Raw genomic sequence first — 886,310 nt, 5'->3', positions numbered from 1 at the left:
CCAATTCAGAACAACCTCAAGTAATTAATTGGTTGGCATTTAATTGTGGGTCATAGGATGTCTTATCTATCACACTGCTTGTGTCACCTACAAACAATGTAAACATGCTTCTTTGTTTGAGTACAAAGGTAGGTCATTGATATACACACATCAAAAAAAGTTTTGCATCACCCCAGTTCCCTGAACTCCTGAAGATAGACCTCGACTGTGGATATTTTATCACAGGCACAGTCCCTCTGACTGTTCAGAGATGTCACTAAACCCACCCAAAGATTTAAACAAGCATGAGCAGTGCTTATTAGATGGAGTGGGTCTGACAGCTAATCAGTTCCAATCATTCCACCAGGAAGGAGGTACATGGGTCATATTGTCTGTAGTTCAACCTTGCCTAGACAGTCAATACCGCTGTTCGATCACATCCGCAGGAAGAGATCCAACAAGAGAAGTGTCCAGGCATCTCGGAGTGAACCAAAGCAATGTTGTTCAGAATTTGAAGCCATTTTGACTATTTTTCAACTGTGACTGTCTCAAGAAATATGTAAAGGTTTTTTAAAATTACTGCTTTCAGTCACAAACTTTGTTGACTATTGTATTACTTCTTTATTTAGCAACATGTTTCGAGGAAATATCTCATCTTCAGGCTAAATGGCATTACAAAAACAATTTTATAATAAGGTCATACTAATGCTGATGTAACAGCCTTTAGGAAAAGACTATGTAACATCAGTATGACCTTACTGTAAAATTGTTTTTGTAATGCCATTTAGTTTGAAGATGGTATTCCCTCGAAACATGTCGCTAAATAAATAAGTAATACAATAGTCAACAGGGTTTGTGACTGGTGGCGGCAATTTAAAAAACCTTTACGTAGGCGTTGTTCAGACATGGAGGAGATACAGAGAGACAGGAACTGTCTATGATATGCCTTGCTCTGGTCGCCCAAGGGTTACTACTTCAATGGATGACCGCTACCTATGGATTATGGCTCGGAGGAAGCCTGACAGCAATGCCACCATGTTGAATAATGCTTTTCGTGCAGCCACAGGACATCGTGTTATGACTCACGCTGTGCACAGTAGGCTGCATGATGCGCAAATTCACTCCTGATGTCCATGGTGAGGTCCATCTTTGCAACCACGACACCATGCAACACAGTACCAATGGCCCCAACAACATGCCGAATGGACTGCTCAGGATTGGCAGCATGTTCTCTTCGCCGATGAGTGTCACATATGCCTTCAACCAGACAATCGTCAGAGATGTGTTTGGAGGCATCAAGGTGGAGGTTCCCTGATGTTTTGGGGTGGTGTTAAGTGGGGCGGACGTATACCGCTGGTGGTCATGGAAGGTGCCGTAATGGCTGTACAATACGTGAATGCCATCCTCCGACTGATAGTGCAACCATATCGGCAGCATATTGGCGAGGCATCCATCTTCGTGGACGACAATTCACACCCCCATTGTGCACATCTTGTTAATGTCTTCCTTCAGGATAATGGCATCGCTCAACTAGAGTGGTCAGCATGTTCTCCAGACATGAACATGCCTGGGATAGATTGTAAAGGACTGTTTATGGACGTCGTGACCTACCAATCGCTCTGAGGGATCTACGCCAAATCCTCATTGAGGAGTTGGACAATCTGGACCAACAGTGCCTTGATGAACTTGTGGATAGTATGCCACGATGAATACAGGCATGCATCAATGCAAGAGGACGTGCTAATGGGTATTAGAGGTACTGGTGTGTACTGCAATCTGGACCACCACCCCTGAAGGTCTCGCTGTGTGGTGGTACAACATGCAACATGTGGTTTTCATGAGCAATAAAAAGGGCAGAAATGATGTTTATGTTGATCTCTATTCCAATTTTCTGTACAGGTTCCAGAACTCACAGAACTGAGGTGATGCAAATTTTTTTTTATGTGTGTATATGAGAAATAGCAGAGGACCAAGGACAGAATCTTCTGGAACTCCATATTTACTTTTCCCCAGTCAGACTTTACCCCTCCTACCTGCATATTGTTACCGTCTAACACTATTTTCTGTTGTCTGCCCTGTAGATAGGATTTGAGCCAGTTGCCCATTTGTCCTTGGAGTCCATAGTGGCATGTTTTCTCTATAAGCACTCTATGATTGACACAGTTGAAAGCCTTAGACAGATCACAAAATATGCTCACAGGCAATGTCTTCTTGTCAAGGCATTCCAAAATGTCACTGGTAGATGGAAATATAGCTTCAGTTGTGGAGATATCTTCTCCGAATCCAAACTGGTTTTTACTAATTAATGCAAAGTTTTCTAGGTGACTGATTGTCCTGCATATATTAATTTTTCAAGGACTTCAGAAAATATAGTCAAAAGAGAGAGAGGACGATAGTTTGTAACATCTGAGGTATCATCATTTTTGTAGGGGGGCTTTACAATAGCATACTTCATCCTGTCAGAGAAGATACCTTTTTTCAGAAAGGCATTGAATATATGAGCTAGGACTCCACTGAACTGATTGCAGCAGGCTTTTAGCATTTTGCTGGAGACGATGTTGACACCAGTTGAATTTTTGCTTTTTAAAGAAATAATGGTTTTTCTTATACTTCCTGTACTGTTATAGGGGCTATACTTACCTGCTCTATGGAAATTGGGAAATGATCTGTCAATATTTTTAAGGCCTCTTATACAGAGCCATTTCGTCTTGTTTTCTCAGCAACATTTAAAAAGTACTCATTAAAATTTTTGCCACAGTCTCTCGGTTTTGTACTTGTTTACCTACATTAATGAGAGCAATGTTTTGGGAACTACTGAGGCAATTTGCAGCAGTCTCACTCCTAATCACTTCCCATACTGTTTTGATTTTGTTATTGGGTTTATTAATTTTGGAACATAGGTACAAACTTTTTAACTGCTAAATAACTTTACTTAGTATTTTACAATATTTTTTACAGTGATTTGGCTGTGGTTGTCTGGATTTTTTGTGGCGATGTATGGGCCTTTGATTCCTTTTGCATGAAATCTTAATACCAGTGTTATCCAGGGCTTTTTGGTGTGTATTGTGGTTTGGGTCTTATATTTTTTTGAGGAGATGCTTTCAAATATCAGTGCCACTTCATTACTCAGACGATTGTATTTGGAATTGGCATTTTCTAAATTATGCACAAGTCTCGAGTCTGTGGCTCGGAGATGTGATTTATCATGTTGTTGGGCAAATGGTCAAAGATTTTTCTTGCTGTATATTGAACTTCTTTCTGAGCCACTCACAGCTTTAATAATCTCTGTACAAGAGGGCTATTCAGAAGTAAGTGCCAATCGATCCTGAAATGGAAACCACTGTGAAAATAAAAAATGTTTAATTTGCAAAATTACCTACACGTTCCAGCTACAGTTGCTGCTCTGACTTAGACATTTGTCATAGTATTGTGCCAACTTTCCAATACTCACATCATAGATGGCAGCCACTTGTGTTTTTCGCCAATACTCTATGCTGGTCTGCAGCTTGTGAGTGTGCCAAATGCTGACTTCAAAACCAGCAGTTCATGTGAGCAGAGATGAAACTCAGGGGTAGCCAGTAATGGGCTGTATTGTGGGTGATCAAACACTTTCCATCGAAAATACTGCAGGAGCATCTTCATCGCACCTGTAGAGTGTGGTGGGGAAGTGTCATGAAGAAGGACCTGCTTGACAGTCGTTATGTGGGCTGCATGATGTCAGGTGAAATCTCTCACCAAGCCCTCATGCTTGATGGTAGCTGCTATTTCCCAGGCATCTGTACGTACTCACTGTATGCTCAGAACTGAAAAGAGCAACAAGACACAATCGATGGGAATATTTGCAACACTGCTCAACATGTCTGTGTAAAGCTTCATCAGATTTTCATCGTGGTTTCCATATCACGACCGAATGGAACTTGCTTTCCGTAGAACTCTCATATAAAAGACAATATCCTGATTGACTGGCTCACACATTTACTAACCAGCCCCAGCTCAAACCGCTGAGGATAAAACCTTGAAATTCATAGAGGGTGTTGATCTTATACTGTAGGCATTGTTTAAGAAGGGATATTTTGATTTTCCATCCCTAAGGGGCTAAAATAGGGGAGAAAGTCTTTTGAAAATATGTCACTATTAAGCAATTTTCAAGTTAGACCTATGAAACTTGGTATTTTGCTTCTCAGTCAGAAGTAAAGAAATTTGTGTTTCAGCGTTTTTGCAAATTCATTCACTATGGGGGTGAAATTTTATTTTGAAAATAAATAATTGTTAAATAACTACTAAAGCATGTTTAAAGCTACATCTATGAAAAATGGTATTTGACTTCTCTCTCAGAAATAAATAAATAAATAATAATAACAAACATGTTTTTAGAAATTGTAGGGGTGAAATAGGAGATGAAAATTGTTAAGTAAATATTTCATTGTACACTCCTGGAAATTGAAATAAGAACACCGTGAATTAATTTTCCCAGGAAGGGGAAACTTTATTGACACATTCCTGGGGTCAGATACATCACGTGATCACACTGACAGAACCACAGGCACATAGACACAGGCAACAGAGCATGCACAATGTCGGCACTAGTACAGTGTATATCCACCTTTCGCAGCAATGCAGGCTGCTATTCTCCCATGGAGACGATCGTAGAGATGCTGGATGTAGTCCTGTGGAACGGCTTGCCATGCCATTTCCACCTGGCACCTCAGTTGGACCAGCGTTCGTGCTGGACGTGCAGACCGCGTGAGACGACACTTCATCCAGTCCCAAACATGCTCAATGGGGGACAGATCCGGAGATCTTGCTGGCCAGGGTAGTTGACTTACACCTTGTAAAGCACGTTAGGTGGCACGGGATACACGCGGACGTGCATTGTCCTGTTGGAACAGCAAGTTCCCTTGCCGGTCTAGGAATGGTAGAACGATGGGTTCGATGACGGTTTGGATGTACCGTGCACTATTCAGTGTCCCCTCAACGATCACCAGTGGTGTACGGCCAGTGTAGGAGATCGCTCCCCACACCATGATGCCGGGTGTTGGCCCTGTGTGCCTCGGTCGTATGCAGTCCTTATTGTGGCACTCACCTGCACGGCGCCAAACACGCATACGACCATCATTGGCACCAAGGCAGAAGCGACTCTCATCGCTGAAGACGACACGTCTCCATTCGTCCCTCCATTCACGCCTGTCGCGACACCACTGGAGGCGGGCTGCACGATGTTGGGGCGTGAGCGGAAGAGGGCCTAACGGTGTGCGGGACCGTAGCCCAGCTTCATGGAGACGGTTGCGAATGGTCCTCGCCGATACCCCAGGAGCAACAGTGTCCCTAATTTGCTGGGAAGTGGCGGTGCGGTCCCCTACGGCACTGCGTAGGATCCTACGGTCTTGGCGTGCATCCGTGCGTCGCTGCGGTCCGGTCCCAGGTCGACGGGCACGTGCACCTTCCGCCGACCACTGGCGACAACATCGATGTACTGTGGAGACCTCACGCCCCCACGTGTTGAGCAATTCGGCGGTACGTCCACCCGGCCTCCCGCATGCCCACTATACGCCCTCGCTCAAAGTCCGTCAACTGCACATACGGTTCACGTCCACGCTGTCGCGGCATGCTACCAGTGTTAAAGACTGCGATGGAGCTCCGTATGCCACGGCAAACTGGCTGACACTGACGGCGGTGGTGCACAAATGCTGCGCAGCTAGCGCCATTCGACGGCCAACACCACGGTTCCTGGTGTGTCCGCTGTGCCGTGCGTGTGATCATTGCTTGTACAGCCCTCTCGCAGTGTCCGGAGCAAGTATGGTGGGCCTGACACACCGGTGTCAATGTGTTCTTTTTTCCGTTTCCAGGAGTGTATTAATAAGTGTTTAAAGCTAAATCTATGAAAACTGGTATTTCACTTTTCGGCTAAATATAAAGAAATATGAGTTAGCAGATGAAAGTTTTTATGAAAATGTCACCAGAAGAAACCAAAAGGCACAATTAACAAAAACCTCCACCTCCAGATAGCAGAACCACTTTTTGGGCAGAAGTACATTCAGAAAAGACTGTGATTTTGTGGCCTTAATTAGTGTAAGAAATTTAGAAGGTTTTGCAATTGATGAACAACATAAAAATCTGAGTAAAGAAAATCACAAAAAATCTGTGCAATTCATACAGTCTATGCTAACACAGCAGCGGGCACTAAGCTAGTGCGTAATAAAGGTAATTTTTCCCCTCTAGTGTTTTAGATATGGACATATGTGTTCTACTGAAATTGTGATGGATTATTTATCAGGAATTTTATTAGCAAATACATGTATTGCGATAGCACAGTTCAAATGCCTAGCTTCCTTGAAGAGTTACCTACATTACATCTGTGAGTGAACACCACATATTATTCTTACTATTTGTTATTGTGCAATCAATATTTTCTCTCTAAGTGATGAGTTACCTCAGAAAACGATATTGAAGGGATGTATAAAACTATAGAGTATCCTGCCCTCAAACTTCCGCTCAATCAAAAATCAGATAGGACTTCAACAGATTTATTAATTCTCAAAACCACATTACTAAGTTAGGTACAGGCTTTGTTTTTTAACAAGAATAACAGAATGTTTCCGACAAAAAGTAAAAATTAGTATTTGCTGTGCGATTCTAAGAATAAGTGTGGTGAGTCGTTGCAGGTGTGTCACCGCACGCCAAGCAGTGAAAACACTCAGTGTCAGGACATCGTTCTTCTATCTTTGCACTCGCACACAAACTGTGCTGAACAACATTTGAGATTCGCATGAACTACTATCGCATGCGCCAGCTGCAATATCAGCCTGTAGCAGTCGGCCCCCTTGGCAAGACTGGGGCATGGTAAGTCTTCTCTGTACCTGGTGGGAAAATGAACATATTTTCCTGAGCGAGTGGTGCATTTAGGTTCTTCAAATGGTTGAGTTGGTGCCAGAGTGGGAGGCTGGATTATAGCCCCCCTTTCTTCTCTTCTCCTGAAATCCTTGGAAGTGTGGTCGGCACTTATTTGAACATGTAGGCCATCTTAACTGTATTCATTGAAATTGTAGCTGGTTTGCCATTAACAAGAATGTCCATGGTATGCGAACTCCTGCACAGAACAAGGCATGGTCAAGTGTTGAGTGGTTTAACAGTGTCCGTGCAAAGCATAATGTGAGTGGACGTGTCCATATCCTTACGCATGAACGTTTTGTGGTATCCAAGCCTAGTGGCTCTCACTGGTTTCATGTGGGCCACTATCTCATATAGAGTATGTAGGAATTATCCTCCTTAGGCCCAAAGGGGTTTTTCTTTAATTTCATTTAGAATGTACTCTTTTTTTGGGCCAGATATGCCTAAAATACATATTAAAACAGGACATTTTTTTTGCAATTTTACTTTTTTCAGAATGGCTGGTACAGTATACTGAATTTCGGGTCTCAAGCATTGCTTTTGTGTGTAGTCCAGCATACTGGACCGTGGACCTCAGGAGGATACAGCTGATCGTTAACATCAGATACCTTTGTGGCATCGCCGAATACACCCAACAGACGCAGTGGCATTCTGTATACAAGCTCTGCTGCTGAAGTCTCAATGTCTGGCTTGAATGCATTCCTCAGATCAAGTAGGGCAATGGGAAGTGCAAAAGTCCATGTGGTCCTGTGGCACATAAATGCTGCCTCTAATGTGCAGTGCCACCTTTCCAGCATGTCTTTACTAGCCGGGTGGTGGCCGTGGTCTTACGGTGCGAATATCCACAGAACTTGGCTAGCTGCATGAACAATTCAGAATTCAGACTTGAACTGTCTCCACCTGTTGGTTGTTATATGGAGGTGGCAACCAAATTTGGTGAGCCATGTTGATGTGAAAGTTGCTGCAAGCATTTATGCTGAAATGTCATCAGTAGGTACTGCTTCCGGCCAATGCGTGTACCTGCCAGTCATTATCATTATGTAGTGACGGCTGTCTGAGAGAGGCAGTGGTCCTACCACATCCATGCAAATGTGAGAAAAACACACACTGACATCTGGGAATGCCCAGATTGGAGCATGCAAATATCGGGCAACTTTGGATAACTGGGAGCGTGGGTATGATCTAGTCCACCGACGACAACCTCTGTAACACTAGTTTAACCATCACATGCACTCCAGGGTGACACTGGTTATGGAGGTTATCAGACACCGCGCAGCAGAATGCGGTGAGTACATACAGTCGTGATCTGACGTGCAGTGTATCGCAGTAGACCTTGCTGGTTTCATACGGAATGCTGACCAGTTGCAATTTAGCGATTTTGTCATCGCATAATATTGCTTGTAATCCAGGGTCTTCTTGCTGCATTCCTGCTAGCTCTGTCATGTTCAGTGGTTGTGAAATACCAAATACTCTGGATAAGCAATTGGCCACCACGTTGGTCAGTCCAGAAATGTGCTACAAGTCTGTAGTGAATTGGGTTGTAAACTCAAGTTGAGAGTACTGACATGGTGAGCACCTGTCACTGTTCTTATGGAATGTGTATTCCAGTGGTACGTGATCCACAACTGCCATGCACCATCTACCCATTGTTGCAAAGCTGCGCTGTTTGCAAACTGGCTGGCATCAATCACTAAGGCAAGCAGGGCACCCAGTTTTGAGCAGGTGAGCAGGGTGGCCTGAGCAATGCTGTGTTTTGGTGCTTGGAATGCCATGTCCATACTCTTATTCCTTTGAATGGGAGCTTTACCTTGTACCGCTGCGCCTGTTAGTGGAGTATTTAATGGTGCTTATTGCTTTTCAGTACATGGTAAAAGATGCTGGTAAAAATTTAACATTGCGAGATATCTGTGTAGCTCTTTTATATTGGTAGGCTTTGGCAGTTGTAATATGGCCTCTACTTTTTATGATAGTGGTGCAGAACCAGAGGACAATATGTGGTGGCTCAGAAACTGAACTCCAGGCTAGCCAAAAGTGCATTTAAAACATGCTTTACTTCTCCAGTCGTTTAAGAACCACATGTAAGTGCCTGTAATGCTGTTCTCTGGTTTCTGAATAGACCAACATGTTGTCCAGGTATGTGAACCAGAAAGGTAGCCCATGCAAGATAGAACCCATGAACCACTCCCAGGACTGTGCAGCGTTCTGCAACCCAAATGTCATAAACTTTGACTAAAATAATCCAAAGGGCATAAATATAGCCGCCTTGGGAACGTTCTCTGGCATGACCATGATCTGCGTGTAGCCCCTTGCACGGTCAATGATGCTAAATACTGTTGAGCTATGAGGAGTGTGGTTGTAGCCACGTAATAATGGTACCGGGTAGCAATTGGGAATAGCCCTGGCATTCATCGCTCAATAATCACTGCATGGACACAAAGCTCCACCTTTTTAGGGTCTAGGTGTAATGCTGACACCCACAGACTGTATGACATACGAATAACTCCCTCCGTCAACATACGGTCAAACTCTGCCAGTGATATTGCGAGGCGTCCACATGCTACTCTGCATATGCAACATGACACAGGTGGTCCATCTGTAGTTTTGATGTGATGGACAGTATCATGCAACACCTTTGTGATGCTCCCTGAGGTCTATCTAAGGCCAGAAAATCTTGCAAAATTGTGCAGTACTCTTCATCTGCTACTTGCACAAGCTTGACGCTACTGGTTCTAGTATCACGGTAATTTCAGCGGCTGTCAAACAAATAAGGCTGTCCACAAGGCAGGCATTAGATGTATTGGGCAAGAGTCTGAAATATGCTAAGAAATCAGTGCCTATTATCGCTTCAGCCACGTCTACTACTGTAAAATTCCACGTAAATTGTCTACCCAGGCCTAGACTCACATCCTCACACCATGTACCATAAGCTGGGATCTCTGTATTGTTAGCACCTGCCAAGCTGACTGGCTGCATGGCCTCTAGCATCAGAGTGACTTCCTTGGTAAAATACTCAGATCAGATTCTGTATCTACTAGATATTTCCTTCCCGACGTCCACTCCATTATAAATAGGCTTTAAGGGTTGTTGTTGCAGTCAGTGGCACCTACTAACGATGGCTGTTCCCATTTGGGAATGTGCATGGGCTTGTACGCTGTATCTGCGGTGGTACAAGCAAACTGTAGAGCTAGGCTCTGATGCAGAATGTGAAGTGGAGCGTCTCCTTGAACTTCGTTGGCTATGCTCTCTATGGCGGCTCATATTCCCATGCGAAAGCAAAGGTACCATCTGTGAGCTTAAGAGAACCACTTTGGCAGCTAGGGCATCGTAATCGGAATGCAACACCTTAGGGGCTATGGATGTAACACTGGTAGGAACAGTTACTGTAGTGGCCTGCGAGCACGGTGTGATGGAATCTTGAATGCGGTGAGCAAGTTCTGCAACTGTGTCCAGTGACATGCCCAGCTGCATATGAATGATGGCATGTCCCAAGATGGCAGACATTTGCTCCAAATTGTGTGCGGAGATTGTCAGAAATTATGCTGATGTCCAGTGTGTTGCAAAGATAGTGAAGGTATTGTGAGGGCTTCCTGTCACCCATTTCTTCTTGAGCCTATACCTGGTGAATGTGATCTTCCTGAAGCCGCTACACGACGTATGAGCTCCGCTTTTAATCAGTCATAGGTATTTTCCCCATTGGAGGTGCTGTTATTACGTCTTGAACTTCCGTAGCACATCGCTGGTTGAGACAGCCTATGAGCAATGGAAATTTAGTGTTATTGACAGTTATTCTGGTGCAGGAAAAGTTTGCTTCAGCCTAAGAAAATCACAATATGGGATTGTGGGGCCAAAAGGGCAGGAGGAACACTGCCAGGCAAGATGCCATTGATCATTCCCTCACTGTTTGTTCGTATGGTGGTATGTATTACAGCGTGAGAATACCCCAAACCCAAACTTCCGTCCAATCAAAAACGAGATGCAACTTCAACAGATTTATTAACTCTCAAATCTACATTACTAAGTTAGGTACCGGCTCTGTTTTTTACCACGAGTAATCTGTTCTTCAGCAAAGAATAAAAATCGGTAGTTGCACTGTGATTCTAAAATAAATGTGGCGAACCGCTGTAGGTGTATCACTGCACCCAAAGCGGTGAAAACACTTGGTGTCAGGACGATATTCTTCTGTCTTCACGCTCGCGCATGAACTGAGCTGTACGACATTTGAGATTGACATGATTGACTATTTGCACGTGCCGACCGCAGTATCATCGTGTACCAGATGCTACAATACCATAAGACATTATTGAGTCGAAATATGCAAAATATGTCAGGAGGTTGATTTGCTTGTTTTCAAGATTATCAGTTAAACGAAGAGCAACAGTAGTTGAACATAACTGTTTGAGAAATTCAGTAGTATCCTTCTTCCAGTTAAAGTTTTCACCAGTATGTACAACTACAAATTTGGAGTTTTCTACTTTATTTACTGACTCCTGCTCACGTGCTGCACGAATTGTTTGTATGACTTTATTTGTTGTTTTGAACTGAATATAGTGTGTTTTTCAGAATTTGGGGAGGGGGGGGGGTTCATTTTATGAGAACCACTTTATGATTCTTTGGAAGAATTTCATTTACCATCTTATCTGTTGCTTTCTCTCTAATGGGATTTATTATAACACTAGTACTGTTTGCAAAAAGTACTAATTCTGCTCATTGAATGTTAAGTGGAAGATCATTCACATAGGAGTGGACACAGAATTGAACCCTGTAGGACTCACTGAAATTTTCTACCATTCTGACAGTGTTTGGATTATTCAGAACAGCCTTTGCTTCTGTTTGTTAAGTATCATCCAAACCAGCTGTGTGTAAAGCCATGAAGTTCATAACACTTGAGTTTTTCTCAGAGCAGAAGATGATCTACACAATCAAACGCCTGGGAAAAATCACAAAAAATACCATCTGGTGGTAATTTATTTGACTTTCCGTCAATTAGTAGGAACTGTGACTCTCTGACAGGAAATCACAAATCCAGTCACATAACTGAGACGATATTCCATAAGCACGCAATTTCACTACGAGCCGCTTGTGTGGTACAGTGTCAAAAGCCTTCCGAAAATCCAGAAAAACGGAATCGATCCGAAATCCCTTGTCATCAGCACTCAACACTTCATGTGAATAAAGAGCTAGTTGTGATTCACAGGAACGATGTTTTGTAAACCCATGTTGTCCGTGTGTCAAAAGACCGTTTTCTTCGAGGTAATTCATAATGTTTATTTCCAAAATCCTGCTGCACATCGGCGTTAGCGATATGGGCCTATTATATAGTGAATTACTCCTACTACCTTTCTTGAATATTGGTGTGACCTGTGCAACTTTCCAGTCTTTGGGTACGGATCTTTCGCCGAGCGAACGGTTGTATATGATTGTAAGGTATGGAGCTAATGCATCGGCACACTCCGAAAGGAACCTAAATGGTATACAATCTGGACCAGAGGATTTGCTTTTATTAAGTGATTTAAGTTACTTCACTACTCCGAGGATATTTACCTCTACGTTACTCTTCTTGGCAGCTGTTCTCGATTTGAATTCTGGAACATTTACTTCGTCTTCTTTTGTGAAGCCATTTCGTAAGGCTGTGTTTAGTAACTCTGCTTTGGCAGCACTGTCATCGATAGTATCTCCATTGCTATCGCGCAGGGGAGTCATTGATTATTTCTTGCATGGAGGTCTATTCTTACCTCCATGATTTCTTGCCGCTAACATACTTCACATACGAGCAGAATCTCTTTGGCTTTTCTGCCAGGTTTCGAGACAAACTTTCGTTGTGGAAACTGTTATAGTCATCTCGCATTGAAGTCCGCACTAAATTTCGAGCTTTTGTAAAAGATCGCCAATCTTGGGGATTTTGCGTCTGTTTAAATTTGGCATGTTTGTTTCGTTGTTTTTGCAACAGTGTTCTAACCTGTTTTGTGTACCAAGGGGGATCAGCTCCGTCGTTTGTTAATTTATTTGATATAAATCTCTCAATTGCTGCCGATACTGTTTGTCTTAATTTAAGAAACATCTGGCCTACATTTATATTATTAATTTGTAATGAGTAGAGATTGTCACTCAGGAATGCTTCGAGTGAATTTTATCTGCTTTTTTGAATAGGTATATTATTCGCTTATTTTTCGAGAATTTGGGGATTACAATACTCAATCTCGCTACGACAACCCTGTGTTCACTAACCCCTGAATCGGTTTTGATGCTCGTTATTAATTCAGGCTTATTTGTTGCTAAGAGGTCAAGTGTGTTTTCACAACCGTTTACTATTCGCGTGGGCTCATAAACCAACTGCTCGAAATAATTTTCAGAGAATGCGTTTATCACAATTTCGGATGATATTTTATGCGTACCTCCGGAATTAAACATGCATTCAACTATTATCGTGTGAGTCGGGTATGTGTTTGAAATCAAACCCAAGTTTTCTTTGAACCTTTCAGCAACTGTATCATCTGAAGTGGGAAGTAGGTAAAAGGATCAAATTATTATTTTATTCCGGTTGCCAACAATGACCTCTGCCCATACTAACTCACAGGAAGTATCTACTTCAATTTCGCGACAAGTTCAACTACTTCTAACTGCAACAAACACGTCACCGCCAACCGTGTTTAGCCTATCCTTTCAGAACACCGTTAGGTTTTTCGCAAAAATTTCGGCTGAGCTTATATCCAGATTTAGCCAGCTTTCAGTGCCTATAACGATTTGAGCATCAGTGCTTTCTATTAGCGCTTGGAGCTCTGGTACTTTCCCAATACAGCTACGACAATTTACAACTGTTAACGCCACTGGTTCCCGTAACTACGTTCTTCCTGTGTTCAGCCTGCACCATTTGTGACTGAAGCCCTTTTTGTGTTTTCCCGAGACCCCCGAACCTAAAAAACCGCCCAGTCCACGCCACACAGCCCCTGCTATCTGTGTAGCCGCCTCCTGCGTAAATTGGACAGCTGACCCATTCAGCGGAACCCGAAAGTACATTACTTTTTTTGAATATTTTGGAAAAAGATGTCAGTAAGGAAATTGGATGATAAATGTTTAATCTGTCTTGTCACATTCCTTATGAAGAGGTTTAACAATAGTAATTACTGTGCTTCATTGAGTGAGTATCACTGACTGAAAACTCTTAGGAGAGTCCCGATGTCATTAAATGGTTTAAAGAAGATGAACATGAAATTTGAAAGCACAGATGAACTTGGTGTGGCACCTGGGAGAGGAAGGCATCTTATCCCCACAGAACTTATTGATGAGGTTGCTGTTGCTGTAACTGACCATGCAGCTCATGCCCTGGCAAGTACTCGTGCAGTGTCACAAGAAATATCCATGTCCTGGTCAACAGTACAGAAAGCTTTGCGGTCTATTTTAGACTGACACCCATACAAGATCCAGACAATGCAGCAACTGAAACCTTATGATCTGCAGCAACAATCTGAATTTTCTCTTTGGTTTCTGGCATGGATCAGTTGATGACATGTGGCTGGGCAGTATTCTATGGTGTGTTGAGGCACATTTTATGCTACAGGGTTTGTGAATACACGGAACTGCCGAATCTAGGGTACTGTTAAACCGCGTGTTGTGCACAAAGAGCCACTGCGTCACTGAATGACGTATGTGATGGTGTGGATTCAGAAGCGCCTTTATTTCCAGTCTGTTCTTCTTTGAAGAGAATAAACCCAGAGAGCCTGTCAAGTATACCACGACGTCTGCGTGTTACTGACATCTCCTTGTACAGCATGTGATTCCTGCTTTGGAAGAGCACAGTTGTGTGGAAACCACTGTTTTCATGCAAAATGGGGCAACTCCTCACATCACTCATGCAGTGAAAGATCTGGTTAATGCAACCTTCGATGAATGTCTTATTACCAAAGGTTTTCCACATGCATGGGCTGCAAGATCATCTGATCTGAATCCATGTGACTTTTGGCTCGGGTGATGTGTAAAAGAAAGCATTCACCAGGTGCACACTTGGTCTCTACCTGGTCTAAGGGCCAGTATGCAGGAACATGTTCCTCAGATCCACTGGAACGGCTGTGAGGAACTGTTGATCACGTTTTATTATGGATGCAGTATCTTGTTGGCATCTCTGGTGCTCATATTGAACAAATTATATAAGTGTCAGTTAATCATACAATCAACAGTATGCCTTTCTCACTTGTTTGACCTTTTCTACCTGCTTCCTATCCTCAATCCGTTACATATGGAACATTTCTATAAGTATTTTTCCCGCATAAACTGGTTCTGCATTAATGCATTACAATATCTACCAAGTTTTACTGCCATACAATAAGTATAGCCCATGCTGGACCTCTTGTGAGTAGCTGCACTTTAATTATAACCACCCGATATGTTAACACCATAAATCAGCTATAAGCAGTTTTAATATGGCATGAAAGAAGGTTTTATAAGTGGAACAGACTTGGGGACACCAGAAGCTTTCAAATACATTATACACTGTCCAGTCGTATTATTGTGATCACGTGACAAGCCTGACTAACCAAATTTTTGCAGTGTAGTCCTCTGAGAGATGTGTAGCAAGAGAGTCAAGGAGGTTCTGGAAGATACTGACTAGGATGTGGACCTATTCTGACTCCAGTGCCATGGCCACCTGCATTACATTTCTCAGTTGAGGATTTGTGGTACAAACAGCCCTATTGAGGTGGACCCGCAGATTCTTGATTAGGTTTAAATCTGGAGAATTTGGTTGCCAGGGGAGTCTAGTAAACTCACCCTGGTGCTCTTCAAACCATGGGTGTACACTACAAGATGTGTGACACATTGCAATGTCCTGCTGGTAGGTGCCATCCTGCTGAGGAAAAACATGCTATGTGTAGGGGTGGACATGATTCCCAAAGGCAGGAACATACTTGTGTTGATCCACTGTATCTTCCTGAATGACGAAATCACCCGTGGTATTCCACAAAAATATTCCGCAGACCACAGTGTCCCCTCCTGTGGCTCTTTCGTTTTAGACATTTCACACCATCTGTCTGATGGAGCATAAAATTTGATTCATCTGAAAAGGCCACCTGTTGATACTCGATGCCAGTTGTAGTATTGGTGGAATTAGGTGCCTGTTGCAGAGGGCCATATGCAGCAACGTCATTGAGGAGACACTGCTGGTACTCGATTGGTTCGTCTGGGTATTCAGTTGTACATCTATTCACTAATACACATCTCCACAGTTGTCGTCCACTCCTGTCATCTATGACCTGTGGCACACCACAGTTTCCTAATACACATCTCCACAGTTGTCGTCCACTCCTGTCATCTATGACCTGTGGCACACCACAGTTTCCTCGGCACTGGTTTTGGGAAGCACCATTTTGCCATGCACAGTATACCTTAACCACAGCAGTACGCAAGTATGCTTAGCCGTTTCAGAAATTCTTCCACCCTTTGTCTGAAAGCCAGTGATCATGCACTTTCGAACACCAGGTAAATTGCTCTGTTTGTGCATTATAAGAATGATTGGACTATGTTCTGCATACCCCCAACATGATTTATATACCCTCCACTGCTAGTGCTGCCACCTACCATCTGTGAGTGGTTATTGGACATTGACTTTGAACATAGATGGTGGTCACATTAATGTTACTGGACCAAGTATAATGATGGGAGAGATTTTGAAGTTAGATTTTTAACTGCAAAACATTTCTACAGCAGAAGTGGACTCTGTCCAGAATTTATTGTTTATTAATTGCAGATAAAAACCATAGGCAGATTGGAAATTAAGGAGATGGGTCCTGGAAACACTATTTTGTGAAACATCATTGCGTTTGCAGATGTCTGCAGAATGATTCCACTGCTGCCAACGTACATTTCGTGTAATGGCTGCAAAGAAGACATAATAAAAACAAGAGCTTGTGCAGAGGCATACAACGGTCATTTTTCCCTCACTCCATTTGCGAGTGGAATAGGAAAGGAAATGAGTAGTAGTGGCACATGGTATCCTCCGCCAGTGAATGTATATTGATGTAAATGGATAAATTAAAAGAAATTGGAAGTTATTGAGAGTTTCAAAGGGAGTTTTAGGCAATGATTTACGGAAACAATTGAAAGAAAAAGTCGAATGGGTGACATTTGGAGATGAAGCAGTGAAGGCAGCAGAGAATCAAATAGGTAAAAACACAAGGCCCTAAAGAAATACTTGAATAACAAAGGACATTACGAATTTTAACTAATGAAAGGAGAAAAGATATCAATGAAGCAACCAAAAGGGAATACATATGTCTAAAAAGTTAAATTTAGAGGAAAGGGCAAAATGTGGAAGCAGGAATGGTTACAGTTGAAATGCAAGGCAGTAAAAACATACATGTCGAGTGGAAAGATAGATATCAGCTACAGGAAAATTATGGAGACCTTTGGTGGTAAGAGGTAAGGCCGCATGAAGATCAACAGCTCAGGCCGCATGAATATGAACAGCTCAGGCAGCAAACCAGTACCTACTGACAGAAGGGAAAGTTGTATGGTGGAAGGAATATATAAAAGCCCTATGGAAGGAAAATTAACTTGAAAACAATACTATAGAAATGGAAGAGGATGTAGATAAAGATGAGATGAGAGATATGATACTGCGAGAAGAATTTGACAGAGCACTGAAAGATCTAAGTCGAAACAAGGTCCCTGGCGTTGGTGACATTCTGTCAGAGTTGTTCATAGCCTTGAGAGAATCAGTCATGACAAAACTATTCTGTCTGCTAAGCTGAATTTATGAAAGGGGCTAAATACTACAAGACTTAAAGAAGAATATAATAATTACAGTTCCAAAGAAAGCAGGAGCTGACAGGTTTGAATATTACCAAACTATCCGTTTAATAAGTAGTGGTTGCAAAAGACTGTCATGAATTATTTACTAAAGAATGAAAAACATGTTAGAAGGTGGCTTTGGGGAAGAATTATTCAGGTTCTGGAGATGTGCAAAACTGAACCTATTACTAATTTCAGAGAATAGTTTGTATAAGGGTAAACCTACATTTATAGTATTTGTAAATTTGCGGAAAGGTTTTTTCACTGTTGATCAGAACACATTCTTTCAAATTTTGAAGATAGCAGGGATAAAATACTGAGAGCAAAAGGTTATTTACTACTTGTATAGAAACCGGACTGCAGTTATAAGAGTTAAAGGACATGGAGTTTGAGGTTCTGTCTTTCACTGAAACAAGCTGATCCTGTTATGGGGAAACATGTGTTGTCCGATATCAGGCGGTGGCAAACACAAAAGGATAGGGGTCTACTACTCATCAGCAGTTCAAACATATGGTGAATGATGGTACCCTTTAGGAAAATGACAGCAAGGGACAGGAAAGGATATCAGGTGTACACAACATGTACGCCCAGGTGTCTCATTCAACATGTTGAAGAGGCTATTCCAGCAGCCATTGGGGGAACAGGGTGCAACCAACTCCAGACTGTGGTACACGTTGGAACTAATGATGCCTGTCGTCTGGGCTCTGAGGTCATACTTCAATTATTCCTGCAACTGGTAGAGAAGGATGAGAAGGCCAGCCTTGTGCCTGGAGTTTCAACAGAACCCACTATCTGCAGCATTGTCCCCAGAACTGATTGTGCCCCTTTGGTTCTGAGTTTAGTGGAAGGACTGACCCAGAGATTTTGAAGGTTCTATGACAAGCTAGGCTGTGACTTTCTGGACTTGCGCCATATGGTTGAGAACTGTAGTGTCCCCTAAATGGGTCAAGTGTGCACCACATGTCAGAGGCTGCTACTCAGATAGCTGATTGTGTATGGGATGCACAAACGGGCTTTTTATATAAGGTGACTCTCCATTCAATCCACATAATGATAGCTGCAGGAAACCCAAAGGTATCAGTGTAAGATCGAAAGAAATTGCTTCCATAAGTGAGAGTATGAAAATTCTAAAGGTTAACTGCCAATGCATTCACAGTCCACGTCCTTCATTCGAAGGACGTGGACCGTATCTTTGACGAGGTCACCAGGCTGGTAGACAACAGGGGAGTGGCTCGTGCCATACCTTCGGCGATCGTTTTCTTGAGCCTGCATTGTGCGGAGTCGAGCTACCTGCCGATCTTCCTCAGTTCTGGTTAACACCTGGCCGATGTAGTCGTCGTCCGTGTCATCAGGATGTAACGGAAACACAGTGTCCATCGTCATCGTCGCTTCACGCCCATGCACCAGGAAAAATGGCGTAAATCTTGTGGTGTCTTGTTTGGTGGTGTTGTAGGCAAACGTCACGAAAGGTAGCACCTCACCCCAGTTGCTCTTCTCAACATTGATGAACATTAATAGCATGTCGGCCAAGGTCTTATTAAGGCATTCAGTAAGCCCATTAATTTGCATATGGTAGGTAGTCGTCATGTGAAGAGTAATGTTGTACTGTCAGTTTATCTCTGTCACAAGATTCGATTGAAAACTTTCCCTCAATTCGTAATTAATGACCCTGGGGCACTGTGTTTTAATACAATGTCTTCTATGATGAACTTGGCTACCTCGCATGCTTCGGCTGTTTTCACAGCTTTTGTAATGGCACAGCATGTCAGATAATCAGTGCAAACAATAATCCATCTATTCCCTCTAGCACATATTGGAAATCGTCCGAGGTGGTCAACCCCAACAAGTTGGATAGGCATTTCGGCTGGTGGAATTGGTATGAGTCAGCTAGGTGGTTTCTGAGGAACTGCCTTTCTCCTCTGGCACACTCGACAGTGCGACACATAGTGACAGACACTCCTTAATAAACCTGACCAGAAAAATCTCTTGCGGATCCTATCATACGTCTTAATACATCCTAAATGTCCGGCCTCACGTGTGTCATGGAATTTCTGTAAAACATCTAAGCACATGTGTTTAGGAATCACTGGTAGCCATCTTTTTCCAAACGGATCAAAGTTTTTCTTGCAAAGTAATCCATTAACTACCTTAAATTGTCCTTTCACATCCTCTGACCGGTTTAAGGCAAGCATAATTTGAGATATCTTGGCGTCCTTCTTCTGCTCAGCAGAGATATCCTGGAGTGCAGCGAGACAGTAATTATCTTCATCAAAGTCTTGATGTCTTGCACAGGGTTTCTTGAGAGACAGTCGGATCTTGGTGTTTTCTTCCACTTTTGTACACTATGGTAATGTCACACTCTTGAAGACATATTGCCCACCTGACGAGTCGTCCTGTTGGATCCTTAAGACCTGTCAACCAACAAAGTGAATGATAGTCTGTAACAACTGTGAATGGCCTTCCATAGAGATACTGTCGAAATCTGCACATGGCCCAGATCACAGCAAGATATTCTCTTTCTGTAGTTGAGTAGTTTATCTCGGCTTTTGTAAGTTTCCTAGAAGCATAGACTATAACTTTCTCTTTTCCATCCGAAATTTGCACCAGAACAGCACCGATCCCATACCCACTGGCATCTGTGTGTAGGTCTGTAGGTGCTGTCTCATCATACAGACCAACTCTACGGGGTCAGTCGTCAGAGCTTTTCACGAGACATCGAAAGAATCTTGTTGAGCACCACCCCAGATAAATTTAGCATTGGCTTTTAACAACTCTTGGAGTTGCTTGGCTTTGATACAAAAACTTTGATAAAACGACAGTAATAAGAACATAATCTGAGGAAGCTTCTCACATCTCTAATACTTTTAGGAATAGGAAATTCCGTTATAGCTCTCACCTTTTCTGGGTCTGGCCGCAAACCTTCTTTTGACACAAGGTATCCAAGTATTTTGATCTGTTTTGCTCCAAAGAGACACTTTCTTGGATTTCAGTCCGCCTTGTTGGAGACACTTAAGAACAGCCCTCAGTCTTTTATGTGTTCATCAAATCTCTCTGAGAACACAACAATGTCATCTAAATAACAAAGACACATCGTCCACTTCAGGTGACTTAGAAGATTATCCATCATCCGTTCAAAAGTTGCTGGTGCTTACACAAACCAAACGGCATTACCTTGAACTCAGGCCCTCAGGGGTAATGAATGCAGTTTTCTCACGATAAGCCTCATCTACTTCAATCTGCCAGTATCCCGAGTACATGTCCATGGTTGAGAAAAACTTAGCCCCCTTCAGACAATATAGTGTATCATCAACTCGTGGAAGAGGGTAAGCGTCCTTTTTACTTATCTTATTAAGCTTCCTGTAATCAACAAAAAAGCGCCAACTGCCATCCTTCTTCCCGACGAGAACCAATGGTGACGACCATGGGCTCTGCGAAGGCTGAATCATGCCATTCTTCATCGTTTTCTCTACCTCGTCGTGAATTATTCGACGTTCCGTTACTGACAAACGGTATTTTCGCTGGCTTATTGGTTGATGGTCTCCAGTGCTAATCCGGTGCTTCACCGTCGATTTGTCTAATTTGCTCTCCACCTGTGAATAGAAGCATTCAGAGACCTCTGTTGTTCCTTAGTGAGATCTGGTGATAGTGTAGCTAGAAGATCTTGTCTCATAGTGGTAGCGCTAATTTCGCCCACAGACTCAGCATGGGAGGTTTCTATGACGCTCAGCTGTTCTGCAATTAACGGCTCAGCGTTTGCTATGCAATGCGTCTTGGAAGGATCTGCGGTTCTCGGTGACAGTTAACTATCCACAATTCACCGAATCCGTTCTTAAACGAGACAACAGACGCTGGGACGACCAAGTTATTCTTTAGTGGTATGCTTCTCTTACATTCCACTACAAGATCCATGGGTTGATGCATGACATGACGCATGACGGTTACCTTTCTAGTGGTGACTGCAGGAATGATCACTTCATCCAGCACACAGTCTCCACACACTCGGATGTGCATCTTCCTGTCCACAGTATCTCATCTCGTCTAGCATAATCTTTGAGCAACCGTAATCTATGATTGCCAGAGAAGTTTTCAAAAAGTCCCATCCAAGAATGACGTCATGACTATACTCTCGTAAGACGATGAATTCTAAAGACTGTGTATGGCCACTTATACCCACATGAATGGTACATCTTCCTGTAAGTTTTACATATTTCTCATTAGCCACCTTCAGCAGAGATGTTTTGTTGTCGACGAATACGGTTTTCTGCAACTGGCGACAGTACTTCTCAGAAATGACTGGGTATGATGCTCCAGAGTCCACAAAAGTTTGGACTGGTTCGCCATCCATGAGGATATCGACCTAGTTTCCCATCATTTTTGTAGTGATCGACGGCGGAGGATGTTTCTCTTCGGCGGCCTCGCCTCCAAGGAAGGTCGCAACCTTTAGTTTTCCAGGTTGCAGCGACTGGGTTATCGGCTGGAGCTTCTAAACAGCGATGGAGACCTTGATCGACGTGTTGGGGAGCGCCCTCTCCGGCGGCTAGCTTGCGGCGATGGTGACCTACGTCGTCCTGCATCCATATCTTCTTGTTCATCTTCGTCGTCCCGGAGTTGGCGTCAGCTAAGATCTGTCTGCTGTCTTCTGGCGCGGGTGCACCACATGTCCCGGTCATCTGCAGTGGAAACATACTGGTTGGTTATCCTGCGCCCTCCAGACGCCAGTCTTCCTTGGTGCCCAAACAGGTTCCTCATGTGGCATTGCAGGAACGTAACTTCGCCTGGGTCTGGACCTTTTTACCGTTTTAAAGGGAAATGAAGGACGACAGATAGGGTTGAATGTCTGTTCCACTTCCTCCCTTATGACCTCTTGAAGCGTCTCGGTTTTTTGCTTGCCGTGCAATCCAAGTGCCTTCTGAACTTCTTCTCTCACTCTCACTATCTGATGAAGAACACTTGTGAAATCAATCAGTTTCTTCCTCCATCACAGACATCGATATGACGTTTGGAAGTTGTTCAAACTTCTTGCATGTAATTCTTTTTTGATGTATTGTCTCGACATACTGGCACCATTTTATGAAGTCGTCTGCTGTTGAAACCTCCTTCAGGAGTAGGGCTTGATACATGTCCTCAGCAATACCCTTCATGAGATGTGCAACTTTATCTTCCTCCTTCATCCGAGGATCCACTATTTTATACAGTCCAAGACATCTTGAACGTAGGATGTCGTCTTTTCTCCTGGACGCTGTGCCCTGCACTTTAATTCATCTTCAACCTTGCACTTCTGTCGTTGTGTGTCGCCGAAATGCTTGCAAAGTTCCTCCTGAAATACTTCCCAGCTTGTGAACTTCTCCTTGTTGTTCTCATACCATTGCTGGCCAGTGCCCTCCAAGTAGAAAAATACGTTAGCCAAACACACGGTGTCATCCCATTTGTTAAATTTGGCTATACACTCATACATCTTCAGCCACTTGTTTGGATCTTGGCCATCGTCACCAGAGAACCCAGAAGGATATTGTTGTGGCGTAACAACCTTGCTACACCACACTGGGAAGGGAGCCGAAAGAAAGGCACGCGTACACACACGCCGACTGGCGTCAATTCTGGAACAGGATACGTTATGACTGCTATAAAGAAAATACGTAGCTTTGGAATATACTTAACTTTATTCTTTGTTGGTTTACACGTTCTTCTTGAGACATTTATACGATAACTCTCAAACTAGGTAAGGCTAATGGCGCCTTGCTAGGTCGTAGCCATGGACTTAGCAGAAGGCTATTCTAACTGTCTCTCGGCAAATGAGAGGAAGGCTTCGTCCGTATTGTCGCTAGCAATGTCATCGTACAACTGGGGCGAGTGCTCGTCCGTATCTCGAGACCTGCCTTGTGGTGGCGCTAGGTCTGCGCTCACACAGTGGCGACACGCGGGTCCGACATGTACTAAATGGACCGCGGCCGATTTAAGCTACCACCTAGCAAGTGTGGTGTCTGGCGGTGACACCACAGATATCTCATGTGGTGGCACACAGCTGCTGTCATTGTAACATCGTTTTCTTCTTCTGTCTCTGATAGATTGCGATCTGTTGAATATGGCTCGAACTCAGGTTTCACGACACGTAAACGGCGGCTCTGTCGTGGCCTGATGGGAGCCACTTTGTCGTCGATAATGTGTGCTCTCACCAGTTGCAATACCCGGCATCTCCACCAGAATAATGTCACATAGAAGAGGATGTAATTAGATGAATGATGAAAACTAACTTCACTTAACGAAGGTTTATTCAGCACTTGCACATACAAGAGCGCGGAGCATTCTGCCTCCGACCAGAACACACATGGTATACATACAGTTACAGAACATTGCAGTACAATGATTCTTGACATTTGTGGATACTTCTAGAATGTACTCGAACCGAATATAGAAATTAAAATTTTAAAGTTCAAGTGCGCTTTAAACTCATGACCCTCCATGCAACAGTCTAGTACCATAACCACTACACTACAGTGACTGTGCTACTCAGTTTCTTCTGTGACAATATCAGTGAGGCACTGTTGGAATCAGCCAACTCATACACATACCTGGGTGTAACATTTTGTAAGGATATGAAATGGAATGATCACACACGCTCAGTCGTGGGTACAGCAGGTGATAGACTTTGGTTTATTTGTAGAACACTGGGGAAGTGCAATCAGTCTACAATGGAGATTGCTTATAAATCACTCATGTGACCAGTTCTAGAATATGTAACAGTAGATATTAAATGCATGTAGAGAAGGTCAGCATGAATGGCCACAAGTTTATTTGATCTGTGAAAGAGTATCACAGAGGTACTGAAGGAACTGAACTGGCAGACTCTTGAAGGTAGTCTAAACTATCCTGAGACAATCAGTTACCAAAGTTTCAGGATTTGGCTGTAAATGGTTACTCTAGGAATACACTACAGTCCTGAGAAAGTCAGTTACCAAAGTTTCAGGATTTTGCTGTAAATGATTACTCTAGGAATACACTACAACCCCCTATGTACCATTCACATAGGGATTATGATGATAAGATTAGAATAATTAATGCACATACAGAGGCATTCAAACAATCATTCTTCCCGCACTCCATATGTGAATGGGATGTACCTTCTGCCATGCAACGCATGGTGGTTTGCAGAGTATAGATGTAGATGTAGAAGGAAAGCAGTAGTTGAGAAAGTAGTACTAACGTTACTTCACATTACCTATAACCACAAATGAAACAGAGACTCATTGATTACTTCATAGGGGTAAACGACTGCAGCCACAAAAAATTCTGCCTGAAGACTGTTACTTGTAAAACCATCAAAAAAAGCTGTAATGCTTATCAGATCAGGAACTACTGGATATGATGGCATAACAGTCCAGATGATGAAGCTTATTATTGACCCACTAGTGCCCACTATAACAAATATCTTCAATCACTCTTTAAATACAAGTTTTTCCTTGAGGCTTGGGAACAGGGAATAGTTGAACCACTGCCAAAAACAGATGTTGCCACAGCTCCCTCTGATTAATGACCTACTTGCATTCTTTCCACACCGTCCAAGGCCTTAAATACAGGGTGATTCAAAGAGGAAGAAATGTTTCAGTTCTTTACTACAGATAAACTATGAATAACTGAAACACATTGCACAGGGGATAGAGGAAAGTTCCAACTTCTCCAAGTTCTATGTTCACGTAGACACTGTACCATACACTCAACATGAGTATGATGTGTTACTCGAGAAACATCAAAACTGTACTGGTATACCATTTCATTCCAGACGTGAATCAACAGATTGTTTATCGAATCTACATCTTCAACAATTAAATCTCTGAACTCTTGAAGAGTAGTTCCCATAAGTAAGACAAAGACGCTGATCTTATGTACCTCCAGAGAAAATATCACAAGGTGTGAGGTCATGTGACCTGGGAGGCCAAAAGCAATGAACCAGATCATGTTGTCCACCTCTTCGAATCCAGTGTTGTGGGGTGGTGTTGTTAAGATAATGGCATATCTCATGGTAAAAGTGAGGTGGGAGGCCATCCTGTATAAAAATGAAATCATTGGAATTTTCATGAAGTTAAGGAAACAACCAGTTTTGCAGAATTACCACGTACAACATTCCTGTCAAAATTTCCTCCACAAAAAAGAAAGATCTATATATTTCGTGCACACAAACAGCGCAACACGCATTCACTTTTGGAGAGTCTCTTTCATTTTTGATGATGATGCCAGGATTTTGTGACCTCTAAATTCTTACATGATGGTGGTTTACTTTAGCCAATAGATGAAACATCAATTCATGTGAAAAGATGAGTCATTTGGAAAAGTGTCCTCTGTCGTACCCTGGAGGATTGAAATCCACAATTCATACCTTCTGTTATGGTCAATTGGACACAATTGCTGCAGTGACTGCAGGTTGTGAGGCTTCATATGCAGGTGTCATTTCAGAACACACTAAATCATTGTTTGAGGAAGCTGGGGTTCTTGGTCTGTCTGTCTTTTGAACTTCCAATGGCTCCTTGTGAACTCATCTCAGTTATGGTCAACATTTTCATCACATTGATCAGTGCTCCCCCCTTTGTGTATGTAACCAACTTTCAAGAATTTTGTATGAGGAATGCATATTGCACTTGAGCAATGGACTGACTTTGAGCATTGAGCAGGTCAAGGCTATATGTTGACTCTTTGTAGAGCACAGTGTGTTACAACAGTGGTATGTGGGTGAGCATTATCCTGTTACAAAACTCTCCCTGGAATGTGGTTCATGAATGGCAGCACAACGGGTCGAATCACCAGACTGACATACAATTTTGTAGTTTGGGTGTGTGGGATAACCACGAGAGTGCTCCTGCTGTCTTACGAAATCACACCCCAGACCATAAACCCAGGTGCAGGTCCAGTGTGCCTAGCACACAGAAAGGTTGGTTGCAGGCCCTCAACTGGCCTCCTTCTAATCAACACACGGCCATCACTGACACCAAGGCATAATCAGCTTTCATTGGAAAACACAACAGACTTCCACCCTGCATTCCAGTGAGCTCTCACTTCAGACACTGAAGTCAAGAACAGCCATGGTTTGAGATCAGTGAAAAGCACACTACAAGACATCTGTCTCAGAGCTGTCCTTGAAGTAACTGATTTGCAACAATTCACTGTGTCACTGTGGTACCACATGCTGCTCAAACTGCTGCTGCAGATGCAGTATGCTGTTCCAGAGTCATATGCAGGACATGATGGCTTCCCTCTCAGCAGTGTCACATGGCTGTCCAGAGCTCAGTCTTCTTAGGACCGTACATTCTCATGACCACCATTACCAGCAATCATGTACAGTGGCTATATTCGTGCCAAGTCTTTCTGCGGTATCAGAGAAGGAACGTCCAGCTTCTCATAGCCCTGTTACATGGCCTCTTTAAAACTCAGTGAGATGTTGATAACAGCATGTTCGACACCTTAAAGGCATTCTTCGCTAATATTAATTTTCCACATCCAATCCCAAAGGTAACTAACGTTCACAACTGTTGCATTGTGTATTTAAAGCAAACCTGATTTGCATCCTCATAGTGGCACTACTAGTGCCACTCTTATGCAATTGGCAAAAAATTTGAATAGACATCATCTTTTGAATGAATAAACAGACCTACCAGTTTCCATTTATGTCACACAACTCCTTCTCAGTGTTGTGACTTTTTTTTCTATCGATGTAGTTGAGCCGCACTTGAAGCAGTTGGGTGTGTCATCATAATATTGTTAATAGAATAGAAACAGCAATTCAGCTGAACACTTGAAAGTCCATTGATAATAAATCATGCTGGCAAAACATGAGTGATCAGAATTCTGTTATACATGGATCCTGTATAAAACATGGTTCTCATCTTTTACATTTTACGAGTATTGCACAGAAGGCCAACTATGTACTATGGCTTTAACTGATACGGTGACACAACTGCTGGATCCTCAAAAAAACCCATGAGGAAGTAGTTTCAGAGCATCAGATAAGTTTATTTTTATTACTTTTGTCTGTTCAGTTGAAAGAAGTCATACTTGAATCGTTCAAGTGTTGTGGTACATTTGTAATTGGCACTAACAGGGTTCAAATGGGAGATGGGAAATGAGTTTGCAAATGTCAAGAACCTCTCAATGCTTTTGCTGTAATTGATGCCTCATAAGCGTCTTGAAGATAGGCATGCTTGTTACTTAATGTTTACACAACACTCTGTGGACAGCAGTCTTTGATTTTCTACTAAATTTCTTTCTGCCATGTTACACTAGGCAAAGTCACAAACTGAGGTTTGCCATATATTTTCAGGGAATGATAGGAGTACAACTTGTTTTGTCTGAAACAGCAAACATTTCACGAGAAATAAAATTTATCTGAGCCTGATCATTCAACAGACCTGAATTGATATAAAGTAGTGAATGCCATCATAGGTTAAAGGTTAATGTCACTGGTTGATAATGTGGAAGTCTGAAGTTTGATTCATTTACACTTTTCTGCCTTGGGAATGGATGGGGTCCACCCATCCTTGGGAGACAAAGTGAAAAAAAGTGCTTGAGAAGAATGGCAAAGATTATGTGCAGACTGCTGAAGAGATGTCAAGTGGAACGGCATATAATAAACGTGATGGAATCCACAGGAAATTTCTTTCTCTCTAATGAAGACAACACTTGAAGTACATATTAATGTCTAAGGAGAGATAATACTTCTTTAAATATTTTCCACAAATTGACTGTGATGTTACACTGAACAGAAATTTATTTTTCATTTATAGACAAAAAATTTATAAAAATAATCTGGAAATTGTCTTCTTTAAAGAGCTGTATTTATGGTGTAAATGTGTACTGCTGATCTTTCTACTGAATAAGCAGTTTGCAGCTGTAAACATGATGTTTAGAATAAATGGAGCCAAAACATAAGTTAATTCAAGAGCAGAGCAACACACAACTTTATTTAACAAAAATAAGTCATTATGTTTCTTTCTCAAGACCATCTAAACTGAGATTAGTTGTGTGGCATCCCTTTGTATAAATAATCAATTTTGTTCATATTAATTAAAATTCATAGCAAATGATTCATGTATGCCAAAGCAGATAAACCGAAAATGCAGTTGTCTGAACAAACTCCAACAGCTGGGCTTCCAAGAGAGAATTTCTAAGACTAACAGTTCATTGTGATTCATATGTGCTAAAGAGAGTGCAGCACTATTCATTTTTTCTTGTAAACCTTTGAAATTCTTGAGAATTTGCTTATTTTTGTAGGAACTCTTGTGTGAGAGAAATTCCAAGCTCTTGTCCAGCTCATCATCTGCTCAAGATGATTAACATTTTCTGTAGTAGTTAAAGTTAGGCTAAATGATGTATGTAATAAAACATAATTAAAAAAGGCAAACTGAGAAATGGGCAAAATTTTGGGTCACTCTCTCAGTTGTTTATCATATACACCGCTCTGCTCTAAGACACAGATTAATGTTTCTAACTACCTATGCTGATTTCTTTTTGCAGTCTTGCCACTGATAGCATTTGTTTCATAATCACATTGTAAAATGTGCATAAATAAATATTACACATGAATAACTTTTGATTTAAATAAAGAATTTAGATATGATTATGTGCATTCATTTGCACACAAAGATGCATTCTCATCATTCCAAGGAATCTCAATGTTGTCCCACATATGTTGAAACTTCATAAAATTCTGTTAACAAACGAAGAAACTGTAAGTGAAACATAACAGTTGGAATATGATTTGCAGCACAATTCTGACGAAAGTACACAATGTGGTTATTGCCAATCCTGGTAATTATAATTCCTTGCTAGTTCCTAGATTAACTTCATTTTTCAGCAGGCAGTTTATCCTGCTGCCATTTGTAAGTAGGGCATACTAAATAACTATGGTTTAAAAATGGTTCACATCTCATATTAAATGAGTGGAATTACAATAAATGAAGCATCACATTCTCATTGGTGGAAGAAAATGGAAAATTGTGCCGGATACTCACATCTTTTTTCTTCTTTTTTTTTTAAAAAAAAAAAGAAAAAGGACAACTTGAAGGTAAAAATCATTTTCATTCTTGTAACTTTAAAAATCGGTATATTCAGTGTCTGAATAAGAATGGAGAAAAAGTAATAATCAGGAAATGAACTACCATGACAGACACGGTGGCTGCAGATTTGTGACCTAGTTGGTGCATTTTATCAGGAAAATCTAGTTCAGTCTGTTCCCTATCCAGAGTATATCATAACTAACAACAAAAACTGACATGGATGAAAATGTGCACTTCTCAAAACAATTAGGGGAATATGACTATGGGCATCTGCCTTATTCCATTGATCAATAACTGAGGACTGGGTATGTTACCAAATTGTACTTTGTCTTTCACAAATGAAGCACACAAAGAACTATCATGATATCCTTGGTGGTTTACATAAAAATAACTGAAATGTCCTATAATAGTTGAAAACAAAGTGGAAACAACCATTCATGCTGTCATCCTGGTTGTTTCTCATTGGACTTTGAGAGCTTCAGTACTGTGTATGACATCTAAGCGTTTATCACTGCCTGACACCTGTAAGTCTACAGAAGTCACCCTATGGTATCCACTGCCATTCTTCAATGAGAGCCCATGAGAGTTCTTGGAGAGTCTGTTGTGGAAGAGAACAATGACAGACATGTCTGTCAAGCATGCCACACATCTGCGTGATCGCGTATAGGTCAGGACTCCCCATTGGCCATTCCATTGCTTCAATATCTAGGCTTCACAAGATATCCTTGATGGTGACTAACACATAGGCCCTGGCACTAGAAGGAATTCAGGGCCACCACTGTATGCAGCAGCCACCAACATAATCTGTTCAATGTACAGCCTGGCGGTCATGTGACTATACACAACAACAAGATCTATATGGCTGCAAAGAAAGAAGAATGTGTTGATTTCCTGGGCAACATTTTGCAGGTTCTGATCACCATGGGTCTCTGCACACAAACACAGTCATCACCTAGCATCAGAGGATATCTGGGCTTGTCTGTGAATAACACATTTCATCAGTGATGAAGTTGCCAGTTGACAAGGCAACAGCAGAACTGAAGGCAAGCTGCCAAGATGTCATGTCAAGTATTTTACTCAAACAGGATGGTTGGGTGGTGAGGCCCTTTCTCATAATCTGTTCATTACATTCTGACTGGATACAGCGGCTCCAGTGGCCCTTCTGAGATCACCTTGCCGGGCTCTGGTGGTGTCTGTACAATGCCACAATGCAGTGATGGCCAGGCATCAGTCTTCATATGAGGTTGCAATGCATCAGTGATGTTGCCAACCCATCTTGTGTACAGACTTTTTTTTCCCTGAGCATCTCCACAACCTATGGATGACACAAGGCGAGGCATTGGCATCTGAAGCAACAAGACCAAAAGCATATGCTTTTTGGCTTGAACAGACTGCCCTTGCAACTTGCACTACATTAAGATGTACATTAAGATGCCACATTGCATGTGCTTGGTTGAATATAATGTCCGCAAATGACAACTGCAATCTGTGTACCTCACTAGAAAACACTGGGACACCTGTACTCCATTCCTTCTGAGGGGTCAATTGACATTATAATCCACAACACAGTTAATAGATTTTAATTGTTGCCTCCACTGAAAGTGAAAATCTCAAGCTAAGCAGTAAGACCACAGGTATAGCCTGTGTCAAAATAGATTTAAAATACTGGACATTGATATATGTGTTCCCCTAATTCTTGTAAGCAGTGTATTACAGCAGAAGCAAGAACATTCCAGTAAACACGGGTCCACAAATGAGCTGCTGTGAGGTTATTTTGAATGTATGGTTTTGAATCACCACTTACTTTCTATTGTCCTGGTTAGAACAAACATATTTGAAATGTAAACTGCATACTTGTACCTGCTAAAGGCATTCTAGGTGATGACCCACATTAGGATACAATATTGCACTTGTCTCTGCATTGAGTTACAAGTTCTTTCAAACATCCCCGCAGATCACCTCATAAATCTTGACTAGACTCTACAATTTACTGCTCCAGTTCTTCTTTTGTGTTGATGGGAATGCTGTAAACATGACATTACCCTACACAGAAACATCCAGAGTACTGAGGTCAGTCGGGTGATCTTGGGGCCAAAGGTACAGGCTCTGCTCAGACTGTCCATCAAGGACCATTGTGACACATCAGATGTCATCTTAACCCATCATCATCTTCTTTCTGCATTTATGAGGCATTTGCCAGTTATGCCCCGTTGGTTGAAATTATCGATCTTTCCACCTTCTCCATGATCTTTCTAAACACTGTCTGTCCACAGGGTAGTAATTCAGCATTGATTTTGGTATTCCATTGTCTTCCATTCTTGAGACATGATCCTTCAAGTTTTTCCAGTATTCCTTAATTTGCTCATTTAAATGTTTCACTCCCAGCTCTGCTTTGATGTCAGCATTCCTCTCCCTGTCAGATAGTGTGTACACAGCTACTCTTCACAGTAGTCATATCTCCAATGCTTGTAATCTTCATTAATTTCTTTTTATTACAGTCCACAACTCACTTCCATATGTTATGGTGGTACTGATATCATTGTGTAGAACTCAAGCAGAGTATCATTCCTTAATTTAGTTCTGAGGGTTACCTAGATTGTTCTGTTAATGTAATTAAACCTTTCACATGTCCATTTATGTCATAAATGAGATAGTATTTCTGGGAAGCTGAATGAGTTTACTCCTTCTACCTTATGATCAATAATATTCAGAAAGGAGAAATTCTACCTGCTGTATTCAGGCAATGAAAGAATTCAATGGCGACAAGTGAAAATTTCTACCAATGCCCATGTCTCCTGCTTACTAGGCATATGTGTTAACCACTTATGCCACCTGCACAGGCTTCTCCCCATAGTCCAAATTACCATTTGCCACACACTACCAAAGTAGTGTCCCTTGCCCTTTTTTTCTCTTTTTTTTGCGTGTCACACCACGTGAAGTCTCACATGAGGTTGGGTGATGAGTGCTCTGCACTGAATGATCATGTCAGCCTTCACAGCACATAAATATATCTATATGAGTGGTGTCTGTTCTTTCAGACAGTCTTCCCTTCTCTTGCCATCGGGTAAGTCTCCCCTGACCCTGGGTTCTGTGTGACTTTCCTGAACTCTAACCCTTTTCCTTTACCCCTCTCCCTTCAACTCTTATGCCTAAAGAAGGAGACACTGGCTCAGAAAGCTTGCGGACTTTAATACCTTTTGTTTGTGTGTTCCCCTGTTTTATATATATATATATATATATATGTCTGCTTGTGTCTGTATGTGTGGATGGATATGTGCGTGTGTGCGAGTGTATACCTGTCCTTTTTTCCCCCTAAGGTAAGTCTTTCCGCTCCCGGGATTGGAATGACTCCTTACCCTCTCCCTTAAAACCCACTTCCTTTCGTCTTCCCCTCTCCTTCCCTCTTTCCTGATGAGGCAACAGTTTGTTGCGAAAGCTTGAATTTTGTGTGTATGTTTGTGTTTGTTTGTGTGTCTATCGACCTGCCAGCGCTTTTGTTCGGTAAGTCACCTCATCTTTGTTTTTTTGTTTGATTGTTGATCGTATTCTATGACAAGCTTTTCTTCCCAGTTCCTCCGTTTTCTCTGTACTATCTTGACCTTTCACGTGTCTATTAACCATCCATTGTCTCCAAATTTAGTTATCTTGTTTATCTTGTCACTTCTACTGTTATTGGTTACCTTTCTCAATAAAAGAATTAAAAAAGTCCCAGGTGCACACCCAAAAAATGATAGAATATTTTAGCTGGTTGCTTTGTTTTCTTGCTCTTCCCTTTCATGGCTTAATTCCTGACTATCCTTGTTAATGTATGGTAGAGATCAGCTATTCTGCTTCTTTGACTCTCTGCAAAGTAGTGCTGTATGTGACAATATATAATTATACATAATTAAAGTTATTTCCAGCTTGTACTTGGTGCATCAATATTTCATTTATAAAGTTACCTTTGGACAATTATGCTTGATAATTGTCCACATATATTTCCCTCATCATTCATTTTCTTTCTATAACTTGTGACATTCAAGTTCACTGTTTCTCTTTGCTGTATGTGCTGTTCTAGTACAACACTCTAATTGCTAACTGTAAGCAAGTTAACATTTGTCCCTGAACCCTGGAAAACATATCATCTACAGATATTATGAACTTCTTATCATCTGCCACCTGCTTTACCCATAAATGAGTCTATATGATCATTCCATTTCATATGCCTACAAAATGTTGCACCCAGGTGTATGAGTTGCCCGATTCCAACAGTGAATCACAGATATTATAATCATAAGGTACTGTGTTTTTTCCATTTTGTAAAGTGCAAAATTTTGCATTTCTGAACATTTAAAGCAAGTTTCCAATCTTTGCACTGCTTTGAATGAAATCTTATCAAGATCTTCCTGAATGTTTTTGCAGCTTCTTTCAAACAGCACTTCCTCATAGATAACCATGCATAAAAAGTCTGAGGTTACTAGTAATATTGTCTGTAAGATCATTGATATACCACATGAACAACATGGGTCTCAGCACACTTTCCTGGGGCACACCCAAAGTTACTTCTGCATCTGATGATGACTCTCCATCCAAGGTAACATGCTGTGTCCTCCCTATCAAAAAGTCCTCAACCCAGTCACAAATTTCAGTTGATACCACATATGATTGTACTTTTGATAACAAGTGTAGGTGTAGTACTGAGTCAAAAATTTTTGTAAATCAAGAAATACTGTATCTACCTGACAGCCTTGATCCAAAGCTTTCAGTACATCATCTGAGAAAAGTGTAAGTTGAGTTTCACATGATCAGTGTTTTAGGAATCCATGCTGGTTGACATTGAAGAGGTCACTGTTCAATATACCTCATTATATTTAAGCTCAGAATATGTTCTAAGAGTCTACAACTTACTGATGTCAAGTAAATTGTACAGTAGTTATGTGGATCACTTGTACTACCCTTCTCGTAGACAGGTGTGACCTGTGCTTTTTCCCAAGTACTGGGCATAGTTTTTGTTCAGGGCTGCAAATTCAGTATAGAATCTAACAGGGATTCCATCAAGGCATGGAGCTATTTCAGTTTTAAAGATTTCAGCTGTTTCTCAACACCACTGTCACTAATACCTATTTCATTCATGTTTTCAGCAGTACAAGGATTAAATTGGGGTAGTGCTCCTTCGTTTTCCTATGTAAAGTAGCATTTGGAAACAGAGTGAATCATTTCAGCTTTTGCCTTGCAACGCTCAATTTCAGTTGCTCTCTCATTCACTAGGGAGTGGACACTAACTTTGGTGCCACTAATGCCTTTATATACAACCATAATTTCTTCGGGTTTTGTGAAATGTCATTTGACAATATTCTTCTATGGTAATCATTGAAGGCATCATGCATTGCTCTCTTGACGGCCAAACATGTTTCATTGAGCATCTTTCTGTCTATAGCTCTAAGCTTTGTTTTACACCTATTATGCAGTAATCTCTGTTTCCTCAGAACTTTCTTTATAGTGACTGTATACCATGGAGTGTTGCTCCCACTATGAACTGTTCTACTGGGTACATATCTATCGATTGCATGGTCAACTATTCTTTTAAACTTGAGCCATAGTTGCTCTACATGTTTGTGCCCTGTGCTGAAAGTTTCTAGTTCCTCATTTAGGAATGACACTACTGATTTTTCATCTAGTTCACTGAACGTATATATCTTTCCGCTTGGTTCAGTTGTTCTTTGTAGTTTGGTAATCATTGTTGCCACAACTGTGTCATGGGCATAGATACCAGTTTCACTGTAGACATCCTCAAATAGGTCAGGTCTATTTGTTGCCATTAGCTCCAATATATTTTCATCATGTCTGGGATTCCTAACTATCTGTTCCAGGTAGTTTTCAGAGAAGGCATTTAGTAATTTTTCACAAGTCTTACCATGCCCACAATTAACAAAACTGCAATTTTCCCAATTAGTTGCTGGATGATTTAAGTCTGCACCGATAAGTACAGTATAACTGGGGAACATACGTTCAAGTGAACTGAGGTTTTATCTAAGGTTTTCAGTTACATCAGGAGATGAACCTGTTGGAAGATAGAAGGATTCAATTACCATTGGCCAAATAGTTTCATATGTGGCCTCAATTTCTATCTCGGTGGATTTGTTTTTCTTATATACTGCGACAAGTACACCACCTCCAGTTCCCATTTTCCTGTCCTTTTGATGTACACTCAAATTTTTCCCAAAAATCACGTTACTGTCATTTCAGGTTTCCACCATGTTTCTGTTGTGCACACCTGATCCATTTAGAGGGTCCTACAGTTCTCATCCCTATGGCAAAAGTCCAGGAAGTCGCAGCCTAGCTTGTTAGGAGCATACGAAGTCTCTTGTTCAGTCCTTCCACTCGACTCAGAACCAAAGGGCCACGATCAGTTCTGTGGACAATGCCTGCAAATTGTGAGCTTTGTTGAAACTCCATGCACAAGGATGGTCTTCTCAGCCTTCTCTGCCAGCCTTGGAATGACCGAAGTATGACTCCAGAGCCCGGATGACAGGCTCTTCTTGTTCCAATGTGTGCCATAAGCTGCAGTTGGTGGGTTCTGTTCCCTCAATGGCTGCTGGAACAGCCTCTTCAACATGTTGAATGAAGGCCACAGGCATACACACTGAGGGCATCTGGTGTGCTTTCCTGTCCTTTGCTGCTATTTCCCTAAAGGGTACCAACATTCTCGATAGGTCTGATCTACTGACGATTAATAGTCCCCCTATCTTTTTGCGTTTGTCTCCTCTTCACAGCTTTACCTAAAACAGGTGACGGGAATCACACTGACTCAGATTCAGTTTCAGTAAAGACAGCACCTCAAACTTGTTGGTTAGGCGCATCAGGATCTACCACTGACGCGTCACTTGCAGTCAAGTGGACAAGTAGTGACAGATCATATACTTTCTGCCTTTTCGCGGTGTTATATAATGTGTTCTATTTTTTGAGGGATGTTTTAAATCAGACTTTCATGTATCACGCGTACCTACATCACTGCCTTATTGTGAATTTTGTATTTTTCCGCAGTGTTATGTAATTTGTTCATGTTTTTTCAGTGGTGTTTTTATTTTCAAAATTTCTTTTCCATTGATTTACTTATTGTGCATGTTGCATTCACCATGTAAACGATGTATTTTGTGGTTCCCCTTCCAATCATGTGCCTAGTGATGTGGCTATTCCAGTCTTATCGTACTGGACTCGTATTCGGGAGGACCGGAGTTTATTCACTTCCGGCCATCGTGACGTGGGTTTTCAATGGTTTCCCCTTTGCGCTAAGATGGAATGCTGGAATGGTTCCTTTGATTAGGCCATGGCCGATTTTCTGTCCTTATCTTATCTTATCGTATCTTATTTTGTTAATTTTTTATATGTATTATTTCTGTGTGTTAGTTACATGACCGATATTACTGAACTAAATGGTCTATGGACGACTAAATAAATAAAGTAAAATAAATGTTTTTAGCTATAGGACTTTTAAAAAAATTGAAATAACTAATTCCGAGCAGCTTTAAACGATAGTTGTTGCCCACATACAGATTCCTACTTGCTGTCTGACGGCGTGGTGCCCCATTATGCTCCTGCGACAATTAAAATCCTTATAAAACGTAGTTCGATTATGGGCAAGTTATTCTACAGATCAGAAACGACGGTGATGTTTCGTTCGGTTCGGTCAGCACAGTAGCGTTCCTATTGGCATACGTCAGAACTACTTGCAGGATAGCGAGCGCCCACTCCACTCAGCTGTTGGCACTCTCGCCTGCAAGTGCTGCTGCCGGTGCGCCTCCAGTGGCCGTCGCTGAAACTTTATGGATGCCGGCGAACTACGAGCGAGGGGCGTCTTGCATTCAGCCAATGAGCTTCGACGTGGTAGAAACGCGGGCCGGGCGAGCGTCCGTTGGACGTGAGTATTGTTGAGTACACGTGTGCACGGCGTACGGTGCAGTCGGGTAGTGGTGGTTACGGCAGGCGAGTGCACCCGTATTATGAGTGTTATTGTTGACGCTACAGTGAGTGACTGAGCAATGGAAGACGACAGTGAGAAGGGGTTGGCTAATGGCGGGAGGGATTCCTCACCGCCGGTGCCTTCGAGTCCGGGAGAGAAGGTGCCCTGCCTGCCTCCTTCCAGTTCCGATCAAATGCGCCGTTCGAGTGACGCGGACTCTGTGGGTGTGAAGCGCGGCGGACGCGGCCGTTCGGGATTCGTGTCCCGGCTGCAGCACAGCGCGAGCAAACGCACCGGTCTGTCTCGCACTGGCCTCATCGTCGCGATAATCATCATCTTGCTGTGTCTGGCCCTGTTCATCGCCGTCATCGTGATGGCTGCTTCGTGGCCTGTCACTCCACACAACCTCAGCGCGCCGCTCTGTAGGACAGCTGCGTGCCTCACGGCTTCTGCACAGGTACGTGCGAGAAGAGTTGGTCAAAGCTGTCTGCATTCGGCGGCATTATTGTTCCAAATCCTGTACAATGTTTTTTTTTATATTATCAACAAAGACACTCGGGTTTTTTATGTTAATGTGCCGGTTTGTTACCAGTTCGGGTGAAAAGTTTCTCTTGAAGGGACAAACACCCTACTAGATTTCAGCAATATTTAGAAAAAGATCACGCAGTTCATGATCATTTTCTATGAAACGAACGTAGTATAACTATGTGTAGTGGCGGCTGTCCGCCAAGGCACATTTCTGGCATCTGTTATTGTTTTTAATTCTTCTAAAATAACGTGTTTCTTTCATGTGAGGCCGTGAACATTTCGACCGATTTGTCGTTCCTTCGTTCTCATTACATTTACTTTTTCTCAACTGTCACCGGTTGCCATAATAGCTTGCAGTGACATTTGTTTTGATGCTCACGCACGGTGACCTTGGTGGTAACGCATAACATATATGTAATTTCCTGTGGTTGTTAGGATGCGTTTTGACAGTACTTGTCGCATCCACTTCGGGTAAATGCTGCTGAGGAGAAAAACGTGTGTTCGTAATTCTCTTCTCTTTGGTGTCGGTACAATAGAAAAGGGTGTTCCACGAAATACGATCAATTAATAACTTTTCGGCGCACTGATTATTTTTTAAATATGATTTCTGCTATTAGTTATGATTCACAATTGAAGTAAACATTGAATAAAACAAGTTTTTCTTACCTTTTAAAAACTTTGTTAACCTTCAGAATAAACAAAATGTTCCATCAAAGTACCAAGACGCTGAAGAATCTCACATGGAGACGAAACTGCACACATTTCAACTCTTGCATACTAAAGGCCTTTAGAATTCCCCGACTTGTAACTGGTTAGCAGATACCGTTTTCATCTCTACATCGCTCATTAAGTGTTATCGCTTAATCCTTAAAGTCGTCGTTACAGAGGAGTAAATATAAATGTTTAGCATTGTTTTAGACACATTTGGATAAGTGATACCCATTTACGAATTCCAAATTTGGCAATATCTTTTCTTCTGCTACGGAAGACTCAGTAATCTCATATTACGCGTAATTGGGATTTGTAAACACCTTCATGTTGCTATAGATGGATAAGCTGTGCAAAGCATACCTGCTATCAGTTGTTTCGAATGTACTGTCAATCTGAAGAATATTGTTCAGGGAAAGTTTAATGCCCTTTTTATTCTGAAATCCTGGCACACCTTTAATTCAAGTTATTGTAAATCACTTGATATCGTTTACGTGTGGGTTATTGTGTCAATTAAGACTTCCCGACGTACAAATGATTTAAAAGCCTTTGTTTAATATATCCATGGACACACATTTATAAAGAAAAAAAATCGTTTAATCGTGGGATCCCACCAAGATCATAGCAAATGGAACTGCATATGCGAAAAGTTTGCCAACTAAATTGACAAGTAGTTGCGGTTGTAAGCTTTCGAGTGCTTCAAAGAGAACTTGGTCACAGAACACCGTGATCTAAAATGTATCGCTATCATAGTTTCAAGAAAGGCAGCTGCAACTGCCGGAGGTTACTGAAGCGAAATATACTAGTGATTGTTGTATTGTAGTGTCTTTTGTTCTTCGCGTAAAAAATCAGTATTCTTTCTTATTCCGAACTTTGTTTATAAACCCAACGGCTGTGTAATAGTAGCTGTGTACTGTTGTTCTCGTGAAAATGAAATACAGCAGTCGCATCTTGCTTCCAGGTGCATATCAACATTGCGATCAGATGATCTAGTGACAGGATACACAGCATAGAGGGACATAACAATCTAGTCTATCGGAGATACCGTTAATTTCCCGTACTGACACAATACTTCAAGCAGAAGACAGCTGAGTATTTACTGATTTATTTGTTCACAAGCATATAAAATCTGCGAACGGGATACTGTATTCTACTTGTGTAGATGGCTGCCCACAGAGGGTACATTGATATTAATTTCATTCCAACAGTTATCAGAATGTTATTGACTGTTTTCGAAGAGCCAAGGAAATCATACTGCATATTTGTGTGGACAGGCGGCGCCGTTTTGGTAAAAGTAGTGCCCACACAAATACAACGGCACAACAACGATCTGATGTGAGCAGATGTTTGCAATGGACACACCCTCCACGAGACTCGAGGAAAAGGATCGATATTGGCAGCAGATGAATTGCGCAATCTTGCGGACCAACACATCCACCTCAAGCCCACAATTCGTTAACAAGGTTTTTTTTTCAGTCTGTAATTGTGAAGTGCAGAAATGATTATTACATACTCAGGAAGAATAGGTAAAGAAATATAGATTGAATTAGCCATAATTAGGCACGTTTTATTGGATTACACGATGAACGTATGCAGCTGTGCGGCCACCCTTCGGTGTTAATTGATTTTTTGGACAGTATTTTGGGCGGTTGTGGGAGTCGCATCATCAGAGAACGCTTAAAAAATGTGGATAACTGGACTAGAAATAGAGACATAAGTGTGTCCACACAACGGTGCGAAGTGACGAATCTGTGAGCACGTGCCATCGAGCCCTCCCCCCTGTCTGATGAGGAAGACACGTGCGACGCTAGTGAGTCTACCCCCGGTCTTGTTGCTTTGTTTTGCTGCCGCCGATTGTTTAAAAATTCAGTTATCCTTACGCGCTTCAATTTGCCTTAGAGAAGGGCAAAGTAGTTCTTTTTACGGAAATATTCCTGTTGAGATAGTTCTTTTAATTCAGATGATTTACATAGTCCGTTTTAAATGTTACCAATAAACAGGAGCATCTAGAAAACTTCTTAAACTAATAAATTAGAAGCCAAAATTTTGTAATTTTATTGGCCAAAAAATATTGAATGATCTTTAGGAACAAACCAGCGTGCTGGTTTCTTTGGAGAGGAGGAGGAGGAGGAGGAGGGGGGGGGGGGGAGCAGAGCGCTTTCAATTTTAACCTAGGCCTGTACTTGGGAAGTGGAAGGCACTAAAGATTAAAGTATTCTCACTGTCACCAAGAGCGTTTGCCAGCTTCCTAGTTCTATTTCTTATCTGATAGATGTAGAAAAATGGAAAAATCCGTTCTTATTTAATACCTAGTTCCCAAAAATTAATTTTTTAAAAGGAAAAGAAATACTGCATCAGAAGGCCTCTGCTTTATTCATTCATCGTGTTTAGATCCTACCAAGGGTAGAAGGGAAACTTTCAGGGATGTGGAACGAGCCAAGGTACGCATTAACAACAAATTATCACTATACTGACGAGCGCTGTCGATACTTACTCTGTTTAGGAGCGACAGGCTATTTTAACATTTCAGAGTTGTATGAGTCGTATTATTTCCCATTGACTTCGACCCTATTATGGCTTCATCTTTAGGCACTTGAGCGTAGTTGACGAAATTAAATAGACGTGCAAGCATATCTTGTTCGTGTACCATAGTATCCTCTAATGTGATAAACATAAGGGCAGTCGATACCGCCACCTGAGTGGCAATAGCGTCACATGGATAACTCCACTCGACTACATGTTAATTTCTCACGATTGTTGCTAACGCCAAATTGTTTCCACTCTGTTGAACTTTCTCTATGAAGGGGAAAAAAAAGAATATCTGCGCTACGAACTCGATCAGGCGTTGTTCTTCAGTGCTTTATGCTTCGCTTGGGTATGGTAGCGGCTAATGTTCAGCTGTTTGTTTTCCTTGATTTGACTTTGGTCATACGTTTTGCATTACTGTACTCCGATTCAAAACGATTTTGAATTTATTAGCTTATTATTGTAGGTAAACGTAGTCTTTATCGGGCGCTCTGCGCTGGAAACCGGTAAATCTACCATGCTGCAGATGATCTTACGGAAACCTCCTCTCCGTTTCATGAAGTTTAATATTGTACGTTCACGCGTACTCGGATTTTCGTGATGCATGTAGTGTGAAAAACGTCTCAGTCGTTTGTAGTGAAGTCGAGCATTGTATTTCAGACAATTGATGATCGTATTACTGTTTCAAAAGGTGTTTGAAATGTTCTTTCGGCGTAGGATCTAGACCAAGCCGCAAAGGCTTAACCATCATACACTGAAGAGCCAAAGAAACTGGTACACCAGCCTAGTATCGTGTAGGGCCCCGCGAGCACGCAGGAATGCCGCAACACGACGTGCCGTGGACTCGACTAATGTCTGAAGTAGTACTGGAGGGAACTCACACCATGAATCCTGCAGGGCTGTCCATAAATTTGTAAGAGTACGATGGCGTGGAAATTTTTTCTGAACAACACGTTCCAAGGCATCCAAAAAATGGTTCAAATGGCTTTAAGCACTATGGGACTTAACATCTGAGGTCATGACTCCATTAGACTTAGAATTACTTAAACATAACTAACTTAAGGACATCACACACTTCCATGACCGAGGCAGGATTCGAAGCTGCGACCGTCGCAGCTGCGTGGTTCCGGACTGAAGGCCCTAGAACCGCCCGGCCACCGCGGCCGGTCCAAGGCATCCCAGACATGCTCAACAGTGCTAATGTCTGAGGAGTTTGGTGGCCAGCGGAAGTGTTTAAACTGAGAAGAGAGTTCCTGGAGCCACTCTGTAGCAATTTTGGAGGTATAGTGTGTCGCATTGTCCTGCTGGAATTGCCCAAGTTTGTAGGAATGCACGATGGACATGAATGGATGCAGTCATCGGACAGTATGCTTACGTACGTGTTACCTGTCGTAGTCGTATCTAGACGTATAAGCGGTCCCATATCACTCCCCACATGCCCTACACCGTTACAGCTTGAACAGTCTCCTGTTGACATGCAGCGTCCATGGAGTCATGAGGTCGTCTCCATACCCGTACACGTCCATCCGCTCGATAAAATTTGAAACGAGACTCGTCCGACCAGGCAATATGTTTCCAGTCATCAACAGTCCAATGTCGGTGGTGACGGGCCCAGGCGAAGCGTAAAAGTTTGTGTCGTACAGTCATCAAGGATATATGAGTGGGCCTTCGTCTCCGAAAGCCCATATCGATAATGTTTCATTGAATGGTTCGCACGCTGATACTTGTTGATGGTCCAGCACTGAAATCCGCAGCAATTTGCGGAAGGATTGCACTTCTGTCACGCTGAACGGTTCTTTTCAGCCGTCGTTCGTCCCATTCTTGCAGAATCTTTTTCCGGTCGCGGCGATATCGGAGATTTGATGTTTTACCGGATCTCTGATACTATACATACGTGAAATGGCCGTACGGGAAAATCCCCACTTCATCGGTAACCCGGAGATGCTGTGTTCCACCGCTCGTGCAACGGCTATAACACCGCGTTCAAACTCACTCAAATTTTGATAGCCTGTCATTGTAGGAGCAGTAACCGAGCCAAAAACTGCGCCAGATACCTGTCTTATATAGGCGTTGCCGACCGCAGCGGCATATTCTTCCTGTTTACATATCCTTGCATTTGAATGCGCAAGTGTATACCAGTGTCTTTGGCGCTTCAGTGTATAATAAGAGTATGAATGTAAGCACAATGACACGTGCTCACGGGTGTTCGAAGGTAGCCTAACATCGCCACTTTTCAAATAACGCAGCTGAAGAGCACCACCGCCCATGTTCGACGTCGGTGTGCAATAACCACTCATAGGCTGCAGATGACAGCATTACAGTACATCTACATCCTTTGCAATTCACACTTAAGTGCCTGGCAGAGGGTTCATCGAACCGTTTTCCTTCTACACTCCTGGAAATGGAAAAAAGAACACATTGACACCGGTGAGTCAGACCCACCATACTTGCTCCGGACACTGCGAGAGGGCTGTACAAGCAATGATCACACGCACGGCACAGCGGACACACCAGGAACCGCGGTGTTGGCCGTCGAATGGCGCTAGCTGCGCAGCATTTGTGCACCGCCGCCGTCAGTGTCAGCCAGTTTGCCGTGGCATACGGAGCTCCATCGCAGTCTTTAACACTGGTAGCATGCCGCGACAGCGTGGACGTGAACCGTATGTGCAGTTGATGGACTTTGAGCGAGGGCGTATAGTGGGCATGCGGGAGGCCGGGTGGACGTACCGCCGAATTGCTCAACACGTGGGACGTGAGGTCTCCACAGTACATCGATGTTGTCGCCAGTGGTCGGCGGAAGGTGCACGTGCCCGTCGACCTGGGACCGGACCGCAGCGACGCACGGATGCACGCCAAGACCGTAGGATCCTACGCAGTGCCGTAGGGGACCGCACCGCCACTTCCCAGCAAATTAGGGACACTGTTGCTCCTGGGGTATCGGCGAGGACCATTCGCAACCGTCTCCATGAAGCTGGGCTACGGTCCCGCACACCGTTCGGCCGTCTTCCGCTCACGCCCCAACATCGTGCAGCCCGCCTCCAGTGGTGTCGCGACAGGCGTGAATGGAGGGACGAATGGAGACGTGTCGTCTTCAGCGATGAGAGTCGCTTCTGCCTTGGTGCCAATGATGGTCGTATGCGTGTTTGGCGCCGTGCAGGTGAGCGCCACAACCAGGACTGCATACGACCGAGGCACACAGGGCCAACACCCGGCATCATGGTGTGGGGAGCGATCTCCTACACTGGCCGTACACCACTGGTGATCGTCGAGGGGACACTGAATAGTGCACGGTACATCCAAACCGTCATCGAACCCATCGTTCTACCATTCCCAGACCGGCAAGGGAACTTGCTGTTCCAACAGGACAATGCACGTCCGCATGTATCCCGTGCCACCCAACGTGCTCTAGAAGGTGTAAGTCAACTACCCTGGCCAGCAAGATCTCTGGATCTGTCCCCCATTGAGCATGTTTGGGACTGGATGAAGCGTCGTCCCACGCGGTCTGCGCGTCCAGCACGAACGCTGGTCCAACTGAGGCGCCAGGTGGAAATGGCATGGCAAGCCGTTCCACAGGACTACATCCAGCATCTCTACGATCGTCTCCATGGGAGAATAGCAGCCTGCATTGCTGCGAAAGGTGGATATACACTGTACTAGTGCCGACATTGTGCATGCTCTGTTGCCTGTGTCTATGTGCCTGTGGTTCTGTCAGTGTGATCATGTGATGTATCTGACTCCAGGAATGTGTCAATAGTTTCCCCTTCCTGGGACAATGAATTCACGGTGTTCTTATTTCAATTTCCAGGAGTGTACTTCTCTACCATTCCACTCTCGAATGGCGCGTGGGTAAAAGGAACACCTAAATATTTCCGTTCGAGCTCTGATTTCTCTTATTCTATTATGATGCTCATTTATCCCTACGTAGGTGGGTTTCAACAAAATATTTACGCATTCGGAAGAGGAAGTTGGTGACTGAAATTTCGTAAATAGATCTCACCGGAAAGAAAACCGCCTCTGTTTCAGTGACTGCCACCGCAACTCGCGTATCATATCAGTGACACTCTAACCTCTATTGCGCGATAACACGAAACGAGCTGCCCTTCTTTGCACTTTTTCGATGTCCCCCGTCAATCCTACCTGGTAAGGATCCCTTACCGCGCAGCAGTATTCCAGCAGAGGACGGACAAGTGTAATGTAGGCTGTGTCTTTAGTGGGTTTGTCGCATCTTCTAAGTGTTCTGCTAACAAAGGGCCGTCTTCGTTTCGCCTTCCCCACAATATTATCTACGTGGTCTTTCCAATTTAAGTTACTCGTAATAGTAATGCCTAAGTCGAATTGACAGCCCTTAGATTTGTGCGATTTATCGTATACCCAAAATTTATGGGATGTTTTTTAGTACCCATGTGGATGACCTCGCACTTTTCTTTGTTTAGTGCCAATTGCCATTTTTAACATCATACAGAAATTCTCTCTAGATCATTTTGTGATTGGAATTGATCGTCTGATGATTTTACTAGACGGTAAATTACAGCGTCATCTGCAAACTATCTAAGGGGGCTGCTCAGATTATCACCTAGATCTTTATGTAAATCAGGAAAAGCAGAGGGCGTATGACACTACAGGAGAGTATGCAAAGCATATCGGGGAAGGACGGAATGCAGGGAAGTCGTGGTAACGCGGAAACGGAGCCATAAATTTGACGTCCACGAGGATACGATCATTGGCTTTCGCGCCAAGGTTGGAAGCGTTACCGAAACCGAAATGTTTGTAAACTGTTCGCTTGCCACCTGGTTAAAGCGTACCGTGCATGGCAAATGGCGGTATACATTTCCGGCGCCGAGGCAATTGCGGTGCACCACGGGCTATAAATGGCAGACGTGAACGACGGCTGCGGAGACGTGTATGGGCGAATAGACGTGCGACTGTTGAGCAAATGACCGCCCAGGTGAACAAAGGGTGTCTTCTCAACAACCGTTCATTGAACGCTGCTGCACGCGGGCCACTGCAACAGGCGCGAGGTTCATGCAGCTATGCTGACTGCTGTTCATTGACGTCGTCGTCTGGAATTTGCACGGCAGCCCCGCTATTGGGCGTCCATTGGGTGACATCAGATGAATCACGTTTTATGCTCTCTCGGGTAGATGGCTGTTGGCGTGTGCGGCGTTCGGCGAACAGTCTGTAACAGTCGTTGGCAGGGTTCAGGCTGGAGGGGGCAACGTTATAGTCTGGTAAATAATCTGGACACCGTAGATCTACATAAGTATGTATTTACCTTTGGGGACCATGTGCACCACTGCAAGGAGTTTCTTTTTCCTCTGCACGATGGGATCAACCAGCAAGACAGTGCAACTTGTCAGTTCGCAGTGTACTTGCGTAGTTCGAAGATCACCAGGTCGAGTTTATTGTACTCCCCTGGCCATCAGACTCCACAGATTTAAATGCAATCGAGAATCTGAGAGGCTACCCCTATCGGGCCGTTTGTGCCATGGAATCTCAACCGAGAGACCCAGGGCTGCTGGTCACGGCGTTGGAGTTAGACTAACGTGGTTATTCAGGCTTTTGACAGGTGCTCATATTAATGTGACTGGACGTTGTATTTACTTGAGTACAGCGATATTTTTCAAACTTATCTCCTGTTTTAACCGCAATATGGGGACCATAACCGAATCACGAAAAACGCCCCCACACTGTAACATCATGTCCTTCATACATAACTTTTGGTTCCTCAAGTGATTGTAGTGATTTTCCAGGCATTGACCAAGCACAAAACCATTCCATCAGATCGCCACAGTGTATAGCGTGATCCATTACTCGTTTCCAGTCATCGACTGTCCAGCAGTGTCGCTTTTTATATCACTTCGGCCGTCGCTTAGCATTGACTGCAGAAATTTGTGGCCTATGAAGAGCTGCTCACTCATAGTAGCCCATTCTTCTGACTCCCTGTGCACAGTCATTGAACTAACTGGACTGCTGGGAGCACTTAGAAACTCACGAGTGATTACTTCTGCTCATTTCAAGTTCTTACAACCATCCTGTACAGTGCTCGGAGGCCCCTGCCCGCCAATACGTGACATGTTCCTAATCTGTGTTTAACTGTGGTTGTTTCGTTGCGTCTCCGTTCCTCAATCATCTCAACCGTCGACTTGTGCGCTTCAGAAGGGCTTTTACTCAGGTGACAACTGCCGCGTCCAGTATCAGCTGGGATTGCTCGAATTAAGTAATGCGCTGCGTCTAGAGTGGCGCTGTCACCCATGATTTCCAGTCTGAGGCTCGAACAGGCAGTGCTGTGATGTCACGCCTGCATAACGGCCTACTTTGCTATAACAGTCCACTTGGCGTCGCTGTTACTGTTACCGTTATGTACTGGTTATCAAGGATGCTCTGCAGCTCTGTTCGAGATGTCAGAACAGCAGTTCGCTTAGCTTGCTTTTATCGCGAGCCTCTCGCCCAGCGCAAAGTCCCACCCGACTGGAAGAAACCACAGGTTACTCCTACATGTAAGAAGGGCGAAAAGAACGGACCAGAAAAATTAAAGACGAATATCCGTAAAATCAGTTTGCTGCAGAATCCTTGAACATATTCTCAGTTGGAACATAACAAATTTTCTTAAGATAGAGAATCTTATGGCACGAATCAGCACGGTTTTAGTAAACATCGTTTGTCCGAAACTCAGATAGCCCTTTTCTCACATGATATACTGCTACCTATGGATGAGGGGTAACAGGCAAATAGGTAGATTTGCGGAAAGTATTTGGTGCGGCGTCCCACTACTGTAGACTTAACGAAGGTATGAGCTTATGGAATAGGTTCCCAGACGTGCGAGTGTCTCGAAGACTTCTTAAGTAATAGAGCCCAGTATGTAGTCCTCGACGGCGAGTGTTCATCGGACCCAAGGGTATTGACGGAAGTGTAATGGGACCGCTATTACTCGTTTTTTCTGTACACATAAATGATCTGGCGGACAGCAAGCTGCGGTTATTTGCTGATGATGTTGTGGTGTACGGTAGAGTCTCGTCCTCGAGTGACAGTAGAAGCATACAAGATGATTGAGTCAAAATTTCTGATTGGTGTGATGAATGGCAGCTAGCTCTAAATCTAGAGACATGTAAGTTAATCCCGATGAGTAGGAAAAACAACCCCACGATTTTCGCATACAGCATTAGTAGTGTCCTGCTTGATAGAGTCACGTCGTTTAATATCTGGCCGTAACGTTGCAAAGCGATATGAAATGGGACAAGCATGTGAGGACTGTGATAGGGAAGGCGAATGGTCGACATCGGTGTATTGGGAGAATTTTGGGAAAGTGTGGTTCATCAGTAAAGGAGCCCGTGTGTAGGACGCTCGAGTGTTTGGGATCGGATTAAAGCAAAGTAAGATATCGAAACAATTCAGAGGCGAGCTGGTAGATTTGGTACCGGTAGGTTGAAACAACACGCAAGTGTTACGGACATGCTTCGAGAACTCAAATTGGAATCCCTGCAGGGAAGGCGACGTTCTTTTCGAGGAACGCTATTGAGCAAGTTTGGAGAACCGGCATTTGAAGCGTACTGCAGAATCATTCTACTGCCGCCAACATACACTACTGGCCATTAAAATTGCTACACCAAGAAGAAATGCAGATGATAAACGGGTATTCATTGTACAAATATATTATACTAGAAGTGACATGTGATTTCACTTTCACGCAATTTGGGTGCATAGATCCTGAGAAATCAGTACCCAGAACAACCACCTCTGGCCGTAATAACGGCCTTGATACGCCTGGGCATTGAGGCAAACAGAGCTTGGATGGCGTGTACACGCATAGCTGCCCATGAAGCTTCAACACGATACCACAGTTCATCAAGAGTAGTAACTGGCGTATTGTGACGAGCCAGTTGCTCGGCCACCGTTGACCAGACGTTTTCAATTGGTGAGAGATGTGGAGAATGTGCTGGCCAGCGCAGCAGTCGAACATTTTCTATATCCAGAAAGGCCCGTACAGGACCTGCAACATGCGGTCGTGCATTATCCTGGTGAAATGTAGGGTTTCGCAGGGATCGAATGAAGGGTAGAGCCAAGGGTCGTAACACATCTGAAATGTAACGTCCACTGTTCAAAGTGCCGTTAATGCGAACAAGAGGAGACCGAGACGTGTAACCAATGGCACCCCATACCATCACGCCGGATCATACGCCAGTATGGCGATGACGAATACACGCTTCCAATGTGCGTTCATCGCGATGTCGCCAAACACGGATGCGGCCATCATGATGCTGTAAACAGAACTTGGAATCATCCGAAAAATTGACGTTTTGACATTCGTGCACGCAGGCGCTCCTGTCTGTGATGCAGCGTCAAGGGTAACCGCAGCCGTGGTCTCCGAGCAGATAGTCCACGCTGCTGCAAACGTCGTCGAACTGTTCGTGCAGATGGTTGTTGTCTTGCAAACGTCCCCATCTGTTGACTCAGGGATCGAGACGTGGCTGCACGATCCGTTACAGCCATGCGGATAAGATGCCTGTCATCTCGACTGCTAGTGATACGAGGCCGTTGGGATCTAGCACGGCGTTCCGTATTACCCTCCTGAACCCACCGATTCCATATTCTGCTAACAGTCGTCGGATCACGACCAACGCGAGCAGCAATGTCGCGATACGATAAACCGCACTCGCGATAGGCTACAATCCGACCTTTATCAAAGTCGAAAACGTGATGGTACGTATTTCTCCTCCTTACACGAGACATCACAACAACGTTTCACCAGGCAACGCCGGCCAAATGCTGTTTGTGTATGAGAAATCGGTTGGAAACTTTCCTCATGTCAGCACGTTGTAGGTGTCGCCACCGGCGCCAACCTTCTGTGAATGCTCTGAACTAATCATTTGCATATCAGAGCATCTTCTTCGTGTTGGTCAAATTTCGCGTCTGTGGCACGTCATTTTTGTGGTGTAGCAATTTTAAGGTCAGTAGTGTATATTTGGAGTAAAGACCACGAAGTGGAGATACGAGAAATTAGGGCTCATACAGAGGCGCAGACAGTCGTTTTTCCATAGCTTTATTTACGTGTGGATCAGGAAATAGCTAATGGTGGTACAGGATACCCTTCGCCACGCACAGTACGGTGGCTTGCGGAGTATCCATGTAGACAGATGTACGTGTAGAAAGGACTGGAGTTAAACCGTAATAAGTCGTAGGAGTTCATGGATTAACGTGATGTCCTCCCCTGAAAGATAATAAAGAGCCAAGTGAGGCAGTGGCTCGAATACCTGCTGTAGTTAATTACAGTTTTATTACGCTGTTACTGTGCGCCTGTCCGGGCCCGGAGGATGGTATAGGAATCAAGCGCGACGTTAATTAGTCATCAGATTCCTGGCATGAACCTGTATTTGGGGGAGGGACAATTATTATTACTGTTGGCGACCAAGTCTAGTTGCTTCCTCCACAGGTGATTTCGCCAAGTCGGACGTAAAGTATAAAAAAAGGGAGGTTGTCACGTTCCGTTGTTAATCTTTAAATTACATTTTCCCTCGTCGAAGTAAACCAGTCAGTAAATGTCTAGGTGTTTTCAGTATGTACGGCTCAAGAGCTTTCTCCGTCGTTAAATGGGAAATAGTAATCCATAGTCTGGTTCAGGTAACCGCATGCCAAACGTTCGTTGCTAGGACAACCGTCTGCAGGTGGCGTTTCGATTAACAGTGTGCATTTACGTATCCAGAGTGAGGGAAGCATGAGAATCAGGACACTCGTCCCAGGAACATTTTACTCTTAGAGTTCCCTTTTTCCGTACATATATTTCCACATGTGTCAGCTAATTTTGCGAGAATAAAGTAGCATGGACAGTAAGTGTCTCGAAAAAGCATTGTAAATTATGTATTTCTGCCAGTTGATGCCATGAAGCAATGTACTAATCACTGTCGTAAACAAATTACATATTGAAATTTTTTTGTTTATTGTTATTATAAAATCGTGAGAGTCTAGTTTCCGTTCACTACGGATAACGCGTAGGACGGAAGAGTGTTTTCTTCACAAATTTACAGAAAAAAATGGAGCAGGAATGTAATGAGCTGAACTAAAAAATTAATATACAAATCCGTATTATAGAGTGTGGTTCTGTATGGAACGGAGACCTGGACAACTAACCTGAAGCACATTAAAAAGTTACAAGCTCTAGAGATGGACTTCTGGAGAAGATCGGCAAGAATCTCTAGGAAAGAGGAGATAAGGAACACCGAAATAATAAGGAGAATGGAAATAAAAGAAAGGATATATGACGTAATGGATAGGAAGAAATTACAGTGGTACGCGGATGTACGACGAATGGAGAAAGCCAGAATATCAAAATTGATACTGGAGTGGGAACCGGAGGGGGGGAGAAGAAGACGACGATCTATGACCACCTCGCTCCAAAATGTACAGCACACAATGAGGAGAATGGGCGCAGAGGAAGAGGACACACAAGATCGAAACACCTGAAGGAATATTTTGAAAATGTAGTTTAAGAACGTTTATTCTTTGTATAGTAATTTCCGAGTAAATTAATACGCGCCTGGTGACTATTCCGGTGATTTCTCCGGACTCATGCGCGCATTTTGCACACGTTTGCCCATTACACACTGTTCCAGTCACCAAACTTTTTAGGGTAGCATGTACTAATAAAGCACCCGACACGTTGCCGTACACTTGAGACCAACTTGAAGAGTATGGGTGTAACTGCAGAATTGTAGGAGAACGCGGGAAGATTGTGTCGTCGGTCCGAGAGCCGAAGGCCAGGCTACCGGCTTCAGATCCGGGTGAGCGCAGACCACCCACAGACAGCGTGCCGGCCAGACAGGCAGCCCTGTGGACGTGCCTCACTGCGCGCGCCTTTCGCACCGGAGTGAGCAGCTCTGGCCAGGTGAGTATGCCCTCGCTCAGGACTTCCTAGGTACATCCCACAGTGTAGTGTTTGAGCCGAAATGTGTGATACACAGTGGCGATGATGCACCGGATGACGCTGTGAATTGTTGCTGGAAGATTTGTAAAACTGGAGAAACAAGACGAGTCAAAAAAAAAAAAAAAAAAAGAGAGAAAGAAAGAAATGTGGTAGAACCTACGCTGCTCAGCCTGTACGCAAATGATCAACAAATTCTCCATGAATTTCCATTCATGCAAATGATCGTGGCCTTACCGTGAGACAGACAGTCACAGAATCCCTACTTGTTACGTCAGCGTATTGCAAAGGTAATGTATAGAATACTAAGTTAAAGATCAAAATATGTGTCTTCCAACTGCGCTCAAAATCGGCATGAAAAGAAGAAAGAAAAATTATCCGTGATGAGGGGGAACAAGGTGCTCTATACATGTGCTTTGCCAAGAACGTTAGAGCTACAGATTATCGTTAGTAAATGTGTGTGCACAACATGTTGTTGTTATTGTTTTGGTCTTCAGACTGAAGACTGGTTTGGTGCAACTCTCCATGCTACTCTATCCTGCGCAAGCCTCATAATCTCCAAATAACTACTGAAACCTACGGCCTTCTGAATCTGTTTACTGTATTCATCTCTTGATCTCCCTCTACGATACGATGTATAGACACCCGCCCCCCTCCCCCGCTCTCTCTCTCTCTCTCTCTCTCTCTCTCTCTCTCTCTCTCGCACGCGCGCGCGCGCGCGCACACACACACACACACACACATATATATATATATATATATATATATATATATATATATATATATATATATATATATTACTTCCCTCCAGTACTAAATTCGTGATCCCTTGATGTCTCAAAAGTCGGAATGTGTCCTATCAACTATACCTTCTTCTAGTCAGATTGTGCCACAATTTTCTTTTCCTTATCAATTTTATTCAGTACGTCCTCATCTAGTCTTCAGCATTCTTCTGTAAACCCACATCTCAAAAGCTATTTTCTTCATGTCTAAGCTGTTTATTGTCCACGTTTCACTTCCATACGCGCTTACACTCCGGACTGCATACATGGTGCAAGTCCTCCTATTCTATAAATAGATAAGTAAGTAAACAACCACTAGTCGATGGCGTTTCTCAGCAGTCCAATATGCGTGCTCAGAACAGTTGCTAAATGCTTCGTATCTCAATATCTGTTGCTGTGTTTATTACATGATATTTGCTACTACTATTCAAAATATTTCTTCTTCTAATATGAAACGAGTTTCCTAAACTTATAGGGTACGTCTTTTATGCTCCATATGTGAATAAATTGATACAGTTTAATTGCACAATATTTGTTGGATTTGGTTTGCACCATGATGTATTTCCTCGGGCAGCTATAGATCACGAGGCACGGAATCATTTTGTTACCCTATATAAAGTCCATGTATTATCCCATAATTTAATAAATCATAGAATATTATCTCTGTCCCTAGCCATAGTCCATTATTGTATCCTGCCAAAATTAGCTGGTTTAATATGTCTCCTGCGATTGGATTGTCCCTGTCGGTTATATGCTACCACTTGAATAACATTTATTATTACATCTACAGTTACATAAACAACCATTACACACTTCAAATCGGTGTCCGAATGGATTGTAAGCGTCAGTGTGGTGTCCGCGTCGCAAGAGACTTATATCTTTGCTGCGGTGGTGATACTGTCAGTGACTGTAATAGCTATTGTAGCGCCATGATATACACGGAATTGTGCGTATACGCTTTCAGTCATCAGGGACACTACCTCGTTTGTCCCACACCATGTCGCACAAAGAAAGATGCAGAATACAAGCGTCTCCAGGTAGTCTGCTGCCATGCAGTAAGTGCGTCACTGGCTAACCTAACAGGAGAATAGTGCAAACGCTTGGTGCATGGGGCATTTAGCGATAATATTTTCTGAGGTTCCGAGCTCACCATAATCGCATTGCCTTTTTCGTCGCTGGAGTCTATCCAGGTGCTATGGACAAGGACCGTGCCCAGTCAGAAAGTGAATCACACACACCGATTGGGAGTGTAAAGCAGAAACGTCAAGTTTTGGTGAAAGCTGGGAAAAACTGCGACGGGGGCGCACGTGATGTTGATGCCAGTGTCCTGAACAAATGTGTTAGCAGGAAGGAGATCATCGGTGAACTATGGTAACCGAAACAGCTCGGAAACAAGAAAACATTGCTCGGGTGAAAGACAGCGTATAAAAAGTCAGACAACATCGTAAAATAGGTATTGCAGATTGAATTAAAAGATCGTCATGTCAGCACACTACTAAAAGGACTTCCACCTTTATCCTTAAATATTATCTGTTTGTGAATGAAGTTCTAACTTCCAGACCAAGCTGTGTGTGTTCACTTCCGCCGTTAGTTTCTGACTGAAGTGGTGTCGGAATATTCGGGTCCTTGGTTCCTCATATCTTCAAATGGGGCCCGTTTTAGTCTGTCCTGGTAAACGAACTCATAGAGCACGCGCCCATTTACATACGCAAATCATCATCAGTACCTTGAAGAGCCTTTGCGTGATGTTATGACGAGATTGAGGTTTGGTGCATAATTTCCAGGCTTGTTTTGTCTAAGTATTTGTTTACCATCCCGCGTTGTTATTATTATATGAAAGCTTGATTAGTTCTTCGTCCAGAAAATTATTGGAGTAGGGGACGTCGTACAGTGTTCGATCTGAAATGGAATTGCGACAAAGATTCGCGGACGCCCTTTAATAATATCGAGTGCCATATTGTATAATTTTTTAAAAAAACAATTAGTTATTTGAGAATAGGGAGAAGTCACATATTACGCTATTACAATAACATTCGCCTCATTTATTGTGAATTTGCAGTAACAGTTATAAATGTACGCTCGAGTGATTTATGAGTCTTTGCGGAAATTTTTGCGAAACGCCGCTTTAGAAACTTGTTGGCATCTCATCTGAAAGTCTTGTCTTAAAAAGAAACGCTCAAGTCACTTATGGAAACGATGCTTACTGTCTGCCTGACGCAGCATAGGAGATGCAAGTTGTAAATCAGCATGAGACTGGCGAAGATTAACTGGATAAACACACGCAAGGTCGCGCTTATAATAATCGCTGATTCATCATTCCGCTCCTCTGAAACACTCACTTCCGCTAAGTAATGCAATACTAGCACTACGTGGTATTGACTGGCTACTGTTTAAAATGCCCACTGTTTCAATATGCCTTAAAAATTGATTATGTCTTATTTTCGCTTCGAATTCGAAAGTGATAGTTGCCAACAGGCCATGGTCAGACCATTGGAGAAACAGGTTGTGGTGGCGGCGCAGCCTGGTGTAGAATTCAATGGTACCCAAAGTATTTCGTGATTGCTGTCGTTATTGATTACGAAATGCCTGTGACTAGGAATTTGCATTTGGAACAAGAAGCAAAAATTAGAAAGGTCGGGAGATTCTCTGTCTCTGTCTCTCTCTCTCTCTCTCTCTCTCTCTCTCTCTCTCTCTCTCTCTCTCTCTCTCTTTCTTTTAATGCTAACGTCCAGGAAGCTATAGAGTAAGTTCGGAAAACAATTGTGTTCGGGATAATAATTAATGGACAGAAGATAAACGTGCTACAGTATGCAGATGAAATTACTGTTTTCAAGGAGACGAAAGAAAATCTAGAGGTGGTCCTCACCGCAATGAATTATTGAATAAACAAGAGGAAGACTAAAGTGATGGTATCCAGTAACGAAGAAGAACATCTCGGAATGAGAACTGGAAGACAGGAGCCAGAAATGCTACAAGAATTTACCTACTTGGGGAGCATGAGCACTACGGGCGGTAGAGCTGGGAAGAAATTCTGAGGCCAAAATTGCATTTAACTTTAGAAAGAACATACTCACTAGCAAGATCATTAGTCTGAAAACGAGGAAACTGATCATAGAAGGAAGTGTTCGGAGTGGAGCCCTATACAGGTGTGAAACTTGGACAGTAGGAAAACGACAGAGAAGACGGCAAGAAGCCCTGGAGATTTGGAGTTACAGAACGATGTTGAAGTTCAGTTGGAGAGATAGTAGAAGAGGTGCTGAGAATAACACAAGAAACCAGATCTCTCTGGATGCGCATGCATTGTAAGATGGAGTTGCATCTTTCGGAATAATAGCGGAAGGAGTGATTGAGGAAAGGAATCGCCGGGAGCGAAGGAATCATACATATTATGAGTGATGTTGCATGTACTCTTTATGCAGAAATGAAGAGGAAGGCAGACAGAAGAGTGGAATGGAGTATTGCTGCAAACTAACCTCAGGGCTGAACGTTGAAGAAGAAGAAGAGAAGGTAATGGTGGTTGTGTTTACGCTAAAGGAATTTATTGAAAGGATTCTCTGAAAGTGCAAGTGTATCTGTAAAGGAACTGCATACAAGACGCAGTCTGGAGTACTATTGTTAGGCTTAGAGGCTTTGTCGTACTGTTGAGACAGTAGACGCCTAACGAATTCACATACGGGCTATAAGGGTCGTGCTGTCTCTTACGAAATGGTTCAGAACAAATCTCACGAGATAGTTGCCACGCTAAACATTGACAGAAAGGATTTTAAAGTGAGGTTGGATGATTCGTTTTATGAGACGGCAAAATCTCAGTCTACGAAAGAGACCATCCTTGTGACGGCGTATAGCTCGAGACCACACAATAAGGTAATAGAGTTCCATCGTTTCGTAATGCAAGTGCGACAGGAATATGACTACTTGGTCTCCCCGATTGATAACGCTGACCAGACGTCTTTGTTTTTTGACATGCCGCACAACACCACCGTTGCTCCAAATGGCTCAAAAAGTGTCCTTGTGAAGACGACTGACGCGGAGAAACTAAAATGCATAAAACGCACAATAATCTTGTGCATTACAGCAGACGGCAATAAACTTCTACCGTATGCCATCTTTAAAAGGAAGACCAAAGGAAACTATCCCACATAGATTTCATTTTCAAGTTCAGGAAAAGTGCTGGATGATAGCAGATGTGATGGGGGATTTGTTGGAGAAAGTCTGGGAAAGACGACCTGGGGCATTATTACAAAAGAAGTCCTAGACAGTTTCTGGGATCACGTTGTGGAAGCTGTAAAGGAGAAAATTAAACGGATGAAGTCAAATTCCTGGAGGTTGAACATCCATTCTTCAACCTTTAGATGTCATCTTCGACGCCTGTATTCAGAATGTATGGCGGCGGGGTCTCGTCAGCTGACTCCAGGAGGCTGGAAAGGACGCCATCAATACCGACGTTGCGGGTGGATAATCCGTACCTGGGAGATTTTGGTAAGAAGAGTTTAAAAATCTGGAATTTGTTGTGCCATTGACGGTTCCGAGGGCGACATGTGGAATAGTAAAAATGAAGACGATGATGATGTGTTATTTAGTGATGATAGTGACAAAAGCGAGGTCGCAAAATAGTGAGAGAAAAGAAACCGTGAAACATTGCATTGCTGCCTTTCATTGTAAGCATAATGAAACCGTGGTATGAATCCAGTTCTGTGTTAAACGAAAATAAATACCGGTAGATACCATTTTTTTCACTAATTACCGTAAATATGACTTTTACCCACCTAAAAAATCGTTTCCCTTCCTTTCTAAATTCATAGAAGCATCACACTACTACTCGCATAATTCCCTCTCTAGTGTTTTCAAGAAAAATTTTCGAGGAAAAAAAAAGGGGGGACGCAATGTAGTACGGTATGTAACTCTGCAGTACAGTGAAATGAAATGAAACGTATATTACAACTAGCTTATTATATTAGTAATAACATGATACAGTGATAGATTGCTATAAGATAAGCATACAGGGTGTGAAAAATTAACAGCATATTATGAACTGATGAACATACACCCACGTTCTCCTTCCGCACTCCAACGACAAGTTTTAAAACTGGACGACTCCAGCAAGTACGATACTGGTTGGTCTTTTTCTCGCTGGCACGGGCACACAGAAAACATTGTTTTCTCTTTGAACCCATAATGGGTATTTGTTGTTTCGAGAGCGGTTTCTTCAAAACTACTGTGATTGTTATTCTTATCCGGAAAATTGGGATCAAGCACTGACGTACGTAATTGAGGAACAGCACGTTACAAGGCATCCCAGATATGGTCAATAATGCTCATGCCTGATGAGTTTGGTGCCTAGCGGAAGTGTTTAAACCGAGAAGAGTGTTCCTGGAGTCACTCTGTAGCAATTCTGGACGTTTGACGTGTCGCATTGTCCTGCTGGAATTGCCGTCGGAATGCACCATGAATATGAATGAATGCAGGTGATAAGACAGGGCTCTTTACATACGTGTCACATGTCATAGTCGTATGTAGACGTATCAGGGGTCCCATATCACTCCTCACACGCCCCACACCATTACAGAGCCTCCACCAGCTTCAACAGCCCTGCTGACATGCAGAATCCGTGCATTCATGAGGTTGTCTCCATACCCGCACACGTCCAACCACTCGATACATTTTGAAACGACGCTCGTCCGACATGGCAACATGTTTCCAGTCATCAACAGTCGAATGTCGGTATTGACGGGCGCAGGCGAGGCGTAGAGCTTAGTGTCGTGCAATCATCAAGGGTACACGAGTGGGCCTTTGGCTCCGAAAGCCCATGTCGGTGATGATTCGTTGAATGGTTCGCACGCTGACACTTGTTAATGGCCCAGCATTGAAATCAGCAGCAATTTGCGGAAGGGCTGCACTTCTGCCACGTTGAACAATTCTCTTCAGTCGTTGTTGGTTCCGTTCTTGCAGGACTTTTTCAGGTCGCAGCAGTATCGGAAATTTGGTGTTCTACGGGATTCCTGATATTCATGGTACACTCGTGAAATGATCGTACGGGAAAATCCCCACTTCATCACTACCTCGGAGATGCTGTGTGGCATCGCCCGTGCGCCGACTATAACACCACGTTCAAACCCAGTTAAATCTTGATAACCTGACATTATAGCCGCAGTAACCGATCTAACAACAGCGCCAGACACTTGCCGACCGCAGCGCCGTATTCTATCCGTTTACATATCGCTGTATTTGAAAACGCTTGCCTATACCAGTTTCTTTGGCACTTCTGTGTAGACTTAACGAGTTTTTGGAGGAAGCCGAACTGAACATAACAAGTGGATAGTGTTTGTTGAGCGGTCGAGGACAAGCTTACAATAGAAGAATGAAACTGAAAGAGTCTTGGGAGGATCCCGAGACTGCTGTGGGTTTTGAGTCAAATTAAATGTGAACAGAAAGCTAGAAGCTTGGAAATGGTTCCCGCTAAGCAGGTATGCTGCGGGCTTACGGACAATGGCAAGATTAGCGAGAGCGAACGACTAGGTTTTCCCGGCAGAGCCGTTACACGCGGCTGCAGGACAGCCGCCATGGACCGCAGGGAGTACACAGCTAACGGCAGACGTAGTTCAGCTTTAATAATATGTAATGAGGCTAGGAAGACTGGTACAACAAATGGAAGAGTATCACATCAAACAAAACAGTTCATTGCATCGTATAAAAAATTGCCATCTGCAATGGTAAACATATTTACGATTAAATCGTTCATTCCAGCGCAAATGTTCACACTTACTGAGTGATCAAAACTTTTATGATACACAATAAAACGATGTCTGGTAATGGCATTGCACAGAAGCCATCGTCGAGACAAAGAAAATTAAATTGTTGTTAAGCATTCTGCACTACTGGCCATTAAAATTGCTACACCAAGAAGAAATGCGAATGACAAACGTGTATTCATTGGACAAATATATTATACTAGACCTGACATGTGATTACATTTTCACGCAATTTGGATGCATAGATCCTGAGAAATCAGTACCCAGAACAACCACCTCTGGCCGTAATAACGGCCTTGAGTCAAACAGAGCTTGGATGGCGTGTACAGGTACAGCTGCCCACGCAGCTTCAACACGATACCACAGTTCATCAAGAGTAGTGACTGGCGTATTGTGACGAGCCAGTTGCTCGGCCACCATTGACCAGACTTTTCAATTGGTAAGAGATCTGAAGAATGTGCTGGTCAGGGCAGCAGTCGAACATTTTCTGTATCCAGAGAGGCCCGTACAGGACCTGCAACATGCGGTCGTGCATTATCGTGCTGAAGTGTAGCGTTTCGCAGGGACTGAATGAAGGGTAGAGCCACGGGTCGTAACACATCTGAAATGTAACGTGCGCTGTTCAAAGTTCCGTCAATGCGAACAAGAGGTGACCGAGACGTGTAACCAGTGGCACTCCATACCATCACGCCGGGTGATACGCCAGTATGGCGATGACGAATACACGCTTCCAATGTGCGTTCACCGCGATGTCGCCAAACACGGATACGACCACCATGATGCTGTAAACAGAACTAGGATTCATCCGAAAAAAATGACGTTTTGCCATTCGTGCACCCAGGTTCGTCGTTGAGTGCAGCATCGCAGGCGCTCCTGTCTGTGATGCAGCGTCAAGGGTAACCGCAACCGTGGTCTCCGAGCAGATAGTCCACGCTGCTCCAAACGTCGTCGAACTGTTCGTGCAGATGGTTGTTGTCTTGCAAACGTCCCCATCTGTTGACTCAGGGATCGAGACGTGGCTGCACGATCCGTTACAGTCATGCGGATAAGATGCCTGTCATATCGACTGCTAGTGATACGAGCCCGTTGGGATCCAGCACGGCGTTCCGTAGTACCCTCCTGAACCCACCGATTCCATATTCCGCTAACAGTCACTGGATTTCGACCAACGCGAGCAGCAATGTCGCGATACGATAAACTGCAATCGCGATAGGCTACAATCCGACCTTATTAACGTCGGAAACGTGATGGTACGCATTTGTCCTCCTTACAGGAGGCGTCACAACAACATTTCACCAGGTAACACCTGTCAACTGCTGTTTGTGTATGAGAAAGTGGTTGGAAACGTTCCTCATGTCAGCACGTTGTAGGTGTCGCCACCGGCGCTAACCTTAGGTGAATGCTCTGAAAAGCTGATCATTTGCATATCACGGCATCTTCTTCCTGTCGGTTAAATTTCGCGTCTGGAGCATGTCATCTTCGTGGTGTAGCAGTTTTAATGGCCAGTAGTGTATAATACACGTCGGAAATTAACGCAGCACCAAACAATAATTAATGTAGTGTGAACTTCAGAGAATACATTTGTCTAGGTAACACATTTAAGTGATTAACATCGCAAGATCAGAGGTTAATGTAAGCACGAGTTACGCCATTGCAAATGTGAAATGCTGGTACGTTAATAAGCGGTGCACCGCCGGAATGTTGAATGCAAACGTGCCTGCACTGTGTTGTACTGGAGCCGTGTGCCAGTTTGTGGGATGGAGTTCCTTACCTGTTGCTCGTTGTCAGTCAATACAGGAAAGGTTAATGCTGGTTGTGAATGACGCTGGAGTTGTCGTCCGATGATGTCCCACTGGAAAACGCTCCATGGAATGCTGTTAATGAACCGCAGCATAACAGGTCGCATCACCAGTCTGACGTACAAATTTGCGGTCAGGTTGCGTGGAATAACCGCGAGAGTGCTCCTGCTGTCATACGAAATCATTCCCCAGACCAAAACTCCAGATGTAGGCCCGGTGTATCTAGCACGCAGACGGGTTGTTGTAGGCCCCCAAGTAGCCTCCTAACCAATACACAGCCATCAACTGACACCGAGGCAGGACCAGCTTTCATCAGAAACAACAACAGAGCTTCACCCTGTGCCCTATTGAGGTAAGGCTTGACACCACTGAAGTCGCAAATGGCGGGCGGGTTGGGATCAGTGGAATGCACGCTACAAGGCACACGGCTTGGAGCTGTCCTTGAAGTAAGCGATTTGTAGCAGTTCGTTGTGTCACTGTGGTGCCAACTACTGCTCAGATTGCTGCTGCAGATGCAGTACGATGCGTCAGACCCATACGCCAAACACATGCATCGGTCGTCGGCTACGGAGGCCCATCCTTAGGAGTGTCCGATGCACTGTGTGTTCAGACGCACTTGTACCCTGCTCGGCATTAAAGTCTGATGTTAGTTCCGCCTTAGTTCGCCGCCTGCCCTGTTTCTCCAGTCTATCCAGCCTACGACGTCCGACATCAGCAATCAGGGGTGGCTATTCAAACCCACGACGTCAGGACGTGGCTTCGCCGCGTGTTGAAGATACTTCTCATAGCACTCCTCGTACAGCCGACAAGTCGTGCAGTTTCCGAAATGTTCGTGCCGAGCCTCCGGACCATCACAATCTGCCCTCGGTCAGACTCAGATGGATCGCGCACCTTCCCCATTCTACACACGGACAACGCGTTCACTGATACTTCATGCAACGTACGTGCGTCTGACTAGCAGTCATTCCTCGCCAGGTGACGCTGCTAACGCCAGGACAGGTTCATATCGATAATAGCTCGGTGGTCATAATGTTCCGGCTAATCAGTGTATATCCTGGTACGACACATAGTACAGGAGATACGTCATAAATAGTGCGATGGGTGAAAAATTGCCACCCCGTGCAGACGTTTAAATTTATTATACTTCGTTGCTGCTGATTGCATTCGCAACACATTTTGGAGACAGTGTCCACATATGTCGCTGAATGTACCTATAAAATTATATGATTGTACGACACATGGTTCAGGAGGTATCACGTCATAAACATTAAGCACAAGGCCAGACGCATAGCTATAAATAAATATTATACGTGCAAACTACGTTGACACCCGGCGCAGTTGTTGTTGTGGGCGACTGTACATGGCAAGTGCCGTAAGGGAGGTAAGACGTCAAATGGGCCGACTTGGAACAGGAGGGGCACTACAGGACGTTTTAATTTTCACTGTCTGTACTTTCACAAATAAATTCATAAAACTGTCAGCATGACCAGGAAGGATTCAGGATTCACACTCATAGCAGTGAAACATAACAAAATAATTTTTTTTACACGTGAAATTTCATCGTTTTTCACCTACTATTGGCTGCAATTGTTGCTATAGGTACAATTTTCTTCATAAGTAAGAGAGATTCTTCGATGAATTTTGCGCATCATACAAACCATACAGGTGTATCAAACTCTAGAATTTTTCAAATATATTAAAAACTGACGTAAAAATTGAGATAATCTCTCTTACTTAGGAAGAAAAGTGTACCTAAAGCAACAAATACAGCCAATAGTAAGCCAAAAAATAATGAAATTTCTCATGTAAAAAAATTTATTTTGTTCTGTTTTTGAACTTCCACTGCTATAAGTGTGAATCCTTAATCCTTCCTGGTCATGTTGACAGACTTCAATGAAAATTATTTGTAAAAGTATAGACAGTGGAAATTAAAATGTCCTGTGGTGCCTCTCCTGCTCCAAGTCGGTCCGTTTGACCTCCTCCTCCCCCCCCCCCCCCCCCTAACGATCGTTCCCATCAGCCGACGCCACGCACCGCGTGTTTACCTAGTTTGCGCCTATATAGTATCTGGCTAACTCTGGGTTTCTCTACTAGAAACAACGAAGGAAGACGTACAGCCCCTGTAAGAAATACTGAAATGACTATCCCACTGTTACCAAATAATTGGTATGGTGTTTTAGACAAGTAAATGTAATTAATTTCGAAAGGACATTACTGAATCATGCTAGACAATAGCAATAAATTAGAAATTCAGTGCATCCAGAAGGAAATAGAAAACAGTCAGACAAGGAAAACACAGTTTAGACACTTTGTGGGATCGTCTGTTTTCCGCGCACTTCCAGCCACCCCCTTTCGGCGTGGGAAGTGTGCTGCGGCTCTCCGGCAGGAGATCCGGTTCGCAGCCCGGCGCGGCGTTTGTCTGATGTAACCTTGTGTCTGGCTGGCTGCGGCGCGCTTTCTCCGGCTGCACCAGCCGGTGGAATGTCTCATCGCCCGCTCTGCCGCGCCATCTGCCGGGTATTCGCGCCGGCCGGCCACCTCTGGGAACTTTGCCGACTGCTTGCATTCGGTGACTGTTGCCCGCACGCGTGAGCTTGCACGCTGCACGCTGATGCAACGAATATGTTGCAAGGGCTCTGCGCTGAAGGATCGTGACTAGCGGGCCATTATATCTGCAACGAGAGCACGAGCTGATCACCTCGTGCACGGAACCGCGCCTGCTTTCGCGTAAGGAAGCAAATGCAAGGGCGAGAGTCGGGAACGCAGCCTCTCACCAACAGACAGTCAGCTCGACAGCGGAAGAGGAACGGACTGTGCATCTCGTAATTTCTTATTCTACGTCTTCGTTCTGTCCGCAAAATCTTAACTGTTATTCACTATTTCAGTCTTCACGTTGGTTTCCTTGGTGATGCGTACCTAGCGGAATGTGGCTATGCGGAAGACATCTAAAGCCGTCGGCACACGGACTGTGCTGTCGAACGTCAACGCTGTGCGCTGCTGAACGCTCATAAACGATGCGACTTGTGCATACGGTACGTGGGCCCCAACTTGGTACACGCGATCGCAACGTACCCCGGCGGCAGTTGCGGGAAGTTTCTAGTTTGTAAATCACACTGTTTACCAAACGGTCGATCGTAAAATTCCCACGTTAGCTCTATTACAACGCACATTTCCTCCATTGTCCACGCAAAGGAAAGTACCCTGTCCAATCAATGAGGACGCAGGCTTATAAAAGTTCCATTACGAACAGTGCGATACAAATTTGCAATACTTCTTCACATAAGATGAACATTATTTCATCAATCCCACATTTAATAAAACCCTAAGGTCAGTCTTACTTGATCACTGTTCCTACTCCGTAGCAGAATCTTTGCAAATCGTGAATTACGAAGAGTGAAACAAAAAGGAGTAAAATAGCTTTACACAAGTAGGGCAAGATGTCTTGTAGATCAAGCCAATCGAACACCCAAAGAAAGGTTAACTTATATTTACATAACATCAAAAATTATAATATTTACTTATATTAAACTAATAACAAAGTAACAGAACCTAATAAAAACGCAAATGTTGGGAAAAAACTTACATATTGGCGAGTCGCGAACCACCGCACAAACATAAAAACTTAACAAATCAGTAACTCTACTCACCACGCTAAACCAACATTATGAAGTTAGTTGTCATTCCTAGGATCTTACCAATCTTAGCACTTGCTAAGCTTTAATCGTAACTGTGTTACTAACTGAAATTTAATTATAACAAATTGTACCAAGAGCAATGCGTTTTGGGTGCATGCTCAGTGTATTGCTGCCTTCAAATAGCATACTCTCATAATACGCAAGTTACAATTAATCTTTTGCCACGAATGTGATGTTTCTCATTATTTTATTGGAACGAATCACACAGTTAACAACGGGTTTTCCAGTGATTCTCAATTTGCTGGTGCTCAGAAACGGCATATATACGTATAGGCTTGAAATGAATGCCAATATGGCGCCTCACAACTTTGTACTGAAGGGAGATGGCGTGAATGTTACATAGTGGCGTTGTGCCATCTCATTGGTCAGCGCTCAGAATATCTGACTTGCTAGATGTTGCTCTGCACGTTCGGAAAGACTCCCGAACGTGCTATTCCACGCTACGACGTCAGAAACTCGGCACGCTCAACGTTCGGATGCACGGTCCGTATGCCGACGGCTTAAGGCTGTCCACGACAGGTGATGTCTTTCGGGTAACATTTAAATTATAATAATGCGATCGAGACTGCCGATAATCAAGGAAATGTTCAACAGAAAGAGGAAATTCGTGTGTGAGCCATTGAATTATAACCGGTAGAAAGCATGATCGCATTGTTTTATACCGTGCAGAGACCATGACATGCGAAAATATGAGGAAAGGGGGCTGGAGGCACTGAAAATCTGGGTATGAAGGAGACTAGAGGTTGTGAGTGGCAAGACAGGGTGAAGAACGAGGTGGTGTTGAGGTCAAGAACCTGTTATATGTTATGAGAAAAAAAATCCTTTTATCCCATCAGTAGAATGATATGAATGAGGGATCGCATTTGGGAATGGCCATGACCACATTGTGGTTAACGCTGTCTAACTCGTTGGTGTCACCCAGCAGAGAGTGCAGACCTCAACCATGTGATGCTAGGGTGTTCGCCCTGTGACAGACAAGCCGCAAGTTTCTTAAGGACTTGATCAAAGCAGGAATTTCCGAACCTGCATGTATGACGGACTTGTTTCGACAGCTGTCCACAACGGACTATGTCAGTATAGCTCGGTTTCTGCAAGAAGCGGGTATCCACTTGTATGTCAAACACAAACAAGTTGTTATATATTGACTGTGTTGAGAATGTGAATTTACTAAGTGTACCACGAAGTTAACCTGGAATTAATGTAATTTCTGATACCTGTGCTATATAATTGATACGATTTATCAAATCTGTAGTTACATCCCTGGCTAATTGGTTAACGCCAAAGACCATTAAATTAAAAAAGACCGTTAAATTAAAAAACCATCGTTGGTGTATCAACACAGACTGCCCAGGACTGGAGTAGCACTCATATAGCCACGTGGCACTGCGTGAGAATAGTGGTAGTAAGAAGATCTAACCGACAGTGACCGGAGATGAGTGTTATGCCATGATAATGGAAGTCAGTTTCAAACCGAAAGGATATCCTGCTGTCAGTAAATCTAGGTCCACACCAAGTACCCGAGCGAAGGAACGTTTGCTAAGGGAACTGCATGCAGATGATATTTGGAGTCTGGTGCTTAGCAAAAGACCACTGCTTTCAGCTGCATAAAGTTCATGTCTTTAGTGGGCTAAAGTCCGCCCCCGGTAGCTCAGTGGTCAGCGCGACAGAATGTCAATCCCAAGGGCCCGGGTTCGATTCCCGGCTGGGTGGGAGATTTTCTCCGCCCAGGGACTGGGTGTTGTGTTGTCCTAATCATCATAATTTCATCCCCATTGACACGCAAGTCGCCGAAGTGGCGGCAAATCGAAAGAATTGCGTCCGGCGAACCGTCTACACGGCGGGAGGCATTAGTCACAGTGGGCTAAACGGTACGGAAACTGGACAGTAGCTGACTGAAGATATGGCATTCGGTGACTTGCAATTGAGTCCCTTTTGAAGCCTCAGAGTACAGAGATGACTCAGTGAGGAATTTACCTCTTAGTGTGCGGTGGCTATGATTGAGACAGGAGGTCTGTTTTGAGAGTGTTGGTCCCACTCATTTGGATTACGTTAAATTGTAGAGGAAGACCAAGAGATGAATTCACTAAACAGATTCAGAAGGATGTAGGTTGCAGTAGGTACTGGGAGATGAAGAACCTTGCACAAGATAGAGTAGCATGGAGAGCTGCATCAAACCAGTCTCAGGACTGAAGACCACAACAACAACAACAACAACATGAGCTATGTTGTTTATTTCAACACCCTTAGTAACCAACTTTTGTCCTTTTTGTACATTTTCACGATGAGTATGCTCTGCCAAGATGGCAATAGCCTGTTCACAGAACTGTACGATGTTATAGACGCTGGAACATCGGTCGTCTAACGGCGCTTGCGGGTCGCATGCGGCCTGAATAAAATATTCGTGCGACCCGGGGTTTTCAGTCGTATTTTGTAATAATTTTCATCTATCAACTAAAACCCAAATCTAAAAACATAAACTAACGTCAACAGATTCGTAAAACAGTGTAACTATTTTTGTTTGTTACCCGGCAGGAAAGCCGGAGACAATAATACTTTTAAACTGTGCTTAATTTTAACTGATGTTGATTTCGACCGTAAGCTGTCAAACTGACCGCTTGCTTCAGGGGCGGAGGGGTAAGTAGAACAGCGTCTGTGGCATTAAACGATGTGAGAGGTGGGGCTGATTCATTGTTTGCCTCCCAGTACTGACAACGCACGGGGGAGCACGTCTCGTACGGATCAACTGCTTTGGTATAAATTTTTGCACGATGTAATATGAATTCATGAATGCTCATTACATAGACGGTCATTTTCAAATGAAGTACTTATTTGCAACAACTGACATTAAATTAATTAAAACTGTTATACGATACAGTGGTATAAGAAAACGGACATTTAAATTATTTAGCGAACTATTGTGATCGTGTTTCATAATGAGTAATGGTTCAAAAATGGTTCAAATGGCTCTGAGCACTATGGGGCTCAACCTCAGAGATCATCAGTCCCCTAGAACTTAGAACTACTTAAACCTTACTAACCTAAGGACATCACACACATCCATGCCCGAGGCAGGATTCGAATCTGCGACCGCAACGGTCTCGCGGTTCCAGACTGTAGCGCCTAGAACCGCTCGGCCACTCCGGCCGGCAATGAATAATACATATTATTAAAGTTCAAATACTATCATTAGCCAAAGTCATTCGCACACATAGCAAAACCAACGCTACACCACATAACTGTCCGCCCCCGGTAGCTGAGTGGTCAGCGCAACACTGTGTCAGTCCTAAAGTCCGCGGTTCGATTCCCGGCTGGGTCGCAGATGTTCTCCGCTCAGTGACTGGGTGTTGTGTTGTCCTAATCACAATCATTTCATCCCCATCGACGCACAAGTCGCCGAAGTGGCGTCAAATCGAAAGACTTGCACCCGGCAAACGGTCTATCCGACGGGATGCCCTACTCACACGACATTTTTTACCACAAAACTGCAGCATCACAACTGTTTCATCGCTGACATTGGCAGACATCTGAAACAGACGACGAATGGTGCCCAAAGTAGGCACCATTCGTCGTCTGTACTTGGGGGATGGCGGCCAACTTACCACGTCCTTAATATAGCCATAACGTACTTCATTGCGGTGAGAGTCATGTGATACCGATGTGCCCATATACAAATAGCGGTGGTATCGCGTACACAAGGGATAAACGGGCAGTGCAATGGCGGAGCCGTCATTTCTACTTAGTTGAGTAATGTGAAAATGTTTCCTACTTGATTTGGCCGCACGATCGGAATTAACAGACTCTGAACGCGGAATGATAGTCGGACCTAAACACATGGAACATTCCATTTGAGAAATCGTTAGGGTATTCAATACTCCAAGATCCATAGTGTCAAGCAACTGCCGAGAAAACCACATTTCAGGCATTGCCTCTCACCAAGAACAACGCAGTGGCCGACGGCCTCCACTTAATGACCGAGAGCGGCGACGTTTGCGTAGAGTAGTCAGTACTAAACAGACTAGCAACACTGCGTGAAATAACCGCGGAAATCAATGTGAGACGGACGGCGAACGTATCCATTACGACAGTGCGGCGAATTTGGCGTTAGTGGACTATGGCAGCAGACGACCGACGCGAGTGCCTATGCTAACAGCACGACATCGCCCGCAGCGTCTCTCCTGGCCTCGTGACTATTTTCAGTTGATGAATGGAGAACTGTGGCCCGGTCAGACGAGTCTCGATTTCAGTCTGTAACAGCCGATGGTAGGGTTCTACTGTGGAGTAGAACCCACGAAGCAAAGACCTAAGTCGTCAAAAAGAGACTGTGCGAGCTGATGGGACTCCATAATGGTGTAGGCTGTGTTTACAGGGAATCGGCTGGGTCTTCGGTTATGTTCGGCTACTTGCAGATCATTTACAACCATTCGTGGGCTTAGTGTTCCCAAAGGACGATGTGATCTCACCGGGCCTCAGTTGTTCACGACTGGTTAGATGAACATTCTAGACAGTTCTACCTAATGTCTTGGCCTCGCGAATGGCCCGACATGGATTCCTGGCCGGCCGCTGTGGCCGAGCGGTTGTAGGCGCTACAGTCTAGAACCGAGCGACCGCTACGGTCGCAGGTTCGAATCCTGTCTCGGGCATGGATGTGTGTGATGTCCTTAGGTCAGTTAGGTTTAAGTAGTTCCAAGTTCTAGGGGACTGATGACCTCAGATGTTAAGTCCCATAGTGCTCAGAGCCATTTGAACATGAATTCCTAGAATATTTATGGGATCATAATGAAGAGGTCAGTTCATGCACAAAATCGTGCACCGGCAACACTTTCGCAATTGTGGACGTTTACAGAGGCAGCATATCTCAGTATTTCTGCAGGAAACTTCCAACGACTTATGATTCCATGCCATATCGAGTTACCTCACTAACCAGGCGATACTGGAAGGTATCCCATGAGTTTTATCACCGTGTGTGTGTGTGTGTGTGTGTGTGTGTGTGTGTGTGTGTGTGTGTATGTGTGTGTGTGTGTGTGTGTGTGTGTGTGTGTGTGTGTGCGCGCGCGGTAGGTGTAGGTATACGTATAGACAGGAGTGCGCTGTGTTTGCGGCGTGTCCGCTGTGGGCAGCCGCCATCTATGGGCAGGTGTTAGCAGGTATGCGAGATGGCTGAGCAGAGCGCTGCAGCTTCCTTCCAGCTTCAGCCAGTACGCGAACCGCGCCGCTAATTGCTGCCGACTAAATAAACACGGTGGAGTCTGGAGCGCCGTGGATTCATGGCCTGTTGGCGCAGCCGTGTCACAGGCAGGAATGCTACACGGCGACAACTTAACGTGCAGGAAATCCGCTTTACACGAACGATCTTCTGGTCAAAATTGACTTCTCGAAGTGCCTGCGCGTAAATCAACAGTCAATCACGACGCAAGTGTGTCTGTGACGTCAGTGACTACAGATCGTAGCCAACAATAAATGCAGACCTGAGCGCACGTCTGTGTGACGTCAGCAATGTACTGTTCGTGGCGAAAGATAAATACTTATCAAACTCCTTTGGTCAAATCTCTGACAGTGTATCAGAGAAGCTTTCATCAAAGATCTTTCATAACAGTTAAAGGGAGGTCTTAACTTTGATTACAGTTCGCCATTACATACATGTCGCTCTGCTTACGTAAGTGCGGTTAAGCTATAAAATGGCGAAGTATATTTGGTGTGCAGCTACCACCACAGTGATCACTGCAAAGTATCAAGAGTCCGAGATTGTTCATAACGCAATGCATGCTGACTACAGAAACGTAGTAAGCTGTTGGAATCTTACAAGGAAATAGCTGCAGCAACTGCATTCGGAGTGGCTGCACTTTGGATGATGTTAAACTTACATTTAGAAAGAAAGGATGTGGAAGGAGTTGCAGAATTGAATAGCCAAGTGTGTCAGAATGAAATAAATCTATTTCTTTTTACTCTTAAATAACCAGACTTACCCTTTATAAATTCCTGCTTGATGATGATGATGATGATGATGATGAAGTCCCATACTCCTTGACAGAGGGCACGGCAATGATGCTGGAGACCCCCACTGCCGTACTAGGCAAGGTCCTAGTGGAGGTTGCTTGCCATTGCCTTCCTCCGACCGTAACGGGGATGAATGATGATGATGAAGACGACACAACACCACCCAGTCATCTCGAGGCAGGTGAAACTCTCTAACCCCGCCGGGAATCGAACCCGGGACCCCGTGCTCGGAAAGCGAGAACACTACCGCGAGACCACCCAAGATTATAAATCCCTCCTTCGCTTATTTATATATTGATTCACATGTTTCTGGAATTATACATTCGAGTGCTATATTGAAAGCTGGAATAGCTTTCGCAAGTTAAATCTTAACCTAGCCATGAGATAGTCTTCAGTAGAATGCGTTCATGACATTAAAAATGAAACCATGGAAACCAGTCACCGGAGGTGTGGATAATACGGACTTCTGGTTTCATCCGTTCAAATGACGTCACGCAGATGTGCGCTCAGGCCAGTGTTTATCGATGGCCTGATCTGTAGCGTGCCCAACGATGAAAACAGGCCTGGGCGCACGTCTGTGTGATGTCAGGAGTGCAGTGTTAACTGTCGGCCGACACAAACGCATGCTCTGTCAAAGATTTCGTCAAATATCTTTGACCAAACTGCTTCATTGGAGCTATTAAAATTTTTCGTCGTAATTCTTTGGGAATGGATGCCGATCAGTTAACAGCAGTTAATGGCGAGTGCGCTGCTTGAAAAGAAAGAGAAATGGAAACGATCGTGGCTAGAGCCATGGATACCTAGAGGAGACGCTCGAAGTGTTCACCAGAATTAGTTTCATGAGCCAAAGTGCGAGGGCATAAGGAACAACGAGGATTATTTCAGAAGGGGCGAACAAGCGTTTCAATTTGCTCTCATGAAAGTGGCCCATCATATTTGCGTACACAATACTCATTTAAGAAATGCGGTTTTTAATTTCCTCCTTAATAATCGATGTTTTTAGAAAAATGCCGATTCTTAATTTCCTTCTTAACAATCGATTGTTGTTAATGCTGCAACTGTGTCATTTATGATTTAAATAATTAAACACTGCAGTAGCTAGGTATTTTTAATGATTAATATAACACTTTTCGAGAATTTATTCTCATTATCAAAAGCAAATAATCACATAGGTATTTCATTTGATGTTCATATGCATGCTGTTTTGCCTCTATTGCCTAGCAGTCGGACAGATTTCTTTTGTCCGATTTTTCCAAACGTCACATAAAATACCTACGTAAATGTTTGTACTTGATAATGAGAATAAATTGAAAAAAAAAAAATAAAAAAAAATAGTTCAAATGGCTCTGAGCACTATGGGACTTAACATCTGAGGTCATCAGTCCCCTAGAACTTATAACTACTTAAACCTAACTAACGTAAGGACTTCACACACATCCATGCCCGTGGCAGGATTCGAACCTGCGACCGTAGCGGTCGCGCGGTTCCACACTGAAGCGCCTAGAACCGCTCGGCCTCTCCGCCGGCCAACATCTTTAATTGGTACATCGATTCATTGCTTAAATCATGAATGCTTTTTCTGCCTAAGATCGTCCCATGGCTAATTTAAGATTTTTGGCAACAGGCGAAAGCTATTCCAGCTTGCAACATAGTATTCAAATCCCCATGTACCATTTTACATACAGGGTGACCAGAAGGAAAGGTACATGCTTTCAGGGGTGATAGTATTAGTAATTCTGAACAAAAGCCTTCATATGGACGTATGCCCTATTCCGAATGGTTTCCGAGATAGAACACATTTAATATCACTTTCGTACGTTTTTCTCGAATAACTCGAAAACCGCACCGTCCAGCGAAAAGGTGTCGCAGTACAAAATTAAACTATATCAAATTTCCTACAAAAAAAAGGTCATATTCATTTTTTTCTCTAGAACTAGTGGTTTGTGCGTAGAGAGCGCGAGAGTGTTTAATAACTCGCTCGACGCGCGTGCGCTAGTTTACGTAGTTTTTGTAGGACAATTTGAGGTTTACAATGTACCACAGTAGTGTAGAGCAAGTTGGAACGAACAGTTTGATACGTGACACTTGTGGTCTATCAAGTCGAGAAACTACCTCAAATTGGCCTACAAACAGTACGTAAGTTACAGCGCTTGGGCGTCGAGAGAGTTTTCGCCGGAGGTTTGCGGTTTTCGAGTTACCCAAGAAAAACTTTCAAAAGTGATATTACATGTGTTCTATCTCGGAAACCATTCGGAATGGAGCATACGTCCATATGGAGTTTTTTGTTGAGAATAACTAATACTTCCCCCCCCCCCCCTCAAAGCATGTACCTTTCGCCGGCCGAGGTGGCCGAGCGGTTCTAGGCGCTACAGTCTGGAACCGCGCGACCGCTACGATCGCAGGCTCGAATCCTGCCTCGGGCATGGATGTGTGTGATGTCCTTAGGTTACTTAGGTTTAAGTAGTTCTAAGTTCTGGGGGACTGATGACCTCAGAAGTTAAGCCCCATAGTGCTCAGAGCCAACCATGTACCTTTCGTCCTGACTCAACCTGTATCATTCCAGCAACATGTGGACCAATATATTAATCACCTAAATGAGGATTTTTGAAGGTTAAATAAAGTTATTTAGAGTATAAAAAATACGTTTAAGGATAAGCAAGGTTACTTAGAGTACAAAAAAATACATTTGTTTCACTGATGTTCTCTTTGAGAACACTTAGATTTTCACATCTCTATCTCCTTCCACATCATTTGTCTTTAGATGTAAGCTTCACACCATCCACACTGCAACAACTTCGAATGCAGCTGATGGCTGCAGCTATTTATTTGTAACATTCCAACTGCTTATTACTGTTTTTGTAGGCAGCGTGCTTTGTGTTATGAAGACTTTCTAATTCTTAAGAATAAGCAATGATGACAGTGCTGATAGACAAGCACAAAATATACTTCCACGTTTTATAGCTAATGCAAACGAACCAACATGTAAACAACGACGCTCCCTCTAGCTTTTATGGAAGGTCTTTGCTAAAAGGTTCCCTACAACACTGTCAAATATTTGACCAACAGGGTTTGAGAAGTATTTATCGTTCTCCACGAACACTACATTGCTGACGTCACACAGACATGCGCTCAGGCCTGTGTTTATCGTTGGCTACGATCTGTAGTCATTGACGTAACAGACACACTTGACTGGTGATTTATGCGCAGGTACTTAGAGAAGTCTATTTTGACCAGAAAGCCGCATGTGTAAAGTGGGATTCCTGGACGCTAAGTTGCCGACGTGCAGCATTCCTGACCGTTACACGGCGGCCTCGCCAGGCCATAAATCCAAAGCGCGCGAGCCTCCACCGTGTTTATTTACTCGTCAGCAATTACCGGCGCGGATCGCGTACTGGCGGAAGATGGAAGGAAGCTGCAGCGTCGACACTGTCACGAGCTCCCGCCAACAACGGCTATCGTGTTACACGTATACATTATTATTATAGACTAGAGATAATTTATATGGCAAAACAACGTTTGTGGTTTAGCTATAACATATAAAAATTTTCAGAGGCGGATCGAAGTTCGCCGGGTATAGCTAGTTATTATTATACTCACGTAATGATTTATTGACAGTTATTGCTTTCATTCAACAGCGCTCTCTGAAGAGTAAGTTTTTATCGTCAATAATTTAAAAAGTAAAATGATACACGCTTGAATTATAACTTGCAGCATGTCATTTCAAGTCAATGATGCACTGCAAATTTACCAGAAACATCTCACCATTATTATTAAATGTCAGTTAATAATCCATCAACGATGTGAGCTTTAAAGATATAATGTGGTAATGAAGAAATGATACTATTGTCGCATGACGAAGTGCTAGCGTAATGGATAATTTCGTGGCTCATGGAATCGAAGGATGTAGGTACACAACCCGCGCTAGATGCAAATATTCTTTTCTTCATCTTAGCTTTGTAACACAGTCTGGGACTTTCTTATGAATGTAATACAAGTATGTTCTGCATTATTCGATGTTGTTTACATTTCCGTGTGATCAGAGAACAAAGGATGAATTCAATATTTGACATTTTTGAATGTATGGTTAGACAGGTACCTAAGAGGAGCAATAACGTTTATATTCTTCCTTGTCGCAAGTCGCTAGCAGTTCCTGCAGTTGTCCACGTTAGAATGGCGTCACGTTTGCAGAAAGGCTTCACAAATTAGTACTACCCAATCTCTGAGCTCTGCTGGTCTAGAATCCGGATGGCACACTAGCTAATCTGTATGCGTCTGCTGTTCAGTCGCGATAGAAGATCAGCGCCAGCAGTAAGATTTGATTGTGGTGTTGCCGTTTGGGACGGGGACTGGCGGAGAGATAAAGAAGGTTTGCTGAGCAGAGAAGGCCGCCGGCAGAAGTCGGGACGGCGAGCTGTCGACGTTCCGGGAAGGCGGTTGAAGTTGCAGCCAGAAGAGAGCCGACGCGTGGGAGCGAGGCGGCTGCTGGCTCTGCGCTGCACAGCAAACAGCGGCTGCCGTCACACATCTCGCGGCCACAGTGTACCCTTGAAAAATCGTAGCGCTTGCTGTTTTTGATTTTTATTTCTGCTCTGTAAGCATTACATATTTGCGCTGTGACAATACTTTCTTTGACTGTTCATATACGAGGGGCGTTCACCTGTATATTTTCATGAACTACCGATAGATGGCGGCTCTGTATGCAGCCTGAAAAATCCCATCTGCAACGTACGAGGTGCATTCAAGTTCTAAGGCCTCCGATTTTTTTTCTCCGGACTGGAAAGAGATAGAAACATGCGCATTGTTTTAAAATGAGGCCACGTTCATTGTCAATACGTCCCAGAGATGGCAGCACCGTACGGCAGATGGAATTTTACCGCCAGCGGCGAGAATGAGAACTGTTTTAAATACTTAAAATGGCGACGTTTTCCTTACTTGAACAGCTTGCAATCATTCGTTTTCTGAATTTGCGTGGTGTGAAACCAATTGAAATTCATCGACGGTTGAAGGAGACGTGGTGATGGAGTTATGGATGTGTCGAAAGTGCGTTTGTGGGTGCGACAGTTTAATGAAGGCAGAACATCGTGTGACAACAAACCGAAACAACCTCGGGCTCGCACAAGTTGGTCTGACGACATGATCGAGAAAGTGGAGAGAATTGTTTTGGGGGATCGCCGAATGACTGTTGAACAGATCGCCTCCAGAGTTGGCATTTCTGTGGGTTCTGTGCACACAATCCTGCATCACGACCTGAAAATGCGAAAAGTGTCATCCAGGTGGGTGCCACGAATGCTGACGGACGACCGCATGGCCCGGCTTCCCGGGTTCGATTCCCGGCGGGGTCAGCGATTTTCTCTGCCTCGTGATGGCTGGGTGTTGTGTGCTGTCCTTAAGTTAGTTAGGTTTAAGTAGTTCTAAGTTCTAGGGGACTGATGACCATAGATGTTAAGTCCCGTAGTGCTCAGAGCCATTTGAACCATTTGAACCACATGGCTGCCCGTGTGGCATGTTGCCAAGCAATGTTGACGTGCAACGACAGCATGAATGGGACTTTCTTTTCGTCGGTTGTGACAATGGATGAGACGTGGATGCCATTTTTCAATCCAGAAACAAAGCGCCAGTCAGCTCAATGGAAGCACACAGATTCACCGCCACCAAAAAAATTTCGGGTAACCGCCAGTGCTGAAAACATGATGGTGTCCATGTTCTGGGACAGCGAGGGCGTAATCCTTACCCATTGCGTTCCAAAGGGCTCTATGGTAACAGGTGCATCCTACGAAAATGTTTTGACGAACAAATTCCTTCCTGCACTGCAACAAAAACGTCCCGGAAGGGCTGCGCGTGTGCTGTTTCACCAAGACAACGCACCCGCACATCGAGCTAACGTTACGCAACAGTTTCTTCGTGATAACAACTTTGAAGTGATTCCTCATGCTACCTACTCACCTGACCTGGCTCCTAGTGACTTTTGGCTTTTTCCAACAATGAAAGACACTCTCCGTGGCCGCACATTCACCATCCGTGCTGCTATTGCCTCAGCGATTTTCCAGTGGTCAAAACAGACTCCTACAGAAGCCTTCGCCGCTGCCATGGAATCATGGCGTCAGAGTTGTGAAAAATATGTACGTCTGCAGGACGATTGCGTCGAGAAGTAACGCCAGTTTCATCGATTTCGGGTGAGTAGTTAATTAGAAAAAAATCGGAGGCCTTAGAACTTGAATGCACCTCGTAGGTGCGTTCCAGTCAGAGATCTGTCATTCAGTTTCTCTTGGCTGAAAACCAGAGCATCGCAGATATTCATAGGCCTTTGCAGAATGTCTACGGAGACCTGGCGGTGAACAAAAGCACGGCGAATATAATCTTTACGGACTTCCACAAGTGCACACAAGGGTGCCCTCTCTGCCAGCAACAATTTGTCGAACCCGACTCGGCATTCAGTCGAACTGAACTTCGATGAGAGATGTGGGTACGTCATTCCGTGCTGCTTTAGCTCTAGCAAAGTTCATTATTTTTTGTAACTGGCAACCCATTGCCAGATATTTTGAACGAGCGAGCAATCTGCTGGTCATGACCACAGTAGAACACCTTCTGTATCGAGGTAGGTCAGCAACAAGCAGTCTGGCTTTATCTTGTTGACATACAGTATAACGTCCACAGAGACCTCCAGCATAGAGCACAGTCACTGACCATAGCATGTTAGAAATGAAACATCCTGTTGTGTACCCAGTGCCCCATAATATTTCGCCAGATATTGGGCCTGTATGAGGATGAATGCAAACTGGCAAGGTTCGTTTTCCTTGGAGCCTCCTGATAGACAGGGTGGACCATTGATCGTGACCGGCCCAAATGTCTCACGAAATAAGCCTCAAACGAAAAAATTACAAACAACGAAACTTGTCTAGCTTGAAGGGGGAAATCAGATGGCGCTATGGTTGCCACGCTATATGGCGCTGCCATAGGTCAAACAGATATCAACTACGTTTTTTTAAAATAGGAACCCCCATTTTTATTACATATTCGTGTAGTACTTAAAGGAATATGAATGTTTTTGTTGGACCACTTTCTTCGCTTTGTGATACGTGGCGCTGTAATAGTCACAAAGATATGGCTCACAATTTTAGACGAACCGTTGGTAACAGGTAGGTTTTTTAAATTAAAATACAGAACGTAGGTACGTTTGAACATTTTATCTCGGTTGTTCCAATGTGATACACGTACCTTTGTGACCTTATCATTTCTGAGAACGCATGCTGTTACAGCGTGATTACCTGTAAATACCACATTAATGCAATAAATGCTCAAAATGATGTCCGTCAACTTCAGTGCGTTTGGCAATACGTGTAACGACATTCCTCTCAACAGCGAGTAGTTCGCCTTCCGTAATGTTCCCACATGCGTTGATAATGCGCTGACGCATGTTGTCAGGCGTTGTCGGTGGATCACGATAGCAAATATCCTTCAACTTTCCCCACAGAAAGAAATCCGGGGACGTCAGATCCGGTGAACGTGCGGGCCATGGTGCTTCGACGACCAATCCACCTGTCATGAAATATCCTATTCAATACCGCTTCAACCGCACGCGAGCTATGTGCCGGGCATCCATCAAGTTGGAAGTATATCGCCATTCTGTCATGCAGTGAAACATCTTGTAGTACCATCGGTAGAACATTACGTTGGAAATCAGCATACATTGCACCATTTGGATTGCCATCGATAAAATGGGGGCCAATTATCCTTCCTCCCATAATGCTGCACCATACATTAACACGCCAAGGTCGTTGATGCTCCACTTGTCGCAGCCATCGTGGATTTTCCGTTGCCCAATAGTGCATATTATGCCGGTTTACGTTACCGCAGTTGGTGAATGACACTTCGTCGCTAAATAGAACGCGTGCAAAAAATCTGTCAACGTCCCGTAATTTCTCTTGTGCCCATTGGCAGAACTGTACACGACGTTCATAGTCGTCGCCATGCAGTTCCTGGTGCATAGAAATATGGTACGGGTGCAGTTGATGTTGGTGTAGCATTCTCAACACCGACGTTTTTGAGATTCCCGATTCTCGCGCAGTTTGTGTGCTACTGATGTGCGGATTATACGCGACAGCAGCTAAAACACCTACTTGGGCATCATCATTTGTTGCAGGTCGTGGTTGAGGTTTCACATGTGGCTGAACACTTCCTGTTTCCTTAAATGACGTAACTATCCGGCGAACGGTCCGGACACTTGGATGATGTCGTCCAGGATGCCGAGCAGCATACATAGCTCACGCCCGTAGGGCATTTAGATCACAATAGCCATACATCAACACGATATCGACCTTTTCCGCAATTGGTAAACGGTCCATTTTAACACGGGTAATGTATCACGAAGCAAATACCGTCCGCACTGGCGGAATGTTACGTGATACCGCGTACTTTTACGTTAGTGACTGTTTGTTTTACAACAACTAAGGACACACAAAGTTTACGCCGTGCATAAGAAAGTCGAAAACAATTTTTAATGAAGATTGTTTCAGTTGTGATAAAGGCTTTTCTAGTGAGGGAAAAATATGCAGCTTTTGTGACGTTATTTTGCAATTAGGGAAAAAGAACAAAAACAACACACAAAGGATGAAATCAAAAATACTATGGGTTCCCTCCGAAATATTGTTTGACTGCACGTATTTCCTCGACCAAATAAACGATGTTTTGAAATGACTGGACGATACTTACCTGTCCTTTCCGTTCCTAACTGTGTGGAAAATTTAGCACTCCACCTTTGGAAGAACTTACGGTATGAATGTTGCTTTGGCTATTAATAAACTCTACTGTCATTGATAATTCCTTAGTTCCAAAACTATATTACGTCTGCCGGCCGGTGTGGCCGAGCGGTTCTAGGCGCTTCAGTCTCGAACCTAGCGACCGCTACGGTCGCAAGTTCGAATCCTGCCTCGGGCATGGATGTGTGTGATGTCCTTAGGTTAGTTAGGTTTAAGTAGTTCTAAGTTCTAGGGGACTGATGACCTCAGGTGTCAAGTCCCATAGTGCTCAGAGCCATTTATATTACGTCTTCTTGTGAGACAGACCTTGACTCACCGTTCAGTATCAGGTTGGGCGTCGAGACCTCCAGTCTAGTGTTAACACACCTCCCCCTGATGGTGTTTTTCTTTCGGTTTTCTGCAAGTCCGCCGACGACCAAGTGAATCGACCTAAAGAGATTTCTAATTGAACAAATTACTTACCACAGAGAATGTAGAGTAACGATTTGCTTAACATAAAAATTACGAGTGAGAAAGTAGCGATAGACGTGAAAGATTTCTGCTATTTAGGAAGGAAGATCTCGTAGCTTGGCCCAAGCAAGGAAGACGTCAGAATCAGACTGACGTGGGCGAAGAAAACTTTCTTTACTGATATCAGATATGGATGCTGAAATGTGGTAGAAATATTTGACAGTGTACGGCAAGTTCACAGCACAACTGCTTTTGCGAGCTACATTTCGAAGCAATGTTTAAAGGAGCTCCCCACGCTGCAAATCATCTTTCGTTACGGCCTCTGATGATGGGAAGCCCTTCCACGGGCTGAGTTTTCTTCTTGACCTCCCAAAATCTCTCCACAGTTTCTGTTCCTCACGCTCTTATTCCAAGATATTCAGTATCATCTTCTCTCGAATGCTCCCTGTATCCTTCTCTGCCGTCCGTTTCTAGCACATTGATTGGGGTGCACTTGCTTGTACAGTTTTACTTTTTGTCCACCTCGATCCGAATTACGTACAGCCCTTCCTGAGCTCAACAATTAGTGTCTCTCCATTTATGATACCCACTGTTTCCCACACTCTTTTGGTCATTCTGTCCACATTCATCTCGAGCGAATCTTGCCCTTCTCAGTTCAATTTTTAGTGATGTACTCCTGCTCCGGTAGATTTCTTTACTGGGCCTTCGCATCCGTTCTTTCACAACCTCTTCAAGTGACCTGAATTTTTGTCTGTTTCTTGTTTCGCACAATGCATTCCTGGTATTACAGTCTAAACCGCATAAACGCGGTTGAACTTTAATAGTCGAAACTACTTATTTATAATTTCTACAAAATAGATACACGTTTCAAAGTTTTACGATCCATCAAAGTAGTCATCAGCATTTTGTATAGCTGTTGCCAACGATATGGAAGTCATAGGCTATAGTTAGCAGCGCCATTTGTGTTTATAGTTACAGAGGAGTGGTCCATTGCCCGACGAATCTCTGTAACAGATCTGAAGCGAGTGCCATGACGTGCTTCCTTCAGTCTAGGAATCAAATTGAAGTCACAGCGGGGTAAGTGCGGGCAGTGTGGTGGCCCCATCGACGAACAAATCAGTTTTCTGTATATAATTTGTTCCTTTTATATATTTGGCTCACTTTTTGCAACAACACATTACAGCCGTCATGCAACCTTCACAATGTGTCACGAAAGCAAAGCAAGGGATGCAGATTAAGAAGACAGAATTCACTGCTATAAACGTGAAAGAGCCCGGCTAGAACAGGTTAGCTTTGAGGCCAGCGGACGACGGCACAAACTTCCCCGTCAAAGTAAACTTTACAATTTCATTTATTCATTTAGTTAGTTAGGTGTTTCATACATCATTTGAACGCTTCTGTAATCGCAGTGTGCGGAACAAGTGTGTGTACAGGAAACTTATACATGATTAGTGTTAACATTAATGAACATATATTATTTTTTAGTGCTATTCATGCAACTACACTGAAAGTAATTGGTCGTTTTCTTTACAGGCTACCACTTTTTAAATAAAAATTGGTCCATGAGACAGTAGTAGTTGCCCCGGACAAATGATTTGTAGGTCACTTTCGAATTCGCTTTGCAACCTGTCAGATATTTTATGTTTTGGGCAAATACAAAAGATTTTTGTTGCTGGAAATTGGGAATTTGGGTAAGTTACTATGGGACAAACTGCTGAGGTCATCGGTCCCTAGGCTTACACACTACTTAATTTAACTCAAACTAACTTGCGCTAAGGACAACACATACACCCACGCCCGAGGGAGGACTCGAACCTCCGACAGGGGGAATCCGCGGCAAGACGCCTTGACCGCGCGGCTACCTTTCGCGGCTTTTGTTGCTGCATGTGTGTTGTAGGTATTGACACTACTGTTTTTGTCAATTACGATGGATTGCTTATGACGAATTTCATTAGCGGATATACGTACTGTATTGCGATGATGCCGTTAAGATGGCTAATACCGCGGAGAGCCACCTACATGTCGATCGCGGATGAACACCACACATTATTCTTACCGCTCGCATTTGTGTAATCAAAACTTCTTTTGTAAGTGATGAGTTACCCCAGAGAATTATTCCATGAGACGTTGTTGTTGTTGTCCGAAGACTGGTTTGATGCAGCTGTCCATGCTACTCTATCCTGTGCAAAGCTTTTGATCTCCGAGTAACTCCTTCTGAATCGGTTTACAGTATGAAATGGTGATTCCTTCATGCCTCAGAACGTGTCCTACCAACCAATCCCTTCTTCTAGTCAAGTTGTGCCACAAATTCCTTTTCTCCCCAATTCTATTCACTACCTCCTCAATAGTTTCGTGATCTACCCATCTAATCTTCAGCATTCTTCTGTAGCACCACCTTTCGAAAGCATCTATTCTCTTTTTGTCTAAACTGTTTATTGTCCATATTTCACCTCCACTCATGGCTACACTCCACACAAATACTTTCAGAAAGGACTTCCTAACACTTAAATCTGTATTCGATGTTAACATATTTCTCTTCTTCAGAAACACTTCTCCTGCCATTGCCAGTCAGCATTTTATATCCTCTCAACATCGCCCATCTTCAGTTATTTTGCTGCCCAAATAACAGAACTCATCTACTACTTTAAATGTCTCGTTTACTAATATAATTTTCGCACCATTATCTTTGTTTCGCCTTTGTTGACGTTTATCTGATATCCTCCTCTAGAGACACCATCCATTCCGTCAACTGCTCTTGCAGGTTTCCTGCTGTCTCTGACAGAATTACAATGTTATCGGCAAATATTCAGAGTTTTTATTTCTTTTTCCTGAGGTGTTTGTTATTGCTACTCCAGATTTTTCTTTGGTTTACTATGCTGCTTCTCTTCCATGTCCCTCGACTCTTATAATTGTCATCTGATTTTTATACAAATTGCAAATAGCTTTCAGCTCCCTGTATTTTACCCATGCTACGATTTCGAAGAGAGTATACCAGCCAATATTATCAAAAGCTTTCTCTAAGTCTACAAATGCAAATTATAAATATAGGTTTGCCTTTCATTAGCCCGTGTTCCAAGATAAGTCGTAGACTCAGTTTCGCCTCGCGTGTGCCTGGATTTCTCCAGAATTCAAACTGATCCGTTCCCAAGCTCGGCTTCTCGCAGTTATTCCATTCTGTAAATTATTCGTGTTAGTATTTTGTAACCACGACTTATTAAACTGATTGTTTGGTTATATTCACATCTGTCAGCACCTGCTTTCTTTGAAATTGGAATTATTATATTCTTCCTTACGTCTGGGGGTATTAAGCCTGTCTCATACATCTTGCTCACCAGATGGAAGAGTTTTGTCATGGCTGTCTCTCCCAAGGCTATCAGCAGGTTTGACGGATTGTTGTCTGTTCCCGGGTCGTTGTTCCTGCTTAGGTTTTTGAGTGCTCTGCCGAATTCTTGTCGCAGTATCATATCTCCCACCTCATCTTCATCTATGTCATCTTCCATTTCTATAATACTGCCTTGTACTGACCCTCTATATACTCTTTTCAGCTTTCCCTGGACTGGTTTCATGTGAGCTCTTGATATTCATACAGTTGCTTCTTTTATCTCCGAAGTCCTCTTTAATTTTGTTATAGATGGTATCAATATTTTCCCTTGTGAGATGTTTCTAACTCCTTACATTTGTTCTCCAACCATTGCTGCTTAGCCATTTTGCTTTTCCTGTGAATCTCATTTTTGAGACGTTTGTATTCCCTTTCGCCTGCTTCATTTGTTGGATTTTTATTTTTTCTCTTTCATCAATTAAATTCTGTATGTCCTGTGTGATCCTAGGATTTCTACTAGACATTGTCTTTTTACCTATTTGATCCTGTGCTACCTTAACTATTTCATGTCTCAAAGCTACCTGTTCGTCTCTGCTGTATTCTTTTCGCTTGTGCTAGTCAGTTGTTGCCTAATGCTCCCTTCTGAAACTCTCAACAACCTCTAGTTCTTTCAACTTACCCATGAGACATTATTGAATGGAAATAGGCAAAATTTATTGCTCTCAAGACTTGCAATTCCACGAGAAACAAAATCAACTGAACGTAATTGTTTGAGAAGCTTCTCCAATTAAAGTTTTCATCATTATGTACACCCAAAAATTTTACGAGATGATTTGGTGGGGACTTCCTTCTCGTTCCGTTTCGTCCCCTTCCTCTCCTTTCATTTCCGCTCTGTTGGCGGACAGTGTGAAAACCGCCGTTTGTAGTGCATTGTGGAACGTTTTGACGTGCTGTCCAGCGTGAATCGGCCCCTTATTCACTGATGTGGCGGCAGAAAGCAGGCGGCGTCGACAGAAGAGTGCGGATGAATGGCGCGCCCTTGAGCCAGCCGGGGGAGCCTCGGGAACGGGGCAGCTGGCCAAGTGCGTGTGTACGGTGCGTGCCCCTGACTGCGCTATCGACCTGGCGCCTGGCGGCTCCCTCTTTTGACAGGGGCCCCCCTCCTGTGCATTGTGCTGACCGAGGGCGCCGTAGACTGCCAGCAGACCGCGACGGCAGTCAGTCGGTGTGTTGTAGCGGTGGCTGTTCTCAGGGCCGAGATAAGATTCGCCGTCAGCGGGAAGCTGAGCGCGTGCGCAGTGGGGGAGGCGATAAGGTCGCCTGTTACGCAACGCCTCGGCGGGTTGTTTGCTCTTAACCTGTGCCGCGCCTCTGGGACAGGTGCGGCGGATATCTTGATTGTCCCCCTGCCGTTTAAAAGGCCGCTTCCGGCCTCAAACACAAGAATCCAGCTACGTCCGGGGTGACAATTATTGAGCTATATGAAATAAAGTCGTCGTAACTTCAGAACGGTTTGCGTTAGGATGTCCAAACTGCACGGCAGGCCGTGGGGCATGATGGGAATTAGTATGGTTTGGTTTAGGGACGAAGCTCACTTTCAAATGGTCCAAATGGCTCTGAGCACTATGGGACTCAACATCTGAGGTCATCAGTCCCATAGAACTTACAACTACTTAAACCTGACTAACCTAAGGACATCACACACATCCATGCCCGAGGCAGGATCGAACCTGCGATCGTAGCGGTTGTGCGGTTCCAAACTGTAGCGCCTAGAACCGCTAAGCTCACTTTCATTTCGATGGGTTCGTCAATAAGAAAAATTGGCTCGTATGGGGGACTGAGAATCTGGATTTCGCGATCGAAAAGTCTTTTCACCCTCAACGGGTGACTGTGTGGTGTGTAATGTCCAGTCAGGGAATAATCGGTGCGATATTCATTGATGGCACGGTGACTACCGAACGGTACGTGAAGGTTTTGGAAGATGACTTCATCCCCGTTACCCAAAGTGATCCTGATTTCGACAAGATGTGGTTCGTGCAATACGGAGCTAACCCCATCGAAGCTGAAGAATGTCTGATGCCCCGTAGGGGTACTTTGGGCACCGCTTTCTGGCTCTGGGGTGCCCAGAGGCCATTGGCGTGGGTCTAGATTGGCCGCCGTATTCTCCGTATATGAACACATACCGTTGGGTCTTGCCCACTCGTATACCGTGCCTGAAGGAAGCTGCGTTCTCGGAAGGCTATACGACAATTCAAGCAAATAACATTAGTAGTTTTTATTCCAATAAAGCAAGTTGACAATACTTAACTTGAATATACAAAGGTGTCGCAAGCGATGGGGGACATGGAACATAAATCCGTGTCCGTGCTATACACAATGTTCAAACAAGCAATGGATATGGATCACTACAATCAGATTGTCCGCCTCCGGTAGTTGAATTGGTCAGCGTGACGGATTGTCAATCCTCTGGGCCCGGGTTCGATTCCCGGCTGGGTGGGGGAATTTTCTCCGCCCAGCGACTGGGTGTTGTGCTGTCATCATCATCATCCTCATTGACAGCAGATCGCCGAAGTGGCGTCAGATTGGAAGACCAGACACCTGGCGAACGGTCTGCCCCACGGGGGGCCCTAGCCATACGATTAAATAAATAACTACAATCTGATATCGTAGCACTCTGCTAGGCCGTGCTAATGCTGTTCACCAGTGTCAGTGTATTGAGCCGACCTGGGCGGCCGAGGCTGGCAGGAGCGGCGCTGTTATTCACTTCGGCTTGAGGGCGCTCCTGTCGTGGTGCGGTCCTATTCCGCGCAGCCTTGGCCAACGTCGTTTCACCGCCTTCTCTGGTCTTGGCGTTCTTCGTCTTCGTTCTGCCGCTTGTGGTTTCGCCAGGACAGATGCGATTCCTTTTTGTGGAGCTGTATTGAAGACAAGGTGTACAGCAATAACTCCAAAACCATTACTGAGCTGAAAACAGCCATTGAGGTCATCTACGGCATCGATGTTCCGACACTTCAGGGGACATGCAGAATTTCGCCATTGGTCTCGCCACACCATCGCTAGTGCGTTACCACTTACCACGCAGGGGGCTCGGGTTCGATTCCCGGCAGGGGACGGGGTGTTGTGTGTCCTTCATCATCATTTCATCATTATTGACCCGCAAGTCGCCGATGTGGCGTCACCTAAAAAGGACTTGCAATACGGCGGCCGAACTACCCAGAATGGGGCCTCCCGGCGGCCAACAATGCCATACGATCATTTCATTTCGTTTCATCGCCAGTGGTGGCAGGCATATCGAACGCGTCATAATAAGCTAAATCCGAGTTTCTGTAGTCTCGTTTACATGTTGAATAAAGTGTGAGCACGCCGTAGTTTGTAAATAATTTACTTTTTTTTCATACAGTTCAATAATTGTCACCCTGCATAGACAGAGTGTCCCAGGAGAAGTCGTCAGTATTCAGGCATATGATAGGAACGATCTTTCGAACGAAATAAGTCTAGTAAACATCAGCTCAAAAAATGCATACCTTTGAAGAGCGTTTTGCAACCCATGTTTAGTACACTTTTTTTGCTTTGAATGATCATTCCTGTTATATACCTGAATATTGACAATTCCTCCTGGGACACCCCCGTATTCCTCCAGCCACCTTACGGTTGGGGCGGATGCGACTTCCTTAACCTCTGCCGTCGCCTCCCTTCCCCCCTCCCCCTTCATCCTTTCCTATACCGAACTCGATTGTTGCGCGGGAAGAAACATTGTTGGTAATACTCCGTATCAAATGACTCTCTCTAATTTTAACTTTATGGTTATGGTTTTTAGGAGACATACAGCGGGCGCTACACAAAAATATGGTAACACAACACACATTGCCATGTCTAATACGGTGAATCATGACGCTCATAACAACTTCCAGTCGTCTCGGAATGGAAATATACCAGTCCTGTATGGTCTTCAAGGGAATCTTGTACAATTTTTCCTCCAAATAGGGACACATTAAGGTAACAGTGGATAGCGGTCACGCAGCCTTCTCTCCAAGGCAGGCCACAAAGTTTCCATAATACTGAGATCTTGCGACCGTGCTGTCCAGAGAAGTTGCGGCAACTCATCCTCCTGTGTTTAAACCAGTGGACTTTGCGAGTTGTCTGAACAGAGGTCCTACCGTATTCGAGCATAGCATCACCATTCGGAAACAAATATTATACCCTGGGATAGAACCGATCACCTAAAATGATATTATAACACTTGGTAGTAATGCGACGTCGCAGAATATCCATGGGGCCCATGAAATACCCAACTCGCCACCGGACTTACTATGGAAACTCTGGCAGAAGTTGGGAACAGTGTGCAACAACAGTCATCCGACCAAATGACTTCTCTTGGTCCGTAGTCCAGGTTTCTTTCTTTTGGCAAAAAGTTTTCCTTTTACAGGAATTTTCATCATTAGCGAAATGTTTCGGAATTCCATCTCACCTGGTAGTTCCCTGCGTACGCAACTCCCTATGTGTTCTTTTGGCGCTGACAGGGTTCGCGAGTGTGACAGTTCTGCAGTGACTTTTGGAACTGTCTTCTTCTCTTGTTTCGTAACAGATCTTTTCAATAACCGTGTATCAAGATCAATGAACACATACTCTCGTGAGCATAGTGATTTCGCGGATGATGTTTCGCTGCTTTCCCTGTATGCATTATAAATGTTCGACTCGGTGCGTCTTGGAACACCAAACACTTCGGCTTCCTTAGTTAGCCGGCCGCTGTGGCCGAGCGGTTCTAGGCACTTCAGTCTGTAACTGCGTGACCGCTACGGTCGCATGTTCGAATTCTGCCTCGGGCATAGATGGATGTGTGTAATGTCCTTAGGTTTAAGTAGTTCTAAGTTCTAGGGGACTAATGACCTCAGATGGCTACACCCCATGGCGCTCAGACTCATTTGAACCCTTTTTTTCCTTGGCTACGGAAGCATCCAGCATACGACCACCAACAATTTGTCCAAGTTCGAATTCACCCACCGCAGTCATAAGCTACTCACGACTGCACAAAATACTCTTTTGACTACGGCTGACTTTTGCAACACAGAGGACATTGCACAGGTGCCGTTTGTGGTCGGATACGAAAGTGCAACCTGCAGGCTTGACTAGCATCCGCATATGTATGAAGATGGTAACTGTTCAGAAAGAACAGATACCAATTATGACCATGCAGCTTCTCTAGAAAGAAATGATAATTAATTGAAACCCTCAGCTTCCAACAGGTGTTGTTGATATACCTGAATGGGGACAGCTGAAAAAGTGTGCCTCCCGTGAGAACCACATTCCCAACTGTCCACAAAGATAAGTCTCTGCAGTCGCGCTATCCTGTGTGCCCTCGGTGGCTCCTGCCATGTAAGCATGAGATCCCGGGTTCGAGTCCCGGTCGGGGCACACATTTTCAGCTTTCCCCTTTGAGGTATATCAACAACACCTGTTGGCAGCTGAGAGTTTCGATTAATTATCAATCCGCATATATGTTCAACCATGCGTTTCACGCGGATTTGCCATATTTTTGTCCAACCCCTGTATATGTAGGAGGAAGCAGTGGTCAGAAACAGTGTGAAAAGCTTGTAAGAGTGTTGCTGAGAAGTTAATTAAGAAGCATATTTGATACGTTACGCCGCTTCAGAGTTACTTGGTGTTGAAGTTAGCCAATCAGACCGCGGGGCGCACAAATTTAAGCGGCCAGCCAGGTACAATTAGCGTTAGTTGTTTTCACACTGTATATGCACCAGACATCTCAGCCTTTGGCTCGGGTTCGATCCTTACTACCGCCGCGTGTCTAATTTTTGTATCGCTTTCTTGTTCGGGTTTAGGAAACAAAAGGAAGATCACCTCTGACAAGACCAGCCCTCGCGGGGCACTTGAATTTGCGTGCACAATAGCCTGATCGGCTAACTTCAATGTCAATCAACTCTGAAACGGCGCAACGTATCGAATTTATTTTCTTAACAATTATTCCTGAACAGAACATACCCTACAACAACATTACAAGCTTTTCGGACTATTTCTGGCCATCCTGTACAGCTTGTCTTATTCCTGCAATTTCGTATTCAGAATTACTTATGTCGCTACGCTAGTTCTAAACAAAAACGTCAGTAAATCTTTCATTAAGCGAATGAATGGTGCATCTTACAGTCTAAAGCGCCGAACCTCTGCAGGCCTTCTTCCAGTTCTTCACAAATTTCTAGCGTTGCGGCTTCCCTGTACATACAGCATCGTTTGGTCGCTCTGACATGTATGTATCTTTCTACATCGACGAATGTTTAACGGTGGTTTTTTGTACAACAGCACACGCGACGTTAACCGTCAATTACAGGTCACACACTCCGTCCTACGAAATGATTCATTCCTTATGTCGGTTCTGAGTGCACCATTTTCTTCCCTTCCTTGACAATTAGAAGCAGCTTTTGAAAAAGAAAAAAATGATAATGTGAAAATCGCAGACCCGAGAGAGAGAGAGAGAGAGAGACGCAGACAGCCGCTTCAACGGAGTGTTTGTCCGTAGTGTTTTTGTCCGCTCCGGCATTGCGAGGTCGGGAATGGAGCCTCGCAAGAAAAGTTTATCACCGCACGCAGCTCTGTGTCACCGAGGATGACTTTATTCCTCTCGGGGAGAACACTTCAAGCTCTTTCTGGCAATTATGAAAGCTAAGGACGTACCCCGTCAGCCCATAAAGTTTCGAGACTGGATTAATAAAAAGCAGAGGAAGGTTAATGGCGGTTTTAATGCTTCAGGTGTGTTACATAGTCGTCCCTCCACATGAGTACAACGCACGTGAAACTGTTACAAAAATTCCGTCACTGGAATGTTCAAGTCGCTCGTCACGTTGTCATGAATGTTAGGCATGTTGTCAAGGCGTTGATCCTACATGCAAATTTCCGCACGTTATTGTTTTGCGTTACGTTCTTTTTGAGAACACCAAGCCCCGTCACCACTTGATTATTTTTTCCAGAAAAGAATTGTCCTTTTTCGCATTTCAGCCAGGTCGCGGCAGGCGTCCACGTGTCGTGGTTTTCGTTCTTCAATCAGTGTGCGGGACTAACCTTACTTTTACAATTTTGGGATAGTCTGTACCTTACTGTTAGTAAAAATAGCGATGTCGCGTCATAAGTGAACGCCGGCTGTGGCCTAGCGGTTCTAGGCGCTTCAGTCTGGAACCGCGCTGCTGTTACGGTCGCAGGTTCGTATTCTGCCTCGGGCATTGATGTGTGTGATGTCCTTAGGTTAGTTAGGTTTAAGTAGTTCTAAGTCTAGGGGACTGATGACCTCAGAAGTTAAGTCCCATAGTGCTCAGAGCCATTTGAATCATAAGGGAACGATTTTCCTAACATCGTTTAACACTGGAGGTGTAAAAACAAAGCGTAGAATTAGTGTCCAAGTTTTCTCCGAGGAAGCGTATGTCATTCGAGAAGTAGTGATACGTATATGGTAGAACCTAACGTAAGAAACTTCAGATTATATCAGATAGCAAGAGTATACTTCAGTCTTCGCAGTCGTCCACCGAGCAACGTGGTGCAGTGGTTGGCATACTGGACTCGCATTCGGGAGGACGACGGTTCACACCCGCGTCCAGCCATCCTGATTTAGATTTTCCGTGATTGCCATAAACCGCTTCTGGCAAATTCCGCATGGTTCCTTTGAAAGGGCACGGCCGAATTCCTTCCCCATTCTTCTCTAATCCGATGAGATCGATGACCTCGCTGTTTGGTTCCCTGCTCCAAAATCGATCTACCAACCAGGAGTCGTCCAGTATTAAGAAGACACCTGTTAACCTATCCTGGATGTGAATCAAGAAATGAAAATAAAGGAACGTAGCTATCCAACAGGTACAGTTTATGTGGGTCAAAAATCCACATGGTAATAATATTCAGGGAGCATGCGAACAGCTTAACAAAATAGACTACAAATATGCTACAAACAAGTGATTTGAGACTATCACAAATTGGGTTAACAGTTTCGTTTCTTTCTGTGGAGGTGGTATGACAGTATTCGGAAAGATCTACTGGGCATTATAATGCGTGTTAAGGAATTTTGTGATATGAAATTTTAATCATCACGTTCGAAAAATTAAGCTGCGGCCATGAAACGTGGTGACGGTTTAAGTCTATTCATATTCATCCTTCACATTTCTAGAGCGATGCTTGTGTCCCAGTGATGGATGACTTAGCAGAGCTTGTAGAAGTCTGCGTTTTGGCCGTTCAGAAAACATTCCACTTCGAAAATCATCTCATATTCTGGAACTCCGTGGAAAAAGGAAGCAGTGGCTGGGAGCCAAGTCAGGTGAGTATTGAGGCGGTGGCATTGAGGCAAAGTTCGATAGCTTGAAGAGGGAGCATGCCTGACTGTCCGGTACTCCTGTGCAGATTAACCTGGGGCATCGCCACGGAGAACTCAAAACACCGCGAACCTTGCAGAACTGCAGTAGAGCTTCTGTAAAGTTTAGGTAGGAGACGAGGTACTGGCAGAAGTAAAGCTGTGAGGACGGGGCGTGAGTCGTGCTTGGGTAGCTCAGCTGGTAGAGCACTTGCCCGCGAAAGACAAAGGTCCCGAGTTTGAGTCTCGATCCGGCACACAGTTTTAATCTGCCAGGAAGTTTCATACTAGCGCACACTCCGCTGCAGAGTGAAAATCTCATTCTGGGCCTCCTGGGATGCTGTTCACAAATGGCAGCACAACAGTTCGAATCACCAGATTGACGTACAGTTTTGCAATGACGGTGCGTGCGACAACCACAAGTGTTGCTGCTCCTGCTGTCATACGAAACTGGACCTCAGGCGGTAACTCAAGGAGTAGGTCCGAAGTGTTTAGTACGCAGACAGGCTGGTTTCAGGCCCTAAACCAACACACGGCCATTACTGGCACCGCGACAGAACCAGCTTTCATCAGAAACACAACAGACCTCCTCCCTGATCTCCAATGAGCTCACACCTGATACCACAAATGTCGTTGGTTTGAGGTCAGTGGAATGGACGTAAGGGCGTACGGCTGGGAGCTGTTCTTGAAGTAACAGATTGGTAACAGTCGTTGTGTCACTGTAATGCCAAATGGTGCTCAGATTGCTATAGTATGACGCGCCATAGCCGTACGCTGAACACGATGGTCTTCCACGTGACCGCCTGGAGCCCGGTCTTCCTGCGGCTTTAGAATCTCGTGACCACTGTTGCCGGCAATCATGTACAGTGGCTACATTCCTGATAAATATTTTTGCAGGATTGTAGAAGTTACATCTAGCTTCCCGTAGCCCTTTCACACGACCTCGTTCAAACTCAGTGACATGCCGATAACGGCGTTTTTGTAGCCTTAAAGGCATTCTTGGCTAACGTCAACTCACCACGACCAATCTCAAAGGTAACTAACGCTCACGGCCTTTACAGCGTGTATTGAAAGCAAATCTGATTTGTATCCTCCTATTGGCGCCACTAGCGCCACACCTATGCGACTGGCACGAAATTTTAATAGATATCATCTTTCAGATGTAGAAATGCGCCTACCAACTTTCGGTTATGTTGCATTACTCCTGCTTGGTGTTGTGATTTTTTTTTCGTCAGTGTGTTTGCAGAAAACTGCCACTAGAGGGTTCGGGATTGTAGCGTGTAGGATGGCGGTGTGCAATATATCTATTTCTGTGCACGAGAAACAGCGTGCGGTAATCTAGTTTCGAATTCGAAGAGTTTGTCCATACTGTAAGCACCCTGTCCTTCAGAATGACAATGCCAGACAATACACTGCTGCTGCTTCATCTGCTACAATCCGACGCCTTGGATTCACCGTCATCAATCATTCTCTCCATACTTCCCGACTTTCGTGTGTTTCCAAAACCTAAAGAACACCTTCGAAGATTTCACGAAGCGGTGCAAATAGAGATGAGTGGTGGCTCTGTCAACAAAGTCGAACATTCTGGTGTGACTCTTGCAACGAAGTGCTTCCACGTTGAGAGAATCATTTTCGTCGTCAGGCTGACGATGTTGAGAAATAAATATGAAGAATAGAGATGTAAAATCTTAATAATGTTTCTTTTACTTTAAGAATTTTAAGTGTTTTCAAATTAAATATTCGGAGGCATTACTTTTTAGCGCGCCGTCGTACATCCTTGCGAAAATTTCACGACCTGTCCTGGCGCACTGCGCTCTAAACAATAGGAAGCTCTGTTTTCGAGGGCTCGCCGTCTTCTGGTTCAGTGCGTCATTCCTACTCTATCGCTAACACAGCGGTTTAAATAGTTTTTATTCGCTACCTCGTCCAAAGTAGACAACACGAGAAGCGTGGTTGCAGTAAAATTATTAGGCTAATAATTTAAACAGTCAAAAATAATGGCTTAAAGGAGTTTATTTAAATAATATATTACCTGTCCCGGATTTATTACGAACTTAGATTTCACAGGTTTTGTCCACTGAAATAAACAAAAAATATGTACATTCGAAATTCGGTAAACTTAAGAGGGATGATTTTTATTCATTTCGACCTTCGACCCGCCGTGAAGTACGGCGAAAATTTACTTGGTGTATATTTGTGTGTGACGAATTAATCTATATATAGCTAGAATGCGACTTCAGATTCAGTGTTCGTACTCTACTTCATCAGTGTAACGAGAAAAGTGTTTTATTGTGCTCTTGTACCGTACACACTGTCGGCCATCTAATGTCCCTGTTCAGTGCTGGTTCTGTTCAATGTACGAATACTTCAACCGATCACAATCTAACACACCCAAAAACTGATTAGATAGCCCACACCCCTATAAACCTTTAACTGTTGATCTATAATATTTGTCTGTCTAATCGTAGCCACTCAGTAGAACGCCATATTAGAATTTACCCTACATAATTTTAATCCCTTTTCGACCTTTTAATTAATTTTATCGTTCTAGCAAAGACATACTTTAATGTGACCATATACTCTATATAGCATCAACTTACCATCTTCCAGTGATCCCTATACAACCTGGATGTAGAAATCTGGTCTCTGAGTGTAGAAATGCGGCGTGGCTGCAGATCCGTGTGCTTTGCGTCGTTCGCCATGTTGTAATTTGGCACACAAATTACCATCGTTCTGTACGTGACAAAGAATTGCAACTTGATGTCTTGTTCTGAACTTCATGTCAACATGTAATGTAATAGGCATGTTCTAGTTTGGCAAGAAACGAAATACGAGCATCTATGGCTGGCGTGATCAGACAGCTGATGTTCAACATCCAGGTAGTATAGAGGTCACTGCCATCTTCACTACTATAACGTCTTTGAAACTAATGTATTTGTTACTTAAGTTAGATGTGAAATGAGATATGCATGCATGACCGAAGGAACATTGCATGGTTCTTCTTAATAACACAGCCACTGGGCAGGGACTTTCAATAAAATGTCCTCCTCTTTACGGGAAGTACATAATATGTGTACGAGTACAGGTTGTGATGGAGGAACGGTGACGTAACGGAAGTTTAGGTTTGGCCGTGAGTCGTGCACGGATAGGCAAATCCGTTAAGGCGACTGTTTGCATAAAGCGGGATACACCGGTTCGAGTCCCGGTCCGGCACAGATTTTCACTGTCGTCATTCGCTGTGACAGCTGATGGTTCTTCTTATTCTTAACTATGAATACTTTTCATGTGTTTTATGATGGCTGTAACAGCATAGGCACTGCAGTGTCGTATCTGATTTATGTGAAGCTGGGCCATGTTTTGGAAATGTTGAGCATTTGTGCCCCGGTTATAACACATAGAAAAGTGTGTGTTGAAACAGTTTTACGAGAATTTAACAGCACTCACGTAGTTCACATGCCAAACTGTAGAAACTGTAAAATGTATTACAGAAATACACCTCGAATTCATGGCACAGAAATATGCACAATATAACTTTTCGCCAAGTTGTACCAACTTTAAAATCCTTTGGAAATTTGGCTCAAAAATGGTTCAAATGGCTCTAAGCATATGGGACTTAACATCTGAGGTCATCAGTAGGGCCCGGATTTTAATGACAAGTCATATTTTTTTCTGAACTATAGGGTGAATTTTAGAACAATTTATACACAAATCTAGGCATTTAAGTGTCGAAAAATGTATTTTGATTGTGCATATAAAGTCATATCTCAACAAATTGTAGTAACAGGTCATATTGCGGCTAACTTTTAATATAATAGATCATATTTCCGTCAACTTTTGCCAAAAATGCATATACCGTTTTTCTCGTATCTTACGGGACACACGAATAAGAAAATGAATATGTTGCTCACGAGACAATATTTAACGTGCTATTATGAAAGGTAAACAGAAAAATTAGTACACAGCTTTATTTCTCAGGACTAGCAGAAAATCGGTGTACCACAACAGTCGTTTCGCGAACATAGAGCCAACAAAGGCGGCTTCTGCTGTAATAATCATCGCAGTCGCACGGGTGTTCCCAGTAACCAGTTTGAATACAGCCTTTGCCTTGTTCGAAATGCCTAAAGCAAAGTGCTCCGACAGCGAGAAGTAGCGAGGATATGTTCGAGAATTTGGAGATAAGTTCTTTAGTACCGATGGGAAAATATTATTTTGTAAACTGTGTGAAGTTAAAGTTAGTGCAGAAAAGTGCTTTAATGTGCAACAACACTGTAATACCGCTAAACACAGCAGCTGTGTGAAACGAAGTGCTGAAAATAACAGCAGGCAAACGCTGTTATTTGAACAGACAGGTCAGTCAACCGTGCAATCATTCTGCAAGGATTGGTGTGAGATAATGGAAAAGCTGAAGAATCCACGCTTCAGACGGTTCTTGGAGAAGTGCACAACACATCCAGTTCCAGATGAATCTACACCGAGAAAGAACATTTATCCGTATGCTGCAATGATGTGCTCAACAAAATACGAATTACTATTGCTGATCAAAAGATTTGGCTGTCGATAGATGAAACTACGGATATTAGTGGGCGATATATTGCAAATGTTGTTGGTGGTGTTCTAAAAGTTGATGGCCCTGGAGATATGTTCCTACTAACGTGTGAAGCTCTCGATAGAGTAAACAATTCGACGATTGCTATTTTGTTTGACAACTCTCTGAAGCTACTGTGGCCGGATGGTGTGACAGGAGACAACGTTTTGCTGCTTGTAACAGATGGTGCTTCATATACGGCTAAAGCAGCCAAAGGGCAAAGATTCTCTACCCCAGTATGGTGTACGCCACTTGCGTTGCACAGAGTTGCCGAAGAGGTGCGATCAAATTTCCCTGACGTGGACAAATTAATTTCCGGGGGAAAAAAAAGCAACTATGTGAAGGCTCCGGTACGGGTGCAGAAATTCAAGGCACAAGCACCTTCAACGCCCCTCCCACCTAAACCTGTTCTTACACGATGGGGTTCTTGGCTTAATGCTGCTGAGTATTACTTCACCAACTACACCCAAATAAAGACAATCTTCTGTGAGCTTGATAGCGATGAATCAAGTGCTATCGAAATTGTGAAACTAACCTCAAGACATCACACACATCCATGCCCGAGGCAGGATCCGAACCTGCGACCGTGGTAGCAGCGCGGTTCCGGACTGAAGCGCCTAGAACCGTTGGGCCACAGCGGCCGTCTGGAAATTCGTTAATTTGTAGTAAGTTCCTATGGGACCAAACTGCTGAGATCATCGGTCCCTAGGCTTACATACTACCTAATGTAACATAAACTAACTTACGCTTAGGAGAACACACACACCCATGCCCGAGGGAGGACTCAAACCTCCGACGGGGGAACCGCGCGAACCGTGGCAAGGCGCCGCAGACCACGCGGCTACCCCGCGCGGCTTAAAATTCTTTCATACGTTTACCGAATCCTGAACGAAAACTTTTTGTTTATCTTGATGCACAAAATCTGTAACGACTACAAAACGAGGGTCCCAGTATCTGTGAAGCCATCCGAAGGTGAATGAGTGTAGATCTGAAACCGGTCAGATTTGATTTAAATAAATAAATTTAAATACACTTTTGTACCCATACTAGTTCCTGGTTCCTGTATTAAATTAAAAACCATGCAATTGCGTTTGTTTCTCTCTTTCAGTGTCCAGTTATGTGCACATTGGATTTAAGGGCAAAAATGTTAAAAAGTTTTATGTATGCATTGATTTTACTAATCAGGAATAGGGCCTTCAGGCTCCTTCTTACATCAAAGCAGAAACATCATCACCATCAGCAGCATCAACAGCAGCATCTAAAGATGATAGGTTTCTGGAGCCCATTTCAATAAAATTCTTCTGAATAAAACTACCGACTTTGCGAATTGGACAGTTTTGCATTTTTGTACACGCTGGCGAATAAAATACTGTGTTAAGTAGGCAGCTGGCGCTCTCTATTATTAAGCTTTCCATTCGTTTCGCTGCACCAGTTTTGCTCAGGGCAGCCACTGTGGATAAGATGGGAAGTATATGACACGTTTCAAATTCCACCGACGGCTAGCTTTCCGCAAGGAGACAGTGCAACACCGGTCGTTCGGGGCAGGATGAGTTGGCGCCCGAAAGTATCGATCCAGGCAGCTAATCGAGTGGTGTGGTAGTGCCGCTTGCTCCCCCAGGATGTTATTCTGCTGGGGAGGGAGAGTTCCCTGGGGCTGCCGCGTGGCGTGCTCCGGCAGACTCGCCCCTTTGCAGAAAGACGGCGCCTCTCTTCGCCACGTTCCCTGTGTCTGGTGTAAAGTAAACACAGCGCCACTCTACAGGGCAGCACTACTCCAGTCTCACGTTCACGTGTACAGTCGCTACACTCACTGGCGTGAAACTTACTACCGTCTGGCACTTGAAGGCACAGTAGCGCCCCTAGCGTCGAGAAACACATTCCTCACTTAAGAGAAGTTCCAAAAAATGGTTCAAATGGCTCTGAGCACTATGGGACTTAACAGCTGAGGTCATCAGTCCCCTAGAACTTAGAACTAATTAAACCTAACTAACCTAAGGACATCACACACATCCATGCCCGAGGGAGGATTCGAACCTGCGACCGTAGGGGTCGCGCGGTTCCAGACTGACGCGCCTAGAACCGCTCGGCCACCAACGGCCGGCTAAGAGCAGTTGGAATGCCCCATATCGACAATGCAAAACTTTCTTAATTAGCTTTCCTGTATTTCAGAAACAACTCCATCAATGGGCATGAACCTTTTACTGGGCGCTACACGTTATGTTCTTAGTGTACTGTACGATGATCGTGGCGTTTCAGCCACTAGTCTGTAATATTTAGTTAATTTTTCCTCGGTTCACTAAAGCATAAATTGAGGACCATATAATTATGTGGACCGTAAGTCTCACTTATCTAAAAAATGGATTATTCTTTGCTTTGTATTTTCTCTCCCCTTCCATCAATAAAATCATTTTATTCCGCAATACATGTATTTCATTTGAAGCAGTAAATTATATATGATAATGCACACACAAAATAGGATTCTTAATGTTAATTTTTTGAAATACAGGTTTTTATTGATACTTTAAAACAATTTCATAAATGCAACAATATAATAAGCATACAATAATTTCTGGCTAATAATCTTTACTGTATGTGATAAGCTTGAAAACAATTATGTTTCCACAATACATAAATAAAATCCACGTTTGAAGCACATGGCCGGCCGGTGTGGCCGTGCGGTTCTAGGCGCTTCAGTCTGGAACCGCGTGACCGCTACGGTCGCAGGTTCGAATCCTGCCTCGGGCATGGATGTGTGTGATGTCCTTAGCTTAGTTAGGTTTAAGTAGTTCTAAGTTCCAGGGGACTGATGACCACAGATATTAAGTCCCATAGTGCTCAGAGCCATTTTTTTTAAGCACATGTCTCTTATCTTGTAGTCAGGTTTGCTGCATTTACGTCTATTCCTTGCCTCAACAAATTATGGTAGTTGGACAACACTGTGAAACGTAACTTCTGAAATTGGTTTCTAGACAGCTTTTCTTACCTTTTTATTCACATTTTCTGGATGGTCTTACATCTTCACTCCCAGTGGAATTCGCTATTCAAGGACGTCCACTTCTCCTAGCACAACATTTCAACGTTCATATTGTTTACCACTGAGCATCATCAAGCTGAGCTAAACAATCTTTGGTCAAAAACCAGAACTCCTCTTCTTACCAATCAGATAATTCTGCATTTTTGTCATTAAGGAGAGCTTCTAATTACTCATCAGATAATATTTCATGCCTGGCTGTAGAGCGTAAAAATAACGATAACGTCAGTATTCCATTATCGAAGACACCTTTGTAATACTGCAATGCACAGGCTTCTGCATAAAAAAACACCACCTTTCTTTCATCTTGAAGTAATGTAAGCAAAGTTTTTATTATTTTAAACATATAAACACGATTAAAAAATACTTCCCAAGCGAATTTGTAACTGATTTAGCAGTATATATTATTTTTGTACTGAGTTGCATATTATATATCGAGACAAAAGTTTCTAAAAATGTAAAGAAATGCATTTTTCCTATTAACTCCCCTTAACGCCATATTTACCATAAAGATTGTATATTTTGATTTATTAAATTTGTACCAAAGCTGGGATTCGAACCCGGGTCTCGTGCTCACTAGGCAGATGTGCTAACCACTACACTACGCTTGGTTCAAATTCTCATTCGCTTCAGTCTGCATATACAGGATGGTCCATTGATCGCGACCAGGCCAAATATCTCACGAAATAAGCGTCAAACGAAAAAAACTACAAAGAACGAAACTTGTCTAGCTTGAAGGGGTAAACCAGATGGCGCTATGGTTGGCCCGCTAGATGGCGCTGCCATAGGTCAAACGGATATCAACTGCGTTTTAAGTAGGAACCCCCATTTTTTATTACATATTCGTGTAGTACGTAAAGAAATATGAATTTTTTAGTTTGACCACTTTTTTCGCTTTGTGACAGATGGCACTGTAATAGTCACAAATATATGGCTCACAATTTTAGACGAACAGTAGGTAACAGGTAGGTTTTTTAAATTAAAATACAGAACGTAGGTACGTTTGAACATTTTATTTCGGTTGTTCCAATGTATACATGTACCTTTGTGAACTTATCATTTCTGAGAACGCATGCTGTTACAGCGTGATTACCTGTAAATACCACATTAATGCAATAAATGCTCAAAATGATGTCCGTCAACCTCAATGCATTTGGCAATACTTGTAACCACATTTCTCTCAACAGCGAGTAGTTCGCCTTTCATAATGTTCACACATGCATTGACAATGCACTGACGCATGTTATCAGGCATTGTCGGTGGATCATGATAGCAAATATACTCCAACTTTCCCCACAGAAAGAAATCCGAGGACGTCAGATTCGCTGAACGTGCGGGCTTCGACGACAATCCACTTGTCATGAAATATACTATTCAGTACTGCTTCAACCACGCGAGCTATGTGCCGGACATCCACCATGTTGGAAGTACATCGCCATTCTGTCATGCAGTGAAACATCTTGTAGTAACATCGGTAGAACATTACGTTGGAAATCAACATACATTGCACCATTTAGATTGCCATCGATAAAATGGGGGCCAATTGTCCTTCCTCCCATAATGCCGCACCATACATTAACCCGCCAAGGTCGCTGATGTTCCACTTGTCGCAGCCATCGTGGATTGTCCGTTGCCCAATAGTGCATATTATGCCGGTTTACGTTACCGCTGTTGGTGAATGACGCTTCGTCGCTAAATAGAACGCGTGCAAAAAATCTGTCATCGTCTCGTTATTTCTCTTGTGCCCAGTGGCAAAACGGTACACGACGTTCAAAGTCGTCGCCATGCTATTCCTGGTGCATAGAAATACGGTACGGGTGCAATCGATGTTGACAACATTTTCAACACCGACGTTTTTGAGATTCCCGATTCTCCCCCAGTTTGTCTGCTCCTGATGTGCGGATTAGTCGCGACAGCAGCTAAAACACCTACTTGGGCATCATCATTCGTTGCGGGTCGTGGCTGACGTTTCACATGTGGCTGAACACTTCCTGTTTCCTTAAATAACGTAATTTTCCGACGAACGGTCCGGACACTTGGATGATGTCGTCCAGGATACCGAGCAGCATGCATAGCATACGCCCGTTGGGCATTTTGATCACAATAGCCATACATACGGTATCGACCTTTTCCGCAATTGGTAAACTGTCCATTTTAACACGGGTAATGTATCACGATGCAAATACCGTCCGCACTGGCGTGATGTTACGTGATACTACGTACTTACTCGTTTGTGACTATTACAGCGCCATCTATCACAAAGCGAAAAAAGTGGTCAAACTAGAACATTCATTTTTCTTTACGTACTACACGAATATGTAATAAAAAATGGGGGTTCCTACTTAAAACGCAGTTGATATCCGTTTGACCCATGGCAGCGCCATCTAGTGGGCCAACCATAGCGCCATCTAGTTTCCCCCCTCAAGCTAGACGAGTTTCGTTCTTTGTAGTTTTTTGGTTTATGCTTGTTTCGTGAGATATTTGGCCCGGTCTCTATCAATGGACCACCCTTTATACATCAAAGATGTTTTAGATTTCATAAGGTCTCTGCAACCACACTATTTCATTTGAAGATCGCATTTAATTAGTTTCCCACTTAAACTGCGAAATAGTTACATTTATTGGGAGATCCACTGACGTACGCGTCTTTGACAAAGAGCAGATTGTTATGGCCCAGCGTCTGAGGACGAGCACCTTGGAAGCGGTGAAGCTGTTCACGTGCTACTGTAGTCCGTGTACATAGAAACTGGTTAAAATATGGTAAAACCAAAAGTAGCCGATAGTGTTGGACGTTCATGACTCGTAAGAGAACGTGAAGGTTGGAGGTTAGACTATGATTACGGAGCACAATGCTGCTGCTGCTGCTGGCACAACTGCTTTGGAGCACACCATTCAGCGCACGTTGCTGAACCTGGTTCTGCGCACAGACGACCCCTACATGTTCCTGTGTTGACCCAACAATGTCGTCAATCAAGATAATGGTGGGAACGGAATCATTGAAGTTGGACAATTGGTCAGTGGAAACCTGTCGCCTATTCGAGTGAATAACGCTCCTTGTTATACCAGGTCGTTGGTCGTGTCCGGATATACTGTCAAACAGGCGAACAGCTGCTAAATAATACATGCACTGCGTCCTTTGGCACATGGGTGGGGGGTAGAATTATGCTATGAGGGGACATTTACCGGGTCTTCCATGGGACCTATGGTCGTAATCGAAGGCATCATGACGGTTGTGGGCTATGTAAACAATAGAGCAGTGCATCCTTTCATGCTTGATGTCTTCCCCTAAGGCGGTAACATCATCCAGCACGGTAAATATCCTTGTCGCAAGGTCAGAAAAGTGCATCAGTGGTTTGAGGAGCACAATAGTGAATTCACACTGATATCTTGGCCATCAGATGTGTCTGATCTGAACTCCATGGAACACATCTGGGACGCAATTATCCACACCTGTCAAGGATTTGTCGAATCCACGCCACGCAGAATCGGTGCTATATTGCCTTCGAAAGGTGCTTTTGAATATCAGTAGACAAGTTCCCAGTTTGTGTCGGTCACTGGTCGATCTCTACGTGTATCTGTAGCTATGCTGCTTCAGTGCTTCTCACAACAGTTAAAGGGAGGAGAATTCGAAAAGGCGATCTCGATTGGCTCACAGATGATGAATTTTCATAACAGGGATGTTAGCCCGGGAAGCTTTTTCAGGTCTTGGCCGTTCTCTGCCAGTGATTTGCAGACACTGCGAAATGTGTGTCAAGGTACATCATCTTGCTGAGCCGTTGCGTCGTCCCAGACGATCGTCATGTGTAGGTGAACGTGATATCAGAGGTCTGATTCGTTATCGAAAGCGCCTTCACTATGGATTAAACATTCTAGATATTGTCAAGATAACGCTGATCGTGCTGTAATGCTGTGCTACTACCTTATGTCTTCCAGCAATGCTTACATTATTATTATTATTATTATTATTATTATAGTCTTGTTACTATTACCATTAATAATAATAATAATAATAATAATAATAATAATAATAATAATAATAATGATGATGATGATGCTTGATTACTAACCTCAACGTAAAGAAATGAAGAATTTACTTCCTTCACGTTCAGTTTCGTTTGAAGGGCTCTAGGGAATTATATTTCTATCTGTCATCACGACTACCACCAATGAGACTAGTGATACCAAAAACTATGGATTCTACTGTAATGTCTTTCGTTTTTGATTGTGTGTACACGTCTAGTCACACCTGCACCCCGTACCTGAGGGTGGTAGAGGTGTGTTTCATCTATGTACTAGGTTTTAATAAAATTGCTCCATGCATATACTTCCAGTGTTTGTTGCACTCCGACGACCATCTGTGCTGTGCAGCGGAAAACGAAAATCATCGGAAAAACAGTTTAGGCAGCAATTGAGTTTCAGTACGGCAGCTCCCTCCCTGTTTCGCAGCCCCATACACAGAGTAAGTCTCTGAACTGGGGGGATGTACAGAAGTCTGATTGCCCTCTAATTTATTTCGTCAGCGAGCAGTTCCCCTGCGAAATATTGGTCGACATTCATGCACTGTTTATCTTAAAGTTCGCCACGTTTTGAATCAGTGTTCCGAGATTGCAAGGCAGAATATTCAGTTTTGTTGTTGCGCTTGGGTATTCAAATCTTCTCTAGTTTGCTGTGATATTAAAGTGTAAGAAGTATTGTAAATCTGACGCATATTGTTAGGTTTTTGGGACGTTTTGGCAGAACTGATGGAATACCGTGGTGCCCAGTGTAATAGATGGGCTGGGCAAGTCACGATAGAAAGAACATGGCATTGTCCGCAACACGTAACTAATTCACTATCAGGTAATGAAAAATTCAAATGGCTCTAATCACTATGGGACTTAACATCTGAAGTCATCAGTTCCCTAGTCTTACAACTACTTAAACGTAACTAGGCACGAGGCAGGATTCCAACCTCCTAGAACCGCTCGGTTACACCGGAGGGCTCTGGTAATGAACCTCAACAAGGTGCCTGACCATGAAATGATACACTGCATACATTGCGTTAAGTGCGCGGACGCACGTGAAATCGCAGTGCCGTTTATCACTCGGGCCTTTCGTTCATGGAGATGTCTTTCTACGGACTTCTCATGCCTTTCACCGTTTTTAGTACCTCCTCTCTTTCGGGCATAGCCGGCCGACGTGGCGGAGCGGTTCTAGGCGCTTCAGTCCGAACCCGCGTGACCGCTACGGTCGCAGGTTCGAATCCTGCCTCGGGCATGGATGTGTGTGATGTCCTTAGCCTAGTTACGTTTAAGTAGTTCTAAGTTCTAAGGGACTGATGACCTCAGATGTTAAGTTCGATAATGCTCAGAGCCATTTTTCTTTCGGGCATACTTTCATTAGAAGCGCAAAGGCAATACCTTACGGAGAAATGTACTGAGTCAATGAATGGCATAAAGTCATTAAGAGAGTCCGCGATTATAATTGCACTAGACTATGTTATGGACCGCTTTGACTGCATTTTTTTTAACATGTCATCTATAATAAATTACTTCATCAAATGCGTGTGAATTAGGATCGAACAAAATTTAAAATTCGTTAATGAAAATATCAGCAAATGTTCCCGCCAAACTATTTCCCATGGCTAACCTTTCTTGTTAATAAATATTTTGTTCTGAAATATGTCTAGGGTTTGCTGACAGGTATGTTAGTGTAGTATAGGTTTTCAATATCGAATGAAGCAAGAGTTGTATCTACTGGAATTTTAATGTATTTTACAAAGTTCACGGATTCATAACTTCTCACATGAACAATCATCTAAAGATATAATGTGCTTCAGCTATGCTTTACATTCTTTAGAATGATTTTAGTAATTATGGTCATTTTCTTCTTCTCTACCTTCTAATAACTGAGCAATAAATTGGACTTCGCAATGTTATCTTGTCTAAGAAATTTAATGGCCGCGTTCTTTTATACCTCTGTAATATCGTTGTCATTAAAAAAAACTTCATCGTTTTCTGTAGTTATCATCGTGAATGATAACAATGAAATTGGCCTTATCTGTAACGTAGTTACAGCTTTATTTTGTTTCCAACTTATTGTTAGAATGTTTAATTCTGTGTATATCTTTCTTTCATGTTCTTACTCATTCCTTGCGTTTATTTATCCATGACCTTATAAACATCTGCCACTATCTCCATTGCTGACGCTTATTGAGGTTAGCTGTGTCGCGTGCACTTTTGACTTCCGCGATAATAGTAATTATTAAATCGGAATCCGCAGTGTGAGCTGTACTTCGACCATAGATACTAGTAGACTGGCCTTGCTGTGCAGAAGCTATAGGGCTGGTGTGGCTCCAACATAAACCACGTGACTGTTGGCAAAACGTGGCGGCATTTGAAATCAGCGGTCTGCCATCCTATATTTGTATCGTATTTTCCCCACATTTCTCAATTGACTGCCAAACGCTTCCAACAAAAATTACTTTTTTATTTGCGAAAAATTACGTCAGAACTACAATTGACCTTGATTTGTTCACAGTACTATTTATAAAATCTAACAAATATATTGGACGCCCCTCTGGTGGGCAGCGGGACGAAATTACTATAAACTATCAATTAAAGTAAAATGTCGTTAAAATTCTTTTAAACAGTAAGAGTGGGCTCGTGTCAAAGAATATTGGATTCGCCGCGTTTTGAGCTCTAGTCACTTATTAGAAAATGGGATATGAGAATTATGTCAACTATAGGTGCCAAAATTGTCGACTTTAGGAGCAGGTCCATTTTAGGGTATCAATTTTAGGTGCAAAAAATGGTTCAAATGGCTCTGAGCACTATGGGAAAACATCTATGGTCATCGGTTTCCTAGAACTTAGAACTACTTAAACCTAACTAACCTAAGGACAGCACACAACACCCAGCCATCACGAGGCAGAGAAAATCCCTGACCCCGCCGGGAATCGAACCCGGGAACCCGGGCGTGGGAAACGAGAACGCTACCGCACGACCACGAGATGCGGGCGTTTTAGGTGCACTTCAAAGGTTCAGTTCCTACTATTCTTACAAAAGTTTAAACTAACAGTTTAAAAAAAATGATATTTTAGATGAAAGGTGAGACTGAAGTTTCAGAAAATAATTTTGGAGCCTACATTTATTTAATAGTATTAGAAGGTAGAAAAAATTCTCTTCATGTGTCGACTATAGGTGCTCTTACCTTATTATAATCTCACTTGTATATACAAAAAGGCTCGTATGTGCAGAGGGCTTAAAGTTTTCCCGTTTCAGGGCCTGTATCCAAAGCTGCCTTCGGTATTCATCCTTAGTGAACCTATGAGTAGGAACGAGAAACGGTTATACTTACTTCTGTAACCGAATTATCACAGATACTTGCCAAAATGTAATATGAGTCTGACTTTACAGGCATCACTTTCAACACTTTAATTTACGTGATACTCTATTTCAAGTGTAAAAAACATATGAGTCACTTCAGCAGATTTCAATAAACGCATCTGCACTATCACATCAACACACGTGAAATGTAATGCCATTTCCCTCGACAAAACGCTGAGTACAGCCATAAGCGCAACACGAAACAACCATGTTTTGCCAACATTCACGTGACTTTAGCCCAGAGATGTTGGAGCCACGGAAATGACGTCAGGGCCAGTCTATTATATTTATGGTCGAAGGAGCTGTACTGAATTTGAGCCCTTTGTTTAACAGTCGCGTTTCATTTTTTGTCGTGATAGTACTGGTAAGTTCACAAGCCTGTCCACGAGGGGATATGTGCAACCTTGCCTAAGTCGTGGATTATTTCCAAACTGTCTCTGCAAATTAAAAATGTTCGCCCTTAAAAAAAATCTCTAAAAATATGTTCTTGCTCGTTTCCGGAAACAAATTTCATTAAAATGTACGAAAATTGCAACTGCGTCATCATGGTAACTAACTATTGTCGTAGCGTGAGGGCCTTATAATTACCACATTTTTAGCTTTTCCCTTGTACGCTACCCATGTTTTAGTCTTAACTCACATAACTGCTGTACTTCACCGATCTGGCGGCTGTTGTTGTGGTCTTCAGTCCAAAGACTAGTTCGATGCAGTTCTCCATGCTGCTCTATTCTGTGCAAGCCTCTTCATCCACAAGTAATTACTGCAACCTACAGCCTTCTGAATCTGCTTAGTTTATTCATCTCTTGGTCTCTCTCTCTCTCTCCGATTTTTACCCTCCAGTCTTCTCTCCAGTACTAAAATGGTAATCCCTTGATTTCTCAGAACGTGTCCTACCAACCGATCCCTTCTTCTAGTCAAGTTGTGCCACAAATTCCTCTTCTCCCCAATTCTGTGCAGTACCCCCTTATTAGTTACGTGACCAACCCATCTAATCTTCAGCATTCTTCTGTAGCACCACATTTCGAAAGCTTCTATTCTCTTCTTGTCCAAACTATTTATCGTCCATGTTTCACATCCATACATGGCTACACTCCATACAAATACTTTCAGAAACGACTTCCTGACACTTAAGTCTTTACTCGATGTTAACAAATTTCTTCAGAAACGCTTTCCTCGCCATCGTCAGTCTACATTTTATATCCTCTCTACTTCGACCATCATCAGTTATTTTGATTCCCAAATAGCAAAACTCCTTTACTACATTAAGTTTCTCATTTCCTAATCTAATTCCCTCAGCATCACCCAACTTAATTCGACTACATACCATTATCCTCGTTTTGCTTTTGTTGATGTTCATCTTATATCCTCGCTTCAAGACATTGTCCATTCCGTTCAACTGCTCTTCCAAGTCCTTTGCTGGTTTTGACAGAATTACAATTTCAACGGCTAATCTCAAGGTTTTTATTTCTTCTCTCTGGATTTTAATTCCTACTCCAAATTTTTCTTTGGTTTCCTTTACTGCTTGTTCAATGTACAGATTGAATTACATTGGGGATACGCTACAACGTTGTCTCACTCCCTTCTCAATTATTGGTTCCCTTTCGCTCTCTGTATTTTACCCCTGCTTGCCACCTTTACAATTTGAGTGAGAGTGTTCAACATTGTAAAAAGCTTTCTCTAAGTCTACAAATGCTATAATCGTAGGTTAACTATTTCGTAACCTAGCTTCTAAGATAATTCGTAGAATCAGTATTGCCTCGCGTGTTCCTACATTTCTGCGGAATCCAAACTGATCTTCTAGGAGGTCTGCTTCCACCAGTTTTTCCATTCTTCTGGAAAGAATTCGTGTTAGTATTTTGCAGCCGTGACTTATTAAAGTGATAGTTCGGTAATTTTCGCATCTGTCAGCACCTGCTTTCTTTGGGATTGGGATTATCATATTCTTCTTGAAGTCTGAGGGTATTTCGCCTGTCTCACACATCTTGCTCACCAGATGGTGGAGTTTTGTCAGGACTGGCTCTCCCAAGGCCGTCAGTAGTTCCAATGGAATATTGTCTACTCAGAGTAATAGTGTGTGTGTGTGTGTGTGTGTGTGTGTGTGTGTGAGAGAGAGAGAGAGAGAGAGAGAGAGAGAGCTGTGACACGCGAGGACGGGTTTGGAGATGGGGGGGGGGGGGGGGTGTTGGAAGACGTTGTATGAAACGTTCCTCTTCGTACGTCGTCGTGGAGCTTCTGTATCGTTTGGCGAGTGCTATCGTGGCCAGAACGCATGAACTCTTAGCGCCGTACGGTGCGTGAGACAAATCGTGCGACGTGTTGCTCCATAGACTTCCTTCCAGACGTGTGTTGGCGGACGTGGATGATTTCCAGGCCCTGCGACACCTACGCTAAAAGCTAAATACGGGTCGCCAGACTCGCTTAGACCGCGAGACAGGGTTAAACAGAGCACTTGCCCGCGAAAGGCAAAGGTCCCGAGTTGGAGTCTCGGTCGGGCACAGTTTTAATCTGCCAGGAAGTTTCTTAAACAGTCCTTTCCTGTATACCACTAATAAGTGCCGTGAAGGTATCAGACAACCTTCAAAATCCCCCAAGTCCGACAACAGGATTGGACAACAAACACTGCAAGCAGTCGCTACATCGTCACTAACCGGTGTCTGCCTTCTCTTCTGCAAACAATACTGCAGAACATTCTAAGAGAGAGTAAGGATATGCACGAGACCACAGCACATCAAAATTTTATTGCAGCAAACCTCAGTTTATGCTTCTTCTAATATCCCTCGCCCAGTCTGCTTCGTCCGTTAGACGCCTACAGCTAGCCGGTTGCTCCATTCTGTTAGGTGACCTCGTATTTAATAGTCCGTGTATGCTCGCTACCTTCAACACCCAGCTCGAAAACCTGCAATACATTAAAACGTTTACCACGCGCGCGAAAGGGAACGCACTCCGCAACACAGCTTTCCACTCTAGAGAACAACCTTGCTGTACCGTGGCTACGAACTCTCGAAACGTGCCTCCACTCTACCTCCACCCCAGAGGGCTCAAACTCGTCTCCTGCACCTGCCACTGGCACCGGCCGACTCCTCAATATCGCGAGCTGCCCACAGCTCCACATCATCATTTCGACATGCCGAAATTTCGGGCAATCAGTGTCTGGAGCTGAAAGCAGTCGCTGCGTTGGCCATTTCCTGCTAACGCTCAGAGTACATCTGTAAAGTGCTGCTGCCTCCCGACATTTTGAAAATTGCGTTCCGCAAAGGCTACTAGGAAACGCCAGCCATTGTGTGGGAAAAACACAAGCCTTTGAAGACCACGCAGCCAGATTAGTGGAACCCAACCCCTTACCTGCAGGCTGGAGAACACGTGCTGTCCCTCTGACACTGGCAAATCGACGCAGTCACCCATAAATAGCAGTCAGCACTTGCCAACGGTCGCGACCCGTAAGTGAACCGTTACATACATCGTGAAATACAATTAAAGCGCTGCCCTTATTTGCATCATGTGTAAGATTTGGCACCTACTGGCAGTGGCAATCCGTGATAATTATTACAGAAAAAAAGAAAGATATACTTTCAACCTACCCACACCGTTACTCTTGGTTGTCGGGCCGTATGGCGGGTGGCTGGTTGGTATCCCACACAGTCCGAGGTGTCTCCAGATATGTCTTTGGCCTGGATTTGCACTGACTGGAGTAGAATTGTCTCCAGTGATGAATCCGCTTAGAACTGAGCCCCGATGACCAGCGAAGACGTGTCTCGACACGCCCCGAACAGCGGTGTCAATCTGTCACCCACCAAACAGCCCGACAACCAGGAGTGCCATATTTTTTCATAGGAGGACCCATTTTCTTGTCGTCCGCGGCAGCCTTACTGCTCAGTGATACACCGACGATGTTCAACGCCCCGTTTTGTGGCCCCTTTATGGCAAGCCATCCTGAGTTTACACTTCAGCAAGATAATGCCCGCCCGCACACGGAAAGTTTCCACTCTTTGTCGTGCTAGCCAAACCCTAGCTTGGCCAGCAAGGTATCTCCCAAATTGAGAACGTTTGGAGCAATACTCCAACCATCTCGGGATTGTGACGATGTAACGCTCCAATTGGACACAATTTGGCACGATATCCCGCACGAGGACTTCCAACGACTCTTGTCAATCAACGCCAGGCCGAATAACTGCTTGCATAAGGACCAGACATCAGACAATGCGTTATTCACTTGATCAGTTTTTGAAGCTTTTCCTCTTGAATAAATCATTCCATTTATCTGAAATTGTAGTCATTTGTTTGTCTGTAGATGTGCGTCCCATTCAGGTAAGTCCTTCATGGTGCGTCGTCGATGTCAATGAACTCACAATCAGGCAATAAATATCGTAATACTACGAAAGCTTTTCGGAGTTCTGGTGTAACAACCACCTTTTAACTGATTCTCCACATCAATAAATGTAATAAAATGCGCGTGAATAGACACAAGGGTCAGACATGTTCTGACTGTGCGCTTGGCTATCACTCAGTATAACCAGTCGCAACCATCATGCGTCAAGCATAATGCTTCTGGCCACAGAGTGGTTGAGTGGTTTACACAGAGGCGGAGCTTCTCCACCGTCTTAGTCGGAGCCTACGAGTAGCTCTGGCTGCAGCGAGGGAGTCCCAAACGGCCGGGCTCCGTGGTCTTGAGGTAGCGAATCCCACATACAGTGTCGGGGAATTAGGTACAATGGTGGTTGTTGTTGTCTTCAGTCCAGAGACTGGTTTGATGCAGCTCTCCATGCTACTCTGTCCTGTGCAAGCTTCTTCATCTCCCAGTACCTACAGCAACCTACACATCCTTCTGAATCTGCTTAGTGTATTCATCTCTAGGTCTACCTCTACGATTTTGACTCTCCACGCTTCCCTCTAGTACTAAATTATCCCTTGATGTCTCAGAACGAGTACTACCAACCGATCCCTTCTTCTAGTCAAGTTGTGCCACAAATTCCTCTTCTCCCCAATTCTGTTCAGTACCTCCTCATTAGTTACGTGATCTACCCATCTAATCTTGAGCATTCTTCTGTAGCAATACATTTCGAAAGCTTCTATTCTCTTCTTGTCTAAACTACTTATCGTCCGTGTTTGACTTCAGCATATGGCTACAGTCCATACAACTACTTTCAGGAAAGACTTCCTGACACTTAAACCTATACTCGACGTTAACAAATTTCTCTTCTTCAGAAACGCTTTCCTTGCCATTGCCAGTCTACATTTTATATCCTCCCTACTTAAACCATCATCAGTTATTTTGCTTCCCAAACAGCAAAACTCCTTTACCACTTTAAGTGTCTCATTTACTAATCTAATTCCCTCAGCATCACCCGATTTATTTCGACTACATTCCATTATACTCGTTTTGCTTTTGTTGATGTTCATCTTAAATCCTCCTTTCAAGACACTGTCCATTCCGTTCAACTGCTCTTCCAGGTCCTTTGCTGTCTCTGACGTAATTACAATTTCGTCGGCAAACCTTAAAGTTCTTATTTCTTCTCCATGGATTTTAAGTCGCACTCCAAATTTTTCTTTTGTTTCCTTTACTACTTGCTCAATATACAGATTGAATAACCCTGTTTCACTCCCTTCCCAACCAGTGCTTCCCTTTCGTGCCCCTTTGACTCTTATAACTGCCACCTGGTTTCTGTTCAAATTGTAAATAGCCTTTCGCTCCCTGTATACTACCCCTGCCACCATCAGAATTTGAAAGAGAGTATTCCAGTCAATATTGCCAAAAGCTTTCTCTAAGTGTACGAATGCTAGAAACGTAAGTTTGCCTTTCCTTAATCTATTTTCTAAGATAAGTGGTAGGGTCAGTATTCTCACGTGCTCCAACATTTCTACGCATTCGAAACTGATCTTCGCCAAGGTCGGCGTCTACCGGTTTTTTCCATTTGTCTGTAAAGAATTCGTGTTAGTATTTTGTAGCCGTGACGTATTAAACTTATTCTTCTTGGAGTGTGAAGGTGTGTCGCCTGTCTCATACATCTTGCTCTCCAGATGGTAGTTTTGTCAGGGCTGGCTCTCGCAAGGCTATCAGTAGTTCTAATGGAATGTTGTTTACTCCCGCGGCCTTGTTTCGACTTAGGTCTTTCAGTGCTCTGTCAAACTCTTCACGCAGTATCGTATCTCCCATTTCATCTTCATCTACGTCCTCTTACATTGCCATAATATTGTCTTCAAGTACATAGCCCTTGTATAGACCCTCTACATGATACTTACACCTTTCTGCCTTCCCTTCTTTGCTTCGATTTGAGCTCTTGTTATTCGTAAAAGTGGTTCTCTTTCCTCAAAGGTCTCTTTAATTTTCCTGTAGGCAGTATCTATCTTACCCCCGAGTGCTACATGCCTATACATCCTCCCAAGAACCATGGACTTTGCCGTTGGTGGGAAGGCTTGCGTGCCTCACCGATACAGATAGCCGCACCGTTGGTGCAACAACGGAGGGGTATCTGTTGAGAGGCCAGACAAACGTGTGGTACAATGGTAAGAAACTAAAATAATCATCATTTATCCATACATCAGTCATAATTTATACTCTAAAAGAAATGTGGCCAAATAGCTTACAGTAATTATTGCAGATCATCTCTCACTAATTTGTATCGACGGTGGTGCAATGCCGTAATTTTAATTTTTAACGTATCGTCACTAGAGTAATGAATATAAATCGAGTTTTAGAAATTAACTTTATTTGATGCTGCTGTTACATACGGGCGATTTCCACAGAGTCGGGGATTCCCGTGTCTGACGAACGTAACCAGATACATCGAATAATGTTAGCACCTGTCCTGTGTCTGTGTTCTTTACATTAAAGTCAGTGTTCTCTAACAAATATTCGTCCCTTTTGTGTAACTTACAGTTTTTTATTCTACCACGCTTTATCGACGAGGTCGTGAAACTCCCTAAATTGGTTCTGGAGGTGGCGGCTGATCGCAGGCCACCTGCCACGCTTCTCCTGGACAGTGCTGCCCGGCCCTGCGCTGCCGTCACGTGCGGCTATGAACGGCGAGGACAGGAGGGACGGTGCGACCGCGGCGATGCGCGCGCCCGGTGCATTGGTATGCCGGTCGGAACGCGCGCGACGTTGCACCAGTGCGCATGCGCAGCCTGCTGGAGGTTAATGGCGCCGGCCTTGGCGGAGCGCCTCTTCAGACGACGGAACGCGAAGCCACGGCGAGGGACCCGCGGCTCGCCGTGGGCGAAGCTGCAGGCCGCTGGCGGCCCCCGCAACAGGTGGCGTCGTTTGCCGACACGGCGCGCTCGCGACTAGAACGGCGGTCGCTATTTCATATTACTCGACGCTTACCTGCACATGCCTTTCTAAGAGCAATCTGATATGCCATCTACGTACAGGGTGAAAATTATTGCACTATATGAAATAAAATCGTCATAACTTATGAACGGTTTGCGTTAGGACGTTAAAACTGCACGGTTGGCCACGGGGTATGATGGGAATTAGTTTGGTTTGCTTTAGCGACGAAGCCCACTTTCATTTTGATGGGTTCGTGTTGCAAGGATGGCTTGCAGCTGTTCATGAAGAGTCCGCAGAAATGGTTTTCAGCTGTCCATGAAGAATCCGCAGGATTTTAAGCGTCGTTTCGTCACTACGAAACATGTATATATTACTATACTCCTGAGACCAAACAACAACCTAAACAATGGGTTATCGAAGGAGAACCTGCACCAAAAAAGGCGAAGACCATTCCTTCGGCCGGAAAGTTTATGGCGACTGTCTTTTGGGATTCCCAAGGGATAATACTCATCGACTATCTGGAAAAGGGTAAAACTATTACAGGTGCATATTATTCATCGTTATTGGACCGTTTGAAAACCGAGCTGCAAGAAAAACGCCGGCGATTGGACCGCAAAGAAGTCCTTTTCCATCACGACAATGCACCAGCACACACCTCAACAGTTGTGGCCGCAAAATTAATGGAAATAGGATTCCAACTCGTTTCACAACCCGCCTATTCTCCAGACTTGGCTTCCTCGGACTACATTCGTTCCCCAATTTGAAGAAATGGCTGGGGGGACAAAGATTTTATTCAAACGAGGAGGTGATTGCAGCAACTAATAGCTGTTTTGCAGACTTGGACAATTCCTATTATTCGGAAGGGATCAACAAATTGGAACAGGGTTGGACGAAGTGTATAAGTCTAAAAGGAAACTATGTCGAAAAATAAAAAGGTTTTCCCCAAACACGTAAGTAGTTTTTATTTTTGCACGGACATCTCAAACGCCCCTCGTATCTCCAAATGTCAAAAATGCTAGTATGTAACCTTAAATAGCATCAGTGAACTACAAATAAAAAAAACCTCAATCGAAATACGAACAAGCAAAACAAAAGCCCTACCAACTTATGCAACAACCTATTAGCTAAAAACCTGGAACTCTGCCCCCCCCCCCCCCCAAAAAAAAGGATCCAGTGCGTCTATAGAGTCCGTCACTGCATCTCAAGAAACCGTTGCAGTTTGAGGGTACCCAACAGGGGTCACCGAACCGAAGCATTTGCTTGCCTGCTTCGGTATTTGCAGCATCCGCAACAACGCTTCACTCCATCGCCATGTGTCCGAGTGGCAATGCAGCACAACAAAACGAACTGCTGGGGTGTGTGTGTGTGTGTGTAATGGACGTAGCCGCGGCCGGCAGTGGCTGGGTGCTGACTAATATTACTACGCTCCATTTGCAAACAGAAGCCGGCTGATTAAGTTCGGACCAGAGCCTGCATGCATAACGCGTACGACCGGTTCCACCAGAACTCGGACACGGTAACTGGCTGATCGAGCAGTCCAGCTAAGCGGCTCTCGTGTTTTAACATTGGCGCGCAGCAGCCAGGGATATCTGACTGAGGAGACCTTTTGAATCCGTCTTGCAGATGCAGTTCGCCTGTAAAGACGATCAAACTAGAATACGGGGTAATTATAATGTCCGTGAAACATTTTAACAAATTCGTGTAGGTAAATGGCTGAACATAACGTAACATGTGATTCAGTACGTGAAAGACAAACTGTCGGTAATCTTTTTTCCGTTGTCGCTGAAACCGGCTGCGAAACAGGTAAATAAAGAATTTTGTTTAGTAAAGTTTGCCCGTTGCCGATCGGTAGTGAGAGTGTGCAAAGAATATCGGTTAAGTCTTTGAGGCCGCGGGGGGTGGGGGGTGGGGGGGGGGGGGAGAAAAGCAAGGAACATCAGCGCCACACCAGACTAATCCAACCAAGCGAATCAGCTGTCGGCCAACACAGCCTCGAGCATCTGTATTAATGAATGACCGAAAAAGTCATCCAATCTCAGCAGCAGGTCACTTAACAAATGGCTTCCAGGGGCGGAAAAAATTTGATTTTTCCCTACTTCACATAATTGTTGACCTAATTTAAAATGCTGTTATAATCAGCTCATTAATAATCTTATGTTACAAGTTTTACAGAGTAAAACAAGTATTATAGTTGGGAACTGTGTATTCTTGAGGCTGTGTAACTCGTGACGTACAAATCACTCAGACTCCATTTATCAAGTACGTGAGAATGAGAGCACGTAGTGACTTCCAACCAGCTTTGCAGATAATTTCAAAGTTTTTCGAAACTCTCGGTGGAAGTCCACTGTAAAATAAATAGAATAAATTATGGCTTGCTACATTTTTACTATTCATACAGTTAACCTGCGGCATCAGGGATAACATTTTAATTTATTACTTCTTTACTTGAAACTTTTCCACATATATCCACTGAACATACCTTTCCCGCCTGGGAAATCCCGGACACTGACGCCATAGGCTCATTTCCATTTTTACCTGTAAAATTTATCGCTGTACAGCACACACTTCTGGAAGTATGACATTGTAAACAGTGAGGTGCGTGAAAAGCTAGTTTTTCTTAAAATGGAGCGCGGATTTCCTAGACCAAGCCTGGTCAAGATACGCGCAGCCGAATCTGCTCAGCACTCCGGCTTCCCCCACCACTGCGTTTTTCGAATGGTTCAAATGACTCTGATCACTATGGGACTTAACATTTGAGGTCATCAGTCCCCTAGAACTTATATAACTACTTAAACCTAACTAACCCAAGGGCATCACACACTCATCCATGCCCGAGGCAGGATTCGAACCTGCGACCGTAGCAGTCGTGCGGTTCCAAATTGTAGCGCCTAGAACCGCTCGGCTACAGGGCCGGCCCTGCGTTATTCCGAGCAAGTGTGTGAGAGACGGCTAGATGCCAACGGCCTCACACGCGAGGAACGAAAGAAGACGTTTTTGCAAGACAGTGTGACTAATTGTAAGGCGCGAATATTGCAGCATACTTTTATAAACAGAATTTTACCACTGGGTTTATTTTCGACTTTCGTATTTTTCTACCAAAGTAAGAACTTTTTTACTTAATTCATTAAGTACATTCGACAGTGTTACTGCAGCGTGCAAACTACAAACAGCTTTATATACTAGCATTTAACACTAAGTTGTGAGGTTTATAAATTTATAGACATTTCTCTTTTAGGGTTAAGTGTAATATCTGGACCGTTGGGTCATCATAAAGCCACACACACAAAGTTACGCAATTAAAATCTGTTAAAGCCGAAAGTTAGCGGCACTTGGTCAGTTTCATAACAGAAAAAACCGTTTGCACGCGTAAGTTGAACCGAACAATGTATTACTTTAGCGGCTTGTCTGCGCAGTCAATGATATTGCTCTCAGGATAAAATTTTTTAACTGTCTCGTTAATTCAGTCAGATGCTATAATATGCACGTAACAACGCAAGTCGGAGTAATGGCGAGATACATCAGCAGCCAAAAGTGGAAACGGTCTGGCAGATAAATCTACTTAAGTCTTCAGAATGCAAAGTCTTGGAATCTCTTTGGAAACTCATGATGAAATGTTTGAATTATTGAAATGTAGTCAGTCCTGCCTGGTCCACAAATAACTGCATAGAGTTATGGGAAATATTCCTTTTCATAAACTTGAAGTTGATAATTACACAGGATTACCTTTTTTGATTGCATCAATCTTGTCTGTCGTATCTGTTACCAAATGATTCTTCCTCTGCATTAAAAAGACTTAATGAATTTAAATATTGGTGATGTCGACGATAAAAGATTTTATCACTGCTCTACGAGGGGCATTTGAAAAGTCCGTGCAAAAATAAAAACTACTTGAATGTGTGGGGTAAATCCTTTTTATTTTTCGAGATAGTTTCCTTTTAGACTTACACACTTCGTTCAACGCTGCTCTAATTTGTTGATCCCTTCCGAATAATAGGAATTGTCCAAGACTGCCAAATAATTGTTAGTTGCTGCAATCACCACCTCGTTTGAATAAAATCTTTGTCCCGTCAGCCATTTCTTCAAATTGAGGAACAAATAGTAGTCTGAGGGAGCCAAGTCTGGAGAATAGGGGGGATGTGAAATGTGTTGGAATACTATTTCCAATAATTTTGCGACCACAACCGCTGAGGTGTGTGCTGGTGCATTGTCGTGATGGAAAAGGACTTTTTTGCGGTCCAATCGCCGGCGTTTTTCTCGCAGCTCGGTTTTCAAACGGTCCAGTAACGCGAATAATATGCACCTGTAATAGTTTTACCCTTTTCCAGATAGTCGATGAGGATTATCTCTTGCGAATCCCGAAAGACAGTCGCCATAACCTTTCCGGTCGAAGAAATGGTCTTCGCCTTTTTTGGTGCAGATTCTCCCTTGGTAACCCATTGTTTAGATTGGTCTCAGGAGTATAGTATCCATGTTTCATCCACAGTGACAAAACGACGCTTAAAGTCCTGCGGATTCTTCCTGAACAGCTGCAAACCATCCTTGCCACACTTCACACTTCGAAATGTTTATGCAAAATATTTTGTACCGGTACCCATTCATTCGAGATGCCCACAGCACTAGCAATCTCACGCACCTTACTGTTCTGTCATCTCTCACCATATCATGGATTTTGTCAATGATTTCTGGAGTCGTAACCTCCACAGGGCGTTCAGAATGTTCAGCATCACTTGTGCCCATATGACCACTCCGAAAATTTTGAAACCACTTATAAACTGTTCTAATAGAAGGTGCAGAGTCACTGTAATGTTCATCAGCTTCTCTTTAGTTTCCTGAGGCGTTTTGCCTTTCATAAAGTAATGTTTAATCACCACAGTAAATTCTTTTTCGTCCACTTTTTGACAATCACTCGACTTCCTTGATTTACACGAATGCCAAACACAAAGGAATAGACCAATATGGCTGAAACTTGGCGTGCGTTCTTTCCAAAGACGCTATTAACTAAATATGACCTCGATACGCGCCGGTGGTGCCATCTCTCGGACTTCGCACGGACTTTTCAGACGGCCCTCGTAGTCAGTCCTATCAGGCCCACAAATAACTGCATTGAGTTATGGGAAATATTCCAAGTAATAAACTTGAAGTTGATAATTACACAGGATTAACTTTTCTTTGATTGCATCAGTCTTGTCTGTGATATGTTACCAAATTTTTCTTCCTGTGCGCTAAAAAGATTTAATGAATTTAAATGTTGGTGATGTCGACGATAAAAGATTTTATCACTGCTCTGTTTATCCTTAACTCATTTTTTTCCCTAATGGCCGCCCTAAGTCAGACAGCATTCAGACTCCTTCATCAGAAGACATCATATCGTCTTTGTGGCTGATGTTGTAATGATGATCCAGTGCATGGTTTTCCAGCTGGTAAGAGTGTGATATTAAGAACATTGCGTGGCTTTCAAACTATACGAACAGCGAATCTATTCCGATTCAGCGTTGGACGATGTGTCTTTTCCACCGTTTCTGCAAATGGAGAACGTAAATCTAATTTAACACGGTTGGTATTATTGGCAAACTGTGACAAGCCGACTGCGTTGCTCTAGCGACAGCCGGCTGCAGCCGTACGCTCTCCTCCGTACCCTTAGTCCAACATACCACAGCGCCCGGAGCGCAGAGCCAAGGCGATCACGCTCCCGGAGCGTTGCTAGGCCAGACCTGACCTAGACTATACTCATCCAGTGTTTGACAATGAGAGCATTTAGCGACTTCCAGCAGACTTCAAATACAATTTCAAAACTTTTCCAAACGTTTTCAGTTTTGGTTTTGCTGTTTTTGCTTGTCTGTGTCTGCATAAACCAAAACTAATAAAAAACCAACATAATTAGGGATTTTCGTCTTCATCCATAGCCAACGGCCTTGCCGCAGTGGTTACACCGGTTCCCTTCAGATAATCGAAGTTAAGCGCTGTCGGACTGGGCTAGCACTTGGTTGGGTGACCATCCGGTCTGCCGAGCGCTGTTGGCGAGTGGGTGAGGCAAACTGAGGAGCTACTTGATTAAGAAGTAGCAGCTCCGGTCTCGTAAACTTACAGACGGCTGGGAGAGCGGTGTGCTGACCACATGCCCCTCCATATCCACATCCAGCGATGCCTGTGGGCTGAGGATTACACGGCGGTCGGTCGGTACAATTGGGCGGCCTTCATGGCCTGTTCCGGCGGAATTTAGCTTAGTTTCAGGCTTCAACCGTAAGGGGCTTACATGCTTAACGTCAGGTATTTAACACCTTAAGTCATTCGTAAAGTAATCAGATGTTTGAAGCTGTTTTATACAGTGGAGATCGATTCCTTGATGAATCGAATGTCGAGGGTTACTGATAATCACGGAACGAAACACGACGACACTAGAATTGTGGTGCAAATGCTAAGTTTCTGGAACGGCTCAGTTTAGAAGTCTATCGAAACAAAAACGTTGGAAAACTTAATAAATTCGGACTGAGGCTTCCGGTTGAAGAAAGACTTGGGATCAAGCACTCTGTATGCAGGGTGAACCAAAAAGAAAAAACAGACTTCAATTGTTTATTGCAGACAAACTACGAAAGATAGAAGTACATTGCACACGTCACTGGATAGAGGAAGATTCAATGTTTTACGTTCCACAGACCCTACGCCTCACAGTCAACTTGAGCACCATGCCTTGCTCGAGAAACTTGGAAATTATAGTCCATTTCATTCCACACACGAATTACCGGCCGTTGTGACCGAGCGGTTCTGGGCGCTTCAATCTGGAACCGCACGACTGCTACGGTCGCAGGTTCGAATCCTGCCTCGGGCATGGATGTGCGTGATGTCCTTAGGTTAGTTAGGTTTAAGTAGGTCTAAGTTCTAGGGGACTGATGACCTCAGAAGTTAAGTCCCATAGTGCTCAGAGCCATTTGAACCAAACTATCACTTGATAAACTAATTAACGAACTGTTCTGTTGATGTACAATATTCAGCATTAAGAAGTCTACAAGTTCATCTGAAACTTCAACTACTCATTGATCCCAGACGGTCGTGTCGACTGCTGTAGCTAAGGTCTCAAACTGGGCTGAGCTCGCCGGCGCTCAACACTACATTGACCTCAGTGCGAGGGCGCTGCCGATGGTGAGAGGCAGGCGTGGTCTTCTGGAGCCCCTCCCATTCGTCGCTACGAACCTCGCTAATGTCTTTGGTATCGATTAGCGCCGCCGACTTAGATGTGACACCGCGCTCTCGGGACTAAATCTCATGTTATTGCTTTCGATAAAGAGAAACCGGTGCGTGGAGAAACCTGTGCGTGTTCCGAAGGAAGCAGAAGCAACATGAGTGTTTTTCCTTGAGCGGTGTGGTTTCGGGTAGCGAGGTATCGTCCAGATGAAGAGGGCAGTAAAGCGGCGATCGCCGAACAGAGGAAGCCGACGTTAAGGGTCGTCGTAAAAGTAGCTCGTTGGTGTGGCGCTGGTAATAGCGGGTGGCGCGCCTGGTGGGGGATATGTAATTAGCGGCGGCTTTCTAGGCCTCGCAACGAGGAGCAGCCGGGCGGAGATCTAAGCGAACAGGCCGCCAGGGGCACTGCACATGCCATCGCACAGTGCCTTAACTCCTCAGCTACCCGGCGTGGGAAACTGTGCCAGCACATACTTCTCGTAAATTCGAGAGCAAACATCTTGAAGTCTGTTGAACATCTCTGTGGCGCTCTCGCGCTTGCAAAATATGGTGTTGTGGTCATGCCGGCCGGAGTGGCCCAGCGGTTCTAGGCGCTACAGTCTGGAACCGCGCGACCGCTACGGTCGCAGGTTCGAATCCTGCCTCGATGACCTCAGAAGTTAAGTCCCATAGTGCTCAGAGCCATTTTTTTGTTGTGGTCATCACTCAAAGACTGGTTCCATGCAACTTCCTGGCAGATTAAAACTGTGTGACGGACCGAGACTCGAACTCGGGACCTTTGCCTTTCGCGGGCAAGTGCTCTACCAACTGAGCTACCCAAGCACTACTCACGCCCCGTCCTCACAGCTTTACTTCTGCCAGTACCTCGTCTGCTACCTTCCAAACTTTACAGAAGCTCTCCTGCGAACCTTGCAGAAGTTGAAACGCCCGCTAAACCGGCTGGGCAGAACAGGTAATAGGATTGTGGAAAGGGGCCAAAGGTTGAGGTCAGTTTCTCCTTCTAATTCACATTTATTGTAATTGAATAACCTTTACAACCAAAGCGGCACATATGCGGATCTTTACCGAATGCAACTTTTTCACGGCTGAAGGCTTCCAACACGAAATCTTAACAAATCAACAAGATAACAATAAAATAATTTAAAAACCCAAAAAGCAACATATGCAAAGTACAACACAAATGGCTGAGGGCCAAATAAAATTTGAAAACTTTAGAGTATATTACCATAAGCCTTCATAAAGGCAGAAGGCCAGCATGTTTAACAACAATAAATCTTAAAAATCTAATTAAGATAGCAATAAAATAATTTAAAAAATATATATATGCAAAGTACAATACCAATGGCTGAGGCCACAATTAAACTTCAAAATTTTAAAATATATTAACATAATCTTTTAAAGGCAGAAGGTCGCAATGTTTAAGCTTGAAAGATAAATTTAAAAATTAATTTTGCAAAATTTTAAGAAATCAAACAAATAACCATAAGCTTAAAATTTAAAGTAGCTGACAAGAGATAATTAAAAACCGGGCACTCAGAAACTCTCCAGGGAGGTCACTCTACCCGCGTTCACTTGGGCTCACCACCTGTCTCGCCTAACTATACTTGATCCGTCGGAATCCAACCAGGGGACAGCCACGGACCGACCGACACAACTACTTGCTTCCCGTCAATCAGTACATGAGAACTCAAACCAGCAGTGTTACAAACGTGGTAATCCACAAAGGAATTGTATTAGCTGTCAAACTACACTGAACTTCGAAGTCCTGGGTGGGTGAACCACTAAGCTCGTAGCGATCGGACAGCTGCACACACGCTGCGACACTGCGCAGGGCCCGGCAGCGGACACAGGCAACTGCACCGCACGGAGATGTCTTCCCTGGTCCGCACCAACCGACCGACTGCCTGCTGCTCCGTCCGCGACTGCTGCTCCGTCGCGACTGCACTGCTGGCGCGCCTCTGACTCGCTTCCATACACACGAGGGCGGATGTACTGGCTCGGACCCAACCATGCAGAGGAAACGCGCTCACTGGCCCAAACGACATCCCTGCACCAGGAAAGGACCGACCTAAGTTCCACAAGTTGGTAATTGTAGTGGCCCAGAAGCGCTCAGAGAATCAGTTACATGTCGCCCGATCAGACGACCGACCTCTCAGAGCCAGTATGTCGACAACATTTAAAATAACTTGTCAAAGGAAATCACACCACTACACACACAACCTGCCGAAGACCTGAACGACACCCAACAGTAACTAAACACACACGAAGACAAATCGGGAGTCGATGTGTGTGACACACACACAGACACGACACGACACGACTCATGGACGATCGGCGAGGCAAACCGCGTCATCCGGTTGGACGACCGACCGACGATCCACCAAGACTGTGGCCCGGTTCAAGTGATGCCTGGCGGCAATGGTCGGGCGAGCCATGTCGACACAGACCTCACTGCTCCAACCCGACTGCACTAGTAACGCATTGCAACTCCCCGACTGGCAGGTCCGGACTGCGCTCCAGAAGCGTTCCAACCGACTGGCAGACCCGAACTCCCGACGGGAACTGCCTCATGCCCTACAAAACCGGGAAGTAATAGCAGTCGAGCAAAGATACTACGAGAGGGGATGTATCGATACGCGCTGCAAACGCCGCTCAAGGTCAGGCAAAGCAGCAACTCAGTGACAGTAGTAATTTAAATTAACGTAGTGAGGTAGAAGTACGTTAAAAACAGGGTGTAAAATACATGATGGCGGGAACACCAGCAACGCACGCCTCACAACTTTCCATTCTAATGTGTGTTCAGCGTTAAGTGCTGCAAGCTAGAACTTATGTACTGCCATCAACCCTTAGTGTTCGTCTAAAATTGTCCCCCGCCCCTCCACTCTCATGGCCAATTCAATAAATTAGCTTATCAATTTGATTTCAGTGACATGCTGCCTTACAGATGAAGGCGATGGATAGGGCACCACGGATATGATTCCTGACTTGACATGTGTTTCGTTGGGACGATGTTTTTAGTGATATTTGAATATCTCGTCTACACAGGGAGAGATGACCATCGCAATACAATCAGATGTATTACCGAATTTATAAAGTGAAACGAAGTATAAACCTTATATTTACAACTTCTCTGTGCTGTTCTTTAGAGAGTCTGAAAGTGAGGAGGCGTCCTGTGACAGTGGTAGATATTAGCACTCCGTCATGAACCAAAAGTCCATGTACTCACGGGGCGGGCATTCGCCTTCCCTACCATGAACAACTTGCGCACGAAATAGCGCAATTGGGCAAGGATCTAAGCAGAGTGTATGACCTGAAATCACGTGACCGGAAGTGCAATCATCTCGGATTTGTAGAGTATAAAAGGATGCATGTTGGCCGTATCTAATCAGTCTTCTGGGGTAGTTGAAAGTGCCAACAAGGATTCCTCCAAAGTGCTTAACATGCCTCAACTATTAGGGAGGAGGACGAGACCAACTGACGAACGCTTTGGTTTATGGTTACTACTGGAGAACCTGGACAATCTTGTTTCTGACATTGGTAACATAAATTACACCGAAAATGGTACGCTCCTTAGCAGGAAGATTTTAAGTGTGCTCACTCCTATTACAAAGCCTTTTTGCGATAACATTATGGTAGTTAAAATCTGTGGTCAAGAGTACTGTCAGGAGCAGTTAGAGAAGGGACGATCTGTAATGTTAAAGGAGGAGATGTGTGGCTCATTTAACTATTACCTACGCTCCAAGTTAGCCACCGCAAGACATGGTGTCAAGGCGAAGCTACCATTTCTCCTACATGGAAGCGACAGTGTGACAGCAAGAAGAATATTGGACAAAATCGGCAAGGGAGCACTGGAGACTATTTCGAAGAAATATAAAAATCCTGTAGCTATACCATATAAAGTGGAATTAGCGGACGTTAAATTGGATGTTCTAATGGAGGAGTTGCCCGGAATATTGCAGCAGCTACTTGTAGACGTTTATTGCCTTTTGAATTTAGACATAACGCAAGACTTTCCCGGAATTTTTAATAAAATGAAGGTGTGCTTCTACTTAATATCAACCCACGACTTCTGCATGGAAGGAGAGCATCAGGGACGCAACAATGTGATTATGGACAATGATAAAACAGCTGGAATAGACTGGTTAACGTGGATGAGCTCCAGTTGTAAGGTAAAGGTATATAACAAATTTATATGTCAAGTCACAAGTCCAGGAGTAAACAAAGTTATAGGTAATCATCTTATAGATTTTATAAAGTGTCCAGACACGCGACTACGTGAAACTTTAACGTCTTATTTGGCTAAGGAGCATGGCATTATCAGGCTGGAGGCCACAATATACAGTGCAAAGCTGTTTTTAAGTGTGTTAGACACCAACAAGCAGTATTTACAATGTGCTTACTCTGTGCCAATTGCATCCATGTGGCGTCAGCTAACTAATAATTTACAGAACAGTTGCTGTGTGGTGTTTAACAACGTTCTACAATTTGTCTACTGGGGTAATAAGAACTCCCGAAAGTTGACTGGTGTGCAAGTAAGTTTGCCTGATTCTCAACACGGAGAAAAGCTTATAAGTTATATTCTGTCTGCTTACAGTTTTGACTCTCTGCCTGTAAACTACGAGGAGGTTCTTAACTTTGACTCCAACAAAGACAATATAAGTATTATGCGTAAATGTTATGTTAAAGCAGGAGAAACTATTTTTCTCAGTCTAGAACCCTGTTCTCCACAATACCGTCCGATACAGATATCGCCGCATTGGGACTGGTTCCTACAAAGGAAAAGGACCAACGTGTTAGACTGACTTAAACCACTCCCCATCAAAGAAATTACTCCTTTAAGTGCAGTTAGTGTTTTAAGTGTACGGAAAAGAAAACTGGAGATGGAGGATCTCGAAGTAAAGAAAAGGAAAGTGTAGTATATGGAGAAGACAACTGCTATAAAGAAGGAATATAAGCTGCAACTGGAAAAGGGAGAAGCTATTGCCGATGTGCAGGCCAGGTTTACGTACGGATTTAAACATTCTGTATGGTAAAATCTAACTACCAACTGGGAATACAAGATAATAGCGTTTACTGTAAGGAGCAGTGGTAAGTGCCCGTATGGTGATGTACTGGCCAAAATCAGTGGAATCGAGAACGTTTACTATATTAAGAGACACACGAAAAATGTGTTTATCAAACTGCATTCCTCCTTAGGGCTGCTTAAAAAGGATGGATACATTATATCGAAGTGTGGTGGGCTCGATGTCGTGCACTTAGCAACAGAACAGCCGTTTGCAGAGCTTACAACCAACGGAATAACAACCTTTAATGGCAATTCGTTTGCAAAAGTTGTAAATTTAAAGTTCTATACCGAAATACCGCAAGGATGTGCAGCAGAACAACTCTCTGGTGGCGACGATATGAACTAAGCCAGTTGCAGTCCAGACCCAATGGAGAACACACATGCTTGAAATTGGGTACATAATAAAGACAAGTCCTTTTTTCCTGCCATTTTCTTTGCTTAGTAGAGATAACTGGCGTGTGACGCATTATCATGTTGGAATTTGAAATTCGCTCCATTTTTCTGGGCGAGTTAGCGTGGCACTTCCCCCCAAAATTACAACTTCCCGTAAAAATCCGCCATCTTGGATTTGTCATCGCCGCCATCTTGGTACTTTGGGCTAGAACACAGGTTATCCCAATACTTACAGGAGGGTGGCCGCGCTGTGTGTAGATATCTGGAAGGTGAGTGTGCGGGATGTGCGAGTGTTTCAGCGATCTCCGACATCTGCCCAAGGCAGCTAGTGCTACAGACTGGGTCGCAGTTTAAGCGTGTCGTGTTTAGCGCTTCCCAACATCGCGGTTGACTCTGTCTGTACAGTGGTATTTTCTGTTGCCTCTATCCTATCACGCAGTAGAGTTTTCCTTATTCTGAACGTAGCAGAGAGAATCAATTTAGGAATTCTATAGTGCTTTAAAAACTAGTCGCGACGCCAAATTACCGACCGATAGCGATCTCCGACAGCTATCCACAACAACAACAACTACAACAACAACAACTACAACAACAACAACAACTACTACTACTACTACTACTACTACTACTACTACTACTACTACTTACTATTACTGGTTGGATCATGTTTTGAGTGTGTTGTGTTTAGTGCTTCTCAATACATTGCAAAGCACTCCGTCTTGCAGTGGTATTTGCTGTTGCCTCTATTCTATAAGGGGCGTTCAAAAAGAAACGAGCTGGAGGCATAATTACAGAAACCAGTACCTGTATGTTAGAGGTATTGACTCTTGCTGTTGAGCCACTTATCCCACTGTGACACAAGGCGGTGAATGGCTGTCTCATAAAATTCCTGGGTCTGCAGTGTTAACCAATTCCGCATATACAGTTGGACGTCGTCGTCAGAGGTGAATAGTTTGCCCCTCAGAGCCTTTTTAAGGGGACCAAAAATGGCTTAATCACAGAGGCGTACACGCACGCGTCCGGGATGTGCGGGCGTAGCCAGCACGGGTGTGGGTGTGGGTTGCTCCCTCACCCAGCCGGCGCGGACAGGACCAGCCTGCAGTCGATGGATGGCGCGCTTCGTTCAAATGGTTCAAATGGCTCTGAGCACTATGGGACTTAACATCTCTGGTCATCAGTCCCCTAGAACTTAGAACTACTTAAACCTAACTAACCTAAGGACACCACACACACCCATGTCCGTGGCAGGATTCGAACCTGCGACCGTAGCGGTCGCGCGGTTCCAGACTGTAGCGACTAGAACCGCTCGGCCACTCCGGCCGGCGGCGCGCTTCGTGATTGCGAGTTTGTGTGGTCGTCAGGATTTTTTTCCCACCAGATATCTTTAGAGGAAACGTTGTGGCGGAGGAGGTTGTTTATGCTCTCAAACGTCGGTGTGTGCAAGACCTCGGATATATTTAGCGGAACGATCTATCTGTGACGGAAATTTCATTACTTTATTTGCATAATGTTTGCATGTCATACGCAAACGTTTAAAATATGTTTTATTATGAGGAAGGGCATCTGTTAAGTTGAAGTGAGGGTTTTAAGCATCCATTTGACTCCTGCAAACTGTTAAACAATTAACTTGACAGGATAGTGCAAATGGATTATTTCATTTTATTTTTAATATCGAAATTGCGTCAGCTTTCCCTTTGTCTCCAGCATTAGCCAATAGGATACAGTATTCTGAGGAGAGCTCCATCTTCGTGTTTGGAGACGTTGGTTCACACAGACAAGCAGTGGGCTCTTGTGAGAGACAGAGAGAGGAGGCGAGTCTGGAATTTGCTTTGTTTGGGAGGCCCCGAGATCAAAGAACACCAACATCCGGTCCATGGTCGGTGGTATTTACCAATGTTATCTGTAATTAGTAGACTGGGGTGTGTTGACCTTCGTGGCGGCGCCCTGGCGATAGACACACACATGGGGCAAGATCCTAAACAGTGACTACTATAATGCACTCCATTCCATTCCATTCCCTGGTGATTGCAGTTATTATTTCATGGGGAGCAAGGGTGGGAGGGGGTTGCAGTCATGATGCATACCCAAGTGGGGGAACCCTGTCTTCCAGAAACTGGTTAGATAAAGAATATGTATCAACATGTTATTGACTGTGATTTGAATTTCCTGTCGTGAGATCCTTCTTGTCCAGCATGCTGTGGGTCCTTTTCCTACCATTTTTTTCTGGTATCAGTGGCGAGGGAGGGGTCGAGGGGAATGGGGATGGGACGTCCTCTGGTGGTGGCGCTATGCACTAGCTCAGTCGTTCCCTGCATGTCAAGGTGAGTGCACACATGAAAATATTCCAATAAGACAACACCTCCAATATGCAACAGTGTTCTTGCTGGATGTGTGCTTCTTCCACTAAATAAAAGTGAGATCCAGTCCATGCGAATTGAGTTTTATAAATAAACAGTACATCCTATACTTTTTGAATATCCTGATGAGAGACCCTTCTTCTTCGACACAGACAGCAGCTTAGAGCCCATGGCGGAATCCATTGTCAGTCAGGCATTTGCCTTGGAAGGAGTTCTCACGTGTGTTGGTATTCCGCATGAGTTTGCTGGGTAAATGCTGCTTTGTTTGCAGTTCACTCTGACTACGACGGAAGGCACATGCAGGCCAAGCAGTGGCACGCTGCGGGACGAGAGAGAGAGAGAGAGAGAGAGAGAGAGAGAGAGGGGGGGGGGGGGAGAGTATGTTTCGACAGGAAATTCTTGGGTGCTTTTGTTCGGGGATTAATGTTTGGAAATTAGCGTGACATCCGGTCTGTCAGTCACGGGGCCTGAACGGACACCGACATGAGACGCGGGCACTGACGAACACGTACGTCACTTCGCAGGGCCCCAGGTGCACCTGACCTTCGGGCAGCCTGCGCTGACACCGGGGGCGGGCTAGCAGACGATGTGTGCCTCACAACTGAAAGAATTTTATCAGTGTAATTACATGTGATAGGTGTTTCATGACGGTATTCCTTACACGGTGAATGAAAAAGCTTCACAATTGTTTAAGTATTTCATATATCACTTGCTTTCCCTTAAATTGTTTAAATAAATAACATTCCAAATAAATAATATTCCAAATTGCCTATCAACTGACCCTTCTCCCTTCCAATTACCGGGAGGGGGAGGGCTGGGGGGTTTCCCAGAAGGGGATTTAATTAGTTGATCGATTTAATTAATTAGTGATATCAAAAGTGTGCTTGTATCGGCGACGCGAGTTCTCAGAGGGATGGTGGAGTAGAGGGGAGGGGTAGGGAGCCCAGTAGGTTAAGGACCTGTCAATCAAGAGGCGCCGGCCGAAGTGGCCGTGCGGTTAAAGGAGCTGCAGTCTGGAACCGCAAGACCGCTACGGTCGCAGGTTCGAATCCTGCCTCGGGCATGGATGTTTGTGATGTCCTTAGGTTAGTTAGGTTTAACTAGTTCTAAGTTCTAGGGGACTAATGACCTCAGCAGTTGAGTCCCATAGTGCTCGGAGCCATTTTTTTGAATCAAGAGGCAGGATTTTCCCCAGGGGGTCATAATGCTCTCAGCAGAACGATAGGTTGAGCACCTGTCAATCACAGGAGAGCAATAGGTTTGCCCCTGAATGCATACTTGCCCATGAATGTGGGCAACCCACAGTAACAACTTGTGCTGAAACATTGATTGCCCATTTACTAATGTTGTTTTTGAACTGTGTTGTCGAGAAATGTGCCAGAGCACAGCCTAAGAATCGAATTCTTGACAACCCCTGCTGTAAACTGTTTACCGCCATGGTTAACGTATACCATGCATGGCAAAATGGTGCTATGCAAAATTGGCGCCAAGGCAACTGTGGTGCACCGTGAGCGATAAGGGCTAGGGATGAGCGATGGCTGTAGAGGGGCGAGTAGATGTTCATCTGCTGAGCAACTGAACGCCCAGATGAACTAAGGTGCTATCTGCAGTGTCTCCTCAACAGCTGTTCGGAGAACGTTGCTGCCCATGGGCCTCTGCAGCAGGTGCCTGTTTCATGCAAGTATGGTGACTGCTGTTCATTGGCGACAAAGTCCGGAATTTGCACGCCAATGCTGCAAGTGGATGTCCACTGAATGACCTTTACAGATGAATCGCGTTTCATGCTCTGCTGGACGAACGGTTGTTGGCGTGTACGGTATGACATATCTGAAAGCAAAGAGCCTGGGAGAATTGTCGGTAGGGTACAGGCTGGACTAGGGAGCGATATGGTCTGGCGAATGTTTTCGTCGCATTCCCTAGGTGATCTCGTCATTCTGGAATGCACAACGGATCGACAGCAGTATCCATTTATCCTTGGGACCATATCCACCTGTACATGCAGTTCGTTGTTCCTTTGAAAGACGGCATCTAGCAGCAGCCAGTACAGTGGGTTTTCCAGCAGGAAAATGCAATATGCCACACAGTTCATAATGTATGTATGGGGTTCTAAGAGCATCAGGATGGGTTTACTGTACTACCCAGGCCATCACACTCCTCAGAATTAAACTCAGTCGAAAATCTGTGGGACTACATCGATCGGGTTGTTCGTGGCGTGGATTCTCAACCGAGAAACCTATCGAAGCTGGCCATGGCACTAGAGTCTGCATGGCTCTACAGCCCTGACAGTTCCTTCTAGAACCTCTCCCTGTACGTCTCTCAGCAGTATGCGATGCGAAAGGTGGTTATTCAGGCTTCCGAGAGGCGGTTACGTTAATGTTACTGGACAGTGTAAAAAGAATGATCGATATTGTGGCTGTGGACTCCAGCGAAAAGAAGAAAGCCCAGGCACCTAGAAGCAGCTTGATTCGAGAGTCCGGGACACGATGGGTGCCAGAGAACTACAAAGAGGCTGGCATGATCGGAGGATGTGGAATACGGGAAGCGAGAACTGGCGCCAGCCGCCAAATACTGGGAATATGATGGTGAAATTCGGTCAGCAGTGATATGAAATATTGAAAATAATATTTTTGTTCCCAGTGGAAGCCGTTAGGCAGTCAATCTGCAAGTTGGACGGGGTGGCCATAATGTCCGTTTGGTAATGTACTCTGTGCCGATAAAAATCGTGGGATAGCAATATGCGGTAGTATCGCGCACGCAAGGTGTAAAAGGGCAAGACAAGGCAGGAAATGGCAGTGCATTGGCGGAGCTGTTATTTGTACTCAGGTGATCTATGTGGAAAGGTTCAGATGGCTCTGAGCACTATGGGACTTAACATCTGAGGTCATCAGTCCCCTAGAACTTAGAACTACTTAAACCTAACTAACCTAAGGACATCACACATCCATGCCCGAGGCAGGATTCGAACCTGCGACCGTAGCAGCAGCGCGGTCCCAGACTGAAGCGCCTAGAACCGCTTAAGTGGAAAGGTTTCTGACGTGGTTATGGCTGCACGATGGGAATTAACAAACCTTGAAGGCGGAAGCTCGACACATGGCAGATTCCATTTTGGAAATGATTAGGGAATTCAATATTCCGAGATCCACAGTGTCAAGGAAGTGCCGAGATAACCAGAAGTCAGGCATTACCTCTCAGCACGGACAACGCAGTGGCCTACGACCTTCACTTAATGACCGAGAGCTATGGCGTTTGCGCAGAGTTGTTCGCGCTAACAGACAAGCAACACTGCGTGAAACAACCACAGAAAACAATGTGGGACGTACGAGGAGCGTATCCATTAGGACTGTGCGGCGAAATTTGGCGTTAATGGGCTATGGCAGCAGATGACCGACGCAAGTGCCATTGTTACCAGCACGACATCGCCTGCACCGATTCTCCTGGGCTCGTGACCTTATCCGTTGTACCTTAGACGACTGGAAAACCGTGGCGCGGGCAGAGGAGTCTCGATTTCAGTTGAAAGAGCTGGTGGTAGGGTTCGAGTGCGGCGGAGACCCGACGAAGTCATTGACACAGTTTGTTAGCAAGGCGTTGCATAAGTTGGTGGATCAAAAATGGTGTGCGCTGTGTTCACATGGAACGTTCGACTACTTGGAGACGATCTGCAGCCATTCATGGACTTCATGTCCGCCCCCGGTAGCTGACTGGTCAGCGCGACAGACTGTCAATCCTAAGGGCCCGGATTCGATTCCCGGCTGCGTCGGAAATTTTCTCCGCTCAGGGACTGGGTGTTGTGTTGTTCTAATCATCATCATTTCATCCCCATCGACGCGCAAGTCGCCGAAGTGGCGTCAAATCATAAGAACGGTCTACCCGACGGGAGCCCCTAGTGACGCGACATTTATTTTTATTGACTTCATGTTCCCAAACTACAATGGAATGTTTATGGAGGACAATGCGCCATGTCGAACAGCTGTTTTGAAGAACATTCTGGATAGTTCGAGCAAATGACCTGGCCACCCATCGAAACTAAACGGGCCATGAAGGCCCAAAGGTACCGAGCGGCCAACGTGTCGTCCTCAGGTGACACTGCATGCTGATCTGGAGGGGCATGTGCTCAGCACACCGCTCTCCCGGTCCTATGTCAGTTTATGAGACCGAAAGCGCCAGTTCTCGGATCAAGTAGCTCCTCAGTTTGGCTCACTAGGCCTGAGTGTCCCCACTTGTCAACAGCGCTTGGGAGATGGGATGGTCACCCACACAGGTGCTAGCCAAACGGAGGCAGCCAACAGTACACGGTGTTCCCAGGTGGTAATCGGGTGCAATTACTAACCGGGCCCGATGTTGCTTAACTTCCCTGATCGGACGAGAAGCGGAACATGGTATGGCCGTTGCCCATCCATCGAACATTTATGGGAAATTATCGAGAGGTGAGACTGTGCACAAAATCCTGCACCGGCAGCACTTTCGCAATTATGGACGGCTATAAAGGCGACATGGCCCAATATTTCTGCAGGGGACTTCTAACGACTTGGGGAGTCCATGCTACTTCGGGCTCCTGCACTACGCCGGGTGAAAGCAGCTCCGACAGGACATTAGGAGATATCCCATAATTTTTGTTGCCTCAGTGTAGATGGATGTTGTGGTGTCACCGCCAGACACCACACTTGCTAGGTGGTAGCCTTTAAATCTGCCGAGGTCCGTTAGTATACGTCAGACCCGCGTGTCGCCACTGTCAGTGATTGCAGACCGAGAGCCGCCACACGGCAGGTCTAGTCTAGAGAGACTCCCTAGCACTCGCCCCAGTTGTACAGCCGACTTTGCTAGCGATGGTTCACTGACTACATACGCTCTCATTTGCAGAGACGTCAGTTTAGCATAGCCTTCAGTTACGTCATTTGCTACGACCTAGCAAGGCGCCATATTCTTCAAGAATGTATTCTGAACAGATAATATTGTGACTCATGTACCGTCAAGAGCGACGTTCATCATTAATGGATTAAAGTGAAGCATCAAACTAGCTACGTCCGCTCGTGCATTTCGGCCTCCTCTAGTAACACGGTGTTGGCTCTTCTGCCAAGACAACAGATGTGACACAATTCACGAAACGACTGCTCTGGCCGCGGCGCCACTGGGATACACGTTGTCGGGCCAGTTCCGCGGTCGGGTGTGATCGCTCGGGGGCGGGTTTGTTCGGTCGCTGTGCAGTAGCGCGTGTACCCACGGCGCGGGCCGCGCGCTCACGCATAGTGCGTGGAGCGGACAGCGGCTCGGTCGGCCGGCTGCGCGCCGTCTCGGGTTTCCCGGAACGCAGCCAGGCACGCAGCCGAGGGCGCGCACTCACCGGCCCTCTGCCTCTCCTCCAGACACCGGAGAAGCGGCAGCCATTTTGCGGAAGGCTGACAAGCCACAATTGCCGCCTTCCCTCAGACTTGGCCGGTTTCTCTGCGCCTCGGGACTCGCTTTCCACTGGCGCCGCGGGGCTTCACAGATGATGTTACCCCCATTAGCCCGAGCGCTTCCTCGCCGCAGCTACTAACCGGAAGGGACGCGCGCAGGCAGTGCACCAGCTGTCGTGTGACGGGCAGAATCGAGAACTGTGAGGAATCGACAACAGTTACGGTGAACCAAAAGGAATTCACATCCGAGAAACGAGAACTTTTACGAATACCAGTAATAGTTGCATTTAAATTAGTTAGCGAGTGGGTTAGACTGCAGCTTCCACCAGTATGCCAGTGGCAACTTGGTGTGAGTTTGTCACATTAGTCCGAAATGGCGATGGAATGATTTGACATTTCAGCGGAGCCCAAACACTTCAGGTAGTTTTTACGGTTCCGTGTCTCAGTTTGTAAAGATGGAACCCTTATGGGATAACTTTCTTATCCGTCTGTTTGCCCGATTGTTGAAACAAAAAAATGGCTCTGAACACTATGGGACTTAACTGCTGTGGTCATCAGTCCCCTAGAACCTAACCAACCTAAGAACATCACAAACACCCATGTCCGAGGCAGGATTCGAACCTGCGACCGCAGCGGTCGCGCTGTTCCAGGCTGTAGTGCCTAGAACCGCTCGGCCACTCTGGCCGGCCGATTGTTAAAAGCCCCTTTTCTCAGGAATGACGTGACACATCATGTTTAAATTTATGTCACATATTAAGTCTATGATCCCTCTAAGTCAGGGCAGCCATAAGATACGCCCATTAATGCCACATATTTTGATGGAAAGTCACCCATCAAAACCTATAGGGTACTATCCGTTGACCTAGAATCATGAGTTTTGGTAAGAAGAAAGGTTTTAAAAGTACATGTAAAGGAAAAAATCCGAAAATTGGTTATTTGTAATTATATAATCGAAAAAATATATTTTTGTCAGTTTTGATCCGTCTGCGTATTTGTCCTGTAAAGACACCTTTTTCCCGTGAACTCGTTGGTGTATAAAATTCAAATTTGTTATTTATTGAGGACTATGGTTCCATGGCGGTGTAAAAAAAATTAAGGTTTTGACACAATGCAATCAAAAGATCCGGTTCTTTTCATCACATATTTTGATAATCGGAAAATCGCTCATTAAAATATATGGGGTGCTAGAATTATAAAATGTGGCAAGAAACAAGGTTTCACAGTACAAGTGGTGTAAAAACCTCTGAAAATTGTTAAATAGTAACTATATCACATAAAAAATATCTTTTTGCCGTTAGCAATATATTGCATTCATCATCCGTCAAAAGCGTAATAGGCGAACATTACTGCATGCAAACATAAAACGTGAGTTGTACTCAAGTTATATTAATTAAATAAAACCTATTTTATTAAATCTTCTGTGTGTATAAACTGAAGTCCACTGCACTCATCTTTTTGTATGCCTGGGCTAGTCTGAAAAACTACTGTAGAGATTTTGATACGGTCTTGGAATTCCAGGAGCCGATATTTTGCCAATATCTGTATCAAAAGCAGGCAAAAATCGTTGGGATTCTCGATTTCCAGGATTAGCATTAATAAAACCGACCTACTGCAAGCGCGGATTCCCAACTGAAAATGCAGGAAAAAAGATCCTATGGACATATGTCCGGAAATGCATTGAGACTACGGTAGCTCGCGCTGAAGAATGAAATGGTATCTGTGTACAGCCAAACAGATCGAAACGGTCGAGAGGTAGCGCGACTATACCAAAACATGTACCCTCACAGATACTAACCACATCACACAACATTGCAAGCCCTTTTTGGGCGTTTGTGTGATCATGAGTCCCTACCGACAGACGAACGTCCAGGGAGGCGGCAGACTGCGTACACCACATTTGGAGAACCAGGTTCTCCGGGGTATTGATACAATCCGTTGTACAAGCTCCCGGCAGCATCAGTATCCATCTAAGGGAAGCATTTTGTCGATGGTTTTTGCATCAGACCATCACAACTGTGTGATTTCTCTCATCAGTCCTCTTTACCGACGAAGCAACCTTTACCAGAACTGGCATCATGAATCCGCATAATCGTCATCTGTGGGCTACACACAATCCTTGGGGAATGGTTGAGGCGTCTCATAACCATCGGTTCAGCGTCAATGTGTGGGCAGGGTTTCTAGGCGACCACATACTTGGACCAGTTGCTATTCCACTACGCCTCTACGGTGGAACGTACCTGGACTTCCTGCAGAAGACTCTGCCTGGGCTGTCTGAGAGCGTGCCCTTGGCAGGTTGTGTGGTTTCCGCATAACTGTTTACCGACATTTCAACATCATCGCCCTGGACGCTGGATAGGATGCGGAGGCCCTCTAGCATGGCCTGCTAGATCACTGGACTTAAACCCCTTGGATTTTTACCTTTGTGAACATACGGGATACGTTGTGTATGCTGCAAGAGTTCATGATACGCAGATCCTTCAAAAGCGTTTTCTCGACGCCTGAGACTCTGTTCGGAGAGAGGGCGGAATGTGCGAAAGATTGCGGCAATCAATGGTGCGACGTGCGAAGGCGTGCGTTGCATCCCATGGAAGCCACTTTGAACATCTGTGGTGACATGGATGCGATGCAGCTCTGTACTGTTCCGGTACTATTTGATGTAGTGCATACGCCGTCCATTTCAGGACACATGTTCGTAGGACCTTCTTTCGTCCATTTCCAGTCAGGAATCCGTCCCTACCGTTCGTCGGTTTTATTAACGTTCGCCCTGTATATTGTAAAGAAAGAGGTTTCTGTAGTGTGACCTACCGGGCGGGGGTCTTTTTGAAATTTCGACATCCTAAAACGTTACTTTATTGCTTTTGTGGGCACTTTAAAACTGTGAATGTAACAGTTTTGCTTCAACCGCAGCAGAAGTTATCGTACCACATCTGAAAACATTCCAATTATTTCTCGTCAGAGGCACCGGTACAGACCCTAAGTTGCGCGAGTCCTACTCGCAGTTGCCAATTTTTTTGCTTTAAAATTTGTTAGCTTCGCCACCTCACAACAAAACTGTCACCTTCCAGCCTAACCTAAACCTCAGGCTAAGCTACAGATCAGCCCGTCATCGCAGGCAGGTTTTTATCATTCGAATTCGTTGACCTCGCGAAATCACAACAAAATTGCCACCTTCCAACACGAGCTGGATCTCAGCTACAGATCAGTTGGCGGAAGGCTTGCACTTCTGTCACGTTGGACGATTCTCTTCTGTCGTCGTTGGTCCTGTTCTTCCAGGATCTTTTACCGGCCGCAGCGATGTCAGAGATTAGATGGTTTAAATGGCTCTGAGCACTATGGGACTTAACTTCTGAGGTCATCAGCCCCCTAGAACTTAGAACTACTTAAACATAACTAACCTAAGGCATCACACACATCCATGCCCGAGGCAGGATTCGAACCTGCGCCGTAGCCAGAGATTAGATATTTTACCGGATTCGTGGTATTCACGGTACAATAATGAAATGGTCGTACGGGAAAATTCCCACTTCATCCCTACCTCAGAGGGCTGAGTCCCATCTCTCGTGCGCAAACACCACGTTCAAACTCACTTAAATCTTGATAAACTGCCATTGTAGCAGCAGTAACCGATGTAACAACTGCACCAGACACTTGTTGTCGAACTTTCGCGACGGCAGCGGCCTATTCTGCCTGTTTACGTCTCTCTGTATCTGAATACGGATGCCTGTACCACTTTCTTTGGCGCTTCGGTGTATATTAAAAACAGTTCCTAGTAACGCGTGTCGTAGACTACAGCGCAATGTGCTACACTGGTATACAGGAAACAAATTCTGTGTGTCACCTGCAAAAAAGCTTTTCTTCTGGCAAGAGCTCTAGGCTCCTCAGAAAAGTAACTCCGTCCAAGTGTTCCAACTATGACGCTGCTTCCGTTGCGTAAAGCACCGGTCTGCTAGGTCTCCAGTACGAAACTTTTCCAGATGCTAAAATTTCTGTAGTTTCTAGAAAAAATATAACTCAAGTCGTAATTAAAACTATTTTTCTTAACGCTAAGAGACCATTTAGAGATCTGTACCACATGTGAACTTCAGAATTTTTGCACTCATTTTGTAGGCGATTTTCTGTTGCCGCAGAGCGCTGTGGTGGTTGGCTGCAGGCAGTAATTATTCTCAACTTCGAATCTTAAACGCCGGGTGCCAACTAATTTAAATCACACCATAGCTGTTGGGGGAACCCTACACTACATCTACGCAGCCGTGCTCTCGGTTCTCCAATCTCTAATGTGTATTCAGCCGCTTCGTAGAGCAAATAAACTTTTTTCTGCATATATGCTGGTACTTCTCGTGTTTGCCGGCACTAAAAATCAATAAGACGTAGGAATCATGCAGTGCAAGGCTTAATTTGCAGAACATAAAAGTGCTTATTTTAAGAGCTTCACATACACCTCACAAAATGTCCAACATACAAGAATAGCATTTGTATATAGATATGATGCCTGTTCTTTCGGAGATGTCCGAAAGAGCGGACACCGTTTGTTTGCTTCTGAAGCCTTACTTGATTATCAGTCGAAGAAAGACAGCCAACGGTTGCTAGTAGGCATTGCAATAAATTAATGGGGAAAGTTGTAAATTTTTCCCCATGCCGATACTCTAGGCCTGTTGAGCACAAATGTTCAACCTTCCCCATCGATTTATTTCAGTGCCTACTAGCAGCCGTTGTCTGTCTTTTCTTCCACTAAACAACATGTCGTCGTCGAAATACCGGGTGATCAAAAAGTCAGTATAAATTTGAAAACTGAATAAATCACGGAATAATGTAGATAGAGATACAAATTGACACACATGCTTGGAATGACATGGGGTTTTATTAGAACCTAAAAATACAAACGTTCAAAAAATGTCCGACAGATAGCGATTCATCTGATCAGAATAGCAATAATTAGCATAACAAAGTAAGACAAAGCAAAGATGATGTTCTTTACAGGAAATGCTCAATATGTCCACCATCATTCCTCAACAATAGCTGTAGTCGAGGAATAATGTTGTGAACAGCACTGTAAAGCATGTCCGGAGTTATGGTGAGGCATTGGCGTCGGATGTTGTCTTTCAGCATCCCTAGAGATGTCGGTCGATCACGATACACTTGCGACTTCAGGTAACCCCAATAATCGCCAATAATCGCACGGACTGAGGTCTGGGGACCTGGGAGGCCAAGCATGACGAAAGTGGCGGCTGAGCACACGATCATCACCAAACGACGCGCGCAAGAGATCTTTCACGCGTCTAGCAATATAGGGTGGAGCGCCATCCTGCATAAACATCGCACGTTCCTGCAAGTGTTTATCAGACAGGCTGGGGCTGATGCGATTCTGTAACATATCGGCGTACCTCTCACCCGTCACGGTAGCAGTTACAAAAGCAGAATCACGCATTTCCTCGAAGAAAAAAAGGCCCGATAACGGTAGATGTGGTAAATCCAACCCATACCGTGACTTTCTCGTCGCGCAGTGGAGTTTCCACGACAGTTATAGGATTTTCGGTAGCCAAAATTCTGCAGTTGGGGGCGTTGGCAGACCCTCGGAACGTGAAATGGCTTCGTGTGTCCACAACACGTTACTCAACCAATGGTCATCTTCTGCCATCTTTTGAAACGCCCACACCGCAAATGCCCTCCGCTTCACCAAATAGCCAGGGAACAGTTCGTGATGCCTATGGATTTTGTACGGATAGCATCGGAGTGTTCGCCTATGTGCCAACCAAACAGTAGTGTATGGAATGCCGGTGCGACGTGCGATTGCACGAGCGCTGACTTCCCCGTGCATAGACAAACCCGCTACAGTCTCCGTTTCTTCCTTAACTTTCTCAGCAGCATTACGCCTTGTGCTCGGTCGGCCACTACGGGGTCTATCGTCTAAACAACCCGTGGCTTCGAACTTCGAAATCATTCTCGCCACAGCTGCATTTTTCAACGGACCTTTACCCATTAGAATCCCCTTCCTATGGTGATAGGATCGTAATGCTGAACTAACACATTCCCCATTCTGATGATACAGCTCCACTAAAAGCGCCTTTTCAGGTAACGTCAACATGCTGCGACTGCTGGCGCATCTGATTCTCTCTCTCATTACAGCTCCTTTTATACACGATTGCCATGCGCAGTCACTGACGTTTTGCTGTCCAGCGCCATCTGTCGGACATTTTGTGAACTTTTTTTTCTTCCTAATAAAACCCCATGTCATTCCAAGCATGTGTGTCAATTTTTACCTCTCTATCTACATTATTCCGTGGTTTATTAAAATTTATACAGACTTTTTGATCACCCGATATTACAACATATATCTGGTCATATAGACCAGCCGTCACATTACATGATATGATTACAGATAGATAATGCGACAGACATCCTGCACAGCACACTGCCGTAACATTCTGCATTGTGGATATGGTGGCCAGTACAGTACTGTGACCTGCATTCACCATGCCCAAACATCAAGTAACGTTAACACCTGTCAAAACCACTTCAGAGATAGCTACAAAGTAGTACCACTGTGTGAGCCGTGTGCCAAATGTCTTACAAGGAAGGGGGATGGGATTTTTTAATTTGGCTTAGTGCTTGATGTAACCTTATAATATTACATCATATCAGCTTCTTACAAAGATGCGATCCAAAAAACACCTCTCAAAGTGTGAATATAACCATTCTGGGAGAGTGGAGCGTTGATCCGATTATTATGGTCCGCACCTCAAAGAACATCTGATAGATCTAGAGGCTAGCCATTTTTGTATAATGTGATGATTTTTTACTGTTAGTTATGATACAACGCCAAATTTTCATTTAGTTACCGTTTTTAGTCTTTGTGTGGGAGATCCTGACAGTATATAAAGCGGTCCTGGATTAGACTGCATACCGTATCGACTGGTCACGATTCCCGTGTTTTTGGGTGTCACTGTTCTTCTCGGGCGTGAACTTGTGGAAGGCAATCGGTATGCTGTGGGGTGGTGGAGGGGGGGGGGGGGGGCGGAGGGAGGACGGTCGGTCATCTGTAACATCTGTAACAATTCGATTGTTCCGTGAGGTTCAACAGCCGTCGTACCCAGCCGTGACAAGAGAATTACAGAGTGGTGGAGGAAGAAAGGAATTCGTATGCCAGAGCTGAGCGCAAGAATTACAAGATCCGTAAATAGGCACAGAGGAATGAACTTTGTTCTACCGTCGATTGTACTTGGATCTAGAGATTCAACGGACTCTCCAGTGGAAGGTGGACTGTTCGCCGGACAGTGTAAGTAGAAATATAGCGGCTGAGTGAGGGACTCGTGATGGCTGGGTGTTGTGTGCTGTCCTTAGGTTAGTTAGGTTTCAGTAGTTCTAAGTTCTAGGGGACTGATGACCATAGATGTTAAGTCCCATAGTGCTCAGAGCCATTTGAACCATTTTGAGTGAGGGACTGACGTTCAGCTGAATCTTTATCTCGTAAATTTTGACCACAACCTTTTCTCGTGCAAGTGATCCTAAAATGAAAAAGCAAGCAGTCAATCATTCGCAAACAATTCGCAGTAGCGTCTTTTGGTTTCAAAGCAGTTCCCAGAAAGATATTACACATTATTTTAATAATATAAAAGATGGTTACAATTACATTCCTCTGCGACAGATAACACCAGAGTGATTCAATCTACGCACTCCCGTGCGTTACTTTTGCTATCCACTTTAATACGTTCGTATTGCTAGACAAAGACGTGTTCACGGATAATTGCCCCAAGAAGATTACTTACGATGAACCACTTTGTGTTGGGCAATGGCACTGATAACCATGCCGTTGACCGCCCTGAAACTAGGGTCATCTTAATAGCGTCCCCGGCTTTGCTTCCCATCGGTATTGAAGAAAACTTGCTGGACACCAGATCTTAAGACTGGCCCTCACTCCATCCAACATTGAACAGTAAGAATCTTTTGCTAGTGACTTATCCATGTGTTGGAACTCGAATTTAAAGCTTCTGCATTTATCTTTTTAAGTGAGCGTGAGGCTTGATACCTGTACACGTTGTAACTGTTTAGTGCAGCTATATTAACAGGGCATCGAATGGGCAGTCACAGCATTTTGTTTCTGTTGGTATCAGAAGTGTTGCGCGAACACTGTCTTGTTTCACATTGGGAGGTGTTCAGAGTACACTTGGAATGTAGAAGAGCGTGTAGTAAAACAGGAGGCTCAAAATATCTGCTGAAGTAGCGTCCGAGATGGTACTGGAGGGCAACACACAAGTGGCATCGTGTGGTCGTGGTGAATGTAACACGTGTGAAATTTAAAGGCGATTGGCCTTCCCCCTGCGGCTGTGTGGAGAACGCGTGGCATGATCTTCAAGAGCTGAGGTTCTGCACTCTTCACCCGGTAGTGCAGTGGAGCGACTTCCTATTTTGCATATTTATTTGACGGCACATTTACTTATCGCCTAATCCAGATTGCATTTCGCTACATGGTTCCGGAGATCGTTTCTAACAGACCTCCAGTTATTAAAAAGGGATCTTTCCACTCTAGCAAACGAATTGTAAGCACAAATTCGAATCTGTACCAGAGAAATATTTTCAGTTTGATCACGTGACATGCAGCGGTTAAAAGCACATTTGATTCGTTTACTATGTCAACGAGATATCTGCCGCTTATCTTTTTGCAAAAATAAGTCTCTGCACGTGCAACAGCAATGTGCATCTAAAATTAAGTTATGGCTTTATGTCCTGGTGTCGTTCTAATCGGCAGATAACGAATTTCGCAGACAAGCTAAGTATAGACATGTCCTTTCACAAACTGCAAATTTTCGGTTTGTAAACCCAGCCCGTCGGAAGGTTGGACAGCCAAAGATAATTCTTAACTGCGGGGTATCCATCAGCAGACTCACTGATAAGGAGGATCTAGATAACTGAACTTTTTTTGCCTTTAATTCCGTGCGCAGTATACTCACTGTATAGGAAATGCACTTCAGTCAGTATCGACTATCAAATACTGCCTTAGTGGTTATCACACTGGACTCGTATTTGGGATGACGACGGTTCAGCCCGCGTCCCGCCATTCTGATTTAGGTTTTCCATGATTTTCCTAAATCGCTTCGGGAAAATGCCGGGATGGTTCCTTCGAAAGGGCACGCCGATTTCCGTTCTCATAGTTCCCTAAACTGAGCTGAAAATGGAAATGCCGTGTGGCAAGGGCCTCCGGTCGGGTAGGCCGTTCGCCTGGTGCAAGTCTTTCGAGTTGACACCACTTCGGCGACTTGCGCGTCGATGGGGATGAAATAAGGACAACACAACACCCAGTCCCTGAGCAGAGAAAATCTCCGACCCAGCTGGGAATCGAACCCGGGCCGTTAGGTATGACGTTACGTCGCGCTCACCACTCAGCTACCAGGGGCGGACTAAACTGAGCTTGTGCTCCGTCTCTAATGACCTCGTTGTCGACGGGACGTTAAATACTAATCTCCTGCGATGTGACTATCCTTTCCAACATCAAATATCAACGAAAATTCTCGGCAGTCGTATCTTTGTATAAACAGAGATAGTAGTCTATCAGTTCTTGAGCGTCATCATTAATTATTGTTTTGACTTATTTATATGCTTGAAGAATATTAAGAATGCTTTGTTATAATTCTCAAAGTATTTAAAGTAGTAACTTGCCATAAAAATAGCTTCAGGAGCACGTTTGTATTTACTTAAAACACTTCCAACAGTTTTATTGCCCTACTGAGGACATTATACTGTATATTCTTCGCCACGTAAAACTTGAAATCAGGGATCTCGTTTATTGAAGTATCTGCGGTTCATACAGACTTTGATTGATACAAAGCTCAATCAGTACAGAAAATACATCGTTTCATATAACAGTTTTTTTATAAGTTTACTTTGTTGAGAACTGTGGACGTAGCAAATAAGTGTAGCTGTCAGCAGTTGCTTCTTTCCCACGGTCGTCGGTTCGTTGAAGACTAACGGGGCAGGCGAAGATAGCTTTTTCTTTCAGTAAAAGAGCTCTACTGTCATCAGATATTGACGTGGAAATGAAGTTACCGAAAGTGAAGCTTGGAGTCCCTCCAATATAGGAAGAACAGAATGGATACTTTTTCTACGGAAGAGGGTTACAGATAGTAAGTATGAAAAGTAGTAGTACTAGGCGTGTGAAAGACCTTTACCAGAAAAAGACACAGGAATAATTAGTGCTGGAAAAATCCGTAGAGGGGCAAAAATAATAGAAAAGACAAACAGTTAAATTTATCTATGTTGTATGGAATGATGTAATTTTCGCTGCTTCAGTCACTGGGAGAGATTTCAACAAAGATACAAATTGGAGCGAGACCGTTACTCGAATACAGTAAGCGGGTTCAGATCAATATAGGTTGCATTAGGTACGCAGAGATGAAAGGACCTGCATGGGATAGTCTAGCGTGGGGAGGTGCATAAAACCAAAATGAATGTTCACTCTAAACCGGCGTGTGTGCCGGATCGGGAATCGAACCTGGGACCTTCGCATTTCGTGAGCAAGTGATCTGCCGACGGATAAGTGGGCTATCAAACCACGACTCACGCTCACAGCTTTCCTTATACCAGTTCCATATATCTCTCATCGTGCTTGGACAGCTCCGTAAAGAACTTGGCTTCAAACGGCAAAGGTTTGCGTTCCGGACCGACACATAATTTTAATCGGCCAGTTTGTTGCATCAAACGAGTTTTACAACTGATAAGGCCACTGACACCACCTTTCAAACTTCACAGCTTTTTCACTATTTCATTCTGAAATCCTAATATCCGACATAGACTAACGGATTACGTAAATAATGTACTCAACACGCAAATTTGTAACTCTCCAGTTTTTATTTTCTTTGTAGTAATTCGATGTTGATAATACATTAACATTACATCAAGATTTAAACACAAAAAAAACAGACGCGTCTGGTTTCTACACTGGAGCGCCAAAGAAATTGGTATGGGCATGTGTACTCAAATACATAGATAGGTAAACAGGCAAAATACGGGGCTGCTGTCGGCAACACGTATATAAGACAAGAAGTGTCTGGCACAGTTGTTAGATCGGTTACTGCTGCTACTATCGCAGATTATGAAGATTCAAGTGAGTTTGAACGTCGTGTTATAGTCGGTGCACGAGCGATGGGACACAGCATCTCCGATGTAGCAATGAAGTGGTGATTTTCCCGTATGACCGTTTCACGAGTGTACCCTGAATATCAGGAATCAGGTAAAACACAGAATTTCCGACATCGTTGCTGCAGCCGGAAAAAGATCCTACAAGAACGGGACCAACGACGACTGAAGAGAATCGTTCAACATGACAGAAGTGCAACTCTTCCGCAAATTGTTGCAGATTTCGATGTTGGGCCATCAACAAGTGTCTGCGTGCGAACCATTCAACGAAACATCATTGATATGGGCTTTCGGAACCGAAGGCCCCCTTGTGTACCCTTGCTGACTGCATGACATTTTTTTAAAAAAAAATTTTATTGACAAATATCAAACCATTGTAACTTTTTGTGTACGAAATAAATAGGGCTAGACGAAATATGGAAATTAGGACAAAAATCGATTGTGTAATTATAGAATCTTCTGTTGGAAATCCGTTAGTCTATGTCGGAAATTATGATTTCAGAATGAAATAGTGAAAAAACTGTATAGTTTGAAGATGGTGTCAGTGGCTTTACGCCTCGCCTGGGCCCGACAACACGGACACGGGGCTGTTGATGACTGGAAACATGTTGCCTGGTTGGACGAGTCTCGTTTCAAATTGTATCGAGCGGATGGACTTGTACGAGTATGGAGACAAGCTAAAATGGTTCAAATGGCTCTGAGCGCTATGGGACTTAACATCTGAGGTCATCAGTCCCCTAGAACTTAGAACTACTTAAACCTAACTAACCTAAGGACATCACACACATCCATGCCCGAGGCAGGATTCGTACCTGCGACCGTAGCGGTCGCGCCGTTCCAGACTGAAGCGCCTAGAACCGCTCGGCCACACTGGCAACCTCATGAATCCATGGACCCTGCAGGTCAGCAGAGCACTGTTCAAGCTGGTGGACGCTCTGTAACGTTGTGGGGCGTGTGCAGTTGGAGCGAAAGAGATCCCTGATTCGTCTAGATACGACTCTGACAGGTGGCACGTACGTAAGCATCCTGTGTGATCACCTGCATTGCTTCATGTCCGACGGACTTGGGCAATTCCAGCCGGAAAGTGCGACACCCTACACGTCCAGAATTGCTGCAGAGTGGCTCTAGGAATACTCCTCTTAGTTTAAACACTTCCTCTAGCCACCAAACTCCTCAGACATGAACATGTCTGGGATGCCTTGTAACGTGCTGTGCAGATGAGATCTCCACCTCCTCATACTCTTAAGGGTTTATGGACAGCCCTGCAGGATTCACGCTGTCAGTTCCCTCCAGCACTACTTCAGACATTAGTCGTGTCCGTGCTCGCAGGAGCATACGCGATTAGGCAGGTGTACCAGTTTCTTTGGCTCTTCAGTGTGTGATGTTTCAAGTCAGACTTTACATTTTACTCTAGTTACTTTTTGGTTAAATGTTTCAGCGAAGCAAAAACAGGGTTCTATAATTACACGATCATTTTTTTCCGAATTTTCATATCTCTCCTTGGCCTATTTATTTCGCACATAAAAATTACATTGGTTTGAAATGTGTAAATAAAAAAAATGAAATAAAAAATTAGGAAAAAACAGTAAAATGATTTATCTGGAGTGCTAGTTCTGCAAGGTTCGCAGGAGAGCTTCTGTAAAGTTTGGAAGGTAGGAGACGAGATACTGGCAGAGGTAAAGCTGTGAGTACCGGGGGTGAGTCTTGCTTCGGTAGCTCAGATGGTAGAGCACTTGCCCGCGAAAGGCAAAGGTCCCGAGTTCGAGTCTCGGTCGGGCACACAGTTTTAATCTGCCAGGAAGTTTTTAACATGTTAGGTATTTGACGTTAAGTATGTAAACCCGAAAATGTGTGGAAAAGGTTTGAAATTGTTGCTTAAAGTTTGTTGGAATTCGCCAAGTGCTCTCATTATCAAACACTGGATTAGTGTATTCTGGGTAATTTGAGCTGTCTTTTAAGCAAAATGTCGTGTTTGACGCGTCTCAATGTTTACGTCGTCATATGTGCTAAACTGTGTTTCGTAGAATAATATAATTTTGCAGGTACATCGAAAATAAAAACACCGAAGTTTTTTGTTCCTTTCATTGTTTGTGTGTGTGTGTGTGGGGGGGGGGGGGGGGTTAGAGTCAGCGATAAGAAGTTGCGCAAAGGTTTGAAATTGTGTGTAAAATTTACTGGAAGTCACTGAGTACTGTCATTCTCAAAGACTGGATGAATATATTATGAGCTTCTAGACGTATACGGAGTTCATAACTGTAATACTTGTCTTATTGTGTAGAACCTTCAAAATAATATTATACCTCTTAATTAGTAGATTATGTCAGCATTTTAATTTTTTAAATTCGTTCTCTTATTTATATGAACTGTTGGAAATCAAATTTTTGCGCCCCTGGAAGCTACTAGATACGCTACCCGCAAATCAATTTTGGTTCACTGCCCCAGGATAGTCGCGCAGTAATATACTGAGGTGAGAAAAGTCATGGAATACCTTCTAATATCGTGTCGGACCTCCTTTTTCCCGGCATTGTGCAGCGACTCGACGTGGCATGGACTCCAGAAGTCGTTGGACGTCCCCTGCAGAAATACTGAGCCTTACTGCCTCTACAGCCGTCCGTAACTGCGAAAGTGTTGCCGGTACAGAATGTTGCTCACGAATTGAACCGTCGCATACATGTTCGGTAGGATTCATGTCAGGCGATCTGGTTGGCTAGTAACTCACTCGAATAGTCCAGAGTGTTCTTCAAACCAGTCGCAAACAATTGGAGCCCGGTGACATGGCCCATTGTCACCCATAAAAATGTCATCGTTTTTTGGGAAAATGAAGTCCATGAATAGCTGCAAATAGTCCCCAAGGAGCTGAACACTCAAAGGACACAGTCCATTCCATGTAAACACAGCCCATACCATTAAAAAAGCCACCACCAGCTTGCACAGTAGCTTGTTGACAGCTTGGGTCCATGGCTTCGTTGGGTCTGTGTCACATTCGAACCCCACCATCGGCTCTTACCAACTCAAATCGGGATTCATCTGCACAAGCCGCAGTTTTACAGTTATCTAGGGTCCAACCGATATAGTCACGAGCCCAGGAGAGGCGATGTCCTGCTGTTAACAAAGCCACTCGCTGTCGGTCGTCTGGTGCCACAGCCCATTAACGCCAAAATTCGCGCGGTAGTGCCTGAAATTTCGTATTCTTGGCGCACTATTGACGCTACGGATCTCGGAATATTGATTTTCCTAGCGATCTCCGAAATTGAACGTCCCATGCGTCTAGCTTCTTATGAATCACCTAAATACGAATGACACCTACACCAATGCACTGTCCTTTTATATCTTGTGTTTGTGAAACTACAGCCATCTATGTGTGTGCATATATCTATCGCAGTACTTTTGTTACGTCATTGTATAGATTTGACGGTCTTTTGGATGGTACGCCTACTCGAAATCAGGTACAGAATATTAGGTGCTGGTTAGTTCCGCACTGTCGCCTGATAAACAAAGTAAGAGCCTACGGAATATCAGACCAGCTGTGTGGCTGGATTGAAGAGTCTGTAGGAAACAGAACACAGCACGTTGTTCTCAATGAAGAGACGTCTACAGACGTTAAAGTAACCTCTGGCGTGCCACAGGGGAGTGTTATGGGACCATTGCTTTTCACAATATATATAAATGACCTAGTAGATAGTGTCGGAAGTTTCATGCGGCTTTTCGCGGATGATGCTGTAGTATACAGAGAAGTTCCAGCATTAGAAAATTGCAGCGAAATGCAGGAAGATCTGCAGCGGATAGGCACTTGGTGCAGGGAGTGGCAACTGTCCCTTAACATAGACAAATGTAATGTATTGCAAATACATAGAAAGAAGGATCCTTTATTGTATGATTATATGATAGCGGAACAAACACTGGTAGCAGTTACTTCTGTAAGATATCTGGGGGTATGCTTACGGAACGATTTGAAGTGGAATGATCGTATAAAATTGTTGGTGAGGCGGGTGCCATGTTGAGACTCATTGGGAGAGTCCTTAGAAACTGTAGTCTATTAACAAAGGAGGTGGCTTACAAAACACTCGTTCGACCTATACTTATTGCTCATCAGTGTGGGATCCGTACCAAGTCGGGTTGACAGAGGAGCTAGAGAAGATCCAAAGAAGAGCGGCGCGTTTCGTCACAGGGTTATTTGGTAAGCGTGATAGCGTTACGGAGATGTTTAGTAAACTCAAATGGCAGACTCTGCTAGAGAGACGCTCTTTATCGCGGTGTAGCATGCTGTCCAGGTTTCGAGAGGGTGCGTTTCTGGATGAGGTATCGAATATATTGCTTCCCCCTACTTATACCTCCCGAGGAGATCACGAATGTAAAATTAGAGAGATTCGACCGCGCACGTAGGCTTTCCGGTAGTCGTTCTTCCCGCGAACCATACGCGACTGGAACAGGAAAGGGAGGTAATGACAGTGGCACGTAAAGTGCCCTCCGCCACACATCGTTGGGTGGCTTGCGGAGTATAAGTGTAGATGTAGAATAGTATTTGACTTACAATTTTTGAGGCTGTTTGTATGGTGTATAATGAATACGATGCAGTCTCATTTGGTGTATATCAATTCGAGAATCCTTTAAAGTCAGTTTTTACTGTTTTTAATTTTTTTTATTGTTCCATCGCACGTCTGTGCTATATCATTTGCTGCTAAAGCAAAGATAGTTACCTGGACAGACTGTAACATTATTTTTTTAGCATGCAAGGAGGACTCCCGGTGCTGTGTGACCGTAGAAAGTGCACGATCCAAAACTACATGCTATCGCGTCTAGCATACGGAAACTGCACCTGCTGCACATTTCGCGTTGCGCTTGTTGGTCTGGTGCGTCCATCAGCGCACGCGCTAATTACCCACGTTGACCTCTCCCTCCCCTCTCGTCCCCTCCCCTCCCTCCCCTCTGTGAAGCCATGCCCCCACATTCCTCGAGAGCACGCAGTGTCCTGATTCGTCAGAGACGAGGACGCCTCGGATCGGGTTACCGCAGCGTCCAGGGCCCGTGTGGCCACACCCCATTACTCCGTGGCCCGTCTGCCCAGCCTTTTTTTTCTTGCTCCTTCCCTGGAGACCTCCGACTTGAAGCTCCTCGCCGTGGGGGCATTATCCTCTCCTGACGGTTTCACGACATAAACTTTGACACTTACTGCGCGTCAGATAATCGGATTTGCTTCTCATCAATCAGTCTTGCGGGTTTAAAGGGGCAACTTCAAAAAGATAACGGGGAAAGGCAGTCGACTTGTTATGTGCAAAAGGTCTGCATAAATTCCATAGCTGCGTTTTCACTCTTCACCCGCACGCATTGCGTAATGTCTTCATCCATTGCAACGGTCTAAAATACACATTTCCTCCTTGCGCATAATATTAAAAAAAACTGGTATTTAATGTACTTTCTGGAATTCAATGCGATACCGAGAAGTACAGCTAATTATAACTTCTCTGGATTGTTGACTGAAGCGAATCGCAATTGTTGTAGATGTTCATGACGCAGTATTTTCTTTACTTCGCTTCTACTAATTGATTTGAGTCGGATTTTGATGAAATTATGAAACATCATTTTCTTATTTCTTCACTTGAATCATATTTCATTCGGAAACTGAAGTACACCGAACATTCTGGTTGGCTGATAATGCCTGTCCTGCTCTCACAACTTGCTGACTTAGAATGATCACGAAGTGCTACTCACGACGTGCTTCGATAAGGCTGGTGCCAAGAATAATTTCCCAACTGAGCTACTTACAGTCTTTTGAAACTTCCAAGACACTGCTATCTTTCACTTTTTTTACCTTGACATACAATTTTCTATTTATTATAATTTCTGCACTGAAGTTAGAAAACATACTTTTATATTTGTATATCTTTTTGATCCTGCCTGATAACATGGACGTTGTACCAACCTATAACCTAAAGACTACTAACAAGTGTGTTAAAAATACAATTTAAAGATTAGTGTTACTAATTACACAAGCAGTTTCCAGTCGATTTACAAACACCTAAAGTAACAATATTTCTCCCCAAAATACGTATTGATTCTACACTAATTTCATCTGATTTTTGGTATAACAAAGCTGATGTTTCTTTGAGAATACATACTTTCAAAGTTTTTTAATTATCTCGTTAAGGCTAATGATATCCACAAAACGTCAGAATAACATACGTCGAAATAAGCTGTCTTGGGATAAAATAGCAACGAAGTCGCTCAACAGAGCACAGGCCACTACACCTGATGGGATATCAGTACGATTATACATAGAGCATGCGAAAGAATTTGCACTTGCAGCAGTGTACCACAGGTCGCTTGAGGAGCGAAGCGTTCTTAATGATTCGAAAAACAGCACGTTATTCCCGTTTTCAAGAAGGGTCATAAAACATACGCGCGAAACTATAGACCTACTGTCTGACGTCTGTGTGCTGTAGAATTTGGAACTTATGTATGCTCTCGTATCGTGACATTTCTGGAGGCCGAAATCTCCTCTGTAGGAATCAACATGGGTTCCGAAAACAGTAGCCGTGTGAAACCCAGTTCGCTCTGTTAGCCCACGAGATTCAGAAAGTAATACAGGGTGAGGCATAATAAATTTAAAAGACTGTTAAGTAAAAACACTTAGTTAAAATTTTTTTATTTCGCTATCTTGAAATACATGAAAAAGCATTTTCGACAACAGTAAAACTGCGGTTATTTTTTAAGATAACTGCGGTAAGATAGCATCAGTTTGGACGCACACATTCCTCCAGTTGGAACTTGAAGTGATTCATCACATTGCGCAGCACTGCCAGTGGGATTTGAACAACTTCCTGTCGGATCCGCTCTTTCAGGGCTTCAAGAGTTCGAGGATGGTTACCTTTGTAAACTTTGCCTTCCAGGTAACCCCACAAGAAGTCACATGTTGTGGGGTCCGGTGAACGAGAGGGCCCTACAATATCCCCATTTCGGGAGATCACATCATTTGGAAACAAATGATTGACAATATTCATGCTTACTCGAGCAATGTGGGAGGTTGCTCCGTCGTAGTGGAAAAACATCTCGTGGTTCACTCCGTAGTGTGCAAGTTGTGGAGCAAAAAATTTTTCCAACATGTCTGTATACCTCTGCGAAGTCATGGTTACAACATTGCCAAGGCCATCTTCAAAAAAGTATAGCCCTATAATCCCTAATGAAGACATGGTGTACCACATAGTAACTTTTGCGGAGTGCAATGGTTGCTGACGCAGTTCCCTAGGATTAACGTCACTCCAAAATCGAAAGTTTTGGTTGTTCACATAACCGGAGAGATGGAAGTGAGCATCACTCATCCACAAACGGTTTACAATGTGTTCGTCCTGCTTAATCGCGTCCAAAAAGTCTAAGCGAACCGGCTTCTGTTCTGTTTACTGAAGGGCCTGAACGATTCTGATTTTTTAAGGGCGAAAGTGCAATTCTTCTTACCGTTCTGTTTGAAATCCCAAGCGTAGCGCTGTGCCGGCGAACTGAGCGACGAGGGCTTCTCTCAATGGCAACTCTTACACGTTCGATGTTTTCAGCAGGGCGCACAGTTTTTGGTCTCCCAGTTTTCTTCTTTGTCGTTGACGACGTCTCCTCAAAGTCCTCAACCCACTTTTTAATCGCACAAGCAAATGGCACCGGCCGATTCCGATTAATGTGGAAGTGGTTGCGGAATGCACGACGTGCTAGCTGGTGCGAACTGCCGTTTTGATAAATTGCTTTGCAGCGTACGCATGACGCTGTGGGGTCCAGCGCTCCATTAAGATCGCTCAAGAGACTAAAGGCCGCTGGACCTGATGCGATACCAGTTCGATTGTACACAGAGTACGCGAAGGAACTTGCCCCCCTTCTTGCAGCGGTGTACCGTAGGTCTCTAGAAGAGCGTAGCGTTCCAAAGGATTGGAAAGGGGCACAGGTCATCCCCGTTTTCAAGAAGGGACGTCTAACAGATGTGCAGAACTATAGACCTATACCTCTAACGTCTATCAGTTGTAGAATTCTGGAACACGTATTATGTTCGAGTATAATGACTTTTCTGGAGACTAGAAATCTACTCTGTAGGAATCAGCGTGGGTTTCGAAAAGGGTGGTCGTATGAAACCCAGCTCGCGCTATTCGTCCACGAGACTCAGAGGGCCATAGACACGGATTCCCAGGTAGATGCAGTGTTTCTTGACTTCCGTAAGGCGTTCGATACAGTTCCCCACAGTCGTTTAATGAACAAAGTAAGAGCACATGGACTATCAGACCAGTTGTGTGATTGGATTGAAGAGTTCCTAGATAACAGACGCAGCACGTCATTCTCAATGGAGAGAAATCTTCCGAAGTATGAGTGATTTCAGGTGTGTCGCAGGGGAGTGTCGTAGGACCGTTACTATTCACAATATACGTAAATGACCTTGTGGATGACATCGGAAGTTCAGTGACGCTTTTTGCGGATGATGCTGTAGTATATCGAGAGGTTGTAACAATGGAAAATTGTGCTGAAATGCAGGAGGATCTGCAGCGAATTGACGCATGGTGCAGGGAATGGCAATTGAATCTCAATGTAGACAAGTGTAATGTGCTGCGAATACATAGAAAGAAAGATCCCCTATCATTTAGCTACAATATAGCAGGTCAGCAACTGGAAGCAGTTAATTTCATAAATTATCTGGGAGTACGCATTAGGAGTGATTTAAAATGGAATGATCAAATAAAGTTGATCGTCGGTAAAGCAGATGACAGACTGAGTTTCATTGGAAGAATCCTAAGGAAATGCAATCAGAAAACAAACGAAGTAGGTTACAGTACACTTGTTTGCCCACTGCTTGAATATTGCTCACCAGTGTGGGATCCGTACCAGATAGGGTTGATAGAAGAGATAGAAAAGATACAACGGAGAGCAGCGCGCTTCGTTACATGATCATTTAGTGATCGCGAAAGCGTTACGGAGACGATAGATAAACTCCAGTGGAAGACTCTGCAGGAGAGACGCTCAGTAGCTAGGTACGGGCTTTTGTTGAAGTTTCGAGAACATACCTTCACCGAGGAGTCAAGCAGTATATTGCTCCCGCCTGTGTATATCTCGCGAAGAGACCATGAGGATAAAATCAGAGAGATTAGAGCCCACACAGAGGCATACCGACAATCCTTCTTTCCACGAACAATACGAGGCTGGAATGGAAGGGAAAACCGATAGAGGTACTCAAGGTACCCTCCGCCACACACCGTCAGGTGGCTTGCGGAGTGTGGATGTAGATGTAGATGTAGAAATGCTATTTCGCGCCAAACGTAACTGATGCTATCCCCACCACGTCTCACCGACGCAGCTTGATCCGCGCGCTTTTCAAAATTGCTCGACATTATGCCTCACCCTGTAGATGCCGGCGTCCTGGTACCTGGTACGTGCCGTGCTCTTCGTCTTCCGTAAGGCGTTAGATCCAGTTCCGCACTACTGCCGAACGGAGAAAATACGAGCTTACGGAATATCTGACCAGCTGTGTGACTGAACTGACGAGTATGTAGCAAACAGAACACGGAATGTCAGTGTCTAAGGAGAGAAATCTTTAGACGCCAAAGTAACTTCGAGCATACCTCAGGGGAATGTTACACGGACATTACTTTACGCAGTATGTGAATCACTTATGCGGCTTCTTGCGGATGATGCTGTTGTATACAGAGAAGTCGCAACGCTAGAGCGAAATGCAGGAAGATTTGCAGAGTATCGGCGCTTGCCGCAGACATTGACAATTGACCCTCAACATAAGCAAATGTAACGTACTGCGAATACATAGACAGAAGTATCCTTTATTATATGAGTACAGAAGAGCAGAACAATCAATGGAAGCAGTAACATCCATAAAATATCTAGGAGTATGCGTAAGGAATGATATAAAGTGGGAAGATTAGCAAGCGTCACCGAGATGATCAGCCAACTAGAGATGCACACGCTGCGAGAGATGCGAGAGAGGCGTTCTGCACCAGTGTGGTCTTACTGTTAAAGTTTCGAGATTGTACGTCTTTAGAAGAGTCAACCAGAACATTGCGTCTGTTGTGACTTAGCACGACAGCCAAGTCACAACGAGAGGAAGCCGAAAGGCACGCGTTAAGCTCACGCAGATTGGCGTGAGGTCTGGAACAGTTAAAAGGAAATGAGAACTTAGAAAATGGACGCAGTTGCTGTAATACTTAACTTTAATCCACATTTGTAGAACATCTCTCGTTACAGTACATGCTTCATAATATTAATTATCAATTGAATACGGCGCCTTGCTAGGTCGTAGCAAATGTAGCTGAAGCTAACTATCGTCTCGGCAAATGAGAGCGTATTTATCGGTGAACCATTGCTATGAACGTCGGCTGTACAACTGGGGCGAGTGCTAGTACGTCTCTCTAGACCTGCCGTGTGGTGGCGCTCGGTCTGCTATCACTGACAGTGGCGACACGCGGGTCCGGCGTATACTAATGGACCGCGGCCGATTTAAAGGCTACCACCTAGCAAGTGTGGTGTCTGGCGGTGACACCACAGCTTCCATCTACGTACATCTCACGAAAAGACCATGAAGGAAAAATTAAGATAGGCTTAACAGCGATCGTTTTTTTTCCGCGAACCATTCGCGACTGGAACAGGAAAGGGGCGGAAGTGACGGTGGTTCACAAAGTGCCCACCTCCACACACCACCGGCTTGGGGAGTGTAGATGTAGGTGTAAATGAGGTGGTGAATTGCACGAAGACTTCGCTTGGTGCACAGACTGGCGGTTGAGCTCGAAATACACAATTGTAATGTGTTGAGCATAAATTGGCAGTCACCCTGAGGAAGCATTAACAAACGTAAAGTACCTGTACTTCGTACGCCAACATCTGACACTGCTGTTGCTAACGTTCAGCTGCGAAGTGAGAAAACGGCAGCTGGCAGTACAAAGCTATGTGAATGAAACAGTAATAATCCTTCTAAAAGTTCCGGTAACATTGAGGCGTTGCAATGGAGACACACACAAAATCGTGCTACGTAATTGGGGGTGGTGCTCGCGTGAAGCAGTCGCTCTAAGCTAACTTGTTAGGGCTGTCCTTTCGCAATACAGACAGTGGAGGTATGGCTTGGTTGGTGGGGGGAGGAGATGAAACAGCGAGGCTATCGGTCCCATTGGATTAGGGAAGGATGGGTAAGGAAGTCGGCCATGCCCTTTCAAAGGAACCATCCCGGCTTTTGCCTGAAGCCATTTAGGGAAATCACGGAAAACCTAAATCAGGATGGCCGGATGCGGATTTGAACCGTCGTCCTCCCGATTACGAGTCCAGTGAGCTAACCACAGCTCCGCAGCACCCGGTGGTGGTGAGTGTCCGGAGCTACGTGAGATGGAACGAGCACGTGGAAATGGCTAATGGGAAAAGCAGTTGCTTGGTTGTTATTCATTGGAAGAACCCTAAGGACAGATACTTCTTCCGTCGAACGGATGTTTTGTAAGCTACTCGACTATTCGTTGCTATTACGTCTAGGCAGTATCAGTAGAAGAGATGGAGAAAGTGCGATAGATGTTGAGTAGTTCAAATGGTTCAAATGGCTCTGAGCACTATGCGACTTAACTTCTGAGGTCATCAGTCGCCTAGAACTTAGAACTAATTAAACCTAACTAACCTAAAGACATCACACACATCCATGCCCGAGGCAGGATTCGAACCTGCGACCGTAGCGGTCACGCGGTTCCAGACTGAAGCGCCTTTAACCGCACGGCCACACCGGCCGGCTGTTGAGTAGTGATCAATGTGAAGGACGCGAAGATGTTGCGTACTCCTGTAAGACAGTGCTATCAGCACCTGACAAAGTTTGAAAGGAGCTTCAGTGTAGGACTCCATTTAGCCGGTTGGTTGATAAACGCAATATTTGTGGGGCATTCGGATGTGAGAGTGGCCCGATGTTGGTCTACATCGGAACGTGAGGGCAGAAACTCTTCTCGTCAAAGTTCCGGGTGACCACCTCTGACCACCACTAGGGAGGTCCCGTCATATTGTGCGCCAGGCACATCTTCACCCCTTTCACATCTGCGTCTGCCATCCCAGGACAAGTGGACTCCCTGCAGTATTCTGTGTCATCCTGCAGCGTTAGTCGGAGACAGCAGCAGCGGGACCAGGGAATCAACAGCCCATTCGTAGACTGCCGTTAACTAGACAAGACAAACTGGAATGGTGCCGCGACAGGAAAGCTTGGCCTGCTGATGGTGTTGCACTGTGTTCAGAGATGAAACGCAGTTCAGCGCTTCCCTGGATGATCATTGTCGGCGGTTATGGAGGCGACCTGAGGAAAAGTCCCATTCTTGCAGTGTTTTGGAGAGGCACATTGGTGTTATCCCCTGGCCTCACCGTTTGGGTAGCCATCGGGTATGACATCAGGTCATGGGTAGTAATTGAATGAACTCTGACGACTCAGAAGTACGTCATGGACATCCTGCGTCCTTATGTGTTGCCTCCGATACGACAGTATGGTGGTGGCGTTTTTCAGCAGGACAGTGTTCGTGCCCACCCGGGGGTGGGCGAGGGGGGAGGGGGGTGGCGACGTCTCACTGATAAGTGCGATCACACAGCCAGGTTCTTTGTAAATTTGGCTAGAAAATCAGATACCCTTTCGACTTTTGAAGTTTAATTTCGTTTCCTCCTCCCTTTCTGGATGCACCACGCTTTTCTTGTCAGGCACAGTACAATTGCAAAATGATTCCAACTGGATAATTTGAGGAGGTATCATAAATGGTACAGAAGCTTACCGACTGTTATTCTAACTGCCTGCAGGTACCAAATGGGGACAGTGGTAGTGGTACTCGAAATACCTTCTGTCTCACACGCTTAGGAAAGCTTTATGTGAAGATATAGTCGAGGGCTATTCCAGTACGTAGCTCGAGGCTTTAAGTAGACGTGTCGAGCGGAACAGCCGGTCGCGCCCACAGCCACCGCCGGTGGCTCGTCTCCCCGCCAGGACGACGTCTAATTTCTCGGTCTGCTTAGGGCTGTCACCCGTGTCAACAATGCACGGAAGTGACCCTTAGGGGCACGCAGCGCGCGCGAAGGAAATTGGAAGTGAGAAGGCGGGCGCACCTCCGCATGATAGATTGACAGCGAAGGGGAACGATGCTTTCTGCTCGTGTCGGAAATATCGCCGCCTGTGGACACGTCATTACCACCAGGTTGTCTCCATTACGACTGCCACATCTCATCTTGCTGGTGTTAAAAAGGTGCGAATCACGTCAATCGTGCTTATGATGGTGCTGCGTGATACTTCCTGACGTGGAAATTTGTCATCCAGCCGTAAAACAGAAATCTGTACATATTATAAATCACGAATCCCCCGCCGCGTTTCTGTCTGTTTGTGAAGGCTGATCTCTTGCACTCCTATAGGGATTTGGAAAGAGTTTTCCCTTACAGATCGACTGATTCACAACGATATGCTACACGTATGAGCTACATAGCTGAAAACGATTACGGTCCTTCGATATGACTGACGCAATAAACCATTTTATTTATATTTATGAGCTGTCGAAGCCTCCATGATGCCGTCCTTTATATACCAAAGATTCAATAAGGATACAATCCGGAACAGTCGCTACAATTAAATTAAGCAGGTTGCTAAAGAAGAAGAAACTGTCACTATAACCAAAAAAAGTAATTTTGAAGCTTTGATATTTCCCGTAATTCTGTCCGGATGTGAGAAGGGAGCAATGAAACAAGTGCGCCTCAAGAAAAATGAGTCTTTTGAAATTTGAGATTGGAGAAGGATCCCGAGGATTTCATAAGCAAAAAAATAATACTCTTAAGTATCTTTGAAACTAACATACTCCTTATACGATTACTGTATTTTGGGCTAGTCATGCAGCATAAAACTCACTAGAAATAACTGTACACTCCGAAAAACAGTCAGGTTCAAATCGCTCTGAGCACTATGGGACTTAACATCTGAGGTAATCAGTCCTCTCGACATACAACTACTGAAACCTTGAAACTTCGTGGCAGATTAAAACTGTGTGCCCGACCGAGACTCGAACTCGGGACCTTTGCCTTTCGCGGGCAAGTGCTCTACCATCTGAGCTACCGAAGCACGACTCACGCCCGGTCTCACAGCTTTACTTCTGCCAGTATCTCGTCTCCTACCTTCCAAACTTTACAGAAGCTCTCCTGCGAACCTTCTGTAAAGTTTGGAAGGTAGGAGACGAGATACTGGCAGAAGTAAAGCTGTGAGGACGGGACGTGAGTCGTGCTTGGGTAGCTCAGTTGGTAGAGCACTACCCCGCGAAAGGCAAAGGTCCCGAGTTCGAGTCTCGGTCGGGCACACAGTTTTAATCTGCCACGAAGTTTCATATCAGCGCACACTACGCTGCAGAGTGAAAATCTCATTCTGGAAATACTGAAACCTTACTAACCTAAGGACATCTCACACATCCATGCCCGAGGCAGGATTTGAACCTGCGACCGTAGCAGCAGCGCGGTTCCGGACTGTACCGCTCGGTCACAATGGCCGGCACAAAGTCAGGGGCTTAAAGGAAAAGCAAGGACAGGGTGGATGAAGACATCAAAGAAGGCAGTGGAATTACTCGGGAAGAACTAAGAACCGAAACAGTGTCCAGGAGTACCTGGACTAACATAGTTCCTTACGTTGCCGGGAGTCAGGGACGACTTGGTGGATGGTAACCACAAAACTGCATACATGGTGTAACGTATCCCTTCGTAATTTTCATTGCAAGTGAAGTTCCTGCGTCGATCGCTCTGTGAGGTAGCGTGTAGAGAGCTACGTCAGACGAACTGCGAGAGTAATTCCCCTGTACATCCTTTTCCCCACTCAGATGTTCATTTCCCAGTATTCTTAGCTGACGTATTCTCGGTAACTTCCTTTTCCCAGAATTCTTTATACCAGAAAACATCTATTTTGTACACCAATAGCCGGCCAGTGTGTCCGAGCGGTTCTAGGCACTTCAGTCTGGAACCGCGCGACCGCTACAGTCACAGGTTCGAATCCTGCCTCGGGCATGGATGTGTGTGATGTCCTTAGGTTAGTTAGGTTTAAGTAGTTCTAAGTTCTAGGGGACTGATGACCTCAGATGTTAAGTCCCATAGTGCTCAGAGCCATTTGTACACCAATAAATTGTTTTTATACCTGCCACTATCATTATTGATATCATTATCCGCATTATTATTATTATTATTATTATTATTATTATTATTATCATTAGTGACAGCAGCAGTAATAAAAGTACTGCTAGTATTAATTGTATTAGGTCACAGCCAGTATTATTTACTCACATTGTCTCTGTAGACGCTCAGATCATTTTAATACTATTTGTCCCATTAAAATTGTTTTTTCTTAGATAACTATGATGTAAAAAAAGGTACTGTACGTGTGAAAGCCTCGTCCGACGTAAGGGAGGGCTTGATGGCCCTAGTCAGACCAGATAAAATAAACAGATAAATCCGAAATGGTGTGCTTACCCCACGTCTTCCATAGACGTCTCGATGTCACATTGCTTATCATTGCCGCTGGTCGCAGACAGCTGAGGTGTTACGGAGAATCGCTTCTTCTGTCTAGAATAATGAACTCCAACTCTTTCGATTTAAAAGGAGGAGGGCTATCTGACTTTTGGTGTTTCGATAAAACAAAGCACATTTCATACTTCAGCATACGCTATCGATAGAGTCAAGATGGCAACTCACACCTCTGATTACACTTTTAACACTAAAATGTACACTGCAGTGGACAGATTGGAAAGAAACATACACTACTGCCGACCATCTGCAATTTACCCCTGTGGCACAGTCCTACAAACTGGAGACTATAGCGGACTCTGTCCGCGCGAACTACATGTGTCCGAAAACCCACTATCATTTCAAACATTTATAACTTGGAAACTATTAAAGACAGAGCATCGTAGTTTGTTGTAAAACGTTAAACAGCTCTCAAAGCTTTTTTTCTGTTATATCCGACTTTCGGTGTGTGTCCCACTTGTCGGGTGTGGGACACCAAGGCAATATTAGAGTTCTGTCCATGTACTGGACACCATCGTCAATTCTGATTGCCTTATTGAATCGTGCACGAAGGATAGCAGTGGCATTGACCGGTGCCGTGTAAATGCGATCCTTGACGTAAACCCATAAAAATGAGTCTAGTGGCGGGGACCATGCGATGGGATCACCACCACCCGCCTACTTCCCAGTAAATGTCATCCAGCACATCCCGCACGTTCAAATTCCAATGTGGGGGTGCGGTATGATGTTGGAAGATGATGGCCGGCTGCAGCTCTTCGGTCTTTGTAAGCAGGAACTGTTGGAGCATTTCCAGGTAAGCATTGCCCGTTATGTTTTACTCTGCGAAGAAAAATGGGCCGCACACGCCAGACATCAAACTTCAGGCTATCGTGTATGTGTCCACCTGTGTTGTGTGGGTCTTCAGAGCCTCAGATCTCAAATCATGATGATGTGGCGATTCATATACTTGCTTTTAGGGGTGGTATCCCCCCGCACAAGCGTCGATAATCCAGCAGTATCCTTGTCACAGGTAGGTAGACTATGGCTTCTGCACACCATATGACACACGACACCTGCTACTGGTCTGTCACCATTTTGATGCACTCTAACTGAAATCTGCAAAAAAAAAGCACAAAGGGAAGACTTCTAGAGCTGCTAAACACTTACAAGAAACCACGATTCTCTACCTCCAATACTTCCCGAGTTATAATTTGGTGTATCATCCTATATAAATCGTCAGCGCTCGGCTGTTACCGGTCATGTTCGTCACGTTACTCTTATTTACCATACACACATATGGAAGTTTGGGTCGGCTAATGGAGCAAGCTCGGATAGCCTATTGGTAAGGCGACCGCTCGCGATAAGCGGAAAATCCTGGTTAGAGTCCCGGTCCGGCACAAATTTTCATTGTCGTCATTCCATTATACAGCTGATGGTTGTCCATATTCGAAATAGCGCATACATTTCATGTATTTCATAACGGCTGTAGTCGCCTCAGTGCCTCTTCCTTCGGTTATTCATGCATGACCGAAGGAATATAGCATCGTAATTCTGAAAAACACAAAGCAGTATCGATCTAAAATTAGAACACGAAACAACAGTTATGCTAATGTTTTATAAATACGGACGTGGAGTCTTACAATTGTAGACAGAGATCGGCGAGTAGCTGTTTAAGAAAGCACGAAAGTGTATGTTCTCTGAAACCAGATGCCCTTAATTGTCTGTAAGTACAATTGAACTGGAATGACAATGATGATGAAATCCTTTAGTGCCAGTAGAAACCTCAGACCGATTCATGTAAAAGTTTAACAACAACTAGACCTTCGCTCACCTCTCGTGGCACCTAGTAATCGATAAGTGATCGCTGTAGACTGGAAAAAAAGAATTCTCGGATAATCGGTTAAGTTGCCATTCAAATTCAGATAATCGAAAATTCAGATGATTTTAGTTCATATGATCAAGGTTCTGTTGTATTTAACATGATGTCCACTGTTGTGACCATTTCAGATTAGGGTTTACCCGAATGCTTCGTATTTATTCATGCTAATATGCTGCTGTCAGTAACAACAATATAGTGGCATTACCAGCATTTATGCTATGCAATCGCTGTGTTCGTCACCTTTTATTCTACGTAAAATTAAATAAGGCCAGCGGTTGTTGGCGCCTTGAATCATCATCAGTCATATAAGTGGTTTGGAGACGAATGAGCGGAGATCATAAACTCACCATAGCTTCTGGGTTAAAGATGCCTGTCTTTCTCGAAAGTTGAAAGAAGGCTCTCCTTTGCTTAGCACTCGTATGCGCTCTGTGGTCATCTCTCTGTACCGCTAACAATACCTGCCCATCTGCTCACTCCAGATACATTTACGAAATTAGTTAGTTTTTTTTATAATTATTTATCTCAGTTCTGTCTCCCTTCTTAATGTAGTGGATGTACCAATGCACTTTTACAGTCTTCCGAAATTTTCTCAATTCGCGAAATGTTTTGCATGATCATCTTTTAATTTTATTTAAGATTTTTGTGGCGACTGCTTCAAGAGTTCTACAATTATTTTATCTTCACAAGAGGTTTTGCTATTTTTTAGCCTTTTAATTTGTCTAGCACTTTCCTCAACATCTGATATCCTGTGTGAGTGGATTGGTATTTAGAGGAATTTCTGGTGGAACTCAGTGCATTCATGGCAAGTTAGAAGTTTTTTTCTTCTCTCTCTCTCTCTCTCTCTCTCTCTCTCTCTCTCTCTCTCTCTCCTCCCTCCCTCCCTCCCTCCCTCCCATCTCTCTCTCTCCTCTTCCCCTCCCCCTCACCCCTCTCTCTCCTCTCCCCCTTCTCTCCCTCATTTTTGCCCCAAATGTTTCTGTAGTTTTTTTGGTTGCTATATAGGGGTGGAACCCATGTAACTTCGTTTTAAAAAAATGGAAATGGCTCTGAGCACTATGGGACTTAACATCTGTGGTCATCAGTCCCGTAGAACTTAGAACTACTTCAACCTAACTAACCTAAGGACATCACACACATCCATGCCCGAGGCAGGATTCGAACCTGCGACCGGAGCAGTCACGCGGTCCCGGAATGAGCGCCTAAAACCGCGAGACCACCGCGGCCGGCTAACTTCGTTTTAGCTGCTTTATAAAAGTACTGGTATTGTGTTTTGAAGACGTATTCAATTTGAGTCCTCGAATTATCTTCTTGTTTGTCTAATTAATTTTAGAGCTTCTTTTGTAGTTGCCAGGAACTTGCCAGCTGCAGTTATTTATTTGTTACTGTTCCGTGTGTTGAATGCCTTTCGTTGAGATTTTACTGCGTGTTCACTACCTCCAATCAACCGTGGGTGCTTTTTTTTCGACTTTGTTAAGGAATTTGGTTTTGGGCAGTATTGTGTGCTATATTTGAATTGATGTCTTTGCGTTTTGTCGAGTTCGTTTGGTAATAATAGTGGCTAGATTTTACTAGTATCAAATTGAAGAATTACTGACATCCTTTTGCTGAATTTTTAGAACTTTAAATTTAGTTAATACAATCTATATGGTGGTTAGTGTCAGTATCTGTTTCTGTGCATACTTGAACGTTTAAGATATTTTTGTGATGTGACTGCGAGATTGGGATATGACCAATTTGGAATTCATATATATTATTGTTGGGTGGCAGCCATGTTTTTATTTTTGTTTTGTAATTTTATTCTTAATATAATAATTTTGAGGTTGAAATTTCTACACATTTCTACAAGTCTGTGTCGATTTTGAATGGATCATTGGTGTGCAGGAAATTCAATATAAGTTTTCCCTTATTTTCTCTCTTTCCCTGACTCTTGTTTTAAAATCGCCCATTTGAATTTTCACATGATATTGTTTAATTTCAGAGGTTATATTTTCTACTTCCTATGAATTATTTACTTTTCACTGACTTGCCTTTCTCCTTTGGTTGATCGTCGTATATGCATTAATTACCGCGTACATTTTATTAGCGAATTTCAAGAAAATTTTCTTTGATCTCTTGTTCACCGCCTTTAACTTGATATGGAACTAAGAACGTATTGCGAAATTGCGAATGTAGCACCCATTACAATTCAGAGAAAGTCACGTTGATAGCACCGAGAGCTGCAGAGGTTGATCTCTTTACTTGCTACAAGTTTCGACGATATAAACTATCACCCACACCCACAAAAAACATTTCCGTTCTATTACAAATATTATCTTCGAGGGTAAAATTTCTTGCAGCAGCCTTGATTTTGAAATCGCTAATTTGACGTTTCCGACTGTTTACAGAATTTGTAACTTAAAACTAAGCTATTGTCAACTTCGCAACGGATCTTAGCACTGCTGTTGAGCTGAAACTTGCTCCGCTTCAAGACTAATCGGTGCCAGAAGTGAACCACTAGCAGCAGGACGGGCTGCAGCTCGCCCACCGACTGCGTCAGCATTCCGCGCCTTGCACTTCCAGTCGCAGAGGATTATAAACCATGCCAGACGCGGTGGAAGGCGGACCGGTAACTTTACTACGCGCGCCAGACCTTGAGCCGTTCCAAAACGAAAAGCGCCTGTGAAATATTGCACACTCGCAACACTTGGAAGCAGTCCTTCCCGGAACGATTTCGTTTCTCAATTCCATGAAACGCCCTTCTTCAGTGAATGGTTAAAAAATGCCAGGGATCCCCCTACATATTCGTCGTGACGCCTTTGTTTCCTCGCCCTCATAGCCTGACATAACATAGCCACATACCTTCGCAGCCCTAGCCTTTATTATTATTATTATTATTATTATTATTATTATTATTATTATTCTTTCTTTTCTCAGGCGTTATGTCTGGTCAAAAATAAAAGTGACGCGGACCTTGATCAAGCGTGACTTCCTTTTAACTGTACGGTATATGTTACATTGCATTTAGGAACTTTCGGGTTATTGAACATGTATCGATAATTACGGATTTCTGTAGTTGTATATATACGTTTGGATGTAGCTGTATTGCGTTGATCTACTGGTGGATATTGTGCGGTATGACTCCTGTAGTTGATAGTATAATTGGTATAATGTCAACTTCATCCTGATGCCACATATCCTTGACTTCCTCAGCCAGTTGGATGTATTTTTCAATTTTTTCTCCTGTTTTCTTCTGTATATTTGTCGTATTGGGTATGGATATTTCGATTAGTTGTGTTAATTTCTTCTTTTTATTGGTGAATATGATGTCAGGTTTGTTATGTGGTGTTGTTTTATCTGTTATAATGGTTCTGTTCCAGTATAATTTGTATTCATCATTCTCCAGTACATTTTGTGGTGCATACTTGTATGTGGGAACGTGTTGTTTTATTAGCTTATGTTTTATGGCAAGTTGTTGATGTATTATTTTTGCTACATTGTCATGTCTTCTGGGATATTCTGTATTTGCTAGTATTGTAAACCCACTTGTGATGTGATCTACTGTTTCTATTTGTTGTTTGCAAAGTCTGCATTTATCTGTTATGGTATTGGGATCTTTAATAATATGCTTGCTGTAATATCTGGTGTTTATTGTTTGATCCTGTATTGCAATCATGAATCCTTCCGTCTCACTGTATATATTGCCTTTTCTTAGCCATGTGTTGGATGCGTCTTGATCGATGTGTGGCTGTGTTAGATGATACGGGTGCTTGCCATGTAGTGTTTTCTTTTTCCAATTTACTTTCTTCGTATCTGTTGATGTTATGTGATCTAAAGGGTTGTAGAAGTGGGTATGAAATTGCAGTGATGTAGCCGATGTATTTATATGAGTGATTGCTTTGTGTATTTTGCTAGTTTCTGCTCGTTCTAGAAAGAATTTTCTTAAATTGTCTACCTGTCCATAATGTAGGTTTTTTATGTCGATGAATCCCCTTCCTCCTTCCTTTCTGCTTAATGTGAATCTTTCTGTTGCTGAATGTATGTGATGTATTCTATATTTGTGGCATTGTGATCGTGTAAGTGTATTGAGTGCTTCTAGGTCTGTGTTACTCCATTTCACTACTCCAAATGAGTAGGTCAATATTGGTATAGCATAAGTATTTATAGCTTTTGTCTTGTTTCTTGCTGTCAATTCTGTTTTCAGTATTTTTGATAGTCTTTGTCTATATTTTTCTTTTAGTTCTTCTTTAATATTTGTATTATCTATTCCTATTTTTTGTCTGTATCCTAGATATTTATAGGCATCTGTTTTTTCCATCGCTTCTATGGAGTCACTGTGGTTATTCAATATGTAATCTTCTTGTTTAGTGTGTTTTCCCTTGACTATGCTATTTTTCTTACATTTGTCTGTTCCAAAAGCCATATTTATATCATTGCTGAATACTTCTGTTATCTTTAGTAATTGGTTGAGTTGTTGATTTGTTGCTGCCAGTAGTTTTAGATCATCCATGTATAGCAAATGTGTGATTTTGTGTGGGTATGTTCCAGTAATATTATATCCATAATTTGTATTATTTAGCATGTTGGATAGTGGGTTCAGAGCAAGACAGAACCAGAAAGGACGCTTAATCTGTATTGGCTGTGATATTATCTGAATTTGTTTGGATATTAAGTGTGGTTTTCCAGTTTTTCATTACTATGTTTAGGAACTGTGTCAATTTAGGATCTACTTTGTATATTTCTAATATCTGTAGTAACCATGAGTGGGGTACACTATCAAAAGCTTTTAGGTAATCAATGTATGCGTAGTGTAGCGACCTTTGTTTAGTTTTAGCTTGATATGTCACCTCTGTATCTATTATCAGTTGCTCTTTACATCCTCGTGCTCCTTTGCAGCAGCCTTTTCGTTCTTCATTTATAATTTTGTTCTGTGTTGTATGTGTCATTAATTTCCGTGTAATGACTGAAGTTAATATTTTGTAGCTTGTTGGTAGGCATGTTATGGGGCGATATTTAGCTAGGTTTGCTGTGTCTGCTTGATCTTTAGGTTTCAGATAGGTTATTCCATGTGTAAGTGTATCAGGGAATGTGTATGGGTCTGCAAAGTAACTGTTAAATAATTTAGTTATATGTGAATGTGTTGAGGTGAACTTCTTTAGCCAGAAATTTGCTATTTTATCATTTCCAGGGGCTTTCCAATTGTGCGTAGAATTAATTGCTTGGGTGACTTCATGTTGCAAAATTATCACTTCAGGCATTTGTGGTATCATCTTGTATGAGTCTGTTTCTGCTTGTATCCACCGTGCATGCCTGTTATGTTGTACCGGGTTTGACTATATGTTGCTCCAGAAGTGTTCCATGTCTGTTATGTTTGGTGGATTGTCTATTTTAATGTGTGTGTTATCTATTGTTTGGTAAAATCTCTTTTGGTTTGTGTTGAATGTTTGGTTTTGTTTCCTTCTATTTTCACTTTTTTTGTATCTTCTAAGTCGTTTGGCCAATGCTTGTAATTTCTGCTTCTTTTCATCTAATTGCTCTATTGCTTCTTGTTGTGAGATTTTACCTAACCTTTTTCGTTTTTTGTCTGATATTTCATTTCTTATAAATTGTATTAGCTGTCCGATGTCTTTTTCTCAGTTTTTCTATTCTGATCTGTAGCCTGTGTTGCCATGCTGGTTTTGTGGGTTTCTTCTGTGTGTTGGTTGGTTCTGATCTCTGCCTAGTGTGTATATTTAGTGTAGTGAGTGCTCCTATATAAACCAGTAGTTGTAACTCTTCCATAATTGTGTTTTCATTTATTTTGTTGTGTATGATTGTGTTGATAGTTTGTATTGTTGTTTCGACTTATGGGTTATTTGGCGGTTTATGCAAGAATGGTCTAATGTGTCTGTATTTGTGTCTTTGTATTCTATATATGTCAGCTGAAATTTCTCTTCTATATCTAACATGTGTGTCACTTCGTGTTCTATTTGTGCTTGTTCTGGTGGCTGTCTTAAGATTTCATTTTCCTCTGATTGTTTAATTGATGCGTGTTGGTCTTTCTTTGTTTGCTCTGGGATGTTTGAGTCCATTACTGTATTTTCTTCTTCTTCTAATGGCACATTATTTTGTTCCAGTGTTTGTTGTTTGATGTTTTCTAATTCTGACTGGGGTATATTATTACACGGATCTGATCAGCTAGTCGTTGTTCTGTTAAAAATTTTTCTTCTTGGTATCTGATAATAAATGTTGTGTATACTTGTGATCTGTATCCAGTTGTGTTGGTTCCTAGGTTTGTTGCTTGTTAATAACAGAACATGAGGTGTCGATTAACTTCATCTGACCATCTCATCCTCTGTCTTTGTTTTCCTTCTAGGGTGGTTGCAGGCAGCATATCCTGCAAAACACCTCTATTTGGATTTAAATCATTTTCCAGTTGGCTAGCAGTGTCGTTACCATTGTGGGCGGGCATAGGGTTCAAGCGTCGTCCCCGACCATGATGGCGCTTGTCCGAGGCTTCTTTAGTTCTGTCCTGAACCAAGTAATCACACTAAAAAGGGGGGTTAGCCCTATTAGTGGTTTGTTCTTTTCGTCGCCTTTTACGACTGGCAGAACATACCGGAGGCCTATTCTTTTCCCGGGCCTCCACGGGAATTATTAGTTTATTATTATTATTGCTACTACAATCACCACCACCACCAGTAACATTAACAGAATTTTCCGTCGGTCTTTGCAGAACATAATGGTAATATTAAAGCACAAAAACTCTTCCTACTGTTTTGCAAAATGTTTATTTGGTCACGTAGCTACTTTAGTCTTCTTAGGCCATCTACAGATGTCGCAAACACACACAAACGTGATGTACGATATTATTTGTACAGAAGATACAAATATGACATAGTGTTCACCTGAGGCAACATTACGTTTTTGTCACGTAGAAATAATCGCATTAACTAAACAGGAGGGAATCAAAGTTAAGTGAATATTCATTTAAGAATTGACGAAAACGGAAATCGAGTTTGGTCATTTAATACCAAGCTAGCATTCTATGAGACGTGTTTGTTGATCTCCAGTATGTCCTGTAGAGTCACCTTTGTGCTTTTCTTAACAGAATGTAAAACTTCGCATTCTACAACATATGGATGGTTATCTTTTAAGAGATGATCAGCAAAGGTTGAACCATTCATCCTCACTCTCCAGCTTCTCTCATGTTCAGATAAGCTAACTGCCACACGTTAAATGATCACACTCTGTTTCTTTTTTCCACATTGTTAAGCTTTGTTACATACAAAAGATTCAGATTGTTAAATCAGCTTGTTTCTCATCAGTTCTTAAATGTATCGCCACATAAAAACTCTGGTTTCCCATTCTTTCATGTAGTTAATGTTATTATTTCTACGTGACAAAAAAATATAAACAGTGTACGTCATTTTTGCATCTTCTTTATAAATAATATGTGTGTCTCACATCATTGTTATCTGCGTTTGCGACGGTCAGATGTCATCTGAAGATGATCTAAGAAGCCGAAAGCCGTTTCGTGACCAAATGAATATATTTTCCAGAATAAGACTTTCATCACTTGCTGAGTTCGAATGTCGTCTGCCCGGCATACAGTTTTAATCTTCCAGTAAGTTTCAAATATAATTGTGCAGATCATTAGGAAACTTTTTCCTATTTAATATAATTTTATGTTCTTTCCACATGCCTCTGAAAAGTATGTGCTACTACACAAAAAAAGAAAAAAAGTTTAACTAATTTTCGCCCATCATCTACCGAGCGAGGTGGCGCAGTGGCTAGCACTCTGGACTCGCATTCTGGGAGGACGACGGTTCAATGCCGCGTCCGGCCATCCTGATTTAGGTTTTCCATGATTTACCTAAATCGTAACAAGCAAATGCCGGGATGGTTCCTTTAAAAGGGCACGGCCGACTTCTTTCCCTGTCCTTCCCTAATCCGATGACACCGATTACCTCACTGTCTGGTCACCTCCCCCCGAACAACCCCATCGCCTATTATCTTTCTGATGTTCAACGGAATGGATAGTGTCTTTAAAAGAGGTCACACGATAAATATCTAGACAAGTAAACCAGAGGTAATATACAGTAGTCGAATTAAATCAAGCAAAGCTGACGGAATTACTATAGCAAATGAGGCACTAAAATAGTCTGTGTATTGCTATCCGGGCAGCAAAACAAGGTACGATGGTCGAAGTAGGGAGGATAAAAATGCTGACTGGCAATAGTAAGGAAAGCAGTGCTGAAACTGAGAAAACCGTTAGCATTGAACATTAAAACTTTGGAATTATTTTTGTGGAGGTATTTGTCTGGAGAATAGCTTAGTGAAGTATTGGCGGGAGGGGGGAAGAGCACAACGCGTGCACTAACCTGGTTCAAATGTATGTAGGTTACATTATTTATGCAGAAATGAAGAGATTTGCACAGAGTAAAACAGCGTGGAGAGTCGCATCTAACCATTTTTCTTTTTCTTCTTCTAGAAGAGTATTTGGTGCTCTATAGCTAATATATAGGTATATACTCTCAAAACGGTTTTCGGCTTTTTAGGACATAGGACATCTTCGCCCGAAAACTTAAAATGTCGCGACTACAGGTAAAGTGACAAGCACCGTACAATGGATAGTAGTGGAACAGATACAGAATAGTTAAAAAGGAAATCAGTTCAAAATGGTTCAAAGCGCTCTGAGCACTATGGGACTTAACAGCTATGGTCATCAGTCCCCTAGAACTTAGAACTACTTAAGCCTAACTAACCTAAGGACATCACACAACACCCAGTCATCACGAGGCGAAATCAGTTCATTTGTGATCAGTGTAAGATGCTGTAAACCGCGAGAGGCGTTCTTGTGGCGGCTGTCCGTCTGTTTGTTTCTTCCCACGATAATAAACTGCCTTCCATTTGTGTGTGGCACCGTTTAAACAACCTTTGACACCATTCATAGCGTTGTAACTTGACGAATCATGTACGTACACAGTCATAAATGTGTAATTACCGCAAAAGCCGAATATCGACTAGAGCTTACAAATTAACTCATTATTAAGTTTTCGTGCTCACATTGCAGCAATTCGCGAGTAAGAACCGTAAACGTTATTGTTCGTAATTTTGCTTCAGTTTGTAGTACCTCATTATTTTTCCGCCTCTAGTGTACGAAAAATCTTAATCTATATGATTACAAAGATGTATATTGCTCTCTAGTTGTTCATCGACTGCGGGTGACGTCATTATTGCATCCTTTTTATCTAACAACCTGCGTCAGAATTGCTGCAAATGTGGGTTGTCCAGCGTGCTGCGGAGGTTAACGGTTATTCGCTAGAGGCGCGCAGGTTACTGGCTCGTTTCCAAAGTCGAGCTCCAGCTGGTAGTTGAAATTTAATATTATAAGATATCGGAAGAAACTAGAAGCTTCCTTATGGTATAATACTTGGATTCCTGAACTTCTCCGTCTACGTCTAATGGCAATAAATTGTATCGTTCTTAGCCCAGAAGGCAGTTAAACTCCGGATGTACTTTGTGTCGTGTTTATGTTAGAATACTTATTCCAGTATCTGACTTTCTTTGATGACCTTGCTCTCGTATTTGGCAAACTATTGTGAGAGATTTAATATATTCTGCAGCAATTACGTAGCAGTTTCATCGATTTAGGTAGTGTTTGCTAATGCCATCATATTCAACCTACGGCACAGTTTTTCTGGTAAAATTGTCAGGTTTTACGTTATAAGATTTTGTCAAAAATTATCATTTAGTGATTAATTTGTCTTTCTTTCACACACAGTATGTCCACTGTGAAATGTGAATAATAGTTTAAAAGTAAATATATTTTATAGCCGAGTACTTCCTAGTTATGAAAATTTACGTTTACATACGTGCGATGTCAGTGTAGAAAAGGACGTACCAGTAAAACAAAATCTGAAAAATGCTAATTGCGAAGGTAATTCAAAGAATAAGAAACAGTTAATTGTAGTTCGACAATGGTAAATATTAGAGAGACGAAATTATGTAGGTAAATAAAAACATTGATACATTGCCGCCTAACCTATATATAATTTTTGTTTTTGTTTCAGGTTAGCGATCGTGGGTGCAACATTTGACTTCCTACTACGTCATCACGCAGAAATCCAGTTTACCTAAAAATCCAAGGATAACACGACAGCATCAGTTCACAGTAAGCTGTCATTATTCTACTGTACACCCTTTAGGAGAAGTTAAGGGCAACTTCACAGGCATTTTGGAAACAATTAATTCGAGATTAAGTAATTGACTGATTATATTCTTTTTTCTATTTTTTGACTGATTATATTCTTTTTTCTATTTTGACGATATAATCGCGTAAGCTTGTTGGCAAGTTTACTGGTGCCGATGCTACAAGCCTGAATACTAACACGATAACGATGACAAGGCTGATGGTTGCTGCTAAGACTTCCCTACTTCAGCCAAGTCGCAAGACACGTCCTAATTTTCTGAAATGTTAGTGTGTTGCATGTAGTGTTCTCGACCTTGAGAACCTTCTGTGTGCAAACTTGTGGAGAACCGAAGAACCGCGAAATTTTGACACTCGTAAGTTTTTGCCTTGAGCCCTACTACAAAAAATGAATTCAGATCTTCCTTGTAGAGGGTATAATTTCCTAAAGTTTACGCTGGTCAGGCATATTTTTACAAGGGATATTACTTTGATAACAAAGCTTCGTAGAAGCAACATATTTCTTAACTCATTAAAAATCAGTGCATCATTTAGCAATCTAACTTTAATTTTACATTTTTGAAGCATAGTATTATGCGACTCTTGTCAACGTTTAGCAAACCTAACCTCCCCCTCCCACTCTCAAACGGGATGCTCATTTCTGCTAAGGCTGTATGAAATGGCAAAAAACAGTGTTTCTTGTCAGATACTTGTAATTACATCTAATACAAGGTCATTTCTAAGGCAGCCTATATTTTTAAAAAATGGAAATTGCTACTGATAAAGGAACATGTAATAGAAAGCAGAATAACACAAATAATGTTAACACCTCGATCTCTTTGGTGCAGATGGCAAATCTTATTGAGCGTCAGCTTTTCCTCGTCGGTGGTGATGTCTTCCGTTAGAGTTTCACCGTCGTTGTAATCCACTTCTGTAGTCTTCTCGTTGAGATCTGGCTCGGGTGAACTCGCACGTGCTTTGCCACAACAGTGTTTGCCAATGACAGAGTACCGGATTCCTGCTTTTTTTAAGGCCCCTGTGCTAAACCCTTTCGTACGTTTCCAAGAAATGATTTTCGGTACAGGATGCATTTTTCGTTGCTGTTTTGGGAATCACCCGTCCAGCCCAGCTAATGGAATCTTCCAGTCACCCAGCCATTCCTGTACAGGGAAGCATATCTTGTAAATAGTGCCGACTTTCTTCTTCCCTTGTCCAAAGGGGATTGAAGTAGTGACCCCCACTGGAGAACTGTGGGGAGGGGTGTCATAGAACCACTTTCATCAGATTGTTTATCTACCGTTCCAGTCTCGAATAGTACATTGGAAAAACGAACACTAAATCTTTCTGTACGAGCTCTGAGATCGCTTATTACGATGTCCATCTCTCCCTTTGCAGGTCGGAGTCAACAAAATAGTTTCATATTCGGAGGAGAAAGCTGGCGAATGGAAATCCGTGAAAAGATGTTGCCGCAACGAGAAACGGCTTTGTTTCAATGATTCGCACCCAAACTCTCGTATACTATCCGTGAAACTCAGTTCCCTTTTTCACGATGTTACAAAACGAGCTGCCCTTCTTCAAACTTTTTCGATATCCTCCGTCAATCCTATCTTGTAAGGATCCCATACCGTGCAGTACTCTAGAAGAGAGCGGACAAGACTAATTTAGGCAGTCTCCTTAGTACATTTGTTGCATCCTCTAAGTGTTCAGCCAGTAAAAGGCAGTCCTTCGTTCATCTTTCCCCACCCCCTCTCCAAGACATTTTATACGTGATTCTTCAAATTTATGCTAGACATAATTGTAATTCCTAGGTATTTAGTGGAATTGGCAGCCATTAAATTTTCTTGTGATTTATTCTGCAACAGAAATTTAACGAATTCCTTGTAGTACTCATGTGGATGACCTTACACGTTTGTTTAGTGTCCGTTGCCGCTTTTCGCACCATACAGATAATTGTGTTCAAAAATGGTTCAAATGGCTCTGAGCTCTGAGCTCTATGGGACTTAACATCTGTGGTCATCAGTCCCCTAGGACTTAGAACTACTTAAACCTAACTAACCTAAGGACAACATACACATCCATGCCCGAGACAGGATTCGAACCTGCGACCGTAGCGGTCGCGCGGTTCCAGACTGAAGCGCCTAGAACCGCTCGGCCACCACGGCCGGCGATAATTGTGTTAATAATTTTGCAATAGGTTTTGATCTCCTGATGACTTTACTAGACTGTAGACGACAGTACCATCCGCGAGCACTGTTAGAGGGCTGCTCAAATTGCCTCCTAAATCGAATATATAGATTATAAGTAGCAGAGGGCTTATAAAACTTCTTTGAGAAACACCAGAAATCACTTCTGTTTCACGCGATGACGTCCCGTCGGTTACTACGATCTGTGCTGATAGGAAATAATAAATCCAATCGCACAACTGCGACGATGCTCCATAGACACACCATTTGATTGGAAATCTCTTGTGAGGAGCCCGCATCTCGTGGTCGTGCGGTAGCGTTCTCGCTTCCCACGCCCGGGTTCCCGGGTTCGATTCCCGGCGGGGTCAGGGATTTTCTCTGCCTCGTGATGGCTGGGTGTTGTGTGCTGTCCTTAGGTTAGTTAGGTTTAAGTAGTTCTAAGTTCTAGGGGACTGATGACCATAGATGTTAAGTCCCATAGTGCTCAGAGCCATTTTTTTTTCTTGTGAGGACGGTGTCGAAAGGCTTCCGGTAATCTAGAAATATGGAATCAATTGGAGATCCCCTGTCTGTACCATATCATTTTACCTGGCATTTTAATCCAACTCCTAAAACTTTCTTTTTTTCCGTCACTGTTTCTTCGATATACAGTTTGAAGAGTAGGGGAGGAAAACTGAGTCCTTGGCTTGCGACCTTCTACGATGGAGTACTTCTTGGTGGTGGTGGTGGTTGTTATATCTCAAAGTGTTATGAGGTGCGTCACATGTTAGATGAAGGAATACCAATTTTAGAAAAAAATTACAATCAAGGGGATTTTACAGAGGAAAGACTCTCAGAAGTTGATACCGCAGGGAGAGGTCATACACTACTGGCCATTAAAATTGCTGCACCAAGAAGAACTGCACATGATAAACGGGTATTCATTGGACAAATATATTATACTAGAACTGACATGTGATTACATTTTCACGCAATTTGGGTGGATAGATCGTGAGAAATCAGTACCCAGTACAACCACCGCTGGCCTTAATAAAGGCATTGAGTCAAACAGAGCGTGGATGGCGTGTACAGGTACAGCTGCCCATGCAGCTTCAACACGATACCACAGTTCACTAAGAGTAGTGATTGGCGTCTTGTGACGTGCCAGTTGCTCGGCCACCATTGACCAGACGTTTTCAATTGGTGAGAGATGTGGAGAATGTGCTGTCCAGGACAGCAGTCGAACATTTTCTGTATCCAGAAAGACCCGTACATGTCCTGCAACATGCGGGCGTGCATTATCCTGCTGAAATGTAGCGTTTCGCAGGGATCGAATGAAGAGTAGAGCCACGGGTCGTAACACATCTGAAATGTAACGTCCACTGTTCAAAGTGCCGTCAATGCGAACAAGAGGTGACCGAGACGTGTAACCAATGGCACCCCATACCATCACGCCGTGCGACACGCCAGTATGGCGATGACGAATACACGCTTCCAATGTGCGTTCACCGCGATGTCGCCAAACACGGATGCGACCATCATGACGCTGTAAACAGAACCTGGATTCATCCGAAAAAATGACGTTTTGCCATTCGTGCACCCAGGTTCGTCGTCGAGTACACCATCGCAGGCGCTCTTGTCCGTCATGCAGCGTCAAGCGTAACCGCAGCCATGGCCTCCGAGCTGTTAGTCCGTGCTGCTGCAAACGTCGTCGAACTGTTCGTGCAGATGGTTGTTGTCTTGCAAACGTCCCCATCTGTTGACTCAGGGGTTGAGACGTGGCTGCACGATCTTACAGCCATGCGGATAAGATGCCTGTCATCTCGACTGCTAGTGATACGAGGCCGTTGGGATCCAGCACGGCATTCCGTATTACCCTCCTGAACTCACCGATTCCATATTCTGCTAACAGTCATTGGATATCGACCAGGGCGAGCAGCAATGTCGCGAATCGAGATAGGGTGCAATCCGACCTTTATCAAAGTCGGAAACGTGATGGTACGCATTTCTCCTCCTTACACGAGGCATCACAACAACGTTTGCCCAGGCAACGCCGGTCAACTGCTGTTTTTGTATGAGAAATCGGTTGGAAACTTTCCTGATGTCAGAACGTTGTATGTGTCACCACCGGCGCCAACCTTGTGTGAATGCTCTGAAAAGCTAATCATTCGCATATCACAACATCTTCTTCGTGCCGGTTAATTTTCGCGTCTGTAGCATGTCATCTTCGTGGTGTAGCAATTTTAATGGCCAGTAGTGTATTATCGTGCAGTCCAAACATGTTGCGGGAGCCGCGGCCGCAGAGAGAGCCCTCCGCCGTTGCCGTGGATACGGAGGGTGCAGTGCCGGCCCGCCCATAGTGCTGCGCTGCTCTTGCGGCCGTTGCGGTCGGTGATAATGGCCCGCGATAGGCGCGACGCGTCACGTTCTCTGTAGCCGCGCTGCCCTGCATTGCTCCACCCCCTAGAGGCAGGTCGTGTCTCGGTTTGGCTGACGCAGCACAGGTCTCCCGTCTGGACTCGGCAAGACGCGTTTCCTGTCTGTATGTAGTATACAAACAATGGAAACTCGAGGTTGGAATATCAACAATGTAGGGAAAGACAGATCACTACTTACCGTAAGGATGACATGACAAGTTGCTAACAGGCACAATTAAAAATCACTTACACGTAAGCTTTTGGCCACAGCTCGAGCTGCCAAATGTGAGCGTGAGGTGTGCTTGCTTGTGTGAATGAGTGGTATGTGTTTCTTTTTCTGACGAAGGCTGTGGCCGAAAGCTTGTGTGTAAGTGCCTTTTAGTCGTGCCTGTCTGCAACTTAACGTGCATCTTTACGGTAAGCAGGAATCTATTTTTCTGCATCGTTAGTATGAAGTATGCATAATTCATAAGAAACTGGCCCTCTCAAAATTATATCTCAAAGAGCGCGTGCGTTCTGATTGGTTTACTTTACTATTCAAACTCTAAACAACGTGGACTCTCTCCCGCCGGACGTTCGAGTCATCTCTCGGGCGTGTGTGTGTGTGTGTGTGTGTGTGTGTGTGTGTGTGTGTGTGTGTGTGTGTGTGATTTCAGTTTTCATCAGAGTAGTATATAGTCCGACGAAAACTGAAATTGCGCTTCACGAGCTCTAGGGACAGGTTCCTTACACCAAAACAAGGAAAAAAGGCTACTGAACATGGGCTCTAAAATGCATATCTTAAGAGTTTTGGATACCTGTTCATCTTCGCTAATGTGAAACACATCTCTTCCACAGAAAAAATGCTCGTAGTTCTTAAGGTATGCATTTTACACCCCATGTTTACCAGACTTCTTTTCATGTTTGTCAATTCTACGTTCTCGTAAAATATGGAAAGCAAACACCTTGCAGTCGAACAGATCTGTTCCATAATATCGAAGATGAACAAGGGCTCATAAATTTTAAGATAAGCACTTTGGAGTCCGTGTTTGCTAGACATTTTATTCTTGTTTTGGTTTAAGGAACTTGTTCTAAAGCTTGTAACTGTTTTTTTACGCCCTGTATATGGAAGTGTGTTTCAAAAAAGAATGACCTGATTTCGAAACTCCACATGTATTGGTAGAAACAATCTACAAACATGGTATGAAGATACAAAATCTTACAGTTTCACCTATGCTATAACAGATGATCTGTGTCCCCTAGCTGGCCGGTGTGACCGTGCGATTCTAGGCGCTACAGTCTGAACCGCGTGACCGGTACGGTCGCAGGTTCGAGTCCTGCCTCGGGCATGGATGTGTGTGATGGCCTTCGGTCAGTTAGGTTTAAGTAGTTCTAAGTTCTAGGGGACTGATGACCTCAGAAGTTAAGTCCCATAGTGCTCAGAGCCTTTTTTTTTTCCCTAGCAGCAGCAACAGTGAGAACAACATCTAGGCGACAGCTAAATTCGTCATAAACTTCACACAATGTATCTGCTTGTTCAGAAGTTATGGCCGCTGTTATTCTGACCTTCAGTTCTTCTGTGTCATGAGGAGAGAGATGAACATACTTTCCTTCACATATATCCACAAGAAAAGAATCACGTGGGGTCATGTATAACGATCTTGGAGGCCAAAAACGCAGTGTAGAGTCTCGAGGTCTCGTGTGCCCTGCCCAGCGTTGAGACAGATTGTCTCTGAGAAACTGACATACGTCGTTTCTAGACCAAACGACGCCTTAACACTAGTCAGTCATATGAGGCTCTACCAGTTTTCTGCTTGCGCCACGAAGTACGCTTTAGTGGACTCCGGTCAAACTTCTGCCGAATTCTTTCCACCGTGTCATCAAAATTGCTAGGTCGACAGAGACTATTACCTTTGCGCAAGCATCCTGAATCCTCATATTGACAATACAAATGACAAATGTTTTTGGGTGCAGGTGGATCACTGCCTAAACGCCTTTCTCTGCCCGGGGACTGGGTGTTTATGTTGTCCTTGTCATTTCATCATCATCATCATCATCATCATCATCATTCGTAACAGTTACAATATTGGATTGTGAAAAAATTGGACTGTGTAAAAATTGGGACTTTGCACGGGCGCTGATGACCGCGCAGTTGAGCGCTTTAGAAACCAGTCATCATCATCACTGCCTAAACGCCGACGACATGCACGTTGGACCGAAATCACTGGCTCCTCTTTGCAAACTGAAGCATACAAAATGCCTTGTGTTGAGCAGACCCCAACTTACTTCTGACTGACTGCAAACCGAAAAGATGCATTGACTGACATGTTACGGCGATTTTATGAAACTCTAGACTACGCCCATTCAAACAATACACATTTCCTTGCTAGCACGCACCATTCCCATGTTTCGTGATTAATGCCGTCCAAAATCAGCTCATTCTTTTTTAAATAGCCTGTATATTAACACGCGATCAAAATGTTTCCGCCCGAAGGCCATACAGTCCAGAATCGATACGCGAATCAGGTGAGATCGCCGTGAGCAGTGACACAATTATTCCACCGACGCACCAGATCGAAAATAGCCGTTTGATAAAACATTGTCCTCCTGCTGAAAAAGGCCGTAAGTGCCTGTTTCGCATCCTCATCCGACATGAATCGTCGACCATTGAAGACCTTTTTTAAGGGGCTGAAGGCATGATAATGGCATGGGGACGGATCAGACTATAGGGTAGGTTCTCCAGTGTCTCCCACTTGAACTGACATAACTTGTGAGTTACGATATTTGCGATGTGGCGAAGTGCGTGATCACGAAGCTGTTGCACCCCTTGTTGCAGTTTTCCCGGGTGGTTCGCCGTAAGAACTCCAGCATTGTGCAGTACCGTTCCCCAGTTCGTTGAAATCACTAATGTGTGGGCTGGCCTCCCCGATGGATAGATGTCTTGCGTCGAATCGGGATCAGCAGGGAACTCGGCGCAGCATTCCGCAACGATGGTTTTCGACAGACATGCTGCTCCATCACATTCTTTATTCGCCGATGTATGTATAGTGTCGGTACCTATATACCCGCATCGGAGTCGCGCTAGTCTCATATAAGCTGCATCAACGCCATCAAAAGGAAATTTTCTGGTCGCCCCTTTTTATATACACTGATAAGCCAAAATTTTATGACGACCTGCTTAATAACTTGTTTGTCAGTCTTTGGAACAAAATACGTCACTGATTCCGCGTATCAAGTTGGTTGGTTTGTTTTGGGGAAGGGACTAAACAGCGAGGTCATCGGATTTGGGAAGGAAGTCCGCTGTGCTCTGTCAAAGGAACCATCCCCGCGTTTGCCTGAAGAGATTTAGGGAAATCACGGCAAACCTAAATCAGGATGGCCGGACGCGGGATTGAACCCTCGTCCTCCCGAATGCGAGTCTAGTGTGCTTACCACTGCGCCACCTCGGTAGGTTGTGGAGGTATGTGGCACTAAATGTCTACCGATAGGTCATGTAATTCGCGTAATTAACGGGCCGCTCGCATGCGTAAGCGGATGATGACGCCCGATAGCGACCCAGATGGGTTCCATAGGATTTACATCAGGCGAATTTGGTCGCCGAGACATCAACGTGAATGCAGTATAGTGCTTCTCAAACGACTGTAGCACGGTTCCGGCTCCGAGATAAGGACAATTATACAGCTGAAAGATGTCATCGCCGTCGGGGAAGACCTCAAGCATGAAGGGATGCAGGTGGTTCGGAGCTGTCAGCGTGTCTTCGATTGCTGCCTCATGCTCCATGCAAGCGCAGGAGAATGACTCCCATATCATAATACTGTTCCCACCAGCCGGTTTCTGTGGCCGAGCGGTTCTAGGCGCTTCAATCCGGAACCGCGCTGCTGCTACTGTCGCAGGTACGAATCCTGCCTCGGGCATGGATGTGTGTGATGTCCTTAGGTTAGTTAGGTTTAAGTAGTTCTAAGTTCTAGGGGACTGATGACCTCAGATGTTCGGTCCCATACTGCTCAGAGCCATTTGAACCATTTTTTGTTCCCTCCAGCCTGCGTCCTTGGCGCGCTACACGTTTGGAGCCGCGTTCGCCTCGATGACGGCGTTTATGAAGACGCCCATCGATCTGGTGTCGGACAAATGTGATTCGCCGTTTCCGTTGACCGGCGGTCAAATCCCGATGGTCCCATGCCCAATGCAGTCGTAATTGACGACGTCGTTGGGTCAGTTTATGAACAAATAGAGGTGGTCTGCTGCGGAGCACCATGTTCAACAAGTAGGGCGAACATTGTGTTCCGAAAAACTTTTGCGTGCACTGGCACTGTACTCTTTCGGCAGAGATGCCACAGATCACCATCTATCCTACTCAACAGAGCAGACAAGAATCTGAACCCCACGTTCTGTGAAGACTCGTGGGTGTCCAACCAGTTAGCACCTAGAGTTAGTTTCACTGTCCATCTACCACTTTCCGTAGACTCTCACGGTAGTAACACGTCAACATTCCACCAGCTTCGCGGTTTTCGAGATATTCGTTCACAGGCTGTGCGTAATAATAATCTGCCTTCTGTTGAAGTCGCTTATCTCAGTGGATTTCCGCATTTGCAGCCAGTATCTTCGCTAGGGTGATTCCCGTCTGTGTCTGCTCCAATTACATACTTCTGTTGTCGCGTCACGTGCCCGCAAGAGCACCAGGCGGTATCCGGCGTCACGGTGGGCAGTGATCATAATATTTTGGGTCAAAAATGGTTCAAATGGCTCCAAATACTATGAGACTTAACATCTGAGGTCATCAGTCCCCTAGACTTAGAACTACTTAAAACTAACTAACCTAAGGACATCACACACATCCACGCCCGAGGCAGGATTCGAACCTGCGACCGTAGCAGCAGCGCGGTTCCGGACTGAAGCGCTTAGGTCCACAGCGGCCGGCTAATATTTTGGCATATCAGTATATATGAGAGCGAGAGAGTTAGTTTCATTGGCACCAAACATCTAGAGGTGGTACATGACGTCGTGGGGAACAACTTGTGTAGTCACAAAATGTTCGCTAGGCTTCCTTTTGTATTGGCTACGCCCCTGAAAGGCGAGAGGGCGTAGGCACTCTGCGGTTTGCGTATGCCATCTGTGTTGACTATAATCCAGTAAGCTGCTCAGCACGAAAGGGGTAGGTCAACAAAAATTAAAGTTCCTGATTCGTTTATAAAATATCTTTATCCTCTTAGACAGCTTCATTCTTCAGGTTTTCTTGTTCAAAATCGCTGTATCAGTTTAGTTGGGATAGGTAGTATGCAGCAGACATGGTTAATAGTCTCTGTTAGTTTAGTGAAATCTCTTCGTCCCAGGGCGGGCGAATACAAAAGGACGCGTAGCGCCGTCGGTAAGCATCAGTGAACGTTTCGTCTCCAACAAAAGTTGTTCCCCATTATGTGATCTATCATCCGTAGACGTTCGATGGAAAGGCTTTGAGACATATCTTCTGTACAGCCTCTTCATTCCAGGCTAGGTATGATGAAGGGAACGTCTCTGACACGGCCAACCGGTTCGGCTGATACACTATGTGATCAGAAGTATCCAGATACCCACAAGAACATACGTTTTTCATATTAGGTGCATTGTGTTGCCACGTACTGCCAGGTACTCCGTATCAGCTACCTCAGTAGTCATTAGACAACGTGAGAGAGCGGAATGGGGCGTTCCGCTTAACTCACGAACTTCGAACATAGTCAGGTGATAGGGTGTCACTTGTCATACCTCTGTACGCGAGATTTTCACTTTCCTAAACATCCCTAGGTCCATTGTTTCCAACGTGATAGTGAAGTGGAAGCGTGAAGGGACATGTACAGCACAAAAGTGTATAGGCCATCCTCGCCTGTTGACTGAGAGAGACTGCCGACAGTTGAAGAGGGTCATAATGTGTAATAGGCAGACATCTATCCAGACCATCACACAGGAATTTCAAACTGCATCAGGACCCACTGCAAGTACTATGGCAGTTAGGCGGGAGGTGAGAAAACTTTGATTTCATGGTCGAGCGGCTGCTCATAAGCCACACATCACGCCGGTAAATGCCAAATGACGCCTCGCTTGGTGTAATGAGCGTATACATTGGACGACTGAACAGTGGAATAGAGCTGTGTGGAGTGACGAATCACGGTACACAATATGGCGATCTGATAGTAGGGTGTGGGTATAGCGAATGCCCGGTGAACGTCATCTGCCAGTGTGTGTAGTGCCAACAGTAAAATTCTAAGGCGGTGATGTTACGGTGTGGTGGTGTTTTTCATGGAGAGGGCTTGCACCCCTTGTTGTTTTGTGTGGCACTATCATAGCACAGGCCTACATTAATGTTTTAAGCACCTTCTTGCTTCCCACTGTTGAAGAGCAATTCGGGGATGGTGATTGCATCTTTCAACGCGATCGAACACCTGTTCGTAATGCACGGCCTGTGGCGGAGTGGTTACACGACAATTACAGCCCTGTAACGGATTGGCCTGAACAGAGTCCTGACCTGAATCCTGTACAAAACCTTTGGGATGTTTTGGAACGCCTACTTCGTGCCAGGCCTCATCGACCGACATCGATGCCTCTCCTCAGTGCAGCACTCTGTGGAGAATGGGCTGCCATTAGCCAATGAACTTTCCAGCAAGTAACTGAACGTATGCCTGCGAGAGTGGAAGCTGCCATCAAGGCTAAGGGTGGCCAACACCATATTGAATTCCAACATTACCGATGGAGAGCGCCACGAACTTGTAAGTCATTTTCAGCCAGGTGTCTGAATACTTTTGATCGCACAGTGTATTTGGCAAGTCGCTTGTGTACAACCTAAAATGAGAGTCTAAAATAGTTTGGCTCAACATCATCCGTCCCCTCGTTTTTGAGAAACCCACTCCTAGAGTCAGTGACACATAATGGACTCCAAATTGACAGAATCTATAGATAATTGAAAACTGAACGTTTTTTCATCATCGCATGTGCAACGTACAAACGCATTAGGACTGCCACGTATGTACCCTTAAGGTAAGTGCCATTCAACATAAGTGGCGATGGAGTAGTGACCAAGGCATCTCTACCCATGTTGAATTCCCACATGGATTCCGCGGATTTTTTATTGGTATTTTTTCCGTTTCGGAATTGTTAGTAATAGGAGGATTAATAAGGTAAGTAAATCAATAGGGAATGACAGCTAGGTAGGCAAATTAGTTTCTCAAACGACTTGCATTAGTAAAGAATTACAAATTTAATCCTGCGCACTTTACAGTGGCTCTTTCACACACACTGTTATATTTTCTCAGTTTCCATCGAACATATAGAGGAATGCTATTTGTATAAATATTCGAAGCAAATGCACTCGCAGCACCAAGAACATGTAATGAATACAATCTTCGCGCAACTACTTCGTTTCTTCCAAAGATTCGTCGGAAAACAGACTTTTTTTTTTTTACATTTATAAATATTTATTTTTGGACAATTAATTTTGGTGCATATCATGCCTACGATAACAGCGCCTGAAAAATACGTGCTGAAAGTTGATCATATATTATGCTGTGAATTGTTACTGCATCCGAGCGGTTGTGCGATTCGCACTGGGTTTCCAGAAGCAGATTGCAATTTTGAAACCTCGAAATAAGTTTTTTAGCTTTGAGATAAAAATAAACATAGCATGGTTGGCAAACAGATGTGCAGTTTGGCGATATTACTACTACCGCGCAAGTCGGTTGTCCCTCGTTATCTGTAAACTTGCTATCATACATGTTCACTCCACAAATCCTGTATCAGACTGGTTATCAGCAACATATAATTTTAAGACGTTCTCAAGATAAGTTTTGTAAATCGTATTTATCAAGTTCCTGGATTTGAAACAAATCGCGTAAACATTTTCTTAACCTCTTCTACATGCCGAGGACCAAATCAGCCGTTAGTTTCTTACAAGCACAGAAAGACTTTAGGCAACAACTTAAGCAGATTCTGTGATGGACTACTGAGTCGTGTACGAATGCGTTTTATATGTATATCACCAACAGCGAAACGGGTTCGTTACTCTCCCTTATGCGATAACGTGCATAGAATGCTCATCTTCGCAGCAGTCTTAGACGGAATTGTTTTTATAGAACGAAAGTTGACATTATAATTCTTTACTAATCCAAGACGTTTGAGGAATTTGTCTGTTAGTGGACCACAGTATTATTACACCTGGGGTCAGGACTTTTTGGTCGGCTTATCGTGAGGCTGCGCATAATCGGGGTAGATGGTATGTGCACAACTAACTTGGAAGCATTGACAGTGAGACGCAGTTCCTTAGTCACCACTCGACTTGTTTACTGTAGCGTCACTGAGTGTTTTCTTCAAAGGCCAAGTGCAGTAACTGCGTGGTTGAGTAATATTTATTATTTCTTTTTTATTTACTCCCTTTATTAACTCTCCTGTGGCAACTAATTTCCATGCGGAGAAAAAAATCTGAACACATCTGGGAATCGAAAACAGGTTCTCTGATCCGCAGCCGGATGTCTAGGTCGCTACGCTAGCGTCACTTTCGTTGAACAGCGTATGCCTTATGCGTGTATAAGTGGCAGTTGTAATAGCCTCTTTTCTCGATTTCTAGGAAAACTGAATTCATGGAACACGTATACTATGATGAAAAATGCTCAGTTTTCAATTATCTATCGATTCCGTCAATTTTGAGTCGGTAAATCATCATGAACATTAGTGGTGGGGTTTCTCGAAAACGGAGGGCTGTTGAGGCAAAATATTCTACTAGGAACCCCTAGAGCGCAAGGTCGCAAGTTCAATCTTTAGGTAGGCTCATTTGAAAGTGTCGTGTTATCAATTATGACAGGAAAAAGATTAGCTCCTAATGACTCATCATTTGCAACAGGAGGGCGAATGTCCGGGAGTTGCTGAGGCAAAATGTCTATGGAATGTATGTATTACACTTCGCAAAGTGGACATCGTCGACATTCAAGAAACGTTCAAAACATACCATCTTCCATCACAAGTGCCGAATGAAAAATTGTGCGTCAGTGATCACAAAGTTTCGCACCATCGAGTTCGAAGGCGAGTTCCTTGGGAGATACAAACTGTGGAGGGCGTTCAGTTAGGTATCTATTCTTACAGGTGTAATGTAACTGGGTAATGAGAACGGATTGAATGTGGTGTCATAAAACCGAATGCGAAACAATCTGTCGTGGAGTTTATTGTGAAACTGGCTATCCTGTAAGGCGTAGCGGCAGATAATGCAGGCACAGGGTGAAAAAAAAACAACATACAGAGGCTCAATTAGTCCAGTGGTTCCAGGTGATATGAATTGCAATGTCACACACTTTTCAGGAGGAATAGTTTGCTCTAAAGGAATAAGATTTTTATAAGCAGACCAGGAATCAAGCAAAATCAAGTTATTTGGACGAGCTATTGGGTGAGGGCAGTCCTCATACCGCCTTGATGTTAGTCGATCTTGATACAACTCTCTTGATACATCAAATTTCCAGGGTTACTTTCATATGCATTTCTTCTTCAGACCCCGATAGGTGGGGGTTGGAAACAAATTCCTTCCTGAATGATGGGATAAGTTTATCTCATCTACGGATTTGCGGGCCGATTCCGCAGTTTGCTGAGCATCGTCAAGTTGACGCGTTATTTAAAATTTCGTTATCTTATGCCTTCCAATCGCGTAGCACTGTTTGAAGTTATGCAGCCATCCAATCCTTCCCTTGAAGTCACTGTAAGCGCAATTTGATGTGCATAACGTAGTAGGATATTATCATGCACATCCTGCAAATTGTATCGAGTATCCTTGAAAAGGGCAGACACCAGTTTTAGTAACAAGTGCGCCTTGTCCTCTCTTGAATATCGTTTTTGCACTACACGATCATATTGCTGTGATTTGCTGTGGACGTATCCGAGATGTGAAACATGGTAAAGGACAATCGTTACCCAAGGAGCGGGTACCAAACATCATTTCGCACATGGAAGATCAAAAATGGTTCAAATTGCTCTGAGCACTATGGGACTTAACTTCTGAGGTCATCAGTCCCCTAGAACTTAGAACTGCTTAAACCTAACTAACCTAAGGGCATCACACACATCCATGCCCGAGGCAGGATTCGAACCTGCGACCGTAGCGCACGTGGAAGATCATCCGTGGAATATGATATATATATAACTTGGATAACGATTGTCCTTAACCATGTTTCACTGGACGCGGAATTTATGGCTCCCTGTCCGACAAGGATGATGAACTGCATGACCCGACACCTGTTTCAGTATCATTTTGACTTGTTAAACAAGTACCGTCGTCATTATACTCCTCACGTATATTGTCCGCACAGTCGAGGGTATACGATGCCATACATTCTACAGACTCATCTTGCAGAAACGCTAGTATTTCATTTGCCACTTCTTTCTCACTTTGCGAAATCTCTTGGGTTTCTTTCTCACAAAATGTAGACTTCGGCAACTTTTATTTTAGATATAATGTAATGTTTGCTTTGTTTATCGTTGCCATTGCTCTGTTTGTATAAACATCTCTAGCACTGTAGCACTGTTGTGAGTTACTCGTCGACTAAACAGTTCAACTACGTTCCGTAGCAACATGCTGTGCTCACCATTGGATATCTCCAGTCCCGCCCCTTCTTCCCATTAGCCCGAACACGGAGCCCCGGGATCGATTCCTGGCGGGGTCAGGGATTTCCACCTGCCTAGAGATGACTGGGTGTTTGTGTTGTCCTCGTCATTTCATCATCATTATGAATGTGCCGAGATTGGACTGAGCAAAGATTGGGACTTTGTACGGGCGCTGATAATCGCACAGTTGAGCGCCTCACAAACCAGTCCATCATCATCATCATCATCATCATCATCATCATCTTCTTCTTCTTCTTCTTCTTCTTCCTCCCATTAGCAGCCAATATTGTGGCAGCATGGTAAGTCAATATGTGGGGAGTCGAATGCCGTAAACATCATTGGGCTTTTGCGACCCCGCACCCAAGGGATTCCTCGTTAGAATCTTTCATTTTAGGTTGTACACAAGCGACCTACCAAATATGAGCCGAATCGGTTGGCCGTGTCTGATGCGTTATCGTTGTCAGCAGTGTTTCTATGTTATCCTACATGTTCATAGTATTCGTTGCTGCACGCCTGTCCGTAATTGTTGTCACTTGATAGCAGTCCTGACTAGGATAGATACTGGTAGTTTATAGGGACCATTGGTGCAAGCAAAGCCGTGTTTTTCACTGTTACGAGCTGACAATTGTTCAGGAAAATGTCTTCGACAAAGTTCCGCCTTCAGCATTCCATTATTGGAAATGTGACAGACAACACAGAAATTACTTCAGAACCTCATTTTAATATTGGCTATCAGCTTTTAAGTGTACACCCGTAACATTATGAAGTAAGCATTCCGCTTCGTGTTATCGACTTTAATCAGCGGACAAGTGGTCGCGTGTTTCCTTCGTAAATACTTGAGGAATAACGCTGATGATAACTGCTTAAATCTTAACAGCCGTGTTAAGTTTCTCTGAAATACTTATTTGCTTTTACCGATTAAATACACACATCAAAAAAGTTTTGCATCACCCCGGTTCCCAGAACTCCTGAAGATAGAAGTTGACTGTGGATATTGTATCACAGACACAGTCCATTTGACTGTTCAGAGATGTCACTAAACCCTCCCATTGATGTAAACAACCATGAATGAGCAGCGCCTATTACGCAGAGGGAGTCCGACAGCCGACCAGTTCCATCCATTCCACCAGGAAGGAGGTACAGGGCTCGTGTTGTCTGTAGTTCAACCATGCGTAGACGGTCAATACCGCGGTACGATCACGTCCGCGTTGTTACTTTGTTCCAGGAAGGGCTCTCAACAAGGGAAGTGTCCAGGCGTCTCGGAGTGAACCAAGGCGATGTTGTTAGGACATGGAGCAGATACAGAGAGACAGGAACTATCGATGACATGCCTCGCTCAGGCCGCCCAAGGGCTACTACTGCAGTGGATGACCGCTACCTACGGATTATGGCTCGGAGGAACCCTGACAGCAACGCCACCATGTTGAATAATGTTTTCCGTGCAGCCGCAGGACGTCGGGCTTCGACTCAAACTGTTCGCAATAGGCTGCATGATGCGCAACTTCACTCGTGACGTCAAAGGCGAGGTCCATCTTTGCAACCACGACACCATGCAGCGCGGTACAGATGGGCCCAACAACATGCCGAATGGACCGCTCAGGATTGGCATCACGTTCTCTTCACCGATGACTTCCGCATATGCCTTCAACCAGACAATCGTCGGAGACATGTTTGGAGGCAACCCGGTCAGGCTGAACGCCTTAGACACACTGGCCAGCGAGTGGAGCAAGATGGAGGTTCCCTGCTGTTTTGGCGTGGCATTATGTGGGGCCGACGTAAGCCGCTGGTGGTAATAGAAGCCGCCGTAACGGCTGTACGATACGTGAATGCCATCCTCCGACTGATAGTGCAACCATATCGGCAGCATATTGGTGAGACATTTGTCTTCATGGACGACATTTCGCGCCCCCATCGTGCACATCTTGTGAATGGCTTCCTTCAGGATAACTACATCGCTGGACTAGGGTGGCCAGCATGTTCTCCAGACATGAACCCTATCGAACATGGATAGATTGAAAAGGGCTGTTTATGGATGACGTGACCCACCAACCACTCTGATGGGTCTACGCCGAATCGCCGTTGAGGAGAGGGACAGTCTGGACCAACAGTGCCTTGATGAACTTGTGGATAGTATGCCACGACGAATACAGGCATGCATGAGTGCAAGAGGGCGTGCTACTGTTTATGAGAGGTACTGGTGTGTACAGCAATCTGGAGCACTACCTCTGAAGGTCTCGCTGTATGGTGGTACAATAATCAATGTGTGGTTTTCATGAGCAATAAAAAGGACGGAAATGATGAAACTTCCTGGCAGATTAAAGCTGTGTGCCCGACCGAGACTCGAACTCGGGACCTTTGCCTTTCGCGGGCAAGTGCTCTACCAACTGAGCTACCGAAGCACGACTCACGCCCGGTACTCACAGCTTTACTTCTGCCAGTATCTCGTCTCCTACCTTCCAAACTTTACAGAAGCTCTCCTGCGAACCTTCTGGGGACGGAAATGATGTTTATGTTGATCTCTTTTCCAATTTTCTGTACAGGTCTGGAAACGAGGTGATGCGAAACTTTTTTTGTTGTGTGTACTTGCGCGATGCATCGTAACGACGTGCGGTGAGTCAGTTGCCTGTTTAATTGTAATTTGTATTTAAGTATAACTGTTTGCTGACCTTTTACAGGTAAGTTCTCGTAAGAGAAAAGAGTATTTAGTTTTGGAACAGAAGACCATAATAATTTTGCTATAAATAAACCAAATGTTTCTACGCAGAAAAATCTTCTATGCACTAGAAAGAGTTGCGTACAAGAAACTATTTTAGTTTACTTTTCAAATTTGGCTTTGCTGTGTGTCATGCGTTTGTTAACATTGGATTAGTGATGAAAGATTTTGGTAGCAGAGTTATTCACTCTATTTCTAATAAAGTCTATTTTAATTAATTGTGTAACTGAAAATCCTTTTTCCTCTAGCACTGTAATTATGTTAGTTGTTATTCTTTCAGAACTGTAATAGAGTATTTACAAAAAAATTGAGGAAATAAAATGTACACTTGTGCTTTAATTAAAATACCCAACTCCTTATGCACTTGTCTACAACATGAAGTTGGTAAGCATCACATACTGTTCTTATAACGAGCTTTAGCGCAATGAGAACTTTATTTCATAAATGAAGTTATCCCCGAGTATAACGTCATATACCATACTGAATGTAAAGAAAGAACGAGAAAAATATTAAGTTACTGATTCGTTTCTCTCCTAGGCTTATAATGACACGGAAAATAAAAGTTGATGAAAGAGTTATTGAAGATGTTTTTTAATTTGAATCTTCTCCAAGCTCCGTTATCCATCAACCGTAATGATTCGCAGAAATAGTCCAGTAGCGTCGCCGGTAGGGCTCAGTAGGATTTGAGTGAGATGAGTTAGGAATCATTTACTTTGATGACACAAATCGTTGACCGCTGCTCACCGCGATACTGAATGACGCCTGATCGTGACACGATTGGGAAAGTGTGTGAGCGGGCTAGAGATGACTGGAGAATCATTCAAGCGACGATACGCGCGTCAAGGGGGAATCCACCAACATAAATATCTATGACAAAGTGCAGAGTATCACGGAGCTTGGGAACGACCATATCGGAGGTGGAGAAGCTGGTCGGCTGTTTCCCTGCTACTATTGTGAGCATCTGTGGATAGTAGTAGTAGTAGTAGTAGTAGTAGTAGTAGTGTTATATAGAAACCACGAGGCAGGCCATGCAGCCAGCGATAAGGTGTTGGACGTCCACCTCTGATAATAGAACGTGAAGGTTTCCTCGTTACGAAAAGCAGAAGCTGGATAGGCGGCAGTCTGTGGGAGATGTGACGACAGAGTACGGTGGTGCTGCAAGCACGGGTGTGTTAGAGAGCCAGGGTGTGTCGGAGCCCGCCGTTCACCATACGTTGTTCAACATGAGAATGCAGACAGCCCCTTCGTGTTCCCATGTTGACCTAGTGACATCGTTAACTACTGTTGCATTGAGCACGCAGCTAGGTTTGATTGCACCGTGGGATAATATAAACTTGTCACTTTGTCGAATGCAGCACATTTGTTGTTACATCAAGTTTATCGATGGTCGTGTTCGGATACGCCACCATTAAAGCGAACAGCTTTTCGAAACGCCCTTGCCGCAGACACGGACCAATGGAGGCAGTATTATGCTGTGAGCGGCACTCACTGGGCTTCCATGGGACCCGTCGTTGTATTCGACGACACCGTAAATGCTGTGCATTACGTGAACAACACTGCGGACGACCTGCACCCCTTCATTCTTTGATGTCTTCCCCGATGGCAATGGTGTATTCCAGCCGCGCGAATGTCCGCGTCGCAAGGCCAGAATCGCCCCACAGGGGTTTAAGTAGCATGACAGTAAACACACGTTGATGTCTTGGCCATCAAATTCGCCTGATCGGGACCCTATGGATGACGTCTAGGACGCTATTGGGCGCAGGCTCAACGCCAACAAACCACCGGCCCGCAATTGCGTGTCCTTTGCGTGATAGATGTTCCATACTACACAGTATTATAGTTGTTGTACTGCGTTCCAAATATAGACCAAGACACAATTAACTCTCTTACCACCAGGAGTTTTTGTCTCATCGAGTACTGCAGAAGTTATATAGGTCCCGAGTAATTTACACAGGAATGTATTGACAATATTTTACTGAACTAACGTAAAAACATACCTTCCAGTTTTCGGAGTAACAGTAATTGTTCTATTTTCTAAGTATTACGTTCAAGAAACAAAAATAAATTTAAATTGGGGTCGTGTTGACCCTAGTGGTACTCATTGTAAAAAAGCATGAATAAATTTTAATATTTTACTATATTGTAAATATAAAACTGAACGAAACATCATTGGATACAAGTGACAGAGAGAGAGAGAGAGAGAGAGAGAGAGAGAGAGAGAGAGAGAGAGAGTCAGTTTACGTGCGTATGATAAACCCCTCCCTCGAAAATTACTCTTCTTCCTACCTCCTCTGTGTCACTAAAGATAACGTGTCACTGAACTCATTTGTACTAAGATTACAGTACACGTGAGGTGCTTATTTGGTTCCACCGCCCGGAGTGGAATGCGTAAGTTCTAGTTAATGTTCACCTACCTGTAGTTTCCAATAGTTGTTGTCCCCTGCACAGAAAACAGCAAGTAGGTCGTGAAATATTGAAGCTGTAATAAATCCTTACCGAGGAACTGATATTCTATAAACAATTAAGTCTTCAGTGGGCCGGCCGGTGTGGCCGTGCGGTTAAAGGCGCTTCAGTCTGGAACCGCGTGACCGCTACGGTCGCAGGTTCGAATACTGCCTCGGGCATGGATGCGTGTGATGGCCTTAGGTTAGTTAAGTTTAAGTAGTTCTAAGTTCTAGGGGACTGATGACCACAGATATTAAGTCCCATAGTGCTCAGAGCCAAATCTTCAGTTCGTTTGTTTATACTGGAGGCCGCTCTTCTTTTAATAAGCAGAAAACGAGAAACTATACAATTATGGTTCACTTTATGAATCACAAATAGACTCCATTCTTCACACAATTATAAAAAAAATGAATAAAACCGTGAACTGCCTATTTGCGTAATTACTATCAAATTGTTCTCTATTATATTTCCAAATAACCAGAGGTTGCTAATTAAGGCCTTAACCGATACCTACCAAGGCATACAACATGTCTGTCTTTCGAGATTGCCGATTGCCGAACCAGCTCCGATATTAACAGCCGAACCACTTCGCCCGCCAAGGCGCGATCGGAAGACCTCCGAAGCGCTTCGTCTGCCATTTCGTTTAGCAGTTGTCTATTATTCTGATGACTAACACTTTTGAATTAATGGAGTGAAACCCTGCTATATGCTTTTATATCAAAGGCAAGTAAATTCACTGTTTAGTTTTTCCAATATTAATAGCAGAACTCTGGCGCGCTGCTTACCGAACGCAGTAGCCAATTAAGGAGGACCACAGATTAGGCGGTCTTCATTACGATACCCATAACGAACAAATCATCCGTCATCGGTACCTCACGCCACATTAACATTATCTTTCCACTGCTGCCTTCTCAACTGCACTAATAACGCCTACTAGAGTAGATGTTTTACCGCATCTGCTGTCCTGTAACGTAAATGTGGAAATCTTTATAAACTCTGGAGGAGAATTGTCTCGTAACTGCATACAAAATAATGACAAAACACTGTGGGGAGCGTATATAAATGAGTTTTATCATGTATATTATATTGTATTATTCGTTAGGTGTAGTAGTAAATGTCAGAACATTCAAATAGTATCTCTATCTGAATATGTTTCACTAAATTTTTTAAAATATATCTCTGTTGAAAGGGGCCCTGTTTTCGACAATTGAGACTGAACAGTCGAATAGAACAGTGCTGACGAGGAGAAGACTGATTGTTGGCGTGACGGTATGACAGTGGCTGGTGTGTGCGGGGCATAAACACACGGATAAAAGATTTAAATCAATTTGTACATCATATTAGCTACACAAGGACAGTTATTAATACTGCCGGCCGCGGTGGCCGTGCGGTTCTGGCGCTGCAGCCCGGAACCGCGGGACTGCTACGGTCGCAGGTTCTAATCCTGCCTCGGGCATGGGTGTGTGTGATGTCCTTAGGTTAGTTAGGTTTAAGTAGTTCTAAGTTCTGGGGGACTTATGACCTAAGATGTTGAGTCCCATAGTGCTCAGAGCCATTTGAACCATTAGTTATTAATACTGAACTAACTGTGAACTGTGCGCTCTGCTTTTGTGCGTAGATGAACTAAGACAGTTTCCGCGTTTGCAATCGAGAACCGCAGTCGGCGTTATTTTGGAGTTTGGCAGCTGGTGTACGCGTGTTTGTGGCTGGTTTGTGCGAATTAGATGTTCTGTGTGTGTCAGTGTATTTCGAGTAACTGAGTAAATTTCTTGGTGCATGCATACTTACTATTCAACAACATAGGTACCATATATTTGTAGGAATTTTATTTAAAGTCAGTGAATGACGCTTCTGTAATTTCGTAATGATTCTTTTTACTCGTACATGCAAGTAGATGTACTACAGTATATGACTACAGTTACATTGATTTTGAGTTGCACATTAAAGTTAATTTGATTACATTTACTTCAGAATCCTACGCGTGGATTCAATCGCTTTTAACTAACACAATTTCTTTCATTGTAACGTAACGAGATTAGGTCGCTACCTGATTACTATGTCATTTGCAGAATTTAAATTTAGGTCCACCATTCCCATTGAGTTATATACTGATTTCGCCATTGAGTTGTGTGTTGATTTTTATATTAACATAAATAATTAATTGCTGTAAATTATGTAAATGTGACCTTCATGACGGCGATATTCCGGGTTATTCGTAATGTACAACGTTTTTCTTGCAGTCTCGCCGGTATGCATTTTCTTCCTTCGTCTCCTAGACTTCCCTTCAGTGACGGTACAAGTGTGTCTGTTCGCGCCTCGTTCTACCTGTTTCTTAAGGAACAGCCTGGAGGTGCCGCCTCCTTGGACAACCCTGGAACTGCCCGCATGGTGTAGCCCGGTAGCTGTCTCCTCCACTCCTCCCTCCCCGCTTCCCATCCCACCGCCCCGTTCCATTTATCCTCATTCTCCCTCTCCAGTCCAACTTGTAAGCCTTTCCCGCTTTGCAGCAGGTAGACGCGTGCCTCAGCCAGTCCCTTTTCCTTTCTTTTTCCTTCTGTACAGCCCTGCCATTCCGAAGCTACCGCAGCAAAAAAGCCATCGCACTGGCCACTGCCTGTACGCCTCGCTCCTTTTTACAAGTATAGGGGTCAATTTCGTTTTCGATTTATCCAGTTTGAAAACTCTGCAGCGATTGCCCGAAACCAAATTTAAGTGTCCCTAAAAATGGTTCAAATGGCTCTGAGCACTATGGGGCTTAACTTCTGAGGTCATCAGTCCCCCAAAGAAAACTTGAGTCTCATCACAAATAGGTACGCTAATCATACAAATATAGTTGGCAGTGACTTCAATCTACCTTCCGTATGTTGACAAAAATACATTTTCAGACCCTATTGTATGTAGAAAACAACTTCCGTAATTGTTCTAAATGCCTTTTTAAAAAATTATTTTGAACAATTAGTTCACGAGGCCAATCAAATTGTAAATGGTTACGAAAACACACTTGACCTCTTAGCCACAAATAATGCTGAGCATCACGACGGATACAGGGATTAGTGAACACACAGTCGGAGCGAGGCTCAATTTCACAACAAAGAAATTCACCAAAACTAAACGTGAAATATATCTATTTATGAAAGCAGCTAAAAATTCGCTTGACGTCTTTCTAAGAGACAATTTCCAATGCTTCCAAACTATGTAAGTGAAGACCATATGTGGCTTCAGTTCAAAGAAATAGTATCAACACCACTCGAGAGATTCATACCAAATAAATTAATAAGAGGCGTAACTGATCCCCCATGGTACACAAAACACGACAGAAAGCTGCTGCAGGAGCACCGAAAAAGGCACGTATAATTTAGACGAATCTCCAAGATGGGCGAAGCTTTACTGAGGCTCGAAATTTTCGGTGCGAGATGCATTTAATAGTTTCCACAACGAAAGTCTCTCTAGAAATGTGGCGGAAAATCCAAAGAGATTCTGGTCCTATGTTAAGTAAACCAGCGGAAAGGCTCAGTAAGTACCTTTACTGCGCGACAGCGATGAGGAGGAGGAGGGGGAGACAAGCGACCCAACCCTTCGGAGCAGGTAAAATCGTGGCAAATGTCCGCACACCCTTAGAACTACTTAAACCTAACTAACCTAAGGACATCACACACATCCATGCCCGAGGCAGGATTCGAACCTGCGACCGTAGCGGTCGCGCGGTTCCAGACTGTAGCGCCTAGAACCGGTCGGGCACACCGGGTGGCTAAGTGTCCATAAATCGAGGATATGAAGTGCAACAACCACATCGGCACAGTGCTTCATGAGGCAGATACGAACTACCGCTTCAGTGTTAAGGATGCTTTGGAACTGCATTTCGCCTAAAGGAGAGATCGTTTACAAAACGGAAACCCCATACTGGAATACTGTTCGCGCGCGCGCGCAGGTAGGTGTGTGTGTGTGTGTGTGTGTGTGTGTGTGTGTGTGTGTGTGTGTGTGCATACGAGGCTGGACTCACAGCCGAAATCAAGCGTACAGTTAACGATGAGCACATGGGGAGGCCGTTATCTACTATCAATTCTCCACATGTATGACTGGTGTAACGCAAGCCTTACACGAGTATTTATGGCTGATTTGATAATGGACAAACGATAGAGAACCGGTCACCAGTAAATAAATGTTCTTGTTGTGCAGCCTAAGACGGGTTTCATAACGCTTATTGTAAACACAGCATTTGTCTTATTGCAGATTGGTGTATTTGTTTACATCGGAAAACTATGTTATCAGTTACATTTTGCTTATAGATTTTGAAAAAATGGTTCAAATGGCTCTGAGCACTATGGGACTCAACTTCTGAGGTCATTAGTCCCCTAGAACTTAGAACTACTTAAACCTAACGAACCTAAGGACATCACACACATCCATGCCCGAGGCAGGATTCGAACCTGCGACCGTAGCAGTCGCACGGTTCCGGACTGCGCGCCTAGAACCGCGAGACCACCGCGGCCGGCAGATTTTGAAAGCGCTGATGGAATCAGTTGGGTTCAAGCATTAAATATTTTTATTTTAAGCTTCTGTGTCACTAAAAAAATGAAGTTGCATGAGTGTACTGAATGCTGTGTGTGGTAATGAAGTGCAGAAGTGACTGTGAAGTATAGAAGTGACTGGTACTAAAGTACATTTAATATTCCAAAACTAATGCGGTACATTTTATATAGAAGAATTAATATTACATATTATACTCTCAATTTGTAAATTTGACGATCTGGAGTGACATTTGCAATGAATAAACGCAGAAAACTGACTTGTGCTTCTGTGTCGTCTTAGTCTGTTCATTGTTTTGAAAAAGTATTGCGAAGTTTGCATGAGGGTTGATGTATTTTCTTGAAGTGTTATCTGACAGAAGAAACCCGTAATCGAGAAGTCAAAAGATTTTTATATTTTACAGTATGTAGACAAGGAAAAAAAATTGTACTCCTCTGTAATCTATATATAATATGTATATAATAAACTATCAAATGAAAGCATTAAGCTTAGCGTAAAGATTAGTTTTTCCTTGAGTAAACGAGTGAGTTGTGAGCGGCATGTATTCCGTCAGCTTCTCCCGTTCTCTCAAGCGGTTTGCAAGTGGCTTGTGCCTCTATGCTTCCAGGAGATAACTTTTATGATACTCGTGAACAGTGAGTTTCAGTATTAACATTTCTTTATAAATAGCTGTACGAACGCGGCTAATAACGCGGGGCGGGGCTACTAAGAACAAACAATATTTTTAATTAAAAATGGTTTCAACAATGAAATGGTTATATCCAGTGACATAGTTTTTTTTAATTAGAAACCAAAGCAGCAACGATAAAACGAAAGAATACTGCCTTTCTGCACATCGTTTGTTATGTTTGTATGACTGTATTTTTTCCAGAAAATAAAAATTGCTTTGAAATGTGAAATTTTTCAGTTTCCAGCAATCCCTTTGAAAGGACTATTGTCAAGAGCATTCATTACAGATTTAGCTTTCGCTATTTTAAAACTGTACTACTGTTCATACAAAGAAGACTTTCAAGACCGGTTGTGTTGGCTGCTTGTGAAACTTGTGAGCTATGTGGTCGCCGTCCAAGAAACTTCATTTTTCCTGACATCGGCCAAGGCGCAGCTGAACCAGGAGCACCGCTGAAGATATCGAACGCAGACTCCGTATTACTATCGTCCGCTCCTTTGCGCCTATACACTATTTCGACACTCCGTAAGACGGTCATGCCCTTATACCCGTACTTTCGCTGTTCTATGAACAGCAACCAATAATGAAACCTGAACGTCCTGCCTGGTTCGCGTTTGTTACACTTGATACGCAAAATCACAAATCGGTGCGTAGTGCTAAAAACGCCTACCCACCTACTGACCGGTTTCTTCGCCAGGCAAACTTCTCTGGTACTGACTACTCAGTCGTTGATATACTGGGGCTGAGGGATACCTTTGCCAAGGCCGCAGTTGACTGCGGTCAGCACCACAAATACTTAGATTGAAAAAAAAAAAAAAAAAAATCTGTGCTTTTTCAATAAACAGCCGATATGAATGAATTCTGCATTCACTTCTCGAACTTAGCGCACCCTCGCGTCGATTTCCCTGTGGCACGTGCTCATACGAGAGGCACATCAGTTGGCAAAACCATAAAGACTTTTAAAAGAACGGTTAACCGACTTTTGGCTGGTCGAAATGAGCTCGATTTCGTGAAAAAATTCTTCCATATCTCATTTCATCCAAACGCAGATTCATAAATGTCGGGAGCGTTCACTTACGATCTGAAACAACTGTAGGAAAAGGTTATTTCTAAAATTGAAGTTGATCGAAAAATAAGCTTCGAAATCTCCGTTTGGTTTGATACAATAATGAAAATATTTTAAGACTGCCATATTGTGACAGTAATTACAATACTCTAAATAGCTCCATTAGTAAAAGCGTAACCTACCTTCGTAGACAAGATCGCTAACGCCAGTCTGTATCTTGCCGCTTGACTCGGAGGTAAGCCGGTTCGAATGCTGGTGGTGCATGAAATTTTCACTGCTAGCATTTCGCCGGCACGAGGAGGACAGGTGGCAGCGTGAAGTTCCTGACCACCAGTATTTACGCCAATGCCCTGGATTAAATTCCAAAGTTCTCCACAGTGTCTCATAGAGTGATAATATTGACACTTTTGATGGTGATCCGTCCGTCGGGTGGTTGCGTTAAGCTTCGGCGTCCCCACTTGGTGCTATTGGAGAGGAATAGGCTATGTGTCGGCGCCGGGTTGGCTGGTTCAAATGGCTCTGAGTACTATGGGACTCAACATCTTAGGTCATAAGTCCCCTAGAACTTAGAACTACTTAAACCTAACTAACCTAAGGACATCACACACACCCATGCCCGAGGCAGGATTCGAACCTGCGACCGTAGCAGTCCCGCAGTTCCGGACTGCAGCGCCAGAACCGCTAGACCACCGCGGCTGGCTCGGCGCCGGGTGTCACCCTCCTCCATCTCATAATGCGTGACAACGCAGACCCACCATTACTACTTTTGTGGCGGCGTTCGTAGCGACAAGCAATTCGCTGTAGAAACGGCTTACGAAGTCACCGCCACACTTTTAATAGCGGGCCGACCGGTCCGCTGGAACAGTGAATAGAAAGATGAAAACCCAAACACTCTGATTAAATAAAAGTCGGTACTTATCTTTATTAACGAAGATACAGAAACACAGTAGTCAACTCCGTGTCTACAGAAATCTGTCTAGTTCGAGTCGGAGCGGCTAGGTCAGCGTCGGCTGACGACAAACAACAACTCTGCTGCGCTGAACACACAACTGATTAGCAAGTACACAATTCGGTGGCGAGTATACAACTGAGCGGCGAATACAGAACTGTCCCAGCGCTCGCGACTCCAGCGCTTAAGAAGCCAGAAGCCAGCGGTGGCGCGCGCAGACTTGCGGCGATTTCCTGTCTCGCTGGCGCTGCTTGTGCGGACGGCGTCCGGACTTTGATGCTGCCAACCTTTTTGGCAGCGGGCTTGGGTGGCATTACTGGCTAGGATATAACAACTACATTGTACACGCACTCGTCAGCCATTCACACGACACAGATAGTCACTTGACACATCATAACAGGTCGGAGGAAGGCAACAGCAAGCCACCTGCACTAGGATCTTGCCGTGAAACGTGGTGCACCGTTGCTGCATCTGCTCCACTGCGCTTATTTCTTGGATATGGGACTGCTGCTACTTTGAGTATGAAGTGTAGGCACAAACCAATTAGCCGGCAAGATTCTTCTTTTTCTTCTTCTTCTTCTTCTTCTTCTACTTGTCACATTAGAAGTTCGTCGCTTTTTCGTTCCACTAGTCGCGGTTACTCCAATGGAAAGCTGTCCACCCCTTCCCATTCATTGCCCGATCGGTATATACACTCCTGGAAATTGAAATAAGAACACCGTGAATTCATTGTCCCAGGAAGGGGAAACTTTATTGACACATTCCTGGGGTCAGATACATCACATGATCACACTGACAGAACCACAGGCACATAGACACAGGCAACAAAGCATGCACAATGTCGGCACTAGTACAGTGTATATCCACCTTTCGCAGCAATGCAGGCTGCTATTCTCCCATGGAGACGATCGTAGAGATGCTGGATGTAGTCCTGTGGAACGGCTTGCCATGCCATTTCCACCTGGCGCCTCAGTTGGACCAGCGTTCGTGCTGGACGTGCAGACCGCGTGAGACGACGCTTCATCCAGTCCCAAACATGCTCAATGGGGGACAGATCCGGAGATCTTGCTGGCCAGGGTAGTTGACTTACACCTTCTAGAGCACGTTGGGTGGCACGGGATACATGCGGACGTGCGTTGTCCTGTTGGAACAGCAAGTTCCCTTGCCGGTCTAGGAATGGTAGAACGATGGGTTCGATGACGGTTTGGATGTACCGTGCACTATTCAGTGTCCTCTCGACGATCACCAGTGGTGTACGGCCAGTGCAGGAGATCGCTCCCCACACCATGATGTCGGGTGTTGGCCCTGTGTGCCTCGGTCGTATGCAGTCCTGATTGTGGCGCTCACCTGCACGGCGCCAAACACGCATACGACCATCATTGCCACCAAGGCAGAAGCGACTCTCATCGCTGAAGACGACACGTCTCCATTCGTCCCTCCATTCACGATGTTGGGGCGTGAGCGGAAGACGGCCTAACGGTGTGCGGGACCGTAGCCCAGCTTCATGGAGACGGTTGCGAATGGTCCTCGCCGATACCCCAGGAGCAACAGTGTCCCTAATTTGCTGGGAAGTGGCGGTGCGGTCCCCTACGGCACTGCGTAGGATCCTACGGTCTTGGCGTGCATTCGTGCGTCGCTGCGGTCCGGTCCCAGGTCGACGGGCACGTGCACCTTCCGCCGACCACTGGCGACAACATCGATGTACTGTGGCGACCTCACGCCCCACGTGTTGAGCAATTCGGCGGTACGTCCACCCGGCCTCCCGCATGCCCACTATACGCCCTCGCTCAAAGTCCATCAACTGCACATACGGTTCACGTCCACGCTGTCGCGGCATGCTACCAGTGTTAAAGACTGCGATGGAGCTCCGTATGCCACGGCAAACTGGCTGACACTGACGGCGGCGGTGTACAAATGCTGCGCAGCTAGCGCCATTCGACGGCCAACACCGCGGTTCCTGGTGTGTCCGCTGTGCCGTGGGTGTGATCATTGCTTGTACAGCCCTCTCGCAGTGTCCGGAGCAAGTATGGTGGGTCTGACACACCGGTGTCAATGTGTTCTTTTTTCCATTTCCAGGAGTGTAGAATTTCCATGACAAAGGTTGTCGTCCCTTTTCAGTTCTTCTCGAGGCACACATTAACACCTTCTTAGGCCACATGTCATTGCTGTCACCAAGACTTTTCAAGATTTTAAACATGGCTGAAACAGCAACTGTTGAAATCATTCACGGTAAATGATGACAGCCAAAACAGTTGCAGGATAAAGATTTCGTAAAATTCTTGACCAAGGTTTTATTAATCTCCATTGCAGGATGCAATTTTAGTAAGTAACTAAAAGATTTTGTGCCTGTATTACTCTGGTAATTTCGCGATTACTTAAGCTTTAGTGTTTTTTGTTTCCCATTTCCGAAGCTACGTTTTTGCTAATCAAAGTGTCTTCCTGTTCAGGATTTTTTACTTCTGATGAAGGTATATTTATATATTCCGAAACCTTGGTCAAGAATTTTAATAAATCTTTATTCTTCAACTGTTTCGGATGTCATCATTTACCGTGACCAAGACTTTTATTCTTCAGTCTCCTCGTTGTGAGCTATGTCACTTCCACATATGTTAGGTGTTTTGAGCGTATTTTCACTGATGATCTGTAGGAATCTTCTTATAAAACATAATTTCACTGCCCTGATCTTGGCCTCCTTTTATTCGGAAGTAGCCATATTTCTGCGCCATAACTAACTACTTTCTCAGTGATACTATTGAATATCCTTTTTTGTCTGTGTACTTGTACCATTATTCCAAAAACCTACCAATTATGTATTTCGTCGGTCATTTACCCATCTCTATTTTGGATTCAATATCTTTGTCACAGCTGCCATCACTGGATATAATGGAATCTAAACATTTAAAATGTTCAAGTTATTTTAAGTTTTTCATCTTAGAGAACTAAATCAATTTCTTGTTAACCAATAGACATGTACATCGAGCGTCTGTTCCATATATTGTCTGCAGTTTGCGAAATTATTTTGTCATCTGCAAAAAGTTTGGTATCTATTCTATACTGTCCAACTAAAATACCCATTTCTGAACTTCTTTTGCATCGTGCCAGCAGCGATTTGTCTATGTATATATTAAAAAGATATGGGTACGGAGTGCAACCTTGCTTAACCCCATTTATGGCTTAAACCTTTCTGTTGTTGCTTTGTTTCCCATCTTTACTCTTGCTTCTGTCTTTATGTGGTCACAGAAGCTTCAAGGACTGAGACAAGAAGGAACAAATACGTGCTAAAGCAAAGCAAGAATTTAGAATATTGCATTGTGGAGAAGAAAGAGTGTTATGGGATAAGACCGTTCATCTCAGAAAAAAATACGTTGTGTTAAGGAACAGAGTCAAAGCGATGGTTAAACAGAAGAAGGAACACTAGTGGAAGCACATGATTGGATTCAGTAAGATTATTTAATATTTTAACGCTGATTGTTTGGGAAAGTAATGTGTTTTAATTAATGGAAGTAGAATATGCTTCGCCGACAAACTCTTTTTGCCATCTTGCATTTATCTATAAACCAGTTTGCTTATAGTTATGAAATATTCTTTTTTAAATTGAGATACTGATTTTTGGATGGACATGAATTTACAACTTTTTTAAAGTTGTTGCTTTATTAAAAAAATCGTGTTAAATTGTTTTCGGTTTTTATCATCGACTCAATTCACTAAATCAAGAATTGTATAGTAAATTCACACACAATCCATCCATACATATTTTAAAACTGTGTGTGTGTGTTTTCCACATTTCCACTTAAAGCACTGTACCGATTTCAACCACATTTGGTACACGTATCCTTTACTGTCAGGCAGCAATCTCTGTCGGTGACAGAACCACGTATCATAGTTGAGGAGACATGACGTCATTGACACTAACATGCGTGAAAGACTGCCGCATTGTGCACGACGTTCAAGTTTAGTATTTGTTTTTTACTAACTCCGGTCGCCACACATTTTGCAGACAGTGCCCACGTATTACATCATTGTGTGGCCCCTAGATCAGGAGATTTGACGTGATACACACTGAGATGCGTGAAGCTTTAATACTGCTAAGACACTCCTACAGGCGAGTCAGTTTAAGGAAATTCCTGACATCTGCCAGCGCTTTTGACAGCTTTCAACTGCGAATCGCAAACGGTTGTAGGCGAAAGCAGTATGCATCTCTAGAGATGTATGGTGAGGCGTTGCCATAGAGCCGTTTACAAAATCGCATTGTAGACACGCGATGCACCTGTTCTTGCCTATTTCGTCGTACAACTTTTTCATAATATCAAAGGTACTTCCGCGAATACGCAGAAATGAAATTTTTTCGATATTATTTACAAACACAGTTCATTTTTTGTTTCTTTTCTCTAATAGAAAATTGGCAAAATGAATATCCGGGCAATGCCAGGTTTGTCAGTTAGTAAACATATAAACCTTAAATGCTGCGTTGTAGGTTTTTAATTCGAATACCGCTCGAAAATGCTATTTTCTTGCGATTTAGTTACCACAGAATTTCCCATTGTAGGGCCGCGCTGCAGGGTCACTCACGGTAGCGGCCTATACGCGCTAAATGCTGCCGCGTCTCGCACAACAGGTAGCGCCCGCGGCGTTACGGCTGGAAGCTGGCAGACACCTGTTGTCTGCGCGTGCCCGCCCCTGCTCCCGGTTTTACCCAATAAGGAAGGCGGCGGGAAACCACAGCTCCAAGGCCTCGCGTGCCAAACTGCGTGCAGTTGCTGGTCCCGCGCTCGCAGCCCTTAGGACCAGTTCGATTCCGCCGGCACGGTAGCTCAGCGTGTGCGGTCAGAGGGTTATCTGCCAGCTCTGTAATAAAAAACAGAGTGAATATATCAACGATGAACTTGAAGGGTGTCAAGGGATGTCCGCCCCGAACAAATGCAGTAAAAAAAAGGATCACCACAAGGCAACAGGTTTTGGTATCATAGGAAGTCACTATTCGGTAGTTGGTATTTTTAGTAGTAAGCTGTCATTTGCCATAGTCTTAAATAACATTTTACGAATTCACAACCTGTATCCCTCCGCACTCCAACAACGTTAAAATGTTTCTGCTGTTATTTATCATCGTAGCTGTTACATTGTGATAAGTCACAAGTAACGAGTAACGGGTACTGGTAAGTATTGCCTTCCAACGCGACGCCCATTAATTACCCCAGGAGTTTTCTTTAAATTTTGGGCGCCCCCCCCCCCCCCCCTTAGTGAGATTTGGTGGTCCCCCTCACTTGAGGTTTTTTTCCGTAGTTCGGTAAAAACCCATAAAATGATTTATTAAATTTGTTTTAAACATTGATTAAAACCACTTTATTTTAAACATGCCAACCCTGAGTAGTATTCAGACGGACAGGTAGGCAGATGATTAAAGAAACGCGTATGGGATAAATCAAGCTAGGTTTAAGTAGTTCTAAGTTCTAGGGGACTGATGACCTCAGATGTTAAGTCCCATAGTGCTCAGAGCCATTTGAACCATTTGATAAATAAAGTAACTAGCAGCAGGAAAAGGCAGTTTTATTTACAAAACAAGTATTTAGGTGCATGCTGCGGAGGATGGCCACACAAACAAACTTGTTATTCATGCCATGCCAGGCATTTCCAGGTGGCCTATACCAGAAATTCAGAAGACTTCATCTGAACACCCATAAAACCATACAACACATAAAATTCAACAACATATGCAAATGTAACGGTCTTGTACCTAAATATATCAATGTAAAGATTAAAAACAGTTCACCCAGCGCCCAAAACGCAATACAGAAAATCGCGAACTGAACTGTTTGATGATCTATAACTAGCAAAACTGTATCGTTATAGATCCCGCTGATGATGCCTTAGAACAGGAGAAGGCGAAACGCGTATGGGATAAATAAAGTAAATAGCAGCAGCAAAAAGCAGTTTTTTTTCAACACTTTATTTTAAACATTCCAGCGGGTGTCAAATACGAATTCTAATAGCTTCGTTATGGTCACAGGTATGTCAGCTACATTTTGAACCACTCGATATGGAGATAATTCGAAGTATCATAGACAGCAGAACTGGAGAAGTTGCCACTGCTCCATTAGGCGACCGCCTTCTTCCGAAGAAAGGTTAGTTTTTAAGCTTGTGAGAGAGCGTAAGTGAGATTGTTTAATGCAAGTTGCAGGCTTCCACCATTCAAGTGCGTTTATTATCGGAAATATTGGCAGTAGGAATCTTGAAGGTTCAGTAGCGCGAGACACGAGGTTCTGACTGTGGTGTCACCGCCAGACACCACACTTGCTAGGTGGTAGCTTAAATCGGCCGCGGTCCATTTAGTACATGTCGGACCCGCGTGTCGCCACTGTGTGATCGCAGACCTAGCGCCACCACAAGGCAGGTCTCGTGATACGAACAAGCACTCGCCCCAGTTGTACGACGACATTGCTAGCGACAATACGGACGAAGCCTTCCTCTCATTTGCCGAGAGACAGTTAGAATAGCCTTCTGCTAAGTCCATGGCTACGACCTAGCAAGGCGCCATTAGCCTTACATAGTTTGAGAATTATAGTATAAATGTCTCAAGAAGAACGCTGTAGTCATCAACTAATAAAGTTAAGTATAAAGCAGCTACGTACTTTTCTTGCTACCATTCACTACTTATCCTGTTCCAGAATTCACGCCCGTCGGCGTGTGTGTACGCGTGCCTTTCTTTCGGCTACTTCAGTGTGGCGTAACAGTCTTGTTACGTCACAACACTGACAACTAAGTACGAACGGCGGCCAATAGATGGTACACGGTGTTGATTGTCATAATGTTACTTTTTGTTATTTCGTGTGACTTACAATTGTGACTGAAATCCCATCGAGATACTGATAATTTCATATTATAAAAACTGTGACTTGTTAATCATTTTGATGGGAGTGTCACAGGATGAACCCCAGAGTTACCCTCTGTAAAATACCCTTATTACACCTGCACCAAAATCTGGCTCGGAAACATTCTTAAACAGAAAATGGAGCACCACTTTAGCTGAAAAAGAAGCACCGCTACCCATGCGCTTACGGCCCGCGATGTTGGCCGTACGTGTGGGTGCGACACCCATTAATATGGTGCAATCTGAGCAAAGTATGCAGAAACATTTGTGAATGGTAGCGGTTTAGGGCATAAGGAAGGAAGTGCGACAGCAAGCCATGGCAAAAAGGGCCTCTGCGACTTTCTAGGTAGGTGGTACGGTTCGCTGAGCATTTTTCAATCTAACAGCTTTCTGGGACGTTAAAGCCTCTGATGATGTCTCCAAGCAGTGGAAGACGAAACGTTATCTAAAGAATTATGCCTTGGACCATGGTCTTATGCCCATAAAACAAGTATCAGCCGCATAACAAACAGTGAAAGCTTGCGTTGTACGATTGAGAGCAAGAGTTGTTATAGTCCAGACGGCGAAGAAGGCCCAGGACGGTTCGCAGTGCTGTTACCAGCATTCAACTGCGAAGCGCCAACTTCTGCAGGCAAAAACAATAGATCTACAGAGCTATGACCGTTCTAAGGGGTTGCCATAGAGACGTTTACAAAATCGGGGTTAACGTCTGTGACCGTTTCTTTCGTGATTTGCATGTTGGCTGATTTTATTGTGACAGTCTAATGTTGGGCTGTATAATAATAGGTGGCAGAGCCAGTGCTTTTAAAAGACAGGGGCTCGCCGACTTCATGTGTGGGTTTTTGTATTGTGTTTAAAGTTGGCATTAACGGTCAATTTTTCGTATGAATGTCTTGTGTTCCTGTACAGTGGTGTAGCGTGTTTCTTGAGTACCATCAAGGTTGTCTCGGAGCGGATTTCATTGTGGATGTGCGCAGTGCGCCTGCATCGTGGAGCGTTTGCTTACAATTCGTGCTACCTCGTTTGTATGTCCTGCGGGTGGCATAGGTGTGTTTGGAGCTGCATATCCCCAGACTGGGGCTGCTTGCGTCATCGACAGTCTAATAAGTCATGTATTTGAATTTCGATGCGTTTCTGTTTAGAATGGTTCGTCTGTGAAGCTGTGGGTGCAGTTGGTTGAACTTCGCGTGTGCTTGATTGGCGCGTATTTTGTAGGTCCCCCAGACAGATCTGAAACTTTGACAACCGCTGACGTTGCGTTACATGTAGCCAACGTTACTCGGTGTCATAAGTACGCTTGCGCGTTAAAACTTTTTTCACTGAGGAAGCAGTCCGTTTCTCGCCTTCCTGACGTCGCGGAAGCACGTTCGTGCCGCTGTCTTTAAGATGCTCACGATCTCGAATCCCCCCCCCCCCCCCCCCCCCCCCGGCGATAATCGGCGGACACGAATTGACCAGCGTGATAATATGATAAAGACACAAATCTGACACTACTGATTACTGCCCTCTAACAATACCGCAATCAGAAAAAATGTAAATTTCGACCACTGGACTGCAAATACACAATGCTGACAGTCTCTATTGTCCGCCCCCGGTAGCTGAGTGGTCATCACGCGTTCGACAGAGTGGATCATATCTTTTTGCACGCAGTGATGAACAGATTGGGAATCCCACAGGCCTTCATTCTAGTGATCATGCGACTGTTACACGGGGTGCGATCAAAGGTCTCGGTGAATGGGCGGGGCACTGACTACATTGTTATTTCAAGGTTAGTTCGTCAAGGTTGCCCCCTTTCGATATTTTTGTATGCAATGGCTTTGGAACCCTGTCTATATGCTCTCCGAAGACGGCTACAGGGAGTGCCGTTGCCACAACTGACCTTTCATTGCCGCGCTTATGCTGGCGATGTGATGCTGATGGCAAGGATAGGCGACGAAGTACGTACGGCGTTGGCATGGATTCAGCGATACGGGATGGCGGCGGAAAGCGTGCTTAATCTACAGAAGTCAAGCTGCATGAATGTCGGTCGAGGATTACAACCGGGGGAGGCAGGCCCGCTCATGTTAATTAACACCATAACATGTCTCGGTGTTACGTTCCACACGGATGTGCAGCGGACAGCAGCCGACGCATATTGAAGCTGATGCGGACAAGAAGAAGCCGAGATAGACATCGATCACACTTTACGGACCCATAGTTAATTTCGAGAAGACGACCCAGTCTTACACCAACGTCTGGAGAACGGGTCGACAGACGGCTCTCTTGCACTATCGAACGTCGGGTCGTGAGCAGGTGTCGCCCCCGACATAAATTTAATTTCATTGCTAGAGGAGCATGTTTATTTTGTATTTGTACTATCCGCGATGTCTTCAGGTCTTTTTCATTTGGAAATTTTCAGTTTTATTCATTTCCTTACTTGATTAATTTTCTAATTAGCCACTATTTGTCAACATTTGGACATTGTAGACACTATTTATGCGATGGTATAACAAAATGTATGTCAGCAAAGGTTGTAAGTCTGACATTGGAAAATTAAAAAAATAATAATAATAATAAAAAAATTATCTGGTGCGTTTTTAATTCCAAGAATGTGGTTTCGAACCCTGGTAGTAGCGCCATCTTTTTTTCCTTTGTAACTTTAAATAAAATACTACGTGAAGCTGAGTTTGTAAACCATGATCTTGCACAGTGTCTCGTATTGGCCTTAAATATCCTACCACAAAATTGTTATCATTATCTTTCAGGATGACTGTCTAGAGATCCCAAACTCTACCGTTGATGTTAGTGAGGATTTCATAATTATAGAGGAATGTGATGTTGCCAGACATTTCAAACAGCATTATTGTCGTCATCATACAGCAGTCCACGTGGGAGTGATATGATCAAGGGGACAAAAAGGAAGAGTGCTTACAACGAGGAAAAAAATGCTATTTTGGAAAGAGCTGACAATACACTGACCAGCATAAATAAACCAAAAACTGCTCCAACTGATCTTGAAGTATTTGGTTCATATGTAACTGCTTCTCTACAGCAAATAAAAACTCTAGTGATGAAAGCTAAGAGAGAGATATTTAATATACTTTGCCATGTACAAGAGGAAGGCTTGGACAGTAATCTGTAACATGAATGTTTATTTTCATTAAAATTTAATTTCTTAATATCTGGATACAAAAGAAAAAAAAAGTGGTCAGCGCGACAGACTGTCAATCCTTAGGGCCCGGGTTCGATTCCCGGCTGGGTCGGAGATTTTTCTCCGCTCAGGGACTGGGTATTGTGTTGTCCTAATCATCATCATTTCATCCACATCGACGCGCAAGTCACCGAAGTAGCGTCAAATCGAAAGACTTGCACCCGGCGAACGAACGGTCTCCATTTAACCACCAACTGGTTGTTTCTGACATCTCGTCAGTCTCCGCAAAGAAAAAGTCTTGGCGACAACTGTTGAAAGTTAGGCTAAAATCACACACCGTTCTGCTCGTGGTGAGAATAACAGGACGCAGCTCACCTTTTCTTTGGATGCCCCAGTCAACATAGAAAAGTGCCACAGACCTGTTGCAAGATCTTTTGTAGCTTGGCCATCCGTTGCCACCCTGGGTGACGGCTTTGTTAGCAGTACTGGATTGCTGACTTTTTCGCGCGATGTGCAGATTCACAGTTGCTGAAGTATCCGTATCTTTCACCAAGTTATCACTGAAAAGGACTACACAAAAGTGTTAATAATATTTGATTTTACACTGGATTGTACAGTATTGCTCTCTCTGTAACTATGTATTTTAATATTTGATCTACGTTATGAACTGGCTGTATTGTTTAAGATAAAAGGCGGGAAAATCCATTTTTTTTAAAGGTGTATAGCCCCATTTCCGATGTTATTCAATCTCTACATTGAAGAAGCAGTTAAAGTTCAGGGAGAAGAAATAAAATCTCCGCAGTTTGCCGATGACATTGTAATTGTGAGAGAGACAGCAGGGACCTTGCGAGAGTTGTTGAATGGAATGGACAGCGTCTTGAAAGGAGGATATAAGGTGAAAATCAACAAAAGCAAAACGAGGATGATGGAATGTTGTCGAATTAAATCAGACGATGCTGAGGAAATTAATTAGGGAATTAGACTCTAAAAGGCAGCAGATGAATATTGTTATTTGGGCAGCAAAATAACAAATGATGGCAGAAGTAGAGAGGATATAAGAGAGAGACTGGCAGTGGCAAGAAGAGCATTTCTGAAAAAGAGAAACTTGTTAACATCGAATATAATTTTAAGTGTTGAAAAGTATTTTCTGTAGGTATTTGTGTGCTATGTGCGGGAATGAAAGGTGGCCGATAAACGGTTCGGACAAGAAGAGAATAGAAGTTTTTCTATTACGCGATAAGTCACACAAATCTGAAGTCTAAATTCAGCTAAATACTTAGGGATTACAATTACAAATAACCTAAATTGGAACGATGACGTAGATAATATTGTGGGTAGAGCAAACCAAAGACTGCGATTCATTGGCAGAACACTTAGAAGGTGCAACAGGCCTACTAAAGAGACTGCTTACACCACGCTTGGGCGCTCTATTCTGGAGTATTGCTGTGCGGTGTGGGATCCGCATCAGGTGGGACTGACGGATGACATCGAAAAAGTACAAAGAACGGCAGCTCGTTTTGTATTATCGCGAAATAGGGGAGATGGTGTCACAGGCATGATACGTGACTTGGAGTGGCAATCATTAAAACAAATGCGTTTTTCGTTGCGATGGGATCTTCACATGAAATTTCAATCACCAGTTTTCTCCTCCGATTGCGAAAACATTCTGTTGGCACCCACCTACATAGGGAGAAATGATCATCACGATAAAATAAGAGAAATCATGGTTCGCACAGAAAAATTTAAGTGCTCGTTTTCCACGCGTGCCGTTGGAGAGTGAGAGACAGCTTGAAGGTGGTTCAATGAACCCTCTGCCAGGCACTTTATTGCGAATGGCAGAGTAATCAGTAGATGTAGATGTCGTATGTAGTGCTAGAGAAGCTTGCTGGAGATCACATGGTTAGATCTGAAAACAAAGGAGGAGGTACTGAATCGAATTCGGGGAAAAGAAATTTGTGACACAGCTTGACGAAAGTAAGAGATCGATTGATAGCCATCTGTAACTTTAAACTTGAACAGCTTCCAGCAAGTGGGTTATTTTTTCTTTATAAATAGCATTATTAAGAGTGGCTGGCTGCTTTTTTTACTTTATTGTAGAAATTAAGTTGATTCTTGCGCTATTCGGTGTAAATGTTGAACACACAGTACATATGGTGACTGGACGCATAACTTTTCCCCAATCGTTCTGCTGGCCCAGTGCCTAATGAAACGCCGCGAAGCCTCTCGCGATGGCCCCGTGAGGGCTGATAGAATCTTGGGCAGCTGCGAGCCGCTCCCATCGGAGACGGTGCAGAGGTTAGGCCGCGCTTAAAAGCCGCTGCAACCCGGCCTTCACCTACAGTTAAGGCGCCATTCAAGCCGTCCGTGGGCGCCCGGCCAAGAAGCCCACTCGTGTGTCTGCCTTCCTCTGCGTCTGCGTTGGCTGCACCGGAGCCAGCCACAGTCCTTGAAACCCTGGATGAACCCGCTGCGACCCCGTCTCGCGGTACTTTGCCCCTATTGCGAAATTACTCGAATGCGAAAATCTTGATACTCCCTCTCTAGCATTATTGCTATGCAGAGGTGTCCCATATTCTTACAGGACACTTTTCTGGTTCACCATTTTTCTGACGGGCTGTCTGCCTGTCTACATCTGCACCTACATGTACATCTAATAGTATGCGCTGGAGATTACTCCTGGTACCACTGATTGATCCCCCATTCCTTATTACCCTCTTGAGTCCCATGTTGGAAGAATGTTCGTCGGCAAGCCTCTTACTAGCTCTAATTTCTCGAATATTCTCGTCGTGGTCATTTCGCGAGATGTCTGTGGAAGGAAGTAATGTGTTGCCCCACTCTTCCTGGAAAGAGCTGTCTCGAAATTTGCCGGCCGCTGTGATCGAGCGGTTCTAGGCGCTTCAGTCCAGAACGACGCGGCTGCTACCGTCGCAGGTTCGAATCCTGCCTCGGGCATGGGTGTGTGTGTGTGTGTGATGTCCTTAGGTTAGTTAGGTTTAAGTGGTTCTAAGTTCTAGGGGACCGATGACCCCAGAAGTTAAGTCCCATAGTGCTCAGAGCCATTTTTTTTGTTAAGTCCCATAGTGCTTGGAGCCATTTCAATTTGTCTCGAAATTTCAACAGTAAACCTCTCTGTGATGCATAACGCCTCTCTTGTGACGTCCCTGGAGTTTGTTGAGCATCTCTGTATCACTCTCGCGCCGACTAAACGATCCTGTGACGAAACGCACCTTTCTTCGTTGGATCTTCTCTCTCTCTCTCTCTCTCTCTCTCTCTCTCTCTCTCTCTCTCTCATATGAGTCCTCCTTGCTAAGGATACCCGGTAGATGAACAGTACTCAAGAATCGGTCGAACAAGCGCCATGTAAGCCACTTCCTTCGTGGATGAATTACATTCCCTTAAGATTCTTCCTGTGATTCTCAACCTGTGATTTACTTTTCCTGTTATTTGCTTTATGTAGTCATCGCTCTGGATAGCTACTCCTAGATATTTTAAGGTAGGTACTGTTTCCAGCAGTTTTATCATCAATAGTGTAGTTCTGCATTACTGGATTTCTTTTCATATATATTCGTATTATGCTACACTTAATTACATTCAGGGTGAACTGCCAGAGACAATCCAATGGAGCTGATGACCTCGCTGTTTACTCCCCTCCCTCAAATCAACCAACCATTCGAATGGAATTATTTCACTTCACATGACGTCTTGTAGATCTTTATACTCTGTGATTAAAACTGGTTTACTCGCGAGTGTACAACGGAGTGAGGTGAATAAGAAAGGGTAACAAGGGCTAACCAATAATGATGCAAGCCGTAGTGCTACATCCGGCGTAGACGATTTGTTCCTTAGATTCTTTCGCAAGGTTGTGTGTGTAGTCCAATTAGTTCCGTACTAAACTCGGTAGACATATTGTTTGATGAAAACAGTACACAGAAAACGATACACAGAGTATACTACTGTATACTGTTGATGGTTGCTTGTTAAATCAATGACCTTGCATCAGTTGAAACGAAGAGTAGCACGAGTTCATTCTGACTTCTTAAAAAGGTGAGTAGTAGAAAAGTGTCCAGTTAAACTCAGACATATTTACTTGACAAGTGAGTGCAGTGTGGTTCACTGGCTTAGCGAGTGATTTTGCTTATCCATAAGTGGCACAGTACATAGTCCAGGTGTCACGGTGTGGCGAAGCGTTTTGTTGCATGAACCTCCAAGAAAGCAACAAACTTTGTCTAGTCGATGTACAGGTTGAATAGCAGGAGAGAAAGAGTACATCCTAGCTTTGCGCCCTTTTTGATTCAAACTCTTCTTCTTCTTCCATTCATATTGTTCCCTATACGTAGGTTCCCGCAAACTTTGTATACTATCCGTCGTACCCTGTTTGTTTCTGAGGTTTTCTGTTCAACTGGTTGTACGATAGTTATCATTTCTATTTACGGTGTTGTGTGAGTGATATTTTTTCGAAAGAAGGGACCGAGGAAGATCCAGGACACGATGGAGGAAAACTGTGAATGAAGCCGGAACGCGCAAAAAAAAAAAAAAGATCTAGTCCATGAAGTGGATAAGGAGAAGAAAAAAAGTCCGATAGTATGTCACCAGTGTGCGATTCTACACTTTAACTTTGGTAATAGGTTGATTACCAGTTACATCAATGACTTGCGAAGGAATGTTACCTGAAAAGCTTTCTAAGCTGTCTACTATAGATAACACTGGTCAGAACCAGAAGAAAGTCCTACAGACGTACGCCCAAAAGCAAATACAGTACTTGCTGATGTACGAGTCAAGTCTGATCTGTGAAGGCTTCGTGTCTGTTTACACAACGTAAGGTGCTCAGTGTGCTTACCCCTCCTTCTTATACATCCTTCAACCCTACTTCTTAAATCTTATGAACTCCTGCGAATATATTGTGCTGCCCCCGGATTGGTTCACAAGCATGGGACTCATGTTCTTCTAATGTGTGCACGTTGTCAATGGGTGTGGAATACAACAGTACATTTCCATTTCCCGCTACAAGAAATTAAGCTCTTGTGAGCGGGTAATTACAGGACCACCTCGACCAGTCCAGTACTCATTAAACATTTGCGTAAGATACTGTAGTGCAAGGTTCAGAACGGTTCAAATGGCTCTGAGCACTATGGGACTTAACTTCTAAGGTCATCAGTCCCCTAGAACGTAGAACTACTTAAACCTAACTAACCTAAGGACACCACACACATCCATGCCCGAGGCAGGATTCGAACCTGCGACCGTAGCGATCGCGCGGTTACAGACTGTAGCGCCTAGAACCGCTCGGCCACCCCGGCGGGCTGTAGAGCAAGGGATATGAAATGACACTGCCGCCCCCCCCCCCCCCCCCTCGCATAACCGACAAACGTTGTCTTTCTGCAGGGGCAACGATCCTTCAGTATCACGGGTAATTCGCTGCACTGAAACTAGTGATTAACAGCAATTGTTAATTTATCCGGTGATGTGTATGTGTATGGAGCCTGTCACGCACAATTCGTGATACGGGGTGCATTGAAGTTCTAAGGCCTCCGATTTTTTTTTCTAATTAACTACTCACCCGAAATCGATGAAACTGGCGTTACTTCTCGAAGTAATCGCCCTGCAGACGTACACATTTTTCACAACGCTGACGCCATGATTCCATGGCAGCGGCGAAGGCTTCTGTAGGAGTCTGTTTTGACCACTGGAAAATCGCTGAGGCGATAGCAGCACGGCTGGTGAATGTGCGGCCACGGAGAGTGTCTTTCATTGTTGGAAAAACCAAAAGTCACTAGGAGCCAGGTCAGGTGAGTAGGGAGCATGAGGAATCACTTCAAAGTTGTTATCACGAAGAAACTGTTGCGTAACGTTACCTCGATGTGCGGGTGCGTTGTCTTGGTGAAACAGCACACGCGCAGCCTTTCCGGACGTTTTTGTTGCAGTGCAGGAAGGAATTTGTTCTTCAAAACATTTTCGTAGGATGCACCTGTTACCATAGTGCCCTTTGGAACGCAATGGGTAAGGATTACGCCCTCGCTGTCCCAGAACATGGACACCATCATTTTTTCAGCACTGGCGGTTACCCGAAAGTTTTTTGGTGGCAGTGAATCTGTGTGCTTCCATTGAGCTGACTGGCGGTTTGTTTTTTGATTGAAAAATGGCATCCACGTCTCATCCATTGTCACAACCGACGAAAAGAAAGTCCCATCCATGCTGTCGTTGCGCGTCAACATTGCTTGGCAACATGCCACACGGGCAGCCATGTGGTCGTCCGTCAGCATTCGTGGCACCCACCTGGATGACACTTTTCGCATTTTCAGTTCGTCACACAGGATTGTGTGCACAGAACCCACAGAAATGCCAACTCTGGAGGAGGCGATCTGTTCAACAGTCATTCGGCGATCCCCCAAAACAATTCTCTCCACTTTCTCGACCATGTCGTCAGACCGGCTTGTGCGAGCCCGAGGTTGTTTCGGTTTGTTGTCACACAATGTTCTGCCTTCATTAAACTGTCACACCCATGAACCCACTTTCGACACATCCATAACTCCATCACCACATATCACCTTCAACTGTCGATGAATTTCAATTGGTTTCACACCACGCAAATTCAGAAAACGAATGATTGCAAGCTGTTCAAGTAAGGAAAACGTCGCCATTTTAAGTATTTAAAACAGTTCTCATTCTCGCCACTGGCGGTAAAATTCCATCTGCCGTACGGTGCTGCCATCTCTGGGACGTATTGACAATGAACGCGGCCTCATTTTAAAACAATGCGCATGTTTCTATCTCTTTCCAGTCCGGAGAAAAAAAATCGGAGGGCTTAGAACTTGAATGCACCTCGTAATGAAAGTGTTGCATCCCGACACTATTCCTATCGGCAGCTCAGGACGGAGGGTGGCCTGCGTGGCGCAGTTACGGCGTTGACAACAGTATGTGCTGAGGTCTAATACGTTACCTGTAACTGAGTGAGGAGGAGAAAGTCTCCTAGGAGGATTAACACTTGTTTGGAGAGGTGTATTACAGTGGCTTTATATCTTTGTAAATCGGTGAGTACACCCTGCCACTTCATACACGTTAAGCCAAAACATTGACCTCTTCCCGCCGCGACATGGGGAAATCCATTGTTCGCCGGTAAAGCAGATGCCAGACTGAGATTCATTGGAAGAATCCTAAGGAAATGCAATCAAAAAACAAAGAAAGCAGGTTACAGTACACTTGTTCACCCACTGCTTGAATACTGCTCACTGGTGTGGGATCCATACCAGATAGAGTTGATAGAACAGATAGAGAAGATCCAACGGAGAGCAGCGCGCTTCGTTAAAGAATCGTTTAGTAATCACGAAAGCGTTACGGAGATGATAGATAAACTCCAGTGGAAGACTCTGCAGGAGCGACGCTCAGTAGCTCGGTACGGACTTTTATTAAAGTTTCGAGAACAAACCTTCACTGAAGAGTCAAGCAGTATATTGCTCCCTCCTACGTATATCTCGCGAAGAGACAATGAGGATAAAGTCAGAGAGAGACATACCGACAGTCTTTCTTTCCACGAACAATACGAGACTGGAATAGAAGGGAGAACCGATAGAGGTACTTAAAGTACCCTCCGCCACACACCGTCAGGTGGCTTGCGGAGTATGGATGTAGATGTAGATAAGCGATTTTGACGAAGGGCAGATTAATATTACGCAGAGACTGTGAAATGGTATCTCGAAAACGGTGAAGCAGGTCGAATGTTCACGTGCTACTATCGTGAGCATATGCGGAAACGCGTAGAAGGACGGTGATACTACCAGTAGGCGCTAAATGGTTGGAGGTCCACGACTCTCCACAGAAAGTGGGGTTCGGAGGCTTGTCTGCTCTGTAAAGTAGGATACTAGTAGATAGTGATCTGTGGCATCTCTGCCGAAAGAGCACAATGCTGGTGCACGCACAAGTGTTTCAGTAGCACGCCGTCCCTAGTACATTGTTGAACAGGGAGCTCTGAAACAGCCACCTGTAACCCCTGTGTGTTCACATGTTGATCCAGAGACATCATCTGTTATGATTACAGTGCACGGGACCATAGGGATTCGACCGTTGATTAGTGGAAACGTGTCAGCTCTTCGGGTGAATCACATTTTTGCTACACTAGGTCGCTGGGCTTCTCCACAAACTCCATCATCGAGGTGAGCGGCGGCTCGAAACGTGCAGCGCGCCACGGATGCGTGCTGGTGGGAGCAGTCTCCTGAGCCTGCATGGGACCTGAGCGTAATAATCAAAGACACGCTGACAGCTGCTAGCGACATGCATCCCTTCATGGCTCTGAGCACTATGGGACTTAACATCTGAGGTCATCAGTCTCCTAGAACTTAGAACTACTTAAACCTAACTAACCTAAGGACATTACACACATCCATGCCCGAGGCAGGATTCGAACCTGCGACCGTAGCGGTCACGCGGTTCCAGATTGAAGCGCCTAGAACCGCACGGCCACACTGGCCGGCCATCCCTTCATGCTTGATGTCTTCCCCCACGGCGATGTCATCTTTCAGCTGTATGCTTGTCCGTGTCTCGGAACCAGAATCATGCGACAGTGGTTTGAGGGGCATTATAGAGAACTCAGTTGATGTCTCGGCGGCCATATTCGTCTGATGTAAATGCTGTCTAACCCGTCTGTGTCGCCACCGGGCGCCACCACCGCGTACGCAAACCAGCGGCCCGTTATTCTACATCTACATGGATACTCTGCAAATGACATTTAAGTGCCTGGCAGAGGGTTCACTGAACCACCTTCACAATTCTCTATTATTCCAATCTCGTATAACGCGCGAAAAGAATGAACACCTATATCTTTCCGTATGAGCTCTTATTTCCCTTATTTTATCGTGGTGATCGTTCATCCCTATGTAGGTCGGTGTCAACAAAAAATTTCGCATTTAGAGGAGAAAGTTGGTGATTGGAATTTCGTGAGAAGATTCCGTCGCAACGAAAAATGCCTTTCTTTTAATGATGCCCAGCCCAAATCCTGTATCATTTTTGCGACACTCTCTCCCATATTTCGCGATGATACAAAACGACGGTCGCAGGTTCGAATCCTGCCTCGGGCATGGATGTTTGTGATGTCTTTAGGTTAGTTAGGTTTAAGTAGTTCTAGGGGACTGATGACCTCAGAAGTTAAGTCCCATAGTGGTCAGAGCCATTTGAACCATTTTTTGATACAAAACGTGCTGCCTTTCTTTGAACTTTTTCGATGTACTCGTCAGTCATATCTGGTAAGGATCCCATACCGGCCGGCCGAAGTGGCCGTGCGGTTAAAGGCGCTGCAGTCTGGAACCGCAAGACCGCTACGGTCGCAGGTTCGATTCCTGCCTCGGGCGTGGATGTCTGTGATGTCCTTAGGTTGGTTAGGTTTAACTAGTTCTAAGTTCTAGGGGACTAATGACCTCAGCAGTTGAGTCCCATAGTGCTCAGAGCCATTTGAACCATTTTGATCCCATACCGCGCAGCAGTATTCTAAAAGAGGACGGACAAGCGTAGTGTATGCAGTCTCTTTAGTAGGTCTGTTACATTTTCTAAGTGTCCTGCCAATAAAACGCAGTATTTGGTTGGCCTTCCCCACAGCATTTTCTATGTGTTCCTTCCAATTTAAGTTGTTTGTAATAATAATACCTAGGTATTTAGTTCAATTTATGGCTTTTAGATTAGACTGATTTACGTGAATTACATGACCTGTGCGTAGACACCTAATTCCACATACCTCTACAAACATACCAAGAAACAGGCGGATCCCTGATATGCATCAATGATGTATTTGGTTCCAAAGACAGGACATACAAGCTGTTAACCGGGTGGTCATAATGTTTCGGCTCATCAGTGCCTGTTAGTCCTTGCCAGCAATTCCTGAGCTCTACCTTTCACCTTCAGAGAAGAAATCTACGCTCGCAGCTCCTTCTGACAATAACGACAATAGGAGAAATAGGAGGAGATTAGTTTTTAACGTCCCTACGACGAGACGGAGCACGAGCTCGGATTAGGGAGGGAGAAGGAAAACGGTCCTGCCCTTTCGAAGGGATCATTCCGGTATTTGCCTTAAGCGATTTAGGGAAACCACGGAAAATCTAAATCAGGATGTCTGGACGCGGTTTTGTACCGTCGTCCTCCCGAATGCGAGTCTCGTGTGCTAACCACTGCCCTACCCTGGTCGGTACCACAATAGGAGACAGGCGCTTGTACCTTTGTGTATTCTATCACACGTGTGATATCAACTACTGGTTGGTTGGTTTTGAGGAAGGAGACCAGACAGCGAGGTCATCGGTCTCATTGGATTGGGGAAGGACGGGGAAGGAAGTCGGCCGTGCCCTTTTAAAGGAACCATCCCGGCATTTGCCTGGAGTGATTTAGGGAAATCACGGAAAACCTAAATCAGGATGGCCGGACGCGGGATTGAACCGTCGTCCTCCCGAATGTATCAACTACTCTTCGTTGGTATTGCTGCAGCAATATATACAGACTTTAAGCTTTTCTAACAAGCAGAAAACCAAATAATAATTGTTACTGGCTACGTACCAGAAACTCATGTGGCCTCTCTCGAATGTGTAGTGTTCTCGTAGTTTACTGCACGAGCACCGAAGTGCCTCTCCGTAGTGACTCAGAGGCTCAACTATATCACTATTTCCTCTGCTTCCTGGTAGTGACTGACTACGACTTGCTTGGTCCTGTGCAGCGATTATATACTGATTTTTCTGGGACTTCTGGATGAGTTTTCTGTAACTGCATTGCTTTCCCCTGATGCTACGAAGATCCCCCTAATGACCGAAATCTTTCCAGAACCTTCTAGAAGTCTCGAACATTCTGGCAGTATACCTGCCTCTGCAATTCACCTTTTCCGCGCTATTCTTTACTGCACTGCCGTGCCCTCAGCCGTCTCAGAAGTCTTACTTCAAATGGTGCCTTCCGGATACCCATCTGGCATCACACCTTGTGAGTTGATTGAATATTATAGCGTCCCTCCTTTCTTCGTCGCCATGCCACAAGTTATATTAATAAAAATCGACAGCCATGACAAAGCGAACCGGACGCATTGCTCTCATGATCACTCAAGAGTTTGCATAAGCCCACATGGGATTATTATGGTAATTTATTATCCCACTCGGTGCAAGTCCCATCTCATTCGTAAATAAAATGAAATCTGCGAACAGCAGATCTCTAGCCCTCTACCTTACAAGCAACTGGCAAAACTGTATCCTAGCGTGACGCTCTGTGACCTTCGAGTTATCGCGTGCTACAGCTAAACAAACACACGCACACAGTGAAGTGGATATAGTAACTGTTTGTGTGTAACTGACCAAGCAAGAGCGCCGTTTATGCCTTCAATAGCTCCATTTCTTCGCCCACTTTTTTCAGTAGCATCATCTACTCAACAAAGTAGTCGCTTCATCACTTACGGTATGCGAACTACGCAAGGGCTGCCACGATTTCTTCTCTCTGTTGCGAACCATCCCGTGACCATTTTTTCCGACGCAGTCCGGCGTTGAGGACGTAGCTCGGTGTGCATTACACGTGCCTGCCGATTAATGCCGCTGGCTGAACCGCACAACTGCACTGTGTCTGCCACGTGTCATGTACAAGAACAGGAATCCATTCCACTGCTTACGTTGTTCGCGCGCCACTTCTGGTCTTGATGTGACGCCACCACAATCTCAGAGTACTACGTTAAGAAAGGCCGAAGTACGAGACGGGTGTAAGTGCTATGTCTGAAAACAGCATTACAGTGAGAGGACTAATCACAAGGGAACACAATCAATAATAAATGAGCAAAGGACGTAAATAAAATGACACCCTACACTGCTTCATACTGACCGTTCTCCATACAAGTAAAACGGCCCTTATCTCAACAAGGACTTATTTTGGGGCATCCAGTTTTCACCAGTTCTGCCTCACGTACGAATATGGCACACGTTGCTTAAGCACCCTTTATAGTGATAGGTAATTAATTCCGAACAACGCGTGTAATATGATTTGTGTGAAGACCTTCATACAGTACGTGGCTTGAAGTCACCGGACACATTTCCGATTGTCTTCTCGATCTGTACTGTTGCACCCCAATGGGAGATGTATAGAGAGGTAAGGAGTCTTTTTTCTTAATTAAGAAATAACATAAGACGAACATAAGACATTTTATTTGAACCTTAGTTGACAAGTTTTTAATTAGAAATACTTCATGTTTATTATTTTGTTTTCGTGTGTTTCTGAGTTGAGTGACGGGCAGCAGTTAGGTAGCTAAGTTCCACAAGCTCGGAAGTTTTGCTCTTAACACTGCACTTAAGGAAAAGTAAACCCTCTTCCCCGGTTCTTCAATTCTCCCTTGTATAAAACCTCCTATCTCCTGAACTGTATGTCACACAATAATATAATTTTGCAAGTAAGTTCAGTGGTGTGTGTAGATACAGTCTGCAGAATGTGTTGCGAATGGAGTTAGCACTAAATTAAAACGTCATAGGTGAAGTTGCTGTTTTACTGCGTGAGCAGCGAAAATATAGTAAGCGACACACTTTTTTCCCCTTTCATTGTTTTGTGGATTTGGGGGGAGGGGGGGGTTGGGGTATTGTGACGAATACAGGGATTAGCGACCACAAGGCAGTTGCTGCTAGGCTGAATACCGTAACATCTACAACCATCAAAAAGAAACGCAAAGTATATCTGATTAAAATAGCTGATAAAAATGCACTTGACGCCATTTTAAGAGACAGTCTTCACTCCTAAATCATTTATCTATATGAGGCTTAGTTTGACGATCTGGAGTGGTCAGTTTGAACAGAATGATAGACAGGGAAACTTTCGGGAGTAGTCAGTTTGAACAGAATGATAGACAGGGAAACTTTCGGAATAAGACGAAAATTGGAGAATTCACCATACATTATTAAGCATATTAGATGCGCCATGTATTGAGAGATAAATTGTCGCGGGTCAAGCGGAAACTTGGGAAAACTAGAAACCAATCTCAACTACAGAAGCGAACGACGAAACTTCTGTTTTCAAAGCTCGTTATGCAGTGGACGTTTTATTTGTTCTTAGAACTTTGATTGGTCAGTGAGAATAATAGAAACAAGTCCGACGACGATTGAACAACGAATGTCATGGTATGGCAGATACGTCGGCTGTATCAGCAGGAACACTCATACGATTACTGTGCAATCTACCGGAAGTTGTATGCTAGCGAGGTTTATATCACTGGCTGTGGTGAGAAGTCTGGCAACCTACAAAAAAATGCTTGCCAAAATCGCTATAATTAAAACACTAGCCTTCAGACACTCTTTTGACGGAACAATTTTTCAGTTAAGCAGACCAGTGCCTACACAACTCGTTTGGTTTTTCCGTATAGTGACATGCTAAATACAAAAATATTAATAAGATTCCTCAAGACGATGTGTTCTACGTGTGTAAATATCAGAATTTTCTGTAAATTTTAACTTACGCATCGGACTACACCATACGGTTTTTCCTGGCTGTATCTTATACATGAATGCGCATACAACTTTGGGGTATGTTTAACAGTTATGATTAGGGTGAGAGATCCGTGGTAGGTGCAGTACCGTAATCTCAAAAATCCTTCGTCGACAAACATTTGGTCAATGAGCGAGCGAGTTACCTGCAGAAAGGAGACCCCTACTGACAACCACCCGAATCGACGACATTTTGCGTGCATTATCGTAAAGTCTTAGTTTCGATGCGTAAGCTAAAAATGACCCCAACTTTGTATCTTCATTCAGGTGTAGTGTTATGAAAGCGGATGAAACTTTAAGAAACACTAAATATTTATCTTATCATTGCTGCTTACGACGCTTGTCTGGTTATAAACTACCTTAAGTCGTCGTCCGTTTGTCGCGGACGTTGACTTTGACATTCTGCTTGCTAAAATAACACGTCAAAATTTTTCTTCAAGCGATGTACAGTGGTTCCACTCATACCTTACATCCCGCCAGCAGTGTGTAATGGTAGGTACTAAAAGGTCATAGTGGAAGGATGTTGTAGCAGGAGTCCCACAAGGGTCAGTATTTGGCCCATTACTTCTCATTATATGTTAATGATGAATCAACCATTCTCTCCCACTGCAGATACCACCTATACGCTGATGACCTTCAGTTATATCTCAGTGCAAGTCCAGCAAACCTGCACACAGCCATCGATCATGGAAATGCTGACTTACTTGCTTTATCAGAATGGTCGCAGAACTTAGGTATGAAACTACGCAAGCAATCTTAGTCGCCCACAAAAGACTTATTACAACACAGCACAGAGAATCTCTTCCATGCTTAATTTTAAATGGTACTGAAATAACTTTTTCTCCTCCTGCAAAGAACTTGGGGATAATCCTGGACCACCACTTAGACTGTAGTGAACACGCTGCTTGCAGTCTGTAAGAAAGTTTCTGCATCCCTTCATTGTCTACAGAAATATAAAAAATTATTTCCATTCGAGCTTAAAAAGAAGCTCGTAGAATCTCTAACGCCCCCTATTCTCGAATATGGCGATGCTATTCTCCAAGGACTTTCGTACGAAACCTTTCGCAGGCTTGAACTGGCGATGAATGCTTGCATACAATATATATTTGTGACGCTCGTTATTACGGTCATATCACTCCAGCCTTTGAACAATTATCGTGGCTACGTGCTGATAAACGTAGGGACTACCATACTTTGTGTACTCCATCGTCTTCTCAATCATCAGACTCCCTCTTACTTATCCTCAGCCATTACGTTACTACCGAGCGAGGTGGCGCAGTGGTTAGCACACTGGACTCGCGTTCGAAAGGACGACGGTTCAATCCCGCGCCCGGACATCCTGATTTAGGTTTTCCGTGACATCCTTAAATCGCTCCAGGCAAATGCCGGGATGGTTCCTTTGAAAGGGCAGGGCCTTCCCTGTCCTTCCCTAATCCGACGAGACAGATGACCTTGCTGTTTGGTCTCTTTCCCCCAAACATTCCAATGAAAATCCATTACGTTACTATCTGAACAGCACAGCAGAAATACTCGTTCTCAACAAAGTAACATCCTCTCATTACCACCACACAACACCGTCATGTTTTCTAAATCATTTTCTGTATCCGGAACCCGACTTTGGAACAATCTTCCTCAAACCATCAGAGAAATTAAATCATTTCCAGGCTTCAAAATGCAGCTAATAGCTCATCTTCTCTCGCAATAGCTATCTCTCCCACGTACTGGTTTGCAGCCCACACTCTTCAATCCTCCCTCCCCCTACAACCTTTCCGTTCTCCTCGCTTACAGTGTTATCTACTTACATCACGTCCTCTCCTAACAGCCACTGTTACTGTCATTCCAATTTTCTTGTTCTTCATCCTTTCTTTTTTCTGACAATTCTAAACATAATTTAAGTTGTTCTAAACTAGTCTATATTATTTTTAATGCATTTTGTTTTATTATTACTGTTATTATTGCCATTTATCCTTAATTTCATTATTGTCAACTACTACTATTATTATTATTATTATTATTATTATTATTGTTATTATTACTATTATTATGCTTATTATCATCTCTAAGATTATATATATGAAGATAGTAACTGTTCTCGGAAGAACAGATCATCAGTGGTATCTGTTCTTTCGAGAACTGTTACTATCTTCATATATCTAGTTAATGGCTACCCAGCCATTGACCTTCGTCTGTGCGAATGCACACAGGTTGCCTGAACTCTTACAGTGGATGGGCAAACACCTGTTAGGTACATTGCATACGTAGATTGTGGTCAGTTGGAAATGTGGGACTCACAGGAAGCGTGCAAGAGATAAGTCCCTGCAGTCGCGCTATTCATCTGTGTCGTCAGTGGCTCAGATGGGTAGAGCGTCTGTCATGTAAGCAGGAGATCCCTCGTTAGTGTCCCGGTCGGGGCTCACATTTTCAGCTGTCCCCATCGAGGTATATCAACAACACCTGTCGGCAGCTGTGGGTTTCAATTAATTATCTCTAAGATTGTTAACATTTTCATGAATGTTTTGGTAATATATCTGTATGTGTTGTTCCTGGTCAGATGTAAGAGAGGGCCTTAAGGCCCTAATCTGGTCAGGCTAAATAAGCAAATAAATAAATAAATAAAATAATGTCGCCTGTTCGTTGGAATCCATGCCGACCTGTATTCTGTAATTTTCAGTTTCCTAGTGCATCAAAGCATCTCTCTTCCAGTACTCATCACACACTTTTTAAACATGACACAGCGTTTTCCTCCAGTTTTCTAATGTCACAGCATCAGTGCCTTGAGTTGTTACATTGTCTGAACAAAAATACCCGATCAGCACTGTGCAATGCTGAGTTGGCCTCTAGATGTCACGAGCGGCGGGACAGTATTATGTTGTCAGTAGAGCATGTTCTCAGCGGAATGGGCTGATCAGGAGATGTCAGTGACTTCGAAGGTAGATTAGTCACTGGATGTCACGTAACAAATCCATCTACGACATTTAAAGAGTTCTGAAGCTGCCCAGGTCAGGTGCTAGGGATGTCCTTGTGAAGTGGAAACTCGATGGAAAAAAAACAGCTAAACCAAGACAAGGTAGACCTCATGCACTGACGGACAAGGACTTTCGAGGATTGAGGGGAGTAGGCTTAAAATATCGCATGCGAATAGCAGATGGAATCACATCAGCCTCAAAGTGCTGCCAGCAGTAGAGTTAGCTCAGTGCTTAAGAAGTTAAAAGAACTGGATCTAATGGTCGAGCTGTTCCTCAAAAGCCACACATTTTTGTATTCAGTTCCAAGCGACGTTTGAGGTGATGTAAATAGCGACTCCACGGGACAGTGGATGACTGAAACGACTGTTTTGGAGTGACGAATCACGCTGTATCCTCCGACAATCCGATGAAAGGAATTGGGTTTGACGAATGCGTGGAGGAGTTTACCTGCATCATGTGTATATCCAACAGTGAAGCACAGTGGTGTTGCTCCATGGAAGTGTTTTTCGTGGTAAGGGTGTCGTCCCTATATTGCACTTAAGAAAACACTTAATGTGGAAGGATATGAACACGTTTAACGGCATGTTTTGCTGCGAACAGGAGAAGAACAGATCGATGATAATATCAGCATGGCAATGCACCCTGCCGTTAAGCAGCATGTATGAAGCAATGGTTTCTGGACAATAGCATTCGCAAAATCGATTGGACTGCCCGGGGTACCGACCTGAGCCTAATGGAACGCCGTTGGGATTAGTCAGAATGTCGACTTCGCTCCAGAACGTCTGACATCACTACCTTTTATGAAGTCTGCTTTTGAAGAATGGTGTGCCATTCCTCCACAGATATTCAGACACTTCATTGCAAATGTTTGTAGCAAAGTTCGAGCCGTCATAAAGGCAAAGAGTGGACACGCCCCATATTAGTACCCACTAATAGATGTGCGGATAGTTTTGATCAGATAGTATACTTGTTCAGCTCCGAGAGCTAGATGCTTGAATGTTCAGGTGTGTGTTAATTCCTAAGGGACCAAACTGCTGAGGTCATCGGTTCTTCGACTGACAGACTATTTAAACTAACTTATGCTAAAGACAACACACACACACACACACACACACACACACACACACACACACATACGCCCGAGGGAGAACTCGAACCTCCGGCGGGACGAGGTGGTTGACAGAGAACGACTCGATACTTTTTCTTTGCGAGATTCTAGACCAGTTCTGTGGGTTTAGGTCTGAATGGTATGGTGGCAGTAGTAGGGGATCACATCTTCCTTTTCTCTTAAAAATTTTGTCAATGAAAAAAAAAAGGGAGAAAATCGGTCTCTTTCGGTAATGTCAAAAGTTCCGTTCCCCTTAGAATTGGCTCTTAATTTATGTAGTTAGCGGTCAACCAGAACTGTGTTTAACATTTTGCCGAAGTGGAGAAAAGTGATTGAGTCTCCTGTTCTTGTGATACAGAGATGATCAGAAACGGTTATGACATCGTTGTGTTAATCTTGGAATGTAGTACTTAAAATATTTTGCCGTTCATTTTTCAATGATAGTACAAGATTTTTGCTCTGATAGTGGTGTATTAGAAGCTATCCCGAAACGAAACTCTTATCAAGTAAAACAATTAAACGTTGACTGGTGATTTCGCTTGACAACGGCACTCTTCGCACAGTTACTTTGCTCACATGTATTCACAGTGTAATGAGAGTGAATCCATGTTTCATCTAAATAAACCACTTGCCGCTATAATTCTGATGCTTCATTTTTCTCGTAAAAAATCTATTGTTGTCTGTCTTTTCTGCAGTTTGTCCTTTAGTCCACACATGACGGCTCAATTATTCTATCACCAAAAAAGAAAATCCCATAGAAGGATAAATTTTTCCCTCCACTTCCGTTGCTAGTGTTGAAATCCTGTTCTATGCGGTAAAAACTAAGACTTGTCGGTTATATTTCGGGGTACAGGCGCACAAACTCTCATCTGATCGAATGGTATTTCGGCCGCCTTCCGAGTGAGCTACGGTCTAACGCCTCACTCAGAAAATGGACGAAAGGTACATGGTCGAAGCACTGCGAGGTAACAACGCACACTACGATGAACAGAGAACTAATCATGCGAGTAAGTTAGTTTCCATCACGAACCTGTATAGGGTTCGATATGCCTTTCTTCTTCTTCTTTTCTTTATGCCCAGTTCACGCGTTTGAGCTCCTTAGTTTGATTTGATAGTTTCCTTTTCTTCTTCTATTTCCAAAATGTCTCAATGACTTCGCTGTGTTTCTTTCGTTTCCGTGCCCATCGTGTTCAATGGGCTATTTAGCTTTATCTTTGAATGTGTGATTTACAATTAGGATGAAAAAAGCTTTGCGTTCTCTGACGGTCTGAGGTCATCAGTCCCCTAGACTTAAAACTACTTAAACCTAACTAACCCAACACACATCCATACCGAGGCAGGATTCGAACCTGCGACCGCAGCACCAGCGCGGTTCCAGACTGAAGCACCTAGAACCGCTCGGCCACAGCGGCTGGCATCTGTCTTGTTATGCTGAAGCTACACATTACGCGATATTAATCGTTTATTGTTGTGATTCCATGTTATTCTGTACGCTTTCTTCAGTTTGGTGGATCTTTCTAAATTGACCCTACTATCTAGTTCAGATGGATAAGTATTGTGATTTCTCCGTGATATTGAAAAGAAGACGCACATGAAATTGTTCCATATTTCGACTGTAGTGGGGATCTTCTGATATTCTGATGTAAATTTTCCATCAAATGAGTCTCGTTTCCTCGTGTAACTTCTCTATAGCATACTTGGTTTCCTCACTATCCGCAGTAAAAATGGATAGATCGTCTGCAAAAGCTAGGCACTTCACTTTGATTCTCCGTCCCGAGATCTATATACCCTCGACTTCTTTCCCCCCATTCTCTGGTGACCTTGTATGACACTATGCAAAACACAAATGGGGAGAGTCCGTCTCTTTGTCGAACTCCTGTATGTACTTTAAAAGGCTCTGGTAGTTCAGCCGGAAATTTCACTGCAAATGTGATGTTTCTATGAGGTTCCGACAGATTAGTTTTCTGGTCTTCCTGTCTACTCTGAGCTCTTCTACAGTGTTCAAAACGGTTTCCCATGGTTTTATTTATTTATTTATTTTCTTCGCCAGTCTTCTGTCTGGTTTGATGGCGTCCATAACGACTTCCTTCCTGTACCAACTTCTTCGTTTAAGAGTAGCACTCGCACTCAGGGTGCTCAACTACTTGTGTCGTTGATATTACATGCTGCCACACTGGCCGCGATGTCGACTACTTTTTTTCTGTTGTAAATGGTTTTCGGAGGCACACTTTCTCAAATCGCCATGTAACTTGATAACGGAGTTCCTGGCGAAGTTTGAATAAATGATACAATGAAGAAGACGTCCAAGAGAACAGGTTATGCCAAAAAATCGATTTTGAAATTGTCAAAGAGAACTAGCTCTCTGTACAAATTTGTAGGTTGTAGTTCTTCGTTTCTGCTGTTTTATTTTAGCAGTTTTGCATTCGTAAATGCGAGGCCGATATTCAGATGGAAACAGTTAATGAAGGTAGAAATTTTGTCTTGGGAAACACAGAAACCGGCGCTTGTTCATTGAGCAAAAATACTAGTACGAGAACGAATCACGGAATATGGAATCTATGTTTTAGGTTATTTACGATATTATTACTGAGTAACGAATCCACAGCATTTTCTTCATTACGAATTCTAAAGCGGCTCTGTTACTCCACTTTCAGTTTCCACGACTTAACTCCCGTCTTCCTCGTATCTCCACTATTTGACGGTAGATTCAAGTAAAGGTTGTCCCTTGAACAAATTTGGAGTGCATACCCTGTAAAACTTTATTGATGAAATGAAGTAATTTGCATATTATTGCAGTGTACACTACCGGCGATTATGTATCTGATGTTTAACTCAAATGCCCTCCACGACTTTGCGGACACACTGTCGTTCTTTCGATGAAATTTCTCAGATACACGGTGCCATATCACTACATCTAGGTGGGCAATCACGTCAGCGTTGCGAGAAATCGTCCGGCCATGGAACCTCCCTCGTACGATGTGCGACAGGTTCCGCCGTCTTGTTGAAGTCAAACCTCTTCAGCATACATACGAGCCACTTCAGATCACAAAAACTCTTGTTAACCTATTGCAGTAACGTTCGCCGTCCACTGATAACACGTTTCCGGCAACATCATCTAACAAGTACGGCCCAATTACGTCCTCAGCCCGAATGCCACACCACACAGTCGCTCGTTTCACATATAAGGCTTCTCCATAATTACTCCAGGGTTTCCTGTGGCCGAGATCCTGCAGTTCTGTTGTTCACGAAGCTATTTAACACAACGTGCACCTAACCAGTGAGCATTATTTTCTTGATGATATTATTGTTCGCTCCCCGTTCTGCAAGCACCCGTAATGGAAAAGTGTTAGGCGCTTTTCGTTTTCGTTTGGCTTTCCTTGTGTCAATGGATTTTATGGGTTCAAAGCTACAGATCTTCTTCCAGAACTCGTTGCATACTGGTTCTGGAAATATCCCATTGTGCACGACCGCGAATGGCTTCCACTAGACTTAAAAGGACATTATTACGGGTAATGGCGATGTTTTCCACTGAACAGTTAACACGAGGACGCCCCGAGGGTTTCATGAGGCAGTTTTCTGATATTTAGTAATCACCCTCATCACAGTCGACTTATTCAGTGCATTACGTTGTGTAAATATTTCACGGACTTTGTAGTCTTTGCACTGCCTTCACCACATTTGAAATAATTTTTCGTTATGAGAACACACCGATCCGCCGCGAAGTGCACCATTACTAAACACAAAGGAAAAAGGTGAAAACCGTGCAACGTTCAATGCTATCAACTTCCTATAACAGAAGTGACTCGCATTTCAGAAATTGCATTCTTTATTGAAAACACTTTATAAGGCATAGTACACAGCGGCTGCGTGAAAAATAGTTAGTTTTTCTGTTAATTTCGAAGGCACCTTGTGCTTTGGGGAAGCAAATTCAGAAGCTTGTTTTGACGCTAATTAATGTTGCTGATAGATTTTCTTGTGACTTAAACGTCAGCCCGGCGTTAAAGAAATTGCGACTACCAGGTGAGTGTACTTGAGAGCGGAACATCGAGAAAAGGCATCGATATATCGAAGTATCGCCGCGCAGGGTAGCCGCGCGTTCTGAGGCGTCTTGCCACTGTCCGTACAGTTCTCAACGTCGGAGGTTCGAGTCCTCCCTTGGGCATGGGTGAGTGTGTTGTCCATAGCGTAAGTTAGATTAAGTAGTGTGTAGGCTTAGGGGCCGACCACCTCAGCAGTTTGGTCCCATAAGACCTTACCATAAATTTCCAATATCGATGTATCGGCGGCAAAAAATATCGACGTACCTGCTTATAAATTCATCGGCTGCACAGTGTAAATATAATGTCGGTTTCAGAGCCGTATGTTTAAGTATTGATTTATTATTAGATATTATGTAAATCAATAAGCCAGCAGCCTGCCTATCCTCCTCAGAGGAAAACGAAGCACGTTCACGCTTGGCGATAACTTATTTGCTGACAATGTTAACTGCGTGTAAGTGGCACAAGAAAAGGTGGCAGATGGGTCCACCGTTCTGTTTCGTCACATATCGGATTTGTCAGGAACACTTCATGTCGACTTCCCTGGTTTTTTTTTTAATTATTTTTATCCCAAACGCCAGCAACCTGGCGATTGTAGTGTCAAAATTGCGTGGTGAAGTTAAACGTTGCAGTTTCTGTTGGTAGCCCCTCACACGTCTCCACCCACTCAACGACCAATGTTTTCCTTTAGATTTTTGTTCATTATGTTCAGCAACTGTTTTTGAAGAACATTAAATGTGTTCGCAATTGCGAATAATGCAACCATCAGAATGGAGTGACGGCAATGAAAATTTGTGCCGAACCCGGATTTCCTGTTTATCGCGAGCGGTCGTTTTACAACTTGGCTATCCGTGCACGGCTCACGGCGAGACCAAAACTTCCACATGTCGTCAATCCGTCAACCATGCACCTACGACCTGGATCGTACATCCATTATGTATATTCGGGAATAGGTGAGACGTTGTACTTGATAGTCCCTTGCCCGGTATCGGCAGAGAAATACGTTATTGCAGTGCCTGTGTTATTCTGATGCATGCGCAAAGGAACTTAGTATCGTAATGAGAATAACACAGTCACTACAATATCGTTTTTTAAGAATGTCGGAGTGAAGAACTAGTACACTAGTTGCATTTTGTAATTTTTTTAACGCAACTGGTCTGTTGTTTCTTGCCATCGGAAATCTTTTTATTCCATTCACACTCCCCCCTCCCCGTTCCCCCAGTTCCCCCATCGCAATAGGTGTTCTCCTTTTCTGCCATTTGTACGGCGGTGCGGGTCTCCCGCATCGTCCCCTACGCTCTGTCTAGGAGTATGGGACCTCATCATCATACTTTCTTCAAACAGTCAAAGAGAAAGACTGGACGTGTTGAAAGCTCAAGAAATAGTAAGACTCCTTCACACTGAAATATTTTCCGAAAATTGTGAAAAAAATATGAATTGAAAATAGCGGCACTCTATATTGCCGTCTTAATGTCGATATATTGGGTGAAAATATCGATATTTTATCATCAACAGCCCTAGCAAGAAGTGCTTAGCGTACCTGGGCACCGAAGCATTACCACTGTACGAGGCAGAACCTTGGGGTGTGTGTGTGTGTGTGTGTGTGTGTGTGTGTGTGTGTGTGTGTGTGTGTGCGTGCGTGCGTGCGTGCGTACTTGCTTGTGTTCGGGAAGCAGATCAAACGCCAAGTATGGTGTAGGCTAGAGTGTAGCCCTTGCTTTCTTGCGTAGGGTTGGGCAAACTTCGGTCGGTGCGCCTACGTTGGCCGTGTGTCGTCCCGCCGTAGCAGCCTCATGGTGCGCGGGTGAGGCGGCGTGTTGAGCAACGCAGCGGCAGCGGCAGGAGCAGGAAGCGCGGGCCCTGGACACCTCGTTTTTTGCGCTGTTCCGCGGCTCTCGCTGTGCGAATGATACCAGAACGTCCGCCCGGCATGACTTCTACATCTGTCGCTGACACCGAAACGTCACATCCCACTGAACCGAGTTCTCTGTACACAACCTGTGACCACCGACAGCGGAAAGTACCGGGTGATCAAAAAGTCAGTATAAATTTGAAAACTTAATAAACCACGGAACAATGTAGATAGAGAAGTAAAAATTGACACACATGCTTGGAATGACATGGGGTTCTATTAGAACCAAAACCAAAACAAAGTTCACAAAATGTCCGACAGATGGCGCTCGACAGCAAAACGTCAGTGACTGCGCATGACAATCGTGTATAAAAGGAGATGTAATGAGAGAGAGAATCAGATGCGCCAGCAGTCGCAGCATGTAGACGTTACCTGAAAAGACGCTTTTAGTGAAACTGTATTATCAGAACGGGGAATGTGCTAGTTCAGCGTTACGTTTTACGATCCTATCGCCATAGGAAGGGGATTCGAAAACGTAAAGGTCCGTTGACAAATGCAGCTGTGGCGAGAATGATTTCGGAGTTCGAAGCCACGGGTTGTTTAGACGATAGACCCCGTAGTGGCCGACCGAGCACAAGGCGTAATACTGCTGAGACAGTTCAGGAAGAAATGGAGACTGTAGCCGGTTCGTCTGTGCACGGGGAAGTCACCGCTCGTGCAGTCGCACGCCGCACCGGCATTCCACACACTACTGTTTGGTTGGCACTTAGGCGTACCCACCAATGCTATCCGTACAAAATCCATCGGCATCGTGAACTGTTACCTGGCGATTTAGTGAAGCGGAGGGCATTTGCGGTGTGGGCGTTTCAAAAGATGGCGGAAGATGACCATTGGTTGAGTAACGTCTTGTCGACCGACGAAGCTCATTTCACGCTCCGAGGGTCTGTCAACGTCCACAACTGCAGAATTTGGGCTACCGAAAATCCTAGAACTGTCGTGGAAACTCCATTGCATGACGAGAAAGTCACGGTATAGGTTCGATTTACCACATCTACCGTTATCGGGCCTTATTTCATCGAGGAAATGCGTGATTCTGGTTTTGTAACTGCTACCGTGACGGGTGAGAGGTACGCCGATATGTTACAGAATCGCATGATCTCCAGCCTGGCTGATAAATGCCTCCTGGAACGTACGACGTTTATGCAGGATGGCGCTCCACCCCATATTGCTGGACGCGTGGAATATCTCTTGCGCGCGTCGTTTGGTGGTGATCGTGTGCTCAGCCGCCACTTTCGTAATGCTTGGCCTCCCAGGTCCCCAGACCTCAGTCCGTGCGTTTATTGTTTGGGGTTACCTGAAGTCGCAAGTGTATCGTGTTCGACCCACATCGCTAGGGATGGTGAAAGACAACATCCGACGCCAATGCCTCACGATAACTCCGGACATGGTTTACAGTCCTGTTCACAACATTATACCTCGACTACAGCTATTGCTGAGGAATGATGGTGGACATATTGAGCATTTCCTGTAAAGAACATCTTTGCTTTGTCTCACTTTGTTATGCTAATTATTGCTATTCTGATCAGATGAAGCGCCATCTGTCGGACATTTTTTGAACTTTTGTATTTTTTTGGTTCTAATAAAACCCCATGTCATTCGAAGCATGTGTGTCAATTTGTACCTCTCTATCTACATTATTCCGTGATTTATTGTTTTCAAATTTATACTGACTTTTTGATCACCCGGTGTAATAAACGTTGCATTCACCAAATGTTATTGACGGCCAACATAAATGTGACAGGAAAATAACACCCTACCACCGAAAGTAGTTGCTGTTATTGAGGTGGACTACTTGCACGTAGCAACCCATACAGCCCCGTCACAGGGACAAACAGGTTTGAGTAAGCTGCGGCAGTATTGAAGGCAACCCAATATGATGAAAATTAACGATAATTTATTAAGAGAAAATATACATTACACGTCTTGAGTGTGAAGATATGTGTGACACCTGCACCGGTCTAGTCCTGGTCTGGTCCTGAACACAGCGAGGGAACTGGTGGAATGTCCAGGTAAGCTCGTCTGGACAGTGACTGTAGACCAGTCCTGATGCTGTCTCGAGGCACGGCGTTGGTACTGTCGAACTAACTGATGATACAAATTGTCTGAATGGAACCACGCCTCCGCTAATACCCGCGTGTTGCGGGCAATGTCCACCTGGGAACTATTTGAGTGGCGTTAAGCCAGTGGTCGGCAAACTCGATAGTCAAAAGAACAAAATGTCAACAGTAAAACAATTGTAATTTCTTTAGGTACATTGTTATTAACTTAATTAGGGTACTCCGTGCTGGCTTTCGCTAAAAACTTCCTCATTCTGGTTGAGGTACGTTCACTTATAACTCTTCTACTCACACCCGTCTTGTATACTTGTTTCTTCAATCGTTCATCCTATATACAGGCTGTCCCAGGAGGAATGGTAATTGTTCAGGGATATGACAGAAACGAGTATTCGAAGCAAAACAAAATCTAGTCAACATGGGCTCTGCAATGAATACCTTAAAAATTATGAGTACTTCTTCCTCTTACGTAATGTGGAATAAATCTCTTCTGTTGCAATTTCTGTGCTTTCCATATTTTGAGCCGGCCATAGTCGCCGAGTGGTTCTAGGTGCTTCAGTCTGGAACCGCTCGACCGCTACGGTCGCAGGATCGAATCCTGCCTCGGGCATGGATGTGTGTGATGTCCTTAGGTTAGTTAGGTTTGAGTAGTTCTAAGTTCTAGGGCACTGATGACCTCAGATGTTAAATCCCATAGTAGTCAGAGCCATTTGAACCATTTTTAACCATATTTTGACAGGAGGTTGTACGGATCAAAACAAGAAAAAGGCTCTGAAGTGCATAACTCTTCAGCTATGAGCCCTTGTTCATTTTCCTTACTGCGAAACACATTTCTTCCACTGAACCAGACAGAGCTCATTGCTCTTTAGGTACACATTTCAGAACCCTTCTTTACTTGGCACTTTTTTTCTTATTTTGATCCACACTGCCTCCTCCCAAAGTATGGAAGCAAAGTGCTTGCTATAGAAGAGATTTGTTTCACAATATCGAAGATGAGTAAGAGATCCATTTAAGAGCCCTTGTTTAGTAGACATTCTAGCTTCGAATGATAGTTTCCGTCATATCCCTGAATAGTGACCATTCCTCCTGTATTGCCCTGCGTATGTCAAAACCGTTTCAAACTACCTTTTCAATACTCAACACTAAACCTTCTTTCACTCCCTAAAATTAAGTAAATAAACTTAACTTAAAATTTTAAGTCTTAGTTAAACTATAGGTACATTGAATAAAACTTGATATTCTTATTAACGACGATGTAATTTATTGATGAAGTTAAATGTAAGTATCCATAAAATTAAATCACGACAGTGACCTATAAACAGTGATATGAACGGTTACCATGCATCTCCTTGAAAAATTTGGGTTAGTAAAATTTGTATGTTGCTGTTTTCAGTTTTAGGCATGACTCCATGTTCTCATCAATAAGATGGCTTTTCAATTCAGTCTTGATAAGGTTCATGGGTAACAGTGGTTGTTCCCATAAAAATGTAGATCGCAATAATAAGGAAAGAACTGAAAATACTTGCATTTCTTAGCTGTATTGAGTCATGAATACTATTCCCAGCGTATAAAAATCAGAATTTTTTCCTTCTTTAGGTCTTCCAAAGGAGACCATTTGTGCTGTGAACTAGGTTCACATTTTTTCTTCAATATTTATATGTAAGTACAAAGACATTCAAACTCAGAGTTCCACAATTCTTTGTTTTTTAAATCCAGCAGTTGCATTTCAAGGTTGCCAAATTAAATTCTGTTACGGTAGCATTAAGGGGATTTTTTTAAACAAAGGCTAATGTCGCAATGCTGTTTCCGAAATCTTGAACCTGTTGTGAAAAACAAAACTCATATTTAAAAATTGTTTTTAAATAGCAAATGTCAATATGACAATTATTTTCTTGATTTTTCTTGGCTCATCTGAAGTACCTGAACAGGATATTTAGTACTACATGAGACGTGTTTGGTTTTTAAGTGTCTCTCCAAATGTGGCCCCTTGTTATGAGCCATTTTTTTTCTGTCAAATAAGACAGGTCGGAAGGCCATTTACGTTTAGGTCTATTCAACTTTTAAAATCAATGTTTTCAACTTCCCATTTTTGTTTGCTTCTTCTTTGTAGCCCTGTCAAACAGACTACCTAAAAAATATTCCACTTTAAAATAATAAATCTGCCATCACAAAATACGTATGATTCTTAAACTAATGGCAAAGATGTCTGTAGAATTTGAAGCTGGTTAGAAAAATAAGGTAACTTCATGCATCGAGTAGGTAACTATGTCGGCCGCGCGTGACTATAATCTGTTCATCATAAGAATAAACCTGATGTAAACATTGCACTATGTATTCTTCCGCGTTTGCTGAACCTCATTGGATTTCCGTTTCAACGTGGGACTGCAGCCAACCTGTCTCGCGTACTGTCAAGTACGATAATAAAGGTACGTTTTATGCTGTGCGTTATGCGCACGTTGACTTAGCGATAATATGGGACAACAGCTTTACTAGGCATGTAACTTGGACAGCTCTGGTGGGTCAGCTGGTACAGATCGCGTGCAGTGACGTGGCCAGCTGCAGTTCACACGTAAAAAAGAGACGAGCATAGGAGCAATACAGCTTTTAATGTTATTAATTTTGAAGCAGAGTGAAATAATTCTCTGCAAATCTCCCAAAATACGCTCCTTAGACAACTAGGCGAAATGGCAAAACGTTGTCGTTTTAAGCTAAGGTACTATTGTAATTAAAAACAAGAATGATGAAATTCCTGACAACCACAGGGTAATTTTTCTGCATAAGCTGTGTGTAACGTAGGAGAGTATTGAAGGATTTCACCGTATAGTTAAATATTGAGGCCAGTGGAGGTATTACTTACAGTCAGTCGTCTGGTAATCTCTTAGCTCCTTCCTTATCCGAATCCGAGAAATACATTTCAGTTCTGGAAGTGTCACATGCTACGTTGATAACGAGCCTATCAACAACAGAATCCACGAAGCCAACCAGGTTCAGCATTTTCTGTTCTTCTTTTGTGATGTGCCATTCTATATCCCGCCAGCGTTCGGCAGTGACATGTGAGAAAGCTATTTGCTTTAGTTCCAGTACGTCTGGCACATTAACGGTCTTGTTACTTCTCGGGCCAAATCCCGCAACTTGGCTCCAGATCAGTTCCGTTCGATTCATATTGTAATGGTACAGCAGCAAATGTAAAAATGCAGCATTTGTATGATGTGCTCGATGCTGTGAAAATGATTGTTTTTCATGTTTCTACGATATTTATCTACCTGTACGGTATAAAACGATGGACATAGTCGAAATAAAGAGGATTATGTTTTTCATTTTGCCTTAAAAAATTAAATTTTTATGTGTTCTTAATTTAAACAACTTGTATGAACAGTCTTCCATAAAACATCGATAATTAAGAATTTGTACTTGAAATGGAATGAGCAATTTCACGTCCAATATGTTACTGGAGACAGGAAGACGTGCATTATACATACAAAATGAATGATGAGTTTTATAAGTACGAGATGTAGGTATTTCAAATTGAACGAGAAAAAAAATGATGCTGGGGAGTTCAGAACCAACACACGAATAACCACAATTCGGTTCACATGCCAATACGATACCGACTGCGCTATACGTTCAAAATGGATTTCTTATCAACTGCATATTACACTCCTGGAAATTGAAATAAGAACACCGTGAATTCATTGTCCCAGGAAGGGGAAACTTTATTGACACATTCCTGGGGTCAGATACATCACATGATCACACTGACAGAACCACAGGCACATACACACAGGCAACAGAGCATGCACAATGTCGGCACTAGTACAGTGTATATCCACCTTTCGCAGCAATGCAGGCTGCTATTCTCCCATGGAGACGATCGTAGAGATGCTGGATGTAGTCCTGTGGAACGGCTTGCCATGCCATTTCCACCTGGCGCCTCAGTTGGACCAGCGTTCGTGCTGGACGTGCAGACCGCGTGAGACGACGCGAGACGACGCTTCATCCAGTCCCAAACATGCTCAATGGGGGACAGATCCGGAGATCTTGCTGGCCAGGGTAGTTGACTTACACCTTCTAGAGCACGTTGGGTGGCACGGGATACATGCGGACGTGCATTGTCCTGTTGGAACAGCAAGTTCCCTTGCCGGTCTAGGAATGGTAGAACGATGGGTTCGATGACGGTTTGGATGTACCGTGCACTATTCAGTGTCCCCTCGACGATCACCAGTGGTGTACGGCCAGTGTAGGAGATCGCTCCCCACACCATGATGCCGGGTGTTGGCCCTGTGTGCCTCGGTCGCATGCAGTCCTGATTGTGGCGCTCACCTGCACGGCGCCAAACACGCATACGACCATCATTGGCACCAAGGCAGAAGCGACTCTCATCGCTGAAGACGACACGTCTCCATTCGTCCCTCCATTCACGCCTGTCGCGACACCACTGGAGGCGGGCTGCACGATGTTGGGGCGTGAGCGGAAGACGGCCTAACGGTGTGCGGGACCGTAGCCCAGCTTCATGGAGACGGTTGCGAATGGTCCTCGCCGATACCCCAGGAGCAACAGTGTCCCTAATTTGCTGGGAAGTGGCGGTGCGGTCCCCTACGGCACTGCGTAGGATCCTACGGTCTTGGCGTGTATCCGTGCGTCGCTGCGGTCCGGTCCCAGGTCGACGGGCACGTGCACCTTCCGCCGACCACTGGCGACAACATCGATGTACTGTGGAGACCTCACGCCCCACGTGTTGAGCAATTCGGCGGTACGTCCACCCGGCCTCCCGCATGCCCACTATACGCCCTCGCTCGAAGTCCGTCAACTGCACATACGGTTCACGTCCACGCTGTCGCGGCATGCTGCCAGTGTTAAAGACTGCGATGGAGCTCCGTATGCCACGGCAAACTGGCTGACACTGACGGCGGCGGTGCACAAATGCTGCGCAGCTAGCGCCATTCGACGGCCAACACCGCGGTTCCTGGTGTGTCCGCTGTGCCGTGCGTGTGATCATTGCTTGTACAGCCCTCTCGCAGTGTCCGGAGCAAGTATGGTGGGTCTGACACACCGGTGTCAATGTGTTCTTTTTTCCATTTCCAGGAGTGTATATGCTGGGAAAACTTCAAAGCCGATTATGTCTGTAAATTTATGAGAAACATTAAGAACAGCCTATTTCTTGGCACTTTTAACCGTGCTCCACGAGCGTGTTTCACTGCGGAACAGAAAGCAACCTCAGCCATTTCATACTGCGCATTAACAGCGCGGCAATCAGAGCACAACGCTGCAGAGGCTGTGATTGTACACAATTTTTGAAATAAAAACTACGTAGCTAAAGCGTGATTAAGAAAGACGTTGATTGCTGTTAATACATTTGAATATCTTAAAGTTTCATTTGACGTAACTTGATAATAAGATATCTAATACATTAGTAGGACCTACTTCCAAGAGCGTAACAGCACCAGTCTACGTGTGCTACGGCTTCTGACCAATCATCGCGTTTGTGTTTGTTTACATCAGGTTTATTCTTACGGTGAACGGATTGTAGCACTTAGCACTACACAGTGAGACTACTGGCTGGCTGGATCGTGCTCGTGGTCGGTAGCTAAGTGAACAGGGGAAAATGCTCCTGGCGGGGGAATATTGCAGGGTAGGCAGTGGGCTTCGGATAGAGGCATATGGAATTGCTAGTTGCATGGGTGTGGATTTTAACGGCAATTAATTTAGTCTCTCGTGCATGGGTCACCAAGTTTCTGTTGCACTGTATGTGCGCGCCCGCGAGAGCCCAACCAACGGGCCAAAGAGCCGCGTGTGGCTCGCGAGTCAAGATTTGCCGACCACTGCTTTAGGCGGAAGCGTAACATGGCCTGGTGCTGGTCTTGCCGTGTGACGTCCTCTCCAGTGTACCGGACACAGCGAGAAATGTTACAGCAATTTGTATTTTAAGTTGATATTCGGAGATGACAGGAGAGACCAGAGGAGAACCGCACGAAACCAATCTTTGGACTACACCACCACCATGACAGTTCCGGTAATGCTACTAAATTACACAGATGCCGAGTGCTTCGTTTGTTTCAGACTTGCATGAAAATAGTCAAACGAAGAACACATTAGTGCAGTCCTTTGAACACGACTGTTGTCATCTTGCAAGACGGCATTCTTAGCTTTTAGAAGATGGGAAAACACTTGGTCACCGTTGCATTGAAACATAAATCCTGGTTCGTGTTCACGGTAACCTGAATAAATGAGCCCAAATCATGATACGGAAAACGCTACAGAAGAATCTTTGACCTAAATTACGCACTTCATTCTGCGGGTAAAACTCCTCTCTGGACCGTCGGCGCTCTCCACATGTTGCATCGCTTAACAATAGGCAAAATCGCAACTCGTCCGACGTCACGAAACGCCCCCAGTCACCTGTTGTCCGATTTCTGTGTTGGCTGATCCATTGAAGACGTGCAGTTGTGTTCCTCTGCGAGTAATAGCCTTTGGGAGGTACTCGACTCCGGATGTCCCATTTGCAAGACCGCTACGGTCGCAGGTTCGAATCCTGCCTCGGGCATGGATGTTTGTGATGTCCTTAGGTTAGTTAGGTTTAACTAGTTCTAAGTTCTAGGGGACTAATGACCTCAGCAGTTGAGTCCCATAGTGCTCAGAGCCATTTTTTTGTCCCATTTCATGTATTTTCCTTCGCAGCTTTTGCTCGGAAACGGTTTGATGGAGTTCGAATCACAGACATCATCAATTTCTGTCGTCCGCTCCCGATAGCTGAGTGGTCAGTGCGACAGAATGTCAATCCTAAGGGCTCGGGTTCGATTCTCGTCTGGGTAGGAGATTTTCTCCGCTCAGGGACTGGGTGTTCTGTTGTCCCAATCATCATCATCACAAGTTGCCGAAGTGGCGTCAAATCGAAAGACCCGGCTTACGGTCTACCCGGCGGGAGGCCGTAGTCACACGACATTTACATTTCTCAATTTCTGTCGAGTTGGAAACCGATTCTCACTGACAAGGCGAGACACACTTCTCCAGTCTCTGTCGGTTAGAATCTTTCCAGCATCACTGATGTTACCCCCGCGTTACATGTCCGCGAGTGGTACACCGTTCCTTATAGACAAGCTGGCCAATCTGCCTCGATACGCCAACAAATCAGGCAACTCCATGCACGATGTTGCCACGGGCACGACCTTGCTTCTTTCTGGTATTCTGTTTGTTTCACGTCGTCCATTGGTACTGCGCTTATTACGTACACCTTACTGTACAGTATTTGTAGATTTGGGGAAAACTTTCGACAGTGCTGGCCGAAATATTGCCTTTGAAATTCCGAAGGCTGCAGAGATAAAATACAGGCAACGAAAATGTATCTACAACTCGTACAGAAACCAGGCTGTGATTGTACGAATCTAAGGATGTCAACGTGTTTCATTGCTATGACACAGCGGTGGATGGCCACATAACTGCCTGGTACCACATCCACAGGTTGGTTGAAATAAAACGCCGGGAAAAATATTTCGTAGGCAATTCAACATACTTTAGCCGCAATCTTGAGTTGCATGAAATATTTTCCGGCGCAATTTTATTTTATCCACCCTGTACAGGGTGTCCGAGCTAGCGGTATACACAAACAACTGCTTTTAACGAATTAACTCGACATTTTTATGTTGCAGAGTAAATGCGCAGTCGATAGAGACACTCTCCAAGATGTGATCCTCACCATTTCATGAACGGCGCTGGGGCGAACAGCGCATGCGCAAAAATGTTTACCGCGGAGCAGGCTGACTTACTTCTGATGGTCAACATGTGGACGCCACATCTGAAGGTGCAGTGTGTGCTATGGTTAGCGCAGTTTGAATCTGTAGCACGTGTCCAGCAGCGTGCAGGAAGAGAATGGGACGTGGATCGTCCCACACATTAATCCATTTATCAGTGGGACAGAACATGAAGTTTGATTTCAGATGCTGGGAAACACCCTAAAACTCACGTGAATGAAGAGACCGTGTAACGCGTATGCGAAGCGTTTGCTAGAAACCCACGTAAATGAATCAGACAAGCTAGTAAGGGAACTAGCCGTCCCCCGTCTGACGGTGCACGACATTGTGCACGAGCGTCTCCGGTTGCGCTCTTACAAACTCCACAGGTGCCTCCTGACCCCATTTTCCAACAGGTTGGTGTCTCATCCCACTACCGTGGGGATGTTATCACAGTTCTCCATGAGATATTTCCTGGTTGTTCGTTGATGATGATGATGAGGGGGGCGGGGGCGGCTCGGTCTCCCGATCTGACTCCGCTGGATTTCAGTGCACTGGTCTTTATCAAGCACATTGTTTACAGAACCAATGTTCGCCAGTCATGCTTATGGATATTGGGCCAGAAGTGGAGTCAAGTATCGGTGTCCACATTGAACTGTACCAAAATACATAAAAAAATGTTTGAGTTCCTGTGTTCAATGTTCGACAAATAAGGTCATAAATCTTAATAGGTACTGAAATATAAACAAATGTTTTTCTCTGTACCTCGGATACCCCGTATGCGTCAAACTGCCTTTTTCTCCACCATTATTATTATTCTGAATAGATGCGGACTTCTCCAACCATCACGCATCGTATAAGGTGAATTTAACTTGTTAGAGATTTGCTGCAACTATATTGGTGGCTCATATTGTACAGAGACACAAGCCAATCTTGTAACCAGACACTGAGCGTTGTCCATTAGTCAACAACTGTCAAGTGGGCAGTGTGTGGAGCGTGGGGTTGGCCGGTTTCGGCGGCCGTGGCGCCTGTGACGGCCCTGGCCCTTCTCGCCGTGTCGGCGGCACTTGTGATGCTGATGTGGGTCACGACATCAATCTGGGGAGCGTTCGATTAGGCCGGGCCGGCCTGCTCTCGCGCGTGGACGCTGATATCCCGCGTCCCGCCTCGCGCCCCCTACCTGCTGGTGGGCATTAACGTTCTTTTGTTTCACTTCTGGAGCACCCACACACACATTAAGTGCCGCCGCATCGCTGCTCTCTGCTTATTTTGAGACGTTACGAGTAAATCGATGGTAACACCTCTTTGTTCTCCTTCTTACATCCTTTTTTTTTGTTTCTCCCTGATGTCTAAAGGTGAAGAAAGGCTCAGGAATGTTGCAGCATGAGACTGAATAAGAAGCACAAATGCATGTGGACACTGCGTGTATTCATGCTTGTTGCAGAAGCAGATGATCTTGGCAAGGAAGAAGCAAAAGATCGAGTATGCTAGTAACGTTATTTGGTGTCATTTGATAAGACGAAGACTTTCTAAAAGCTAGACCGTCTATAGCGATCCCTTTACAATATATTCCTCATAGTCAGGTGTCTACTACTACTGCTTTTAGTTCCATGTCTAAATGATAATTTCGAGAACACGGCTAAAAAGTGTTGTCTTGTATCTTGACCCCCAAAATCGGCTTGCAAAGCATAATCGTCGAGGAATCCGCTTAGAGATACATTTTGGGAATACTAAAGTAGTGAGCAACAGTAAACAAATCCCACGTAGACTCCGGAAGAAACGCGGAGGGATCAGTCTGGTACAGAAGTGAAGACCTCCCTCAGAGAAAGTTGTAAATCACGATTTCATAATTTTGCAGGAAGCAAAAATAATTGTTGGTTTCGTTTCATATCATTTATTTATGCGTTTTAGTGAGTATGGTCAAAGATACAGTACGTACTGATGGTAGAGGAAGAAGATCTTTATACAATAAAACAAGCCCCATAATAGGTATCGTTCCTTCAAGAACATTGACAGCAACAAAGTCATTCTGGCTCATTCCACTATAACAATAAACTTTCGCTCTACTGTTGTTATAAAATATCCCGTTACAGCAAGGTAGTTACATAAAAGTATCATTGTCCCGTTGTTGTTTTGTCGAAAGCAACGGCAAGACCAAGCACGTTATTCTACTGCACAATATTTACGTTACAATGATAAACCACGTTTAATGTAGTTTTTTGAGGCAAGTCTTTACCGGCTGGAGAAATACATTATGTTCCACTGTTCCTCCAAATCATCTTGACATTCTGCTTTTGCCGCGCGGAGTGGCCGCGCGGTTTCAGGCGCTATGTCACCGATTGCGCGGGCCCTCTCGCCGGAGGTTCGAGTCCTCCCTCGGGCGTGTGTGTGTGTGTGTGTGTGTGTGTGTGTTTTGTTCTTAGCATAAGTTAGTTTGTGTGTAAGTCTAGGGACCGATGACCTCAGCAGTTTGGTCCCTTAGGAATTCACACACATTTGAACATCCTGCTTCCAGTTTGAGGGATCTCTTTTCGTTTCTGTGCTTTTATTTAACAATTAAACATGCCTGTGGAGTGAAACTTACATCGGACATATCAGCCGTTTTTACTGACATAGAACGTCAACTTTTCAAATACAAATATCTCAAAAAAATGGTTCAAATGGCTCTGAGCACTATGAGACTTAACTTCTGAGGTCATCAGTCGCCTAGAACTTAGAACTAATTAAACCTAACTAACCTAAGGACATCACACACATCCATGCCCGAGGCAGGATTCGAACCTGCGACCATAGCTGTCGCGCGGTTCCAAACTGAAGCACCTAGAACCGCTCGGCCACCCCGGCCGGCACAAATATCTCATTTCAGAATGATAATCTGCACCTCCATTTTGCCCAGTAAAAGAAGCCACCATTTTGCACGAACCCATCTTCGTTCCCACTGCGGCAAATTATAGTCCTTTCTCGAGGACCGGACGGTGGTCGAATTCCTCCTTTCCAGCCATTCCATTCTCGAACTCTTCCTCTGTGATAATCGTATACATTGTCTGATGCACGAGGTGTTTTTTTTGTGTGTGCCAACCAAACTTTCTGGAATGGTTTGCACCACAGCAACTCTCCTCAGTGTCATTAATAGTCCATCCAGTTTTGCCCTAGTGTTTTATTTCCCTCAAGAACTCGTCTCTTTTTCCTGCTACTTGTTTATTTTCCATCAGCAAAGGTTTTTTGCTGAACTTCTGAAGCCCAATTTTCGAGTAGCACACCAGAGGGTTTGCTTGACTCATATCAGGAAAATCATTCAATTCAGGCATCAACTTCTCCAACAGGGCTGCCAGCGTTGGAAACTGCTTTTGCACGTAGAAGGATTTTTCTTCTTATGACTCCCTGTGTAAACTCGTCCAATACAAACTTCCGTCGCCTGTCAGAACTCGTTTTTGGAGACACAAGACATGAAGTTTCCCTGTATTCTCTCGAAATTCACTTCACTGTACTTTTAACTAATACCGAGGTATTCAGAAGTTCTCTTTACTGGCTGTGATACGAAACTGCACGCGCGCTGATCACCATAGGCTTTTCGCAGCCTCGTGAGCAATGCATGGTTTCACAAAGTACAAGGCAACTAATCATGTAACAAGGATTGTCTCAGACGAATGCACAAGAACGAGTGGGAGCGTGATTGTTTCCTATCTGACGGGTAGCCGCGATGTAAAAACTGCATCAATGAACTATGAAGTGGAAATACTGTTCAGAGGTCTGGTAATATATGAAACGCGAGCACGGGGCGCTTTATGTAGATTTACGTTCATAAAAACATAACGGCCGTGGAAGGCAACACTTTTCGTCTTGTTAATACGTATCACCATTAGGCGAATTGCAGCAATCTACGCCCACCATTATTGGGACAAAACTACTAAGTGGAAAGCAACGACAGTTCGTCTGGAAGTTGAGTATAATTGTATCTTTAAACTGTGCAAGGGAACTTTTTCTCCTATTTGAGATCTGACTTCTGTGGTTCCTCAATTTGATACTCGCCTTAAAATGGTCCAAAAGGCACGCTTTCTCTTAAATATTACCGCGTATGCCGCCCCTTTTCAACTAAAATGTAATATTCATACACCAAATAAAAGTAGACATTTCCACGATTTCGGCAAGCGATGACACATCGATGTTCCTCATGCGATGTGACCAGAATATGAGCTCGAAGTCAGGGGTCAGTCATTATGAAATGGATGATAGTGGGACGTGGGAAACTGTCTAAAAAACACATACAGACTGACCGACAGACCAACCCTCGTTAATCTGCGGGGCCGGCGCATGTACCCGTCCCAAAAGCGGCGCTTTAACACACACGGCGATCCGGGCCGGGTGTACATCGATTTTGATAAACATTTTTATCACTTAATCTTTTTAGGACATCTTTATCGTCCGACCCTTATTTCACGTCGGCGTACCCATGTTTCAAGTCTGTATCGAACTTCTGTAGATGGCTGATTAATCTCTTTAAGCGGGTAAAGTGAAAATAAAAAATTTTTGTGCAGCGAAGAACTGATTTTTATTTTGGTCAAAAGAAAAAGATAAAAAATGCCTCTCCCCAAACAGAAAGACACATCATGAAAGCGTTCGGAAATCTGTAGTTTCTCATGAGCGCCACTACCTTGTGGTGTGTGGCCTACAGCACTTCGGATGCCCCTGCAATTCACGCTTCCACCCCTACGCCGTTTCCTATTCTACTTGCGAACGGTGTGGGGGGCAGAACGCCTTGAGCGACAGGATAAAGTTATCAGTGGGAGTTCAATTCGCAATCCAGTTATAACCGGTCACTCTGGGGTCAGGTTACACACTTGGGCGACTTATAATCAGTGTCACTCCCCTTTCTCCAGGTATCACCGGCACGCGTGTATGGTACGTTCAGGGCCATCGAGGGGAACCCCACAAACACCTGAGGCAAATTTGTGACATAGATTCGAGGTCAACAAGGGGGACACATGCACCTAAGGCAAGTGAACATGTAACTCGATATTGGTCAAGTGATATAAAATTGGTGGGAAAGCCCTGGACAAATGGGAGCACGTCGAAATGCGGGAAACTGCTGGAGCAAAAAGATTGAAGCTTCTCCTCCCCCTTAGCACCCTTTACAACTAGCTCAGCTGTGTAGGCCTCCTCATTCGAGACATGTGCGTCATCTGGGTGAGATTCAGGTTTGTTATAAACATCAATTCTTTTGTGAAAGGGTTTGGAAGTAATATTAATAATATACCACATTAACTACTAGTTTATTACTAATAATATTGTTTTTTTGCAATAAATTATTCACAAACACTTGTTTTTAACAATTTTTTACTTGCTAGGCTATTTGTTACGCACACAGTAAAGTTTGTATTTACACTCATTTGTTTGTCGACAATTTTTTAATTACAGGTGTATGTGCTCTACACACAGTGGGTTTTCTTACAAAGATTTTTTTCTTATATATAACAATCCACCAATTTCTGCTGGTTTATTTACACATATGTATACACTGGATTTATTTAGAAACAAATTTTTTTCTGAAGACTTAAGACTGTCTGGTAACACGAAAAACTTAAATACTACGTTTCCCGTTACCTTTCTATATACAGTACTTAGATTTTAATCATTTTCTGTATACATCTTCAACAATTTGTGGCGCAGCTGGCCGTCGGTCTCTCCCACGAACAGTTCGCAAATCGGCAGTTAATTCGAAGTTCCGAATCATGTTCTTCAGCCCCGGTGCGGAAAAAGACCTAACTGTATTCCTTGAATGCGTTGATATTCTCGAAGAGCAGCAGGTCTATTGCTGTTGTTTTGATAAAACAGCTTTACGAGTAAAGCCCTGCGCACTTTGTCAAGACCCATGTTGATTGTCTGCAATTGTAGTGCATACGCGTAGTACCAATACCGGGATACGAAAAATAAGCTAACATACCAATGTGAGGTAAGGAATCCTGGTCTGGACACGACCGAGTTGAAAGTTATAAGCGAAAATCGGTGTGGTACCTTCGACAGTGGAATACATATAACGGTACTGTCGTTAAGATTGTAGGGCAGAGAACTTTCAGGGGGTGCTAGTACGGACTACAAAAAAAATGGCTCTGAGCACTATGGGACTCAACTGCTGAGGTCATTAGTCCCCTAGAACTTAGAACTAGTTAAACCTAACTAACCTAAGGACATCACAAACATCCATGCCCGAGGCAGGATTCGAACCTGCGACCGTAGCGGTCTTGCGGTTCCAGACTGCAGTGCCTTTAGTACGGACTACAACAAGAGAAAAACGCCAAGTAAACATGGACTCTAGAATGCATACATTAAGAGCTACGAGCACATGTTCATCCTCGCTACAGTGAAAAACATCTCTTCTATTGCAAATTCTTTGGTGTCCATATTTTTGGAGGAGGTAGTATGGACCAAAATCGGAAAAAAGTCCAGTAAATATGCGCACTAAAATACGTTCTTAAGAGCTGTGGGCAGGTGTTCAGTGGAAGAGATGTGTTTCACAGTCGCGAAGATGAACAGGTGGTCATAGATTAGGGTACACAGTTTGGAGCCCATGTTTACAAGACTTTTATCTTGTTTTGGTCTGTAGTAGCGCTTCTTAAAATTGCCTACGCTACAGTCTTAGCAACAACAGTATCTGCACATGTATTCCACTGTCGAGGTATCAAAACGATTTTCGCATATAACTCTCAACTCGGTCGTATCCGGACCTCTGTCCCTTAATTCATATTGATACATTTACCCTTCTCCATCATCCCTGTAAGTTTGTAGCATCATTACAGAATTACCCTGTATTCAATACAGGGTGTACATAAAGTCCGGGAACTCTTTCTATTATTTATTGCACAAGAACCAAACATTGTGCAGGTAACATATATGTGTCATTTTGAAGAGAAACCCTGAACTTTTTTTTCCATGTATACCACCACAGCGTAGTTTGGTAATTTGCCGATAGTCAGCGCTAGTCGCAAACCTGGCGAGTTCAGGTGCGGAGCGAGCTTTCTGTGTGTTGGAGTTCGACAAGAACAAGTGTGCTACAGCTGTTCAGCGTATGTTTAGAACCAAGTACGGTAAGAAGCCACCAACAAGGAAGGCCATTTACCACTGGCACAACAAATTCGTTACGAGGGGTTGCTTCTGCCCGGCAAAGTGAAGCGGACGTCCCAATGTGAGAGAAGTGAATGTGGAGCGCGTACGAGAGACATTCATAAGGTGTCCAAAGAAATCGGTGCGTCGTGCATCCCGTGAACTGGAAATGGCTCCAATGACAGCGCGGAAAGTCGTGTTACAGAAGCTGTCTATGAAACCATTCAAATTGGAGCTAGTGCAGAAGCGTTTTGAGTTTTGTTCGCAGTTGCAACAATTGAATGAAGTGGGGATGGCTTAGTTGATCGCTTAACTTTTAGCGACGAAGCCACTTTTCACACTAATGGGAAAGTGAACAGGCATAATTGTCGAATCTGGGGTACAAAACATCCACACGAATGCACTGAATTTGAGCGTGATTCCCCAAAGGTAAATGTTTTTTGTGCCTTGTTACGTCGAAAACTGTACAGGCCATTCTTCTTTCGCGGAGAGCAGTGTCACTAGATATTCCTACTTGGACATGTTGCAGTAATGGCTGATGCCTCAAATGCAATCGGACTCTCCGTTCATCGTTTAGCAGGACGTTGCTCCACCCCATTTTCATTGTGACGTGAAAACGGAGCTGCCGTGCTACAGAAGGGGGCAGCTATTTCGTGAAATGGCCTCCCCGATCACCATATTTCTCCTTCTTCTGTGGGGACACATTAAAGTGGTGTATGTACCGCCTATAGCACGTGATGTAGCAGAGCTCCGGGAGAGAAAACGGGAAGCGACTGCCACAGTCGACGATGCCATGCTGGGAAGGGTGTGGCAAGAATTCGATTACCGTATTGACGTCTGCCGGGTCACTCATGGTTCGCATATCGATTTTTTTTTTTTTTAAACTTTCAGAGTTTCTCTTCGAAATGCATTATGTATGACATCTGTACAATGTTTAGTTCTTACGCAGTAAATAATTGAAAGTGTTCCCGGACTTTATGTACACCCTGTATGACTCGCGCACATAGTGTGCAACCAACTATGAATGCAAGCACAATTAACTATTTAGAAGTAAATACGCAGTCACACTCACTCCAATTAATAATGTATGGGAGGGTGTCGATCCCGCCCCCTCAGATGAACCGTTCGAGCATGGCGCGACAGCCCCACTTTCAGCTGCAGTGCAGTACGTAATTCATAGCCTTGCAATCGAAAGATTGCTTACCTGGCGCACCGTGTGTGGAGCGGCGCCAACGCCCTCGAGAGAATTCGCGTTGTAATCATCGATCGTGAGAGTTTTAAGCCCGTTTTACACGAACGACTTCCTGGCCACAACCTACTACTAAAAATTAGTGCGCCTTTCATGCCTGCGTGTAAATCAGCAATGAACAACGACGCAAATGTGTCTATGATGTCAATGATCTATAGATTGTACCGAGTGTAGAGTTCTAAATTTCCGAGCACGCTACACGCTGCGCCTGCGCAGAGATGAGAGATTGTGCGACGTCTGCTAACATCGCAAGTTATTACCTATTCTGGTTGAGCTCATTGTATTACAGAAACTTATTTTATGCTTCCGTGTAGTCTTAATCTTCATTGTGGTGTTGGATTTATTTTCGTGGCACACTGCTGATATTTTTCCCGCTAGTGTTTTCCTTCAAGAGAAATGAAATATGTAACTGAAAGCAAAAAGTATTTACGTTTTACGGAAAAAACCTACACTATGCATAAATAAGAACGTAAATAGATAAACGTGTTTTAACGAAAATTAAGCCGGCCGGGGTGGCCGAGTGGTTCTAGGCGCTACAGTCTGGAACCGCGCGACCGCTGCGGTCGCAGGTTCGAATCCTGCCTCGGGCATGGATGTGTGTGATGTCCTTAGGTTAGTTAGGTTTAAGTAGTTATAAGTTCTAGGGGACTGTTGACCTCAGAAGTTAAGTCCCATAGTGCTCAGAGCCATTTGAACCATTTAACGAAAATTATTTCTACAGTGAAAAGTCAGGATTATTGGCGAGAAAAATAATTTTCGTTATTATTTGGCACTTGGCTAGAAAACAAGGTACAAGGAGAAAGCAAAAATGTAATATTTAAGAATGCTGCGCTCTACATATTGTCTGGTAGGTTTGCAAGTATATATTTTCTCGAGCAAATAAATGTATATATTCTGAAGTGTTTGGATGACACTTTTACTATTCTCTCAGTTCTCAGGAGTTTGAACAGAACTTTCACTATGAATCCTGATTTAGTCATTAATAAACTCTATTGCCAGTGCTTGTTCCTTCATATTGTTACTATATTTCAATTCTTTCATAAAAAAACAAAAGTCCCTCGTAATCTCACTTTCACTACTCATATGGCAAACTGCACAGCAGACAGCTCACAAAACACCCGCTATTTTACCGCTGACGTGTAAATGAAAGTAACCACTGAAAACAGACGAGATTCGGTACGAGGATAAAACGCCAGGGGCGCTGTAGTAGACGCAGTTGTCTCGATTAGTCAATTGAGACAAGGAAGTGGATCGTGTAAAAGGAGCTTTAGAGGCCGCACGATGCACACATTAAGGTGCGTTTACAACTGTGCGCATTGCGGCTATTCGCCCTGCCGCTGTGCTTGCTCCACCCGCAAGTAGAGGCATGTGTCTCCCCGTCTGGCATGGGAAGATTCCCGCTGCCCCGTGCGCACAATTCAGAGGCCTGCGCGACTTCGCACCGGTGCATGCGCCTTCTTGTCTCTTCGGGTAGCGGCTGTACGCGCCTAGTGCGCACGGGAAGTCGCACAGGTCTAAACGCACCTTTTAGTCAACCGGTGGCATCTAACCTGACCCCCATAAACACTCTACAATTTGGGACGCATTCGCCACATCTTTCATCAGGGTCGATAGCCGTCTTGTATTGAGGTGTTATTTCAAAAGGATTATCAGCTGCGCATCCATATGTGTCGAATGTTTCGTGATGCACCTAATTACGAGGGCAGTTCAATAAGTAATGCAACACATTTTTTTTCTCGGCCAATTTTGGTTGAAAAAACCGGAAATTTCTTGTGGAATGTTTTCAAACATTCCCGCTTCGTCTCGTATAGTTTCATTGACTTCCGACAGGTGGCAGCGCTGTACGGAGCTGTTAAAATGGCGTCTGTAACGGATGTGCGTTGCAAACAACGGGCAGTGATCGAGTTTCTTTTGGCGGAAAACCAGGGCATCTCAGATATTCATAGGCGCTTGCAGAATGTCTACGGTGATCTGGCAGTGGACAAAAGCACGGTGAGTCGTTGGGCAAAGCGTGCGTCATCATCGCCGCAAGGTCAAGCAAGACTGTCTGATCTCCCGCGTGCGGGCCGGCCGTGCACAGCTGTGACTCCTGCAATGGCGGAGCGTGCGAACACACTCGTTCGAGATGATCGACGGATCGCCATCAAACAACTCAGTGCTCAACTTAACATCTCTGTTGGTAGTGCTGTCACAATTGTTCACCAGTTGGGATATTCAAAGGTTTGTTCCCGCTGGGTCCCTCGTTGTCTAACCGAACACCATAAAGAGCAAAGGAGAACCATCTGTGTGGAATTGCTTGCTCGTCATGTGGCTGAGGGTGACAATTTCTTGTCAAAGATTGTTACAGGCGATGAAACATGGGTTCATCACTTCGAACCTGAAACAAAACGGCAATCAATGGAGTGGCGCCACACCCACTCTCCTACCAAGAAAAAGTTTAAAGCCATACCCTCAGCCGGTAAAGTCATGGTTACAGTCTTCTGGGACGCTGAAGGGGTTATTCTGTTCGATGTCCTTCCCCATGGTCAAACGATCAACTCTGAAGTGTATTGTGCTACTCTTCAGAAATTGAAGAAACGACTTCAGCGTGTTCGTAGGCACAAAAATCTGAACGAACTTCTCCTTCTTCATGACAACGCAAGACCTCACACAAGTCTTCCCACCCGAGAGGAGCTCACAAAACTTCAGTGGACTGTTCTTCCTCATGCACCCTACAGCCCCGATCTCGCACCGTCGGATTTCCATATGGTTGGCCCAATGAAGGACGCAATCCGTGGGAGGCACTACGCGGATGATGAAGTTATTGATGCAGTACGACGTTGGCTCCGACATCGATCAGTGGAGTAGGTACCGTGCAGGCATACAGGCCCTCATTTCAAGGTGGCGTAAGGCCGTAGCAATGAATAGAGATTACGTTGAAAAATAGTGTTGTGTAGCTAAAAGATTGGGAAATAACCTGGTGTATTTCAATGCTGAATAAAACAACCCCTGTTTCAGAAAAAAATGTGTTGCATTACTTATTGAACTGCCCTTGTACTTTATATGAATTGCAGCCTTTCACCTCGTAGATAAAACGGTATGTATCCATGTAAAGTAACTTGGAATCGGCGAAGTTTGGCTTCGTGCAAACTCGTAATGGAATCGATACTTGTGGAGTTTGGAGAGGTCTCGAAGACACATCGCATACCGACATACGCAGGCATCATGAAATGAAACCTTGGCCATCTCCACAGCGGCTTGTCCTTCGTTGAAGGTTGTGAACCATTTGACATATGGCCTCGCAATGTCTACCCTTACGCCGTAACGCCCGTCTCACCGATAAACTAAATGAATTGCGCGATATTCTCTAACATATTCCATTGTTTTTCTGAAAACTGAATTATTCATTAGCATGGAACAATCTTTTCAAAGTCACATGTCGTGAGAGCCCTGTGTTCAATGCTAACATCTATGTACTCCTTCAGCCAGCAGTGCTGCTTGAAGGAGATGCCGCGTGTGATACTATTAAGTTTTATCCTCGACCTGAGATGCTGCATGAGGTTTCTGAGTGCAGAGTACTCTTACATCAGAACCAATCGTTCACTTCCTCGACGATAGAAATCCGCTCCTTGGTATCGACTCATTGGAGAACCTCAGTGCGAACGTCTTCATCATTGAAATATCTTATACCCCCTCCCCGCCATCATGTTCTTCCTCAGCTGTCTGAATATCCACTTACGTGGTCGATGTCGATGGCCTTCCTTCCCGATCAGCGCGACATGCGTCTGTGCGGCCTTGATCAAACCGTTGGCACCATTTTACTACAGCTGGACGCGGCATTGTGTTTCTTCCGTATACCACCAGAATTTCACTGTGTATCTGTATGTAACTCAGTCGTTTCCCCCTACAAGAATCGTAACTCTCTCGCGTACTTTAACTTGGGAGTTCATTTCCAGTTGCCGCGCAATTTCACTCGCGCGCTTTGATGCAACTGTTATCCGCATTGTTTCAGAGCTATGTCTGCAGGAACGTCTCCTTATAACGCTACACTTCCATTGTGCTGTCTTAGCGTGAGACGACATATGTAACTTGCTCTCCGAATTCCCTGCGTATATGAAGGTTATCAGCAGGTGAATATTGCTTGAAATGTGTGCATATTAAATGGATTGAGTGGCAGCAGATTTCCAAATCTGCGAAATTACCTAGAACATTTAGAGAAAAACAGAGGTAGATAGCCGTGCAGGAGAGATGGCCAAAGGTTTTGGTTCTTCTAGTATTCACTGTACAGCGCTGCCGGTCAGTTGGTAATCTTTATCATGAGTGATATATTGATGTTTCCCTTCGTTCTTTATTTCAACAAAAATTAAATAGTTTTCATGATTTTTAGTTTTTAATCCACCTTAATACTATACAGCATATCAATAGTTTTTCTAGCTTTCTATTTTTCCATAAGTTAGACTGTGAGTAGTTATGGGAAACATACATTTCAGAGCTCTATTGGTATAGCTGCTTACCGTCATGTTCTTTCTTTTTGTTTTCTCGTGCACCATGTTTGATGACGCGCTACGGCCACCTATCCCTGCGGACTGGGAGGGGTGGCCACACCTTGGGATGGTTACCATTCGTAACTTCATTTTTTAGGTATTGACAGGAATTTTTTTATCGGTGCCAACTAACTACATACCCAAGATTGTTTCTACTGTAGGCAGACGGACAAAAGAACAACTTCAAATTATTATTAATAAAGTAAAAAATGAGGCTTATCCAGTCATAAAAGCTTTTAAAAAGTTCAATATTCCAAGGGAAACCATAGAGCGAAAAATGAAAACCGGGTTTGATTCAAAAAACTGCAATGGGTCCAGGTTTGGGTTTGGCCAGTGGGGAAGACTTGTCCGCCATATAAATAAAATGCAGGCCTATGGGTTTCCTGTTACAAGGGACAGCCAACGGAGTTTAGCTTATAATTTTGCAGTGCAGCTTCACCAAGAACATAGAATTGAAAAAGAAAAAGCTGTTAACGACTGGTTACAGTTTTTCTTTAAACATCTTGATCTGTCTGTGCGGAAATCTGAAGGTGTAGCTCATGCCACAGTCCAGGAATGAATCGTAATGAAATCAGGGGATCTTTGGTTTACTTTTCAACCTAATGAAAGACAACAATTTGCTCACAAAACCAGGAAGTATGTTTAGTATGGATCAGACGGGACTTAAACAGACCAGACGCAGTTATAGCTGAGAGAGAATGTAGTTCTTGTAATTACATGGTCTGCCAAGGGGGAAACTATTACCGTGTTGGCATGCTGTAGTGCTGAGTCATGAAGGGAGTTAACAAGAAAAGACTGGGAGGACAACATGCCACCGATTAGCAAAATAGCGAATGCTGAGATCTTTTTCCTGTAGCCAAGGGATGACTTTTTGCTTCGTAATCCCTTTTAAATGTTCTTGATGGCAAAGTGGTAAAGGAATCATCGAGGTCGGCAGCTAGGAAGATAACAATTTGGCGAGCTTCTTCATGAGTGTTCGGAAAAACAGTAACGCCAGCGAATGCCATGTCTGAGTTCAAAGCTACGGGGATCTACCCTTTTAATCCAAATTCAATTCCAGACTAATCTTTTACAAGTGATGCAGCTGGTTTTGCAGGCAATGAAACCATCAATGCATCAGCTAAAAATCCGACGAATGAAGCTCGTTAGCCGGTCGCTGTGGCAGAGCGGTTCTAGGCGCTTCAGTCCTGAACCGCGGTGCTGCTACGGTCGCAGGTTCGAATCCTGCCTCGGGCATGGATGTGTGTGATGTCCTTAGTTTAGTCAGGTTTAAGTAGTTCTAAGTATAGGGGAATGATGACCTCAGATGTTAAGTCCCATAGTGCCTAGAGCCATTTTGAAGCTCATTACCTCAGCCCCAGTCGGGCCACTAGCGCAGACACCCCTACTACAACAGACAAGTGAGGCACACATTCCCTTGTCTTGGTCCCTCCACTAAAGTGGACGATATTTGACCTGTCACTTTCAGTGGAACGAACCTTTAGATCTATACAATGTACGTACCTTTTGGTTTATTAATTTCATGTCTCAGTTTCATTTAGAATTGTGCGATTTCGTATAATTTTGTCTACAAATCTTATCTCTAACAAGTAGTTCAATAAAAAAACATGTCAAGATTATCGAACACTCTTTTAATACGATTTTCTCGTCATTTTCAAAGTGTTTTGTCAGCTGGTCATCTAACCCTTGTGTGTCTGGCCATCTAACCCTGATACACGAGTGAAATGGCGTAAGTGTTACATAATTTTGAAAAAAAATATTTCAGATAGTTTGAAATTTGCTCTAACTTTGTGAACGAAGGCTTTATTTTGTTTCTTATGAGTATATAGAGCAATATCTCAAAATTTTCCGCCGGCCTTAGTGGCCGAGTGGTTCTAGGCGCTACAATCTGGAACCGCGCGACCGCTACGGTCGCAGGTCGAATCCTGCCTTGGGCATGGATGTGTGTGATGTCCTTAGGTTAGTTAGGTTTAAGTAGTTCTAAGTTCTAGGAGACTGATGACCATAGATGTTAAGTCCCATAGTGCTCAGAGCTAGAGCTGTTAAAAGCGGGGAACATATAAAATTTTGCTTTTAAAGCAAAATATGTACAAACTGCGTTTTTCGAAAGCCACGCGACAATTTCCGTTTGGTGTGGGCTACTTACAGTTTGTGTTCACTACTACATAGATATTCCTACTCCATCAGCTGTATAAACGTGACTACACCACTGCCCGAGTTGACGCTGGACGTACATTGTTATGCATGACGTACCAACACTTCGAAACCAAAATTTCATTGTTGCCAAAATTCTCGCTGTACCAGAGCAAGAAACATTAGCCTTCTCCTCCTACACTATGCCGGAGATGTCTGCTGAAAGGCCACGGCGCATTCTTGCCTGCATCTGCCTAAAAACAGTGACAATGCTCCTATTTGATAATGAGTCCTTAATTTCCAACAAAAATTATATTGGCATAAAAACTGATCCTGCCGTTTCTCGTGTGACAAAGCAGAATGCCCGCGGAAGTGCTGTTGTTATAATACGTGTGCCAGGTCATCCCAAGGTCGCCTGAGCAAGCCACCAATCACGCTTGCGATGAGTATAATCATCCTTAACGTAAGTGAAGAATCTGTCGCACAGGATAACAATACCCTGTTTTCTGTACACTTCGACAGCAGCCTTTGTTGTACTTGAGACAGCTGCTCCCGAGAAACGTGAGCTAATACACTTTGCTTGTCCGCCAGCATATTTCGCTGCTGCGAGAATGACTGCTTCATTAATAAGCGGGTGGTCTTTTTTCCCCTTCGTAGTTCCAAGAAACAAGCCTTGCCCGGGGTAGATGGGTTGTTACGTCTGTTGTGGAGAACATGATGATCCTATAGCAAGCAAGGTGCCGTAACAGCGAACCCGGTGATTGCTTGTTGGAATACCGACAATTTAAGAGAGCATTCAGGTGCTCATTTTTGTCAGCTGTATTAAGTGGAAGAAAAGATGTTAGTGATTCATTAGACGTGGTTAAACCTGGAGGAAAAATAATACACAAAGAATTTTCAAACTTATTTGCAGAATGCCTGTAAAATAAGAGCAGTTACTAAACCCTGTAGGGAAGGATTGGAGACCCGATATTCTTAGTGGATGACGGTACAATAATTCTGCTGTCCGCCTGCGGACCACAAGATTAAATAAGAGAGATGATGGTGCGTACCGAGAATAAGACAGAACAAGGACAAATCCTGTGACAAGCTAATAGTTGGTCCATGAGCTGTGCTAGCGAAATGTCCGCGGAAGTTAAGGATCTAGGTTCGATTTCATTTTCAACAAATAGTCAAATGGCTCTAAGCACTATGAGACTTAACATCTGACGTCATCAGTCCCGTAGACATAGAACTACTTAAACCTAAGTAACCTAAGGACATAAGACACATCCATGCCCGAGGCAGGATTCGAACCTGCGACCGTAGCAGCAGCGCGGTTCCGGAAAAGCACCTAGAACTGCTCGGCCACAATGGCCGGCCGTCCTCATTTCCCGTTATTCTTAGCATATGTAGTCTCCTTAAATTTCTTCTTTCCAGAATTCGCTATATCGGAGTACATCTCTTTTGCACACCTACCAAGTTTTCTTATATCTGCTATTATTATTATTATTATTATTATTATTATTAGTGTTGCCCTTATTGATAGCTTTTCATCATCAAAAAATTGTAATTATTATTAGCCTGATAAAAGACATGCGAAAATGTGTAAAGCTCTGTCTCTGGCAATATTATCGATACCTGTACTTTTTCTCTAAAAATTTCAAGGCAGTCTAGTGAAACGTTCTTACCGTTATCATAAAATTTGATGCGTAGCCGTACAACCTGTGTTATGAAAATACTTATTCTGACATGTCGGTATTTAAACTCTTTCTGGAACCTCGTAATATCGGACATGTCATTATTCTGATAGAGAGCAAAAACAGAAATTACTCTTCCTATAAATAATGAAAAATAAATTCTCTAATATCTGACTGCGATCTTTCAAAATATTCTGTAACAATTATACTGCAACGCTCCTGCACGCAACAGACATCTTACGTCGTTTTGCCGCTGCAGATGCATGAATATATTGTATACAGCAACGTGCTAAAATAATTCAAAAGAAATACTGCGATCCATGCAGAGTGGAATGAGTGATCACAGCTACTGATGCAACTTTGTTTTATTTTTATAGAAATTAAATAATCAGGAGGGATTAGTCAACAAGCGTTAAGAAATGTAAAAAATGAAAGGAGTCACTAAAAACGTTTAATCTATTCTTAAAACTGAAGATTCATACAGAGACAAACTTTACTCAGGCCTTTCTTTTCCTTGGACAGTTTGATTAGCAAAAACTTTAATTAGGTATTAAACATGTTTGGAATAATAAAAGTATTTGAATATTACTTTCAATGTATGCATACACAAATCTGACAAAATCCCTCCAGTACGCAAGCAGGTAACAACTTCATGCAGCAAAAAGGCAAATTACCAGAAATTCTCGATTAATACCCAAATCTCCTCCGGCGCTAGTAGCACGCTCAGAACAGGCTGCGACCTCTCCTGGCGCGCAACTTCCCTCCACGCCGCTCTGCGTCCGACTACAAACAACTGATCGCTCGCTACAACTCACGATAATAAAATCTCAGACTCAGAGTTTGCGTATACAGGCAACAGCAGCATCAGTAGCCAACTTTTCAAAAAAAGCATATGAACGTCCAACTGTCATTATCAGTATTAGCGGCTGCTGCTACAGTAGTATAAATAACGCCAGTATTTACTTTGTTGGTTAATAGTAAGTATAAATTACTCACACTGCCACTTCGGACACTTAAATCACTTTAATACTAATTGTCATATTAAAATCGGTATTTCTTTGGTACCTATGATGCTATAGATACTTTGTGTGAAACCCTGGTCCGATCTAAGAAGGCCGGATAGCCCTAATCAGATCGGGCTAAATAAATATCACAAATAAACTTGTTAATTTATAACAGTGAAATTATGTCTACAAACAGAACAAGATATTGTGTATCATAGATTAACAAATTCACCAATTAGGTACATACAGAATGTACAGTAGAGGGAGACAAAGGCTTCAGTGCAGTAAAAAAGTTCAAATGGATTTAGGGCACAGATGAAAAAAGACGTGCACATAGCGTGGACAGTTGCGGAAATCAACCTACGGACTAATGAAAGCGAAATTTATTGAGCGACAGATTACACTTAACAATTAACCAATGCAGGACCATGGTACGTTACGTAGGAACTCAGCTTAAAGACAGTGTTGTGGTGAGGATGGCGGGAAAAACGAGAGAGAGAGAGAGAGAGAGAGAGAGAGAGAGACTGCGTATAGGGGCCAGGCCGAGAAGTGAATTGTAAGGTGTGGAAGATTAGTGACTACATGTGTGTCTGACAAGACTTCTATTAAGCAATCGAACTTTCGTATAAGGAAATGGTAGTTTTAGCAGGATGTTGTTCAGTTCGTGCGCCACAGTGACTTGAAGGGCGTTTATGGTCGACAAATCGTTGACCCTTCATATGAATTCTTCACTTCGTCGTTCTGCGGTAGGTCCATATTGATGTCACTAAATCTCGTCCCCCATAATAATTTTTTTCCAGAAAAGAATTGTCTGCGCTTTGCATTTCAGTCGAGGTGCGGCAGGCGGCAAACTGTTTTATACATAGGAGTTACATTACGTAAAGAATCGGAGAGGGTTATGATTTATTGTAAGTCGGAATGAAACATAGAACGCTGCAGTATTAATGACAAATTTTGACGCTCAACAAATTGCAGTAACACACTAGGCAGAAAGCGGTTAGGCACAATCAGGCAAGCTACGCTTCAAATTCTGCAAACCCGTGTTAGTTGAAATACACGACCGCGACACTGGAGAAAGCGGGCATATGTTCCTTATCCGCGCACGCCGATCCTGAATTGCAAAAGATATTAACGCCTACTTGATGGTGGTAACTCCCTGTACACATGGCACAGTAAGTCACGATGTATACTGCCAATGGGATTCAGCGGTTTGGTAGGGGAACACTGCAACATCCTCCGTACAGCCCGGATCTTTGACAGCCTGAAGAAAGACATGCGTGGACGTAGATTTGTCAGACTAGGAGGTGCGAGAAGAGAGTGCAGCTGTGAATCCGTCAGCGACCGACCGCGTTCTACGAAATGGTGATTACTTTCGAATGGAACGATTCCGTGTTCCTGTTGTGACGGGTGTTTGGTTTTCATCTGACAAGGGAACCTCCCCATCGCACCCCCCTCAGATTTAGTTATAAGTTGGCTCAGTGGATAGGCCTTGAAAAACTGAACACAGATCGATCGAGAAAACAGGAAGAAGTTGTGTGGAACTATGAAAAAATGAGCAAAATATACAAACTGGGTCGTCCATGTGCAATATAGGCAATATTAAGGGCAGTGTGAGACGAGGACAGCCGTGGTCCCGTGGTTAGCGTGAACAGCTGCGGAACTAGAGGTCTTTGGTTCAAATCTTCCCTCGACTTAAAATTTTAACTTTTTATTTTCAGTTTATGTGACAAACCCTTATGTTTTCATCACTTTTTTTGGAGTGATTATTACATCCACAAGAAAACCTAAATCGGGCAAGGTAGAAGAATCTTTTTACCCATTCGCCAAGTGTACTAGTTAGGTGGGTCGACAACATATTCCTGTCATGTGACGCACGTGCTGTCACCAGTGTCGTATAGAATATATCAGACGTGTTTTCCTGTGGAGGAATCGGTTGACCTATGACCTTGCGATCAAATGTTTTCGGTTCCCATTGGAGAGACACGTCCTTTCGTCAACTAATCGCACGGTTTTGCGGTGCTGTCGCATAACACAGACACTAAACTTATTACAGGGAACAGAGACGTCAATGAACGAACGGACAGATCATAACTTTGCGAAAATAAAGAAAGCAAAATTTTCAGCCGAGGGCAGATTCGAACTAAAAACCTCTCGTTCCGCAGCTGTTCACGCTAACCACGGGACCACGGCGCTCCTCGGCTCACATCGCCCTTAATATTGCCTATCTTAGGCATGGACGACCCAGTTTGTATATTTTGCTTATTTTTTCATAGTTCCACACAACTTCTTCCTGTTTTCTCGATTGATCTGTGTTCAGTTTTTCAAGGCCTATCCACTGTGCCAACTTATAACTAAATCTGAGGGGGGTGCGATGGGGATGTTCCCTTGTGAGTGCCACCTACAGAAACGGCAAGTAGTTCATCGGACTTCAGAGCACGTACTGGGGGCAGAAGGCGACGGCGCTTTCGGCGACCTCTGCTGTGTAAGTGGCGGCTACTGCCTGTCACACTGACACTGTCTCCAGTGTCTCCACCTCTGTATCGCTATACTGCAGATTCAACGGCTACGTGTACACTCCAGCTTGTGGGCGGGCCCGCATGTTGTCAAGGTTCTTTCGTCTACACTGCAGAAGCTTAACTGGTAATCCCGTAAATTATCTCCCGTATAGTCCTGATCTCTGCCAATGCGATTTCCGTATTTTTGAAGTCCTGAAGAAAGACGTTGGTAGCCGTCGACTTGCTTCGGACTAGGAGGTGCACGCCTGGGTACAACCATCCTTCCGTAGGCAACCGCAGACATTTTTCCATGAAGGCACTGACCGTCTCACAGTGAGATCAACGTATTAATATTTATGCCTATTATTTTTGATATTATAAACAGTTTAATTACTGTTATCCATCTGTTTCGTTTTGATTTGACTGCCCCTTATATATGTAGATTTTGTTGGAAGTTACTCGTGAAATGGTCGCACGGGAAAATCCCTAGTTCATTGCTTCCTTGGAGATACTGTGACTCATCGCTCGTGCGCCGACTACAACACCTTGTCATGTAAACATATTTTTCATACGCCTCCGTGTTGTTCTTGACATATTTTTGAGCATTTCCGGTGGTGCGAAATGCGTCCTTAACGGCATTGCGCAGTTCTTCGTTTATGGCATGACGACGTGCCGATATATGCGCCTTGATGACTCCCCGTAACGAGTTCATTGTGGCCATTTGAAGGGAGCTGGTGTTGCAGATGGACCACAACCTATCCACCGTCTTGGAAAGTGTTCGTTTAGGAACTCGCGCGCTGCAAGAGCGTAGTGACGAGGCGCTCCGTCGTACTGCAACCATCCGCCTTCTGGGAGGCCCCTTTCTTCAAGCTGAGGTATGAACCATGTTCGTATCACGTGTAAATAATTAGCGCCATTCACACTCCCTTCAAATAAAAAAAGTACTGTCCAAGCAGATGTTGTGATGTTATCGCTGCCCATATCATTACGTGAGGCGGGTTGCTTTCTAACTCAACTGGTCTAGCGGTTCTAGGCGCTCAGTCCGGAACCGCGCGACTGCTACGGTCGCAGGTTCGAATCCTGCCTCGGGCATGGATGTGTGTGATGTCCTTAGGTTAGTTAGGTTTAAGTAGTTCTAAGTTCTAGGGGACTGATGACCACAGATGTTAAGTCCCATAGTGCTCAGAGCCATTTTTTCTAACTCAACTTGTGTACCGAGGATTTACTTTGTCCCAAACGACAATATTTCTAGCACGCGAGCTGCGATAAATGGCACATCCTTATGAAAACATAAACTTAGAACGGTTGGTTGGTTGGTTTGGGGAAGGAGACCAGACAGCGTGGTTATCGGTCTCATCGGGTTTAGTGCATTTGGAAATTGAGTTAACAAAGCACGACATGCTGAAACGTGCTCATTCTGGTCTGAATCAGATAACTCGTTTACGAACATCGGTTGGTTGGTTGGTTGGTTTGGGGGACGGGACCAAACTGCGAGGTCATCGGTTCTATCAGATTAGGGTAAGATGGGGACGGAAATCGGCAGTGCCCTTTCAACGGAACCATCCCGGCAACTGCCTGAAGCGATTTAGGGAAATCACGGAAAACCTAAATCAGCAAGGCCAGACGCGGGTTTGAACCGTCTTCCTCTCGGATGCGAGTCCAGAGCGCTCACCATTGCGTCACCTCGCTCGGTACGAACGTCGGTTGTAAAGGTCTTGTCAGCTTAGCAGGCCTTGGCGACGCTGCTTCTTACTCAGGTAGCTTCTCAGTGGTGCATCCTGCAGTCTTTCCACTGAGGAAAAATCCCTGGCAATACCGTCTGTTGAACCGGGTCCTCTGAACGGTAGTCTGGCACAATGGTCACGTTTCAGACATTCTTTCACACAACTAGGTAATTTGTAAACTACACACCTTTAGTGGCAAAGATCCTCCCACACGAAAACTGGCTAGTGACAAAACGTTCGCTTATTATGTGCACATGTATAGCAATGCCCGTGCTCATTCGTAAGTTTTCTGTCTCTTGCGAACCTCAGGAAATGTAGGGTATTAATATACCACCAGCAATCACTTCTTCCACAACGCGTGTGACCTAGGCGTGGCTAATAAAACAGATTCGAACGACTTAATTGATCTTCTCTTCCTTTATTTCTCCCCCCCCCTCCTCCTCCTCCTCCTCTTCTTCTTCATCATTAAAGATTTATCTGGCAGCTGTTAGCCGGCCGGAGTGGCGGAGCGGATCTAGGCGCTTCAGTCTGGAACCGCGCGACCGCTACGGTCGCAGGTTCGAATCCTGCCTCGGGCATGGATGTGTGTGATGTCCTTAGGTTAGTTAGGTTTAAGTAGTTCTAAGTTCTAGGGGACTGATGACCACAGCAGTTAAGTCCCATAGTGCTCAGAGCCATTTGAACCAAGCCATTTGGCAGCTGTTAATGGTTCGAATGGCTCTGAGCACTATGGGACTTAACTGTTGAGGTCATCAGTCCCCTAGAACTTAGAACTACTTAAACCTAACTAACCTAAGGAGATCACTCCATGTCCTTGACGGGATTCGAACCTGCGACCGAAACGCTCGCGTGGTTCCACACTGAAGCGCCTAGAACTGCTTGGCCACACCGGCCGGCGGCAACTATTAGAAAAATAGTACTCCCTTTATTAGAAACATTACGAAGGTAAACAATTGACACTCGGAAAACTGATTTTTGATCGGTCCAGCAAAATTGATATAGTCCTAACGTGTAGACAGGAAGGCTTGCGATGTCCTATTTTCATATTTCGCAATTTGTATCGCTTCTAAACATGGTGAGAGTGACACTTGAAGATTGCGGGAATAGAATACGGGCAGCGAAAGGCTACCCACAACTTGTAGAGCATACAGGGTCGAGGAACATGAAACGACGGAATCAGTGGTTGCGAAGGAAATGAGGCGGGCCTGTAGCCTATGCCCGATATTATTCTGTTTGTACTTTGAGCAAGCTGTAAAGGAAACAAAAAATGTGGAAACTGAAATTTGGAAAGGAAATTAAGTTAAGGGAGAATAAATAAAAATTTTCAGTTCCGTCAAAGATAGTGTAATTCTACGAGAGACTGCAAAGGACCTGGGAGAAATGGATAATGTCTCGAAAAGAGGTAATGGAATGTAATGGTATTACGGCTGAAGATACCTTGGGAATTAAGAGTAGGAAATGAGACACTTAAAGTAGTAGATGAGTTTTGCTTCTTGGATAGCCAAATAACTGATGACGGCCGAACTAGGAAGTGCGTAAAATGCAGACCTGTAATAACAAGAAAACTAGTTCTAAATGGTTCAAATGGCTCTGAGCACTATGGGACTTAACATCTATGGTCATCAGTCCCCCATTTTTTTTCTCTATTCATTTTTTTTTTTTTAGACGCTACCCCCCCCCTTTTTTTTTGGCAGATAATAATTGTCTGAAAAAAAAAAAAATTAAACTTCTCACTCGAAGAAAGACTAGAACCAAGGACATTTTTTTTTTTTAAAGTAAGAAAATTACCTCTTTCACTTCAGGCGTTGGCCCCTATCACCCATACTACCCCCAAAAAACCTATCTAGCCTAAAAACAAAAACAAAGCTAGTGCCACCGCCACTTTCATCCTGAAGCTAACTAGGACGGCCGTTCGCCGCCACTTCAGGTTCCGCCAACGAACAAAAATTAAATATGCCTCTGAACTTTGTATAAAAAAAATAAAATAAAAGAAGAAAGGAAAGGGTATAATACTTTATTAAATTTTATTTGTTGTTCATTTGGTTCTTATTTTGTTCTTGTGTATTTATTTGGATTTGAAAGCAGGTCTCCTGCCCACGTCTTTTTTTTTTTTTTTTTTTTTTTTTTTTTTTTTTTACAATGTGCGAACAGTCACAGTTAACCAAGCCTGGAAAACTAAAACAGAATGAAGACGCCATCGAAGATATGAGACATAAATAGCATGAAAAGAAAGCTACCACGTCGTAGTGAGGCTTCCCAGCGACTGCGCCCACTGATAAGATTGTTCAACATATGGTCGTTTGCAGTTCGTTCTGACCTCATCTGCCACTGCCTGGAACATTCCAGCTACACGGCGGACTGTGAAAGGCACTCCATAGGTAGTTTGCGAAGCACTGTCGATATCTGGTATGCCCGGAAATAGCATGATGTCTTTCTTGCAAATAGAGCCAGAAGTCAAGGAAATCCTTGTGTCCGTCACGACAGAGGTAATGGACGGCATGTCCACGTATCCAGGTGACGGAGTTGGTTCGAGTCTTGGGGTAAAATGTCTCATCCGGAAACAATAACGTGCGTGCAGATATATGCTCCGGCCTAACTCGCAAGAGATAAGCCAGCATCTGCCGCACTAGGTGCCAAACCGGTTCCGCCTCTCCACAGCGGAGGCGGTGCTCGTCAGAATCTACTGTATTACAACCCACACAATTGGGAGATTCTGTCATGTGGATATTGTAGAGACGTTCTTGCGTCACGAGGTTCCCATTAACGACGACGTACCATTGAGAAACAACATCGGAATCAAGCATGGCATCGTGTACAGTCTTCCACACCACGCGCCACCGTACGTCAGGATATTTTAGTTCGACCACATTTAGGGGGCGGCGTTGCAGCATGTCATGATATAGGCGTCGAGTTGTGGCCATTTGTGGTGTCGTGAGCGCTACACTGCAATAACTTTGTTCTAAATAGAAACGTCCTATATAAAAGAGGGGCGCCGGGATGTCCTGTAGTGGCGTAGTGGCACCGGCGCTCTTAGTGAAGCAGGACGTAGCGCCGTCAGAAGCAGACTCGTGAGGCTCGTAGGACAACGGCGCAGCAGACATAAATGTGAGCTAACATAGAGGGCAATGGCCCTATCATGGACGTTAACTAGGCCGAGACCACCTTTGTCCTTGGGGAGGGTAAGAGATACGTATCTGATCTTCAGTAACATACCAGTGGTGACGAAGTATCCCAGCGCTGCCATAATGCTACGAGCCAAGGGCTTCGGAATGGGTAGCGTTTGGGCGACATGCGGTATGCGGGACGCAAGGTATACATTGGCATAATACGCCCGCTGAACGATGTTGAGGGATCGCAAGCGCTGATTTGCAATTCCGGCCCTAATTTGGTTAAGAAGGCGTCGATAATTGAGCGTCGTCGCGCGTCGCATGTCGCTCATGAAATCTAAGCCCAAGCAGCGTACAGTATCACTGAAGCGTAAGGGGGCAATGTGTTCCTGCGGTAGCCCAATCCCGATGCTCAAGGCGACGGACTTGTCAACGTTGATTTGGCTACCAGAAGCTGTACCGTAGGTTCCAATCCAGTCCAAAGCTGCGGCCATATCGTCAGCTCCTCGTATGACGATCATCAAATCATCCGCATATGCGGTGCAGCGATAGATGGAGCCGCCGAACTGTATCCCAGTGAGCCTGTCTCGGAGACCACACAACAAGGGTTCTGAGGCCAATGCAAATAACAATGTTGATAATGGACATCCCTGTCGTACTGATCGGCGGATCGGCATGGGTGCCGTCAGTCTTCCATTGACAAGAACTCGAGAAGTTGCACCATGTAGTAGGCGTGTCAACACTGTGATAAAGGGGTCGGGGTATTCCATGCGCCGTAGAACGGCCGTGAGGAAAGTGTGGCCCACACGGTCAAAAGCCTGGCTAAAGTCGATAGACGCGAGGGCTGCCGGCAAACGTCTCACCCGTGCAAGGGAGATGAGATCTCTGTAACGACATAACGCAATTCTGATGTTGTTGGGTCCCCCCAAGGACGTCTGATCGCCGGACAAGACGTGCAATAGTGTGCCGCGAATACGTTCTGATAGCAGCCTCGAAAAGATCTTGAAGTCGCTGTTCAATAACGTTAAGGGACGATAGTCGCGGACATGATTCCGTCCCTTCGGCTTATGGATGGGGACAATCAGACCTTCCAAGAATGGTCCAGGCAATGTTATACCCGGGGACATCAATTCCTGGAAAATTTCAATCAAACACGGTAGCAACAGTTGTTTAAAGGCTCGATAGAACTCTAATGGTAACCCATCGATTCCTGGTGATTTATGGGGAGCACCTTTACCAATGGCGTGGAGCACTTCCTCTTCTGTCACTTCTCCCAGTAAAGTCGGTACCATGTCTGGTGGAACTGTACCGTGGACATGTGCTGAAACGGTGTCTACCGTCGCCATATCAGGGAGCACTGCTGAATAAAGTTGAGCGTAATGCCCATAGAAGACTTCTGCTATATCTGCTTGTTCTACCACATGTCGACCGTCGTCGGTTATCATGTCGGTTACCAGTGCCCTACGGCGCCTCCTGCGTTCTATGAGCACGTGGTGCATAGATGGCCTTTCTGATTGTATCATGTCTGGAGCACGCGACCGTATAAATAGACGCGTGCTAAGGAGACGAGCTGCGCTTTCGCGCGATTGACTGTGATCTGCCTGTCAGGTGAGGGCTCCATAGCAAGACATCCCCGTAGGACGGTGTAATAAAAGTTTTCCGTGCTCCTCCTCCATGCCGCTGCTTCCCGGCCGTAAGCCATGAAGGTGCGTCTAAGAGCAGGCTTCGCACACTCAATCCACCAACTGAGGGTCGATCGGTACCGACCACGACGCCGTAAGGACGCGTTCCACGACTCTTCGACAGCACCTTTACATGCCGGCTCGTCCAGATGGGCGACGTTCAGTTTCCAGGGAGGCCTACTGCGCCACACACGTGCAGGTTTGAGGGCAATGGTGCAAATATTGGCTGTGTGGTCGGTGAATGCAGCGGGCCAGAGCTCTGCTCCTCTCGTCGCCGTCGAAAGGGTGCTTGTGACGTAAATCCTGTCCAACCGACTTGATGAATGGCTTGTATAATGGGTGTAACCAGGAGCTGGGCCATGGATGTGGCGCCACGTGTCAATCAGGTGGAGGTCACGCACTAGCATTTCCAATTCCGCACACGGGACGTGATGTGGCTGCTGATCAGATGGAGATAATGTACAGTTAAAATCTCCTCCGATCACCATATCGTCTATGTGGCCCATAAATAGACGCGTAATATCTTCCGAAAAAAAGCGGGCCCGATGTCTCCGTCTCCCTGATCCTGAAGGGGCATATACATTGATGAGTCGTACACCGTTGACAGTTACTGCCATGGCTCTTGCACTCGGTAGGTACAGTACGTCCGTAGCCGCCAAACCGTCCCGTAGCAGAACAGCCACACCACAATCGGTAGAAGAGGCGTGGGAGATGTGGGCGGTATATCCGTAGAAGTCAGGGAAACTAGCGACACATACTTCCTGTAAGAGGGCCACATCGATGCCCGCCGCATCAAGCATGCGATGTAGCATTGTCAGTTTGTGTGGTGCCCTTATCGCGTTGATATTGATTGTGGCAAGGCGAAAGGTGTGCTGCCTAGCCTCTTCACCTAGGGTAGACGCCATGGCAATAAAAGCTAACCGCAAGAGATGCCGGACCCACCAAACCCGTTACAAATTATGAGTCTTTCACGCTAGTAGTGGCATCCCCAATGCCGCCCCCTCCCCTGTCACCCGTGCCCTCGTCAGGAAGTTCCTCAACATCGTCCGACCACAGTGGGTGCAATACGATGCTGTGTGGCTGATCGGCACCTAAATCTCTCTCACGTACGTCGTCTTTGGTAGAGGTAGACGGATCGCCATCCATCGACGCGACCTGCCGCGTTTGTGGTGCAAGAAGTAACTGGGCACTCGTAGTATGGGCAAGTGAACCGTCTACACCACTTAGATCCTCAGCAGGCGCAGCATCCATGCTGTCTGATGAGATGTCACCTTCTTGACCGGCCGTGTGTAGGAGGCAATCGTCAGACGGGGTCCGCCGACGTCGCTTGCGTCGTCGGGGCGAACGTTGCTTTCGAACGTGGACATCCGTATCCGAATGTTGGAGGCAATCCAGCGTCGTATCACCTTCCGCTAGGAAAGCCGCGGTCGGGACAATGTTCGCGTCCACGTCCATCGCGTTCTGAATGTTATGTTGCGTCTGGAGTCCGTGGGACTGTTGCTGCTGTTGTTGCTGTGGAGGGGGCGACATATGGGTTGGCACCGAGGGTCCTTCCTCTTCCTGCCGTGGTACTTCTGGCGTCGATGGATGTGTCTGATCGCCCGTTTCGTCCTCAACTATGGTGCGCATCATCGTCTGAGCGTACGTGAGGGGCAGGATTGTCGTCCCCGTCGGGGAAACGGAGTCTCCCACTGGTATCTGCGTAATTCTACGTTGTAAGCAGCTCGATCGAACATGGCCTTCCTGCCCACATCCGGAACAGGTACGCGGTTGACCGTCGTACATGATGATTGCACGGCAGCCACCGATGTTCAAATAGGACGGCACATGTTTCTTGAGCTCAAGTTTAATTTGGCGCACACCATTGTAGACCTTATACGTCGAGAAAGTTTGCCACTTTTCTGCAACGTGGCTGATAAGATTGCCATATGGTCGGAAGGCGTCCTTGACAACTTCCTCTGGGACCTCGAAGGGGAGCTCAAAAACTCTTACAGTCCTTAGGCCCATGCCTGCATGATCCACCGTCACTGCACCGATATGCCCGTCAGCATGTTTGAATCGGAGAGAGTTCGAGTATTTAGAAACCACTGTCGCGCAGACCTCTGCACTGGTCATTTTAACATAAACCACGCTCGCCGTTATAGAAAAATGTATTCCGACGACAGTCGCCGGATCTAAACGTAGATCGTCGCGTATGAACTGTTCTATTTCATAGGCTCGAGGACGCGCATGACCTGGTTGGAAAGTAATTTTGATCGTATCGTGGCGCCATGTGTGTGTGCCATAATCGCACTGAACTTGGAACAAATACAACTCGCGCCGCGAGAAGGTAAACACAAGCAAGCGCTCACGGTCGCGCACGGCGAGGCGCAGCGGACGTCCTCGCCCCACCGCAGCCGAAAGCAGACTGTTAGAACTACTTAAACCTAACTAACCTAAGGACAGCACACAACACCCAGCCATCACGATGTAATGGTATTACGGCTGAAGATACCTTGGGAATTAAGAGTAGGAAATGAGACACTTAAAGTAGTAGATGAGTTTTGCTTCTTGGATAGCCAAATAACTGATGACGGCCGAACTAGAAAGTGCGTAAAATGCAGACCTGTAATAACAAGAAAACTAGTTCTAAATGGTTCAAATGGCTCTGAGCACTATGGGACTTAACATCTATGGTCATCAGTCCCCTAGAACTTAGAACTACTTAAACCTAACTAACCTAAGGACATCACACAACACCCAGCCATCACGAGACAGAGAAAATCCCTGACCCCGCCGGGAATCGAACCCGGGAACCCGGGCGTGGGAAGCGAGAACGCTACCGCACGACCACGAGATGCGGGCAAAACTGGTTCTGAAGAAGAGGATTTTCTTAGCACTAAGTACAGTGTTTTAAGAAGTCTTTTTCTGAATGTATTTATCTGGAGTGTGGCATTGTACGGAAATAGAACATGGACGACAAAGAGTTTAGACAAGAAGAAAATAGAAGCTTTTGAAATGCGGTGCTGTGGAAGAATGCCGAATATTAGATCGGTAGATCGAGTACTCTAATGAGAGGGTGCTGAATCGAATTGGGGAGACTTTTAGGCACGAGTTAAAGATGCGACCGATTGATTCAACGCGTTCCAAAGACATCAAGGAATCTTGTGTTCAGCATTGTAGGGAAGTGTGAGGGACACGAAGCCTGGCGACATCAAGCAAGTTCAAATATAGGGTATAGTAGTTGTGCAGAGGTGAAATGTCTTGCACATGATAGAACAGCTTTGAATTAGTCTTCGGAACATACAGACTACACCACCATCACCACCACAACCACAACCACCACCACCACCACCACCACCACCACCACCACCACAACAACAACAACAACTACAACAAATGGTTCAAATGGCTCGGAGCACCATGGGGCTTAACATCTGAGATCATCAGTCCCCTAGAACTAAGAACTAATTAAACTTGACTAACAGGAGGATATCGCACACATCCATGCCCGAGGCAGGATTCGAACCTGCGACCGTAGCGGTCGCGCGGTTGGAGACTGAAGCGCCTAAAACGCTCTGTCACAGCAGCCGGCCAACAACAACAACAATAGTTCTTCTTCTTCCTCCTCCTCCTCCTCCTCCTACTACTACTACTACTACTATTGCTGCTACTGTATCCCGCGTTTAATTTTATAATCGAGGGAAGGGAAGCGAATGGGAGGCCGGCGAGGAATGTGTTCAGAGCCAGAGAGCGGCCAGAACCAGCTGGCCGAACAGGTCTCGCAGGCGTAACGCGGGAGGTAGCCGGCCGATGTTAATGGGAGGGGCGGCGAGGCAGAGCTGGGCAGACGGGTTGACAGGGAGGACAGGAGAGCCGCAGCGGACAGGGCAGAGACGAGAGAAGAGGAGACGAGGTGAGACGAGACGTGGCAACAGGGGCGGCGCGCGGCGCGGCACGGGCTCGTTGTCCAGCCATTGTCCCTCTGCCGCGGCCTGCGGCACCGTCGAATCGCGCTGTCATTTCTGCGCCACGCGACGGCGTGGAGTACTCAACCCTCAATTTCTATCGTGGGGTCATTTTTGACCCCAGCGTAAACAGTATCTCTGGAATGACTCCGCTCTTGCGCCAAAGATTGTACGTATTCTCTTAGAAGTCAGCTGTCTTCAAGAAAACGTATTAGTGCAAGTCGTGACATCGTTTGTTAGAGAATAATTGGATTTTGGGGTCACTGAAGACCCCAGGATAGTACTTACGTGCACATTATTTTTGAATATTCCATTGTATTTTCTTTGTTGCGTGTGTGATCTAACGATGTGTAATGAATCTATTCGCATCGACGGACATGTTATGACAGCGGAAGAGGTTATGGACTATTTACGTAACATAGAAAATGAATCTGCAGAAGAAGAGCGAAACCAGGAACACGATTCGGTAATTTCCAAGAATGATTGCCTATCGAAGTCGCGGGGTCCAAACGATACATATCAAAGGCGCGATCGTAAATCGATCATGCGACTCTGGTGGCGGGCATGAGTATGTTTACGGTGGTCATTACAGCAACGACAGAAGAAGAGCATTACAAAGTACTTCTAACTGCAAAGGAGACGACTTACCTTTCTCGTCGTCGGTGTTGTCGTCATGTGAAAGTCCATTACGCTGGTGTGGATGGATGATTTGGAAGAGTCGAACCATGTATTATTCCTGATACTCGTTTTCCACATTGTCTACAATGAAACTGTAACGGTATTTCAGGATCGAAACTGTTTTTACGAAGTTTTACACACTTCGCACCACCACAGTCTACACAGTCCCTCCGTTCCTAGTCCGGTAGTACTCCATATTTGCGACAGAAATGTCTAACAGTTTTCTACGCTGGATGAGCATGGAATTACATGTTTCCATGTGACTGAATCCGCCAAAGAAACGTCAAGAACACCAGACATCCCACTCACTACCGACATAAATCGTCTGGGTTTCCCTAGCAACTCACAAACCATTCGCGGAGGTATGTAATTTAGAGCAACTAAGGGAACGACGGAAAACAGATAAAAATGACGATCACAAATAATTTATCATAACGCCCGCCACTAGAGTCACGTGATCAATTTACGATCGCGCGTTCGATATGTATCGTGTGGACCCCGCGACTTCGATAGGCAACCATTCTTGGAAATTACCCACGATTCCGATATAAGTGATTGTGAAAGTGAACACAGTGCTCACAATACGGACACAATAACTTTTTGATTTGGATGTCTCAGAAGACGAAATCACTGACAATGATTCTGGTAGTTACTATTATGGGAAAAACGGGTTCAAATGATCGCGAAACCCGCCCAGTAGTACTAGAACGGGAAAATCTAATATTATTGTCTAGTTACCGGGATTGATTGGACCTGCTCGGCAATGTAAGCCTTTATGCCATTTGAAGCGTGGTCTCTGCTTATTACAGATGATATGCTGAACACTATAGCAGATCACACAAACGATCAACATTCTGAAGTGAATGCAAATTATGGTGTGACTGCGACTTACGCTGATCATGTGTCTCTCGAAGAAATAGAGCTTTTTTACCTCGCAGATGCTTGTACATATAATCATGAGAATGCAGACTCTCCTTTTGCTACGGAGCTAACATGAAGACCAATATTTAGAGCAACGATGTCCAAGGAACGGTCTCTTTTTCTTCTGTCTGTTATGAGATTTGACAACAGAACAACAAGGAACAGAGAAAACATTCAGGTGACAAGTTGGCGCCGCGCGGGATTAGCCGGCGGTCTCAGGCGCTGCAGTCGTGGACTGTGCGGCTGATCCCGGCGGAGGTTCCGAGTCCTCCCTCGGGCATGGGTGTGTGTGTTTGTCCTTAGGATAATTTGGGTTAAGTAGTGTGTAAACTTAGGGACTGATGACCTTAGCAATTAAGTCCCATAAGATTTCACACACTTTTGTTGTTGAAAAGTTGGCAGTTATTTCTGAATTGTTTAACAAGTTTATATCCATCTCCGCAGCAAATTATAGCTGCTCACGTTTTGCTACAGTTGATAAAATGCTAGTAGATTTTCCTGGACGGTGTTCTTTTAGAATGTATCTACAAAACAAACCCCAAAAATATGGATTAAAAATGGTGTGTTTGTGTTGTGCAAAATCCAACTATCTGCTAAACGCTTTTACTCGTATTTATTCAGGGAAGGCGACAACGCGAAATCCATCAAAACTAAGCATCCGCACACAATCTGTTTTGAAGCTGGTTCAACCTGTTGCTAAGACAAAACAGAAACGATGTGGGGATAACTGGTTCACCTCTATATAACTGGCTAATGAATTACAAAAGATTGGCCTGACATACGTCGGTACGCTTCGGAAACAGAAACATGGAAAAATTCCGGCAGAATCCTTGCCCGATAAATCATATGATGTGGGACATACAAAATTTGGTTTCATAAAGGGTTTAACAATATGCTCCTATGTCCCCAAGAAAAGTAAATCAGTAGTCATGCTGTCGTCAGTGCATCTTGACAATCGCATTGATTAGCAGAGTGTTAAACCTGATATTATTCTATTTCACAATTCTACATAGGGGGGGGGGGGGGGGGGGATGGATGCTCTTGATCAGAAGTGTTCTCTCTATAAATGTGGAAGAAATTGTAAAAGGTGGCAGGCCACTAGCCATATTGCGGGCTGTAATGAATACTGCTATTGTTAACTGTTACGTGATACGGCACTACTCCAATCCTAACACAAAGATGTCACATTGTCAATGTATGAAAGAAAACGATTCAAATGGCTCTGACCACTATGGGACTTAACTTCTGAGGTCATCAGTCCCCTAGAACTTAGTACTACTTAAACCTAACTAACCTAAGGACATCACACACATCCATGCCCGAGGCAGGATTCGAACCTGCGACCGTAGCGGTCGCGCGGTTCGAGACTGTAGCGCCTAGAACCGCTCGCCCACTCCGACCGGGCAATGTATGAAAGAACTGTCAGCAACTCGAACTGAAAAGTATATGAAACAACGTGCTACTGTACCAACTCTATCAACAAGTTTGAAAACGTTAATTAATTCAGCATTTGGATTGGAAGAGCAGTCCCAGCCATGAAGCTCATGTGGGCCTCAAAAGCGCCAGAGATGTAACTTTCGCTCAAGAAATCACGACAAAAAAGTGTCAGTCACTTGTTGAAGTGGCAGCAGATATGTCTGCAAAAACCACTCTCAGAAGAAGACATTATGTGTACAACGCAACAAAGAGTAACTTTATTACGAGCAACAATTTATTAGAAATTGAAATTTTTGTTAAGCGTAAAGTAATGGCTGTTATTTTCTTTACTACATTTCCCCTTTCAGAGATTAATTTGTACATTCATCAACCAGGCAAATGAAGCAAAAAAGAAGAGTTATTACTAAAATGAAAAATTTGTTACTTTCAAATTACCTCTGGATTGAGAATTTAAAAAATCTACATATTAAAATCATCATGTTTTTATGAGTTTCTGGCTTTCTTATACCTCATATTTACATTAAAGCGGTTGTAAACAAGTTGAAATGAACGTGTATATCACAAGTACCATAAAAATTGAATCAAAGTAAATGGAGATACTAATAATTTTTGGGGTCACTAATGCCCCCACGATAGTAGGTGTGATAGTCAAAAATATCGATAGTAACTATCAGGGTTAACAGTCGCGACTCTTCTTTTGTTACCCACAGCGGTAGCAGCGCTCCAAGCGGCCATCATATCTAATGAGTGCGCGTAATAACGTTTATTATTATTATTATTATTATTATTATTATTATTATTTGTTGCCGGCCGGTGTGGCCCAGCGGTTCTAGGCGCTTCAGTCTGGAACCGCGTGACCGCTACGGTCGCAGGTTCGAATCCTGCCTTGGGCATGGATGTGTGTGATGTCCTTAGGTTAGTTAGGTTTAAGTAGTTCTAAGTTCTACGGGACTGATGACCACAGATGTTAAGTCCTATAGTGCTCAGAGCCATTTGAACCATTTTTTGAAAGATAAATCACCGCAAAATGTTGCGGAGCTGAACTACGAGCAGCAAAATGTGTCCAGAAAAGGGCCTCTATGACAATGAAGTCGCCTACTGGAGTTTGCCATTCCACACACTTCACGATCTCATAGGCTGTGGCGATATTATTTTCCTGGACTACTACACTGGCAAAGAATGCGAGATGCCATCTCTTAATTTTGGCATGTGGGAAACAGGTGCTGGCGGAAGCGAATCTCTGAGGCCGGGTCGGGAGTCATGGCTGGATAGCTAATCAACAAGAGTTGTTTTGTTAAACTTTGTCATATACGAGGATAGTCGTAACAGTTTCCGACATAAGAAGGAAATAATACATTTTTGTTACAGTTTATTTTTATTTCTCAACATAATCGCTTTGTAAGTCAATACACTTCTCCCAGCTCCGCTTCCAGCTCTGTAACCCTTCCAAATAATAGTGTCTTTCTCTGCAAAATAATTGTTTACGAAGGTGTTGATCTCGTCATTCGACGATAATTTCTATCATCCTAGTTCACCTTCTAGACGAAGGACAAAAAAAGTCGTTTGCGATTAGGTCTTATGAGTAAGGAAGGTGGCCAAGCAATTGAAACCGCAATTCGTGGATTTTCACCAGTGCAGTCGCTGACGCGTGGGACTGCACAGAGTGAAAAATCGTGGCACGCAGTGTAGGGTAGCTTTCTCGTCCCTAATAAATTTGGAATATTTTAAACGAGTGGTGTGCAGTAGTAAAAACATGGTTTTATTATTTGCGTAGGTGTTATTGTTCTCACTGTACTTCGTGTGTTTTTCAATACGTGCAGACATTTCAAAAATAAATGCCAGTTAGTTTCAGACCCGGTAAAAAGTAGATGCTATACTGAACATTTGTTCAGAAGTGATTTTGTATTACATGACATATAAAAAAAATAACAAGAATGTTTTTAACTGGTTTTAAGGCCATATTTAGAAAAGTTTTAGACCATAAATGCTTGCGTATTTCGTTTTTTTTAGGTCATTAAAATCTGGGACCTACTTTTTATTAGAAGTCTGCTTTCGTACTAAACAAGACAACCATAAGTACGTCTCAGTCTGTAAGTAGTGGTAGTAAGTGTCGGGTCGTCTACCCTCATCACCCATGAGTCATATAATTTACGCCCTGTTGGACTGACTAGTCGAAAACTGTTACGGCGTAAAGCCAAGTGCCGGCACGCTAGTCGAAAACTAGAGAGCAGAGTGGGCTGTGAAGAAGACGCCAGCCAATCGCACGCTGAGCGACCCCTCTCCAGGACGATGGCAGCGGCCTCTATGCGAAAACATAAGCGCCGCACTAACTGGTCGCGGCCCCCTTTTACAGCAGCATCAAGATTAGACACTTCAAGACCAGCGACTTAGGAATTTTATATATTGAAGAACATTGTTTATTTTGTCTGTCGCCCTTTGCTTGCGCCACATCTGTTTAACACAAAGTATTGTCACGTACTTTTCGTTATAAAACTCATTAATACGATTTGCTTGAATTGTTGTCTAGCGATCCGAGAAGCAGGTTTCCTAGACATCCCATATTTGACAACTAAGCAGGATTCAACAAAAACTATATCAGCTACTGGATGAATCAACAATCGCAGGTCAGTAACCTCTGACAGTCACCACGAAAGTGAAATGGTGGCAGCATATAATAAGGGATTTTGTTGATGATGATGTGGGATTTTCTTGCTGTTGCTGCAGTCAGTGACATTATTAACAAATGCAGTTGTACAGAGCAAATACAGCGCTACGCATAAACTGTTAAAAGCCATACATTCCAGAAGCTGAACGGGGAAATGAAGCATCTGATGTGCATGCAAAAGGAGTATCAAGAAGCTGCGCGTTCTGTAGCACAGTGACACACCCCTGTTGTAACAAACGTTACGGACATGTTGCATTGAATTCAACGTAAGAATTGTTTTTCAGAATACCGCAAAAAATGAAGAGTGCCTTATTTACCAGTTGTGACACTGTAAAAGCACCTACAATTAAAAATGCTTTGAAACATTTTTTTTCTGAAATGCTTGTACTTACGTTAATTAGACGTGTATTATATTGTACCCATTTTAAGGAAACAATAATTCAAACGAAGGTATCATTGCTGGTTAACAAAGTGTTAGACTCGTCTGGCGACTTACTGATGCTATTGCAAAGATGGGCATGTTATCGATAAATGAACTAGCAATTGCAAATCCAGATGACTTCATTAGCTATCTGGCTTGTGCTGACACGGCTGCAACATTCCCCCACGGCATTCCACTTTATGAATGCTCTGCGCTACTGTCTTTCGTCTGCTCTAGCGGCATTCTAAGGTTCTATGCGCGGGGATTTCCATGTGTTCTCGGACTTCACACATGTACCTGCAAACAAACAAAAAATTAATTATGTAACATTATTTTTACGGGCTGACTGCCCCTCGTACAGGCTATTTTCCAAGATTATAACTCGTGACCTAACCAGCCTTCAGTCTTTACTGTAATAACTAGATTGTTGTTCTAGTTCTCTGAAGTTTGACGAATACTGATTCTGGCGATACGCTCCAAGGATTCAAAATGCACAATAGATCGATGAAGGGAAGTAATTTCGAATAATATTAGATGCTTGAAACTAAAAGGTATATTAAAATGAAGACATTCAGTTAGAAACGTATGTGTTGACTTGCATCGCGCCTTACAGCTCATGGACACGGTCGCGTCTTGAGGCACGTAGAAAGAGAAGTATAAACTAACAGCTGAGATCCGTAAAGGACGTCGTCACAAAAAGACGTGTCGGCTGCACTCTCGGCAAGTGTTTGTTTGGTTTCTTAGCTTGTTTGTTGAGCTGAGTGGTACGTGCGGTACGGAGAGAAGCAAACGACAGTAGCGGAGGCGAAACTTTCCGCTGCTACCTTTCTCTGTCAAGTAAAAGAACTGTGACCCAACCCCCACACTATCATGTGGTGCTTTTCTAAATTACAGGACGTTTCAAAAAGAATATACGTATTTCGAATAGATATATTTATTAAACTTTAAGACATACGAATATGAAACTCTACACACATGTTCAGATTACAGATGTTCAATATGTCCTCCAGCAGCGACACGAACAATTCGTCACTGATGTTATGGCAGTACGGATCCCGTTCTTCAACTCTTCCAGGTTCTATGGGGGTGGTGGTGCGTAAAAGTTGACTTTAACGAAACCCCACATGAAAAACTCAGAGGGTGTCAAATTCGGTGACCGTGGAGAGCCCTGCTGAGACATGCTGAGTCGCCAGGTCCTTGACGACCAATCCAACGGTTCGGTAGAGTCATCAGGACGCAGAGCTTGTATCAGCAGTTATAACTTGTACGGCTTCATAACCAACCGACGTATCAAAACACGCCACATTGTTGTTGTAGGCAGTTGTAACTCCCGACTGGCACGACGAGTTGATTTTGAAGGATTACGTTCGAAAGCAGTTTGAATTCGTGCAACATTTTCTTCAGGAACACGAGGGTGGCCAGGACTCTTTCTTTTACATACACATAGTGTATCTAGAAACTGTCGATACCATCTGCGAATATTCCACCCATTCGGTGGATCAATTCGGTACCTCAACCTGAAACGTCTTTGCACTGTAATCATGGAATATCACTTTGCAAACTTGAGGACACAAAATGAATTCTGCTGCGGAGTAGCTATTTTAAACATATGACCATTACCAAGCAAACCAGAAGACAACTGACATCCAGCAGCTATTAATATAAAGTAGACCATGTATTCGTTTCTCCAATAGCCGAGCCGAGTCGCAGCGATCGATAGTTTGGACAAAATAAAACTTTGTAAAACTTGTATTCTTTTTTAAACAGCCTGTACTTTCTTAGATTAGTCAGCTTTGAGCAACAGTTTCCTTAAGTGCAAAAGGAGCAAGAAGAACGTCATTTGCGCTTGGAACATGAGGTGGCAATGCGCCACTCTGATTTTTGGATACCAACAGTACCAAACCAGGAAAGCAGTCTGTATTGCAATGCAAAATGGATATTCTTTCTTAAAAGAATGTCTGAAGAGTATTATGTTGCGTGTAAATGAACTAGGGGTATTCTAGTGTACTGCGCACGTTACTGCTATATCAGAGGTAGTGACCTTGGATCGAACTGAAAGATGCATTCCAGAAGTTTTTTGAACGTATACTGACGCAGAAAATCGTATTAAAAATACTTAATGTAGATTAATGAAATTTCGGGAATAATTTTGAATTGATTAACACTGCAAGACCACAGGTTAGTGTAACCGCGAGTAAGCCACTGCAAATGTGAAATGTTGTTGTAACCGCCAGAATGTTGAATGCAAGCATTCAAACGTGCATGAATTGTGTTGTACACGTTAAAGACCAGTATGTGGGATGCGGTTCCATGCCTGTTGCACTTGGTCGGTCAGTATACTATTTGTGGATGACGCTGGAGTTGTCGGATGATTTCCCATACATGTTCGACTGGAGACAAATGGCTCAAATGGCTCTGAGCACTATGGGACTTAACATCTGAGGTCATCAGTCCCCTACAACTTAGAACTAACTAACCTAAGGACATCACACACATCCATGCCCGAGGCAGGATTCGAACCTGCGACCGTAGTGGTCGCGCGGTTCCAGACTGTAGCGCCTAGAACCGCTCGGCCACTCCGGCCGGCGACTGGAGACAGATCTGGTGAAAGATCAAGCCAAGGCAATATATCAACACTCTGTGGAGAATACTGAGTTACAACAGCGGTGTGTGGGTGAGCGTTATCCTGTTAGAAAACACCCCCTGGAATGCTGTTCATGAATGGCAGCACAACTGGTCGAATCACCAGATTGACGTAAAATTTTCCAGGCAGGCTGCGTGCGATAGCGACGAGAGTGCTCCTGCTGTCATACGATATCGCACCGCAGACCATAACTTGAGGAGTAGACCGGTTGGTTGCAGGCCCTCAACTCGCCTCCTACTAACTTATACGCGGTCATCACTGGCACCGAGGCACAACCACCTTTCATCATAAATCACAACAGATCCCATCTTGCCCTCCGGTGAGCTGGCGTTTGCACCACTGAAGTCTCAAATGGCGGTGGTTTGGGGTCTGTGGAATGCACGCTACAGCACGTCTGGCTCGGCGCTGTCCTAGCAGTAACAGATTAGTACCAGTTAGTTGTGTCACTGTGGTGCCGAGTGCTGCTCAATTGGAAGCTGCAGATGCAGTGCGTTGAGCCGGAGCCGTACGACGAACACGATGGCCTTCTGTCTCGGTATGGCCACGTGGCCATCTGGAGCCAGATCTTCTTGCGACTATACATTCTGGTGACCACAGCTGCCAGCAATCATATAGAGTGGCTACATTCCTGCCAAGTCTTTCTGCAGTGTCGCAGAGGGAACCTCCAACTTCTCGTAGTCCTATTACACGACTTCGTCCAGACTCATTGAGGTTCTGATAATAGCATCAATTTCGCCTCAAAGGCATTCTTAACTAACATCAACTTACCACGTCCGAGCTCAACGCCCACGGCCGTCACGGCGGTGTTAAAGGGCATCCTGATAGTGGGGCGACTGCCGCCACGTTTATGCGACTGACGCGACATTTGAATGTAAACAGTCATATTTTGTCTGTAACGGGATCATATTCAGCAGTATCACCTTCAGTTGCATTCACCGATCACAACGTTCCTAAAACTTTGTAAATGAATTCTGGGATCTATGTTTACAGCTTCAAAATAACAAAACCACTGATCCAGTTACATTTTTACGCTAAGATCGACACGATTCCGCAACTAATTGCCAATAGCAAGTGTTGTGGAATTTTCATCCGAATGGATTTGATGTCTGCCTCGATGTTGACTTGAATTTTAGCGCAGTCGCCTTTAATCGGAAAATATTTCGGAACTGAAAAATTTAATCAAAATCTTGTAACCGAAACTGTAGCGTATTTGAGAAGTACTTCTGCATTTTCACAAACATGCTTATGATAGACAAAATAACAACTTTATTTAAGACGACATTTTGTACATTTTCATTTCTGCTTGAATTTTCTGAACTATACGAACTCGTCGTTCTTTCAACCTAATTTTAACCTCATTTAACGGAAAGAGATCTCAGACAGCTGGTCTGAAGAGAACGTCGAACAAGCAACAAGTCCTCTGGAGTAGGTGACATTTCCCCAGAATTAGTGTTTTCTGAACGTATTTGTCTGAGGCGAAGCTTTGCCTGGAAGTGAAACGTGAGCGATACACAGTTCAGAAAAGAGAAAAGGAGTTTTTAAATGAGGTGTTTCAGAAGAATGTTGAAGATTAAATGAGCGGATACAGTAAATAATCAGGAGCTACTAAATCAAATTGGGAAAAAAACTAAATTTACGGCACAACTTGGCCAAAAGAAGAGGTCCGTTGTAGGACATGTGAGGCATCAAAAAATTTTCAGTATGATTATGGATGGAAGTTTGGCAGGTAAAATTTGCACCAAATACTTGTGTGACTTTTCTGTAAGTGTTGGTAGGTGCATTCCTATGAGTGTTTATATGCACATCATGACATTAGCAGAGTTTGTCGTGGAATTTTAATTTCGCAGCGTTGTGGTAAAAGTGGTGTCGTGCATTCGATTTCCGCGTGACGTTCAGTTACATCCTGTCGGTAACGACATTATCTTCAACTGCATTTGAACTTTATGCAAGCACGAAACTTCTAAAAATTTTCAAACTTCGAATTTATTCCACGGAATTGCAGAAAATGATTTACATCATTAATCAATATCGGCCGCCATTGGCTGAACTAGAAAAGAATGTTTAAGGTTGAGCAACATGTAAACTCTTTCTATTCTACTGATTTTTGTTTATTTCTAACTAGTTTTTGGTTCAATGAGCCATCTTCTTGAAACAACTGGCTATCGTCCGCAAGGGCACTAGTTCTTAGGTAACCACACGTGTCAGCAAAGATACAATCCACTTGCACAGGATGCTGTGTACCAAATTTGTTTTTAACGTTGCAAATTACACTTACGGAATGGACGATATTAAATGCAACAAATAAACAACACAGTATTACAGAATTACAGGTTATATGGTTGTAATACTCAAGTTTGTGGGGTCGTGACATCGGTTGAGAAATGTCAAGCTGAGCACTGTTCATTTATGTTGTGCACTAAACAATGTTTTTTTTTTAACATTATAAATTACATTTTACACAGCAGATAATATTTAACTCATTAATAACAAAATACACAGGATTACAGATTGCCGGCCGGAGTGGCCGTGCGGTTCTAGGCGCTACAGTCTGGAGCTGAGCGACCGCTCCGGTCGCAGGTTCGAATCCTGCCTCGGGCATGGATGTGTGTGATGTCCTTAGGTTAGTTAGGTTTAATTAGTTCTAAGTTCTAGGCGACTGATGACCTCAGAAGTTAAGTCGCATAGTGCTCAGAGCCTGAGCCTGGTTACAGATTACTTGGTTGATGCTACTTTTTGTGAGGCCATGTCATTCGTTTGTTAGAGTAACACAAGTTACGTTGTCGTTATGGTGTTGTGTTGTTGTTGTGGTCTTCAGTCATGAGACTGGTTTGATGCAGCTCTCCATGCTACTCTATCCTGTGCAAGCTTTTTCATCTCCCAGTACCTACTGCAACCTACATCCTTCTGAATCTGCTTAGTGTATTCGTCTCTTGGTCTCCCTCTACGATTTTTACCCGCCACGCTGCCCTCCAGTACTAAACTGGTGATCCCTTGATGCCTCAGAACATGTCCTACCAACCGATCCCTTATTCTGGTCAAGTTGTGCCACAAACTTCTCTTCTCCCCAATCCTATTCAATACTTCCTCATTAGTTACGTGATCTACCCATCTAATCTTCAGCATTCTTCTGTAGCACCACATTTCGAAAGCTTCTATTCTCTTCTTGTCCAAACTATTTATCGTCCATGTTTCACTTCCATACATGGCTACACTCCATACGAATACTTTCAGAAATGACTTCCTGACACTTAAATCAATACTGGATGTTAACAAATTTCTCTTCTTCAGAAACGCTTTCCTTGCCATTGCCAGCCTACATTTTATATCCTCTCTACTTCGACCATCATCAGTTATTTTGCTCCCCAAATAGCAAAACTCCTTTACTACTTTAAGTGCTTCATTTCCTAATCTAATTCCCTCAGCATCACCCGACTTAATTAGACTACATTCCATTATCCTTGTTTTGCTTTTGTTGATGTTCATCTTATATCCTCCTTTCAAGACACTGTCCATTCCATTCAACTGCTCTTGCAAGTCCTTTGCTGTCTCTGACAGAATTACAATGTCATCGGCGAACCTCAAAGTTTTTATTTCTTCTCCATGAATTTTAATACCTACTCCGAATTTTTCTTTTGTTTCCTTTACTGCTTGCTCAATATACAGATTGAACAACATCGGGGAGAGGCTACAACCCTGTCTTACTCCCTTCCCAACCACTGCTTCCCTTTCATGTCCCTCGACTCTTATAACTGCCGTTTGGTTTCTGTACAAATTGTAAATAGCCTGTCGCTCCCTGTATTTTACCCCTGCCACCTTTAGAATTTGAAAGAGAGTATTCCAGTCAACATTGTCAAAAGCTTTCTCTAAGTCTACAAATGCTAGAAACGTAGGTTTGCCTTTCCTTAATCTTTCTTCTAGGATAAGTCGTAAGGTCAGTATTGCCTCACGTGTTCCAGTGTTTCTACGGAATCCAAACTGATCTTCCCCGAGGTTGGCTTCTACTAGGTTTTCCATTCGTCTGTAAAGAATTCGTGTTAGTATTTTGCAGCTGTGACTTATTAAGCTGATAGTTCGGTAATTTTCACATCTGTCAACACCTGCTTTCTTTGGGATTGGAATTATTATATTCTTCTTGAAGTCTGAGGGTATTTCGCCTGTTTCATACATCTTGCTCACCAGATGATAGAGTTTTGTCAGGACTGGCTCTCCCACGGCCGTCAGTAGTTCCAATGGAATATTGTCTACTCCGGGGGCCTTGTTTCGACTCAGGTCTTTCAGTGCTCTGTCAAACTCTTCACGCAGTATCATATCTCCCATTTCATCTTCATCTACATCCTCTTCCATTTCCACAATATTGTCCTCAAGTACATCGCCCTTGTATAGACCCTCTATATACTCCTTCCACCTTTCTGCTTTCCCTTCTTTGCTTAAAACTGGGTTTCCATCTGAGCTCTTGATATTCATACAAGTCGTTCTCTTATCTCCAAAGGTCTCTTTAATTTTCCTGTAGGCGGTATCTATCTTACCCCTAGTGAGATAGGCCTCTACATCCTTACATTTGTCCTCTAGCCATCCCTGCTTAGCCATTTTGCACTTCCTGTCGATCTCATTTTTGAGACGTTTGTATTCCTTTTTGCCTGTTTCACTTACTGCATTTTTATATTTTCTCCTTTCATCAATTAAATTCAATATTTCTTCTGTTACCCAAGGATTTCTACTAGCCCTCGTCTTTTTACCTACTTGATCGTCTGCTGCCTTCACTACTTCATCCCTCAAAGCTACCCATTCTTCTTCTACTGTATTTATTTCCCCCCTTCCTGTCAATTGCTCCCTTATGCTCTCCCTGAATCTCTGTACAACCTCTGATTCTTTTAGTTTATCCAGGTCCCATCTCCTTAAATTCCCACCTTTTTGCAGTTTCTTCAGTTTTAATCTACAGGTCATAACCAATAGATTGTGGTCAGAGTCCACATCTGCCCCTGGAAATGTCTTACAATTTAAAACCTGGTTCCTAAATCTCTGTCTTACCATTATATAATCTATCTGAAACCTTTTAGTATCTCCAGGGTTCTTCCATGTATACAACCTTCTTTCATGATTCTTAAACCAAGTGTTAGTTATGATTATGTTGTGCTCTGTGCAAAATTCGACCAGGCGGCTTCCTCTTTCATTTCTGTCCCCCAATCCATATTCACCTACTATGTTTCCTTCTCTCCCTTTTCCTACACTCGAATTCCAGTCACCCATGACTATTAAATTTTCGTCTCCCTTCACAATCTGAATAATTTCTTTTATTTCATCATACATTTCTTCAATTTCTTCGTCATCTGCAGAGCTAGTTGGCATATAAACTTGTACTACTGTAGTAGGCGTGGGCTTCGTATCTATCTTGGCCACAATAATGCGTTCACTATGCTGTTTGTAGTAGCTTACCCGCATTCCTATTTTCCTATTCATTATTAAACCTACTCCTGCATTACCCCTATTTGATTTTGTGTTTATAACCCTGTAGTCACCTGACCAGAAGTCTTGTTCCTCCTGCCACCGAACTTCACTAATTCCCACTATATCTAACTTCAACCTATCCATTTCCCTTTTTAAATTTTCTAACCTACCTGCCCGATTAAGGGATCTGACATTCCACGCTCCGATCCGTAGAACGCCAGTTTTCTTTCTCCTGATAACGACATCCTCTTGAGTAGTCCCCGCCCGGAGATCCGAATGGGGGACTATTTTACCTCCGGAATATTTTACCCAAGAGGACGCCATCATCATGTAATTATGGTGAAGTTTGTGAAATAAGCAAAGTAAGGAATATGCAGTTCTATTGTGTTTTAATTTCGTCTAGTCGTATAAGTCATTGTGGCGGTCTGTAGGTTATGTGGTCGGTTGATTGCATGATGGAGGAGATAGAGAAGATCCAACGGAGAGCAGCGCGCTTCGTTACAGGATCATTTAGTAATCGCGAAAGCGTTACGGAGATGACAGATAAACTCCAGTGGAAGACTCTGCAGGAGAGACCATCAGTAACTCGGTACCTTTGTTGAAGTTTCGAGAACATACCTTCACCGAGGAGTCGAGCAGTATATTGCTCCCTCCTACGTACATCTTGCGAAGAGGCCATGAGGATAAAATCAGAGAGATTAGAGCCCACACAGAGGCATACCGACAATCTTTCTTCCCACGAACAATACGAGACTGGAATAGAAGGGAGAACCGATAGAGGTACTCAGAGTACCCTGCGCCACACACCGTCAGGTGGCTTGCGTAGTGTGGATGTAGATGTAGATGAAACTCAAAGGTGGGGATGTCCTCATCTGTGAATGACCATTTAGAACCAGCTGGGGATTTTGAGCTAAATGTTTGTTTACCTCAAATTCTTCTAACAGCCTGTTTCCTTCCTTCCTTTCTTGATTATATGTAGCACTTCTGTGTGGATTTGGTATGTTTGCCCTTCCTTCAGCACGTGTTCGGCAAAGGAGTCTGATTCATGCAATCTCTAGTTGCATTCGTGTTCAGTCAGCCTAGTTGCTGTAGCCCTGCCTATTGACCAATATACAGCTTTTTGCAGTCATTGCAAGTGAATTTTTAATGTTGCGAATTTGTAATGTTACTTAATAAATCTGTTTCGTCGTTGCTGTTGAACAAGACACGTTCCACATCATTGCGAAGTGTCGTATTCATGATCTATGGAAGAAGTACGAACCTAATCTAATCTAAGGTATAGTTGCTCTTACATAAAATGAAGTTCTATAATTGCAGTACTTGAGTGTTTTGGCTAATTTTTCAGATAGCTTTCCTAAATGTGGGATAGTACACCAGTTGGTTTTAGATATGACTGTTGCTGCAGGGGGATCATACACGTAGGGCAACATTTTTCTTCTTTGCTTTTTTGTGTAGAATTTTGTCAGTTAAGTGAGGGATACAGACATTGTTAGATGCAATACATTTAATGATGTCTGTTGGAAAATTCTGTTTTGATATTGGTATGGATGTAAGACGATGCACCATGGAATGCAGCATTTTTGTGTGTTATTGGCTGTTGTGAACATGAGGGAGTTACTGTGTCTGTTGTGGGTTTTCTGCAAATTTTGAAAGTATTTTTATTTTTAGTGATTTACACGTAGAGGTCTAGTGTTCCTTGCTGACGCTAGTCAGATGTTTCAAGAAATGGCACAATAAGCCGAGAACTTATTAGAAATAGACAAAAGTCAGTAGCACAAAAACAGTTTACCGGTACTTGTTATTCAATCTCAAACGTGGCATGATTGTACCAAGAAGGGACGGAAGAATCCGTAAATCAGAAAACAATATCTGTCTTACTTTGTCAGTTCATACACCTGAGGGACAATATAAGAAAGTAAACTGAACGTTATCGAATCCTGCCTCGGGCATGGATGTGTGTGATGTCCTTAGGTTAGTTAGGTTCAAGTAGTTCTAAGTTATAGGGGACTGATGACCACAGCAGTTAAGTCCCATAGTGCTCAGAGCCATTTGAACCATTTTAAACTGAACGTTATTTTTCGTACTTCTTCTTCTTCAGTAGCTCTACAGCCCTTGGTGAGCCTTGGCTTCTTCAACAATCTTCCTCCACACTTCTCGGTTATTTGCTGCTCTTTTCCACCCCAGGACTCCCATATTGCTGATATCCATTAGAACCTCATCGATCCATCTTCTTCTAGGTCTCCCTTTTCGCCTAACTGAATGGATCATACCTTTCATCATTTTCTTTGGAATTCTATCCTCTGCCATTCTCTCCAAGTGTCCTAGCCATCGTATTCGCTGTGATTTCACAAATTTTACTATGTCCCTGCCTTGTATTAACTCTTGTAATTCGGCATTGTAGCTTATTCTCCAGCCTTCTTCCTCCCTTATTGGCCCATAGATTTTGCGTAGTATTTTCCGCTCAATGCTTCTTAGAGCATTTTTATCGTGTTCTGTCAACGTCCATACCTCTGAGCCGTATGTGATAACTGGGCGGACTAGTGAATTATATATTAGCAATTTAGTTTTTCTTGTAACAAGGCTACTTTTGAAAAGCTGCATATTTGCAAAGTAAGCTCTGTTTGCTGCTTGTATTCTTTCCCTTACAGCCTCTCCAATACTGTTATCATTTGTTATTAGGGCTCCCAAGTAGTTAAAAGAGGACACTCCATTGAAGCATTTCCCATTGATGTTCAGGTTTTTAGGGGTTCTTCTGGCCTCAGATTGTGACATTACCATATATTTTGTGTTGTTTTCATTTAATATGAGGCCAATTTTTAAGGCTTCTGTTTCCATTGCCCGGTATGTTTCTAGGAGTGTATTGGTATTTCTTCCTACTATAGCAATGTCATGAGCGTATGCACATATCTGGCTAGTTTTCATAAATATGGTGCCTCTTTTGTTGATTTTATTTACTGCACTATGTAGGGCTATGTTGAATAGGACAGTGGAGAGACTATCCCCTTGCTTCAAACCTTTATTAAAGTCAAAGCTTTCACTTGTTCTGCTAAGGACCTTTGCTTTTGCTCTTGTCTCTGTCATTGTCATTCTTTAGTCTTATTAATTTAGCACATATACCAGCTTCTTTCAGTACTCTGTATAGTTCTTGCCGATTTATGCTGTCAAAGGCTTGTTTGAAATCGATGAATAAGAAATGCAGATCTATATCATATTCATAGAATTTTTCCATCATGCCTTATCACAAATATTTGATCAGTTGTTCCTCTGCTCGGTTGAAAGCCACACTGATATTCCCCTAGTATGCCTTCTGCACACTTCCGTATCCTTTCGTTTAATATACTTGTAAAGATCTTATAAGCTGTACTTAGGAGTGTTACACCTCTATAGTTTTCACATGCTGTTCTGTCTCCTTTCTTATAAATGGGGACTATTATTCCAATTTTCCAATTATCTGGCATAGTTTCTGTTTCCCATATATCTGATTTTAATGTGTGCAGTTCCTTTATTACAGCCTCACCATCAGTTTTTATTAATTCAGCAATTATGCTGTCTTCCCCAGGGGCTCGATTGTTTTTTGACTTGTGCACAGCCTGGGAGACCTCTTGTAGTGTTGGCTTTCTTGCCTCATTGGTTTCATTGTCTACTTCCAGCTCCACTCTTCCCTCCTGTGCAGCTGTCTCTTCATCTTCTAGGCTGGTGCTTAGTGTATCTTTGAAATATTCTGCCCATCTTCCCACTATCTGTTCTTCCTCCCTTATCATTTTCCCATCTTTACTGGAACAGGCCATTGTTTTTGGTTGGAATCTATTCTTCATTTTGCCTATGGCATGATAGAACTTTCTTATTTCACTCTGTTCCTTTAGTTCTTCTAGTTCTTGAAATTTCTTCTTATTCCACTCTCTTTTCTTTCTCTTGCACAGCTCTTCTCCTTAATTCTCTATATTGTTCCACATTATTTCTAGTTTCTCTCTGTAGCATTTTTGTTCTTACCCTGTTCTTTTCCTCTATTGCTGACCTGCAATCTTCATCAAACCACTCCCGGGTTCTTCTGTTCCTTCTTATGCCTATTATTTCCTCTGCAGCATCCTTAATGGCTTTTTCAAACCTGTTCCACCTTTCATCTACTCCTACTGTGGTCTCTTCATTGCTCAACTTTCTGCTTAGTGTTACTTGGTATTTTTTTACTTCATCAGGGATGTTCAGTTTGTCTGTATTCCATTTCATCATCTTTCCCATTCTGTTGCCATTTGTTAGTGACAGTTTCTCTCTCAAGACTGATTTTATCAGAAAGTGGTCTGAATCACAGTTCGGTCCTCTGCAGCTCCGTACATCCGTAACTGACGTGGAGTGGCGTGCAATCACTAAAATATGATCAATCTGATTGACTACTCCATTGGCTGCAGACTTCCAAGTACCCAGATGGATCCTTTTATGTGGAAAGCAGGTACTTTTAATAATCATATTATTCCTTGCTGCGAATTAGCATAGTAAGTCTCCATTCTCATTGTTTTCTTCATGTAGTGAATATTTTCCAGAAACTCCATACAGATGTTCATTCCTCCCTATTTTTGCATTAAAAACTCATATTACTAGCATCAGGTCATATTTAGGTACTGCACCGTATACTTTTTCCAAGTCTTCGTAGAACTGTTCTTTAATTATATCCTCTTTTTCCTCTGTTGGTGCATGTGCATTAACTATTGATATATTCCTAAATTTACCTTTTAGTCTGAGTCTGCACATCCTTTCATTTATGAGTTCAAATTCTAGAAGGCTTTTCCTAACTTCCCTAGTTATTATAAACCCTGTTCCAAGTTGACCTGTTCTTTCTTCTGGTCCACTATATACCAATGAGTACTCAGTTTATCTATCTGCCCATTCCCCTGCCATCTTATTTCCTGTAGCCCTACAATATCATATTTGAATTTTAAAATTTCATTGGCTATTTCTTTCATCTTTCCAGGCTGAAGCATTGTCCTCACATTCCATGATGCTACTGTTAGATCCTTTATCCGTTTCCTTTGCCAGGGTCGTGATACATGCTTTCCATCCAGTTTCCGAGGCTTGTGTTGAATTTCCGTAATATTCTTTTTTTTATAGTATGGGGTTATTAGCCCCATGCCCAACCCCCAACCTGGAGGACCAGGATTTGTATGAGGTTTACTCCTCTAGGGAAGCTGGCTTCACTACGCCTCTAGAGCCCTCCCTGCCCTATGTTGTGGGACACACTTTGTCTGGCTCCTCTGTCGGGACCAGTCCGGCTTGGAGACCCTGCCAGTAGCTATGCTACCGCCGGCATAGCTCTCGACTTCACCGAAGCACGCAAACCCTCCCGCCCGGCACTGAAGGTGCCTACTATAAGGCGGTGTCCCCTGCCCTGAGAGGGTTATTTTTCGTACTGCCTGTGTATAAGAAGGGGGATAATAGCTCTCATGTAGCACTTGCAAGCGGCATTACTCTCACGAACACTATAGAAGTATCAACGGTGTTTCGCGCTATTGTCGTGGTCTGTCCAGAACGCTAAAGGGGTTCGCAGTGTTGGACCTCGGGTGCCTCCTGCCGTTCTGACACGCCTGTTGCCGGAAGCGGACACTGTGACGAGGCAGGTGCGCGGTTATTGCGGATGTGTCGGCCGTTAGTACGACCCTACAGGTCGCCTCCCTCCTATGACGCCTGCGCAGTGGCTACGGCCTGCTTCACTAGGTGTGAAGGACAGCCTCCTGTCTAGCAGCCTAGCTGGCGCTGCGCCACAGCCAGCGCGTTCTACGTTAAGGCAGGCCACGTGGCTCCCAGCAGGAAGACCAAACCTCACCAACATGCCTGGACGTTACTACGCATACAAATCATCTGCCGGTCTATTATATTCCGCAACTGGGCTGTACTGTTACGTCACCTGCCTCGGGATCTTCCAGTACAGATTCGATATGATTTTTGATATCGATGATAGTACATGTACTGTATCGATACCTTGATAATTCGGATCAAAGCTATATACAGGGTGTTACAAAAAGGTAAGGCCAAACTTTCAGGAAAGATTCCTCACACACAAAGAAAGAAAATATGTTATGTGGACATGTGTCCGGAAACGCTTACTTTCCATGTTAGAGCTCATGTTATTACTTCTCTTCAAATCACATTAATCATGGAATGGAAACACATAGCAACAGAACGTACCAGCGTGACTTCAAACACTTTGTTACAGGAAATGTTCAAAATGTCCTCCGTTAGCGAGGATACATGCATCCACCCTCCGTCGCATGGAATCCCTGATGCGCTGATGCAGCCCTGGAGAATGGCGTATTGTATCACAGCCGTCCACAATACGAGCACGAAGAGGCTCTACATTTGGTACCGGAGCTGCGTAGACAAGAGCTTTCAAATGCCCCCATAAATGAAAGTCAAGAGGGTTGAGGTCAGGAGAGCGTGGAGGCCATGGAATTGGTCCGCCTCTACCAATCCATCGTTCAACGAATCTGTTGTTGAGAAGCGTACGAACACTTCGACTGAAATGTGCAGGAGCTCCATCGTGTATGAACCACAAGTTGTGTCGTACTTGTAAAGGCACATATTCTAGCAGCACAGGTAGAGTGTCCCGTATGTAATCATGATAACGTGCTCCATTGAGCGTAGGTGGAAGAACATGGGGCCCAATCAAGACGTCACCAACAATGCCTGCCCAGTCGTTCACAGAAAATCTGTGTTGATGACGTGATTGCACAACTGCGTGCGGATTCTCGTCAGCCCACACATGTTGATTGTGAAAATTTACAATTTGATCACGTTGGAATGAAGCCTCATCCGTAAAGAGAACATTTGCACTGAAATGAGGATTGACACATTGTTCGATGAACCATTCACAGAATTGTACCCGTGAAGGCCAATCAGCTGCTGATAGTGCCTGCACACGCTGTACATGGTACGGAAACAACTGGTTCTCCCGCGTAGCACTCTCCATACAGTGACGTGGTCAACGTTAGCTTGTACAGCAGCAACTTCTCTGACGCTGACATTAGGGTTATCGCCAACTGAACGAAGAATTGCCTCGTCCATTGCAGGTGTCGTCGTCGTTCTAGGTCTTCCCCAGTCACGAGTCATAGGCTGGAATGGTCCGTGCTCCCTAAGACGCCGATCAAATGCTTCGAACGTCTTCCTGTAGGGACACCTTCGTTCTGGAAATCTGTCTCGATACAAACGTACCGCGCCACGGCTATTGCCCCGTGCTAATCCATACATCAAATGGGCATCTGCCAACTCCGCATTTGTAAACATTGCACTGACTGCAAAACCACGTTCGTGATGAACACTAACCTGTTGATGCTACGTACTGATGTGCTTGATGGTAGTACTGTAGAGCAATGAGTCACATGTCAACACAAGCACCGAAGTCAACATTACCTTCCTTCATTTGGGCCAACTGGCGGTGAATCGAGGAAGTACAGTACATACTGACGAAACTAAAATGAGCTCTAACATGGAAATTAATCGTTTCCGGACACATAACCACATAACATATTTCCTTTCTTTGTGTGTGAGGAATGTTTCCTGAAAGTTTGGCCGTACCTTTTTGTAACACCCTGTATACCGACAGTACCGCAAATTAGTGCTTGCTTTATATTTTTAACCTTTTTTTGAACGAAATTGAAATTACGCTGTGTTCCAATTAATCGACTTGAGCATTTCAGAACGAAACCTCTCACTTGGAACACAAACCAAATTATCGGAATAATGTCACATTTACGTGCATCACCTCCAGTATAAAATCAGCACTCGAAACACTTCTCCAGATTATTTGTAGACATTTAACATAAGTATGAAACTTTTTCTGTAGCATTTGCATTTTCTTGATACTACATGGACGCTAATTTCTGTATGGTGCGAAAAGTGGCAATTGGCACTAAACAAAGAAAAGTGCGAGGTCATCCACATGGGTACTAAAAGCAATCCGATAAATTTTGGGTATACGATAAATCGCACAAATCTAAGGGCCGTCAATTCGACTAAATACCTAGTAATTACAATTACAAAACAAAGACTGCGCTTTGTTGGCAGAACACATAGAAAATGCGACAAACCCACTAAAGAGACAGCCTTCATTACACTTGTCCGTCCTCTGCTGCAATATTGCTGCGCGGTGTCGGATCCTTACCAGGTAGGATTGACGGAGGACATCGAAAAAGTGCAAAGAAGGGCAGCCTGTTTCGTATTATCGCGCAATAGGGGTGAGAGTGTCACTGATATGATACGCGAGTTGGGGTGGCAGTCACTGAAACAAAGGCAGGTTTCTTTGCGGCGAGATCTATTTACGAAATTTCAATCACCAACTTTCTCTTCCGAATGCGAAAATATTTTGTTGACACCTACCTACGTAGAGCGAAGTGATCATCATAATAGAATAAGATAAATCAGAGCTCGAAAGGAAATATTTAGGTGTTCCTTTTTCCCACGCACCATTCGAGAGTGGTAGAGAAGTAGTATGAAAATGGTTCGATGAACCCCCTGCCAGGCACTTAATTTTGAGTTGCAGAGTAACCATGTAGATGTAAATACATTTTGAATCTTATTAAACTTTACTAAACGTTTATTATTTTTCCCAACGTCAATCGCTATTTCCAATTCCGATACTCTGCATTTATTAAAAATTTTAATATCTTGATGGTAATAAAAATGAAATTACTGTTTCTTGGTTGCTTTTTACGGTTGATAATAGCCATTTTCCGTTCATGCTTACTAAGACCGGTATTACACTGTCAAATTTCTTTGACAAGGAAAATGCTCAAATATTCGTCATATTACTTTGACAAAGATCTTGGACAGAGCATTACAGTGTCGTCAGTTTTTTGGGTCCAAGTCCCATCAGAATGGCGGAAGACGACTTGTTCACTATGCTCTGCAGTTGTGTGTACAACAATTGCATTATTGGAAGATGAGTGAAGCCGCGGGTTGCATGGCGAGATAATAAAGGCATCCAACAAAATTTGTTATGGGAGCTCCAAATCGATGTCGTAAAGTCGTATGAAAATTACTTGTGAATGGACAAGAGTACATTTCGGTATACGCCCAGGGAAGTTGCACCTCATGTAGCAAAGCAGAACAGTCACCTTAGATATGCTATAACCGCAAAAGATAGACTTGGTTGGTTTGTGGGGCGCTCAGCTTCGTGGCCATCAGCGAAAAGACAGGCTTTATTTACCGTAACGCTACGATTTCTGGCAACAGTAGAAAGCCACTGCAGCTTACAGTATAGCACTTGAATATCGCAGTGCTCATTGACGAAAATAATACCAGAAACGTGTGAAGCTATTTATAAAGCACTGAAGGAGGAGTATCTGAAAGTAAATAAATGTTTGGTATGCTTTACTGGCATTAAGAACTATTTTTATTTTTTGTTAATTAAAAAGTTATAGATTGTGTTCCATCAGGTACAAAATTGATAGAAATTTATGGAACAGATGAAACAGTTTATAACGAGCGCCATCTGGAGAACAAAAATAGAGTAAGATGAATCGAAAGCCATTAAAAAACTTTTTTGTTCTACGTCATATCACCCTCTTGAAGCTGCGGCTGTGGTTCGCCATGGGCGATTTCACTCTCTTCTTGTGACTCTTGAGCCTCTATTTCACGCTATAAAAATAGAAATGAAAACCGTTATTTACATATAGTGTCAGACATACATAAATATTTTTCCAGATACTCATAAGCAGAGAGGTGTTGGAGCAAATAGCAAATGATTTCGCGGAAAAGTGGAACGCATATGACGCAATAGGGCGTTGGAAGGAAAATGCTAGTGTTTTCAAAAAGCAAGCACCTGGAACGTCTTCTCGACAGATCGATTTTGGACTATCCTGAAGGCAGAAAGCTAGCAAACAGAAACATAACACCAGTGGTTGTGCTGGCAGAAGACGCTTTTCCTCTAAAGGGCTTCATTAAGGAGGAACAGATGTTTAATCAACAGATTGTCACGAGGAAGAGGACTACTGGAAAGCACCTTCGGTATTCTAGGCAGCCGCTTCAGAGTTTTCCTTGCTTTCAAAAACTACCGCCAGAAAAAAATTACTACAACAACACTAGCTGCTGGCACACTGCGTTACCTAGTAACCAAGAGGAGTAAACATGTGCACTCGTCAGGAAACTGTGTCTTCAGTAGCAAGAAACTGCACATATCTTGAGTCACAAAGCACCAAGGAACTACAGGAAATGCAACTTACAGGTTTCCAAGCTGCCTCTGAATGTGCAGTACGTGGAAGAGCGTTTAGAGATGAGTTTTAAAACATTTTACAGTGGCTGTGGAAAAGTGTCCTGGCAAGACATTCACATTTCCTAACCAAATCCAAACAAATACACTCACCTCAGAAACTTCGTCAAAGATGGATGTCTCTCTTGTTCACACTTTCACTCTCAATCTTGCTGACACTTTCATCAGCTGTCGTGGATTCATCTACGAATCTGTCGGAACTAGTACACTTGCTGCTGGTAAACGACGTGTGTACTGGCTCTAATTTCCCTCATACTTTTAAATATTTGTAATTAGCAAAAATTGCAAAGTATTTGGGTATTATGTGAACGTTTTTCTCAATTTGTCGGTTTTATTAATGTTCAACCTATATGTTTAAATAAGTGTCGTTACGTACTTTTATCTTCTCATTAGAAGAAACCATTGATTCCTGGTGTACATCCAGGTCGTACTTCATTGCTAAAGGCTTCCGCAATTTTTTTGTACCTCTCCATTTTCCTTAATTTTTGTACTCCGGAAGTCGCAAGTTATATAGCGCCTCATCTGCTTCATACATTTCTATCAATTTTGTAGTCCATGGAGCATACCATGGTGCACTGTTTACAAACTCTACAGACGTCAAACAGCTGCAGCGGTGCTAACGCCTCCAGCGGTTACATTTCTCATTGCAGTAAACAAAAGACGGACGCTTTCTTTAATCAAACCTAAGGCGCGACGATAGATTTGATCAAACATATCGGAGGGAAGGCGACATTTGAAGGGAAGGTGACATTTAAAAAAGTTGCCTATTACACTACGTCCAACATACTGGAGAAATCTTACAGCGTAATACCGGCCAAATGAATCTGTACCTAAATATAATGTCGACACATCGTAGTTACTACGTGTAACACGTCAGTGGAAACATATTAGTGAAAGCATGGCTGGCTGTCAACGTATAAAATCGTCAGAGGACTCGCTTTGACCAGCACTTTACTACCGACGTGTTACACTTAGCAACGGTATTTACTAAGGAAGGAAGACCTAGTCGTCTGATCGATTTGTACATTAACAGCCATGTACTGACCAAAATTTGTCTTTTGACGTGTTGCGCTAGTGGCAGTGATGTAGCCAGCATTATACTTAGGTACAGATTCCTTAGTGAGATTGAACTGGGTTGAACTCAGCAACAATGACCGCACGACCGCTACGGTCGCAGGTTCGATTCCTGCCTCGGGCATGGATGTGTGTGATGTCCTTGGGTTAGTTAGGTTTAAGTAGTTCTAAGTTCTAGGGGACTTATGACCACAGCAGTTGAGTCCCATAGTGCTCAGAGCCATTTGAACCAATCAGCAACAATGGTGTTATGGTCAACAGCGTAAGCATGATCTGAAGATGGTAGTTTGTCAACCGAAACCAGTAATCAGCATATTGTAATTTTATTTTTAATGCGATCTAGATTTTTAAAAATTTTAACAAATATTACATATTGATGTATCTCTTTCGCCCGACGGTGAAATGTCTTAAAAAACGCTCATATTTCTTTGCGTTGTACAAAATAATCGAACAGCATAGATATTATAAGTCCCGAAACAAAAGTATCGGTACTTAACTATGTCTTAATATTGGATCATCTTAGAGCACACACGGGCCGGAGTCTCACGAAGTTCAGATGAAGACTCATATAGAAAGAAAATTGATATAATCGTCAACAGTGAACTTGTTTGTATTTTTAACAATTCTCTCTTCATAACAACTAATTGAGTTATTTCTTTTGCAGGTTTGTCAATCCTTTACCATTCCTTGTATGAGCTGACGAGAAAGAGAGGAACTTTAAAGACGGGGAAAGGTAAGTAGTTCCTCGTTGCCTGTATCTAAGTGTGTAATATAAGTTAAGACGACGTGTATTTTAATTTAACATAGTGTGAGAATGCGCTGTGTCTCAAAAACAGTGGAAACTATCTGGTATGAGTAGCCTCATTTAAAGGAAAAGGGAGAAAAGTTGTATAATAACTGGGTTAAACATGAGCCTGCCAAGCAGAGTAGAACAGTCGAAGCAGCTGTTCACAAGACATGTCATTTACTACTTATAGGAATAGTTCACAACATCTTGCACCAAAAAAGTGTTAAAACCTCAATTTTCCCGTCTGCACACAGACATAAGACCGCCGCCGAAGCGAGTGCCAACACAGAAGCATGTTCCTGGAGTAGGGTGCACCACCTCGCATGCTTTTACAAATCGAGCTGGAAGAGACTGGGCGTGTTTGCGTAATCCACCGTTTTGACGCAACAGAGCGGAAAGAATGGATTGGATTTCGTCAGATGAGCGGCGAGGCCAAACGATCCATCGAATAGTGTTATGTGGGTAAGGGTACACTCAGGCTCATGGGAAGACGTGGTAGTGCCTGAAATAATACTTACAATAGGGAGCTATTGGGACGTCATCAAAGTAATCACAACAGCACAGTTAGTACAACAGTTCATAAACTTACAAGAGGAACTGGAACACGTATTCAAATGGAACGTTGCCGTTATTGATTGTCACATAACTCGAAAACTGAGGAATTTAGTGCACACGTTGACACAAGAAGTGTTTCTTTGATGACGAGACAAACTTTGTGAGATGAAGGAGAAGGCAAATATACGATCCGGTAAGGACCAGCGTGTGGTGTTCTTGCTTTGAGTGACTTCTGAGGAACATGAACGACGAATTCGTGGTGGTTTTTGGTTAAGCGTGTTCACTTCTACAGCAAATTTTCTGTTTAGCTTTAGGCATCACACCATCAACAGATTGCGATACATCTCAGTAACAAACCGAGTAACAGCGACTAGAAGCATTCTTGATGTATGGTTAAGGTAATTTAAAGCCAGTTGCTGCTTTCAAGTTTTAACAGGGTGTATTTAGCTAGTGGTAACACCTAGCGGTACGATTTACCTTTTGTAAGAGTAAAACGAGAACTCTTGCCAACATAACTTCGCAACTCTGAGCGTTTTCTCTTTTAAATCGAATTTAGTTCATTTTTGGGCATTACACTTCTATTAGATCACAATGCGAGGTTGCAACATCAACATCTAAGTTCACAGCAGACAAAATTTGCGAATTCGAAACTGATATTCGTGTTTCTTTGCATGTGGTTGGTTGCTGCTTTTAAGTTAAATTAATGTATGTTGTACACAAATCAGCCCTGATCAAAATATACCGCTTTGACAAAAAGAACTATCGTGAGTTGTATTTTCACGCCGCAGTCACAAATGGTGTAAATACTAAGAACCTCTTAGAATTATACGCGCCTGAATGTAACAAGTGTGAACCTGCGAAACAGAACGCGAGAACTTCAGGCAGTAGGCGTGTGCTGCAGAAAGTCGAAGCCGAAGAGAAAGCGCTGATGCAGTGTGGTATCACATATGATCTTAATGGCTTTCGTCCAGAGAAATCAGGTTGTGTCTGCTAGTTTCGAAACGCGACCAGATTTGCAAGAACCATGACATTTCTTCTTTTCTACTTTTACCAGCGTGCACTTGCGTGATACATTAAAAATTGACACTGCACTCGTTGGAAAACAGATTACTAGTTATGAATCAGCGCTGTTGCAGACGTTAATTACACAACCAGGAAAAGCACGGCGAGGTTAGAACTGGGTGCACGCAATCTTGGAGCTCATCGTATAGTTTATTCAGCAAACAGCAACATTATCAGAAACGCTCTTAGATACTCAGTGATCGACTGTATATCTAACTGATAACCGACAGAACCAATGCAAAGGAAAACTGTTTACTTTGGCGTTGCCTTCCTGCGGTACTGGTAAACTGTCTTCAGTTATTATAATCTTCCGCATATGTTGCTAAGGAGATTTGTCTTCAAGCTATACGCTGAGCCCAACAGCTTTTATTGGCCATTCACTACAAAATGAATTTAGCGTAACAGGTGTTAATTCGATGTAACACTGTATAATTAGGTAGGCTTCCGCGGCCAGTGTTCTGAGTATCGAACAGTATGATACTAAAAAAGCTAAACTGGTGAAAGGAACATTTCAGCCATGGTTACAGTGACCGCCTCCTGGATCTTCATCAGCAGACCCAGAAGAAGGCCATTGTAACTGTGGCCGAAACACTCGTTTCTCCAAGATAGTTTTTTTAACTATCACGCCGTACGATACTGAGATAACTTTTACGTCAACCCGCCGTACGATACTGAGATAACTTTTACGTCAACCGATATAACCTGTTCAATATCTTCATTCAAATCCATGTTAGTGTCATCCGTCTGATGTATCTCTGGTATTTTGACTGATTACTGTATACCACCTGCAGAAGCCAAACAAGTTACCTTCTTCAAAAACGACATAAGAACCTGATGTGAATGTGACAGTTAATTCTGTAAGCGGAAATGTAACGCAGCTCATCTCCAATGTTCGATTTAGAGGGGGTAGTGCGAAGTGTATAGGCTGTTCTGTGCTGTCAGCTCCCTTTGCGTTTCTGTCTCCCCTAAGCAGATAAGCAAGTAAGACATAACTCTGCATCAGGAGATGGAGCACAGTTTCATGAATGAGTTTTGACTACCAACACTCTAATAATAATATAATAATAATAATAGTCCCTTTGCGTTTCTGTGCCTCCTAAGCGGAGAAGCAAATAAGACATAACTCTGCATTAGGAGGTGGAGTACAGAAATGAGTTTTCACTAACAACATTAATAATAATAATAATAATAATAATAATAATAATAACAGGAAGAGACGTCTACCCTTGCATTGACTTGTCTACAGGAAGAATTCCAACAGGTTGACAGTCAGATTCTCGCATACAGGAAGACCATAGGGATGATGGAAGTGGCAAAACATCTGGGAACTATAGAAAGAGATTAACAGCCCGGACATACCTCAGGATAATGATTAAGCATACGAGAATCCATGACAAACCACCTAGACAAAGACAGGTGCCCTATAGGAAAAGGAAAGGAAGGAACAACGCAGCCAGAGGATGTGCATCTAACGGTAGAACATCAAAACCCACTCCAGACACAATAAATGAATGTCGTGGTCCTTAGTTGGCGTAAACTAAACAAGAAGATGAATAACAGCGCTAGTCTATTTTTTTTTTGTACGTTGGAACGACCGTTCGTTTAAACCTTTTTACAATCAGTAGCACAGATTGTCTCTCGTAATTAACTATTTCAGTGAATATTCTCTGTGTAGATCGCTCGAGAGATTTGGTTCAAATGGCTCTGAGCACTATGGGACTTAACACCTATGGTCATCAGTCCCCTAGAGCTTAGAACTACTTAAACCTAACTAACCTAAGGACAGCACACAACACCCAGTCATCACGAGGCAGAGAAAATCCCTGACCCCGCCGGGAATCGAACCCGGGAACCCGGGCGCGGGAAGCGAGAACGCTACCGCACGACCATGAGTTGCGGACACTCGAGAGATTTTGTTTACCATTACAGGAATATGGAATAGAATGGTCGCGTGAACTCAGTTGTACGCAAGACAAGTGGCAGACTCAATTTTGCTGGGATACGGAAAAAATGTAAGCAGAAATTGCTTACAAAACACTCGAGCGGCCCAGTCCAGAATGTTGTTCAGGTGTGTGGGAACCATACCAAAAAGACTAACAGAGGGTATTGAGCTTATACAAGGAAGGGCCACATGATAATTTTGACTCTCCACGGTCAGGAAGATCTTCGGGGTGTGATGAAGATCATTTAAACGTATTAATCCACACTGATCAACGTCGGTGCACTGGAGAACTGGAAAATACGATGAGCTGCGATCATTCCGCAATAGTGCGACATTTGCGTGCAGTGGGAAATGTTCAAAAATCGGGTGTAATGGTATAGCACGCTCTAAGCCAAAGTTACAAAAAAATCAGCGAGTGGGCATACGTGCATCTCTGCTAGCTCGTCATCAGTTGGCTCGTGAACAGTACCTACCATTGCTATCCTGTATCGTCACTGGTGACGAGACATGATGTCTTTATGGTAACATGAGGTAAAGAAAGGAATGGTTGTCCTCGTACTAAGAAATGCCTGCGCGCATCCTCAAAAGATCTGGTGGAAACAGCTGCGGTGTTGAGTACTACGAATTGTTTCCCCCTAGTGTTCGCCCACTGCTTGAATACTGCTCAGCAGTGTTGGATCCGTACCAGATAGGGTTGATAGAAGATATAGAGAAGATCCAACGGAGAGCAGCGCGCTTCGTTACAGGATCATTTAGTAATCGCGAAAGCGTTACGGAGATGATAGATAAACTCCAGTGGAAGACTCTGCAGGAGAGACGCTCAGTAGCTCGGTAGGGGCTTTTGTTGAAGTTTCGAGAACATACCTTCACCGAGGAGTCAAGCAGTATATTGCTCCCTCCTACGTATATCTCGCGAAGAGACCATGAGGATAAAATCAGAGAGATTAGAGCCCACACAGAGGCATACCGACAATCCTTCTTTCCACGAACAATACGAGACTGGAATAGAAGGGAGAACCGATAGAGGTACTCAAGGTACCCTCCGCCACACATCGTTAGGTGGCTTGCGGAGTATGGATGTAGATGTAGATGTAGACTACTAAGAGGTGTGCGAAATGCATGTCAGTTTCAGCGAATTACCACAAAGCTTAAAAAAAGAGTTTTACGTTAATTACCTGTACAGATCCTAGCCAGGCAGATAAAATTGCTTCACAGGTTTCCATAGAATTTTACTAATTGTGCTTGCTGATGTTACAGAATTAAACTTTGAGCATTAGAACGACCTGTCTGTCGTCAGACATCTCAAAGTTACTCCTGATCTCTTGACGAACGCGACTGCCCTTCTCATTAATATATATTTCTTCTCTATTACCTATAGGTAATATAATCGCAGTACACGCTTTCTTTTGGCTGTTCGTCATCTTAACCTTCGAAAATCGCCGCTGTCACCTAATACTGTGCCACACAAGCGGCTTGTAGTTAAATTGCATGCTTATGGAATATCTTGTCAGTTATGTGACTGGATTTGTGATTTCTTGTCAGAGAGGTCACTTCCGTAGTAATTGACGGAAAGTCATCGAGTAAAACAGAAGTGATTTCTGGCGTTCCCCAAGGTAGCGTTATAGACCGTTTGCTGTTCCTTATCTATATAAAGGGTTTGGGAGACAAACTGAGCAGCCGTCTTAGGTTGTTTGCAGATGACGCTGTCGTTTATCGACTAATAAAGTCATCAGAAGATCAAAAAAATGCAAAACGGTTTAGAAAAGATATCTGAATCGTGCGAAAATTGGCAGTTGACGCTAAATAATGAAAAGAGTGATTGAGGTCATCCACATGAGTGCTAAAAGGAATTCGTTAAAATTCGGTTACACGATAAATCAGTTTAATCTAAAAGCCGTAAATTCAACTAAATACCTACGTATTACAATTACGAACCTTAAATTGGAAGGAACACATAGAAAATGTTGTGGGGAAGGCTAACGAAAGACTGCGTTTTATTGGCAGGACACTTAGGAAATGTAACAGATCTACTAAGGAGACTGCCTACAATACGCTTGTCCGTCCTCTTTTAGAATACTGCTGCGCGGTGTGGGATCCGTACCAGATAGGATTGACGGAGTACATCGAAAAAGTTCAAAAACGTTCAGCACGTTTTGTTCCTTGAAATATGGGAGAGAGTGTCACAAAAATGATACAGGATTTGGGGTGGGCATCATTAAAAGAAAGGCGTTTTTCGTTGCGACGGAATCTTCTCACGAAATTCTAATCACCAACTTTCTCCTCCGAATGCGAGAATATTTTGTTGATACCTTTCCGCGCGCTATACGAGGTTGAAATAGTAGAGAATTGTGAAGGTGGTTCGATGAACCCTCTGCCAGGCACTTAAATGTGATTTGCAGAGTATCGATGTAGATGTAGAAGTTTTGTCAATGTTATTGATGGTGTGAGATCGCTTCAAAACATTGAAGGTCTGACAAACTAGTATTGTCAATAAATATTGAGCGTGTGCAGGCCCCTTTAGCCGCTGTTTTCTTCGACGCTGTTACAGCCTATCAGACCTCCAACGTAACTAATTGCTGTGCCCTAACGGTCTGTGACTGAGATATCACACCTCTGGTGTCAGCAAGGCGTGCGTCAACAGAACGCACCCCGTTAACTGAGCGCTTGCTGTTTCAGTAGAAGGCACCACGCTGCGTCAGCATAGCAGGAGCCGTGCGGTACCCAGTAGCAGCGCAGCTGTGCAGCGCGCCTCCTGATATCGCCAAGCTGCAGCTGCAGCTGCAACACAGCTGACGCGGCGAGCCGCCGAATCGCCGACCCCCACCATGCTCCTCTTTGCCGCCGTACCGACCCAACACACGAGCTGGCGATGTTGCCTGCCATCGGTCGCTCACTTTTACCCCGCCACATTTAGCTAGCAATTTTGACCGGTTTCATGGACGCTACTGTGTCAAGCACTGGCATAAAAAATAGTTGGCGGTAGCAGAGCAAGCCTGTTTCAGATTGGTCTAGAGAAAAATGGGTGGGAAATGGAATTCTTCTATGCGAAATGAGATTTTCACTCTGCAGCGGAGTGTGCGCTGATATGAAACTTCCTGGCAGATTAAAACTGTGTGAGGGACCGAGACTCGAACTTCGGACCATTGCCTTTCGCGGGCAAGTGCTTCTACCAACTGAGCCACCCAAGCACGACTCACGCCCCGTCCTCGCAGCTTTAATTCCGCAATATCCTTTCTTCCAGGAGTGCTAGTTCTGCAAGGTTCGCAGGAGACCTTCTGTAAGGTTTAGAAGGTAGGAGACGAGGTACTGGCAGAAGTAAAGCTGTGAGGACGGGGCATGAGTCGTGCTTGGCTACCTCAGTTGGTAGAGCACTTGCCTGCGAAAGGCAATTGTCCCGAGTTCGAGTCTCGGTCCGGCACCAGTTTTAATCTGCCAGGAAGTTTCGAAAACTTCTATACTTAGCACCAGCGGCAGTTGATCTCCACGAACACTTGTATAAAATGAAAAAAGAACGGGAATTGCGATTGATTACACTTGTTGTGAAACGCTTTCCTTCGGAATTGTAGGTTACTTTATGTTACTGATGCTCGCGGGCCGGGGTGGCCGAGCGGTTCTAGGCGCTACAGTCTGGAACCGCGCGACCGCTACAGTCGCAGGTTCGAATTCTGCCTCGGGCATGGGTGTGTGTGATGTCCTTAGGTTCGTTAGGTTTAAGTAGTTCTAAGTTCTAGTGGACTCAGAAGTTAAGTCCCATAGTGCTCAGAGCCATTTTTTGTTACTGATGCCAAATGGGCTGTCTGCTACTTTCCAGTTTGCTGATACAATTCTCTTTCTTTTATTTGTGCTTCATTCCTATTTAATTCTTTAGTCTCATAGTTATACTGCAGATATTTCCGCAATTTGTTTTGATTAAATTTGTTCTGATATACGGAGGTTATTTGAGAACTGCGACTGCATTGTAAGATTTTTATGAAATCAGGGTGTCCCACATAAAAAGCGGAACTCCTCATGCCCGAGATTAAAGTAACAGTGAACTAACGAAAAAAGAGTAGATAATGTTGTTGTAATGGTCTTCAGTCCAGAGACTGAGTCGATGCAGCTCTCCATGCTACTCTATCCCGTGCAAGCTTCTTCATCTCCCAGTACTTACTGCAGCCTACATCCTTCGGAATCTGCTTAGTGTATTCATCTCTTGGTCTCCCTCTACCATTTTTACCCTCCACGCTGCCCTCCAATACTAAATTGGTGATCCCTTGATGCCCCAGAATTTGTCCTGCCAAATGATTCCTTCTTCTGGTCAAGTTGTGCCACAAACTCCTCCTCTCCCCAATTCTATTCAGTATCTTCTCATTAGTTATGTGATCTACCCATCTAATCTTGAGCATTCTTCTGTAGCACCACATTTCGAAAGCTTCTATTCTCTTTTTGTCTAAACTATTTATCGTCCATGTTTCACTTCCATACATGGCTACACTCCATACAAATACTTTCAGAAACAACTTCCTGACGCTTAAATCTATTCTCGATGTTAACAAATTTCTCTTCTTCAGAAACGCTTTCCTTGCCATTGTCAGTCTACATTTTATATCCTCTCTACTTCGACCATCATCAGTTATTTTGCTTTCCAAATAGCAAAACTCCTTTACTACTTTAAATGTCTCATTTCCTAATCTAATTCACTCAGCATCACCCGACTTCATTCGACTACATTCCATTATCCTCGTTTTGCTTTTGTTGATGTTCATCTTATACCCTCCTTTCAAGACACTGTCCATTCCCTTCAACTGTTCTTCCAAGTCCTTTGCTGTCTCTGACAAAATTACAATGTCACCGGCAAACCTCATAGTTTTTATTTCTTCTCCATGGATTTAATACCTACTCTGAACTTTTCTTTTGTTTCCTTTACTGCTTGCTCAATATACACATTGAATAGCATCGGGGAGAGGCTACAACCCTGTCTCACTCCCTTCCCAACCACTGCTCACTGCTTCCCTTTCATGCCCCTCGACTGTTATAACTGCCATCTGGTTTCTGTACATATTGTAAATAGCCTTTCGCTCCCTGTATTTTACCCCTGCCACCTTCAGAATTTGAAAGAGAGTATTCCAGTCAACATTGTCAAAAGCTTTCTCTAAGTCTACAAATGCTAGAAACGTAGGTTTGCCTTTCCTTAATATTTCTTCTAAGATAAGTCGTAGGGTCAGTATTGCCTCACGTGTTCCAACATTTCTACGGAATCCAAACTGATCTTCCCCGAGGTCGGCTTCTACCAGTTTTTCCATTCGTCTGTAAAGAATTCGGGTTAGTATTTTACAGCTGTGGCTTATTAAACTGATAGATGGGTAATTTTCACATGTGTCAACACCTGCTTTCTTTGGGATTGGAATTATTATATTCTTCTTGAAGTCTGAGGGAATTTCGGCTGTCTCATACATCTAGCTCACCAGATGGTAGAGTTTTGTCAGGATTGGCTCTCCCAAGGCTGTCAGTAGTTCTAATGGAATGTTGTCTACACCAGGGGCCTTGTTTCGACTTAGGTCTTTCAGTGCTCTGTCTAACTCTTCACGCAGTATCATATCGCCCATTTCGTCTTCATCTACCTCCTCCTCCATTTCCATAATATTGTCCTCAAGAACATCGTTCCTGTATAGACCCCCTATATACTCCTTCCACCTTTCTGCTTTCCCTTCTTTGCTTAGAACTGGGTTTCCATCTGAGCTCTTGATATTCATGCAAGTGGTTCTCTTTTCTCCAAAGGTCTCTTTAATTTTCCTGTAGGCAGTACCTATCTTGCCCCTCATGAGATAAGCCTCGACATCCTTACATTTGTCCTCTAGCCATCCCTGCTTAGCCATTTTGCACTTCCTGTCGATCTCATTTTTGAGACGTTTGTATTCCTTTTTGCGTGCTTCACTTACTGCATTTTTGTATTTTCTCCTTTCATCAATTAAATTCAGTATCTCTTATGTTACCCAAGGATTTCTACTAGTCCTCGTCTTTTTACCTACTTGATCCTCTGCTTTCATTCTTCAAAGCTACCCATTCTTCTTCTACTATATTTCTTTCCCCCATTCCCTTCAATTGTTCCCTTATGCTCTCCTTGAAACTCTGTACAAGCTCTGATTCTTTCAGGTCCCATCTCCTTAAATTCCCACCTTTTTGCAGTTTCTTCAGTTTTAATCTACAGTTCATAACCAATAGATTGTGGTCAGAGTCCACATATGCCCCTGGAAATGTCTTACAATTTAAAACCTGGTTCCTAAATCTTTGTCTTACCATTATATAATCTATCTGAAACCTTGTAGTATCTCCAGGGTTCTTCCATGTATACAACATTCTTTCATGACTCTTGAACCAAGTGTTAGCTATGATTAAGTTATGCTCTGTGCAGAGTTCTACCAGGCGGCTTCCTCTTGCATTTCGTAGCCCCAATCTATATTCACCTACTACGTTTCCTTCTCTTCCTTTTCCTACTGTCGAATTCCAGTCACCCATGACTATTAAATTTTCGTCTCCGTTCACTACCTGAATAATTTCTTTTATCTCATCATACATTTCATCAATTTCTTCATCATCTGCAGAGCTGGTTGGCATATAAACTTGTACTACTGTAGTAGGCATGGGCTTCGTGTCTATCTTGGCCACAATAATGCGTTCACTATGCTGTTTGTAGTAGCTTACCCGCAAACCTATTTTTTATTCAATATTAAACCTACTCCTGCATTGCCCCTATTTGATTTTGTATATATAACCCTGTATTCACCTGACCAAAAGTCTTGTTCCTTCTGCCACCGAATTTCGGTAATTCCCACTATATCTAACTTTAACCTATCCATTTCCCTTTTTAAATTTTCTAACCCACCTGCCCGATTAAGGGATCTGACATTCCACGCTCCGATCCGTAGAACGCCAGTTTTCTTTCTCCTGATAACGACGTCCTCTTGAGTAGTCCCCGCCCGGAAATCCGAATGGGGGACTATTTTAGCTCCGGAATATTTTACGCAAGAGGACGCCATCATCATTTAATCATACAGTAAAGCTGCATGTCCTCGGGAAAAATTACGGTAGTAGTTTCCCCTTGCTTTCAGCCGTTCGCAGTACCAGCACAGCAAGGCCGTTTTGGTTAGTGTTACAACGCCAGATCAGTCAATCATCCAGACTGTTGCCCCTGCAACTACTGAAAAGGGTGCTGCCCCTCTTCAGGAACCACACGTTTGTCTGGCCTCTCAACAGATACCCGTCCGTTGTGGTTGCAGCTACGGTACGGCTACCTGTATCGTTGAGGCACGCAAGCCTCCCCACCAACGGCAAGGTCCATGGTTCATGGGGGGGGGGGGGGGGGGGAAGAAATAATATTAGAATTTATTTAGTAAATACAGCCATGGTCGCATATGAGTTGCTGCTCTTTACTTTGATGATCAGTTTCGACCTACTACAGAGATCATCTTCAGATCTACATTCCTCAGTGGCAGCAGGAATCGCTGGCGTGGAGATCGCTGAGCGGACACGCCTGCTCCACCCCAGCGATTCCTGCTGCCACTGAGGAATGTAGATCTGAAGATGATCTCTGTAGTAGGTCGAAACCGATCATCAAAATAAAGAGTAGCGACTCATACACGACGACGATTGTATTTACTAACTAAATTAGTTGGAGGCGTTCTATGAATTCCAAAATTTCTTTGTATGTAAGAGTCCTGTATTTCATACTGCTCTTTGGGATTGCTGCTACATCGTCTTGTATGGGTATGTTTAGAGTAAAACTGTATCATACTCTGTTCTATAGCGTTATTTTTGTGGCTCTTTTGTTTTTGTATTGTAAGTTTGCTGTTTGCAATGTGTACTGTGCACTTAAAATTCTGCGAGTAGGTTTTGATTATATGTTAGTTTCTAAATAAGGGGAGTAGAAGAAAACAGGAAGTAAAAGTTTTTTTCCATATCCGCCATTCACTCTCTATAAAGATATCGATCATTAGTTGCAAAATTGTGCCTGTGGATGTATTACAGTAATGGCAACAGAAGAATTCAGCTTCTCACATATTAACTAGAAGCATAAAAAAGAAAAAAAAATTCATTCTCAGCACATGATATACGGATATACGGTATTATTCTTTCTCTTTCCTCGAGGAGCTCCCTTTTTTACGAATTTCCTTTGGGAGCTTACGAGACTGTTTTTGCTTTGTTCAGAGCATAGTTTTTTTTTTTTAAACACATTCGGAACAGCACCTGAGAATTTACCAAAACTGAAATTTCATAAACAGTCATGCCCGTATAATAGCAATTAAGAACTGATATATTGTCAGATGGCAGTAAGCGATCTTCTAATGTTCAGATTACACTCCATACAAATACTTTCAGAAACGACTTCCTGACACTTAAATCTATACTCGATGTTAACAAATTTCTCTTCTTCAGAAACGATTTCCTTGCCATTGCCAGTCTACATTTTATATCCTCTCTCCTTCGACCATCATCAGTTATTTTACTCCATAAATAGCAAAACTCCTTTACTACTTTAAGTGTCTCATTTCCTAATCTAATTCCCTCAGCATCATCCGATTTAATTTGACTACATTCCATTATCCTCGTTTTGCTTTTGTTGATGTTCGTCTTATATCCTCCTTTCAAGACACTGTCCATTCCGTTCAACTGCTCTTCCAAATCCTTTGCTGTCTCTGACAGAATTACAATGTCACCGGCAAACCTCATAGTTTTTACTTCTTCTCCATGAATTTTAATACCTACTCCGAATTTTTCTTTTGTTTCCTTTACTGCTTGCTCAATATACAGATTGAATAACATCGGGGAGAGGCTACAACCCTGTCTCACTCCTTTCCCAACCACTGCTTCCCTTTCATGCCCCTCAACTCTTATAACTGCCATCTGGTATCTGTACAAATTGTAAATAGCCTTTCGCTCCCTGTATTTTACCCCTGCCACCTTCAGAATTTGAAAGAGAGTATTCCAGTCAACATTGTCAAAAGATTTCTGTAAGTCTACAAATGCTAGAAACGTAGGTTTGCATTTTCGTAATCTTTCTTCTAAGATAAGTCGTAAGGTTAGTATTGCCTCACGTGTTCCAACATTTCTACGGAATCCAAACTGATCTTCCCCGAGGTCGGCTTCTACCAGTTTTTCCATTCGTCTGTAAAGAAATCGCGTTAGTATTTTGCAGCTGTGACTTGTTAAACTGATAGATGGGTAATTTTCACATCTGTCAACACCTGCTTTCTTTGGGATTGGAATTATTATATTCTTCTTGAAGTCTGTGGGTATTTCGCCTGTCTCATACATCTTGCTCACCAGATGGTAGAGCTTTTTCATGACTGGCTCTCCCAAGGCCGTCAGTAGTTCTAATGGAATGTTGTCTACTCCCGGCGCCTTGTTTCGACTCAGGTCTTTCAGTGCTCTGTCAAACTCTTCACGCAGTATCTTATCTCCCATTTCGTCTTCATGTACATCCTCTTCCATTTCCATAATATTGTCCTCAAGTACTTCGCCCTTGTATAAACCCTCTATATACTCCTTCCACCTTTCTGCCTTCCCTTCTTTGCTTAGAACTGGGTTGCCATCTGAGCTCTTGATATTCATACAAGTGGTTCTCTTCTCTCCAAAGGTCTCTTTAATTTTCCTGTAGGCAGTATCTATCTTACCCGTAGTGAGACAAGCCTCTACATCCTTACATTTGTCCTCTAGCCATCCCTGCTTAGCCATTTTGCACTTCCTGTCGATCTCATTTTTGAGACGTTTGTATTCCTTTTTGCCTGTTTCACTTACTGCATTTTTATATTTTCTCCTTTCATCAATTAAATTCAATATTTCTTCTGTTACCCGAGGATTTCTACTAGCCCTCGCCTTTTTACCTACTTGATCCTCTGCTGCCTTCACTACTTCATCCCTCAAAGCTACCCATTCTTCTTCTACTGTATTTATTTCCCCCATTCCTGTCAATTGCTCCCTTATGCTCTCCCTGAATCTCTGTACAACCTCTGGTTCTTTTAATCCAGGTCCCATCTCCTTAAATTCCCACCTTTTTGCAGTTTCTTCAGTTTTAATCTACAGGTCATAACCAATAGATTGTGGTCAGAGTCCACATCTGCCCCTGGAAATGTCTTACAATTTAAAACCTGGTTCCTAAATCTCTGTCACACCATTATATAATCTATCTGATACCTTTTAGTATCTCCAGGATTCTTCCAGGTATACAACCTTGTTTTATGATTCTTGAGCCAAGTGTTAGCAGTAAATGTGCCGAAATCGGTAATATGAATGTTTGAAGTAATTAGTGAGGATCTTGACGTAATAAATTGTTTCATATTCTTGTCTGATCTTACTAGTGCCACTCGCAACAGCGTCTTGCCGTGGGAAATGTCCTTCCGTCCTTTCCCCAGTGGTCATCCCGCAACCTGGTTGTCAGCAGAGATTGTCTGGAGAGACTGCAGCAGTGTCGGGCGGTGCGCGCGTTTGGGACGGGCCAGCAGGCCGGCCTTGGTGCCTCGTTCCCGCGCTGCCTGCCCGCCTTCATCGTGTTTCATCAGCCGCGCTGCCCATCCGCTGTTTGTCTGCCGACGCTAATTTGTCTAATTTTGTCTCGCCTGCCTACTTCTGAACTGGACCTCACTAGATTACATACGCTGTTATCGTAATTTGGTTTTTGATGCTGTTACAGTTAGCAGGCTAACCTTTTAATTGCCCAGACACCTTCCGGTACATTTGTGCCATTATAATTCTGTCGTACTTCATTCCTTTCTATCAAGGAACCCCTTGAGTGCGTGGTCGCGAGAAGCGAGTGATGTTTACGGCATTCGGCGTCCCACATATTGCCTACCACGCAGCCCCAATACTGGCTGCTAATGGCAACAGGGGGCGGGACTGCAGATATCCAGTGGTGAGCACAGCCTGGGGCTACGGAACCTAGTTGACCTGCTTAGTCGACTAGTAACTCTCAACAGTGCTACTGTGCTAGTGGTGTTGATACAAAGCAGAGTAATGTCAACGATAAACAAACCAAACATTGTATTACATCTACAATAACAGTTGCCGAAGTCGACATTTCGTCACCAAGGAACAAAAGGAATTTCCCAGAGTGACAAGGAAGTGGCAGGTGAAATATTAGCATTTCTGCAGAATGAATCAGTGGAACGTGTGGTATCGTATACCCTCGACTGTACGGACAGTGTACAAGAGGAGCACGATGATGACGATACGTGGTTAACAAGTGAAAGTGATACTGAAAGAGGTGTCGAACCATGTAGTTTATCATTTTTGTCGGACAGGAAGCCACAAATTCCGTCTCCAGTGAAATGTAGTAAGGGACAATCGCTGTCCAACGAGAGGCACTAAACATAATTACGTACATGAAGATCATCCGCACCATAGTAAAAAAAAAAAAAACACGAATAGATTTCGTAGAAAAAATAAAGGATATTCAAGGGATGACAAGGCGCACTTGTTACAATAACTAGTGTTTGCGCATTTCAAGGATGCTCATCACAGTTTACGGCATGTGCAGGGTAGCTACCGACTACGTTATGCACATCAAACTGCGCGCGACGTGCCTTACAGTGATTTCAAGGGAAGCAGTGTATTGTTGCATAACTTCAATTGGAAGACCTAAGATAACCAAATTTCATACTTGACGATGCACAGCAATCTGCGCAATCGATCCGAAAATTTGTAGGTACGATAAAGTTATCCCATCGTTCAGTAAATAAGTTGTTTTCAATTCTTAATAATGTTAACCCCTGAAGATTTAGAAATTCGTTATTTTTTGCTATTTTTGGTTGTGAAAGATTGGTTTCAGTCAAGAGGCCTTTGACGACTCCTCTTTGTTGATGAAATGTGAAAAGCTAATCCCATATCTGAAAATATTTAGAAATTGGACTAGGTGTCCTAATGTATTGCAATCCTGCTGAGAAAAGGTTAGAATAAACTAAAACTATTTTCCGTACATTCAGGTAACAAAAATCTTTACTTAGAGCCAAGTTATGTTTAGTTTTCAACAATTGTAGGCGGCAATATCAAACAATTGGTTAATGAAATTGCCTTCTGCAAGAATGTAATTAGTCATTAAAAATATATATACTCCGCCGGCCGTGGTGGCCGAGCGGTTCTAGACGCTACAGTCTGGAACCGCCCGACCGCTATGGTCGCAGGTTCGAATCCTGCCTCGGGCATGGATGTGTGTGATGTCCTTAGGTTAGTTAGGTTTAAGTAGTTCTACGTTCTAGGGGACTGATGATTTCAGAAGTTAAGTCCCATAGTGCTGAGAGCCATTTGAACCATTACATACACTCCGGCTACAATTTTTTTTCACGTTGAAGTTACGTAAAACGTGGCGCAGTCACATTAATGTGACCACGGCCTATGTTCTACGTCAGAGTGCGATAACGACGCACTGATGGCAGGTGGCAGCTTCAGCGGTGGAGGTGGGAGGGGGTTGGGGCTGGAACGCGGATAAAGTGCAGTCGTTGTCGTAATGTGGAAACGGATCGATTTACCTGACGTGCAAAAGAACATGATCATTGCCTTTCAGGCCTAGGGTGGAAGCTTCTCCGAAACGGCCAAGTTTGTAAACCGTTCTAATGCCGCCGTGGTTAAAGTATACCGTGCATTGGAAAATGGCGCCCTCCAAAATCGGCGGCGAGACAACTGTGGTGACCCTCGGGCCATAGATGACAGGGGTGAACGACGGCTGCTGAGATGTGCACAGGCGAACAGACGTGGAAATATTGAGCAACTGACTGCCCAGATGAACCGAGGGGCTGTCAACAGCCATTGTTGCAACGTGTGGGCCCCCGCGGCAGGCGCCTGCTTCATTCACCCCAACTGACTGCTGTCTGTCGGCGACGAAGGCTGCAATTTGCGTCTTTTCGGACGAGTCAGGTTTTTACGCGTGTATTACATGAAACGACTGAAAGCAAACACCCTTCAGCAGTCGACGGAAGGGTCCAGGCCGGAGGAGGGAGCGTAGTGGTCTGTGGAATGTTTTCGTGGCGTTTCCTGGGTCATCTGGTCATTCTGGAAAGGACGTTGGGTCAACACAAGTATGCGTCTATGATTGGGGACCAAGTCCACCACTACGAGCAGTTTGTTTTTCCTCGGCACGATGGCATCTACCATCAGGACACTGTAACGTGTGACGCAGTGTACGCGCTGCGTGCTTTGAAGAGCACCAGGGTGAGTTCACCGTACCCTCGTGACCATCACCCTCCTCGGATTTAAATCCAATCGAGAATCTGTGGAACCACATCGGTCGGGCTGTTCGCTCCATGGATCTTCCTCCGAGGAACTTTGGGCAGCTGGCCACGGCACTGGAGTTTGCATGGCCCCACGTCACCGATATCGGTACCGCCCAGAGCCTCATCGACGCTCTTTCTGCACTTTTCGCTCTGCAGAAGCCGGTTATTTAGGATTTTGGCAGGTGGTCACATTAATGTGACTGGATAGTGTATCATGTCATTTTTTTTTTAAAGAACTCATATTAATTTGAGCAGGCATTCTTCTTTTTCTTGTGCCTTTGTCCCGCACCGGCGCAGGGTCGGCATGGTTGGTGACGGATTTAGCATAGTCTGTAACGGATGTAGCATGGTTAACTTAAGGGGGTGGCCACATGCTGCTTCGGTCGCCATTCTGCTATGCCCTTCATCCCCACCCCGGACCACCGGGATGGATTTGTGTATCCCAACTGTCAGCGTGTAGCGTTATTTGTGACACTGGACTCGCATTCGGGAGGACGACGGTTCAATCCCGCGTCCGGCTACCCTGATTTAGGTTTTCCGTGATTTCCCTAAATAGCTCCAGGCAAATGGCGGGGTGGTTCCTTTGAAAGGGCACGGCCGACTTCCTTCCCCGTCCTGCCCTAATCCAATGAGACCGATGACCTCGCTGTCTGGTCTCCTCCCCCAAACAACCCAACCCAACCCCGTTATTTGTGTTATATGTAAATGGGCGAAAGTTTTGTAAATTTTTGCTAATAGTGTATCTGAGGTGGGACTTACCAGCCCGGTTTCAGCAAGTGCAACGCGGGGAAACTGCCTAGAAACAACATCCATGCCGGCCAGCACGCCGCAGGGCGGAACCGATACGGGGTCGGCGCATCTCCCCGTCACGAAAGCTGCGCTTTAATACGTGCGGCTATCTGGCGAGTGGACTTAGGCATTCTCATTGCTCATTTTCTGGTACTGCTTACTGAGAACGAGTGAAGTGATGCCTTCTGGCAGGATTTGGATGCTGGAAACACCGGCTGTCATAGCAAAATTACTCTCCCCTAAAATCAGACTACAGTAGTCATCTCCGAGCACCACTCATTTAAGAGGTTTAGGGAAATTCCAGGCCATCAGCTTAAGGCCCAGCAAATTCCCGTTCTCCCTACAAGTGGAAGCCGGCCTATTCGCCGACAGTGTAGAAGACTAGCATACGTGTGTGGGCAGGGAATGACATGTTACTCTAGGTGACGAAATATTAGCCCACCGTGACTAAGAACTTCCGTTGCTGTAGAGAACTGACCATAGCTGTGTGTGCGGCAACCACGTGAGCTGTGGAAGTGGTTGCCGGACTGCCGCTTTCCAGGAATAAACGGCGCGGAGCCAGCAGTTCCTGGAGTCCCACACGAGACGCCGGCAACGCCCACCAATCGAGCGGTCACCTTTCATAAGAAGGAACTAGCTCGCCGCTGCCTTCCCGAGAACGTGTCTGTTGCTACAAAACGGAGTGCAAGGAAACTGACAGTCGAGTTCGTACAGTACTGGATGTGACATCATACAGCGAAAGCGGTCTCCGCTGTAATTTAAATGGCCGCATTTGTGTTTCGCATGTTGGTAATTACTGGTAGAGACAAGGAAACAGTCAAACAGGTCGGGGAGCGGACTAAGGCAATGGACGTTATTGTAACTGTGATTATGTAAGCTTCTGAGAGTCGTGCAACAGCAGATGTCGGAAATGTATATACCCAGCAGCGTGAGAGTTTGCATGATAAGCTGAGAGATCAGTCTCTGCGAGATTTTCATGTCGTATTTCTGTGCGTGAAGGAGGTGTTGCGATGGGAGAGCGTTGCGTTGCAGCTTAGCAACAAAGAAAGCGCCTAAACGACCGTGTTCTTTTTGCATAACAAAGCGAATTAGGCGTCGGAATGGTTTTAGAGCATGCAAATAATACACTTAATTAACTACAAAAAAAGTATAGATCATTTACAAACTTGAGACAATTTGCCAACACAACAAAACACAATACTCCTTAAAAGCATGAAAAGAAATAGTAAACAGTGATGTACGAGACGGTGTGCTGTGTAAAACTTAAAAAATGCACAGTTCTGCAAAGGAGCGAAAAATTAGATTAAAAGTAGCGGTGTCTAATGAAGACAGAATCTGAAGACGTGCTAGCAAGAGGCATTTCCTAATGTAGGCGGGAAACCAGAAATAAATTATTGTTTTTCTATCTTAAAAATGTACCGAATTGTAAATATCTTCAGTTACAGACCACTGATGATGCTTTACCTCAATAAAGCGAAACGTGGTTGGTGGGAAAAACAGCTATTTAAAAGCAACTCCGGACAATTTGGCCACACAAATGAATTTCATGGTAAGAAATACTTTCTGCCATTCACTTTCCCGTGGCTAACAGAATACTGTGTATATGCAGACGTACATGTCAGCTGCAGCAAAAGATAGCGTAAAACATCAGTTTTACAACTTACAGAATCTCTCGGAGCACAGAGTATGTGCTAATAGAAGCAACGCCCGTCAGCGCACTTGCAGCGAACGATCAGGTTCTCGGCGCGGCTGGGTCGGTGGAGGACTCACGTATTCTCCCGCTAATCGAAGGTAAAAAAGCAACAGAAACTCTTTTTGGAGTTACAATAGAACACGCTACTCCCACTTAAAAGAACAGCAAATAATGATAAAATACTTACCCCGTACATTGTTTCCGCGTCCGCGGAGACACAAGCGTCCCAGATGGCTTTGTGACATACAATACGACAGCTTAGGTTTTGTCACAGAGCACGACAAAACGGTACATTACCTTTGCCGCAATCAGATTCACAGTGGGCTAAAAACGACGGCACTTCCTGCTGTCGCGTGGACCGTTCCGCATTTAGCGCGGCGGTAATAGCCCCACGGAAGAAGCCGCAGCCGGGCCAAGCTGCATACTTCCCACGATACCGCCTTCCGGACTCCCCATCTCCGCGTTGCTACACACGCCCATCAAAGATTCGGAACAAGCTTCCGTACCATAGACGCAACGGAGCAGCCAGCTATTCTGTCGGTTGTAATAGATCCGAACACCAAGCCTGTGAAATACACAGCTGGCCATTAAAATAGCAACGCCATGGAGGCGGCATGCAGTGAGGTCAAGCTGTAATGAGGTGTACTACTTGCTTGGATGTACCAATGATTAGGATTTTAGCATAACCGCCGAAAGCAGGGAAGGATAACGCCATCTACATTCTACATGGTCCAGTCACAGTACTGTGATTTCTGCATGTCTTCAACATCAATGTGCAATATCCGCCCATAGACGGCAGGTAGCAGCACAAACAATGGAGCGTATAGAAAGCGTGCCTTGGAAAGGGGACAACGCGGGAAACAGTGCAGTCTTTGTCGTATTGCGGAAACGGAGCTATTTATCTGACGTCCAGAAGTGCATGATGAGTGGCTTTCAGACCAAGAGTGCAGCACTTCCGAAACGGCTAAGTTTGTAAACTATTCGCCTGCCGCCGTGCTTAAAGTACAGTCAGGACACTAAAGTCATGGGACACCTAATACTATCGTGTCGGACGTCCCTTTGCCCGGTTTAGTGCAGCAACTCAACATGTCGCTGGAAGTCCCCTGCAGAAATATTGAGCCACGCTGCCTCTACAGCATCCATAACTGCAAAAGTGTTGCCACTGTAGGATTTTGTGCACGAAGTGACCTCTTCATTATGTCCCATGAAAGTTCGATGTGATTCATGTCGGGCAATCTGAAAGACCAGATCTCTCGCTCGAACTGTCCAGAATGTTTTTCAACCAATCTCGAACAATTGAGGCGCGGTGACAAGGCGCATTGTCATCCATAAAGATTCCGTCGTTGTTTGGAAACATTAAGCACATCAACGGCTGCAAATGGTCTCCAAGTAGCCGAACGTAACCAGGATCCAGCACATTCCGTGTAAACACAGTCCACACCAATTATGGGCCACCGCCATCTTGCACAGTGCCTTTTTGACAAAAAATAGTTCAAATGGCTCTGAGCACTATGGGACATCTGTGGTCATCAGTCCACTACAACTTAGAACTGCTTAAATCTAACTAACCTAAGAACATCACACACATCCATGCCCGAGGCAGCATTCGAACCTGCGACCGTAGCGGTCACGCGGTTCCAGACTGAAGCACGTAGAACCGCACGGCCACACCGGCCGGCTCTTTTTGACAACTTTGGTCCACTGCTTCGTGGGATTTGCGCCACACTCGACCCCTATCATTAGCTCTTACCAACTGAAATCTGGAGTCATCTGACCAGGCCACGGTTTTAGAGTCATCTAGGGTACAACCAACATGGTCACGAGCCCAGGAGAGGCGCTACAGGCGATGTCTTGCTGTTAGCAGAGGTACTCGCGTGGGTCGTCTGCCGCCATAATCCATTAACGCCAGATTTCGCCGCACTGCCCTAACAAGTTCGTCGTACGTCCCACATTGACTTCTGCAGTTTTTCAACGCAGTGTTGCATTTTTGTTGACACTGACAGCAATACGAAATCGCCGGTGCTCTTGTTCGTTAAGTGAAGGTCGTCGACCACTGCGTTGTCTGTGGTGAGATGTAATGCCTGAAATGTGGTATTCTCTGCACTCTCTTGACACTGTGAACCTCGGAATATCCAGTTCTCTAACGATTTTCGAAATGGAATCTAGATCGAACTGCCATTCCGCCTTCAGACTCTGCGGCCATAATCAAGTCGAAGACCTTTTCACATGAATCTCCTGAGTACAAATGATAGCTCCGCCAATGCACTGCCCTTTTATACTTTGTCTATGCGACACTAATGCCTTCTGCATATGTGCATATCACTATCACATGACTTTTGTCACCTCTGTCTACATGGGAAGCTTACGCAGTTGGTCGGACATTCAGAGATCACTTCTGAATCTTAATCAAAATATCCACGTGTGTAGTGCCGATCTGCAGTGTCCAACGGGCACAATATTTCGGCGATCATACATGTCGCCATCATCAGGTGAACTGACGGACTGAGCTCCTGTGAACGTACCGGTACGGAGATCTGTACACTATGGCTGCTCAGGGGGAACTGGGTTCGGTCGCGGCGGCGGCCGATTTAAATACCCTCCGCCCGCGGCGCACTCCTTCCGACGTCCGCGCCCCGCGCCGCGGTCGCTCTGTGGAGCAGATTGCGCGGCGTCTGAGATGACGTCGGTGTGATGGCTCTGTCCGCGAGGACACTCTTGAAAAAATGCTACGCTGGATTCTTACCACATCGGATTTGTATTGTATCTCGGGCTTATGACGACTTCCTCTGTCACCATTGTTAGGAGATTCGCGTAGACCGTTTTCGCATGCGACCTCCTGGGGTTCTGACATCAAAGAAGCAGTCGAGATCACAATGTGTAACAATTACTTTAAATGAGACAATGGCTACGCCCTCAGACATCGAAATAGTCTCCGGTAGCTCGCGGAAGTTCGTGAGCCCATGACTTAATTCGATCAGGTGAAGAAGGTACGGCATACTTCGCTTTAAGACAGTGACGTTTTATTGGTCAGCACAACAAGTTACACATCTGATATCACGTCCACTACCATAGACTCTATTGTTATTGCCACGCAGTAACGCATGTCCGGTAACAGCACACACACCGATGCTCGCGTCGCGGCAGGCAGAGTAGGCTTACCGACTGCTGGAGAACGCGGTCTTACCAGCGTTCGTCGTTCGCGACGTTGCCGACGGTTACATGTGGAGTGACCTGCGAGCAGAGATCGTTGCAAGTTCCTAAGAACGTACTGAAACCTCCTGATGATGAGAACGGGGGAGCTCGTCGAAATGTCGAGAATGAATACAAATTTGTTACATACAGGGTGACAATTATTGAACTGTATGAAAAAAACGTAAATTAGTTACAAACTACGGCGTGCACACACTTTATTCAACATGTAAACGTCACTACAGATATTCGGATTTAGGGTATTACATGTTCGATAGGCCTGTCGTCATCGGCGATGATGTGGGGCAGACGAATAGCGAAATTCTGCTTGACCCTCTGAAGTGTCGGAACATCGATGGTGTCGGTGACCTCCTGAATGGCTGTTGTCAGCCCAGCAGTGGTTTCGGGGTTATTGCTGAATATCTTGTCTTTAACGCAGCCCCACAAAAAGGAATCGCAGGTGTTCAGGTCCGGAGAACACGGCGGCCGATCGAGGCTCATGCCAGTGGGTACCCCAGAGCCAGAACGCGGTCCCCAAAGAGCTCCTCCACGACATCAAACATTCTCTTGCTTCAGTGGGGTCGAGTTCTGTCTTGCAAAAGCCACGTCTTGTCGAAATCAGGGTTACTTTGGATGATGGGGATGAAATCATCCTCGAAAACCTTCACATAACGTTCGATAGCCACTGTGCCATCAAGGAATATCGCACGGATTAATCCGTGACTGGACATTGCACACCACACAATCATCCGTTGAACGTGAAGAGAGACTTCTCGATCGCGAAATGCGGATCCTCAGTCCCCCAAACGCACCAATTTCGCTTATTCACGAATCAATCGAAATGAAATAGCGCTTCGTCGCTAAACCAAATCATACTATGTGAGACCTGAGTTTCTCCTGGCGTATACAACTTTCAAGTAACTTCCGGGAATTCAGCCAGGTAACACTTTCAGCGACCGCCGATATTTCAGCAACCGCCGATATTTCGGCGGGAGAACACCCCGCCATTTTCAAGGCAAACTGCAACGGACAGGCGGCTTACATGCAAATTTAATACCTCGGTTCTCCGACAGAAGCAGGAAAGATAACACACACACACTGAACACTAGTGCCACCAAAGATAACCAAAGTCAGAGCTATCGATAGTGAGACTATGAATTCGCAGGTGAGGCAGCATTGACTCTGTTCCTCGGTTTTTTGACAAGGGAGAGAGCCGGATTCCAAACAGAGTTTAAACAGAAACCTCCATCCCTGTTAACGAGGTTGCTCGCTAATTTAATCTCAACTGCCTCCCTAATGACACTGTCCCAATAGCTGGACGTGCATGCCAATATCTCGGTGTTATTATATAACATGGGGTGACCAGTATCCAAGCAATGTTCGGCAATAGCAGATCTATTTGGCTGCTGTAATCGTGTGTGCCGTTTATGCTCAGTACATCTGTCCTCCACGGTCCTGATAGTTTGACCAATATATGCCATGCCGCAGCTACAAGGAATACGATATACACCCGCCTTACGCAGTCCAAGATCATCCTTAACGGAACTCAAAAGTGCTCTAATTTTAGATGGAGGTCGGAAAACACATTTCACATCGTATTTCCGTAAAATACGACCGATCTTATTGGACGTGTTTCCTACGTAAGGCAAAAAGGCAGTAGACTTAGGTGTTGACTCAGAATTATCATCAATCACCCGATGTACAGCATCTTGAAGTTACATTTCGTCAAAATAGTTATAGTGATAGACAGATTGAACGTGCGTTGCGCTATCGACCAACTGTACATCGGGTGATTGATGATAATTCTGAGTCAACAACTAAGTCTACTGCCTTTTTGCCTTACGTAGGAAACACGTCCAATAAGATCGGTCGTATTTTACGGAAATACGATGTGAGATGTGTTTTCCGACCTCCATCTAAAATTAGAGCACTTTTGAGTTCCGTTAAGGATGATCTTGGACTGCGTAAGGCGGGTGTATATCGTATTCCTTGTAGGTGCGGCATGGCATATATTGGTCAAACTATCAGGACCGTGGAGGACAGATGTACTGAGCATAAACGGCACACACGATTACAGTAGCCAAATAGATCTGCTATTGCCGAACATTGCTTGGATACTGGTCACCCCATGTTATATAATAACACCGAGATATTGGCATGCACGTCCAGCTATTGGGACAGTGTCATTAGGGAGGCAGTTGAGATTAAATTAGCGAGCAACCTCGTTAACAGGGATGGAGGTTTCTGTTTAAACTCTGTTTGGAATCCGGCTCTCTCCCTTGTCAAAAAACCGAGGAACAGAGTCAATGCTGCCTCACCTGCGAATTCATAGTCTCACTATCGATAGCTCTGACTTTGGTCATCTTTGGTGGCACTAGTGTTCAGTGTGTGTGTGTGTGTGTGTGTGTGTGTGTGTGTGTGTGTGATCTTTCCTGCTTCTGTCGGAGAACCGAGGTATTAAATTTGCATGTACGCCGCCTGTCCGTTGCAGTTTGCCTTGAAAATGGCGGGGTGTCTCCCGCCGAAATATCGGCGGTCGCTGAAAGTGTTACCTGGCTGAATTCCCGGAAGTTATTTGAAAATCAAATCATACTAATTCCCATCATGCCCCGCGGCCAACCGTGCAGTCCGAGCGTCCTAACCCAAGCCGTTCAGACGTGACGTTTTTGAATTCATATGGTTCAATAATTGTCACCCTCTAAATACTCTGCAAACGCATGTGCAGTCCATGGAGGAGGTTGCATTGTACAAATATTACCGATTAACTTTCCTGTAGCGTTCCCGTATTGAGCAAATCAAAAATGACTAAATACGTCTTTCGCGCTCTTATCTCTGTCATATTTTTCTCATGATCCCTTTGAAGCGAGAAATATGTTGTTGGCAGTATATGAGTCACACAGACATCTCTTCGAATACAGGTTGTCTAAATTTGGTTGCTGAGAGACTGGTACACTACCACTCACCAACAATACTGTTCATGAACCCTGCCTAGTGTAGAATCGAAGCAGCTTGGAATGACGTACCCGTATATTTCGTTCAACTCGAGTTTATGCCCAGGAGGGTTAGAACTGTCGTAGCTACCAGAGGGGGCAGCATTTTGTGCTGAATTTCACAACCTGTGTACCCTAGAATCTCATACGAGGTTTTGAACTTTAATAGTAGAAACGATTTATTTACAATTCTTGAATTCTTTAAGAATTGTAAAGCAACTGCGAACTATATGGCCAAACAAGTGAAGAATATTGATTTGCAACTTGTACAAAATAGATACGTGTTCCAGTGTTTTTTTCTGTCCTTCAGAGTAGTCACCAGTGCTGTCCATAACCGTTGCCAGCGATGTGGAAGTCGTAGGATCCCTTTGACAGCGCCAGTTGTATTGAGTTCGAGGTGAGCAGTGATCACCCGATGAATCTCTGTAACAGTTCTGTAGCTAATGCCATGAAGTGCTATCTTCAATTTAGGAATAAAGTTAGTGGCATGAGCTGAAGTCTGGGGAGAGTAATGGGTGGTACAGACCTTCAGTCTAACAAATCAGTCCCTTATTGCGACATAAGCAGGTCGCAGAGCTGAGGCCCAAAAGTGAACAGCATAGAGCAGGAAGCGGCGACACTTTCTTAGCAGGACCCGCACGCAGTTTTGCAGGACAATGCCCGTGCGCATATGGCGCAAGTTGTGACTCATTTGTTCGATCGATCGACTGGAAGTCCTGTACTTCCCACCACAGCTCCCGGACTTCCTAAAAGCACTGCATACTATTCGTTTCAAAACTGCTAGAGATTCATCGTGCAATAGCCGCTCCAGTCGAACTGTCAACACAACTGGCGCTGATAAGCGTGTCCTATGACTCCCACGTCTCTGGAAACAGGCTATACACAATGCTGGAGGCTACTCCGAAGAGCAGTAAGAGCTGCATCTATTTTGTACGAGTTGTAAATAAATAGCCGCTATTATTAAAGTTCCTACCCCCGTCTTCTTCCTACTAAAATTTGGTGACTAATGCCATGGGATAGCGGTATGCCATATACAGATGGCGGTAGCGTCGCGTATACAAGGTATAAAAGAGCAGTGCATTGGGGGGGGGGGGGGGGGGCTGTCAGTTTTACTCAATTTATTCGTGCGAAAAAGTTTCCGATATGATTATGCTCGCACGACCGTAATTAACAGGCCTTGAACGCGGAATGGTAGCTGGTGCTAGGCGCATGGGACATTCCATCTCGAAAATCGTTAGGGAATTGTCGTATATTCCGCAATCTACACTGTCAAGAGTTTGCCGAGAATACCAAATTTCAGGCATTTCCTCTCTTCACAGACTACACATTGGACGACGGCCTTCACTTAACAACCGAGAACAGCGGCGTTTATGTAGAGCTCCCATTTGTAAAAGACACGCAGCACTGCACGAATTAAACGCAAAGATCAATATGGGACTACGTCGAACTTATCCGCTAGGACAATGCGTCGAAATTTGGCATTAATGGATTATGGCAGCAGATGACCGACGCGAGTGCCTTTGATAACAGCACAACAGCGCGTCTCCTGGGCTCGTGACCACATCGGTTGGACCCTAGACGACTGGCAAACAGTGGCTTGGTCATGTGGGTCCCGATTTCAATTGGTAAGAGCTGGTGGTAGGCTTTGAGCCTGGCGCAGACCTCACGAAGCCATGGCCCCAAGTTGTCGAGAAGCCACTGTGCAAGCTAGTAGTGACTCTCTAATGTTGTGGGCTGTGTTTGGATGGAATGAAGTTTGACTTCTGGTCCAACTGAAGCGATCGTTGACTGGAAATCATGTTCAGTTGCGTGGAGACCATTTGCAGCCATTCGTGGACTCCATGTCCCCAAACAAAGATATCGTGTCACCGGGTCATAATTGTTCACGAGTGGTTTGAAGAACATTCTGGACAGTTGAGTGAAATATTTGGCCGTTCAGACCTTCCGACGTGTATCCCAGCGAACATTTATGAGATGTAATCGAGAGATCAGTTCGTTCACAAAATGCTGCATCGGGAAGACTTTAAGGATTATGGACGGCTACAGACGCAGCATGGCTCAATATTTCTACATGGGCCCTCCAATGCCTTACTGAGTCCATGCCACATGGAGTTGCTGCACTAAGCCAGGCAAAAGGAGGTCCGTCACGATCTACATCTACATCTACATCATACTCCGCAAGCCACCTAATGGTGTGTAGCGGAGGGTACTTCCGGTACCACTATCTGATCCTTCCAACCCTGTTCCACTCGCGAATAGTACGTGGGAAGAATGATTGTCGGTAAGCCTCTGTATTGGTTCTAATTTCTCGAATTTTCAACTCGTGGTCAGTACGCGAGATGTATGTGGGGGGAAGAATTATGTTGCCAGACTCCTCCTGAAAAATGATGTCCCGAAATTTCAATAGTAAATCTCTCCGTGATGCCTCTCTTGTAACGTCTGCCAGAGGAGTTTGTTTAGCATCTCCGTAACGCTCTTTTGTTTAACATTTCTTTCGCCAGCTAAACGATCCCGTGAGGAAACGCGCCGCTCTTAGTTGGATCTTCGCTATCTTCTCTATCAGTCCTAGCAGATAAGGATCCCAGACAGATGAACAGTACTCAAGAATCGGGCGAACTAGCGCCTCACAAGCCACTTCTTTCGTGGATGAGTTGCATTTCCTTAAGATTCTTCCGATGAATCTGAGTCTGGCTACCTGTTTTACATGCTCATTCCATTTAAGGAAGCTTTGGATAGTTACGTCTAGATACACTCCTGGAAATGGAAAAAAGAACACATTGACACCGGTGTGTCAGACCCACCATACTTGCTCCGGACACTGCGAGAGGGCTGTACAAGCAATGATCACACGCACGGCACAGCGGACACACCAGGAACCGCGGTGATGGCCGTCGAATGGCGCTAGCTGCGCAGCATTTGTGCACCGCCGCCGTCAGTGTCAGCCAGTTTGCCGTGGCATACGGAGCTCCATAGCAGTCTTTAACACTGGTAGCATGCCGCGACAGCGTGGACGTGAACCGTATGTGCAGTTGACAGACTTTGAGCGAGGGCGTATAGTGGGCATGCGGAAGGCCGGGTGGACGTACCGCCGAATTGCTCAACACGTGGGGCGTGAGGTCTCCACAGTACATCGATGTTGTCGCCAGTGGTCGGCGGAAGGTGCACGTGCCCGTCGACCTGGGACCGGACCGGACCGCAGCGACGCACGGATGCACGCCAAGACCGTAGGATCCTACGCAGTGACGTAGGGGACCGCACCGCCACTTCCCAGCAAATTAGGGACACTGTTGCTCCTGGGGTATCGGCGAGGACCATTCGCAACCGTCTCCATGAAGCTGGGCTACGGTCCCGCACACCGTTAGGCCGTCTTCCGCTCACGCCCCAACATCGTGCAGCCCGCCTCCAGTGGTGTCGCGACAGGCGTGAATGGAGGGACGAATGGAGACGTGTCGTCTTCAGCGATGAGAGTCGCTTCTGCCTTGGTGCCAATGATGGTCGTATGTGTGTTTGGCGCCGTGCAGGTGAGCGCCACAATCAGGACTGCATACGACCGAGGCACACAGGGCCAACACCCGGCATCATGGTGTGGGGAGCGATCTCCTACACTGGCCGTACACCACTGGTGATCGTCGAGGGGCCACTGAATAGTGCACGGTACATCCAAACCGTCATCGAACCCATCGTTCTACCATTCCTAGACCGGCAAGGGAACTTGCTGTTCCAACAGGACAACGCACGTCCGCATGTATCCCGTGCCACCCAACGTGCTCTAGAAGGTGTAAGTCAACTACCCTGGCCAGCAAGATCTCCGGATCTGTCCCCCATTGAGCATGTTTGGGACTGGATGAAGCGTCGTCTCACGCGGTCTGCACGTTCAGCACGAACGCTGGTCCAACTGAGGCGCCAGGTGGAAATGGCATGGCAAGCCGTTCCACAGGACTACATCCAGCATCTCTACGATCGTCTCCATGGGAGAATAGCAGCCTGCATTGCTGCGAAAGGTGGATATACACTGTACTAGTGCCGACATTGTGCATGCTCTGTTGCCTGTGTCTATGTGCCTGTGGTTCTGTCAGTGTGATCATGTGATGTATCTGACCCTAGGAATGTGTCAATAAAGTTTCCCCTTCCTGGGACAATGAATTCACGGTGTTCTTATTTCAATTTCCAGGAGTGTATTTTACGTCAGACGCTGTCTCCAGCTGTTTGCCATACAGTAGTGGATGTCTTTTCCTAAGTATGTTTAATATGTTACATTTATTTACTTTCAGGGTCAGCTGCCAGAGCCTGCACCATTCTTCAATTCTCTGCAGTTCGATATGCAAATTCTTACTTTCTTCTGACGTTGCTAGTTTTATGTAGACAACTGCATCATCTGCGAATAGCCTTAATGTTCAAATGTGTGTGAATTCATAAGGAATCAAACTGCTAAGGTCATCGGTCCCTACACTTACACACTACTTAAACTAACTTATGCCAAGAACAATACACACACCCATGCCCGAGGGAGGACGCGAATCTCCGGCGGGAGGGGCCGCGCAATCCGTGACATGGCGCCCTAAACTGCGCGGCCACTTCGCGTGGCAATAGCCTTAAAGAGCATCCTACGCCTTCTACTAGATCATTTATATACAGGGTGAGGCAGCTAAGCCATAACACCCCTTGTATCTCCCAAACCGTAACAGGTACAAAGATACCGTTTGGACAGTGAATTGCAGAGACAGGGGCTACTTGAATACATCACATTTCATGTTTGTGCAATTTTTTATTACCGAGATATGAGGCAATCTTTGGTTTTTAAAAATAGAACCATCTGTTAAATTTTAGCGTAACATGATAGGCTTAAAAAGACGGGTTCAAATATGTGTATATCATAATATTTAGGCGAATAGTTTTTGAGACACAGATATGTTCTCGTGTCGTGTTCGTCCTTCGAAGCGGCGTTGTCCATTGTGACCTGTCCTGTTGACCACTGAGGAACTTAACAGGGAAAGCGTTGTTTTCCTGCTTCTCCATAACGCCTCAAGGTGACGCACGAGGTAGCTGGAGAGAAGGGTATGAATGTGTTGCTGGGGTAATGAGACATCGCATTTCCGTCACAGTTTCTTGGAGCAGACATGTACACCAACGAAGAAAAGTTAGATATGCTTCTAGTGTATGGTGAAAGCAGAAGAAATCCTGTTAGAGCAATAAAGCGATATGGAGAGCTGTATGCTGATCGTGAGCGTCCTACTTGCCAGCTTATTGCACGCATTTGCAAGAAACTACTTGTAAATATAAATGCCGTGTGGCTAGGACCTCCCGTCGGGTAGACCGTTCGCCTGGTGCAAGTCTTTAGAGTTGACGCCACTTCGGCGACTTGCGTGTCGATGGGGATGAAATGATGATTAGGACAACACAACACCCAGTCTCTGAGCGGAGAAAATCTCCGACGCAGCCGGGAATCGAACCCGGGCTGTTAGGCATGACATTCCGTCGAGCTGACCACTGAGCTACCAGGGGCGGGCAAAGAAACGAATCTGGATCATGGAAGGCCATACAGAGGACAAGGCAGAAAACTGCAACTGGCGAGGTACAGGAAGAGGGCGTTCTATCGTTGGCGCATAACGACCGTAATGTTTCGTCGCGACGCATCGCCTCGAAATATGGTATAAATCAGAGAAGTGTTCTACACACATTGCACCGGCATAGATTTGACCCGTTTCACCTCTCATTACAGCAAGCACTCTCCGGTGTGGATTTCGAACGGCGCCAGGAATTTTGCCGCTTTGCTGTGCAGCGCCTACAAGATGATCCAACGTTTTTTCAACTTGTGCTTTTTACTGATGACGCGACTTTCACCAACCACGGTAATGTGAATTTCCATAGTATGCGTTACTGGTCAATAGAGAACCCTCATTGGCTTCGACAGGTACAGCATCAAAAAATGGTTCAAATGGCTCTGAGCACTATGGGACTTAACTGCTGAGGTCATCAGTCCCCTAGAATTTAGATTAGTTAGGTTTAAGTAGTTCTAAGGACATCACACACACCCATGCCCGAGGCAGGATTCGAACCTGCGACCGCAGCGGTCACGCGGTCACGCGGTCACGCGGTTCCAGACTGACGCGCCAAGAACCGGACGGCCACACCGGCCGGCGTACAGCATCAGCAACCTTGGAGTATTAACGTGTGGTGCTGCATAGTCGGAAATGTCATTGTGGGGCCGTACGTCATTCCGGATATACTAAATGGCAATAACTATGCACAGTTCCCGCGAAACGTTCTGCCCATTTTGCTGGAGGAGGTACCAGTAACTACGCGTCAGTGCATTTGGTTCCAACATGACGGCGGTCATGCTCACTCTTCCCGTGTGGCTGCAGAGCTGTTAAATGAAAAGTTCCCAGATTGTTGGATAGGACGACGTGCTGAAGTGAAGTGGCCAGCCCGGTCTCCTGAGCTGACCCGTCTTGGTTTTTTTTCTGTTCGGAGCAATCAAACATAAAGTGTATACTCAAATACCAACTACGCCAGGCGATATGAAGCAACGTATCATCGAAGCGTGCGCTGATATCTCACGTGAAACCCTCGCAGCCGTTCACAAATCATTCGGACGGCGACTACAAATGTGCATTGCAGCAGAGGGGAAGCATTTTGAGCACATGCGTCAGTAAAGTTTTGTATCTTATACAGTATGTATTTTGCATCTTTGTGTCTATTTGCTTCGTATTATGATCAATAGTAAAAATTTCAAATAAAAATGCAAACACGTACGAAATAATTGTGACCAATAAGGGCCTCGTCATTTACATTTGTATTTCTGTTACTTGAAATGTATTTACATCTGGTAGTATTTTAATACTGTATGTTGTCAACTATTTTGGTATCGCAATTGTCAAATAACTGACTAATATTTGCGCGGCATCATCAGTTAATTTTTGCGCAAAATATCGCAGTGTGTATTGCTATCGTCGGGTAAATTGGCGTGTTTGTGTAAGGACGGACTCGGGACGTTTACCATGTATTCTGCACAACAGGAAAGGTCGCATTGGACAACGCCGCTTCGAAGGACGAACACGATACGAGAACATATGTGTCTGAAAAACTATTCGCCTAAATTTATTACGATGTACACATATTTGAACCCGTCTTTTTAAGCCCATCATATCACGCTAAAATTTAACATAGGGTTCCATTTAAAAAAACCAAAAATGGCCTCATATCTCTGTAATAAAAATAGCACGAACATAAAATGTGATGTATTCAAGTAGCCCTTGTCCCTACAATTCACTGTCCAAACGGTATGTTTGTATCTATTACGATTGGGGAGATACAAGGGGTGTTATGGCTTAGCTGCCTCACCCTATATATTGTAAACAGCAACGGTCCTATCACACTTCGCTGTGGCACTCTGGATATTACCTTTACATCTGTCGATTTCATTCCGTCAAGAGCGACGTGCTGAGTTCTGTCTGCAAGAAAGTCTTGAAGCCAGCCTCAGTTTTGCTCCGATACTCCGTAAGCTCGTATTTTTTTTTTTCATTAAATGGCAAAGCGGGACGGTGTCGAATGTCTTACGGAAATCAAGGAACACGTCATCGGCCTGAGCGCCGTTGTCCACTGCGCTGTGGATCTCGTGGAGGAACAGAGCGAGCCGAGTTTCACAGGATCTCTTGTTTGCCAAATACTTGTTGATTTTTATAAAGGAGGTGTTCATTTTCCAAAAACGTCATAATTCATATTAAGAGGTATCCCATGTCTTTTGTCTCCTCAGTGTGTACTGAATATGCACAATACGTAAAGTTTTCGTTTATTGTAGCCCTTCATGATGTTGCAGTTGTAGTGGCCGGCAGTGTCAAATGGCTCTGAGCACTATGGGACCTAACTACTGTTGTCATCAGTCCCCCAGAACTTAGAACTACTTAAACCTAACTAACGTAAGGACATCACAAACACCCATGCCCGAGGCAGGATTCGAACCTGCGACTGCAGTGGTTGCGCTGTTCCAGGCTGTAGCGCCTAGAACCGCTCGACCACTCCGGCCGACCCCTGCGGTGTCAATGAAGTGATGAACAATAACGAGTGTAAATTCTCTGCTTTATTTCGCCATCGCGAGTAACAGTATTTCAGGCACCTTTTGTTGATTATACTACTTAAGTAAGCATTTCGAATGCTGCTGTTTCTTTAATGGCGCAATCGATAGCGTATTCATTCTCTATTAAGTGCGTTTTATACTAGCTTTTTGTGTCAAATACAGAGTTTCACCGTGGTTCGGAGGTAATGTTAAAGGTCATGTCCCCGCTGTAAGTGTTTCCTCGGTCGCATGTACAGGGTCCGTGTCCTCAGATTGCCTTCCAGACGGTCAGACGCTGTGCGTAGGTGGCAGGCGCGGCCAGCCGCCTGCCAGTTGCGCTGTGCTGTCGTGTCCTTTACTTGACATACGGTCTCGGCTTGCGCTGATTCACTCTTACCACTGCAGTACCGTTGACAACCGCTGCTTTGCTCTGATGACGACCACAGAGTCCTACGGAGCGGGGGGCGACTTACTCCTGTCACTCTACCACATACTGTGATATCTCTCTCTCTATTTGGAAAATATGACGTATTGTGAATGGGGATCCGCGATTAATCGTCTTATATTTCATAATGACAAAACCACAAAAAGCATCTCGTTTTTTTCCCTTTATTGTGTTTCAATGCCCCATCCGGGGTGGGCTGGCAGCAGCATATGCGCTGCTCTTCATTTGAAAGACAGTAATTGTACAAAGAAGACATTTAAAATAACAGAAAGGAGAAAAATATGGCGTACATAGATATAAAAAATGGAGAACAGTACGGAAGAGAACATACAAAAACGGGGGGACTGAAAAATGGAGATAAAAACCGTAAAAAATTAGCGCACACAAAACAAAACCACACACTGGATCAAAAAAGTGTCGACGGATGGCGTAGCACATAAATCACTGACAGTAACACTATGTACAAATCCAGCACACAATTAAAATCACAGCACTTGACACACAGGAGAACAGCACCAAACACAATACTGACATAGTACACTGATGACGATGAGGAAACAGAGAGGATCTGCCAGGGACATACAGACGAACGAGGAGGGAAGAAGGGAGGGAGGGGAGATGGGGTGGGGAGGAGAGGGGGGAGAAGAGAGGGATGGGGGGAGACAGGCGGGGGATGTGCCGAAGAGGGCCAGGGAGGGAAATATGTGAGAGGGAAGCAGTCGAGGAGGTGGTGCAGGGACTCAGGGAGCGAAGCAGAAAAATCCGCTCGGGGAGGAGGGGGGGGAGAGGTAAAAAGGAGGCCCTGGGGAGGGGGGGGGGGCGAACAAGGCCAAGGTTACAGTTGGAAGGAGTGGTAGATGTCACGGCGAAGTTCAACACCTGGGAGGGGAATGTGCTGGAAACTGCCCTGATGAAGGAGATGGAGGGTGTGGAGGTGGAGAGAGGGAGGGATACGGTGATAGAGGTGCGGCAATGGGCGGGGGGTGGAGAGGAAGCAGAGGGTGGGGGGATCATGCCTGCGGACAGTGTAAAGGATGCGGAGATGTTGGAGGAAAAGGAGGAAGTGGGGGAAGGGGATGAGGTCATATAGGAGCTGTGTGAGGGAAGGAAGGCGGATACGGAAGGCAAGGCGGAGCGCATGGGGCTCATGGATTTTGAGGGCCTTGAAAAAGCGGGTGGGTACGGAGATCCTGCAAATGCAGGCATAATAGAGGATAAAGTACACGAGGGATTTGTAGGTGTGGAGGATGGTGGAAGGATGCAATCCCCATGTCCAGCCAGACAGGAGTTTCAGGAGGCGGAGGCGGAAATGGGGTTTCTGCTGGATGGTCAGGAGGTGAGGGGTCCAGGTGAGGTGACGGTCGAGGGTGAGGCCAAGGTATCGCAGGGTGGGGGTGAGCTGGATAGTATGACCGTAAATGGTGAGGTAGAAACCATGGAGATGGAAAGAGTGGGTGGTGCGGCCTGTGATGATTGCCTGGGCTTTTGGCATCTCATAATGCGTATCCGCTTTATAGCAGCCAGTGTGGTCATCATATGATTAAAAGCAGAAGCGATCTCGTGACGTTGCCAGCATAACATACTTACATTGTCTGATCAGAAGTATCCGATCACCCATACACTGTATCAAAAAGAATCATCCGATTTTTTAATAAGTCGTAACTATTATGTTACTTGCGATATGTGCGTGAACAATGTACTGTTAGAAAGAGCAACCTCTATAGAGTTTTACATGGTTCCCGCTAGGTAGCAGCCGTGTGTGCCCACTTCAGTACTAGCAGAAACGGTGTTGGGACAACAGAAAACGTTTTGTGTTGCGCAGTGCGGTTCAGTAATAACTGATCAGCGCCACTTTCGTACTACATATGGTGTGGATCCTCCAACAACACAGAGCATTAGACGATGGAATGAACAATTCCGAGAAACAGATTGTTTGTGTAAAGGAAAATCGCCGGGTCGTCCCCGGGTGTCTGACAAAGACGGCGATCGCATCTATCTTAACGTCACGAGGAGTCCGCCGAAATCCTTTCGCAGTGCAGCTCGGAAGCTCGACATGCCCCCGATGTCCGTCTGGCGTGTGCTGCGTCGACGTTTACACATGAAACCATACAAAACTCAGCTACTGCAAGCTCTTCGTGAAGGTGACAAACAACAACGTGTGGAGTTCTGTAATTTCGTTCGTGACAAAATGGAGGATGAGAACTTTCTTCCACCCCTAATGTTTAGTAACGAGGCGACATTCCATTTAAATGGAAAGGCGAACCGTCATTATGAGACAGTATCGGATACGGAAAAACAACATGGAGTTATTAGTACAACATGAGAGGGACTCTCCAAAACTTAATGTTTTTTGTGCACTTTCACGGGAAAAGGTGTATGGTCAATTTTTCTTTGCTGAGAACACTGTTACAGGAAGCACTTATCTCGATACGCTTGAGAACTTTCTTTCCCCGCCCGCCAGTGTGGCCGAGCGGTTCTAGGTGCTTCAGTCTGGAACCGCGCGACCGCTACGGTCGCAGGTTCGAATCCTGCCTCGGGCATGGATGTGTGTGGTGTCCTTAGGTTAGTTAGGTTTAAGTAGTTCTAAGTTCTAGGGGACTGATGACCTCAGAAGTTAAGTCCCATAGTGCTCAGAGCCATTTGAACCATTTTTTTCTTTCCCCATGGTTGGGGACTAATTCGAAAGACTTTATGTACCAACATGATGAGGCACCGCCACACTGGCATCTGGAAGTGCAGAGATTTTTAAATCAACGGATCACTGGACGATGGGTCGGTCGCACTGGACCAAATGATTCAGCCTTACATTACATGCCTCCAAGGTTACCGGACCTGAGTGTGTGATTTGTAAAAGTCTCTGTTTACGTGCCTCCGTTACCAACAACAATGAGTGAACTGAGACATCGTTGTGAAACCTGTAACTCAAGGCTTGCTCGCTGCAGTGTTGAAACAATTTGAATACCACATTGACATATGCCGTGCATCTCAAGGGGGCATATTGAACACCTATGAAAAGACATGAAAAAAAACTTTTAGAGTTTTCCGTTCATGAAAAAACACTTTTAGAGTTTTCCGTTCATGAAAAAACAAAATTCATTGTATATGTTTAGTAGTTTCAGAAATACAAGGTGTACTACTTTGCTTCCGCCGTTTGCCGATAGGTGGTGACAACGGTAAGTAGCGGTGGAAAGAAACAGATCGCAGACGTCGAGCAGTTAGCTTGGACCTCGGTCAACATAACCTCATTCAAACATTAATTGATTTGTGTTTGCATCATAAAGTTGTTCTTGATTGAAAATGTCAGTTTACGAGCCTAATTTGCGTGAGGCATTACTGTTTTGTTTCAATATGAAGAGAACAATGGCTAAGTCTCATCGAATGCTCTCAAGTAAGTATGGTAAGGATGCTATTAGTGAAAGAACGTGTCGTGAGTGGTTTCAACGCATCAAGAACTGAGATTTTAACGTCGCAGACCGGCATAGTGGTGGAAGAGAGAATGTTTTCAAAGCTGGAGAATTGGAGACATTGCTGAGTGAAGTCTCGCGTCAAACTCAAGAAGAATTGGCACGATTAGTGGGAGTGACACAGCAAGGCGTTTCAAAACGTCTCAAGGCTATGGGCATGATTTAGAAAGAAGGAACGTGGGTCGCGTGTGAGCTGAAACCAAGAGACGTTGAATGGCGTTTGTATGTGTGTGAACAGTTGCTTCAGAGGCAAAAACGGAAGGGATTTTTGCATCGCATTGTGACCGAGGACGAAAAATGGGTTCATTACGATAACGTTAAACGCAAAAAAATCATGGGGATATCCCGACCATGCTTCCACATGGACGGCCAAACCGAATACTCACGGTTCCAAGATCGTGCTCTGCATTTGGTGGGACCAGCTCGGAGTCGTGTACTATGAGGTGTTAAAACCAAGCGAAACAATCACAGGTACTGGTTATCGAAAGCAGTTAATGCGTTTGAGCAGGGCATTAAAAGACAAACGGCCGCAATACAGCGAGAGACACGATAAAGTGATTTTGCAGCACAACAACGCTCGACCCCACTATGCAGAAGAGTTCAAAACGTACTTGGAATCGTTAAAATCGGAAGTCCTACTCCACCCGCCGAATTCTCCAGACATTGCTCCCTCTATCACTTGTTTAGATCAATTGCGCATTGCCTGGCTGACCAACACTTCCGATCTCATGAAGAAGTCACAAATTGGATCGATTCGTTGATCGCTTCAAAAGATGAACAATTTTTTCGACGCGGGATTCTTACACTGCCCGAAAGATGGAAGAAAGTAGTGGCCAGCGACGGAAAATACTTTGAATGATACACGTGTAACCAATTTGTTTCATTAAAGCCTCAAATGTTGGGGAAAAAACAGCGGAAGCACAGTTGTACACCTTGTATAGACGTGCCAAATCGAATGATTCCTTTTGATACACCGTGTATAATGCAGAATTGACCAGTAGGTGTTACGAGATGCCAGCATAAAAGGAGTTGTGTTGGCGGTACAGAAGCAGTAAGAGCAGAAATGGTCGGCCGGGAGAGCTCAGTGACTTGGAACGTGGACAAGGCGTCGTCTGTCACCTGAGTGGACAAGGCGTCGTCTGTCACCTGAGCAACAAATCCATCCGTGTGAACCGGTGTAAAGCTGCCAAAGTGGACTGTTGGTAATATGATAATGAAGTGCAAACGCTAACGAGAAATCACAGTCGAACCAAGTCCAGGGAGACGTTATGTACTGGCGGGCAGGGATCGTCGAACAATGCAGAGGGTAGTTGTAAAATGTTGAGTTGCAAAGTGCTGTCAGCAGGCCAGCCAGCACAATGACTGTGCGTGGGGACAGTGCAATGGGCGATTAGCTCCTCCTCAACCATAGATATCAGCAGTCAATGCTAATTGACGCTTGATGTGGTTCATAGAGCGATGCTACTGCAAAAGAGTGATTTGGGGTGATGAACTCCGTTGTTCCCTCTGGCATTCCGATGGAAGTAAATTTGGGAATTTGTGGTAAGGTCTTTTGGGACCAAACTGCTGAGGTCATCGGTCCCTAAGCCTACACACTACTTAATCTAACTTAAACTAACTTACACTATGGACAACACACAGACCCATGCCCGAGGGAGGACTCGAACTTCCGACGGGGGGAGCCGCAAGGACCGTGAGAAGGCGCCCCAGACCACGCGGCTACCCCTCGCGGCCGAATCTCTGGAAAACGTCACCTGCCGTCACGTGTGGTGCCAGTAGTGAAGTACAGATGAGGTAGGCTTACGGTGTGGGGTTTGTTGTTTGTGGTTAGGATGTTGTCCCCTTATTGCGCTTAACAAAACGCTGAATGCATTTTCAGCATTGTGTACTATTCATAAACGACGATTCTATCAGCATGACAGTGCACCCTGATATGAAGCAGCATCGGTGAGGCAATAATCTCGTAGACAACATCATTCCTGATATGGAGTGGCCTGTGTAGAGCCCCAACTTCAACCCCAAGCAGTACCTTTGGGCTGAATTAGAACGTTGACTTCGCTCCAGAACTCAGCATCCAACATCACTGCCTTCTCTCCCTTCGGTTCTTCAGGAAAAATGGGCTGCCATTTCTCCACAGACACCCCATCAGTAGTAGTCCTAGCAGAGTTCGGATCATCATAAAGGTGAAGGATAATTAATCTCTTCTAGCAGGTTTCTGGTTACGTCACGTCATAGGGTGCAGCAACCCAATCCCCTGACCGCGCGCGCGCAATTCGAAATTCTGTGTATGAAAAAAAAAGGTCATAGGTTCGCTATGCAGCGAAACTGTATGGCTTTCTGAGAAGCTAGACAAGTGTGCAATTCCAAACAGAATTAAATTTAATAGAATCTTTCTGGGGGATGTCATTAGTACAGAGAGAACTGTAAAAATATTGACGACAGAGTAGCTTGCATTCACCGTCAAGTAGCTTTACTGAATCCGACTCCATACTGATAAAAGTATTCTAGCAATAATGCTTATCGGGGCTTACAGTAATTATCAGCATTTTTTATTATGTGTTCTAACAATGGCGAACGTATCAGTAAACATAGCTGTGTGTGTGGAATATCTTTATCGTTTTTAGGGTCGGCTGAAGAGTCCCCTTCATATGGGTCCGCCGGCCGTGAGAGCAGGTGCGTCCCAGTACGTGGGACACGCATTGCGTGTTTGCGTGACGCAGTCTCCGCCACGTGAGGCCCACAGGGCTCCGTCTAATCGCCGTACCTCGCTTAGGCTGGCACGACAATCACTCGCTGATGGCGGCGTCTTCCGATCCCGTGATTGAAAGCCGTTTTACTTGTTCGAGTTTCGAGTCGTGACAGGTACTCGCGCCAGTGATGAAAGAGAACATGATTATGTTGTTAGAGGAGACCAGTGCCCGCAAAGTTATGCGGCGCGTTTCGAAACATGCGTGACAAACACCAGGGATGAACTGGGCCTCCTACGAACGAAACAAGACAAAGTGGTACGTGAACTTCGCGTACATTTCTTTGCTTCTACTTTATATCTATACTCTGCAAACCACCGTGAAGGACGTGGCAGAGGACACGTCCCGTTGTAGCAGTTATTAGGGTTTCTTCCCGTTTCATTCACGTACGGAGCGCAGGAAGAATGATTGTTTGACTGCCTCTGTGCATGCTGTAATTATTCTGGTCTTGGCCTTACGATTCCTATGTGAGCGATACGTAGGTGTTTGTTGTACATTTCTAGAGTTGTCACTTAAAGCCGGTGCTTGAAAATTTGTTAGTAGACTTTCTCGGGTAGCTTTACGCCTATCTTCAAGAGCGTGCCAGTTCAGTTTCTTCAGCATCTCAACAACACTCTCCCACGGATCAAACAAACCTGTGACCGTTGGGAATGCTGTACTCTTTATATGTTCAGTATCATCTGCTAATTCTATTTGGCACGAATGCCACACACTTGTAGAATGGATCGCACGAGTGATATGCAAGCAACCTTCTTTGTAGACTGATTGCACTTCCCCAGTATTCTATCAACAAACTTAAATCTAACATCTGCCGTACCCATGACTGAGCCTATATGAGCATTCCATTTCGTATCCATATAAAAGGTTATACCCAGGTATTTATTGGCCGATGCCAACAGTGACTCATTGATATTATAGTCACGAATTTATTTATTTATTTTTTTTTCGTTTTGAGAAGTGCACAATTTTGAATTTCTGAACATTTAAAGCAAATTGCTATCTTTTTACACACCTCATATTAATGTCTGTTAATAGGTGTCAGGCTTTTGATCAAATAATTTCGTTAATGGTTTAAGACAGCCGATAACTCATTGTACGTAGTGTGCGTGTGATTAATAATGATATTTTTTTAAAACCCAATGATATACTGAACAATATTTTTATCCGCCGAATAACAGAATCAGTTAGCTTTTTTCATCAAATAACAATACCTTTAATCATATTTGATATACATAGAGAGAACGGTGACATGAAATCTGGCAAAGTCTGTTGTGAAAATTGTTATAAAAATAGCCGTAAATGCTGTAAACGGCATGGCCAAGTAGAGGTATAAAAGCGAATGTTTGTGACTGCGGCCCGCATCTCGTGGTCGTGCGGTAGCGTTCTCGCTTCCCACGCCAGGGTTCCCGGGTTCGATTCCCGGCGGGGACAGGGATTTTCTCTGCCTCGTGATGGCTGGGTGTTGTGTGATGTCCTTAGGTTAGTTAGGTTTAAGTAGTTCTAAGTTCTAGGGGACTGATGACCATAGATGTTAAGTCCCATAGTGCTCAGAGCCATTTGAACCATTTTGACTGCGGTTTTAGAGACCTAATCTCCAAACGCCGTAGTATGATCATGCATTCTGTTCAACAGGTAAGAGAAGAAAGTTTTAGTGGTTTTCCTTATAACCACCCGTGGGAACAATTTTAGAAAATAATGGAAAGGTAAAACCGCCACAGATTGCATATTATTTGATAAGTTTGACTAGTTTCGCTCATCAGGCACGCGCATTTTCAGACGTAGATTGGCCTGGCAGCAAAACGTTAGAGCTTTAAGGCACCTCTCGGCACATTCGGCAACACAAATCGTCTAAAGAAATAATCTAATTTGGCCTTGACACAGCTGCAATATTTCCGTTGCTGCCGATAACGCATTACCGGACGATATAGCACTCTAGGGTACCTTAGCGCGGGAATCTCAGTGGGTGCCACGACTCTACATAAGTACCTGAAAACAAAACAAAAAATTTAAGACGTAACTTCATTTTTTCAAGGTTATAATTAAAACTTTGACAGTCCCTTCCTCTAGACCTCTAGACCAACGGCCGTTAATCTGCCGTGCAGGTTCGAACTGAGTGTGGCTTGTCTCCCAGGCTTGCAAGCTGATGCCCTGCGCATTAAGCCACGAGGCATGTTCGAAAGGTAAGTGTTCTAAATTTTATTTTTTTTTATTCAGAAAAAGGTGTAGACATAATTGCCATCCCGTTCAATATGTGTGGTTAGCTTGTTTATGCCCTCCTCGAGGAACTCCCGCGAGCTACATCCTCCACTTCGGAATCTCTTACTTCACCTGCTGGTCTGTTGAACATTTAATTCCACTCATGTGTGCCTTCAGAGAGGTGAAAAGATGATAATATGAAGGCACCAAGTCAGGGGAATACGGGGAGTGGTTCAATACATCCGAAGTAAATGAGTCCAAAAGCGCCTTGGAGGCTGAGGCTGTGTGAGAACTGGCGATGTGCAGCGACTCCTTTAGTCAGCATTCCCTTCCTTTTGTTTCGAACGATCCTTTTTTTAGAATCTCACAATAAAATGTTCAAATGTGTGTGAAATCTTATGGGACTTAACTGCTATGGTCATCAGTCCCTAAGCTTACACACTACTTAACCTAAATTATCCTAAGGACAAACACACACACCCATGCCCGAGGGAGGACTCGAACCTCCGCCGGGATCAGCCGCACAGTCCACGACTGCAGCGCCTTAGACTGCTCGGCTAAACCTGCGCGGCAATCTCACAATACCGTTGCGCTTTGGTGATGTCTCCCTGAGGCAGAAATTCAACCAAAACGATGCCTTTTCGGTCCCGAAACACTGATGCCATGGTTTTTTTTTTTTTTTTTTGCCGAAATTGTGGCTCTGAATTTTTTGGCAACTGGAGAGTTGATGTGACGCCACTATGACGACTGTCTTTTTGTCTTAGGCGTGTAATGAGCCACTCACGTTTCATCTCCAGTCACAAAAGTTCTCAGAAAATCTTCTTATTATAGTTCAAGCTGTTCAAAAAACTCACTGGCGCTAGTTACCCGATTTTTATTGTACTGGTCTGACAGCTGTTTTGGAACCCATCTTGCGCACAATTTTCGATACCCCAGCCTTTCTATGAGTGTCTCTTATAAGAGAATGTTGGAAACATCGCAGAAATTTTATCCACTGTCAGTCGGCGGTCTCCAGGAACAGTTTTCTTGATTTCTTGCACGACTCATGAGTCAAAATAGGTGTTCTGCTCGTCATTTGATTTGCTCTTCCTCCACTGAACTCGGTACTCCAGTTAAACACACTCGTTCTCTTCATAACACCTTCGCCATAAACTGTTTTCATACGCAGAAAAAAAGGTAGGTTTTATTCATGCCGTGAGTGGGAAGCGAATCACAGCACGTGGCTCGCACTTTTCTTACCGACATTTTTTACGGTACTGAACACCACAACGTGAGTTTACATACTACCGCATTCCTGCGATGCTCGCTCTGGTCAGGGGATCCCCCTCTATCTCTCAGCGTTGCCAACTACTAAGAAACAGAGTGAAGAAATCGCAGACTGTTATGGTCTCAGTACACTTAATTTTTGAACATGCCTCGTACACGAGCAGGACATTACATATACCGGGTGAACCCGAACTCTGCCCACAATGTTTGTGAATTTGTTCGAAGATATTTTCTGAGTATTATGGTACGAGGAACTATTGGTCTGCGGTGGCTCGTTCAGAGTAACTGCATTTCGTATAGCTCCAATTTAACTTTGGACATGTATTGCAGTGAAAAAATCTGCACAGCAGTGGAAATGTCGACGCCATGCACTGTGTGTCCTGCTTGGAAACAATCTTGCTCCATTCATCCACGGTACTTGGTTTTCAGAATTGTAATGCCCACTTCAGTCTTCGCCGTCGAGCTTGCTTGTAGCACTGCTCAGTTCTGTTTCGAGTTTGTTTTTGCTACAGTATTAATTGTACGTTGATAGTGATAACGCTGCAGTACGGATATGCGCTCCCAAGTGGGTGCACTGAATAACGTAGTAATATCCAAAAGGAGGACACATTATGAGCGAGCTGAAGACGGGAGAGTAAGGCAGGATGGGAGTGTTGGTGGTGGGGGTAAGCAACAGCCCATCAAGTGTCCTGATGACGATCAATCTATTGCTGTACGTCCGCATCTGTTATTGTTGGTGGCCGGTGCGTAACCGCGCACATGCGGCATTAGTCAGGGCTGACGGTCACGCAAACGCGTGCCGGGCGCCACACGCACACAGTGTCACGCACACACGTTTCCGCTACGCACCGCCCACACAACCGTCGGCCGCGAACGGTTGTTGCCGCTTGACTGCTTCCGCAGAGGCGGCGGTCGCTCCAGTGCCTCGCAAGGCTGTATCCTCACTAAAACGACGCGTCCAGCAAGCGCCAGCTGATTCAGATGTCTTCGTTGCAATGTGAACTGCGTCAACTCATCTCGAAAACCAAACATTATAAAGATATAGTTGCTGCCCTACATTATATTGCCGGGTACTGGTAGTGTTGAGCATTTCGAATAAAAGGTTCCACATCAAGTGTGACCAGTTATTACTGGCTACAGAAGTATAGCTGTTGTGATTCAAAGAAATATTCTTTGATGTTGAGCTTAGGCAAATAATAAAGCTGAAAGCTGATATTCGTGAGTTTCTCTTTCTACACTCATGCTCATAAATTAAGGATAACTGCAGAATGTGGTGCCAGACAACGTGGCACTACACAAAACTGGAGCTAATAGCATAGGCACATAGGGAACACACACAACACAGATCTGTAAGTCCACGGTATTTTTGATAAGTTGAGAAAACCGCCCAGAAACACGTGCTACAAAACGCCACTGTTTCCTGGGCATGTACCCCGACATCAATATGGGATATGATCACCATGCAGACGTGCACAGGCCGCACAATGGGTTGTCGTACTCTGGATCAGGTGGTCGAGCAGCTGCTGGGGTATAGCCTCCCATTCTTGCACCAGTGCCTGTCGGAGCTCCTTAACTGTCCTAGGGGTTTGAAGACGTGCAGCGATACGTCGACCGAGAGCATCCCAGAAGTGCTCGATGACGTTCAGGTCTGGAGAACAGGCAGGCCACTCCATTCGCCTGATATCTTCTGTTTCAAGGTACTCCTCCACGATAGCAGCTCGGTGGGGCCGTGCGTTATCATCCATCAGGAGGAAGGTGGGACCCACTGCACCCCTGAAAAGGCGAACATACTGGTGGAAAATGACGTCCCGATACACCTGACCTGTTACAGTTCCTCTGCCAATGACATGCAGGGGTGTACGTGCACCAATCATAATCCCACCCCACACCATCAAACCACGACCTCCATACAGGTCCCTTTCAAGGACGTTGAGGGGTTGGTATCTGGTTCCCGGTTCACGCCAGATGAAAAACTGCCGAGAATCACTGTTCAGGCTATACCTGGACTCGTCCATGAACATAACCTGGGACTATTGTTCCAATAACCATGTACTGTGTTCTTGGCACCAGGCTTAACGGGCTCTCCTGTGACCAGGGATCAGTGGAATGCACCTTGCCGGTCTCTGGGCGAATAAATCATGTCTGTTCAGTCGTCTATAGACCGTGTGTCTGGAGACAACTGTTCCAGTGGCTGCAGTAAGGTCCCGAGTAAGGTTACCTGCAGTACTCCGTGACAGTCTCCGGGCACTGATAGAGATATATCGGTCTTCTTGTGGTGTTGTACGCAGTGGACGTCCCGTACTGTAGCGCCTGGACACGTTTTCTTTGTGCTGGAATCGTTGCCATAATCTTGAGAACACTTTTGTCACACGGAGGGCCCGTGCTACGACCTGCTGTGTTTGTTGCCCTAATATTCTACCCCTCACAACGTCATCAGTATGTGTTCTTTGAGCCATTTTCAACACCATTAGCACGTCTGAAAACGTCTGTATACTTACTCGCTTCACCGTACTCTGACATGCACCAACACCTCTGCGTATGTGGACTGCTGCCAGCGCCTGCGACGACCGTATGTCAAATGCACCCGCCCACCAGAGCGTTATTTCACCATGGATCAGCATTATCCTTAATTTATGAGCATGAGTGTGTTTAAATGCGTTTTCGAGTTATCTTGAGAAGACCAAGTGTATCTCTTTTGAGGTCGTCTTGACGTTCTTTTATGGGGAGGAATCCCAACGGTCACTCTTGCGTAGACTTCAACTTTCAACTATCCCTACAGGTAAACATCTAAACGCCAGTTGTAGCGAAATGAACCTCTTGCTGGAAGTTCATTTTCAAGATAGCCTAGATACCGAGACTCTGTAAGAGGATGCAACGGCGCAACACTCCAAGTCAGCTTATTGTCTATGGTACTGCACCACCTGTTTTCGAGCAGATTTCTTGAAAATGTCTGCTCAAAGGCATATAGATTTTCTTTGGACCACCGATGTGAGTTACAGGTGTTACACCGTAACGGAGTGCCACGGTTATGGTAAGCGATTTGTGATGGCAGTCATTAAAACAAAGCCGTTATTCGTTGCGGCGAGATCTTTTCGCAATATTTAGTCACCAACTTTCTGCTCTGAATGGAAATAGGGGGAAATGATAAAAATAAGAGATCATAGCTCGTACAGAAAGAATTTAGTATATAAAGAGACTATCTCGATTGCAAAGTTATTTTTCGTACGAAACGCGTTTCGCCTGGTTAACGCTTCGTCAGATTTTGAAAGGCTATCAAAGCATTACATATCACCGGCTGGTAGGGCGGTTGGTCAGAACGGTGGTAACAAACCGTCTAAAGGAAGAACTGTCGAACAAGGTACACTTGAAATGGAGACGCCAGGTGATGCGCGGGATAGAGCCACACGTACATCAAATGGCCTGGATAGCAGGTGATCAACAGACGGCCATATTGGTCATTCGATGTACGTGTGGCACTATGCTGCTCTTCATCTGGCGTCTGTATTTTAAGTGTGTCATGTTCGACAGTTCTTAGTTCAGATGATTCATTACCATCGTTTTGACCAACCGCCCTACCAGCCGGTCATACATAATTCTTTATCTGACAAAGCTTTAACCAGGCGAAACGAGTTATTCGAATTAAAAATAACTTTGCAACCGAGACTGTCTCTTTATATAGTTATGCAAACCGGTTGCTGTACCAGTTAGCCCATCAAGGAATGGAATAAGCTTTATAAGGATTTAAGTGGTCATTTTTCTCACGCGCTGTTAGGAAATGGATCGGTAGCTAAATAGTTTGAACGTGGTTCGAAGAATCCTCTGCCAGGTACTTAAGTGTGAATTATGGAATAGTCATACAGATGTAGATGTCAAGTGCGAAAGTGGCTTCATCGTCAAACAGTATTAATGGGATTACTTTGCGCTTTGCAATTAACCAGCAACAAAGTGCCAATCGTCTACCTACATCTCCTTCTGCGTTTGTTAAAGGACTGCTTTCTTCCATCTGAATAATATCTTCTGCTTCATCCAATTTCTGTTCTATTGCACGTTCTGATGAGGTATGACTGCCGGGTACGACAACAGTCACACGGTATTTAGTGAAACCACGAGTAAAACTCCTGAATCTGGCACTCTGGGATTAGGAAATCGTCTATACAGTATCCTCTACAAGCAGAAACAGCAGCGCCAAGGCTTCCATTACAAAATCCGCACGCAAACACCGTATCTTCACATTCAGCGCTTGTAAATACGTGGGGCATGCTTAAATGATACAATAGAACTGGCCAACTAATCAAAACCGAAGTTGAAAAACTCAGATATGTAAACTCAAGCAAAACTTGAACTTCCAAACACAAAGGACAGTCGATAAATTAACCCATAGCAACGGCCTCAAGAAATACGCGGCCATTCTTCACGTCAGTTGGAATTTTTGTCAAGTCGTCTTGTATCTTCCTACACATACTCAACTTCGACATCTTACCGTACACCACAGCATCTTCAGCTAACAGCCACAGACTGCTGCCCACCCATTCAGACAAATGATTTATGTATACAGATAACAGCAGCGGCACTGTCACACTTCCCTGTTGCAATCCTGACGATACCCCTGTCTGATGAGCACTAGTATCGAGGAAAGCATACTGGGTTCTATTATTTAAGAAGTTCTCGAGCCACTCACAGACCTCTGAACTTATTACATACGGTCGTACCTTCTTAACGTCCTGCAATGGGGCACCGAGTCGAATGCTTTCCGGCAATCTAGAAATATGGAATTTGCCTGTTGCCATTCATCCATAGTTCGCAGAAGAGGGCAAGCTGAGTTTCGCTCTGGCGATGCTTTCTGAAACCATGCTGATTCATGGACGTAAGCTTCTCAGTCTGAATATATTATATTCGAACTGAGAGTATGAGAATATGTTCAGGGATTTTGCAGCAGACAGAAGATAGGGATATTAGTCTGTAAATTTGCGGGTCCCTTCGTTTACCTTTCTTATGTACAGGAATTACCTGCAGTGGCTCCTGCGGCGCCTGGATCAGCCATCTACAGGTGGTTCAGCAAAATTTTAATGAATGATAATACGTACCCATGTGATTAAGTTAATCAAAGCTAAATAGAACCAACAGAAATTCTTAGAAAAACATCCTTATTTGTACATTAAAAACTGAGTTCTCAAGGGATGCTGCGTGTGTGGCGCTACCTAAGCCTGAACCGTTGTAATTTTTGTAATGGTCGATTTGGGACGTAGTGTCGTTAATTCTATATGTATTTTATTCCATTTAACGGTGGTTTCCGATCTTCTAATTGGGGACCTTCGTTTTATATAGGCCGTCCTCTGCGAGAGGCTTTGTGGTAGGCTTAGAATTGAAGAGGATATTCTCTTGGATCCCATGCATTAGGTAGTACTGTTCATATTTTGAAAAATGTCGGGACTCTGATATACCAGTATTTTAAAAAAAATATTATCGGCCCTCGATAGATTTAAAAAATTGTCGATATATCGACGGGAAAATTGTCGACGTACTGGCCAAAAAATATCGGCTGCACATTGTAAAATATTACCAATGTTAGAGGTGTACATTTCAGTATTGATTTATTATTATATATTCTGCACACAAACCAAGAAAGCAGCCTGCTTATCCCATTTGAAGCAAGAATTGAAAGGAAAACGATGCACGTTTACGCTTGCAGTTGCTAACAATGGTAACTGCAGGTGAGTGGCACAATAAAAGGTGTCCGATGGGTCCGTCGTTCGGTTTCGTCAGTTATCGGATTGTGTCATCTGTGCGTACTTGCTTCACACAGTTAAAGAGAGAGACTGGACGTGATGAAAGCTCAAAAAGCAGTAAGTCTCCTTCTCATTGTTGTTGTGGTCTTCAGTCCTGAGACGGGTTAGATGCAGCCCTCCATGCTACTCTATCCTGTGAAAGCTTCTTCATCTCCCAGTGCTTGCTGCAACCTACATCGTTCTGAATCTGCTTAGTGTATTCATCTCTTGGTCTCCCTCTACAAATTTTATCCTCCACGCTGCCCTCCAATGCTAAATTTGTGATCCCTTGATGCCTCAGAACATGTCCTGCCAACCGGTCTCTTCTTCTTGTCAAGTTGTGCCACAAAGTCCTCCCCAATTCTATTCAATACCTCCTCATTAGTTATGTGATCTACCCATCTAATCTTCAGCATTCTTCTGTAGCACCACATTTCGAAAGCTTCTATTCTCTTCTTGTCCAAACTACTTATCGTCCATGTTTCAATTCCATACATGGCTATACTCCATACAAATACTTTCACAAACGACTTCCTGACACTTAAATCTATACTCGATGTTAACAAGTTTCTCTTCTTCAGAAACGCTTTGCTTGCCATTGCCAGTCTACATTTTATATCCCCTCTACTTCGACCATCATCAGTTACTTTGCTCCCCAAATACCCAAACTCCTTTACTACTTTAAGTGTCTCATTTCGTAATCTAATTCCCTCAGCATCACCCGACTTAATTTGACTACATTCCATTATCCTTGTTTTGCTTTTGTTGATGTTCATCTTATATCCTCCTTTCAAGACACTGTCCATTCCATTCAACTGCTCTTCCAAGTCCTTTGCTGTCTCTGACAGAATTACAATGTCATCGGCGAACCTCAAAGTTTTTATTTCTTCTCCATGGATTCTAATACCTACACGGAATTATTCTTTTGTTTCCCTTACTGCTTGCTCAATATACAGATTGAATAACATCGGGGAGGGGCTGCAACACTGTCTCACTCCTTTCCCAACCACTGCTTCCCTTTCATGACCCTCGACTCCCATAAGTGCCATCTGGTATCTGTACAAATTGTAAATAGCCGCTCACTCCCTGTATTTTATCCCTGCCACTTTTAGAATTTGAAAGTGAAAGAAAAATTATGTCCTACTACGATTTGAACAGAAAAACTTCAATTTATTTATCGAAAATTGGGAAAAAATAAAAATAACCGCGCTCGATTTCGCTGTTTCGATATCGATATATAGGTGTAAAATTGTCGCTAATGTACGTCGATATTTTTCGGAGAAAGTTCCGATGTATCGATATTTCAACAATTGGTACTTGGGATGCAGTATTTTAAAGTTAGTTTCGCATCCTTTTATGGACTCACGTTTTAATGTACTTATCTACATTAACCATGTCGAAAGATACTATTCTTCATTTCAAATTTTGCAGGTGCACCTGAAGAGAGGACATACGTCCTGAAACCGAATAGTGCTTACCTTTTTAGAAATAATTTTTACAACTTTAGCGGATTTTGTCGTTGGCGTTTCGTTAAGGCTGGACGCGACATTGCTGTTGGTTCATATGCCATATTTTATCTACATCTACATGATTACTCTGCAATTCACATTTAAGTGCTTGGTAGAGGGTTCATCGAACCACAATCATACTATCTCCCTACCATTCCACTCCCGAACAGCGCGCGGGAAAAACCAACACCTAAACCTTTCTGTTCGAGCTCAGATTTCTCTTATTTTGATTATCATTCCTACCTATGTAGGTTGGGCTCAACAAAATATTTTCGAATTCGGAAGAGAAAGTTGGTGACTGAAATTTCGTAAATAGATCTCGCCGCGACGAAAAACCTTTTTGCTTTACTGACTTCCATCCCAACTCGCGTATCATATCTTCCACACTCTCTCCCCTATTACGTGATAATACAAAAGGAGCTGCCCTTTTTTTGCACCCTTTCGATGTCCTCCGTCAATCCCACCTAGTAAGGATCCCACACCGCGCAGCAATATTTTAACAGAGGACGAACGAGTGTAGTGTAAGCTGTCTCTTTAGTGATCATGTTGCATCTTCTAAGTGTCCTGCCAATGAAACGCAACCTTTGGCTCGCCTTCCCCACAATATTATCTATGTGGTCTTTCCAACTGAAGTTGTTCGTAATTTTTACAACCAGGTACTTAGTTGATTTGACAGCCTTGAGAATTGTACTATTTATCGAGTAATCGAATTCCAACAGATTTCTTTTGGAACTCATGTGGAGCATCTCACACTTTTCGTTATTTAGCGTCAGCTGCCACCTGCCACACCATACAGCAATCGTTACTAAATCGCTTTGCAACTGATACTGGTCTTCGGATGACCTTACTAAACGGTAAATTAATCATCTGCGATCAACCTTAGAGAACTGCTCAGATTGTCACCCAGGTCATTTATATAGATCAGGAACAGCAGAGGCCCCAGGACGCGTGCAGTTTACACGTTTTGCCTGCAAGAATCGTATTGCTCCGCGCACTTCAACTTTGGAATACATTCCCGGTTGACGCGCCATTTCACTCGAACTGTATGATGCAGCCGTTACCCGTACCGCAGTAGAACTGTGTCTACAGGAAACCCGCAACATGTGTTCTCTTCTGACAATGAGCGACAGTTGCTGCGCGTGGGACGACAAGCGTAGCTTACTTCTGGAGCCCCTGGGTAGAATGGCGCGCTTCGACGGTGCGGCACGAGCCGCCGCTAGCTGCAGAGGGCCAAGGCGCGGCAACATTAGCGGCGGAGCGCGCTGTTTGCCGTGCTGCGCCGGCTCGCCTCGGCTCACCTCGCCCCACCTCTATTTACAGAGGCGCACTCTGGTCGAGGACCGCTATCTGGCGGCTCCAGGCGCCGCCGGCCCAGCAGGCCACATGGCCGCCGCTGCCAGTGGCACGTACCATTAACCACCAGTCGGCTTTAAATTGTTTTAACCAAAGACATACCTCACTAATGAGTATTGCACTGATTATTGAGACGCTTTGAGATCAAGCGATACCCCGATTGAACTAAGCGCACCTGACAGTAAATTGGTCATCCCCATAAGTTAGTTAGTTTTAGTTAGTGGCGTGTTCCATTGATCAATAGCACGGAAAAACCGTTATGATGTGGAAAGTGTCAAATGCACAAGAAATGCGCGCAGGAAACAAGGTGGTTTTTTTTATTTTATTTTTTTTACTTTACAGTGTTATACCTAAATATTTTTGTTATCTGTCCCATTCCCTTAAATGACACAAATTGCATACATATGTTATATCTCCAGATTTATTTACACCTATTCAAGAATTCATCTATGGTATAGAAGGAGTTGTCAAGGAGGTATGATTTCAATTTGTTTTTAAAACTATTACTGCTGTCTGTCAGACATTTTATTTCATCTGGTAATTTATCAAAAACTTTTATAGCAACAAATTTTACCCCTTTCTGTGCCAAAGACAATTCCGCGAGGAAGACAGTTCACAAGTTCCTTCCTGTATTTCATATCCAACGGGAGCGGCTTATTGGTGACTAGGTCCCGTAGAGCATTGGTCGCTAAAGGTTTTTCACGGCGGGCCATATAACTGGAAAAATGACAAGCGCGGGCTGCATCGTCATTTTGTACAATACTTGCAAGCCAGAATGAAAGCTCTGGAGAAAAAGACAAAAAACTGAAGTTCATCATTCCGCATTAATAATTGGTCGGCGGCATCTAATGCACAACAAACGGGAACAACCGACATATTTCCTGAGTAAAAAGTTATCAAATAAGATGGCGTTAGGAAAAAGATTGTTACATCAGACCTGGTCTGCACATATGTGAATATGATAAACTATGGAGCTGAAGTCGTTAGTGAGACTTGGGAAACTGGCGTTTCGCTTTCAAGATATCCAATTTTGGGTTTGATATTGCTGCATCCAATCAAGAGAATTCCTTTCCATTCTTCATCAGTCAGTCTAGTTCGATGTGCTGATATTACATACTTCATTTTTGAAAATGTGGGTTCACAGATGTGAGTTGCTCCAAACATTGATATCATACCAGTGGCAGATCTCTTCAGTTTCGGAAACCCGACATCATGTAAGCAGCAGCAAAATTCAAAAAGTCTTCCTTCTCTTTCAGTAAATCATACACCTTCAATTGAATGATCTTGAACTGTAGTTGAAGTGGAAAATCACCGAGGTTATAATTAAACCTATTATGGAACAGAAGAATGTCACTCTCAGTTCTGTCGCGATCTGAAGAGCTCCCAAAAAATGCTTCAGATCACGAATATTTATTTTCGGAAAATCAAGATTGAAATCTTCGGGGATTATAGCACATAACTCTTTGGGACAGTCAAAAATGAAAAAAGTTTTCTCTCGACTGCTTTCTCCGAAATCCTTTGATTCTGTAGGGATCAGAGACGAAGTTACCCTTTATATAAAGTTCAGTTCATTCAAGCGGGATGTGACGTTGACCACAAGTGACAAACAGTAACCAGGCAGGATCTGATGGCTGTGGATCAGTTGTATCTTTTTCAGTACGAAGAGCACCTATTTCGTTTGGTGCTTGTAGAAACAGAACATGACCTAAGAAGTCAAATTCAAGCACCGTCGGCGGGCCGGATGCAGTCCGCGGGCCGTAGTTTGATAAACCCATGCCGTACAGATACAATATTGCGGTGATGTTGAAATCTACATTTCACCCGCTGTTCTAAATACTCCCACGCATTTTCTGTGGGATCAAGCTCCACTGATTAGGCGGGTGCAACGATGTGCGTTAGGGTGCCCGTATGATCTTCAAACCAGGAACATACGCGTGGAATCCTGTGAATACGGCTGTTATCATCTTGAAAGACGGGAGTGTACACAGTAGCATACTCTTCATAAAAGTCAAGAAAGGTCAACACTCAGTCATCGAGAATACTGAAGTAAACCTGACTGGGCCCAAGTCGTGGTACGAAAAACGCTCACAATAAAATAAACCGTCCCAGGCCCAAGCTATGCCCATCACACGGGTTTAACTCCTCATTGGGCCTTTGCGTCATTTGACGAGAGATATAATGGCGATTCGTCGGACCACACTAGGCGCCTCTATTCAGCAATCGTCCACTTTCTCTGTCGTTTGGCCCATTGAAGACGCACAGTTAAATGTTGTTCTGTGAACAGGTACCTTTGACGAGCAACCCAGCCTCAAATGCCCAATGCATGCACTTCCTTTCGTCATGTTCTCTCGGTAAGTAGTTGAGATGGATACGCAGTCATTTATTGACAGCAGCAAATTCTGTCTGTTTGAAACTGATTGTCGCTGAGAAGGATTGATTCATACCTCTGGCTCGTTTTTACAACCACTGTTGTTGGGCCGTATTACATAGCTGTGAAGGGTACACCAAATCGTGTACACACATTGGACAACGTTGGACAATTCGCGTTGATGCACCAACAAATGGGACAGTGTCATTCTCAGAGTTGTCATGGGCACCTCCAAACTCGACGGTTACTTTCTGCCATTCTGTCATGTCGACCCAAATTACTGCGCTCATTCCATACAACAGAATGGCACGTAAACACCACTTCACTATCATGATTTACGTTAAATGTGAAGAGGTATACGACCGCCTGGCACCTGTCACACACCGTGTGCAGCGCTCCAAAACGATCAGTGTTCTCTTGAACCACAAAGAGCATTGTATGGCAAAGTAGTAGTACCGGAGTTGATGTGTCCTTCCCTACTTCTGCCCTCTAAAGTACGTAAACAGCTTTAAGGGGATCTGGAATTTAACGTGGACTCCGAACCGAGGTACAAACGGAATTTTACTACAGTCACTATTGAGCCACTCCCGAAGATGTGCTGCCGGCCGCGGTGGTCTTGCGGTTCTAGGCGCTGCAGTCCGGAACCGCGGGACTGCTACGGTCGCAGGTTCGAATCCTGCTTCGGGCATGGATGTGTGTGATGTCCTTAGGTTAGTTAGGTTTAAGTAGTTCTAAGTTCTAGGGGACTGATGACCTAAGATGTTAAGTCCCATAGTGCTCAGAGCCATTTGAACCATTTGAAGATGTGCTCCGCAATCCGGAACGTTCGGATTCAACAAGAAATTCATCCCACCACGGCATAGGAACCCGGAATCCATACATATTATAAAAACGGATTTGTGTGTCTGTTTTCCCCGCCTTCCTATAAACCACTGGACCGATTAGAACAGAGGCAATTGCTGTGACTAAGAATCACCCACTCAAAAAAATGGCTCTGAGCACTATGGGACTTAACATCTGAGGTCATCAGTCCCCTAGAACTTAGAACTACTTAAACCACATCCATGCCCGAGGCAGGATTCGAACCTGCGACCGTAGCGGTCGAGCGGTTCCGGATGGAAGCGCCTAGAACCGCTCGGCCACACCGGCCGGCAATCACCCACTCACTTTTTGCCACTGTGCCACAAAAGCGGCTTGTTTTGAAATTGCGTTCTTATGGAATGGCGTCTCAGTTATGTGACTGGATTTGTGATTTGCATTCAGAGAGGTCAAAGTTCGTAATAACTGACGGAAAGTCATAAAGTAAAACAGAAGTGATTTCTGGCGTTCCCCACGGTAATGTTGTAGGCCCTTTGCTGTTCCTCATCTATATAAACGATTTGGGAGACAATCTGAGCAGCCGTCTTGGGTTGTTTGCTGATGATGCTGTCGTTTATCGACTAATAAAGTCATCAGAAGATCAAAACAAACTGCAAAACGATTTAGAAAAGACTGCTGAAAGGAATCCGTTAAGCTTCGGTTATACGATGAAGCAGACAAATGTAAAGGCCACAAATTCAGCTAAATACCTAGGAATCACAAACAACTTAAATTGGAAGGAATGCATAGAAAATGTTGTGGGAAAGGCTAACCAAAGACTGTGTTTTATTGGCAGGACACTTAGAAAAAGCAACAGATCTACTAAGGAGACTGCTTATACTACGCTTGTCCGTCGTGTTTTAGAATACTGCTGCGCGATGTGGGATCCTTACCAGATAGGATTGGCGGAGTACATGGAAAAAGTTGAAAGAAGGGCAGCACGTTTTGTATTATCGCGAAATAGGGGAGAGAGAGTCACTGAAATGATACAGGATTTGGGGTGGACGAAGCCGTTTTTCGTTGCGGCGGAATCTTCTCACGAAACGACCATCATAATAAAATAAGGGAAATCAGAGATCGCATGGAAAGATATAAGTTTTCGTTTCTTCCGCGTGCTGTACGGGATTTGGAGTAATAGAGAATTATTGTGAAGGTGGCTCGATGAATCCTCTACTAGTATCCCAGTATTCCCAGACTTGATTCACCCAGTATTTCAGAGTGAGAGCGCTATGGGACTTAACTTCTGAGGTCATCAGTCCCCTAGAACTTAGAACTACTTAAACCTAACTAACCTAAGGACATCACACACGTCCCTGCCCGAGACAGGATTCGAACCTGCGACCGTAGCGGTCACGCGGTTCCAGACTGTAGCGCCTAGAACCGCACGGCCATCCCGCCCGGCGACTTGCGACAAACCTTACACATAATTTCAAATCTGTATATATATTTTTTATATCGCTGACAGTCCCCACAAAACGCTGAAAGGAAAAATGTTCATCGCTTAGTACTTTTTCCTCGTTCATGCAGTAAAAGTACCGCATGAGTAATGACATTAAAATTTATTACTTCTTTACTACTAACTGTATTCGCGATGCAATTTACAGACAGTGTGCACATATACTACTGTATGTAACTGCAGAACTATATCACTATACATCGCATAGTGTAAAAGATATGGCGTCATGAACTATGCGATGTGTGAAAAACTGCCGCATCATGCACGACGTTTGAATTTATTACTTCTTTGTTGCTAATTCTATTCGCAACAAAGTTTGTAGACATATGCCGCTGAATTGATCATTTTACGACACACAGTTCAGGAGATAACATTAAGCGCAAGGCCGGATGCTTCGTGGTACGGGCGTGGGGGCACAGCTATAAATAAATACCTGGGCGACGTCCGGCTTCTCGGCTAGTATATTAATAAGTATCACATTTCCGGCCGTGAAAGTTAGCATTTTACAGCTGATATTTTGTTCGCCGCGAAATAAAGCGGAACTGCACGAGTATGAACAGTGGCCCACTTCCCCGTTCCACTGGCGTCAGGGCAGGGGTGCTTCACCACTATGGATGCATACATCTTGCAGTTAACAGTTCCAGACCGCATATTGGAGAAGTTTGCTCCCCCGACATCAAAGGATGAAGCTCAAGTAGAGGTATCCTCAGCGGTATTTTCCACAGCCGCGTCGCCCCTTCCCTATTCATGTCCGCCCGTGCCTACACTCCCCTCACAGAGCAGAATGCGCCATTAGCGGTCAGCCTCTTGCCACACCTTGCAAGCCCTAGGGCCTGTCAGCCGAGAGTGGCAGGGAGTTACCTCCCTCAGTTCTGTTATTATTAATACGACGGCGTGTCTCCCTGGTGCGGAAGATACCGCTGTCGCCGCCTGCAATGCCGAGGGCACTCTCTTTGCTGCCGCGCTTCCACCATTCGTCACGGCGTCAGGTGTGGACGCATTGTGCTCGAGTCACGTTCTATCACAACCTGTTGTACAATAATGCCGCTGCTGCACATTGGATCTGAAATGGGGGTATACTGCACTTGAGGTTTTTAACATGGCTGTCAATCAGCGACTGTTGTATAATACAAAATTTTTGAAAAACACAGCCCTCAGTCGCGAATACAATTAATTTGTGGCCTAGGTTTCGGTGTCACAAGGGACACCTTCTTCGGACAAAATTAAAACTAAATGCTACAGCTTAACGTACCAAAAAATACGAAAGCTGCGGTCTTACCTGACAGCGTCAGATACTCAGAAATTAAAATAAAATGCAACAGAGGCGCAAGCCACTAGGGGCTGCCATGTGTCCTCTGCTACAGTCAACACCGCAGCTTCCGTATTTTGTGGTACGTTATGCTGTAACATTTAGTTTTAATTTTGTCCGAAGAAGGTGTCCCTTGTGACACCGAAACCTAGGTCACAAATTAATTGTGTTCGCGACTGAGGGCTGTGTTTCGCAAAAATTTTGTGTATACTGCACTACTTGCTTAAAAATATGGGTAAACCGAATTAATATTCTGATTTGCTAGTGCCTGAGTTAATAATGCGGGCTCCGTTTAAAAGGATTCCATTAAAAAGTTCGTGCGCCACGACAATACAAGTATTGTCAACAAGGTCAAATAATTTGAAACCTTTTTTCCTTTTTTTCCCATATCATATTCAATCATAGAGTGATCATCTTCAGTCTTAAAATGAAATAAAAACGCAAAGTCAAACCTAAACGATCAGTGTATTAACATATGTGTCAAGTTACAATAGACGAAATTTAGTTTTATATGACCTTTAAGCCGGGCGGTTCTAGGCGCTTCAGTCTGGAACCGCGCGACCGCTACGGTCGCAGGTTCGAATCCTGCCTAGGGCATGGATGTGTGTGATGTCCTTAGGTTAGTTAGGTTTAAGTAGTTCTAAGTTCTAGGGGACTGATGACCTCAGATGTTAAGTCCCATAGTGCTCAGAGTCATTTGAACCATTTGACCTTTAAGAAGTTGGATGAAAGGTGCCACAAAGCAGAACGAAAGGTGAAAACAAAATAGTTTTATTGACCTTCAGAGTAATCTGCATTTATACACTTCGGGCTGTTCTCAAGTGCATGGCAGAGGGTACTTACAAGGGAACCTCCCCATCGCACCCCCCCTCAGATTTAGTTATAATTGGGCACAGTGGATAGGCCTTGAAAAACTGAACACAGATCAATCGAGAAAACAGAAAGAAGTTGCGTGGAACTATGAAAAAACAAGTAAAATATACAAACTGAGTAGGCCATGGGCAACATAGGCAATATCAAGGATGATGGGAGCAAAGGAGCGCCGTGGTCCCGTGGTTAGCGTGAGCAGCTGCGGAGGGAGAGGTCCTTGGTTCAAGTCTTCTCTCGAGCGAAAAATTTTCTTACTTTATTCTTGCAAAGTTATGATATGTCCGTTCGTTCATTGACGTCACTGTAATAAGTTTTGTGTCTGTGTTTTGCGACCGCACCGCAAAACCATGCGATTGGTAGACGAAAGGACGTGCATCTCCAATGGGAACCGAAAACATTTGATCCAGGAAAACACGTCTGATATATTCTATACGACACTGGTGACAGCATGTGCGTCACATGACAGGAATATGTTGTCGACCCACCTAACTTGCACACTTGGCGAATGGGTAAAAAGATTCTTCTACCTTGCCCGATTTAGGTTTTCTTGTGGATGTGATAATCACTCCCAAAAATGTGATGAAAACATAAGAGTGTGTCACATAAACTGCAACAAATGAATGCAACAGTTTCACAGTCGCACAGTTTTCTCTGTGCTCTGTCGAAACATATGTTTTTAACGTTTTCAAATTTTTCCGTGTGTCGACCGTCAAATCCTGCATATGTTCAAGCAAATCTGAACATGTTCTGGAATTTTGGAGAGCGAAGTTGATTATGTGTGAGTGCCTGAACTCTGATAATTGTCTGAAAATAAAAATTTAAACTTTTCACGCGAGAGAAGACTTGAACCAAGGACCTCTCGCTCCGCAGCTGCTCACGCTAACCACGGGACCACGGCGCTTCGGTGCTGACATCATCCTTGATATTGCCTATGTTGCCCATGGAATACTCAGTTTGTATATTTCGCTTGTTTTTTCATAGTTCCACACAACTTCTTCCTGTTTTCTCGAATGATCTGTATTCAGTTTTTCAAAGCCTATCCACTGTGCCAACTTATAACTAAATCTGAGGGGGGTGCGGTGGGAGGTTGCCTTGTTAGCAGTTTAGCACGTGTCAGGGTTTCTTCTCGTTCCACTCGCGTATGAGGAGCGATGAGAATGATTGCTGAAGTGCCCACATGCGCATTGTAATTAGTCTAATCTTGTCTTCACGTTCTCAGCGGCAGCATCATTGTAGGGCTCTGAAGCTCATTTCTATAGTCTTCACTTAATACTGGCACTTGAAATTACTTAGGAAAATCAGCAGTTAGCCACATTTTATATAGATTTATTTGTGCTAGTACATTTACCGGGTTTTCAGCCATCTTCAAATGGCGTAATATACACTGGAGAGTCAAAGAAACTGGTACACCTAATATCGTGTAGGGCCCCTGCGAGCACGCGTTAGTGCCGCAACACGACGTGGCATGAACTTCACTAATGTAGGAAGTACTGCTGGAGGGAACTGACAACATCAATCCTGTATGGCTGTCCATAAATCCATAAGAGTACGAGGAGGTGGAGATCTCTTCTGAACAGCACGTTCCAAGGCATCCCAGATATGCTCAACAATGTTCATGTCTGCGGAGTGTGGTGGCCATCGCAAGTGTTTAAACACAGAAGAGTATTCCTGGATCCACTCCGTCGCAATTCTGCACGTGTGGGACGTCGCATTGTCCTGCTGGAATTGCCCAAGTCCGTCGGAGTGCACAATGGACATGAATGGATGCAGGTCGTCAGACAGGATGCGTCCGTACGTGTCACCTGTCAGAGTCGTATCTAGACGTATCAGGAGGTCACATATAACTCCAACTGCACACGACCCACCTCGTTACAGAACCTCCACCAGCTTGAACAATCTCCTGCTGACACCCGTACACGTCCATCTACTCGACATAATTTGAAACGAGTCTCGTCCGACCAGGCAACATGTTTCCAGGCATCAACAGTCCAATACCGGTGATGACGGGTCCAGGCGGGGCGTAAAGCTTTGTGTCGTGATGTCATCACACGGGTACACGAGCTTCAAAAGCCCATATCAATGATGTTTCGTTGAATGGTTCGCACGCTGACAATTGTTGATGCCCCAGCATTGAAATCTGCAGCAATTTGCGGAAGTGGTGCACTTCTGCCACGCTGAACGTTCTTGCAGGATCTTTTCGGGCCACAGCTATGTCGGAGATTTGGTGTTCTACCGGATTCGTGATATCCACAGTACATTCGTCAAATGGTCGTACGGGGAAAATCCCCTCTTCATCGCTACCCCGGTGATGCTGTGTCCCATCGCTCGTGCGCCGACTATAATACCACTTTCGAACTCCTTTAAATCTTGATAACCTGCCATTGTAGCAGCAGTAACAGATCTAACAACTGCGCCACACACTTGTTGTGTTATATAGGCGTTTCCTACCGCAGCGCCGTGTTCTGCCTGTTTACATATCTCTGTATTTGATTACACGTGCCTGTACCAGTTTCTTTGGCCCTTCAATGTATTTATATCATCAACAACAACACACCGTTTTTGGCAACTGCATTTTGAACGCTAAAGCCGCTTTTTATTCTGTAATTTGTAATCGTTCCCTCCCTCTGGTCAAAAGTATCCGACGCCCCTGTGTAATGCGGAATTATCTGGCCACGGTTGCAGCTGCCTTCTTCTGGGTCTGTTAGATGTCACGACAGGCGAAACCACCAGAAGAAAAGCAGGCGGGAAATATTGTGTCGTCAGGAGAGGAGCAGTAAGAATAGAAAGGGTCGGTCAGCAGCGCTCACTAACTTCCAACGGGGAATAGTCATTGGACGTCAGTTGTATAAGAAGACTATTAAGGAACATTTCAACCATTTTAAAGCTGTCCAAGTCGACTGATAGTGATGTGATTGCGCAATGGAAACGCGAAGGAACAACTAAGGCTAAACCAGGATCAGGTAGAACTCGTGTACTATCGGGCAGGGACCGTTGAGCATTGCGGTAGGTGGTTGAAAAAAAAAATCGCATCATGTTAGGGGAAAGAATCACTAGTGAGTTCGGAAGTGCTACCAGCAATCCATAAAGCGCAATGACTGTGTGCAGGCAGTTAAAAAGAATGGGGTACAATCGTCGAAAAACTCCTCTAAACCACACATTTCTGTTGCCAGCGTTACGAGACACTTGAGGTGGGGGAAAGAGTGACGGCGCTGTAAAGTGGATGATTGGAAACGAATGATAGGGAATGATGAATTACGCTATACACTTTGTCAATCCGATGGAATGATTTGTTTGGGTCTAGTGAATGCCAGTAGAACGTTACATGCTGTCGAGCGTAGTGACGACACTGTAGCAGTACGGAGGTGGTTCTGGTACGGTATGGAGATGTTTTTCGGATTTGTGGTGTAGTCTTACGCTTAAGAGAGTGGTAAATGTGGAAGGATATGATTACATTTTACACACCGTGTACTGCGTAGAACAGTTCGGAAACGATGATTGATTTAGCAACATGGCAGTGCATCTGGTTGCAGGGCAGCATCTGTGAGGCAATGGTTTGTGGACAATAACAGTACTGAAATGGAGCGGCCTTCCTAGAATCCCAACCCCAACTAATGAAACACGTTTGGGGTGAGTTTCAACCTCGAAATCGGTCCTGAACCCCCGCTACCTTCTCTGGTTACGGCTTTTGAGGACGAATGGGCTGCCACTGTTCCGCAAACATTTAGACACCAGGTTAAAGGTTTTTCCAGCAGAGTTCAAGCCGCCATAAAGGAGCAGGGTGACCACACCCCCTATTTCCATCAATAGAGGTCCGGATACTTTTGATCAGATAATATATGCATTGCTCACACACTTTCAGCTTAACTGGCGCACAGTTATCAGCAGATACACCCATTGTTGCCTTCTGCTCGTCAGTTAACGAATCTGGGACACACATCTTTCTCTTACTCAGACATCTGAGCAATGTATCTCCTTGATACAGCCCTTGCTATCCTCGACTCCCCAGAATTAACCTTACGAAGTAGCAGATTTTGTGTCCGTAGCTGTCGGATTTCCCTTTCACTGTGTTTGTGGACGGTCGACCCACTTGCAGCGTATAAATAGCACTTTCCTTTTTTGGAACTTTTGAATGCCTCGTTAAAATATTTCTGTTCATTTGTTCTGGGCAGCTGATTTACCCGCGTCAGTCCTGGTGTAGTGCCCCAGGCCTTGTCTACAGGGCGAAACGAGGGCTTGTACATCTGTATCTACGTAAGTACTCCGCAAGCCACCATACTATACGTGACTGACGGTACTTTGTACCACTATTAATCATTCCATTTCCTGCTCTTCTTGGAAAGGGGGCGAGGGAGAAACAACTGTCCATGTGCCTCCGTACGACCCCTAATTTCTCTTGTCTTCATAGTCCTTGCAAGAAATGTTCGTTGGCGGCAGTAGAATCGTTCTGCAGTCAGCCGCAAATGCCGGTCCTCTAAATTATCTCAGTAGTGTTTCGCATTTCCGTAATCGTCGCATGTTGATCGATCCGACCAGAAACAAATCTTGAAAACACGCATGTCTTCCTCTAATCCGACGTGGTAGGGATCCCAATCACTCGAGCAGTAGTCTGGAGTGGCTCGCACTACTGTTCCATACGTGGTCTGTTTTGTAGAACAGCTACTCTTTCCTAGTATTCTCCCAGTAGACCAAAGCTGAACACACGCTTTCCCTACAACTCTCATTCCACTTCATATCGTTTTGCAACGTTACGCCAAGATATTTAATGGACGTGACTGCAAGCACACACACCATCAATAATAAGTTATAGGATTGGTTTTTAAAATTTATTTTTTATTTTTTTATTCATCTGCTTAACTTATTTAGACCAGGCTGTTATTTATCACGCTAAATGCAACTTCTGTCTAGATCATCCTGTATCCTTCTACAGTGTTCCGGCGACGATAGTTTTCTGTACACTGCAGCGTCATCTGGAAAAGTTACAGATTCCTACTCACCGTGCCCGTAAGATTGTTTACGTATATTGAGAAGAAAAACTGCCCTCCCTGGGATATTCCTGTCGATCTCTCTGTCTCTGATGATACTCGCTGTCCAGGACAGCGTACTGCATTCTGTAACTTGCGAAGTCTTCGGGCCACTGACATATCTAGGAACGTATTCCGTGTGCTCGGGCCTTCATTAACTCTCTGCAGCGGGGGACACTGCCTCAAACAGTTTTAGGAAATCTAGGATTACGGAGTCTGCCTGTTGCCCTCCATCCATGCTAGAAAATGGCAAGCAGAGTTTCCGAAGAACTATGATTTCTAAACTTTTGTTGATATGCAGCCAGAATCTTTTATGTATCAAGCAAATTTATTACGTCGGAACTTGAATTGCGCAGCAAACCGATTTTAAGGCTACTGCTCACTAATTTTGCTGTTCCATTCAGTTACTCATTTTCTATACAGGAGCCACCTGCGCTACTTTTCCACTCCCTTGGTACTTTGTACAGGTCGAGAGATTCACCTTAAATGCAGACACCGTACCGATACCCGTCTCCGAGTCGCTTTTTCGCTCCGTCAGGCGATAAGGCGGCCACACATCCCAAGCATGCTTGTACTGTCATTAGTTTGTTCTTCGAATACGTGGCGCTTGGGCTACAAGGGAAGCCGTCTCTGCCGCCTTCGCTGTTGTGACGCGGGAAAAAGCCTCGGGAGTAAAACGGTATGTGTGGGATGGATACTGCAGCGCGGAGTGGCCGCGCGGTTTGAAGCGCCACGCCCCGGATTGCACGGCCCCTGCCGCCGGAGGTTGGAGTCCTCCCTCGGGCATGGGTGTGTGTGTTGTTCTTAGCATAAGTTAGTTTAAGTAGTGTGTAAGTCTAGGGACCGATGACCTCAGCAGTTTAGCCCCTTAGCAATTCACACACATTTGAACATTTGAGGTGGGTACTGATTAATAGAATGAAAAAGTATTCTCCCTTTAAGTTACTATGCAGGTTGAAGTACTATCTACATGATTGATCTAAATATTTCAGGAGCTCTAGACAGACATATCTGAAAGGATGCAATCATGAAAGAATCTACATCATCACTCGACAGATTGACAACAATAGTACATTATCTAGTGTTGGAGGCGCTATGAAGACTTCAGATACACATCTACAGAAATCTGGAATATACTAGTGTCGACTTAAATCCTTCACCTCTTCCTGCCCCAGGTTAATAATCATCTTCCATATTTTTTCCCCTTTTTGGTTCTGACAATGCTTCATTTTAATAACGACATTTCTGTTTGTGAGGGGCAGTCGCTTTGTATTTTATTAAAGGTATAATGTATGCAACATCCTTCTTCGCCTTTACGAGATGGGCTTTCGATTAGTGATCCAGAACCAAGGCGGGCTTTCATATACCCTGATAAACTTTTCCATGAATTTGCAATTCATTCGCTTCGTAGTGTCGCTTCACGACTGACAGCTTGTACAAGCCTGAACAATCTCGGGGTACTGACTTAACCATGCGTATGTTGCTATGCTTGCACATCATAATGGAAAATCAAACAAGTCCCAAGCAAATCGAACAGTCGGAATGCTTGTGCAAAATTATATACCGGGTGATAAAAAAGTCAGTATAAATTTGAAAACTTAATAAATCACAGAATAATGTAGATAGAGAGGTAAAAATTGACACACATGCTTGAAATGATGTGGGGTTTTATTAGAACCACCCCATATTGCTAGACGCGTGAAAGATCTCTTGCGCGCGTCGTTTGGTGATGATCGTGTGCTCAGCCGCCACTTTCGTCATGCTTGGCCTCCCAGGTCCCCTGACCTCAGTCCGTGCAATTATTGGCTTTGGGGTTACCTGAAGTCGCAAGTGTATCGTGATCGACCGACATTTCTAGGGATGCTGAAAGACAACATCCGACGCCAATGCCTCACCATAACTCCGGACATGCTTTACAGTGCTGTTCACAACATTATTCCTCGACTACAGCTATTGTTGAGGAATCATGGTGGACATATTGAGCATTTCCTGTAAAGAACATCATCTTTGCTTTGTCTTTTGAACGTTTGTATTTTTTGGTTCTAATAAAACCCCATGTCTTTCCAAGCTTGTGTGTCAATTTGTACCTCTCTATCTACATTATTCCGTGATTTATTCAGTTTTCAAATTTATACTGACTCTTTGATCACCCCGTACACTGTCAAGCATACTTGTAGAATGCTATATTATGCTATATCGTGCATGCTTGTGAAACTTGTAGATAAGGGCGTGGCCACTTCTAAAGCAGACTGCACCGATGCGAGGGTTAAATGATACACCTTCCTCATTTTGTAAACGAAAATATTTGTGTGTGTTTGATGAATCGCTATCAGGACATGTTCTGGGTTTCCAGAATCTACTGCTAAGCAGCAGGCACGACTAAAGTTTTTATTGTTTTGAGAATCTGCTATTAAGCAATAGGCATGACTAAAATTTATATTTCATTGGGACCATCTGCGGCTTATTTTACCTGCGCAACTGGTGAATCAGGTGTATGGTTCTGGTTACTATTCCTTTTGTTATAGATCTATATGGTTGAGGCTACGGTGCCAACAACACGTACAGTTTAATCCTCGCTATACCAGGAGGGGGTGTGGGTTAGCTTGTACCCACTTTCTGAATATATTGTAATCTAGTCACGTGCTTAACATTTTAAGTTAAAAAAAAGAATATTTATTTTTTAAATGATTTCTTATACCAGATTCCGTAACTGTTATGAATTTTTCTGTAAAACTGAAAAAATTAAGTCTTAGTAGTGAATGTGACTTTTCAAAATAATTGTTGTATTTATATTTTCAAATTCAGGACCCTTCTTACAGTTCTCCGCATATTTAAAAAGTGTGTAATGAATAAAACCCAACGAAAATTAGCGAAATCTGTATTTTTATTTTTTGCCCTGCTGATGAAATACCCTTTTTCTCCGTGTACAGAAAATGCGTTGGTATTGCTAAGATTGTGTCCTGGACCGTACTTATAGGTCAGGACCTACTTAAAAAGGATATTAATAATCGGTAACAACAATTAACTAATTTTTTCGTGGTGTGAATAATCCGCCCCCCTCCAGTAGTAAGCGTTATGGGAATATGTATTGGGAGTGTTGAGCGACTGCTTCTGTTGCGTTCTGCCTTCTAATCGGAGTATGTGACAGGTATTCTTATCCTGAAACACTGATTCGCAGGTCGTACCTTGCACACACCTCTTGGTAGGATTTCTTATGACGAGAAACGTCTGGCTATTTCGAGTTGATATTAGCTGAAGAGGTTTTAGTATAACTCTCAACGTCTGGAGTCCGGTAGAAGAGGAGGAAAAATAGCGCGCAGTTGTCGAATGCTGCAGCCCGGTGAACTGTGACCTCGGCTCCTTATTTATCCTCTATGTTGTTGACTGTACCAGGATACTAACTCCGACTAGTTCTGCCATGTATCCATACGATGCTTCACTGAAGGTCGTACTCATTTACGACGAAGGTTAAATCGCCGATATGCTTTCATCCTCTTTAACTGAGCTAACCAGCTTGCACTGAAGAAGGAAGCGTAACTTCCCGATCAGTTAGAAAGTACGAAGACGCTTCCTTGTTATTTAAGAATATCAAACAAGTGATAGATGATACTCTTAAAACACATGTCATCTACATCTACATCCATACTCCGCAAGCCACCTGACGGTGTGTGGCGGAGGGTACCTTGAGTACCTCTATCCGTTCTCCCTTCTATTCCAGTCTCGTATTGTTCGTGGAAAGAAGGATTGTCGGTATGCTTCTGTGTGGGCTCTAATCTCTCTGATTTTATCCTCATTGTCTCTTCGCGAGATATACGTAGGAGGGAGCAATATACTGCTTGACTCTTCAGTGAAGGTTTGTTCCCGAAACTTTAACAAAAGCCCGTACCGAGCTACTGAGCGTCCCTCCTGCAGAGTCTTCCACTGGAGTTTATCTGTCATCTCCGTAACGCTTTCGCGATTACTAAATGACCCTGTAACGAAGCGCGCTGCTCTCCGTTGGATCTTCTCTATCTCTTCTATCAACCCTATCTGGTACGGATCCCACACCTGTGAGCAGTATTCAAGCAGTGGGCGAACAAGCGTACTGTAACCTACTTCCTTTGTTTTCGGATTGCATTTCCTTAGGATTCTTCCAATGAATCTCAGTCTGGCATCTGCTTTACCGACGATCAACTTTATATGATCATTCCATTTTAAATCACTCCTAATGCTTACTCCCAGATAATTTATGGAAGTAACTGCTTCCAGTTGCTGACCTGCTATTTTGTAGCTACATGATAAGGGATCTATCTTTCTATGTATTCGCAGCACATTACACTTGTCTACATTGAGATTGAATTGCCAATCCCAGCACCATGCGTCAATTCGCTGCAGATCCTCCTGCATTTCAGTACAATTTTCCATTGTTACAACCTCTCGATACACCACAGCATCATCTGCAAAAAGCCTCAGTGAACTTCCGATGTCATCCACAAGGTCATTTATGTATATTGTGAATAGCAACGGTCCTGTGACACTCCCCTGCGGCACACCTGAGATCCCTCTTACTTCGGAAGACTTCTCTCCATTGAGAATGACATGCTGCGTTCTGTTATCTAGGAACTCTTCAATCCAATCACACAATTGGTCTGATAGTCTATATGCTCTTACTTTGTTCATTAAACGACTGTGGGGAACTGTATCGAATGCCTTGTTTGTCAAGAAACACAGCATCTACCTGGGAACCCGTGTCTATGGCCCTCTGAGTCTCGTGGACGAATAGCGCGAGCTGGGTTTCACACGACCGTCTTTTTCGAAACCCATGCTGATTCCTACAGAGTAGATTTCTAGTCTCCAGAAAAGTCATTATACTCGATCATAATGCGTGTTCCAAAATTCTACAACTGATCGACGTTAGAGATATAGGTCTATAGTTCTGCACATCTGTCCGACGTCCATTCTTGAAAACGGGGATGACCTGTGCCCTTTTCCAATCCTTAGGAACGCAACGCTCTTCTAGAGACCTACGGTACACCGCTGCAAGAAGGGGGGCCAAGTTCCTTCGCGTACTCTGTGTAAAATCGAACTGGTATCCCATCAGGTTCAGCGGCCTTTCCTCTTTTGAGCGATTTTAATTGTTTCTCTATCCCTCTGTCGTCTATTTCGATATCTACCATTTTGTCATCTGTGCGACAATCTAGAGAAGGAACTACAGTGCAGTCTTCCTCTGTGAAACAGCTTTGCAAAAAGACATTTAGTATTTCGGCCTTTAGTCTGTCATCCTCTGTTTCAGTACCATTTTGGTCACAGAGTGTCTGGACACATGAAGCGTGTAATTAAATGGAACAGTTGGAAAACTTTTGATTGTAGAGAACCTATATGAACGACCGAGGCGTGAAGTCTTTAGTGCTACTAGTTTGGATACTGGCCTCATAGTGGTGGTATTTATTACTGTAGGATAATAAATAGTTCACATTTAATTCTTTTCGCAGATCTTTTTCAAATAAGTGTTTAATACGTGGTGGGTAAAATGAAATTGGCCCGAGAAGTATTTACAGTAAAACTGACACGGGATTGCCATTAATGCAACACCACAGAAGATGCTGGAAATTGCCACAGTTGACGGTGATGCAGCGCTGTGCTCGATTTATCAAACTACGAGACAGGCGTTGCAGCTCTTCCAGTGTTCTGCCGTAGCTCTCCCTGTGCCTGAGGATCATTTGACTACACCTGATCCTTCACTTTGCCCCACAGGTAAAAAATCGCAGGGAGTGAGGTCAGGCGATCGACGTGGCCAGGAGGTTGTACTGACTCTGCTGGTTGTCAGGCAGTCTGCGCTGTTGTTCCGCGTTGCTGAAGATATACGTACAGTCGTTCGTCTTCCGCGAGTTGATCTACTTATGGATTAAACAGCTTTTGGACATACCTGTAAGCATTAATAGTTTGCTCAAAGAATCGTGTTACGATGCAGATATCACACAATGCGCACTAAACACCGATCTTTAGATTATGCAACGTCTCTTCAAAGTACTGATGGGGATTTTCTGATGCATAATGGCACATTCTGAGAGTCCACATATCCTGACAGGCGAAACCAAACCTCATCTGAAGAAATGAAAAGCTAAGGATCCAAAAGCGTGATCCCACATCAGTCGGTAACCACCGGCCAGAACTCAACACGCGAAAGTTCGTCTGGACGTTGTAACTCGTGAGATGTTACACCGAGAAGCTGCTAAAACCAGCTATCATAATCGTGTTCAAGAAGACAAACCACGTGTGCTCAGTCGTATTTATGCAAACAAAGTCGTCATACACAGACAGAAATACGTAGTTCACATTCCCGACGGAAAGGTATTTTTTTGTTTAACAGCAGCAGTGCGAATTGAACAGTGTGTGTCTTCATATCATATCTAGCCAGAACAGTGTGACCCATAGAAATACTGAGATGGTGATCCTTTGAAATCCAGTGGTTTTTTCCTGTTGTGTAGCTCCAAACGGACCTCCAAGCCTAATGGACAACAGGGCACTTTCGACAAATCACATCCCAGCACAATACGAGACAGCGCTGGAATGTTTTGCATTTAACGTAGGACGTCGGTGGACAGTGTGCTGATTAGAAATTTTACGCTGTCACCTTTTGTGGTCACATACGGACCACCAGGATTCGAACCAGCTACCCGCGACAGGAGCTGCAACATCGGTAACTCAGAAATTAAATACTCGTACATTCTTGAATCATTGTTTTAAAGTAAACCTAGTTGGGCTGTATACACTAACGTTGACTCCTTTTGCGCTGACATCATCATCTGACATACACTCCTGGAAATTGAAATAAGAACACCGTGAATTCATTGTCCCAGGAAGGGGAAACTTTATTGACACATTCCTGGGGTCAGATACATCACATGATCACACTGACAGAACCACAGGCACATAGACACAGGCAACAGAGCATGCACAATGTCGGCACTAGTACAGTGTATATCCACCTTTCGCAGCAATGCAGGTTGCTATTCTCCAATGGAGACGATCGTAGAGATGCTGGATGTAGTCCTGTGGAACGGCTTGCCATGCCATTTCCACCTGGCGCCTCAGTTGGACCAGCGTTCGTGCTGGACGTGCAGACCGCGTGAGACGACGCTTCATCCAGTCCCAAACATGCTCAATGGGGGACAGATCCGGAGATCTTGCTGGCCAGGGTAGTTGACTTACACCTTGTAGAGCACGTTGGGTGGCACGGGATACATGCGGACGTGCATTGTCCTGTTGGAACAGCAAGTTCCCTTGCCGGTCTCGGAATGGTAGAACGATGGGTTCGATGACGGTTTGGATGTACCGTGCACTATTCAGCGTCCCCTCGACGATCACCAGTGGTGTACGGCCAGTGTAGGAGATCGCTCCCCACACCATGATGCCGGGTGTTGGCCCTGTATGCCTCGGTCGTATGCAGTCCTGATTGTGGCGCTCACCTGCACGGCGCCAAACACGCATACGACCATCATTGGCACCAAGGCAGAAGCGACTCTCATCGCTGAAGACGACACGTCTACATTCGTCCCTCCATTCACGCCTGTCGCGACACCACTGGAGGCGGGCTGCACGATGTTGGGGCGTGAGCGGAAGACGGCCTAACGGTGTGCGGGACCGTAGCCCAGCTTCATGGAGACGGTTGCGAATGGTCCTCGCCGATACCCCAGGAGCAACAGTGTTCCTAATTTGCTGGGAAGTGGCGGTGCGGTCCCCTACGGCACTGTGTAGGATCCTACGGTCTTGGCGTGCATCCGTGCGTCGCTGCGGTCCGGTCCCAGGTCGACGGGCACGTGCACCTTCCGCCGACCACTGGCGACAACATCGATGTACTGTGGAGACCTCACGCCCCACGTGTTGAGCAATTCGGCGGTACGTCCACCCGGCCTCCCGCATGCCCACTATACGCCCTCGCTCAAAGTCCGTCAACTGCACATACGGTTCACGTCCACGCTGTCACGGCATGCTACCAGTGTTAAAGACTGCGATGGAGCTCCGTATGCCACGGCAAACTGGCTGACACTGACGGCGGCGGTGCACAAATGCTGCGCAGCTAGCGCCATTCGACGGCCAACACCGCGGTTCCTGGTGTGTCCGCTGTGCCGTGCGTGTGATCATTGCTTGTACAGCCCTCTCGCAGTATCCGGAGCAAGTATGGTGGGTCTGACACACCGGTGTCAATGTTTTCTTTTTTCCATTTCCAGGAGTGTAATTGTTTCTGGTGTCAGACGCCGTAGTATGACACTTCATGTCTGCAAGTGAGCTGTACCGTTTCCACTACCGTAAGAGCTCTGCTATAGCGCAGTACGTAGCAGACCTGCCTGTCACATACCACTGACGACAGCCAGCTCATTCCTCATGTAGCCGTCGTATTACACCTATATGGACTGAGGGGGTTTCCAGTACATGCCCCTTATTATTAGTGTTTACGTGTGCTCGTATTTCAAAAACGTCGCAATACATGAATCTCTCATTTAACTGATATTCTATGTTGTCAACGCATTGTTGGGTATGGGGAAGTTCAAGATTCGTGTACGTCATCCGTGTGTATCTGTTTACGTGTTGTATAGAAAACTTATCCAGCGTTTCTCTAAACGGATAGATTTCTGCTGTGTAAGATTCTTAATGTTTACGAGTTTCATAGTTAGTAGTAGTGTGAGTGTATGAACCATTCAACGAAACATCATCCATATGGGCTTTCAAAGCCGAAGGCCCACTCGTGTACCCTTGATCACTTGACACAGAGCTTTACGCCTCGCCTGCGGCCATCTACACCGACATTGGACTGCTTATGACTGGAAATATGTTGCCTGGTCGGAAGAATTTCGGTTCATAATGTATCGAGCGGATGGACGTTTACGGGTATCTAGACAACCTCATGAATCCATGGACTCTGCATGTCAGCATGGACTGTTCAAGCTGGCGGAGGCTCTGTAATGGTGTGGGGCCTGATCATCTGCATCAATTCATTGTGCATTTCGACGGACTTGGCAATTCCAGCATGACAATGCGACACCCATACGTGCAGAATTGCTACAGAGGAACACTCTTCTGAGTTTAAACACTTCCGCTGGCCACCAAACTCCCTAGACATGAACATATTGAGCGTATCTGGGATGCCTTGCAACTTCCTGCGTCGAAGAGACCGCCACCCCTCGGATTTATGGACAGCCCTGCAGGATTTCTGCTGTGTAAGATTCTTAATGTTTAAGAGTTTCAAAGCTAGTAGTAGGGCCAGCGTTCGAACCGTTCAACTAACCATCATCGATATGGGCTTTCAGAGCCGAAGGCCCTCTCTCAGATCCATCCAGCACTGCTTCAGACATTAGTCGAGTCAATGCCACGTCGTGTTGCCGCACTTCTGCGTGCTCGCGTGCTCGCGAGTGCCCTACACAATATTCGGCAGGTCCGCCAGTTTCTTTGGCTCTTCAGTGTATATTACAGTCTCTGTCACGGGGGGCATTATGACGTTCATATCGAGTATTTGTCAGAGGTTCGGGGGGGGGGGGGGGGGGCTCTGCATGATTTGACACTATAGTTATAAAAGTATGCTCGCTCATCTCACTTCTACGATACCTGCGAGACTGTGGTAAATGATTCTCTGGTATCAGAAGAAGTGTCAGAGTGGCTTGAGACAAGCGTATCCATTATATTATAAACAAACGTAGTAGGTAATGATAACAAGCAGAATACGCCGCATGTCATCCAGACAACCCCACAAAACAGCCCACTGGACTTCTTCCGAGCGCGCTCGCTGAATTCCAAGCGACAACGAGGGAATTTCATTTACTGTACTTGGCAGGGGGAATTTTATTGGAGCCCGGAAATTTAGTTCTGGGGGGGGGGGGGGGGATGATCTCTGGAATGAAGCTCGAGGGACGTCGATGGGGTGAAGTTGACATTTTAGTTGCCAGACTGCAAACTCATCTCCACAATTTTTTTTTAATATAGGAAAACGATGAAGAAGATAAATTAGTGGTTTAGGGCGCTAAACGGCGAGGTCGTCAGCGCCCTTATAGGAAATTAATACATAAAAGACCGACAAAATTTATTTGCAACACTGGCTATAGGCCGGAAATATGTACTAATGATCGAAAACGTTATGACCGTTGACCACCGCGAGACTGAATACTGCATGGTGGCATTGCTGGCACGTGATACGGTTCAAAGACGAATGGGGAGTCATTATAGCGACGATTCGAACCGATAATGCCGAAATCGACTGGCACAAGCGACTTTGACAAAGGGCAGATTGTTACGACCTGCTGCCTTGGACTGAGCATCTGGGAAACGGCGAAGCCGAACGCGTTCTTCTGTCGTCAGTGTCTGTAGAAAGTGGCGGAGGACGGCGAAACCACGAGTAGGCGACAAGCTGTCGGTCGTCCACGCCTTGTCACAGAACGCGTAGGTCGTAAGCTGTGAAGGACAGGCAACGATCTGCGCAAGATGTGATGGCAGAGTACGATGGATGTGTTGGCACAGGTGTTTCTGAACACATCGTTCACCTCACATTGTTGAACACTGGGCTCGACAGCAGACGACCTGTACGTGTACCCAACGGCATTTTCAATTATGACTGCAGTGGGGAACTGGAGTATCGAGTTTGTCCGTGGATCAGTGGGAATATGTCATCTGATCGGATGAATAAAGTTTCTTGTTGCATAAGGTCGATACGCCGACATTCAGGCGAACGGCTGGACGAAACATGTACCGTGCCACGAACGCAGGCCGATGGGGTCAATATTGTGCTATGGGGGACATTCACCTGGGCATTCAGGGGACCTGTGGTAGTAATCGAAGGCACCGACTCAGCTGTGAATTACGTGAACGGTGAAGCTTCCTGGCAGATTAAAACTGTGTGCCGGACTGAGACTCGAACTCGGGAGCTTTGCCTTTCGCGGGCAAGTGCTCTACCGGCTGAGCTATCCAAGCACGACTCACGACCTGCCCTCAGAGCTTTACGTCCGCCAATACGTCGTCTCTTATCTTCCAAGCGGTATTGCGTGCGATCTGCATCCCTTCATGCGACGGCAATAACATCTTCCACCAAAAACCCTTGCTTCAGTAGTTTGAGGGCCATGATGGCGAAGTCCCGTTGCTACCTTGGCTCAGCATATTCGCCTAATATGAACTCTGTGGAACATATGTGGGGCGCTACCGGCCGCCAGCTTCACGCCCACAAAATAACGGCCCGTAATTCACGAGAGTTGTGTGATCCGCGCGTGGACGGCCACATTCCGTCGGAGATGTACCAAGGATTTGTCCAATCCATGCCACACAGCTTGCCCTACTGCGTTCCAGAGGTGGACCATCATCCTGTGTGTGTGTGTGTGTGTGTGTGTGTGTGTGTGTGTAACTGATGCAGCAACTTTACATTTAAAACCATTTCCGTGGCAGAGGCACGAACCGAATCTGATAGCTCGACTTCACGAGGCAGCTACAATGTCCCGTGAGTATTGAGGACGGTTTCGTTCATAGAATTCGTCAATGCTCACGCTCTGCTTTGTACTTCAGTGGCTCTTCAATTATTAACCGTAACGATCTTATTGAACGAAATGACTTTCATTGGTATCCGCGGTCTAGAGTTGGACTCCCAGCCGGTGTAAGTTAACCGCATCAGTAAGGAACCATTTGTCGTACCGAATTAGTGGGCGATTATTTTTCGACCTTGAACTGTATCTTTAAGCTGTGAGGCTTTTTCATTTTTGTCGATCAACTTTGTAGCGGTTGTTAAGCAGTTTACTACAGTCGTAAATGCGCTCTGCCAGCGAGGAAAGCCAGCCGAGCTCCAGCGCAGCCTCGCAGAAAGTGACACACACAAATGGGCAGCAGAAGAAAAGGATACAGGCATATGTCGTAGTTTGATTTGTGTCGATCCTTACACACTAAGTTGAACAGTGGACCGGAAAAACACATCCGTATTATACTGCTCGTCCTCTGCCATTGATTTTTATCGATTTTAATGATGTCTCATCGTAATGATACAGCTGGTGACTGGAAAAAGTGGTAAAGTAATACGTTAGGGAATGTAGTTCCACAGGTATGCAAGCAATCACCGTTCTTTTTTTTTTGTCATGGAACGGTGCAAACGTGTGTTTCTCGTAAGGTGGAGAAACGTAAAAAATTTCCCGCTGCTCTTCAGGATTCTCCTCGTCACCATTACAGCCAATCCCTCGACTTTCTGTCGACGTGCCGGACTTCGCGTCCTATCCTAGTAGCGGTCATGCTTTGCGGAACAATCGTTGTTCCTCGTGCGCAGTCGCGTTCTTGGAAGACTCGTGTGTAACCGCCGCTTCGTCACGACCACTCCCTCCTCATGTGAATACGATTAAGTACTGTTGGTCCTCTCTCTTCAAAATAGATATATGTCATCGATCGAGGAGTATTCTGCAAATTAATGTGTTTTACGTTGAGTGAACACTAAAAGACCTATAGTGTTTTTGCACTCCGAAGATTGAAGGGTGCTGGCCGTTGTGGCCGAGCGGTTCTAGGCGCTTCACTCCAGAACCGCTGCTACGGTCGCAGGTTCGAATCCTGCCTCGGGCATGGATGTGTGTGATGTCCTTCGGGAAGTTAGATTTAAGTAGTTCTATTTGAACCATTTGAATGAACGGTGGACTATCGGAATTTAAACATACAAAGATGTGCCCCTACTTTCGAAACATGCTAGCTATTCTAAACCTTCGAAAATGAGAAACGAAACGTTTAACCTAAGAACTAGGTAATAGTTCGATCCTTATAGACGAAGTTGAACAGTGGTAACTCCGTCGCTCATTCGGATAGCTGCACATTAGGGAATTAAGTTGTTCATAGTCATTAGCTTTTAAAAGAGAAAACCGCCATTTGACTGTGTATTATTATATTTATCTTTTGTACTATCCAGATTTCGGTTTTTATGTCATTATCAGGTACAATGATAAAAGTTACTAGACCATTATTAAGTCATATTTGTTGTTAAGCAGTCAAACACAGGTAAACATCTCCAGGTAGACATGTGCATCTTAAAGACATGTGTTAGCCTTATCACCGGCTTTGGACTGTTTTGACAGATATGACTTAACAATGGCCTGTGAGCATTGTACTTAATAATGGCATAAAAACGGAAATCTGGGTAGTACGAAAGATAAATGGAATAGTTGCCTACACAGTCAAATGGCGGTTCACTCTTTTAAAAAGTATTGCATGACTGTGGCTCAACGCCATCGAAAATCATTAGTTTCTCCAACGACTCTGGGAAGAACTTAAACAATGGAATATAAAGAAGAGTCTCTCTCTCTCTCTCTCTCTCTCTCTACCTACCTACCTACCCCTCCCATCCCCTCCTTCTTCTACGACCGTTTTATTAGGGAACTGTTTTGAGGAAATGTCCGCGAACGTAGAAACAATAACACCGTTTGTGATATCTTTGATTGCAAAGCTCCGAAGGGTAGACCTAGAGGCTTAATTGAAAATGGCTTTCTTCGCGTTACTTTGTGAGGTATATCGGACAAGAATAGTTGGCTCGTAGGTTTGCTGTGCATTGGTGAAGGCGAAGAGACGGGAAATAGTCCACTCATATCAAATAGCACAAAGGGGCCGAACTTAACGTCGTCATACGTCAGATTGATAGTCAGTCCCATCGACCCTCGCTCCATGAAACACTGCGGTGCATATTCGAGCGAATTCTGGTGACGAGCTGCTTTTTCCACCACGCCCCTCCCCTCGACAAACAAATACCGGCGTTTGAAATTTCTTCCACAAACAGGATTCGAAGCTGCAGCTTCACTGCACAAGCCTGCACTAGCGGCTTTGTGTACGAACTACGAAGGCAGTTGCTATTTCGGTAACGTGACTGCCCCATACGCCTCCGATGTTGCAGCCATAGACCTAGTTTCTGTTGGGGCTTGTTCACAATATAGCATAATTCACTGTCTTCGCAGATTTTTCCAAATTTATTTTCTGGCGCGTCGTACTCGTTTCTTCGAGAAGATCATAGCAGACTACTTACCGACTCCTTCTCCAAGTGAATAACTGTTTCGTCCTGAATGATCTTCCCGTCCCCCCAATGAGTCAGCGGAGAAAACCTTGAGCGAGTGTTGAATATTTATCTGTGAGACGCTTCTTTGAAAAAGGCACTTGCTCATACATTCAACAGTTTATTGAAGGACATGTAGAACAGTGGCCGAGGACATCTCGAAGATATTACCGCCCCAGTGATTGCCGATGAAGTGGTCGGACAGTAACGTTATGTGGCGGCTTTAAGCTGAAGGGGGATAAGCTTTATATATAAAAATCCATAAAATAGTCTTATCCGCTGATTTTTATAATCTTTACAATAGGCAGTGCCATTCTCTCATGCAGATTGTTGCTATTCTTGTTGTCTTCAGTCCAAATACTGGTTTGACGCAGCTCTCCATGCTACTCAAACCTGTGCAAGCCTCTTCATCTACAAGTTACTGCTGCAACATACATCCCTCTGAATCTGCTTACTGTATTCATCTCTTGTTTCTCCTCTACGATTTTTACCCCCCCCCCCCCTCCCCTCGTACTAAAATGGTGATCCCTTGATGCCTCAGAATGTGTCCTACCAACCGATCCCCTCTTTTAGTCAGTTTGTACCACAAATTTCTCTGCTCCTCAATTCTATTCAGTACCTCCTCATTAGTTGCGTGATACCCACCTAATCTTCATCGTTCTTCTGTAGCACCACATTTCAAAAGCTTCTATTCTATTCTTAGCTAAACTATTTATTGCCTATGCTTCACCTCCATATATGGCTACACTCGATACAAATACTTTCAAAAAGGACTTCCTGACACTTAGATCTACACTCTATGTTAACAAATTTCTCTTCTTCAGAAATGCTTTTCTTGCCATTGCCAATCTACATTTTATATCCTCTCTACTTCGGCAATCATCAGTTACTTTGCTTCCCAAATAGCAAAAATCATTTGCTACTTTAAGTGTTTCATTTCTTAATCTAATTCCCTCAGCATCGCCTGATTTAATTCGACTACATTCCACTATCCTCGTATTGGTTTTGTTGATGTCCATCTTATATCCTCAAATGTTCAGATGTGTGTGAATTCCTAAGGGACCAAACTGCTGAGGTCATCGGTCCCTAGACTTACACACTACTTAAACTAACTTATACTAATAACTCGAACGTCCGGCGGGAGGGGCCGCGCAATCCGTGTCATGGCGCCTTAAACTGCGCGGCCACTCCGCGCGGCTCTTGCATCCTCCTCTCAAGATACTGTACATTTCGTTCAGTTCCAAGTCCTTTGCCGTCTCTGACAGAACTACAATGTCAGCAGCAAACCGCGGAGTTTTTATTTCTTCTCTCTGGACTTTAATTCCTACTCCAATCTTTTCTTTTGTTTCCTTTACTGCTTGCTCAATATGCAGATTGAATAACATCACGGATAAGCTACAATCCTGTCTCGCTCCCTTCTCAACCACTGCTTCCCTTTCGTGCCTCTTAACTATTGTAACTGCCATCTGGTTTCTATACAGATTGTAAATAGCATTTCGCTCCTTGTATTTTACCGCTGCCACCTTTAGAATCTGAGAATATTCCAGTCAACATTGTCAAAAGCTTTCTGTAAGTCTACAAATGCTATAAACCTAGGTTTGTCTTTCGTTAACCTGTCTTTTGGGATAAGTCGCAGGATCAGTACTACCTCGCGTGTTCCAGTATTTCTCCGGAATCCAAACTGATCTTCCCCGAGGTCGGCTTCTACAAATTTTTCCATTCTTCTGTAAAGGATTCCTGTTAGTATTTTGCAGCCGTTTGTTTTCATAACAAAATTCGATAATAATTTTCCAGTTTCACGCGAACTTGTCATAAGGATTTCCAATAAGGCACCTAGGCGCTGCCTTGTCTCTCCGTAAAAAAACGTCAGGATACACCCTCCAGCATGCATAGCATCACTCTTCAGTATGTCTTAACTTGCTCAGATGTATCAGACTGTCCATTTTTTTGCCCATCTCTTCTCGCACTCACACTAATAAACCTCTGGTCAGGGTTAGTTCTTCTAGACTGTCACGTCGTCCTTCCAACAAACACACAACTCTACATCAACCACTTGTAAAACTGCTGCTCCATACAATATTATTTAACCACACCCTTAATTTCATCCAAATTTTCTAGACTCTAACCGCACGTTCTCGGGAACGAGGGAGAAGACTAAGTGGGATAGGACTTGAAATGAGGTTCAGGGTTCAAATCCCTTTCCTGCCATCTTCAGTTGCATAAAAGCTACTTGCTAGACGGGGACTCGAACACGCATTTCTTGTAAGCAGTGGTATTAGTGACTGAGCAGTCCAGGTATGAATCACGTCCCGCATTTGCGTCTCCAGTTCTGCAAATAACTGTCCTCTACATTCAAAAAAGGCACATCAAGTAATGCAGCTCTTTTTTTGTATCTCCTTACTCATTTGAAGCGGCATGTCAAATGGTTCAAATGGCTCTAAGCACTGTGGAACTTAACATCTGAGGTCATCAGTCCCCAGACTTAGAACTACTTAAAGCTAACTAACCTAAGGACATCACACACATCCATACCCGAGGCAGGATTCGAACCTGACCGTAGGAGCAGCGCGGTTGCGGAGTGAAGCGCCTAGAACCGCTCGGTCACAGAGGCCGGCGTGGCATGTCATGATTTGCTATTCTGTACCAATCTCTTCTTCTTAGAGAAGCATTTAACTCAACGTCCTCAGTTCTTTGGTCTATATATTTCACTGTCTTCCAATACAGTATTTACCCTCCACAGCTTCTTCTACTATCACAGAGGTCATTCATTCCCTAATATCTTAAGATATGTTCTGTCCTTTCTTCTTATTAGTGTTTCCCATATATTCCTTTCCTTGCCAATTCTCCAGTGAGCTATCTCAATTCTCACCAGTCTACAAATTTTCGGAATCCTACAGCAACACCACATCTCAGCAGTTATATTCTGTTCTTTTCCAGTCTTCCAGCAGTTCATGATTCTTTGCTTTCCAGTGCTGTGCTTCGGACTTCCACCCTCAGAAAGTTCGTCCTCGAATTATAGCAGACATCTTTCAGTGATGAATGCTCTCTGCCTGTGCTAGTCTACTTTTTATGTCCTCCTCATTTCATCCATCACGTGTTATTTTGCTTCCACTGTACGAGAATTGCTCCGACTACTATGTGTTTCCCAGTCCTGTATAAAGTTGTCATTAATTTCGTATTTGCTTAATCTCAGTGAACCATGAGCCCCGTTTCGTACAGGGTGGGTAAGCATGTGATGAGCGATTCTGGGCCTCAGTCCGCAAGATACTTGCTTTGTCTCATTACCTATAATGAGACGCTTGAAGTACCGAGTCCCGCTGCTGGTATGTGCGAGGAACTGGGGGATTTCCCGCGCGACCAGGTGTACCGCATCGCGCAGTCCCGACCAGTAAACGGCCGGCTATACATAGCTGCCAACTGTGCCGCACCTTACACCGCCCCGTCTGCGGGTCGCGGCTTCCGTTCGCCATCAATTGCTGTCTAGAGGCACCAGTTGGTTTCGCACGTCACAGTCGACTCACAGTGGTCGTGAATGGAACACGCAACAAAGCGTGCCAACTTAATACCCACTGTCTCTGTCCGGTCCTATTGTCCAAAACTGAACAGTGAATATTACCAGGGTTGCCCAGAAAGTAATGCACCGCATTTTTTTTTTTACCTTAGCCGAAAACTGCTACGAATGCGCAAGCCGAATGAGCGCGCCAAGTTTCCGTCACTTCCGACAGATTGCGTAGTTGCAGGACAGTTTCAAAATGGCGTCTGTAGGTGATGTACCTAACAAGTGACGTGTCATCACATTGAATTTCTCTCTGTACAGGAAGAAACTGTCGGGAATATTCACTAACGCTTGTGCAAAGTCTATGGAGCATCTGCTGTCGACAGAAGTACAGTTAGTCGCTGGGCACGGAGGGCGAGGTCACCAGAAGGCGGTTCGGCGGAGCTCCACGATTCGCAACGATCGGGGAGACCATCCACGTCTGTCACCCCTGACATGTTGCAGCGTGCTGATGTCCTTCGCGAGGACTTGTTTGAGCCATTAAAGGATGCCATTCGTGGAAGACATTTTGAGGACGATAGGGAAGTGATCCACACAGTGAAGGACTGGCTCCTCCACAAGGACAAAGATTGTTACCGACAGGGCATACAAACCGTTATTTCGCGCTGGAGGAATGTCACAGATGGAGATAACGTGGAAAAATACGGTGTGTAGATAAAAAAACCATTTTTTCGTCTGTGTAGTTCTCATTATGTTCAGTAAAGAGTTTGTAACCTCCCCACAAAAATATTGAAATGAATATGATGAACCAAGTGTAACCTCCTCACGGAAATAATAATTAAATGAATTTTAAATATTGTAACCTCTGAACGAAATTGGTCCCATTTATAATCTCTGTGCAGAAATGCATTCACATTTAATGTACCCACAAAATTCTTTTCTCATTTAATGTTAAGTTCGAAACAGAAAAATTCCTAAACACCAAAATAATAAAAAATTCAGTAACCTGGTAAATTTTATGACGACAGCAGCGCTGCGCCACGGCCCTGCACTCTGAATAAAAAAAGCAAAAATTCTTACCTCAATAAAAACTGCGAATATATCTGCTCTTACATAAAAATTTTCGGCACAGCTTCGTGCAATGCTGGCCTATATTTTTGTGATTCTTGAAAGGAATGGTCATGGATTGTGTATATTCTTTAAATTGAAATGAATGCTTTTTTTAAAAAAATTACTTTATATTATAAAAATTATTATTGGGGCATTTTTTTAAAGAAATTGAATGACAGTTAACATACATTACTAGGTATGCGCAAGGCTGCTTCTACAATAATACTCATCCTCCAGAGTCCCGACCAGGGCAGACTGCAGACACGCGCAGACTACCGCAGACTAATGCCGACTCACGCAGACAACTACCGACTAATGCCGACTAGCAACAAGCAACAAGCAACAACTAGCTACATACTGCTCTCTGGTCAGAGACTCTCCTGTCTTACCAACAGCAAAATCATCCGCAACAACATATTATCATGAATGAACCAGACAGTAGATATCATCCCGAACGTAATACGCCAGGAAGAAATAACAGAACAGTTCAAATAGTCGAAATGCCACAGCATCCTCCCGCAAATAATAGCACGTCAGATAGAATTTGACTAGATACTGTACAGGTTGCATCTTCCAGCAACGTAAGCAATACTTCAGATACACAGAATCTTGTTCACGAAAATGTTATTTGAAACATGCCTTGTTGAATGCACCTCTTTTATCACATCCAGATTTTACTAGAAATTTTTCCATTGCCACCGACAGTTCTAACACCGCTTTAGGCGTACACGCTTTTCAGGAAATTGAAGAAGATGGCACTACAGTAATTAAAAACATAGCCTTTGCGAGTCGCATTCTGTCACCTGCTGAACGCAATTATTCTATTACAGAACTTGAAACATTATGTGTTGTTTGGGCATTTACGAGATTTCGGCATTTTCTTTATGGAAGACACACTACCGTTTACACAGATCATAGAGCGATACAGTTTTTACTTTCCGCTAAATTTACACACGACAGATTAAGCAGATGGAAACTTTATTTGCATGAATTTAATTTTACAATTGTTCACATTCCCGGTACACAAAATATTGTAGCAGACGCACTATCCCGTTCTCTCAGCAACAATCAGCAAGACATCGCAACCAACTTCTGCAAAGCAAATTTCAGCGTCATGTACATTCAACAAGTTGCATTTGAAAATTTCATTTCGTCGTCATTGCAGGACATAGCACAAGAGCAGAGTAAGGACAACGTATGGAAAGAAATTAAACACCTTTGGCAAGATAGGAATAATGTTACCATTAGAAACCATTACACTGTACGCAATAACATTGTTTCGCCGCTCTCACTCTGACAGCAACAATTGGTTATTATGAATTCCTGACGAACTTGTTAACAAATTAATCTGGTATACTCATTTAAGTTACGCACATTACGGAGCCAGAAAATGTTTTCTTATACTGAGACAGATCTGTTATTTTACCAACATGGAGAAACGTATTCGATGAGTTTTAGCGTCATGTAAAATCTGCCAGAAAGCTACTTGGCTCCATTTATTATCTCCGTGCAGAAATGCATTCACATTCAATGTACCCACAAAATTCTTTTCTCATTTAATGTTAAGTTCGAAACAGAAAAATTCCGAAACCACAAAATAATAAAAAAATTCAGTAACCTGGTAGATTTTATGACGACAGCAGCGCTGCGCCACGGCCCTGTACTCTGAATAAAAAAAGCAAAAATTCTTACCTCAATAAAAACTGCGAATATATCTGCTCTTACCTAAAAAAATTTCGGCACAGCTCCTTGCAATGCTGGTCTATGCTTTGTGACTCGTGAAAGGAATTATCATGCATTGAAAAAAAAAAAAATCTTTAAATTGAAATGAATGCTTTTTTTTAAAAAAATTACTTTATATTATAAAAATTATTATTGGGACATTTTTTAAGAGAAATTGGATGTCAGTTAACATACATTGCTAGATATGCGCAAGGCTGCTTCTTTACCTTCTACAATAATACTCATCCTCCAGAGTCCCGACCAGAGCAGACTGCACACAAGCGCAGACACGCACATACAACCGCCGATTACTGCCGACTCACGCAGACTACTGCAGACTACACAAGACTAGTGCCGACTAGCGACAAGTAACAACTAGCTACATACTGCTCTCTGGTCTGAGACTCTCCTAAGTCTTGCCTGTTGCAGGCAGCGCATACATCGCATGCCTCTTACAAGTTGTTGAGGAAAAAAATGCGGTGCATTATTTTCTCAGCAACCCTCGTAGTTTAGAGACTAATGGTATGTGCATAATACTGGGAATATGGAAGAATACAGTCCTAATTTTCGAGGTCGATCAGGAATATTTCCTGAGTATTTTGGTATATATATGACGGTAGTATCTGTTCCCGAAAGAACAGGTACCGTTGATGACCTTGCAGCTTTGCTAGAATGAAATGATAATTAAATGGACACCCTAGCTGCAAACAGGCGTTGATATACTTCATTGGGGATATGTTGAAAATGTGTGTGCCGACCGCGACTCGAACCCCGGATCTCCTGCTTACATGGCAGACGCTCTAGCCATCTGAGCCGCCAAGGGCACAGAGGATAGTGCGCCTGCAGGGACTTATCCCTTGCACGCTCCCCGTGAGACCCACATTCCCAACATGTCCAAACCACTACATTCGTAGTGCACCTAATTGATGTTTGCCCATCGTACTCATTACTCGTGGCAGATTAATCTACTAAGTCCCGTACGAGTCCAGGGATAGCGTGTTCGTTCGCACAAGAAGGTTAATGGCCGGGAAGCCATATTTTAACTATATATGACGTAGTATCTGTTCCCGATGGATAGAGCGTCTGCCATGTAAGCAGGAGATCCCGGGTTCGAGTCCCGGTCGGGGCACACATTTTCAACATGTCCCCAACGAAGTATATCAATGCCTGTTTGCAGCTAGGGTGTCCATTTAATTGCCGGCCGGAGTGGTCGAGCGGTTGTAGGCGCTACAGTCTGGAACCGCGCGACCGCTACGGTCGCAGGTTCGAATCCTGCCTTGGGCATGGATGTGTGTGATGTCCTTAGGTTAGTTAGGTTTAAGTAGTTCTAAGTTCTAGGGGACTGATGACCTCAGAAGTGCCATAGTGCTCAGAGCCATTTGAACAATTTGCCCATTTAATTATCATTTTATTTTGGTATAATGGACTCAGCGTCTCTGGTTGCTCGTTCCAAAGTAGTTGCAATTTGATTTCTTAACCTCATGTATCTTTTTATCTGAATTACAGTGAAAATATGTACACAACAGTGCAATTACTGGCGGCATGACCTCTGTGTCTTGTTCGGAAACAAACTTATTCCATTTTCTCTCAGTATATGCTGTTAACAGTAGTGTCCACTTTACCCTTCGCCATGAAACTTGCATTTAGTACTGCTCGTGTTGTGTCTCCGGACTGTTCCTGTCACAGCGTTAGTTCTACGCGGTGTGGATGAGTTTACTGATGAAGAATTAGCAGATACACTTTTCATGTATGGGTTCATTGTGGTCGTTATTAGGCATTATCTTTCTTTGATTCGTTGCTGAGGACCTTTTCATTACTAACTTAATGAAGGTATCTTATCTTCAACATATTTCAAGAGTGTTAACGGATGGTGCATGTAGAAAGGTGGCTGCGTATGCGTACTACACAAGGAAAAAGACGAGGAATACTTCGCGAGGTCGCCAGCGTGCTCTCATGTCTCCATCCCATGCCTACCATGGTAACTGACATTCGTGGAGTAAGCAGCATGTTGAGCCACTGTTTCTGACAATCCCAAATGCTCGAACAACCGTCGCTGTCTCTTGTTAACGCAGTACTTGGCGTGTTTGCTTTATGCCACTCACAATAAACAGTACTATGCAATAGCTGAACTAACAAAAATCGACGCTAAATGTTCTGCGTGCACCCGGAAACGCAAGCTAGACAGACGCGGCAGGTGGTAGGTTGGTGCTATTAGCTAGTGCGTCGCCGTTGAGGGAAATGTAGAAGCTAAAAACTGCAGGAAAAGATACAGATTGGAATATATCCAACAAATAATTGAGAAATTAGGGTGCAAGAGAGATGAAGGGGTTGGCACAAGAGACGAATTCGTAGTGCGCCGCATCAAACCTTCCGCAAGCATGTCGTACAGCCTCCCGTCCCCTCCTCTTCTTCTCGCCCCCCCCCCCCCTCCCCCTCCCACCGCTAAACAAAAAGAGAACAACACTCACAGGGCAAATAGCGAACTTCTGAAGGAACTTTCGGATAGTGTAAAGAAAGAAAGAAAGAAAGAAAGAAGAAAGCAAATAATAAAATAAAGATTGAGGAGATACAAGATCCACTACTACAACTTGAATGTGGAATGAATTGCTTAACTTTCGATGATAACAACGACGCCATTGCCCCGCCCCCTCCTCCCCTATCCCTATAACACCCAAACGTTTTTTCGGAGAATTCTTGACGCTGATGTCTCGTTCCGTTGACGGTGGGTGTACGGATGCCACCATTTGAAATGCATTGTATGATGTTATGACGTTCAGCTCCGTGACATCCATTACTTGAACCGGCCTTCAGCGCGGTCATCACACACACACACACACACACACACACACACACACACACGGTGAGGAACAGCAGGTAGGATACAAGAGGCTGTTTGATGGCCACCCGTACAGCGCCACCGTGTAAGCAGCGTGGTTATATCACAGCCGTGATTAGCGACAGCAGTTATGGCCCCACTACTGAAGTCCCTAGTCGTCGGCAGGACGCGCGCTGTCGCTGGCCGTGTTGAAAAAAGCCAAGGGCAACTGCTGGGGACGCAATATGATACCTTCTGGCACTCTCTCCTAGCACTCACAGATCACCAGCTCTGCGCCAGTGCTTCCTCACCTTCGTTATAACTACATCAACATCCACTTGCTGCCAGATTTGCTTCCAGTGGTTCCCCCAAAGGCTCTTCCCAGTGGCAGTACACCTGTGTTGGCGCTATAATGAAATATCATTGTACTTAGCCCAAGAACGACTCTAATATACTGCTGTAAACGAACAAGCCGAAGTCTTGTGCCGCTCCCGTTTCCCCTCTTACTCCTCCCATAACCATACTAATCGAAATCCTACCCAGCGAAGTGGTTAAGCCTAGCGGCGTAACTAGGGTATGACTGTCGGGAAGCATGCCCTAGTGATTGGGAAAATCACGCTTGTTCAAATGAAAATAACGGTTCTGGGCAGCATCGGCCTTTCACAGGTCACAAAATACGTGCCGTGCTTTAGTTCCACCACTGCAGACGTAACATTGTCGAAGTTACAGCTTTTCTTTGGTCATCAATGAAACAATAGAAAGGATTCGCGTTATTGATGCCGGAAATGTAATTTTAACTCCGTGTTTTCTATAGTTTGAACTCAATCTCACAAAGAAGAATTTTTAAAATATGTTACGTTTCGCTTCATTGTGAAGTCGTATGTCTCTGTAAACAAAGGTACGTAGCGATCATAATTAAACGTGAAAGAAAAAATATCGGCAGTGGCGGAGGGAGTGTATCGGAGTGGTTTTGGGGGGGAGGGGGTCGCAAAGTCGAAGCTCGTCCTGAGCGCCAGATACCCTAATTACGCTGTTTGTAAGGGCTCTGGTTCATGTCCAGGTCCGGGCATTCAGATTTTGGGTTTTTCTAAATACAGTAAACTCTTGGGGTGTCTGAGGAGCTATTGCGAGGATCGGGAGGTTTGGCTATCATCCCCTAGCACAAGAGTGAGAAAAACTATCACAAAAGGATGTCCCCAGGGCTCCGTACTAGGTCCCCTGTTCTGGGACATCCATATGGAACACTTACTAGACAAACTACAGCAAAGTGATGAAGTGCTAGAGGTGATAGCCTACGCAGATGACCACCTCTTACTGGTCGGCGGCCGTAGCCGAGAAGATATAGAGCCCAAGATAGAAAGTGCAATAGAAACACTACAACTTTGGTGCCGAAACACAAAGATGAAGATCTCACCTGCCAAGTCCACATACCTTCTTCTGAAAGGACAGCTAGTTCGTAATCCAACAGTCAGGATTGAGGGCTCACCAGTTCTCCGGCGACGAGAGACTCGCTACCTTGGAATCATCATTGATGAAAGGTGGTCCTTCGGAAGGCACATTGAAACCGTAGCCCAAAGAGCACTGCAAGTACTCAACAACCTCATTTCAATTGGACACAAAAGATTTCATCTCCCACCACATCTCATCAAACTATACCACAATAGTATACTCACCTCAATAGTGGGTTACGGCTCGGGAGTCTGGGCGCACAGACTCACGAGGGTGGTGTCTGCCATGACAGTGAGAAGAGTACAGAGAAATATGGTTATGAGATCAGTGGGGGCATACAGGACCACGCCGGGAGGAGCCCTGTTAGTCATAATGGGGCTCTGCCCCCTGGACATCAATATTCGAGAACAGGCCGCTTGGTATTGGGCAAAGAAGGGGAATATAGAGAAAACAGAGGAGATTTTAGGCAGCAGGGCTGGGAACAAGGCTGAGATTAGGTTAAGAAGGGACCAGTTATGGCAACAATCGTGGGAAGTTGAAGAAACGGGACGCAGAACCTTTGATTTTCTTCCAGATATTAGGGAACGGATGGGAATGGCGTATTTCGAACCAACCCAGGGACTACTTCACTTTCTCACTTGACATGGACCTTACTCAACATAGCCGGCCAGAGTGGCCGAGCGGTTCTAGGCGCTACGGTCTGGAACCGCGCGACCGCTACGGTCGCAGGTTCGAATCCTGCCTCGGGCATGGATGTGTGTGATGTCCTTAGGTTAGTTAGGTTTAATTAGTTCTAAGTTCTAGGGGACTGATGACCACAGATGTTAAGTCCCATAGTGCTCAGAACCATTTGACCCATTTTTGACCCAACATACTTATGTCGATTCGGGAAAAAGGCAACACCCGCGTGTGACTGTGGTGACTCCGGAGGGTACTCCTGACCATGTAGTCTACGAGTGCCCCCTTTTCAATGATGTAGTTTCAATGTTACGCGACCAACTGCCACACTATGACACATACAGATTACTTAGACAACACGACACCTTTCAGACCATTAATAAACTGGCTAACATGGTATCACAGAAAGTCTTAAAGGATTATCTAAGAGACTTAAACCAGCAATAATGAGAGATTTACTTAAAACACCTATAGAGTCTGGTACCCTATTCCCAAACCGCCTGGGCGCGGAAAGGCCGACTTCCTCAGTGTGGAATCCGCCGCGCCTTGGGGCTTAGGGGGAGTGGGGTGCAACTTCACCGATCTCGACAATGCACCGGATTTGACCTTAGAATAAGTTTAGTTGTAGGACTTAGTTTCTAGGAACTATTTCTAGGAACCTGCAGGGATCAACATCTTGGCCTGCCAAGTGTCAGGGGCACGCTCATTGGGGTTAGCTCAATGAGCAAGGCTCTATAGTAGGTTTATATTTCAACTGACACGTATGTAACGCTGTAGGCCTTAGTAACTAGTCAATAGTTAGGTTACCTGCTTTCTAATTAATTAACAAAACTAATTTGCCCATTGCACTTATCCCATAGCTTACATACTAAATAGTTACTTAAATACAACTTAGATTAGCTGCAATTGAAACTATTGTACCACTTTTTCCGCCCACTAATCATATAAGGTAGTGGGTTAAATTGTATAATTAATAAGTTCTGGAAATAAAGAATTAAAAAAAAACTCTTGATTATCCGCGGTAATTGGGGACTTGAAACCGCGGATTATCCACATTTCAAGTACACAGTAATGTATTCGTATTAGCGTTATTTAAAAAAAATTACTTACAATGTCATAATTAAAATCAATTAACTAATGTTTACAATAACTTATATTCATGGTAGTATATGTGAAAATTGGGTACTTACAAAGAATACAGTACAATCCAGTTTCACATTGTCTTACACTTCTTGTGAAATAAAATACAGTCCAGCGTTGAAGTGTTCCAACAGCACGATGTTCACTACATTCGTGTTGTAACATGAGATTATCGCTCACCCGCGACCGATCCCGGGTTAAAGAAAAATTTTCAGCAGACAAAAAAAAGTGAGGGAAATAGTTATGGATTATTCGCCCGCGGATAATGGAGAGTTTACTGCAACTTCAGGCAAATGCTGGATCGATTCCTTTGAAAATTCCTCAGTCCGAGCATAGGGGCCGTCCGCTAAGACGTCGGCGGCGGTGGGACATAGGTTTTTCCCTGCACTTTCGTTCAAATGCCTTGAGCCTTTGTCATGGTTACTGGAATCCCCTAACTTACTTACACACTCTTCAGCGCTGCAGTGCACGAAATGGTAGGGCCTGCAGTACAACATTCCACACTTACGCCTCTCCATTTTCGGATCACCATTCGTTTCACATATTCTTATACAAAACGTCTGCACACTTACTCGCTGCACCGTATTCTGACATGCACCAACGCCTCTCTGCGTATGTGGACTGCTGCCAGCGCCACCGTGCGACGACCGCAGGTCAAATGCGCAGCATGGTCATACCCCGAGGTGATTTAAATCCGCAGACCGCCCACCAGAGCGTTGTTTCACCATGTATCAGCATTATCCTTAATTTATGAGCATGAGTGTAGTTCATATTTATCGAGAATCTTCGCGGCTGAACAGTCCTGCGTGACTGGAAAATAGTGCGAGTCGCTATTGTTTACAAAAAGCATAAAAAAATAGGATGCACAGAGCTACAGACCAATTTCTCTGACGTCATTGTTTTGCAAGATCCTAGAGCATATTCGAAACTGAAACATGACGTTTGTGGGGGAGGAGAAGCTACTCTCAAAAAACAGCACGATTTCAGGCAGAATCGTTGGTGTGGAATAAAGCTATCCTTATTCACGCACAAAACCTTGCAGTTAGTATTAGCAGGTCAACAGGTAGATTCCGCGCTTCTAGAGACCGGGAAGATGTTCGACACTGTACCACATCGTCAACTACCAACCAACATAGTTCGCAAATATGTGTAGGATCCGCGGTTATGTGACTAATCGAACCCAGTACGCTATACTCGACGGTGAATGTTCCACAGAGATGGAAGTAACATCGGGTGTGCTCCAAGGAGGCGCAACACGAATTGTAATTCCTCAATACACATAATCGCTTCATCAGATAATATCATCAGTTCGATAAGAGTGTTCGCTGATGTCGATGTTGAGTACGGTGAAATATCCTCGCTGGACAATCTTAAGGAATTGCTGAAATACTGGGACAACATTTCCGCTTGATGTAATCAAATGTGGATAAATGTGAGATAATTCCTTCAACAAGGAGATGGAACCATATAGCATTCGACTAGACTAGACTAGAGCTGAACATTGTGAACATGTAGCATCGTATAAGTATTCAGGGGTAATAGTAACAAGCATAGGTCCCCACGGGTGGGATCGACTTTCTGAAACCACCTGTACGTTGCATTATGTCAAGGTTTCGGCTACCACGCCCTGCAGTCAATTTGTCCTAGAACATTCGACAAAAAAGAATTTCCTATCATCTGCTAGGTGACTGAAGCCCGAATAACAACTACAGTTTATGACACACCACTGTAGCGTAGCAGTGGAGTTTCTTTGCTGAAGTGGGGATTCGAATCCTGTCACGTGTCAAGTTTTTGTTGCAGCTCTGTAGAAATGAGTCGTCAGAATTTTTATTCCATTACTTGGTTTAAGTATAACTTCATTATTTCCAATGTTCTGCTGCATAATTAAAGTCATAGATTTAAGTTTATTTGCTGTGATTATTCGTTCAGTTTTTTCATTTGGATTCTTTGCTCATGTGATTTTATTTATTGTTATGTATAAGGGTCAGTCAAATGAAAACGAGACAGATGGGAAAATGTAAGTAATTTTTATAATTTCAAAAGTAATCCCCGTAACTGTTAACACATTTACCCCACTGTGAGACAAGATGGTGAATGCCTTTACAGAAAAACGTTTGCGGTTATCTTTGGAACAATAATTGTAACAGCCGTGCAGCTGTTCGTCCTAAGCAAATCGACGGCCACCAGTGTCTTTCTTCAGGGTTTAAAAAATATGGAAATCGCATGGGGGAGAGATCGGGCCTGAACTTCTTCAGCGTAGCAGGAACCACCTTGGTAACGTGTGGATGAGCATTTTAATAAAATAAAATTATTAGATCATACAGGTAAAATCACATGTCCAAACATTCCAAATTTAAAAAAAGAGTGAAAATGAGAGCAAATAAAGAGTTCACACGATGATAACAATGGTGTGACAAAAAGTTAGGAATAGTGGTACCAGCAACAGTAGTAGTAATAAAGAAAAATTGTATATAAACTACTTAGTTGAAAAAAAAAAATGATCAATCTTTTTAGAAAGATTATAGAAAAATAAATTAAATTCTTTCGCGATTCGAACCCACAACATTCATCATACCTGCCAAATATGTTATCAGCTGGGCTACTGCGCAATTTAGAAGATCGTTGTTATTTTTAAAGCTATTTTTTCCGATGCCTCGCAAACGAAGGACAACCAGTTTAAGTGGCTGCAGAGAGCGATACCTGGGACCCTCACCTACTCCACGGTGTATATGGTTTTCTTAAAGTCGGTATCGTCCGGGGGAGAGAGAGGGAGGGAGGGGGGGGGGGCGACGACCTCTCCTTCTAGCCTAATAAGCGATATGAAATAGAAAAACTACCTGAAAGCAGTTTTGTGGAAGACGAATGGAAGACTTCCACTTGTTGTTTGGGATCTTGAGAAGTGCAAAGCATATGTAACTGAAATCACATATAACATGATAGTACAACCAGTTGTAGAGTATTGGTTCAGTGTTAGCACTCTTTATAGGCTGAAGCGCCAAAGAAACTGGTATAGGCACGTGTTTTCAAATACAGAGATATGTAAACAGGCAGAATATGGTCTGTGGTCAGCAACGACTATAAAAGACAAGTGTCGGGTGCAGTTGTTAGTTCGGTTACAGCTCCCACAATGGCAGGTTAAGTGAGGTTGAACGTAGTTTTGTAGTCGGTGTACGGGAGTTGGGACACAGCGTCTCCGAGGTAGCGATGAAGTGGGATTTTCCCATACGACCATATCATGAGTGCACCGTGAATATCAGCAATCGGGTAAAACATCAAAACTCAGACATCGCGGCGGCTGGAAAAAGATCCTGCAAGAACGGGAACGACGACAAAGAGAATCGTTCAACGTGGCAGAAGTGCAACCCTTCCGCAAATTGCTGCAGATTTCAATGCTGGACCACCAGCAAGTGTCAGCGTGCGAATCATTCAACAAATCATCATCTATATGGGCTTTCGGAGTGAAGGCCTACTCGTGTACCCTTGATGACTGCACGACACAAAGCTTTACGCCTCGTCTGGACCCGTCAACACCGACATTGACTGTAAATAAGTTGCCTGACTGTAAGTAAGTTGCCTGGTCGGACAACCTCATGAATCCATGGACTCTACATGTCAGTAGCTGACTGTTCAAGCAGTAATGGTGTGGGGCGTGTGTAGGTGTGATACGGGACCCCTGATACGTCTAGATGCGACTCTGACAGGTGACACGTACGTAAACATCCTGTCTGATCACCTGCATTCATTCAAGTCCATTGTGCATTCCGACGGACTGGGCAATTCCAGTAGTAGAATGCGATACCCCACACGTCCAGAATTGCTACAGAGTGGCTCCAGGAACACTCTTTTGGGTTTAAACACTTCCGCTGGCCACCAAACTCCTCAGACATGTATATAATTGAGCATATCTGGGATGCCTTGCAACGTGGTGTTAAGAAGAGATATCCGCCCCCCCCCCCCCCCCTCGTACTCTTTCGGATCTATGGACAGCCCTGCAGGATTCATGGTGTCGATTCCCTCCAGCACTACTTCAGACGTTAGTCTAGTCCATGCTACGTCGTGTTGCGGCTTTTCTGCGTGCTCGTGGTGGTCGTACACGATAGTGTAAAACAAACTCGACAACAGATCAGGAACAGATTTAGAGGCGCGCTGCCAGAGTCGCGTTAGTTCCGTATAGTCTATACAAATATGTAATTCTAAAGCTCTAGAATCCTATATTCGAGAAAAATAGTGTGACGATATGTTTTGACTGTCTTACGTCTCGCGTAGGGATCATGTGAATAAGATACGAGAGATCTGGGCGCGTACAGGTGTATATAGACAGTTATTCTTCCCTAGCTTGATCGAATATGAAATGAAATCGACAATATTGGCACGACGTTCCTCGTCTCTGCCACTCTACAGTGGCTTGTAGAACGTACATATAGATGTACATATAGACTCCATATGCCTTCATCTGCACGGCAATTCCGGGAAGCAGACAAGGACCAGCATAGTAAGGAGCTAAAGTGTATAATGACCGACTGAATTTGAGTAACGGGGAGCTCCTCATCAGTTTGGTTTCCGTGTCAGACTCACAGTTCATACTTGCTCTCCTCCACTTCCCATCAAACAAAGGTCTTACCGGTAGGGCTGTGCCTACTGGAATTGCAGTGCTTTTCGCAGCAAGCTGCTGCTTTTGGACATTGCCCTCTACATCATCGTGCGCCTCCGATGGCAGGGAGATCGCTCTGCGCCGCCTTTGCAGTACACCGGTGCAATAGTTGGTGCCCCGTATACGGAGGTCGCACAACGCAGCACGTGGTCCAAGTAGGGACTCACGCAGCTTAATATGGCTGGCCGTCTGCAGCTGTGGAAGTCGAGCGTTGCGGCTGCTTTGTTAGTGCGTTTCCAGGTCTCGAAGCCATTACGGTCAGCTGGACCTCTTTGTGTGCTCGGTAGCTCCCAGCTGGGGCAGTGCAGAGACCACGCCCAAGTCAACGACCCGGTAACAAGGCTGCAAAATCAGGTTGAATCACATACGCGTCAGGGACTATTAGGGAATCGTAACTTCCTGTCCGGTGCAATGGCTTACAGTAGAAGCATAGCCACTCAACATATCACATATTTTACTCCATTTTCGCACAGTTGTAGCACATGCTTAAACGTCATTCTCATCTTAATGAGAGGACGCGAACACAAGCGAACGAGTGTGCACAGGCAATTCGTCAGATCTAACCACTATTCGGTTGTATCGAGGGCAAGTGTAAGGCCCAAGCGACTCAAGTCACCGCATGGTGAGAAGGTGCGAGAGGCGCCAAAATTGTAAGGTTTCTACTGTATACAGGACGTATCACAATTGTAGCGCGATTACAATTGCTTGATAGTAGACGTATGTCACGTGTCGCTATATTGTTGCCACATCCGCTGCCGGCTACCCCTCGGTTATGGGCAGCACACAAACACGGCGGGTCACATTCACACATGTTGTTAATGTGTAATGCGGAGCAGCGTTGAAAGCGGCTGCTGCGAGGTATGACGGAAATGCGAGATGCTCTGTCTTCAGCTGGTCTGAGGTGAGCAGTGATTGAACTGCGGCAGACGACGGATTTTGTAGTCCTGAATTTAAACTCGAGCCCTAAACTAACCACAACCTCGTGATGTGCAGTATATCCGAGAAAGTGGCGATGAACACTTTGTGGCAGAACTGAAATCACGATCGCATTGTTCATGGTGCTTAAGGCTACTCTCAACGAGCAAACTCGAGACAGAACAATTTCGGTTTCAGCGGAAAAAGCAAGGTATGGTTTCTCGCTCTGTCCTCACACTGGCTACACGGGATGCCACGTTACCAACCGATGAGCAGTCCTGGTTGGCTTTTAGTTGGAGATTATAGGCGGCACAGGCAGATTACAAACGAAAAAAGAATGACAGGAAGAAAAATAAGAGCAAATGGAAAAGTCAGTTTAAAAAAAAAAAAGTTCAAATGGCTCTGAGCACTATGGGACTTAACATCTATGGTCATCAGTCCCCTAGAACTTAGAACTACTTAAACCTAACTAACCTAAGGACATCACACACATCCATGCCCGAGGCAGGATTCGAACCTGCGACCGTAGCAGTCGCGCGGCCCCGGACTGAGCGCCTAGAACCGCTAGACCACCGCGGCCTGCAAAAGTCAGTTCGATGATTAAAATAACACGGCAAAGTATTAGAAATAAAAAACATATTGAAACCAATTAATTGAATAAAAATTATGCCGTCTTTTGATTAGACTTAGAAAAATGAAAAAAATTCGGTGTATATGACGAGTTTAGAACCTACGACGTTCCATACGTTGGCTAATGCACGAGCCATTGCGCTGAACAGCTCTAGCGGAGAATATAGTTGTATTTATGACTCTGATGAACCAGTCGCAATGATAAACCGCAGTCTTCAAAAATTTGACTTCACTAATGTTGTGCGAAGCTTACGTGATGTCAACCGATCTCTGTGATTATAAAACTGTATATATGATGCTGAATCGCATTTTATGCGGAAGGATCCAGTAGTGTTTGGTTAGTGCTGTGTATGAAACTTTTATTCCTTTGGCATCGTTGTGTGTGTTTTGTTTTTGGTGTGGTTATCATGGGTGATGGATTACGAAATAAAAGGACCAGACCCAGGATTCGGGGTCCAAACACATCAAGAAAGGAAGCTGGCCAAGAAATTTGGAAGTGAACCGAGTGTAACTGTTGTGGCAGTTAGGCAACGGCAAACGTTTCGGGCGTGACCTTGAGCGTTCTGATCGGAGGAAACCAGCTACAACGCGTGAAGTGTCGGCTATCAAGCAATTTTAATTCGTCCGTAGTAGCCGCCGCTTCGGGCGCCCAACTAAGATTTGCATACGGTGCCGCAAACTGGTCAAATGTGCTAGGGAAACAGGTTTGGCTGGGGAGGGTGGGGGGGACTCCAATTAATAAGCTGCTTGCATGGAAAAACGTTCTTGAACCGATCCTCCTCGTACCTCTGAACAAAAGTTTGTACTGGACGAAACGGAAGAGAACACGAGAGAACCAGCATAGCATGCCGACTCTACGAACAGTGCTTTTTTTTTATCTAATAAACAGTTTTCACTCTATACAACTGTAAATAGCAAAATTGTGATATTTAGATATTATTCTGCATGTCAAGCGTGCTGTTTTTGGCGAAGCAAACAAAGTGCAGTTAAAAAAAAAAAAAAAAAAAAAACGCATGTAGATAATGACGACCACAGAGCAGCGGCATTAACACAACCAGGCAACCATTTCCTTAAGCAGTTGCAGAATGCTTCTGCGAGTACATTGTTGCGTGCGGTGCCGAGAGGAATATCTTGTGGGAGATTGCATTACTCTTCACCTGCTAGTACTGCGTCAGTTGACAGTGCTGGTATTCGTATCTGTGCTAAAGTATGCATGATTTATGACAAAAAATACATCTGTACGGCCGTTATTTTTAAGTATCAATGAAACTCGTCTTCCGCCATCAGTATTAAAATCAGGTGTGCCTGTCAGAAATTTGCATTCTGGGAAATATGTTTTTGTGCAACTTCGTAAGCTTTCCCTGCGGAGTAGCTTGTAATAAAATCAGATTTGCAGCCAGATCTTCAAGTTAACTTAACACACTATTTCGGGGGCCCACCTGGCCGTCATCTTCAGGTCAGACGCTGCTATTGCTGACCTGAAGATGACGGGCACGTAGATCGTCGAAAGGCATTGTGTCAAATTTGCTTGAAAATCTGGTTGCAAACCGTAGAAGCCTGCCACACGTTTTGCGTCAGTCTGTATGTTTTTCGTGCTTCATTTGTGAGTGCAACTCCAAATACTGTCGGGTTAACCAATGGTGACGAAGAATTACAGACATTCAGTGCGATACGCATGAATGTATCGGTAAGTAAATGTTCAGCTTATTACTATTCCTTGCTATGCCTCGATCATACCTAAGCACTTTGATTATCAATAATGTTTCCGAAGAAACGCGACTCGTATACAAGTGATCTAAAACTGAACTCCTTGAAGCCCAAAAGATACCGGCCGACAACCGTGTCATCCTCAGCCTACAGGTGCCACTCGATATGGTCACACGCTGTTGTCCCGACCGTTGTCCGCTACTTCTCGGGCAAGTAGCTCAGTGGTGGTCAAACTGCGGCCCGAATCAAGGGTTGGTGCGGTCCGCGGCTCTCAGCCGTATTTTATAATAATGCTTGCTTTTAGCGAATCGGGAAAAGTAGCCACACTACTTGTCGAGAAAAATGGCCACCGTGCTCACCGCCGTAAGAGTTAGTTATTTCCAAGAAACACGAATAATACAATATACAAAACTGACTTCTAAAACCTTTTATATACGAAGCTGTCACCCGCCATTCTACCCCTTTCTGACAGTTTTGAATTAATTAAGTAATATTATTTAAAACCGGCTCTGTTATGTTGAATGCGCGCTCTATTACAAAAGTCCGATTGAAATGATCAGCTACAGCCGCTTGCTATTCTTTCAAATGCTAGGGCGTGAAGACGCCTAGAAAAGTTCCTGGAAATCCGATAAACGAAATTGGGATCCTGTTATGGTGCTACTGGCCGCAGTACCCTCTTAGGTACGGAAAGTTGAGCATTGTGTAAGCCTTCAGAAAAATGCATGTAGCTCCAATATATTATTTTCTTTTTCACTTAAAATATTTGATGTGATACTTTACAATACATAGATTCTAAATGCTTAAGTGGTAAACTATCAATTAGTATGGTTCGGTGAAAATTAAATTTCTGTTTGGGTGGCCACTCCCTCGCGCCCCCTCCCTCCTTCCCCGCCCCCTCCCTGATTTCATCCTATGTGGCCCGGGTGTCGCCCTACAATCTTAGTATTGGCTCTTAAGCAAAAACGTTGGACGGCCATTGAAGTAGCTCTTCAATTGGCATCACAAGGGCTTGCCAACAGCGATCTGGCAGACGCGGACGGTCAAACATCCAAGTGCTAGCTAGCCTAGCCCGACAGCGCTTAATTTCGGAGATGTGACGGGAACCTGTGTCAGCACTGCGGAAAGGCCGTTGGCCATACAAGTCGTGTGGAATAAGAAGAAGAAAGGAAGAAGACGACGAAGAAGAAGAAGAAGAAGAATTGACTCAGGGGCAGTACAGTGAGACTTTCAGTCTGCCCTTAGCTTGTTACGTTAACGCCGCTGTCGACGGCTGGCGCTCTCGTATAGTATTCAACAGGCTGGCAGAACTTTTGAACAACGATTTGGCGAAAACCCTTGAGAAACTTATAGTACTAGAGCAGTATTTGTAACACTCATGTATGTACTATAATCGCGCGAAAGGCGAGTAAATCCGGTGATACTTAGGGTTCGTGCTTCCCATTCTAATGAAGGTGTTCGTCTGGCATGCTAATTATGTGCCAAGTGAGTTGGGTGGATGGTTGTTTTGACTGCTGCAACAGTAAAGTGTTCTGTTGTTACCGATGGGTACTGAATAAAAGGAAGCTAGAGGGAGAAACCCGATGCCGTCGCATAGCGTTCTCTTCCCGAGTAGCAGTAAGGGGGTCGCCGAGCTTAACGTCCCCTTCCGACCGCCTCTCGGCGAGGGTGAGGGTTAGGGAGGGTGGACGTTGAACTGGAAGAAGTTTTAGTCTTCCGTTCATTTAGCTAAAAACGTAGCAGTAAAATTACGCAAGGCCGCACTAGTGACTATGGAAGTGTCGTGCGGCGTGTATTAGGGAAGAGTGGCGGTAAAACCTGCCAACACGTAGTCAGTCCATCCGATAAACGGCTATTGAAGAGGCACAGAGTTGAGTACATTGGGCTCATTTTAGGTTTGAATATTCGTCCCGTCATCCTGATATAACAAGATCGTATAGCTCGTTCTAAATATACGTGGTCTATGTTCACACCCCCCCCCCCCCACACACACACACACACACACATAAATATAAACAGGGTGGTCCATTGATCGTGACCGGGCCAAATATCTCACGAAATAAGCCTCAAACGAAAAAATTACAAACAACGAAACTTGTCTAGCTTGAAGGGGGTAACCAAATGGCGCTATGGTTGGCCCGCTAGATGGCGCTGCCATAGGTCAAACTGATATCAACTGCGTTTTTTTAGAAATAGGAACCCCCATTTTTGTTACATATTCGTGTAGTACGTAAAGAAATATGAATTTTTTAGTTTGACCACTTTTTTCGCTTCGTGATAGATGGTGCTGTAATAGTCACAAGCATATGGCTCACAATTTTAGACGAACAGTTGGTAACAGGTAGGTTTTTTTAAATTAAAATACAGAACGTAGGTACATTTGAACAGTTGCTCCAATGTGATACATGTACCTTTGTGAACTTATCATTTTTGCTGTTACAGCGTGATTACCTGCAAATACCACATTAATGCAATAAATGCTCAAAATGATGTCCGTCAACTTCGGTGCGTTTGGCAATACGTGTAACGACATTCCTCTCCACAGCGAGTAGTTCGCCTTCCGTAATGTTCCCACATGCATTGATAATGTGCTGACGCATGTTGTCAGGCGTTGTCGGTGGATGACGATAGCAAATATCCTTCAACTTTCCCCACAGAAAGCAATCCGGGGACGTCAGATCCGATGAACGTGCGGCCCATGGTATGGTGCTTCGACGACCATACCACCTGTCATGAAATATGCTATTCAATACCGCTTCAACCGCACGCGAGCTATGTGCCGGACATCCATCATGTTTGAAGTACATCGCTATTCTGTCATGCAGTGAAACATCTTGTAGTAACATCGGTAGAACATTACGTAGGTAATCAGCATACATTGCACCATTTAGTTTGACATCGATAAAATGGGGGCCAATTATACTTCATCCCATAATGCCGCACCATACATTAACCCGCCAAGGTCGCTGATGTTCCACTTGTCGCATCCATCGTGGATTTTCCGTTGCCCAATAGTGCATATTATGCCGGTTTACGATACCGCTGTTGGTGAATGACGCTTCGTCGCTAAATAGAACGCGTGCAAAAAATCTGTCATCCTGCCGTTATTTCTCTTGTGCCCAGTGGCAGAGTCGTCGCCATGCAATTCCTGGTGCGTAGAAATACGGTACGGGTGCAATCAATGTTGATGTAGCATTCTCAACACCGACGTTTTTGAGATTCCCGATTCTCGCGCTGTTTGTCTGCTACTGACGTCCGGATTAGCAGCGACAGCAGCTAAAACACCTACTTGGGCATCATCATTTGTTGCAGGTCGTTGTTGACGTTTCACAGGTGACTGAACACTTCCTGTTTTCTTAAATAACGTGACTATCCGGCGAATGGTCCGGACACTTCGATGATGTCGTCCAGGATACCGAGCAGCATACATAGCACACACATTTTGATCACAATAGCCATACATCAACACGATATCGATCTTTTCCGCAATTGGTTAACGGTCCATTTTAACACGGGTAATGTATCACGAAGCAAATACCGTCCGTGATACGACGTACTTATACGTTTGTGACTATTACAGCGGCATCCATCACAAAGCGAAAAAAGCGGTCCAACTAAAACAGTCATATTTCTTTACGTACTACACGAATATGTAATAAAACATGGGGGTTCCTATTTAAAAAAAAAACGCAGTTGATATCCGTTTGACTTATGGGAGCGCCATCTAGCGGGCCAACCATAGCGCCATCTGGTTTCCCCCTTCAAGCTAGACGAGTTTCGTTCTTTGTAGTTTTTTCGTTTGATGCTTATTTCGTGAGATATTTTGCCCGGTCACTATCAATGGACCACCCTTATATATATATATATATATATATATATATATATATATATATATATATATATATATATATATAATATATGGTGATGACGGCCAATGAATCTTCAGTGCAGGACGACACGGAAGTTCGCACTCTTACAGGAATCGGCGAATCAGAATTAGTTTTTTCATAGACAATATACGCTGAGCTGACAAAAGTCATGGAATAGCGATATGCACGTATACAGATGGCGGTAATATCATGTACACAGGGTGAAAAGAGCAGTACATTGCCGGAGCTGTTATTTGTACTCAGGTGATTCATGTGGAAACGTTTTCGAAATGGCCACACGACGCGAATTAACAGACTTTGAACGCGGAATGGTAGTTAGAGCTAGACGCATGGGACATTCCACTTTGGTAATCGTTAGGGAATTCAGTATTTCTAGATCCACGCAGTATGCCGAGAATATCGAATTCCCGACATTATATCTCACCACGGACATCGCAGTGGCCGACGGCCTTCACTTAACGACCGAGAGAGCGCCGTTGCGTACAGTTGTCAGCGCAGACGAACAAGCAACACTGCGTGAAATACGCGCAGAAATCAATGTAGGACAGTGCGGCGAAATTTGACGTTAATGGGCTATGGCGGCTGACGACCCCTGCAAGTGTCTTTGTCAACAGCACGACATCACCTGCAGCGCCTCTCCTGGGCTCGATTGGGTCCTAGACGACTGGAGAACCGCGGCCCAGCCAGTCGAGTCCGGATTTCACTTCGTAGGAAATGATGGTAGGGTTCGAGTGTGACACAGACCCCACGGAGGCACGGACCCTAGTTATCAACAAGGTACTCTGCAAGCTGGTAGTGGCTCCACAATGGTGTGGGCTGTGTTTACATAGAATGGACTGAGTCCTCTGGATGAACTGAACCGATCATTGGGTGGAAATTGATTATGTTTGGCTACTTGGAGATCATTTGCAGCCATTCATGGAGTTCATGTTTCCAAACATGTCACCAGGACTGTGATTGGTTTGAAGAAGATTCTGGAAAGCTCGAGCGATGACTTGGCCACCCTTATGGACTGACACGAATCGCACGGAACGTTTATGGCCCGTAATCGAGAGTTTAGTTCGTGCACAAAATCTTACACCGGCAACACTTTCGCAATTATGGACGGCTATAGAGGCTGCATGGCTCAATATTTATGCCACGTCGAGTTGCTGCACTGTGCCGGGCAAAAGGAGGTCTGTCACGATATTAGCAGGTATCCCACGGCTACTGTCACCTCACTCTAAAGTAACATTGAAGGTAACCCGTGAAAAACTTAATAAGAACGCAAATATTTTATTTTCACGTAAGGGATTAGTAGAGATCTCTCAGAGATTTGGATGTTTTATACACTGTCTTTTCTCCTGAAGCTCTGCTGTCATTACTGAAATTTCACCCTCCCTTGTGCACGATTGCACGAACTATGTTTTCCTAAGGAATTGTTGTGTTGGCGCATTTCCGGTGATTATCGTGTTTGCATAAACTGATGAGCCAAACCATTATGACTACCTACTTAACAGCGCTTAGGCCCACATTAGGAATGCAGTACAGCAGCGATTCTGCGTGGCATGGATTTGACAAGTACTAGAGATGGGTCATTCGCGAAGTAATGGGTCCAAAGGAACGGTTCACAAAGATGAACGGAACGAGCGAGGAACGAATTCTAAGGAACGGTCTTTCATGGTTCACTTCGGTCGCGGCTTTCTACTTACAGTTCCCGGGAACGGGAAACGGTCGGTCTCGTTCCCGAACGTCACGTCGGCCGGTCTCGTTCCAGCCTCGGTCCCGGTCCCGTTCCCGTCTGTCTCGGTCTCGGTCTCGCTCGGCCGGACTCGTTCTTCTTCGCGTGGCCACTCGTCGCAGTTCCACTGCCAGTTCAGTATCGAGTTGTTGCTCGTTTCGTTCGCTTCGTACACACGTTCTAGATCTGTTCAAACCTTTTTCTGAATTCTGAACTTTGGTTCTTTTCGTATTGTATTCAGCGTCCACAACTGGTAATTAAAATGTATTTTATAATTACGTAAATTACATAAAAATTACGTGGTATGTAATACATACTGTTGTGGACTGGCAAGACAGCCAATCCACTATGACAGGAAGCCGAAAGGCACGCGTTAAGCTCACGCAGGCTGGCGTGAGGTCTGGAACAGGTCAAGTAATGGAGACTAGCAAATAAAGTACGTAGCTGCTGGAATACTTAACTTTAATCCATAATTGGTGAACATCGGTCTGACGGTATATGCATCACAAGATAAATAGCAAATGATAATGGCGCCTTGCCAGGTCGTAGCAAATGACGTAGCTGAAGGCTATGCTAACTATCGTCTCGGCAAATGAGAGCGTAATTTGTCAGTGAACCATCGCTAGCAAAGTCAGCTGTCCAACTGGGCGAGTGCTAGGAAGTCTCTCTAGACCTGCCGTGTGGCGGCGCTCGGTCTGCAATCACTGATAGTGGCGACACGCGGGTCCGACGTATACTAACGGACCGCGGCCGATTTAAAGGCTACCACCTAGCAAGTGTGGTGTCTGGCGGTGACACCACACATACAACTTTTCAGGTGACAAAACGGCATATCAGCTTACTTCACTATTTTGATAAACAACAGAAGAAATACTCTTAAAAAGGCAAGATTTTTTGTTATTACACATGCAAAGGAAGTCGGCACGGCACACACGAGTGACCATTTTCCGTCTTGTTTTTTGATCCAAGGTATAAGAGCATGTTCATTGTTATGGAAGTCAGACCGACTTACAACTGCATTAAGCCCGCGCTTCGTAATCGAGTGTATGGTGCCGCATTTTGTAAAGAGGATATGATAACTGCTACAATATTATTTGAGTGGTAGAGGGTTGCGCACGAAAAATCGGCCCCGAGTACTAGACTGCTCATTGTCGCTTACCAATCGTCATCTATTGTTTCGAAGTTGTTTGCTTTAGCTTATTTGTTATTTTTTCACTGCCTGATTATTACATGTTTATCTATTCTGCTCATAGCGGTCAAATCGTGCGTAACTGGTGAGCAGTGTGTACTCGGGGCTGATTTTTCGTGCTCCACCTTGTATTATTTCACTGCGATCAGCCACATAACGTTGCAGTTGGCTAAACGACATGTTTTGCCGAATCACGAAAATTACAAGTGTGTCAGAATTTTGTTATGAATAAAAAATCTGTTCTCCTCTTGGCGACTTGCATCTTCAGTCACCTATGCTACTAATTTTCAATTGTTCATAAGAACCACATACCAAGCACAATGAACGATGAACGAGTAAAAATGAACGGTTCCCAAAAAAGAGGGATTACCAGTGAACTAGTTCCCAAGGATGAACGACGTTGCCCATCTCTAACAAGTACTTGCTAGGTTTCCATACTTGGCACCATGTATCTACACACACGTTCCGCAATTTTCGTGCTGGCGCCCGATAACGTCCCACATTTGTTCCATCTGGTATTGGTGGCCAGTGAATCAAAACGAGTTTATTATCATGCTCTTCAAACTGTTATTCTGACGGCGGCCGGAGTGGCCGAGCGGTTCTAGTCTGGAACCGCGCGACCGCTGCCGTCGCAGGTTCGAATCCTGCCTCGGGCATGGATGTGTGTGATGTCCTTATGTTAGTTAGGTTTAAGTAGTTCTAAGTTCTAGGGGACTGATGACCTCAGCAGTTGAGTCCCATAGTGCTCAGAGCAATTTTGACCTTGTAAGACAGATAAATATCCTGCTGGAAGATGGCATCGCCGCAGGGGAAGACATTAAGCGTAGAGCTATATAAGTGCCCCGCACTAATTTTCCACAGCTGTTATGGTGCCTTTAATTGCTACCGCAGCTCCTATGCAAGCCTAGGTGTATTTCCTCCATAGCTCGATACTGTTCCCACCGGTCTGCATCCGTGGCGCGATGCCGGCTGTTCACCCGGATGCAAAGTATCCGCCACGTCCACCGACCTGGCGTAGCAAGAACCGTGATTTATCCGACCAGGCAGCAGGTTTCCCTTGATACGTGGTTCAATCTCGATGACCCGGTGTTCACTACAATCGCAACTGACTTTGTTGAGTCAACAAGCGAACTCGTAAGGGTTGTCGAATGCATAGCTCTGTTGTATTTATTATACTTATAGAAAAATGTTACGAATCTACGCACCAACCCAAAATCGTACCAGTTTCTCAGACGAACCCAGTATGTGAGAAGTGGATGGTGACTATTTCTTCAAGTACGAGGGTAATCCCAAAAGTAAGGTCTCCTTTTTTTATATATGTACATAGACCTGTCTATTTCTACAATGGTTTACATCAGTTTACAGCTTGAACATTTTGCTATTTTTGGACGTAATCATCATTTCTGTCGATGCATTTTCGTAGACGCTGTGGCAGTTTCTCTATGCCCATGTCATACCAGCTCGCCGCCATGCTCTTCAGAAAGATATGAACCTCTTCTTTCACCTCGTCGTCGGAGCTGAATCACTTTCCGGCCAAATGTTCTTTTAACTGAAGGAACAGGTGATAGTCACTGGGCGCCAAGCCAGGACTATGGGGTGGGTGGATGACTATGTTCCACTGAAACTGTTGCAGGAGAGCTACGGTTTACCGAGCGATGTGTGGGCGGGCGAGCGTTGTCATGGAGAATGTGTACGCCCTTGCTAAACACTCCTCCGGTTCTGAATTGGCCGTTTGAGTTTTTTCAGTCTCACAGTACCTGTCAACGTTAATTGTGGTCCCAGTGGGCATAAAGTCGACCAACAATACCCCTTTCCGATCCCAAAAAACGGTTGTGGTAACTTTACCGGCAGATGTGTTTGTTTGAATTGCCGCGGCTTTGGCGAAGAAGGATGCCGCCACTGGCGTGATTGTTGCTTGGTGTCAGGTGTAAAGTGGTATGCGCGGGTTTCGTCACCCGTGACAATTGAGTCCAGAAAGTTGTCCTGTTCGGCTGCAAGGTGGTGAAGAAATGAGCGGGAAGCATCAACTCGTTCACACATGTGGTCCTCAGTCAGCATGCGTGGCACCCCTCTTGCGCACACCTTCGGGTAGTTCCATGTTTCCGTCAAAACTCTGTGAGCGGTGCTTCGGAAAACCTCAGGAACCAACGTGCAGAGATCATCCAGGGTGATCCGCCGATCTTCACGCATGCATTGAGCAACCTTCAATACTGTCTCCTCAGGAATTGACGGTCTCCCGCTCCTTTGTTCGCCGTGAATTTCGGTCTGACCAGCTGCAAAGTCTCTACACCACTCCCGAACATTTTCGACATCCATGCACGACTCACCATACACTTCCGTCAATTGGCGATGGATTTCAATCGGCGCAGTGCCCTTTGCGTTCAAAAACCGAATAACTGCGCGCTTTTCGCACTTGGCGGTAACGTCCAACGGGAGCTCCAATCTCAACGGCTGCCAAGCCAAGACTGACAAGGGGAGGCCACGACGTTTGGAACACGGATTTACTGCAAACTTCGTACACTGACAGTAACCCATGAGGACAACCAAATGTGCAAGCAGTAGCGCGTACTTCTCAAGGGTTACTGACAAAATCGCAAGATAATTTCGGTCGTCAAATACATATCTGTGCGTGGCCATTTTAACCATAAAGCGGCTGCAGCCGAGTGGTGCCGGCACGGTAGCTCAGCGTGTGCGGTCAGAGCGTTAGCTTTTCTTTCTAATAATAAACTGAGCGAACGGATGAACGAAAAAACTGAACGGCTGTCATCGGACGTCCGCCCTGAACAAATTCAGCGAACAATATGGAACAAAATGTGTGTTTTTTTTATGTGGGTGGCGATGAAGCCGCTAGATCGCTGGATCGAGTTCCGTTCGTCAGTTTTTTTTATTTTCAACACAGCCATTTTCTTTACTATTTATATTACAGTTGATATAATGGGAAAATACGTGTAATCGGATGGACTTTTATTAAATTTACAATGTTATTTGGCAGTCTACTAGTTTTTATTATCACAAATAATATAATATTCATAACTATCGACTAGTAAACGGCCAGACGCATAAAGTGATACTGAAAATGTATGCTTGTCCGTGTCTTCAAAACTGTTCGTATTTAATCGAAAGAGAACGAGAAATTGCTTCTTGGAAGACGCTATTAAAATACACCCGATACTGCATAACCAATTATCAGCGCCGATTTTTGAGGAAATACTACGTTATGCATGGTTTGCTTCCAAACTATCGTCTGAAGCAGAGGTTTTTGAAAATGTTAACGAGGTTTGTTTTTCCACGGAAAACGTCAAAAGACGTTGCGTATGAGGAAACATAGCACGTATTCAATGCAGCTGGTGCCGTTTAACTTCACGTTTACCATGTTTTTACGAAAAATACCATCCTCGAACTTGTACCCGTAAAGTCGAAAGCGACGATTAATAGTACATCTTTCGAAAGCCGTCTGTGCCGGTCAAAACTTGGAGGTAACAAGTCGTTTCGGACTCCTTCCAGGTATAAGGGAGTTCACAAATCACGCACAAGCATACATTTTCAGTATCACTTTATGCGTCTGGCCGTTTACTAGTCTATAGTTATGAATATTACATTATTTGTGATAATAAAAATTAGTAGACTGCCAAATAACATTGTAAATTTAATAAAAGTTCATCCCATTACACGTATTTTTCTCATTATATCAATTGTAATATAAATAGTAAGGAAAATGACTGTGTTGAAAATAAAAAAAACTGACGAACGGAACTCGATCCAGCGGCTTGAACGCCAAACACACACACACACACACACACACACACACACATATATGCAGCCGCTTCACGGTTAAAATGGCCACGCACAGATATGTATTTGACGACCGAAATTATCTTGCGATTTTCTCAGTAACGCTTGCAAAGTACAGGCTACTGCTTACACATTTTGTTGTCCTCACGTAGTACTACGAGTGTACGAAGTATGCAGTAAATCCGCGTCCCAAACGTCGTGGTCTCCCCTTGTGAGCCCCTCAGCGCGGCGTGTGCATGTTTACACACAGTGCGTGAAGCACTCTTCATAACAGTGTGACCAACTGCCACACAAACAGTGCTCCTTACTTTAGGGATTACCCTCGTATTATGACCACCTGTTCTGAAATTTTAGAGCGTTCACGACCCTACGCGCTCGCTCCGCATCTTTGGACCCGCGCCTGTGCTGAGGCCACTGCGTTGCCGCAGTCCGGACCTCGGGGTGGTGTGAGGAAAGACGAGTACGGAGCCAGCAGCAGGCGGCTCGCGGCCCACCTGTTGTGGGCAGCGGGTGGACCGCAGCGGGCTACTTTACGGGCGCGCCCTCAAACAGCGCCCGCCAGGGTAAACACGCGTGTTTATGGGGCTGCTCCTCTGTAGGACGCGCCCCGTAAACCGTGTCGTAACATTTATTTCGGATGGCCCGATGCCGGAAACTGCCACCAGCTGCTCGGCACGGGGAGGCCGGCCTAACAACGGACTGCCCCGCTCCGCCGGATATTTTCCCTTTCCCCGGTACGGCCTGACCTGCGAAGCAGCGACAGATTTAGGCGACGTACAGGGGAACCTTGTTTATCCGCATTACGTGCGGCCGTACATCGTCCGGGGTTTTTGAAAATACGGATAGTCAGGAAATTCAGAAACAAACTATAACGAAACAGTTAAAGTCATGAACACACAAGTTATATTTATTTTCGTATAAACACACAAATTATACAAAAAACACAGTTGTATACACGGACATAATTATTAAGTTTCTTTGGAGCCAGATTAGTATGTTTATTCTTATTTATTTTATCGGCTTTATTTTATAATTATGAAATTTTTAAACAAATATCCTATAAAATCCTGCATATAATAAACGGATAACTGCGGAATACTTGCGGCCTACCTCAAAGAAGTACAGCTGGCCGCTGTGGCCGAGCGGTTCTAGGCGCTTCAGTCCGGAACCGCAATGCTGCTACGGTCGCAGGTTCGAATCCTGCCTCGGGCATTGTTGTATGTGATGTCCTTAGTTAGGTTTAAGTAGTTCTAAGTCTAGGGGACTGATGACCTCACGTATTAAGTTCCATAGTGCTTAGAGCCATTTGAACCATTTTTGAAAGAAGTACACAACTGCAGTCCACCAAAACAAGAATTTTCGTAGCGTCGTCCAAGTACAACGAGACTCAACGCAATCAACAGCAGAGAAAATCAGAGAAGTCCTAAAACAACCAAAAAATAACGAAGCATCAGGAGAAGACAACATATTTGCTGAACTGTGGAAATCTCTACTGACAACATTATTCTATGTCTAACAGAAATCATTAACGAAATTTGGACAACAAACAACTTGCCATCAAATGGTTCAAATGGCTCTGAGCACTATGCGACTTAACTTCTGAGGTCATCAGTCGCCTAGAACTGAGAACTAATTAAACCTAACCAACCTAAGGACATCACACACATCCGGGCCCGAGGCAGGATTCGAACCTGCGACCGTTGCGGTCACGCGGTTCCTGACTGAAGCGCCTAGAACCGCACGGTCACACCGGCCGGCACTTGCCATCAGAATGGACATCGGCATTAGTACATTCACTAGATAGAGAAGGAAAGAAAACATCCTAACAGTTATAGATGGATCTCTCTGTTGCCAGTGACATATGAGAGCTTGTCTACGGCACTTTTAAAGACAGCTGAAGAAATTCTCGACCAACGGCTAATAAAATATCAAGCAGGATTTAGGAAGGGACGGTCTCGTGCAGAGCAAGTACTAAATGTAAAGAACATAATAGAAATGAGGAAAACCGGAAACTTGAAACACGTGATAATTTTTGTAGATTTTAAAAAGGCGTATGACTCAATTCATAAAAAGGCACTAGCCAACATTTTAAAAGAATTCGCATTCGACAATAAAACAACAGAAATAATTAAAGGAACTTTTAACAAACACAATATCGAAAGTAAAATTTATGGGGAAACTGTCAAAACCTTTTGGAATAAAATCAGGACTAAGGCAGGGAGATGGTCATCACCCCTACTTCTTAACTATGCATTAGCATAGTTCTCTTACTAGAGAAACATGCAGAAGAAATAGGACTAAAAATCATCTGAGAAAACACGTTTAATAATAAATATCAATGATGCCCCTACAAATCTTAAAATTCGTAACAATATCAATATTAAAAAAAAAGCTTTTAAATACCTAGGGGAATGGATACACGCAACACAAAAGAAAAGATTCCACAAAATGGAAAGGATATTCCAAATGACAAAAATGGTTTGTCCTGGAAGACAAAACTAAGACACTATCAAGCAGTGGCAAGGCATGAAACACTGTGTGTACCAAAATTCTTTAAGTAACAGGGTTTGGGGATCTTGAAAAACTGGAAAAGTTGAAAGAAAAATGATAAGGGAAGTATTGGGGCCTACAAATAAAACAAATGTAGAATACAAATTAAGATCAAACAAAGAGCACTATCTCAAAATGGGAAAGCTAAATAATTTAACGAGGAAAAGAAGACCACAATTTATGGTTACATGTACCGAATGGGTAGTAACAGACTAACCGAGCAGATGTTTAATTTACTAAGCAGCTACAAATTCAAACCAACATGGTTCACCGAAATTGAAAAAATATGAAAAACATTAGTATTAGAATGGACAATATCGATAACAGAAAAGAATTTTATGGAAGCAATACAATAGGAAGGATTCCAGGAAAGAAAGAGATTTGCAAAAGTAAGAAAGTGGACCCAGGAAGAAAAGGAAGCACACTCTCGAAGGATGAAGTAAGCCTGTGAGCAACGAAAATTAAATACAAAGAAAGAAAACCAAAGGTGAATTACCGTACCATCCAAAAGGGTTATTCGAATAAATAAATATTATTTTGATGAATGGCAGCTGTTTTATTAGTCAGTAATGGTTGATAAGATCTGGTTGTGTTACATCAAAGCAGTTCGGTGGTTTGCATACATTTATCATTCGAAAAAAGATATGATTCATATTTCTTACTCTTACTTTACGCCGTACCGATTATCTCATTCTCGTTTTACAAGCAAGTCGATTTTTAATGTATCGCCGTGACGTCGGGAGTGAAGTTGAGCATCATGCAACCTATTGCGCTCATTATTCAACATGGTGGCGTTGTTGTCAGGGTTCTACCGACCCATAATCCGTAGCTAGCGGTCATCCACTGCACTAGTAGCCCATGGGCTTCCAAAGCGAGGTATGTCATCGACAGTTCCTGTCTCTGTGTATCTATTCCATGCCCGAGCAACATCGCTTTGGTCCACTCCGAGACGCCTGGATACTTCCCTTGTTGAGAGCCCTTCGTGGCACAAATTAACAATGCAGATTTGATCGAACCGCAGTATTGACCGTCTAGGAATGGCTGGGAACGAGCCGTGTACCTCCTTCCAGGGGTTGACTGGAAACTGATCGGCTGACAGACCCCTCCGTCTAATAGGCGCTGCTCGTGCATGGTTGTTTACATCTTCGAGCGGGTTTAGTGACATCTCTGAACAGTGAAAGGGACTGTGTCTGTGATACAATATCCACAGTCAACGTCTATCTTCAGGAGTTCTGTGTGTATGTGTATGTTGAGTTGTATGACCCCTTCCTCAGACCCGAATAAGTAACACTAAAAGAAATCACTTGCAAAGAAACATTATTATACTTGTGGCGAGACTGTCCGCCATTATTGCAAGCTGCTTTTAAAACTGGTTCCAGGTTCCCGAAAGCTGTTGTGAGTTTCGCCAATAAATGCTGCTACACGAGACGTTGAACGCAGTTAGTTTAGTAGTAGAAGAAATAGAGGATAGTTAACAACTTCTTACGAAGCCACAATTACCGTGGGGTAGGCAATATTTTGCCCACCGCCCATACCATTTCGCGTTCCCTCGTTGGCCTCGCTGCAAAACCGTTGCTGGCGCGCTCACCAACAAGGTGCTTGTGGACGTGACGTAGGAGCCCGGTCTGACTGCTGCACGAACACCTCGATCGCCGTGGCCGGACATTTAATTATATATCTCCGCTAGGACGTCGCCGTTATAACTCGACGGTATTTTCAATTTAACGTTCCGGAACTTTGCATTTCAACGTAAAAAGTAAGCTCTTCAGTACCAGAAAAAGGCAAAAAACGCTTTATCCTAAATACCTAATAAATACAGTAACTAATTTCCTGTTTTGGTCGCCATTAAAATTTCCATGTAGCCCGGGTCTCCCAGTTCCTGTAATTTCACGTTCATTACATTTCATTTTACTCACAGCTACTTCCACTCTGTTTTTCTTGCGCTAACCTTGACCATAAGGTTCCTCCGTTTTGGGTGTTAATGCTTTTGGAGACCTGTGCGTTCACTCAGTTCTCCTATTCTAAACAATACACAAACTAGGCGACTAATTATAAGAACAGTAACGATGGGTCAAGTAAGAGCGCGATGGGCAATCAATATGGACTTAAGATGGTACACTTACAGAGCGGTTACTATCTGAAAAGCGAGACATTACAGGGAAGACACGTACTGAATAGTTGGTCGGCTTCTCGCTCGAAAACTATTTACATGGTGATGCATTTGTTATATTACCCAGTTCGGAAATCTAATTTACAATAATTATAAAAATGCAAGTAAGTGCAGCAAACTGCACTCTAAGACTAATCAAAGTACTACACATAAGTGTGCTGTTATTACGGTAACTAATAAAATACTTGTGAAAGTATTACGTGTGCAAACTGTAGTAATAAGATTGGCGTAATCTTTGGATGAGCATGTAAGTTGGGAAGAAAAAACTATGGCAACATGCAGGAAATTTCTCTCCTGCATATATGCATCTAGAAATGTATAAATACACTGAAGCGCCGAGGAAACTAGTGTGGGCATGCGTATTCACATAAAGACATTAGTAAACAGGCAAGTACAGCACTGCGGTCGACAACGCCTAGATATGTGTCTTAGATCTATTACTGCTGCTGCAATGGCAGGTTATCAAAATTTAAGTGAGTTTGAACGTGGTGTTGTAGTCGGCGCACGAGCGATGTGACACAGCTTCTCCGAAGTAGCGACGAAGCGGGGATTTTCCCGTACGACCATTCCACGAGTGTACAGCGAATATCAGAAATAAACATCAAATCTCCGACATCGCCGCGGCCAGAAAAAGATCCTCCAAGAACGGGACCAACGACGACCGAAGAGATTAGTTTAACGTGGCATAAGTGCAGCCCTTTCGCAAATTGGCCCAGACTTCAATGCTGGGCCATCAGCAACTGTCAGCATGCGAACCATTCAACGAAACATGATCGATATGGGCTTTCGGAGCCGAACGCTCACTCGTGTAACCTTGATCACTGCACGACACAAAGCTTTACGCCTCGCCTCGGCCCGTCAACACCGACATTGGACTGGAAACATGTTGCCTGGTCGGGTGAGTCTCGTTTCAGATTATATCGAACGGTCGTGTATAGGTATGGAGACAACCTCATGGATCCATGGTCCCTCATGTCAGCAGGGGACTTTTCAATTTGGTGGAGGCTTGGTAATGGTGTGAGGCGTGTGTAGTTGGAGTGTTATGGGACCCCTGATACGTCTCACCTGCATGGATTTATGTTCATTGTGCACTCCGACGAACTTGGGCAATTCCAACAGGTTTAAACACTTCCGCTGGCCACCAAACTCCCCAGACATGAATATTATTGAGCATATCTGGGATGGCTTGCAACGTGAGGTTCGGAAGAGATCTCCACCACCTCGTACTCTACGGATTTATGGTCAGCTCTGCAGAATTCTTGGTGTCAATTCCCTCCAGCACTACTTCAGACATCAGTCGACTCCATACCACGTCGTGTTGCGGCACTTCTGCGTGCTCGCGGGGGCCCTACACGATATTAGGCAGATGTACCAGTTTCTTTGGCTCTTCAGCATACATCTCCACTTCAAATTAAACGAAAAATAGTCCAGTCTTCTGTACGACTATTGCTATGATGTAATTTAACACGGCACAGATATTGTCAACTTCAGAAGGTCGAGCTGGCGATGAACGCCCTTAAGATGTGTGTGTGCAACAATCAGTTGTTTGATTGTATCAGACTAACCTGTGCTTAGTTCGGATGCGACTGGATAGGCGGCGTGATTTTGATACACTCTGTTTGCTTCGATGTTTTCTTAGTCACTGGTCTGCTTAATACCTGTCCTTACACACAAAATACCTGACGTCATTCCACAACTACAGTACGAGGTCAGATACGTCTAGCACCTTTGCACAACACGATTTCTTTGTCCATCTCCTTGTCCGATGCAGTCATGCGACTGTGGAACAGATTCTTATCCGAAACCACTCTGCATTCAAGAGGACTTGGAAGCGTTTTCTATTATTATAGGCGTGGCTTTTCTCTCGGCATAGCGCAGGTGTTTTCTTTCTGTCCAACGGGAACGATTATGACTGTTACACTGCAAGCTGTCTACGCGCTGCTCATCCCTTTGTCACTTTTTGCTTCTTCCCATCTCATCTGCTATCTTACTCTACTACAGTATTACTCGCTCTTCCTCGGACCAGTAAACTCCTTCACATTGAGCCATTCTGGGCTGCTGTCATTTGTTTTTGTTAAATGTCCCTACTCGCGTTCAGCGTTCGACAAGAAAATAATGAGGAAACTGCTGAATTAATGGTAATAAGACTAAAAATTCTTAAATTCCACATATTTACTAGGGGGCGTTCAGTAAGTAATGCAACACATTTTTTAAAACTTCTTCAGCATAATCTGCATTCAGCGCGACAGCCTTAAGCCACCTTACTGGATGCGCCTCTATGCCGCACTCTACTGATCGAAGTTGGAGCCTTATATGTGTATCCGACGATTTAGAACATTTCTTGCTAATTTGACGCCTGTTACCATGCCACTTCCATAGCGTTGGAATTTTAATGGCTACCAATGCAGTAACGTAGACTTCCAAGTACGGTACGACCTGTGATTATTGCTGAAAGTCGTAGGGTATTACTTCATGGCCAACTTGAGAACGAAATTGTAATTCTTAATTGCACCGCCCCTCCGCCTCCGTCGTCGCTGCTCTCTATCTCTTTATCTCTCAAAAACTAAACAAACTCCTCCCGAGCAGGCCCAACGGTACCGACCGGCCGCCGCGTCATCCTTAGCCCACAGGCGTCACTGGATACGGGCACAGAGGGGCATGTGGCTAGCACGCCGCTCTCCCGGCAGTATGTCAGTTTTCGAGACCGGAGTCACTACTTCTCGATCAAGTAGCTCCTCAGTAGCCTCACAAGGGCTGAGCGCACCCCACTTGAAAACAGCGCTCTCAGTAGACCGGATGGTCACCCACCCAAGTGCTAGCCCAGCCCGACAGCGCGTAACTTCGGTGATCTGGCGGGAACCAGTGTTACCATTGCAGCAAGGCCGTTGGCGTTCGCTCTGTTGTGTAGAGAGGGGGGGGGGGGGGAGTGCAGTTAAGGATTATGATTTCGTTCCCAAGTTGGCCATGAAGTTCTTTATACCCTATGCCTTTCAGCAAGAAGCACAGGTCGCACCGGACTTTGAAATCGACGTTATTACTTGGGTGTCCATTAAATTTGCAACACCGTGGAGGTGGCATGTAACAGACGTCAGGTTGGCAAGAAATGTACTACATCCTTGGATACGCATATGATTAGCATTCAGCGCAGGTACACTAAATAGGTAACAGTAACGCCATCATGCATGAGCCGACCTTGAGCGACCTTGAGCCTTCGGGCACATGCATGATTTTTTTCCCGCCTGTCGATAGCGTCAGTTGCTGGCGAGCAGCACTTGAGTGAGGTAGTGTGTAGTGTTTTTTATTGAAAGCTATGTCACCGAACGATTGGAGCAATACTACTGCATCAAATTTTGTCACAAACTGGGCTACAGCCAGGGGGAAATCATTCGAAGATTCAGACGGCTTTCGGTGACGATGCAATGGACGTCATACAGATTAAGGAGTGCTACAACCAGTTTAAAGACATCTGCACGTAGGTCGAGAGCGATTCAGACACTGGTCGGCCATCAACATACTAGAATGACCATGTCGTTGCGAAAGTAAACGCTGTCATGATGCGGGACCGTCGTGAGACTGTTACAGAAAATACAGACTAGGTGGACATCAACACTTTCTCGGCACATTACACTGTGGCGGAAGATTTAGCAACGAAGAGAGTGCCGGCGAATTTAGCCAGAAACTGCTGACGCCAGAGCAAAAGGAACTTCATGTTGAAATCTCTCAGGACACGCTGGACTCCACAAACAGTGACCCCGAGTTCGTGAATACCATAATCATTGGTGACGAGTCCTGGGTGTACCGGCCAAATCCCAGTCGTCACTGTGCAAGCATTCCTCGTCGCTAAGATCAAAGAAGGCCTGCCAAGTGTGCAGCGTCAAAGTGATGCTAACTGCTTTATTTGACTCACGCGGTGTGGTACACCACGAGTACGCACCACAGAGTCAGTCACCAAAGAATACCGCAGGGATGTCCTCCGTCGCCTATATGATGCTGTGCAGCGCAAGAGACCGGACTTGTGGTCAGTAGGAAATTGGCGGCTCTTTCGCGAGAATGCTCCATCACATTCCTCGCACTTGATTCAGACTTCTGTGGCGAAAAGCCAAATTCTTGTGCTTCAACAGGCTCCTTACTCTCCTGATCTGCCCCCCCCCTCCCACCCCTTACATACACACACCTCCCCGACTTCTGGCTGTTCCCGAAGCTCAAGAGAACAGTCAAAGGAACGGGACTTCAGGTAAGAGGACGTCATGGCAGCTAGACTCCATTCCGAAAGCGGATTTCTCGTTATGCTTCCAACAATGGCGGCACCGCTTAGAGGACTATGTGGAGTCCCAACGGAACTACATTGAGGGTGATTAGGTGGCCAACGCTCCAGGTAAGCCAGCTTTTTTCCGGGCCAAAGTCCGGATACTTTTCTAACACACTTTGTATACGTCTGGCCGCCCAAAATGCAACAGCTTGAAGGAAAAGCCTGAAGGAAACATCCGAATCAGGTGAAATTTGAAGCATGCGTTTGTGGCGACGAGAGATGCACATGATTAGCATTTCAGCGTAGGTTCACATTATATTCGCCAATAACGCCATGTGCAAGCGCTATAAAAAGAGGGAATGGTTCAAATGGCTCTGAGAACTATGGGACTTAACATCTGTGGTCATCAGTCCCCTAGAACTTAGAACTACTTAAACCTAACTAACCTAAGGACATCACACACATCCATGCCCGAGGCCGGATTCGAACCTGCGACCGTAGTGGTCGCGCGGTTCCAGACTGTAGCGCCTAGAACCGCTCGGCCACTCCGGCCGGCAGGAGCAGAATGGACTGTCTGCAAGGCGTCCATTGCTGTGTTTACCATTGAATCAACGTCACAGGCGTTTGCTCCGGCAATCGTGCGACGAACGACGGATATGAAAAACCGAATGCAATGACACTGATTTTACCAATTCCGATCCTTCCTGCACAACCACGATGGTAGGATTGAGGTCTGAAGATACCGCGGTGAGAGACTGTCGAATTGTTGCCTTATGCGTCGCAAGACTGGTCCTGCACTCGATACTATGGTTTGGAGTGGTATTGAATTCCACTCCCGCAGCCCCTAGCACGCATTGCCGGTAGACTAACCAGCCAACGCTACATCTCTGAAGTGTCGGAACCTGTCGTCATACCATACCTCCGGAGCTTGCCGACGGCCACACTGCAACAGGATCATGCGCGACCACACGTGGCACGCAATGTTCAAGACGATTGCATTTCTGTCTTGGCCTCTCTGTTCTCCCGATCTGTCGCCTATCGTAAACTTCTGGTCGACGACTGCGGAATCACTGGCCCGGGACACACCACTTGCTGCTACACCAGATCAGCTGTGGTACTAAGTGGAAGCAGCATGGACTGCTGTACCTAACAACACATCCAGAGCCTCATTGATCCAATGTCGAGGCGTGAAGCAGTGGTTATAGTCAGCAGAGGCGACAACACTCAATACTGATTTCGTAATCTTGCTCACTGCAGATGGTGCTGTGTATTCAATCATGTGATCTTTGTACGACGTGTTACCTCCCAAATCAGTTTGGCTGTGACATCTCCGGCCCTTCTTGCTGTTTCATTTTGGATGGCCGGCACTGTTTATATCCCTCTTCCCCATGCCAGAAAATGTAAGCAGAATTAGTTCAGACATTTGGCTCGTATACCAGTCTTGGGTCGTGCAGCTTCGCACCCTGTTGTGCGACCAGATAATTACCATGGTGTAGCAGTCCTGTCAAGTTTTTCTGACTTAACGGGATCCCCCGCGGTGGGTTGGCCGCGGCGTGTAGTTGGTGTACAGTACAGTCGTGGGAACGCTGTAGGTAGGCGGCCCACCGTGGAAGTGTGTTAACGGTGTGTGAAACGTTACCGCAGGCTGCAGCTGACGCCAGTGTGACCTGGCACGTGCGGGGGACGGCGCTCGTCTCGAGTGTCGCGCGTTTCAGCTCGGTTCCCTTGCCGCCACCACAGCGGCTGCTGTGGACACCCTCACCATAAGAATTCGGCATGACACTTAACTTATTACTTACCTCGTTCAAAGTTAATCTGCAAGTACCAGGGAATCCGTCATATTTCTAGTATGCATCATGGACAGGAATATTTCATCTTTCGATATTTTGGGCTGATTACTGTTCAGCTGTCATTAGCGTGAGTCAGTGACCGAACCATCTCGACAGTTCACGAAAACCTCTCATTACACGTTTCCTCTCTCAGAGGAATTATTGTTTCAAATCTACGCTGCCTAGAATACAAGCACATGCCGTGAACTTTAATAATTAATCACAATGTTTTGTAACCACTGTCCCTCTCTGTTGATATACTTTTGCTGTGTTTTATTCTTAGGTACATGAAATATTACCTGTGACTAGCGCTGTTGTGCCACAGACATACATTACTAGACTGGCACAGCCACAACTTTTACTGAAGCCTGAACGTTTGGTGAAGTAAGATGCCGGTTTAAGCAAGTTTGCATATGGTACTTTTAAGATTTTCGTGACCAAACGATGTAATCTTTACGAGGTGGTCTGATCAAGTTCTGCAATTGAACAAACATTTCCATGTTAGCTGATGTTAACACATAGACTGTAGAATCGTGTTATATGAAGAACATTAAGTTACATGTACAAACGTTGTCCGCCCCGGTAGCTGAGTGGTCAGAGCGACAGAATGTCAATCCTAAGGCCCCGGTTCGATTCCCGGCAGGGTCGGAGATTTTTCTCCGCTGAGGGACTGGATGTTGTGTTGTCCCAATCATCATCATTTCATCCTCATCGACGCGCAAGTCGCCGAAGTGGCGTCGAACCGAAAGACTTGCACCCGGCGAACGGTCTACCCGACGGGAGTCCCTAGTCACACGACATTTACATGTACAAACGTTTAAAGCATATCGTAAGAACACTCAGATCAGTAAAGACACATCTTATCAACGCCAGAGAGCACTTTCTACATATAGGATCACTTCCATAACGAGCATACAATACAAAGAAAAGCCAAAGTTCGTCAAAACTGGCTAAAAACACATTAAGCTACACTTGTTAATACTAGATTTATCAAACCCCTTAAAATGTACATATACTGTTTAATCACTACCTGTATATCAGATAATACAAACTGAAATGTAATTATTTAGGATTATATGCACCATGAAGCAAACACGTAAGATTTTTCTAGTTACTCTTGCATTGTGACAAGTTCCTTTCCTTGTATCTCCCGCCTGCTGTATGATAAATTACAGCCAAACATGACATTTTGTCACAACTCTAAAGGTAACATAGTTAAATCAGTTTATCCCCATTTTTACGACTGTTTTGTTAGTAAATAAACAGCTGTTCGCACGTGCTTTGCGCTCGCCGCCATATTGCTATTCTAAAGCGCTGGCTTCAGTGACACCAATGATACTGTATACGGTATTGCCAGTCTAGTAGTGTATGTCTCTGGTGTGCAGACTGTCTTACCTCTGGCGTATGTGCGTTTCACTCCACAGTAAGTTCTCAGGTGGTTTTAATTCTGTCACCGAATCGCCTTGGAGATGGCTGTACAGTTAATAGTCGAAATATCATAAGGAGAAACAATATTATCCCGACCGCACTCCCGAAAGATATTACAATAAATAAAGTTTATGTATGTATTTATGATACCAGAAATTAAATTTTTGGTATGCGTATATGCCATCTGATCAAAAGTATCCGGATACCTCTTAGTGGACAGCAATATGGAATGTGTCCACCTTTCGCATTTAGCACGACCTTGTTGCGAACTCCTTCAGAGAGGTGTCTGTTTGTAGAGAAATGGCAGCCCATTCCTTCTCAAGAGCGGAAACTGGAGAAGGCAGTGATCTTGAACGCTGCGGTCTGGAGCGAAGACGAAGTTCTAGTTCATCCCAAAGGTGTTCTGTCAGGTTCAGGCCGGGACTCTAAGCAGGTCAGTCCGTTTCAGGAGTGTTGTTGCCACAAACCATTACCTCACAGATGTTGCTTTATGACAAGGTGCAGTGTCAGTTTTCATATGTGCAGTCACCGTCTCCGATCTGTTCCTCTCCTGTAAGCAATACACTATGCCGTTAAATATGTTCATATCCTTCTTAAGCACAACAAGGGGACCATACCCTAAGCACGAAAACCACCCCTATACTACCCGAAACACTACTCCTATACCCTAACACCATGCCCTCCGCACTTCACTATTGGCAGTACACGTGATGTGGCAGGTAACGTTCCCCAAGCATTCGACATACCCAAACTATTCCATCCGGTTGATTGCCCCAGTGTACAGCTTGATTCATTACTCCAAGTTACTTGTTGCCAGTCATCCACTGTCGCTTACATTTATCATTGACTACACAAATTTGTGGCTTATGAGGAACTGTTCGACTGTTCTATCCCGTTCTATTAACTCCCATTTCCTACTGTTTTCTAGTTGCACTGTCTCCAGCACTTTGTAACTCAAGAGTGATTCCTTCCGCTCATTTCTTACAATCATCCTAAGCACGTTCGATGGTCGCTGTCCGTTAGTACGTGAGATCGATCTGATCTTCTATTAGCAGTGGTAGATTTGTTACTCCGATGACACCCAGTGAATAGCCCACATTCGAAGTCACATTGTTGTTATTGCTTCTCTACTGACAATACGATACTACCTGCCTCCTTCTATAGTGACAGATTCGCTCTGGTGGCATCGAGTGGTAAATTCCGTATTACATAGGGATGTCCGGATACTTCCGACCTGACTGTTTACATATAGTAGTGCTTTTTCTATGGATCCGTCGCAGCGTCGGCATAAAACCAAAATCCACTATCAAAATCCCAACTGTTGGTTTGTTTTCGCTGTCGTACTGCGAACCACTCGCGCTGAACGGACCTAACGAAAATCTTAGGTAATTTTAGAAGTTGTATTTCGAAAAGTATAAATCATACAAAAATAAACAGTACAACAGTTTCGAGGTTAAGCATGAATCTCCAATCCTGTAATACGATTTGTGTTAGTTCAACGTCACTATACATCGAAATGATTGCCAAGTTCCACTTTTTTCCCTCTCTCGTTACCGCGTCTAGGAAAAGGAATGAGCTTAAGAGTTTAATGTACATTCGGTGGGGACTGCAAGAAAATCGGCCGTATCCTTATGAAAGGGACGTTCCTGGCATTTGCCTTGAGCTATTTAGTGAAATCAGGGAAAATCTAAATTTAGATGACCGGATGAGGTTTTAAATTGCAAGTAATGTATACAACATCGGGCCTAGTGGTCTGGTGACAAAACGCCCGCCTGGAAATCGAGAGGCCGCGGATTCGAATCCGGGTCGGATCACGAATATTTTCACTCTGGCTTTAATCTAGCGTTTACCTCTCAATGATGGGAGGAGCAAGTTGAACATTTTACTTCGTACACTACAAATCCCTTACAGAAAATTGGCGTTAATGTCTTTATCCGCTCTAAGTTCGACATAGTTGTTGGTGCCGCACTCCTCGTGAAAAAACGTGTACATGCTGTTACAATCTTGGGCTGCAGAAACATTCGTCTCTAGGAAAGGGTAGGAAGTCTGTTTTCGCGTTGTCACCACACCAGAGATCGGCTGCATAACTTCATTGAATGACTCATACCTTAGGGGCACACAACTGTTTCTAGTACAATCTTATCAGCTGGTCTCCCCCCCCCCCTCCGCCCACTCCTATCAAAGGTTCGAGTCCTCCCTCGGAAATGGGTCTGTATTGTCCTTAGCCCAAGTTAGATTAAGTAGTGCGTGAGCTTAGGGACCGACGACCTCAGCAGTTTGGTCCTATAAGACCTTACCACAAATTTCCAATTTTTCTTAACCGCCCCAACACCTCGCTCGGCAAACTCTCTAGAGACCAGATATAATCGGATGAGTTTGGATTCGGTAATCAATAGTCGTCGTATTCGTGTGAATTGCATTTCCGAGTACATATGTAGTATGTTTAACTAATGTGTCCAGTGTGTAAAACTCTAATAATAAAATAATTTCCTAAAGTGTACAACTATCTTATTTACGATGTCGTGTGTATGAAGATTATGTATCCCTGATACATTTGGCTTTCATATCTCAAGTCAAAATCCAAAAATATTTCGTCGCAGCGAAATATACCTCACGCTATCAACTTTACAACCATTTCGTTATGTTTGTGTGAAGGTCAAAAAGGAAAGAAAAATAATCATCTCTCCTGCGGTCAACGAATTTTGAACGAGAAACTTTTTCGTTTATCTTAGTGCACAAAACCAATGACGACTACAAAATGAAGCCCCAGCAGGAAAGAAAAAAAATCTGTAAGAGCCATCCGAAGATGGACTTGTAATAAATTCGAAATCATTGATTATTTAACGCGAATAAACTTTTTTAACTATACTTGTGACTGATTACCGTTAAAAGAACCTTATTCGTAACTGTTACTTATCTGTACTTACACTTACCCAGATATTTCGTAAATTTTTTATGAGTTTTCATTTTAGAAGTACTGCGTAGTATAGACTGGTTACATTTCAGGTATTGGTTTTGTCTCTCCGATTAACTAACTAAAGATGGCCAGAAGTCCAAGGTTAATTTGAACACGGCAGTGTTTACGTGGCATGCAAGGAAATGGAGTGCAGTTACCTCCCTCTGACCTCTGAAATAACTTACCCAACCGCTTACAGGGAGACCGACATTTTACTGCTAATTCCGGACCACCGTGCAACTTACAGTAATAACTGCTAGAAGTGGAAGAAGTTATACGTTTGACTGCACTGTTTAATTTCTAATTTCACTCGTGTTCTTTTAGACACCAAGCTATACTCTCCGATAACTTCGCACTTCATTTTAAACACATTTTTATCCGCTCCGTTGTATATTTTAATATTCTAATACTGGATCATGCATCTACAGCGACACATATTCTGAGCAGCCTACTGTACAGATGGCGTAGGGCACATCGTAGCAAAATTAGCGAACGTCAGTCCTAGCACACGCGTACATTATTTTTTAATTTTTTTTCGTGTCTTCTATTTGAAGGAAACCCTTTACGACAACCTCACCTGTGCCAATTTCTTCATCTCAGAGTAACACTTACGCTCAACATTGGCAATTACTTGTTGGATATACTTCAATATCTACACACTTTTACACCTCCAACAGCTCCCTCTAGTACCGTGAAAGTTATTCCTTGACTTCTTAACTCATGTCCTAACATCCTTTCCCTTCTCCTTGCCATTGTTGTAAAAAAAAAAAAAAAATGTTCCTCGTAGGTTCCGTGAAGAACGTACTCATTTCTTGGCAGTTCACCAAATTTTCAACATCCTTCTGTGGCACTATATCTCAAACGCTTCGATATTCTTCTTTTTCAGTTTCTCCCAATTGCATGATTCACATCCGTACTGTGCTGTGCTCCAAACGTACATTCTCAGAAATTTCTTCCTCAGACTAAGGCCGGTGTTGCCTAGTAGAAAACTTCTTTTTCCTAGGAAACTTCTCTTTGCCTATCTGACCCAGCTTTTTTACGTTCTCCTTACTTTCTTTTTTTTCAGTTGAATTCGCTATTACGTCAGCCTTTGAGGCGCAATGTCGACAACAAGCGTGCAAGGAATGATATCGCCACATCGTGGCTAAAGACTAACCCTTCCATCATCTCTCCACGTATGTTCGAACAATCCTGCCGTGCCCGAGATTCCTCCACCGTGAACTACGGCGATGCGTCTTCGCTGTTTCACTCGTCATATCCCGGGTGACTGAGGTTAGTTAGCGAGAGTCTGTGTCAGCATCCTCCCGTTTTTTTTGTGTGAGGGGGAGGTGCTTGTAACAGCCTCCACATTACACATGTGAAAGATCTCGCAGCTGCCGCTAGGTTAGTTTATCTGTCCCCATGGAGTCGCAATCCTCGAAGGACATGACGCCCACCCGCTGTCACTGCGTAACACACGCTGTGCTGCATGGGCGTTGCATATGCCAGCAGACACCTGCGCGACGTTGGAAAAGCATTACAGTCTTCAACCCCTTAGCCCTAAGAGTGATCGCATGAACGTATGTATACTGGGAGTCACGAACGACAAGGATGTTCGATTATCGTGTTTACAAAATATCCATGTTGGGAGTTTAAACATCGCTGTTTCATTATCGATTTATTGGCTTTATCTACCAAAGATCATGCACTACTGGCAGCAGGAGATTTAGGACTTTATACACTGTTCAGCCAGAACAATATGACCACCGGCCTATTATTGATATAAACCTGTCCAGACGATAGCAGCGCCAGCTGATGAGGAATGACTGCTAGTCAGACAGTGCATGTATTATCAGTGAGCTTTCTGTCCGTGCGTAGAATGGGGAAGGCGCGCGGTCTGTCTGACTTTGACCGTGATGGCCAGGAGGCTCGGCACGAGCATTTCGGAAACAACACGAGTTGTTGGGTGTTCGAGGTGTGCTGTGATGAGTGTCTTCAACACGTGGCGGAAACGAGGTGGAGCCACGTCCAGACGTCGTGGAGTTTGGCGGCCACCCCTCATTACAGGTGTCCGACATCCTAGTCTAGGGAGACTTGTTAAACAGGACTGGCGACGAACTGTGGCGGAACTAGCATCAGAATTTAGTGCTGGGCGGAGTACAAGTGTGTCTGAACACAGAGTGCACCGAACACACCTAACGAAGGGCCTCCGCAGCCGACGAGCCACGCTTGTGTCAATGTTGACACCACGACATCAGCAATTACGACTGAAACGGGGACGTGACCATCGGCACTGGACGTTGGCGCAGAGGCAGAGCGTTGCATGATCTGATGAATGCCGATGGGAGGGCGCGTATCCGTCACCTTTCAGGGGAACAGATCCTTGACACCTGTACAGCGGGGCACAGACAAGCTGGCGGCGGCTTCATTAGGCTCTAGGAAACATTCATGTGGGCATCCATGGGTTCAGTGGAGCTCGTGCAAGGCACCTTGACAGCCAAGGATTGTCGTACACTGGTTACAGATCACGTACACCCCTTCATGACGATCATGTTTCCCGTCAGCAGCGGCATTTTTCAACGAGATAATGCGCCATGTTACTAAGTCGTGAGTGTGGTGGAGTGGTTCGAGGAACGCAGTGGCGAGTTCCAATTGATGTGCTAGCCTCCAACTCGCCAGATCTGAACCCGACCGAAAGCATTTGGAATGTGATTGTACATGGCGTCAGAGCTCACCGCCCCCCGCCCCCTGCTCGGAATTTACGGGAATTAGGTGACTTGTGTGTGCAGATGTGGTGCCAACTCCGTCCAGCAACCTACCGAGACCTCATTGGTTCCATGCACGACGCATCGACGCTCTCATTCATGCCAAAGGTGGACATATTGGACATACCGGCTATTAGGTAGGTGCTCATAATGGTCTGGCTGATCAGTGCAAGTCTCACGGTCTAAAACTGCTGCTTTTGAATGGGTGATCTAATAAGAATGCCCTTAGGTATTTACTAAAAAGTGATGATGAAGTAATTTCTGTCTTGTGTGGAAGTTTATTGTAAATTGGGATCGCACTGTTTGTAATGAGAGTTTTAAAATCTTATTTTCTTAGTAATTAGACTTGAAATCTTCTTTTGGCTTTGTGTTATTTTCACCGATATTAAAAAATTACATTTATGCATATTAAAAGCAGAATGTACATTATAATAGGGCTAACATTTTCGTACACAAACTGTGGCTTGCACGCGCGACGTCTCCAACAATTGTCACTGGAGAGCGGTGCGGTCGCAGATCACGATGACGAGCACGTTCCATGTGATCTACCAGTACGCTTCTGAGCGTGCACCAGCGACGATGGAAACCACATTTGTCGTGCGTGCTTTATAGTCAGAAACAAGTTCCCTGTGAGGACAGATTTGACTGCCAACCTTGTAAATATCTCAGTTCCTCCGCCTCGGTAGCTGCGCGAGACCCGGGTTCGATCCGCAGCCGGCTCAGAGATCCCCCCCCTCCCCCCCCCCCCCCCTCCCCCCGGTGTTGTGTTGTCCTTACGTTTGTATCGTCATAATTGCCATTACATTTCTGAGATGGCTGTATGGGCACATCCAAAAACGCAACAAATTTTTAAAAAAGTCTTTCAGTTCCTTTGAATTCCGCCATTATTATGGATTTTCAATATGTTTTATTAAGATGACTAGCCAACATTTAACATTTTATGAAAGCCTGGAACTACCCCAGTTTGATTACGTATTTCCAGCTTATTTGAATGTCTGTTTTTCCCCCTCGTATTTTTAATGATTGTTAGGTTTTGCAAAAAATATCAGAGTTTACAAAAGTCAAAATAATTCTTTATTACCATTCTAGTCGTAATTCTCTGCTATTCTTCTTTCAGTAATTGAAGACTAACGCACTGTTTTGACAGTGTGTAACTTTTTGGGTGAGACAACCTAGAACATGACACATTGCACGTGCCTATTTTACACTCACTTCTTTTCCCGAACTTATAACAAAAAAATAAAAATGTTTCACACTTCAGAAAATGAAAAAAATGGGCAGAAAATAATGTAAACGGTTGTTTCAACAAACGTGTTACCAAATTACTCAGGAGTTCGACGCAATTCTTCTTGCACAGAGGACCAATCATATGAATCGCATTGTCGTTTTCACCAAAATCTTACTCCAATTCAAATTTCATTGTGTATAAGAAAATGTGAAATCATGTCTTTCGTTTCTTTACGTACCGAACGAACGGCTGCTGCCCGCCCGCCAGCAACTTGGTTCCGTAAAATAAAAAACGCAAATCTGCCAGCCGAGTTAGAAAGTACATTTTCGCTGCTCGAACAGTCCACGGGTATACTGCCGGTTCATAGTGTCCAACGGGCACAATATTTCGGCGATCAGACATGTCGCCATCGTCAGGTGCGCTGACGAACGGGCGCGGGCGCGGACGGCGAAGAGAGCGGCCCGCGGGGGGAGGGGATCTAAATCGGCCGCCCGCCCTCAGGAGCTCAGTTCGTCAGCGCACCTGACGACGGCGACATGTCTGATCGCCGAAATATTGTGCCCGTTGGACACTGTGAACCGGCAGTATACCCGTGGACTGTTCGAGCAACAAATACGCCGGGAGAAACTGAAGAATCACATACATTTTCGCTATCTGTCGGCTGTGTTAGAAACTACACGTCCCTCTCAACGCAATGAAGAACGATCGAGACTATCAATAGCTATGAGTGCCAACAAGCGTAAGAAGTCGTACTCCGACAAGTGTTGGGATAGGCAGTCTATAGAAAATTTAGAGTCCCGTCAGTTGACGGTACTGGCAGTCGAAGTGTTAAACGCAACAAAGTAGAGAGAAGTGGCTACGAACACGGCGCAGGAAGCGGTGGCCAGCCGTGCTGCGGCCCAGATGCGGTGTAACCGGAGCCCCATCTAGCGTGGCGGCGGCGGAGGCGGAGTACAATTGGCGCAGCCGGTGTGACGGCGGGCGGCTGGCGCGCGCGGCCCCTGCCCTGCTTGTGCCCCTGCTCTGGTTTTCGTGGTCGGACCGCCCAATTGCCGAGTCTCTCCTGCTGAGCGGCTTCCTACTTGCACTTAGTTGTTATCAGGAGCGTACCCAGGCTTACCTCGACTAACTATTCCATACTAGTTTAGCTCCCGCCACTTCGACTGTATGACTTGCACAGATGTTTTTGTTTTTCTTTGATCGAATTTTTATGTTGTTCACAAATTGCTACACATTTTAAATTTTTTTTCGCTGCTGTAGACCGTAGAAGCGTGGTCTTTTCAGAATGTACTTCTGAGCGAAATACGATTTTGGTAGCTGGAGTCCAAAGTTTTTGTTCATCAAGCCTTTTGCATTCTTATGGTGATATTTCCATAGAAACTTCCATCCCCTAACACATTCTTTTTATGTATCCGACAAACTGAAATACCAATTTTTATAGATTTAGCTTTAAAATTTTTTAATATAAATAAATATTTTCGTCAAAATTTTCATCCCCTATTTCACATCCTTAGTGGTTGAATTTCTAAAAATGCTGAAACACTTACTTTTTTATTTCTGACTCACAAACCAAATACTAGTTTTCGTAGTTCGTGCTCCAAAATGGCGTTAATACCGACATCTTTTCGGAAAGCCATTCATCCCCTAAGGAGTGGAATTTCGAACAGTCCCTCTTCGTAAATCGTATCTACTGTATTAGATCCTCACTCTCTCCAAATTTCAAGTTTCTATCCTTTGGCTGGGCGATGATGAGCTAGTGAGTCAGTCAGTCGGGACTTTACCTTTTATACACACATCAAAAAAAGTTTTGTATCACCCCAGTTCCCAGAATTCCTGAAGATAGACGTTGACTGTGGATATTATATCATGGACAAGGTGTCTGACTGTTCAGAGATGTCACTAAATCCGCCCAGAGAAGTAACAACCACGCTTTAGCAGCGCCTATTAGATGGAGGGAGTCCGACAGCCGACCAGTTGCAGGAAGGAGGAACAAGGCTCGTGTTGTGTGTAGTTCAGCCATGCCTAGACGGTCAATACCACGGTTCGATCGCGTCTGCATTCTTACTTTATGTCAGGAAGGGCTCTCAACAAGGCAAGCGTCCAGGCGTCTCGGAGTGAACCAAGGCGATGTACTTCGGACATGGTGGAGATACAGAAAGACGGGAACTGTCGATGACATGCCTCGCTCAGGCCGCACAAATGCTACTACTGCAGTTGATGAACACTACCTACGGATTATGGCTCGGAGGAAACCTGACAGGAACACCACCATGTTGAATAATGCTTTCCGTGCAGCCACAGGACGTCGTGCTATGAATCAAACTGTGTGCAATACGCTGCATGATGCGCAACTTCACTCCCGACGCCTTGCAACGCGGTACAGATAGGCCCAACAACATGCCGAATGGACCGCTCAGGATTGGCATCACGTTCTCTTCACCGACGAGTGCCGCATATGCCTTCAACCAAACAATAGTCGGAGACGTGTTTGGAGGCAAACGGTCAGGCTGAACGCCTGTCCAGCGAGTGGAGCAAGGTGGAGGTTTCCTGCTGTTTTGGGGTGGCATTAGGTGGGGCCGACGTACGCCACTGGTGGTCATGGAAGGCGCCGTATGCCGTAACGGCTGTACGATACGTGAATGCTATTCTCCGAGCGATAGTGCAACCATATCGGCAGCATATTGGCGAGGCATTCGTCTTCATGGACGACAATTCGCGCCCCCGTCGTGCACATGTTGTGAATGACTTCCTTCCGGATAACGGATCGCTCGACTAGAGTGGCCAGCATGTCCTCCAGACATGAACCCTATGGAACATGCCTGGGATGGATTGAAAAGGGCTGTTTATAGACGACGTGACACACCAACCACTCTGAGGGATCTACGCCGAATCGCCGTTGAGAACTGGGACAATCTCTGAGCCAACAGTGCCTTGATGAACTTATGGATAGTATGCCACGACGAATACAGGCGTGCATCAGTGCAAGAGGACGTGCTGCTGGGTATCGGAGGTACCGGTGTGTACAGCAACCTGGACCACCACCTCTGAAGGTCTCGCTGTATGGTGGTACAACATGCAATGTGTGGTTTCATGAACAATAAAAAGAGCGGAAATGATGTTTATGGTGGTCTGGTTCAAATGGCTCTGAGCACTATGGGACTTAACATCTGAGGTCATCAGTCCCCTAGAACTTAGAACTACTTAAACCTAACTAACCCAAGGACATCACACACATCCATGCCCGAGGCGACCGTAGCAGTCGCGCGGGTCCAGACTGAACCACTTAGAACCGCTCTGCCACCGCGGCTGGCGCCATACATGTATACCCAAGTTTCATCACCTGTTATAAACCTGATTTAGAAGTTTCTGATCGTTGTCGACTTCATTCAGGATCTTTAGAACAAACTTTCCTGCTACACGTTTCATGCGCAAAACCGCAGAAAAAATTGGTTAGCGTGAACCAAAGGATATGCTGACACAATCTGTCAAATGGTGACTAGGCGATTTTCCAGAACCATTTTCGTTACTTCTTCCACAGTGTCGACAATAATTGATGTGCTAGAGCGTCCAAGGCGGTTGTCGTGTTCAACGTCTTCCCGATCCTCTTTAAACCTTTACACCATTCCTAAGCTCTTGTATTACTCATAGTACACAGTCAATATTTCGAATGAAGTGCTGCACTTTATTCCATCTTTCAAGCAAAATTTAACGCAGTTTTTTTATTAATCTTTTTCGAAAGTAAAAATTCACCGCGTACTTGAAAACGCGTATAACGTTTTCGACTGTCAACAATAAACTAAATGTACAAAACAGCTAAAAATACAAACATGTGTCAGGACCGTGCACCTACAAGATAAAAAATTTTGAAATATGTTTGTGTAAAGCCCGTGAAATTAAAAACTTCCCGTTACTTTTTCATGACACCTCGAATTCCGTAGCCACTTGAAGATGGATATAGCCCTATGAGACTAATTATGCTAGAAATAAAGAAGTGCTTTCCGCAGATTTTTCAGTTCTGTACTTGAAGTGAGCGATAGCGGGACACAGGATATCAGATCAACTCACTACTAAGATCTTTCTCCCACGCATCGGCTAGCTGAGACTCGGTAGTAATTGCAGCGTCTTCAAAGAAATAAAGGCAAGGAAGTTAATTATTAAGGGGATAGATTATGCTGGAGGTGGTCTCCATTCCCCTCCCGTTCTTCAGTAGCGGCCTGGTGGAAGAGATAGGGCTTTATTTGCCGCATCTGTGCGTGCGAATCCGCCCTCCAATAGAAGTCACTCGGCCGATGACAAACTTGAACGCCATTGTAAAGCAGGCGTTGCTGTCTCCGTACCACGCAACAGAAAGCCCGAAACCGACTAAAGCTACTGAGAAGCTGCACGTGGTGTCTATATCCGTACAAGATTATCCTTACAAAAAAATTCCTGATCCGTCCCTTCGTAACCTACCCCAGTGTAGCCTGGGTCTCCGCCCCTCATACATTATACAAGTCCTTTGAAATCGTGGAAAGACTGGGCACTCCGCCTCGCCTACCACATCTGCCGCCTTCCAAAACTCACATCCTATACCAGCTCCTCCACTACCCAAATCTTCTTCTCTTAGAGCATCTTCGAATCCAATAAAATGATGGCAAAACCCAGTCGCGGCACCAAATTTCCCACTTACTACTCACCAGCCCAGGTATCCTGCTACGCCACTACATCCATATTCCTGCTCCCATACACCTTTATGCCTTATCCATCCTCTCGCGCCGTAATTTAAAACATCTGCAACTCTCCAACGATGACATGCTTCCCGAGGTATACCCCTCTTCCCATCCTTGTCCACAACGCTCCATCTCACGCATTCTTCCATTTTTCTCCCTCCCACTTCCTCTCACTAACTGCCGCTCCACGGGTCTCATAGTCATATTCATCATTGTACCTCCATCGTGAACATGGTCTTTATTACGCACCAACAGTACCACATCACACTGTAACATCATTAACATTATCATCAGTGATAATATTTTAACGGCAGTCCCAGCTACAATGTTTAAAAATCACGAATATTGTCCACCACTGTCTTTCTTTTTTGTAAATATCTTTTACTGTCATCTGTATTTTATGTGTTTCAGAACATCTTTTAAATATATGTGAGATTTGAGTGAAGTGTGGTTTTATCCGTTACCAGCCGACCGTTTCGTGGAGACCTAAAATAACAGTGGAGAAAAATCTCTCGGTTGACAGTCATCTCCTGACGAAAAAGATGGTGATGATCTTCGAAAACGAGTTTTAACGCAGATCTGATGTGGTTGGAACGCGAGTAAATATTAGACGTCTTTTACCTGGTCTTTATGCCGTATCGACACGAAGTCAGCATATTAATTTAAAGATTTGGCAATGTTAGTGGTAGAGTGCGGCCGGATGCCCTTCCTGTTGTCAGCCCTTCCCAGATGAGACGGAATTTGTGCGCCCCATCTGTCTGTCTGCTCTTGTGACGCAAAACTGAGGAGCTGCTTGATTGAGAAGTAGCGGCTCCGGTCTCGTAAACTGATGTACGGCTGGGAGAGCGGCGTGCTGACCACATGCCCATATCCGAATCTGGTGACGCCTGTGGTCTCAGGATGACACTGCAGTCAGTCAGTACCGTTGGGACTTCCAAGGCCTGTTCGGACGGAGTTTAGAGTTTAGTATCTGTCTGTCTAGCGTTATCCATATGAAAGGGTGCTAATGGTTTCGAAGCGTTTGCGAATCCAGTAACTCAAAAGTGAACGTCTGTAGCAGCCAGATATTCATCAAGTGGGATGTGGGGAAACCGCTTAAAACCCTCGTCCAGGCTGGCCGGTACACCGGCCGCGTCGTTAATCTGCTAGGTGGGTAGTCTGGGGCTGGCGCGCCGGTCCGAATCCTGAAAGCGGCGTGCTAACGCGCGCGATTATTTGGGCTGGTTCGTAACTTTCATACGTGGAACAGGATTACTCACTGACCAGGACGCAGTTACTAGTATTACCGCTACTGCAGTCGGGATCTTGCGTTTCCATGGGCGAAGCCACCGGTTTTGGACGTTTTTTGCAGTGTTATTCGACGGAGCCCTTCCCAGTAGCTGTGCGTCGGTCCCTATGCGGCTTCTCCGGAACCTGCCGACCCGTGTCCAACGTCACGTGACTCTGCCTCGCCTGTGTTGTGCGTGTACTTCATCACCTGTACTTGGTTTCTTCATGCACTGATAACTTCAGTGTTACAAAACATACATCGCCGATGACGACACAAAGTGGGTCTGTGATAGCGTAAAATAAGAGGTAAATAGCTGCGAATTAGTGGAGACTATTAGGGAAATTTAGGTATGTCCAGATTTGGTTCAAATGGTTCAAATGGCTCTGAGCACTATGGGACTTAACATCTGTGGTCATCAGTCCCCTAGAACTTAGAACTACTTAAACCTAACTACCCTAAGGACATCACACACATCCATGCCCGAGGCAGGACTCGAACCTGCGACCGTAGGAGTCCCGCGTTTCCGGACTGAGCGCCTAGAACCGCTAGACCACCGCGGCCGGCCCAGATTTGGTATCTGTAGCGTGGGTAAAGGTGCTCCGGATTCTACAAAGACGACAGTAGTTCCGGAGCTCGGAAACCCGGTGTTACCGACACTGTTTGATCAATAGTATCCGAACACCAGTTCGTGGACATCACTACGAGGGGTGTCCAACCTTCACATTTGTGGCAGCGTGAATCGTGTTGGGAACACTTTTAATGAGATGAGGTGTCGAATTTCTGTGGAGGAGTGGCAGCCCATTCTTCCTCAAGAGCTGAAACCACAAAAGGTAGTGAAATTGGACGCTGGGGCCTGAAGCGAAATTGATATTTTAACTCATCCCAAAAGTGTTACAGTATTGCCCTATATACAATAGTTCATATCTCACAATCATTATGCTGAGAATTTATTTTCGTAAACTGATAACGTGAGAATGACTCGGCGAAGCCATTATCTCGATGTTCAACAGCACGTGGCAACAGAAAAACACAAATTTGGAGTGCAACGGATTGAAAATGGAAGAGAAACAGCAAATGCTCCTAGGGGAATCCTGCCCTTGTTCAGCCTTCTGTTAGGAACTTAGTAGATCTACAGCTTTCCTGTGTTCTGACATTCCCTTAAGTAAATTAAACAACGCATCATACACTGTGTCCATTTGAATTTAATTTTTTTTTCAAAGTTGCCTAGTAATCATTTAGATTTACATTCAGATGATATTTTCCATTTTAAATATGATCCTATTGTGTCAGCTGGAAAAGAAAGAAGTTTAAAGTTTTGAGGCGTTGTTTGCCTGACAGTAGAATTTTTTTTAAAATTTGGAGCTTTAATAGTGGCAACTACTTATTTACCGCTTGTACAAAATAGATACGTGTTTCAAAGTTTTACTGACCTTCAGAGTAGTCACAAGCATTTTGTAGAACCCGTTGCCAGCGATGTGCAAGTCGTGGGATACTCTTAGCATTTCTCTGCCTCGTGATGACTGGGTGTTGCGTGATGTCCTTAGGTTAGTTAGGTTGAAGTAGTTCTAGGTTCTAGGGGACTGATGACCACAGATATTAAGTCCCATAGTGCTCAGAGCCATTTGAGCCATACTCTTAGCAGTCCCAATTGTGTTGACAGTTCGAGCGGCGCGGTCTATTACCCAACGAATTTGTAGCAGATCTGAAGCGAATGCCGTGAAGTGTCTACTTCAGTTTAGAAATCGAGCTGAACTCACGAGGGCTTAATCAGGGGAGTGCAGTAGGTGGTATAGCATTTCCACATCGCTCGCAACGGGTTATACACACTACTACACTTTGTTGGTCAGTAAAACTTTGAAACACGTATCTATTTTGTACGAGCTGTAAATAAATAGTTGCCACTATTACAGTTCCAACCCTCGTATACTGCAACTCAGAGCTCATAAATTGGAGTAAAAATCATGATGTTAATAAAATGCATACATCATCATCTAATTCTGCAGTTTAGCTTGCTACTCATGCGCATCTTAATCTTAAACAAATACACTGAAGAGCCAAAGGTACTGGTACACCAGCCTCATATCTTATATGGCACCCGCGAGCACGCAGTATTGCCACAACACGACGTGGCATGGACTCGACTAATGTATGAAATGTGCTGGAGGGAATTGACACCATGAATCCTGCAGGGCTGTCCATAAATCCGTAAGAATACGAGGGGATGGAGATCCCATCTGAACAGCACGTTACAAGGCATCCCAGATATGCTCAATAATGTTCATGCCTGGGGAGTTTGGTGGCCAGCGGAGGTGTTTAAACTCAGAAGACTGTTCCTGGAGCCACTCTGTAGCAATTCAGGACGTGAAGGGTGACGTGTTGTCCTGATGGAATTGCCCAAGTCCGGAGTGCACAGTGGACATGCATGGATGCAAGTAATCAGACAGGATGCTTACGTAGGCCGGCCGCTGTGGACGAGCGGCTCTAGGCGCTTCAGTCCGAATCCTACCTCGTGCATGGATATGTGTGATGTCCTTAGGTTAGTTAGATTTAAGTAGTTCTAAGTCTATGGGACTGATGACCTGAGATCCATTTTTGATGCTTGCGTACGTGTCACCTGTCAGAATCATATCTAGACGTATCAGAGCTCCTAAATTACTCCAACTGCACACGCCCCATACCATTAGAGAGCCTCCACCGGCTTGAACAGTCCCCTGTTGACATGCAAGGTCGATAGATTTTAGCAAGAAGTGATTTACTAATTTATTTTACAACAGAAATTTTACCTCGTTTTAATAATGTTACGTAATGTTTTTCATGTTATTGTGCATATTTTTGTATTTTTGTGTGCATGTCATAGTGATCCTAAGTCACAAAAATCCTAGCCTTAATAGGGAGTAGCAAGCGACCGATTCCTCCTAACTTGTGCGGGTCTCCTAGCTGCGATTGGAGTACGATGTCCGTCGACACGGCATGGTATTTCGCAAATAGTTCTGCCGCGCGGCTCTTCGCATTGGGTGGCGTTGAGGCAGTGCCAACAGCAACAGGCCGGCGCAGCAAAGCACTCCCTGTGCCCTCGCTCTCCCGGGAGGGAGTCCCCTTGCCCTCTTGCCGGTTAGTTCCGGGCCCTCCTCTCCTCCCATCTGCTACTTCTAAGCAGCGTAGTCAGCAGGCTGACGCCGCGAAACATGATCCCACCTCTCAGCTGCCCTACTGTACCTAGAGGCTTCCCACTCCGTGCTGACGCGTGCAACGGCCGCGCCGATTTTTTTTAGTCGAGCCACCTACACAGAATTTAACCCAAAAGAATGCCTGCAGCAGGCTAAATATGCTTACCGGCTTTATATTGGTATCCAAATACTTCACATACCTTTCATATTTTCAAGACCCTCATCCTCCCAAACCCAACTTGTCAAATGTTTCAAGAATTTCCACGCCTCCCAAATTTTACGACTCTCCCTAAATCCTTTAAAGCCATGCAATCCGTCTCGCTTTCTGTACCAGCTTACCCTGCCCCACGTAAAGGTTTTAAACGACAACTGTATACCATGCAGACTTCATCCAGACAGCGAGTATACATGTCGTAACAGCACAACTTGCAGCAGCTGAAGAAATCATCACCCTCCGCAGTCCGTGCTGACACGTGCAACAGCCGCACCGATGTTTTTTAGTCGAGCCATCTGCACAGAATTTAATCCAAGGGAATGCCTGCAATAGGGTAAATATGCTTACCGGCTTGACATTGGTATCTAAATACTTCGCGTACCTTTGATATTTTCAAGACCTTCATCCTCCCAAACCCAGCTTGTCACATGTTTCAAGAATTTCCACGCCTCCCAAATTTTACGACTCTATCTAAATTCTTTAAAGCCATGCAATCCGTCTCGCTTTCTGTATCAGATTACCCTGCCTCACGTAAAGTGTTTAAACAATAACTGTATGCAATGTGGACTTCATCCAGACAGCGAGTATACAGGTCGTAACAGCACAACTTGCAGCACGTTAAGAAATCATAAAATGGAAAATACAGCTCGGCTGAACTGCCAGAAACACGCCATTAATCAAGCATCGTATATCCATAACTGAAACGGACGACTTGGGACGTCAGCTAGTAAAATATATGTTAAAAGAAGGCAGGTAGTAACTGCCTTCCGCATGGAACACGCCTATCTCACCACTGACTAGTAGTGTTAGACACATACGGTTACTGTGAACAAGTATGGGCCTGAAGATGATGTTGTAACAACATCGAAACTAGTTGCCAATAAAACCAACACCTTAATACAGCTGGAGGAATTTCGTCATTTTTTAACATATATTAATCAATCACGCCGAGGAAACCTGACATGACGCGATGTATCTTGTTTTCGAAGTTTGGTTCTTCATTTTTACCACCCCTAAACCTAGAAGGGCTTTTTTTTCCCCTCCTCCTTAAGGCAGGAGAAGAGATACTGACAGAAGAATGGTTGTGAGGGTGCATTGTGAATCGACTTGGAGAGACTGGAGTAGTTTCTCGTGAAAGTGAAAGGTACCAGGTTCGAGTCCCGGTACAGCCAACGGTTTTTATCTGTCAGGAAGTTTCAGCGTTCTGAATATTTACTTTCAGTATTTTACTCACGAATGTTCTCTCGTGACAACGTGAAGGTGGCTGTGGTCCGCAACATTGGCAGCCGTGGCATGGGCTGCTCTTCCACCAGCATGACAGCGGACACCCTGCCCACAGGGGCACACACAGTGACGAGGCAAGAGGAAGGCGAAGTGCTGAAAGTCGCGCGGTTCGTGTGTGTGTTGTGTGAGCGCGCGCGTGTTTTGTCCAGGGCATCCGGCGCTTGAGACCCTTCTTTTAATAACTTGCGCCTGCCGCGCTCCTCCCTGACAACGTGCCTCGCTGATGGACGTGCAGAGGGCGGTGTCCCGATATAGCTCGTCTCTGCGCTTGTTTTCCCGCCAGAGCCTGCTGTTACACTAGTTACGAGTACAGGCTATCGTTACGGCAGCCGTGAACGTCACGTATTCGCATTTCATTGAGCCGTGTGATTAGTGAAATGTTCCTTTCTCAATGTTTTTACCTACGTTAATTTACCCTGGCTATAACATTCCTTGAATTGCAACCTCTTGTAGCATTATTACACTACTGTCCATTAAAATTGCTACACCAAGAAGAAATGCAGATGAGAAACGGGCATTCATTGGACAAATATATTATACTAGAACTGACATGTTATTACATTTTCACGCAATTTGGGTGCACAGATCCTGAGAAATCAGTACCAGAACAACCACCTGTGGCCATAATAACAGCCTTGATATGCCTGGGCATTGGGTCAAACAGAGCTTGGATGGCGTGTACAGGTACAGCAGCCCATGCAGTTTCAACACGATACCACAGTTCGTCAAGAGTAGTGACTGGCGTATTGTGACGAGCCAGTTGCTCGCCCACCATTGACCAGACGTTTTCAGTTGGTGAGAGATCTGGAGAATGTGCTGGCCAGGGCAGCAGTAGAACATTTTCTGTATCCAGAAAGGCCCGTACAGGACCTGCAACATACGGTCGTGCATTATCCTGCTGAAATGTAGTGTTTCGCAGGGATCGAATGAAGGGTAGAGCCACAGGTCGTAACATATCTGAAATGTAACGTCCACTGTTCAAAGTGCCGTCAATGCGAACAAGAGGTGACCGAGACGTGTAACCAATTGCATCCCATACCGTCACGCCGGGTGATACGCCAGTATGGCGATGACGAATACACGCTTCAAATGTGCGTCCATTGCGATGCGCCCAACACGGATGCGACCATCATGATGCTGTAAACAGAACTAGGATTCATCTGAAAAAATGACGTTTGCCATTCGTGCACCCAGCGTCGTCGTTGAGTACACCATCGCAGGCGCTCCTGTCTGTGATGCAGCGTCAAGGGCAACCGCAGCCACGGTCTCCGAGCTGATAGTCCATGCTGCTGCAAACGTCGTCGAACTGTTCGTGCAGATGGTTGTTGTCTTGCAAACGTCCCCGTCTGTTGACTCAGGGATCGAGACGTGGCTGCACGATCCGTTACAGCCATGCGGATAAGATGCCTGTCATTTCGACTGCTAGTGATACGAGGCCGTTGGGATCCAGCACGGCGTTCCGTATTACCCTCCTGAACCCACCGATTCCATATTCTGCTAACAGTCATTGGATTTCGACCAACGCGAGCAGCTATTTCGCGATACGATAAACTGTAATCGCGATAGGCTACAATCCGACCTTATTAAAATCGGAAACGTGATGGTACGCATTTGTCCTCCTTACAGGAGGCATCACAACAACGTTTCACCAGGCAACGCCGGTCAACTGCTGTTCGTGTATGAGAAATCGGTTGGAAACTTTCCTCACGCCAGCACGTTGTATGTGTCGCCACCGGCGCCAACCTTGTGTGAATGCTCTGAAAAGCTAATCATTTGCATATCACAGCATCTTCTTCCTGTCGGTTAAATTTCGCGTCTGTAGCGTGTCGTCTTCGTGGTGTAGCAATTTTAATGGCTAGTAGTGTATGTAGTAATGAACAGGGTGTCTTAGAGGTTCCATATCCCTCTTGACTTTGTTCAGTTGTGGAAATAAATAGTTGTTTTATTGGTATTTCAGCTTTGAAACTGACGAAAAGAAGTTTTTTCAGCATTGTACGAAAGTATTAAGACTGATGGTGGTGAGTGGATTCTCTGACGACGACATGGAGCAGCGAGCTGCAATCTGCCACGCTTTGTTCTCACTATTCCAGACATCGTGTCTCGCTCAAGAGTGTTATTTTCTGATGAATCTGCGGTATATTGCAGTTCACATAGGAGGAATGTGGTTTTCTGTTCTAAGGAAAATGACCGGCACGTTCAAGACCTGTAAAGGCGCGCAATTGCTGTTTTGATATTGGCTACGATGTTACCGCATTTTTATTAAGACACTTCAGTGAAAATTCTTATGTGGACATATTACAAAAATAGTACCTCTAAGGCGCTGCAGTCATAGACTGCGCGGCTGATCCCGGCGGAGGTTCGAGGCCTCCCTCGGGCATGGGTGTGTGTGTTTGTCCTTAGGATAATTTAGGTTAAGTAGTGTGTAAGCTTAGGGACTGATGACCTTAGCTGTTAAGTCCCATAAGATTTCACACACATTTGAACATTTTTTTAGTACCTCTGCTCGAAATCATATGTGGTTACTGCACGATAGAATTCCGGCACACTTCGCTATCCAGATGCATTATTTCCTTGACGAAAAATTTCGTGGCCAATGGGATGGGTGTGCTTCAGCAACGTCCACAGGCTCATTGAAATGATCATCAAGAAGCCTGCATCTTGCCATTCCAAAGAGACTCATTACCGGGAATAAGTCCCTTGTGGCTCACCGTCGGTAAAATTCCACTGAAGAATTTCGCAAAAGTGTCGAGGAAGCTTTTCGGAGCATAGCGTCTAAGATGCTGCTCAAGATGTCAAGGAGGACCTGGAGACCCGTGGATCCCTGTGTACACATGATGATGCACGAACAGATCCGCTCCGTAGATAGCATTTATGTGTGAGTATTCCAATACATAATGCACTGTTTTCACCTTGGGACAGCGGGATTTCACGGACATGTTGTGGTTAATTCACGATTGCCCCCTTCCCCACTCCCCAGTATAGATCCACGATGAAGGTGTATATCTGCTTCTGCCCCTGAAAATTTCAAGAGAAAATCGTAATATTTGGTAACTATACTTACCGTTTTTAGTTCTTGTTCCTTTTAAAATTCCAGTTAGTATTCGGCTACTGTGTAATACGTGCATTTCTACTTCCCGTTTCCAACATTCTTTTACTTTTCGTCTTCAGGATATTCTTGTATGCGAACTTGGGATTTTCGGAAGCGCTGAGAATGTAGCTTTGCTTATTTATCCGGTTGGCGGGACCGTGCGAGCCAATGCTGTTGGGTCATGGAACCATAACAGTACATAGTTTACTGAAGGCTGGGTAGAAAATTTGTAAATAGAAGACTAAGCAATTAATAAAATACGAAGAGAAGTTTTATGTGAGCGTATGCGAATAAATCACATATTATAGAGGAAAGGTTTCGTCCACTGCGGGGCACTCATGGACTGTGCATCGGTGTGCCACACGTAAACCTTTTAACCTAAATCTAAAGACGTGGGGCTTACCACTCGTTTTTTTCCCCAGTTAGGTCTAAGGACTTGGGGTTTATCACACTTCTTTTCAGTTCTGCTGGAAGCCTGCTTAAAATGAAGCCTGTGGGTTGCGCACACCTTTCTGTGCAATGCTTGAGGAAGTGTTACTCAAATACAAATCGTTTTTCCGTGTAGTGTTCACTGAGTGAGTGTTATCCTCGTTTCTCACAGATTCAGTGTTTTTGCCGACAAATCGTATGATGCAACATGTACGAAGGTATTGCAGAATTGGAATGCGGACACGGTGACGAGCGGGCAGCAGGGTCTGGCCGAGATTTTCGGACACCACCTTTGCCATGTAGTTTGGGCACTGATCCCTGAAAACTAGGGAAGTCCGTCCCCGCGTCGCAGGTGTCAAAAAATATACGCTTTCAAGCCGTCTTGTGCACATCTTTGCCGACATCGCCATTACGTAAGGAGCCTCCAGACGTTCAATATATATTGACAGTACTATATTCCCGGTCTTTAAATATACTGAAGCCACCATCACACTATGCAAAGTTAAGTCACTGCTTTCATTTTGCAACGCGATATCAGAAAGCCAAGATGCCGAAGAGCAATTAAGCGTTTGTCGCTATTTTATTAACTATGATTGTCAATAAACAATAACAAGAGAGAGAATGGATAGGTGAGTGGTTGAGAAAAAAAAGAGACGTATTCGATCTTAATTCGCTCACTGAAATCCGAGGCCACTTGCGGTTTATGAAAATTTATTAATGATGTCACGGGACAGAATAGAGAAAGAAAAAGTGGTAGAGAACAAATCGCTGTTGAAAGTAGGTTAGGGGTAACAAAGGTTTCGGGCGACAGAAAAGTTATCTCAGTGGAATGCAAGAATTATAGTTCAGAGGGGTTGGGGACAGCGACTGGGTGTCCATCCCTTGTGGCTACGTAAATTTTTCCGTGAACCTGTTCTGCCTGGAAATTTTCCTTTCCGCAAGCCTCCGTGTCCGCATGTCTCTGAACACGCCAGTTACAATTCCAAATTTTGGAGACTGGCTTGTAGGAAGTTTACAAACTGATACCACAGATCTGCCGGACTGCCCTTTGCTGGGCTAAGAATTTTCGTGGTGAGTGCACGTAGGTGCCACAGATCATGACTGCATGGGAGATAGTACAATGGAAGTAAGCGTAATAAACAAACCTGCGCATTTCAGTGTCAGAGACAACATTCTTCCTTCACGAAAAATGCTAAAAACGATTTGCGCGAGTGCCTACTCACTATCAGGACAAGTTCGTCACTTTATATCTAAACCAGAGAAAGTGTAAATCAAATGGGTAGTTTCGTACTCGTCTTCATAGATCAAATACTTGGCGAATTAACGAACATCCATTCTTGCAGCAATTGTAGAAGATTTTTAGTGAGAGGGGTAGTCAGGATCCAGTAAACAAAGATAAAACGTTTGCTACCAGAAAAGCTATTGATAAATTCATAGATATCAAGAAATTCCTAGCATATTAAAACTGTGTTAGCAGAGTGGGACTCAACCCCGGGACCATTCTGTTTTGCGGGTGAGGTCTCTGCCAACTGAGCTACCTGAGAACGACTCACGACCCTTCCTTAGAGCTTTACTTCCGCCAGTGCCTCATCTCCTACGTTACAAAATTTCGATTTGTAAGTAGTCCCACCGGCTGTGGCTAAGCTTTGTCACTGCAGTATCCTTTTTTCCAGGAGCGCTAGTCCTACAAGCTAGGCAGGAGAACTAGTGAAATTTGGGAGGTAGGAGAACAAGTTAATGGCGGAAATACGAGGGTTGCCCAAAAAGTAATGCACCGCATTTTTTTTCTGAGTCAAAAACAATGCTTCGAATGCGAAACGTTCCGAATGTATTATCTGAAGTCTCCTGGGTTAGCGCGCCAAGTTTCCGTCACTTCCGACAGGATAGGGTAGCTGCAGGACAGTTTCAAAATGGCGTCTGTAGTTGATGTACGTTACAAGCAACGTGCCGTAATTGAATTTATTACTGCAGAGTAAGAAACTCAGGGGAATGTTCACAAACGCCTGTGCAAAGTCTATGGAGCATCTGCTGTCGGCAAAAGTACAGTTAATCGCTGGGCACGGAGAGTGAGGTCATCCGAAGGCGGTTCGGCAGAGCTCCACAATCTGCAGTGGTCTGGGAGGCCATCCACGGCTGTCACATCTGACTTATTGAAGCGTGCTGGTGTTGTCATTCGTGAGGAGAGACGGATGCATTACGACAAGAGAGGACATTTTGAGGACGATGAGGAGGTGATTCACACAGTGGAGTACTGGCTCCACCACCAGGACAAGGATTGGTACCGACAGGGCATACACGCCCTTGTTTCGCGCTGGAGAAGGCCATACCATAGAACGGGATGGAGATTACCTGGAAAAATAGTGTGTGTAGATAAAACACCATTCTTTCGTGTGTGTAATTCTCATTATTTTCAGTAAAGAATTGTTGAAGAAAAAAATGCGGTGCGTTACTTTCTGAGCGACCCTCGTAAAACTGTTGAGTACGTGTCGTCAGTCATGCTCATGTAGCTCAGTTGGTAGCACACGTAGTTGCAACAAGCAAAGATCCCAGCTTCGGATCCTGGAGCAGCACATAGTTTTAATGTGCCAGGATGTTTCGCATCAGCGCACGCTCCGCTACAGAATGAAAATTTGTCCTTTGTTGAATTCTCAAAACTTCTGATAGCGAAGTCAAATAAAAATTACTGAAAAAACCCATACGTCACATTTAATGATAAAATAACTAAATGAGTTTACGAAGCTACGAAATTTGCCATGAAAGAAATGAGTTTATTGGTGAATGCTCAACTTGGGATACATGAGAAGGACAAAGCTGCAATTCATCATCTGTGCGGATGACATGCAGCTGCAGTAGAGCTCTATAGTCACAATCTGAACAACCGAAATTATTTAATGACAACTATCCTTTGTTGATGCACGAAGTCTTACATATGATATGAGAATACTCGACAAAAGTAATAATTTACTGTTAAAATTTAGCTATGACATAGGGACTACAAATCAAAACTTGAATTGTGGAGGGCTAGGACACGAGAATGGAAAGAACTTTAAAATTCAGCCTGTAAGTTTAACATGTATCAAAGATCACAGAAATATTCAAGTATTGAGATGGAAAGTAACAACAGTAAATGAATACAGAAACCATTCATAGATGAAATTTTCGATAGTGGCTACAGATAGTCGGACAGCCGCCACGCAGTTAATTAAAGTTAATATTTTTAACGAGCAAAATTAATAATATACGAACAAATGCACAACAATATGGCGACGATAAAATGTCGATATTAATAACGTCGTATCATTCTATTGGTGGAGGGTTAATAGGAAATAGAAGAAGAAGCGGTGGATAAAACAAGACATGTAACAGAGACGTATAAGAAAGGATATGACGAGAGAAAGTCTAGCATGAGCTTGTGTGAGGTGCCAGTTGAGCTGTTTAGCATACCCCTAAGATGTTACTGACACTATCCCCACTGACTCGCAGGGATGAGAAACCCCTCATAAGATAATGCAAAGTTGAAGGAAACAAGGTTGCACAGGGGATAACGTCTTATTAATTGAAAACTACTAGGAGTAGCTCCGTTAAGAATGGAAGTATGGGTACTGCACCTCACGCGGACATATTGTTAACGAAATCTATCAAACCACAAAAAGAAAGTAATGGTCACCATAACCGTCTGGTTTATTGCCAAAAACCATCATAAATGATTCACCCATTGAACAACAGCCGGCCGGAGTGGCCGAGCGGTTCTAGGCGCTACAGTCTGGAACCGCGCGACCGCTACGGTCCTGCCTTGGGCATGGATGTTTGTGATGTCCTTAGGTTAGGTTTAATTAGTTCTAAGCTCTAGGGGACTGATGACCTCAGAAGTTAAGTCCCATAGTTCTCAGAGCCATTTGAACCATTTTGAACCAAAAACATAAAAATTAATAAGTGGACAAAGGATTGCAAATGCGATCTATAGTATAGGTAAAAATGTGGATACTTAAAACGACAATATAAAACCATGTCATGAATGCGGCCAGTGAATGCAGAAAAGCTTATAAGTTCAACTCGGCTTCTACACTCTGCTCTTAAGTTGGAGACTTTTCTCTCTCTGTAGCTCTAAGACGCAACGTACTGACTCGAGCCCTGGAACAAGTGTCATGTGTGACTGCAAAAAGAGAGCTGTGTTCCAACTTTTCTCTACGAAGCTTAACTGGTTTTGCCGGAGTGGGAATCTCCCTGCCGACTTTGCGAGTTCCGACCATTGATAATGTAATAAACAGGCTCAACAATTTCTTAATCTTGTGGATTTTGTCGTGGTTAACCAATAAGGCCGCTACGGTCGCAGGTTCGAGTCCTGCCTCGGGCATGGATGTGTGTGATGTCCTTAGGTTAGTTACGTTTAAGTAGTTCTAAGTTCTAGGGGACTGATGACCTCAGATGTTAAGTCCCATAGTGCTCAGCGCCATTTGAACCATGTGAATTTGAACCAATAAGATCTACTTCCCCCATGGTGCAGCGAAAAAGGCAGAAAATCTCTTTCACTACATGACATATTCTCAGTCAAATAACGTGCACGTATGCACGCGCAGGAACTCGCCCCCCACCCTCCACCAAAATAATTACTACGAACCAATCAGAGAATTATTTACTAAAATTTGAACAAACATTTCAGCGGGTCGCACATGGGCTCTCCATGCTTCGTCGGCTCGTGTTTTCTCCTGATTCTTGTATCAGCTAAACAGCCGCGTGGAGTAGCCGCGCTGTTAGAGGCGCCATGCCACTGATTGCCTTCCTCGGGCATGGGTGTGTCTGTGTTGTTCTTAGCATATGTTAGTTTAAGTAGTGTGTAAGTCTAGAGACCGGTGACCTCAGCACTTTGGTCCCTTAGGAATTCACACACATTTGAACACTTTTTTCAGCTAAACAGGATTCCTTGCACTTCTCGTGCAGTGCAGTTTTGTGGCACACCACCCAGAGTCCTCAACACTGCTGCTGGTCTGTTCGAATATAATGACATTTCTGGAGACTAGAAATCTACTCTGTAGGAATCAGCATGGGTTTCGAAAAAGACGGTCGTGTGAAACCCAGCTCGCGCTATTCGTCGACGAGACTCAAGAGGGCCATAGACACGGGTTCACAGGTAGATGCCGTGTTTCTTGACTTCCGCAAGGCGTTCGATACAGTTCCACAGTTTAATGAACAAAGTAAGAGCATATGGACTATCAGACCAATTGTGTGATTGGATTGAAGAGTTCCTAGATAACAGAACGCAGCATGTCATTCTCAATGGAGAGAAGTCATCCGAAGTAAGAGTGATTTCAGGTGTGCCGCAGGGGAGTGTCACAGGACCGTTGCTATTCACAATATACATAAATGACCTTGTGGATGACATCGGAAGTTCACTGAGGCTTTTTGCAGATGATGCTGTGGTGTATCGAGAGGTTGTAACAATGGGAAATTGTACTGAAATGCAGGAGGATCTGCAGCGAATTGGCGCATGGTGCTGGGATTGGCAATTCAATCTCAATGTAGACAAGTGTAATGTGCTGCGAATACATAGAAAGATAGATCCCTTACCATTTAGCTACAAAATAGCAGGTCAGCAACTGGAAGCAGTTAATTCCATAAATTATCTGGGAGTACGCATTAGGAGTGATTTAAAATGGAATGATCATATAAAGTTGATGGTCGGTAAAGCAGATGCCAGACTGATTCATTGGAAGAATCCTAAGGAAATGCAATCCGAAAACAAAGGAAGTAGGTTACAGTACACTTGTTCGCCCACTGCTTGAATACTGCTCAGCAATGTGGGATCCGTACCAGATAGGATTGATAGAAGAGAGAGAGAAGATCCAACGGAGAGTAGCGCGCTTCGTTACAGGATCATTTAGTAATCGCGATGATAGATAAACTCCAGTGGAAGACTCTGCAGGAGGGACGCTCAGTAGCTCGGTACGGGCTTTTGTTAAAGTTTCGAGAATAAACCTTCACTGAAGAGTCAAGCAGTATATTGCTCCCTCCTACGTATATCTCGCGAAGAGACAATGAGGATAAAATCAGAGAGAGTAGAGCCCACACAGAAGCATACCGACAATCCTTCTTTCCACGAACAATACGAGACTGGAATAGAAGGGAGAACGGATAGAGGTACTCAAGGTACCCTCCGCCACACACCGTCAGGTGGCTTGCGGAGTATGGATGTAGATGTAGAAGACTGTCCTCCAGTGCTCTCTACTTGCGCGAAGAACAGCGTTCAGCAGAAAACATATTTATGACTATTCCGTTCCCCTAAGCGAAACTTTCCTGTCATGAGCCCGCTAAAAGCCCAAAGGCTAACGAAATAAGACTTCCTCGTCGTATTGGTAGCTAAGGAGATATAGAAGTAACTACAAATGCAGCCATTGGCTATGATGAATACTGCTTGCAGGTATCCGGCAGTCTTCGGGATTAGACTTGACTGGGTATTGAGACGTGCATATTAAGTAATGAAACAGGTTTCGGAACAGTTTCGGAATAAACTGCCACCTGGTGTAATAAACTTGGTTCATAAGTCAGCGAGAGAGAAGTCTCTCCGACCCTTTGACGAGGTGCTATGATTCATCTTGAGAGACTTGCAAAAGCAGGTTTTGACACTTCTTAAAACGAGAGGAAAAAATGATGTAATCTATGTTTAGGGACCACAAACTGAGTGATTTAACAAGCTGAGAATAGTATTGCTACATGCGCTACACTCACCTAAGCGACAAATTTAACTTTAGACTGTGCTTCGCAAACAGCAGAAGCAGTCTCACCTTTAGACAAGCAATTTTTACGGCAATATTTGGCCACAATAGAGTTGCCATCAACTTGGCAGCAATGTGGTTGCAATAGGTTGCAATTTTACGGTATGAATAGGCAGTATTACTCACGTCGCGAGCTGTTGTCGACGCACTGATGAGGCGTTGCCAGTTGTGTCCGCCAACGGTGAAGAATATTTCGTATAGCAGGGCAATATCCATCTCTGTCATTGTCTGTAAATGCTTCCTTCTGGTTCTCACTGTTGTTTCCTACTTCTCTCACCGACAGCACTGGAGTTGTGTGTCTGAACAAAAACAATATCGTTCCACTTTTGTTCGAAAGTTGGTGCTCGTACACACAGCCACATGTTTTGTAGTTTGATACCGTGCGTTTGGTGTGTACAGAAATGGAAAAGTGGACATAAGAGACAGATGTTAAATTTTAAAATGCGATTCGTATACGACCAAAGTTATGTAACGTAGGAAGTAATTTCTACAAAGATTATAATCAGAAAGAAGAAAAAAAACAGTTGGGAAGCTTTTTCCAGTGAGCTCAGAATCACGTTCGATGAAGTATTTAAAAAAAAAAAAAAAAAAAAAAAAAAAAAAAAAAAAAAAAAAAAAAAACCGAAATCTTCGCATCTGTATCAAATGCGAGGCAGTGAAGTTGCATAGGAAGAGTGGAAGCGCCCGTGGCTTATTATCTGCATAGTTTGAATTTTATGCTATGCGTTTAATACTATCTCGAGACGTAGCAGTGTAAACAGTTGTGTTTGCTGATGAACAAAAATGAAATAAAAATTGTGTTCTTATTTCAAACTTCCTTTAACGAAATTTTTCATTTCTTCCACCAAAGTATTGCGTACTTCTAGTATCACGAAGCTTATTGATGAATAGTGAACGTCAAAGAGGTACTTCTGTGTGAATCAGTTGTAACTAAAACCGAAGGGTGATCGCCAATCGGGTTGTAACTAGCATTTGTATTTTCGAACAGCTTCAGTTCACTAGCTAAATTACTTACGCAAGAAGGTACGCATCCACAAACTTCAATTTCTCTTGTTATTTCTAACTACAATCCTTGTGTGATGTAAAAGCAGTAAAGTTGCAGCCACTTACACTAGCTAACTTTCGTCTGTTTGTGATCCCTTGTAAACACTACTGGCACAGAATTGTATTGCCGCAAATATTGCCGAGCAGTAGTGACCAGTAATGTTTAAAATACGTGTGATGCAATTGGTGTGTGCACAATGTTGCCGGACAACATTGTCGGAAATATGCAATTTTTATTGCACATATAAACGTACCTGTAACACTGCCGAACAACTTTTTCTAGAAACAATGAAAGAAAAATATTGTTTGCGGTAGTCGTTGTCTCGCGTGTCAAAATATGCACCATTAAATTTATACATTTTCGGTGGGTTAGAATCATTTCTGGACACATTTTTTTTTACTCTTACGTTGGTTCCGCAAAAATAGGCTTCTGGAAGGATTCAACAGATGAGAAAATGGTTTCCCATGCAGTTTCGGTTTGACATAAGGAAACAAATAGAAGTCGATAGGCGATAAAAAAAAACTCGATACGCTCAATAAGTCATTGATTCGGCAGTTTTCTCCGTCAAAAAATCAACTGACGGCCTTAGGGAAATGTGACTGTTTCATGATAAAGAGTGGCAGGGTGCTTAATGTTGTATACAGAAGACATGGATGTCAGTATAACTTGGTACACTTACACACCATCGGAGAGTATGTGAATGTTGCAATTCTCTGTGACATGTTGAATGGCCACCAAGAGTGCATTAATGGTATTTGTGGTTGTTACCAGACCTGATACGTTCTATAAGAGGCGTGAACAGTGTCAGTCGTTGAGTGATCACTCTGACGTGACATGACGTGACGGACGCAGAGATACCGCATACTCCTGTGAGGCAGCGCTATCAGTCCCTGCCAGAGTTGTGGGTCTCCATTTGGCCGGCAATATGCGTGTTTCTGAGGCTTTCGGCAGTGACAGTGGCCTGATGCTGGACTGCATGACAACGTGATGGCAGGCGTATTCGCCTCCAGATTCCGATCGACCCCGTCTGAGCACCAGAAGGGAGGATCACTGTATTGCGGACCAAGCCGATCCTACCCCTTCACGTCTGCAGATGCCATCTGGAAATAAGTAATGGATTCTATGCATCATTATGTGTCATCATGCACTGTTGGCAGGAGAGGAGCAGAAGCCGGTTAGGCAGTTACCATCACATGTGTAGGCTGCCGTTGTCGCCGCAACACAAACAGCTGCGTTTGGAGTGGTGGCGTGACAGGGAAGCATGGATTGCTGATGAATAGCGTCCCATTTGTTTAGTCACGAATCGCGGTTCTGCGCCACCCCGGATGATCATCATTGGCTGGTATGGCGGCGAACTGGGAAGAGGTCCCATTTTTCCAATGCTTTAGTAGCAATAATGACTGTGTGGACGATGTGGCCTACTCTACACCTTATTTTAGATCTATGTGACGATGCTGTGCTGACTACATTTATATGTGTTGACGATGCCGTTATGGCTTTTAGGACACGGTGTAGAAAAGATCTGAGGATGGTCTTCACGGACTGAAACCGACCATCGTCAAAAGAATTGATATTGTGATCAAAGACTGGAATAATAAACATCAGAGGAGACAATACTATTCTAGGCATCTGCGTGCTCTCTGTGCGCTCAGAACTGAAAAGGACGACGCGACGCGATCGACGGGCATACTAGAGACACTGCCCGACGTATCTGTGCCAAGCTTCACCGGGTTTTCGCTGTGGTTTCAGTTTCGCACGCCATCGGACCTTACTTTTCGAATACCCCTCGTAACTTCATATACCATCTGAAGCCATGAAGTTTCATTTAGTTTCTTCCTCCCTTTATGGGTTCTTCTTTTTATTTATTTATTTATTTTTACTTCAGGCGTTGTGTTTACTGATTTCAGCGATGACCTGGGGCAAGCAAATAGTGTGTGCATTTCATCATTAGCAGAAGTTCTTCTGTCCTCTAAAAGCAGTAGCCGCAACATGTCCATTAATAATAATAATGTTTCACGTCAGTTGCACGGAAAAGACGATTGAAATTCTACGGACGTTTAGCAAGAATAGACGCCTCTAGGATGACCAAGAAAATCTTCCTTATCATCAAAGGATTCTCCAAACTAGGGCACGCTGGCTCGCAGAAACCCAAAATGATCTCACGGAACTCGGTATTGACCCACTAGAAACCACACGGACTGTGTACAAACAGAAAATCAACTCTCATAAGTTCACAACCAGAAACTCGATGGAAAAGAATCTGAAATTGAAAAAACGCATGGATACAAGAAAGAAGACAGGCCCATAGTGAAAGGATGAGGAAGTTTTGGGAAGAAAAGAACAACAAAATGGTTCAAACGGCTCTAAGCACTATGGGACTTAAAATCTGAGGTCATCAGTCCCCTAGAACTTAGAACTACTTAAACCTAACTAACCTAAGGACATCACACACATCCATGCCCGAGGCAGGATTTTAACCTGCGACTGTAGCAGCCGCGTGATTCCGGACTGAAGTGCCTAGAACCGCTTGGCCACAGTGGCTGACAAAAGAAGAACGAGAAAGCTAAGATCAGTGCTAAATAATGGTACCGCGTGCTCCTTAGAGGGCGAAACGAATAAGTAATAATAATAATAATAATTTCCGACTCGTAAGAGTATATTAAAGTTTCGTCCTTTGTCACGATGTTGTATATGGATTTTAAATTTTTTTCTGTCGAATATTTCCATACACCATTCGACACATGGATGATCTGAAGTTTGATCGAATTGTGTGGAATCCAACAGGAACGGATATTTATAACAGCTAAAGGTTGATGTAAAATCGAATGTATCGCAGTCTTCCCTATGCCTAGGAACGCCCCCAACAGCTTGAACAGTCCCTTGCTGACATGCAGGGTCCACGGATTGATGAGGTTGTCTCAATACCAGTGCACGCCCATCCACTCCATACACTTTTGCGACGAGTCTCTTCCGACCAGGCAACATATTTCCAGTCATCAACAGCCTGATCTCGGAGTTGAAGGGCCCAGGCGAGGCGTAAAGTTTTGTGTCGTATAGTCATCAAGGGTATACTAGTGGGCCTTCGGCTCCGAAAGCCCATATCGATGATGTTTCGTTGAATGGTTCCCACGCTGTCACTTGTTGATGTCGGAGATTTGATGTTTTACCAAATTCTTGATATTCACACTACACTCGTGAAATGGTCGTACGGGAAAATCCGCATTTCATCGCTACCTCGGAGATCCTGTATCCCATCGCTCGTGCGTCGACTATAACTCCATGTTCAAACTCACTTAAATCTTGATAACCTGTCATTGTAGCTGCTGTAACCAATCTAACAACTGCACCAGACACTTGTCTTATATAGGCGTTGTCGACTGCAGCACCGCATTCTGCCTGTTTACATATCTTTGTATTTGAATGCGCGTGTCTATAACAATTTCTTTGGCACTTCAGTTTATTTGCAATTATACCTCAAATTTTGCGTCCGATACGTTATTAGAAGTAAGACGACGTGCATTTTACATAAAAAAATTACAGATTTGTGTTAATCAGCGTAGATTTAATGAATTTTATTGCCACATGTATTCCGATCAAACGAAAAAATTTGCCTACGGGAGACTCAAAAGAGCGACCCAGCGATTACCAGTCTCGGGCGTTACAGGTAGAGCTACGCAGCCTGTCGAAAACTATCCTACGTCTACAGAATTTAAGACAGTCGAAGAATTTTAAAGTCCAGTTTCTTGAGAACTTCACGTACCATAAATATAAAAAATTTCAATAATGCGATTGCCATGTGGTGTAGCGTATTTGCTAGTCTGCCTTGTATTGCAGAAAAAAATTGATGTCGTAAACACGGTCATCCTGTAAGTGGCATCGGTCTCCATCAGAACTACTGCGTTTATAGAATAATCTGGAATTGGTGGCTTCAGAGTTACTCGTAAAAGTATGTTAATTACTGACCTTAAAAGTCATGCATGAAGATGCAGTTAGCTGTCTTGTGTAGGACGCTGGACACTGTAACTCACATGTCAGTCACACTAAACACATCTACATAAGAGCGAAGCAGCTTGTTTTCAGTGTAGGCTTCATAGTTCTCGCTAATTTATTAATTTTAAACACTCTAATTCACTTCAAAATATGTCACGGCAGAAACTCGAAATCGACGCTTATAATGTAGTCGAGAGGGCTCGTAACCCACATGCAAGGAACTCTAAGGTGGCGGTCCTAGTTTCATTCAGCAATTATAATTGCATTTAAAATGTTAATTGTGTAAAACTACATGCACCAACAGCCCAGTCACGTCGGTGTTCCTTACTGCAGAGGGCCGGTGCGAAGAGCGGAGAGCCCCTTGTGACCATGCAACACCCTTGACACATCTGCGCACCCGGTAGCGAGAGCATACGCTTTTTCCAGGTTTCTCCCGTGCAGAACACCCGCAAAGTGGTGACCAAGGGCGTACCCAGGATCTGAACTTGGGGGGGGGGGGGGGGGGGGGTGGGGGGGGGGGAGGCAGGTCATACTAGGAAACAAGGACTCGAGACAACATACAGCACTTTTTATTAAATAAACCAGTAAACCAGTGAAAAACTGCTTTTAATAAACATTTTAAATACAAGAATGCACTTGTACAATCTGAGAAAACATGCAGCATTTCTTATTAAATAAAACAGTAAACCAGTGAAAAACTGCGAATATCTTCTGGGGGGGGGGGTCCAGCTGCCACTCCCCTGCCCCTCGCTAGGTACGCCCATGGTACTTCATTATACGAGTCGAAATACCATTCACGATTAAATTTTTGTTTTACTGTTGGGCCATTAGTTAAATTTTATTTGTAATTTGCGTTATGTTGCCGAAGAATGTGCTAAATCATTAGGGATGGTGTCAACTTTCTTTTTATTTTTGTGACTGATTCCTTTTGCAAGGTTGTTGCTTTTGCATAATTTTCATAACATTAATTTTCTCTTACACCGTCCTCAGTCATTAGATTATTACACTGATTCGTTTCCAACTTATCACCCTTTAAGTTAGGCTGCGTCATAGTTGCGCTGACATTCTCATCCTTTCCTTCTTGTACCCCGTTCATTTCATTATTGAATTTAACCTCTATCCTCCTATCATTATACACTAATCTTACCTTCACCCAAACATACCCTTACCTGATTTTCTTTCATCCAGTTCAGACCAAGCAAAACATTCGTTCCCAGTTTGTAACGTAGCAAGTTATTACCGAATAACTTTCATTGCAGTGTTGCACGCAGCTGTGTGTCACGGTGGCTGCAGGATTGTGTCTTCGCTATGACACACAGCGCAGCTGACGCTAGTAGCCGTGAGAACGGTCTCAAGTAACGTCTAGTAGGAACGTAAAGTCATACCCTCAACGAATCTAAATAAACCATAGTAATTATCAACCGACTTTGTTCAAACTTGGTATACCACAGTTTGTTATTAAGAAAAGAATCCTGTCAAAATTTCAGATTTTTATCTCATATAGTTCCGGAGATTGAGAAAATTACTTATATGTCCAGAAACCGACACTTAGGTTACAAAACTCAGTTAGGAACGATAGCAGTTTGTCTTTTATCATCATCTAAAGTCATAAACAGAGTTATCGGTGTATAAAATCACTTAATTGGAATTGTCTTTTCAAAATTATGATCTATTTATTATGTTGTTGTATGTATACATGGGAATGAATGAGAGTGTCTGTAGGACATACGTAAAAACTTATTTTATGTACGCTATTTTATGTAAAATCTTAGGAAATTGAATCGTGGGGTGGTGCAACCAGGAAGCTGATGACGTATGTCGATGTGTGCTTGCTTTTGTAAGAGAGCAGCCAGAATAGAAGTCGGAACTGGAATAAGTTTCAAAATTAATTTAAAGATTATTTTGTATTTCGGTCTATTTTATTAGATATTATAGTAGAAATTGGCATTGGAATGACGTAAATGATTTTCTGTTTAGTGATTGGCTCAGGCAAGTTTTGTCGCGAGAATGATCTAGAAGTATCGTTCTGATTGGACATTCAAACCATTAGCCAATCAGAATTAAGCTGTTCCCGCGCGCAGAAAATTAGAAAGACATAGAGTGGGGTGGCATCAAGAGAGTCGCTTGCTACCCTTCGTACGTGTAACATCGTGCTAAATGTCGCCGAGAAAATAACTTGTAAAATGAAGAACTGTTGAGTTCATTGCTGATAAGAAGTGTCGTGACTTAGGCAGTTTAAGTTACGAGCATTGAGAGGACAATTTGATTAATTAATTGATGTATGATGAGCGTGTGATATTTCGGTCTTAGTGAAATTCCGCATGGCATATTCCGTATACTTTATGAAATACTTGGGCGTGCACTTCTAACTTTGAAGACCACTGATACGACCGAAGTTTCAACTCGCTATAGTTCAAATGGCTCTGAGCACTACGGGACTCAACATCCATGGTCATAAGTCCCCTCGAACTTAGAACTACTTAAACCTAACTAACCTAAGGACATCACACAACTCGCTATAGTATTGGGTCAGTAACTATCAGATCGAACATTATTCGGGTCGGACTGGTGCATACGTCAGTACGAGTAAGAGGAGGTGGAGATCTCTTCTGAACATAACGTTTCAAGGCGTCCCAGATATGCTCAATAATATTCATGTCTGGGGAGTTTGGTGACCAGCGGAAGTGTTTTAACTCAGAAGAGGGTACCTGGAGCCATTCTGTAGCAATTTTGGACGTGTGGGGGTGTCGCATTGTCCCGCTAGAATTGCTCAAGTCCGTTGCAAAGCACAGTGGATATGAATGAATGCAGGTGATCAGACAGGATACTTCCGTACGTGTCATCTGTCAGAGTCGTATCTAGACGTATCAGGGGTCCCATATTACTCCAACTGCACACGCCCCACATCATTACAGAGCCTCCACCAGCTTGAACAGTCCCCTACTGACATGCAGGGTCCATGGATTCATGAGGTTATCTCCATACCCGTACACGTTCATCTTCTCGATGCAATTTGCACCGAGACTCCTCCTACCAAGCAACATGTTTTCTGTCATCAACAGTCCAATGTCGATGTTGAAGGGCGCAGGCGAGGCAGTTAAAAATAGTAAATTCGGACTTGAGAGCAAAGTTATTTGCTTCCTTAAGAATAAAAAAACCAGTTTACTAAAATTTCCGAAGGCTTACTGCAGGTAAACTGAGTTTAACCACCACCAGAAATCTGTCAAAATGAACTTAGAGGAACTGATTAGCAACTTGAGTTACGCGGCCTCTGTGTGGTAGATATTAGGTCGTGGTTTCATCAACGCTGCTTTACACGGCTTGGTGAGTATCTACTACTCCAGAGTGAAGGGACGTCGTAAGAAAGCCGTACCGAGGTAGGTGAACAAGTAGTGAGAGAAACTGTATGTACGAACGAGCGACGACGACAAACCCCGGCCCGCCGCAAGTTCTGGTTAAACATGCGTAGCTTGTTTGAAACACATATCTTTTATTCGAAACTTCACATCCGCAATCTCCTTGGTACTCTTCTCTGTATCTCCAGTTACATCTCTGATTTTTACTCCATTAACAGGTAATGTAATTGCTCCGCATTGGTTGTTAATTTCCTCCCACAGGAGCTGGTCAATAAAACTCAGTTCACTGTTAGTATCTATGAAGACATTAACAACAACACATTAACAACAACTTCCTGATATGAGCCGGCCGCGGTGGCCGTGCGGTTCTAGGCGCTTCAGTCCGGAACAGCGAGACTGCTACGGTCACAGGTTCGAATCCTGCCTCGGGCATGGATGTGTGTGATGTCCTTAGGTTAGTTTAAGTAGTTCTAAGTTCTAGGGGACTGATGACCTGAGATGTTAAGTCCCATAGTGCTCATAGCCATTTGAACCATTTTTTTCCTGATATGACCTACTGTGGGTCAAGAAAGCCTCAACTTTATTTCCTTCTCTTTCACATTAACATTTCTTGTTCATGTTCCCCTACCTGGTAACGGATAAAAGCAGATTGTAAATCTCTTTACGTCTGAGATTCAATTTCAGTTGTAGTTTCCTCTTCGCTGCGCTGAATGATCTTCCCTGATCTCCTTCCTGCGGCGGCGTCCAACCCACTTCATTATTATTATTATTATTATTTCGCCTCCAATACTGACGCCATCTCATGTCAGGACTACATTTATTATTATTATACCTAAAAGATCTCTCCTGCTGTTTATCACTTCCATTTCAGGGTTGGTGTACTCTTTTCCATACTCGCATGTTGCTGGCATTATGTTCAGAATGTTGGACAATTTGTCCATAGTGCACAATATGCGCGTGATCCCCTTTTTTTCAGTAGGTTTAAACGATCTTCTTCCTCCATTACTAAATCCATTTTGACTATCACAACTCTCACTGGACATATTTAAGTAATCTAACTAATCCAAAAATCCTAACAAAACTTGAGTATTTTCCTGGATTTTACCAGTAAGGCTCTGGCTATGCCGGTTAATCTGGTAACAACTTTTTAAGATTGGAAGTAAGAACTAATTGTATTAAATTTGGGCAAAATACACTTTAGAAACTGGAAACGGAGTTTAAGAAATGCATCATGGATCAAGTTTAGCATCTCTTTGGACTTATTAACCTTTTTTGTTGCTCACCGATCAATAAAAAAAATAATAAATGCTTGCCAGTGCTCCAATATTCCTTCGACAACAGAAATAATTGAAAGTCAACGAATCTACGCTGGATTTAGTATTTTATGTACTTAAAAGCTGTATATATTTTGGAAATTGGTTTTTGGAACTGGGGACCTAGAAACGACGGAGAGGCTTCGTTCCCGCCATAGCCGTGAGTGGTTCACAACGCCACAACAGGCTGCAGCAGTCCACTCACCCCACCGCCGCCCCACACCGAACCCCAGTGGGCCACCCCCGGGAACGTCTCACACCAGACGAGTGTAACCCCATTGTTTGCATGGTAGATTAATTATGGTGTACGCGTGCGTGGAGAAACTGTTTGCGCAGCAATCGCCGACATAGTGTAACTGAGGCGGAATAAGCGGAAACAGGCCGCATTCGCCGAGGCAGATGGAAAACCTCCTTAAAAACCATCCACAGACTGGCCGGCACGCCGGATCTCGACACTAATCCGCCGGGCGGATTCGTGCCGGGGACCGGCACTCCTTCCCGCCCCGGAAAGCCGTGCGTTAGACCGCACGGCCAACCGGGCGGGCTGAAATTGGATTAGTTGACATTGCCATTTTGCAACTTAGCTTTAAGTAATTATGTACATCTCTCACAACGACTAGGAAGTGCCTTTCAGCCATCATTAGCGTACAAGTGAATGAGAAACGGATTTTGTTAATATGATTCGAGGAAGAAAAACTTTTATTCGACTTAATAATGGATTTCGCTTGCTCACCGCAGAGTTTGCGCTAAGCCAAAACCAATGATAGCTCTAAGCACTATGCCACTTAACATCTGAGGTGATGAATCCCCTAGACTCAGAGCTACTTGAACCTAACTAACCTAAGGACATCGCACACATCCATACCCTAGGTAGGATTCGAACCTGAGACTGTAGCAGCAGCGCGGTTCTGGACTAAAGCACCTAGAATCGCCCGGCCACGGCGGCGGCCAATCATGTTTTCTAATGGAGTATTATGTTGTAGTAAGGTTGAATTAGTTTACAAGCTCCAGTTACAGACACTGTAATTTTTTTCAGTCAAATTGAAGAGTTTGCTCAGTATTTGGCCTTCCATTCTATCATAATAACGCCTAACAACACAAGAAGAACTGAAGTAATATCGGTACTTTCATCTGTCAAAATGGAGACTATTTTTTTAAGCTTGGAAAGAAAATCATATTTACGAGAAGGTGTAATAGCATTTTTTATTGTAGTCATACTTGTGATCCTTTTCAGATCAACACTTCTCTATCTAAGAATCAGGAAACGCGTTATTGAGCATAGTTGTCAAATGGTCATTTGTACTAAAAGCAATATCATGAGCTGCTAGGAGCGCGGAAATTTTAAGCTCGGCTCCCATAGTGTATATGATGAGTGATGTCGTGCCCTTAGACAAAATGAGCTTTTTTGATTGCATGTGTTACTTCAATACAGTTAGAGAAGCTACTATAGAACCATTACAGTGTTTGCATTGTGTCTTATAACTATTATTAGGGTCCTTCGCTATCAGTGAACGAAATGCCGGATCTCCCTCCCATGCAAGGCGATATTGTTTGCATAGAAACACCGCACATCTCTTCATCACTACTTGACACTACAACCGCTTAATAAACTACACGAATTAACACAATATCTTAACCTTATATGTTGTTTGACAGGACGGTCTACGTATCGAACTACAGTACGAAGAGCCGAGAATAACTGTTAAACAGCTTACAGTACAGCTGCCGGTATAACTATGTGTAACGAGAAATCATGCCTTACAGGGAGCACTTATCCGAAATACAATGTTAGTTAAATATTTAAGTATTAAGCCGAATTGTAATGAACACACAGCGCTAAAATGAACCTTATTGCACAAGGTCCCTGCGATGCGCGTATATCGGAAGGCGCTCTTACACTCAACTAAAGAACCTTAACGTGAGCGTAGTTCATTGTTGTGCACATTCTTCGTAATCGCTTGATAGTAATCTTAAAATGTATGCAAGGTTGGTTTGCTTCATAACGGTTACTCGCTCAGGAAGTAAAAATTCCATAATTATTATATGTTCAAGTATAATCCTTCACTTAGAATCATACTTCATACAGGACTTGCTGAAATTATGGCATGCTTATGATCTTGATCATACACTTAACAGTTCTGGTGTACATCTACTTATACACCGAAGCGCCAATGAAACTGGTATATGCATGCGAATTCAAATACAGATAAATGTAAACAGTCAGCATGCGGCGCAGCGGTCGGCAACGCCTACATAAGACAATTGTCTGGCTCAGTTGTTAGATCGGTTACTGCTGCTACGTTGGCAGATTATCAAGATTCAAGTGAGTTTGAACGTGGTGTTATAGTCGGCACAGGATCGATGGGACGTAGCATCTCCGAGGTAGCGATGAAGTTGGGATTTTCCCGTACGACCATTTCACGAGTGTACCGTGAATATCAGGAACCTAGTAAAACATCAAATCTCCGACATCGCTGCGGCGGAAAAAGATCCTGCAAGAACGGGACCAACGACGACTGAAGAGAATCGTTCAACGTGACATAAGTGCAACCCTTCCGCAAATTGCTGCAGATTTCAATGCTGGGTGAGTCAGTGATCAGTGTTTTAGGGCGCACAACAACGATGTTATCAGCGCCCTCAATGCTGGGCCATCACCAAGTGTCAGCGTGCGAAACATTCAACGAAACATCATCGATATGGGATTTCGGAGACGAAGCCCCACTCGTGTATACTTGATCATTGCACGACACAAAGCTTTACGCCTCGCCTGGGCCCTTCAACATCGTCATTGGACTGTTGATGACAGGAAACATGTTGCCTGGTAGGAGTAGTCTCGGTGCAAATTGTATCGAGAAGATGAACGTGTACGGGTATGGAGATAACCTCATGAATCCATGGACCCTGCATGTCAGTAGGGGACTGTTCAAGCTGGTGGAGGCTCTGTAATGATGTGGGGCGTGTGCAGTTGGAGTAATATGGGACCCCTGATACGTCTAGATACGACTCTGACAGATGACACGTACGGAAGTATCCTGTCTGATCATCTGCATTCATTCATATCCACTGTGCTTTGCAACGGACTTGAGCAATTCTAGCGGGACAATGCGACACCCCCACACGTCCAGAATTGCTACAGAATGGCTCCAGGTACGCTCTTCTGAGTTTAAACACTTCCACTGGTCACCAAACTCCCCAAACATGAATATTATTGAGCATATCTGGGACGCCTTGAAACGTTATGTTCAGAAGAGATCTCCACCTCCTCTTACTCGTACTGACGTATGCACAGCCCTGCAGGATTCTTGGTGTCAACTACTTCAGACATTAATCGAGTCTATGCCACGTCGTATTGCGACACTTCTGCGTGCTCGCGGGAGCCTTACACGATATTATGCTGGTGTACCAGTTTCTTTGTCTCTTCAATGTATTTGAAGCGAAATCACGTAATGGAGAATCGGTGCCACGTCGAAGCGTTGCGTCTCTCGCACAAAAAAGGCTGAAAATCGAGCTAGATGCACAATGATTGTTAACATAAATATGTGGACTGGTATTGTAATATAATATTCGAACTCATTTTCAATCAAAGGTAGCTTATTAGAAAGTGTTTTAGTGCTACAGACAGCGATGCTTACATGACAAGATCACGATGGTAAAAGACAAAGGTGAACACTCATCCCCTTGCAGCCCTCGAAGAAAAAAATTGAAGTCCCCGACCTCTTTTATTTCTAAAGACAGTAGATGTAAATATTGGTATATGGGCTCTTTGGTCCATAATAGATATATCAAATACATCTTCCTTTGCACAAGCATACAAGAAATTTTACGCACACAAAGAGTAATATGCAGTAAAGGTATCTTACAACCCAGTGGTGTAAGAGCCTAAAGAATGTTGCGGTGCAAAACACCTTGTTGTAATATTATTGTACTTAAGTCTAACTCTTCTACAGATTTGTACACTTTCTATGAATTTGTAATATTAATTTAAACGTTAGCACTAGAATTAGTAATATTTCATTCTTTCCATGCTCAGTTGATAGATGTATTGGTTGTGTAAAATTTCAACGTTTTGTACATTAATCTATGTTTCATTCCGAATCAGAAACACGTTCTTTAGCGAAGCAATCATTATATATTGTAACCATATTACTCAACATAATTTTTATGCACTTCGCGTCGAAACTTTTGGTTTTTACGTCTTTACTTCTTGGAAATTTTGTACATCTTCTCTTCTTGTTCCTTTCATCGTCCACATTTCTGTTTGCAACCCCTGGCCTTCCAGTCAAAGGTCGTTGGTTTTCGTCTTCTGTCATCTTGGCCACTTTCTGTCAGATGGATGTAGGTAGGGATCTCATCGCTGGTATCTTGTGTATAACTGGTTGTATTAGCTAAACTACTGGTTCTCGTAGGAATAGTTGCTGACCGTATTATTGGTTTTATTATTTCTGGTAAATATTTTTGATCATAAATTCCAGAAACATTCAGAATATGGAAAAATATTGTACAGATGTTTTTGTGAGGTGTTTTTCTTGACGCAGCGTACATGGCGCACATTGCACCCAGTGCATCGACTCATGTTTTTTGTGAAATTGTACACTGTGATAATTTCAAGCTTCCTTTTCTCTCCCGTGCTGTCATCTATTTTATTATCGAAGTGCATATATGAAAGAAGTGCCACGTTTTTGCCTTTTTGACCCATACGAGACGATTGTCAAATCCTTTTGAAATCCAGACAAGCTACGATTTGCTTCACGTTAAACCAATTGACGAACTCGGAAGAAAGTTTGATTTTATTTTTACGAACAGAATACAACGAAAGTAAGTTTCTTCTTCGGAAGCTCTGTAGTAAACGAATTTTCAGCCATTATATTACGGTCAGTCCCCTCAGTTGTCTTGCTCAGACGGATGCGTGTGGTGTCTACAGCACCCCACGGCAGCACTAAAGGGCTATCTGGGTAGCAGATTCGCATTTTGAAGACTTGCACCTTGAAATGTCAAAATGCTGATGTTACAAATACACATTTTCATTTACCGTCATGTAAACCTGTTGCGCACCAAATTATGTGTGTAGAAACTGATTTTCGTGCAGGTATCTTCAAACTGAAACTTGTAGAAAGTACAAACCCTTGTACTCCGTTACTATGAAAAAAGCGTTTTAACAGAAATGAGAATAACTTATTGAGTTGGTGACTCGAGTTCATCACTCATCTGTATGAGAGTGTCCGGTAGCACCGTCAGCGAGGAGCCCCCGACGGCCGCCACAGCCGTCAGATTCGCTGCAATGTGTGTCAATTGGCGCTCGTTAGCCGCCGGCTTCCGTCTCAACGGCTCCTGCAGCATTCCAGATCGGAGACCTCGGAAGTGTCTGCCAGCGCTACCGTTCTCATATCGCATCTTAATCGGCTCAAATTTCCCTGTGTTACTCCTCTCGGTTAACCCCCTTTGACGTATGTTTCGTCGTGCTAACAGCAGAATCGCAGCGCGAATAATAATAATAATAATTATTATTATTGAAGTAATTGAATTATTGAAATGGTCAGAACCAAAGATTATAAATGATCTACACCTGCTCTTTGAGAGCATCTAGAAAAATGAAAAGATTCGAGAAGAGGGGAAAATAGCGTTAATCCATCGCTACATAAAGCGGGAGACAAACAAAATGTCAACAGTTACAGGGGAGTGTCACTTTTGCTGGTGGTATACAGAATATTATCAAAAGTTATCCTGGACAGAGTTGTAGAAACCTTAGACAAACAATTAGGAGAATATCAGGGAGGTTTTCGAAATAAAAGATGCTGCACAGAACAGATTTTTAATTTAAAATCAATAGTTGGCCACAGATAGTTAACCAGCAAACCTATTACCGCATCATTTATTATTATTTTTTTTAAAGGCCATTTGATTCAGTAGACAGAGAAACAACAGATAAAATCAGTATAGAATTCGGTGTTAAAGCAAAATTAGCAAACATAATTACTGAAACTTTTACAAATAGTAAAGCTAAATTTATGGGAGATGTGTATCAGCCACCAAAATAAAAATCACCTTTACTGTTAGCTGAGTTCTAGAAAAAAATTGTAAGGATCTGGAATTTGGAGCTAAAGGATCATAAAATTGAACTAATATTTCTAGGAAGACAAATGGAATTAAGATAAGCTGCCTGGCTTTTGCAGATGATATTGCTATACTTTCAGGCAATCTGACAGACACAGTAATTCAAATAAATCTTTTGGAAGAAATAGCAAATAGAACTGGTCTCAAAAAAAAATGCACCAAAATGCGTAGAGATGCAAGTAGGTAAAATAGTGTGATTAAGTAAGTTCAAATATCTTGGAGAAACTATACAGCAGAATGGAGCAGAAAAATTTCCAACAGATGTAAGGGTTAACATAATGAAGAGAGCATATGGTTTGACAAAGAATATTTACAACAAGAAATGCATATAAAGGAAAACAAAACTAAAACACTGTACCACTGTAGTAGACGGGAATGTTTGTATGGATGTGAATGCCTAACAGTGAACTATGAGCTGGACAGACTAGAGGTACTTGAAAGATGGATAATTAGTTAACCAATGGGTGCAATACAGACTGCAGATGGCTGGAAAATGAGATGTATAGAGAATATCTACAAAAATACAGACGAAGTATCAGAAGTAATGGCTAAAAGAAGACTAATCTTTTTTGGACACCTCTAACTAATGAATAAGAACAGGCTCACAGAACAAATATTCTTGCATTTCTGGAAGAAGAAATGGACAGTAGCTTGGATTACAGAAATAAGGAAGCATCTAGAAAGGAATTACATTAAAGAATTGACATACAGAAATCTTTTTAACAATAAAATATTAAATTCAGAAGGCTTATGATGCAGACGAAATAAGAAACTGGGGACGACATGGACAGAATAAAGGAAAGGAAAACATGGGGAGAAGATGAAGGAGTACTGGAAAAATAGAAAACAACAAGGAAAGAAGAGGAATTGAGATTTTTATGTGGATCTGGTTGGTCAGTATGAAAATTAAAGCAATAATAATAACTGCCTAGCTTTTTCAGCTGATTTGGCAGTGACATAAGAAAATTTAACAGGAGCAGTTACTTCTTCTGGAACGAACAGCCAATGGAGCTAGTCTCTGAATTTCAACTGGGAAAAAAATTATCATTATATATATAGTCAAACAACACGATATATATAGTCAAACAACACAGAAACACAATTAGGTAAAATAGAATGACATGGTGCATTTAACTATGTTGGGGATGACCTACAGCTAAATGGGCTAGAAAAATTTACAATAGAAGTAAGAATAAAATGGAAGGAGAATATGATTTAACTAAAAATATCCACAACAAGAAGTGCATCCATAGAAATACGGTATTATATGGTAAGATCAGAATTTTTATGGCTTGTGAATGCTTTATGATGAACTAAAAGATGGGCAGAACAGATACACTTGAAAATTGGAGTATTAGAAACATAATGGGTGCAATACAAACTGCAGATGGTTGTAAAATGAGAGGTAATGAAGATATCCATCAAAATATGGAGAAAATATCTGAAGTAATGGCAAAACAAAGGTAAATCTGTTTGGACACCTTGACTGAATAAATGACAACAGGATAACAAAATAAATATTCCTATGTTTCTTTAAAAAGAAGTTAAGAAAATGATGAATTGCAAAAATATGGAAAGAACTAGAGAGAAACAGCATCAAAGAATCAGAAATAACAGAAAGAAATTTTTTTTAAGAATAAAATACTGAATTTAGAAGGCTTTCAAGTGAGAAGAACGTGTTGAACACGCTACAACATGGACAGAAGAAAGGAAAAGGCAACTTGGAGTGAAGAGGAAGCAATACTGGAAAAATAGATAACAAGATACAAAGAAAGGAACTGACGTGTTATATGAACCTAATTGTTCAATTCAAAGATAAAGCAACAACAACGACAACAACAACAATAATATAGTGGAAAACGAATTTCCTCAGTTTTGAATTGTGCATTAGACAGAATAAAAGACAATTTCAGTGCCATTGCTACATATGCTGTCCATTGCTAACTTTTAATGCCATCAATTGGACAAAACAGGCCTGGAAGAAATACAGAGCAAAATGTGGAAAATTTCATGAAGTGTGGCATCCATCACCTTAAATTAATTGGTATAGGGCTTGGCCACTCACTTGAGAAAGGAGGCAAAAACTACCAGATATTTAGCATCTACATGAAAAGTCACTTTGAAGTAGTATTGTACAACAGGAAATCAAAGTCACTTTGAAGTAGTATTGTACAACAGGAAATCAGTCAGTCTATGAAACAATAGTAGACACAGACATTAATTACATACTACTCTGTCCTTCAGAAACAGGAGAGCAATCCCAGTAACTAAGACTGAAATAATTGACACCAGAATAATTGGATGACTTGTAAAAGAACTGCAACGTGTGAACAACATCAGCTAGGTCTAGAGTCACTTCGCAAGCATCAGGCAACTGGTTGATGCATGTGATTGGTATGCAGAAAATGATTGATGTCTGACAGCAGTACAAGTCCAGGTCATTGTGATGAGGAACTACTGGAAGTATACACTGATAAAGCAAGGAATATATTATTGTTGCAGCAAGTGTAAGAATAAAACTATGTGATATTGCACATTACATCTGAATGTAACATACTAACACCCATGGAATATTTGAAAAGGTATGCGAGCTTGCCAAAAATGGTCCTCCAGAAGTTGGCAGAAAATCTTGTCTCATTTCGGTTGTTTCATCTCTGAAGAATTCCAACAGTGTTTTCTTTACTACTACTACTACTACTACTACTACTACTACTACTACTTGGTCCAATCACATTAACATGACCATTGCCTGTGTTTGATGTTAATGGGCAATAACCACTTAGACAGCAGGTGGCAGCACTAGCAATGGAGGGTATATAAACCATATCAGGGGGACACGGAAAACTGTACAGTCATTGTCATAATGTGGGAACAGGGCAATTTATCTGACATTCAAAAGAGTATGGTCGTTGGTTTTCAGATCGAAGGTGAAAGCATTTCTGAAATGGCTAAGTTTGTTACGTGTTCAGGTGCCACCATGGTGAAAGTATACCATGCATGGCAAAATGGTACTATTCAGAACTTGCGCCAAGGCATCTGTGGTGCACTGGGGTCCATAGATGACAAGGATGAACAATGGCTACAGAGATTTATTTGTTTGGGTGAACAGACGTGCAACTGTTGAGCAACTGATAGCCCAGATGACTTGTGGTGTTACCAACAGTATCCCTTCAGCAAACTTTGTTACACACGGGCCTCCGCAGCAGGCACCTGCTTCATACATCCATGCTGATTGCTGTTCATCAGCAATGAAGGTCGTAATTTGCATACCAGTACTGCAACTGGAAATCCACTTAATGGGGCCACAGTTGGCAATGGGGCCACAGTTGGCTGTTTCAGATGAATCACTTTTTGTGCTCCATTGGACAGATGGCCTTGGCATGCATGTCATTAAACATCTGAAATAAATACTCTGCAACCAGAAGGGAGTGTTATGGTCTGGGGAACGTTTTTGTGGCATTCCCTGGGTGATCTTGTCATTCTGGAAGGCGTAATGGATCAACACAAGTGTGCATCTATCCTTGGGGACCATGTCCACCCTTACATGAAGTTTGTTTTTCCTCGGCATGATGGCATCTACCAGCAGGACAATGCAATGTCACACACAGCTCACAATGAATGTGAATGGTTTGAAGAGCACAAGGATGAGTTTACCGTACTTCCCCACCCACCAGGCTCCCTGTACTTAAACCTTAGTGAGACTCTGTGGGACTACCTCGATCAGGCTGTTTGCGTCATCAGTCCTCAACCAAGAAACTTAGCACAGCTGGCCACGGCACTGGAATTGGCATCTTTCCACATCCTGTCAGTACCTTCTGGAACCTCATTGACACTCTTCCTTCACATCTTCTGTTACAAAAGATGGTTATTCAGGCTTTTGACTGGTAGTCACATTAATGTGGCTGGACAGTATATTATTATTGTTGTTGTTGTTGTTATTATTATTATTATTATTATTATTATTATTAAGAAAAGAGCGCTATCTTTACTACATCCTGGAATTCTGGAAAGAGGAAATTATATGGCATTTATCTGAGGGCACCAGTGGTGATGAGGATATCATCAGTTTTTACATTGCCCATTCTCCGATCCTTATTTTCTTGTGACCCACTTTATTGTTTATATTTTCATCACATGGGAGTAAAACTTTAGTTACAGGGCAAGATCTTTCATCTGGCTGACATTCGATGTTGTCAGACATTTTAACCTCCACCGTTCTATCGGTACATATTTTTTATCGTAGAGATTAGTGTTATGTCCAGCTGTCATGACTTCTTTAGGGGAAGTGGTTGTACCATTTTTGAACAGACTGAGATACTCCCAGAGCTCTCCATATTTGCCAGTGATGACCCAAGCACACCTTACTGTTATACATGGGCATGAAATTCTGTTATGAGGTCTGTGGTATATTGTATGCAACAAAGTTTACAGCTGTCACCTTGAGTGGTTCTAAATACTACTTTTTCATAGCTGTTCATCTGTAAGGCCTGATCTTGTTCAGCCACTATAAGAGCTTCTCATTCTTCCCGCATACCATTCGTGATTGGAACCGGGAAGGGGTAGTGACAGATGTACACAAAGTACCTAGTGACAGACACTTTGATGTGACTTGTAGATTGAAGTAGCATTTTGGAGGAATGGCAGTTTAAATCCTTGTCCAGCTATCCAGATTTAAAGTTTTCATGGTTTCCTTAAATCACTCGACAAGTTTCTCAATAAAGGAAGTGGCATATTTCTATCCGCATCCAAAACTTATGTTCTATCTATAATGAACATGTTCTCTGGGGGACATTGAACTCTGATCATCCTTCATCCACGATGGCACTTTTTTCTGAAGAGGAATTGAAATTTACAAATTAATGCCATACTTGCTTTTACGCTGAGAGCACTGCTATTGCCCTATTCAGTCGTACTTTGGTGAGTTGTTGTGTAACATATTCAAGTAAGTTTATGTGTGTATTATGCTTAGTCTGAGCAAATTTTAGTCTGCCAGGAGTGTCAAAACAGCACACACTCTGCTGTGAAATGAATATTTTATTTGGGAGTCTTGTTTTTGTATTTTCTTTTTGGCCCTATAATATGTTAGATATGGTGGCCGTAAACCATTTGGTTGACCCAACAAGAAATTGTGAAGTAAAAATACGTTTACTGTTAGGATTCCTCTTTTGTCCCTTTGACAGGTGCAGTGATGCACCACAAGGAAATTAATTCGCTCTCAGTCAAACTTTTCATTGTGGGCATGAGAGATATTTGATCAGACTGTAGTACCCTTAAAAGGAAACAAATGGAGCACAGTAGAGCCACTACCTATGTTCATACATTTAGTTGAGATTTATAATGTAATTCATTTACAGTATGTGCTTTATAAAGCTAGTATATTATCAAATTGTTATTAATTTGGTAATCAGTACCGCGGTTTTCAAGAACCTGTAATATTGTTACATCATATCCTATCCTGCAATGAGCATCACAAAGATGATACTGTAATTCACAAGGGATCAGTTGAACATACTGATACTAGTCTTCATCTTCATCCAGTAATGTAATAATGACATGGTGTGTGCCACCATGTGTGTCCAAACAGAAAGTCAACAGAGCACAGGCAATATTTCTTTTGTTTATGTATTAGATTCTGGAATGCACTTTACAGTGATAGATTATCTGTAACATAGCCATAGGTCTAGTTGAGATTGAAATGCGACAGTTTGGTTGTTAGTCTATGAAGCCAACAAACATGAGTGCAGAATCTTCTTAGGTCTGGTGACATACTCATCTGTAGTGTAGCTTGAGGTCTAGGTAAGGTTGAAGGTCAGTGCTTGGTTGTGAGAGGGCAAAGCAGTATTTAATGTCTCAGTTAATTCTTCAAAAGCATCAGCCATGATGAATAACTATTTGAGAAGTCACAATTTTGTCCAAAGATAGTGAGGAGTGATACAATTTGAACACATTTCAAAAAAGACTTTCAGTTCAGAAGCTATAATTTCCCTAAGGCATCTCACAGGTGTTAACAACGTACCAGATGTAATTAAGATAACAGATATGGGTAACCTACAAATATGGACATCACCGCCAGAACCCAAATTTTTCAGTAAATATTGTTGGGACATCTAATGAGAATAAACCATTAGAAGTTAGTTATGTTGTGAATATCCACTGAATCATTTGCATTGTCATGCTGTCTGTGTATATTTTTCTGCAGTGGCCCTTACACAAAGACTTAAGTTTTGTTTCAATAGAGAAACTCATGACTCAGTATTAACCATGTACCTCTGTTGTTGATAGGTGGTGTCAGCGATGGGCAGCAGTGATCAGAGTGCCTGTGACGACATGCTGAAATTCTCTTGTGGTTCATGGCTGCGTGACAATAGTATCCCTGCAAGCCGCAACACATGGAGTCAGACGGAGCAGCTACTCTCTAAATGTAAGCTCAGCTTCTTTACTACACTCTCATGTCTTAACAGTATGTGCTTCAAATATTGCTTGCATATACTCCACACCTATTAGAACTTCCGTGCAATGTTTTAAACTCACCTGGATTACTTAGGTTCTGAAACATCCTGGCAGATTAAAACTGTGTGCTGGATTGAGACTCAAACTTGGGACCTTTGCCTTTCGTGAGCAAGTGCTCTACCAACTGAGTTACCCAAGCATGACTCACAACCCATCATCACAGCTTTACACCTGCCAGTATGTCTTGTCCTACCTTCTACTTAAGTTCTGTTTGTAATATTTGCCTGTATAGTTGTATATGTTGATTTCTACATTTATTTTAGTTTATGTCTGTGCTTTCATGTAGCACCTGACAAGTGTAAGATTTCACGTTCTTACCCTTCAGATCCTCAAAAATAGTTTACTTTATAACATAGAAATTCTTTCACTGCTATTTTCCACTGATTGCTTCTACCATTTTAACTCCAGATGTTTTCATCATTTTTGCCAAGCTCTCCTTATTTTAAAACAATGGAAACTCCAGGTAGAAAAAGAGATATTCCTACTTACTGTAAAGGAGACATGTTAAGTTGCAGACAGGCACAGACACTTACATAAATCTTTTGGCCACAACCTCTGTCAGCAAAAGAGAAACACAAACCGTTCATATTCACAAAAAAGAACAACTCATCCATCTGACTGCCAGCTCCTTATTTTAAACTTTTTTTTTTTAAAGATGTCCCCTTTTCTGCTCTAAAAATGTTGCCTGAAGACCTGAAAGACAATTTCAGTGTCAAGTAAAAAAATTATATATTCATAACACACACATATTTTAAAAAAGTCAATTCTTTAACCATGTATGTACACATGTAGATTAACTCTAACAAGGTACGACTCTCAGGCTGAAGAGCTGAAACTAAATAAAAATGATTTCTGCCACCCACCAAGGTATTTTATCTGTAAAACACTGAATTTGTGTACAATTAGTGTTTGAAGGTTAATAATTCTGAAACCACAGATGCACAAGTTACCGGAGAGAAACAGTGCTGTTAACGTAAAATTATGTGCAGAGTGACAAGAGTAATAAATGAGATATGCATTATTTGGCAAAAAGCTAAACACTCACTTGAAATAATATACATTAAAATGTTGAGTACTTACAAGAGTTGTATTTCCCAAAATAGATATTGCCACGTTTTCATTCATTTTTCCCATTCTCGTCATCAAAGTGTAAATGTGAAGTTTCAGTGAAGTGATGAAAACAACAGCAGAATGCAGTAGCTTGTGGTGAAGATCTGGGTAGTATGATAAATCAACATGGTTTTTGATGTACTTCTGCAATGTGGATGTACATAAAAATTTATATAGTTTGTCCAAGTGTTACACTTGTGAAGTGTGCGTACTGTTCCATTGTTCTGTCTTGATTTTTCACAAATGCCGAATTTGAGAAATAAATGACTTTGATGGGTAGCAGAATTCCGTATCTGTATTTTAAAATCATTTTTATTTGGTTTTTGCTGTTCAAATGGAGACTTCCTCTGTAAGATGAAATGTTTATACCATTTAACAGAGTGTTATGTGGAACATTGTTATAAATCAAAAAAGCTTGTTCAGCAGTATTTTAATGCTAACACCTAGTAAAGTTGTTCCTACTGAACCATCTGCACCTCTTTAGATGACTCACTGTATCACTTGCTAATAGTGAGTTTCTGACAAATACACTCAAAATTTTTGTGAATAACGGAAGCAGATGCGTAATGTAAGTAGGGGTAATTTTCAATACTTGTGTGACCATCAAAAACTGTGTTGTACTGCTAAGCTACTAGCAACTTTTTGCATTGTTTTATTTTCCTACTGCTACACAAATGTCAACAGTGTCTCAGAAGTTGATTTCCATCAGAACAAACAGAACCGGAGCTTCCGGTGCTGCATAATTTTGCAAAAACAGAAAATTTGCAAATGTTATTTCTACTAGTTGGCTGGTTTCTCATTGATGGCAGATGCTCTTTCATGCTATCCTGATAAATACTAAAATCTTATCAATGATTGTGCCATCACTATCTGCTTGTTGGTTCCAGGAACTATGTGTAATGTTACTACGTAATGCAAATAGTTCTGGTGAGGTAAAGAACATCAGTTTTCTAAGTTGTTTTAGATAATTGGGCTATAAATTAAAAAGGATGACAAAAATGTCAAATGGAATTTATTAAATAATTTTGTGCTAGCACATAACTCTTAGATATCTTTGGTTATCACATGTTTCTCAATCCACATTTTGCCTGTACCTAAGCTCTGCATTCAAGTAATTATTATCCATCATGGCCAGCAAAAAGATCAGTCACAGCAGCTTCATGCTAATGACTCTGGACGAGTAGTAGGACCCAGTCGAAACAATCACGTGATATTTAATGCATAAAGTATCTACATTTCTCCATCTGACATCGGAGGTTGAGAAAACTTTTTTCACTATAGCCACATAACCCTCCTGTTCAAAATCAAAGGGCAATGACTAATTCTGAGCACTTGCTGCTCAAAGCCAGCTCAGATTCCACTCCGTTTGTAGGCCTAACTGTATTTATGAATTCAGCTAGTGACTTTCAGTCCTCTAAACCTTGACTGAAGACATAATTAGTGTCAATATGAGTCATGTTTTATAGCCAGGTGCACCCATTGTGCTCAATATTTTCTTCCAAAGCATTCTGCAGATGTCAAATGAGATCCCCCAGCAATCATACAGAATGGACACTAACTGTCGATCCCTACTTGCCAGCTATTTCCCTGAGGAGCGGCATATATGCAGGTGTAGAGTAGATGTAGACTACCTGCATGAACTTCGACTTCCCAATGATCAGTAAACTCACTGTCTGTGTTTGTCTCAATCTATTAGCGAGATTGACTCCAGTCCCAATGGATGAAGCTTCAAGTACTTGCTCAGCTGTACTCTCAGCATTGGGCAAGACCTCAGATATATTTTTAGGGCATAAGGGAAGGCCCACAGGGCTGCCAACTACTGCTGATTGTCCGTAATTGTTATGGGTTTTACCACCTTAGTTATGAAGTTACAATAAATGACTAAAATAATTAGGGAAATAGACATTTCACAATTCAGTGTTTTAAAAAAGTCAGAAAAGCTACTGTTTACATTTCACTAATCATACACTATTAACATATTTTATAAAATGTAATGATTTCCATCCTGAGTATGTAGTAAACCTGTCTATGAATGATTTCGTCACCACAGCTTAGTAAGATAGGATAGCAACAAACTGCGTTTGAACCAAGTGATGTCACAAGGTTCAACATGTTTGTCTCATCTGTAAGCTGCTGCCATTTTTCCATGGAGGTAGGTTTTTCTAATCGTGTGATGTCACAAGATGTGCAGTTCACTTATTAATCCATACTTAATAACACACCCCCACATTGTCGCTATTATAGTAATGGCTGTCTCCTTTTAAATTTTGGCTGGAGTAAATTATAAGAGTGATTTCAGTAATTCTACATCCACATCTACAGCATTGCTCTACAATTCACACTTAAGTGCCTGGCAGTGGGTTCTTCAAACCATCTTCAGATTATTTCCCTGCCGTTCCATTCTCCAACAGCAGGTGGGAAAAATAAACACTTAAATTGTTCCGTACGTGCTCTGATTTCTCTGATTTTATTATGATGCCCATTTCCCTCTATGTAGTCAACAGTAACATATTATCACATTCAGAGGAGAAAGTTAGTGATAAAAATACCATGATTTTTTTGAAATAATCTGTGTTTGATGGTTTTATTCACCCTTTTGGAATCAAATACATTCTGTACACGGTGTTAGTTGCTAAGAATTTTTTTAGCTGTTTTGTGACAAAGGTAAGGAACTAGACTTTTTTTTGTGCCTTTGGCAACTGTTCCTGTAAAGGCAAGCATGATATCTGGGGGGGGGGGGGGGGGGGATATTACGACCTGGAAGCTTCTGTAGGTGTTCCAAGTACCAGTAGTTATGGATTTACTGATAGTGTCAATTGTAGTAAGAAGTTAAATAAAAAATGATCACAATTAAAAAGTAAGTACTCTGAAAGAAGGACTAAGTACAGTAGCAAATTCAGATAGTTATATTGTGAAACACTAAAGTGTTATCCTAATCAGGCTCCTAACTTTAAAAAATTTTCTGGAGGAGGGCCCCCAGCCCCTACCCCCCTTCCCCCCACACTCTGTATTTGGCATGTGAGTACTGACAGACTCTTCTCAAGGATGGCAGCTGTGGACATGTGGAGTCAGTGCCCACTCTCTCTTTTCACTCAGAGAATTTGCATCCCCATCACTATTCACCATTCAACCTCAAGTGAATGGGAACTGGGCAGGGTCACACATATCAGAAGGCTCTGTGGTATCAGCGATCTCAGGAAATACAAGAAATTTCTGCTGTGGGTGCATCGATGCCACCACAACCCCTGACATGAGCATGGAGCCTGTGGCTGACAACACAACTTCTGACTGCTTCTGGATAGTACACAGCAGGCACAGTCTTTATCTGCCTTTACCTGCATACAATTATACAATAATAAATAAACTACGAATCTGAGCAATTGCTAGATGCTGATGCTGCTTCAGGCTATCATAATACTAGCCAGCTCACGTTACACAAGTTCTTCCAAAATACCCAAATACAGTACTTGGAAAAAAATAGTAAATGCTACTGTGTATAGATAAATAATCAGTTACTGTTCGCCTCTTCGTATAAGCGTGCATAAAAGACTACATGCATATACAAACTAAATGCAGCTGCTGCTGGTAGCTACTTGCTGCTCTATGACTGGACTTAATATTGCATTGTCAGCAATTCCCAAGAATACACAGCAAGCTTCTAACTTCAAGAGTATTGTGAGAAAATATTCATAAATAATTGTTTGTCCAACATTCCAGTTTGCAATAAAATAAGCTTGGACATGTCAGTTTTTGGAAACAATACTTTTGGGTTAGGTGAGTTTAGGAAACTTCACATCACATGATACATAGTCAGAAGTAGATATGGTTGTATGAACTGTTTGTTTGTTGCAGCTGCTATGCCACAGGAACTACACATCTGAATTAACAGCCCCAATTTAATAAAAGAATGGAATTCACTAAATTTAGATGCCTCTGCATTTATGTTAAACTATTACTACAAAACATTGTAATTGTGCTTTGCAGTCATTATTTATATTAATTAAGGAAGTGCTGGACAGAGACACTATGGAACCACAATCCCCAATGGGTTCCACTGGTCAAGACCCCAAGATCACACTAGATGGAAACTAATAAGCAAACCCTGCTCTAAACAGAGAAGAAAGAGAAATTAATGCATATCATATTCAAATTTTATTGGAGTTAAAAATAATACTAAATGAAAATTACTTACTTAGGTATGTAGTTAACATGTACTCTTTATTTTTTCCCACTACTTTTGTTTTGATTGCTTTTGTGAGGGGAAACCACTAATTTTTGACACACCTGGGGTCCTATCCAAACCAAGTATGCAATGAAGATGTGCAGAAGTCATGTAATACATAACATTCACAGTACATGATATTATTAATTTTTGTTAATAGGTAAATTATTTGGTTGTTCTAAGAAATGTGTCAATAAAATAGAAGTTTTGTCCATCCACGAATTTGTTTGGCTGTACTTTATTAGTAGCTAAGCAATTATCATTGCTGGCAAATTATTGAAGATCCGTATTCTTGAATAATCAGTACCTACTTGAACCAAGTAAGTGACTTTATATAGTTATGAAGTATGTCTGTATTCCTAGCACAATTCTGTGTGCAGAGCCTTCAGTTTGCAAGGGAAATGTGTTATTTACAATGAATTACCTCAAGAAATAAATTGACATCAAGAGAGTGGATAGTTTACCCATTTATATGAACTTACTTACTGTAGAATGTTTTGAATTCCTATGACATGTAATACATATTGCATGCTTTTGAACTAAGAAAATTACCTTTGTCTCAGTGAATTACCCCAAAATGTTATATGATATGACATTACAGGATGAAAGTATCAAAGTAATGTCTGTTTTTTTACTGTTATGTAATTCTTTTCTGATCCCACATGTGTGTCAAAGTTGATTTGTTCAGTTGTTTCAGAATTTCTGTGGTGTGCTCCTATCAGATAAATTATAAATTCACAATATCAAGAATTCCACACTGTCAACCTCTTTTATTTGCAGACCTTAATAATTTATGTGTGTCCTTAGTGGTAATCTCTTGCAGGTTCCGAAATGTAATTTGTGAGTTTTTCAAAGTACAATGGAAATAAAAAAAAATTTGATGTCGTTAACAATTTCTATAATTATACTTGATTTGCTATTTGTGACAGAGTTCATAGTCTACAAAGAGAATGGATATTTTATGATGAACAATAATTATACAAGAATAAGTAAGCATCCTCGGATGGAACTTCCTGGAAGATCACAGATAATTAGTTCCTAGTCAAATGACCTTAATATAGGACTCGTCCTATTAACACTCATTGTTTCATGTTGGAGAGATATGCTGTCAGAAGTATTCAGACACCTCTGTGTAATGCAAAATTGACTGCTAGATGCCATGAGGGATGACTTATCAGTACTAAAGGAGATGGGGAGTATTGTATTGACAGTAATGACAGAATGGGTTGTCGGGAAAGCTCAATGACTTTGAACATGGACTAATAGTTGGATGTCACCTGAGTAACAAATCCACCAGGGATATTTGAGCTCTACTAAAGCTGGCCAAGTCAGCTGTTGCTGAAGTTATTGTGAAGTGAAAATGAAAATGAACAACCATAGGTAAACCACAACTTCAGTGGAAACGTTTGGGTTTGGCAAATGCCTGGAGAATGTTACCTGCCATCGTATGCAGTGTCAACAGGAGGAGGTGGTGTTAAGGTATCAGGCATTTTTTGTGAACAGGATGTAATCCCCTTATTGTGCTTAAGACACTGCTAAATATGAAAGCATATAAACACATTTTACAGCACTGGGTATTGGTACAGCAGTTTGGCATGACAATGTGCACTTTCATAAAGCAGCATGTGTGACGCAGTGGTTTGCGACCAATGACAATCCTAAAATGAATTTGCCTACCCAGAGTCCTGACCTGGGACCCAGTGGAATACCTTCAGACTGACTTAGATCATTGACTTTGCTCTAGAGATGCAACGTTTGAAAGTGCCATCAGCAGAGTTCATGCTGTATAAAAGCAGAGGGTTGACACATTCTATATTAATGTACACTATTAGGTGTCAGGATACTTTTGATCAAATAGTGTCTGTTATGTTGTGTGTGTTTCCAGAAAATCATGTGACAGCATAATATTGTAATTCACATATAAGTATATTGTGATTTTTGTGATTTACATAGACAAGGGCCTTTAACAGGTCACAGAATATACTGGCAGCAGCAGCAGCATTCTCACTATAAAGGGGGGGGGGTGGAAAAGGAGAGGAGCTCAGAACAGGAAAAGATCAGTGGATGCGTTGATAAGAGTGTGCGTGGACGTGAATTGGGATGAGGTGGTAGGACAGAGGGGATGGAAACTGTTCGGTGAAGGTTGTGGGGATAGTAGATTATTGTACATTGAGACCGGGATAATTTCGAGAGTGGAGAATGTATTTTAAGGCCTTAGTCCCTTCCCAGATCCTCTCCCCTGAGTCCATTTCTGCCCTCACCCCTGTGACAACCTGTACACTCACCTTCTACATGCTCCCCAAAATTCACAAACCCAAAAATCCTGGATGCCCCATAGTAGCCCATTATTGTGCCCCCACTGAAAGGATTTTGCCCCTTATTGATGAACATCTCCACCCAATTGTCCAACATCTAGCATTCAACATAAAAGCATACCGACCCTTTCTTTCACTGACACTCTAGCATCCCCATCCTTTAGTGATGCCACTTACCTATGCACCAACACCCTTCATGTTCATGGTCTTGCCACTATTGAGCACTACCTCTCCCAATGTCCTTCAGATTCCAGACTCACTACCTCAGTCCTCATACACCTTACTAACGTAGTCCTAACGCACTGCTACTTCTCCTTTCAAGGGTAGGTATAAAAATGGCACAGCCATTGGAACGTGCATGTCACCCTTCTATGCCAACCTGTTTATGGGCCATCTAGAGGAAACCTTTCTATCTTTCCAAAACCCCAAACCTCTTTTCTGGTTCAGGTTCATTGATGATGAAGGTATCGTCTTGACGCAGGGCCAAGACACCCTATCCTCATTCCTTCAGAATCTCAATACCTTCTCTTCCATCCACTTCACATGGTCCTGCTCAACCCAGTGTGCCACCTTCCCAGATGTTGCCCTTCTCCTGTCTATGGCTCCATCTATCAGTGTCAAATGTTGCAATTCTGTAGATCCCATCTAGGAGAATCTGTGGGTATATGAAAACTATCATGGTAAATATTAACAATGAAGTGCATCTTAGATCCATTAAAAAAAAACAACTACTATCATTAGAATGCATAAATATTATTTATGATCTAAAGAACTATACGGAAAGTTAGCAGGGATGCAGCTGCTGTAACACACATATTATCACGAGTAACCTAGCTGTTAATTGGAGCAGAATGTACATACAGTGTCTTTTTTTCACACACTTGGAATATGTATATTATCTATTTTGATACATACTATTCTACTTCACTTGACTAAAAATGTCTGAGTTTAATATTTAATGGTCACTTCTAATGAATATCGTTATTCTGCTCCAGATAATGAGGTGGCAAGGTCGCTGATTGTGAAACTACCTCAACCAAATAAAATTGAATCAATTGCATGGAAAATGAAAAACTTGTATGAGTCATGCATGGAACTGGACAGCATAGAAGCTGATGGGGACAGACCTTTGCTTAGGATTATTAATGAACTTGGTAAGTTATATTTCATACTACTAATGATGTTTCAGTAATAGTCACATAAAATGCACATTCCAAAAGCTGATTAATTAATTGATTAATCAAGTAATTTATTCATGTTGTTATTACAAAAGTACTTCGTATAACTATAGAAATAGTTATTCTACTCTGAGGCAAGATTCATAGTGCACTTCCCAGAAAAGTCTTTTCATTTACTCACGTTACTGTAGCTGTACCATTGGCACAGTTCCTTGTCTGCTAAAAAACAAAGCTCATGACTGTGTTTCTCTTTGTTACAAAAAATAAGTAATTGATATAGCCAAAGACATTATTTGGATGGTCAATATTTAAGTGTTTATTGTCTAAAACTGTCAAGCCTGTCTCTCACAATTTCAAGTTCAGAATATGTAAATTGAGAATGTAAAGATGGCTTGTAGATTTGTCATAAGCAAAAATGATTATGTTGCTCTGTCTAACAGTCCAAGCACTCAAGAAGTATACAGTACTTTTCTGTCGCATTTTATTTGCTTCCACTGAAACTAGATAAATAAACTTATCATTAACATCACCTCCACAGACGTGAAGGAAGTTATCTCCCAATGTCTTCCTTCTCTGCAGACATTAGTATTGATAAAAAATAGCACCTTTGACAACTGCGGGCACTTTCCATTCTATGTGTAGTGTCCTGTTTCAAACAGACTTTTCAAACAGACTACCACTAATTGGCATTTACATTGGAAATTGAGTTTTATTAGGATCCTGCTGGCATTTGCAGTGTTCTGAAACTACATCAGAACCGCTCCTGAATTGTCATTAAAAAATCACAAATGAAACTGTGTAAGAAAAATGAAACTTTGATTCTCATTTGCATGTGTTGATAAGATTCAGCATTAGAGCACGGCTTGTCATTCATTGTGATTGTGGAGCAACACAAATACTTATCGCAGTTTTCAGTGTGTTATATACTTGTTGAAACTCTGTAATGTTCCTCAATGAATTATGCAGCAGAATAGCACCACCTTTCCATCAGAATAGTAAAGAGCAACCTTTTCACTAAACGAAGCTCCATTTTAAATATATTATTGCCTTTTAAAGTAAATTTTTAGTTCCATATTGTATGGTGATTGGAAATAGAATTTTAAGCTTCCAAAACACCGTTTAAAATTCTTTCTCAACATTTGCTTATTTAGTTACATCTGTTTCACTGATTTTTGATTCTGAAGCTTTTCTCATTCACTATCATGGAGATCTTTTCCATTATGAATATCATTGAAGGATTAAAGATAAATCAACAATCACACTCCGTTGATAATGTTCAATTTGTAGTAAAAATGTATAGTTATGCAGATTTCTAGAAAAGCGTGGTACATAAAATCTTTATTTGTGTGAAGATAAAGGAGTCGATGAATCTAATTAACAAAAATATTGCATGCAGTTACTTTTTGTACTTTTCTTGTAGGCAGATTTTGTTTCAGAGTTAACTGAAAAAGGTTTATCTGATTACCTTTTCAGTGAATAAAAAGACAGAAACAATGAAAGGTCTTACCTACAAGAAATAAAGATGATATGATATGCAGCAATTTGTTACAATAAGATATACATGATAAGTAAATAGAGAATTTACTATGTCCAAGATTTATTGTATTGTGCTGTGTGACATTTTTAGTATATTATGGTTGTCACATTTCATGTGCATTAATGTAGTAGGTGCCGTATTTTATGGATGATAAGATGCACTTTTTTCTTCAAAAAATGGCCTCCAAGATTCAGGTGTATACTATACTTGAAATTTATATAAAAATGTCCAGTGTTTGATTTAAAATTCCCGTGTCTTGAAAATGGTCACATATTCTATGTCATGGGAAACCTATCTCTATCTGGCAATATTGGATTAAACGGGCAGCAGCAGTTCGTCAGTGTCATGAATGTGAGTTGCAGAGATTCACAAGGTTGCTAACACTGTCTCCCTCTCACCCAGCCATCACAAACCAAGAACGCTGTCGAGCCTATAATGCGTCTTTACAGTCTATGGTGCCAGTGAACTTGAACTGAAAGTGATTTGTATTATTGGTATCAGTACAATATTTTTGATAGCAGCTAGTTTCGTAATGGAAAAAATAAGATATTCATATAATGTGGGCTAAAAATTGAAAGAATAACATATGCATAGAAACATGGAAACAGAGCAGCTGAGTGGCATTTGAACCCTCCACCAACTGAAAAAAAAACAACATTCGCAGTTGGTGGGCTCATAAAGAAGAACTGAAAACAGACTTAATGTGCGAAAGAGGACTGAATGCGAAATGTCCAGAACACGAATGTGACATATTGAAATGGATTTGAGGACACCATCAAAATGGCATTGGAATTAATACAAACATGATTCAAATATACACTCGTAAGCTAGTGCTACTGTGGAACTTAATAGACTCGAAGGCTGGAGTTGGTTGGTGCTATAAGTTTATGAAGTGTGATGGACTTTGCATGCGAACCAAAAGCAAAATGCTGCAAGAATAGGAAGAGAAAATATTATCTTCTCATCAATTTTTGTAACATCAAAAGAAAACCTGTGTCGAAATATGCCAAATAATGAATATGGACAAAACTCCTCTGTCATTTGATGTCCCGAGTAACAGAACTGTTGCCATGAAAGGTGCTAAAAACTGTAACTATAAAAATAAATGGACATGAAAAAATGCACTACACTGTTGTCTTTTCATGTTGTGCTGACAGTAATAAACTTAAACCCATCAAATTTTCAAGTGCAAAACAATGTCAGTAATAAAACTAGGTGTTGTTTTTCATGTACATGCAAAGGGTTGGATGGATGAGGCTGGTATAAAATTATGTATTAACAGAGTGTGGGGGAGAAGGAACAGTGCTTTATTGAAGAAGAATTCTCTTCTTGTGCTGTGTCAGTTTAGCAGTTATTTGAAAAATTCTGTGAAAGCAAGATAGCGAAATACAGAGCTTGCTATTATTGTGGGAGAACTTACTTTGCAATTGCAATCTCTTGATGTCCCAATAAATAAACCATTTAAAGTGTATATGAGAGAGGAATGAAACAAATGGATGATGGATGAAACCCAACATGAATTTATACTGAAGGGAGCATTGACACGGCCTACAATCAAATAAGTGTGTTAATTGATAACACATTTGTGGTATAGAGTGAGAGAAGACATTATTGTTAAATCTTTCAAGAAGTGCAGCATAAGTAACACTCACAATGGCAGTGAAGACCATTTTATATATGAGGAGGACAATGAAGAGAAAGAAAAAGAAGAAGAAGAAGAGGAAAGGGCTGTTCAGATGACGATATTCATGGATTTGCAAGATCAGTTTGGTTTTAAAACTAAGAATTTTTTTTGTCTGTCTTTGCAATCTAATAAAGAAATTGGTAAAAATGTTATTTTAAAGATTGCTTGAAAATTAAGGTCTGTCTTATAGGCTGTAAAATATGGTAGATGTTCTGTTTTTGTCTCTGCTCCCCTCCCCACCTCCAAACCTGTCGCATTGCTATCTCATACCCTATGTTCCTCATCCTCTGTCTATGCTTACTTGCCTCAAAGAAATGGTGACTTCACTGCTCCTCAGATTTGGTTATCGCATCAAAATCTGTTTCCTCCACAAAATTAACTGTAGTTATACGCAGAAACTAGAAGTATGCATTTCAGTGTTTTTGTTTTGGCAGGTGGCTGGCACGTACTGAGAGACTTTTCTGTGCAGTCGTTTGACTATAAGAAGACTTTGATCAAGCTTCATAAGAAGTACGGTGTTTCACCCTTCTTTAGAGTTTCTGTAGTTCCTGATAACAGGAATCCAGAAAGAAATGTTATTCAGGTACTAAACATTTTTAAATTGAGTTAATTAAGTTTAATATAGATCTCAGCTTTGAAGCTCCAGTAGCAGCCATGTTTCCAGACTGAATTGTAGGAATTCAGGTATACCTATTAGCCAAACAACTTGTCATTTATAAAATCCCAGATATGTTTCAGAACCATTTCACTATCATCAGTGGGTATTTTTATTCAGTAGTGTAGAAAATGAGAATTGAGTAAAAGTACCCAGTGGTGTATTTATGTGTGATGGTTATGGGACAAAGGTGTTTATAAACAGCAGTTGTTTGCATAATGAGTGGACCTAAACTCATATAATTTGGTAAATAAATTTTTTCATTGAATTGAATATTCTAAAGAGTAAGCTAATGTATTTGTAATTTTTAGATTTGATACAGTTGTGTGAAATTGGTAGTTTCTTTTTGAAGCATGTAAACCCCTCCATGTATAAAAAGTACTAGATTTCCGACTAGCTCTTGTGACAACAATGACAGTGTATCTATTTTTGTGTCAGTGCTTGTAGTTACATGACAAGAGGAGTACATTCAATTTAAGAATTTGAATTCTGATACTTATCTGGTTGGTGTGTCAATCTGCTTCTTCTTTCTCCAGCTGTTGGGCGGTGGGTCATTTAATTATTAAACTGTACATGTGTTGTTATCCATTTGTTTATTTCCAGAAACTATGTCGTCTCCTTATCACTGCTGTATATCAAGCACAATTTATAAAAGCACAGTTTGTTGTGCAACTTTGCCAAGTTTCAAAGCATAACAAGCTACCAGCTTCCACCACTGACATCTGTCTCTGACCACTGACAAGCAGTTTCCCTTTCTTCTTACCAAAAAACAGATGCTTTCTGATATGTGGGTAATGCCACATTTACTAGTCAATTCAACAATTTTGTTTTAATAACTTTGACTCTTGGAATTACGTAATTGTTTGGTTAGTTGAATTTAATTTCTGTAATAAAGCAGATAGCTGAAAACATAAGAAGAATTGGCTTTTTATGTCTTTAATTAAGCTAGTCAAATTTAGTCATTAATCGATCTTTGAATCGATGTGTAATAGATGTGGTTTACAAATGTAAATGCAGTTGTGCAAAAAGGACTTTAGTTTGCATGCACTAATATACATTTAAATAAAGTTGTAACCCATTATGCTTTTCCTCCGAACATAAAAACAAATTGTAGAGAAATTATTTTACAGAGGTATAGCATTTTTCTATTGTGTCCTAAAATTCATTTAATTACGGTATGTAGTATAACTCCTGGCACTGTCAAAGTCGTTAGTGTTTCTTTGTATACCTGATTTGACCTAAATTTGGAAATGTTGTCTAATGTGAAGAAAATGATGTGGTTTCTATCTTTGTTACTGGTAGAAGAAGAAGGGCTTGTTTCATAATAATCTCGTGAGCATAATGATAATAGATTAAAAGATGAAAATATTGAAAATGTGTTGAAATCATATTAGCCACACAAAACTAATGGCAGTAAAAATAAATTGTTGAATTTTACATTAAAAAGAAAAAAAAAGATATTTTCTGATCCCATCCTGAACAGCAACAGATCTCCTTTACATCATGACAGTCAGTTGGAGAGATAGTTTGAAAGTATTGCCAGCTGCACCTGAAGTTTACAGATATTAACTTGTTAAGAATACTTAATTAATTTGTGAAATTAGTGGTGACTCTCACATTTGTAATTAACATTTTAGGCCTGCAGCAGAGTTAGTGGATGCAAATGTCAGCTGTGTGTCAAAGGGGACTCAACTTTCCACACAAAAAGTAATTCAGCTTTGCATTAAAAATAAGATGGATGTGTCAAAAGGTAGATGTGGCTTTGTAGTCTCCAGTGTCTTAGACATGGTAACTGTAATTCTAAGCATGATCAATTTTTCATTAGGAAAACTGTGATGATATCAAAGTTAAACTGCACCCTTATGCCTGACTTTTAATTATGTAGACATCCACATAAATATTTTTTGAAACAGCTGTGAAATATATGTCTTATTCTACCACATATTAGGGTTTCTTTTCATTTAATTTGCATATTGAGCACAGGAAGAGGAATATTATTGAAGAAAGGGGAAATATTATGGCACTGTAAACCACATAAAAAGTAACAATGAAATTGGTATGTAATTATCACGAGACTGGCACAAGGTGTGTTTAATATACTGTCCACCATTTTCTGCCACAAGTTGAAATCAAGAAGCAATATGTTCCATAAGAAATAAGAGCATCTCGGGGGGGGGGGGGGGGGGGTGTTCAGAATGTGTTGTGCAATGTGTGCCTTCAATTCAGCTACATTTATAATCAGAGCACTGAACACAGCACCTCTCAGATAATCCCATAGCCAGATTCCACACAGATTTGATCAGGTCATCTGGACAGCTGGGCTGTAGGGAAGTAACTGCTGATAATTGTAGCATTTTCAAAATGGCTCTGAAGTAGCTGCTTCACTGATTGTGCAATGTGTGGAGGAGTGCCATCTTGCTTAAAAATGATCCTACCCACACATCCATGCTGTTGAAGGATTGGAATGACATTGGTGTGCAACAGACTCTCATAACATTTGCCAGTGATGGTATAGGTAACAGGACTCACAGGACCCATCTCTTCGAAAAAATTATGGCCCCATAACAAATGATGCTGTCAACCCGCACCACACTGCTACCTCTGCAGAATGAAGTAGTACTGGTTCATGTGCAAATGGATTTTCTGCTGCCCATGTTCTCCAGTTGCGTGTATTGACATGTCTTTGGAAATGGAAATGGGCTTCGTATGTCCACAGAATGCCCCATTTCCATTAATTGTCCACTTCCATGCAAGAAAGAAATTCTTGACAAATGTTTGTCTTACTCGGAAGGTCAGCATGAAGAAACTCATGAACATGGGTAATTTTATGTGGATAGCAGTGCAGGATGTTTTGTAGAATTTTATACATCTTGCTCACAGGCATGGCCAAAGTTTGGGCAATTCGCCATGCACTGCATGTCTACACACCACTGCTCAACCACTCTTGCAGTGATGTGGCCACCTCTTCTACTGATATTGGATCAGTTATTTTCCTCCCTTTGACACACAGCAGTACAAAAAATATGCCTTTTCAAATTTTGTAATCACTTTCTCCAGATCCTTGGCAGACATCAGTCCCATGTCTTTCTTTGTACCCTTGAGTGTCTGTAACTTCTGCAGAGCTACTGGCACATATGCACCATTCTTGTAAAAGAGTCTTATCTGTAGCACATGATCCTGATTTGAGGCAGTCTTTATTTTGTATGTTCTGCCACTTATGGCACCATCCATATTCCCCCACAATAACATCCCCCTCCCCCTTCTTTGATACGTACTATTCCATTCAAATTTGACGCCATTCTGAACAGTGGTTCATATTTTGTAGTGTTTTGTAATTGGAACTTTAATTATAATCACTGTATCTTTCTAGATTCTTCACATAACACTGGTTCTTGAAAATTTGTAAGCAGGCTTTCACAGGATAGTTGTTCTCTGTCTTCAAGTGATTGTGAAGTCAGATTTTTCAGCATTTCCATGACACATTTTTGTGAGCTAGAGAGACCTGTGACCATTAGTTCTGCTCTTATTTTTGTGTGTTTACTATCCTCTGTTAGTCCTGTTTGATATGTACCCACATAGTTGAACAGTGTTCTGAGATGGGTTGTACAAACGTGTTCTAAACAGTCTGCTTTGTAGACTAATTGCATTTTCCCAATATCCCACCAAAGAATCTAATTCTGCCACCAGCCTTGTCTGTGATTGAGCTGTATGACTGTTCCATTTCATATCTCCAGAAATGAGTTGAATTATTCCAGTTGAGATTTGTTGATATTGTATTCATAAAATAGTATGTTTTTGCATTTTGTTGAGTTCACAGTTGTATATTTCTGAACATCTAAAGCAAATTTGCCAATCTACACCAATTGACAATCTTACCAAGATCCAGATGAATATTTGTGCAACTTTTTTCAGTTTATAGTTCATTATGGATTACTGCATCATCTGCAAATAGTTTGAAGTTACAATTAATGTTGTCTGCCAGGTCATTAATATACAATATGAACAAGAAGCTGTCAAGACACTTCTCTGAGAAACATCTGAGGTTACTTCTACATCTGTTACTTACTTTCCATCAAAGATAATATGCTGCAGGCTCTGTACCAAGAAATGCTTAATCCAGTCACTAATTTCATTTGATACCCCCATATAACCTTGTTTTTGTTAATAAAGATTGGTGTAGTACTGAGTCAAAGGTTTTTGGAAGTCAAAAAGTACTGCATCCATCTGATTGCCTTGATCCATGGCTTTCAGGATGGCACAACCAGTGGTGTCAGAACCCATGCCGGTTGGCATGGAGGTGGCCACTCTGTTTGAGATACCTCATTATGTCTGATCTCAGAGTATGTTCTAAAAGTCTGCAACTGATGGATGTCAACAGTATAGGATGGCATTTTTGAACCACTTTAGGTGTCCTCCTTGTTAAAATGTTTGGCTGGTGCTTTCGTCAAACTGCTGGCCACGGTTTCTTGTTTGAGGTGTCCTGTGTGCATTGCGCATTCCAGTTGCACTGGTGTTGATTGTGGAAACCAAATTTCATTGTTAAGTTTGTAAGGCTTCCTTAGATTGAAATGATTGTTTATTGTTCGTGAATGTGCACTTGACATTTTCCAGTCCTGTCCAGGGCTATCAGTCTTATGATTCAAGACCTGAATTGAGAAGGAATTGTGTGTGATGATTTTCAGTTCAAAGTACATCAATGTATCCATTTATATATATTTACATACACATTATAGCAAATTTATCTTTGGCCTTTACTGTGATACAGTTGTGAAATGTCATTGTGCAATGATTTGTTACATTTGTCAACTTCTGAAACATAGTGAATATGCTACCCATGATCTGCGTAACAGATCTTTCCCTTTTTTCCTTTAATTAAAAGAAATATAAGAATTTCAGTAAAATAATTGTACATCAGAGCAGACTATATGTAGTGTGAGCTGTTTGGGGAAGAACTCACTCCATAGCATCTCTGCTGTGTGTTCCCCTCCCTCCCTCCTTTAGGTCACAAGCACATGTTAGCCAGTGTGTGTGGTGGGGCTGTTATGTACCCATCTGTCTGAGCCCCCTGACAATACAAGGATCTCACTTCTGGTATCTGAGCTGTCACCACCTTGTGTATGCCTAGGAGTTGTTGCTGCTCTTTTTCAGGCATTAGAACTCCTGGAAACAGCCGCTGTGCCTGGAAGCCCATGGCGTGGCTGGGTGGCCCCCACGATGTGATCCCTTGATTGGAGTGGGTGGTACCAGGGCAGACGTTCTGCACATGAAGCTTGCTAAGCTCCATACTTCTGGTTTCTCTTCTGTGGCTGCCTCTTCAGACAGGAACAGTTCTCTCTCTGCTCCTACTTTTGCTTCCTTGGTCTTCCCCTCCTTTGCCACTTCCTGGATGGAGATACAGGCCCACTGGCTTAGGGCAAAACTCTTTCCCCTTTATTTGCTTTGTTACAGGACAGACGGGGAGACTTTTGTCACTACCAAACTGCTCTTTTTTGTTGAACATTCGAAAGCTAAGTTTGGTGAAGTTGACATACTTGCTAAGATGCAACCCGGTTTCCTATTGCTTAAAACCTCTTCTGCCAGTCAGTCAGCTTCCCTTTCTGCTTAAAAGCACAAAGGAGACATCCTGGCGAGCTTTACTCCTCACCATTCCATAAATATGACACAAAGCCATATTTTCCACATGGACCTTCTCCTTCAATCTGATGAGGAAGTCAGGACTAATCTGGCACTCCACAAAATTCATCTCATACGGAGAGTCCAGAAAAGTCCTAAGAACAATTGCATTGATACTGGCCCTTTCATCTTGGCTTTTGAGGGAGTACCCTTCCAGAAAGAGTCAAAGTTGTGATTTACTGCTGTGAGATGAGGCTGTATATCCCACCTCCCATGCTCTGTTTCCTGTGTCTCCATTTTGGTCATGTGTCTTCGTGATGTGAGGCAAATCCTATTTGCAGCAACTGATGATGTCCTCTCCATGTGGGGAGTCTTTGCACCCAAGTGCGTGAACTGTTCTGGTCCACGTTCTCCTCGCTTACCGGCTTGCCTGATCTATAAAAAGGAAAGGAAGGTTCAGGTATTCAAAACTCTCAACTGTCTACCCTACTCTGAGTTCCGACAGAAATTTGACTGTTTCCACCTGGTATCTTTAACTTCTACCTTTGCTTTTGCTGCGCCCTCTCCTCCTCCTCCTCCTTCATTCCTGATTCCATCCTGTCCCCCTTCACTTTCCTTCCCCCTGGTAGTTCCTGTTCCTCCCCTCACGGAACTGCTGCTTCTCCTTGGCTGGTGAAGAAATTCTCTTCTCTGGCAACTGCTGTTGATGGGATTCCTGTAGGAACCCTCCTCTCTGACATCTCCAGGACAAGAAGCCTCTTACTTCAAGTAGGATGCAGTCCCACACTCTCTGGGCCTCATGATCACTTTTTCTCTTTCGGATCTTGATATTGCTGCGGTTTGCTCTCTTCCTGACCACTCCTTCCTCGCCCTCCGAAGGAGGAGAAGAAGAAGATGTGTAAGGTTCAGGATGAGGCTCCCCCCCATCCCCTCAACCCCTCCCTGATCCCTCCACCCCTGGAATTGTTGCCCCCCATCCACCTGTCAAGCAGGATCTGATCTTACATTCATGGATGTCACACCATCTTTACCAGTGACGGACAGTGACTCATCACAACAACGCATTATGGCCTGTGCAACATCTGTATGGTTTCTTGTACCACTCTCCTCCTGTCTTCACATTCCAGAATTGTAGTCTCTTCTTTCTCTCTACTCTGTAGCTTGTGTTGTATTGCAGGAATCTCATTTTGTGGATACTCATTCGCTGACGTTTCCAAGCCTTCCGCTGGAACTGCGTCGGCCCTTTATGAGCCTCTGATGGTGTCTGTACGGTATTGTGCATGGATGTTTTCAGTTCCTAGGATCCTCTTATACTGCACTGTGAGTGATAGCCATTCAGATCCATTTAGATACTGTGGTAACGATATACAATTATTATCTCTCCCCAGACCAGCCTTCTGTGCTTTGTTCTCTTCTTGTTTCTTCAATGGCCAACCAGTTTATCCAGTGTCTTGTGCAAGTTACTTGACTGTATGGGGAGTCAAAGACTGTATTAGATCCTATAATCCTGGGACCTTGGTTTCACCAAGGCTGCTCTATTTCAGATAATTTAGTCCACCTGAGTCTGCTATCCGAACAGCTTACAGCAGGTGACAGTACCTTACTGCAGTCTTCTGTGATCTGTATAAAGCTTGTGATACCATACAGCACCACCACATCCTTGCCACCTTGCATGAATGGAGCCTCCATGGCCTGAACTCAATTTTTATTTCCTGTTGCACTTTTCAGGTGCAGGTTGGTGCCTTTTGTAGCACCAACCCCCCCCCCCCCCCCTCCCCTTTCTTTGCAGGAGAATGGGATTCTGCAGGATTTTGTCTTGACTGTTGCTGTCAATGGTCAGGTGGTGGTTGCATGAGTTACGGTGTCCCTCTCTCTGTATGCTGGTGATTTTTTGCATTTATTTTTGTTTGTCTGTGATGGACATTGCTGAACGCAGACTGCAGTGAGCAATACACCAAGCACAGTCTTGGGCTTTCACTCATGGCTTCCATTTTTTGGCTGCCAAGACCTACGTTATGCATTTCTGTTGTCACCGTACAGTCCATCCCCATCTCGATCTGTACGTTGGTAGCCAGTCCCTCAATGTGGAGGAATCTCATCTTTTTTGGGACAGGTCTTTGACATCCAATTGACATGGCTTCCCCATCTTCTTCAGCTAAAGTCGACATGCTGCTCCCATCTCAGTGCCGTTTGATGTCTCAGCAATACCAACCAGGATGCATACCACTCTACTCTGATACAATTCTACACAGCATTGGTCCAGTCCCATCTAGACTACGGGAGATTTACATAATGCTTGGCATCGCCTTTGACATTACTTAGGCTGGACCCACAGCCTTGTGAAGTACAACTGTCAACTGGTGCCTTTCGGACTAGCCCTTGCAAGTTTTGCACCAACAACGGTTAATTGCTTATGTGTTACGTGTGTGCTGCTCACATGAGCACCTAACTACCTTCTCCTCTTTTCAGATATAGAAATCCAACTCCAGCTTTCCTCACTACCACAATGAGTCACAGTGGGATCCCAAGGAATGAACTTGCTGATAGGCTGGCCAAATTGTGCACTGGAATGCCACCTCCTGAGATCAGTATTCCAGAATTGGACCTTCAATTGGTATTATGCCGTGCTCTTTCAAAGCAACCATTACTGCATTTGCATTGTGCGATTTAGGGAAATCACAGAAAACCTAAATCTGGATGGGCTCTCCTCATGAATGCGAGTCCAATGTACTAACTACTGCGCTACCTCATTCAGTCTAGTCACACAACACACTGCAATATCCGATAAGATGTGGCATTGCAACACAACTGGCATCTCTCATTTTTTGCTCATGATGGGTACAGTTTCCCGAGCTGAGATTAGCTGTAATATATGAACCTGAATGAATGATGAGGCAGAGTGAAACCTTTTTTACAGCAGCTAAGTCTCAGTGAGATACCTTTATCTGTGGAAAATTATGCTCCAAAGTTTCTCAATATTTTGTAGCCAAAAATGAATAAAAATTATAGTCAAAGAACAGCATAAATTCTTTCAAGTGGGGATTCTATCATGAGTTACGTGCACCATGACCATAACACCACTATTAATTAAAAAAAAGGAGGGTCAGCATTGATTGTTGAAGCACAAATCTTGATTTCTGTTGCAAATTGATTTTAATCACTACATGACTATCATCAGTGCTGCAGGTAAAACAAGAACAAAATAATGAGACTGCACTATGACATAAACCTGTCCAACTATACAAGTAAGAACATACAAAAGGGACTGGTTTCATCAATATACCTAGTAGTAAAGGCCTGTGAACTCATAAAAACAAGCAGTAAAATTGCAATATCTGCACATATCTAGGAAGAGTTCTTGTCAGACCGAAGGAACAAATGCAACTGGGCTGGCTGCTTACAGGAATCTGCGTAGCTATGTTTATTGCCAACACTAGGCACAACAGCACCCTCTATAATGATCATTATTACAAAAATCTAACAACTGAGACTCCAGGTAGGAGTATCTGCAGTGTAGGAAAAGACAGATTGCTACTTACTGTAAAGGAGACACACTAAGTTGCAGACAGGCACAATTAAAAGACACTTGCATACAGCTTTCATCAGTAAAAGAGAGCCACACACCATTCACACACACAAGCAAGCACACCTCATGACCACCAATTCCAGCATCTCAGGCCTGAGTGCAACTGCCTTGTGGGATGCAAGCAGCAATCTGGAGGGTGCAGGGAAAGGGAATGGATGGTAATGTACAGGTGGGAAGAGAGACAAATGGTGTCTGGTGGAGTGTGCAGGGACTAGGATGCTAAAAGGCCCAGTGTTAGGAGGTTGTCGGGCAGGGAGGTGGGGAAACAAGAGCAGAAAAAAGGAGGGCGTGGGGGAAGATGGACAGATGTATTGGCAGAGGGCAGCAAATAAAGAGGATGGGAGATGAGAATGGGTAGGTGATAGGACAGAAGGGGTGGAAACTGTTGGGTGGAGGGTGTGGGGCAGTATGTTACCATTGGTTGAGGCCAGGATAATTACGGGAGCGGGGAATTGGTTGTAAGGATAACACCCTTCTGCACAGTTCATAAAAGCTAGTGGTGGAGGGAAGGAACCAGATGAATCAGGTAGTGAAGCAGCCATTTAAATCAACTGTGTTATGTTCAGCTGCTGTTGGCCACAATTTGGCCGTGGCCGTTTATCCTGTTGGTAGACCGTCAATATAAAAAACTGTGCAATAATTGCAGCGGAACTGGTAAATGACATGGCTCCTTCCACATGTGGCCCAGCCCGTGATAGGGTAGAATAAACCTGTGACAGTACTGGACTAAGAAGTGCTGGGTGGGTGGATTGGGCAGGTTTTGCACCTGGGTCTTTCACAGGGATATGATCCTTGTGGCAAGGGGTGGGATTGGGAGTAGCATAGGGATGGACTAGGATGTTGTGGAGTTCAGGTGGGTGACAGAACATCACTTTAGGATGTGGGAAGTAGCTACAGTAGGATGTCCCTCATTTCAGGGCATGAAGATAGGTAATCAAAGCCCTGGCGAGGGATGTGGTTCAGTTGTTACCATCCGGTGGGGTACTGTGTGATGAAGGGGACACTCCTCTGTGGTGGGAGGACTGAGGGTGTAAGGGGAAATGGCATGGGAGATCTGTTTGTGGACTAGGTGTGGGGGATAGTGCCTGTCTGTGAAGATATTGGTGACCATACCAAGCAAGGGAGTTTTTATCACTGCAGATATGCCACCCACAGGTGGACAGGCTGTATGGGAAGGACTTTTTGATGTGAAAGGGATGACAGCTATCTAAATGCAAGTACTGCTGGTGGTTGGTGGAAATGGCAAGAATTACAACTTTTCATAACTTTTAATAGTGTTAGACAGTCTGATTCCATTTAAGTTAATGATCTCAAGCAACCTATGAAGAGTGTCACACAGATACTTGTGTACCAGACATACACCAATTACAGCTGAATATTATGATGATGTCATAGTGGGCACAAAATTGAAGTTTTTTTAAAATGTTTGACAAAAAAAGCTTTTTGTGTAGATTTTAATGGTGTTATTGTGTAATCACATTCACCATCTACACAATTTGTTATTTTTGGCGTTGTTTGTCACTAGGCACCCGATAATTATGATTTGTATTAGTATTAGATGTGCTTTCATAATTATTTATAAACTGACGAGTTCAAGTAACAGAAGAAAAAGGAGATGGCCACTGAAAATATAAGAAATTCAAAAAATAGGAAATATATATTCAAAGTTTCACACAAATAGATCAGCCATACAAACTGTTTCCAGATTATAAAGCTAGCAAATCTATTAATAGATTATTTGAAATATCCATATACACATGTATGTAAGTATATCATAAGTTCTGGTCATTGATTATGCTTTTTCACTGAATACAAAATGAAACACACATTGAGTAAATGCACATCAGAATTTTAACTGCACAAGTGATGATGCAAAAAAACACTGGTCAACTGGTAACAACCAACTGAGGAACAAACTTGAGCCATTTGTGTTATGAGGTGGAAGTTTAGAAATTGGCCATGTGCAAGTGCATTCAGCCTTTCAGTGATGCAAATTTTTAAAGAATGAACAGAAATATAGGTAATTTAAGTTTGTTTGAGTTCTCTTTAGCTGTAGAGAAAGGGGTATCTGTGCTCCCAACTGTACTGATTTGATTACTTGTTTTTGTTATTGTTGTTGAGATTATTCATCTAATAATTCCATTTCATTTCCAGATAACTCCAATTGAGCTGGGACTCCCTGACCCAAGCTATTATTACAGAGTAGCAGAGAATGCGGTAAATAGCAATTTCATTTTTGTGTTTATGTAAAATTACGTGTATTCTAACTGGTTATGAGCATGTTGGAAAGTTAATCTGTTGTTAGTGAATATTGATCGTGTAATTTATTTTGATAAAATATGTATTAAGTGCAAATTATAAAACTTTTTGAAATCCCTGTACTCATTCACTAATATTTAGAAAAATAGTGTTATTGTATGCTTGCTGTAATTTTTTGTGACTCTTTGTTTTAAATTGATGCATTAATGGATGGCTGTAGACTGACCTGAGTTTTATATGCTTGTTAAACTTTTCAAATTACAAAATCAGAACCAAGAATTGTTTCACATATCCAAAGTGAAAAGGGGCGAGAAAATTTGGTGTTCAGTATATTTATCGTTGAAGCTGAGTGGTCACTGAATGGCTTCTGAAGAAATCTGTACATTTCCCACAATAGTCCATAACTTCCTGACCTATATTGATAATTGTGGTTCAACATACATAGTATAGTTCCCATAAGGAGCTGTTATGGTGTTGCTACAAATGAAATAATTCTCTCTCGGCTAGTGAATTATTTATTCTTTAATATATCATAATTAGTTTTCAAACAAGTGGTCTTAATCTTGAGAGCTACTGTAAAAATATAAGGGACATTCAAATTAAATCTCAACAGATTGCGAAAAAAGTGTGTAAGCTGTTTATTATTTCAAGAATAATTGCCATAACTGTCAATATATTTATCCTGCTGTGAGATATGATAGTCAATGCCCTCATTGAAAACTATTTGCAGTTTCCTGTGGAACCATGATTGTACCCAGGCATTCGTCTTTTTGTCCAAAGCAAATCCACAGCCATGAATGTCTTTCTTCAGGGTTCCAAAAATATGGAAATCGCATGGGGTTCGATGTTGCCAACGTTGTTCCATCTACACTGCAGAAGTTTCACTGGGAATCCCATACACATCCTCCATACAGTCCTGATCTCTCCCCATGTGATTTCCATATTTTTGTAGTTATGAAGGAAGACAGTCATGGCCAATGATTCGCTTCAGATGAAGGTACTTGCCTGGGTACAATTATGGTTCTGTAGGCAACCATAATTTTTTTTTTATGAAGGCATAGACTGGTGTGTCTCTGAGTGGGATTAATGTATGAACAGTTTGGAGATTACTTCTGAAATAATAAACAGTTTACTTACTTTTTTCTACCTGTCTCATTTTCATTCGACAGCCTCTTATACTTTTTGTAATGAGTATAAGTGTGTATATATAATTTAAGGAGTAAAGGTAACAACTCGCCAAATAGTTCAGGTGTTGAGCTGTTGATAGGTATGTAAACATAGAGTTACCATTCCTTCTTTGGAGCCTTAGCAAGCGCATGTGTGCGTGCACCCCCCTCACACACACACACACACACACACACACACACACACACACACACACACACACCCACACCCTTGGGCGCTAATGACCATTGTAGTTGTGTGCCCTAAAACCTGGATGATGGGAGAAAGAAGGTGGGAAACAGAAGGGGAAGTTTGAGAATGATGTCTGACTTTTAGAGGAAGAGGCAGCAGGCACAAATGATTCTGGCTGCAGGCAGGGGGTTTTTGTGCAGCGCACAGTTATTTGCAGTTGTGGATTGGAAGGGGGGTGATAGAACCGTGGAAAAGGGGCCATGGGGTTGTAGAGAAGAGGGTAGAATGGGGGGGTGGGGGGGGGGGGGGCTGGAGTAGTGGGTGTGAGTGCAGGATGAATGAAGTTATGATCATGAAGCAGGAGCTGGCATAACTTGAGACCAAGAGGGGACTGGATTGAAGTAAGAGTATTAAAGACAACTTGCATCTAAGTAATTCAGGATAGCTTGGGAGATCCAGATGACACTGGTTGTGAAGCGCCATTGAAGGTGGGCATGTTGTGCTCAGCAGAATGTTTTGTCACTGGTAGTTAACCCTTTCAGGTGGACAGCTGGTTGGTCACCATGCTCATATAAAATTCTGTGCAGAAAGGCTGCTTCTGATTGGACAGGGTAAGTCTGTGACAGGACTTCTGTGGAATGTGTAGAGTGGGTGTATTGGACAGGCCTTGTACCTAATCTATGTAGCAAAGGAATGGTAGAAGGTGTGGCATAAAGACTGACAAGTGTATATAGGGTGGAGAAATAATGTGTCATGAAATTTTAACCCTGGATAGCTGATGCCAGTAAGAACCAAAATTACTAATGTTGTGTAGGTCGACAATGTATAGAAACTTGGCATCACAAGCTCTGATTGGCTGTGGGATTGCTCTGCTGCCGTTCATTGGTTGACAGGCAGCACTTTGGTTGTCAGTTCACACATACAAAAATCCTTCGCCCTGTCACTGCCTCACTGTGATACATTTGTATGTGTGAACTGACAACCATAGCGTTGCCCGTCCACTGACAAACAGCAACAGGGCAATCACATGGCCAATTGGAGTGTGTGGCACCAAGTTTCTGTAGTTTAAAAATGGTGCATTGTCGACCTGCACAACATTAGTAATTTTGGTTCCTACTGGCATCAGCTATCCAGGGTTAAAATTTCGTGACACATTTTCTCCACCCTGTATAATGGCAAAACGTAGTATCTATGACTATAATATAAATGAGTCACAGGTCAAACTGGTCAACTCGTACAAATATCTGGGTGCAATACTTTTATACAGGTGTGGAATGGAATGATCACATAGGCATAGTTGTGGGTAAAAGCAGGTGGCAGACTTCGATTTTTTGGTAGAATACAATAAGTCTACAAAGGAGATTGCTTACAAATTGCTTGTGTGACCCATCCTAAAATATTCCTAATTCATAATAATGGGACCCATACCAAATACGATGATCAGGGGATGTTGAATGCATGCAAAAAAGGGAAATCAAATGGTCACAGGTTTCTTTGAGTGGTGGGAGAGTGTGACAGAGATGCTGAAGAAAGTGAACCGGCAGACTCTTGAAGATAGACATAAACTATGCCGACAAACCCTACCTACAAAGTTGCAAGAACCAACTTTAAATGATGACTGGGAATATACAACAGACAGCTACCTATTGCTCCCGCCGGCCTCATGAGGACAAGTATAGATTAATTACAGCACTCATGGAGGCATTTAAAAATCATTCTTCCCATGCTCCATATGTGAATGGAATGGGAAAAGACCCTGGTTACTGATACAATGGAACATACCCTCTGCCATGCACTTCACAGTGGTTTAGAGAGTATAGATGTAGATTTAGAGGCAAAATTGCAAGAAACATCCTCAGAAATTGCAACACATGTAGGTTTTCAGTCCGTGATACGATAATTACAACGTGCAGTCATCATAGTAAGTTGTTCAGTATTATGAAGATATACCCTTTTATAAAAGGTAAAAAATTAGCATAGCAGCTCAATTTATCAAAATTTTTATTAAATTATTGGTATATTAATTGGCACACCCATGAGTAAATGTAATACAGGAGAGATACATAACAGATCAAGCTCAGTGTTCTACTATGGGTGTGTTTCATCTGTTATACTATTATAATTATGCAAGATCAAAAATAATGTTGACCACACATGAAGAATGTGAATAATTTTTTCCTATTTCAAAATCAGTTGTGCTTTTAATATTGTTTTCAGGGGTAATACAAAGATTGTAATTATTTTTTTAAATGTGAAAGAGAACTGTCTGCACTCTTTGTCTGTACACATTACATTTGGCTTCACGTGATTATAGCACTCTAAGATCACTTAGGCAGAGTTCAGGGACTTCTCTACTTATGTATAATGTTCTCTACTTACGTATAATTGGACCATGTAGTTTTTTGCAAATCAAAGGGTGTGTGAAACAAATGCACAGGCTACTGACATATTCACTTCTTTGAGCTCCTATGCAACTCCCACATAGTAGGTCTACACACAAATATGTTAATTACTATATAAATAATTCTATAGAAATTAGATGCAGTGGGCTGCTACACTAATTAGCTACATTTAACAGGTTATTACCACTAATGATTTTCAACAATTTACTGTAGTGGCTGCATTGCAGTTGTTACTGTGGAATGTGCAATGATGTAGCTTGTAATTTCTGACGTTTTATTACTGCAGTTTTGGGCTGTGCCAGGTTATATAAACATGTACTCATGGTAAAACATGATATTACACAGGAGGGCTTGAAAAAGAGACCATTTATCCCAAAACCAGTTGTGAAAGAGTAGATAGTCAGTAGCCGAGGGAGAATTATGAAATATTCAACACTGCATTAAGAACTCCACATATAAAATTCTAGTATATCAAATGAGGATTCTTGATATAAACTTATGCTCAAAATTTTTTTGCGCAGAGCGTTTTAGAATTGACATGGTAATGAGTCAATAGCCAGTAGATCAAGAGTAATTATTTCATATTCATCTGTGAGCAGTTACAGCCCTCAAAAACCTTCTTCAAAATGGAGAAAATGCATAACCGTGACATAGGACAGCCCTTTGAACTGTCATAACATTCATTATTTTGAAAGTGCCTACAACACAAATTATTATGGATATCTGTGTATATTTTCTTCCTACCATCACAAAATATGAGGATGATTTCTTTAGCCAGCCGAAGTGGCCGTGTGGTTAAAGACACTGCAGTCTGGAACCGCAAGACCGCTACGGTCGCAGGTTCGAATCCTGCCTCGGGCATGGATGTTTGTGATGTCCTTAGGTTAGTTAGGTTTAACTAGTTCTAAGTTCTAGGAGACTAATGACCCCAGCAGTTGAGTCCCATAGTGCTCAGAGCCATTTGAACCATTTGATGATTTCTTTAGCCCTTTTGGTCACTGTGATGGTGTGATTTATTCCAAAGATACACACTTGAGCTATCAGGTTATGGAACTTGGAATGTAATTTCATTGGCTGTGCTTTAATTGGTGCACTTGAGTATGGCCTTTCTTGGTAGGGGTTGTCAGTCTTCTGACTTTGTTGTGGCCTGCCACATCTTCCTTACCTATATCAACTTCGTAATATCAGCATAGCATTTGTGCTCGAAGATCCTCAGTTAATTATTTGTTGGATGTACTCCAATCTTGTGTCTTCCCCTAGAGTTTTTACCCATTACAACTGCCTCATGTACCACGGAAGTTATTTCTTGACTTCTTAACACGTCCTTCTGTAGCAGCATATCTGAAGTGGTTTGATTCCCTTATTTTCCTGTTGTTCTATAGTCTTTTAATTGACTTCCATACACGATTCATTTCCATAAAACATCCTTCAGTTTCCTCTCAATACGTAACGTTTTCTCACAATACTGTGCATTCCAGTCAAAAGGTCTTGTAATTCTTCTGCACTTTCGTTGAGAATAGCTGTTTCATCAACAAATCTTGTCACTGATATCCTTTCACCCTGAATCTTTCTTTTATCTCAATCATTGATTTTTTGATGTACATATTGAACTGCATGGCTGAAAGACTGCATCTCTATCTTACATTCTTTTTCCATATGAGCACTTCGTTCTTGCTTCTTCATTCTTATATTTACTTTCCCTATAGGCTGCACCTATTTTTTTGAGAGACGTCAACACATTATGCCATTTTACATTATCCAAATGCTTTTTTTGGGTCAATAAATTCTACGAGGGCAGTTCAATAAGTAATGCAACACATTTTTTTCTGAAACAGGGGTTGTTTTATTCAGCATTGAAATACACCAGGTTATTCCCCAATCTTTTAGCTACACAACACTATTTTTCAATGTAATCTCCATTCAATGCTACGGCCTTACGCCACCTTGAAATGAGGGCCTGTATGCCTGCATGGTACCATTCCACTGGTTGATGTCGGAGCCAATGTCGTACTGCATCAATAACTTCATCATCATCCGCGTAGTGCCTCCCACGGATTGCGTCCTTCATTGGGCCAAACATATGGAAATCCGACGGTGCGAGATCGGGGCTGTAGGGTGCATAAGGAAGAACAGTCCACTGAAGTTTTGTGAGCTCCTCTGGGGTGCGAAGACTTGTGTGAGGTCTTGCGTTGTCATGAAGAAGGAGAAGTTCATTCAGATTTTTGTGCCTACGAACACGCTGAAGTCATTTCTTCAATTTCTGAAGAGTAGCACAATACACTTCAGAGTTGATCGTTTGACCATGAGGAAGGACATCGAACAGAATAACCCCTTCAGCGTCCCAGAAGACTGTAACCATGACTTTACCGGCTGAGGGTATGGCTTTAAACTTTTTCTTGGTAGGGGAGTGGGTGTGGCGCCACTCCATTGATTGCCGTTTTGTTTCAGGTTCGAAGTGATGAACCCATGTTTCATCGCCTGTAACAATCTTTGACAAGAAATTGCCACCCTCAGCCACATGACGAGCAAGCAATTCCGCACAGATGGTTCTCCTTTGCTCTTTATGGTGTTCGGTTAGACAACGAGGGACCCAGCGGGAACAAACCTTTAAATATCCAAACTAGTGAACAATTGTGACAGCACTACCAACAGAGATGTCAAGTTGAGCACTGAGTTGTTTGATGGTGATCCGTCAATCATCTCGAACGAGTGTGTTCGCACGTTCCGCCATTACAGGAGTCACAGCTGTGCACGGCCGGCCCGCACGCGGGAGATCAGACAGTCTTGCTTGACCTTGCGGCGATGATGACACACGCTTTGCCCAACGACTCACCGTGCTTTTGTCCACTGCCAGATCACTGTAGACATTCTGCAAGCGCCTATGAATGCCCTGGTTTTCCGCCAAAAGAAACTCGATCACTGCCCATTGTTTGCAACGCACATCCGTTACAGACGCCATTTTAACAGCTCCGTACAGTGCTGCCACCTGTCGGAAGTCAATGAAACTATACGAGACGAAGCGGGAATGTTTGAAAATATTCCACAAGAAATTTCCGGTTTTTTCAACCAAAATTGGCCGAGAAAAAAAATGTGTTGCATTACTTATTGAACTGCCCTCGTATGAATGTGTCTAGCTTCCATTTTCAAACATAATGTCAAAACTACATCTCTGGTGCCTATGCCTTTCCTGAACCCAACTGGTCATCATCGAACAAATCTCAATTTTCCTTTCCATTTTTCTTTGCATTATTTTCACCAGCAAGTTGGATGTAAGAAATTCTAAACTGATCCCTTGATAGCTCTCACACTTACCTGCCCTTGATGCCTTTGGGATTGACTGGATGATATTTTTCCTAAAATCTGATGATATGTCTCCACTCTCATAGACTCTACAGATAAACTTGAATAATGTTTTGGTTGCTGCTTCCCCCCAATGATATTCAGAATTTCCAAAGGAATGTTATCTATGCCTTCTGCCTTATTTGATCACAAGGCTTCCAAAGCTGTTAGACTCTTACTTTAATACTGAATGCCCTGTGTCTTCCATATCAACTACCATTTCTTCTTCTTTCATGTCATCAAACAGTTCCTCCCTTTCATATAGGCTTTCAGTATACTCATTCCACTTATCCGATCTCCACTTTGTTTAACAGGGGAATTCCTCTTGAATTCTTGATGTTGACTCCTGTGCTTTTAATTTCATCAAAGAATGTTTTTACTTTTTTGTACTCTGAATTGATCCTTCTGATGATCACATATTTTTCAGTTTCTTTGCACTTTTCCTGCAGCCATTTCACCTTAGTTTACCTGCAGCTCCTATGCATTCCCACGTGACTCATATTGCTGTATTCACGTCTTTCTGTGAACAGTTTTGTACTTCTTTTGTCAGTCAATGGAAGTATTTAATTTAGTAGTGAAGAAGACAACTCACACTATAGTAAAAGCAAATGCACAAAAAAGAATGGAAAAGCTTGCTCTTGAACAAATTCTTTAATATGCTGTAATGTAAAAGCAAATTTGTGTGTTCAGCCCAGAAATGCATTGGCACACCTCTCTCTCTCTCTCTCTCTCATATGTATATCTGTGTGTGTGTAGAGCCAGATTTTCACTCTTTTTGTGTGCCTGTGACTCAATGCTTCCACAATCCAACAAATAGTTTCCTTTTCTTTTAAATTACTTACATTCTACCAGAACTTCCTTACCATATTATTGGAAGTATTTCTTACATTATGCAAATTTTTTTTCGCAGTTAGTTGCCCTGTACCAATACTTGTCTATTTGACTTCTGATTGCCCTTTTTATCAACATCCATTCCTTTTCAACTGAACTGCATTTTGTGGTATTCATCATTACACTGTTTACAGCCTTAGAGAACTTCAGACACATTCAATCATTCCACACTGCTTCAGTATCCCACTTCGTTGCACATCCAACTGGAATCTTCCCATCTTTCCAGATTTTTTCCAAGTGTGCCCCCTCCTTGTGTGATTTTTGATCAGTGTATTTGCTGTTGCTAGCTGAAATTTATTTCATAAATCAATTAGTCTTCCATCTCTCTCATTCCTAACAAAGAGCCTATATGCCTCCTGTTTTCTATTCCTTCTATAACTACAGTATTCCAGTTACCCATGATTTGGATTTTCACCTCCCTTTACATACTGAATTACATGTTTATTATTCTCGTATATTTTCTGTATTTCTTCATTTTCTGCCTGTGACTGTGCCATATATCTTGAGCTATTGGTGTTGTCATTGGTTTGCTGCTGATAGTTGATGAGACTGATACTATCGCTGAACTGTTCACAGTAATTGACTCTCTGTTGTGACTCGCCTATCTTCCAAAGTGCCGCCGCGCAGTTACGCGCATCCTCTACATGCGGCGCTGTCTGCCAGCCATGCAGCAGCAGCGCCACCTAAGCGGCCAGCCAGCCAGCGGCCGCAAGACTCGGACTCAGTTATGATTTGACTGTTAAAGTGTACACTCATCTTACTCTGTGTACTTGATCTGTGACTTTCACGTATTGTGTCGCCCTTGAAATATATTTGTTCAACTTGAAGTTTTAACAATTGGCAACGAGGATGGGATCAATTGTTAAAACTTCAAGTTGAACAAATATATTTCAAGGATGATGCAATACGTGAAAGTCACAAATCAAGTAAACAGAGTAAGATGAGTGTACACTTCAACAGTCAAATCATAACTGAGTCTGAGTCTAGCGGCCCCTGGCTGGCTGGCCACTTAGGTGGTGGTGGTGCTGCTGCTGCTGCTGCTGCTGCTGCATGGCTGGCAGACAGTGCTGCATGTAGAGGATGCGCGTAACTGCGCGGCGGCACTTTGAAAGATCGGCGAGTCACAACACTCTCTGTCCTGTCTTTGCATTCATGTTGAATTCTATTTCAGTTGTGTCATTGTCTGTGCTGTTGGTATTAACCTGTATTCATCTAGTCTGTGCCTTTGCATTTCCCTTTTCAAATTTTGTAGTTTCCTTACCAGATTCATACTTTTGACTTGCCACTCTCTGACTCATGGAATTTGAGCCTTTCATTGGTTATTGAATTTTTTTCTCATTGTTACATTCCCTTTTCAGACGTCTGAATGGGGGGCTAATCTGAAATTGTATCATTCTAATTTACGCCTACTGGAGTGTGTCACCATTGATAGCAAGCTATGATAATTCTTCTTTCTTTTTGTAATGAGAGTTTGTGTGAGATAAAAAATAAAACACAGTATGAATTGCAACTTCTGATGGGTGTACATTGGCAGGGAATCTTTTTGTTATGAAAGGCTCTCACACCAGAGCTTTTCTGGATAGGTAGAAAATGCACATCATAGTGAAGTACGATTTTCTGAAGTATGTGGTGTGAAGAACTAAGAGATTTAGGTGTTTTGTACTATAGTAAATCATAGAAGTATTACCAATATTGTTTTAGGGTGTTGTCAGACACTAATTTTCATTACTACTTTGTAAATTGGACTATGTGAGTTGTGGCTAACACAGCAGCTGTAAAGTATGCACATAATTTGCAATGCTAATGTAGCAGTTTTAATGGCTCTTTTAGTATATACAGCTGAGGCACATACATTGAATTCATTCGTTTCAGTTCAAACCTATTCCTCGCTCAGGCTGGCGAAACATTGGGCCATTCTGCATTGATCCATCCAATGTAACATCGCTGCAATCTGTGATCAAGCTCCTAGGAATCTCACATGTAACTCGAAAAGTCCTAAGTAATGCTCGTTGTGTAGAGCATGCCTGTTGTGTATTCTAAATGTCACTGTGTTCTGCCTGCTAGATATTCAGTGGTTGGTATTTACTCTTTTTTAGTAGCAGTTTGTTCATGTAATTATGTAACTAACTTGCATTCAGCTTCTAAAACATAGATTTGTTACTTAACCTAGAGCAATCTGTGTGTGTGTGTGTGTGTGTGTGTGTGTGGTGGGAAGAGAGAGAGAGAGAGAGAGAGAGAGAGAGAGAGAGAGAGAGAGAGAGAGAGAGTAGGTGGAGGAAAGTATATGTTTGCATGATGTTGGTGATTTATTCAAATGTGGCAAAGAGAAATCTGGCACTGTACCTTTCCAAAGCAATCAGTTTTGTACAGGATTCAGCCTAGCTTTTATTAAATATATGCTGTTTTCTAATGTGAAAGAGAAGTAATGAAACAGAACTGTTCCTCAGGTTACTTTCAAGAACATGTATCATTTCATTAACATGTAATCATTACCTATTAATAGATATTATTGAACATGCCCATTGCAGGAAATTTGAACCTGTTGTGAGCTATTAAAGAATGTAAAGCTAGTAATAGAACAAGGGTTGAAGTTAAACAAATTAACAGTAAATATTTCAAATGCTACACTGTGACATTTCATAAACAACAGAATACTTGCAAGGCTACAGGTTTGTATTTTAATTCATATGTATTCATTGCTTGTGCCAAAATTAACAGAAAATATAATAAAATCAATATATCTGGTCATCATCACTGTTGTGGCACCAGGTACAGACCCTTGCTGCTTTCACCTCCACATCCATTCCTCCCACCATTCATTTTCTGTCCTGTTACACTCTGTTAGTAGTGCATATTGGCTTTCATTGGAATTCAGTGATCCATTTGCAGTCAATGATCAGTTCAGTTGACCAGAGTACCCAATCAATTACATCTAAACATAGCCCATTATGGAGCCACCATCAGCTTGCACAGTGCCTTGTTGTCAACTTGGGCCCTTGGCTCTTTGGGGTTTGTACCACATTTGAACCCTACCATCAGATATTACCAACTGAAATTGGGACTTGTCTGACCAGACCACAGTTTTCCAGTCATCTAGGGTCCAGCCGATATGGTCATGAGCTCAGCAGAGACACTGCAAGTGATATCTTGATGTGAGCAAAGGCACTCACATCAGTCATCTGCTGCCATAGCTCATTAACATCACATTTTGTCTCACTGTCCTAAGGGGGGTTACACATTTATTTCTGAGGTTATTTCATGCAGTGTTTCTTGTCTGTTAGCACTGACAGCTGTAATGGAAATGCCGCAGCTCTCAGTCATTAAGTTAAGACCGTTGACTACAGCATTGTCCGTGGTGAGAGTTAATGCCTTAAACTTGGTATTCTTGGCACACTCTTGACACTGTGGATCTTGGAATATTGAATTTTGTAATGATTTCTGAAATTGAATGTCCCATGCCTATTGCTCCAACTGCCATTCTGTGTGTAAAATCTGTTAAATCCCCTCATGCTTTCATAATCATGCCAGAAACCTTTTCCGTGAATCATCGAATATAATGACAGATGTGCCAATGCACTGCCCTTTTATATCTTGAATAGATGATTCTAGCGCCATCTGTATACCTGCATATCACTGTCACATGACTTTTTGTCACCTCAGTGTCTACCTGTCTTCTGCTGAGCACCTTTTCTATTTGATGAACAGTGTCTATCCTCATACAAATAGTTCCATCCATCTTTCATCTGTCTCACACCAAATTAAATTTTATAAAATGATTACCAATAATATACTGCCTGATAAAAAAGTGTAGCACCCAGAAGGGAAGGAGGAAATGAAATGAAACATGACATCAGTGCAATCAGTGATTACAAATTTAAATCAAACTTATAAAAAACTGGGCAGTATGAGCCCAAGTATCGGTATTACATTGCAGCCCCTCTGGTCTGGATGCTTGTGCTGATTTGGTTGGGAAGAGAATTGTTAAGGTGGTTGTATCTCAAAACTGAAGCAAGCTAGTGCACTACTGTTGTGATGGGTCTTTGATGTCCAGGATACCAGCACTACGACGGAGTTGACCTCTGAGCTGGTTCCACATGTGCTAGGGGAACAGATTTGGGAATCTTATTGATCACAGGAATACCTCTGCATCACGTAGTCAGTTCATAGACACACATGTCAAGTATGAATGACCATTGTCCTGTTGAAAAATGGCACCACAATACTGTGACGTGATAGGTGCCAGTTGTGTTAATATGCAGTAGTGGATGTCAACAAACAGTGATAGGCCTATTGAAAATGATTGCCAACTTGTGTAAACAGTATGCTGACAGATTTGACTTGTTTCCCATACACATATTTAGTGAATATGTAATCATTTAGAAATAATACATTTAACTTGATATTTGCCTCATAAGCACTTAAAAAGTGGCTAAAGTCAGGGAGGAGTTAGAGGGCAAGTGGAATAAAAAGCTGCAAGGAATGAGTATGTACACTCTGAAGTTAATAAGGATCACATTAACAGTTCAGGTGTGTTATGTAGTGAGTGCAGTGCACCAAGAAGGTAGAGTGACAAAGGAGCAAGAAATAAAAGTTATGTCTTTTGACTGATATTTGATGTTGAAGATGGAAGTTGTGTGTGTGTGTGTGTGTGTGTGTGTGTGTGTGTGTGTGTGTGTGTGTGTGTGTGTGTGTGTTATGTCTTTTGACTGGTATTTGAGGTTGAAGTTTGTGTGTGTGTGTGTGTGTGTGTGTGTGTGTGTGTGTGTGAGAGAGAGAGAGAGAGAGAGAGAGAGAGAGAGAGAGAGAGAACACAGAGTTTAAGGAAAACAAAGTAAAATAAACAAAAATTACTTACAGAGGATGGTCTTTTGAAGATATTCTAAGTAAAAATAATAAAAAAGTGTAAAATACAATTTATAATTTTCTCTGTAAACACTGAAAAAAATCTTCCAAAAAATCAAATGCAAAGATAACCTGAGAAATCTCAAGAAATGGTTTAGTCAGCAGTGTGTTTGGGAATGTTGGGAGTATCAGGTGAGAGGAAAATAAGGTATCTAGAACAGTCACAAAAGATAAAATATATTTTCAGAGATTAATGTTTTAAACTAATGATATAAACAGCTATTATAAACATAACTGAAGTTTCTAATGTGTGAAGGAATGGGGAATTTGTCTAGGTACCAAGAACAATCCAATGAAAAGGAAGAAGACAAAAATGTAAGGACGAGAAAATTGGTAGCTTTGTATTTTCTACTTTGTGACAACACCCAAAGGGAAAAGATGTGAAGTGAAAGAATGGAATTTTTGTTTGTTTGAAAATTTAAAATGAATAGAGCAAATAATTTAAATATTTGTGAAGTAAAATTTGAAAAGGCTTGGAAAACACACATGAGAACAGACAAATTTATAACTAGCAGACCACAAGAAAATCTTATAACCTGTTGCAAATGATAATTTCACAATTTTACAGTTACTGATGAAGTAGTATTCGTAGCAACAGTATCTCACGCAGTAAATATTTAAAAAAAATGAGGAGAAATTAAGTTAACACTGTGAACTCTGCAAGCGTGGAAGTTGTAGAATGAATAGAAGTCATAGAATTAATGCTGGAGGAATGAAATGAAAAACTTGGTCAGATATTTGAATTATTGCAGGAAGAGTTCAACAAGTTGATAAAATGTAAAAGGAAATAAGTTTTGAAAGTTACAGAGAACAAGAAAAAAAGCGTAGAAAGATAGAACCAGTATATATGAAAAGGATGACTGGAATAAATCTGCCCGAACAAAATCTAGATTGCAAATTAATATAATTTAGCTGCTATAATACATTCTCTGTGAAAAGAGGAAAATGGGTGCGGCAGTTGCAGAGTACAACCGAGAGATAAAGTGTTCTGATCTGAGTTTGCACAAATGAACAGTAACAAATATGCTAATGAGCTTATTTTATGGTACTAACAATGGTATAACAATAATGGATGTTTCATGAAGTATTTATTAACAAATCTGTCACAGTTGCAGTACTATAATATAATGAATATTGATTGTTGGAACGATATGTAAGACAATGGAGAGGCAACCATTCATCTATAGCATACTGATGTGTGACACATAGACACAGTAACAAAAAACACTATTCACGTTCGGTTTTGAGCTCTTGCCCTTTTGTAGCAAAAATACACAGAGTCACACAGACCTAAAAGCACACAGCCACACAAAGATTGATTATTGATTACCAATTATTCAGAGCAGGGGTAGAGAAAGATGCATGAGACAAGAGCAGGGTAGCAGGATATTGCAGGTAAAGTCTTCAAACAGATAGCTCAGTGGCTGCACAAGATGCAAGGAGTTCAGAAGGTAGAATAGATGAGAGGTATAAAAGGAGGAGAGAGAAAGATGGAGATGAAAGATTAAGAGGGGGTGGAAGAAGACATGAAAGTGCTGCCTCACACTATCCTGCTACCCTCTCCTTGTCTCATGTGTCCTTCTCTTCCGAATCCCCACCCCCACTGTTCAGACAACTGCTTTCAATATCCAGAACCAGTCTCACCACAGCCGCAGTAGTGTGTGTGTGTGTGTGTGTGTGTGATGTTGTATGTATGAAGGTGTGTACTTTAAATAGAAAAAGAATAAGAGCTCGAAAGCTAGTGTAAATACTGTTTTCTGTTATGTGTGTCTATGTGCCACATATCAGTCCGCCACAGGTGAGTGGTTGCCTTTCCCTTATTTTATATAACAGTGGTCTAAGGTTGTTCAGATGGTAAGTGTAAAAATCAGTGAAACTGTTTAAGACCAGTAGACCTTATTTTTGGATATTTGGTTTTGTGAATCCTTGAGCATGAATAGAAATAAAAAACTTACACTTTATACTGTATTGGTACTCGGTAGCAATGTTTACTATCAATAGTAACTTTTCACATCAGTTGACAATGCAATAAACATATGAGAATGAGATTCAATTAAGATCTGTTGATAAAACAACAATGGGGTGGAAGGGAAACTAGATGAATATTTTTAGTAATCTGTGACTCAAATTTCTAGTTTCCTCCTTAGGTCCAGAACTTTTGCATTCCCATTTAACTGATAGAATTACTTTAAGACTGATGTAGCAATAAAGTACCCATACAGATATTTTACGCTCCTCTTATTTGTCAGACAGGGATTATTGTTGCTGGAGGAGCAGACTGCAGGTTATAATTACATTGGTCATAAAGCTACATGATGTTTCCTGATCAATCTTTACATAGTTATTCTGAACTGATTATTATGGTGACTTATCTTTAGTCTCAGAATTATTGTCAGAGTTCTTCACCTTTAATGTTGAAACTTAAGTAGTTCTGATATCAGGTCTGAAGACTGGTGTAATGCAGCTCTCCACACTAAGCTATCCTGTGCAAACCTATTCATCTCTGCATAACAACTGGAAAAACCTACATCCATTTTAACCTGGATACTGTATTGCTCTCTTTATATCGAGCATTGCATTTTGGCAGGTGGAATGGGTTGTGGTGGGGGTAATGTTGGGTTGGGTTGGGGTAGTGTTGGCTGGAGTGGGCGAGGGAGAGAAAGGCGGGAAAGGGATTGGTGATGGGTGACTAGCGGCAGAGGTAGGCATCCATTTTACTGGCTAGAAATGCAGGAGGGAGGAGTGGCAGGTTCATGGGCTATGCGTGTGATGCACAGTTGTTGTCGGAGGCATGGGGAGTGATGCACACTGAGGTGTGTATTTTACCCTGGCTCAAAAATGGATTGCTCCAAAAGCTGTAAAGTTTTCTTTCTTTTTGTGTGTGCTCATTAACAACTCAACACTTTTGATTTTTGGGGAGTGGTCTCCTTTGATCCAAAAATATTTAAATTATACCAGAACTTTCCTACAACATCTATCCACAGATACGCATGTGATGTGTTTCATCTACAGTAGGGCTGTCTGTATCACTGAAGCACACAAGCTACTCCACCTTGGCAAGGTACATGGTTTATGTTCATGTTATTCATGTTTGTATTACTCAAGTGATAAATGTGAATTCATTGTCTGCCATATGAAGTATAACTCCTGAAACTATAATGTGTGCTTTTCTATGTTTTTTGGAGACATACACAACATTTAAAACAGAGGGGGAGCCATCACTTCTCAGTCTTTGTTGCTGAACGTTTTTTTTAAGAAACTAGTGTTCTTTTGAAATGAAATACACTATGTGATCAAAAGTATCTGGACACCTGGCTCAAAATGACTTTCAAGCCTGTGGCGCCCTCCATCGGTAATACTGGAATTCAATATGGTGTTAGCCCACCATAGCCTTGATGACAGCTTCCACTCTCGCAAACATACGTTCAGTCAGGTGCTGGAAGTTTTCTTGGGGAATGGCAGCCCATTCCTCATGGAGTGCTGCACTCAGGAGACTTATCGATGTTGGTTGGTGAGGCCTGGCATGAAATCGGCATTCCAAAGTATCCCAAAGGTGGTCTATAGAATTCAGGTCATTGTGCAGGCCAGTCCATTACAGGCATGTCATTGTTGTGTAAGCTCTCCACCACAGGCCGTGCATTATGAACAGGTACTCGAGCATGTTGAAAGATGCAATCGCCATCCCCGAGTTGCTATTCAACAGTGGGAAGTAAGACGGTAGTTAAAACATCAGTGTAGGCCTGTGTTGTGATAGTGTCATGCAAAATGACAAGGAGTGCAAGCCCACTTCATGAAAAACATGGCCACATTGTAACACCACTGCCTTCGAATTTTACTGTTGGCGCTACACACGCTGGCAGATGATGTTTACCAGCCATTCACCATACCCACACACTGCCACCAGATTGCCACATTGGGTACTGTGATTCGTCACTCCACACAACGTTGTTCCACTGTTCAATTATCCAATGTTTACGCTCCTTACACCAAGCGAGGCATCATTTGGCATTTACTGGCGTGATGTGTGCTTTATGGGCAGCCGCTTGACCATGAAATCCAAGTTTTCTCACCTTCCGCCTAACTGTCATAGTACTTGCAGTGAATCCTGATGCAGTTTGTAATTCCTGTGTGATGGTCTGGATAGATGTCTGCTGATTACTCATTACGACCCTCTTCAACTGTCGCTGGTCTCTGTCAGTCAACAGATGAGGTCGGCCTGTACGCTTTTGTGCTGTACGTGTCCCCTCAAGCTTCCACTTCACTATCATATTGGAAACAATGGACCTAGGGATGTTTAGGAGTGTAGAAATCTCGTGTACAGACCTATGACACAAGTGACACCCAAATCACCTGACCATGTTCGAAGTCCACGAGTTTCGCGGAGCGCCCCATTCTGCTCTCTCGCATGTCTAATGACTACTGAGGTCGCTGATATGGAGTACCTGTCATAGGTGGCAGCACAATGCACCTAATATGAAAAACATATGTTTTCTGGGGTGTCTGGATACTTTTGATCACATAGTGTACATACGGTTATGTAATGCTCAGTATGTTAAAGAACTGCATAAGGTTTGCTTGTTCTAACACAAAGGTGATTCTACACTGAAGTGCCAAAGAAACTGGTATAGGCATGCATATTCAAATACAGAGACATGTAAATGGGCAGAATGCAGCGCTGAGGCTGACAACACCAAAATAAGACAATAAGTGTCTGGCGCAATTGTTAGATCAGTTACTTCTGCTACAATGGCAGGTTATCAAGATTTAAGTGAATTTGAATGTGGTGTTATAGTCGGTGCATGAGTGATGGGACATAACATTTTGACTATGAGGTAGCAATGAAGTGGTGATTTTTCTGTACGACCATTTCACGAGAGTACCAGGAATATCAGGAATCTGGTAAAACATAAAATCTCCAACATCGCTGCGGCTGAAAAAGATCCTGCAAGAACAGGACCAACAACGACTGAAGAGAATTGTTCAATACGACAGAAGTGCAACCCTTCCTCAGATTACTGCAGATTTCAATGCTGGGCCATCAACAAGTGTCAGCTTGTGAACCGTTCAACAAAACATAATTTATATCAGCTTTCAGGGTCAAAGGCCCACTTATGTACCCTTGATGACTGCATGACACAAAGCTTTACGCCTTGCTTGGGCCTGTCAACACTGACATTGGACTGTTGATGACTGGAAACATGTTGCCTGATGGGATGAGTCTCGTTTCAAATTGTATCGAGTGTATGGAGACAACCTCATGAACCCATAGACTCTGCATGCCACCAGGGGACTGTTGAAGCTGGTGGAGTCTCTGTAATGGTGTGGGCTGTGTGCAGTTGGAGTGAGATGAGACCCCTGATATGTCTAGATACGACTCTGACGTATGACACGTACGTAAGCTTTCTGTCTGAGCATGTGCATCCATTCATGTCCGTTGTGCATTCCGATGGACTTGGGCAATTCCAGCAGGACAATATGGCACTCTAGACATCCACAGTTGCTACAGAGTGACTCCAGGAACACTCCTCTGAGTTTAAACACTTCCGCTGGCCACCAAACTCCCCAGACATGAACATTATTGAGTGTATGTGGGATGCCTTGTACCATGGCGTTCAGAAGAAATCTCCATCCCCTCATACACTGTCTTATGGACAGCCCTGCAGGATTCATGGTGTCAGTTCCCTCTAGCACTACTTCAGGCATTAGTAGAGTCCATGCCACATTGTGTTGCAGCACTTCTGCGTGCTCACTGGGGGCCTACACAATATTAGGCAAGTGTACCAGTTTCTTTGGCTCTTCAGTGTGTACTGTCTTTTCAGTTAGGTCTGTTATTTATTTCTGCATATTAGTCACATTTTAATGAATATTTCATCAATTCATATAGCCATGGCCACATAAAAATTAATCATTGAATGTAGGTCTGCTCTTTCTTGTAATAAAAAATTCCACATAGTGATCAACAAATGATATTTTTACTGTTAGCTGACTGGATGCAGATACTTTTCTCAGCAGGCATGTTTTGCAAATTAGTCGTTACTCTGTCTGAAAGGCTTTTTTCTGTAATTGTTTAATTGTATATGTAGCTTCTTTTTAATTGTGTCAATTGTAGTATTTATTTACCTGCTAGTACAGTTTATATTGACATTCTGTTTATATGAAGTTAGTAATGTAGTAGTATAGATATAGATTTTAAGATACGTACATAGCTGAGGTGCTTACTAGTTAATTTATTATGTGCATTTGTTGTGTATTTTGACAGAAGACAATGATAGTGCCTACTCATAAAAAATACGATAACATGTTGCAAGATTGTTGAACATAATTATAACAGCAAAATCAAAGAAGTGATGATGATTGGATTTACTGGTTTCTTCACATTGCAGTCATCAGTGCCCTTTCAGATGCTATGTATAGTTGGAGTCACAAATGATGGCAGCCAAGTTTAGGCTCATTGTGTGCACTTGCACCATGCATTCTCTGATAGCCAGTGAGCGTTAACTAGTGTTGTGAGCACTCTGCTGTAAATTTCTTACCCAGTGCGAGCACAAAACATACAACAAGCGATTTATTCAGTGAATTTTTATTCCATTTGTTATGAGGTGTCATGCCTGATGGTGGTGGTAAGCGACAAATTCTACACTGACAAGTGAGAGACATAATTTTCAGGACATGCACTTACCTCAAGCACAAAGCACATGTATGTGCATACTGCAGGTGTCACTTACAACAGTGCAATCCCCATCCGTTTCTCAACCTGCGCAAACCCCATTCTTCGTGGATTGGACTATAGTGGCACCTTAATTACGAAATAGCCATAATCATGACTGAACATGCGATCATGGATCTTACATTGGATTTTTTTTTTTCATATATATACACTGAATTATTATATTATTATGGACAATCTCTGTACTTTAATGTGAATCAATGTAATATCACATCAAATGAATTTTGTAGGCAGTTGTGAGCAGGATGTTGACACAGGCTTCAGGCTGGCAGCTTGTTGATCAACATTAACTCTAATAATGTTGTTAGTTAAAAAGACTGTAACATGCACCTGCACAGTTGCAGATTGTTGCACATGAACTATCTTTTTTTATTGTGTAACATCAAACAGTAGTTTGAACTTCATTAAGAATGTACACTTTTGTTGAGGACTGTGATGAATAATTTGGACACATAAGAATGTTGTTCCATATCATGTAAGAATCACCTGGGTTGTTATTTTCAATCTGTGTCATGTCTGCACTGCTTAGGATTTAGTAATGTGATGCCGAGAGACGCTTCATGTTGATGATCCACTCTAGGTCATTGTACTTCATGGATTTTGTACAGTCAGGCAGGTGATCTTAGCGCTGTAATCTTGAATGTTTTAACTCATTGTAAAAATGGAAGGTGAATAAAATCAGCATATAAAATTATATTTCCTGAAAGAGTTGTCAGCTGGCTGAAAGGTTTGGGTCATCTATTTACTGCACCAGGTCAATAATAATTACAGTACATATAATTTTGCTATATGTCACCACTCTATCCAAAATTATTTCTTGCATTCCCCCTGTTTGTTTGTAAGATCAAAATTGCAAAACCAATTGCAATCGCTGTATGTTTTCATTTCTGTTTTCTGTCATTCCTTAGTTGCTCCAACATTCATGGAGGTATGTTCTGTTTATGCAACTAATTGAAGGCAGTTTGTTTATTCATACACACTTTGCTTCTTTTATTTGTGAAGCATCTTCAGTGGCAATTTTCAGGGCTGTTAGCCCATGTTTGTGGCCCTGGAGATGTGTTTATTACTCCCAACGCTCCATTTGGCCAATTTCTGGCATTCTTTCACCCAACTTTGTAGATAATTATGTATACACCATTATGAATTTAGCTTTGGGCATAAAGCCTGTCTTAAGATGACTGCATATATTTGTGATTGTAATGTATTCGAATTTTGGCATAACATGTCAAGCACAAACATCCTTATGTACAAGAAAAGGTTTTGATTAAAGAATATTTTTATCTGCATAATAGCAATAAGCTGCTTTTTTTCTGTGAGAAAATGTATAAACATTTTATTTATTTAGTAATTTGAACTGATGATGCTTAGTTTTTAATTTTCTATGGAAAGTACTGACTGAGTGAAAATAATTTAGAAGTAAAGGTAACAATTCACCAAATAGTAGAGGAAATGTGTCACCAACAGGCATATGAACAAGACTGAAAACTTGCTAGCTTTCTGACATATCCTCTTTCAAGCTAGATTACACATAGATGCACGCATGGGCGCGTGTGCCTACACACACACACACACACACACTCTCTCTCTCTCTCTCTCTCTCTCTCTCTCTCTCTCTCTCTCTCTCTCTCTGTGTGTGTGTGTGTGTGTGTGTGTGTGTGTGTACAGCTATCTTATGCCAGCTGAATACACATTGCTGGGGCAGGAGGAAGGGTTAGGTAAGGATGTTTGATGGCTTGGAGGAAGGCAGCAAGTTTATGGGATAGCAATGCAACATACAGCTCTGGCAGTGGTGAGTTCATGCTGCATACAATGAGCATGATGATGATGTGGAGGAGTTGATTGCTGCTGCCTCTCCCTCCTGCATTCCCATCCTGCATACCTGCTGCCTCCCTCCAAGCTAACAGTTACCCTTCCCCGACCCTCCTTCTCTGCTCCCCCAACTCCTTTCTACATCTACATTCTGCAGACCATCTTACGGTTTGAGCAGAGGGTACTTCCTGTACCACTACCATTTCCCCCTTTTCCTTTTCCAGGCAGGTATGGTTTGCAGGAAGACTGATTGCTGGTAAGCCTCTGTGTGGGCTTGAATCTCTCTAATTTTATCTCTATTGTCTTTTTGCAAGACACGCATAGGAGGAAACAATATATTGCCTGACTCGTACAGGAACGTATGCTCTCAGAACTTCCACAGTAGATCATATGTGGTGCAGAATGCCTCTTTTGCATTATCTTTCACTGGGGTTGGCTGAGCTACTCCATGATGCTTTTGTGCTTATTAATGAACCTCCAACAAAGCATGCTGCTCTTCTTTGGATCATCTCTATTTCCTGTATCAATTCCACATGATATGAATCTCAGGCTAACATTGTTCAAGTATTGCTTGAACAAGTGCTTTCTAAGTTACTTCATTTGCTGTTGTAGTATATTTCCTCATATTTGCCTTACGCGTGATTAAATTTTTGTGGTCATTCCACTTCAAATCACTCTGTATGCATACTCCTAGATTTATTATGAAAGAAACTGCTCCAAGTGATTGTTCTACAATTGTGTAATCACATAGCAAAAGATCTCTCTGCCTGTGTACTCACCATATGTTAGTTTTGTTTATGTTGAGAGTCAGTTGCCACTCTCTATGTCAAGGCTCGATTCTTTGCAGGTCTTCCTACATTTCACTACAATTTTCTAGCATTGTAACTTCTGTGTTCACAATATCATCATCCACAAAAAGTCATGTGGAGGTTCTGAAGTTATCTATGAGATCATTTCATATATTGTGTAAAGTAATGGTTCTGTAATGCTCTCTTGGAGTACATCTGTATCGCTGAAGACTTCTCTCAGTTCAGAAAGACATCCTGTGTTCTGTTTGCTAGAAACTCTTCAGTCCAATCACATGTTGACTTATATTCTGTACGCTGCCTTTCAGAAGTCAAGGAATGTGACACATAACCGGATGTGTGTATCTATTTGTGTCTGGGTCTCGTTGATGAACAGAGCGAGTTGGATTTCACACAGTCATTGTTTTTGAAACACATGTTGGTTCCTACAGAATAGAATTTCAGTCTCCAGAAATGTCATAATACGTGAGCATAAAATGTGATACAAAATTTTACAACAGACCGATGTCAGAGATATAGGCCTATAATTTTCTACATTTATTGACGGTGCTTTTAGAAAATGGTTACGATCTGTGCTCTTTTCCAATCATTAGGAATGCTTCATTCCTCTAGAGACCTACGGTACATTGCTGCTAGAAGAGTGGAAGATTCTCTGTGTAGTATCTCATTGATATCCCATCAAGCCCAGTGGCCTTTCCCCCTTTGAGCTATTTCAGTTATTTTTCTGTGTCTTGGTCAATTATTTTGATATCTGTCATTTTGTCATTTGTGTGACAATTTAAAAGAGGAACTACAGTGTGATTTTCCTCTGTGAAACAGTTTTGGAAAAAATATGTTAAGTATTTGGCTTTTTATGTGTCATTCTGTACTTCAGTGCCATTATGCTCATTGAGTATCTGGACAGGTGGCTTCGATCCGTTTACAGATTTAACATTAGACCAGAATTTCCTAGGAGTTTCTGTCAAATTGGTAGATAGTGGTCTACTTTCATATTCTTCACTTATCATCTCCCTTATGGTAATTTTGCCTGGCACAAGTTTGTGCTTGTTTGTGAGGCTTTGGCTACATGTAAATTTGCAATGACGCCTAAATTTGCAATGAAACCCTCTTAGCTTTTGTAGCATATTTCTAACACATACTTGTCTAAAGTGTATTGTACAATGCTGTTCAACTTTGTCCATTGATAGTGAACCTTGTCGGTGGTTGAAATGAAATTTTCTGGATGACCTCAGGTAATCTGAAATCTGTCTCTTGTCACTCTTGCCAATCAGAAAGATCTTCTTACATTTCTTTGTATTCGTATTTACAGCCATATTCAGTGATGATGTTATGGCCTTATGATCATCAGTTCCCTGCTGTATTGAAGTTCAAAAGTTCAGGTCTGTTTGTCACCAGCAGGTGTAAGATCTTGTCTTCATTAGTCAGTTCTCGGATTAATCGCTAAAGGTAATTTTTGGATAAGGCGTTTTGAAGAAATTCACATGATTTCCTGTTCTTACTACCTGCCATAATCGCTTGAGTCTCCCAGTCTATAGCTGGTAAATTAAAATCACCACCTAAAGCTATAATATGACCAGGAAATGTATGTGAGCTATTCTCCAAGTAACAGTGACAGTACCACTACTACTGCTGCTGCAGCAGGAAGCCTATAAAAGCTTTTTGTGAACCTGTTTGATCCACCTTTAACACTAACCTTCACCCAAATTGTTTCCCATTGTCAATCTGCACTGATCTCATTAAATGATATCTTATTTTTATTGCTGTAAACACGCTTCCACCTCTGGCGTTCAACTTATCTTTGCAATATACATTCCAGTCGGAGTTTAAAATTTCATTGCTTTCTGTTGCTAGCACTAAGTGGGCATTATTATCGCTCATAAGCGAGACTAGTTCCAGAACCATTATATAGATGCTCCTGCAGTTAACTAACGCCTTGTTCACACTTCCTTTTTGCAATCTGCAACAACAAATGCTATCTCATCCAATGCCTGCAGGAGCCAAGGATGGCCTCTGAATCCAGATGGTAGGTATCATTTGTGGCAGGCATCATTTGTGCAGGCATGAGTGGCAATGTGTAGTCAGCTGCACCTAGTATGCTCAGTCACTGTCAAAAGAGCCCCCTCCACTTCTCAGATGAGACCCCTTGGCAGACAGTGTGGATACTGGCTGTCTTTCCTGATTTGCACGCTATTTTCGTGAGGGGCTCGATCATTCGCCTTACACTGGAGCTCCCAATAACAAGGAACTCCACACTGTGTGCTTGTCCAGACCTCTCGGAAATATCAGCCACAGTCCCAACAGACGAGGCATATCATGGGCAATACCTCAACCCTATTTCTGAGATGTAAGGGGACAGCTGTGCAGAAGATATCTACTTTCACCTTCCACCCAGAGATTCGTGTCCTTGCCACTGTTCACCAATCACTGTCAAGCAAGTGTCAACTGGCAGATACTTGCAGATCAGAAGGCGCAGTGGCATCAGTAACCCAGCAGCAGTACAGAGTCAGAGCTGCCAAAGCATTTGTCTCAGCTCCTCAATGCTGCTGTAGCCCAGACCAGCAGCCTAAATCTTTTTGACTGTGACCAACACAGCTCCCAATTGTTTAAGGAAAGAGGCGCAGCCCCTGTCCATTCTTATTTAATTTTTATCTATATCACAAGTAATGTAACACTAACGTAAGGAGTCGCTGGGTGTAATCTTAAGTTCCATTGCTACACTATCTTTAATCTGTTCTACCCAAGAAAGTTGCCTTACACAAAGTTAATGCACTAAAAATAAGTTACTTAACACTAGTGAACACAGTGAAATACAGGGGTGCAATTCACTTCTTTGCTGAAATATACTTGAAAAACAGAAATCATACTAAATGACTGTGTATTAAACAAACTGCTACAGCTACAGGTGCATCCTCTCGGCTCCATGACAGCAGCTACGATCCCAACACAATGTAGAGTGCTGTAATGTGTGCTACTGTTGAAAATTGTCTTAAGCAGATGTTATTTAACCAGAAATTAACTGTGAAAGAATAATTTCTCATATTTGATGTTGCTATTTCTGTTTAATGAGGAATTTTTATTTTGCAATGTTGGATATACACGTTTCCAGTTGATGTGTCATGTGTTGTGATTTTTATCATATTTATGAGGAAGTGTATTGTTGAACATTCTGACTGTTTTGTGCCATTACAAGTATTGGGAAACTGTTATTTAATGTTCATTAAATATTTTTGCTTTGCTTTCAATCTGGTGAGAGTCAGATTCCATTAATTCTGTCAGTTCATTGTGATAAACAACTGCTAATGGATAAACATATATTCCACTTTAAAGGTTGAATGTGAAATTTTTATGACCATGCCTATGTGGTTAATTCATTTGCTGCTGGAAGCACAAGTGATCTGTTCCTATTCTGTCTCACTTCTGTAGCCTTCTGGACATCAAAATCCTGAAAAAAAATTTGACATACCTAAGTTACTTGTGTGTAGTGTGTGTAATATCATTCTATATGCTGCCTTCATGCTTAAGTTCTTGAATGTGAATCTGTAATATTTTGATACTTTATGACAAAAGATAATTTTGCTGAACAGAGACCATAGTTTAAAGAGAAGCTTGACATTCCTATTTATTTGTTTTAGAGATTCTGAGAGACTATGTGATCGAACATACTGCAGTAGAATTGTTTATTCCAGAATTTAAAAAAATGCGTATAAAAGAAATTGGGAACTACATGGGTCAGAAGTCTCTAAGCTTTAGTGGGGAACACCTGTACTGAATAAAATGGTTGCGATACAAAAAAGCCATTGAAAGTGTGGAACTTAGCTATAACTTTTTTCAGTTCTACAGGAAGCCTGTTGAAAATGGTGCAAATAAGATACAGCACTCCTCTGTGTACAGTGGTTAATGAAGTGTTTTACAGGTGTGTTTTTATTCTGTTGAATGCTCATTAAATGGATACTGCAGTTTCTTTTGAAATAGTCAGTATCAGTGACCACAAGTTCTGTGACTCAGATATCTTCTAAGACACTTGAATAGCGACCTGCACAAGTTCAGAAACTTATAAGCTTCTTGATTTGTGTTGGTGACAGTAAAGATAGTTCGCACATCCAATTTTTGAACAAGATAAGTAGTGTTGACACTTCCAAGAAACATTTTCCTCTGTCTTCAACTGTAAGAATTTAAAAAGTTTGACTTGCCTTATTAATACACTACCCCATAGTAATAAAATTTGCTTTCAAGAGAGGACTGTGCCAGAATCTACGTTAGGCTGCAGTCTGTGTAATCTACAGGATAATGCTTCTTATTGTTGTTTGCACTATAGGACAACATTCTGCTTCCTGTTTCTCGGATACAGAAGAAATTATTACTGAACTTTGCCCTAACTCCATAGAGTTACAACTTATTCAAATGCATGGTTCACACAAATGATCATTCTCTCTCTAAAACCAAAGAAGATACCTGTACACACTGTGTGTTGATAGCACTATTTGTGTGCTGGGCGCACTTCTGTTCATACATGTTTATTCAGATTCTAATTGTTTCTATAGTCATCTGTTTCTGCTGTGTTTCGAAACATGAGTTATTTGTTTCTTACAAATGCTGTAAGAGGGACAATGAATTTCCATGATGTAAAATTTATTGTTTTCTTAGACAGCCATACCACATTTCTTGTTTATTTCTTCTAAACCCAAGATCAAACTTTGCTGGGTGTTCCTGAAAGTTTCTTGTATAACAAGTTTATTTCTGACCTATCTCTGCACAACTTCAGCTTCTCTGATTTTGCTTTCACACAACTACTGTGATCATTCTGCATGATTTGTTATAAATAGATACTACCTGATTATGCATATGGCAATTTCTTGGCAATGACAGGCATGTTTTTAACACAACTGAAGGTATGTGGCCTAGGCATGGACAAGCTTGTGGCTCAGGAAGCTCAAAGACTTAAATTTATTTGTTTATGTGGCATTACTGTCTCAAACATAACATTTTATATGATGGAAAATCCAGGTTGGAATGTAACAATATTATAAAAAGGATAGTTGCTACTCACCATATAGTGGAGATGCTGAGTTGCAGATAGTCTTTTTGTTGTGCCTGTCTGTGACTCTGCATCTCCACTATATGGTGAGTAGCAACTACACTTTTCGTAATAAGATTTTATATGATTTTATTATATCTTTTTGGTTTCAACACACGTTTGGTGAAGCAACCTGTTTTTGTAATCGCTTTAGATGTCCAGTATACTTTGATAAAATACTATTTTTTGTTTTGTTAGAAACTTTTACCGTATGGGCATATGTATTGGTCACAAAGTCAGATATACGTCTTCATTTATGGAGAAAAATCAGGGCTGGAATGTGCAAATATGAGTCGATCACTGCTCACCATATAATAGAAGATGCATTGAACAAGGGTCTGGAATGCAGGAAGTTGTAATATTGCATAACTTTCCACACAAGCCCTTCTTATAGGGTTAACAAATATCTTAAAAAATATTTTGTGATTAAAAAAACAATCTACAAATTTATGCTCTAAACATGTATACTGTGTCTTGTGGATAGGGATGGAATGGTAATCTTTGAGATATCAGTCTACTGAATCAACACAGTTGCCAACTGATAAGAGACACTGCATATATTATATTAATAACTGTAGTGGTTTTGTTTACTATTTAACACAGTTTTTAAGTTATTGACTGCCATTATTCTCCATTTTGTGCAGGTAGCTATGGCATATCAACAGTTTCTGACCGATGTGGTGCAGCTTCTCGGAGCAACCAGCACTGATGCACGAAGCTTTTCTAGCAACATGTACCACTTTGAGAAGCGGATAGCTGAGCTCCTGAATGTATCTGAAGTGCCTGCAAATCCAAATGAGGCATACAACCGTCTCACCATTGACAAGTTGCGGCAAACAGCACCTTCGGTAAATGAAGAAAAGTTTTATCAAGAAGGAATGTGCGGTACTCACCTCTTCATGAATTGTTTATCCTCAGTTGTACTTCCTAGTTCTATATTGTTCTCAAAAAAGAGTTTTGTTTCTTCTAAAACTGACAAGTGTTAGTGGACATTCCCAGGAGCTCAATGAAGTAAAATATAAGGAAAATGTTGAACAAAGGCAATTTCATTCACAATGAATATGTATAAAGATAGAAGTCAGTAGTTGGGATTTCATCTTCCAGATAAACACTTCACAAGACAGTGTTGGTATTTCTTATTGAGACCAGTTGCAATTTTCCCAATAGCTGAAAGTGAGCAGCAGGAAAAAGTATTGCATTAATATTGGTAAGACTGATACATTGTAACATAAGGGTGCAGGAGCCTGCAGATATTTATTCTAAGATTATGGAACCAAACTTCTATTCTGTGCTGTAGAAACATAAATAAATTGCAAGTGGTTTGATTAAGGCCATAATGGAAGTAATTTTCTGTTCCCTTCTTCAAAATATTGTTATGAAGAAGAGTTGAATGGAAGGAAGGTAACAGATGAAATCTGATACCAGCACATAGCCTACTCTTCCCAGTTTACATAAAGGGGACCTCTGAGTTAATGTCCGTTTGACAGACAGATCACCAACAGTGAATGTCTATGCCTTTGTTTGGTGACATTGCTGTGAGGCTCAAAAGATAGCCTTGGGCTTGAATAAATAATTTGACAGGTAGAAATTCCATGCAGTATCTGACCTCCCATTGTCAGCCAAGCCCCAGCAATGAACTTGACTTCCACTATCAGGTTTCAAACTGGCTGCTAGCTGTACTAGCATATTTTAGCAACTTTGTATATAGAAGAGGGAATATTGGAAAAAAGTATAATTATCATAATGTATGTGCTTTATAACCAGTGTAATATTACATAAGCTGTACAGTTTATAATTAAAACAATTTTATGTAAGTACTTACTGAGTGGTTAGCAGCTGACAGAGTGGATGGCAGCTGATGATAGATCACAACAAAACATCATGGTCTTCTTTTTCCTATTCTTCTTCTGCTCCTTTCACCATTTTGTGTTTCTGCTATGGGCCAACACTCATAAAGTTTTGTTCGGCTGAAGCCGCACTTCAGGTTTCTGTCGCCAGAGCGCTCGAGAGCGCAGTGAGACAAAATGGCAACAGGAGCCAAGAAAGCGTAAGTCGTGCTTGAAATGCACTCACATCAGTCAGTCATGACAGTGCAACGACACTTCAGGATGAAGTTCAACAAAGATCCACCAACTGCTAACTCCATTCGGCGATGGTATGCGCAGTTTAAAGCTTCTGGATGCCTCTGTAAGGGGGAATCAACGGGTCGACCTGCAGTGAGCGAAGAAACGGTTGAACACGTGCGGGCAAGTTTCAAGCGTAGCCCGCGGAAGTCGACGAATAATGCAAGCAGGGAGCTAAACGTACCATAGGATGGTGCTCCACCGCACTTCCATCATGGTGTTCGGCATTTCTTAAACAGGAGATTGGAAAACCGATGGATCGGTCGTGGTGGAGGTCATGATCAGCAATTCATGTCATGGCCTCCACAATCTCCCGACTTAACCCCATGCGATTTCTTTCTGTGGGGTTATGTGAAAGATTCAGTGTTTAAACCTCCTCTACCAAGAAACGTGCCAGAACTGCGAGCTCGCATCAACAATGCTTTCGAACTCATTGATGGGGACATGCTGCGCCGAGTGTGGAAGGAACTTGATTATCGGCTTGATGTCTGCCGAATCACTAAAGGGGCACATATCGAACATTTGTGAATGCCTAAAAAAACTTTTTGAGTTTTTGTACGTGTGTGCAAAGCATTGTGAAAATATCTCAAATAATGAAGTTATTGTAGAGCTGTGAAATCGCTCCAATCATTTGTGATAACCCTGTACTAACATTGCCCCAGTCCATATAACAAGGCCGACCACCCCCTCTGCCACCAGTCACAAAATATGTACAGGTTACACGGTATTGCCTTTCCTCTTTTACTGTGCCTCATAGCCTCTTCACAAAGGTGTATTCTGCAATCCCACTCATTGTCCCTTACCTGTGGCACCAGCATGGAATGAAATGACATGACCTGCATCTCTTCAGAATGCATTGTATGTTACTGATCCTTACACAACTCTCAGGGGATCCTTGCCCCAAAGATTTTTGTAGCGAGTGCTAAATCATTTCCAGTGCCACATTTTAGGATTCATCTCTTGTAGCCCTATGTAGTCACCCTTATTGGTCTTTCTGCACATCACACACTGTTTCATGGATGTTTATGAAGTAAGGTATTGTTCCTGTTAAATAGCGATTATTATTCAACAGCACAATATTTGTTTTGGTAGACAGTTGATAATTAGTCTGAAAAAGCTTGTACTCTCCTCCACAACATAAATTTATCCTTCAGAAACTGACATAAGATATAAAGATTTATTTTCATTGTTTCCAAGAACAGAGTATTGGCCGGTGTTAAAAGCATCACTCCTATACAGTTTCTAATTCAGCAATACTATCTTCTTCTTCTGTTGTGGTCAATCCAAGGATTGGTTTGCAACAGCTACAATGGCAGCTTGTCTCCATTCTGCGCGTCTTTCAGCTTTTCTCTTCATTTCTTTATAGGTGTTACATCCCACATCTTTCACGATTTGATCCATGTACCTCAGCCGTGGTCTTCCTCTTGGTCGTTTTCCCTCGACATATCCCTCTATGATTGTGTTCAGGAGTCCTTCATGTCTTAATAGATGGCCTGTAAATTGCACGCTTCTTTTAACAATGAAACTCCAGAAGCTTCTCTTCTCACCTGTTCTTTCGAGAACCACTTCGTTTGTGATCTTGTCGATACATTTTATTTTGAGCATGTGTCTATAGCACTACATTTCAAAAGAATTTAACTTCTGATCTTCCTCTGTCCCAAGAGTTCATGTTTCACACCCATAGCATGCCACACTCCACACAAATGATTTCAAAAATCTTTTCCTGATTTCGAGGCTGATGCTCTTAGATGTTAAGATGTTTTTCTTCTTGTTAAAAGCAGCCTTTGCTTGAGCAATTCTACTTCTCACTTCTGCCTTGCTCCTTCCATCCCTGGTAATATTACTGCCCAGATAAGTAAATTTATCAACTTGTTCAAGCAGTTCATTGCCTACATGAACTTGGACTTTCACTTGATCTTTTTTGTCGCATGCCATTACTTTTGTTTTTGCTTTATTAATTCTCATATTATATTCTTCCTCCATAACTTTATCCATTCTATTCAGTAGGACTACAAGATCTTCTTCACTTTCAGCTAGGACAGCTATATCATTGGCATATCTTATCATATCTATTGTTGGCCATGAATTACTACACCTGTCTGTGAATTTTCCCTTACTTTTTTCAGCGCCTCTTCAATGTATAGGTTAAAGATAACAGGGGATAGTGCACAACCTTGTTGGACACCTTTCCATATCTGCACCTCTTCTTGTTTTGTCCGTCCACGGATAACTGATGTCTCATTTTTGTACAGGTTCCATATAATTTTTCTATCTTTATAGTCTATTCCTAATTTTTTGAGTACCTCAAACATCTTATCCCATTTAACATTATCAAAGGCTTTCTCTACACCTACGAAAGCTATGTATGTTGTCAGGCTATTATCTAGTCGTTTCTCTATTATTAGTTTTAGAGCAAATATTGCTTCTCTGGTTCCTCTATCTTTCCGGAATCCAAACTGGTCTTCGGAGAGTGTAGCTTTGACTTTTTGTTCTATGGGTTTTAGGAAATTGAGGTTACTATTTTAGAGGCATGAGTAACTAGGCTGAGCATCCTATAATTTTCACATCTTGTAGCATTTGCCTTCTTTGGAATGGAGATCATAATGTTTTTCTCAAAGCCTGTAGGAATTTTACCCTGCTCGTACATGTTGAAAACAAGATTTTGCAACTCCTGATTCAGTTTTGCTCCTCCAGATTTCAGAAGTTCAGCTGGGTTATTGTCTATACCTGGCGGTTTGTTGTTTTTCAGATTTTTCAGAGCTAGTTCAAACTCTTCCTTTAATATAGGTTCACCTATGTTGTGTGCATCTACTTCTGTTTCTTCTTCCATGATCTTTTCAGACAGTTCTGGTCCACTGTACAGTTTTCCTATATATTGTTTCCATCTTCTTGCACCTTCGTCATCGTCATCCAACATATTGCTATTTTCATCCATCACAGTCCTACACTTGTTTCTTCTGTCTCCAAAGAAATGTCTCTCACATTTATAGGCCTTGTCAATATTTCCCTTTCTCATGTTGTCCTCAACTGAAATACAGGTATTTTTCTCTTGCTTGTTTTGCCTCTCTGTTGATTTTGTTTTTCAGACTCTTGTATTTCTCTTGGTCTTCCCTCTTCACAGAATTTTTTTAATTTCCTTCTTTCTTCCATCATATTTAGTAGGTCGTTAGTGATCCATTCCTTCCTTTTCTCTGTCCTTTCGTTTCCTATTACTTCTTCTGCTGCTTCTAAAATACTAGTTTTTATTTTTTCCCAGCTGCTTTGGATGTCATTGCAGCCCTTTGTATTTGTTTTCTTGTCTGTTTCTAGTTGATAGTGCTTCAGTGTATTTTGATTTTTCAGGTTTGTCAAATCCCATTTACATGTACTTCTTTTTTTAGTGTTCTTGAATTTTAGTTCAGTCGTCATCATGAGTATGTGGTCACTTTCCACATCACAGCCTGGATATGATCTGCTGTCCTTAACTTGGTTTTTAAATCTTTGCTTCACTAATATGAAGTCAATTTGAGATCTGTTAATGTCACCAGGCATTTTCCAACTATATCTTCTTCTTGGATGATGATTAAAGATGGTATTTGTAATGCAAAGTTTATTTCTTTGGCAGAATTCTACAAGTTTGTCCCCTCTTTCATTTCTTAATCCTAATCCAAAATTCCCTGCCACACCCTCTTCTTTACCTTCCCCAACAACAGCATTCATATCTCCCATGATGACGAGGTTTTCAGCTCCTTTAATTCTGCCAATTACTTCTTCAAGGTGGTCATACATCATGTCGACTTGATCATCCTCGTGCCCCGTAGTTGGCATGTATACTTGCATTATGATTGTGTCTCTTGGTTTAGTTTCCAATCAGACAGAAATTATCCTCTCACTATGTTGAACAAATCCTTTTACTCTTAACCCCATCTTTTTGTTGAGGATAATTCCCACTCCTGCAATCCTGGAATTGTCTTGTGCTGTTCCAGTGTGTATGATTCTGTAATCCCCTGACCAAATGTCACCAGCATTTGGCCATCTCATTTCTGAGACTCCCAGTACATCAATATCCATTCTTTTCATTTCCATTTTCAAGTTTTCCAGTTTACCAAAAAAGAAGTGAGTTGATGTTCCATGTTGCTATCTTTCTTACATTAATGCTTTTGGATTTCGGTATCTCTTTAGTTGTCCCCGCCCAGAGGTCCGAATGGAGGACTATTTTACCTCTGGAGAATTTAACCAAAGAGCTTTCCATCATAAGCTGTTGGCCCGGGTCTTTAATGGAGTGGTTTCCCGTTGCCTTCTCCATTCTATGCGGTTGGCCACCTTGTGGCTCCTCCGCCTTTAGGAGCAGTTTCCCACCCCAAGGGCAAGAGAGTGCCCTCCCTTCTAGCCACTCATCCGCCCTCCTAAAAGGCCGTTGGCACTTGATAGAAGGTAATCTCCTTATCCTGGGAGATATTCGACTCAGTAGAAGTATAGGTTGGAAATCTCTAGCCCTCGAAACCTAATAGCGTCAGGGTCGGAAAAGAACAGGAGTTGGCCGAGGGTGGCCAAATATGAAAGTTAAAAGTGAGGAGCCAGACATAAGTAAGTGGAAGCAATGCCAGGACTCAGCTTGGGACCCTGTGGTCGCCAGCCATGTACTCACTAGGTGCGAGTCCCTGGGGACTATATTTTGTCTAATTTGGCGAGTGCTAACTTGATGCTACTGTCATGTCACAAAAGATTGCACTATGCTGTAAATGAGGGCTACATCAATAATTGATGCAGAAATAGCATTGTGGTGGGATATACAGGGTGAATCGTCAAAATCTTGCACCGCACATATTGAGGAAATGGGAAGTGCTATTGAAGTGTGGTTTTCCCAGAATGGGTTAGTAGTCAAGGGTGTATAGTCTTAGCCAATAAACAGATTGTAATAATGCTTTGAAAGTGTATTTTTTGTGTAAACACACATATTTTAAATGGAACAATGCCTATTGACTGTAAGAAACTAAAAGTAAGGTAGTAAACAACGTAGGAAATTTAGACTGCTATTTACTATAAAGAGGATGCATCCAGCTGCAGACAGGCACAATTAAGACACTCACAAAAAGTTTTTGGCCACAGCAGAGATGGCATTCTGACCCAAGATGTTGGAGTTGATGGTCGTCTCTCTCTCTCTGTGTGTGTGTGTGTGTGTGTGTGTGTGTGTGTGTGTGTGTGTGTGTGTGTGTGTTTTAATGATGTAGGCTGGGGCTGAAAGATTTATGTGAGTGTGTTTTAATTGTGCCTGTCTGCAACTTGACATGTAAGCAGCAATATGTCTTTTCTTACATTGATGATATTTGTACCTGGAGTTTCCATTGTTTGATAAAAGTATGGTAAATTAAAATGTCAGTGGTGTTTGTTGCTGGATTCTAGTGCAAGTCGTTCACTAGATATCATATTTTGAAAAGTTCCCACACTAACTTTTTTTTGTGGCTTTCAACATTCGTAGTTGCTAGGCACAATGTTGTTATGTTTGCTTACAGTGTGCATGTGTGTCTCTCGAGTACATTTCAACTTGATGGTCAGTTAGTGTGTGACTGTCCAAGCAGTAGGTCTGACTGTCCAAGCAGAGATTTACCAATGCAGAAAAAGCTGACATGTTCATGGTGTATGGAGAGTGTAGGAAGAATGCAGCTTGTTCTTGTATGGTGTATGCAGCAAGATATCCCAATAGATGTCAACCATCTTTGCAGTTATTCGTCAACCTCTTCAACCGGTTAGTGAAAATTATAGTGTAACAGGTGTGACAGAAGAGGAGGAAATTAATATTCTTGCTGCTGTTGCAGTCGATCCACATGTTAGCTCTTACACAATCACATAAGGATGTGAGCATGAGTGAGGCACGTGTTCTACACCTTCTCCATTGACACAGGTTCCATCCCTATCACATCTCTCTCTGTCAAGAGCTGCATGGAAATGATAATGGGAATCATGTTAACTTCTGTACATGGGTATTAAGACAGGATACCTCAGATGTATCAAGTATCATGTTTAGTGATGAAGCCTGGTTTACCAAACATGGCCAGGTAAGCCACCAAAACATGCACTATTGATCTGTTGACAATCACCATTGGTTTCGTCAGGTGGAGTGTCAGCGTCCATGGAGTTTCAATGTGTGGTGTGGGATAGTGAACCATCAGTTCATAGGCCCGTTTTCTCTGTGGAGAGCTGAAAGACACTGTCTACAAGGACATACCTATTACACCCGAAGATATGTAAAAACATATTTCTGCAGCTTGCTTGGACATGTCCGCTGAAATGCTAGCTTGTGTACAGCAGCTGTTCCATACCAGACTGGAAGCATGTATTGCTGCTGCCAGTGGTCATTTTGAACACAACCTATAATGTGAGGTCTCACTACTAGTTAGAATCCATATAACTAATGTACACACTTGTGTTGTTCTTTGTGTGTGTTACCACAGGTATTGTACAAGTGTCAATGTGTGAACGTTTCAAAACACATATCTCGTGAATGACTCGCAGTAGAATCCTGCAACAAACAACACTGACATTCTAATTTACTGTACTTTTAGTTTGTTAATGTCAGTACAAATCGTTCCATTTAAAAAAGCAAATGTTTGTACAAAATACACTTTCTAAGTATTATTGCAACCTGTTTATTGGCTAACAATACGAGCCCGTGACCACCAATCCATTGTATGAAAACCTCACATCAATAGCACTTTCCATTTCTGCAATATTTGTGGTGCAAGGTTTAGATGATTCATACTGTATTCCCCACCAAAGAGCGGAAAATGTGCATAATTTGTTGTAGCCTGGGAAAAGGTGTCTGATGTGGACGTGCCATGTCAACTTGAGTCGTAAATTAATTGTATTGAAAGCAAAATTCTCTTAAGAAGACTATAAAATTACAAAAAGGAGAGAAAGGCTGTCTATAACTTACCTTCAGAAGGTGAAATTCCATTACTGTCTACACACATTAAAAGGGAAAACAACAGTCCTAGCTTTTGGAACTATTAGTTCATTCTCCACATTAGGAAAGAGGGATAGGTTGGGGAAAAGTTAGAAAGCACTCAGAGCCCAGGATGGGAGGAACCACCCATTGTGAGGACATGGGGAAACAAAGATGAAGGGGGAGGTGTCAGTGAGAGGAGGGGGCAAAATATGTTGGCAAGCACCAATGATCTACAGGATATCAGATTATGAAAGATATGAACAAAAGGGGCAGGTTGTACAGGTTGTTTGTGGGAAGAGACCAAACAGCGAGGTCATCGGTGTCGTCGGATCAGGGAAGGACAGGGAAGGAAGTCAGCCGTGCCTTGTCAGAGTAACCATCCCGGCATTTGCCTGGAGCGATTTAGGGAAATCAAGGAAAACCTAAATCAGGATGGCTGTACGCGGGATTGAACCATTGTCCTCCCGAATGCGAGTCCAGTGTGCTACCCACTGCGCCACCTCGCTCGGTCCAAAAGGGGCAAGTGGAGGACAATGAAATAAGCAAATAATCTTAATAAACATAGGTCCAGAAACCAGTTGTTTCCCTGATGTGACATATTACAGTTGAGTACATGAGCACCTTGTCCCTGTGCACTTGAGGACAGAAGCACCCTGCAACAAGTGGTCCACATGGTCACCATTCATATGAAGGCAGGTATCAGCATGCCTCTTCATTGATGCCCGTACATGTTCAAAAATTGCAAGCATTTTCCAAATATATTGACAATCATCCGTATTATGTTCACAGAGTTCAACACTATCGAAAAGATTAGAATATGCCAAAACTGTTAAATATCCTCAGACAAAAAATTCTGATGCATTCAAATTGGGGAACCTGGGAAGCCATGGCATTGGCGAGTCATGACCGATAAGTGTGTTGTCAAAGATTCATGCTACATATTCCCCGACAGCCACATGAAAATGTGCCAGTGCACCAGCATGCATATACTGCATATGCATCCTTTCAACATAAGGAACACCACCAAAATTGTAGCATTAGATATTAAAAGTGTTTTAGCATTCTCATGACTGCACTGATACAACAGGCGTATGTTGTATCATGGAATCTTTCAGTTTCCAGACCTATGTTTATTAGGATTATTTGCTTGTTTGATTTTCCTCTGCCAACAGTAGTTAAGCACCATACATATGTAAAAGGACGTCAAAGAGCAGCTGTTTTCACTTCTTGCATTACTAAAACATGGCATGCATGGAGTTTCACTAGAATACAAATACTTTCCAACTCGGTGCCCACATGGGCACATTACATTGAATGGTTCATATTTCATGGGAGGTATAAAATGAATGTTTGAAAACTGCTGCAAAAAAGTGACAGTAGTGTTATATCATTTCAAAACTATGATGTGATCCAGACATTTGAAGGCTGATCAAAATATCTACAATGGGTGGTTCATGGTTATATCAACTAATAAAAGTTTCTCGAGCTTCCAGCCTTGTCAAGTGGTTGAGTATCCACAACCTTTTGGATGAGAGCTCCTCGGTCGTCATCAAGCTGAGAAGTACTCCTTTGAAGGTTCTTGGATGTTTTACAACTTGACACAGCTGAAAGCTTGAGAAAATTTGAACTGTTAATTGGTTTTGATTTATTCATACATTCCATTCATGTGAAAAACAATGCGAAAAGATGTAGAAAAAAAAAATCAGTAAATTAGATATTATGTTATCAAATCTTTAATCACATGTTGTTTGCAAAATCATGTGTTGCAAACAATGTAGATGCTTTTTGTAGTATGCTGACAGTGCTAACTCAGGCATACCATTACTGACAAGAAAAATTACGAATGAGCTAAACTAAAATTTGTGAGGGCATATGCTTCTCAATCCAAAGCGAAAAACGAATTTACATGCTCAGTGCCTGAAATAATACATTGCCTACCAACTTTTATGTTGACACTTAATGTCATAGAGGCATATACTAAAAATTTGACAATGTTTTCTCAATAGGACATTAAATATAACATTTTTAGGGCTACTACCTGCTCTTTCAAATACTACATGCAGTTAGTTCTGACATAGAAGGATGCATAAAAGATGACAGAGAATTGATTTTGGGAACAACGTTGTAAGTGATTGCCAGTTTCTTGAGGATATACACGGAAAAGATAACAAAACAAAACAAAATATTTCTAGAGACCTGAATTTTTTAATTCTATTTGCAGGAACAAAACCACATAAAAATTGTAAAATTCATAGATTTTATGAAGACAAGAATTATTCTGGTTATGTGAGAGTCTTCTGATGGACTTCTGCAATATTCTGCTGCTCTGATAGCTTCATTCTTCAGACACCAATACAGGAAATGCTTTATAACCTGAAATAAACAAATAGTTCTTAATTGTGTACAGATTATTTAAAAGATTTTTGTTACCTCAGTATGATAAACAATGCAGACAACAGGAATGTGTGTTCAAACTGAAGTTCATTGTACAGAGAACAGAATTCTGCAAATAAGCAGTATAGAGATCACTGGTAAGCACTGTGTGAGATTCAGTCCAGATATTATATAAGGACTGGGTGGCAAACATAAGATTGCAGTGCAAGATAAAGAGAAATGACCAACTCAAATGTTCACTTAAAAACTGGAGAGGAGTGAGAAGAAACAAGGGAGGAGATGGGGTGTTAATGTTGGTCAGAAAAGTGATTAAGGAAGTGTTGTTTGAGGCTTTCTCAACATAACTGCTTGAATGGTTCCTAGATGTAGTGTCAGATGGTATTGTGTAAACTGCACAATATTTCCACAAGATAGCTACTCATCATTTTAAGGTGCTACTAACGCATTACTGTTGTGGCTTGCCAATTTATGCACTGGCTCTCTAGAAAAGCACAGATGCCAAGGAGCCGGCCTATATAACATCATTGTCATCAAATCATAGAGAACATCAACATCTAGAATCCCCTGCCAGCAAAATTTGCTGCAGTCTTCATAGGCATGGCACAGGAAAGTGCAGCCAGAATCCATGGGGCCAGAGTGCTTGTGGGTGAAAGATGTTGGTCTCAGGCTTAACTCTCCTCTCTTTGATTCCTCGTACTTGTTAATCTCTTTGTATCCTTTTGTCTGTGACAGTGATCCCTCAATGCCACTAGTGCTGATACCCGTGCCATGCTGATACCTGTAGTTAAGCCAGGCACCAACACCCTGCCTAGCCACACCACACATGCAAAGACCACGGCCCATTTCTCCGGGAGAAGGCTCTGGATGTTGATGTCTTCCAGAATTTGTCTAAGATGACTTCATAGTCCTCCTCTTGACAGCAGCACTTTTGTAGTGAGCCAACACACAATTTGGTGAACCACAACAGCAATGCATCTGTAGCACCTGAGGATGAGAAGCAGCAGTCTCATTGAAATATGGTTCAGTTCATGCTATACCATCTGACACTGAACCGTCCATGCAGTTAAGAAAGTTTTGAGTACGTAAATAAATAAAACAGTTTATAATTCAATAAAGAAGGGAGTGAGGAAGTTAGTGGAATTGGGGGATATGTTGGAGAGCTCCAGAGTTCAGGGAAAACTAGTATCAGGTGGAAGGATCTAAATAGTCCACATAGCATAGTAGTGATTCAAGACCCTCGAGTTGTATTGCAGAGCATGCTCAGCAATTAGGTAGTTAATGTTCCCAACACAAACAGGTATTCTATGCCCATTCGTGGGCTCAGACAGTTCGTTGGTGATAATTTCCATAGGAAACTGTGTGTGGTTTCATACTTTTCTCTGCCTTTTATATTGCAGGATTTACTAGCAATAAGGTTCAAGGTAAGTGCTAGTGGATGGACGCAAGGGGTAGGCTTTACAGTGGGAACAACTGCATGGATGTGAACCTTAGGTGAGAGGTAGTGTCTGGTAATGTTGTCTGAATTGACAAGAATGTTACAGAGTTTAGGGGGGTGATAGGAGACTACATTGGAATTTTTTAGAAGTGGGAATTGTATTAATCAGAGTGTGTGAGGAGGATGCTGTCCAAGAGATTTGTTTGGGGATATGCTCCGTGTAGTAGTTATGGGAAAGGAAAATCTAAGTGAGGTTGTTAGTGTAGGTGCTGAGGGGTCTGGTGGTGGAGCACGTAAGTGTACCATACATGTCTAGGCTGTAGAGAAGGGACATTGGACGTGGAAGGAAGAAGAACTGTCAAAGCGCAAGTGTTGTTGTGCATTGGTATGTTTTACATGAACTGTGGTTTGGAGGTGATCTTCAACAAGATGGAGAATATCCTCAAGGAAGGTGTTTTGGACTTTGGGAAAGGCCCAAGTGAATTTGAATTTGGAAAAGGAGTCAAGCTATTAAATGAAATGAAGGTGTTCTTCTTTGCTGTGAGTCCAGACCACAGATATATCATCTGTGAATTGATGCATTGTGCATTGATGTACCCAACTTTGTGGAAATTACTCTCTAGGTTTACTCACTGCACATCTACAGTATCTATTTAGGAGTCTGTGCATCCTGCATCTTTGGCAGTAATAATATTTTAGAAAGCAATGAGAGAAGTGTAGCCAGAAGTGAAGGATGTCTCAAGCTTGAGGATCTTTATCATAAAGAAAAAACATCATGGTTAGACTGTAAGTCAGTTGAATCCTCCTACTCGCTTTGGTGCATCTTAAGGTTGGGGACAGCTTTTTCTTACTTGTACCTTTATTAAAAAGCCAGATTGTTTTTGGCAAATGGTTCATTATTAAATTTCAGTGATACTCATTATGTTCACTGCTGTCCTAACTGTAACCTACTCAAACAGTGTACTCTAAGAAATAATAATTGTTCAGTTTTTTTCATCTAAAAGTACAAGAAAGTATGAATTGGAAGACACACATGGTAGACTTACAGAAGCTCCACTTCTGCTATATTTGCAGTTGGATGCTAAAAAGTATTGACAATATAAGAATGAACAAACTAGCTTATTCTGTGTACAATCATTCACTAATGATTAAGGAATAATTTTTTTGAGGATATTATACTTGCAGAAATGACATCTTTATAGTAATTTCAGTTGTGTTTCCTTTTTAATTATTATTATTATTATTCATGTATGGGCCCAATAGGACTACACCAGGTACAATCTGTCAATGGCCTTCTTTTGTGTCCAAATTTATTTCATATTTTCAGAATGAAGTTGCTTTCTTTTATCAAACCACGGTGTCCCAGCCAGTTTTCTAATTTCCCTCTGTTCATCTTTCCAATCAAATATCTTTTGTCTGAATGCTTTTCTGTCTGAATCATCTGCCTGAGCTATACCAGCTACTTTTAAGATCCTCCTTAATTGCAGTGAGCCATTTAAGTGACTCTGTTTTGGCCTTACATCTGTTTTTGTATAATTCTACTATTTGTTTTGTCAACCTAGTGGTAGCCATTCTTTTAATATGGCCATAAAATTTAAGTCATCGTTTTCTCTTGTCACCATGTATGTCTGTGTATTATTCTACTTCCATATTACTTCTCAGCCTGTAAATTTCTCACTCAGTAATTTTAGGGCCTAATATTTTCCTAATAATCTTACTTTTTTTTGAATTTCTTCAATATCCCTCTTCCTATTCAAAATTCAAGTTTCTGCCCCTTACAGATATTAAGGTTTGATAACAGTGCTGTAATGGCTAAGTTTTACTGAATTTAGAAAGTGATTTTTTATTATAAATATTTTTTGTTAATCTGAACAGACAGTGCAGCAAGTGCAGCACCATGTATAAAACAACCATATCTAAAGCAGCGCACCAGGCCTTCAGCCAATCGAATGTGTATGTTACTGTTAAATGCTTTACTGTTAGACTGTGCCTTAATGTACTCTCCGATTTTGTGTGTTTGTACTGGCTACTGCATCACTCAGTGTATAAGTATTTTCATGTATGCGGAAGCAAATTAAAAGTTGGTTAGTGGGAATTCTGATTTTGTCTTGTGCAGTGTTATGTAGGTTGGAACTTAAATAGTGGCAACACTGCTGTGGAGACACTATGCAATGGAATCTGCTATTGTCGCTGATAGCACACGTTGTTGACATACCTACCTTACCTCCGAGCAAATGGACTCTCCCATCCCATGTCATCAGCATACGCACAATCGAGGGAAACACAGTCACTTGTGAGCGAGCGGTCTAACGTAACGGTCTCACTATGTTTTCGAAACAGGAACAATGGAGATGGATCAAGACTGAATGTGCCAGAGGTATTACTGTTTGTTTTTGGAGCATCACCTTCGACCAGCTTTGCAAAAGAAGCGGTGACACTTTCTGCGCAACCCACCCATCATTTTGCGTGACAGTGCGCGGGTGCGTACAGTGCAAGCTATGGCTGGTCTGTTTGGTCGATGGGACTGGGAAGTACTTTACCATCCACCATACTTCCCTGACTTAAGTCCTTGTGACTTTGATTTGATTCCAAAGATGAAGGAACCACTTTATGGCATTCGCTTCAGAACTGTTCCAGAAATTCGACAGGCAGCAGACCACTCCGTTCACACCATCAGCTGAACAGGCTCTGCTAACGGTATAATACACCTTCCACATCGTTAGCAACAGGTTCTACACAACACTGGTGACTACTTTGAAGGACAGTAACAGGTGCAAACATGTAACTCTTTTGTATCAGTTATGAATAAATAGTTGCCACTATTTAAGTTCCAACCCCTGTACAACATTTTTGGAGGCAAGTGCAGTATTCTATTCCACATGTTTTGTTTTGTGGTTCACTATGGCCAATATATCTATGGAAGAAATTCTTCAATCTCCTAGTCGAACAGCAGCGAGCTCTCACAAACCAGCAGCAGCATCTCTCCATGGCACTAAACAATTTGGCAGCCTTGTTGATAGGCCAGGCTTCACTGCTCATGATGCAGTCTGAAACTATTTCTTCCATTTGATGATTCTGGAGAAGATTGGGATGCATAAAAAATGCCTTTGGTAATATTTTCAGGCTTTTGGTGTTGTCAGCCTCAACGTGTATAAGGCTTTCTTTCGGTCATGGATTTCTCCTCGTGTTGATCACCCTTTGTGTGAGCTAACTCCTCTCCACGAACCTGCCAGTCTCTCTTTTGACGGAATGTGTCTGTTGCTCTCTGCTTATCACTGCAAATGTACTTACATTACTGCTGCTTACATTGAGTTCTGCCATTGTCAAAAGTGGCCACAACAGTCATACAGAACTTGGGCAGCAGAACTTCATGGGCTTAGCCATTGTTGCCAGTTTGCTACTAGAGCTCACCAGGACTCATATGCTGATACAGTAGATTGTGATGCTATAATACACTGGCCTGTGATAGAGAAGTTCCTGAACACACTTTACAATGTGAAAATCGCTCTCACACAGAGAATTCCAAACGTTGCCCAGTCTTTTGAGCTCTCTAGGGAAGCAGGAAATCAGGAGCCCGGTGTGAAGTGGCTGCCATTGCTTCTCCTCCTCATCCGCAGTCGATTAGCTCATGGGGAGGGGGGGGGGGGGATGATGTCACAGCCATGCAGTCGCCATTTCCATGAGGCATGGGGCTGTGCCATGCTAAACAGCAACAGCACAGTGCGAATAGACATGGATGTAGCTGTGATTCTGTTAAATTCTCAAAGCTGTATGCATCTTGGATCAACTGTGTTGTCCCCTGCCTTTCGCTGGTTGGTGAGTTACAACAAACAACAAATACCCACATTGGGACAGTTTTCTACTCCCATAGTGTATAAAGCAATTGTATGGCCTTTTGACTTTTTGATACTGGATAATGCCAACACTGAAAACTTATTTGAGTTAGACGCCTTCAAAATTTTTGGTTTCTCTATGCCTGACAAAGTGCATCTGGTATCTGATCACGTTCTGTACCAACAAACGGATGCGCTCTGCTTGGAATTTTCCTCACTATTTTTGGAAGGTTTAGGGTGTGCTACCAGTTTCAAGGCTCACATCACAATGAAACTGACAGTGCATCCCCATTTCTTTTGTGCCTGCCCAATCCCAATAGCTCCATGGGAGCAAGTCAAATAGGATGTTATCACACCTGTTTTTCTAGTAAATGATCTACTCTGATGGGAACTGTCACAAAATCTGATGGCAATCATTAGCTCTGTGGTGATTTTAGAAAGTCTGAAAATTCACATTCTGTTATTGATACCTCACCCTTACCCCAACAGGATGAACTCTTAACACAGCCTTCCAGGGGCCAATATTTTTCCAAAACAGACTTGTCAGAGGACTACTTGCAAGTGCCTCTGGACGAAGGTTCCAAAAGTATCATCATAGTGAATACCACCTTTGGCTTATACCAATACCAGCACCTGCCATTCCACAAAGCCAGTGCCCCTGCTATTTTCCAATGATTTTTGGAGCAACCCGCTACCTCCGTGCTGGTGTGCAGTAACTACCTGGATGATAATTGTGGTTTCTGGTTCCTCCACAGATGAACACTTGCTGAGCCTTCATGCCCTTTTTTTGGTGCTGCAGGGTGCTGGATTGAAATATAATTTGAATGAATTGCAATTTTTTCAGCCATCTATCATCTACCTTGGTTTTGAAGCTTCGCGTTGTGGCATGAAGCCTTTACGCTAGCATGTTTATGTCATTGCAGCTTTACCACTTCCTACCAGTGTCAAAGAGTTGCAGGCCTTTCTCAGAAAGATTACGTACTACCGTAAAGTTCTTCCTGGTAAGGCCACAATGCTCAGCACCTTCTTGCTGGCTTATGTAAAGATGTTCCTTTTTGCTGAGTGCTTGCCTATGAGCATGATTGTACCCGGTAGGAGTCAAAAATACCTCTGCACATTGCTTGATTACCTTCCAACCTGGCCAATATGTTGTTATGCCCACAGACGCATCCCAGTATGGCCTTGGGGCCATTCTCACTCACAAATATGCAGACAGTTCTCAACACCCTATTTCGTATCCTTCCAAAACCCTGGATCAGGCACAGCAGTGCTACTCACATATAAAAAATTAAGCCCTTGCTATTGTGTATGTGAAAAAAATTATGTTTTCCTGTTCTAAATTTCATTTGATTACTGATCATATATCTATGGTTTCTCTTTTCCATCCTTCAGCATCTCTTCCGGACAAAGCGCCTCATTACCAACAACACTAGCCTTTGTTTTTGTCACTCATAACTATGAGATTCGCTTCTGTTCCACAGCAAAACATGCTAATACAGATCTCATTCTCAGTTGCCAATTTGCCCCAATCCATCATTTTATCTGGATGAACTGTTGTGTTACCATTTAGATGTTGAAGCCCAAAATACCATGGATTGTTTTCCCATTACCAGATTCCAGCAGCTGTTGCAGCCAATGATTTCTTACATCAGGTTGTTCACTGTGTTCACCATGGCTGGCAGAATAAATCACAAAGCCGAGCATCAGATCCCTTGTGTAATTACTAAGCTATCCGCCATCACTTCTCAGTTCTTGAAGGTGTGTTACTATTGCCTACTGAAAAGTCGGTACCCAGGCTTGTCATCCTGTCCACAAATCAGTGGGACATCACATGTCCTCTTGACCAGGACCATTGGGAAGTTTCTTGTACATAATCGCTGGAATTGCTGGCCTGCCACCAAGTGTTTTGGCTGGTTATTGACAATCAGCCTGTCTGCAGTGCACCATCCATCACGTGACACACAGGCCTCTTCTTTCCCTGGGGCCTGCCCCCAGCACCCCTGGAAGCATAATATCCTGATTTTGTGAGTACCTTCCTTAAATATTTTTGGCTTTCTGTAGTTGACACTTTCTCACACATCCACAGTGGCTACAGTCACAGCTCTCACAAGGATTTTTTCCTTAGAAGAATAACTGTATGTGCTTGAAATGACAGTGGCTCACAGTTTTTGTCTCAATGGCATTCAGCGTGTTACTCCTCCTTCATTTCATCCCGAGTCTAATGTTGAGGCAAAATGGATGGTCTGTACTTTCAAAACTCAGATGAAAAAGTACATCATGCTGTCTTCTCCTGAGGAAACCCACAATAGGTTCTTGAGCTCATATAGGTTTATTCAAGCAGGCAACTATATCCCAGGTGAGCTGCTTCCCAGCTGCCAGACCCACACACTGCTTCATCTGGTCCAGCTGGTGCCCGTCCATCCATTGACACTGATATCACAGCAGTTCCATCTGGGCTCTGCTTTCCAAGCCCACGTGTTTGGTCAACGCTGTAACTGAATACTGGCAGTCATCCATCACTGCTGAGGCTGCCGCCTCTGTGTTGTGTGCATATCCGATGGTTTGTTGTCAGGACCAGCTCTGCCCACATGTGAATGACCATGTGACAGAGGCCCCGCCACCCCCGTGGTCACCTCCACCATCTACGTCTAGCCCTGCGATGCGGTCCGTGTCCCCTTCGGCTCCTGCACCGTCTCTGTTCTAGGTGCTGCCAATGCCAGGCAGAGTAGTTGGTGCCAGGCCGCTTCCATCTCCACAGCCCCTGTCAATGGTGCTGCCACCTCTGCCACCACATTTGCCATTACCTTTGTCTTCTATGCTGCCTCCATCACTGAGTGCCTGCCCAGATGTGGACATCAACACGGCATGGCGCCTCCATCACTGGTGTTGCCTGAGTGGGCACAGCGCCTGTCCAGGCCTTTGCCATGTCAGAGCATATTCTCTTCCAGTGTAGGCATGGACATCTCCAGGGTGAAAAGTTTTCCCTGAGGGGGAAAGAGTGTTGTAACCTTTTATAGTGAGCATGCGGAATTAAACAGCAAGCACCTCTAGGGCCAGCCTAAAGAGGCTGCCTCACATCAGCACAACAGCCTTATATAAACCAGTGCGCTGGGCACTCGGCCACTTTAATGCTTATTTGACTAATGTTGTTGATGTTGTTGTGGTCTTCAGTCCTGAGACTGGTTTGATGCAGCTCTCCATGCTACTCTATCCTGTGCAAGCTTCTCCATCTCCCAGTTCTTACTGCAACCTACATCCTTCTGAATCTGCTTAGTGTATTCATCTGTTGGTCTCCCTCTACGATTTTTACCCTCCACGCTGCCCTCCAATGCTAAATTTGTGATCCCTTGATGCCTCAGAACATGTTCTACCACCCGGTCCCTTCTTCTTGTCAAGTTGTGCCACGAACACCTCTTCACCCCAATTCTATTCAATACCTCCTCATTAGTTATGTGATCTCCCATCTAATCTTCAGCATTCTTCCGTAGCACCACATTTCGAAAGCTTCTATTCTCTTCTTGTCCAAACTATTTATCGTCCATCTTTCACTTCCATACATGGCTACACTCCATACAAATACTTTCAGAAACGACTTCCTGACACTTAAACCTATACTCAATGTTAACAAATTTCTCTTCTTCAAAAATGCTTGCCTTGCCATTGCCAGTCTACATTTTATATCCTCTCTACTTCGACCATCATCAGTTATTTTGCTCCCCAAATAGCAAAACTCCTTTACTACTTTAAGTGTCTCATTTCCTAATCTAATTCCCTCAGCATCACCCAACTTAATTCGACTACATTCCATTATCTTTGTTTTGCTTTTGTTGATGTTCATCTTATATACTTCTTTCAAGACACTATCCATTCCTCCATTCCGTTCAACTGCTCTTCCAAGTCCTTTGCTGTCTCTGATAGAATTACAAGTCATCGGCGAACCTTAAAGTTTTTATTTCTTCTCCATGGATTTTAATACCTACTCTGAATTTTTCTTTTATTTGCTTTACTGCTTGCTTTACAGATTGAACAACATTGGGGAGAGGCTACAACCCTGTCTCACTCCCTTCCCAATCACTGCTTCCCTTTCATGCTCATCGACTCTTATAATTGCCATCTGGTTGTGTACAAATTGTAGTAAATAGCCTTTCGCTCCCTGTATTTTATCCCTGCCACCTTCAGAATTTGAAAGAGAGTATTCCAGTCAACATTGTCAAAAGCTTTCTCTAAGTCTACAAATGCTAGGAACGTAGGTTTGCCTTTCCTTAATCTAGCTTCTAAGATAAGTCGTAGGGTCAGTATTGCCTTACATATTCCAATATTTCTACGGAATCCAAACTGATCTTCTCCGACGTCGGCTTATACTAGTTTTTCCATTCGTCTGTAAAGAATTTGTGTTAGTATTTTGCAGCCGTGACTTATTAAATTGATAGTTTGGTAATTTTCACATCTGTCAACACCTGCTTTCTTTGGGATTGGAATTATCATATTCTTCTTGAAGTCTGAGGGTATTTCACCTGTCTCATACATCTTGCTCACCAGATGGTAGAGTTTTGTCAGGACTGGCTCTCCCAAGGCTGTCGGTAGTTCTAATGGAATGTTGTCTACTCCTGGAGCTTTGTTGCGAATCAGGTCTTTCGGTGCTCTATCAAACTCTTCATGCATATCATATCTCCCATTTCATCTTCATCTACATCCTCTTCCATCTCCATAATATTGTCCTCAAGAACATCGCCCTTGCATAGACCCTCTATATACTCCTTCCACCTTTCTGCTTTCCCTTCTTTGCTTATAACTGGGTTTCCATCTGAGCTCTTGATATTCATACAAGTGGTTCTCTTATCTCCAAAGGTCTCTTTAATTTACCTGTAGGCAGTATCTATCTTACCCCTAGTGAGATAAGCCTCTACATCCTTACATTTGTCTTCTAGCCATCCCTGCTTAGCCAATTTGCACATCCTGTCGTTCTCATTTTTGAGATATTTGTATTCCTTTTTGCCTGCTTCATTTACTGCATTTTTATATTTTCTCCTTTCATCAATTAAATTCAATATTTCTTCTGTTACCCAAGGAGTTCTACTAGCCCTCGTCTTTTTACCTATTTGATCCCCTGCTGTCTTCACTATTTCATCCCTCAAAGCTACCCATTCTTCTTCTACTGTATTTCTTTCCCCCACTCCTGTCAATTGTTCCCTTATGCTCTCCCTGAAACTGCAGTTTCTTCCGTTTTAATCTACAGTTCATAACCAACAGATTGTGGCCAGAGTCCACATCTGCCCCTGGAAATGTCTTTCAATTTAAAACCTGGTTCCTAAATCTCTGTCCAACCGTTATATAATCTATCTGAAACCTGTCAGTATCTCCAGGGTTCTTCCATGTATACAACCTTCTTTCATGATTCTTGAACCAAGTGTTAGCTATGATTAAGTTATGCCCTGCACAAAATTCTACCAGGTGGCTTCCTCTTTCATTTCTTAGCCCCAAACCATATTCACCTACTATGTTTCCTTCTCTCCCTTTTCCTATTCTCTAATTCCAGTCACCCCTGACTATTAAATTTTCGTCTCCCTTCACTACCTGAATAATTTCTTTTATCCCATCATACATTACCCACACTCCTATTTTTTTATTCATTATTAAACCTGCTCCTGCATTACCCCTATTTGATTTTGTATTTATAACCCTGTATTCACCTGAGCAAAAGTCTTGTTCCTCCTGCCACCAAATTTCACTAATTCCCACTATATCTAACATTAACTTATCCATTTCCCTTTTTAAATTTTCTAACCTACCTGCCCGATTAAGGGATCTGACATTCCACGCTCCGATCCGTAGAACGCCAGTTTTCTTTCTTCTGATAACGACGTCCTCTTGAATAGTCCCCGCCTGGAGATCCAAGTGGGGGACTATTTTACCTCCAGAATATTTTATCCAAGAGGATGCCATCATCATTTAATAATACAGTAAAGCTGCATGCCCTCGTGAAAAATTACGGCTGTAGTTTCCCCTTGCTTTCAGCCATTCACAGTACCAGAATAGCAAGGCCATTTTGGTTAGTGTTACAAGGCCAGATCAGTCAATCATCCAGACTGTTGCCCCTGCTACTACTGAAAAGGCTGCTGCCCCTCTTCAGGAACCACACGTTTGTCTGGCCTCTCAACAGATATCCCTCCGTTGTGGTTGTATCGTTGATACACACAAGCCTCCACACCAACGGCAAGGTCCATGGTTCGTGGGGGGAATGAGAATTACAGACATGAAAGATTGGTGCTTTACCTATGCACCCTATTTTTCCACGTAATCCACATCCCATTCTGTGGGCTTCCTCCGGGGCGAAACGGGTGTGTATGTGCCCTCTAGGTACCAATCCTTGTCCTGGTGGCAGAGCTAGTGGTTCACTGTGTGAATCACTTCCTCATTGTCCTCAAAATGTCTTCCATTAAAGGCATCCTTTAATGGTCCAAACAAGTGGAAGTCCGAGGGTGTCAGGTGTGAAGCTATAGATTGTCTCTCCAACTGCTGCAAATCATGGAGCTCCCCCGAACAGCCTTCTGACCACCTCACCCTCCGTGCCCAATGGCTAACTGTACTCCTGTCGACAGCAGATGCTCCATAGACTTTGCACAAGTGTTTGTAAATATTCCCCACAGTTTCTTTCTCTGCAGTGAGAAATTCAATGAGGGCATTTTGCATGTATTGTACATCATCTACAGACGGCATTTTGAAACTGTCTTGCAGCTACACTATCTGTCTGAAGTGATGGAAACTTGGCATGCTCACTCAGGAGACTTCAAATAATACATACGTAACATTTTGCTTCTGTAACATTGTTTTCAGCTCAGGATAAAAAAATGTGGAGCATTACTTTCTGGGCAACCCTCGTATTTTTGTTTTTGTGGAAGCAGATTATAAGTTGGTTAGGAATTCTGATATTGTGTTGTGCTACATTACACTGTATACAATACATACTAGTTCTATTCAGTATAACATTTAATAATTTTAAGTCATTTGTAGTATTATAAGTAAGTAAAATTTACATTATTGTGATATTTCGACATTCCAAAATGTTCTCTTTATGGGATATTATTCTTTAAATGTAATCATGATTACATAATCACAGTGTGCAGCAAATGATTTTGAAATAACAATAGGCGAATAGCTGAGAGTAAAATTCCGTAACACTACTTAAAACAAACTGTCAGGAAAAAAGTAATACACAAAGTTTCTACAAGATTAATCAAATTTCTAAAAACTGTAACTTCTACATAAGGGAAGATAGAAACTTCTGATGAATTTTAACTTTCATAGGACTAAAATGTTTTTATTTTCAAAATATCTGTTCAATTTTAAAAGGGTATATATTTTAAGTAGCTGCACTTATAGGCTTGGGATACTTTTTACAATTATGTTTATGATCAAAGCTATCATTTATGTTTCACAAACATTCAGAGTGCACTCCACTAGATGCACCGCAAACATATAGTCTAACTCACTTATACTGTAGCGAGCATGGCAGGAGTTACAGCATTCACTGCTGTTACTATGTGGCGTCATTGTTCACACAAAGTAGTTAGGAAAAAAAATCATGTTCCTTGAGACTGGATGACCTTGGAAGTGAGTGCTGCTATATGAGATCTGTACTTTTGGCTGATTCATCAGTGAGGCAGCTCATTGTTAAGAAAGGCTCTTACATGCAGGTACCAATGTTATGGTGCCCTGTCCTGTTGAAAAATGAAGTTCTCGGCATGTCCTTGCAACTTTGGAAAACTCCATATCCTCAATATATCCAGGTATGTGATTCCTGGTACCGTCTTTTCTGCAAGAACGAGTAGGTTATAAATATTTTCTCGTGAAATGTCAAAAAACATGTGAAGCTTTGTACAATGTGTCTTGCATTCAACTATAGTCTGTGGCTGCTGTATTTGGATATTTTTATGTTGTGACAGTTCACTTTTCCACTTAAATTGAACATGGGAATCATTATACATGAAAGGTGTAAGGCGGTGAATTCACAGAGCTCCACACATTGTTGTTTATCACCATCAGGAGGCCTTGTAGCAATTGAATCCTGTATAATTTGAAAGACAAACTTTGCCACTGAACATAACAGACAGAAACATGAGGGATAACTATCGGCTGATACAGTGAGTAGACTTCCATGTGCTACATGCAAGAAAGTGCTGAATAGAATCTGTCTTGAATTAACAAGTGAGCAGATGTGTGAATATCTTTAAATTTCAAAGTGCAAGTTAAAATTTATCCCAAATTTCTATATTCATTCATGTAGAAGGTTCAGTCTTGTAAAATAAAACGATCTGTATGAAACACCTAGTCTTTTCAAAGCATGAGGGTGTATTAGAGGGAGTAATGAAGGTAAATACATAGATTTTACTTGCTTTTATTCACTTCTGTAGCTGATTAATAAAATTTTCATTGAGTGCTCCATGTGTCATGGAGCAATTATACAGATTACTTGAGGGGAGGATTAATTGACGATGGAGAAAACAGCAGGGTGTTTTAAATTATTTCCTTGATACCTCTTTACAGCTACGAGAAGTTCCGCTCTTCAGTAATGTAATGGCCACTTATTTTGCATCGTGTCCCTGGAACTTCTGCCCCCTAAGTATCTCTTTCAGTTCTGCCTATATAAGACTGATTAATTACATTTAATTGTTTACTTTTAGACAAAAGGTAGCACAACTGAAATCGTTGATCAATTATACAAAAACAGTCTTAATCGCGTTTATTATTGTTATACTACCAACTGGTTTCAACCCGACGTAGGGGTCATCTTCTGGACGTGTACACCATTGGTCGACTGCTGGTGGTGTCACTCCTGTCTACATAACGCCCGTTTCCTGCCGGGAATCATTATACATGAAAGGCGAGATGTCATCGCCTACAAAACCTGGCATTATGGAATCGACCCGAAGACTCAAAGTAGACCTAATTATGTGTATAGAAATGTGCCGTTTACCTTGTATACCCGCTCCTGTAGAAAAGTTAGTAATGATGAAAAAGTACATGTATGGATGAAAGGACTTGGTGTTTATTTATTCTCGAGGCTAATAATATGTTTGTAGACAGGCATGCAGTGGCGGCGATGACAATACACACGTCAATGAGGCATAGTGCTTCAATGCTGTTGCAGATAGAGCTCACAGTGGAATGGTTCTGCTGGCGTGGACGGCCCGCTTATATAGACAACGAGTGATCTTGATTACATAACGCGCTGATAACGGACTTAGACTCTGCAGACACCAGCAAGACGTGTTATCCTGGATGCGTACTATAAGCCTCACTAGTAGCAGTTTCCTGCTGTTATGTAGACAGGAGTGACACCACCAACAGTCGACCAATGGTGTAAACGCCCAGAAGATGACCCCTACGTCGGGTTGAAACTGACTGATTGGCAGTATAATAATAATAAATGCGATTAAGACTGTTTTTGAATAATTGATTAATCATACTAATTGTCGTTTCATCTACACAACCATGTTGTCCAAAAATCTATGAAATTGTTGACTCATCTTATGGTTCATGGTCAATTATTTTCATAGAACTCTAGGATAGATTCAGAAAGAATGTGATGTGTAGTTGTATTGTCCAGTTTTAAATGTTGAGATATAGAACTTCTAATATTACCCATTCTAAATCTTTTGATCCTTGTATGAATGTGTTATGAACCATTCACTTGTCAGCGGACTGGCTACTTTCTTTGTAATTTAGTAATGTAGGCATTAGTGTACAGGAATCACGAAATCTCTCATTACTTAGAGAGAATAAATAATTCAGAAGATGAAGAAATTGTTGGCTTTATTCACTGTATTATCATTTCCTATAAAATCTTGTTACACTATCCTGCACTTTGTATTATTGGTAACTAAGACCTAAGACCTGTACTTATTGTTGCATTCTGTTTCATCCTGAAAAGTTTATTAATTTAGAACCAGAAACAAAATTATGAGTCTGTATATAATTTCAGATTCCCTTGCAAGACATCCTGCAAGGTCTGTTTCCGAGGGCAAGAATTTCAGACAAAACGGAAATTATTGTTACGGCCCCTTCTTACTTGAGCAAGGTTTCAATGCTCCTGTCAACAACTGATCGCAGGTGAGGGAACTGCGCACATGTAGACTTGTGCTCTTGTTTACTACCAGGCTTAACCAAATTTACAATTTGATAATTGCAGTTATATTCAGTTCTTTATTTATATTGATAATTCTAGGTTTTATATTGATAATTTGTAATGTGTGTTTATAGGTAGGACTACTTCTGCTAAATTATATTGTATTATCTTCTTTCAGCTCATTGAATGACTACATGTTGTGGAAACTGACTGTCATGTACTTGCCATATCTGTCGAACAGTTTTAGATCTGTTTACAACAATTACAATATTCAGTTAACAGGTATGACAAACAAATTCATGTTCAAGTTTTTAATATTTTATATTTGATATGCAATCAGTAATAATAAAACTGAAGTGGCTTTAAAGGGTAGATGTTGTAAAACTCCTTAATAGAAATAATGAATACAAAGTGCAGTTCATAAGTTCTGGGACTAATTTTTATGCAGCCTTCCCACTAACTCCATCAGTTGCACAGCTGTTGAGCTACAAAGTTTAAATCCTTTTGAGCAGACGTGTGGAGGTGCATGAGTCTTATCATTATAGTGTGTGGACAGTTGATGCTAATTGATACATAATACAGAATGTCCATATTTTTCTACTGTAACTTCAAATTCATGTGTTGTTCTACATACATATTATTGCTTTGTTTATTTGCTTTACATTTCACTTTTTTGTCACATACGAAGAAGGAAAACCAGTTTGAATTTCCTGTTCAAATCCCCCCTCCACCCCCCACCCTCACCCCACCCCTCATTTGCCCATTCATATTTGCAAATCATGTAACTGAGATGCTAATTTGGTACCAGCCCAGCATTCACCTAGGGTTCTGTGGCTTTTTTAACATCATCGTCTCTCTGTATCATAGTGGGCTTGCTACTTTTATTTGGTAAGTAATGAAAGAATTTTGACGCTAACAAAAATAGGTCTCCAGTGATCACAATACTGAGTAGATCCTTTTTAATACCCCCCACCCCACCATCTGAGAATTACTGAAAAACTGATTTTTCAAAGATGGGAGAATGTGGGAGAGGTGAATTAAGAAAGACAGCAATTGCTTTGTGTGTCATTTAGACACACTATTCTTTGCATGTTCATCTTCATTCAGCATACCTTTTGTGGAGGTCTAACTTTTGCCCACAAACAAAGTTACTTTTGTGATTTTGAAAGATGTAAAATATGACAATCAGTAGAGGTGGCAATAATTTGCAGGGAGTATAAAGCAGAACAGGACATGCAAATGAAGAGAGATGCTGATTAATTGTGGATGCTTTGGTTGCATTGTGGATTTTGGGGACAGGTAAGAATCATTGAGCTTACCGTTAAACAGTTTCCTTGTTATGAAGCTACTGACTCAGATTTGTTAGTTATTTACATGTTCTGTGGATCATTTGTGTGACAACTCACTATCATGCAGAACTCCTCAGTATGTTTACAAGTGTTCCTTTCAGCACTTCTGGGATGTGGAGGTGTGGCGACTGTGGGTAGAATCCATTCGGTGAACATCCCCCTAGATGAATACTGGGCTGGTACCAAAGTAGCATCTCAGTTACATGATGTACAAACACTTCAAACACTTTTGCCCACTTTCACACTACAAGCAGACAGTTGGGGTACACATATTCCAACTGGGCTTGGTTTCTCTATTTCACAGGAGAGGTAGTCAAATATTTTGAAATTAGCCTGAATGAAGGAGTGTTCTTTATGAGAGAAATAGTGCTCATGTAGATGTTGACTATGACACAAGTACTGTGGTATATGATGACACTGTAGGATGTTGGACTAGTAATATGAGCTGTTCAGATCCTGCTGAAGTGATAGTTCACATTTTTCGTGGAATACACATTTCCAGCCCATGTTTTCATAATTAATATACAACCCTGATCATGTTATCATTTAAATATCAGTTATTTTATTTTTTTCTTAACTTCTTTTACGTGTTATTAATAACTATTTAATTCTTGAGTTTCTCCCGGCGTATTTGATAATCAAAATATCCACGGGTATGCTGCCGGTCTATAGTGTCCAACGGGCACAATATTTCGGTGATCAAACATGTCGCCATCATCAGGTGAACTGACGGACTGAGCTCCTGTGAACGTGCCGGCACGGAGATCCGTACGCTATGGCTGCTCAGGGGGAACTGGGTTCGGTCGCGGCGGCGGCCGATTTAAATACCCTCCGCCCGCGGCGCGCTCCCTCCGCCGTCTGCGCCCAGCGCCACGGTCGCGCGGTGGAACAGATTGCGACGGCGTCTGAGATGACGTCGGTGTGATGGCTCTGTCCGCCGTGGTCGTCACAACTATACGTCTGCTCGATTTACTCTTGATTAACCCGATCACTGGTTCCCAAGCCTTGCTAAGATTATAGCCACAGTCACGGTTTATGAGGTCGTCATTGGTGCGAATTTCGATGGCCTCTCTAACAACGCTGTCCCAGTATCTCGACGTCTGTACCAGAATCCTCATGCGGTCATACTCCATGGCGTGATTTTCCGACAAACAATGTGCAGCGACCGCCGACTTGCTCGGATACATCAGTCGAGTGTGCCTCTGGTGTTCACGGCATCGATCCTCGACGGTACGCATTGTCTGACCAATATACGACTTGCCACATTGACACGGAATCTGGTACACGCCGGCCTTCCTCAAACCGAGGTCATCTTTGGCGCTCCCCACCAGTGCACGAGTTTTATTTGGAGGACAAAACACAGTTCCGACCCGGTGTTTCTTCAGAATGCGGGCGATTTTCCCCGAGAGTGCACCTGTGTATGGAATAAATGCAGTGCCTACCTCCTCCCTCGTGACTTCATCCATCTCAACAGGTTGTGCTGCAGTGGTTGGGCGGAGAGCACGTTGAATCTGCCACTCTGAGTACCCATTTTTTCCAAAATACAGTTCTCAGATGTTCCAATTCCTGAGGTAGACTCTCTGCATCAGAGATAGTGCGCGCCCTATGTACTATAGTTTTAAGTACCCCATTCCTCTGTGAAGGGTGGTGGCAGCTGTCTGCATGCAAATACAGATCAGTGTGCGTAGCCTTCCGATACACCCCATGACCTAGGGTGCCGTCAGCCCTTCTCTTGACCAAGACGTCAAGGAAAGGTAATTTACCCTCCGTTTCAGTCTCCATAGTGAATTTGATGTTGGGGTGTATGGAGTTTAGATGTGTAAGGAAGTCAAGGAGTTTATCCATACCATGTGGCCAGATGACGAACGTGTCGTCCACGTAACGGAAAAATCAAGTAGGTTTCCATACGGATGACGACAGGGCTTCCTCCTTGAAGTTCTCCATGTACAAATTCGCTACCACCGGTGAGAGTGGGCTACCCATGGCGACTCCCTCCGTTTGTTCGTAGTATTCTCCATTAAAAAGAAAATACGTGGAAGTCAAGACATGCCTAAAAAGTTCAGTGGTCTTCTCGTCAAACTTCTGACTAATCAATTCTAGTGACTCTCGCAGGGGTACCCTCGTAAACAAGGAAACGACGTCAAAACTCACCATGATATCTGACTCATCCAACCTGAAGCTATCAAGGCGTTTAACAAAATCCACGGAATTGCGGATGTGATGAGGGCATTTACCCACATAAGGACTTAATATTCCCGTCAGGTATTTGGCCAACAAATATGTAGGTGACCTGATGTTGCTGACAATGGGACGTAATGGTACCCCCTCTTTGTGAACCTTTGGGAGTCCATATAGTCTAGGCGGTACCGGACCTTGGGGTAACAATTTCTTAGCGTCACCCTTCGGTAAATCTGCGTCCTTGAGAAGTGCCCTCGTCTTGTTCTCCACCTTCTTTGTAGGGTCAACGCTGATCTTCCGGTAGGAATCGTCATTTAGCAGGCTCTGCATCTTATCAGTGTAGTCCTTATGGGAGACAACAACTGTAGCATTGCCTTTGTCAGCCGGTAAGACAACAATTTCAGAGTGCTCCCTCAGATCACGAATGGCCGCCCTCTCTTTACTGCTGAAATTTGACTTCATCGGCTTGGATTTCGTCAACGCACGACAAGTTTCACGACGTATTTCCTCGGCTGATTCTGGCGGAAGTCGAGCTGCAACCTGTTCAACAGCACTAACAATTTCTGCGACCGGAGTGAACTTGGGGGTGGGAGCGAAGTTGAGACCTTTCTGCAAAACTGAGACCGTATCATCACTCAACACCATGCCACTCAAATTGATGACAGTCTTGCACGGAACCTGCAGGGATGGTTTGTCAAGGAGACGTGAGAACTTAGCTGTTTGACGTCCTGTAGCCTTCTTATGGGCGGAATCAGCTGACACCCAGGTGACACCATCAATCCAATCCCAGGAACAAGAAGTGAACTTACTAGCCAGTTGCAAATGTAGTTTGAGTAATTCCTGTGAGATAAACTCAAGGCTCCGGTGGATGAATTGCACTCTCTCACGTACCAATGCGAGGCTGGCTCGTTTCTTGATTCTCTTAGCTGCTGCAGAATCGATGTGACTGTGGCTATAATCTTAGCAAGGCTTGGGAACCAGCGATCGGGTTAATCAAGAGTAAATCGAGCAGACGTATAGTTGTGACGACCACGACGGACAGAGCCATCACACCGATGTCATCTCAGACGCCGTCGCTGGGCGCGGACGGCGGAGGGAGCGCGCCGCGGGCGGAGGGTATTTAAATCGGCCGCCGCCGCGACCGAACCCAGTTCCCTCTGAGCAGCCATAGCGTACGGATCTCCGTGCCGGCACGTTCACAGGAGCTCAGTCCGTCAGTTCACCTGATGATGGCGACATGTTTGATCGCCGAAATATTGTCCCCGTTGGACACTATAGACCAGCAGCATACCCGTGGATATTTTGAATAACTATTTAGTTCTAAATAACATCATTTCCTCCTTGTGACAGGTGTGCAGGAACCTGTTGAACGATGGGAAATGTGTGTGGAGACTGTGGAGAAGTTTATGAGTTTTGGTCTAGCAACCATGGTGGAGAACACTTTCCATGAAGATGAAAGAGAACTGGAAAGGACGGAGGTTAGTATTGTTGAAAATTATGGTTGCTGAATTGCCCACTTTGAATTTATTCACCATGAAATTTAAATTTTATGTCATTATCAAAAATTAATATTCTCACTGGAGAATTTGAAAATAGTGTCAGACATACTCTGCGGGAGTGATGCAGGACTGTTACTGAGAGTGATACATGTGAAGTTACTTGGTGGATAACATCTGACACTGCCTGAGTCAGTTGATACTGTTGTGTACAGGGAAGTCTTAAGCCAGAAAATGTAGCGTAGTGTGTAAACAAATGTAAAGTGTTGTGTATGTATAGGCAGACTCTTTACTGTATGAAAATAGAACTGACAGTCAACTACTGGAAACAATTACTACCATTAAATATGCATCTAAAGTCATTTTGAGTCGGACAACCACGTAAAGTTAGTTCTGGGGAAGGAAAATGACAGACTGGGATTCAGTGGAAAACCCTAAGAAAATGTTTCTGCCAGTTCTTAAGTATTGCTCATCAGTCTGTAGCCATACCTGGTAAGATTAATAGCGAGTACAGATAAGATCCAAAGAAGTGCAGTGCAATTTGTTTGGGATTAATGCAGCAAGCATAAAAACATCATAGGGATGTCCAACCAATCAATTATTAAGTATTGCTCATCAGTTTGGGACCCATACCTGATAAGATTAGTGGAGTATACAGAGAAGATCCAAAGAAGAGCAGTGCATTTTGTTTGATGATCATGTAGCAACCATAAAAGCGTCATCGAGATGCTCATCCAAATCTAGTGGCAAACACTACAAGAGAGGTTTTCACCATATTTAGTTTCCTGTAGAAATTCGAGAGTGTTTGTTATATTCCAAAAAAGCCAAGGAATATAGCAGGAGGCGGCACTGCCCACAGGGGGGAGTGACCGTTAAAACTACATTCCTGAAAACAGCCACAAATTGACTTTGTATATTTCATTTACTCTTCAAATGAACAAGAGTATCATCAGAATATACTGTTGAAAGTTGGCTAATAACATCAAAGATTATGTTTCAAAGCTGGCTAACAGCTCTAAAGGTTAAAGTGGCTGTATTGTAGTACTTAAATTCTTCTTTGATGATGTCAGTGTCAGCATTTACTACTGTGCTTTGAACATAAGTTTAAGTACTGTAGTACAACCAGTTTAATCTTTGAGTTGTCAGCCAGCCTTAAACACAATCGTTAATGCCGTCAGCCAACTTTTCAGCTGTATATTCTGATGATGCTCTTGTTTGTTTGAAGAGAGAAACCAGTAAATAAAAAATACAAGGTGCGACTTGTGGCAGTTTTCAAGAATTTAGCCTAAGTATTTAGCCAACGAATATATTACTTCTCCTTACAAACACTGTACAAAATTACGGTCATGGTAAAATTAGAAAAGTTTGAGCACATACAGGACCTGTTGACTACTTCTTCCTATACAACTACCAAGTGAGGTCGTGCAGTAGTAAGACACTGGACTCTTTTCAGGAGGGCGGTGGTTCAGATATCTGTCTGACCATCCAGGTTCAAGTTTTCCATGATTTCCCCAAATTGCTTAACACTTTGATGGTTGCTTTCAAACGGCATGGCCAATGGCCAATTTCCTTCCCCAGTCCGAGGATGTGCTCTGTCTCTAATGACGCTGTTGTTTATTGGACATTACTACTTTTCCTCCTTCCTGCCACCGATACATGACTGGAACGGGAAAGGAGGGACGGTATAGTGGTATGCATTGAAGGTGACTGGATGCTTGTAGATACGAATGTAGAACAACTGTAAGTAGGATGTGAAGTATATGATTGCCTGAAGAAGAGGCAGTGCTTCATCCTCTAAAACACCTCTGATTGCCCTCAATATGTAGGAGTTGGAATCACTTGTATAGAGTGTGCTCCAAACCATAACCCTTGATGATTTATCTCCTGTGATGATCAGCAATATTGTCTAGCAGATGTAGTCACCATAGTGGCATCTAAAATGTATGTAACCATCATTGGAGGACAGGCTGAATGGGACTTAACATAAAACACATCAAAGTATGCCAAAAATGGTGTTCACATACCCGTTATAATTGGCACATTTGTTCTATTGAGACAATGGAAGCTAAAGCTATGGTGCGTGTGGCACTAAACCAGTCCACAAGAGATTTCTTTAAAGAATTGAGCCAGAACTGTTCACACTTGCTGCAGTGTTCCAACATTGAATTGCCACTATGGACAAAACTTCGTAATCCACTATGACCATGCAGACAAGAATTTGGTTATCACAAGCTGTGGTCACTCTGCACTGTCCAGAACCCATTCACTATTGTGATATTATTGTCCCCAATATGTAGAGGTAGAAATCCCCTATATACAATGATTCCCAATCTGTTACCCTTGGTTTTTATCTGCTATTCTGATCAACAATGCAGTTTACTGGATGTGATTATCATGGTGGCATAAAAAATGTATGTATGCCATCACTGGAGTACTGTTTCCACTGATGCATTATTGTTACAGCGGCAAATGCTCTACAAGCTGCACTAATCATTCAGACCCATTGGGAGTGACTCAGATGCTCTTGCTGTACCCTTTGACAAGACATACTGTCAGTTGCTTTCACATTTCCAGTTTTTCACTTACTAGTCTTGGCATAACATAGACTTTTCTGGTCACAAAAGAGAGGCTGCTACTGAAATTATGTATACACTGATCATTGGTATCTTAATTGATTATTTCTGGTACACTGTTCTACACATTCTTTGGTGTTTGATTAATCTGGGTCGTACTTTCAGGTATTACAATTTTTACGAATGTTGTTCTAAGTTATGTTTAAGTTGCAACTTATTTGGAAACACTGTTGTTAGGACTCTCTTTTGTTGTCTTACATGTCCACCCAGAGGACAACTGTAAGTTTATACTGCACAGAGAAGATTTTGCATGTAATCAGCACTCTCAAAGAGCATGGTTCTGATACTGGAAATTCACAGACCTCCACAATGTTTCTATAAAATAAATATTTTTGTGGGGCTGCACAACAAAAGACAAAAATTGTTTTGTTTTTCATGTAGAACGAGTTAGTGATGGAAGTGTTTGTTTACATCTGTAATGTGGAGTCAGTTGTAAACTTTACCATCAGAACTGTGCAGGACAGATTCTGTTTTTATATATGAGAAATAAATCAGTTGGGTTAACATTTATTTAAATTAGATTTTGACAATACTATACCAGACCACATTAACAAAGAAAAACTTTTGAAGGAACCCACAGTATGTCTGCGGGAGAGAGAAATAGAACATATCAGATGTCATTTCCGAATATAATTTATGTGAAAATAAATTTATGTTTCTGTTTAATGGCAGTTTTCCCATGGGAACAAATTTGTGGAAAGAGCAACTCTCCCTCTCTCTCTCTCTCTCATACACACACACACACACACACACACACACACACACACACACACACACACACACACCTTCTACATACATACTCCACAAGCCACCATAAGGTGTGTGGCTGAGGGCACCCTGTACCACTACTAGTCGTTTCCTTTCCTTGGCCACTCGCTTATAGGGCGAGGGTAAAACAGCTGTCTATACGCCTCCATAAGAGCTGTAATTTCTCATATCTTATCTTTTTGTCTTTACGCAAAATATATCTTGGCAGTGGTAGGATTGTTCTGCAGTCAGCTTCAGATGCTGGTTCTCTAAATTTTCTCAATAGTGTTCTTTGAAAAGACAGTTGCCTTCCCTCCAGATATTCCCATTTTTGGTCTTGAAGCATCTCCGTCACTCTTGCGTGTTGCTCGAACCTACAGGTAACTGATCTAGCAGCCCACCTCTGAAATGCTTCAATATTTTCTTTAAATCGAAATAGTGCAGATCCTGAACACTTGAGCAGTCCTCTCCTCAAATTCTCGCAACAAACCAAAATTTATCATTCAGCTTCCCTACCACCATCTTCACATGCTCATTCTGTTTCATATTGCTTTCCAACATTATGCTCTGATATTTAAATTACATGACTGAGTCATGTGGGACACTAATGATGCTGTATCCAAACACTATGAGTTTGTTTTTCCTACTTAATCACATTAACTAACATTTTTCTACATTTAGAGCCAGCTAATGTACATCACACCAACTATAAATTTTCTCTAAGTCATCTTGTATCATCCTACACTCACTCATCTTCGACACATTTACATACACAGCACAGAATCTTCACAAACAACTGGAGACTGCCGCTGACCCAGACCACCAGGTCATTTATATATATAGAAAGTAATAGCAGTCCTATCACACTTCCCTGGAGCAATGCTGACTATACACTTGTCCCTGATGAACACTGAACACTCACTCTGAGGACAATGCAATAGGTTCTATTACTTAAGAAGTTGTCGAGACATTCACATATCTGAGAACCTATTCTGTATGATTGTACCTTCATTAACATTCTGCAGTGGGGTACCATGTCAAATGTTTTTCAGAAATGAAGAAATATGGAATCTGCCTGTTGCCCGTCACCCATAGTTCTCTGTATATCGTGTGAGAAAAGGGCAAGCAGAGTTTCACATAAATGATGCTTTCTAAAACTGTGCTGATTCTTGGACATAAGCTTTGGCCAGTTGACATGTTTCACATCGTTAACTATGCAACATTCCAATAAATAAATAATTTTGTTAGCCAACTTTTTTAGAAAAATAACACTGGTCAGATTGGAAAATAACCCATATCAGCTGCTGTATTGACATTTCTTATTTTTGTGCAGTAGCAGCAGTGTGGTTACATTTTTTACTGCAGGACGATAAATTCAACAGGAAACGTGTTGTCATTATCTTGTGGCTGTGTAAAAACATTCTCTGATTTGAAGTATATTTTTGATGCAAGGAAACATGCAGACTAATATAATTTATGTTGGTCTGATAGTATCAGTTTTGATAATCAGTTTTGTCTTTGTAACTAAGATGCCTTTTTGCAGACATGAATTCGTTGTCATTATTCTGAATAAGTATCATCCAGAAACCAGTAAAGATCTTGATTTGTTTCTTTCAATAAATGTTATGTATATGGAGTAAGTCTTTGCTTTTAATGAATGTATTATTCCAGGTTAGTAAAATGTTTGACAGCATACGTGCAATTGTGAGAAACAGTTTACTCGGAGCATCATGGTATGGGTCAGAGTTAAAGCGACTTGCTGTAGAGAAGGTGAGTATGGCTCAGGGAAGTAGTTTTTTGCTAACATTACTTTAAATCTTGCTCATATTTAAATAAAATAACTTTTACGTGTCTTCCTTTATGTTATTATAAATTATAAAATTTAAAACATGTCAAAATTACTTTAATTCTATAGGAATAACGGAAATTCTTGGCTGGAACAATATGTATTCATTCACCTATAGGAGACATTAACAGAACATGTTCACTAGCTTTTAAGCAGTGGCTCTTTTTCTAGTAGAAAGTACACACTTTCACACACACAGACGCACAATACCAGGGTGCCGGCGATACTGATTATTTATTATCAATTATTGACAGCAGTTGCCTGGGTTGATGGATGTGGGGGTGTGGTAGGAAAGGTTGCACAAGGCAAGGAGGGGGAGTGAGATTGTGCAAGGTAGGAATGGGAAACACAGATAACTCAGTGGCTGTACAACAAGATGAAAGAAGTTATGAAGGAGGAGAGCATATAACAGAGAGAGAGAGAGAGAGAGAGAGAGAGAGAGAGAGAGAGAGAGAGAGAGAGAGAAAACCCACATGGAGGGGAAGTGTGGTGAGAGAAGGCATACCTGTCCTGGATGTGGAAGGAGTGATGTGGACAGTGACAGAAAAGGGAGAAGGCAAGGTGAGGCAGTGGGGAAATTGGTAGGCAAAGTTTTAGTCAGGGAGACTGCAAGAACACAGGATATGCTGGAGAGACAATTCCTTATGCATAATTCAGAGAAACTTGTACTGGGAGGGAGTATCTGAATGGTAAATGTAGTGAAGCAGCTGTTAAAGTTATTTATATTGTGGTCTGTATCATGTCTGGCTTCTGTACAGTCGAGTTTGTAGCTGACCACTGTTTAGCAGTGAACATTCATGCAAGTAGACTGTTAGTTACCTGTCATTGTAGCATAGCTGATATGAGGGTTGTCTGTAAATTAAGGTTTCCAATGCTTTTTCACATAGTAAACATAATTTTGTTGCAAAACCAGTTGTTGTTGTTTTTGTTGTTGTTGTTATGGTCTTCAGTCCAGAGACTGGTTTGATGCAGCTCTCCATGCTACTCTATCCTATGCAAGTTTCTTCATCTCCCAGTACTATTCATCTCGTGGTCTCCCTCTACGATTTTTACCCTCCACGCTGCCCTCCAATACTAAATTCGTGATCCCTTGATGCCTCAGAATATGTCCTACCAATTGACCCCTTCTTCTAGTAAAGTTTTGCCACAAATTTCTCTTCTCTCCAATTCTATTCAATACCTCCTCATTAGTTATGTGATCTACCCATCTAATCTTCAGCATTCTTCTGTAGCACCACATTTCGAAAACTTCTATTCTCTTCTTTTCTAAACTATTTATTGTCCACGTTTCACTTCCATACATGGTTACTCTCCATACAAATACTTTCAGAAATGATTTCCTGACACTTAAATCTATACTCGATGTTAACAAAGTTCTCTTCATCAGAAACGCTTTCCTTGCCATTGCCAGTCTACATTTTATATCCTCTCTATTTCGACCTTCAGCAGTTATTTTGCTCCCAAAATAGCAAAACTCCTTTACTGCTTTAAGCATCTCATTTCCTAATCTAATTCCTGCAGCATCACCCAATTTAATTCCACTACATTCCATTGTCCTCATTTTGCTTTTGTTGATGTTCATCTTATATCCTCCTTTCAAGACACTGTCCATCCTGTTCAGCTGCTCTTGCAAGTCCTTTGCTGTCTCTGACAGAATTACAATGTCATTGGCAAACCTCAAAGTTTTTATTTCTTCTCCATGGATTTTAATTCCTACCCCGATTTTTTCTTTTGTTTCCCTTACTGCTTGCTCAATATACAGATTGAATAACAAAACAGTTATGAATTCTAAATGCTTGGACTTTAAGCTATTTTTCAACCTAGTCCCCGTCATGAGTCATGCATTTTTGGAGATGCTCCAGAAGCTTTTTCATACTCGTATTGTACCACTCTCCCGCTGACTCGTGCTGGAAGGAATGGACAGCTGCCCTCAGCTCTTCATTGCTTGGGAATTTCATTCCCCTCATGTGTTGTTTCAAGTTGGGGAACAAATAGTAGTCACTGGGAGCCAAATCAGGGCTGTATGGAGGATGGCCATTGATTTAACACCCAAATTTGGTGATGAGATCTGTCACATTGTGAACGACTTGAGGACGGGCATTGTCATGGTGCAAACAAACTCCCTTTGTCAGCTGACTCCGTCTTTTGTTCTGTAAAGCCCAGCGTAGCTGTGTTAGTGTCTTGGAGTACCTTGGTCTATTGATTGGTGTACCTCGTTCTAGGTAGTTGACCGGCAGAACGCCTTTACTATCCCAGAACGCCGAAGCCATCACCTTCCCCGTTGACGGCGTTTGCTTGAACTTCTTGACATTTGGAGAACTGGAATGCCACCATTGGTTTAATTGTTCCATAGTCTCTGGCGTGAAGTAGTGGATACAAGTCTCATCCCCAGTTACAACTGAATCCAGAAATTCCTCATCCTTTTCCCAGTAATGGTGCAGAAACGTGGGGACACTTTTGATGCGCTTCTTTTTGTATTCACCAGTGAGCATCCACAGCACCCACATGGCACACAACTTGTGGTATTTCAAAATGTCCATCAAAATCTTATCCATGGTAGTCTTAGAGACACCCTCTATCAGTTTGACAATCTCTTGCACAGTCACACGCTGATCTGAAAGCACAACTCCTTCGACTTTCTTCACTGTCTTGTCTGACACTGATGGATAGCCTATGGCTGACCTCATCACATAGGTTTGTACAGCCGACTGCAAACTCCTTACACCACTTACACACATTTCTTACATCCATACACACCGGCCAACTGGCGATGGATTTCAATAGAGGTTGACCCTTTAAACCACAGATATCTAATCACAGAGCGCAATTCACACACTACAGGAGCATTGATTTTCCCTTTCATTGTTAATGGCTGCTAAGCCAAGATTGAGTGTCGCAGAGGGTTGGGGACTGGTAAGAATAGTGGTGTGTGTAGTAAGCAAAACCAACTGCGGGAACGCCTTGGGCTGCGGATCGGAGCCGCCAGGCGGGGAAGCCACTGGCGGTGGAGCATGCACCACCAGGTAAAACAATGACGAGTCTGACGTCAGACCAACGACCACTGACAACAACCAACCACGACTGACTATGACTGACACAACAAGGAAGAGATAAACAACAGTAAATCCACTCAGAACCAGAGCCAGGCAAATGTCAACAACGAACAACGACGACCCGCAGTACCGCCGAGATAGAAATGAAATCCAGAGTGAGTACCAGACTGACTGGACTAGGGCAGAGCGGGTTCCTATATATAGAAACTGGAGGGAGCGGCTATTGGCGTCTGTCTGCACGTGACGTAGCGGTGGTGCCCTCGCTGCACGAGAGCCGCTGCGCGGAATAGCCACCGCGGAGGCGGAGCCCTCTATGGGCTGACCACGTCCATTTGTTCTGGCTTCCGCGGCGGAAGGTACTAAACCCCCCACCCCGAAATTGGTGCATAGGGGCAGAAATGCCCCGGACAATGCTGAGGCGGGCGGAACAAGGGCACGGGTTGTGAGACGTCCGGAGGGACCACTGGGGGAGGGGAGGGCAGACTGTCTGCGGCATCCATCAAGGCGTCACCAGAGGGCAGGGGGTCAGAGGTCGTCTCTATATCCTGGCGAGGCGGAAGGGGTGTCTGCAGAGCCGGCGAGGAGATGGAGGTTGAAGGGAAGGGCTCCACCTCGAGGGACGTGTCCGCACCAGGAAGCAGGGAAGGCGGTGGGGGAGGAATCAAGGCAGGGGCCCGAGGGCGGAGTTGGTTATGGTGGCGACGCTCGAGCCCTCTGTGTGTCTGTACGGTTGTCACTCACCGCCCATGAGCCGCCGTCACCTTAGCGGGCGTCCATGCAAGTGTGCAGCCATAGGAGCGGGCCCACATGGCCATGCCCGGGGCGTAGCGCCAGGAGGGGTGAGAGTGGAGCCCAGAAGGGGATGGTGTCAGCAGGTGGAGGAGGGTCCGGGGTTGTCGCCCGTGAAGGAGTTCGGCAGGACTATGACCGGCCACCAGCGTAGTGCGGTAGGTGCTGAGAAACAAGGTGAGGGCCGAGGTGGTTGCCGACGGCTCCACTGATTTCATGAGCTGCTGTTTGAAAGTGCAGACCAGGCGTTGGATGAAGGATGGAAGGGGGGAGAGCGAATGTGTGTGATACCGTTAGCAGAGCAGAAGGTCTGGAACGAGGATGCCGTGAATTGGGGCCCGTTATCTGTGACCAACGTCTGAGGAAGGCCTTCAATGGCCAACACCTGGGCCAAGGCGGTGAGGGTGGCGTCAGTGGTGGTGGACACCATGCGGACCACATATGGGTATTTGGAATAGGCATCAATGATGAGGAGCCACTTAGAGCCTTAGAAGGGGCCTGCAAAATCTAGATGGATACTGTCCCAGGGTTGGCTGGGTGTTGGCCAGGGCACGAAAGATTGTGGAGGACTAACCTGATGACGCGCACACACTGTGCAACCACGGACCAGGTGCTCAATGTCGCCATCGATCCCTGGCCAATAGACATGTCGTCGAGCCAACGCCTTCATGCGAGACATCCCCCAATGTCCGCGGTGTAATAAGTGCAGGACGTGGTGGCGTAAGTCCGGAGGGATGACCACCCGATGGGCGTCCGAGTCCGTGGACAACAGGAGGACGTCCTCCATCACCGAAAGTCTGTGTGAGGCGTGACACCACGGGCTGAAGTCAGTTTTGAAACATCGGGTAAGGTAGGGAGGCCAACCGTGGGTCACATAGTGGAGGACTTGCCGCAGAATGGGGTCCCTGTGCGTGGAAGCGGCAATTTCCGTAGCCGTCAGAGGAAATCCATCGAGAGTCTCCCGGCGGACAGAATCGATGTGGAAGCACCGGACTTCCTGCTGGTCGAACGCCGGATCGGGTCCTGCTGGGCGACGTGACAAGGCATCTGCATTAGTGTGTTGACTGGTGGGCTTATAGCGGATGGTGTAAGTGTAATTACACAAGAACAACGCCCAGGGCTGAAGACGCTGAGCTGTCCGTTCTGGGAGCTGCGAATGGGGCCCGAAAAGCGACACTAAGGGCTTGTGATCCGTGAGGAGGGTGAACTGTGCCCCAAACAGGTAAATGTGAAATTTCTGAACTGCAAAAACAATGGCAAGAGCCTCCTTTTCGATCTGAGAGTAATTCCTATGCGCAGGTGTTAACGTCTTGGATGCATATGCCACAGGTTGTTCCGACCCATCCTCATTCCTGTGTGCCAGGACTGCCCCAGTCCCGTACATTGAGGCATCGGCCGTCACCACCAAGGGACGATCCGGAGAGAAAGGCGTAAGGCAAGGGGCAGATATCAGCATCACCTTCAGGCGGGTGAAAGCCTGATCACAGCCAGAAGTCCACGTGTAAGGTACCCCTTTGCGATGCAGGCGATTTAGGGGATGCGCGACATGGGCGGCTTGGGGTAAGAACTTTAAGTAATAATTGACTTCCCCTAAAAATACCTGGTGTTTGGATAAGTTTTGTGGATGGGGAAGGGCATCGATGGCCGCGACATTGCAGTCCGAAGGGTGAATGCCATCTTTACTGAGCCAATGTCCTAAGTACTCCACTTCCGGATGAAAAAAACTGCACTTCTCCAGCTGACAACGTAAACCCGCAGCCTGCAGGGCATGAAATAAGGTACAGAGGTTCCCCAGATGTTCTTGGCGCGTGTGCCCCGTGACTAAGATATCATCGAGGTAATTGACACAAACTGGTATTGGTTGCGTAAGTTGCTCGAGATGCCACTGGAAAATCGCAGGCGCAGAGGAAATGCCAAACGGAAGACGTGTGTATTTATATAGACCGAAAGGCATGTTGATGACAGCGATGGCCTACGATTTCTCATCCAACGGCAATTGGTGATAGGCTTCTGCCAGATCAATCTTAGAAAAGTACTCACCACCTGCCATTTTAGCGAGAAGGTCTTCCTGTCGAGGAATGGGATAAGTTTCGACCAAAGACTGAGCGTTGACCGTAGCCCCAAAATCCCCACAAAGACGAAGCGATCCATTGGGTTTCTTGATGACCACTAAGGGCGTTGCCCAGGCACTCGATTGTACTGGCTCGATAATCCCTGCAGCCTGGAGCCGATCGAGTTCCTGCTTGACGGCCGCACGCAAAGCTACTGGAATAGGCCGAGCCCGACAAAAGCGAGGCCGTGCGGTCGGCAATAAAGTGATGTGTGCCTGGAAATCGGAAGCGCAGCCCAGGTCTGCCGAAGACAGGGAGGAAAAGGACGTGCACAGATCGTCTAGGTCCTGAAATGGAACCGTAGTTGAAATGAACTGCACTTCGTCTTGAATGGAAAAGCCAAACTGTGTAAATGCATCTAGTCCAAAAATGTCCGAAACCAACGGGTGGTCCACCACAAATAGGGTAAGGGGTCGGGGAACGTTTTTGTAGATGGCCATAACAGAAAACTGCCCACGGAGAGGGACGGAACTGTCGCCGTAGGCGACCAACCTCCGAGAGGGTGGGGACAATTCTGGAGACCCGAGACGTGCATACGTCGTCAGATTGACCAAGGAAACTGTGGCCCCCGTATCAACCTGGAAACGGACGTCCTCGTTAAAGATACATAGAGTGAGGAATAACTTTTGAGCCAATGTGTCAGTCTGAGGGGCGACTGCGTGTAAAGCATGGACGGCTTCCTGGTGGCCTGCAGGGGTGGGACGGGGGCGGGTCGAGCAGCTACGACAGACTGATCGAAGGTGGCCTTCTTTCTCACAGAGCGAACAGGTCTTCCAGCGATGGGGACAGTCAGCTTGAGTGTGGGCCGAGAAGCACTGGGGGCACGATGGGAGGGGGCCACGCGGCTGACGTCGAGGGGCGACCGGCGGTTCGGATGCCATAGAGACGTCAGACAGCGAGGAATCTCGATGTCGGTGCCCCCTGGGGGCTGTGCCCCATCGACGGCGGGAAGGAGTGGATCGGGAAGTGGATTCTATACTGCCACTTGGGGCCGTGCCATGAGACGTTCGTGCGCCGCCTGAGCAATTTCAAAGGAATGGGCAATATGCAGAATGTCTTCCAACGAGGGGTTGTCCAACTTTAACACCGCCGTATGGACCTCTGGATCGGGCGCCAGTTGAACGACCACATCCCGAATTAACGAATCTGCATATGACGCCTTGCACTGCTGATTGGTGCATGTGAAGTTCCATTTGCGGTAAGGCCTTGCAAATCCGTCACCCAGGAATGGTAGGACTGACCCGGCTGCTTGTGGTATTGATGGAATTCCAAGTGAGACGCAACCACGTGGTATCGCTGGGAATAATAGTTAGTTAGCAACAGACAGATCTCGTGAAAGGGGAGAGCCACAGGGTCGGCCAACGGTGCCAACTTGCGGAGCAAGACAAGAACATCGACCGCTGCAGAGAGTCATCCGACACCTGAAAGGCCGTGAAATGTTGCTTCAGACGATGCAGGTACATTTCCCAATCCTCTTTTGCGTCGTTGAACAGTGGGAACGACGGCGGACGTGGGAAAATGTCTGAAAGCGGGGCACCTGGGAGAAGAGGTGGGAGGGAATCCCGCTTATTAACCCTTTCCGAGAGCAACTGCACTGACGTCTGTAAGACCTCCAACTGTTGCTGCTGCTGTTCCATGGGCTGCTGCTGTTGCTCTAAGAGAGTGAGTAATTTCTCTTCCATACTCCTATGTTCCGTTTACCTCGTCACCAATGTAGTAACCAAAACCAACTGCAGGAACGCCTTGGGCTGCAGATCGGAGCCGCCAGGCAGGGAAGCCGCTGGCGGTGGAGCACACACCACTGGGTAAATCCAAGAACGAGTCGGACGACAGACCAACGACTACTGACAACAACCGACCACAACTGACTATGACCGACACAACAAGGAAGAGATAAACAATGGAGGCTTGTGGAAACCACAACACCAAACACCAACAGTAAAACCACTCAGAACCAGAGCCAGGCAAATGTCAACAACGAACAACGACCAGCATGCAGTACCGCCGAGATAGAAACGAAATCCAGAGCGAGTACCAGACTGACTGGACTAGGGCAGAGTGGGTTCCTATGTACGAAACTGGAGGGAGCGGCTATTGGCCGCTGTCTGCACGTGGCGTAGCGGTGGCGCCCTTGCTGTGCGGAGTAGCCGCCACGGAGGCGGAACCCTCTATGGGCTGACCACGTCCATTTGTTCTGGCCCGTGTTCGACTTCCGCGGCGGAAGGTACTAGAGTGTGGGAAGCAAGGAACACAGCACTGTTGTCAGATTCAAGCTATCTTGTTCCGTCCTGATGGGAGCTCGTTGGAGACCTTACTTTATGGACAACCCTCATATATAACAGGTCTGTGTTCACACACAGCCCTGCCTTTTATAAAGTGCAGAATGTCTGTGACTGGACTCCAGTGAGAGGTGTTGCTTAGGTGCATGAGCCCACAAGGCAATAACTCGGGGGTGTGTGATAGGGTGCAGGATTGTAATAGCGATGGACAAAGATATTTAAGTTGGATGGGCAGCACACTATTTTAGTGATGTGGATAAGATATTCCTCATCTCAGGGTATGGTGAGAGGACAGCCATGATGAAGGATGTTGTTGAGCTTTTCAAGGCCATGGTGATCCTGGGTGATCAGAGAAGTGCTGGTTGATTGGTGGTTAACAGGTTTACTGGTGTTGGAGGAGCAGATGGTATATGATGTTATCGCAGTGATTACAAAATAGTCAAACTGAGAAACAACTTGGAGGTATAAGCCCGTTGAACAGTATGAGCTGGATGCATGCACTGATTTGGTTGGGAAGGGTGTCAGGAAGATAATGTGCCCTCTCCTGAGGCAACCCAGTCCACAACTGTCGTAACTGCCTTAATATCCTTGATACCGGTGCTATGTCTGATCTGGTCCCACAATGTTCTACTGGTGCCAGTTTTGGAGATCTTTCTGGCTGTAGGAGTACCTCAATGTCATGGAAACAGTGCAAAGAGAGATGTGTCATGTGTGGATGACCATTTTTCTCTTGGAAAATGGAATGAGAGGCAACATAGGAGGACACAGGACCTCTGATGTACCAATGTGTAATCAGAATTTCATTGTTCATCACCAGCCCTGACTTGAAGCCATACCTGATTGTTCCCAACATCATGACACCAGGAGTAACATCACTGTGCCTCTCCAAAACATTGGAAAAATAAAGCCTCTCCCCTGGTTGCTGCCATAATTGGAGACAATGGTCATTGGGAATAGTGCAGAACCGTGATTAATAAGTGAATACAATTTGACACCAGCAAGAGTCCATGCTTGCTGGGCATGGCTCTGTTCCAAATGCAGCCATTTGTGTTGTGTTGTTATTGGCAGCCTACGAATGGGACAATAATTCCCTAGTCTGTCTGCTGCTAGTATCCGACCAGTGGTGCAGGATGGTATAGAATGTGGCAGGGAGTCCGTGACTTATTTGTGGATAGAAGGTGCAGATGTGAAGTGGTTACGATGTGTTTGGTTCACAATGTGGTGCGCCTTCTTTGTGTTGGTTAATGTGTTTGACCAGAAGCTTGACAACAAGTATGCCTGTCCTCACATTGCCCTGTAGTCCAACAATGGGCCACTGTCACATCCAAATATCCCAAAAATCTGGATATTGCACAATATGACCAGTTGTCCAAATGGAAATCCACATTGTGGCCCCCTTTCAAATTCTTTCAGGTGCTGATAACATTGTGTAACATGAGTATGTGACATGTCTCCAAATACGTGACATGTCTCCATGTTCTTCACAGTGACCTCTGAACATTTGAAGCTATTCATGCCTCTTATAAACTCTCGTAACAACATGGAGATAGTGCACAACATGGAGATAGTGCACTTCTTAGCTCAAGACTGTTTCTCTTGTCTGCCACCCTGTTCTCTCTTCCCACTCTTAACACAACTTACTTTTCCATGGTGCAGTCCTTTTTAACCCCAGTTGACTGTTGATTGTAATTAAACTTAATGACATGAGAACTGTGTGTAAGTTAGGAATTCAAACCCAGTAATCTGCCTTTCTTGAGTTGTTTTACTTACTCAACTAAATTGCCTCACATCTAGAATCAAGCACTTTAATCTGCAGGGATTTTACAAGCAAATACTTGTTTCAGGTGAATGCAATGGCATTGGCTGTTGGATTCCCAACTTCAGTTACAACAGACAGTTTTCTCGAAGAGTATTATTCTTCATTCCGTGTGCAGAAGAGAGACTTCTTTCTAAATGTTCAGTTTGGAATTGAATTCTTGTTGGCAAAAGAGATGGAACTTCTGGTATCACCATCTGAGGAACAAAGGTATGTATCAGCAAGGCTACCTCTTTGGAATTGGTACCAATTTTTTGAACATGTACGTGTTGAGCTTCATAAGACATTCATAGCAGCTAGAGCCTGTTTAAGCTAGTGTGAAGCCCATAGCACTGATCAACTGTAGGACCTCTATTCAGCAATATGCACATATTGTTTAGACATATTGTTTGATTTCCATATAAAATGGAAAGGTAACATCTAATAAAATTCTATTTCAATAATCTATGTATGAACAGATGCTATGCATGTTGATTTTTGGATCATAAGTAGCGTTACTCAGCAAGCTAAAATGACCCAGCACTGTTTGCTCTTGTTAGCTCCATTCACATAGCAATGAAAAATCACTTCATAAAACTGTAATAAAATTTTTGTTCCACATTCTACTTTTGTTGTATGTACATTGAAACAGAATGACTATAGTGCTCTTACAATTTTTTCTCTGAGTGGAAATAGTAAGGTAAGTACTATTCCAAAACTTTTTTGCCATCATTTGAATTACTACCAAGAAGAAGTGATAGTGTCCCGTCATTGCAGGCTCCGGCTAGAGTAAACTGTCTCAAAATTTATTATGAGTTACTACAGCTCACATTAAAAGTAAAATATGTCTTTCTTTAACTTGAATTTCTATGTAGGACATTATTTTTGGATGCGCACAATAGTTCTGTGGCACCCAGTGGCGTACTGATTTTGAAAGCCTAATCTGTGTTATGCTTAGTGGTGCAACATTCAGCGAGAGAGAATGAGAGTGCTATGGTATCTGAATGGGTTAAACTTTACAGCATGCCTGGAAACTTTACAGAAGTTCATTGAAGCATGAAAGGCAAACATATTTCAGAGGCACACTGTTCCAGAACTCAAGATCAGTGAGAACAACTTTTCAAACAATGGAAAATTCAGTATGGAATGTAACAATATTATGAAAAGGAAAGTGGCTACTCACCATATAGCAGAGATGCTGTTACAGACAGGCACAACAAAAAGACTGTCACAAATAAAGCTTTCGGGCATTAAGGCCTTCGTCAACAATAGACATAGACATAGACGCGTGTGCGCACACACACACACACACACACACATACACACACACACACAAAACTGCACGTGCGTGCGAACGCAACTCACACACATGACTGCAGTCTCAGGCAACTGAAAAGACACTGTGAGCAGCAGCACCAGTGCATGATGGGAGTGGCAACTGGTTGGGGGTAAGGAAGAGGTTGGGGCAGGGAGGGGGAGGGATAAAATGGTGGGGGTGGCAGACAGTGAAGTCCTGCAGGTTAAACGAGGGGCAGGGGAGAGGTGGGTACGGGGAGTGGGGGGAGGTAGTGGAAAAGGAGAGAAGTAAAAAGACTGGGTGTGATGGTGGAATGACCGTTGTGTAGTGCTGAAGTGGGAACAAGGAAGGGGCTGGATGAGTGGGGACAGTGACTAATGAAGGTTGAGGCCAGGAGAGTTATGGGAACGTAGGATGTATTGCAGGGAAGGTTCCCACCTGCACAGTTCGGAAAAGCTGGTGTTGGTGGGAAGGATCAATATGGCACAGGCTGTGAAACTTCATTGAAATGAAGGATGTTATGTTTAGCAGCGTGTTCAGCAACAGGGTGGTCCACTTACTTCTTGGCCCCAGTTTGTTGGTGGCATTCCTGCAGACACACAGCTTATTGGTTGCCATGCCCAAATAGAATGCAGCACAGCAGTTGCAGCTTATCGTGTAGGTCACATGACTGGTTTCACAGGTAGCCCTGCCTTTGTTGGGATAGGTGATGTTCATGACCGAACTGGAGTAGGTGGTGGTGGGAGGATTCATGGGACATCTATTACAGGGATACGAGCCTTGAGGTAAGAGGTTGAGAGCGGGTAGTGTGTAAGGATGGACGAGTATATTGTGTAGGTTTGGTGGACAGTGGAATATCACTGTGGGAGGGGTGGGGAGGACAGTGGGCAGGACATTTCGCATTTCAGGACACGACGAAAGGTAGTTGAAATCCTGACGGAGAATGTAATTTAATTGCTCCTGTCCTGGGTTGTACTGAGTTAAAAGGGGAATGGTGCTCTGTGGCCGGATGGTGGAACTTTGGGAGGTGGTGGGAGGCTGGAAAGATAAGGCACAGAAGATTTTTTTTGTACAAGGTTGGGAGGATAATTATGGTGTGTGAAGACTTCAGTGAGACCTTCAGTATATTTAGAGAGGGAACACTCGTCACTGCAGATGCAATGACCACAGGTGGTAAGGCTGTACGGAAGGAACTTCTTGGTATGGAATGGGTGCCAGCTGTCAAAGTGGAGGTATTGCTGGTGGTTGTAGGTTTGATATGGACAACAATACTGATGTAGCCATCTTTGAGGTGGAGGTCACATATAGGAAGGTGGCCTATTGGGTTGAGTAGGACCAGGTGAAGCAAATGGGGGAAAAGTTGTTGAGGTTCTGGTGGAATGTGGGTAGGGTGTCCTCACCCTTGATCCAGATCGCAAAGATGTCATCAATGAATCTGAACCAGGTGAGAGGTTTAGGATTCTGGGTGATTAGGAAGGATTCCTCTACATGGCCCGTAAATAGGTTGGCACGGGATGATGCCCTGTGGGTGCACTTAGCCATGGCTTGGATTTGTTTTGCTGGTGATTGTAGGTTTGATATGGACAACAGTACTGATGTAAAAGGAGGTGCCATCAGTAGTGACGGGCAGGACACCGTGTGGTAAAGGGACAGAAACTGTGGACAGTTGGTGGAGGAAATGGTTGGTATCTTTTATGTAGGAGGGTAGGTTCCGAGTAATAGGTTGAACGTGTTGGTTGGTCTATGACAACAGAGATTCTCTCAGTGGGGGCACTGTAACCTGCCATGATTGGGCGTACTGGGTGGTTAGGTTTATAGACTTAAGGAACCATGTAGAGAGTAGGAGTGTGAGGAATAGTAGGGGTGAGTAGAGAGATGGACTCCAGGGGGAGGTTCTGGGATGGGCCTAAGGATATGAGTAGTGATAGGAGATCCTGCTGTATTTCTGGAATGGGGTCAATGTGGTAAGGTCGGTGGTGGAAGTATCTGAAAGCTGGCGGAGTCCTTCTGCCAGGTAATCCTTGTGGTTCAAAAACAACACTGGTGGAGCCTTTGTCCGCAGGTAGGATTATAAGGTCTGGATCAGTTTTTAGATGGCGGACGGCAGTTCTTTCTGTGGATGTACGGTTACTTTGCATGTTGAGGGATTTGGGGAATGATGGTGAGGCATGGTCTGAGGTTAAGAATTCTGGAAAGTTAAAAAGGAGTCATTCTGGGAGTAGTGGGAGTGTATCACGGTTGGATGGTGGAGTGAACTGAGTTAGGCATGGTTCAATATGGGTCTCTGGTTGATTCTGATTGGAAGGGTTGGTGGCGAAAAAGTGTTTCCACTGTAGGGACCGGGAGAAGAGGAGAGAAGGTCGTTAACAAGTCCTACATAATTGAATTTGGGAGTGAGGCAAAAGGTAGGGCCTTTGGAAAGGACTGATATTTCTGTGGGGCTAAGGCTTCTAGAGGAAACGTTCATGACTGTTACACGTCTATTTCGGTTCTGGATTCTGTGTGGGGTTTTTGGTGCAGCATCTTATGTCCTACATTACTCCCACCGATATAATTAATCATATACTTTCCAGTTAATCACTTTCCCTGCTTCAATCTCCAATATTTTCGCGACTTGTTTCCCGCACCTTCCCAGTGCCACATGATCTTATGTCTCATCGTATGAACCCCTCTACACCCCCCCACTCTTTCTCCATTCCATCCCAGTTCGCACCTACTAATTCCACCTCATTCAGTCACATCTGCCATCTCTTCTTCTTCACGCTGAGACCTGCTACCCACACATATATATATATATATATATATAACACAAAATTCAAGCTTTCGCAACCAACGGTTGCTTTGTCAGGAAAGAGGAAAAGACGAAAGGATGTGGGTTTTAAGGGAGAGCGTAAGGAGTCATTCCAATCCCGGGAGCGGAAAGACTTACCTTAGGGGGAAAAAAGGACAGGTATACACTCACACACACACACACACACACACACACACACACACACACACACACATCCATCCGCACATATACAGACACAAGCAGACATTTGTAAAGGCAAAGAGTTTGGGCAGAGATGTCAGTCGAGGTGGAAGTACAGAGGCAAAGATGTTGTTGAATGACAGGTGAGGTATGAGCGGCGGCAACTTGAAATTAGTGGAGGTTGAGGCCTAGTCGGTAACGGGAAGAGAGGATATACTGAAGGACAAGTTCCCATCTTCGGAGTTCTGACAGGTTGGTGTTAGTGGGAAGTATCCAGATAACCCGGACGCTGTAACACTGTTCCAAGATTTGCTGGCCATGCACCAAGGCATGTTTAGCCACAGGGTGATCCTCATTACCAACAAACACTGTTTGCCTGTGTCCATTCATGCGAATGGACAGTTTGTTGCTGGTCATTCCCACATAGAAAGCTTCACAGTTTAGGCAGGTCAGTTGGTAAATCACGTGGGTGCTTTCACACGTGGCTCTGCCTTGATCGTGTACACCTTCCGGGCTACAGGACTGGAGTAGGTGGTGGTGGGAGAGTGCATGGGGCAGGTTTTACACCGGGGGCAGCTACAAGGGTAGGAGCCAGAGGGTAGGGAAGGTGGTTTGGGGATTTCATAGGGATGAACCAAGAGGTTACGAAGGTTAGGTGGATGGCAGAAAGACACTCTTGGTGGAGTGGGGAGGATTTCATGAAGGATGGATCTCATTTCAGGGCAGGATTTGAGGAAGTCGTAACCTGCCCTCCACAACATTTCCAGCAAACCTCAACCTCCTCTCATTGCACACAGACCCAGTCTCTCCCATCTACACAATCTCCCACTTCCAGCTCCACTCCCCCCAAAACCTCAAAATTCTAATCAACACAATCTGGAACCACAACACCCTAATTCAGTGGTTAACCTTTCCTCCAAACATCTCTCCCAATCCTAAACCTCTGTCCTATCCAAAGGCCTCACCTTCAGCCCTACTGCTAGATTCAACCAAACAGCCCTCGTCAAAGATTTACTGTCCTACACTCGTACTCTCTGCTGGAAATATCACTTTGCCACGAAGAAAAATAATCCTAATCCTACGCCTAATGATCCAACTCCCCAAGACACTATCCAAATTGAACCCTGCCTGGAACAGTTCCGTCCTCCGTCACAGCGGGACCCACCTCCTATTCCTCAAAATCACCCTCTCCAAACCTTCCAGGAATTTCTCACTTCCAGCCTTGCCTCTCAATCCTTCTTAAAAAAACCTTAATCCTACTCCCAACATCACCACTGCTGAAGCCCAGGCTATCTGTGATCTGAAGGCTGACAGATCCATTGTCATTCTTCCGGCGGACAAGGGTTCCACGACCATGGTACTTGATTGTCGGGAGTATGTGGCTGAGGGACTGCGTCAGCTTTCAGACAACACCACATACAAAGTTTGCCAAGGTAATCCCATTCCTGATGTCCAGGCGGAGCTTCAAGGAATCCTCAGAACCTTAGGCCCCCTACAAAACCTTTCACCTGACTCGATCAACCTCCTGACCCCACCGACACCCCACACCCCTACCTTCTTCCTAAAATTCACAAACCCAATCATCCCGGCCTCACCATTGTAGCTGGTTACCAAGCCCCCACAGAACGTATCTCTGCCTATGTAGATCAACACCTTCAACCCATTACATGCAGTCTCCCATCCTTCATCAAAGACACCAACCACTTTCTCGAACGCCTGGAATCCTTACCCAATCTGTTACCCTTGGAAACCATCCTTGTAACCATTGATGCCAGTTCCTTATGCACAAATATTCCGAATGTCCAGGGCCTCGCTGCGACGGGGCACTTCCTTTGACGCCGATCACCTGCCACCCTGCCTAAAACCTCTTTCCTCATTACCTTAGCCAGCTTCATCCTGACTCACAACTTCTTCCCTTTCGAAGGCCAGACATACCAACAATTGAAGGGAACAGCCATGGGTACCAGGATGGCCCCCTCGTACGCCAACCTATTTATGGGTCGCTTAGAGGAAGCCTTCTTGGTTACCCAGGCCTGCCAACCCAAACTTTGGTACAGATTTATTGATGACATCTTCATGATCTGGACTCAGAGTGAAGAAGATCTCCAAAATTTCCTCTCCAACCTCAACTCCTTTCGTTTCATCGGATTCACCTGGTCCTACTCCAAATCCCATGCCACTTTCCTTGACGTTGACCTCCATCTGTCCAATGGCCAGCTTCACACATCCGTCCACATCAAACCCACCAACAAGCAACAGTACCTCCATTATGACAGCTGCCACCCATTCCACATCAAACGGTCCCTTCCCTACAGCCTAGGTCTTTGTGGCAAACGAATCTGCTCCAGTCCTGAATCCCTGAACCATTACACCAACAACCTGAAAACAGCTGTCGCATCCCGCAACTATCCTCCCGACCTGGTACAGAAGCAAATTACCAGAGCCACTTCCTCATCCCCTCAAACCCAGAACCTCCTACAGAAGAACCCCAAAAGAGCCCCACTCGTGACAGGATACTTTCGGGGACTGGATCAGACTCTGAATGTGGCTCTCCACCAGGGATACGACTTCCTCAAATCCTGCCCTGAAATGAGATCCATCCTTCATGAGGCAAAGAAGGGAAAGCAGAAAGGTGGAAGGAGTATATAGAGGGTCTATACAAGGGCGATGCACTTGAGGACAATATTATGGAAATCGAAGAGGATGTAGATGAAGATGAAATGGGAGAGATGATACTGCGTGAAGAATTTGACAGAGCACTGAAAGACCTGAGTCGAAACAAGGCCCCGGGAGTAGACAACATTCCATTAGAACTACTGACGGCCTTGGGAGAGCCAGTCCTGACAAAACTCTACCATCTGGTGAGCAAGATATATGAGACAGGCGAAATACCCTCAGACTTCAAGAAGAATGTAATAATTCCAATCCCAAAGAAAGCAGGTGTTGACAGATGTGAAAATTACCGAACTATCAGTTTAATAAGTCACGGCTGCAAAATACTAACACGAATTCTTTACAGATGAATGGAAAAACTAGTAGAAGCCGACCTCGGGGAAGATCAGTTTGGATTCCGTAGAAATATTGGAATATGTGAGGCAATACTGACCCTACGACTTATCTTAGAAGCTAGATTAAGGAATGGCAAACCTACATTTCTAGCATTTGTAGACTTAGAGAAAGCTTTTGACAATGTTAACTGGAATACTCTCTTTCAAATTCTGAAGGTGGCAGGGGTAAAATAGAGGGAGCGAAAGGCTATTTACAATTTGTACAGAAAGCAGATGGCAGTTGTAAGAGTCAAGGGACACGAAAGGGAAGCGGTGGTTGGGAAGGGAGTGGGACAGGGTTGTAGCCTCTCCCCGATGTTCTTCAATCTGTATATTGAGCAAGCAGTGAAGGAAACAAATGAAAAATGTGGAGTAGGTATTAAAATCCATGGAGAATAAATAAAAACTTTGAGGTTTGCCGATGACATTGTAATTCTGTCAGAGACAGCAAAGGACTTGGAAGAGCAGTTGAACGGAATGGATGGTGTCTTGAAGGGAGGATATAAGATGAACATCAACAAAAGCAAAATGAGGATAATGGAATGTAGTCGAATTAAGTTGGGTGATGCTCAGGGAATGAGATTAGGAAATGATACACTTAAAGTAGTGAAGGAGTTTTGCTATTTGGGGAGCAAAATAACTGATGATGGTCGAAGTAGAGAGTATACAAAATATAGACTGGCAATGGCAAGGAAACGTTTCTGAAGAATAGAAATTTGTTAACATCGAGTAAAGATTTAAGTGTCAGGAAGTCGTTTCTGAAAGTATTCGTATGGAGTGTAGCCATGTATGGAAGTGAAACATGGACGATAAATAGTTTGGACAAGAAGGGAATAGAAGCTTTTTGAAATGTGGTGCTACAGAAGAATGCTGAAGATTAGATGGGTAGATCACATAACTAATGAGGAGGTATTGAATAGGATTGGGGAGAAGAGAAGTTTGTGGCACAACTTGACTAGAAGAAGGGATCGGTTGCTAGGACATGTTCTGAGGCACCAAGGGATCACCAATTTCGTATTGGAGGGCAGCGTGGAGGGTAAAAATCGTAGGGGAGACCAAGAGATGAATACAGTAAGCAGATTCAGAAGGATGTAGGTTGCAGTAGTTACTGGGAGATGAAGAAGCTTGGACAGGATAGAGTAGCATGGAGAGCTGCATCAAACCAGTCTCAGGACTGAAGACCACAACATCAACAACAACAACAACAACAACAACAACAACAACCTTCATGAAATCCTCCCCACTCCACCAAGAGTGTCTTTTCGCCATCCACCTAACCTTCGTAACCTCTTGGTTCATTGGTTCATCCCGTTGAAATCCCCAAACCACCTTCCCTACCCTCTGGCTCCTACCCTTGTAACCCCCCCCCCACCCCCACCCCCCCCCCCCTCCCGGTGTAATATCCGTCCCATGCACCCTCCCACCACCACCTACTCCAGTCCTGTAACCCGGAAGGTGTACACAATCAAAGGCAGAGCCACGTGTGAAAGCACCCATGTGATTTACCAACTGACCTGCCTACACTGTGAAGCTTTCTATGTGGGAATGACCAGCAACAAACTGTCCATTTGCATGGATGGACACAGGCAGACAGTGTTTGTTGGTAATGAGGATCACCCTGTGGCTAAACATGCCTTGGTGCACGGCCAGCACATCTTGGCACAGTGTTACAGCGTCTGGGTTATCTAGATACTTCCCAGTAACACCAACCTGTCAGAACTCCGGACATGGGAACTTGCCCTTCAGTATATCCTCTCTTCCCGTTACCCACCAGGCCTCAACCTCCGCTAATTTCAAGTTGCTGCCGCTCATACCTCACCTGTCATTCAACAACATCTTTGCCTCTGTACTTCCGCCTCGACTGACATCTCTGCCCAAACTCTTTGCCTTTACAAATGTCTGCTTGTGTCTGTATATTTGCGGATGGATATGTGTGTGTGTGCGCGCAAGTGTATACCTGTACTTTTTCCTCCGTAAGGTAAGTCTTTCCGCTCCCGGGATTGGAATGACTCCTTACGCTCTCGCTTAATACCCACATCCTTTCGTCTTTCCCTCTCCTTCCCTTTTTCCTGACGAAACAACCGTTGGTTGCGAAAGCTTGAATTTTGTGAGTGTGTTTGTGTTTGTTTGTGTGTCTATCAACATGCCAATGCTTTCGTTTGGTAAGTTACATCATCTTTGTTTTTAGATATGTTTTTCCCACATGGAATATTTCCCTCTATTATATCTTGTTTCCCCTGTGTTGTCACCGCCAGACACCACACTTGCTAGGTGGTAGCCTTTAAATCAGCCGCGGTCCGTTAGTATACGTCGGACCCGCGTGTCGCCACTATCAGTGATTGCAGACCGAGCGCCGCCACACGGCAGGTCTAGAGAGACTTCCTAGCACTCGCCCCAGTTGTACAGCTGACTTTGCTAGTGATGGTTCACTGCCTACGTACGTTCTGATTTGCCGAGACGATAATTTAGCATAGCCTTCAGCTACGTCATTTGCTACGACCTAGCAAGGCGCCATTATCAGTTACTATTGATATTGTGAATCATGTACCGTCAAAACTGACGTTCATCATTAATGGATTAAAGTTAAATATTCCACCAGCTATGTCTGTTTTTCTAAGTTCTAATTTCATTGTCCTGTTCCAGACCTCTTGCCAGCCTGCGTGAGCTAAAACGCGTGCCTTTCGGCCTCCTCTAGTAACACGGTGTTGGCTCTCCTGCCAGCCACAACATCCCCCTTTTGTATCCTAGAGTTTTTAGATGTATTTGGGTGTATTTTTGCGAAATTTTTTTTACCTGATTTTTTTGCATTTTTTTTCACCGCCATTGATCATTACACTTTCCATGTGCGTCAATACAAAAAAATTTCTTTATCCATACCCTGATCCCAGTCCCTCATACTGTTCCTGCACTGTTGCTTGGCTCATGGAACCCTGCCCAAATGGTCTTTCCATCAAATTACCCATCTCTGGCTGCCACCCCTCCTTCCACAATTATCCCCACCTGTTTAGATTCTGCCAAATCTTATTCCTCACCAACATAGTCCTACAAAACCATATCAACAAAATCCAACCTTCTTACAGTACCTTTTCTCCATCCGCAAAATTATCCTGCTACGCAATCCCAAATTCTTGGAAACCATAACACACATTGAGACTCTTGCCCTGCAGGAACTTGAGCAACATGCACTATGCCACCTCAAAAAGCTCTCCATCCTGCTCACTTCCTACTCCTGCCCTGTCCACCACCTCTACAACAACCTCCAAATCTCCCCCACGTCCCCTCATAGCTGACAAACCCTGTCTTGCAGATCCTAACCCCAGCCTCCAAAACTCCCTCTCACCACAACACACAGTCCAGAACATAAACAGGCCTGTGACAAAGTCATGAACCTTTCCTCTAGAAGCCGTAGCCGCACAGAAATGTCAGTCCTTTCCAAAGGCTTCACCTTTTGCCCCAATCCCAAATTCAGTCATGTAGGACATGTTAAAGACCATCTCTCCTTCTCTCGGTCCCTACAGTGGAAGCACTTTTTTGCCACCAACCCTACCAATCGGTCTCAACCAGAGACCCATATTGAACCCTGCCTAACTCAGTTCACTCCTCCATCCAACCGTGACACACTACCACTGCCCCCAAAATGACCACTTTTTAACTTTCTAGAATTTCTTAGCCTCAGACTGTGCCTCACCATCATTCCCCAAATCCCTCAACATGCAAAGTAACCTTACATCCACAGAAAGAACTGCAGTCCACCATCTAAAAACTGATCCAGACCTTATAATCCTACCTGCGGACAAAGGCTCCACCACTGTTGTTTTTGAACCACAAGGATTACCTGGCAGAAGGACTTCGCCAGCTTTCAGATACTTCCACCACCGACCTTACCACATTGACCCCATTCCAGAAATACAGCAGGATCTCCTATCACTACTCATATCCTTAGGCCCATCCCAGAACCTCCCCCTGGAGTCCATCTCTCTACTCACCCCTACTATTCCTCACACTCCTACTCTCTACATGGTTCCTTAAGTCCATAAACCTAACCACCCAGTACGCCCCATCATGGCCGGTTACGGTGCCCCCACTGAGAGAATCTCTGCTGTCATAGACCAACCAACACCTTCAACCTATTACCCGGAACCTACCCTCCTACATAAAAGATACTAACCATTTCCTCCACCAACTGTCCACAGTTCCTGTCCCTTTACCACACGGTACCCTGCTCGTCACTACTGATGGCACCTCCTTTTACACTAACATTCCTAACGCCCATACCCTTACCACTATTGAACACTACCTTTCCCAATGCCCATCGTCTTCCAAACCAACAACCTCCTTCCTGCTTGCCATGACCATCTATATTCTCATGCACAATTACTTCTCCTTTGAAGGCATTACCTACAAACAAATCCGAGCTACGGCTATGTGCACCCACATGGCACCATCCTGTGCCAACCTATTCATGGGCCATGTAGGGGAATCCTTCCTAATCACCCAGAATCCTAAACCTCTCACCTGGTTCAGATTCATTGATGACATCTTTGCGATCTGGATCAAGGGTGAGGACACCCTACCCACATTCCTCCAGAACCTCAACAACTTTTCCCTCATTTGCTTCACCTGGTCCTACTCAATCTGAGAGGCCACCTTCTTAGATTTTGACCTCCACCTCAAAGATGACTACATCAGTACCTCTGTCCATAACAAACCTACTAAACACCAGCAATACATCCACTTCAACAGCTGCCACCCGGTCCATACCAAGAAGTTCCTTCCATACTGCCTAGCCTCCCGTGGTCATCACGTCTGCAGTGACGAGTGTTCCCTGTCAAAATATACTGAAGGTCTCACTGAAGTCTTTACACAACATAATTATCCTCCCAACCTAGTACAAAAACGAGTCTCCCACACCTTATCTTTCCAGTCTTCCACCCCTCCCACAGTGATATTCTGTCGACCACCGAACCTACATAATATACTCTTCCATCCTTACACAACTCCCACTTCCAAGCGCTTATCTCATGGCTCATACCCCTGTAATAGACCTAGATGCAAGACCCGTCCCATACATCCTCCTACCACCACATACTGCAGTCCGGTCATGAACATCATCTAGCCCATCAAAGGCAGGACTACCTGTGAAACCAGTCATGTGATATACAAACCAAGCTAAGCTGCAACCACTGTGCTGCATTCTATGTGGACATGACATCCTTCATTTGAGTGACTGTTTCACAGCCTGTGCCATATTGATCCTTCCCACCAACACCAGTTTTACTTAATTGTCCAGGTGGATACTTTCTCTGCAATACATCCTATGTTTCCGTAACCCCCCTGTCCTCAGCCTTCATTAGTCACTGTCCTCATCCATCCAGCCCCTTACCTGTTTCCATTCCAGCACTACACAGTCGTCATTCCACCATCACACTCAAGTCTTTTTACTTCTCTCCTTTTCCACTACTTCACCCTCCCCCAACTGCTGCTGCCCTCCATCTAACCTGCAGTGCTTCAGTTTCTGCCACCCGCACCACATACTAGCCGTTGCCCGTCCCATACCAGCGTCCTCCTTACCCACACCCAATTGCCACTCCCATCATGCACTGGTGCTGCTGCTTGTAGTGTGGTTTCAGTTGCCTGTGACTGCAGTCTTTCTGTGAGTTGGATTTGGGTGTGTGCATGTGTGTGTGTGTGTGTGTGTGTGTGTTTGTGTGTACATCTATTGTTGACGAAGGCCTTAATGGCGAAAGCTTTATTTGTGACAGTCTTTTTGTTGTGTGTATCTGCGACTCAGCATCTCTGCTATATGGTGAGTAGCAACTTTCCTTTTCATAATATTGAGAACAACTTTTATCTGTTTCACTGAGCATCCTGCATTGTTTGTTTCAAAGGCATATCAACAAACGATTTTTAGGTGAGATTTGTTAAGAATTTAACACACGCAGTTTCTGTTGGTAGTATCATGGCACTCATTTGCAATAAGTTACAGCATGCCATTGGAAACAGAACACGTAAATATAACTGTTGTGGCAATTTGTAATGTGTGTTTTAACCAACAAGTTTACATCATATGTATTTTAGGATTATTTGAGGCCATTTACCGAAAAGCAGAAGTGTCGAGTTGTTGATAGGAACATACAAAAGAAAGAAGATTTGCTAACTTTCAGAGTTATCCATTGATAAACTAGAGTAAAATAAAACACACAAACACAAACACAAACACAAACACAAACACACACACACACACACACACACACACACACACACACACACACAGTCACACGGCTTGGACGGAGACGGCCTTTTCCTGGCTAGGAATGTGGGAGGGAGAGGTGGCAGATATAAGGGCTGGCAAGATTGTTGGGGCTGGTGGGAAGTTTCACACACTGAAGGCAACATGAATTGGGAGGAGCTGACAGGACAGATGAAGCAAAAACTGTTGGGTCGAGGGTGTGGGGTTACCTGAGATTGAGGCCAGGACGATTATGGGAGTGGAGGATTTGTTGCAAGGAAAACTCTCATCTGTGCAACTCAGAGAACTTGTTGTGGAGGGAAGGCTCCATATGGCTTGGGTTGTAATGCAGTCATTCAAATTAAGCATGTTGTGCTCAGCTGCATGGTGTGCCACCAAGTGGTCAACTTTGTTCTTGAGAACAGTTTGGCAGTAGTCATTCATCTTGGCGGACAGCTTATTGGTGGTAATCCCAAAGTAAAATGCTGTGTAGTGTTTGCAGCCGAGTTGATATGTGAGATTGCTGCTTTCGCAGGTGGCCTGGTCACTGAGGAGATACAATAAACTTGTGCAGGACTGGAATAAGAGGTGCTTCTGAAGTAGGAGGTTTTGGATCATTGAAAAATGACAGATATTAGATGAACGAGTACTTCCAATCATGCAATTTTGATATTCCTCTTACATTTTTAATGGTATTATTCATGATTTACTTCCAAAAAGCAATGTACAAATGTTTGCTTGAAATGACAGCTTAACAAAATAAATTAATATGCATCTTTGGTAACAACTTAACAAAATGTGTTTTTTTAAATTTATTTCTCTGTTTGTGGTTTTATTTGAATGATATGCTTTTATTGTTTCAGGTGGCTTGAAATCATGGCATCTTCAGCTGACGTTACATATATACCCACGGAAAACAAAATTGTTATCCCCCAACGACGCCTTATGGAACCTTATTTCAGTGCAGCTTATCCAAAGTAAGAATAGATCTGCTAAAGATGCATTAAAATAATCTGATTGTGATGACGTAAACATGATTGTAATAATGTGCCTTTTGTAATAATGTGCCTTGAAAGGGGTGAGTGGTAAAGCACATGACAATCAGGACCTGAAAATTCAAGTAAAGAATATGAGAAAATCATAGAAACAATTTTCCATTGACTAGTTATCATTAATTATATATTATTAACGGGATGAATCTGTGCACTGTGCTCTTTCAGTTATTTTCAACTTCTGATATCGTTCCATTTTCTTGCTTTCTACTGCTCCACCTTTCTTGTGGTGCACATGCATTCTTTGCTTAGCATACTGCTGTTGGGAAATGAAAGATATAATAAAATGAGATGATGACTGTGACTGAATGGGGTAAGGGGCCATTCCAGCATATAAACAAAATTGTGATAGTTAAATGAAAAGGGACACTAATGACAATTCTAAAGTGGAATTGGTGATGAAGGGGACTATAACAAATGGAATGTTCAGTTTGGTTATGCAGTTATTGACCATGAGGGTCTATATATAAAAAAATCATACATTCAGGAATCAAACCACACAGTAAAATTCCAATGCAAGATTTGCTCTCTGCTGTCAATTGTGCATTGTGCTCACCTGCCTTTGTAGGCATTGCAGTGCGGGAAGTCAGGTAGTAAGCAACAACTTTCCAATGATTTCCAGGAGCGAATGAAATACACCAGTAGCACAATTCACCATTCTGTTGATTCATTCATACTTAAATTTCCTGTTTGCTTTGGAATTCCACCCGTAGCAGTGAGGAATGGCAGTCTGCAGTAAGGGAGATATGCACATTATTGTGGACACTCGTGTGCAGACCAACTGTAGAAAATCACACAGCTTTATGAATGGTGAGAACAAAGTACTGCCTTTTATTAAAGAGATCATAGCATGAATTCATGAACATAATACATCATTCCACAAAGTCAGCTGGGAGAATTTCAGTGCAGTGGTGTAGCCAGATCCTTGCATTATGGTCCTGTTGTTACATCCTCCTCCCTATGATGAGCACTGATGGTAGCCCCCCCCCCCCCCCCTGCTGAAGCTTTGCAGTTGTTGAATGGGTCTTCAGTTTCCTTGGACCCGTCATTGATCTGCACCTCTGGACTGTAGTAGGGCTTCATATAGAGGAAATGAGTGACGTGTGTGCGCTTTTTGTCTTTTTGATGAGTTGTCCTAGTTCTTGACTTCATATGGGATGACCTACAAGCAAAGAAGGATACAATATGGCCCAAAGGTGGCTTTTCCAATAGCCCCACTTTCTGCACAGGTGTAATTAACCACAAGGTTAGATAAGATCCATATAAAAGATTATACATAGAAATAACATAGGAAAAGGGAAGAAGTTGTTACATACATTAAGACAGAGCGTAACTTCAAAAACATTGAGATAAGTAGATTTTATAGTGATCAGCACATAGAAGTGTATGCTTGTGAATTGGTGCTGAAAAATACTTCACTTTTAATTGTAACCGTATGTAGAGCCCCACTGGAAATTTTGAACTATTTATGAGGAATCTTGATTCTGTTCAGTGTTATTTGTTGGACAGCAGCAAGCAGTTAATAGTCTGTGTTGATTTCAGTGTAGATTTTTTAAAAGGATTCTGATAGGAAAACTGATTTGGAAACCTTATTTGGATCCTAAAATTTGGTATCAGTAATTAATTTTCCAACATGGGTGGATAACGATGGCAGGGCCTTAATTGATAAAGACGAGAACAAGTTGGGATCCTGCAGTAGTTGCACACTACAAAAACTACTCAAAATTACCAAAAAACATTATTAAAAAAAGTCAGAGAACATGCACATTAAGTCAGAAATCAGTACTCCTGACAACAGGCTTACAATCACATGGAATGCAGTAAACAAGACAACATCACTATTGAACTGAATGGAAGGGCTATAAATGATGAGTCACAGCAGTATGTTGAAAATGCAGTCTTCATAAAATTCAGTCATATGAATGTATCATCAACTTCTGCTTGTGAAATTAAGAAAATCATATATTCTGTCAAAAATAAAAGTTCATCCAATTTTTATGATGTTTCCAATAGAGTACTAAAAATTTGTTCTCATGTAATAAGCCCAATGTTATCTGAAATACATAATGCATCACTAACTCAAGGCATTTTTCCAGAGAGACTGAAATATACCATTGTTAAACCCCTCTTGAAGAATGGCGATATGACAGATGTTTCAGTAACTACCACCTGTTTTACTGCCGACATAATTTTCCAAAATTTTTGAGAGGATGATGTATTCTAGAATAGTATCTCACCTTAGAAATGATAATATCCTTAGCTAATAACAGTTTGAGTTTCAGAAGGATTGCTCTAGTGGGAATGGCATTTACACATTCACTCACTGGATTTTACAAGCATTAAATAATAAAATAGGACCGGTTGGTATTTTCTGTGACCTCCCTAAGGCACTTGACTGTGTGAATCATAGTATTCTCATAGATAAATTAATGTGTATGGGATTGATGGTATAGCCAACCAATGGTTAATGTCATGCAGAAAGTTGTGCTTCATAATTCAAGCAATGTAGTCCAGGGACATAATTCTGACTGGGGAGAAATCATGTTTGGTGTTCCTCAAGGTTCAATCTTAGGTCCATTACTGTTCCTCATATATGTAAACGATCTTCCATCTAGTATACAACAAGCAGAATTAATTCATTTTGCAGATAATACTAGTATTGTAATCAATTCAAGTATACATACAGAAACAGAAGATATGGTAAACAAAGTTATTAAAAGTATCACTGACTGGTTTTCTGCGAATGGTCTCACCCTCAATTTTAAAAAGACACAACAGATTCAGCTCTGCATATCTAGAGGTACTACACCAATGGTAAGCATAATACATGGTGAAGAAATAATAAACAAGATGGAAACTTTGAAATTCTTAGGCGTCTGTATTAATGAGGATTTAAATGGAGAAAACACATTTTGAAACTCGTAAAACATTAATTCAGCCACATTTGCATTTAGAATCATTGTAAAATCTTGGGAATAGAGAAATCAGTAAGTTGACATATTTTACATATTTTCATTCAATAATGTCAAATGTAATAATGTTATAGTGTAGCTCATCTTTAAGGAAAGAAGTCTTCGTTGCACAAAAACGTGCTGTAAGAATAATGTGTGGTGTTCACCCACAATCATCTTGTAGACATCTGTTAAAGGAGCTGGGCATTCTGACTACTGCTTACAGTATTTTTATTCCCTCATGAAGTTTTTTTTGTAAGTAATACACTACAGTTCAAAAGGAACAACAAAGGACATTATTACATTACCACAAGATTGTCTTTAGCACAAAAAGGGATGCATAATGCTGCAACAAAAATTTTTGATTACTTACCCAGTGATGTAAAATGTCTTAACAGAAAGCAAAGTAAAATCTGATGACAAACTGAGAAAGTTTTCCTTGACAACTCCTTCTGTTCCATAGAAGAATATCATATTACTGTAATGTGTAAAAGGTGGTGGGTAGGAATTATTAATTCATATCGGCATCATTTTTCTTGTAACTGTATTTACAAATTATTTGCAGTGTGAATGTAAAATTACTCGTTCCGCATCATTACATTCTGTCATGCAAAATGATCCATGTAACTAACTAACTTACTTTCTCCTGGGCATCCAGGGTTCGTATGACAAGTCAGTTGCCTTGCATCTTCAATCCTGGTGATGTGTTGAAACATTAGTAGTGTATACTTTATCAGTCTCTACCTTGGATTTGAATCCTGCAGTGTCTTGCTTCGAAATGTTGTGTGCAATTATCACAGTGGGCAGTATTGTATCCCAATCCCTCTTTTTGACATCAGTGTACATCAAGAGCATATTTGCCAATGTCTTATTAAAGCATTCTGTGAGGCTGTTCATCTATGGATAGTTGGAAGGTGTCGATGAAATTACACATGGTGCTCTGTGCTTCAAAACAATGTCTCCTTCAAAGAACTTTGCAATATCCAGAGTTTCACCAATTGGCATAGTGTTGGTGACATCATAGCAGGTGAGATAGTCAATGGAGACTGTTATCCACCAATTCCCATTTGTTGACTTTGTGAATCTCCCACAAAGATAGATTCCAATTTGTTCGATGTAACTGCTGCAGGTGGGATTGGTCCCAGAAGCTCCAGAGGTAATTGTGGCATGTGCTTCCATCATGGGCATTCCTTGGATTGACTCATGCAGTGTCTAATGGATAGGTAGAGGCCTGGTCAGGGATTCCTGCATCTGATTCTGTTAAGTGTCCTCAGGAATTCCAAGTGACCAGAAATTGGAGTGTTATGGAAATACTTCATGAGAGCTGGCCATAATTGAGCTTGGATGATGAGCAATCACTAGTGCCTCATTGAATCATAGTTCCTCATATACAGTGCTTCATCTATTAATTTGAATTCTCCTTTGGTTGTTTCCTTCTCCTTCAATGCTCCTGTGGTTTCCAGTAGTGCTGGATCTTCCCTCTCCTCAGTACCAATGTCATTTATTGCAGGGATAACAGAGATTTCATTTATAGAATCCTCATTCAAGAATTCTTTGAAAGGCAGTCGATGTCCTTGTGTTTGCGTCTGGTTTTTGTTTACCACTGTGACATCGTACTCGTAAAGCCTCGGGTCCATCTTGTCAATCAACCTGACGGATCCTTCAGGCTAGTCAGTCAGCACTGAGAATAGTGATCCATCACAGTGGTTGGAATGTGTTGAGAACCCAAACAACTGCAAAGCACTTTTTGTCAGTTATACAGTAGTTCATCTCAAACTTAGAGAGTACTTTTGAGGCATAAGCTATTAAGTTTTCAGCATCTCTCTGAATATGCATTAGGGAATTCTCAGTTTACAAGGAGAAGTCATTAGTGTCTCCTTAAGGACAAGGAAAGATCTTTCTTGCACCTTGTTCCAGGAAAATTTTGCGTCTTCCTGCACTAGTTCTTGCAAGGGATGTGCCTTGGTACAGAAGTCCTCACATGATGGTCAGAAAAACAGTTACTTCTGTTATTTTCTCTGGAATGTGACAGACTTCATTGCCATCCAATAGATACCCTGAGATTCTTATTTCTTTTTTATGAAGAGCCACTTTTTATGATTCAGACGTAGGCCTGCAGTGTTAACACACTTGAACTCGGTTGTGAAGTGGCTTAGATGTTCTTCGAATGTCTTTGAAAAAACAGCAATCTCATTCAGATAGTAAAGACTCTTTGTTCATTTAATGTTTTGAAGCTCTCTGTCCATCAGATGTTTGAAGATGGCTGAAGAGTTACACAGTCCAAATTGCATAAATTTTAACTCATAGAGACTATCAGGAGTTATCAACGCACTTTTTTTCCCTGTAGTCTGTGTGCATGTCCATAGTTGAGAATTACTTTGCTCCTTACAGCAGTCTAGGGTGTCATCAGTGCACTGCAATGGACTGACATCTTTTCCATATGATTTTGGTCAGTCTACAATAGGTGTCGCACAAACAACACTGTTGTTATTGTGCACAAGGACTGAAGGAGAGGACCAAGTACTCTAAAGGTTCAGTGATGTCATCTTGCTACATATTCTGCACTCCCTCCCAGATTATCTGTCATTCAGCCGGCAATATTCTATATGAGTGCCGGCTAATAGATGGATTACCACTAGTGTTGATATGGTGGTGTGCCATGGCCACTTGGTCTGTATTTCTGCACTCTGGATTTCTAAGCATCTGAAAACTGATACAGAGAATGGTTATCACTCGCAGATATTGTTCCTTGGTCAGGCAAGATCCTGTTGATGGTTTGATAGTTACTTCCTTCACTGTGTTGTCTTCTGTGGTAACAGATTATGATTATTTCGTGATAGCACTAAGCTGCCCTTGTGGGATTGGTTTGCTTGTCCTTACACACATACCTTGGCTTGGTACATGTCTTCTTTGATTCCTTTCAAGTGATAAATTTTTTCAGCTTCTGCCAGGCATGTAAGTGTGATCTGCAGAGAAGCCAGATTGATGTAGAAATTCAGATTCACAGTTTGGCATAGAGCCAAAACATTCTGTATTTACAACTGTGTCATTTCCCAGTGACAATGGGCACTGTACTGCTACACAGATTTGATGTGGAGTGTCACCAAGTGTTTTCTTCAGTTTGGCCTGGAATTTTTCCCAGCTATTGAGCTTCTCTTCGTTGTTCTTCGATCATTGCTCGGCTGTGCCATCCAAGTAAAAGTACACATTTGCCAAACACATCGTGTCATCTCACCTGTTATATTTGGCAACTCAGTTTAACCATTTTAGCCATTCCGTAGCATCCTGACCAGTGACTCTTGAAAACGCTGATGGATGCCTAATGTGCAACTGACCTCATGCTGTTTTCAAATCCATCCCTGTCATGAATATATAGATCTTAGGATCAATGTACTGCTTTATTCCAGTTCCTTTCCATGTAGGCAATGGCTGTTACATTGCCAAAATGGGACAATGGTGATATAGATGTTTTGAAGTTCCTGGCCTCTCCAATGCACAATGTCATGCCAAAACCACAATCAATTCCAAATCTGAATGTAGGTTTCTCTGTTAAGTATGGCATTTACCACTCAGAGCACATATATATTATGAACACTAAATATAGCCACAAAAGACCTAAACTCCTGAACAGAGAGTGAAACTATTTAATCACACATCAAATATACCAGGATGCTGGTATTTATGCAAACATCAAATATTCTGTAAGTTACAAATATAAGCTATATCAAAAACCTTCGACAAATGATAAATACTGCATAACAAATTTCATCCAGCTATCTACAGCACACTCGCCTGCGATGCAAACTGCTGCTCCACAAGGCATGCTGTACAGCTAATGGCAATATTTATTATTTTTAATTATATGTGTCAAGCATTTAGATGTGCCTGAACTGAGTTTGATAAAGAGAACATTAAATTATTTTGCTCTAGTTTATATGATGCTCTAGTTTACTATACCTATTTGCAGTCCATTATTGTTTATGGACTTGTTAGACCAATGCACTTAAAAGTAATGGATAAGGTGCAGCATTAGGGAATTAGATTGGCCACTTGGAAAATTAGAATCAGTCCTGTCCCTGGTCTATCCTAAAGCCGATGATTCCTCATGATCATCATCATCTTCATTTCCCCTCTATCCAACATCTGGTCGGGTTGGGCTATCAATTGTACTTTGTCACTTAACTCTGTCTTTCCACCATTCTCCTGCCACAATTTGGTTCCATAGCAGATTTCTCCTCCTTAAACTCATCTTTATTGTATCAATCCATCTTGTTATCAGTCTTCCTCTTGGCCTCTTGCTCTCAGTCTTGAACTCCGACATTCTTCTTGGTATTCTTCCCTCTCCCAACCTCTTCACATGCCCAGACCATTTTAATCTATTCTTTTCAATTTTCTCAGTCAACTTCTCCACTCCAATTTCCTTCCTACCATCTTCATTTTTCACTCCTCGTCTTCCCTAGCATAGTTCTCAGAAGTTTCATTTCACTGGATTGTATCCTACTCTCCTCTCTTCTAGTCATAGTCCAAGCCTCTGTACTGTAAATTAGTATGGGTGTGAAGTATGTCTTGTGTAACACCATCTTGCACCTCGTTGGCACTTCCCTTCCCCACACCAAGCTCCACACACACCGGTAAAATGTACTACTCTGTTGTATTATTTTGCCAGTTTCTGTCTCCAAATGAGCATTCCCAATTAATACACTTCCCAAATATTTAAAGTTGTCACTATTTCAATATCTCATCCCTTAATATGAATTTGTCTTTTGCCCTCTCTATCTGCTCTGGTTACCACCATGGTCTTGCTTTTCTCCATACTAAATTTCATTCCATATTTTTCGACCTTATCATTTAGAATGTTTGTCTGTTTTTGTATCTCCTTACTCCTTTTTCCCCACACCACAATATTATCAGCAAATAGTAACAGCTTCGTCCCCCTTCCTCTATGGGCTTCTTTCGTCTCTTTTACTATTTCATCCACCACCATTATAAATAGTAGTGGTGATATCAGACTTCATTGTTTTAGTCCCATAACATTCTTAAATCATTCAGTTCTTCAAACTGGTATCTGCACACAACTAGAGCTTTTTTCGTACATTGCCTGGATGACTTCAAGTGTTTGCTTTCCAACTCCCTTTCTCTTCAAGGTTGCCCATACCTTATTTGGTTTCTTCTGTCTGTGCTAAGGGTTCCTGTGTGCCTAATCCGTGGTGTGTGCAGCTGGTTCACACGGCATGTTGGAAGCTGCTGATGTAAAACAGCTATATAAAGTTGTGCTTCGTATGTCCCTCCATGATGCCTTGCATACATCCTGGTGTCTGCCTGAACATGTGCACCCAGATGGCAGAACCTTGGTGATACCATGGCACAGCCTGCAGGCCAGTGGTGTGTGGTACCAGGTGTAAAATGTTGAAGGTACTGCATGGCAGAGACCTGTGCAGTACCTCAACCAGACTTCACCAATTGATATAAGTTGCTTGATAAGATGCCAAACAACTGGAAAGGGAATCCTCTCTAGGTACCACTGGGACTGCTTTCTATAGTTGTGATATCCTGACCAACCACATGACCTCTATGTTTGATGCCCAATGGTGTGTCTGCCAGCCGCAGAACCTTTGTGTTTGATGCCTAACAGCATGGTGTGACGTCAGGTGCTAAATTTCATTTTGACAGCAGAACACTCAAAATCCTCTGATGTGAACTGGCAACTATAGTGTAAGACCAGGATGTGCAGCATGCCCTCAATAGCATAAATAGTGGGAACACCCCAAACTGTGGTGTGTGACAACCTGGAGGACGAATCAGCAACACAGGAAGTCAGACAAGGCATGTATCATCAACAGCCACATGGTCCCCATGAAGGAACCGTTGAAGTCCCCATGCATCCAGTCTCATGCATACTCGGGTACAGGTCATGGAGAAAATTTTTGTGGTTGGGCCACCTGGGTGTGTGCACATGTTGAAAAGGCTAGCTCTGTGTGCTCGATGGTGGAATCAGTTGATGGCCTATGGACATGTCACTGTGCCTGTGGTTTCATGCCTGACACCCCCCACTGGAACACATACATCATCTGCAGAATACATTGTTGTGACAACATTGGGCTAACAACTGTGCAGTTCTGATCTTCTGCAATGCTGAGCCTATTACAAAGTTTTAAATCAAGGGTGTTTCGGAAAGTAAAGATACACTGTACGCCAGAGGAACAGAAGAGTTTTGGCGAGCAAGTTGGCAACGCTGGTGTTAACCTTGAATCGTTAGCTTTCTCCTTGCAGTCGTTCGGCAGTTGAATGTTGCTTCTGGTTGGAGTAGGTCGTGTTTAAAATGGCTGTGCCAATTCAGAATCCCGCCAAATGCGAAGTGCGCTCCATCATATGTTTTCATCATGCAAAAGGTCAGCGACCAGCGGATATTCACAAAGAAATTGTTTCTGTTTATGGGAACATTATAAATTGACAAAATGTAACGAAATGGTGTCATCATTTCTCTGAAGGTAGGACCGATGTTCATGATGAACAAAGAACAGGTTGGCCATCTGTGATCTTTGATGCCCTTCTTCGGAGAACAGAGGAAGCAATTCGTGCAAATAGATGTCTCACATTGAAAGAATTGCATCAGATCATACCGGACGTGTCAATGACAACTGTTTATAACGTTGTGACTGTCAAGTTAGGGTACAGGAAATTGTGTATGGGCTGGGTTCCAAAACTGTTAACGGAAGAACACACAAAGAAAAGGATGGGCGTTGCACTCGACTTCCTCACACACTATGCTGAAGCAGGTGATGAGTTCCTTGATCACATTGTGACAGGTGATGAGACGTGAGACATGAATCCAGGCAACAATAAATGCAATGGCGCCATTCGAATTCACCAAAAGCCAAGAAATGCAAAATGTCGATTTCAGTGAAGAAAATCATGGCTACTGTTTTTTGGGACAGACAAGGCATTCTTCTGTTGGAATTTATGCCTCCTGGAACGACAATTAATGCTGCTGCATATTGCCAGACTTTGAAACATCTTCGAAGGGCAATTCAAAACAAATGCAGGGGAATGCTGACAAGTGGAGTCTGCTTGCTTCATGACAATGCTCGGCATCACATAGCGATCATAACCAAAGCACTACTCAAACAATTCAAATGGGATGTATTGGACCGTCCGCCATACAGCCCGGACCTTGCACCCACCAACTTCCATGTCTTCAGTTACCGGAAGTCACATCTTGGTGGAAAATCATTCCACGATGATGAAGAGATCAAAGATGAAGTTGAAATGTGGTTCCGACAACAGGCGGCAACCCTCTATGACTGTGGAATACAAAAGCTTGTGCACCGACTTAACAAATGTTTGGATAATGGGGGTGACTATGTCGAAAAATAACAAATAATCCAGTTAATAAGATGTAACTGACGTTTTCTAAATAAATGTTCTATTTAAGGACTGCGAACCATTGTATCTTTACTTTTTGAAATGCCCTCGTACATCTGGTGCGCTGAGTCTGACCATGCAGCAAAATATCCTGATCATCCTGGCTGGATCGCCTGAATTACTCTGCGTGAGAATGGATTCTTGCTTTGAGCTGGCATAACTTTCCGCACTGTGAAGTCTTGTCAGGAAAGGCAAGGTGTCTGCCTTTGCATGCTCTGAGGTGACCTGTAGTGAATTTCAAAGGAATAAGTACTCAGAAATAAGGACAACTGCTGTAAATGCTGTGCCATTCTGTTCGGGAGCTTGGGCCAGGGTCCAAACAGTGAGATGAATGACTTACACTGTGTAAGACAATGGAACTTTGTTCCATACAAGAAAATGTGGAACTATTTTACTCAATATATATTATTGTGAGTGCCTCCTTCTCAATCTGAGGGCAATTTCTGTGTGATACTGGCAAGGGCTAGGAGGCAAATGCAGTAAGCTACTCCAAACCATCAGAATTTCTGTATGAGAACACAGCACCAAAGGTGCATTGAGAAGCTTTGATGGTCAGATTCAATGGCTTATTTAGGTGAGTGAAAGCAGCCAAACACGGAGCAAAAGTGTTTTTTCAATTGCTGGAGTGCTAACTCATTTGCCTCCAACCACACTAACTTCTCTCCTTTCTTGAAAAACTGATTTAAAGGATGACGAAGGTGAACAGCCTGAAGAATGAATTTCTTGCAGTAATTTACTTTCCCTAAAAGGAATGTAACTCCTTAATATTCTAAGGAACTAGCAAATCTTCTGTTGCTGCAATACACTCTGCTATTTGTATGATACTGTCCTTATTTAACTCATGCCCAAACCACTGCAATCTAGAAGCAAAAAAGCTACATTGTCTAAACCTCACTGAAAAACGGCCTGAAAATTTTGCAAATGCTGTTCTCTCATGTTGCAATTAACCGAAATGTTGTCCAAATAGTTGACACAGCACAGAATTTTTTTGATGTGTTCAAGAAAACACTGAAATATTCCTGGAGCTGAATCAATCCGAAATGGCAAACGGTTAAACTGGTACATCCCAAAACGTATTTAATACTAAAATCTGCTAAGACTCAGTGTCCAACAGCAACTGCAAGTATGACTCATTGAGGACAAATTTTGGAAAAATACTGTCCACTGGCCAACTTAGCCAGCAACTCCTCTCATGGGGCATGGGCTGAACATCTATTTCACTCTGTTCATTGCTTGTGTGTGTGAAAAATGTCACAAAGTTCCCATATCACAACCATGGCCATAGCCCACTGGCTTGATGAAACCTGTGACACCACTCCAAGCTTCTGCCGTCTGTCAAATTCCACCTTCACTATATCCCGCATAGTAAATGGCACGGTGCAGACTCGATAAAACTTAGGAACTGCTGATGGTTTCAATGTTATGTGGGCCCAGGCTCTTTCAAATAGTTGATCAAACGACTGCGGCAATGCCTCCAAGTTCTGAAATGGTCTACCTAAGAGGTGAGGTTAACTTTATGAACTGCTTCAAATCCAAAAAGAATGAAAGCATCAAGGCTGAAAATATTTTCTGCCAAATGTGAATCAACAACCATAAATGTGACCTGGTGTCCACTTTTCTGTGTTTGGCTGTGACTTAACAGTTGTCTCCACAAGAGAATCCACGCCCACTATGAGATACTACTTGGTGTGCTGAGAGTGCTGTCAGTAACTACGTTGATTTGCCCAGCTGAGGCCACTGTGTCTAACTGAAACTTAGTGCAACACCCAGTGATCTCTGAGTCCACTATGATATGAAGTGGCTGAAGACCTGCAGACATTCTTGCAGGCTTGATTGTGTGTATGGGAACTTTGTTCCATGGAACTGCTCACAGTCATTTTCTGCATACAGCTGCTAAATATTCTGGCATATAGCAGGCATGACAAGTTGGAAAGAAATAGGGACAGTGTCTCCTCTCATGTAACGACCAGCAATCTGGGCAAGACAGCTTGCCATGAACTCAGCAGATGACTCACACTGCAGGGATCAAGAGAAGTCCCCCACAATTGTAGCCAACTGGTGCTGGGACACAGGAGAACCCCACTGCTAACATGCTTGACCAACTGACTCGACAGCATGGTCACTAAAGCCTGAATTGCTGCCGTTGGAGACCTCTCCTGCTGTTGCGAATTGTCAAGTTTTGCCACATGGCAATAATCTGAGAACACATATTGCACTGCAGCAGTCAACACCTCAGATTCTGCAATTGGTCCTACCTCTTCTAACATCAGATTTGAATTTGCTAATGTTTTGATCTATAGTGCCCTATCTGGCACTAGCTGCACCAGTACAATGAAAATTAGATAGTCTGCGTAGGACATGCTACATTGTTAACACACAATATAACATCTACACATTAACCCCAATATGTTAGCTATCCTTGTTGCATACAACTGCCCGACGTGCTTATGTCATTGATTGAACTGTAAATGGGCAAATGCCACTGTGTTTTCTGACCGTAGTAGTGCATGCAGCTCTGAAAGTTCTACTTTTTCAGGGTCTTGAAGTGGCCACTCTGATTTACAGTCTCAGTGATCGTCTGTGATGAACACCAAGTGTTGACCTAACCGGTGAGAAGACAGTCTGAAAGAACAGTCAGGGGCAAACTTGGAGGTACGAGGACATGGCAGTGCAAAGAATTCACAACATGAATCCAATCAACCAAAAGCCAAATTAATGAGAATCCAGGCTAATATTAGCACATCACTGACTTCAGAGTATGTATAATACAGGGTAATCATAAAATGTCTGAAACACTCATAGGAATGTTGCAGGAAAAGTTGTAATGAAACAAATGTTAAGAAAAAAATTCGATGCTATGCACCGTTTATGAGTCATTTATCATTGAAATTAACTAATTGGAGCATCATGTGCTCCCATTCATGCGGCCTGCCAGGGTCAGTGTTGCCCAATGAGTGCTTTGTTTGGTTAGCTGAAACTTGAATTTGTGCACGCGCCAACCCGATTGGCTGACTTCAATGCTAAATAACTCAGAAACAGCCTAGTGTATCGAATTTTTTTCTTAATATTTATGTCTTAGTACAACCTGCCCTGCAACGTCCCTATATGTGTTTCAGACTTTTCTGACCATTCTGTATATCTTCTGTATCTGCTTCCATAGTATTTAGTGCACAGCTGCATGCTGTGCTGAAGGCAAATTGCTTCAAAACATCCATGAAAGCTCCAAAGTAGGGACAGACAGGTTATTATGCTGGGTACCATTTTTATATAGGAATCTGAGAAAATAAGCAAGCATGTAAGCTGAACAAAGTGCCATTGCTTTGAAGGCAACTCCAAAGAAATATGCGTCTGCAGGAGAAAGAGTGGCTGGAAATGAAGGACAACAGATCATTGTAGTTGAAAGCTTCTATTTAGATGTCCCATACAGAGAATTATCCTTTTATGTGTGACTTTTTTACTTCAGCCAGGAGACTTGCTAGCTAGTGCTGCTTGTTGTGTACATATTTCAGTAAACCTTACTGAAAATTTAAAGGGGAACCTGTCCTCAAATTTAGCTAACTGTAATGAGCATGACATGTTTTTTAAACTGTTGTACAAGGGTTACCCAGAAAGTAATGCTACACATTTGTTTTTCTCAGCCGAAAACAGTGTTACAAAAGCAAAACATTATGTATATATTATTTGAAGTCTCCCGAGTGAGCACACCAAGTGTCCATCACTTCAGACAGATAGCATAGCTGCAGGACAGTGTCAAAATGGCACCTACAGGTGACGTACATTACAGACAAAGTGCCATCATTGAATTTCTGACTGCAGAGAAAGAAACTTGTGCAAATTCTATGGAGCACCTGCTGTTGACAGAAGTACAGTTAGTCGCTGGGCACAGAGGGTAAGATTATCAGAAGGCAGTTCGTTGGAGCTCCACAATCTACAGCAGTCAGGGAGACCATCCACAGCTGTCATACGTGACCTAGCCCCCTTGGGTTTCCACTTTTTTGGGCCAGTAAAGGATGCCATTCATGGAAGACATTTTGAGGATGATGAGGAGGTGATTCACACAGTGAAGCACTGGCTCCATCACCACGACAAGGATTAGTACTGACAGGGCATACAAGCCCTTATTTTGCCCTGTAGGGAGGCTATAGAGCGGGATGGAGATTATATGGAAAAATGGGGTGTGTAGGTAAAACACCATTCTTTTGTGTGTGTTATTCTCATTATATTCAGTAAAGAACTCTTGAAGGAAAAAGATGCAGTGCATTACTTTCTGGGCAACCCTCGCATATTGTCTGAGCTTTTTTTCTCAAGGAGGATCTCAGTGTAGAGATTAGTTGGCTACACACGTTTGACGGGGAGAAGTGAGGGGGATCATTTGATACAATACACCATCCACTACAGTTAGTTTAGTGCTGAATGCTGGGCATTCCTAGCAACAAGTTCTGACAACTTATTGTTGTTTGTGATATTTTTATGTGTTAACTTGTTTTCGTACCCATTGTAGGAAACAAACATGTGAAGTGTGTGGTAAGATGATGAAGGAATGGGAAGATGAAAGTATCCATATAAAAATGTGCTGGAAACTAGGGAAATACTTAATGGTAACAACTGAACTGCTCAAACAAGCATACAGAGAGGACTTAATGACGCATGTGTGTTACTAAAAGTGGTTAATCATGTTGATGAAGGTGGAACATAGTTATCATAAGTAGAATGTTTGTATGATGATCCATAGAAATTATCAGTCAGTGGTCCAAGAGGTTGCTAATAAAGGAGACACCAGTTTAGAATAATGCCATGCAATTTTAAAGGACAAGCATCACACAAACCATGTTGTTGTAAACTTCATGCATCTGTTGGTGAAGAACAAATGACCAGAGAATAACTTCACTGTTAGTCAAGAGAAACTTGAAAGTGCAAATGCTGATGATATCTTCCTGAAGAAGAAAGTGACAGGAGATGAGACATAGGTCTACAGCTACCACATGAAAATAAAGGTGAAGTTGTCACAATGGGCTGGGAAAGTGTTTCCTTACACAAAAAAAAGATGTAAGTGTCAATCCAATGCTATGGTGCCATTTGTTGTGGTCTTAAATTGGAATACCATAGTGTATTAAAAGTGGATATTGTGTGGCCATATGGGATCAAAGAACTATGTTAATGAATTTATGAGAGCCTGTGGGTAGAAAGAGTGTCGCATCATGACAGTGTAGCAGTTAATGCATTGCTTCTGATACACAGTGACACAGCAAAGCATTCCACAACTATAGAGCCTGTTCTCTTAAGTTTTTGCAGTTGACTTGTCCTGTGCCTCAAATTCAGAATTGTATTTAATGGACGTAGTTTTCAAAGCACAGATGAGATCTATGTGAAGTTGGTTAGAGGACTAAAGCCTACCTGAAATAATTCACTCCGGGAATCGTGTCACTACAGGAAAAAATGTTTGTGTCACTATTTGAGGATATTACTTGGAAGTGGCTGATTTTGTTGCAAGATTGACAATAAAAAGTTTATATCGCGTACAGTAATTCCTGGGCCCCTCATTTTTGTTGTTTTAAATATCTTTACTTTTTTTACCTAATGTTTTTGAACATGACTGTCTTAAAATACATTCTTAAATTTTTTGCCAATTTTAATAACTTTTAGCTCATCATAGTGATTCCTCAAGACTTCATTGTTGTGGAATGTGCACTCCCACCCCCTCCCCATCCCAAAATATATTCTTCACAATCATCTGAATAACTTACCTGTTTGAATATGTGGAATTTACCCATTACATGGAGACAAATTTGATCCACTGTTTCAGAGTATAACGATATGTATCACAATATGTTCCATTATTACCTCTTTGTGTATTGCAGGTCTGTTCTCTATGGCCGACTGGGAGTGCAGATATCTCGTGGAATAGTGTGGGGTGTCATCTCTCCCTGGGGAGCTCTCCACACAGCTGGAGGGTCTCTGTTGCTGCCATACAGTCCTGAAGTGGATCAACTTGTGCAGGCAGTGGCCGATCCGGTTGCCTGTGTGATGAAAGTTTCTGCACAAGTTGCAGGTGCTGATGATATGCTTGCCAATAGAACTGCCCTGACAACAACCATTGAAGTTTCTGCTGTGAGAAGTGCTTTCAAAGTATGTATTTTTATTATGTGATCTAACTGTCATTCATTGAAAAGTGAGCTGAGCATTTTTGGTAATTGTACTGTGCAGCATTAATGCTATTTCTTGTAGTGTATGTGAAAATTTTAATAAAAGAGAATGCCTCATAAATTGTAATGTCACATTGTAAAAAGATTACTGTACTGAACAGGTATTTCCTGTACTACAAGCATGAAGTAAGTTCGTATACCTTTCCAAGAACTTGGAAAAAGTATCTTCAGCTTTTATTCATCTGCAAGAACAGAAATTGTAACTTACGGATTCTGGATAATTCTTTGGCTCCCTTCCTGATGGTTATTAAAATTGCACCTACAGTTTTTCTATAGATCACACATTCCTTTTTCCTTCTTCTCCTTTTCTCTGTAAACTTTTCTTGTTACATATAGAAATCAAGCTGTCTATAAACGTACACATTTAAAGATTTTTTAAAAAAATAATGTAACTATGCTGTTAAGTTTTGCTCAAAATATTTTTTAAAGATTATGCAGATAGTGTCTTGCTATTCTTTAGATTATATTTTTCATAAAAATCCATCATATAACCTTTTTATGGGTCTAGGGAATTCCTGAAGCCGTGTGTGTGTGTGTGTGTGTGTGTGTGTGTGTGGTTTTTTTTTTCCTTTTGAAAAAAATTGTTTTATTGTTTCTCAGAGTATTTTTACTCTTTCTCATAATACCAGTCATTAAAATATAGAGACTTTCAGATGTGTTGAAATGCTTCTGAAAACATTTTTTTCTACTTTGATGTTGGTACCACAACATGGTTTTGCAAGAATTCAGCAGTTTCTTGAGGTGATGAAAATTGCTGTTTGTGAATTCTTTATTTGACATAAGAGAACAATAAAAAGTAGTTAGATAATATATCAGGTGAATATGGGCACTAAGACATTAATTCAATTTTTTCTCCCCCGAGTAATGAATTGTTTGACTGCTTTACCATCCTATAAAACAAAGGTAAAGTTTTTTTACCTACCGCCCAATTTTTGTATCTCTGATAGTAGCAAAATTTTCTAACCACCCACTGGTTCCACAGTGTGGTGATTTATACAACAGGGAAGTAACTGTATTTTATAAAATTTATAAAGCAGATTTACTGCAAATGAAAGTATATAATAAAAATTAATTAACAAATACTTAATGGCAAAATTATATGAAAATCTGATGAAAATGTTTTTAAAATCCCTGCCACCTACTGTCAGTCTTGAAAATTGGAATGCCCACCAGTGGGACCATGTTGACTACTGTCACTCTAAAGCAATAATATTAAAACATTTACGTCTGGACCTAAGACTATTTCTGTCGCTGTAAAATACCAGCAGTAATTTTTCCTTTTGACAATGTTTGAAGTAATTTCAAGTTAGCAACTCTTTGTACTCCACCTACTTTTTGTCAATATTAGACCACTATTAAATAACACTGTTTACATATTTAATGTTAAAAAAGACTTTCAGTTTAATATTGGCCTATGATTTGAAGATAAATTACCTTGCTGAGGTATACAGGGAGTACATAAATTCCCATTATAAACTTATAGGACTTATAGGACTTGCAAACTGGATTACGTAGATAATATTTTGAATTGGAACCCATTTCCAGAAACATACCGTTTCTGTGCTACAGCCATTTGAAAATATGTTGGTAACACAACCACTTTTATGGATAATTTATTACATGTGACTTGGTACATGACTTGTTCTTCAGTTCCACTCATTAAAAACCAAAAAAATTCTTGAAGCTGTTGTGTAATTTTGGCAAAAAGGGTGTTTGATGGAGTCAGATGTTGTGGATAACAATCTTGATGTAGGCTGCAAGCAGCTCTTCCTTTATCATGAGCTTTATCATGAGCTTCGCCATACAGAAGGATCATGTCGGTGTAGTCTGCAAATATGAACTCAACCACATTACCCTAACACTCACATGTCAGTGGAGCTTGAACCAGGTCAGAGAGGTAGGATAGATGTCAAATGACATCAGCCAATTCGACATAAGCACAGCCCCCCCCCCCCCCCACTATAACTACCTTGTTGCATACGTACCGAGTAAACATGTTTTCAGACAGCTATATCACAGAAATGGTACATTTTTGAACATGGGTTCCAGTTCAAAATATTGTTTATTCAGTCCCCTTTGCAAGTCCAAGAAGTTTGTAATGGGAATTTCTGAACACCCTGTATGCATAATGTCAATATTTCAGTTATGAACTTTTATTACAAACACCTACATTCAAGCACAACTTCACATCATAGTAATTCCTACCAAAGCATTGTACTGCTTAAACCAACCTTCAGGTTGAATACAGTTTTACCTCATGGATGAAAGCAGTTCCCGTGCACAGTTGTCCATATGATCCATGAAAGCCAGTAAAAATGACAGAAAAGCAAAATATTACTGGTCTGGTAAATAAGTGAATCTTGTAAAGCTTCAGTTCTGGTTTATTGAAAACAGCAGCATTTATTAATCAGGTATCATATCCTATTAGTATTTCAAAAGTAAAATTGCAAAGTGGTTCATTCGTGCTATCTCTATATATATTGTGCAGGGCCCATTGTAGTCATAAGTCTATGCAGTTTCTTTCTAATTACCATTTATACATTTGTCGGAATTTTTTTTTGAGAAGTACTTCAAAGATATGTTTGTGAAATTATGTGACTGATCTATTGTAATATAATGGCTAAAACATTAAGTGAAATAATGTTTGACATCCATTCAGTTATGAAATTGTGCCCTTTTAGTGTGTAATCTTTGTTTACTTTTTTAATTACAGGCTTTAACTGAAATTACATCTAAGGATCCTCATATCCATCAGCCAGCTTTGGAGGATTATGAAAGTGAACAGTTATTTTTTGTGTCCTATGCTCAGGTAAGGAGAACAACTTTTTCTGTATTCATAACTGTTTTTCCCCCTGTGGGTCTGGGGATTATAATAGGCCAGAGGTATTCCTGCCTGTCTTAAGAGGTGACTAAAGGGAGTCTCACATGTTTTGGGCTTATTTGATGGTCCCCTGTAGGGTTTGACCTCCATTCTCCAAAATTTTTCCGAAGAACAAGCCAGTTGGGGAAGGGCGCCTTACATGGTGCATTGTGTCCATTGTGCATTGAGAGCTTTAGCCCACTTTTTCATCGTCACATTGCAGTCCTGCCCATTCTCCATCTCTTGGGCAAGGACACCTTCCTGTGTGTGTTTTCCACCAAGCACTATGCAGTGTCGCATTTTGCATTGGCAATGACCATGGACTTCTTTGCACCTGATATCCAGCACGGTAGCCAGTCTGTTGTGGTGGGGCCACCTTGTACCCTGTTGGTTGTAGCCCACTGACCACACAGGGATCTCTCTGCTGATGCCTACACTGTTAACTCTCCACATTTGCCAAGGGGTAGATGCCCATCCCCTGGGGCATCGGGACTCTCAGCAATGGTCATCCTGCCAGGTGGCCTTTGCTGCGGCTGGGTGGCACCTGCGGGGAGGCCCCCTGGTTGGAGTGGGTGGCATCAGGGCAGATGACACGCGATGAATCATAGTCCATCATCTCTTGCTATTGGTGAAACACCAGCCATCTCTAAGCATTCACGAGCTCAATTCAGTGCACTGAAGTATGACTCCAAATCATTCCCCTCCCTGGCCACACCATGGGAGGAATATCAGGCTAAGGATGGCAGCGGATCTTATTTGGCCCGGTACCTTGTATGTTCGATAGCTGATGGGGAATCTTTCATGACAACGAAGCCTCAGTTTCTTGTTGAGCATTTAGAGGACAAGTTTGAGGAGGTGGAGGGCTTGTCCAAAATGAGATCTGGGTGTCTTGATCAAAACAGCATCCTCTGCCCAGTCACGGGCATTATCCACTTGTGACAAGGTGGGGGATTTTCTGTAACCTTCATGCCCCATAAGAGCTTAAATATGGTACAGGGTATCATATTTCACAGGGACCTGCTTTTGCAGCCTGACGACGAGCTGCGCACCAATTTAGAGCACGAGGTGTACATTTCGTCCTGCGTGTACACCAAGGATAATCAGGTTGCCACCGGTGCCTTCACCTTGGCCTTTGAGGGTAATACATTGCCCGAGAAGGTCAAGGTGATGGTCTACTGCTGTGATGTAAAGCCCTATATCCCTCCCCCGATGCGGCGCTTTAAGTGTTGGAAGTTCAGCTGTATGTCTTCCCGCTGTACTTCCAGTGTCACATCTCGAGATTGCAGATGCCCATCACATCCCAATACTCCATGTGCCCCGCCTCCCATCTGTGTCAACTGTGGAGAGCACCATTCAACTTGCTTGCCAGACTGCAGGATTCTCCAGAAAGAAAGGAAAATCGAGGAGTACAAGACCCTAGACCGACTGACCTACACTGAGGCTAAGAGAAAATTTGAACGCCTGCATCTTGTGCGTATGACATCGTCTAATGCCACCACTACAACACTTCTAGCACCATCAGCTCCGCCAACCCCAGTCACCTCTCAGAGCCAGAAGACTACACCCGCCCCCTGAAGGTGGGGTGGCATTTCCGTCCCTGTTGCTCCTGCACCACATAATTTGGGAGCAACACCCCCCACCCCCACCCCAACCATTGGGAACGTCCGTCCCCACTTCTAAGCCAGAGAAGCATAAGACTTCTTTTGCTCCCCTCGCTAGGAAGGGGTCCCTTGGGCCACTCCCTTCCCAGGTTTCTGCTGGTGGGAAAAATGACACCCACCAGTGGCTGAAGAGCCCAAAAGCAGCTGGTCGTAGGGCTTCACACTCATCCTCACACGGTAACATCGATGTGATAGTTGAGCAGGTGACTACAACAGTTGTTTCTGCAGCAGAAAATGCGATCCATCGCGTTTCAGAGTGCCCGAGGCGTAAGGCAGTCCCTTGGTAGTCACCAGAAATCACTGAAGCAAATAAGGAACGTCATCGAGCTCTACAGCAGCATAAGCGGCACCCTTCCCTGGAGCACCTCATAGCCTTTAAACGGCTCCGTGCCCGCCTTCGCCAGATTATCAGATGACGGATGCAGGAATGTTTGGAGAGATATGTCTCAACCATTGGGTGCCATACGTCGCCCTCCCAAGTCTGGGCAAAGACCAAACGTCTTTTCGGGTACCAGACCCCCAACAGGTGTTCCTGGTGTTACCATAAATGTCGTGTTATCTACCGACGCAAACGCAATTGCCGAGCAGTGTGCTCGAGCCTCTGCGTCAGGGAATTACTCCCCAGCCTTTCGCACTCTCAAATGGCAGCTGGAAGGGAATGTCCTCTCGTTCACTACACACCACAGTGAATCCTATAATGCCCCACTTACAGAGTGGGAGCTCCTCAGGGCCTGCGCACATTGCCCCGACACAGCTTGTGGGCCTGATTGGATCCACAGCCAGATGATTAAAAATCTCTCATCTCACTACGAGTGACATCTCCTCATCATCTTCAACTGGAGCTTGTGCGATGGTGTCTTTCCATTGCAATGGCAGGAGAGCACCATCATTCTGGTGCTCAAACCCGGTAAAAACACACTTGATATGGATAGCTATCAGCCTCACCAATGTTCTTTGTAAGCTGCTGGAATGTATGGTATGTCGGCGGTTGGGCTGGGTCCTGGGGTCACGTGCCTACTGGCTCCATGTCAAGGCGGCTTCCGCAAGGGTCGCTCTACCACTGATAATCTTGTGTCCCTCAAGTCTGCCATGTGAACAGCCTTTTCCAGATGGCAACACCTGGTTGCCGTCTTTTTTGACTTACGTAAAGCATATGACATGATCTGGCGACATCATATCCTTGCCAGATTGTATGGGGGGGATCTCCGGGGCCCGCTCCCGATTTTTATCCAAAACTTCCTGTTGCTCTGTACTTTCTGTGTCCAAGTTGGTGCCTCCCATGTTCCATCCATATCCAGGAGACTGGAGTCCTGTAGGGCCCTGTGTTCAGTGTCTCTCTCTTTTTAGTGGCCATTAATGGTCTAGCAGCAGCTGTGTGGCCCTCCGTTTCACCTTCTCTGTATGCAGATGACTTCTGCATTTCGTACTGCTGCTCCTGTGCTGGTGTTGCTGAACATCGCCTACAGGGAGCCATCCACAAGGCACAGTCATGGGCTCTAGTCCACGGCTTCAAGTTTTCAGCTACAAAGTCGCGTGTCGTGCACTTCTGTCGGCGTCGTACTGTTCATCTGGATCCAGAACCTTACCTTCATGACGATTCACTCACTGTAGTGGAGACATATCAATTCTTAGGACTGGTTTTTGATGCTCAATTGTCATGGCTTCCTCATCTTCGTCAGCTTAAGCAGAAGTTCTGGCAGCATCTCAATGCCCTCCTTTGCCTGAGCAACACCAGTTGGGGTGCAGATCACTCTACACTGCTATGGCTCTACAGAGCCCTTGTCCAGTCCCAAATTGACTATGGGAGTCTGGTTTATGGTTCAGCAGCACCCTGAGCATTGCATTTACTCAACCCTGTGCACCACTGTGGGGTTCGACTAGCGACAGAACCTTTTAGGACGAGTGCGGTGACCAACGTACTGGTGGAGGCTGGGGTCCCTCCATTGCAGATCAGACGTGCACAACTGCTCGCCAGTTATGTTGCACACATTCATAGTTCTCCTGAGCATCCAGTTTACTGTCTCCTTTTCCCGTCTGCGACAGTCCATCTCCCGCATTGGCGGCCCAGGCTGGGGCTAACGATTGCGGTTTGCGTGCACTCCTTTCTCTCCGAACTGGAGTCCTTCCTTTTACCACCTCTGCTTGCGGTCTGATGACGTATGCCTCCATGGTGCATGCCTCGGCTGCAGCTTCGTCTGGACCTTTCACGAGGCCCTAAAGACTTCGTTAACACTGTGGCTCTCCCCTGTCACTTCCTCCCGATTCTTGACATATTCCGGGGCTTTAAAGTGGTTTACACTGATGGCTCGATGGCTGATGGTCACGTAGGCTTTCCATATGTTCATGGAGGACACATTGAACAGAACTCCTTGCCAGATGGCTGAAGTGTTTTCACTGCAGAGCTGGCAGCCGTATCTCATGCTCTTGAGCACATCTGACCATGCCTTGGTGCGTCATTTCTGCTGTGTACTGACTCATTGAGCAGCCTACAAGCTATCAACCAGTGCTACACTCACTACCCTCTGGTAGCATCCATCCAGGGGTCCATCTATGCCCTGGAATGGTCCCGTTTTTCAGTGGTGTTTGTGTGGACCCCTGGACACGTCGGAATCCCAGGTGACGAACTTGCCGACAGGCTTGTCAAACAGGCTACGCGGAAACTGCTTCTGGAGATGGGCATCTCTGAAGCTAGCCTGTGTTCTGTATTATGCTACAGGATTTTCAGGCTTTGGGAGACAGAATGGTATAACAGTATGCACAACAAGTTGCGTATCATGAAGGAGACGACGAATGTGTGGAGGTTTTCCATGCGGTCCTCTCGCAGGGAATCAGTTGTCCTCTGCAGCTCCGCGCTGGCCATATGTGGCTAACGCATGGTCACCTACTCTGTCACGAGGACCCACCTCTGTGTTGCTGTGACTCCCAAATGACAGTCATCCACTTCTTGCTGGACTGTCCACTTTTATCCACTCTTCGACGAACTTTTAACTTTCCCACCTCCCGACCTTCAGTGTTGGGCAACGATGCCTCAGCAGCAGCTTTAATTTTAAGTTTTATCCATGAGACTGGGTTCTATACTTATATGTTGGTTTTAGTGCATGTCCTTTCTCCCTCTGTGTCCTCCACCTTGCTTTTAGGGTGGAAGTTTTAATGTGTTGCAGAGTGGCTGGCTTCTCCTTTTTATTCTCGTGGTTGGCCAGCCACTGTAATCTGCTTTGTTGTTTTACTCTCTTCTTTTTCTAGTGTCTCTATTGTTTTCTTGTCCTCTTTTGTTCCTTTTAGGGTTCGTTGCCTTTCTTTCGTTCTTGTGGTTTTTCCTTTCTTCCCGTTTTGTGTTCTATGTCTTGTCCGTTTTAATCTCACACCTTGGCATTGTTTTATTAGGATTAAGGGACCAATGACCTTGTAGTTTGGTGCCTTCCCCCCTCTTTTAGAACAACCAACCAACCATAACTGTTTTTCCAAATTCACACGTACTTCAGACATTTTACTAGTAGCTTTTTATGTGTTAGTTTGCAAAACATTTCTTTGCATATAATTTTATAAAAAAATGTAAAGTAAAACAATTTGAAAAAATATGCCTTATTGAATCTTCTAGTGGCTTTTAATTCAGTATGTGACTTCCACAACTGTATTAATAAATTGTTCAAGAAAATTATACAGCTGATTTCACCATGATGTTCCTGATCACATTTACATTTTCCTTTAGCAATATTTTATCATTTACTTAAAGATATTATTTTATGGAACCTTTAATTTAGATAATCTTTTCTGGTTTTATTTCATGTGATCTCTCATGAGAGGTTCCCTGGGATGTGACTTTAAGTGGAGATGTATCTTTCACTCTGGAGCTGGATGTAGACTCTCATGTAACTTTCCAGCCATTTAATGTGTGTCCTGGACTGTGACATGAATCTGGACCCCCCATTTTTTGTGGGTGATGCTCTTTACCAAATGATTTAATTAGATAGATAAACTGTCTACTCACCAAGCAGCAGCAGCAGAATGTACACATAAAAGAAGGTTTTGTGTGTGTGTGTTCTGCCAGCACTTGGTGAATACATTTTTGTCAATCCAGTTAAATTATGTTGTCAAAAATTTATTCTTTATAAAATGAACAATTCAGTTATGGCTAATAGCGTCTGTCTCTCAATACATCAGTTTTACTTTCTGAACTCCACATTGTTTCCCCTGCACACCTTGCTGGACTCGCACACATGCCAGCACTAAGCCATTCTCTGTAATTCCATATCTCCTTGTGGTGCTGTTCCTGCAGTGAATACAAGAAAACCTCTGCAGAGTTTAGAAGGTAGGAGAGAGTTGCCAACAGACTAAAACTGTTACGTGGGCCACGAGACATACCTAGATAAGTTAGTAAGAAGGCAAGAGGTTTAAGGTACACACTTCGTCCAGTATTCAGTTTCAATCTTGACAGTTTCATTGTCATTGAAATTTTGAGAATGCATGTCTGTTATTAAATTACTTTTTAGAGCATCATAATGTGAACTGTGTTTATTGGGTTGTAGCTAATAAGACTTTTAGTGAGGAGGATAATTCATTCTGTATTTGGCATGTTACTTAAGTTAATATTCCCTGTTTGGTGGTACCATATGATGAATGCACAAAAAGTCTCATATGGTTCTGGCTTTGAGTACAGGAACTGTGAGATTTCTTGAATTATGAGCAATGCATTCAATACTTGAGTGGGTTTGAGGCAAAATTATCATTGCTGTCCAGATGAAAGGACTCTTGTTACATCGCAGTTATATCAGGCTTACGCAAACACATTGAGCTTCATTTAAGTGCACTACTCATAAGCCCTTGTTGGAATCCAATGATATATAGATATAAACTTGGTTTGTCAGCACAAAGCCAACCTTCAAAGAGATCATGAAGGACTAGTTCTCCTGAAAGTGTCTTAAGAAAAGTAATCCTTGTGTCAAAGTGTTTTAATAAAGCAACAATGGAAGCTGTTTGAGGAAGTGTGCCTCTTTTATATATAAAAGGTTGTAAAAGAGCTTGGAAGAACTTCACTGATTTCCAAGAGTCTTGATAATGAAACACTTCTCATGGAAACTTCCATTTCCTGCCAACTTGATGAAAAGTAACCACTTTGTGGGATATTTGATTGCAGTAGGGTTGTGCAGCATCTTGGACTATTGAAAACAATATTACTGAAACGATGAGTGCTACTCACCATATAGAGGAGATGTTGAGTTCCAGACAAGCATAACAAAAAGACTGCTATAGGTTCAAGATTTCAACAAAAAGATCTTCTTTGTTGTAACCGCAACCATTCCGATTGTGGGGTGGCCAAGAAAGTGCGGCGGGACCAAAATGGAGAGCGGCCCGTGAACAAATGAACGAATGGAAAGGACAGACACGAAACGACGACGGACGATGGAGAGACACCTTAGGACAACAACACGCAAGAAGCAACGGAGTGACAGAACCAACCAAACAAATCCAAGACGTCCACTAGTAATGAAAACAAAGAATGGTAAACACGCTGTATGTTGTTGAGGCGATGTGTCAAGACTCACGCAACAATTAGACTCGCTGGCTGAGCGTGAGGCAGGCGCTTAAATACTCTGCCACTGTGGTGCCCTCGCACTAAATTTGGGCCAGGACGTGCACACCGCCACAGCTAATGGCCCGATGGTGCAGAGACCTCTAGGGGTCTTCAACATCCATGATATCTGGCAGGAATTCAAATTCCGTGGTGTGTGGTACCAGGTCCCTCCCCTCTAAAACTTCGGTGTAGGGGCGGAAATGCCCAATACGGTGCCGAGGTGGATGGCAGTGGGGAGAGGAGCCGGGCTCATCAACCGCTATTGGCGGGGAGGAAGGGACGCACAAGGTATCCATGAGAGCCGATCCAGAGTCCAGAGCAGGGGAGGGAGCCGCCGATCCACCCAGGGGCAGAGAGGGCCGGCAGCAGGCCCGCGGGGAGATGGCAACCGGGGTCAGGGATGGGGACTTGAGGACCACGTCCACACCCGAAGGAGATATGGGAAGAGGTGAGGGTGAGGTCTGACATGGTTGGAGACGTGTCGACCACCTTTGTCAACTTGTGTTTAAAAGTGCGGACAAGCCTCTCCGCCACGCCGTTGGACGAGGGGTGGAAAGGGGGATTATGGATATGTTTGATACCGTTGGCCTGACAGAAGTCGTGGAAGGAGGATGACATGAATTGGGGACCATTATCGGAGACCAACGTGTAAGGCAGGCCCCCAATTGTGAGAACCTGGGCCAAGCCTGTGAGAGTAGCCTCTGTGGTGGTGGATGCCATGCGGACAATATATGGGTATTTGGAGTAGGCATCAATGACGAGTAACCACATGGACCCCAAAAACTGGATTATGGATGTGATCCCAGGGCTGGCGAGGCATAGGCCAGGGTGCAAACGACTAAGGGGGTGACGCACACAGACAGTGCACCTACAGACCAGGCACTCAATATTGCCATTGATGCCAGGCCAATACACGTGCCGGTGAGCCAATACTTCCATATAGGACATACCCCAGTGCCCACGGTGTAACAAACTGAGTGCCTGAAGCCACAAGTCCGGAGGGATTACCACCCGATGGGTATCCGACTCCGTGGCCATCAGAAGGACATAATTTACCACGGAGAGCCTGTGGGGCAGGTGGTGCTAGGTGCTGAAATTGGACTGCATCTGACGACAAGTAACATAGGAGGGCCACCCGTGGACCATGTAGTGGAGAACCTGTCACAAGACAAGGTTGTGGCATGTAGCCACAGCAATGTGGGCAGCCATAAGAGGCAGACCGTCCAGTGCATCCTGGCGGTTGAAGTAAGGTGCTGAGGTTTTGCAAATGTTCCTGGCGGGAACACCTGGTGGCCAAGATATCATCCAGATAATTCACATAGGTGGGGATAGGCTGTGTAAGCTGCTCCAGGAATCGCTGGAAAATGGCCAGTGCCAAAAAGACACCAAAAGGAAGGCGCTTATACAGTCGGAAAAGTGTGATCTATATTTACATCTACATCTACATTTATACTCCGCAAGCCACCCAACGGTGTGTGGCGGAGGGCAGTTTACGTACCACTGTCATTACCTCCCTTTCCTGTTCCAGTCGCGTATCGTTCGCGGGAAGAACGACTGCCAGAAAGCCTCCGTGCGTGCTCGAATCTCTCTAATTTTACATTTGTGGTCTTCTCAGGAGGTATAAGTAGGGGGAAGAAGTATATTTGATACCTCATCCAGAAACGCGTCCTCTCGAAATCTGGACAGCAAGCTACACCGCGATGCAGAGCGCCTCTCTTGCAGAGTCTGCCACTTGAGTTTGCTAAACATCTCCGTAACGCTATCACGCTTACCAAATAACCCTGTGACGAAACACACCGCTCTTCTTTGGATCTTCTCTATCTCCTCCGTCAACCCAACTTGGTACAGATCCCACACTGATGAGCATACTCAAGTATAGGTCGAACGAGTGTTTTGTAAGCCACCTCCTTTGTTGATGGACTACATTTTCTAAGGACTCTCCCAATGAATCTCAACCTGGTACCCGCCTTACCGACAATTAATTTTATATGATCATTCCACTTCAAATCGTTCTGCACGCATACTCCCAGACATTTTACAGAAGTAACTGCTACCAGTGTTTGTTCCAGTATCATATAATCATACAATAAAGGATCCTTCTTTCTATGTATTCGCAATACATTACATTTGTCTATGTTAAGGGTCAGTTGCCACTCCCTGCACCAAGTGCCTGTCCGCTGCAGATCTTCCTGCATTTCACTGCAATTTTCTAATGCTGCAACTTCTCTGTATACTACAGCATCATCCGCGAAAAGCCGCATGGAACTTCTGACACTATCTACTACGTCATTTATATATATTGTGAAAAGCAATGGTCCCATAACACTCCCCTGTGGCACGCCAGAGGTTACTTTAACGTTTGTAGACGTCTCTCCATTGAGAACAACATGCTGTGTTCTGTTTGCTAAAAACTCTTCAATCCAGTCATACAGCTGGTCTGATATTCTGTAGGCTCTTACTTTGTTTATCAGGCAACAGTGCGGAACTGTATCGAACGCCTTCCGGAAGTCAAGGAAAAAGTCATCTACCTGGGAGCCTGTATCTAATATTTTCTGTGTCTCATGAACAAATAAAGTGAGTTGGGTCTCACACAATCAATGTTTCTGGAATCCATGTTGATTCCTACAGAGTAGATTCTGGGTTTCCAGAAACAACATGATATGCGAGCAGAAAACATGTTCTAAAATTCTGCAACAGATCGACGTCAGAGATATAGGTCTATAGTTTTGCGCATCTGCTCGACGACCCTTCTTGAAGACTGGGACTACCTGTGCTCTTTTCCAATCATTTGGAACCTTCCGTTCCTCTAGAGACTTGCGGTACATGGCTGTTAGAAGGGGGGCAAGTTCTTTCGCGTACTCTGTGTAGAATCGAATTGGTACCCCGTCAGGTCCAGTGGACTTTCCTCTGTTGAGTGATTCCAGTTGCTTTTCTATTCCTTTGACACTTACTTCAATGTCAGCCATTTTTCCGTTTGTGCGAGATTTTAGAGAAGGAACTGCAGTGCGGTCTTTCTCTGTGAAACAGCTTTGGAAAAAGGTGTTTAGTATTTCAGCTTTATGTATGTCATCCTCCGTTTCAATGCCATCATCATCCCGTAGTGTCTGGATATGCTGTTTCGAGCCACTTACTGATTTAACATAAGACCAGAACTTCCTAGGATTTTCTGTCAAGTCGGTACATAGAATTTTACTTCCCAATTCACTGAACGCTTCACGCATAGCCCTCCTTGCACTAACTTTGACATCGTTTAATTTCTGTTTGCCTGAGAGGTTTTGGCTGCGTTTAAAGTTGCAGTGAAGCTCCCTTTGCTTTCCAGTAGTTTCCTAACTTTGTTGTTGAACCACGGTGGGTTTTTCCCGCCCTCACAGTTTTACTCGGCACGTACCTGTCTAAAACGCATTTTACGATTGCCTTGAACTTTTTCCATAAACACTCAACATTGTCAGTGTTGGAACAGAAATTTTCGTTTTGATCTGTTAGGTAGCCTGAAATCTGCCTTCTATTACTCTTGCTAAACAGATAAACCTTCCTCCCTCTTTTTATATTCCTATTTACTTCCATATTCAGGGATGCTGCAACAGCCTTATGATCACTGATTCCCTGTTCTGCGCTTACAGAGTCGAAAAGTTTGAGTCTGTTTGGTATCAGTAGGTCGAAGAGGTTATCTCCATGAGTCAGTTCTCTGTTTAATTGCTTGAGGTAATTTTCGGATAGTGCACTCAGTATAATGTCACTCTATGCTCTGTCCCTACCACCCATCCTAAACATCTGAGTGTCCCAGTCTATATCTGGTAAATTGAAATCTCCACCTAAGACTATAACGTGCTGAGAAAATTTATGTGAAATGTATTCCAAATTTTCTCTCAGTTGTTCTGCCACTAATGCTGCTGAGTCGGGATGTCGGTAAAAGGAGCCAATTATTAACCTAGCTCGATTGTTGAGTGTAACCTCCACCCATAATAATTCACAGGAACTATCCACTTCTACTTCACTACAGGATAAACTACCACTAACAGCGACAAACGCGCCACCACTGGTTGCATGCAATCTATCCTTTCTAAACAGCATCTGTGCCTTTGTAAAAATTTCAGTAGAATTTATCTCTGGCTGCAGCCAGGTTTCCGTACCTATAACGATTTCAGATTCGGTTATTTCTATCAGTGCTTGAAGTTCCGGTACTTTACCAATGCAGCTTTGACAGTTTACAATTACAATACCGATTGCTGCTTGTCCTGCCGCATGTCCTGCCTTTGCCTTGTACCCTTTGAGGCTGCTGCCCTTTCTGTACCTGCCTGCGGCCATCTAACCTAAAAAACCGCCCAGTCCACGCCATACAACACCTGCTACCCATGCAGCCGCTTGCTGTGTGTATTGGACTCCTGACCTATCCAGCGGAACCCGAAACCTCACCACCCTATGGCGCAAGTCGAGGAATCGGCAGCCCACACGGTCGCGGAACTGTCTCAGCCTCTGATTCAGACCCTCCACTCGGCTCTGTACCAAAGGTCCACAGTCAGTCCTGTCGACGATGCTGCAGATGGTGAGCTCTGCTTTCATCCTGCTTGCGAGACTGGCAGTCTTCACCAATTAAGATAGCCGCCGGAAGCCAGAGAAGATTTCCTCCGAGCTATAGCGACACACATCATTGGTGCTGACATGAGGGACCACCTGCAGATGGGTGCACCCTGTACCCTTCATGGCGTCCAGAAGGACCCTTTCCACATCTGGAGTGACGCCCCCCAGTATGCATATGGAGTGCACATTGGTTTTTTCCCCCTCTCTTGCTGCCATATCCCTACGGGGCCCCATTAGGCGCCTGATGCTGGAGCTCCCAACTACCAGTAAGCCCACCCTCTGTGACCGCCCGGATCTTGCAGACTGAGGGGCAACCTCTGGAACAGGACAAGCAGCTATGTCCGGCCGAAGATCAGTATCAGCTGGAGACAGAGCCTGAAACTGGTTCGTCAGACAAACTGTAGAGGCCTTCCGTTCAGCCCTCCGGAATGTCTTTCGCCCCCTGCCACACCTCGAGACGACCTCCCACTCTACCACGGGTGAGGGATCAGCCTCAATGTGGGCAGTATCCAGGGCAGCCACAGCCGTAGTCCGATCCGGGGATGCGTGGGATGAGCTGGCCGTCCCCAACAAACCCCCATCCGGGCCTGCACAGTGATACCTATTGGCAACAGCCTCAAGCTGTGTGACCGAAGCCAACACTGCCTGAAGCTGGGAGCGAAGGGATGCCAACTCAGCCCGCATCCGAACACAGCAGTCGCAGTCCCTATCCATGCTAAAAGCTGTTGTGCAAAGAACGTCTGAACTAATCTACAGAGAGCACAAACAATTCGGCAAAAAATTTAAATGGTTATTAAAATACAAGATTGCCTAGTAAATGCAGTAATGCTGCTACTTGCGCACTGCTGACACACTGCTCAGTGGCAGAAGGAGACTATGCGAATTTACACTATTCAGGTACTAAAGCGCGATGCTACAACTCTCAAATACTATAATACGCGCGAAATTTATGAATTAAACAATGCAAGTACCCAAAAACACCCTAAGAAATTAAGAATTAAACCATGTAACAAATAAGTGAGCTAAGCATATACGACTTGCTGCTGGCAGCTGCTTATCCAATGGCGGCAGGGAGCACATTGGCTGTGACCAACCGACACTGGCCGTTCAAAACAAAAGCAGAAGACAGACAACTATACGACTTTACACTATTCAGGTACTAAAGCGCGATTCTACAACTCTCAAATACTATAATAAACCCGAAATTTATGAATTAAACAATGCAAGTACCCAAAAACACCCAAAGAAATTAACAACTAAACTATGTAACAAATAAGTGAGCTAAGAGTATACGACTCGCTGCTGGCAGTGTGTTGATAACCATGATGTTCTGAGATGCTGCATCCAAGGGCAACTGGTGGTATACGTCAGCCAGGTTGATCTTTGAAAAATACTCTCCCATGGCAAGCTTGGCGAGAAGGTCTTCCTGTCGGGGAATGGGGCAAGTGTCAACGAGGGTCCAAGCATTGACTGTAGCGCCGAAGTCCCGACACAGCCGAAGGGACCCATTGGGTTTCTGTACGACCACCAAGTGGTGTCGCCCAGGCACTGTAAGTTACAGGCTCCATACCACCAGCAGCCTGGAGCCGATCAAGTTCCTGCTTGACCATCACCGGAAGGGGCTGGGCCCAGAAAAAGTGAGGCTGTGCATCTGGGGGTAGGGTGATGTGCACCTGAAAGCCGGAAGCACACCTGAGATCCGTTGCAAACAACTATGCAAAAGTGGAGCACAGATCGTCCAAGTCCTGAAAAGGAACAGCTGTGGAAACAACTTTAACTTTGTCGGAAACTGAAAAGCCAAACAGTTGAAACACATCCAGGCGAAAAATATTCGAAGCCAACGAATGGTCGACGACACAGAGGGTAAGAAGCCGGGGAACACGCTTGTATGTCGCCTGTACGACAAACTGCCCATGAAGGGGAATGGAACAGTCTCCGTAGGTGACCAAATGACGAGAGGGAAGTGACAACTCAGGAGAGCCCAGCCAGGTATATGTCACCATATTAATCAGGGAGACGGTTGCCCCAGTGTCGACCTGAAAACTGACATCCTCAGTGAAAAAGGGGAGCATGAGGAAAAGTTTCCGTGCTGACAGGTCATCCTGTGGGACGTGCGATTGCAGAACATGGACTGTATCTTGAGGCCCAGGAGGGGCAGGACTGGAGTGACTGGAGCGAGTCGAGCAACTACGACAGACCAATCAGATGTGGCCCTCCTTGTTACACAGTGTGCACTTTTCCAGCGGTGGGGACCATCAGTCTGTGAATGTGCAGTAAAGCACTGTGGGCAAGATGGAAGTGGGCAGTGCAACTGGCGACGAGGGGTGACCGGAGGCGCCGACGCCATAGAAACGTCGGACAACGAGGAGTCCCAATGGTGCTGGCCTCTGTCAGCTGGGCCACATCAATGTTGCAAGGGCAGAACCTGCCATGATGCCACGATCGCCGCCACCTGCGGTTGCACAATAAGACACTCATTAGCCCCTTGAGCAATTTAAAAGGAGTGGGCAATGCAGATAATCTCTTCAAAGAGGGGTTGCTGAGTTTCAACGCCGCATTACGGAACTCAGGATTGGGAGCCAGCTGAACCACCACATCCTGGATCAGGGAGTCTGCACATGAAGTCTTACACTGCTGATTGGTGCACGTAAAATCACATTGACGGCTGAGACCCTGCAAGTCCGTGACCCAGGAACGATATGATTGACCAGGCTCTTTATGGTACTGGCGGAACTCCAGCTTAGAGGCGACCACATGGTACCATTGGGAATAATAGTGTGTCAGCAAAAGGCATATCTCCTGGAAAGAGAGAGCCACAGGATCGGACAATGGTGCCAACTTGCGGAGAAGAAAGAACGTGTCTGGGGAGGCCCAAGACAAAAACAATGGCCGCTGCAAGGAGTCGTCTGTGACTTGAAAAGCCATGAAATGTTGTTTCATTCAATGTAAGTAGGTTTCCCAGTCCTCTGTAGCGTCATTGAAGGGTGGAAATGACGACGGACATGGGAAAGTATTGGACACCTGAGGACTCGGAAGCTGTTATGGTAATGCGTCCCTGGCATCGACTTTGTCCGTTAGCAACTACAGCGACTGTTGTAAATGTCTAACTGGAGCTGCTGCTGCTGCATGAGCTGCTGCTGTTGCTCTAGAAGACAGATCAACTTTGCCTCAATGCTAGCAACTACCACCATTTATCTCATCACCAAAGATGTTGTAACCATGACAATTCTGGTCGCGGGGTGGCCGAGAAAGCGCGGCGGTACCAAAATGGAGAGCGGCCTGCAAACAAACAAATGACGGAAAGGACGGACAAGAAACGATGCCGGACGATGGAGACAGACCTTACGACGACAACACCCAAGAATCAACGGAGTGACAGAGACAACCAAATGAATCAAATTCCGCAGCGCGCGGTACCAGATTCTTCCCAAGTGGAAATAAAACGCGCGCGCACACACACACACACACACACACACGTGACCACTGTCTCTGGCTGCTGTGGCCATACTGCAGCCAACACAGTGTGCGTGATCAGTGCAGCTATATGGCATGGATGCCAGGGGTAAGGAGGAGGCATGGGGCGGAGAGGAACAGCGATTGCACTGCAGGGGTCGGGAAAGGTGTAGTGCCGCTTCTGGGAGCATGGAGGGACATGGACGTACTGGGGACAGGGAACTGCTAGGTACATATGGGAGGTAGGGGGGTGGGGGGAGGCAGAGACAAGTGGGAAAAGACTGGTGGATATGTTGTTGGAGGAATTCACAATCTGTGCCATCTGGATCCTTCCTACCAACACCAGTGTTTCTGAATGGCCCAGGTGCAAACTCTCCCTGCAGTATATCCTACATTCCTATACCACCATCAACTTTCGCTAGTTCCTGTCCTCCATCTACACATCCTCTTTCCTGCTTCCACTCCAGCACTACATAGTCATATATTCTGCCAATGCACCCACTAGTCTTTTTCGCCTTCTCTTCTTGTCCACCTCCCACACCCAACCCCACCTCAATCCCCAAACATCTAGCATAGAAGCCCACACTGTCTGCTGTCTGGCCACAGTGGATGGAAAAATGGTCACGTGTGTGTTTTCTACTTGGGAAGAAGGCCATTTGGATGAAAGCTTAAATGTACAGCAGCAGTCTTTTCATTGTACCTGTCTGTGACTCGGTGTCTCCTCAGTATGGTGAGTAGCAGTCTTACACTTTTCATAATAGTGTTATTATTCCTTTCTGGAATTTACATTGTTTGACTTACTGAAAAGATAGTTTCAAAATCAGATGACACCTGGGTTTCAACATAGGGGTTAATGGAGCTTGAATGTACATATTGTAGTGGAGAAAGCCAGCAGTGAGCCAGAGGAAACAGTAATATTTAAAGTAACTTCAACTCACAACATCTCACAGGAAACATTATAGCTGAATTGTGGGCCAGCGGATCTGACCGTTATTCTGCATGCAGTAACATAAATGTCTGAAGAGTTTTCATACTTGGTTGACGTGTAAAAGTCAACTAATCTGTATGAATCATGTGTATTTGTTTGTGTATTTATTTCCACCCAGTGTGAAGCATGGAGTCTTTCTGAAAGAGGATTTAATTCATGAGCTGAAAGAAAACAAAAAAAAGTATCTTAAGTTGAGGCAGGGAAAATGTAAATCTTTTGATCCTCCAGAATTTGTAATATCTTTCGTCTCAGCTCTCAGGTAGTCAACCAAAAACACGGTTGTCTCTACACAGATTCAGGCTGTTGAGTAACCACAAAATGCACGTACTACTAAAATGGCCATATCAACTATATGAACAAAGCACAGTCTAGAGGATGTATTTTTGTTGTAATGTCTAGGTTTGGTTATATTAGATCATCATCACATCTAAAATATCGTGAAGATGATAGCTACCATCCTTGTCATCATATTTTATAAAGGATGACAAAAAGTAAGTTACACATTATTATGGCAGGTCAAGTAACTTTTATTGAATGCTGCCCAACACTTCAAAGTGACACAGGTACATGATACTATTTTTCAGCATTTTAACCAAGTCTCTGTGTAAACATCAGTCAGAAAGTTCTTCCAATCATTCAGGCAAAGATTGCCTCAGCATTGTGTGCAGTGTCATTGCCAATGGGCTTCCTCCCTTACCAGCGTCACTCATGTATGTGTGGCATTATTGACATCATTTCACTATGGATGTACGTGACATTACATTTGGTCCATGTGTGAATTTGTGTGAAATTTAGACATTTTGCCCCCAAGAAATGTATTGTCCCATCTATTTCAATTTGGATTATACTTCCAGTTACTATGCCATTCACTGCCATACTGCGATGTGATTGTTATTGATACTGCTGCAGAATTCTCTCTTCTGGAAATAATACACCACTCTTGTTGCACAGTGGTTTTATCGTGGGACAAAATGTGTAATTTACTTTCTGAAGTCCCTGTGTAGATCTTAACCCCTCAACCTGGGAACCTATGTACATAGTCTTGGGCTAGGAGTGTCTGAACTAGTAGTAACTCATCCCTGAACTCACTAGTTGTAGAGTCACCAGTAAAAATGTGTTGCTCTGCCATCTGTTGATACCCAGACTCAAGGACACTCCTTTCCTCACTTTCTCTGTGGCTTTATAAGTCAGCCATGTTTTACCTAATGGGACAATGATAAGTGACATAAAGCTGCAAAATGATCAGTGATATTCTTCATTCCTTTACTTCTCATTTGTTATTGTTAACTCTTCCTTGTTTATTTTTTGTCTTGTTAGTCCTTCTTTATTGGTTTATTTTATACAACCCTGTCATTTCCATTTGTGAATAAGAACTATCTAGATACATTCCTGATTCACTGTGTTGCTTTCACCACTTGTTGTTCTGTGTGTTGGAACCTGTCACTTCACTAACTGACTACATAGGCAGTGTGAGCTCCACCATGCCCACCGTGAGATCCAAGCTATCCCCTTATATCATCGTGGCACCCAAATATTGGATATCTACTGGCAGTCCAGGGTCTTCTTGGTGATCGATCCCTGACCATCTTATCTGTACTCCATCTGTTTGATATATCTTATTCAAAAATGTGTTGTTGGGCAACTGTCACACAATTGTGGTTAGTAAAAAATCTTGTTCCTTCCAGGCTGATCTAAATATTCGTTCATGGAAGATTCCCTTTCTACAAATTCTTTCAATGTTGTGTCATTCCTCTGGTAGTTAAATCCATTCAGTAATGCAATTTATACTTCTGTTAGTGCAGAAGTACTGGTCATAGCAAAAGCAAATGCTTGTTTGAACTAATATTAACTATTTATTTCATTATGTATAAATACTCCCCAGTTTTCAGCTCTGCCATTCCCATTGTTTGACACAAACTGAATTTTTGGTAACACACCTTTGAAACACTGAATGAAAACAGTGATTTGCAGATTTGCTAATGGTTCAAATGATGTGATATGACTTATTTTAATCGAAACATCCTGTGGACTGGCCAAGACTAATACCGCCTTTGAAATGGTGATACCATCACTTTCTTCCAACCCCAAATCCCCTTCCCACCACCACCAAAACTATTTCCTGAAATTCTAAAAGTAGACCTCATATCCTTCGAGCTTCCAGAGATATTGTCCCATCCTTGATTACCTGTCTGTGGTGAAGGTGGCAATACAGAACTGGGGCAAATGGAACAGAGTCAGTCAGCAGTCTATTTTAATTGTGTTGACGTTTGTCATAGCAATTAAAATTTTACTGTCCCTGAAATGAACGACAGTGCAGTGCTAATTATTTCTTCATTTGAAAATAATGTGTGCTTTTTGCTCTGCAGCTTGTAAATATTTGTTAAAAAACATCTTGTTAACCCATAAACTGCCTGTAAAATATTGCTTTGCCAGATACGGAGCCCATCGTCAGTGGGATCTGAGACACAGGACAAATAAAAATTTGTATGCATGTCGATAGCGACAGCATAACATTAAACAATGGAAAATCCAGGATAGAATGTGACAATATTATGAAAAGAAAGTTGCTACTCAACATATAGCAGAGACACTGAGTCGCAGATAGGTACAACAAAAAGACTGTCATAAATATAGGTTTCGGCCAGTAAGGCCTTGTCAAAATTAGATCACACACACACACACACACACACACACACACACGTGTTCTCCACTATATGGTGAGTAGCAACTTTCCTTCTCATAATATTGTTTCCTGCATGTTTATCACATCATGTCAAAAGTACAGGGTGTCCATAAATGTTTATCCTGATAACAAAACACTCTCTCTTGGATACAGTAAATGAAGTCTGTGTTATACTACATACACCTCTACTCATTAAGTTTTGAACCTTACATAAACATTTAATACAGGTAATATACATAAACATTTAAATCACTTCAACATACACACCACTGGTAACATGCAAAATATCAAGCAGGTATTCAATATCCTGCCATACATTGTGCAGAATATCTGGTGTGATTGTGCTAGTGGCATCTGCGATGCATTATTGCAATGTAACAATATCAGGAACTGCTGTTTTGTACACTATATATTTTACGTGCCCCCAAAGAAAGAAATCTGATGGGGTAGTGTCAGATGATCTCAGGGGCTATGAAGCAGGGCTGTCTCGGCCAGTCCACCTGTTGGGGAAGGTTCCATTAACAAAATAGCTGACTTCTAGAGCCAAATGAGGGAGAGCACCATCTTGCTGAAAGTGATAAGTGCCATGCACATCCTGTACCTGGGGAATAGTATAATTCACCATGTCTAGGTAAACATATCCACCTACATTCCTTTCAGGAAAGAAAATTGGGCCAATCTCTCAATCACACTTTACCCCACACCACACATTAACCTTTGCATTGAAATCATTGTCCTTATCCAAATTGTTCAGCATGTATGTCTATGGAAAACTGTTCACATTTTGGATGATCAACTGGTTGTAATGTCTGAACAATTTGGAACTTGTATGCATGCAATTTAAGACATTTTTGAACCACTTTATGCACTGTACTCTTTGGTACTTGAAGCTATGGCAAAGCTTGTCTAATTGATAGTCTGCCACTGCTTGTTCATTTCTGAACCGACTCTGTTGCAAAAAAAGTTTCCATGCATGTTCTGATTAACTTGACATCCAGTTATTTCTCTCCATAATGGAACATAAACTTTTGCTGTGTGGTAATCGGTGATTTGGTTTCTGCTAGCCACATAACACATTGAGCTTTCTCCTGGGGCAAAAGCTATTTTTACGATATAGCTCACACAGCGCGCCTTGTGGCATGAAAATGTTGAAGGAGACGCAGCCATACAGAAATTTGATGGGTTCTGTAGTAGGCCTGTTGCAAAAAACAAGTGTTACCATCATAAATATAATTAATATTTAATACTGAAGTCAGGGTAAACATGTATGGACACCCTGTGTTTGAAGACCAAGGATCTCAACATACACTACTGGCCATTAAAATTGCTACACCAAAAAGAAATGCAGATGATAAATGGGTGTTCATTGGACAAATATATTATACTAGAACTGACATGTGATTACATTTTCACGCTATTTGGGTGCATAGATCCTGAGAAATCAGTGCCCAGAACAATCACCTCTGGCCGTAATAACGGCCTTGATATGCCTGGGCATTGAGTCAAACAGAGCTTGGATGGCTTGTACAGGTGCAGCTGCCCATGCAGCTTCAACACGATACCACAGTTCATCAAGAGTAGTGACTAGCGTATTGTGACAAGCCAGTTGCTCAGCCACCTTGACCAGACGTTTTCAATTGGTGAGAGATCTGGAGAATGTGCTGGCCAGGGCAGCAGTTGAACATTTTCTGTATCCGGAAAGGACCATACAGGGCCTACAACATGCGTTCATGCATTATTCTGCTGAAATGTAGGGTTTTGCAGGGATTGAATGAAGGGTAGAGCCATGGGTCATAACCCATCAAAAATGTAACGTCCACTGTTCAAAGTGCTGTCAATGCAAACAAGAGGTGACCGAGACGTGTAACCAATGGTACCCCATACCATCACGCCGGGTGATACGCCAGTATGGCGATGACGAATACACCCTTCCAATGTGCGTTCACCACGATGTCGTCCAACACGGATGCGACCATCATGATGCTGTAAACAGAAACTGGATTCATCCGAAAAAATGACGTTTTGCCATTCGTGCACCCAGGTTCGTAGTTGAGTACACCATCGCAGGTGCTCCTGTAACCGCAGCCATGGTCTCAGAGCTGATATTCCAGGCTGCTGCAAACATCGTCGAACTGTTTGTGCAGATGGTTGCTGTCTTGCAAACGTCCCCATCTGTTGACTCAGGGATCAAGACGTGGCTGCACGATCCGTTACAGCCATGCGGATAAGATGCATGTTATCTCGACTGCTAGTGATAAACGAGGCCGTTGGGATCCAGCACAGCGTTCTGTATTACCCTCCTGAACCCACCGATTCCATATTCTGCTAACAGTCATTGGATCTCGACCAACGCGAGCAGCAATGTCGCGATACGAGAAACCGCAATCACAATAGGCTACAATCTGACCATTATCAAAGTCGGAAATGTGATGGTACGCATTTCTCCTCCTCACACGAGGCATCACAACAACGTTTCACCAGGCAACGCTGGTCAACTGCTGTTTGTGTATGAGAAATCGGTTGGAAACTTTCCTCATGTCAGCACGTTATAGGTGTCGCCACCGGTGCCAACCTAGTGTGAATGCTCTGAAAAGCTAATCATTTGCATATCAAAGCATCTTCTTCCTGCCGGTTAAATTTTGCACCTGTAGAACATCATCTTCGTGGTGTAGCAATTTTAATGGCCAGTAGTATACTTTCTATAGCAACTTTGTCACTGGTCATACAAAGTAGACAATTCTACAGTGAATTCCTGTGATCTCAACTTGATCATAGAAGCACTGCATATTATGCAATAGTGCAATTAAACATCAAAGTAATAGCTTCTATGTGACATGAATATTTGGCTGGTTACACATACTTATAAAGTTAGCCTCATACTCAGACTTTTTGGTGAGGCTCATATCAGTTGTCGGTGCCTGATGTCCAATGTGCTGTCTGTGCCATAATCACTGGAATCCATACTATTATTATCTGCCAGTAAATTGAATTCTCATTAAACTCTCACAAGTAAAGGTTTTTTTTTTTGGCAGTCTATACCCGTTCTGGTTTTGGATTAATTGTGTTTCAGGGAGAACTTCAACAGAATATAAATAATGGACTGAGTAAAAGTAACAACTTGCCTTGTAGTTGAGTGGTCAGATAAGGAGCAAGTCAGGGTATACGTTACTGAAGAGGACCAACTTTTATAAACTGTGTTATTAGTTAGCTGTTGCAAACTGTTTTTGCTTAATCAGGCTATAGTAAAAATGTTGTATGACCTCAGATCTGTTTACAGTGAATTTGTCTTGTGTTTAACTAGATTCTTCTGTTCTTTAAGTCTGATGCTGGAGTAAGTTATAGGAGGAGTGACTCATGGATTGCAACAACCCAATAAATTGGGATTTTTTGTTCTGTATTTTGTTTTTGCTATCTACCTTTGCCCAAGATTCTAAATTGTTTATACTTTTCTTACCATCTATCTGTATTTACCCATTCTAATGCTTTTGCTTAGCTCCTAATGAAGAAATGTTGGATTTGAAAGCTAATGTTTTATATCTATTTGTATATGCCATCTGTGTTACAATAATTTGTATTCTGCATTGTTTATTGCTCTGCCACTATGAGTATTCTTCTTTATTTTTCAGAGTACGTGTTCACACTCAACAATCCAACAGATGGATATTGATAACACAGTTAGTAGAAGATTAAACAGTAGCCAGTTGTAAGTACAGTAAACTTCATTCTTTTAATAGCAAAATAACAATTAAAAATAAGAGTTACATGCTTAAGATTTCAGTAAAATCTTATATAGTTCTAAGTATTTTGTATTGCTGTGGTTAAAGAATAGATCAACAATCGTGAAACGTTAGCAGATCTTATGAGAACAAAGTTACAAGTGTACTTCAGCTACAAGGACAGGGATCTAGGAGGAGGAGAGCTTAAAGATTTCTTCACGCAAATAATGTCTGTACAAAAGATAGCATTATTTGAATGTTTAATCATGGTTAGCAAAGTAGTACACAATGTTTCAGAAAAAATATCTATATTGTTGGGTTCTGCAAAAGTATTTGTACTTCCAGATGGTTAGAATTTAGACACATGGTTCTGTTTTTGCTTAGAACTCTGTGATAACATTTCTGGACTGCATAATTATACAGCTGAATTGATTTGTGAGTGCAATTGATGTTGCATTCTTGCATCCAAAATGACTTGATTTCGTCTTCATTTTGACTGCTTCTCTTGTAATTTCTGAGTCTCAAATTCTTGATCTCATTGTATTTGTGTTATTACAATTCATATCATAACAAAGAGATATTCAGTGTTCAGTGTTCAACACTGACCTATATATTACAGAATCGTTGCTGCACAAGTGCGGTGATGCCTGTTATCTGGCGGTCACTGGCAACTGCTGAAACGAACCTTTTTCTAACAGGTCACAGGAAAATATTGTGAATTGTGATTTGAAAAGCATTACTTTCAAAGTAAATTTCCTTTATGCAAGATGAACTATGTGTGAGAATGTATGATGAATTTCTTAAATCACAGAGCATTTGACTCTCATTTAAAAATCAACTCTTCACAGACGACCATTTAGAATAATCCAGAAGATAGACATTTATGCTGTTGTTAAAAATTTTAGTGGCACATTTGTGTGATGTATAGTAAAGTTTAACAAGCCCAAAAACCATCAACATTATATGTGAAAACTTAGCTTCTCTTGAAGCTTATTAATCTTTGAGACCAATATTATATGTGCAAACTTTTCTTTCATTGTAGCAACACTATGTATAATTATTTAAACCATTAACTTTTCCTATTTGCGTCTTCGCGCTGCTTAACAGTGATGTTGCTATTGGCTGACTGCATCACATGTCCTATGATCTGAATATCCGCTGTCATCATCTGGCAAGATCACATGACATGAGCTATGACTGGCTTACAAAAGCGCATTGCAATCTTGATTTCAGTGCTTGGGAATGTAACATGCGCTGTTTGGTGGAATTTGAATTTATACTTTCATAATACAAAAATATGCAGTGTACATGTTGCTGCACATAAGACATCTTTCCAAAAAGTGTTTTGTTCCCACAGTTTCGTTTTCTAAAGTGTCAGGAAATTCTACGCCAGTTTATAAAACCATAACCAATCAAAGCATTGATAAGTTTTACAGTTCCGAGGAAAAGTATACTGTCACTCAACATGGAAAAAGTGTATTTTGACCCATGAGAAAATGTATTTTTAACTGGGAAATCCAGGAAAAATCCGGAAATTTTTTTTTCCTTGTCCTTGTGTACACCCTGTTACATCCACTATAACATCATAAATTTTTATTCCATTTTAGAGATCCAGCTCAAAGTAGACTTAGTCCTTCTTGAAATCTTCCACAGAGTAGTAGCATCTTCAATTAGAAAATCACATAACTTGATTTTTAAAGTATTTGTCTTCATATTTGTTATGTCACATCCTTTTATTTTGTTGTGAATTTTCGTGGCTATGTACTGAGCACACAGCTTATGTGATGTGAGGTCAGCAAAAAGTTTTCTTTTTGTCTAGTGTTGTATTGAGTGTTTAATTTTTTTAAAAATAGATCAGAGCTGCTGTGTAGGAAAAGAATCACCTTAAAGATGTGTAAAGAGGTGACAATTAATACTTTTAGGTCTTTAAATGACGCACTGCACTATGATTCTTTTTTGTAACTTTAAAATTTGTGTAACATTTCCTGAGTTTCCCCAAAACATTATATCATATCTAATAAAAGATTCATAGTAGTTGTAGTATGCTATTTACCTGGTGTCCATATGAGCAAATGCAAGGCTGTTTAATTTATTTGCTAGATATTCCAACTCAAATTTCTGTTTATTCCTAGAAATCTGACTGAGTCAAGTTCTTCCATTTTTTGATTATTGTGAGCAATACAGATTTCTTTAGTTTTTGACTGTTTGGTTTTAAAACTCATCATGTGGATTTCTGAAATCTTAAGCATTAAGCCATTTAGACAGAACCGTGTTTCCAAGTTACTTAACGTATTCATGACACTCTGTGGTATATTATTGAAAATGGTTCAGATGGCTCTGAGCACCATTCGACTTAGCATCTGAGGTCATCAGTCCCCTAGAACTTAGAACTACTTAATTCTAAGTAACCTAAGAACATCACACACATCCATGCCCGAGGCAGGTATATTATCAGAAGTTTCATTTTCAATAAGGGCAGAAGTATCACCAGCAAACAAGGTTAGATGAATGTTTATATTGAGAGGCAAGTCATTTGCTTGGAACAGGAATAAAATTGGTCTAAGAACTGAACATTGAGGAGCACCGTGTGACACAGATTTCCACTCTGCGATGTAATCTGCTCCAATTGATGTGGTTATTACCCTTTATTTCCTCTCTGTGAGATACGATTCAAACCATTTCAAAGCAATATCCCTTATTCCATACCTGTTGAGTTTGAAAAGCAGCAGGACATGGTTTACAGGGTCGAATGCTTTTGTAAGATAACAGAATATTTCTGCAACTTGAGTTTCCGTATCTAACTGATGAAGTAATTTTTTCGACAAATTCATTTATCACATGTACTATGTTTGTACCCCGTCAGAAACCAAATTGGTTATTTGAAATGATATCATACTCTGTGACAAAGCTTTCTACCTGTAAAGCAGCAATTTTTTCAAATATTTCTGATATGACTGGAAGAACAGAAGTGGGGCGATAATTTCCCATATCATCTTGTGAACCTTTTCTAACATTGGTTTTACTTCCACGTATTTCAAGAGGTCAGGGAAGTAACCTTCCTCAGACGATTTGTTTATTGTGTGTGAGAGAGAGGATGAGCTATTATGTTGTAAACTTTTTTAATTACTTTGGTGCTTATCCCATCCCAACCTGCTGAATACTTGTCTTTTAAGGAGAGTATGACATTTTCAACAAATTTTGTTGAGACTGTGTTGAATTTTTAAAGATATTCACTGAAATTACTTTTCAATCCAAACTATTTACTTCCTGCTCATAATTTGCTGCATCTAAATCAGATTTTGCCACATTTATGAAGTGCTCATTGAAGCACTTAGATATTTGACCGGGATGTACAACAGATTTTAGTTAAGTTTGATTTGTTAAATGCCTTGTTTGTAATTTTTGATGCCTAATTCAGACTTAACTACAGACCAAACTGCCCTTGTTTTATTTTTTTGCCCTAGAATGAATTTATTATTTGTCATTTGTTTTAAAACTTTCACATTAAAAAAAATAGTTCCTAACATATTTTACAATATCAGGATCTTCGCTGTACGTCAGCTGATTGTGTACCTTCCTTTTCCTCTCACTGGATATTATTTTTATTTCTAGTGTGATCCATCTTATCTTATTTGATGTTTTATTGGAATATGATCTTGGTGGGAAAGTTTCGTTTAAATGCTTCAAGAAAACTATTTAAGGATGTACTAAAGTTATCACGTGTTGAATCTCCATCCCCGAGAAATCATTTAACTGTACTTAGTTTCTCATAGAGTATTTCAATATTTGTTTTATTGAAACTTCTTTTGATATAAGTTTTTCTTGCATTATGTTTATCAGTTTTTGGCAGTGAGACAAACAAGGCTAAGTGATCAGCATTATCAAAACAGTAATTTAGTACAATGTTATCAATGTATGTTGCTGAGTGAATATTTTCTGTGGCGAACTACAAAAAATTTAGGTTAAAACCAGCCTTTTTAATTGAATCAATAAATTTTGTTGATTCTTCATTGTTATTTGCAGTGTTCACATTAAAATCAATTGCTATTACAATTATTTTCTTCTTTTCTTGCTTTAGTTTATTTAGCAAGCACTGGAATTTAGAGAGGAATGGTGTGACTAATGCCCTTTCTGGAATTTTGTAAATTGAAATGACTGACATGCCAAGGTCTTTACACAACAGCTTTCGAATATACAATCTTCATTTAAACAATTAAAATCTGAAGGACCTAAGTCGAAAAAAGGCCCCTGGAGGGGAGATGACATTCTGTGAGAACTACTGATAGCATTGTGAGACCCATTCATGGCAAAACTCTTCCATCTCGCATGCAAGGTGTATGAGAAGAATGCAATAATTCCACAGAAAGCAGTTGCTGACAGGTGTGAAAATTACCCAACTTTCAGTTTAATTGGTTGCAAAACACTGACACAAATTTTACAGAAGAATGAAAAAACTGCTAGAAAACGACATTAGGGAAGATCAATTTGAAGTTCAAAGGAATGCAGGAACAAAAGAGGCAGTATTGACCCTATGACTTCTCTTAGCATTTGTAAACTTAGAGAAAGCTTTTGACAATGTTGACTGAAATATTCTCTTTGAACTTCTGAAGGCAGTGGGGATAAAATACATGGTGCAAAAAGCTATTTACAACTTTTGTAGAACTGAGACAATAGTTACAAGAGTCGAGGGGCATGAAAGGGAAGTAGCGATTTAGAAGGGAGCGAGATTGGGGTTTAGCTGTTTGCCAGTGTTATTCACTCTATACAGTAAGCAAGCAGTAAATTAAACCAAAGAAAAAATTGAAATAGGAATGAAAGCTCAGGGAGAAGAAATAAAAACCTTGAGGTTTCCCAGTGACTTGTAATTCTGTCAGACACAGCAAAACATGGAAGAGCAGCTGAATGGAATGGAATGGACTGTGTCTTGAAAGGAGGATATAAGATGAACTTCAACAAAAGTGAGAGAAGGATAATGGAATATAGTTGAATGAAATCAGGTGACGCTGAGGTAATTAGATTAGCAAATGAGATTCTTAGAGTAGTTTTGCTATTTAGGTAGCAAAATAACTGTGATGGCCAAAGGAGGAAGGATGTAAAATATAGACTGGCAGTGGCAAGAAAAGTGTTTCCAAAGAAGGTCTTTGTCTACAGTGTACTCATGCATGGAAGTGAAACATGGATGATAAACATTTTAGACAAGAAAAGAAAGAAGCTTTTGAAATGTGGTGCTACAGAAGAATGTTGAAGATTAGATGGGTAGATCATGTAACTAATGTAGAGGTACTGAATAGAATTGGGGAGACAATAAATTTGTGGCACAGCCCGACTAAAAGAACGGATCGGTTGATAGGACATATTCTGAGACATCAAGAGATCAACAATTTAGTATTGGAGATAAGTGTGGGGGCTAAAAATTGTAGAGGGAGACCGAGAGATGAATACAGTCGTCACGTTCAGAAGGATGTAGGTTGCAGTAGTTATTTATAGATGAAGAGGCTTACACAGGATAGAGTAACATGAAGAGCTATGTCAGACCAGTCTTCAAACTAAAGACCATGACAACAATAAAGACAACAATAACAACAACATCAATGTCAATTTCAACATGTTTCAAGAAGTCTGGCAACATATTTCTGCTTAGCACATACATCTTTCAAAATGACCAGGTTGAGAAACACAGGGGGAATTAGAGCTCATACAGAGCTTATACAGAGATTGACAGTCATTCCTCCCACACATCATTTGTGCACGTGACAGGGGAAGGAGGAAATGATATCGGTACCTGAAGTATCCTCCAGCACACACCTTAAGGTGACTTGCAGAGTGTAAGTGTAGAGGTGGATGCTAAGTGAAATGCTGATAATGGTAAATATACTTGTACATACTGCTTTTATAATGTGTAAATACGATGCGGCCAATGAAGGAGCCCCTGATTTCAAACTTAAGTATCTCACAGACTAATTTCAAACAATGGAAACTCCAGGTAGAAATATGAATAATGTAGGAAAAGATAGATTGCTACTTACCGTAAAGCACGCTAAGTTGCCTGCCTGCAACTTAGCATGCTTTACACATTTACTTAATTACTAAGATCAATAGACAAGTGCAATAAATGGTATTTTATTTTGAAAGCTATAAGAATTTTATACAGAAATTTTGAAATAGTTGAGAAAGCTGCTAATATATGGCACTGCAATGGCAATAAGTAGTAAGTACAGTGTGCCTCAGCTCAGAGTGATCAGTTCCACCATTGAAATGTGAAATGAGGTTAGTATACCAAAGGGAGAGATTCAAATAAGGCGTGTTATCTCTTTTTGGTACTGGAATACCAAAGGTTAGAACATAGTTCTATAACAATAAGGTGTCATTTTCAAACACTGTTTAATTTTCCCAAAGGATCTGATGTGAAAACCGTTCGCAAGCTCTCTACCAAATTCCAATGGGCCGGCAATGTGTCTGATATCTAGCATGGAATGCTGGCCCTGGTTAACTGTAGTTACTCCTGAAAACATCACGCACAGTTTCTGGAATTATTTAGCAAAATTGAAGGAAATCTGTCTGAAGAACTTCAGCAGAGATTCGTTTGAAGTCTTTCAGCATGCAGAAAATACTAAACGAAGCCTAAAGATGTTTCCATTACAAATCCAAAGCCAAGTGTTTTTTATTCCAATCTTTGATCACAATAAGAAGGCCTTCGATGATGACTGGTTTCAGTCAGTAATGACCATCTTCAGGTCTGTTCTACACCATGTCGTAATGTGATAAAGCCATAATGGCATCGTCGAAACAAATAAATACACTCAGCAAAGCATTGTATATATATTTTGATGATGCTATTATGGTTTTATCACATTAGGACATGGTGTAGAACAGATCTGAAGATGGTCATTAATGACTGAAACCAGTCATTGTTGAAGGACTTCATATTGTGATCAAAAACTGGAATAAAAAACATACAACAGTATCTGGAACACTGTTTGTTTTTGCGACTGTGTTGCAGCATGTGAAATCCAAAGCCTCCAGCAGCATGAATGACGGCTGACTTTGTGAACCAGATTGTCACAGTGATCTGTAATAAAGAATTTTTGTGTTGGCTGCATCTGGTTTACAGATGAGGCACATTTAAACCGCTGATTTTTGTGGTTCAGAAAATCCCCATTTGTGTAAAGCGAAGCCACTGTATTCTCCCAAAGTTACTGGTTGGGCTGCGGTGTGCAGCAGAGGCATTGTTGGCCCTTTTTCATGTGAGAAACAATCGCTAAAAAGCACTAAATTGTAGCTCTGGAACAGTTTGTTGCCACACAGCTAGAGTCGGAAGATCGACCAGGCACCGAGTAGTTAGTGCAAGATGGGGCCACATCAAATTACATTGAAAAAGTGTTTAGATTTGTTGATGAATACTTCGGGAATAGAGTCATTGGGTTGGATTACTGCAAATTTACTGGTGCGGGGGTGAATTGGCCTTCGTATTCACCCAATCTGACACATTGTGACCTCTGTTTGTAGGACACATTGAAAGAGATTGTCCACCAGAGCTATCCCACAGTATCGGATGAGCTCAATTCGGCAATGTGTGTAGCATCTGAATCCTTTTCCATTAAGACACTACAGGATGAGGTGGCAAAGTTCATTGTTCATGTGTTCCACCTATGTACTGTGAGTGGTGGACATTTCGGAAAGACTGTGATGTGATGGTAATGACTGCTTACAGAAGATGTACAGCTTTCACAATAAACATACTTTTTGTTGCACATCTCTATTGAGATAATTAATTTTGAAAACCCTTTATATTGTCAAAGCAGGGAGGGTAAATGTCACTATATTAATTCTTAAAATAATTTTTTGGCACATGTACCTCCCAAATTTTTGAATGAATGATTATCAAATGCTGCATTTTTCATATTTGCAAAATCTTGTAAGTTATGCTAAAACTAAGTAAACAAATATGTATTATTATTGGCATTGTTATTATTATTATTATTATTATTACATCAAAACATTCTAACAAATTGTGGCCCTCCCTAGAACTAATTCTTGGAGACACCCATGTAAAGATGGCCATAGCTCTGCACTGAACACTAGTGACCCTTCCACTTCAGAGATACAGACCTGAGAGCTCAAGTGCACAAATAATAAAACTTATTACAGTAATCTATAAAAAATAATATGGAATGAAGACAACTGTGTGAATTTTACCTATAATTTTTCTAAAATGAATTGCTGACTCTCCAGATACACACTTTAGTTGGTTGGATATATATCAAGTGCACTGCGTATTATGCACTCCCCTGACTTTTCATGAGCAGTTGGAGATATTGATCATGGTTTCTGCCTACTTATAATAGATAAATTGACATGCATTATACGCTAACATGCCTAACTTGTATAGAGCACAGTGATTTAATACTTGTTGACATGCAAAAAAAATTTTGAAAAAATAATTCATAAATAGCTAAATGTGATGTAAAAGTCTTTTGAGTAATTTTTAACTGCAACCATTAATGTGAGCTACTCTTATCAGTAGATATGAAGTGTCATTAAAAAAGAACCTTGCATTAAAAAAGTGCAGTTGCTTGAATATATCATAGCTAAAAAATTTGCACTGTCAAAACATCTTGCCCAATTTGTATTACCACTTACTGACAATCACCATTTGAAATATTTTAACACTTACAAAATATTTGAGGTTTTTACATTGCATGGAACACCATAAAACCCAACCTTTAGGTTCATAATTGTATAGATGGTAGAGGAAACCAGGCATCAAGAACAAATATTTAGTTTTCTATAAACACATTACACTTCCAGCAACATCTTAAGTTCATAGTAACTGTTCAGAATTCATTTATTAAAATGGCATATCGATATTTTTACACATACTCTCAAATATCCTCCTTGTCCCTTATGTAATGAGACAGTGGCTAGGACACTTCTAATCAGTTCCTCTTCAGTTTATACTGTGATTTCAGTCATGAATGACTTCATGTAACCTCATGTATCCTCAAATGAAAAATCTGGGTACGTTACTGATTGCTATGTTTAACAAGATACCACCACCAACACTGATGCAGCAACATACGTATTTTATAAACATGTGCCTCAGAGGCATCTTTCATTCAGTACTTCATCCTACCTGAAATATTAGTTTGCTACCATGTGTACCTTACCTAAAAAATATAGGATTCTTTATTGGCTACGATCTTGATTCTAAAAATTTTTAACACCCAGTGTATTTGTGAATGTGTACTAATACACCTTTTAGGTATGAGAACCATTTATGAAAATAAAATATTTTTCCATAACTCGGTCATGTATTTCATAACTAAAGTTTTTTCTGTATTTCTTTTGTTGCAGGATTCCTGTTGTTCTGAAACAACTACCAGAGTTTTCAGCAGTTTTCTGCTGCCCAAAAGAATCAACACATTATGCTTCACAGCCTTGCCATGACATACTGTAATTTATAATTTTTGTTCATCAATCAGAATTTGTTGGTCTTTCATTTTCTAACTGTTGTTATTTCACAATGATTCATGCATCACTTTCAAATCATCACATCATAGAAGTACTTCGTGCTGTGCATATAGAATATTGTTACTGACTAATGATGTTCACAGTTTTTGTTTGTTGTTCCTAAATCTTAAAAATCAGTAAGATATAGAAAGTCTAACTATGTATATGTGAAGTTCCATTAGATCTTTGACAATCTAGTATGCAATGTATAAATTATGTTACACTGGCTTAAAAATCAGAAAGCAGCAGGAAATAATTGATTTTGTATATATCTGAAAATATGGAAAGCATAGAACAGTTTTTTATACTGTCACTTTGAAGAATTTGAATAGTTTTTCTAGAAGTGTTATATTTTTGGATAAAAATAAATATATTGCAAAATATAGTGATTCTGTGCTAGTCTTTAAAAGTATTTTAATATTTTTGTAATAATAGTCGTTGTTCATCTTGTGAACACAATATATGAAAGAAAACATTTGTCCTGTGCAAACTCGATTTATTTTATATCTTGTAATTACATCTAATCTAAGTATCAGCATTTTCAAAACGTTGCTGCCATCAATTGTGATTATGTATCATAAGCCTAAAGCGATAAGTAAATTAATAAAAATACATATCTGAAATCTTGATTTATCAGAATGTGATTTTTGAGGGTTTCCAAGTGTGATTGATAAGTTGTATGTTTTTGAATGTGGAAGCTGGGTTGACAAATACATTTTTTGCACAGTATATTGGCAACTATTCTATTTATCTTCAGCAACTGCTGTGGCACATTGGTCCAACACTTGTTTTGATTCTGGACCTAATTATATCCTACCTGTAGTTCAGACATGGGGTGAGGGGGATGATAAGTAGACTGCATTAATTGTGCAGGGTGAACATATTTTGTCACTGTCCAGGTGATGTTCACTACCACATAATACTACACTTTTTCATCATTGATGAAGTCTCTTTCTTTGAGTTTAAGCAATAATGGGATGTATCTCTTAAAGGTTAAGCAATATCAGTTAATGCTTTCATTTCATGAGAGTGTATTCATTTTCCTGTCACCTCTGAACATTACGTCTGACATGAAAAACATGATTCACTGTGTGTGTGTGTGTGTGTGTGTGTGTGTGTGTGTGTGTGTGTATTTGCTGAGTGTGGGTGATATACTATAGTTGCTTCTCATTGCCTAAAAATCTCAATTTAGCTGACAAGGATATGATAACTGAATAATGGCAGACATTAGATAACTTTATAAAAACCAACAGTAACCTCAAACGGTGGAGTTGTCGCACACTTAAATGATACAGTTAGCTTTACCTTTAGTGCACCCATGTTGGAAGGATATCTATGGAGAAACCAGATTTACATGTTGTTGCTGAAGAGGGGCAGCAACCTTTTCTGTGGCTGCAGGACAACAGCCTGGGTGACTGATTGCTCAGGCCTTGTACGATTTGCCAACATGTCCTTGCTATTTTGGTATTGTGGATGGAGGAAAGCAGTGGGAAAGTACAGCTATTATATTTACAGAGAACATGCAGTTTTACTGTATGGTTTAGTGATGGCATCCTTGTTGTTGTTGTGGTCATCAGTCCTGAGACTGGTTTGATGCAGCTCTCCATGCTACCCTATCCTGTGCAAGCTTCTTCATCTCCCAGTACTTACTGCAACCCACATCCTTGTGAATCTGCTTAGTGTATTCATCTCTTGGTCTCCCTCTACGATTTTTACCCTCCACGCTGCCCTCCAATGGTAAATTTGTGATCCCTTGATGCCTCAGAACATGTCCTACTAACCGGTCCCTTCTTTTTGTCAAGTTGTGCCACATACTCCTCTTCTCCCCAATTCTATTCAATACTTCATCATTAGTTATGTGATCTACCCATCTAACCTTCAGCATTCTTCTGTAGCACCACATTTCAAAAGCTTCTATTCTCTTCTTGTCTAAACTATTTATCGTCCATGTTTCACTTCCATACATGGCTACACTCCATACAAATACTTTCAGAATTGACTTCCTGACTCTTAAATCTATACTCTATGTTAACAAATTTCTCTTCTTCAGAAACGCTTTCCTTGCCATTGCCAGTCTACATTTTATATCCTCTCTACTTCGGCCATCATCAGTTATTTTGCTCCCCAAATAGCAAAACTCCTTCACTACTTTAAGTGTATCATTTCCTAATCTAATTCCCTCAGCATCACCCAACTTAATTCAACTACATTCCATTATCCTCATTTTGCTTTTGTTGCTGTTCATCTTATATCCTCCTTTTAAGACACTGTCCATTCCGTTCAACTGCTCTTCCAAGTCCTTTGCTGTCTCTGATAGAATTACAATGTCATCGGCGAACGTCAAAGTTTTTATTTCTTCTCCAAGGATTTTAATACCTACTCTGAATTTTTCTTTTGTTTCCTTTACTGCTTGCTCAATATACAGATTGAATAACATCAGGGAGAGGCTACAACCCTGTCTCACTCCCTTCCCAATCACTGCTTCCCTTTCATGCCCCTCGACTCTTATAACTGCCATCTGGTTTCTGTACAAATTGTAAATAGCCTTTCGCTCTCTGTATTTTACCGCTGCCACCTTCAGAATTTGAAAGAGAGTATTCCAGTCAACATTGTCAAAAGCTTTCTCTAAGTCTACAAATGCTAGAAACGTAGGTTTGCTTTTCCTTAATCTTTCTTCTACGGTAAGTCGTAAGGTCAGTATTGCCTCACGTGTTCCAACATTTCTATGGAATCCAAACTGATCTTCCCCGAGGTCGGCTTCCACCAGTTTTTCCATTCGTCTGTAAAGAATTCGCGTTAGTATTTTGCAGCTGTGACTTATTTAACTAATAGTTCGGTAATTTTCACATCTGTCAACACCTGCTTTCTTTGGGATTGGAATTATTATATTCTTCTTGAAGTCTGAGGGTATTTTGCCTGTCTCATACATCTTGCTCACCAGATGGTACAGTTTTGTCAGGACTGGCTCTCCCAAGGCTGTCAGTAGTTCTAATGGAATGTTGTCTACTACCGGGGCCTTGTTTCAACTCAGGTCTTTCAGAGCTCTGTCAAACTCTTCACGCAGTATCGTATCTCCCATTTCATCTTCATCTACATCCTCTTCCATTTCCATAATATTGTCCTCAAGTACATCACCCTTGTATAGACCCTCTATATACTCCTTCCACCTTTCTGCTTTCCCTTCTTTGCTTAGAACTGGGTTTCCATCTGAGCTCTTGATATTCATACAAGTGGTTCTCTTTTCTCCAAAGGTCTCTTTAAATTTTCCTGTAGGCGGTATCTATCTTACCCCTAGTGAGATAAGCCTCTACATCCTTACTTTTGTCCTTTAGCCATCCCTGCTTAGCCATTTTGCACTTCCTGTCGATATCATTTTTGAGACGTTTGTATTCCTTTTTGCCTGCTTCATTTACTATATTTTATATTTTCTCCTTTCATCAATTAAGTTCATATTTCTTCTGTTACCCAAGGAGTTCTACTAGCCCTCGTCTTTTTACCTACTTGATCCTCTGCTGCCTTCACTACTTCATCCCTCAGAGCTACCCATTCTTCTTCTACTGTACTTCTTTCCCCCATTCCTGTCAATTGTTCCCTTATGCTCTCCCTGAAACTCTGTACAACCTCTGGTTCTTTCAGTTTATCCAGGTCCAATCTCCTTAAATTCCCACCTTTTTGCAGTTTCTTCAGTTTTAATCTACAGTTCATAACCAATAGATTGTGGTCAGAGTCCACATATGCCCCTGGAAATGTCTTACAATTTAAAACCTGGTTCCTAAATCTTTGTCTTACCATTATATAATCTATCTGATACCTTCTAGTATCTCCAGGATTCTTGCAAGTATACAACCTTCTTTCATGATTCTTGAACCAAGTGTTAGCTGTGATTAAGTTATGCTCTGTGCAAAACTCTACCAGGCAGCTTCCTCTTTCATTTCTTAGCCCCAATCCATATTCACCTACTATGTTTCCTTCTCTCCCTTTTCCTACTCTCGAATTCCAATCACCCATGACTATTAAATTTTCGTTTCCCTTCACTACCTGAATAATATCTTTTATCTCATATTACATTTCTTCATCATCTGCAGAGCCAGTTGGCATATAAACTTGTACTACTGTAGTAGGCGTGGGCTTCATGTCTATCTTGGCCACAATAATGCGTTCACTATGCTGTTCGTAGTAGCTTACCCGCAAACCTATTTTTTTATTCATTATTAAACCTACTCCTGCATTACCCCTATTTGATTTTGTATTTATAACCCTGTATTCACCTGACCAAAAGTCTTGTTCCTCCTGCCACCGAACTTCGCTAATTCCCACTATATCTAACTTTAACCTATCCATTTCCCTTTTTAAATTTTCTAACCTACCTGCCCGGTTAAGGGATCTGACGTTCCACGCTCCGATCCGTAGAATGCCAGTTTTCTTTTTCCTGATAACATCGTCCTCTTGAGTAGTCCCCGCCCGGAGATCCGAATGGGGGACTATTTTACCTCCGTAATATTTTACCCAAGAGGACGCCATCATCATTTAATCATACAGTAAAGCTGCATGCCCTCGGGAAAAAATTACGGCCATAGTTTCCCTTTGCTTTCAGCCGTTCGCAGTACCAGCACAGCAAGGCCGTTTTGGTTAATGTTGCAAGGCCAGGTCAGTCAATCATCCAGACTGTTGCCCCTGCAACTACTGGAAAGGCTGCTGCCCCTCTTCAGGAACCACACGTTTGTCTGGCCTCTCAACAGATACCCCTCCGTTGTGGTTGCACCTACGGTACGGCCATCTGTATCGCTGAGGCACGCAAGCCTCCCCACCAACGGCAAGGTCCATGGTTCATGGGGAAGGATGGCATCCTTATGTGTAAAATATTCCAGATGTGGTAAGAAAAAGCAGGATTTCTGATCAGAGTTATCAAAACAAAATTAGATAGGCGGAGCATAGGAATAGATCTAACAGTGAACTAAAAATAGGAATGTGGGTCAACTATTATTTTTTAAAAATAATACACGCACATTCACATCAAGTAGCACAAGAAAGTCTTCGTTATTTGGCACATTATTAAAGTTTTAGCTTCTTTAATCATAGTAATCAGCAATTCTTTCTTGTATAGTCTAGAGCTACAGCATCTTCACTACCAGCAGTTTTATCATTGTCTTTTTCTTCTTGTCCTTCTTCATCTTACGTTTATGGTGTGGTCAAAATTTTTAGTATGCTGCCAAAGCTTTCAGTCTATTGAACGTATGTCTGAATTAGTAGTGTTTGTTTTCAGTGTATGACTAGAAACTGCAGAGTGGAAGGATCATCATAGCAATGTTCCACCACAACTGTAAAAGTATATATGCCCACTACCTATATAGATAATACAAGAGATTGACAGGTAGGAACCAGGAGTCACTGGATGATTTTAAGTCGATTATATAATGCCAAGACAGAGATTTTGAAACAAGATTTTAAACTGCAGAACATTTCCAGAAATAGATATGGACTCTGACGTTTGGTTATGAAGTGCAGATTAAAAGTGAAAAAATTTTAGAAATGTGGAGATTAAGGGGATGGGATCTGAATAAACTGAGAAACAGAGTTTGAGAGTTTCAGATGGATCATTAGGCAATGATTGTTTGAAATATGTGGAAGAAATGCAGTAGAAGATGACTGTGTAGCTTTGAGAAATGAAATAGTGATTGCATGAAAGGTTCAGATAGGCAGTTAGGTCCAGAAGAAATCCTTTGATAATGAATGTGGTTTGAAATTTGACTGATGAAATGTAAAAATGCAGAAAATGAAGCAAGCAAAAGTGAATATAGAGGTCTAAAAAAAAGAAACAATGAAAAATCCAGGATTGAATAATGACAATATTATGTAAAGGATAGATTGCTACTCACAACGTAGCAAAGATGTAGGGTAGCAGACAGGCACAGCAAAAAGACTACTAAACACATTAGCTTTTGGCCAGAAGGCCTCCTTCTGAAATAGACAACCTACACATATATAGACATTACACTATCATATTTCTTTGTCAAAGTTGATTTGTCAAATATTTATGTCAAAGAAATTTGATGGTTTAATAGGGAACTTTGTCAAATCTCACCTGTTGTCAAATAAATATGATCAAATCTATGGCCTTGCAGTAGATTTGATCATAAAAGTCGCTTGTATTCTGTTCATTGCAATGTGAAATGTTACCACTTCAATCTCTAGCATCACTGCAGCATTCTGTCACTGGTAGTGTGTTTGTAAACGTGGCTGTGAAGTTTAATTTGTGTGCGCAGTCAACTAGAAAATTAATAGAAAGCTATGAAGCTGATGAGGCACTTTGTAGAGTAAGGCGCAATGAGTCCAAAAATAGATTAAGAAGACTGGAGAGCTACAAAGAAATGCAGAGGTCATTAGTCAATTTTTCTGAGCTCTCCAGTCTCCTTAATCTAATTTTGTACTCAGGATGCACCACATTGTTAAGCGCATCATAAGCTTCATACATTTCTATTAATTTGGTAGTTGCGTGACACAAAATGTAATTATTACTTTGATCTACAATAAAAATAGTTCTTAGTGCACATAAAGTACATTGAACAGTTATTTACTTTTAGATATTGGTCCTTTAGGGCTTTATAAATTGCTTCACATGTTTCAGGTATTATTTTAGTTAATGTGCACTGTTGTATTAGAGCGCTGTACTACAAGCTAGAGTAACTGTCTCCTGTAGCAAGAAACTGGAATCTTTCTGTGAGTCTGTCTGTAGAAGACATAGCAGTTCTTAAGTGAGTATTGTGCTTTGTGATATGACGAGACACTTCTCTTAGCAAATACTGAAATGTATGCTCATCCATTCTTAAGTAATGTATGTACGACTTAACGTCCTCCACTAGAAGCTCATGTAACAAATTTTGTTGAATGCTAAAAGCATGGCTTCACTCAGGTATGCCCCCCCCCCCCCCCCCATGACTTCCTAAAATCATTCCCTGAAATGGGATCCATTCTGTCTAAGATTTTGCCTGCCACACCTAGAATAACTTTTCGTCACCCTCTCAACTTCCGCAATATTCTTGTCAGCTCTTGTGCTCCTTCTGGATCCATCTCCCCACCCTATGGCTCCTTCCTGTGACTCTTGCCCCCCCTCCCTCCCCCTCCCCTCCCCTGCCTCCCAGGAAGACTTGCCCTATGCAATCCCTTGCCACCACCTATACCAGCCTTGTAACTGGCAAAACAATACTATCAAAGGGGGAGCCACCTGTGAAATGACATATCATATACAAGCTGTTCTGTAAACACTGTTTGGCCTTTTACGTCAGAGTGACTTCCATTCAAATTATCAGTTAGGATGAATGGGAATAGACAGAGGATGTATATTGGCAACACACAATGTCCTGTTGTAGAGCATGCTCTAGAACATGACAGTAATGATCTCGGTGCTTGTTTCGCCACACTCGCCATCTGGATTCTTCCCCCAGACAACAGTTTCTCAGAACTCTGCAGGTGGGAATTAGCGCTACATGTCCTTGGTTCTCACTAGCCACTTGGCCTCAATTTATGTTAATTTCTTCCATATCTGCATTTCTTCACAGTAACTACTCCTTTCTTACTCTGTTTTAGTTTTCTGCATCTTTCATTATCTTACTTGTTTATTTTTTGCCGTACAACTCCCACCTCTGTTACGTACATTGCCCTTAGCTTTTCACTCTTTTTAATTCATGCTGGATGTTTAGGAGTAATCTCTGTCTTGCATTTTACCCTGTCTTCCACCTTGAAGCTCTCAAGTTTTCAAATCTCGTCTGGTGTAGTTCGCAGCTATCAGTCATTCTTTCTCATTCCATCTGGTAAGTCTCCCCTGACCCACAGTTCTTTTCTGAAATCTATCCCTTTTCCTAGATCTCTCCAGTCCTTTTCCTTTACCCCTCTGCCTTCACCTTCAAATCTTTTGCTGAAAGAAGGAGCCTCTGGCTCCAAAAGCATACATATTTATAACCTTCTTTTATGTGCATGTTCTGCTGCCACTTGGTGAAGAGGTTTTTTATCTCTACAATCAGACAAGTGTGTCAGTGGATAAAACAGTCATGGCATAAGTAACACTGTCGATGGCATTGAACACCATTTTATACAGGGTGTTACAAAAAGGTACGGCCAAACTTTCAGGAAACATTCCTCACACACAAAGAAAGAAAATATGTTATATGGACATGTGTCCGGAAACGCTTACTTTCCATGTTAGAGTTCATTTTATTACTTCTCTTCAAATCACATTAATCATGGAATGGAAACACACAGCAACAGAACGTACCAGCGTGACTTCAAACACTTTGTTACAGGAAATGTTCAAAATGTCCTCCGTTAGCGAGGATACATGCATCCACCCTCCATCACATGGAATCCCTGATGCGCTGATGCAGCCCTGGAGAATGGCTTATTGTATCACAGCCATCCACAATACGAGCACGAAGAGTCTCTACATTTGGTACCGGGGTTGCATAGACAAGAGCTTTCAGATGCCCCAATAAATGAAAGTCAAGAGGGTTGAGGTCAGGAGAGCATGGAGGCCATGGAACTGGTTCGCCTCTACCAATCCATCGGTCACCGAATCTGTTGTTGAGAAGCGTACGAACACTTTGACTGAAATGTGCAGGAGCTCCATCGTGCATGAACCACATGTTGTATCGTACTTGTAAAGGCACATGTTCTAGCAGCACAGGTAGAGTATCCCGTAGGAAATCATGATAAAGTGCTCCATTGAGCATAGGTGGAAGAACATGGGGCCCAATCGAGACATCACCAACAATGCCTGCCCAAACATTCACAGAAAATCTGCATTGATGACGTGATTGCACAATTGCGTGCGGATTCTCGTCAGCCCACACATATTGATTGTGAAAATTTACAATTTGATCACGTTGGAATGAAGCCTCATCCGTAAAGTGAACATTTGCACTGAAATGAGGATTGACATGTTGTTGGATGAACCATTCGCAGAAGTGTACCTGTGGAGGCCAATCAGCTGCTGATAGTGCCTGCACACGCTGTACATGGTACGGAAACAACTGGTTCTCCCGTAGCACTCTCCATACAGTGACATGGTCAACGTTACCTTGTACAGCAGCAACTTCTCTTGACACTGAAATTAGGGTTATCGTCAACTGCACGAAGAATTGCCTCGTCCATTGCAAGTGTCCTCGTCATTCTAGGTCTTCTCCAGTCACGAGTCATAGGCTGGAATGTTCCGTGCTCCCTAAGACACCGATCAATTGCTTCGAACGTCTTCCTGTCGGGACACCTTCGTTCTGGAAATCTGTCTCGATACAAACGTACTGCGCCATGGCTATTGCCCTGTGCTAATCAATACATCAAATGGGCATCTGGCAACTCCACATTTGTAAACATTGCACTGACTGCAAAACCACGTTCGTGATGAACACTAACCTGTTGATGCTACGTACTGATGTACTTGATGCTAGTACTGTAGAGCAATGAGTCGCATGTCAACACAAGCACCGAAGTCAACATTACCTTCCTTCAATTGGGCCAACTGGTGGTGAATCGAGGAAGTACAGTACATACTGACGAAACTAAAATGAGCTCTAACGTGGAAATGAAGCGTTTCCGGACACATGTCAGCATAACATCTTTTCTTTATTTGTGTGTGAGGAATGTTTCCTGAAAGTTTGGCCATACCGTTTTGTAACACCCTGTATATGAAGAGGGCAACAATGCTGATGAAGAAGAAGAAGAAAGTTCAGATGATTTTCAGAGGATTTAAAGGTCAGTTTAGTTTTATAATTTAAGAATTTTTTTAGTCGGGCTTTGCAATCTAATTATAAAAATGGTCAAAAAGTTATTTTTTTAAAGCAGTCGCTTAGAAAATGAGGTTCCTCTCTAGTCGATAGCACCTTATAGTCCGTAAAATACAGTAAATAGGAAGGGTATGTGAAGGAAATAAGTGTGAAAACAATATTATCGGAAGAAGTGAATGAAGTTGAGAAATGTGATACTGTGAGAGTAATTTGACACAGCAAAGAAAGACACAAGTCTAAACAATGTTATTTCCCCAGAATCATTAAAATCCTTGTCGGGACAAACCACGACATAACTGGCATAACTGTTCCACAGGAGAAAAACATTGTTGCAGCCTATCCCTGGTGCTATTCAGTATGTACATAGAGTAAGCAATAAAGGAAACAAAGGAGAAATTTTGTAAGGAAATTAAAGTACCAGGAGAAGAAATAAGAACTTTTAGGTTAGATGAGAGATTTAAGATGAATAGAAAAGAAGGTGGACTGTAGATGAATTAAATAAGGCAAGGCTGGGGAATTACATTACGAAATAATGCACTAAAAGTAATGGATAAGTTTTAGTATTTACGCTACCTGATGGCAGCCTAAGCAGAAAGAATGCAAAATGCAGATTGGTGATAACCAGAAAATTGTTTTCGAAAAAAAGAAATTTACTAGCTTCGAATAAGAATTGAAGTGTTAGGAAGTCTTTTCTGAAAGTATTTGCTATGTAGCCTTATGTGGCAGTAAATGTGATTGATAAACAGTTTTGAGAGAAGACAATAGAAGCTTTCGAAAAGGGAGGGCTGTAGAAGAATGCTGAAGATTAAATGTCTTGATTGGATAACTAATGAAGAGGCAGTGAATCACACTGTCGAGAAATTGACTATTCAGTTGAAAGGAGGCATTCTGAGGCATCAAGGCATCATTAGTTTCGTAATGGATGGAAATGGCGAGTGGGGGAGGGGGGGGGGGTGGTAATAATGGTAGAGGGAGTTCTAGCACAATTTGCTGTCAGTGAAGCAATATATTCTGACAGTGAAATTCGAGCCAATGTACAATTTCTTGGACTTAGCAAAGAAAACATATTGAAGATAGAATTTTATAAAATAGAAAAAGTCTTAATAAACAAATTCCTCAACCTGTGATTCTGAAAGTAGAGTTTTAATTATGGCAGTTATGGAAGCAAAAGTGAGGAACCAAATAAACTTGGAGCATGACTTATGATTTTCATTGGCTAACACCGAATTGAGTATAAAACAGTGTTAGAAATAAACAACTTCAACTGGCTAATTGATTCATTATTTCTTGATTAATAAAAGAGCTACAAAATATGTGAGATTTGGTTATTTGGATGTTAACTAAGCATTCTCTTTGGAACACTATGAGTGAGTGAATGGATGAATGAAGGGAATTATATGTTTAGTGTTCTGGCACTGGAACGAAGAGGAAGAATGGAAGACGAGAAGGCAGTGAGGAAAGGTCAGCCAATAGCCCACTGACAAGGACCGCGCTGCACCAGGAGCGACCTCTGGAAGAAGTGAATATAAGCGCTACTCCTGCCAGCCTCAGTGGACGTTAGTGCTCTGATCGGCTCAGAGTACGGACATCAGTGGATGGTTGTGGACCACACTCACGAAACAGATTGTAGTGATCCATATCAAGTGCTTACTTGGACTTTGTCTATAGTGAAGATTACTTCTGTTTGCATGTCACTTGCAAAGTTAAGTATTATCAATCTGCTTTATAGAAATGAAACTACTAATGTTATTTGCTTGAATTGTTGTATAGAATTCCGAGAACACAGCATCCTTTAGGCACCCTATGAGCGAAGAGTGGGCAAGATCCAACATTTTGCTAGTTTAAATATAGGAGCATTAGATTTTTTTCCAAATTTGTGAAAACTTTGTTGGACTACTGGGTGATACCTGATCTTATTTCATTTAACGATATGTCACATTCTGTAAACCGTATCATGAAAGAGAGCCTTCAGGGACATGGAATGAGTTAAGTTACACATTAACAAGCAGGAGTAGCCATTGCAGCTTACATTTGTGAAGTATAATAACAACAGATTATGAGTAATCCTAATTTATATAAGTGTAGGTATATTGGTAGATACAAATATAATAATAGAAAGTCTTAGTGGAATGTAAATAATTTAAGGAATGATGGTAACAAATCACCAAATAAAAGAGCTGCCAAGTCACTGAAAGGCACATAAACTAGACTGAGAACTTTGCTAGCTTTCCGACAAATCCTTTTTCAGAGTTATAGAACGAACACACACACACACACACACACACACACACACACACACACACAGAGAGAGAGAGAGAGAGAGAGAGAGAGAGAGAGAGAGAGAGAGAGAGCAAAACTCAAGGATGAAAGTAACTTTTGCATGATGTTTCACTGCCAAGTAACATAGCTCGATGACTATTGGACTGTATGTAGAAATAAATTCTGCAGTATAATACAGAAGGCAACTGAAAGAAATATGCAGTAAGATGAACAGAAATGACACTTTTATTCACAGAAAATAATTATAATCAAGTCACCAGTGGCCCCCTGAATATTAAAAAATATGGCACATAGTTCTTAATAGAGTGTGTGATCACCAAGGATGGCATTGCATTTCTATAATGTGCTCCCATCCTAGCCCCAAGTTTGGTAAGGCCTTCTTGTGGTATGGAGTTCCATTCTGCCACCAGCAGAGTTGACACCTGCTGGATGGTCATTGGTGCATGTGAATGTGCTGCAATGTGTCTCCCCAGTGCATCCCACATATTCTTGATGAGATTTAGGCTGGAGGAGTAGGCAAGCCAGTCCACTTGCTGAATACCCTGCCGTTCAAAGAGCTCCTCCACCTGGCACTGTCCGACGCATTTCAGGCATTATCATCCCTAAGAGTGGAAGTCAGAACTGCATGCACTCCTGAAAAGACACACATAAGGAAGGAGTATAATATCACAATAATGTAGACTTGTAAGTTTGCCACGTTAAAGAGATTTGGAAGTCAGAGTGATCATGCTACTTTATGCCTCCCCACACCATAACACACAGGCCACCAAAGCAGTCATGTTTGACAATGTTCTTGGATGCATTATACATATGTTTGTGCCTCTCACCATGTAAGCCATATAAGGGTATGTCCACTGTTGTTGATCATAACTGCCAAAACTTTGAACATAGTACGGTCACCAGTCAATGTTATTACTACACTGTGCTCCTTCCCCATGTGTGTCATTTCAGGGGGTGCTTTTTGAGTGCCTATGAGGCAATTCTTGAAGTGAGAGGATTCGGTGAATAGACTGGGTTGCTTGTTTGCCTGACTTTAAATCCCATTGAGCATGTGTGGGATGCTTTGGGGAGAGACATTGCAGCATGTTCACATGCACCAAGAATCATCCAGCAGTTACCAGCCATGTCGATGGAGGAATGGAACTCCTTGCCAACCTTGTGGCCAGCAGGAGAATAGGTTGCAGAGCATGCATTGCTGTCCATGATGATCACACACCATATTATGAGCCGTGTGCTCCCTTTTGAAAAGTCCAGGGGCCCGTAATAAACTGCAGTGACTTTAGTGTAATTATTGTCTTTGAATAAAAGTGTCATCTAGTTGTGGATTTCTTTGTTACCTCTGCACTATATTGTAGCAGTTTTATGTATGTCCAAGTTTCATTGAGCTATGCTACTTGGCAGTGGCACATCATGTGGAAGGGACTTTCATCCTTAATTTTTGCACACCAATGTAGATTTTTGCACCAGAATATAAAACTCCAGTCTAAAACATAACAGGGATGGAAAGTCAATTTGTAAATTAATTCCAAAATTCATCGTAAATTCACTCTTAGAAGTACAAGTACCATTAGTATACATGTCGATATCTAAGGCAAAGTCCGCACTGGGATGATACAATATAGAATACAACACACTGCCGTACTGATTGCCTGATGCGATGTTTTGTTCCCAGTGGGATGATACGATATGCGATGCAATACACAATGCGACTCGCTTTACAACAAGCAAGAAGTCAGAAAACCACATTTCAGTTTCAGTTGCAATAATGAGTTTTTATGAAGAGGATATTTCAGTTTGTCATTATCTTTAGTGTTCAAAAAACTGAAAACAAAAAGGAAATAATGGATACACCTGTACAATGCTATAAATATCAAACATAGTATGGCTATGGTTTCTCATGAGGACTCTCAGCATGAACACACATTCCACTGTATGAGTCCAAACAGATTCCACTTTTTGGGACAAAGAATATCAGCTACTATGACAAAGCAGGATACAAATTTTCGACTAGTTATTTCTTCTGATGAGAAGCTTTTCATTACAATAAGATAAGGTGAAGAAAGTGTATGAATAATGTTTAAAATGCCAGCATGAAAACTTTGATTTTTGTAAGGCCACAATGTGTTGTACTTTATTCAACGTGCTATGTATATAGACATATGGTTGCAAATCAATAAAGGTAGGATAGTATTTCTACAACTGTTCAATTTCGCAAAGTAATATATGACTTGACTTGAGTAATTTTCAGAAAAAATTCTGGATTTAAAGTGAAATCAGTCACCATCAGTGGTGGAGCAATGGTGGCGAATTCTGCATAGAGACTACAATGTGTCAGAAGAAATTGGAGAAGCTCATGACAAGAAGAAAAAGCCCAATGTGTCCTTCTTGGCTTTGTCCAGATGCCGATTCAGAAGTAACAGGAATTTAGCTTTCATATCTCTTTCATGCCAGTCACAAAGCTTATTGGAATCAGGGAGCCCTGGCTGTAGGGGAGGGGAGAGGAGGAGGGGGAGGAGGCGGGAGAATCCAGTCAGAATCATCTGTTGATGAGTCCTGACTGATGTCTCTTCATTTCAGTAAGTTTTTCACTTCCAGCATCCACGTTTATCAACAGCATACAAAAAGGGGAAAAATGAAGTGGCTCCATAGTGTAGGCAGCAACAGCCTCACATCCAGTGCATAGGTGTTAACCTCGGCAGACAACCTCCAGTGGATCTCACGTATTTTCTAGAGAATGGAAAGAGGTATCACTCTCTTTTCACTGTTAAATACAATTCTGATTTGTTGCGAAAAGGATAGATTGCTACTCACCATATAGAGGAGTTGCTGAGTCACAGAAAAAGCTGTTTTCCAGTCTAGCTTTCGATAAAAAGAACCTGATCTAAAATCCATCAAATGTAAACTGGCCAGCAAGTACATTTGTCAGTGCAAGCTTTCCAAAAAGTGACCTGGTAGTGTACTTATTTGCAAAGTATCACAACAACTATGGACAATATTGTTGTGATCTTCAGCCTGAAGACAGGTTTGATGCAGCTCTCAGTGCTACTCTATCACTGTGCAAACTGCTTCTTCTCCAAATAACTATTGCAACCTTCATCCTTCGGAATTGGCTTACTGTATTCATCTCTTTGTCTTCCTCTATGATTTTTACCTCCCAAAATTCCCTACAATACTAAACTGGTGGTCCAGTGATGTCTCAGAATATGCCCTATCAACCAATCCCTTCTTTTAGTCAGTTTTGCCAAAAATTTCTTGTCTCTCCAGTTCTATTTGGTACCTTCTCATTACCTAATCACATGATATGCCCACCTAATCTTCAGCATTCTTCTGTAGCTCCACATTTCAAAACCTTCTATTCTCTTCTTGCCTAACCTGTTTATTGTCCATGTTTCACTTCCATCCTTGGCTACACTTCAGACAAATAGCTTCAGAAAAGACTTACTAACACTTAAGTCTATATTCAATGCTAACAAATTTTTCTTGTTCACTAACACTTTTCTTGCCATTGTCAGTATATGTTTTATATTCTCTCTACTTTGGCTGTCACCAATTATTTTGCTGCCCAAATAGCAAACACATCTACAAGATTAATAATCATGCTTCCTAATATAATTCCCTCAGCATCACCTGATTTAATTTGACAACATTCCATTATCTTTGTTTTGCTTTTATTGATTTTCATCTTATATACTCCTTTAAACAGAATGTCCATTCCATTCCACTGCTCTTCCAAGTCTTTTGCTGCCTCTGAGAGAATTACAATGTCATCAGCAAACCTTAGGGCTTTTATTTCTTCTCCGTGAACTTCAATTCCTACTCCAAATTTTTCTTTGGTTTCCATTACTGCTTGCTCAATGTACAGATTGAATAACATTGGAGATAGGCTGTCTCACTCCCTTCTCAACCACTGCTTCCCTTTTATGCCCCTCGACTGTGCTGTCTGGTTTCTGTACAAGATGTTAATAGACTTTTGCTCCATGTATTTTACCCCTGCTACCTTTAGAATTTGAAAGAGAGCATGCCAGTGAACATTGTCAAAATATTTCTCTAAGTCTGCAGATGCTATAAACATAGGTTTGCCTCTCCTTAACCTATATTCTAAGGTAAGTCATAGGGTCACTACTGCCTATGATCTTCCTACATTTCTCCAAAATCCAAACTGATCTTCCACAATGTCAGTTTCTAAAGAATTTGTGCTAGTATTTGGCAACCATGGCTTATTAAAGTGGTAGTTTGGCAATTTTCACACCTGTCAGCACCTGCCTTCTTTGGATTTGGAATTATTACACTCTTCTTGAAGTCCGAGGATGTTCCTGCACCAGGTGGAAGAGTTTTGTCTTGGCTGGCTCTCCCAAGGCCATCTGTAGTTCTGACAGAATGTTGTCTATTCCTGGGGCCTTGTTTGATTTAGGTCTTTCAGTACTCTGTCAAATTTGTCCCACAGTGTCATATCTTCCACCTCATCTTCGTCTGTATCTGTATCTTTGCTTAGGATTGGTTTTTCATTGAGCTCTTGATATTCGTACAGCTGCTTCTGCTTTCTCCAAAGGCCCCATTAATTTTCCTGTAGGTGATATCTGTCCTGCCCCTAGCGAAATATGCTACATTTGTCCTCTAGCCACTCCTGTTTAACCATTTTGCGCTTCCTGCCAATCTCATGTTTTAGGTGTTTGTATTCCCTTTTGTCTGCTTCTTTTGCTACATTTTATATTTTCTCCTTTCATTAATTATGTTTGATATCTCAAGCAGTGGAAACGCCAGGTAGGAATATCAACAACACAGGAAAAGATAGATTGTTGTTTACCATAAAGATGGCACATTAAGTTCCAGACAGGCACAATTAAAAGACACATAAAACTTTTGGCCACAGCCTTCATCAGCAAAAGAGAAACACACACCATTCATACACACAAGCAATCACATCTCATGCACACATGACCAGCAACTTGGGATTCTTGGGATTTTTTCAGTCATTACTTTTCTTAGATAGTACTACTACTTGTACTTAATCCATGGACACAGCCCCTCACCTCCCACCCTTAATGTTGGTTGCCATTCAAAGAAAACATTTGCTAGTATTTTCATGTGAAGAGTGAAATAATCAGATTGGTGTACTAAGTGATATGATACAATTGTTAAGAAACTGGACATGTCAAATCCCCATTTGGTTATCAAGATTTAGATTTTTCTCTTCTTTAAGTTGCTTCAATTTGATTCAAAATATTTACCTTAGCAAGACATTGATTTCTCTTTCTTCAAACTGCTGTAACAAACATGTGATCTTGGTACAGCATAATAATATAGAACTACTAGCTAGCAAAAGTTGATCAAGCTGACTGATTCTCAACAAAAAAATGCTTCAGAGGAGTAGTAAAACTTAGTCATAATAGATACTTCATTTTTGGCTAGAAATTACTTGAATTCCAAAACACTACTGAAAATATTCCTAGTATATGAAACTCATAAATTAAAAGAGAACCAGTAAGCTTAGTATAAAGTTATTTGTTTACTATTCTGTAAAATACTACACTAAGTATGAATTGTTTACTGTTTTGTAATATATTACAACAGGCGTTATGCAGCCCCATCATGTCTGCTATTCTCAGCAGGGAATGAGCTGATTGTTGTTCATAAGCAGCTAGAAATCATCCTGACTACCATCAAGTGGTTGGAGGCAGTTTTGAATGCATGTGGCGGGATGACTACCGTGAGTTGTGCACCAGTGGTACCAAAGATACCTTAAGTACTATCCTCTCCTGCAGGAAATACAAGCCCCACCATTACCTGTCCACTTGACTGTGAGTGGCATGTCTATGTTGGATACAGGTATCCTGTACGGGGCAGACAGGGACCAAGAAGGACTAAGAGTGTTGTACCAATCCCTCTAACAAGTTCAAGATACTGTCTTTCACTGAAATTGAAACTGAGCTGGTGGGATTCACTTCACCTATTTTGTGAAAACCTGTTTTGTTCTATGTCAGGAGGAGGCAAACACAAAAAGGTGGGGTCTATTAATCAGTCGCAGTTCAAACATACAGTGAATAATGGCTCCCCTCAGGGAAACGGCAGCAAGGGATGAAAAGAAACACCACGCACACTAATTATGTATGCGTCATTCACCATGTTGAAGAGACTATCCCCACAGTCATTGAGGGAACAGGGTACAACTGAGTATATATTGAGGTGCACATGGGAACAAGCAATGCCTGTCATCTATGCTCCGAGGTCACACCTGAATCTTTCCAGTGACTAACAAAGAGGGTTGAGAATACCAGTCTTCCTCATGGAGTTTCAACAAAGCTCACACAATGTGCAGAACATATTGTGGGCCTCTGGTTCTTAGTTGAGTGGAAGTTTGAACCACAGACTCTTAGGGTTCTGTAACAAGCTAGGCTGTAACTTTCTAGACTTGTGCCACCATGTTGGGAGATGTATGGTCCCCGTAAATAGGTCAGGTGAGTATTACACATCAGAGGCAACTACCTAAGTAGCTGACTGTGTGTGCAGTGCACACAGTGGTTTTTTAAATCATGTGACCCTCCGTTGAATCCTGATAATGATAGATGTGGGAAACTAAGAAGTATCAATGTAGAATCCAGAGAAATGCCTCCCACAGGTAAGAATATCAGAATAATTGTGGTTGACTGCTGAAGCATTCACAACAAAGTGTCAGAGTTCGAAGAGCTCCAAAAAAGCACCAAGCTCACGAAATATTAGGCAAAGAAAACTGGTTAAAACCTGAAGTTGAAAGTAATGGGATCTTTGGGGAAAATTTAAGCATATATCAAAAGGATAGAGAAACTGGAAATGGAGGTGGTGATATGTTGCAGTAGACAAGAAACTCAAATCCACCGAGTAGAAATTGTAGTGCTTGTGAGGCTGTTTGGACAAGATTCAGTATCAAGGGTGGAAAAAAAATACAATAGGATGCTTCTATTGACCACCAGTCTCTCGTCCTGATGTAACGAAAACCTTTAGAGAAAACCTCAGTACACTTCTACATAAATTTCCCAATGATACTGTAATCATTGGAGGAAACTTAAACCATCAAAGAATCCCTTGGCATGCTTAGTTTTTGCAGTGAAGCGTGGGTATGTTTTCAGAGAGCCTGCGTGTGGCAGTGATATGTCTCCTGCAGAGGACGCCTCAGCCTTGCGTGTGTGCCTGTGTGTGTGTGTGTGGGAGGGGGAGAGAGAGAGAGAGAGAGAGAGAGAGAGAGAGAGAGAGAGAGAGATAACCACCACAGCCCATCACGGGGCCCATTCTATTTAAGACTCGCAAGCTACGCTCAGCGTCAGTTCTCTGTATTTATTGCTACAGCTCTTTGTGTACATGATTGGTTCCTGCTGAATGTTACTTAAATACTTTGTTCAAGTTGTTACTGCTTTTGTGGAATAAAGTTGTGTTCAGTCTACTGGTCATGTTGTACTTGTACCTAATTACAACATGATGGTCCAAGTCTCTGTGCAAATTTCTACTCTGGTTGGTCCTCCATTTATTCTTACAATGGCTGATGGTGTTACAGAGGACATTTTACGTTGGCATTTCATGAACAGCAAGAATCATTCACCATGGTGTTGCACCACCAATCATAGGAGCTGGACAATCAAACTCAGGTACTCCAATCATTGTCTTCTGTTTTATATAGTCAGCATGCTCCTCAGTTGTGTCGCCTGCTGTTTTTCCGTCTGTGACTCTTTTCCTGCACACAATGAGTCCGTTGAGGAATAAGGCACATATGAGAAACGTCTGTGGCAACTCTTTCAAGCTTTTGGGATCACTGACTCTATTTGATGTAGTGCCTTATTCCTTTCATGGATGTTGCCTAGAATGTATCAAGTCCTATGTCAGTTCACTCCTATGTGGAATCCGTCTTCTTTAATGTTTGACCAAATGTGTGAACTTCTTTCAAAATACTACTGTACTGTGCACCCATGTTATTGCATCCTGGGTTAAGTTTTACCACTGTAGGGAGCAACCGTGTCAATCCTCTCAAGCGCAGCCAGCTGAACTCCATGGGTTATATTTTCATTGTCATTTTGTGTCCGATGTGCATTAAGATCCATATGCTGATCAGATGGTGAGAGATGCTATCATTCATTTAGCTCCAGATCGTGAGATGTGACAGTGTGCCCTCCAGTGTGAAAATCCATCCCTCTCTGAGGTTTTAGCTATTGCACCATCATTCAAGATGTCGTGACCTGCGGGTAACCAAATTGAGTCACGGCGTGAGGTATCCGCAATCCAACCCTCTCCTCCACACCAAGCTTCAGATAGTTCGCAGGGGGAAGACATGGTTGTGGCAGTCCACACATGGTCACAGCATTAAGATGACCAACCCCACTTCCAGCAGTAGTAGCACCAACAAAGTAAACAGGCCAGTAAACAGCAACCACACTCCCGTCCTGCCCTTATTGTATTATTAACTGTGAGCACCCAGACTGCCCAAAATTCTGGGCTGCCTATCATAATTATAACAAAAAAGGCCACATTGCTTCTGTTTGTAATGCAAAAATTCAGCACAATGATCCTGATGTGGCATTGTATTGGCTATTTCTGTAGGACCAATTTGTAAAGTTCTGCACTGCCAGTGGATACAGGAGCTGTGGTAACCTTGTTAATCTCACAAACATATATGGATTTGGTTCCCCTCCACTTCTCCCTGTGTCATGACAGTTTGTAAATTACAATAAACAGAGTATTCCTATTCTTGGCCAATTCTCTGCCCCAGTGACAAGTCAGTAGTTCAGTCAAAATGGTTCAAATGGCTCCGAGCACTATGCGACTTAACTTCTGAAGTCATCAGTCCCCTAGACTTAGAACTACTTAAACCTAACTAACCTAAGGACATCACACACATCCATGCCCGAGGCAGGATTCGAACCTGCGACCTTAGCGGTCGCTCGGCTCCAGACTATAGCGCATAGAACTGCACGGTCACTCCGGCATAGTTCAGTCATTTATGTGTCTTGTTGTAGATAACACACATACGGTGAATATTTTTGGATACGATGCTTTAAATTGTTTGGTTTTACCATTTCAGATGAAATTAGTTTAGTGTCTGAACAAGTGCCATTACACAGTTCGATGCATTATGTTCTGAGTTTATCTATAGTGGATACTTACCCAATACTGCACCCAGATGAACTCTTTGTGAATTTATCAGGTGGTCAACATTCCTCAAAAATTGACTTGTTGGATGCCTATTTACAACTCCCAGTAGATACAGAATCACAAAAATTTGTTAGATGTCTATGCCCTTTTGGTCTGTACCAACACTTCTGGTTGTCTTTTGGAGTCACCAGCACTCCCGCTATTTTTGAATATTTTTTTTGGAACAACTTACTAATTCTGTGCTTGGTTGCTCAAACTATTTGGATGACATTGCAGTGTCTGATGCCTCTGCTGAGGAACATTTACAAAATCTCTGTACACATTTTTCTGTCATGCAAGTGGCCGGATTGAAGATAATTTAGTAAAATGTGATCTACAAGCTAAGCTGCAACCACAGTGCTGCATTCTATGTGGACATGACAACAAACAAGCTGTCTGTCCATATGATTGGCCAATGACAAACAGTGGCCAAGAAACAACTGGGCCACCCTGTTGCTGAGCACACTGCCCAACACAACATTCTTCATTTTAATGACTCCTTCACAGCCAGTGCCATATGGATCCTTCCCACCAACACCAGCTTTTCTGAAATGTGCAGGTGGTAACTCTCCCTGCAGTACAGCCTACTTCCCTGTAACACTCCTAGCCTCAACCTCTGTTAGTCATTGTCCTCACCCATCCAGCCCCTTCCCTGTTCCCATTCCAGCACTACACAGCCCACTATTCCACCAACGTACCCAGTCTCTTTACTTCTCTCCTTTTCCGCTAGCCAGCCCCCCCCCCCCCCCCCCCCCCCGCAACCTCTCCCCAGCCTTCTGTTTAACCTCTGGACTGCACCTAGTTACCCTACACACTCTCCACCTTGTCCCTGCATGATCTCCAACAGCACTTCAATGCCCCCACCTCCACCCTGCTATCCCCCCACTCCCCACCCCAGCCTCCTCCTTATCCGCACCCAGTTGCCTCTTCCATCATGCACTGCTGCTGCTTGCAATGTGGCTTCGGCTGCCAGAGACTGCAGTCGTGTGTGTGTGTGTGTGTGTGTGTGTGTGTGTGTGTGTGTGTCATTTATTTTTGACAAAAGCCTTGTTGGCCGAAACTTATTTTGTGACAGTCTTTTTGTTGGGTCAATCTCTGGCTCAGCATCTCTGCTATACAGTAGTCATGTGTGTGCGAGTTGTGATTGTGGTTTTCTGCTTCAGAAAAAGGCCTTTTTATTGAAAGCCAGAATGTAAAAACAGCTTTTTCTGTGACTCGCATCTCCTCTATATAGTGAATATCAATCTGTCCTTTTCACAACATATCAAAATTGTATTTAATAGTGGAAAGAGAGTGATTCCCTTTCCATTCTCTAGAAAATATGTAAGATCCATTGGAGGTTGTCCACCGAGGTGAACACCTATGCATTGGATGTGAGGCTATTGCTGCCTACTATAAGAAGCTACTTTGTTTTTCTCTTTCCGTATGCTGCAGATACATGTGGAAGTTGGAAATGAAAAACTTACTGAAATGAAGAGACATCAGTCAAGACTCATCAGCTGGTGATTCTGAGTGGACTTTTTATTCCCTCCAGTCAGGGCTCTCTGATTTCTGGAAGCTTTGTGACAGGCATAAAAGAGATAAGAAAGCTAAATCCATCCTGGATTTTCCATTTTTTGATTTTTGTAAAGGACTTCATGTTTTTCTAGGTAAAGTTACCTACTGCCAGGAAGTTTGGCTCGGGGCAGCAACAGCTGCACAGTCATTACATGCATTGCTGCGCATAGAGGTTCAGTTTCTCTTGTTTCCAGCTTGTGTAAGCACATTTTTCACCCTAAGACCATGTTACAGTCTGTGTCCTGCTTAGTGATGTACCAACCAGGCCTCTACCTGGTCCTTGTGACGGACACTTTACAGAATGTATTGGGGCAGTACTGGGTCATAGATATCCCAATGGCTCCGAGTGGCCTATTGCTTTTGCCTTCCAAACACCAACTCCTGCCTCAACTAGGTAGTCTCAAGTCGATAAGGAAGCATTGGTCGTTGTATATGCTGTGAAGAAACTCCATGTTTTTATTTATGTTACCAAATTCCACCTGGTCACCAATCACAATCCATTGGTTTCCTTATTCAGCCCTTCTGTGTTGTTACCAGATGAAGCGTCCGCCCCTGTAGCTTAGTGGTCAGCGTGACGGAATGTCATACCTAATGGCCCGGGTTCGATTACTAGGCGGGTCGGATATTTTCTGCACTCAGACTGGGTGTTGTGTTGTCCTTCTGACCATCATTTCATCCCTATCAACACGCAAGCCGCCGAAGTGGCGTCAACTCGAAAGAATTGCACCAGGCGACCAGTCTACCCAACAGGAGGCCCTAGAAACATGGCATTTATTTACCAGATGAAGCAGCACATCACATTCGATGAATTACATGGTCCCTCAGGTAGTGATCCCCTCTGTGCTTCACTTGGAGGTTCTCTGTTTATTACATGCAGATCATTGGGGTGCATCATGCACGAAAGCATTGGCCCATCTACATGTGTTTTGGCCCTACTTGGATGGTGACGTTACCTGCCTGATTGCCTCCGGTTCAAAGTGTGCAATACACCAAGCAGCTCCAAGGGCATCACTGCCTCCTTGGCTGATGCCATCGAAAGCATGGGACCTTAAACATGCGGATTTCGCTGGCTCGTTTCTCAGTGCTTGTCGTCTATTGGTTGTTGATAGATACTCTTATTTTCCATATGTTGTTTGTTGTGTTTCCACAACCACAACTCCCCCCCTTGCAGCCTTGTCCAAAATTTTTTCCCACCAAGGCTTTTCCATGATGTTAGTGTCCAATAATGGTCCACAATTTTCATTGCAAAAGTTTGCGATTCCTGTGGTATCCATCATATCCTTGCCCCGTCATTCTATACACAATCTAATGGTGCAGCAGAAAGCCTAGTGCATGTGTGCCTTAGATCGGTATCTCTCCTCAAACCATTTCACGCTGTTTGGTGAGAAGAACCTAGTGGAGCTACTCCATGGGCACCTCCTGTGTCCTCAACCTGGACATCAACACATGCAGTTGTCACGCCTCTTCCATTTGCGTGTGGCTTTTTGGGCATGCGGTTTTGGATGTGGCCCTAAATGGATTCCAGCTGTCATCGCCAGTTGCTGGGAGCACATCTCTGTGACAAATGCACAGATGACAGCCTCTGCCCGAGGCACCATGATCAGCTTCATCTTTACGTGGATGGCAAGGCACCTACTAATGTCACACCTTCGCCTCTGAGCCCACCCACATGGGGCATTAAAAATCACCTGCTGCTGGTGGTTCTCCACTCATGTGCGGGTGAGGGCATCTGTCATTGGTGGCCAAACCAGCAGTTCCTCTATTGCTTCCATCACCACCATCATGGATTCAGTCACCCATTCCTGAGCAACCACTGATACCAGTATCATCAGCATCACGAGCACCATTAGAGAGCCGATGCTCAAAGTTGACATGGAAACAGCCCTAGCGTCACCGGTGCTGCTGTATGGTTTGGCACGGGAAGATGGGGTCTGTGCCCAAAGCACTTCAGACTACGTGCTCCTGTTGCAGCACACCACCTTAGCCAAAGCCCAGTGGATGTGTGTGTGTGTGTGTGGTTGTGTGTGTGTGTGTGTGTGTGTGTGAGAGAGAGAGAGAGAGAGAGAGAGAGAGAGAGAGAGAGAGTGGAGATTTCAATTTACCAGATACAGATTGGGACACTCAGATGTTTAGGACGGGTGGTAGGGACAGAGCATCGAGTGACATTATACTGAGTGCACTATCCGAAAATTACCTCGAGCAATTAAACAGAGAACCGACTCGTGGAGATAACATCTTGGACCTACTGATAACAAACAGACCCGAACTTTTCGACTCTGTATGTAAAGAACAGGGAATCAGTGATCATAAGGCCGTTGCAGCATCCTTGAATATGGAAGTTAGTAGGAATATAAAAAAAGGGAGGAAGGTTTATCTGTTTAGCAAGAGTAATAGAAGGCAGATTTCAGACTACCTAACAGATCAAAACGAAAATTTCTGTTCCGACACTGACAATGTTGAGTGTTTATGGAAAAAGTTCAAGGCAATCGTAAAATGCGTTTTAGACAGGTATGTGCCGAGTAAAACTGTGAGGGACGGGAAAAACCCACCGTGGTACAACAACAAAGTTAGGAAACTACTGCGAAAGCAAAGAGAGCTTCACTCTAAGTTTAAACACAGCCAAAACCTCTCAGACAAACAGAAGCTAAACGATGTCAAAGTTAGCGTAAGGAGGGCTATGCGTGAAGCGTTCAGTGAATTCGAAAGTAAAATTCTATGTACCGACTTGACAGAAAATCCTAGGAAGTTCTGGTCTTACGTTAAATCAGTAAGTGGCTCGAAACAGCTTATCCAGACACTCCGGGATGATGATGGCATTGAAACAGAGGATGACACGCGTAAAGCTGAAATACTAAACACCTTTTTCCAAAGCTGTTTCACAGAGGAAGACCGCACTGCAGTTCCTTCTCTAAATCCTCGCGCAAACAAAAAAATGGCTGACATCGAAATAAGTGTCCAAGGAATAGAAAAGCAACTGGAATCACTCAACAGAGGAAAGTCCACTGGACCTGATGGGATACCAATTCGATTCTACACAGAGTATGCGAAAGAACTTGCCCCCCTTCTAACAGCCGTGTACCGCAAGTCTCTAGAGGAACGGAAGGTTCCAAATGATTGGAAAAGAGCACAGGTAGTCCCAGTCTTCAAGAAGGGTCGTCGAGCAGATGTGCAAAACTATAGACCTATATCTCTGACGTCGATCTGTTGTAGAATTTTAGAACATGTTTTTTGCTCGAGTATCATGTCGTTTTTGGAAACCCAGAATCTACTACGTAGGAATCAACATGGATTCCGGAAACAGCGATCGTGTGAGACCCAACTCGCTTTATATGTTCATGAGACCCAGAAAATATTAGATACAGGCTCCCAGGTAGATGCTATTTTTCTTGACTTCCGGAAGGCGTTCGATACAGTTCCGCACTGTCGCCTGATAAACAAAATAAGAGCCTACAGAATATCAGACCAGCTGTGTGGCTGGATTGAAGAGTTTTTAGCAAACAGAACACAGCATGTTGTTATCAATGGAGAGACGTCTACAGACGTTAAAGTAACCTCTGGCGTGCCACAGGGGAGTGTTATGAGACCTAGTAGATAGTGTCGGAAGTGCCATGCGGCTTTTCGCGGATGGTGCTGTAGTATACTGAGAAGTTGCAGCATTAGAAAATTGTAGCGAAATGCAGGAAGATCTGCAGCGGATAGGCACTTGGTGCAGGGAGTGGCAACTGACCCTTAACATAGACAAATGTAATGTATTGCGAATACATAGAAAGAAGGATCCTTTATTGTATGATTATATGATAGCGGAACAAACACTGGTAGCAGTTACTTCTGTAAAATATCTGGGAGTATGCGTGCAGAACGATTTGAAGTGGAATGATCATATAAAATTAATTTTTGGTAAGGCGGGTACCAGGTTGAGATTCATTGGAAGAGTCCTTAGAAAATGTAGTCCATCAACAAAGGAGGTGGCTTACAAAACACTCGTTCGACCTATACTGGAGTATTGCTCATCAGTGTGGGATCCGTACCAGATCAGGTTGACGGAGGAGATAGAGAAGATCCAAAGAAGAGCGGCGCGTTTCGTCACAGGGTTATTTGGTAACCATGATAGCGTTACGGAGATGTTTAACAAACTCAAGTGGCAGACTCTGCAAGAGAGGCGCTCTGCATCGCGGTGTAGCTTGCTCGCCAGGTTTCGAGAGGGTGCGTTTCTGGATGAGGTATCGAATATATTGCTTCCCCCTACTTATACCTCCCAAGGAGATCACGAATGTAAAATTAGAGAGATTAGAGCGCGCACGGAGGCTTTCCGGCAGTCGTTCTTCCCGCGAACCATACGCAACTGGAACAGGAAAGGGAGGTAATGACAGTGGCACGTAAAGAGCCCTCCGCCACACATCGTTGGGTGGCTTGCGGAGTATAAATGTAGATGTAGACGTAGAGCCCACCACAGATTTAAGGCTAGCCAAGTGCACTCAGCCTCAGTTCTCTATGTGTATTGCTATAATTCTTTATGTATGTAATTGGTTCCTACTCAACGTTACTTAAATACTGTGTTCAAGTTGTTACTGCTTCTGTGGAATAAAGTTGTGTTCCATCTACTGGTTGTGTTGTACTTATGCCTAATTACAACAGTTTTTATGTAATTAAATTTTCCTTCAGACATATGTGCTTCAATTTTACCTATGATATATAGGCATAGGCTAGAGGTGTGAATTGAAGTCTGTGTTAGGGAGGGCATTTGACTGTGGTAGTCAGTGCAGTTGTGTTACCTATACTGCTATGGTGGTGTAGTGGCTAACACATCTGCCTAGTCAGCAGGAGACCTGGGCTCAAGTCCCGGATGTAGCACGAATTTTAATTCATTTCTTCAGCTTCTGTCATTATGGTACTTATAGTTTTGTTGGTGGTGGGCAAGACAAGATATCCTGTGAAATGTTATCAAACACCTCTGAAAACTGCCTAGAACAAATACTTCACAATCCCACACAGGATGGAAATATTCTAGATCTAATAGCAATGAACAGACACGATCTCTCTGAGGAATTCCACATCTAAAGTGGTATCAGTGACTGTGAGACAGTTATAGAAATAATGAATACCAAAACACAAAGGACAACTAAAACAAGTTAAAAGATTTATATGTTCAGCAAGCTAGACAGAGAAACTATAGTGTCATACCTCAAGGAGACACTTGAAACTCCTAGCTCAGGACAGGAGCATGTAAAGAAACTATGGCTCAAATTTAAAAAAAAAATTGTTGACCCTGCACTGAATAGATATGTAATCAGCAGGACAATTCATAATGGGAGAGACTGCTGCATAATATGTATAAAACAAAGTATAGGGCTATGGATAAAGAGATGCTGAACAAAATACATTTGGCAGACAAGAGAGCATTGTGTGAAGCCTTCAATGAGTACTGTAACAGAATACTGTCAAATGATCTTTCACAAAACCCAAAGAAATTCTGGTCATATGTAATAGCTGTTAGTGGTACCAAAGTTAGTGTCCAGTCACTCATGGATGAGACTAGAATCAAAACTGAGAGTAGCAAAGCAAAATTAGAAAAGCTTAACTCTGTTTTCAAATGTTCCTTTACAAAGAAAAAATGAGGAGCATTGTCCCAACCTAATTCTCATGGCTGAAACAAATATTACTGTCAGTGGAGTTGAGAAACAGTTGAAATCATTAAAATTAAACGAAGCCCCAGGGCCCAGTGGAATCACTATGAGATCCTATACCTAATTTGCAGCTGGGTTAACCCCTCTCTTACGTATAATCTATCACAGATCCCTCAAACAAAAAACTGTGCCCAGTAGTTGGAAGAAAACATGGGTCACACATGTCTACAAGAAGATAAACAGAACTGACCCACAAAACTATCGTCTAATAACTCTGACATCTATCTGTTGTAGAATCTTACATCATAGTCTGAGCTCAAACATAATGAGGTATCATGAATCATGTCAACCAGCATGGATTTCGAAAACACAGATCGTTTGAAACACAACTTGCACTTTTCTCAAGACATCCTAAAAGACACGGATCAAGGCACTCAGGTAGATGCAGTATTACTCGATTTCTGAAAAGCATTTGACCCTGTAACAAACTAGGCTTATTATCAAAAGTACGAACATATGTGGTATCAGACGAAATATGTGATTGGATTGAGGATTTCTTGGTAGGGATGCCACAGCATGTTAGCTTGGATTGAGAGTCATTGACAGATGTAGGAGTAACTTCAGGTACATGACAGGGAAGTGTGTTGGGTCCTTTGCTGTTCATGTTGTATATTAATGATCTTGTGGACTATATAAATAGTAACCTCAGACCTTCCCAGATGATGCAGTTATCTACAATGAAGTACATTCTGAACGAAGTTGTATAAATATTCATTCAGATCTTGATAAAATTTCAGTGGTGCAATGACTGGCAACTTGCTTTAAATGTTCAAAAATTTAAAACTGTGTACTTCACAAAGCGGAAAACTCCTTATCCTATGAATTTGATATTAGTGAGCCACAGTTGGAATCTGTAAACTCATACAAATACCAGGGTGTAACATTTAGTAGGGGCATGAAGTGGCAAAATCACATAGGCTCAGCTGTGGATAAAGCAGGTAGCAGACTTCGGTTTATTGGCAGAATAGTAGGGAAATGCAATTTGTCTACAAAGACGATTCCTTACAAATCACTTGTGTGACCTATCCTAGAACACTGCTTATGTGTGTGGGACCCATATCACAGAGTACTAGCAAGGGGATGTTGAATGTATACAGAGAAGGGCAGTGTGAGTGGTCACAGGTTTGTTTGTCCTGGGAGAGTATGTCACTGAGATATTGAAAGAACTGAACTGGTAGACTCTTGAAGATAGACGTAAACTATCCCAAGGAAGTATACTAACAATGATTCAAAAACAGGCTGTAAATCATGTCTCTAGGAATATACTACAACCCCCTACATGTTGCTTGTATAAGGATTGTGATGATATGATTAGATTAATTACAGCATGCACATAGGCATTTAAACAATAATTTTTCTTGCACTCTATTTGTGAATGGTGAAAAGAACACCAATAACTGGTACAGTGAGCCGTACCCTCTGCCATGCACTTTACAGTGGTTCGCAGAATATAGAAGTAGAAAATATAAATAAATTTCAAAATGCAGAAGAGTAACGCTATCATAAACTGCAAAGCAAAATTCGTTAAAACTGTGCTGCAGCGCTATGTGGTGCTATGAGTGTCATGTTCATAGCTAACCATATAATTTACTACTTTGCATCAGATATCATGTACCTCCCCACTGACATTCTGTATTATGATTTCACAGAGGTTTTCATATGAGAAACTGTTTTATACAGTTATAAAATTTATCTGAGTGGATAGCCAGTACTGCCCTTCCAAAAATAATTAAGATAGCCTTTACCTGGAAAAGATAGCAACAAAGTAAAAAAGATTAGATTAAAGTGTTAATAAATAAAACATAATAATATAAAAATAATAAATATTGTTGTTGTTGTTGTGGTCTTCAGTCCTGAGACTGGTTTGATGCAGCTCTCCATGCTACTCTATCCTGTGCAAGCTTTTTCATCTCCCAGTACCTACTGCAACCTACATCCTTCTGAATCTGCTTAGTGTATTCATATCTTGGTCTCCCTCTACGATTTTTACCCTCCACACTGCCCTCCAATACTAAATTGGTGATCCCTTGATGCCTCAGAACATAATAAATATATGAAATCTAAATTTTGAAAAACATAAAATTTTTTCCTATACAGTATTTTAAGAGGTGTTTGATTCTCGCAGTGTCATCACTTCACACCCTCTTGTCACTGTACAGACAACATGCAATCTAGAGATGGCAAAAGTACCTATATATCGAATTTTCGACAAATCTTGTGAGTGATATAGATAACATCTCAAATACTGAACTGAAAATACTGATATTTTTGGTTTATTGGTCTTTAGATGTAAAGAATTATTTATCTAAAGAAACGTTAGTTCTGAGGCTGCAGTTGTTTACATTTGTTTTTTGGATATTCAGTCATTATCAATTTACATTCAAGTTTTGTCAAGAAATTTGTTTAATTTTTATAAAAGAATATTAAAACTCTCATTGCTTTTAAATCAAAGAAAATTTCTAGAATTAGTTAACCACATGAAACCCGTATTAATACAGTTACCTGATAGAAAATAGTTTACAGAACTTGAATAAAAGAAGGGATGTGATAGACACATCCATCTCGAGATGTCAAATAACAGTGAATTTGGTAATAAAGAGAGATATTGGGGCAGAAATTGTAGAGGAACATTCGTAATTACCTGCCAATGGCGTGTTGGAGCAAAATGTGGTTGGCATCCCTCCACACACCTGTGTTTAATGTGTAACTGCTGGAAGCTCCACTGTTGTATGTCAGTTAGTTATTGTTCAGTGCTGTATTGAGTACAAAACACACACAGTTTGCAAATTTCAAGATGACAGAGTTAGAGGAGCAATGTGTCTGCATTAAATTTTGCCTGAAACTCATGAAAACCTTTACAGAAACATATCAAATGATGAGGAAGCCTATGGTGATGATTGCTTAAGCCATACTTGGTGTTACAAATGGTTCACACAGTTTAAAAATGGGGACAGAAGTTAAAGATCACCCTCGTTCAGGACTCCCTTCAATTTCTACCAACAAAACTCAAGTCAGGAGTGTCAAAGAAATTGTGCGTACCAATCAAAGACTGACTGACTGAGAGATTGCAGAAGAATGTAACAATACAGATGGATCATGTCACAAAATCCTGACGCAGCACCTTGGAATGCATCATGTTGCTGCCAAGTTCATCCTATGGCTCGTGAGTCAAGGTCAGAAAGATCTTCACCTTACAATCTGTAAAGAGCTTTTGGATCGTGCAAATGAGAACGAGATGTCCATTAAGAGAATCATAACTGGTGATGAGATGTGGGTCTATGATTATGATGTTGAGAAAGCAGTCTCCAGAAGTCATCTGAATTGCCCTGAAAGAGCTGCTATATTTCCACTGCTGCCTCGATTTGATGGGCTTCTTCAATGGGTGTGAGCAGTCCCAATCCAGTGGGCAGCAGTCTTTGTCATGTTCAAACTGTCATGCAAGATGAGAACAATTCCAAGACTGATTTTCATTTCTTTCACTACCATTTTGATAGTGATACACTACTCTTTCAGCACTGAGGCCTCCTCTTCTGATTCCTGGTTGTTCACAGAAAGATGGTCTGTCACTTCCTAATTCAGATTTTTTTCAACTACTCTGGAAAATGTGCCACGCATGATGGTGCAGTGTTGCCATCACTTCCACCTGCACAATGGTGGGTTGTTGCAATATTATTCCCCTTCACATGCCTACACAGATTAGTTTTGGCTCCTCTAGTGGCACACTGTGGAACTGTGGCATGGGGATTTAAATGTGTACTAGCACTGCAGACAAGTACCTACAAACAGACAAATAATTAACTACGTATCTTTATGAGTGCCCTTCATATTTGAATTTCAGCTGAGTACTTTTAATAAATCAGTGTGGTTTGGCAGCATACATCTGGTCAGAAAATAAATTTTGGAGGTATCAGTGGACAGAAAAATACACTGTGAGTGGATGAAACTTGAATATTTTACTGCAGTTCTAAGTTGACACAATGCACTCCACTAAAAGCAGCTGTATGATAACTGCTTTAACAAAATGGATCTGAATAATATATGGTCATTCATAATGAAAAGCAGTGGACATTTCAACATCCAATCCACTTAAGAGCCAAGACTCATTCTTAGAAATTTCTTAAAGTAAATAACAGGATAAGCAATCAGTTTGCTTGCTTGGAGTCATCTGTGCATTCCATTCAATGTTCATGGAACATGCTTAAAGTACAGTGGAATGTATAATGGCATGCAAAATCTACAGCACTTGTTGGGTCTGCAGACTAACCAAGATGGTTGTTTTCTCCAACCTTTCGGGAGAATCTTTAAGTCTACTACATTCTGATTCACCGTAATATTCACTTGGGTTCCTAAAGACACCATTGCTCATGTGTGGAAGATAAATAGTTGATCTGATAGTGGGCTGTGAAACCAAATATAGGAGAGACTATACATCGTTCATTCATACATGATGTTCTGAAGCCCCATCATGAAACCTTCACAGAAGTCAAACAGATCAAGTTAAACATGAAGGAACCACTTCTGGTAACTTCTGTAAAGTATACTAATAACAAATTATGCCTAATGCTAATATACTCAAACTGATAATAAAGTATACTAATAACAAATTATGCCTAATGCTAATCTACTCAAACTGATAATTTGTGTTATATATTAGGAGAAAAACAATATTATGAAAAGCATAGTTGTTACTCACTACACATTGGAGACACTAAATCACAGATAGGCACAACAAAAGGACAGTCAGAAAATGAGATTTTGGTCAACAAGGCCTTCGTCAAAGATTGCACATACATACACACACTCACGCAAATGCAACTCACACACATATGACTGGTGTATCTGACTACTGAAGCTACATTCAAGAAAAACGGATAGAGTACTTTTCTCCATCAGCTGTTGTTTTTATACAATACATCAAACAAAGCATATTTAAGTATCTTTACACAGACCACCATCTGCTGCCTATATACACACAAAGTCAAATCTATCTAAAACTAAATTATGCAGCATTTACATTTCTGAGTTCAAGTATTCTGATGAATTGTAGAAGGAATGATAAATGTATTCTATTACTTTGCTTTTGAATATTTGGGGATTTCTGATTTAATGCCTCATACCCACCAGCAATCTGTTATAGATTTTTGCACAAGAATGTAAAACTTCCTTCTGAACCCTAAGGAGGGACATACAGTCTGAAAGTTATTTCTATTCAATTCAATTCAAGTCAATTCAATTAATTGAATTGAATAGATTTTTGCACAAGAATGTAAAACTTCCTTCTGAACCCTAAGGAGGGACATACAGTCTGAAAGTTATTTCTATTTTTGATATTTTGTCATTGAATTGTTGAGTTTATCCTAAGTTCACTCTTGTTATTAACCACAAATACAAATAGGGAGTATATGAGTTAGTAAAGTGCAATAATCCCTCAGTCCTTGCAGAGGCTTCTGAAAGAGTTTTGGTAACCAACTTTACCCAATATTCCTATTTCACACTTCTGCTGAATAAATGCTTTTTCCACCTTAATCGCAATGCACAGAAGATTTTGCCACTGTACACAATTACTTGAAAGTTTGTTAACAATCCCATCTGCAGGTCTGCACAGTGAGAGAGACTTCTAAGTTCAAAGAGGCAAAACTGAGCTTTTTGGTTAGTCTGTTTATATGCTGGTGAAATCTCAGTTTATGACATAGAGTTAATTATGTACACTTTTCATTCTACCATTTATTTACAAAAAATTGGTGGTTCAACCTTTTCAATGCACTTGATCCACTGGTCCACAAGCTTGTGTATTCCTGCCAAAAAGAAGGATTTCACTTGGTTGTGAAGCCACTTTTGCACTGCTTTCTGCACCTCCATATCTGAGGAAAATCGAAGACCTTTCAAAGTACCCTTGAGTTGCCCAAATAAATGAAAGTTGTGGAGGGAACAAGATCTGGACTCTCCACTGTAGAGAGTGAGTTCCAGCAACACTAAAACCAGTTTCAACTTTATGAGCCATGTGCACTCTCAATGCAACGACAATACTTTCTTTGACAAGAAGCCTTGTTGTTCGCTGTGAACTGCTGGCTGTAGCGTGTTTGATGTCAGTTCATAGTAAGATCCTTTGTTGATGGTTGTTCCCTTTGTCATGTATTTTTTCAGCACAGGCCCATTAGTGTCCTCAAGCCCCCCTGCCCCCCCCCCCCCCCCCCACATAAAAAATATATATAACATAACCTTTTCTGCTGATGGAAGTCTTAAATTTCGTTGTTTTTTTGTGATCCAGTGGGTTTAGACATCATGTTCTGGTGGTTTGACTCTGGCTCATAGTGATGAACCCACATTTCATCTACAGCAACTATCTTGGATAAAAATCAGTTACCCTCCCTGCTGAAATGGTTCAGTAAGTGTTAGCAGATGTCAACAAATTTGATCTTCAGTTCTTTAGTAAGCTGTCTTAGTAACCACTGAGGAGAATCTTTATGGAAGCTAAGTTCTTCATGGATGATTTGATATGCAGAACCATGACTGATGTCCAAACATTGTTACTGATGGTAACTCACCTATTCACTAAAATCGTCTCGCCTTTCTGAATAATTTGGACTGTGAGGGATGTCAACAGACATTCTACTCTCTTTGTGGGTCACACTCATCCAGCTACTTTCAAACATCTTGAGCAACAAATGAACACTTTCATGTGACGTGGAACCCCTCCCAGGGGACACAGTGTTACCGCAGGCATCTTCAGTGCCAGGTGGGAGGGTTTGCATGCTTTGATGAGGTTGAGAGCTGTGCCGGCAGTAGTGTAGCTATTGGCAGGGTCACCGAAGCTAGTGTGGTTTTGATTGAGGAGCCAGATAAAGTGTGTGTCCCACACCATAGGGTAGGGAGACTCTATAGGCTAGGTCGTCAAACCCTCTAGGAGAGCTAACCTTGAAAAGAAAGCCTGGTCCTCCAGGTTGGGGGTTGAGTGCAGGCTTGATACCCCTGCCTTGAAAAAAATCTGTTATTCCGAATAATTCAACAAGGAATGCCGGACTGCTGCTATGTAGACAAACTGTGCTAGGAAACAGGAATATGGATTTATCGGTGCTTAAATTTGGAACATGGAACGTGCATATGCTGTTGCAAAAAGGAGCGATGAATGGTGTTGCAGAAGAGGTGGTAAGGTATGGAATGGGAGTTGCTGCATTGCAGGAAATCAGGTGGAAGGGAAGAGTTGAGATTTACAAGCACAAATTCTTCCTGTGCTATTTAGGAAAAGGCGAAAGACAATGGGAGTATGGAACTGGGTTTACAGTCTCCACGGATATGCATAGATCTGTTATTGCTCTCACCCCACATAATGAAAGAATATATACTCTGCGTATGAAAGGCAAATTTCACAATGTGGCCTTTGTGAATTTATATGCACCAATGGAAGAATCAGATGAAGATACTGTGGACATCTTGATGATCAACTACAGTTGGTTTGTGACAGAATACCCAGCTATGATTCTAAAATAGTTCTTGGTGATTATAATGCAAACTGGGAAAGAAAGAGGCATTCAGAAGTGTGTTTGGTAAGGAAAGTCTGCATGATGAAACTAACAATAATGGTATGTGGGTTGCCCAATTTGCTTCTGCAGACAAGTTGAAAGCAGTAAGTACATGTTTTCCAAGGAAAAATATCTAGAAAGGGACATGGAAAATACCAGGCACAAATGAAGCAAACCAAATAGACCATATATTGATATCAAAAAGGTGGGCATCCCATATGGAACATGTGCGCACTTTCCGAAGAGCTAATTCTGATTCTGACTGTTACCTAGTTGGAGCCAAAATGAGTCAAAAACTTGCCATGCACTTAGTATCAGAGTAAACAAATGGAATACAGAACAACTGAAAGATAGATCTACTGTTCAGGAGCACCAGAACAGATTGAGACAGGAGTTACAAACAAAATACTGTAGATACGATATAGACAAACAATGGAACTCTATTAAAGATGCCATTAGGACAACAGCACATGAAATACTGGGGGAAACAAGGAGACTTAGGAATGAAGACTGGTATGATGATGAATGTAGACAGGCAATGGAACAGAAAAATGAAGCAAGGCCGAAATGGTTGAGTGGCGTACTCGATCAAATCGGGCATTATATAATGAAAATAGAATAGAGGCAACAAGGGTATGTAGGAGAAAAAAAGGGAAGCCATGAACAAATAGACAGAGGAGAAGGAAGAACACTACCAAAGGAATGAATGCAAAAAATTCTACAAGAAAATTAAAGAAAGAACTCAAGAACATAGACCAAAAATAACAGTCTGTACGGACAAAGAGGGAAATTTTGCTGAAAGATAAAAAAGATGTTCTGTATAGATGGAGAGAACTTGAAGGGAATTTTGGAGGGCAATCCTGTCAGTAATGAGCAGCCACTCTATTAAACCACAGTTCCAGAACTAGAGGACCCAACATTAGAGGATGTACAGAAGGTAGTGTATCGTCTAAAAAATTACAAAGCACCAGGAAGGAATGAAATAACTGCAGAAATGCTAAAATGAAAAGTTGATATGAAAACAGGAAAGAATCCCAGAAGAACGGATGTTAGGTGTAATTCAACCAATACACAAGAAATGAAACAAGACCTGCTGTTCAAATTACCGAGGAATTACCCTGCTGAATGTAACCTATAATCTCTTCTCTAGTATTATCTACAACAGGTTAGCACCTTATGTAGAAGAGATTCTGGGGGAGTATCAGTGTGGATTTCAGCCTAAAGGTCAACAACGGACCAGATATTTGTGTTGAGGCGAATACATGAAAAGGCATATGAGTATAACATTGAGCTTCATAACCTCTACGGAAACTTCAAGCAGTCCTTTTATAGTCTCGGTAGAGCACAAATGCTAAATGATTTGCTGCTGCTTGGTATACCATCGAAGTATGTTTCACTTATTCAAGCAATGCTGGGTGGTTCCAAGGCTGCAGTGCAAGTGGATGGAGAACTGAGCAGTTGGTTTAGCAGCAGTAAAGGAATCAGACAAAGGGACGTACTCTCCACAATGCTTTTCAATCTGACTCTTGAAGCAGCCATGCAGAAGTCTCAGATATCTCGTTACACAGGCACAAAGTTGTCCCAGATATGTGCATATGCTGATGATGTAGCAATTATTAGTAGAAGAAGGGTGTCACTAGAGAGGACAATATGTGAGTTGAAAGAAGCCACAAAACCTAGGGGCCTTTCTATAAATGAAACAAAGACTAAGTACACAAATTTCACCAGGAAAGAAAATAATAACTTGCACAGATTATCAGCAGACAGTTTCAATGTTGAACATATCAAAACTTTGACTATTTGGGCTCTAATATTATTAGCACAAATTCCATGTCAACTGAAATAAGACTGTGCATCCTGAGTGGTAATAGATGCTTCCACACAATTAAGAAATTGTTTGCCTCTAAGTTATTAAATAGGCACCTGAAGCTGCAACTATATAAGGTCATGATCAGGCAAGTTGTAACCTACGGGTGTGAAACATGGATGCTGACGAGTGTTGATGAGCAGCAGCTCAGGATATTTGAATGTAGAGTTGCTGTGCAAGACCCATGGGGCAGTTCAGGATAATATTGATTTCTGGAGATCTAGGACAAATACTGAGGGACCGCCTTATACAAGGAGCTGACATCGTAAGAATTATAAAAAGTAGAATAGCCTGGCTTGGACATGTCCTCAGGACAGATACTGGAAGAACAACTAAAAAGATTTTTGAATGGAGGCCAACCGGAAGAAGACACAGAGGAAGGCCATGAAAACAGTGGACAGATGATGTGGAAGAAGTCATAAAATCTCTCAGTCTGAGGATGGCGGAGAACTCTGCTGGAGAGGGCAGAATGGAGGAAACTTGTTGATGAGGCTAAAACCCACACAGGGTTCTAATGCCATGAGAAGAAGAAAATGGGACATGGAACTGTCCCTGTATTGTCCTGAATTTTATGACTAATTTCAGCCTGTTTCAGCTCTTTTGACAAAGGAAATCGAATCATTGCTTGTTATTACTTCTTGGTGCAAAAAAATTAGCAGAGTGGATATGTTTACACTATCACTGACAGAATGCAGCTGAAGTGATGGGGGTTGAATGGTGTGTACATGACTACAATGGTACCAACTGTAAGCATGCATATGCAGAAGGCACCATGACGATTCTGAAAGTGTTTTATAACAAAAGTTTACATTTTTGACCCTCCATCTGGATGCAAAGGAATTTAACATGTGTAGTCTCATTCAATGTATGCTCACTGATCTCTATTTCTGATGTCTGTAAGTCAATTTTTTTAAAATCTGGAGTTGCATAACGTAAGTTTTTGTAAGTTAAGGGCTGACTTGTTGGTTGTGAACCAGCTGTTAGGCTGTTCCATCGTTCTCTTAGCTGTGTCAGGTGTGGATATGTTTGGATCCTTTATCTGTGTATGTGTGGCATAAGCAAAGGTGACCATTTCTGAAGAGTCTTCCAGTGTGGTGTGTGAATCATTTATGTAGATCAAGAACAAGAACAGCCCCATCACGATACTTGCAGCACACTGTGTCCAATGTTTTGCCACTCTGAATTTAATCTTATTCCTGTTGCATCATTTGCTAATCTGACCCACTGTTTCCTATTGTTAAGATGTGACTCCATCCATTTTAGTTTCCCTAGCGGAACTGTATGATCTACACATTAAGCGGCCTTGGCTGGAACACACAAAATGTCAGGAGGCTAACTATTCTGATTTAATTCTACTAGAATTAAGTTTATTAGGTCTAACAAACTTAATACTAGCAGAGCTAAACGAGAAAATTATTGCATTCTCAGCAGAAGCTGTTTTACAGAAGCTAAAGATTATCCTCAAAAATATAGTACTCTGTTGTAAGCTACCTTCCCTTTTTTTGAGAACATCTCCACTTTAGTACACTGGTGTTACTACCATATGTATCAATCTTGCATGAAATACACTTTGATTCATCAATATACATACTCTGCAAACCAAAAGAGCATGGTAGAAGATACTTTCCAGTGTACAAGGCCTGTCCAAAAGGTATCCAACTTTTATTTATAAAACCAATTTTTATTCAGAAACAATTGTTTGACACTAGTCACCTCCAAAGCAGTCTCTTTCTACACACCTCTCCCAACACTGCTGGCATTGCTGGATAGCCTCTTTTGGTATTGTGTGCAGCTGCTCCATCGCATTCAACATAATGTCTTCCCTATTCTAAAATCTGGTTCCTTTTAGTCTTTTCAGTTTAGAGAAAAGGCGGAAGTCACCCAGTGTTAATTCAGGGGCACTGGGAGGCTGACAAACCACAGCCATGTTGTGTTTGGCCAAAAACCTCTGAACTAATTGAGAATGATGAGCAAGTGCATTGTTGTGGTGAAGGTGCCAACTGCCCACAAGTCTGACCATTTGCAGCTCACTGCTTCACAAATGTGACGCAGAACCTCTTCGCAGTACTTCTTATTGACATTAGATACCTTCTGGGGTTAATTTGTGATGGACCATACCACTGAAGTCAAAAATGACAGTCAGTGTGACTTTCATATTGCTGGAGACCTGCCTCCTTTTTGGGGTCTTGGGGATGATGGATGCTTCCATTGCAGTGACTGGAACTTTTGTTTCTGGACCTTACCCATAAACCCAGGGCTCCTTACCAGTGACCACTGTGTTAAGAAAGTTGGAATTACTGCTCACAGTATCCTGCATGTCCTCTGTGATCAAACAACCTTGATTCTGTTCAGTTTTTAGCAACTTTGGCACAAATTTGCTGAGATCCTCCTGAGGTCTATGTGTTATGTTAAAATAGACTGAATGGATCCAATAGTAATTTTAACCTCATCTGCATGTTCTCTGATCATGATTTGTCCACCATGCATCACCTGGGTTCTTACTTGATCAATAACAACCTCATTTGTGGATGCTGAGTGCCTACCTGAACGTGCTTAATTGTTCATTAATGAGCAAAATTTTTTGAAGCAGTTGTGTCAGTCCTTTATCAGTATGGTACCCACTGTCAAAGCTTGCAGATTGCTTCAGCTTGAGAATCATCAAACTTGAAATAAAATTCGATGCAATAATGTTGTTCCATTTTTTATGCCCTTTTGTCCACAACACAAAATCTGGTGACTACCACTTACACGTGTTTACTTGTCAACAGCTACCCACTGACTGATTGTTTCCATAGTTGTGGGGATGGGGGAAAAAGCAGGCATGTGCACTACGTATGCCTACAAACATAGTGAGTGTGCATGCTCTAGTATCATTGTTGGCTTCAACAATAAAAAATAAGGGCACATACTTTTTAAAAGAAGCCCTCATACAATGTATTCAACCCTTTCCATTCATGTATGGAGTGCAGGAAAACGACTTCTTAAGTGCCACTGTATGCACAGGTTGTCCAATCCTAGTTTGTTAGTCCCCTTGGAATCTATGGGTCTGTACTATATTCCAAGAATGCTTACATGCAATTACTTCTTGAAACTTTGTTAAGTCTCTCGAAGATAGTGGGCATATATCTTCAGATTCTACTGGTTCAAGTTTCTCCGCTCCTCACTCTAAGTTGGTGGATTAGTGGAGAGGAGGGAGGGCTGGGGGGGGGGGGGGGGAGGGGGGTGGAGAAGAGGAAGAAGAAAGTCTTTGACCATTTGTATTGGCCTTCTCTGTATATTTTCAATATCTCCTGTTAGTCCTATTTGGTACAGGTTCCACACACTTCAGCAATATTCTAGGTTGTGCTAATTGGTCCTCAGCTCGTGGTCTTGCAGTGCCGTTCTTGCTTCAAACATGGGGTCCCGGGTTTGATTCCCAGTGGAGTCAGGGATTTTCACCTGCCCGAATATGAATGGGTGCTGTTGTCGTTGTTGCTGCTGTTGTCGTTGTAGTCATCATCATCATCATCATCATCATCATCATCATCCATCCCCATTATGGTCGGAGGAAGGCAACGGCAAACCACCTCCATTAGGATCTTGCCCAGTACGGCGGTGCAGGTCTCCCCCATTGTTCCCCTATGCTCTGTCAAGAAACATAGCACTTCATTTCATTAGACTAATTGGATTTTCCCAGTATCCTTCCAATGAACTGAAGTCTGCCATTTGCTTTATATAGGATTCAGCCTATTGACAGTTTTATTTTGTACTCCACAAATTGTTATGCCCAAGTATTTGTACGACTTGACTGATTACAACGGGGACTCATTGATACTTAAGCTATAGGAAACCATGTTTTTGTTTTTTGTGAAGAGGTTAGCTTTACATTATGAACATTTAAAACCAAGTTGCCAATCTTTGCATGACTTTGTAATCTTATCAAGATCTGACTGAATATTGTGTATCTCTTGTCAGAATATGAATAAATGTATCATCTATTAATGTTGCTGACAGTGGCCTCAAATGCATGTTGCACAGAGAGAAAACTTCATTGGACAGTTGGAGGTAGCTTGATTCGTACATCCATAATCAAGTTTAAGCCTCAAGCAGGCATACCTACATATAAAGTGAGCGAGCCCCGCTCCCCCCCCCCCCCCCCCCCCCCCAAAAAAAAAAAAAAACGAACACATTGTATTGTACCATTTCATGTTTTACAATTGTGAGCCCATACCTATTCCTTCAGCTAATACAGTAATAAGCCATGTTGTCACATGTCCAAGTAAGCAGCAGCAATACAAATGATGGGCTACATGAGAAAAAATTCATGATCCGTGTAAGAAAAAGACTCAGGTCCCGAGCTATCAGCACAATCTCACAATGAAGCAGTTACTTATGAAATAAACAGTAATCAAGTGAGAGTCGACAAGAGTCGGATGCACCTGCCCTGTTTAACACTTTGAGTGAGCCATTAGTGTGGGGTAACACTTTTACATGGTAGCAGAGTGATATAATGAAAGTTTATTTTGTTATAGTTTGATTAAACAGTGATGTAGCTCATATAATGTAAGTTTATTTAATCAGTGTTAACCTAAGATTAAACTGTGATTTTGTTTATATATGCTTACCTCGGTAACGTAATGACATCTATTCTTTACATTGTACAAAGTACTTTGCACGCCTGCTCGTGTTATGGAAAACTGTGCACCTGCGCAAGGGTTAAAGTTACTGAATTATCTGTAAAATTGTGACACATATGACCTACCTGCTCTCCAATTTCTCCCGTCTTTTTCTTCATCACTCTAAAGTTCTTTAGATTTGGCAAAAAGGTACTCTTTGCATTGAATATGTGGCCAAGAAGCCTCACTGAATTGCCAAAACTGAGAATGATATTAATTTGCATTGAGGTACATTCATTAACTCTGGCTGAACTCAATGCGCATTATAATCACTGAGGAAAATGTGAAGCTTATTTATGTGGCCGCTTAATATGGCTTCTGAAGAGTAAATCGTAACTGATGTGTGCATTTTGAGGCTGGATGATTAGAAGATCATAAGATCACTGAAGGATATTGAATACTAGCCTAAGCTGTTTACTGTGTTAAGCTCTTTACATAAATATTTAACAGTTTAACAGAAGTACACACATACTATGGGACAAAATTCCCTCGAGTGAATTCATATGACTGATGGCTGTTCCCAACTTGACAGCAGAATAACCACACTAGAAGACAACACTACAGTTACAGTGGTGACAGCCACAGAGGACCCAGCTATGAATTTTGCTTAGAGTACTGGACCTCAGTGTCATAGGCCTTTTCTATGTCTTTCCTTGGCTTCTGGAGAGGGGTCAGATTTGTATCCTTTCAGTGACACTTGTGTAACATTATCCAGTTGAGAACATTGAAGAGGACTCCTTTTCAACCATTTATTCAGTTGGGACAGCATGGAATATTGAATACCATCAAACCTGGAGTCATATTTCCAGCCATAGACATTGCAGATTATAAAGTTTCCACAAAAAAAGGGGGGGGGGGCTGTTATTCACATCTCCGTTGTTACAGTTCAATTCCAGTCACCCTTTCCCTAATTGTAGAGAGAGATTTGTTGTTTAATCAGCAGACTGTCTCTGTAACCAAACATGGGGCAGGCAGCATCAGTCCACCATAAACAGCTGTTGCAATACGGTGAGACATTTCTTGGACGAGTCTACTAGAGATGGTGCACAATCTTGGATTGGGGAAGAAAAATGGTTGTGTCTTTTTCAAAGTAATGATTCCACAACTTACTTTAAGTCATTTATGGAAATTAACCTTCTATTGGTCATTAACTCTGTATTCAAATAGTAGTTTTTCTGTATAGCACCCAGTTTTCTTTAATCTCCAAGCCACTACAGTTGGATGATAGTTCAAATCCCCATCCTAATCACATAATTCAAATGTCAGGATGGTTACTTTCAAAAAGGACACAGCTGACTGCCTTCCCTAAACTGAGCTTGTACTCTGTCATAAATGATGCCTCCCTCCCTAATCAGTGGATAGGGTTAGAAATGGCCCAGTCTGTGCCGACTTTTTCGAGGAAAGGTAGAGAGTGGTGCTGGAATCACTGACAAAGGCTCCCATGATATTTCTGCATTGTAATTGGCTGAGTTGAAAGATGTTGTCATATGAGGTATTGCTGGCCAATTGACAGTTTGAGTGGCATTGCAGGTGAATGGGTGGTCAAGACTGGGTCGGTTCAGCCTCCACAGGCACCGCAGTATGTGTACACTCAACCTCTGCTGTCTGTCTGGGGAATGAGTTCCTGGCAATGGTGGAATGTGGACATGACATATGGGGGTGGAAATGGTTTCACCTTCATCGGCTCCCATCACTAGTCATTGTTCCCAACCTAAAATGAGGGTGGAAGTTGTAGTGGTTGCAGGCAGGCAGTTGGGCAAGATTGTCTCAGGTGTGGTTGTGAGTGTCATGCCCAGCTGGCTGCAGTGGAAATGCTATATCTTGGTGTGGCCAGAGCTAATTTCAATGTACGACAGTGTGTTTCTGGCCAGCTGTAACTCAAACCCCCATACTGCCAACAACAGTGTCTTGGGTCTACCTGCTATAAAAAGAAATGATACTCCATACCAATGCTCCTGGTGGTTGGACTGTATGGTGGGCCACAGTAAGGCTGGTATCCCACTGCTGCCTGGGGCATCTCCAGACACATGTCCACTGGCCATTAGGGCAAAGTTCAAAGCAGGACTCATCACTGAAGAGGAATCTCCTTCAGTCAATGAGATTCCAGGCCAAAGACGGGTCTGGAGATGCACCAGATAGCGGTGGGATACCAAGCTGAGTGTCGCCCGCCATACAGCTGGGCAACCGGGAATGATGATCAGAGTTGCCATTTCATTTTCTAGCAGGACCCCTCCAGTTACCATCCGCTGCGCCCTTACAGCACAGCAGTGCACTGACGATATTCTATGTCCCATTTTGTTGCTCTTCATTGTGAGCTAACCTGGACTTACATTTCAGCAACATAATGAGGCTCACACACAACGAGTTTCTACTGCTTGTCTTCGTGATTTCCAAACCCTACCTTGGCCAGCAAGGTCACTGGATCTCTCCCCAATTGAGAACGTTTGGAGCATTGTGGGCCATGGCCTGCAACTAGCAGAGGGTTTTGATGATCTAACTCGCCAAATGAACAGAATTTGGCACGATATCCCTCACGACATCCAACAACTCTTAATCAGTGTCAAGACAAATAACTGCCAGAGGTGGACCAACATGTTACTAACTTTCTCAATGTGTGAAGAACTTTCCCTTGAATAAATCGTCCAATTTTTTCTGAAATTGTAGTAATTTTTTTGTCTGTACATGTGTATCATGTCTACTGATTTCCATCCCGTTTGGATAATTTCTTCGGGGATGCACCACATTTTGTGTCAGAGTGTAGCCCTAGGTGCTTTACACTTGACTCAAAAAAACTACATCTGTCAAGGAAGAAATGCAGCCCATGGGCTTAAAGATGCTCAAACATCATCTGTAAATTTTGCAGATGCCTCTTCCATGTGGTCAGTAATCAGCATGTCATCCAAATAATTAATCCAAATGGGACTACCTTGGGTAAGTTGTTCAAGATATCTCTGAAATATAGTGGAGACACTTGTGACCCCAAATAGCAATATGTTGTGATACATGCCGAACTGAGTATTAATCACAACTGTTTCGTCTGATCATCTACATGTAACTGAAAACAGACATCAGTGAGATGTATCTTAATGGTGCCCAGCCAATTTTCCAACAGTTCTTCTAGCCCAGGAATTGCAGATAAAGATGTACATTAGCTTGAGCATTAATGGCAGACTTAAAATTGCCACAAATTCTAGGTGATCCATTTATCATCTCTTAACTACTACCATGGGTGTTACCTACTGGCTAAGTGACACTAAGGATATTACTCCCATACTTTGCAAGCCATCTACCTTCACTTTAACTTGTTCACACATGGTGAAAGGCACTGGATGCGCTCTACAAAACTTGGGCACTGCTGATTGCTTTAACGATATAAGTTGCACAACCTAATGTAGGTTCAAACAGTTACTTATATTGCATACATAATGTAAGCTGTTCTTTGAATGGAATTTGAAAATGAATTCCTTGTTTTCAGAATGAATTTTCACTCAGCAGTGGAGTGTGTGCTGATTTGAAACTTCCTGGCAGATTAAAACTACGTGCCAGACAAACTTGAACCTGGGACTTTCGTGGGCAAGTGTTATACAGACTGACCTGTTTAAGCATTACTCAAGACCCACCGTCAGAGCTCTACTTCTGCCAGTACCTCATCTTCTACCTTTCAGCCTTCACAGAAGTTCTCCTGCATGCCTTGCAGCAGGACCAACAACCCCTGCAGGAAAGGATAATGCGGAGACTTAGCTTAGCCGTAGCCTGTGGGATTGTTTCCAGATTGAATTTTCATTCTGCAGGAGAACTTCTGTTAAATTTGGAAGGTATGGGATCAGATACAGGCAGAAGTAAAGCTGTGAGGGTGGGCTATGAGATGTACTTCGATATATCAGTTGATAAAGCACTTGCCTGTAAAAGACAAAGACCTCAGGCTTGAGTCACTGTCAGACATGCTGTTTTAATCTGCCAGGAAGTTCATATTCACTTGGTATTGAATTTGGAAACCAAAAACTGGGAAAGTGTCTAAGCCAAAAATGTTAGATATCGTCCAAAAGTTTACTACCAGTGGGGTTAGTTGCTGATTGACATTTTTATACTTAGTGTGGACTACAATCCTCATTATTTGTTACCACTCTGCCGTGAGGATATTGCAGCTATGAGGAGCTGATGTACCGGTGTGTGCCAACATTAATTAGAGACATGGCTGTGCCTGTGAGAGCTCCATTACTTTCTGGCTGCAGCATAAACCTCTGCATCCCACCTGTTGCTACTACCTGCACCAGCAAGACAGAGTGCATTGCTCTGGAGACTACTGTTGTTGTTGCCCACAAGTCTAAGCAGATGCCTGGCAGATGCTCTGGTTTGAAAACTGTAAAATAAGTGACGTCACAGAATGGGCAGTGAAGTTGTTGATGGCTTGGGCTGCAATCAATTTTACTGCACTAACTTTTCTGTGACTCTTTGACAACAACTTGATGGAAACTTTTGTACGAGTTTCTGCTCTCTTTGGGACATGCTGATGATGAACAAAGTGCTACTCTGTGTGTGCATCTACTAACGATGAGGGTGGTGGACTGGTAACTACTGCTGTAACCACTAAATCACACTTCGACAGAGTACCAAACAATACGATGTCCAGTAAATCAGATGACGACATCGACTGGTTGTCGTCAGTTGATCATAGGACTCAACAGCGAGTACTGCTACCAAGGAAATCAACACCAGAAGTATCGTGAAACATAGCTTGCAATAATGCTGTTTGTGAGTTTCGACAGTTCACATCGCTCATGGCTAGACCAGATGACTCTAAAGCCTTCGAATTAACTTCTCTATCAGGAACTAGACGTATAACAACATCACAAATTAATTATTACACAAACGATGTGCAAGACCGTTTACAGAAAAAGCATTGCAAGTCAGCAGACCGTGCTGCGTATGTTTGCTTATGTTGCTTAACGCATCAATTAACTTTGAGGCTATTTGCAATGATGTGGGTTTGGCGATATTAATAGTTAGTCAGCTAGCCGCAAACAATAAAAAAGCTCAAATTACTGGTATCCAAGAGCTGGCATAATTGTTGCACCATATCGTAGAATTTATTACTAAAAAACAATAAGATTGGACTCTGACATTGAGGATCAGCAATGTAACTTGCCTTACAGTGAAGAACAAAACAACATAAGTAAATCTCCCAACCCTCATTTGCCTCGTCAAAGCAAGCAAATAGTTGAGAGGGAGGCGACGATGGTGCAGCTGCAGACTGTTGTTGGGTTTGCTGTAGTTGTAACAGCAATTCCTGCTTTTCGTCCTATTGCTGCAGTTATTGATGTTGCAAATGCTGCTGTCACAACTTTAGAAACTTAGGACTTGTGCATCACTGCGAACAGGAGCATGACGAGACATTGCTCACTGCCACTTTTCTAACCCACTCGGCAAATGCAGACCACTGTTTGTCATCACTAGGACTGGCAGTGACGCAGAGACCAGTGGAACAAAATGGTGATTTCTGTGGCCAATGGCAAAAGATTCCATGAAATAAACAGCTAGCCAGAAGCAAAGTGAAGAGTATAATGAAAGTCATTGTAATAGTACACAAACAGTCCAGGGAGGGATCTGAATCAAAAAGTGTGAACACAGGCAAGGGCAGTCACTATCAATAGCATGTATTCAAAGCTTCACAGAATAGTGAGAACTGTCAGATAAGTACAGGACTGCAGTATTTCATAATACTCTCGCATCAGCAGATGGGCCCATATGCCACGCCCACAACGTTGGAGGCCTCCACAAGAGCGAGCTGTGACTGAGCTAATAAGCCCAACTATCTCAGCCCTGTCCTCCACATCGATACTCAGGCTGGATGGGAAATGTGAATTACTCAAACAATGGAAACCACAGTAAGGAATATCAACAATGTAGGAACAGATAGCTTGCTACTTACCGTAAAGAAGACACATTATGTTGCAGACAGGTACAACTAAAAGACACTTTCACAAAGCTTTCGGCCACAGCGTTTGTCAGTAAAAGAGATACACGCATCATTCACACACAAAAGTAAACACAACTCATGCATACACGACCACCAACTACAGCAGCATGAGGCAGAACGCCCAAACGGAGCCACTAGAGTTGGCGGTCATGTGTGCGTGAGGGGTGCTTGCTTGTGTTCATGAATGGTGTATGTCTCTCTTTTGCTGATGAAGGCTGTGGCCAAAGCTTTGTGTAAGTGTCTTTTAACTGTGCCTGTCTGCAACCTGACATGTCTTTTTTTACAGTAGGTAGCAATCTGTACTTTCCTACATTGCTGAACGTGAATCACTATCAGATACTAAAGCATCCTACTACTACTGCAACATTAGTTCACTTTTCTACATCTGTCATCACTTTTCTGTCCTAACATCATCACACATCTTAATTCTTTTTGCTGAAACTTGCATGAATGGCTGTCATCTGATCAATCAAAACACCTCTTGTTTTACCATTCTGCATTTTAAATTGTCTCTCATTTTACTTTTTTTCTTATACAAAAAATTTTCTTCTATACAATTTGTGTTACGATATCAGCGCCAGTGAAAGAAGATCCCCGACAGTTACAGTGGGCTTGGTGTGACTGCTTCATGGGTCTGCCTCAACCAATCACGAAACGTGATTTTGTTTGTATACATCTCGGCGGCAGTGCCTCCGTGTTGCTGCAGCTCTATAGATGACTAACTTCTTTCACCGACACTATACTACAATATGAAATGGAAGTCAAGAAATGTGGAGAAAGAGCAGGGCTGAAAGATGCAAGTGCAACTACTTGTCACCAGTCACTGGTCCCTCACTCTTACACAAAAAAAAAAATACTGAAGGTTTCTTCTTAGGAAAGAGTTCAAAACAAAATATTTAGTAAAAATTCAATTTAATCATTGAGTAATAATGGCTGAGATTTATAAGCAGCAACATTCACAGACTGAAATGTCTGGCACCATGCTTCGAGAACATCAGAGATATACCATAATGTTATATGAACAAATGCAAACTGCAGACTTTAATTTTTTTCCATTTTTACAGATCTACAGTCCATAGAAAAGTTACATTAAAATAACAATTTACTTTGTTTGGTACAATACAATTTGTACTTTAAGATTAATATACATGTATATTCAACATTTAATACAAAGACTGAATTCACAACAGTGCCACTATTTGAAGATGCCCTGTCACTCGTGACACTATGAATATATTTCCACTGTCGTTTGGAACTTATATCTGACCAGATTTAAAGGTGGTATGACCAGATAAAATGCAAATACTGTTATTAATAATAGAAATAGACCAAAAACTTAATAAACAACTATCATAAAAAACTAATGAGATTACCTGTTACTGTAAATTTTACAATAATATATCCAATATTGAGATTCTTTCAATACAAAATGCTACCAGCTACCCTTTCTGATTATCAATGTTTTTTGTATCTGATAAGGCCTATAATGCTACGTCTTATTTTGACACTGCAACGTAAGCACATTTTGCACTGAAACTTCCCTGAACCCACCTACTTCTAATGTGCACGTGTCCTTCAGGACACTTTCTCCAGAGCCAAATAAAAGACACTTTCATAGTTTTAAATGAAGTGAATGGGAGTAAATTACTGATTTAAAAAAAATGAGCAATGCCACAGCTTGGTCCAAGCTTTGCAATACGTTACTGTCATTCTTTTCTGTTTTTTCCCTAAATATGTTTAGTAAAGTGAAAATGTGTCTCACTGTCAATGTCTTTTAGTTGCTATCTGGGATAAATAACAATCATATTAATCCCTGCTGCAATTATAAATAACGTATTTCCAATAAAAATCACTGGGTAACTTTTTAAAATGAAATCTTGAAATCTGTTTATTGGCATGCTAGCATCAATGAATTGTTAATTCCCAAATACACACGGTAGCACTTTATAACAAATACAGTTAGGAATCTCAGTATGATTTGACAATACATGTTTAAATGCATGGAGGCAGTTCATTTGTTGTCCTGAGCTGCACCACAGCAATATTATTTTTCATATACTTTCAGTATCATTGCCACATTTTTTTAGAAACATACAGAGGGCATAAAAGGGTTTAATGTGTAGACAATGCTTTCAAACACACTTGCAAAGACATAATATAGCTACTTCAGTTGTAAATGAAATCTGTTGCTATAAAAGTAGTACATCCTGTAGGATTCTTGAAGCAAATCTAACAAAAAAACAGATAGGAGCTCTGAGCGTAATATTAATGAAATGAATACATGAATTTAGTTTGATCTGTCTAAACCTTGTACCAAAGTAGGTTCTCCTGGAATCAACTGTCAAGTGCAGTACTGTGCAGCAAGTCATTCTGCTCAATATTATCTGCCACTGAATAAATATGAAATCTTCTGAAGGTAATGAAATTATTTTAACTTCCAGTAGCTTCAAATACTCATTCCAATACCCTGCCATTTACACCTAGTACAATATCTTAATTTTCTAATATTTTATATGTTGAGTTATCAGTGGTGGGGTGATTTCTATTTTATTTTTACATTAACCTGTCAGATTAATTTATTCTACCCGTTTCTATATCTGAGTGAAATGAACATTCAATGCAATGGATACAAAGTATTCTCACACTCTCTTCATGAAATGGTCTGCATTTTGGTTTTTCAGTGTTCCAAAACTGCACTCAAAGGCACTATTTAAGAATAAAAGAAAACATATGTAAACACTCTGATAAATGACAGCCTTCAATTATTAATTAACAGTATCAAAATGCAGATTCAAACAATTGGTCACAAGTTACCAATTCTTATCAAAATAAGACTGTTTTGATTGACATTTGAAACATTTTAATGAGTTTTAAAGAAGAGTTTTTCCTTTGAGAAAGCGAAGAGAGAAGCAGCAAATATTGTTAACTGTTTAGTGGCTCAGATTTTGATGTGTCTAACATCACACACATTGCTGCATTATTATTTATAATGTAGACTATAGTCATTAAAATATTTCTGTGCTGCAACATAGGTTAAGTAATATTAATGTCAAATGTTACTGTTGTTCAAAATTTATCAAGAAATGATACATCAGACATCATCATCATTATCTCCTCTCCATTGTCACCTAACAAAAGCAAATTGTAATTGATTAATAGCTGTTGAAGAATTTTTCATTGGTTTCATAATTTGTATATAATATCATTCCTACAGCTATAATAGTATTAAGCACTATTAGAGCATTATAATGGCTACAAAATATTAACCAAAGTTTGATTTAATATTTTATAAATAGACTGAATAGTAATAATAATAATAATAATAATAATAATAATAATGAAATTCCACTTATCACTCATGGCTCTCATATAAATTTTGGCTTCAGTATATTTGGTAACAGTTCTAAAAACTCTTTGGCATTAAGCATAGGCTACATATATAATCAATCTGTATAAGGATAAACATGCACAATGGTAATAGGCAGTAATATTTCAGTTAATTCTAAATTTATTTTTATGGCAACTGACCTTTAGTATGAACACACATTTTTGGAAGCATTTTTGTTTCTCTCTCACACACACACACACACACACACACACACACACACACACACACACACAAATCAAGCAAACATTACAACAAATGGCATTATTAATATCTGGTACTGCTTAGCTTTCAGTACTCTAAAACTTGCAATGCAGATATCAACTGCTGAAGTGAGGTCTTAACATGCACTCAGGACCAAATTACCTGCCTACAATAAACAAGCAAATAATAATAAAAACATTTCGTCCTGTGTGTTTAAAATTGTGTGTCAGGTTTTAAACATAATTGCAGAGCAATGTAAAAGTACAGCTGCACAGTATTAAACTTACAGGTACCATACAGTTTTGGAACAATAATACTAGAACAATGTTATATACAAACATAATACTGTAAATATAGTGACTAGCAGCAAATATGTAAAATTTTACATGGCTTCACATCAGTAACATTTTTTAAAAAAAAATCACAGTTTGCGAGTAACTAAAACATAAGCTTTGATGAATAAAGCAACAAAAAACTTAAAAGATATAAGCTATTTGACATATGCTTGTTAGCAAACACTTTGGTACACACTTGGCAACTAGGTTATGACATTAAACGTAAAAATCAGTTTTAACAGACATGGCTATTTACACATACCAATGTAAGTGGTACGGTATATTTATATATACACAGCAATATTTTCTTTTAACTATCAATGATCAACAACCTGTGAGAAAGATCTCCATCCCATACAAATGTAAACCTGAGGATTGTATTTTGATAAAGCAATTATAATAAATTACATCAAGAAAATAGCAGACAGATGCATGAGGGAAGAGAGAGAGAGAGAGAGAGAGAGAGAGAGAGAGAGAGAGAGAGAGAGAGAGAGGAGGAGGAGGAGGAGGAAGGTGGATTGCCTGCATGTATTCATAACGTATTTATATAATTTATATGCACTATCTCATCCAGGCTGAAAATAAAACTTAAAAAAAAAATCAATAATTTAATGGGTTTATAACCACCAGGACTGTAGTATAGTCCACATTTTGTGCATAGGATGTACCATACAGAGATGTCATTATCAGTGAGATATAAACTGTTATCTTCCTCTCTTTCAAGATCTTTTATTACTAATAAGACATACAAAAACCAACAGTTACTCATGAGCAATGAAGCAATCTATTTGCCTCTTCCACTTCTCTTTCAACTTCAGTGAATGAACTGAGGTCACTTACAGGACAAGGTTTGACATGTTTATATTTTATGTGTACATGACTGTTACTAGCTGTTTTCACAAAGGAGTCAATTTCATGATTAATTTTTAAAACTTTTTCTCTCCATATTTCTTATGTGACAAGGCAGAGCTTAATTCAGAAGATGCCTGGCTGTATGAAACAAGAAGTATTAAGCAAAATTCTTCAAATTTAAGGCATGCTAAAATAAAGAAGGACATCATAAAAATTGTCTGTGTGTAGTTTTTTAGTAATGAATGTTGTAATTACTAACAAATGACATCAATTTTCAGGCTCGTTTCAATGACAGTGGAGCTTGCATTCCTCTGACAGCTCAGCAGCATAGTAGCTATGTTTCATTTAATTTGTAAATTTTGGCTGTTGTCTCTTGCCCACTTACGGGAGATATGACTGTATAGTTTAAGTGAAGTGCTATTCTTTTTTCTCTGTCATGGCTGCTACAAACGTTTTCTTCAGTTTTGTGATCAATGATTTAGAACACAGGTATTTCAGCACAGTTTTTGCTCAACGTTGTATAGGTCACATCAGCTTTTGGCCAATAGACCATCCTTCTCATGCACCTGTAAAACTCACAATAGTAGGAGTGGTAGTGGTGGTGGTGGTAGTACTAAGTAGAAGTAGAAATAGAAGAAGAAGAAGAAGAAGAAGAAGAAGAAGAAGAAGAAGGAGTGATGAAATTAATATTTTCGTTTAATAGGGATTGTTCGAAAGTCCACATTCTTTTAGTCATATGTTTTCAGAATGTGACTCCCTCGTACTCATCTCTTATGTTATCTTAGCTTCCAAATTTTCAATTCCTCAGGGAGGAGATGGGGGTAGGTAAAAAGGATGACACTTCCTTTTTAAATTTCCCCAACCTATACATTCTCCCTCCCCGTGGAAGGAACTAATAATTGCAAAACTAGGACAGTGTTGTCACGCTTGCCTTTATATACATATCTGTTGGCATTACTAACTATTTCATTGCGTGAAAGTGAGTACTGGCCAGAAATTCTGCCTCATAGTTTGGTAGTTTTCTTGATTGAATTTTCTCCCATTTAAATTATCTCTTATATTATGAGATGAAATATTATGAGCTGAAAGAAAAAGAAAGTTGGAGAAAACATTTCCCCTAGATAGGAGAGTACCATGGTGCGAACACACACAGCTAAGGAGGAAGCATAAACCAGCTTTGTTGGCATGGAAGAAACACACAGATTTACCCATGAAATACTGTTGGCTAAATCAATCTTTTGACCCTCTACTTTTCTTGTATAATTGGGCCTGTATTCCGTTGCTAAAGTAATTAATGGGATAGCAATTCCGGCAAAAATATGGACATCAGTAAGGGAGGAAAAGGGGTGGTGGTGGTGGTGGTAGTGGCGGTGAAGAGGGGACCAAGAAAAGCAGGAGACAAAAAGGAAAGAATGCCACTTGTGTTTTCAAAATTAACTTGAGGACTCTTACGGTATTCACATCTTCAAATATATTAATGCTGATAATGGGTACCACTACGCAGCTTAAACATTAACCGTAGCAATAAAATGTATAAGAACAGAACAGAACAGTATCAATTTACTGACCACCAAAAGCTCAAAAACCAGAGAAGACTCGACAGAAACAAGCAGAACAATGCTAAAGATATTACATTTGAATCTGATAATTCCTTCATCAAAATAAAAAGATGTTACAGAAACAAAAGGGAAAAAAAAGAAAACTAGGTAAAAATTTACATCTCAAGGAGGAAGTTAGTTGGTACTCCACTGATTTTCAAATTTTGCATTTGGCTATCTTAATCCAACAATTCAAGGAAAATTACAACAAAATAAGAATAGCTTTCTGGGGGAAAATGTGATCAACAAGTCAACCTATCTTTAATCACGCTAGTACAAGACTGCTACTTCCAATTAGTTTTGTTTGTATATTCCATACCACATAAAATTTTAGAAACATACCCTACATACTTTCAAAACCAGTGAAGAGAAAATATGCAGGAAAGTATCGTTCTGTGATGAAGCAAGTTTTGCCAGTTATAATGCTTGAATTATTAACGTGTCATGACTTAAGTGATTCTGCTTGTCTTTCCAGTGGCAGAGCCCACTGCCAGGAACATACTGTGAAATGACATCAAAGCAACTTAATGACGACAAACATTTTAACAGAAAAACTTAAAAACAGGGAGATAGACATATAAAATTTTTAACATTATTTTAGAAACCTCTGACAATTAATCTTAAAAATTATATAAATCATGTGGATGCAAAGTGGCTTTCACATCATCTTTCCACCAATCACAAGTAGCAACAAGTAAGACAGCTATAAAAAATTGCCTTGTAACATCTAATTCTACTGAATAACATCATCTATGTCTTATTCAAATACATTTGTTTCACAGTAGTAAAGAAATACTCTTCCAAAATACTCTGACAAAAAATAAGATACACAGCACACCTCAATAGTAACCTGAGTAATGATGATACGTTGTCGGAGAGGTAGAGGTGATATGAGGAGTACGGGAAGCAGGATGGTATGGTGATGGCGAGAGAGGATAACCGTGATAATTGGGGTGTGGTGGTGGAGGTGATACAATTCGTTCAGATAATGCCTGCTGGCCAGGAACCACAGCTGCCCGGGGTAAAGACAAGTCTACGCTGTGCCTACCTCCACCTGGTGTTAAGTCCAAACTCACCACTCGCAATACCTCTGAGTGTCCACCGTATGGAGGTGGAGACGCATATCCACTACCTCGAGACAGGTCGACACTCTGTCTTTCCTCGTACAGTGCGTGGTGGTAACGAGGGAAACTTTGAGGGTGAGTAGGATGAGGATGGTATGTGCGTGCCGACATATCCAGGCCTTGCAGCTCACCGCTGTTGCCGACAACTGTCAGTGGCTCAAACCTGTCCCCGACACGACTGAATTCATCCAGGCTTTCATATTGCTTGTAGGCTGCCAAGTCCAGCTTGCCCTTTATGCCTACACTCAAATTCTGCACTTCACCTTCATCACAACTAGATGCATCATCAGCTGCAGGTAAATCATACGTTGCAGCAGCTGTAGCTGGTGCTGGAGTTCCAGCTGGTGAGATGATTTCTTCCTGGTGATGCAGGCTGTAGCTTGCATCTGGTGTACCAGCAGGAGACATCAGTTCCTCCTGCCGGTGCTGTATGGCATACCCTTGTGGCACTGATTCTGATCCTTCATCATCACGATGTTGCAAAGCATACACATCCACAACATGAGGCCTATGTTGTGAATGATTATTGAGAGACTCTGCATCAGGCTGCGACGGTGATTGTCTCTGAAGCGTGTAACTATCCATCTGTTGTAAGTGATTATTGTCTGGGCTTGAGCGCTGTGGCTGCAAATGGTGCTCTGGTGTGGTGGATGGTGACACAAGATAGTTTTCGACATGGTTATCTTGTTCAGTTTTATTGTGGATGGGTGACTGCATGCTCAGTGCTTGATGGTGGTGATTTCCATTTACTAAATGACTTTGTGAATGTGGTAGGTCATACAAATTTCCTGTCTGTTCTTTGGTACCGGCCAGTTCACTGGCAGTTATTACAGTCGTAGAAGCAGTACTTGGTACCATACTTGAGATGTCAATATCACGTTCAGCAGCATCAAGTGCTGCTTCTACTAGAAGGCTAGCATTTGATGATTCAGGACGTCGAAAAACTGACTCGTGTTCTATCACTCTATCAGTGTCTTCAACACTTACCTTCCTTTCGTCCTCCCTTATCTGCTTTTCATCCACAAACTCATAAATATCCCTCTTTGGGGAAGGCACAAGAGGTAAGATACTGTCACCCATCCACTTTTTACTTCCTTTGCTCACTACAACTTTGGTTGTGTATAATGTCTGCGTAGTGTAAATGTTTGTGTTATGTATGTGAGACTGGGAAGATGGGGGCAATGGAGGTGGTAACGATGCTGTCGGCTGGGGATTAGCCATACTAATTTTGTCTTCCAGTGCTGTAACAAACAAACCAAAAAGTAAAATGTAATATACGTATACACTTTTTTTGAGTACATACTTCTACACAGAGCCCTACCATTTTATAAAATACAAGAGTGAATCAAATATAAACGGAAATTTTTATTTTAAGTGCCTTTCTTTAAACAGAGAGTGGCATGATCTCTGCTCATTGTTGCTTTCATTTCCAGAAGTACCATCATCTGTTGTGCAACACTTTATAATAAACTTTCTCAAAACAGACGACATAAAATCATCTGAAATTCTGGAAAGATTTGAGGCACAATTTGGGGACAACACCTTGAGAAAGACCAACTCAAGTGTATGCATGGCACAAACAGTTTTTACAAGGTGAAGAAGCTGTTGACAATGCAGCTCACTGAAGTAGTTCAAGGACCAACATGACTGCGGAGAATCTTTTTGATTTTAAAGTAGTTGTTTTCACAAATTTTCTCCAAGAACATCGTACTGTGAACACTGCATACTATTGCCAATTTTTGGACCAAAAAAACATGCATATATCCAATTCAGGATGTGATCATGCTTCATGACAATGCTCAATCACACACAGCTGCCAGAATCCAACAAATAATTCAGGAATTTTTCTGAACAACACTTTAACATCCTCCTACAGTCTGGACTTATCTCCCTGAAATTTTAATTTGTTTGAACCACTAAAGGATGCAGTCCTGGGACACAGATTTGATTATGATGGCACTGCGAAGTGTTCATGGACAACTGGCTACTGTCACAGTCACATTCATTTTAAGAAAACAGGATCGAGAAACTGCTTAACAACTGAGAAAATTTTGTTTCCCATTTAGAATACCATATAGAAAAAAAAGAGTTCATGTGTATGAGTTTTTCAAAAGCTGAAATAAACTTACAAAAAATTCTGGTTATATTTGAGTCACACTCTTACATTACCTGAGAGCAGTTTTCTTTGTGATATGAATCACTATCAATGTGTGCCATACAAATTTATGTATGCAGCTTTAAAATATGCTCAATAGTGATTTACACAGATTTTCATGCTCATTAAATATAAAGAATACAGATTTCTTGAAATTTAATTATTCATTTCAGTAGATCAAACACTATTTTGAAATTATACTGTGGATCCGGGAACAATATATCAATTGTTTAGAAAAACTGTTGCATTACTTAACAGCATGGTATCCAGTGGGTTCCTTTTAATTCAAAAGTCTTATCACACTGATATCTAGATAGTAAATTTTGGAATTCGGCAAATATTCCAACACAACCACAATTATTTTAAAAGAAACACTGTTTTGTGCATATACTTTGCTTCCTCTGCCAGTTGCTTTACCCAGAACTCGTTTCATTTGTAACAATTTGTTGGTGTTACGTCCACATATTCCGTGTAATATGTGACATCACAATCAATATATATTTTTTGTGAAAGCCAAGATCACTTGATTTTAAGGCCTTTATTCCAATTACTAGTTTCGACAGAATTGTGCTGTCATCTTCAGATTGGCGTTACACTTTGCATATCTGTTCACATACATGTGTCATCTACATTTTGAGAACAACGTGTAAATACATTATAAAACTCCACATGGTTTGTCAAATGAGTAAAAGTTAAAGTACAATATCCATAACCCCAACAGAGCCATACCGACGAACTCACATGGACTCGGCATGGCGTATAGTTTTAATTCTGTCGGTGCTAAGGATGTTGTACTTTTACCTTTTATTCATTTGACAACCCATCTGTGACCATTCCTTTTTATAAATGATAAACTAAGTGGAGATTTTTAATGTATTTACACTTCATTCTCAAAATGTCAATGAAACGTGTATGTAAATATACACGCAAAGTGCAGTATCAATCTGAAGATGGCAGAACTAGTAATTGGAATAAAGGTCTTAAAATCAAGACCCCAACAACATGTGTAAGTTACAACCAAGATCATTTACATTTTATGACGTAAACAATTTAACACCTGCCTACAATAACAGCCAGCTGCCAGTTTTTTTTTAACTAGATTGGTACATTGTCACGTTCTAACCAAATACACTCCTGGAAATGGAAAAAAGAACACCCTGACACCGGTGTGTCAGACCCACCATACTTGCTCCGGACACTGCGAGAGGGCTGTACAAGCAATGATCACACGCACGGCACAGCGGACACACCAGGAACCGCGGTGTTGGCCGTCGAATGGCGCTAGCTGCGCAGCATTTGTGCACCGCCGCCGTCAGTGTCAGCCAGTTTGCCGTGGCATACGGAGCTCCATCGCAGTCTTTACACTGGTAGCATGCCGCGACAGCGTGGACGTGAACCGTATGTGCAGTTGACGGACTTTGAGCGAGGGCGTATAGTGGGCATGCGGGAGGCCGGGTGGACGTACCGCCGAATTGCTCAACACGTGGGGCGTGAGGTCTCCACAGTACATCGATGTTGTCGCCAGTGGTCGGCGGAAGGTGCACGTGCCCGTCGACCTGGGACCGGACCGCAGCGACGCACGGATGCATGCCAAGACCGTAGGATCCTACGCAGTGCCGTAGGGGACCGCACCGCCACTTCCCAGCAAATTAGGGACACTGTTGCTCCTGGGGTATCGGCGAGGACCATTCGCAACCGTCTCCATGAAGCTGGGCTACGGTCCCGCACACCGTTAGGCCGTCTTCCGCTCACGCCCCAACATCGTGCAGCCCGCCTCCAGTGGTGTCGCTACAGACGTGAATGGAGGGACGAATGGAGACGTGTCGTCTTCAGCGATGAGAGTCGCTTCTGCCTTGGTGCCAATGATGGTCGTATGCGTGTTTGGCGCCATGCAGGTGAGCGCCACAATCAGGACTGCATACGACCGAGGCACACAGGGCCAACACCCGGCATCATGGTGTGGTGAGCGATCCCCTACACTGACCGTACACCGCTGGTGATCGTCGAGTGGACACTGAATAGTGCACGGTACATCCAAACCGTCATCGAACCTATCGTTCTACCATTCCTAGACCGGCAAAGGAACTTGCTGTTCCAACAGGACAATGCACGTCCGCATGTATCCCGTGCCACCCAACGTGCTCTAGAAGGTGTAAGTCAACTACCCTGGCCAGCAAGATCTCCGGATCTGTCCCCCATTGAGCATGTTTGGGACTGGATGAAGCGTCGTCTCACGCGATCTGCACGTCTAGCACGAACGCTGGTCCAACTGAGGCGCCAGGTGGAAATGGCATGGCAAGCCGTTCCACAGGACTACATCCAGCATCTCTACGATCGTCTCCATGGGAGAATAGCAGCCTGCATTGCTGCGAAAGGTGGATATACACTGTACTAGTGCCGACATTGTGCATGCTCTGTTGCCTGTGTCTATGTGCCTGCGGTTCTGTCAGTGTGATCATGTGATGTATCTGACCCCAGGAATGTGTCAATAAAGTTTCCCCTTCCTGGGACAATGAATTCACGGTGTTCTTATTTCAATTTCCAGGAGTGTACATGTGCAATATGCACAGACAGAACTGAGATATATAGAAAGGTAGTTTGTGGATCAATTGAACAAACCTTATTGTAGATGATACAATCTGCAATTTGGTTTGGATCTTGAGGCTGAAAATCTTTACTATCTCCCATTACTGATCACTGTTCTACATCTTCCAAAATTTAATTTTAGTGTTATAGTCAACATGCCCAAGTAATCCTATTACTTGTGTTGGAATTTGTATGCCGATAGGCACATAAATTTTGCATTAAGCTATAAATCTCAAAAATAAAAAAGTAAATGTTATTTGTTTAAAGCCATATATATCTCCAAAAAGTTCATCATCAATTGCTTTGAAATTTTGAAACAATGTTGCATTTGTGTGTGTGTGTGTGTGTGTGGTTTTATACACCTACCAAAAGTGCCACATATTATATATATATATATATATATATATATATATATATATATATATATATGTAAGAAAAACCTATAAAATACGTAGATATTCATCTGTGAAAAACTATAAATCTCTGAAAATTCTTCATCGATTGCTTTGAAATTTTGATACAATATTGCTTTCAAGAACGTGCACTTTTATATACCTATTTTTAAATGATATATAAATAAAAATGTAATATATAAAGGAGAAATTTTATCACCAAAAATCTTGGAAAAATCTTGGAAAGTTCTTGACTGTTTCATTTTAAATTTTTACACAGCACTCTAGTGAACATTTGGAAAGGTGTACTTAATGGATGGCTTACCAGCGTATGATTACAATACTACTACAGCATCTGAATATGCAATAAAAATAAACAAGGCTCAAGGTCAGAGGGAGGGGCGGGAAGTGATGGACAGAGGGATGGGAGGAAATGAAGACACAAAGTGGAAAGGGGGAGATGATCAGAGAGAGGGGGCAGGAGGAGATGGAGAGGAGAAGATGGACAGGGAGAGGGGGCTTGATGAGGAGGAGATGGACAAAGAGAGTGGGAGGAGGAGATGGATAAAGACAAGAGAGAGAAGGAGAGTGGGAGGTACATCCAATTTCCATGAATATTACAAATGTTTGCTTTCTTTTTTCCTTGTTTTCCATTTAACCAGACTGAGCCACAGCAATGAGTGGGCTGGGAACAGCAGAAACTGAATGAAATGTATTTTTTGCCATTAAATTTAAACAAAAAACTTTGAATTCTCAAATATATACACTATGGGGGGAAAAAGTACACCTCAAAAGACAATGTCAATTTTGATCCAATGACAACAAATGTCACCTGGGGGATAGTGGATGTAATAATAATGGCTTCATTGTCGTCTGCCAACAGATAGCGTTGTGACATAACTACCTGACTGCTATCTTCATCTATCCTATAATAGGGGATGCTCATTGCCAGAAGGCTCAGTGTGGTGAAAATGTGTGAAGCAAGCAGGCAACCATGCCACAGAGGCACACCTGCACTTCCTACAGCCAAATGAGTGAGTTTGAAAGAGATCAAACTGTGGCTTTCCAAGTAGCGGAACGGGCCTTTCGGAGACCTGCCACACAAGTTGGACGTGCTGCGTCAGCTGTGCAACAGTACTGGGTATCAGTGGTCATGTGAACATTCTCTCACCCCTAGACAAGGTTCTGGACATTTACACAAAACAGACGCCCACCAGTATTGTTGTATTGTAGGGCAGCAGTGGCTGATAGTACAGTTTCCACAGCACAGATGAGAAGCCTAGTGAGCTCAGACTTGTCAACATGAACTGTTCCCAGCTGGTTATTAGAAGTGGAACTACGGGCACGTGCACCTCTAGCCCATCAACCACTCATGTCACAGGATCAATGTGCATGGCTTGAATGGTGTCATCGGATGATTATTTGGAAGATGGAATGGCACGTGGTGATCTTCAACAATGAAGGCAGATTCTGTCTGAATGCAAGTGATGGTCCTTTGCATGTTCATTGTAGACCTGGTGAGTGCTGTCCCTTAGAGTACATTCTTCCAAGACACACTGGCCCCACCCCAGGCCTTATGGTCTGGGGTGCAATAAGCTACAACTCTCGTTCATCTTTGGTGTTTCTTGAGGGGGGGGGGGGGGGGGGGGGGATGCTAACTAGTGCTTGGTATGTGCAGAATGTTGTTAGAGCCATTCTTGCAACAGGATGGTGATGTATTGATCCAACAGGATAATGCTCACCCACACGCTGCAAGATGTGCAGCTTCCCTGCCAGCACGGTATCCAACTTAACTCCAATCAAGCATGTGTATGGCATGATAGGACAAGGAGTGACTCATGTGACTCATCAACTGACAATTCTTACAGAACTATGTGAACAGGTCAAGCAGGCATAGCATAAAATATCCCAGGATAGTATTCACCATCTGTTTGAGTGACTTCATGCCAGAATCAGTGCTGGTATTGCTGCCTCTGGAGTCTACATAATGTACTAATATGGGTGTTTCTGCATGGGTCAACACCTGGTACCTCAGAACCAAATGTTCTATTGATCAGTAAATGTAACCATTTCATGTAATGCACAAGCACTGTAGCAACAATAAATCTTGAGTGAGTTGGAAACCTCTAAAGGGGTATACAAATTTTCTTCCGGCAATGTATTTGCATTACAGCTGGAAATTTCAAAACAATTACATTAAAAGTCTTCAGTCCATCGTTGCATGTTCTGAATCAATGAGATACTCCTAAACCAGAATTTAATGCCACATAAAGTTCCAACCAAAGTGGAAACCTGAAAAACTTGTTTGGATTCTGCAATTTTGTTCTCATTGTTCTGTGATCATGTTTGGAAACAATAATGAATTCTTGTGTCAAGTAATGCCTGAAAAGAATCACTATGGCAAATGTTCCCTTTATTCTAAGTTATTATAGTTAAATTAAATCTGTCTGCCTACCTAGTAAAACAAAATTAAGACAAAAGTAATCTGTGGATGTTGTGAAAGAAATTCAGTAGCGCTCACCACAATGCCACACATACAATAAATTTTTGCTTTATCTGTTAGTAGGAGTGAATAAAAGTCATGAAGGATATGGTCATAACACAAAGTGGCAAAGCGCTGCATTACAACTGACTGTGAAAGATACTATTACAGACAACTACTGGTTGTAGAGTTATGCGTCAAGAGAAAGCAAGGAGGCTTGATAAATATTTTCATTTTACACATTTGAAACTTTATAAATGTACGATTTTACTTACAAAGGTATCTGTTTGTGAAAAGAATAGATTTATTTCTCTCATGTAATTTTATTTTACCTGATTTAAAATTTAACGTTGGATGCAAGCAGCTTCTGGAGGGGGCAGGGAAGGGGAAGAGAGAGTAGTGCACGGTTGCACAGAGAGAGAAACTCTGTCTGGTGGAGTGTGTAGGAACTAGAATGCTAACAGGGGTCAAGAGGTCATGGGACAGGGAGGTGGGGAAAAATGAACAAAAATGGAGAGGAGTAGGGAAAGACAGGCAGATGCATTGGCAAAGGTCTGCAAGTAAACAGGGTGGGAGGTGACAATGGGAAGCAGATGAAAGGGCAGAGGGAGTGGAAACTTGGCTGTGTGGACAGTACGTTACCGTAGGCTGAGGACCGGATAATTACAGGAGCGGAGAATGTGTTGTAATGATAACTCTCATCTGCGCAGTTCAGAAAAGCTGGTGGTGCAGGGGAGGATGTGGGTGGCTCGGTTAATGAAGCACCATTGAAACCAAGTGTGTTGTGTTCAGCTGCATGTTATGCCACAGGGTGGTCTACTTTTCTCTTGGCCATAGTTTGGCGGTGGCCGTTCATCCTGGTGGACAGCTGGCTGGTAGTCATAACAGTATAAAAAACTGTGCAATGATTGCAGCAGAGGTGGTAAATGACATGACTGCTTTTATAGGTGGCCCGGCCTCTGATGGGATAGGATAAAACTCTGACAGGACTGGAATAGGAAGTGGCAGGTGGGTGGATTAGGCAGGTTTTGCACCTGGGTCATCCACAGGGATATGAACCCTGTGACAATGGGTTGGGATTGGGAATAGTACAAGGATGGACTAGGATGATGTGGAGGTTGGGTGGGCAACAGAACACCACTTTAGGAGTAGTGGGAAGTATGTCGGGTAGGATGTCCCTCATTTCAGGCAATGATGATAGGTAAATCAAAGCTCTGGTGAGGCATGTGGTTCAGCTGCTCCAGTCTGTGATACTTGGTGATGAAGAGGAAATGACATGGAGATCTGTTTTGGGGCTACATTCGGGAGACAGTGCCTGTCTGTGAAGGCTTCGGTGAGACCCTTAGCATGCTGAGCAAGGAGTATTTGTCACTACAGATACACAATCTTTGGGTGGCCAGTCTGTATAGGAAGGATTTTTTGGTGTGAAAGGGATGACAGCAGTCAAAATCCAAGCGCTGTTGGTGGTTGATGCATTTAATGTGGACAGATGTGTGGATGGAGCCATCAGAGAGGAAGAGGTCTGCATCTAGGTAGGTGGCTTGCTGGGTTGAGGAGGACCATGTGAAGCAGGTGGGAGAGTTGTTGAGGTTGTGAAGGAATGAAGATATGGTGTCTTGGCCCTGGGTCCAGATCATGAAGATATCATCAACGAACCTGAACCAACTAGAGATTTGGTGTTTTGGAGGCTAGGAAGGTCTTTTATAGATGGCCCACAGAAAGGCTGGCACATGAGGGTGCCATGCGTGTGCCTATGCCTGTGCCGCAGATTTGTTTAGATACCTTCCCGTCAAAGAAAAGTAGTTGTGGGTGATGATAAAGTTAGTAGGGTGTATGAGGAATGAGGTAGTGCGTTTGGAGTCTGACGGACATTGGGAAAGGTAGTGTTCAATAGTGGCGAAGGCCTTGGACACGAGAGATGTTGGTGTATAGGGAGGTAGTGTCAACAGCGACCAGTAGGGATCCAGGACGTAAAGGGGTGGCAATGCTGGAGAGTCAGTGAAGGAAGTGACTCTTGTCTTACACATGGGAGGCTAGATTATGGGCAATTGGTTGAAAGTCTTGGTGAATGAAGGCAAAAATTCTTTCAGGGGGGGGGGGGGGGGGGGGGGGCACAATAACCAGCCACAATGGAGTGTCCAGGATTATTGGATTTGTGGATTTTGGGGAGCATGCAGAAGTTGGGTGTGTGGGTTGCTATAGGGGTGAGGAGGGAAATGGATTCAGGGGAGATGTTCTGGGAAGGGCCTAAGGCTTATATCAGGAGTTTCTGTTGGACTTCGGGGATGGGATCACTGTGTCAGAATTTACAAGTGGAGGAGTCAGATAATTGGCAGAGGCCTTCTGCCAGGTAGTCACTGCAGTTCATGACAGTGGTAGAACCTTTGTCTACAGGTAGGACAACGAGGTAAAGGTTTGTTTTGAGGTTGTACGTGGCTGTTCTTTCTTCTGCTGAAAGATTGGTGTTCTGAGGAAGGGACCCGGGGAAGGATGGTGAGGCTAAGTTGGACATACGGAATTCCTGGAAGGTGACCAATGGGTACGAAGGAAGATCATGGTTGAATGGTGATATGAACTGGAAGAGGCAGGGTTCAATGCAGGAATTAGAATGGTTTTGATTGGAGAGACTGGGCGCAAGTAAGTGCTTTCATTGCAGGGATCGGGAGAAGGACAGTACATCTTTGACACATCCTGCACGATTAAATTTGGGTTTAGGGCTAAAGGTGAGGCCTTTGGATAGTACTGAAACTTCTGTGGAGCTGTGGGTTTTGGTGGAAAGGTAACAACAGTGTTACAGGATGATCTGTCTCTGGATTTGATGGAGAGTTGGTAGGGAGTTTTGGGGGGATGTGGCAACTTGAAAAGGTCAGCTAGGCAGGGTTTAGCTGCTACGATGGGTGGACGAGGAGGAACACTGTGGGTATGATAGGGGTTGGATAGTTGTGCCCCAAGGTGGCAGTAGGTTAGATAACTGATTGAGATGGTGTCTGAAATGCTGCTCAAGGTGCTGGAGAGCAAGGAATTGAATTTCAGAGATGTGATGTATGGAGTAGGTATTGTTGAGTAGTAGTATCTTGCGAAGGGGAGCAGAGGTGGTTCTGGGATGCCTGTGCCACAGAGATGTGTTTTTGCAGTACCACATTCGTGAGAGCCAGGGATTGGTGGAATATGGAAAGGCGTGGATCATTGTGAAAGGAGGGATTAGGATCCAGAGAAAGGAATCTTCATATTTACGCCACTTGGAGGGATTCCATGGTTTAGGCAACATTTGAGAAACAGGATGTGGTACTTGTTTTAGCCATGGAAATGGATGGTTTTCTGAACTGGTGGAGGAAGATGGAGGAAGGGTCCATTGGGGCAGGAATGGTGTAAAGAAAACGGGAATGACACAGAAATGGGCGAAATAGGTGTTGATGGTTGTGAGAGGAGCTGAAAATGCAAAAAGTGTAAAAAATACGTAAGACAAGCAGAAACATGCAAAGATATGCAAAAATATGCACAGATATGTAAAGATACTTCAAACTATGTAAAAATACGCACAAATATGTTAAAATGTACAGAAATATGAGTGAAAAGAAATGGTTGTGTGTGTGTGTGTGTGTGTGTGCGCACGCGCACATGTGCTACAATAAGGGAAGAGAGGGGGACAGGTGATGGGTTAGGTCCAGGATCAAAAGTTCATGTGGCAAGAGCAGGTGTGAAAAAGAAAAGGCTGAAGTACATCAGGATCAGGGATGAAATAGGATTGATAGGAATAATTATATTTGTCGGAAGGATAGAATCTGGGGCATTCAATGGTGCATCAACAATCCACGCGGTCACAAAATCTGTGTTGTATGCAGACAAAACACTGATGCAGTGTGGCTTGGAAGTAGATGTGGTATGGAAGGTGGTGAATAAACACAGGAAAGAATAGAGGATGGACACTGAAAAGAGTAATGCTTTAGAGAACAGTAACAAAGGAAACCATCACAGGGTTGTAGGGTGTAAGGAAGCTGTTCGGCAAAAATCAAACAACGGAAACTCCAGGTACAAATATCAATAATGTAGGAAAAGACACGTTGCTACTTACCGTAAAGAAGAGATGTCAAGTTGCAGACAGGCACAACTAAAAGACATTTACATAAAGCTTTCGGCCACATCTTTCTTCAGTGAAAGAGAGAGACATGCCATTCACACACAAAAGCAAGCATGCACACATGACTGCTAACTCCAGCATCTAGCACAAGAATGCAACTATCATGTTGGATGCAAGCAGCTTGCGGAGGGGGCAGGGAAGGGGAAGGGATAGCAGTGTATGGTTGCAGAGAGAGAGAAACACAGTCTGGTGGAGTGTGCAGGAACTAGAATGCCAAAAGGCACAGTGTTAAGAGGTTGTGGGGCAGAGAGGTGGGGAAAAAAAGGGGAAAAAAGGAGAGGAGTGGGGAAAGATGGGCAGATGCATTGGCAGATGTCTGCAACTAAACAGGGTGCGAGGTGAGAATGGGGAGGAGATGATAACGGCAAAGGGAGTGGAAAGCCGGGTGTGTGCACAGAATGTTACAGTAGGTTGAGGACCGGATAATTACAGGAGCGGAGAATGTGTTGTAAGGATAACTCCCATCTGCACAGTTCAGAAAAGCTGGTGGTGTAGGGTAGGATCTAGATGGCTTGGGTAGTGAAGCACCATTGAAATCAAGTGTGTTATGTTCAGCTGCATGTTAAGCTACAAGGTGGTCTACTTTTCTCTTGGCCACAGTTTGGTGGTGGTCGTTTATCCTGGTGGACAACTGGCTGGTAGTCTTACCAATATAAAAAGCTGTGCAATGATTGCAATAGAGTTGGTAAATGACATGGCTGCTTTCACAGGTGGCCCGACCCCTGATGGGGTAGGATAAACCTGTGACAGGACTGGAATCTGAAGTGCTGGGTTGGTGAATTAGGCAGGTTTTGCACCTGAGTCTTTCAAAGGGATATGGTTCTTGTGGCAAGTGGTTGGGATTGAGAATGTCACACATTTCTTGGGATGATGATAAGTAATCAAAGCCCTGGTGAAGGATGTGGTTCAGTTGTTCCAGTCTGGAGTGGCACTGGGTGATAGAGGGGACATTCCTTTGTGGTTGGTTCTTGGCGGGTGGGGGTGGAGGGTTGGGAGGTGGGAGGATTGAGGGTGTGAGCAGAAATGGCAAGGGAGATCTGTCTGCAGACTAGGTACGGGGATAGTGCCTGACTGTGAAGATCTTGGTGAGACCCTAAGCATACTCAGCAAGGGAGTTTTTGTGACTGCAAATACACTGCCCTGGGTGGCCTGACAATATGGTAAGGATTTTTTGGTATGAAAGGGATGATAGCTGTCAAAATTCAGGTACTGTCTGTTGGTGGTTAGTGGGTTTAATGTGGGCAGACATGCAGATGGAGCCATCACAAGGTAGGAGGTCTACATCTAGGAAGATGACATGCTGGGTTGAGGAGGACCACGTGAAGCAGATGGGAGAGAAGGTGTTGAGGTTGTGAAGGGATGGAGATAAGATGTCTTGGTCCTGGGTCCATATCATGAAGATATCATCAATGAACCTGAACCAGAGTAGGGGTTTGGTGCTTTTGGAGGCTAGGGATGTCTCCTCTAGATGGCTCATAAAAAGGGTGGCATTGGAGGGTGCCACATGGGTGCCTGCGACTGTGCTGCAGATTTATTTATATACCTTCTCTTCAAATGAGAAGTAGTTGTGGGTTAGGATAAAGTTAGTACAGTACATGAGGACTAAGGTTTGGGAAAGGTGGTGCTCAATAGCAGTAAGACCATGGGCATGAGGGATGTTGGTGTATAGGGAGGTAGTGTCAGCAGTGATGAGCAGCGATCCAGGAGGTAAAGGCAAGTGCCCCCCTCCCATCTAACCACCCACTACTCACCTTCCAGGATTTCCTTACTGCCAACTTAGTTTCACCAACCCTTCCTCAGTACACCAACTTTTTTAGTAGAAGAATGAACAGCCACCTACAACCTCAAAACAAATCCTGACCTAATCATTCTACCTGCAGACAAAGGTTCCACCAATGTCGTTATGAATCACAGTGACTACCTAGCAGAAGGTCTTTGTCAGTTATCTGACTCCTCCACCTATAAACTCTGTCAGAGTGACCCCTTCCCAGAAATCCAAAACAAACTCCAATTCCAGCTTAAAGCCTTAAGTTCTTCCCAGAACATCTCGCCTGAATCCATTTCCCTCCTCACCTCTATGACACCCCGCACACCTGATTTCTACATGCTCCCCAAAATCCACAAACCCAACAATGCTGGACCCCCCCCCCCCTCCTCCTCACTGTGGCTGGTTATTGTGCCTCCTTGTAAGAATTTTGGCCCTCATTGGCTAACAGCTCCAACCAACTGCCCATAATCCAGCCTCCCATGTCAAAGACACCAGCCACTTCTTTCACCGAGTCTCCAGCATTGCTACTACTTTACCTCCTGGATCCCTACTCTTAACTGTTGATGCCACCTCCCTGTACACCAACATCCCTCATGCCCATGGCCTTACTGCTATTGAACACCACCCTTCCCAACATCCTTCAGACTCCAAACCTGCTACCTCATTTGTCATTCACAGTACTAGCTTTATCCTAACCCACGACTACTTCTCATTTGAAGGGAAGGTACATAAACAAATCTTGGCACAGCCATGGCCATCCACATGGCACCCTCCTATACCAACCTTTTTATGTGCCATCTAGAGGATACCTTCCTAGCCTCCAAAAACAGCAAACCTCCTAGTCTGGCTGGGTCAGGTTCAGCGACAATATCTTAATGATCTGGACCTAGGGCCAAGATAACCTGTCATCGTTCCTTCACAACCTCAAAGCCTTCTCTCCCATCCGCTTCATGTGGTTCTCCTCAACCCAGGATGCCATCTACCTAGATGGTAACATTTTCCCTCTCTGTTGGCTCCATCCCCACATCTGTCCACATTAAACCCACCAACCACCAATAGTACCAGCATTTTGACAGCTGTCATCACTTTCACACAAAAAAAAAAAAAAAAAAAAAAATCCCTCCCATACTGTCTGGTCACCCAAGGTCAGTGCATCAGCAGTGTCAAAAACTCCCTTGTTCAATATGCTGATGTATCTGCAGTGACAAAAACTTCCTTGCTCACAGACAGGGTCTATTCCCCAGACATAGTCCACAAACAGATCTCCCATGCCATTTTCCCTCACACTCCCAATCCTACCACCAACTCCCACAAACCAACCACAAATGAATGTCCCCTTCATCACCCAGTACCACTCCAGACTGGAACAACTGTACCACATCCTTTGGCAGGACTTTGATTACCCATCATCATGCCCTGAAATGAGGGACATCCTACACGAGTTACTTCCCATGCCTCCTTAAGTAGTGTTTGGTCACACACCTAACCTCCACAACATCCTAGTCCATCCATATCTCATTCCCAATCCCAATTCCAACCCCTTGCCACAAGGATCATATCCCCTATGGAAGACTCTTGTGCAAAACCTGCCTAATCCATCAATGCAGCACTTCCTACTCCAGGCCTGTCACACGTTTATCCTACCCCATCAGGGGCCGGGCCAACTGTGAAAGCAGCCATTTCATTTACCAGCTCTGCTGCAATCATTGCACAGCTTTTTATATAGATATGAGTACTGACCAGCTATCTACCAGGATGAACGGACACCGCCTGTCCCCACACCCTCCAGCCAACAGTTTCCACCCGCTTTGTCGTATCACCTCCTCCCCATTCTCATCTCCTGCTCTGTTTATCTGCAGCTATCTGCCAATGAATCTGCCTGTCTTTCCACACTCCTCCCCTTTTTTGCTTCTTTTATCCCCTCCTCCCTGCCCCACAGTCTCCTGATTCTGTGCCTGTTGGCATTCTTGTCCCTGCACACTCTACCAGACGGCGTTTATCTCTCTCCCCATCCATACATTACTATCCCTTCCCCTTCCCTGCACCCTCCACATTGCAACTTGCAGTCCATGTGATAGTTACATTCTGTTTCGAGACACTGGAGTTGGCGGTCACGTGTGCATGACATGTGCTTGCTTGTGCACGTGAATCACATGTGTGTCTTTTTTACTGATGAAGGCTGCGGCCAATAGCTTTAGGCAAGTGTTTTTTAATTGTGCCTGTCTCCAACTTGACATCTCTTCTTTATGGTAAGCAGCTATCTGTCTATTCCTACATTGTTGATATTCCTATCTGGTGTTTCCATTGATTGATTTAAGATTTATTTAGTCCTGCATATATGATGACCAGGGCATTGTTAGAATTCATTGTTAAGGGGCAGCTGAGCTGTAGAGTAACCAGGTAGCTGTTTGACTGTTCACAGTGGCTGGAGGGCTAGTAATGAAGAATGTATGTGAAGTTTTTGAACAACAGAAAAGTGGCTGACACTGATAACCAAATACAATGGAAAATCCAGGATGGAATGTAACAATATGAGAGAAGAAAAGTTGCTATTCACCATCTCCGCTATATGGTGAGTAGCAACTTTCCTTCTCTCGTATTGATAACCAAATACAGTAGAGCCAAGTATCACAAATATAGAATTATTTTGCGAGTGTACAAATACAACAAGATTAAAATAACATATGATTTAACCAGATCCATGAACGAACATAACTGTACTTAGAAATGCATGTGTCAAGATATTGTTTGTTTATTGTGTGATATCATTGTAATCGCCCATTTAACATATGCTACAGGATAAGAGGCCTTCTTTATATTTTTTCCGTGCATTGTGGTCTTCAACATTACACATCCACACTGCTCTAGATATACATCTACATCTATACTCTGCAAAGCATTGTGAATTGCTTGGCAGAGAGTGCATCCCATTTTACCAGTTATTAAGGCTTCTTCCCATTGCACTCATGTATGGAGTGTGGGAAAAATAACTGACTGAACGCCGCTGTGCATGCTGTAATTATTCTGATTTTATTCTAACGATTCCTATGTAAGCAATATGTAGGGGGTTTTAGTATATTCCTAGAGTCATCATTAAAAGCTGGTTCTCGAAACTTTACTTGTAGATTTTCTTGGGATAGTTTATGTCCACCTTCAAGATCTGCCAGTCAGTTTCTTCAGCATCTCTGTGACACTTTCCCACAGATCAAACCTGTGACCATTCGTGCTGCCCTTCTCTGTATATTTCAATTTACCCTGTTAGTCACATTTGGTATGGGTCCCACGCACTTGAGCAATATTCTAGACCGGTCGTACAAGTTATTTGTAAGAAATCTCCTTTGTAGACTGATTGCACTTCCCCAGTATTCTACCAATAAACCAAAGTCTACCACCTTCTTTACCCAAGACAGCCTATGTGATCATTCCATTTTACACCCATACAAAGTGTTACATCCAGGTATTTGTATGAGTTGGCTGATACCAAAAGTGTCTTATTGATATATTATAGTCACAGGTCACTGTCCTCCGCCTGCTTAGGTGAATGGTAACATGCTTGCCTACCATGCAGTGGGCCCGGGTGCGATTCCTGGCCGGGTTGGAGATTTTCTCTGACTGTGGACTGGGTGTTGTCATCATCATGATCATGATCATCATATCATATCATATCATATCATTACTGAGACGCTAGTTGCCCAATGTGGTGTCACCTGAAATAAGACTTGTATACGGCGGCTGGACTTGCCAGGACAGGGCCTCCCAGCCAACAATGCTACACAACCATTGCATTTTTTTTTTATAGTATACTTTTTTTTCACTTTTGTGAAGGGTACTATTTTACATTTTTGAACATCTGAAGCAAGTTGCCAATCTCTGCACCACTTTGAAATCTTATCAAGATCTGCTCCTGCAAGTTTTCTAATGTAGTATATCACCTTCCATTAAATCATAACCTCAAGCGTTTTCTTATCACATGGAGTCCTACAAAGAACTTCCTTGATCCATCTACCAACTATTCACCTGGATACTACTTCTGCCAATTGTAATTTTATTTTCCTTATATTCGTAACTACGCTTTCCAATCAGGTCTTTTGCCAGTCTAATATGTTTGTTTTTCTGTCTCTCCAAAAAATTCACAGCACGTCTCTGGACTGCACACTAAATTTTCCTCAGTTTTGAATGGATTTTACATTAAAAGACTATATGTCAAAACGTAATATACAGGGTGTATCAAAAAGAATCATTGATTTGGCATGTCTATATTTCTGAAACTAATAATTTTTTTCCATAACTTTTCATAGGGGTTCAATAAGGACCCCTAGACATGCATGACATAGGTCAATGCGGTATTCAAATTGTTCCCACACTGCAGCGAGCACCACAGGTGCTGTTATGCGATGTCTCAGTTCATTCATTGTTTTTGGTAACAAGGCACACAAACAGGGTCTTTTATAAACCCCACAAGACATAATCACATACAGTCAAGTCCGGTGACCTTGGACGCCATTAATGTAAGGCTGAATCTTTTGGTCCAGTGCGAGCGATCCATTGTTCAGTAATCCTTTCATTTAAAAATTCCCGTACTTCCAGATGCCAGTGTGGTGGTGCCCCATCTTGTTGGTAAATGAAGTTGTTTGAATCAATGTCCAACTGTGGGAAAAGAGAGTTCTCAAGTATATCGAGATATGAGCTTCCTATAACAGCGTTCTCGGCAAAAACAGAAATGGACCATACACCTTTCCCCCTGAAACTGTACAAAACACATTAAATTTTGGAGAGACCTTCTCATGCTGTACAACTTCATGTGGTTGTTCCATACCCCATGTTCACACATAATGACAGTTCAACTTTCCAATTAAATAGAATGTTGCCTCACACTAAACACTAAGAGTGAAAGAAAACTGTCATCCTCCATCTTGCCAACAACAAAAATTACAGAACTCCACACATTGTTGTTTGTCACCTTCACGAAGAGCTTGCAGTAGTTGAATTTGTATGGTTTCACGTTTAAACGTCAACGCAACACATACCAGATAGACATTGGGGACACGTTGAGCTGTCGAGCTGCAGGGCGAATGGACTTTTGCAGACTCTTGGAGAAACTATGGCAGGTGCGTTTGATGTTTGTGTAATGCACTCAGGGGCAGCTCGGCGATTTGCCTTTACACAAACAACCTGTTTCTCGGATTTGTTCATGTCATTATCTAATGCTCTGTGCTGTAGGAGGAGCCACACCATATCTAGTATGAAAAGTCACACTGAACAGTTATTACTATTCCGCACTGCGCAAAACATAGAACACAAAATGCTTTCTGTTATCCCAACACCAGTTTTATTAGAACTGAAGTGGGCGCACACTGCTGCTACCTAGTAGGAACCATGTAAAACTCGAGAGTTTGCTCTTTCCAACAGTATGTTGTTCATGCACATATCTCAAATAACATAAAAGTTACAATTTTTTTAAACCAGCTGATTATTTTCGACACCCTGTATATATTTACTGTAGGCTCTCCGCCTCAGTAAAGTTAGCGGCTTAATCTTGGGAACATTAGATTAACAGAAGCATTTAAAATCATGTTCAGTCTTCTGTTTATTTCTTTTCCTGCCCATCTGGTCATTTAAAACTGCTCTAATGGGAAAAAATACTCTTTAACTCGGTGGTTCTCAAAATTCTTAGTAGCAAATAATTATGTTTATCTTTTCCTTCAAACAAAGATGATGCTGTAGATCTGGATTGAATTTCACCTGACATCAGTGTTACACCAGACACGGTCAACAAAAATGACAGCATAGTCTTGTTTTTAACATTGTCTAGAATGATCAGGTGAGATGGTTAACATCGGCTGTCAGCGGAATTGCTCACTGTCAGCTCCACTGTCGCTGTATCCTTAACTATAATGCACAGTGCAGGCTTTGGTTGGTGTCTCTCAATGCCTCCTTAAAGTCTTTAGATTTCACGAGGAAGACTTTATTGCAGTATGAAGTGATTCTTAGTTAGTGATGGATATTAAGACACCAGTGGTCCACAAACTGGTCAAGGGGAGGGAGATACTCGAAACGCAAAAATGAGAAGGTATGATGAGACCTATTTATCACTACACTTAATGAAACTACAACCAGTGTTCAAGAACTTCTGCAGTGTGAAATTTGTGTAACAATTTTAGTTGCTGATAGCATAAACCATTTTATTAAAGAGACATCCTGAAACCAAACAGCCTGAATTAATGGGAAAACCAAATAAATTTTTGTCAGTAAACTAAAGGTTTTATTGTCTAACCAGAAGAACTTCGCTGAAATGATGAATGTGACTTCTAGGGCCTTTTCAGCCTCATACCAGGATTAGCACAGGTTTGCTAAATGCAAGAAACCACATATGGTTGCAGAAACTCTGGTTTTGCCTGCAGCGATCGATATACAGGGTCCAGCAAAAAGACCTCCTGTATTAGTTACAAACGAACGAAGAAAGATACAGAGAAAAACTTTTATTTGTGAACAACAAATACTATGCCGTTTTACATTAGTTGGCTTTGAAACTTATGTCTGGTAAATGGCATCCATCATTGTTGATAAAGTGACAAAACCTTCCCCCGAAGTTGTCCATATTACTTTGTGTCATTTCCCTTGTAATGGCAGCCATTTCCTGGGTGATTGCCTCCTGAAGAGTTTGCAAGGTTGTGTGTCTGTTTGTGCTCTTGAGACGCAGTGTCTCCAAAGAAAGACATCACAAGGTGATAAGCTGGGTGACCTGGGCAGCCACCTGATGTCTCCTTATGAAGACAGAGGTCCAGGAAACAACGCTCTCAAAATTTCTAGAAAACACTGAGAAGTGTGAGCTGTGGTTACCCAACAAACTATTTTAACTTAGATTGGAGGAAGGTTGCTATCACATGACAGTAGTGATTTGAATAAACAGTCACTATCACATGTTTAAGTGCTAACACTTTGGTGATTGTTGGACAGAGCCACCCAAATGCGTCACATTCTCCAGCATTGTTACAGTGTGAAACTTAGTATCAACAATGTTTTGTGCCTCATTTGCTCAACAGCTGAAAAATATTCCTCTGTCTAATGATACAGCACATAGAAAATTTTTAGACATTTCTGACAATTTTCTCAAGTAGTTAATCGATAAATTGCATGAGAACTGTTTTTTACTCCAAGTGGGTGAAGCAGCTAATATTCATAAAGATGCTCATTTGATTGCTTACGCTTGTTTCATTGATGTGTTTAACATATGAGAGGAATTGATTTCTTTGCTCTTTTTTAGTAATGCACAATGGCTTTCATGGGAAAAAACATTCTAAAAAGAATGTTTGAACTGGGGAACATGGTATTCTGTTTCTTAAAGGAGAAAAGACACTCTCTGGCAAACTGTTTCAGCAATGCAGATTTTCTATGAATGAAAAAGTGAAGGCATTCATAAAGAAATTAGAGCTGTGGCAAAACTGAATGCGAAGTAGCATGCTAGGTATGTCCCTTCTTTGGTATCAGTGTTAAAGGATACAGATAATCTGATAGTTCTAATGTAGATTAAAGCCTGCCTTCATCACCCTACTTCCCTTCGACAAGTATTTCAGCAATTCAAAAATGCTCCTGGACCATCATGTCTAAATACAGAACAGAACAACAACTTATTCATCTTACTTGTGCGTTATAATCACTGAAGAGTAAATTTAATGAAGCATCTTTGCTGGCATTTGGGATACATATTAGGAAGGAATTCCCAATTCTGTGACAAAATGCAATAAAGATCCTGATTCCTTTTGCAACAACATACATGTTGTAGACTTGCTTGTCAGCTTTGTCAGCTATGAAGTCTAACTACCATTCAAAGCTAAAAGTATGCAAAGAACTTCAAGTTGCTGTTTTCTCAATTACACCACATCTTGAAAAACTGTCATCTCAAATGCAACCTCATCCATCATACATAACTTTGTAATTTAAATTTGTAATGCTGTTGTACGTCTACAGCTACATACATACTCCACAAGCCACCATACAGCGCATGGCAGAAGGACCCTGTACTACTGCTGACCATTTCCTTTCCAGTTACAATTGTAGATGGAGCGAGGGAAAACACAACTGTCTATATGCCTCCATAAGAGTCCTAATTTCTCATACGTTGTCTCTATGGTTCTTATGGAAAACACATGTTGTTGGCAGTAGGATCATTCTGCATTCAGCTTCAAATGCTGGTTCTCTAAATTTCCACAGTAGTGTTCCTTGGAATTGAGCTCCCGAAGCTCCTCCATAACATTTACATGTTCTTCACGTACTTACCAGAAACAAATCTAGCATCCCACCTCTGAATTGCTTTGATGTCCTCTAATCCGACTTGGTATGGATCCCAAACACTGAAGCAGACTCAAGAATAGGTCGCACTATTTCCTATATGTGGTTTCCTCTTGTATCATCCTACAGTCTCTCGTCTTCAATACCTTCCTGTACACCACAGCATTGTCAGCAAACAACTGCAGAATGCTGCTCACCTGATCATTTATGTATATACAAAATAACAATGGTCCTGTCACGCTTCCTGGATAACTCCTGACAATGCCCTTCTCTCTAATGAACACTCACTATTGAGGACAACATACTGGGCTCTATTACTTATGAAGTCTTTGAGCCATTGACATAAGTTGAGTTTCACATGAGTGATTCTTTCTAAATCCTTTTCTGCTGAATTGTGAATATAGTTCATTTAATAGTTTTTGAATAAATAAAAAATGCTGTAAGATAAACAATTTGTTCCATATTTTCATTATAATAATTCATGTAGTTCTGGTTTCTGTTGTGTAAAATTCTTCTAAGCTGAATTTGGCAAAACAGACAATATCCCAAAGAAAATGTTACAAAAATGACTATTTTTGTTCATAAAATAGGCTTGGCAGTGGAGGTTTGATGCTGTTTCTCCTCACAAAGAGGAGCTTCAGGGAAAATAGTTAGAGAACCACTGCCTTAACTGGTTCAATGACTTCATCAATAATGTATCATATTTTCTTTTTGATATGAGGGCTCAAATGGTTCTTAGCATTGTAGGACTTAATATCTGAAGTCATCATCAGTCCCCTAGACTTAGACCTATCTAAACCTAACTAACCCAAGGACATCACATACATACATGCCCGTGGCAGCATTCGAACCTGTGACCGTAGCAGCAGCGCGGTTCCGGACTGAAGCACCTAGAACTGCTCAGCCACAGTGGCCAGCTTTGATATGAGGGATCACCAATTTAGTATTGGAGGGAAGCATGGAGGGTAAAAAGCATTGAGGGAGACCAAGAGATGAATACACTACGCATATTCAGAAGAACGTAAGTTGCAATAGTTATTCGGAGATGGAGAGGCTTGTACAGGATGGAGTAGTATAGAGTGCTGCATCAAATCAGTCTCTGGACTGAAAACAACGACAACAATGACAACGACAACAACATGTTGATTATACATTTTTAAGTCTTGTTACAATTAATATTCAGACTTTATTTTGACTTTGCTCTATTAAGCATCACTAACTGTTGAAATTACCTGCTCGAGAGGCAAACAATACAATGTGCCCAGCAAAATTACGTATTCCTCCTCCTCCTCCTCTTTGGCAGTTTAGGGATCTGAAAACATTCACTAGGGCTGCTTGCCCGACTCTTCATACAATTCTGAATTTCCCATTATTCTGATGAAGTTTAACGAAAACTCTTTCAGAGATGGATATCCCAGAGGGATGTCTTGACTTTCTAAGTGATCTTGTTACTCAAGGGTTGTTCCAACATATTTTTTGAAACATAGTCAAAATCTTTCTAAAAATCTATGAATTTCAGACAGTGTGGTAATTCTTACTTGTTGCTCTATTCTCCAATGTCTTTAGCAACTTGAAATGGGTCAACAGTGCTACATTCACAGCTGAAACTAGTTCATTTCTTTGCTTGAATAAAATCAAATACTTGTTCCTGGGATATTGTTGAACTTTTTAATGAATGTCTTGAATATTAAGGAGTGACCGCGGAATAGTCTATTGTATTTTCATACGTTGTTTGTGAAATGAAATAACACAGTATTTTCACTACTCCTGCAACAAATTTCTAAGGTATTATTTTGCCTCCAGCTTTACTCATTTCTACTGAAACATTGATATCTCCAGGCAACTTCCCCCCCCCCCCCCAAATCTGGCAGAATTTACATTATTAATTATGTTTCTGGTTCATTCTTTGAACTTTTATAGAAATCTTGGAATGCTTATAAAATTCACTCACTGTTGTTAGTTCCTGAGCCATGTGTCAGCATAACTGATAAAAAGTGATGTTTTTTCACAGTTTCCATTTTCTTCACACATTTCTTGTTTTCAATAGTTTTCCTTACAAAATTTCCTCTATTTTCTCACACCCTCTTGACTATATTTCCAAACAGTTATTTTAAAATTTACATATTTAAAAAAATCTGTTGTTCTATCACGTTTCAATTGTTTTTTTTCTTGGAATTCTTACCTTCTATTTAGTGTATCATTTGACGTATTCTTTTCTTTTGTGTTCTTCATATCTGCAACATCTTTTCGCTCCTTTCATAAAAATCTTTGTTAAAAAATTTCCCCTTCTTCATCATCTGCGTAACATTTACCTCTGAAGGTGCTGAACTGGTATGTTTCTTTTTAGCTCCATATCTAGTAAAACTAAGCATCTTAATCTATTTTACATTTGTTGTTGCCTGAAGAACATACTAAGGAAAACAAATTATTGTTCTCGGCAAATTCTCGTAACGTGTGACAACATTAATTTCTGGTACTATACTTAAAGCCTCCCACTGCAGGGTAGTTCTTCAGTTTATCCCCTTTCCCATTAAAATCTCTCATTATCATGTTGCAGTGTGATATTTTTTCATTTATCATGTTCTGTAACTCATTGCACAGACTCTAATATTTTCCATAGAAAGTCTTAATTTCTGATACATGCCATGTTGTCCTGACTGAGATTACATCAATATCTTTAATATTGTTATTAATTTTCTAGTTTACAGGACAGCTACATCTGAATATTCCTCCTGCTCTGTTCCTCTGTGAACATGGATGTTCTGACTTTATTTCAATATATTTGGTCTTTATTTATTCACCGTGCATCTGATAACCTTACAATATCCTGTTTAATAGTGACCAGTTTAAATAATTTTGTGACAGTTGTGTGGCACATTACTATTCAGCATAGCTAAGAATTTACACCCCAACTTCTTTGAAGAGGAAGTGCTACTCTGCAATCTATTGACATTCTATCATTAAAGGTAAATGATTCTATTTTAAAATAGTAAATAAAAATGCACTATAGTTAAGAGCTAGCATACATTGCTCTAATTATTTAAGTAGGAACTCATATTTACATTCCACTAAGAAAGTTGTTGCAAATTTACGGTGTTTATTTTATTACCATCAGTGTTAGAGCTGGTCCCTGAGATATCAGCTTTGGCACTAGAGGTAGTACTACTATCATCTAATGACAGCAGACTACTGCTATTGTTATCTGTGGAATTCCTTCGTTCTTTATCAAACCGAGGCGACTTTCCTCTGCCAGGGTCTTCCACAGTGCCACCAGAGTAAGCATCAAATGTGTATGCAACTGATCTTTCAATCACAGGCATGTTTTCCTCTGTGAACCCATGGACTTTCTTGTAATGAAACTGCAGGCACTGCTTGGTCGTGAATGCAGCTGTGCATCCAGTTTCTCTGCATCTGCAATTATAAGGTATTTCTTACAGACATACATCTAAACAGGTAAACACAATGTCTGAAACTGAGCAACTTTCTAGATTACTGAATACAAGAAACACACAAAATATGTACATGTGACACACTGTTAAGTAACTAAGGGATGAACAAGTCTCTAATATTGATAAACAAATAAGTAAATACCAATAAACTATTTTACAAAAAAAGAGTGCCAAAACCATGATTTCTCCACAAGTACACTACTGATTTATTACTATCATGAGACTCCCATCCTACTGTCCTACTAATATATAATTTGGGTCTTTGAATGCTGTAGGATTGTAAGATCAATGTGTGTAGAGACATTGTACTGACTAGTGTCAGTTGCAGCTCCAGATACAGCAAAGAAAATAAATAAATCTGATTGTTAATGCCAAGTACAGAGAGAATATTGTAAAAAAAAAACCAATTTAAAGAGTGCTTAAGGTAAATACTTAAAAGTTGTGTAAATATTGTAATATATCTGATTTCATGAATTGTCAGGTTGAGAGAGATTAGGCCGACTACGGTGTTGGTCACATGACTAAGGTTTTAAACAGGCTTGCAAGCCAGAGCTGGGGGTCTTTTGTGGGTATGTGGTTGAAGTAGTAAGGTGTTTGGAAGGTTTTGTGTGGCCACAGAGCCACTTTCGATTTAACTGTGGTAGTTCAGATTTATGAACATTTCAATGTCCACCAATCGGGACTTAGAATAATTATGCAACTACAAATGCTGGTGAACTTAAAGTGTCACAGGCCAGTTATCAGTGACAATAATTTTAACTGCAGTAAAATTTGTTAATGATTAAAGACTTGGGTGTAGCTGTTGACCTTTGTGATTACCATACAGATATTTTTTTTTCTCTGCTCAGGCATTTGTCTGCACTTGCTACTGACTGTGAAATGCTCTGTTTGCACTACAAATGCATCGTCCAGTGGTATTTCCATTCAACTGTGATGTATTAATTAAGGCCACCATTTGGATTCAAACTTGTGTATGATTATTTTAATAAACTTAAACAGCCAAGGATAACCCATCTGTTTGTAGCCAATATTATTATCCTGTAGGGTCTTTTTTTTTTTTTAATGTTTTCCATTTAATGATGACTATGTATATACAGGGTGTCCCAGGAGGAATGGTCAGTGTTAGGGGTATGACAGGAACAATAATTTGAAACAAAAAAGTCTAGTAAACATGGCCTCTGAAGTGCATATGAGCATTTCTTCAACTTCAATACTGTGAAACAAATCTCTTCTACTGCAACATCTTTGCTTCCCATATTTTTCAAAGAAAGATGATGTCCAGTAAACACGGGCTGTAAAAGGGATACCTTAAGAGCTATGATCAATTGTTCATTAGGAGAGATGTGTTTTACAGTAGCGAAGATGAACAACCGCTCATAGCTCTTAAGGTGTTTACAGGACATTCTTTTCTTGTTTTGATCCAAACTACAACCTCTCAAAATACAGAAATCAAAGAGCTTACATCAGAAGAGATTCATTTCAGAGTATTGACGATGAAGAAATACTCTTGGCTCTTAAGGTACATGTTTTAGAGCCTATGTCTAGTAGACTTTTTTGCCTTAAATCATTGTTTCTGTCATATCTCTGAATGCTGACCAATTCTCTTGGTATGTTCTGTATTTATTTATTTAATTATTTCACTATCTGTCATTGCTAATTAAGATGTTTCATGAATAATCCATGCTTCTATAAAGGCTTGATGCAACAGCGTGTGAATGAACCTCTTTTGACCAGATGACTCATATTAAAATCTAAGGTTGTGTGTTCACTCTCTGCTGGTTAGGTAACTAGAAACTGATGTTGACTGGAGATTAATTTCACATTATTGTTGCTAGAACTGTGGTGAAGTTGCAGTCTACATATAGGTTCTTGATAACCAGGAAAACAAACCACGATATGTTTTTAAGAGCTCACCTTTAATTTCATTAATTAGAGGCACAAAAAATTAAGAAAACTGCAACAGCTTTTGAATCAATAACATTTTATTTTTTACGATCCATTTTGGAATAATATAATTGCATTTTCTGGCATATGTTACAATTATGAATAATTTTTTTGATGGCTGCTTGTCCATAATCTTAACATATTGTTTCCATTGTTACAGTTGTCCAGACGATGGAATTACATTATTCTGAAACTGGTTGTAAACAATAAAATATTACTGATTCAACAGCTGTTGTGTTTTTCTTCATTTTGTGAAAACATACATGTACAGTTGCCCCATGAAAAGAACTCTTTGTAGATTCAAACATTTATGAACCAAAATGTTATCTTTGCAGATATAATTTTGTTTCTATATTAGACTGAGCGCCCTAGTTATTTTATATGCTGGACCATTTCTTGAGGTGTCAAAGAGCCTACCTGAATGTCCTTTCTTATAAAATTTCATATGGGGTCCTAGTTGTGGTGCAGGCAGATTCATTGCAACAAATGGTCTCAATTCGCATTCCATTAGTAAAAAGTAAATCCTTGTTACCATATTTTTAAGTGAGTTTGAAACTTATTATTTCGATCCATAACTATTTCTTAGAGTACAGTTGGATGTAGATGGTGGTCAACTGCCAATTCCTCCACCAAACATCGATATTCTACAGTGCTTGCTGATTTGAACATCTTCACTGATCGTCAACATTATCCATCATGTCATTAACAAACAAGGAGTAGTCAAAAAATACGGTGAATTATTTTTTTGGCAAGAACTGCTGATGCTACAACCATCTGATGTAATTTGTGTGGTAGCCTGATCAACTGAGACAGGCAGCATCAAGTTGGAACACATTTTGACTTGGCACTCAGCAGTCAGAGATGCTAGAGTGAGATGGTGTTCACTGTGTCTGTTGTGCATCATGGATTTTGAATAAAATGTGAACATTAAGTTGTTTCAAGTTGCAAAAAGTGCCACAGAAACACACAACATGTTGAAAGTGATGTATCACGATAATGCTGCAACTGTTTACAAGTGGTAAGAGCAGTTTAAAAACAGAAGTGAATCGGTAGAAGACGAGCAACATTCAGGATGTCCATTAACCTTAAAAACAGAAGAAAATGTGCAAAAGGTGGTAAAAATTGTTTCTTCAAAAAGGTGAATAACTATTCAAGAGCTTATTGAAGAACTTCTCTCTTATGGATCCTCGCAACGCATTTTAACAGATAATTTGCAAATGAGATGAGTGAAAGCAAAATTTGAGGGCATAGTGTGATCAGAGTTTATTCCAAGGGGAACAACTGTATACACCGAATTTCACAAGGACGGATGCAACATTTACGGAACAACGTAAGAAGAGAGAGACCAGAAAAATAGGCCAATGGCTACCTTCGTCCCAACAACAATGCATCGTGTCAACCTCTCTTTTGATTCGCGAGTTTTTGGCCAGAAAAAGTGTTCCCGTCCATCAGCATCCACCTTACTCACCAGATTTAACACCAAGCGACTTCTGGCTCTTCCCAAAATTAAAAATGTACTTCAAGGAAAACGATTTGACACCATTCCCAATGCTGATGGGACCATAACAGAGCAGCTGAATGCCCTTCCAAACCAAGTTTTCCAGAAATGCTTCCAGTCATGGATTCAACATTGGGGTTAAGTGCATTTCTAGCTGAGAACCATACTTTGAAGGAGATTAAATCAAATTCCATGTAAGCCTATTACTTTGTTTCTAATAAAATTATTCACTGTATTTTTTGATCACACCTCGTATACCATTGAAATTCATTCATTGATATTCCACATTTTCAGCTCCAGGGATGTTGTTTCATGCTGACTGCTCAGGTAATTTGCTATCTATTCCTTTGTCACAATTGACAAGCAAAAATATTTTCTGTCCATTAAGATTCCTCCTGACACTTGTGGTGACTGACACAATAAAAGGATAGTCACAGATTCCCTTCTCTATGTTACGTGAGTCAAGAAGTTCATGTCTGTCTGTCTGTCATCCTGAGGTGTCAGATAGTAGCCTAATGAATTGTTTCTGTGACTGCTATAGTCACATGAGATGTCTAGAAAACTCAAATATATCCATATCCCTTCAAACTATTCTAATCTCATGTATTTGCCAATCTACAGTTGATGAAGTTGAAATCTGCCAGTATTACCATAACACAATCATGAAATTTTCATGTGACATTGTCAAAGATTACCTGGGAGTATTCTACCAAGGTGAATTATGAGACAGGGGTCCTTAAAAGCATGTTGTTACCATATTTGACTCATCTTTGATGTTTACCTTCAACTAAATCATTCATATTCAACATGAGGAATAACTTAAATTTATTATCAAGCTCTTGATAGTGAAAAATATTCTGACAGCACTGATATACAGACTACCCTTAATTTACAATTTTACTGCTATTCATTTCTAGTTATAACATGCATTCTATTCCTAGTGCTAATTGGATAATTATTACCATTAATGAGAGAGACTAATGCTGGGACTTTACTATGGATTCTTATAAATATTTTAAATTTCTTCTCTGCAAGGGCAAAGTTCCCTTCTGTATTGACTTTAACCGATCCACCCCTTTCTCCTAATACGATATGTACCTCAATAGGTCTATGGAAGGTTTTTCTCTGACCTAAAATCCCATATGAGCACATAACAGTATTCTGTTATGTAGTTAGGTTACCTGATTACCACTTCTTGTTTGTCGTGCCCACCAAAGAGAACAAGGGGACACCTGTATCTCTTGACTTAATAGCAGAATTCAAGAAATCTGCATCAGAGATTGACACAATAAAGTATAAGGTTGTTGTTTAAGATCTCCATTTGCCATTAAACCAGCAGGCCACAATGAGTTCTAGGGAACTGATGATAAAGGCTGATTCAGCTAAGCTGTTCACCTCAGATATTTCTTGAACTGTTTAAGATACTGTAATTCTGTTTCCGCCCAGATGAATTGTGAGAATGTGCTCATTAAATGATATCTTCTCATAGCTATATTACTTGAGAGACTTTGTTATCAACAGCACTCTTTCAAACGTCATGACAGCAACTTCTGCTGCTAGTATCATATATCTAAAACAAAGAAATTCAACAGCATTTCATTTCACTCTCTTAAATCTAATTAGTAATTTCAGAGAAATTACATAATTTATTAAAAGGGTTTATCTGTTTTGAACGCGAGACTGATTGCTGTCTTATCCTATTATGGTAACAGTTCTAGTCTTGTTCCCAATAGCCTTGAAAGAAATGTGCACATCAAAAACTGAATGGATTTGTAAAACAGGGAACTGGGGTATAAGACAGAGGGGCGATTTAATCTCAAATAACACAGGCAAAGAGTGAATGTGTCACATTACTATTTCAAAGTTTGCTGAAAAAAATATATGTTGAAGTTCCATAAGATACCTCTCCAAAACTACAATATTTTCTGATGATATGTTAAAACACTACAGACCTCTCTAAATGAGAGTATTTGTGAAAATGTCATACTGAAAGGGAAAACTGAAAAATTGTAATAAAGAAACCAAAAGTGAGAGAGATCTGAATTTATTTTCAATAAATACTTTGTTCCCAATACCATGAGACATGATTAATAGATATATACTTATGAGTGTTTCTTTTTTTTTTTAATTGTAACATTTTGTGAATTATAAAATTATGTTTTGAAAATATGAATAGTCACAGGATGTTAACTGTCTTGATAAATGATAAAGTGGAAGGACTGCTAACTGTCGCTCATTAATGCATAAAATTCTCAAACTGTCAAAATATTTGTACAAAGAGATGAAAGAATCTGGAATTTCCTGGTAATTTAGAAATTATTTTCTCCAAAACCCCCATTCTAAATATTTCATGGTACTTTAATTGGTCATTGTATTTATGGAATGTACAATCAAGAGTGGGCAATACTTGATACTTCCTGGGAGATTAAAACTGTATGCCAGACTGAGACTCGATCTCGTGACCTTTGCCTTTCACGGGCAAGTGCTCTACCATCTGAGCTACCCAAGCATGACTCACAACCCACCCTCACAGCTTCAATTCTGCCAGTACCTCGTCCCTCCTACCTTCCAAACTTCACAGAAGCTCTTTTGCGAACCTTGTAGAATCAGCACTCCTGGAAGAAAGGAGTGCTAGTTCTGCAAGGTTTGCAAAAGAGCTGTGAAGTGTGGAAGGTAGGAGATGAGGTACTGGCAGAATTGAAGCTGTGAGGACGGGTCATGCATGGGTAGCTCAGATGGTAGAGCACTTGCGCATGAAAGGCAAATGTCCCGAGTTAAAGTCTCTGTCCGGCACACAGTTTTAATCTGCCAGGAAGTTTCAAATTGGTGCACACTCCACTGCAGAGTGAAAATCTCGTTCTGGGCAATACTTGTCTGTACAAAACGTGAGAAAGTTTTCAGGCAGACCCAGCTCTACCCTCAATGTTTAAACATCAAGGACACTTAAATATTTAAACTGATTGCTGATTTTAAGTAAATGTCATGCAAAACTGGTATTTCTGAATCAAAATAATTACTTTACAACATTATAAGTGAGTGGGAAAACAATTCATAATTTTGTCTGAAAGCTTTTTAAAACAAAAATTGGATACAGAATATTTATATCCATTTTTCATTTTATGATATTATTCACTAATTATTATTGTCTTCTGTCAAAATTTCACTTCTTAATGACTTCCCATGAATTAAAATTGCCTGCAATGTAGCGATCAACACTGCATTGTTGAAAAGAGTTCATTTGTTTTTCTTTTTCATCTCTTCTCACTGAATTTGTATAGTCAAGCTGAATTTGCACATGGATGAGGGTAATCCAATAAGAGAAGTACTTGGGAAATGGGAACTGCACACTGATCTTTTGATGATGACCATCTGAAAGCATTAGCAGGACCATGAGGGGTCAAAGGAGATGGTTATATCTTGCAGCTCATGAGACACACTTATAATCTGCCCCACCCTCCACTGATCTCCATACACAAGAAATGAAGTGGCTCACTAAAAAGTCTTCTAATGTATACTGTTGTCTTTGCATTCCACACAGAGTAACAGGTTGCATTTCATGGAGAACCATTCTCGCAATGTATATGTCACTCCGGGATGCAGCCCAGTAGTGACTTGACTGAATTCCCACCACAGGCTTCATTGCAGACTACTCTTCTCTCTTTTTTATATGGAATTCCCTTAATGTATTTTCATTTAGAATTAAGAGTTTCATGTTTGTTACTAATGTTGACATGGTGTGTACAAATCCAGTAGTATCTCTTATAGCATCAACACCTTCATGCTGGAGATTATATGTTGTTGCAAGATGTTTACAAATACCTCCTACCCCATCAAATGCACTTTTTCCATGACCTGTTGCTGAAAATATCCATTTTTTGTCTTAATTCTTGTACTACAGTGTTGACCAAGCTCATAAATCAGAAAGCAGTTTTTAAAATGAGATGCTGCACAATCAGTCACATACACATGTTTAGGAAATGCATGGCCTCTAGATGTTATGTCATCAATTATCACTCTGACAGTGTAGCACGTGTGTGCATTATCATAAATGGGAACATCACTGACAATAGCAAAACAGTGTGATGTTCCAAGGAAGTGAGCAACACATGAATAGAGATACCTGTGATGGGTGCCAGTGGTAACTTTGAATTTGGTTCTGCAAAGCAACAGACCAGTTCTCAGCAAAGTCGAAATGAAGAACTAATGTGTCAGTACTCTGGGATGTGGCTAATTTCACTTCTGCTGTGGCTTGTCTCTGAATCCTCCAGATATGATGGAGCTGTTCCTTTCATGACCGAATGCCTAACCTCTGTAACAAACTTCTCTGACTACTGTCTTCTTCACCAACTTTTCTCCCTCTCACAATGCATAGGTTATGTCACTGTCAGTATCCTGAAGGTGTAATGCTGCAACTGTCATCACTTCAAGCACCAGGACACATTGCACACTCCTGCAACATATATCTTGCGGCTTTTGACATACACACAAAAGCATCAAGACCATTGTGGTGTCACCGCCAGACACCACACTTGCTAGGTGGTAGCCTTTAAATCGGCCGCGGTCCGTTAGTATACGTCGGACCCGCGTGTCGCCACTATCAGTGATTGCAGACTGAGCGCCGCCACACGGCAGGTCTAGAGAGCCTTCCTAGCACTCGACCCCAGTTGTACAGCCGACTTTGCTAGCGATGGTTCACTGACAAATTACGTTCTCATTTGCCGAGACGATAGTTAGCATAGCCTTCAGCTACGTCATTTGCTACGACCTAGCAAGGCGCCATTATCATTTGCTATTTATCTTGTGATGCATGTACTGTCAGACCGATGTTTACCAATCATGGATTAAAGTTAAGTATTCCAGAAGCTACGTACTTTTTTTTACTAGACTCAACTCCTTTAACTGTTCCAGACCTCACGCCAGCCTGCGTGAGCTTAAACGCGTGCCTTTAGGCTATCTCATAGTGGCTTGGCTGTCTTGCCAAGTCACAGCAACCATCACTGTGTACTTCTTTCCTGTGACACTGCTTATGGTGAAACAAGAAAGTTTCAAATTAGTACAGTAAATACAAGTACATACTTCATTCACTGGCTGGTATTTTACCCATTTTGGTCGTAAAGAGTAGAATTTTGTGAGACCACTTTTTAAATTCAGGTTCTCCTTTTTCATTATGAGATATGCTTCTCTTATTGATCTTGTCCTATATCTATTTATCTTTCACTGACAAAGATAACATCAGCCTGGTTAGAACTTTGCCTGCTGCAATCTTTGTCATCAATTAGATAACATTCCAGAGCAACAGTAAGCATATCATCTTGCAACAGATAGGTATTTCTGTATCTGCTGCTTAGAGTATCAGTGTCAGTAACTGTACCTTTTCAATATAGGTGGCTACTGAGATACTAATATTAGGTTTTGAAACCACACATCATTTTTCATGCACATGTCACTATCTTCAGGTTCTGCATCAAGTGCATCCACATTATGCTCTTCACAAAGTTTTGAAGATGTTGCTTGTGTAAAACTTGTTTCAATTTCATCCACTTTTCTTTTTACATACTGTTTTCTTCTTGTGCTTCTTACCTTTCCTGGACGTTTAAGGGGTAATACAGTAGGTGCTACAGCAAAAATGCTGACATTCAATGCATCAACAACTTCACACCTAGGAATATAAACATTTCCAGTGTCTTTTTCAGTTTCGCATTTGGGTGATGGTGATCGTTCAAGTGGGCTGTCACTAAATTTGCACAATGGATGTGATGCTAATACCTTTACTTGAGGACCAAGATATTTCTGCAATATCTGTGACAGATTTCCAAAAACTGTGAAGTGTTTTTCACTTTTCTTAAAAACGTCTTCTAGTGTCTTTTTTCTTAGTCCACACACCTCACTCTTTCACCACTGTATTTCCTCACTGACATTGTATCTAATAAAAAGTTCAAACCAACCACAAAACTCGATGCAGAATGGTTTAACTGCAAATTCTCATTCATTTGTTGTAAACAGAAGAGTGCTGGAAATAGTGTTGCCAACATGCATAATTTTCACTAGAAATTCAGTGATGCGAAATATACAGAATTTTTAAAAAAATTTTAACACTTTACACAGAAAAATACTGCCCACAGCGTTTGCACTTACTACTAACATATTAAACCAACAATATTTTGTGTGATTCTCAAAAGTTTTCGGATGGGGGTTTTCAAATAAATAATTCGTAAAAACTTGTAAAAATGCAATTCTTTTACATTTTTAGTAATAAATATTTACATAATACATATACATGGGGCAGAGAAGATACTGTTTATAATTATATCAGTAGCATCTGGTAATGTGACAGAAAAGATAGTGTTCTGCGACTTTCCAAATTAGAGGGGGAGGGGAACAAAAGGAAATTAAGTGGAAAAATTAACTTAAATTTCATATTTTTGTCTTAAATTTGTAAGTCAATGAGTGTGTGGGTATTAACCTAATTTCAACACAATGAAGAGGAAGCTTTAATGCAAAATATCTTCCAGGTCTAATACATATTTTTTCTGGAGAAATTCATGACCACGAGTTGAAATGACCTGTGTGATCAGAGATGAAATCACCCACGTTTAATGCCAAAATACACATTTACAGTGCAAAATTACATCTGTAAAAGCAACAAAAAGGAAATCACAATGTGGCCATAAACACTTCCTTAATATTCAATTTATGTCATCATGTCTTTGAAATTCTGCCTACTGCAAAATACGTCTGCAGTTACTGATGCAAGGACTTCTGGAAAGACTGGAGAGATTTCTTCAATATCATTCCACATGCTACAACAATGCGTTGTTTTAAATCCTCTTGGGCCAGTGGAACTTTTATAAGGACTTCATCTTTAGAGCTTATCCAACACAAAAAAGATCCAGTGGTAACAAATCAGGTGGACACATAGGAAAATTGATAATGTCTTCACATCCTACTCAGCGACCAGGAAATAAATGGGCGAGTGTTGTCCTAGCCACAAGTGAGTAATGAGAAGGGCACCAATCTTGCTGTTAACACATCTACATATTTAACGTGGTATTTCCTCTAGGAGAGCCAGTAGCACTTTGGTAATAAATTGTCTGTATCTTTCAACCCTTAACCCATGCCATTTTTTGTAAAATGAACATGCATGGTGTACTTTGTACACTTGTAAAGAATAGTTGTCTTTATGTTACCAAAGTAAATTTACATGAACAAAATCACTGTCTGATCTTCGTTTAATTAAATAGTGATGAAATAAACTTACATAATATGAGCTAAAGTGCTGTTTAATTAAAAAATAATGCAATAAACTTTCATTATATCACTCTGTTGCCACAGTCAGTGATACCCCACGTCATGACTCACTCGAAGCATTAAACAAATCAGTAGCATCAGATCCCAGCCAACCCTTTATTTGATTACTAATTATATTGTAGACAACTGCCTCATTGTTGCATTTTGCTGCTGGATCATAATCTGGGTCATTTTCCTGCAAGCAAAATAAACTTTCTCACACCTAGCTCGCTGTTTATTTTATATTACTGCTGCTTATTTGGACATACAATAACATAATTTACTACCGTGTTAGTTGAAACAATAATGAAGGAATAGATATGGGCTCGCAATTGCGAAACAAAAATGGAATGGTGCAAAACAACTTTATTTTTGGTTGGCACACTTTATACACAAGTGCACCTGCTAGAGGGTTATGGTTCCTTCAATGAAGCAAGGATCAATCACGTAGTCTCCAATAACCCAACAGCAAACATTAACAACCTTTTGCCTCTGATGTTCAACCCACCTCAGCCAAAGCAGATTCTCAGCAACCCAATAACGCTTATTTCTTACATTCAGCTTTTGATAATTTGTAAAGGTAGCTTCATGACTAAAGAGATTTCTCTGAAGAAAGAACCCGTTGTCCTGATGCTACATCAGAAACAAGCAACAGAATTCCATGTGTTTTCTGCAGTCCCATTGATTAATAAGCTGGTGAAGTTAGACATGATATGTATGGAAGCTCTCTGTGCACAGATTGTAAACAACACAGGGCTGACTTACTAGAGAGGCACTCACAGTTTCTCTGGATGAAACATGTGGATTGTGTACAACAACTGCCAGAACATTGTTTCACACTCTGCTCACTGCACACTCTCCTTACAACCTGCATACTATTCCAGTGCCATTCCAATAAGAATTTCTAGCACACACTGAGAACAGTCATTCGTCTTGGACATCATCTGTTGGATTACCTTTGTTCATACAGCTTAATTTTACTTCTGTGTTCTCTGTAAGGAAGTAGTACATCTAGTTTCACTTAGTTTGCGGAAGGCATTTAGTTTTACAAACTAACCAGCATTCGACACATGTTAATGACACAGGGAATGAAAACTAACTTTCCTATCCTACCCTTTTGTATAATTATCATTGCAACACAATACTCCAATTCTATTTCTATTCCACTTGTAAATGTAGTGAGAGAAAAACAAGTCTATATCCCTCCATGTGAGTCTTAATTTCTGTTATCTCACCTTCATGGTTCATATGAAACATGTGCATTGGTGGCAGTAGAATTATTCTGCAGTCAGCTGCAGACGCCCGCTGCCTAGTCAGCTGCAGACGCCCGCTGCCTAGTCAGCTGCAAACGCCCGCTGCCTAGTCAGCTGCAAACGCCCGCTGCCTAGTCAGCTGCAAATGCCCGCTGCCTCGTCACCTGCAAACGCCCGCTGCCTCGTCACCTGCAAATGCCTGCTGTCTAGTCACCTATAAATGCCTGCTGTCTGAATTTTCTCAACAGTGTTTCATGAAAACAGTGTTATCTTCCCTCCAGGGATTCACACTTGAGTCCACGAAGCATCTCAATAATATGAGGGTTGTTCAATAAGTAATGCCCCACATTTTTTTTTTCCTCAGAACGTATTTATTGTTAAGAGTCAGAATTTGGTGACAACATCCATCAACATGTCTTGTCCATGTCCTATTTTTCTACATAGTCTCCATCACATTCTATGGCTGTATGCCAGCAATGTGGAAGAGCATGTATTCCTTGCTGGTGAAAGCACAGGCGTAGCCATGTTTTCACTGCATGTCTGACACACTCGTCATCTTCAAAATGTGTTCCCCATAGAGAATCTTTAAGCGGCCCAAGGAGATGGAATTCCGAGGGTGCCAGGTCTGGTCTGTAGGGTGGATGAGGCATTGGTGTCCAACCCAGTTTGGTGACGTGTTCCTGGGTTCTCAGACTTGTGTGTGGGCGTGCATTATCGTGTTGGAGCAAGATTGTCCAATCAAACATGTCAAAAATGGTTCTTGAGTTTATTCAAAGTCTTCACGTTTGCCTCTGAATTGATGGTTGACCCTTTAGGTATCACATCCACGAGAATGACACTATCACAATCTCAGAAGATTGTCGCCATAACTTTTCCGGCAGAGGGGGTTGTCTTGGATTTCTTCTTTTGTGGTGAATGAGGATGATGCCACTCCATAGACTGCCTTTTTGTTTCTGGCACAAAGTGGCACACCCAGCTTTGGTCCCGCATAACAATCGTGACAGAAGGGCCACTCTTTCGGTCTCGAAACGCTCCAACCATTCAGATGGAATGGCCTTTCTTTTAATCTTGTGGTCCGCTGTGGGTATTTGTGGAACCCTTCGTGAGCACCTCTTCGAATATCCGAGAGTCTCGATCATTGCAGACACACTTCCAATGCTGACTGACAACTGTAGAGCCAATTGTCGAGTTGTGGTGCACCAGTCGGCACAAATAATGGCATCTACATGATTTAGCATGTCTGGAGCGGTGGCTGTGACAGGATGTCCCGAGCATGGCTGATCATGGAGCTCTGTTTCTGCATTTCCTGAAGCTGTAACTTTCTTTACACATTGCCCAACTCTACTCCTATCAGCTGTAGCATTGCCATATGCTGCACACAAACATTTACGGATGTTCACCACAGTTTCTTTTTCTGCACGTAAGAATTCAATAACAGCACACTGCTCCTAGCAAATCGTATGTAGATGCCATTTTGGCACTGTACTACGGCTCTGACATCTGCCAGAACGGTTCAAAATTTGACCAGCGCACAGAACAAACATCAAATGTGAAGCACCAAGGACATTCGTCTATGTATATTAATGGATTTTCAAAAAAAATATGGGGCATTACTTATTGAACGACCCTCATACTTTCATGTTGCTCAAATACATATGTAACAAATCTAGCTTTTAAATTGCTTCCATGTCTTCTTTTAATGTCACCTGGTGGTTAAATGAGCTACACTTTCTCAAAATTGTCCCAGTAAACTGAAGTTGATTATTTGCCTTCGCTACTTCACATTCCTTGTGTTCATTCCACATCATATCACTCTGTAACATTATGCCTACAGACTTAACTTTAGTGATGTTGCCAAGCAGCATGTCACTAATACTGTATGTAACAGTATAGGGTTATTTTTCCCTGCTCATCTGCATTAACTTACATTTAGAGCAAGCTGCCATTCATCACACCAAATAGAAATTCTGTCCAATTCATCCTCTAACCTCCTACAGTCACTCAAAAATGATACATTCCCATGTACTATAATATCATCAGCAAACAGTTGCAGACAGCTGCTTGCCCTACGCATCAGATCATGGACAAGAGCAGTCCTACCACATTTACCTGGGGGCACACCTGGAGAAAACCAGGTCTCTGGTGAACATTCGCCTTAGAGGACATTAAACTGGGTTCTAATGCTTAAGAAGTGTTCAAGCCACTCACATATCTGGAAAACTATTCTACATGCTTGGACCATAGTTAAGAGTCTGCAGTGCAGCACCACGTCAAATGATTTCCAGGAAATATAGGAATATGGACTCCGCCTACTGCCTTTCATCAATGGTTAGCAGGATGATATGCAAGAAAAGGGAAACCTGAGTTTTGGAAGAGTGATGCTTTCTAAATCCATCATGATTTGTGGACAGGTGGTTTTCCATCTCAAGGACATTTATTATATTATCTCAGGATATGTTCAAGAATTCTGCAGCATAATGGTATTGAGGATATTGGTCTATAATTCTGTGGGGTAATTCTTTTACCCTTCTTATACATACAAGTTACTTCCACTTTTTCTAATCACTTGGGGCTTTGTGCTGGGTGAGATATTCGCTATAAGGTCGTAAAGAACTCCTGTAATACCACCTTTTCTATGAGATTGAAAACTAACATTCAACTCTCTGTATCCATGTAGTGAAGTATCAAACTACTGGCCAAAGACAATGATGATTCAGCACTAACTGTATTAGTCAATCTATATGCATTGTGTGTCTTGCTACATTCTTCTGTTGTCAGCATAATGTTAAAGAAATAGTTATTATTGGGATCTTTTTGTTAATTTACATTTTAGCTGCTGGAATGTTGCAATGCATGGAATGAAAGATGCCATTGTTACTATTGTGAAATATTATGGATGTAATTTAATAATATGGAGTCAATAAATTCAAGACTTGTCTGTAAATTCAGGGTGAGGCTGAATCAAATACTTTTCTCATTTCACCTAACCTGTAGCAGTTTCAGGAATATGTGGCATGGAACTGGAAGGCGACTGAGCCGCTCGCTACAAGCCTGAATACGACTGAAAACATTATTTCATCAATTGCAACAGATCACTCCATCTCAATATTCCGGCTCGCATGATGACTGTGTAGCCAGTCCACCTCATTTCAAGCCATTTTTCACTTCATCTCAATAAAATTAGTCCTACATTCTTAAGATTGGTGAAGCACATATAGAATTTGCAAAAGACATTAATACTTAAGTACATATAACTCCATCAACACTTAACTTTTATAGGAAAGGGAAGGAATAATATACTCTCTGTAATACCTAATTCGGATTACATCCAGACTCGGTGACTTACTTGTTTCCAAATATTTCAGTTGCTTCTCAATGCCACAGTTGTCTATTATTATGTCCTCCATAGGAGAGTCTGTGCCATAGTCAAACAACGGTATGTCTGTACAATCCCGCTGCATGAATGATTTCTTAAACACAAGGTACAGTGGTGCAAGTCCACATCAATCTTGGTACATTAGTCTACCAACTTTCACATGTTGACATCTGTGCATTCTTTTTTGAACCAACAGTCTCTGCTTCCTCAGCATTTCCTGAATTTCATTATTAAACTATGGTGGGTCTTTTCAGTCCTTAATCTGCCTTCTTGGCACATACTTCTCTAGAATGTGATCTACAATCAGTTTAAGCTTTGCCCATAATTCCTATACATCCATTATATTGGAACTTAATGATGTCCACTCACTTCTAAGTAAGGTGTTAACAACTGCTTATCTGCTCTTTCCAGCATAAATACACTCCTAACCTTATTAATGGATTTAATAACTTTAGTAATCATCATTGCTATGATGACATCATGATGACTAATTCCTTCTTCACACTGACACAGTTGATAAGATATAAAATATTTCCATTTCACATAGGTTGTCATACTAACTGTGAAGATGTTCCATGAAAATGTGAGCAACTACTTCACGTCCATGTCCACGCCCACATCACTTGCATTGAATCCATAAACATTCCAGGGTACATTCTCTACATTTATGTTGTCCCCAACTAAAATGAAAGATTGAGGTATTTCTGCACTACTGAGAGTGGATGTTCTTTGAATGATTTTATGACTGTTACAGCAGAACAGAGTGGCTGGTCAAAACATCCAATGATTAACTGGGAGGGAGGGAGGGAGGGAGGGAGGGAGAAAGTAAAATTAGAGTTTAAGGTCCCACTGACATCGAGGTCATCAGAAATGGGGTTAACTCATGTTCATGTAGACCAGTCACTCGTATCCAGATAACTTTATAATTGGATTTGATTTCAGCCTCAACAAACACAATAATTTTGTTAATTACAATAAACACTCTGCCCCCTATAGGATCTAACCGTCTTTCTGATGTACATCCCATATCTCATTAAATATTTTGGTGGTTGTTACCACAGGTTTCATTCAGCTCTCAGTTCTGAGAGCCTTTTAGCAAGGCAGTAAATTCAGGAATGTTTAGACAATATAATGCTAAAATTTTGATAGCTGAAGCGCCTTTGCTTTGCCTGCGATCTGATTTCCTTCTCAGCTGACATTACACATTTTGTTAGTTCATATGAAATCAGTAACTTCCTGATAAGACAGCAATCAGTTTAATGTTCAAAACACGTAAATCCTAAGTTACAAATATTATAATTTCTCCAAAACAAGCAACCGGATTTTGGAGATTGAAATGCTGTTGTAGTTGTGTCTTTTAGAATTACGATACTGGCAACATTAATTACAACAGCTTCATTTAGTAGAGAAATGTTGATACTAATATTTCTGCAATTAATATAGCCACGAAAAGAAGCTATATGTCACTTCATGAACACTTTCTCACGATCAATCTGGGTGGAAACAGAGTTACTATACCTTAAAGGGTTAAAGAAATAATTTTAAAATTTTATTTTATACATTTTCTTCAGATCCTTTCATGCAGGTGTGATCGGATATGGGACGAGTTAAAGAATATATAAATGTAGATTACAAACACCGTGGTACAGTTAATGTACAAAAACAGTTTTTGATGTGAACAGCTTAGCTGAATCACCCTGTATATCTTGTTAGTGTGTGGCTTGGTGATTAAACAAGTTAAGTGTCAGACTACAGATCTAAAGATAAGGTAAGCACCACACAAAGCGTAGGCCTCAGGCCAGATCAAACAAGTCGACTGCTGCCTACAAGGTGGTACGAGGAGCAATCTCTGATCACGGTACATGTGATCAGCATGTTATCAATCCCTCCAGCTGTTACTGCCAATAGATGAACCTGCTGGTGCTGCTTATTTACTCAAGCAGCTCCTTATGTGGCCTCACAAGGGGCTCCCTACCTCAGAAAACAAAATCTAAGAAGGGGTCTAGGAACTGAATCCAGATCCCTCTGCATTGAAGACAGAGATACTAAGCGTTTGGCTACAAATCTAAAAGTTTACGGTTCAATACTTATTCGGTATTATAATCTTTCTCTGTCAGTTATTGGTTCTTTCACCTCTGACAATTATTTGAATATGGGAAAAATGACAAGTAGCACCAAGGTTTGGAGCTCATGTTAAAGATGTGGGTCCCCCTATAACTGGCTGTCATTCTCTAATCAACCCTCAGGTCAAGGACAATTTTAGTTAGTTCTTGTTGCCAATATTTTTAGTGGTTACATATTCTGAAGCTACTTAATAGCTGCACAGAAAAGCATCTACAGACTAGGATGAAATTTCAGTTTTATTGAAGAAATGTAAATAGAAGTCATTTACACTATCAGGTCACCTAGGAAGATATGTTCTGTAAGGAGGTATATTCCAGGCCAAGCTGAACTGCCGGTTGTCAAAAACTTTTATAAAAATGGGTGAGGAGGAGTTAGAGGGGGAAGGGATCTCCAAAGTACAGGGATGATGTCTTACTTTTACCTTTGGACAAACTGACTGAGTAAATAATGCCTAACAATAACAAATTTCCACTTGTTAAAAGTATTTTCGAAGTGAACACACCTGAACAGTGCAGTTTGCTTCTTATGCGCTTGTCAAGAGCAATGACAGTTCATAACCAGCAGAAGTATTCTTTGTTCTCTCCAAAACTTTTGGTGGCGTACACCTTGTTTTACTTTTATCAGTATTTGAAACAAACGAGGTAAAATGGAAAACTCATGTTTCATTAGAATTATAGTTAAAAGATAGGTAATATTATTCAAAAATAGTACAAGGTGGCAAAAACAAATATGGCACGACATCCTTCTTAGCATTTTGTGACAACGCAGCTGACAGAAATCTTTCATTGAGCTCTATGGTGGCTTCTTCCAGAATTTTCTGTAAAGAGCAGTTTCACTAGGGTAACTTATTTCATGTCAGAATTATAAACATTCTCTAGGCTAGTTTCCTTATTGCCATTCTCTATAAAAACAGTTCTTATATTAAAGAAGAGACCTATTGAGATTTATAGTTAAGGTGAAAACAATGTCATTATAAATAAGAACTATTCATCAGTTATAATATCACTACATGTTGTAAATTACAGTCCATCACTGTGTTTTTCTGCCTGTATGTATCTCTCAAACTACTGCACGGATTTTCATTTATGTAATATAATTAGATAGATGATAAGATCTACTCGCTGAGTGGCAGCAGGAGAAAATGTATATAGAGGTTATAGATATGTGCAAGCTTTTGGAACCAGTGGTCTTTCTTCTGGCAGTTGGGTTGGGTGGCAAGAAAGAGGGATAAAGGGAAAGGACTGGTGAGGTTTTAAGAAATGGGGAGCAGTTCTGAGTGGCTTCTCTGAATTCTCCCTATTTAGTGAACCATGCAAGTCCTTTTCCTTCATCTCTTCTTTTTCCTTCAACATTTCTGGCAGAAGGAGGAGCCATTGGCCCTGAAGGCATGCACATTTCCTTAGCCTTTATGTGTGTTTTCTCCTACTGCCACTGGTGAGCAGATTTACTGCCATTGGTGAGCAGATTTTTTATCTATCCAATTATATTTTCAAAAACAGATTATTTTTGTTGATATATTGGTTTTCATTGAGTGCCAATATGAAAAGGATAGATTGCTACTCACCATACAGTTGAGATGTTGAGTCGTAGACAGGCACAACAAAAAGATCAGTAAACACGTAAGCTTTCAGCCAGAAGGCCTTCTTCTGAAATAGACTACTGAGGCCAGCGAGACACAGTGTGTGTGTGTGTGTGTGTGTGGTTTTTTTTGTCTATTTCATAAGAAAAGCTTTTGGCCAAAAGTTTGTGTGTTTAGCAGTGTTTTTGTTGCGCCTGTCTGCAACTCAGCATCTCCGATACATGGTGATTAGCAATCTACCCTTTTCATTTTGCCATTATTCAATTATGTATTTTCCACAGTTTGGTTTTCCACTAATAGACAGATTCCCAAGGAAGGTTTATGTACACAATTTATAAACATATTGTGCAAATTGACTGAACTATGATGATGACGACGATGATGGTTGTCGATTACACCATACCCTCTGAGAACCCTCCCGATGCGCATAGCTTAAATTGTACAATTTGGAGTTACCATTCAATTACCTAATGTTATCCACTGGATTTTACTCACAGCTGTACAGAGTAGCCCATATATAAAATTACCTCGATACCAAACAAGTCATCCCATGGTAGACACTTAGTGCTACCCACACAATGCCAGGGACAATCATCAGTTCTCACTATTTATTATCTCTCTCCATCTTATATGTATTAGTGAGATAACACAGAACAGTTTTCATAGTGGTAGCAAAAGGTAGATATCAAAGGCAAATGATACTTATGCCACAGAAACAAACTTTGTTAATTCACTATTAAAACATTAATGAAAGAAAAATTAGTTTATGCAATGCCTTGTATCATAGTGCATTTATATACAATTGATTATAAATGATATTAACAGAAATTTTTAACTTTTGTCAAGCATATGGGACAGCTTGATGCATGTTCCACAACTGCAGTATTGGTTTTAAATGAAATGTCAGCACCAGTTGCAAAAGTGCAACTGGTGCTGGCATTTTATTCAAAAGAATTTTAAGCAATAATTTTGATTTACTCTTACTTGCAGTGAAAAACAGAATATTTGTACTGAGGTCTGATAAACTGTACTATGGACTGAAACTGTGCAATATAGCAGAAATGTTTTTGGGATGTAAATAAAAATACATTTAAATATTTTTATACAATATGCAGTTCATAGTCATTTGACAACAAATAGTTAATTTTAGAACAATTTACTAGGTTTCAACATACTTTAATAATTAAATTATGAATACACAACAAACCTAAACGGTTTAACACCAGAATGTGTCAACATATGTATCTTGAGATTAGACTTATTTTGGAACATCTTGCCACAACGATCACACGTGCAGGCTCCAACAATATCTTTGTGATGGACTTCTTTCATATGTCTCTGTAAGGCTGCACGAGACCCAAGGAGTTTGAGGCATATCTTACACTGGAATTCTCGCAAGACTTCAGCCATATCTGAAAAATTGTTGGAACAAAATGAAAGTCATCAAGCAAATGTGTATCCATGATAATGAAACTGACAAGTGAGAAAACAAAATAAAGAGCTCAAATTGCAACACCTACCAAAATAACAGAAAGACAGTGAATCCTGCACAAGATCAGATACTTCAACAATAATTCTAGTTCTGTTTATTTAAGGTGCAACTTGTGAACTACTTTGAATTTTGTGTGTTGATAATCATTTCCCTATCAATCCTTTCACACTGGTGATGTGATTGATGCGTAGTGTGCTGTAGACGAGCGCCAGACCCACTCAGCCATGCCCGCAGTACGGCACATTTTTCGTGCTCCCCGCGGCGCTACTCTCTCCTGCTTTCACACACTTAGTTTTGTCGCAATTATTGGACATTATACTATATGTTTATTCAGGAAAATATTTATACAAATCACAAATGTTTTTGATATTGTGTGTCATGTCTGTGCACAAATCCAAGTCTGGGGACGTCAATGGAGTAGCACGTGAACGTGATGTAGAAGCAGCTACAGTAGGTGTTTCATGTTCATCATCAGATTCAGACAATGATTCACTTTCATCTTCGGAGTCACTACGCAGTATGAGAGAAAGAGCTTTGTCCACAGTATATCACTTATCTGATATATCACTTCTAGTAGAAACTAACTGTGGTTAATAACACGTCACTTCAGATTAGAAACAAGGCGGCAAATGAGCAGTTTAGCAGGCTGAACAAAGCCGCTAGATGGTGCTTATGTCAAACTTCGACACAAGTCGAGTGTAGTGAAGTGGAGAAATATGACGCGAGGCAGAACTGCTACAGCAGTTCACCGGCTGGGCAGCACGGGCTGCACTCGAATGCTGCAGCAGTCCACCAGCTGAACGACACATTTGCTCCCAACTTCTGTAGTTGTTCACTGTGGCGAAAGGGTTAAGACAGTCCTAGCATTCATTCATACCGGATGTCCCTAATGATTAGTATCAAAATTACGCAGATCACAGAGAATGAAACTGATTATTTTGCTATTCAAACCAGTGATAAAAAATGAATATTTTAGGCCATATGATGACTTAAATGTGGGTCAGGCACATATTTGTAAACAGCTTGTTTCATAACAAATAAGTGCTTTCCACTTCAGTGTTGGTAGCACTACCTCAAAAAACAATACTGAGCTGTCTGTGATTTGTCAATTATGGAGTTTCACTATTTACAATTTATGGTGTGCACCACACACCATTATTCATTGCAGGAACTAGCATATGTGCAATTAATGGATCGTGCACATGAATGTAGTACCTGGAAAGCCAAATGAATGTAGAGAATACAGCTTTGCTGCAGGCATAATCTTAATTCCAAGAAATTTATCACTGTGGATACAACGTTATGAGGAATTAGCTTGTTCAAGTTACAGAAAGCTGGCCAAGGTTCTAGGCAAAGAATTGTTTGCACAGTAGTATTTAAGGTGATGGTGTTGGACTGCAAAAAGATGGTTCATCAATAAGCATACAATCTGGTGGTCATAACTTTGAACAGCTGATACGGGTTTTTAAGTTGTTCCTGAAAGCTGTATATTTTCTATGTGAAGAAAAGAAACATTTTTGTTTCTGACTAATAGTGTCTTATCTCAAAATGCTCAGTTTAGGAACCCTGCCCACCAGCAACTCTGTTTAGCGTAACTTGGCAAACAAGTTTGGTGTTTGAAACCTATGTCGTTTCAGTCTGATATAAAATGTAAGCTGACATATGCCTGAGAGAGTGGTAACTGCAATTCTGTTAATGTAATTTCTTCTGAACTGTTCTGGATAGGACAACGATAATTGAACGACTAATTCTGATGTAAAAAGTCAGTTGCAACCAAGAATCCACAATATAAGAGTCAACATCAATTATTTCCCGAAATTCTCTCTAACAGACTAAACTGATTAAATTCCTATAACAGCAATTTATTTTATTAGATTTTAAGACTACGTAAACCATGGACCTTGGAGAGGTGGAGCATCTTGCTTGCCTCAATGATACAGATGGCATCCACAACTGAGGAGTATTTGCGGAGAGGCCACAGTAACAAATGAATCCTGAAGAGGGACAGAGGCCTTTTCAGTAGATGTAAATCATTGATTGATCTGGCCTTGTAACATTAGCCAACATGGTCTTTCTGTTCTGATACTGCAGGAATCTGAAAGCAAGAGGAAACTTTAGCCATTATCACCCCCCCCCCCCCCCCCCACGCCTCTCGTGCATGCAACTCTACTGTATGGCATAAACTCAGGGGAATGCCGTCAACATGTAAAACAATAAAACAATACACATTCTATAGGCGAAAATGTTGGATGTCTGATCCCTTAATCAGATAGGCACATTAGGAAAATGTAGAAAGGAAAATGGATGGGTTGAAGTTAGATATAGTGGAAATTAGTGAAGTGGGGTGGCAGGAAGAACAGGCCTTCTGGTCAGTTCAGGACATGATTATCAACACAGAACAGATAATGCGTAAGTAGGCCTAATAATGAAAAATAAAACAGGATGAACAGGATAGTGAATGCATTATTGTTGCCAAGATAGACACAAAACCAACACCCACCACAGTAGTACAAGCTCACATGCCTACTAGCTGTGCTGATGAGGCGACAACACCTGGTTTAAGAATCATGAAAGAAGATTACATATGTGGAAGAGACCTGGCAATACTGGAGGGTTTCACACTGATTATATAATGACAAGACATGGGCTTAATAGTCAGATTTTATTACACTACAAGGGATTTTCAGGAGCAGATGTGGACTCTGACCATGTTTTTGTTGTTTTTGTGGTCTTCAGTCCTGAGACTGGTTTGATGCAGCTCTCCATGCTACTCTATCCTGTGCAAGCTGCTTCATCTCCCAGTACGTACTGCAGTCTACACCCTTCTGAACCTGCTTAGTGTATTCATCTCATGGTCTCCCTCTACGATTTTTACCCTCCACACTGCCGTCCAATGCTAAACTGGTGATCCCTTGATGCCTCAGAACATGTCCTACCAACCGATCCCTTCTTCTAGTCTAGTTGTGCCACAAACTTCTCTTCTCCCCAATTCTATTCAATACCTCCTTATTAGTTACGTGATCTACCCATCTAATCTTCAGCATTCTTCTGTAGCACCACATTTCAAAAGCTTCTATTCTCTCCTTGTCCAAACTATTTATCGTCCACATTTCACTCCCATACATGGCTACACTCCATACAAACCACTTTCAGAAACGACTTCCTGACACTTAAAGCTATACTCAATGTTAACAAATTTCTGTTCTTCAGAAAGGCTTTCCTTCCCATTGCCAGTCTACATTTTATATCCTCTCTACTTCGACCATCATCAGTTATTTTGCTCCTCAAATAGCAAAACTCCTTTATTACTTTAAGTATCTCACTTCCTAATCTAATTCCCTCAGCATCACCCGATTTAATTTGACTACATTTCATTATCCTCATTTTGCTTTTGTTGATGTTCATCTTATATTCTCCTTTCAAGACACTGTCCATTCCGTTCAACTGCTCTTCCAAGTCCTTTGCTGTCTCTGACAGAATTACAATGTCATCGTCAAATCTCAAAGTTTTTATTTCTTCTCCATGGATTTTAATACCTACTCTGAATTTTTCTTTTGTTTCCCTTACTGCTTGCTCAGTATACAGATTGAATAACATCGTGGAGAGGCTACAACCCTGTCTCACTCCCTTCCTAACCACTGCTTCCCTTTCATGCCCCTCGACTCATAACTGCCATCTGGTTTCTGTACATATTGTAAATAGCCTTCCACTCCCTGTATTTTACCCCTGCCACCTTCAGAATTTGAAAGAGAGTATTCCAGTCAACATTGTCAAAAGCTTTCTCTAAGTCTACAAATGCTAGAAGTGTAGGTTTGGCTTTTCTTAATCTAGGTTCTAAGGTAAGTAGTAGGGTCAGTATTGCCTCACATGTTTCAATATTTCTACAGAATCCAAACTGATCTTCCCCAAGGTCGGCTTCTACCAGTTTTTCCATTCGTCCGTAAAGAATTAGCATTAGTATTTTGCAGCCGTGACTTATTAAACTGACAGTTCAGTAATTTTCACATCTGCCAACACCTGTTTTCTTTGGGATTGGAATTATACCCTTGAAGTCTGAGGGTATTTCACCTGTCTCATACATTTTTCTCACCAGATGGTAGAGTTGTGTCAGGACTGGCTCTCCCAGGACTGTCAGTAGTTCTAATGGAATGTTGTCTACTCCCAGGACCTTGTTTCGACTTAGGTCTTTCAGTGCTCTGTCAAACTCTTCACGCAGTATCATATGTCCCATTTCATCTTCATATACATCCTCTTCCATTTCCGTAACATTGCTCTCAAGTACATCACCCTTGTATAGACCCTCTATATACTCCTTCCACCTTTCTGCTTTCCCTTCTTTGCTTAGAACTGGGTTTCCATCTGAGCTCTTGATATGAATATCAAGTGGTTCTCTTTTCTCCAAAGGTCTCTAATTTTCCTGTAGGCAGTATCTATCTAACTCCTAGTGAGATAAGCCTCTACATCCTTACATTTGTCCTCTAGCCATCCCTGCTTAGCCATTTTGCACTTCCTGTCAATATTATATTTCAAGCGTTTGTATTCATTTTTGTCTGCTTCATTTACTGCATTTTTATATTTTCTCCTTTCATCAATTAAATTCAATATTTCTTCTGTTACCCAAGGATATCTACTAGCCTTCGTCTTTTTACCTACTCTGACCATAATTTATGTTTAATAACTGCAAACTGAAGCTGAAGAAATTACAAAATGGTAGCAAGTTAAAGAGGTGGAATCTGATTAGCATGAAGAAATCAGAAGTTGTTAGGAGTTTCTGAGGGAGGATTATGCAACATTGGACTCAAATGGGGAAAGGAACAGAGGGCATAGATAATTTTTTCCTGGGAGAGAGAGAGAGGGGGGGGGGGGGGGGAAGGATAATTTCTGTTCAAGTAAAAGATGTTTATTCAGGGGCAAATTCCAAAGTATCAGCAGCTGAATTGTGAAATGGTTTCAATGTTTAGAACTGGAACAAAAGTTGCATCTACTCAAAAATCTGGTACAGACAAATGAACTGAAAGAACTGTAGTAGAAATCACTCTGTAAACCTGGAGTACTTAGCACCTGTAGACAGTATGTCATGCGACAGTCCACTTTAAATGCTTTCTTTCCCAGCATAGTTGCCCTTATATTGCTTAATATTTCAAATCGTCACCATTGCTTCAGTTACTTCTGTTAACAAACCAAGAAATGTCATTTTTCAGACATGAAGTTGGAAATGGAGAAACGTTAACACTTTTTTTTTTAAGTAGTTGTTGGTCCCATGATGGTTCCTAAAAAGAGGCAATGGTCATGTGAAATGAAACTTCCTGGCAGATTAAAACTGTGTGCCGGACCGAGACTCGAACTCGGGACCTTTGCCTTTCGCACTCAAGTGCTCTACCATCTGAGCTACCCAAGCACGACTCACGCCCCATCCTCACAGCTTTACTTCTGCCAGTATCTCGTCTCCTACCTTCCAAACTTTACAGATGCTCTCCTGCGAATCTTGCAGAACTAGCACTCCTGAAAGAAAGGATATTGCAGAGACATGGCTTAGCCACAGTCTGGGGGATGTTTCCAGAATGGGTAGCTGTCCATTCCCACGAAATTAATATAAAATTGCACTTATCTCTTACTCAAGAATTCTTCCTTTTTTCTTCTGTTGCAATCCTGTTAAGTCACAGTCTATTCCACCTACACTATGTGACCAAAAGTATCTGGACACCCCCAAAAATAAACGCTTTTCATATTAGGTGCATTGTGGTGCCACCTAATGCCAGGTACTCCACATCAGCGACCTCAGTAGTCATTAGACATTGTGAGAGAGCAGAATGGGGCACTTCTCGGAACTATCAGACTTCGAACTTGGTCAGGTGATTGGGTGTCACGTATCACATGATTGGGTGTGATACGTCTAAACATTTCCACTGTTTCTGGTGTGACAGTGAAGTGGAAACGTGAAGGGACACATACAGCACAAAAGCGTACAGGCCGACCTCGTCTGTTGATTGACAGAGACCATAGACAGTTGAAGAGGGTCATAGTGTGTAATAGGCAGACATCTATCCAGATTGTCAGACAGGAATTCCAAGCTGCAACAGGATCCACTGCAAGTACTATAACAGTTAGGTGCGAGGTGAGAAAACTTTGATTTCATGGCCGAGCGGCTGCTCATAAGCCATACATCACACTGGTAAATGCCAAACACCACCTCGCCTGGAGTAAGGAGTGTAAATATTGGACAATTGAACAGTGGAAAACTGTAGTGTGGAGTGACAAATCACAGCACACAGTGTGGTGATCCGATGATATGGTGTGGGTATGGCGAATGACCAGTGAACGTCATCTGCCAGCGTGTGTAGTGCCAACAGTAAAATTCGGTGGCGGTGATGTTGTGGTGCAGTGGCGTTTTTCATGGAGGGGGCTTTCACCCCTTGTTGTTTTGCATGGTACTATCACAACATAGGCCTACATTGATGTTTTGAGCACATTCTTGCTTCCCACTGTTAAAGAGCGATTCGGGGATGTCGATTGCATCTTTCAACACGATCAAGCACCTGTTCATAATGCACGGCCTGTGGCGGAATGGTTACGCGACAATAACATCCCTGTAATTGACTGGCCTGGTCAGAGTCCTGACCTGAATCCTAACACCTTTGAGATGTTTCGGAACAATGACTTCATGCCAGGCCTCACTGACCGACATCAATACCTCTCCTCAGTGCAGCACTCCATGAAGAATAGGCTGCCATTCCCCAAGAAACCTTCCAGCAACTGATTGAACATATGCCTGAGACAGTGGAAGCTGTCATCAAAGCTAAGGGTGAGCCAACACCATATTGAATTCCAGCATTACCAATGGAATGCGCCACGAACTTTTAAGTCATTTTCAGCCTGGTGTCCGGATACTTTTGATCACATAGTGTATCTTCCTCTTTTTGGCTCAAGATTTATAGCAACATATTTCTTTCTTTCCTTCTTATATCTTCCCCCCTACATTTTCCAATTATGTACAGTTATTGCTGCAGGCAAGCATGAAGGTTTGATAACTGTGTCTAGATGTTTTATTTTAAGCTCTTGTGTTATCGGCAGCTTATTGTTAAGTGCCTTTGTTATTTGATCTCCTAGCTATAGCTACTCGTCACCACCTTGTTAAGAACTTTTATTCCTTCTATTAACCCCAAAACTCCTGGGAGCCTTTTCAATTTTTATCATACATTCTGTTTTCTTGTATGTAACATGTAGTCATTTTTACTTTATTGTAGAGCTCTTCAGAACTATTCTTCACTTACAGACATTTTTGTAAGCCTAATATGTTATCTGTGCATGCCAATCAAAATATTCTAACTGTTTTTTTTCTCTCCCAGTTCTGAATCCTCTTCATATGATTTTCTGTATCACTCTACAACAATTTTTTCATGGGCACAGTTAAATAAAACTAATGTTATATTTCATCTTGTTCAAGTGTTTACGAGACAAATAATACCACACATATCTATCTGAGGATATATCACTAACCATCAATTGAAGGTAGCTCCGAGCACCAGGCATACAAATACAATAGGTCCTTTTTCATTGTTCATTTTTCCTCTCTACATATATATTCTTCTCTTGCCACCTACCTCTTTGCCCAAGCACATTCAAATGACTGCACATACACACACTATCTGTTTGCAAATCATGCACCATGTAATAACTTTTGTGGCACTGTGTGCCTTTTACATGAGTGTCCGCTGCTGAACACCACATCCATTTGGCGAATATGATCAAGCTTAATTTTTTGTTGTGTTTATGCCAGATTCTCATATAGAATTATATAACACATCCTGGATTTTTCATTCTCTATGCTTTGACTGTTAGTTTTCATCCACTCTTCTACAGTTTCAGTAATGGTACAGCTATGATGCAGTAGGATTTTTTAAAGTGACAAACTGCAACATCCATAGCTGCATAATGTTTTTGACATTGAAGCTTTTGGAGCTCTACCACTATGTCACCTCCAGCTTTATATTTGTTATTTATATGTCCTTGAATAAATTCTTCACTTTGTACTCATCAGGAGGCTCGTTGTCCAGTATTGCCATTGATGACTGTATCACTTATAGCCTTCCCTACAGACCATCGCAGACCAGTAATTTATCAAAGAATTTTGTAATTTATTCACAGCTTTCCTTTTACATGCTTAATGCACCATCTGCATTAACAATGCCTTTTAATAATAACTTTGAAGTAAAACTGGGTCTATAGTCCATGAGACAGAGAAAGCTGAGAAGCTAAGAACACAAGAGAGGACAGCTATTAAGACAGAGACAAAGAAGAAGATGGTGAGAAAGAAATGTAGCAGAGAGAAACACAGACAGGGATGGGAAAGTGAAGCACGGCATTAAAAAGAGAAGAGTAGTTGAGCAATACAAGGAAAAAAAATTGGAAAATTAAAAACAGATTTTCAGATTGTATAGGTAAACATGTGATAAATTACAATAATGGAGAAACAATTGTTACATGCTGAAAAATTGTATTTACTGGGATATGACATACCCAAGCAGGAGAATGAGAGGATAATAGAAACATTGATTGACATTAACTAGTGTAATGTGAGAAGAACTAAATTCCTGATGCGGAGCTCTGTCACCCTTTCAAAAATAGTGCAGTAATCATATTGAAACCAAGGATTCAAGTCATACCTTTGAAACGAACAGTATATATTGCAATATTGTATTGAGTGTTAATGGTGCAGCCTGTCTATGTCTGCTCATTCTTTTTTCTTTATTTCATTGATCTGTCACAGATTACACCAGTTGGCAAATACAATGAGCAGTCTCTGTCTGTTGAAGGACAGACTTGCTAATGAGAATGTTGGGGAAACCAGTGGCAGAATGAGCAGTCAAAATTCTACAGGGGCAGGAAAGTAAGACATGGGAGGCATTGCCACTTTATGTTGCTCTTTCATTCTTTCTCAAACACGTTAAAGATAAACAAAATCAAGTTAACAAAGAGGACTAAAGTTATGAGACAATACCAGGTTTCCTGCAGTTATCAACTCACCACTATGCATACGTTTGATGTGAACCTTCAGTTTCTGAGGTTGACAGAATTTGCGCCCACAGAAATCACACAGAGGACGAGCTCGTTGGGGATTGGCTGCACAGCCATATGTTCTATGCATTTCCAGATAATTCAGCCGTAGAAAGAACTGAAAAAATTAAAACTGGTATCAGTTTGTTGCTTTCTTCTTTCAAATTGTGGGTTCCAGCTACTTCTTTACAAAACTAAACAGATACTTCATGTAAAATCCTAGTTCATAGGAGAATCTTAAAACTATGTGCTACAATGCTACCAGTAATTGTGATGGGTAGTATCTTTTCCCTGTCTACCAATTAATGTGAATTTCTTAATCAATACTGAAATTAAAAAGGGAAATAAACAAACAAAACACACACACACACACACACACACACACACACACACGTGTCAACATTATTTTAACCTCCTACAATTGATCTGAATACACACTTAAATGAAAATGTTTATCCGTACTTTCTATATTATGAAATGGATGGTGGGTCTTCACTGATGATCTGTTGTTACCCATTACAAACACTTCCCCATACTCGCAGAATGGCAAAGTAAAGTTTGAGCTAATACATATAGCTCCAGTGAAATTTACAATGTACACTACCTTTTCTTCAAAAAGATCAATTGATAATTTAGGAAGCTCAATGTTCTGTAAGTTCAACAAGGGAAATCCATAAAGCTTGAAAGAGGAGTGATGTGAGGTGATGATACTTTGAGTCTGCCTGTCTTCAGTACTCATATGGCCCAACTAGTAGTGTGTGTGTGTGTGTGTGTGTGTGTGTGTGTGTGTGTGTGTAGGTTATGGGCACTCAACTGCAAGGTTATCAATGCCCTCATGCTCATTAAAACAAAAAAAATGTCAATAAGATCTCTAAAGTTGTTGCACACTCATGCGCTCACTCCTATCTCACTGAAATTGGTCACTTAATCATTCTATCGCATATGCAGTAAGACAACAGAGAAATAGTAAAAGGTACTATACACAAGATTAAAACACAATGACAAACAAACTAAAACAAAGGCACATGGAAATGTGACTGGCTGCTCACTTACAAAAAACATGGGTGAGCCAGTCATCCTGTTAATGCGTTAAAACCACCTCCCAACAATCTTTGGAAAAATGTTGGACAATTTGCAAAACTTCAAAACTAACCACATTCATTTGAATGTTATCTAAAATGAAAGACAGATCCATTAGCAAATCCGCCACTGCCCACTGATCGATCACTGTGCGCCATATTTTATTGGACTGTGTTTTATTTGTAGTTCAGCCACGAGCACCACACATCGGAGGGTCCTCTCACAGGAACAAGAAGTTGTGAGTCATAGGGTTGTGGCCTATGCGAAGATGACTAAGGAGGAACTTGGGTCATCAATGTGGCTGGAAGGAGGTATGCCACGGCCGTGCTGTGAGCTTCACTAGATGGAGCTTATTGTCTGTCACATCCAGCCACTCATCCTTCCACTGAGGCAAGACTGGTTCTCAACAGAGAGCCTATAGCATGCATGAGGATGGTACACTGAACTACCTGAGAATCACGACATGCCTCCTCTGCTGCTAGATGTGCCCCTTCATTCCCCACAATACACATGGACCTTAGTACCCAGCAAAAAGATACCTCCTTCCTCAATCGTCATAGTTGGAGGAAGACATCCTGGATATTCTGAACTACTTTATCTGCTGGGTACAGACATTGTAGAGAGTGAAGGGCACCCAGAGAATCTGAAATGACAATATATTTAGCACTGGAAGAACGTCTCATTTGCTTGATTGCTCGCAAGGTCGCATATAATTTTGCATCAAAGACAGTAAACTCTTGAGACAATCTTGAGCAGACAGGTTTAGGCACTTCACAATATGTAGTGTCTTCTGGGCTCTGGCTTTCTGGTCCCTCAGGTGTGGCAGCCATGATAATATCGGTTTCACTATATGGAATGTGCTTTGTTGTTTTTATGTCCTGGATGAAGAAAACCTGCTTTGACATGCTCCGGAAGCTTGCTGCTGTAAAATGTAATAATAAAAGTGTCTGACTTGGCAATACTGCCATTCACCCTTTTCAGAATTTTGTGCACATCCATAGTGCCTTCCCAGAACCAGTAGGCTCTCAGTTCTTCTCAGGGAATGTCAACAAGAACCCTGCAACACACAACACTTTTGCTGTTGTTCATGGTGTTGTGCAGTTCAGTTTCAATTGCATACTCCCCAAGGCATTGAGCTTTCATGAGGTTCTTCAATTGTTGGGAACTAGACATTTTGACCAAGAGCATCCCATTCCATAAGCGCTTGAGGGATTTTAAAGTTCCCCCAATGCCCTCTAAACCTTTCTTGTATACAAAACAGTGAAACTTTATCAAAGATACCCTCTTTCTTCTTAACTACGATAAGCATATTCTGACAACGATAAGCATATTCTGACAACCAGCATGCATTCTGTTACTGTTTACTGGAGGACTGGCTACCTGAGCCCTCTCATCTGAATGGATGTTGGTGCCTTCCATAGGCCCATTCATTCTGCTTAGGAGGAGGAAAAGAAACTTTCAAGAGATTCATTTTGGTGTCACAAGCAGCTAGAGATTTAAAAGTCCACCTAGACAGAGTCCCATGTGCCTAGATAAACCTCATACAACAGAGGAGTGGTGGGTTACCCGTAGGTTGCCCCGCTAATAACTGTTCCACCTCAACAGCCATGCATCTCATCAGCGTGCAGCACACTTTGAGATTGAGGGATTGTTTATACAGGTTTTTACCATCCTCATGATTTGGGTGGTCAAGCTAAGGTCCCCATTCCCTGTGACACCCAATGTTCACCTGCCATGCTGTACAGTGATTGCTGAAGCATGCCCAGAACTTATGGTGATGGGACTGGCAGTGCTTACCAGTCCCCAGCTCAGGAACCCTGGGGGTCGTGAAGCTCATTCTTAGCAAACGAATGCTGAGTCCCTGAGGGCACCTGTGAATTGTGGCCCATATTAATCTTAATCTGTTATGAATGTTCACTTGCCTAGTTTATTTTGTGTCTTGCTAAAATATGGAAGATTCCTGTCTGAATGGTTAAAAAGTGGCACTAGTAGGGCACTAAAAAGAGAACATTATGAAAATAATTACACACATAAAGAACTGCATTCATTTATAAGGCCTGAAAGAAAGATACACAACATATCTAGAAAGGCTATGGATTGATTTCTTGGAAGCAGTTTCCCAAGATGAATCTCACTCAAAATTATCTCAGTATCTACATAAAAATAGGAGGGGGAGCGGGAGGGGGGGGGGGGGGGGGTATTTGAGAGTGTGGAAAGATTACAGTTTAACATTCTTATAAGTGTGAAGTCATCACAAATGGGAATGGAAACTTATCTTACAGGGAAGACAATAAAGATTACACACACACACACACACACACACACACACACACACTCTCTCTCTCTACTGGATATGTACAGTAGAACCCCTCTAATCCGACCTTGGATGGTCCGTCACTCTGGTTAGTCCGATCATGCTCAGGCTCGCGAGCCTGTGCCGACTTGTCACCGACTGGACGCCTGTCGGGCCATTGTCGCGGTGTCTATCATTGTGCATATTGTTATACTATATGTTATTGTGCAGTTTTATCCTTTGTTGGGATTAAAAGACGTCGTCATTTGCTTTATTCCGTGTTCTCTTCAGTACTTATTACTGTAGATTTATTGCGTGTACAGTTGTCGATTTTTCAACATGTCTGGATTCAAACGTAAACACGTAACTCTTTCACTAAATTAAAAATTAGCAGTGCTACAAAGACTGGACAAAGGAGAATCGCTCCAAAAAATTGCAAAGGGACTGAATGTAGGTGTTACGACAGTTAAGGATTGGAGGAAGAATCGGAAAGACATTGAATCCTATACAGTTACGATTGATGATGAAAACACACTGAAGAATCGGAAAACATTAAAAAAGCCTAAACTTGAACTGCTTGATAACACATTGTGGATGTGGTTTTGTCAAGAAAGAAGGAAAGGAACTCCAACATCCGGGCCAATTCTCAAAGAAAAAGCGATAGTTTTGCACAAAAAACTGGAAGCCGAAAACAAATTTGCTGCCAGTGAAGGCTGGATTGATTGTTGGAAAACCCGTCATGGTGTCCAATTTTTTCTATTTCTGGTGAAAAACTATCTGCCGATGCCACAGCTGCTAAGGAGTTTTCTGTTAAGTTTCAAGAAATTGTAGAAGAAAATGAATTGTTACGCTGCCGAGTATATAACATCGACGAGACAGGGCTGAACTTTAAAATGTTGCCAACAAAGCCGCTCACAACTCCAAATGAATCCATGGTAGGAACGAAACTTGTAAAAGATAGAATAACAGTCATTCCTTGTAGCAACGCAGATGGTACCCACAAGCTCCCCTTGTTTGTCATTGGCAAATATAAGAAGCCAAGGGCATTCAAAAATATAAACTTATCTTCCTTGCCGGTTTATTACCGCAATCAAAAATCTGCTTGGATGGACTGTAACCTTTAAAAATCCTGGTTTTTCGACGAGTTTGTGCCATCGGTCGAAAAAGACCTGAAGCAAAAAAACTGCCTGTTCGTGCTCTACTGCTGTTGGATGACGCACCATCACATCAATCTGAGGAAGATTTGGTGAAAGGGGACATAAAAGCTCTCTTTCTGCTTCCTAATGTGACCTCACTCATCCAACCAATGGATCAGGGCGTTATCGAATGGTTAAAAAGGCAATATCACAGAAAGTATATCAGCTCAATCTTGGAAAAACCTGAAGGTCACAACTTATTTGAGGCAATGAAATCCCTGAACATCAAAGATGCTATCTACACAATCGCTGCAGCATGGGATGAACTGAAACCTGACACTCTGCGGAAATCGTGGCGTAAGCTTTGGCCACAAGTTGTAACTGAAAATGAGCATACCGAAGATGAGCACAACAACGACGCACTGGAAATCGTTAAAGACCTACAAACTCTGGAGCTGAACGTCCCTGCCAATGAAGTTGAAGAGTGGATCAACGAATGTGACGAAGACTGTGACACTTATGAAGAGCTCACTGACGACCAGATTGTTGCCGCTGTTAGCAAGGAAACTTTAATGAGGACTCGGACGGCGAAGACGAACCCCCCACCCGGATTTCACACAATGATGCAAAAAACGCTTTTGACAGTGCCCTTCAATACCTCGAGCAGAATCCAACTTCAATTCCAATGGACATTTTGTGGATAAAAAATGGAGGGAGACTGCAGCTAAATCTAGAATAACATTTGCTAAGAAAAAATGTATCACTGACTTTTTTTCCAAGTAATTTGTTTTCATTTTCACTGTAAAAACAATGCGTACAGTATATCATTTCTTAGTTTTTACATACAGTAGTTTATTTCTTTGTAAAAAAATTTCTTTTCAGTGCTATAAACATTTTTAGTTTACAGTATATATCGTTTATACGTTATTAAGTACAGTACAGTACTGTAGCTTGTTTGTCGTTTTTCCTTTTAAAACCAATACATATTATAGTGTGTGTAGACATTTTTTAGTTAATATACTGTTTAACACATCTTTTTATATTACTGTAGACGTCTTTAGTTCTTAAATTGTTCAATTTTTTTGCACTAAATGTATTTTTATATTTTTTGCAATAAATATTAGATTTTTCATATAATCCGACCTTTTTTTCGTTCCGACCATGGACCTGGTCCCGAAGGTGACGGATTAGAGGGGTTCTACTGTATGTGATAACTGCTTCTTAATGAACTAGCATATAAAATAAAACACACACACACACACACACACACACACACACACACACACTTCTGGATATGTATGTGATAAATAAAATAAAAGAGGACGAAGGGAGGGGGAACATAACACAAAGAATGGTTTTCATGCTTTATAAGACAACACATTTAACAGAAACACAACTAACATTTAAATACATTCTTGGTATAGTTATGTAAATGCAGTCAAATAAATTAAAATATCTAATGACAGATATGAAAGGCTGTAGCAAACTCTTTGATCATGCTACAAGGTAAATGACTGAGATTCAGAATAATGGCTCTTCCATTGCTCAAAGAGAATAAAAGTGAGAAATAACAACATTTCTGTGTTTTTATATAGAAACTCACATAGTACATCAAGCTCGCAGTGATACTAGAGTCCTGACAAAACAAAAATTATCAACTTTGTTTAATAAATGAGATGGAAAATGATAATACACTGGTGTCCAAAATTAAAGCAACAAACCAATATGTCTCTGGCCTATGTCTAATTCACGATATAATCATACAAACTGTCAACAGATGTCTGTCTGATTGTGTTCTGTACACAAGATGGCGTTCCAGTCAATGGACAACCACGCGAACAATGACGTGAGGGCACCTACCAAACGGGGTAGTGTTTGCTGAACAGTTCCACATCCACAATCACTGCTTACAGTCACAGACGGTGCTGTACGGCACAGAGAAGATGCCGACCAGACCCTCTGCTGTGAGGGGTCATACGAAGAATGGAGGCAGGACAACTGATGTGGCCCGATGGCTTGAAGTGAATCATTCTATTGTTTCTCTAATGTGACGACAATTTATAGAGGTCAAAACTGTAGACCGAAGACTAGGGCAGGACTGACCATGTGTGACATCAGAGATAGGACAATTATTTGGTGTAAGGGCATGACAGTACCACCTTAGTACTGCACGGCATCTGGCATCTGACCTCGCAGCATCCGCTGGATGTGTTGTGTTTAGGCAAACAGTGTACAGAAGGCTTTGGCAGAGTGGCTGTTTTGTCAGAGACCTGCTGTATGTGTAACTCTGATGTGTCTTCACAGAAGGAAACATCTAGAGCGGAGTCATCAACACGCCACCAGGATGGTCGAACAGTGCGCCGATGTTCTTTTCATGAGTTCCGATTTGGTCTGGAGAGTGATTCTCGATTCTCATCTGGAGGGAATGTGGAACATCATTTCGGGACCAAAACATTGTGGAAAGAGACTGATATCAAGGAGGATCCCAAATGGCTTGTGCAAGGATTACATTGAACACTCAAACAACTCTTCGTGAAATTGTATGGGTGAATTGGCAGGGTTTAACTGGTGTCAGGTACCGTGACAAGATCTTGGGACCTCATGTGTGGTTGTTGTGAGACGTTGTGGGCCCTGACTTCGTGCCGATGGGTGATAATATTCGATCTCAAAGAGTACAGGTTGTCATTGTTTTCTTGAAAATGGAAAGATATTGCATGCATGGCATGGCCTGCACACTCTCCCGATTTCAATTATATAGAGCATGTTTGGGATGTCCTAGGAAGACAGGTTGCATCATGTCAGCACCAATCACTCTCCAAGACTTGTTCTGCCAAAGGGCATTACTGCCTCAACGTGTGACTGATTACATTGTTCACATCATGCCCCGACGTTGTCAGGCCAATAATGCTGCCAATGGTGGCCACACCCATACTGAGCACATTACCCAGCTGTCGGAATGGGTGTGCAAATCCTTTAAGTTGGAAAAAATGAAGAACACTTTTGTCTACCATTATGCATGTTGCAGTTGTTCATGTTCTGTATTCTTTACATTGTTTCTATTACACTATCACCTGTTTATACTGTTTTGTGGCTGGCAAAATAAATGTAACCCTGCAAAATTTCCATTTGTTGTTTTAATATTGGACACCAGTGTAGTTAGTATTGTATTAGAAGGGCAGATTACGAGTCCGGTGTGACTGGGTGGATGCGACTGCATGGTGCATTGGCAGACACTACGAGGACAAATGTGTGTGTGCACAATTGAAGGACTGACGGCTTGTTGGAATATGCACTATCTACTGCAACAGAACATGTTACATGGAACCATGAAAACACTATTAGTTTTGGATGGATTCCTTCTCATGAACCAAATGTGACGTGTGTACTCGCCACCATTTTGTTAAGACGATGTACATACTATTACTTACAATTTTTTTAGTTGGCTGTGTCACCACATGTGTCACTCAATAGCTACACAGCATTAGGATTTAAATTACACATTTTAGGAGAACAATAACATGGAGATTAATCAAACACAAAAGATTCAGTTGCCAGTCCTGAATAATTTAAGACAGCTTCCAAAGCTAACAATGGGAAGTGCTGGATGGAATAACAACAATATGGAAATGATAGATTGCTATTCACCACACAGAGGTGCAGTCGCAGACAGGCCCAATGATGAAGACTGCTAAAATATTAAGCTTTCAGAGAAAGCAGTTGTTCTGGAATAGAAAACACACACACATAAATTCCTTTGAAGGAAGGGACGGTATACATACAAAACCATGGCATAGCTATAGCACCTGAATGGCACCCTCCTATGGGACATCTAGAAGAAACCTTCCTAGCCCCCAAAACTCACAACCCTTAGTCTGGTTCAGGTTAATTGATGATGTTTTCAGGATCTGGACCCAGGGTCAGGACACCCCATCCTCATTCCTTCACAACCTCAACACCTCATCTCCCATCCATTTCACTTGGTCCTCCTCACCCCAGTGTATCACCTTTTTGGACATTGACTTGCACCTCTCTGATGGCTCCATCCACACCACTGCCCATATTAAACTAATTAACCACCAATATGACCTGCATTTTGACCACTGCCATCCCTTCAACATCAAAAAATCCCTGCTGTACACCCGGGGCACCTGTGGATAACTTATCTGCTGTGACAAGAACGCCTTGTCCCATATGCTAACAGTCTCTCAAAGGGCTTCATAGACAGTCACTACCCCCTAAAACTAGTCTGCAAACAGATCTGTGGCATGTCCTCACATACCCTCAATCCTCCCAAAACCTCCAACGATCAGCACCCCTCTCATCACCCAGTATCACCATGGACTAGGATAACTAAACCATATCCTCCATCAGGGTTTTGATTATCTCTCATCATGCCCTGAAATGAGGGACATTCTACCCAAGACTCTACCCACCCCTTCTAAAGTGGTTTCTCCTCACCCACCCAACCTACATATCATCATATTCATCCCTAAGTCACTCCCACTCCCAAGCCCTTTTCATAGAGGTATATCCTAGTTGAAGGCCAAGAAGCAAGACCTGCCCAATCCACTCCACCCAGCACTTCTTACTCCAGTCTGTCAAAGAACTATGGCGCCCCATCAGAGGCTGAGCCACCTGTGAATGCAGCTGGGCATGACATGCTCAATTTCAATGATTAATTCACAACCCGGGCCATCTGGATCCTTCCCTCCATCACCAGCTCCTCTGTGCTATGCAAATGGATGCCCTCACAGTACATCCTTCGCTCCCATAACCATCCTGGCCTCAATCTCCTGTAACCTTCTGTCCCCACACTCTAGTCCCGTCTTGCATCCTGTAACCTCTCTCCAAATTTATGTCATCATGGCACCTTCAGCATGCACTACTCCTCACCAGCTCTGACAACTGACTATCGCATGCCTATACCCATGCACCTGCTGCCACCACTACCTCCTGCACTCCTAGTCAGCAAAATGGTTGCCTTCCTCTGAGCCACTAGCCACCCATCCCAACCCCTTGCCACCCAATACTAATCCCAACCCTATCCTAATCCATCTGCTAAAATGCAGCACTGGCACTGTGTGTCCAGCTAACATCAAACATCATATAAGGGCAGAGAGAGAGAGAGAGAGAGAGAGAGAGAGAGAGAGAGAGAGAGAGAGAGAGTGAGAGAGTCATACATTTGGCTAATGGAATAGCCATTTTACAAAGTAACTGAATTTTCTGACAGAAACAATACTGGCATTAGTTTTTAAATGTTTGGATCTCATTAGCCTAAATTATTAAGGACATTGTTACAAAAATCCATATCTTATGTACTGATGAAGCCTAGTCTCCTATATGTGGTCAATGGTGAATAAATAATTTCGGTATTTAATGCTGGATTCTGGCTTTTGAATTCCTGATGCACTTACCACTGAATGGGTGCTATAATTTCCTGGTAGTATGCACATCTCACTGGCAAAATCGTAAGTTTGACGCTGGGAATCACTCTCTTTCCAGGAGCAGCTAAAGAAATGCAACTCTGTCCAAGCAGACTTCTGCACTTCTGGGAATGCTGAATACAATTTGGTTACAGGATGTGTTCTCACAATATCAGTAGCATCAAAACCCAGTATCCTCTATGGTGTATTACTTGTAGTTGAATATTTATTTTATTTTAAAGAAGTATTTACCATCCTTACAATTGAAGCAGTTAATCTCACAATATCCATTTTCTGCAGCATATAACATGCCACTATTACAGGCAAAAATACCTTTTGAAATACGGGAAGAGAGTATGCTTAACAGGGGACTGGTTGTAATATCCAGGCATCACATCACAAATCTTAGATTTGCCAAAACAATATTCAGCCAGTGCTCTCAGACGTGTGTGCTCTCGTAGTGTCACCCATATATCATGTATGTTGCATACAGAAGCAACAGGAGTTCAACCAAAGACAATGTCCCACATTCTGCTAATTGGATGTACACATTATCACCACTCCTTAAGCTGACCCCAATTACAGTGAAAATTTTTCCACTACCAAACTTCAAGGTGACATCTGTTACGAACATGGATACCACACAAGGGCTATAATAAATAGTAAGAGAAAAGGAATGCAGGTTACAACATTATACTTAAGAAACAAGAATCAGAGCTAGCAAGGTAGACACATACTCTAATGTAAAAAATATATTTTGATGCTCTGAAGTCAAAGATTTTATATTTGAAACTTGGATGACAAATGATTTATGAATACGCCAATACCAAGAATAAACTGCATGAAATCTAAAGTAAAAAGGAGACGGACATTGCACATGAGGTAGTTTCTTCATTGTTGTCATCGTCTTCAAGTCATCTTCTCCTTTGTAAGACTCGCCTCTGTGTAACTAATGCTACCTACAGTCACTTAAACATTTTTACTATAGTCAGACTTAAGCCTCTTACAATTTTTACCCTCCACACTTTCCTCAATTAACCGAACTGACAATTTTATGACGGCTCAGGATGTCTCCTATCAACCTATCCCTTCTTAAGTTGTAACACAAATTTCTTTTCTCCCAATTTCTATTCAGCACCTCCTTGGTTACATGATCCGACTATCTAACCTTCAGCATTTTTCTGTAACACCCCTTTTCAATAGTAGTTCTTGTCTGAACAGTTATTGTCCAGATTTCGCTTTCCTACATGACTGCACTCCAAACAAATACTTCCAGAAAAAATTTCCCAACAATTAAATTTATATTAGATGTTAACAAATTTCTCTTTTTTCTGAAATGCATGTTTTACCATTGTCAGTATGCATTTTATAACCTCTCTGTCAGTTATTTTTTTAAAAAAGGAATTCCATCTACTACTTTGTCTATCTCATTTTCTAATCTATTCTTCAGGTAGTACCCAATTTGATTCATCTACATTCCATTACCTTGTTCTACTTTTGTTGACATTAAAACCTCTCTTCTAGATACAACCTAGTCCGATAACTTGATATTCCTAGCACTTTGCCCTCTTCCACAGAAATCCAATTTGATTGGCAAATTTAAAATTCTGATTGCTTCTCCCAAAACTTTAATTTCTTTGTGCACTTTCTGCATGGCTTCCATCACAGCTTGCTGAATATACTGACTAAATAACATTGAGGATAAGCTACAACCCTGTCTCACTATCTTCTTAACTACTGCTTCCCTTTCATGTCTTCTGACTCGCACAACTGCTGTCATGTTTCTATATAAGTTACAGGTAATGTTTTGGTCCCTCTATTTTAGTCCTGCAACCTTCAGAATTTGAGAGTACTGCAGTCAGTATCGTCAAAATCTTTCTCTAAATCTACAAACGCTACTTCTCTTCAGGAGGATAAGAAAAGAAACTGAAGAACAGTACTAACAAGCACTATTCCAAAGAACCACATTAATGATGTTCCACCTGTATCATATCAATGGCTACATAATTTTCCACCTTTTATTTATGTCCAACAAAAAAAAAGTAGTTCACCTTTTTGCAATACTGGCACTGGTATGCTCCTTTGCCATCATGCATCTCTGCAGCATGCTTCATTATGTTCTCCTTCCCCAACACTGCTGTGCCACAAACTTTGCAATGATATTTGCGTATGGTAAGACTGAAGTTTGGATCGTGAAATAATGAGCAGTGCATACGGTAGTAAAGTGGATGAGAGAATCTCAAATTACAGCCGCCACAATCTGTAAACATGCAGAGAGAAAACAAATGAATACACCTAAATATTACACAATCACCATACAGATTATAAAAATGGGAATATAAATTACCTTCAAACACACGCTCCTTTTTAGTTACTCTGAAGATCTTCTAACAGTAATTAGAAAATTTGGGTCCACCTATTGCCTTTTTACGTTTTCTTGACCACCTTTATAAGGGGGCATGTTCCAGCCTGCACACAGATTGCTGCTGGGTGAGGAGTAGCGTGGACGAAGCAAACTTTGCTTCCGTCATACAGCTGAGCAATTATACCTGTGTTTTGTACTTATCATCTAGCTATTAATATAGTAAGTATGTAAAATTGGCGGAATGTGTAAGGAACAATTACGAAAGGTACACTTACATGAGTCAAAGCTCCTTTTTAAGGAGTCAGTTTGCATTTCACTATAATATTAGATTTTTTAGCTCATATATGAGCCCTCTTGCTGCAAATGGGCAAAAAATGTTTGCAGTAACTCTAAGATGCACTTGAAAATTAGAATATATATGGAAAAGATAGAATATGAATGTACATATCACCTGCAGTCAACAATCCAAATATTTTACACTAACTGAGTGCCTGCCACTTAGCTCGTGTAGATACTATGGTCTGCACAGATGATTCCATTCCCTCCCCTGCCATCAACCAGATTTGTAAGTTGTTATGCCCACTTCCATGTGTAAATCTACACACTGTACAAACAGTGTATCTAGTCTACACAAACTAAGCTGCAGACAAGGTACCAAAATTTAATAAAGCAATTTCTTAACACTTGCACATTTAAAAAAAAAATAATTGATTTTATACATTGTTAAGTGCATTCTTCATAAACAAAACAACAATCTAGAAACACTGAGTTTGCTCAACAAGAAAAAAGTTACAGACAGGAAGTTGGAATTTACTGAAGTAAATCTTTATGTACCACATTGGTGGTTGTATTGTTTGGTGCCAAAATCACCAGACCGCCACTGGAACTGACTCTTTGAACAGGTCACATAGAACTGACTATGTGAGAAACAGTTCTCCCCCAAATCGATGGCTGCCATCTTTAACAAATGACGCTGACATTTATTAATCATCATTGCACACCAAATGTTAAGGGGGAATTGCAGTATAACTGGTATTCGCAGTATGAACGTTGGTTCACCCAAATACATCTGGTAAGCACAGTGGCCTCAATAATGTTTTTGTGGAGAACAGTTACTTTTAATCTAATAATATTACAAAGTTTAGGCAGGTTAAGGTAGTGCAGTAGCATGATAGGTGTAGCAACCTACAGGAGTAGTTTGTGAGAAGAAGATCAGGTATTAAGGAACTCCATTGGATAGTGAAATGCTTCATCTGTTTGCAACACTGAATCAACAGAACTGTACTCCATCTCTGACCCTCCAAAGGACTTCAGTAGCATGTCATTAATGGGGCACCCCTGTTGGTCCTGGGTGTTAATATGGCCTGTTTACAGAGTCAGTCTGTGGATTTCATCCGTATGGTCAAAATATTGGGATAAGATACATCTATTAGTTCTCATATGGTTGTGACTACTGTGGCCAGAAATACACACTTTTCCTTTGGACTTGGGATAATTTAAGTTCCCTATTTTCAGTAGGAGTTCGTAAAACTCTCCGGCAGAGATATTATTGCCCTTTACATGGACACTCACATTTTTCTTTACAGACACAATTTCTTGAAATAGGGGCACAGGTGTGAGGATTTCCTGCATGCCTTAACCTCATCAGCCTGGGTCCTCAAGGTACAAAAAGAAATCTGCCAAAAGTCTCCAAACTCAGCACAGAAACTCCACCCATAACATGATCACCACCTCTAATGTCTTTCAAAGTTCTATTAAGTGCTTCAAATTTGCCTATGTGGGCCATGATACTGTCATTCCTTATGATAAATTTATGCTCCTGGAGAACTTGAGCCATAATACACTGACTAGAGGTATTGCATATGAGTGTTCCAACTTTGAAAAGATTGAGTGGGAGTTTAAAGGCAGGGTGACCTGTTTTACCACCTTCCAAAAGTGTAGCAGCAATGTCAGATGGCGCCACAGCTAAAGCAGCAATGTCAGATGACGCCACAGCTAAAGCAATGTCATGATCAATCCTTACTTTGCTAGAAGTAAGTTTATTGATAAAGTCTTTCCAGTGTATCGAAGAGCATCCGGGGGGGGGGGGGGGGGGGGGGGGAAATGAACTTGATGTAATATTATTTAATACTTCACAATAAACAGAGAGCAACCAAAGAACCTACCTCTGTAAAGGAATTAGCGATACTTTACATGTCCGTCAGTCTTTCCATACTTAAAGGGTACCAATGGCTTTAATTTCATTTTATATACTGAATTTAAAAAAAGGGGACAAATCGTGTAAGTGATTCTATAGTTACAAGTGCCAGTCTTACACCGATATCTAATTCTCTCGTCTCAAATGCATATTCCCGTACATGGAATCGCATTTAAATGTGGTGTCTATTTTGTCATCAGTAATGATTATTTGTGTAGTGATTACAACAGAAATAATTTTATAAGCAGTTATTAGACTACTAAAAATTGATGTATTAAAGATCTTTCCATGCAATTCTGGCAAAGCTAATTTGTCATGATGACTGTTAGACAGATTTATTTTATTTAGTTTGCAAATTGCAACACCTTCTAAGCTTTTCACACTAATCATGGCCATGGAAGCATGGTCTTTTCTGGATGTGCTTCTGACCAAACAGCAATTCTGGTAGCTGCAGTCCAAGGTTTTTTTTAATCGTGCGTTTTGTGTTCTTGTGGTAAATTTTCACCTCCTATTTCATACCCTTAGAACTTTTATTTCCATAAATGGTGGAATTAAATATTTTCACAAAATACTTCGTATGCCTCCAAACAGAGAGAACACATGCCCCAATAACATTGTTGGTTTCACAATAAAAAATAAGGTTGGCTACTGTGTGCAAGGACATTATTAGTCAGGATAGTGGGCTGGTAGCTGCAGAATTGGGAGGGGTGGGGGAGGAGGGTGAGAGAAAAGGAGCAGAGAAGGGGAAAGGATTATGCATGTGCTGGGAAGGGGGGGCAAAATGAGTGTGTGAGGCTGGGAGTGAGAGCAGGGAAGGGGATAGAGGCAGGTGGAGAGCAAGAACTAGTAAACATTGAGGCCAGGGGGCTATGGGAATGAATGATATCCTGCAAGGAGAGTTCCCAACTAGACAACTTAAAAAAACAGGTGTTAGTGGGAAGAATCCAGGTGACACAGGCTGCAAAGCAGTCAGTCAAATGAAGAACATAGTTCTGTGCTGCATATTCAGCAACTAGGTGGTCCAGATTCTGGTGGTGGCCACTTCTGCTATGTGAGAGGCCCATACAGACTATCACACATTGCTTGCTGCTAAGCTGGTACACCACATGGCAGCTTTCACAAGTGGCCCTGCTTTTTATGGGGTAGGAAATGCCTGTGACAGGGTTGGAGGGATGTATGGGATATATCTGTCAACCATGAAACACTGTAGATGACTCCAAAGAAAAACTGTTTCCACTGGTTGGAAGAAAGCAAAGGTCACATCTGCCTACAAGAAGGTTAGTAGCAGTGATCCATCAAACTACCATCCAATATCTTTGACATCCCTCTGTTTTAGTACCTTAAAAATATTATAAGCTCAAACACAATTTGATGTTTCTAACAATGATTACTCCAGGCCAATCAGCACACTGGTCGTGCAAAAACTGACTCTTATCTCTCTCATAATACATCCTGGAACCCATCGATCGGGTGGAGACAGTATTTCTTGACTCCTGAGAAACACTAGACTCAGCATCATACCAATACGTATTATTGGAAGTATTATTTAATTTGGTAATGGAGGGAAGCTTGGAAAGGGGGGGGGGGGATCATAATGAGGAAGATAGGAAGATCAAGGCTTGAATATAGCCAAACAGAGATGATGTAGGTTGTAGCAGTTATGCAGGGACAAAGAGGCTTGCATAAGCTAGATTAGTGTGAAAATCTGCACCAAACCAGTGTTCTGACTGAACTCCTCCACCACCACATACATGATATCATGGGGTAGCAAACAAAATGTATGAATGGAGTGGGATTTCTTATTAAGGAGAATGCAACATGTTATCTTGGACGGATAGTCACTGTCAAATGTGGAAGTCACTTCAGGCATGCTCCAGGGAAGTGTGTTATGTCCCTACTTCATATGTATATTAATGACATGGCATAGATTATTAGCCCCTTATTATGGTATAATGATAATTTTTACTACTTAGCCCCTTATCTTAACAATTATTCTGTAAAAGTGTGTACAAAAATTTTCAGTTTTTTTATTGTTGAATTTTAAACTTTATTATGATTACAGGTTCTTTCAAATAATAGTTCGTCATCCATTTAAAGGGTAGTTACAGACTGCTGAAAAAAGGTTATATTAAAACCCTAAGTATACTCATTGCTTTTAAAAAAATAACCAGGGTTCCAACACGTTTCCCCAAGTGAAATTCCCTGATGTTTCCCAGATGAGTTTTAGCATTTTTCCCTGACAAATTTTGTGATCTCAAGGGTAAGAAAAGACATATGTAAAGACTTCTGTAGTTCTAAACATGTGAGCAAAAATCTTAAGTACTAACATCAACATCTCTTGTAATGAACTGTTTTTAGATGGAGAAAGCAAGCCAAATGGTATGTGTGTTTCATTAAGACCACTAATGTTATTTTATTTCAATAATGCAAAACACATTTGGTGACTAAAACATGCATTTTGTTGGAGTCGCAAGACAGATTTAGAATACCTTCACTGTTTTCAGAAATAACCTCAGAAAAAAGTAGGCCTCTTGAAAGGCATGTATAATGCGGGGAAGAGTTGTGTAAACCAATACTATAGGTGACTGCCAATAAAATGGTGGTTCTACTATGTTCATTATTGTCTGTAATTACCCTGTGTTTTCGTTATTGTTGGTTATTACCCTCTGCATTATGTCTATTATTCTACAGGTATTGTGTGATTTTTTCTTTCAAGAAATACATGAGTACATAGTGTACAAACACTGCCAGCGACTGCCACAATTTCCTTCTTCTTACTACTTTTGAAGGGCCAAAATGTACTAGAATAAATGCCGCACCGTACGTCAACGGGAAACTACGGGCTCCAGATCAGCAGGCCTGACCTGCCAGATACCCACAGAAATGGACTGCAGTTTTGGCCCGTCATGGAAGTCCACTCGTGTGGACAGCTATTCAAGTGTCACAGACACCTTGTTGATGAAATGAGACCGTGGTGATCACCCACGCAATAGATAACTTGTGCATATACTCTGAGAACCAATACTAATGAGGATAGGTAGCAACTCACCATAAAGATGATCACTGAGCCACAGACAGGCACATTAAAAAGACAATCACACTCTCACTTCTAAATTTTTGGCCACAGCCTTTGTCAGAAAAAGAGAAGTACACACATTTACACAATCACACACAACTCATGCACACATGACCGTTGTCTCCAGCTGCTGTGTCAACAAGCTCTCAGAATCAGATCCAAACAAATCACTCCTAGTGCCCCCCTGCCTCACAGCAGCAGCTGCTAGGCTAGCAGCAAGTAGTGGTGGCAGCTGAGGGGAGGGGTGGGCAGGGGAGAAGCAGTAAGAACGAGAGAGAAGGGAAACGGCACACATACTCTGCTGCATGCACCCAATGACAAAGCATGAAATCTCGGTAAAAAATTTCATGCTACTGAGACAAAAACGAGATTTTTTTCAGGGTTTTTCCAAATTTAAATGATATTTCCCTGATACTTCTGAAATTCCCTGATTTCTAGAACTTGGAGCAACCCTGATAACACCACATAGAATAAAATGTGTTAGGACAGAACATTTTAGTTGAATCTCTTTCAAAACTGTTTGTGTTTTTGATACACATTAAAAATTACAATAACAATATTAGGGAAGGAAAGTTGCTGCTCACCATTTAACAGAGAAGCTGAGTCATGAAAGGCACAACAAAAAGATTCACACAATTACAGGTTTTGACACACACACACACACACACACACACACACAAAAGCAAACACAACTTGCACACATGTCTGCAGTCTCAGACAACTGAAAGCACACTGCTAGCAACAGCACCAGTGTATGATGGGAGTGGCGACTGGGTGGGAGTAAGGAGGAGGCTGGGGGCAGAGAGAAGAAGGATCGTATGGTGGGGGTGGCAGACAGTGAAGTGCTGCAGTTTAGATGGGGGCAGGAGAGAAAGGGGGCAGGGGGGGGGGGGGGGTAAGTAGTGGAAAGGAGAGAAATAAAAAGACTGGGTGTGGAGATGAAATGACGGCTGTGTAGTGCTAGAATGGAAACAGGAAGGGTGCTGGATGGGTGAGGACAGTGACTAACTAAGGTTGATGCCAGGAGGGTTACGGGAACGTAAGACGTACTGCAGGAAAATCTCCCACTTGCGCAATTCAGAAAAGCTGGTGTTTGCGGGAAGGATCCATATGACACAGGCTGTGAATCAGTCATTGAGATGAGGGATATCATGTTCGACAGCATGTTCAGCACCAGGGTGGTCCAATTGTTTTTTGGCCACAGTTTTTCGGTGGCCATTCATGCAGACAGACAGCTTGTTGGTTGTCATGCCTACATAGAATGCAGCACAGTGGTTGCAGCTTAGCTTGTAAATCACATGACTGGTTTCACAGATAGCCCTGCCTTTGATGGGATAGGTGTTGTTAGTGACTGAACTGGAGTAGGTGGTGGTAGGAGGATGTATGGGGCAGGTCTTGCATCTAGGTCTATTACAGGGGTATGAGCCATGAGGTAAGGGATTGGGAGCAGTGGTTGTGCAAGGATGAGAGAGTATATTGTGTAGGTTCTGTGAATGGCGGAATACCACATAGGAGGGGTGGGAAGGGTAGTGGGCACGACATTTCTCATTTCATGGTATGACAAGAAGTAATCGAAACCCTGGCGGAGAATGTAATTCAGTTGCTCCAGTCCCGGATGGTATTGAGTTATGAGGGGAATGCTCCTCTGTGGCTGGACTGTGGGAGGTGGTGGGAGACTGGAAAGGTAAGGCATGGGATATTTGTTTTTGTACAAGGTTGGGATGATAATTACGGTCAGTGAAGGCTTCAGTGAGACCCTCAGTATATTTTGAGACAGACTGCTCGTCACTGCAGATGCGATGACCATGGGTGGCTAGGCTGTACGGAAGGGACTTCTTGGTATGGAATGTGAGGCAACTGTTGAAGTGGAAGCATTGCTGGTGGTTAGTAGGTTTGATATGGATAGAGGTACTGATGTAGCCATCTCCGAGGTGGAGGTCAACTTCTAGGAAGGTGGCTTGTTGGGTTGAGTGGTATCAGGTGAAGCAAATGGGGGAGAAATAGTTGAGGTTCTGGAGGAATGTGAATAGGGTGTCCTCACCTTCAATCCAGATAGCAAAGATTTCATCAATGAATCTGAACCAGGTGTTCTGTTGTGCCTATCGCGACTCAGCATCTCTGCTATATGGTGAGTAGCATCTTTCCTTCTCTAATATTGTTACATTCCATCCTGGATTTTCCATTGTTTGACTTAAAAACTAAAATGATAGCCTTTTGCACAACATTCATCTTCATACGTTCATGGCTACACGAAAGACTCTGAAGCATTGGTACAATACACTTAGCTACGTAACAATCTTCACACATATATCATGATTCCCTCCTTTTTCTTCCCATTCACATCCCAACTCAGCTCCACATCCCACAAATTTTGGTAGAATTCTGTTTCAATGGAGTATCATAGGAAATGATGGTCAGTTAGACCAAAAGGATTGGTGTTCGTGGATGGACAAACAGCTACTTTCAAAGAGAATCCTTCCTGTGATGTTAAGCTGTCCATCATCTCAATCACTGCCACATGAAAATCAACAGCATTCTTTGTTCCCCCAGATTTCTTGAACAGGCTGAATGACTTCCAGAGCGCCAGTTCAAGTAGATGGAAAAATATTCTTTCTATTATTTTCCCCCTATTTTTCATGTTACTGGATTGTTTGCTATATACCGGTCAACTTTTCCATCCCTTCAATTGTGTCTGGTGGTTTTATTAACTGGTTACCCCTTTTATTTAAGTTTTTCATTTGAGCTCTGTAGATAGTGCTCAAAATAGACACATTACACTTGTCTTTCCATCTCACTGCTGTAACTTTACCCCTCTGAAAAGCAACAATATCTCCCTTCTTCAATTCCTTACTTCGAAAGTTTGGTGGCATACCTTTTCTAGAAGATTGCACAATACCCTTTGTGTCAGCTTTCACGGAAATAAGGAGATCTGCTAGTTGCAGAGAGGTTTAGAAATTATCAACTGTAAGGCAGTAGCCTTTGTTGAGAAGGGGTTTCATTTGAGAGGACTGGAGCAGATCTTTATGTTCGTCATCAAATTTTGTGCCCTATACATATTTATACACCACACATATCCTGACTTGGACTCTTTATTCCAAATCTTGCTCTTTTTACTGGTAGATACTGAACCCAACCTAATCTGCCTTTATATAACACAAGACTCATCTATGGTGACATCACTCTTTGGAGTACAAAGAAATTTGAATTTATTATTGAGATGGTCTAAAACAGGCCATATTTTGTTTAGCTTTGGCTGTGGATGGCTAGCAAGTTCCTATCCTGAGTTATCTAAAAAATGGAGGTATTTATTTAGAATCAAAAATCATTTGTAGCTAAGTAACTGGCAAAATGCTGGAGTTGCAAGTAGTGGACATTTAGCCCAATATATCTCGTAGCTTGGTTTCTTTATAATACTTAGTAACAGTATTATACTAAAGAAGATTCTTATTTAGTCACTGTTTCTGTCCTTCCAATCGGCAACTACAATAGTCACTAATTTATCGCTAATTATTTTACTTACATATCCATCAAATTTGAAGAGTCATTGAGTGTGGTGTCTGAAGGTGTTATAGCAAATGGAAATATTGGAGTTAAGGGAAGCAATTCTGCAGTCACATCTATTTCATACCATTTGCTGATGATGAAAGAACTAACATCACTTCAACCACTTTTCTGATCTGTTGTCACTTCACTAACAATATCAGTGTGTGAAGTCTTCTGACCCACCAAATTCCATATTCAACTCCTGATCTCTCTCCGTAACAAAAAAGACAACCAGAAAAACCAGTCATTCTATAGAATTCAGAATATTGTTAGGTTGGTGAGTATTTAAGGTGTTAAAAACAGTAACTTCAGACTACTACTTATCTATAATGAAATACCATCTTAAAATAGCTCCACAAATATCTATAAAATTTCAAAGTGAAGCAAAGACTTGTAATTTGCATTAAATGTCCAGATTTATAAAATGGTTCACTTCATAATATGAGATGCAGGGGGGAATGACGATGATGATACAATATCAAAGAGTCACAATTGAAATTAGTCAAGTCATACAAATACCTGGGTGTAACACTTTGGGGGATACAAAGTGAAATGGTAAAATTGGCTAATTCATATGAAAAGCAAGTGGTAGACTTTAGTTAATTGGCAGAATGCTGGGAAAATGCAATCAGTCTACAACAAACTCATCCAACTCATCCTAGAATATTGCTCACATATGTGATACACATACCAAATAGTATTAACACAGAGTACTGAATGTATAAAAAGAAGGGCAGGACAAACAGTCACAGGTTTGTTTGACTCACGGAAAAATGTCACAGAAATGTTGAAGAACTTGAACTGTCAGAAGAATGAAAATACACCTCGACTATTCCATGGCAGGCTAGTTACAAATTTTCAAGAATCAACATTATGTAAAAACTCTAGGAATATACTACATTTCCTACCTATTGCTCCCACTGGGATTGTGAAGAAAAGACTAGGCTAATCACATGACATACAGAGTCATTTAAGCAGTCATTCTTCATGAGCTCCTTATGCAAATGCAACAGGAATAAGCCTTAATATATGGTACAAGGGAAGCAACTTTTGTCATGCACTTCACAGTGGTTTGCAAAGTATGCATGTAAACATAGAAGTATGTAGGGAAACCACTGAAAATCTATATCACAAATGTCACATGGGAATCTGAATTCCAGTCTTCTTGGCTTCGAGTCCAGTACTTCCTCTCTTGACACCAGTGGACGAAAAAGTAATATGAATAATGTGAGAACTTCAGCCAACTATTTAAGTAGTTAAAGATCAGCTATAGCTTATAAGAGCACTTATTTACTGATAAAATTTATTGTCAGCAAATCATTCAAGTTTGAAAGCAATAGTAATAGCAATATTCACAGACTCGATACCAGAAGGGACACTCATCTTCCAAAGGTGAATCTGATGATGGATCAAAAAGGAGTGAAACAAACAGCTGCAAAACACTTTGAAAATCTTTTAAATAAAATTGAGTGTAACAGGCAGCAGAAGAGTTTTTAAGTGCAGGTTCAAGTTGTTCAAAGATGAAGTCTTAAACAGAAATGCACCCTCAGTTACACAGATGTAAATTTGCAGCATGCAATGGCAAAAGTGTATTTAATAAATGAATATTTTGTTTTACTTGTAGTACACCCCTCAATATATTGCATAATGGAAACATGATTGATGGTATTAACAACTAATTCCATAAAGTTCTCTTTTAACGAAAAACTGTACTAAAATCTACTGTAATGCACCTCATTGAATTTGTTCATATTTATCATATAAGGCTTACTTGTTTTCTCCATTTTCTTCTTTGACCATATGGTGGTTGGGTCATCTGCCCAGTAAAGCAGTTCTTCACCAGCTTGAATGTCAATAGATGTTACAAAATAAAGATGACCATCACGAGGAAGTGGAACAATATTACGTTGATCACGTGTAGGAGCTGGCCTTAAGTAACGTAGCCAGTTGGAGCTATTTGCATCCTGTGTACTTATATATAACCGGTCACTTCCTGTCATAATCTATAAAAAGAAATAACAATACTATCTTAATTTCACAAGGAGACAGAAAGCCTGACCAGTGCTTAAGGCTTGCCCAGTGCTTACCTTCACAAGACAAAATTGTAAATACTACTAATACACACATGCAAAAATACAAAAACTATCTTAGCTTTTGGAATTATTAGTTGCTTCCCACAGAGCAGAGAGGGATGATTTCTGGAAATTTGGAAAGGATGGGTAGATCACTCATACCCAAGATGAAAGGGAAGCTAAATTGAGTAGAGACCAAACACAAGCAATTAGGAAGATGTCCTTTGTAGATTAATAATTTCAATTGTATTACACAAAATACAATCAACTAAAAAGATTTTCATTCTGACAAATAACTTTCCTTTTATCATAACTTCTGCATCTTTGAACTCTCCACACTGACCATAAAAGCTCATTTTGCTCACATTTTCTGTAGTGCAACAACAGTCAGCATTAGCACTTGTGCCAGCATAGTCAGTAAGGGCATATAATACCACTTATCAGTTTCTGCCATCAAATTGGGATGGATGCCATTTATAGATCTGTGGCAGAAAGCCCTTAAGTTTGCCGATGCCATATTTAGCACTGGGAACCTCCCATTTCTGGTGTGTTCCCACAGGTCTTATTCACAGATGTCTAACAAAATTCCTACAATGCAATAGTTGCACTCGTTTGCTTTGTCTTACTGTGTTCAGTAGATGTTATGATGATTGGTGTACACGCCACGGTCTAATAAAGTTGTTCTAACATTCTTGGTTGTGTTGTGTATCAAAGTTACACCAGTTGACCTAGTACTTTCTGTATAAACTGTCATCCCTATCTGTCAATAGTCTTCTTGAAAGAGGGTGGAGAAGGAGATAGACATTCAGAGCACACTGTTGCCCTTCAGGTGGGAAATTGCCCCTAAAGTTGGAAGACTCGACAATGATCAGCAATAACAGGATGCAGGAGGAAATAGAAACAACCAGTGCATTAAACACATACAATATGTATTCACAGTAAATGTGGACCATAAGTGTAAAAGTGCCATTGTAGCATCATGTACCAAAAACACCCCACAGTGTATCCAGGTTGGTATCGAACTAGCAAGATTCCGTCTGACGTCAATAATGGTCATGTGAGATCTGGCGGATCCAATGGCGTGTGTCCACTGGGCCACACGTCCAGCAGCTCTATATTCTGAGTGCCCTGTGTCACCACAGTATAGGATGGCTGGCAGCAGCCACTCAGTGCATTTGCGCTTGGAGTCACTTCTCCACGTGACGCCATCTAGTCATGGCTCCAACACCATAGATTGTGCTGTGGTACAGACAACTACATCCTTGGGGGCACTGTGATAATTGAACTCTGCTTCTTGCTGCCTTTGTAGTTATGAGTCTTCATACACTTGGAAGGATACAAGTTAAGTAAATCTATTTTTTATTGCGTTAACTTGTTCACCAATCATTTCTGCTCCTGCGCCGGTTTCCTACGATGACAGTTGCCACACCACTCTGTCGCCCACTTCTCCTTACCATTGTGCAACAAGTCATACACAACAGCCATGATAATCTCTTCAATGGCAAAATATTTTAGATTAATCCCATATATTTAGAAGAGAACTATTCAGGCGGTGATGAACATGGCAAAAGATCTGAAAATGAGCCACAGTGTGGATGTCACTGGTCTAAATGTAGTAGGGAAACTAGATAATCTGAAAAGTGAAATGAAGATGTTAAATCTAGGTATAACAGAAGACAGTGGAGTTAAATGGAAGGAAGACAAAGATATTTGATCTGCCGATATAAAATAACACCAACAGTGTTAAAGAATAGCATAATGAGGTTCGGACTGGTCATAAATAGGAAGGTACAACAAATCATGAGTTGGTGTGACAGTTCAGTGATAGGGTATGCACCTAAGAATTGAAACCAAATCAGAACCAACAAATACAGTTAAGTTATAAAAGCCAAAGTCACACACAGAAGGTGATAGGACAGTGAAATAACAAAAATGGAATGGATGAATCAGTGTGCAAGAAGGTGATGAACTGTGACAATCATGTGGTTTGAATACTGTAGTATGACATGGAATAAAAGGCAGAGTTTGGAAAGATACAAGCTTGGCAATAGGAATGAGAGAGGCTAAGATCTCAGACTTTTGCAATAAATTCCACCTTGTAGGAGCACATAAATTGTTGAAAATATCACAAGAGCAGGGGTATGCTTGGAAAAGGCCAGAAGAAAGGTGAAGATACCAGCTGAACTACATTATTAAGAGAGAGATATTCCAAAATCAATTGTTGGATTGGAAGGCATACTAGGAATAGATATAGACTTAGATCACAATTTAGTTCTGATAAAGCTTAAGTTCAAGAGAATCACCAGGAAGAATCAACACACAAAGAAGCCAAATACCGAACTATTGAGGAATGATGATGCACATTTCAGAGTTCTCTAAGGCTGTTGAAACTGTGGTAATGAATACATAAAAGGTAATTCAGTTGAAAATGAACGGATACATCTAAAGAGGGTAATAACAGAAGTTGGACTGGTTGGTTTGGGGTATAAATGGATCAAACTACAGGGTCGTTAGTCCCTTTTTCCTGACGCAAGCAAGGCTCAAGGTACAAAAACACCAAACACCTCACCTAAAAAGAAAACGAATGGAATGAACAAAAAATGAGGAAACCTACATCACAAGGAAAAGGAAAAGGAAAAGAAGTTGTTAAAACCATAGAGCAGATGGTCTGGACTGGCTCATCACAATAATAAAGAGGATGAGCCAACCACTCTGCAACACATTAAAATGTCCACCCCAAAAAGACAAGGCGAGATGAATGCATGTAGGAAAAAGACAACCACCAAGACAAACAAATGCAAAGAAAGTGTGACAGAGTTCAAATGGAGGGAGGGTGGCGACCTTAGAGAGAAGGCTAAATGCCCACCCTTAGATGGTACGATAACCCCCCCCCCTCCCCACAAATAAAATTTAAAACTAAACCTGCTGTTGAGGTATTGTCGCCCAACACTGAAGGTAGGGAACTGGGAAGGTGAGAAGTCTGCCGAAGAATGGCTAAAAGTGTGCAGTACCACAAGATGTGGACAACAGTCATATGTGAGCCACAGTGACACCGAGGCGGATCCTCGCAACGGAGGAAGTAGCCATGTGTTAGCCACGTATGGCCAATGCGGAGCCGGCAGATAACCACATAGTTCCTGCGAGAGGCCTCCATGGAGGTCTTCCACACATTTGTAGTCTCCTCAAGGGCACGCAGTTTGTTGTGCATACTGAAATTATGCCATTCCGTCTCCCAAATCTGAAACACCTTGCGGCGTAATAATGATCACAAGTCAGTTACAGGGATGCCAATCTCCAGAAGAGGTTTCCGCGTAGCCTGTTGGCAAGTTCATTTCTTGGGATTCCGACGAGGCCTGGGGTACACACCACGGAACAACTGGACCGTTCCAGGGCATAGATGGACTCCTGGTCGCTACCAAAGGATGGCGGCGGTAGCACTGGTCGATAGCTTGTAGGCTGCTCAAGGAGCCAGTACAGAGGAGAAACGACTCGCCAGGGCATGAGCGGATGTGCTCAAGAGCACAAGAAATGGCCACCAGCTCTGCAGTGAAAACACAGTGGCTGGCAAGGAGTGCTGTTCAATATGTCCTCCATGAATATACGGGAAGCCAACGTGGCCATCTGCAATCGAGCCGTCAGTGTAAACCACTTCACGGTCCCGGTACATGTCAAGAATCGAGATGAAGTGACAGTGGAGAGCCGTGGGGTTAACCGAGTCCTTAGAACCACGTGAAAGGTCCAGGCGAAGCTTTGGCCTAGGTGTACACAATGGAGGTGTACGTGAATGGACCTCGAGTATAGGAGGTAAAGGCAAGGACTCCATGTCAGACAGAAGAGATCAGATGCAAACCACAATTGTAAGCCCTGACCTGGGCCTCTGATGCGGAAGCTGAACTGCCATGGACGGGAAAAGGAGACGGTAATTCGGATGCTCAGAACTATGAATGTGTGCAACATAACTGGTGAGCAGTTGTGCACGCTTAACCTTCAATGGAGGGACTTCGGTCTTCACCAGGACACTGATTACTGGACTCATCCTAAAAGTTCCTGTTGCCAGTCAAATGCCACAGTGGTGCACAGGGTCGAGTAAACACAACGCTGAGGGCACCGCAAAACCATAAACCAGACTGCTGTAATCAAGGCTGGATTGAACAAGGGCTCTGTAGAGCTGCAGTAGTGCAAAGCGATCTGCACCCCAGTTAGTGTTACTAAGGCAATGGAGGGCATTGAGGTGCTGCCAGCATTTCCGCTTCAGCTGATGAAGATGAGGAAGCCACGTCAATCAGGTGTCAAAAACCAGTCCTAAGAATCGATATGTCTCCACTATCATGAGTGGATCATCATTAACATAAAGTTCTGGTTCAGGATGAACGGTGCAATGCTGACAGAAATGCATGGCACATGACTTCGCAGCTGAAAACTGGAAGCCATGGGTTAGAGCCCATGACTGTGCCTTGCGGATGGCTCCCTGTAGGTGCCATTCAGCAACACCAGTAGTGGTGGAGCAGTACGAAATGCAGAAGTCGTCTGCATACAGAGAAGGTGAGACGGACAGCCCTATAGCTGCTGCTAGACCATTAACGGCCGCTAAAAATATAAATACACTCAATACAGAGCCCTGTGGGACCCCATTCTCCTGGATATGGGGGGGAACTATGGGAGGCACCAACTTGGACACGGAAAGTACAGTGCGACAGGATATTTGGATAAAAATTGGGAGTGGGCCCCAGAGACCCTGCTCATATAATGTGGCACGGATATGGTGTCGCCAGGTTGTGTCGTAAGCTTTACATAAATCAAAAAAGATGACAACCAGGTGTTGGTGTCTGGAAAAGGCTGTTCAGATGCCAGACTCGAGGGGAAACTAGATTATCAATAGTAGAGTGGCTCTGGCGGAAACTGCCCTGGCATGGAGCCAGTAGGCCCCGTGAGTTCAGGACCCAACACAACTGTCAACTTACCATACGTTCTAACAGCTTACAAAGAACTTTGGTGAGGATGATGGGCCGATAGCTATCCACATCAAGTGGGTTTTTACCACGTTTGAGCACTGGAATGATGGTGCTCTCCCACCATTGCAATGGAAAGACGCCATCATACCAGATCCGGTTGAAGATGAGCTTGTAGTCTGGCGAGAGATGTTTGATCATCTGACTGCGGATCTGTTCTGGACCAAGAACTGTATTGGGGCAATGTGCAAGAGTGCCAAAGAGCTCCCACTCTGTAAATGGAGCATTATAGGGTTCACTGTGACGTTCAGTGGACGAGAGGACTTTCCTTTCCATCTGCTGTTTGAGGGTACAAAATGCTGGGAGATAATTCTCTGATGCAGAGGCTAGAGCATAGTGCTCAGCAAACTGCTCGGCAATTCCGTTTGCAGCAGTAGATAACATGCCATTGATGTTAATGGCAGTAACACCTGTCAAGCTCTGGTACCCACAAACGCATCTGATCTTTGTCCAGACTTGGGAAGGCGATGTATGGCACCCAATGGTCAAGACGTACTTCTCCCAACACTCCTGTTTCCATCTTTTTATAAGCTGGTGAATTCGGGTAGAGACGTTTAAAAGCTATTAGGTGCTCTAGGGACGGATGGGTGCTGCTTATGTCGCTGTAGAGCTCGCCAACACTCATTAATGGCCTCAGTGATTTCCGGCAACCACCAAGGTACTGACTTCCACCAGGGGCACTCTAAAGAACAAGGGATCATGTTTTCCACTGCAGAAATGATCGTCCTAGTGACCTGCTCAACTACCACATCGATGGTACCATGTGGGGGAGATTCAATGGTGACAGCAGAGGTGAAGGCATCCCAGTCTGCCTTGTTTAAAGCCTATCTTGGTAGACATCCAGGGGAATAGTGCTAGGGTGGTGACAGGAAAATCGGACAGTGGTCACTACCACACAAGTCAGTGTGGACAGATGGGAGAAGTCCTGGGCTGCAGAGGGATAAATCAATGGCTGAGTAAGAGCCATGAGATACATTGAAATGTGTGGGGGCCCCAGTATTTAAGAGGCAGAGGTTGAGTTGAGACAGGAAAGTTTTGACATCTCTACTTTGACCAGTAAGCACAGTGCCACCCCACAAGGGGTTATTGGTGTTAAAATCTCCCATAAGTAGGAAAGGTTTATGGTGGTGTTGAATCAGTGCAGACAATGCATTCAGGGGTACTGCAACATCTGGAGGAAGATATATGTTGCAGACAGTTATTTCCTGTGTCATCTTTATCCTGACAGCCACAGCTTCAAGAGGGGTTTGACGGGGCAGATGTTCACTGCATGCTGAGTTCATAACATAGACACAAACTCTCCCTGATACTCTATTACAGTTGCTACGGTTCTTGTAATATGCCCTATAGCCGTGAAGGGCAGGGGTCCGTATTGCCGGGAACCAGATTTCCTGGAGGGCAATGCAGAAAGCCGGTGTAAAGCTTAAGTGGAGCCGGAACAATGAAAATGACAAAATTAACGTTTTTTTTGTTTTTTTTTCATTATAAAATTATTTGGAGTTTTCTGAATAAAACAAAACAAGTTTCACCCTCCTAAGTGTGTTTTTTATTGCTGCAAAGTTGACGCGCTGCGTAAACGGTTGTAGCTACTTGGTGTGTCACCTCTGATGGTGCTGCTCGCTGGCTGCAAAGCAGGGTATCTTTGCGAAATTAGATAGTGTTTTGCTTTCCAACCTTGTATGGCTTTATCTCTGTGACAAGTGACTGTTCATATTGGTGAACATCAATGCTATGCTGTGTGTGTTGATTTATGGAGTTTGCTTTGTGTTGTTTAGCTGTTCAATTTTGCGTATTTGACAAATTTTTCTCTTACCTGTTTTACGTATTTGATTTGTGGATATCAATATGCCCCATTTCAGCAATCGAGTGTTTAAGAAAAGGCACAATGAGTGGAAGAAGAAATCTTTTGTTGTTTCGAAGGAAAATGCTGCTCAGGCTGCTTCACCGACTACTCCAGATGAATGTGTTAGAACTTCTTCCAGCAAGAAACTTTGTGACAGTAAAGAAAAATTTGAAAACTATGAAAGTGACAGTAATGATGTGAATGAAATAATTAATATTTCCTTGATTTCTAATATTTTGAAACATAACGTATTACGCCAAGTTTGCAAAGAAAGAGGACTGGAATTGAAAATAACTTCACATATTGGTTTGGCATGTAAAATGTTATTGAAGTGTAACAGAAGTTTCGTTTTCTAATTCTAACAGTATTCCTCATAGTGGTAATAGTGGAAAGAAGGTGTATGATATAAATGTTAGGCTAGTGTATGGCTTGCATTGCATTGGCAAGGGCAGTGCTGCAGGGATAATGTTATGTGGAATTATGAACTTGCCAAAACCACCAACCAAGTTAGGATTTTATAATGAATTGGTGGGATCTTCTGCTCAAGCAACAATGAAGGAAGCAGTTGAAGAAGTTGTGACAGATAATGGGAATTGTAAGTGCAGCATATGTGTGAAAGTGTGCTCACAGGCAGCCATCAATCAGTGGTGAATGCCTTTCTTATGCAACTGGCTTAGAGGCTGCATGATAAAGGATGATTGTGGGAAGAACTCTGATTAATAATTCACATTTCCCAAAAAAGCCTGCAGCTCCTGTAAGTTTTGGTGGTGAGATATTCCACATGTTCCTGGAAAAACTGGCATTGTCTAAGAAGCACATTAGCCCAGCAGCATACAATATAGTGAATAGGGTGCAAAAGATTCACAGGTGGTCCTGACGTGTAGCAATCACAGTCAAGATAGATTGTGCAAGTGTGGACATGGTTAACTGTTCCAGATATCTCAGGGAGATCACTGGATCAGAAGAGATCTGAAAAAGCAAACGTCTGTATTTGTATAAAGTGAAGGTAGTGTTGATCATTATGATGTTTTGCAACTCCTTATTCAGTGGCATCTGCAAATGTGTGTTAGCAAGGCCAGTCTAAAAAAAAATTCTTCCAGCAAGCTTTGTGAGGAAGTCCTCTGGACATGGTGTAGGAGAGATTTTGAATTGTGCCTGAGCACTTATTGTTGATTCAATATCTCTGCATTGCCAGAGGGAGAAACTGGATTTCCTTACCACTGCCAGAGGCATGGTCCACGTACTTGTTTTAACTGGGTTGATTAGTTGGTTGGCTTGTTGGTTTACTGATGAAAGGGACCGAACGATGAGCTCATCAGTACCTCCTGCCTGGAACAGCTAAGTCAACAAAATTACACCCCAAAGAAGGGCCTAGAGCATGAAACCCAAGGAAAGAAAACCCCAGGGTCTACCCAATGCCTAGAGAAAAGAACATGGAAGAAGAAAAGGAATAAAGGCAAGCAAGGTGCCCTGTCCAGGGAGCAGCCGCAGATCCCCAAAGTTAGACAGTACAATGGGGAACATACACTCTCCCCCCCTCAGTTACTTATCATACTTATCAGAGGCACGCCACCCAGACAAGACTAGCAACATGGATAGGGTGAGAGAAACACAGTGGAAGAACATCAAGTCAAACAGAACACGTGAGGAGAAGGGAAGAAGAGCAAAAGAAAGGGTAGAGTGAGTGCTGGGGCAGACCATCAAACCCAGCAGCCACTGGCCAGAGAAGGCAACAGGGCACCCTGCCAACCCCTCTATGGGTCGACAAAGCTGAGGCGCCCTTCCTTAGAGAGGGTGATAAAAGCTCCTTTCATGAATAAACCAAAAAACCAGATCAGCTACAAAGGCTTTATCTGTTACCACCAGGGGTAGTGAAACAGGAAGATTAAGAGTCTGCCGCTGGGTGGCTATGTTGGGACAGTCCAGTAAAATGTGGATCAATTTCAAACAGGTACCTCGACAACAGTGGGACACATCATTGTGATGAAGGAGATGACTGAGTCAGCCAAGTTGGCCAATGTGGAGCCAGCAAAGGACGATAAAGTCTTGTATGGAGGACCTCCACAAATTTGTGGTCTCCTTTACCAGCCATAGGGTGTTCAGCAGTCAGGGTAAGACAATCCATATTCCAAATCCTTAGAAGTTGATGGCATAATATTGACTGAAGGTCCAGTTCCAGAATGCCAATCTCAAGGAGGTGGCTTGCCAGTAGCCAATTTGACCAGCTTGTCAGCGAGCTCATTCCCGGGGATCCTAATGTGACCCAGGGGACAGACAAATACCCCAAGCATCCACATTGTTTGAGGGCAAAAAGGGAATCCTGGATGATCAAGACCAAAGGATAGCGAGGGTAACACTGGTCAGGAGTGTGTGAACTGGTCAGAGTCGCTATAGATGAGGAAGCACTCACTGGTGCAGGAGAGGATATACTGAATAGCAAAAGAGGTGGCTAGCAACTCTGCAGTGAAAACACTGCAGCCATCCAGCAAGTACCGAAGTTCATTACATCCTGCATGGATGCAAGTGCCAACCACTGGGCCATCAGTATAGACTACTTCTGAACCCTGAAACCTGCCGAGGATGGAGAAGAATTGGCGACTGAGGCTACACTGGACCTTGTGACAAGTCAAGACAGAGCTGTGGACAGGGGATACACCACAGACGTTTGTGTGAGCAGGCCCAGAGAAGAGGTGGTATAGAGGGAAGCTGGAGTTCAGAAAAAAAAGGGACCAGATGTGGATAGCATTTGTAACCCCAGACATGGGCTGCCAATGCGGGAGGTCGCTCCCTGTTTCTGGTAGGAAGAGACAGTAGTTCGGGTACTGCGGGGAACAGTGGATGCTTAACACATAAGCAATCACCTGTTGTTTCTACAGGACCCGCAACAGTGGAACCCGTGCCTCCTCTAGGAGGCTAATCACAGGATTAGTCCAAATGGTGCCAGCTGCCAGCCATATCCCACAATGGCGTATTGGGTCACACATCTCTTAACATCGAAGGTCATGTTGAGTCATTTGCAAGACTCCCATAATCTAGATGGAACTGGATCAATGCTTTGTAGAGCTGCAGCAGGGCAGAGCAGTCCACAACCCAGTTGGTATAGCAGAGGAATCAAAGAGCACTGAGGAATGACCAACATGTTCGCTTTAGTTGACGAAGATGGGGAGTCCATGTCAACCAGGAATCACCATAAGAGTCCACAACATTGAGGGGCTACCCATAAAGGTAAATATCCGGAAGGGGATAGACTGTATGGCAGCAAAAGAAATGCTTAACACATGTCTTGGCAGCTGAAAATAGAAGCCAAGAATGATAGCTCAAGATTGCGCTCAGTGTTACGCTTCCTGCAGTCTGCATTCAGCAACACCCGTCACAGATGAACAGAAGTAAAGCGAAAATCAGCACCATACAAAGAGGATGAAATCACAGGCCCCACAGCCACCACCAGACCATTGATAGCCATTAAAAAGAGAGGGACGCTCAAAACAAAACCTGCAGCACCCCAGTCTCTGGCAGATAGGTGGTGCTAAGTGAGACATAATATGGAAGAAAGTCCCAGGCTGTGGTGCCACGAGATGGTATCATAAGATTTATGCAGATCAAAGAAGATTGCAACAAGGTGTTGACATTGGGTGAAAGTTGTTCAAATAACAGACTCCAGGTGGACTATCTTATCTGCAGTAGGGCAGATTGTATGCCACCTTTGGCCAACTGCTATGACTGTCGAATCTGACAACGAAAGTAAAATTGTGATAATTATGAGAAACGATGATTAACAGCAGCTAACCATGAGAATAGCTTATAACAAAAGAGTCCTAAATCTACACCACGCTGCAAAGCAAACAGTGGGAGCGACCACTTATGATACACGGACATCATCTGAAGATCGCAATCTCCCTGTAATGGATCCATCACAATAAAAACACTAACAACCTTAATAATTTCCTTTCTATCATCAAACATCTCTATCATCTGCAGAGATAGTTGGCATATATACTTTTATGGCTGTGTTGGGTCTTAGCTTTGTGTGTATCTTGGCTACAACATATGTTTGCTATACTGTAGCTTACACATATTCCTATTTTCTTATTCATTATTAGACCCATTTCTACATTACCCCTCTCTGACTGTGTTGATAACCCTGCACTGACCTGGCCAGAAGGCCTGATCCTCCTGCCACCACACTTCACTTATTCTCACTAAATCTACCTTCACCCTACCAATTCCCTTTTTAAATTCTCTAATCCACCTGCCACATTAAGGGATCTAACATTCCACAGTGGAGTCAGTAAAGTATCAGTCTTGTTTTTCATGGTCAATCTGGTGTTTTAACATAAATCAACAGGGCCTGAAACTGTGAATGGCTGAAACCAAGGGAAGACTACAGCTGATATTTTTTCCAAGGACATGCAGCTCTACTGCATGGTTTGATGATGGCATCCTCTATGGTAAAATATTGTGGAGGTAAAATAGTCCCCTAGTCAAATGTCCAGGCAGGGACTGCTCAGGTGGTTGTCCTCACTAAACAGTATTACAGTGCCAAGAGTATATAAAATGAACCTATTATCTCTGGGTAAAATTCAGAATATGGTTAGGAATTTTAAGAAATAAAACAAGTAAAAACTCAAGGAGGGGATCATCAAAACCTCAAAAAAGCTTCTTTCAAGCCATCTGGCACATCAGAGCCCAGGACCGTTTCTTTGTGAAACGTAAACCTTATACCACCCATGCACCACCAGAACAACACAAATATCCCAACAGAATACACTACCACTGCACTGCCCGAATGAATGCCGGGAAAACAGAACATAATTTTGTTGATTTCTGTTTATAAGAGTTGCATGTTACTGTAGTTATGAGATTTTGCTCAGGGAGACTGAACTGCGAACATGACTTGCCTTAAGCCTCAATGATTACACGTAATGGAGAACTGCCACAACTACAAATATCTTGTTCTTTAATTATTAATATTTATAAAAATGGAACGAGTAAAGGTAACCACTGACACACAGTTTACACACACAAACACACATGCAAAGATGCATAATTAAATGCTCCATTCATACTGTCAGCAAAAAGTATTATATTGGAAACAGAGCAATTATACACACTGATAATTATTATGAAGATATTTTTCTTTAGCAGAAGAGATGAATTTGAGCCAGTCAGGCAATCGAAAATCGTCTTTCATAGCAGTGAAATACAAAAGTAATGAATTGGTTCAAGGATGATGATGTCATGAAACTTTGGGACCAGAAAACAAACAATGATACAGTGTTCAAGTGAGTGTTACAGTGTAGAAAATAAAAACCTAACATATTTGGAGCAATACGTTGGTAAGAATTCACTTTTGGAAAAGTTTTTTACCCTGCAAGAATCAAACAGATATCCAATACATACCAGGAAGCCCCTATAATGGTAGTTTTATTCAACAAGTTATGAAAAATTCATCACTGAAATTATAAAAGTACAAATAAGCTGTACGAACATACATAATCAGACATTAACAGCAAAATAATCTATGGACTAAATAACAATCCGTATTAATAAAATACTTTCATAATTCACACAATGGCAAGAGTTTTGCAGTGAAGACTTACCTCCCATATGTCCTTCATATTAAAGTCATCAGGAATGTCCATTTCTCTGATGGCTTGTCCAACAAGGGGTCCAAACTGAGTAAATGGCTGGATATGGGTCAATGCTACAACACTTAGTCCATGTTCAGCATTACACATTTTCAGAGTCAAACTGACAGGTAATGATGCTTCGGCATAACTCTGATGACCAGACCGTCCTTCGAGTATAGTCGGTTTACGTTCCTCTCCATCACAAGGGTTACTCACTATTACAGCACTAGTTCTTTCACTCTGCTCACGATGGTCAAACCATTGCTTGTATATTACAGAATCACTCACAATTGTTTGTGGACTGCGAAGAGGACAAGCTTCTAACAAATGACGTGAATTGCAATCACCACACATCTTAATCCTGATTGCAACACGTTGAATGTGAGGCTGCTGTTGCGCCTGATGCTGCTCTTGCTGTAGCTGCTGTGGCTGTTCCTCTTGTTGCGAATGTGGCGGTGTGGCAATTGGAGGGTCAATTTCCACATTTTTGAGAACATCATCTGATGTACAGGGCCATGAGACATTTTCCTCTTTTACACAAAGTTCCCTATTTCCATTTGCAAGACTACACTGACTATCTGCCTCAACCTCAATCATGTTGTTCTCATGAGGAAAGCCATCTTCTGGTGCTTTCCGAACATCGTGATGCTTCCTGTGAAGAAACAGGAAAAATAGTAAAGCGATTAGTCACAGGACACTACTCACAAATGTCAACAGATATACTAAAATCAGAAAAGTGAGAAAAATGAACTACAGAATTTTAACTGCATGTTATAAAAGTTATGTTCTCCTCTAATTATAAAATGAAGAGAGGTACGGAAACATATACTAAATTGTTGTCAACAGTGAGATACATTTTCCCTTGCCGAATTTACAACACAGCTAATTCAGAGGCATCAATAATTTTTAATCACGATGTGAAGTCTATGCATTGTTCTCTGTTGTTGAGACATATGCAAACAAAACAACAACAGAAAAACACTAAAGAGTTTCACGATGTACAGATGACCATACAAAAGTACTCCGTCTGTAACATTTACCCCATTAAATGCAAATACAAAGGTGCTCAGTAACACCATCTGCTGTAAAGAAAGATACATTAATTTAAAATTTTGCTACTAAAGGAAACATTTGCAGTCAAACTTATTTGGGACACTAGTTTGTTCCGAACGAAGAGCCGAGTTGATGAACTGCTCGAGTTGCCAGGAATTGAACGTAATTATGGAAAGTAACAATTGGATACTGTAGTGGTCACAGGCACATAACAGCACTAAGAGGAGGAAAGGGGGGGGGGGGGGGGTTTATGATGCACTTAACACTGCATTTTCATTTTCAGTGTGCTCTCTTCAAATACAAAAATTCACAATAAGTTGTTTCATATCAGATGTCAACATTAACAGAGTAGTTATATATCAAAATCACATATAGCCATACAGCCAAAATTAAATCTCCATCTTCTACCTCCACTGTACATCCAGATTCATCTAAACAAGCATTCAACAGCTAACATAAATCAAATATAAAGAACTGCAGTCAGCAGTCCAGTAAGAGGAACAACAAATTAGTCAGCCACTCATTGAGAACTATTCAGAAAGCTTATGTATATAAGGTGCACTCAGTGCGTCTCCCTTTGCCTTACACGTAAGGTGGCACCACGTAACTGCAGGTATGGGGGTGCCATCTATAGGTAGAGAGACTGACGCATGTGCACTGTTTGGTGTTGCATAGCACTAGTGTGGTTTCACGCAAAAGAGAAGGTGGGCACACAAGTTATCGTCCACTACCGAATATGCAGGCGAGTAAGCAGGAACAATGAGGAGTGATTCGATTTTTGGTGGTGGAGGGAGTTAGAGGCCGTGAAATGTATCAACAGATGAAGGCTGTGTACGGTGAGTACAGTCCGAGTCGTTCAAGTGTTGTGGAATGGCACAAACAATACCTTGAGGTGACCGAGTCACTGGAAGACTACGATCATCCTGGACAGGATCATTGTGTCATCACACCGGAAATGGTGATGGAAGTGAACGTTTTAGTCTTGGACAACCACAGAATCACCGTGGACGAGATCCATCAGTTACTGGGTATAAGCGAGGGTGCCACCCAACCCATAATGCATCAACACTTGAACTTTCGAAAAATCTGTGTGCATTGGGTTTCCCACCAACAGATGGCTGAACAGCAAAATATTCAAATAGCACTGTCTTTGAGTCATCTGAAACATTATCATGAGGAGGAATACAGTTTCTGTCGCATATTATCACAGATAACGAGCATGGTGTCACCATTTTGAACGGGAAAGCAAGTGTAAGAGCAAGCAGTGGAAACATGCGACTTCACCACCTCCAAAAAAAATCCAAGGACATGCACACTAGTTCTGGTAAGGTCATAATGTCCTTTTTTGACCACAAGGGCCCACTGCTTGTCAAGTTCCTGGAATAGGGAACACCATCAATGCCCAGCATTATCAAGCCACTTTATAGAACCTTAGACGAGCCATCAAGTTGAAACACCAAAGCATGTTGTCCAATGGTGTTATCCTGCTACAGGATAACACCCACCCACACACAGGCAATGCAGTGAAGACAACATTGCAGCAGTTTCGGTGGGAAACTGTTGGAACATCCAACGTACAATCCCGACCTTTCACCATGTGACTTTCATGTGTTTGGACCTCTAAAACAAGCTATTCGCAGACATCGATTCGCAACGGTTGACGAAGTGTATGACTGGGTCCAGGCTTGGATCTGACAGCAGCCGACTAGCTTCTTCAAGGATCGAATCGACTGGCTAGTGTCACAATGGGATAAATGGCCAACAGCTTTGGCGACTCTTTTTGAGTATGTGTACTGTGGGTATAACTACATTTTTGAGTTAATAAAATCATTATCAATACTTTACACTAGTGACTGGGTTTCATTTGAATGCCCCTTATATAAAGAGTGAGTCATTAAGGACTTTACAACTTTGGAATGATATAGATACTTATAGAGGTAAATTGCAGATCGGTAGGTGAGTTATTTTGTAGCCATCAGCCTCAAGTCTCACATAATGTGTCAATTGTCATTTTGGTTCGATGCGGCTACCATTTGTGATGCAAAACCATCCCACTGGTAATCAATTTCTTCCCACATTCGTTACAGTGAATCAGGCAATGGCAGCATAGGTTCAGTTTTTCAATTCTGCTAAATGGTTTGGTAGGGGAGGAACATACACATGGTTTTTAATGAAACCCCAGAGAAATAAATCCAGTGGTGTCTAGTCTGGGCAGCAAGGTGGCCTTGCGACTGGCCCTTCATGGCCAATGCACATACTTGGGAAGCAGTTATGAAGGAAACCTTGAGGAAATCAGGTGGTGCAGCATATTGCTGGTAGTAAACCATTCCATCACTGTCATGTTAATTTATCTGTGGAATTAAAAAGTTTTCATGAAACTAAAACACACAGTGTGCACATTCCACATGAGTGAAAGTAGCCATTTAAATGTGTGCTACACTGGTGCTGCTGGTGGCGAAATGGGGTACTGATCCACTATGCGAATCAAATTTGAGATTGTCTGCTACAAAATGACACATCTACTGAGTCTGTAAGTTATCTCAATCAATTTGCATATCATTCCAAAGTTGTAAAGTCCTTTTAGTTACAATCTGAATAAAAGTAACCTGTCTAAGCAAAGGAATAAGTACCTTCAGAAAGTACAGACAAAACAAAACATTGTGAAAAATTGAACGACACTAGTGCACATCCGGTTACTGTGGCGGGCACAACACAATTCTGCTATAATGAAAAAGGTAACACAGCTCTGGCAGCAAGAAAGAAAGGAAGATTAGGGTTACCAAATCCAGAAGCAATTTTCAAATGCTGCTTGTAGCACGAGATTAGAGCCAAATAAACACATGAAGTGTTACAAGTGATAACTGGAATCCTAAAATGTTGGCAGGAGCAAATGAAGTGCTGGTGTTATCATAATAATGACAGCCCCAAAGACTGGAAGGCCCCTGGCATACAAAGCAAACTTATCATTTAGTGCAGGAGTGTTTCCAGAAAGGCTGAAAATCTCAAAAGTAAAGCCATTTATTTAAAAATGGAGACAAGTATAAGACAGAAAACTTATCAGCCAGTATTAGAAAAATTGATGAAGCAAAGAATCAACAAATATCTAAATGATCATAAACTGCTAAACACAAATCAATATAGCTTCCCGGCAGGTAAAATTTACTGAAACAGCAGTAATGTACTGCACTGAACAAATAATGAAAAACCTAGAAAAAGACAATGCTGTAACAAGAGTAAATTTAGATTTCTCCAAAGCATCTGATAATATCAATCATAGAATTATTTTTAAAAAAAGTTAGATGTGTTAGGTATTCATGGGACAGGGAAAATTTGGTTCGAATCATGCCTACAAAACAGAACACTGATTTCAACTTACTAAAAAGAGTCAGATGCAAAAAAAGTGAAAACAGGAACACCACAAGGCAGTAGTCTAGGTCCCATAACGTTTCTGGTCTATATAAGTTTGACATCCATACCACTACCATACTATTCACATATGAAACTAGAGTGATAAGTGCCCCAAAGCAACTGCTACAAACTACTACTAATCAAGTCCTAATGAATGTTCACTCTTGATTCATGCAAACAGGTTGACATTATATGCAGTTTGGGAAAATAAGCCCAAACGTAATTCTTGATCTGGTGTTGGGTGACAAAGCTACAGACAGACTGACATCTACAAAATTGTTGGGTATTCATATTGATGGAAACAAATTTTAATGATCATGTAACAAAACTTTCACAGAAATTTAATTCTGCCCATTTTGCTCTTAGAATTATTGAAAATGTTTGTATCTCAGAGGATGCTAGGATGGCATATTTTGCCTGTTTTCAGTCTCTTGCAACATACGGAATACAACTTTGGGGTGTCACCACTTGCCACCTAAAACAATTTTTTATTATTATTTTTTGTGACAGAAGAGGGTATCCAAATAGTAACACACAGCCATCCACAGACACACTGCAAACCCACATTCGAAAAGCTTAAAATACTAACAATATTTTGTATGGTGCATGTGTGTTTCACCTTGTAGATTTTCAAACGAATGCCAACTTCCATAACTACAATACTCAAAACACAACAACACTCCATACACAGCAAACAAAAAGAACAAACACTCAAAAGCACATTCGCCATATTGGCACAAAACTTTACAACAGACTGCCAGTCAAATTCAGGACGTTAGAAGTCAGAAATAAAATTAAAGCAGAATTTAAATTTCTACTCAAACAATGTTTTTACTCAAATGACACTGTAGGCCAATAAATATTTTCTGACCATGTTTGTATTAAGGTAAAACTGAAAATACTGTCTTTCGCCTTGAAACTCTTTATTATATTTGCATACCTAATGGATAGCTGGATATAAAGGGGATGACAAAACAGACTCTGCAATTACAATACCATAAACATATGTGTCTATATAGTTTTACTACTATGTATAGTATGGTCTTGTATTATTCTGTATTACTATTAACTGTATGACCTTGTACTTTTGGTACTTCTTTATTTACATATTTGTATGTTCCACTTCCTTGAAATGGTTTCTCATAAATTTACATGTACTTTTGGACAACATCTATACAATATTTATTGCCTGCAGATGGATAAAGAAAACAAACCAACATGTGATTACTGCTCTACGCAGCACACTGGCAGGCAAGGTGACAGGCATGTGTTGCATTAACAGCTGTTTCTGTAGTAAGATGAGCCCATGAGTGTGATGGACAACTAACTTGCTAGTTTTGTTCTCTCTCTCTCTCTCTCTCTCTCTCTCTCTCTCTCTCTCTCTCTCTCTCACCCCCTCAGGTCGTAGCAAGCCACCTCTTAAATTATGTCCATTGAGCATACTACTTTCTGGTCCTTCCCAAACTGTCGTGTCAGAAAGCATCATCACAAAATCAGAGAACTTTATTAAGCCTGACAAAAAATTGACTCTAATTCAAACTTTATGCAGACAGTTTCACTACCTCTTTGAATTACATAGATGTAGGCAGAGCACAACTCCATTACAGTTTAATATTCTGCAACATCAAACAAGTGTTTCCTTTTTTGTCACTATTACAGTTATGTTCTGCTAAGCACTGGTGGTGAATAGAGTTTATGTTGGAAATACTCACAATTTGCCCAATTTCAGGCTTTTATAAATTAGTAAGGGTGGATTCTCAATTCTACTTTTTTTTTTTTTTAATTTGTGATTGTCTTTTTAATTACTTTTTTGTTTTCAGAATTGGCTCAAATGGTTCACATGGCTCTGAGCACTATGGGACTTATCTTTCTATTACACATTTTAGAGGTTTATATATGTAGTCTGCAGCGCGTGGTCGTACGGTAGCGTTCTCGCTTCCCGCGCCCGGGTTCGATTCCCGGTGGGGTCAGGGATTTTCTCAACCTCGTGATGACTGGGTGTTGTGTGATGTCCTTAGGTTAGTTAGGTTACTTAGTTCTAAGTTATAGGGGACTGATGACCATAGATGTTAAGTCCCATAGTGCTCAGAGCCATTTGAACCATTTTTTTTATTATACATGTAACATAATATGGATTTATTAAAATTAACAGAACATGGTTGGTATATACAATTTTCTTTGCTGACTGGTTCTATTCGACTTTTTCAGTATTTATGGGATCTGAAGGCATCAATTTTCTAGAGTGTAATCCTCAAGTGGCTGGTTCAAATCTGGCTAAATTCCATATTTATTAACAAATGGAAACGTTAACCAACAAAAACTGAATCTGGATCTTTAAATAAAAACAACATTTCCTATTTTAAATTCTGGCCATATGAAAATAAATTAAAATTTAATAGACATGCAAATGCCTTGTCAAATGAAAAATTATCATCATTTTTATGTTTTCGATTATATGCATCAATAAGATGATTCAGTCCCTAAAAACAAATATAATTTTATTTTCTATTTGATGCTTCACTCGCCAATATCAAATGGCAGCAGTAGCAGTGGAGGGTACATGAAGTGTGTCAAAGGGTTGTGGAAAACAGTGAAGTCATTTTTGTAATGCAGAAACAGTGATTTATCTGAAATCCACAAAGGCACAATCACTGGATTTTGAGCCAAGGGCGGAAACATTTCCGAAACAGTTAAATCTTTAATGTGTTGGTGTGCCGTCATGATTAAAGTATTTTGTGCCTGGCAAAATGGCGCTATCCAAAACAGTCACTGATGCAACGGTTAACAACTGACCACGCTGATGAAACAAGAAACTATCAACAGTGCATACTCAATGACCGTTCAGCCGAACGTGGCTGTGTATGGGCCTCTGCAGCAGGCATCTGGTTCATAGGCCCAAGCTGACTGCTATTTATTGGTGATGAAGGCTGAAATTTGCATTCCAATACTGCAACTGGATGTCCACTGAATGGCGACTGGTAGCCTTTTCAGATTAATCACATTTTATGCTCTATTGGACATTTGGCCAGTGGCATGTACAGCATGAAATGTGTGAAAGCAAACATCCTGCATGTGTTACGGTCTGGGGAATGTTTTCATGACATTCTCTGGATAATCTCTTCATTCTGGAAGGCACAATGGATCTTCATAAGTATGCATCTCTCCTTGGAGACTGTACCAACCCCTACATGCAGTTTGTTTTTCCTCGGCACAATGGCATCTACCAGCAGGTCAATGCAATGTCGCACACAGCTCACGCTGTACATGCATGGATGAGTTTATTGGACTCCCTTGGCCACCAAACTCCCTGGCATTAAACCCAATCAAGGATCTGAGGGACCCAACTCGATAGGGCTGCTTACACTGTCTAACTTCAGCTGAGAAACCTTACAGAGCAGGCCATGGCTTTGGAGTTGACATGGCTCCACATCCCTGTCAGTACCTTCCAGAACCTTATTGACTTTCTTCTTGCACATCTTGCAGCACTCCACATTGTAAAAGGTGGTTATCCAGGCTTTCGACAGGTGTTCTCATTAATGTGACATGATTGTGTATAAAGCTGCTATTTTTATTATAAAATTAGGGTTCATTATTTGCTGATTAATATTTTCTTTTGTTAATAAACACAGAATTTAAAAAAAAAAAAAAAAAAAAAAAAAAAAAAAAAAGGAACTAACAGCAAGCTTTGAATTAGTGACTTTGCAATTACTACACACTGCTGTGCTACACTGTGGTCAGTTACCAGAAACTATGGTAATTCCAAAATGAGATTTCCACTCTGCGGTGGAGTGTGCGCTGATATGAAACTTCCTGGCAGATTAAAACTGTGTGCTGGACTGAGACTCCAACTTGGGATCTTTGCCTTTCGTGGGCAAGTGCTATACCATCCGAGCTACCCAAGCACACCTCGTGGCCCGTCCTCACAGCTTCAGATGGTACAGCACTTGCCCGTGAAAGGCGCAAAGGTCCCAAGTTAAAGTCTCAGTCCAGTACACAGTTTTAATCTGCCAGGAAGTTTCGTATCAGCACACACTCTGCTGCAGAATGAAAATCTCATTCGGAAAACATCTGCCAGGTTGTAGTTAAACCAAGTCTCCGCAATATCCTTTCCTTCAGAATTGCTAGTTCTGCAAGGTTCGCAGAAGAGATTCTGTGAAATATGGAAGGTTGGAGACAAGGTACTGGCAGAATTGAAGCTATGAGGACAGGTTGTGAGTCGTGCTTTGGTAGGTCAGGTGGTAGAGCACTTGCCCGTGAAAGGCAAAGGTTTGAAGTTCGAGTCTCGGTCCGGCACACATTTTTAATATGTCAGGAAGTTTCAACTATGGTATTGATGTCAAAATCTTTTATAATTGATGGAGCTTATAAATCTTTAATTTTCAAAGATGAATTTTTCAATTTTTTTTTTTTTTGAGAACTGCGTTGTACCATTTCAGGAATTCAATGTTTGGACGTGGACCTTCAAAGTACACAGAAAATTGAAGAGGTCCACACCATGGAGTCCTTTAGTAAGAGATGTCGAGAAAGCCAGCTTTTTAGTATATGGAACAGAAGCTTTATGTTTACATGGATAGTTATTGTTGCACATTGATGTGTTAACGTTAATACGAGGGCGCACTGAAAAGTGATGCCTCCAAATTTTTTATTAGAAAGCTCTGGAAGCTTTTAAAATGAAACAAACTTTATTAATATCCTACATGTATATTCTTTATGTCGACATATTTATTTCTCTATGTAGTCAAGCCAGGCAATAAACGTTTGTCCCATAAATGTAGAGCATTTGACACTGTTGATAAAAGCCACAACCTAACCTCTGCTTGCACCACTTCATCACTATCAAAGATAAGTTCTCAAATGTGTTCCTTAAGTCTTCAAAACAGATGGAAAGCAGTTGGGGGCTAAGTTGGAACTACGTGGAGGGTGATTGAGGACAATGAACCCAAGGCGTCTGACTGTTGCAGATGTCGCAGGTTTCGTACACTATGTGATCAAAAGTATCTGGACACCTGGTTAAAAATGACTTACAAGTTCGTGGCCCCCTCCATCGATAATGCTGGAATTCAATATGGTGTTGACCCACCCTTAGCCTTGATGACTGCTTCCACTCTCGCAGGCATATGTTCAATATACAGCTGGTAAGGGGTACACTCCGGTAACTGTTAGGGGTGCTACGATACTTGCAGGTTTCCAGAATAGAATTAATATTGCCTCCTTCCAAGCGTAGGGTACTGTCCATTAAACCAGATCTTATTGAAACAAGAGAGGACCTGTCCTTTCGCTTCACGGCAAAGATGATGAAGCATGGCATAATGGATCTCATCAGGTCCTGGAGCAGTGTCTCCTGCTGCAGACAAAGCTGCCTCAAGTTCCCACATGGAGAATGGAAGGTTGTAGACTGCTTCATTATGTAAGAAGAAATTGAGTTTCCTCACCTATGCAGTCCTACGGAACACCTGAAATGCAGGAACTTGTCTGGATGACATAGTAACAGTAAAGAAGTATTCAGCTAAAATCTGAGCCATGTCTTCTGGTGTGTCCACCAAGACCCCATTACTTGACAAGGCCGTAACGGGACATGTACTACTCTTACCTGATTCCCAAAATTGCGCAATGGAAGTGGACCGAGAAATGGAGGTCGTGAATTCCCTCCAATAAGCCCTCTTCCGTTCTTTTATCACTCGCCTTGCATGTGGTCTTACAGATCTGTAGTTGGGCAGTGTTTGAAGTTCCATAGAGCTGTTTGTCTGGCCCTGATTACCAATCGATAGTCGTCGTCCCACCAAGGTACGGGCCGTTGTCTGAGTTGGTTACTAGACTGGGGGCTGGATTCTGAAGCAGCCCGTTGGCTCTCACAAGTGATATGGACCATCATCTCCTGTATACAATGCTTTTGTTCAAAAATAGCCTGTAAACCGTACTGCAACCAATTTGCCCTTTGTATCATCCATCAGCGTGGTCTCCTGTTAATCACTGTCCTAGTCGGTAGATGGATCCACACTGGGAAGTGGTCACTAGAATGTAAATCTGTAGCTACTTCCCACTGAACCGAGTTTGCAATAGCCAGGGAACAAAAACAAACGTCTATGACTGAAAAAGACCCTGCAGCTATGGAAAAGTGTGTCATTCGACCCACATTCAGAAGGCATATAGTCTCAGAATGAATGAATTGCTTGATCATCTGACCCCTGAAGCAAGTGGTAGCTGAACCCCACAGCACATTGTGTATGTTGAAATCCCCCACAAGGAGGAATGGGCGTGGAATTGCCTGGAAGAGTTCTGATAGTGTGTCTGCATCCAAAGCATCATTAGGGAGAAGGCAGAAAGAACACACTGTGATATCAAAGGGTGCGATAACTTTCACGGCAGTTGCTTGAATGGTCATGGTAAGAGGAACAGGAGAGAAGTGGCATCTGTCATCAATGAAAAGATCCACTCCACCTTTAGCCCTGTCTCCAGTAGTATCGTCCTTCCTGTATGGGTGGTAACCCCATAATGTAGATGGGTCTGTGACTTTTAAGACGCATTTCTTGTAAGCACATGCAGAACAGTTTCTCCTGGACCAAGAGCTGTAATTCTTCAAAATGTGAGCAATATCCTTCAAATTACAATGCAACACAGAAGTAATTGTGGAAGCCATTGTTTAGCAATGGTTGTTCTTTTCTTCCTCCCTTGGAGGCTGTGATTTACCAGGGAGAATGTTAGCTGGTTCCCTGCTCCCCAGTTCCTCCAATTGGAAGTCCATATCCTCAAGAGCATAGTCCGCATCAGAGAGGGAGAGAGCTCACCAATCTGAAGGTTTAACTACCACTTTCTTGGACTCTGAGTTACTTTTTGAAGGATGTTTTTCTTTACCGATGGGAGGAGGTGGTTGCCTGGGTTGCGGGAATGGCTTTGTTGGCTTCTGGTGTTAGGTAGTGGTATGTGGCTTAGGTGGTAAGCCCACTGATGATTGCTTCCAAATGGCTTCAGTTTCAAGTGGAGTGTTTTCCACACAGGTACACAAACAAGTGCATGTGCTTGTACTTGAATCTATGAGCTGAGTTTGTGTGGAGGCATCACACTTAGCAATTGGCACCTTAAGGGTTGATGCAAAAGAAGTAGCAAAAACCGGCAGTTGCATAGCTTTCAAAACCTTTTTTGCTTCATCATAAGGTACACATCTCTTGGCATTCAACTCCTGAATTTTCCTTTCCTCATTGTAGACCTCTCACTTTCTGCTCCACACTGAGTGATCCCCAGAGCAGTCCACACATTTTGGTGGAAGTGTACAAGAATTGCCTGCTTTGTGAGCTGAGCATCCACAATTGCCACACATTGCCCTTCCATTACAAACCATAGTGGTATGGCCAAATCTTTGACATTTGCAGCATCGCATTGGGTTAGCAACAAATGGACGAACCTTATGACAGATATAGCTTGCAAGGATATGTTCCGGTAATTCCAGAGTACTAAACATTAGAATAAATATTGACCATTTTTTCCAATTTGCCACTGACTCTGCTCACATAGTTCTGCACTTTTGTGATGACCATATTTTTCCACTCTTCATGTAACCATACGGGATCCACTTCCATTAGATCAGAGCAGGTAACTACACCCTTACTAAAGTTAAGGGTGTTAGCAAACTCAGACTTGACTGGGTAGTCATCTAAGACCTTACATCCCAGGAGCGTAGATGGTTGGGCTGAATTAGCAGTTTCAACTAGAAGTGTTCCATTACAAAGTCATTTGACACATTTTAGAGACCCAACAATATCTTCCAATGCCTTGTGAATATAGAAAAGGGATACCTTCTCAAAGGTTACCCCTTTTCGCTTGATTACAATGAAAGTATTATGGCACACTAATGCCCTGTTACTATGACTCTGAGACTTCTTTTTGGGAGGACTGACCAACAGAGCTCTCTTCGATTAGTGGAGATGTAGGCACTAACTGACAGTACACCTGTCCCTTGCCATCCTGTCGGGTGTAGTAGTTTGATGAGACTGTCCCACAGGTCTCCCATGAGATGCTACGGAAAACAACCGTCGACCCTGCATGCCTGAGAAAGCCTTATACAACTGGGGGGGGGGGGGGGGGGCAGCAGGTGCCCCATAGTTCATTCTCTTCATGGGTATGCTGCCGGATATAATTCGTCTTCACTACACGATATTTTGGCGTTCCATTTGGCCGCCATCTTCAGGTGTGATTGTCAAGAACACAATCACGCAGAAACTGAATAAACACCAGAAACACAGGCTACTTTATACCCAGGGTATAGGCCACTGCGCCTGCGCAAGAAGCGGAAGAGCTGCCACATGTGAACTGAAGAATTGCAGCACCACCGGCAGTTAGAAACTGGCAAAAATGATAAATTGCAAATTAAGATGTAGTGAGTCAAAAAACAGACTGCTGTTGTTTTATATCAGATAAAATAGCGTTCCATATCTTTCTCAAAGGAAAACATTTACCTCTATTAATAGTGTCACCAGATACTCTTATTTCAATGGATTTCTTGAGCACACAATCACAGTAATGAGAAGCTAGAGCAATAATTTGCATATCTCTAAATGACATGTTATGCCCTTCATGAGATTTTTAAGGTGGAGCAAACATATGTGATGCTGATGTCCCCACATCGGTCATGAAGAGTGCAAATAGTTTGTCCAGTATAAGCCTGTCCACAATGACAGGGAATTTATAAACTCCAGGCTTTATCAATCCCAAACCATCTTTAACACATCGAAACAAGGCTCTAGTCTTGGCCGAAGGTAACATCATAATTCTCAGGATTATTATTAATAGAGATAAAGGTTTTCCTTTGAGCAAGATATGGGTCCCTATTTTATCTGATATAAAACAACAATGGTCTGGTTTTCGACTCATTACATCTGAATTTGCGATTTATCACTTTTGCCAGTTTCTATCGCTGGTGGCGCTGCAATTCTTCACTTTGCAGGGGCAGCTCTTCTACTTCTTGTGCAGGTGCAGTGGCCTATACCCAGGGTATTAATGAGCCGCCGTTTCTGATGTTCATTCAGTTCCGGTGTCATTGTGTACTCAGTGATTGCACCTGAAGATGGGAGCCATATGGATCACCGAAACTATCGTGTAGTGAAGACAATTATATCCGACAGCATACCCGTGAAGAGCATAAACATGTAAGACGCTGGGAAAATCTACGGAATCACAACAGGTGCCCAGAGGTTGCCTGCTAGAGACTGTTTCACCTCAACAGCCATTCACCTCATTAGCATGCAGCACACCTTGAGGCTGATGGTTTTTTTATGGAGGTCTGTGCCTTCCTCGTACTCCTGAGCATTGAGAAATGTCAAAACAACATTTGCTGAAATTAAAAACAAGGGTAGCGACATAAAGAGTGCAATGTGAATACCACTGTTAAATACAGAGGAGAGATTGGATAGGTGGAAAGAATATACAGAAGACCTTTGTGAGGAGGAGGAATTGTCTGACTGAGTGATAGAGGAAGAAATTAGATTCGATAAAGAAGACATAAAAGATCCACTATTAGACACAGAGTTTAACAGTGCTCTGTAATACCTGATATTAAATAAAGTTGAAGGATTAGATAACATTTTGTTGGAATTTCTAAAATCATTGGTGGAACTGACTACCAAACAACTCTTCAAGCTGGTGTATAGGATCAGTGAGATAGGTGACATACCATCAGACTTTCAGAAAAATATCATCCACTCAATTCCAAAGCTAGATACAGCAGATAAGCGAGAACCATCCCACAATCAGCTCAGCAGCTCATGCATCCAATGTGCTGACAAGAATATTACACAGACGAATGGAAAAGCACACTGAGGAACTGTTAGGTGATCACTATGACTTTAGAAAAGGTAAAGGAACCAGAGAGACAGGCCTTATGTTGTATTTGATAATGGAAGCAAGACCTGCAAAAAGTGTTTCACAAAGTAAAATGGTGCAAGATGTTTGAAATTCTGCGAAAAGTTGGAATAAGCTACAGGGAAATACAAGTAATATACAACATGTACAAAAACCAAGAGGAAACAACAAGACTGAAAGACAAAGAATGAAATACTCGGACTAAAAAGGGGGTAAGACAGGGATGCAGTCTTTTGATCCTGCTGTTCACGCTATACACTGAAGAAGCTATCACAAAAAAATAAAAAATAAAAAAGATTCAAGTGTGGTATTAAAATACATGGTGAAAGGATATCAATGATAAGATCTGCTGATGACACTATCCTTAGTGAAGGCGAAGAAGAATTAAAGGATCTTTTGAATGGTTGGTTGGTTTAATGATTAAAGGGACCAAACTATGATATCAGTCCCTCCTACTTGAAACAGGCAAGTCAATGAAACCACTCACAAAGAAAGGGGCTTGTGCGCGAAACCTAATGAAAGAAAACCCTAAGCTCTACCAAAGGTCAACAATGCCTAGAAAAAGGAACAAGGAAGGGGAAAGGGGGTGAAAGGATCGAAGGCAGTTGAAATGCTCTTTCCAGTGAGCAGACACAGGCCACCAAAGGCAGAAAGAGCAATGCTGAGACATGTCCCCACCACTTACCAGAGACACCCCACCCAACAACACAAAGACAAGACCAGCACCACGAGAAGGGGGAAGACGAGCGAAAGGGTGGGTAGGGCAAAGGCTAAGGTGGACCATCAAGCCCAATTGCCTGTTTGGGGCAAAGGAGGCAACAGGGTGTCCTGCAAGCCCACGATGTACCAACAAGGCTGAGGCACTCTCCCTTAGAGGGAGAGAGTGGTAAAAACCCCCACTTTCGAATAAATCGTAAAACCAGTCAGCCGCTGAGGCATCGTCCGCTAACACTGGGAGTAGTGAGTACGGCAGACAGAGTCTGCCACATAGTTCGGGACAGTCGAGCAAACAGTGGACCATTGTCAAAGAGGCACCACAATTAGTCAGGCAGATCCTCATGACAGAGGAGGTGACCGTGAGTCAGACAAGTGTCAGCCAGCGAAGGACAATTGAGTCCTTGCAAGAGGCACCCATGGAGGACCTTCACAAATTTGTGGTCTCCTTTATCACATGTAGTTTGTTTGGCAAAGTCAAGAGTATGACATTTCACATTCCAAATCCTTAGATCTTAACAGCACAAGAATGATCAAAGGTCCAATTCCAGAATACCAGTGTCAAGAGGTGGCCTGTCGGTAGCCAATTTGGCTGGTCTGTCAACGAGTTCATTCCCCAGGATCCCAACATGACCAGGGTTCCAGACAAATATCACTGTGTGTCCACATTGTAAGTCGGCAAAAACGAAGGCTGGTGAAGGTAACACTGGTCAAGAGCTTCCAAACTGCTCAAAGAGTTGCTACAGATAAGAAAGGACTCCCCAGTGCAGGAACTGATGTGCTCAAGATCATGTGGTGTCTACGACCTCAACAGTGAAATCACTGCAGCCATCCGGCGAGAAGTGGGGCTCATTACATCCTGCGTGAACATAAATTAAATCAGCGAAACTTGCAACCATCAAGCCATCAGTATAAACTACTACTGACCACCAAAACATGCTGAGAATTGATAAGAATTGGCAATAGAGGACCTCGGATTGATCCAACGGACAGTCTTCCGTTGGGGAGAACTTGAGGAAGAAGAAATCACTGAAGCAGATGCTGAAAGGGTGGTGTCCACCAAACTCCATAAGGACTGAACAATGCCATCATGTGGTGGGAGCAATTGGAATGGCAGCCATGGAAAAGGCATCCCAGACCAGATTAGTAAAGGGTCACCTGGTAGGGATACAGGTCAGTTATGCTGAAGAAAAGATAAGATGACTGGAGAATGATCACTACTGCACAAATCATTGTGTACTCCCCATTTAACAGTGGGGAGGAATTCAGGGCTACGGATGGAAAGATCAATGGCTGAGAAAATGCTGTATGCCAGGCTAAAATGTGTGGGGACTCCACTGTTGAAGAGGCAGAGATCAAGCCCTGCCAACAAGTCTTCAACAATACTGTCCCAGTCAGTGATCACAGTGCCACCCCACAGAGGGTTACGGGCATTAAAATCCCAAGGAGAAGGAAGGGAGCTACTAAAGGAGCGCAACAAAAGCAGTAAGTGTAGGAGGCTGGATCCGAATGGGCACTACTTTTTAGCACAGTATGTGGAGGAACCCAGGAACTAACAATGTCTGGGGACCAATGTACAGACACCACCAGAGGCTCACAAAGGGCCAACCTGGTTCCGGAATTAGGCTTGGAAACCATGAAGAGTTGGCAAATGAGTATCCAAAAAATGAGATTCCTGCAATATATAACATTCTACAGAGTAGAGAGAAAGAAAAGACTGCAATACCAGAAGGCGACAATAGTAACCATTACATTTCCATTGGGGGATAGTGGCACAAGGGTCCAGTTGGACGTTGAACCAGCCAGGATCTATCATTGTGTCGAGGCAGTGTCTGTCACTTGTAAGGATGGAGTGACATCCATGAATCAAAGCTCAAACCTAATTCAGATGGAGGGGGTGATACCCACTGGAATGTTGGGGTTGGGGGGGGGGGGGGCTCATCCCGTGACTTATGCATCTCCTCCTGCTCCCGAGGGCAAGAGGAGGTGTGGACGGGAAGACAGCAAAACACAGCAGTATCAGGATCTGAAAGAGAAGAGCAGCCTTGAGGCCCACAGAGCAGGGTCCCACATCTGACTTGAGGTAACAGGCTTCTTGTCCCGGAGACACTGGTGAAAGGGATTCCTAGTTGGACCCCCATCCCAGCGGGGGCCAGATAAGAGGGTTTGTTCTCTGACTGAGGAGAAGGAGAAGGAAAAGTTCTGTGAGAGGAGGAACAGGAACTGACAAAGAGGAGGAAAGGTAAAGGGGATGGGAGAGAGGTAAAGAAGATGGAGGAGGAGGAAAGAATGTAACACAAGCAAAAGTAGATGTCAAGGATACCAGGTGGAGACGGTAAAATTTCTGTTGTGTCTCAGAGAGGCACAGATGGTCGAGAGTTTTGAATTCCACAATCTTCCATTCCTTTTTACAGATCGGAGAATCCAGCAAGCAAGGAGAATGTGGGCAGCAATAGTTTAATACACTATGGCAATGTGATTCAAGGACTCCCCACATGGAGAGGGTGACCATAGCTGGCACAAATAGGACTCACCTCACATCATGAAGACGTGACGAAAATGGAGACAATGGAAACAGTGCACGGGAGGTGGAATATAGGGCTTATGTCACAATGGTAAACCTTAACTTTGTATTTTTCCAGAAGGATATCCTCCCCTCAAAATCCAGGATGAAAACATTGATATCAATGCGAGAGTCCTTAGGAACTCTCTTGGGCCCACTGGGCAAGAGAAAGCTGCACTGTTCCAGATTAGTCCAGAGTTCCTTGTCAGATTGAAGGAGGAGGTCCCTGCACAAAATAATGCCCTGGGTCATATTTAAGGACTGATGAGGGGTAATGCTCCCTGGGATGTTTCCTAAGTGCTCAAACGCACAAAGGAAAGCCAACTGACTTGCCCTAGATGTTTTAATCAATAAGGAACCAGACCTCATCTTACTAAGTGAATCATCTTCAATACATTTGACAAAACAGAGTGGTTTGCTAGCAATGGAAGTCTCTCAGTCCATCCTGGAACAAACACAGTAATGGGGAAAGAGTTTCGCTTACGCCAGCAAGCCTGGTCCTCCTCCCAGGAGGTGGCCAGGGAGGGTATGGCCGAGGAAGCAAAATTAGGAACAGAGAAAGAACCTTTCCTGCCTGAAAACAACACAGCCGCAGAAGAGTGGCAAGAAGTATGCTGCTTAGCAAGCTTCGTGTGCCAAAACTCCCATCACAGGCTCATCCTCTGGGCACCACCCAGCCAGGAAAAGGGCTGCCTAGCACAGCAGTCATTGCCAGGAGTTCAGATGCCCCAAAAAGGCGAGCAACCACTCCTAGACATACACAAGGCAGTGACAGCTCAGGTGCCACAAGTGTAATCTCTGCTTGTCATGGGCTCAGCCAGATGGATGCATAACAGCCCATGACATGGACTGTCTACACATACTGGTGTCCTGGGGGAGCGGCAACAGCGGGTAAGGAAGGTACGCAGAGGAATCCACGTCAGAGATGCTAGGGAGGGAGTTCTTTCCCAAATGGCTCATGCTATGGAAAGAGAATTTAGAAAAGGGGGGGGGGGGGGGGAGGTCAACCCCAAGGGGTACCTTGGGGGAGGGGGGTGGAGTGGAAATACAAGATACAAAATGGAAATGGAATAGCGGAACCAAGGAAATAGTTGGGTTGTCACAATGAGAAACACCGACAGTGAAAAGGGGGGGGGAGGGGGGAGAGGCAGGTGCTAGGATGACAAGGAGTGAATATGGAGAAGGAAATGCATCCTGAGAGAGAAGAAATGGCTTGCGGCCCCATGCGCTCCACACATGAACCCAAAAAAATTGTGAGCCTCTTGGGGGATCTGTTGAATGGAATGAATAGTCTAATGAGTAGTGAAAAAATGAAGAAAGGAACATATGAAAAACATTTGCAAGGAAAAGTGACAGGTTGAAAGGACATTATTAATACACCAGGGAATAACTTTCATGCTACTAGAATGAGATTTAGTGTTGGGTGTTGGTGATTTTTTTTTTGGGGGGGGGGGCGGGGGGAGGGGAGATTTAGTTTCATATGAGTGATAAGAAATTGAAACACTGGTAACTGACATGTTTAATTGGGGCCTCCTTCAATTAATTTTGTGGTTGAAAATCCTCATATTCTGTAATGGACATTGCCACCAAAACAGGCACCAGACAACACTGCATTGTTTCCATCATAACGCAGTGTTGCCTGTCTGCGTAGTCCCACGAACAAGAGACAGGACGAGCAGGCTCAGAATATATTTGAGTGCTTCCTACCACTGGCACTGTGACTCGTGCACCAATGACAGAGCGAAGATGGCACTCATACTTTGAAGCTAAAATAAGTTGCGCATAGATAAAGAGGAGAAAATTATCAGAAATTTACTTGTACTTACATGTAAGATGTAGGCATGCACTGTAAACATTTATTCTAACATATGATACAACACATTGGCACCTAACATACCAGAGTCAGATTTTGTCTTATTCACTCTCACACCAGCATCGGTATTCACTTCACTGATCTCACTCTCATCATTTTCCTCATTCTCTTCCCACAGTATGTCATTAATGCTGCCACTCAGGACATTTGATGTGCAGCATTTTTTGAACCCCTCGATTATAGACTTCGATGAAATAGAGGGCGATGAAGGAGGAGCCAACTCACACCGAAGGGTGACTGATGGCTCTCCATTTTACCAGACCCAGTAAGGGCATGGTCTTCTTCCATGAGCCAGTCCAGATACTTTTTTTGGAGACAGCCTTTGAACAGCTTGTTTATGACTATATTTAGAAACTGTAGTTCTGAAGTAATTCTTCCAGGTATTGCAACAAGATTTGCCTATTGTGCAGCGGGTTTATCTGTTACTTCAGCTATTAGACGTCCCTTAAAAGCATCAAAAAATAGCAAGGCTCCCTTTAGCAAGCAGTGCCCCAATCTGTGAACCCAAACAGTAGACAGCCAGGCACAATCAGTTACATTGTCGTCTAGCCCTTTTCTTGGCAGCGAATCACTAAGCCCATAGGAAAATTTGCTTCTTCAGAATGGGGTAAGAGGTTCTTTTCCCCCATTGATTGTAAAAGCTAAGTGATAGTTATCCTATACTTTAAGTCCCAGTTCTTCTTAATGGAATTCTTTGCCCCTTTCATGCCTACTGTCTTATTGCTTGGCATATCAAAAAAATTCTGGCATTTTGTCAACATGCTAAACAGATGAATAGGGTATGAGCAAGACATTCACAACTGGATGATGTACCACACTGGAAGTTATCCAGTTTCTCCTCAAAATCTACTGGCATTCTCTGTACTAGTGAATTGCTTCATAGGAGAGAGAGGCCATTTTTCCACATAAACCAATAAAACCAACCAATATGTGCACTGAATTCTCCTTGTGGCTTATTTAATATTCTTGTGATTTCCAAGGCTTTCAGTTTGATTATTTCTCGTGAGATAGGCATACCATCTATACTCTTATCCTGCACATAGGCAAGAACCTTAGCTTCACATTATTTTGCTGTATTTCAGTCCCCTGAATGATTTTCTCATTGAAACTGCCGTCTTCCATTTTTCTTCTGAAGAAACCCAACATCACACATTAAATTCATCCAATCTGTACTTTTTTCTGGCCCCTCTATTGGTTGCAGTTTTGGCATAGTGCTCAACTGCCAAGCTTGCATTGTAACTGCACCCACTTCCCTGGCTTGATGATGCTTTATGCCCTAAATGGTCATTAATGTCAGCTTAAATCACACTTTCTTACCACTATACAACTGAAACTGAATTACAAGCTAACAAAATAATACAGGTAGATATACACAATGTTAAAGTCAATAAAATATCGGAAAAAGTTTGCACTGTTGTATAATAAAATGTATTTCTGTCAGTTTCAATTACAGATGCTAGTTGTATTGTTGCAAATGAGTTTTTTTTTTTAAAAAAAAAAAAAAAAAAGCAAAGATGTCTTTATAGAAAAGGGGGTGGACATAAGCACATGCTAAGTTTTAGAAGATGAAATCTGGATAAAAAGTGTAGATTATTTTTGGGCCAATATGGTATTGCAGTACTGTGTGGTAAGTTCCGTAACTTGTTAACTATTTTTATCGCAAATTGTGCAAAATGACACAGTTTAGTATTTGTTGTCCTGTTCATGAATTTGGTTGCTATTTCAACTAACGCCATTACTAGGTCCAAGAGTTGTGGGCACAAATTGAAGCCACAAATTGAATTAAACGACTTACCATGCGACGATACTAAACTATCAGTTTAATAAGTCACAGCTGCAAAATACTAACGTGAATTCTTTACAGACGAATGGAAAAACTGGTAGAAGCCGACCTCAGCGAAGATCAGTTTGGATTCCGCAGAAATGTTGGAACACGTGAGGCAATACTGACCCCACGACTTATCTTAGAAAATAGATTAAGGAAAGGCAAACCTACGTTTCTAGCATTTGTAGACTTAGAGAAAGCTTTTGACAATGTTGACTGGAATACTCTCTTTCAAATTCTAAAGGTGGCAGGGGTAAAATAAAGGGAACGAAAGGCTATTTACAATTTGTACAGAAACCAGATGGCAGTTATAAGAGTGGAGGGGCATGAAAGGGAAGCAGCGGTTGGGAAGGGAGTGAGACAGGGTTGTAGCCTGTCCCCGATGTTATTCAATCTGTATATTGAGCAAGCAATAAAGAAAACAAAAGAAAAATTCGGAGTAGGTATTAAAATTCATGGAGAAGAAGTAAAAACTTTGAGGTTCGCCGATGACATTGTAATTCTGTAAGAGACAGCAAAGGACTTGGAAGAGCAGTTGAACGGAATGGACGGTATCTTGAAAGGAGGAGATAAGATGAACATCAACAAAAGCAAAGCGAGGATAATGGAATGTAGTCAAATTAAGTCAGGTGATGCTGAGGGAATTAGATTAGGAAATGAGACACTTAAAGAAGTAAAGGAGTTTTGCTATTTGGGGAGCAAAATAACTGATGATGGTTGAAGTAGAGAGGATATAAAATGTAGACTGGCAATGGCAAGGAAAGCCTTTCTGAAGAATAGAAAGATCGAGTATAGATTTAAGTGTCAGAATGTCGTTTCTGAAAGTATTTGTATGGAGTGTAGCCATGTATGGAAGTGAAATATGGACGATAAATAGTTTGGACAAGAAGAGAATAGAAGCTTTCGAAATGTGGTGATACAGAAGAATGCTGAAGATTAGATGGGTAGATCACATAACTAATGAGGAGGTATTGAATAGAATTGGGGAGAAGAGGAGTTTGTGGCACAACTTGACTAGAAGAAGGGACCGGTTGGTAGGACATGTTCTGAGGCATCAAGGGATCACAAATTTAGCATTGGAGGGCAGCGTGGAGCAAAAAAATCGTAGAGGGAGACCAAGAGATGAATACACTAAGCAGATTCAGAAGGATGTAGGTTGCAGTAAGTACTGGGAGATGAAGAAGCTTGCACAGGATAGAGGAGCATGGAGAGCTGCATGAAACCAGTCTCAGGACTGAAGACAACAACAACAACAACAACCATGCAACAAACAGCAAATCAATAACATCAAACGACACCGCAATAACATAAACCCAACGGAAACTTAATTCTTAACTCACTGAAACTAATTCCGTTCTTCTATAACAGTCAAGACCGATAAATACACACTTCAAGTACCGACACCGAAATGAACCCAATACACCACCAGAGGACACCACCAACCGCAACAAGAAGACACCTACGAACACAACACTCTCATAAACTAAATGCCCTTATGTCATGGGTCAAAGCCGACGGGTGGGATCGGACGCCTCTGTTGACCTTTAAATGTGTTATTCAGTGCCTCCTGTGTATGGCAAGTAGCAGTGTATCCTATTTCATTTTCGCTAATACAGTCTACTGCCAAATAAAGAGACAATGCTGTCTCATCCCATAGCATTTAGAGAATGATTTAGAACTTTGTCCTAAATTGTGTCAATCAAGATTCCATTGACTGAGGGATCAGTAGGGCCAGCAGTACTGATCAAAGAAGTCCTCACTATGTCCCCCAGTATTGTAAACTGCTTAAATACTTCACCAGGCAATGTTGTGATTATTTGTGTGGTGTCATTGGAAGTGTGATTCCACCCGTCTGCTTTGATTTGTAATGTAATGGTCGTGTTGTGTGTGACATCACTGTGGCACAGTGTTTCTGCGATGCTTCATATTTGTAGTCATTGTGTTGTGGTATTTGGTGGCGCACTCGTGTGGTGGATGTTGAGATTTGGAGTTTATGTTATACCTGGTATTCGGTAATTTGATTGTGAGTAATCATTGTGTGAACTTGTTCTCAGAAGAATGTGCTTTGTTGCTAGTGAGTTATTTTGATTTAATGGCTCCACGGTTTATGCATTTGGGCTTTTCTATTAAGTGTGTTTGTGGCGTGTGTGTTCCATGGAACAAAATGTAATAACTTGGTGGTGGTAGTGGTGTTTTACATGTATGTCACATTTGTGGTGAAAGGATGAAGTTTACCACATTCCTGCCCTGTAGTATCAGGGACTTACACATAGGGACATGTCACCATGATAATATTTTGGAGAGAGATTTGGCGTGGAACCTGGTTCAAGAGCTCTAGGTGGGCCGTGAGGGAAATTTGGCACTACAGAAGCGGCTGAATCCACCCGTCTGCTTTGAGTCATGACGTCATCAATATGGCGGAAACAGCTACTTCCAGCGTATACAAAATGACAACAATAACATCACTACATATACACTCCAATAAACGCAAACAAAAATTAAATTGACACAATAACATCTCACTCCAAAAATAAAATGAAACTAATGGAGCAACCACGGAAAATTGTGGGTTTAAGGCTGAATGTACAACAATAAAAGAACACCGCACAATCCCAAAATAAATAAATAAATAAATTTATAGCATTCCGCTACACCAACAAAACCATATAAATTGGACACTTCTCTTGACCTATATAGATCAATCGCCCCTACCAATACCAAAAATCAACACGTACAACCCCAAAAAGTGGTATTTGAGATTTCCCTAGCCCTATATAGTTCAACCGCAGCTATCGATACCAAAAAACCAACACCTACAACTCCGAAAAGTGGAACTGAAATCCCAACAACTCAAAAACCCAAATACCCCATATTCACTATACCAATTAAAACACAACCGACCAACTATAAATATACAACACACAAAATATCACAATTACTATAAAATAAAACCAAAACAAAAATTACTTACCTACAAAAGCCTCTGGCAATACCACCTTGGCTGGCCACCACATGCCCCCCCCCCCTGCCCCTCCCTTCCCCCCCACACACACGTACACTCGCACTGACAATGCCACATACACGTATCCTGGGCCTGAGCTGCCGGAGCTCTTGCCAACCTCATGTTGTTGCCACAACCGTGACAGCTAACACATTCAGCAATAAGACTTAATATCTGCAGAAATTGTTTGACAGACATCATACCATCATCATGTGTTTATTATCATCCATCTCATGAACTGCACTGTCATACCCATATCTAACAAAAAAATTAGATTTCTTTCCGCACAGCAAACACCAGACTAACCAGACCTAACAAATATGCCAAACACCTAAACAAAAAAATCCTTACTAACTCATTGGAAGCACTTCCATAACCTACGTTACCACATCAACTACCTAAACTCAAAACCATGTTAGCATGATGACAATCTAAACTCAAATGAACCCAATACCACATGGTAAACTCAGCACGTCTACATCCACCACCAGAGGGCACCATCAAATACAACAACACGAGATCTACAAACCCACCCAACTCAAAAACTCTGCACCTTAGTGATGTCACACACCTCAACACTCTTACGTCACGGGTCAAAGGAGACAGATGAAATTGGACGTTTTTTGTTATCAGTCCTCTTGAATCTTTTATGCACATGAGACTGATGCGACTGGAGTGAATGCAAGAAGTGTGTTTGGTTGATATTGTTTTTGTAGGGAGGTGGCTAAGCTAGGTTTACTTGTTGGTGGCTTTGATTGCTAAATAATTTTCTTTTTGTTTTGATGTTAGTGCAGTTTTTTATATTTTGTTTGTTATGCATTTATAGTTTATGTTTGTATATTCATTGGTCTAGTGAAACTGTGGGTTTTGGATTTTTGATTTGTGTCAGAGGTCTCGGTATCACTGATTGTGTTTGAGCTACATAGGTTATGTGAAAATTGTGGTACTGGGGTTTTTGACATGTTTGGGTTCTAAGTGTTGAGGGCTTCATTTTAACTTTATAGGTCTACTGAAGTTAGCAATACCATGTTTTGGAGCAGCTTGTGTTGGTTTTTTTGGCACTGAGGGCTTCTTTTCAGCTATATAGGACGAGTGAAATTTGCAAAACATCATTTTCTAGTTTTTTTGTTTTGTTTTTGGTTTTTAGGGCTTCCTTTGAGCAAACCATGAAGTGAAATCTGCAACTGCTGTGGTTTATTGTGTTTGTGATGTTATGTCATATTTTGAGAATTTTTCATGTTTGATTCTGTGGATAATGTGTAGTTTTGGGTGTTATTGTTTTTCATATTGTTGTAGGCTATATTAAGATTGGCCCCACCATAAACCCCCTACTCCCCTTGTTGTTTTTATATATGGTCATGTGTATATATAGTGATGTTAAGGTTGAGGATGTCCACCATGTTGAAGATGTCATGGGTTAAAGCAGATGGGTGGAATCTGACTTTTCCATAATGACTTCTGTGTGTTGTAAGGAGTGTTGACATTGGTTTTGTTGCCTCTTTTGTGTGTGTGTGTGTGTGTGTGTGGTGTGTGTGTGTGTGTGTGTGTGTGTGTGTGTGTGTGTCATAAATCCACCAGAAATTTGGCAACTTCAATGTGAATAACATGCTTAGAATATAAAAAGATGTTGAAATGTAACAGTCTTCAAGCCATCTACTGCACTCCATTTGTATTATGTTAACCCAAACATGCAAAGGTCTCCGTCAGTGTATCAATGATTTATTTACTTTTTTAAATTATGTCCCAAAGAAATATCTTCTGCCAGTTCCAAGAATATAAGTAACAGTGCTACAAATTTTTCAGGTCAAGGGAAGTGTCCGATTCCAATTTTTGTTGTTTTAGGTGTTGGTTTTGTGGTATCGATAGTTGTGGTGTGATTATAATTTTTGGAGTAGTTAGTTTTTATTTTGTGGTATCGACAATTGCAGTTGAGCCATGTAGGTGAAGGGAAGTGACCGATTCCTGTTGATACTATAAGTTTAGTGGAACTTGGGAATTTTGTGGTGTTCTTATGTCATCGTTTTGTGTGGTTTGGGATCGTGGTGTGTCTCTTTATGTGTTTATATTTAGTTTGTCCCCACCTAAAAAAAAATCCAAATTTCCCACACTGGTCACGTTAGTTTGATTATATTTTTGGAGAGAGATGTGTGTGTTGGTTTTATATGTATTTTCGTGTTTGTTGTCGCTTATGTAATGACGTCATAGGTGCCATATTGGAAATGTTAAAAATGGTCATTTCCGCCATATTGGTGACGTCTTGGGTCAAAGCAGAGAAGTGGAATCGGATGCTTCTGTAGACTAAGTTATTAAACAAAGCTTAGTCTACTTTTAAATATGCCTGTCTGCTGAACAGTGCCTCCTCTGTGTGCTGAGTAGCATTCTATCCTATTCCATTTTTGTTATCCATCCTGGATTTTCCACCGATTAGGCCACACCATTTGTTGCTTCACAACATAGAACCAGCAATGTAGGTGCAGTTATACATTTCAGACCCTATGGCAAATTAATCCTAGCAACAAAATGAATTTTACTTCCTCTATTCCTAGTATAAACTGCTCCTATCATGTATTTCGCCAACAATCTAAAGAATGTCAAATCTGTATGCTGTAGTTGTATACTATATTATTACTTTGAAAACATGATACATACTTTTTTGTACTGTGCTCTCCATGTTTATGTTTCCTCTTCCTGTGCTTGCTGGTATGTATATGCTCATTTTTTCCATTCTGCAATTCATCTGTTTCTCCTGCTTCATCTATAATGTGATTGCGTCTCTTCTTCCTCCTTTTCAGTTTAACGCGTTCTCCAACTTCAATCAAAACACTGTTAGATTCACTATCACCGGCATCCAGAGGCTGCATTACATTTTCCAAAACGACTAATGGCGAAAGTGCTACGGTGGAAGACTTATTTTTTTCAATTCCTAATTGAACATCACAAAAACTTTCATTAAACCACACTTTAGAATTATTTCTACTTGATTCCACAGGTAGATCTTCAGCAGAAGTTCCTGAACTGTGAACACTTTTTCCTTCTGGCTCTACATTTTCTGTGACCACATGAATATTGTCTGAAGTACTTGCTTTAACTTCATCACTTACTGAAACACTTGAACCTTCAAAGTCTGAGGCAGATTTATCAAAACTTTCATCTATGCTATCACTTTTGTCTTTCTTATATTTTCTATCTGAAGGAACCTTTTGTCCACTATCAACATTTTCAAGGTTATTCCTTGCACTTCTGCGTACATGCAATTTGATTGGAGCATTCTGGGTTCGAGGGCTTCTGCGTAGTGCTCCTGAGCTAGTAGGTTGCCATTCTCCATCACTGATGTCTTGTGTAACAGAGCTGGTGCTGAAATATAAAAAGAAACCATGTGTGTGTAACATGTTTCACATGCAAGGATTCATAAGAAAATTAATTTCAATAAGAACTAATGAATGTGAATAGTCACAAAATGTACAACACAGATAAAAAAAACTGCATCCCATAAAATGGTTTCCTCCCACACAGCAGCATTTGAAGTTTTGTTTTCAGTCACATTTTGTCTCTTCTGATATAATCTCTCAAGTTAGTAAAACTGCACATACATCTCAACTTTCAAAAAAAAAAAAAAAAAGGTTCAAATGGCTCTGAGCGCTATGGGACTTAACATCTGAGGTCATCAGTCCCCTAGAACTTAGAAATACTTAAACCTAACTAACCTAAGGATATCACACACATCCATGCCCGAAGCAGGATTCGAACCTGCGACCGTAGCAGTCGCGTGGTTCCAGACTGTAGCGCCTAGAACTGCTCGGCCACCCTGGCCGGCATCATCTCAACTTTATTTTTTTTTTTCTTTGCTTGAGCTGAATCTCACATTATAAGCATGCTCTGACATTTACTTATTTGTGTCTCAAACCATATTGCAAACTAAAAAGCAAACACCATTTCCATTATTAACAGCTGTTATACAAAGAGCAATATTCTTAGCAATGTCAAGGATGTGACTAAATGTGACCAGTTGCTAGTCAAATTCTCAGACAACACTGACAAAGTATTCTACAAATTACTATCAAACTTATATTAAAATAAAGAAAAAAAATCCTTAACTGCAAAATCTATTTCCACAGATAACTAAAATCAGTTCTTGTAAAGGCATTTGTATTGAGATTTGTTAATCATTATCAAATTACTGCAACAATTAGAGAAAGTTTTCTTACTAGTGAATTAATGTCTGCAACTAGTGGTCTATTAGTTAGTGTCACTGCCTCTAGGCCACTGTGTCCTGGGTTCAATTCCTGGCCAAATCAGAAATTTTCTTCATTTGGGGACTGGATGTCTGTGTTGTCCTAAACATTTCATACCACCACCACCACCACCACCACCACCACCAGCGCCGCCACCACCACCACAAAACATGCAAGTCACCGAATTGGGATGAAATAGAAAGACTTGTACCAGGCAGCCAAACAACTCCAGATGGTGTCTCCCAGTTAATAATGCCATATGATCGTGTCAATGTTCAAGGGTATTCTATATTCAAGTGACCAACACATACACTATACAGTGTGCTATGTTACTAAAATAGCTGCAATGAATTTTTGAAATTATTCATTATAACTGTTTTACCCCAAATTGTTTAGTCAAGCAAGGGCACTGACAATGATGCAAAGCAAAATTCCAACTGTTCACTTCTTTTCCACCATAAGCTACTCAAATATGTTTTATTCCATGTAATAGTATGTGCCTACAAACCAGCGTATTTCACAGTACTGTTCATAAGTCTTGAAACATTTCTTAAACTACAGAACTTGCAACCAGATGTGATGATGTACTGCTCAAGTAGCCTATGATAAATAGCTGTTTGGTGGTGGTGGTGGTGGTGGTGGTGGTGGTGGTGGCGACGAAGTTTGCTTCATGGTACCCAATGACATAGTTATCAGGACACTTGCAGAATGTGAAGTAAATGCTTAGTGACACAGTATTTCCTCATAAACAATCTTCTAGGAACAATAGCCCATGGGCACATGTTGTTGTTCTCTTCAGTCCGAAGACTGACTTGATGCAGCTCTCTGCGCTGATTTATCCTGAGCAAGTCTTTTCAACACCTAATAACTACTGCACTTACAACCATTTGACCTTCAGGTGTATCTGCCATCAACTACTTCTTTTAACCAAGTATTGCCATGAATTTCACTTTTCCTCAATTTGATTCAGTATCACCTCATAAGTTCCTCAAACTACCCATCTAATCTTCAGCATTCTTCTATGGCACCTAATTTCAAATGTTTCTACCCTCTTCTGGTCTGAACTGTTTATTGTCTAAGTCTCACTTCTGTACAAGACTGTGCTCCAAACAAATACCTTTGCAAATGACTCACCAACACTTAAATTTATATTAGATGCTTACAAATTCCTCTTTTTACTGAAACGGTTTTCTTGCTATAGCTCCACTGCAGTTTACATCCTCTGTACTTCAGCCACTATCAGTTATTTTTCTGCTCAAACAGCACAACTCAGCTACTTACATAGTGGTTACATATTAAGAACTTTAAAGACTCTCTGACAATAAAACACAAACAGTGGTTGGTTATGAATATATTAAAATGGATAGTAGAAATCATATGTGGGAGTGTGCAATTTTTCTCCGTACATGTCCATGCCTTTTCCTCACAGTTGAAACTATAAGGAGCAAATGAAAATGAGACAGATGGAAAAATGAACTAAACTTAAATTACTTCAAAAGTAATCACCCTAACTGTAAATACATTTATCTCATTGTGTGACAAGACAGTGCCTTCAGGGAAAAATGTTAGTGGCTGTCTATGGAACCATGACTGTATACAGGTGTGCACCTCTTCATCCAAAGCAAACTGATAACCAATAATATCTGTTTTCAGGGCTCTAAAAGTATGGAAATCACACAAATACAGGTCAGGACCGTATGGAGGATGTGTAAGGGCTTCCCAGTGAAACTTCTGCAGCATACAAAGTCTCTTAGAAACGTATCTTACCTTTGGCCACAAAAAAAACCCTGGCTTACCTGGAATGTCTGAAGCCTAATCAACCTCAAAGCAGTTGTTCCCTTGGGATTCCACTGACTCCACACACTTCTCCCAGAGGTGTCACATTGTTGGAAGCATGCCAAAAAAGCCTCTTTCAGAATGGAGTTTAGATCGGCTGTCGTTGCAGCCATAATGTCCTCCTTTGTCTGAAATTGCATTCCTTTCAATGGCCTCCTGAGTTTTAGGAACAGGCAGATGTTGCTGGGGGCCATATCGCAAGAGTCAGGAGCCTGCTGAAGCACAGGACTCTAGTTTTCTTTTGCCAAAAAAGTCTTAATCATGTGTAAGGAATATGCTGGAGCATTGTTGTGATGGAGGCACCAATTTCCTGTTGACCGAAAGTCCAGTCTCTTGCGCCCCACAGCATCACATAGGCAATGGAGGACATCCGTGCAGCACTCTCTGGTGAATGACCCTGTGGTGCAAACTCATGCTGTACCATACCATGGGAGTCAAAGAAAGAAGTCATCATCACTTTGACGTTGCTGCACACTTGGCGGGCCTTCTTTGGTCTTGGTGACGAGTAAGGTTTCCACTGTGACAACTGGCATTTGGTTTTGAGGCTGTACCTGTACACCCACGACTCATCACAGGGTGTTCATCAAGTCGGGGTTACTGTTTGTTGAGTCCAGCATGTCCTGTGAGACTTCACCACCAAGTAACTTTTGCTCTGTCATTGACAGCTTAGGCACGAGTTCACCAACACTCTCTTCATGGCCAAATCTTCAGTCACAATGGAAGTGCATGAAAGTTCGACAGCTCAAACAAGCAGGCTAGATTCAAATCGATCAGGTGTTTTAAAAAAAAGGCAGGAAGGAGGGGGGGGAGTGTTGGGTACTTTCCTAACAGACCTCTTAGTCTAAACATGTGGACCTGCCAACATGTTGTCACGGTCGTTTCAAGTATGCTGCATAGACATTTAACTGACAGAGTCTAGCTTCAGTTGCCAGAGACTGGTTGGCCGAAAGCCCACTTTCTGACAGTCTTTTTGTTGTGCCCATCTGCGACTCGGCACCTCCGCTATATGGTGAGTAGCAACTATCCTTTTAATAATATTGAAACATGACACTGCACTATACACGCATCCATTACAATCACCTACACTCTACAAATACACATATGACATTACACATATCAGCAAGGAAAGGGGACAATGTGGACAGAGCAAGGACACCCTTCCTGACAGGTGGATGAACCCTCCCTGAAGGATATCAAAGTCAACAGTGACACAGGACATTTACACTTTTTAACTATGATGATCATTTTTAATGGGATTAAAGACTATTAGAAAATTGTGGTTGCAATTGCCCAGTTTTCACGCCTTCATTATTAAGTAGATTTTAGCTATGCTTATCTGTGAGGACAATTTTGGAAAATACGGAAGCGTCCGATCCCGCCCGTCTGCTTTGACCATAAATCACGATTCCAATATGGCGCATATAAAGTCGGTATATACACATAATGAGGACGAAAATACATCGAAAAACAAACACACACACTTTCCACAAAAAGCCTTATGACACTAACGGGACAAGCGCGGGAAGTGGGGTGTTTTTGGGTGGGGGCAAACTAAATATAAACAAATTTAGACACCCACCCCCATACAAAACCACACAAAATGACGAAAAAGCTGACATCACAAAACTCCCCAAATACCACTAAGCCATGATATCATCTGGAATCGGACACTTCCCTTGACCTATGTAGCTCAACAGCAGCTCCCGATCCCATAAATTATGATCAAACACTTCCCTTGGCCTATATAGCACAAAAACATCTTCCGATACCAATATCAACATACACAGCCACACAATGGGATCGAACACTTCCCTTGACTTGCTCACTGTTAATTTTATCCGTCATATCCATTCTTGAACAAAAACAACAACCAATTAATTTTACTAAAATTACCACACGATCTACAGTGAACAACACTAAATTAACCTTCACACAAAATCGTTAACTCAATGAAACGAATTCCACTACAAACTCAGCCGACACTAACAATTCTGGATAATGAGCAAAAGCTAACTGAGCCCATTACACCACACAAATGAAAACCCTGAACATACCACCAGAGAGCACAACAAACCACCAAACCACAACACGACGACATCTACAAACAAGCCACACTCACAAGCCAAACTCCGCGCCGTCATGACATCATCACACACGACAACACCCGTACGTCACAGGTCAAAGCCGACACGTGGGATCGGACGCTTCTGTTGACCCCAATTTTGATAAAGACACTACGCTAAGCTGAACCTGATTCAAGTGGGTCTGCACCAGGTAGTTGCAATTAAACTGATAATGTTCCAAGTGCTGCAATGCAGGCTGTATACATCATAAAGATGCTGAAAAACTGTAGATACAATTGCCGCATTCATGGACTGTGATGGAAAAAAAAGTAAAATAAATGGGTCGACAGAAGCGTCCGATCCCATGCATCGGCTTTGACCCGTGACGTAAGGGTGTTGTCGTGTGTGACGTCATGACGGTACGGAGTTTGGTTTGTGAGTGTGGCGTGTTTGTAGATGTCGTCGTGTTGTGGTTTGTTGTGCTCTCTGGTGGTATGTTCAGGGTTTTTGTTTGTGTGGTGTAATGGGCTCAGTTTGCTTTTGCTCGTTATCCAGAATTGTTCGAGTGTCGGGTCTGTTTTGTAGTGGAATTCGTTTCAGTGTGTTAACGATTTTGTGTGAAGGTTAATTTAGTGTTGTTCGTTGCACATCGTGTGGTAATTTTAGTAAAATTAATCGGTGGTTGTTTTTGTTCAGGAATGGATATGACAGATAAAATTAACAGTGCGCAGGTCAAGGGAAGTGTTCGATCCCAATGTGTGGCTGTGTATGTTGATATTTGTATCGGGAGATGTTTTTGAGCTATACAGGCCAAGGGAAGTGTTTGACCCTAATTTATGGGATCGGGAGCTTCTGTTGAGCTATATAGGTCAAGGGAAGTGTCCGATTCCAGATGATATTGTGTTCAGCGGTATTTGGGGAATTTTGTGATGTCGGTTTTTTTCGTCATTTTGTATGGGGGTTGGTGTCTAAATTTGTTTATATTTAGTTTGCCCACACTGAAAAACACCCCATTTCCCGCGCTTGTCCCGTTAGTGTCATTAGACTTTTTGTGGAATGTGTGTGTGTTTGCTTCTCGATGTATTTTCGTCCTCATAATGCAGAATCATGGTTTATGGTCATTTCAGCCAAATTTGTGACGTCATGGGTCAAAGCAGATGGGCTGGATCGGACGCTTCTGTATTTCATGGACTGTGATGGAAAAAAAAGTTAAATAAATCAGTGTCATGTGTTGTACACTATCCTTCAGATCAGGAAGCGTCCAGATACATCCATGATAGACACAGTCTTTCAGTCATTCTCAAACCAAAAGTCACGTGAATTCAAGTCGAGGGATCTGGGGGGACCGCACAATCTTGATGCAGACATTACCGACAATTCCTTAAAGCACATTTTTCATCTGGCAAGTAACAGATGGCATCACACCATTTTGCATGAAAATAGTGGTGTGGATACATTGTGTTTTTGAAAAGCTGGAATCACATGTTGCACAAGGAGGTGCTTCTAACATGCAGATGTCACTGTACATCTGAAACTGCACCACACAGTCACCTAAGCTGAGAACAGTGTATGTTCCTGCACAACATGTGGCAGAGTAGAACCCTATATGTGGCAGTTTTGTGCATTATGTCAAAACAGAAAACATTTCACATTCTGATTTTCACTTTATAGCAGAAAGTGAAAATGCTCCACTTGCACATCAATTAATAAACAAACATACCTATAATGTTTCAGTGTACTGCAATGTATACAGCCTGCACTACAGCACTCTGAACACTGTTAGTTTAATTATAAACATTTGCTATAAGACATATGAATCGTGTAGGGGTGCTGGTTGGCTGTGGATTGAGGACCAAACAGTGAGGTCATCAGTCAAGAGAGTGTTCATCTGGAGTTACTGGCATCCATGAGAAATTTGAACCTATGAGAGTAAATAGGACTTGTAAAAACTGAAACACTGAAGACAAGATCCATGCCACAACTGAGAAATAATCCACATAAGTAAAAGTTTGTGGGTCAGGCCAGTATGTAGGACAGAGCAGATGAGAGACTGAATTTATCCCTCGTCAACTTTGTCAAAGGTGAAGACAGATGCAGAGTAAAAACTTTCTTCTAGCCAATAATAAAAGCAAGAAGGCTAAAAATGTAATGGGCATCAGTTACTACAACATTAATAAAAATAACGTAACAAATCAGATCAGTAGGTGGTGGGACCAGGCAAGTGTCCCACAGGTTTCTGCATTCAACAGGATAAGTCCCACTGCTGATGAGTTGTAGACAAAGCTTTGAAGACTGGAAATGCACCCACTAATCATCAGAGTCATATCTTTAAAATGGAAAATTAGGTGCAACATAAAAAGGCCTAACCTCAACTAAAAGGAATTAAAACAGAGTAAAAGAGGGATGACTGAGGCAGCTGGCAAAGTGGTAGGGTTGATAGCCTCTTATACACAGCATGCAGTGGGAGTTGCCCTACCCAATCTGCTCCCATAACAAAAGTAGTTTAAAGCATTGTACCTGGGAACAAAAACACTTTCATGGGAATATGAAGAACAAGTTAAATTGTCCACGAGTTGCTTGCCATTACTACACAGTGTGCCATACTCGTGATTCACAGAGAAATCACATTAGCAGAGATAGTTTCAGATCCACTATACAACTGGAGAATTTACCTGACACTGAACAACAAGACACTTGACCACAATCAACTATTATTTGGAGTGCAATTACCACACAAGGATCTAACTGATGTTTAAGAAGGGAATGGTAGGCTCCAGCCAACTATCAGAGCAGGTAGGGGAGCTTCTTGTCAACAAACCTGCCATGCATTTTTTAGGGTAAGAAAAGAAACAAAAATATGAGTAGTATCACAGAGCAGTGCAGTAAGTGTTACTGAGGGGGTATATTAGAAGAAGAAACATTCAACAATGGAAAATCTAGGATGGGATAATAAGACTTAGGACCTGCACAGAGATGAATGAAGTTCGTCCATCTTCTGTTTAATGCCTCCTCTATGTGGTGAGTAGCATTTTGTCCTAATTCATGATGGAACAGGAAATATGAAGTATTCTTGGCTTTGTTAAGGTGGCACCATGGGTTCCCATACAAGGAAAGAGTGACTTAACAGAAGAGGAACACTGATAGGAGAAAATTTTTCTTCAATCACAAGAACAGAAAGAGTTATCAGTTCAGATGGAACTTTTATGAGAAGGAATTGCAAAGCCAACAGGGATCCACGAGCCCAATAACAAGTCAATTAGCCAATGATATCAGGATGATCATGACAGATTAGTTTAATTCTACAAATTATCACTTTACCATAATTAAAAATAGAATTAGTGCCTGAAACAAAATATTTGGTTGGAGCTAAGAGCCTTCTTGAAATGCAAAGGGTGTGAGTTGGTTATAAGGCAAATCTTCAAAAGGAATACATCTGGAAGTTAAGGATTCTAAAGACAGACAAAGTCAAAGTTGTGTGGTATTGCAAATGAACTTGGAATTGGCGTGAGGGCATTTTGAACAAATATGGGAAATAATGAAAGTACCAGAAAAAGAAGTCTGGAGACTTGCAACTGACTGTGTCATGCTAAGGACAAAGAAGTCTGACAGACTGAAAATGTCAATACTGTAGAACTTCCTCAACGCAGGAATATGTATTTTTTTTTTTTAAATACTACTATCTAAACAGTGGATCAACAGGTGGATAATCAAGTGCAATATGAATAAATTTTGAAGGATATTATTTGACAAGGGCTATGAGAGCTGGTGTCACACTTGCATGTTAAATTTATGAAAAATTTGTCAGAATGTTCCCAAATAAGTAACTGTTGAACAATGCAAAAAATACAGTGCATAGGGAAAGCAAATTTAGGAAAAGTAATTTTCTGCAAAAAATAGTCATCTATTATTTTTTCAGTATTAATGTTAAATTTATTTCTGGACAAAACACTTATGGAGAAGGGTTTGGTCCTTATTATTCTATCATAGCTCCAAGTTAGATAATAGAAAAACAACTTGTTAGTGAACCATGGACCTTGCCGAGGTGGGGTGACTTGTGCTCCTTGTCAACACAGATAGTGAGACCATAGGTGCAACCACAACTGAGGAGTATATGTGGAGAGGCCAGACTAACCCATGGTTCCCGAAGAGGGGCAGTAACCTTTTCAGTAGTTGCAGAGGCAACAACAGTCTGGTTTATTAACTGGTCTGGCCTTGTGACATTAATCAACATGGCCTAGTCATGATAGTAATGCAGATGCATGAGAGTAAGGGGAAATTACAGCCTTCTTTCAATGAGAGCATGCAGTTCTACTGTAAGGCTTAACAATGATAGCATCCCCTTGGGTAAAATATTCCAGAAGTATAATAATCCCCCATCCGGGTCTCCAGGCAGAGACCACTCACAAGGATGTGCATTCTGGCATTCTGTGGGTCACAATGTAGAATGTTAGATCCGTTAATCAGGTAGGTGGATTACATAATTTGAGAAGGGAAATTGATAAGGTGAAATTATTAGATATAGTGGGAATAAATGAAGTGTATTGGCTGGAAGAACAGTCCTTTTGGCCAGATCAGTAACGGGTTATCAATACAAAAATCAGGTAGGAATAAGAAAACAGCCCTAATAATGAATGAGAAAATAGAACTGTGGTAGGCCTAAGATACTATGAAACAAAGCTACTACGAAAAACATAATGAACGCACTATCACAGCCAAGTCAGATATGAAGCCAACGCCAGCCACAGTTATCTAAGTTTACATGCCAAGTAATTCTGTAGAGGATGAAGAGACTGAAAAAATGTATTATCAGAGAAAATACATTATTAAGATAGTTATGGGAGATAGATATGATCGTAGCTGCAAAAATAAATAAATAAATAAAAATAAAAAAATAAAAAAATGGGACCCATTACATAGATCATAATTACACGAGTTCTTGATCTTTCTGTTCCTGCAGCTTTTTTTTTTAAATGTGCATCTGAAGATGAAAAGCGACCGACTACTCAGATTAAACACAGACCTTACAAATACGAGCTCATAAGCGGTTTTATTCTGTTCCCCCTCTTCATTGTCAAATTGTTGCAAGTGATTTTATTTTTGTTCGTCAAGCTGCGAAAAGCACATTTACGAGAGTGCGGTACAGGACAAAAGAAGAGGATTTTCATTATCAAGACGCGTTTTTCTCGTTAGTTCGGACGGAAGATACTCGCCGATGACTAAACAGGCGTCAACTCTAAACTGTGGACATAAAGCGCAAGCCCATTGGTCTCTCTGCGAAGATATAATGTTGTAAATACGACCGAGTAAGCATGAGTAATCTTACAATATGTAAACATGCTCTTAATACATCGCTGAAACGTTATCGTATATCTGTTCCTCAATTTACCTGTCATCCGTATCTTCTTGTACATCACAGGCTGCCAACGAATCGCTGTCCTCTTTTTTATCTTGATCGTTCTCTGTGGGGTGTGTATTTTCTCCCCTGCAAGTAATCAGCAATTACGATGTCATGTAATTTCTTTGCAGTACGAGGATCAAACTGAGTATTCACTGACGCATGTCATCATCGAACAAAACTATAAATCGGTCATTTGTAACATGGCGGGAAAGCGATAGATGAAAAGTTTTATGCAGTATCCAGCCTCTAGCTCGTAACCACACCCCCAAATCATCATTACTATGACAGGAGATACGTCGCTACAGCAATTTATCCGAGATGCATGCAGAAGATTCGCGCTGCAGGATACTGAATATACCTTACCCAGAAAGAGGTTCGGCGAGATCTAGTAAATAGGCGACAAAGTCAACATCACTCTGGTAGTCTAATTTCTTCTTCAAAATAATCCATCTCCGAGCATTACCCGCACCAATGTATATGTTACTCACAATTTTCTTTTCATCCGAGGTAGGTTGGAGTAATTTCGTCCTCCAAGAGCTTTTACGTATAATTTTACTGTTTCTAGAACTTTTTTTGGGCATCACAACATCCTAATGCCTCCAAATTATCACAAAAACTTTTGATTCTCTTGGTCGTAATATACTATCCTCTTTATGCCCAGCCCTCTGCCCATATCGACCCCCAACATGGCGAATGAACGACAAGTAGCAGACGATTCTATTAACATGGGAAAGTGCGGGAAATACGAACTCCGTGGGGTTCCGGAGCAGCTCGGCATCTGTTTGAATGCCCGCCTCTATAGTCGTGAGAAACCGGGAGTGCTCGTAAAGGTTCGGTAAGCAAGGACGATCGTGGTACTCGGCAAGGCAGAAGGCAAGATCTGAGTGAAAGAGCTCGTAAGATAAGCGTTAAAGGGAAGTGTAATTTACAATTTAGAGAGATGGCTTCAGCTGCAAGAAGAATTAGACAAGTGTCCATAGACTGGGCAAAAATGGCCGAAAGAGTACCGGAAGATCAGAAGTCATTTTTCGTCGCATTTAAAGCAAAATCTGATTCATACGTTAGAAGGTATTTTGCTCTTAAGATTCTGTTAATTTGGTTAGTCATTAAAATGGGGAAAGGGTTTCACATTATTTCACTGTGCACAGAATGCTGGCAAATCCAGAAAACCCGCCGAAGATTGACTGGACGTATTACAAAACACGCGTACCATTGAAAACTATGGTTGATGATTTCCAGAAACAGTATGAAGCATTGAAAGTTCCATATCCGGCCGACAACGTCACACCACAGATTGAAGCACAGGAAAAAGAAATAGTAAGTATCTTATATGAATTACATCACTTATTTACAGTGGACTGGATCCAATTGCCCTTCGTTGATATATTCGTACATCGGATTAAGGCTGGCGTGAAATTTTTGCCAATGTTTCAGCTGGGTGAAATTAAACTTAAGCACTTGTTGGCGTTTCAAGAACAACACAGATATTCTAATTGTATTTCTGTAATGTGAGAAGTAAATAAATGCCCCGACTCTACCGCTTTTTGCATTTGAGTTCATCATATCAAGCAGGGAGAACTGTACGCAAAACATTGGGTAAATAAACTATAGTAGTTAAGAGTTGTCTGAAATGTGTGTGGATGTAATGGATAATGTCTTACAACCAGAGTTTTGTATTTTTATAGTACTGTACTTGGGCTGCTGGACTGGGACATACTGACTTTTCAGTTTATGGTCCTAGTGTTAATTATAGATAGTATGTCAATTCTTCCGGCAAATATTACAGTGTCATGTACATGTACAGTTTCCTCAGATCTGTAGCCTGCTGTATTTTTACTAAGAGGTGTAGGCCTCCACAGCAGCAAACTTTGGTTGGTAGATGTTACTACATTTGTCAGGGTAGTTGACATGAAATGAAAATGATAATGCTTGCAATGCAATGTGGTACAACTGTGAGGCATTGGATTTTGCAAAGGTCACAGGTAATTTCATTCCAAATCTTAGTTATGTTTGTCTTAGGATTCCCTACATCACATCATGAATTCATTAGCAAACAAAATGTCCAAAAGGGTTCTATGAATATTGACTAGAGATGCCCATGAATTTTTGTCACATGTGCTGTTTGTAACCTATTCAATATCAATTTTATCATTCTTGTAAACAATTTATATCTCATGGAGATGTACACATGTAAAATGCTGGATTCATATTCAGGGTATATGGGTGTAGAATATACCTGTCCAGCTTTCTTGACTTACATTATCTTTAAATCCTTTAAAATGCAAAAGATGGTGTAAACAGGCTCCCACTTTTAATGCCTTCTCCTTCCTGCTCCAACTTGATACTGTCGTTATCCAACAATACTCGAAGTAGAAGTCACAGCTTCATAATTAAACATGAACTGTGCAGATGGCATGTGAATGGAATACTGCCACGTTGCCACATTACAAACATATTAGTGATAGGAGTCTGTCTGATAGTACTACTGTTATGATACTCCTTTGATAATGTCCACTTTGCTGTAAAACTGTGATGAAGTATATATTTATTCAAGGATCAAGGCAGTGAGTTTGTATGGGTGGCATTAGAGGTAAGAATGAGTGGGTTGGGAGCATTGACATGATCCTCATATGTATCCCTTTGTCTTCTGCAGCATAGAAAAAGAAATTGTCTTGAGCAAGTAGTGTGTATACCAGTATTTTTCATCAGTAAATTTTCATGTAAGTAGGCCTTAAACAAATGTAGAGACTATAGTTCCAAACAACTCAATCACAACCCATAAAGCATTAACGACGGCGCGGAATTTAGTTTGTTAGAGTGGCGTGTTTGTAGGTGTCGTTTTGATGCAATCGGTGGTGCTCTCTGGTGGTGTGTTAGGTGATGTTTTTGGTTTAGTTTGCGAGTGTGGCGTCGTGTGTGAATTTTGGTAAATTGCTTTTTTTACGTCTTTGGTAGGTATGGATATGACTGACAGGGTCAACAGTTTTCGGTTGTCGGCTATGATGGGGCACAGTGCGTTGTCTCTAATAAAATTTCTTCAACTATTCGAATTTTTGGATGAAGTCATGAAGTGTTCAGTATGCTGTGAAGAAATGAGGCTTACTTAAAGTTCCGGCGTCTCGGACCAGGGACGGCTGTATGTGGAGATGTAAGGATAATGGGGCAAGGGAAGTGTTCGATCCCAATGTGTGGCTGTATCGGGAGATGTTTTTGAGCTATATAGGTCAAGGGAAGTGTTAGGTCCTAATTTATGGGATCGGGAGCTGCTGTTGAGCTATATAGGTCAAGGGAAGTGTCCGATTCCGATATTGTTTCATTTGGGGAGTTTTGTGATGTCGGTTTTTTCGTCGTTTTGCGTGGTTTTGTATGGGGGTGGGTGTCTAAATTTGTTTATATTTAGTTTGCCCCCCCCACCCAAAAACCCCCTATTTCTCACGCTTGTCCCGTTAGTGTAATTAGGCTTTTTGTGGAACGTGTGTATGTTTGTTTTTCGATTTATTTTCGCCCTCATAATGTGTACGTAACGACTTTATATGCGCCATATTGGAATCGTGGTTTATGGTCGTTTCCGCCATATTTGTGACGTCATGGGTCAAAGCAGACGGGCGGGATCGGACGCTTCCGTATTTCCCTTTCTTTTTTTTTTTTTTTTTTTTTTTTTTTTTTTTTTTTTTTTGAGTAATGGGATTGGTAATTACAGGAAAGCTGTATTTGGAAGATGTCATTACCTGCATGTGTAGCATCCTTTATCTGTGCTGTTTGGGGTAGTTCTTATGAAAAATTTGCATGATGTGATGTAAAATGGCAGAAAGGCAACCAAACTGCTAGATGTTTTAACTACTGTATATAAGCACCCATGAACTTTACTATGGAAATATGCTGTGTTGAGCTAGTGTGAGGTATTGGGTTCCCTTCCCGAAGTCTTGGTTGTGGTGACATATCAGTCTGTAGCGTAAGCCAATGTCTTGGTTAGGTTGGAAGATTGATAATTTGGTTGTGAATTGTGGCAGCCAGTGAATATGAATGTCAAATAATTGTGGTAATAGGCTGACCTTTTGCGTAGCCTAATGACAGCTTCTGCGCCATATTTTAACACATATTTACACATTTAACATACTTTTCATCATACAAACTAAAACTGCAAGATATGTTCCCACAATGTATAATAGATAAGGGACAAGCCTTCAGCATGTATTCTGATGTATATTATGTACCTAAATATATTATACATAAACTCTGAAAATTGTATCAAAGGGTATGCCATTGATCAGAAACATGCACAAGATTGTTGTTAAATGTTTTGCAAACTTTAAAGAGAACTTGGTGTAGGCCTACTGGGTAAAAACTGCCCATTGGGTCCTCCCTTTGGTTTTTCAATATGGTGCAGATGTACTTCTGCTTTCACATTTGTTGGCTTTGCCAACTCTCAACCAAATTGTCACCTTCCACACTAGCATAGACCTCAGGCAGTGCTACAGATCAGTCTGTCACCACAACAAAGATTCCAGGGAGGATCCAATACTTAACTTTAGCTGGCGTTGTAGTTCTACAGTGGGCATAATCCATATCACTTCAGGCAGGGGGGTTACCTTCACAGTCTCTGATGTTATTGAATTCAGCATATGTTAAAATTCAGGAGCAAGTAAGAAACATGTATTTTTGTTTTCTCCAAAAAAATTCCTGCTCTGAGATACAGGCCTCCAAAGATGACACTGTGTACACCATTTTGAAGGTGCGAATATTGGAATTTTTTTTTTTATATGATCCAGTTCTAGATATTTTGTTAGAATTTTTTTATTTGAAAGATAATTGCTTTGTGATTACAATGGTATCCTCCATCTGGACATCTCTCCCAAAGTTCTTTTACTGTCACCTTTTGAATTTTTTTATAATTTACAGAATTTATTTTTTTCCAAAAATACCAATCCAAAAAGTTATTTTCTTTCTGTTGACTAGTACCATATAGTACTATATTGTTCTTAAAGGAGAGCTTTCACTTTAAAGTTGGACAGGTTTTGTTTTAAAAAATTATTTTTCTTAACTTTCCGGGTGATGTATGTCTTCACCGAAGGTGTTTCTTACTAATCCCTTTATTACAATGTTTATTGCTATTGTCTTTGTTGCAGTTATTTCTTATCACTTTCTTTGTTGCAGTTATTTTTTTTTCACTTTCATTATTGGAGATATTTTTACACTTCGTTGTAGTTTCTTGTCAGTTTCTCTGTTGGGGCTGTTCATTACAGGTATCTGTATTTTAGTCATTCAGTGCTAATTTGTTTACTGAAGAGGCTTCTAAGAAATCTGAGACCATCCAGTGAGTTCTGTGTCGTTGTGAGGAATTTGCCAGTTAACACAGTTGCAGTGTTTTGTGAAGGACTGTTCGGAATGTCTTCTGACTGGGGCCATAGGAGAATGAAGTGTGCTGACTATTTGCATATCGATAAGTGATATATAAGACAAACAAAAAACAGACTTTGTTCATGTTGGGAATAAATGTTTACATTTGAAGGCTGTTTCAAAGTGAAGATGTTTCAAGTGACGACTTTTTGTGTTGTAAATGTTTTGAGAGAATAACAACAATGATAGTATCTGAACAAGGTGAAGCCTCCCATGGTGCAGATGATGCAGATTTTACATCAATAGAGGAAGAATTAAATACCCTGAATCAGTCAACTACAGAGTTAGGTGTTAGTCCTGGTAAGAAACCACGGTCAGTGAAGTAGTCATGAGCTCTGTGCATCAAGAAAGTGGAGAGAAATTATTAAGCCGCAGATGAATACACTACAGCAAAACTGACCAAACCCGTCAAAGTAGAAATTCCATCTTCAGAAGAAAATGAATCAAAGCACTCTTGCACTTCTTGCCAGGAATTTTTCACAAATGTCAGTTCAGCTGTTGAAAATTGTGCGTCCTATTTGAAAGTTTTAACTACACACATCAAAAAAAGTTTTGCATCCCCTCAGTTCCCAGAACTCCTGAAGATAGACTTTGACTGTGGATATCGTATCACAGACACAGTCCCTTTGACTGTTCATATGTGTCACTAAAACTGCCCAAAGATCTATAGTTCCAGTCATTCCACCAGGAATGAGGTACAAGGCTTGTGTTGTCTGTAGTTCAACCATGCCTAGGTGGTAAATACCGCAGTTCGATCACGTCCGCGTTGTTACTTTGTGCCAGGAAGGGCTCTCAACAAGGGAAGTGTCCAGGCGCGTTGGAGTGACATGGAGAGATATAGAAAGACAGGAAATGTCAATGGTATGCCTCACTCAGGCTGCCCAAGGGCTACTACTGTAGTGGATTAATGCTACCTAAGAGGAACCCTGACAGCAACTCCACCATTTGAATAATGCTTTGCGTACAGCCACAGGACAGACTCAAACTGTGCGCAATAGGCTGCATGATGCGCAACTTCACTCCCGATGTCTGTGGCAAGGTCCATCTTTGCAACCATGACACCATCCAGCGCGATACAGATGCGCCCAACAACATGCCAAAAGGGTCACTCAGGATTGGCATCACGTTTTCTTCACCGATGGTTGTCGCATATGCCTTCAACCAGACAATCGTCAGAGACTTGTTTCGAGGCAACCCGGTCATGCTGAATGCCTTAGACATCTTCAAAATGGTATGCACAGTGTCGTCTTCGGAGAGCTGTACCTCATAGCAGATTTTTTTTTTTTTTGCAAAAACAACAAAATACGTGTTCCTTACTTAATCCTTCGTTTTAACATATGTTAAATTCAGTAACATCAGAGACTATGAAGGTAAGATTTTTTCCTAGTCTGACTGAATTGATATGGACTATGCCAGTGGTTGAATTAAGAATAGAGAATTATATACAGGTGTGAAATTGCCATGTAGGCCTAAGACGTTTTTAGAGGTATAAGCATGTATTAAGTTGTCAACAGGCATTGGAAATGCAATATAAAATAGAATGGAAGGGACTGATGGCTGAATTGGCTCTGTATAAGAGATACCAGTGCATGCCATGCAAACATGGTGGAGTGCTCTGGCTCAGAAACTTTTCTGAACTGTGAATTTACACTTTCAAGTTCTTTTCTTTAAAGTTGGTTTTTTTTTTTTTTTTTTTTTTTTTTTTTTTTTTTTTTTTTTTTTTTTTTTTTTTTTTAAAAACTAGCGATTCACCAAGAACATTAACACACTAGGTGAGCGTGGAAGTAGTTGCCAGGAAGTAACTGATGGAAAATAAAATTACGTTTAACAAATGTGAATTTTATTCCTAAAAGCCTTTTCAAAACAGATTTAAAATTAGTCAGAAAGCACACTCTAAATATCAAGTTACAATTACTCAGAGGCAGAATAACAATTTTTTTACAGTAGGAGCCTTTGGGCTGAGAAGCTTCCGCTCCCTTTCAACGCGGCCATAGTCACGACCACTCACGACGACCTCTGAAAAACTACACTGGTGCAAATCTGCAACACACCAGATTACTTTAAACTAAACGTTTTAACAACTCACACATACACATTAACTATGCACCCCGTAAGAGGGATGGAAATGGTACACACACACACTCACACTAAGAAATTATTAGCTACCAAAAGTGCAATTTGTTTTAAAAGGGCTCTTACGGTGGAAGGGTGGCAACTTTTTAAAAATGACTATTTAAATAAAACCCATGAAATTCAGACTTACATAAAATGTACAACATGCTCTACATTACACATATACCGCCTCGCAAGATGATAGGCAAGTTAAAATCATATTTCAGGAATTCGGCCTTTACCTTAATTCTATAAATTCGTTAACACCGAATCTGACAGACGTGACAGAGGCAGCTATTAACGTATGGCAGACCGACAGATACACTAACTGCCTAACAAATGCGGATGGGAGACAGACGAGCAAGCTGGGGACGAGAGAGTGACCAAGAAAACAAGTAGAATTTGACAAGTAAATGAAACGACATATCACCAGTCACTTAACTTCTAACAAACGGTGATGTCTGGCGAAGACCTGGCGCAGCACTTCCCGTGGCGACCTCGTGCACCGACGCTCAAGACAGACAAGGCATCTTGTGTCTCAGTGCATGACCAACCAACCGATCAATCCAATCGGCCTTAAAGGTCGATCCGAAGACAGACATCCTGGCACTCCAGACAGCAGACCGACATTGGCTAAGCGATCACTTGGTCAGACCCACCCCTACAGAAGAAACATGCCCTAAAGCTACTCGACATCCCTGCCCCGAGAAGAGACCGACCTACCGATCTATCCAACTGCCAATGTCCATTGCGTGCACAAACTGGAGCAGACTGGCGGCCTAACACATCCTAGCACTCCGGATGACAGACACAGACTGCTCCGCACTGACCTGGCGGACCAACTGACCGACTCGCCGAGACTGACAGACTGCCCCCAGACTCATTCCAACTGACCCCCTAACCAGACTCGGCAACTCAGATTGACCGACTACCGAGCTCATAGCGCCTCTTAAATGCACGTGAACAGGCAACTTTCCCACCAGAGGGAGACACCAAAGCTGCGATTGCCACAGTGGCGCCACTGCCAGAAACAGAAGGCGACTGCTTTACGCTATGCACTGCGGTGTGCTCTTCAAAAGAGCAAATTTTGCTATGGCTCATTTTCCATGTTTTGAAATGTTTATGCACACTATTAATGAACACACTGCCACAAAGAAAAATATTAACAGTTGTGTGTAATTTCAACACCCTTTCATGTGTTAGATGCTGTGTTCATTGTAGTGGAAGGGGAAGTGATGAGGAGGAATTGAGCATTCCACACAAGTAACATCAGCTAGTGCATGATAATGCTGCTGCTGGCCACCAATTTTAAGCAAAATCATGTAAGTTGTAAATCAGACAAACCATTTCAACTTGACCCTAAATTGTTTATTATGTAATGCATCACATTTCCAGATATGTTCTTGATTTGATGTCTCCACCTGCGTGCTGCTCTTCCCCCTTGGTCTTGTGCCTGCTCTTCCCCTTGGTCTTGTGCCCCCTATCTTTCCATCCATAGTTGTCTCCAACTCTTCTCACAATGTGGCCAAAGAAGTGGAGGATTTTTTGGTTGACACAAAAAGAAACACTCATAAGTGGGTAATAATGTCTCATCTGAAACTGTAATTGACTTTTTACTAACAGGTTGATCTTAGTGTTATTGTTTCACATTTATGAAAACGAAAGTTCGCTATACAGTGGTATTGTGAGTAACTTCGCATGTTCACTCATTCACATTTGTGTTGGAAGTACAAACTCAGAATTATGCTAATATTATATGCTACTATATTTGCATCACATGCACTCATTATGCATACAGAAAATCAATATGTACTACGCTAACAAATATTTCCATAACCACTATCCTATCTGGTAGTAAAACTGTTAAACAAGATGTACCACAGGGCTCAGTATTAGGACCTCTGCTATTGTTGGATCCCTGAAAAAGTAAAAAAGTACAAATTTTCAGTATCACATCTAGTATAGGGGTGTCCTAGTTTGTTGTTTTTTCCCCATTCATATTTATATCAAGTTTGTTTGAAATTGCTGCCAGCATCCCAGAGTTTTGCTTTGAAGTGCACGCACCTCTTAAAACAATATGTTCATGAGCTGCTCGGTGGGAAAAAGCTAACCTCGCCTGAGCATTCTGTGAACCACGTTGCTCATGATCATGTACACATTTATAAGCACACAACAGTGCCATCCACTCTGAGCTTTTGCACTCATTGGCAGAATCAGCAGCTAGTGGCTCAAGCTGAGTTAACTTGACACGAGCTGTTGACAAGCATTACACACTATCTAGGAACATGCTTGCAAATGGCTCACAAGGTGCTTGGCTTCCAAGTGTTTTTGTCCCATCTTTATATAGCACAAGTTCTTACTGCCACGCCTATCATTTGGATTGTCGGCGATCAAGAATGCTGAGTTGCATAAGTTTCCAAATTAATCTTTGAACTGTTTTTCTCCATGATTTGTGTAGGCTAGGAGTTCTGTAGTCAACAGGCAAGGGGACACAAGTGTTTCCTTACTGTTGCTGTGGAAGCATTGTGATTTTTACCATAGATAAGTATTGTACTACATCTTTTATTTGTAAGGTTAGAGTGAAAGGAACCATCATTTCTTTCTGGGATGTACTGGCAATACTCTTTTGCCCATTGTTTTGAAGTTCATGAAACAAGGAGCAGCTGTACCATTATGAAGAACCATAGGCAAACTTAGAAGGTATTCGAATATACCACGGTGGTGGAAAGTATACCACCTCTATACTCATGCCTCATGTAATGGCTTTGTGGAACTATTCAGTTTTTAATTTTTTACACACGTCCCGTCTTGATCATCATTCTATGGTTGTTGTTGTTGTTGTTGTTCTTCTTCTTCTTCTTCTTCTTCTTCTTCTTGTGGTGGTGTATATTTTGCATGCAAGTTTTAGCTGAAAGAAACTTTGGGCTTTAAGTTGTAAACGAAAAAAGACTAGACCTACACTGGAACGTAATTCAAGTTGCCAGTTTGTCAAAATTTACAAAACCATTAATATAAACAAAATTTGGAAATCTGTAAGACATGTATTAGATGTAAAATTTAAACCTGTAGGCAATAAAAGTCATTTGAAGGTGTAAATTTTGTGGAGTGTCTGACAGGGTTTCATATGATATCTTTCTCATATGATATTAACTAAAATCATTGTTACAGAAAAAAGCCATTGAAGATTACATTAAAGCTTCCAATGAAAGAATAGCCAACTTTGAAGCAGAGGCAAATAAGCTGCGTTCTATCTTACCATTTGAGCAAATGACTATGGAAGATTTCAGAGATGCCTTCCCAGACCAGGTAAGAACCATATCATTATGCTATGTTACGTTTCACTGCCCCCTAGTATGTTCCGCAGTTTAAGCCTGACCTTTTCTGCAGGCTCTTCATGTGTTGCATGTAGTTCACTGCTATTGTTACGTAGTAATTGTAAGCCTTCCATATACTGCAAAGATGGCTGGAAATCAATCCTACCATTATACTTAACGAATACCCAGATAGTGCACAATTCTAAACTGGAGACTAAAACAGTCTCTCTGTTTTAAGTTACTGAAATTGACAGCTTGATTTCATGCTAGTGGTAAATGTGTCCTAGAAGAAAAGTGAGTGAAAAATTAGTTACGAAAGAAAGCATACAGATGAGGTAATCCTCACTATGCTCAAAGATTGTACATCCGAAGTCCCTATCAGTTATGAAGTTAACAAAGACCTAATAGTAGCTGTAACCAAAGCTAGACATGTTATACATATGAAAGATGGTATTCTGTATTTAGACTATCACTGAACCTTGTTTACTGCATTCGGAGATTTCATATGAATATGAAGGTTCTTTAACCTAAAAATCTGATTAGATGGGAGGAAATGGTTATATATATAGGGAAACATTCCACGCGGGAAAAATATATTTTAAAACAAAGATGATGTGACTTACCATACGAAAGCGTTGGCAGGTCGATAGAAACACAAACAGACACATACATACACACAAAATTCAAGCTTTCGCAACAAACTGTTGCCTCATCAGGAAAGAGGGAAGGAGAGGGAAAGACGAAAGGAAGTGGGTTTTAAGGGAGAGGGTAAGGAGTCATTCCAATCCCGGGAGCGGAAAGACTTACCTTAGGGGGAAAAAAGGACGGGTATACACTCGTGCGCGCGCGCGCGCGCACACACACATATACAGACACAAGCAGACATGTCTGCTGCGCGAGCGAGTGTATACCCATCCTTTTTTCGCCCTAAGGTAAGTCTTTCCGCTCCCGAGATTGGAATGACTCCTTACCCTCTCCCTTAAAACCCACATCCTTTCGTCTTTCCCTCTCCTTCCCTCTTTCCTGACGAAGCAACCGTTGGTTGCGAAAGCTAGAATTTTGTGTGTATGTTTGTGTTTGTTTGTGTGTCTATCGACGAGCCAGCGCTTTCGTTTGGTAAGTCACATCATCTTTGTTTTTATATATATAAAATTCTTTGAGACTGCTGGTTGAAATTTGTATTTTATTCTTTTCGAGATTTTGTATTTCTCTTTTTTCAGTAAGCATATTCCTTTACATATGTTCATAAAATAGTCACTAGGATAGGTAAGGAAGCAAATAAAACACTTGAGCTACAGAGAATGTTTAATTAGTGGATATGTGGCAAGCGATATGCTCTGGATGCTTGGGCAGTGAATGGGTTTCTAAGTCATGTCCATTAGTTGTGTTCATTTGTGTTCATTAAACAGCCTGTTTGTTTTCATATGATCTTGTACTTGTGTGCAGTATGTAATCAAGTTATTCTTTTTATTTAGGCACTAGACCCTATCAACAGGCCAACTTTCTGGCCCCACAATCCAGAGGAGCAGCTTGGATACAAAGCACCAGATGCAGTTGCAACTCAGGAATCTGGACATTAATTGTGTGATAGCCTTAGCAGGATTAGACTGATACCAGTTTCTTCCTTCTGTACTTTACAGAAATTTCATTAGAATGTATAGTGAATTAATATAACTGTTTACAGAAGTACATAAAATATGCTTGTTTCATTCTTTTGTCAAGTTTAGTGATTTACTCACATCAACTTCTTGCCTCTTGAAACCTACAGGTCCTAAAATGACTGCTGTGCTCTTCAGAAATTTTAATAATTGTCAGAGCTATTAAGTGGTGATGCACAACAAGATTTGTAAAAATAATTTTCAAAATGGAGCAAGAGTAGATATTTTACTACTACTACTACAGCAGCAGCAGCAGCAGCAGTCCTGCTGCTCCTGCACATGCTTGCGTAATGAGTGTAAGCTAACACATTCGATATTATAGTGAGAGACTGCATTTGTAATCCATTGAACAAGCAAACAATTAACCATCACATATGAATAACTCTAGGGAATCTGACTGATATCTCGAAGTAACAGTTACTGTCATTTTAGGGCCTTATCCAGTTTGTGCCTTGAAAATGAAAGAGGTTTACATCATCGTGGGAGAAGCTTAACTTCTGTTTGGGCAGTATGTTGAACGTTATAGTCTGCATGATTAAAAGGATACAGGGTCCTAATCAAAAAGGCTAGGAAGTTCTCATTATTATGTATGCAACTGATACGTTGACACATTTTTTAAACCACGAGTCTTTAAAACTAAGAAATATTATTACTGTGTTTGTTCTAAGAAATAAGACCAGAAGAAAAGTGAGCATGCAGAATAATTATCAGAGAACCTGTCCCTATGAGAACTTTAAAACTGCCAGTACCACCACTCATTTTCCAGCAGATCATCTTGTAAATTCTAAGTGATCCATGTTTCATCAACTACCTCTTTCTCCTATAACGTGAATCTTTTTATGGGATATAGTTCATGCTGCACCTAGGTCACTTCTTTGAACTAAAAACTCTCTTCTTAACATACCTGGAACCAACTTCTTTTAAAATTCTTTACCTTGACGGAGCGCTTACCATTGAAGCCTGCATAACTGTAACACGTTTTTGTTATGTCAAGGATTCATCATTCACATGGAACACTTTAAAACATCATTGTTAAAACTATCCATTTGTGTTACAGGTTCCTTGCAATTTCGATGCTTTCCAGGCAACGTGAACTTTTTCTCCGGTTCCTACAGATCTGACACCTTCCTTTACAATTCTCGTTACAGTTCTCTTGCCAACACCACATAGTTCTGGAGTCTGTTTTTGTTTTTTCCAATGTCAACTGTAGGAGAGCTGCTTTTAAATTCCTTTCAGGAGTGCTGGTTCTGCAAGATTTGCAGGAGAGCTTCTGTAAAGTTTGGAAAGTAGGAGACGAGGTACTGGCAGAAGTGAAGCTGTGAGGACGGGGCACGAGTCGTGCTTGGGTAGCTCAGTTGGTAGAGCACTTGCCCGCGAAAGGGAAAGGTCCCGAGTTAGAGTCTCGGTCCGTCACACAGTCAGTTTTAATCTGCCAGGAAGTTTCAGAATGAATATTATTTGTCGCCAGTGGCTAGTGGAGGGGGATGTGCAGAACAGCTGAAAATTTGGCCACCTCCTTACATGATTTGAACAACAGTTCTGTAGTAACATCTGTACGGTAGTGAGCCCACCTGTGTCACATTAATTTTAAAGTGTCATGTTTATGTGCCGTATACTGGACATACGTAATGGTGTTTCTTAATGTTTTAATTCATACATTGTAAAGAGTGGTAGGAACAGTAGGAATTTTGTGCCTTTTGAATGTGAAACTGGAGGCTTTGAAAAGACAGGACAAAGAAGAAACATTAATAAAATTTGCTGCCGAGTGTGGAGTAAGTGAAGTGACAGTTCGAGATTGGCATAGAACAGACACAAAATGAGAAGTTTTCATCAGCAAGTACTCTATTTTGTCATTAGAATGGAAGTCAGTGAAGAAATCTGAGTGTGAGAAACGCAAATGAAGCTTTGTTTGTTTGGTTCACTCAACAAAGGCAAAAAGGAAATCCAATTTCAGGGCCTATTCTTCATGTTTTAGGAATAAATTAAATGCAGGTGAGGAAGATTTTGCTGCAAGTTTAGGATGATTGGATAGGTGAAAGAAGTGATAAGACATAAGGCAATTTGAAATTTGTGGCACAAGACTTTCTGTGGATTCTCAAGATCTTACACAACATTGTGAGAAATCGAGCAAAATTATAAAAGAAGAAAATCTTGCTCCCATTCAACTGTGTAACTGTGATGAAACAGGGCTAAATTATTAAATGCTTCCATCTAAAACTCTAGCCTCAAAAGAAGAAAAGACTGACCCAGGCTACAGTTTTTCTATTAGTCTGTAAAGAATTCGTGATATTATTTTGCAGCTGTGACTTACTAAACTGATAGTTCGATAATTTTTCACACCTGTCAACACCTGCTTTCTTTGAGATTGGAATTACTATATTCTTCTTGAAGTCTGAGGTTATTTCATCTGTTCATACATCTTGCTCACCAGATGGTAGTTTTGTCAGGGCCGGCTCTCCCAAGGCTATCAGTAGTTCTAATGGAATGTTGTCTACTCCCGGGGCCTTATTTTGACTTAGGCCTTCCAGTGCTCTGTCAAACTCTTCATGCAGTATCCTATCTCCCATTTCATCTTCATCTACTTCCTCTTCCATTCCCATAATATTGCCCTCGAGTACATTGCACTTGTATAGACCCCCTATATACTCCTTCCACCTTTCTGCTTTCCCTTCTTTGCTTAGAACTGGTTTTCTATCTGAGCTCTTGATATTCATACAAGTAGTTCTCTTCTCTCGAAAGGTCTCTTTAATTTTCCTGTAGACAATATCTATCTTAGCCCTAGTGATACATGCCTCCACATCCTTACATTTGCCACTATCCATCCCTGCTTAGCCATTTTGCCCTTTCTGTCAATCTCAGTATTTAGACGTTTGTATTCCTTTTCACCTGCTTCATTTACTGCGTTTTTATATTTTCTCCTCTCATCAATTAATTCAATCTCTATTTTGTTACCCAAGGATTTCTACTAGCCGTCGTCTTCTTACCTACTCGATCCTGCTGCCTTTCCCCATTCTTGTCAATCATTTCCTAATGATCTCTCTGAAAGCCTGTACAACCCCTGGTTCTTTCAGTTTATCCAGGTCCCATCCCTTTAAATTCCCACCTATTTGCAATTTCTTCAATTTTAATCTGCAGTTTATAACCAGTAAATTGTGGTCAGTCCACATCTGCCCCTGGAAGTGTCTTACAATTTAAAATCTGATTCCTAAATATCTATCTTACCATTATATAACATATCTGAAACCTTTCAGTGTCTCCAGGCCTCTTCAATGCATACAACCCACTTTCATGACTCTTAAACAAAGTGTTAGCTATGATTTATTTATGTTCTGTGCAAAATTCTACCAGGTGGCTTCCTCCTTCATTCCTTAAACCCATTCCATATTCACCTACTACTTTTTCCTAATATTGAATTACAGTCCCTCAAGACTCTTAAATTTGTCTCCGTGAATAATTTCTTTTATCGCATCATACATTTCTTAAAGCTCTTCGTCGCCTAAAGACCTAGTTGGCATATTAACTTGTTCTTCTGTGGTAGGCATGGGCTTTGTGTCTATCTCGGCTACAATAATGTGTTCACTATGCTCTCCGTAGTAGCTTACCCGTGCTCCTATTTTTTTGTTCATTATTAAACCTACTCCTGCATTACCTTTATTTGATTTTGTATTGTTGTTGTCTTCAGTCCTGAGACTGGTTTGATGCAGCTCTCCATGCTACTCTATCCTGTGCAAGCTTCTTCATCTCCCAATACGTACTGCAGTCTACATCCTTCTGAATCTGTTTAGTGTATTCATCTTTTGGTCTCCCTCTACGATTTTTACCCTCCATGCTGCCCTCCAATACTAAATTGGTAATCCCTTGATGCCTCAGAACATGTCCTACCAACCAATCCCTTCTTCTTGTCAAGTTGTGCCACAAACTCCTCTTCTCCCCAATCCTATTCAATACCTCCTCATTAGTTATGTGATCTACCCATCTAATCTTCAGCATTCTTCTGTAGCACCACATTTCGAAAGCTTCTATTCTCTTCTTGTCCAAACTATTTATCGTCCATGTTTCACTTCCATGCATGGCTACACTCCATACAAATACTTTCAGAAATGACTTTCTGACACTTAAATCTATACTCTATGTTCACAAATTTCTGTTCTTCAGAAAGGCTTTCCTTGCCATTGCCAGTCTTCATTTTATATCCTCTCTACTTCGACCATCATCAGTTATTTTGCTCCCCAAATAGCTAAACTCCTTTACTACTTTAAGTGTCCCATTTCCTAATCTAATTCCCTCAGCATCACGCGACTTAATTCGACTACATTCCGTTATCCTCGTTTTGCTTTTGTTGATGTTCATCTTATAACCTCCTTTCAAGACACTGTCCATTCCATTCAACTGCTCTTCCAAGTCCTTTGCTGTCTCTGACAGAATTACAATGTCATCAGCGAACCACAAAGTTTTTGTTTCTTCTCCATGGATTTTAATACCTACTCCGAATTTTTCTTTTGTTTCCTTTACTGCTTGCTCAATATACAGATTGAATAACATCGGGGAGAGGCTACAACCCTGTCTCACTCCCTTCCCAACCACTGCTTCCCTTTCATGTCCCTCGACTCTTATAACTGCCATCTGGTTTCTGTACAAATTGTAAATAGCCTTTTGCTCCCTGTAATTTACCCCTGCCACCTTCAGAATTTGAAAGAGAGTATTCCAGTCAACATGGTCAAAAGCTTTCTCCAAGTCAACAAAGGCTAGAAACGTATGTTTGCCTTTTATTAATCTAGCTTCTAAGATAAGTCGTAGGGTCAGTATTGGCTCACGTGTTCCAACATTTCTACGGAATCCAAACTGATCTTCCCCGAGGTCGGCTTCTACCAGTTTTTCCATTTGTCTGTAAAGAATTCGCGTTAGTATTTTGCAGCCGTGACATATTAAACTGACAGTTTGGTAATTTTCACATCTGTCAACACGTGCTTTCTTTGGGATTGGAATCATATATTCTTCTTGAAGTCTGAGGGTATTTCACCTGTCTCATACATTTTGCTCACCAGATGGTAGAGTTTTGTCAGGACTGGCTCTCCCAAGGCTGTCGGTAATTCTAATGGAATGTTGTCTACTCCTGGGGCCTTGTTTCAACTTATGTCTTTCAGTGCTCTGTCAAACTCTTCGTGCAGTATCATATCTCCCATTTCATCTTCATCTACATCCTCTTCCCTTTCTGTAACGTTGCCCTCAAATACATCGCCCTTGTATAGTCCCTCTATATATTCCGTCCACCTTTCTGCTTTCCCTTGTTTGCTCAGAACTGGGTTTCCATCTGAGCTCTTGATATTCATACAAGTGGCTCTCTTTTCTCCAAAAGTCTCTTTAATTTTCCTGTAGGCAGTATCTATTTTACCCCTAGTGAGATAAGCCTGTACATCCTTACATTTGTCCTCTAGCTATTCCTGCTTAGCCATTTTGCACTTCCTGTCGATCTCATTTTTGAGACGTTTGAATTCCTTTTTGCCTGCTTCATTTACTGCATTTTTATATTTTCTCCTTTCATCAATTAAATTCAGTATTTCATTTGTCACCCAAGGATTTCTACTAGCCCTCGTCTTTTTACCTACTTGATCCTCTGCTGCCTTCACTACTTCATCCCTCAGAGCTACCCATTCTTCTTCTACTGTACTTCTTTCCCCCATTCCTGTCAATTGTTCCCTTATGCTCTCCCTGAAACTCTGTACAACCTCTGGTTCTTTCAGTTTATCCAGGTCCCATCTCCTTAAATTCCCACCTTTTTGCAGTTTCTTCAGTTTTAATCTACAGCTCATAACCAATAGATTGTGGTCAGTGTCCACATCTGCCCCTGAAAATGTCTTACAATTTAAAACCTGGTTCCTATATCTCTGTTTTACCATTATATAATCTATCTGAAACCTGTCAGTATCTCCAGGCTTCTTCCATGTATACAACTCCTTTTATGATTCTTGAACCAAGTGTTAGCTTTAATTAAGTTATGCTCTGTGCAAAATTCTACCAGGCGGCTTCCTCTTTAATTTCTTTTCCCCCAATCCATATTCACCTACTACGTTTCCTTCTCTTCCTTTTCCTACTATCAAATTCCAGTCACCCATGACTATTAAATTTTCGTCTCCTTTCACTATCTGAATTATTTCTTTTATCTCATCATACATTTCTTCAATTTCTTTGTCATGTGCAGAGCTAGTTGGCATATAAACTTGTACTACTGTCGTAGGCATGGGCTTCGTGTCTATCTTGGCCACAATAATGTGTTCACTATGTTGATTGTAGTAGCTTACCTGCACTCCTATTTTTTTATTCATTATTAAACTTACTCCTGCATTACCCCTATTTGATTTTGTACTTATAACCCTGTATTCTCCTGACCAAAACTCTTGTTACTCCCGCCACCGAACTTCGCTAATTCCCACTATATCTAACTTTAACCTATCAATTTCCCTTTTTAAATTTTCTAATCTACCTGCCCGATTAAGGGATCTGACATTCCACGCTCCGATCCGTAGAACGCCAGTTTTCTTTCTCCTGATAACGACGTCGTCCTGGGTAGTCCCCGCCCGGAGATCCGAGTGGGGGACTATTTTACATCTGGAATATTTTACCCAAGAGGACGCCATCATCATTTATCCATACAGTAAAGCTGCATGCCGTTGGGAAAAATTACGGCTGTAGTTTCCCCTTGCTTTCAGCCGTTCGCAATACCAGTACAGCAAGGTCGTTTTGGTTAATGTTATGAGGCCAGATCTGTCAATCGTCCAGACTGTTGCCCCTGCAACTACTGAAAAGGCTGCTGCCCGTCTTCAGGAACCATACGTTTGTCTGGCCTCTCAACAGATACCCCTCCGTTGTGGTTGCACCTACGGTACGGCTATCTGCATCGCTGAGGCACGCAAGCCTCCCCACCAACGGCAAGGTCTATGGTTCATGGGGGGGATTTTGTATTATAACCCTATATTCACCAGACTAGAACTATGTCTTGTTCCTACTGCCACCAAACTAATTCCCACTGTATCTAACTTTAACCTGTTCATTTCCATTTTTAAATTTTGTAACCTACTTGCCCAATTATGTGATCTGACATTCCATGCTCCGATCCATAGAACGCCAGTTTTCTTTCTCCTGATGACGACGTCCTTCTGAGTAGTCCTCACCCGGAGATCTAAATGGAGGACTATTTTACCCAAGAGGATGCAGTCATTTAACCACACATAAAGCCACTTCGCCTGGGGAAAAATTGCAGCTGTAGTTTCCCCTTCCTTTGAGCTGTTCGCAGTACCAGCACAGCAAGGCCATTTTGTTTAACTTAGCATATATTGGCTGTATAATACAGAAGCCAAACTAGAATAATGCGAACACCGGAATGACAAATACTCAAAAATTCAAAAATGTCACAGGGAGAGTGCATTGCCATTGCCCCCCCCCCCCCCCCCCAAAATAAATAAATAAATCTTCTGCAAGCCAGACTAAAACTGGTTGCAAGCTGGATCTCGGCTGTGGGTCACCAGGGGCCCACATGTGCTTTAAATGTTTAGAAATGTAAAACTCTGCACTTCCCAAAATAAAAAATAGTAGTATTCTATGACTAAAATATCACTGTCGCAGGATCAGTAGACTCTTACAAATACCTAGGTGTAACAGTTTGTAGGTATATGAAATAGAATGATCACATAGGCTCAGTCGCAGGTAAAGCAGGTAGCAGACTTCAGTTCATTGGTATAATATTGCTTACAACACACTTGTGCAATCCATCCTGGAATACTGCTATAATATGTGGGACCATACCAAATAAGACTAACGGGATATTGAACAAATAAAAAGAAAGGCAGCGTGAATGATCACAAATTTGTTTGACCCATGGGAGACAGCCAAGTATGTGCAGAGAAGAATGAACTAACAAATACTTGAAAATGGACTCAAACTATCCCATGAAAGCCTACTCAGGGGACATCTGTTAATTATGGGACTCAAAATGGGGAAAGGGGGGTCCAGCAAAACCTCATAAACTCTCATTTAAAGGGGGCCAATGAAAATCTCACCTGAACTTTTTAATTCAGGGAATATACATTATAATGGACAACATTTTGTTATACCAATTCCAAATGATAAAATTTATCATGGAACGCAATATTTCATTAAGTCTCAAACTCTCCAAACTAATTCACTAACTCACTGTAAAAGATAATGAAACGCAGCACTGAACACATCTTCAGTCACTCATTTAGAAGACAGTTGAAAGAAATGTTCTAATTTTTAAAGTGATGCTGTACCTGCTGTTGCTCAGCATTTTTAAAAATAAATGTTCTACATCTACACACACAAAAGGTATGTATTTAATTATTAAGTTTTAATCGAGATTCTTGTTTGACACCATAGCTTCTACATCAGTAGTTCTGGGTCAGCCTTCTATGAGCTTCTGTTTTTCGTTACCTTCAAGTGCATCCTACGTGTGTCTCAAAATGGTCCACTGTGCTTCTTTCTCAAAACATACTCCTACTTTTTTCATGGTTGTTGTCAGGAAGGATTGTCAGTGTATGACCCAAGATAGTGAGAAGTGGAAATTTTCCCAGAGAGAATTGTTCAATGTGACAGAAGTGCAACCCTTCTGCAAATTGCTGCAGATTTCAATTGGGCCATCAACACGTGTTGGCATATGAACCATTCAATGAAACATCATCGATATGGGCTTTTGGAGCAGAAGGCCCTTTTGTGTACCCTTGAGAACTGCACAACACACAGCTTTACTCCTCGCCTGGGCCTGTCAGTACCGACATTGGACTGTTGTTGACTGGAAACATGTTGACTGGTTGGATGAGTTTCGTTTGAAATTGTATCAAGCAGATGGACCTGTACGGGCACGGAGACAACCTCGTGAATCTATGGGTCCTTCATGTCAGCAGGGGACTGTTAGGCTGGCAGAGGCTATGTAATGGTGTGGGGTGTGTGCAGTTTGAGTGATATGGGATCCCTGATATGTCTAGATACAACTCTTGACAGTTCATACATATGTTAGCATCCTGTCTGATCACCTGCATCCATTCATATCTGTTGTGCATTTCGACAGACTTGGGCAATTCCAGCAGGACAATGCAATGCCTCACATATCCAGAATTGCTACATAGTGGCTCCAGGAACACTCTTCTGAATTTATAAACACTTCCGCTGGCTATCAAACTCCCCAGACATGAACATTAATGAGCATATCTGGGATGTCTTGGAACATGCTGTTCAGAAGACTCTCAACCTCTCATACTGTTACGGATTTATGGACAGCTCTGCAGGATTCATGGTGTCCGTTCCCTCCAGCAGCACTTCAGACATTAGTTGAGTCCATGCCGCATCGTTTTGCGGCACTTCTGTGTGCTTGCGGGAGCCCTACACGATATTAGACGGGTGTACCAGTTTCTTTGGCTCCTCAGTGTTTATTAATGACTTGTGAACAATATTAATAGTAACCTCAGACTTAATGCAGTTATCTATAATGAAGTACTGTCTGAAAGAAGCTGCGTAAATATTCAGATCTTAAGATTTCAAAGTGATGCAAAGACTGGCAACTTGCTTTAAATGTTCAGAAAAGTATAATTATGTGCTTCACAAAATGAAAAGTGTAATATCGTATGACTATAACATCAGGGAGTCACAGCTGGAATTGGACAACTCGTACTGATACAAGGGTAGCAACATTTTGTAAGGATATGAAATGATATGATCACATAGGCTCAGTTGTGCGTAAAGCAGGTGGTAGACTTCAGTGTATTGGTATAATCCTGGGGGATGCGCAGCCTACAAAGGAGATTACTTACAAATCACTCGTGTGAGCCATTCTAGAATATTACTCAACTGTGTGGGACCTGTACCATATAGGCCTGACAGGAGATATCAAACATAAACAGGGAAGTGCAGCACAAATGGTCACAGGTTTGTCTGACTTGTGGGACACTATTACAGTGATGCTGAAGAAACTGAACTGGCAGATTGTTCAAGATACACACAAAATATGACAAAATCTACTAACAGTTTCAAGAACATAATAAAACACCCTACGTATCACTCACATAGGCACCATGAGGACAAGATTAGAATAATTTCAGCATGCACAGAGGCATTCATTCATTCTTCTCACACTCCATTCATTAATGGAATGGGAGAAAACACTAATAACTGGTACAATGGGGCATACCTTCTGCCATGTGCTATGCGGTGGTTTGTAGAGTATGAATGTTGTTGTAGATGTAAATGTGGATATTTTGTGTCTGTATAGTTTTTGGTTTATGTGGAATGTTAGTATACTGACGGAAAAATTGTATAACCATGTTGCTGTGATCCAAGGTGGCTTAAATGCTGCTGGTTTCTTTTAAAGCTGTGCGACAGCAGCCACATGTTGGTATCCTTACTACAGGTTCCCACACCTGATGATACATTTCTTTTAAGTGTAATAGGTCGAAGCTAGAAGAGGTATCCGTTACGATCCTTAGCTTGTGTTTACTTCAAGCTACTTGAACTTTTTGCATGTTTCATTCATTTGCTGTTGAGTCTCATGAGTAAAGTTATACTGTTGGCCATGCCCTTCAACAACATACTGAATAAGGATGGACTGAAAGGCAGATAAGAGGGCAAACCAGAGATATTGCCACAAACAACTCTGTAATGGGTCCAGCTGGTCACATAGGAGGTCAAAGATGCCATTAACAGCACCAAGAACAAAAAAAGCTGCAGGCTGTGACAGAATGAACTGTGAACATTCAAAAGACAAAGCCCAAATACTAATGCCAGTGTGGGCAAAACTCTACAAGAAGTTCATGGAAATGGCCACCATTACAGGACAGCAGAGACAACCAGTAATAAAAGTTCTATATAAAGGAAAAGCAGAGTTGGAGGACACTAGCACTTAGAGACATAGCATCTTTCATAATATTCACTAAAATAATAATGAAAAGAATAAAGAAAACAATTGATGAACATGACCCTGAAAACCAAATGGGATCATGAAAGAAAGATCAACTCTGACCACAATAGATCCTGCTAAAGATAAGCATGTTACCACTCAGCTAAGCAGGTGGTATTTGGCAACGTAATGATGGCATGACAGACTCTAATATGAAGCCATTGTTTGTAAACAGTAATTTCCTGTGAATCATGTTCTATGAAGCAGCTGCCAACTGCAGATGCTACAGCTTTTGGCCCAGGAGATATTTCGCAGTTATGTAACATGCATTGTTTAGGTTCTCGGCTGCAAACTAAGCTTTTTATAATTTTCACTTCTTGCTGCTTCGCTAAACATAAGCTGATGAACTAGACATGCACACACTACATGCATGCCATCTGATCCAACTGTTTGTTACACACCATTTTCGTCAAAGTACATAAAATTTTGGGAACCCTCTTTCAGGCCCATTTTGATTCCTGTAACTTGCATAGATTTCCTGTAAACTGCAAAGCAACAACATTTTACGTATGTTCGTCTCTGGGTCTGAAAGTCTAACTTGTATAAAATCCCGTTTTTCTGTGACATGTCGTCGTCGTCGTCGTCGTCTTCAGTCCTGAGACTAGTTTCATGCAGTTCTCTGTGCTACTCTATCCTGTGCAAGCGTCTTCATCTCCCAGTACTTCCTGCAACCTACATCCTTCTGAATCTGCTTAGTGTATCCATCTCTTGGTCTCCCTCTATGATTTTTACCCTCCACGCTGCCCTCCAACGTTAAATTTGTGATCCCTTGATGCCTCAGAACATGTCCTACCAACCGATCCCTTCTTCTTGTCAAGCTGTGACACAAATTCCTCTTCTCCGCAATCCTATTCAATACCTCCTCATTAGTTATGTGATCTACCCATCCAATCTTCAGCATTCGTCTGTAACACCATATTTCGAAAGCTTCTATTCTCTTCTTGTCTAAACTATTTGTCGTCCATGTTTCACTTCCATACATGGCTACAATCCATACAAATACTTTCAGAAACGACTTCCTGACTCGATGTTAACAAATTTCTCTTCTTCAGAAACGCTTTTCTTGCCATTGCCAGTCTACATTTTATATTCTCTCCACTTCAACCATCATCAGTTATTTTGCTCCCCAAATAGCAAAACTCCTTCACTACTTTAAGTGTCTCATTTCCTAATCTAATTCCCTCAGCATCACCCAACTTAATTCGACTACATTCCATTATCCTCGTTTTGCTTTTGTTGATGTTCATCTTATTTCCCCCTTTCAAGACACTGTCCATTCCGTTCAACTGCTCTTCCAAGTCCTTTGCTGTCTCTGATAGAATTAGAATGTCATCAGCGCGAACCTCAAAGTTTTTATTTCTTCTCCATGGATTTTAATTCCTACTCCGAATTTTTCTTTTGTTTCCTTTACTGCATGCTCAATATACATATTGAATAACATCGGGGATAGGCTACAACCCTCTCTCACTCCCTTCCCAACCACTGATTTCCTTTCATGCCCCTCGACTCTTTATAACTGCCATCTGGCTTCTGTACAAATTGTAAATAGTCTTTCGCTCCCTGTATTTTATTCCTGCCACCTTCAGAATTTGAAAGAGTTTTCCAGTCAACATTGTCAAAAGCTTTCTCTAAGTCTACAAATGCTAGAAACGTACGTTTGCCTTCCCTTAATCTATTTTCTAAGATAAGTTGTATGGTCAGTATTGCCTCACGTGTTCCAACATTTCTGTGGAATCCAAACTGATCTTCCCCGAGGTCAGCTTGTACCAGTTTTTCCATTCATCTGTAAAGAATTTGTGTTAGTATTTTGCAGCCATGACTTATTCAACTGATAGTTCAGTAATTTTCACACCTGTCAACACCTGCTTTCTCTGGGTTTGGAATTATTATATACTTCTAGAAGTCTGAGGGTATTTCGCCTGTCTCATACATCTTTCCCACCAGATGGTAGAGTTTTGTCAGGGCTGGCTCTCCCAAGGCTATCAGTAGTTCTAATGGAATGTTGTCTACTCCCAGGGCATTGTTTCGACTTAGGTCTTTCAGTGCTCTGTCAAACTATTCACGCAATATCATATCTCCCATTTCATCTTCATCCTCTTCCATTTCCATAATATTGTCCTCAAGTACATCGCCCTTGTATAGACCCTCTATATACTCCTTCCACCTTTCTGCTTTCCCTTCTTTGCTTAGAACTGGGTTTCCATCTGAGCTCCTGATATTCATATAAGTGGTTCTCTATTCTCCAAAGGTCTCTTTAATTTTCCTGTAGGCAATATCTGTCTTACCCCTAGTAATATATGCCTCTACATCCTTACATTTGTCCTCTAGCCATCCCTGCTTAGCCATTTTGCGCTTTCTGTCGATCTCATTTTTGAGATGTTTGTATTCCTTTTTGTCTGCTTCATTTACTGTATTTTTATATTTTCTCCTTTCATTAGTTAAATTCAATATATCTTCTGTTACCCAAGGATTTCTACTAGTCCTCGTCTTTTTGCCTACTTTATCCTCTGCTGCCTTCACTATTTCATCTCTCAAAGCTACCTATTCTTCTTCTACTGTATTTCTTGCTCCTTTTCTTGTCAATTGTTCCCCATTGATCTCCCTGAAACTCTCTACAACCTCTGGCTTTGTCAGTTTATCCAGGCCCCATCTCCTTAAATTCTCACCTTTTTGCAGTTTCTTCAGTTTTAATCTGCAGTTCATGACCAATAGATTGTGGTCAGTGTCCACATCTGCCCCCGGAAATGTCTTACAATTTAAAACCTGGTTCTTAAACCTCTGTCTTACCATTATATAATCTATCTAAAACCTTCTGGTATCTCCAGGCCTAGGGGACTGATGACCACAGAAGTTAAGTCCCATAGTGCTCAGAGCCATCTCCAGGCCTCTTCCATGTATACAACCTTCTTGCATGATTCTTGAACCAAGTGTTAGCTACGATTAAGCTATGCTCTGTGCAAAATTCTACCAGGCGGCTTCCTCTTTCATTCCTTACCCCTATTCCATATTTACCCACTACATTTCTTTCTCTTCCTTTTCCTACTACCGAATTCCAGTCACCCATGACTATTAAATTTTTGTCTCCCTTCACTATCTTAATAATTTTTTTTATCTCATCATACATTTCATCAATCTCTTTGTCATCTGCGGAGCTGAGTTGGCATATAAACTTGTACTACTGTGGTAGGCGTGGGCTTTGTATCTATCTTGGCTACAATAATGCCTTCACTATGCTGTTTGTAGTAGCTTACCCGCATTCCTATTTTTTATTCATTATTATTCGGGGGTAAAATACCATTTGATGATGAGCTAGTGTTTAACTTATTTGGTATGAAGTCCTCATCAGACTGTGATCATGACTCTCTCTCTCTCTCTCTCTCTCTCTCTCTCTCTCTCTCTCTCTCTCTCTCTCTCCCCCTCTCCCTCTCCCTCTCTCCCTCTCTCCCTCCCTCCCCCTTTCCCCCTTTCTTTGTTTCAAAAAATTCAGATATTTAGTCAGCAACAGAGCTTCATGGTGTAGTAGACAAACTTGGGATGTATTGCCCAGCTTTGCTTCAGTGTGTCAGACTAGTAACTCTTCTCTGCATTCACTAAAATCCTTAAAAATTTTCAAAACAGTTTTTTTTTTTTTTTGCATGAAAAATTGCATGACAGTTTGGTGCTCCAGTTCCTTGCCCAGTTGAGTAGCAAGGTAAGCAGCTCCCTTCTGTGTCTATTTCTCCTCAGTCACAAAAGTATTTCTTTCAAACACCATTGGCTCCAATAATGACTGAATGAAATTATGTATGATGTATACATCTATACTCTGCAAACAACTGTGAATTCCATGGTAGAGGGTATAACACCAGATTAAAACAGTCAACAAAAATATTTATATGTTGCTAGACAAATCGTAATCAGTAATAATAGTATTAAGAATATAGATCAGATTATAAACCTTGAATGGTCTTACGAAGCACATATGTGCTTCACTCAGACGCATCAGTAAAATGCAGGTAGTCTGTACAAGACTCCCCAAGAAAGAAGCAGACATAAGTACAGCCAATTGTTAAAGTAATTTTTGATATGACATTTTCTCCATAATGTGAACCTTGTGATATTTTCCATGTAAAATTAGTCAGTTACATAATTATAGGATTATGTTTGTATTACAGTGCTGAAATACAAACTTATTTTTAAACTCAAAGTCATTTAAAAAGAATAATTTCACATAAGAAAATCACAAAGCACACATTTTAGAGAGAATTAAATACTGTTCAACATTAGTTATGAACATTGTCATGCAAAACATGGTTCAACACACAGTGGTGATTGTTTGAGAAGAATTTTTAGTAAGACAGAACTCAAAAAATTACACTTTTCAAATGCGATTAACTCAAATTATTAGAGCCACCAAAAAGAGAAAACTAACTTTTATATTGGATTCTTTATCCCATTTCATTTTTTATAAAAATAATTTTGTAAAGCTGAATGCTTTAGAGGTGTTCAAAGAAACAAGAATATGCTCATTTCCTAATCATCAGGGCTTTTGATATTACCTTCCTCACAATGTACTAAACAGTTGTAGAACATAGCAACAGATGTCAGATCTAATTTGAGTAACTGTGGAATATGCATGTACTTTCAGTGCATCTACTCCTTGTCATCATGTTCTGTGCCTTATATGCTCACATTTCAAAACCAAATGTCATTGTTTAGGTTGTTTAGAACATGATCTTTCTTACGAAAATTGTTTAGAAAAGTGGGCTAAAAAGACGTGTTTTTGGTATTTTTACAGAACTCGTTAACTTTGCTCTCAATATGTTAACTAATGGAAAGAAGTGGGAGAATGAAATTTTATATTCAGAGACCTTGTACTGGTAAGTTATTCCATCTGAAGTTTCTGATTTATCCCACAATTACTTTTGGAGGTATAAAACGTTAAGCTTCACATTTTTTCTTAGTCTGTTTTTTTTCTTTCTTTGTTTTTTTTCTTTTCAAATTATCCACATGAAAAATGCTTATGAAATATTTTTTATTATTTTACCTAAGAGAGAGTAAAAACTTATACAAAAATAGTCTAGTTTTGTTACTTTCAAGAAAATATTGACGGAGATATTGTCTCCAATTTGGTGAAAATTCTGGGATGCACTGTTGATAGCTACGCTATGCGGTCAAACAAATGCTTATATATCTGTAAGTATTCACACAAAATTTCAGCAAAATTGGTGATGGCCATGTGGGAACGTCTTCAGAAATTAGACCTCCTGACATGGAATGAATGAGTTTGTAGTAATTGACGGGAAGTCATCAAGCAAAACGAAAGCGAATCTGGCTTCCTAAAGAAAGTGTTGCAGGCAATTTCTACTCTACATAATCTATTTAGGGTACAACCTGAGCAGACCTCTTATATTGTTTGCAGTTAATTTGTCGTTTGCCATATTGTAAAACCAATTTCAAAATGATTTAGATAAGGGAACTGTATCATTCTAAAAATGGCAATTGACTTAAAGTAACAAAACGATCATCCAGATGAGGTATTAAAAGACATCTGTTAAATTTTGGTTACATGGCAAATCAAACAAATCTAACGGCTGTCAATTCAACTAAATACCTAGGGATTCCAATTATGAAAAACTGAAACTGAAGTAATCACTAGAAAATCTGTGGAAGGTGGACCAAAGGCTGCCTACCCCATGCTTCTCAATCCTCTTTTGGAGTTACTGCTGTGTGGTGTGGGGTCCTTACCAGACTGGACTGGCAGACATTGATAATCTTAAAAGAAGGGCAGCTCATTGGTATTATTGTGAAATAGCAGAGATAGTGTTATGGATATATCTGGTTTGGGCCAGGAATCGTAAAAATAAAGGCTTTTTCACTGTGACGAGGTTTTTTCATAACATTTTAATCACTACCTTCCTTCTCCAAATGTGAAAATATTTTGTTGAAGCCCCCTTGTCATCAGTATAATAAAATAAGAAATCAGAGCTTACACAGAATGACTTAAGTGTTCGTTTTTCATGTTCACAATTAGCAAGTGGAATAGTGGAGAAACAATCTGAATGTGGTTTGATGTATGTACTTCTGTCTTCTGGCAGGACCTTCGTTTGAAATTTTGTTAATGTAAGATACAAATTCACTCATGCTTGAGTACTCTTCTTTTAGTACCACATAACCTTGGTGAATAGTGTGCGCAATGCAGGTCTCATGTTTTAACTAAAAGAACACAGACTTGCAATTCAAAGATGCAGCTAACATGTAAAATGCTTGATCTTTAAGCAATAGCCATACTCATTCATCTTTTACTCCTTCAGATCACAACACAAAAAAAACGTAGTTGAAACTTGGTGTTATAGTGACATTGTGTGCTTTCTTTAAAAAAAGCAAGGATTTGTTCTCCATTCAGTACATTACTGCTTCCATTTATCTATTGTTTTATCAGATATTACTCATTTTGTATACAAAAATATGTCATTTTCTTCAAGTAGAGTCTGAAAGTATGTTGTGGTCTTCAGTCTGAGAGTAGTTTCCGTTGGAAGCCTCTTTATATATGAATAACTACTGCAACCTACATCCATTTGAGCATACTTTTGTGTTCCACCCTTGGTATCACTTTACAGTTGTAAATCCCCCCCACCACTTCCCTCCATTACCAGACAGACAATTATTTGGCGAAGAGTTCTTGGGCTTCCAGCCGGGTGGCGGTGTCTTCAAACAGCGACGTTTCGACGAGTGACATACTCATCATCTTCTGGCACTTCGCCAGAAGATGATGAGTATGTCACTCGTCGAAACGTCGCTGTTTGAAGACACCGCCACCCGGCTGGAAGCCCGAGAACTCTTCGCCAGCTGTATACGCCGGGAAAGCATACACTCACATTTAAGACAATTATTTGATGCTTCAGGATGTCAAGTTGTGCCATAATGTTTTTCTATTCCCAATTCAATTCAGTATCTTTCCATTAGTTATCCAGTCTACCTGGGGGACTGATGACCTTAGCTGTTTAGTCCCCCTTAAACATCCCAACAACCACCATCCAATCTACCCATTTAATCTTCATCATACTTCTGTAGCACTACATGTCAAAATCCTATATTCTCTTCTTATCTGAAATGTTTATCATCTGCATTTCATTCCATGCAAGGTTACACTTCAGAAAAATACCTTCAGAAAATATTTCCTAACACCTAAATTTGTATTTAATGTTAAGAAATTTCTCTTTTTCAGAAACACGTTTTTTGCTATTGCCAGTCTGCATTTTATATCCTATCTACTTTGGACATCTCATTACTTTGCTGCAGAATAGCAAAACTCATCTACTACTTTTATTAGCTTACTGCTAGCTGATTTAATTCAACTACATTCCATTGCTCTTTGCAATTATTTTTAGACACCTCTATTCCATTTTGCCTGCTTCACTTCTATGTTTTCTCTTTCAGTGAATTAAATTCGGTATCACCTGTGTTATCTAAAAATTTTTACTATGCCTTGTCTTTTTGGTTATTTGATCTTCTGCTGCCTTCATTATATCTTCTCTCAAAACTACACATTCACTCTATATTTCACTCATTTTCTCTATTTCAGTTAATTGTTGCCTAATACTCCCTTTGAAAGACAACAACCTCTGGTCATGCAGGTTCCACAATAGGACACCTTTGAGAGAATAAATGGTATAGCGATGTGGAGAAAAAGAGAGAGAGAGAGAGACAAAAAAAAAGAAGAAGACTTCGTTCCATGGAGGCTGCTGAGAGAAGTGTTTGTGGCCAGTCAATTTGTAGGAACTGGTTCACTTGGTTTCAGAGTCGATCCTTACTTGTGGCTGCTGCAACATCTCTGGAAGTAAAGGGAAACTCTTCCACCAACTTCTGAGTGTGAATCAATGCAGAAACAGACTGTCTCATGTTTATCAAATTCCTCAAGTGGGCCCCTAAGAAAGCTTGACACTGTGTCGGCATTCACATGCTGAGCTGACGCACGACAATGAATGGAGCATTGTTAATTTGATAAGAAAAGAGCTCAGTGTTGTAACATCTGAGATGTGTATAATTACTACACTTAGTTGTGATTCTCCAACAGAAAGGGGTTTCCACTCAATGGTCTGAAGATGACCACAGCAGTGGTCGAAACCGGTCACCTTATAAAATAAATTGTGATCAAGACTGTTTTTAATAGTAATTATTTACAATTTTATTGATCACTGCTGTTCCCATAATGCATTCAAAAGTAATCTGAGATGTGTGTTGAGGCAAGTTTGACTTAGGGCCAAGTACAGATGACATTGACTTATGATTTGTGACAAGATGAAATTGGCTGCCATACAGGGAAATGTGGAACTTCCAGGTACCAAATATAATTGCCATTGCCTGTTTCTGTATCTGTGAGAAACTTTATTAGGCTGTGGTCGGTGTCATAGAGACAAATGTGATTGTTATTGTTGTGGTCTTCAGTCCTGAGACTGGTTTGATGCAGCTCTCCATGCATACAGTAAAGCTGCAAATGTGATAGGCTATTCCAAACCATATGGGTACTTACACAATAGAATGGTCCCTACGCCAAATGGTGATGTATCCATGGCTAACCCAAGTGGTAAATGAGGTTGATACAAGGATAGACATATAGTAGTTTGGCAGCATTGCTTCAGCTGAAGAAAGTCTTGTTGACAATCTGCGGACCACTGGTTAGGGATGCCTTCCCACCACAGTTGGTTCAACGGTGGGTTGCCATCACTGTTTGGGGGATAAATCACCTATAATATATAACCTTGCCCATAAAAACCTGCAGTTTGTTTATGTTCTTTGATATTGGAATAAGAGAAATGACTGCCACATCCTCTGACATCGGTTTATCCCATTTCTGCCTAGTGTAACATATGTCACATAATATCCTGCCATTGTTTTCTCTTGCTGGCAACAATCTGTGCATCTGAAATGCTAATTGGTGTATGTCTCCCAGACAAGAAAGTTCTATTGTTGATATTTGGGTGCGTTTCTGCTAGTAGAAAGCAGGAAGAGGACAGTATCTGGTGCTTCAATTACTGAAGACTTTTTCTAACTAAAATTATGTCTTGGAATAAGAAATAAATATTATTTTCTGTCACAACAGTTCACACAATTCTTAAAACTTTTGCTTGATTATAATGTTAAAGGTGCTGAAATCTATGATACAGGTTAACCACAAAATGCAGCTCATTATTATGGTTCCTAATCCAGTTTTTAATTGCGTGTTGCACATGTGTTACGCTAGGCAGAACAGTCAGTATAATAATTCCTTCTTTCTCGGAGACCTGTCTGTGCATGGAATCCTGGCTATTCTTGAGACAGAAGAAGATGTAACAAATATATTTATTGAGCTTCCTGAAAGTAATGTAGGGTCAGATGAAGATTGTTGTGAAGAAGATGGGGGTGGAAAGAGCAATAATCTTGGACCAAGACAACTTCATGCTGGCACAGAAGAGGTTTTGACCAACAATAACTGGCTAGGTTGTAAACCTGAGACAGTGTGCTCTCACAATGATAAACAAGAAAAAATCAATTCAGGTGGAGCAAAAAGGCTACAGATCTTAAAAATTGTAATCAGAGATTGTAGAAGAGAGGATCTGCAAAGCAATAACACTTTAATTCCTTAGTGTGTAAATACAGAACCTTGCCTCCAGTTCAGTGCTTTGAGCTGTTTTGGTTTTATGAAATGGTTAAATTTCTTTGAATCAACAAAATATGTTATGTTCAAGAACTGCCCAGATCCCAAAATAACACATGGAGAGATGAAAGGTTTTCTAGGATTTCTAATTCTCTTGGGCTACAATCTTGAACCGTCATCCTCCCGAATGTAAATCCAGTGAGCTAACCACTGCACCAACTCACTTGTCGTAATTGTGGTAAGCAGCGTTGCCTCTCCGTGGGAATTTGAATTTGATTGGGGATGTTGTGGGGACTGACATTATGAGTGCATTGTACAGAGGCAGCATTTCAGTACCACATTTTTGTTAATGCACAGAAGGTGTTTTAATGGTACGGCACTGGTTGAACGGGCACCACCACAACCTTCTTGCAAGACGGTGTGGCTTCATCTTAGCACATTGATTTGTGTATTATACTTGAGTGAATAAATCTCATAATTGTTTCAAATCTGTCTTTTCTCATCAAGTTGTGCACTGTTTCATTTCCGAAGTCCAACCCTGACTTCCTGTTTTTTAAGCCAGTGCAACTTCATTCACCATGACAGGTAAATCTATGTTGCAGCATGTGTATGGCAGGACAGTGACTACATCCAATGGCAGTGATGTCCTTGTGGTATCACATATTACAAAATCTGTTATCTACCAATGAGCGCCTACTGCCTATTTTGTATTGGACTTAGTCATAGTATGAAGGCTTTCACGACCGGATGACATGTCTTCTGGTAAACCTTGCGGGATGTAAGGTCGTGGTCCATGAAACTCTTCAGCTCCTGACGTTTCGTCCAGTGCTTCGCTGGACATCTTCAGAGGGGTGTTTCTCCTCCGGTGAGTCGGCAAGACTCACCGGAGGAGAAACACCCCTCTGAAGATGTCCAGCGAAGCACTGGACGAAACGTCAGGAGCTGAAGAGTTTCATGGACCACGACCTTACATCCCGCAAGGTTTACCATTGGACTTAGTGTCGCGGATCAGTGTAGTCGCTGTCCTGCCATACACACGCTGCAACATAGATTTACCTGTCATGGTGAATGAAGTTGCACTGGCTTAAAAAACAGGAAGTCAGGGTTGGACTTGGGAAATGAAACAGTGCACAACTTGATGAGAAAAGACAGATTTGAAACAATTATGAGATTCATTCACTCAAGTATAATACACAAATCAATGTGCTAAGAAAAGTGTGTTCTCTCCACGTTCAGCCTAAGCAAGATGTGCATTATGGTGTGAGGATGATAAATTATTTTGGCAGGTAGGGATGCAAACAATTTCTGAAAGGTAAACCTATTAGATGGGGGCACAAGCTATGGTGCCTAACACAAACATGGGTATCTAATGGATTTTCAAATATACCAAGGAACTGATCCACAAAGGTATGAAGTGTACAAGAAAGCATTTGAAAAATATGCTGCATATTTGGTTCAAATGATTGATTCAATTCCTAAAAAAAGAGTAAAAACCTGTGCTACAGGTTTTATTTTGACAACTTGTTTACATCACCAACATTGTTGGTTCACCAAAAGGAATGAGGTTATGATGCAACTGGCACTATTTTATGATAAGGAAAGTTGCTAATAACCATATAGCAGAGATGCTGAGTCACAGATAGGCACAATAAAAGGATTTTCACACTTACAGCTTTCAGCCAATGGCTTTTGTCAACAACACACACACACACACACACACACACACACACAAAAAACGCAAGTCGCACACACGACTGCAGTCTCAGGCAACTGAAACCACACTGCGAGCAGCAGCACCAGTGCATGATGGGAGTGGCAACTGGGTGGGGGAAAGGAGGGGCCTGGGGCATGGAGGGGGAGGGATAGTATGGTGGAGATGGTGGACAGTGAAGTGCTGCAGGTTGGGCAACGAGCAGGGGGAGAGGTGGGGAGGGAGGAGGAGAAGCGCAAAAGGAGAGAAAACGTGGTATTCCGCCGTACACCGAACCTACACAATATACTCGTTCGTCCTTACACAAACCCTGCTCCCAATCTCTTACCTCATGGCTCATACCTCTATAATAGACCTAAATGCAAGACCTGTCCCATATATACTCCCACCACCACCTACTCCAGTCCGGTCACTAACATCACTTATCCCATCAAAGGCAAGGCTACCAGTCATGTGGTCTACAAGCTAAGCTGCAACCACTGTGCCGCATTCTATGTAGGCATGACAACCAACAAGCTGTCTGTCCATGTGAATGGCCACCGACAAACTGTGGCCAAGCAACAAGTGGACCACCCTGTTGCTGAAAACGTTGCCAAACATGATATCCTTCATTTAAATGACTGCTTCACAGCCTGTGCCATATGGATCCTTCCCTCCAACACCAGCTTTTCTGAATAGCACAGGTGGGAACTTTCCCTGCAATAAATCCTACATTCCCATAATCCTCCTGGCCTCAACCTTCAGTAGTTACTGTTGTCACCCATCCAGCCCTTTCCATGCTCCCATTCCAGCACTACACAGCAATCATTCCACCACCAGACCCAGTCTTTTTATTTTTATTTCTCTCCTTTTCCACTTCCACCCCCCCACCCCCCTTCCACACCTCTGCCCTGCCCACCGCACAACCTGCAGCACTTCACTGTCCGCCATCCCCAACATACTATCCCTCCCCTTCCCCACCCCAGAGCCCCCTCTTTTCCCCCACCCAGTTGCCACTCCCATCATGGACTGGTGCTGCTGCTCGCAATGTGGTTCTTTTTGTTTTTTTTTAAGAATAAGAATAAGAATCTTTATTAGCCGTTCAGTATTTTCTTATACAATGGGCTTCATCAGTAAGTTCAATTACAGTATAAATATGGTTATATTCTCATAACAATGTATATATAAATATATGAATGTTAGTGTAGTACAATAGCAAATATTTGGAATTTAATATGGCGTTAATTTCACAATAAAAAAGAAAACATTATATAAATTTATATTAAGGGGGGAGTATTCATATTGATGACACTATGTCATTATCATATACATGTTGATAACACTATGTCATTATCCTAAGATATTGATACAAATATAGAGCACTCGAAATAGGTCTATGCTTATATGTTAGATATTGTTTTTCCAAATTTAGATCCTACTACAGGAAGAGGTACCTTTCTCTATGTTAAAACAGCAAATCTGCCATATTACAATCTTTATATTCATCAACTGAGTAAAATGCTTTACCTTTGAGCCACTGACCCAATGTTGTCTTAAATTTATTTTTAGATACTGTTTGTACAATTTTGGGGAGCGTATTAAACAGTTCGAGGTCTACATATTTATAACTATTATGTATCTTGTACAATCTAGAGTATGGCAGATCAATTGTGCCGTGCGGGATTAGCCGAGCGGTCTGGGGCGCTGCAGTCATGGACTGTGCGGCTGGTCCCGGCGGAGGTTCGAGTCCTCCCTCGGGCATGGGTGTGTGTGTGTTTGTCCTTACGATAATTTAGGTTAAGTAGTGTGTAAGCTTAGGGACTGATGGCCTTAGCGGTTAAGTCCCATAAGATTTCACACACATTTGAACATTTTTTAGATCAATTGTGTGGTTTTGTCTTGTATTATGGGTGTGGACAGATGACATAAGGGGATATTGAGCTATGTTTTCTTTTACGTGTAATAAGCAATAATAGATCTACAAACAAGGAACTGTGATGATGTTAAGTTTTTTGAAATGTTCCCTGCATGTATCGCTAGGAGATAAACCCACTATACATTGAAGAGCTTTTTTTTGCCATCTAAAAATTGATACTGAATTAGGAGAATTTCCCCAGAGCAGAATACCATGTGAAAGATGGGGGTGGATACAAGCAAAATATGAATGCAGCAGTAAGTTTTGGCTGCATTATTCCTAAGCTTACAAAGTAGGAACATAGCACGTGCAAGTCTAGAACAGATGTATGTGATATATTTATCCCAGCTAAGTTTCTGGTCAATCTTCATTCCTAACAGTTTAACAGACTTATTTTCTTTGTTTGATACCTTCAAATTAAAGAATATTTCCTCAGGTTTGTTTCATTTATGTATAGGGAGTTTGCACTAAACCAATGACCCAATTTTTCAAATATTATATTATTTTTTTCTCGTACAGATTCAAGAGTCTGTTCTGAATTGATAAAAAATGTATCATCCACATTGAGGACTGTTTTACAGGGTAAATACTGTGGCATATCATTAACATACACTACAAACAGGAAGGACCCAAGTATGGAGCCCTGTGGCACACCTGTTTTTATTGTTTTTGGGTTTGACAGCTGCCCATTTACACTAACAAATTGTACTCTGTTGCTTAAGTAGGATTCTAATAATTTCAGGGTGCCCTCTTTCATGCCACAGTGTCTTAATTTCATGATCAAAGTACTATGAGATACAGTGTCAAATGCTTTACTCAGGTCTAGGAGAGTAGCACAAGAGATTAATTTGTTTTCAAAGCCATCATATATGTCACTAACAATAGTTTCAACCGCTTTAACTGTGGATAATTTAGACCTGAATCCATACTGTGAGTTACTTAACAAGTTATTCCTCTCAAAATAGTGATTCATTTGTTGGTGAACACAGTCTTCAATTATTTTAGATATTATTGGGATTAATGAAATAGGGCAATAGTTACTTGGATTTGATTTATCTCCTTTCTTAAATATGGGAATAGTTACTGCTATTTTCAAACAGTCGGGGAAAATCCCTTGCTGTAATATACATTTAATGAGAGTGGTTAGAGTGGACAGAAGATCACTTGATATCTTCTTTATGATAAAGTTTGACAGACCATAGAAGTCCTCTGCTCGGGAACTACTTACTTTGTCTATTGCTTTGCTAACATCATTTTCAGTTATTGTTGCCCAGCAGAATTTATGAACTACATTCTTATTTAAACCTAAAGCATTAACAAAATACACAAAAATCAGACACATTCTACACCCTAGCGATACACTCGCTTCAAGGATTTGTGGAACTCAGAAATAAATAAATAAAATAAAAATAAATAAACCAATGAGTCACAGTTGGGATTAGCCAACTCATACAAATACCTGGATGTAACACTTTGTAGGGATATGAAAATGGAATGAACAGATACGCTCAGTTGTGGGAAAGCATATGGTAGACTTTGGTTTATTGGTAGAATACTGGGAAAGCACAATCAGTCTACAAAGGAGATTACTTACAAATCACTCATGCAACTCATCCTAGAATATTGCTCAAGTGGGAGGCACCCATACCAAATAGAACTAACAGAGGATACTGAATGTTTACAGAGAAGGTCAGCACGAATGGTGACAGAATTGTCTGAGCCATGGGAGAATGTCACAGAGATGCTGAAGAAACTGAACTGTCAAACTCTTGAAGATAGATGTAAACTATCCCGAGAAAGTCTACTAACAAAGTTTCAAGAACCAACTTCAAATGGTGACTCTAGCTATATACTAAAACCCCCTATATTTCTCTCACACGGGGATCGTGAGGAATACATTGGAATGATTACAAAACACACAAAGGCATTCGAACAATAATTCTTCCCATGCTACATATGTGAATGGAATAGGAAGAAATCCTAATAACTGATACAATGGGACCTATCCTCTGTCATGCATTTCACAGTGGTTTGCAGAGTGTAGATGCAGCTGTAGAAACTAGTCATCTAGTTGCTTCTTTATATTGCAATCAAGACAAATAAAATTATAGTAATTTACCATTGTAACATCACAATTTGACTTTATCCACCATTTATTTTATTTATACTCATTTTGTTCAGTGCTGAGGTGCTATTCCATTACAGATGAAGATCCTCTGCAATGTTGTTTTGAGTTTTGGGGGAATATCAAGCAGGCTGAGGCATAAATGGGAATTTGGATTAAGGAGGGATGGATACTACAGTAATCAATATAGTTGTGCAAAGCCACTGTGCTGGGGTGGTGTAGTGGTTAGCACATCTGCCTAGTGAGCAGGAGACCTGGGTTTGAATCCCGGCCTTCGTACAAATTGTCATTTTTTCTCTCAGTTTGCATGTATTTATCATTGATGCTTGACACTTGAAAACATCACTGTAACCATATAGTTTCATTTGATTTATTTTATAATCCTGTAAATATAGTATTATACTGTGTGCAACAGACATCACACAAATTACACATAATATTGAAATATAGCATTATGCATTGAAAACATTTTACAAATACAACATCAAATAGTGGTAGAATTTTGTTTTTCTAGATTTTCCATGCTGAACTAAGTAATTCTTGACTGATGATTTGAACTGTTGTTAACCTATCAAGAGAAGAGAGAGAACTGTTTACGATGTCTGTTAATGTTGAACCTATATAGCCTAAAGAAGCATTGCTGAATGTAGAATCCAATCAAAAGGAATTAGCATTGCTACTTGAAGACATAAGGATCAATCCCTACAAGGCAAACTAACAAGGAGTTGGGTTCAAATGGCTCTGAGCACTATGGGACTTAACTTCTGAGGTCATCAGTCCCCTAGAACTTAGAGCTACTTAAACCTAACTAACCTAAGGACATCACACACATCCATGCCCGAGGCAGGATTCGAACCTGCGACTGTAGCGGTCGCACGGTTCCAGACTGTAGCACCTAGAACCGCTCGGCCACCCCGGCCGGCTGTGGAGTTGGGAACCCTGTACAAAATCCGTGGTTCTCAACAGCAGAGCTACAGCTGGCTCCCTCACCAGTTGGATTGGCACACAGAAAAATGAACATATGGGCGACAGAGGACATTATGGCAGTATGTTTTAACTGTGGATGAAGTATGCCTACCATGCACTACTGTAAAAAATTAAAAAGTGTGTTTGATGACTATTGTGCAGCAAGGCATCATCAAGTAACAGGGCAGGTCTACGTTCATCAGGCTACTGCACATGACTATATAGCCAACATGTGGGACAAAGCCTATTGTCCAACCCTTTTTGAGGTCACTCTACAACATACCACAGCCACTCCTTGTCAACATACAGAAGTTCCATCCAATCATCCAACTTCTATAATTAGCAAAACTAAATGAAGTGACCATCTATGAAAGTGAGGCTACCAAAGATAAAATCCCCTATGACAACAGTTGCCTAAATGTTTAGATATCATAGTGATGACCAACCTGTCATTGAGCTGAAGATTGCAAATGGAAAAAAATATCCAACTGACAGTAAGCTGTGGTATGAGAAAAACTATTTATGACAAATGCAACTTCTTCAATTTGTCTTTTTAAAAGAATGCAACCATAATTCTACCCTAGGAAGGGACATTTTGCAGGAATCATAAGCAGTTACAGACTGCGGAAAATTTGAGGTACTCTATCAAGTTCGTGCAACAAATCCTCTGGTTGTCAATCATTAAAGACACTCTCCTCCCCATCGTCAATGAGATAAGTTGATGTCAGTCATCTGGATGCTAAGTTAAAATTTGAAGTTCAAGTCAAGTGCAAAAATGTACTCAGCCTCTCAAAAGAAATCTATATGCTACTGACAATCATATTGTCCCATGAGCACACAGAGAGCTATGGGTCACCAGTTGCTGTGAAACAACTCAATGCATCCCTAAAGCTGCGTTTCCGTAGCTGCGGGAATTTCCCGCAGCGTACTGCATAAAACGCGTGTGAGACTCTGATGCTCACTCGCACAATGCAAACATACGAGACCTTTTTCCTAGGGTGCGGACAATGCAGTGCCGCAACGGGCTCCCCCTGCGAGAAATGCTTGCGTGCTTTGGGAGGAGTCTGTCGTGCGTGTCGCAACGATTTACTTGGCCAGAGGAGCATGGGTAGTCGAACTGGGCGGCAGCGAGACGACAGCTCCGCTGTTTTTATTTCGCGCGCACAGGCAACAACATACTATTTTTAACAGTTTTGTATAGAAACAGTCACCAGTAATGTTGGCTGACCCTTCTCTGCCTCAGAGGATGAACAACTGGTTTCAGAAAAGCAAATTTTGTGGAATATGGCCGACTTAATGTGGTCAGAAATCGGAAGAAAAATGAATAAAACTATTTGTGAGTGGAACAGCGTTGGAGGGATCAGATAGTGGTACTGAAAGTACCCTCCACCCCACACCATTAGGTGGTTTGTGGAGTGTGATGTAGATGTAGATGCCTTTTTTGTCACTCGGTTACAGAAATTACTTCCCAGTTTGTCTTCAATTGATGAAAGAAAATAATGAAACTGGTTGAGTGTGAATCTGAAAAATGCCATAAACTTCTCCGCATCGTCGAGTAAATGTTACGTAACTAAAATTTTATATGCTCCTTTTTCTTCAAAATGCAAGAACATTTGTCTCAATGCATTGCACTTCCTGAGTACTCTTTCTAATAACATACAGTCCTCCTCCTCCTCTTCCCTAACTTCCATGTACTTTTGGAGTGCCAAAATTAAGTTTTTAGCTCGAGCACTGCGCTGCATGTTTGTCCTTCACTGTCTCCGCTGCTACTGTCGTGTTGCACTGCCCCGGGCCTAGCAGAAAGCTCCTCACAGTGCGCAGGAAATAGCGTTGCGCCAACAAACCGCATGAAATTGCTCTCGTCTAGGAGAAGCACCCACCAACTTCCAATAAACTGTAAAAATTATTTTAAAACTGAAACTTTTTCTCACTTTCACCCCCTACAAAAAAAGTAACAGGGAAAAGTTTGTTGCTTACTACATTTTGGATGTTGATTTGGTAAAGTACCGCATCAGATGTTACATTTTAATTCATTACTTCACTATTACCAACTCTATTGGCGAGAACCTTTGCGGACGTTATCGACATATACTACCGAAGGCAACTATAAAGTTATGTTGTTGTACTACACTTAGTTTAAGAGATATGGCGTGATAAATATCGAGTAGCGTGAAAAATCAACTTTTCTTAAAATCTTAAATATTTATCTTTTTCCAAAGCACAAATTTTTCATTGGGTTAAAAAATGTATCAGGAGGTAGTTCTCGTATCACTCTATCAGGTTCAGTTGCCAAATTCTAAAAAAAAGTTTGATTCTTTAGGTTCCGATGTGCACCGCGCCACTCCTAGGAAAACTTTTCACGCAGCACCCTGCGACCCGCATCGCACAGCGGAAGAGGTAAGCATATTCCGCAGCACGCTGCGACAAATTTCCACAGCTAGGAAAACGTAACTTAAGGATGTGCATAAGTACAGCTGAACCTATACAGTAAGGTGAGCTTAGTGCTGTTGATGGAAACGATGCTATACTACCATTATCAACGGAACATTAGAGGGTTCTACTGTCTAGTTGCCAATAGGTCCTGGTTTGTGTGAGAAGAAAGGTCAGCACAGCCCATTCTTCATCTAGTCAAGAAGGAAGATGAGGAGAACTCGCCAACAAAATGTGAAGTATCATATAAACACTGGGGTTCATCTCCATCAGTTAATGGTTGTATTAGGTGCGCCCAGTGGAACACAGGAAATTTAGAAAGAAGTAGGCCATACTGTGATTTCTTTTGTGGATGAGAAAGGTATTATTAAATTCTGAAAAAAAATACTACGTCACAGTATACCTGACAGGTCTCTGGGTGTTACCATGAACTATTGAAACCACGAACTATCTACTGAGAGTGAAGTATTTCTCCACTATGAACATGCAGACTGATTACTGGTAGGTCAAGGTTGATGAGGCTGACTGGGAAAAAACTGCTGTCATAACACCTGATAGCACTTGCAAGTTCAAGTTATGCCATGTGGTCTGTGCTGTGCTCCAGCCACCTTCGAACACCAAATGGACAGTCTGATTCAACATCTTAAATGAATGATGTGTCTTAGCTAATTATGTGAGAGGCTTTTTGGACCGACGCCCGGGTTCCCGGGTTCGATTCCCGGCGGGGTCAGGGATTTTCTCTGCCTCGTGATGGCTGGGTGTTGTGTGCTGTCCTTAGGTTAGTTAGGTTTAAGTAGTTCTAAGTTCTAGGGGACTGATGACCACAGCTGTTAAGTCCCATAGTGCTCAGAGCCAGCCTTTCTTGGAATATGCTCTTACTACAGATGCCTCATAAGAGATTTCAGCTGCTAGTTTTGACCACTCCAAGAACTGCCACAGAGAGCTGCCCAAATTTCGTGCAGCAAGGAGCAAGATAAATCTTTCTGCATTCATACAGAGACACTCATATCTTATGAGAATGTCAAGACTGAACTACAAACTATGTTAGTTGTCATGTGATATGCGCAGTTCTTGTGCAAATGTAGGAAGCACTGAAAGATTGATTGATTACACCTCTAGAGTACTCTCCAAGTCATAAAGTAGTACCAGATGGCTATAACAAAAATGCAGTTACCCACAGAGGTCCACTGTGGGCTGTTAATTATCATATGGCAGCAAAACTTAGTAGATATTCCAATGTGTTAATGTGGAGCTGATTTACACTAGAAAAAAGAATTCCAGTTTTGGCTACCAGGTGCAAATCTGCCACTTTGAATGCAAAAATACGTACAGAAATATTTCCATATGTTGAATTAAGAATGGGACTTGGACAGAAAAGGTCAAACTAGTGAGAAAGGCATAATGTTGATTTTATTATTATCTGTCACTTACACAGTCTACTCAGTATGAGCACCGGTGATGTTGACGAGGTACTGCATCCACAAAATGATGTCATGAACAGCTGCCTGCAGCAGTTATTGTGGTGTCTGAGCACATGTTCCTGTATACTGGCCTTCAGATCAGGTGGAGACCAAACACGTCCTTAGTAAATGCGTTCTTTTAGATATCTCCAGAGCCAAAAGTCACATGGATTCAGATCAGGTGATCTAGCAGGCTGTGCATCTGGAAAATCTTTGGAGATACAAGTTTGTGGAAGGTTGCAATAAGCAGAGATTTCACCAGGCGAGCAGCATGAGGTGTTGGCCCATCTTGGATTAAAACTATGGTTTTCACATACTTGAGCTCTTACAAAGCACGAATCACATGCTGTATCAGGAGGCCTCAATAACGTGCAGACGTCACAGTTTACCTAACACGCCTCTGGGTGAATTCTCTTCAAAGAAGAATGCACTGAGAATAAAGGGGGTTGTGGATCCACACCACGCAGTCACATATGGTGAGTGCAATAGCTCCTCATGCACAACACATGGTTTAACGTTACCCCAAATTCAACAGTTCTGTGTTTTCATTGCACCCTGTATTGCTAAATGTGCCTTTTCACCCCATAAAATACTGCCTGGCGAAATGTCAGCAACTTTGATCCATGCCAGAAACCGAAGAGCAAATTCAGAACATTTCTGCTAATCTTGAGGTTTCTGTTGCTGCACCATCTGCGTCTTGTACAGGTACCAGTGTAAAATAGACCGCAAAACTTTCCGTACTGTTGACAATGGGATGTACAATTTTTGTGAGACTGCAGAAGCACTAGCACTAAACTGGGGCATGTGCTGCATGGCCACTTAGAGCAACAGCAACCTCTTCCACCAGAATACATCGCCTTCCTCTTCCAGGAGCCTCAGCAAACTCAACTGTGCTTTCGAATTTCACGATCATCTTCTTTTAACCATTTAATGACACTGGGCATGTCCTTAGACCTTCCAGTTGGTGATACTCTCTCAATGCAGCACAGTAATTGCTGCTGTTCACTAACAGCACAATCTGTCTTCTCAATAGCCGTACTTTTCTCACATGTTATGGTTTGTCGAATGACAGAGTGGATGTCATACCATCATATAAATAATGTACAGCACCAGATTTGCACTTGGTGGCCAAAATTTGAGGTAATTTGTTCTTTCCAGTGTAAACTGGTTCCACATTAACGCTTTAGCATATCTATCAAGTTTTGTGGGCATATGATAATTACAGCCCATACTGGACCTGTTAAGTAACTGCACTTCAGTTATATTACTTCGCAACAGAAAGAGTGCGTAGCAGTCACATAGCCAATCAGTAAGTTCTTACCTTATTTATACAGTACATCCCTCATTGTTGTGACTGACCACCACTCTTTATGCAAGTTGACAAGCCAGTATGATCCATCTGGATGATTGACATAATGGGCACTGTGGCTTCAGAAATACAAGATGACAGTAGAATCCAAAAATGGATGCAGATATGAGGCTGCCAACTACATTTCACAGAATCCATTGGGGAGATAACACAAGAATGGTAATTTCCCTGTCATTGTTACACTCACAAAAACTGCAGCTAAACAAAAGGAAAAACCAACCAAGTAGAATTCAGATTAAAAAGATAGAACACAGTATAAAATGAATTAAGACCCAGTGGGATGGAAATGGTGGCTTGTTATTCCAGATCTTTTACAGTAAGACATGCTAATGTATTTTCATGACTACCAGAAATCAAATTAACCTGTAGTTTGAGAAGACTTCTGACAGAATCAAAAGCAGATAGCACTGGCATGTCTCTACCTATCTTTCAGACATTATGCAAGACAATGTAGGGGATGTTAACAATGGAAACGTGCCCTAGTTTCCTACAGAACATATGATACCAAATCCGCTAGAAGTTGCTCAGTTTAAATAGATAATAGTGCGCACCGACTGCCTTACCAGAAATACTGCCACCAAGAGTGTAGCAACTGGCCAAGTTCTGAAGTCTTATCAGTTTTATCATAGAATATATAATTTTGAAGCATAGAACACTGGACTGGAATTCGATAGTAGGAAAAGGAGCAGAAGCAAACGTAATAGGTGTGTGGCACCGATGAGATCGACACCAGTATCGATCTGAGCATCATCTTTGCACCCAGCAAAACATTATCTTTGTGTAGTTCCGCCATCCAGTTCTCTGTAAAAGCCCGTCCACACGTTACGATCTGTCTGCGCACATCACATCTGCGCAGACAGATCGTTGCGTGTGGACAGAAGATTTGCACCAACCTGAGGTGTGTGCAAACCTGGAAGTTGGAGTTGGAGGTTTGAGCGAAACCTCTCAAATCTGTGGGTTCAAACCACATCTGCGCAGACAAGTTGGAGCGTGTGGACAGGAGATCGCCGCAAATCTGACGCGAAACAGCTGTTTGCACAGTCTAGTGTTTGCGTGCACAGGGCATTAAATTGTCTGATACTCGTCAGTGTTCTCAAGGGTTTGTAAGTGAATTCATTGAAATATGTAGAAACCACCCATGTTTGTGGAAGATTAAAAGTAAAGAATATAGTGACCGAGACAAAAAGACTGCAGCATACAATGCTCTAATTGAGTTATCCAAAGTTCAGAAATCTAGATCTGGTGTAGGAGTAGATCAAGTATACCAGCCAACGTTATGGTATTTTGATCTGCTTGGCTTTCTTAGTGATCAAGAAACGCCAAGACCATGCAGGAGTACAATTGAAGATGAAATTGGAGTGTCAATGTTACCGCCAGCCGTTCATGAGGAGAAATTGCCCTTCTCATACAAGTATTTTTTCTCATAATATGAAGGGTTACAAGCTTTAAGAGATAATTATAAGTTTCGACATCCATCCGCAAATAATTTCGCCAGTCGTTAGGTTCGTCCTGCAACTCTCTCAGTAAATTTACGTGAGAAAACTGCTTTCGCTTTAGCAGCCACTGTCTACACCATTTTGCCCGCTTTCTCTGTTTACTGCGCTTGGTCTGAATGTTTTTTGCAACACAAGTTGCGAACACAGACCACAACAGAACTTCCTCCATTTCTATATTTCAAAATAACTGAATTAAATGTTTGACGTTTGCGGGGAGCGTAGTCGCTTGCCACTGATATTTCTTTTCTACACCGACAGATGGCGGGCGAGTAGTATATTGGGGTTTGTGTCGTGTGAACACACCACATTTGCAGCGATCTTTTGCATGTACAGACATCTGCACCGATGTCTGCGCAGACAGATCGTTGCGTGTGGACCGGGCTTAAGACTTACTTGTGTGAAGAGGTAAATAAATGAACTCCGGATTGTAAGGTGGTGTTTGGTGTATCTAGCCCGAGCATCCACATCACTGGTGACTCTGAGTTGTAACATATTCCGTTTTCGCCGTTTTACTGTGTCCGCGGCCTCTGCGTCGGTTATTTTCGTGTGTATTACATCAACACAACATTCGAACAATGGCTTCGGCCCAACGCCTAATGTCGGATTTTGTGATCGGCATGCATCGTCTTGCGAGCGATGTACACCCGCCAGGACTGCAACAGAAAGCCTCTCACTCGTCGATTACGCCGATTTCGCCGGACGTTTTCGTGCCTGCAACAATAAGTGAGGTTAGGAGTGTGCATGACTCCGGCTATCAGACACCTTTGTTCCCGCCACATGTGCCCTCCCTCACCGACAGTGCAGTTACCTGTTACGGATCTCCGTGCAGTGCGGCATCAATGTTGATTTCTGCGGATGCTCCGTTGGATAACCTACCACCGCCAGGACAACAGTTTGCCACACCGCAATCCATGCAGTACCACGTGGATTCCTGCCATGTGGCCAGAACTACTTTGTTCACAGGTCACCCTCCTCAGCATCCGACCACGCCCGCACCTGCCTCGGTTCAGCATCAGCACATACCTTCCTGCTTCAATACCTTGGCCTGCAACAGGAACAATGGCTTGTTATCTGTGCCTGACCTCCATCTCTGTCCTTCTGCTATGCGTCAGTGTTTTGTGCCATGACATTCACCTTTTCTGCAAACAGTTTTGAGTGAAGTGACTATGAACAGTGAACATTCGCACATTTCGCCCAACGTTCGACATCATTTTCCTCACTGTGCTTTTGGACAGCCCGCACCTCCGCAGCCTCTCTGCAATACAAGTGGCTCGGACTCTGATCGCACGTCAAGTTTTCTGCAGACTGGCACGCGTTTTCAAACTTTGAACTTTTTCTCTCCTGTCGCCCCCCTGCCGGATCCAGTCGAACTTCCGCAACCGTAATTGACACATTACAGTGTCTCACCCATGTCGGACTTCCGCTTCATGATGGATCGTGCTCAACCACAATGCGTCACCTTCACGCTGCCGCTCGACCAGCCGTCGTCACCACACACCCTGGAGACACACTCTCCTGGAATACTGCAGCAACAACAGCTCGTTTCAGGCAGTACCCCAACGAGTTCAACTCATCCTGTTGTTCTGAACATCCTACAACACTTACCGACGCTGCCGCCGTTTAATCCCGACGGGGCAACAACCTGGTTCAAAATTGAGGATGAAGTGTTCGACCATTTCAAACTCGACGAATCAAACTGATTTCTGTACCTTATCACCCACCTGCACGACCAGGAGAACTTGATTGCTGACCTGGTCAACGCCCCAGACTCAGCTACCTGGTACACTCTAGCCAAAAAGACAGTTCTACGTCGGCTTGCGCACTCAACTGAGACAGCAATACGGCAAGTGCTCCATGTCGAGCAACTAGGCAATGACAACGCTTCACAGCTTTGGAGATGGCTACGGGCCCTGGTCACACAAACATCTGGGTGTAACACTTTGTAGGGATATGAAATGGAATGATCACATAGGTTCAGTCGTGTGTAAAGCAGGTGGTAGACTTCAGCTTATTGGTAGAAGACCGTTTAAGTGCAGTCAGTCTGCTAAAGAGATTACTTCCAAATCACTCGTATGGCCCATCCTAGAATATTTCTCAAGTATTTGGGACCCATACCAGACAGGACTAACAGGGGATATTAAACATATACAGAGAAGACCAGCACGAATGGTCACAGGTTTGTTGAATCCGTGGGAGAGTGCCACAGAGACACTGAAGAAACTGAAATGGCGGACTCTTGAAGACAGACGTAAACTATCCCGAGAAAGTCTATTATCAAAGTTTCAAGAACCAGTTTTAAATGATGACTCTAGGGATATACTACATCCCCTACCTATCGCTCACACAGGGATCGTGAGGATAAGATAAGAATAATTACTGCACGCACAGAAGCATTCAAACAATCATTCTTCCCACGCTCCGTACGTGAATGGAACGGGAAGAAACCCTAATAACTGGCACAATGGAACGTACCCTCTGCCATGCACCTCAAGATGGTTTGCAGAGTATAGAAGTAGATGTACGAGTTGCGAATATTCACCTGTAGCAACAAAATTTTTCTCTAACTTGTCGACTATTGACAGGAAGCGATTGTTAAATATTTTGCACCACTGGTGGATCACCAACATGGGAATAGCCCAATCCGACGTGGTGAAACCGTCCCTGAAGTTTTTCACGCAAGAAGAATACACTGAAAAAAATGCACGGTCAACATTTTAGCTGCTAAGACGCATGGCAAGATATTTTTTTAAATGTTAAATTTACTCGTTTTTGCCAAACGAACAACCTCTCATAATGCGCGCCCTTCCTGGGCACTGCGGGATTAAGCAGACACAGCCGTGGTAAGAAGACGTAGCATCCTGCTGCCTGAAGTCCAAGGTGCACACATAAGAATTTTAAGCATTTAAACCGTACCAAAAATGTCTCAAATCGTTAATTTTTTAATTACTTGCAGTTCATATCGACAGCTGAACTATTACAGAGATGTAACTGTTATTAAACGAGTGACTATAGCAGAGGAAAGAAAGTGAAAGCGATGTTACATTACAAACGACTTCCATCAGTCGGTACTTCAAGTTATTAATATTAAATATTTTAAAACAATTCCTGTGGCACAATTCTTATGATATTTTTTCAATATTGTATATTTTGCTAACAATGAAAGGGGCCCTTGTTGATTCCTTGCCGGCCGTACAGAAACGTCCAATGTATTCAGCTTATATGACTGTGTGATGCCGGCCTTTGTGGCCGAGCGGTTCTAGGCACTTCAGTCCGGAACCGCGCTGCTGCTATGGTTGCAGGTTCGAATCCTGCCTCGGGCATGGATGAGTGTGATGTCCTTAGGTTAGTTAGGTTTGAGTAGATCTAAGTCTAGGGGACTGATGACCTCAGATGTTAAGTCCCATAGTGCTCAGAGCCATTTGAACCATTTTTATTCCTTGCAGTCGTCACAAATATGCGGTGTCCATGAATGAAGAAAACAAACAATTCCCTGCACTATACAAAGTATTCACTGGAATGACTAGTGTTTTATTGAGATAGAATTGGAATGGAATAAAAAATTGTCGTGGCCGTTCTGCATGTTACTGCACGCACAGAAGCATTCAGTCATTCGTAAAATGTGCTGCAAACTGACAATGCAGAGATGACTGAAGTTTAACAGTACTGTTCCGCTAATAAATCAGAGATGACAAAGATTTGTCCGAAATTTTACTGTCTGAAAATTTTCTGAAAAATGCTTTACACTGTCGAAAGAATTTTTAATCGGGAGGCTGAATCATACCATTTGCTTCAGTGGGAATCCGAACTATTTCGTCGTCCTAAAGACAGGTGTCGTTATGTCCAAGCCAAAAGTCCAACAAAAGCAATGAATTATTTTCTGCTAATGGTAAGAAGACGTTTCGGATCTAACATTGAGAATTACTCTCTCACAGTTTTCCAGATTTTGCTATGTCGATTACACGACTTCTACAAGTAAACGGCGCATTTAGTTAATTTTTGGTCCTAATTTGCCTTGATGTTCCTTAAGGCAAAGATGAAGCTGCGAAAACAGTAACTCGCTGATACGTATCACTGGCATTGTTGTATACGAATGTGTCATAGCACTCATCGACTGCACAAGCGACTCTGTTTTTCGCTCTAAATGATAAAAGTGCGGTAGGCACGAAACGTGACTAATTGAAGGGTATGAGGAAAGACAATGGTAACCATCAAATTTGAATTTTTCAATCCAAATACAGTAAGACAATGGTAACCCTGATCGCTAGGTGGTGTAACAATCTCATATCATTGGTGACAGATGGCAACACAATGCTGATTTAATATTTGGGTGTCTGCAGAAGTGAAGAAGCTAACAAGTCGTGGACTTCCCCTACGTGGACACGTTGTAAGATTCCATTCATTATATAATGGTCAATTTATGATGTCTCTTGAACTTATAGCCGAGTTTGATCCTTTTCTCGCAGAGCACATTGAACGATATGGAAATCCAGGGCAGGGACATAGAGGTTATCTTTCTTCAACAATCTGTGATGAAATAATAGAGCTTCTTTCTGATCGAATAAAAACAGTTATCATAAGTGAAATAAAATAGGCCAAATATTTCCCTATGATAGTAGATTCTACTGCAGACATTTCACATATTGATCATTTATCTTTCATATTAAGATATGTGAACGAGAATGGTAAACCTGTTTAACGTTTCCTTCTGTTTTTGCCAAACCCAGGACACAAGTCCGAAAACTTAGCTGAGGCCCTACTAAAAGTCCTGTCTACAAATTTTATTGATATTACTGTCTGCAGAAGCCAGTCATACGACAATGCAAGCAATATGTCAAGAACTTACACTAAGAAAACTACACCCGAACGTGCAGCATACTCCAAGCGTCATATGACACACATTTAGAGCCTTCCTTCCCTAGTGAATGTGTACATTTCGCGGAACTTTTGAAATTTTCTGAGATTAGTGATATACCAGTCGAAATGAGTAAATTTTTAGGAAAAGAGAGGTTACAGTCCATGTTTCTGAATGTTGACAAATTTTCGGCTCTTGAAAGACTGAAATCTTACCTACTTCTTGTCCATTCTTCACATCGAAGCCGACCTCGTAGCTGATAACCATCTGAACTATGAAGATATGATCAACGAGTTTTCTGCCGTCAAATCCAGACGAAAACTTTGCTGACTGATGAGTTTGTTTATTTATTCATATTAGTTTTAAAAATTTAAGATTATAATGTGATTTTATTATAACTTAGAGCACATTCATTGGATTTACAAACAACGTAATACCTGTTTATTTTACAATTGCTGATGGCAGAACGCGGAACTAAGCTCGATTACATGCAGACGTGACCGAAGGCGCCCGACAATACCAAACAATACCCGAATGACCCAGGCCGCTCGGTGCTGTACAGTCATGTCATATTGATACTGTACTGTATTACAACTGATGCGTATTCTTGGCGTCTGCTGAAATGTGTAATTTTCGCGGAAATACACGTTGTCGTAGACTACGTTCAGATGAAAGAGTGTTAATAAATAACGTAGTTCAGTTCTGTCGATAATATGTAAAAGCTTGGCTGATACCGTTAGAGAGAGCTTTGATGAGAGCATCAGCTGCAGTACAAAACTGTTCAGCCCTTACGTGGATTAAAGGTATTGCGCACACTTATTATGCAGCATCTAGCTACACAGTAGTAAGGCTACCTTCGTGTCACCCCAAGTACCATTATCCAAGATGGAGACGATGACGTCATCCAAGATGGCACACGTGATGTCATCCAAGATGTCAGCCGTGACGCCATCCAAGATGGCGAATTGTGGCGGGAAGTTTGAATTTTTGTGAGAAGATAGGTCAGATGGGCTACCTCAACTAACCTAACGTCCCTCCCCTTCCCTCCACCGTAAAAATGGCGGGAAGTTAAAATTCCAACAGGATAATGCATCACACCACAGTTATCTCTACTAACCTAAGAAAATGGCGGGAAGATAGGTCACTTGAACTACCTCCACTAACCTAAATCACCCGGCTGCCAGCTCCTCCTACGAACTGGCACCAAGTTTGAATTTTCGCGTTAAGGAAGGTCAATTCGACTATCTCTACAAACCTAAGAAAATGGTGGGAAAGAAAGCGCAGTTGGGCTACATCCACTAACCTAAGTCAGCCAGCTGCCAACTCCTGCTATGGATTGGGGCCCTTAGGACTTGACCTCTGCTTGACTTAAGTCTTTATTTTGCAGGCAGTGCCACCACCACGAAATCTAGACTCCAGCTGACCTAGCAGACAGTACAGCCACCCAAAGGTGCTGTCATCCCTCATGTGACGTAATACAAGATGATGGTCTGGAGGGAGAAAATGGCGCGAAAATGACTCAGTCTACACTGGGATGCTGGAGAGAGTAAGGAAGAAGTGTACTTTAATTGTTTTGGAGCAATTTATTTAGGGATGGAGTATATTTATCACACTGATACAGAACACACGCTCTGACATGCTTGGGGTCACACCACACAGCCCACAGACCTGTAAACTACTACTAAATAACACTCTGCACACACGCAAACATCTCCTAAAATACCGAAATAATTTCAGTACAGTCTACAGACCTGCTAGCAAAATAATGCAACAGACACAGCTGCTAATTGTAAACTGTGGAAATAATGTATCCCAAGCCTACACACATGCAAACTACTCCACCGAAATGATTTCAACACACAGACATGCAAACTCCTCCTAAATAATGCAGTACAGAGATTTGCAGGCACAAAAATCAATTCGTAAACTGCCCAAATAATGCATAGCGCAACCCACAGACCCACTTGCAAAATAATGCAACAGACACACAAACAACGTACGTAGACACCACTCGCTGCCACCTGTCCACCAGATCGCACAGGAGGCTACCGACAGCCCCGCGACGTGACGTGGCTGTCAGCTGTCAAACCACACACAGGCGCCCTCAAGCATGAGGTGGTGACATCCCTTTCATACCTGACACCTGAGAAATTCCTTTCGTAAATACGTGATCACCTACGTGTAATTGGAGTGCTGGTCTGATAACACACATTCCTACCATCACCGTCTCGGTATTTGTCCTGAAAAACCACCTCATTCAGAGGTAATGTTGTACCTCGAGTTATAAAGCAAATATAGCTTTAAACATGGATATTTGTGTGCACCTGTAGAACCAGGACCACTTGTGACAGTAACATACAGTAGTTGTTGAGATCGAGGCTTTTTAATATCTAGTGGTTAAACCTCTCTTTCTAGGACACAGAGTAGCATTCGCAAAAAAAAAAAAAAAAAAAAAAAAAAGTTCGTATCAACAGCGATCAGTTATTGACGAAGTATTATATTTAGTAGTAGGGGGTGCGTGATATGTTCGCATTTGAGCATCAGGCTTATAAAGTATGTGTTTGTGTTCCAACATGGGCAAAGGAAATGACTATGTACAGTCGTAAGGAAGGTGTGGATTTGACATGGAGAACTGTGATAGCATGCAAAGAGTATATCAAGTCATTAGAATGGGTACTGATATTTCTACTTCCAGACCCACAGCCATCAGTGGGGTGTATTTCCGATATGTTACTTCAAGTATCTTCCGCCGCGGAAGCCGAACACGCGCCAGAACAAATGGACGTGGTCAGCCCATAGAGGGCTCCGCCTCCGCGACGGCTATTCCGCGCGGCGATTCTCGCGCAGCAAGGGCACCATCGCTACACCACGTGCAGACAGCGGCCAATAGCCGCTCCCTCCGGTTTCGTACATAGGGACCCGCTCTGCCGTAGTCCAGTCAGTCTGGTACTCGCTCTGGATTTCGTTTCTATCTCGGCGGTACTGCGTTCTGGTCATTTCCCGATGTTGACATTTGCCTGGCTCTGGTTGGGAGTGGATTTACTGTTGGTGTTTGGTGTTGTGGTTTCACAAGCTTCCGTTGTTTCTCTCTTCCTTGTCGTGTTGGTCATAGTCGGTCGTGGTCGGTTGTTGTCAGTTGTCGTTGGTCTGTCGTCCGACTCGTCCTTGTGTTCAGCTGGTGGTGCGTGCTCCACACAGGCGGCTTCCCTGCCTGGCGACTCCGATCCGCAGCCCAAGGCGTTCCCGCAGTTGGTTTTGGTTACCACATTACTCAGTGACGTGTGTCATACAACCGAGCCCGCAATGCTAACATTTAGTTGTAAGTACAGGAATTATATATATTCTGTCTATGTGTGCTTGGCATTCAGTTCCAGTGACCTGTGCAGGAATGATTCACGTTTTCCATTAATGGCAGCAGCCGACCAAATGCAAGGGCCTGTTAGAATATATGAATGTATCTGAGTTAACTTTGCCGTCCTCTAGATGGCAATATAGTGAACTAATACTTAGTATGTGATTGCGTGGAAATTTGAGAAGATTGAATATGGGGGTGTATTTGCGCTGGACCGTTATTCCCTCCCATGTAAATTGTTTGGTTGACTGCTTCTGCACATTTCGCGCCTATATTTAGTTGAGAGAAGGTCGGTTGTGGTGTGTGCATCCAGCAGGTGAAAGAGACTTTTGCTTGCTCTCTAGACAATGGAAACACATTTGTTGACTTTGTAAACTATAGGGACGATTTGGAATCTGTTTCATCACCGGCATCGGTGTTCAGTGTTGGGAATACCGTCTTCCTCTATTTGTTTCGAGTTCTCACGTAAAGGTCGTCGCAGACTGGATAAGCGCAAAAGTTTCGGGTTTGTAGAAAAATAATTTCCAGTCTATATCTTCGGAATTATGTTGCGTGAACGATCGGTAGGCTACTGCTATGTGCTTGATATCGAGAAGTACCGCGAAAATGGTATAATATTATGGCAAACCATGCGAAAATACTTATGTTCTTGTAATCCCAGAGCCTGGAGATGGGTGTAGAAAAGTAAGCAAGCAATTAGGTCTGGACCAGAAGCAGTAACGCGTTTGTGCCGGGGGAAGAGAGCTCGAATTTGTGGAACGGTTCTGAGAGTGACTTCAGTATGCTGAGGGTGCTGTGGCCACCCGTCGGGCGTGGCTGCCCTAGTGCTGCAGGTATACGTACTGTGCTGTCTGTCTTCGCAGTATAAGTATGAATGATGTAAAAGGGGCGGTTTTGTATGTTTACTACGTCGACACAGTACACGATGATATGTTTCGGGGCTGGAGTTTGGTTTCCCATTCCAGTATTCAAGCTCCTGTCTCCAGTGGGAGAGCAGTGTAATTGTGTCTTTCCATATTTGACGATATAGAGGGGGCACTTTGCAGGGTTTAACTAGTGATTCAATATGCCTATCTGTTAAAATAGGTTTTTTTTCCCACTGAAAGTGTCATCTGCACAAAGAAGGAAAAGGCAGATGGTACATCCACACTGATCGCATCAGTAATTCAGAGGGTAAATTCTATAAAAGCCAATCATAATGCTCCCTTCATTCACAAGACATTATTTTATGCTGGGATATAGGGGTCTCTACATAGCGGTAGGAACGTTTGTGTGTGTTGCAAGCAGGAAGGGTAACGCGTGATGGACCAGGTATGATGTTAGGACCGCTAGGAAGACTGCATCCGATGTTATTCTGGGCTATTTTCTTAAACAGGTTCTGTTAAGGCAAGAATTTCAGTGAATACAAACTGAAACATCACGATAACTCTTACAAAAGCGCATGTTAATTATTTCTGGGACACTATACAGTTTACTAGAGTTCGACTTGGTTATTATTTTAGATAAAGTATAAGATTGAGAACCTTCTTAAATGCGCTTCTGATGGTTTGTAGCTATGCAGACGCACTTTGTGGCGCTGCGTCAGTCACGCTGGGCAGTTAAGCACCATTAGATGCAGCTCGCATGTCCAGCTAGGAACAACACACACTGTGCTACTCTGAGAAACATCGCAACATTTTTCTCTCTGCATTGGACCACAGGTAGAGCGAGGGGTCTCGCTAGCAGCGGTGAACACATGGCGCTTATTTACATAGAGATGTGACGTCAGTATCCATAGGTATCACGTCAGCAACAGTAAACACACACACGTGCTGCCCAGAGGTGTCTCGCATATGGGACCGGCGTGAGCGCACGTTGGAGTTCTGTGACATCAGTATAACACTGACTGTACACCCGAAAATAGGCCCAACTTCCACCTGCAGGGCCGTGAGAGCAATGGGTCATGCTGGTTTGCATCCGGCGGTTACTCGTGGCAGCGTCGGCATTCTCAGCAAGTAAGCCTTTGCTCCCGTGCAGTCGTGTCAGCAACAGTGGGTAGGTGACCATGTATTTTCGAGAGAAATTTCTCAGGTGTCAAGTATGGAAGGGATGTCACCGCCTCATGCTTGAGGGCGTCTGTGTGTGGTTTGACAGCTGACAGCTACATCACTTCGCGGGGCTGTCGGTAGCCTCCTGTGCGATCTGGTGGCAGTGAGTAGTGTCTACGTATGTTGTTTGTGTGTCTGTTGCATTATTTTGCGAGCTGGTCTGTGGGCTGTGCTATGCATTACTTGGACAGTTAACGATTTGATTTTGTGCCTACATATCTGTGTACTGCATTATTTAGGAGGAGTTTGCATGTCTGTGTGCTGCGTGCTGAAATTATTTCAGTGTAGTAGTTTGCATGTGTGTAGGTTGTGGGATGCATTATTTCCACAGTCTACAATTAGCAGCTGTGTCTGTTGCATTATTTTGCTAGCAGGTCTGTAGACTGTACTGAAGTTATTTCGGTAATTTAGAAGATGTTTGCGTGTGTGCAGAGTGTTATTTAGTAGTATTTTACAGGTCTGTGGGCTGTGTGGTGTGACCTCAAGCATGTCAGAGCGTGTGTTCTGTATCAGTGTAATAAATATACTCCATCCCTAAATAAATTGCTCCAAAATAAATAAAGTATACTCCTTCTTTACTCTTTCCAGCAGCCCAGCGTGGTTGAGTCATTTTCGCGCTATTTTCTCGCTCAAGATCGTCATCTTGTATTACGTCACATGAGGGATAACAGCACCTTCTGGTGGGTGTACTGTGTACTAGGGCAGTTGGACTCTAGATTTCGCAGTGGAGATACTGCCTACAAAATAAAGACTTATGTCCAGCACAGGCAGAGTTGTTTTCCCGCCATTTTTCCCCACCCCAGACCGCCATCGTGGATTACGTCACAGACGACAGAGCCCTCTGCTGACAGTATAGTGTACTAAGTCAGTTGGAGTCTGGACCTCGTGATGAACACACCGGATGGCTGTACTGCATAAAATTGTTTAAATAAAGACTTATGTCCAGTACAGGTCGAGTCCTATGCCTGCCAATCCATAGGAGGAGGTGGTGGTTGGCTGACTTAGGTTAGTGGAGGTAGCCTAACTGCACTTTCTTTCGCGCCATTTTCTTAGGCTAGGATAGATAGCGCAAGTGACCTTCCTTTACCACCAAAATTCAAACTTGCCGCCAGTTCGGAAGGAGGAGGTGGCGGTCGGGTGACTTAGGTTAATGGAGGTTGTTCAAGTGACCTAGCTTCTCGCCATTTTCTTGGGTTAGTAGAGAGAACTGTGGTGTGATGCATTATCCTGTTGGAATTTGAACTTTCCACAATTTTTCTGGGGGAGGGGGGGGGGTTAGGTTAGTGGAGTTAGCCCAATTGACCTATCTTCTCGCTGAAATTCAAACTTTCCACCAAAATCCGCCATCTTGGATGGCGCCATCGACACCATCTTGGATGGCGCCATCGACACCATCTAGGATGACGGTACTTGGTGTGACACGAAGGTAGCTCTACTAGTCACAGACCCTAGTGCTTTACACATTAACTATTAGATTATAAAACAAATTTGATTATTCCACACTAGTCTGTAAAATTATGTAATGGCAAACCAAGTTCTGTGTTTGTTCGTCTGTATTTAGTTATTAGTTCGTGCAACGAAATCTTTCTTTTATTTTCATTTATTAATGTCTTTCCTATATATTCATGCGTTAATATCGAACGTGTTTTTTTTATCTGCTACACATTCAAGTTATTAGATCGTAAAACGATAGTTTAATTTTCAACGCATCTTTGTAAAACGTAATAATTTCTAATGTATAACATATTCGCTTCAATTTTTAGATCGTAACACAACTTTTATTTTAATTTTCAACGGTTTTGTGTAAAAGAAAGTATTAAAAGTGAATGTATAACAAAAATTGTCACCTCACGCTCTGCCGAATTTTTAGTCCATGAAAGAAAAGTTATTTTCCTTGTGTTCATTTCTGTTGTCTTTAGACAGAATGTGTTAACACCATGCAGTTTTAAGTTTGCCGCTGCCTTACACCAAGTACAGTTCACAAACTACATTACATTTTGAATGAGTGTGACTAGACCGCTGACGTGTCCTTCGGAACAATTAACGAATAGTGGAGTATGGAAACAGCTCACAGCGCTCCCACCCAAAACGGAAATTGTGAAGTGATCGGGTAATAGTTATTACTTAAAACATGTTTTTTTTTGGGGGGGGGGGGGGGCGCATATAATATGGTGTGCCTAGGGGCGCAAAATTTTTAAATCCGCCACTGATCTTCAGGAGAGGTACAGGATTTAGATTGCATACCAGTACCATATTTCTCATAATTCATCTTTGCAATGTTGAAAAAAATACTTGGATTCCACGTTACTCTGAAACTCTGGAAGCAACATAAAGACAGATGCTATTGGCAAGGATATATCCAAATCTATATTGTTAACATTTAATGATACCACAAATACAACTGCTGATTATTGTGAATTTTAAATGAATCGAAAATTCGAGCGAATACAACTGTAAACCATTGTGTTAGTGAAACTATCAACAGAAAATGAAATTCGCTTTGCAAATTACCATCGCGTTTTACCGTATTCACTGATGCGGCGTCAACCAGGGACATGTGCTCGCCGTGTTGTGAATGCGCCGTTTACTGCAACTATGGCAGGGATGTATAATACATGTCTCCAGGAGCCTCACGGGCTACGACTTGGGCAAATCTCAACTTTTTTTATATGCAATGTGTCTTAGCAGCTAAAATTTTGAAATTGTTTCTTTTGGTGTATTTTTCCTGTATAAAAAACGTCAGGCCATGTTTCGACAAGTCAGATTGGACAGTTCCCTTGTAAGTTTCATTCTCACACAACATGGGTGTAATATGTTAATCACTCATATTCAGTTCTGATTGTTCTGTCAAAACGGACCTCATAGTTTAGATTTTGTTCTGAGAGCTCTCTCTTGGCGTAATGCTTTGTCTTAAACTGTCTGACGACATTCTTCAGCTCTTGCAGTATTGCCTGTAGAGAAATTGTCTTGTCTTTGAGAAAGCTCTCAAAGAACGTGATAAAAGTTTAAAAAAATGTGTTATATTTGTCATTTGTCTGTATCGTGTGCTTCTTACCGAGTATGCTTTAACTATCTGAATTCCAAGTGAACTCTTTATTCACTAGTTTGGGATATGACTCTGCCTTGATTCCTTTCAGTAAAACTATTTTTGCCAGGTTGCCCTCCATTGGGTGGGTGCACGCAACGACTGTGGTTATATTGGGTTAGATAGAGCAGCAATCAGTCGTAGGATTGCTTTAATATGAGATTTACAGTCACAACGCGGATCAGATTTCGACCTGTGTCAGGTCATTATCAATGCAGTGCGGAATTGTAGCAGTTGTTCGTGCTACAATTCCGCACTGCATTGATAATGACCTGACACAGGTCGAAATCTGATCTGCGTTGTGACTATAAATCTCATATTAAAGCAATTCTACGACTGATTGCTGCTCTATCTAACCCAACTATTTTTGCATTATGATCTGATTTTTCTGACACCATGCCTATCAGCTAGAGAACCACTCATGAAGATATCTGTTGTGCTGCTATTTTCCTGACCTATAGTCGAAACTACTGCCTTCATCAAGTTTTAGGCTTCAAATAAATTCAATAATATATCAGTTACAAAATTTCTATGGAAAAATCGCCATGTGCAATCAACTTCACGTCTTTCTTAAGAACCGGGCCTAGGGTAGTGTCATGTCTGCAGAGGAAAACCCTGCAGTCTTGTGCTGGGGGATCCGTAGAGGCATATATATTTAAAAGTGTTTCCTTTGAAAATTCAAACTCTCCTGCACAATCTTCAAATAAATGTTTCACACTACTCGTTATTGACGGCAGCCATCCTAAATACCTTTTTGACGATCAAAATATTGAACTTTCTAATAAGTGAGTTAATTTACAAATGCTGCACGTCAAATGGAACATAAAAAATATATCAACAAAATTATAATGCCCAAGTTCAGAATCTAACAGTAATTTTGAAATTATTTGTAACCGCAATTAGCAATGGTCTAAGGCTTTGATGTTAATTCAGAAGATAATAAGTTCCAGATAATTTCAGATACCTTACAGAAAAGTGGGAGATACATTATGTGATCAAAAGTATCAGGACACCCCCAAAAACATACGTTTTTCACAGTAGGTGCGTTGCGCTGCCAGGTACTCCACATATCAGCGTCCTCAGCAGTCATTAGACATCATGACAGAGCTGAATGGACCGCTCTGTGGAGCTCACGGACTTCGAATGTGGTCAAGCGACTGGGCGTCACTTGTGTCATACATCTGTACGCGAGATTTCCACACTCCTAAACATCCCTTGGTCCACTGTTTGTGATGTGATAGTGAAGCGAAAACGTGAAGGGACACGTATAGCACAAAAACTTGCAGACAGGCCTTCATCTGTTGACTGACAGGGACCGCCGACAGTTGAAGAGGGTCGTAATATAGAATAGGCAGACATATATTCAGACCCTCACACAGGAATTACAAACTGCATCAGGTTCTACTGTAAGTACTATGACTGACAGGCGGGAGGTGAGAAAACTTGGATTTCGTGGTCGAGCGGCTGCTCATAAGCCATACATCACGCCGGTAAATGCCAAACGACACCTCGCTTGGTGTAAGGAGTGTAAACATTGGACGATTGCACAGTGGAAACATGTTGTTTGGAGTGACGAATCACAGTACACAACGTGGCGATCCGATGGCAGGGTGTGGGTATGGCGAATACCCGGTGAACGTCATCTGCTAGCATGTGTAGCGCCACCAGTAAAATTCGGAGGCGCTGGTGCTATGGTGTGGTCGTGTTTTTCAAGGAGGGGGCTTGCACCTATTGTTGTTTTCCGTGGCACTATCACAGAACAGGCCTACATTGATGTTTTAAGCACCTTCTTGATTCCCACTTGGGTAGGGCAATTGCATCTTTCAACACGATCGAGCACCTGTTCATAATGCACGGCCGGTGGTGGAGTGGTTGCACGACAGTAACATCTATGTAATGGACTGGCCTGCACTAAGCCCTGACCTGAATCCTGTAGAACACCTTTGGGATGTTTCGGGACGCCGACTTCGTGCCAGGCCTCACCTACCGACATCGATACCTCTCGTCAGTGCAGCACTCTGTGAAGAATGGCCTGCCATTCCCCAAGAAACCTTCCAGCACCTGATTGAACGTATGTCTGCGAGAGTGGAAGCTGTCATCAAGGCTAACGGTAGGCCAACACCGTATTGAATTCCAGCATTACCGATGGAGGGCGCCACGAACTTGTACAAGTCGCTTTCAGCCAGGTGTTCGGATATCACATAGCGTATGTACAGGGTGTCTCACGAAAGACGCCCGGGAAGGGACCGCGAGTCGCGCGCCACAGCCACCGGCCTCCAACACCGAATATGCCAGCCGCCACAGCGCCCGTCTCTCAGGACACTAAAAGCTGCTGCTAGTCGGCTGCGCACGCGCGTCCCACGAATTGAGGCAACGACGGGGTGACGGTCGAAAAAAGTCGAATTTTTTAAATTACTGATTTCAAATGTGTATACATAGAAGAATTATTCCCGAAAATATTATGCGCGAACTCCAAAAAGTAACGATTCTGTGAGCGTTTGAATTGATACCGACTTGTGTAAACCTGATTTACTGGAGCGTGGTTTGGGCGGTTTTACTCAAAATGTGAACGAAAATTTCAGTTGCCTCATTTGGAGATATGCTCCAAACATAACATCCAGCAGAAGCGAAATCGTCAACATTGCTTCAGATTTAGCTGTATGTCTATTCAGTGTAGCCATACGCGGAAAATGCCCTTCAAATTTCGATCATATCCCATAAGTTTCAAACTTTGACCCTTTTTTATACACGATAAAAACTTGTCAAACTTGAAACGCGTTTTTCTCAAAAACTTGATTTTTTGGCATGGTTGTCGTCGTCGCCTGCGCTACAACTAGTATTTTTTGTCTCCCTTGCAACAAACTCTTCAGTTCATCGTAGCCGATTTTTTTAATGTTGACATTTAGTTTTTTTTTAGCTAAAAAGGTATGCTTTATTCATTGCAGCAAAACCCAGTTGTCTACTAGATTCCAGTAAGGAGAACAGCTTGCCTTAAAGGGAAGTACGTAAAATTCGTTGAAATTTGACATTTTCTGTTTTCTACTCTATAATGTACTTTGTACCTTCCTGAACAATTTGGTGTATAATACATTAAAATCAGACAATTGTGAGACCTTCAAATAATATTTTGAATGTTGATGTGCGACTTTCAAATTTCGCTGCTACGCATATACTGCCACAGTTGAGCAGTGCCTTGGGCATGGATGTGTGTGATGTCCTTAGGTTAGTTAGGTTTAAGTAGTTTCAAGTTCTAGGAGACTGATGACCTCAGATGTTAAGTCCCATAGTGCTCAGAGCCATTTGAACCATTTAAGTCTTAAGGTTCTGGAGAAGTTACGGGTAAGATTTGGACAGAACACAGCTAAAGGACTGTGGGAACTGGATGAGCTTCATGTACATGAAGCCGAGGTAGTTGCCCAGCAAATGACAAAAGAAGCAAGCAAGAAAGAAAAGGAGGAGGCAAGCAGTAGGCTGTTGTGACACTGAAGGAGACGCTGATTATGAGCCAGGGCAATTCCCGTGCATAAAAGACGCGGAAATGTAAGTCTGTATAAGAATGTGTAATAAAAAAGGTTTTAAACCTCAATATCTCTGAACTACATTTTTTGGCAATAAATGACCCATTTTCTAAAAAAGTACTGACGGTAGAGACATAAAATTTTCACAGCATACCAAGTGTGAGATTCGACACATATGGAACTAGAGTACTTGAAATATCCTGAGTAGTTTTGTTTTTATGTTCATTTATTTACAAAATTCTGTCAAAAAATCAGTGTTTGAAAAAAAAAGGATAATAAGCCCCACAATACAATTTTAGTAATAATTCTAGTTCAGTATATCTAGAAAAGTGCATTCAATAATTATGGAAAATTGTAAGTTTAATGTCTTAAAAAGTTTCCAAGATAATGGGTCACACAATTCGATAATTTAACAGTGGCAGAATAGGACATACAATGTCCCCTTAAGTGTAAACAGCGTTGTCATCTGATTAACTGATTTTAATCTGCCTCGAGATGACTGGGTGTTTGTGTTGTCCTCATCCTTTCATCAAAATCCATGAAAGTGGCGAGATTGAACTGAGCAATGGTTGGGAATTTGTAGGGGCGCTGATAACTGCGCAGTTGAGCACTCCACAAACCAATCATCATCATCTGATTAACTTAAGCTTACCTTTATTTACAGTAGGTCCTCTGTGGTAAGAGCAGTCTGACATCATCTACACATTAGCAAACATTCAACGTATTTCGGCTGCCGAAATCTGGAAAATTACTGACTTCCAACTCTTTGACCATGTGAGGATCAGCTGCATCCACCTTGTCTTTTAACATTCCACAAAGAAAAAAACAACATGGATTTAGATCTGGAAAACGAGGAGGCCAGTCAACTATACTATCATTAAAAACACTTCGTATTGCTGTCACAGAAGAATTGTGGATGTGTGGTCCTGCATGAAATATGCGTAATCTTTTCGTTAAGTGTTAATTCTCAAAAAAATGGTTGCAATATATTGTTCACATAGCTGTAGGAGTGTATTGTTTTGTGGAAAAAGATTGGTTCAATAATTTGTCTTGCACTAATTGTACACCAAATTCCTGTTTTCACATCACGCAGAGGTTGTTGATGTGATTCATAAGGATTTTCGGAGCTCCAACGTCGATTGC

The 886,310-nt window shown here is 42.6% G+C and overlaps 3 protein-coding genes, 1 non-coding gene and 1 pseudogene across 4 annotated transcripts; 4 read left to right on the top strand and 1 right to left on the bottom strand.

Moving 5' to 3' along the window:
* The first annotated feature begins 37,525 nt into the window (after window positions 1–37,525).
* On the top strand, window positions 37,526–638,049 carry LOC124789567 (endothelin-converting enzyme homolog). Its single transcript, XM_047256970.1, has 16 exons — window positions 37,526–38,083; window positions 472,453–472,591; window positions 481,323–481,481; window positions 485,161–485,309; window positions 496,735–496,797; window positions 524,790–524,993; window positions 550,838–550,965; window positions 551,160–551,263; window positions 555,859–555,986; window positions 561,056–561,154; window positions 571,307–571,488; window positions 585,665–585,778; window positions 602,085–602,352; window positions 605,143–605,238; window positions 627,851–627,927; window positions 637,295–638,049. The coding sequence occupies exons 1-16, from the start codon at window positions 37,706–37,708 to the stop codon at window positions 637,395–637,397; spliced, it is 2,391 nt and encodes a 796-aa protein (XP_047112926.1). The 5' UTR covers window positions 37,526–37,705; the 3' UTR covers window positions 637,398–638,049.
* Window positions 120,335–120,452, top strand: LOC124790389 (annotated as a pseudogene).
* A 54,385-nt stretch (window positions 638,050–692,434) lies between the features above and the next one.
* LOC124788521 lies at window positions 692,435–822,440 on the bottom strand. The gene is made up of 10 exons (XM_047255791.1): window positions 822,129–822,440; window positions 821,754–821,849; window positions 810,886–811,590; window positions 783,918–784,599; window positions 771,165–771,396; window positions 760,264–760,472; window positions 748,251–748,398; window positions 738,942–739,146; window positions 718,334–718,635; window positions 692,435–694,655 (listed from the first exon to the last, which is right to left on the bottom strand). Exons 1-10 carry the CDS (start codon window positions 822,344–822,346, stop codon window positions 693,130–693,132), a joined length of 4,323 nt encoding a protein of 1,440 aa, XP_047111747.1. The 5' UTR covers window positions 822,347–822,440; the 3' UTR covers window positions 692,435–693,129.
* Window positions 822,441–822,598: 158 nt separating this feature from the next.
* Window positions 822,599–834,297, top strand: LOC124789767 (ATP synthase subunit d, mitochondrial). Its single transcript, XM_047257223.1, has 4 exons — window positions 822,599–822,833; window positions 822,914–823,082; window positions 832,443–832,580; window positions 834,064–834,297. Exons 1-4 carry the CDS (start codon window positions 822,706–822,708, stop codon window positions 834,166–834,168), a joined length of 540 nt encoding a protein of 179 aa, XP_047113179.1. The 5' UTR covers window positions 822,599–822,705; the 3' UTR covers window positions 834,169–834,297.
* Window positions 834,298–860,759: 26,462 nt separating this feature from the next.
* Window positions 860,760–860,831, top strand: Trnat-agu. Its single transcript has one exon. It is a non-coding gene; the product is annotated as a tRNA-Thr (tRNA).
* The last annotated feature ends 25,479 nt before the right edge of the window (window positions 860,832–886,310 follow it).

Source organism: Schistocerca piceifrons, chromosome 3, assembly GCF_021461385.2.
Source record: "Schistocerca piceifrons isolate TAMUIC-IGC-003096 chromosome 3, iqSchPice1.1, whole genome shotgun sequence".
NCBI lineage: Eukaryota > Metazoa > Arthropoda > Insecta > Orthoptera > Acrididae > Schistocerca > Schistocerca piceifrons.
This window is presented reverse-complemented; position numbering and strand designations above follow the sequence as displayed.

What these genes read in the sequence shown, in the direction of transcription:
- LOC124789567 (XM_047256970.1), top strand. Translation starts at nt 37,706, where the DNA reads ATGGAAGACGACAGTGAGAAGGGGTTGGCTAATGGCGGGAGGGATTCC. An exon ending in ACAGAGTAGCAGAGAATGCG is followed by an intron (nt 496,798 to 524,789) that starts GTAAATAGCAAT and finishes CATTTTGTGCAG; the next exon opens with GTAGCTATGGCATATCAACA. An exon ending in TTCAGTGCAGCTTATCCAAA is followed by an intron (nt 585,779 to 602,084) that starts GTAAGAATAGAT and finishes TGTGTATTGCAG; the next exon opens with GTCTGTTCTCTATGGCCGAC.
- LOC124788521 (XM_047255791.1), bottom strand. Translation starts at nt 822,346, where the DNA reads ATGCCCAAAAAAAGTTCTAGAAACAGTAAAATTATACGTAAAAGCTCT. An exon ending in GAAGAAAATGGAGAAAACAA is followed by an intron (nt 760,473 to 771,164) that starts GTAAGCCTTATA and finishes GCATGTTTACAG; the next exon opens with ATTGTGGCGGCTGTAATTTG. An exon ending in TCTGGTGTTAAACCGTTTAG is followed by an intron (nt 718,636 to 738,941) that starts GTTTGTTGTGTA and finishes TTATAATTGCAG; the next exon opens with ATGCAGAGAAACTGGATGCA.
- LOC124789767 (XM_047257223.1), top strand. Translation starts at nt 822,706, where the DNA reads ATGGCTTCAGCTGCAAGAAGAATTAGACAAGTGTCCATAGACTGGGCA. An exon ending in AAGCACAGGAAAAAGAAATA is followed by an intron (nt 823,083 to 832,442) that starts GTAAGTATCTTA and finishes TCATTGTTACAG; the next exon opens with AAAAAAGCCATTGAAGATTA. An exon ending in GAGATGCCTTCCCAGACCAG is followed by an intron (nt 832,581 to 834,063) that starts GTAAGAACCATA and finishes CTTTTTATTTAG; the next exon opens with GCACTAGACCCTATCAACAG.